Source organism: Sarcophilus harrisii, chromosome 3 (genome assembly GCF_902635505.1).
Source record: "Sarcophilus harrisii chromosome 3, mSarHar1.11, whole genome shotgun sequence".
Taxonomy (NCBI): domain Eukaryota; kingdom Metazoa; phylum Chordata; class Mammalia; order Dasyuromorphia; family Dasyuridae; genus Sarcophilus; species Sarcophilus harrisii.
Genome location: NC_045428.1, coordinates 306,539,380 through 307,692,812, shown reverse-complemented (window position 1 = coordinate 307,692,812; position 1,153,433 = coordinate 306,539,380). Strand labels below are relative to the sequence as shown.

The 1,153,433-nt window shown below is 35.4% G+C and overlaps 1 protein-coding gene and 2 pseudogenes across 5 annotated transcripts; all 3 read right to left on the bottom strand.

Moving 5' to 3' along the window:
• Window positions 1-48,211: 48,211 nt before the first annotated feature.
• On the bottom strand, window positions 48,212-52,987 carry LOC100923676 (annotated as a pseudogene).
• A 229,114-nt stretch (window positions 52,988-282,101) lies between these two features.
• Window positions 282,102-987,709, bottom strand: EPHB1 (EPH receptor B1). Of its 5 annotated transcripts, none has more exons than XM_031959775.1 (17): window positions 987,411-987,709; window positions 757,614-757,678; window positions 712,924-713,605; window positions 511,027-511,182; window positions 459,866-460,201; window positions 398,789-398,970; window positions 388,768-388,930; window positions 383,260-383,368; window positions 380,293-380,357; window positions 364,632-364,754; window positions 350,831-351,078; window positions 341,750-341,965; window positions 305,414-305,563; window positions 291,216-291,409; window positions 287,004-287,159; window positions 283,501-283,629; window positions 282,102-283,075 (listed from the first exon to the last, which is right to left on the bottom strand). In XM_031959775.1, the coding sequence occupies exons 1-16, from the start codon at window positions 987,466-987,468 to the stop codon at window positions 283,521-283,523; spliced, it is 3,012 nt and encodes a 1,003-aa protein (XP_031815635.1). In that variant the 5' UTR covers window positions 987,469-987,709; the 3' UTR covers window positions 282,102-283,075; window positions 283,501-283,520. The 5 variants fall into 5 exon arrangements, with proteins under 5 accessions (XP_031815635.1, XP_031815633.1, XP_031815634.1 ...); XM_031959773.1 differs by having other exon boundaries at window positions 283,527-283,629; XM_031959774.1 differs by having other exon boundaries at window positions 283,557-283,629.
• Window positions 734,585-735,330, bottom strand: LOC105749835 (annotated as a pseudogene).
• Window positions 987,710-1,153,433: the final 165,724 nt, after the last annotated feature.

Here is a 1,153,433-nt window from a genome sequence, read left to right as displayed (position 1 = left end):
TTGGGTTTATATTTCCTGACTGTATTCTGCAATCCATTTCATGTTGGCCTTCAGAAAAGCATTAGATTGAATTCTGTTTCCTTTTTCAAATTTTAAATAAGTCAAACCATACAGTAAGTATTACTTGCAACAATCCCTGAAGTATACCTGGAAATAAGCTTTTAAAACAGAAATTTTTCCAATTCATTCTGGAACAATAATGACTGCATTATATGCTCACAGAGAAAATATTCTTAGCTCATCAGTGTTGAATATCGATTGTTGTCTGTAATAGAAAAATAATTAAAGACTATGCATCTATCTGGTCAAAGTATTTACAGATAACCTCACTATTAATGTTTATTCTCAGCATTATAAGTAAGGATCTCAAAGTAATTTATGTAGACATTAACTCAGTAAACTGTAATTTGTTTCCACATCATAGAGTTTTTAATTTTTAATGTAAGGAGACACATTTGAGGGGAGCTTTTCCCAGTTTTCTTGAACACTAACTGATGTTGCAAATGTTGGTTAGGCAAAAATTGATAAGCTACCTCTGGACATTTCTAAGAAATGTTAGACAAAAGTAACCTGTAGATAATATTTTAGGGAATTGATGATCTGATCATTTAAACAATAATTTCTTTTTTTCTTTTATCAAAGAAAAAAATACCCACTTCCTGCTTTATTGATTCTTTCAGTACATTAAAAATTTCCTAAGCTGACTCGCTGAGGTAAGAAGCAATAATCTTTCATTCATCAAATATTTCTTAAGTGTATGGTTAATGCCTGGAGACATTTCACATTCAGAATGTGCCTCAACTCATACCTCCACTGCCTTGGGATTGCTCATGTTTTCTATTAATGGTATCCCGGAGTTCTCATTGGGCTTGCTCCCTGCTTAGTATTGCTCACTGTAAGGCCTGCTATTTTCTGAGAATCACATCCCACCGTACCTGAAGTGTTCTACCACCTTTCTATCTGGGACTCTGGTCTCTGCTACTCTCTGCTTCTCTCTCCTAGATCCCTGCAGTGAATTGCTATATCTTCTTCCATAAAAACGTGTGGGACAGTATCAACCCCCCAAATAATCTTAGATTCTCAGAGTTAGAAAAAGCAAAAAGGAGTTTATTATTATCTTATAAGAAAGGACATCTTCCATCTGACAAGGTGTTTGTCCCTCAAAGGAGTGCAAAGTAAAAACTGCAAAACTCAAGATTAAATAGCCTGAACACAGAAGCAAGCTCTCATCCCCCAGCCTAGCCTTTTTTCCCATTGTTTGAGGAAGTCCAGGTTTACACTCTAATCATGAACATCTATCCCAGAAATAAAAGAATAAATTGCTTTAAAAGAGGTACTTAAATGCTAATTAAAATGTGGTGGGAAACAGGAAGGACAAACACCTGCAACTTTTTTAGCTATAGCTCTTCTTGTTATCATACTGTCTCAAGTCACAATTAAGGTATAGTTTAAGGCTATATTTCCATGAGAATGTCTTCACTCAGATAATTCCACACAAGAGAAATAACTGTGACACTTTTCTCTTAGTATAGCCACCAGAACCAAAGGTTCAGCTCTTTAAAAAAAGCAGAGCCCTTACACATAATCTACTGAGTGGGAGGGAGGGGAAAATCCAGCCCTTAACTGATAATAAAAATGCTTAGGCTTTTATTTTATAATTGTATCCCTTTCTTCCTCCTTTGGAAGATGAATACTTCTGTCCTAAGCCTGTATATGATTTTAAATTAGAAAGTTCCCTTTTATTTTTATCAGTTCCTAATCATCAGCCTATGTCCCCCTCAAATAATTTTAGGAACTTCTTTCCAATAAATTGTAAAGGGTTTCCTGGGTTTGGGACACCACCATTTTCTTCCAAATTTTTTAGGTTTTATCAAATTAATGAATGTGAATAAACATAAAAGCTAAACTAATGGGGCAAAGTAATTGTCTTCCCTTTGGTTCACCTGCTGGTATTTTTTTTTAAATAAATCTGTGATTCTACAGATTATAAATAGGAAATGGCACTTACCTTTGAGTGGGACAAAAAGACATGGTTCTATTCTATCCTTCCAAATATATGATATAAAATTATAGTGAAAATACAAGGTAGTATATGATGAATGACATAAGAGAAGTACAAAATACTCTAATTCAATAGAATAAGGAATCTTTTGTTATGCCAGAGAAACTGAGGCAAGATAGAGATTAGAGAGTTTTTAATATTTTATTTGAATTTCTGAGAGGGAGAGATTGACTGGGGCCAAAACAGCATCCATGTTGATCTCAGCAGATTGAATGGGAATTGAGTCTCAAAGCATTCAGTATCACATGTGAGAGTCCCATGATTTTTATAGGGCTCTAACGATCAGGGAAGACAAAGGCAAAGGATGGAGTCCAGACACTGGGGAGCAGAAATTTCCAGAGGCAGACCATAAATCTGGTTCTGACAGGTTGGGATGGGGGTGAGGACCATAAATTCTTGATAACTTAGGAGGACTTAGGAGCCAGGTGTCTGAAACAGAAGATTTCTCCCTTATCTGAGACATTTACAGTTTGTGGCCCTAGATTAGCCAGCCCCAAATTATATCAGTCCTAATAGTCAGGAAGGGGGGTTGCAACCAGGGAGAATTGAGGCAGAACAATTCAAGGAAGTGAGGCAGAACAATATAGGGAAACTAAGGCAGAACAATTTAGGGAAACTGAGGCAGGAGAATAAAAGGAAACTGTGGCACAACTCTTTCTGATTGAAAGGATTTAGGGAAGACTTTGTTGGTCAAGTGCTATTAAAGCTAAACCTTGGAGGATGGGTAAGATTTTAATAGGTGAAAACAGTGAAGGATATTTCAGATAAAAAAAATTAACATAATCAGATTTGTAGAGATGAAAAAAGACAAAAAATGAGAAGTGGTCTTATTTGCCTGGATCATATCAAAATAGTAGAAAACAAGAAAGGGAAAATAGGATAGAGTCAGATTGTGAAAGCCATCACATGTCAGAATTGATAGTTTTTAGTTCAAGTTCTTTAACTTTAACTTCAAGTTAACTTTAATTTAATTTAATTAAACTTAACTTTTTTTTTTTTTTTAAAGTGACTAAACATATGTATGCTGGTCAGCTCCAACAGATTTCCCAGTTGATAAATGTTCAGTGAGAGCATTTATATCTCAGAAAACAGCAATTGCTACAAATCAGTGATTGATTTATTGATTGTCTAGATTTAAGAAAGTATTAATAATGTAGATTAAAGTGTGTGTGCATACATATCTCCTTCTGGTTATTAAAGGGCAGATAGATGGTACAGTGTATAGAATGCTAAGCCTGAAATCAAGAAGTTTCATTTTCCTGGGTTCAAATTTGGCTTCAGATGCAGCTGTGTGATCTTGGGTATGTCATTTAACCCCATGTACCTAAGTTTCCTTATCTGTAAAATCAGCTGAAGAAGGAAATGGCAAACCACTCCAGTATCTTTGCCAATAAAACCACAGGGGGTGTACACAACTGAAATGAATGAACAATTTTATTAAACATTTACAAGAATACCCCTGTGTTGAGGGTTGTATATATACCCTAACAGTGATGGGGGTCCCAGGCCAGTTTTGCAGGTTTTGTGAAAGAATTCACAGTCCCAGTCTGCAAGCAAGGTCTTTCATTGAGAAACTATTTCCCTCAGTGGGCTATTAGGAAGATAGCAAAGGTTTGGGTACAGAGTCTTGTTTTTTATTTAGCATTCTAAGCTAGTGAGCAATTATGGGCTAATTTCCAAATCAGTAAGGGTGGTGATTGTTTCCCAGACCAAAGTGATTCCCAGATCAATTGGAAGTGGGAGTTTCCTCTGGGAACTGGGTAGCTTTCCCAGAGCTGAGAGATACAGGTGGGTGGGGATCATTTTTAGAAATTTCCCCAGGCCAGGTGGCCCACCCTCCACAATGATCAGGGGGACACAGAGTCCTATTACATCATCTGTATTGTGTTTTAAACATAGTTTGACCTCAATATGAGTGCAGTAAAAGGCACACAGAATGAAATCATCATCAGAGTGGAAGTCTTGTATGAAAAACTAACAGTTATAATAATAATAATGAAGGGGAGGTTGATGATAATGATAATGATGATGATAACAACTACAGTAACAGAAAAACAATAATAATTGTTAATATGTATAAATCCTTTGAGGTTTTTGAGCCTAACAACTCTCTGGCATTAGGAAAGTATTGATGGTTTTTAGGCAGAGGGAGTGATAAAATCAGATCTGTGCTTTTAAATTAATACACAAAGGTATATGTATTCCTAGTCCCGAGCATACCAATTATACTATAACAAGGCATTTGATAAGTACTTGATTGACTGAGTGATTGATTTGCTGTATAAAATGTATAAGAAGGGAAAAGACTACAAAAAGGGAGATCAGTTAAAAATCTATTGAAGTGATGTGTTCTACCTGGAATGGTACCCCTGGGAGTGAGGGGTAAAGGACAAATTCAAGAGACATTCTGAAGGGAGAACCAACAGAATTTGGAGATTGATGGAATGGGAGGAATGCCTTGGGTGATAAGAGTGAAGTTTGAGCAATCAGAGTTAGAAAGTATCCCAGAAGTTATCTAGTCTTAATCATATATGAATAGGAATTCTTGCTACAATTATGAAAATTGATCATCAGAGCTCTTCTGAAGCACCTTTACTGTCTGGGAACTGTGGTAACTCATTCTCTTTCTAGCATGATGGAGATCAGCAAGGTGCAGCCCAGGTCATCTTGAGATAGCTTTTATTGATAAGTTCTTTATATTAAACTAAAACCTGCCTCTTTGAAGTTTCGAATCACTGTAACTTGTTTTAAATTTGAAGAGAGCTGCTCATCAGTTTCTCTTTTCCTCTGAACTGAGCATCCATAGTTCCTTCCTTTCTATTAGCATGTCTTAATTCCTTTCAACAAACATCCTGGATGCCTTTCTCTTAATGAATTCCAGCTTGTAAGTGTCATATGCAAAATATGGAACTCACAACTCAATAAAAAACTTTAAGATATAGTTTTACCAAGGAAAAGTACTTATCCTTCCTCCTGCACATGGTATTACACCGAATGTGGCTTAATTGCATTAAGTTGGGGCTACTTTTTCTTTTTTTCCCTATCATATTACATTATTAGCTCAGTTTGTGCTTAAAGTTCACTAAGATCAAAAAGTGTCTTGTTTTCCCTTCCCTTATACTTATATAGTTGCTTTTGTGTGAATGCAAATGTAGGACTTTATATTTATTCCTATGTAATATGGCAAAATGGTTAGAGAACAAGTCTTTATATTAGGAAGATCTACTTCATATTCTATTTCTGTCAAGACACTGAGCCTCTCTATGCTTCTCTATGCTTCTTTTTGGCAAGACAAATGGGATTAAATGATTTGCCCAACTAGGATGCATTATATATCTGAGACTGCATTTAAACTCAGGTCCTCCTGATTCTAGAGCTGGCTAAAACACTGTGCCATACAGCTGTCTGTCTTTGTCCCTTTCTTCTCCCCCATAATTTTTTAAGATTATAAGTTGTATAATAGACTGCTCTGAATTCATAGAGGTAATATCCTTATTGAAATTTTTTTATATTAAGTGAATTCCTTATATAATCTTATACAGGTTCAGTTCAATTAACATTTCATTTTATTAAGTTTGGTCCGTTGTTTTAGTTTGTCAATATCTTTTTGAAAACTTATTCTGTCATCTAACTCTTTGAACTTTATGATATCTGCATATTTGGTAATGGTGCCATAAAATATCCAAATTATGGCAAAAAAATTATTGAATAGAAGAAAGTTAATAAGAGAGCCATAGGATATTTTACTGACTCTTTTCTCCAGTCTGACATACATCCATTAATCACTCTTCTTTGGGTCTGGAGTTCAACTAGTTTTGAATTCATCTAGCCAAGCTATCATCCAATCCACATTATTTTATCTTGTTCACGAGGATATTGTGAGTGACTTTGTCAAATACCTTGCTGAAATGTAATTATGGCATCAATAGATAAAGGAGTTGTCTAAAGAGAGTGATGTGGATACATAGGGAACTCAACAATGTGATGTCAGGAATAACTGCCTAACATATCAAACAATAGAAAAGTGAGATGGCTCACTCTAGCAGATACTGGGATCTCCTTATTAGCTAGCCATCACCAATTAAAAGTTGAATTTGTTTCAATATGATATAAAAGGAATTCTGATTCCAATAGACTAAATTGTCTCTGAGTTTGTTCCAACTCTGAGATTCAGTGCACATGAATATTTGCTTATATCATTTATCATAATTAAAAAAGAAATTCAGTAAGTCAATTGTAACTTGTTGTTTTATTTTTACAAAGGTTCTTTGATATCTTTTTTTTTATGCCCTATTCATTTCTTTATATAGCTAGCCCTACTTAGTAAATTTCTCTTATAGTGAAGATTTTTTTAAAAAAGAAGTTCAGAAAGACACCTTTTGATCTAGCAGTGTTACTACTGGGTTTGTATCCCAAGGAAATCATAATTGAAGGAAAAGGACCCACATGTTTATAGCAGCTCTTTTTGTGATGGCAAAGAATTGGAAAATGAGCCCATCAGTTGGGGAATGGATGAATAAATTATGGCATACAAAAGTAATGGAGTATTATTGTTCTATAAATAATTATGAATAAGCTGATTTTAGAAAGACCTGGAAAGATTTACACAATGCTAAGAGAAACAAGCAGAACCAGGAATACATTGTACACATGAAATAGCATGATTATGCATAGATTAACTATGAAGACTTGGTTCTTCTCAGTTGTTCAGTGTTTCAAAACAATCCCACTAAACTCTGGATGGAAAATGCCATCTGCATCCAGAGAGAGAACTATGGAGACTGAATGTAAATCAACACGTGCTATGTTCACTTTTATTTTCTTTCTCTTCTTTTTTTCTCTCTCATGGTTTTTCCCTCTTGTTTGGATTTTTCTCTCCCAAAACTATTCATAAAGAAATGTTTTTTTTTAAATGAATGTACATGTAGAACCAGAAAAATTAAAATTAAAATAAAAAAGAAGTTCAGCTAAGCTAATGAATACAATTTAAAAAAGAATATACAATATCTCATATACCTAAATCACCTACCTCTCCAATGAAAGTAGGAGGTTTATTTTTTCATCCTTTCTTTGAGATCATGTCTGGTCATTTTAATTGCAAAAATTTCAGTTTCATTTAATTATTCCTTCCATTCATATAGTTGTGTCTATTATTTATGGTTATGTTTACTTCATTCTGGATCAGTTCATATGATTCTCCTCACATTCCTTTGAATTCTTGATATTTGTGTTTCCTCATAGGTCTGCAATATTTTCCTATATACAAATGCATTTAGCAAATTCCCAAACAAGGATCATTCACTTGATTTTCAGATTTTTTTTTTTCCTTTTTGCTATCACAAAACCTCCTGCCATGAATTCTGCTTTCATCTCTGGCTTCCTTGGATTATACAAATAATGGTGGAGTCTCTGAGTGAAAAGTTGTCATGCCATGTTCTTACTTAACTCTTACTGGCCTATACTAATCATATTTTCCATTTCTAAATGGGAAAGAAAAGGGAAAACAGGGGGGAAAGGGGGAGCATTTATGCCTACCTTGTGCCAGGCACTGAGCTAGGGAATTGCAACAATTCTGGTGATAGATGGTGCTGTTATCCCTATTTTATAGTTGAAGAACTTGAGCAAGACAAAGTTAAGTGACTTAACCTTTAAAGATTATAGAGCTAGAAAATATCTCAGGCCAAATTTAAACTTGTTAATTCTAGACTCAATACTCTAACTACTGTGTCATGTGGCTTTATCTATTTATAATGCTTACACTCTATCATAATAATCCATTTTAGAATTTTACCAGAAATTTACATCAACAATTCAATTCAGAATTTTCCCAGGAATTTACATCAAGCTCATTAGCTGGTAGTTTATAGACCTCATACCCTTTTGGCAAAATATCATTGTTCAAAAGAGTGTGGATTCAGAGCTGGAAGAAGCCTCAGAGCCAATTACCTCAATGGACACTAGGGGGAAAGTGAGAGCCACAGAGGCAAAATGATTTGGCCACAATCATATTATCATCTTTATGTCCTGCAATATCTGGATTTCCCAGAGTCTGATTCCTCAAGGAGCACCAACAATTTGAAAATTGCATCTGTAAAGTCTTTGGGTAGCTTAGGATAATCCATCTGTTTCATTTTCCTCCTACACCACCCAGGGACTAGAATAACATCAGGATGATATAATGATCCTTTTTATCTTGTGATGTTCTCTATCTCTTATGTGGTCATAAATTCTTTCCTTTTCTGGATATCTCACAAGCAAATTATTCTTTGCTCTCTTAATTTACTTTTGGTATCACTTTTTAGGTCTAAATCATGTACCCATTTTGCCTTATCTTGATATATAGTGTAGGATGTAGGTCTATACCTATTTTCTGCCATGCTTTTTCCAGTTTTCCCAGCAGTTTTTGTCAAATAGTGACTTCTTGTCTCAAAAATTGAGCTGGGTTTATAAAAAACTAAGTCATGGTCCTTTATTGTGTCTTGTGCATTTAATCTATTCCATTGATTCACTGCACCGTTTTATAGTCAGTATCAGGTAGTTTTGATGGTTATCACTTTATAATACACTTTGAGATCTGGCACTACTGGAGCATCTTCCTCTGCAATTTTTCCTTTAATTTCCTTGCTATTATAGACCTTTTGCTTGTCTAGATGAATTTTGTTATTATTTTTTAAATATTTTTGGTTATTTGGTATGGCACTGAATAATTAATTTAGGTAGACATATGATTTTTTTTTTTTTTTTTTGCTCAGGCTACCCATGACATATTGTGATCCCCCCAAATATTCAGTTTAGATCTGATTTTTTTTTTTGTGTGTTAAAAGTAATTTGTAACTGTGTTCATATAATTCCTGGGTTTGTTTTGACAGGTAGACACCAAATGTTTTATATTGTTTGCAGTTATTTTAAATAAAATTTTTCTTTCTATCTCTCCCTGCTGGTTTTTATTGGTAATATATCAAAATGCTAATTATTTATGTTGGTTTATTTTATATCCTGCAACTTTTTGTTTTTTTAAAAAGTAGATTCTCTAGGATTCTTTAGATTTATCATCACATTATCTGCAAAGAGTGATAGTTTTGTTTCCCCATTACCTATTCTAGTTTCTTCAATTCTTTTTCTTTTCATTGCTATAACTAACATTTCTAGTAAAATATTGAATAATAGTGGTGATAATGGGCATCCTTGCTTCACCTCTGATCTTATTGGGAAGACTTGTTTATATTAATTAGAAATAATACTTGCTAATGGTTTTAGATATTTATCATTTTAAGGAAAGTTTCATTTATTTCTGTGCTTTCTAATGCTTTTCATTAGAATGGGTGTTATATTTTTGTCAAAAGGGTCTTCTGCATCTATTGAAATAATTATATGATTTCTGTTGGTTTTGTTAGTAATATAGTCAATTATATTGAGAGTTTTCCTGATATTGAACCAGTCCTGCATTTCTGGTATAAATCTTACCTGATCACAGTGTAAGATCCTTGTGATATACTGATGCAATCTTCTTGCTAGTATTTTATTTAACATTTTTACATAAATATTCATTAGAATTTCCAATTTGGTGTTTAATTTGGGATTTAAACATTAATATTTTATTTCCCCCCAATTATATGTAAAATTAGTTATAATATTTAAAAAAATTAATTTCTAAATTCTTTCCCTCCCTTCCTTTCCTCCCCCATTTCATTGAGAAGGCAAGCAATTTGATATATGCTATACATGTACAGTCATGCACAACATGTTTTCGTATTAGATATATTGTGAATGATAAAAACAGCCCAAAAACTCCAAGAGAATTTTTTTTTTAAAATAAAGAAAAGGTATTCTTTGATCTGTATTCAGATTTTATTAGTTCTTTCTCTGGAGATGAATAAATTTTTAAATATAAGTCCTTCCGAATTGTTTTGTATCATTGTAAAACTGAGAATAGCTAAGTCATTCACACTTGATCATCATACAATATTACTATTACTGTATATGATGTTTTCCTGATTCTACTCATTTCACTTTGCTTTAGTTCATCTAAGTCTTTCCAGATTTTTTTGAGAGCATCCTGCTGATCATTTCTCATAGCACAATAATATTCAATTATAATTATGTCACAGCTTTTAAAGTCAATTCCCAATTAATAGACATTCCTGCAATTTCCAATTCTGTTTTGTAGTAGCTCTTTTTGTAGTGGTCAGGAATTGTCACTATATTAACTGATGCTGAATGAAGTTAGCAGAACCAATAGAACATTGTACACAGTAACAGAAGAATTATGTGATGATTAACTATGATAGACTTAGCTTGTCTCAATAATGCAGTGCTCCAAGACAATTCCAATAGATTTGGTATGAAAAAATACCATCCACATCTAGACAGGAAACTATGCAGAGTCAGTATGGATCTAAGCATAGTATTTTCACTTTTTTGTTTGTTTCTTTGCTTTTTCTTTCTTGTGGCTTTTGCCTTTTTTTCATCTGATTTTTCTTGTACTACATGACATATGTTTAAAATGATTACACACACACACACACACACACATATATAAATATAAATATCACATTGCTTGCTCTCTTGGGGAGGAGAAAGGTAAGATAGTGAGGGAGAAAAACTTTGGTATACAAAATCTTATAAAATTATTGTTAAAAATTATATTTACATATATTTGGAAAAAATAAATACTTTTGAAAAATATTTTCCCCAATTATTTGACACCACTAAAGGAACTGCTTTTTAAAAATTTCTTTGGGATAGAGACCTAGTCATGATATTGCTTAGTCAAAGGTTATGCCTTTGGGAATAGTTCCAATTTAGAATGTTTTTCTCTTTTGATACTGTCTATTCTCCAAAGTCTTTTGTTTATAACTACCATCTCCCTCAATCCCTCTTCTACATTTTAAAACTGAGACAAACTGAAGTTAAGTGTTTAGCTCAGAATCATTGTTGTTCACTCATGTCCAATTCTTCACTATCTCCTTTGGGTTTTCTTTTTTTTTCTTTTCTTTTTTTTTAATTAAAGCTTTTTATTTTCAAAATATATGTGTAGATAATTTTCAGCGTTCACCCTTGCAAAATCTTGTATTCCAAATGTTTTCTCTATGTCCCCCCAATTCCCTTCCCTTGATAGCAAGTAATCCAATATATATTAAACATGTGGATTTATTGTAAATATATTTTCACAATTCTCATGCTGAACAAGAAAAATCATATCAAAAAGGAAAAAGTGAGAAAGAAAGAAAAATGTAAGCAAACATCAACAAAAAGAGTGAAAATATGTTGTGATCCACACACAGTTCCCACAGACCTCTCTGGGTATTGATGGCTCTTTTCATCACAAGATCTTTGGAACTGATCTGAATCATTTCATTGTTGAAGAGAGTCACGTCCATCAGAAGTGATCATCATATAATCTTGTTATTGCTGTGGTTCTGATCTCTTGGTTCTGCTTATTTCATTTAGCATCAGTTCATGTAAGTCTCTCCAGGCCTCTGTAAAGTTATTCTGCTGATCATTGCTTTTAGAACAATAATATTCCATAACATTCATATACCATACATTCTCCAACTGATGGGCATCCACTCAGTTTCCAGTTTCTTGCCACTTCAAAAAAGGCTGCCACAAACATTTTTGTACATGTGGGTCCCTTTCCCTCTTTTATGATCTCTTTGGGATATAATCTCAGTAGAGTCAGTGCTGATCAAAGGTATGCACAGTCTGATAGCCCTTTGAGTATAGTTCCAAATTGCTCTCCAGAATTTTTGAATCAGTTTACACCTTCACCAACAATGTATTTGTGTTCCAGTTTTCCCACATTCCCTCCACCATTCATCATTGTCTTTTCCTGTCATTTTAATCAATTTGAGATGTGTATAATAGTACCACAGCGTTGTTTTAATTTTCATTTCTCTGATCAACAGTGATTTAGAGCACCATTTCTTTTGACTAACAAAAGCTTCCATTTTTTCATCTGAAAATTGTTCATCTCCTTTGACCATTTATCAATTGGAGAATGGCTTGAATTCTTTCTTTTTTTAATTAAAGTTTTTTTTTTTCAAAACATATGCATGAACAATTTTTTAACATTAATCCTTGCAAAACCTTGTCTTCTGATTTTCCCTCCCTTCCCCCATGCCCTCCCCTAAAGGGCAAGTAGTCCAATATATGTTAAACATGGTAGAAATATATGTTAAATTCAATATACGCATATATTCATACAATTATTGTACTGCACAAGAAAAATCAAATCAAACAAGTTTAAAAGAAAAGAATAAAATGCAAGCTAGCAACACAAAAAGAGTGAAAATGCTATTCTGTGAATCACACTCAGTTCCCACAGTCCTCTCTCTGGGTGTAAATGGCTTTCTTCATCACTGAACAATTAGAACTCATTGTTCTGGTGGCACAGAGGTGCTTCATAAAGGAATTTACGAACCCAAAAAGCTAGACTGATAGAAAGAGGTTTAATATTGGCATTGGGAAGTCAGCCTTTGCTTTGCATGGATAGAAAGAATGAATTTCTTAGTTGCAAGGTCCCGACAGAGAGATATAAAGTCTTGTTAGGGAAATAGGTAAGGAAGATAATGAGAGGATAATGCTGAGAGAGAATATCATTTCAGCGGGCAGAGTTTGCTGCTATGCCAGGGAGAGAGATTCCTTGGCATATTAGGTCCTCTGCAAGGAGAGGGTTTAAGATTGGCTCTTTTTGTAATAGAAGCCTTGGCTAGAAGCTGAGGGCAGTTCTGGGTGGGGACTGGTGAGTGGAGCTTGAACTGGAATTGAATAGAATTGAATAAGTCTCTTCAATTCAATAGGGTTGGAATTTTCCACCTCTGGACACAACTAGCCCCACCTAGATAACAGAATGAAGCTGTTTATCTTGCTTCCCTCGGGCAGGGCCCTACAGACTCACAGTTCAAGGAGAATTTCTCCTTCAAGGAGTTTTAGACAGTTTTAGGGTCCTTTCTCATTAGCAATAATGATATTAGACAAAGTCAAAGGCCAAAACAAATTTAATTAAAAGAGAAAAGTAAGGAAACTACATTATGATAAAAGTTAAATAAAAAAAAAAAGTTAATGAAGCAGTATCATTACTAAACTTCAATGCACCAAATACCACAGCATCTCAATTTCAAAAGGAACAGTTAAAGTATAAGTGAAAACAGATTGTAGTGGTATAATGCAATGGGGGAATGGAGGAAGAGAACTTCAATAATCCCTTCTCAGAACTAGGCAACTCTAGCCAACAAATAAATTAGTAAAGAAAGTGAATGGAATTTTAAATAATCTAGATATAATAGATATCTGCAAAGATTTGATTTTTTCTCGTTGATACATGGTACTGTTATATGAACTGACTATATATTAGGGCACACAAAATTTATGGTTAAAAGCAGAAGAACAAAATAATTGGGGTTGTGCCCAACAATAACTTACCCAACAAAATTAAATATAATTCTGAATGAAAAAAATGACATTTAATTAATTGATCTTTCTTGACTTTATTACAAAAAGACCAGAACTTAATAGAAAATATGACCTAGAAGATCCAGGAGAAATTTAAGGTAAACATCAAAGACCAATTACAAGGGATTCAGTAAGAACAAACTGATAAAAAGCAGTAAGAAAGGAGAAATACTAAATCTTTCCTTTTTAGATCACAATGTAATAAAAATTATATTTAATAAGGGACTATGGAAATACAGAGGGACAAAAAAATCTAACTGGAGACTAAGCAACATAATCTTAAAGATTGTATGGGTTCTAAAACAAATCAAAGCCTATAGGATATAGCAAAAGCAGTAGGAAGAGAATTTATATTTCTAAGTGCTTATATTGGTAAAAAAAGAAAAAGAAAAGAGAGAGAGAGAAAAAAAAGAGAGAGAGAGAGAGAGAGAGAGAGGAACAAATGAAAAAAATCTGTAACTGAACACTAAATTTGGAATCCTAAATATTAAAGTGAAGTTAATAAAATTGAGTATAAGAAAACTATTGAATTTGTAAATAAAACTAGGAATTAGTATTACCAAAAAAATAACAAAATCGATAAATTAATGATTAGTACAATTTCAAAAAGGAGAGAAGAAAAAAAAGAAAGAATTCTTTCCAAATAACTAGTATTAAAAATGAAAAAGATGAATATGCTACTAAAGAAAATAAAATCAAAGCAATTATGAGGGATCATTTTTCCTAATTACATACTAATAAATTTAACAACTTAAGTGAAATGGCAGAATATTTATAAAAATACAACTGCCTATATTAACAAGAAGAAATAGACTATCCAAATAGACCCATTTTATTTTATTTTTAATAATAGATTTTTATTTTCAAAATATATGCAAAGATAGTTTTCAACATCACCCTTGAAAAATCTTGTGTTCCAAATTTTTCTCCCTCCTTTCCCGGCATCTGTTCCTCTAGACAGCAAGTAATCCAATATATGTTAAATATGTACAATCCTTCTATATATATTTCCACATTTATCATGCTGCACAAAAAAAATCATATCAAAAATGAGAAAGAAATAAAAGCAAGCAAAAAACAACAACAAAAGATAGAAACACTTCGTTGTGATCCACATTCAGTTCCCACAGTCCTCTTTCAGGATGCAGATGACTCTCCATCACAAGCAAATAGATTCATTTGAGGAAAGAAAAAAAAAACTTGTACAGACCATAAATGAGCTTCCTAAGAAAAAAGCACCAGCACCAGACAGATTTACAAGTGAATTCTATCAACATTTAAAGAGCAACTAATTGCAATATTAAATAAATTATTTAAAATAATAGCCAAAGAAGGGATCCTACAAAACTCCTTTTATGAAACAAATATGATACTGATGCCTAAACAAAGAAAATTAAAAACAGAGAAAGAAAATTATAGACCTATTTAATTAAAGAATGTAGATACAAAAATCCTAAATTAAATCCTGGTTAAAATATTACAATAATTTATTACAAAGATTATACATTATGATCAAGCAGAATTTATACCAGGAAGGCAGGGATGATTTAACATAAGGAAAACTGTTAACAAAATTGATTATATCGATTATAAAAGGAATTAAAAAATCATATGATATTATCAATAAATGGAGAAAAGAAATGTGAAAAAGTACAACACTCATTTCCATTAAAAACACTGGAAAGTATAGGCAGAAATGGACTTTTCTTTAAATCGATAAAAAAGCACTTACCTACACCATTAGCAAACATTATTTGTAATGGGGATAAGCTGAAAGCCTTCCCAGTAAGATTAGCTGTGAAATAAAGATGTCTACCATCACCAATATTTAATATTGTACTGGAAAGCCTAGCAAAAGCAACGAGAAGAAAAATACAAGGAATCATGATAGGGAATGAGGAGATAAAATCATCTTTTTCGAGATGGTATGATATACTTGGAAAATTCTAAAGACTCAACCAAAAAGTTAATTGAAATAATTAATAATTTCAACAAAGTAATAGAATATAAACTCATATAAATCATCAGAATTCTTCTATGTTACCATAGGTTCCTGAAGAGATTATTAGAGATAATCCTTTTAAAATAACTCTAGTTATTTTATACCAAATATATCAAACAAACCCAGTTTATATATGAACAAAACCAAAAATCTTTGTATACAAATAAAATCATATTTAAATAAATGGGCAGGCAGGGCTAATATAATAAAAGTGATAATTTTATCAAAATTAATCTATATGTTCAATGCCATCCTAATTACCAAATTACCCAATTACCAAAATATAGCTTATAAATTAAAAAAAAAAAAACACCAAAATTCATTTGAAGGAACAAAAGATTAAGAATATCAAAGGGATTAATGGGGAAGGAAAGTATAAAAGGAGGAAGTTTAACAGTACCAGATCTTGAACTATACCACAAAAGAGTAATTATTAATACTATTTATTATTAGTTAAAAAATAGAAAGGTAGATAAGTAAAACAGAATAAACATGATCTACAGCCTCAAAATAATATAGTTACACAGTGTCTGACATTTGAAAAGATTTAAGTTTTTGGGATAAGAATTCATTATTTGGTAAAAAAAAATTTGGCAAAAATGAAAAGTCATCCTATAGAAATTGAACATAGATCAACATCTTACACCATTTATTAGGATAAGCTTAAAATGGATATATGACTTAGGTATAAGGGGAGATATTAAAAGAAATCGAAGGAGATGCAACATATCTATCAGACATATGGGCAGGAGAATAATTTATAAACAAACAAAATTGGTACTTAAGAAAGTTTAGACATATGAAGGAAGGTGCTATCTACTTTCAGAGAAACAGATAATAGGAGGAAATAAACATAGTACAGTCTTACATCTATGTGCATGAATGTATATGTGTACATGTATATATGTTTACATATAGACTTCTTGAGAGTGGGGAAGGAGAGAGGAAAAATATAGTAAAATAAACCTTATTTTCTTGCTGCTTCTTTTCTTCTTCTTCTTCTTCTTCTTCTTCTTCTTTCTGCTTTCTTCTTTCTTCTTTCTTCTTTTCCATCTTATGTTGTGACTTTTTCAGGAGCTTTGCTTCTGAGGTGGAGAGATCACTGTCTCAAGCTTCCTGTGGCAGGGTCTGTGGACTTTGAACACTTGCCTACTGCATCAAGAACAGGGGGACCTGATTGCTCACAGCAATGAACCTGTTGGGCCTTCATCACTGACCTAAAGTGGGTTTCAGAGTCTTGCAGGGGCATGGGCTGATAACTGGCTTGCTAAGACACTTCCTGTGTTGGATCATGTTCTTTGCTAATCTTCTAAGTTGTCTTTGACTGGAAAATTGTTTCACAAAATCAAATTAAATCCATTTATGGTCATATGAAAAAGTGCTCTCATTCACTATTGATTGGAGAAATGCAAATTAAAAGAACTCTGAGGTACCACCTCATACCTATCAGATAGCTAAGACAGGAAAAGATAATGATAAATGTTGGAGAGGATGTGAGAAAACTGGGACACAAATGCATTGTTGGTGGAGTTGTGAGAATAATTTGGAATTATTTGGGGCTGTCAAATTGTGCATACTCTTTGATCCATCAGTTCCATTACTGGGTCTGTATCCCAAAGATATCATGAAAAAGGGAAAAGGACACACATGTGCAAAAATGTTTATAGCAGCTTTTCTTGTGGTAGTAAGGAATTGGAAATTGAGTGGATGCCCATCAATTGGGGAATGAATGACTGAGTAAGTTATGGTATATGAATGTAATGAAATATTATTGTTCTTTAATAAATAATGAGCAGGTTGATTTCAGAAAAGCTTAGAAAGACTCACATGAACTGATTCTGAGTGAAGTGAGCAGAACCAGGGGAACATTGTACACAGTAACAGCAAGATTGTGTGATAGTCAGTTATGACAAGACTTAGCTTTTCTCAGCAATTCAGTGATCCAAGACAATTTGATAGACTTGAAAGTGTCATTTACTTCTAGAGGGAGAATTATGGAGACTGAATATGGATTGAAGCATACTATTTTCTTCTTTTTTTATTGGTGGTGTTTGTTTTTATTCTTGTGACTTTTCCCTTTTCTGATTTTTTTTCACAACATGACTAATAGGAAAATATATGTAAAATGATTGTAGATGCATAACCTATACCAGATTGCTTGCTGTCTTAGGGAGGGAAGAAGGAAGGAAGGGATGAAGAAAAAAATTGTAATTGAAAATCTTACAAAAATGAATGTTAAAAGCTATCTTTACAAATAATTAGAAAATAAAATATTACTGAAATTTAAAAAAAAAATGAAATCCTATCTCATATTTAGATTTAACATGTTAAAGACTTTTAAAGTCCTTTAAAGAGACATATTATTTTGTTGTGAAAATATATTTAGATTTAAGAAATACACTTTAATTCTGTTTCATCCTTTTCAAACTGAGCTCATTAGAGATCTTTATGCATACCAATAGTGGTCTTTTAAAGATATTTTACTCATTTTTTTAATCTGACAATTTATTCTTGAGAGTCCTCTATTCCTCTTGAACCAACTTCCCTTTTAAAATTTCCCTGATAGGAATCCCATGTGATCATATCTATTTTTTCCTACTAAATTTCGAAATCCACTTTTTAAAAGCTTCCTGTACACATTAGACTATTTCTATTGTTCTCTATTCTTATCTATTATGACAGGCTCATTTCTTTCTAACATTCTATTGTTTTAATTTTCCTATTAGTTTGTCCATTTTTCCATTTTGAACAAAGTCAGGTTCCAAATAGCTGTTCCCCATATTTCTCCATCTTCTGAAAGTAGCTGTTATATTCAAAAGCAATGTAAAACAAAAATTTTATTAAGTCCTCTCTTTTTTACAAGGGACACTTCTTACTGAAGTCACCATTGCAGCATTGTTTGTGTCAATAAGGAAATAGAGATGGATCGGATTAAGGGAGAAGAAATGTCTAAAAAGTTAGTAGGCATCAAAAGTTCAGATTTTTAGAGTCAAATTGAATTATTTGAGTAGGTTTGGGTAGGCACAGTTTTGTCTCAAAAAAAAGAAGGATATTCTAGATATTTTGAGGTCCTTTCTAGAATTATGATTATATCATATTCAGTTAAGCAATTAGGAAGAAATCAAACAAGGACAATTTGGTCAATCAGACCACATAGTTTATTGAATGTTCTTGAAAATTGGATTCTACAAGCAACAATTTCCCCATCAAGTGATTTCATGATATCATGAAATCATGAGATCTTTTGTTTTTTCCAGGGCAACAACATTCAGTGTTTTTGCGGTTCAAAAATGACATGGTCAGTGATAATGATAATTGTTCTTTGCCTCAGAATTCTTTTTACCTGAACCTCATTTAAAATGATGAGACCCAGGTAACAACAATAATAATTATCATAATGTTATTTCTAGCTTCTGAAGAAAGAAATACTTTGAAAAGCACCTCACATACATGGTTATCATCATGAAACCAGGTTATATTTATACTGAAAAACATTCTTTATATTTGCTGTTTAATAGATTCTGTTCTGATATGATTTGTATCAATGAGAAATTGTTGTTATTTCATTAACTTAATATGCTATTTGAAAAGGAATTATGGTTAAAGGAAGCTACATCTCCCTAACAGCTACCAGTGAAAAGGAGCAAATTGCAGAAGCAGGAGATTTTCAAGGCTATTGTACACTCTACTTCTAAAAAGAGTGATATGAAAAGTTCTATCCTTTTGTTCTAGCAAAAGTAGTCATGACAGTTTCTGCTGTTAGCCTTGAGACACAGTCCCATTTTGTTTTCTTCTCTCTTTTTTTTCCTTTTTTCTATTTTTGAGTGAGGATTAAAAGAAATAAAGAAAATGGCATGAATTTACTAGCTTATTTGAGTACTAGAAAGGCAAACAAACTAAGATCATTCCTTTAATTAGCTCTCATAGGTATACTGGAAACAAACCACCTGAGGCTGAAATGGAGAAGAGCCGCTGGCTACAGAGAATGACTGCTCACAAAGCTTTGGATACCAAGCTGGCCTAAGGTAATACAATTATTGGACCACAGAACGTTAGACATGATAGGGACAATATACATTATCTTATTTGGCCTCTTTATTTAACAAGTATGGGACCTGAGGCCCAGATAGCTGATGAGATTTGCTCAACATTATAAAAGCTAATTATATGGTAATGTCTGGATATGAACTTGGGTTTCTTGACTCCCAGACCAATGATGTTTTCCTTCACCAGTGCTTTTGCCCCTGTCCTGAACTAGTTGAGACTTCATGGGCTATATAGAATTATAGGAAAAACATTTGGAAACAATGAATTTGGATATGAAACCCAGCCTTATTACTTCTGAACTGTGTGATTTGGGGCAAGCTTTTGTTTTTGACCTCAGCTGTTTCAGTTATAAGATGAGGTGATTGGTTAAATCACAGGTTTTTAAACCTTTTTTTTTTATCTTTAAAAAAAAAACATTATCAACCACTTTGGCAGCCTGGTTAAATTTTGAATTCTTTTTTGGAATAATATTTTAGAGGAAATCAAAGATTGGTGAAAATAAAGATATAATTTTCTCTCCAGCCAAGTTCACAGATTCCCTGAGACCTATACAGGGAACCTTTTAGGGTCTATGGATCCCAAGTTTAAAAGAGATCATTTCTAAAATCTTTTCTAGTTTTAAATCCTTTGTTATCTGGAAAGAGGACTGACTGACCCTCTACATCAGTGGTTCTCAAACTTTTGTTTTCAGTATCTTTATCCTATTAAAAATTATTGAGGATCTCTCCAAAGCGTTTTTGTTTATCTGGGTTATATTTATAGACATTTATCATGTTGGAAATAAAAAACTATTTTTGAATCTGTAGACCCTCTAAAAGGGTTTCAGAGATCCCCAGGATTCTCTAGACCATACTTTGAGAACCACTGCTCTATATCTTAATCAGATCCATAAAGATCTTATCTAATGGACCTGATCATTTAAGAGAAGCTCTTTTTTGGTGAATTGTAAAATGCAATTCTACCCCCCTGGAGTTGTTCAGGACCAATTTCCATTACATACTGGACATTTTCCATTTAGTAACAATTTAATTTGTCTCACAAGTCTGCATTATTTTCAGTCAAGTTTTGGCCCTTGATGCAAAAGGTATAGAGATGGTTGCACATTGTAACCTTTTTCAGGTTCACGTTGACCCACTGGCATTTTGTGGTATTTTTACCAATCTCATCTTTTGGTATGAATGATACTCTGCTTCAGCTGAAGATCCCATTCCAACTTTTGGCTCTTCTTCTCAGAAATTTCTTTGAAATGAAGTCTTCAAAATTTTTCCTAATCATTTGTAGGCTTATCTTGATTCCCCGATAGAGTCTTTTTAATCTTCCCTCACAAACTGCTGCTTTCAACAATGCTTTTCTTGCCCTCTTATATTTTATGGCCTCACTAATTCACACTTCTAGTTCTGGCAAGATTCTTTCATTCAATCTGCTCATAGCTGAGATTAGCTTTTTTTTTTTTTCCCCCAAGGCAATATGGTATCATAGGAAGAGTAATCTATTTGAAGATTATCTAGGTTTGGATCCTGTCTCTTATGTAACTTTATGCAAATCCTTCCTGGACCTCAGTTCTTTCTCTTCTTTCTTCTTCCCTTCCTTTCTTCCTTCCTTCCTTCCTTTCTTTCTTCCTTCCTTCCTTTTCTTCCTTTTTTCCTTCCTTCCTTCCTTCTTTCCTTCCTTCCTTCCTTCCTTCCTTCCTTCCTTCCTTCCTTCCTTCCTTCCTTCCTTCCTTCCTTCCTTCCTTCCTTCCTTTCTTCCTCCCTCCTTCCCTCCCTTCCTCATTCCCTCCCTTCTTCTCTTCCTCTCTTTCTTTCTTTCTTTCTTTATCTCTTTCTCTCTTTCCTTCCTTCCTTCCTTCCTTCTCCATCTGTTTCTATGTAGTTGTCCCTCTTTTTCTCTTTCTCCTTTCCCTTTTTCCCTCCTTATTTCACTATTTTTTTTCTCTCTTTTAAAATAAGGAAATGAAAGAAAATCATCTTTAAGATCTTTTCCAGTTCAAAATTTCTATGATCCTCAGTCTCCATCTGGTTCCACTGAACCAACCAATGCTTCTTCTTCTTCTTTTTTTAATTAAAGCTTTTTATTTTCAAAACATATACATGGATAATTTTTCACCACTGACCCCTGCAAAGCCTTGTGTTCCAAATTCCCTCCCACTTCCCTTAACTCCCTCCCCTAGATGTCAAGTAATCCAATATATTAAAATATGTTAAATTCAATATATGTTTATATATTTACATAATTATCTTACTGCACAAGAAAAATCTGACCAAAAAGGAAAAAAAATGAGAAAGAAAATAAAATGCCAAGCAAACAAGAACAAAAAAAGTAAAAATGATATGCTGTGATCCATCCTCAGTTCCCACAGTGCTCTCTCTGGGTATAGATAGCTCACTTCATCACAAAATCATTGAAAATGGCCTGAATCATCTCATTGTTGAAAAGAGTCATATCCATCAGAATTGATCATCACACAATCTTGCTGTTACTGTTTACAATGATCTCCTGGTTCTGTTCATTTCACTCAGCAATAGATCATATAAGTCTCTCTAGGCCTCTGTGGAATCAGCCTGCTGATCATTTCTTATAGAACAATAATATTACATAACATTCATATACTATAACTAATTATTCAGCCATTCTCTAACTGATGGGCATTTACTCAGTTTTAAGTTTCTGGCCACTACAAAAAGGGCTGCCCCAAAGTTTTTGCACATGTAAGTCCCTTTCCCTCCTTTAAGATCTCTTTGGGATACAGGCCCAGAAGAAGCTGGTTGGATCAATGGGTATGCACAGTTTGACAGCCCTTTCAGCATAGCTCCAAATTGCTCTCCAGATCAGTTCACAACTCCACCAACAATGTATTAGTGTCCTAGTTTTTCCATACCCTTCCAACATTCATCATTATTTTTTTCTGTCATCTTAGCCAATCTGAGAAGAGTGTAGAGGTGCCTGAGTTATCTTAATTTGCATTTCTCTGATCACTAGTGATTTGGAGCACCTTTTCATATGACTAGAAATGGTTTCAATTTCTTCATCTGAAAATTGTCTGTTTATCTCCTTTGATCATTTATCAACTGGAGAATGGCTTGAATTCTTTTTTTTTTAATTTTTTTTTATTATAATAACTTTTTATTGACAGAACCCATGCCAGGGTAATTTTTTACAACATTATATCCCTTGCACTCACTTCTGTTCCGATTTTCCCCCTCTCTCCCTCCACCCCCTCCCCTAGATGGCAAGCAGTCCTATATATGCTGAATATGTCGCAGTATATCCTAGATACAATATATGTGTGCAGAACCAAACAGTTCTCTTGTTGCACAGGGAGAATTGGATTCAGAAGGTAAAAATAACCCGGGAAGAAAAACAAAAATGCAAACAGTTTACATTCATTTCCCAGTGTTCTTTCTTTGGGTGTAGCTGCTTCTGTCCATCATTGATCAATTGAAACTGAATTAGGTCTCTTTGTCAAAGAAATCCACTTCCATCAGAATACATCTTCATACAGTATCGTTGTTGAGTATATAATGATCTCCTGGTTCTGCTCATTTCACTAAGGATCAGTTCATGTAAGTCTCTCCAAGCCTCTCTGTATTCATCCTGCTGGTCATTTCTTACAGAACAATAATATTCCATAACATTCATATACCACAATTTACCCAACCATTCTCCAATTGATGGGCATCCATTCATTTTCCAGTTTCTAGCCACTACAAACAGGGCTGCCACAAACATTTTGGCACATACAGGTCCCTTTCCCTTCTTTAGTATCTCCTTGGGGTATAAGCCCAGTAGTAGCACTGCTGGATCAAAGGGTATGCACAGTTTGATAACTTTTTGGGCATAATTCCAGATTGCTCTCCAGAATGGTTGGATTCGTTCACAACTCCACCAACAATGCATCAGTGTCCCAGTTTTCCCGCATCCCCTCCAACATTCATCATTATTTTTTCCTGTCATCTTAGCCAATCTGACAGGTGTGTAGTGGTATCTCAGAGTTGTCTTAATTTGCATTTCTCTGATTAATAGTGATTTGGAACACTCTTTCATATGAGTGGTAATAGTTTCAATTTCATCATCTGAAAATTGTCTGTTCATATCCTTTGACCATTTATCAATTGGAGAATGGCTTGGTTTCTTATAAATTAGAGTCAATTCTCTATATATTTTGGAAATGAGGCCTTTATCAGAACCTTTAACTGTGAAGATGTTTTCCCAGTTTGTTGCTTCCCTTCTAATCTTGTTTGCATTAGTTTTGTTTGTACAAAAGCTTTTTAATTTGATGTAATCAAAATTTTCTATTTTGTGATCAATAATGGTCTCTAGTTCATCTTTGGTCACAAATTTCTTCCTCCTCCACAGGTCTGAGAGATAAACTATCCTATGTTCCTCTAATTTATTTATAATCTCGTTCTTTATGCCTAAATCATGGACCCATTTTGATCTTATCTTGGTATATGGTGTTAAGTGTGGGTCCATGGAATGGCTTGAATTCTTATAACGTTGAGTCAATTCTGCATTAGTTTTGTTTGTATAAATTTTTTTAACTTAATATAATCAAAATTATTTATTTTATGTTCAGTGAACATAATACACTCTAGGTACTAATTCATCTTTGGCCACAGCTTCCTTCCTTTTCCACAGATCTGAGAGGTAACTATCCTATGCTCTTCTGATTGTTTATAATGTCACTCTTTATGTCTAACTCATGAACCCATTTCAACCTTATCTTAGTATATGGTGTTAGATGTGGGTCAGTACCTAGTTTTTGCCATACTAGTTTCCAATTTTACCAGCAGTTTTTGTCAAATAATGAATTCTTATCCCCAAAGCTGGGGTCTTTGGGTTTGTCAAACACTCAAGTATTATAGTCATTGACAATTTTGTCCTGTGAACCTAACCTATTCCACTGATTGAGTACTCTATTTCTCAGTCAGTACTAAATGGTTTTGATGACTGCTGATTTATAATATAGTTTTAGATCTGATACAGCTAGGCCACCTTCATTTGCTTTTTTTTTTTTTTTCATTAATTCCCTTAAAATTCTTGACCTTTTGTTCTTCTAGATGAATTTTGTTGTTATTTTTTCTAGTAATTTAATGTAAAATAATTTCTTGGGAGTTTGATTGGTATGGCACTAAGTAAATAGGTTAATTTAGGTAGTTTTAGGTCTGGCACAGCTAGGCCACCTTCATTTGCATTTTTTTCCATTAATTCCCTTGAAATTCTTGACCTTTTGTTCTTCTAGATTAATTTTGTTGTTATTTTTTCTAATAGTTTAATGTGAAATAATTTCTTGGGAGTTTGATTGGTATGGCACTAAATAAGTAGATAAATTGTCATTTTTTATTCACTTGGCCTACCCATGAACACTTGATAGTTTTCCAATTGATTAGAATTGACTTTATTTTTGTGGAAAGTGTTATGTACTTGTGTTAATATAATTCCTGACTTTGCCATGGCAGGTGGACTCCCAAATATCTTGTATTATCCACAGTTGTTTTAAATGGAATTTCTCTTTATATCTATTGCTGCTGGACTTTGTTGTTAATATATACAAATGCTGATGATTTATGTGGATTGATGTTTTATCCTGCAACTTTGCTAAAGTTGAGAATTGTTTCCAGTAGTTTTTTAGTTGATTCTCTAGGGTTCTCTAAGTATACCATTATATCATCTGCAAAGAATGATAATTTACTTTCCTTATTATCTGCTCTAATTCCTTTAATCTCTTTTTCTTCTCTTATTGCCTACAATCTTGAATAGTATTGGCGATAGTGGGCAACTTTGTTTCACCCCTGAGCTTATTAGGAATGGGTCTAGTTTGTTCCCATTGCATATCATGCTTGCTAATGGTTCCTATACTCTACTGTTTTTAATAGGAATGGGTGTTGTATTTTAGCAAATGCTTTTTTTGCATTCATTGAGATAATCATATAATTTTTGTTAGTTTGTTTATTGATATATCCAATTATGCTAATAGTTTTCTAATACTGAACCAGTCCTGAATTCCTAGTATAATCTTACTTGGTGTTGGTGTATGATCCTGGAGATGACTTGCTGTAATCTCTTTGCTAATATTTTATTTAAGATTTTATTTTTCTTTCTTTTTTTTACTCTACTTAGTTTAGGTATCAGCACCAAAGCTGTGCCTAGTCGATGCTTCTTCACAGAACAATTTTCTTAGATGGGTCCTTTGCATGTTTGCTATTTTATCTTGTTTTGCAATATCTAAGGCTCCCATCTTTTTAGAAAGTCAATGGTAGGATTTGTTGCAAATGACTTTTTCTGCTGATGACAGATGCATTAGAAAAGAAATGTCTCATATCACAAGAGGGCAAAATGAGTTCATTTCTGTCCTCTCATTGGAACTTATCCACATCTGTAGCTGTTTGTCTTCTGAAAGTGCATATTTATGACATGGAGGGGCTGTTCAGAATATCAAGGATTAGTGACTTTGTCAGTGTGAGTGTCCTGTCCACTGACCCAGATCACAACCCCTCTCTGCCTTGGGATGTGACCTTTGAGAATTGCTGTCATTGAACCATTCATCACCTTATAGCCAATCTAGTGATGAGTCTATATGAACCTAGGCTATTTTTTCAGACAACAGTTATATAGGCTGTTGCAATGTCCATATTCACTGAATTTCTAGGTTGGTAATTGACAGAACTTCTGCACCACTGGCAAAACATTAAAGAATCCAACTATTTTCCTTCCCCCAGTAAGATTTTGGAATAGGAGGCAACTATTGGAAATAGAAGTGGCTAAGTGAAATCATTATTATTCATTGCAATCCCTTCATTTGAACCCACAAGTATAGTTATGTTCAGCAACAAAATAGACAACAAACATTTTTTTTTTATTTAATAGCCTTTTATTTACAGGATATATGCATGGGTAACTTTACAGCATTAACAATTGCCAAACCTCTTGTTCCAATTTTTCACCTCTTACCCCCCCACCCCCTCCCCTAGATGGCAGGATGACCAGTAGATGTTAAATATATTATAATATAAATTAGATACACAATAATTATACATGACCAAAACGTTATTTTGCTGTACAAAAATAATCAGACTCTGAAATATAGTACAATTAGCTTGTGAAGGAAATCAAAAATGCAGGTGTGCATAAATATAGGGATTGGGAATTCAATATAATGGTTTTTAGTCATCTCCCAGAGTTCTTTTTCTGGGCATAGCTGGTTCAATTCATTACTGCTCCATTAGAAATGATTTGGTTGATCTCGTTGCTGAGGATGGCCTGGTCCATCAGAACTGGTCATCATATAGTATTGTTGTTGAAGTATATAATGATCTCCTGGTCCTGTTCACTCAGCATCAGTTCATGTAAGTCTCTCCAGGCCTTTCTGAAATTATCCTGGACAACAAACATTTCTTAAGTGTTACTAATAGCTCTATGTTAATGAAGAGAACCTTTTGTTTAGGAGATCCAAGAAGAATTCACAGAGGTGGTGGTATTTCATGGGAGTTTTAATTGAACAAAAAGGGTTGAAGATAGAATAATCATGTATTCGGTGTCTTAGAAGAAAACTTAAGGGTTGTCAGTTTCCTGCATTTCAGAGGTGAGAAAATTGAGCTTAGAGGAATTGTTGACTCATTCAAAATCATGTGGCTAAGTAGTGCTTTAGGGAGTATTTTATTAACTCAGATTTTTCTGACTCCAAGGACAATTTTTGACCTACTACTAGAATCCTCAAACTAAGGCCTGTGGCCAGATGCAGCGGTTGAGGATATTTATTCCCCTCACTCAGGGCTATGAAGTTTCTTTATTTAAAGGCCCACAAAACAAAGTTTTTGTTTTTACTATAGTCCGGCCCTCCAATAGTCTGAGGGACAGTGAACTGCCCCCCTATTTAAAAAGTTTGAAGACCCCTGTAACTAGGACATAGTGCTTCCCATTATCCAAGTTCTGACATATAATATTGCTCTGTGACCATGGACAAATGACTAAATCTCTTCAGTCCTCAGTTTCCTCTGCCTACCTCACAAGGTTGTCACAAGGAAAGCACTTTTTAAATATTCAAGCATGGTGTAATATGAGTTTCTATTGTCCAAGGAGATTCATATAAACAATGCTGAGACAAGTTGCTATCTTGATATTATTTTAATTTAATTAGTCTATGCAACATTTCATGAATGCAACAACAAATTTTTTTTTCTTTTTTTCAACTCAATCATAGCATTAAAATATTAATTCAACTTCCCCAGGCTCATTTAAGGCATTGTTAATGAAATTATCAGTGGACAATTATTAGTAGAAAAACAACAAGATTGGTATGTACCTTATCCTGGTCTCACATATTTTTGATTTCTTCTGCTAGATCTGTACTTTGGGAAATTTTTTTTTTTTTTTACTTTATATGACTTCCAGGATGATCATCTCATTTAACACCATTGATTAAAGTGTTCTCAAATTTTTCTTTATAAATTCATGATATTTCCATGGGCTTGGAAACAAAAGTTTTGAATATATTAAAGTTTTGGTTTCAGCATTTGTTGAATTTATTGAATCATCAAGCTTCTATGAGGGCTCTCTAGATATTTGTTCTTTTTTATGAAAATGGTGAACTTATGTATAATAGTAACTCAAGTTTTACTAGGTGCTAATTTTTTTCCACATGATGTGATGTAATATAAATTCCATTCTTTTATTACTTCATCTCCATTATTAACAAAGCAGGACTTTTAAAGAAAGTTGTACTGTAATTTCTGGAGATGATTACCTGGTTCTGAATTGCTATCATAAACTTCGATATATAAATGCAAATAACTTAATTTTACTGTGTCCTTTGCTGTTTCATGTTTGCCTTTTTATGTTTCTCTTGAGTCTTGTGTTTGAATGTCAAATTTTGTTTTTGGCTCTGATCTTTTCTTCAGAAATGCTTGAAAGTCCTTAATTTGATTAAATATTCATTTTTCTCCTGAAGTTTTTTTTTTGGTGAGTAGGCTATTCTTGGTTGTAATCCTAAATCCTTCACCTTCTAGAATATTATTTTCTAAGTCCTCTACTCCTTTAAGATGGAAGTCACTGAATCTTATGTTATTTTGACTGTGACTCCATACTGTTTGATTGTTTCTTTCTGACTGCTTGCAATATTTTCTCTTTGACTTGTGAGCTCTGGAATTTGCCTATAATATTTCTGTGAGTTTTCACTTAGGGATCTTTTTCAGGAGGTGCCAGGGGGATTCTTTCAGTTTCTATTTTATTTAATACAAACCTTAGAAGTTATGCCCAGTAATGAAGAGAATGAACACCATTCCCCTACAATGTAGATATGTCAGATACTTTTGAAGAAATGGGCATATTTAAACTAGAATTTTTAAAAGCACAGTTTTGGTTTGACAGCATGAATTTGAATAGCAGAACAGCTATGCCAAAATAGAGTAATTTTTTAAAAATCCAGCATTAGCTAAGATCATCATTAATGTATATATTCTGCCACAATATTTGACAGAAAATATTGCAGCATTGTTGAGGTCTTCCCACAGCTGTAGCTATCATCATGGTAGGAACCATAAGAAAATAAGTAGATCTATGAAGAAATCCTGCATAGTATGAATATTAGATCCCACCATGTGAGTAATAGTCTAAAAAAGCTCTTGAAGACTTATGGAAAAACATTCAGAATCACACAAATATCTATCTAATGTGTGCAGCAGAAGACTTGAGCACCCTATTAAATGAAAGAAAAATAAATATGCAAAATGAAATCTGGAAAGCAAAAGTTTTATCAGAAATTATACATTGCCTTTAAAAAAAAGCAAAAATCAAAAGGTTAAAATGATACAAGAATCAAAACAGCATAATTAAGAAAAGAAACAACAATTTAATATTAAAAATAATAACATATTAAAAAAGTCACAATTACTTGAAAAGCAAAGAAATTGTAATAGAAAGACTATTACAACCACTATCATTCAGTTTATTTTCATCATTTTCAATGGAGTTAAGACAGCATTAATTTTGAAATAAATTTCTTTCCCGGTATTATTTTTTTTATATTTAACATTCTATGGGCAGTTATATAGTTGAATAAAATAACATTTTTGTAATTGAGTAAAAGAATGCAGATGTTGGCTCACTGAAACCTTCTTTTGTACCTCTCCAGTAGAAGATATAGCAAACAAGAAAGATATATATTTTATATTATTTTGCTGTAATTTTAACTTTTTTCAGCTAGTCTCTGTTTTGAAAGCTATTTACAATCCATGAATCTTGGAGATTTGGGGTATTTCACAAAGAGACAAGCATTAAAAATGTTCTTAAATTTTATGGACCTATGTGATCTAGTGGTTTGAGACAGTGGACAATGGCTTTGTTGTGTATGTTAATACTCTAGATCTGGCACCATTTCTTTTATTTATTAATTAATTAGTCTCTATTTGCCCCAAAATGTACATGTAAAAACAATATTTTTTGGGGGGGCTTATACATATATATTTTAAAAAGATATTTTCTTATGAATCATGTTGCGAGAGAAAATTCAGAACAAAAGGGAAAAACCATGAAAGAAAAAAAAATGAAGAAAAAGAAAAAAAAGTGAACATAGCATGTGCTGATTTTTATAGTCAATCCCCATAGTTCTCTCCCTGGATATAGATGGCATTTTCCATCCAAAGTTTATTGGGATTGTTTTGGATTGCTGAACCCTGAGAAGAACCAAGTCTGTCATAGTTGATCTTCTCATTGTCTTGCTGTTATTGTGTACAAAGTATTCCTCGATCTGTTTGTTTTGCTCAGCATCATTTTGCTTAAATTGTTCAAGGTCTTCTTAAAATCAACTTGTTCTTTATTTTTTAATAGAACAATAATATTCCATCACTTTCAGACTCTGTTCAAAGCTTTGGTTTCATGTGTTTTTTGAAGGAAACTAGGAAAGCTTGAGCAGCTTCTTCGCTTCACTATGCCATGTTCTCTCCACCCCCATAACTCCTCCCAACTCCATTTTTAAATTGAATTCTCTGGAATACTTCAAGACCATATTTTGTAGCATGTAGATTTGTCATAATGAGGTTCTGAACTATTTTTCTACACACCAGGTCATATTGCATTGTCTTCAACAAATGCTAATTTTTTTTCAACATTCAGTGATATGTTATACAATTTTTACCACTGCATAATCTGAATTGATTTACAAGTCTAGGTTCTTTACGGATAATTGATCTGTAATTTCTAGGGATAATACCCTCATTTTTAACTGTTATCATAAAGGACCTCATTCAAACAAACAAATCCATATACCTCAGCCATTTGTAGAAAATATCTTCATTGATATTGGATTCATGTGGATATTAACCTATGAAGGATCTTTTGATTCTGTTCTTCTATTTTAGTTGTTAAGCTCCACATGGAGGCTATAAAGTATTTTCAGCAATATTTGATAAATATATAGCTATGCATCTATTGTTAGCCTTTGTTCTTTCTTAGTGAAGTTATGTTTGCTTGTTTGCAAATCATTTCTATAGTCTTAAAAATGTTTTTGCTGAACTTCTGTCAAATTTCATTTTTTCTAAAGTGTTAACTCTTCCATAACCTTGCCCCCTTCACTGTGTACTGTATTTTTTATGGTATTCTTGTTTTACAATCAATTTTTATTTTGTTTTTTTCTCAATTACATGTAAACACAACTTTTAAACTTTCATTTTTAAAAACTTTGAGTTCCAAATTATCTCTCCCTTCTACCTCTCCTCCATCTAGTAGAAAGCAAGCAATTTGTAATAGATTGTACATGTGCAATCAAAATATTTCCACATTAGCCATTTGCAATAGAAAACAATGACCACCACAACCTCCAAGAAAAATAAAATTAAAAAACAAAATATGCTTCAATCTAAATTCAGACTCCATTTATTGTTTCTTTGTAGGTTAAGAGAATTTTTCATTCTAAATATTTCAGGATTGCTTTGGGTCATTCTATTTCTGAGAATAACTAAGTTGTTCATAGTTAATCATTATTTCTGTTAAGACTTCTCCTGGTTCTGCTGACTTCACTTTGCATCAGTTTATATGAGTCTTTCCAAGTTTTTTCTAAAAGCATCCTGCTCATCATTTCTTATAACACAATAACCTTCCAATAGAATCATATACTACATCATGTTCAGTCATCTCCCAGTTGTTAGACATCCTCTCAATTTCCAATTCTGTGTTATCACAAAAAATCTGTTAAAATATTTTCATAAATATGTTTTTTTTCTTTTTCTTTGATCTCCTTGGGCTACAGATCTATAACCTTTAAGGCATACTTCCAAATGGATCTCCAATATGGTTGGATTCATTCACAGCTCTACCAATAGTGCACTAATGTTTCTGTTTTTCCACTTTCCCTCCATCATTTGTCATCTTTCTCCCTATCATATGATAGGTGTGTTATTTTAATTTGTATTTCTTTAATCAATAATGATTCAGAGGATTTTGCCATGTGGCTATAGAGTTTGATTTCTTCTTCTGAAAGTTGACTATTCTTATCCCTTGATCATTATCAAATTGGAAATGACTTGTTTCCTTATAAGTTAGACTGAGTTCTCTTATATATTTGAAAAACGAGGCCCTTATCAGAGAAACTTGCTATAAACATTCTTTTCCAGTTTCTTGCTTTTTTTTTTTTTTAATCTTAGCTGCATTGGATTTATTTGTGCAAAATCTTTTTAATTTGATGTAATTGAAATGTGCTATTTTACCTTTTGTGAACTCCTCTATCTCATTTTGTCATAAATACTTTCTTTTTCCATCTATATGGGAGGTATATTTTACTATACTCCCTTAATTTGCTTATGATAGCTTTCTTTTTATCTTCATCATGAACCCATTTTGGCCATATCTCAGTACATATTGTGAAATGTTGATTCATACCTAGTTTCTTTCAAACTTTTTTCACTTTTCCCAACAATAGTTGTGAAATAGTAATTGTTTTGTCCATAAATGTTGTATTTTTGGGTTTGACAAACATTAGATTACTATGATTATTTATTACTATTATTGTATACATAACATATTTTACTTATCTACCATTTGTTTTGTGGATTACCATTCTGTAAAACAGTATGAGATCTGGTACTGCTAAGTCACCAATCTAATTAAAAAAAATTATCCCCATGATATTTCTAACCTTTTGTTCTTCCAGATGAATCTTGTTATTATTATTCTAGCTTCATGGTAATTTTTATTAGTATGGCATTGAATGAGTATATTAATTTAGATAAAATTGTCATTTTTATTATATCATATTGGCATATCCAGGAGCAATTAATATATCTGCAGTTGCTTAGATCTGACTTTATTTGTATAAAAAGTAATTTGTAATTGTGTTCATATAGTTCCTAGGTCTGTTTTGGCAGACAGATTCTCAAATATTTTATATTATCTGTAGTTATTTTAAATAGAATTTCTCTTTCTATCTCTTCCTGCTGGACTTTGTTGGCAATATATAGAAATGTTGATGATTTATGGGGGTTTATTTTATAAACTGTAACATTGCTGAAATTGTTAATTCTTTCCACTAATTTCTTAGTTGATTCTTTAGTATTCTCTAAATATATCATAGTATCATCTTCAAAGAATGATAATTCTGTTTACTCATTGTCATTTTTAATTTTTTCAATTTCTTCTTCTTTTATTATTATAGATAGTATTTCTAAAAAAATGTTTAATAATAGTGGTGATAAAGGGCAAATGTGTTTCACGCCTGATCTTACTGGAATGGCTTCTAGTTTATCCCCTTTATAGATTATGTTTGCTGATGATTTTGACTAGATACTACTTATCATTTTAAAGAAAGTTCCATTTGTGACTTCTTTCTCAGGTTGTATTTTTTAAAATAGGAATGAGCGTTGTATTTTGACAAAAGCTTTTTTTCTGCATCTATTGAGATAATCATATTTTTTTTTTGTTTGTTTTTTTAATTGATGTGGTCAATAATTACATCGATAGTTTTCCTAATATTGAACTCAGGTTTCTTTGTACAAATCACACAGTCATAATGTATGATTTGTGTGATATATTGCCCCTTGATAGAAATTTATTTTAATTTTTTGCATTAATATCCTTTAGGGGAATTTGTCTATAATTTTTTTCTTTGTTTTTGCTCTTCCTGGTTTAGATATCAGCACTTTATTTGTGTCACAAAAAGAATTTAGCAGGACTCCTTCTTTGTCTGTTTTTTTCCCAACCAGTTTATATAGAACTATAATTCTTTTCTTTAAATATTTGCCATAATTCACTTATAAAACCATCTGGTACCTGGTGATTTTTACTTAGAAGACTCAGTGATGGCTTGTTCAATTTATTTTTCTAAGATAAGGTAAATAAGTATTTTATTCCCTCTCCTGTTAATCTGGACAATTTATTTATTTTTAATAAATATTTATCCATTTTATTTAGATTATTAGTTTTATCGGCACATAATTGGGCAAAATAGCTTCTAATAATTGTTTTGATTTTCTCTTCATTAATGATAGTCAGCCTTTACATTTTTGATGCTGGTAATTTGGTTTTCTTTTATAAAATCAAATTAACTAATAGTTTATATATTTTATGTTTCCCCCCCACAAACAGACTCCTAGTTGTATTCATTAGTTCAATAGATTTCTTGCTTTTAGTTTTTTAATCTCTTTTTGTTTTTAAAATTTCCAATGTGGTATTTAATTGACAATTTTTAATTTATTTTTTTCTAGTCGAATGTCCAATTCATTGCTGTGCTTTTTCTTTATTTTATTGATTTAAGAGTTTATATATATATATATATATATATATATATATATATATAATTGTCACCTAACTACTGCTTTGGTTGTTTGCCATGAATTTTGCTATGCTGTTTCATTGCTTTTATTCTCATTAATGAAATAATTAATTGTTTCCACAACTTTTTCTTTAATCCTCTTGTTCTTTAGGATTATGTGATTTACTTTCCAATTAAATTTTATTGTATTTCTTTGACCCTTTATTGAATATAATTTTTATTCCATTATGGTCAGAAAAGAATGCATTTAATATTTTTTCTCTTCTGCATTTTAAGGTGAGATTTTTCTGCCCTAATACATGGCTAATTTTTGTGAAGGTGCCACATAACTTGAGAAAAATATTTTCAGTTCCCATCCAGTATTCTTCAGATATCTCTCATATCTAACTTCCCTAAAGTTCCATTCATCTCTTAACTTCTTTCTTGTTTATTTTATGATTAGATTTATCTAGTTCTGAGAATGGAAAGTTGAGATTCCTATCCAGGGTAGTTTTACTGTCTATTTTCTGCTGTGACTCATTCAACTTTTCCTTTATGAATTTGGAATGGTATGAAATTTGGTACCTATATGTCTAGTTTTGATATTGCTTCATTGTCTATGGTATCTTTTAGCAAAATATAGTTTATTTATCATTTAATTAGAATTATTATTGCTTTGTTTGAAATCATCATTGCTGCTCCACTTTTTTAAACCTCAACTAAGGCATAATTGCTCCTTATTTTTGCTTTGTATGTACTTCTTTTTGTTTTGAATGTGTTTTATGTAAAAAGCATATTATTAGATTATGACTTTTTATCCATTTTTCAGTCTGCTTTTGTTTAGGGGTGAGTTCATCCCATTTAAATTCATAGATATGATTAATTACTATGTATTTCCATCCATTGCATTTTTCCTGTTTTTCCTTCTCTTTCATTTTTTTATCCTATTCCAACTCAAAAGTCTGTTTTGCTTCTGATTGTAAGGATTGGGTCTCATTCGGTGCACCAGGAAGTAAACAAGCAGAAATGCTTGAGACCCCTGGAAGTGATTTGCTGTGAGCATACAGGGACTGCCTACTGAGTGGGAACTCTGGCCACATTGCTTCATTAACAGGGAGCATCTCCTTCTCTCATTGGCTGGGCATGTGACTTCATAGACCTTATTTTAGCAGTGGGGAGGAGGAAGTTGCTCTCTTTGACCTGGTGTTCACTTGGCAATCAGCAGGTGGTCAGGGGCAAGATTCATGTGAACACATGAATAAAAGACTTTGAGCTTGCACATGGCTGTTCTCTAGCATGCTACCGGGTATTTAAACCATTATCCTATGAAATAATGGCCAGAGATCTCTGGAGACTTCAGATAGAGGTAAACTTGGTAAAAGTGATCTAAGCACTGCAAAAGACAGTGATGAGAGATTTCTCTGAGGGCTTGGGAATTAGGAGAGACTGGCAATAGTAAATGCAGAATAGTACTAGGGTGTTCACAAATGAAGTGAATGCCTAGAGTTAAGCATTTACATCTGATCATTGCCTCACTTAATCTTCTTTCCCTTCTATTTATTCTTTTCTATCAATCTCTTAAATTGTCTGGGTCTGGAAAATTGTTTTACTCAACCTTTTGTTGGATCTGAAACTCCAAAGTTTGAGTTAAGGTGTACTGGTATAAATTTTGGAAAGTGTAGCTAACTATTTCTCTACTCTTCCATCATGGGTCTAGGAAATTTAAAATTTTTGTAATGGCATTTTTTTTAAAAAAGTATGTTAATTATTGTAACACTAAAGATTTAGTTGTTTTGAATATATTTTTTCCCTATAAATTTTTTGTTTCAGGATACCAATAAGTATCTTGACTTGCATAGTCACAGCTTTTTTCTTAATAACTCTATGCTTGATATATTTTGCCTGGAGGAGACAAAGGTTTTTTACAAGTTTTGCTTTGATCCATTAATTCATTTTGAACTTCAAATTCAAGCTCAAAGCATTCTATCTTTATCTTTCCTTGGCTTACATTAAAAATTTTATACTTATTGATTCCCCAAAACTATTTTGTTATTATTGGAGGGAAAAAAATCCTGTGTAGCAGAGAGACTGTATAAAGTATTTAATTTTGTTTTATTCTGAACTTAACAAATACCAAATAAATTGGGAATTTGCTATGTACATAGTAGTAGAGGAAGAGGATTGTACTATAAATTTCAGAAATCTTTTATAGATTTCTTTTTAAATATATATTAACTTGTTATAAAAGCAATTAACTATTAATTGTGTTACCCTGGGGATGCCACTTAACCCTGATAGCCTCCCTCCACAATCCTTAACATATAACTTGTGTCAACATGCAACTTTCAAAGCTATTCTATTTGTGCATGAATGCTTCTGGTCTTTCTTCTATTCTCTTCTGTGCGTTAAAATATTCTTCAATATTTATTTTCTTTTTTCATTGCTTTTATACCTTATTTTCAATTCACTTCTCCACTCCCCCTCTATCTGAAATGAAAAGAAAAAGAGGAAGTAGACTTTTTGATATATATTCAGTCAAGCAGAATAAATTTCCACATTAATTATGTCCACAAATGTGTCTTTTTCTACATTTTGATATGTTGGAGGTTGTTGGAATTCATGGGAGCTGTTGGAATAAATGGAAGCTACCTGACAGTGGCTGTTGGAGATCCAACCCAGACCCACAGAATAGATTTCCTCTTGTGAGAGGATGAGACAAGGAGACTGAGAAGCAGTTGCTGTTCTCTGACCTCTCTGACTGTGAGGCCATTGCATTATCTGACCTCTATCCTCTTCCTTCTGCCTCCAATATATCTCATTCCCAGTCCACAACACCTGTGTCAGCAAAGACTGCCCTGCAACTCTTTCAGATGTTATAATTCACATCTGTGGAGGCTCTTGGAGAACTGACCTGCCCCTTAACAGAGGTGACAAGAATACTTATTAATCTTCTCAAATCATGATTAGTCATTCCAAATTGATCAGAGTTCTTAAGACTTTCACAATTACTTTTCTTTATAATGTTTTTATTGTATAAAATTTTCTTAGCCTGTGCTTTTCACCTTGCATCAATTCATAGATGTTTGCCTAGGATTTTCTAAAATCATACCTTTCATCATCTTTTATAATGTAATAACATGCTATAATTTGTTCAATTATTAATTAATGGGCACCCATTTAATTTAGAATTCTTTGCTTTTAAAAGGATAGTTACAAATATTTTGTAAATATAAATCTATTTCTGCTTTTTTTTTGATCTCTTCAGGATATAAGTCTAGTAATGATGTGGTTTGGTCAAAATATATGCAAAGTTTAGTATATTTTTTGATCATATTTTTAAATTGCTTTCCTAAATAGTTATACCAATTCACACTTCCAAAATGGTGTATTAGTGTGCCTGTTTTCCCACAGTTCCTCTAAGAATTATAATTTCCTTAAAAATATGACAGTTATGAAAATAGAATCTTGTAGTTTATTTTCCATTTTTCTAATTATTAATGATTTGATGTATTTTTAATGACAATTGATAACTTGACTTTCGCCTTTTGAAGAATAGTCTTTGACCATTTAGCTTGGGGAAATAGTTTTTGTTCTTATGCATTTGGACTACTTCGTAATATGTGTTAGATATAAGTGCTTTATCAAAGAAAATGACTGGAAAGGATTTTTTTAAAAAAGCTATTTATTTTTTCTAATTTTAGTTATTTGGGGTTAATATTTGCAAAATCTCTCTCCTTTATGTGATAAAATTATTCCTTTTATCTTCTGTGATTCCATCTATTATTTGATGATAAACTTTTCCTTAAACTTAGCTACATAAGTATATTCATTCTTTCCTCTAATTTTCTATGATATGATCATTTATACCTAAATTTTACATATATATATATAGTGTTATATGGAACAAGTGCTTAATCTTTACCTACTAGTTGTTGTTATTGTTTTGTTTTTACCAGATTTTTGTTTTGGCTCTTCTTGCTTTGGGTATCAGAACTTTTTGTGACATGAAAGAAATCTGACAAGACTCCACCTATTTTTACAAATAATTTATATAATATTAAAATTAGTTGTTCTTTAAATGTTTTGTAGAATTCATTTGTAAATCCATATATCTCTGGAGATATTTTCTTAGGGAGTTCATTGATGTCTTGTTCAATTTGTTTTTTCTAAAAAGGGGTTATTTAAGTATTTTATTTACTCTTCCGTTACTCTAGGAAATTTATATTTTTGTAAGTATTCATTCATTTCAATTAGATTATCAGATTTATTGGCATATGGTTGGGGGAAATAGCTTCTAATTATTGTTTTAATTTTTTCTTCATTCATGGTGAATTCACTCTTTTTTATTTTCGATACTGGAAATTTAATTTTCTTTTTTCTTTCTAAACAAATTCAACAAAGGTTTTTATTTTATTTTTCATAAAACCAACTCAGTTTTATTTATTAGTATAATAGTTTTCTTACTTTTAATTTTATTAATCTCTCCTTTGATTTTCAGATTTTCTCATTTGATATTTATTTGGGGATTTTAAATTTATTCCCTTTATAATTTTTTTTACTTGCATATCCAATTCATTGATTCTTTTATTGTCAGAAATGTAAAATTTACCCTAAGAACTGCATTATCTACATCCTATAAGTTTTTGCATAGGGTCTCATTATTGCCATTCTCTTAGGATAAAATTATTGTTTCTATAATTTGTTGTTTGATGTACCCATTTTTGAGAATTAGATTATTCTGTTTCCAATTAACTTTTCATCTGTCTTTCCATGGTCCTTTATTTCATGTAATTTTTATTGTATCATGATCTGAAAAGCATGCTTTTAATATGTCTGTCTTTCTGCTTTTGATTGTGAGGCTTTTATGCTCTAATACATGGTCAATTTTTGTGTAGTTGCCATGTACCAATGAGGAAAGGTATATTCCTTTCTATCTCTATTCAATTTTCTCCAGTCTTTTCCATTCCAATTTGCTTCAGTCTTTTACCTTTATTCTCTCTGGTTCAAATATGTTACTTATAAACAACATATTGGAGGGTTTTGATTTTAATCCACTTTTGTATCTGCTTCCATTTTGTGGGAGAGTTCATCCCATTCACATTCACAATTTTGAATACTAATTCTGCATTTCCCTTCACGCTATTTCCTCCATTTATGTTTTTCTCATTCCTTTCACCCTTTCCTTCCTTGGCAATGTTTTGTTTCTGATCACTACAGCCCTCAATCAGCCTTCCCTTCTCATTTCTCCCCACCCCCCCATTCTCCTCTTACTTCTATCCTTTCTTCTATCAACTTTTCCCACTCATTTTTTCCCCTTCCCTTTCCCACTTGCTCATATGATAAGAGAAATTTCTATACATAATTAAATGTGTATGTTATTCTCTCTTTGAGCCAAATCTAATGAGACTAAGATTCAAACAATGCTCACTGTCTCCCTTATTTTTCTCTTCTATAATAGCTTTTTTGTGTCTCCTCATGTGATGTTATTTATTCTATTCTATATTCTCCTTTTCTCTTCTCCTACTACAATCTTTTAAAATTATTTTTTAATATTATCACATAAAAGTCAACTTATACTCACACTATCTGTCTATGAATATTCCTTCTAATTTGTCAAGAATTACAAGTATTATCTTTCCATGTAGAGTGGTAAGCAGTTTAATCTTATTTAATATTTCTCTCCCCTCCCTTTCCTGCATATCTTTTTATGCTTTTCTTAAGTTTTTTATTTGAAGATTAATTTTTTGTTCAGTTTTTGATCTTTTTATCAAGAAAATTTTCACTAAATATCTATCTTTTCTCTCTGATTTACTTAATTTTGCTGGGCAGTTGAATCTTGGTTGTAATGCAAGCTCCTTTGCCTTCTGGAATATCCTTTGCCTTCTGGAATATTCCAGGTTCTCTGTTCCTTTAATGCAGAAACTGGTGAGTCCTGGGTAAGCCTCACTGGGGCTCCTTTTTTGAATTTTTTTTCTTTCTGGCTGCCTGTAGTATTTTACTGACCTCATAGTTCTGAATTCAGTTGCAATATTCCTTGGAATTTTTAATTTTGGGACCTACTTCAGGAGGTGATTGGTAGAATCTTTCATTACTATTTTGTCCCATGCTTGTAGTATATCAGGACAATTTTCCTTAATAATTTCTTGAAAAATTTTGTTCAGGTTCTTTTTTTTTTTCCTTTTTTCTTGATCATGGCTTGCTGACAGCCCAAGAATTCTTAAATTCTTTCTCCTGGATCTTTTTCCAAGTTAGTTGTTTTTTCATTGAAATTATTTTAATTTCCAATGAATTATTTTAAATTTCCTTTTATTTTTTCATACTTTTGATTTTGTTGGATTGTTTTTGATGTCTCATATTATCATTCCCTTCCATGTGTACAGTTGTAATTTTTAATGAATTATTTTCTTCAGTTAGTTTTTGTACTTGTTTTCCTATTTAGCCAATTCTATTTTTTTAAGGAGTTATGTTCTTCAGTCAATTTTTGTGCTTCCTTTTACAAGCTGTTGAGTCTTCATAATTCTGCATAGCTTTTGTGTGTTTTCCCAATTGTTCTTCAACCTCTATTTCTTGATTTTTAAAATCCTTTTTAATTTCTTCCAAGAGCATGTTTTGAGTTTGAAACCAATTCACATTCCCCTTTGAAGTTTCACATGTAGATATTTTGCCATTGCTTTCCTCTTCTGAGTTTGTTCGGATCTTCCCTGTCACCACAGTAGCTTTCTATGGTCAGGGATCTTTTTTTTTCTCATTTTATAAAGTTGAGCCCTGCTCCTAGGGCACAGAGGATACTATGTTGGCGTACAGGAATTTGACCATTACCTCTCCTATAGCTGCTGGCAGCCTGTCCACTGCACTGGGTTGGCTCGGTAGAGTTCTACCTTTTGTGCCAGAGTTCTGGGGCTCACAATTTGCCTGTGTTACAGCTGACTTGCCATGTCACTGGCCTGCTGAGACAGAACTGAGTTGCGTTGGCTGCTGATATGTAGATTGCTCACACTGCGCCTATGCTGGGGTGTGTTCCTCTTTTACCCAAGTGATACAGACCTTTACAGAAGACTTTATAAATTATCTTAAATTGAAAAATTGTTTCCATCTTTCTCTGGGTTCTCTCACTCCAGAATATGTTTAGAAGCTTGATTTAGCAGTGTTTCTGAGGGAAACTGGAAAAAATTCAGGCAATTTTCTGTCTTCTCTTTACCATCTTGGCTCAGCCCCCTTTAGTTTTCTTAATATATTTTATATCTGCCTGGTCTAGAGACAAATTTATATAATTTTATATAAAATTTGGGGAAAATATTCTTTTCCTATTTTCTAAGCAACACACTAAATTTTTAGTCTTTGTTTTCAACTGCTGGTTTAAGGAATGAAGAATTTCTGATGTCTTTTTTTTCCACCTGAATTCCATTGTACATTTCTTTACTGTTAACTTTAGTTGGGTACCATGTGATTGAATTATTTGTTCTTTATATTAAATTGATATTGATATAGTATTCCAATGTACATCTTCAAATCTTTAATAGATCTCTCATGTTGCTTCTACCAAGGATATATTTGATATTTATTACTGGTAAAATTCCTTTATGATTTCCTTTTTCCTGCTATGGTTTTTACCATAGCAATGGCTATGAATATACTATTACTTTCAGATCCTGATATATTTTTATATTTTCTGTCAAATTTGGGAGAGTTCTTCATGATGCTTATTTTGATATGTCAGTTTTCTAAATATTATAAGTTTTGATATAATTATTATGTTATCTTTTAAAGATGATGGTCAATTAATAATGTAGTAGCCATTTCCAGATAATCAATCTGTATGTAATTAGGTCATGGCACAATTAGGACAAAGGTTAATATCTGACCAAATAAGAGGAGGACACTTCCTACAATTGTAATTGTTTCAAGCTGCTCTGTTAAAATAGAGCACTGATACCAAATAATGGTAGCTGAAGAAAGGTAAAGCTATTGATCTCAATTAATGCTATTCTCTGCAAGTGATTAACTGATGTAAAGTGGTTGACAACAACAAGGAAGCCAAAGACACCAAGAAAGGATTTTAGACAACACACACTTAATCTACTTGCCCAATGGAGAGACATGGCAGCCAAAGAAAAAAACAATGTAGAAGACAAATTTGTTTGTCAAACACTACAGAGGATTGCAGAGGATTATGAGTAGTATTTATTCAATAAACAGTAAAAAGCAGTGGAGATGAAACCATGCCTTCGTAAAACTGGTTATGAAACCCAATTAAGGCACATCATCTCAAATCCATTGGTAGATCAAAGTGAGAAGAGGAAAGCAAATAGACTTACAATGAAAGACATTTGTCATTATTTTGATAATAATCCATTTTCATTATCTTATTTTGATTCTAATACTATAGTTCGTAATGTGCCAAAGACGTAGAAATGGAATTTTAAGAAATAGAATTGAGATAATTGGTTGGACCACACTAAGTCCAACTTTACTTTAGTGAACAGAAGCTTTTAAAAATTGAATGATTATCTTGGTTTCCTTCTAGTGATGACTCAATGATGGCAACTTACCAAAAAAATCACACAATTAAGAATGTTATCAATAATTACATATATATATATACATTTGTGTATATATGTGTATACATGTTCTTTCCAATTGTAAAGAATCTGGATAAGAATAATTTACATACATATTAAGTGGATCCTTAATGAAACTATAGTAAAATATAATTTTTTGCAATTTTCTTTCTTTCTTTTTGTTTTTACAGTAACACAATGACTTTTACAAAATACAAGATTCTGTTATGTTTCATGCCTGTCAGCTATGTTTTCTAAAGCATTTGATTCATTAGAGCAAAAAACACCTTTAAGGACTATCTTCCAACAAGATGCTTCACCTGCACATGTTAAATCATAACAGATTTTTTTTTGACAAATACCAACAGAGAGGTAATTTTGTTCAATATCTCTTTGATTTATAAGATTAAATAAGGTCTACAGCATTAAGCATTGTCATCATACATGTCTAGGGTGGGGCCCAAATGGAAGAAAAACTTGCTATAGATGGTGAAGTCCTCCAGAGGCTCTTGTTTGAGGTTGATAAGGTACAGATTATACTAAGCATTAATAACTCAGAGCCTTTTCAATGTGCTCTGTTTTCTCAAGAGAAAATTGCCTAATATAAGAAGGAAAGACCAAAAGATTCAAAAGCACCTATTGTCTCCCTTATAGTATCTGACTGAACCTATTGGAAAATGGAAATTGTGGTATACAAATGAAATATAATATATTAAGTCATAAGAAATAATGAAATGGACAATTTCAGAGGAAACTGGGAAAACCTTTCTCTATGAATTAATGCAGAGTGAAATGAGCAGAAGTAGGAAAATACCTTATATAATCAAAAGCCTTATTTTAAAAAAAGCAACTGTGAAAGACTTTAGAACTGTGATCAATGTAATATATATGATTCCAGAGGACTGAAGATAAAGCATATCACTTATCTCCTGCCAGAAAGATTATGCACTTAAAAATGCAGAATTAGAGTTATGTTTTATGACATGACCTATGGCAGAATTTGTTTTGCTGTACTATACATATTTATTATAAGCCTTTCTCTTTTATAACTTAATCAGAAAATGAAATAGGAAAGAGAAAAATTCTTGTAAAAATTAAAATAAAAATGTTTAAGTTAAAAAAAGGAAGACTGAAAGAAATGTGTGCCTCTTAAATTCATTTCATTAAATTCAGCCTTTCATGTCAAAAAAATAGGAAAAAAGAAAATTTTGCTTTGCTTGCTGTGCAGACACAGTTGATATTCCCCAAATAAGGTGCAGTTATGTCACTTCCCTATTCAATAAATCTCAGTAGCTATCTTAAAAAAGAAAAAAAAAAAGAATATATGTACCCAGGAAGGCAATTGACTTAGTACATAAGTATATATATCAGAGATAGTTACTGCAAATGAACAATGTATTGATCCTTCAATTGAATAGAAGAAAAAGAATACTAGTCTGGGAGAGCAGCAATGAGGGCTTTAACTAGGAAAAGCAATAGGAATTGGAAAGAAGGTGCAAATGAGAAAGAAAATGTGAATGTATAAATAAATAACAAGTCTTTCCAAAGTTCTTTTGAAATTGGGATGAAGCAAAAATGGGGCATCCAGTAAACAATATCATCACCTTTTTACAAGTAGAGGTTAACAAAGGATGATTATTAGGATGAATAAATGGGGATAGAACCCCAGGCTGGCAGTGAGGAACATCTGACTTCAAATTTGCCATCAGGCATTTACTAGCTGTATAATTCCTTGACAAATCACTTAATTGCTATCTTACTCAATCTCTACATCAAATAGGGGAAATGATAGCACTTATCTCCTAGGATTTTTTTGAAAATCAAATGAGAATATTTGTAAAGCAAACTTGCAAATTAAAACTATATGTAAATGTTAGCTATTATTATCATTCACTAACAAGCTGATACAATGTCCTGGGTTTGAGTAGAAGATAAATTCTTGAATATGTTAACTTCATGGAAGATATCACAAATAAAGAATACTCTCTGGCTCCACATAGCTCATCTAAACTCATAATTCCTAAGATCCCCTCACTTTTATCACCTCACGACAGAAATTTGTTCCTCTGCTTGAATAACATGTTAAAATATATTTAAAGTATATGTGAAAAGCAAATTGTTATGTTCTTAGTTTAATCCAACCTATAAAGTGGTGACTAGAGAGCTGTATTGGAATCATGAATGTCTAAGTTCAATTCCTACCCTTGATAGGTAGCTTGTGATCATGGACAAATAATTTAACCTTTGATTGCCTATTGTAGATCACTATGATTCTAAGTTACACTCCTGTTGCTATCTGCATTGGTGAAAGGGATCAAGACACTTAGAATTCCTTAGATTAGTAATGTGACAGATTCAGATTTTGCTTTCCTCCTCCCCAAATCCATTGCCTGATTATTATTCATTTTATAATACATACCAGTTCTTTGGGATAATGTTACTGTTCTTGGATTTTAAATTCTTAGAAGTCAAGGACTCTATCTTTTTGACTCATTTGTCACTTCTTAAAGAGGACATTGTATAAATAGACATCAATAAAATGTTTTTGTTGATGATAATAATGCTGGTGATGTTGATGCTGATGCATTGGTGGTAGTGAGGATGAATAAAAAGCCATTTATTCATTTCTATATATTTCTTTTCAATCTTTTATTTGAAGCTACAGAATTTCAAAGTTAAAGTAGATTTAAGAGTTCATTTAATCCTGTGTCTACCTAAATCACAGTAACTCACATTTATATGAACTTTAAGGTTTGTAAAGTATATTTTATCAGCAACCACTTTATGCAATAGATAGTACAAATATTTTCGTCCTCATCTGACAGATAAGTAAGCTAAAAATCTAATAGCTTAAGTAATTTGGCTACAATCAAAAAGATAGTGTCTTAGGTAAAATTCAGTCCCAGAAGCAGCTTGATATGGGGGATAGAGATCTTGCCTAGGTTTGCATGTGACTTCTGACACAGTGGACACAGTCATATTATTAAACTCTTAGTGATCTGTGAAACTTGATAAGATTGCAAACTTCAGAGAAGGTACTGATTGACCTTCATTGCTGAAAGAAGTTTCTTCTTCCTGGAGAACATTATACCCGAAATCTTCTCTTCATTTCCTACTTGACTATACTCTTTTGGACTTCTTCATCATGCCCCCAAAATCAGATACCTCTCCTTTCTTACCTTTCAGCTTTCTTTAATGTTTTGTCTTTCCTCATTAGATTCTAAGTTCCACTATTTTTCTTTTTCATGTTTATATCCTCAGTGCTTAACATAATGTCTGAAACATAGTAGGTGCTTAATAAGTGTTTATTGATGGACTATCTCTTTTTCCTTGACTCAGGTCAAGTCCTCTATCTACTATACTATCCCATGGTTCACATGTTATCCATAGCACTGAATGTGGCAGAACCAGATTAAAATGGAACATTTAACAAAATAAATAAACATGCAACAAAATGTAGACAATGTTATATTTAAAAAAACTAAGTCAATGTACAGGTGAAAGAAATCTTTATGTACAGATTAATAGCATTCATCTTATTTGAGCACACTGCACCATACTGCCCTGATGAAAAAGAGTATATCTTAATGTAGGGAAGAAAGATTATCTTTTCTCCTTTTTTCTTTTCCTTCCTTTGTTCTCTCAATACGTTCACTTTCTTCTCTATTCCTTGCTTTTCATCACATACTTCCCCCTTCATTTTGCTTTTCCCCTTTTCCTTGACCTATCCCTTTTATCTTTTTTCTTCCTTTTCTTAATCACTCCTTTATTTCTCTGTCCTTTACTTCCTTTCTGTTTTCTTCCCTTCCTTTTTTCTTGACATTGTCTCACTTTTCTTTTTTTCTCTTTTTTCTTCTCCTTTTTTCTCTTTTATCCCCCTTCCTTTCCTTTCCTTTCCCTGTTATTTCCACTTCTTTCTTCTTTCCTTGCCTTCCCTTTTTCTTTCCTCCCTCCCTTTATTTCTTCCTTTCTCCCTTCCTGACCTTTCCTTCCTTCCTTCCTTCCTTTCTCCCTTCCTGATCTTTCCTTCCTTCCTTGCTTCCTTCCTTCTTTCTTTCCTTCCTGCCTTCCTTCCTGCCTTTCTTTTTTCCTTTCTATCTTCTTGCTTTCCTTCTTCCCTCCCTCCTTCCTTCTTACTTTCCTTTCTGCCTTTTATTCAAATCTCTATTTTAAGTGCTATGTTTATAAAGAACTCAAATTCTGAACTGAGAGTGTTTAGAATTATAAAGCCCATGAAATTATTTATGAGAACAGAAAAATTAATCAGTTTTCAGCCTTCCTACTTAATGATTTTACAACCTGCTGAGTTGGTCTGACACCTTCACCAATTACTCTTGGCCTCTTTTTGCTTGTTTCTTCTAGGCTTATCAATATTCTTCTTGTCAACATGCACATTTATCCTTTTTTTTTTTTTTTTTTTTTTTTTTTTAGAATAAAATGTTTATCCAGAAGAAGTAGGTATCAAGTGCCAGTAAGGTTAGATTTTTCATAAGTATTTGATGATGATGATAATAGTAATGATGCTTGAATAACAAGCACATATTAAATACTATATGCCAGACATTGTGGTGGATATTGTGGAGATACAGAGGAAAAAATTAAATAGCCCCTGTTTTCAAGAAGCTTATGCATTATTGTAGGAAACTATCTACACATAAGTTTGTACACAATATATAAAAGAGAAATACATGATAAACTACATTGAGGAAAACAAGCAACTGGATGAATTAAGAAATTTCTTGAAAATAGATGACACAAATTGAGTTTGAAAAAAAAAAAAACAAACTAGGATCCTAAGGGCTGGAGGTGATCAAGGAGTGCATTCTAGGTATAGGGTGGAGTAGTATCAACTCACTAACTAATCCCAACTCAAAGAAACTACCTTATCTAGGTGACATCTCTACTAAATTGATAAAACAAAATAGCATGTTAGGACTGTGTATGAGAAATCCTCAAAAGCTACTGAAAAGTAATGATGCTGAACAGATTGTGTTTTGATGTAGATTAATGAAACTTGATCACAACATATGGACTTTCGATTAAAAAGTGAATTTATTTGGAGCTAGAATTCAAGTATCTGGAAGGTTAAAAAAATAGGTCAGTCCACTCAAGTTCCTGAAATAGGAATTACTTGGAAGGGAAAGAGAGAATCTTGGTATCTTCTCCTTGCTTTGACAATCCCACCTCCCTCTGGGGCACAGAGATGGAGCACACTTCCAGTCTAAGAAGGGAGTGGCTGCAGGAATAAAGAAGGCTCCCTGAGCTGCTAGGTCAGGTGGATTCCTAGCATCTGTTCCAGTCCTGCCTCTACTGCTGCACCTTTGCAAAAATGTGCCTCTAACTTCCTAAGCTCAGGGCTGATGGTAGAAAGCAGCTCGCCTTTCTTCCTTTGGGTTACTATCATGTCTGTGATGATCTTGAGATCTCCTTGCTGAGAACATAGCCATTCCTGAATGAAGTCCTGTGGGTCAGTGCTGAAACAGAGCATGAAATCCTTCTGAGTTTTCAACTGGTTGATGGACTCAATGGTTTCATAAATCTCAGCATCCAGGGATGCAATCTCCTGTTGGTTGGTGGTGGAGGCTAGAAAGTTGCTCATCTGTGCCTTGAGTGGATCATCCACTTCAACATCAATATCAATATCATGCCATGTTCTTTTGGTCATTGGGGTCCACACTGATGACATGATTGATGACAATGGGGTCTGGATGCTACAATAGCCCAGCCAGTTTCATGGGTATCTCAGAGAAACAAAGATGCCCGCATCTATAGATCTGAGGAAAGTAGTGGTTGGAGTGGATGTATTCATGCTCGTGCCCATCTTGCAAAGGGTTGTGCTTAATGTACAACCACAGTGCCTGCATGATGGCAGCCTGGGTCTGGGTGGGCTCACCAAGTAGCCGAGCCAACTGGGGGTCCAGCTTATACTGGGGTGGCTGATGATCCAGCATAGGCAGGAAAATACACTTGACATTAAAGTCCCCAGGGAGTTTCACTTGGAAGCCATCTGTCTCTTGGGTTGTAGGCAAAGAGTGCCAGTCTACAGATGGTTATCAGGTCCATAAAGCTCCTTGTCTAGACTCTTAAAAAATGAAGAAAACTCCTTCTTTGTTTGCTGGGATTTTGATTGCTTACAGATTTAGGAATTTCAGAAGATTTTTAATCCATTCCTCATCAGGGTCCTAGCACCACTCCCAGAAGAACAATGACTGAAAGAAGCTTTTGCATTGGGAGGTGAATTAACATATTAAGAAAGGTAGCTTCAGGGACTACACGGAGCCCAGTGATTAACACTACCATTCCTGAGGGAAACAGTTTTAAGATTTGGCAAAAGAGTTCCCAGGAGATGTGAGTTGCCCCACCATTTATTACATGTGCTTTGAGCTTCAACCCACTTTCCTTTGGATTCTGTCCTAGTGGAAAAGTAATATTGCAGACTTTTGATGTGCCATTTTGTATCAACTATTCTTACCGTGCTATTTTAGTAAGTGAGTCTTGCTAAAATCTAATTAAGTCTGCATGATTAACTAATATCATCTGACAATCATTGTGGAACATAGTAGAAGTGGGAGACAACATGAACTATAGCACTCATTCAACCTTTTAAGCCAGATGTAGCAGCCACTTTATGGAAAACCAGTCTGACATTGTGAGTGAAGGTTGAGAGAGTAAATCCAGAGCTATCTAAGCATGGAAGATCATGTTTGCAAAAGCATGGAGATGGGAGATAGAATACCATGTGTGAAGAACAGAAAGAAGCATAGTTTGATTGGACTGAAGATTGAATCAAGTAAGAGTAATGAGTAATAAGTCTGGATATATGAGATAGTACCAGGTATTGATGGACTTTAAAAATGAAAGAGAAAAGTTTATTTTATCCTAGAAGCAATAGAGAACCATGTGAGTGATATCATCAAACTTGTGCTTTAGAGAAGTCACTTTGGCAATAATATAGAGGTGAATTGGAGAAGAAAATTAATTGAGGCAAAGAGAACAATTAATAAGTTATTGTAACAGTTTAGGTAAGAGTTGGTGAAAGTCTGAATTGGAGTGATAACCATAGGAATGAAGAGAAGAGAATTATTGTGAGAGATGTTGAAGAAATAGAAATGACAAAGACTTTAGAAATTATTTGTTATGAGTAGGGAAAGAGAGCACAAAGTTAAGGATGATTCAGATTGCAAATTTAGCAGATTGGAATTAACAGAGCTATCCAAAACAGAAACAGGGAATAGTAATTGATATTGGAAGTGTCCTTATATTATAGAATTGATTTTTTTGAACAGCTTTATGATTAAAGTAATACTGATATGACTATTTTATTTTATAGTTGAAGAAATTTAGGCACAGTGAGATTAAGTGATATGACCCCAGTGTCAAAATAGTTTATTTCAAAAATGTGATTAGAACCCATTTTTCCTGAATCCTAGCCCAATGCTTTCCTGATTCTTCAAGATAAGAGTTGATAATGGAAAATAGACTAAAAAATGTTGAAAAGAAACGGAGAGTTCAGTTCCCTCATGTAGAAAATGAGATTAGATTAGATGCTATCTGAGGTTTTTTTCTGTCTCTAGATCTATAATCCTATGATGGAATGTAGATCTAAGAAAGTAGAAAAGGGAATATGCAAAAAAAAAATCTATCTAATACATATATAATCTGATACCAAGAAGCCAAAGCTTATACCCCAACCCAAGCAAATGCTTCTACCTGATCAATGATGCCTGAAATGTTCCAATTAGAGTTTAATTTCTTTTATTTCCTATTCATATGTGTCATTTACACCTCAATATGAATGATTTTTACAAGATCCTTATGCGACATCAATTTTTATTAGGTGAGAGGCTGTACCAGCCATGAGAATACTGAGCAGCGGGGAAAAGGTCACCAAGGGAGGGAAGAGGAGGAGAACGGAATAGGGGAGAGAGAAACAAAAGGAATGTGAGAGATTCAGAAGACAAATTCTACTCACCCACAATTTTAAGTATGGGATAACTCTTATACATAGGTCTCTTCTTGTCCTTGGATGACAAATATAACAAGGGGTTTAGATTAGATCATTCCAAGCACCTTTTTAATCTCTAGATTCTATTTTGGCATATGATCAGTTTCTCTTTTTCTCTGTCTGTCTGTCTCTGTCTCTCAGTCTCTATCTCCTTCTCTCTCTTTTTTTTTTCTCTTTCTGTCTCTCTGTTTTTCTCTCCCTCTCTTTGTCTCCCTCTATGTTTCTGTCTCTCTCTGTGTCTCTGTCTCTCTCTCTCTCGCACACACATAGAAAAATAGATAATTGATAGCTAAATTATTTATCAATTGATTATTATTGTCACTATAAGGGGGAAGGAATAGAATGAAGAAGTGAGATAATCAAATAGATTATTAACCTATAAATAATTGAGAGTCAATCATAAAGATAACAATGATCCTAAACAGAGATCCAGAAGGCTCCAGGAAAATTTTTCATGCAGCTCTTATTGAATTATTGAAAACTATTGGTTAGTCTCTGCCAATTTTTCTCTCCTTTCTTCTTTTCTCTTTATTTCTCTCATTTGCTTTCTACCTCTTCCCCTTATTTTTTTTCTCCTTTCCCTATCCCAATATCCTCTTTCTTTCAACCAGATCCTTACTTTTCTTCACCCCTCATTTTTCTCATTCTTTTAAATTTTCTATCTTCACTTAAATAAAACCCAAACCCCCTTAAATTAAACAGTTTGACTATCTATTGCAAGGGCAAGGAAATTCTCTCAATAAAAAGGCCCTGATCTTAAGCTAATGCACAATATAAATGCTAAACAATAACTAGGAGCAGTAAATCTCAGCCATACTCCAAAATGCTTGACACTTCTATAATTCAACTGGACATGGACAAGTACATCCATACTCCTCTTCACTGAGAAGGACATCACCAAGGTGAAAGACAAACAAACCATGTCAAGAAATCATAGAGTGATGGAGTGGATTGCAGGAAGATAAGTAAAGTAAAAGTATATAGGTACATGGGAAACAAACATCATTAACTTTCAAGTATATCTACTGACATTACAACACATAAAGTAGAGAATTCAGTAACCAATATCTATAGAATAAGTGACTGATGAGAAGCCTGTTTCCAGTCAATGTCATCATACTTGCTCCCTAACTTCTCTGGAACTCAGACATAAATATTTATTAAGTAATTTATCAAGAAAGCATTCATTGAACACATACTATATGCAAAGTCCTTTGTTTACTAATTTCTATGAAATGAGATGAAATCTTCTACTCTCCTCAAGGATTCAGAATGACTAAATGGGTAGTGTAGACAAGGGTTATGGTAATTCAAAGGAAATCAACTCCAGATAGAGGAATTGGGGAAGGATTCATTGAGGTAGTATGGTATGGTAGAGTTTTAGACTTGGAACAAGAAGTTTTGAATTTGATCCCAGCCTCTCATATTGTGTGATCCTGGGCAAGACAGTTAACCTATTTGGGTCTTAGTTTCCTTAAATCTAAAATGAAGAGGTGGACTCTATAAACTTCCTGGGCCCTTCCAGTTCTGAATCTCTGTTCCATTGGAGGAAGGCCTTGAAAAAAGAACAGATAGTAGTAATGTGGTAGTACTAAACAAGAAAAAGATGGGCAGAGGATGTATTTGGTCAATAACATATAACTAATTTGAGGAGAATGTAAGAGTCATGCATTATAGTGAGTGGTAAGACTGGAGGAAGAGGAACTAATGAATGACTAATAATCATAATAGTGCAGGAGAAAAGTAATAAAGGAACTAAGGAGGTGGCAATGGAAAGGACTTATGTATTTTAACACATCCCATGTATATATAATCAATTGCCAATAAATATTGTTTTTACTTCTATATTCCTTTTATCTGAAACCTCTTTACTAGGGCAGCTGTCATCATAGGTCAGGCCCTCATCACCTCTTGCCTCAACTCTCACAATAGCCTTCTAATTTGTCTCCTTTCCTCATGTCTCTTTTCTATCACATTCTTTTTTCCGAATAGCTGCTAAAGTGATTTTTCCAAATTGTAGTTCTGACCATGTCACCTCCCTGGCCAATAAGCTTAATTGACTCCCTATTACCTCCAGGATCAAATACACATCCTTCTTCTCATACTCACAGCCTGACTCCATATTGTCTGTCTAGCCTCATTATACTTTAATCCTATTCATGAACTAAGGTAGAGCGAAATTACTTTTTATTCTTCCCCAAACAAGAGACTCCCTCTTTCATCCTTATATTTTTATACTGGTGCTCCCTCAAAAGGGAAAGTATTTTACCTTTCCTTTTTTGGAATCCTTAGAATGCCCTTAAGGCTCAACTCAAGTGTTTCTTTTTATGTGAAGTCTTTCCTAATCCCTCCAATTCTTGTATCTTTTTTTATCTAGTAGTTTATATTTGCTGTATTTTATATTGTAAATCTTTCAAGGGTAGAAACTATTGCATTTTTGTCCTCATATCTCTAAGCCCTAGCATGTTACCTAGGATATAATAGGTGCTTAATAAGTATTTGTTGATTAACTAATTGATTTAGTGGAGTTTGGAGGGTGATTATTTTTTGGTTGATGAGGAAGATGGAAGAGACAAAGATGACTTCAAGATTTTGATCTTGGGTCAATGGGAGAAAATTCAAGTATAAGTAATGAAAAGAATTGTCAGACCGGAAAAGTTAATTTTGGAGGAGGTTGAAAAATTTCATTTGAACATATTGAATCTGAGGTGTTAGAAAGGAATCCAAAGAAAGAAGCTCAGTAGGCAGTTAGAAATATAAGACTGACACTGGGCAAAACCTCAAAGTACAAACATCTAATATTGAAATTTCAGGTGAGGAGATAAGACATTTTTTAGGGACAAGAGGTACCAGGGTGGGAAGCATTCTTGGATTTAGAATCAGAAAACTGGATTTCAAATCTTGGCTTTGCTACTTACTAGCCTGATGACCTTGGGCAAACTACTTAACCTATTTGGGTCTCAGTTATCAAATGAGGGTATTGAAATATAGAGCCTATAAGGTCCATTCCAGCCCTAAATCTATTTCTTTTATAATGTATTCTCAACTATATTACCTACCTGTAAAGTTGACCTTATCATAGTTCATTTTGGGTCTTATGACCCAAAATCAAATGTAAAAGAAAAGGTTGTACATTCCTCTGGGCATATTTTAAAATGACACTCCCCTACTGCAACTTTCCTAAAAATCCTACTTCAATCTAAAAAGAAACAACAAGATTACTAATAAATATTGGGGAAAAAAGAGGGAGCAAAGAGCTTTTTAACCATGATTTTATCTAGAGTCATTTACCAGAAATAGTAATTTTATTTAAAAAGACATTTCAGCAAGAATCAATTTTTTTCTAAATCGAATTCAGGGGTCACTGATTATCAATGCAACTGTGGGCATGTTGATGGTGTTATTTATAGTTTGGTTAATATGTATGCATAATAAGAGAAAATTATTTACAGAGATGATGAATTTAATATTGGGAATGAAGCAGATTTACAGCCTGCAAAGTGTAATTGCTTTTTGATATCAATTAAAGGACTGTTTCTAAAAATCAATAAGAATTTTAAAGAATACTGCAAGACTGAGTGAATGATAAGTAATTTAGATGCAATTTAAAAGATTCAATTGTGAATAGCTCTCTCGAGCCTCATGAAGTGTTTTATGAGCCTTTGGGGGAATAAGGTAAAATTTTAAAACTTTTATTGATTCAAAATTAAAATAACAGACATACACACACACACACCCCATTGAACTCCCACTTATGTTCATTATATATAACAGCACTGGGCATGGAGCTTGGGCAGACATGATTCAGAAGAAGCAAGTAAGTATGTAAAGGGAGAGAATTGTTTTTTATACCTATTTTTATACCTTGAGTAATTTAAAATCTACAAAGTTTTTGGGGTCACTGGAATTTTGAATTAAAGTGGATTTAGTGGGTCTTTTGGATTTCATCCAAAGGAGGGTAGTGACTGAAATAGCCAAAAGAACTCATTAGAAGATGGATTTATGATGTGATTCCTAAATCTCTGCCCTCAAACCCTAGCATAGTGTTCTAGAGTGATTCTCCAGGAAAAGCCTTCTCATTGGGACATCATGTCTTTTCTTTTAAATGAAACTTAGCCCAAATCTTCTCAGACAAGAGTGTCTGCCTAGTTCATATTGATTTCAATTGGTGTCTGTCTAAAATACAGTCAATTTGTGTTTATTAAGGACATCTTCTAACATATGTTTTATACAGAACTTTTATTTGTACACATTTAAAACAATGGGCTTTGTATCTTCTCTCAAGGATCTTATAGAATATAAGATTTGGAGTTACACAACCAAACAACACAAGCCCATAAAATGTTGGAATTGAAGGAGACTTCTAATCCAATTCTTCTTATCTTACAGATATGGAAATTGTGGCCAAAAAAGGGAAAATGACTAGTTCTGGTTATATAAGTTAGCTGTGATGCATCTGGAGAAAAAGTGGAAAAAAGAAGGAATTACTCTGCCAAAAGGAAGAAAAAAAGGAACCAAATTAAATAGCCTGACCATGAAAGGCAAGTATTTAATGAAATTAAATTCAGAAAGTATAAAAATAGTTCTGAAAAGAAAAAAACATATTCTTGACTGGTGATGAAGCTTTAGAATTGGCTTACTGGTTAGGCCAAGGACAGATGAACAAAAATGACATATATAAGAGATTTTTAAAAGAATCTTGATGAATAAGAAAACAAGCTTGTAGTTCATTCCTTTAGTCTTTCTAGGTCAACCCTTTTCCAGATTATCTGGGAAAGGGTCTTCGTCCCATTCAAATATCTCAGCAAAAATTTTCTTCTCAGACTTCTTCAAATCATAATAATATGTCCATAACAACATATCCTTGATTTTAATGTACTGGAGAAAGAAAAAAAAGTCCTAGTTTTGAATAGATTTTCATTGCTGCAAAAGTAATAAAAAATTGAAAAAAGCTAGGTCTTGATCAGTAATTTATTTTATCTTAACTAGCTTACAAAGAAAAGAAGAAACTATCCTATAATCCATTTAAAGCCATGATAGGAAAACAATTTTCCTATCTACTGTGCTTTTGTATATGTAAGAATTAAACTAATTAAGTTTATAGATCAATAAAAATTTCCAATACGAGCATCTACTTTGACTTCCAGGAGCCAAGATGGTGGAGTAAACATAAAATTGCTGTAACTCTCCCATAGTCATCTTAAAAGAACCATAAAATTGTACCCCGTAAAAATACTGGAAGAGCAGAAAGATAGGGTAAAATAATCTTTGATCCCAAGAGAGTTGGAAGATGAGCAGAAAACTTCCAAATCACTAAAAGGGGAATACAATCCAGGAGAGCAAGCATCTCAGAAAGGTACCAGCAAGCCTCAGATCTGCAAAGTAGTGGGAGATCCTGAGCCCTAGTGCAGTGGAGTAGGGAAACACTTGTACAAGAATTCCTCAAATGCCTCAGTATAGCAAAGGAAATGAGCAGATCCAGTTCTGAGAACCATCTGATGCTTCAGTGCAGCACTAGACAAACAGGCAACTTTCAGTGATCAGATCTTTGCTTGCTTCAGTGTCATGCTAGGGAAAGGCAGAAACACCATGGCACACCATTAGAGCTCCAATTCAGCACTAGGTAAGCTGCCTGATCCCTATGGTTTCCAGCAGCACTAACTAACCCCACCCAACTTCTTTAGTGCAGCACCAGATGTGAAGTCCCCCACGGCCCTTAGGGCAATATCAGTATAGCATCAAATAACAGCCAGCATCTGCAATCCCTGGCACAAAAAGCCTGAAGCAATGCCTTTTCTCCAAACATAACACAAATTTAAAAGAAGGGGGAAAGACCAAAAAGGATGAGCAAAAACAAACAACAAAAAGAATCTGACCATAGAAAGTTATTATGATGACTGGGAAGATCAAGACATAAACTCAAATGAGGACAAAAATGTCAAAACGCCTATGAGCAAAGCCCCAGACAAAAATGGGAAGTAGTCTCAAGCCCAGAAAGAATTTATGGAAAAGTTTTTAAAAAGTTCAAAAATCATAAGAGGCAGAAGAAAGAAAGGGAAAAGAATGAGAGTGATGCAAGAGAATTATCAAAAAGGGTCCACCAGGTTGGGGAAAAAACAAAAACAAAAACAAGTGCTTAAAAAGTAGAATTGGCCAGGTGGAAATGGAAGTATAAAAGTTGTGAGGTAAATAACTCCTTAAAAATTAATTTGCATAAGTGGAAGTTAATGACTTCATGAGATGTCAAGAATCAATTAAACACATTTAGAAGAATGAAAAATTAGAAGAAAATATAAAATACCTTATTGAAAAAACAACTGACTGAGAAAATAGATCCAGGAGAGAAAATGTCAAAATCATTGGAGTACCTGAAGGCCGTAATCAAAATCAGGACTTAGACAGAATCTTTCAAGATATTATCAAGGAAAATTTTCATGATATCCTAGAAACAGGGGGTAAAATAGTCATTAAAAGAATCTATTGTTCATCTCAGGAAAGACATCCCAAAATAAAAACTCCAAGGAACATTATAGCCAAATTTTAGAACTATTAGATGAAGAAAAAATATTTCAAGTAGCCAGAAACAAACAATTCAGGTATTTGGGATCACATCAGGATTATGCAATACTTAACAGCTGCAGCATTAATGTTTTAATGGCCATGGGATTTGATATTCTAGAAGGCAAAGGAGATAGGAATACAACTAAAAATCACTGACCTAGCAAAATTAAGCATGCTTCAAGGGAAAAATGGCACTCAATGAAATAAAGAGAAGACCAGAATTAAACCAAAAATTTAATCCTCAAAATCAAGACTCAAAAGAATCATAAACAGGTAAAAAGAGAAAAGAAAACATAGAAGATTCAATAGCACTAAACTATTTATATAGTTATAAGGGAAAATAATATTTTTCATTCTTAATAATTGTATCACTAATAGTACATGTAGAAAGACAGGCAGAGAGAGAGAGAGAAAGAGAGAGAGAGAGGGAGGGAGGAGTTTAAGTATAAGGTGAATTTGAGTTAATTATATAAAAAATTAAGGGATAAGAAAGAGGAGTATACTAAGTGTAAAATGAAGGGAGAAGTAGAATGGTGTAAGTTATTTTACATGAAGAAGCATGGAAAACTTATTATAGTGGAGAGGGAGACGGGAAGGTGAGTGATAAATATCACTTGAACCCTACTCTCATCTGCTCAAAGAGGGAATAATACAGACAATCAGTTGAATATCAAAATATATCTTATTGGACTGGGAAAGAGGAGAGGAGATTAAATAAAGGTATGGATTGGGGATTGATAGAAGGAAGGGAAGATTGGGGAGACAGTAGACAGAAGCAAAACACTGTTGAAGAGGAAAAGGGTGAAGGTTAGGACAAACAGGAAGAAAGATAGAATGTAAGGAAATAAACAACTAATAATAATAACTGTGAATATAAATAGGCTGAAAAACAGAATCTGATAGTACAGTGGATCAAAAAATAGAATCTTCTTCATTTCTCAATTTTTATAGAAATGAGTCAGATTTATAAGAATATAAGCCATTACCCCCAATTGACAAGTAGCCAAAGAATTTGAATAGAAAATTTTCAGATGAAGAAATCAAAGCTATCTATAGAATATGTGAAAAAGTGTTCTAAATCATATTCAATCAGTGTTATGGGCCAGAACTTGAAACAAGGTGCTAAATCACTGGAATTGATAAAAACAATGATTATGTACTTAGTACTTATTAGAGTTTACACCTTTAAGAGAGCATATATAAGCTAGGAGCCTCAACCGGGATGCACTTTGGGAGATTCACAAGTCAGTATTCAGTAGAGAAGATTCACAAGTCACAGAAGCCCACAAGCCCACTCTCAGAGGTGGAGTCAGATTCATTCCATATTCTACCTTTGTGCTGGCTGGAGGCTGAAGCTGGAAGAGACAAAGAACTAGTGGCAAGAGCTCTTGGAACCAAGGAGAGAGATAGGCTTCTAAGAAAGCTAATTGGACTATTTTGAAGGAGACAATAAAGGATCTGAATTTTTAGCTCCTGGCTGCATTTGAGGTGATTATTACTTTGAAGTGAAATGAAGGCTGCCTTTAGAAGCTCCCCAAGAAACCTGCTCTTAGCAAACATTATATTTTATAGAAGAGAATATTATAAATCAGAGAAATGCAAATGAAAACAACTGTAAGGTACCATCTATCAGATTAGCTAACATCACAAAAAAGGGAAAATGACAAATGTTGGAGAGGATATGGGAAAACTGGGACACTAACATATTGCTGATGGAGTTATAAACTGATCCAACCATTCTGGAGAGCAATTTAGAACTATGACCAAAGCCCCCACTCAACTGTGCATACCCTTTGATCCAACATGACCTCTACTAGGTCTATATCCCAAAGAGATTGAAAAAGTAGGAAAAGGATCTACATGCAAAAATATTTATATCAGCCTTTTTCATGATTTATTAGAATTTGAAATTGACAATAAGAATATTAGAAATTGAACGTCGTCCCATCAATTGGGGAATGGTTGAACAAACTGTGGTATATGAATGCAATAAAATACTATTGTGCAATAAGAAATGATGCCTAGGCACATTGCAGCAAAGTCTGGAAAGACATATTAACTGATGCAAAGTGAAATGAGGAAAACATTGCACAGTATTAGCAATCTTGTATGATGATCAACTATGAATGACTCAGCTCTTTTCAATAACATGATCATCTAAGACAAATACAAAAGATCATTAAGAAAAATGTTATCCACATTCAAGTAAAGACTGATGGAATCCATATATAGATCAAAACATACTTAAAAAAAAACCTGTTTTATTCTTTTTTCATTTTTGCCTTTTGATCTATTTCTTCTTTCACAACTATGACTAATATAGAAATATTTTTACATAATAGCACAAATATAATCTATATCAAATTGCCCACAATTTTACAAATAGATGAGGGAAGAGAAGAAAAAAAATTGGAATCCAAAATCTTGTAAAAATGAATGCTAAAAATTGTTTTGATATCTCATTGTGAAAAATAACACACTACTTAAAAATAAGCATCTTCTTTGATGAAATTCCATAGGCTTCTCAGTTATTTGAAGAAAGCAAATAACAGCTTTAACTTTTAGTCATTTAAAAGTGTCAGGAATCAGTTTCTAATTGGTTCTTCAGGGGATCTTTTCCCAATGAAATCAAACCATTCTCCCACCTATTAACATTTTTTGTTGCTGTTGTTGTTCCTTTATTGCTCTGATGCACACTTGTCATTTTAGGATTAGCACCTAGAGTTGCTTGACCATGATTGTTTCTTCTTCAAATCTTTCTGATGTCACTTTCCTATATTTTCTTTAACTATATGATTAAAACAAAACAACATACAGTAAAATCTTCAGAACTAGGTTTTCTTCATTCCACTGACTACAGAGTGCGAGAAAAGGGAAATGAAATTTATTATATGACTGGACTATAGAAATAAATTTCTATAGCTAATAAATGCCTGACTGCCTCCTCCTTTAATATAGGATAGAATTTACCTACAAATTTATATGGGCCAGTGTTCTTCTCTCCTTTGACTTCCTTTCCCCCCTCCTCCATGGCAGGTTTTTTGTAACTAATTCAATTTCCATTTCCAAAAATGGATTAAGATCTCTCTTTCATGTTCTACTAATTGGGATATTTTATATTTTGGACTACTGTCAATATTATTTTATAATTGTATAAGCCATTTAAAAAAATTCTTGGTTTTTCCTAGCACATAACAGGCTGCAGTAGCTTCTAATATTTTTTATTTTTTATTTTTTTTATATTTCTTACTTTGTTCTTTATTTTGGGAATTTAATTTTCCTGTCTATTTTTCTTTTAATAGCTAAATGTAATTAAAGCACCAGGTTTAACCCAGTGCAAGCCATCTAACAGTTTTGAATAATAATAGTCCAAAATGGTCGGTAGTATGAGCACCATTTTATGGATGAGGAAACTGAGACTCAGAGGGCTGAAGAGATTTACTGAGTTTAATACTTCAGTGTCAAAATCTAGAATTTTCCCCATTGTCAGATGTCTTTTTATGAAATAATGAACAGGCAAAATGGTAGAGTTTACAGCCATAATACATAAATTGCCTTTATAAACAGTTCTGCTAGAAGACTAACAGCTTGTCAAATTGACTCACATCAATAAGAAGGGCTCCAGAGGAAACTCTGAGAATTACAGATGGACAAGTCTCATTTTGTTTCTGGCAGTCTAATGAAAACTATAATAAAGGGGTGAGATCATTGAGGACATAAGCAACCTATTATGGGAAAAGCAACTTATCAATTTTGGTAAAAGTGATTCATGCTTGACTAATATAGATTATAGCTCTTGAAGAAAAGAAATATATATGCACTTAGGGGAGAAATAAGTGGACAGAATGTTTTTAGGTTTTCAAAAAGTCTTTGACAAGGTTTCACACCAAAGGCTATTTAAAAGGCAACAAGTGAGTCACCATGGAATAGTGATACTGCTTTGTCATGGATGAAGAACTGTCTTACAGAGAAGAAACAAAGGATTATGATAATTGGACACTTCTCTGGATGAAAATTTAAAAACAGTGAGATCCCCAAGGGTTACTGTTGGTACTTGTCTTTAACATTTTTATGAATAATGTGGAAAGGGAATCCAATCTTCAGGCTTGCAAATGACATTAAGCTCTTCCAGGTGGTGGGAAGCCAACTTGATAGGGATGAACTATAGAGTAGTCTTAGGAGATTTTTGTGATTGGGAGGAAAATCAGTAGAGGAACTTCACTGAGGGCAAGTGGAAAGGAAAGTAAGGCATTTAGGGAAAATAATGCAAAATGCATTCATAGGATAATGGGCTTTGAGCTAAAGCATATGACCTAGGAAAGGGATTTGGGGCCACTTAAAATGTTAACTTAATGAGCTGCTACAGCCAAAAAGACCAACAAAATTCTGGGCATCATCAAGAATGATGCTGGAAACAAATATAGAACATTATTCTGAGCTTATACAAAACCACAGTGTGTTTTCTCCTAGAATATTTTATTTATTTTTGATGGCCATCTTGCAATACAAATCTTTCTTTCTTTTCTTTTTTTGATAAATCCAAAGTCTTGGATAAAGCCACAGAATTAAATGATTTCAGAGTTGGAAAGTATCTTAGAGGCAAGGGTGGGCTGGAGCCAGTTCAAATAGACTCTTGAGAGTTGATTGTTAAATTTTCACTGTGAGCATTTATACTTTATAAATTGGCAAATGCTACAATTCAGAGCTTGATTTATTATTTTGTTGATTTTCTATACTTAAGAAAGCAATGGAGAAAATATGAATAATCTGTATTAAATATAAAAGTGTCATTTGTACTTTTTTTGGTTGAAAGCCAATTATTTAACATTTACCAATATATGTAACAACAAATCTAATTTATATCTGACTTTGAACCTTCTTTATGACTTCCCTGATACATGCTCATCAGTTTTTAATCCATTCTTGTGGAATTCTCTATCTCTTGAAGTAGTTCACTATACTTTTAGAAAAATGAAATAACCTTGGATGAAGAAGTTTTCATATAAAGAAAAATTCAGGAAATCTGTATTCTTCTGTTTAAAATGAAGGCTGAGTAGCAATATGTCTTAAAAATCATTAAAGATATGGTCATTGATCCAGCAGTGTTACTACTGGGCTGGGATTATATCCCAAAGAGATTATAAAGAAGGGAAAGGGACCTGTATGTGCACGAATGTTTGTGGCAGCCCTTTTTGTAGTGGCTAAAAACTGGAAACTGAATGGATGTCCATCAGTTGAAGAATGGCTGAATAAATTGTGGTATATGAATATTATGGAATATTACTGTTCTGTAAGAAATGACCAACAGGATAATTTCAGAAAGGCCTGGAGAGACTTACACGAACTGATGCTGAGTGAAATGAGCAGGACCAGGAGATCATTATATACTTCAACAACAATACTATATGATGACCAGTTTTGATGGACCAGGCCATCCTCAGCAACGAGATCAACCAAATCATTTCCAATGGAGCAGTAATGAACTGAACCAGCTATGCCCAGAGAAAGAACTCTGGGAGATGACTAAAAACCATTACATTGAATTCCCAATCCCTATATTTATGCACACCTGCATTTTTGATTTCCTTCACAAGCTAATTGTACAATATTTCAGAGTCTGATTCTTTTTGTACAGCAAAATAACGTTTTGGTCATGTATACTTATTGTGTATCTAATTTATATTTTAATATATTTAACATCTACTGGTCATCCTGCCGTCTAGGGGAGGGGGTGGGGGGGTAAGAGGTGAAAAATTGGAACAAGAGGTTTGGCAATTGTTAATGCTGTAAAGTTACCGATGCATATATCCTGTAAATAAAAGGCTATTAAATAAAAAAAGAAAAAAAATAAAGATATGGTCATGTGAACATGGATAGATAATGTATGAATATAATGAATATCACATATTTCAAGTTAGTCCCACTCATAAAAAAATATTTTTTTTCTTTGCATCTGATTTTTATTTGGCTACACATCACTTCTCCCAGTGAGCTATCCTCAATAAGAGTCATCCAAAATTGAATGACAGGAGGACATCCATGCCCCATGCTATGAAGAGGAAACAAACCTAAGGTTCAGACTCTAGTCCTTTTTTTTTAGTGACTGGGTCTACATATTTGAGAACTGTATGATATTTGCTATAATCTCTTTGTGGCAAGAAGAATAGATCTAAACCAACTTCACTATATCATTCCAAGATTTTCTGGGTAAGAAACCTATGCATTGGTTCAGAGCCTGGGACAGGAAATATCCTGGGTAAACATTAGGTGTTTTATTGTATGTTGTTTCATTTCTTTTATTAATGCAAAAAAAAAAAAAAAAAGGTAAGCACTATGCATAATATTCAAACTGTCTCATCCCATGGGTGGGTATAATTATGGTTCAATGAAGAAAGCAAGATCTAGAAGAAAATGAAATTTTGCCTGTAGGTGGTGGCCCAGGGCTAGCACATAAATACCAAAGAGAGGGAAGGACTTATCCTGAGTTTGATCCTTCTGATTGGAGAGTAGCCTCTCAACATCACCTACATTGAAAATGTAACATACTCTGAAATATGAATTAAATAAATTTAGGTCAGGGCAAATAGGCTGTGTGATGGATAGAGCACTAAGCTTGGAATAAAGAAGACTTCTGTCTGAGTTCGAATCTGACCCTTGGCTATATGATCTTGGGCAAGTCATTTAACCCTATTTACCTCAGTTTTCTCATCTATAAAATAAGCTAGAGAAGAAAATGGTAAATCATTTTAGTTTCTTTGCTGAGGAAACTCCAAATAGGGTAACAGAGAGTCCGAGAAGCACCTGCCTTGTGAGGTTATGAGGATCAAATGAAATAATGTATACAATGTTCTTTGCAAAACTTTAAATGTTATATAAATGCTAGCTATTATTATTATCATTTTCTGCTGCATAAGATTGCATTTGCTAAATAAAGAGTGCAAGCAAAATAAAATGTCAAAGGAGATTGGAAAAGTGTCAAGGAGGCTTAAGTGGAATTTAATGGTATAAACATTTAAGTGTCTGTTATACTCCAAGGACTGCATTAGGTCCTGGGGATATGAAGGCAAAAATGAAATAATCCCTCACCTCGGGATGCTTATTTTCTATTAGGGCATAGACTTGTACACACATAAATTAATGTGGTGATTACAGAAGGGAGAAAAGGATCTACTGGGAAAGAAGATTGATCCTTCTTGGGAGAGGGGATGCCTGAAATAAATCTTGGGAAAAGATGTTTATTTAATGGAGGAGAGATCAGAAAGGAACACTTTTTTTTAAAGGAGTGTTCTTTAATTTTTTTTTTTTAGTATCTTTTAAAAATTATTATTAAAGCTTTTTATTTTTAAAACATATGCATGGATAATTTTTCAACATTGCAACAAAATGCAAATGAACAACAAAATGTTATGATCCACACTCAGTTCCCACAGTTCTCTCTCTGGGTGTAGATGGCTCTCTTCATCACAAGATCATTGGAATTGATCTGAATCATCTCATTGTTGGAAAGAGACACACTCATCAGAATTGATCTTCACATAATATTATTGTTGCCGTGTACAATAATCTCCTGGTTCTGCTCGTTTTACTCAGTGTCAGTTCATGTAAGTCTCTCCAGAGCTCTCTGAAATCATCCTGCTGATCATTTCTTATAGAACAGTAATATTCCATAACATTCATATACCACAATTTATTCAACCATTCTCCAATTGATGGGCATCCACTCAGTTTCCAGTTTCTTACCACTAAGAAAAGGTCTGTCAAAAACATTGGGTCCCTTTCCCTAAAAGCATCAGAAATTGCTTGTCCAGATGCATAGAGGCAGGGATTTGGGGAATACTGAATCTAAATTAGTTAGAACATGGAATATGTGAAAGGAAATAAATAAAGTAAGTCTAGAAGGGAAGTTGGAGTCAGATTGGGGAGGGCATTAAATGTCAACCTGGAGAGTATATGTTTTTTTTTTTTAATAATAAAGAATAAAGTGGGATGGGAAGATCAGTATATATTAAATGCCTACTATGTGCTAGGCATTATGCTAAGCACTTTACAAATATTATCTCATTTAATCCTTTCAACTTCCCTGTGAGGTAGGTGCTATTATTATTCCCATTTTTACATGTAAGAAAACAGAGACAAGCAGAGCTTCATTGACTTGCTAAAGGTCTAATAATAGCTATTTAATGTGCAATTTGAACTCAGACCATTCTCTTTAGGAGACATGAAAAGTTTTTGAGCAGGGAAGTGATACTTGTGTGAAGGAAGAATTAAAGAGGGGTCAGAGACTGGAAGCAGAAAGACCAACTGGGGGATATTGGAATACTATGAGAAGTAATGAATTATGGCCTGAACTAGTTATTTATGAGGGTGGAGAAAAGGGAACAATTGTTCAAGGAGTTGTGGAGTTTGAATTGACAGAAGTTGATAGTTAAATGCTAATGGAGAATGGGGATGAAGGAAAATCTTTGGTCAAAGGAAAATTCTTGGTCATAATCCCAATGAAAATAGGGACCTGTGTAGGAGAAATAGGCTTAGAAAGATTACTTATGTTTGGTCATCTTGGATATCAGTCTTCTGTAGGGATTTTAGGTAGAGATGACTAAGAGGTGGTCAGGTAGATATTAAGGCTGGATATTTGGATCTGTGTATCATATGTATAGAAGTATTAATTGAATCCATGAGATATCACTCAAGCAAAGTGAAAGAATAAAAGGAAGCTAGAGAATGACTTAAGTGATACTCATAATAAGTAAATGGAATATGGATGATGAACCAAGAAAGAAGAATGTATATTTTATCAAGGAGGGAAAGGGGGGAGGGAGAAGAAAAGGGGCAAAGACAGAACCTTTTTAATTTTTTTTAATTAAAACTTTTTATTTTCAAAACATAAGTAAAATCTTGTGTTCCAATATTTTTATCTCCTTTCCTCTCCCCCTTCCCTAGACAGCAAGTAATCTAATATATGCTAAATATGTGCAATTCTTCTATATATATTTTTGTAATTTATTATGTTGCACAAGAAAAAAAATCATATCAAAAAAGAAAAAAAATGAGAAAAAACAAAATGCAAGCAAACAACAATAAAAAAGTGAATATACTATGTTGTTCTCTACACTCAGTTCCCACAGTCCTCTCTCTGGGTGTAGATGGCTCTCTTCATTATTGGACAATTAGAACTGGTATGAATCATCTCATTATTGAAAAGAGCTACTTTCATTAGAATTGACCATTGTATAATCTTGTTGCTGTGTATGTTTTCCTTGTTCTGCTCATTTTACTTAGCATCAGTTCATATAAGTCTCTCCAGGCCTCTCTGAAATCATCCTGTTGCCCTTTGGGCATAGTTCCAAATTGTTCTCCAGAATGGCTGGATCTGTTCCCAGTTTCACCAACAATGTATCAGTGTCTCAGTTTTCCCACATCCCCTCCAACATTCGTCATTATCTTTTCCTGTCATCTTAGCCAATCTGAGAGGTGTGTAGTGATAACCTCAGAATTGTCTTATTTTGCATCTCTGATCAATAGTGATTTAGAATACATTTTCATATGACTAGAAATGGTTTCAAAAAGACAGAACCTTTAAGAGTGCTTTCTTTTGACCCTTAAATATGAATCCTTTAAGATCCTGTTTCTTACTTTTTTTTTTTTTTTTTACTCTTGGTAATCTCATTTATTATTTAAACTATTGAGTTTATGCAACTATCTTTCTGATAGTTGCATAAACTTTAAGCTTATTTCTGAGCTGCAGTTCCCTATTTCAATTTTCTTATGGATATTTTCAGTTGGGTGTATTGCTAGAACATAAAATACAACATATCCAAAACTGAATTAATTACTTTCCTCCTTAAACATGACTTCTGATTCCCCTATTTCTAATGATGGTAAGATGAGGCAACTAGCACTTATTACATACCTCCTATATACCAATACTATACTAAACTGTAGAGATACAAATACCAGCAAAAAGAAAGACAACTCCTGATGTCAAATAGATTAGATTCTAATGGGTAAAGATAAAGCACAAATGAGTGCTGAAAAACATTGACAGAGAGGGAGGAGATACAGAATGCTCCCACATGGGAGCATTGTATGGAAAACTAGAAAGTGAGAGACACACATGAAAGGGGAATGATGATTGATCAGTTTGGGTCTATCTACAAAATGGAGAGACTGGGACCAACTTACTGTTAGAAAAAGGGAACTGGTATATCCTAGGGATGCTCTGGGCTGAGTTTAGGGAATTACCAAGATGAGAAGGCAGAAGAAATATGCTTTGAACTATTAGAAATCAGAAGCATATTCTGGGGGGTAGGGTGGGAAGGAGGTTAGTGGTGGTAATAGGGGAACCATCTTCTCAGTCACTTAGATTTAAAAACTTAGAGCCATCCATAATACCTTCTTTTCGCTTACTCTCCACATCCAATCAGTTGCCAAATCTCATTGGATAATATTTCTTATATTTTCCCCTTCCTTTTAATTCAAATTGTCACTACTCTAGTTCAAACTCTACTTATATCTTGAATTATATGATAGTCTTCTTTCCAGATTCTCAATACTCTTCTCTCTTCTCCTATACCCACAATTTCACTTAATCCTCTCCCATCTTGAAATTGAAATCCTACCTGTTTTTTAAGCCTTAGATCTATTACAACATCTTCAATGAAGTTTTCTCTGACCTCCCTACTGGGAATAATCTTTCCCTCTTAAAATTTTTCAAGGAATTTTGAGCCTTTCCTATGTATTTATCATAGGCTATTTTGTATTTCAATTATTTGTGTTCATGTCTTATCTTCCCTACTTAATTTTAAGCTTCTTGAGGGCAAGGATTGTGTCTAATTCATCTTTATGTCTCTCAGTTTAGAATACTGCTAAGCAATTATCTCTTGAATTGAAGTGATAACCCATCTTATTTTTCCTTTGTTCTCTTTCTTCTACCAAATCTTTGATTTTTAATATCACATTTCTTATTTATGTTATAATTCCCTTAAGAAGATGATTGAAAGCCTATGCAAAAAAAGCACACATGTGCAATTACAACCACTTTTACTACTGTTAAAGGATTTTAAAACATTGGCAGAATAATTTGCAGTTTTAATTGTGGCATTACAATAATTATTAGTTATCTTGGGTTCTCACCTAGACACTGTTCATCTCATGATAGTATGATTTTACCAGCTACTCAGATGAAGAGGTTTCACAGGGGAGTTGTTGGACATTGACATGCCAAACTGCGTCCTAGTGCACAATCTTGCTGAAGATGAGGCAATCAGAGAAATCTCCAGAGAAGCTACAAATTATTTAAATAAAATACTGCCATGACAATTTAATCTATTTTTCTATGTATAAAAAGTTGACTTTCATGACCCACCATTAGCAAGATGAATACTTTGATTTAGTAGTCATGAAGGGTTTACCCTGAACCATTCAAATGCTCTCAACTCATCCCTGTCCTTTGCATTTTTCTGGACAGATGACAGAGCTTAGAATTGAAATTTATGGCCATGACTTATACCAACCTTATGCAATGTTGAATTCATGATCTGGATTCCATCTAAACCATATTCTAAGCAAATCATACTCTTACCTACTTATCTGCTGACAATTTTAGTTCCATAAACCTATTATTTTAAAATTGTACCCCCCAATATATATACATTTGTTTATACATAATTTTTATATACATGTCCTCCTGTATTAAGAATGGGAAGGAATCTTAGAGGAAATTGAATTTAACACTTTTTTCCCCTTCATATTCCTTCTTTTCTTCCTTCCTTCCCTCCCTTCCTTCCTTCCTTTCTTCCTTCCTTCCTTCCTTCCTTCCTTCCTTCCTTCCTTCCTTCCTTCCTTCCTTCCTTGGAAATTATATAGGTAAATAATTATGTAGCATGATGTAGCTCCACAAGTGTCTGAGATAAGATTTGAACTCAGGTATTCCTCAGCCCAGCACTCTAGCCTCTCTGCCACCTAGTTGTTTTTAGTTATCTAATAATTATGTAAATTGTGAAATTTATTAAAATAGAAATTGAAAATGATTCAACACTGACAATAATATTTGATCCTAGATTCAACATTGAAACAATAAAATTTACTAAGTAGGTGTTGGGGGTATGATATGATCAGCCTTGTCCTTTAAGAAAATCATTTGGGCAGCTGGATTAAGTAGATTAGGTGGAAAAGATTTTTGGAGTTAGGAAGATTACTTAGGAGCAGTTCAGGTAAGAGATTATAAGGTCCTGAACTTGAGTGGTGGCTGTAGAGATGGAGAGAAATGAACAGACATGAAAGATGTTATATCAGTAGAAATGACAGGAATGACAACTGATTGGATTTTTTTTTGGGGAGGGGAAGAAAAGTAAGAAGTCAAATGGATAACTAAAAGTCTGTTGAAACGCTTGACAGAAAGAAGGATATTGGGAAGAAAGATGGGTTTTGATGGAAAGTGTGATTTATTTTTAATAAGAATTCAGGAGAAAAATTAAGGATTTGGTGTAACAACAACAGCAGCATAAGCAACAACAGCAACAATTCCAGTGGCTCAGGTTTACCTTCAGTATTACCCTCTATTTAGTATTTAACATCCATTATAACTCAGCCTTCCTATGTTTCCAGTATTCTTATACTTTACTCTTTTCACACACTTTTTGATCTATTGACAATGTTTTCCTTCCTATCCCTCACAAAAGACATTCTCTCTCCCAATTCTGGGAATATTCATTGACTCTCTCATTTTTGCCTCTTGGCTTGCCTGGCTTTCTTTGGGATATAAGCCCAGTAGAAATACTGCTGGATCAAAGGGTATGCACCGTTTTATAGTCCTTTGGACATAGTTCCAAATTGCTCTCCAGAATGACTGGATCAGTTCAGAACTCCACTAACAATGTATTAGTGCCCCAGTTTTTTCACATCTCCTCCAATAGTCATAATTATCTTTTCCTGTCATCTTAGCCAATCTGAGAGGCATGAAGTGGTACCTCAAAGTTATCTTAATTTGCATTTCTGTGATCAGTACTGATTTAGAGCAGCTTTTCATATGACTAGAAATGGTTTCAATTTCTTCATCCAAAAATTGTCTATTCATATACTTTGTATGTCCACTTTTCAAATAAGGGAATTGAAGCTGGGAGAGGTTCAGTTGTTTGCACAGGATTACACACTATTAAGTGTTTGAGGCAAAATTTAAACTCATGTCTTTCTTGTTGGACTCTAAGTTCAATGTATTATGAAAAGTGTCCAACCTATCTGCTTAACTTAAATAGATAACAATCAGCTCATGGAAGCTAATAAAATCAACAAAGGAAGAGTCTAAAGAAAGAAAGAAAAAGATCCTAGATAGAATTTTGGACTAATCCAGTTAGGAGTCCCTTCAATAGAAAATGTTATAGGAAAGGAGACAAAGAAAAAATAGTCAGATAGACAGGAGAACTGGGAGAGCAGTATCTTAATAAGTCAGAGAGGATAGAATAAGTATCCAAGAGGAGAGGGTCACCGATTGTCAATGTTGCAAAGAAGTCAAGAAGGATGAAGACTGAGAAAATTAGATTTGACAATTAAGAGATCAATGATGATTTCAAAGAAATTTTCAATTGAATGACAAGTTAAGGATGGAGAAGAATTTAAGAACCTAAGAGCTAGAAAGATTGTGCTGTTCTCTCTGAAAACTGGGAAGTCTAGAAAAGGGATCTGAAGGGAAAGATACTATAATCTCAATACATCAATACATATTGAACTCTTTCTCTGTTATTATTCCAGCAGCACCTAGATGACCTTTCATCAGGGACATAGCAGACACTTAATAAATGCCTGTTGACTTACGGGGTGGCATTATCAAAAGAACTCCTACATTGAAAGGAGTTTTGAGCTACATGATGAATGAGGTCCCCTCAGAGGTTTTTCATGCTGCCATAATAGCAAACAATTTAGGAAGATATGCATAATTTTTGTACATTTTTGTGTACATTTTTTTTTCTTGGCAGCCTCCATACTGGTCATGCTCACAGTTTTGGGCCATTTATCTTGTTACCTTTTAGTTCATGGCATATTGTTATTTTTGACTCCCATTTTGGATGTACCCTTATAGTTGAAGTCTCTGTAGTTTACATTGTCATAATGTAACTACATAGTCATAATGAAGTCATAATGTCATGCCATAATGCCAAGTCATAATGAAACAGCCTGGGTGCCACATGATAGGCCACTTTCTGCTAGGGTTCCATAAACAGACAGAAAAGTCAATAGCTTGCAACTCTTCCACTCTATTCCCTGCAGTCGACCCCAACTGCTTCCCTTATGTCATTTGAGAATTTAGGTCATTGAGTCCCACTCCTTGTGTGTGAAACACTCAAGAAAGGGGGTGCATATTTGGAACTATGCACAAAAAGTAATCAAACTGTGCATACCCATTGATCCAGCAGTGTTGCTACCGAGCTTATATCCCAAAGAGATCTTAAAGAAGGGAAAGGGACCTATCTGTGCAAGAATGTTTGTGACAGCCCTCTTTGTAGTGGCCAGAAACTGGAAACTGAGTGGATGCCCATAAATTAGAGAATGGCTGAATAAATTGTGGTATATGAATATTATGGAATATTATTTTTCTGTAAGAAATGATCAGCAGGATGATTTCAGAAAGGCTTGGAGAGACCTACATGAACTGATCTGAGTGAAATGAGTAAGACCAGGAGATCATTATATACCTCAACAACAATACTATATGATGATCAATTCTGATGGACATGGCCCTCTTCAACAATGAGATGAACTAAATCAGTTCCAATAGAGAAGTAATAAATTGAACCAGCTATACCCAGTGAAAGAACTCTGGGAGATGACTATGAACAGCTACATAGAATTCCTAATCCCTCTATTTTTGTCTGCCTGCATTTTTGATTTCCTTCACTTGCTAATTGTACACTATTTCAAAGTCTGATTCTTTTTGTACAGCAAAATAATTGTTTGGATATGTATACATATATTGTATTTAATTTATACTTTAACATATTTAACATATTAGTCAACCTGCCATCTGGGGGAGGGGGTGGGGGAAGGAGGGGAAAAGTTGGAACAACAGGTTTTGTAATTGTCAATGTTAAAAAATTACTCATGCATATATCTTGTAAATAAAAAGCTATAAGAAAAAAGAAGAAGAAGAAAGGGGTGCATGTGTCCTTCAGATGTTTCTGTGACTTTAAAGTCAAAATTTCCCAGACAGATTGTTTTCCAGAGCTTGAGAAAAATCCCCTCCATTGTCATATACAGAGACATAAGTACCACGCTGACTAAGGCACTTATAGCAGTTCATCTGTTCAGAAATTAATAGCCATAATGTTTTTTGGCATCGACTGTATTGTTTGGTTGTTGAAATGAAACAGTTTAGCACATAGAGGATTGAGGCTCAAAGGGTAAACTTATAGGAGTGATTGTTGACATTCATTACCATCATTCTGAAAAAAAAATCTGGAAATGCATTCATCTTGCTACACATTCATTTAAAATCACAATCTCTTAAAAAAAAAACCAACTCTTTTTTAAAACCTCCTGGTAAGATTATATTGTAGAAGAAGCAATAGCAATATTGACATTATTCAGGTCTCTCTCATTTTCAAAATTATTTTCTTCATGCATTATATAAAAATGATACTTGTACATCTTTATAAAGGATATATTATATATAAAATTATATCTATATAATTTATATATGCCATATGTAAAATTATATTTATATAATTTATATGTGCCACATATAAATATATACATTATCTTTTCAAAAAGTCTTTGAGCTAGAGGGCAAGAATTCTTATCTTCATTTTATAATGAAAAAATTGAAATTCAAAAAAGTTGTGACTTGCTAAAGAGTATATAGCTAATAGGTAGTAGAATATGAATTGAAACCCAATACCATACAACTAGGTATCACATGTGCTTTTATGAGCAATCCTTAAATATTATCCATCAGTGCTAAACCTAACATTACCTTTTTCATCAAAGATCAGTAGAATGACTCACTTCACCCATTCCAAATCTACTATAAAGTCAAAATCTTCTCTTAAGTATAACACTTAAAGGCAGCTTGGAATCCAAGGCCCTTACAGATCATTTTCCTTGTCTGTCATAATTTTCATTCTTATTTTTGTTTTTCCTTATTGAGAAAGCTCTGTCTTATTCCAAAATATTCAGACAAATTATTTTCAGTTGTCTTCCTAGAAGTCTTAATTACCACTATGCGTGTAGCTTTTTTTAGAATACTAGGATCAAAAAAGGAAAAATAAACAATAATTTTCTGTTTAGTGTTTCATCACTTAAAACTTCATAATTATTTCATCCTCCACAATCGAAAGGAAATAATGTCCACTTCAATATTATTTATATGTCTTTTGAAGATAAGATTTGTGTTTACATTGAATTGTCCACTAAGGAGTTTTATATACACATTAATGGACTAGAAACAACCTTGTTCAGATAACAAGACTTATTCTGAAAGAATTCAGAGTTAAAAAAACAAAAACAAATAAGCAATCTTCTTTAATACTAGAACTGGTTTATGATCTCATCAATATGACCATTTAATCTATTAGTATTGAACATACATTATCCACACTTCTTCATTCTATCTATTTCTTGCTCATGTCTTTCCACAAATCAGTAGTGGGAAGATCTCCTTGTTTCTAGTCCTTTCCTTTTTCAATCCATTTTCTATATAGCTGACAAATAAATCATTGTAGAACACAAATCTGACTATGTTACTTTCTTGCTCAAAAGAGAATTCACAGCAATTCCTAATTTCTGTAGGAGAAAATACCTTCAATCCTAAAATCCTACCCTATTTTGCTCTCACTTACCTTGTCAGGCTTACTCAATATTACTGACTGCATGCATCTATTGATTCAGGAATAACTTTGCCTAATGAACTTTAGAGTATCAACAACAAGTTGATGACCAATATATCCCAACTGGCACATTATCTGTTCTCCAAATTACACCTAATTTTCTACCTTTGCACCTTTATATAGAGTCCTATGCCTGGAATGAGTACATTCTTCTTTGCTTCTTAGAATCCTTAGCTTCTTTTAAGACTCAGTCTATTACATAATACTTTTCCTGTTATTCCCAATTATTGCTTCCTCTTTCTTCTCCATTACACTTGTATTTACCTATCTGTGAGTAGTTGTATTATTCTAGGACTATATAAACTCCTTGAGAGTGGGAACTACTACATTTTTGTCTTGATATCATCAATGCCTCATATAGTCTTTCACGTAATTGATGCTTTAAAAATGTCTGTTGAAGTGTACTGAAGACCTATACAGAGTAGAGAAGGTCTGCTTCCTGTTTCTTTGAGCATTTCATAGATATTAGTCCAACACTTGAGCTGTCCATCTGTTAGCTCCTAGCCAACCCACTTCCTTTTCCAGTCATATGTGCTCCCTGATGATATCTTTTTCATCATTTTTCACATTCAAGATGCTGCAGCTTACTTACACCCACCATTCATCTTTCCATTGCCCTTTGAGTCACCCACAACTTTGATTCATCTGAGATTGTCATATTCCATGATTTATAGCAATGTAACATCACCAGGAGAATATTAGTATCTTGAAAAATGGGCTTCTGAACCAGGAAGCAACTTAGGATAAATTTCCATTCTGATCTTCTTCCCTTATTCAACTCAATAAATAATCAGATGATTATTGATGTAAACTAAATAATCAAATATGAGCTATGTCAATGAGCTATCTACCTGCTCTTGCATCATCTGACCATATTGTGGATACTAAATGAGTACATAGGGTATTCAGGAAGGAGCCTTTTTCAGTGTTGCTTATTCACCTTTGCTATCCATTGGCTCCACCCAATTCTCACCTGTGGCTCCAAGAAGCTGTAGCATGTGCAGTGTCACTTGCTGGTAAATCCATCTTGGTATACAGGTTCAATGAATTATAAGAAAGTCCATCCCAAGTGTGTGATGACTTCCCCCAGAACAATGGGCAGATGAGAACAATTTGTTCCAATGGCCATGAAAGTGGCTGAAGCAGCTACTGTCTAGCACTTAGAGTTTGAGCAGACACTGAAAACACTTAGGTCATCCACTGATCTTACTTTTTGTTTGTCACTAGACTCTGAGGACTCTGGAAGAGATAGTAAAACCGATGATTTTGTGCAACTGTGTCACACTTAAATTCAATTCATATGTAAGTCAAAATATCACCTCATGATGTTATTACTCCTCTTAAAAAAGGAAGGATAAACAACATGTACTAAAAATGCTTCTTGATTTGAACAACATGTGTATAAAATGAGATAAAGCATTTGTTGTTTTTCATCTATATTGTTTTTTTCCTGGTAAATTTCTAGAATGAAAATAGCCAATGAAAAATCCCTAGATTTTTCTGGGCTTTGTATAATCAGTAGAATACTATTCACAACTTTTTTTTACAAACTATTCTCAATCTATTTTTCAAGGCACTGACAAACATCTTTGATGGACCACCATCTTCCTGTTTTATGCCTTACTTGATGTTGATACTCTAAAGTTCATTAGATAAAGTTATTCCTGAAGTTATTTTGATGGGGTGGGTGGAGATGGTAGGTAATCTAGCATGGATTCATTAGCTAATCATATCCATGGGGCACACTTGTTTAAAGGTTCCATCTAGTCAAATGCTTTTTATGGTTATCAAATATGAACTGGAAGGGACCTTTGAACCCTTTTTGATTTAACCTAGAATCGAACAACCATTTTTATGCCATATCTAACATGTCATCATCCAGCCATTGACTGAAAATTCTAGTAACTAAGAACCCACTGTCTCCCTTGGAAGTCCATTCTCTTTTTGCATACCTCTAAATTGATAAAATGATTTTTCTCCTTAGATTAAATCCAAGTATACCTCTATAACACATCCACTCTGAGTTATTGCTTATTCCTTCTAGAATCAAACAGGACAAGTTTAATCACTTTTGTTTTGGAGTCAGAAAATCTGACCTTAGACAAATCACTTACCTTTTAGACCTTAGTTTCCTATCTATATGAGGTTAGGCTAGATGATTTCTAAGATACTTCTCAGCTATACAGAAATGATCTTATGATCTACTACATTACCTCTTCTCCATGATAAACATTCCTAGCTCATCCATCAGATTCTTATTTATCATGATAATTTTTACCTTTTAGCATCAAGCTCCTCTGGGTATTCCAGCTTCTCAGTGGCTTTTTAGATGTCTGATACTCAGAACTTAACACAGTGTTCCAGATGTCATCTGACCAGGAAAAAATGCAGCAAGATTGATTGCTTCACTTGGTCTTTATTTGAACTTTGTCTTAATGATGTTTGAGATTCCATAACTGCATCACATTGCTGACTGAAAGAGAACTTTTAGTTCTCTACCCTCTCCATGATCTTTTTCACAAAGTCTGTCTCTGTTCTCCTTAATTAAAACATTTTTTTAACTTAAATACAAAACTTTATATTTAACAAATAAATATTATCTTATTAAATTCAATCTCTTGTTCTAACATAGAAATATTCTGAACTTGTTATTCAACAAATTTGCTATCTTTTCATCAACTTTATATCTGGTGGTTGTTTTTTGTCCTTCATTTTCAAAGAGGACAACACTAAAACATCACTGTGTTAGAGCTGAGTTATAGTGTGTCCGACTGTGGTTAATCAGACCAATACAAGCTCAGAATGCTCTGCCACTGGTCAGACACAAATAGAACCTATGAATATTTGAGGTGGACTCTAACTTGTGCATCTCATGCTTCTTCTGAACTAATTCAATTCTGCTCTGCTCATAGAGCATATCACCTCTAATGAGGGCACACCATACTGGGCAGTCCTGTGCCAGTGTCTCCCATGTCATGCAATCAGTTCTAAAATTCTTACGAGGGATTTTGAAAGTGTCCTTATATTGCTTTTTCTGACTACCTTGTGAGTGCTTGCCCTGTGTGAATTATCCAAAAAACAATCTTTTTGTCATTTATGCTTTTATCCAAGTCACTAATAAAATTAAGAATAGGACCAAAATAAGATTAACCTATGGTATCTAGGTGACTCCATTAGACATTTTTTTCCAAACTGATCTCAAACCATTAATGACTAAATTTTCAACTGGCCATTTAACTAATTTGGAATGTACATTACTACTCTATCACCTTGCTTGTATCTTATTTTGTCCACAAAAATATTTTGGGAAACTTTTTTTGTAAAAATCTAGATAAATTATATCTCCAGCATTTCTCTGTTCCTGGATTTAAATCTGTACTCTGCATAATGTTGGATAAATCATTTAACCTCTCTGGGTTTTACTTTCTGCCTCTGAAAAATGGGAGTGTTACACTAGATGGCCCCACAGGTCCATCTAGATCTAAATGTCTTATTAGTAGACCCAATTATCTATAAAGGTAGTATAGATAGAGAAAGCTAGTTTGTTTTCTTACTTTCTCTCTTGTTATTTGAAGTATAAACTCTCTATTACAATTTTTTTTCTGTTCTTTGCAGCTTTTTATTCAAAGATTGTTATCCTTGGCAGAAAAAAAATTTAAAAAAGAGTTAATCAGGTCTGCCTTCTCTCTCATTGTTCTTTTCATTCTGAGCAGAAATATCTTTCTTTAATCCTCCTTCACTCCCAAGCCAAAAAAAAAAAATGATGTAATAAATGTTTTTTTGGGGGGTGGCCTTTGCTTTTCTGATCAATCCTAGCTCATTCTGAGTTTTAGTCCACAGCACTATTCTTGCTAGATTATGCCACATGCATTTATTCATTTTAGACTTTTTAGTTTTAAGTCTTTCAAGCCTCATTCTACATGACTCCTTCCCTTGCACTCTGCAATACAGCCAAACTGGTCTTCTCTCTGTTCCTCAAATATTCACAATGCCTGAAATGCATTCCTTCTCAATTCTCCTTTTCTTTCAAGATGCAGTTCAAGCACCACCTTTCCTGATCTCTCAACTATTAGTGACTTCCTTTCCAAACTATTATATTTATATTTCACTGCTTTTATGTTTATTTTATTTGCCTTTTCTATTTGTATTCATGCATGAACTCCCCATTATCTTCCTTAGAATGTAAACTCTTTGAGACAAAATATTCTTTCATTTGTTGTATTTGTATTGCCAGCACCTAGCACTAAATTAATAAATATTTTTTGTATATTTGTTTCATTGATTTCATGTTTCATTATTACCCTAGATTTCAATTTCTATGTGTACCTACTTTAAATGAAACATAATACAGAAGTAAAAAAAATTAGTAATTAAAATGAGAGTTATTGTTCATGGTTAGGCCATACTAATATAATAAAAGTAACTAGAGTCCTTAAATGAATTTATAGATGAATATCATCTTAGACAGATAAGGCATTACTTTTCAGAATTAGGCAAAATAATAGGAAAATCTACCTGTAGAAGCCAAAGTCTAGAATCTCAACAGAAATAGTGAAAAAATAATATTCATGAATAACAAAGACTGGAAAGAAAAGAATAATAACTAGTATAAAGTTTTGACAGCTAGTTGGCACCATAATGCACAGAGAGTCAGGGCCTGGAGTCAGAAAAACTTACCTTCCTGAGCTCAAATCTGACTTCAGACACTTACTTGCTGTGTGATCCAAGGCAAGTCACTTAACCTTGTTTATCTCAGTTTCCTCATCTATAAAATGATCTGGAAGGAAATGGCAAACCTCTCCAGTATCTTTGCCAAGAAAACCCCAAATGGGGTCACAGATTTGGACATGACTGAAACAACTAAACAATGGCAATAGCAACAAGCAGAGAGTTTATACCCTCAAAATGGCAAACTATATTATGAAACAATAATCCTCAAAAATTTTTTACGCTGGTTACTAAATAGGAAATTATATCTGTCATACATTCTAGAAAACTGAAACTCAGAAACAGTACTATAGCAACCTCATATTGGACAAACACAAGAAAACAAACTGCTGGGGAAAGACTTCAATATTATAAAAAATTGCTGCAAATATTGGAAGACAGTATGGCAAATATTAGGTTTAGACAAACATCTTTCATCATATACAATTTTGTTCTTGATGTTCAATTGTTCCGGTCATTTTCAACTATCTATGATCCCATTTTGGGGGTTTTCTTGGCAAAGATATTGGAATGATTTGTCAAATGAGATGGCCCATTTCATTTTACAGATGAAAAAGCTGAGATAAAAAGGGTCAAGTGGCATGCTCAGGGGCACACAGCTAATAAGTTTCTAAAACTGGCTCTGAATTCAGATCCTCCTAACTCCAGGGTCAGTACTCTAGCTACTGTGCCATCTAGCTGCTCTGTGTACTATTCTAAAGGGATAATTACGCTAAATAGAAAAGATCAGAACATTTTAAAAATTAGATTATTATACATGCTTATACCTATAATATATAGATATTATACATAACATACATATATTATACATTATACAGTTATTGTTACATGTTTTGAATCATCTTTTATGTTCTACTATGCACATGACAAGTTTTTTCTTTTTCTGTTTTTCCTTTTGTTTTTAAATTTTAAATTATTATTATAATTTTTTTTTAAAACAATCAGATCATGTACAGAAGATAATCCTTTGCAACTATGGTTAGGGGGGAGAATTCTTGACCAAATATAGAATTAAAGTGATTAGAAAATTAGTGATCAGATCTCAGGACAGATAAGCATGTTTATAAATTGTACTTGAACTTCTAATTAGCCCTAGCATTATAGAAATAAGTTGGAAATTGTTCAAGAAAAATCACTGTATTGTTTGTACATTTTGATTCTCACTAATGAGCATACAACTTGAGGAATTTAATGATAGAAAATTCTAATATAGAGTGAAATATTTAAATATCAGTCTGTGCTAGCAAAAATAAAAATTAGAAACAAAATGAATGACCATCACCTGAGTAGTAACTGAACAAATTGTAATATTATTATTGTTTCCTTAAGATTGATTTATATGAGGAATTCAGAGAAACACAGGAATATTTGTATAAAGCAATATAGTCAACAAAGCAGAAATTAGAGAACAATACCATATTATAATAAAATAAAAGGCTATAGCATTAAAAAAAAAATTGGTTAATCTGATGAATGAATAGTCTCTGACCTGGATCGCTAATAAGAAAACCTTTTTTTTATTGTAAGTATTAAGGTGTCAGTTAGGTATATGAAATGAGGTTTAAACATTTAAAATACAAATGTAGTTTCTTGGGTGGATTGGCTTCGCTAAAATGATTTTCTTTCATTCAATAAAAATTTAATGGAAGTGGGGAAAGGTTTATAGAAATAAAAAGACTGGTGTAAACTCAAAAAGCAACAATAAAACCTTTTTTCTTTTTTAAAGCAAAACAACACAACAACAAGAAAAGCAAAGCAAAAAACAAAAAAAAAACTCAACCCCATCCTAAGTTGGTTGATCATTTTTTTTCTGGAAACTCATTATATTTCCTATATACATGTACTGTTACCCCTGTTTTTCCTCATTGGAATTGTTTCATTTTATGTCTTCAAAATTTCATGTTTGACAGATGCCCAGCCTTCCTGTATTGTTTTTATCTATAAAATTTTTGTCCATGGCTGTCTGTCTATTCTTTCTCTGTACACGTCATTATATCCCAGTTATGTATCTATTTGAGACTTTTTTTGTAGGATGTTTTATAAGATGTAGGCATAAATCTAATTTCTGTGAGACTTTCCCCAGTAATTTATTGTCAATAGTGAATCCTCACTGTAGTAAATGGAAACCTTATGTTTATTGAATACTGTGTTAGATTGTTTCCAAGTTTTGTGTACCTAATCTATAGAGTTTAAAATTTGTTTCTTTTTCTTCCTCTTCCTTCTTATTTTGTCCTCTTCTCCCCTCATTATTTTACTTGAGATTCTTTGGGTTTTGCCCCTACAGAGAACTTTGTACTATTTATCTTATTCTATAAAATAATGTCTGAATAGTTTGATTTATATGGCACTGAAATTAATTTGGCTAGTATTGTCATCTTTATTATTTTGCATAGCCTAACGATGAACAGTTATTATCTATCTAATTTTTAAGTGTTTTTTATTTTTGTAAAAAGTGTTTTGTAGTTGTGTATTATCATTTCCTATGCCTTGGTAGTTGGACTTCTAGATGTTTTATATATTATAGTATCAAAGAAACCAGGTGAAGTAAAAGTCATGTAAGGCAAGAGATTTTAATAATTCTATGTGCTTTAAATTTTTATCCGTTTAAATGGAGAAATGGATTAAGCAATAGAGTGAAAATGTCAAGGATGGTAGAATATTTGATGGTTTCTATGTTTATATTCTCAAACTGTTATGTCTATGGTTTACATTTAAAGCATTTTATCACATAAGCCGCATTTTTTGGATTTCATAAAAATGTACTTGACATGTCAGTTCTAATTTTCAAAGTTGCTCCAAAGTGAATTCAATTTTGTTCTTTTATTTTATATTTCTTTTAAAAAGCATTACTTTTTCTATATATTCCTACTAGGTTTTGTTGGCAATATGTAGAAATGCTGTTGATTTTCAGAGATTAATTTTCTATTCTGCTATGTCACTGACCTTACTAATTATTTAATCAATTTTTAGTTGATTCTAGGATTTGCTAAGTAAACCATAATGTCATCTACTAAAAGTGATCATTTTATTTCCCTTTTGCATGTGCCAATTCCTTCATTTTCTTTTTCTTATTTGAATGCTATAATGAACATTTTCAGCTAGATCATTTCCACCTCACCAGATACTTGGACTGCAGCCCAGAGAAGTGAGCTTTCACTTTTATTTTGCCTAGGTCCAGGCCTCCATTACATTTTCTGGTTGTATGTTCTCCTCAATGCCTCAATGAGGTTATACTTTTCGTACCACCCTCATTTCCATTTTTTCCTCCTGTTTTTCTTAGCACTTGTTTTGGTATTGTATTACTTCATTAGAATTTAAGTACCTCAAAAGTATAGACTTTATTGCTTGCTTGTGCTTATATCCCCAGCACTTAGCACTGTACCTGGCCATTTATTTTATTGGATTGTTTCAATTGTGTCCAACTTTCCATGATCTCATTGTGGAGTTTTCTTGCCAAAGATAATGGAGTGTTTTGTCATTCCTGCTCCCCCTATAGATAAGCAAATGAAAACAGGGTTAAACTACTTGGCCAATGTTCACAAACTAGTAAGTATGTGATGCTGCATTAAAACTCAGGGGCTCCTGACTCCAGGGATGGTTTTTTTTTATCACTATACCACCCAGTTGCCCCACGCCTGGAATATAGTAAATGCTTAATAAATGTATCTATTTTTAATGTATCTACTATTACAGTGGAAATCCTAGCTTTACCCTTGAATTATTAAAATGATCTCTAACATTTTTCTATTATGGATCATGTTAGTTCTTTGTTTTAAATAGAAATTATTTAACATATAAAGAACTAATTTAATTTATTCCTATGTTTGTTAAATGTTTTAACATAAAAATAATTATTTTGCCAAAACTTTTTTTTCCCTTCCAGTTTAGGTGGTGCTGTGGTTAGAATTTTGGACCTGGAGTCAAGAACACTTGAATTCAATTTTGCCCTCAGCTATGTGACTTTGGACAAGTCATTTAAATTTTGTTTACTTCAGTTTCCTCAACTGTAAACCGGGTATATTAATAGCACTTTTCATAGAGTTGCTATGAAGATTAAATGAGATGATATTTATAGAGCTTTTGGGATAGCCTAGAACACAGTAGGGTTTAATAAATGTTTCTTTCATTCCCTCCCTTTTCCATTTATTGATATAATCATATGATTTTCCCAGTTGTTTCCATCATTAATATGGTTTATCTTTTCCCAATGTTGAATCAGCAGTCCAGTCAGTCAGTCAGTCAAAAAGCATTTATTATTTAGATACCATGCTCAATGATGGGAATACCAAGAAAGGCAAAAGAAAAAAAGTCTAATGGGGAAGGCAACATGTAAATAACTATGTACAAACATAATATATTAAGTGCATCTAACAAAGTCACAATATAATTTTTATCATATGTTATAGCCACTTTGATAGCATTCTAATCAAGATTTTGCATTGCCTTTCCCCCTCCCAGGAGTTGCTCATGCCATATTCAATTTCTTTTTTATGAAAGTGGATTATTTTGAATGTCAGATTGTTGCCTAGTTAATATACTTTTAAAATATATTTGTAATAGATATTCATTTTATTTATTGGTTTTGTTGACAAGTCATTGGGCAATATAGTTTCTAATAATTTTCCTTGATTTTTCTTCTTTTGTCAGGAATTTCCCCTTTGCATTTTTGATATTGAAATTTTCATTTTTCTGTCTTTGTCTGTCTATTTCTCTCTCTCTCTCTCTCTCTCTCTCTCTCTCTCTCTCTCTCTCTCTCTCGGTGTGTGTGTGTCTCTTTCTCAGCTTCAGTACTTTCCAGTGGTACATAAATCATTACTTTTATTAGCAGTCCATTTCATTTTGGTAAAGTTATAATTTATTTTGCTTATTTTGAACATCTAAATACCTTTCTCTCCTACTTTTGTTATTAATTCTTCCCTCAGAGTTAAATAGAACATACCAGTTTGGGGGAGATAGTATCATTCAAATATTTGAAAACAATTATTATAACCGATTTCCAATGCCTCCCCACATAATTTTCTCTTTTCTAGGGTTCATAGCCTTCAGTTGTTTGAACATTATCATATGATTTCAATTCTCCTTGTAATTTTGTTTACTCTCTTCTGGCTATACTCCATCATCAATTGTGTTCTTAACATGTAGTACCCAGAAATAAATATAATACTTCAGATTTCTAAGTATGTGTTGGACATCTTCACTTGGATGTCCTGATATCCTTTCAAGTTCAATATCTTATGCTCAAGCTGTCTCCCATTTCTAACATTTATAATTCTTCCTTTAGTCTAATTATTCAGTATAAGTACCATGGAGTGTTTTTCCCTAGACCTCAGCTCAAAAATTTAAAAATTATTCAAGATTTCTCACTTTGCTTCCTCCTAGTTGGTCAAGAAGTTCTCTTATTTGTTCCTTTGCAATATCTCTCACACTAATTCTATTCCTACTAAGAACACACTAGTACTATCCCTTATAATCTCACATCTGGAGTATTATAATAGTCATCCAATTGTTTCCATGTCTCGAGGCCATCTGTTTCCAATCCATTCTCCACTTGCTGCCAGATTAATCTTTTTAAATCACTTTTATATAACTCTTAAAATAAAAGCCCTTCAATTGTTTCTATTCGCTAAAGAATTAAATTTAAACTTTTTTTTAGCTTAGTTTTCTAGGTCCTGTTTAATCTAACACATATTTATATACCCAAGTGTTTTCCTACATAAATTTCCCACTATAGTCAAATTTGTCTTAGCATTATTCCCACAAAATTTCATGCCCATTTATGTCTCTAAGTTTTTGCCTACATTATTCCCTCTTAGAAGCAGTTACATGGCATAGTGAATAGAGTGCTACAGATAAGGTTTGGAATGCCTGAGTTACAGATGATAGGACAGATAAACTTAGAAAATCCTAGAGAATAATTTGAAAATTAATTGAAATTATAACTTGAGCAAAGTAAATGTAGACCATGATACATTTTGCCTGTCAAATTTATGGATAAGTGAAGAATTTTTGACAAATATAGAAATAGAGAGTGTGAAGATCATGTATTTTTAAATTAGCAGAATTCAGGAATTCAGGTTAGGGGAAAACCGTCAGTCTTTATTCTCAGTGAAGAAGGATCGGAGGTGGAAGAGAATTGGCGATAGCAATGTGTGCAGCTGAGTCAAGAAGCTAGCTTGACCAGCAGCCACACAACCAGCAGCTCGGAGTCTCGAACCCAGGCCCAATCTCTCCCAGCTTCTCTTCCTGTCCCTCTCTCTGCCTCCACCCACCAAAATCGTCATTTCCTATACAACACATCAGGAGTTGCACAGAGAGTGGGCAGGGACCATTCTTTATCCAATCTTGTATATTAATAGAGTATAGCCCAATTACTATTTAGCCTCACGTACTTGGGACCTCAGTGCATCAACTCAAATCTCAGCCCATTACAAGAGAGCACTGAAGAATATAAAATGAATAATTTTGATTACATTCAACTAAAAAGTGTTGGCACAAAAAAATTTAATGTGGTCAAGATCATAAGGGAAGCGGGAAACTTACAGGGGAAAAACCCAAAAATTTTCAAGTAGTTTCTCTAATAAAAATTATTTTTCTAAAATATATAGAATAAAGTCAAATTTATAAGACTATGAGTCATTCTTTCATTGAAAAATGATCAAAAAATGAACATGCAGTTTTCAGAAGAAATTAAAACTATCTATGGTCTCATGAAAAAATGCTCTACATTATCATTAATTAGAGAAATGCAAATGAAAACAATTATGAAGTACCAACCTACATCTATCAAATTGGCTAATATGATGAGTAAAGATGAGAAATATTAGAAGAGATGTGGAAAAATAGGTACACTAATGCATTTATTGGTGGAGCTGTGAACTGATCTAAACATTCTAGAGAACAATTTGGAATTATGTCCAAAGGGTGATAGAAGTGAAAATATCCTTTGACCCAGTAATAATAAATACAACTAGGTCTGTATCACAAAAAAAGACAAAAGAAAAGGGGAAAGGACTTAATTTTACAAAAAAAAATATATAACAATTTTTCTTGGAGTGGCAAAGAATTGAAAATTGAGGAGATGTCCATTAATCAGATAATGATTGAACAAATTATGGTATATGATTGTGATGTAATACTATTGTGCAATAAGAAGTGATGACTATTATGCTTTTAGACAAAAACCTTAGAAGACACATGAACTAATGAAAAGTGAAGTGAGCAAAACTAAGAGAACATTGTACATAATAACAGCAATATTATGATAATCAACTATGAGCTATTTTCAGCAATGCAATGATCCAAAATGATCACTTTTTTAGTTGAATGTAATCAAAATTATTCACTTTATATCCTTCAATGCTCTCTACCTCTATATTTGTCAAAAATTCTTCACCTATCTATAAATGTGACAGGAAAAATATATCAGAAAGACTTAGAATGAAAAATACTATCTACTTACAGAGAAAGAACTGATATTATATGAATGCAGATTTAATCATTTTTTGGAGAAAAATAAAGAAAACATTTTTAAAGTTTGATTCAATCAATCAAACAAACCATTTTTAGGGTTTGTGTTTTCTTTTGTAAAATGGCTAATAAAGAAAAGTTTTACATGGCTACAAATGTATAATTTGTATCAGATTGCTTACCTTCTCAAGGAAGGAGGAAAAAAAGAAGGGAAGGAATTTAGAACTCAAAATTTTAGAAAAAATGTTAAAATTTTTTGTTTATATGTAATTAAGAAAAAAAATTATTAAAAAAAATCCTGCCTCACATATTGCCTTAGCTGTATGGCTCTGGGTAAATCATTCAGCCTCTTTTGATTTCAGTTTCTTCATCTCTAAAAATGGTCATGATCATTGTAACTTTTTCACAGGAATATTGTGAGAATCATTTCAGAAAACATATCCAAAAGTGATTTGCAAACCTTAAACATTACATAGGGCTATTCCATAATACTTAGACACATTCATCTACTTAACTAAGTCCTTCTCTTCTTTCTTGATCTAGCTTGAGTTTTATATTCTATATTATGTTTTTATATGCATCATATAGACTCTAAACAGCATAAGAATAGCAATTGTGCTGTCAGCATTTGTATTTTCCCCAGCAGCACCAAACACAATGAGTCTTCACAAAGCATCATGATGATGGAATTTCAGAGCTAAAAAGATCAGCAGTAATCCAGTTCGAATACTCCCTCACTTCTCCCAAAATAATAATATTTTATAACATTCTTCATATGTGATCATCCAACATTAGATGGAAGGTTTCCAATAAAGGGAATGCTACTATTTCTTGAATGCAAATATTTTCCACTTTTACATAGTTCTTATTATATGGAATCTTTTCTTTCCAATAAGCCTAAATTTGCTCTTTCATAATTTCTTCCCATTTCTCCATGTTCTATCCTCTGGGGCCAATTAGAACAAATTCATATTCTCTTCCAGGGCAAAACCTTTCAAATATCTGAAGTTAACAATTATGTCCTTTCTGGATCTTCTCTTCTCCAGGCTACAAACCCCATCTCATATATATAAGACTTCCCTAAGTTCTTAGAAGTATTAAGCAAAAGACCTTGAGTGAATGTTAACCAATTCAACTGCACTTACAGCATATTTTAGAGTTGAAAATAGAGATCAACAGCAGAATAGAGTTAAATCAGAGATTTTGACAATGGATAAACTTGGGCCTCTGTTATTTTGTGTTTTCACTTTACAGCCTCAAATGCATTCATGGGCCATTATGGAAAGGATTGAGGTCTATGTTCTGGGGAAAGTTTCTCATTTTTTAGTCAAGGCCAGAAGAACAATCTTTTTTTTTCTTCTAGAGGACATATTTTAAGTTAGTCATGGAGTGACTCAACTTTTCTCCCTTGTTTTCTTCAGCCTTCCTCTATTTTTACCAAGTTTAATGTCTAAATATGCTAAATGACAGATCTAGAAAAGATGAGAGAGATCACCTCTCTCATGAGATAAGTGAGAAAAAGTAATAAAATACCAGGAACAGACATCACAGATAGGCCTTTTCCTATATGGAAATGGAAACTTTTGGAGGCCATTTCTCTCTTTTTAAAGCTTTTTAAATAATATTTTATTTTTTTTTAACTACATGTAAAGACATTTTTCAACATTCATTTTTTGAATTCCAAATTTTTATCCCCTCTTCTTTTCCTTTCTCCCTCCCCAAGATGGTAATCAATCTGATATAAATTATACATGTTCAGTAATGTTAAATATGTTTAACATATATTATTAAACATATTTAACATATAAACATATTAGTCATATTGCAAATTAACAGGGCAAAAGGAAAACTATGAAAAAAAGCAACAAAAAATGAAAATAGTATGCTTCAATTTGTATTCAGACTCCATCAGTTTTTCCTCTGGATATGAATGGATCATTTTCTATCATGAATCATTTGGAATTGTCTTGGATCATTGTATTACTGAGAAGAACCAAGTCAATCACAGTTGATCATTACACAGTGTTATTGTTATTTTGTATGATGTTCTCCTATTTCTGTTCAGCATCAGTTCATGTAAGTCTTTACATGATTTTCTGAAAATAGCTCATTATTTCTTATAGCACAAAAATCTTTCATTACACTCATATACCTCAACTTGTTCAGCCATTTCCCATTACATGGGTATCCCCTTGATTTCCAATTCTTTACCACCAGAAAAAAGTTGCTATGAATAATTTTGTGCATTTAGATCCTTTTTATGATCTCTTTGGGATATAGATCTAATCGTATTATTGATGGATCAAAGATTATATGTAATTTGATTGCCTTTTGGTAATAGTTCCAAATTGTTCTTCAGAATTAAGTCAGTTCACAATTCCACTAACAGTGGATTAGGATCCCAATCAATGGTGATTTAGAACATTTTTTCTTTCTTTTTTTTATTATTATAATAACTTTTTATTGACAGAACCCATGCCAGGGTAATTTTTTTACATCATCCCTTGCACTCACTTCTGTTCCGATTTTTCCCTCCCACCCTCCACACCCTCCTCTAGATAGCAAGCAGTCCTATATATGTTGAATATATCGTAGTATATCCTAGATACAATGTATGTGTGCAGAACCAAACAGTTTTCTTGTTGCACAGGGAGAATTGGATTCAGAAGGTAAAAATAAAAAAAAAGTGGATTTCTTTGACAAAGAAACCTAATTCAGTTTCAGTTGATCAATGATGGACAGAAGCAGCTACACCCAAAGAAAAAAACACTGGGAAATGAATGTAAACGGTTTGCATTTTTGTTTTTCTTCCCAGGTTATTTTTACCTTAGAGCATTTTTTTCATGTTACTATAGATATCTTTGAAACTGCCTGTTCATATCATTTGACCATTTCTCAAATTGGGGAATGATTTGTATTCTTATAAAATTGACCCAGTTCTATACATATTTGAAAAATGAGGCCTTTATCAGAAACATTTGCTATAAAAATTATTTCCTAGATTTTTGCTTTCCTTCTAATGTTGATTACATGGGTTTTGTTTGTGTAAAATCTTTTTAGCTTAAAACAATCAAAATTATCCATTTCACATTTAGTAATGCTTTCTATCTCTTGTTGGTCATAAATTCTTTTCTTCTCTATAGATTTGACAAGTAAAAGTACTCCTTGCTCTCCCAATTTGCTTATGGTATCACCCTTTATTTTTAAATTAAATATCCATTTTGATCTTGGTATATAATTTGAGATGCTGATATAAACCTAGTTTCTGCCATACTATTTTCTAGTTTTCCCAGAAGTTTTTGTCAAATAGTGAATTCTTATTGATGGCTATTTCTAATGCCTCTGCCATTCATGAACTGAATTAAACTACAAGCACTACTCAGGCAGTTAGCCAAAGTAACCTATTTCAAGCTGTAAGTCCAACAACTTATAGCATTCTTCATTTCCAGCTTTCATGAGGTCTCAATCAGCTATGCAAAGCAGACAAGTCTTTATTAAATCTCATTTGGGTACATAAGTTTTGTGAATGAATTCTCTCTCTCTCTTTTTCTCCCCTCTTGTGTGCATTTGTGTACAAATCAATCAACTGGAGAGGCATTTTCAGCCAAATATAGGAATTCTTAAATACAGGTAAGATGGATTAATTATCATTTTTCATTTAAGAAAAAGAGAATCCAGAGCACCAACCCTGAAGTCAGAAGGACCTAAGTTCAAATTTGGCCTCAGACACTTAATACTTCCTAGCTGTATGACCCTGGGCAAGTCACTTAACTCCAATTGACCCAGCAAAAAAAAAAAAAAAAAAAAAAAAAAAAAGAAAAGAAAAAAAGAAAAAGAAAAAAAAAAGAGAATCCAAGTGATCTAGAAAAAATATCACTAATTATTTATAGAGAAGTAATTTTGCTTGTCTCTTTAAACTGTGTCTATTTTCCTTTGATTCCATGGTTCCAGCAGAAAGGAGTAAATAAAAAACAGAAATTAGTTAGTTTTGCAGAGAGCTCTAAATGTTGAGGACCAGAGAAGACCTTTTGACTTAGGGAGACAGAGTTATAGTTTGAACTTCACTTCACTTAAAGGAAATGGGGTGGCAGATAAGAGCTAATTCTTTATATAGAGGAGACACTGAGGAAAAACAGCGCATTAGGCAGAAGAGAGAAATAATGCTGAGAAAACTATAAAATAAGTTAACAGAAACAAGGTTTGGACTAACATCACTCAAAATGCTTACTTGATGTGATATCAAGGGACATCATTAAAAAAAAATTAGAGACCAAGACCAGCATTCTTCTTCTTCTTCTTTTTTTTAAATAGCTTTTTATTTACAAGATATATGCATGGGTAATTTTTCAGCACTGACCTTTGCAAAACCTTCTGACAGCACTATTCTTAACTAACCAAGAAAAAGAGGTGATCTCAAAGATAAAACCTATAATTTCACATATGTGAAAGATTTTGCATAAATAAAACTCTAGTGTACCTAGAATATGAAAGGAAACTGTTGATTGGCTAAAAAAAATCCTTGAAGTGCTCTAAATCACTATTGATCAGAGAAATGCAAATTAAGACAACTCTGAGGAACTACTACACACCTCTCAAATTGGTAAAATGACAGGAAAAGATAATGACAAATGTTGGAGGGGTTGTGGGAAAACTCTGGACACTAATACCTTGTTAAAAGAGTTGTGAACTGATTCAACCATTCTAAGGAACAATTTGGAACTATGCCCAGAAGGCTATCAAACTGTGCATAGCTTCTGATCCAGCAGTGCTTCTGCTGTGTTTGTATCAAAAAGAGATCATAAAAAAGGGGAAAAAACCCACATGTGCAAAAATGTTTGTGGCAGCTCTTTTTATAGTGGCAAGAAATTGGAAACTGAGTAGATGCCAATTAGTTGGAGAACGGCTGAATAAGTTATGGTATATGAATGTTATGGAATATTATTTTTTAGATTATATGATGATCAATTCTGATAGACATGGCTCTCTTCAACAATAAGATGATTCAGGCCAGTTCCAATGATCTTGTGATGAAGAGAACCATCTACACCCAGTGAGAGGGCTGTGGGAACTAAGTATGGATCACAACATAGTATTTTCATTCTTTTTGTTGTTTCATTGCATTTTGTTTTCTTTCTCATTTTTTCCTTTTTGTTCTGATTTTTCTTGTGCACCATGATATTTGTGGAAATATGTATAGAAGAATTGTACATGTTTAACATATATTACTTGCTATCTAGGGGAGGGAGTAGGGGGAAGGGAGGGAAAAAGTTTAGAACACAGGATTTTGTAAGAGTGAATGTTGAAAAGTATCCATGTATATATTTTGAAAATAAAAAGCTTTAATTAAAAAAAATAAAACTTTGAGCAAGTTACCGCCTCTCAAAAAAAATCCCCACAAACCCAATAGGAAAAATAAAACATTAAACAAATAAAAACTTTGAATCATATATCTGTATAAAAAAAAAAGTCTAGGATTCAAATTATATAGGGAATTAATACAAATATATAAGACCAAGAGCAGTTCCTCAGTGGATAAGTGGTTGACAAATACAAACCAATAAAGAACTGGAAACTTTTAACAGACATAAAAGAATGCTTCAGATCAATAATAGTAAGAAAAGTGCAATTCCAAAGTTTTAATTCACATCCAGAAAATTGTCAAAGATGACAAAATATGGGAACAGTGGAAGTTGTAGTGGTTTTGGAGAGACAGTTACTTGAACAGTCTGCTAGCAAAATGGTATGGTCCAACATTCTGTAAAGCAATATGAAATTATAACTATAAATAATGGTTAAACCATTAATGCCCTTTGACTAGAGACTTCATTCTTAGATATGTACTTGAGGAAATTGAAGACAGAAAATAGCTGCCATATATATAGCCATTTTCAGTTGCAGAAATTTTGGGTATAGCAAGAAATTGGAAACAAATTGTATGATCTATGATTTAGTAATAATTAGACAAATTATGTTATACAGATGAAATGTTTTTTTGAGAAATGAAATTATTAAAATGAATCTTTCAAAGAAGCAGTGGAAGACTTATATGAACTAATGCAGATTAAAGCAATCATAACCAGGAAAACAATATGCTCAATTTCTGCAACAACATAAGTAGAAGGAGTAGTAATGACAAACAAACAAATACATAAATAAATAAACAAACAAATAACTTAAAACTATATGATTCCAAGTTTTACTGTAGATATGAATTGAAAAAACACATCTTCACTTGTTGGCAAAGGTATGGGACTGTGTGTGCAAAATATTGAATATACTTTTAGGTATAAGTTATATGTAGGTTGGTTTTAGAGAATGATATTTTTCTTCCTCTCTCAAACAAATGCTGTTACAAAAGCTGACTTTGCTGAATGGGGAAGAGGAAGGGACATATTTATAAATGAAACTGTTGCAAAAATTCAAAAAGCAATGAGAAAAAAGAGAAAGAGAGAGAATAAATGCACATAGTACAGCAAGAAAATAAGAAAAGCAAAAATATCATTTAAAAAAATCAAATGGAATTAAAATGATTTTCCCTAAGATTTCCCAGTTGATTACAAATGATCTTTTCTTTCTCTGATCTCTTGAAGTTCTTCTTGGAGAAAACACAGAGAAGAGGAACCTGGAGTGGAAACAGAAGTTAGAGATTTCTATATGATATCTTCTAACCTAGAATCTGTAGCTATGATGTGTGCCTGATTCCCTGCCTACATATGGTTTATATATTTAGAAATCCTCTTAACTGTGGTAAGGAGGTATTCTTGTTATCCCATAGGAAATGGCCAGAAATGACTGTCCCAAGTTGCTATAAAGAAGTACATAGGAGATGAGAAGACTGCTACAGAACAGAACTATATGGACGAGGGTGATAACAGTGCAGGCAGAGAGTCTACTTTTGATCACAAAAGATCTAGCTATAAGGTTCCTTTGGCAAGAAATGAAAGAGTCTAACTGAATTCAGGCTGTTGATCAAAAAGAATTTTATATAAAAATGTGATTTCTGGTCTTGGTTCTGTCCCTCTTTGAGCACCTATTACTCCCAGTGAACCAATGCATCATAGCATTGACACCATATATAAGAAGGACTAAGGGATATTTTTATACCAATGGATTTTTCTTTAACCTTGCTATAAGGTTGGAGCTAGATAATACCATGATTGTGTTAGGGGGAAAGCACCAAGTATTATTAAACCTATCTAAAATCTCAGTGGTCATGAATTTATTTTGAAACTCAATGAGTAGGGCTAAAAACAGAATGGCTCTGAATGTCAAGGAAGGGGAGGAAGGAAATATCATAAGACAGGTCCTATGGCTACTTAGAAACCATGTTGCTCTTTGGAAATGACATTATGGTGAGATGAGTACACATGAACTTGTAATATTAAAGTCCTGCTGAAATTTCCCTTGGTTATAAAAATGATAAAGAAAGTTTTTCAGAGTGAATTTTTGTTTTGGAAAAAAGAAAAAGGAAAAAGTGGAAAAGAAAAAAAAGAATATATATCTAAATTTCAGCTTAGGTTCTATACTCATAAAAATTAGCTAATAACTATCTAGCATGCATATAGGGTTGTAAAGTTTGTGAAGAACTTTATATATATATGCATATATATATATATATATATATATATGCATATATATATATTTATCTTACTTAATTCTCACAATAATCCTGTGAGGTAAGAGCTATTATCATCCCTATTTTGCAGATGAGGAAACTGAAGCTAAGAAGGAGTAATTACCCAAGGTCACACAGCTAGGAGGTTTCTCAGGCAAGATTTGAATTTAGGTCTTTTGGATTCCAAGTCTATCATTCCTAAGAATGAAAAAATGAAAAAAAAAAATAAAAACCCCGAGAGATTATTTAGCATAACCATAACATTTCACAAATGGGGAAATAAGTGCCCCGGGGATTGAAGTTATTTGAATGAGGTTATTTGAATGGATGCTAATGCATCCATTAGCAAAATTAGGATTTAAATCTAAGGCTTCTGATTCAAAAACCAGGGCTTGTGTTGGATTCCATCTGATTTCTTTCCATTTGGATGTTTATGGACCTTTGTGATGAAATGTAACACCTCAAAGGATTCTGGGAAGATGCAGAGTAGGTCAGAAAATTCAAAGTTCTCCAAATTTCCTATCACAAACAAAACAAAATTGCATCTGAGGATGAACATAGATTGGTAAAACAAACAACAACAAAAATCCACAAATAAGATGTGTGCCAGAACAAAGGACAACCTAACCCTCTGCAGACACAGCAAGCAGAGAGCCCTGGGGCTAGCTAGATTCAGCTGGAGATTTAGGTTGAACTATCTTCCAGACAGCTTGGAGAATGGGCAATCTGAGTCTGAAAGACTGGAGGAATCTTTTCTGATTAGGAACACTAGGTCCAGCTGTGCTGCAGAGGTACAGCCCCGGGCAAGAAGGAACCAGCACACCTGGGAATGCAGCAGCAGCGGGGCAAGGACTTTGCTGGCTGTGGACACTTGCAGGAGGGAAAGGTTTTGGTTTGGGGTTCCAGGTGAGAGGGGAGAGGTGATATGAATCTAGAAACACTCCATGCCAAGTCAGCATTAAAGATAGTTACATTAATAAGTCCTCATTAAAAAAAATGAGTAGGCAAAGGAAAAAGAAAGAACAATAGAAACTTACTATGAGAATAAAGAAAATCAGGGTTCATCTTCAAAAGAGAATATTGAAGTAAAAAAAAAAAAGCCTCTCATGTCAAAGAATAACATTAACTAGTTCTCTGCCCAGAGAGAATTTGTAGAATTTGAAAAAGACTTTAAAAATAAAGTGAGAGAAATTGAGCAAAGAAGAAAGAAGAAGAGGAAGAAGGAAAAAGGAAGAATGAAGAAGAAGGAAGAAGAAGCATACAAGAAAAATAAGATTATGAAAAGAAAGTCAATAAACTAGAAATGGAGATCCAGAATCTTAAAGAAGGAAATAATTCTTTGAAAATTAGAATTGGGCAAGGGGAAGACAGGGAAGCTATAAGAGACCAAGAAATAAAACAAAATATAAAGAATGAAAAAGCAGAAGAGAATGTGATACATCTTATTAAAAAACAAACAAACAAGGGATCTGGAGAACAGATTAAGAAGGAAAAATATGAGTATTTGGACTAATTGAAAGCTCTGACCAATAAAAGAACTTACACACAATAATATAAGAAATAATAATAATAATAAATATCCTGAAGTGATAGAACAAGAAGGGTAAGTAGAAACAGAAAAAATCCACCAATAACCACTTCAAAGAGATCCTACAAGGATTCTACATATAGAAACATAGTAATTTATTATTATAAATTTCAAAACCCCCAGATAAAAGAGAAAAATTTACAAAATATAAATAAAATATTCATTTGTCAGTAGTTACAATAAAAGACTTCAGATCTTAGAATATTATATATCAATAATCAAAATAACTAGGCCTGTGATCAAAAATATATGCAGAAAAATCAAGCATAATTTTGAATGAAAAAAAAAAAAAACCCTTGCTATAAGATTGAAATCTTCAACAAACTCACATATTTTTAGGATTTTATCTCAATCAAACCTAAATTCACTTGACAATTTAACATTTAAAAGCCAGCATCAACGACTAGTTTTAGGGACTCACCAAGAACAAACTGTTTATGTTTTGTATGTGGAAATGTAAACCATATGTCTAAGATTAACACCAGTAATTTAGATAGTTCAAAAGAAAGATTGGGGCAGAGCTGATTATGATGTGAAGGGCATATATAGCACCCTCCAAAGAGATAAAAAAATAATAAAGAAATAAGGAGGGTAATAGAATAAAGTGAAGTATAGAAGGGTATATAGATTTAATGCATTGGGACAAGGTGTGTGGAGATTAATGGGAATAGGATAAAGAGGGAGGAAAAGAGTGAGAGGAGAGATAAGAAAAGGATCTATGGGTGGGGGGAAGTTAAATAATAACAAAGCAAGTTAAGGAGTAGAACTAAAATAGAAGAATTAGCAGAGATAGGAAATAAGAGATACACACAAACAGTATAACAAGGATCAGGAACAGAATTTATTAGAAACAAAAAGTAGGGCTAGAAATCATCGATCTTAGACATAGTCAAACTCAAAGATTCAATGGAAAGAGAAATCTATATTATGTCAGCCATATAAATATTGTTTTCATGCGAATTTATAGGTATATGTACATATACACACATATGTATGTGTGTGTGTCTATAACTATATCTATGCTTAACTGTAGCCTGTTAAAGGGAATTGGGGGGATGGAAGAAGAAAAAATAAAGTAAAAAGTACATGGCAGAGAACAAAACAATAATCTATAAGGAAGCAAAGAAAAGATGGACAGTCATGAATGCAATGTCTTTTATTATTATATATGATTTCTTGAAATGGAAATTTATTGTATCATATTTTGAATTCTCCCTGATGTTCGGCTGGGAATATAACAATTTTTTCCCCTTTTTTCTATTTCTTTTTCTAGTTTGTTTTTCTTAGCTTTTATTCAGTTTTAATAATTTTTTTTTTAAAAAAGAAAGAAATGCAGATTCTCAGATTCTCTTTTCTCATTCCTATCATCCTTCTATACGTGGAGTCCCCATCTATATGGTTTAAGGAAGATGTTCTCCTCATCTTCTGTGCTATGATGAAGTTTTTGGAATGACCATCCAAACATAGCTAAATTAATTTTATCTTTCTATTTTACAATCAAGTCCAAACAGTAGTATAAAGAAAGATATATTCTTAGTATTCAATTCAGTATTGATTATTCTGCAAATGATAATGTAATGTGTGAATTATCCAGGACACATTTTTCTTTCACCCTTTCCCTTCCTTTGGCCATTTCAGCACTGCTTCATATACCCAGAAGGGTACAGGAAAGCAAAGGACTTATTTGTCTTTCAGCTGAGGCATGAAGGAATAGGGTAGGTTTGTGCAAGGGACCTATTTCCTGTATATCTCTATACTCAAGACTCAAGAATATATTCAAAAATATAAAAAGGACCTGGATAATAGGGCAAGGAGAGCCCTCTGATTCAAAGGCCAACAGAACTATATCCTGTCCCAAATATTTCTCTTGATAAGTCTGTCTCTAAGACCTGAAGTTCCAATATTAAATAAAAGCAAGTCATTAAGAAATTAACACAATTAAATATTTAATCATTGAGTTTCTCTCTTTCCCCCATTCCCCCATGATGCCTACTGGGACATCTCTCCATGGAATGATCCATCATTGAAACAGACAAGGACGTCCATTTTCCATTACTTCCCTTTTTCTCCAAGTTATGCTCTGGACCTCCCCTACCATGCCTCCTTCTCGTCATTCTGAAGCCTCATTCCAGCTCTGGAATTCACTAACTGGCAGCACCCTCAATTCATGCTCCTCTTCTGTTTGAACAATTCCTCCAAGAGCCTCTATTTGAGCTATGTCTCATTCCTCTCTAGGATGCACTCTGGACTTTCTCAACTACCTGGAGAACTTTGTTTATCTCCTTCCTTACCACTCCTGCCCAACACAGTAGTTCTTACTATTTATATGGATGTCATGGACACTTTTGGCAGTGTTTATATGTACAAAGTACATATTTGTACTTAAAATCAAATATTTCAGAACTATGATTTTAAGTACAATTATGTGTATAATATGTACTTATAATGCATATGTACATTATATATAAAATATGCACATAAAATATGTACAAAGGGAATCAATTATTTGGAAATAAAATATTTGAATGTTAAAGTGTAAAACGAACTTCAAGATATTTTAAAAAAAAAGTCACCCAATTCCAGATTAGCTCTTCTGAAGTTCCTTAGCCATGGGTATGCTCAGGGAAGTATTTGGAACTTTAAGACAATTTAGAATGAAATAGAAGGAACTGGGTCAGTTAGATGTCCCAGTGGTTAAAACAATGGCCTGTAGTCAGGAAGACCTGAGTTCAAATACAGTTTCAGAGCCTTATTAGCAGTGTGACCTTTGGCAAGTTACTTAACCCTGATTGCCTCTACCTCCAAGGGTTTGGATAAGGAAATACCAAACCACTTCATTATCTTTGCCAAAAAAGTCCCAAATATGGTCAAGCAAATTTGGATAAAATTGAGAATCACTAAACACCAACAATGTCCATTTTAAGTAAATACTCAAAAAATTTACATATTGCCTTGAATATCTCAAAAGATAAAGGATAGAAAGAAGACTAAAACCAGATTATCAGAGACCATAGGAACTTCACTCCCTTTCTACCTCTTATTCTTAAAACTACAATAAAATAAATAGTCATTACCCCTAAGCTTGTCATTTGACTACCCTATTTTTCTACTTGCCATCCTTGTGACTTTCCAGATCATAATTTCCCTTCCTTATCTACTGCTCTCCTACATGTTTTGTTCAGTCACTTAGAATGTAAACTACTTGAGGGCAGAGCTGTTTCAACTTTGTATCTGTATCCCCAAAGACTTAGGACAATTCTTAACACATAGTAAACTCTTAATAAATGCTGTCACTCATTCAGGACACTGAATAGAGTGATAGTATATTCTTGAGGGGATTCAGAGTATAGATAATGGTAATTAAACTTGCCTGACTCAGTTTTCTTATCTATAAAATGAGCTGAAAAAGGAAATGACTAACTACTCCAGTACCTTTGCCAAGAAAACCCTAAACAAGGTCATGAAGAGTTGGACACAACTGAAAAGAATGAACAAATAATTGATAAAAAATAATTAGAATTTACATAGTACTTTAAGTTTTGCAAAGTACTTTTCAAATATTTTTTTCATTTTATTCTCCCAAACCCCTTAGCTATAGGTACTATTTTTGCCTCCATTTTACAGATGAGGGAATAGAGGCAAATAGAAATTAAATAATTTACCTAGGATCACACAAATAGTAAGTGTCTGAGGTTGAATTTGAATTCAAGCCTTTCTGAATATAGGGCCATCACTCTTATCCACTGTACTATCTAGCTATTTCTGAATTTCAAATCATATTTAATAATACTATTGAGTTGTGTTAGGATGTTACTTGACTCCCAGCCAAAAAAAAAAAAAAAAAAAAAAGGAAAGATTAAACACAGGAGATAACTTGTCTGAGTAAACTAACTTCAAAATTGAATAAATATACCCCATAAGAAGATATTTACAATGTGAAACTCTCATAAAACTTTGTCTATATGTAAAGAGATTGTGTCAGGGGTGAGCTGGAACGAGTTTCAACCATCCCAAGATAGCTGATTGTTAAACATTCAGTGTGAACATTTACACCTCAGAAAGACAAATGTTACAAAGTTGGACTTGATTATCTAAACTTAAGAAAATGAAAGAAAAATGTAAGTGCAGATTAAACTTACAAGTTTATCCTTCACATATTTCTTTTTTGGGAAGTCTATTGTTAAACACTTATCAACGCACTCCTTTATATAACTCTTTAAATCTCTTTGTAATCATAAGCATTATAATAATGTCAGCAATAGGAATCAATTTTCTCACAAGTAACCATGTGCTCTCTTTCCAGAAATGAAGAATGAGTGGTATGGTTCAGTGGGAAGAATATAGGCTCTTTAGCCAGATTCAGTGGATTCAGCTCCTAGTTCTTCCCCTTGTTACCTATATATCCGTAAGCAAATCAGTAAACAGTCTAAAGTTAGTGCTGGAAGAATTCTTTAAAACTATCTAGCTCAATCTCCCTCATTTTACTGTGTATATATATATATTTATATATATAGACTGTATAGTATATACAATTCAATATTCAATTCAATATAATATTCAATATATATATATTATATATTATTATATATATGTATATTTATAATTAGATATATTATATGTTCAATATAATATTCAATTGGAAAATGAGAGGATTAGACTAGAGTACTTCAAATATACTCTACAACTCCACATTTATGATGTCTGAAGTCCCTTTCAGCTCTGAATATATGACCTGTGAAGATTATTCAGCATTAGTACCAAATATCATTATAGAATAGTTCTTACAAGTCAAAAGACTATCTATTTATCATCTATCTATTTATCTATCTATCATGTCTGTCTTTCATTTCTCTCTCTCTTGCTATCATCTATTTATCTGTCTATCCACACTCACATATGTGTATATGTATGTGTGTATATATGTATGTATGTGAGTGTATGTCTCTATATCTGTATATATGTGTGTGTGTGTGTAACAATAAAAAACCATTGGCTCTGGAGTTAGAGAACAGATGATTAAATTCTGTTTCTGATATTACTGACATGATTTTAAATAAATTAGTCAATTTCTTTGGACTTCAGTCTTCTCATCTATAAAATAGTTGTTCATCCTTCATTTTTGAAAAAGAGCAGTGATAACATGGTGATATATTGAATTTGAGTGTCAATTAGATTTAAATTAGGCAGAGTTACATAGTCTTTGACCTCACTCTCTTTCAGAGTCACTGAAGTCCAGTGTCAAGACAAAAGTCAAAATGATTGATGATGGCCTGGGATGCAGTGAATAACCTTGATGTCACTGGTGTCTGTCCAAGCTCTAGGAATTTCACAAAATCTGATTTAGTTGCCTTCATGACCATTGGAACATATTATTCTCATTCACCCATTCTTCTGAGGGAAGTCTTCACTTGGTTGGGGTAGACTCAGCCTAACTTATTGGTGAACCTAAGGTCTATCATTTGCTCTCAACTTGATTTACCCCATCTGCTGAAATGGTTTTGCTGGGTTGTGGCCATTATGCATGCTACAGCTTCTTGGAGTCATAGGTGAGTCATGCTGGAGAAGATGGTTTCTGCAGTCCTTTGTAGTTCTAGATGTAGGATTCTGTGATCCATAACACAACAGGTTGAAATTAGAGAGCTGTGTACCAAGACAGTGAGAATTTGAAAGATTCTCTAAAAGGCATATTTTTGCCATAGCTTTATTATTAAATATTAATTCAATACCAAAAGCTTAAGAGTTTTCACCATTTGACTCAAAATTCATTTTTAGAACCTTACCAAGATCACCTTCTCCCCATCCCCAATAATAAAAATAATTCTAAAAGCAGAAACCAGGAACAATGATCTTCTTATAGAAGTACAGATTTGTATTCAATATAAGGACAAAATTCTTGACAATTAAGAGCTAGCTGTTTAATATGAAAATATTCTATATTGGAGAGTAGTGAACAGTATGCCATTGAAGGCCTTCAAGAGTAAGATGGGGATTTTCAGGGCCAGAAGCAAGATGGAAATATGCAGAAGCACTCAGCCAACATTTCCCCCCAAACAGCTTTAAAACAATACTTCAAATTGAATTCTGGAGTGTCAGAGCCAAAAAAAAAAAGTCAGAGTGAGACATTCTTTTAGCCCAACACAATTTAGGAAGCTGAAAAGAGAAATATGTTATATGAGGAGGCTGGCCTAGAGGCCACATGGATAAAATAATAGTGGTGGGACTAAATGGTGTAGAAGCAGCAGCAGCTTTAGGAGCTCTCAAAGCAGAGATGATAAGAAGACCTAGAATATAGTCAGAGAGAGATTACAGAGCATCCCTGTTCAACAGTAGATACAAGATCATATGCTGTTTGACAATTCCATTGCTTATATCCATTTTTGAGTCATAGTTCAAATATAGAAAGGAAGAGTTTCAGTCAAGAGGGAGTGGGTAGCCTGAGAGATGGTATCACTTCTAGCCCCATGGGTTCTGAATCATGAGGAATAATATTGTTTCTTGTCACACTGGAATTGGAGCTGTGAGAAGCATTATTAATTGAAATCCCTAGAGATTAAGGGCCTTTCCTGGGTAAGAGTAAAAACCAAGAGAATAATGACCACATTTCTCCCAAGAACACAGTACTTTGGAGATACCAAAAATATTCAGTGCCTTTAGAACTAACTCTAAAAAGAGCAATGTAAAAAACCTTGAAGCTTGAGACAGCCCTTCTGTATACACACAACAGAAAGAGAGCCTAACAATAACAAAAAGTTCCAAATCAAGAAATAGGGTGGAAAAAATGAGCAAGAACAACAACAGCAACAAAAAAACCTGATGATAAAATGTACCAAGGTAACAGAGAAGATCAAGACAAACTCAAAAAGACAATCAAGTCACAACAACTACAAGCAAAGCCTCAAAGAAAAATTGTTAATTGGATACAAGTCCAACAAGAATCCCTGAAAGAATTAAACTTGATTTTCACAATCAAATAAGAGTGGTAGAAGAAAAAAAGAAATGAAAGCAAAGGAAGAAAATTATGAAAAGAAAATTAACAGATGGTAAAAGAGGTATAAATAATATACTGAAGAAAATATTTCAAAAAACCAAAATTGGCCAAGTAGAAAATGAGATATAAAAATTTATTGATGAAGAGAACTTCTTAATAATTAAAATTGAATAGCTGGAAACTAATGACTTTAAGAAACACCAAGAAAAAAATAAATTAAAATCAAAAGAATGAAAAAAATATTTTTTAATACTCTTATTTTTCTAAATATGGGCAAAGATAATTTTCAACCTTCACTTCTCCCCAAGACAGGAAGCAACCCAATGTAGATTAATTATATACAATTCTTCTATACACATAAATGAAAAACAAACAAACAAACATGCACTATTTCTTTGGAAAAACAACTGAACCTGAAAGTAGTTTGAAGAGAGAATTTTAAATAATTAATGATTTACCTGTAAGCCATGATCAAAGAAAGAGCCTACACATCATATTTTAATAGATTATCAAGAAAAACTGCCCCAATATCTTAAATACAAAAGGTTAAATAAAAAATTGAAAGAATCCATTGATCATCATCTGAATGAGATCCCCAAATGAAAATTCCCAGGAATATTATAGGTAAATTCCAACTAAGACAAGACAACTTGGAATCTGACCTATATTTTCCTCAAGTGCTGCATTCCTAAGATCATTATTTCTCAGGTTATATAGCCTGGTGGTTTTATTCATATCAAGTTAATAATGCAATAAAAATTATATTCAATATAGGTCAGTGAAATCATAGATTAAAAATTAATTAATGAATTGGACATGCAACTAAAAAACTAGAAAGAGAACAAACTAAAAATCCCAATTTAAGACCAGAATGGAAATCCTGGAAAAAAAAAGAGAAATAAATGAGTAAACATAAAAAAGAACTAATAAATAAAACTAGAAATTGGTTTCATGAAAAATAAAACATTGGTCGATTTGATTTAGAAAAATAAAGCAAAATTACTAGCATCAAAAATTAAAAGGTTAAATACAACACCTATGAAGATGAAACTAAAGCAATTATTTGGAATAATTTTGCTCAATTATATGCCAGTCAAACTAATAATCTATGTGAAATCAATCAATATTTGCAAAAACATAGACTTTCCAGATTAACAAAAGAGGGACTATGATACTTAAACAACCTATTTTAGAAAATAAATTGAACATAAATCAGCATTTTAAGGAAAAAACCCCAAGAATATATGTGTGTGTGTATATGTATACACATATATATGTGTGTGTGAATCTGTTTATATACATATGTATATATGCATGTATGTATGTATATGCATGTTTAAAAAAAATCCTAGCAAATTCTTTTTAAGACAGAAATACAATTTTTATGTCTAACCAAAGAAAGCAAAAACAGAGAAAGGAAACTATTAACAGATTTCCTTAATGAATATAGATAACAAAAATTTCAAATAAAATACTAGCAAGAAGATTATAACAATATGTGAAAAAGATCATATACTACAAATGGTGGAATTTATAACAGGAAGGTAGAACTGGTTCAATATTAGGAAAACTATCAATATAATTGACCTTATCAGTAACAAAACAAACAAATGAACAAACAAACCCAAAATTATTTGGTTATATCAGTAGATTTAGAAAAACCCTTTTTTAAATTACTAAATACTCATTCCTATCAAAAACACTAGAAAATAGGAATTAAAGGAACCTAACTTTAAATAAGTACTGTCTATTTAAAACTACCAACAAGCATTATCTGTAAAGTGGATGAACTTGAAGTCTCTCCAATAATATCAGCAGTAAATCTAAGATACTCATTATCATTATTACTATTCAATATTATACTAGAAATGCTAGGTTTGTTAGAACCCAAAGTGATTCTATTGCAGCTACTTAATGATGTCTTTAAAACCAAATAACTGACTTTCACTGCTCATTATTTTTGGGTTTTGATGGCTCAAGAGTGAATGTAAATAACAATTCTTTTGTTTTGGTCTGAAACTCTGAGTGTCTTTCCTTCCTAGATTGATATTTTTATGAAGGCAAACTAGGCCATCTTTTACCTTAATTTTTACCTACCCTTGATTCATTGAATGGGTGTTGTCTCAGGCAAACCCAGACTTGGGAAAGACCTTAGCTTAAAAAAAAAAAAAGTCTCCTACTCCCTGTCTTGCCACTGGGCTCTGATGACTAAAGAGAATGAAACTCTGCATAGCTCTGCCTCACTTAAATCCAATTCACTTGCAAGTCAAAACATCACCCTCCTGATGTGATTGGTCCTCTTCTTGAATAAAGGACAGAAAACAATATCTATAGAAATGCTAGCTATCACTATAAGACAAGAAAGAAGACTGAAGTAATAAAAATAGGCAATAATACACAATGAGGAAATAAAACTCACTTTTTGTAATTGCTCTGATGATATACTTAGAAAACCCCTCAAAATTAACTAAAAAGCTAGTTTAAACATTTAACAGTGTCAGCAGAGTTGCAGGGTGTAAAATTGGAAGAGATTGAAAGATAAATTCTATTTAAAATAATTACAGAAAATAGAAAATACTTGGGAGTCTACCTTCCTGGAAAACTCAGGGATTATATGAATAGAATCACAAAACACTTTTCATGCACTTTTTAAAGACAGATTTAAACAAATGGAGAAATATTAATTGCTCATGAATAACAAAATGATAATATCACCTAAATTAATTTACTTGCCATACCAAACTACCAAAGAATTATTTTTGTAGATTTAGAAGAAGTAGTTCTTCTGGAAGAACAAAAGGTCACAAATTTTTAGAAATCAATTTTTTAAATGTTAAGAAATGTGGACTAACAGTTCCAAATTTTATACTATATTACAAAGTGGTAATTGATGAGATTTAGATTTAGGGAACCAAATTGAAATTAGAGTTTCTGGTGGTCAAGGAGTTAAATGATAAGGCCTAATGGCAGGTTCAAGATTCAGGGAACCAGATGGAGAAGTTTGGCTCCCCTGAAACCTCTTGGGATTCGGTGCAAGAGTAGGGAGTTTTGGGGACTCCCTTCTGGCAGCACAGAGGTTCTCTGTAAAGGAATTTACAGACCTGAAAACCTAGATTGATAAAAGAGATTTATTATGGGGATTGGAAGCATAAAGTCTGGTTAGGGAAATAGGTGAGGATAAAGAGAGGATGGCACTGGAAAAGAATATTATTCCAGCAGGCAGACCTAGGGAAAATGGAGTTTTGCACTGAGGATGTAGTTCTCAGTGGGCAGAAAATCCTGGTAGCTAAGTAGGCCACCAAGGTCCATCTGCAAAGACCTTAGTTGATAGAAACTCACTATATTGCTTGTCTTGGTGAGGGTTGGGAAACCAAAAAGTCAGAATGGGGGCTGGGACAACCAGAGCAGATCAGAACCAGGGAGCTAGAAGAGGCCAAGTTGACTCAGATCTGAGGGGGCTGGGATAAGCCCAGATCTCCTATTGGAATTCAAAGGGGTGCTTTTGACCAGGATTTGTGAATCGAAGGCCCTGGTTTCTTGAACTGATATATCTTAGCAGGAGTGGCTGGGAATCTGAAAGGAATCACAGATCAGTCTGAAAGGAATTACAAATCATTAGGAAATACAGTTTCTTAAAGGGACCACAATTTGCTTCAGTAATCATGAACAAAATCTACTGATGGCTAAACAATAGTCATATATCATTGTACTACATTAGGTACACAATGCACAGTAGTAAATTATCATAGTAATCTAATGTTATAAATCTACAAATTTAAGCTTTGGGGGTAAAAACTCAACATTTGACAAAAATTTTTGGGAAAAATGAAAAGCAGTATGGCAGAATTTGGGCATAGACTAATATCTCATACCACCTACTGAGATAAGGTCAAAATGGGTAAATGATTTAGACACAAAGAGTGATATCATAAATAAATTAAGGGAGTTTGGAAAAAAGTACTTTTTAGATATATGGATAAGTGAAATGTCTCTAACAAATGAGATAAAGGAAGGGAAAAGATAAGGGATATAAAATAGATCATTTTAATTATATGAAATTCAAAAGCTTTTGCATTAACAAAAGTAATGTAGCCAAAATTTAGGAAAAAAAAAAAACACTAGGAAACTGGGAAGAAATTGCAACAGTTTTCTTTGATAAAGGTTTAATTTCTCAAAAATATAGGAAACTGAGCCAAATTATAAATATATGAGTCATTCCCCTGTTGATAAATGGCCAAAGAATATGAACAGGAAGTTTTCAAAAGAAGAAATCAAAGGTATTTATATTTATATGGAAAGTGCTCTAAATCACTACTGATTAGAGAAATGCAAATTAAAAGAATTTGAGCTACCACTGCACACCTATCAGATTGGCTAAAATGACAGAAAGGGAAAATGACAAGAATTGAAAAGGATATGGAAAAACTGGCATACCAACACACTTTTAATGGAATTCTAACTGTCAAACCATTCTGGAGAACAACTTGGAACCATGGCTAAAGGCAATAAAATTGCATATAGTTTTTGAACCAGCAATACCACTATTAAGTCTATATTCCAAAGATATACAGAAAAAAAAAAAAAGGAGAAGGCATAGGGGAGAAAAATCTATTTCTACAAAAATATAGAAGCTCTTTTACTGTTGTGGCAAAAAAAAAAAAATTAAGGGGATGCCCATCAATTGAGGAATCTGAATACATTATATATTGGATAATTGAAATCATGCATAATTGAAATCAAAGTGCTTGCCTTCTCAAGCAGTGAGGAAAGGGAGAAAATTTGGAATTTATAACAGGAAGGCAGGCATGCCTAGTTCAATATTAGGGAAGTTATCAATATAATTGACCATATCAATAACAAAAACCCTCAAAAATCATTTGGTTATATCAGTAGACACGGGAAAAGATTGTTTTTTTTAAAAAAAAAGCTTTTTACAACCAGGAGGATGATTTTAGAGAGTCTAGAGATATTTGCATGAACTGATGCTAAGTGAAATGAGCAGAATCAGGAGCAGAACAGCAACATTAATATTATTTGATGATCAATTCTGATGAACGTGATTCTTTCCAACAATGAAATGATTCCAATGATCTTGTGATGAAGAGAGGATATCTATACTCAGAGAGAGGATTGTGGGAACTGATTATGGATCACAACATAACATTCTCCTCTTTTTGATGAGGTTCACTTGCATTTTGTTTTCTTATTCATTTTCTTTCCTTTTTGATCTGATTTTTCTTGTGCAACAAAAGAATTGTATAAATATATTTACACAGATTTAACATATATTTAAACGTGTATAACATATTGGATTACTTGCCATCCAGGGGAGGAGATGGGGGGAAGTAGGGGAAAATCTGAAGCACAAGGCTATGCAAGGGTCATTGTTGAAAAATTATCCATGCACATGTTTTGAAAATAAAAAGCTTTTTGTTTTTACATGTAATTGAAAAATACTTACTAAAATAAAATTTTTTTAAAAGAGGGATCAAGGACAACTTGTCATTTGATATCTTTACTTTGGTATCATAGATACTTTTTTGAGATGCCATTATTTTTATTTCCTCCCTAAGGATCCATTTTATTCTAAAACTTCCATGTGAAGCCAAATTATATGGCTGCATTTGATAGTAAGCCTTCCTGTATGCTGCTGTTAAGCTGCCTCCTGTCCCTATTTTTGGCCTAGATGGAAAAGAAAAATTCCTAGTTATGATTGAGATCTAGTCCAATTCTTCATCTTCATAGATGAAGAAATGGATTCCTTGAAAGACGAAATGACTTACCTAGGATGGCATAGAAATAAATCCAAGAATGGCCTTGGGGACTTATAGGTCCTAGTACAATGAATCTTTGTAGGCTTATAATTATAAAGCAGTACAGCAGAATAAGAACTTTTTTTACTATTTTATTTTTTTAATAACATTTTATTTCCCAGTTACATGTCATGAAAATTTTTAGCATTCATTTTTATAAGATTTGAGTTCCAAATTTCCCCCCCTCTCTCCCCTAAAGATGATAGGTAGTTTGATATAATTTATACACGTGCTTTCATATGCAATATATTTCTATATTAGTCACAGTTGTGATAGAAGAAATAGATCAAAAGGGGGAAAAACATAAGAAAAAATAAAGTAAGTGAAAAAAATATTCTTCAACCAGCATTTTGAATCAATCAGTTCTTTATCTGGTTATGGACAGTATTTACCTTCATGAGTTCTTTGTACTTGTCTTGGATCATTATTTTATTGAGAAGAGTTGAGTCATTGCTGACCATCACACAATGTTGCTGATACTGAGTATAATGTTTTCTTGGTTCTGCTCATTTCATTTTGCAACAGTATGTATAAGTCTTCCCAGGGTTTTTTTTTTTTTTTTTTTTTTTTTTTGCAACAGTTTCTATAAGTCTTCCCAGGGTTTTCTGAAATCTGTCCAACATTTCTTTTTGTGGAATAGTATTCAATTGCATTCATATATACCATAATTTGATAGGCCATTCTCAATTAATGGACATTTTCTTAATTTCTAATATTTTGCCACCATAAAAGGGCTTCTATAAATATTTTTTTGCACATGTAGGTTATTTTCCTTTTTTATGATTTTTTTGGGATACAGACCTATACTGGTATTTCTGAGTAAAAGGGTAAACCTAGTTTGATCGTCCTTTAGAGATAGTCTCAAATTGCTCTACAGAATGGTTGGATCAGTTAAAAATTCTACTAACAGTCCCAATTTTCTTATATCCTGTCTAACACTGATCATTTTCCTGTTTTGTCATATTGGCCAATCTAATAAGTATAATATCTTGGAGTTATTTTTAATTGATTTCTCTAGTTAAAATGATTCAAAGCATTTCTTCATGTGCCTATAGATAGCTTTGATTTCTTCATCTAAAAACTATTTGTTCATTGACTATTTATCAGTTAGAGTATGGCTCATATTCTTATGAATTTGACTTAGTTCTCTATATATTTGAGAAATGATTTCCTAACTTTCTGCTTTCCTTCTAATTTTGATTGCATTGGTTTTGTTAGTATAAAAGTTTTTAACTTTAGTATCACCAAAATTGTCTATTTTGCATTTTGTAATGGTCTCTACCTCCTGTGTGATCACTAATTTTTCTTCTTTCTGTAGGTATGAGACTATTCCTTGCTCTTCTAATTTGCTAATAATGTCACCTCACCCTCTCTTTCTAAATCATGCACCAATATTTTGACTTTATCTTGTTATATGGTGTGGGATGTTGGTCTATGTCTACTTTGTGTCCCATTATTGCAGAGAACAATATACATCAGAAAGGGAAATAAGAGCCTACTGGGTGTATCCAAGAAAGATATTCCTCAGGTGCCCTATTATTCAAGTCAAGAAAAATATGACAGGATCCCAAATGCAAAGTACTCCCTTAATGTCATAGGCCTCTCTAACAAAGATTACACACAGCAGAGCCATAACTAAGGACAGGACAACTGGGACTTTGTACCAGAGCATTGATATTTAGAGAGAATTGACAAAATTTTTCCTTTGCATTATAGAAAAATCTGAGTTTAGTTCTCAGGTAGCAAGAATATTAGTTAAAGATGAAAGCTATCAGATGGAAGTTTTCTCTTAATATTACCAAGGTCACACCCTAAAGTGAATCTTTCCCTGTCTTCTTTTACTACTCCCCTCTCTATGGTGGTCTTTCAATAGTGACCGTATCATATCCTAGGGTCTTCACCACTGCCAACATTTTCTCCCTCTCCTTCCCTACTGACCCTACTCCCATCTATGGAGAAAGTGTTTCCTGTCACTTGCCTTGATATTTTATTTTATTTTATTGTCATTTGCACAAGTTACAAAAATTGTTAGTTATATCTGTGATGAATAAATAATTTAAATGGAAACTTGAAGTCCACAATGTGGTTTGAATAATTAAGGGGTGAGCAAAATAAGACTTCAAGAATGAAGTTGATAGCTAAATTAGCTCAGGCATGTGTGGGCAGGCACAATTTAGGACATCTTCTGTAATTCCTATGTCTCACTAAAACAACTTCCAACAGATCCCCGTGGCTCCTTGCGTTGTAAGACAATTTTTGGAAGACTAAATCATATTTTTTTCCTGGGTATTCCTCACCATCCGCCTCCCCTCAACAACTCCCCCACCGCCCTTTCAGATACAGAAACCCAGGAATCAACAGAGCCCATATGGCATGTCCTCTATAAATGAAAGCACTTTTAATTAGTGATGGGACACCTCAAATAATTTCGGCAGATGCTTCCATTTCATGCAAACAGGCACATGTCTTTTCAATCGGACCATATTGTTCTAATTATAACATAGCCTACAGCCTAACTGGGTATGTCTCTTAGATATTCTTTTGGGAAGGAAAGAAGTATGGGCTTGGTGAAGGCAGATTTGATTATCATTCCCATCCCCCCATATTCCCACACCCTTAGAAACTCTATGAGTTTCCTCTTCCATATTTAATGTTCCATAAGTGTTTTATAACTGTTTGGGATTCTAAGTGTTTTGTCAACTTGAAAAAGGAAGAGGGGGAGGACAGAGTTAGCAGAGGAGGCTGTAGAATATCTCAGAGAGTACTCTAAAGAGAAGAGTCATTTATCTGCCTTGAATGGTTGACATGCTGTTCTTCCCAGAGGCAGCAGCATGGACTAAATAGTTTCTAATATTGCTTCTGTCCTTGGAATTTTTTGATTTTGCAGCAGAAATGAGAGAGTTAATCCTAATGTGCTGCTTGTTCTCTTGTAATTAATGTTTCACCAAAAGAAAAGGTTGTAAGACATGGGGCTCAGAATGCAATGGGATTGAACTTGGAGACTTTAGGGCAAAAATATTCTGTCCTTTGTATAAATATTACAGACCTATTAGGTTCATTTTTTCTGTACGATATTTGTACCTGTATATATATATATATATATATATATATATATATATGCATGTGTGTGTATGTATGTATGTGTGTGTGTATACACATATATATGCCCAACTATTTACATGCCATTTCCCTCATCTAAATGCAAGCTTTTTGGGGACAGACCACTTCTCCTAGCCTCTTTCTATCGATCCTCACCACTTAACAAAGTACCATAGTTGGTACTTAATAAATACTTGTTGACTGATTATTCATCATCAACTAATGTTTTAAGTCCTTTTTTTTCAGTTAAAGTTATAGATAATGTTTTGATACAGATTTGTGTTATCTGATTTTTCTTGTAGTCTAGGGCAGGTGATTGTGAGATGTCAAGTTGTGGTTAGTTTTAAGGTCTGTAGCCATTTAATACAGCCAAAGTGGCTATTAGCTCCAATAGAGCACAAAGACATTTTTTTTTAAATTTATTTTTTGTCTCAGCTCAAATCCTACTTTATGTAAGAGGCTTTCCCAGAGTCTGAGACCTCACCCTCTGGTGCTTTCCCTCTGATATTACCTTCCATTTTCACTGCATATATTTTTATGAACAGTTATTTTCATGTGGTCTCTATTATAATGTGAGCTGTTCCCTTTTAATGCCACTTCTTTTAATCTCCAGTGTTAGTTCAATGTATGGCACATAGTAAGAGGTTAATAAAAGCTTTGTGGACTTACCAATGCTCATGTAAATCCCTGAATATGCTATCTTTCCAAAATAACTTATTTCAAATTATAATCTCAGTGATCTCAGTGATACCTTCCTGCATACATGCCCTGATATATTACACAGGTCTTACCAATAACTCCAAAAACTTCATGACCCCATGACTTCATCTAACAATCACACTATTTTCCTACTGATTTTCACTAAGGCGGCTTATGCTTAATGTCTTTAAATCTTCACCATCTTATTGACGTTATCTGACCACATTATTCTCCTGGAATTATATTATCAATTGATTAATCAGAAAATCTGAAGACTTTTTCTTTTATTCTTCCTTCTCTATAACCTCTTTCTTCAATGGATTTTCTTCTTCTTCATTTCATTTTCTACAATTTTTCCTTGGAAAGCTCAGTGAACACTTATATTCAGCTACTGCTTCTATTCCAATGATTCCCATAAATGTGTGTCTATCTCTGATTTCTCAACTAAATTCCATTTCTTCAAATATGTGATTTCAGTTGAAAATTGCCAAAATTCAATTTGGAGTCCTCTGTGACCTTGGGCAAAACACCCACTAAACCCCTGGAGTTTTGTGAGAGAGGTTAACTCTTCACTTCAGTTTCCTTTTCTATAAAATGGGCATGTTCTCCTTTCCTTTTTTTTTTTTCAAAATAACATTTTATTTTTCCAAATACATTCAAAGAAAGTTTTCGACCTTCACTTTTGCAAAAACTTGTGTTTCAAAATTTTCTCCTCTCCCATGTTTTCCCCTCCACCAAATAGCATACAATCCAAAATAGGTTAAACATTTGCAATTCTTCTAAACATATTTACATATTTATCATACTGTGCAAGTAAAAATCAGATCAAAACCCTCCTTTCTTTTAGAAGGAAGGTTGTCTAAATGACTTCAAAGGTCTCTTTTGTCTTTCTGCTCCAAAATGACTTTTGTTAGCAGAGGAGGTTCTATCTTTCTAGGCTAATCAGGAGATGTGAATGAAATGTAGTAGAGTTTCATAAAGATTTTCTGAATACACTATGCATAATTTTATAGCATCACCATAAAGATCACTATCATCCAAATATTCAAACAGAGTTGAAATCTCATCAAAGATATTCCTTCTAGGCATCACCATGGAGGCATTATTCAAGTCTTCCCATTCTGTATTATTTTTGTCTGTGTCCTCATTATAGAAGGTCTTGTTGATTTTTACCTCCACTATATGATTCATTTCTATTCCTTTTTCCACTCAAATGGATATTACCTTAATTCAGTATTTCATCATTTCCTATGTGGAGTATCACAACAACTTTCTAATTTATTTCTCTCTTTCCATCTCTCCTCTTTCTCCAATCTATCCTCCACATAGTTGCCTAATTGATGTTTCTAAAAGATTAGTCTAATAGTGCTACTCCCTTTCTCACAAAACTCCAGTGGACCTCTCTTGGCTTTAGGATTAAATACAGAGTTCTTTATTTTTTTAAAGTCTTTCACAACATGACCTTAAATTCCAAGCTCACAGTCTCTCATTCATGCTTTCTATATTGTAGACAAACTGCTTTTCCATTCATATCAGTTCATTTCCCATCTCTGAGCCATTGCAGAGGCTTTCCCCCATGGTTCCTTTGTAACCTGTATGTAATAGTAGAAATAGATTTCATCAAAATCTATCTCAAATGTGACCTTTTAGCTGAAGATCCCTTCCCCTCTTCTCACTCCCTTACTTGCTTCTCCAAAGAGACTCCATGAATCATCATTCTTTGATTTGGTCGTGACTTTTTTCTTCTGGTTTCATTTATAATGGAAATATCAAGATTCATTCAATTTCTCCAACACCATGTCTACATCTTAGTCAGTGGGCAATGAGCTCACAAGGTAGGAATAATGAAGAAAAAATGTATGCATAGCTCATAAACTAGTTTTGTCACCAACGTCTGCCACCATCTATGTCATTCTTTATTATGAATCTAGAAGTAGAAAGGTGTTGTATAGAACCATAAATTCTTTTGCAGTTTTTTTGTTTGTTTTTTTCTTTGGGGGTCTAGGCTATGACTCTGGCTCCCATTTATAATGTTTATAGATTCATAGATTTGGAGCTGAAAAGGATTTTAGAAGTCATCCAATTCATCTCCTTCCCTCCATTTTATAGATGAGGAAACTGAGGCGCAGAGAAGTTAAGATGGCTTGTCCAATGTTACATAAATGGCAATTAATAGAACTAGGATTCAAATCCAGGTCCTTTGACCTCTATCTTCAAAATTCTCATTATATCTTGTCACTCTGTAGTAGTATCAGTAGTAGTGATGGTGATGATGGTGGCAGTAGTACTAATATTTCTTTGGGAAAATATCCAAAGTACTAAACAATATTTTTTTAAACAAGTTTATGAAATACAACCTCTTTATAATTTGGGGGCTACCTTTAAGTTTTTGTAATGGAGTTATCTCCCCAGGTCCCTATCCCATTTTAACCTCTCTTAGTAACAGGGCACTAAAAACTGGTAAAAAGTGATGAAAAGAAAAATGATGGGGGTTAAATTAAGGTTAAAATGGTAAACACTTAGAAGTTTTAATGGACAGACTTTGTAACCTTCATGTTCATGTGTTTATCATTTGCCCAGAGTGTTCTCTCTGGACTAAAATATTCCATGCTGAGATTCAGCCCAAATAATAGGATTTGTTGAGGGACTGCTGGCAAGGGAACGTTAAAAGAAATCAGCTCAGCAATTTTTGTGTTCCCCACACCTGAATAAACTGCAGTTTTCCTGTTCTAAATTAAAAGCATTGATAGGTTTTTGTTGAAAAGAAATGAAACAGTTGTCCTCCTGGGGGTACAATTGCAGATTTACCCAGGGGCAGTAGGCTGGACTAGGACTAGGTGACCTCACAAATTGATTTAGAATATGAATATGGACAGTATTCCAACCTAAAGATTCCATATTTGGATAAACAAGCAAACAAACAAAACTTATTTAATTACAATATATTAAATGGACTTAAAGTTTTTGATATGCTGTCAAGAAGGTAATTTAGAAGAAAAGCTTGGTAATTTTGAAATGACTTTGTAATATGTACTATAAAAAACAGACTAAGAACTGGTTCTAACTATAGTGTCTATTTCAGTGAATAAGTTTGGTAACTACTTAAAGACTGTAGTTCAACCTCAAATTTTGAAGATGAGGAAATGGCAACCTGAATTAGGGGAAAAAAACAAGAAATAAAACTTGCCTGAGTTTATATGGCTAGTTTGTGGCAAAATCTGAATTCGAAGGTCATCTTCTCCATCTGATGCTCTTTCCATAAAAAGATGTAAGAAACAGGTCTTTTTTTTCTTAGACCCAAAATGAAAGACAATTCCATGATCCTTTTGAGCACAGTGGTCCCTTTCTCCTTCTCCAGAGAACTTACAGGGCAAGGAGATGGAGAAATGGAGTTTTACTTCATTACTCTCCTCTTACAACTTCTGAAGAGGTGAAAGTGTAATACAATGGGTATATACCTTTATCCTATCTATCTGTTATTGAACCCTGGCCAGAGATACTTCTTTTTCCTTTTCCCATTATTACATAATCCAGGAAGCTGTTTTCTGATTAAAAGGAAGGAGATTATGGAATACAATGGCAAGGATACTGAATTAGTATCAGAGGACTTTGCTTCAAATCCTGCCTTTGTCACTTATTACCCATGTGATTGTGGGGAACTTAACTGTTTCTGGGTCTCTGTTACCTCATCTATTAAGTGAATAGGTTGCAATAGCTGCTGTTTAATGCTTTTTTCTGCTCTAAATATGTGAGTGCCAATATGGTATGGTGAATGAGAGCTAAACTCAGAGTCAGAAGAGACCTAGAGCACCTAGGAGACCTAGAAGAAGAGTTTGACACCTACTGGTATCTGATCTTGAACAAGTTCCCTAGCCAGCTCTTTAAGACTATAAGTTGCAGTGTAGGTCCCAGATCTGCATTGGTAGAAAGAATTTCCTTACAGGGAGTTCATTATAGTAGTGAAATTACAAGTCTGATCAAACCCATGACCCTTCTCAGAAAATAAAGACACCCATGTTAGTAGATGTGTTAAGTTGTTAATGGCTATACAAGGAATCTTGGAAAAAATATTTCCAAGGAGTGAACTCACACTAAGCTACTTTTTTGAGGCATGAGGTTTTGGTTTCCCCTCCCCCCCCATTAGCAAAATGAATTTTGTCAAAATGTCAGAGAATACAATGCATTCTGCATTAAAAAGAATGAACTATTTTCTACAGCACTCCACAAAACATTTAGGTGCATGTGCCCTATTAATGTTGGAGGCAACATATTCTCTGGAGGGCTTATAAATAAAATGCTTCCCTTTTTCAGTAAAAGAAAACAAAAAATAAAATGAACCTCTGAGGGGGAAAATGGTTTGTTTGATTGGCTGGGCCAAGCTTTTCCTGCAACAAATGCAGTTTCTTGTTCATGTTAGAGATAATTCTACAAAAATAGACTTAGAATTCCAGTTTACTATAGCCACTCTTGGCTGGAAAAGTATCAGACTACTTTCAAGCCTTGAAGAACTCTCAGTTAAATTCAAATGGGATGGCCGGGAGTAGAAAATGTATGAAATGGGACATTACTTTTGCTTTCCCAGCTTTGAGCAATAGCTCCACAGCTATTGCCATGACTTTAGCATCTCTGATATGTGCTACTTGAGGACTGAAGCTGTTTCTCTGTGCTCCTATTCATCATTCACTTAGTCTACTTTGGTCAGATATTGAATCAAGACTTTTTTTTTTAATCAAGAAATGTTAACCCAGACTTTTTAGACCCTCAAGAGGGAAATATTCATACTGGTTGAGAATCAAAAATCAATATAGGATGGTGGAAAGAGTTCTGAGTTTGTAGTTTGTTAATCTGAGTTTGAATCTATACTTAGTAAATAAATCTTCTGTAACCTTGAACAACTTCTCTATGCGTTAGTTTCCTCCTCTATCAAATGACAGGTTTGGACTATATGATTTCAGGAGTCCTTTCCAACTTTACCTCTATGATCTTATTGCTATACACTCAAACTCATGCTCAGATTATTTGATTGGGAGCCCAGATACCGGCTGCTATGCTCACATTTTAAGGGGCAATTCTCTTGGTGGTTATTCTTACCACTATAGCTCATTACTCTCTACTGTGTATGCTTTCCATTAAAAATAAACCAATAGATTAAATTAGATTTCAGGAAGACACATAATAAGATGACATAGTTACAAAGAAATATATATAGCTTCCATAGAAAGAGAGGTTTTAAATTTAGAACATAACACTAGAGAAGTATACATGTGTGGTAATTTACAACCATGAGTCATGGGGTGTTAGAGAAGTCCTTTCTCACTTCATAGAGTTCTCTTGCAGCTCCCCTTAGGTGCTTTTGGATGGGCCATGCATTAAGGTCTCCAGGAATTGCTACATTATTGAATAGTTAGATATGTATGTTGAATATATATATTGTGAGTACTTCTCTCTACTGTAGCAAATCACACTTATTGAAGCTACCTCTTTCCTTGGGTCACCATCCTATTTAATCCTTATCTGTTCTCTGATGTGTATCTCTTTTTACAACTGGACATGATGCCTTCTACTGGTCTAGGAGCTTTGATAGTTTAGCCAATGGTTAGAGAGATGTAGAAACAGAGACACACACACACACATACATGCATGCAGAGGGAGAGAGAGATCATTTTTCTTACTTTGCTACCCTCTGGTACAGGGAAAGGGACTTTAGTTCACCAAGTGTTTCTGAGTTTGGAACCCTTAATTGATGAATACCTTTCTGTTTTCATATATAAGACCTAGGAATGTGAATGATTTACTCATCCAATTACAAAATATTTCCTAGAGTGTTAGTTTCTTTCATTTACTGATATAGCTGCTGTAATTCTTTCAGATTATTAGGAGTGTATTATACATTCCTGTGGGATCTTAGAAAAATTCTTTAACTCCTACTTTACAGTTTGTTACTACATTCTTGATCCACTAAGATCTCATCAAATGAGACAGGAATGGGATCTCTCTTCTTTATACTGACTACATTCCAGATGTTTTTTGACTACTAAATTGGAGTTGGAGATGGAAGACATTTTCACTTTATGCAATAATTCTAGTATGGGGAAATTTTTCCAGTATACTATTTGGAGGAAGAGAAGTTTTGAAAAACTGGTTCTTGATGTGCTCTGAATGAGCAGTCTCCCTTAGTTCCTTAACCTGGGAAACTAAGAAAAGAGGAAAAACATGGAAGAGGCAAATACAAATTTGAATCTAAACACCTTTTTTTTTTCATTCTGCAGTGGAAAGAATACAGGATTTGGGGGTCAAAGGATTGAGTTTGAAACATGTCTCCAATTGCTTGTGTGATCTTGCACAAGATGCTTAATCTCTCTGTGCCTCAGTTTCCTCATCTATAAAATGACAGAGTTGAACTAGATTGTCTCTAAGATCTCTGACAGGATCCTATGATCTTTTGACCTCACAAATAGTGATACATCAATAATTTTCATTGATTTCTCTGCCTCCTTTCCTTTCCTTTTTTTTAATATGTGAAAAACTTTGTCTGCATGTTCTTAGAAAAAAACATTGACTTGCCCTAACCTGCTACCAAGTGACATTTGATATTGACTTAGATTATGAAAGTGATTCACAAGTTTTCAGGAGCCTAGAAAAGATCAAATGTTATGAGCTTCATGATCATGTCCTCCTCCTCTACCTCAAAACAATACCTGAGAAGGTAATTGGGAAATAATATACTACAGCCATTTTTCCCCCTTAGGTGTTATCACGAGAAGAACAAAATATAAAAGAATCATTTTCACAGGGAGAGAAGAGAATTTGGTGTAGTTCATTTTTATTGAGGGCAATTTTCCCTTTAGTTCAACATCCTCTGAACTATTATAGGACAACAATTTCAACAGAACCAACAAATCAAAGGGGGAAAAAAGTTATAGAAAAGGATGAGATCTCTTGCAGACATATTACTGAATGTGCATAGGGTGGTAGCTACCAGCTGTTGAGAAAATGACTTCTGAGACAAAGAAGTCTATAACTTCTTTCTAAAAAGATAAAGAATGTTTTAGAGTGTGAGCCCACTTTTAAAAAAATCAGCTGTGCTTACTGAACTTCTTGGCCAAACAAGGAATTCTTAAAATGAGGTCTGTGAGGGGCAGCTAGGTGGTGCAGTAGATAGAGCACCAGCCCTGAAGTCAGGAAGACCTGAGTTCCAATCTGGCCTCAGATACTTAACACAACACTTCCTGGTGTTGTGACTCTGGGCAGTGTGACACTTAACCCCAATTGCCTCAGCAACAACAAAAAAATAAAGAAAGAAAAAAAGAAAGGAAAGAGGTCTGTGAACTTGATTCCTTGTTATTTTTTTGGGGTGGGTGGGTATGAAACCAAGATGGCAGGGAATAGACACATCTCTATTTGATTAGATATGTCTAATTTTAAAAAAAGAGTTAAGGAGGGAAACTATATTCTACTTAAAGGTATCATTGATGATGAAATAATATCCATACTAAACATATATGCACCAAGTGGTATAGCATCCAGATTCCTAGAGAAGAAGTTAAAAGAGCTGCAAAAGACAGCAAAACTATAGTAGTGGGGGATCTCAATCTTGCTCTCTCAGAACTAGATAAATCAAAGCACAAAATAAATAAGAAATAAGTTAAAAAGGTAAATAGAATCTTAGAAAAGTTAGACATGAGTGACCCTTGGAGAAAATTGAATGGAGACAGAAAGGAATATACTTTTTTTAGGCAGTACATGGAACCTAAACAAAAATTGGCCATATATTAGGGCATAAAAATCTCAAAAACAAATATGGAATTTAACATGTATTGGTCAACCTACCATCGGGGGGAAGGGGTGGGAGGGAAGGAGGGGAAAAGTTGGAACAAAAGGTTTTGCAGTTGTCAATGCTGAAAAATTACCCAAGCATATAGCTTGTAAATGAAAAGCTATAATAAAAAAAATATGGAAAGGCAGAAACAGCAAAGGCATTTTTTCAAGATCATGATGCAATAAAAATTACAAGCCATAAACGGCCAGGGGAAGCTAAGTAATTTAATCCTGAAGTATGGACTATGAGCTAGTTCCTTGGAGGGCCTTGGGGTCAGCCAGAGTCAGGATAAATTAAAGTCCTTGGTCTTTAGGGGGAGAAGTGAAGGAGACAGACAAACTGCCATGGGGCTTGCCAATGACATATCTTGGATTCTCACGTCCAAAGTCACCAACTTTTCTCCTCATTAACCTGCTGCAAAGTGACTCTGGCCTGTCTCATCCTACTTTCTAATCCTTGCCTAAGATTTTCTTAACACCAAACATTCAGCCAGCATCAACTGTGAGAAAAGCCATTTATCCAAACATATGCTTATAGAGTTATTGTCTCATATCAAATAAGTAATTAGCTTTAAGTTCTGGTTGTCTGATTCAAGTATACCTATTCAACGTTTCAGTCCTCTACACTAAAGAATGAGTGGATAAAAAAAAAAAATCAAAGACACAATCAGTAATTTCATCCAAGAGAATGACAATAATGAGACAACATACCAAAATTTGTGGGATGCACCCAAAATGGTTATTAGGAAAAATTTTATATCTCTAGATGCTTATCATAGACTATATCAGTAATAAAATAGAGAAAGAGAAGATCAATAAATCGAGCTTGCAACTAATAAAACTAGAAAAAGAACATATTAACCCCCCCCAAAATACCAAATTTGAAATTCTTAAAATAAAAGGGGAAATTAATATAATTGAAAGTAAGAAAACTATTGAATTGAAAAATAACACTGAGTTGGTTTTATGGGAAAAAAAACCCCAACAAAATAGATTAACCTTTAGTTAATTTGATTAGAAAAAGGAAAGAAGAAAATCAAATTGCCAATATCAAAAATGAAGAGTGTGAACTTACTACTAATGAAGAGCACATTAGAGCAATAATTAGGAGCTATTTTGCCCAACTGTATGTCAATAAATCTGATAATCTAAGTGTAATGGAGGAATACCTACAAAAATATAGATTGCCCACATTAACAGAAGAGTAAATAAATTACTTAAATACTCCCATTTTAGAATAAGAAATTGAATAAACTATTAATCAATTCCCTAAGAAAAAATCTCCAGGGCCAGATGAATTAACATGTAAATTCTACCAAATATTTAAAGAACAATTAATTCTAATATTAATCAAACTATTTGAAAAACTAGGGAAAGAAGAATTCCTACCAAATTCCTTTTATAACACAGATATGGTGCTGATACCTAAACCAGGTAGAGTGAAAACAGAGAACTAAAATTATACACCAATTTCCCTAATGAATATTGATTCAAAAATCTTAAATGGGATATTAGCAAAAAGATTACAGAAAGTCATCCCCAGGATAATATACAATAACCAAGTAGGATTTATACCAGGAATGCAGAGCTGGTTCAAAATTAGTATAATTGACTATATCAATAACCAAACTAACAAAAATCTTATGATTATCTCAATGGATGCAGAAAAAAACTTTTGATAAAATCCCACACCCATTCCTATTTAAAAAAAAAAAAAAAACTCTAGAGAGTATAGGAATAAAAGGACCTTTCCTTAAAATGATCAGGAACATCTATTTAAAACCATCAACAAGCATCATATGTAATGGGAACAAACTAGAAGCATTCCCAATAAAATCATGGGTGAAACAAGATTTCCCACTATCAGTATTACTATTCAATATTAAACATGTTATCCTTGGCAATAAAAGGAGAAAAAGATTAAAGGAATTAGAGTGAGTAATAAGGAAACCAAATTATCACTCTTTGCAGATGATATGATGGTGTTCTTAGAGAATCCTAGAGAATATACTAAAAAAAAAACTATTAGAAACAATTCACATCTTTAGCAAAGTTGCAGAATACAAAATCAATCTACATAAATCATCAGCATTTTTATACATTACCAACAAAGTCCAGAAGCCAGACATACAAAGAGAAATTCCATTTAAAATAATTGTCAATAATATAAAACATTTGGGAGGCTATCTGCTAAGGCAAAAGTCAGAAAATATATGAACACAACTACAAAATACTTTCCACACAAATAAAGTCAGATCTAATTATAGGAAAAATATCAAGTGCTCATGGGTAGGCTGAGTGAATATAATAAAAATGACAATTCTACCTAAATTAATCTACTTATTTGGTGTCATACCAATCAAACTCCCAATAAGTTATTTTACAGATCTAGAAAAAATAATAACAAAGTTCATCTGGAAGAACAAAAAGTCAAAAATTTCAAGGGAATTAATGAAAAAAATGTAAATGAAGGTGGCTTAGCTGTGCCAGACCCAAAACTATATTATAAAGCAGCAGGTCATCAAAATTATTTGGTACTGGTTAAGAAATAGAAGAGTCAATCAGTGGAATAGGTTAGGTTCACAAGACATAGTAGGGAATGACTATAGTAATCTACTATTTGACAATCTCAAAGACCCCAGCTTTTGGGATAAGAACTCACTATTTGACAAAAACTGCTGGGCAAATTGGAAATTAGTTTGGCAGAAACTAAACACTGACCTACACCTAATACCATATACCAAGATAAGGTCTAAATGGGTTCATAATTTAGACATAAAGAGTAATATTATAAGCAAATTGGAAGAATAAACAATAGTTTACCTCTTAGATCTGTGGAGAAGGAAGGAATTTGTTGCCAAAGAAGAACTAGAGTTCATTATTGCACACAAAATAGATAATTTTGATTACATCAAGTTAAAAAGTCTTTGTACAAACAATATATGCAAATAAGATTAGAAAGGAAGCAATAAACTGTGAAAATGACTCATTCTAAAATATATAGAGACAACTCAGATTTATAAGAATTATAGCCATTGTGCAATTGATATGTAGTCAAAGGATACGTACAGACAATTTTCAGATGGAAAAAATTAAAACCATATGACTAGAATCATATGAAAAGGTGTTCTAAATCACTACTAATTAGAGAAATGTAAATTAAGACAACTCTGAAAAACTGAAAAACTGGGACACTAATACATTGTTGGTGGAGTTGTGAATTGATTCAAACATTTTGGAGAACAATTTGGAACTATACCCATAGGGTTATCAAATTGTGCATTTGACTTAGCAGTGCCTCTGCTGGGCTGATATCACAAAAAGATGATAAAGGAGGGAAAGGGACCATGTGCAAAAATATTTGTGGCAGTCCTTTTTGTAGTGGCAAGAAATGGGAAAGTGAGTGGATGCTCATTATTTGGAGGATGGCTGAATAAGTTATGGTATATGAATGTTATGGAATATAATAATATTTCTATTCTATAAGGAATGACAGAATCATCGTACACAGCAACAACAAGATTATATGATGATCAATTCTTATAGACATGGCTCTTTTCAACAATAAGATGATTCAGGCCAGTTCCAATGATCTTGTGATGAAGCGAGCCAACTACACCCAGAGAGAGTACTGTGGGAACTGAGGGTGAAACACAACATAGCATTTTCACTCTTTTTGTTATTGTTTGCTTGCATTTTATTTTCTTTCTCATTTTTTTCTTTTTGATCTGATTTTTCTTGTGCAGCAAGATAATTGTATAAATATATATGCATATATTGATTTTAACATATATTTTAACATGTTTAACATATATTGGATTATTTGCCATCTAGGGGAGAAGGTGGGGGAAGGAGAAAAATTTGGAACATAATGTTTTGCAAAGGTTAGTGTTGAAAAATTATCCATGCATATGTTTTGAAAAGAAGATAAAAAGCTTTAATAAAATTTTTTCCAAAAGAATTTCTTTCATAAAGGTGAATGTTGGAGGGGATGTGGGAAAACTGGGACACTAATATATTGTTGGTGGAGCTGTGAGTTGTGAATTGATCAAACTATTGTAGAAAGAAATTTGGAACTATGTCCAAAGGGCTATCAAACTGTGCATACATACTCTTTGATACTCTTTACTTGGCCTATATCCCAAAGCGATCATAGGAAAGGGAAAAGGACCCATGTACAAAAATGTTTTTAGTAATCCTTTTTGTAGTGGCAAGGAACTGAAAACTGAGAGGATGCCCATCAGTTGGGGAATGGCTGAATAAATTACAGTATATAAATGTTGTGGAATATTATTGTTCTCTAAGAAACAATCAGCAGGATGATTTCAGAGAGGCCTGGAATGATTTACATGAGCTGATGCTAAGGGAAAAGGGCAGAACCAGGAGGGAAAATCGTACACAGCAACAGCAGGATTGTATGATATCAATTCTGAAGGACATGGCTCTTTTCAACAGCAAGGTGACTCAGGTCAGTTTCAATGGCTTTGTGATGAAGAGAGTCATTTGCATCCAGAGAGGATTGTGGGAATTGAGTGTGGATCACAACAAAGTATTTTTACTATTTTTGTTGTTTACTTGCATTTTGCTTTCTTTCTCATTTTTTTCCTTTTTGATTTAATTTTTCTTGTGCAACTTGATGATTGTGGATTTAAAAGAATTGCACATGTTTAACATATATATTTGGTTATTTGCTATCAGGGAGGGGGTGGGAGAAGGGAGGGAGAAGAGAATTTTGAATATAAGGTTTTGAGAAGGTGAATGTTGAAAATTATCTGAGCATTTGTTTTGAAAATAAAAAGCTTTTTTAAAAAAGAATTTATTTCCTTTAAAATCATATATATTTAATTTTATGCATTTAAAAACATTGTTCTGAGAGGGGGTGAGTCATAAAATTCACCAGAATGCCAAAGGAATCAATGACACAAAAATTGTTAAGAGTATCTGACTCAAGAAAAAGGAAAAAAGGGAGATAAAAAGAGGGAAACTGCATGCAACGATGAGGCAAAGGAAACCTATCATATCTGAGGGAACTTAGACAGGGGGAGGAACATTGTGTGAATCTTACTCTCATCAGAGTTGGCTCAAAGAAGAAATAATTGACATATTTGTTTTACAGAGAATTTTCTCTCACCTCATTAAAAAGTAGGAGAGGAAAAGGAAAAAGAGTAATAAGGGAAAAGTACAAGAAAGGGGAAGGAATTCAAAGGGAGGAGGGAAGGATACTAAAGAGGGAGAGCTGGGTGACTCAAGTGGGACCAATAAGTTTAATACTAGGGAAGGGAAGGGAGGGCAAGAAAAAGAAAAGCATAATCTGGGGATATTAGGATGGCAGGAAATACAGAATTAGTAATTTTAACCATAAATGTGAATGGAATGAACCCTCCCATAAAGAGGAGGCGGATAGCAGACTGGATCAAAATCAGAACTCTACAATATGTTGTTTACAGGAAACACATTTAAAACAGGGAGATGCATACAGAGTAAAGGTAAAAGGCTGGAGCAGAATCTATTATGCTTCAGGTGAAGTCAAAAAAGCAGGGGTAGCCATCCTTATCTCAGATCAAGCAAAAGCAAAAATTGATCTAATTTAAAGAGATAAGGAAGGAAACTATATCTTGCTAAAAGGTACTATAGAAAATGAAGCAATATCAGTATTAAACATATATGCACCAAGTGTTATAGCATCTAACTTCCTAAAGGAGAAGTTAAGAGAGTTGTGAGAAGAAATAGACAGCAAAACTATAATAGCAGGAGATCTCAATCTTGCACTCTCAGATTTAGATAAATCAAATCATAAAACAAATAAGAAAGAAATTAAAGAGGTAAATAGAATATTAGAAAAATTAGGTATGGTAGATCTCTGGAGAAAACTGAATGGTGAGAGAAAGGAGTATACTTTCTTCTCAGCAGTTCATGGAACATACACAAAAATTGACCATGTATTAGGACATAAAGACCTCAAAATTAAATGCAGGAAGGCAGAAAGAGTAAATGCTTTCTTTTCAGATCACAATGTAATAAAAAGTACATTCAACAAAAAGTTAGGTGTAAATAGACCAAAAAGTAATTGGAAACTAAATAATCTCATCTTAAAGAATGATTAGGTGAAACAGCAAATTATAGACACAATTAATAATTTCACTCAAAATAATGACAACGTTGAGACATTATACCAAAATTTGTGGGATGCAGCCAAAGCGGTTATAAGGGGAAATTTTATATCTTTAGAGGCTTACTTGACTAAAATAGAGAAAGAGAAGGTCAATGAATTGGGCTTGCAACTTAAAAAGTTAGAAAAAGACCAAATTAAAAACCCCCAATCAATTACTAAACTTGACATTCTAAAATTAAGAGGAGAAATTAATAATATTGAAAGTAAAAAAAAATTATTGAACTAATAAATAAAACTAAGAGTTGGTTTTATGAAAAAAACAATGAAATTGATAAACCTTTAGTAAATTTGATTAGAAAAAGGAGAGAGGAAAATGAAATTAGTAGTCTTAAAAATGAAAAGGGAGAACTTTCCACCAATGAAGAGGAAATTAAAGAAATAATAAGGGGTTACTTTACCCAACTTTATGCCAATAAATTTGATAACCTAAGAGAAATGGATGACTACCTTCAAAAATATAAACTTCCCAGATTATCAGAGGAGGAAGTAAATTGCTTAAATAGTTCCATTTCAGAAAAAGAAATAGAACAAGCTATTAATCAATTCCCTAAAAAAAAAATCCCCAGGACCAGATGGATTTACAAGTGAATTCTACCAAACATTCAAAGAACAATTTATAGTTTAAAGATATAGTTAAAATAGGGGATGAAGGAGTCCTACCAAATTCCTTTTATGACATAGACATGGTACTGATACCTAAACCAGGTAGGTTGAAAACAGAGAAAGAAAATTATAGACCAATCTCCCTATTGAATATTGATGCTAAAATCTTAAATAAAATATTAGCAAAAAGACTACAGAAAATCATCCCCAGGATAATACACCATGATCAAGTAGGATTTATGCCAGGAATGCAGGGCTGGTTCAATATTAGGAAAACTATCAGTATAATCAGCCATATTAATAACCAAAGTAACAAAAACCATATGATCATCTCAATAGATGCAGAAAAAGCATTTGATAAAATCCAACATCCATTTCTATTAAAAACACTTGAGAGTATAGGAATAAATGGACTTTTCCTTAAAATAATCAGTAGCATCTATTTAAACCATCAGTAAGCATCATATGTAATGGGGAAAAACTGCAACCATTCCCAATAAGATCAGGAGTGAAACAAGGTTGCCCACTATCACCGTTACTATTTAATATTGTATTAGAAATGCTAGCTTTGGCAATAAGAGTTGAGAAAGAGATTAAAGGAACAAGAATAGGCAATGAGGAAACCAAATTATCACTCTTTGTTGATGATATGATGGTATACTTAGAGAACCCCAGAGATCCTACTAAAAAGTTGTTAGAAATAATGCACTAGTTTAGCAAAGTTGCTCGTTATAAAATAAACCCACATAAGTCATCAGCATTCTTATACATCACTAACAAAATCCAACAGTCAGAGTTACAAAGAGAAATTCCATTTAAAGTAACTACTGATTGTATAAAATATTTAGAAATCTATCTGCCAAGGGAAAATCAGAAACTTTATGAGCAAAACTACAAAACACTTTCCACACAAATTAAATCTGATCTAATCAACTAGAAAAATATTAAATGCTCTTGGATTGGGTGAGCAAATATAATAAAGATGACAATACTACCTAAACTAATCTATTTATTTAGCACTATAGCAATCAGACTCCTCAAAAACTCTTTTGTTGACCTAGAAAAAATAACAACAAAGTTCATATGGAAAAACAAAAGGTCAAGAATTTCAAGGGAATTAATGAAAAAAAAATCAGATGAAGGTGGCCTAGCTGTACCAGATCTAAAATTATATTATAGAGCAGCAGTTACCAAAACTATTTGGTATTGGCTAAGAAATAGACTAGTTGATCAATGGAATAGATTAGGTTCAAAGGACAAAACAGCCAATAACTTTAATTATCTAGTGTTTGACAAACCCAAAGACCCCAGTTTTTGGGATTAGAATGCATTATTTGACAAAAATTGCTGGAAAAATTGGAAATTAGTATGGCAGAAAGTAGGCATTGACCCACACTTAACACCGTACACCAAGAGAATGTCAAAATGGGTTCATGATCTAGGCATAAAGAATGAGACAATAAATAAATTGGAAGAGCATAGAATAGTTTACCTCTCAGACATGTGGAAGAGGGAGGAATTTATGACCAAAGAAAAACTAGAGATCACTATTGACTACAAAATAGAAAATTTTGATTATATCAAATTGAAAAGTTTTTGTACAAACAAAACTGATGCAGGCAAGATTAGAAGGGAAACAATAAACTGGGAAAACATTTTTACAGTCAAAGGTTCTGATAAAGGCCTCATTTCCAAAATATATAGAGAATTGACTCTAATTTATAAGAAATCAAGCCATTCTCCAATTGATAAATGGTCAAAAGATATGAACAAACAATTCTCAGACGAAGACATTAAAACTATTTCTAGCCATATGAAAATATGCTCCAAATCATTATTAATCAGAGAAATACAAATTAAGACAACTCTGAGATACCACTACACACCTGTTAGATTGGCTAGAATGACAGGGAAAGATAACTCAGAATGTTGGAGGGGATGTGGGAAAACAAGGACACTGATACATTGTTGGTGGAATTGTGAACATATCTAGCCATTCTGGAGAGCAATTTGGAACTATGCTCAAAAAGTTATCAAACTGTGCATACCCTTTGATCCAGCAGTGTTTCTACTGGGCTTATACTATACCCCAAAGAGATATTAAAAAAGGGAAAGGGATCTGTATGTGCCAAAATGTTTCTGGCAGCCCTGTTTGTAGTGGCTAGAAGCTGGAAAATGAATGGATGCCCATTAATTGGAGAATGGTTGAGTAAATTGTAGTATATGAATGTTATGGAATATTATTGTTCTGTAAGAAATGACCAGCAGGATGAATACAGAGAGGATTAGCGAGACTTACATGAACTGATGCTGAGTGAAATGAGCTGAACCAGGAGATCATTATATACCTCAACAACGATACTGTATGAGGATGTATTCTTATGGAAGTGGATTTCTTCGACAAAGAGAAGATCTAACTCAGTTTCAATTGATCAAGGATGGACAGAAGCAGGTACACCCAAAGAAAGAACACTAGGAAATGAATGTAAAGTGCTTGCATTTTTGTTTTTCCTCCTGGGTTATTTATACCTTCTGAATCCAATTCTCCCTGAATCCAATTATGAGCAACAAGAGAACTGTTCAGTTCTGCACACATATATTGTATCTAAGATATACTGTAACCTCTTTAACATGTATAGGCTGCTTGCCATCTGGGGGTGGGGGTGGAGGGAGGGAGGGGAAAAATCAGAACAGAAATGAGTGCAAAGGATAATGTTGTAAAAAATTACCCTGGCAGGGGTTCTGACAATAAAAAGTTATTTAAAAAAGAGTATCTGACTCAAAATGATTGTGATGGGATAATGAGGTACTATAAGAAACAATGGGAGGGATGTTTTCAGGGAAAAAAAAGACATATATGAACTGATGCAAAGTGAAGTGAGCAGAACTAGGAGAAGAACTTACATAGTAACAAAAATAATATGTCAGCTGCGTATGACTTGGCTATCCTCAGGAAAATAATGAATGATCTAAGACAATTCCAAAGGACTTATGATGCAAAATGCTGCTCATTTCCAGAAAAACAACTGATGGAGTCCAAGTGCAGATTGAAACAATATTTTCAAACTTTATTTTTCTTTTTTTTGGGAGGGAGTTGGAAGAGTGGGGGAGGTGTCCTGTATTTTCTTTCACAACATGATTAATGTGGAAATATGTTTTACATGACTTCACATATAAACTTATACCAAGTTGCTTGTCTTCTCAATAAGGGAAGGAGGAAGAGAATTTGGAACTCAAAATTTTAAAAAAATAAATATGAAAAATTGTTTTGGGAAATGTAATTTTAATTTGGGAAAAACCAAAATATTAAAAAAAAAAGAATCCCTGACTTGAAGAAGGATATATTGAAATATATATGATATTAGCCTCAAGTTTTATTAGTCAGGGGAAAAAAAACTAAGCAAAGCAAAATGAATTAATTTGACTGAAAAACTATAAGAACATGCAAGCCATTTTCCAATTGATAAATGATCTGTAATGCTGGAGAAACTGAGGCAAGATAGAGATTAGAGAGTTTTTAATGTTTTATTTGAAAGGGAAAAATTTACTTGGACCAAATGGATTCATGGCTTGGTCCCAGGGCTGAATGAGACTATTGTCTCCAAGAATCTTGCAAACAATGTGAGTTCTTAATGACATATATATGCAGATGGCTTAGCTACAGGGGTAGACCAAGGCAGGGGTGAAGTTAGAGCACTGAGAGTGAGAATGGGACTATCAATTCAGTTCTGATGGGGGAGGCACAGGACATTCTGGGATGGGGAGAGGCATTCTGATAAGTAGGGAAGGGCTGGGGACAAGATGTCTTTCTCCTTATCTGAATCATCATGATTAGAAGAGAGAGGTGGGTGTTGCAGTATTGAGCAGAACAATTAGGAACTGATGCAGAACAATTCAGGGAAACCAAGGCAGGTCAATTTAGGGAAACTGAGTCAGGACAATTAGGAAAACTGAGTCAGGACAATAAAAGAGAACTGTGCCACAACAGTCAAGGGATATAAACAGACAATTTTCAGACAAAGAAGTTAAAGCCATCTTTAGTCATATAAAGAAAGATACTCTAAATTACTATTTGATGTAGTTTATGTAGACACCAGATGATGGTAAGCACCAAAAGCTGGGGTTCAGTCATGTGAAGAATTTACAATGGCCATTCTCTTTGCAAAGGGAAGATTTATTTAGGGAAAATGAAGGGATACAATAGACACTAGGAATGGTAAATATGAAAAGGAGCTGGGAGAACATATGAAAGACAAGTAGCACAGTGAAACTACCCAGGAGGAGAAAGAAAATAACCCATGAGATTGGGCTATGTCCTTAACTGGGAGGCTAAATCTTGAAAGGGACTTAGCACCCTAAAGATTAATTAGCTGTAAGGAGGAGAAGTGAAATTGGGCGATATAGTGGAGTTAGGGTAGATACCACAATGGCTCACAAGTAGATTTTATAGGGAAAATTTAACCTCAGGGACATGACTGGGATTTCTGCGAGGACATGACAAGGTGCAACTGCTCTATAGAGAATGGGTCTCAGGGGTTTGATAACTTGGATTTCAGACTGGACCATTTCCCAGAGAGTGGGACCATGGAGCTAAACTATCTAAACTATTAAACTATCAGAGCCTTCTCCCTGCCTGCTTGAGAGATTAATATTTATCAGTTCCTCTGCTAACCATACCTAACATTGAAGACCTCATCACTATTGATTAGAGAAATGCAAATTAAGACAACTCTGAGGTACCACCTCACACTTCTCACACTGGCTAAGTTGACAAGAACAGATAATGACAAATGTTGGAGGGAATGTGGGGAAAACTAGGACATTGATACATTGCTGGTAGAATTGTAAACTGATCCAATCATTTCTGGAGAGCAATTTGGAACTATGCCCAAAGGGCTATACAAATGTGCATACCCTTTGATCCAGCAGTGTTTCTATTGAGCTTATATCCCATAGATAAAGGGAGGGAAAGGAACCTATATGTGCAAAAATGTTTGTGGCAGCCCTTTTTGTAATATCAAGGAAGTGGAAACTGAATGGATGCCCATCACTTGGAGAATGGCTGAATAAGCTATAGTATATGAATGTTATGGAATATTATTCCATATGGAATTTCTGTAAGAAATGATCAGCAGGATGATTTCAGAGAGGTCTGTGTAATGCCGGAGAAACTGAGCAAGACCGAGATTAAAGACTATTTAATAATTTATTAAACGGAGAGATATCCTAGGACCAATGGATCCATGTTTGGTCCCAGGGCTGAATGAGACTACTGTCTCCAAGAATCCAGCAAACAATATGAGTTCTCAATGACATATATACACACACGACTCAGAGTAGGAGGTAGACTGAGGCAGGGGTGGAGTGGGAATGGGATTTTGACAGGATGGGATGAGCCTCTGGAGAGGGGATGACAATCAGGAGGAGGCATCCGGGACATGGGGAGAGGCATCTTGATATGACAGTATCTGATATTCTAATAGGATGGGAATGGGGAGAGGCATTCTGATGTTCTATCAAGTATTCTGATAAAGTGGGAGGGCAGATTTTGAAGAACTTAGAAGCAGGAAAACCGAAGTAAGACTGGGTCACAATAATTAGGGAAACTGAGTCAGGACAATAAAAGAGAACTGTGACAGACCTACATGAGCTAATGCTAAGTGAAGTTAGTAGAACCAGGAGATCATAGTACATGGCAACAAGATTATATGATGATCAATTCTGAAGGACATGGCTCTTTTCAACAATGAGGTGATTCAGGTCAGTTCCAATGATCTTGTGATGAAGAGAGCCATCTGTACTCAGAGAGAGAACTGTGGGAACTGAGTATGGATTACAACATAGTATTTTCACCTGTTGTTATTGTTTGCTTGCTTGTTTTTTTTCTCATTTTTTTCTCCTTTTTATCTGATTTTTCTTATACAACATGATAAATATGGAAATTTAGAAGAATTTTAAAAGAATTGCACAAATTTAACCTATACTGGATTACTTGCTGTCTAGGGGAGGGAGGGAAATAGGGAAAGGAGAAAGAAAAAGTTGGTACAAAAGATTTGCAAGGATTAGTGTTGAAAACTATTTTTGCATGAATTTTATAAAATAAAAGGCTATAAGTATATATATATATATATATATATATATATATATGTGTGTGTATATATATATAAGATATAATAACTGTATAGATGACCTGGTTTGCAGTTTACTCATACTGTTAGATAGGTATGTTTACTTAAAGCTCTCTTGCCTTCTAAAGTCTCTGTTTTATTTCTTTATTTGTAAGATAAAATTGGATTGTTGTTGATCATATGTTTCAGTCATGTCAGTCTCTTTGTGAGTCCATTGGGCTTTTCTTGGCAAAGATTCTGGAGTGTCTGCCATTTCCTTCTCCAGTTCATTCTACAGATTAGGTGTTAACTGGACTGGAACTGACCTCTATCTAACCTATGAATGGCTGGAGCTGAACAAAGCAGGCTGGAGACAGGAGAATCAGAAATCAGAAGTTTATTTCAGAATGAGGAAAATGCTTGCCAACAGGAATCATCCACTCTCCCCCTCTCCCTAGAGGGAATGCTCCTGGCAGGGGTGGAATTTATATACATGCAAAACTACAAAGAGGCTGGGTCACAACACAACCAATCTGAAGTCTTGAGCAATAGTTTCCATGGCAGGCTCATGCATAAACAATAGGTGGTCCTGGATTCTGTAGGAACAGTCTCCAAGATGATTGTCTCAAGACTTAAGGGTTGTTGAGTTTGAGGATCATTCAGGATACAGAATCAGAGGTAGTATGGTAGGAACAGGAATGCAGTATCTAATTGGGTTACAAAAGCATAGGGATTCAGGAATTGTCAGGTTTTGGTGGATGGCTTTAAGTTGCAATATGTTGATTGCTTCTGGCTTTCAGTTATTGATTAATATGAAAATCATAAATCCCTCAGTGGACACCTGGTACTGGTCAAAGGAAAATACTTTGCCAGAGGGTGAAATCATCCAGAGTGCAAAGAACTATTGTTATGTCAAGTTCAGGGGATAGTCTGCTTGTTGGATCTTTGCTCTGGCAAACAGGATGTCTCCAAATATTCTGGTCTTTCCCCCTTCTAAATAAAGGGAGGTTTGAAACAACCTTTATTCTTATGGATAATAATAAAGGGAGGTAGTTATAAACCAAGATGATATGAGAAGACAATTGGGCCAGAATGAGATACTGCCCAAGAGGGTTAGTTTCTAAGGAATATTTTGAAGATTCATATCCCAAATATAATTGCCAGCCATCGTTTGCTTGCAAGCAGAAAAGAAAGGGGGTCCAGAATGCAGAAGGAGAAAATTCCAACACACTTGAATTAGGGCCTTGGTAGTTAGACATATAATTATACACCTACAAGTTTGTCAATAATCAGAAGGAACTGGTAGGGACCCTTAGAATAATGCTTGATTTTCATTTTTCAGATAAGACACAATTTGGTTGAAATATACAATCGTGCACAGAGAAATGGTCCAGTTTCCCAGCTACACAGGGCTAGGTTCAAAGAAAGTTTTTCACCTGATTCCCATAAGTTCACATTAAATTAGGTACAGATCAAACTACTTAGAAAGTTCACAATAGACTGGTTTTGAAAAGGAACATTTACACTTTGCAAAGGTAAACAAGAAATCTTAAACATCTTGAAATAGAAAACTAAAGCCATACAATGGTTATTATCAATATTAACTAACATCAAGTCTCCTTGTATCCTAGTAAAACATTCTTAATATTCATTTAGTCAGCATATTTTGAGTCTCTGATGTCTCATACAGTTATCTGGTATCTACATATTTTTTCTTGGATGATATGCTTTATTATCAGGACAGCTCAAAAAAAAAAAACCAAAAAAACTTTTGCATCTCTGGTTCCAGATCTAGAAGTTCTAGATAATTCTGGTTCTCCAATTTTGAAACTTCAGAGAATTTCAGTTTATATATCATTTGCTATCCTTATTTAAATCCTTTATTTGATATAAAAATCCTTTAAAAAATAAAAATATTAAGAGTTACTTTTCAGCATCAGATAATTTTGTACTTCTCTAGTCACTATTAGAATTTCTAATAAAATATTGAATAATATTGGTGACAACAGCCATTCTTGTATCATACCTGATCTTTACTAGGAAGACTTGGCGCTTATCCTCATTATAAATAATGTTTGCTGTTGTTTCTACATAAACATGGCTTTAATCAATTTAAGTAAAAACCAAAGAATTCCTATATCTTCAAAATGTTTTTAATAAAAAGGAATGTTGTACTTTATCAAAAGAATTTTTTTCTGTTCTATGTTTTTACTCACTTATTTTTAGATATCACTATCATATTTGTTTCATAAAAGGAGCCTGGTAAGATCCCTTCTTTGCCTGTTATTAAAAATAACTTAATATTGAAATTAGTTGATCTTTAAATGTTTGATAGAATTCACTTGTAAATCTGTTTGGTCCTAATTTTTTTTTTAGTAGAAAACTCACTTATGGTGTGCTTTTTAATATTATCAGACAAGATACTTGAAAAATGAGAAAACAATTTAACTTTCTTTACCATTAGCAATATAATTTACATGTAAAATCCAATTAATCCTTAATTAATAAATCCTTGCTCCAACTTTGAAAACTTATTACTAAAACACATTCAAAGCCTTAACTTCTATGATAAGTAATTTGGAAGCCAATAATATACATATGTATATAGTTCTTAGAGAAAACAGTCTAGTCCTATTGCTTTTCTCAAAATTTACTATCCATTTATTTAGAAAACCTTTATATTACATCTTTGTCTTCTTATCTTGTGAAATCATTTCTATCTTAGGATGATATCATACCTGTATTATAATTTTACTACAAATATAGATTAAAATTGCAAGAAATTTATTTTTGATTCCTATTATAGTAACTCAAATGTGTTCCAGTATCAATGTTATTTAATAGATTTGGTGTTGTGTTTACAAAACTTCTTGATTATAGAAATTTTCTGTGGAAAGAAAAAGAGGGACATACTTATAACAATGTCATATATCTCCCTTACTTCTCTTTGATTCCATGAGTCATATCTGACAGCCAATAATGTAGTCACAGGGTGTTGAAGCAAGGCTCAGGATTAACCAGCCAGGGAATTTTCTTTTTCAGAAAAGAGATAGCACAAGGAGAAAATAATCAGAAAGATCCTACCTAGGCTGTGCTTACATTGTCCTCAAAACCTTTCCAAGGCACAGAAATCCACCTTTAGCAGTTCCAAGATCCTTTAGCAGTTCCAAGATTGCATCACATGTGGTTTTCTACTATTTTCTCAATGTCATGCTTGATATCAATTCAGAAAACTATCCTTGTAATCAAAGGTCAAAACAATAATAAATTACAATCTCAAGAATTTTTACCCTGTATAGCAAAATTTCACTAACTGTAACTTGAAGCTTGAATATTTTTTTCTGGTGTTTCCCTGAAAGTTAACATTTCATTAATCCTTTACTTATTAATCAAAACTACCCATATTCTGTGGCTTGAGTCATGCAGCAAATACGTGATAGTTGATTTATCATTAATGTGTTGAAGATTAATTTTTAAATCACCTTACACTTTTATAAATAGCCAAGGTTTTCAAATGAAAATTCACTATTACAATAAACATTGTTATTATCTGATTTATTACAAAATATATCTCATTAAAACATTTAATAGTTTTCAAATATCCAATTTTTAAAAATCACATCTATTAAAAATCCAATTCATGTATAAGAGTATCCAAATTAATAGGGAAGTTGTGTCTAACAGTATTTTTGGTTTCTAATTGTCTCTCCAAGTTTACAATATAAATTTAGAAATATAATACAATTAATAAAACAAACAATAAATATCAGATGACATCAATTGTATTTCCAAATATCACATATAAAAATCATTGATCTTATTATCTCTTTAAAATCACTTTAGAGTTATCAGGTTTCTGTTATACTACTATCCACTTTTCTCAAACACTTTTGTCAAATTCTGAATTCTTATTCTAAAAGTTGGAGTCTTTGGGTTTATCAAACACTAGATTATAGTCATTGATTATTGTGTCTTGTATACCTAACCTATTGCTCTGATCTACCACTCTATTTCTTAGGCAGTACCAAATGATTTTGATGACTGACACTTTATAACATAGTTTTAATTCTAGTATGGCTTAGGCCAACTTCCTTTGCATTTTCTTTTAAATTAATTCACTTGCCATGAACTTTTGTTCTTCTGGATGAATTCTGTTATTATTTTTTCTGGTTCTATAATTTTTTGTCAGTTTGATTGGTATGTCACTGAATAAGTAGATTAATTAAGGTAGAATTATCATTTTTATTGTATTAGCTTGGTCTACTCATGAGCAATTGATATGTTCCAATAATTTAGATCTAACTTTATCTGTGTGAAAAGAGCTTTGTAATTATATTCATATAGTTCCTGTCTTTGTCTTGGCAGGTAAACTCCCCAATATTGTATATTATCTACAGTTATTTTATATTTGTTCCATTTTTTAATTTGTTTTAGTTTGTTTGACTGATTCTTGATGTCTTACAGAGTCATCAGCTTCTATTTGCCCTGTTCTAGTTTTTAATGTGTGATTTTCTTCAGTTAGCTTTTGTATCTTTTTTTTGTCCATACAATTAATTCTACTTTTAAAGGTATTGTTTCCTTCAGTGGATTTTTTTTGTTTTCAATTTGGCAAATTGTATTTTTTTTTTAAGAAAATGTCTTCCTTTTCCAAGCTCTTGACTCTCTCTTGCATTTCTCTCATTTCTTTTCTCATTTTTTCTCCTATTTCTCTTATTTGTCTTTTAAATTCTTTTATGAGTATTTCCAAGAAGCCTCTTTGGGTTTGAGACTAATTCATATCACTGTTTGAGTTTTCCTCTGTGGACATTTTGTCCTCATCTGAGTTGGTGTTTTGTTCTTCCTTGTCACCATAGTAGTTTTCAAGCTAGTCAAGATTCTTAACTACTTCTAGCTCATTTCCTTTCCTTTCCTTTTTATATTTCCTCTGCTGTGCTCCTGGGGTAAAGGGGACACTGTTCCAAGCTTCCTATATAGCTCTGAGCCTTGGTTTAGAGAATAGGGGCCATTTGTGTTTTGTGTTTTATTCCCAGCAGAGGGTAGCTTTACCTGCTCTTTCCAAAAAACAACCTGGTTTCCTAGACTTTGCCTTCTGACCTGGTACTGGGACTGTCCCACTGGTTTGATCTACTACTCAACCAGGACTGAGGGTCTTAGTTGTTCATCTGCTATGTTTAAGACTCTCTCACGAACTTTCCTAAACTCTGTTTGAACTGGGCTGAACACCCCTTTCATCCCAATGAGACTGACCTTTATTTAGGTTCTTTCAATTTATCTTGAGTTGGAGAGTGGTTTTATTTCATCAGATTCTGTCCAGAGGCTTGGTTTTATGTGGTTTTTGAGGAAAATTGGAAGAGCTTGAAAAGCTTCCTGTCATCACTCTACTGTTTTGGCTCTACCCTTGGAAGATCTATAATTATTTTAAATGGAACTTTTTTTTTTCTATCTCTTGCTGCTGAATTTTATTGGTAATATATAGAAATGCTGGTGATTTATGTGGAATTATTTTATATACTACAACTTTGTTAAAGTTAATTGTTTCAAATAGTTTTTTAGCTGATTCTTTAGGATTCTCTAAGTAGACTATCATATCATTTGCAAAAGTGATAGTATTGTTTCCTCATTGCCTACTCTAATTCTTTAATTTCTTTTTCTTCTCTTATTGCTAAGCTAACATTTCTAGTATAATATTGGAACAATCATAATAATAACAGGCATCTTTGTTTCACCTCTGATCTCATTGGGAATACTTCTAGTTTATCCCCATTACATTGCTGATGGTTTTAGATGGATGCTATTTATAATTTTGAGGAAAATTCCATGTTCTTTAGTGTTTTTATTAGGAATGGGTATTGTATTTTGTCAATTAATTTTTCTGCATGTATTGACATTATTAAATGATTTCTGTTAGCTTTATTGAAATTTTTCCTGATATTGAATCAGCCCTACATTTCTGGTATAAATCCCACTTGGTCATAGTGTATTATCCTGGTGATAAATTGCTGTAATATCTTTGCTAATATTTTATTTAAGTCTTTTGCATCAATATTCATTAGGAAAATTTGTCAAGTATCAGCACCATATCTGTGTCATGAAAATAATTTGTCAGGACTCCTATTTTTTTTTTAAGCAAATAGCATACAGAGTATTGGAATTAATTGTTCTTTAAATGTTTGGTAGAATTTACTTGTTAATCCATCTGGTCCTGGAGTTTTTGTTTTCTTAGGTAGTTCATTGATGGCTTGTTTGAGTTATTTTTTTTTTAAATGGGGCTCTTTAAGAATTTTATTTCAATTGATATTTTTAATATATTCATTCATTTCAATTAGGTTGTCAGATTTGCTGGCATACAATTGTACAAACTATCTCCTATTACTTTAATAACTTCTTCACTGGTGATTAATTTACCCTTTTCATTTTTGATATTGGCAATTTGGTTTTCTTCTTTCTAGATAAATTCAGCAAAAGTTTATCTACTTTTTTGGGTTTTTTTCTTCATAAAAATTAACTTAATTTTTACTTACTTTCAATTTTATTAATATCTCTTTTGATTTTTAAAATTTGTAATTTGGTATTTAATTGAGGTGTTTTAATTTGTTCTTTTCCTAGCTTTTTAGTTGCATGCCCAATTCATTGATGTCCTCTATTTTATTCATTTAAGCATCTAAAAATATAAAATTTCCCCTAAGAACTGCTTTGGCTGCATCCTATAAATTTTGGTATACTGTCTTATTATTGTCATTATGTTGGGATAAAATTATTGATGTTTCTATGATTTGTTGTTTGATCCACACATTCTTGAGCAATAGATTATTTAGTTTCCAATTAATTTTTGGTCTATTTTCTTGTGGCTTAAAAAAAAGTATATAATTTTTTATTGCATCATGATATGAAAAGAATGCATTTAATTTTTTGCCTTTATGCATTTGATTATAGGGTTTTTATTTCCTAATATATGGTCAATTTTTGTATAGGTGTGATTGCCTCAAGCTTTAAGTGTCGTTGAATTTTGTTATCATTCAGTAGGGTCAGAACCAGAATGAGTGTGGCAGAAACAGGAGTGCAGTATCTGGTTCAGTTATATAAGCACAAGAATTCAGGACTTGTTAGAATGTCAGGAGATTTTGGTGTATGACTTTAGACTGTAGTACATCAGCTGTTTTTGGCTTTATATGAAAATCATAAACAGTTATTGATTAATATGAAAATTATAAATCCCTCAGTAAACACCTGGTATTGGTCAAAGGAATATGTTTTGCCAGAGGGTGAGATCATCCAGATGGCAAAAAATCATTGCTATGCCACACTCAGGGCACAGTCTAATTGTTGGGTCTTAGCTTTGAGAAACAGGGTGTCTCCAAATATCTTGATAGAAGAAATTGAGGTTAAACAGTTTTAAGTGACTTGTCCAGGGTTACATAGCTAGCAAGTACTTGAGACTGGATTTGAATCCAAATCCTCCTGACTCCACTCCTAATTATTTATCTATTGCTCTAGGACTGAATGACTTCTAAGGGGCCATCCAGCATTGATAATCATTTCCTTTATATTTTTCGTCACATAGGTCCGTCCCTAATTTTGATTTCCTGACATCATGAAAAGCTAACCCAAATAATACCCATTACAGAACCTGGTTAACTTTGTTTAATTTTTTCTTTTTGCTTGACTTATTACCTGTAGGTGTTCTTCCCAAAGAAATATAAATTGTGATTATTGAAACCTAGAAAGGTATCTTGGGGTTTACAGGTCAGATTTCTTTTTTATGGACCATGTCTTAAACCCAAATCACTCTGGCTTTCATTGATTGTTCAAGAATAGGTTCCAGGCCACTTAGTCATTATTTGCATTCTGATGATATAGAGTGAGTGTAAATAACAATTGTTTCTGTTTTGGCCAGAAACTCTGAGATTCTTCTCCTCCCAGAGTGATTCCATTCCATTTAATTTTTTTTTTTAAATTAGGTAACAGAAGTCATTCATTGCCTCATTTTTACCTTCCTTTGATCATTGAATGGATATTGCCTCAGATAAACTGAGACCTGAGAAAGACCTTAGCTTTAAAAGGCTAAGTCCTCCCACTGCATCTGGAGTCACCTCCAGTTATTCTAATCTCATAAGTCATACATCTCCTTCCTGATGCCATGGTCCTTTTTAAGAATAAAAAGTAGCATGAGGATATATAGAAAATTGTAATAGCTCTATTTCCTGAGTGATTCATCTCTATCTAGCCTCACTTGTTTCTTCTCAGGACTTTTCCTCCTTCCTAGCAAGAAAAAACTATTTCACAGAATCATTGGAATTTAGGGGTTGGAAGAGACTTCAAGTCAACTAGTTCAACTCATGAAATAGAATGCTATCTACAAAATACTCTATATGTTACCTTTCAGTTTTCTTGTGGAGGTCACTAGATGGAATAAAGAGAGAAGAATATGTTGCCTCCTGAGGCATTCTACCCAACTTTTGGACAGTTCCAATTGCGAGGATGTTTTCCCTCTTATCAAGCTATCATTTTCTTCTTTCCCACTTCTATTTGTTGCTCCTAATATTGCCTTCTGAGGGTGAACAAAACAAATATAATGCTTCTTCCCTATAACAGCCCTTCAAGTACTTGAACACAGCTGTCATGTCCTTCCTAAGTCTTCACTTCCCCAGGCTAAAACTACTTATTTCCTATAAGCAGTTCTTTTATGGCATAAACTTAAACAATCCTAGTTGTATTTTTCAGATCATTAATGTCCCTTTTAAAATGTGGTGCCTAGAACTAAACAAAATATTCCACATATGGTCAGATCAGCCTAGAGTACATAGCAAGACTATCACTTTATTGTTCCTAGAAGCAATGCTTCCCTTTATTGCAACTTAATACTGCAATATTTTTCTGGGTTGCCATATCACATTCTTGACTCCTAATGATCTTGCAATGCCCTAAAGCCTTGAGACCACTTTTTTCAGACAGTGCCTATGCAATATTCCACTTCTAACATTCATTTCTAAATCCATGTGTGTAACTTAACATTTGCTACTTAATCTTATTACCTTTAACCCAAAGCTTTATTCTAAGAAGACTTTTTTGAATCTTTATTTGTCATCTATTGTGTTAACTATCCTTCCTCAGTTTTGTGTCAACTGTAAATCTGATTCGTATCCCATATATATCTTTATGGAAATTACTGATAAAATATTAAATGCACAGGACCAGGCAGAGATCCCTAGCATACCATTGTGAAGCTTCTGCCAAGGTGACAATGAATGATGACTTCTTTGGTTTGGCTATTTATCCATTATTCAGTCCAACTTGTTGTATCGCCATTTATCTCATATTTCTCCATATTTTTCACAAGAATAACATGAGAGATTTCATCAAGTAATTCATTAACCTAGGAAACTATATTTAAATCATTTCCCTGATCAACCACTTGAATAATGCAGTCTAAAAAGGGAATATTGTAATGACCTATACTTGATATGTGCATATTGGCTATTTGTGATCACCTTTCCTTTTCTAAGCATTTGCTTTATATTAATAAAATATGTTCATTTAAGGAAATCTAGGAAACAAAGAGGCAAAAATGATAGAGTTACATCTAAGAATATATCTTAGAACTTTTCTAGGAATTAAAGTCAAACTCATTGTTTATAGTGTGTACATTCTATTCACCTCCATCTTGGGAAAACTGGGGTACCTCTCATTCTCTATAGTCTTTCAAATGTCACTAACAGTGGCTCAGCAATTACATCCACCATTTCTTTTAGGACCTGAAAATATAAACTGTTCAAGGGCAACTAGGTATTCTAATATGATTGCCTTATTTTCCAAAAGGTTCAACCCTCCATTAGCTATATTTGTTCTTTTCTTTATAACCAAAATGTCATTGTCCATTACAGATGAAAAAGAATCTAAATAAGAAATAACTATTTCTGCTTTTCCCTGTCATCAGATGTTATTTTCCTGTCCATCAGAAACAGCAGTTTTCTTCCTTTGTTGATCTCTCCATTCCCTCCATTATACCCTATATAAATGACTTTGAAAAAAATATTTTTCTTGCTCTTTAGCTTATTCCTCAAGCCAAACTCTTTATGAACTTTAGTACTCTTGATACGCTTCTGCTCTGGCTTTGTCTTCATACTTTGGTGACAGTTCTTTCCAAAATATTCTATATATTTTTTAAAAATAACTAGAGCAGAAGCAGAGTCAAGATAAAGGAGCAAAGGCAGGAACTTACCCAACTTCTCTCCCAAACCACACCAGTTTAAAAAAAATTATGGCACTAGGGGTAGCTAGATGGCTCAGTGGATAGAGTGTTGGCCATGAAGTCAGAAGGACCTGAGTTCAAATCTGACCTCACACACTTCATACATCCTAGCTATGTGACCCTGGGCAAGTCATTTAATCCCAAGTGCCTCAGAGAAAAAACCAAACAAATGAGGGCTCTAAACAAATTTTAGAGTATTAGAACACCTCAAAAGATGGAATAGAACATTTTCCATCTGAAGACAACTTAGGTTAGCAGAAAAGGTCTTTGACACCAGGATGGGAATACAGTGTGCAACAGCACAGCCTCAGCCCCAGTCCAGCAAAACAGAACTTCTGAATCATCAACAGCATTCATGGTTTCTAGACCTTGCAGTCCAGAATTCCTTCTCAGAATCACATTTTTAAATATATAAAATAAAATGCATAGGACTGCAAAGCATATCAATTATATTGAAATAGTTTTCAAAATATATTTTTAAAGTTTCCAGATCTCAGATGAAGAACTCCTGTTAAAACACACACACACACACACACACACACACACACATAAACAAAATCTGAGCAACTAATAATCAGACTAAAGGGTGAGCAGCTGATTCAATACATTATGCTCCTTAGAAGATTTTGCAATTTAACAAGAAACAAAGGAAATCATTTCTAATAGTATACGCATTAGACTACTAGGAGAGAAATACTTTGTCATTCATTTATAGAGAAGGAATAGCTTCTCAGAATTTCTTAAATCACACAAAACATTTCCCGCATTTTCTACCACTACCTTTACATAAGATCAATCCCATTCTTAAGTTTTTTTGAAATTATGACACCATGTCAACTTTAAAAAAGTGACATACAATTCTTCTATGAAGATACATGATGACATATTTAAGATGAAAATATAACCTAATTAAGTTTATTTTGTGATATGTCTTAGGATTGCATAATGGCCTTTGAAATAATTGGCAACCCCTCTCAGGTGTCACAAAATCAGGTTTGAAATGCAGATGTAAAATAGAAAGTCTACAATAGAGGAAGAGAATGTTGTCAGAAAGTTTTTGCTTTTTTCCACAGAAGTGACAGGAGGTTTTGACAGGTCTGGTTTGTCAGCAAGCAGTCACATGAGGACAAGGGGATTGTAAAGGAGAAATGCCAATGAAAATAATTCTATCCAAAATAATGATCATGACATTACTTTATAGTGATGCAGAGTTTCAGACAGGCTGAAAAGGAGAACTCTCTAAACTTGAAAAATAAATCTTATTTGATGGCATCCTCTACACTTGCCCATTGTCACAGTGAGAATGGATTAGACACCCTGTCTTTAAAAGAAAGACAGGGCCAGCACGGTGCCATATTTTCCATTTTTGTTCCTCTTCTTATTAGCACAATCTTCTTTAGGCCCTAGATCTGCAGCTCTTTGTGTTGATGTAGCAATGTGTTCTGGCCTATGTCATTGAGAAAAAAGAGCTAAAGGGAGCAGATGAATTCTGGTTCTTCTAACCACTGTATACTACCCCTTAGGTAATTTACGGGATTATTTTGATTCTCCCAAGCCAACTTCAGTGGCTACTCACCAAATTGCCCATGGTGGGTAGTGAGTGGCACTGAATGTCAAAGGAAACTCAATCTCCAAAATTAGGAAGGACTTTTGCACTCAGGATCAGGAAGTCCTATCTCTGACACTTACTTTGTGACAAGTGAATAGAGTACTAGACTTGTAGTTGATAAACCCTGAGTTGCAAAAACTGCCTTGAACACTTACTACCTGTGTGATCCATGACAAATCACTTACCTCTTCCAGCTTATATCCCATCTGTAAAATGAGAATAATAATAGCAACTACCTCCTAGAATAATGGTGAGGAAAAAATTAGATAATGCTCATAAAGTACTTTGCAAATCTTAAAAAGTACTATATAAAATGCTACTAAGTCACTTAACCTTCATGAAACCCAGATGCTTCTTCTATAAAATCAGGCTAATAATGCCTGTATATTGAAATACCTATTACACCTACCCAAAAGAATCACTATGAGGCTTTTGTCCACTTGAAAGTACTATAGTAATGCCTGTTTTCATCATCATTACCCAAATGATATTATGTATGTAATATGATAGTGACAGCAGTTCCTGGGTTGATTTTGGGGAAGAGGCAGATTGGGTCAGCAAGGAAAGATATATATTTCCCCCCTAAGTGAATACTTCTTTGAAAAGTGAGCTCTACTTGACTACTTTGGTCTAAAAAGCCCCCCCCCAAACCCCAAACCTACCTACTTCCCCCAACCAAAATTTAGCATCCATTGAATTCCAACATCATTGAATCAAAGAAATCAGAAAAAAAATTAGAAAATTGAATAAATAACAATTATGTACTATACAAACAGGCTTCTTTTTGTTTAGGATCAGTCTTTGGTGACTAAAAAGTAAATCATCCTGGAGTATAGACTGGGCACAAAAGACCATTTCCATCATCTCAACTTGGCCTCTGACAAAAGCATTAGAGAACTTCTTGGGAAAAAAATCTTTTTTTTTTTACATTAAAGATTATAGCCATATCATATCTCCAGTGGGAGAATTAATTTTAGTTATTAGTTACATTTTTTTCTTTTCCACTGAGAGAGATATAAAGGTGAAAGACACAGAAATTAAACTTCTGTTCTTTGAAAAAAAAAATATATATATATAGAGAGAGAGCTTAAACATCCTAGTTTTTCTTGTGGCTCTCATATATTATTTCAATTAAAATTAAAAATCATCTTTACTAAAACTAGTGTATTCATTTTATGAGCCTTAACAATATTAAAAATTATTTCTATGTCATAGGTATTCACTTGTAATAGGAGCTCAGGTATTTTGGTAGGTTTGGCCAGATTTAGCAGTCCAGTAAAGCTAGAAGACCCCTTCTCAGAATAATAATTTCAAATGCACAAAAAAACCACATAGAATTAAAAAGGAACTTAATTATATTGAAATGCTTAACCAAATATTTTACAAATCAAGTTTATGGTCTCTAAGTTAGAATCTCTTATTATCCTTATTCTAGCTTTCAATTTCTATTGTATTCAAATTCTATTATTGAATTTGCTTTACTTACAGAGTCCTGCATTATCTGTTCTCATAGAAAGTTAAAAAGGATATTCTGAGGAAGAAGCAGTTTTCTGTGGATTGCAAAATAATAATGAAAAATCACAGATGTCAACTGGAGAGAGGAAATATATTACTGGTTATGGGGGGGAAAGGTTTGAGACCAGGCAACTATATGTCAAAAAATATAAAAACAATCCAGTAATATGCACAATCAAGAGAATGGGGACGATGTTCAACTATTTATCTGAGATAGGACAGAGAGCTTCCCCAAATGTGTCAGATCTGACAACCAATACCAACTTCTGGTGGCTCATCTGGGGACAAGTAGTGTGAACATCTGAGACAATGAATAACATAACTTTTCATTGTCTTTATTCCTGAGTATTCTTCCTGTCAGTTACCAGCCATACCAATGGTTATATTTTTGTTTCAGTGTCATATTTACTATAGTCTATGATAGTTGACTTGGCATTTCTTGGCATCATAAGATTTAAAGCTAAATGATCATCTAGACCAACTTCTTTCTTTGACAGAGGTTCCAAAAGGAAACTAGGACAAACATCCAGGGGTCATAAAACCCCACAGAAAACTTATGACTACAAGGACACAAATACTACTTTTTATCAATGCTGCCAAATTGAAGATATTTTTAAAATGAAAGCAATATATGGGCTATAAAGAGCTTTTTAAAAGATGATGTTTGAAATACTAAAAGAGGTGCTAGACAAACTATTGCAGAATGAGATATGTTTTTAGACAATGATTAATGTGGATATTTGTTTTGCTCAATTATATTTATTTGTTACAAAGGTTTTCTTGTTTTTATTCTTTATTAGTAAGAGAAGGGAGGGATGGGATAAAGAAAAAAATGTTGAATATTTTTAAAATTTGATTTAAGAAAAAAATTGCTATTTGAAAGTGTGTGTGTGTGTGTGTGTGTGTGTGTGTGTGTAGGGATAACTAGGTGGCATAGGATTAATCTTGGAGTGAAAAACATTGAGTTTAAATTAAACATCACATACTTATTACCTCTGTAATCCTGGACAAGTCACTTAACTCTATTTGCTTCCATTTGCTTATCTGTAAAATGAACTGGAGAAAGAAATGGCAAAGCACTCCAGTATCTTTGACAAGAAAACCCCAAATAGTGTCAGGAAGAGTCAGACATGACAACAACAATTATAAAGTGGAATTTAAATTTCTGGGTCATAGTTTAAGGTACAAGAATTCCAGGCTCTTGGTCAGGAATGGAATACATTTATGAAGAGTGAAGAATTTACTTTCCTGATACATTGAGGATAATTGATCATCACTTTGTACTAACAATGTACAGAAAGGAGGAAAGAAGAAAATGGCCATATTTTGGGGGAGACAAAGGAAAAAGCATAGGGGATTTGATTTCAAAGGATCTAAGTACAAATCCTCTGGCATCCTGTACAAGTCATTTAATCTCTCTATTTTCAGTTTTCTCAACTGTCAAAGGGATTGGTCATTATCATTAAATGATAATGACAAATGATAAATTAAAAATAAACATATCATTAAACTCCAAATGCTCTGATGATAAATGTCAAGCCTAATGTCACAGAACATAGCAGGTGTGACACAAGAACAAAAATATAGCCATCAAGATGTCTCATAATCAACCAAAAACAATACCCCCAAATATAAGGACAGTGAATATATGATGCTATTCATTCTCTCAGATGCTTATACAACAAATCTGGGTAACATCTGGGTAAAAAATAAAATGAAATAAAGATTTGATTTGATTTGATTTGATTATTTTTGCTGAGGCAATTGAACTTAAGTAATTTCTCTAGAGTCAAATAGCTAGGAAGTGTTAAGTGTCTGAGACCAAATTTGAACTCAGGTCCTCCTGACTTCAGAGCTGGTGTTCTATCCACTGCGCCACCTAGATGCCCCAAAACAATGATTTTTATGTAATCTTTTTGACCGCATAAATATCACCAAATATGGTAATATGTGAATAATTATGAATGAACTTCAGCACTGGAAGAATATATTTAGTTCAGATTTGTGATTTCACTGATGTAGGGAACTCCCAGAAAGGAAACAAACAACTGTCAGTATTGCAGCTCTATGACCTGCTTTTGATGTTAGAGCCTTGGAGAATCATCAGAGTCAATGAAAAATTCACTTGTATCCACATCATACATTTGGTTTGTGTAAAAGGAAGGGCGTAGACCTATGGATTCCTAACTCCAAGGAACAGTTTCTATTCAATTTACTGGCCCATTATAAAGAGTTTAATGAATGTTTGTTGACCGACAATATTATTAACAAAATAAAAGAGTCGACACAATATAGCTATATATCAAAATGATATTTGTCCCTGTATTGCAATCTGTGAAATGGATGAAAGAACATTTATAGAGAAGAATCAATTAAGGAATAAAGAAGTAATATTGTGATAAAAGCAAATGATAGACCTCTAGACCAGAAGAAGGAAATAGATGCAGTCTATGAAGTTGGCTTAGAGGAAGAAGAAAGCTGTGATGGATTGTGGAATTCAGCTGTCTTTATTTCCACTAGTTATTCCTTTCCAAAAATAGAGAATTTGAGACATTCTAGAACTATCTTGGTCATAATTCCTTTTTTTTAAGAGGGAAATAAATCAGAATGGAAACTATCAATCGATTGGGAGAAACTAGACACCAAATGAGGGGACCTTTGTAAGAAAACAGCTATGTCATTTTTGGAATCAGTAAGGAGAAAAATGCCAGACATTATGCACATTTACATTAAACTTTTGGGGAAGAAATTTCAAAGATAGGTAGGATCAAATGGCTGAGATTTTATAAGGGAGATTAATTCAAGGGAGATAAGAGGCTTTCAAGAATGAAATGTTGATGACATAAACACAACATGATTCTTGAGTGAAAGAAAAGGAGGAATTTTATAAAGATAACAATAGACTACACAGAGAATTCATTAAAACTATCAGATTTTTATAGACAGGTGCAGAAGTTTGTAACAAGTTCTGGTAACTGAGAATTATTACAAAATAGTGACATAGTTTTGTGACAATATTATCAAGAAGGCTACAGCTAAGAATAAGATGAAGCTCCCAGACTTCTAAGATGATGAAAATGGAAGGGACTATAGATACAATGTATAATGGAAAGAACACTGACTAGAGACAGGATAAAAATCATGCCTCTTTCTCCAGCTAGCTGTGTGATATTGTATTTACTTAATCTCCCCAGGTCTGTTTCTTCATCTTGTAAATGAAGGATCAGTTTATATGGTCTTTGAGGTTTATGATTTTGTATTATCTATAGGGCTGAGTGGATAGAGCATCAGGCTGGAAGTCAGGAAAACTCATCTTCCTGAATTCAAATCTGGCCTCAGATACTTGGCCTCAGATACTTGCTAACTGTGTGACCCTGGGCAAGTCACTTAATCCTGTTTGGCTCATTTTCCTCTTCTGTCAAATGAACTGGAGATGGAAATGGCTAAGTATTTTTGCCAAGAAAACATCAAATGGAGTCACAAAGAGTCACACATGACTGAAACTACTCAATGACAGTCCAGTTTCTTCATCACGCATATATGGAAACAGAGTTAGAAAATTAGTATATACACATTTTCATGGTGAATTATTGGAGAAAATGGGATTAGAACCTGGGTCTTCTGATGTCAGATTCAGTAATTTCCCTACCATAATTTTCAATAAATGATAAAGAGAATAATCATTCAAACAATGAAAGAGTATTTATTAAATAATTATTTTGTGTTAGACACCATGCTACTTGCTGGACAAAAATGAAACACTCTTTATTTTGAAGAAATTTATGTTCAATTGGAAAGACACACATACACAAATAACTATAGGGGAGAAGGCTGAGCATGTGTGTGTGTGTGTGTGTGTGTGTGTGTGTGTGTATACAAAGTAATATAATGAGATTTTCAGGGGCAGAGAAAGGTAGAGGCAGCCTGGCAGGGAGGTGTTTGAATTGAACTTTGAAGTAAGGTTAAGCAACTGCTAATAAACATTTATTACATACCATGTGCTAGGTATTGTCCTAAGCTCTGAGGCTTCAAAGAAAGGGAAAAGACAATTTTTATTTTTAAAGGGCTCACAATCTAATGTGGAACACAATATGCAAACAACTAAATAAAAACAAGCTATCTACCAGATGAATAAGACATGATCATCAGAGGAAAGGCATTAGAATTAATAAGAATTGAGAAAGTTTCCTTTAAAAGATGGAGTTTTACCTGAGACTGGAAGGAAGCCAAGGAAGTCAGGAGGCAGTGATGGGAAAAGGATGCACATTCCAGACATGGAGTAAAATCTATACGAAGGTATGCAGAATCAAGAATTGAAATGTCATAAGTGAGAAAAAGCAAGTGGCCTAGCCATGTACAAAAAGCCTGGAAAGCCTTTTGAAACCAAGCTATAGGCAATTCAAATGCCAAACGAGAAGTTTTTATTTTGTACGAGAGACCAAAAGAAGCCATTTGAGTTTATTGATCAGGAGAGTGATATGGTTAGAGCTGTTCTTTAGGAATGTCACTTTGGTGGTTAGGTGGAAGATGGATAAGAGAAGGGAGAGATGAAGGTGAAGGCAGGATGACAAAATAGGAGGTATTTGAAAAGTCTAGACAAGCAGGGATTATATTTGGAACTAGAGTGATGGCCATGTTAGTGGAAAGGAAGAGCTCTGTATGAGTGACTAAATACATGAAATAAGGTCCTCACTGAGTTCAGGTTTCTGGAGTCTAGAAAAAATGATAGACCATAATACTATAAGGACCTTTGAATGCTTCCTGATGCACAATTAGTGGAAAATGGGAGTGGTATTACAAGATTGGAGATGCACAGATGCCTTGGCTTTCCAAAAGGAGAAGGTAGACTTTATTAATGGGTCTTCCATTCTTGGAAAATTTTTAATTTCATTATTAAAGGGATTTTAAAGGTAGCATATTTCCATTAAATTTATATCTTTTATTAATATAAAGAATGCATTGTCAAAATGTATTAGCAAGGTACTTCACACAGTATCTCATCTTATCCTTGTGGACAAGATAAAGAAATGAGAACTTGTTGATAATAACATTAGATAAGTTTGGAGCAGTTTGAATTAGATTACCAGGGGGATCGTCAGTGTTTTTGGTTTTATCCTCACATTTGTTCTATCGACATTTTTATTGATAACTTGGAGAGATGCCATATGTATCATAAGGGAAATTTCATGAATGGAAATTGATAGCTAATACATTGGAAGTGAAAAATGGGGAAGAAAAAGATCTTGACAATTATGAGTGATTAATGACATTTTATGACATTTTTTGAGAGAATTAAAGCTTCCTGAAAGCAATGATGATTTGTTTTGTCTTTATATTTATACAGAACTGGTGCTTAAAAAATGTTGAACTAAATCAAATAAAATGCAGTTTAACAGAGAGACAGTCTTTCAGTAGGACTAAAAAAAGTACAAGCATAGCATAGGGAAAATGTAGCCAGATAATAATCTATGTAAAATGTAGATTTAGTTATTTTGTTGAAATGATTGTGTGATACGGTACAGAGAATATTAAAAACAAAACAAAACTTTCCCCTAAATGAATTCAGTCTGAAGCTGAAGTGATTCAGTGTCCAAAAAGTAGGGGTATTATTGTCCCCTTGTATGTTGTCCTAATTATGCTATGACTGGACTATGGTATTCAATTTTGAGTTCTTATTCTATGAAGGATATTGAATGCAGGTTTAAGTAGGTTCATAGGAGAGCAGTAATAGTGGTGAAAGGGACTCAAAACCATGCATACAAGGACTATCTGGAGGCACTTGAAATGCTTCCCCCAGAGAAGACAACATTTAAGAGAACATGATCTCTGTCTTTAAATATTTGAAGGGGTTTTAGGTGGAAGTGTCATTACACTTGTTTGGTTCAACTTGAGAGAACTTGGACCAATAAATGGAATTAAATAAAGTGGATTTCAGTATGAAGTAAGGAAAAGATACTTATTGACTATGTGACCTGAGACAAGTAATTGATCTTTTCTGAGACTTAATTTCTCAATCTATAAAATGAAGGAATTGCACCAGATAGTCCTTGAAATCTATCCTGGGTCTAGGTCTAGATCTAATACCAGAGATACATAGAAGTGGGATGGATTGCTTCAGGAAGTGATGAGTTATTGTTACTGGAGATTTACAAGTGAAATTGAAATAATTGCTTTTTGGAGAGATATTGTAGAGGAAAATATGGAAGGATTATGAGATAATCTCTGAAATTACTTCTGTATTCAGAAGTTGTATATCTACTTCTAGCCCTGTTTAAATGTTCTATCCACTAAAATGTGGCAAAGTTCTCTTTGATTATTTTTGTCTAGTTTAATATTTCTGCTATGGTCATATAGTCTATAGTATAATCTTTTGTTACTTTTTAAAAAATTAAATCAGTGTAGGATTTCTATTTATTCATGATTCTTCCTCTCTAACAAAAAAGAGAAAAAAGAAGAGAAAAAAGAAAAGAAAAAAGAATAATTATTTGTTATCCAAAAAAAAAAGGGGAAAGGGAAAAACAGGTCATAGGTTTAGAGCTAGAATAAAATAATTTTGGGAGCCAAGATGACAGAGAGTAGACAAGACTTTCTGTGACCTCCTATGACCTTCTCTCAAACCAACAGTAGATTAAGCCTTTGAACTGGTTTTGGAGTAACAGAACCCCCAAATATCTGGAGTACAACATATTCCCAAAAGAAGATACCTTAGAAGAACGTCAGAACAGATCTGTTTCAAATGGACAGAGAGACAGTCTACTGAGCCCAAACCTCAGCACAGGGGGCTGGGGGCAAGAAGCTGAAGCAGGGAGTCAGAGTATTGTAGTGTCCATCTGGGAATCTTCTGTGAGCCTCTTAGGCTACTCTGTCCTGATTGAAAGCAAGTTTAGATTTACTGTAAAACACCCAAAAGTGAATCCAAAAAGCAAATTGTAACTCAGTCAGGCCTGGAAGAACTCAGTACCTTAGCCACAATTACCAGAAGTCAGTCAGAAACACTGGCCCCAGGGCAAACTAAAACAATTGTAGCTCCTTTGCCTTAAAAGCAGATATAAACCTTAAAAAAGGAACAAAAAAGTAAAAAAAAAACCCTCTGACCACAGACAACTTTTATGGAGAGAGAGAACAGACCTCAAACCCTGGGGTTCCTAAAGGCCAATTAACTCCAGATGAAGTCCCAAAAGAAGATATGAGCTGGTATCTATTTTACAAGGCTTTCTTGGAAGATTTCAAAAATGATTTTAAAAGAGAGTTAGAAGAAAAATAGGAAAGGAAATGAGATCTTTGCAAGAGGGTATAAAAAGGAAAAACAGAAATTATCTGAGAAAAACTACTTAAATAAAGATTTTATGAAATGGGAAAAGCATATAACCAGGGAGTTACAAAATAGATATGAAAAAGAAACCAACTCATTGAAAAACAGAATCTGTGAAATGGAAAAAAAAATGCAATGAAGAAAACAATTCAATTGGCTAATTACAAAAGAAGTTAAAAAAGGTTAATGAAGAAAATAATACACTAAAAATTAGAATTGAACAAATGGAAGAAAATGACTTAATAAGACTTCAAGAATCAGTCAAATAAAACCAAAAAAATTTAAAAAATAAAAGAAAATATGAAATACATCCTAGGAAAAACAACTGACCTAGAAAATAGATATAGGAGAGACAATCTAAGGATTATTGGACATCCTGAAAGCCATGCTGAAAAAAAGAACTTGGACATTATCTTACAGGAAATCATAAAGGAAAACCGCTCTGATGTCTTAGAATCAGAAAGTAAAATAGCCAATGAAAGAATTGATTGATCACCTCCTGAAAGAGACTGCAAAATGAAAACTCCAAGGAATATCATGGCTAAATTTCAGAACTCTTGGACTAAGAAAAAAATATTTCAAGCAGCCAGAAAGAAACAATTTAAATGCTGAGGAACCACAATCAGGATTACCCAGGATTTAGCAGCTTAAGAATCTTAAAAGATTCACCTTAAAGAATCAAAGGGCCTGGAATCTGATATCCCAAAGACAAAAGAACTTAGATTTCAGCCAAGAATAAGCTATCCAGCTAAAATGAGCCTTATCTTTCAGGGAAGAAGATGGACATTGAATGATATAGGTGAATTTCATCTATTTCTGATGAAAAGATCAGAGCTGAACAAAAAATGTGATCTCCAAACACAGTACTCAAGAAAAACATGAAAAGGTAAAACCAAAAGAACTCTTGAGAACTCTATTCCTATTATGGGTATACTTAGAGAGTGTGAGTATAATTTGATTTTATTATGATAAAATGAAAAAGAAACTAGAGGTGAAAAGGGGATTGTACTGGAAAAAGGAGGAAAAGAAGGGAAAATAAGGAAAATCTCATGAAGAGAAAAATAAGACCTATTAAAATTAAGGGAAAGAAGGGAGGGGGAATGAACATTGTGTGAATCTTATTCTCATAAAACTTGGCTCAAAAACAGAATATCAGACATATTTGGTTTCACAGAGAAACTTGTCTCATAGGAAAGTGAGAGAGGAAAGGGGAAAAGAAAAGGGAAGGCTAGTAGGAAAATAGAAGCAGTAGGGGAAAGAATTAGTTATTTTAACTGTGAATGTGAATACAACAGAAGCAGATAGCATACTGGATTAAAAGTCAGAATCCTACAATATGTTGTTTATAAGAAACACATTTAAAGCAGAATGATACATATAGAGTGAAGGTAAAAGGCTGGAGCAGAATCTATTATGCTTCAGGTGAAAAAAAAAACAAAACCAGGGTTAGCAATCCTGATCTCAGATCAAGTAAAAGCAAAGATAAATATAATTAAAGAGATAAGAAAGGAAACTATATTTTGCTAAAGGATACCATAGATAATGAAGCAATATCAATACTAAACATGTATGCACCAAGTGGTACAGCATCCAAATTCCTAGAGAAGTTAAGAGAAATACAATAAGAAATAGACAGCAAAACTATACTAGTGTGGAAGCTCAACCTTGCTCTCTCAGAATTAGATAAATAGAATCATAAAATTAATAAGAAAGAAGTTAAGGATTTTACTTTTTTCTTTGGTGGTTCATGGAGCCTATACAAAAATTGACCATATATTAGGACATAAAAACCTCAAAATCAAACGCAGAAAGAAAGAAATAGTAAATGCACCTTTTTTTCAGATTATGATGCAATAAAAATCATATGCAACAAAAGGCCAGGAGAAAATAGGCCAAAAATTAATTAGAAACTAAATAATGAACTCCTAAAGAATGAATAGGCAAAACACTAAATCGTAGTCACAATTAATAACTTCATCCAAGAGAATGACAACAGTGAGACAACATACCAAAATTTGTGGGATGCAGCCAAAGCAATTATTAGGCAAATTTTCTACCTCTAGATGCTTACTTGCATAAAATAAAGAAAGAGAAGATCAATGAATTGGGCTAACAACTTGTAGAGGCCTAAATTTCTGAAAAGGTGTACTTGATCAGACAGCAGAGTACTTAAGGCTAATTACCTATTCGATGTCAGATAATGGTTCTATATACATCTATTTAGATGAGATGGTGATGTGTTGGCTATCTTCACCATTGGTCCTCATTGAATGCGTGGTGGTAAGGTAATTATAGGCAAGGATTGAAGGGCTGAGGGAGAGAGGTCAGAATCACTCTGTCCCAGGATGAGGAAGAGAGAGGAAGAGAGACACTTAAGGCTCTGGACTCCAGAGTCAAGGAATCATCTTTGGCAAGCTGCATGGAAGCTTGCCTGCCTCCTTTACTTCTTCCCCTAAAGACGAAGGACTTTGATTGATCCTGACTCTGACTGACCCTGAGGCCCTCCAAGGAGCTAGCCCAAACATTATACAACTAAAAAAGCTAGAAAAAGAACAAATTAAAAATCCTCAATTAAATACCAAATTTGAAATTCTGAAAATAAAAGGGGACATTAATAAAATTGAAAATAAGGAAATCATTGAATTAATAAATAAAACTAAAAGTTGATTTTTTGAAAAACCCAACAAAATAGATGAACTTTTAGTTATTTTGATTAGAAAAAGGTAAGAAGAAAATTAAATTGTCAATATCAAAAATGAAAAGTATGAACATACCACCAATGAAGAGCACATTAGAGCAATAATTAGGAGCTATTTTGCCCAACTGTATGTCAATTAACCTGATAATTTAAGTGTAATGGAGGAATATTATGAAAATATAGATTGACCATATTAACAGAAAATTAAATAAATTACTTAAATAACTCCCATTTTCGAAAAACGACATTAAACAAGCTATTAATCAACTCCCTTAGAAAAAATCTCCAGGACCAGATGGATTTACATGTGAATTCTAGCAAACATTTAAAAAATAATCAATTCCAATACTATACAAACTATTTGCAAACATTGGGAAAGAAGAACTTCTACTAAATTCCTTTTATGGCACAGATATGGTGCTGATATCTAAACCAGTTAGAGTGAAAATAAAGAAAATTATAGACTGAATAAATGATTGATAGAAATGAATGAATATTGATACAAAAATTTTAAATGAGATATTAGCAACAATCCTGCCATTCATATATCCTGCCTTGTCTTATTTGTCATTTTTCACATCTGTCATATTTTCTATTCAGTAGTTCATTTGCACTGTCATTTCCTTTCCCTTTTAGCATGTTATGGGCTTTCCTCTGAGGCTGTTTAGCAAGGCATTTCTTAACCATCCATCAATGAGAATGCTATTCTTTTTTGAGGCTTTCTTTTCTGAATAGAAAGACAGCAAATAGATACAGAGAGACAAAAAGAAGTGGAGAGATAAAGAGAAAGAAATAGACGAGAAGAGTGCCATAGAAACCTGGGTTTAAAGACCAGGTTTCAATATATATGTGTATCTAGCAATTTTATCTTCAAAATTTTGAACAATTCTAGCTAGCATCCTATGAATCTTTATAGTAGTGAAGATTTCAGTTATGTATCTCTCTCTCTCTCTCTTTATATATATATATATATATATATATATATAATTTTTATCATTTATCAATATACTATATATCTATCAAACATTTATCTAATAGCATCATATATATCATCTCTATATATTTATCAATTGTCTATTTTTTATCTATTTATTCATCCATCTCACTTTTTTTCAAGTTCAAGGATTCTTCCTGTCTTAAGAGACTGAGTTTGAATCCTGCCTCAAATATTGCCAGTAAGGAATTTCTGGAAAAGTCAGTTAATCTCTCTAAGCTTTAGTTTCCTCATCTATAAAATAGGAGTCTTGATCCAGCTCTTACTTTATGATCATGTGATGGGTGTAGATCCCACTGCCATACAGTGGATAGCATCTCCAACTCTCTTACCAGACCTCTATAACCTATGATTTCATCAGTGTAGATAACTTCCCAAGTAGAAACTCCCTTCACAGATCCAAATTGGCAAATATATGCTAACTTAAAGAGTTGCCAGGGTTACTAAGAAAGTAAGATATTTTGCCCAAGGCCACAGAGTTAGTATATGTTAGAGATAGGACATGAACTCACACCCCCCACTGTCTGCCTCTCATAACATCATTGTTCTTGTTTAATTGGCTCTCCACAATTTTATTTATAAACTTTTTTATATGTAGGTAGGCTAATTCTTTGGGTGGAAAGAATTGATCTGAAATTTTCCTTCCTATTTAGTCCAATATTTCACATGTGAGTCACACATCAAGTTGCTGGATCAGCAATGGGTGATTCTCCTGCGTCTTCTACCTATTGTTAAGAACACAATTTAAGCAATAGAAAAAAAAAAAAACAACTTTTTCTCCCTATGGTTTTACTCATGAACTTCCCCAGGCATGAGCAAGAAAACAATTCACTTGTATCTTTGTTCCTTGTGTCTGTTTCTGTCTATTTCTGTACTTGTCCCGGAAACTTTGTCCCTGAGGATTGGAGAGAAACCAGGATATGTTTGGTTTGGGAGAAACTAAGTTCTTATGCAGCACAATAATCATGCTCAAAGTCTTTAGCCAGTGATGACTTGGAAATAGAGTCACTGTTAAGGGAAAAAATTAGTATGAAGGTGCATATCAGGAGCCAGAATGCCTTAAAATAGTGATTCCCAACATTTTTAATTGAATTAGATAGTATTTGTAGTTTGATCATTGTGATAGGGGCTTAAAGAAATGTGAAAGATTTCTTTGAGATCAAGATTTATCTTTAAGCACAGCTGTTCTCAGAGTATGGTTTTGGATCCCAATGATTCTTTAAGGGCATCCATGAAATCAATAAAAATAAAAATGTTATTTTCCTAATAAAATTAAAAATTTTAAGTTTTAACACAGTAACTATTGATCAATAAATCACAGAAACAAAAGCTCTTTGGGGGTTCTCAATTTTTAAGAGTGGAAAGTCTAAGAACTTAAAAAAAACTGAGAACTGCTTCTCAAGCAGCTCATAATCTTGTTGTTGCTTTGTTTTTTGGTTAGGTAATTGGGATTAAGTGACTTACCCAGAGACACACAGCTAGCAAGTGTCTGAGGACAGATTTGAATTCAGGTCTTTTGACTCCAGGGCCTGTGCTCTATCCCCTGTGTTATTTAGCTGTCTGTCATCTTTTAAAACAAATCAAAGATATATATATATATATATATATATATATATATATATATATATATGTACACACACACATACATAAAACAGATAAAAAAGGCAAGACTCCTTTGAATGTCTGAGTAGGTCATGCTGCATAGTTTATTGAATAGAATGCTGATACTGGATTGTTACTCTATGTTAATTATAATCTGAATGATCATGGGAGCCTCACTTTCCCTGGATAGATGATCTCTTGATTTATTTATAACTGAGTACACTATGGTTCTCACTAGAACTGTCTAATTTCCCAGTTTCCTTATTTTTCAAATGAGTAAGCTGGATTGGATAGTCTCTAAATTCCCCTTCAGCTCTAAATCCCATAGATTTTATCTGCTAGGATATGATTAATGTGAAAAAATAGTCTAAACTCTGCTTAGGGTCTCTTTGACTCATTTCCTCATCCTCATCACTATTTCTAAAAAGAACTATATGACATATATTTTCTTTTCCAGATAAAAGTGAGTCCAATTAAAATTTTGTTTGAGGATTTAAAAAATAATAATTATATGTTGGTGCTTTTGATCACCCTAGGATATAATACAGGAAAGGGTGGAGAGCATTGGGTTAGAGTTAGCTGTAAAAACATACTCCCAAAGGGTGTTTAATCATTTAGTCAGGGACCTGCTGAGCACCCCAGTAGGGAGCTAGAAGAAGAGTTGAAAAAGTGATTTGGGGTCATCTAAAGGAGTCCTTTATTCCTATTGTTAGGTACTTGGCTTGAAGTATCTATTGTTTTGCTGCTACTGTCCCTTTGGGTCCCTTACTACTTTTTCATATGGCATGTACTTGTGAACAAAGCTAGATGATAATCAAATACAAAACTATTCAAATAATATGATTTGTTTTTGTTTTTTAATTGGTTCTCTGTTTGAGGCTTAGTCTTCTTTACCGACTAATTAAGTCCTTGGCAATCTATAATGCAGAGACCTGCCTATCACACACACACACACACACACACACACAGAAAACTCCAAGAGTCCTGATGTGTGCTACCTTGGAAACCAGTCATCAGTATATACAAAACTAGCATTAGATAAGTTTGCAAAACAGTTTGATTTTGTCCTTGTTGATCCTCTTTTCTGTAACCAGTTTCCAGGATTGCCTTCTGTCTCACTTCTTGAAGTCACACAGTTAGTTCCCTCAGGTCCACACTCCTCCACATTGTAAAGTACTCTTTCACTCCCAGAAACATTATCATAAAAAAGATAAGAGCAGCTGGGTAGTGTATTAGATGGAGTATTAGGTTTAGAGACAGGAAGACTCATTTTCATGAATTTAAATCCAGCTTCAGATACTTCCTAGCTGTATGTTCCTAGGCAAGTCACTAAACCCATCTACCTCAGTTTCCTCATCTGTACAATATGCTGGAGAAGGAAATGGTAAATCACTCCATATTTTTGCCAAGAAAACCTCAAATAGGATTACAAGAGTTTGAACTACTCAATAACAACAAAATGTGTAAAGTACTTTGTTAACTCTGGAGGAGATAATTTTTTTTAATTTCCTGATGATTTTCTTTTTTTTTTCTTTATTAAAGCTTTTTTTTTTTATTTTTCAAAACACATGTAGACAAATTTTCAGCCTTAGCCCTTGCAAAACTTTGTGTTCCAATTTTTCTCCTCCTTCTCCCACACCCTCCTCTAGATAACAAGTAGTCCAATATATGTTAAACATGGTAGAAATATGTTAAATCCAATATATGCATACATATTTATACAATTATCTTGCCGCATAAGAAAAATCAAATCAAACTAGAAAAAAAAGAGAAGCAAAATAAAATGCAAGCAAACAACAACAAAAAGAGTGCAAATGCTATGTTATGAACCACACTCAGTTCCCATACTTCTCTCTCTGGGTGTAGAAGGCTCTCTTCTTCACTAACAATTAAAGCTGGTTTGAATCAGAAGATACAATTTTTAAAAGAAATATTTAGTCCTTTCTCTCTAGGAAGTTACAGTTTATTAGGGGAATAAGATATTAATGTAGATAAGGTATAGATCCTGCTAATTTTTCATTTACAATATTTATCAAATTAACTATTTATTACATAATCCTTGAAAAGCATCATGATGTCATGGGTAGACAGCTGGCTCTTAACCATGAAAACCATGAATAACTGTGTGGTCTTGGACAACACATTAACCATCAAATGCTCTAGGAATGTAATATTATAAATTGCAGAGAAAGTGCAGACAGACATTGGTAGAAGGAGTTTACTTATTTGAGAGTTTCCCATAACAATAAAATTATAGGTTCAGTCCATTTCCCCTAATCCCTGCATAATCCCTACCCTGACAGAATTTGAGGACTGAGAAAGGGCAGTAGGTGGGGAGCATGGTTTACATGATTTCCTGTGGTGATTATTATTTGAAGTCAGAGAACGCAGAGTTTTAATCCTGACTCTAGTACTTACTACATGGGCAACTTTGGACAAGTGATCTCATCTCTCAAGAGGTTAATTTCCTCATGTATAAAATGAAAGATTTGGATCAGATTATTTCTGAAAAGAAAACTTTGCTGAAATCTGCCACCCTGAGGAAATAGAAATTTTGCTAAACTATATATTAAGACGATGCAATTTTGAAACCTGGGAAATATCCTGGGAAGAGCAAAACTATAGAGGCTCCTGTATTTGGGCACCTACACATTGTGACAGCTTCATAAGAATATTTAATATCTAGGATGTAAAGAAGAAGGGGCACCAAAAATTAGGAGGAAGAAGAATAACAGAGGACCAAGTAGTCATATTTTTGTCTGTTTCATGTTTGGGCTTATTAATAATATTTATTAATTATTTATTGATATGAACTTTCATTTAGCCTTCATTTTTTGAATTGATTTCTAGTTGGTTTTGAGAGGTAGCATGTGGAATAGAGAGATGGCCCTCAGGACCCAGAAGATCGAGGTTTAAATCCCACTTTTGACATTAAACTGGATGTCTGGTACCAGATAAGTCATTTACCTGCTCAGTACCTGAGGTAACTTTCTCAGACTATATAAAATCACACACGTGCCAAATTGCAAGCAAGGTGGAGAAGTGGGGATTCCTCAATTGTGAATTTCCTGTACCAATGAAACAATATGGTCAGTCCCTTCCCTTTCTTTAGGTCACTACTCTATTCCTTCTCTTCCATTCTTTGTATGAGGTCAATTCGGCATCAGTGTCTATTGCTTTGTTGCCGATAGACTGTCAACATTTCAAGAATCTGCTTATATTGTTTTATTTTGTTCCACAAGGACTGGTGAGGTAATTCTTTTCCCCTCTCAGTGTCCCTTGGTCCTAATATTATGACCTCCTCTTGCAGTCTTTGCCCGTACTTAGAGGCAGCCTACCTGTTCCCTCACCATTATTGCTAATCTGGATGAAACTTAAATTTTTTGGCCTCAGAAACTTGGTCCAAATTTTGGGGGCCTTGAGCCAACCATATGCTCTCTGCATCTTAATTTTCTAATCTTCAGGGGGTAGAGGGTAGAGACTGCTGGAGGAGAATAAAAGAGATCTTATTTTAGGACAGAAAGGGACTGTGAATTAAAATGCCCAAAAAGGAGCCAAGGGCTAAAGGGGTTGTAAATAGCACTTTACCCCCAGCTCTCCATCTCACACCTGCTTCTTCTTCTTCATAGTCCTACTAAAGCAAATCCCCAAAGTGGGAGCAGTTATGGCTCCTCCCCAGAGACCAGAATCCTTTGCTTGGTTTGTCTTCCTTCCTCCTTGGCAGTGAGACAAAATCTGATTCAGATGAATCTGATGTCTCCTGCTTTACTCTAATTTCACCCGGGACTGGGGTAATTACCCCTGGCCTTCACATCTGTGCTAGAGATGAGGTCTGGCGCTCAGCCACTGAACTACAATCTGTGCTCCAGGCAAAGGAGTTAATAACAAGTGAATTGACACTTCCATTGCTCTCATGCCAGTGTGAGACACAACTTTAATTAAACAGGTTTGCTTAATGCTACACCAGGAATAACCTGGTGCTCAGGAAGTTCTTTACTCTATCTCTTCCATCATGCAATCATCCTGTCCACAAAATTCAATTTAAAATAAAGATATTTGCAAATATTTAAATATAGATATAAATATATACTTATTCTTTAATATATTAAACATGCAAATATTTTGTATAAATATGTAAGATGTTATGCATATAATAAATGCATATTTATTATATTTAATATGATAGTTTCAGGACTGTAGTCAGGAAGACCTGAATTCAAATGTGGCTTCAGATATTTACTAATTGTGTGAACTTGGGCAAATGACTTAACCCTGTTTGCTTAGGAGGTGACTAGATGGCTTAATGAATAGAGCATGAGGTCTGAAGTCAGGAAAACTTAATTTCAAAAATGGCCTCAGATACTTACTAGTGTGATCCTAAACCAATCACTTTACTTCTGTTTGGCTTAATCTACTGGAGAAGGAAATGACAAACCATTCCAATATCTTTGCCAAGAAAACCCTAGGGATAGCATGGTTCATGGTGTCATGAAGAGTTGAATATGACTCAGAAACAACAAATACATACATATATACACATATATATGCGATACATATATGTATGTGTTTGTGTGTATATGTGTGTGTGTACACACAACTACACACATGTGCTGTGTACAGAGCACTAGGTTAGGTACTAAGACTACAAAGATCAAGTTGTAAAAGCCCCTACCTCCAGGAGATTATATTCTGTGAGACAGATACCACATGCCTTTTTGTAATACATAAAGTGCTGTAACGTAATTGCAAGAAAGAAACATCTCATGCAAAAGAAGGGTGCACAGATAAAATTGGGGATTCTGTGGGGCAAAGATGAGGAGGGAATTTATCCCAGACATGGCAGACAACTTGACCAGAGAGAGGCAGAATGTCATAATCAGAGAAAAAGTAACAGGACAATCTGACTGGAATAGAGAGTTTATAAAAAGAAATGGAACAAAAATTAACATGGAAAACTAGAAGGAATTTAGACTATAGATGGTTTTAAATGGCAGACTTTATATTTTATCCTTTAGGCAATGGTGAACTCCTGAAGGCCTTTGAGCAGGGGGATGCCATGGTTAGACATGTCTTTCATTCCCTCAATATTTTAATATTTTATTTTCCCTCTAATTATAAATAAAATAATTTTTAACATTTTTTTGAGTTCTAAATTTTTTTCTTCCTTTCCCTCCCTATTCCCTGACAAGCCAAGCAATTTGATATAGGTTATATATGTACAGGATCAGATGTATTTCAAGATTATTTGGGTAACTAGATGAAAGATATTGTAAAGGGGAGAGCCTAGAAGTAGGGAGAACATTTCAGAGATTGTCAATAATAGTCTAGGTGTCTAGGGCTTGAATTAGGATGGCAGCTGTGTCAGGAGATATGACAGATGTTGTAGAGATAGAACTGACAAGACTTGACGAGGGATTGGACATGGAGTGGGAAGAGTCCAGGAGGACTAGGAGGATAAAAACTTAAGTAAGTAAGGGGGTCAATGATTCTGCCATGAAAATAGGGACACTTGGAAGCATGAGCAGCAGCCAGGGTTGCTTTTCTTTTTTTCTTTTTGAACTTTGTCAATTTGAGATACATATGAAATATCCAGGAAAACAAAAACAAAAACAGATATTTAGAAGGCTGCTCTTGATGTGTGACTACCCTCAAGGGGCACTCCTGTGTTCAGGAGAGAAACTTAGACAGGATTTAGAAATTTGGGAGTTAACTGCATAAAGATGATAATTGAAATTTTGGAAACTGATGTGATATTTAAGAGCAATTATATAAAGATAAGAAGACCAAGGATAGAGCCATGGGGAACACTCATGCAGATGAAGCAAGACAGGAATGACAATCTAATAAAGAAGATTGAGTAAGAGGAGGAGACAAGGAGGAAATTCTGGAGAGAGAAAGAATGTTATCCATACTCAGGGAAGAGAGAATATCCAGAAGGCCAGGCTAGATAGTAGTTTTAAATATCAAAAAGTTCAGAGCGATCTAGGAGGGAAAGTATTGACAAAGGCCATTGGATTTAGTGGTTAAGATTCTGTCACTATCCTTAGAGACAGCAATTTAAATTGATTGGTGGGTTTGGAATCTAGATTGCAAAAGAGTGAGAAATGAGTGAATCATAAATGGAGACAAGAATTATAGAGGATTCAGTGTAGGGGATTCCTTTTTGGCATTTGGTAGCATAAAAAGAATTTATACACACACACACATATTTTGTTGAATATTTATTTTCAGTCATATCCAACTCTTCATGACCCCATTTTTTTTTTTTTTTGACAAAGATCTGGAGTGATTTCTCACTTCCTTCTCCAGATCATTTGACAGATGAGGAAGCTGAAAGAGTAAAGTGACTTACCCAGGGTCACACAGCTAGTAAATGTCTGAAGCCAGATTTGAACTCAGAAGATGAGTCTTTCTGACTTAAGGCACTCTATTTACTACAATACCTAGCTGACTACACATAACGTACATATAGGTATATAGACATATATAGACATCTATCTATATACATCTGCATATGTATATACTTATCTATTTATTTGGCTAGCTAACTGACTACTTATATTAATCTGAAATGATGACAGCGTCAAGTAAAGGATAGGATATACCTTTGCATGTGGTTTGGGGACAGTATGCTGAGGAAAGCCATGTAAAAATTGTTCATGTGACAGATGTCTTTCTTCTGTTTTATTCCACTAGGATTTCTTTAACTACTGCCTTCAAAGGGATTTGCAGAAATCTGTCCCTGGCCTGGTCCCTGGGGGTAAAAAGAACTACTCTTTGGATTGGTTTCTTGGAACAGAATGTTAACTATTCCAGCTCTCTTACATTTGATTTAATGAATGAATAACTTACTTCAAGAGTAAGCTTTCAAATATTTTCATAGCAATGTTATATGTAAGAGCAAAAACCTAATTAATGTCAAATAATTGGTTATTATTTAAAGTATAACATGTTATAATCAAAGCTTATTACAATACAATATTAAGACAGAAAATTGTGAAGAATACAAAAAAACAAACCTAGAAACCCCTTTAGCAAATGATACCAAAGAACAGAAACAGAAAAATGTCATATACACTATGACTGTCTAAGAAGAAAAGTAATGGAGAAAGAATGCACAAATGAAAAAATTCCTGATGGAGACTTAGAGTAACAACAGTTCTTATGATATTTTTATGCATTGAAATTAATTTAAATGTGAATATTTACTAAGTTTAATTAGTTTCATTGATGTTCCATATTAAATTTTTAATAAACCATTTAATAATAAAAAAAGAACAGCACATAATACTTCATAATTCACTTCCAAAGAAGCTAACCTACCTAGGGAATACCTTATGGTGATAATTTGCTTGAAACCATTGAAGGTGCATTTATTGAAATGTAAAAAAGAGTGACAGTCTTGCTTATCCTTTATTTTCCCCAGCATTTCACATTATTAAGAAAGTAATTAATTTAATAATTTATCTATGTACATAGAGAATAATACATGACTTCATCAAATTTTTGATATTTATATTGATATTCAGAATCCTACTTGCTTTAGAAATCCTCATGTTGAAATAGGAATAAAGATCATTGACATGTTACCCCAGATAATTTTATGTTTATATCTACTGGGGCCAATGCAGAGATATAACTAGCAATTTGGGGATCAAGGTTAACAAAATTTACTCAAATTAATTATGTTTATGAAAATAATATAAAACATTTGGAAAAAGGACTGGGCCCCTATCTCTGAGACCTAGGCACTCAGGAGAAAGATATTATGAAGTTACTGTCAGGGAGACCTGACTGGGGGAGACAGGAGAAAGGAGAAGCTCTTTCTGAGTATGAGGAGTTAGGGAGAAAGGAGAAAACTCTCTTAGATTCCTCTTTTAACTAATTTTTCTTTGCTAACTAAATACTAAATTTATTTCTAGCTGCTAAATGACTATTAAGTTCTTTCCTCACCTTATAAAAAGGTCAAGCTCCTTTATTTCTGCTTATCATCCTAAGACTCTGGATTGAGCATCATAGGCTCTTTGATTGCTCAGCTGAGAAAGAATTGAAGGGAAAGACATTTGGAAGATGTCATGTCTCTGTCATTCTTTGCTAAGGAAATTCTTTGGCCTCTGACTTGGCTCAGTTCCACTTAGTTGCCCTCCTGGACAGCTGCCCATAACATCCAAAGATTCTTTCTTTACTTATTCTTTCTGACAGGCAGTTACATTAAGGACAAATGTTAATATTCATGTGTTTAATTAGGGCCTTGTCTAAGTGTATTCATGTGTTTTTACTGGTATGTTAGAATTCTATCCTGACTCAGGTAGCTTAGGAAGGATGTCATTAAATATAAAAATAAAGGAAACCAAATAAATCAGCATATGCTGGACAGCCAGGTGTTAAAAACTCATAGAGGAAGACAAAGAACTTTTTAAAAAATGCTATCTTGTTGTGGAATTTACTAGAAGCTGGAGGCGACTCTTAAAGGAGATAATCAGAGAAAACAGAAAAATTGATCACAATATCAGCTACAGATTTAGAACTACAGGGCCCTCTAGAGATTTTCACGACCAAAGTATTCATTTAACAGGGAGCAAATAGATTGCAGGCTTGTCCAGGGTCACAAAACTATCATGTTTCTGAGGTGGGATTCACATCCAGGTCTTGTTGACTCTGACCCCAGCATTCTATCTTCTGTGTCTCTGGGCAGACTGATTACATCCATCTTCCAAAATCTGTATCAAAGAAACAGAAAAGTGTTCCTTTGTCTTCCCCTTTTAGCAATGTTTAATTTTTAAATACATTAGTATGCCTTTTAGATGAGTGAAGAGCTCTGAAGGCTTTTTAATAACTCTGATGACTAAAAATGGAATAGAACCCATCACTTTTTTTTTTTTTGAGAAGTTCTCCCCAGCCAGGGGCCTTTGAAGTATTCCCAAGTATATTCTCTCTTCAGAGAGAAAATGGTTGTTTTGAAAGTTGGCTTTTAAGCTGCAATGCTGTTTTCCTCTGCTGAGAGCTGCTCTTAGACACTTCAAAAGCAGAGGATGTCAGCGTTCTCCACCCAATTTCTTCTGTTTGAAATTAGTATGGAGGAAGTCACTTCCTCTTAGTAGCATCATTAATAAATAATGTAATTTAAATTAAAACCAATATTAATTGTAAAGCAGTGTTGTGTAATGGTTAGAGAGATGGTCTGAGAGTCAGAAAGTCCTGAGTTCAAGTCCAGCCTTTGATGTGTGTGGGTCTTCTAACTCTGGGTAAATCACTTAACCATTTAGTGTTTGGGATAATTATTTATTTTAATTGATATGTTTATTTTCTCATTTAATTCAATTAAGGCATAAATTTAATACACATTACAGATGTATTGTATTTAATAGTGACATGCTGATCAATATTTAATAACTATCCCTTTGGAAAGAAAAAAATATAGTAGGGAGAGTGTTGAGGTTTTGGAAAAGAAATTCATCATCTTTGCAATCTCTTATGATAGGGGAATTGACAAGACATGCTCTTCCTATGAATCATTTGTAGATCTGTGTGGCTTGCTTAGTGAAGCTTAGGTTAGAATTTCTCTGTGGATAACTGAGAGGACAGTTTACTGAGCACACTGTTTAGTTTCTTGATCTTGTGCTCCTTTTATCTCATACTATCTTCTAACTGAGTCCTTTTCTTATGGCAGGGATGGAATGATATATAAAGTCCTACATTAGTATTGGTGCTTCAAAAAGCAATTGAGGTGCACTGGGTAAGGAGCTGGAAATAGACTTATGGCAAAGAAAAGGAAATACATTTTCAAATCAACTTTATAACTGACAATGTAAAATAATTCGGGGAATTATGAAGACGGATTTTAACTGAACAAGCAGAAGAACTGGTTACTACTTATAGTGGTTTCTGCATTTACTAAAGAGGTTTTCCTTCACAGTTTTATGCTAATAATAGTAATATTCAGCATTTATATACTGCTTTAATGTTTGAAAAATACTGTACAAACATCTCATTTTATCCTCAAAAGAACCCCAGAAGGTAGTTCCTGTGATTAGATGAGGAAACTGAGTTAGAGATTGAAGTGACTTGTACAGTATTACACAGCTGTGTTTTCTAGTTACCTCTAAATTTTTGGGTCCAGTTTTGTGTCCTGCTTTAATTATATCTCATCCTATATTTGCTAACAGTCTTATTTCTGACCTTGGTGGCAATATTTCAGGGGCAGGCTGCTCATGCTTGAAAACTAGCCTTTAAATACTAACTTTAATATCTAATGTTGGATTTTCCTGGAAATGGTCTTTCTATATGTTTTGGTTTTTCTGATTAAATGTGATTCAGTTTAATACATGTTTGTTAAGAATGCCCTCTATACAAGGTACAATAGTAATGATGGGAGGGAGAGTTGAACGTGAGAGGAAGGATGAAGGTGAGAACGAGTGAGAAATGGACACATCCCAAAGAAGATGTGTCCATTACTAAAATCATGCATTCTTTTTCTCAATCATCATCATTATTGACATTTGTATATGTTAGAATGTTTGCAAAGGGCTTTACATAGTGTCTCATAAATACAAGGTAATTTAAAGGAGACAATGCTAAAGAAACAACACATCAGGAAAGTCTTTGGAGGCAGCATCTGAGCTGAGCTCTAAAGGAAGTCTGGGATTCTAAAAAGGAATGAGGAAATATATTCTGGAGATGGGGAACAATCTGTGCAATAGAGCAGAGATAGGAAGTGGCAAACTGACTTTGGACAACAGCTGGTATACCAGTTTGGGTAGAATATGCAGTGCCTGAAGGGGAGTAATATAAAAATTTGTCTGGAATAGTAGGTGTCTGTGTCATATTGTGGACAGCTTTAAATGCCAGACTGATGAATTTGCAGTTTTTTTCTCCTTGAGTTAATAGGGAAGCACTGCAGGCTTTTTACTTGCTTGGACTTTCAGTATCAATAAAACTTGAAATGTTTGTGCTGAATTCTGTGGCTTTCACCAAGTCCACCAGCATGATCACTCTCTTCTCAGTTGCCCTTTCCATGCCAGTAATCATCTTAGACTTTGTAATCTTTGCTCGCATTTTTTTTTTTTTTGTTCACACCAGTGTGATTTCATTTCTAGGGAACTCTAGTGTGGAAACTCCCTGTATCAAAGCAGATAGAAAGGTATTCTACAACTTAGACTCTTAGATACTGAGAAGCATTGAGAGGTTAAGTGCCTTATCCATATTCACCTACTATGAGCCCAAGGCAGTTCTTGAAAGTTTTTCTGACTCCATGGCCAGTCTTTTTTCCATTACAATATGCTATCTCTCTGGTTTATACTACTACTATTACTACAATTACTACTACTACTATTACTGCTACTACTACCATTACTACTAGTGTTAGTGCTACTACTACTACAATTACTTTTACTCCTACTCCTACTACCACTACTCCTATTCCTACTCTTACTACTGTTATTCCTACTACTACTCCTGTTACTACTACCATTACCTCCTTCTCTTCCTTTTCCTCTTCCTCCTTCCCCTCATTTTCCCTTTCTTCCTCCTCCTTCTCCTCTTCCTCTCTTTTCCTCCTTTTCTTCCTTCTACTATAGAGTGATGCAGCACAGTAAGAAGAATGCTGGAGTTGGGGTTAAAGAACCTGGTTCTAAGAATCCTATATCTATTAATTACAACTCATGTAACATTGAACAAATCATCTTAACTTCTCTGAATCTGAGTTACAAGAGATCTTGTACGTTTAGTCCCATCCAGACTTGAACAGTAATCCTTTAGAATCTCCTTGACAAGTGTCATCTATCCTCAAAGATGGGCAAATTCACTATCTTTCACAAGAACCTGAAGCTTTACAGATGGCAGACATATAGATTAGAATATTTATTGTTGAACATTTACTTTCTCAATTCAATCCAATACATATTTATTAAGCATTTGCTATTTGCAAGGTGCTATGCTAATCATTGGAGTTACAATGACAGTGCTATCATGGGGATAGCAATGTGAAATGATAATAAAAATGTTGTTTTACTGTTAAGAAAATTGATTATTTTGTCCATATTTTTATTCTATATCTCCTTGTCCAGCCTCATTGGGGTCTTGCTAAGGCTCACTGAGAAAGGAATAAGTATTTATTAAGTACCTACTATGTGCTAAGCACTATATAAATATTATTTTATTTGATCCTCACAATATACTTGTGAAGTAGATAGTATTAATATTCTCATTTTACAGTTGAGGTAACTGAGACAAACAGAGACACAGCTAGTGTCTGAGAGCATTTGAGATTTGAACTCAGATCTTTCTGTTTTCAGGTGGAAACCCAATAATCTAGCATTAAAGATGAAATCACAATCACAAGTTTGTGGTTATGGTGTAGTGGAAGCAACATTAAAATTTATGTCAGAGGATTTGAATTCCCATTCTAATTTTTCTAATTACTACATATATGATTTTGGGCAAGTCCCTACCTTCTATGGGTCTTTTTCCTTAACTATTAAATGAAGATGTTGGACTATATAATTTTCATGATTACTTCTGTAACCAAATCTCCTTATCTATGATTTTAGCTTTGCTATGGTTTATGAATATAATTTTTTAAAATGGGTATCAATACAGATTTAGAAATCTGGGGGCATCAAAAACCCACTTCAAGGCAACATGAGGTTACAATAAAGCATTTAAATTTAGCAAGCAACCTTATCGAAAGGAGCAACAAAATAAAGTGTAATCAGAGGAATGATAGAAACAGGTCTGTTGGACCTAGAGGTAGAATTAAACACTTTACTGTTTCCCTGGAAGGAATGGAGCAACTTCTTCCTAATCAGTAAAGTCTGGTGGTTTTTTTTTTTTTTTTTTTTTTTTTTTAAGGTTTTTGTCTGATCTAGAAAGATCAGGCATTGAAGGAGAGCAGTGAGGAACCTGTTCATGGTAATTGGTATTGATTCATTCTTGTGTAGGTGGGAAGAAGGAAAGACTCTTGGAGAATTGGAAGGCATATGATATATTCTCAGAGGGTTGCTTAGCTTTCCCTAGCAAGGTTTTTTGAGCTTCCCTGCAGATTCTTCATTCAGCAGGTCAAAGAGGCTACTATTTTCTTTACAATGCTTTACAGAGACGATAGGCAAATTAAGTATGACCACATGCAAAGCTATTACTACTCCTTTGAAAACAATTCAGCATCATTGGGAGCCAAGATGGCGGAGAAGACACACGCGTCTTTCTAAGCTCTTCTCTTACCCTCTTTATCAATATTATATCGAGCCTCAAAAATAGTCTTGACTGCTACAATTCGTAAAGATAAGAAGTAGAACAACTCACCGGCCGAAGAAAATCTGCAGTCTCGCCAAAAAAGGTTGGTTCCGGGGCCAGGGGGGAGATCGGCGCAGACTGGGAGAGAAATTAGGTTCCGAGGAGAGTCTCAAACCGAGGGTGAAGGCACAGATCTCAGCACAAGCGCGCAGCCCCAACCCGCAGTAGGGGCTTTTCCTTGGGGCAGTTGTGATCCTGCACGGCAGGAGGACGCAGCCCGGGTTAGCCTCCAATCTGCGCAGGGGGGAGCTCGGCTTGGGGCCATAGAGCTTTCCAGGGCCGATTTGCATCAGGCAGAGACACTGGGCAGAGTTTGTGGCTGTCTGCATTCTGCGGTCAGTTGCTAATACTCACAGTCCCACAAGAGGCTCCGGCCTGGGCGGTGACACTTTCACCACTTAGTCTCTAGCCGAGGGCAATCGATAATCCACTCAGCCCTACTAAGCAGTTTGATAGCTCGGCCAGTGCTGAATCCACTTCCTGTTGGGGGAAGGGAAAACTCTCACCCAGAGCACTCCCATACCTCAGAGCTGGAAATCGGTTTACATCTTTCCCTGCTCTGCAGAGGAAGCTGGTAACCCCCTTGCCTAGGAGACCTACCCTAAAGGCTTTAAAACATGAATAAAAAGATGAAAAGAACATCGACAGCTTCTATGCAGAAAAAGAGAGGTCAGCAAACCTGAAGAGACCTCAAACAGCAAAAATGCATCAGACTGTCCTCCTTACATAATGCTCTCATAGAAGAGACCATTAAAAGTCTCAAAAGAGAGTTAGAAGATAAATGGGGAAAGGAAAGAGAAGCCTTACAAGAGAGCAACAACTTCCTGAAATACGAATTGGAAAAGTTAAAAATTCCCAGGAAGTGCAGGGAAACAAAATTGGTGAATTGGAAAAAATAAAAAAATCTCAGGAAAGTAAGAATTGTGAATTGGAAAAAATAAAGAATTCACTAGAAAGTAGGATTTGTGAATTGGAAAAGACAAAGAACTCGCAAGAAAGTAGGATCTGTGAATTGGAAAAAGAAAATAATTCACTAAAAAAAAATTAGTGAAATGGAAAAAATTTCCACAGACCAAAACAATACATTCAAAAACTCAATTGGACATATACAGAAAGAAGTAAAAAAGCTAATGAAGAAAATAATTCTTAAAAATTAGAACTGAACAAATTGAAACTAATGATGCATTGAGACAGCAAGAATCAGTCAAGCAAAAACAAAAAATGACAAACTGGAAAAACCATGAATTATCTACTTGCAAAAATGACAGACTTGGAAAATAGATCTAGGAGAGATAATCTGAGGATTATTGGACTTTCCGAAAACTATGATGAAAAAAGAGCCTAGATACTATTTTACAAGAAATCATCAAAGAGAACTGCCCAGATGTAATAGAATCAGAAGGTAAAATAGGCATTGAAAGAATTCATCGAACACCTTCTGAAAGAAACCCTAAAATAAAACCCCATGGAATATTGTGGCAAAATTTCAGAACTATCAGATTAAGGAAAAAATTTTACAAGCAGCCAAAAAAAAACCATTTAAATACCGAGGTGCCACAATAAGGATCACCCAAGATCTGGCTGCCTCTACATTAAAGGAAAGAAGGGCCTGAATATGATATTCGAAAGGCACAAGAACTTGGGATGCAGCCAAGAATAAACTACCCAGCTAAGCTGAGCATTTTCTTCAGGAAGAAGATGGACATTTAATGAAACAAATGAATTCCATTTGTTTCTGAAGAAAACCAGAACTAAACAAAAATTTGATCTCCAAGAATAGAACTCAAGAGATGCAGAAAAAGGTAAAATAACTCTTGAGAATTGTATTTCTGTTGTGGATATACAAAAAATACATGTAAAATTTGATTGTACTGATATAACATAAAAAGGGAAGTAGATATGGAAAAGGGATGATGGCAGAATAAGGTGGGAAGGAGGGATAAAAAGAGGGAAACCACATCCCACAAAGAGGCTAAGGAAACTTATCATATCTGAGGGAATTTAGAGAGGGGGAGGAACATTGTGTGAATCTTACTCTCATCAGAGTTGGCTCAAAGAAAATAATTGACATTTGTTTTAGAGAAAATTCTCTCTGCCTCATTAAAAACGGGGAGAGGAAAAGGGAAAAGAAAAGAGTAATAAGGGAAGGAAGGGGAAAGACTCAAAGGGGGAGGGAGGATTATAAAGAGGATAAGTCATCGTGATACAAGAGGGGTACATAAGTTTAAAAGGGGAAAGAGGGTTGGGGAGGCAAGAATAAGTAAAGCACAATCTGGGGTTATTAGGATGGCAGGAAATACAGATTTAGTAATTCTAACCGTAAATGTAAATGGGATGAACTCCCCCATAAAGAGGAGGCAGATAGCAGACTGGATCAAAAGTCAGAACCCTACAATATGTTGTTTACAAGAAACATTTAAAGCAGGGGATGCATATAGAGTAAAAGTAAAAGGCTGGAGCAAAATCTATTATGCTTCAGGTGAAGTCAAGAAAGCAGGGGTAGCCATCCTTATCTCAGATCAAGCAAAAGTAAAAATTGATCTAATTAAAAGAGATAAGGAAGGTAACTACATCCTGCTAAAGGGTAGCATAAACAACGAAGCAATATCAATATTAAACATATATGCACCAAGTGGTATGGCACTCAACTTCCTAAAGGAGAAGTTAAGAGAGTTGCAAAAAAAAATAGACAACAAAACTGTAATAGTAGGAGATCTCAACCTTGCACTCTCAGAATTAGACAAATCAAACCACAAAACAAATAAGAAAGAAATTAAAGAAGTAAATATAATATTAGAAAAATTAGGTATGTTGGATCTTTGGAGAAAATTGAATGGAGATAGAAGAGAATATACTTTCTTCTCAGCAGTTCATGGAACCTATTCAAAATTGACCATATATTAGGACATAAAGACCTCAAAATTAAATGCAAGAAAGCAGAAATAGTAAATGCTTTCTTTTCAGATCATGATGCAATAAAAACTACATTCAACAAAAAGTTAGGGGGAAATAGACCAAAAAGTAATTGGAAACTAAACAATCTCATCTTAAAGAATGATTGGGTGAAGCAGCAAATTATAGATACAATTAATAATTTCACTCAAGATAATGACAATGATGAGACATCATACCAAAATTTGTGGGATGCAGCCAAAGCGGTAATAAGAGGGAATTTTATATCCTTAGAGGCTTACTTGAATAAAACAGAGAAAGAAAAGATTAATGAATTGGCTTACAACTAAAAAACTAAAAAAGACCAAATTAAAAACCCCAATCAAATACTAAATTGGAAATTCTAAAATTAAAAGGAGAAATTAAAAATATTGAAAGTAAAAAACTATTGAACTAATTAATAAAACTAAGAGTTGGTTCTATGAAAAAGCCAATAAAATAGATAAGCCTTTGGTAAATCTGATTAGAAAAGGAGGGAGGAAAATGAAATTAGTAGTCTTAAAAATGAAAAGGGAGAACTTTCCACCAATGAAGAGGAAATTAGAGAAATAATAAGGAGTTATTTTGCTCAACTTTATGCCAATAAATTTGATAACCTAAGTGAAATGGATGACTACCTCCAAAAATACAGACTTCCCAGACTAACAGAGGAAGAAGTAAATTGCTTGAATAGTCCCATTTCAGAAAAAGAAATAGAACAGGCAATTAAACAACTCCCTAAGAAAAATCCCCAGGACCAGATGGATTTACATGTGAATTTTACCAAACATTTAAAGAACAATTGGCCCCAATGCTATATAAATTATTTGATAAAATAGGGAATGAAGGAGTCCTACCAAATTCCTTCTATGACACAGACATGGTTCTGATACCTAAACCAGGTAGGCTGAAAACAGAGAAAGAAAATTATAGACCAATCTCCCTAATGAATATTGATGCTAAAATCTTAAATAAGATATTAGCAAAAAGACTACAGAAAATCATCTCCAAGATAATACACTATGATCAAGTAGGATTTATACCAGGAATGCAGGGCTGGTTCAATATTAGGAAAACTATCAATATAATTGGCCATGTCAATAACCAAATTAACAAAACCATATGATCATCTCAATAGATGCAGAAAAGCATTTGATAAAATCCAACATCCATTCCTATTAAAAACACTTGAGAGTATAGGAATAAATGGACTTTTCCTTAAAATAATCAGCAGCATCTATTTAAAACCATCAGTAAGCATCATATGTAATGGAGACAAACTGCAACCATTCCCAATAAGATCTGAGTGAAACAAGGTTGCCCACTATCACCGTTACTATTTAATATTGTATTAGAAACGCTAGCTATAGCAATAAGAGCTGAGAAAGAGATTAAAGGAATAAGAATAGGCAATGAGGAAGCCAAATTATCACTCTTTGCCGATGACATGATGGTATACTTAGAGAACCCCAGAGATTCTGCTAAAAGTTATTAGAAATAATCCACAACTTTAGCAAAGTTGCTGGTTATAAAATAAACCCACATAAGTCATCAGCATTCTTATATATCACTAACTAAAATCCAACAGTCAGAGTTAAAAAAGAAATTCCATTTAAAGTAACTACTGATAATATAAAATATTTAGGAATCTATCTGCCAAGGGAAAATCAGAAACTTTATGAGCAAAATTACAGACCACTTTTCACACAAATTAAGTCTGATCTAACCAATTGAAAAATATTAAATGCTCTTGGATAGGGACGAGCAAATATAATAAAGATGACAATATTACCTAAACTAATCTATTTATTTAGCGCTATACCAATCAGACTCCCAAAAACTATTTTAATGACCTAGAAAAATAACAACAAAGTTCATATGGAAAACAAAAGGTCAAGAATTTCAAGGGAATTAATAAAAAAAAATCAAATGATGGTGGCTTAGCTGTACCAGATCTAAAACTATACTATAGAGCAGCAGTTACCAAAACTATTTGGTATTGAGCTAAGGAATAGATTAGTTGATCAGTGGAATAGATTAGGTTCAAGGATAAAACAGTCAACAAATATAGCAACCTAGTCTTTGACAAACCCAAAGATCCCAGCTTTTGGGATAAGAACTTACTGTTTGATAAAATTGCTTGGAAAATTGGAAACTAATATGGCAGAAACTAGGCATTGATCCATACTTAACGCCGTACACCAAGATAAGGTCAAAATGGGTTCATGACCTAGGCATAAAGAATGAAATTATTAATAAATTAGAGGAACATAGGATAGTTTACCTCTCAGACCTGTGGAAGGGAAGGTTTTATGACCAAAGCAGAACTAGAGATCATTACTGATCACAAAATAGAAAATTTCGATTATACCAAACTGAAAAGCTTTTGTACAAACAAAACTAATGCAGACAAGATTAGAAGGAAGCAATAAACTGGGAAAATATTTTACAGTCAAAGGTTCTGATAAAGGCCTCATTTCAAAATATATAGAGAATTAACTCAAATTTATAAAAAATCAAGCCATTCTCCAATTGAAAATGGTCAAAGGATATGAACAGACAACTCTCAGATGAAGAAATTGAAACTATTTCTAGTCATATGAAAAGATGCTCCAAGTCACTATTAATCAGAGAAATGCAAATTAAGACAACTCTAAGATACCACTACACACCTGTCAGATTGGCTAAGATGACAGGAAAAAATAATGATGATTGTTGGAGGGATGTGGAAAACTGGGACATTGATTCATTGTTGGTGGAGTTGTGAACGAATCCAACCATTTTGAGAGTAGTTTGGAACTATGCTCAAAAAGTTATCAAACTGTGCATACCCTTTGATCCAGCAGTGTTACTACTGGATTATATCCCAAAGAGATTATAAAGAAGGGAAAGAGACCTGTATGTGCACGAATGTTTGTGGCAGCCCTTTTTGTAGTGGCTAGAAACTGGAAACTGAATGGATGTCCATCAGTTGGAGAATGGCTGAATAAATTGTGGTATATGAAAATTATGGAATATTTCTGTTCTGTAAGAAATGACCAACAGGATGATTTCAGAAAGGCCTGGAGAGACTTACACGAACTGATGCTAAGTGAAATGAGCAGGACCAGGAGATCATTATATACTTCAACAACAATACTAGATGATGACCAGTCCTGATGGATCAGGCCATCCTCAGCAACGAGATCAACCAAATCATTTCTAATGGAGCAGTAATGAACTGAACTAGTTATACCCAGAAAAAGAACTCTGGGAGATGACTAAAACCATTACATTGAATTCCTAGTCCTATATTTATGCACACCTGCATCTTTTGATTTCTTCACAAGCTAATTGTACAATAATTCAGAGTCTGATTCTTTTTGTACAGCAAAATAATGTTTTGGTCATGTATACTTATTGTGTATCTAAGTTATATTTTAATATATTTAACATCTACTGGTCATCCTGCCATTTAGGGAGGGTGGGGTAGTAGAGGTGAAAATTGGAACAAGAGGTTTGGCAATTGTTAATGCTGTAAAGTTACCCATGTATATATCCTGTAAATTAAAGACTATTAAATAAAAAAAAAAAAAAAAAAAAAAAAAAACAATTCAGCATTGTTATCTTCATATTCAGAAGAAGACAACAGATTAACAATTTTTTTTACTCTTTGGGACTCAGTTTCCTTATTTCTAAAATAAAGTGTTGGATTATTTGGTTTCTGGACTTCTTTCAGTCCTAATATTTAATGTTTTTAATTTATTAATAGTAACAAATAATTTGATTTATGGTTTGCAAGAAACATAAGGATCTGTATTCATATACGAACAATTGACTTTCTCATAAAATCTGGTGAACTCCCAGATGCCTTCAAATCTTTCTTTGGTTCTCTTCCTTCCTTTGGTTTTAAAAACTGACAGTGTTCAGTTCATTTCAGTGATGTACCTCTTCAGGAGTAAAACAAATACTTTAGCTTCTAGCAGTTTGGGTTTATCCTAAAACCAAGATTAAAGACTGAAGGCTAGAATGCAGGAGCTGTTCAACTGAGAAGCATCAGGCCAAAGAGTAAAAGGAAGATTTCCAAGTATCTAATTGCAAAACAGATAGAAGCCACCTATCATCAAAGCTGCTAGTGGCTAACACTCTTATCTGGGGCTACCTTCTGCTAGTCCCTTGACCACATCTGAAGAGAGCTATCTTACTGTTGGTGTCTTTCTGCCAGTTTCTCTTTCCTTTTAGTCAAAAGATAAAAAATGAAAAAAAAAAATGGTAAGGCTTTCTCTCTTTTGGTCTGGTGCAATGCTATCATATTTTCCTCCTAATTATGATCAAAGTTTACTTCCATTTCAGTAGCAACCAGCTGCTTTTGGCAAAGTTACTCTATCCCATCCAGATCTTCTCCAATTTTTAGTAAGGAACCCACATTTAAAAATGCCTGTCTTGGCAGATCTGCAAATATTTTTGAATCATTACCTCACGTCCCCAATATTGTAAGCACCTCGAAGGCAAAGATTACCTTGATTTTCTATTTGTGTTCCCAGTGCTTAGCACAGTGTCTGGCACAATTGCTATTCATTTATTACAGTACATAGCAAGCCTTAAATACTTGTTAATTATTTAATTATTCCAATCAATCAATTGTTAATTATTCTTATTAAACCTTGAATTTAAGTTCAAAAATTTAAAATTTTAAAATTAAATATATCTGCCAAAAAATAATTTATTATTTTATGTACTTAATTTATATAATATATATTATGTTAATTTATATTATTTTTATTAATGATATTTTCATCATATTTATTAATATATTTGAGTTATAGTACTTTAATATTTTATTTCATCAAAGGTTCCTCTTATTTTAAAGGAGTCAAATTTTTTCCTTGTAGTCCTTTCCATTTTTTTCATCTTTAATAGTATTTTATTTTTTCCAATTACACATAAAAACAAATTTTAACATTCATTTTTAAAAGATTATGAATTCCAAATTTTGCTCCTTTTTTCTCTCCCTCCTCCCTTAAAATAGCAAGAAATTTGATATAGGTTATATACATGGAATCATGTAAAACATATTTACATGTCAGTCATTTTGTGAAAAAAGAAACAGTACAAAAAGAAATAAAAACTTTAAAAACAATATGCTTCCATCTGCATTTTTATTCCATCAGTTCTTTTTCTCGATGAGAATAGCATTTTCCATCATAAATCTTTTGCAATTGTCTTGGATCATTGTATTGCTGAGAATAAATCAATCATAGTTAATCATCCCACAATTTTGCTGCTAATGTGTATAAAAGTCTCCTGGTTCTGCTCATTTCACTTTGTATCAGTTCATTTTATTTATTTATTTATTTATTTAATAGCCTTTTATTTACAGGTTATATCTATGGGTAACTTTACAGCATTAACAATTGCCAAACCTCTTGTTCCAATTTTTCACCTTTTACCCCCTCTCCCCTCCCCCAGATGGCAGGATGACCAGTAGATGTTAAATATATTAAAAAATAAATTAGTGTATCAATTCATATAGGTCTTTCCAGGTTTTCCACATGCTCATCATTTCTTATAGCATGACCAAATCCCTTTCCATTCCCAATTGATGGACATCTCCTCAATTTACAATTCTTTATCACCACAAAAAGAACTACTTTAAATATAGTGTACATGGAAGTTCTTTCCCCCTTTTTATGATCTCTTTGGGATACATATGTAACAGTGTATTGCTAGGTCAAAGGGTATACACAGAAGCTACACTTCTTTTGACAATTTTGAAATTAATTTATTTAAACAATGCAATAATAGAAACTTAGCTATCACAAAGGATGTCAGTCTACTCTTCTGTACTTCACTCATCATCTTATCTATATCAAATGCATTCTGCCCCCAACTCACTCCATGTATTGTCTCCCTCCATAGAAGCTAAGTGCTTTAAGGCAGAAACTGTTTTCCCTTTTGTATTTGCATTCACGTATCTTAGTACAATGGTTGGCATAACAGTCAATGCTTAATAAATGTGATTTCATGAGCATATTTCATTAATCATAAATTTGAACTTGAAGGGAGCTCAGAGAACATTTAGTCTCTTCAATCTGTGTTAGGGATTTAACAGTCAGAAGAAACAAGGGCCTAGAGGGATTAAGACTGGCCCAAAGATATCCACATATTAGTAGAACCAGGATTTAAATTTAGGCTCTTTAATTCTAAATTCAAGATTTGCTGATTGTACCATGTTTCCTTGCAGAGTTTTTAAACAGGCAAAAGTATGGCTTTCTCTGTACCCCCTCTTTCTTCCCTCTCCTCTCCAAAGGGAACCATTAAGTTAACAAAAGTTTTAAGAGCATACCTGTTTAGGAATGGTCCATGTAATGGGTAGAGTTTATGTTCTATATTCTTTTGGCAAAAGATCACCTGCCAGATTCTTTTTATACTGTTCCTCTCTGTGCAATACACTTTTTAACCAAAGTGAACCACTATTCTTTATCCCATTTTGCTCTCAATGTTCTCTGTGACTCCTTACGCCAATCCTGCAGGTCTCTTTGTCTCATCTTGTTCTTCCTAGAATTTCCATTTTGAGGAAGCCCTCCAGATCAATCATCTCTTACTCTCCAAACAACATTACCATGTCATAGGATATCCTTCCTCCCATCCTCAATTTTCTGCTCCCCTTTTATGTGTTGCCTTCTACTTCTTTGGAATGCAAACTCCTAGAGGACCAAACTATCTTTCTTTCAGCTTGTATTTGTATTTCCAGTGTTTAGCACAGTGTCTGAAACATACATAATAGATGTTTAATAAATATGTGTTGACTATTTCCTGGACCAATATGCCTAGATTTACTCCCACACCTTTAAAGAATAGAGAAATTGACAGGCAAAGACCAACTGAAATGATATCTTATATTTAAAAAAATTCTCTTATCTCCTCATTAATCATGATCTACTTGCTCAGATCTCATGTAGTATTTTAAATCTTCCTCTATACTTGGACCAGTTCCCTGTTTCTGGGATTTTTGAACTTTCCCCAATATCTGGAAAAATGCTCTCAGCACAATAAGCCCATATAAATGTTTAATAAATGTATAACATATTATGATCTTTTGACCAAGAACTACTGAGTTTTTATCTGGTATTTCTGATAAGCCAGAACTAACTTTGAAACTTATTGTTGAATGTGGTAATCCAAGACAATTCCAATAGACTTGGCCAGAAAGTGCCATCCACATCCACAAAGAGAACTATGGAGACTGAATGTGCATTGAATAATAGCTTTTTTTTTTTGTTTGTCTGTTTTTTCTGTCTCATGTTTTTTCCCTTTTGGTCTGATTTCTCTTGCACAATGTGACAAATATGGAAATATCTTTAAGAGGATTGCACATGTTTAACCTATATTGGATTACTTGCAGTTTTGGGGAAGAGAAAAGAAATGGAGAGAAAGAGAAAAAAAAATTGGAATACAAAATCTTACAAAAATAATATTGAAAATTATCTTCATATGCATTTGGAAAAATAAAATAACATTGAGAAAAATTAAGAAAAAAACCACTTTTTTAAAAAACTTGCTATTGGTATTTGCAGTTTTCTTTTCTTGTTTTGTTTTGTTTAACCTATGTTAAGATTCCATAGTAGTCCATAGAGCAAACCCTTAGCTGAAGGTATATAAGCTGAGTTTATTCAAAGCTCAAACAACTGCCAAACATTTCCTCTGAATAGAAATCAGTGTTATTTCCCTTGGCAACAATTTCTTACTTATATATTGTAGGGTGTTTGACATTGTCAAGTCTCGTAACAAAACTATCCTCAAACCAGCATCTGACACTCCAGTTGCTGTTCTGAAGAGGTTTGAAAAATCTGGGACTCTCAAAACTGGGAGAAAAATCAAAGCCTATTTCAATTTTCAAAAGCTTCTTGACACTCTATTTCCCAGATAACTTAATCAGGTTAGCTTCCTTAGCTCAATCAGATGAGGACCATCTTCAATTCCAAAATGAGGCACAGCCTGGCTTTTAGTTACCTATAAGCACTTAACCATGACTTAACCTATTTTTCACTTTTTGCAACTTTCCCATATGAGATTTCCTAATCTGTTTCACAAAACAGTTTTATATATGCCCATTTCCTACTTTTAAATCCAAGATAATCTGACTTCAAAGGCTAAGTTACAATTTATTAAGATAATTTCATTCTAAGTTGAGTTTAATGCATAAAAACTGATACTAATCTAAGACATTCATCTATACTCTTGCAAAATTCTAGTATACTATAAAGACTATCACAAATATACTCAGTTCATGTAACAACCAGCTTGGGGAAGGAGATGGGTAAGTTTCTTTTTTTTAACTTTTTTAAAATTAAAGCTTTTTATTTACAAAATATTTACATGGGTAATTTTTATCCTTGCAAAGCCTTGCATTTCAAATTTTCTCCTTCTTCCCCCCACCCTCTCCCCTAGATGGCAGGTAATACAGTACATGTTAAATATGTTAAAATATATATTAAATCCAATATATGTATACATATTTATATAGTTACCTTGCTGCACAAGAAAAATCAGTTCAAGAGGGGAAAAAAAACTGAGAATAAAAACAAAATCCAAGCAAACAACAACAGAAAGAGTGTTATGGGTAAGTTTCTTTATATGGTTAGTGTGACTTTACATTCCTGAGAATAGCAGAAGAACACTGGGCTTTTATAGTCTGAAACTCTAGGTTTTTAAGTTCCCCAAGTTTAAGACCCTAAGACACCCATTTAGATAGTTGGTGTTGAACTGGTAAGTCACATTTGATGGTTTCATCTCTTCAATAACAAAATGGGAAAATAATAATTGAATTTCCTATATCTCACATGATGATTTTGAACTTGTCAATTCTATTCCTTAAAGCTCTAAAAAGGTGAACTATTAGCATTCTCATGCTATCACAAGAAGCAATAAGTGGCAACAAATCCTGGACCTAGGGAATGAATGCACAAAATATGATCTGGACAGAAATGAATGAGAAATTATTTAAATAATAAAAATAAAAAGCATGTAAAGCATCTGGATATATCACCTTTTTTGTGTAGTGAGTCAATAATCATGCAATATAAGCCACAAATATAAGGAATGGGCATATCAGTAACAAAGTTTAGTATTGTAATCAAGTGTAACATGACAAAGTAATCTAATCCATATATAATACACATATAATTTCATTGCATTATCATTAGGAAATTCAACACATTTTTTTACAATATTATATCTGCAAAATAAGCATCTGGGGAGAATAGCCTCCTTTTCTACCTTGTCTTTATCATGTATCCCATATTTAGATTCATTTTGGTTATAAAACATTTGGCCTATAAAACAACCTCTGAGAGTTAGGTCAAAGTAGAGCTAACTATCATTTATACTCATTTCTCTTTTTCAGGCCTTAGTTTCTACAATTGCAGAATATATATGTGTGTGTGGGGGGGTGTAAAAGGGGGATTGGGCTGAAAGAGTGGTCCAGACTGGGAGTTCTTGAAACCTGTGGGGGACATTAGATCAAAACTATTTTCATAATAATACAAAGATGTTTTAATTTCTAATATGGAAAATTTTGATGGATATAATTCATATAAACAAAAAAAAAATTTGGAGGGGATATCCTGAATAATTTTTAGTAGTGTAAAGTATGACCAAAACATTTGAGAATTACTAGACTAAGTAATGTTCAAAATACCTTCCAACTTTAACATCCCATGATTTTTCTATATCGTGTTGAAAAATATATTATTAGGGATCTGGCCTTCCTAGTACAATACCAATAACAAATTCTCCTGAATGGAAAAAAGCAAGAGCTTGAAGGTGAAGTTTGGAAGCAGCTGAAAGCTTTTAATCAGTATATAACTTCATGCAAATCACTTTTATTTGAGATGTCCTCAGGCTTGTGTGACTTATAGGACAGCACCCTCTGACTCCTCTCTCAAAGGAGCAAGGATTGAGGCCATAAATGCTCCTTTACCTTCACCTCAAAAATGATTGGGTTCAGTTGTGTGCTAAGAGTAAGATCAATTATAGTAAATTGCTTGTAAAATAAGTGACAAGGCAGTGGTCAGCTTTAGCCTTAGTTGAAAATAAAGTAAAATCTGTCATCAGTCCTGTGTATTTTATGAGTGGTTTTGTTAGCTTCTTGGAAGTAGGGGTTGTTTCATTCCTTAGCCCTAACCCAGTTCTTGACACATGAGAGGCACTTAGTAGCTTGTGGATTGATTGATTGAACTGCAACTCCAAGATAGATCCAGGTGACAATACCTAGGTTGGTCCAACAAAGAATAGAGAACTGCGTACTTGGAAACTGATTCCAGGAAACCCTAAAGGGTTAATTGATTTTACCCTTTAAAGAAAAAGCAGAAATATGGAAAGGTTTATCTTAAGGGCCTCTAAACCACTATAATCTGTTGAAAGAGACAATTAGATTGAGATATAATAAAGTGGAAGTATTTAAAATCTTATGCCCTCCCCACTTATATCCACAGATTTTTAAAGGATAAATCAGAATTCAACAGACAAACTATAGTCCAGGAAAATCTTGGGAAAACAATGCATAACAAACAATTCAGAATACCTGAAATTAATCAAACAAGTTCTCTGGGAAGCCAAAATAAATATTGTGAATCTCATACTGTTCCTATTAAGCAAGAAACTCATTTAGAACTCATTGTTCATATTTTACACACAATTCTAACAAGTATTATTATCTGTTTTAAGAGAAAGAATCTGAATAGAGATAGGGAATGGGGATATTCAAGAAGATATCTGGAAATCATCGAACAAAATGAAGTTATGTGTCTTAGATCTAATCTGATCATTTGATTTCTGCTCAGTCTAATTAAATCATTTAGCACAATAACTAAAAACCCAGTCTTGTGAATAAATGTAACAACTTTAAAGATGAGGCCAATTTTACCAAACATTTAAAGAACAATTAATTCCAAAACTATATAAACTATTTGGAAAAATAGGTAAAGAAGAAATCTTCCCAAATTACTTCTATGACTCAAATATGGCACTAATACCTAAACCAGGAAAAGCCAAAAAAGAGAAAGAAAATTATAGAACAATCTCTCTAATGAATAATGATGCAAAGAATTTAAATAAAATAGTAGCAAAGACATTACACAATTTATATGCAGACTAATACAGTATGACCAAATAGGATTTATACCAGGAATGTAGGACTGGTTCAGTATCAGGAAAACTATTCCCATAATTGACCATATCAATAATAAAAATAACAGAAATCATATGATAATCTCAACAGATGCAGAAAAAGCTTTTGACAAAATACAGGGCCCGTTTCTATTAAAAACACTAGTAGAAATAAAGGGAGTTTTCCTTAAAATGATAAGCAGCATCTATCTAAAACCATCAGCAAGCATTATTTGTAATGGAGAGAAGCTGAATGCATTCCCAATAAGATCAGGGGTGAAATAATTATCACCACTATTATTCAATAATGTACTAGAAATGTTGGCTTTTCCAATAAGAAAAGAAAAAGAAATTAAAGGATTAGAATAGGTAGTGGGCAGATAAAATTATCATTCTTTGCAGATGATATAATGGTATACTTAGAGAATCCTAAAGAATCATCCAAAAACCTACTTGAAACAATGAACAGTTTTAGTGAAATTGAATGAAGGATATAAAATAAACCCACACAAATCATCAGCATATTTATATATTACTGACAAATCTAGCAACAAGATGTAGAAAGATAAATTCTAGTTAAAATAACTATGGACAAAATAAAATATTTGTGTGTCTACCTGCCAAGACAAATCCAGGAACTATATGAATACATTTACAAAACACTTTTCACACAAATAAACTCTGATCTAAACAATTGGAAAAATATCAATTGCTTATGCATAGGCTGGGCAAGTATAACAAAATGCTATACCAATCAAACTGTCAAAAAATTATTTAATAGAGCTAGTAAAAAAATTACAAAATTTATGTGGAGGAATAAAACTTCAAGAATATCAAAGGAATAATGAAAAAAAAATACAAAGGATGGTGGCTTAGCAGTACTAGGCCTGAAACTCTATTATAAAGCAGCAATAATCAAAACCATTTCATACTAGTTAAGAAATACAATGGTGGATCAGTGGAATTGATTAGATACACATGACACAATAATCAAGGCCTATAATAATATACAATATAATTATATATTATTATTATATAATTATATATAATATAATATATATTATATATAATTATATAATAATATATATCAAATATAATATTTGATAAACTCCCAAATTCCAATTTTTGGGATAAGAACTCACTATTTGACAAAAAATTGCTGGAAAAACTAGAAAATAAGGTGGCATAGACCTATATCTCACATCCCATACCAAAATAAGATCAAAATTTATGTATGTTTTGGGCATAAAGCATGATACCATAAGTAAATTAGGAGAGCATGGGATAGTTTACCTATTGGATCTTGGAGAAGGAAGGGATTTATGACCAAAGAAGAACTAGAGAACATTATGAAATACAAAATGGACAACTTTGATTACATTAAATTAAAAAAGCTTTTGCACAAACAAAACAACAGAAACAAGATTAAAAGAGAAGAACAAAGTTGGGAAAAAATTTTTACAGCCAATATTTTTGATAAAGACCTCATTTCCAAAATTATAAAGAGCTACGTTAAATTTATAAGAATATGTCATTCTCCAATTGATAAATAGTTAAAGGATATGAACATACAATTTTCAGATGATGAAATTAAAGTCATCTATAATCATATGAAAAACTATTGATTAGAGAAATGCAAACTAAAAAAACTCTGAGGTACCACTTCACATCTCTCAGATTGACTAAGATGACAGGAAAATATAATGATCAATGTTGGAGGGGGTATGGGGAAACTGAGACACTAATACATTGTTGCTGATGATCCAACCATTCTGGACAGCAATCTGGAACTATGCCCAAAGGACTGCTCAAATTGTGAATACCCTTTGACCCAGCAGTGCCATTACTGGGTCTGTAACCCAAGGAAATCACAAAGGAGGCAAAAAGACTCACTTGTGCAAAAAATGTTGTAGCAGCTCTTTTTGTGGTGTCAAAGAATTGGGAAATGAATATATGTGGAAATGAATATATGTCCATTGATTGGGGAATAGCTGAATAAGTTGTGGTATATGAAGATAATGGAATATAATTGTTCTTTAACTAATGAACAAGCTGATTTTAGAAAGGCCTTGATAGATTTACATGAACTGATGCTGTGTGAAACCAACAGAACCAGGAATACATTGTACACAGTAACAGCAAGATATGCTTGAAATATGAAAGAGTTGGTTCTTCTTAGTAATTCAGTGATCTAAGGAAATCCCAATAAATTTTGGATAGAAAAGCCATCTGTATCCAGAAAGAAAACTATGGAAAATGAATGTAATTCAACATGTGCTATATTTATTTTTTTTCTTTTTCTTCTTTTTTTTTCTCGTGTCTTTTCCCTTTTTTCCTGATTTTTCTCTCCCAACATGATTCATAAACAAATGTGTATTAAAAATTAATGTACATGTATAACCAGAAAAACTCCATTAAAAAAACCAAAAAATAAATTTTAAAAAAAAGGAAAAAAGGGAAATATCATGGCAAAGCGTAAAGAATTGAGGCAGAATGAATATGCTGAATTTCAAAAAAGCAGAATGCAAAGAATCTGCAAATTAAACATCTGTGAACTTGATTTTCATTCCTGGAAAAATTTTAGAACACTTTGTTAACAAAAATGATTTGTGAACACATTAGAAAGATAAACAATTATCACTGAAAGTCAGCATGGCTTCATCAAGAATAGGGCATGTTAGACTAGCTTCTTGTCATTTTTTGACAGAATAACTGTCAAAAAAAGACTGGCAGATCAGAAGAACCCTAGAGACGCAGCATGTCTAGATTTCAACAAACCATTTGGCAAAGTCCCCAGGCCATCTTTTTAGGTGAGTTAAAGAGATCTAAGTTAGATGATAGCAAGAATGCCTCCATGATTGGTCCTATAAAATATACATTATCTGGTCAGTGCTGACTAAGGAGATAGTGTAATGCCCCTAAAGATTTGTCAATAGAACATAAACCAAAATACTTTCATTTACTTATGATCTTGGTCTTAAATAATTGGTATTTTTAATAATAATTTACCCTTTTTTTTCATCCTGCATCCTAAAATAAGAACTTTCAAGATGAACTCACATTTTGGAATTCAATTATTCCTCATGCTCATTATTCCCAGACCCAATCAAGAGTAGTATTGAAAGACTAAACTTTTCATCAGATTTAGAATGAATTGAATGACAAAGCAACAGAAACAACCTTAATATGACTTAGAGGCCACATTCCCAAATGAGTTCAGTCTAGCTCCCTTTTCTCCCAGAAAAGTTTAAGTCATGAATCTCAGGAGAGGTTTTCATTACTGGACTGAATCCAATACTTTGAAATTCAATAGGGATACATGTCATCTTATACCTGAAGTGAAACAAAACAAAACAAAACTCAACTTCATAGAGACAGGATGGGAAAAGCAATCATTTCTATGAAAAAAGATCTAGTGGTTTCTGCAGACCACAGGCTCAATATTAGTTAACAGTGTGCCATGACAACCAAAGAAATTGCTATTCTATACAAGGAGGAATTAAGTGAAATATGGTATTTGGAACAAGAAAGGTGACAATCTCACTGTACTATGTCTGGGTATTGTATTCACTCCTAAATGCTATTATTGTCATTGTTGTTGAGTCATTTTCAATCATGTCTAACTCTTTATGTTCCCATTTGGAGTTTTCTTGGCAAAGATACTAGAGTGGTTTGCCATTTGCCAGCTACTTTTACAGAGGAGGAAACTGAGGTAAACAGGGTTAAATGACTTGCCCAGGGATACACAGCTAGTAAGTATCTGAGGTCAGATTTGAACACAGGAAGATAAGACTCCAGATTTGGTATTCTATACACTGTGGCACCTAGCTGCTCACTCTTAAGTGCTAAAATTTAGTAAAAAAAAAAAAAAAAAAAGATATTGATGTGCTGGAGTATAATCAGAAAGGGGAGAAGTAGGAATGGGGATGCATAAGGGTAAACCATGATTTAAGAGAATGGATTCAAAGAACTGATAGTAGGGCAGGGAGGCTGGAGGCTGGAGAAGAGAAGACTTGGGAAATTTTCCATGTAGAAATATTACTCTTGGATTCCTAGGCAGAATCAAGAAAAATGAGATGAAGAAAGATTTAATAAGGAAAGAAAACTTCTCAACCCTTTAAAAGTTGGAAGGGCTGCTTCAGAAGGCAATGGTTTTCTCCTCACTGTGATTTTCCAAATAAAAGTCTGATAACCAGTAGACATTTAAAAAAATTATTACATGTAGTTTGAATTATAAGGTCTCTGAAGTTTCTTCCAACTCTGGAATTCTTTTATTCTGTGGCTGTAACAAGTAGCTACACTGATACCTATAAAAAGTGATAACTGATAAAGGAAGAAGAAATGGGGTAAAAACAAAATCTACCCACATATTTATAATATAGATTTCCATGGATATTTAGTACAGACCTTGAGGGCCTCACTATCAAAGTACAGTTTTATAGGTTTAGAGTTAGGAGAGGCTTAATGCAATCCCTTACCAAATAATAAATCCCATCAATAATAATAAAAGTTCATATAGATATGGCCTCCAAAGATAGGGGACTTAGCACCTTAGAGGCCATTCCAAATTAGGTAGATCAATTCTACTAGTAAGGAACTTAAATATTTCATGAATTTAGAGTGGGGAAAGATCTTCAATCTCACATTATCCAAACTTTTCATCTATAGATGAAAAAAGAAAGCTCCCCGAAGGATATAAATTGCTTGATATCACACAATATATTAGCATCAGAAAAAGAACTTGAATTCAGCTCCTGCCTTTGTATCTAGGGCCTTTTCCACTAAAACATGTTTCTGTCGATATCCTTAGTTTCCTCATCGGTAAAATGATAGGATGGGACTATTCAATCCTAGCTAGCTCTAGTTTTGTTATTTGTCCTGCTTATATGCTTTAATTTTTATTTTATTTTATTCTGAACCTAAATAAAACAAACATTTTCATAACATAGTAGAACAGGAAAAAAAGATGATGGCATATGAAACTGCTAATCTATTATATATAACTTGCTATTCTTTTAAAATATATTATAAAGTTATCATGTAACTTTATTTTTTCTCTTTTTTCCCCCTCCCACTTTTGTCCCTTCCTCCATTCCCAGTAAAGATGTCTACTAGTAGACACAAATATATAAAGAGTAGAGTGGTACAGTTGAGAAGAATGCTGGACTTGAAGTAAAAAGACTTGAATTGAAATCTAGCTTCTTGTTGGTTGTCTGACTCTGAACAAGCCACTTAATATCCATCTACCTCAGCTTTCTCCTTTGTAAGATGGGGATGTAATTAACACTTCTCTAATGATATTGTTGTTAGGATCTAACAATTTATATTTGTAAAATACTTTGAAAAACTTAAATTGCTAAACAAATGCCAGTTATTATTATATTATTATTATTATTGTCAAAAAGAGATAGTTCATTTGCAGAAAGAAGAGTACTTAACAGGTTTGGACAAGTCAAAATTTGAATAATAATAACAAATCTATTCTTGCCTCTCTTCTGTCCTCTGGACATTTCTGTCATATATTCCAAGGTAGCATGAGAGTGGTGGGGCAGGGGTTAATTGGGGGCACAAAGCATAGCAGTCAGAGAGCTGTAAACAGAGGAGAGCCTTATTCCTCAAGGCAAAATCTTTCACCTGTGCCATTTCCTGAGGCAGAAAGGGAGAGAAGCTGCCAACAGATGCCAATGCAAGAAAGATTGCCTAGGGTTACAGTGCCAATCCATTCCTTAAGAACCAGACATATCAAGCTGTGAAGAAGAGGACATAGAGAACTGAACTTCAAAAAATCAAGGGAAAAAGGGGAAGGAAGAGATGCAAGAATGAACTGGAGTGAAGGGCACAAGATGCAGCTTTGTCACAGACTACTGGGGTGTATTGTTCCTGGGTTGTGTAATCTGAAGTCTAGATGATTTTTGTGACTAGCTGCTTTCTGCTTCTCCAAAGTATTCTGCTTGTTTGGGACCTCATTTTCAGTCCAGCTCTGATAAGTCAGAGCCACTACTGTATATACTATCATCATAGGAATATAGACTGAGAGCTAGAACTCTTAGAGGTTATTGAGTCCAACACTATCATTTTGTAACTGAGGAAACTGAGACATCGAAATGTTGTTACTTGCTCAAAGTTACAGTGTCTATGTGAGAATTTGAACCCATTTCTTCTTGCCTTCAAGTATGGTTCCATACCTACTTTAACACATTATCATTAAGGCAACTTTTTAAAATGACACATTTTGTTTATAAAATATAGAATAAAAGAATATTTATGGCTGATGATGCTTGGAGCCTCATACTCTTGATTTTACTTTGTTACAAGTAAGAAGGTGAATGTTCTTTAACTCTATAACAGTGGGTTCTCATCACTAAGACCAATCCCTCTATTTGTGATCAATCCCATTATTTCTTATTCCAGCACTTTGGTCCAATTATCATCATCCCTTTGCTACTCTCATCCCCCATTTTCAATCATTTCCTTTCTATTGACTTCTTTTCTGTTACCTGCAAAGATGCACAGATCTCCCCCAAGTTTTAAAAATAATAAACAACCCCCATAACAACAACAACAACAACAATTTTCTTTTGATCCTATTGTTCCCTCAGGCTATTTACTTCCTAAATATCTCCTCTCTTTCACAGCCAAATTTTGCAGAGGAGTGGAGGAAAATAATAAAAACTGTTTATGTTTTTCACCTTCATTTCTTTACTTCTCAGTCATTTTTCAGCCTCTTGTAATCTGGCTTCTAGCCTTATTATTCATTCAAACTACTCACTTCAAGGTTACCAGAGATCTCTTGATTGCCAGATCCTCTGGTTTCTTCTTAGTCCTCACCCGTCTTGGTCCTTCTTTATACCATGTTCCCCTAGATGATTCTTGTTCCTTGGCTTTTTACGATAATGTTCTTTCTTGGTGCTCTCTATTTGTCTGACAAGTTGTCAATCTCTTTTGTTGATGCCTCTTCAGTTGTGTAAATAGGACTCTGCTCGGGGCCATCCACTTTCTTCTGTTTTTTTTTAATTATTGGTGATTTCATCAGCACCCCAAGTTCAGCCTGAATCTTCTGTAAATAGATGATTCCTAACTCTTCTGGCTCCAGCCTACTTCTCTAAACTATGTTATGTTTCAAGATGAAATTCTATTCTAGCCAAACCAGACTACTTGAGATTCCTTGCACTGGTGATATGTTGGCTAATTTTTAACATTCATCTCTCCAAAGGAAAAAAAAAAATGGATAGTCAACATATTTAAATTCAATCTGTATTATTAACATTTTTATCACCTTCTTAAGTTTAGATAATGATCAAAATGATAAATCAAGCCCTACTTTGTAATAATTGCTGATTTTGCTCATACACATTTAACAATTGAGTTTGAGTTTGTTCTATAAAAACCACAATGCATTCTACATTTGATTTCCAGTTTCCATATCCTTGTATAGGTTATCTTCTATATATGGAATGGATTACTTTTTCAATTCTAGGGCAGCTAGTTCATATAGGAAATAGAGTGCGGAACCTTGTCAAGAAGATTCATACTTCTGAGTTAAATCTGGTGTAAAACACTTCCTAGCTGTGTGACTCTGGGCAAGTCACTTAACCCTGTTTGCTTCAGTTCCTCATCTGTAAAATGAGCTAGAGAAAGAAATGGGAGCTATTCCTATATCTTTATCAAGAAAACACTCAAAAACAGAGTTACAAGGAGTAACCATAATTGAAATGACATAACAACTCTGATTTCTACATGGTTATTCCCTAGGTCTGCTCAAATGGTCTGATCAAATCTCACATGATTCCTATCTTAATTCTTCTGCAGAATCTTCAGGGTTAGAGCCCACCTCACTCCTGGTATTGCTTTGCATGAATTTCACATTTTCTTATCTATGTTTATGTTGTCTCCCCTCCCAACAGCCTATTTGATTCCCCTCAATAATAGAATAAAAGTAATCTCCTTGAGATTATGATGTTTGTCTTTTTACTTTTTAGCCTGAATGCTTATTAACAGGGCCTAATATATGGGAGGAACTTAAACAAAGCTTTGGATGAATCAATGATTGAAGGAATGGCAATTTATCCTTTTTGTGTGACTACTAGTTCATTGTAGAAAATAGCTGGGGATGGTCTTAGTGGACTGATATATATATCTAAGACTGATAACATCTAAAACTGACAAAAGAATGCTCACAGAAGGCCTTTATAAAGCCACAACATTGGATCTAAATTGACTGAAGAAGTAGGTGCTCCTTGGTTCAGTTTAAAATTGTTAGATGTAGATTTGCTAACATGGTGGATTAAGGGTGCTGGAAGGCCCTGACTTTTGTAATTTGTGGACATGGTATGGAAAAATCCTAGTTTTAAAGCAGAAAATAACTTGGTTTGGAAAATGAATATGAGACAAAAATATCAATATAAATAAAATTCATTTAAAAGAAAAAGGAAATCCTTCTATTTCACCATATGAGATAATAAATCACACTCCACCAGATTCCCAATCCCACCTAGGAATGAAAGAAAAACATAAATAAAACCTCTTTGAGGAAACTCAGTAATTATTATGAGTATAAAGAGATACTGAGACCAATAATTTTGAGGACCACTGTCCCAATGTATTAAATCTTATAACTTAGGTGCTCTAGGATAAAAGAAAGGGAGCAGTAAACAAGAATCTAGTTACTACATGGTATCAGTGGGAGGAAATCTCAGAAAGAGCCACTTCTCAGTGGTTTGGGGGCTTTGGACAGTAAAGAGGTATTATGCATGGGTTTAACCATGATGGAAGAAGTTGGGATACTGTTTCCCCAGCTGATCCTTTTTATTGATTAAGGGTTGATAGTCTTGGTCACCTAATTGTTGTGTTTGTTCAGTTATTTTTCAGTTGTGTCAATTGTATCTTCATGACCGCATCTGGGAGTGAATTCTCAAAATATTTTGAGATCTGTCTTTGTAATATGGGAATTTACTATCTATTAGTTTATAAAGGATTGCAAGTTTCTTTCAGACAGTTTTAGCTTCCTGATTATGCCTTGCTAAGTATTGCTGTTCAATTATTTTTCAGTCATGTTCAACTTTTCATGATTTGGGGTTTTTCATTGCATTTCGTTTGGGGTTTTCTTGGTAAGGATACTGGAGTAGTTTGCCATTTCCTTCTCCAGTTCATTTTGCTGATGAAGAAACTGAGTTTTGGATCATATAGCTAGTAAGTATATAAAGCCAGATTTGAAATCAGGAAGAAAAAATTTCTGAATTTCAGGCTTGGAGCTCTATCTACTGCACCACTAGCTCCCCAGGGTACCTGGTTGTCCTCTAAGTATTCAGGAGATGCTAAATTTTTAGACCATGAGGTGATATGCTGCGTGATTTCTATTATTTCCTTGTATAATGTTCACCAATCAATATGTTTGGGCTCCTTAAGGATAATATTTCTATAAATTCTAATGTGAATTCTAAATCATTGTCATAAGCACTTCCCTTTCTGTAAATAAAGACACAGATCGGGCATTTGTCTTGCTCTTGCAATTGCTGGTTGAGGTCATGCAAATTATTATTATTATTATTATTTTTGTGAATCACTCTCCTTTATCTACTCAATTCTGTGCCATATCAACTACTCAAAGCTGGTACATTTTCCTGTATTCTGTCTATTCCCAGTAAAAAAGAACAAGCTTTTTGGGTGAGACTCACGTGCTTATACCTGGCAGGAAGGCAGTGTTAACTCGAAGAGCACATTTAACTCTTAACTACAGGATGGCCTCTCTTTAGAGAATTGAAGCCCCATTTGAGCTAATTGTGGCTGTCAAATTATCCTCCTTGTTAAGTATGAAAGTACACTTCATTGACAATTTAGATTCCCTAGGGAGTTGGCAGTGAAAGAATTGGTTCTCAGGGAACACTTGTGTGAACAATAAAAGGGACCTGCTCCTTCCTCCTCCCATCTTTGCTGCCTTAGACTGTCTTTACCTATACTGCACAGAGGGAGTTGCAGTTTCAGTAGTTCTCTTTCTTCAGGGGGTTAGATTTGCATTATGGGAATGAAGAGCCAGAACATGTTTGCTATTGTAGCAATGACTCCTTCTGTAGCCAGAGTTCTCAATATAGGAACTGTTGCCCAGTATTATGGACACTAAAACCAATACCACCACCACTACTATCCCCATGTATACAGTCTAATCCACTCTAAGAATTCTTTAAGTGTTCATTTATGTGCAAGTAATATGCTGGGCACTAGAGGTGTAAATTTAAAATGAGAAATAATTCTTGTCCTCAAGGAGCTTACATTCTACTGAAGAACACAATATTTAAATAGAACTGGAGTCAAAAATGTATCAGCAAAAAAGATAAGCCCTCTCATACACATCCCTTTCTCTCTATTCATAGAGCTGCCCCATTGTTACAGAACCCCATCATGTCACAGGTAGACCATGACTTAAGGCTCTTCCTCCTCTCAGCTGTCCAAATGGTTTTCCTAAGCTAGAGATCCTTTTTCAGTAAACTCCACTGGTTCCCTATTTACCTCTTTCTGTAATCAAATAGAAAATCTTTGGCATTTAAAGTCTATTACAACATGGTTTCTTTGTACAACTCATTATTCTTGCATTTTACTTCTCTTTCCTCTATGTACGCTATGGGGGACAGCTAGATGCACAATGGGTAGAGCTATGCCTGAAGTAAAAAAGACTCATCTTTTTGAGTTAAAATCTGGCTTCAGACACTAGCTATGTGACTTTGGGCAATCATATTTACCTTATTTATCTCAGTTTACCCACCTTGTTCCCACCCATCGCCTTCACTCTGTTACTACCTTCCATTTTCACTATATATGTGTATGTGTGCAGCCACACCCACACACACACACACACACACACACTTTTTTGTATGTATATAATTATTTGCATGTTATCTCCCCCATTAAAATGTAAGTTCCTTGAGGACAAGGCCCTTTTATTGTGTCTCCAGTAGTTAACACAGTGTCTGGTACATACTAAGCATTTGCTAAAAGCATGTTAACCAATTGATACTCCTTCTTGCCTTCTAACCCCATCAACTAAAGGGAAACATCTGTCTTTCCATTGTAAAATTATTTCATAGTTAAATGCTAATAAGACCGAGATGTCAAAAACTGCAGGGATTTTAAAATGGGAGGAAAAATCATCCTGGCCTGGCAATGGTACATAAACCTGGCCGAATAATTGCACTGGCAGCCCCTAGTCACTGACATGCAGCGGTCAATTGCTTGTTATTAAAAGTGCTGTACTTTCCCAAGGAACTACTGTTTATTAACAGCTTTCACCATCATGGCTGAATAATGCATGAGTTCCTCATCCAACCCTCCCGATTACAAAGGAGGTCATTCCTTTGCTACTCCATCACCAGCAGGATTCTTACAGCCACTGTCTCTCATTGGGAAAGATTTTTCCTTTCCAAGGACAATGGTACATAGAATACAATTCTAGATGCCCTCTGGGCATCTCTAGCTTGACTCATTTCTAATAACAGCTGACCTCAGGGAGATCTGAGGTCTTCCTTCAACACAGCAGGCTCTGATAGAACATCTGTAAGGAAGCAAGATCCCAGCCACAGAGATGGGAATACTTCTTAAAGTCTCACTCCATTACAAAACCCTTTCCCCTCCTTTCTCCAGATGAGGTTTTCTTTCTTGGCTCTGTAACCTTTTTCATCCCCATCTTACCAAGGTGAAGTTGGTCATTAAGCTGCATACAAGCAAAGGTGTCTGGGAGTGTGTAGAGCAAGGCAATGGCTACAATCTAATGTAGAATGGAATAAGGGAGATGAGAGGTAATCTAGGGTATTTGAGACGAACAAGAACCAAAAATGGGATATGGGATAATGGCACCTAGACCTGTGAGTTTCCCCTTTCCCCAGCCACAGTATAGGTCTAGGATAATGATAATTGGGGAGATCTGTATTTCCTATATTTTCTGATTTGAGGCACAATAAATGGACAAAAAGCTACATTGGGAAGCCAGTCCAGGCAATGCGTATTCACGTAGCTAAAATTAGAGCTAAGTCTTTGATGATATTTTCTCCCAGCTCAACTGTTGATTTAGGTAGAGTTCAAATCTAGCCTCCAATACTTAATAGCTTAGCCTTGTTTGCCTTACTTTCCTCATCTATAAAATTAGCTGGAGAAGGAAATGGCAAACCACTCCAGTATCTCTCCCAAGAAAAGCCTAAATGGAGTCATGAAATACAGACATGACTGGATAACAATACCTAGAAAAGCACCATCAGGCAGAGAAAATCCTAACCTGGAAACTTGCAATACCTTATAAACTAATGGAAATTCTCATATACAAAGACAGATCCCAAAGTATTTGTGAGAGTTCAACAAATAAATGATGCTGGAGCCAGAGTGTTATCATTGAACTGTTGACCACAATCAAGCAAGCTTTTTAAAATCAGATTTTTATTAAATTCTATTAATACATAAAAATTTAAGAACACTTACAATAAATATTGCCATACTGACTACTTATAATCTTCAAACCATATGGAACAAAAAGCTTTCAAAATATAAAGACCTAGTAGAAATCAAAATCATATAGCAACAGGATGAGACACATATCTCTGTGAACCAATGTACTATTGGAGTTATCTCAAACATGCTCTTAGAACATCTACAAAAGATTAGCTTACATATCAGTATTTTATTAATTTCAAAAGGCTTATCTATGTAATAGTTCTTGGAGGATTGATTTTTTAAGGTAATCCTAGCAAAGAGAGCAGAAAAGTCTGATTGTTTAATAGCCAGAAAAAATCCAGATGATTCTTTGGAAGTGACCTCTGCTGTGGAAATGAACAAAGGAATGAATAAATGAATGAAAAAATCCTTACTATGTGTCAAGCACTATAGTAAGCATTGTAGATAAAAATAAAGGCACAAGAGAGTATATTGAGATGTTCTTTCCAGGAACAATGGCAATATGATTTAGTATGGTTTCTGAGTAGTAAGGGGAGGGAAAAAGTATATTTCTCCCCCTCCAGGGGAAAAATGGTATGAAAATAAAGTGAAGTATGACTATGGCAAACTTGAAACAATGGGCTAATTAAGTTATTTGCAGAAGTGGGGGTTATAAATTAGGGAGGAGCAGAACAAAATATAAGAGCACTAAGTGTTAAGACTTCCAGGGTATGTATGGTGTCTGTTCCCTTGGCTGGGAACTTGTTACAAAATAATTGTGGAATAAAGTAAAATATATCTGAAGTCCTTCTGTAGTGATAAGCCAAGTAAGAAACTCACCAATGGGAGGTAAGGGGAGATAGGAAAGGATTTGACTTTTGCTTTAAAGAGTAGGCCACATAATGAGATGAGGGGAAAAGCTGAGTTTTCCCTGTTTCTTTGAGAGCTAAGTACCTCTTTCCCTAAATCCTACTTTTTTTTGGGGGGGGGGAAGGGAGAAGCAGATCTCTAGATACATGTGGTCTTTGTTCATTAATGTAGTTACTCTCCTGAAACTTATGTTCACATTCTGCAGGAGACCTGTTCCTTTCCCTCCCTGCATTTTAGTGGACTCCAATCATACAAAGGCATAAAAGCAGTGACAATACTTATCCCAATGAATTGGGGAGATTGAAAAATGAGGAACAAAGTGAAGGGCTATATGAAGTAGTCTTGAAATTTAAAGAGAGAAAAAAGGAAATTTTATTGGTTTATTCCAAAAGCATCTCAGAGAAATAATAAAGGGACAGAAAGAAAGGAAGAATCACTGACAGGACTTACAGACTTTAGCCTGGGGGGGGGGAGTAAAAGAGGGATAATAGGGAAAGTCACTGACATATTAAATCCCAGAGGAAATTCCATTTATAGAAAGTGTGGAGGAGGGTATTGAGGGGGAAGAGTTGGGAAAAATGAAATGACTTGACCTGGCTCTGTTCAACACAGCTGAGTAATATCATAAGCTAATAGTTCTAAAAGAATAGGATAACAATTTATCCCAGTATTATTTTTTATTTAAACTCCATCCATGAAGATATGATGATGATGGAGCATGAAGATGAAAGATGGAAGAGGAAGAGGAGGAGGAGGAGAAGGAGGAGGAGATAATATATTGACAACAACAATAAAAAATGCAAAACTGACATTTGTCTAAGGTATGTAAAGCATTTTGCATACATTATCTCATTTGAGCTTTACTACAATTCTGATACACATATTACAGCTGTTATTATTTCTGTTTTGCAGATAAGGAAACCAAGTTTCAAAGTGATTAAGTGACTTGCCCATGACCATTCAACCAGGATTGAAGGTGGGATTTGAATCTAGGTTTGACTGATTTCAATCTAAGTACTTTACCTACTTTTAGATATTTTTTAGTTAATATATCGTGACAAATGTTGCTAAAGCCATTTGCAGAGGTGTAACTAGAGTACAAGCTTCTTTTGTAAATGAAATGTTTTTCAAAAGGGTTATCTAAACTGCTCCTATATCCTTGCCTCCCTTCTTCACCCTCTTAAAGACCTTACCAGTTTATGATCTGTCAGATCCATCTGACTTATTCCCATCATGTTATGGGAGGACTGACAGCTGTGGCATAAGAGAGAGATCATTGCATTTGAACCCAGCTGAAAAGTGTGATTTCTAGCTCAGATGTTTACTACCCATGAGACTTTGGTCAGAACAAAAGAGATCTCTAAGCCTTTACTTTCCTCAGATACAAAATAGGGATTATAATACCTCCAATACCTGTCTCATGTGATTGAAGAGTTTTATTTTTGAGATATTTTTGCTTTTTGTTTTAATTTAGATCCTCTGCCAGTGAAGACCAGCACCTGCAATGTATTATCTTAGAAGTTTGCCTGAGGATACTGAGTGACTTGCCTACCATCCTAAAGTCATTTTGTATCAATGGGGGGGAGTGGGGGGAGGGGAGAAGAGATTTTAACTTAGGCCTTCTCACTTCCAAGTCCAGCCCTCAATACACAGTGATGTGGCTGCCAATCTAAAAGAGTTGTTGTGAGACTCACATCAGATAATGGATCAAAAGCACTTTGTAAACCTTCTAGTACCATCTAAATGTCAGCTGCTATTTAGTCACTTTTTTATATAAATCCATATAGTGTTATAGGGATGACACTAAAAAGGGAGTGCACTTGTCTCTCTTTCAGTGTTAGAATGCTGCTCCTATTCATGTTTCTAACAGTGAATCTGGGTCCATTTGGGATATAATAGTCAAAATAGGAAAGGCATCATTCATTTACTGGTTCTTAAATCATTGCTGGTTCTTTTCTCTACTCCTTATAGTTGGGATTATTTTAAGCTATGTATTAAATTGAATTTTTGTCTGAATGGGCCAAAAATTTTAGTGTTTATATATACTCATCTCTGCAGAGTTTACAGGGATCTCAAATCCCCTTGCAATGTAATTTAATATTTTTTTCAAAGATCACTATTCTGGAATCACAAATAACTTTTAGAGAAAACAGTGAAGTTGTACATTCAATGTCTTTTAGTTTAAGTGCTATGAAAAAGACAATCAGAATATTGTAAATAAGCAACTTTTTTTTTTTTATTCAGAGGAAAAAATTCCACTTTATGTGAAATACATCCATCCAAATGGCTAGGTCTATGAGGCCATAACAAAATTAGATGTGCCTAAAATATATGGTTGGCTCATTCTGTTATGTCTAGAACAGCCTATATTAGAGTTGGGAGACAGAGAGAAACAGAGATACAAATTCAAGGGAGATGTCAGAATCCTAGTGTTAACTCAATGGAATTGATACAATGCTTATTGGTTCACACCTTAGAGCGAATCCTTACAAGGTGATAAGTTGCTAATACTGATAGACAATAATGCTTGTGTTCACACCTTTAGAGAGCTCTTATAAGCAAGAAGTATTTAAGTATTCATTGGAGTTCACACGTTTGGGAGATTTCAGGGTTTAGTATGAGATATCTGAATTCACACCTCCCTTGAAGTTCTTAGGGCCAGAGAGCAGCCTGGGAGATAACCCATAATTCTATTCTCTCAGAGGAGGAGTTAACCTTTGGGAGATCATATATATAGAGGAAGCTCTTAGAGCTTCAAGAGAGTTACTTTAGAACATTGACTGGGGCCAAAAGAAACTACAACAGAAATGGCGCAGGCTCAAGGCCCCGATTCCCTGTTGGCAATTCACTCTCCGCCTCCCAAATGAAAATCGCTTTTATTTTATTGCTTTTGTTTTGTATTTTTTTGAAACAAAAACCCCCTGTCCAGAGTCTGACTGCAGCTTAACTGTTCAGACTGAGGAATGGAGCAGTCCCCGGGTGCCCCCAGTCCCTCTCAGGCAAGAGCCTCTCTCCCCCAGGGACCGAGGCCTGGCCAGTTTGCTTTGTGGCCAGCAGCTGCCACTTAGCCATACAGGTCATCGTCATTGTCTTCCATGTACACATTGCCGCCTATGCAAAGAAAGAAAGAAAGAGAGGTGGAGAGAGACAGAGAGAGACAGAGACAAACAAAGAGAGACATAGAGACAGAAAGACAGAGACAGAGAAAAACAGAAAAGTACATAGAGATAGAGAGATTGATGGACATCTGGAGGACAGAGAGGGGGGCAAGGAGAAAAATAGAGACATAGAGACAAAGATAGAGAGATTCATGGAGGTCTGCAGAAGAAGGGAGGGGAGGACAGAGAGAAACAGAAAGACACAGAAATAGACAGATAGATAGATATATAGAGAAAAACAGAGACAGAAAGAGAAAGAAAAAGATTAATGGAGATAGGGAGAAGAGGGAGAGATAGAGGAGGTATGGAGAGACAGGCAAAAACTTGGAAGCCACAGCAAATCAAATAATTTGATTTAGAGCTAGAAAGGACCTAATCCAACTTTCTTATTTAATAAATAAAGAAACAAGACCTGGAAAAAAGTGAATTCCCTAAGCTCACATAAGTAGTATGCAAAAGAGTTGGGGTTTGAACCCATCTCCTAATGGCAAATCCAGCACTGGAGATTTTCAATTGTACTTGATTTTACCATTGTTCTATAAACCCAGCATATTAGCAATGTTCCTTGATTCGACTATTGTGAAAGCAAGTAGTCTTGCCCTGCTTGATACCACATTTAATTCTGCGTGTTCAATTCAACAAATGGTCCAGGTGGTAGAAATACAAAAATAAAAATGGAATAGTCTTTGTCTTTGAGGAACTTGCATTCTTCTGTACATATTGTATAGAAGTAAGTAATTGCTAAGTCTATATAAATTAATACAAAGAAATTTCAAGAGGAAAAGAGTGATAATAAGTCCAGGCTTCAGGAAAGACCTCCTATAGGAAATGACACTAGGGCTTTGCTTTGGGGAAGCCAGAAATTAAGTCTCTTCTTTCAGTCTTGCACTTTAGAATGGGATATGGGAATTATTTCTGACATAAGTTTAATCTACAGTATTATACATTTTCTCCATTTGCAGAATGCATTTCACAATGCTGGATGGGTAACTTCACCTTTAATAGTTTTATTTTCAGCATTTGTAACTAGATTACTTTGAATTGGAGTCAGTGATTTTCCTTATTTTTCTCCCATGAGAGGAACCCCTGAGGACTCTGTTTAATTTGTAAGGAGACACAGGTCCTCAGTGGGGGAGGGGAACCACCTGACAAATAGAAGGCTCCTTTGGTTCTGGCTTGAGTGAGAAATAATAGGTAGAGTCATGTCTTTTACGCTTTTTGTGTTCTATCATTGCTTTTCATGGCAATGGAATTGTTGCCTCTTCAATAATCATATTAATTCTTTATTAAGTGCAAAGGAACATGCAGCTAGCATTTTCATTCTGGTTTAAGTACATGACCTTTGGGAAATGTTAGGGATTAGCATTATACAGTTTATATTATCTGTCTTTACCAAACCCAGAGTAGTAAAATTAGATAGAAATTTAAGGGGCATTTTGGTTTAGCTCACTACCTTCATATAAGCCTATGCCTCTAATAAGAGTTTGTCCACACCAAAATATTTATAATGATGCTTGATGTTATCCATCCACCAATATAGATGACAATCTGATCTATGTCTGTGCATCTTGTGCCATTTTTATTCATGACTTTCTGTGAATCCATCACACAAATTCTACTTGTATAGAAGCAGCTAAGGGCTTCTTCTCTAAGCCCAGAAAACTGGGCTTAGAGTCATAAATTCAGCCTGGAATTTAAATCCAGGCTGAAACACTTAATCACTGTCTGCCTCAGCTTCCTCAATGGTAAAATGGAAATAACAATCCCTGGCCCCCAGGATTGCTGTGAGGATCAAATAATATAATATTTATAAAACACTTAACACAGTGCCTGCTACAGAGTAGGTGCTTAATTAATGCTTGTTTACTTTCTCTTCCCAACTTAATGCATTTCAGATTTTCCTATAGGGCTTCAATTTAGTTCAGTAAAGGTTTGTTTGTTTAGTGCCCAGAGGGACCATGTTATTATACATAAAGGACTAACTTTGAAGTAAAAAAGAGCTGGGTTCAAATCTAATCTTTGGGAGATTCTGTCTATGAGATTCTGGGCAAATGATCCACTTCTCAGTGTTCTAGGCAATTGCCTGTGAAACATTTGCTGAGAAGGTACCAAACTGCTTTGGAAGAAAGAAGTTCTTCATCAAGAGCTCCCTACATCAATTATATCAGAAGTTTGGTCCCTATCTCTATACCTTATTTTCCAAGCCCTATGTGAGATAACAGGGATACAAATGTAAAAAAAAAACAAAGGGTACACCTTCAAAGACCTTACATTACACTGGAGAAAAATAGCATGTATACAGATAAAAAAGCACAAAATATATAGAGCATAATTTGGGGGAGGAAAATAATAATAATTGGGAGGAGTAGGGGATCATGATCTTGTATGGAAGATATAGTTGCTATGAGGCTTAAAGGGAACTAGTGATTACATTTGAGGGATTTATAATAATCTTTGCAAAGGATTGGATCAAGGAGATAGAATATGGGGAACATCAAGTTCTATTTGACTGGAGTGTAGACAGTAATTACAGATGTAAATAGAGTGGTCCACCTACAAATGTGAATCAATTTTGAAAGAGAGGCTGGAGCTAGATTATGAAAGGCTTTACATAGCAAGGAGGAGAGCTTGTATTTTGTTCTAGAGGCAAAAAAGAGTTACTGAAGCTTTTTTTTTTTTTTAATTTTTTTTTTTATTTAATAGCCTTTTATTTACAGGATATATACATGGGTAACTTTACAGCATTAACAATTGCCAAACCTCTTGTTCCAATTTTTCACCTCTTACCCCCCCACCCCCTCCCCTAAATGGCAGGATGACCAGTAGATGTTAAATATATTAAAATATAACTTAGATACACAATAAGTATACATGACCAAAACATTATTTTGCTGTACAAAAAGAATCAGACTCTGAATTATAGTACAATTAGCTTGTGAAGGAAATCAAAAATGCAGGTGTGCATAAATATAGGGATTGGGAATTCAATGTAATGGTTTTTAGTCATCTCCCAGAGTTCTTTTTCTGGGTATAGCTAGTTCAGTTCATTACTGCTCCATTAGAAATGATTTGGTTGATCTCGTTGCTGAGGATGGCCTGATCCATCAGAACTGGTCATCATCTAGTATTGTTGTTGAAGTATATAATGATCTCCTGGTCCTGCTCATTTCACTCAGCATCAGTTCGTGTAAGTCTCTCCAGGCCTTTCTGAAATCATCCTGTTGGTCATTTCTTACAGAACAGTAATATTCCATAATTTTCATATACCACAATTTATTCAGCCATTCTCCAACTGATGGACATCCATTCAGTTTCCAGTTTCTAGCCACTACAAAAAGGGCTGCCACAAACATTCGTGCACATACAGGTCCCTTTCCCTTCTTTATAATCTCTTTGGGATATAATCCCAGTAGTTACTGAAGCTTTTTGAGCAGAGGAGTAGTGTGATCAAACCCATGCTTTGGCAATATTGATTTGGTAAGTGCATGGACAATGGATTTGAAAAGGAGAGAGAATGGAATTAGGGAGACAAATTCTGAGTCTATTGTAGTATTTCAGATGAGAGCTTGAGTAAAAATATTTGTGTTGTGACTGCAGAAAAGAGAATTGTAAAAGATGCTGTGGAGGTAAATATGACAAGTCTTGGAAATTGATGGGATGTGAGCAGGTGAGAGATTAGTCTCTCTCTTTGCCAAATATGCCAGTGTAGGGCTAGGGTCATTCACTATAGCCTGTTTTTTCTGTATAATTGATTCATCTCTTTTTCTAGTTACCTATATCCTCCTGAAAGACATATTTTATACTGTTTCTTCCTTATTAGTAGTAATATACTGCAATTTATTTGTGCCCATCATGCATCTTTCAATTACCCTGTGAATCAACTGCAATTTTGATTCTTCCAATATCATGTGGTTACATGATTTGTATATATATATCATCACTGGGGTGGATATTTATGATAAAAAGTGATATTTGTGCAGCATTTAGCAGCTTGGAATCATTGAGAGTATTGCAGTTTTCTAAATGTAATTTCACATAGCCTTTTTTACTTACTCAATTCAGGGCCTATCTTATGTTGAAGATATAAACACATATACATATATTTATAACATAGAAAATCTAATCTGTACATATAAAATGGCCTGGTCAATACCAGGGATCACTACCAGTAAATATCATTTAATCTCCCCATTGTTTGCTATTATTATCTCAAGATAATAATTGAGAACTTCTTTCCTCTGCCTTCCCAATGGGCAGTTTCAATGTGCATGTCTCTCAGCTACTTCCAAGGGAGTGGGTTTATGTTTACACCACTAGCAACTCCTATTTATGAAGTCTCTGGATATCTGAATCACTGATTCACCTCTTCCAAAGTCTTTCATTTATAAATAATTTGATTAAATGAAATATAAGTAGAATGACAAAAGGGGAAAGATTATTGGCATTTACCACAGAAGTGAATCAAACCTTGCATTTTCCTCTATACGTTCTACTATATCTGCTTATATTTATGTCTTTGTGTATCACATAGAGATGGATTGATTCAATTGATGACCCTTTCATTTGCATAACACAATTTGGGCCTAGTATGGATAATTGAACTGATTTCTTTTGAATTTTTATAGTTTCACTTCTATGATTCAATACAATTGGTATGTGAATGACATGGCTGGAGGGAAACTTCAATACAATTGGTATGTGAATGACATGGCTGGAGGGAAACTTATTTTGTTTTTTTACTTGACTATAGACATTTGTTTTAAAGATTTGAGTTGAGGGGAAGGGATTGGGCCAGGAAATAGGTAGATTTTTGCTGATTAAAAATACAATTCAACTAAAAATAGAAAGTGAGATAAGTAATAAGGATTTAAAACCAAGGCAAACAACCTCACTGTCTATCTACCAAATCTGCTTCTTCCTATTCTCCACTTCTGAGAATGTGTGGGTTCACTCTTCTCAGTTTCCTTGAGTTCACTCAAGCATGGTACAGTCCTAGAAGCGATTTGCCCAGTGGATTGTACTATCCACACTTGGGATAGTGTTGTCTCTTGGTTCAGACTTACTGACACCTCAGTGTCCAAGAGTTCTCATTCTGACTCCTGGTCCAGGCACATTGAAGTGTGTCCAATGGCTGCTGTTTCTTATATAAGGGTGACTCCCCTACTCCAAAGTGTTGCTGTTTCAAATGAAAAACCCACACTGCTAGAGTGAAGGGAAGCTAAGGAGTGATACCTAACAAACACAGGGAAAGCCATCTCTCTCTTAGTATAGATGGTTTGTCCTTCTCCCTCTCCATTTCTGTTCCTCTTTATCTCTTCAGCTTTCTCTCACACTTCTCATATACCCTTTTATTGTAAGGAATCATGTATTTTTCTTTTCCAAACTCTTGTGCACTTTAAATCTCATCCCCTAATTGCCTGCCAGTGCCACAAAGAAACCCCTTACACACAGAGTTATGTTGGATAAGCTCCCTCTTCACTTTTTTTCTTTAGAGTACCTTTTGCCCATAATGTAACATGTTTCTTACCATTCTATTCAGGACCCAACATTTTTTAGGTATCTCTAAACTGTAAAGTGTCAACCTATTTTTATATGGTTCAGAGAAACTTTTTGATTCTCTTGAGTACTTCTGGGCAATAGGCACCTACTTCTTTTGCCTCCAACAGCCTCGATTATGAGAGAGGGAAAATGAAAAGAATGGCTCTAAGTCAGTAAAAATGTGAATTTTAATGTATGCTTAAGGAAATGCAATATGACTTTCAAAGCATGTGCAACAATTGAGAACTGTGAATGTTTTCAGGTTGAGGTCATGCCCTGTCTGCTTTAATGAATAGATTGGACTCATTTGTAATTAGCAGCATCCATTTCCATGCTAACAATTAATCTGTGGTTGTCCTTAGAGACAGTTTGTTCCAATAAGTGGGTTAGCCATGCCTCTCTATAATCTTGCTCACATTCCATTTGTTCAGCAAGGCCTTTCTTCACAAGTATAGAAAAAATAAAATTATGCTCAGTTCTGTTTGAATTATAGTATCATTGACCTTAAAAATAGCAACATTTAAATGAATAAACTTTGTCTGGATTTTTGCTTCTCACAAGCTGTTGATATTCTTCCCAATGATGATTCTAGGATTTCATTTTCACTAGGACTGGGTGTGTTTTGAAGCCTTGTTCATTACTCTCCCTAAATGGGGACCTCTAGTATACTTAACTTATCTACTCATACAGATGCCTGCTACTACTTAGGTTAGGAAAGGTCCAAGACAGATTTTAGTTCCATAGAAATAAAAATCTAGAAGCCTGGAATGTCACAAATAGAAAGGTTCTTAGAAATCATCTGTTCCAGTCCCTTCATTTTACTTAAATAGGATCAATTCATTCTTGTAAAATATATATTTTATTGACACTTTTTGCTTTTTATATTACCTGGATTTCCCTTCATAACTTCTCCTTCCTTTCTGAATAGTCATTTCTGAAAACAAAACAAAAAAAACTATTTTAAAAGGAAAGAAAAAGAAAAAATATATAAATAAGAATGATAAATCCATCAAAAATGTGCTTTTATATGTAATGTTCCATGCCTATATGCCTGAATACTACAAATAGGTGATTGGGATATGATATCTTTTCATATTTTTCTTTGGGATCAGAATTTGGATTTGAGCTCAGGGCATATTGATTCCAGATTCACTGTGGAATACAATTCCTCAAAGTACTTTGGAAAAGATGTATCATTTCCTGATTGTTTTCAGGATAATATTCAATATTTAAATTGGCTATAGATTCCATGGGTATAAATATGCTGTGATTTTATTTTAGCTGTTTAGAACATGTTTACTTTCACCCAGGGAAAAAATACCATACAGTTACAAAGACAGAAGCAGTGTCATTTTTTTGTATTCTTCAAAATGTCTAGCATATAGAACTCTCAATAGATATTTGTGGTGTGACCAAATGACCTCAGCCCACTTCATTGAAAGTTCAAGACATTGCTTTCCCCCAAGATGGACTGATCTTTTGAATAATAACATATACTGAATGTGATTTAGCTATGACTTATCTTTGTCAGTTAAGACTTACTTTTCTAAGGGGTGTGTGCATGGGTGGTTTGTTTGTTTGTTTTATGGTCTACATCTGTGATTTGATTGGTGTGGAGATCTTTGAATATGAAATGTCTTCTATTGATGAGACTTGGCAGGCCATTTGCAATTTGTGGGCACCAAGGGTTTTAGTGCCTAAACTGAATGTAGTAAGAAATAACAGTGGAGCTTCCTTTTCCATGGCATTTATGTATGAATTTTTTATATTTATTTATTTATTCACCTCTAAATTTATTTATTTATTTATTTTAATATACATTGCTTTATAAATTATTTTTGGAGAGAAAAATCAGAACAAGAGGGAAAAATCATTGGAGAGAAAAAAAAAACAGAAGAAAGAATTGAACATGTCATGTGTTGATTTACATTCAATCTCCATAGTTCTTTTTTTCTGGATGTAGATGGCGCTTTTTATCCAAAGTTTGCTGGGATTGCCTTGGATCACTGAACCACTGAGAAGAATCAAGTCTTTCATATTTGATTATCACACAATCTTGCTGTTATTGTACACAAGGTATTTCTGGTTTTACTTGTTTCACTCAGCATCAATTCATGTAAATCTTTCCAGGCCTTTCTAAAATCAGCTTGCTCATCATTTTTTTAGAACAATAATATTTTATTACCTTTATGTACCACAACTTGTTCAGCCATTCCCCATCTGATGGGCATCCACTCCTTTTCCAATTTTTTGTTATCACAAAAAGAGCTTCTACAAACATTTTTGTACATGTGGATCCTTTTCCCTCCTTTATGATTTCCTTGGGATACTGACCCAGTAATGCCACTGCTGAGTTAAAGGGTTTGCACAGTTTTATAGTCCTTTGGGCATAGTTCCAAATTGCTCTCCAGAATGTTTGGATCATTTCACAATTCCACCAACAATGCATTAGTTATGCATGGATTTCTTTATTAAAATCTACTTCTTTCTTTCTCTTCACAAGTATTATTTATCTTTTTTTTCAACATCTCAATCTCTCTAGTTAATGCTTACACCTCTTTGGAGTTCTATGGTTCTAATTCCTTAATTTTGTCTCATCTCTGCAAGATAGCATCTCTCACAGCCTTTAAAAGTGTCTACCAAACCCTGGCCTTCGCCTATATCTTAGCTGAGTAATGACCTTCATCCACTTGATCACAGTTCTCTCCCTTGTGATAAAATGATTGAGCCTTTCTCTAGTTGCATAAATCTTTCATGATTGCCCTAACACTATAAAGGATTTGAGAAACCATCTGGCTTCTGACCCCATTCTAAGGTCCTAACAGTAAAGTTGATCAGATATTCTGAATTCTGTTTATGACACCATGATGCTGAAAACTTTCTTTTGAAGATAGAAAGGGTGAGAAAGAATTCAGTGAAAAGAAGAAAAGAAAGGTTAGCTCTTATCCAGCAAAAGTCACTGAATTAGATTTAGTAACTATTAGCTCAACTCCATTTTTGATGAGTCAGGAGAAAAAATTCATTATGAAATAAAAAAATTTTAGTTGAAGCAGTATGGCACAATGAAAAGACATAGAGTATAGAGTGAGACAACTTGGGTTCATCTCCAATTTCTACCTCTTAGAAGCTTTGTGAACCTGAGGAAGTTACTTCACTTCTTTGTGATTCAGTTTTCTCATTTGTAAAATGAGAAGGTTTTGACCCAGAGATTCCATGGATTTCAAATTATATCTTGCAAGGAGATCAAAGATAGATAGAAAGATCTCAGAATATTCATATTAACAATAGACTTTTGTGGTGCCAAGGAAATGTGAATAAGATGCCTATGGATTGGAGAGTGGTTAATCAAATTCTGGCACATGGAAGAAATGAAACAGAGAAGCAAAGGAAGGAATATGAATGAATGTTGAACAAAGTAAGCAGAGCCATAACACAAACAATGGACATGATCATTGCATCACTGGGAATAGAAGAAACAAAAACAAAATTGAGAACTGAATATTCATAATGGCTACACTTGTTTGTAAACAAGAAATGAAAAAAAACCTCCCTTTTCTTCTTTGTAGAAATTGGACACTTTGAGTATGTAACTGCACACATACACATGCACACACACACACAGAGCTTCTATTGATGTATTCTATAGTTTTGTAATAATGCTTCTTTGTCTTTTAGAAAAAAATTTTGTTATGATAGAGAACTATTTGGAAATGTTGTGTGGAAGGGGAAGGAGGTGTGTATATCTTTAATGATTCATTCTAAAATTATCCCAAGACTTGAAGTCAAGTTTAATGGTCTAGACTTTGAGTGTTATTCTCTTCTTCCTCTTTTGGAAAATTGGGACAACATTGGACTTTCTCCAATCATGTGTTGCTTCTCTTATTTTTGAGGATCTTTTAAATATTCCTTCAATTACTTAATAATAATATCTATTATCTTTTTTAGGTCCCAAGTATGTTGCTCATATAAATCAGATAATTTGAGTTTATCAAAGGCAGCTAGATGCTCCCTTGGTGTCTCCTTACTTACCTGGAATATCAACTCCCTATTAATTATTTTTGTCCTGTCTTTGCCAGTGCAAAAGTCATTCCCCTTGGCATAGGGAACAGAATTAGATTGGAATTGAGCACTCTGCTTTCTCTTTGCTGTTGGTTTTCCCATCTACCCCAAGTAAAGCCCCCATTCCTTCTTTGATCTTTTCTTGAAATGCAGCAAAACAAACAAACAAACAAACAAAAATACAAACAACACAACCATTTGTTGTCATTAACTTTCCTCACCAGTCTCAGCTCAATCTGAGTCTTAACATCCTTGTCACGGTTTTACAGAAATGAACTATGTTTCCAGAGACACATTCTGTTACCAGCTTGCTTCCATCTTCTAGATGTTATCCTTGTTAAATTTTGTTTCAGAAGATTCATGCCTTTCTTTTGAGTCCTTTGAAATCTTCTTTCCCAAATTCTAGGGTGCATGTCGGATTTTGCCTGAATTTTCTCTGCTTCTCTTAGAAACTGTCTTGGAGTAAGGTTTTGCTTATTCTAAGTATAATAGCCCTCTATTCACTATCCCACTTATATACTTCTAATAAGGGAGTCAATAATCTCTGTGAGTAAAGCTGGCTTGGAATTGGTCCATTAGAACACTGAACCCTCCCAAGATATCTTGTGGTTTACTGGTTAGATTTCTTTCTTAAGGACTAGGCCTTAAATCAAAACCAATCTAATTATAATTGACCACCAAGCCCCATTTGATTGTTTGGATCCTGATTGACTCAGATTGAATGTAAATAGCAATCATTTCTGCTTAAGTCAGAACTCTGAGAGTCTTTCCCTCTCAAATTCATTCATTCATTTATTTATTAGATTTTTTTTTAACTAGGTGAAAGGGGAGATTCTTTGTCTCAGTTGCTGCCTAACCTTTATCACTGATTGGGTGTTGCCTCAGTCAAACTGATTGAAGATTGAAGACCTTAGCTTAAAAAGGCCAAGTTCTCCCTTTGCATCTAGGGCCATCTCCACTCATCTTGATCTATATCTGGACACTCAACCCAGATGGCTCTGGAGGGAAAGTGAGGCAGGTGACTTTGCACATTCCTCCCTCACTTAAATGCAATGCAGTTGCATGTCATGTTATCACCTCTCTCATGGTCCTTTTAGAGAATGAAGGACAAATAAAAGCAACAACCCATCTATGTTTGCACATCCTTTTCAACTTGTCAGTGTTCTTCTATAAGGTTTTGACAGTGAGTACTACCTAATATGTTAGAGGTTCTCCTTGCTTTCTTTTTATATCAAAAGATTCCTAAGGGACACAAATTGTCTGTTAAGTATATCTCTCTCTGGTTACATGATCATTTATTCTCTTTTGAAGTGTTTTTATTTGTTTGTTTCTTTTTTCCTCTTCTTTGTCTTTGTCCTAAGTGACAGCTCTCTGGAGTGGGTTGGAGAGAGAAAAAGACAGTAGGAAATAGTGGAGATGTAAAAACAAATGATATCAATGGCATTTATTAAATTTAAAAAAATTGTGAGTGAGGATGAACAATCAGGAGCAGAGGGGAAGAAAAACCAGGCTTCGGTATCATTCTTCATCTTAAACAGTGTGGTCTAATCTTACAGTTCAAGCTTCCTGCTCTTTAAGAGCACTGGGAAACATTTGAGTTTTATGCTGTCTATCCTACTTAATACTAATTAGAAGCAGTAATAACAATTACACTGATGTGAACTATCATTTTCACACCCTCTCTTCTTTCATCCAAATTAAGGGTTTAATTGTCTAATGAGAGTGCTTTGTAAGATAATCAAAAGGAGGGAGAAAAGAAAAACAGTGGAAAGGGTTATGTGCAAGCTAGGAAAAAGGCCTGAGAATAGAGTGAGGTGACTAATTCCCAAATTCCCTCAAACTCATTTCTTTTTCAGTAATGTAGAGTGGACATCATCTTCTTCATGATGATAATCTAGTTCTCCCAGAGAGACTCTTTCCTGCTCCATTTCCCCAATTTTCACTTTTTTTTCCTGGTTAGATTATAATTTGTCAGATATTATTTTCATGCTTTTTTCCCCTTTATTTATTCTTCTTTTCTCCTTCACTTTCACCTCCCTCATCACCACTTTTTCTTACCCATCTGATACCACTTTTCTTTTACAGTTTTGTCTTCATTCTTCCTACTTAGAGTAATTTAGAGTAATTTTATCACAGATCGATCATACTTTCTCTCTATTTTTTTTGAAGCTAAACTTGAGATCTCATTGGTATAGGGAACTCTTAGTACAGGATCATCTATTATTAAGGTACTTATTTAAAGTCTTAAAGTGTTGCCTGGGAGCATAGAGAAATTAAATGATTTCCTTGTATCACAGAGCCAGAATGGGAAAAAAAAGGAAGGAAACAATATTTATTAAGGGCCTACTATGTACCTTGTGTCCTTCAAGAACTTTTGATAACAAGAGAAAGCAAGGAAAGCCTCTAATATATTGAGTAGGATTCACTGTCAAAAATTTATAGGAGAGCACTGACAAGCATTACACAGGATATGCAGGCATAGATGGGTTGAGAATTCTCTTGTTAGAAGCAAATAGGTGAGATAGTTGGAATCACAACAATCTGGGGAGGTCAGTGCTATTATTCTCCCATTGTATAGTTGAGGAAACTGAGGCAAATAAAGATAAGAGTGACTGGACCAGGGTCACATAACTGTACTGAGGCTGAATTTGAATTTGGGTTTCCCTGACTTCAGGCATGCTCTATCAACTATACCACTTAGTTGCCTCTATTTTTAAAAAAATGTGTGTATGTTCATATTTCCTTTCATACATATTTTTATGTTACCTTCCTGCCATGCTTCTGGGCACGTGGAAAGCATTCAATAAATGGCTAAGTTGTAGACTGATTCATTTGACATCTGTGTAGTTAGTCTTTAAAGAAATAAAGAGATTCCCTTATCAAATACTGATTCCTCCTTCTGTGTCCAGGGTCACTTGGCAAGGCTACCTAGAATAATGGAATTTAAGCACTGGGATGCCCTTTCCATGGTACTGAATCTAGAAGGGATAGCTCTGTGATCCAGGCAGAGCACAGGATGATAGTGCTGTGAGCTGTTGCTGACAAAGATTGCCAAAGTATCAAAGAATCCTGAAAAGGACCCTAAAAATAATCTTCTTAAACTATTTTGTTTTACAGAGAAGAAAATCGAATCTCATTCAGATGATGAGATTTGTGCGGGATCACATGGCTAGTGAATGATTGAGTTAGTAGTAGAACACTAATTTTCTGACTTCTAATCCACATTTTTGTTTTTGGTTTTTTTTTTTTCTATAGCACCATTTACTGGTGAGTAGATTGGTTTTGTGACCTGCATGGGATGAACTCTTCCTTGAACCATCTGTACCCACTCAGTTAACAAGCATTCATTAAATGTTTACTGTGATCCAGCCACTGTGCTAAGCACTGGGTATTCAAAGAAAGATAAAAAAAAAACAGTCTTTGCTCTCAAAGGGCTTATGATCTAGTGAAGAACTTGTGACTTAGGATGTCCTTTAAACTATGTGTTCCTGCCCACCTACTGCCTGAATTCTTTTCTTAAGCCTGCCCTTCAGAAGCTGACTAGCCAATCCTGGTTTTGGTCATCTTCCAAGAAGACTTAGATGAGAAAAGCCATCCTGCTTTCCTTCCTATGAATTGACAGCTGTTCTGGCCCACCAGGGAGGAGAGCTCACCCTGTTGTTTGAATGGTGGGTAAAAGTGAGGTGGCAATGATTTTTGCCGGCAAAAGAAGATGTTTTCGGTATTCTATCCAAAGGACTCACCCAAATCTTCCCTGACAACATGGCGTGCAGAAAGCTGTCACTGAAGTCTGCTGCCTTGGCAGCCTGCGGCTCAACAGTTCATAGATAGACAAGGAGCCAGGGAAACAGATCAAGAAAGCCAGCTCAACTACAGGAAGACTCAGAGAGATGTTGGCATTAGGGAGGCATCAAATCCTAGACCAAGCTAAGAGTCTCCACGAGACACCTCATCAGAGAAGATAAGCACTTGTGCCATCCAAGAAAACTACCCTTGGTGGAGCAGGTGGTAGAAGAGAACTACCGGCCAAAGGCACCAGGGTGTGAATTTGAGGCCCCTCAGAAGTTCCTGGAGCTCCTTCTTGGTGACATTCAGAAAGCAGATTTCCTCCCAGAGCCCTGGAAACATTTCTTGGAAAACTCTCTTGAAGCTGCCTTTACATTTAACTAATGTGGAATTGGGGAATGTTTAAGTTTAATGTCCCTTTAACTTTGCTGACAGTTGTCTGGATGCAGATTACAGATTCACTGTCCTGGTGTCATGAAGTCATAGTATCATAGAACCAAAAATTTGGGCATAATCCATACTGGGACTTGAACTGAGGCAGGATTGTAACTGCTGCAGAGGGAGGAGATCTGCTTTACCGACTACTTTCCTTGCTTGCTCCCACTCTTTTTGTTAAAAGGAGAGGGAAATAAAATCACATGCTAAATTTGATCTTAGGCTAATCCTCTTTTGAGAAGAGAAGACCTAGTCATCTTAAATCTGTTCACAAAACCTATGGATAGATCCCCACTCTAAGAACACTATTCCACAAACATGATTCATAGATACACACTTTCCAAGCCAAACAGGTCAAATTGTTATTTTGAAAATTAGCTACAAATTCTGCAAATTCTCTCTCCCACTACCATGCCTTTGAACAAATTCCATCTCTGGAATTCATGTTTTTCACTTCTTCTGTAGAGAACACTTCTTATTAATTTAAATCCTTCAAAGATTAGCACAGAAGACCTTGGATTCAAGACTGGTTCTTCCCTTTAACTTATAACTTTTGGTTGTTTACATCCAGTAGAATACAAAAATTTTGGAGGCCAGAGATTGCTTATTTTGTTGTCCTTTAATCCCTGTTGTTCCTTCCCTGTGATTCCATTGGTGCAGGACACAGATCTTAAACATAGGCCATGGACCACTTGCTACCTGCAACACACCTCACACCTCAGGAGTGACCTGAGCCAAATTAAAATGTAACTGGGAAATAATTAATACTATTAATAAAAATACAATGAAACACAGATAACATTGCATTTTAAATTAAGTCATTTTGCAATCAATAGGGATCCTTATGTGGGGATTGGTAGCTTATTTTATTTGAGAATGACATCGCTGATGCAGGGAATTTTTGATATAGAAACTCCCTAAATGCATGTAGTTTAGTCACTCTCTGACAACTTATAGTTAGTCTTAGAGGGTTATCTAAGGATACTGAAAAATAAAGTAGCTTTCTTAGGGTCATATAGCTAGGATGTGTCAGAAATGGGATGTTTAACCAGGTCCTACTTTCTCTGAGGCTGGTTCTCTTTCTACTTTGCCAGATCTTTCCTAACCTTACATGTTTAGCTGTTTGATACATTAAAAAATTCGAATTTAAATGAGATCAGCCTCCTAATTTCTAAAGAGTATGGAAAGAAACCTCTGGAAGTTATATTATTTTTCACATTATCATTGTGAAAATAAAAAGATGTAAAGAAAAGTATTTTTATTGGTGATCTTTAGGAGTTACCTGTGTTTTGGGTTGGATTCTAATCTTTTTTTGAGGTGACAGGAAAAAGCCCAATGTTTTAGGTGATAGTTCTTTCATATCCTTCTATTTTGGAAAGAGGGAGAAAAATATTTAGAAAATTGATAAAATAGCAAGATGATAATCTCACGTGCTCAGTTTGTCATGACAGGACTTCTAGATTGTTTGAGAGTAATCCTGATCTTGAATGAATGAACCAAATAACCTTAATCAGTAGGTGCAGATAGACAATTTTTAAAAAACAATTAGGTGGGTGATTTGGGGAATAGTAGACATGCAATGCCTACTATTTAATAGTAGCCTATTGGCTACTGGGCCTAAGACTATTTAATAAACATGGCCCTAAGAAAAATAGCAAGGGTTGGGCTAAATAGTCTGGGGAAAATTTAGTTAAGGAATTAATTGGAAAACTGAAATGTCTAAGAATAGGTTCATTCTCTCTCTCTCTCTCTCTATTTGTTTTAATTTTATATAATTTATTCATCTTTTTCTATATTTCTGAAATTTACTTATCTATATTTCTTTCTGTCTATCAATTTCTTTATTCATTTATTTATTTTAAAGATGTCCTGGAGAGGTTTGAAGTTCAGGGGCTACTCATAATCCTGATCCCATTACTGAATGACACCAGGAAACCTGGTGCCCTCTATTCTCAAGTTACTCTCCATATTGACAGCATATGGACACCAGATTGGTTTAGCCCACCAAAGCTTAGACCTTTTAAACTCAATAGATCCTCCAGTCTCAACCTCCCAGTAGTTGGGATTATAGACATGTGCCATAATGCTCTGCTCAGCAGGGTACATTTGTTTTATATGTGATATTAATCCCTATGACTTGTTTTATTACTTCTAAATTTGTGAACCTTCTCTGCCCCCCACCCTTGTCATCATCTGGAGTGTGGGGAGATAAATGGTAGAAGGGGAATAGGAAAATGTGAGCTAGGAAAGGGCACTAAACTCAGGGAGGGTGGCAGGCACTGATGCAGAGAGATAGATGAACAGAGACTAGATTAAGCAGATCTCTGGGCTCAGAATTAACTGATGGACCAGGAAGTACCAAGAGACTCAATGCTTTCACTTAACATTAGGAAAATGTGTGAATTTCCTAAGTACTAAAAAGTGAAAATTCTGAAGGTTCAGATGGAACAGGTGCATAGCCTGTAGTCAGGAAGAGCCAAATAAAAATCTAGTCTCTTATATTTGCTAGCAATGTGATCATGGACAAGTCACTTAACCTGCTTGCCTCAGTTTCCTTAAGTGTGAAATGGGATAGTAACAGTATTTCCCAGAATTGTTTCAAGACCAAATGAGATATTTATAAAAAGCACTTAGCACAATACCTGGCACACAATGGTGCTGTATAAATGACTATTCCATCCTTCTTCCCTTCCAAAGTAAAAACCTCTGGACCAGCTTCCAGTAAAGAAATTAAGTTTTGTCATTAGCTTAAGGAAACCTACAAAAATGAAGACTGAAGAGAGATTTGAAGCATGGGTCCTACTGAGGTAGTCAGGGGCTACTGCCTCAGAACACTGCTTATATAAGTGATTTGATCCCTATAGTGGAAGAGAAGGGAAGGGGCTGGCCTTGGGTCATTGTTTTCAGCAGAAAAGGTGATTTCTCCAAACATACACTCTGAGCATATTTCCCACCTATAGCTAATTTTTTTTTTCTTCTGCAGTTCATTGAAGGCAGAATTCCAAGATTTCTTAAGCAGGGAAGCAGCCCTTATTACTGTAACTGCTGTGGCTAGGCTCCCATTCCTGCTTTGATTTATTCCTCTCTCATAGATATAAGCTCCTAGACTTTCTAAACCAATTATGGCTTCTCTGTTCCAGTTACTGATATTTAGACCCTTAGAGCTGGAAGGGGTCGTAATAGTAACCTAGAGTTCTTATGTTCGTCACTAATCTCTTTGGGAGTGATGAAACTTATAGATCCTTTCTCAGAACCTTATTTTAGTATTGCAAAATAAAATAAGACAGGATTAAAAAGGAGACTAATTCTATTAAAGGAAATTATCAACATATTTTCTTAAAAAGTCACATGCCCAGGTTAAGAACCACTGATCTAATTTTACAACTCCCTTTCCAATAAATGATTCTTTTCTAGAGTGCCCTAAAAAGCAGGTCCTCCCTTGTGGCAGAACTTACTTCTTTACAAAACTCTCCATTTCATTTTTAGATATCTCTACTTATTAGAAAATTCTTTCTTGTGTTCGGCTTTTTGGAGCAATATAGAAGGTCCAATAGCTCTTCCATATGATAACCCTTTAAGTACTTTGGAAGACCCATATCTCAAATCCTCTTAGTCTTTTCTGAGCTAAGGACCTTCAGAAGATTCTCTGCTGATTTTCATTTATAAGCTTTCAAATGCTTTCTTCATCTTGGTCACTCTCCCCTTTACATGTCTCTGTTGGAATACTTAAAGTGAAAGAGCACTTGTTGCCTTACAAAGCAGACTGCTACAATATGGTCAACTCTAATAAATATGAAAATATCGTTATGTTAAACCAGATTTGCCAATGCCTTTCCTAAGAAGGAGCAGTTAGAAATGACACCAAATACAATGTACTGATCCTGCAAATAAATGAGATAATGTATATTAAATGCATTGCAAATCTTAAACCATATATATAATATATTTATATATATATATATATATATATATATATATATATATATATATGCTGAAAGGAAGGAATAGAAGGACTGAGGGAAGGAAAAATATTTATTAAGGACCTACTATATGCAAGCACTGTGCTAGGTCCTATTTTGTATTTTTTTTTAATCACAAAAACTAGGGTTAATTAAACTATGAATCTCAATTCTGTCATCAAATATATTCTTCAATAGCTGTGCTTCATCTGTCTTTTAGACATTGATGAAAATGACTAGGTCAAGAAAAGATTCCTCTAGGAAATTATTGGAGAGGTGGACCATTTTCAATACTTCTTAAGTCCTTTAATTGAGATATACAAAATCACTTAGCTTTAATATCATTCAGACCATATTTTTGTCTCATCTATGAAGCTATTTTGATATGCTAACATATTACATTCTAGTTCTATTAAAGGACAAAAGGAAATAAGCATTTATTAAATCCTAAGAGCTATGTATTCTTTTGATAATCATTTTACAGATGAAGAAACTAAGGCAGATGTTAAATGATTTTCTCACTGTCACACAGATAAGAGTTCAAGGCTTGATTTAAACTAAGATTTTCTTAACTCCAAACTCAGCTTTCTAATCCCTAATCTAATCACCTAGCTGCCTATATAATAGTCAGCCAATTTATTTGCTCTCCAGTAGCTTGACTGTTTCCTTTCTTTCTCCTCTGGACACAGGTTTAAAAGCATTTCTTTACTATGTCTTGAATATGTTTCTTAAACTTCAGTTCATATTGTAATACAGTGTTCCTGATTTCTTGTATTGGTTAATGGCACTCACATTTATCGATGATCATTAACTCATCTTTTATTTCTTATCATCCTTCTGATTGTGGTTAGGGTGTAAGAAATAATTTAATAGGAGACTATTAAATAAATATTAAATGTCAAGCATTGTTCTAGGCTCTAAGAATATAATGACAACTTTCTCCCTACTCCCCCAGTAGCTTGCATTCTAACCCATTTTATTTATTTCCCTCCTAAACTCCCACCCTGGTTTATTTCTCTTTCCTTTCATAACTGGTTACTAACTATGATTTTTTGGTCTTCAGGTTATATAAGTAACCTCTGCCTTATTCTTATGGAGAAAGTTCAGAGCCTTGGCTCCTCTGAATATTCTCTTTGCTTTCTAATAAAAGTCTTGATGTCAAGATGAACACACAAAGTGCTTAGATTCCCTTTCCCCTCTGTTTTTTCCCATTGCAAGAGAGGCATTGCTAAGGGCAGTTAGATGGCACAGGGATAGAGAACTAGTCATGGAATAGTTCAGATGTAGCCTTGGACACTAATTAGCTGTGTGACAGTAGGCAATCTAATCAAAACTTCAGTTTCCTCATTGCAAAATGAGGGTAATAATAGCACCTACTTTCCAGGGTTATTTCAATGATTAAATAAGATAATGTGTGTAAAGCACTAAGCATAGTGCCTGACACATGTTAGACACTTGAAAAATGTTAATTCTCTTCCCTCATTTCCCCCTTTACTTTCATAACTGGGCATGAGAACAGGATCTTTTCTTGAGTTTCGGGCAGCACACAACTGACTAGTTATTTTTTTTTTTAATGCATTTAGCATTTTATTTTTTCCAGTTGCATTTAAAAACAACTAACATTTGTTTTTAAAACTCTGACTTTCAAATTCTCTTCCTCCCAAGTTCCCTATCCCACCCTACAATGAGAAGGCAAGCAAGTCATAGCTTAGTGTAATGGGCTGAAGCTCGCTCTAGTTGATGCACTGAGGTCCCAAGCACGTGAGGCTAAATAGTAATTGGACCATACTCTATTAACATATATGCTTGGAGAAAGAATGGCCCCCACCCACTCTTTGTGCAAGTCCTGATGTGTTGTATAGGAAATGACGATTTTGGTGGGTGGAGGCAGAGGGAAGGAAGAGAGGCGGGGAGAGACTGCTGGCTTGCTTCCTGTTGCAGCTGCACACATTGCCATTGTGATCCCCCCTTCACCTCCGATCCTCCTTCACCTCCAATCCTTCACCTCTACTGAGAATAAAGATTGAAGATTTTCCCTTAACCTGAATTCCTGACTCTGGCTGATTTTAAAATACCCGGTCATCACAGCTTAGACATTTGTAGTCATGAAAAAAAAATTTCTATAATATTCATGTTATAAAAGAAAACATAAACCAAAAAATAAATAAATAAAACACCAAACCTCAAGAAAAATAAAGTTTTAAAAATGTGCTTCAATGTGTATTCAGCCACCATTAATTCTTTCTCTGAGAATGAGAGCATTTTTCATCCTAAGTTATTCAGAGTTGTCTTGTATCATTTTATTTCTCAAAAGAGCTGATCATCTTACAATATATCTTACTACTCTTATTTACAGCTGATCATCTTACAATATTGCTGTTAACTTTGTACATAGAACATTTCAGTTTGCATTAGCTCATGTAAGTCCTTCCAGGTTTTTCTAAGAGCATCCTGCTCATCTATCTTCTAGTTTAATAATACTCCATCATAATTACATATCACAATTTATTTAACCATTCCTGAATTGATACATTTCCCCTCAGTTTCCAATTCTGTGTCCTCCAGAAAAAAGTGGTTATAAATATTTATGTATATATATAGGTCCTTTTCTTTTGTGATTATCTCTTTTTTGATATAGACCTAGCTCTTGCTAGGTCAAACGTTATACATGATTTTATAGCCCTTTGGGTATTGTTTCAGATTGCCTACAAAGTTGTTGAATCAGTTCACAACTTCAGCGACAATGAATTAATCTCTTATTTTCCCTACATCCTCTCCGACATTTGCAATTTTTCTTTTCTTAGTAGCCAATCTAATAGGTATGAGGTAGTACCTTGGAATTCTTTTAATTAGCATTTTTCCAATCAATAGTGATTTCATATGGTTATAGATAGCTCTGATTACTTTATCTGAAAACTGTTCATAGCTTTTGATCATTGATCAATTGGGGAATGGCTCTTATTTTTATAAATTTCAATCAATTCTCATTATGTGTGAGAAATGAGGCTTTTATCAAAGAAATATGTCTCAAAAACTTTTACAGTTACTATTGCTAATTGTATTCCCTCCATCCTATCCATTTATTTTATTCTTTCTCTCACTTTTCATCCTGTTGCTTTTCAAAAGTGTGTTGCTTTTGACTATCCCCTTTCCCAATGAGTTCTCCTTTCTACTACTACCCCTCTTTCTCTTACTTCCTTTCCTTCCTACTTTTCTGTAGGTAAGATAGATTTCTATACCCAATTAAGTGTGTATGTTATTCCCACTTTGAGCCAATTCTGATGAGAGTAATGCTCACTTGTTCCCCCTTACACCCTCCTTCCTCTCCACTGTAAAAGCTTTTTCTTGCTTCTTTTATGAGATAATTTATCCTATTCTGCACCATTTCTCTTTCTCCCAGTACATTCCTTTTTCAGGTCTTAATTTTTTTTCAAGAAATTATCTCTTCATATTCAACTAACACCTGTGCCTTTTATCTATAAATATATTCCTATTTATTTATTTATTTACCAAATTTCTATTATTTTTTCTTTTATTTTAAGATACATTGCTTTATGAATCATGTTAAGAGAGAAAAATAAAAAAAAAAGAAAAAAATAATAGGAGATAAAAAAAAAACAGAAAAAAACAAGTGAATATAGCATGTTCTGATTTACATTCAATCTCCATAGTTCTTTTTTCTGGATGCAGATAGCATTTTTTATCCAAAGTCTACTGAGATTGCCTTGAATCACTGAATCACTGAGAAGAATGAAGTCTTTCACAGTTGGTCTTTGCATATTCTTGCTGTTGTTGTGTATAATGTATTCCTGATTCTGCTAGTTTCACTCAGCAACAATTCATGTATATTTGTCCAGGCCTTTCTAAAATCATCTTGCTTATTATTTCTTATAGAACAATAACACATTACTTTCACATAATACAACTTATTCAGGCACCCTAATTGATGGGCATCTACTCATTTTCCAATTCTTTTCTACCACAAAAGACCTGCTACAAACATTTTTTTCTTACATGAGTCCTTTTCCCTCCTTTATGATTTCCTTGGGATATAGAACCAGGAATGACAAGGCTTGGTCAAAGGTTATGCACAGTTTCATAATCCTTTGGGCATAGTTCCAAATTGCTCTCCAGAATGATTGGATCATTTCACAACTCCACCAAAAATGTATTAGTCTCTCAGTTTTTCCACATCCACAACATTTGTCATTATCTTTTCCTGTCATTTTAGTCTATAAGAGGTCTGAGGTGGTACCTTAGAGTTATTTTAATTTGCCTTTCTTTAATCAATACAGATTTAAAGCATTTTTTCAAACATATATGCTTTTTAACTGCCCTATTAATGAAAAAGTTTTTTTGAGTTATAAGTATCATCTTTCTATGTAGGAATGCAAACAGTTTAACCTTAAGTTATTTATGATTTGCCTTTCCTGTTTAACTTTTAATATTTCTCTTGAGTCTTGTATTTGAAAGTCAAATTTTCTATTCAGCTCTGATATTTTCATTAGAAATACTTGTAAGTCCTCTATTTCATTGAATATCCATTTCCCCTCTGACAGATTATACTCAGTTTTGCTGGGCAAGTGATTCTTTGCTGTAATCCTAAACTCCTTTGCCTTCCAGAATATTATATTCCAAGCCTTGCAATCCTTTAATGAGAAGCTGCAAAATATCCTGACTGTGAATTTTTTCTTTCTGACTGCTTGCAATTTTTTCTCCTTGACTTGGGAAGCTCTGGATATGTCTGGGAGTTTTTATTTTGGAATCTCTTTCAGGAAGTAGTTGGTTGATTCTATCAATTTCTATTTTACCTTCTGATTCTAGAATATTAGGGTAGTTTTTCTTTCTTTTTTTTTTAATAACTTTTTATTGACAGAACCCATGCCAGGGTAATTTTTTACAACTTTATCCCTTGCACTCACTTCTGTTCCGATTTTTCCCCTCCCTCCCTCCACCCCCTCCCCCAGATGGCAAGCAGCCCTATACATGTTAAATAGGTAACAGTAGATCTTAGATACAATATATGTGTGCAGAACCGAACAGTTTTCTTGTTGCTCAGGGAGAATTGGATTTAGAAGGTATAAATAACCCAGGAAGGAGAACAAAAATGCAAGCAGTTTACATTCATTTCCTAGTGTTCTTTATTTGGGTGTAGCTGCTTCTGTCCATCCTTGATCAATTGAAACTGAGCTAGATCTTCTCTTTGTCGAAGAAATCCACTTCCATCAGAATACATCCTCATACAGTATCGTTGTTGTGGTATATAATGATCTCCTGGTTCTGCTCATTTCACTCAGCATCAGTTCATGTAAGTCTCTCCAAGCCTCTCTGTATTCATCCTGCTAGGCATTTCTTACAGAACAATAATATTCCATAACATTCATATACCACAATTTACTCAACCATTCTCCAATTGATGGGCACCATTCATTTTCTAGCTTCTGGTTGAAGTAGAGCTTTGCTTCCAGGATAGAGGGTGCAATGTCTCAAGCTTCAGGGTTTTTATGCAATTATTTTCAGAGATACATCTCAGGGCCTATAAGCACTCAGATCTTCCAAAATGATATGATCTAAAGTGAGGTGTTTACTATTCTCCTGGCCTGGGATCTGGTCTGTGGGTGACCATAAGCACTCTTTTCTGACTTGGAAGGAACTGTGAGGAAGATCCCTGCTCCACAATGGCTACAAGCTGTGGTGTGCTAATGTTCCTCCTCACCTAGGGACTTGGACCTAGGACTGTAACCCAGATCTGAGTATGGGTAGAGAAGACTATAAGAGGGTTTTCTTTGCTAACAATCAAGCAGAACTCTCTTTCTCTGGAGAGTCCCTGGCTTTAGTCTAACATCTTGGCTCCACCTCTGGATGGAAGGAGATTTGGACTAGGAGGCAGGACACCTGAATCAGAGTCTTGGTTCAAAATACTATTGTTCTGCTATCTTAGTTCAGTTTTAGAACTACATTTTTGTCCTCTGAAACAATACCTTTACTATTTTGCCCCATAGGGTTGAGATGAGAATGATCTTTCTAAGTAACAAAATGCTAGAATTCAACCAAAGCTGAACAATGGGATAGTATTTTAGCAGATACCTAGTCTTTCCTCTATTTTTAGGCAAGACTATACCTAAACCCACCCAAAGCAAACTATAGATCGGGGATCATGTCCTAGGAGCATACCTTTCACCCCACCCCCATCTCACCCAATGCTTAAGAACCATCTTAAGAGTGAGCAGTGTCCTCCTCTTTCTCATTTTTCTGCTAGATCTCAGAATGTTGAAAGGATTATAAGATCTAATAGAACTGAGATCAAACTGGCAAGATTTTATAAAGAGCTATCCAATCATATTCTAATATGGAAATTGAATACCATTTACAGCAGGCCTTATACAATTAAACATCCAAATGTCAGTAAGAGAAACCTTGGTAAAAGCAGAAGATTGCATTTGAAATCCTGGTGAAGGTTATGAGGCCATCAATACAGAGCATCATCATTATCATTACTAAATGATACATTAATTGCCTTTAAACCATGAGGAGGAATGTGTGAATGGTAAGAACTTGGCTCCATGATTTGAAAGTCTCGTCACTATTTATTCATCCATTCCTCTTCTCAGGAAGCCATCAAACTTCTATGTAAAATTCCAGTTGAAGTCTGATTATTTTTGGTTGGTGAAAATGAAAATTCAATAGATTTTTAATAGCAGATTAAGAGCTAATGGGGAAAGAAATATAGAGTCTTATTAACCTAAGTTCTCTCTGCAGGGGGTAATAGGTATGTTTCTTCCTTGCATTCCTCAGATCTGTAGTTTCCATGCCTCAAGGTCCTTGCCCATCCTATGCCATGTAACAAAGATGTTGGCCCCTGTTTTCTTGCTCCACCTCAGGACATCCTTTTCCTTACAGAACCCCTTGGGTTTAGGCAATTGGGAAAGTGAGGTTACCAAGTGGGAATGATTTAGATATTTTGCAGAACCTCTCCTGTCATTACTGTACCTGAGGTAGACTATTATTTCTAATGAATCCTCATTCACCTCCCGTGGAAAGTTCTTGCACACAAGATTCTTTGCTATGGCACTGGTCGTTAAAAAGGCTTAATTCTGACAGATGTCATATATATATATATATACATACATACATATATATATCAATGAAGATACTTGTTTTTGCTTATTGAATATTCTATAGCTATCTCATCTGATCATTTGGAAAGTTGTTTGCTGACAGGTGGCACAGGGCTGGATGCCTAGCTAGATCCAAGTTCAGATCTTGCCTTGAACACTCATTAGCTATATGATTTCTAAAAAAAGTCATTTAACCTTTCAGCCTCAGTTTCCTTGTTTGTAAAATGCTTTAACAATGGCACCTATTGCCTTCCCCCAAAGCTTGTTGTGAGAATCAAAACTGATATCATATGTAACCCATGTAAAGTATTGTAGAAACACTAGCTTTTATTAGAATTAAATGCTAGCAAAGTGACCAGGCAAACTAAGGTGCTCATTTGAGAAGAACTATGAGGTCTCAGTGGCAATTCTTTTGGTTATTTACTATAGTATAATGTAGTTAGGCTCTCTCTCTTTTTTTTTTCCTAAGGGAAAGGGTTATGTTAATTCACTAGTTTTTCTCTGAGTTTCAGAAACAAAATGACCTATGGGGAAGCCTCCCCCCTCTTTATTATGATGCCTTAGTAATCAGAGACAATCATTCTCTTTTGATAGAACCCTTTGGACTCAGGCAGCCATGTCTATGGCTAGGATGACCTAACAGACAAGATAGAGAACCAAAGCTTTGGCCCACCCCCCAACCTTTAGTATGATAGAAGGCTTGTGACACTGCTCTCCTTCTCTGGAGAAAGTACCTAGAAAGCTTCAAAGAGGAAAGGGGGCAGGGATGGAGGTTTTAAAAAATGAATACATTATAAAGAGTAAAAGCTGACAGTTTCAAAAACAATGATCTGGATTTGCTCTTATTTAAAACAAAAACAAAAACACTTAGCTGCCTAGTGCTCTGTTTGCTGCCATAGCCTTGACTCTTGGCCACAATTGGAATTAAAAATACATAAGCACTTTCTGAAAAATCTGCTAATTTGAAGGTTATTAAGAGCTGAAACCATATTCTTTTTATTTATATAAAAACCATATAATAATGCTCTTAATATTTACTCTCCTCTCTGACTGCAAAGCTCCTGTCTTCCTTGTAAAGTGCCTGTCTTCACTTTGGCTTCCAGCTATATCGTATTCCATTGTAATTAACCTTCTAGTAATGTCCCCTTTCTAAAACACATAGCTTGGAAGACAGGGTTGTGGGTTGCAGTGGAATTGAATGAATCTGAGTGACCATTAGAGAAAGTTCAGTGAAAAAGGCATCTGATGCGAGGACACTTCAAACAGATTCTGATGAGTTCAGATGCTCTTATTTCTATAATGAAGAGATTTTTTTGCATGGGGGGAATTCCCTGTGAGCCTGGATCTCTGGTTCTGTCTATCTTTTGCTTTTGGCACAGCTGCCCAGCTGGCCACACCTCCCTCAGGACCCAACCTGTAACAATGAGTTCATGCTGCTCATGTTTAATTGTAAACAATCCTTTTAACAGGCAGCCCAACATCTGCCCACATCTGTAAAGGAAGTTTCAACACCTCTCCCAGCCACTCAGGGTGAGTTATATTTGATTTCATGGAGCTGTCAACTCCAGGACCCTAGGAAGCTATTAACTGCCCAAGCACTTCCTTAGATTTTTATGTTCCCTTGTGGCCTCCCAATCTGACTTCCCTTCCCTCTTTCCCCTCCCTCTCCTCAGCTGTTTGTTTTATGGGATAAATTACTTGAAGACCAGCCTGTCAGCAGTTCTCCTGTAAATTCACTATATGCAAAAAAGGGAAAAAAGGTGGAGGAGGGGACAGTAGAAGGGAGAGAGAGGGGGAAAAGTGGGCAATGAGACAGAAGTTTTGTTGTTGTCATAGAAATACAAAACTGAAACTGACAATTGAAAAGCATTCCGGAGAGTGAAAGAGAGGAATGAGAAGAGAGAAAAGTACATAAATTCAGTTTAAGAAAGAGGCTGATCAATAGATTGTTATATAAAATAAATATAGAGTGAGAAAGATGACGAGATACAACACTTTGACAAGGAATATAAAGAGAGATGAGTTAGATGGACAGTCATGGACATAGAAATGCGATAAGAAGTGAAATTGCTGGACCTGCAATTATAGAAACATATGTTATGATATCTGAAGAGACCCACAGTCATGGAAACCATCCCCAAACATGCACTTAATGCAAGGGAAATGAGAAAGGAAAAAAATGGTGCGTTCCACAGGGAAAAAATTAAATTTGTAGAGGATGCCCTAGAATGTACATAGTAGATGACAAATCCTTTGGCAGTAGTTTGCATGGTGATGTCATCACTTTCTCAAAACACTCTCATTAAACAGGGTAAGTAGATCCTAGCATGAGAGAATAATGAAAGTTATGTGTATATATATATATATATACAGAGAGAGAGAGAGAGAGAGAGAGAGAGAGAGAGAGAGAGAGAGAGAGAGGCAGAGAGACTAGAGAGACAGAAAGAGAAAGGGGGGCAGAGAAAAAGAAACACAGAGACAGAGTGATAGAGTCAGGCACAGGGAGACAGAGACAGAGACAGAGAGACAGACACACATACACACATAGAAAGACAGAGAAAATGAAACAATAGAGACAGAGACTTGAGAAACAGACACAGAGAAACAGAGATAGAGAGACATACAAACACAGAAAGAGAGAGAGAGAGAGAGCATGCACCTCACTAATCAGAATTATTTTGAGCTTTCAGAACCAATTTTACTCATTTTCCTTATTTCTTCCAATTTTACCCATGAATGGTACACATTATCCTTACCTCTCATAGGCTGAAAAATTGATAATTTTTCAAAATGATATGGACCCACTATAAATCTTCCATTTGTTAATATTCATGGCAGCTATGAAGAGGAGTTAATCCATATAGGGAAGTTAAATCTACTCATAAATTTGGATTAGTTGAAGTTGATGAAGTAAATAGGCAGTGGAAGCAATCAGCTGGTGGACAGGACCTTCATGACACACACTAGAGGAATAATAAATTCTTAAATGTCAATGACCTCCCCATTTACTTTTTGCTGTGGCTATTGGTGTTTATGGCTGGGCTCAGCCTTAGATATCTGAATCTGTTTTGTGGGAAAAGAAGTTATTACCCATCTGTTGCACCTGTGATGTGCTCTTTGTGGCAGTCTATCTCCTTTTCTAGACAACTTACTATGTAGCTCTGAACCATTTTGATATAGTTACTGGGGAGATAAAACGATACAGTGAAAAGTGTGCTGTCTTTGAAATCGAAAGAAACCTGGAAAGCAATTTATATTCATATGAAAAAATGTTCTGTTACCATTGATTAGAGAAATGTAAATTAATACAACTCTAAAATACTACTTTACACTGCTTAGATTGGCTAAGATGATAGGAAAAGATCAAAAATGTTGGAAGGGATATGGGAAAACTAGAACACTAATACATGGTTGGTGGAGTTGTGAAATGACTGTTCTGGAGAGCAGTTTGGAATTATGCCCAAAGTACTATAAAACTGTGCATACTCTTTGATCCAGCACTGCTACTACCAGATCTGTATTCCAAGGAAATCATATAGGAGGGAAAAGCACCCACATGTGCAAAATGTTTGTAACAGCTCTTTTTGTCATGGCAAAAAATTAGAAAATAAGTAGATCCCCAGCAGATGGGCAATGGCTGGTAAGTTATGGTATATGAATGTAATGGAATATTATTTTTCTATAAGAAATGATGAGGAACAGCTCTTTTTGTAGTGATAAGAAACTGGATGGATGTGGATCAGTGGATGCCAATCAGTTGAAGAATAGCTGAATAAATTATGGCATATGAATGTTATGGAATATTATTGTTTTGTAAGAAACGATCAGCAGGATGATTTCAGAGAGGTCTGGAAAGACTTACGGGGACTGATGTTAACTGAAATGACAGGACCAGGAGATCATTGTACACCACAACAAGATTATATGATGATCAATTCTGATGGATGTGGTTCTCTTCAACAGTGAGATGATTCAGACCAGTTCCAATGATCTGGGAGCATTTGCACCCAGGGAGAGGACTGTGGGAACTGAGTGTGGTTCAGAACATAGCATTTTCATTATTTTTGTTATTGTTTGCTTGCATTTTATTTTCTTTCTCATTTTTCCAATCTGATTTGATTTTTCTTGTGCAGCAAAATAATTGTATAAATATGTATGCATATATTGGATTTAACATATATTTCTATCATGTTTAACATATATTGGATTACTTACCATCTAGGGGGAGAGTTGGGAGAAGTGGGAGGAAACTAGAACACAAGATTTTGCAAGGGTTAATGTTGCAGAATTATCCATGCATATGTTTTGAGAAACAAAAAGCTTTAATAAAAGAAAAAGAGTGAACTATTTTAAAAAAGAAGAAGAAATGATGAGCAGGCTGATTTCAGAAAAGCCTGGAAAAAATTGCATGAACTGATATTGAGTGAAGTGAGCTGAACCAGGAGAACATTGTAAACAGTAACAACAAGATTGTCTGATGATCAACTATCATAGACTTAGCTCTTCTAAGTTAAATGATCCAAGACAATTCCAATATACTTGGAATGGAAAAATGCCATCCACCTACAGAAAGAGAACTATGGAGACTGAATGTGGATCAAAGTATACTCTTTCCACCTTTTTTCTTGTTTTCTTTCTTGGGATTTTTCCCTTTTGTTCTGATTTTTCTTTCACAACACAACTAATATGGAAATATGTTCACCACGTTGTACATGTACGACCTATATAAGATTGTTTGCTTCTTGAAGAGGGTGGAGGTAAGGGAGGGAGGAAAAAAATTGGAACTTAAAATGAATGTTGAAAATTATCTTTACATGTAATTGGAAAAATAAACTACTATTGGGGGGAAAAGGAGAAACCTGGTTTCAATTTGGAATTTATTAGTTATTTGACCCTGGACATGTCAGGGGTCTTTGATCTCTTAGAACCTCAGAGTTATCATATGTAAAATGAAGATAATACCTTGTAAGTGCTGTCATGAAATTAAGTGACATAATAAATGCATAACCAAAAACTTGCTTTATGAGTCAGTTATGAATACATGGACCCATTACTCCTCTCACAATAATATTTTGCCAGCTATGAGACTTTTTTCCCCTTTAACTTCTCATACTTCATTAACCTCCCACCTGTCTTGATTTTCCTGTCCTGTTCCTGATGCCTTCTGTCTTTTCTCCTTTTTTGTCCAGTCCTTTCCTTGCCCTCTATTTTTGTCCCATAGGTGGGGGCTGCTGCTGAGAGGCTCTGAACATGATTTCATTATTTCTATTAAACATCCAAGGAAAAGCAATACAGTGGAATCCTTTTGTAATGTTGGTGTTGGGGGACATGGCTAATCCCTGTCTTACAGCCTTGTCAAGTTTTTCCCATATGTAGGCGTTATGTTTGGGGGAACGTGATTTGACTGGAAGTATACTGTAATCTGTGAAAGGACAAGCTGTGATATAATAGGATTTTCCTGGAGCAGCTTTCAGAATTACTATTAGAAAAAAACAGAATAAGGTAGTTTGATAACTTTGATTAGATATTCCAAATACAATATATCAGTTTTGGCTTCATAATGAAGGGAATATTTTTTAAGTTTAAAAAATCACAAGCAGAAAATATGAGTGAAAATTTCTGCCAAAGAGAAAAAGATTTTACTTCTCTTCCCTTGGACCTAACATTCCCCCATATATTTATTATTTTTTTCCAAATATTTATTATATTTGATGTAACCCTATAGTTATTTTAGTGTGTCATATTCCTTTACTGGAATGTAAGCTCCATGAGAACTAGAATCATACCTTTTGTATCACCCCGATGCTTAGCATAGTACTCTATTCACAGAAGGTACTCAATAAATGCAGATTGTTGAATTGCAAAGATGAAAAAAATTCCTATGAATATTTTAGTATTTGAATACTATTTTTCTATATTAAAATAAATATAATTTGTATCAAGAAGTCAGATTCCCCACACACAATGACCGTCTTTCTATAATTCTTAATAGAATAATATGGGCAAAAAGTTTAATTTTTCTTTTTCAGCCTTCATCTGACCGACTCTTCATTTCCCAGTTTTTCCTAACAGTACTTTCCTAACAGAATATTAGAATGTTAGAGTGAAGTCCAAAGATAGCAAATTCAGAAGCAAAGCAATTGACCTTGAAGATAAAACTCAGAGTTATAATCAAAGAAATTTTGGTGTCCCAGAAAAAAACAAAATGAAACTAAAAGCTTGAATAATCATAGTCTTGAAATCATACTGAAATGACAGGACCAGAAGATCATTGTACACCACAACAAGATTACATGATGATCAATTCTGATGGATGTGGTTCTCTTCAACAGTGAGATGATTCAGACCAGTTCCAATGATCTGTTCCAATGAACACTCTAATATTCACTCTAAGAATACAGACTTAGCCTTAAAAGTCATCTTCTTAGGCTCAAATGCTGTTAATTATTGTTGATCTTCCTTTGGTATCCATTTTTTATATGCTTGCTCCTTTAGACCCCAACTTCTATCAAGCTAATTAATGCCTTTGTTATATTTTTACCTATGCCACTGTAATAAAATCCAAAATTGTTTCTCATCCTTTCTCCTCTCTTCTCTTAATTCAAACAGTACATTATAAGACATTGGTGGGAAACCATGCTATTTACTCAATCAATCAATAAGTGTCAATAAAGTGATTAATGTATCCTATTTCTTGGGGATACAAGTACAAAGAACGAAACAATCTCTGTTCACAAGGAGTTCACATTCTAATGAAGAGGCAACAAATATATATATATATATATATATATACATATATATGTATGTATGTATATACCATATAAAATATAAAGAATCAATATAAATGAATAAATACAAAGATATAAATATTTACTATTTACATACAAGTAGATTGAGAGGAGGGCTCTAGCTGTTGAGGGACGTTAGACATGATTTTATGAAAAATATGGTACTTGAAATACATCTTAAAAGAAGAAAAAGACTGAGGCATAAATAATAAATGAGTATACAGACATTTCTGAGCCCCATCTGAATGCAGAAAATTTAATCTTGAGTATCAAGAACAAAAGAAGGAAGAGTTTGAACGGATTACAGAGTGCAGAATGGAGAATGTCATACAACAAAACTAGAAAGATAGATTGTGCTTAGTTTTGTAGGCCTTTAAAAACTAATCAAATGTGTTTCTATTTGATTCTAGAGGCAAAGAAAGCCACTGGAGTTGAGTGGGTAGAAGAGACACATCATCTTCATTTAAAAGAAATTACTTTTATATCAGTGTTCAGGATTGACAAATGCTAAGAGATTTAAGGCAAATAGACCAATTAAGACATGTTGCAACAGTTTAGGTGAGATGTTTTGAAGACCTGAGCTAATGTAGTAGCTGTATGATTGGGGGAAGGAGTTTGTTGGAAAAGATTTTGTGAGGGTGGAAAAAGCAAAATATGGCAATTGTTTGGGTATGAAAAAGATTTTTAAAAGTCTAGGATAATATCAAAGTTATGAACCTGGAACTCTGGAAAGATGAGGTGCTTTTGCTAAAAATAGGAAAGTTTAGTAGAAGTGAGGGTTTGGAAGAACTTAAGATGTCAATTCAAGGTCAAATTTCAGGGTTGTTTGTTTGTTTGTTTTACAGAAATTGCACTGAAGTTTTACTCTAATTCTCTAATACTCTAATAATAAAGTTCTCTACTTGAAGTATAGAACTAGAAAAGCACTTAGAGTTATAGTGGGTGAACATGAACCCAAGACCATAAATTAGGAAACCTGGGTTCCAGCCCTGCTTTTCCAACCAGCTATCAATATGACTCCATAAGTCATTTCAAAGCTATAAGTTTTGATTTCTTCATTTGATAATGAATACTTTGGAACAGATAATCCCTAATGTTGATTGACATTGCTGTACAGTATACAATTCTAAGAAAAATCAATTTGCTTCTTCCTCTCCCCATCCTTCCACTCCTCTGGGACACATTCTTCTGATTCCCCTTTATAAACTTCATTAATATTTTTTTCTTTATTGTTAACAAACTGGTTGCTCACCAGAACAATGAATGACACATAGTAGGTATTTAATGAATGTTTACTAACTGATTGACCATTCTCTCAATGAATTTCAGAAAAGATAATATATCTAAAAGATAGCTTTAAATCCTCCTTGAAACAAGTAAATATTGATTTTCCTCCTTGCGTTTTTCATGCCTTATGAACTTATTGACTTTCTTCAGTTTATTTTCTTTGAAGAATCTGAATCACAAATACCATGTTCACCTACAGTTTTTAAAACAGGATATGATTCAAATTTATTCTTTTAACTGAAACCCATATTTTGTTTTTCAATTCATGGTTAAACTCAATCTTTTTTCCAATTTTTTTGTGATGTATAAGAATTTTCTTTTTCAGAATATAATATTCCAACCTTTTATTTCATATATCAAGGATAACAAATAATGTCATATGATTCAGAAGATTTTCCTTTGATTTGTGAAAAGTCTCCTCTTGACTGGTTACAAGATTCTATGTTTAATGTTGAACTTGTTGAATATATTTCTGGGTCAGTTGAACATAAAGGTTCTTTCTATTAGGACTTTATTCCTTGCCCTTTGTTTCATATACTTTTAACATAATTTGATGTATGATTTCAAGACTATGATTATTCAAGCTTTTAGTTTCATTTTGTTTTTTTCTGGGACACCAAAATTTCTTTGATTATAACTCTGAGTTTTATCTTCAAGGTCAATTGCTTTGCTTCTGAATTTGCTATCTTTGGACTTCACTCTAACATTTCTTGTTGATGTTTTCTCTGCCACTATCTCTTTCAGAGGGCCCATTACCATGGTAAAGTTTTTCATCATATGTTCTACAATTCATTCTCTTTTTAAAATCTTCTTTAAGAGCTCTAATTTTACTCTTTATCTCTTTCTTTCACACTTTATTAAGCTTCACAGCCATTCTGAATATTCTCATAGCTGTTCTCATTTCTAAGAATTCAGTTATTATTATTACAATGTTATTTACTTCCTCTATTTTCTTTACACATTTTTACTCTATAGTATTATTTAATTACGTTATAAAGTCTTTTTTGTTTACTCATCTATCCAGTCTCTCCTCTGTTTTTATTTTCATAAGATTTTCTTTGTGAAGGTATTTTTTACCCCCAGAAATACCAATACCAGGTCTTTTTCTCAAAATGATTAGGGGAAAAGGAAAAGAACTTGTAAGTTGTAAAATATTTCAGTATCTCTCTTTCTGGTGATAAAGAACTGGAAATATTTTCACTGCTACTTTGCCACTGATATCATTCTCTGACATTATTTGGCACTTCTTCCTTCCCTTACTTTCATTTTTAGATTATAAATAAAATCTATAAATAAATATAGATTACAAAACATAAATAAATTGGGTTTCCCTTCAAAACTAAACACTTAGATTTCTTGTAGAACTTTTTCTTAGTTATTCAATTGTTTGAAGTTTGTTGGATTATATAAAAACATCCCTTCTCACACTTCTTCATTTCTTGAATAAAGGCCATTAAAAAAAAAAAAAAAAAAACCAAGATTTTCTTATTAATTTGAAATTCACAGTTCATTCAAAGTTAGTTTCCCAGAAGCTCCCAATTTGCTCTTTATATCTATTTTAGGTATATTTTATAATATAATTATGATGTATAATAATTATAATAATAATTAATATTAGGTATAGTTTTCTTATATTTTTAAAACTATTCATGAAAAGGTATGCAAGCTGAAATAAAATATACTGCATACTCTTTCTCATGTCAATAATGACTTTTTAAAATTAAAAATTTATTATAAGCTTAATAACTATTAATATCTAAGTGGCACAGTGGATAGAGTGCTAGTTCTTGAATTAGAAGGACCTGAGTTCAAATGTAGTCTCAATCGCTTATTAGCCAAGTGACTCTGGGCAAGTCATTTGACCCAGCAATACCACTACTAGATCTGTTTCCTATTAGGAAAAAGGAAAAGAATCTCTATGTTCTAAAATACTTATAACAGCTCCTTTTGTGCTGCAAAAAGAACTAGAAATTGAAAGAATGCCCATTAACTGAGAAATGGCTGAACAAGTTATAATATATCATCATGAGGGAAAATAGTGTACTTTAAGAAATGTATGTGCTCGATGACTTGAGCAAAAACATGAAGAGACTTATATAAGATAATAAAGAACAATATGATCAGAACCAAGAAAATGTTGTATACAGTAACAAAGATATCATTTTAAGAACAACTTTGAGTGACTATTGATAAATGTGAATACCCAAATTAGCTATGAAGGACCTATGAAGAAAGACTAAATGCCACAAGAGAAAGAAACACACACACATATACACACACAAAAAAAGGGGGGGGGAGAGAGGGAGAGAGACAGAAAGACAGAGAGAGAGAGAGAGAGAGAGAGAGAGAGAGAGAGAGAGAGAGAGAGAGAGAGAGAGAGAGAGAGAGAGAGAGAGAGAGAGAGAGAGAGAGAAAGAATGGTTTTACATATACATACACACACATACATATGTACATATTTGTATCTACTGGTAAGTCATCTCTATGAGGGAAGGGAAGAAAAAAAGAAAAACATTAACGTGACAAATAATGTTCAAAAGGAATATCAAGTTGTATATAATAGGTTTGCAGTTTCATGTACAATGACCTTTTTTTTCTTTCTATTCTACCATGTATGGAAATGCTTGTTTTATTTTTAAAGTTTAGAATACATAAAGTTTAAAAATTAAAAGATAAAAAAGGAAATGGCAAACCATTACAGTATCTTTGCCAAGAAAACTCTAAATGGGGACATGGTTAGTTAGATAGGTTTTAAATGACTCAACAACAGCAGACCATCAATTTAAAAAATAAACAAGTAGATATACATAAATAAGGTCAAAAGCTTAACCCAAATCCCTGGCTTATAATAAAACCAGACCAAACAAATTAATAGTCAACAAAGAGATGAAATTGTCTTTGTTCTATGTCTCTCTGACGATCTCCCCTAAGATCAACAAATTCTGATTGTTTCCTTTATTTTTTCATTTCTTGATTTATTCACTTCTGAAAAATTAGTTTTAGTCAATGTGTATACAGTTCTGGTTCTGCATACTTTGCTCTGCAAAATCTCTTTTCATACTTTAAATGTGCTTTATATTTATTGTTTGGTACCTCATTATTCCATTACATTGATATAGGTGAAAGCATAGGGATATTTGGTTTCATTTGTGTAGTGAATTACCTAGAAAAGGAATCTCTTCAGAATTGCAAGTGCATTTGTAGGCAAGAAATTTCTATTCAACTTTCTTAAAAACTTGTCCATATGAATGATCAGTTAAATCACTTGGCCAGGGTCCCAAAACTAATATGTTCTGATTTTTGAGACTAGTTCCACATCCCTTGCACTATGCTTCTCATGCATTGATGTAACACAATATCCAGTTATTTTCTAATTGTCTAGTGCACATGTTGTTTCTATAGTTTTGCTATTACCAGTAAAGAAGCTAAAAATAATTTTGTATTAGTAGTTTACCTTTGGGACAGATAGGTAAAGCCATGGTGTATAGAGTGCCAGGTCTGGAGTCAGGAAGAATCATCTTCCTGAATTCAATCTGGCTTCAGACTATAGCTATGTGATTCTGAGCAAGTCACTTAATCCTGTTTGACTCAATATTCTGATCTCAAAAAGGAGTTGGAGAAGGAAATAACAAACAACTGAAATATCTTTGCCAAGTCGTGAGGACCCATGGGGTCATGAAGAGTTAGACAAGACTAAAAACATCTGAACAATAAGATAAATAAAAGGTTACCCTTTTCCCCTCTTCCAACCTATTTTTTTAAGTGAATGAGATTAAGATGAAACCCAAAGAAATCAAATGCAACCTACAGTTGGATTATCATTAGTTTGTGAAACTTACTTCCTATCCTCTTTATTTTATTTGCTTATTTGAGTCACTTCTCAAATACAAACAATTCAAGACCAGTGCAGTCTGTCCAATTTGTTAGACATGAATGATTTGTTCTGTCAGAGAACTATGCTTAGATTCCAAATCATAACCAGACACAGGATAGAGCAAACAGGAAAAGAAAAGATAGGGTAGCAAGATTGATTTGGCAAGATATGAGAAGAGTAAAGAAAAAAACACAAAGAACATATATGGGGTGTGTAAGAAATGTCATGTGTCTCTGATAACAAGCTCCTCAACCAAAAGGAAATTAGAGAAGAATATATGATCAACATCACTTTGAAAGTGCTGTCTCTGCAGATGTCAGAGGCAAAAGGAAGATATTTGAGGTCAGAGAAACAATGCCATTAAAATCTACAGCTACTAAGTGGCCATTGCCAGACATGTTGTATTTGTTTACAAAAAATAGAATGTACTTCTTTAAAGCATCTCAAACACCATTAAGTGAAAGTGAGCTCATTAATCATAGAACCAGAAACTTATAAGAGACTTCAGACATTATGTTGTCCAATTCAACTAAAAACAAAAAACATATTTATGTCCAGGGCTTTTACTAAACACTGGAATTACAGAGTCAGGAATGAAATGTTCACTATCCTCAAAGAAATTACATTCAATCTATACATGAACAAGAATCTTCTCTATAATATCGCAAATAAATAATTATCCAAAATTTCAATGAATGGGATTCCAGTACTTCTTTAGCCAATTCCATTTATTTTTTGAACAACTGGCATCATTAAAAATATTTTCTTCTTTTTAAAAAAATTTCTTATGGCAGACCCAAATATGTTTTCCTATAACTTCCCATCTTTGCTCTTACTTATGATTTCTCAGGTCAAGAAAAGAAGCCAAATTCTTCTTCTGCCCTTCAAATACTAAAAGATAGTCATCATAACCCCTATAAATGTATTTTCCATGTTAAACATCTCGTTTTTCTTCAAAGCAGGTATTTCACCTTCCTGCAGCAGTGGGGAGGTTTACTGGTAGGCTAACAAATAGGAACTTAGTTGGAACTGCTTGATTATCCAGTCCCCAAGATCCAGAATATTCATGGTTCCAGATTGCTGGAATATTACTTGAGTGTAGTTCTATTGTCATTTTATTTTTTTCATAGGACTCTGAACCTCAAACAGTTAATAAATCCTCTATACCATATGACAGTTTGTAAATAAGACCAGAAGAATGATGTTCACTCAAATGAAATCAGCTGTATAGTAATGCCCTCTAGGCCAAACAGATTAGTGCTTGGCAAACTGCCCTCTTTGTGAAGCATCCCAGCAGTAGCTAAACCCCAAGGTTGAAAAACAATAAAAAAAGTTAATTGTTAAATTGGATGTCAGTGAGAATATCTTTCAAATATGCTGTAGGCATTTTGTATTTAGAAAATATTGGAATGTGAATTAAAATGATGATTACCAATAGAGAAAAGTGGACCCTCTGCATGAGGTTCTACCCAGAATATCTAAGAAAATAGTGAAAAGTATGAATGATATATAAACCTTAATTCTGGCCTTAATTCAGTAGGAATCACCTTTATTTCTCTCATAGTCCGTCAGACTCAGCTGCTTATCCCATTAAATCAATGGCCAATTCAAATACCCAAAGTAATTCAATGAAAATGAGTTTAAGAAGTCCAGAAGTCTAGATATTTTTCAATTGCATTAAATTCAATAAACATTTATTTAGGCACCTATTGTGTGAAGAGTACTATATGAGGTAGAAGAGCAAATAAACATTACAATTACCTTGTTCTCAAACTAATTATTGTGTAACGTATATATTTGTGTGTGTGGAGGCAGGTAGAATTTAATACATGACTATGACCCAAGGTGGAATATAGCAAATGGAAAGAGAAAGTAGATAAAAGAATATGATAGACTCAATGAAAGGGTGACTTTTTTATCCTGAGGAAAAGTAGACTTTGTTTGAAGGCATCTCCTGAGACGGACTTTAAAGGAAAGGACTACATCAGATAGAGTTATGAAATTGAACTGATTTTATTCATTTTACTCAAGATGCATCAGAGTGCTCCCTCACTGCTTCTTGCTAATTATTAATGAATCCCTATTTCGTGTTCCACAATGAATATACCAAACTTTTCTCCTCTTGAGTTCCCAGCTGTGTTTCTTCCCAAATACCTCACCCACTAGTTCTGTCCACTTAAAGTAAAACTATCCAGTCACATGATCCACTCAGGAAAGTGAAGTCATCTAGTGATACTTCCCTCAACCCCCCAACTTCTGCCTTTCAAAACCTATATGTATTTTTGTCTATTCTCTGTCTCTGTCTTTTTCCATGAGTCCTTGATTTTATATCTTTCTGCCTTCTCTAAGCTTTACTTCAATGTTTTTTTTTCTAACTCATTTGTTTGTTTGTTTTTACCTTGACATGTGATTTCATCAAAGTGAAAACTTTCTTTCTTTTTTTACTAAAGCTTTTTATTTTTCAAAGCATATGAGTGGATAATTCTTCAACATTAGCCCTTGCAAAAGTTTGTGTTCCAGTTTTCCCTACCTTCCCTCACACCCTCACCTAGATGGCAAGTAGTCCAATATATGGAAATCTTTCTAATAAGCAATTTCTTTTACCAATGATGATCAGCATCTTATTTTAACCATAGACTCTTAGAAAGCTTATAGTCTTCTAAGACAATTGAATGATACCATAAAGTATTAGGCCTGGAGTCAGGAAAGCCTGATTTCAATACTAGCTGTGTGAACCTGGGCAAGTCACTTAATTTCTCAGTTTCTTTCTCTTTAATGATAATACCATCTACTTTCCAGGGTGTTTTGAGAATCAAAGGAGATAATATTTGTAAAGCACTTAACACAGTGCCTAGCATTTAAGTAGGCACTTAAATGCTTTTTCTCTTCCTCATCTTGAGGACACTAAGAAATTAAGTGACTTGCCTCATTTTAGATGGCTAGTATGTAGCAGAAGAGAAACTTGAATCCAGGGATTCAATGAAAAATAGTCATTAAACAGCTACTGTGTGTGAAACTCAATAGGTACAGCATATACAAGTACATGAATGAAATGATTGCTGCTTGTGAGGAGCTTCTAGACTAATTAAGAAGACAAGACAAGTTCAATAAAAATGAACATAAATGTTTGGCATTGTGGAGGAGGAGGGCATTAACAACTTAGGAAAGGGGAAGATCAGTCAATGTGTCATGAAAAATCTGAGGAGCATTGAAAAGAAGATAAGGATGCTCAAATGCAGAGAGAAAGAGAAAATCCTTTCTAGATATGTGAGCTGGAATAACAAAGATATAAAAATAAGAAATAGAGTATTATGTATGAAAAACAGAGAAGGCTACTTGGACTGATTCCCTGAGTGTGAGTAGTGTCCAATAAGTCTTCATCACTGAGTTTAGTTCTGTGATCACTACATCATGTATTCTTGCTTAATTTCCTACAAACCTGCTCAGGTTTCAGCAATTATTTTTTTAAAAAAAGCCTTATCAAGGAAATGGAAACTAAGCAGATGTTCAACAGTTGGGAAATGGCTGAATAAATTTTGGTACATGAATGTTATTAAATTTTATTGTTCTATAAGAAATGATCAGCACAATGATTTCAGAGAGGCTTGGAGAGACTTGTATGATATGATGCTAAGTGAAGTGAATAGAACCAATAGAACATTGTACACAGCAACAACAAGATTATGTGATAATCAATTCTGATGGACACAGCTCTTTTTAACAATGAGGTAATTCAGGCTGGTTCCAATGATCTTGTCATGGAGAGAGCTATCTATACCTAGAAAGAGAATTGTGGAGGCTGAATGTGGACCACAATATAGTATTTTCATCTTTTAAATTTTATTTGTTTGCTTTTTTTGTTTTTTTTTCCTCGTTGATCTGATTTTTCTTGTGCAGCATGATAAATGTGGAAATATGTGTAGAAGAATTGCACATGTTTAGCATATATTGGATTTCTTGCTGTCTAGGAGAGGAAGTAAGGAAAGGGAAAGGGAGAAAGAAAATTTGGAACACAAGGTTTTGCAAGAGTGAATGTTGAAAACTAACTTTGCATATATTTTGTAAATAAAAAGTTATTTAAAAAGGAAAAAAAAAACTTCTCTTGAAACTTCAATCCCATCTATCCACTCTCACACCTCTTTTCCATTACACACCCCAACAAGTTGAAAAATCATCTAAACATCATGACAAAATTTGAATATTACTACTGGAAACTATTTAAAGATATGCCTATTTTGGTCTGAAAAAATTCATCTATTATCAATTTTTTCCACAGATTCTTTGGGACCTTAAAGCATGCTTGGTTTTGCTTATCTAGATTTTTGCTGATAAGTGATGTTGTACACTAATTTTATGGATTTCTTGTAATTGATCAATTATGCTAAAGTAGAGAGAATTTCTAAAATAATAAAAATTAAAAGAAAAAAAAAACAGGGCAGCTAGGTGACACAATGTATAGTGTGTTGAACCTGAAAACAAGAAAACATCTTCGCTAGTTTAAATTTCATTTCAGATACTTCCTAACTATGTGACTCTGGGGAATTCTCTTAATGCTATTTGCCTAAATTCCTTAATTGTAAAATGAATTAAAGAAGGAAATGGCAAACCACTCCAATATTTGTCAAGAAATTTCAAATGGAATCACAAAAATCTTGAAATGATTGAAGAACAAAGTAAAAAAGCAACACTTCAAAAACAACATAAAACAAAGACATTTATACCAAATGTTTCAATTTCCTCACCATCTTGTAATTCCTTATAATTTTTAAATATCTTGGAATCTTTACCCAGTATTCCATGGAAGCACTCAGTTCCACATTTACATTTTCTAACTTCAGCTGGTTTACTCACTAGAACTTAATTTACTCTGCTTTTTTCATAACCTCAAGGACTGTATTAAATCTTTTCTCTCTCTCAGAGCTACAACCATATTTTTATCCCTACACTTAAAGAATGAATGAATAAATGGTTGCTGAGATACAAATAGAAAAGCAAGATAACCCCTGATATTAAGGAGTTTATATTTTAATAGGGAGAGACAAAATAGGTTTCTGCTGCAAGTGAGACAGAAAAAACCTAGTAGTCTATAGGTTATACAGGCTGATTAGACTGTAAAAATGTTCCTTTAGTCTTATTTTCATTAATAGAACCATATCTTATTTGAATTTGAACTATTTGACAATACTAAAGACTTTGTTACTGTCCACAGTGATTGCTTCAGTGGATGAAGGACTAGGTTGGCAACAGGATTGGTGTGGACCCATTGCCATCTTTATGGCTCTGATATTCCCAGAGCTCCAAGGGATCTCTTGATTTTCAGCTATTTCCAATCAGATTTGAAAAGAGGTATACATTGAAATGATCTTAGTGAAACAGCCATCCTAGCATATGTTACTTCCTGTTTTTCTCTCAAGATGACCTTCTTATTAGTAAGACTGCCTTGCTTGTCCCCTTTGTAGAATCTAGTTAGCAACTGGCACTGCTAGTGGTGGTGGATGTGAGAATCTCTTCCTTGTAGGTTCACTCATGACAAGGACTGAGGAAGACAGGTGATATGGATGTCACTATAATTTCTAGGCATTTAGGATTCTTTGTCCTTGATTGTATATGCAGAGAAAGACTTGGAGTGGAAAAGTGATCTATCCAAAGTCAAATAATTAAGTAGTCAGAAGCTGAAGTTCTTTTTAAAAGCAATTCATTGATATATTTTGTTTTTATATCACCCAAGTTTTCTAATATCTCCCTCCCCCCAGCATCTCCTAGTCATTCCATGTAATATTGTTTTTTACAGAAAGAAAACGAGACAGGGAGAGCCAAGATGGCATAGAGTAGAGAGATCTTTGAACTCTTGCTGAGTTCCCTCAATTCAACCGATCTGTCTATGAATGGGTTTTGGAGTGACAGAACCCACAAATAGTAGTAGTATAACAAATATCTAGCAGAAGATACTTTGGAAGAACTTAAGGAAAGGTCTGTCTCAATCAGGCAGAAGGGAAGAAGGAGAGATTTGTAGCCCAGCACAGATGTAGTGTAGTAGAGTTCAGGGAGATTCAGGACAGAGAGTTATCTAATGGGAGACTTACAGCCAAAATAGAATAGCATTTGCTACTCCATCCTGGTTCAGAAACCAGGGAATCAGCAGACTAGCTGTGAGACTTTCAACACAACTACAGAAGACAATAGTGAGCCCCTGAACATTAGCATACCAAGTGGGACTTGGCTATGCTCATCCAGCACAAGATGGAAGCTGATAGCACCAATCCCAGGACAGTGTAATGCCACTGTTGTAGAGGAAGGTTGGGCCAATCTTCCCTTTACCCTAAGAGCATCTTAACTTTTCAAACTGAGCAAAAAACCAAAAATAGCTATGATCATAGATAGCTTTTATGGAGACAGGGAAGATCAGATATCAAATCCTGAAGACACTAAAGGCAAAATATCTCCACATGCAGCCTCAAATGGTGATATAAGTTGGTCCCCTTCTCACAAGGCTCTCTTGGAAGAATTTTAAAAGGGTCTTAAAAAACAGAAGAAAAATGGGGAAAGAAAATAAACACTCTGGAAAAGGAAACACAGAAATAGAAGAAAACTTGTAAGGGTCAGGAGAGGAGCCATGCACAGTGCAATCAGAAAGTATAAAGGTCTTGAAACTTGAGATCCGCAGATGTGGTTTTCTGTGACCACCACGGACTGCCTGGTGAGTAAAAGCTCTGGTCTCATTAAGATCATATCATCAATGGGAGGTATCTCCTTCTCTAATTGGCTGTGCATGTGATCTCATAGACCCTATATAAGCTGTAGGGACCAGGAAGTAGGTGGAGTTCACTAGGAGTGAGCAGGAGGTCAGCTAGCATAGGATATGAACATGTGAAATAAAGACTTTGAAGTTGCATGCAACTGTCCTCAGGTGCTCTACTGAACGTGAGAACCATCCCTTGGTGAGGCAATGGCTAGAGATCTCTGAAGATCTCTGATTGAAGTAAGATTGATAAAAAACCACTGTGCGAGACAGTAGCCTGAGATTTTCTGAAAGCCTGGGAAATATGCATGACTGGTAATGGTAGTTTCTAGGAAACTACAAGTGGCACCAAACATGGAGGCAGGTAAACTGCAAGTTATCAGACCCTGTAATTGGAAAGATTTAACAACTCCTACTCAGAAGGAAAGGCAGAGAAGCATCATGGATCTAGGTATAAGTCTACCTATGATCATGTCTGAGGATATATTTGTGCATGCAGCTCAAGTAAATAAGTTAAAGAGCCAGATAGATGATCACCTCTGAAGAGGGCCAGGGAGCTTGCCCTCAAGCTTCGAGGAGTTTGCCACCCCGCCCATTAAATACAGCTCAGCAAGGAAAAAATCAAGAGATAATAGAGATGATTGAGTGTATAGAGCAAAAAATACAAAAGTTACAGGTTGAGTTAGAGAAAAAATACAAAAAATCACATTACAGAGAATAGGACAAGAAATGCAAAAATTACAGACTGAGTTAGAGAAAAGACAAAAAGTTAAATTACAGCAGCTAGAATGGAAGGAACAAGAGTTCAGCCTACTGGCTGAGACAAAGAAGGAAAAAGAAGCTACTATACAGTCATTAATAATGGAAGAACCAAGTGAATACAATGGGTTAAAGAATCCCACAGGTTTTAAAACTAGGGAAGATTTTAACTTGAGCAGCCAAATCAGGAAATATAGGGGAAAAAGCAAGCAAAAAATTGATGATGAGATCTCAATGAGATGAGAGCTTCCACTCATGAGGTGGTCTGTGGTGGTCACAGAAAACCACCTCTGGGGATCTCAAGCTTCAAGGCCTTTGTATTTCCTGATTGCACCATGCATGGATCCTCCCCTGACCCTTACTATAACCATTCCTTAAACAATAGTTTGGGTGAAATGAAAAAAGCAATTCCTAGAAAAACAGAATTTGTGAAATGCAAAAAAAAAAAAAAAATCCAATGAACAAAACAATTCTTTTAAAAGTCCAATTGGTTAAATGCAAAAGAAGATAAAAAAAGATATCTGGAAAAAATAATTTACAAAAATTAGAATCAAACAAATGGGATTAAATGGCTTGGTGAGAAACTAAGAATCAGTCAAACAAAACCCAAAAAATTAAAAAATAAAGGAAAATGTAAAATACCCCATTGGAAAAGCAGCTAACCTGGAAAATAGATCCAGGAGAGACAATCTAAGAATTAATGGACTACAAGAAAATCATATGAGAAAAGAGCCTAAGCAACATATTTCAAGAAATCATCAAGGAAAACTGCCCGGATGTCCTAGAACAAGAAGGTAAAATAGCCATTGAAAGAATCTACCAATCACCTCCTGAAAGAGACCCCAAAATGAAAACTGCATGAAATATTGTAGCTAAATCCCAGAATTATCAGATCAAAGATAAAATATTGTAAGCAGACAGAAATAATTCAAATATTGAGGAGTCACAATCAAGATTACCCAAGACCTAGCAGCTTCTACATTAACATACTGAAGAGCCTGGAGTATGATATTCTAAAGTTAAAGGAACTTGTCCTGCAGCTAAGAATGAACTATCCAGCAAAATTAAGCATTATTTTTCAGGGAAAAAGATGGACATTCAATGAAATAGGAGATTTTTATTTATTTTTGATGAAAAGATCAGAGCTGAAAAGAAAATTTGATCTTTAAATATAAAACTCAAGAAAAGTATAAAAAGGTAAAAAGGGAAGGGAAAAAAATCTATGTTTTTTAAAGGTTAAAATATTTACATATCTATATGGAAAGATGCCACCTTTAACTCTTGAGAACTCTTTTTGGTAGGGGTATACTTAAAAGGTGTAGGTCAAATTATACCTACACCTTACTGTGATCATATAAAAAAGAAACTCGGGGTAGAAAAGGAATTTTACTGGAATAAGAAGAAAAGGTAGATAAAATGGGATAAATTGCATCACATGAAGATGAACAAAATCTTGTTACAGTTTAGAGAAAGAAAAGAAGGGGGTGAGCATTGTTTGAGTCTTAATTTCATCAAATTTGGCTCAAAGAGAGAATATACGACATATTTAGTTTGATAGAGATACTTGTGTCATCCTATAGGGAAATAGGTGGAGAAAGGGAAAAGAAAAGGGGGAGATAATAAAAGGGAGAATAGAACTAGAAGGGAAAAGAAATAAGAAAGGGACAGGGCTTGTAAAAGAGGAGGGCAGATTGAGGGAAATGGTGGTCAGAAGCAAAACACTGAGGAGAAAATGAAAGATAAAAGTTTAACTTGGGAAAAATAAGATGGAGGGAAATACAGAGCTAGTAATTTTAACTATGAATGTGAATGAGATGAATTCTCATATAAAATGGAAGCAGATAGCAGACTGAATTAAAAGCCAAAATCCTACAATATGTTGTTTACAAGAAACACATCTAAAACAGAGAGATACATAGAGAGTAAAAGTAAAAGGCTGTAGCAGAATATATTATGTTTCAGTTGAAGTAAAGAAATCCTGATCTCAGATCAAGCAAAAGCAAAAACAGATCTAATTAAAAGAGATGAGAAAGGAAACTACATCTTGCTAAAGCATACCATAGATCAGGGGCCCTCAAACTACGGCCCATAGGCCAGACGTGGCAGGTGAGGACGATTATCCCCTAATCCAGGACTATGAAGTTTCTTTATTTAAAAGGCCACAAAACAAAGTTTTTGTTTTTACAATAGTCCGACCCTTCAACAGTCTGAGGGACAGTGAACTGGCCCCCTATTTAAAATGTTTGAGGACCCCTGCCATAGATAATGAAGAAATATCAAAACTATACATATATGCACCAAGTGCTGTAGCATCCAAATTCCTAGAAGAGAAGGTAAGAGAGCTGCAAGAAAAAATAGACAGCAAAACTTACTAGTGGGGATCTCAATCTCATTCTATCAGAAATAGATAAATAAAACCACAAAATAAATAAGAAAGAAGTCAAGAAGGTAAATAGAATTTTAGGAAAACTAGGGACGATAGATTTTTGGGAAAACTGAATGGGGACAAAAAGGCTGGTACTTTTTTCATAGTAACACATGGAACCTACACAAAAATTGATCATGTATTAGGACATAAAAATCTCAAAAATTAAATTCAGAAAGTAAAAAATAACAAACACATGTTTTTCAGATCATGATGTAATAAAAATTACACATAATAAAGGGCCAGGAAAAAAAACCCAAAAATTATTTGAAACTAAGTAATCTAATCCTAAAACATGAGTGGATGAAACAATAAATCATACAAACAATTGAGAATTTCATCCAAGAGAATGACAATAATGAGAACATATACCAAAATTTATGAGATGCAGCCAAAGCAATTCTTAGGGGAACCAGCTCTAGATGCTTACTTGAATAAAAGAGAGAAAGATAAGATCAATGAGTTAGGCACACAACTAAAAAAGCTAGAAAAAGAACAAATTAAAAACCTTCAATTAAATACCAAATTTGAAAATATGAAAATAAAAGGGTAGATTTAAAAAATAGAAAGTAAGAAAACTATTGAATTAATAAACAAAACTAAGAATTGGTTTTATGAAAAAAAACCCAAAATTGATACACGTTTAGTTAATTTGTTTGGAAAAAGGAAAAAAGAAAATCAAATAGCTAGTATCAAAAATGAAAAGGGTTAACTTTCAACAATGAAGAGGAAATTAGAGTAATAATTAGGAGCTATTTTGCTCAACTGGATGCCAATGAATATGATAATCTAAATGAAATGGATGAAATACTTACAAAAATTAGATTATCTAGATTAACAGAGGAGGAAATAAATTACTTAAATGGTCCCATTTTAGAAAAATAAATTGAATAATCTATTAATGAATTTTCTAAGAAAAAATCTCCAGGCCCAGATGGATTTACAAGTAAATTCACCAAACATTTAAAAAATAATTAATTCCAACACTATACAAACTATTTGGAAAAATAGAAAAAGAAGGATTACTACCAAATTCCTTTTATGACACAAATATAGTGCTAATACCTAAACCAGGTAGGGTCAAAATAGAGAAATAAATTATAGACCTCTTTCTCTAATGTATATTGATGCAAAATATTAAATAAAACATTAGCAAAAAGATTATAGCAAATTATCTGCTAGATAATATACCTTGACCAAGTAGGATTTATGCCAGAAATGCAGAGCTGATTCCATATTAGGAAAATGATTAGCATAATTGAATACATCAATAACCAAATAACAGAAATCACATAATTATCTCAATAGATGCAGAAAAATAATTTGACACCCATTCCTATTAAATGCACTAAAGAGCTTTGGAATAAATAGAGTTTTCCTTAAAATGATCAATAGTATCTATCTAAAACCATCAGCAAGTATCATATGTAATGGAGATAATGTAGAAGCATTCCCAGTAACATCAAAGTTGAAACAAGGTTGCCCACTATCACCTTTACTATTCAATGTTGTATTAGAAATGATAGCTTTAGCAATAAGAGAAGAAAAGGAAATTAAAGGAAAAAGGGTACATAATAAGGAAACAAAATTATCACTCTTTGCAGCTGTTATACTGGTATACTTAGAGAATGCCTGACAATCAAGTAAAAATTATTAGAAAAATTAACAACTTTTGCAAAGTTGCAGGATACAAAATAAATTCCCACAAATCAACCACATTTTTATGTTACCAACAAAGTCCAGGAGGAAGAAATACAAAGAGAAACTCCATTTAAAATAAAATATTTGCAAGTCTATCTGCAAAGATAAATCAGGAACTATATGAACACAATTACAAAACACTTTTCACACAAATAAAGTCAGTTCTAAACAACTGGAAGAATATCAAGTGCCCATGGGTAGGTTGAGCTAATATAATCAAAATGACAATTCTACCTAAATTAATCTATTTATTCGATGTCATACCAAGCAAACTACTTTAGAAACTACTTTAGAGAACTATAAAAATATTAACAAAGTTCATCTGGAAGAATATAAGGTTAAGAATTTCAAGGAAATTAATGAAAAAAAGCAAATGACAGTGGCCTAGCTGTACCAAACTATGTTATAAAGCAGTGATCATCAAAACCATGTGATACTGGCTAGAGTAATTGATTAGTGGAATAGGTTAGGTTCATAAGACACAGTAGTCAATGACTAGTATTTTATAACTTCAAAGACTCCAGTTTCTGGGATAAGAACTCACTATTTAACAAAAATTGCTGGGAAAATTGGAAAATAGTATGGCAAAAACTAGGCATTGATCAATACCTAATATCCCATCTCAAGATAAGGTTGAAATGGGTTCATGATTTAGACATAAAGAGTGATACTACAAGCAAATTAGAGTAACAAAGAAGAGTTTACCTCTCAGATCTGTGGAGAAGGAAGGAATATATGACAAAAGAATAATTAGAGAACATTATGATATGCAAAATTTATAATTTTGATTATATTAAATTAAAACTTTTTGTACAAACAAATCAATGCAAAAAAAAAAAAAAAAGAAAAGTAGAAAACTGGGGAAAAAGTTTTATACCCAAGGGTTTTGATAAGGGCCTCATTTCTAAAACATACAGAGAATTGATTCAAATTTATAACACAATTTATTCTTCAATTGATAAATGGTCAAAGGATATGAACAGACAATTTTCAGATGAAGAAATTGAAACTATTTCTAATAATATGAAAAAAATGCTGCAATTAACTATTTTTAAAGAAATACAAATTAAGACAATTCTGAGATATTACTATACCCCTCTAAGATTACCTAAGATAACAAGAAAAGATAATGATAAATGTTGGAGAGGATGTGGGAAAATTGGGATGCTAATTGGTGGAGTTGTGATATGATCCCATAATTCTGGAGAGAAATTTGGAAATGTTTCTATATAGCTATCAAACTATGCATATCCTTTGATCCAACAGTGTGCCCTGAGTCCATATCCCAAAAAAATTATTAAAAAAGTGAAAAGGACCCATATGTGCAAAAATATTTATTAGCAGCCCTTTTTGTGGTGGCAAGGAATTGTAAACTAAGTGGATACCCATCTATTAGAAGGTGATTGAATAAGTTATGGCATATTAATGTTATGGAATATTTTTGTTCTATAAGAAACGATCAGCAGGATAATTTTAGAAAGGTCTGCAAAGACTTACATGAACTGATGATGATAAGTGAAGTGAGTAGAACCAGGAGAACATTGTACATGGCAACAACAAGATTATATGATGATTAATTTTGATGGACATGGCTCTTTTCAACAATGAAATGATTCAGGCCAGTTCCAATGGGTTTGTGATGGAGAGAGCCATCTACACACAGAGAGAGGACTGTGGGGACTAAGTGTAGATCATAACATAGTATTTTCACTTTTTTATTATTGTTTGCTGACTTTTTGTTTTTTCTCTTTTTTTAACTTTTTGATCAGATTTTCTTTGCAGCATGATAAATAAGGGAATATATATAGAAGAATTATACATTTTAATATAAAAATAATAAAATTTAAAACTGGGAAATGTTTCTTTAAAAAAAAGGAAAATGAGGAAAAAGAAAGAGAAATCAGTTAAAAATCAATACCAAATAATCTGAAACTCCATGTAATGTTCCATACCTGTCAATCCCTTTCTGCAAAGGAATTGGAACAAAGCCTTAATATCAACTTGCTCTCACTTTTTCCCTGCTAAATGCAGAGGGCCATCTTCCAACTTTATTGAGAAGGAGACCATCTGATATGAATTCCTTTAATTCTCCTCCCCTACTCCTCTCAGTATCATCTATACATTGCCTCCTTTCCTCTAGGCTCAAAAAAGAAGTGGCTCTTCCTCTAAGTCTAATTCTTCTATGAGAACATTCAATCATTTTCATCTGAAATCACACAATTGATAAGCAGCTGGGACAAAATTCAAATTCTGGTCTTTGAAGAGTCCACATTCAGTTTTCTTTCTGCTCCATATACTATCTGTCATTTGAGTCATGATCATTGTCATTTTTGAGAATGGACCAAAAGGCTACTAGTAAGGTTGATTATTTACCTCACACTTTGTTCTAGTTGTGAAAATTACTGAAGGAAAAAATAAAATGGGAAACTGTGGTCAGCCTCATTTCAGTTGGTTCAGTCAATAACAGAATGCTCAGAGTCCCTACTATCGAGTAAAAAGTCAGGAAGCAGGGACAGGGAATGAAAGGAAACTTGTAGGTACCTAACAATGGGCATAAATTGCAACCATAGCCTGGCAAATTGTTCAGTGACAAAACCTGTGCTTCATTCCCCAAGGCCAAATGTTCTATTGATCAAAAATGGATGAAAATTTAAAGTGCAAAATGTTTAAAAGCTACAAGATTCACCAAAGATGATTTAATTTTTATGAGAAAGATGACCAGATTTTTCTTGATGCTGATCTGAACATTCTCTAGTTTGTTTATATATTACATTCCCAAACTCCTAATTCCATGGCAATATATAAAGCACCTCTATTGCAATACTCAGGGAACACTTAGCTGAAAACTATGCAGTCAAAGATTGAATCTACCTGAAGTTCAAAGAGCTGGACAACTTTGGGGAACAAACAAGTTAATTGATTAAAAATAAAACAATAGCCGTCAAACCAAAGCAACTCAAATGAAATCTCATTAAATTTACTTTGAATGTTTATATCCTAAGGGAGCTATAATATATGTAAGGTGGATCGTAAATTTAGAGCTGGAAATCCTTCTGACTTCTTGTCCAAAACTCAATCCACTGAACCACTAAAAGTATATCATAGTTTATCTTATTTATTTCTCTAATTTTACAACTGGGGCAACAGGAGTCCAGAGAGATTAAATTATTTGGTGGGATATGCATTTAATATCACATATTGTAAGCAGCACAAAATAGTTTTTAGCTTAGGTCTTCTGAATCCCATGTGATATTCTTTCCAGTGCATGATGGATTTTCACAAATGTTCTTGTTTCCTGACAAATTCATTTACTTGCTGCTCTAGACAAGAAACCATGCCTTAGAAATTTTAACTTTTTCATCTCTGAAACTCTAGCCTGCTGTCTGATTGGTGACTGTGTCTCCTGAGTTATTATTTCAGGAGGGTCACATCCATGCTTCATTTTCACTACTAATCTCTGACAATTTTTTCAAAATTTTGGGCAACTTACATTGCTAACCATGTTGGTGCCCTTCCTTCTTTCCCTTCCAGATCTGGAACTATGGTCAAATCAATATTCTCTGTTCTTGCAAGGAGTTTGTCAATCTATTCTCCATTACTCCCACATACCATTCTTGCATCTTTCTGAACCAAAGCATTCCTCCTCTAATTGCCTATGTGTTCTATCTACTAGAATGTAAGCTTCCTTAAGGTAGGGAGTCTTTTTTATTTATATCCACTTCTTGGCCCAGTGCCTGGACATAGTATTTAATAAATGTTTATTGAATGCCTATTCCCACTAATAAGTACATTGTTTTATGCCTATTGAGTGCTTAATGGAGAACTATTAAATGACTTTTCCAGTCTAGAGCAAATTATATTTTATAAAAGACCACATTCAATCAAACAGGTGATTATCAATGGTCATCCAGAGTATGCAAGGGTCTTTATACTGGTAATTGGGTGTGATCTAACCAGATATGGTCCACTGGCTTCAATAGAAGATCCTTCTCTGATTCCCTTGCCTTTTGACTGGTTCTAATATACCTTTTCAGTCTTATTATACATAACTTTCTTTCATATTCTCCATGGTCCAGTTAATCTGGCCTTCTAATTTTTCTACCTATTTATCACTTCATTTCCCATCTTCATATCTTTGCACTGGTTGTCAAATATACTACCTCCTCAACTGAATCTCTAATTTCCTTAAAGAAAAATCATTCCAAGGACATTTTTTAGATCAAAAAACTTCTGAAAATTCCTTAAAAGCAGGATTGTTTCATTTTTCTCTTTTCCTTTATATTAGCTCCTAACACAGTGTCTGGCACACAGTAGCCACTTAATAAGTCCTATTTTTTGGTTGATTGACCTCCCCATTTTTTTTGTGGTTATTAGAGAGTTTTCTGGTTTGTGTGGATGTTAGGTTGTAGATGTTTCTACAAAAATGCCATAGATGGGAACCAGGGTTTAGTTCTTTAAAATATCTACCAGAAAAAACAGAGATAATAATAGTCAGACCGACATAGGGAGCTATTGAAGAATTATTCACTCTGTACTCCCATTCCTTGCAAATGTCATCATGGGAAACATCATCTAATCTTTTTAGTGTGATGTGTAGAAGTGTAGTTATTGAAGTATATTCTGCTTAGAATATTCAGCATGTTAGGTAAGAGGAATCTATAAATATTATTTCTTCCATAAACTTCTCCAAAACTTGGCCATGAACTGCAACTTCAGAAATTTGTGAAGATGAACCCTCTCTTTCAAAAAATATCAAATCATCTATGATGTCGCCAGTAACTTTAAGCAAGGAATTAGGTAATACATAGCATGACAAGCTTGTTATGGCCAAAAGATAATTATAATCTCTTGTTAGAGGCATAAATTTACCTCAAAATAAAACTTCCTGGTCATGGTGAGTGTGGCTAATGGTGATCACCATCAAAAGTATTATAGTCCTTCCTGTGCTTTCATGTATGCCCAATTTAGCAACCAATAGTGCAGGCTTATTTAATTCTTTCTCCTGAGTTCTCACAGATGGCCTGCCAGCAGGGTCATGATATGGCTACTTGATATGGGATCTTCTCTTTTTTCTGCCTTGGTGGGATAGTCTGTCCTTGAATAAATTACATTTTTGGTCTCCTTCAGTTCCCTTGCAGTGAATATAGACTATTTCTATCTCATTCTATTTCTCTTTGAACTCCAAAAATCCAGGACAAAGCTGCACCTAATATTTATCCTGGGCAAATTATAGAGAAAAAAATGAGAAGAGCCCAAACTGTACATGGTATTTTCTTAAAATCAGAAATTTTCAACCTTTTTGTGTACATTATAGACCCCTTTGGCAGTTTAGTGAAATCTATGCATCATTTCCTTCAGAATAACATTTTAAATTCATGAAATAAAATTCACAGGACTGTAATAATTGAAATAGTTATGAAAATATCTTTTACAAAACACCCAAAAGCCTATTGTAAAAGCTTGGATTTTTATAGTATTATGTCCCTTCTAAGTTGTAAAACCAACTGTCTATCCATTAAGGTGTAGTTACTCTTTTGCATTGTTAATTGGTAGGGGGTAAAATATTCTATGCTGGTGAAAAGTCTCAAGATCTAATCTAATACTCCTCATCTCATATCTTCAGAAGTATAGTTTCAAATGTTACATTGGAGACTATTGGATAATAGAAGGAAAGCAGAAAGAGCTAGGATTCATGGTAAACCCATTAGGAATATGCCTTTTGATTTAAAAGGGTTAATCCTGTTTGATTTATAATCTCTAAACAATCCACTTTTTTTGAGTTGGAGTTGAATGGATAAGAAAAAGAGAAAGAAATTGGTGAGGGGGAAAGGAAGTGCTTGTCATGGGGTAGGATGCAAGATGACTGGGTAGTACTTTCAGAAAGTTAACATATATGAAGCATGGACATGGGCCAACAAAACAAAGTGTATTAGGTATGTTTACACTAACTCAACTACTGATTAAGTCAACTCAGTACAGGGCAGAGTTCCAAAGATGAATCAATTAATTGCTTTGAGTGGGTGGGTGATGGTCCTCAGTTGTCCAGTCTGGAGAATCATTATTCCAAGTAGGAAGAATTAGGGGGTGGGATAGACCATTGACAGGATGACTAGCAAGATGGCTGTTTTTAGATATAGCTTTAGAAAAGCTGGATGGTGGCACCTCTAATTGCAGGTATCAATATGGCTAAGGCTGACAGATCCCTTGAGCTTGGGAATTCTGAGTTGCAGAAAGCTAAGTCAATCAGCTATCAGCACTAAGTGTAGCATTAACCTGATGAACTCCCATGATGGGAGAGTATAGGTAAGCATGGAAGGCTTGAATCTGTCCAAGCTGAAAATGGAGAAGGCGAAAGTTTCTATATTTTCTATATTAGAGTAGTAATGGCTGGGAGTAGTTCCTGTACACCTAAGGTAGGAAAACTCAATCTAAAAAATAAGCGATATACCCCAAAGAGATATTAAAGAAGGGAAAGGGACCTGTATGTGCCAAAATGTTTGTGGCAGCCCTGTTTGTAGTGGCTAGAAACTGGAAAATGAATAGATGCCCATCAATTGGAGAACGGTTGGGTAAATTGTAGTATATGAATGTTATGGAATATTTTTGTTCTGTAAGAAATGACCAGCAGGATGAATACAGAGAGGCTTGGAGAGACTTACATGAACTGATGCTAAGTGAAATGAGCAGAACCAGGAGATCATTATTCAGGAGGTCGACGATACTGTATGAAGATGTAATCTGATGGAAGTGGATTTCTTTGACAAAGAGACCTAACTCAGTTTCAATTGATCAATGATGGACAGAAGCAGCTACACCCACAGAAAGAACACTGGGAAATGAATGTAAACTGTTTGCATTGTTGTTTTTCTTCTCGGGTTATTTATACCTTCTGAATCCAATTCTCCCTGTGCAACAAGAAAACTGTTCAGTTATGCACACATATATTGTATCTAGGATATACTGCAACATATTTAACATATATAGGACTACTTGCCATTTAGGAGAGGGGGTGGAGGGAGAGAGGGGAAAAATTGGAACAGAAGTGAGTGCAAGGGATAATGTAAAAAAATTACCCTGGCATGGGTTCTGTCAATAAAAAGTTATAATAAATAAAAAAATTTAAAAACTAAAAAAATAAAATAAAATAAAAATAAGTGAACAAAAACAAAGAAATAAAAGAACAAGCAAACAAAAAAGAAATTGTATTAAAAACATCAATTCATTTTATTCTCACAACCCTCTTAAAAAGTAGGTTTAGTAATTGTTCCCAATTTGTACATGAGGAAACTGAGATTCAGAATGACTTTCCCATTCTCATGCAACTTATTTAGGCCAATACTAGAGCTACTATCCAGATCTTCTGTCTTTAAATCTAGTGCTCCAACCACTAAGACTTCCCCTAATTGTGAAACATGTTCATGTTACTGGTGAGAGAAAATGAAGATGTTATTGAGGTTTGTGATGATAAATTGATCCAAGAGGCTTGTGAGGACTTCATTAATCAGGGGCTGGAATGTTGCCAGGATACTGACCAACATGAGCTGCATAACTAGTTATTCATAATGGCTGTTGCATGTGTAAAAGGCTATCTTACATTATTCCCAAGTTCTATTTCAAATGAAATTATACCCCCTTTCTCCTAGCCCTGACAAATTCAACTTAGTATAAATATAGTCCCTCTGGATACTTCCAGGAATATCTAAGATCTAGGGAAGCAGGTAATGATAGCAGAGCATCATCTTATTAAATTCCCTTGAATCAATACAAGTACAATTGTTTCCTTTTGTTGAAATAAAAAAAGGACATATCCTGTTAGTGACTGAGACAGCTTGATGAATCTCTTCTGCAGGATTTCATAAGCAGGTAAACTCTAGCAAAACTTGTATTGTACTTTTGAAATTAGTAAATCCATCTGTAGAGTAGTAAAGTACTAAGAGAGAGAGAGCAATAGGGTAAGTCAATGTAAAGTACTGTCTCCTTCATAAATAGACATTTATATTGCTGGAAGGAAGAGAAAAAACAGATTTCTATAAAGGAGTATCCATAAAATCAGGCTGAAAAGAAACAGCCCTTCAGATTAAAAAAAAAAGTTGATGAAAGACATAAACTGATCAGGGGACCTGAAAAAAATGCTGTTCCCTACATAAATGTACAGAAAGAATCTGAAAACAGATTTGAATTAAAGATGACCACAATTCATTGTGATCCATCAGCTCATTGGCATGTGATGTCTTTCAGAATTTCCCACCAATTAACAAGTCTACTATGTCTAATTAAAGGTCTACCATTTGCTAAATTATGGGGAAATAAGTGCAAATAATGAAACAATCACTACTTTCGAGAAGCATTCTACTGGGAGAAAAAAAAACAAGTACATATGTAAATAGCATAAATCATGAAGTGAATAAATAGGAATACATAAAAAGTAGCTTGGGACATACGGAGCTAGCAGTTGTGAAGATCAGGGAAGTGTTTGTGCAGAAAATAGTACTTGATCTTTGTCCTAAAAAAGAGGGTTATTTGAGTATCTCTGACAATAATCTTAAAATAATAAAGATGAGAGACAGAATGTTGTGTGTGAAGAAAGAAAAGACCAGTATTGATGGATTATAGGGTATGGGAAAGGATGTCTGATGAATCTGGAAAATTAGATTGGGATCAAATTGTATACAGCTTTGAAATCTAACCAACGTGTATAATTGAACCTATAGCCAAAAGAAAGTCTCCTGGAATTAATTGAGTACGGGAGCCATATGGTCAAATATGTGATTAAGGAAAAGTGATTTGGCAGAAGAATATAGGCTGAACTGAAGTAATGAAATACTTTGTGCAAAAACCTCTACCAGTCATCTTGGTGAGAGATGAAAAAACTTAAACTAAATTGGTAGCCATGTGAGTCAATAGAAGGGATCATCAGAAAGGAAAAAAGTTGTAGAGGAAGAAATGGCAAGATTTGGCAACTGATCACATATTTGGAGTGAAGATGAGTGGTTCAAGGATAATGCTGAAGTTATAAACATGAGAAACTGGAAAATATAGTGTTGCTTTTGTTTTTTGTTTTTTAAAATTTGTTTATTTTTAATACACAGGGCTTTATAAATCATGTTGGGAGAGAAAAATCAGAGCAAAAGGGAACAACCATGAGAGAGAAAAAAAACAAAAACAACAAAAAAAGAAGTGAACCTTTAGCATTTGTTGATTTACATTCAGTCTCCTTAGATCTTTTTCTGGAAGTGATGATATTTTCTGTATTAAGATTGCTTTGGATCACTGAACCACTGAGAAAAACCAAGTTTTTCATAGTTGAGTATAGAACATTCTTACTGTTATTGTGTACAATGCTGGTTCTGCTTGTTTTGCTCAGCATCAGTTCCTGTAATTCTGTCCAGGCCTTCCTAAAATCAGCTTGTCTACCATTAAAAAAATATCAATTATATAACAATACCTTCATATAACAAAACTTGTTCAGCCATTCCCCAACTGATGGGCATTCACTCATTTTCCAATTCTTTGCTGCTACAAACATTTTTGCACATGTGGGTCCTTTCCTCTTCTTTATGTTTTTCTTGGGATATAGACCCAGTAATGGTATTGCTGGATTAAAGAGTATGCACAGTTTGATAGCCCTTTGGGCATAGTTTTAGATTGCTCTCCAGAATGGTTACAATTCACAACTCCACCAACAATGTGTTAGTATACTAGCTTTTCCGCATCCCCTCCAAAATTTATCATTATCTTTTCCTGTTAACCTATTTGAGACATGTGAGGTAGTACCTCAAAGTTGTTTTAATTTACATTTACTCTAATCACTTGTGATTTAGAACATTTTTTCATATTACTATAGTTGGTTTTAATTTTGTCATTGGAAAATTATCTGTCTATATCCTTTGACCATTTATCAATTGGGGAATAACTTGTATTCTTATAAATTTGACACAGTTCTTTATATATTTTAGAAATAAGGCCTTTATCAGAAACACTGACTATAAAATTTTTTTCACAGCTTTGTACTTCTTTTTTAATCTTGTTTCTGTTAGTTTTGCTTGTGCAAAACCTTTTTAATTTAATGTAATCAAAGTTGTCCATTGTGCCTTTCATAATGTTCTCTAGTTCTTCTTTGGTCATGAATTCTTTCTTTCTCCAAAGATCTGATAGGTAAATAATCCTTTGCTCTCCTAATTGGTTCATGGTATTATCCTTTATGCTCAAATCATGAACTCCTTTCCTTTTGACCTTTTTCTGGTATAGTGAGATGTAGGTCTATGCTGATTTATTGACAAATTATTTTCCAATTTTCCCAGCAATTTTTGTCAAATAATGAGTTCTTATTTCAGAAGCTGGAATTTGGGGCTTATCTATACTAGATTACTATAGGCCTTGATTACTGTGTCATATGTATCTGATCTATTCCATTGATCCCTCTATATCTTAGCTACTACCAAATGGTTTTGTTGACTGCTGTTTTATAATATAGTTTTAGGTTTGGTAGTACCAAACTAAGCCACCATGCTTAGTATTTTTTTTTTCATCAATTCCCTTGTTATTTTTTTTTAAATTAAAACTTTTCATTTTCAAAACATATGCATACATAATTTTCAACATTCACCCTTGCAAAACCTTGTGTTCTAAATTTCCCTCCCTTCCTGCCACCCCCTTCCCTAGATGGCAAGTAATCCAATATATGTTAAATATGTGTAATTCTGCTATATATATTTTTTCACGATTATCATGCTACACAAGAAAAATCAAATTAAAAAGAAAAAAATGAGAAAGAAAACAAAATACAAGCAAATAACAAAAAAGTGAAAATACAATGTTGTGATTCATACTCAGTCCCCCCCAGTCCTCTCTCTGGGTACAGATGTATTTCTTTATCACAACATCATTGGAACTGGCCTGAATCACCTCACTGTGGAAAAGAGACGCAATTGTTAGAATTGATTATTATATAATCTTGGTATTGCTGTGTAAAATGTTCTCCTGGTTCTACTCACTTAACTTAGCATCAATTAATATGTCTCTCCAGGCCTCTCTGAAATCATTCTGCTGATTGTTTCTTATAGAACAATTATATTCCATAATAATTATCGACCCTAACTTATTCAATCATTCCCCAACTGATGGACATTCACTCAGTTTCCAGTTCCTTGCCACTACAAAAAGGGCTTTTGCAAACATTTTTGCACATGTGGATCCTTTTATCTTTTTTATGATCTCTTTGGGGTACTGCTGGATCAAAGGGTATGCACAGTTTGATAGATCTTTGGGCATAGTTCCATATTGGTCCCCGGAATTGTTGGATCAGTTCACACCTACAGGAACAATGTATTAGTGTCCCAGTTTTCCCACATCTCCTTCAACATTCATCATTGCTTTGTTTCCAGTCATCTTAGACAATCTGAGAGGTATGTAGTGGTACCTCAGAGTTATCTTAATTCTCATTTCTCTGATCAATAGTGATTTAGAGCATTTTTTCATATGACTATAGATGACATTAATTTCTTCACCTGAAAATTATCTGTTCATATCCTTTGGCCATTTATCATTAGAGAATGATGTTATAGTGTATTATCCTGTTGATAAGTTGCTGTAATCTATTTGCTAATATTTTATTAAAATTTTTGCATCAATATTCATTAGAGATATTGGTCTGTAATTTTCTTTCTCTGTTTTGGCTCTTCCTGGTTTAGGTATCAGTACTATATTTGTGTCATGGAAGGAATTTGACAGCCCTCATCCTTTACCTATTTTTCCAAATAGTTTACATAGTATTGGAATTAATTCACTTGTGAATACATCTGGCACTGGAGAATTTTTCTTAGTTCATTAATGACTTGTTCAATTTCTTTTTCTAAAATGGGACCATTTAAGTAATCTTATTTTCTCTTCTGTTAATCTGGGCAATTTATATTTTTGTAAATATTCATTTTGGTTAGATTGTCAGATATGCTGCCATTCATTTGGGTAAAATAGCTCCTAATTATTGCTCTAATCTCTTTGTCATTGTTGGTAAGTTTGACCCTTTTCTTTTTTGATGCTGGCAACTTAATTTTTTTCTTTCCTTTTTCTAATCAAATTAACCAAAGTTTTATCTACTTGTTTTCTCATAAAACCAACTCTTAGTTTTATTTATTAGTTCAATAGTTTTCTTAGTTTCAATTTTATTCATCTCTCCTTTGAGTTTTAGAAGATAATGGTGCCTTTGAAAGGTATAGGAATCGTGGCATACTAGAGGGTTTAGAGAGAAAAATAATACTGGGAAAGAAAGGTAAAAAGATTAGTTTAGAACATATTAAGTTTAACACATTTCTGGGACATGTTTGAAATGTTCATTAGTCAACTAGTGATATAGGACATAAGTTCAGGTGAAATACTGGGGCTTAATTTATGTCTAACCTATATTTCTATACTGTTGTCAATGTAAGTATAGATACCTATACCTGTGAGTCATTTTCATGGTAGTTAAAATCATAGGAGCTGATGACATTACCTAAAGAAAGTATAGAGGGAGAAGAGAAAATAATCCTTGAACTATCTAAGTGATACAGTATATAGAATATTAGACCTGAAGTAAGAAAGAACTGAGTTTGCATATGTTCTCAGACCTTATTGGCTGTGTAACTTGGGCAAGTTACTTCAGCATTTGATGTAATTTCCTCATCTTCAAAATGGAGATAAAAACATGACCTACCTCACAAGGCTTTATAAGAATAAAATGAGATATTTTCATTAAATGTGCTTTGCAAACCTTTACTTTTGCAAAGTGATATAAAAATGCTAGCTATTATGATTATTAGAATGGGTTGTAAGATGGATAATGAGTTAGTAAAGGGAACTGAGAAAAGTGGTTGGATGGGTAGAAGGAAGACTAGAAGAGAGTAGTATCATGAAAAACCAGAACTTAAAGCTTTAGATTATTATTGTTTTTGCCTTCCATTGAGTAAAGGTTATTCTTCTTGCTCTTGCTTTATGGTTTAGTACACATTTCAAGTTTAAGAATCAGTGATGTCATTGTGACTGGTTTTATATAAATAGTATGAACAATAGTGCTCTCAGGAACCATAGCAGTGAGTAATAGGGGTATATCTCCTCCACTCACATGCATACACTAGCACAGAGTTGTAGCTAATAGCTAGTCTTTCCTTCTTTGTATAGACCCTGCTTTCCCTGAAAGTGTAAAGGAAGATTGTGAATGTTACAGCTCAAAGAGAGGTGAGGGGATTGTTTCCTTACCTAAGTTACAGTAGTATTTATAGCAGCATAGATTTGGAGTTGGCATTGATTGAGAAAGGCCTTTAGAAGCCTTTTAGTCTAACTGCTTTTTTTTTTACAGAAGAGGAAACTGAGACACAGGGGTGAGGTGAATTTCTTGGGGTCACATAGAACTATCCAAGGCAAAGTATGAATTCACAACTTCCTGAACCCAGAACCTATGTGCTAAACTACCACAGTCATGATGTCAATTGAAATATTATATATTCCTTTCTCAAATATTTCCTCCAGCTTTTGATAGTCTGAGGGGATTCCAAAGGTAATTTTAAAGACACATCTAGCTAGGGGCAGTTGGGTGGCACAGTGAATAGAGCACCAGCCCTGAAGTCAAGAGGACCTGAGTTCAAATCTGGTCTCAGACACTTAACACTTCCTAAATGTGTGATCCTGGGCAAGTCACTTAGCTCCAATTGCCTCAGGGGGAAAAAAAAGCCATAGCTAGCTAGCTTTCTCCTGTTAGAAAATAACTCATTGACCCAAAGTCTATGTAACTATTATGTTTTCCTAATGAAACCAGGATAGTAAAATAGCTCTTGCTCTCCATATCTATTCCACACTAGCCATGTCAACAAATTCATATGTAAAATGAATTATTTAGGCTAGGTGACCTCTGAATTCCTTTTATAAATACTGAATAATTTTTTAAACCCAGAAATAAATTCATTCTAGTCATATAATGTGGCTTGTTCAGCCATTCCTCCAAATCATTAGGCACATATTGTACTTGTAGCTTTTTGTTATCACAAATAATACTTCTATGAATTCTACATGTGGTCTTTTACCACATTGACATGGCCCAGACAAAAATATTGACTATTTATAGCTACTTATGTCTTTTTTGATTTCAGTAACCATTGTTTTATATTTTATTCATATAAGTTCTATATGTTTCTTGATAGTCTAAATCCAAAATAGTTAATATATTTTGCTATTATTTTAAATAGGATTTTTCTTTCTTTTCCTCAAGGGTTTTGTTATTCACATATGGAAATGAAATGTTGAAACTATTAATTATATTTAATAATTTCACTGCCAATTCTCTGGGTTTATCTGAGAAAAATTTTGTTCAATATTTTTTAAATTTACTTTCCTTTTACTTGTACTTATGTCCTTCCCCCATACTTTCTCTAACTGGTCCTAATCTTATAGTTAGCATTTATTCTTATTGTTTTGTCATTTCTGTTGTGTCTAACTCTTCCTGACCCCATTTGGATTTTTTTTATCAAAGATACAGGAGTAGTTTGCCATTTCCTTCTCCTGCTCATTTTACAGTTGAGCAAACTGAGACAAACAGGGTTAACTGACTTGCCCAGGGTCACACAGCTAATAAGTATCTAAGGCCATATTTGAACTCAGGAAAATGAGTCTTCCTGACTCCAAGAATGGCACTCTATCCATTGTGCCACCTGGCTACCTAGCACTTCTGACATTATGGTAAATAATAGTGGAGGAAATGATCTGATTTTATTGAGAAAGCTTTCAGTGTTTCCCTATTACACATACAGCTAGCACTTGATTTTAATTGGATAATTTTGATTATATTAAAGAAATATCTTTTTATTCCTATGCTTTTTTGGCATTGTTAACATAAATATTGCTGTGTTTTGTTGAATACTTTTCTGAGTCTATTAATATAATTATGTGATTTTTATTGCTTTTGTTATTAATATGATTAATTATGTTATTAGTTTTCCTCATGTTCAACCATCCTTGTGTTCCTAGTATTAATCTGACTTGGTCATAGTAAATAATTTTCTGAATATATTTCTGCAGCTTCTATGCTAATATTGTATTCAAGATTTTTACATTCATGTAATTAGTATGAGAGAAGAGAGAGACAGAAAGAGAGGGAGAGAGAGAAAGGGAGAGAGACAGAGACAGAGACACAGAGACTGAGACAGAGAAAAAGAAACAGAAATAGAGAAAAAGAGGGAGAGGGAGAAAAAGAGGGAGAGAGAGGGGAAAGAAGAGAGGGAGAGGAAGGGGAAGAAGGCAGGGGAGATAGAGGGAGGGACAAAGGGGGAGAGAGTGGGAGAGAGACAGACAGACAGAGACGGAGAGAGGGAAAGGGAGAAAGGAGGAGCTAGAAAGAGGGAAAAAGGAGAGGAGGAGAAGGAAAAAATGAGAGGGAAGGAGGGAAAGGGAGGGGGAGAGAGGGGAGAGAGACAGGCAGACACAGAGAGACAGTGACAGAGAGAGAGAGAGAGAGAGAGAGAGAAGAAGAAGAAGAAGAAGAAGAAGAAGAAGAAGAAGAAGAAGAAGAAGAAGAAGAAGAAGAAGAAAGAAAGGGAAAGAGAGAGCATAGTGTCAGCCTTAGAGACAAGAAATTCTGGATTCAAGTTCTGGTTTTGAAGCAAATCATTAACCTTTCTGTGCCCTCAGGCAATTTTTTTTCTATATTTTGCGGAGTACTTGGAGATGTTCTTGAGTAAATATCCTCATTGATAATTCCCTATCCAAATAAAATCGTAGATTTGGACTAAAAGAAAAACAATTAATAGTGATATTGCTCTTCAACAAGTGCTTTGCGTATTTCTCCCAAATTTGTATCTTAAAATATTTGTTTTCTAGAAGGAATTTGATACATTCCCTTCCCTTTCTATTCTTGCAAATAGCTTAACTTTGTTATATGGCATTCTTTAAATGCTTGGTAAAATTCACTTGCAATTGTATTTGTATCAGAGTTCATTTGAGATTTCATTTATAGCTGGCTCAACCCACCTCTCTCTCCCCAAAACCCCCCAAAATTACAAAAACTAGATTGTTTAGATCCTGTATTTCCAGTTGTATTGACTTGGGTACTTGATATTTTTATGAATATTCATCCAATCAGTCAATAAGCATTTATTAAGAGCCTATTATATGTCAGGTTAGGTGGGGCACTGAGTAGAGCTCTAGGCCTGGAGTCAGGAAGATCTGAATTCAAATCTAGCCTCAACACTCACTAACTATGAGATCCTGGGCAGATAACTTAATCCCTAACTTGACTCCTTTCTTCTTCTGTAAAATGATGCGTGTGAGAAAGTAACAATTCCTGAGAAACCCTAAAACTATTCGCCTGGAGAATGGCACAACAACGCTGGCTACTTGAGAAGGCCTAAGGCTACCTGGCCTGGGAAAAGCTAGGTAGCCTTAGGGTTTCCCTCCCTAGTATTAGGGGAGAAAGCAATTCTCTTGGAGAAACTGGAGAATAACACCAAGAAAAACAAAGCTCTCATGAGGCCGACCTGTCTCATTGTTTGACCAGTGAAAATAAGTTTCCCAAGGGATTCTTTCACAAGTGAGTAGCTTGGTGTAAAACCAAAGAGAAGTTTCCACTGGCTGGTCTCTGCTGTTAGAAGCTTCTCTGGGGTGTTGGAAGTCACCAAGAAGGAGAAAGAGTGTATCCCCCTTTTTAGCAAGCACCTGTTCCTGAGAGCTATATGAAGAAGTGTAGGAGTTGGGGAGCCATGGTCAGGGACAGTCGGGCAGCAGCACGGGCAGCTCAGTCTGCAAGCCTGTTTCCCTTGGCGTGAAGTGAATCCCCCTTCTGGTGTCCTTCACAAAACATAAGTCTGGGGAAAGCTTGTGGTACTTGTAGAATTTCCTCTGTATACTTCATGGGGGAGTGTTTGGCTGTCAAAAATCCCCTTTCTTTCCATATAGCCCCCATGAGCATGCAAGACATGAAAGGCTTATTTGGAGCCAGTATAGATGTTCACTCTCATCCCTTAACACAAATTCTAAAGCTCTGGGGAGGGCAAAGATTTCTGTTTCTGCACAGTGGCGCCAGGGGAAGCGGCTTAGCCTCCAAGGTGCTACTGACCTTCCTCACAGAATAATCTGGATTCCTTTCCCCATTTAAAATCAAGTAGGGCTAACACGAGACAGAGGTCAGTTTATCTTTCCTTGAGGTAGGTTCAGGGAGTGACAGGGATCACCTGCTTCCTCTCCTCTGAGAGTGAAGGGGAAGTGGAATTCAATTCATGGTCCAAATACTTAACAGACTGACAGGTGATGTAGGCAAGGTAGGCAACAGAACTTTATAGCTTTAGGAGCCTAGAAAAGTAAGGGCTTTTATAGCAACAGCCAGAGAAGCCTCTTGGGTTGGGCTGCAGATAATGAAGCTGCTATTAAGCGGCTCCAGGTTTCTTAAATCTTTAGCCAGTACCTGTTCAATACACCTGGAGGTCTGAGAAGAAAAAATTGAGTTCCCAATTTCACTATTAAGTTTTGTCCCAACAATGGGACAGAATAGGAGGAGATGATGGGAAAAGAGTGCTTAAATAACAGGTCACCAAACTGATAAGGCGGAGGAAAAGTCTCAACATAGATCTGTTCAATTCCCATCACCTTAAGAAGGGAGAGGCAGGTAGATCTAAAGTACCAGAGCAAGACAGAAAAGAAGCTTCCCACAAAGTCAAAGAGAAATTCAATGGATTTCCCTTAACACAGAGACCATTCTTATGGTTGGTTCTATCTTGATCTGTGTACCCCTTTTGTCCAAGGACAATTGTGAGACCAATGGCCCTGGCCTTGGCATCTGAGGCATGAACCCCAAGGTTCCCGGATATGCAGCAGCTAAAATCTGAGCCTGTTCTCTGATCCTCCCAGTTCTGCAATCTCACTCCTCTGCCTCAGTTTGTGCTCCATTATAGGAAACTCCATAGGCTGTTTCCAACAGCTATGTCTGGGGAGTTTGAGGACCCAAGGCTAGTTACTGCAGCTTTCTCAGAATGTCTGGTGCAGACTGACTAATAAAATGCATGCTGAGGACAGGGGTCCCTCTGGAGAAATGGGGTCCAGGCTAGTATATTTCTTTAGCGCATGCACAAGGTGTCCCTGAGAGTCAGCAGGATTTTCCTCAAGTTTCCTTGAGTATTTTGTAATTAACTTGCTTAATTCCTTTCTTCATACCTTCAATGATGGAGATTAGAAAATGATCTCTTCTCTCTCTGTCTCTGCTTCCTTCTTGATAATCCTACTTAAAATCTGAGACTGGGACAGCAATAGCCTCTGGGAGCTATCAGAGAAGGACTTTACCATATTGTGCCCCAAACTTCTGGGCTAGATCTTCTTCTCTTCTATGGTACAGCAAGAAGAGATAATGATGTCAGCATCTATCCAAGTAAGATCAAATGGGAAGGAGAAAGTCATGTCCTCAGTATATCCAGTGGGTCAAGTTATTGTCTTAATTTTGGAAAAGTTTGACATTGAAAAGGGCACATATATCCTGACTATTCCACTCTTAGATCTTGTTAACAACAACAACAACAATAACAATAAAAAGAAAGCTACTTTTCTCAGTGGGCAGAGTTTAGAAGGGGTGGCTGAATCAGAATCCTGTGGGAGAGAGAAAAGATTCCTGCTCCTATTATGGAAAGAACTGAGGAGCAGGACCAGGAAGGAAGTTTCAAACTTCTGTTTAAGAGGTGAGGGATGAGGAGAAGGATGCCAAATTGAAGAAATATTACTGGGTAGAAGGTGCAGATCCTGATAAGGGGGTCATCCCAAAAGGGACACTTGGGCTTCTGCTCTCAATTGCCCTCCAGTAGATTTAGGGATAGAGGTGAACTGTCTCTTTGCCGTAAGTCTTAGAATTCCTAGACCTATAATCCCTTGCCTCTGCTAGCATCCCAGGGAGGGTGAAAATGTGGCAAAGTTCCCTTAGTCAAGAAGGAAAGAGAAATGGCAAGAGATTCCAAGTCAGAAGTTCTTGGCAAGCAAAATTAGCAGAGAGAGGAGCTCAGACAATTCAGACTAGCTTTCCTAGAAATTTAGGATATTCCTTGGCTATAAGATTGGGGTGAAAAGGGCTTACTTTAACAAGGAGGACAAAAAACTTAGGGACCCTTATTTGGGCAACAAAAATAAAAGGAGAAAGACCTCAATAAGATTAGGATCCCCCTGGTCAGTGTCATGGGTTTGGTGAAAAAAAAATCACATACTCAGTCTTCAAGTTGAGGGGCAAAGATTTATTATGCTGCTTGACAGTGAACTAAAGTTGCAAGAGAGTTTAGCAAAAAGTGGAAATCAAGAAACTAACTATAGGAAAGAGAAACAAAAATAAAGTTGATAAGCTAATATTATGGTTTAGGGGTACAATTGCAGAGTGGTGGGAGGTGGGGTAGTTCCCATCTCTACAGTTTACTGACCAACAGAATCAGTTTTAAATTACTGCTGTTGGCTAGCATTGTGTCACTCCCAAGGCCCTATAACCTTAGGGTTTCTAAAGAATTGCTTCTTTTTCACACCTCATCAAAACAGTAAGAAATAGCAAATCTCTTCATTATCTTTGCCAAGAAAACCCCATGGATAAGTCCAAGAGGTCTTGAAAAATGGGACCCAATTGAGTGTCTGAAAGACATGTTCCAGACCAGGCACTTTGCTAAATACTGGCATTACATAGGGATTCTTCACCTTTCAGAAGCATATGTTCTAAAGGGATTCATCTTTTCATTTTAAATTTTCAGTTTTGTTGGAATATACTTGGACACAGTAGATTCTAATAAATTTTCTTGGTTTATTTTGATTTCTCTTCACTTTTGAGCTTGGTAATTTCTTCAGTTAGATCTCTAGACTTTTCCTTCCTAATTGGAGTTTACTCTTCTTTCCTCCAACCTCTTCCCCAACACTCCAATTTTATAGTCATGATTAAATTAATTTTGCTATCATTGCAGAAGAGGTGGATTTTATCTATCTATTTCTCTTTGGTCTGACTCTCCAACATAGAAAACATCCTCAAAGTATTATCTTTCTCATTAGAATGTATGTACCTTGAAAACAGGGGCTTTGTTTTTATATTTGTATCTTCTGATTTTAGAAGTGCTTGACAATTAGTAAGGGCCTAATAAATGTTTTCTTTTTTTATTCTCTTTAAAAAAATCTAGTTAGCTAATAAGTATTATAACTTAATGGATAACGAGATGTATTTGATTCAGGTTTCACACTGAATCCCTGATACTGTGTGACAAGGGGAAAACCCTTTAGACTCTGAGCCACAATGCCCAGAGAAGCAAAATGGAATAATTATCACTGCAGCACCTACTTACTAGAGTTGTTATGAAACTCATAAAATACTATATAGTATGTAAAAAGCTTTGCAATACTCAAAGTGTTATAGAAATGCCAGCTATGATTAGAAATGATTTACTAATTTTATTTTTTAAAACCTCGGGTTTCTATTTTATCATCTCAATCATTTTATCTTTCCTATGATTTTTCAAAATTTTTTTGGCTTACTTTGGAATTATGAATTTTTGGAGCTTTTTCTTCCTCCCCTCCCTTCCTTTCTCCTTTCTCCCTTTCTCCCTTTCTCCCTTCCTTCCTTCCTTCCTTCCTTCCTTCCTTCCTTCCTTCCTTCCTTCCTTCCTTCCTTCCTTCTTTCCTTCCTCCCTTCCTTCCTTCCCTCCCTCCCTCCCTTCCTTCCTTTCTTCCTTCTCTCTCTCTCTCTCTCTCTCTCTCTCTCTCTCTCTCTCTCTCTCTCTCTCTCTCTCTCTCCTTCTTTTTTTTAAGTAATAAATTCAGTTGGATAAGAATCATAATGTATTCTCCAATGATAGTTTCATCAAAGCCCTCAGACAAATCTGTCTTAATTGGTTAGTTCTGAATTGCTGTAAGTACAAGAACTCTTTTAGCAGGGGAAGCTTGAAGAAAAATAAAGGCTCCTTTGGAACACCTTGTGGCTTAGTCGCCTGACTGAATTGAAATAGAGTATAGTCATGTCCTACTTGTAACCCATGCATTAAAGGTGGTATGGTACAGAAGTAAGAGTGAAGTTAAAATTAGGTGACTAGGGTTTAAATCATAGCTTTGCTACTCACTAGCTATGTGATTATTATAGTTGTTTTATTTTTCTGAGCCTCAAAATTCTCATCATTAAAATGAGAATAACAATAGTTCAACCAAAATGGAATATTGTTAAATTATAGTAAATGAGAAATGTGTTGAATACAGAAAAGCACAGAAAAACCTACATGAATTGATGTAGAATGAAGATAGCAGAACCAAAAAACAAATTAAAAAAACCAAACCCAAAACCCAACATATACAATGAGTGCAACAAAGTAAATAGAACCCTATCTATTTACTTTGTAAATAGATACAAAAGTAAATACAAAATAGATACAAAGTAATATAGTAAAGTAAAATAGAAACAAATACAAAAGTGAATGTTGTAGATATGGCATAAAGGAGATATATGAAAAGATATTTGCAGCTCATCCCTTTGTGCAGGTGGGAGGTTACTTTACTTTAGTTTTAAAAGATCAAGGTCTCTCACTGCATCCAGGGCCATCTCTAGTTATACTGTTCTATGTATATCTTGCTCTGGTCCCAGATGGCTCCAGAGGAGATAGTGAGACTGGTGACTTTGCATAGTCCTGACTCACTTAAATACAATTTATTTGCAAGTCATGGGATCATCTTCTTGATATCATGTTCTCTTTAAGAGCAAGGGACAAACAAAAACCCTGAATAGTAGAAGCTGCTCCATTGGGGAACCAATTGGTCAGTTCTAGTTGGGCAACATAGCTCTTCTCTTCTATCCTTCCTTCCTTCCTTCCTTTTTTCTTCATTCCTTCTTTTCTTTCTTCTTTCTTTTTCCCTCCTTTTCTTCCTCCCTCCTTCCCTTCCTTCTCTCCCCTCCCTCTATAATAATCATAAAAGATCACAAAAAGCATCTATAAAAACATATTTTAAAAAATAATACTTAGACTCCCTATGACACAGTATTGTTGTTTGAGAAACACTGTAAACTTGAAAACATTATTTAAATGTGACTTTGTCATTATAATATTTATGTATTTGTGCATTTTATAGCACTCTAATAGTCTGCCACTCATGTCTTGATGGAGCTAATTACCTTGCCAGGATAAAACATATGGTACTAGTATGGAAAGATGAAATTCTGAAAGAAGAATTGATAGGACTTGGTGACTAACAGGATGTGGGAACTTGGACAAAATCATTTTAAGTCTGTTTTAAATCTTGTAAAAAAAATTCTGATTAAATGTTGTCTTATGATGTTTTGGTAAAATCTTGGATTTGTAACTGAAATACCCTTACTAAAATAGTCTATATAAGAAAGCTGCAAAAATTGAAGCATCTGCTGAGGGAAATTTAATGTGAATTTCATTTCAAATAAGATCCATCTAAAGAATCAGAACAGATTCAGAAGAGAAGCCTCTCTTTTTCTTAGGTAAGGAAGATAAAAATGCCTCTCCTGACTGGAAAAAAAATTTAAAGAGAAGAAGAAATGGGAATAATAAGAATAGGGTCCACTAACTTCTGTTAGGAACTCATGACAAAGGAAATTACTTTTTAAAAAGGTAAAATAATGATATCTTTTGGTTAGGTTATAAGCAGACACAGAAAAGAACAAAGGCTGGAAGGAATTACAAAGAAAGCCAGTGCAAAGAAACTGGAAGCCAATGCACTTGCGCTTCAAGGAAGGCAGTCTCACTGTACAAAGAATTCTGAATGAATAATAAGGCCAGCTTTCTTATCCACTTAACTTAAAGAGCAAAGATTAACTCTAATTAATTGCATTCATTCAGCAAATACTTATTGGACACTGATTTGAATAAAGATGATTGAAACACCCTGATTGTCCACAAGGAGCTTTCAATCAAAGTTAACAAGGATCTCTAAAATTGTCAAACCTGATGGTCTTTTTTCAGTCCTCCATCTTCTCATATCTACTTGCTATATTTACCACTTTGGGTTATCCTCTCCTCTCAATGTTAAGTTTCTATGACAATATTTTCTCTTTTTTCTCTGCTTCTCCTTGTACCTTTCTGATTGTTCCATCTCAGTTTCCTGTGATGACTTAGTCTCCATCTCATGATCTTGAGCCCTTGGTGGTTATATATTTGTGTGTGTGTGTGTGTGTGTGTGTGTGTGTGTGTGTGTATGTGTCTAACCTGGATTTCAAGCCTGTAGTATTTGCATAAAATGAAATAAAACTTCACATTGTGTGCTCATGTGAAGAGCAAAAATTCTTCATTCCATCTTCAGAAGAGGACATGTGGAGGGACAGATTCTCTTTAGACTGACTTTGGAGAAGAGAGACAGACATTGAGAGGTAAATATAGAAAAGAAAGCTGGATCCTCAATACATCCCTACTTTCTATCTTACTTCTTTGCAGCCTGTTGGGGAATTTTTCCTTGGGTGAAATCAGGGCCTATTAGCTCATTTCCAGTGAGAGAGCTCAATCACTTTTTAGTTTTTGCATTATATTCTAACCTACAAAATTATTTCATTAGATTTGAAACCAACTTGGAAACTCAAAGCACCTAGGTTCCGCAGGCCTGGGGTGTCTATACCTCCCTTATGAAGATGGTGGATGGATGGATATTGGAGAGCATTTCCCAGATCTTCTTCTATTTAAGGATGGTCCCTAGGGAATTCTCATCATTTTCTACTTGGCTACTGTCCTGTGCTTCATCATCTCCAGAAACTCAGCATGCTGCCAAAAGAAATAAACTAGTATCTCCTCAGATAATTTCCTATTCTTGCTGCATGATTTCATCATCTGTCTTTGCCTGGTAATGCATACTTCACTTTGCACCTTGTGTGTGTGTGTGTGTGTGTGTGTGTGTGTGTGTGTGTGTGTGTATCTTCCCTTAGATCATAAACTCTTTAAAAATGGTGATATTCTTTCCTTTTTTTTTGTATTCACAGCACAGTGTTTGGCATATGATAGGAACTTAATAAATATTTATTTACTCTGACTCTGTGACTCTGAATTCTGTTCACTATTTGTTTGGGCAAAACAAATTTGTTTGAGACTCACTAGTCTCTATATGTTAAAATCTTTTATTTAAATAGAACTCAGTGGGAAGGAGTCAAACTTATAGTTGTAAATTGGAATACTTGTTCCCTTTTAAGAAATAGAAACCAGGAGAGTGATTTGAATCAAAAATTAAGATAGGACCCCCATAATTTTAATTTCAGTATACCATTTTCTGTATTGGCTTCTAAACCCTACATGTAGGGTGACAAGATTCTAGTCTAATATTTCCTTTCAGAGGAGAACAATGTGGGCCCTTCTATTCCTTTCAAGGTGAGATTAAAAATCCCCCTTGGGAAGAGGTTAGAAAGAGTGCAGAAAATATTCTCCCTCAGCCACCTTCTTTCTCTTGGACTTTAGTACATCACCAATTGTCTATTGGATACTTTGCACTGGATGTTCTAAAGAGAACTCAGTCAACATGAAGTTAAACATTATGAATGTGCAGAATGAATTACTGGACTCTAAGCTCTATGAGACCAATGACAAGTCTTATTCAACTTCTGGGTGCTTGTGGAATTGTGTGGATCAAATAAGGAAACTCATGAGTTTTTCAGCAATGCTTAGTAGCCCCCAAAAAAGAGAAAGTATTAAAATTAACCACAAAAGTTCCAAATGAAGCCATTGTATTTATTCATTTTTGGACAAATTTTGTTTTAAGAGATCTTATTTCTTGAAAGTTACATTCTTTTCAAGAAAAAGGTTATATTTCAGTGACTCTTGTTTGTTCCCTAGCCTTGCATTCACTCCCCAAACAGCCAGGTGTTTCCAGAAATTATCCTCACCATGTCTAAGACCAGGCTTACTAAGAATGAGTTCTTACCAGAATGATAGGAGCATAAAAGTAGTTGACTCAAAGGCAGCAAGATGCTTAAGTGTCAAAATCCTGCCTTTGTTGCCTATATGTTCATCCAGTTCATATGTGCTTCTTTTTCTTCTCTCCTTTCTTAGCTTATATAGATCTCCTGGCTGATGCATATCTGCATAGACATTAGTTACCTCCTGACATTTTGCTCTCTACTGTTTATGTATTTTTGATTTATGTCGCATAGGCCACCTCAGCTTATTAAGCTATCCAGAAACTTGAATTTATCATGAACCCTGCTTTTCATCCTGGTATACCTTTTGCTCCCTATGGCCCAATGCTTTCCACAACCTACCTTTTTTCCTATTTAATATTACTATGCTTGACTATTTTTATGAGATTTTTATATTTATTGTAAAAGTACAAATGGAAATTTATGCCATTTTAAAATTAGCCATGCACAGGCGAAAAGCTGGTTATTCTCATCACATGACTAACACAAAAATACTATCACTTGTCTGGTAGAAGTTATTCCAATTTTAGCCTCACTGTACTAAAAAGGAAATAAACAACATTTTAATGATAGCTTAGTCACATTTATATACCTCTTTAAGGTTTGTAAAGCACTTTGCATGTGTTATCTCATTTGAGCCTGATAGTAATCTCCTGGAATAAATGATACCAGTATTGCATTTAACAGATAAGCAAACTGAGTCTGAAGGAAGTCAAGTAACTTGCCAAAGAAAATATGACTAGTACATGTTTGAGGCAAGACCCTGCATCTTCTTAATTCATGTACCCATCCTTCTTTCCTCTTAGACATACTTTTTTGAATGGTGGACTTCTAAGTGAAAATATAAAGTTAGGACAAAAACCCTCACAAGGGAAGAAAGGAGTAAATCAAAAATAACTTGAAATTTGCAACTTTGGTGACTTTGAGAGTGATAGTGTAACAACATTAATGAAATTTGGAGAAGTTTTCTTTTTTAAGGGTAAATAGATATGTTTGATGTTAGATATGTTAAAATTGTGGTGATGGTAGAATATATAAAGTAGCTCAATGGTAGAGAATACAGTGGGCTGAATATAGTTAGGAAGACCCAAGATTGGATTTTGTCTATCTTAGATCCAAACTGTGAGGCCCTAGTATGTCATTTAATTTATCTGAGCCCCAATTTCCTGATTTGTAAAATGGAAGTAATAAAAGAACCATTCTTACAAGCCTGTTAGAATTGAATGAAGTAATTTTTGTAAAGGGCTTCAACTACTTAAAGTACTATGGGAGTTGAGGCAGTAACAGTCAAATTTTCTCAATATTCACTTCCAAATAAATCCTACAAAACGTTGGGGATAATTGTCCAACCCAAGACAACTTAGGAAGACAGCAGGAGAGACTTGTGGCACTTATGTGGGACAAAGAAGGCCAGTCAGAAGCACCAGGAGCTCTCAGCACAGAAAAGGTAAGGGGGTCAGACAACCATTCAAAAAGAGATTACAGGGTTCTTGAACCAACACTGGGAGCAGGATGATATATGTCTGACAACTCTGTTGCCTATATGCAGGTCTGGGTTGCCTTTCAGATTGGAGAGGACACTAGGGGTTACAAGAAAATAGGCATCTTGTTCTAGGTTCAAGGCTAAAAGTGCTTACAACTGTAGGAAAGGAGGGGTTCATTCTGGATAAATGTGGATTACAATCTGACTGCATCTCTCCTAGGATCATATTATATTGGAAGTAGCAAAAACTTGCTGATAGAAATAGCTCTGAAAATAGCAGCACGAAAGAGGTTGAAGCTTGGGACAATCGGCCTAACTAGCTGAAAGTTCAAAGTCAAAAAAAAAAAATAGTATGGGAAAATGAGCAAGCAATTTAGACATAAAAAGCTCCTATGAAGACAGGGAAAGACCAAGATATAAACTTAGACAAAGATGAAGACAAACATGTAAAAAACAGTTAGAAATAAAGCCTCAAAAAAATGCCAACTGGATATAAGCCCAACATGAATTCCTGGAAGAGATAAAGAAAGAAATGAGTGGTAAAGGAAAAATTGGAAAAAGAAATGAGAGTCATGTAAGAAAATTATGAAAAGAGAATTCATAACTTGGTAAAAGAGTATAAAAATTCACCAAAGCCAAGAATGCCTCAAAAAATGGAATTGAATAAAAGATTAAAGAGGTCCAAAAATTCACTGAAGAAACTGAATCCTTAAAAAGTAAAACTGGCCAAATGAAATAAAGAAGCACTGAAGAAAATAAGTCTTTATAAATTGGAATTGGGCAAGAAGAAGCTAGTGACTCTATGAGACATGAAGAAACAAACAAAATTAAAAGAATAAAAAAATAGAAGAAAATGTAAAATGTCTCCTAAAAACTGACCTGGAAATTAAACTGAGGAGAGATAACTTAATACTTGTTGGATTATCTAAGAGCTGTGGTCAAAGAAAGATCGAAGACATCAAATTATAAGAAATTGTCAAGGACAACTACCTAGAAAACTACCATTCATCTCAAATAAAGCCTGCAAGAGAGGGTAGAGGTAGTAGGCAATGCTTGAATCTTACTCTCATTAGAATTGGTACAAAGAATATATATACATACACACATATATGTATATGTGCAGACCCTTATATGTATATACATCACACACATGTATACATGTGTTTGTGTGTATATTCATGTGTATATATACATATGTGTGAGTGTGTGTACAAACACACTCAGTTGTGTATAGACAACTATATTAGCTAATAAGGAAGTAGGAGGGGAAGGGAATGAGAGTAGAAGGTAATAAAAGAGAGGGTGGATTAAAAGAAACAGGTTACTAGCAAAGCGGATTTTTGAGGAGGGGCAGAATAAAATGAGAGAGAGAAGGATACACAAAAGAAAACAGGCTAGAAAGCAATACATAATTAGTAATCAAAACCATGCATGTAAATGGAATGAATTCACCCATAAAATGATAGCAGAGAGTAGAATGATTAGAAAGCAGAATATATTAATAGGTTGTTTACAAATGACACAGTTGAAACAAAAAGACACATAAATTTAAAATAAAGGGCTAGACTAGATCTATTGTTTTTCAGTTAATATAAAGAATAGCAGAGGTAGAGATCCTGATTTCATCAATGTATCTAATTCAAATATAATCAGGGAGACTACATTTTTGCTTTAAAAGTAGCATAGAAAATGAAGAAATATAAAAAAAAATTTACAGCAAGCTTATCTGATAAAAGGGTCACTTACACAGTATGTGAGTGACTTAAGTCAAATTTATACAAATAAATCATTCTCCAATTGATAAATGGCCAAAGGATAAGAATAGACAGTTTTCAGAAGAAATGAAACCTACTTGTAGTCACATAAAAAGCTCTAAGTAACTATTAGAGAAATGAAATTAAATAATTCTGAAGCACCACCTCATACTATGAGATAGACTAACATGACAGAAAAGGAAAACAAGAATACTAGAGGGGATGTGGAAATACAGGTACATTAATGTATTGTTGGTATTATTGTGAACAGATTTTTCAACTATTCTGGAGAACATTTTGAAACTATATCCAAAGGCTATAAAACTGTGTATACCCTTTGATCCTGAAATACAGCTACTAGGACTGTATCTCAAAGAGACAAAAGAAAACAGAAAGAATGTATATGTACAAAACATATTAGCTCTCTGAGAAAGACAGTGTCATCAGCAAAAAGCAAACAAATAAAACACAAGACTGAGGTTTAAGCTATTTAAGCTATTAATTCCCTCTCTATAGCCTCAAACACATAAAGTATGGGAAGAAGAAGAAGAAGAGGAAAAAAAGAAAAAGAAAAAGATAGTTTCTAGTCAATTCCAATGGCCTCATGATGATCTTCATGACTTTTTTATTATTTTTGATTTTAAAAATTTTCTCATGGGTCATTTGTAGGGTATGACTCTTTTTATTATCTATGGATTTGAACATATATATATGTATATATATATATATATATATATATATATATATATATATAAACTCTAATGCTTCATGCCTAATGAATTCTCTCTTCTTATGTTTATTTCCCCCCCCCCTTATCATTTTGTTCTATTTGTCATGGGAATATTAAGGAAATAGGGGTGTAGAATGGGACAGGAGCAGGGGACTCCAGAAGGCTCTTCACTCTCACAACCTCTAGTCCGATGACCTAAAAGGTAAAATACTCCCCACCTTATTCCCTGTGATTCAAACAAACTTTCATTATAATCATGGCCTTAATACTGCCTGATTCACTTAGAGGAATGAATTCCCTGGCTATGATAGGAGCACTGTGTTCCTCTATGTTGTGACTATATAAGTTATGAAGTTATTGTAGAAATTGGCACAAATATATTCAATGTTTTGGAGCTCCTGGGCCTCAAGAACAAGCAACAATTATGGCCACAAAAATACTTGACTAAAATTCATGGATGCTTGACACAGCTAGAGATGACAAGTTGCCTGTGCTGCATGCAGTTACCCTGAAAATGTGGTTAATATCAGACTGAATTACAGTGAGGATATTAAATAAAATGGAGATAAAATCATCTTGTGGGTTTCTCCCACAGCTTTATCATCCCTGAGAATGACTGGATTCTTTTGTTACTGCTTCAATATCAGAATGCTACATACAACAGGTACCATGTTGTGACATCTCACACAAAGACAAACCATGTCATGATTTGTACCCATTTCCCCCATAGCTTCTGGTGAATGGCCTGCAGGCAGTTGGCAAGGATAGTTTTTAACAGGTCTGCAATGGGAAGAGGAGCAGGGACTAGCACTTTCCCTACTTACTACTTTGTCATAGTTTCTCATTTGAAAGCTGTGCTTTCCATGATTACTATTCTTAATTCACGTTCCTTTTTATCCATTTTGAATAATGTTATTCTATTCCCGTTGTCTTTGGAAGAAACTAAATTATAGGAAGCAACCCTATTTTTTCCATGAAATAATCTATCTGCTGCAAAGAAACAGACAGTTTTCCATTGAGCCCAGTATGGGGACACCAGGGTTAAGAATACAGCATGATCTATTTAGTGACAAATTAAAATTCATTCCTGTGGAAAATTGAGAGTAGATTAGCAGCATTGCCTGGGCTTGTCAGACACTTCATGGATTGAAGTCTTTGGGGCAATTAGTAAATTGTGCATGGAATTGTCAAGCAATTAATAAGGAAAAGTTTGCTTATCTGCCCGATTATTTCCTGCACTAAAGGGGCTCTCAGTGGGGACTTTGTATCTGATGGGAAGTGTTGTAGTCATATATATTCATTCATTCATTCCTTCATTTATTCATTCACTCAATCACTCACTTATTCATTGATTCATCTAAGATCATGTGATAAGCAAATACTTAAGAAAAGAAATGTAAATAGTGAAATGGTAAATAAGAGAGCATGTCTCTATACTGTGAACAAATTTTGATAGGTCTTTTAATCTTTGATGAGTAGGGATTTCCCCCATTAATGAGGGTTTCTGGTACTGAAAATACTACTATTCTAGCCATGATTATTTATTATACAAGTAATGTGGCAATCCCATAATTCCTTTTAATTATATACCAACACATGCATGTAAGAACCATCATAATATCAACAACTAGAAAGTGTTCTTTAAAGGTATCTTGAATGATTTGGAGTTTACAAAGGTATCCAAATTGGCTGTTTTGAAATGGAATATATACACTGAAGACAACAATGTGTGTGTGTGTGTGTGTGTGTGTTTGTGTGTGTGTGTGTACACCAAAGTTGGGCTAGTTTATTGGTTTAGTTTGTATTTTGGCCAACGCCTTTGAAATGAGAATAATATTCTTAATTTCTTCTCTTGGCCTTGTTAGTGTACTCCAACTTGAACATGACAAGACAAGGGAAATAGTCTCTCTATCCCAGAGAAAGAGAGAACAGTTTAATGGGGAAAGTATTTTATAGGCTTCCATGGTTCCTCATGTGAAACCCATTGATTGGCACATGGACATACACTCTGACACCATTCTATGTAAACCCAGACATGCTTCTGCTCATTTTAATTAGACAGATAAAATTAGCAAGGAGATTAAGGTAAAAGGCAAATTAAAAATATTTAAATGTTAAGTGGAATTTACAAAAGTGAATTGAGCAATGAGGTACAATAGAGAATAGTGTAAAGAGAAACACAGAAACATATGAACATACCTCTGAAGCCATACAACCTAAGCCAGTATTTAAGACCAAAACCCTTAGGTCCACATGTTAGAAAAGATCAATTCTTCTTTACCACCTACCTATATGTTACTGGAATGTTGGAGAATATTCTCCACATACTCTTTTTTTTTTCTCCTTCTTTCCAGTTGCCAGAAATCCAACAGTCAATACTATTCTAGCATGGCCCAAATAAGATCCATTTCAAAGCTCTCCTCTGCTTCCTGTCTCTGAGTTTGCAAGCTATTGTGAGTTTGGTTTCCTTTCCTTTTTTTCTCCCCACCCCAATCCCAATGAAACCAGTGGTCCAGCCGGGCCAAGCAGAAAGCCAAGTCAACAACCTCTGATCATTCCTGACTTCCTGGGGAGTGATGGTACTGATGCTGTTGCAGTAGTCAGTCTCTTGTTTGTGTCTGTTATAAACAAGCAATGAATCCACAGTCATTTTACAATGCAGACACACACACACACTCGTGTTCACACGCACGGAAACAGGTTTTCTTTTTTTTTGTGTGTTTTTTTTTTTTCCAATTTGTGGTTTCTTTTTCCTTTTTGCAAAAAATGCAAACAAAAGAAAAACAAGGTTTTCAATTGAAGGTACATCTCTTCTTCAATATGAAGACATTAATTGACTTGGTTTGGATCCCCCATGCAGTGGTCAGCAAAGTCCTTTGGTAACTGACAGAAAGACATCTTGAGATTCAGGCGCTGGACAATTTGTTTGAAGAACCTTCCCCACACAGGTCATGAGCAAAGGGAAATGGATGTGGGAGAAGGGACAGGGGTCTGGGGGAGGAGTGCAAAAGGAGAAAAGAAAAGAAATGTCATTGGTGAAGAAGAATTGAAAATTGTTTTTTTTTTTTTTCCCCTCTACCTCCTTCCCTTTCCTCCTATTGGTTTATGACTTGCTCACTGATGGTGGGATTTGAGTCTATTTTTCATTCCCCCAATACATTTTAATTTCTCTTTATTTCCTTTACATAAATGATTTTTACATATTTATAGTTCTATATTTGGTTTCCCCATGGTATCATAAAGGTGCTTCTGTCAGTGAGAAATGGAAGTTGCCTGTTAAAAAATCCAGTCCAGTTTACTCATTGTTGGTGACATTATGATTCTCAGTTGTAAAGCCAACCTCTGCAAAACTTTTCACAGCTTTGTTAACCTCTCTTTTCCCCTTCAACCCCTGTCCCTTTCCCTCCCACTCCTACCCCTCAGAAAACGAGAATTCTCATGCCATTGAGGTTGGAGATTGACTCATCTGTACCCTCATGGAATGAACACTGTTCAGGATCTTCTTCTGATGTCCTGCCAAAGTCACTCCTATTCTCAGAAGGTCTCTGGAGGAAGAAAAAGAAATAACAACAACAACAAAAAAAAATTCACTATAATTTCTTTCATTAATTCAAGAAATATTTATTGCACGCCCTCTGTGTACAGGACAGCAATCCCCATGCTTAAAGACTCTACAATTTAGTAAGGAACATAAGGAACAGAAATAATATGAAAAATAATATTAAAATAAAATGATGAAAAGTAAAATATCAGTACTTAAGACAAGTTTGAATAATATACTATGAAATCTCATAAGAGACTGCCCAGGAGGATCTGAGATTTGATCTCTGCCTTTAAAAAGTGTGTGTGTGTTGTGTGTGTGTGTGTGTATGGGTGTGTGTGTGTGTGTGTGTGTGTGTTAGCAGGAACAAGGAGGAGGAATTTCCAAGAAGGCATCCCAGGCATAGGGAATTATGTGACTAGAAAGTGAGATATTTATAGGAATAGGGAAATATTTTTAAAGTATTAATAATTCAAAGTTGAACAGAATGATTTGCTTCAAATAAAGATGAATTGGAAATAATTTTCTTTGTCTTTCTTCTCCATCAAAATACTCTTTTCTTTCCTTCAAAGTAATGCTTGAAACAACTTCTCCAGGAAACCTTTCCTGATTAACCTAATTCTTCTGCAGTCCCCCTAATTATCCATAATTTCCTAGATATGTGGTGAACCCCTCATTAGTTATATGTTTGGAATTGGTCCTAACTCATGACCAAGTTCTCTTGACCTATCATAATGACATTCTTGTTCAACATAATTTCAGTTTCAAGGAGTTTTAACACTTAGTCTAGAACAGAAGTTATTAAATTTTTGTTTTGTTTTTTTGGTCATGGATTCCTGGTCAGTTAGGTGAGGCTTATAGATCCCTTCCCAGAATAATGATTTTAAACAATTAAAGGAAATCATAAAATTAAGGTAGAGCTTAATGAAGATGTATTTTTCCCCCAACAAAGTTTATGAAACACCTAAAATCTTTCCATGGACACTAACTATATTAAAAATCTGTGGTTTAAAGTCTATATTTGAGATTAATTGGTTTTCTTATCACCTATATTAGGTGGGGTATAATCACTTGATTGATTATTCATTTGCTCCAACTTTATAGGTAGAAACTCCACCTAAAGGGCAAAACAGAAGATTTTAGGGGACATTTGTGGCTAGACATTTTATCCATACACTTCCACCAAAGTCTCATCAATCCTTCCTTTAAACTCAATACTCACATATTGGCATTTTGAAAAATTTGTAAAGGTCAGGATACACAATTTCATTATATCCTTTCTGACTACTATTTTTCTATCTCTATTTTGGAAACAAAGATCCTGAAATTCCAGGAAAGATATCCCCAAAATGACTTTCAAGTATCTGAACTAAAGAAATTCTGTGAAAGTTTCTGTGACTTGATTTCCAGTCTACATATTTTGTGGTGACCTATATAATTTTCGAAGCATTAATGTGAATAAAACTCTTATTTTATTTTCACTTGTCCCTAGGTAGCTAAGAAAAGGACAGGCAGAAGATTAGATTATAATATTTTTTTTCAAAACTAAGAAGAAAAGACTATTAATATTGAGCTAGCCTCAAAAATGAAAAATGCTAATATGCAAACGTCTTCCTAAAATGGATCATATGCCTTCAAATCCCCAGATCATCAGATTATTCCCCACAATCTCCTCCAGAGCAAAGTGGGGAGAAGTATTGCTCATAGTTTTTATTCTAGACCCCTTTTTGCCTTTTTATTTGCTTTAGTAAGGCTACCAATTTTTCCTGAGTTGCAGTTTACTTGAGTGATTACATATGACTATTAAGATTATTATTATCACTAATCATCATACATTTCCTATATATTTTTTTGCATCTACATTTCTGAGTCTTACCAACTCTTGCATAGAGCTTGCTTTTTTTTTCTCCCCAAATATCTCAAATTGTATCCAGAGCTACTCTTTCTTATCTGAAAATAAACTCCCTATATATCAACTTCACTCTCCACTCAAATTATTCTTATTCCTTTTTTTCTTCCTTCAATTCTTTTGCATGTGTGTATTTCCAAACAGAGAACAGAATTCTTCTGGGGCCAATTATTCTACACTATCCCCATTGTATTGGAAGTATAGTGTATCTTCTCTTCCTTAGTGGCCAGAAAAAGAGGTAAAAATAAGAGGGAAAATAGTTTCATTGCAGAGTTATTTCCATTCTTGAATCATAGCCTCTGCCAATCATCCCATGGTGTCCATTTTAAACCTACAACCTGAGTTGATTGATTTTCTACTTGTAAGTGTTGCATTTTTATGTTTTTCTGTGTGATAGTAATTTATAATGGCAGGAGCTGTCTTTTTAGATAATGGCTGGATATGTACCCAGGGTTTATAAAAGAGAAATTAAATGAACTCTGATGTTTAGTAGATCTGAGTTTGGAACCATATCCAAACAACCTCCCAAGAGAGAATGGTGTCCCTGTTATCACTGACAATAACAATTCTCCAAGAAACAAAGTTGGAACTGGAAGGAAGTTATCATTGTGGTACAGAGTCCAAGGCAGCCTAGTGAATAGGGACATGACAAATACTGCATCTTAGTGTTATATTTTCTTTATCTGACAAGCAGGCCAGAGAATGGAGATTTTTGAAAGGAGCATTTCAAAGTTTAGAGGAATGAATGACTTCATCCTGAATGAAATTAGGGGTAAGAAGAATTGTAGAATTTGACCATTGCTTCTCTAATCTACCATTAGGGTATTATGAGATAGGATGCTAGATACATGGCTTCAGGGTATTCTTTTAGCCAGAGAGATTAATCAGGCAAAGCAAGTCTGGTTGGACCAAGCTTCAGGCCATCACCCATACCTTTCTTTGCTATGATAAATTGTGACCATCAGTTGTAATATAAAATGTTATTTGCACCTAAAAGAGACACTATTCATCTATCTATCAGCATTTATGGTGGGAGGAAGAACAAGTTGGTTCAAGTTTGTAGTTTTATACAAGTGCTACTTGTGTAAAAAACTCTACACATTTCCCTGGACCTCTGAGAATGGCATTAAGATAGTGCAATGTCTATTTCTACAATTTGGTTAAGTTATTGAATATCTCTGTTCTTTCCATCTGAAGATTTTCCTTGATAGTTTGCGTTTTAAAATTTGAATGAAAGAAAGAAAAATCTTGGGAAATTGGCACATAATGCATAAATGTTAATTTTAAGTTCTCCTATTTGATATGGTTTACAGTTTTCCCTTCTATCTTCCCAATATATACCATGTCTCCATCTTTCCATCAATATCCATAGCTGTGAAAAGAAATGAGGTCATGTATAGTCAAATCCCAATACATTAGAGAGAACTAAATCCTTATTGAATAGGTTGAAGAGCATATGGTCTACTTACTCTGATGTCATCTGGGTAACCAGCTGGAGAGAGGTGAACCCAGCAGTTAGGAAACTGTCTCTGTATTGAACCATTTTAATTGCATTGAGCCAATCATCCACTGAGGTAAAGGCAGTAAAATCAGGGATGGAACGATCTAACAGGGGCTGAGAAGGCCTGCAGTGACAGAAATAAAACAGAGTTAAACTGCTAAACTACAGAGTTGGAAGAATTAATCAATATTGTAGACTAAAACTCAACAGTATGCCCTAATGGTTGGATGATTGAGCTTTAGGGCTGAATAGTTCTTTAGGAGTATTCTCACCTATTACCCTGCCTCCAATAAAGATCACACTTAAGTCTAGAAAAATACTAGTATCCCAGTTCATAATTGCACTAGAGAAGGATATTTGTCAGCTTCTTTGTTAGCCAGTTTTCAATATCTTCCACCAAGAAAATGGTTGGATTTTAAATTTTTAGTCTTTATTTTGTTTCTTTGACTTGAGTCTTTTCGTGTACAAATTATCTTGACTCTGTATGAAGGAATTATGAAGAAAACTAAAATAGGAACTGATTAAACTACCTGTTGTGTCTTTTACTCCTTAGCAGTAAGACTATAGAACAGTCACTTAACTTAAATTTCTTTGAGAAAACAAACTGGGACTCACTTTCCAATGTAACGTATCAAGGCATATTTAATATTTACATCTTTCTCTAAGTTTCACTATTGCCTTGAGCTAACAAACTGGTACCAGACTGGAAATTCTGGTAGTTTTACCAAACAAGATAACCTGCAGATATAGGTTAAGTGATGAAGCATCAGAAGTGGAATGTGAATCAAAATCCTCTGATTTCTGAGATTCTAAAGAGGGTTTATTTGTCTTGGTGGCTAGACTATTGTAATATGATCATATAAATAAAGATTATATGTATGTGTATATATTTGCTCATGATATATTTCTTTTCCCCCCCCAAGTAGCTAGTGGAACTGTCATTTGTTAAATCTTATAGTCATGGGGGAAACTAGATGGTACAGTGGATAGAGCATAGGTTCTGGAGTCAGGAGGACCTGAGTTCAAATCCAGCCCCCAACATTTAATATGTAGGAGCTGTGACCCTGGGCAAATCACTTAACCCCAATTACCTCAGAAGGGAAAAATCGAATCCTAACCTGAAGATAGTTAGGTGGTATAGCAGATAGAGACTGGGCCTAAAGTCAGGAAGACTTATCTTCCTGAATTCAAATCTGGTCTTGGACACTTCCTAACTGTGACTTTGGGCAAGTCACTTAACCCTGTTTGAATCAGTTTCCTCATGTATAAATGAGCTGAAGAAGGAAATGGTAAACTTACTCCAATATCTCTGCCAAGTAAATCCCAAATGGAAACCCCAAAACCAAATGAAGTCAGACAGAATTGAAAAAAATTAAACCAACTTATACAAATCATCAGTATTTCAATATATTACTGACAAAGCTCAGCAGTAAGAGATAGAAAAATTCTAATTAAAATAATAGTAGATAATGTAAATTTTTTTGGGGGGGGGAATCTACCTGCCAAGACAAATCCAGGAATTATATGAAAACAATTACAAAATATTTTTCACACAAATAAAGTCAGATTTAAACAATTGGAAAAAAAATCAAATGCTCATGGGTAGGCTGAGCTAATATAATAAAAATGACAATTCTGCCTAAATTTGTCTACTTGTTCAGTGCCATACCAATTTGCCAAAAAAAAAAATTACAGAACTAGAAAAAATAACAACAAAATTCATCTAGAAGAACAAAAGTGCAAAAATAGCAAAGGAATTAATGAAAAAAAAATACAAAGGAAGTGGCTTAGCAGTACCAGATCTAAAATTATATTATAAAGCAACAGACATCAAAACCATTTTTTTTTCTTTTTTGCTGAGGCAATTGGAGTTAAATGACTTTCCCAGGATTATACAGCTAGGAAGTGTGATGCATCTGAGGTCATATTTGAATGCAGGGCCTTCTGATTTCAGGGCTGGTGCGTTGTCCACTGCACTACCTAGCTGCCCCTCCATCAAAACCATTTGGTACTGGCTAAGAAATAGAGTGGTGGATCAGTGGAATAGATTAGATACATATGACACAATAACCAAGGCCTATCTAGTATTTGATAAACCCCCAAACTCCAGCTTTTGGGAAAGGAACCCAAAAATGGCAAAAATTGCTGAGAAAATTGGAAAATAATGTGTCAGAAACTGGACACAAACCTACATCTCATACCCCATACCAAAATAAGGTCAAAGTAGATACATTATTTGTGCATAATAGATGATACCATAAGCAAATTAGGAGAGCAAGGGATAGTTTACCTATCAGTTCTTTAGAGAAGGCAGGAATTTATGATGAAAGAAGAACTAGAGAATATTATAAAAGGCAAAATGGACAAATTTGACTATATTAAATTAAAAAGATTTTGCACAAACAAAACCAACAGAAACAAGATTAAAAGGGAAGTGCAAAATTGGGAAAAATTTACAGCCAGTGTTCCTAACAACAGTCTCATTTCTAAAATATTATAAAAATCTGTGTCAAATGTATAACAATACAAGTCTTTCCCCAATTGATAAATGGTGAAAGGTTACAAACAGACAATTTTCAGATGACAAAATCAAAGTCATCTATAGTCAGATGAAAAAAATTCACTATAGATTAGAGAAATGCAAATTAAAATAACTCTGCTATACTACATTAAACCTCTCATATTGGCTAAAATGACAAGGCAAGAGAATGAGAAATGGTGGAGGGCATGAGGGAAAACGGACACTAATGCACTGTTGGTGAAAGTGTGAAATGATCCAACCATTCTGGAAAGAAATCTGGAACTATGCCCAAAGGGCTATCAAACTGTGTATACCCTTTGATCCAGCAGAGTCACTCTGTATCTCAAGGAAATCATAAAGGAGGAAAAAGTACCCACATGTGCAAAAATGTTTGTAGCAGCTCTTTTTGTGGTAACAAAAATTGGAAAACTGTATATGTCTATAAACTGGAGAATGGCTGAACAAGTTGTGTATGGGAAGGTAATGGAAGATTATTGTTCTATAATGATGAACAAGCTGATTTTAGAAAGTACTGGACAGAATTACAGGAACTGATGCAGAGCAAAACAAGTAGAACCAGGAATATATTGTACACAATAACAGCAAGAATGTTCTATGCTCAACTATGAAAGACTTGGTTTTTCTCAGACTATGGATAGAAAATGCCATCTGCATCCAGAAAAAAGAACTATGGGGATTGCATACAAATCAACACATGCTATATTCACTTCTTTTTTTTCTGTTTTTTTTTTCTCTTCTGTATTTTTCCTTTTGTTCTGATTTTTCCCTTTCAATATGATTCATAAAGCAATGTGCATCAAAAATAAATGAATGAATGAAAATTTAAAAACAAAGAAAAACGACAGAATCAAAAAAGTCCTCACTACAGACCCTTATGTTCTTTCCATGCCTATTATGCATACTTTCATGGACACCTTATAATTTTCATATAATGAGAGAGCTCCAGAAATTGACTATACCTTATGAAGAGAAAGCATTATATATCATGCTAGATAGACTAACTGCAGAGGGAAAAAAATGAAGACTAAATTAGAAGCTAAAGCAATGTACACATCTATATTTTAATCAAAAGAGAGAGGAGAGAAACAAATAATAGCTTTTATTATGTAAACTGAGTTGTAAATTACCTTTACGTGGACTATTTTATTTGATTTTCACAAATATTGTGAGAACAAGTATTATAATATCCATTTTATAGATAGAGAAACTTATGTTTAGAGAAATGAAATTATTCACTTGTGGTTACATAGCAAATAATTGATGGAACCAGTATTCAAAGTCAGGTCTTTTGACTTTAAGACCAGTTTCTCACTAAACCATGCTGTCTCCCCAAAAAGTTGAGTGATAAAGTAAATGCTCTTCCATTTGCTGTATTTGCTAATGAAATTAATCATCCATTTGAATCAATCATCAAACCAGGGAAACTGAGGCACTGAAAATTTAAGTGACTTCCCTGGAGTCACACACTCAGTTTATGAGAGGGTTGGAATTTGAAACTATATTTTTTTAACTCAAGGATGGCTTTGTAGCCACTCTAACATGCTGCCTCTTTTTGCTGCCTTTTCTTGTGTTTGCTATTGCTTTTTAAATTAACCCTGCACAGGACTTTTCCCCTCTCAGTGATGCCCTAAAACTTACACAGCGGTGATGGTCGCCACAGTTTTGAGACTTGCTGGATTCCGGATCATTTTATCCAAGGTATTGACAATCTCTGTAAAGCGTGGTCGGGTATTGCGGTCCTTCTGCCAACAATCTAACATGAGCTGGTGCAGAGCAGCTGGGCAGTCCATGGGTGGGGGGAGTCTGTAATCTTGCTCAATGGCATTGATGACCTAAATAGGAGACAATGGAGAAGATTTTAGAGTGATGGCCAACATTATATAAAATTCATCCTCACATATGAGTAGGGTTGCCAGTGGCAACAATAACTGTTGCCAGTTGATTTAAGCATCAAATTCTTCAGCTCAACAAACATTAATTAAGGGTCCACTATATGCTCAGTGTGATAGATGTTCAATAATCATTAATATCATATAACAAAACAGTACAACAATATAACATATATAATTTTTGTACTTTAAGGATTGCAAAATGATTAATAAATATCTCATTTTAATCTTAAAACAGCCCTGAAAGGTAGCTACTATTGTTAATCCCATTTTACAAATGAAGACTCTCAGAGTGAGAAAATTCAAGAGATATATTTGCCCAGATTCACACAACTAATATCTAAAGTGAGATATTTAACTCAGATTTTCTTAACTCCAAGTCAAGGACTCTCACATACTGCTTTGCCTAGCTGCCTCAAAATAGAATAGTACCAAATATCAAAGATTCAAAGACAAAGAACAAAAGTCACTGCCCTCAAGAACCTTATATGCTCTCTTCTAGTTATAAACTATGGTTATAGACTCCCTTTGTAGTTAAAAAGGGGAGGAGTGTTATGTAAGCATCCCATAATCCACTAGATTAATATACTTTTATTAAAAGCATTTCTTCTCAGTATAATAGCCTCATTCTTTCATTATTGCATATGAAGATAAAATATTTAAATACAGCAATTCACATTTGTGTAATGCTTTCATTTGATTTTTCCAGAATTCCTCTGAGATGAGTGATACAAATATTTTATGCATAGATGAGTGGACTGTAGCTCAGAGACCTTTGGCTGATCTGTTACCTAGCTAGTAAGTGAAGGAGGTAGCTCATTTTGTTGTTCTTGTTTAGTGGTGTCTGACTTTTCAGGACTACTTGTGGAGTTTTCTTGGCAAAGACACTAGAATGGTTTATTATTTCCTTCTCCAAATCATTTTATAGATAAGGAAACTGAAGCAGTTATGCAGAGTCACATAGCTAGTAAGTGTCTGAGGCCATCTTGGAAGTTAAGAAGATAAGTCTTCCTAATTCCAGACAATGCACTATCCACTGCTCCTACTAGCTTCCCGGGGGTGGAATATAAACTAGGCATAATGAAAATTAGGCAGTAGGATTCCCATCATTTCTCTTGTGTTTGTGCAGTTTTCATGGCAATCTGTTTTGGGGAAAACTCAGACGTTTTGTCTGCAGACAACAAACATAAAAACAAAAACGAAAAATTCAGTCAATTAGATAAGCAGTACAGCATCTTAATGAATACACCAAACTGACGCATCAATTCCTCCTTCTTTTTCAAATAGCATTGGACAGGCAACTAAATAGAATGAACTTGTCACACAGTCCAGTTGATTTCTGGTTCATTAAGACAATCGATCTAATTCAACTAAATTTTTTTCTCAGCCACTCATGTCTGCTTTTTAATGGGGTATGACTTCTGACTGACAGACAGACATGAATTGCTTAGACTCAGCTTCTCTTTCTTGAAGTTGATGTTCTATTTTTCTTTGTCTGTTTTTTGACTTGAAGGAGTTAAACTTCTCTAATTTGGGTCTTTGATCTTATATTCTGGCCTGTTCTTCAAAAACGAGGAACCATTCACCTAGGGGTGTGCTGGAGCCAGCTCTAACCAGCTTTAGGATTAAGAGAACAATTATTAAAATTTCTGTGTCATTTACATCTCAGAAATCAGCAATTGCTACAAGGGCAATAGTGACTGTCTAAACTAAAGAAAATATCTATAATACAAATTAAACTGAAAAACACATGTACATACATTTCTCCCCTCCCTTTCACCCCTTTAACTGGTTGTTAAACATTTCCCAGTATACCCTTGCATTATAGCATTGCTTAAACTCAGCAAGACTACAATCAAAAACTCAGGGAATAATCATCATCCAGAATGGAGATTCAACGACTGGGGAATAATCATCATCATAATAACTGTCATTCATATAGTGTTTTCAGATTTTCAAAGTTTACATGTGTTATCTTATTTGAGCCTTACAATACACCTATATTTACTTACCTCCCTGAAATGGCAAAGCAATATGCTCTCATTTGTTATTCAGCAATTGAAGTCATATCCAACTCTACATGACCCTATTTAGGATTTTATTGTCAAAGATACTAGAGTAGTTTTCCATTTCCTTCTGCAGCTTATTTTACAGATAAAGAAACTGAGGCAAATAGGGTGAAGTGACTTGACAGAGTTATTCATCTAGTGAGTGTGTGAGGCTATATTTGAACTCACATAAAAAAGTCTTCCTGACTCCCAGCTGAGTGCTCTATTCATTATGCACTTTGCTGCCCAGATGCTTTTCTAGTTCGTGGCTTCTTACCTGGCTGATACAGTGAGTTGCTCATCTTCTTTCAGAGATTCAGGGAATAAGGAGGCCTTGGGGGAAGCCCACATTCTTTTGGTGACATTATCACTACTTTCACCATTGCAATTAAGTCATTAGTTTGTTATTATTTGAGATAACTCTACTAGTGGTTTAATGTTCTTTAACTTAGGAAAGGCATGTTTGTTAATTAACTCTGCAAAATACTTTTATCTATTTAGGCCTTCAATGACTACAACTAAGGTGTCAGCAAGGAATACCTGAATGAGAATTGGAAGACAAGGGTTCAGGTTCACTCCATCAACAAGCATTTATTTATTTATGATTTATTATCATGGTTCAGGCCCTCTACCAGGCTGGGAATCAAAACACAAAATTAAAACATTTCTGCCTTCAAGGAGCCAAAATTCTATTTCTTGCTATCCTATCACTGGCCTTGTGGATTTATACCTCTCACTTGCCTGGGATCACAATTTCTCCATCAGTAAAAGTAAAGAAGTTTGACTGGAAGATGTATAAGTTTTTTTTTAATGAATCTATAATATCTACGCTAATGAAGCATTCCATCTTTAAAACACTATCCTAATTCTTTTGGAACTTTTTTTTAGCTTTCACAAGTTGCCATGGATGCTTAGAAAGTTTTCACTTAAGATAACATTCCTTCATATCAAAAAGTTTTGAGGGTTTAGGAAAGATATCCCCCTAGTGTAAGGAACTAATCCTAATATCAATATAAACACAAGTTCTAAAGATTAGCATTAAATCAGGCTTTTAAGGTCATCAGCAGTCCTAAAATAGTTCCTTTCTTTTTAAAAATAATTAACTAATTAATTTTAAACTTTAATAAAAATAGGAAAAAAATTGCAGTGTGAACAGCAGAACATGAAAGGATTCAAAATATAAACTAATAAATTTCCATTTCAAGAAACTCTATATAGTGAATACTATACACTGTGTTCAGAGATGTCCATCTTTTGCTTCCTTGTAGTTTGTTTTTTTTTTTTTTTTGGTTCTTCACTATGCATTTTTACCCTTATTCTTTTCTCGTTTCCTCTCTCAATATAAGAAGGCTACAATTAAACACAGATGTATATACCAGCCCCACATACACATGCAAAATATATACATATGCACACATGTGCAAAACATGTATTTACACATGCGTACATGCACATAGATATCTATAATCACACACATGTATACACACATATATTTATATGCATCTATGTAAGCCCATACTATGCTTGTTAGTACTTTCTTTGAAGGTGGATAAATCTTCCTTCATAAGTCCAAGTTTTTCCATATTTTGCAAACTCTACCAAACTCATCATTTCCTATACTACAGTAATATTCCAACTTTATATTGTGTACCTACTTTAAATAGTCTAAACAATATTGATCAACATGTTTAATATATAATGTAGTTTCCTTATTTTTCCCTTTTGATTAAATCTATTTTGGCTTTAATTTTGTCTGAGGTCACCATACCTGCCTTTTTTTTCACATAATAAATTATACTCCAGATCTTTTTATGTTTATATGTATCTCTTCTTTATTATCTCTCCTGATTCCTCTGCTTTACTTTCACTGCTACCTTGCCCTCTTATTAATCTATGCTCACAAAGACCTTTCCCTTATCCTCTCTCCTCAATTTTTTCTCTTGACCTCTTATTTTTATTTGATTTTAGAAGGCTTTATAGCTTTCCAAATATACATGTTGTTCCCTCTTTATTCCATTCTTGTTAATCTACACACCTTCTTATAATATTCCCTTACCCTATTATTTCTTTGTAAATTTAAAAGACTTTTATACCCCATGTATATGTTGTTCTTTCTTTAACCCAGGTCTGATATAAATAAGGTTCCCTCTAAAAATCCCTCCCTTATCCTCTTCCCCCTCCCTAACTCTTTCTGGTCTTATTTCTTTCTGAATTTAGAATATACACTTCTAGAAATATATGCATTGTTTTTTCTTTAATGTACATGCGATAAGCGTAGGGTTCAAGAACTTTCAGTCCTCCTCCCCCAACTAAATCCTCTAAGTTTTTCTTCTTGCACCTCATTAGTATAACTTAATTGCCCTTTTTATCTTTTCCTACACAATTTTGTTTTTTAGAATCACTTCCTACTCAGCTCTACATCAATCCTTCATTCTAACTATCCAATTACTAATGACAATCTCAGACTTACAGTTTATATTTCCAAGTATAAAAATTAAAGTTTGTTTTTACTGAGCCCCTTGTAATTAGTTTTCAATGTTTATTTTATATTTCTCTTTGATCTTATATATAAAATTTTGTATTAAGTTCAGATCTTTTCATAACAAAATCCTGAAAGTCTGGCAACTCATTGAATGTTATTTTTTTTCCTATTCTGGATTATGCTTAACTTTTGGGGGATATATTTTGGCCACAGTCCCATTTCTTTTGCTATTTGATATATAATGTTCCAAGAACTACAGCCTTTTAATGTAGTTATTGCTATGTCATATATGAATCTAATTGTGTCTCTGCCACATTTGAATTGTTTTTTTGTCCTTGTTTGTAATATTTTCTGCTTGATCTGGGTTCCTGGAATTTGGCTATGATCCTCCTGTTTGTTCTCTTTGTAAGATCTCTTTTAGATGTTATCATGGATTTTTTTCCTATTTCTACTTTCTCCTTTTTTTCCTAACATTTCAGGACAATTTTCTTTAATTATTTCTTGTATTATTATATCAAGAATTCTTTTTTGATCATACCTTTCAGGTAGTGTGATTATTCTTATAGTTTTCTTTTTTTGATCTGTTTTTCATGTTAGTTGTTTGTCCTGAGGTGCTATTTTGTTTTGTTTGTCAGGGAAAATCTGGAGAGCTTATAATTTTCTGACCTATTCCACCATCTTCCCAGAATCTTCTCCCAATAGCTTTTTTTCCCAAAGACAAGTATCATTCTGTCTATTTCAGGCTGTCTTCAAACATTATACTTCTTGGACACAGAACCATGTACTGCCATAAATCTTTAGAAGGTTCCCAGATGAATATGCTACTGCAGTCTAAGGGATGTGGAATTGTTGATTATATTCAATTGAATCATTACTTATTGATGACTTTACATGCAATAGTTTATATTAGGTGCTATGGAAGATATCACAGCTTGTCCCTGCCCTAAATGAATGCTTTAGTTTTTGTGGTTTAGTAGAAGAAATAATACAAAATAAGACAGGTACATAGGTAAGCCAGAGAATAAGGTAAGAAATGAAAAGCATAATAAGGGAGGAAGCAAATGCAATGTATGTCTAGAGAAAAAGGAAATTGCTGCAAGATGTTCTCTAAAAGAACTGATCAGACTGGTACATATATGAGGATTCTCATACAATCAGACTTTTATGATCCTCTCATCTACTTTCATGCTGATGACTGTAAAACTTCCAACTGTGACCAGCATAATTCCCTAGCATTTATTGACATTGTACAAATACAGCTGAAAGAAAAAAATAAAGAAGGGAAGGAAGGAAGGAAGGAAGGAAGGAAGGAAGGAAGAAAAGAAGGAAGGAAGGAAGGAAGGAAAGGAAGGAAGGAAGGAAAGAAGGAAGGAAAGAAGGAAGGAAGGAAGGAAGAAAGGAAGGAAGGAAGGAAGGAAGGAAGGAAGGAAAGGAGAGAGGGAGGGAAGGAGGGAGGAAGGGAGGGAAGGAGGGAGGGAGGGAGGGAGGAAAGAAGGAAGGAAAGGAGAGAGAAAGAAAGAAAGAAAGAGAGACAGAGAGAGAAAGGAAGGAAGGAAGGAAGAGAGGGAGGGAGGGAGGGAGGCAGGAGAGAAAAGAGAAAAGGAAAGGAAGGGAGGGAAGGAGGCAGAAGAGAAAAGGAGGGAGGGAGAAAAGGAAGAAAAATAGAAGGAAGAAAGGAAGGAAGGAAAAGAGAAGGGAAGGAGGGAAGAGGAAGGAAAGAAAGAAGGGGAAAAAGAGAAAGAAGGGAGGAAATAGGGAGAAAGAAAAAGGAAGAGATGAGAGAAGGGATGGAGAGAAGGAAGGAAGATAGAGAGGATGAGAAGAAGGGAAAGAGGGAAGAAAGGGGGAAAAGGGAGGAAAGGAAGGTGGAAAGAGGCAAAGAAGAAGGAATAAAAAGTCTTTTATCTATAAAATATTGGAGAGATATTATAGAGGATGAACCAAATGCAGAATAGTAGAAGAAAATAATTATTTATTAATTGCCTACTGAATGCCATAATCTATTCTAAACACTGTATAAATTTTATTGCATTTGGTTCTCACAAAAAAAAAAAAAAACTTGTGAAATAGATACTACAATTATTCTCATTTTACAGATGAGAAAACTATGGCAGAGAGAGATTAAATGACTTGTCCAGATGTAAATGTCTGAGGCTGAATTTAAATTCAGGACTTTTTGTCTCAAGGAGATGTACTTTATCCATTGTGCTTACTAGCAATGCAGGAAGGGAAGGGTAATATTCTGGAATTCTAATTAGTTTAGGAATCAAAGGATCTGAATTCAAATTGTTACTCATTTATTACTTGTGAGACTTTGGAAAAGTTATTTAACTTGGTCCCATTTCCTTTATCTGTAAAATGAAGGGTTTGGAGTAAATCCCTTTCATTTCTAAATGTATTAAAAGAAAGGGAATAGGAACAGTAAAGATAGATGGCGACAAACCAATGAATATTTTGCCGAATGATTTTTTTTTTTCCTGCTTGATGTTTTATTTCACTCTTTGCTAGCGATATCACAATTTCAGATGCTTATGGAACAAATCTCAGTATATCTAAAAATGGGCAAATAATTGGTTGGAAAAGACATGAACTCTGTTATTACACATAAAAATTCATCTTAAAAACATCACTAATGCCAACTCATATGTCTACTTTACCATCTCCGTAATATTTTATGGAGGATTATCTATGCTTAGATCAAGGATATCCTTAATGAATATATGTAAAGGAAATAGACTTTTGCAAAAAAAAGTATTTTATAGTAAACCATGCACAACTGATTGAGCTGGTTCATTTAAGATTCTAATAAAATTGAATGGATTAACTCCCTTCTCTGATTTCCCTTTTTACCCCCAATGCAATTGAAAAGGCATGGTCTCTGTAAGAATATCATATGGATATTAATAATCAATGAAGATGAAAAACTGAGGATAACATAAGGAAACACAAAGAATCAGTATGGATTGAGGATAGTAGGCTAGAACATATCAATGAAGGATTATGCAAAAGAAGCATAATATAGGATATCATCAGAAAGATATATAATGAGAAAAAAAACAGGTTGATCCAGTATGAAGAACTTTGAATGATTATTCCATATGCTTCATCAGTATTCAAGACATGTCAAGACATGTTCCTAGAAGAGTCCTTCACATGTTGGGAGGATCTCCTTATTGATCATTTGCAGAAAGATATGGACAAAAATTGCACAGGATAAAAACTAGGAATTGGAGAGAATATCTATAGGAATGAAGTCACCAATCCATAGATTTCATTATCTTGGTGTGGAAATGACCCAAGCATCTGGATGGCTAAGTTATTGTAGCATAAAAACATGGTAGAAAGATTTTGAGCAGAGTCTCAAAAATTGTCTTCTCCAAGAAAACTAGCGAGGTTAAGTGCAGAGAGGTTCATTAACATTAGATTGACTACTAACTGATTCTTTGGCCATGGAAACAAACCAAAAAGAAATATGTAATGGACCTCACTTACATTTTGCTTTTTTCATCCCTTCCCCAATGAGAGAGTAAGAAAAACAACAATCTTTCCCCCGGTTAGAAACATTGATAGTCAAGAAAAACAAATTCCCATATGGTTATTTTTTTCTAAAGTATTCTCTGTTTTCACCTTAAGTTCATCACTTCTCTCTTAGGAAATGGGTAACATGTATAATCATTAGTACTCTAGTATCACAGTTAGTCATTATGTTTATCAGAGTTCCTATGACTTTCAAAGTTGTTTGTCTTTACAATACTGTTATTGTACAAATTATTCTCCTAACTGTGCTCCTTAAGAATGATTTTGAAAACTACTCTGTTTGTATTAAAGGCTGGTTACATAGTGTTTTTCTTATCTAACCTTTCCACAATGAAAAACCTTTCACTGTGTTTTTGAGACTCTTTTTATCATTTTATCCATCCCTGTCAGTGAATGGTGATTTTTTAAAATTGTGTTCAAGTCAGCTGACTAAATCTTGGAATATAGCATAGCATTAGCAATGACGTTAAAAAATTTCAAAAAATCCCACATGTATCACACACATAACACACATGTGTATACTTGTGTATATATATACACAGATGTATACATACACATGTGCACACCCACATACACATCTTCGGTCTGAACTCCAGCAAAGTAATATGAAATGAAGGCAACCTGGCCTAGTTGGTCTAGTTGGCATAAATAATGATATGTTAATAGCTAACTTTTTTTTTTATAGTATACTGAGGTTTGAAGGGCACTTTGTATTTATTATCTCATTTGATCCCTGTGAGGATGGTACTATTTTGCCCCACATTTTACAGATGAGGAAAATGAGCTGAAGAGAGAATAAATTACTTGCTCAGAGATATGTAATTAGTAATTATCTGAGATAGGATTCCAACTCAGACCTTGTTGGCTATAAGTCCAGCATTTTGTCTCCTAAGCTGTGCTTCTTTCTCAGTGGAAGGAGCACCACTCTGAGACTCAGTCCCTTTTGTAACACTAACTAGCTTTATTATGCTGGTTAAGTCAACTCACCTTTATGGATCCCAGGTATTTCATATAAATGGAGAAGAGTTTGGAGGAGGTGATTCCTAAGGTTCCTTCCAATTCCATTGGTTAGTGATTCTGTTCTTATTAGATCCAAGGTTAGGATGAGATTCAAGTGTTTTACTCAGAGAAAACAATGAGATAATGCAGAACAGAACCAGTCAAATAAAACATTTGACATTTTCCCTAAATTATCTAGATCTACTGTTTAGACCTTCACTGATGTTTCTCAAGTGTATCTCCCCTCCCTTTTTATTTTGTTGCCTCTGACTATGGAGACTTGGGCTTTGTTTCTATCCATGAAATGAAGAGGGCCTAATTGTTTCAACTGTTTTAACAGGCTTTTCTTCCAGGTACATCTATCTGGATGTGAGGGAGACAAACTCTGACCTGCAAAGCAGTACATCAGAATCCCTGGAATGAATAGAAACCTTATAGAGGGATTCCCCTTCATCTACTGAAGTAGCTAAATCTCTGAAAGAAAAAAGAGCCACGTCCTTTCCCCATGCCCCCATCATTCTCCAAAGGAAAAGCCTGGACACAAGCTGGTGCTTTATTCCCCATTAATGAACTGGATGGCGGGCGGTCCTTGCTCAGACCTTCAACTCTGGAATAGGCAAAGACTGAAGTGGAGGTGTGCAGGGCTGTGGAAGGAACCAGGGCATGGGGAGGTTAATTTGAGCTCTGATGTTTCAATAAAACCGCACTTCCTCTCCACAGAGACTGGCACTCTCATTATCTCTGTCAATCAAATCCCGAGCAGTAGAACTTCCAAGTTTCTCGCTCTGGCTGACAAACTCTCTGTGCATGTTCAAAGGCTTTCCTGGGCTCCTGAAGTCCAATTACCAGCACTCTGACTTGCCTTTGCAATTCTCTTTCTGAAAGCCTTCCAATTGTCATCTGTGAAATCCATTGCAGCTACCACTTGAATAGTTTCGAAAGAGGAAGGCTGTGTCTGAAGTCATGGCTACCTCCCCTCCTCCCATCTCTCCATCCCTTATGCTATGATTTAGGGGGATTTCTGAATCAGTGTGATACGCCTCTCTTCCCCCCCTTCACCCTTAATCTTAGTCATTCTACAAGGAGGCAAGCTCAGGCATTATAAAATATCTGCATTTTTTTTATTGGGGAAACATGCCAGGGAATGAGATTCAGCTGTGTTTTGCCACATCTTTGCAGATGATACTGATTTGTGAATTATGGAAATCCAACATCAAAAATTCTGTGTGATCTCAAGGTGTGGAAATGTGTTTACTCAGGATCTCTTTGAATGCTAAATTTTGCCTGTATAATAAGGGTTTTCTTTCCTTTTTTTTCTTTTTTAATGAAATTAATTGTATAATCTTTATAATACAGTGTCAAGAGAGGAATACTAAAATGGGAAATCAGACAACCTGGCTGTGTGACTTTGGGCAAAACTATCTTCAGGTTCTCAGCCTAGTTTTTGCATCTGGAAATGAATGAGGTTGGTCTTGAGAGGTCCTTCTATCTCTAAATCCTGTCATCTTATATGTAAAAACAAGCTGTTTAATGAAGCTTTTCTTTTTCTTTTGGAGTAATGAGTGGTGGACTTATGTTTATTTCTATGTCATCTCTTTTACCATTGCTGATTTTATGGGTTCAAAATACCACATCATTGAGCACTTGCACTTCATAAAAATAGCCTCTAAATCAATAGTCAATTATATATTATATACACCACTGAAATAGAGAAAAAGCATGGCTAATCCAAGACAATAGACAATCTTACAGTCACAGATATCTGGCAATGGAATGTAATGATGAATGTGCAATATTGAACTTACATTTGGATAAATATATTCTCACCCAGTCATATCTTTAGTTTCAAGCCTCAATAATTCTTTAGGTCTGGACCTACTAAGAAATGACTAGAAAGGGATCCTAGATTATTGGATAGATAAGTTGGCATCATACATATTGCTACAACAGAAATCCAACCATTCTTTACAAATCCTAAGAAGAAAACTCTCAATGAACCTGCAGACCACCAGCTTGACTTCACAGTCTCTGGAGATGTTTCCTTTCCTTTCCTTTTCAAATATTTTGCTGAGCTAAATATTCTTGAACTTGAAACACAGGGATACTGAAACATCTACTCCAAACTCAGGAATCATTTACAGAATAAGAGGAACACTAGTTCCTTAAGTAAATAGCCTGAAATGTGAGCATTAGATGTATTCAGTGTTGTAGGTTTTATTTGTAGTGCTCCCAAAAAAGAACTTCGAAATAGAACTTTTATCCCCTTTCATTCATTCAATTAAGTACCCACTATCTATTTATAGGTAACAGTGAAAATGCATCTGAAAGCAGGCAAAAGTAGGAAACTAAAGGGTAATCCTAGTACTCCCTAGTCTTAGCCCTTCTCTCTTGAGTTAGAAAATGTTAGATTTGGAAGATATCTTGGACATACTTCAGTCTAAGAGAGAAAATTAAGTTTCAAAATGTAGAGGATTACTGACAGCTCTACAACTAATTAATTGCATTATCAGCCATAGAGAATCCCTATTTCCTGTCTTCTAAGCCAATTCTTTTCATGTTAAACCTTCCTTAAATGGAAACAGGAAAATATTCCTCGTCCTTTATTTAAAAAATCATACCCAGCAAGGAATTGGAAATTGAAGGGATGCCGTTCACTTGGCTGAATAAATTGTAGTAATGAATATAATGGAATAGTATGGTTCTATAAGAAATGATGAGCAGAAAGATTTCAGAAAAACCTGGAAAGGCTTATATGAACTAATTCTTAATGAAGTGATCAGAACCAGGAGAACACCGTATACAGAAATAGCAAGATTGTATGTTGATCAACTATGATATATGTTCCTTTTCTTAGCAATACAGTGATCTAAGAGAATTCCAATAAATTTGAAATAGAAAATTCTAATAAACTTGGGGAAGAACTATGGAGACTGAATGTAAATCAAAGCATACTGTTTTCACTTTTTTTTTCTTTCTTGTGGCTTTTCTCTTTGGTTTTGATTTTTCTTTCATACAATGGCTAATATGAAAATATGTTTTAAATATGTACATGTATAACCAGTATCAGATATCTTGCTATTTTAGGGAGAGGAGAAGGAAGGAAAGGAGAGAGAGAAAATTTGTAGCTCAAAAATCTTACAAAAATGAATATTGAAAATTATTTTACATATAATTGGAAAAATACTATCAATATTATCATGAAAAAATAAAATACTATCAAATGAAAAAATACTAATGCATTATTTGTGGACCTCTGAATTATGGACCACTATGAAAAGCAGTTTATAATTATTCAATGTGCAATTATTCAAAGAAAATAATTAAAGTATCCATGTTCTTTGACCAAAATAGTCTACTGTGAGGACAATGACAAATCAAAAGATATCATATATTCTAAAATATTTAGAGTAATACTTTTTGAAGTAGAAAATAATTAGAAACAAAGTAAATGTTCACTAAAGAATGGTTAATCAAAGTCTGTTTATAAATATAATGGAATATTGATTAGATGTTACAAGAAAATGTGCATGTGAAGAATACAGAGAAGAATGGGAAAACATATGAAATGATGCAAAGTGAAATTAGAACCAGAAAAACAATATATCCAATAACTACAACATTATAAATAGATATTAACAAAATTATATATATGCATGTATTATATGTATAGATAGATAAGTATGTGTGTTTGTGTGTATGTGTGTGTGTAGAGAGAGACACAGATAGAGATAGAAACAGAGAGACAGAGAGAAACAGAGAGAGAAAGATTGGCCTACAGAAAAGATTTAAGAAAGCCATTTTGCCATTTTCTTCATTGTATAGATGAGAGACCATGGGTGTGGAATGCTGCATATATCATCAACATTTTTTTGACTCTTCTCTTTCTGTAATTCTTTGATTTTTTATTTTAAGTGTTGGCTTTCTATGGGAAAGGACAGGAAAGGACATATTAGGAAACATAGGCAATATAAAAATAAAAAATACATAAATTAATGTTTTTACATAAAAATGAAAATATTTCCTTTCCACATATCACAGAAACATAGAATTTGAATTGGAAGGGATGTAATCGGTCAATCTAGTTCAATCTTTTCGTGTAGTATGTATTTAGTCTACAGTATTCTTGGAAAGTAATCATCTAGATTTTGCTAAAAGACCTCCAGGGATGGAGAATCAGTACATCTTGAGGCAATTCTTTTTACTTTAGCCTTAATTGTTAGGGAGTTCTTCTTCCTGTAGACTTGAAATGTGTCTGCCTGAAGCTTCTATCAATCTGGAGATCAAGAAGAATAAATCTAATCTCTCTTACACTTGACAGAATTCCACTTAATGACACTTCCCTTGCCCCCTTCCTACAGCTATTTCTAGAGTAAAAAAATGTCCAGTTGTTTGAATCAACGCTTATACATCATCATTTCAAGTCTTCTAATTATCCTCATTCTTATCACTGTCTTTTCTAAAATATGACTCTCAGAACTGAGCACACTACCATCAATAGCCTATATTTAATCAATCAATAAACATTTATTTAGCACTTACTATATGCCAGGCACTGTGCTAAGCGGTAGATTCTAAATGCTAAGCATAATCCCTATGAATTTTCATCTTATTTACTTTGAGTCCATCATTCTAGCCTGTCACAGTCTTTTGGGATCCTACTTCAATTTAAAAAGCAATTATTTTGTTATTCTTACCAGCTTCAGGTCATTCATAGATTTTATGTGTGCCACCTGTGCTTTCATCCATCATTGGTAAAAATGTTGAAGGAACAAGAGCAAAAAAGCATACTCCACTATAGATACTCCACTAGAGATCCGCCATCAAATGACTAACAACAGTTAACATCAAGACTCTCATGTTGCTGATTCTTGGGATACTCACATCTTGGTTTGACATATCCCAGTAGGGCCTCTCTCCAAATGACATGACTTCCCACATGACAATACCATAACTCCAGACATCACTGGCAGAGGTGAATTTGCGGTAGGCAATGGCCTCTGGGGCTGTCCATCTCACTGGAATCTTCCCACCCTGAAAGGAAAAGTAGAGACCTTTTTTATATAACATAGTGATTACCTCAAAACAATTATCATTTTAGCCAATCTCATTTTCTGTAATCTCTTATTTACTTGATCTCCAATGTTAATCTCTCTATTCCTGTTGGGCATAAAAGCTTCATATTGTCCTCAAGCTCTACAAAAAGGTAAGTTTTGCTGTCTGACCTTGCAGATGCCTTACTCATTTCTTACAGCCATAATTTTTTTGGTTCTTTTCTCCTTTTGTAGGGTATTCCTCCAACTTCCTATTCACCTACCAACAACCATTTGCTTTAGGAGTTGGTTTATCTCAAATCTTAAGCAATCTCTACTTTATTACATCTCCTTTTCCTCCATTCTTTCTGGCAGAGTTTGCAGAACCAGTCTTATCTTGAAATTTAGAAATGGATTTAAAATGGGGGACAGTTCTTGAATGATCTGAGGTAGAGATATACTGGTTCTTGTTCAGGGCTATTTTGTAACAAATATTAGTAAGCATAAGATGCTCTCTTTTCTTTTTCAGGTTATTTTAAAAAATGAAACACTGTTGCCAGGTGTCAATATGTATAAAGACAAATTTCAACCAAATGTTCAATCTTTAGGCTCAACTAAGATGAAATATCTATCAAATCTTCTCCGAGCCCATTCCCCAGCTCCTAGCCAGGTAAAGCTGTTCCCCTTTAAACCTTGTTTAACACTTTTGCTTTGTATATTTCTAATGCTATTTTGTGTACATAGGAACATGTAATTTAGGGCTGTATGAAAGCTTATAGACATCATCTGAAGTCTCTCATTTTACACATAAGGAATCTGAAGTCCCCAGAAATAGGTACTCAAAGCCACACAGATAAGTAGGAGAATCAGGATCTAAATAGTACTTCAAATCTAGCATTCTTATCACTACACTACACTACCTCAACTATCATCCACTATAGCTATCTGTGTTTAAATTAGCCCTATTAAGTTATCAGTTCCATAATAAAAAAGATTGTCTTTTTGTTAAACTTTCTATCTCTCCTTGCCTCTAGGAAAGTAGGTATACAGTAGGTATTCCATATATAGTAGGTAATTCATAAATGCTTATTGACAGTGACTGAATAAAATCAACAAATGTCAGCATTTTATTCATTATACAATATAAGTCCCTGCAAATTTAAATGAGTATGGACTTCACTATTGAAGGGCAGAAAAAAGTATATCTGCTCGAAGTGCATATCATGCTGAAGGAGACCTGCTCTAGATTTATCCTCTACCTCTATTAGAAATTGGACTATTTTTACACTGGCTATTCTCCCTAAGCTACTCAACTGTACCAGGAATACTTATTTGACTTTCTCCAAAATACTTAAAAAATTTATAAGTGGTTAATCTGAGCAAGAGAAAGAGAGCAAAACATCTAATGCATTTTTATCTAAATTCCTACCCTGGGCCTGATATGAATAAAGGAGATAGGGGTTAGACCTCCCCAGGCACACATCCAGCTTTCTGCAAAGAAGACAGTCTTGATTTCCCCTGAGAGCTGCGTCTGGTTTCTATGGTGGTGAGATGTCCGCAACTCAAATGCCAGCAGACATGACAAATGCCTGAAGGGCTGTCTTGGACTGGAGCTGTGACAGGAACTTCTGCCTGCCCCCTCCTTCCTTTCCCACCCCACCCCTAAACTTAAACGTATCTCTTGATTGTATCTATATAGTGCCAAAAAAAAAAAATCAACCCATCACACAGATATTTTCAAATGTCTGGACAGATGTCATGTAGATTAATGAGAAATCGGCTGGCTTTGTTACTCATCTCCTAGACACACAGTATGATTGAGATCATGTGAAAGTTGGAATGTCTGTTCCTATGGAGTTAATCCTGATCCACTAAATAGATCACCCCAAAATCATAATAAGAAGGAGTTAGGTTTGTGGCTCTAGGTATGAGTATGGTGGTGCATGCACCAACACGTGTATATGCAAAGAGTAGGAAGAGAGAGAGAGAGAGTCAGAGAGACAGAGAGAGAGAGAGACAGAGACAGAGAGACAGAGAGACACACAGAGAGACAGAGACAGAGACAGAGACACACACACAGAGAGAACAAGACAGAGAGAGAGAGAGAACAAAACAGAGACAGAAAGAGATAGAAACAGAAAGAGAGCCCAAAGGAGAGAGAGCAAAAAAACCAGAGAGGCAAAGAAAGAAACAGAGAGACAGAGAGGCAGAGAAAGAAACAGAGAGACAGGGACAGAAACAGAAACAGAGAGAGAAAGAAACAGACAGACAGAGACAGAAAGAGATGGACAGAGAGACAGAAGAAGAAAGACAGGAGAGAGAAAAAAAGATAGTGAGAGGTAGAGAAAGAAATAGAGAGAGTAAGAGAGAGAGAGACAGAATGAGAGAGACACAGAGACAAATAGAAACAGAGAGACAGAGAAAGAGGAGCAGGAAGAGAAGAGACATTGAAAAAATGTGTTTGCCTCCTCTTAAGCTCTCTGTAAAATATATACATTACCAATGGGAGAAGAGGAGAGGAGAAAGAAGGAGGAGAAATAAGGGAGAGGGGGGAAGAGAAAAACTATATTTTGTGTGTGTGTGTGTGTGTGTGTGTGTGTATGTGTGTATGTGATGTGTGTGTGTACACACACTCATGTGTATATATAGTTATTCTGAATTTCAAATATGTAATTTGGGAATCCAAAGGTATCCTCATCTCCCCCATCTGAAAGCAGACGCCACAGGCTGTCAGTGACAGCTGTTGGGCTGCTCTCTCTTGCATATAAAGTAGGTGCTTCCAGTCCTTGGAGTGAGGTTCCTCATGGCCCTCCTGCCACCATGGACTGTTCCCCATCACTAAGCACGTAAGTTCACCCTGTCACTGGGTCCCTTCTCCTGAGGAAAGTGGTAACAGCCTGGTGAGGGGAGCCACTCTGACAGCTTATCTTCAGCAGCTTTCCTGCTCAACCAAGACCAGCAGGGAGTTTTAGCCTCTGAGTCAAAATGACAACATTTTGGGTTAGCAGGAGCACAGTGCTGGATGCCTCTTCAACTCAACCTGTCTTCTACCTTAGCAATCTCACATTTTAAGAGATACTTTTTGATTCTCAGGAGTAATTATTACAATATAATTATTTCCACTTAGGTTAGAACAAGAGAAAGTAACCTAATTGTTAAAGCAGGAAGAACTTATGTTAGAAGGTGGAAGTCACTGAATACAGAACTAATGGACAAAATAATTTGCATCATCAACTTTTTATCACATTAAATTGTCCCAGTTGGTATTTTTTCCAGCTGAATGGTATGTAAATACTAGCTATCTATATATTTCATATGGAGTTTGAGAGGAGGCAAAAACATTTGTTCATTTTTTTTTGTTTTATGTGTCAAGTTTAAAATAATATTTTTTAGTTTGAGCCAAGTTAAGTCTCATTGAAAGAATGACTTTCTGTAATCATAAAATCATGTTTATTATTTCTTCAAGAATGAAATTGTGGCAACTCTTTGCACATTTCTAGAAATTAGTCAGATGCATCATAAGAGATAGTTTCAGCATTTGTCCTCTATAGAGAGATGGGTACTAAGAATGCTGGTGTTCTGTTTTCTGGAAGGAAGCTAAGACATTTTGGTTTCTTATGTATAATGTAAGAAAAAAAGCCCTCATTCATGTGGATCATACAGAAGAGGAGTCAGTACTCATATAAGAGAAATATAGGATAAATTGCTTGAAGAATTGTTTTAAAATGTTTTAGTTATTCATAGTCTCTTTATTTAAAAGAATCACAGGAAAACATTACCTAGAGCTAAAAGATATCTCACAGATTAGTTCAGGAGTTTCCAAACTCAAATAGGAAAGGGATTACTAAACCATACATAAAGACCCCTTTATGGCCATATATTGACTTTGCCACATAATTAACATTATCTATTTTCTTGCATTTTTAATTATTTTAAAAATGTTTTAATTACATTCTAATTTGGTTTCAGCTATAGTAGGTAGTGCTGTTGATAGCAAGCAGCCCATAGGTTTGTATTTGACACCTCTGCTTTAGTTCAACTCCTCTTATTTACAGATAAGGAAATCCTGAGAATTTAAGTGACCTACCTATGGTAAAAAGGTAGTAAACAGGAATGAAAATTAGAATTTAGGTCTTCTGATTCTAAATCTGCTGAGTAGTCTTTCCAACTCTCCACTGGAATATTAATTTTGAAGAGATCTTGAGAAATCACTTCGTCTAATCTTTTATCTCATATTGGGCCATATTCTTTCCATGGGGACCATCTTTTCCATTAGAAAACTTATTACTTCATGAGTTAGTTCATGATATTTTTGAATTAGCCTAATTTTTAAAAATGTTATTCCACTAGTGGAATATTTTACTGAGTCTCTTCTCTGAAATCATAGAGAAGATGGTCCTACTGTCTTTCACATAACATTACATAATATTTTGCTTTAAAAAAGGATAACCCTATTTGGATGTTTCAAACTGGAAGTTTTATAGGCATCTCAAACCTCTATATTTCCAATATAGAACTCATTGTATAAAAACAAAACAAAATAAAGTAACACCAAAAAAAAACCTTTTCTTGAGGTAAGACAAGGTTCTAAAGGAAACTCATGATTGATAGGAACAATAGTTTATCTTTGAAAGGAAGCTGAAGAAGCCAAGAAAAAGCAGTCTTTGGTAAACAGAAAATCAGGAACTCAGAGTATAGGACCTTGACTGTCACAAAGGGAGTCAATGCCTTAAGTCCAGTAACTAAACTGCCTTCCTACCCACTTACTTAATCATCTCCAAGGCTAATCACTTGAACTTCATCCACTTCCCTCCTACCTTCTCTAAGACATTGCTCTGGCAATTATCTCTCTCACTCATGCAGTTTCTTCTTTACCACTACTTTCCCATCTGTTTGTAATCATACTCAGGTCTCTCCAGTCCATAACAATAAAAATAGTCTTCCCATCTCCTCTTCTGTTATATGTAGCTTCTTCTATCTTCCCCTTCACTGCCAAACTTCTGGAAAAGTTTGTTTATACCTGATGTCTCCACTTTCTCCCTGCCTACTCTCTTTAATTTCCCAAAATTGAGTTTATATTACCACCATTAATACTGGAACTGCTTTCTCTAACATCACTAATAATCTCCTAATCATCAGATTGAATGACTTTTTGTTTCCCAATCCAATCTATTTGACCTGAACTCTTTGCAGTTTGTGATACTGTGGATCATTCCTCATCATGGTAGATTCTTTCTCAATTCTTATATTCAGAAACATTCCATTCTTCTGGTTTGCTTCCTGTCTTTTTTGCTAGCCCTTCTATTTTCTACCCTGATTTCTTATACTCTGAGCCCTGAATTTGGGTGTTTACAAGATTCCAACATCAGAATTCTCATTTTTTTATCTCTAGTTTTCAATCTCATTTACTCCCATAGTTTCACTTAACGTATAACATGATTTCCAGATCTATATCCGCAGTTTTGACCTTTCCTTTGAGCTATAGAACAACATTTCTAACTACTGCAAGAACATCAAACTTTACTTGCATGTCACATTAAGTCAACATGCCCCAAACAATTATCCTTCTCTCTAACTCTGCTCTTATGCTCACTTCATTATTTCTGTCTATGGAATGACCATGCAGAGGAATCTGTCAGCCCCATCACCTCCAAAACCAATTACTGACCAACTATCAGCAGTGGGGCAGGCAAGCTAAACCAATGGAAACAGCAAGGAACCCTAAGGGAGAGACAGGTGGCAGTATGTTGGGTGAGTCAAATTGCTACTACCAGCCTTAAGGGGCACTATCCCTTAGTTTCAGGCAAAGACAGTCAAGGACCCTAAGCTCAAGAGAACTAAGAATTACAGATCTTCCCAGGCCACCAATCCTGCTTTCTGCCTGGTCCAGTGGCACTGTTATCTAGAGGGACAACCATTGTGGAAATGGGAACTGCCAATCTCTAGATGCTGAGGCCTCTGACTCCTCCTCCACAGCTAATAAAGATCTGGAAAAGAAAGTTCTTTCCAGCAAATTTCTTAGCACTATCAAATGATTCAACATCAGAAATAAATATGACTTTATTGATAGAATTGATATGAAAGAAGATTCATTACTATCTGCTTTGATGCTTTACCCTAAGGATCAGTCCATCTGATTTGAAGCTGAAATCTTTCTTACGTGTTGTCTGCCTCTATTAGAATATGAACTCTTTAAGAGCAGGGCCTATATTTGTAAAAAATACTTTAAAGTTTGTAAATTTATTTATTTATTATCTCATTTAATCCTCAGGAGAATGCTATTAGATAGGATCTATGATTATTCCCATTTTATAGATGAGGAAAATGAGGCACAGAAAGGTACATAACTTGTCTATAGAGTTACACAGTAACTCTAGGGAGTATCTAAGGTAGGATTTGAATTCAGCTCTTCTTAGTTCTATGTTTAATTTTCAATTCAAAATACCTTACCTCTCATTACAAAGTTATATAACAAAATACTCCAAAGAGAAAAATTTCTATACTAATTCACTGAAGTGGAAGGCATGAGAATATTTAACGCTGTTTTTAAATGAGTAAACATAATAAAAGAGAGGGGAAATTGTTATCCATGAGTCTTCTGAGAAGAAATCACCTAATGTGATGAGAAAGCATGGGAATTAAAGTCTTCCTATAGAAACACATGGAATAAAGGGTTAATAATTTATTGCTCATTGATATTAGTAGATTCTTTGTGGATTAGAGTACAGCATCAAAAAAAGTTTGATATAGTACTCAGAGAAGAGGACTTCAGAGTCAAGAAGACTGGGATTTGAATCACATCTTAGACATTTATCAGTAGCAATGTTATTAGGCAAGTCATTTAATCTCTTTATGCCTCAGTTTCCTCATCTTTTAAATGAGGGGCTTAGATTTAATGACTCTAAATTCATATGCAGCTTTAAATCTTTGGTTCTGTGACCACTGTATTAGATTTCCTAAATGTCTCTTCCAGTTTAGCAATCACTGAATCTAAATTCCCAAAATTCTTTTTTAGCCAATTGATTCAACTTCCTCCCATACTAAATTTTTCATTGCAGCATCTGACATTTCCCTTCTTTTCTCTTCTCCTTCATACCCTCTGATGTTTGTTGGTCAGACTGGGGTGGCCTTGAATAAACTCACGGAAGCTTGAATAATCTGAAATCTGGCTGCACTAAGAATCCAGGTGGAAGAGGGAACAGGAAGCAAAGGAATTAGGCAAGTATGAGTCTCTGCCAATAAGAGCAAGATCAGCTGCTATCCGAGGGAAAAGAAAGAAACCTTGTTTAATCAAGCCTCTGGGAGATTGTTTGGGTGTGGATGAGAAAGTGGAGCTGTTGGCCCTGATGGCAACAGAGAAGAGACAATGTCAGTTTGGCTGAAGAATGTCGTATTTTTTTCCCTGCTGAGAAACGTCATCAAGTGGCCTCCTTGGTCTTTATACATAAAAACCTACTCTGTCATCTGTATATTTTTAGTTAATTTATGCCCAAATAGATCTTTCTCTGGTTGCTGGAAAATGATGTTGGAGGGTGCAATTACCTTTCCCAGCAGTTCTCAGAAAGATTTTAGCTCTCTAAGAGCTCAAGGTTGGAAAGGCAAGAAAGACCAGACTGTGAATCTTTCTCCATTTGTAGGTATTCAAATCACATTTTCTATTACAAAGACCAAACTCGTTGTGTCATTCATTTTTGAAGAGCAGCTGATGCTGCAAGGGAAGCTTTGAAAAACATCCTATTTAGAAACAATTTTGTCTGCAGCCAAACTGTGTCTTTTTGTGCATTTTTCTCTCCTGCTATTCCTTTTCTGTTATTTGGCCCATTTGCATGACAAACGGGATCATAGTCTCCCCAAACTCACCAGTTCCCATCACTTATTTCCCACCTAGGGTTCTAATTCTCTCTGTGTTGCATCATGATCTTTAGTAAGATAGTAAATTACAATGTCACCAATGAGATTTCTTCTTCTGGGAAGAAATAACCAGCAGGGCCAGATGAAGTCTTGAAAGACAGAGATACTGTTTTCATGCAAATGTCTTATATACTAAGAACAGGGGAATAGCTTCACATTATAGTGACTTGGTAGAAATTCAGTACAGTGAGAAGTCATTTGTGAGAGAGAACTATTTAGGAAGAAACTCCTCATGTTTAATCAATCAATCAATCAATTAACTAATACTATTTATTCCTGAATTTAACTCTTTCAATTCAATTAAATACATCAGTCCCATTCAATTCAATAAACATTTATTAAATAGCTACTATAATCAGGGCTCTGAATCTACAAAGATTAAAAAGAAATCCTGATCTCAAGCAATTTATATTCTGGTTAAATTAGACCTCAATAAATGAGGTCAACCAAGTTAGAATAAAGCAATATAATGTGGATTTAGAAACATAGAAATGGATTTTAAACTATAAGCACTAGTGGGCAAGACTTCAGCTTGCTGTGTAATGCTTCATTCACTGCCAAGCCTATAAATGTTTGGTCCTAGTCATAGGTCTTAGTCCTAGTCATAACAATAATTGTCTTAATGAAAAATGCCGAATTTGTATGTTAGAATTCAAATAAAGACACTGATTTCATCTATCAGTATCAAACTCCATTTTCTTTAATGTACCCATTATGTCAATCTCAGTTGTCTCTTTTCTTCTCCCTTTCCCTTTCTAACCTTGTCCTCTTCCTCATTCCTTATCCTTATCTCCCTCTCCCCTGCCCTTACTCTCTCTCTTCCTCATTCCCCTCCTCTGTCTCTTTCTCTGCATCCTTTCCCCTTTCTATTTTCTCATTTTCTTTCTTTTTCTCCCTCTTCTCCCTTTTCCTATCCTTTTCTTCCCTTTTGAGCCATCTCTTTGTCTCTTCCTCCTTCCCTCCTTTCCCCTTCCCTCTACTCTCTCCTTTCTTTCTTCCCTTTTTTCTTCTCTCCTCTCCTTTTCTTTTTTATTCCATGTCTTCCCTTCCCCTCCTCATCCCTGCATCCCTCCTCTACTTTCCTTTCCCCCTCCCTTCCTGTCCCCTCTCTATCTTCTCCTTTCTTCTTTTTAGCCTTTCCTCCCCCCACCCCCGTTTTCTCCCCTACTCTCTTCTTTTCTCTCTTCCCCTCCCTCCCTTTCTCTCATTTCATATAGGTCTAAAGTAAAAGAACAATAATTATGCCTTCTATATAGCTCTAACAAGTCACTACAGAAATTTGCACCTTCAATATACTATAGCCTGTTTCTGCTCCTTTCCTGGTCACAGGATCATAAATTCATTCAGCCTTCTCCTTCTCCTTTAATGAACATAGATCAAGCACTGTACCACTTGCTTCCTCCCCCCCCCCCCCGCCCCCAAGCCCCTCATGTCCCATTTATCTAGTTCTGCAAAGGTCCATCTTTGTTGTATTTACTCTTATTATATAGTCATTAACATACACGAGCATATTCTCTGCCCTCATCTTTGGGTAAATTTTTCTTGGCCTAAGGTTCATATCTAGGTCTTTGTGGATTTGTTTCTTATTTAGACAATCTATTCAGGATTGAAATCCTCTTTTCAAAGTCTGGTTACAAACGGATTTACTTATTTTCCTGACTGACATGTCAAATATTCCTCTGACCCATTGTCATTTTTGGAAATGGGTATGTTTAGTCTGGAGAAGAGAAGACTGAGTAAGTGGAGTGAGAGACATCTTCAAACATATGAAAGACAGTGATGAAAAAGGAAATAGACTTGGCCTGACTGGTCCCAAGAAAACAGAACTTAGAGCACTAAGTGGAAAATGAAAAGAGGCAGATTTAGTTTAGATGTAAGAAAAAACTTTTCCCAAATTAGGAAGGTCAGAAACTGGAATGGAGCACCTCATGTGGCAGCAAAGTGGCAAATCAGATAGAGTACTTGATCTAGAATTAGAAGACCTGAATTCAAATGCTGATTTCTATTCTTATCTGTGTCATCATGGGCCAGTCATTTAATTTCTCAGTTTTCTCATTGTAAGATGAGGATAATAATAGTATATACCTCACAGAAGATGAAATGACACCTATAAATCCTTTTACAAACTTTAAAGTGTTATATAAAATCACTTCAAAGTACTATATTTATTTGTATAAATATTGTTTTACAAAAATAATATGGAAATGTTTTACATAATTGTACTACATAACTATATCAATTTGCTTACCATTTTAGGGAAGGGATGGGTAAAAAGGAAGGAAGAAAAATTTAGACCTCAACTTTTATTTTTGGACCTCAAATAAAAAAATGCTGAAAACTTGTCTTTACAATTAATGGGAAAAAATGCTTTTTTTTTTTTTTTTTTTTTTTTTTTAAAGAGTAAGGCTCACTACTAACACTCCCTAAGAAGTATAATACAACTTTCAACAAAAAAAAATTTGACTTTGAGTCCCAATTCTAATTTTTATTAGTTATGTAACTGTAAGGAAATTATGTGACCTCTGTAAGAATTAATTTCTTCATTTGTAAAATGAGGGTAGTGATACATGCAGTTGTGAATAGAATTCTTTGTTTGTAAACTTGGATATTATATGTGTAACCTTTTTTTAATGAAATTTCATTATCTCTCTCTTCTTAAGCTATATAGAATATTTTCTATTAGGGTTTTTGGAATTGGGGGAAAGACTCTTCTTCAGGGTCCTATGCCTTTCTATTCCTTAATTACTTTGCTTTAATAGCATATGGACGTTTTAATCCACTTCTGACAACTCACTTTAATATGTATTTTAAGTGTATTTATTAGATTTTTAATTGAATAGCAACATTTTTACGCTTCTATCAATATCAACTATTCATACCTTCTTTCCTCCCTTAAAAGTCATTTAAAAATAATTAGTTACATTAAGTATCTCTGCTCTTCTGGCCTCCTGAACTCCAATCTTATTTTGATGCTGCCTCACTAGCTGAACAACCTTGGGTAGTTATAACCAAGTCACTTAACCATTCTGTTTTACTTCTTTCACCCGCCAATAAGGATAATAATACTTAATTTTCTCAGAGGGGTGTTATGAGGATCAATTAGCTAATGTTGGCAAAGTACTAATGCTGGAAAGTGCTATTCATATCACTTGTTATCCGGCCTGCTTTCATCTGCTATTGCCCATTCTCCCCATCCGTACTGGGATAGCAGCAAAAAAGGAAGAACTCCATCTGTAAACCTTTATTCACCCCTTCCTCTGAGGTATCAACAAAGGAAAAAAGGAAGGACAAAGGGTGACTTTTAAATAAATAGGATGGGGAATATAAATAAATTAAATAAATATTTTAAAATAAATTAAATAAATAGGACAGGGAATGTTCCTGGTGAGTCTTCAGATAATAAAATCACCAATAATTTTTCACATTTATATAGGTTTCTATAGTTTGCAAAGTATTTCCTCTATAGCTCTGCTTTCATTCCCATTTTACAGATAAAAACCCCGAGACTCAGAGTAGCTAAAGTGATTTACCCAATGACAGAGCTATGAAATAAATCCAGGACTTCCAGACTCAGTCACTGAAAAAGGTCTTGTTTTCAACAGCATGGTAACTACACTACTTGTATTTTATGTTTACACAATATAAACACAATTTGCCTGATTTGTCAATGTGTAATCTAGCTAATTGCCCTTTGGAACATAATCATTGAAACTAGAACTTTAGATTCCAAAATTAATTTTTAGCTACTTCATGTATTTGGGGCATTCTTATTGATTTGAAGGCACTTGACTATAAACAGAATGACAATTATAATTTTTTAAAATACTGGCGTAACCATTAATTAATGTGTTTTTATACAACTGAAATCCTCATTCAAAGGTTCATTGTAGGATTCAAGTGATTTTTATATTCCTAACAAAAGGTGAACAATTTTTATCAGAAGGTTGTCCACTGGATGATGAAATCCTTTGAACAGAGCAACTCATGAAACCTGGAACCATTTCATCTCCACCTCTGTGTTCAGCCCCACCCCAGATTTGGAAGACCAATCCTATCCTTAGATAGAGAAACTAAAAGAAGTTTCCTGACTCTTTAGCTTTACATTCATTTCTAGCCATTCTTATGGTTGGTTCTATCTTGATCTGTGTACCCCTTTTTTTCCCATGACCAAATCTCATTCTGGTATCCTAGTGCTCAGTAGAACTAAATTTTCTGTCTATAAACATTAGTTTTCTCATTTCTTGATTCCCATTTTCTAATGCTCAAATCTTGCCTATCCATGTTTCTGTTGATTATTTTCTTGAAACTTTGATCACTGATTCTATTCTTTCTTGGTTAGACCTTCTGACCCTTGAACTTGGCTAGAATCTTGGGCTAATGGTTATGGGCTAATTTGTTTCCCACTTGTTCTGTTCCCTCCTTATTGAAGTCCTCTCATCTCTCATTTAAGCAAATCTGGTTTTTAAAAAAACAGATTTTTAAAAAAATTACAAATATGTTAATGCTAGAAATTAACACGTCTTTTTTTTTTAAATTGTTGACAAACGTGTTAGAATAATCACTAAACTTCTAGTAGAATTCCTGATTCATAGAACAAAATAAAACATGATATGGAAGGAAGATTCTCTACCTCAGGGGCTTCACAGAAAGAGATTTGCCGTGTTAGGAGAGATCAATGTTATTTGCCCTCCAGAGTACAAAATCTGAAAATGAAATGTTGCAAAGGCCTGTATGAACTTGAGAAAAGTAAGGTTAATCAAGGGAATATTTTTTTTCTTTTTTTTTGGGGGGGGGGGAGAGTAGGGGAACAGGAGGAGAAAACTTTTATTAGTCTATAGCACTAGGAAAATGTATATATCATAATCAGTCTTTCAGAGGATGCTTGAATGAAAGACGCCACTTTCAACTTTTCTTTAAATTCAAAACAGCGTCTCTCTTTGGTATAATTAAGACCATATTGGGAATCTCTAAAGGCCAAGTACTCACCTTTTCCCCAACAGTCAAATTTGGTGATGCTATAACTCACTAAAGAGGTCAATTTTGAGGATGCTGGGTCCCTAATATCTCTATTCCTCCTCCATTTAACATTTAGATTAATTAATCTATTCAGAAAAAGGAACTTGGACTGGGGGAGGCTTATGCCTGTAATCTCTGCTACTGGGAAGCTGAAGCTAATGAGTTTGGGAGTCCAGAGCTTCAGTGTATTAAGGCTCTCAGATATATGCACTGAGTCTTTCATCAAGAAAGTCAGACCTTTGGGAAATGGGAGCTACTGAGCTGCCCAGCAAGAAGCAAATTGGCCCAGACTGGAAAGACAGAATATCAAAAGTTCCTAAAATGGGCAGTGGAATTGGACCATTAAGTAGCTATTGCATTTAAAAAAACAAAGTATTCTTTTAAAAAATTAAGAATTAGGAAATATTTGGGGACAGCTAGGTGGGCCAGTGAATAGAATACCAAGCCTGGAGTCAATAAGATTTTTCTTTCTGAGTTCAGATTTGGCGTCTGCCCCTTAATAGCTTTGTGACCCCTGGCAAGTCCCTTAATGGTGTTTGCCTCAGTTTTCTCTTCTGTAAAATTAACTGCAGAAGGAAATGATAAATCACTCCTAATATCTTTGCTCAGAAAATCCCAAATACGGTTATGAAGAGTTGGACATGATTGAAAAATGAAGACATATAAGGAAATATTATAAGAAATAGCCAAGTATAATATATTAGATCACTGTGGGAGAAATTTGAATTCAGTAAGTAAAAAAAAAAACAAATTTAGATATGATTTGTGGAAAATTCAGGATTAAGTCTTTTCTCTAGATAATATTCATGTCTATACTTGAAGTGTCACACTGGGAAAAAAGTCCTTCTTTAGAACCTTGTTAGATTACTCAAATTCAAGCAATCACATGAGTTTGATGCTATGTAGATACACTCTTTAATATTATTTGAAAAATTGATGAACCAGAGTCCTTTCAATTTGGGATTATTTAAAAATAGGGGACACAGTTTGATACAACTATAAAATCCTTTGGAGGCAGAGGCTATCTTATTCTTTTATGCTTTCTAACAGTACCCAACTCTGTGTTTTGCACACAACAGGTACTTGACAAATGGTTGTTATCCATGCTGGAAGAAGACAAAAATGACATCACTATGTTAGGCCCAAGGCACAATGCTCAAACCAGTATGAACTTGGAAGGCTCTGTCACAGGGTAGGCAAACACAGTTCATATTAACATCTGGAATGGATTTGTCTCTACATTTTGCTATCTCATTTTTCTTTTTAGCTGGTATAATTGTAATAAATGGTTATCTTGAACTTTTCTTTACAAAATGAATTAAATAAAGGGTTATAAGTGACACTTCTGTTACCTCAAGCTCATTATATATAAAATTGAGTTTGTTAACTTTTCCCCTGACTCAGTTCTTCCTTTGAAATCACTGTGTCCTTGTTTTGAAACTCTCTATTTAATTTTTCCTTCATCCTCATTCTCTAATGAGTTCTGCTTGTAGTTCTGCTTCTAACCTGATAGTCATTCAACAGAACCTGTTCTCACCAAAGTAAGCAATGATCATCTAATTGTCAAACCTAATGGCCTTTTCTTAATCCCTTTTTCTCCACTTCTCTGCCATCTTTCACACTGTTGATTGTTCTTTTCTTGCTATCTTGTTTTCCTAGGTTTTCATGACACTGACAATTCTTATTTCTCCTCTTATCTGTCTAATACTCCTTCTGACTCTCTTTTGCTGCATCTTCACCTAAATCACACCTGGTAGCCATAGATATCCTCCAAGTTTCTGGCCTAGGCCCTCTTTTCTTTTTTCTTTATAGTTTCTCTATTGATCTTATAAACCCCACAGATTCAATTTTCATCTCTATGTAGACTATTCTCAGATTTATTCAGCCCTCTCTCCTGGCCTCGAGTCTTGAATATCTTACAGCTAATTGGATATCTCAAATTGGATGTCCTATAGCAAAATTTCTTGATTGTGACTTGTAACCCCATATGTAGGGTTTGCGAAATTATGATTTATTATCAGTAAATGTTTGCCTATTTTACATACATACATATTTATATATTGAAACCACATAAAAATTTCTCAGGTGAAAAAGGGTCATGATTGAAAAAAAAGTGTCTTTCAATTAGTTTGTGTCTGGAATTCTCTCCCTCCTCATTGCTCCCTGATTTTCCCAGCTTCTTTCAAGGCTCAAGTCAAGATGTGACTTTCTGCAAAAGCCTTTCCTAGTCACCCTCATAGTCATTTATTCCCTGTGAGACAACTTCCAAACTATTCTCTTGATATTTTGTATGTACAAAGCTATTTATGTTTTCTCTCCTCTACTAGAATGTGAGTTCCTTAAGGACAGAGACTCTTTCTTTCTTTATTTACAAATTCAGCACTTGGCCCTAATGCTTAGCATATAGTGAGATCTTAATAGATGCTTGCTCACTTAATTGTCACTAATTCTTATTAGTTCACCTTTGCACCATGTATTATATCTCCCACTTTACTGCCAACTGGATTAGGCATCCTCCTATTATCACCTGTTTAAGCTATTGAAGTTGCTTTCTTCTCTACATTAATATTTAAAATTGACACAGTGCTTTAAGGTTTGCAAAGCCCTTCCTCTGTGTAATCTCATTTGATTCTTACAATAACCCTATGAGAAAAGCACTAAAATAGGAGATGAAAAAAAAAAGAGTTCTAGAGAGGTTAAATAAATTCCTGAGGATCATGGCGCTAGTATGTGGCTGAAACAGAATTTGAATACAGGTTTCTCTGACTGCAAATCCTTCTTCTAAACTGTTGATCCTCTCTTAATCCTAGAATCATCTCCCTCCCCGTTTCTGACTGCTGAATTCCTACATCTACTGATTCACCACTATTTCTAGAAGGCTTCCATAATCTTCCTTGAAAATGAAGGTGATCACCCTTAGACCTCATCTCAAAGACCCCCTTTGTCCTGAACCTTCTTAATACTCTTATCAAGCTATATTATATTATTGTTGTTGTTTAGTTGTTCATACATGTCTGATTTTTTGTGAGCCCTTCATGGAATTTTGTTGGGAAAGGTACTGGAGAGGTTATTACCATTTCCTTTCCCAATGAATTAAGGCAAATATTAATGCATTGTAGTAATTATATCACATCATTTCATATCATAACAAATCATATCATATATCATATATCCATTACTTAGTGTGTTAAAAGTGAATCTTCTGGTTCCTTGACTACCACCTCCCCTTCTAATCAGCAAGTATTATCAGGAAGTAAGATTGCAAAGAGGGATCTGGAAAAAGCATATAAACTGTCCCCCAAATCAAATGAGAATAATTTATAAATTGTATCTTCTATTAGCTAAAATTCAGATTCTGGTCATATATGCTGAATCAGGAGAAACCATCTAGGTACTTCTTGTTAAGCTTTCTTGTTCTATGCCATGTAAATTTCAGACTAAGTCTGAAATAGCATGCCATGTTTTCATTTTTTCTTCTTCCTAGCAACTTGGGGGTTCAGGTAGACATCTAAGAAGTCCAACTGCTTTCTTCCATTTTCTGAGCTTTGAAGATGTTTTCAACTTTCTCTACAATCCCAGACCAGGAGAATATCAAAAAAGTGCTGATAACTTTGGGATGGTATCTTTGAAATTTCACTGATAACTTTTAAGATGATTTGGATGTTATTGAAGTAACCCTAAAGTTACACAGATAGGACTTGGTTTATTTCTAAAAGAAAAAAAAACCCTATAAAAATGAGTGCTCAAACTCCTCCCCTCCCCCCCAACAATCTTCCATCTCCCTCAAGGAGGGAGGGAGCTCACTTCTTGGGCTACATAATGCCCAGTGCTCCCAATGCTAATCCATGGTTAAATGAGTGATACTCTGTTTTACTTCCTTCCCTACCCTGCCTCATTTCCTTCATCTTTCTATTATGTCCCCATCTCCTGTCTGTACCATTTTTTGCTAGTTGCCTCTTTGGATTTTTGCCTGGAAACCTTCTGGGTTTAATTAAAGTGTGTTTGCCATCTTATTGCCCATTGCCAATCATTGTCTTTCTCACTGAAAATCCAAAGAACCAGGTTTACCTGCCTCCATTTCATAATTTCACCAATTAATTATCAACTTACCTGGCATATTAGGCAGAGGTTGAAGTCACAAGGAATGAAGTTCAAATCCTATCCTTGCTAATTTGTTTGCTATGTGACTTTAGAGAAGTCACTTAATTTCCATATGCCCCAGACTACTCTTTAGGATTATCTACCATGTTCACAATGTGATATTTGAATTGGAAACTTCAATGATGTCTACCAATGAAGCCTACACTGGGAGTTCCTTGTGTTGATGAATAGAGATTTTTTGTGTATTTGTATACATTTATTTGTGTTTCTAGCCTATGCTCACACTAAATTAGCTGTGGATTTGGAATGTTAGCAGGGACTTCCTGGAGATGAAAACATCTTCAAGACTCAGAAAATGGAAGGAAGCAGTTGGACTTCTTAGATGTCTACCTGAAAAGTGCTCTAACTTGCTAGGGAGGAGAAAAAATGAAAACATGGCATGCTAGGTCAGAAAAGTTTTCCACCTAGACACAAAAAAATCCCCCTTTCCTGTAAGTCAAGCCACTAGCAGGGTAGAATGTCTTATACCCATAAGCACACTAAGATACTACTTATAACTTACATACCCCTTTTTTTCCTTTTATCAAATGCCCAGATGGGCATGTATTCTCTAAGTGAACCATATTAGTTGTATTCTACTGGATATTTTCGCTGAAAATCTTCTCTGTTTCTCCCCTTCTTGCTTTCTCACAGGGAAAGGGCTTACTTGAATGCTTTTGTGGGAGGATTAAAATGAAATCTTCAACTCAAAAAATCCTTCCCACATATTCCCCCTGCAGCTAAAGGAGTTGACTAGTGAATATTATTGGGACAGCCTTTGATCAGCTATTCTCCTGCCCTCCTATATTATCTCTCTTCCCCTCCCTACTTTCCCCTCCTCTCTCCCCTTCCTTCTGTCTCAATTTGCATCTACCCTTCTTTCCATCTCTCTAACTCTCCTCCCCACAGTTCTGAGCAGCTGCATTTTATTAAAAAAAATTCTCTACTATCAAGTTTTCTGAATTATTTTTTCCCAGGAGAACTTTAATATGTCCTTGCTTAGATACTGATGTATTCAGGTTCCTTGGGTCTGTTTAGAAAATAATTATCATCTTTATTTACTCACATAAGGGATCTAGGCTCCTTTTAATGGAGAAACATGTCAGGAGATAAAGACTTTCTAGCCTTAAAATACTTTGCTCTCTTGATCTCTTTTGCACTGGGAGAAAGTCCTGTATCCATATAATGGGTCCCATTGGCAACATGCTCTGTTGCCTTTTGAACCACATTGGTCCAACATATATCGAAAGGAATCCCAACAATGTATGTGTAAGAGGGCTTTAATGCGCACCCAGATCACCTAGGATGCAGGCATTTACCTCAGAGATGCCAATGATCTACTACTTTTTTTTCCTGAGGCAATTGGGATTAAGTGACTTGCTGCCCAGGGTCACACATCCAGGAAGTGTTAAGTGTCTGAGGTCAAATTTGAACTCAGGTCCTCCTGATCTCAGGGACTGGTGCTCTATCCACTGCACCACTTAGCTGCCCCCAATGACCTACTTCTAAAAGAAATATTCTATGTCTCCTTACCCTGTAGGTGGGAGTTATCTCTTTCTAATGGCTGTGGAGCTTAAACTGACTGTTATATGCTTAAATCAAATAAGTACAATTGTTCCCTTTGGGTTTTTTTGTTTGTTTGTTTGTTTGTTTTTTTTTTTTTTTTTTTTTTTTGTGAAGATCTTGTTAACCCACAGAACAGGGCACTAGATACTAAGCTGGATGAGAGAAAGTACCCTTTCCCCCTTAGACTCTGTAGCCCAAGAAGTGAGCTATGGATTTTGGTCTTGTTTTGTCTGTCCCCTCGAGTTCTAGGTGTGGAGAGAAGAGTCCTGAGACCCTAGAGTTTGAAGCATGGTAGTTTTGGAGTCAGTAATCCAGGCTGGATACTGCTCAGCAGAAAAGTCTTGAGAAACCAGAGTTTTGGAATGACAGTCCAGGGAGGACTTTGGGCTTAGACCTTTGTGGGAATAGAGTTATATAGGAACTAAGATAAACTATGAATCTTAGCTTCTTACCCAGAGTTAGAAGTAGTTCATAAAGGAATTATACTCCTGTTATACTGGGAGAAATATTTATATGTTCACTCTTTTTAGACCTTTGAAATAAATATTCCTTTATAAAACTATTTTGAATGTTAACTTGATTTTGGGACTGGGTACTTAGATGCTTTAAATTTGGGGTCACAATTGGTTTGGGCTTAAGGCAATGACATGTTAGCCACTCCTCCCCTAAAATTCCCTGAGTTTACAGGAAAATTATGGGAGGAGGGGAGCTATCTTATATATCTACCTGTGGTGTAGATAGGAGAGATCAGAGTAGTCTCTGTCACCCATGTCACCCAGTATACTACTCTAAAGCCAAGAATTTAATTTTAGTTATTATTGTTGCTGGTCAGTCATGTCTGATTCTTTGTGACTTCATTTTTAGGGCTTTCTTGGCAAATATATTGAAGTCATTTGTCATTTTCTTCTTACAGATGAGGAAACTGAGGCAAATAGTGTAAAGTCACTTGTCCAAGGTCACACCACTGTAAGATCAGATTTGAACTCTGGAAACCTTCCAGATTCTAGGTCTGTCACTCTATTTGCTATGCCACCTGACAGCCACCTTTAGAGGTGCCAAATAGGGTTTAAATTATAGCAAGGAGAAGGATGTAATTGAATTTAAAGAAAAAAAGAAAGTTATACCAAAAACTAGAAAAAAATGGAGGAAATATGAAAACTTAGAATCTTAAGACCTGGTAGTAGTTTCAGGTCCATGTTAAAGTCTTCAGGGAAAAATCCCATTCTTTCAAAATTAGATGAAATTCTATTTTTCAAGTAGTCATTTAATATAAAAGAAATAAATTGATATTGGCATAATGGAAAGAATAATGGAATCTGGTAGCAGCAGACATAGGTTCAAAACTTAGCTCTTCAGACATTTGCTATTTGTGTGATTGTGAGGAAATCACTTACTTTCAGTCCTTGTTTACACGTCTATTAAATAAGGATTTAGGAGAAGAGAGAAGGGTGTTCTACAAGTTCCCTTCAATTCTAAATCTGTGGTTCTGATTTCTTTTTCAGACTTGACTAAAACCTCCTAAACTACAGTTTGAGTCTAGTAGATAAGGAAATGAAAAACTACTCCAGTATCTTTGCCAAAAAAAACCTCAAATGGAATCACAGAGAATTACAACAGCAAAAAGATAAGATTAGAAGAAGAGGTGGAGGTGAGATTGTGGAGTGTTTTGTATGCCAAGCTTGTGATTCTCATTTCCTTCTCCAGTTCATTTTACAAATAGGGAAACTGAGTAAAATAAGAAACTGATTTATCCAGGGCCACACAAATATTGTGTCAAATTTGAACTCAGGAAGATGAATTTTCCAGATTCTCTGCTAAGTGCTTTATCCAGTGCAGCAGTTAACTAGTTGGATTGGATGTTCTCTAAAGTCCTTTTCTGCTCTAAATGCTAATTCCATTCTTTTCTTAAACACACACACACACACACACACACACACACACATACACATTCTGATTTTAGTCCTGCCTAAATGGCCCTTACCTTTCCATTTCTCCTCTTCTTAATAATTTTGATGCTAATCCCTTACATTAACTTAATGCTGCTTAAACCAAAACTAAATGTGGTTTAAAATTACTTTAAATATATTATCTCATGGCCTCTGAGGAAGATAATATAAACATTATTATTCTATTGTACAGACAAAGAAACCAAGGTTTTTGAAGAGAAAGTCTTTTTGTCTCAGAGAATCCACTGTTAAATTTTCAGTGTGAGCATTTATACTTCTAAAATCAGCAAACCTGTACATCAGGGAAAATGTTTGGTTAATTTTCTTGACTTAAGAAAGTGACGGTGAAAATTTTAATGGCTTAAGAATGCCATACTTCCAGCATATCCTGGTTCATGTTTCGTATCTCTGTTTCTCCTCTTCCCTGCTCCTCTCAATAAATGTTTGTTGCTTGGTTAATTACTGGCTTAGTCTTCAGTGGAAAAAGAAAAAAAAAAGGTAGTTGCTATCCTGTGCTAAAAAAAAAAAAGAGCCTTCTTACACTTCAAGCTCATCATTCAGTAGCCTGTTAGCTATTTCTTCTTAAGCTCAATATAACCTTACATTATGGGTCTTATTTTATAACCCTTCATTCACCCTTGAGACTAATCACTAAAGCTTTTCCAAAGTTATCAATGTACTTTCTTGGTTGTGGAGCTTAGAGCTAGATAGAGAAACCCTCCAAATAAAGACCTTTGCTAGTATAATGGAAGGATTACCTCCTGATTCTATATGCTGTATTGTTGTGTTCCTAATAATATGTATAATGTTGATATACTTCTAATCCCTTGGTCACTTTCTGGTCTGCTCATATAAAGTCAGTTTTTCTTCATCCTGTTCTTGGTATTTGTTACATTTAATGCTATCGAACTCACTGTCCATTCCTGACAATTTGGACAATTTACTCAGAATATTTCAAATGATTAAAATGCTACTTGCCTTTAGCAAGATTTCTCTTAGGCTGTGGCTACATGAGCTAGTGTAATTTATTGGATCTTATTACAGAGATGCAGCATGTATTAGTCAGGGGAGCTGGGTGATACCAGAGTGTGAATCAGGAATTCATCTCTATGAGTTCAAAATCTGGACTCAGCTATTTAATAGCTGAGTGATCTTGAGCAAGTCACTCAACTCTGCCTCCATTTTCCTAAAAAATAATTGAACAATAAAAATACCTTAGTGGATAGAGAACTGGCCTTCAAGCTAGGAAGATCTGACTCTGATACACACTAGCTGTGTTATACTGGGATATCTAACTTCTCAGTGCTCTACAATTTGAGATTGTAAAACTTGGAGAAATTTCCAACCTGAAATTTTAGAAGAGCTTTACTAGTGCCCTACCCTAGAGGTGTCAAACATGCTGTGCTCAGCAGTCTCACTGAGTACTTCCTGTACACAATTAAAATGTAATTGGGGAATATTTTACATAATAAATAAAGATACAATAGAATATAAATGATGTTAATATGCTGTTTTCTAAGCTAATATGCTACCTGCAAAGTTTAGTGGCCTATAATTCTATCTGAGTTTGATACCATTGTCCTACACCAATGAAATAACAAATCAAGTTCCTGTCTAGCAGGCATTTAATAATATTTACTGATTTGTTGGGAAATCATGTTATTAGTTGAAAATGACTTCAGGAAGCCAAACAGAGGTTGGATAATCCTTGTTGGGACTTTGTAAATTTACTTTATTGGGCATATTGTTGGGCTAGTTGACTCCTGAGTTATTTTCTAACACTGAGATTCTATGACTAAATAAGATATCTCTTCTAACTTGTTACTAAATTAGTGAATCAAGACAAATAAGTAATTGCAACATAGTACATCAAAAAAGATGTCAAAGTCATTGCCACCCCAACAATCTCTGATGACTCTGACTTGAGGATTTTAGTTTATCAAGTGTCTATATAAAGGTTGTTATATAATGTGATTGTTAATTCAGTCTCAAAGATTTGAGGAGGCAGCTGGGTAGTACAGTAGATAAAACATTGTCAATAGGACCTGAATTCAAATCTGACCTCAGATACTATCTGGGTGACCTGGGCAAATCATTTAACCTAGTTTGCCTCAGTTTCTTCATCTGTAAAATGAGCTAGAGAAGGAAATAACAAACCACTCCAATATTTTTGCCAAAAAAAATCCCAAATGGGGTCACTAAGATTTGAACATGACTCAACAAAACAAACAAACAAAAAGGCTTTGGCTCTCCTAGGACTAATAATCAGGATCAGGGTTTCACAGACTTGAAGGATGCTAAATTTGGAAGTGATTATAGTCTAACCCTCTCATTTCACAGAAGAATAAACTGAGGCTGAGGGGAAAACAATTTGCTCAAAAATAATGTAGCCAGGAGATAATGGCAAAGCCTTCACTCAAATCTACGCCTTTGGACTTCAGATCCAGAGATCTTTTCATAAGGCATTTTTTTCTATGGAAGTACACATTTAAAAATACTAAAAGATGATCAGTTTTTGGTTCACTGGTCCTCTCTGTTTCAGCACCTGGTCTTCTTCAGGAGGAAGGGAAGAAACACAGCTAACTCTTTATCTGAGTCAGCATTTTATTGGCCTAAGGCACCACACTCTCATGCTTGTAATATAAATACTAATAATAGGAAGACCTTTGCAATAATAATTAGAAAAGGTCTTACTAAGGTTCTATCATCCCTGTCAGTGACGAATGTAGTAAGGTCCTTGTATCCAAAATAAAGCTTTGGGTGACTGAAGTGATCAACAAAGAAATAGAGTCTAACTGGATTATCTCAAAATAAATTATTTGAGCACTGGGATCATAGTATCAGGGGAAGAATGGGGTATAGAATGGCATTTGAATTAGTCTTCCTGCAGCTTAATTAATGCTACAGGAGAATTTTCAAGGGACTATGCCTGGAGTTTGCCTCTCACTGTAATTAAAAGGCTTTCCCAAGGTAGAAAACTCTCCTCCTTGCCTTCTTTCTCCTCAAAGTCCACTCCATCCAAAGGAGAATTTTTCCCTAGTTCAATTACTGCAAGAACGGTAAGAAGTCATAATTTGAAAACTGTCTCAAGGGGGAAGGAAAAAAACAACAGAATAGACAGAGAAATATAGTAAGAATGTAAAAAAGGAGAAAAACTCAGAAAAAGGAGAGTAAGATAGACCTAAGGGAGATGGACAGAGAAGAAAAAAACTGTTATCTTTGTGAAGGATGAAAGCAATATCTGAAGTTTGAAAATCTACCAGCTAGAGAGATAAAACTTACTTAGTGGCAACTTTTTAAAGGAAACAGAGAGCTTCAGATAAAGAGACTTTTTTTTTTGAGAGGTTTACAACAAGGATTATCTTCGAGATGCTTTTTTTCTCTTTTTTCTGTCCTCAAAGTATTAAATTATATTTTTAAAATCCCTGAAACACCATGTTGTACAGATAAAAGGACTTCTCTAAATCAGGGGAAGTCATAGGCTTGACTATTTGTGTGTGTATGTTTATACATATATGTTTGTATATGTTCTTTCATTTAAATAGTAAAAACATTTCTATTTTCTATAGTGCACACTTGTGAAGTGGAATGGCCAGTTCCCCAGAAGCCCCAAAGATGCCAAAATTTTAGCAATAGATCTTATCCCTGATGGCAGACTCTCTATCTTTGATATGATTTCAACCCCTGACTTTTGAACTCTCCTTCTTCTGCCCCCATCTCTGCAAAACAAAACAAAACAAAGGAAAAATGACTACTTTTGGTAATATTCTTTCCCCCTATTTTTTGGTGACCTGTTGAATAAAGTGCATAATGTCTGGGATAGGAGAGATATTGGTTACAGTTTGGAAGAAATGTTCAGTAGTCTTTTAGCTCCCCTATAGCTTCTCCATTAGCTTTTAACGGATCATTGATTTATGATAGCTAAAAGAATGCAAGGTCATTAAAGAAAGGAATACTTTCGTTTTTGATTTTTGTCTCTCCAGTGCCCAGCATAGTACTTGGCACATCATAGCAGATGCTTTGTAATGTTTGTTGACTGAGTGACTAATAAATCTTCTGGGAACAAAGGTGATCTTTATGGTCATTTCCAGTTCTAATGCTATTCTGTAGATCTCCTATCAATAAATTCAGCCTGAACACAGAAGCACTGGGGAAAAGTTCTGATCTTCTCGAATCTAGAAAGCAGGGGTAATGCCTAATGAGAAAGAGGGAAGGGTGCTATCTTCAGAAGCAACAATTCAAAGCTGGGCCAGGCTTCAGACCTGGCAGAGATGCTATACCGCTCCTCCATCTTGGCCCCTCATATCCCATTTCTGATCATTTTTATTGTCTGTTTCCCATGCATGGAAGTTTCTCCTTCCTTATCTCTGTCTCCTGGCAGTTTTTCAGGTCTCAACAAAGATTCCACCTTCTCCAAGAAGTCTTTCTCAGATTCCCATGATGGTAATGCCTTCCCTCTGAGATTATTTCCAGTTTATCATGTCTATATTTAATTTATATATGGTTATTGGCATGTTGTTTCCCCTTTACACTATTAGCCCTTTACAATCAAGTACTAATTTTGCCTTTGTAGCTTCAGGGCTTAGGATTTCACAAAGCCTAGGGGGCCAAAGAGACACTCTATATACTGGAACTGAATTCAATTCAAGAAGCAATATGCAAGATTCAAATATGAAAAATGATATAGATTCTGCCCTACAGGACATTCCTAACTTAAGAAGAAGGTTTACAAGAAGATTATCTTCAAAATGATATATCTCTTCTTTCTGTCTTCTATTAAAGTATAAGGAAAAAATCCCCAGTTTGTCTGGATAGTAAACAGACTTCTCTACTGTAAAGCTGGATATGTGGTTCAAAGCTAGGTGAAAGATACTTTTAAATGCCAGGTCATGCAAATAAGAGTGATATGTGTGAGATAACTGCAAAGGAGAGATTTACATTAAGGACTCTGGGGAAATCTGAGTAAAGGGAAATCATTTTCATCTGGGGGAATCAGGGAAACTTCATGGTGGAAGTATCTCTGAAGCTGAGCCTAAAAGGAAGAGAAGGATTTTAAAAAGCAGAGATATGGAGAAAAATGTTTCTGGCATGGGCCAGGATCTATAAATGGACAGAAATAGGTGACAATAGAATAGGATTTAATACAATTAATAATCCAGTTTGCTTAGAAAGTAGAATACATAGGATTATAGATTTAAAGCTGGAAAGAACCTTTGACTCCACTGAGAACAATCCCCTTATTTAAAAGATGAAGAAATTGAGACACAGATAAAAGTGAATTGCCCAGAATCACTCAACTGATGAGTATCTAAGATGAGTTTGTATTTAGGTTTTTCTGACTAAGAGGCAAGGGTTCCATTCATTAGAAGGTATGAAAGTTGGGTTGAAGTCCAATTGTGATTTAAATATCAGGCTAAGAAATTTGTATCCTGATCTACGTATAATAAGGAATTATTAAAGGTTTTTTGAACTAGAGATAATGTTAGACTTGGGCATTAGGAAGATTGATTTGACAACTTTGTGCATCTTTATGCCTTTTCTATTTTCCTTGCCCCTGTTAGCAAAATTTCTGATAAGGGGTGTGTATCATTGGCATGAGTCTGCTTCATTAATCAACAAAACAATCAATATGCATTTATTCAAAATCTGCCTAATGTACCAGACACTGTAATAGGCAGAAAACTGGGAGGATGGGTGGGCACATGGGATTCAAGAGTCAACAAGATCTGAGTCCCAATCTTGCCTCAGAGATTTATTAGCTATGTGATCCTAAGCAAGTCATTTAATTTCTGTTTGCCTTTGTTTCCTTCTCTATAAAATGGAGATAATGATAATATCTCCCTCAACTGGTTAGTATGAGGATCAGATGAATTAATATATATTTAAAGTGTTTTGAAAATCTAAAGTGTTTCATAAATGCTAATTGTTATTATTATTGTTATTATTATTGTTAGGCCCTGAGGACACAAAGATGAAAAATTAAGAAATGAAATAATCCCTGCCTTTAAGAAACTTATACTCCACATAGGGAGAAAAGTACATAAGAAATAAAATAAATAAAAGCTAAAAGATAATAATAAGTCCTCCTAGCACTTAGGGGGACTAGGAGTTGTTGTCTGAGTTTAGCTTTGAGGGAAACCAAGGATGATATGAGAACTTCTTTGCCTGGAAAGATGAGAATGTATTACGGAGTCGCTGTTTCTAGTAAAATATAAGGTCCTAGAGGGAAAGAGTTATTTACAGCCTACTACTGTGTACTTTATGATTTCTGGTTAATGGCGAAATTAGTTAAGATTTAACTCTTTTCTTTCAGAAGGAAGAAACTAAAGGCATAGTAACTTGGCCACAGTTTTTAGAATTTTTTCTAATGATCTACATAAGGTAGGTACTACCTTGATGGAGGGTATTATATACTCTGCTATTACAATTCCAATCCCAAATTCTGCCTCTGAGGCAGTTAAGTGGTACAGTAGACAGAACACTGAGTCTGGATTTAGGAAAATCTGAGTACAAATCAAACACTTGCCAGCTCTAGAGGTCTGGGCAAGTCATTTAACTTGTTTGTCTCAGTTCCTTCAATTGTAAAGTGGAAATATTAACATCACCTGCCTCATAGGACTTTTATGAGAATCAAATGAGCTAATTTTGTTAAACGTTTATCAGAGTGCCTGTCATGCAGTAAGTATCATAGAAATGCTTATTCCCTGTTCCCATCTAGGAATAATATCTTCTGGCATTGTCATAGCTTTACTAGCACTCCCTCTATCAATCCTCACTATAACCCTGTGAAGGCAGTATCCCTATTTTACAAATGAGGAAACAGGCCCCAAGAGTTTAAGTGATTTGTTCATTGTTCTATAGCTTGTAAACTCTAGAGAAGAGATTCAAAACCTGAGTTTTTTTTTTGGTTCAAATCTAATGCCCTTTTTATTCTATTACATTTCAAAAATTGAGGGTTTGAATTAGATGAACACAAAAGTCACTCTTAGTTGTAAACCCTATGATCCTAGGATTAGAGAGAAGTCATCTAAATCAGTTACATGATTGGGTTTGTTAATTTATGTCTTGGTTACTCATGCCAGAAGTTTGGAATTCTGAGAGATTTGAAATTAGAGTTACTAAAAAAAACCAAAAAGATTGTCTGTCTCTGAGCTTTCCATATTTGCTCAAAAAAAAAGCAAGTTATTGGACAGTATCATGGTGTAAGATTAAACTCTTTGCCCAAGTTCTGTCCTAGTAACAAAGCCCATTCATTATTCATCATATGTATAATGTCTGATACCTTCAAAAGTACAGTAATGAATGGTTAGAAGACAAGAAAATAATCATGAAATGATTAAGTTCTCAAGAGAGAAATAAAGAGTAACCCTTAAGTCTATATGAGCCTATTATACAGAGTAAATTGTAATAACCATCTTGTAGATCATAGATTTAGAATTTCAAAGATTTTAGAAGTCATATAGGCCAACTGTTTCATTTCATTTTTTGAGACTCTTGTTCAGTCATTTTTCATTCATCTCTGATTTTTTCTGACCTTATTTTGGGTTTTCTTGGCAAAGATACTGGAGTAGTTTGCCATTTCCTTCTTTAGTTCATTGTGCAGATGAGAAGTACTGAAAATACAGAAAACTGAAGTAAACAGGATTAAGTGACTTTTTCACTCAGCTAATAAATGTCTAAGAACAGATTTGAACTCACAAAGATGAGTCTTATTAATTCCAAGCCCAGTACTCTATTCATCTAACTGCTTTATCTTCTCTAGGATGAAAGTACAAGGACTACTCCTGAGCCTGACTCCACTAGTAACTGACAGGAAAATCTGACCTATTCTGTTTGTGATTGCTTTGGTTTATCTCTCCTTAGGCAATATGAGATTCCCTAGATCTCAGGTCTCATTATATTAGGGTTGTACTTAGATGAGACAAATGATCAAGTTTAGCCCTACTACATCTCAGAACTCATGAACTCAAGAGATCAACCAGCTTTAGTTTCCTTGGTAACAGGAAATATAGAAATATATCACCACATTAGCCAGCTCTTTCATTTTAGTTATGAATGAGTGAATGAATTAATGAATGAATAAAAATCATTTATTAACTTGTGACTAGATATGAGCATTGTATGAAGTACTAGGGGTATAAATAGAAAAGCAAGGCTAACTGCTTTCCAAGACTTAACATGCCAATTAGGGATCCAAAATAGGCAGGTTGGTTCATTAATAAAGAATAAACATCCAGAGGTTTTCAGGGCACAGTAGAATGTAAAATAACAATGCTAGTTGTTTTTGTAGACATAATGGTGGGGTAGGTGGTAAGGTATTTCATCTTACCAGAAGGATTGTGGTTGATGATTTCCTTGATCATTAATTAGTATGGTATCTGTAAATAGTTGTAGATCTTGATAGATCTAGTCCATTACCATTGGAAAAGGAGGAGGTTCTCATAGGATTTTAGGAGGGGTAGGATGCTGCTAGGAAGCAAATAGCTTCTCCATGGCCTGTCTGCTTCATTCATTTTTACCAGACAGATCTATCTGGGATTGATATTAGAAATTATAGGGCATTTTCTGAAAGGAATGGGGTGTGCTAAATAGATTTTAGGGTATATTCTAAGACTATATAAAATGATTAAGCCAATAGCATGGAGCCATGGAACTACTGGCACTTTGTAGAGATTTTCTAGGAAAAAATGATTCTCAGACTTTTCTGTGTCATAGGGCCCTTTCACAGTTTTGATCAAGCCTATGAACCATTTTTCAGAATCATTTTATTAATGCATAAGGTAAAATCAATCAATTAATAAACATTTAGTAAGCATTTATTATGTGCCAAGCACTGTGCTAAGTATTACTACAAAGGAAACCAATTATATTTAAACAGTTTATTTCTGTATCCACCCATGTTTGTCTTCCTCTGTCTTTGTCTCTGTGTCTCTCTGTCCCTCTCTCCTCTCTCTGTCTCTCTGTTCTTCTCTTTCTCTTTTTTTCTCTCTCTCCCCATCTATCTATTCATGTATCCATTCCTCTATCTGTCGACCTAAGTATTAAAAAATTCATGGACTCCAGGTCAAATTCTCCTCCTCTAAGATATAGTGACAACCTGATCAAGGAGAATCTGGAAAGAAACTACAATTGAAACAGATGAGATGTGTGCTCTAGGCTCACAGAGATAGTTGCTAGCAGAATCACATTTAGAACCTAGGTCCTTTGATGCTAAATCCAACATTTTTCCATAACAACAAAACAAGATGAGAAGAACAAAGGAAGAATACAAAGATAATTTTGTGATGACTAGAAGGGAGGTTGTATATATAATTCACACGGGAGAAGAAGGACATAACTAGGAAAACTTCCCAAGAACAGAGTGTAGTAAGCATGAAATAGACATAACTAAGCCACTTCCAAGAGCTCCACATGAAAGGTGAAAAACAATTGAACTAGCATCATTAGACTCTGCCCTGTTGAATGCAGGTAATAAGACAGGTTGATAAGAACAAATAACAAATGAAAGGAGATAAAGTGTCAAGAAAAGTACGAAAGGAGAAAAGAAAAAAAAAAAAAAAACAGCAGGAAAGGAGACAATGGAGGCAGGCCATAAAGGAGACAGCTTTGTATATGGTTCATTGAGTAAGAAAGAGAAATTCATGTAGAAAAGGTGCATAGAAGAGGATAATTGGTCCACTAAGATGGAAGCCAAGACCACAAAGGAGTAAAAAATGTAAGAAGGGGGGAAACAGAAGCCAGAAGAATTGGAAGAAAAAGAGAGATCAAATCTTGAGAGAACAGGATAGAGTTAAAAGAATTCATTAAATTCATACCCACCCCCCCTCACCAAACATGAGTAAAGATCAACATGAAGTAGCGGTGTGTAATATGAATAACTTAAGAATGTAGAAGGCTAAAGATGAAACAGCTTCTAGAGCTCTGAAGAAAGATCTTGTTGAAATTTTAGTTTGAAAAGAATACAATAGGCTCGATATTAAGGGAAAAAAATTATTTGTTCACAAAAGGACTAGGTTGAGGCTAAGTCATTTCCTGTAGTAGATTATAATATCACCAGAAATCATGGTTGTTTTATTTTTGATTCTGTATCTAGTGGTTTTGTTGAATAGAATTTTGGTCTTCCTACTGGTTAGAAGAACAGAGAACAATGTAAGGTTAAGATACTTTTCTTTTAAAAAAATTTAAAAACACTTTTCAAATAAATGATCTGGGTTATCCAAAGATATGGAATTTGATTGGGTTGATGACTGGTAAAGGACTTTAAAGACTGTTTCCATTTGTGCTAGAAAAGGCAGATCCTGCATATGGATTAATGTGGAAGAAAAGATCAAATTTGTGAATGTTTATTCCCTTGCAAAGAAACTTGAAGGGAACACATTATTTAGAGGCATGATGCCTTTCTTTCAACAAAAAAGGGTGTGTATGTGGGTGTAGGTGTGGGTATGTGTGTAAACTGTGTCTTGGCAATAAAGAGTAGGACAGAGAGTAACCAGAAAGTGAGACATGAAGTTAGATAATTAGAACTGGTCTATAAATACATAAGAAGTTTATTTTGGATACACATTCTGGGGCATGCTTTTTATAAAAATATACTAGTAGAACTGAGAAAACCTGATGATGCCATTGGAATAATCAAAATAAATTTCTTTAAAACTGGTAAATCTCTCGATGATAATAAAGACTTGTAACAGGTTCTATCCAGTTTAATGCAGGGAGGTCACCTGGGGCTGGGACAGGCAAAGATAATAAGAAGTCAAGTTTACTGGAAGAAAAAAGAAGGCAAAAAAATACATAAGAACAGGAAGGATTCTTTTTTTAATATGGTAAGAAGGATAATCAATGGGTAGAAAGATCTATTCCCCTTTTATGACTTGAGAGACTGATAGGGCATATTATTAAAGAATTTTCTGAAAAAAAAGTTCTTAAGAAGAGGAACAAAGCCAATGTTTTTTTTAACAGAAATATATATATATATATATATATATATATATATATATATATATATTTCCCCAGTGAAAAATTTACCAAAGGACATAGAGAAAACAAAGGCCAGAAAGATTAAGTAAAAAGGAGTGAGAGAATCAAGATGATGAGGAAAGAAATTGAAATTCTAGCAGCGGTTTACCTACAAACATCCCAGCATGCACAAAGAGAAGAGAGGTAGACAATAAGGTTAAACAATAAAATACAAATTGAGATGGCTCTTAAATAAAAGTTTGACAGCAGTTCAAGAAATTTCCAGGAGAAAAAAGAGGACATAGACAAGTACCTCCCAGCCAACATGGTCTTGCACATAGGAAGTAAAATGGACCAATGCCTAAGGATTTCTTGCTTTTCCTCATTGTGGTAGAAGCATCATGTACTAAAAAGTCCCTTGCTAATTGTATTAGGCTAATAATTCCCTAAAAGATAATGGAATGATCATTGAGCCTTAATTGATCCAAGGAACTAAATCTCAAACCATCAGTGTAGCTTCCTGATTTTCCAAGTACAAAAGTCCAGCTCACAAGGAGCAGATACTTCCTTATGTTTTGACACATGGTTCTGACGAGACATATCACCATTGTGGAAACAATGGACCTGAAACCAACATAATCCATATTCTAACCTCACTGAATAGGTTTCCTGTGCCATTGCAAAGCAAACATCTTTTGTTAGTTAGTCTATAGAAAACTTATTTCATTCCAACCCCGAGTCTGAACTACCTGACCATTCTAACTCAGGCTTGGGCTAAAACATCCATGGACAAATTTTTAAGACATCTTTGAGGCAAACAGTACCTGAATTCTAAAAATGTCTTCCTAGAGAAGCCTAAAGAAAGATGTTGAAGTGACTGACCATGTGGACTTGGAAATTAAGAATTAGAAAGATTGATAGATATGGTACATAGTGAAAAAAAATATATATGGTTTCCTCATAAACTTCTGAGAACTGCAGGATGTATTTTGAGGGGGGAAAAGCAAGTTAATCACTAGGCACAGGTCTTCAATATAGACATTTTAAAAATGTTTGTTGAATTGAATTGGAGACACAAATGGATTCAAGAAGGGATTGGCCTGACTAAACTATTGGAGATGGGGAGGCATTTCTGAGCTGGAGAGCTTTGTGACAGATCTTTTTAAACCTGTGGGAGTAGATTGAGCAAACTTGGAGCAACAGTCTGCTGGAGAAGCACATATCTCAGTTATTTTGCTTGGGAGAAGAGGAAACGACCAAAATAATGACATTTAAAATAGGAAAGAAATTAATTTGGAAATTGGAAGCAAATGACATTACTAAAAATTCTTTACAAAATTTTTGCAGGTCTTTATTTTTTTTCAAAGTCTGGTGGGAATAACAGATGGAGTTACAGGCAGAGGTATGCCCTTGAGGGCTAGAAAAGAACTGACTAACTGGTGAACCTAAGAGATATGACAGAATATACTAAGGAGAGGAGATAGGAAGAATAATCGGTAAACTTAGATAAAGGAAAAGCTTTTGATTGAAGGATCTATGTTTTTCTTTTCAAGGATATGCAAAGATGAGAAGTACCTGAAAAAATTACCAGATGTGTGAAGAAATTATGTATCAAAATGATTGGTATTCCTTATATTCGGTGAGTGGGAAACATGCAAAAAAAAATAAATTGTGAAATTAAAGGAAGCAAGGTGTGTGTGTGTAATCCAATATATAGGACATTTGGAAATCATCCTTAGATAATTCTTTAAGACTGAGCATGTGATAGTCTATTGCCCTTCCTATTGCTGTTCATCATTCTTGAACAGGACCAATGACATCATGGGTGATATCTTGACTTGTCCGTGAATTGGATTTATTTAAGGCAGAGTCAGACAAAGTCATCAGCCTCACTCTAACTTCCTGAGTCATTGAAATCTAGTAGTAAGACAAAAATCAAGGTGACATTTTCAGTGGCTAATGAAACTCTAAGCACACCACAGCACCTGCTTCAGCTACTTTCATGGCTGTTGAAACTGATTATTCTCTTTTCCCCATTTCACTGGGGGAAGTTTTTATGGGTTGGAGTACAATGGCCCCCTAAATCACCGATGGGTCTGAGGCCCATCAGTTACCCTCAACCTTGTTTTGTCCATATGCCAAAATGGTTTTATTGGGGTACAGTTGGGATGTATGAGGTATTACTGGGAGGATAAGCATTTGCTAAGCCCATTTCAGGGATACTTAGCCACTTTGGGTATCTACTTGTCACCCAACTTTCACCTGTGGCCCCAAGAAACCCTAGTTTGTCCCTTCTTCCCATTGATTGATTGGTTTGTTGTTCTTTGTTCTCAAAGAAGACCAAAGTGACATCACTATGTTAAAGTCAAATTACAATATGTCCAATTGTAGTTAATCAGCCCAAATACCCTTGCATTATCTAATCTCTCACTACTGTAGGTAGCTATGACTAATTTGCAGAGAAGATTTTGACCTGAATTGATAGGTATAGAAATATCATATACCCACAAAATCACAAATCTAGTTCTTATCTCAATGGAAAAATAAAGGAAACATAATAAAAAGGATAGCTCATGTATCAGTCCTTGAAGGAAAGGGGCTAGGTATGATCACTGAAAAACTGATGAGCACTTTAATATTGAGAAAGCAGTTTGGTATGGTTAGAGTTAAGGCTACAAGACCTGAGTTTGAATTCTAGCTCTGACAGTCAGAACTGTGTAACCAAGGGCAATGAAAGAAAAATATGACATTCAAAAATCAAAGTTATTTCCTAATCTTAGTTTACTATATATGCTTTTGTCTGGCAAATTCTGTAATATCTCTTAGGTTCATCAAACTGTTAATTATCTTCTCCCTTGAGGGAACACCTCTGCCTATCATCCCATTTGCTATTCTCACCAGAGTTTGAAGCAAAATCTCTACAAAGCTATTGCAATTAATGTTTTGTTAATACCAATGCCTTCAGATCTCTAATATTTTTGGCCCCTTCTTTTTCAGTGCTATTTTATGGCCATTTCCTTGTGTACTAAATCAAATGTCCTAGACATTCTTCTGTGTATCAGTGGGTCCTAAGGCTCTATCTGTGAGACCCTTCTCACAAATATTGCAAAATTCAAGCAGGAGGTCCAGTTGACTCACAATCTCTCCAACCCCTTGATCAGACCACTCCCTTCAAACTCAATTCAATTTAATTAATTTATCTGAATCTCAATTTCCTCTGCTGTAAATTGGGGATTAAAAGGACCTACTCATTATAATTGAGTGTTGTAATGAGGAGAATACTTTGTAAAATCCTAAAGCACTAACTCTTAAGTACTATATGAATTCAGAACATTATTACTGATATTAAATAAATTGTCCAGTTTATAAAATACCTTCTCTGTAGTTGAAGAAGAACAGTACTTTCGTGTTTTCCTACCTTCTCAAAAAAATCTAATATGTATATATGTGTGTGTGTGTGTGTATAATATGTATACATATATGTGTATATATACATATCTGATTGTTTCTGCATATATATATATATGTGTGTGTATGTACATGTGAGTGTGTGTACATATAACATAAATAGGACAACTGGGTGGTACAGTGCCTAAGAGCACTGGGCCTAAAGTCAGAAAGACTCATCTTCCTGAGTTCAAATCTGGCCTCAGACATTAACTAGTTATGTGACCCTGGACAAGTCACTCACCTCTGCTGTGGTTTTCCTATCTGTAAAATAAGCTGGAGAAGGAAACGGCAAATCAATCCAATATCTTTGAAAAGAATATTCCTAGCAACACCAGAGGGGGTCATGGAGAGTTAAATATGATTTAAATGTCTGGACACACACACATAAACAATGTATATATATATAGTTACATATATATGTTATATATATATAGTGTATGTGTACATATGTGTGTGTGCATATGTATATATATATGTATATTACCTCCCACTCCCAAAATAATGTAAATCCCTTCAAGGGAGGGATTATTTCCCTTCTGTCTTTTTTATTCCAAATCTAACACAGTTCTTGGCACACAATAAACCATTAAAACACATTTGTTGGTTGAATTGTTGATTAATCTAAATAATTTGGTTGGCTGAAGGTGTGTATATGAGAAATTTCAGAATCTATTTTTGCCTGAAAAATAAGGGCAAATTCAGACAAAAGTAAATTATAGTTATTCAGGCAATAGCATATGTGCAGAATCTAATCTTAATCTAATATGGTTTGATGCCAGTCCTGTCTAGAAACCAGGGGATGAGCTAGGAGATTTCTATAATGTGAGAATCCACTGACATTGTTAATGCTATCAGTGGTTAGTTAGAACAGTGTCTCACAGAGATGAGACTAAGATTCTGAAGCTGGTACCCTTGGGAATTAGTTAATCTTATACCGCATGAAGTCATAGAACCATGTATCCTTTACTCTCTTTTGCTAGCCATTTTACAAATGTATGCATTGTTAATGTGGGGTATTAAATGCCAGATGACTGACTCTACAAACCCATAACAAGTTGTGGGAAATACTTCCTCCCTGCCCTGTATCTCCCTGTGTATTTCTCATTGATGATGGAGTAGAAGGTGTTGTCTTCATATAAGGAAGCCTAGAATACTACTGTTAATATATTGTTACATTCTCAAGGAATGAAGTGCAGACTCACCAAAGAGCTGGTGTAGGTGGGGTCCGAGGTATCATCCTGTAGGTAGCGGGAGAGGCCAAAGTCAGACACTTTGCACACTAGGTTACTATTGACAAGAATATTCCTAGCAGCCAGGTCCCGGTGCACATAATTCATCTCCGAAAGATACTTCATACCAGCAGCAATACCCCTGAGCATCCCCACCAGCTGGATCACTGTGAACTGTCCATCGTTTTGCTGTAATTAGATATTTTAAAAAAGTACTTAGGTCATCATAACAACAAAAAAAAAGCATTTTAGAAATTGTAAAGCCCTTATTCCCATTACTCCTTATTTCAGACTTTCCCCTCAAGCCAAAGAAATAGGTGACATTGATAGAGCTCCTTAAGATAGATAAGAATTATCTCATTTGATCCTTATCACAGTAACAAGTAGATATTATTAACTCCATTCTGATGATGAGAAAACTGAAATTCAGAGAGATGAATTGACTTATCTAGCTTTTTTCTTAAATCTAGATCCAGCACATATCTCACAATCTAATTCTGCCCCTATTAACAGTCCCTTTGATGCTCATCCCTTTCCTCAAGACTCCTCTCATGTTGTTCTTTCTCTGGAATATTCTGCTGTTCAAACCAAAGTTCCTCACCCAGGAACAGCTAGATGGTACATTAGATAGAGCATCATCCTTAGAATCAGGCAAGACACTTAACATTTACTAGCTGTGTGACCCTGGACAAGTTACTTAACCCCAATTGCCTCTCTGAAAAAAAAAGGAAAAAGGAAAAGAAGAAATCCCTCGCCTCCCCCACCATGTCTTCCTTGACTAATATAATCATGGCAAGATGAGTCCGTGGTTATGTACTTAGTCCCTCTCAGAGATTTTATATCAATGGATTATCAATTTTGAGCTAGAAAGAACCTGGGAGAGCATTTATGACCACTTCTCCATTTTTCAAAGGTTAAATAATTCTTCTGAATTCAACAGAGAGCAAGTAGTATAGTCAATATTCAAGTCCTGGTTCTCTTATTCCAAAGTCCCCATTTTTTCAATTGCTACATAGATTAGTTTGTATCTCTGTATTTTTATGTGTCTATTTATTCCATTATATTGTATGCTTTTTAGAAAGTTAGTCAAAAAATACTTACTAAGCTTGACTATATGTGCTGGGGATACAAAGAAAGGCAAAAACAAACAAGAAATAACATTTCTGACCTCTAGAAGTTCACAGTTTAATAGCAGAAACATGTTGACAGCTATGTATTAATAAGATGTGCAGGATAAATTGGAAATAATCAAAAGAAGGCAGATACTATCATTAAGAGAAATCAGGAAAAGTTTCTGAAGAAGGTAGAATTTTAGCTAGGATCTGAAAGAAGTCACAGGATGACTATGAGGAGGGTCAGCCTTCTAGCCATGAAGGGAAGCCAGAATAAATGCCCAGAGAGCAAAAAAAAAAAAAAAAAAAAAAAAAAACAGGTGTCACTGGATTTTGGAATATATAGGGGTGGGGTGTAGGGTATAGCAGACTGGATAGGTAGAAAGTGGAGGCTAGAGTAGGAAGAATTTAGGATAAAAATAGACTTTACATTTGATCCTGAAGGTTCTAGAGAACCACTTGAGTTTCTTGAGTAGGAGAGTGACATGATTAAATCTGTGCCTTAGGAAGATCCATTTAACAAACAACTAAGGGAAGTACCATCATGGGCAGAGATTCTAAGCACAGAGAGTCTGATTTACATTTGTGTCACATTTAGCTATATATACTCCTATGCATACTCTTTACACAGTGGTCAATAGGTAAATTAACAAAAATGTAGCACCTCTTCTTTCCCCCTAAGTATGACACCATCACATTCCCCATCATCTCTCTGTAATCGTGTTATCGTATAACAAAAGAATATAGTCAATGAAAGGATCTCACTAGAGTCAGGACACGAATTCTGGCACTAGTTTTGTCCTTGAGTATATGGCCTGAGATCTATTTCTTCAACTCTTTGCCTCATTTTGCTCAGATATAAAAAGGAAGGAATAACAGTTGCCTTGAATGGCATAGTCAGTAAATGGAAGTATTCTTGCTTCTGACAGTATTGGCTGTGTGGACTTCGGTAAGTTGCTTCCATGTTCAATGTCTCAGGAAACTTTCTAAGACTCTAACCTGCAAAAATATACTTGTTCTCATTGGTGAAGGAAGTTTCCCTACTTAGAAATTTTCAATAGCAATGAAATCATAAGCTCAGACCCTATACTTTTCTTAAAGTATAAAGGATGAACATCAAAAATATTGCATCAGTATCAGTTAAGATGTTTGCTTTAAATAATATATATATATATATATATATATATATGCCAACAAAACAATGCATTTGAAAATCTTTTGTCTCAGAATATATTCTATGTAAAGTATAATTATTGGATTATTTCTTATTGGTCCATCCTCATCCTTCTCTTAAGTTTTTTCCTCATGCAAATTTTAAAGACATTACTTCTCAACCTGGATTTATGCTACATATCTTCTATCTAGTTCATATTTTTTGTTGACTCTTCACTGTAAAAAGATGGGAGAAATTGTTATTCAATTGGATAAAAAAATTAACCCAAAAGCCTAACTTTTCATTGTTTTCACATGTGATTAAAATGAGTTTTCTACTTCAACTTCAATCTTATGAATCTGTAAGCAATGTCTCTTATTTGTTCTCTTAGCATTATCTATTCTTCTTTATGTAATTATCATATTCTATAATGCACTATATTTACTGTATAGTTTACTGCTTCTTCTCATTCATTTCGAAAGTCCTCAAGAGCAGAATGTTTCTTTTCTTCTCTGCTGTAGTACTTCCCATAGTAGCCACTTAACTACTAATTGTTTGAATGAATGACTGGTTCTGATTCACTGTTTTCCTTGCTGCCTGTGACAGTAGACAACATATGGTGGAAATGACCAAGGAAATTACCTTGTGGAAACTTTTGGGGGATTTTAATTGTTTTTTTTTTTATTTTAGCAGCTTTGTAAAGGTCCATTTTTGCAAACATATCTAACCAAGTTTGCCATGTCTCTGCATCTAACTGCTTTATCCTGGAATAATGTATCTCGAATCTTTGGAGAATTGCTTTCTATTTTCTTTCTTTTTTCAAATTAAAATCAGTTTCTTATATGGTTTCTGGGGCCAGAAAAGGTTAGACTGTCAAACAGAAAAGCACTATTGCTTCATATTGCTTCAGACACAAGATGAGATGAACTAAGGACATACAAGGGTGACCCTGAAGTTGCAAGGAACTCCTTCTCTGCAAAAGGCACAGGTTTATTAGAAGACTTCCCCAGAGAGGGCTGTCAAAATAGAATTGATGGGGAAGGACATTCTCAGGTGAAGCCCTGACCTCTCAGTCCTCCTGGCTCCTCTTTCATGAGATGAAAGCATATTTTGATCTCAGCAGATTGGAATCTATCACCTCCTTATGTTAGGCCAGTCAGTGTTATATGAAATGAGGCCTGTATGTCCATAATATTCTGGTTCTTGAGTCAATTCATAAACAATGGAGTAGCCAGAACATATTTATTGAACACCATTTTAGCACTATGAGAGATGTTAAGTAAAAATATGATATCATCATGCCCTTATGCATGTTTTAATTTATTTAGGGACATAAGACACAAACACACACAAGGAAAACATTTTTCACTGTTACATTTTGATTTTACAAATGTATAACAAACTTTCCAAACTGCTAGCATCAATTTTTTTAAAAGATAATAAACTACAAAAAAATTTGTTTTGAAATTCAATTGAATGAACGACCACCTTCCTGCATTTTCCTTTGGAAAATAATCTGGAAAGGTTGAGTACTTAAAATGTCAATAAATCCATGGCTGGATGGATGAATGGATGGAGGTATATCTGAGCAATATACAATTTGAATTTTCTTCCCTATAGTTAACAGTTTTTAAGCTGAAATTACTTTCTATACTTGAATTGGAGCAACTTTCTGATGCTACACTAGATAGAAATGATACAAGCTTTTTAGACCCCTTTTCAAATAATTTGTCAACATGAAACTCATTTTTCTTTAAGGAAAAAGCACAGAAAATATTAGAATTAGAAAAGGCTTAGATATCATCTAATCTTCGTTCATCTTTGTACCGATAGAGAAGGGAACATCCTGAGAAGTTATAATTTGCCCTAGGAGATAGTTATGGTAAGTAGAAGAGTAAAATTCTTATGCTATTCCATTCAGTGGACTTTTTTTTTCCACATGGGAATGAGATATCTTGGCTTCTAGTGGGGATATCTCCATTTTGTCTTGACTAGATAACTCAAAGAGATCCATTCAGTTTTATTTCTCTTTGAATAAGAGACATCAATTGACATAGAAATAGAGAGGTTGCCTATCAAGACATCCTGGCATCTGTTAATCTTTTTTGAACCATTGTTCAAGAATATTTGAAAATTGGTTCTACAATCAGGAGAGGTGTACCAGATTAAGTCATGTATTCAATTCCAGAAAGTAAATGTTTAAATATACATTTATTCTCTGTAAGATCCAAGCATGGATATTTTAGGAACACAAAATCAACCATTTTAATATATAGTCAGATAATTTTGTTTTTGTAATCTCTCTGGAATGTAAGAATCAATGTGAGTGGCCAAAAAAAAAAGAATAAAAAGAGTAGGATCATTTCTGATGTGTTGAATGGATAATTGGCTACATAGGGGTCCCAGAAAGCTGAGTTGGACCTAAAGACATTGCTACCCTTCAATGAAAATAAGTTTAAGAAAAAGTCAAGAGCTAAAAGGAAGATATATAACTTAAGAACTAACCCTTTTTCATTTTACTCAGAAATGAAATACCAAATTTATCCTACTCCTTAAAAGACAGGCCCCATAGAACTGAACTGATGACCTACTTTTCAATTTTATCAAGCCCTAGATATATCAATTACAGTTGGTATACTCCAGGGTTTGATATTAAGACTGAAATTGCATTTATAGATTACTTGCTGTCATGCTTTGAAAAGAAAAGATGAGAGATATCCCACTTCTTTCTTAATTTGTTTAGCTTATTCCTCTTATTTGTTCTCCCCCTTTTTCCTTATAGTACTTTGTTTTCTGCTTTTCTCTATTTCCACCTTGCTCTTGGATTTCCCCTATTACAAATTAGGCCTTACTTTCACATAGAGGAGAAAAATGTCAAATTGTCTCCCTGTTCCTGAGCCTAAAGTGAATGATGAGGGTTTTTTTTGGGGGGGGGTTGTTTTTTGTTATTTTCTGACCTTACAAAATAGTTCCCTGGAACATGTTCTTTGGAGGGGATCTTGTAGTTTCCAGTTCATGTTTTTTTAGAAAAGCATAATAAAATCCCAACCAAAAGAAATTGATAAGGAAGGAAGTCATAAAACAGTTTCCAAGAAACTTCTTGGAAATTCTTCCCAAATTCTGTTCTAATCACGAAAAAATCAAAATGAGTAAGTCCTTAGATTTGCTTTTATGTACTGCTTTCATTACAAAACAGAGCATAAATGAATATCAACTCCAGGTTACTAACCAATGTACAAAAAGGCCTGTTCTACATATATAGGACATCTCTGAGAACAACTGCTTATATGTGTGCAGAGGTGGCTAAAAAGACATGGGAAATGGCCCATAATATCGCTAGTGGTAAATTATACTTTGATTTATAGCTACGGTGATAGTAGATAGGTTTTATTGTTTGTTGTTATATGTGTATATATATTGTATACATATGTATACATATACATGTACAATATGTATATATTCTCAAAGATCTCTCCCATTCCTCATGACTGTGAGGCAACTTAAATGCTGCTCATGTTTTCCAGCAGGCCACAGTAGCATCACATAATTGGAAATGAAAGGATGTCCTTAGATTGTTCTCTTCTCCCAACCTTCAGCTATCCACAGAGCAGCTACTTGAGGATTCTGTTGTCATCTATTCTCTACATGGCTAAGCCCAGTGGACTTGCATAGCAATGAGTTTTGGTTCAGTGTCAGTGGATTGTCTGGTTCCAATTCGGGGCGTCATTATTCCTAATTCTGTTTAGGTGTGCCAGCCATGTTTCAATTCAATTCAGTTCAACAACAATAAAAAATAAATAAATGCCTACCATGTGCAAAGCACCATGCTAGCTCCTGGGGGGAAATGAACCAGTTCCTATCCTCAAAGAGCTTGCCTTCCATCAAGGGAGACTATAACCTACATATAGCAAACATAAATGAATACAAAATAATTTTAAGAGGATGAGTGAAAACTGGAGCTGAGTCATGAGAGGAGGTAATGTCTAAGTTGTGCTTTAAAGAGAGCAAGGGATTCTACAGGGTCTAGTAGAAAAGGGAATCCATTGAATTTATTGCAAACATGGAAATATGTATTGAAATGCGTGGAGGTGGGAGATGAAGTCTTTTTGTACAACAACTATCTTTCAAACCACTTCTTGTCAGACATCATGATTACTCCATGGAGTTTCAGATACTGAGTGGGGATAATACTCTATTTCAATCATGCACAGGATTGGCCAGTCTCCTACTTTTATTTTTCACTCTCTTTATTCAAGTGCCTCATTAGACAATATATTGCTTGTAGAGCACAATGTAAAGTCAACTTTTATTTGTATGGTTTTTCTTGTTGTTTGGTCAAATTCTGATCCTGTAAGTCAATTTGACTACTACTGGCTGATTCTTTTCCAGGTTTATTGCTATCATTCCATAGCACTACAAAGTAGGCTATAATTGACCTCAAGGATAAGATATGCTTAATAAACATTCAACAACCAACTCTCCAGGGGAAAAAGTAAAATACACCCACTTTAAGTTTACTTTGAAATTAACCTTTAATTTCAGTTTGCATTACTAACATTTTCTTAAATCTAGACAATCCACAAAACAATCAACTAAGCTCTTTTCTGTAGGATTCGCCAAATTTCAGGGTAGGAATGCCAATGTTGAAAATTTACCAATCAGTTTTTGTATGTTGCTTGGAACTGTTACAAGTATACACAGCCCATACTTCAGAGACAAGTCATTCTCACAGTCATGCTTAGCCATTTGCAGGATTCCTGATTTAGACCTACTGAATTGTTAGCCTTTCCCATATGCTATAATCATATCCTGGCAGGAAGTCCTTTATGATATAGAAGAAAGAATACTACTGGTCTTAAAATTAGAAGGCCTGGCCAGTTGTGCTGTTGTGTAATTAATAAATCAATTAATAAACATGTCTTAGGCACCAATTATGGGCAAGGCATTAAATTAACTTCAGGGAATTCTGCTCATGATATAAATGAAGCAATGTCTGCTCTTGGAGTATTTGTAGTCTACAGAGGAGACAATGGACACATTTCTGAGTATGTAAACAATAGATACAATATAATTAGACTTGAAGAGTAGTAGTAGCTTGAGGCATTAGGGAAAATGAGAATACAGGTAGCACTTTAACTGAGTCTTGAGGGAAATTAGAGATTGGAAGAGGCAGCAGTAAGGAGCCATGAAATCCCTTTGAGTTTTGGGTTCCTCATCTATGAAGACAGAGTTAATAATATTTGTACTACTTTTCAGGTGATTGTATTAAAAATCAAATGAGATTGTGTATAAAGTATTTTATGGATACATAGCATAATATTAAACAACAACAATAGTAATCATTATTACAAAATTTACAGCATTTTAAAATTTGCAAATAACTCTATGTTATCTCATTTGGTTCTCACAAAACCCCTCTAAGATGAGAGTGCTATTATCCACTTTTCTTCTTCTTTTTCTCCTCCTCCTCTTCTTCCTCTTCTCTTCCTCTTTCTCCTCCTCCTCCTCCTTCTTTCTTCTCCTCCTTCTTCTTTCTTTTTCTTCTATATCTTCTTATGCTAGAAGTTAGCATGCTATTTTAGAAAGGGAAACTACTCCAGATAAGGGAATAGTCCTTGCCTTTTTTTTTTTTTTTTTTTTGAGACTAAAAATTTTTATTTCACCCAAATTAGAAGTAAAAAGGATACTCATAGCCCAATTTCACTGCTGATTTGCATGGGAGGTTTTTTTTTTTTTTTTAAACCTTCTCTCTTTTTGACTTGGACCAACCAGGTTCTTCTTCCTTCAAGAGTCTGGTGACCTCTGTTTCAGTTTGCTCACGTAACCATTCTTACCTCCACGTTAGCCCTACTGTACCTCAGAACTCCAGTGCTCAAGTGATCCCCAATAAAATAAAATAGAAGTGTATGCCGTTACACTTGGTTCATCTCATAGCTCTTAAATGACTTGTTCATGGTCACACAGCTGATAAGTTGCTGAATTTTTTTGTCCACTGTGCTATCAAGAATGACTGAGCAGTGTAGGTCATGATTTATGCCACCAATGACAAACGATTCTGATATTACCAAACTGTAATCCTGGAGATGAACTTCTCATGGTAGCTTACTATGCTGTCAGAACATAAGTCTGCAAATAATGTTGAGTATAAAGTCAGTGGACACAATTTAGAAGTCTTGGTGGAATTTTCTACATTTCCTGTGGAGAAATGTTGGAAATTGATTTTTAATCCCTCAATCAAAGCTACATTTTCTTAAAGAGGACTATATTTAGACATTTTAATTTCTCTGTTACTTTCCTTCTAATTTAGGTCATTTCATTTTGCCGAGGTTTAGCTACTGTGTCACTAGATTTTCTTTTATGGCCTATTGGACCTCTACCTTAGATGATACAGAGAAAGGTGTGCAGCTAGGTCATGTAAGAGATAGAATGCTGGCCCTGAGTTCAAATTCTGCTTCAGAACTGTCTCTCTGTATGACTAGCATAAGTCACTTTAACTTCTTTCAGTCTCAGTTTCCTCATCTGTAAAATGAGGGTAAAAATACTGTTACCTTTTAGAATTGTTACAAGGATCAAAAGAGATAGCATTTGTCAAACATTATGCAAAACTGAAAGTACTATATAAATATTAACACTTATATAGCATTATCTTCTTTCTCCTCTTAATCATAGTTATTATTCTTAATTTAATAACAAGTCTGCCAAGAGGATATCTACTTTCCACATGGATATTAATGCTTTACCCTAGTCACCTTTATCTTTTACCAAGATGGTCACTAGGCTCATTCTTACCCTGAGGAAGGAGTCCAATGCTCCATTCTCCATAAATTCTGTGATGATCATGACCGGACGGCTCTTGGTCACCACCCCTTCCAGCCGGATTATATTTGGATGATCAAATTGCCCCATGATGCTGGCCTCACTCAAGAAATCTCTACGCTGTTTCTCTGAGTATCCTGCCTTCAGCGTCTTGATGGCCACATAGATCTCCCTCTTTCCTGGCAATTTCAGACGTCCTTTGTACACTTCTCCAAATTCGCCTGCAATGACAAGAATTCAGTTACCATTCTGTTCTTTCTCAGTCTTTTGGAGGGCAAGGAAAAGTAACTTACTGAGAATAATAACATTCTAAGTAGAATTTAGATTAAGGTGACAAAGATCAAAATACTCATTAAAATATAATATTATATCTTATCTCTTCCCATTAAACATATAGAGGAAAAACCAAAATAAATTCTCTATCTGTGCTATTACATAAGGTTCCTGTAACCAAAATACAATTTCAAAATATTAATTTTAATTTTATTACATTTGCTTTTTTATTTCAGTATTCCAATTGCATAATAGAAATGCAATAATCATTTTCCTTTTGTTTGTTACCATCTACATTCTTAGTGGAGATTGAACCAGAACTGTCCAGGATCATTGCTATTATTTTTAAGTATTGTAGCTCACTGAATAAATGATATTAAGCAATATTCAAGCATTAGATTAAAAGGGATTTGACATAGTTGCAGTGAAGTTAGCTACAGGAAAAGCCATATTGTTTCTACCTAAAGATTCTGCTGTTCTCTGTTCAGATATGCTCTAAACACTATTTTGTTTGGCTACTTTGTAACTGCAAAGAGTAGTTCTGTACCTGATCCTATGTGTGATAGTGATTAAATGACTATTCAATATAAAACTCTATCTTCAAAAGCCCAAGTTCTACTTTTCAGAAGGATAGCCTAGTGGGAAAAAACCTTACTCTGATGAGAAAAAACAATAATAGAGTACAGTATAGGCAAACATAGGGATGTGTTCTCTTGCTTTTTTTGTTCTCTTATTAACTTAGCAGTTATATAATGTATTCATAATTCTGGGAAGAAGCCACCTCTCCTTTACTAAGTTAGAAGTTATCAGGTTTCTCACTATAGGGAAAATCATAGGATGGAAGGAAATGGATTGCAATGACTTTGTGTATAAAATTGAACAGAGATATTAAGATCATCAACATGTCTTGGGAAGGTTTTGATTTCCCCAAAAGATTCAAATTGAATAATGTTACTTAAAAAGCATGAATATAATCATAGTTCAATATTGGTTATAAAAGTACCAAATGGTACTGTGAATTCCAATTGCACTTGTTTTCTGTCACGCAATGTGATAGATCCTTAGAAGTAGAGAAAGTATCAACAACAAACAAAAAACAATAACTTAGAGACCACTTGACTAATCTTTCACCTATTACAGCAATCTCTTTTACAACATTTTTGGACAGGTAGTAATTCAGTGTATACTTAAATAATTTAAGTGATAAAGAACTCACTTCACTCTATTTTAGATAATTCTAAATGTTATACAAGTTGCTTTTTAAAAAAATATTAAATCACTACCACCTTAAAAATAAATTTCCCAAAACTATTTTTGTTTAGTCCTTTTGAATTACACAGAAAAAATCTGTATCTTCTCTTCCACATGATGACTCTTCAAATACTTGAAGGAAGCTGTCAGTTCAACTCTGAGATGTTTCTTATCTAGGCTAAACAAGCTCACTTTCTTTGACCATTTCTCATGTGACAAATAGAAGGATGTGCTAGACACTTTATTCAGGACTTTTTTTTTCTTTTTTTTTAAACAAAACAGTCCCTTGTCTCAAAGAACTTAGATTTTATTGGATAGCAGCTAAGGTCTCATAAATATTTTAAAACATTTTTGTACCCAATACATTGGCTCAAATTAAGTTTTTGGTCAAATAAAACCACAAGGCTTTTTTTTTTTCATATAAAATACTTTTTAAAAGCTTGTCTTTCTATCTATATGGACATTTTATTTTTAAATACCTAAGTTCAGGATTTTAATTTATTCTTACCAATTATAATTTTATTACTTATTATCCATCATGATAGTATGTTTAGATTTCTTAAAATTGATTTTGTAATTTGATGTATTAGCTATTTTTCTCCTCCTACTACTCTTCTTTTTCTTCTTCATCATCTTGTTGTTGTTGTTGTTATCCTCCTCCTCCTTTCCCCCCTCTTCTCTTTCTCTTTCTCCTTCTCCTTCTTCTTTGTCTTCCTCTTCTGCCTCTTTTTCTTTGTCATCATCAGTGTCTCTGTCAGAATCCCAGCTGCAAAGTTTTCAGCTCCAGACGAATGAGAGAATCATAGAATCTTAGAATTGCACTTCATAGTCCATCTAGTACAACTCAGAGCCAAAAACAAATTTCCACCAAAACAGAGACCTGATAAGTGATCATTGAGTCTTTGTTAAAATAACATTAACCAAGGGAAACCTATTATTTTGGAGACAGCCTACTCCATATATGAATATTTCTAATTGTTAGGAAGTTTTTGTGACATTAGCATAAATTTACCTCACTGTTCCTTCAATCTACTGCCTTGATTCTATTCTCTAAAAATCTAATCTCTCTTCTACATGATAGACCCTTATTTATATACTTGAAAAGAGCCACCATGTTCCTCCTAAGGCTTTTCTTCTTTAGGTCAAATTTTCCCTAGTCCTGGCCATTGATCTGTACAGAGTATAGAACTAACTCTCTTCTTTTCCTGGCTGTCCTGCTTGTCCTCTTGGGATGCTTTCCAGTTATCCAACATTTTTCTTTAACTATGGAATATAGAACATAAAATGAATAACCCTGGTACTGAAAGGACTTTCATCTGACCCCCAGGAGAGTTACCCATGCACCTAATAAAAGTAATAATAAAATAATTTAATATTTATATAGAAACTATGTTCCAGGCACTGTACTAAGCACTTCACATACATTGGCTCATTTTATCTTCACAGTAACCCTGTGAGATGTTTTCTTATTATCCCCATTTATAGATGAAGAAACTGAGGCAAACAATGGTTAATTGACTTGTCCAGATCATCCTGATTTCTAGGCTAACACTCTGTATTCTCCATGTCATCTAGCTGACCCAGAGAAAGACTGGGCATGATGGTAAATATCTGTCACTCCTGCTTTTTCTAACAATCTATTTCTAGAAAGCTAAGGGTTAGTATTCATTTATAATTTAAATACAAGGTATCCCAAAAGTTTTCAGCATTAATAGCTTAAAAATGCACTAAATCTTTTGGGATATCCTGTATAATCAGTATTTAATTTATATTTCCATAGTTGAAATTTCCATATACTGTGATTTCCAAGTCCAAGATGGATTTTTTAGCTCAGTTGTCATGTTGGTAATATTGTCATGGACACTGAAACTTTCATTAAATATTAACTTCCTTAAATGTTGTTACATGGGAGCAGTGTGCAAACACATCATGACTGGAAAATAGTTTGCTGGTAAGGTAAAAAAAAAAATATAAAAATATCCATTCTAGCCTCCAATGACTTGCCTTTTTTCAGTCCCAGAACATTTAGCGAAGGTGACCAAAGAAATGACAATGTTTGTCCTTACTGTAATTAATTAAACAGGACATCAAGATCTCTGCTTCCAATAAACTTATAATTTAACACATGGTTGGGAAACTTGTTTCCCTTGACAACTAAGTTTTCAAAATCAGCATTAATAAGGTCAAATTCCTACTCCTCCTCAAGTAGTTTTCTTGCAATTAAGGAACACCTGAACTAAATGACAAGAAATATATTTCTTCCTTCTTCTGATCTGAATTAGCAGATACTCACTTTCCAAGATCCTGATAACTAGTTTGAAAACTTCAATAAAATAGATAGATTTAGAATCTAACATTAGAAAAATTCTATTTTAAGATAATACTTAGCAAATGAACTTTAAAAAAAAGTTACAAATTTTTTGCCTTTCTCACTAGCTTTAGTTCAATCACATATTAATCTCAATATCGTAATAATCTCAATCATAATAATCAATTGTTCTCAGCCACATAAATCTAAACCAGATTTTCATCTTCATATTTGACTGATTAGAAAAGAAATCTACCTTACTTTAAATTCTATCTTAAAGAAAAATTCTTACTGACACACCTCTTCCATATTTCTCTACTGGTTTGTTGTCTAAAAAAGCCCTCAAAAGTGTAATGTTTTTCTACCCTCTCAGGTGATGAAGTAACTCCTGTAGATTTTAGCTCCTCCAAAAAGATCTTTTTAATTCACTACAATCATACAATCTCGGCATTGGAAAGAAGAAAAGAAACAATATAGTCCAATTCTTACTTGAAAGGAGCTTCCTTCCCAACATTCCCAACAAGTAGTCATACCGAGCTATAGCGAGGGGAGTTCAATATTTACAAAGGTAACCATCTCATTGCTAAGTATTGTTTATATAGCCACAGTCTATCTCTATGTACTTTCACACAATTTCTGGTTGAATTAAATTCAAAAGATAATTTATTACACACTTCATGTCTATGTTTTACATACACACACACACACACACACACTCGCACAAACAATTTGAATATGTGTAGGGGTTTTTTTAAGTCTTAAAAATACCCATCCATCATGTCTTTTAATCTTCCTTATAGTCCTATAGGGAATGGTGGGTCTGTATTATTATTCCCATTCAACAAATTAATAACTAACATCTAAATGAGCAGGTAAGTTACAGTGGAATGACCTGGAGTCTAAATCTGGCCCCAAACACTTACTAGCTGTGTTACCCTGAGGAAGTCAGTTAGCCCTGTTTGCTTCACTTTCCTTATTGGTAAAGGGAACTGAAGAAAGAAATGGCAAAATATTCTTGCAAGGTCATGAAGAGTCATGGGCAACTGAAATGTTTCAATGAAAACAACAAAACAAATAATGCTTTAAGGCTCACAAAACATTATAACAAATATAAAACAAATATTATTTCATTTTATCTTTATCATAACTCTAGGAGTAGGTGCTATTATTATCATCCCCATTTGATTGATGAGATAACTGAGGCAGGCAGAAGTTAGATGACTTGCTTAGAGTTACATAGTCAGTGTCTAAGGTAAAGCTAAAATTTATATCTTTGTAGAGGGCTGAAACTCTGAAAAGGTGTACTTGAATCTGAGACTGTAAAGCACTTAAGGCTAATTACCTATTTGATGTGAGATGATGGTTCTATATACATATATTTAGATGAGATGGTGACGTGATGGCTCTCCTCACTATTGGTGCTTGCTGAATGTGTGCTGGTGAGGTAATCAGAGGCAAGGATTGGAGGGCTGAGGGAAAGGGTCAGAGTTGCTCTGCCAAGGATGAGGAGAAGAGAGATTTTTAGGCTCCAGACTCCAGAGTCCAGGATTAATCTTTGGTAAGTCTTGTGGCAGCTTGCCTGCCCCCTTCATTTCTCTCCCTAAAGACCAAGGACTTTGATTGATCCTGACTCTGACTGATCCTGAGGCTCTCCAGAGAGTTGCCCAGGCATTATATATCTTCTTTATCCTAGGAGTAGGGTGGGGACAGAGAAAAGCAGGAATATCTGGCCTATGGGCCTTATTATTTGTTAAGGCCACCACAGGAAATGATGAGCTGACAACTAGATATAATCACCTCCCACTGCTTGAGATAAATAAGTTGATAATTTTGGATGGTCCCCAAATAATGTTATAAATATCAAAATGGTCCTTGATAGAAAAAAAAAAGCTTCCCCACCTTACTGTAGGTCAAGCATTTTATCCACGATGCCACTAGAAAGTGAGTTGTAGGGACTAATGTGGAGCACAAAATTGTTGGCAAAGGTTAGAATAGAAATCAGCTCTTTCATGTCCTCTATGAGAAAAGGGGGAAAAAACAACTTAAGCCTCATTCCTAATTTTAGAAATAAAACATTTTAAAAAGGAAACATAATTTGAATTGAAATTAAAATAGGTGCCATTGGCCTAGCAGGTTTACATTAATTACAATTCACATTTGTAGGGCATTTTGACATTTAAAAACAGCTTTATGGGATAAGTCATATAACTATGACTCTATTTTTAGATAATGAAATTAAATTGTGATAAGTTATGTGACATGTTCATGATCACAGAGTTAGTAAGTTTCTTAGGCAGTATTTTAATGCTAGTTTCCTGCATCCCCATCTAAAACTTATTACATGGCATTTTTTTGCCTCTCCAGACAAAACTAGTTTATCATTAATATTGGTAGCAAGATCCAGATGATGAGAAACATCTGGTTGACTGGATTACTTTCATTTTTTATCTAGATGCTTGATGTTGTATAATAAATGTTGATTTATTGATGATACTTGTCAAGATGATGTTGGATTAAACATTTTCTTTGACACTGCCTTCCACCCCTTACCAGAGATGGAGTTAGGTACTTATGACTTTATTGGTATAGGGAACTTTTAATGGGGCAACCTAGAGTCTAAGCGAGTTGGCTAGAACACTAAGAATTAAATGACTTGCCCTGTGTCTCATAAACTCATCTTCTCGACCTTAAAATCAGCTTCATGGTCTACTACATCGTGTCTTCTTCCTGCCCTATTCTCTCCAAGTATACATAATTAAACAGAAAAAAATAAGGCTTGAATTGAACTTATGGTGACATATAGGAGCAAGCAAGGTATTAATTAATTACCTAAGATAAGATATGGGGCAGCTAGATGGCGTGGTGGATAGAGTATTGGGGCTGGAGTCAAGAAGACATCTTCCTGAGTTCAAATCCGGTCTCAGACACATACTGGTTGTGTGATCCTGAGCAAATCATTTAACCTTGTTTGCTTCAGTTTTCTCATTTGTAAAGTGAGCTGAAGAAGGAAATGGCAAGCTACTCCAATATCTTTACTAAGAAAAGCCCAAATGAGGTCACAAATAATCAGACATGACTGAAAAAAAAACTGAAAGAAGAAATAAAGGAGGGTTCTAGAGTAGAGACTCATCATATATTAGAAAAAAGAAGTTAATTAAGGAGTAAATTTCCATTGAAGAATTTGGTCCTTCTTTCAATATCCACATAAGAACAGAAACTATCAAAAGTATTATTGATTAATAAGTAAAGAAATATTTAAATAAAGCACAATATTAGTTATTCTTTGCTAGAAAATACAAAGGATTATTTTGTTCCTTGTTTTTTCTCCAACAGTTATGAGTACTTTACTTGACTACTTCAAATTATTGCCCTCTTTTTTTTGTCCTCCTCACTGCTCAAGAGTGATGTATCTTAATTGTATCAATTTCCTTATCTCTAATCATTTCTCAATACTTTGCAATATGGCATCCATTCTTTACTCTAATAGTTTATCACCCAATAAAAATGTATTTTTTCTTAGATTGTTTTCATTTTTCCTGGATTTTTTATGGAGACTAATGAACATTTTTCACAACTATCCTTCCATTATTTACAGAAGCTCAAAACCTAAGTTATTTTTACCTTAATTGTTTACTTTATCCTCCAAACAAATCAGTTGCCAAAACCTGTACTTCTTCATTGTTTTCTATGGTTTTTTTAACCTGAACTTTGGATTTTGACTGGCATCAAGCTAGTTCAGAGCCTTCACACATAGCCTCTTAACTGGTCTTTGATCCTTCATCTTGTCCACTCCCCAAACTACCCTTCACACTATGCAGTCAGCAAAATATACCTAATATTTCTCCTTAGTCTTTTGTCCCTGAACTATCAATGACTTCTATGACTCCCTATTGCCTACTAAAAAATACATACACACACCCATATATATGTATATAAACACATATCATATATATATATATGCATATATATATATATACACACACACACACACTTATCCAGATATTCAGTCTCTCCATTTTCTGGCTCTAACATATTTTTCCAATGTTATCTCATAATATTCCTCTTTAAGGACTTTTTTTCCTTTTAGACATTTTGTTCTCCAGCAGATAGATGATGTGATATGAATAGTACTAGACTTGGAACAAAGAAGGTACAATCTAACTTCAGATACTTGCTATTAGATGTTTGACCCTGGACAAATCATTTAACCTTTGTCTCCTTTAGTCACCTCAGTGGAAAAAATGGGATAATAATAAAACCTAATCAGAGTGCTAATAAAGATTAAATGAGATAATATTTGTAAATTGCTTAGTACAGTGCCCGGCACATAGTAGATACAATATAAATGCTTTTTTTGTTGTTACTTACTTAGACCAGTGCCTGACATCTGGTAAATATATAATAATTTGCATTGCTTTCTCTTTCCTTTCTCTATTCTCCCTCTGCTCTTTATAGTCCCACTATCCCACATACCTGGAATGCCCTCACCCAACTCTATTTAGCTTTTCTATATTTCTCACTCTACAATCATCATCTTCCAGTTTCTTGAATCCCTCATGGCATTCCCTGGTCCTTGTTGCTTTGTCCCTGATATCAAAAGAATCCTACCCACTCTTGCACTTACTCTGCCTAAGGTTGTAGGTTCAGAGCTGGGATGTTAGAGGTCATCTAGTTCAACCTCCTCCTTTTGGAGATAAGAAAATCAAGAACAGTTAAATCATTTGTTCAAAATTCCTCAGGCAATAAGTGACTGAGCTGTAATTCAAACCGTTTCTCATGAACAAATTCAGCATCCTCTCCGTTATACTTTCCATCTTGGTTACTGACAATAGCTACAGCCAGAGCTCTGTGTTATCCTAAGTTGGTGCATTTGTACAATGGTCCAGGTCCCTTTGATCTCTTCGATATAGGAGACAGTGTTAACTCATAGTCCCTATCAGGCCTCTCAAATCTTATTTGGAGTTCTAGGTGGGCTAGTTTCCTGAGGTACAGTTATATGCATTACTTTTCCACACTATATGAGAACAATAATGAAAGCCACATGGCAATAATACAAATTACAAAGTCCTTATATCCTTTTTTTCTGAGTGTGAATATACCAGTGTATATGACATCAATAATCACTGTATTTAGAAAGAAAGAATGTGGGACTGTGTTTCTGTTCTTTGAGATGTGTAATCAAGCTGGTATAGTGATGAGATTTTGAGCCTGAGTGAGTGGGAGAAAGATATTATCAACAGATTGGGGATATTTGAAGGACAAGCCTTTTTTCTGTTCTAATATTCTTATGATTAGAGTCAAAAGGGACAGTTGAGATCATCTAATCCACCCCTCTCATTTTATAGATAATAATAGCTAACATATATTCATATTGTGCTTTAAAGTTTTCAAAATTCTAAGGATGAGAGACTAAGTGATTTACACAAGGTCGGTCACACAGGTAATAACCAACATAGCTTGGGTTCAAATGAAAGCTTCCTAATTTCAAATCCTGAGTTTATTATTTTTTAAAACCATACTGGGTTTCTGAATAGCCCTTTTCTAACTACACTTGACTTTATCCCTAACCTTTACTCAAAATTTATTTGTTTTAATGCTGCCCTTCCTATCACCTAAGATTTTTTCATTCTTTTCTTCTTTTGCCACATTTGACACTGATCTCCTTGAGTTACCTCTATCATTCATTTTCTCTACTACTATTTTGAATGACAGCATTGTTGGCTCATGTAACCTCACAGACCACCTAGTCCAATTCCTTAATTTTATGAATAATAAGATAATTCCAAAGCTTTTAAGTGACTTGCCTGAGAGAGCAAGGCTGACAGAGGCAGAATTTGAAACCACATCCTTTGACTTCAGAATCAATGACTTTCCCCTGTGTTATTCTTCCATGAAAGATTAAGAACAAGAAAGTTGGCCCACTGGAGATTCCTACTGTTGAACCTCAACTAGACTCAGTTTTTTTGGTCCATCCTTTGATTCTTTCCATGTTGATTCCACAAATGTACAACCCCAAAAATTATCAGGAAACAGGGCAAGGATGAAAAGCCTGAGAGTTTTGATGATGATGGCAGATGGCAGCAGACATCATTCCACAAGACAAAGGTGTGAGGTGGGGCTTTTTTTTTTTTTTGCAGAATCTGATAGAGCAGAAAATACCCTGGCCTGGAAGTCAGAAGACCAGGATTTGAAGTACAACTTTACCACTGTACTTCTGGGCAATGTTGGGTAAGTCACATAACTTCTCTGGATCTCAGATTCATCTACAAAACCTTAAGTTTGGACAAGCTTCCTTCTAGCCCCAAATCCTAAGAATCTTATTAAGAAATTTTCTTTGATTAGTACATAGATTAAGTCAATAGACTAGCACAATAGACTAGTCCATAGAGCTCTACTGGTCATGTAGTTTTAGATACATCATTAAATATTTTAGAGCTTTAGTTTCCTCACATTGAAACTGAAGGGGAGAGGGATGGTATACTGGAGTAGGGATACCTAAGTTCTCTTCTAGGTAGCACACAGGATTGAGTTCCAGAGCTGGAGTCAGAAAGACTCATCTTCCCGGTTGTGTGACTCAGTTTTTTCACCTGTAATATGAGCTTTAGAAAGAAATGACAAACTGCCAAGAAAATTTCAAATGGGATCCCAAAGAGTCAGAACACTGGAAAAATAATGAACAAAGGTGTCTTCTAGGTCTAAAATTCTGAGAATTTTTCATTTTCTATGGTTTTTTTCTTGTACTTAATCATATATTGTCATGCATTATAACTTAACAGAGGATCATAAATTTAGCATTGGAAGGGACCATAGGGATCATATAGTCCATTCTCTCCATATTGTAAATAAGAGAATAGGATCACTAGAGAGATGAAGTGAAGAGATGAAGTCCAAGATTACACAGGTAAGTCAATGGCAGAATTACTTAATCATGACTTCAGTCATCTCTAGCTTGGATCCTGGTTTTCAGGAATTTTGCTTTTATCTTGAATTTTCTATGAGTAAGATCGGCCTAATGAAATATAGAAATTCTTCCTAATATATAACCTTTATCTCCCCTGCTATAGATTTTAATTCACTTCCTATTCTTCTATCCTCTTCTGAAAATGAGATTAGATCATCACTATCCTCTTTAAAATAATTCTTCATCATATGCTAAACCTCTTTTTTGTTTGCTTAACCCTCTGTCTTCCATGGTACTTACTCTCTAAGTTATAATGATTTGTATTTTTATCTATTTCCTCTATTTTCATAAAAATTAATATAAAATATAATATAATCTATAAAAAGTTAATATAAAGCCTACTTTCCTTCTTTCCCCCTTCTCTCTCCTTTCTCCCCTCCTCCCTTTCCTGCTCCTCTTGTCTTCCTTTTCTTCCTTCTTCTTCCTTTTCTTCTTTTTCTTCTCCTTCTCCTCCTCTTCGTCTTTCTCTTTTTCTATCTTATTTCTATCTCTAGATTCACAAATGTCAAGGATTTCTAATATGAATTTGCATTTACTAATGCACATAGACAACCTCTAGACTTAGAGAATGGATGCAATGAGAGCTTGGAGGCTTGCCCACAGATCTTCCTGACTCCAAGTTGGCCTCCTAGCCACTCTAACCCCAACAACCTTTTTTGAACTTTTTCTGGATTTTACTGTAACGATATGATACTTTCCATTAGGTACCAAAAGATTTGGTGGCTTCCTGCATCCCAATTTTGCTCCCAGTTTCAATATCCATGGTGAGTAAAATGGAACCTCACCACTCACTATAATCTTTTTTTCTCAATCTATTCAATTGTTATCTCTCTGCACAACCTTCACTGTAAGCTCTTTTACTGTTGAGTTAGAAGAAGAAAAGCAAAGCTCTGATTAAGTAGGCAAAACAGAAAAGAAAAATGTGAAAAGAAAACCACGAAAAGCAATTTTCAAGTCAGGAGTTTCACCTCCTTTATTTTTGGAGCTATGGGAAATTATGCCAAGTGAATGAATATTACTAGGAAAAATGGCTCAGAGATGTTTGCTGAATTAGATGGGTGGCTAATTTACTAGTAGGGGGCAGCAAATGCTAAATATATAGAAGACTATTTTGTTGGATGCCATGTGGTCTTTTAAAGATCTAAGCCACCCAAACCATGTGACTCACACCTGTTTTGGGCATAGTTCTCATCTGAGCAGAGCACACACTGTTATTCTTGGCCACAATGCTTCATGGAAATGGAAGGAAAAAGTTGTTTTTGCTCCATCAATTGTTCCTTTATGGGCCTCTAACATTTCATGAGCTTGCCCCCAAATTGCATAAAGTCAGAAGGATCTTTACTTTTCATCTGACAAAGACAGAGGAACTAATTGTGTGTTTTCTGTGATGAAATGCAGGTTGACAACACATTGCGCTGGGCATGTTAAATAAATAACATTAAAATCACTAAAGCCATTACCAAGCAGTCATAACAACAATTAATAACATGGGGAAATAAGAGACTGAATCTAGAGCTCTCTTCCAATATTGTCTTTCAAATTTATAAAGGGAATCTAGGTGTCTCACTGTAATCCAATTTATCACAAGGTCATCCTTCCAGAGCCTGCTCCTTAAATATTTCAGAGTCTAAGGAGATAGAGAAAATTATCTGCACAGAAGTTAAAGTCTTGGTTCAGTAACATATTTAATGAAAGTCAATGGGAGATATGTAAAGACTCACAGTATGGCCAGTCTTCTGAGAAATCCCAAGGGGTCTCTTGGGACCAAAACTACATTTCATGATAGGGAAATTTCAAATATCTTCAGGTAGAGCTTCAATGGAAGTGTGAAGCCTTAACTCCTTAAGAAGGAAATCATAAGCTTGTCTGAGTCCTAGAGCATAAAAATGGGTGATCTAATAAGGTTTTCAAATGTGACTTTCAATTTCCCTGGCAGCTGTTTGATCTCATAGTGTATTAACTGAGGTGATGGATGTAACGTTGCTCACATTTTTCTATAAGATAGCATAACGAGTTGCTGCCCATGTAGTAGTTCAATTAAATAGTTTCCTGTGCACAAATTGTACAAAGAGATGTAAATCTATGTATTTTCTGATGTTAATAATGAGGAAAATACAATACTTGTAGGTCTTAGAGCTGGGGAAAAAACATAAAAGTAGATAGATTTTCAAGGATGCTGAAAACAACTCAGCAGAATAAAACTACTATGAAAGGAAAAGGTGAAGAAGAGTACGGAAGAAAATTAAATGAAGAAGACAAAGGATATACCATTGAACTCAGATATAGGAGCAGTCAGAAGCAAACTGATTACTAAACAGTATTAGAAATAAAATTTCAAAATTAGTCAGATGTCTTTAGGATAAATAAAAAAATAGTGTGGGGGTTCAGTCTTATTACCTGAGAACATTTCAGGCCGTGCTATACTTTCTATATTTCCAGTCAATAAGATGGGACACAATTCCCAGAGTGACAGAATTCATTTTGCTGGTAACACTTTCTAATAAATATGTGTAAAGAAATAAAGGTGAGGGAGAAAGTGTTCTGAGGTCTACATTTGGATTTGTCACAAAATCCAGAAAAGAGAAGCAGGAAATTTAAGACTGAAATCTTAGATTGAGGCCAATGGGGAAGTATATGAAATGGAGCAGGAACCAAGTTCAGTTGCCTAACAATTCAAATTTTCTCTTGAGGTAAATAACTGACCTACCCATTTCTTTCCCACCTTCATCCAAGTTTTAATGAATTTTTAGACTTCATTATTTATTTTCTAGATTGTGATTGAATCACCTGCAGAACTATCTAAGCAAAGGCAATTTCAAAGATTCACAAAAAGAATTCCAGTCATTTAATTCTATATCACACATAGATGTACACAGTTCAGGGTAATTCCCTTAGATGATTATGCTTTTCAAAGTTAAGAATAGCTAAGAAGAGATTTAAGACAGAGAGGATGGAAAAAAGAGAGGGAGAGGGAACCATACCTGCTCCAATGACTTCTTCAATTTTCACAAAGGACACATCAATCTCCTTGGCAAACTCCCGGACAGCTTCATTAGGATCCTCATAAGTGAAGGGATCAATGTAGATCTTCATTCCTGGGGAGCCTTGTTAGAGGAGATAAGGAGGGTTAACAACCCAAAGAGGAAATGCTTCATTTTATGAACATGACTGAAGATACTAGGGCTCTACACTATGTTTGTTCTTCAATAGGTCCCTTCTGAACACAACTTTCCAAATAATCATTTAATTTCTTCTCTCATCTCATCTTGTCTCCCCAATCTCCTGTCCCACTCAGCCATCTAGGTTGTCTGCAAACTCCTTGAATTAGATTAAAAGCTCCTGGAGGGCAGAGGTTTTTTTTTTTTTAATTGTCATTCGTATCCCCAGCACATAGGACCTTGCCTGACTCATAGTAGGTGCTTAATAAATGTTTATTAATTGATTGACTGCTCTTGCTTCTCTGTCCTCTACTTCTCCTCCATATTTTCTTCTCTTCTCAAGCTTTTCTTGAACTGTGGAACGGATTACTTATAAGTGACAGATTGGGACCAGTCCCCCACATCGAGTTGCTCACAGAAGCCAGGAAGGTGATTGATGCCATGCCAAATGCATTAGCAGAAAAGTGGTGGGAAAATGGTAGGGTAGATATCAATATTTATCAACTTGACAACTTTCCTGAGTGGAGGCCACTGTTAAGGTTATAACTGACGGTTTCTGGTCGAGGACTGAAAGAAGGATGGGAACGGATTAGAAAAAGAAATTGCTATTAGAAAACCAGCAAGATGGAAGTGCCAGAAAAAAGAACAGAAGAAAATGACTAGAAAGTCTTGAAACCCACTAATAGAAAAATAGAATAAACTCTATAAAGGAAAAAAAATAACACCAACACTAGATAAAGTGAAAGAAAAATGGTAATTGAAGAACCATGCCTTCAGATACACAAAAGTATATTAAAAAAAGGAATAAAATAGTGAAAGAGAAATACATAAGAAAATATAGACTGTGTCACCAATAGAAACAGTGGCAAGATAAATAGGTGTGAATAGGGACAAAATAGAGAATTGTCATTGTAGAAAAGATACATTCAAAGAGTGGAAGAAAGAGGACAAAAAGGTAAATGGGACCCAAGAAATAAACGGTTTCAAAGACAACTGTAATTTTTCAACATTCCTGATATGTCATTAGAAGAGATGTAAACAATGTGTAGTTTTTTGGTGGTGAGGGCACAGTTGGAGTGGAAAGCACTATTCTTTAAATAATGCTTTTTAAAAATTTTTCTAATTCTGCCTGTCTCCAGGTCATATCAGGTTAAAGGGAGTCAGTAAGTCAGCAATATAAAACTAAACTTGTGGTACAGCAAATGAGAACAGTAGAGAGTGGTTTTTATTTTAAATCTCTTCATATCACTTTCTACCCCAATGTTCTATATTTTGGTAAATTTTTCATCCTTCATAAATAACATAATAAAGCATTTATATTGAATAATTATTTTGGTAGTTTTATAATTTCTACTTAACTGGTACCACATTTGTTATATGAGCTATATTATTTGGATAGCTAGATGATTCAGTGAATAGAACATCATCCCTGAAGTCAGGAAGACCTCAGAAACTTAATATTTCCTAGCTGTTTGACCCTAGACAAGTTATTTAAAACCAACCAACCAACCAACCAACCAACTAACCAACCAACCAACCAACAAAAAAGCTATATTATCTGTTCTGGAAGACCAGGGTTTGATACCTGGAATAGAAGACAAAGGTTCCTTCCCTCCCTCCTTCCAGATATGTGGAAGGAGGGAAGGGAAGAGAAGGAGGGAGGAAAAATTTATCGGGCCCAATCAAAAAAGTAAAGTATATTAAGAAATAATTTGATAGAGCTAGCCAGATCACTCATATAAATTTCACTGAAATCTGATTTATTCAAACACCAGCCACAAAAATGCAAAAAAACCCAACAACCACAAATCAATGATAGTATGCTGAATAGCATTTTCTTCCATAGAAAGTATTTTCACATTATTCAAAAATTAGTTTGTAATAATTTCTGAATGATATTGAAATGGAAACCAGATTATTGACATGATAACCAAGGAAATGGATAGAATATCTTGTTTCTAATGTCAGCATTGCCCTCTCCAGGGGTGTCATTGGCTTTTAACAAATGATAAGAAAGTCTTCTCAGTGCACTACAAAATTGGAGAGAAATTGACAATCTTTGTATGTACACTATATAGCACACTGTAATTAAAGAGCAGGTGAGGGTTGATGAAACCAATCTGGAAGTGTCTCTAGGATCCAAATCAATCTCTTCCTGGAGATTTACTCAAAGTATAAAATGAATAAGAGCTTCAAATCTTATAAGGACCTAGAGTGGTCATATTCCTAGTCTTCTGACACTTAGGGAACTACTTGCTTAAAGAAATGTTTGGGGAAGGTGAAAGAGTAGGAAGAGAGATCAGCCAATTAGGGGCTTTTAAATTGTTTTTTTGAATGACTATTTTGGTGTTTGAGACCCAGTGCTTATAACTGAAGCTCTCAAATTGGAATTCATTTAACAAAACTAAACTTCCTAGAATTCAGTATAGTAAAAGATTATAAAACAAAGTTTATTTAGAGATGGATGGGGAAGAATTCTGAGTTAATGAGGTTTATCATTGGCTCCAATGAGATCAGAAGGAAATATATTCTCTAGAGAGAAATTGCCTATCTTTTGAAGGTTGGTGAATTCCTTAAGATCACTCACATACCTCGAAGTACACTAAAAGTACAGTTTACCAAATGCATGAAAATACCAGAAAGTCTTCATAAGATTTGAAAAGGAAAGCACTTTACTTATACAGAATAGCTTTGCTAATTTTTTCCAAGTAGTATGTGTGTGTGGCTACTGGGGAAGGAACTTTGTTTCACAAGGTGTTTACATGGGGATTGGATCTGCAATTTCTTTAGCAAAGAGAACTCCCAGGTGATGAAATTTCCTTTGATAATTAATACCAACTATTCCATACTCTGCAATTTATAAACTTAAGAGAATTCCCTAGGATACTGGGAGATTAAGTAAAGTGTTCGAGTTATTCTTGATCCTATGTCTTTCTGGCTTTGAGACCAGCTCTCAATTTATTACTTCAGGATGTCTCTCAAGACTTTCCCAGTAATGAGAGACAAAAAAGAAGCATAGAATCCTCGTGTTAAATTGTGATTCCTTTCATGGGATGTAAAATTCAATGCAGTCCAAATACATGGTCTATGGAAATATAAGCATTGGCATTTGAGTCTGCCCTAAGTGGTTTAGTAGTGCTACTGAAGCAAGGGAAGAAAAATTACAAAATTGGAAAAAAAAAAAACCCTCACCCAAATGGAGGCTTTTCCCCTGAACTAACGTTGCTAACATGAGCTTGGAAAAATGAACCAAAAGCAATTCATCTGACTGGTAGCTGGAAAACTTCATATATTAAATAAAGTAGTTTGGCTCTCTCATTTTTGAATGATACCTTTCTTCAGTTCTTTCTCAGAGATCTTATCTGGATTTCTTCCAATCCCAGAAGATAAGAAAATTTTGGCAAGACTGAATTGGTTATTTGTGTTTGGGTTCCTTTTTAATGCCTTTTCCATGAGCTAGTACACTGTGCTGGCCTGTTTCTCCTTGCACTTATGAGGAAATAATTTTTAATTATCAGGAAAGTGGCATTTAGGGTAATTAATCATCCTGCAGTAAAGGAGGAATTCCAATCATCTGTGGAAGCAGTTGGAGCAGAACATTTGAAAACATGATTCAGAAAAATAGCGGCTAGTTTGGGATCATTTGAAAATTCAGAAACTAGTTCAAGCTTCCATTTCTGCAAAAAAGTGCTGTTAGTTTATGCTTTCCAAGGCATCCTAGAACAAAGAGGATTTGTTTTCTTTTTTTTTCCCCTTGTAACGAACTTTTACAATAACCATAAGGTTTGTGCATATTAATTACCCCATAAACAATTCTACAACACTGGTTGAAACCCTAATTTGGATTTCAAAGACCAAGTTAGGGTTTAGCTTACAAAAATCAAAAGAATTATCTTTTGATCCTCTACCCAAATTACAATTCAGAGGAGTAACTAGGCTGGAGTGAGGAGGGAGTATTTCCAGCACCAAAATTGAGGGTTGCTTCCTCTCCATGGTAGGCTTCCAGCTCCATCCAGCAAAGTGGTCTCCATTTCCTTACTCAGCCCTGTGTCAGTTCTTCCAGTATTCCATCACTATATCTTTCCTTTCTCAGAGAAAATGTATCCAACTGAAAAAAAGGACTGCATGATATCCAGTTGGGGTGCACTAAAGATGAATTAATGGTTCTATCAATCTGCAAGGTTTTATTAAGAGTCTACTCTATGACAAGCACTGGATGGTAGGGATATTAAATAAAAAGAATGAACAATTGATTCTTTCAGGAAGTTTACATTCTTTTTGTGGAGTTGCTGAGGTGAGATTCTGACCACACTTAACACACTGAAGGGGAACTTTTTGGCTCAAGCCCATTCAGTTCCTTCTCTACTCACTGACCTACCCAGCAACAGTGTCCTGGTATTTGTCTCTCTCAAGGCCAAGCCCCAGTGCCCTAAACTGAATATGATCTTGAAGTCAGAAATCCTAGTTACAACTTTATTCTAAGTTCCACCCACCCAAGGTAAGCTAGGCAATATAAATTGGGCACAGAACCATAGTTCCATTGCCTGAAAAAAATCAGAAATGACTTACCAAAAAGAAACTGAGTTATAGCAAATACAAATTGGATTATAATTTGACAAATTCTGGTTAGGATGGTTTTCTGATCCATAGGCTACCAAATCTCATTTTTATCAGGAACATCATCACAAAGTACTTTTTGTTATTCAGTTGTATCTGACTCTTTGTGACCCCATTTGAAACTTTCTTGGCAAAGATACTGGAGTGGTTTGCCATTTCCTTCTCCAGTTCATTTTATAGATGAGGAAATTGAGGAAAATAGGGTTAGGAGAATAGCCCAGGGTCACATAGCTAGTAAGTATCTTAAATCAGATTTGAATACTCAGGTCTTCCTGATTCCAGGATTAGGGTTCTATATACCAAGCTAGCCCACTATGCTAATAAATACTAACAAGGACAAGGATTAGTAATTTCAGTGTAGATGTAGCATTGCTTGGTGTCAGGAGGACCTGGATTCATATCCTGCCTCAGTCAATTTTTAGTTACCTCTCTGAGGCTCAGTTTCCTCATTTTTAAAATGATGGGTTTTATTTGAAAACCTCCAAGTCTTCTTCCTAATTATAAGTCCCCAGCCCCTATAACTTTCACTATCCACCGGAGTCAGTCTATAACAGTGAATCACCTGACTTGTATTTAAAGCCTTTCTAGTTGAGTGAGCCTTCTAGAGATTGCCCTGAGGATTGCCACCCACTCTCACTCCATGTCTTTTTCACTACAGAATAAATGACTTTAACCCAAGTAAAAGTGGCAAGGTGTTACAATTTCTTATGAGTTGTTCGATGATTAAGACATGTTTTTAAACCTGGCTTTAGCTGAAAAGAAGGTGCCAAGTTTTCAGGGCATAGCATGCATTAGGAAAGGGATGGAAAATAGATTTTAGGCAGGGAGATTTGCAGTTGGGGAATGCTGAAGGCCAGGGTGGGGATAGGGGCAACAGCTTTCCTTGTGTCTCTTTCAGTTCCAAAAGCACAACATTCCTCAGAAGCTTGGCATTCTAAGCAAATTCAATAGGTGACAATTGTCCATATGCTTTGATATCAGATGTTCCAAAAAACATACCTTTTCCCACCAAGCTCCCAGCTCCCATGCAGGCTGATTCCTTGAAATTGTGCTATTAGAGCTTCATTCATTTCTCCTGAAGTTATAATGCCAATGCCTTTAGGAAAGGTTATGTATTAGGGAAATAGTCATTTAGGCATAGTGTGAATGAAAGATTTGAAAATAGGATTTTTTTTAAAGAAAGGCTTGGGGGGTGGGGAGGCAGCAGCTGGATGGTACAGTGGATAGAATGCCAGTCCTTAATTCAAATCTGACCTCAGACACTTAATACTTCCTAGCTGTGTGACCTTGGGCAAGTCACTTAAGCCAATTACCTCAGCCAAAAAAAAAAAAAAAAAAGAAAGAAAGAAAGAAAGAAAGGCTTGGGCTACTTGCTTTCAGTATCACTATTTTAATAGCATTGTACAACTCCCCCCTTGAAATAATAGGGGTAATAATAGATAACATTTATTAAGAACTTACTGCATGCCCATTACTTTATAACTGTTATTTCATTTGATCTTCATAACAACCCTGGGAGGTAAGTAGTATTATAGTCACCATCTTGTTAAGAAAACTGAGCAAAGACAGGTTAGATAACTTACCCAGGGTCACACAGATAGTATCTAAAGCTGAATATGAATTATTCCTGACTCCAGACCCAGAACTTCATGTACAAAGGCACTACCTAATTGTACCACTTCATGTTAGAAGATCTGCAGTGCATTAAAGAGATGTTTTGCAGAGAATTTATAGGAAGGTATGGACAAGAATTCTGGGATTCCAATGGTATAGAGAACTTCTGGTATAGAATGGAAGTTTCCTTCACTGATCCAGAGGAGCAACTCATCTGTACTTTATAATCTTAAGAGAATAACCTGAACATTAAAGTCATTTGCCTAAGATCATACAGCATTATCAGAGTTAGCATTTTAACTCATGTCTTCCCATCTCCAAAATCAGTCTGCCATGTTGCTTTTCCTACCTACCTTGCCTCCTCCAAAGTAAATGAACAACAGTGTCACAAAGTAAGAAGACACACATCTATTAGATGATTGAGAAAGAAAGAAATTAGACATAGGGCAGTATATCGATATTTTCATTGGTAAAGGGCAGTGCCAGTGGAGAAAGGAGGATACTTTATTAATACAAATCAGTCCTTTCCTGCAACTTAATATCTCATAGAGTTGCTTGGAATCATACTTGCACAACCAGTATATGCCAAAGTCTCACCTCTGAAGATCTAAGATATAAGAATTTTTCCTTAAAAAAATTTATAAAGAATAAAATTCCCTCAGATTCTCATGGCCATTCTGGTCATGAAGATGTACATCAGTAATATCTGCTATTAAGAAGTCAAGATCGGTGGATCTCATGAGCTTGGGAGTTCTTTGCTTCACTGGACTAAACTGAGACTAATATGGTGAGCCTCTTGGGAACACCAACTTGCCTACAGTGGGGTGAACCCTTTACATCAGAAATAAAGTAGGTCAAAGTTTTTGTGCCTATCAATAGGGAGACTGGACATAGGAATGACCACTGAATTTTTGACTTGGCGATATAGGAAGACCTTGTCTCAAAAAACAAAACAAATTGAATGATGAGTCAAAAGTTACTTAATTTTGGATATCACCCTTTCTGAAATGGTGTGTCAGCTTCTTTCATAACTATAAGCTACCTACCCCCTAAACCTTTATAATACTTTGGGTACCAGAAGGGAGGCACCTCCTCCAACAGTGTGTATGGCTAGGTTGTTTTCAGAAGCAGTGAACATGGAAGGAGCCTTTTTGTATAATTTTGCTTGAGAATCTGATATTTAAACAGACATTATTTCTTTTGCCAAATCTCATTGTGTTTTGAGGATTGCTCCCAGAAAACCTTGAGAAATGCCCTTCATACACACAGTTATTAATGCAGGATGTGATTTGGTTTCCAATTAAGAAAAAGAGGACTTTTGACTTGCTTTTTCTTATTACAAATAAGACCAGTACAGGTTCCAAATAACTACTCATGATAGACCTAGTCCTTTTAGTGGAAGGCAGAAGGCAGAACCAAGGAGGGATCAAAGGGATCATTTCTGTGCACCTCCTTGGCATTGACACACTTGTTATGAGTTATAGGGGAAAGCCAAATGTAGCAATATCGATGATAGAGCAGCAATGATTACCTGGTAATGACTTGAAAAAATAAATGCAGGCTGTGAAGGCATCTAACTTAGAGCCAGGACATTAGGCACTTTCCTAATACTGCCTGATTATATTTATTTGACACCTATTAGGCCCTTTGGGTAAAACTCAGTCACCTTCTTCAAAGAAGTTTCTACTTTTCCTCCCCATCAGGATTTCCTCACAATTATTGAAGTTCTTGTCACCTGTAAGATGAGGCTACCCAAGCACTGCCTTAACTGGAAGAAGGTTCTGTATCCTCACCACTGAAATTCACAATGTCAAGATAATTTTTGATCCATATGAATGCTAGCCCTTATGATTATTGCTATTATTAATTTATTGCTTTGACTCTTTGGTATGAATTCTTTTGTTATTGTGTTTTTTAACATATGGTTTACAGAAATAGTCCCCAACATTTGTGTTCCATGAATATCTTTCAACAACAACAATAACAACAAATTTTATCAATCCTCAGGGTAATTTAATACATTAATCACCACAGTTTGTAATTATTTACTGCATAGAGCGCCATAAAGAATTTTTAGCACAAATGCCTTGGACTTTCTTTGTGAATTCCTAAGTTCACAAGCCATTTAATAAGAACCATTTCGAATTAAAGTTAATACTACAGATGTGGTCTCCCCAAAGTGGAGTATGGCAGAACTGCTATCTCCTGCAACATTCAATATATATTCATATGTATACACAAATACACATATGCACACGTTTACAACAAACACATAGGTACACATATACACATATATGCAGATCCGCATGTATCTGTTGGATACTGACATTAAGGTGGGACAATTGGAGTTAAGTGCCTTGCTCTGAGTCACAAATTAGTAAACCTTGAGGTGAGATTGGAACTCAAGTTCTCCTGACCTCAGAGCCAATACTCTATCCACTGCACCTTGAATATTGAAATGCTGACTGTAAAAGGACAAAGGGCCTTAAGAAAATCCTAATTTCTCTACTGACCTCTAACCTTTTGCCTAACTACTCAGGGGAAATCTCAAACTGAATGTCCCATAACTTAATGTGTCTAAAACTGAACTCATTATCTTCTCCTCCCCATATCATTCCCTCTTCCTAATGTTTCTGTTACTGTTTAGGATATCACCGTTTTCTCAGTCATCTTCAACTTCATTCTCTCTCACTCCCATATCCAATCTGTTGCTATTAAATAGCAATTTTACCTTCATAAAACATTTCACACACAACTCCTTCTCTACTCTGACATTGCCACTACCCTGGTGAGGCTCTTATCAACTTGGACCTGGAACACTGTAATATCTATTGCTCCCTAATCACAAGTCTCTTCCTACTCCAGCCCACCATTCATTCAGCTGTCAAAGTGATTTTCCTAAAATTTATCTGATCATGTTACTCCCCATCTTAACTGCATTAGCTCCAGTGACTTCTTCTTCCTTCTAGAATCACATACAAAATTCTCTCTTTGACATTTAAATCCTTTAAAATCTCCCCACTTTTTGGTCTTCTTACACATTACTCCCCAGACCCTTGCTGTTCCTCCCACAAGACCCTCTATCTCCACAATCTGAACTTTTTCTCTGAAGCCAGAATATTTTCACTCACCATGTCTAAAATACTCTTCCTCTTTATCTCTGCCTTGAACCTATTCTTCAAGTTCAAGCTAAAATCCTATCTTCTATAAGAAGCCTTTCCACATCCCTCATAGTACAAGTGCTTTCCCTCTGAGGATTCTCTCTATATATCCTGTATATAGCATATTTGTACATAATTGTTTGCATGTTGTTTGACTCATTTTGATTCTGAGATCCTTGACTGCCTTTTGTTTTTCTTTATAATCAGGTGTCACCTAACACAGTGCCTGACAAATAGTTGGCACAATAAAATTTTATTGAATAAAAATTTATGAATTTATTTCATAGAAGATAGAATATGGGATTTGTAGTCAGGAAAATATAAATTTGAATACTGTCAAGTAACTTCTCAACCTTGGTTTCCTCATCTTTAGAATGGGAACAATAATATTAACAACAAAGTTTGCAATTTTGCTTTAGGAATCAAATGAGATACTATCTCTAAAGTGCTTTGCAAACTTTAAAGTGCTATATAAATGTTAGTTTATTAGCATATTATTAGTATATAACACGTATTATATAGTATATTATTACACCTAAGACTATATATGCAAAATTATATTTCACTAGCTTTTTACAAAATTAACATAGAAAATATTGTCAAATATTTGGCAGAAATTGAAATACTTTGTTTATAGTGGTCCTTCATCAATCCAATAATCCTATCAAAAATAATCTAACTTAACCTGATGTGATTTGTTCTTAATGAACACATGTTGATGTTTAATTGAAATACTTTGTTTATAGTGGTCCTTATCAATCCAATAATCCTATCAAAAATAATCTAGCTTAGTCTGATATATAATTTGTTTTTAATGAACACATGTTGATGTTAAATGTTCAACATCTTTTTTCTCTACATCCTCATGAACAATCTGCTCAGTAATCTATTGTAGAACTTTTGCTGGTTAATATCACTGATCTGGAATTCTAGTGTCCATATTTGTCCTCATCCCCATTTGAAAATTTGACTTTCTATAATGTTCAAGCATCACATTTTCTAAGACTACTCAGAAATTCCTCTTAGAAATTCAGAGAGAACATCTGCAGATTCCCCAAGTGCCTGGGTAGTCATGGAAAGGCTGCTTGTAGAAGCTGCTTGCTTTTCCTCATAGTTGTGAACTTGGTATTCCATAACTGTTAACAATTAGCAAGATGTCAGCCACTGTCAAGTATCAATGTACTTGACACCCAGGTCCTTCTTAGAGAAAACATGGGACATCAAATACAAACTTTCTTTCATCCATTTCCTAGGTGATCGTTCTCCTTGTTCTTGATCACCAGCAGCAGCATTCCTCATGATTCTCCTCATTCATTCCTATGAGTTGCTACAGCTGTTCATAGTCACCCTGGTCAAGCAGCAAACAATGGCATGCCTTTGGAGCTGTCACTCCTGAATTGCAGCAACTGTTTAAAAGTGGATGTGGGCTGTCTTAGATGAATATGAGTCTTCTGTCACTGTGGGTATTCAAGAAGAGGCTATAAATGGCCTCTTGTCAAGGTCATTTTAGATTTCATACTCAGGTAGGCTGGTTTAGATTGGCTGCAAAGCCCTTTTGATTCTGACATTCTATCATTCTTCTATAAGTTGAAACTCAAGGAACAGTTAAAGATCCAACTGGACTCTGTTTTGATGCTTGACCATAAGATAGAGATTTCCCTAGTTTTTTTTGAGGCTTGTAAACTTCTTCATTGCAGGAACATAAAAAAGCTATCTGTACATAAGCATAATAGATGGCAAACTACAAGATTGTAGTTTGAGGGGCTGAAAGATCAACCTACTCCCTAATCCTTCCATCAAGGTTGAACAATTTCCAGTCTCAGCCAACTCATTGGATTAAGGCTTTTTGTCTAAAGTTCTTTGCTTTCTGAGAAAGCAAATGACACAAATAACATGAAAGATTAGTTACAGCATTTGCACAGATATATAGCAACTCCTCTGATAAGATAGAACTCAAAGGGAGAGGGAGGAGCATATAAAAACACTTTTTAAAAAAGTGTTCTTTTAAAGTACCTTCTATCTGCCAAGTGTGTACAATGGATAGAACATTGGGTTTGGAATCAGGAAGGCTTATCTTTCTGAATTTAAATCTGGCCTTAGACTCTTCATAGTTGACTGACCCTATTCAAGTCACCTAACCCTGTTTCCCTCAGTTCCTCATCTGTAAAATGATCCAGAGAAGAAAATGGCAATCCAATTCAGTGTCTTTTCTTAAGAAAACCCAAAATGGAGTCACTAAGAGTCATAGATGACCGAACAACAATTATGTGTTCAGCATTGTGCTGTACTCTAGGGATACAAAAATTAAAAAAAAAAAAAAAGAAAAAGAAACAGCTCCTCCTCTCAAGAAAAGATTTAATGCAAAGAACACAAGTAAACAAATTTATCTTGGGGTTGTAGATAGAAAGCTACCCTCAGAGTTGGAAAGATCCCTGTTCAAGTCCTGTCATCCCACATTAGTTGGGTGATCTTGAGCTTGTCACTTAATTTTCAATGCCTTTTACAGTTTTCTAAGACTGTGAATTACAAAGAAGTTTCTAATCTTCATTGGCATCTTCCTTACCTGGAAGTTGGAATATGGAGTGTCTTCTGAGGATGACAGTGAGATAGGGAAGGGTGGCCAGGTGGATGCAAGAGGATTATGGGATGAAGGGGATAGGCAAATATAAATTTAGCTTAGACATCTGCCCGGATGTCCAGACATCTCATAGTTCTCTTTTTAAGAGGACTGTCTTTGCTATTGTGGCAAATTGTTACTGGCCACAATGTCTTTTAGGATTTCTTGTTCAAGATAATAAAATATCCCTCTATCCTCTTGTTAGCAAGGTGGAAGAATACAAAGGGCAGAATTTCACATTTGTTACTGTGTGTAGTCATTGGCTAAGTTGCTTTTATTTAATTCCTTTTCTTTGTTATATTGAGAGAGGAGGGGTGCTGTTCTGGAATTAAATTCTGGTAGAGGTGAGATGGGGTCAAAATATGCACAAATGACTGTATTACCAAAAATAAATTGTATCATCAGTGAATCCCTTTGTGTGTGTCTTGTTCATTGTAAATGCCTTTGTAGAGTACAGAGTGTAATGAGGCTGGTGGTGAAAAAAGTCTTCAAAGCAGATTTGGCCCCTGGAAATATATTGCATTGATATGCAGTGGGATTCCATTTGTCACCTTAGCTGATTTCCTCTATATTTCACAGTGAGGGGAAAGACTTCAAAATTGGTCATCTCAGTCATTGACCTTTCATGTGGCCATAATATAATAATCACAAAGACAATGATAAAAATTAACATATGGTGCTTACTATGTAAAAACACTTTAAAATCATTATCTCATTTAATGCTCACAAAAACTTTGGTAGTTAGGTGCTATTATTATCTTCATTTTACTAGATGAGGAAACTGAGGCAGATACTAAGTGACTTGCCCAGGTTTATACAACTAGTAAGTGACTGAGGTCGCAATTGAACACAGGCCTTCTTGACTTCAGACCCAGTTCTCTACTGAGCCACTTAGAGCTGAAAGGAGACTGAGAAATCAATGGATCCAACTCCTTTTACAAAGAGGGAAACTGAGGTCCAGGAAGTTGAACTGATTTCTTTAAAATCATTCAGGTAGTTAAGTGGCAAAGCCAGGATGCTAACCTGGGTTCTCTGAGCCTAAACCTGGGTCTCAATGTCTTTACTGTACTGCCTCTCATGATTTTCCATAATCTATCTCTACTCTGTAATTGCCTGCTATTCTTTACACAATATTCACTTTACACAATATTGATTTCTTGTAGCCCTTTTGAAACTCTTCCAGCTGAAGCCAGCATTGTTCCCCACTTTTTACCTCTTTCTGCCCCACAATATTCATACAATATACATGCTTGTTTTTGCTCAACCTACTCACCCTGCATGGGTTTAGGTACTGGTTTGGATACATCACCAGTCTTGATTTGCCTCAATATCCTCATCTGTAAAATGTGCTGGAGAAGGAAAAGGCAAACCATTCCAGTATATTTACTGGAATTAGTATATGTTATATACTAATGGAACCATGAAGACTCAGACATGACTAAAACACTGAACAATAACTCATCCTTCCAGGCCCAGTCTTCAATGATCCCCTCTGGATTCCCATAGCCCACTTTAATATAATCTGAGCCACCATTTTGGTCTTAGAAGCTGCCTCCTTAATCATTGGTCAGGATGCTTAGGAACTCTAGCAGAAGCTACAACAAACAGCCCCCTCCCTAATCCAGAAAAATTAGCCTGATCACTAAACCTAAGGAGAAATACTGTCAGTGTGTGTCCTAGATTGTAAACTCCTAGGAACATAATGGTGTATGATACTTTGTACTTCAACTGATAGTATATATATGTACAGAGTCAGATACTCAATGATTACAATAATAATAACAAAATTTGGTATTTATATGGTGTTTTGAACTACATAGCACGTCACAAACATTAGTTCCACTGATCATCATAATAATCTTTTGAAATAAATATGTTCACCTATCATTTTTATTTTATAAATGTGGAAATTGGAGCTGAGAGGGGAAATTAAAAGGAACAATCAATAGAGCACTGGACCTAAGGTTGGAAAAGCCCTGAGTTCAAACGTGACTGGAAACACTATTAGCTGTGTAACTCTGGGCAAGCCACTTAACCTCTGTTTGCCTCAGTTTCTTCAACTGTAAAATGGGAATAATAATAGCACATACCTCCCAAAATTCTTGTGAGAATTGAATGAAATAGCATTTGTAAAGTATTTAGCACATTGTTTGCCAAATAGTAGATGCTTAATAAATACTTATTTCTTTTCTTTACCTCCATTAGAGAAATGAGTGACTAGCCTAGTGACATATTACTGAATTACTAAATTCTAGCATTTTCCCCTTCCTAAGTCAGATAAAGCTAGGAAAGGAAAAGGATAAGTCAGTTAAATGATATAGCAGAAAAACCGCCCCCCCAATCATCATTTAAAGAAGTGTTTGTTTAAGCTCCATCACCTCCTAGCTATCTGTCTCTGTCTCTATCTCTCTTGACTGCTTTCTGTTCATTATGCTGATTGAGCAAAAGAAAAGGATCTATATTGTAAATGAAGGAATTTAAGTTGGACACTGTCTAAAGGAGAAGTCCAGGACAGTACATTCTGTTAATCACTGGAACAGTTTTCTGAGAAAGGCCATGGAATTTCTCTGGAAATTGTTTAGAATAAGATGTCCAGTAATCAGCCAATGGCAATTTAGCTTTTATTCTATCTGAAAGCAGGAGAAGAGATGAAGTGATGTACTGAGGTCTTTTTAAGGCCATATTTCTGTGTTTCTGTGATTGTGTGAGTGAAACAACAATTCTACCAAAGTATTACATGTCAGACATGTTAAAGAAATATGACCAGAATTTCTCTACACTAAAGAGAATTGACATATAGGTGAAGAGAGAAGGAACAGAGCATTGAGTGAAAAACAGTTCTGAAAAAGTCATTTAAGAGAAAAATCCTGGAACATATAACAATGTCTTTAGCTACTTGGGCTCTCTTATATTCTTTACTTCTTAATATTTGTTGAAGATAGAAAAAAAGAAAGAGAAAAGAAGATAGATAGATATAGATAATTATCTTAATTTAGTTAATATGTTGCCCAACCTTATTGTATAAAACAAGACAAGAGATCTTAACATACAGCATGCTGTCTTATCCCACTGAGCTGATTTCAAGATTCATTGACTTGCAAAAGCCAATCATTTTCTACTATAGGTGTCATAGAGGCTTGGCTATCAATGAAACAGATAATTTAAAACCAGCAGGGGTCTTCCATCCTGACAGAAATGAAGGAAATGAAGACATATAAAATAAGGAACATATAGAAGTGTGTGTGTGTGTGTGTGTGTGTGTGTGTGTGTCCCCTAAATACTTAAGGAGGACCTAGGGCAATTTTGAGTGACTAGTTATCTTGAAAATGGGAGTGTGTTAAAATAGGGGTGAACACAAATGGAATTAATGTACATGAAGGATGGCCTCCATCTTGAAGAGAGAGGGGACATCTAGCAGTGCTGGTAGAGGGCTCATATGTGAGTCTGGGCAGAGAAGGATTTCTTTTCTACTTACCTCGTCCTGTGCTATAGTGTTGTAGCTTATCACTATAAACCGCCTCTTTGCTATAAGCACGTTTCCTGAGAACAGAAAAAAAAATCTCTTAATTTAGTTAGGAGTATTATTCCAATAACTATAACAATATAAAAGATCTTATTTTATATCTATGTTAAAATGCTCAAAACCAGGGATCCAAGATTGTGAATCTATAAACAATTTATTTTTCAAGACTTAAAATTCTTATTAAAGCTCTGGGCCACCACCCATCAGTCACTCATTCAAGCCAAAAAAAAGAAAAAAAAAAGCCCAGGGTATGTAACAGTTTCTCAAAGATCAACAGAGGCCTTGACCTAGAATGAAATCCGGCTTGGAGATTTGACAAAACACTTCTCTGGGGCTGTCTATCGATCACAGCCATGCCCTGAAAAAAACAGCAAGGGCACCTAGCAGGTCACCAGTTTTGCATTAAGGAATTGCCCTTGGCTATGGAGACTGGGGTGTTTAGCCTGGCAATATTTGTGCAACATGAGGATAAAGATGATAAAAATGGTAATAAAAACTTTTAATGATTTCAGGGTCAGTCCCATTTATATCTTTGTTTCTCCTTTAATTCCCCCTGTTACCTGCCCCATAGCCTTTTTTGTTTTCATTAGCACCTGAACCATAAGATATAATTAAGAAAGACAGGGTATGAAACTAAAACTGGTGAAATAATGTTACATGCTGGCAGCTTAAAAAAAACACAAAACCCACCCACCATATTTAGTAGGGAAAGCTGTCAAAATTATTGGTTGAAATGATACTGTGTCAATATAGAATCTTGATAAAAAAATGTAAGGTCTTTGGTTGTTCTCTAGTTTCACTCTGGTGATGTCATAGGTCCTCTTCAAGAACAAAAGACCAAAAACAATCACTACAAATTTAGTCTTCCTTATAGGAATTCTTTCAGCAACCTTCCTAATCAATGATTAAAAGAGACTTCTGTTGAATACTTCCAATGATGCAGATTTCATTCCTTCATAAGGCAGCCTCATCCATTCCTGAATGGCTTCAAAAAAAAATCTTTCTTGGGGAGGAAGGGACTAAAAATGCCTTATTTTAACTTCTGTATACTCATGATAGTTCTGTTTTCTGGGGCCAAGTACAATATAATAACAACTCACATTAATATAGTACTTTTCAGTTTGCAGTATGTCCTCAGAACCACCCTGAAATGAAGGCAATACAAAATATTATCTCCTTTTTAGAGATAAAAAAATTGGCCAAATTTCTCTTCTGTCCCAGATGAGACAGCATTTCCAAGATCAAACAAGTAAGTGACAAAATTAGTACTTTCACTCAATTGTGATTTTAAAGCCAAAGGTCCTACTTGACTACTTTACCACCATACCAAATACCTCTTCTAAATCATATCTTGATGTTTTTAAGGATGGTTATTTTTATCTAATGAAACTAATTTTTTTTTTTATAGTTTAAATGCTAACTCTTTCCTTTAAGTATCCTTCCTGTAACATGATTTTGGAGCTTTCTGCCATTCTGGAAACCTTCATCTACTTCTATTTTTGTTTTTCAATGCCCATCTTAACATGTGATGCTAAAAATTGAATACAATTTTGTTGATGCAGATTGAGTAGGTTAAAGTATATTGAGAACAGTCTTTTGTTTTGGACATTACATTTCTATTAAAATGCCCAAGATTGCATTAAGTATTTCAGTGCTCAACTTACATTATTGATTCACATTAATCCTATATTAACTAAATAGAACATTTAGATCTTATTTGTTTATTTATTACTTTTTATGAGGTTTTTCTTGGTTTATGTTTTCTTTTACAACATGATAATATGAAACTATGTTTTGCATGATTATACACGTATAACCTATATTTCTAACTGTCTCTGGGAGGGGGAAGAGTAGGGAAGGGAGGAGAAAATTTGAAATTTTAAAAATTTTTAAATGAATATTAAAAATTGTTTAATATGTAACTGGGAAAATAATTCAATAAAATAAAATACTTATCTTGACCACAAGATTATCATGAAATATTTTGCCAAATGTCTTGATAAAATCTATGTCTATAGTATTTCCCTAATTTTCCAGATTCTTTTTTGATAAATTAGAATAGTTAATATAATGATGATGATGATGATCTTGACAGCTAATATTTTTGTAGCACTTACTATGTGCCAGACACTGTATTAATTGCTTTACAACTAGCAACTCATTTGATCCTCACAATAACCCTGGGAGGTAGGTTCTATTATTAGGAAACTGAAGAAAACAAAGATTAAGTGACTGGTTCAGAATCATACTACTAGCTAGTGTCTGAGACCATATTTGAACTCAAGTCTGCTTGACTCTACTTTAATAAATTGGGCATGTTTCTCCTTTCATATATTCACTAATATATATATTATACATATTCACATATTCACAATTTAACAAAATTGTTGAACATTATCCAGAGGCAGCAAGGTGGCAGAGTGCATATATATCATTGTGAAGGAAGACCTGAATTCCAAGATGGCCTCAGACACTCATCTATGTGATCCTGGACAAGGCACCTAATCTGTTTCCTCAAATGTAAATTCGGGATAATAACAGCCTACCTCTCAGTACTGCTATGAGGATCAAATGAGATATTATTTGTAAAGTGCTTAGTCATTTTCAGTTATGTCCAACTATTCATGACCACATTTGGGGTTTTCTTGGCAAAGATACTGAAGTGGTTGGCCATTTTGTTCTCCATCTCATTTTTCAGATGAGGAAACTGAGGCAAACAGAGTTAAGGTCACACAACTAAAAGTCTGAGGCTGAATTTAAACTTGTCTTCCTGACTCCAGGACTGGTACCCTCCAGGTGAAGAAACTGAAACTCAAGGAAGGTGCCTTGCTCAGACCTAATCCCATAGTATCATTTCTGGAGGTATGTCTGGGGGAAAAAAATGAAAAAGAAAAAAGCAATAAAAAGAAAGCCATATACCTGCTACAAACAATAGAAATGGCCACCAATGATACGATGAACACCACTCCAGCGGCAGCAGAACCAGCAATCAGTGGAAGTTGTTCCCTCAGTTCTGACTTGTAATCATCTAGGAGAGAAAAGTACCATGAGAAACCTTTAATCCATTTGTCGACCCATACCAGCATACTAATCTCTTTTTCCATCTGGGAAAACTATACTTACCAGCAGTCCCCACTACCAATATGGGGATATACATTCAATAAATATTGGCTTTCCTTGGCCAAGGATGAACTGTCCATTTTTATAAAGCAAATATCTTCTGAAAAGACCTCAACCTAGCATTTTGTGAAGTCAAAATCATCTTTTTTAAAGGACAGTTCTGGCCACATCAATTTTCTCCTCAAAAATCTCTATTGTCTTTCTTAGGAAAATAGACTCCTCAGACTGATATCAAAAGGCCTGAATGATCTTAGGCCACTTGCCTTTCTAAAATCATTTCACTTAACTTTTCTTCTCACATGTGACCTTCCAACCAATCTGGAATACTTGCTGTTTCTCAAGCTTTTCTTTCTATCTCCTGTTTCTTCCTTCACACAGGATGTATCTTACTTCCACTTCCAGGAACACATCCCAGGTTCAAGTCTACATCTTTCAATACTAAGTTTTCTTTTAGTTTTAGATTAGGTGTTGTGAAATATACCCTGATCTCAAACAATTATCAGTATGTCTCTCTTTCCAAAATCATATTGTCTTTATCTACTAGAGTCCACAAGAAGAATTGATTAATTTTGGTCATTGTATACCCAATATCCAGAACAGTGTTTTACACACAGTGGATTAATATCTGGATTCCACTTGAAAAGCCATTAATTAGAGTTTCATCAGTCATCTAGTCAGAAATTCACATAGAAGCTGAGGCCTACTGGGGCCTGAACTTCCTAGCCTTTTCACATTATAATTCTTGTTCAGTGAGAACAGGTAATTTGTTTGTTTGCTTTGGTTGTTGTTAGTTTCTGTTTTTGTTTGTAAGTTTGAAAGTAGAACCATAGAATATTGGAACAAGAAAGTAATTAAAGATTTTCTTGTCTAATCTTTTTATAAATAAAGGCTTTGGCCAAATGAGATAAAATGACAAAGTTCAAGGCTATGTGGCTGTGTACTGAAAAAAAAAGCAAATGTGTTATATGGTTTTAACCTAGGTTATGAGCTGGAACTTGGAACTGACCATTTGACACCTATCCCAATGTTCTGTCCACTATATTGTGCTGTCTCACATAAGGAGTATTGAATCATAGATATAATTGCTCTTAATCTCAGGAACACCTGGGTTAAATGTGGGTGATATATACTGATTCTGTGATTCTGAGTAGATTTTAGTACCTATTCATGCTCTAGGTCACTCTTTCCATCTGCAGAGAAGATGGTAATCTGAATTTGTAGAGGGAATTCCCTACCCCAATAAAAAACCAGGTTCAGTACCTTTCTCTATATAACGCTTAGGCTTCCAAAGTATTTTCCCCACAATTAACCTGTGAAGTAGTTTTACAAAGATTATTTTCATTTATTAGTTCTGTGTCTATGGCTCAGAGAGGTTTACTAACTTGTTCAATCATACAAGTAATACATTTTAAAGGTGGGATTTGAACCCATCTCTTTTCAACTTCAAGTTCAGTGCTAGCATCACTAAGCCACATTGCCACTCCTTAGGTTAGTCCCTCTCCCTCCCAACTCTCTCCTAACAACTTTAATTATATGGACAATTACATCAACATTTAAATTTACTTTAGCTAGGCAGGTTGAGCCTTACATCAATATGAGTATAATTTACGATCATCCATGTAAACCTCAGTAGTTGGTGCAATTCAATATGTATATTTTTTTAATTTAAAATTTTAATTAACTTTTTGTCAACATACATTTTTAAAGTGCTTACTATGTTCAAGGATGCAAAACAACCCAGCTCCTTCTCATGAGCAATTTAAAACCTAATTGAAAGTACATAGATAAGTAAAAATAGCATAGGGCAACTAGATGGAGAGCTGCCTTCAGAATCAGAAATCCTGCTTCTGACACACAATGCCTGTTTGACCCTAGGCAATGCTCTAGATTTTTGTCTGCTCTAAGACTGTAAATCCAAAAGAAAGTGCTGATCAGCCTTGGAAGAGGGAATTTCCCATTTTGGAGTTCCCTAATCCAATGAAGTCTCAGAGCTAATTGTCTATGTAAAAGAAATATTATTTATGACACTAACTGGGTGATCCCAGGTAGGTCACAAAGCCTAAATTTTATCTACAGAATAATTACACTAAACTGGATGATGTATTCAGTTTCTTCTAACTCTAAACTAAATTGGACAAGAGCAGAAACATGTGAGCTTGGGTCTTCAAGTGGGAAAGATGAGGGGGAACATTTTAGGAATAAGGGTCGGACCTTTGTGAAATCATAGAGACAAGTGATGAAATGGCATTTATGTAGAAAGTTATGTTGGAGTGATTATGAGAAAACATTGTGATATGGCAAACAAAAATGAATGCTGTTGAAATGGATGTCTTTTGGGTCAGATATAAAGGGAGGGAATGAAAACCATAACAAGATTAATGAACTATCAACACAAGAGATAATGGAGAATAAGTTACAAAACAGAAAAAGAGCAGAACCACGAGAAGAGGGTTAGAGAATCAGGGGTTAGGGCACAGAGAGGAATTTCAGAGTTCAAATTCTTGGACCTGGAAACAATTTGGGGTGATACTGAGGTCTGAAGGTAAGCATTCCTCTGGGTAGCTAAGGTTCAGATATAAATAATGTTTGTATAGTTAAGGAAGTTGAAGAATTGAGAGATCAGAAAGATAGAAAAGTCATATATCTGAATTCTGAAGTCTCTGAGGATGGGGTTAGATTTGAGAGTAGAGAAGAAGACTGTAGTCCAGGTACTGAAATAATTAAAGAAGGAGGGAAGGGGGTGGAAGATTTATTCCATTGCTTAATATATAGCAATGAGAAGGATCAAGCCTGAGTAATATAATCAATTGACAAGAGGTTCAGAAAGAAGGTTTAGTATAACTAAGAATAATATCTCCAATTTAACCATTTTTCATTTTTCTCCCTATTGACTTTATTCAACTTATCTGTCAACTTGAAGAAGAATAGCCTTCTCGAGAGAATGTGTTACTTTTTGATTTTTTAATCTAATAGGAAATAGTTCTCAGCATATCTCAGTGTCACATGTTTCACCTTGAAGACTGGGTAATTCCATGAAGCCAATGTGTATGTAAAGGCTTAAAAATTCTGGGAGAGAAGGGACTGGAACTTTTAGCATCATGAATGCTCCTTAATAAATTATCCTATTTCAGTTCTCTAGCCTTTCTCTTTTTTCTAAAGGGAAATAGTATTCACCTAAAATATACCTTAAAAAAAATGTTAGATAAGAGCTCAAGATCAATATCCTGCCTTGGCTTTCTTTTCTGCTTCCTATAAAAGCTAAAATGCTTAAGGAATAAGGCTGATTGGATCTCAGTTGATTAATTTGAATACCTCAAAGGAAGACTCTGCTAAGCCTCTACTTAAGGAAAAGGCATCTGAACACACAAAATAACCATTGGCAAAGCTACAAAGAAAGAAAACACCAACTAGGGAAATAAGACTTTAAGAATTATTAATGAGAACACTTACAAATCAAAAGAATGAAAATACTAGATTGAGAAAAAGCAAGGTGAGACTTTTTTTTTCTCTATAGAAGCCTCATTGTTAGAATTGGGAATACTTTCAATAGAAAATGGTGCATATTTCATAGTAGAGTTCTTTGAACTAAACTGTGGGGTTATTGAGGAGTGCAATTATAATAGCTAGTATTTATATGGCATTATATATTATTTATAATATTAAATATATTATATGCAGCATTATATATTATATACAATATTAAATATAGACATATATATTAAAGTTTACAAGCAATGTACAAACATTACCTCATTTTATACTAATAGCAATCCTAGGAATTAGGTGTTGGTTGTTATAAATCCAATTTTTGAACAGATTAGGAATCTGAGGCACACTGGTAAAATTGCTTGCCTGAGATATTAGAGCTATTAAATAGATGAGGTTGGATTTGAACTCGGTGTTACACCTCATAGATCATTAGGGAGCCTATTCCTTCCTGAGAACTTGGGAATACTTAAAAAAATTTATAGATTTAGACAACTAAAGATACATAGTTGACAGAGCACTAACTTGACTTCAAGACGATTTGACTTCAAATCTGACCTCAAATATTTACTAGCTATGTAAATGGGAGTACCCTGGACAAATCAAATAACCTCTGCCTATCTTAGTTGCACTGACTATAAAATGGGAATAATACTTGTACCCTCTTTCAAAAGTTATTGTGTCAGTAACAATAAGATTTTGTGATGGACTTAGCTCTTTTTAACAATGTATTGATTCAAATCAATCTAATAGATGGAAACTGCCTTCTACATCCAGAGAGAGAACTATAGACCAAATGTGGAATGAAATACAGTGTTTTCACTTTTGTTATTATTGTTTATTTGCTTGTTTTTTCTTTCCCATGGTTTTTTCTCTTTTGATCTGATTTTTTTTTTTGCACATCATGACATATATGGAAATATATTTAAAAGGATGGCACATATTTAATCTATGAAATTGCTTGCTATGTTGAGGCGGGGAGAAGGTAAGAGAGGGAGGGAGAAAAATTAGAACATAAAGTTTTTAAAAATGAATACTGAAAACTATCTTTTACATGTATTTAAAAATAAAATAATATTGAAAAAAGTTATTGTGTGGATAAAATGAAATCATATTGGTAAAGCATTTTGCAAACCTTAAAATACTATATACATGCTGTAGCTGCTGCTATTGTTATTATTAGAATCATTATGAAGAGATGGATAATAGGACTGTAGCTCTAGATCTAAGAAGGATCTAAGAAAACATTTTATTTAACATACTCATTTTTACAGATGAGTCCCAGATATGTTAAATGATTTGGCCAATCTTATATAGGTAGAGTCAGATTTTGAACCAGTCTCCTGACTCTAGAGTCATAGTGGTACCTCATAAATGAAGAGTGATTTGAAGACTTAGGATTAGGTTTACATTTGCTCAAAAGTCACTATTCTAAGTGTCGCTTATTTGATCTCTGCTTTATTAGATAGCAGGAATGTTCAGGTCAGTTTTATATACAAGTAAACAGATTCCCATATGTTCACCATGTGAAAAGAGGCTTCAAACCCAAATTCAATTAGATTCTGGGGATGAAGTAGAAGGGAGGGGAAATATAACTAAAAGATTGAAAACAGATTATTATTCCAGCTGGTGATTAATCAGATATGCCCGCATACCACTAGGTCCTCTCCAAGTTATCCTATTGGGAAATGGACTCTAAAGAGAAAATTTAACTTAAACCCAATTATAGGTTGACATTTTAGCAGCCAGTGCAATTTCTCTCTGTCCTCTTCTGCATTTTCTCCCCACCCTCTTCTTCCACTGGCCAAACACCCTACTCACCATCTGTTAGCGTCTGGAAGCACATTTTCCCACTGTATTTGCCATAACCAGCGACTGTTCGAGCTCGCACTTGAACCACATAAACCATGCCTGGTCGAAGCCCGTCAATCCGTGCAGTATTGGTTTGACTCTTTGCCATTGAAGAGTTGTACTCATTCTGTTCCTTCATTATAAAGAGAGAAAGAAAAATGTTTATTGGTCTTACAGAGAAGCAAGAAATGTATCCACCCACCAACACTTCCATCAGATTGTTTTCCTCTGTAACACATAGGGTAAGATAACAATTTTGTTATCCCTGGGATGTGATAAACTGTAGAGCAGAGATGGGCATGAGACCTGTTTTTTCAATGGTAGGGAAATGCTGGTAAGGAAATTCCCTTTACTAATGGAAGTCAGCACTTTCCCAGTGACTTGTTGCTCATAAAGATTATCGGATCTGTTCAAAGAGAAAGGACATATATCTGGAATGTGTCACCATGAGGAGTCTCTACTGCTTTCCAAAGATATTTTTATTTTATTTGAATTTAGGTTTCCCTTTTTGGTGTAGACCTGTAATTACAATAGTATAGAAGCTTTCTGGTAAGAAAACTCTCCTGAACAATTCAGATCAGCCAATACTTTGAAAGATTTTCCTGAGAATACTGGGAGTTTAAATGACTTGCCCAGGGTCACATAGCCAATATGTGGAACAGAACTTTGTCCTAATTTGAGATTGGCTAATTATCAATTATACCATGATACAAACGCATGTATGTGTGTGTGTGTGTGTGTGTGTGTGTGTGTGTATCATATGTAATGTGTATTTTTTCTTATTGGGTAGAACTAAGAGCATGTCAAATGATCTTTTACATGAATATTTAATTCTCATTTGGTTATTTGAGTTTTTAAAAAATGCTTTTACCTACACTAAATCAAATGAGATAATATATCTAAAGTGCTTTGCAAACCTTAAAGTATTATATATAAATGCTAGCTGCCAATATTACAACAAATTAATTTCAACAAACTTCAACTTGATCCTTAATAATAATAATCCTTTTAATCATTTTACTCATCTCCCTCTCATTCCCTCCCTCTACCTCTCCTTCTTCCCTCTTTTTCTCTCCCTCCCTCCTTTTTCTCTTCCCCTCTCCTTCTTTCCTCCTTTCTATCTCTCTTTATTCCTTATCCCCCCTTCTTTCTTCCCTCCCTCCCCCCTCTCTCCAAACTTTGCCATAAAGACTGAAAACATTTTCTCACTTGATGCATGTACCCATTTCTTTATTCCCTATCCTATCTCTCTAACTTCTCCAGTCTTTCCCTCATGCTTTTGAACATGTATGATTCTTGCACTGAATATTGAGTTCTTCTAGTAACCCTTCAGGTCATGATGCTATCCCTTTCCTTTGAGTAGATACTTATCTTCTTGAATTATATGACCACTCCTACATTCCCTCCCTATCCAGATGGACACTTGGGCATTTTTATGGACCAATTATTTCTCTGGCAGATATACTCCTGCCCAGAAATTTTTTTTTTGTTTGCTGCTATGAGTAGGGCATGTGATCTTCCTTTACCATACCTAAACCTCCTATGTGTCTTTAAATTCCATTTATAGAAAGAATGTCAATATAGATATGGTTCAGTGGCTCCAGAAGTATATCAGATTACACATTGTTGGACAAAGATCTCATATTATGTATACCAGAAGTTAAATTAACATTTGCACACGGTGAAATTCTTAACATTTTGAAAGTGGGGGGGAAGGGGAAGAGACTACCAGAACATTTTCCCCACAATGCTTTCATTATATTATTCTAATAAAAATTTGACAAACAGCTCCCTATCTGATAGATTAGCTCCAAATTCTTATCTTTAATATTCATAACACCTTATTATCTGATTTCTCTTATCTCTATACTCTAATATGAACTCTCTATATGTCTCCTTATGATTCCCTTCCTCCTTTTTACCTGTTATACCTTAGAAATTCTCCTCTGGACTTTCTTTCCAAAAGAGGAAATGCAATGCAATATCCTTGAAGTTGGGGGTTGTTTCATCTTTATACTCTGTATTCTCACAGCCTGGCACATAGTGGACCCTTAAGTGTTGATTGTATTTGATTGTACTGGTTAGTATTTTTGTTTAATGATGTTATTCTCCATCCCTGGAAAAGTATATATATTTTTCCATGCAGTCAAATCTGTCAATCCTTCAGATCCCAGTTCAAGTCCTTACCTCTTCTATAAATCTTCCTTTTATTATTCTGGTTCAAAACAAGCTCTTCTTCTCTAACTCCTTTCATGCTTATTAGCTGTGCTATAAAATCAGCACCTTATTAGACACTATCTTTTTGAGCTAATTGTCTGTACTGCACAATTTACTACCATGGCATAAACTATCTTGCTCTCTAATTGCTTGATGTATATATCTTGTCTTTCGAAGTAGATTAGAAGCCTCTAGTGTACAGGGGCCATCATTTATATTTTTCATCATTTATCCTTCCTTTGTACCCTCAATCCTTTTCCTTTCCATGGTGCCTAGCACACAGGAAGATTTCAATAAAGAGTTTTTATTTTTTAATTGATTAAGATATCTTAGCCAACCAACTTCTTGAGGAAGGTTTGTTCATCACAATGGAGGTCTTATTTTGGGGGGCTCTTACTTTTTTTTGGCTTAACATTTTAATGAGTAATTTAGTAGGTAATACATATGTAGAAGGACAGATAAATGCAGGCACAAAAACTAATTCTAGAGATTATGGAATCAAGATCAAAAATGATCTCAATAAGTAAGGTTGGATCCCTGAGCTAAAGTCAATAAAATAAAATTCACTAGGGAATAAATATTAAGCCTGGGATTTAGGTTCTAACATTTATTAATTACAGATTTGGAGGAACAAGGAAGTCTGATTTGATCCCGACACTTTTGTAAAAAGCCTAGGATTTTAGGATGGTGAACTCAACATAAATTAACACTATGATATAGCTATTTTTAAAATCTTGAAATATTAAGCTTAATAGAATTATGAGATCTACATTATACTTCTATCACAAGTCTATATTCTTAGATTTCAAGTGATTTAAATATCCCTCTCTTTTTATTTGGGATTCTGGAATATATTGTTTAATTCCTAAGTATTTTATTTAAAACGATACATTAGTAAACCAGATAATATACAAGTTCTAAGATTGTAAGGACCATGAAAATCATGTCCTAAGAAGAGTAGCTAAATGAATTAACGGTGTTTCACTAGGAAAAAGGAAAAAAATATAAGGAATTACTGTCTTCAAATATTTGAAGAACTGTTTTGTTGAAGAAGGAATTGGTTTTATTCTTTATGTTATTCAAACTAAAATAAGAGTAGAATTTGCAAAGAGGTTAATTTGGGCTTACTTAGATGGACTTTCTGACAATCCAGAATTGTGGCAAAGGTAAAATAAGTTGGTCTAGGCAGAAGTAGGATCTTCATTGAGCATATTCAAGCAGAGGTTAGATAACCATAAGTCAGAAAGGCAATATTCACTATGCAATAGGTAGGACATGGTGACTATGATACATTTTCTAATTCTAATTCTTAGCATATCATTTCCCCTTTACAAAGTCCTTTTTTCAAGCATCTATCAACACTCTCTTTGTGCAAATCCAACAGATATAGTGAAATTGAGAAAAACCATATGTAGCCTTAAAAAAATAGATCAAATCCCATTTAAGCAAACTTGAAATTACAGGTTCTTTTGTTTTTGAAAGTCTCCTGTTGAACCCAATATTTATGTAAATAGAGTATTATTTGAGATTTGGAAATCTTTTTTTATATATAATATCATTTGGTATAATGGAATTTGCATTGATTACCAGACTTTTTTGGTAGTGGAGACAAGTAGTAGAGTAATGTCTCCAGGTGAAGAAACTCCTTCCTTTCAGTGAAGATCAGCTTTTTCTTTATAAGTTATACTACTAAGAATTGCACAGAGCATTGAGAGTTTAAGTGACTTGTGCAGAGTCATATAGCTAGCATGTGGGAGTTGGGGGATGAACTTAGATATTCTCAGTTCAGTGTCTGCCTACTTAATCCATTATGCCTCCCTGACTCTTAAAAACCATTAGCTCACAAATTTTAATGAACTCTGCCTTTCTTCTAAGTGTACTGGATATAAAATAAAGACCAATGCTTATATCCAATCAAATTTATAGGTTGGATTTCATTCATATAGGAATTCCCAGATGAAGAAACCCTTTTTTTCACAAAGGAGATCTTGGTGAATTTCTAAGAATTTCTTAAACTTTCCCCACTCTTGCTCCTTTCCTCCCTAGAAATTTTTATGTGCCCCTGGGTATATAGGTATATAAAATAGGGATACAAATCAAACATTTCCTGAGAGTAAATTATAATTTTGTGACCTCCCACCCCCAATTCAGTTACAAGACTCCATATGGGGTTGTGAACCATAGTTTAAGAAGCTGAGGCTTAGAGCACTGAGGGCAAATGTTTTATTCAAAATTATATCATGTTAAAGGTGGGATTTGAACAAAGGTCCTCCTGGATTTGAATCCAACTTTCTTTATCTACACTATATTGCTTCATTCTCTTCTTAGACTTGGGAAATGAAAGCAAATTGATTGGCAAGACTATATCTGGCAAGGCTAGTTTCACAAACACATAGGAGCATACCATGCTCTAGAGTCTCATCATTTGATCCAACCTATCAAGCATAAAACATTATCATGTACTGATATAGAGTTTCATTGGGAAAATGAGCTTAGAATTTAAAGGGTTGAAATTCCCAAAGCCAGAACCAGCCCAGACTAGTAGAGATTATTATGAAGATATATTAAACCTCTAAATGCTTAATCTTTGAGGCAGCCAAAAGCAAATGTGGCTTCTCCATCTATAGCTTGCCTATGAGCACTGATATAAGGAAGGAAAAGTGTGACAAGAGTAAACAAAGGGGGAAGATAAATGAAAATGTGTTAAAATGGGAAAGGAGATGAACAGGATGAAGCCACAGGGACTGTCATTAACTTGGTACCATTTGACTTCTTTATTAATGAGCTTGTAGGGAGGTGAGGAGCATATTAATTCTGTTCAAGGGAATGGAAACTGAGAGGTGATAAAGGCATGAGTAGAAAAAGAGCATCAGAGAGAGAAGGAAGCCTAGTAGATTAAAAATGGCAATAGGAAGATAACAATATAAAATTCAAAATAATAAAAAAATCTATTCTTATAGAAGGAAGCTCCTGTAGAGATAATTAATAAGGAACTCATGTGAGGATTTGGAAAGAACATTTGACTTAGAATCAAAAAACTTGGCATTTAAGTCACAGATATATTATTCATTATTCATTATCCTTTAGGGTTCTGAGTAAGCAAAAATTCAACTTTTTAAGCATCAGTTTCCTAATTCGTAAATTCAGATAACACTTGCATTCAACTAATCACAGATTGGGCCTCATAGCCCCCCTCCTCCTTCCAAGTCATCTGGATTAAATGTCAGAAATAGGTTTTGAATCTCAGCTCTCTTTTGCTTCAGCAAACCTTTACCAGTCTGATACTTTTTCTAAATTAAGATACTATTAGAAGGATTCAATGAGATAATGCCTATCAAAAGATAAAGCTACAAATTAATATATAAAGGTTTAAATGTATATTATTATTGATAGGCAAGCACATAAACATATAGGATTTATTCCTTCAAAGTTGTCTTTGGAATTTGAAATTAGAGTCATGAGCATTTACTGAGCTGAAGTTCAGGAGTTTTAGGCAATCATCTAAAGCTAGGAGTACAGGTCAATTCAGAACACATGGGTGGATGCAATAATTCAGATGATCCATTTGAAGCAATGACAAGATGCTCAGTATGAGAGGAATGCTCACTTACTCTCTGTTAAGAGATTTAGATATTGAAAACGACAATATTGTTAATAAAATTAATAGTATTGTTAAAACCTATACAATATAATCTCCTGAATGGCAAGAATTATTAGTTTTGTCTTTGTGTATCTTGGGTGCCTAGTATAGTGTTCATTCTTTAAAAAATCCTATGGCTCATACTTAATAAATATTCATTGAGTGAATTGAATTAATAATTACAATAATAATAATACAATAATAGTAGCATTTACATAGAACCGACTAGGTAGCAAGAAGTATGCTATGTACTTTGCAAATATTATCTCATTTCATTCTCACAACAATCCTGGGAGGTAGAAGCTATCATTCCCATTTAAAGATGAGGACTTGCCCAAGATCATACATTTAGTAAGGATTTGAAGTAGGATTCGAACTCAGATTTTCCTCATTTCAGGCTCAGTGATTTTATTCATTGAGTTGACTGGGAGAATTGAGAATAATGATGAAAATGAAGATCAAGTGAACAATAATAGGCAGATGAACTTGGCTTCTTATCTGTTATACTAGCAGATTGATTGCTCCACTTCTGCAAAGAATTCTAATATGGGCCAGTGACAGACTTTTGTCCTCAGAAGACTGGTTATACTTGCCTCAGGAAGGCTCATTATTAGAAAGTTGAACACCAGGTAAGTACATTCTTTATCAGTAATAAAGATTATCTCATTAGATATGAAAGATATCATTGAAGGGAATGGCTACAACAAAAATCTTGGGTCTTTTGAAGGAACAAAGTATTATTATTGTTGTTTTTAATAACAAAATAATATTAACAATGCCAATACTAATATCACCATATTGGCAATTGTCAATGCTGTAAAATTACCCGTGCATATAACCTGTAAATAAAAAGCTATAATAATTTTTAAAAAACTTATATCACCATATCCTTTTATATAGCCCTTCATATCTTTCTGAAGAACTTTCACCATATAATACTTTCCTTTTACCACACTGGGGATGGTTCAGAGCAGTTTAATGATTTTAGTAGCCAAAGATTTTTATTTCAAAATGCAATCAAAAAGTTTCATAGTGACATACAGAGGCATAACTTGCAGGATCATTTGCCAAAATACTGCTGAGCAGGCTGGTGTCTTGGCACAGAAATCCCCCTGCCTCTGAAGAAAACTCCTCTATTCTCTGGAGTTTAGAGAAATAATGTGCTTCACTGAGGTGTAGAAACTGCCTCAGGCAGTGAGCTGTTGCATACCCATGTTGGTAATTAGTATAAATTATAGACAAGAAGGAGAAGTTGCATTAACAGAGAAAATAAGCCTTCTTTCAGTAGCAGGAATTAATAGTGATTGCAGCTTGCACCTTAAGGAAGTTTAACTTCTATCAGGATGGTAGGATAGTATGAGAGTGAGAAAGAAGGTGATAAAAAGTGTTGTTTCATCATTTTGTTTAAAAACCTATCATCCTTGATTATAGTGCACAGAGGAAGTAAATGGGCTGATCTGGGCAAAAATTATGGGAATTCAAGCTTGAAAGGGAATTCAAAGAGCATTTTCTTTAACCTTTCCATTTTATAGATGAAAAAACTGAGGCCAATAGAGAGGAAGTTGTTTGACTAAGGTCACACAAATAATAAGTAGTTGGGATACAAACCCAAGTTTTCTGACTCCAACATCCTTTCCTACAATACCACCGTTTCTCCAGTGCAATAAGCAAGGTTTGCCTTCTTTCATGACCTTATATTTTGCTTTCTTCCTTCCCTTCCACAGGTCCCCTTTTCCCCCATACTCCCAGAATTGGCACTATCTTGTTTTTTATTTTTTTTCCATCCTCCATCTATCAAAATTTGGTCTGATAAACCAATTCACCTTAATGGATAAAGGGAAGAGGCCAATAGTATTAGATGATTTCAGGAAAAGGGAATGTATCACACACTAGATGTATAAGCCTGGACAAATCATTTAACTTTTCTTAGTTTCAATTCCTCATATATAAAATGAGGGAATTGGACTGGATCCTTCTAAAGTTATTGTTGATGCTTTGATATTGTGAGTTAATTTTGGTGGTAAAATGAACAAATTCTTAGGCCAAAATAACAAATAGCAAATTATAGGATTGGGGAGAGGGGAGGATTTTTTTTTAATTTGTTTATATTTGGTAGGAGAATGCAGGGGGGAAGGTGGAAAATAGGAGGAAGGTTTTGTTCATGTATTTGTTCGTTAGGTAATGCTGAAATTATCCCTTGTACATTGCTGGTAAATTTGAACTGTGCAGATAACTGAGGAAGTACTAGTCTAAATTCCATTCTAGTAAACTCAGAAGGCTTTTTGCCTTCTAGGTTGTCAAATAAAGAAATCTCTATTACATACCAAAAAAGAAGATTTTCCCCCCTTTTAGGGACATCCTCCCCACCCCAATAGTGTTGTATCACATGTGCAACTCTTAAGAATTGCAAATTCAGCTCCATTCTAGCTTCTCCAAATCCCCTGGATGATTTGGATCAATTGTGCTTCTAGCCTCAGTTCAGCAGATTTTTAAAAATTCAGCAATCATTTATTAGGAACCTGCTGTGTTCAGAGTCCTGTGATGGGTAAAATGGAAAATTTCAATCATATAAAATCTCTTTTGGCCTTTGTGAAGTTTGTGGTTTAAAAATAATAAAAAGAGTTAGCATATATATAGGACTTTAAAGTTTGCAAAGTACTGTAGGTAGCAGCAGATAATCACTTAACCTTGTACATTGCTCATACTGTCTAGACATAGCGAAATTCTTACTATCACATAAAATAATATCTTTTTATAAATTTCTCATAAAAGTATAGATTTAAGAGATTGTAGAGTTAGGATTTTAAGTGATTGAATAGTAAAACCACCCCTTACCTCTCATAATTATGGGGCAACATAGTAACATAAAATTACCTCCATTCTATAGATGAGGAAAATTACATCTAGAGAAGTAAAGTGACATATTCAATGTCCTACATCTTGTTAGTTGTGGAATGGGATGGTGGGGGACCAAGAGGAGGAGGCTAGACCCTTAGGTCTTGATTTCCTAATGCAGTACTTTTTCTTTCTGCTTCACATTGATATCAGAGGATATCTCAGAGCTGGGAGGAACCTCAGAGAAACAATTCAAGGCCCTCACTTTGGAGGCAAAGAAAATGAAGCCCATAGTAAATGGAATGACTTGTCTGCAGTCATATAGTTCCTAAGTAATATCATTCTCATATGTGTTTTTTGTTTGTTTTGTTTTTTCAAATAATTTGCCATTAGTATAGAAAGTGTAATAAGATCTATCCCATGGAGTATGTTCAGAGTTGGCACTCCTGGTTATAGGGCAATTCTAGCTACCAAAAAGAAAAAGTTTACAAGCAATATTGCACATTTGACTTTTTTGATGCCATGATCTCCTTTATCAAGCAAGCAACAGATATAGCTATATTCTCAATAAAATTGTTTTGTAGTATCAAAACTAGTGATTTACCTAGACAGTAGTGAACGTGTTTCCACTTTAGCATATGATTTGAGATGAAAACTCTCAAATGATGATCAGTGAATGATATTTGAATTCCTTTTCCTATTGTCCCAGTGAATTAACTACAAATAAAGGACACCAGAGCAATCAATGGTCTAATAAATATTTTACTATGCCTATAGAGAAAACATGAAAGCACTTATATCCCTTCATTTTATATGTGTGTGTAGTGCACAAAATATATGAATGTATAATGCATACATACATGTTAATATATATTTGTTAGTGTTTATTATGTAAATATATAATAAATACTGTAACATATTATATATGTTTGTTTTTGTGCTGAAGCAATTGGGATTAAGTGACTTGATCAGGATCATAGAGATAGGAAGTGTTAAGTGGCTGAAGTCAAATTTGAACTCAGGTCCTCCTGACTTCATGGCTGGTGTTCTATACACTGTGCCACCTAGCTGCCCTATATTACATATGTTTTAAATGATTATCTGGTGCAGAGATCATGTATAAGCATATATATTATATAAATGTTCATATATACATATGGATACTTCATTTTTGCCAGTATAGAAATAGTTCTGCATCAAGAAATAATTCTAGAGAGCCTTAGGTCACTGCCTTTTCCCTCCTTCAGGAACTCTCCTCCAATCCCTCCCCTTTTCCCTTCTGATTATATTCAGGCTTACGGTGGCTGGTCTTGAGCCCACAGTGCTGCTAATGTCAGGAGTGCAGATCCGGCTCACCTTCTCATAATAACGGATCTCATAGTCCAGGATAATGCCATTGGGCTGTTCCGGCTGTGGCCATGACAGGGTGATGCTCCTCATGGTGGCACTTACCTGGTGCATAATGGGAACTGTGGAGGGAGCTGTGAAGAGAGGAAAGGACAAGACAGGGGCAGAAATAAGTATTTTTGTAGTGACAAATTAAACTCAGATGCTTGAAGTCAAGAAACAAAAACAACAATCTCCCTTCTGTTTAGTTGTGTACAGCTACTACTCTACTGTTGTTATTTAGTTATGTCTAACTATTCATGATCCTATATGGTTGGCAAAGATAACTGGAATGATTCTTCTGCGGTGTATTAAGGCAAATAGGATTGTTTCTCACCTAGGATAACACAACTAGTATCTGAAGCCACATCTGACCTCAGGTCTTCTTAACTCCAGTTCCAGCATTCTATCCACTGAATCACCTATGTGACTGCTTCAGCAGCTAATACTGCTACTAATGTGAGCATTGCTTGGAGACAAGAAAGATAGCCTTTTACATTCCTTTTCTATGTGGCATGGGTATCTGATCTCAATTTGTTTCTAAACACTTGTTGGTTTTCTCCAGATAACTTGTTTATGGGTCATGCATTTCTCAGTGTTCTCTAATTCCTTCTCAGTTAACACATATGTATTAAAATTGTTTGCTATTTTAATTGTTTTCCAGTTACTGGATAGGAAGAGAAAAAGATTATAGGAAAAATGCCTTGATGCTTTCTCATTACAATTCATTTTTTAGTATCAGTACTTCATAATCTCCCTGGCCAACTGTTAAGTGGAGATAGGTAGAGGGGAGAGAATGGAAAGAGGAGAATTTAAGAATAAAGGGAAGGAGGAGGACAGATTGCATTGACAGGAGGAGGATCAACTGCATTGCCAGACTTAGGTCAACAGATGTGTCCAATTCGTTTTAACAAATATTCACCAATTCAGCCTTGTCAGTCAAAAAGCATTTACTAAGCACTATGTTCCAGGAACTTTGCTTAGGAATACTGGAAAGGGGAAGCAATTGCCCTTGCCCCCATTTTACTAGGAGAAACATGTTAGTAACCATGTATATATAAATTAGTTATGATGTGAATAGGGATATAAACAGTATGAAATACACACACACACACACACACACACACACACACACACACATATATATATATATATATATATATATATATATATATATATATATATAATTAATACAGAATGAAGTGGTGAGCATAGGCTATGGGCAGAGAGGTTGGGGAAAACCTCCCTGCAGAAGGAGAGATTTGAACTGTCTCTGGAAGAAAGCCAAGGAAGCCAGGACATAGAACTGTAAAATACATGAAAAGTCTGGCATGATAGGAAGGGGCCCAATTTTGAAGGCGAATTGATGAATAGAAGATAATATTTGATCATGATTGTAATGAGGAACCACTGGGGTTTACTGATTGTGCAGAACACTGTGAGGATATGGGGAAATTTATAATGTTTAAATAAGATTAAATTCCTGTCCTCATGAAGTTTGTAATTTAAAGAGGAACAGTGGGTGACTGACTAAATCTGACCTTTGTAGAGAGTTTTTTTTAATGTAAGAAAAAAGCACCAGGATAACAGAGTGATTTTAAAAAATGAAAAATTTAAATAAAAAAAGAATCTTGATGATGACTCAAAACTGATTAAAAATTATTACAGCATTTTATACATTAAAGTTTCATTATTTAAATGTAAATGATGGCAAAAACAAATTTAATTTGTTCACATTGATTTTTAATATAAAATTTATATAAACCTTTAACCAGCAAACAATTCCAAGCAATATATAGTAAGTATAGGTGCATTTTGTGAAATGTATGATATTGGACACATTACTTTGCCTCTTACTGGGTGGGTCCTGTGTCTTCAACTATAGAACAAGGAGCTTGAATTAGATAATCTAAAATCTCTTATATTTACCATATCTACAATTTCTATGATCCCAGGGTCCCAAATATTTTAGGAGCTGAGATGTGAGGGAGATTAAGGTGAGATTAAGTGGTCAGAGGAGATTTCACAGAGAAAGTGGAACTTCAGATGAATTTTGAAAAGTGATCAGATTTCAGTGGGTGAAATTTCAGGGAAGGATGAGGAAATGTCTTTGTGGTAGACTAAGCATGGTTGAAAGCACTGAGACTCAACATAGGACACAGAAAAGTGACCAGATTAGAGCAAAGGGAGGCTGCAAGACAGTAGGGGGAAATCAAGTCGGTTAGGTAAGAGCAGAATCATTCTGTATGTTGTTTTGAAAGTACAGAAAAGAGATATAGATGTGGAAATATAGAAAATAGGATACTAAAACTAAAAAAAAATTGAATGAAGGTGAGGCATAATCAACAAGTATTTTCAAAAAGTACTTACAATATGTCAACCACTGTGCTAAGAAAAATCTGGGATAAAAAGAACAACAAAAAAGCCCTGTAATTGAGCTAACATTCTAAATTAATCTGGTACTCTTTCGGTCTGTCTCTGTCTCTCTGTCAGTCTGTCTTCCAATCCCTCCCCATTCTCCTTCCCTCCTTATAGTTTCTATGAGCCGATATGCTCACACAAGTTACATTGTATAAATATGTTTATATGGATACAATATATACAATATACACAATCTAAAATACTATATATTCTTGACATACAAACATATATATGTATTGCACATATTCATATACATTCATATAAGTTACATCCATGTTACATAGAAACAAAATGGCCCTGAGGGCAAGATATTATCAATTGAGGAAATGGGAAAGATTTACAGTTGATGATGTCTGAGTTGAGCCTTGAACATAGAAGGGAACTGAAAGAGGCAAAAGAAAGAATATTCCAGCCAGTGGGGGAACAACTAGTCTAAAGATAAAGGGGTTAAAACTGTGCGAAAGGAAGATCATACTGGCTTTTGAGAGTCCATTGTTAAAATTTAAGTATAAGAGCTAATATGGCTTTTATGATTTCACATGTATAATTGATATCACTTTGCTTGCCTTCTCAATGGATGAGGGAGGGGAAGGAAGATGAGAATTAAAAACTCAAAAAAATTTAAATAAATGTTAAAAACAATAAATTATAAATGTATGTAAATTTTAAGACTAAATGTAAGCATTTGTGTCTTGGAAATTGGAAAGTGTTAAAAATCAGGGTTTAATTTATTATTTTTTGGTTGTCTAAATTTAAAAAAGTGCTGGTGAAAATGTTAATAAAGCAGATTAAACCTAAAAGTCTGTTGTATGTATGTATCTATATATGTGTGTATATGAGTGTGTGTGTGTGTGTGTGTGTGTATGTATGTATTTACATATACACAGAGATATCTGCTTGCTAGAGAGACACACAAACACACACCTGGCAAGTTGATTGTTAAATATTCACCAGCATACTCCTGGAAGTGTAACTTCATATGTGAATTACAATAAGGAAGTCATAATAGTTAAACAATAGACTTGGGGAGGGGGAGTATTAAAGAAGAATAGAAAAATAGGAAAGGGACAATTTTTTTTTAAAATCACTTTAATTGCCAAACAAAGTTTATATTTGGTCTTGGAAATAAAAAGAAACCACTTGTAATTTGGTAAATTGGAAGAAGTAATATATTCAGAATTGAACTTTGGGAAAATTCCTTTTGATAGCTATATGGAGGCTAGATTAGAATGGGTAGAGACTTGAGGATGAATTAAGGATATCACTCAAAGAGTTTCCATTAAAAATGATAAGGTTAAAGGTCACCAAGGTCGTGGTTGTGTGAGCAGAGAGAAGCCTATACCAGAGATACTATAAAGATTAGAAACAAGATTTTGCAATTGATTAGCTCTGTGGAGTGAGATTGAGGAGCTGTTGTGTCCTGCTTTCTAGAGCCCCCAAGTTGGGTGACAAAATATACTGTGCTTTCTAGATGTCCCATGCCGGGGTGGTTAAAATATACTGTCTTAGTGGAGGAATGATGAGGTGAGACTCCCAAGGATGGTGGAAATACAGAATCCATTTATTCCAAGTTCTTTCCCCCTTATATACCCTCATACCCTTATATAATCAAAGCAACACTGCACATGCGCTAAATATATACTGCGCATATGGAACCACATAACCAACTTGCTATTGTACACAGTTTGCCACCTGGTATCACTTTTTGCCACCTGGTCTCACTCTGCTTCAATTACAACACAGGTTGTCACCACCTCCAGACTTCTCAAGAAAGCCAAGAGCCCTTAGGGGAGATGGGAAGCCGAACCAGACATTGTTAGCAGGTTCCCTGTGGGCTGAAGGGTCTTATACCTCATCCAGAGTTCCCCCACTATCTGTGGCCTTCTACAAGGAGCAAAGACTGACTCCAAGTTTTGAACATTAGTGACTTGAAAGATGGTGATACTCTCAAAATTAAAGAAAAGTTGGGCAAAGGAGAGGATTTTTGTCAAGGTGAAGACAAAGAAGACAGTAGGTTTATCTTTGGACAGGCTGACTTTAATATGTCTAAGAGACATCAAGTTCAAGATATATAAAAGGCTGTTGATGATGTGATACTAGAGAGAGGCTAGAGTTGGATATATGCCCCTAGAAGCCCTCAGCATAAAGATAACTAGATTATCAGGAGCTAATGAGATCACCAAGTGAGAGGTTAGAGAGAGAGAGAAAAGAGAAAATAGCCTATATAAACCCTTGGGAAACTTCTCCATTTAATAATGGGCTTGAGATACATCCAGATGAAGTTATTGAGAAAGAATAGCCACAGGGATTATGGAGAGAAGCAGAAGAGAGGGATGTCTCAAAAACTAAATCAGAGGGATTATCTGCAAAATTCTATAGAGAGGTCAAAAAAGGGGAGGTTTGAGAAGAGAATATTGGGCATTGTTATTAATAAATCATTTGTAACATAAGAGAAAGTACTTTGGACGATGAGTTTGGAAGTTAAATTGTATAAGGTTTAGAAGACAGTGAGAGGTAAGTGGAGGCCCTGAATATAGACTGATTTTTCAAGAAATTTAGCCAAGGAGTAGAGAGATAAGCATGATAGAATCATTCAGATAGTAGGATTTAGTGGGGGTATAATCTAGTGATAAAATCTTTGAAAAAGATTAGCCTGGCAGGGAAACACACACACATCGCTATATCTACACACATCCCTGAACACATATGTTTACATGTATCTATGTATACATATGCACATATATTTCTATGCATTCATATACATACTTTACATATATACAAATAGATATCTATGTATCTCCGTGTATGTATGTTATACATTTATGTATGTACAGGTATACTGGTGGGTATGTGTGTGCACATGTGTGTATGTGTACATATATGCACACATTAGCAAGAATACACATACACACATATATATATATATTCACATATACACAAATTTATGTTTGTGTTAGATAAGACAAAATCAAAATCACAAAGGAGGGAATTTGTACATACTAAAATATAGCAGAATAAGAGAAATTTCCAGAAAAACAAAAACAAAACAAAACAAAAATTCTCTTTAGTTTCTTAAGGTTGGATTTAGTATTTCATTGTACTTCAAAGGAAAATTATCTCTCAAGAAAGCATTGTTACACTAGAACAATTTCCACAATAAGACATTTGGTAATAATGAAGTTGAGAATGCAAATAAAGAAAAGATGGCATAAACAAAGCACTCGAGAGAAGAGAGGTAATAATTTCAAAATCTGTAAATGATTCAGAAATCTATGTTTAGAAATAATATTATTTATTTCTCATTTCAAATATTTTTCATATAGAATCTTGAAATGAAAAGACTATGGAAATAATAAATGTATATTGTCTTTCTCTTAGAAAAGTCAGGTAATTGATGAGTCTTCAGTAAGCATTCTAACACAGAAGGTTGTTCAGTTTAGTCCTGCCACGTTAGCTGTGATGAAGGTCATTGCTTCCCCATTCTATATTGTTCCTTCAAAATCTCTGTGGAATATATCTATGTGACATTTACTGCTGTCACTTTATAAATTTAAGATCGCAAATTTGCTTTCCGCAGTCTTTTTCATCATTCAAAGAAATGAGCATAAATTAGAGTACATTGTTACATAATATTGACAAATACCTAACTATTTATTTGAGAGAGAATTTTATTACATGTTTTTTCCCTTAAGTTTTGTTAAAAGTATTATTAATGCAGCTAAATTTAACCAATAATTTATAATGTTTTGTTGAACAATAAAAAGCAAGTTTTTAAAAAATACAAAACCCAAGGTACATTTTGGTACCTTTCTTACACTGCATTGACTAGTATCAATCACAGAATAATGTAATCCTACTTTTACCAACAAATTGAATTACAATACTTCTTTCTAACTTTCTGGGGATGCTTATCTTGGAATTAGACTTACTTCTTAGCTTGCCTATTTTTCCATGACTTTAGGTCAAATTGTGATCAAAAGCCCTAGTTTCTCACATATGCTGGCTACATATTTCTTAGAAAGAGTCTTCTGGATTATGATGAACTATCTTGTTTACAGAAAAGTTTCTTAGAACTTCCATTATCAATTTTTCCAGTCAATACCTTTTTGGATAGTATAAATGTAACCCTTATTCAAAAGCCCACTGGTATTTGACTCTCTCTGTTGGTGGAGATGATGAAGGTCCTCAACTGCAAGAGGGGAGGAATAGAGTTAGTGAGAGCTGAGAGAGAGATCCAGCCTTTGGAATTTTTTATTTTTTATTTTTTTGGAAACTTTCAGGACCAGTTACCTTTGGTATTCGGCAAGCTTCAAGTCTTTCAGCATGAAATCACTTTAGGTACACCTAATTTTCATCTTTAAGAAGGAAAACAGAAGAGGTCTCTATAAGGACATCAGGGGAGCTGGCAGTGTCCATCATGTCTCTATTCTCAGTTTACTACAATAGATATTTTGGGTAATTTTTCCTTGGGTGAGATCCAGTTGATCTGAATTGTCTCACTCCCAGTGAGAATGGTCCTTCATTTTTCATTGTCTGATAAATATTCAACTATATATACTTTTTCTGATTACCATTTTGCTATGATATGGATAACTGGATTTCTTTTCTATTTGCTATGTATATTCATTGTAGAAATGGTATTAGGTAGGAAAATAGTCAAGCCTCAGAAATAATGGTTAGGGTCTTCTACCCCCAGAAATGACAAAAACAATTAGCAGTTATATGGATCTCAATCATATCACTTAGACTAATATTTAAAGAGGTAAATAGATACACTTCTAGCCCAATACTCCTCTGAAGGTAGTGGAATGGCCTCAGCCCTGACTTTCTGCTTCCCCTCATATCAGAAATGAAAATATCCCTTGAAGAAAGGGAAGGATCTGAGGAAAAAAGTCTAGAGTTGTCTATTCTGTTTCCCTTAGAGCTATACACAAAGGCAGGCCCCTCACCATATATGGGCCTTTTTATATGTGCAGAATCCATTACTCTCTTTGCTACACAAAGAAGAAATCTCTGGTAGAAAAATAAAGATATGATCTCTCTGTTTTTTTATCCCATTCTTATATGCCCTCCTTTGGTCTTCTTTCTGCCAATGAAAAAAGGAAAAAAGTCTCTGGAGAAAAATAAAACTCTGTAATTTCTTTTTTCTTCCAAATAGAAGAAAATCTTTTCTCTTTTGAAGAGAAATAGATTCCCTAAATAATTTTCTATTTTCAAACTAGTTACAACTGCAAATTAAATACCATGTTTCTCTAAAGTCTACTGTCATTTTCAATTTAATAATTCAATTTAAAAAAATATCAGGCACTTTTTATGTTCTAGGCATTAGTGATATAAGACAAACAAGGAAAATAATCCTTGACCTCAAATATATTGAGGGTATGATCAGAATAAAATATAAAATGATTTGAGAATGAAGAGAGGATGAATACTTTGCAAGGAGGAGAAAAGACTTCATATAGAAGTAGGCATCTGAACTGAGACTTGAAGAAAACTAAGAATTCTAAAGGCTACAAGATTGAATGGACTCAAAGAGTTCTGACTAATGGATCAATGTCAGTCTAAAATGAAAATAGAATGCCTTGTCCCCCCCACACACACACACTCTTCCTCATCAGCACTTCCTTGGTCCATTTCTATTCAATTTAACTCAACTACCATTTTTAGTTCCTACTATAAACAAGATAGTTTGTCATCCCAAACAAGAGAAGAACTGCAACTCAGGTAAAATGTGAATTCTAAAATATGTGCTCCTAGCCTTTCACATACCTCAATTTTGTCATTTAGTCATAGACAAACAGAAAAGGATCAAAACGAACTAATCAATCAATCAATCAGCAAGTACTGATTAAAGTCCCTCTATGAGCTAGGCACTATGCCAGACTTTTGTCATATAAAGTAAAAAATGAAATAAGGCTGATATACAGTCAACTCATGCTTGAGTTGACTATATCTATGATTACATCCCCTATCCCTGCTCTTCTGTTTCATCATAGGATGAGAATAACCTTGGATTTTCAAAGTCTAGTCCTTTAAAGTACACACACACACACACACACACAAACACACAGGTATTGTTATTGTTCATTGTTCAGTAGTGTCAATTGTTCATGACCTCCTGGATCACAACATGTACGTATTGTGCACATATGTATACATGCACACAGATGACACAATATACATATGTATATGTACATAAAATACATACATATATAATTCCATCACATATATGCAATGTACAAACATACACATATGCATACATCTTTGTACATTGATGTGTTAATATCTGAGGTAAAATGATAATAACCTGATTCTTCTTCACTTTAAGTTCAACACTCTTATCCACTATAACATGCTTCCTCTAAAGGAATAAGCTTAAAAGCTGGGTAGAAAAGCTCAGTGTAAGGGTCTAGTGAGAAACTGTGTAATTCAAGGACAAATGTAGTTAAACTTGAAAAAGCTCATCACCAATTACCAACTAAGTGAAGATTTTTTCATTATAATCAACACAACTCATGAAAATGTTTACTGAAGCACAGTTTATCTGAAACAATGAAATTACATATCTTTTGAAATACAAAATATCTATTTTCTTTTATTTTCTTATCTCTTCTTGATTTAAGTTGTATCTAAATAAAAAAAATACATCAATAAGTTAAATGCGATAGTGGAAAAAATGGGGGAAAGGACTTGGGTTCAAAACTTGGCTGTGGTACTTATTACCTGTGTGACCTTCAACAAGTTATGGAATCTCTCTATGCCTTGGTTTCCTCATATGTAAAAAGGACCACCTTTTAGGAATTTTGTTGTCTTTTGTTTGAATCAAAAACCAGAGGTTTAGTTCTGAGAAAAGACCTCTTAAACTTAAATAATTATGTCAGTGACATGTCCTGAAGGAAGATATGAGTCAGAAGATTGGCCTTTGAGAGTCAGAGAAGAAGCATCATTTTGAGAAGAAGCAAGGGAAGAAGAAGGCAAGATGAAACATGGCACTGCTTTCCAATTACCAGGTTTTAATAATGTGGCTTCTTTATTTAATTTAAATATTTAAAACTTTAGATAGACCCAAAATGAAATGCAAATACTATTTTAAATCATATATAAACAGTTTGAGAATTATTTGAATTTTTCCTTCATTATCATGAATGATTAATTCTTTCATATAATAAGCATTTGTTTAGCACTTATTTAGCACAAAGGAAATGTGAGTTGCGCAAATTCAGAGATATCTCTATTTCAAATGTTCTATAGGACTACTTGAACCTGACCTGTGGTAGACGTATTTCAAAGTAACATTGAACTGATCAGCCACAGTCAAACACATTGAACCTTGACCCCACAGTGATGTCATTGGTCCTCTTTGAAAATAAAGCATGAACAACAGTGAGGCAAGTACTCCATATAAGAAATTGTGTTAATAATTGAAAGTTGATCATTTTCTTTCGTGGTTTCAAAAGAAACCACACAAAAGTAGCTATAAGATAGTCTATACAGAATGGTAATTGAAGTTTCTTCTCAATCCTCAATCAATCCTAGAACAAATCATTAAAGCTGTAGCTTCTGAGCTTTAGTGCAGGTGATTATCATTAAAACCCAGCATGTGTTCATTAACAATGAAGATATGCCAGATTAACTCCACTTCCAAAAAGGAAGGGGTGGGGGGGAAGGTCATTAGATTAGTAGAGAGGATTGCTGTGGATCTAGTGGATGTAGATTTAAGCAAAGCATTTAATGAGGTTTCTCACAATATCCTTCTGGACAAACCGGAGAGAAATCAACTGGCTCTTAAAAGATAGTAGTTTGACTTGGTAATAGTGAATTGAATGTCTCCAAGTAGTGTTGATCAATGTCCACCTGAAAGAAAATCTTCCATGGACCAATGACCCCATGACTTCATCCTTGGCCCATTTCTGTTCAATTCAACAAACATTTCTTAAGTAACTACTATGTGTGTCTGTGCCTAGACAAGGATACAAAGGAAAAACAAAGAAGTCAGTATCCCCTTAAAGCTTATGAGTATAATAGGGAACCAAGGGACCTCTTAATCAATATGATAAGTTTCCCCAATCAACTCTAAGAGACTGGAGGGAGATACATTCCATTCCATAGCGATTCAACTGTGTCCTAACTCCTTGCTAAAAGAGCAAAGGGAACTCCACTGATGGGTTCCCAATGACTACTGTCACATTATGGTCATTGTTTGAGAGTAAGAAAGCTGAATTCTTATAAGTTGGTCTCTTCGTGGATTTGTATTTGTGTGTGTGTGTGTGTGTTTGTGTGTGTGTCCATGTATGTGTGTGTATATATATATGTATATTTAAATATTTTCTCAATTACATATTAAATTCTAATTTTTAAAAAATTTGAGTTCCAAATTTTCTCTCTTCCTCTTGTCCCTCCTCCACTATTTCAGAAGGCAAGCAATATGATACCGATTATACATGAAGTCATGTAAAACACATTCTATACAAGCCATGTTGCAAAAGAAAACACACACACACATATACATCAAGAAAACAAAGGCTTTTTTTTTTTTTTTTTTTTTTTTTAGTATGTCTCAATATTCACTCAGAATTCATCAATTCTCCCTCTGGAAAGGGATAGCATTTTTCATTATCGGTTCTTTGGAATTGTCTTATATTACTGTCTCAATAAAAGTGACTGTCTTACACAGTTGATCATTGTTACAATATTGTTATTACTATCTGCTATATTCTCCTGGTTCTGATCATTTCACTTTGTATTAGTTTATATAATTCTTCCCATTTTGTTTTTTGTTTTTTTCCCTGAAACCATCCTGCTCATCATTTTTTATAGCACCTACTTCCATCAGTTTTTGTAAGGATCAAATAAGATAATGTATGTACAGTGTTCATATATATATATACACATACATATATATATACATATGTATGTATGTATGTATATTAACATCTCATGTCAGATTTAGGAAAGATCAATCTTCAGAGTGCCGTATCTATATGTGATTGGATTTTCTCCTGGCCTCTTAATCCTGGGGAATCTTGATGTAAGAGGCAATGAATCTCAAGAAAATTCGTTTGAGAAGAATTTCTTCTGTTATTACTAATGACTAATTGTATCACCAGGACCAATCAGAAGCAGCACACCTAGCCCTACAGTCTTCAGAAGGTAAATGTAATTGCTTCCTGCCTTGACCTAGGCTTATGATAGTGATGAAATCATCAAAAGTCCCCTTCCTGGCTATTCTTATGTATGAACAGAAGTAATTTCATGTGTTTTTTAAATTTAAAAATGAGACACAATAACTGTTATGAGAAGAAAGAGGAAGTCTCTATTACTATGAAAATAGGATGCAGTTAGCATCAAATGCCGCCTCACGTACGTTGTTTACTATAGCAATTATTATAGTTGTTGCTTCTCCCTGTAAAAGTACCACCTCTAGATTTAGTTTTTTGTGTACTATGAATAATTATAGAAAGTAAAAATAAAAGTTTGTGTTTATATAGTGTTTCAAGGTTTACCAAGAACTTGTACATATATATTGCCTCATTTGATTCTCACAACTCCTTAAGGTAAATATAACAAGAAGTACCTGAATAACTAGAATAATCTATGGCCCCACTCTTCTATGGTTGTCTCCTATTATACAACTCCAGTAAACATAAGGTTTAATTGGTACCCAATTCCAGGTAGAACTAACTGTTAAAACTCTCCTATAACCTTGCTGATGCAGCCTAGTTAGGATTTAATTCAACCTCTCTTCTTTTATTATTGTCCCATGCTCTCTGACCACATCACCTTACCAGAAATATGGCAGGCCTTTTATCTGAAGACTCTATATAAATTCAGGCCCCATGGGATCTGAACCTTTCTGTTAGAAAGCACATTTCATTACTTGTTCAGGTCCATCTTGCATGTTGTCCTAGACAATGATGGGGAAAAGGGGTGACCATCTGTGGCTCTATCCATGCTATATCTTTCTATGTTGTGCTTGGATATGATTATCAATAAACCATTCTAACCCACTCCAGTGTAGTTGTGTGTCATTTGCTGTATATACAAATTTACATGATAATACCTAGAAGCATCTGCTATAGATATTATTGTCTCTATCTTATAAATAAGCAAGCTGAAGCTCAGAGACATTAAATGAGTTTCCCAGAGTCAACTAGGTGGTGCGGTGGATAGAATACTGGACTGGAAATCAGAAAGATTTATCTTCATGAATTTAAATCTAGATTCAAATGCTACTAGCTATATGATCCTGCTTATCTCAGTTTCCTCATCTATAAAATGAGCTGGAGAAGGAAATGGAAAGACACTCCAGTATCTTTACCAAGAAAACCTCAAATGAAATCATAAAGAATCAGACAGGACTGAACTGCCTGAACAAAAATAGGATCTCATAGCTGGCAAGTGTCAGGATTGGGGTTAAAATACAGATCTCTTCTGAATCTGATTCTAGTATTCTTGACATCACACCATGGTTTCCTGAGAACCTTAAACTTCTGAATAATATTAAATGCAGAAATGACCTCAGGATTTGTTAAGAGAGTAACTTTTTTAGAGTTCAACCAGATTTAGAGTAAAAAGACAGAAACAGAAAGAAATGGCTCAACATTTGTTGGCTTCTTTAGAAGATCTGAAGAGGCACCCAGGAAAAGAGTATTTCTTCACTTCCCAGCTCTCACTTATTGCTGGTTGAAGTCTTTGGGAAAGTTTTATTATTAAATAAAAAGCTTGAAATAGATGAAACTCATTTAAGACATTTGGCATCACAAGAGAGATATTTAGAACAGTAAGACTAGGATCAGTCATTTCAAAGGGGCATAGTAAGACACGTGATGTTATACTTGTTCAGTGCTGTGTAAGATAATCACAAACAGATGATACTAGGGAGGAATGCTGGATATCACCACTGTCACTCTCTACTCATAGAGAGTTTATAGTTTTGCCTTAAATTTCTAACTCTCCAGTTAAAATAAGTATAGTAAATGAAGTTTTGTGGCAAAATACTTCCTCTCCTAAAAAAAATGGCTTAGAATTAGGGAGAAAGACCTCTCCTTCTTAGTCGTGATAGGAGAAACTGAACGGAACAAGTGAGTGTTTATGTGCATTTGTACACACAAATATATACTTCAATTAATAAAATTATTTGATTAAGGAAAATATTTTAGATTAAAATACATGTTTTCCCATATATATACATATACATATGGGAAGACAAGTTTTTAATCCAAAATATTTAGTCTATAATGTGGAAATATTTTAACATGATTATATAAATATAAACTATTGGATTGCTTGCTATCTTGGAGAGGGGGATGGGAAGAGAAAGAGGAAGAAATATTGGGAGCTTAAAATCTCACCAAGATAAATCTTCATATGTAATTGGAAAAAAATAAAATGCTATTAAATAAAGAAAAATTAATCTAAAATATTTTCATTAATTGTACACAATGGTCTTCAGAATCATAGATCTAAAGATAGAAAGAACTTTAGTGGTCATCTAATATAATTCCATTTTCCAGATGAGGAACCTGAGGCCCAAATAAGTTAAGTGACTTGTTCAACGTTATAGGTAAAGTGTAAGAGCTGGGATACAAACCAAAGTTCTTTAATGCCAAAAGCCATATCATCATTATATCCTATGTTATTGAGATCTAAAAAGAAAAATGAGAAATTCTAAAGTATGGGTCAGTTTCTTACCGCTGATGAAATGTCCTAGTACTATAGAAAATACATTCTACTTTCTCCTCACCCCTATAATTTGTCTTCCAGGAAGATTCTTCCCTTCAAGTAAGCCATAATGGATTATGAGTTCTTTCTATTTTTAGAAATAGCTCAAATATTTTTTTTTTCCTTTTCTCCTTTCTCCTAGCTTGGGGTATGTGTGGGAATTCCATGTGTATATGTGGACTCTTCTGAGATAAAGTCTATTCCATAAAAAGAAACTGAGTGAAAGTGAACCAGAGGGTTCATAAGTAAGTAGGTTAAGGCTCTGGGACAAAGAAATGACTTTCAATTCATTTTTATTTAATGAAGAACCTTTGGGGGACAGGTGGAGCACATAAATGAAAGAAAAGGCAATATCTGAACATGCAAAATATTAAGGAATATACAGACAAATTCAAATAGCTTCTGCTTTCAAAGTCCTACATTCTATTGGGGGAAACACCTACTAGATACAAAGCACTGTCCTAGGTCTGGAGAAACAAAGACAAAAATAGGAAAAAAAATCTGTCTAATGAAATTTACATTTCACTGGAAAAAACACAACATATTTTAGGCCAGGCTTTCTTCAGTTCATCCTAGTAATATTGGAATTGGAACCGAAACAAAATTAAAGACTTGTGGTACATAGTTTTTAAAATCACTTGTAAGAAGGGATTAAAGGGAAATGATTAAAATAGATATTACTACCCTTAGCCTTTGTATCCATCATGGTAGCAATGATTGATGATAATGATGTACCATAGGAGAGGAGGAATTTTGCTAATCCTTCAAGATACCAGTTTCTCAGACTTAACTTTCTTGTAAGGGATTCTAAAGTCAATCGTAAGGGGTTCCTTAAATACATTAAAAACAAAAAGGCAATTTTTTGCTCATGATGGTTCTGCAATGAGAAAAAAAATAGCAGATAGACCAAAATGAATTCTCTACCTCAGGTTTTTTTTTTTTTGTTTTTGTTTGTTTCTTTGTTTGTTTTTTGTATTAGGTTACAAGGAAGTAATGATAATGGTTCCAGCTCTAGTCTCCTGTATCAATCAAGTTTTGAGGCTGGCCTCCTTAAAGGGACACTTTTGGCTTATGTAAAAATTGTGCTGTTCCTACTATATGTTTATAGATAAGTAATTGTAACATATGCATAAGCTAATACAAACAAATTCAAGAAGGGGAGAATGCTAACAATAGCAATTAGGGAACTTCTTATTAAAAGATGGTTCCTAAGTTATATTTTGAAGAAAACTAGAGGTTTGGGAGTCAAATGGAGGAGAGGACACATGCTGCATTCTGAGCTCCCTTCTACCCTCACTTACTAATTTCCTAATTCAGCCTCAGAAATAGTGCTTGACAGTAAAATCCATGAATATTGGGAGTACAACAAATTACCAGCTGAAGATAATCTGGAAGATCACCAGAAGGGGTTCTGTGTTGATTGGGTGGGAGGAGGCCAGTGGAGGCAGGGAGACAGAGTATGGAGGTTAGCACACTGAGCAGACCAGGGACGAGTTCAGTCTCTGTGAGTGAAGAATTTGCAGGGAGGACTCTATTACAGGTTGGCTGCTCTGCTTTGCTTGCAAAGCAATAGATCAGCAGAGAAGTTACACAAACGCCAAAGGTAGAGTGTACCCCAAAACCCCAGAGCTTAACTCGACCTGGCCACTCACATCCAGCACTGGAAGTGACTCAGCACAGACTACAGTGCAGCTGAGCAGCCACATTCTGTAACATAGGGCTTTTGCCCAGAGCTGTAACACTTTCACTGCTTAGCTGCTCAAGCAGGGGGCAGCCATTGTTCTGCACAGCAAAGTGAGGGGTTCTGCCCCAGGCAGTAGCACTTCCACTGCATGGAACTCTTCCTAGGGCAGTCAAACTTTCAGCCCAGCAGGGGCTCTTCCCAGGGCAGAGGCACTACTGGAGCTCACTGCAGCCCATTCACAGGACAGCTACTCTCCATGTATCCCTGTTCTGTAGAGAAAGCTGAGAACCTACTTGCCTTGAAGGCAGACCCTAAGGACTTTTTTTTTTTTAAAAATGAGTTAAAAGACCAAATGAACTCTTAACTATAGATAGCTTCTATACAGAAAGAGAACATATTTCTGAGAAGACTAATAGCAGACAATCTCCATACAAAACCCCAAAAAAGGATATAGTATAGTCCCCATCACACAAGGGTCTCCTAGAAGATATTATAAAAGATCTTAAAAGAGATCTTGAAGGAAAATGGGGAAAGGAAAGAGAAGCCCTGCGAGAGAGTATGGAAAAGGCATATAATTCATTAAAAGAAAGATTTGAAAAAGAAAACAACTCCCTGAAATGTGAAATGGAAAAGGTAAATAACTCTCAGGGAAACAGAATTAGTGAAATGGAAAACATAAAGAATTCCAAAGAAAATAGCATTTGTGAATTGGAAAAGATAAAGAACCCCCAGGAAAGTACGATTTGTGAACTGGAAAAAGAAAACAACTCATTAAAAAAAATTAATGAAATGGAAAAAAATTCCATAGAGCAAAACTCATTTAAAAACTCAATTTGACATATACAAAAAGAAGTAAAAAAGGTTAATAAAGAAAATAACTCAATAAAAATCAGAACTGAACAAATGGAAACGAACGATTCATTGAGACATCAAGAATCAGTCAAGCAAAACCAAAAAAAAAAAAGAAAGAAAGAAAAAAAAAGAAAAAAATATTAAATATGTACTTGGAAAAACAACAGACCTGGAAAATAGAATTAGGAGATATAATTTGAGGATTATTGGACTTCCTGAAAATTATGATGAAAAAAAAAGAGGCTAACCACTATTAGGAAATCATCAAAGAGAACAGCCCAGATGTAACAGAATCAGAAGGTAAAATAGAGATTGAAAGAATTCATCAAACACCTTCTGAAAGAGACCCCAAAATAAAAACTGCAAGGAATATTGTAGCTAAATTTCAGAACTATCAGTCTAAGGAAAAAATATTACAAGCAGCCAGAAAAAAACAATTCAAACACTGAGGAGGCACAATAAGGATCACTCAAGGTCTAGCAGCTTCTACATTAAAGGATCAAAGGGCCTGGAATATGATATTCCATAAGGCAAAATAACTTGAAATGCAGCCAAGAATAAACTACTCAGTGAAGCTGAGCATTTTCTTCCAGGGAAGAAGATAGACATTTAATGAAACAGGTGAATTCCATCTATTCCTAATGAAAAAACCAGAGCTAAACAAAAAATTTGATCTCCAAATATAGGACTCAAGAAAAGCATAAAAGGTAAAAAGAACTCTTGAGAACTGTATTTCTGTTATGGGCATACATAAAGAGCACATGTATAGTGTGATTTTACTGTTATAATATTAAACAAAAAGGGAAGTAGAAGAGGAAAGGGGATTGTATTAGGAAAAGGGGAAAGGGAGATAAAGGAGGGAAATTATTCCCCATGAAGAGGCAAAGGAAACCTATCATATCTGAGGGAATTAAGGTAGGGGAGAAGAACATTGTGTGAATCTTACTCTCATCAGATTTGGCTCAAAGAGAAAATATTAGACATATTTGGTTTACAGATAAACTTCTCTCACCTCATTAAAAAGTGAGAGAGAAAAAGGGAAAATGAAAAGAGTAGGCTAAATAGAAGAGAATATAGAAAAACAAGGGGAAAGTGTAAGAAAGGGGGAAGGACTCAAAGGGGATAGGAGGAATTCTAAAGAGAGAGAGCTGCATGAGGCAAGTGGTGCCCATAAGTTTAATACTGGAGAAGGGGGCAAGGAGGGAAAGGAAAAGAAACATATAATCTGGGGATAATAAGATGGCAGAAAATATAGAATTAGTAGTTTTAACTGTAAATGTGAATGGGATGAACTGTCTCATAAAGTGGAGGCAGATAGCAGACTGGATCAAAAGCCAGAATCCTACAATACGTTGTTTGCAGGAAACACATTTAAAGCAGGGTGATACATACAGAGTAAAGGTAAAAGGCTGGAGCAGAATCTATTATGCTTTAGGTAAAGTAAAAAAAAAAAAAAACAAACAAACAGGGGTAGCCATCCTTATTTCAGATCAAGCAAAAGCAAAAATTGATTTAATTAAAAGAGATAAGGAAGGAAACTATATCTTGCTAAAGGGTAGCATAGACAATGAAGCAATCAATACTAAACATATATGCACCAAGTGGTATAACATCTAAATTCCTAAAAGAGAAGTTAAGAGAGTTGCAAGAAGAAATAGACAGCAAAACTATAATAGTGGGAGATCTCAACCTTGCATTCTCAGAATTAGATAAATGAAACCACAAAACAAATAAGAAAGAAACTGAAGAGGTAAAATAAAATATCAGAAAAATTAGGTATGATAGATCTTTGGAGAAAACTGAATGGAGACAGAAAGGAGTATACTTTCTTCTCAGCAGTTCATGGAACCTATACAAAAACTGACCATATATTAGGACATAAAGATCTCAAAATTAATTGCAGAAAGGCAGAAATAGTAAATGCATTATTTTCAGGTCATGATACAATAAAAATTACATTCAACAAAAAGCTAGGGGTAAATACACCAAAAAATAATTGGAAACTAAATAATATCCTGCTAAAGAATGAATGGGTGAAACAGCAAATCATCAACACAATTAATAATTTCACCCAAGAGAATGACAACAATGAGACAACATGCCAAAATTTGTGGGATGCAGCCAAAGCAGTAATAAGGGGGAATTTTATATCTCTAGAGGCTTCCTTGAATAAAATAGAGAAAGAGGAAGTCAATGAATTAGGCTTTCAAATTAAAAAGCTAAAAAAAGAGCAAATTAAAAACCCCAACAAATACTAAACTTGAAATTTTAAAATTAAAAGGAGAAATTAATAAAATTGAAAGTATAAAAACCTATTGAATTAATAAATAAAACTAAGAGTTGGTTTTATGAAAAAAACAACAAAATAGATAAACTTTTGGTAAATTTGATTAGAAAAAGGAAAGAGGAAAATCAAATTGTTAGTCTTAAAAATGAAAAGGGAGAACTTGCCACTAACGAAGAGGAAATTAGAGCAATAATTAGGAATTACTTTGCCCAACTTTATGCTAATAAACTTGATGATGTAAGTGAAATGGATGACTACCTTCAAAAATATAGGCTGCCCAGATTAACAGAGGAGGAAGTAAATTGCTTAAATAGTCTCATTTCAGAAAAAGAAATAGAACAAGCTATTAATCAACTCCCTAAGAAAAAAACCAGATGGCTTTACATGTGAATTCTACCACACATTTAAAGAACAATTAACTCTAATGTTATATAAACTATTTGAAAAAATAGGGAATGAAGGACTCCTATCAAATTCCTTCTATGACACAGACATGGTACTGATACCAAAACCAGGTAGGTTGAAAAGAGAGAAAGAAAATTATAGACCAATCTCCCTAATGAATATTGATGCAAAAATCTTAAATAAAATATTAGCAAAAAGATTACAGAAAATCATCCCCAGGATAACACATCATGATCATGTAGGATTTATACCAGGAATGCAGGACTGGTTCAATATTAGGAAAACTATTAGTATAATTGACTATATCAATAACCAAATTAACAAAAACATATGAACTTCTCAATAGATGCAGAAAAAGCATTTAATAAAATCCAACATCCATTCCTACTAAAAACACTTGACAGTATAGGAATAAATGGACTTTTCCTTAAAATAATCAGTAGCATCTATTTAAAATTGTCAGTAAGCAGCATATATAATGGGGATAAACTGGAACCATTCCCAATAAGATCAGTAGTGAAACAAGGTTGCCCCATTATCACCATTACTATTCAATATTGTATTAGAAATGCTAGCTTTGGCAATAAAAGTTGAGAAAGAGATTAAAGGAATTAGAGTAGGTAATGGGGAAACCAAATTATCACTCTTTACAGATGATATGATGGTATACCTAGAGAAGCCCAGAGATTTACTAAAAAGCTATTAGAAATAAGTCATAACTTTAGCAACATTGCAGGATACAAAATAAACCCACATAAATCATCAGCATTCTTATATATCAGTAACAAAATCCAACAGTTAGAGATACAAAGAGAAATTCCATTTAAAGTAACTACTATTAGTATAAAATATTTGTGAATCTATCTGCCAAGGGAAAGTAAGGAACTATATGAGCAAAACTACAAAACACTTTCCACAAAAAATAAAATCAGATCTAACCAATTGGAAAACTATTAAATGCTCTTGGAGCGCAAATAATAAAGATAACAATACTACCTATACTAATCTATTTATTTAATGCTATACCAACCAGACTCCAAAAAATCTATTTTAATGACCTAGAAAAAATAACAACAAAATTCATCTGGAAAAACAGAAGGTCAAGACTTTCAAGGGAACTAATGAAAAAAGAATCAAATGAAGGTGGCCTAGCTGTACCAGATCTAGAACTATATTATAAAGCAGTGGTCACAAAAAACATTTGGTATTGGCTAAGAAATAGACTAGTTGATCAGTAGAATAGGTTAGGTTCACAGGACAAAATAGTTAATAACTTTAATAATTTAGTGTTTGAAAACCCCAAAATTCCAGCTATTGGGATAAGAATTCACTGTTTGACAAAAACTGCTGGGAAAATTGGAAATTAGTATGGCAGAAACTAGGCATTGACCCACACTTAACACTGTACACCAAAATAAGGTCAAAATGGGCTCATGATCTAGGCAAAAAGAATGAGATCATAAACAAATTAGAAGAATTTAGGATTGTTTACCTCTCAGCCCTGTGGAGGAGGAAGGAATTTGTGACCAAAGAAGAACTAGAGATCATTATTGATCACAAAATAGAAAACTTTGATTATATCAAATTAAAAACCTTTTGTACAAACAAAACTAATGTAGACTAGATTAGAAGGGAAGCAACAAACTGGAAAAACATTTTTACAATCAAATTCTGATAAAAACCTCATTTCCAAAATATATAATTGACTCTAATTTATAAGAAATCAAGTCATTCTCCAATTGATAAATGGCCAAAGGATATGAACAGACAATTTTCAGATGAAGAAATAGAAACTATTTCCAGCCATATGAAAAGATGCTCCAAATCATTATTAATCAGAGAAATGCAAATTAAGACAACTCTGAGATACCACTACAAACCTGTCAGATTGGCTAAGATGACAGGAAAAGATAATGCTCAATGTTGGAGGGGATGTGGGAAAACTGGGACACTGATGCATTGTTGGTGGAATTGTGAATGAATCCAACCATTCTAGAGAGCAATTTGGAGAGCTCAAACTTTATCAAACTATACATACCTTTTGATCGAGCAGTGTTACTACTGGGCTTAAATCCCAAAGAGATCTTAAAGAAGGGAAAGGGATCTGTAGGTGCAAAAATGTTTGTGGCAGCCCTTTTTGTAGTGGCTAGAAACTGGAAATTCGCACCCATCAATTGTAGAATGGCTGAATAAGTTGTGGTATAGGAATGTTATAGAATATTATTGTTCTGTTCTGTAAGAAATGACCAGCAAGATGATTTCAGAAAGGCCTGGAGAGACTTACATGAACTGATACTGAGTGAAGTGAGTAGGAGTAGGAGGTCATTATATACCTCAACAACAATACTATATGATGGTCAATTCTGATGGACATGACTCTCTTCAACAATGAGATGAACCAAATCTATTCTACTTGTTCAGTAATGAAAAGAACTAGCTATATTCCGTGAAAGAACTATGAGAATAGAGACTGTGAACCACAACATAGCATTTCCATTCCCTCTGTTTTTGTCTGCTTGCAGTTTTGATTTCCTCCTCAGTTTATTTTTACCTTATCTCTTAGTCTGATTTTTTCTTGTACAGAAAAGTAACTGTATGGATATGTATACATACACTGTATTTAACCTATACTTTAACATATTTAAAATGTATGAGTCTACTTGCCATTGAGAGGAGGGGGTGTGGAGGAGGGGAAAAGTTGGAACAAAAGGTTTTGCAAGGGTCAGCGCTGAAAAATTACCCATGTATATATCTTGTAAATAAAAAGCTATAATAAAAAAGGGGAAAAAAAGAAAACTAGAGCTTTAATGTCACAGGAAAATAAATGAAATATCAAAATATTATAAGTATCTTTTACTGTATATGGCACCATTATCATAGAAAACTAGGGATTTTTAAGAAGAATCCAGAAATGGTACTTCATCTTTGCAAATGCATGAGTGTAGTAGATATACTGTCTTAAACATGGAACAAAATATTACTTTCATGGAAGCATTGGTTCTCTTAGAGAGAGAAAAAAAAAGGATGAACAACAAAATGGAACAATTAACTGTTCATACAAGATTGTTTAACTAGGTTGGAAACCCTGTAAAATGGAGTAATATAGGCTGTCTGGAATATTCTATAAGTAGGAAATAGTGTGGAAGGTTGTAAATGTCAGGATGCAAATTTTGCATTTTATCCTAAGAACAAAAAGAATCATTGAAGATTTTGTAGAAGTAGAGTTACATAGGTCAGAATTGTGTTGGAGTGTGAAGACCAAGTTAGCACTCTGGATACTTTAGAATCAGCTGGAGTCAGGATAAGCAAAGGTCCTTGGTATTTATTCTTGGTCTAAATGAGAGGAATAGACACAGGGATCTCCACACTTCTTTTCTTAGTCTTCCACAGAAAAGTAACTCTGGCTTGTCTTACTCCACCCTCTAATCCCTCCTCCAAATCTCTGTATACACCAACAGATTGAGCCAAGACAGAATAGTGGGGCAGGCCATTTTCCAAGCATATGCTAATAGAGTATTGTCCGATCAGTAGTTAGCCGATTGTCTGGCCTCAGTGGATGAACTCAAGAGTTTCAGCCCTTTACATTGGAGGACCAATTTGGCAAATTGTGAAGGGCTACTTAGGAAGAAAGAGAAGGAAGACAGGCAGACGTGATTGTAATAGAAGGATAACTTCCAGAAACCAAGATGGCAGAGTAAGCAATAAATTGCCATAACTCTTCCATATTCATCTCCAAACAACCATAAACCATAAAAATTTGCTTCCAAACAAATTCTGTAACAGCAGGACCAATAAAATGACAGGATGAAACAATCTTTTAGCTCAAGAAGCCTGTAAAATCAGCAAGAAATGTCAGTCTCACTGGGTTGAAAAGCAAATGCAGTCCAGGACAGGGAGTATCCTAACAAGTCAGCAGCAAGCTCTACCTCAGCAAGGCAATGGGAGATCCTGAGCCCTATTATGGGTGGATCAGGCAAATCAATACCTCCTATGTGCCTCAGCATAATAAAGGGAATGGTCAGACTCCAATTCCAAAAAATCTAAATGCTTCAGCATAGCTCCAGACAAACAGACAACCAATGGTTCAACCACCACATATTTCATTGTAGTGCTGGAAATGCAGAACACTCCACCAACCTCAGCACATTAGATACCATTAGGACTTTGGCTCAGAACAATGTAAACTGTTAGATCTCTTCAGCTCCAGCAGCATCAATACACCCTGCCCTACACCCTCAGCACAGCAAGAGACATGAAGGTCCCCTGTGTACTATGGGGTAACATAAGCATAGCAACAGGTAAAAAACTAGGACTTGTATTCCCTGACATGAAAAGTTTTGAAACAGTGCCCCTTGCATCTCAGAAGAACTCAAATTTAAAAGAAATGGAAAAGGCCAAAAAAGATGGGCAAATAACAACAACAAAAAAGATTCTAACCATAGGAAATTATTATGGTGACAGGGAAGATTAAGACACACACTTAGAAGAGAAGAATAATATCAAAACACCTATGGGCAAAAACCTCAGAGAAAAACAAGGAGTGGTCTCAAGGGACCATGGAAGAACCAAAAAGGAAGCTAAAAATCATATAAGAGAGGTGGAAATAAAAATGGAAAAAGAAATTAGAGTGATACAAAAGAATTATGAAAAAAGAATCAAACAGTTTGGAAAAAAGAAAACAACTGCTTAAAAAAATAAAATTGACAAAATGGAAAAGGAGTTACAAAAACTCATTGAAGACTCCTTTAAAAATGCAATTGACCAAATAGAAAAGAAAATACAAAAGCTAACTGAGGAAAACAACTCCTTAAAAGTTAGATTTGGACAAGTGGAAGTTAATGAGTCTCACTATAAGACATCAAGAATCAAGCAAAGAAATTCAAAAGCATAAAAATAGAAGAAAATGTAAAATATCTTATGGGAAAAAACAACTGCCCTGGAAAATAGATCCAGAGAGACAATGATATAATCATTGGGCAACTGAAAGCCACAATCAAAAAGAGGACCTGGACAGCATCTTTTAAGAAATTATTGAGAAAAATTGCCTTGATATCCTGGAACCAGAAGGCAAAATAGGCAATCCATTGATCACATAAGAAAAAGAGATCCCCAAATAAAAATTCCAAAGAACATTAAAGTCAAATAATAAAACTATCAGATCAAGGGGGAAAAAATACTGCAAGTATCTAGAAGAAATCATTCAAATATCAGAGAGCCACAATCAGAATTAGACTTAGTGGCTACAACATTAGAGAATCGGATATAATGGAACATGATATTTTGGAAAGCAAATGAGTTAGGATTATAAATAAAACTCATTACCTAATAAAATTCAGCATAATATTTCAAAAGAAAAAATAGTTATTCAATAGAATAAAGGGACTTCAAGGTTTCATAAGGAGATCAGACTTACACACATACACACAAAATCTGATCTCCAATATCAAGACCCAAGAGAAGCCTAAAAATAGTAAAAAGGGAAAAGAAAGCATAAAGAATTCAGTGGAACTGAACTGTTTACATCTCTACATGGGATGTATATCATGGGAAGGTGATATTTGTAATTCTTAAAAACTATACCACTAATAGTACAACCAGAAGGAATATGTTTAGACAGAGGGTGCAAATATAAGACAAATTTGAGGGCATGACAAAAAATTAAGGGATAAACAAGAAAAGTATACTAGGAACAGAAGGAAGGGAGAGGTGGAATGGGGTAAATTATGTCACATGAAGAGATGCAAAAGACCTGGGACATGGGAAAGTGAACAGTGAGCATCATTTGAATCTCGCAATCATCAGTATATATACAATCAGTTGAATATAGAAATCTATCTTAACCAATAGGAAAATAGGAGGAGAGTAGAATAAGTAAGTTGGGGGAAGTTGTCGGGAAAGAGGGCAGATCAGGGGAGGTGGTAGATAGAAGGGAAAAAAAAACCTGTAAAGAAGGGAAAGAGTGAAAGAAGAAAGAGAAGGACAAACAGGAGGAAAAATAAGATGGAGAAAATCTCACAATTAGTAATCATAATAGTGAATGTGAATGGGGTGAACTCTCCCATAAAATGGAAGCCAATAGCAGAGTGGATAAAACCCAAATATTACAATATGTTGTTTACAAAAAACACCCTTGCAACAACTAGATAATGCCATGAAAAGAGTACCACCCCTGAAGTCAGGAAAGCTTGAGTTCAAATTTGGCCTTAGACACTGAGCACTTACTAGCTAAGCAAGTCATTTAACCCCAATTCCCCTTGGGAAAAAACAAAAGAAAAAAACTTTACAAACAAACACAGGGGAAGCAGAGGGATACACGCAGAATAAAGGTAAGGGGCTGAAGAAAGATCTATTATGCTTCTGCTGAAGTAAAAAAATAAACCAGAGGTAGAAATACTAAATTTATACAAAGCAAAAGCAAAAATAAATCTAATTAAAAGAAATAAGAAAGAAAACTTCATGTTGCTAAAAGGTACTACAGATGATAAAGTAATATCATTACTAAATAATTATGTATTATGTATAGCATCCAAATTCTTAAAGGAGAAATTAGGTGAGTTACAGGTTCATGACCAAACAAGAAATAGTATCATAAACTGTTAAAGAGATAATTTTGATTATATTAAATTTTAAAAGTTTTTGCACAAACAGAACCTATGTAATCAAGATTAAATGGAAAGTAGAAACCTGGGAAACCTTTTTTTACAGCAAGTGTGTCTGACAAAGGCCTCATTTCTCAAATATATAGAGAACTGAAGTCAAATTAATAAGGATATAAGCCATTCCCCTATCAATAAATGGTCAAAGCATATGACTAGGAAATTTTTTTCAGATAAAGATATGAAAGCTATCTATAGGCATAGGAAGACATGCTCTAAATCACTTTTGATTAAAGAAATGAAAATTAAAACAGCTCTAACGTACCACCTCACACTTTTCAGATTGTCTACCATGGCAAAAACAAAAACAAAAAATGATAAATGTTGGTGAGACTATGGAAAGTTGGGTCCCTAATGCATTTTTGGTGAAGTTATGATCCAACTACTCTGTGTGACAATTTGGAACTATACCCAAAGGGCAATCAAACTGTGCATACCCTTTTATCCTTCAAAACCACTAGCAGGTCTGTATTCCAAAGAGATCATTTAAAAAGGAGGAAAGGATATACATGTACAGAAATATTTATTGCAGCCCTTTTCGTGGTGTCAAAATATTGGTAACTGAGAAGATGTCCATCAGTTCGAGGAGGGGAATGACTGAACAAGCTATGATATGTGACTGTAATGGAATACTATTGTTCAATAAGAAATGATAAACAAACATATTTTTAAAAAAACTGTAAAGATTTGTACAAACTGATGTAAAGTAAAATGAACAGAATGTGGAAAACATTCTACACAGTCTCAGCAACATTATGTAACAATCTACTTATTATGATCTAATTGAAGAACAGAGCACACATGAAGAAAAATGCTCTCCATATCTAGATACAGAACTGATGGAATCTGAATGCAAATCAAAACACACTTTTTGTGTTTGTGTGTGTGTATGTGTGTGTGTGTGTGTGTGTTTCTTTTGACTTATTTCTTCTTTTATAATTTTGACTACTATAGAAATGTTTAACATGATAGCACATGTATAGCATATCATATTGCCCATCATTCTAGAAAGGCAAGCAGAGAGAGAAAAATTTGGAACTCAAATCTTGTAAAAATTAATGCTAAAAATTGTCTTGACATATCAATGGGAAAAATTACAATACTATTAATTTTTTAAAAAAGAAGTTATTGTAAGAACTCAAACAAGAATTAATGAGGAATTAAACTGGGGTTTCCACAGGCTGAGAGAGGGACAAGAAGGGAATATATGAGAGACATACAGATTGAGAGGGCAACTGATATGAGTGATGAAGAAAAGATATAACTTGAAAATGGTTCACCTGGTTTACTCTGAAGGTTGTAGTGACCTTAATAAGAATAGGGAACTTTGAAGGCATGAGTTTGGGGAAAATATAATGCATTTCATTTTAGAGATGTTGATTGAGTTAAGGCTAAATAATGATATAATTTAATTGGAACTTTTTGCAGTGAGACTTGACATAATTAGTAGAAGTGCATAATCCATGACATACATTGTTGCCAGGTTACCATTTCTGTAAGAGGAGAGAGGAAGTAAATAAAAGAGGTTTGTTGCTATATGTGGCAAAACCCAAGAGTAGCAATATCAAATCTAATAGAACAAAGGAAATAGCACAATCTTTTGGTGGGTTTTTATTGTTAAAAAAATAAGTAGTCATGGCTTTTGATCTTGGCCATGTAACTAATTTAATAATTGTTAGTTGAAAATGCTGAAATTAAAGAAGCTGAATTAGGCCAAAAAAGTAATTGATAAAATGTCAAGTATTCACATTTAAATACTTTGTTTTGGGATAGCATATGGAAGCAAGGTTTTCATATAGGATGAGTAATTGTTTTCAAAGACATAAAGTTTTAAGTTCCCCAGGAAAGAAAACAGTGAGCTTCACTCTGAATTGTGAACAAGAAGTGGTGAAGGAAATATTCCTGGATGAGCTATAATGTTAGAAAAGTTATAAGTTGATGAAGTACAGAATTCTGGTTAAAAAAAAAGGAAAACAAAACAAAAATTCCATTAAAGGTGCCCCTCCCAATTTATGAAAGGAAATTATTGTAACATGAAGATATTGGGTAAGAATCACTACTACTACCTCTCCACCATGCCAAAGAAAGGGCAGTTAAAAGAAATCCAACAGGAAATAATCAGATTAATTTTTAAAAAAAATAAACAAAGAATGTGTTACAGTCCTGGAAAATAAGATCCACTTATTCCAAAGATACCAGCATGAACACTAGTGGCTAAGAAGGCAAAGAAAAAGTAAGCATTTTAAAAGGAAGACAGTAGCCCAAAACAAAGAAAACAGAGAAATCCATAAACTATGCCAGGAATCATAAAAAGGAAATTAAAACAGGCCAAAAAATTTAAACAGTTTTTTTGTAAAGTATTCTAAAGTCAATAGTAAGTGGTTATTTAAGTATGCCAAAAGGAAGAAGCTAAACATTTGCTCATGACACTTTTGCAATTAAAAAAAAAAAAAGATAGCTGATGGATTCAGATAAATTTTGTGCTTCACTTTTAACTGAGGATGATGTGAGGGATATTCCCACTCCCAGAATGCTTTGGAAATAGACATATTTTAGATTTGTATCAAACACAGGCACATAAATGTGCACGACATCTTAGATCCCACTGACAAATTATTTGTTTATAAATCACAGGGACAGGATGGCATAAACCCAAGAAACATAAGGATGAACCCAGACAATCATAGGCCAAAAGGAATAACCTATCTTTGCAGATGGCTACTGTGTCAAATGATGGAAAACTTTCCTATGTGACTCCCATCCATAGGAGACCTCTAAGGAGAATTATGGAGAACCAGAAATCATCAAGCCTCTGTTTAATACTAAAGAAATTGGATTGACTTCCCTCTTTCCTTCCTTCCTTTCCTCCTTCCTTCCTTCCTCCCTCCCTCCCCTTCTTTCTTTCTCCCTCCCTTCCTCTCTTTTTTCTTCTTTATTCTTTCCTCCCTCCTTTCCTCCATGTCTCTATATGTGAAATTTAGTGTCTCGTTCATATTCTCTTTCTTATACAAGTCCTCTTCCCTAAAGTGGTTAGTTATTAATTAATTATCACCATTTAAAAAATTTTGATTTTATGCTCTCTTCTTTATCAATCTACTCTGATGGAAGAAATAATAAAGAATGAATTTTAGACCTTCTTTAGTTCAACACTTTTATGTGATGTCTTCTTTTAATCCAAGCATTTTGGAAATTCATATCTATTATAGATTGGTATTCAATTCACTGATATCCTCTTTCTATAGCACATTGGTCTCCTGGATGCCTGGGCCTTGGCAGGTTTCATGATGACCACACTGTGTGGTTTCTTTCTGATAGAAGGGTTCCATAAGCCCTGATTGAATGAGTTGATTCCCCAAGATTTCTCATTAGTATACTAGTGGTCCCAGTCTCCAATACTCTAAGTATATAGTTATACAGAGTATAGTCAGGTAACACCCAGGGTCTCTCCCAGTTTGTATCTGTATATAGTCATTCCCTCTTCTATAGAAGGATCCATATGGAAGTCTCTAAAATAACTACAGAATTTTTACAAATTCCTCTAAAAGAACTTCAAGAAGCTTTTCACAGCCTTTTGTAAATTTAGTACCCCATACTACCACTACATAATATCCATCTTAGACTCTCAACTCTCTCTGTCTTTCTACCTCTGTCTCTGTCTGTCTCTGTCTTTGTTTCTCTGACTTTCTCTGTATCTCATTTCTGTCTATCTCAATGTGTCTGTCTATTTCTGTTTTTCTCCGTGTTTCTTTGTATCAGTCTCACTTTCTCTCATTTGGAAAATGTCAGGTTAGGGCTAGGATAAAAACTTTCTTCAGTGATGTAAATGCACAACTTGTATATCAGCAAGATGGCATAATGGATAAAATATTGGGTCTGGAATCAGAAAGACTCATCTTTCTGAGTTCAAATGTGGCTACAGACCCTGAACAAGTCACTTAACTCTCTGTGACTTAGTTGGAAATAGAAAACCATCCCAGTATCTCTGTCAAGAAAACCCCAAATAGGATCACAATGAGGTAGACATGATTGAAATTACTGAACAACAACAAAAGAAATATTTCTGGGACACATCAGGATGATTTGCCTGTGGTAATATAGATAATACATGCTAAAGTTAGGAAGACAAGAACTCATTTCTTCTTCACTGCAAGGTTAGCATAATCCTTGGCATCATGCTATTCTTTTCAAGCCTTTAGTTGTATGTCTGCTGGGTACTAAAGTAGGGCTCAGGTCCATAAATACCAACTTTTTCAGAACCGAATTCATATTTCTCCAAGGTGACTTCCATGGTGGACTCAAAGTAAATTAATTATCTACAAGACTGTCAATTGTTTAGCATATTTTCTTCTGTGTTTCCCACAATCAAAATAAACAAATAACCTCCAGGCACATCCCTACTTCTCCCACAGAATCCCAAGATTCATATGCAAATTGAGATTTTGTAATTCTCCTGGGTTATTTCTGATTCATTTGCCATAATTCCCTGAGGGGCTAAATAAATTTATGGCCAAGAGGAGACCACTGGACAGAATTTATTTCCTTTTTCAAAGGCTTTTGCCAAGGTTTTTGCTAGAGGCTATTAAACAAATTGTGTCCCCATGGGATTGGGGGAAATATTTTGTCATGGAACTGACTTACAATCAGAAAACAAAAGACATTTCCTTGCATACACATTTGTAAACAGCTGGGTTCCCTAGGGATCCATGCTGAGATAAGCCTTAGTTAACATCTTTATAAAATATTAGGACAAAGAGAGTGCAAAAGGAAATCTACAAGTCTGCAGATGACATTATGGTCCTCAGAGGCACTGAAATATTAAGCAGATGAAGGAAGATAAGCTGATGTGAGAGCTCTAGCAACTGAGGAAGTGGGCAGGAAAAATATAGGTAAGTACAAATATGGGATATAGATAAGGTAATGTCCTAGATGATGTCTGATAGGGTAGGGATAGGAATAAGCACTGAACCTGTGATGTCATTTGTCTAAGGAATGCCAAAATGAGGAAACTCTAAAAATTCATAATTTTAGAATTAGAACCTTGAGACATTATGTGATTTACCCGAAGTCATACTGTTATGCCAAAGTTCCCTTTTAATGGGGTGACCAGTTCCTCCAATTGTCCTATTTGGTAATTCTGCAGTAGGTTATAACCCTCCCCTCTTAATGTTTGAGATAAAGATTTTATAGACATTCCTTAATGTTTGACAAGATAAAGGTTTATCCATTTCAGATGTCATTAGAATTTCAGTAATATCATTGTTCTTGTTATTCCATAAAAAGCTTGCTGAGACTCTTTGAGATGATAGTCTCCTCTAGCCCTGGGATCAACATGGATGCATTGGTCCCAGTATTTCTCTCCATTTAATAAATTATTGAGTTGGTCTCTAATCTCTGTTTTGCTCAGTTTCTTCAGCATTACATTTGGAGGCCCCTCAGCGAGATAATTAGAAAATGAGCAGGATTAGAGATAAGAGACTTTTGGGTCTCTGCCTTGGGCAGGATGGCTGCGAAACTGAATTCTTGACCTGGAGAGGTCACGCTCTCCTGGATTTCTTTCCAGAGCCTCCAGAAAAGAGAGGAGTTTCCAGCCACAATAACCTGATGGTAGACAACCCCATTTCGGCCACAGGAGAGTAAGTTTGTTTGGGTACCTTTTGGGGTACCATCTGGTTATGTCTTAAGACTTGTTTTGTTTGTTTGGTTTGGTTGATTAGTGAATAACCGGACGAGGTTGTCACTTGGGGTGCCCTTTTTGGGGATGCCATTTGCTTGGTTGATGAATGGCCTACTGGACGTGGAAGTTGCTACTGGAGTGTGAAATACGGAATTTTGGACAAGGTAAAAGACTTTTTCTTTCCTTATCTTGTAGTGGGCATTGCAGGCATCAAGACTGCAGTGGTTGTCTGGAGCTCTTGGGAGCTCTGGCATAATTCTTTAGGAACTGCTGTGGCTCTATCTCTAAATGAGATACAAGGGAGGCTGCAAAGATTTGGAAAACTAAGTTTTTGCTTGTCTGCAATCTAGACACTCTCAAAACTGTCTCAAAACTCTTTTCCTGGAGCAGATGCTTTGCTTGAGGAAACTCTTTCTGTCCAACCCTTTTCCAGAGACAAAGGCCCGTCCTTTGCATTTCAATGAATTTCTAAGAGAGGTCCTCCCACTTCTTCCATCGAGTGGGAAGTATATACATTTGAAAACTTGACTCAGTTTCCCTGCTTGGGCCATCCTGAGTTAGAGTAATGCCTGCCCCTCCCGCTTTTGCATGCTCAGGGGGCTATCTACAAAGACTGGGTGTTTTTAAAACGCCATTTGGTTTGGCTTTAATGTTAGTGTCCTAATGAATTGTTGTAATTGTGCAGTCTAAGTGTGATCAGTGTTCTGTATGTCTTGTATGTTATTTAGTTGTGCTCTGTGTTCTATGTGATTTTTGTGAAATTGTTTGTAATTTGTCTGTTTCAGTAATTTAAGAGCTCTGTTAAATTTAAGAACAATGATCAAATTTGGGAATTGGTTATTTCAATACTGAACTCCAGCTGGTGAAAATATTTGATTAGGAATTTAAAGATGATTCTAAATTTGGGAAATGAATTGGTTTTCCTTAAGTATAAGATCTTAAAGGAACAATAGCTTGTTAAAGAAGTTCTGTTAACTTGCCTGAAAGAGGTCATGTGCCTCTAATTTTACCTAAAGTATGTAACAAGGACTTCTCTGAAAGTTTCAACTATGGCCAAGTTAGACCTTAGGAGAAGTCCATTGGGAATAATGGCCACATGGGGCCAGAAGGAGAGAAAGAAACTATGTTGTTTTATTATTTGAAATGAGATAGAAATGGATTATATGCTTTAAATCCAGCTCTGCTGGATATGTAGGTTTTATGGGATTCCCCCACCTACCCACTGATTTCTGCTACTTTAAATGTTGGGTGGGGTAGGCATCTTTTGTAAAGATTTAAACTCTCCCCCTCCCCCCTACTGCTGCTACTTCAGCTATAGGAGCCATTTAGTTAGCCTGGAGTGAAATTTAGTTCCACTTCATTCCCCACCCTTCCAATCTGGTCATCGGTAATCATTGTATCCTAAATACTTGAGCAAATAAGTATTTGGTCTGGTCATTTATTGGTTACTAGATATTGTGTCTGGACATTCAAGTTTTTTTTAAGGTTTTTAACTAATGAGAAGCCACATCTTGTAGCAGTACTTGTGGACTTTCTATCTCAGACTGTTCTAACTTTTCTTTGTTAGATTTGTTTTTATTTCTAGATTTGGTCAAATTGCAGATATATTGACTTGCTTCTGGGACCTAGATCAAACCTTTGTTTGTCAGCTCGCCACACTACAGACCCATACCCCTCGCTGACTGAGCATCGTCCCTGTTCTGCATGAAGAAGCAAATTGACAGCCACCGCCCACTTTTCCTGATGTAATTCGGACTGATGGGGGGAATGGGAAAGTGGTGGACTTGTTAGAATTTTCACTGTATTACTGTGCTGTGTTTAAGACTTGGAATGGAAATTGTTAAACTTGTGTAACTATTGCTGTTATGTTTGAGGGACTTTTAGTCTGTTATGTATATGCATATGTTTATGATTTATATGTGGGATGGTCATTTGATAATTCCTTTCCAAAAGAAAAAAAAAAGGGAGGAGAAGAAATAGGAAATTGGGAAAACTTGTATCTTGCTAGTTCAGATTTAATTGGAAGTCCTTTACTCCTTGCTTAAATTTACTAGACTACGATACTACAATTTGCTGGTTGTGCTTTAACTTGGAAATTCCTTATTCTGTTGGAATTTCCCTGGCAGACTCAGTTTTGGGGGATTCTTTTTTAGAAATCACCAGAAATTGGATACCTGTCTTGGAACTGGCAGTCTCTCTGAGCTGTTTCTCCACTCTTGTTACCCCAGGTCCTTAATTAGTATTTCAGCATACTTAAAAGGACCTTGTTGATATCAAGGCCTCTAAAAGTTTGGGGTTGCCTGCCTTGGTCTAACTGTGCATAATCTGCTCAGAAATCTGTATTCTAGTGGCAGCCCTGTTTGTTCCTCTGGGCAGGACAGGTGGAGCCGCTCCAAGCCTCACCCTTCTCCTCTGGAGCCGGCCCTCTGAATGGGCAACACAACTGCCTTGAGCCTGCTGCTCTCTGTAAGCAGAGGCCGAGTCATGCACAAATGACCACAGCTGTCCATATGCTCCCCAATTGCAGAGGATCTGACAATTGATTGTCAGAAATAATTGAAATAAGGAACTTTGTGTATTGCTGATTAATTCTGGGGTTATCAGGGAGAGACTTGACCTTGCCATAAGTCCTTGCATTGATCTAGCTTTATTTTGATTTTTACTTACTTCACATAGCGTTGTTCAAATTATAATGCTAAGGCCTTCTAGAGGAAGGTACTTCAAAGATTTGAATAGTTTCAAGAGAAAAAGAGGGGAATGTTATGCCAAAGTTCCCTTTTAATGGGGTGACCAGTTCCTCCAATTGTCCTATTTGGTAATTCTGCAGTAGGTTATAACCCTCCCCTCTTAATGTTTGAGATAAAGATTTTATAGACATTCCTTAATGTTTGACAAGATAAAGGTTTATCCATTTCAGATGTCATTAGAATGTCAGTAATGTCATTGTTCTTGTTATTCCATAAAAAGCTTGCTGAGACTCTTTGAGATGATAGTCTCCTCTAGCCCTGGGATAAGCATGGATGCATTGGTCCCAGTATTTCTCTCCATTTAATAAATTATTGAGTTGGTCTCTAATCTCTGTCTTGCTCAGTTTCTTCGACATTACAATACAACCAGTATATCTTAGAAATGGGAGTTGAACTCATGTCCCTTTGTCTTTGAAGTTCTCATATGATATATTAGTATTCCTCATATATGCAATTAAGTTGGATTAAAAGGTCTGAAAGAATCTGAGTCTGAACTATCAGAATTTTCAGGAAAGTGATATAGGAATATTTCATTTGAATGTCCCATCTTAAACACAGTATGTTTAAAGCCAAAAATATTCTATTTCCTTTAAAACCACCATACTTACTTTCTATCTTTCCTATTTCTGGAATAGTGAATAAGGTGAATAAAAAGATTCCCAGGTCTGATCTGATCATTGCTAGCAGGGAATGGCATTATCTGGAAAAAAAACACTAGACTTTTACAGCCCAAAGTACTCCCTGAGGCAAGCAGGGAGGAATGCTAATTACCTTCTTCTTTTTTTTTTTTTTTTGTAATTGTTGTTGTTGTCCTTAATTGGGCCTTTTGTAATCTTTAAGTGGAACATCACTACAACTTTACCCTGCTTGAGACTCCAGGTTGAATTTTTAGCTGAATTCTTTGCATTGATTCCACAGTTATTGTATTCAATTAAAAAAACAAGTTATTAATCCCACCCCAAAAGTTATTTTCCTATATATAAAATTTAGCTGTAACCCCTTTTCCTTTCTAAAAACTCATATGGATTTAGACTACTTTTGATTTGGAGAAAGTGTACGCTAAGAGTGGGGGAACCTTTTTACTATCAAGGATCATTTGGATATTTATAACATCATTCTCAGACCATACAGAATTATCAGCTTATGATAGCACTGGGGACACTTGGGGGTGCCTTCCCCCATTATGTCATCCCCATCTCATTGCCCCACCCTGTCAGAGTTCCATTCCCGCTTTCAGCACCCTAACTCTGCCCCTGTTTCAGTCTACCCCTCTTCCCCCTCCCAGTCTGAGCCATGTGCATATAAATCATTGAGAACTCACATTGTTTGCTAGATTCTTGGAGACTATAGTCTCTTTCAGCCCTGGGAGCAAACCATGGATCCATTTGGTCCCAGTAAATCTCTCCCTTTTAGATAAATTATTAAATACTCTCTAATCTCTATCTTGCCTCAGTTTCTCTGGCATTACAATTGAACCTCTGCACTATCTTTATTATAAGCCTCAGGGTTAGTTTTTCAGAGACAGTTTTATGCCAATGTTATGTAAAAGAATTTGATATTTAAAAGATAGCCCTAATTCTGAAGAAAAATGAGTTATTTAAAAAGGAAATTCCCAGTGTAATCCAGTCTTTTCCCCTCTTCCTATTAAATTTCAGACCCAAGTTATAACTCATTTCACTATATATCTGAGCTCTATATATTGGTGGATGAGAATTTCAATTGATCAGAACAATCTGAATGATTGTTCATTCATTTGCCACTGTTGTTTTCCTGTGTAGATATATCAAATTCTTTGGAAAGAGTAGAGAAAGATCATATTTATTCTTAGAACAAAATGCCTCAAGAGAGAGAATGGTATAAATACATTAATTGAGTATACATGTAAATTAACTACCTAATGCTGGCTAATGCTCACAGTAGTGAATAAATATTGTAAGAAATATGAATCATGTTTCTGATTACATTTCCATTCCCAAACATAACTTATTTTGAGTAGGATTATTAGGTTGTTTATTATTATTATTATTGTTAGCTCTGCCTTGGTCAATGAAAGCTGAATTCTATAAGTATGTTTGAATTTCAAAATTTTTGGATTTCACACCAGGAAGCCTGGTTCAGTAAATATTTTCCTATGGTAACACTTCTGATCAAAGCAAATTAAACAAACAAATAATTAGCTTTAAGAGTAGGCGTGTATGCAAAAGGAGAATTAATTACTTGGGTAATTGTTGTTTCTATTTTTTTTTTATCCTGATGTGGACATTAGCTGTTTTTTTGTTGGGGTGGTAATTATTATAGCACATATAAAGCATGATTAAGAGAATAAATCATATTTTACTATGTCAAGAAAAAAGGCTTGTTTTTTTTTTTTCCCTTTGCTTCATTATCTCTGTTAAGAGTTCTTAACTTAGAGTCCATAAATTAAAAAAAAAATGATAACTATTTCAATATATTTCCCTTTCCATGATAATTTTGCTGTGTATTTAAGAGGAATATCAAATTGTACATAGCAGATTTGCAGTTTTATGAGCATGACCTTTTTTTTTTAAATTGCACTATGTTATGAAAACATTTCTTTTATTCTATAAATTATACAAATGTGTATGTGTGTGTGCCCTTTGTAATCTTAAAAATTTTATTGTATGTATTTTAAAACATTCTGAGAATAGTTCTATAGGTTGATTTATCAAATTGGCAAAGTGGTTCTTGACTTAAAGAAAGATTAAGAATCATTTCTCTAGATTCACTTTGCACTTGGAGTCACTAAAGTTCTTTCCTCCTTTCTTCCTCCCAACTTTACATACATTTTGCATTATTATTTAATACTGCATTATTTTAACTGGGACACTGATGCATTGTTGGTGGAGTTGTGAACGAATCCAACCGTTTTGGAAAGCAGTCTGGAATTATGCCCCAAAAGTTATCAAATTGTGCATACCCGTTGATCCAGCAGTGCAGTAGCACTTATACCCCAAAGAGATACTAAAGAAGGGAAAGGCCCCTGTATGTACCAAAATGTTTGTGGCAGCCCTGTTTGTAGTGGCTAGAAACTGGAAAATGAATGAATGTGCATCAGTTGGAGAATGATTGGGTAAATTGTGGTATATGAATGTTATGGAATATTATTGTTCTATAAGAAATGAACAGCAGGATGGATACAGGGAGGCTTGGCGAGACTTACATGAATTGATGCTAAGTGAAATGAGCAGAACCAGGAGATCATTATATACTTCAACAATGATACTGTATGAAGATATATTCTGATGGAAGTGGATTTCTTTGACAAAGAGACCTAACTCAGTTTCAATTGATCAATGATGGACAGAAGCAGCTACACCTAAAGAAAGAGCACTGGGAAATGAATGTAAACTGTTAGCATTTTTGTTTTTCTTTTTGGGTTATTTCTACCTTCTGAATCCAATTCTCCCTGTGCAACAAGAGAACTGTTCAGTTCTGCACACATATATTTTATCTAGGATATACTGCAGCATATTTAACACATATAGGACTGCTTGCCATCTAGGGGAGGGGGTGGAGGGAGAGAGGGGAAAAGTCAGAACAAAAGTGAGTGCAAGTGATAATGTAAAAAATTACCCTGGCATGGGTTCTGTCAATAAAGAGTTATTATAATAAAAAAAAAATACTGCATTATTTTAGATAGTGAGCTTAGTGATAGATGATACAGAAAAAATTCCAGTCTGTCCTAGTAGACTCAGTTTATATCAAATTGTTGAGACAAGTTAGACTCCAGGAAGAAGAGGATAGAGATACTCTCATCTTTTGTCTTTCCACTGATTCAGGCCTAATGTCAATGAAAAACTGCCTAAAAGCGGTAAATGTTGAAGATCAATGTCCCAGTGAGGTCTGGTATTTCAAAGAACAGAAACACAAACAAACTCACCTTATGCTAACTACCGGGTCTCCTGATAGTCTACAATAAAAGCAGAAGGCCACCAGTAGCTGTACCAGAAGGATATAAGGAGACATGTGCTTTGACCTTATCATTACTTTTCAGTCCTAATATTGGTCTAACTTTGTGAAATGCAGCAACACATATAAGTGCTCATAGAAAGCTAACTCTTTACAGACAATCAGCTGATTCTTTGTGGCCCATAGACATTCATGGATGTTTATCTTTATGCTGGTCTAGTAAACAAAGGGAACTGGAACCTGTTTACCAGTGCATTCATCTTGAGTAATTAGACCTCAGGTACCTCTGAATATATTGGGTAATTAATAGCTCAGATAAAAATAAATATAGGAATTGGCAAAGTTCCTTTGGTATCAGGGCCAGCATTCAAAGATTTAGTAGGGATTCTGTCTGCTTCTATCCACATATCTTTTCTCATTTCTCTAGGGGAAAGAGCCTTGTCTAAACAGCAGGCATCAGTGAGAGTAAAAGAAAGAATGCAAAGCCTGCAAAATAAATTGAAACTTATCTGTGGAAAATAAAAGAGAAGCTATAAAATGTAATTAAATGCTAAAAAATTCCAAGCAAGATAAAAAAAAAAAAAAGATCAGTCCTTATTTGCTCATTCTTAGCATAGAATCATACACCCCTGTGAGGGTTTTATATATACTGGCTGGTCACATATACTTAAGTCTCATCCACCTGACCTTTGTTCTATTCTTGGTCTCTCAGCATGTTTTGTTTAAAAAAAAAAAAAAAAAAAAAAGCTTTAGTTGTTGACAGGGGCCTGGGCTTTTTTTAATCTTTCAAATTCTGTCTTTTCCCTCTGTTATAGCAAATAGATGATTTCCTCTTTCATGTGCAACAAAACACCTGATGAAGTCTAATTTTAATTGAAGAAGGGAAATTTATTTAAAAACCTAAAGGGTGAAAAGAAGTCTCATTCATTTCCAATTTCCTAGAATACTTTTTCTATTCTTTATTTGGATCTTTTAAAGGATTATGTGTGTGTGTATATATATATATATATATATATATATATATAGTGTGTGTGTGTGTGTGTATCTATGTATGTACATATGTAATGCCATGTATTTGATTAAATATCCTGATTCCATTCCTTATCTCTCTTATCTGGTTCTTCCATTTTCTTTTCATTGGCCTCCAGGACCTTGGAAGTCTGGCCCCCATGCCTTCCTCTCTTAATTATATAAAACATATAGAACTCTGTCAATAGACAGTGGTCACTAAAATGCCACATTCATTCATTATAACCATATGTTCCTTATCATTTTGACATAGGTTAATTTGGGCAAAATTTGACTCTATGTGGGTGTATGTGTGTGTGTGTGTGTGTCTATGTATTATGTCCATGGGATTCTAGATACCATTAGCCTTTTTTTTTTTATCTCCTTACTTATTAATGTTCTCCAACTTTTCAAAGTATATTACATATTTAAACATCACATTATCCAACAACTTTTGAATAAAATATAAACTTCATGATAGCCATGTCAGAGTTTTCCTTTTGTCTTTATATTCTTACTAATACCAAGTCTTGCTTATAATTGATTGACCAAAGAGGCATCTAGGTAACTCAGTGGATAGAATACTGGGTCTGGAATCAGGAAGACCTGACTTCACATTCAATCTCAGAAACTTGCTTTGTGACCCTGGACATATTATTAACCTCCATTTGTCTTAGTTTTCTCAACTATAAATGGGGATTATAAGCATCTACCTCCCAGGAATGTTATAAGGATCAAATAAGATAATATTTCTAAAAGAGGTCTAATATAGTTCTTGATTCAAAGTAGGTACTACATAAATGCTTATTCCCTTCTCTCCCATAAAACTGAATAAGCTTAGAACTAGAAGGGATTGTAGAATGTCATTAAGTTAATCAATTACTTTTAGAGATGAGGAAACTGGACCATAAAGATTAAGCGAATTGTTCAAGGTCACTAAATGCTAAAATGATGGAGACAAGATTTTTCTCTGACTCCAGATGCAGTGCTTTAAAAAAAAATCCTGAATTATAATAAATAATAAATTATTACTATTAATTATAAAAATATTACATTATTATAAATTATACATTTTTGATGAATAAAAAATAGAATTTTAGACATATATAAGGAGCCATCTTCAAAAACATTGCTTTAAGGAAATTTTGTGTTTCCCATTTGTTAATCAACTAAGTATTTATTAAGAGTCTCCCACATACCCAGAACCAATGCAGGATAAGATATATATTTTATATATAAGAAGGAAGAAAAGTTTGCTATCTAGTTAAGGAGAAAAGGTTAAGAAATATAAAACAATAAAAGGAGAACCAAAACAGAAGCTCTTAGGTGTTGCATTATGTGATTTATAGCATAGATTTGTGTATAGGAGCTCATTTTAAAAAAATTGTTTTACATCAGTCTTTTGCTTTTATGCTTTTACTTTGTTCTAAAAGAAATGAGAACTGAAATGGGAACAATAGATCCATTCACTAATAAGCCAAGTTGTAGCAGAGTTCCACTGTAAATAGAAGTCATCCCATATCCTTCCCCAAATTCCTTGACTTAGCTCCTTATCTGTGGATTCCAGAATTAATGCTGATTCTGTGGCTGGGATTTTGAGGACAATACAGATTCCAAGCTCTTAAAGGTTGGTTCAATTTCTCCAATGCACTGGGAGATGTTTGTGGTCCAGTATTGCCTTTATTTACCCAGCATATTTAATCTGCCTCCTTTAAAAAAAAAAAAATCTTTTCACATCCGCTCAGAGAAGATGTTAATTTTCTGAAATTAAACACTTAGCTTGATTACTGTTTTGTTAATTGCTGCATTCAAAAACCCCTGGTGCTCCTGCCTGTTTAACATGGATAACGCTGTGAAAATGATAGGCACAAAATTGGCCTGCAGGTGGACAGACAACGGCTTTAAAAATCACCCACAAGCTCTCTACAGGCGCCTAGGAACCAGCAGTGTTCCTTCAGACTGCGGACATGAGTTCATAAAGTCTGAGAGTCCCCAACATGCCATGGTGGCATGAAGGGGGAGGAGAAAAGAACCTAGTTTGAGTCTATTTTGGGACCTTTGACATCAGAAAAATGGGAGTCATTTGAAAGCTTGTGAATAATTAAATCAAACTAAGGATCCCTTGCTAGCATTCTTTTTGGAAGGCAAAAGAAGCAAGAGTGTTTTCCTTTCTTGTTTTCTGTTTCCAAGAAATATTTTTTTTAAATATCAAGAGATTTAGATATAGATGCCCAAATGTATATGTAGGGATAGATAGATGCATGTCTATAGCTATATGTAATCACCACATTTCCTGCATTGGTAACCATTAACAAGATAGTTTGAGACTAGTGTGATGTTGTGGACATGTTGATGTTATTGTTTCTTTCTTCCTTGAAGTTTAGAAATAATTTCTATGTTTTATCTTAGGACCTCTTCCTTTCCTTTCCTTCTCTCCCCTTCTTAGTCCTCTTCTCCCTTTCCCTTCCTTTCTCACTTGTTTCATTCCTTTCCTAATATAATAAGTATAGTATATATACTTTCAAGCTTTTATATTGAACCCAGCCTTTCTCCAGAACTTCATTCCACATTGATTCCCTGTTGGACATCACCAAATTTGATGACTTATTAGCCTCTTTAACTCAGCATATCCAAAACAGAATACTTCCACCCTGTCCCCAACCTTCATTTTCTAACTACTCTCTTTTTGTTGAAGGAATCACCAACATCTGTCACGTAGATTTGCACCTTGCAATCATTTTCAACTGTTCCCTTTCCACCCTTCATATGTAGATGCCCAGTCTTAATAGTTCTATCTCCTGCTACCTCCAACATTCATTCACAAAGCTATAATCTTGCTTCTAGTCTTCATCCCTTCTCACCTGAACTATTGTAATAACATCTTAATTAATTTCCCTGTCTCCAGCTTTTCTCTTTTCCAACCCACCCTTAGTACAGCTACCAAATTAATCATATTAAAGTATAGATCTGACTATGTCACTCATCTGCTTAGGAAATTCCAAAGTCCTCCTCTTGCCTCTAGAATAAAGTAGAAATTATTCTTTTTTTTTTTTTTTTTTTTTGTAATCCTTCAGAATCCATTCTGGTTTCAAGTCCAACAATGACGTGCTCCCAGGCCAAGTACTTCATTGTGGATCCCCCACATACTTTCTTTACTCCTTTTGTGTGGTCTTTTCCTCTAGATTATAAATTCTTTGAGGGTAGAGATTACCTTTCTTTTTTATCAGTTATATCCCTATATACAATTGTATTGCATTATTAAGTGTTTACTGGATTAGAAATAGAGTGCTCCTTACCCTGCCAAGCGTTCCTCATACACATTTTACTTGATGCTTACTATAGACTTTATTCCATCTCTCACCTGCATGACTTGGCATATACACTTTCCCACCTTTCAAAGATTTTTAATTTCTTTCATTGTTCAAATGTTACATCCTAATAGAATCTTATCCCAAACCCATTGTTGTTAGTGCTTCCTCCAATGCTTTGTATATATTTATTTTGTCATATCACCTAATAAAATTGAGGCTTCTGTAGGGGAGGGACTCTTGTTTTTATATTTTTTATCCTAGACAACCAAACAATGTCTAATGGGCATTAATAATATATAAGCAATAATAAATGCTTGTTGAAAGAACTCATGTCTCTTCTCAGATTCTGAGGTCAATTAAGCTCTGATCCTTGCCTTTAGACAGAGCCCAATGCAATGAGAGCTAAGATCCATCACTTTTGTCTTGAGCAGCATTGGGATGAAACTAGTAAAAGTTCACCTACAGGGTCATCATTTTCAAATACTTCAAACAATTCAGGCTAATATTTGCTAACATAGACCAGAACACCTAACCGAGAACAGAATAACAAGAAAGGCTCATAATAGCTTTGTTCAGCAGTACAGCCACTTTCAGTGCAGTGAAAAGGTGCCTGATGTTCAATAGGACTGATTTCAATTCTCTTGGCAAGCTGAAGAGAATAGCTCTGACATTTGAGTATAGTACCTATCAAGAGATACAAACACCTGCTTCTTTTTTTGAATATATGTGACATCCAAACTGGTTAATATACTGAGGTGAGGGAGTCAGTGAAATTAATATGTTGACATTACATAGTTCCCCAATTCCTTGATATTGAAGTTGATGTTTTTACTCTACTATCTATACTGTTGTAGACAGCACTTTAGTACAAAGATACAGGCAGGCTTTTTTCTCATTATTTATTGAAAGTTTATTTTTATTGATAAACTAATTCTTCCTAAAGGCAAAAAGTTTATGGCCAGCCTTCTGTCTACTAGTAATAAGAATAATTCTACCTAGGCTTTAAATATTTCAACTAAATGTTACAACTAGCATTCTCAAATGGCAAAACAATTACTCATAATACATTTCATTTGTTTCTCTGGCTTCTACAGCTCTGTTAGATTTTCCAGGCAACCTGCTAACTCTAGGGACATCTCATCAAGAGATGTGGACAAGAACCATACGAGATGAGAAGGCATGATAGAGTTGTATCTATCTTGGTGGAAATATACACATCCATGAGATTATAAATCCTTCCAAATAAGACATTATCTAAGAAAAACTCTATTTCATGCTAATTCTAAGAGACACATCATCTAAAGGATCAATAAATATTCAGGAAAGGAAGAAGGACCATTTAAGCATGTAATTTTCTAATGAGGAAACTGAGTCATAGAGAATTTCAATATTTACCTATATTAATATGACAAATCTCTGAGGAGTCTCAGTTTGTAGTCCCTTAATTACCTGCTGATTAGTTTACCTTAAATTACCATATCCTGTACAAAATATATTAAGACCTATTTGTAATGTATAGTTCATTTTTAGATTGCCAGGTAGGATCGTGCAAATCCATAGGAAATCTCAATTCAGGATTCAGGTCAAGAAATAATGAATTTAATGTTAAAAAATTTCATTGAGTAAAATAAAGCCTAAATTTAAAAGCAATCAGTGAGGTACTTATTTGCATAATTCTTTTAAATTATATTTTTTTACTTCACTAAATTTAAAAAAAATTAATAATCTCATTGTTTTTAAAACATTGAATTGTGTTCTTCCCTGCATTTTGGTAAGAATTATCTGGCAGCTTGAAGATAGGCCAGTCCACTAGGAAATGAACTGGTTTCTGCATCTCAGTCTTAATATAAATATTTAAATTGTAAAAATGTAATATTATTTTAATATTTAATTATTGGATTTACATAATATCTTTTTAACTTCAAAGAGCTCAATATATTACAACATTATAAAACTTCTTTTCATGCCCAAAGATTATCCCTTATACATACATAGCCTATATTTAACCAAGGAATAATGCAAATTAGGTAATTTATTTAAAGGTGCCAGTAGTTTCTACAGGTTTTTCTGCAGTTTTTGGTGGGTATGTGAGAAAAATAAAGTACTTATTTCAATTTCTATGTCTGAGAGGTTAGGATCATAGGACCATAGCTCTAGAGTGAGAGTGGAGGTCAGAGGTCACCTAATGCAAACCTCTCATTTTACAAAGAAGGGAACTAGAACCCTAAGATTGTGATTGTTCCAATGTCATATAGGCAGAATCAGAGGCAGAACTTGAACTCAAGCCATCTGACTTTAGAGTCAGTTCCTTCCAGGCTGTCTACTGTTTTTCAAATGATCAATCTAAGTAAATGGCATCATACTTATGGTGAAAAGTAAAAAGCTAATAAAGCAAATCTGGAGAAAGAAAGAATATGTATGTTTTGGTGACAGATGATGTTAATGTATCATAGGTCACTTGTGTGTAAATAACAGATACTGGCTATTCATATATATATATACACACACACACACACACACACACACACATATATATATATATATATATATATATTTGATGACTTTGGTAGAGTAGAAAGGGAATCATCAAATTGAGGGGAAACTTATACAAAATTAAATAGACTGATAGATGTTTTATGAACACACTGTCTTCTGTGCTATCATATTCTAGATTCTGGGCTTTTTCTCTCTTCATCGTAATTTACTTATTTATTACAGACAATGTCCCTTCCTTTTCTATGCCTCCCTTTTTCTCTCTTCACAATGGAAAAAAATGAACATGATATTGACCTCTAAGTTTTAATATTAAATCTGAGACATATATTGTAGAAATTTAGAAGTTATCAGAAGAAAAAGTCATTTCAAATGACCATGTTCTTAGAAATTTAACATTTCTGCTTACACTATGAAGGGAATTTTTTTTTTTAATGTGCATGTCATAATTGAATGAGTTAGAGTGTGAAAACAGGCCAAATTTCAAGACTCAAATATTTCAGATGTATTATTTAGATAGAGCTCAGTTCCTTGAATAATATTTACCCTTCTGCTCCACTTCATTTATTTATTGTTATCTCTTTTAGAGATGTACTTTAGAGATGTATGACTGTGTCTCTTTCCCCCCTTATTTCCCCTTCATTCCAATCTTTCAAAAATATTGCCTCTTGCTTTCTCTGAGTTATAGTGGTTAGAGAAATCATGTCCAAATCTTAAGTTGCATCTAAGTGGAACAAAATAAAGCAAAATCTCTAGCACAATTTGATTGACACAAACAAACCATTAGGATTATCTAAATCATAGCTATTTTGCATGGGCATAGTCTGGATGTTGGTCCAGAGCACCAGAGAACAGCTAGATGAATAAGTATTGGCCATGTCTTTCCTGGTTTTTATTCACAATCCATCATTTTCTAAAAAGTCAATTTGGGAATTATATTGTCAATTTTTATATAGTATTGAAATGTATTTCTTTTTGACCTGCTCTCTGTACTTTCTTTCCAGGTGATCTCATTGGCTCTCATGGGTTTAAGTATCTTCCCCCACCCCCACCCCCAGAAGACTCTCCAGTTTATAGATAGAGTTCTAATCCCTCTCAAGTTCCAGTCCTGAATACATAACTGCCCAGTGGACACTGAAAATTGAATAACCTATAGGGAATCTCAAACTCAATATATCCAAAACAGAACTTCCCTGCCCTGAACTCATTCCTTTACCAGACTCTACTATTACTGTCAAAGGGTACCATTATCCTTACAGTTACTCAAATTCACAATCATTGTGATATCCTTAATTCTTTAGTTATCTTTATCTTACATAGCCAAGCTTTCAAGTCTTATCTTTTCCATTTCTACCATGTCTCTCATATACATTCTTTCTACTCACACACTCTTGTGTCTTCAGGATCACTACAATGACCTTCTAATTGGTTTCTCACCCTCAAGTCTCTCTCCTCTTCAATCCATCTTTCAGACAGCTGCCAAAGTAATGTTTCTAAAGCACATGTCAAAATATTCACTGGCTGCTCATTAGCTTTAGGGTCAAGTATAAACTCTGTTTGTTTGATATTTAAAGTCTTTCACAAGCTGACTTCAAGCTGTATTTCCAACCACATTATATATATTTTCCCCTCTACAATTCAACATTATAGGTCCATTTGACCTCTTGCCATTCCTCATCTGATATTTTATCTCTGTATTTTTGTACCATGATTGTAATGTCTATTTTACATTTGTTTCTTCCTCATCTCTGTCTCTTACTGATCCCAGTACCTTGAAATCTGATCTCAAATGCAACCATTTTACGTAAAGCCTATTCCGACTTTCACCCAGTTCAAAGTGTTGCCTCTCCAGACTGTCTTTATATTTTCTACATATGTGTGTGTGTGTGTGTGTGTGTGTGTGATCTCCCCTAATAGCATTTATATTCCTACAGGGCAAGGACTGCTTCATTTTTGGTTTTGTATCTCAAGTCCTTACTACCTTAATTAAGCATCAAATAGGTGCTTCATAAATCTAACTGACTGATTGATTTCTGATATACTCAAAATCCTTTCCAAATAAGATGACACATCATCAATGCCTTGCAAAATCAATGATCTCTAGGAAAATGAATCTACAACACTTTGAAATGGTTAATTCTAGAGTTGTGTATCAAATGGCTTGACTGGGACCAAACTGAAATCCTTCTTTTCTATTTCCAATTTTAACTATTTTTATTTCAAGTTTTGGATTCCAAATTCTCTCTTTCTTTTTCCTTTCCTGCCTCCTCCCCCAAGAAATAGTCAGATATAGACTATATGTGTACAATTATGTTAAACATTTCCATATTAGTTACTTTGTACAAGAAGGCCCAAACAAAAGAAAAAAAGAAAATCAAAAGATAGAATGTATCGATCTGTATTCAATCAATATCAGATTTCTGGAGGTTGATAGTATACTTCATCATTAGTCCTTTGGAATTGTCTTGGATCATTATATTGTCAAAAATAACTAAATCATTCACATTTCTTACTCAAGCAATATTGCTGTTACTGTGTACAATGTTCTCCTGGTTTTGCTTACTTCACTATATATCAGTTCATGTAAACCTTTCCAGTTTTTCTTTTTTAAATCATCCTCTCTGTCATTTCTTATAGAACAAAATATCAAGGGTATCAAGGGAATCAATAAAGTATAGTAATTTTCACTTTTTTTATTTGAAAACTGCTCTGTTCATTTATTAATTGGAAAATTACATGTATTTTTAATAAATTTGACCAAATTCTCTATATATTTGAGAAATTAGACCATGATCAGAGATGCTTGTTGTAGATTTCCCCCCAGTTTTCTGCTTTGCTTATAATTTTGGTTACATTGGGGATTTGGGAACAAAAGCTTTTTAAATTTTATATAATCAAAACTATCTAGTGTACATTGTTGATGTTTTGCATATCTTCTTTGGCACTAAATTTTCCCCTTAACCATAAATCTGAGAGATAAACTATTACATAATCTCTATTACATAATCTCTTAATTTGCTCATGGTATCATATTTTATGTATAAATCATGTGCCCGTTTTAATCTTATTTTTTTATGTGGTGTGAGATGTTGGTCTATGTTCAGTTTTGCCATACTGTTTTGCAGTTTTTCCAGAAGTTTTTGTCAAATAGTGAATTTTGTTCCAAAAATCTGGAGCTTTGTGCTTAACACAAACTACATTACCATCATTTAATATAATGTAATTTGTATCAACTTTATTCTATTTATTCATCATTATATTTTTTAACCAGTATCAGGTTGTTTTGATAATTATCACTTTAAAATACAGTTTGAAATCTGCTATGGGTAGAATCATCTTCTTTTATACTTTTTTTTTTTCATTGATTCCCTTGATATCCTTATAATTTTGTTCTTCCAGAAAATTTTTATTATTTTTTCTAGCTCAATAAAATAATTTTTGATAGTTTGATTGGTATGGCACTGGATAAATAAAGCAGAACTGTCATTTTTATCATATTGGCTCAACCTGTCCTTGATCAATTAATATTTTTCCAAAAGTTTAGAACTTTATAGTGTTTTATAGTTGTGTTCATATAGTTCCTGCATTTGTCTTGGCAGGTAGACTTTTAAGTATTTTATATTGCCTACAGCTATTTTAAATGGAATTTCTCTTTCTACCTCTTGCTGCCTGTTGGTAATGCATAGAAATGCTGATGATTCATGTGGGTTTATTTTGTATTCTGCAACTTTGAAATTTTATTCCTTTTACTTCTCTTGTTGCTATAGAAAACATTTGTAATACAATGTTAAATAACAGGGGAAATAGGGCATCCTTACTTCATCCTTGATTATATTAGGAAAGCTTCTAGTTTATCCCACTTACACATAATGGTTGCTGAAGATTTTAGATAGTTTCATTTATTCTTATACTATTTAGGGTTTTTAATTGAAATGGATGCTATATCTATTAAACACTTTTTTTTTCTGTTGCTATTGAGATAATCATATGATTTCTCTTGGGTTTATTTTTGATATGGTCAGTTATACTAATTTTGTAAATATTGAACTAGTCCTACATTCCTGATATAAACCCCACCGGGTATGATCCTTGTAATATATTGCTGTAATCCCTTTGCTAATTTTTTAATTTAAAATTTTTGCATGAATATTCATTAGGGGAATTGGTCTATAAATTTCTTGTTTTGTTTTGGCCCTTCCTGGTTTTGGGTATCAGCATCATATTTGTGCTGCAAAAGGAATTTGATTAGACTCTTTCTTTGCCTATTTCCCCAAATATTTTATATAATATTGGTATTAATTGTTTATTAAATATTTGATAGAAGTCATAATGAAGCCACAAATGAATCCATCACCTGGAGATTTTTTTCTTAGATGTTAATTGAGTACTTGTTCAATATCTTTTCCTAATTGGGCTATTTCAGTATTTTATTTCTTCTTCTGTTAATCTGGTAATTCATATTTCTGTAGATATTCATCCATTTCATTTAGACTGGCAATTTTATTGACATATAATTGGGCAAAAACTAGCTCCTTCCAAGTGTTTTAACTTTATCTTATTTGTAGTGAATTTACTTCTTTAATTTTTGATACTGATATTTTGAGGTTTTTTTCCTGTTTTTAAATTAAATAAACTAATAATTTATCTATTTCATTGCATTTTTGTAAAAACTGCTTCAATGACTTTGATTACTTTCAATTTTATTAATTTCTTCTTTGATTTTTCAATATTTCCAATTTGGTGTTTAATTGGGGGTTTTTAATTTGTTCTTTTTCTAATCAACTTTTTTTAGATACATGCCCAGTTCATTGATATTTTTCTTTATTTTATTGATGTAAGCAATTCAAGATAGAAAATTTCCCTTAAGTACAGCTTTAGCTATATCCCACAAATTTTGGTATGTTTTCACATTGTTGTCAGTTTCTTTAATGAAATTATGAATAGTTTCTATGATTTATTCTTTTAACTACTTGGATTTTTTAGGATTATATTATTTATTTTTAAATCAATTTCAATATCTTTCAATTTTCCATTATTGAATGGAATTATTATTGCATTATGATCTGAAAAGAGTGGGTTTAGTATTTCTGCTTTTCTGCATTTGGTTGTGAGGGTTCTATGTTTTAGTATGTGATCAATTTTGTGTGGGTGCCATATATTGCTGAAAAAAGATTGTATTTCTTTTGATTCCCATTGCTTTTTCTCCAGAGAACTATCATATTTAAATTTGATAAAATTTTAGTCACCTCCTTAATTTCTTACTTATTTACTTTTAGATGTATGTAGTTCTGAGAGGGAAAAGTTAATGTATCCCATTAGTATAATTTTATTATCTATTTCCTGCTGTAATTGATTCAACTTCTTCAAAAATGTAGATGCTATGTGATTTGGTGAATATATGTTTAAGATTAATATGACTTTGTTGTCAATGATATTTTCAGCTAAATAGAGTTTCCTGCTTTATCTCTTTTAATTAAATCTATTTTTGCTTTTGTTTTAACTGATATCATGATTGCTACCCTTACTTTCTTTATTTTGAATGAAGCATAATAGATTCTGCTCCAGCCCCTTATCTTTATCCTATCTTTATCTCTCTGCTTCAAATGTGTTTCTTGTAAATAATATGTTATAGGATTCTGGTTTCTAATTCATTCTGTTATCTGCTTCCATTTTATGGGTGAGTTTATCCATTCACATTTATAAAAATGCTAACTGTGTATTTCCCTAGATCTTATTTTTCTTTGTTTGTTTATCCCCCTCCCTCATTCCCCACCCTTTTCTTCCTCATATGTGTTTTACTTCTGATCATTAACTTCCCCAAAAGACCTTCCCTTCTACCAGTTCCTCTCTCCCTACTGTTATCCCCACCCTTTTACACTTTCTCATAGGATAAGAGATTTATATCTTCAACTAAGTGTATATGTTATTTTCTTTTTAGCATATCTTAATTTACTTGCTCTTTCATGTCTTTTTTCTATGTGGGATAATTTATGCCATTCAATTCCCATTCTTTCTTCCAGTGCAATTTGTTTTATACCCCTTTATTTTGTTTTTGGAGTATCATCCCATCAGACTCACCCTATATCCACACCCTTTGTATACTTATAATGTACTCCTTATAATGGTCCTTAAGGTAATAAAGTTGTTGAATTACAAATATTATCTTGCATAGAAGTATAACCAGTTTAACTGTATTGAATTTCTTATAATTTCTTTTTTGTTGTTGTTTCTTTTATTTTTTTTAACTTTTCTTTATGTTTCCTTTGAGTGTTCTACTAGGGATCATTTTTAAAATTCAGTTCTCATTTTTAATTAGAAATGCTTGAATGTCTTCTATTTTATTAAATATCCATCCCCTTTTCCCCCCAAAGGATTATATTCAATTTTGCTGGGTAGATGATTCTTGGTTGTAATCTTAATTCTTTTTCCTATTATATCCTTGGGATATAATATCCCAAGCCCACTGGTTCTTTAATGTGGAAATCATGTCATGACTGAAGCTCCATGATATTTTGGCTAATTGCAATACCTTCCCTTTGATCTGTGAGCTACTGAATCTGGCTATGAAATTCCAGGGAATTTCCATCTTGGGATTTCTTTCAGGTAGTGACTAGTAAATTCTTTCAATTTTTATTGCTCTCTGCTTCTAATATATTAGGGCAATTTTCTCTGACAATCTCTTAAAAGATGTAGAGGGCTTTTTTTTGTTTGTTTGTTTTAAATCATGGCTTTCATATAGTCCAGTAATTTTTAGACTGTATGGCTTCAAGGTATGTAATGGGAGAGAAAGCTGGGCTACACAGTGGATAGAGAATCTGAGTTAATTCAGCTTAAGATACTAGCTATGTGATTCTAAGCAAGCAGCTTAATCTTGAATGCTCAAAAAAGATATACAATAGGGGGTGAGAGAAGGGGAAACAAATAAATAATTATTAAATGCTAGGTACTATGCTAAGTATTTTTACAAGTATCATCTCATTTGAACCTCCTAACAACCTTGGGATATAGGTGCTGTTATGATATTCATTTTACAGTTGAAAAAAATAAGGCAAAGAGTGTTAGGTGACTTGCTCAAGATCACAAAGCTAGTAAGTGTCTGAGGCCATATTTGAATTCAGTCTTTAACTTCATGTCAGTAAGTACTGCTACCTAAATTCCTGGTGGCACAGAAATTTATAGGGACAAGAAACTTCAAAAATATTTAATTCAATGCCTTCATCTTACAGATGAGTAAATTGAGGCTAAAAGGGATACCGTGACTCACTAAATCCAAACACAACCAGCAAGGACTAGAAGCGGATCTTGAGATTTCAAAGATCTTTCCACTATTCCACACTGCCTCTATTAGAATGAGGGAATTAAATCAGGGGATTGAGAACTGCAGCAAAATGTGCCTGACATCAACAATGCAATGAGCTTCCCTCGAAGCCAAAGGCCTACAAGACAAGCAAACTGTCCAATCCCTTCTTGGGTATGAGAGTTGACAATGCAACACATATTGTATGAGATTCAAATCTGGGCACTCACACTATTGTTTCTTTCCAAAGTCAAGGAAAAGCTATCCATGGTTTGAACCACAACAGACAACAGCTTGCAACTGTGGCAGCCAACAGGCCTCATTTACTTTCAGATGGGCCACATGGATTGGCTTGATTTGGGGAGCTGCATTGTGTGACCTACAGCCTGTGTGACTTTCAGAAATTTAGAACATAAAATCTTCCGTGACATCAGATTGGGTTTTACAGCTCTTGGAGTAGAGGGTATAAAGGAACAATAATGATCAGTAAGTACTTTAAGGTTTACAGTTCCCTTTACACATGTTATTTCATCTGATACTCCCAATCATAGGTTCTATTATTATTATTCACATTTTACAGATGCCAAAATTGAAAATGAGAGAGTTAAGCAGGTTATTCAGAATCCCACAGATAGTGTGAATCTGAGGCAGGATTTGACACCAGGAATTCTTGACCTCAAGTTCAATGCTTTACCCATTATGCCAACTGCCTCTCAAGGGAGGGGGAAAAAAGATGACAGGAATTCTCTATAAATTTTGTCATTGTATCAGGATGGGGTGTTTCAATTTACTGCCACGCTCACCAACCCTAGAACTTTCCCAACCAAAGTGTTCCTTCCTCCTTTATGTGTAATCGTTTCATTATAGAAAATAAACTCTTCAAAAGCAGGGACTGCCTTTGCTTTTGTATTTATATATCTTGTAATTATCACAGTTAGCAGTCAGCCTTGCTGATCTAAATATATAGCCTTATATTCAGGGCCACCTCCAGTCATCCTGAACTATACTACTGGGTCCAGATGCTTCCAGAGGAGAAGAGGAGGCTGGTGACTTTGAATAGTCCTCCCTCATTCAATCCAGTTCACTTGCATGTAATGACATTGTCTCCCTGATGTTATATTCCTCTTCAAGAATGAAGGACAAACAATATCTATACACCCACATACTTATCAGAGCTGTGAAAGAATCATTGTTCTTTACACTGAAGAAAAAAAATAGCTAAAGATTAGGCATGATCATGACATGAAAAAAAGTCCTAAATATGAAGTTATCAAAGGATTTCAGTTCAGATCCTGGAGTAGTTACTAATTACCTGAACAGTCTTGGACAAGTTCATTCAGACTCAGTTTTTTCATTTGTAAAAAAAAAGAGGAGGGTGGGCTGGTCTCTAAGTCTCTTTTCAATGCTATATGTATAAAGATATAATCCAATTCCATTCAATGAATAATTATTAAGATTATTATATGCAAATCATTTTTCTAGGAACAAGAGATAGAATGCTCTAAAAAGCTTATCATTTAATGGGGAGAAAAGGGGAAATATGTCCAAATGTAATTGACATAAGAGGTTGTAAAATAAGAGCAAAGGAAAGAATCATACAAACTATTACTAGGGGTCTAAACAATCAGTCAATAAGTATTTAGTAAGCACTTACTATATTTAAAGCACTGTATCAAGTACTGAGGATATAATGAAAGGTTAAAAAAAACCAGTCTCTTCCCTCAAAGAGCTTATAGTCTAATGTATAAGACAACTTGCAAACAATTATTTACAAACAAGCTATATATTATATATAGAATAAATTGGAAATATTCAAACAAGGGTAGACATTAGAATTAAGAGGATTGGGAAAGTTTTGACTTTCATACAGAGTGGGGGTTGGGGAGAAGGATATGGTTTCATGGAAGAAGTAGTGCCTTTAATAATGTGCTCCAGAGTGAATTTTGTGATCAGAAAAGTTCAACAGATGTCCTTTGAATGGAGATTTTGGGGACTGAAAAATCAGACTGTATATAGGCCCAAAGTAGATTATTATTAGGATGATGGGATTAAAGGGTCATAGATTTAAAGGACCTTAGAAATGATCCAGTTCAAATCTTAAATTTTTACACATGAGTAAATCAAGTCCCAGAAAGTTTGAATAATGGACTCTTGATAACTACCTCTCTTGGACCCTTTTTTTAGGAACTTCCTAGTCATATTTTACTTTATTTCCCTTTCTCCATCCCCACTCCCAACTTCCTTGCCAATAGCTTTTTTGTCTTATGCTCCTACCCTTTTCTTCCCTATCCCAATCTGAAGTTCTGAGACTTGAACTATGATCAAATCAATTCTGCCATTGTTCTTAGCTGAAGTGTGGATTTATTATTCCACTCACTAACTTATAATGAATAACAAGGTGTCCCTTCTTCCTCCATGTGCAATACCTCTCATATAGAATGTAAACTCTTCAAGGGCAGAGACTGCCTTTGCTTTTGTATCCCTAGTAAATGGCATAGTCCTTGGCCCATAATAAGCTCTTAATAAATGCTTTTTCATCTGTTCTTCTGTTCATTTGTTCACTTGATCATTTATACATTACAAGGTGACACAGGTAATAAATGACAGAGCTGGGATTTCAATCCACATCCCTTGACTCCAATTCCAAAACTCTTACCAATGCCTAAAGCATGTCATCAATACCTTCCAGTCACTAGCACTTCCCTTGCGAGAAGCAAAGTGCTAATTTTAAGGTAAGGTTATGCAGGAAAATATCACAATCCATACAAAGGTACAACCTCCTCACTCTTTGGATTTGAGCCAAGCAATGGATCTGAGGAAGCATTTGGCCATTCTTATCCTTTAGGGGACATTCAGTCCAAATCTGAAGATATCAGAGGGCAACATTAATCTGCCAATTATTTTTTGCAGATGGCAGTACTATAATATACAGTATAAATGAGGGGAAGGATCAGGATAAGGATCTTTCTTTGAACATTATGAATATAGGTATACATGTTTTATGTTATGACTAAAATATGTTGTAATCATCCTCAACATATAGTAACAGCAAAACACATTCATAAAAAACATTATGGTTATAAAATACTTGACTTGAATTGCATCATTTGGATTCTTATAATTATACTGTGGAAAAAAGAAAATATAGGTATTATTGTGTCCATTTTACATATGAAGAAACAATGTCAGAAAGGTAAAGAACTGGAAATATTTCATTTTGATAGTGATATGGCTGAAAACAAGAATTTGAAATCCAGCTCATGGAAAACATTGTTTATAAAATTAACTATTCACAAAGTAGATAGGGAATATAGCAAAGTAGAAAAGGCCTGGGTTCCATAAATGGGAACCACTTCTTTAACAGGAGGAATATTCATGGATTTGGGAAAAATGAAGTGTCCTGCTATTTGTCCTTCATTTTAAAAAGTTTCATTAATTTTGTTATTGCTGAGTGACAGTAGAGAGCCTTCACAATTCTCCCAAGGCAAACTTCATATTTCTTGAACCTGTTTTAAATACTTGATTAGTGTCAGAGGGAAACACCGAAAAAAAAGAGTATTTCTGTTTTTCTGTTGAGTGTATTTAATTATATATTCCTTTTACAACACCAACCACCTCAAAAGGATCGCTCTCATTAATCTCCTAAGTCTATCTGCACTGTAAGATGGACTAATGGGGTTGAATATGAATGATGCATCACTTAAATGGGACATGTAAAACAGTCCATGATCATCTATGTACCTCTAAATAAAAATGCCTATGATTTTTCTAAGGAAAAAAAAAAAAGAAAAGGCTTGGATTCACGTCTCACCACTGATACATTGTCACTTACAAGCTGTATGACCCTAACAAGTTACATAAATTCTCATTGTCCTCAGGGAGCTCTCTAATAAGCCTTTCAAAATGCAAAAACAAAAACAAAAAATGCCCACATGCAATGGTAGAGAAAGATCTTAACTGGGAGCTCTCTATACAATGAAATCACAGGTCTAGAAAAAAACAACATAAAAATAAAACAAAACCTTCACTTAAGTGAGTGGTAAAATTAAATAATAGGAAAATAGGACTGAGGAACTATGTGGTGTTAGCACAAGAGTATTGAATAGACTCCTAATCCCAGGTCTGTAACTTTAATTGTATAAACATGTCAATTTATTTTGCCTACTACTACTCCTACTCCAAGTTTCCTTATCTATAAAGTGAGTTATTTGGATGAAATGATTTCCACTTGATCTCCTAAATGACTTGCCCAAATGAGCTGAGGCAGACTAACATAAGGAATAAAATGCTAGTTATGGAGTTCACTCTTGGTACTGAGGCTAATTCTGATTATAATACTCTGAGCTTTCATTTTCTCATTTTTAATAATAATATGATATTATTATACATTATAATTATTTATTATAATAAATAGATTCTATTTATATGTTATATATGCTATAAAATAATTATATTATGATATTCATAACAAATATTATATTATATTATGTTAATATCACATTTTGTATCTGTAACTTTAGGCAAATCATTGAACTTCCCTGGGTCTTAAATCCCTTAACTGCAAAATCGGGGAGTTGCTCTGAATAATCTCTCAGGTTTTTTCCAGCTACTGAAACTTTTGAACTCAAAACTAGGTTTTTTGATTCCTACTTCAGAAAATATTATATTGTTCCACTAAAAAGATTTAAATAATGAGCAATTACTGACAAAGAACATACCTGTAATTGTTTACTATGTGGAAAGAGAAGTATATGAGTTGTTCAAAAGAACTGATACCTTTGATATGAAGGCTTGCAGGTCCCTTTTCAGGGCTGCTTTTCCTTCTTTGGTGTCCACCTGATTAACTCACCTCTCACCTGTGACTCCAAAGAGATGTATCAAGTCCATACCCCAATAAACAATCTTGACAGATAGACTAAACCAGGTCGAAGGTAACTGACAGGCCTCAAGCCCATCAGAGGTAGAGGAGCATCTGCTCCAAGCATGTGAAGACTTTTCCCAGATGAGTAAGTGAATGAGAATAATTTGTTCCAATGGCCATGAAGGCAGCTGAAGCAGGTGCTGTGGAGTGTCTAGAGCTTGGTCAGGCACTGAAGACAAATAGATCATCCAGAGGTTATTATTATTGTTGTTTGTCCTTTGTTCTCCAAAAGGACCATGACATCAGGGAGGTGACACCATGACATGCAAGTGAATTAAATTGAAGTGAAGGAGTGAGGGCAGTGCAAGATCACCTGCCTCACTTTCCCCTCCAGAACCATCTGGGTCCAGTGGCAAGACATAAGTCAAAATGTCTGGAAATGGCCCTGAAGGCAGTTGGAGACTTGGCCTTTTAAAGTTCTTCAACAGATCTCAGTGTGACTCAGGCAACACCCAATCAGTGATTAAGACTAGGTAGCAAATGAGGCAAAAAAACCCAAAACAAAACAAAACAAAAAAAAACTCTTCTCTTTCACCTGGTCAAAAAAAAATCTTAAAAAAAATAAATCTGGGAGGGTTTCTGGCCAAAGCAGAAATAACTGCTATTTACATTCAATCTAAGTCAATCAAAATCCAAACAATGACCAAATGGGGTTTAGCCTAGGACCCAGATCATCCACTGTAACCAAAGCCATCACCAATAGTCTTGACTTTTGTTCTGTCACTGGATTTCAATGACTCAGGAAGAGAGAGTGAGACCGACATCTTTGTGCAATCCTGCCTCACTTAAAATCCAATTTCTGTTTAAGTCAAATCACCACCAAGGATGCCATTGGTCCTCTACAAAAATGAAGGAAAAACAACTGTAAAAAAATACTCAGAATCTGTCATTGGAAATCCAACTGACCTTCCCCTTTCTATCTCCCAAACGAGCATCCTTATATATACCCACTTGGCACACATCTTTGTTTTCAGTCAACACATAACTCTTCTATTTGTAGTGGGTTATCCAAGTGTCACAGCTGAGCAATGATGGAGCTCTCTTTAAGGGCAAACATTCCCATGGTAAAATGCCAGCATGTCAAAAGAAAGATAGAAGTGAAAGTAGAGAAGGAACTAAAAAGACTGAAAAAGGGAGTGTTGACTGGGAACAAAGAATGGTAGAGGTAGATGGATGACAAAGACTTTGAGAAATTTATCAATGCATAAGCAAATGGATGGAAATTAAAAATAAATATTTGTAATACTCATGTATTTCCTCAGATTCATCACGGAAGGCACATGCATAAATTAGCAGATGGGCAGGTTTGGGAATAACAGGGGAAAAATGGAGAGGAACAGAAATAAAAGCTAATAGATCTAAGTGGCAGGTTTGTTAGCACATGGTTAGAAAGTTTGAAATGACGGCCAAGCACCAACATAACATGACAGTCTGACAGAATTCTTATTCCCAGAAGCTAGGATACTAAAATATTTAAGCCAGTTTTCTGCTTTAAACTCTCCAAGGGAAATACTGTTAACAAAGGCTGCCCGTGTTACATGTTCAACATAATGCAAGAATTATCATTTCCTTTTTTTTTTTCTCAGAATGGATTGTAATGACCTTTGTTTCCATGGCAGTGAAGGCTGTGATCACCAACTGGAGGGTTCCACACTTCTACCTTTATTTTATCATTCCACATGTATGCAGAAAAAGTGTGACCATATACATAAATATAAACATGCACATATGAACATACACACACACACACACACACACACACACCACCTCAAAGCAACCATCTGGACAGTAAAAACTCTCCTGTAACACCTCTTTTTCTTCTCCATCTTGACAATCAATTGCCAAGAATCATCTGCTATCAAAGATGCCTGGCATTTAAATAGGGGAAGGGGAAGTAAAAGAAAAGGGAAATGAAGGGAGGGGGAAACAAATAGAGGAAGGAAAGGAAAAGTGTATTGGGAAAGTAGGGAATGGGAAAGGGAAAAAAAGGGGAAAGGTTAGGAATAGGAGAAAAGAGGAAAGGATGAAGGGAGGAATGAAGGAAACCGCTCTGCTTATAGTATTTCTTCTACCTTATAATGCCTCCCCCCAGTTTTTCTCTATTGAAATACTATTCATATTCCAAGGACTAATTCAAACCAAAGGTCATGAAAAGGCCTTCCAGAATCATTCTTCATTTCCTATCATGGGAAAAATAGGTAATGATATAAACCACTCAGAACTGGATCTCACATGTCTCAGTTAACACAGTGGATAGAGAGCTTGGAGTCAGGAAGACCATCTTCCTGAGTTTAAATCTGGGCTCAGATACTTACCAGCTGTGGAACTCTGTGCAAGTCACTTAACCCTGTTTGTTTCAGTTTCCTTATCTATAAAGGAGTTGTAGAAGGAAATGGCGAACCTCTCCAGTTTCTTTGCCAAAAATGGGATCAAAAAGAGCTATACACAACTAAAACAAGTGAACAACAACAACATGTGCCACAGAGGTAGATTTCATATCAGGGGATTGGCTTGAATAGATTTAAGGCCTTATAGGCCTTTGGGTTGGTGTAAACTTAAATTCACTCTTGATACCATCAGTAACCACCCTGACCTCAATATGGTCCTTATTATAAATTATCTTGTGTCATAGTTATTTCATTATCTGTCTTCATTAATCTTTCTACCTAGATCCTAGAGAACAATGAATATGTTTTGTGTAATGTTCTATAATTATTTTTGTCTTGAAAACATCCAGCACAGATCATATACTACTAGTAGTATATAGTATATATTCCATAAATATTTTTGAATGATTGACTGGCTGAATGAATAGATTCAATGGAAAAGAAATTAACTGGATTAAGGGCAGAGAATGAGAAAATATGAAGAATATAATTAATATTTGAAAACAAAAGGGATATGGAATGAAAAAGCAGAAAAGGAAGATGTTTTATGATTTCTTTTTAAAAGGAAAATGTAGGTTAATCTAGTCTCATAATTTGAGTTCTCCATGAACATGGCCAAATTCCTCCCAAGTAACATATGAATACAATGCTATGTATTTATCTTAAGCTTCTCTAGAAATCATCTTTAGTTAGATTTCTATTAAAGTAGGGTTTATGTACCTGTGATTAGAGCCTCTCAACGTAGGCACATGCACATTTGGTGTATCACATGTAATAAGTGCTTGCTAAGTCTTTTCATTCACTTGTTCAAAACATATTCATTGGGTTTTATTAATATGCTAGAAATCGTGCTAAATTCCAGACCCTGGGCATTCTACTTTCTTTTTATTTTGCCTCATGATTTTCATGCTTAAAAAGAGGAAATTCTCTCATTGTTTCATATTGGAAAAAAAATATAAGTGAAATACATGTATTATGTCTTCTGCAATACTGCTTTGCTATCCCAGTAGATTGCTGGAAGTCTGATGCATCATCATATTATGAACTATTTATATATGTAAGAAAAGTCTTAATTTGAATGTTACTTCTCCTGATGAACCAGATGAAGCAAACCAATTAACCATAGACACATAGACAGAAAAACAGACAACAAGACAGGACACCAAAGAGACACATCCTGTGTCTTTAGGACTCACCAGCTTGATTTGTAGTGATGTTGACTGAGACATGCTGTGGGGGGAAAGGACTCTTTCCAGACACTCCATTGATTGCCTGGATGTCAAAGGTATAGGGAGTGTGGGCCCAAAGGCTGCTGATGAAAACCCGGCTCTCAGTTAGACCCAACTGCCTGGGCACAAACTCCACATTGTCATCACAACGGGAACAACTTCGGCGATCTGCCCGGCACTTTTTACAGACAATGTTGTAGGTTACATCATCGCGCCCTCCTGTTTCTCGTGGTGGGTGCCACTCCAGAATAATGGATGTCTCATTGACGATGGAGATGACATTTCGGGGACCTGAGGGAACACCTGTGGGAGGAAAGGATTGCTCAAAGATTATTCCTTTGGATAGAATGTGTCTTCAGCCTTTCATAACTATACTTTTTGTATGATTATATGGATAGCATACCTCACCTGAGAACCCCTCATACTATTTTGTCTATTTGTTCCTCTCTTCCTAAACAAATCTAACATTTTCAATATTAAGGAAGGCTAGGGAGAGGCTACCCAGTTATTTCTATATCCTTTATAAAATGATCACTCTGGGCTCCTTCTCCTTACATCACTATAACTTATAATATGATGACTGATGCTAGTTTCCTATTCATTAAGTCTCAATTCATAAAATTGTAAAAGATATATAAAGTGATCCATCTTGTTAAGTATAAAATTCCTGAAAGTAAGATCCAGAAAGTTTTTTTTTTCTGTTCTAAGCAATATATATTCTATATACTTAAGTGATAACAAATTAAAACATTACTCTGGATCAGTGATCCTAATATTATTTTGTGTTAGTAGTCCTAAAATTTGTTTTGTTTTGTTTTGTTTTTTCTTTTTTCTGAGGCAATTGGGGTTAACTGAGTTGCTTAGAGTCACACAGCTAGAAAGTATTAATTGTCTTAGGTCAGATTTGAATTCAGATCCTCCTAACTTCAGGGCTGGTGCTCTAACCACTGCACGGATTAGCTGCCCCCTAGTCCTAAAATTCTTAAAAATTATTGATGATCTCAAAGACCTCTTGCTTATATTTGGTTATATTATCTACAGATATTTACTGTAGAAGTTAAAATGGATAAATTTTAGATGCCTATTTAATAATTCATTTAAAATAAAAAACAATGACAAATTAAAATAACACTTTTTTAATGAAAAGCAACTGCATTTTCAAAAGCAAAAACATCATGAGAAGATTGGAATTGTTTTATTTTTTCAAATTTCTTTAATGTCTGATTTAATAGAAGACAATTGGATTTTCATATCTGTTTCCATATTCAAATTGTTGTGATGTGTTTTGGTTAAAATATATGAAGAAAATCTGTCCTCACACAGATATATTTTGAAAAAAGGAGGATTATTTTAATAGGCACGTAACATCTTATTATTATTATGAAAATAATTTAGACATTGAAGACCCTCTGAAAGGATGACAGAGACCTTCAGAGGTCCATGGATACATTTTGAAAACTGATCTAGAAACATACATTTTCATTATACTCCTGTTGTGATTTGCATGTTTTTATTTCCCCTCCTTCCTTTTCCTTTGCTTCATCATATATTTGCTTTCTTAGAGCTATAAAATGGCTTGGGATGGAATCACAGAGTCACAGATCCATAAAGAATTACAGACACTGAGAATACAAAGAGAAACAAGTAAATTGTCCTGCCTTCAAGAAGATTTCATTCTGTGGCTGGGGTGTGGAGGTGGGAGTAGGGTGACATATGTATAAATGGATATATACAAAATTTAGGGTAGGGCATAGGAACTGGACCCAAGATATTACTGATAGGGAACTTCCACTAAGGGACTTCCTAACAAATCAAGTTAGGCAGCACTTTTCTGAAATTTATACTCTGAAAGTTACCTATATGCTGAGAATGAATGCCTTGTTCAGTGTCTTCTTATACTTTACTCCTTGACACAAACTTTTTAATCCACTGTCAGTGGCTTTCTGGCTGTTCCATGTAATATTGATTGCTCCATCTTGGCTCCAAGTAATCTCTCCAGATATCCTCTCTGACTGGAATATTCTCCCTCCTCTGTTCAGCCACTGAACTCCCTGTCTTCCTGTAAAGTTCAGCTAAAATACCACCTTCTACAGAAAGCCTCCCCCATTCCTTTTTAATTCTGGTGTCCTCTCTTTTAATTTTTTTTCCTATTCATCCTGTATATACTTTGCTTTTTATATATTTGTTTGGATGTTGTCTATCCTATTTGACTGTAAGTTCCTTAAGAACAGGAATTGTCTTTTGTCTCTTTTTGTTTCCCCAATGCTTAACACAGTGCCTGACACATAGTAGCTTCTTAATAAATGTTTATTAATTGGTTGATTGTTATAGTCAGTATATGTCAGAGATCAGATATCAACTAAGGTCTTTTTGGCCCCAAGACCAGCTTTCTGTTCACTTTGCCACATTGCTGCACTATGCAAAAGATATACAAAATAAAACCAGGTTTTTTTGTTTGTTTTGGGGAAATGCAATGGCAGTAAGTAGGAATGGTGGAGAGGGTGGAGAGAAATGGAGATCAGGAAAAGCCTCCTATAAAAGGTTGCACCCTAAATGAGCTTTGAGGTTACCTAGGGATCCTAAGAGGTAGAAGCCAGATCAGTCCAGGAACAGGGGACAGCATCTCCAAAGGTTCAGAGATCTGATATTGTGTGAGGAGCAGTAAAAAGGCCAGAGTCTTGGACTTTATAGAATGTTATAACTGGAAGGGAATTTGATATCAAGTAATTCAAGTCTTTTTATTTTAGAAATTAATAAATTGAGGCTCAGAGGAGTGGGATGTCTTAACATAGGTCAAAGTAGACAGTGAATAACAGAGTCTATCCATTTACCGTCTCATTCACACCTTTGTTTTCTAGGTAAGAAGAGGAAGAAAGAACTTGTTCTCTTTCCACAAGAAAGGCACATAAAGAGGAAGAAAGAACTTGTTCTCTTTCCACAAGGAAGGCACATAGACAAACATTGCTAAGCATGGAAAACCATCTCTTTTCTCTCTTACCCCCTTGCGACAGATTATAGGGAAAATTGTTGTTCATACCCAGGTAATAATAATAATAATAGTAATAAAAACAATAATATTTGTATAGGACTTTAAGTTTTGCAAAGTGTTTTACAAATATTATTTCATTTTATCCTCATAGTAACTTTGAGAGTTAAATGCTATTATTATTCCATTTTACAACTGAGAAAACTAATGGAGACTGAGATCATTTAACGACTTGCCTATGGTAATACAGCTAGGAAATATCTAAGGCCAAATTTGAACTCAGCTCTTCCCGATTCAAAATCCTCTATTGTAGTCCTTGATGCTTATATCTTGTGTCTTAGTGAATCAAACCACCAGCACCACTTGATCACCTTTCCAACCAAAATAACACAGGATCTTCAACCTAAGAGCTTAGGAAATGGTACCATATGCTATATCTTCCTTCTAGCCTGAGTCCTTGTTTATCATTGAGAGAAAATCACTGTGGAAAAGAATGTGCTTTCCTTGCCTCCACCCAATCCTAACTGCTGACCACATATAGCTGACAAGGAAATAAGTACAAGAATCCTAACAATGGCAGCATGTCCCTCACCTGCTTCTAGCACAGTGCCCTCAGCTATCGTCTTGGGAAGTCATCCCTGTGGAGAATCAGCCTGGCAATGGTTCCTGCAGGTACTAGAGCCATAGCTGTCCAATATCCAGATTGCAAGTTCTTGCCACCAAAATCCTTGGTACTGGCAAGTGGTCCAACCTCAGAACCCAATGTGATTTTATCAGTGGAAATGATACTAAAGAAGAGACATTAAATCTGCTTTGCTGCTGATGCCCTGGAGTCACATAGCCTTTCTCTGACTTAGAGCTGAAACCATCTGCGTGTTGTCTGTGTTGTTAGAATGAGTTCCTTGGAGAATGGGGGTTGTTTAGTTTCCCTATTTGTATCCTAAGCACTTAGCAAAATGCAAAGCACCTAATTGTTTAATAATTTTAAAAAGATATATATCCTTTCATTCATTCATTTATGCCAAATATCACCAGGCCTGTGAGGAAATCAGAGGATGGAACTCTGAATTATATTCAACCATACTTACTTACCTAAAGTCTGGCCTGTACAATACTTTAGTTCTTACAGATATATCTACACAGTCCAACTAGGTCTAATATTCTAATAAGGGGAAGGGAAAGGGAAAAAAAAAAAAAAGGAAGGGAAACCATCTAGTATGTGGCAAGCACTTTGCTAAATGCATTACAAATATCTTTGATCTTTACATCCTGGAAGATGATGGCTATTACTATCTCCAAAGAACAAAATCAGTGTCTATAAGATCTCAGTGTTAATCTGGAATCCTGGAATTATTCACCAAATCTCACACCATCTGGTGCCTCCTCAAAATTGAAAGAAAAGAGGGAGAGTGAATTCCTAGAGACAAAGATGGTGATCATAACACCCTTGAGAATTGACCTCTATAGAACTAGAGGAGTTCTGATATTTGGGAAACTCTTAGACAGAAAGTAAGGATTTAACTTCAAAGTAAGGATATAACAAAGCTGTTATATGGAAAGTCCCTGGTTGCTTATAGAGACAGTGTTATTAATGAAGAAATGGTTAGCTTGCAAGATAAAAGTTATGGAAAATACACTGAAATCTACTCCTTTGATGATAAAAGACATTGCAAGTATATGGTTGGTCCTACCCAATAATAGATTTTGAACTCCCAAGCTATTCTTTCCAGACTTCTCAGTTAAGATGAATAATAGAATTCATCTCTGATGATTTATCAGTGTAGCCTTCTCACCTGGAAAGGACATCAGCAAAATCAACTTCTTTCTGTGACTAAGAGTATGAATGTAGGAAGGCCCTCAATAATATTCCCAATGAGTAGCCATTTGATCATCTAGTACCTTTTAAAAAGCAGTATGTCCTAGTGAATAGAAAACTAGTCTAGAAGCCAGAAAAACCTAAGTTTGAGTCTTCTCTGACATATTCTGTAATCCTGGATAAGTCATTTAATCACCCAGACAACTCTATATATTTTAAGGTATAAAGAAGGTGCCAACTACAATCTGTAGTTGCAGATAAGTTTCTTTACCTGGGAATTTTTCTCTTCTTAATAAAATCATAAGTCCAATTCCTATCCCTGTCTCTATAATGGGTTATTTGTAAAAGTGATACCTTTGTTTCAAGTGTTCTTTGTCAGTCATAAATCCCTTAGAAAACAGTAATCTGCTCAATATGCCACATTACCAAGCCAGTGGACATGGTCTCAGGAGATGAACTCTTCTTTCAGAGAAGAAAAAAAAGGAGTTCAACCATGAGTAACAGGTCCCTGAATTTTCTTACTGTTTAGTGAACAGAAAAACAACATCCTCTGGAAATATCATCTTTGGACAGAAAGAATTTGCCCGAGCAGATGTTGATATTAGTAATGCATTCGAAATCAATTCACATGACACTCTGCAACTGAATGAGGCCGTGTGTAAAGTGGTTTATACTGGAGACAGGAATCAAATGCCAATGTATAAAATGAGGGAATAACAACCAGGTCATGGGGCACTGGGGAAGGATTATATGTTGAATCAGTCAATGACAAAACATTGTAGTAGAAAGCCAGTGTTAGATAGGATTCTATTAAAACATGAAAGAAAATCAGTCAAGTACTCTATGCAGCCCATTAGACCTGAGCTAAAGTACAATTTTCAGGTTTGCTTCTGACAGGGCAGAATTCATGAAGAATTTTTATCAGAGTCTTACAAAAAGCTTTCAAGAATTTCCCACCCATCTGCATAACAATAAACAGAAAGATGTCCCTGAAGTAATGAATAGTGAATAACTACTTGGAAAGTCCAATAAGTTCACTGTTGTATCCTAGATATATAGGGACAATCTTTGCTCACAGTCCATACATTCTAATTTATCTTAACTAATTCTTGTTTTGGATATAATGATATCATTAGATTGGAAGCTCAAAGAGGTCAGGTACTAAAAATAAGAGTTGGAAATTGCAGGAAGGTAGATTTTGACTCAATATGAAGAATTATAATCATTTTAAAAGGAAATGAATTCTCCTTACTGGTATTCTTCAGGTGAAAATCAGATAATGATTTACCATTTTAGATGGAATTTGTATTCTGGATAAGATAAGATAATCTGTTAGTTCTCTTCTTCTGAGATGACATGTTTATTTAATTCAACATAGCATAACTATACACAAATAAATTACTCAATTTAATTTTCAGAGAAGGCACTGTTCAAAATAATTATTAATTATTTAGCATTGGGTTATAGGCAGAATAAGGCTGAACAGGTAAAGGAGAGCTTAAGACTGACTGTAGTCCAATCGGGAAGATATAGGAGATATAATCACAAAGCCATATACAAGGTGATTTTTTATTTTGGTAGAAGTGGGGAATAGGAAAGGAAAAAAGCACCTTAAAAATATCTTCTCATTTGGTCTTTACAACAATCCTAGGAGATAGGTGCTATTATTATTCCTATTTTATAGTTGAGGAGACTGAGACTAGCAAAGGTTTGATTTGCCCAGAGTCACATACCTAGTAATTAAGGATGGATTTGAATTCAAGTCTTTCTAACTCCAGGCTATTATCCAGGCTAATATTCAGTTCTATCTACTATACCACAGATAGAAAGTTTCAAAGAAAAAGATACATACATGTAGACACTGGAAGATAAGTTCTCTGAGGGCAGGGCCTGATGTCAATTTTGACCTTGTATCCCTTGTACTTAGTGCAATATTTAATGCTTTGAATTGATGGGAGAGAGGGGCAAGGAGATGGTCCCTGTGATTCATCAGGATTATTACAGAAACAATTCACAAATGGTTCACAAATACAGAACTTCAATTCAGCTAGTTATTCCTACAAAAGTAACATAGGTTCAGATCTTGAAAGAATTATGCCAGGATAAAAATCAGTCCCAGCATCTAGAGTTAAAGTAATCTTAGAAGTTATTTAGACTACACCACATTATTTTGTAGCTGAGAAAACTGCAGCCCAGAGAGGCAAATTCACCTGATTAAGCTTAACTGTATAGTAAGTGACTAACAGAGCTGGGATTTAAATCCAGATCCTTTGACTCCAAATAGTCATTGAATTTGGAGTCAAAGGATCTGAATTTTTCAGGTATCAGACAAATCAAAACTTGAAAAAAATTTAAAACAGAATTGGTGCTTATTTAGATCACGGTCAATCTCATTTACCTTTTTTTTCTTTTATATGTGAAACATTTCCTTATAGAAGGGAATTACCAATGGAAAAATATCTTTTTTGATATTTTGGACATCTGTCCAATTAGAAGATTAACTGAGGTATTGAGAAAGGTTGGTTGAGTTGCTCAGTTACATAACCAACATATGATAATATTTAAGACTTGAACTCAAGTTGGCTAACTCTGAGAAACTGGCTCTCAATACACTATAAAAGTGCCTCTTTGTTAGCTATCTTTATATTATGAAATGAGCTTACTCTTATTGGAAGCACTGTAAAATCATATAGTCCATTAGATTGAATATAGATCAGCTTAGAAATTTGTATTTACAGGATTCTCCGCAGTGTCTCTTAGAGATAAAAGTCAACAGCTTCAATCAGAAATTTGAACCCCAAATAAGACCTGAGATCAGAGTATTTAGAATTATAAAAGATCATAAAGATTTATGATTCCAACCCCCTTCTTTTACAGATGATTAAGGGTCCAATCTTAAGAGGTGAATGATTTATCCAAAGAAACATAGGTAGAAAGTGGTAGCTGGAATTCAGCTCTCTTGACACTAAATCTAGGATTTCCTTCATTGAATCAGATTGTCATTTAAAGAATTTCTATGATATATATAGCTCTCTCTTCTTTCCTTGACCTTTTTGCCTTGGACAAAAATTAATATTATGATCAGATCAATGGAGCTCAAAATAAACTTTTACAAAGAGAGACTCCAACCTAAGATCATATTCCTAGTATTTGTACTTTTGTACAGATAATGTTAATTCAGAAATTGGACCTCTGGTCATCTTCCCCAAAAGTGAGAGTAGCTAAGATGACTATGTTAAAATTTATTCTCTTTAGTAAGACAGAAAGGGGAGAGAGAGAGAGAGAGAGAGAGAGAGAGAGAGAGAGAGAGAGAGAGAGAGAGAGAGAGAGAGAGAGAGAGAGAGAGAGAGAGAGAGAGAGAGAGAGAGAGAGAGAGAGAGAGAGAGAGAGAGTAAGAGAGACAGTGAGAGAGAAAGAAAAATAATGAGAGAATTCTGCTGCTTTTTTTCCCAAATAAAATCTTAGAGAAATATAATAATAAGGATTTTGAGTCATTGTCTCCATGGGTCTAAGCTCCTTAATATCATGTTCTCTTCCTCTTTTTTCTTAATTATGTACAGAGAGGCTTTTTTGAGAATCTCTGATCTGTTGCCAGGGTTACTGCAGATGAAAGCACTCTGTTAAAATGGCTAGGAAAATTCTGCCTTTTTTAAAAAGGAAGAATACATTTATCTATTTTCTTTTTGGGTGGTGTTAGGAGTTTTTTCTAATGAAGGAAAGGCACCATCTATGAGTTATCCACTGAGAATGGTTTTTAATGAAAAGAGCAGAGAAGGCACTAGTGCACCTAAGAGGTTAAAACAACAGCAACAACAAAATGGACATTTGATAAGAAATAGTGCAGTAGCTTAAGACTGTTACTGTGTTGAGATAATATCTCTATCTCTTTAAATGTGATTTTGTAGAGATGATGTTTTTAAGAGAAGGGAGAGACAATGGAATAGGTGGGAAGGAACTTGTGAGTTTATTTGTAGGCATTAGGCTGGAAATGGGAGCACTCTTGTGTAATCAGAATGACAGATAGCTCAGAAAGCCAATTCCTTTATCAGGAATCTTATTAAAGCAAACTGTCCACATACCGATGGGTCAGAGCCTTTTACAATAATTTGGAAGTGAATTTCATGCTGGTCCAAAATGCCCAAAAAACCTGATTGTCCTTGATAAGCTTGAAATGCTTTTAGCACAATGTTATGTGCTTCTGAGGCCTGTCTAAATGACTTTTCATGCTACTAGTGATGATGGTGGTGGAAATGATCAATGATGTTTGTAATGAAGTTTGCAAGTGAAGATTTCCTGATTTTCTCTGAGGAGAGTTCAAGTTCTGTTCCATATAGTCCTTTTCCAATGCCTAAAAAATGATTCAGGCTCACTCTCTATAAATTTTAATTCAATTAAACAAATATTGAGCACATACATATTCTGTGTGAACATTGTTTTAAGGCCTGATGGGGAAACGTCACAGAAGAAAAATAAATCATTGTTCTTGAACTCAAGAAACTAAAAATCTCATAAAGGAGGCAAGGTAAAAAAACAAACAAAAAAAATTTGAAGAGTAAGCATGCATGAAAAGGTACAATGATGTATCATTAAGTGCTCAAATGAGTGACCATAGGTTAAAGAAGAGGGAGATTTCTACATGTCAGAAGGCTAAGGAAGGCTTCATGGAGATAAAACTTGAGGAAGGGAAAGTTACCTCAATGGAGAATACAAAGGCGAGGATGAAAATGAAGGCTATAAAAGATAATGAGAATAATAGTTGTGAAGATAGTTCATTTATTGGTTCCAAAAATCAAGATGAATAGTTTGGATTATACCCTTCAATAAATGGGGCACCAAAAGGGATTTTTGATCAGTGGAATTGTGTGATGAAAGTGTTCCTGAAAGTACATGAAGCTAGTAATAATTTGTAGAATTGATGAATTGTATTAGCTGTAACATCAACTAAAGAACATATTCACTTAATTATATAAATCATATGTTTTTATGCATTCTAACTCTTAAATGAGTTTATATTTTCTCCTTAATGAGAGTTTTAGTTCTTGAGTTCAAGGACCAAGCATTCTTCTGTGTTCCTTCCCCCATCAAGACTTAACATTATAATAGGCATGGTTTAACTGTCCTACTTGCTTCTAGCCAATGCTGAAGGACTCAGGAGGTTGAAAGTTTATGGCCACTGACTCGTATCTTTAAAAGGCAGTCAGTCACACACAATCAGAAATTTTCAAATCTCTATTTTGAGAGATGAGGGATGGATCAACTTTCCCCCTATCAACCCTAGCCACATGGCGGCTAAAGCATAGGGCTTACTTGGAGAAGCCTGAAAATGTATCCCAGAACCCTAGCTACCTCTTCTGCTTTACATTTCTTTTCCTGATTATAGCTGATCAATTAGCAATTATGCGATGGAAATTTCCAGTCTTGAAGACCTTCTTGGGAGTTTATGTCCAAAAGAATGTAGGTCCCTTTATCAGAGCTAAATGATATCAAAAGAAGGATTTTCTGCATTGAAAATAATCAATGATAAAAAGGATGAGCCAAAGTCCTGTGAAATATTCTATTCAGTAGTCCTGGCAAACATTTTATTATTTTTTTTGTGATTTTTAAGTCTCACCCTTCCAGAAGAATATAATAGTGGTTATTACTGCCACTTATTTAAGTTTTTATTAATGGATGCTTATAACATTTGTTTTTTCTGGTAAGCAGTTAAAGAAGCTACCATCACTGGTTAGTGAAGAATCATGGATTTTTCCCTTTTACAACCTAGTTGTCTTGGTCACATTGCCTAGTTCCCACTAAACATAAGACACCCACTGTTGGCTTAAGGCTGAGTCTTCCCCTCCCCTCCCCCCTCTCTGGCTAGCTTTCCTTAAGTCCTACTACATTCTGACCCTTGGAATTGTTCTCCTCTTTATTGGGGACCATCTGTCCTTCCATTGCTTCACAAGGTCCTTGGGGCATTGCTAATACCCCATTACTTTCCCTGACAGAATATAAGTGCTAACTGGCTTTCCCATCTGCTATAAACTGAATATGAACATGAATTCTATTTATGTCCTGTCTTTACCAATTAAAATGTAAGACCCTTGAGTGCAGGGACTGTATTTTTTCTATTTGTATCCTTGGTACTTATTACAGTGCTCGGCATACAGTAAGCCCTTAATAAATGCTTTCCTATTCTAATCTCAGCCCCAGATATGAGCCAAATCTAAGTTTCAAGAATTCTTTTCCCAGAGGATTGGAGTTGGGACATGATAAGACAAATGACATGAAAAAATGAATTTGAACCTTATTTTAGGTGCTAGATTTTTGAAGATTAAAGCCAATCACCACACATATGGATCCAGGGTGAGAATTCTTTGATTGAAGGAGAAGCCATATGTGCAACAGTTATAATTGTTAGCTATCAAGTGCTTTATCACTGTTGGGGAGCAGCCCATATGCTTAGGGTTCAACTTAATTTCTTTACTGAATTTGTAAATAAAATCGTATTGTGTTGCCATTGGATGAAATGAGACCTCCCTTTGAACTGCCCTTTATATTGACAGTGACCCACTGAAGAAAAATGGTGTATTTTCTGAGAGGTGAGAAAACTGGGGGGACAGGATTGGGGCCGTATTGAGAGTGAGGAGAAAAGATAAATAGCAAGGATGATGTATAAAGGGAGGCTGAGAAAGAAAATAATGAGCAAAAATTATAGATGGAGGGAAATTCACAAGTAATAATCACAACTTGGAATGTCAATGGGATGTTTATAGCAGTTCTCTTTATGATGGAAAAGAACTGACAATCACAAGGATCCATAACCCGGGGAATGGCTAAATAAGTTGTGATGTATAGTTGTGATGGAATACTACTGTGTTATAAGAAATAATGAGCTCAAAGGTCTTAGCAAGGCATGGGGCAACTTGCATGAAATGATGAAAAGCACAGTGAGCAGAACCAAGAAAATATTGTGTACAGTAACAGCAATATTTTTAAAGAACATCTTTGGAAGACTAACTTATTTTAACTATTATAAATGCATACATTAAAAATAAAGGACACATGAAAAAAGATGTTATCTGGTCAGACTGGCTAGAATGACAGGGAAAGATAATGCGGAATGTTGAAAGGGATGTGGGAAAACAGGGACACTAATACATTGTTGGTGGAGTGGATACAACCAACCATTCTGGAGAGCAATTTGGAACTATGCTCAAAAAGTTATCAAACTGTGCATACCCTTTGATCCAGCAGTGTTACTGCTGGGCTTATATCCCAAAGAGATCTTAAAGAAGGGAAAGGGACCTGTATGTGCACGAATGTTTGTGGCAGCCCTCTTTGGAGTGGCTAGAAACTAGAAACTAAGTGGATGCCCATCAATTGGAGAATGGCTGAATAAATTGTGGTATATGAATATTATGGAATATTATTGTTCGGTAAGAAATGACCAACAGGATGATTTCAGAAAGGCTTGGAGAGACTTACATGAACTGATGCTGAGTGAAACGAGCAGGGCCAAGAGATCATTATATACTTCAACAACAATACTATATGTTGACCAATTATGATGGACCTGGCCATCCTCAGCAATGAGATCAACCAAATCATTTCCAATGGAGCAGTAATGAACTGAACCAGCTATGCCCAGAGAAAGAACTCTGGGAGATGACTAATAACCATTACATTGAATTCCCAATCCCTTTATTTTTGCCCAGCTGCATTTTTTATTTTCTTCACAGGCTAATTGTACAATATTTCAGAGTCCGATTCTTTTTGTACAGCAAAATAACGGTTTGGTCACATATAGTTATTGTGTATCTAATTTATATTTTAATATATTTAACATCTATTGGTCATCCTGCCATCTGAGGGAGGGGGTAGGGGGAAGAAGGGGAAAAATTGGAACAAGAGGTTTGGCAATTGTCAATGCTGTAAAGTTACCCATACATATAACCTGTAAATAAAATAAAAAAAAATTTAAAAAAGATGTTTTCTGTATCCAGATAAATGATAACTAGAAGTATATATATATATATATATATATATATATATATATATATATAATAACTTTACATGTATATGTGTGTATGAGAGAGAGATACAGAGAAAGACAGAGAAACAAAAAGACAAAGAGACAGAGAGACAAAAAGAGATGTGTATGTGATATTAATGTTTTATTCAGTATATAAGAAAGAAGGGCATTGATTCTTCCCTAATTTTTTGACTATCCTGAGAATCAGAAGTTGGGTTCTAATCCCAATTCTGTGTGACCATGGACAAATCCATTACCCTCTCTGGGAGGGAATTTACAAGGGTCCATCTTTTTCTTTAAAATGAAGAGATTGCACAATATACAATCTTTGAGAACACTTCCAGTGTTAAAATTCTATAATTTTGGGAAATCTTCCAAAGAGCATTCATTTTGGTGTTTCCACAATTTACTAAATTGATAAGATTTGGGATTCTCCAGAAACTACCCTATCAAAAATTCAAAGTGAAGCTTTGGAGGGTTTGGAATTGTTTATGAAAATATTTTGGTGCAGGTGTGTTTAGTCTTACCGAATAGGAGATGACTTAGTTGCCTCCTTTACTTTGCCTGTTGGCCTCAGTAGTGATCCTATTAGCAGAATTCTGGAAGCTGCTTATATAAGTTTTTCAGTTCAGAAAGAGCAAAGGAGCCTCTAGCTGTCTGCAGAGGCACTGATAAGGATAGAATTTATTTTCAGCAAGACATTCTTGTGTCTAACTTTGCAGAACAAAGGATGTTACAGAGTGAAAGGGGAAAAACCATAAAGTAATAATATAGACAAGTTCTAGAGATGAATGCATCCTGGTTAACTCAGCATAATACTAAAATGTGCAGTGAAAGAGAGCATGAATATGTGGAACTATATATTTCGTATATTTTGTATTAGCCATTTGTGTGCATGTGTGTGAGCATGTGCTGTGTGTGTGTATATGTCCAGATTTGCAATTTTTATTCCTCTGGGGAAATCCCTGGTATGGTAACAGATGAGCAATTCTTGTGCTATTCAATCTTAGTATGGCATATTGTAAAAATAAAATTTATCTATTGTTATACAACTAATATGTATTTGAGCCCAGACTTCACCCTTGTTCTTCCTGACCCCCAGGTCAAACAAATATTAATTATAAAATACTTATAGTCAAGAATTAATTGGCTCCACTAATGGAATGGAGAAATAGTACTGAAAATCTAGGAAGTCAATTACATTTGATTTGAAGAGACATTTTTATGTTAACATTTGAACAGTGTGAATCTATTGTTCTGAGGAGTTCCTAAACAAAATGATAATGCTGAACATCTAAGATCCTACTAAGAAAGAGTCTAGAACCTGCTTGGTGTGCCTGGATCAGTCCAGGTGACTCTCGTGTCTACCTATATAGCTCACATTTTTTTTCTTGAACTCAAGTTCCACACCAATCATTACCTGCTGAACATCTGCACTGGAATGTCTCACTGAAATATGGAACTTGATATGTGTAAAACAGTACTATCTTCCCCTGGAAATTTGCCTTTCTTCCAAAGATCCCCATTTCTCCTGAATTTTTCTAGTTAGTCTTCTTGGAGTTCTTGGCTCTCCTTCATTCAACCCTGCCCCCATATCTAATGAGTTTCCATTCCTGTCAAATCTACTTCTACAACATTTCTTGTTTCCATCACCTTTTCTCCAGCCATTTGACCACTGCTACTCATATGACCACTTCCCTAGAATAGGACTTCCTCATACCTCACTTCTTATATTGAAATGATCTCCTAATATATCTCCTTGCTTTTAGCATCTCCCATTTCCAACTTAATTCCTACACAGCTGCCAAAATAATCTCTTAAAATATGCCAGACCATGTCATTTTCCTTGTTCAAGAGTTTTCGGTAGCTCTGTATTACCTCTAGAATGAAATGGAAATGCCTCAGATTGGTATTTAAAGTCCTTCACAATACAGTTTCAATCAAGCTTATTTCATTTTACTTTTCTTCATATACTCTATAATTTATCTAAACTGGCTTAGTTACCATTACTGAGCAAGACATTTCACATCTTTCCTTTGTCTTGTCTACAAGGCTAATTCCTTACCTTCTTCTCTTAGAATCCTTAATTTTTGTAGAACTATTAGCTAATCACTTACATGGATTAGTACTTGTGGAATGGAGTCCTTACATATTTTGGAGAGAATTGTATTTGATTGTAAACTATAGGGAAACATGTAAGCAAATAGAAATTCTTATGTAATGCCATATAATCTGTGGATAATCAACAAATGTAATATAAAATAATACTAATTCTAATAATAACTAGCATACTAGCATATATATTATATATATATATATATATATATATATATATATATAACACTTTAAGGCAGGAATAAAAATTGCAAATCTGGACACATACAAATACACATGTTCATACACATGCACACAAATGGCTGATGCCAAATATACTAACTATATAATTCCGCATTTCCATAGTTTCTTTGATTCTATGTTTTGGTATTATGCTGAGTTAATTAGCATGCATTCATCTCTAGAACTTCTCTATATTATTACTTTATGTAATTTTCCCTTTAACTCTTTACATCCTTTGTTCCATCAAGTTAGACACAACAATGCCTTGTTCAAAATAAAGCACTTTACAAATATTATCTCATTTTGTCCTTAACAACCCTAGGAGATGGCTGTTAATATAATTTACATTTTATGGATGAGGAAACAGAAAAAACAGAGGTTAAGAGACTTACCTAGAATCACACAATTAATATGTATCTGAAGCTGGACTTTTAACTCAGGTCTCTCTGATTCAAAGTTTGGGACTCTAGATACCATGTCACCCAGCTACCTCTAATAGAAGGAGGTGGTAGAGAAAAAGAAGCACAAAGCATCTAATATCTGGTGAGATTTGGTTCAGACAAGGTTCCATATTTCCAAAGAAGGGAGAATGGCACCTACATCTTTAGTATTTCTCCGCTAAACAAAAAATACACTTCATAGATGCTTCTTCAGTGAATGTTATTTTGCAGTTTCTGTAGTTATTTCTCATAGTCCTGTTGAAAATGTAGGCATGTGATGAACAGAGATCATATCTCTAAGGGCTGAAAGAAGTTATGTCTGGTTCAAAATAATCTTAGGTTAAATTTTTTTTAAATTTTGGCATACGTATTTTCATGAGAACCTACATCTGTGATAAAGCTGTAACAATGCTAAATAATATTACTATACCATTTGGCTAATTCAGTCAAAAACTATTTACTTCAGTGATAGAATTCATGAATTTATCATTTGGCAACATATTAATAAAAAATAAAGATTCCATTTCGTTTTGACTGAATTGTCTCCTCTTCCATGCATGGAATTCTGAAGCCATGATCTGTAAGTGGAAATGCTATGGATAAAGACCTATATTCTCTTAGTAGGCATCAAGAGGTTGAATTTTGCAGGATGTTTCCAGTCAGCCAGAGAAATTCAGAAACTCATTTCCAGATCACCAAATGTATGCTGTATTTCCCAGGGACTCACTTAAGCATGTTCACCCTAAGCAATGAATCCTTCCTTCATTCCTTGGGGAACTGATTTTAACAGGCACAAATTTGCTGTATTCCTAATACCTCTCACATCCTTCCTGTAGGTGTGAGTACCTCAAATGTCACCTTCATAAAGCCTCTTTTGTTCCTTTGGCTGGTAATAACTTCTTTTCCAAGAAGCTCACAGAATATTTTTGTGTTGCAGCTCTCTAATATTCATGTCATGCAATACTAGGTATTATATTCATGTGTGTGTGTGTGTGTGTGTGTGTGTGATTTCCCTTGTAGGCTGTAAGTTTCAAAAGAGTAGAAACTATCCCTTATTTAAACATTGAATATCCTAAAGAACTTAGAATAGTGCTCTGCACACAATAGGTCCTTTAAAATGTTTATTGAATGAATGAATGAATGAACATAGTTTTCCATAACTGTCAATATTAATATTACCTTGTATTCAACTTTATGGCAAAATTTTGATTGGTAATCAATTTCCACTGGAAGAACTTTTTGTAATATCATAGAGGAACTATTTTTTAATAGAAAAGATACTCAATTTTTAATACATTCAAAAATATACTGCATGTGCACACATCAAATATATGTGTGTACTAATTGTATTTTAAATAGTATTTAGTTGTCATAGAAGCAATTCTTTTGGGGGGGGGGTCATGGTAGGACTATACTGTTAGTGGTAGAGAGAGGGAAAATAGGTACAGCAAGTTTTTAGGTGGGCAGTGTCCATGTGATATTATTGTCAGAAGTATTGGGAATTTTTTTTAAAAGTAAATTTTTCTCTATTTCTTTCTTAGAGCTAAAATTCTTTACACAGTGACTTGTACATAAAAATAACTCATTTTAAAAGCACTTAAAACTTTATGAAATATGTTTTTCTCTCATAATGACCTTGATTTAGGCAGTACAAGTATTAAGACCCTTCAACTTAGATCTGAGGGAACTGAGAATCTTAAAAAGATTAAGTACCTTGCCCATAGTGAAATAGGTGACTAGATCTGAGGCAGAATTCAAATCCAGGTCTCCTGATGCCTCATCTGCTGCATCACATTGCAAGTAGTAGACATTCATTCACAAAATATGGATTCATTCAATAAATATTTGACTAAGTGATTTGAATTAAACCTGAATAATGTAAGCATCGGCTCTCAGTGGGAAATGAGGTTCCTGAAATTCTATTTTACTCTATTAAAATGTAAGGTACTTGAGGGTTTGGGTTTTTTTTTTTTTTTTTTTTTTTTGTATCTCCAGCACTTAGCACAATACTTGGCACATAGGAAAGACTTTATAATTTAACCATTCCATCTATTAGTTCATTCATTCATTCATATTTTTTTGCAACCATAACTTTTCAAGCCCACCCTAATTATATTATTCCTTTATGATTACTTAAATATCTCCACTGTTACAACTGCCTATCTCAGAGTAGGCACTTGATGAATGCTGGTTGATTGATTGACTTAACCTCTCCAAGACTCATTTTCTTCATCTATACAATGAAGAAAATAAAACTTACATTACATACCTCAAAGTATTGTTGTGAAGAAAAGGCATTGTAAACCATAAAGCCATATATAAGTTTCAGCTGTTGTTGCTATGACAATCTGGAAGAATTCACAACTTAAAAGTTCTAGATTCTTGGTAACAACATAGCTGACTTGATATATTTGGTAATCTGGGAATGCCATAGACCCCCAAAACATATATGGGAGTCTAACTGGAAGCAGCATGTCAGAAAATGAATTCATTCTTTCTACCAACAGTACCTGAACAACTCCAGCCTCGAGAGACATCAGGGAAGCCTTCCAGGAAGAAAAATGGTGTCAAAACTGTTGATGTTCATTAACTTTGATTGGGCCAAGAAAGCTTGAAAAACACACCACTTCCAGAAGTCCTTGAGCAAACAAAATATAAATCCCCCAAATTCACATACCCCAAAATTTCACATTTCTGTTGGCATCTGTTGTGGCCAATTGCAATGACCCTCTCTTAATATGTCTCCCTTTCCCCTCTTCATGGATTAATTCCCAGGGAAATATTGTAATGGATCTTATGAATCCTCTTTTTCCACATTACTTTTTACCCATATTCTTCTACCCTGCTTCCTGCCCATACCTTGCTGGCCATTGCAGTTTGGTCAGCTGTGACAAACTCTTTCTTTCCACAATTGGAAATGTCTTAAAATTCAATCACCCTGAGGAAAAGTACCTAATTTAGTTAAATTTTGCATTAAATTATTAAGATGAGATATTTTCCTTGAAGTTGGTTTTAATAGTGAAAAAAGCAGAATAAGCAAACAGCTATTTCTACATTATAGTAAGAAAGATACCAAAAAATGGGTAAGAAAGAAAAAAGGACCTAGAAATATAAAAGACAAATTTTCCCTGTTCATAATTCTGTCTGGGCTAGCAGTTCTCAAACTATTTTGTCTTCAGGACTTTACAATCATAAAAATTATGTAGGAGCCCTCAAAATGGTTTTGTTTATGTGTATGTTGATATAATTTAGAAATAAATATGAACATATTACAAATTAAAATGTCAGCATTATTATGAAAATGTTTTTTACCTCATGGATCCCCCCTGAAAGAGTCTTGGAAATTCCTAGTGGTCCTCAGACTATACTTTGAGAATGCTGGTTCAGGAGAAAGGTTTTGTAAAAGAGGGAATTAAATTACTCAAACATTCTTAGTCATAGAAAGTTGTATAGAGGGATATGCTAGTCAAATCATACCATTTCCCAGGAGCCAATTGTTAAGTTTTCAGCATGAGCATTTATACTTCAGAATCAACAAATGCTGATGAATATTTTTATTTTTTTAGATTTAAGGAAGTATCACACAAAAAGTTAATAAAGCAAAGATAATGAGTAAAGGAAGGGACTCACTGAACTCTCCCCTCGAATCCTCCAAATTCCTTTAAATAATGATTCTTAAAATTTTTTTAGAGCATCAGAACACTCAAAAATATGGAGTAGAATATTTTCCAGCCAAAAACAACTTAGAAAGTCAGCAAGAATGATCTGTGGCACAGGGTGAGAGTCCAGCTCATTAGTGCCAGTGCAGACCATGCCAATACAACCACAGCCACAGCCCTGGCCTGGGCACCAGCAAACCAGAAACAAACCTTAGGTCTCTGAATCAATGGCAGGACTGTTGACTTTTAGACCTCTTAGCCCAGAAACACCAAAGACAACTTGGAGGTCAGTAGGGAAAATTCATCAGTAGGGGGAGAGGACTTTGGGAAACCAGCAAACCATGAGTTGGAACGGGCAGCAATCACAGCAGCAACTTCTGGAGGTCATTTTTACTAGCACTGAAGAAGGATTCTGTTGCTTTAGCACACTAGAACTTATAGCTACAATGGAGCAGGAACATTCCCCATAGTTCCAAGATATAAAAGATTGCTTGTGGTCAGGTCTCTAGAAGGACCTGACCTGAAAACAGCTGCACAAAAACCACTGAAGACAGTGCACCCTTCGCCCTGGAAACAGAGCCTTCCTCTAACAAAAAGTTAAAAGCTAAATATTAGACTGGGAAAATGGAAAATTTTTCTTTTGTAAAAAGATGCTAACCATAGAAAATTACTATGATGACAAGAAAGATCTTAACACACACTCAGAAGATAACAAAGTAAAAGCTCCTACATTCAAAGCCTCCAAGAAAAATAAGAATTGGGCTCAGGCCATGGAAGAGCTCAAAAAAGTATTTTGAAAATCAAGTAAGAGATAGAGGAAAAATTGGAAAGAGAATTAAAAGTGGTACAAACTAAATAATGAGAAAAAGAATGCCTTAAAAAGCAAAATTGGCCAAATGGAAAGGAAGGCACAAAAACTAACTGAGGAAAATAATTCCCTGAAAATTAGAATTGAGCAAATGAAAGCTAATAACTTTAGGAGAAATCAAGAAACAATAAAACAAAAACAAAAGAATAAAAAAATGAAAACAATATCTAATTGGAAAAAAATTGACCTGGAAAATAGATCCAGCAGAAATAATTTAAAAATTATTGGTCTACCTGAAAACTCTGATCAAAATATGAACCTAATCATTATCTTCCAATAAATTATCAAGTAAAACTATCCTGATATCTAGGATCAGAGTGATAAACTAAATATTGATAGAATCTACTGATCATTTTCTAAAAGAGATTCCAAAATGAAAATTCCCAAGAATATTATAGTCAAATTCTAGAACTCCCAGGTCAAAGAGAAAATATTGCAATCATATAGGAAGAAATAATTCAAGTATAGTGAAGCCACAGTCAGATAACACAAGATTAAGCAGCTTGTACATTAAAGGATAAGAAGCTTGGAATATTATATTCTGGAGAGCAATGGAGCTAGGATTACAATCAAGAATCACCTACCCAACAAAACAGTATAATCCCTCAGGGGAAGGTGAAAATTCAATGAAATAAGGACTTCAAAAAAATTATAATAAAAATACCAGATCTGGATAGAAAAAAATTCAAATATAGGACTCAGGAGAAGCATAATGAAATAGTCATTATTTGAGGACACACAGAAATCATAGAATTGATGAATCTGAAAAGATCTCAGAGGCCATTCAGTCTAATCTGCATTTGTAGAGGAATCTCTTATAATATCTTCAAGAAATAACTTCAAGAATAAGTGGTCACTCAGTTTTCTATTTGAAAGTCTTCAGTCAGGGAGAATTCCCTGACTTCTTAAGGTAGCCCCTGATCCTTTGAGATAGTCTAATTGATTGGAAATTTTCCCATTACTATCCACTTTATATGGAGCTACTCACTACAATTCTAGTTAGTACTCCTAGTTATGCCCTCCAGAGGAAGATGACCCAATTCTAATCAATATTCCAAATGACATCCTTTCAAATACTTGAAGGGAGTTATCATGTTCTTTCTTTAAGTCATTTCCAGCAACAACAAGCTCACTTCCTAAAATTATCCCTTATATTCCATGTTGTTAATGTCCCTCACCATTTTCATTACTCTCTTCTAAATACTTTCTAGATTAACAATGTGCAAGCTAATGCAGACAAGATTAGACGGGAAGCAATAAACTGGGAAAATATTTTTACAGTCAAAGGTTCTGATAAAGGCTTCATTTCCAGAATATATAGAGAATTGACTCTAATTTATAAGAAATCAAGCCATTCTCCAATTGATAAATGGTCAAAGGATATGAACAGACAATTCTCAGATGAAGAAATTGAAACTATTTCTAGCCATATGAAAAGATACTCCAAGTCATTATTAATCAGAGAAATGCAAATTAAGACAACTCTGAGATACCGCTACCCACCTGTCAGACTGGCTAGAATGACAGGAAAAGATAATGCGGAATGTTGGAGAGGATGTGGGAAAACAGGGACACTGATACATTGTTGGTGGAATTGTGAATACATCCAAACATTCTGGAGAGCAATTTGGAACTATGCTCAAAAAGTTATCAAACTGTGCATACCCTTTGATCCAGCAGTGTTACTACTGGGCTTATATCCCAAAGAGATCATAAAGAAGGGAAAGGGACCTGTATGTGCATGAATGTTTGTGGCAGCCCTCTTTGTAGTGGCCCAAAACTGGAAACTGAGTGGATGCCCATCAGTTGGAGAATGGCTGAATAAATTGTGGTATATGAATATTATGGAATATTATTGTTCGGTAAGAAATGACCAACAGGATGATTTCAGAAAGGCCTGGAGAGACTTACACGAACTGATGCTGAGTGAAATAAGCAGGGCCAGGAGATCATTATATACTTCAACAACAGTACTATATGATGACCAATTCTGATGGACCTGGCCATGCTCAGCAATGAGATCAACCAAATCAGTTCCAATGGAGCAGTAATGAACTGAACCAGCTATACCCAATGAAAGAACTTTGAAAGATGACTAAAAACCATTCCATTGAATTCCCAATCCCTATATTTTTGCCCAGCTGCATTTTTGATTTCCTTCACAGGCTAATTGTACAATATTTCAGAGTCCGATTCTTTTTGTACAGCAAAATAACGGTTTGGTCATGTATACTTATTGTGTATCTAATTTGTATTTTAATATATTTAATATCTACTGGTCATCCTGCCATCTGGGGGAGGGGGTGGAGGGAAGGAGGGGAAAAATTGGAACAAGAGGTTTGGCAATTGTCAATACTGTAAAGTTACTCATACATATAACCTGTAAATAAAAGGCTATTAAAATAATAATAATAAAAAAAAGATTAACAATGTGCTTCCTAAAAATGTGATGCCAGCTTATTTTATAGATGAGGAAACTGAAGCAAATATCATTAACTGACTTGCCCAGGGTCTTACAGATAGTCTGAAGCTAGTATCAGAATCTAGATTTGCACTGAGATCTTTGTGACAGCAGGTCTGGTATTCACTGTGCCACCTAGCTGTCCAAAGTGAAACAGAGAAAAAGTTAATAGGGAGTTTTCTAAGTTAATATCTTAGGGAAGGAATTCTTATGCACAGTTTAGTGGCTGCTGTTTCTTTTTGAATTTGATATCAGTGTTCTAGACGTAAGAAAGTGATGGACACAATGTTAATTCAGATTAAATTTAAAAGTGTGTTGTGCATATTTTTTTCAGCAAGTTAGTTATTAAATATTGACCAGCAAATTCTTACTTTTGATACACTAAAATGTCTAAGTCTTTTTTGAGTCAAACCCTTATTTAACCATATTTCCCTATCTTGTGATTTATTCTTAACCCAAGTATAGCAATTTAAATTTGTCTTTAATAGGTCATATCTTATTATATTTGGCCTGATATTCTAGACGATCAGTATCTTTCCAGATTTGACTCTGTTATCCAAAAGATTAGAAATCACCCTCCATCTGCAAATTTGGTAAACATGATATCTATGATTTTATCCAAGTCATTGATTAAAAATATTAAATGCATTGGGTCAAGTTTAATAGTTGTGACTCTCCATTAGAGACCAATCAATCAACCAACAAGAATGTGTTAAACATGAACCATGTGTCACACTGGGACAATCTCTTTGGTTGACATTAACACATTAATGACTACTTTTGAGAGTCAGTCATGCTGTTTCGGATCCAACTGTAATGTCTTGCACACATCTTTTCTTTGTCCACAAGGATATCATTATAATGTCAAATACTTTCCTGAAATTCAGGTAAATAATATCTATCACTTTTCACTTATCTATTCACTTATTATTTTTCACCGACTGAAAGTCATCTCAGTCAGATGACTCTAAATTGTTTTCTGTGATAGTAACAATTCTAGATCCTTTGTCATTAATTTATTATGAAATTCCAAGTGAAAATTTGAATTCTTCTTTCTGAAATGTGCTTTGGCAAGATGAAAATGTATCTAAATGGCTTTCCCTGTCTGTGGTTCACATGGCCTTTTTTTTTATAACAGGAAATTTTATTTTCTTTCACAGACTCTATGATTTCCTTGTAGTAATACTGTGCCTACACTTATCATACGGCATGAATCCAAACATGCTGCTCATTAAAGTTCTGGAAATTCAGGGTCTGTGCAAAAGTAATTCTCCTAATCATAACAGTCAGTAATAAAAAGAAATGATTAGTCAAAACAAGGTGGGACCCTGCTGAGATGCTCTGTTTTACTTGGGTTTTCCATAACATCTAAGAATGTGGTATTACATACTTTACAAAACACTAATATTTGTTAAAGTTCTTCTTGCTTCTCCCATTCAGAGAAGCTAATTGTGAGAGAAAAGGAGTAGACAAACCTTTCCTGGAAGAGAAAATATCCTATATTCTTAGGATAGGAAAAATGTTTGAATACTTAAAACGAAAAATAACTCAAGTTCTAGCCAGGTACTAAGGACCAGTCAAGCAGTTTTACTTTAAGAACCAAAGGGGGTATGGTGATGTTAAGACCACTAAAGTCTATCAAAGTGGTATCTTTTATCACAGGATGTAAGTTAGTTTCAATTACCTCTGTAGTACAGCTTGTTCTGTGTTTTAACTTACAATGCCAGTTTTCTCTGCTTGGCTTCTACCCTTTGACCTTATATAATATATAACTTATACTCCAAAGCTAGAATGGAACCTCAGAAATCAACTTAATCAATTCCTATGTTAAAGATGAAGAAACTGAGGCATTGTCCAAGGACACACATACAGTAAGCTTCAGAGGCTAAATTAGAACCCACAACCTCAGATAACATAATCAGTGCTCTTTCCATAATACCACAAATATTTGGTGTCCAAAACCAGTCATCCCTCCAAACTAGGAAAACCTTATGTTGCTGTACTTCTGGGGTAAAGAGTTTAACTCTTTTCTGCTAGTTATTGATATTGTTGCTATATTAGATTAATTTCAATTTTCCTAATCCTGTAATTCTCATGCTTTTGGGTTAAACAATATGGAACTTTGGAAGTGTAGTATTGTCCAGGTAGATTGTCAATTGTGATAATTTTCAAAGATCTTTGGTTCAATGTGGTAACAGCCCATAATATTTTATGGGTCCCTTCTCCTCGATAAGACTTAAGCACATTTTATAAACTCTCAGATATGAGAAAACAATTTGAGAAATGCTCACCAGAGGAGAGAGTATTTGCTTTTGTGTTATTAATAATAAGGAGCATTTGAATAGAGCTCTAAAGTCTTCAAAATACTTGAGACTTATACTATCCCTATAATGTTATCAAGATGCTAAGATTTTTTTCTCCATTGACAGAAAGTGAGGAAATTGAGGCTGAGGACAGTTAAATGACTCATTTTTGGCCATATGGCTTGTGAGGGTCAGAGATAGTATTTGAATTCCAGGACTAGTACTTTCATAAAAAGGAGGTGGACCCCTGTTCAGGAATAGAGGTAAGTGCAGATGAGGGGCAACAGAATCCTAAGTTGATGCAATTAGGAATATATAAGAACTCCCAGGATGAAGGAGTTCAGGGCAGCAAAAACTCTCTTTTTGATATAGATATCATGGTCACTGGGCTCAAAAAAAAAAATAGATACTTTCCAACTAATATCATACAGTTAGTACTTGAAAAAATAAAGATAATGAAATATGAATCAAAAATTTCAGGTCTTATAGGAGAAAATTCCCAGTGGTAGAAGAAGATTGACCTCTTCTGGGACTATTACTTGGGTTTGAAATAGCATGGGGATCAAATCAGAAATGGAAGTCCCAAATGCTAATTGATTCAGGAGTCCCATGCAACTTATATATTAAAACTAGGTCACTTAGATGGAAATCACACCAATGGATTTTTAGTTATGTTGGGAGCAGATTCAACGAAAAAATAAGATTATCTGAGGTGGATGAGATAACAATAACTCACAGTTAAAAAGAAAGATAAACCATCTAACTTTTATTTTTGTTTCTATGTGATCAAAGAGAATGAACTCTGAGCCAAGTCCATATTTTGTTCAGGACAATATCAAGGCCCTTTCAAATGAGCTAAATCATTAGGGACTTGATTAGGTAACCTACCTTGGGGGAGTTTAAGAAGAAGCAAGAATAGATCATATCTTTGATATTTAAGTTGACGACTATTGTGGAGCTTTACATAGTTTCTTTATGCTTTGGGTGGTGATTTAAAGCCAGGTAAGCTTCCAACACTCCAAAAAGGCATTATTTGGATCCTTGAGAAAGTTTTTGTTGTAAGCATGTTACTAGATCTCCCCAGGATGCTTACTATTGAAAAAAATATGGTTAGAAAAACAGAGCATATATGAGTGTGTCTGTTTCTGTGTGTTTGTGCTAAAATCCCCAGAAGTAAATTGATGTTTTCCAAAATCATATAGAAATTAGCAGAATAAAGTTTCGAATATAATTCCTCTGTTTCCAAATATGTAATGGGCTGAAGCTGAGCAGATGCACTGAGGTCTGAGCACTTAAGGCTAATTATCAATTGGACAATAATCTATTAATATATGCTTGGAGAAAGAATGGCCCCGCCCACTCTCTGTGCAAATTTGATGTTTTGTATAGGAGACTGGATAGAGGATTAGGTGGGTGGAGTGAGAGAGGCAGAGTCACTGCTAGCCGGATTCGCTTTGCCACTGCTCTCACTTAGTATCTATCTCCATTCCCCTTCACCTGGACAAAAAATAAAGATCAAGGACTTTTGCTTATCCTGACTCCAGATGATTTTAAAATACCCTGGGTGCTAAACACGGTCATCACACAAATATAATGCTTTTAAAAAGTCACATATAGCCTTAGATATTCCTTTATTTGTATTCCAATTTGTATTCCAATAAATCAGTTCCAATAAATCAATCACAGAGCATACATCCAACAAGCTGAAAATGTTCTTCTAGTTCTACTGGCAACGTATGGATACCAACAGAGTATGTGAGTTATTATTCATCCTTCTCATCCCTGGGTTTCCATTTTGTTGTGACTGTGGTTAACAATTGGCTATAAATCTGTGTTTTGATAGTAAATGAGTCTATAATAATAAGGCCTAGGGGCAAGGCATATGAGATGACACATCAAGGCCCTCTCCAGGATGACAATTTTATGATCTTTTATGAAAAATGATCAAAAAGAATATTGAAGAAAACATTTATGTACTTTTTTTTCTTCTTTATGAAAAAAAAAAAACTAGAAACTTTCTTTTTCTGAATGTTCTCTGCTCATATAACATTTTGGAAGGCATAAATCAGAATAGGATCTAGGTAATAATAGGTGTGAAAAGACTGTGGGTCAAATTTTCATAGACTTCATCAGACTTTCCTTGGGAATCCACAGAAATGTCAATGTGAAATGTCACACACAACTACAAAAGAGATCTGTACTGCCAATCTCCCATGTATACATGGATGGCCCAATAAAAGTCAAGGCATGAATTTAAGTTGGATTTTTCAAGGAGTTTCTGAAATCATTCAATAGAAAGGGAAAGGGATAAGGGAAAAACAAAGAAAAATCTATGAAGTCTTCTCTAAAGAATTCTAGGTGCTTTTTCCTCCACGGTAACATTGGATAATTTTTTTAAATGAGAAGTTTTCTTCCCCCTGTATGAAGGAGAAATAGTCCAAAAAAATGTATACAAATAGCTTCATGAACCCTTGGCAAAACTGCTTTCTGTACTTGAAGTAAGAATGACCCATAAGAAGATAACTTTAAAAATACAGAATTGGAGGATTTCTTGCTTGAAGTATGCTTAAAAACAATCTATTTTAGTAACCTGCCAGCAATTTTACAAATAAAGAAACTAAGGCCCACATATTTTTGAAATCTGTAAAATGATTTTTTCCCCCAAAGACACACAGTAAATAGAAGAGCAAAATTTTGAATTTAGGTCCTATGTTCCCAAACATAGTGTTTTTCCCATTACAGATAGTTCTGGCCATTCTTCTTTGAAGAGGATGCTACTGGTTAGAGATCTTTATCTTTGTGAGACTATGAATACTCTCATATTCTAATGTATCTTTCATCTCCTTGATGGGGTTACTTTATGCAACAATATGGATGACAAATAATCCATGCCTTCATAGTTCTTGTCCAAGTCTTTCTATAAACCAACTGCAGGGAAACCACCCATCATGCTAGGAAATTTCTCTTAGGTCTCTTATCAATATGCAGATACTAATGAAGCATGTCAGCTATCAGTTATCCTTCACTCCTACTACTTTACCAGATCATTTTTTTGAATGTGTGTACATAAACTTCTTAGATGATGTCCTATATAATACTTTTTCTGAAGCCTTCCTTAAATGTATTGTGTTACATTCTGCAATTCTCTATTGTCCTTTTAAGAATCTTCAGTCAGTTATTTATAGACTGTACTATTCTAGGAATTGTTGTCATACAACATCACCACAAGATTATGTATTAAAAAGATGGACATTGTTTCAGAGAGAAGATTGGGGTCTCTAAAAAGAGCTTTACTGTTTCCTTAAGACACTTTTGCACATTCTTCTCTTGGCTAATTTTGAATCAAACTCAATGTCCATTTGTAGCATCTCAGATTTATGAACAGAATATCAAACTTTGTGACCCATCTGTCTAACTGCCAATCATAATTTGAATAATGGCCATTTTTCCCCCTTGTATGAACAGTTAAATTTAGCTCTTTGAATGAATATGGACTCATTCAGAAAGCTAGGTAATGTTTCAGGACTTGATATAATCATCACTATATTATTTGCAAACAAGAGCATTTGGAGGACCTTACTATCTATGAGGAATTGCAGTGAACACCTCTTCAAATTAGGTTCACTAGGCATCTTTCATGACAGGGACAAACTCCATTTATGAGCATATCTCTCAATTTTTTTGCCTCAATTGATTATCAGAAAGTGTAATGAAGTAATCTCTTTGGTTTCAAATAACATGTATGATTTATAATTTTGACATATACTTAGTGAACATTACTTTGGATGGTAGCCTTTAAAGTAATATCTTGTACTATAGAATCCAATATTTTTTAAAGTCAATGAAAAATATGCTTAATGCAATCTCGAATTTTCTATACCTTTTAGTCAGTTCTATAACTGTAAAGATGTGGTTTGCTGTAAGACATCTCTTTCAAAAGTCTGAATTTTCCCTTCCCATGACTTCATAAAGGATTTCTTCAATGAATGTTTAGATAACTACAATAAAAAAACTTAGATATGGAATGTAAGCATATGTCTTGGTAATTATCAATATTCTTATAATTATCTTTTTACAATAATAAAGCCTGAAATTTCACCTGTGTCTTTGGTATTTTTTTTTCTTTTAGATACTTTAACACTTGGTCCCTCAATGTGCTAGAAATTATGTTTCCTATAGAACATATATTCTTTGTATAAGTTTTATAATTGACCAATTTTCCTAGTTTTTCAATGCCATTTCTATTTTATCATACAACTACATATGATGGTTCTATGAGAGAGAAAATAGGGTGTTATAAAGATTTACAGATTTTTTTCAGTTTTTGGACCTCTCTTGCCATGGGTCTTTTCAATTTGTTTTTCCTTCCATTGGTTTGCAAGGTAATGCTGCTTATAATCTTCCATTGTTCTTTTCTATAATATTTCACCAATTATTTGATAGCCTAAACAAGGGATGAGTTGACTCTCTTGGCTGATATAAATCTCTGTCAAGTAGAACAAGTATTTGTTAAATGAGGTACATTTTAGAATTTTCTTGTCTCCATATTATAGTGACTTATTTATTAATTTTCTATAAGAATGATAATAGTCTGAGTTGATATCCATTCTTCCATCCATTTTAAAAAAATTTAATAGGTTGTAGAAATAGGTCAGATTGCATTTGTTTTAATTGAACACTACTTCAGTTCCCTATTTTTATTCTTCTATTTTTGTATTAGTTTTTATCTTTGTTCTCACAAGAAGGTGGTCTGATCACATACAGACAGATCATTTGGAATGACTTCCACATAAGTAACACATTGTTTACTGCCTGTGAAAATACAATCAATTTCATTTTGCTCTGCTATTTGGTGCTCACCAGGTCCAGTGCCTCCTAACTGTTTTTTTTTTCAAAATCTATGGAAGGACTAAAATTGTCATGCTAGGAGCACTTTCCACTTCCCATGCATGTGAAGACTGTCCAGTAGTTTTTAGCAATAGTGGCGTCTTCCTAAGTTCAGTGTTATTTGCAAACTTTCCTCTTTGCTTCACAGTCAAGCAAAAAAATCTTTGTTGGAAAAGAGCTCCCCTAACTCTGATGCTGTGCTCACCAGGCTGAATTGTCTGCTGCCATTGTTTCCCAGTCACCCATTGCCACATCATTTACAGCTCACTCTATAGCAGCTGCTTGATTACCCCACTGTCATCCATTCTTCCTGTGAACCCAGCCCAGTGGATCTGTGAAGCAGCAAGCATCATTTCCCTTCAATACCAGCAGACTGGCCACATGCCAGGGCCTTGTTGTTGATGATCCTGTCTCACTACATTAATGCTCAGGAGGGATCATCAGTGACACTGATGAAGCTGCTCCAAAAGTCAGACGTGGCATCCATTGCAGGGCCAAGTCCCACAGCAATAAAGAATATCAGAGAGTATGGTTATCATCCTATATATCTTCAATTTGGCACATTAGGGGAAACAGTGGGGGAGAGCCACTAGGATGTCATCGATGTCATTCAGCTTCAATGCTCTATCATTCAGATTTGTGAAGAGATTTTGGCCTTCTGATTTGAAGCCTTTGACATATATCTTAACTTTCCTGTGCTTCAGTTTCCTCATCTGTAAAATGAGGATGATATTTGTAATTATCTTCACAGGAATATTGTGACAAAATAATATATAAAATTTAAAGAACTATGTAAATTTAAGTTACTATTTTTTCCTAAATACTTATCACATTCTATTTTTAATGATAATTATGCATTTTGTGTATGTATATTATATATAAATTTGTGATAAATTATATATATATGTATATGTACCCTCTTCCTTTTCTTAGATTGTAAGCTCCTTGAGGGTAAAGTATGTAATTTATTTCATTTTTGTATAATAATCATCAATGAAAACTGATATATTTCTAAAAATAGGTAATTTTGGACCTGAGGAGTTTATGGAAGAGATAGGAAGAGAAGAGGGTAGATAAAATATAGGAGGGCTGTGATGGCAGGTGCCATGGAGCAGAAACATCATGGAAAAACTAGCATTCCCAAATGCTATGAAGAGCACTGAGGATCTTCAGGGAACACTGAAGAATTGCTATAAGCACCACAGAGCTATGAAGAACACCACATATCTATGGTAAGCATCAGAAATGGCAGGTGCTACAGGAAGCAGGGTGAAAGAAAGTGGTTACTAGGAGAATGCTTTTAAGTAGGAAGACAATCATCAAATTATTATGAGGAACAATTAAAGTCAGATTTCATCTGCCATGAGGGAAATTAGATACTGTGAGTGAGAAATGCCTTCCAGGGACATCAGGGCTAAGGGTTGAGGAACATGGTAAGAAATCAGGAATGAGCCCAGGCTAGTTCTTCTCTTGGCACAATAGTTGAGCACTTCATCAGAAGGCTAGTTAGGGAGTTCTGTGAGATGTCTAACTCTAAGAAAGGGTCTGTGAGAACAGCTGTACATTAGTTTTCCTGACTCTAATAAGCACCTAGAAAGACAAGGTTCCCTTGCAGATTCAGACACCACCGAAACCACATTCATCTATTTAAATAGGATTCCAGAATGGATATCATTATGATTATTTTAGTCACTCTTCCTTCAATAAAATTACAATATCAGATGCATTCTCTCTCCTCCTCCTCACCTCTCATTCCCTCCCATGCTGTGCTTTGAGTTGTTTTGTTGGTGAAATGTAGAGATGATATTACAGATTCAATTAAAACCTGTTCATTTATTTATTTCCCAGAATTGATGGTTATGTAGTATTTGAAGAGCCCAAAGGAGTTTGACCTCAGTCAATTATAATCGACACCACACTGAAGAAATTACATCAAAAAATCTATCATTAACCTTTATATATGTCTCAAAAATAGTTATTTTTAAATCAAATTGTGTTTTTAAAATTTTTGAGACAGTTTATCAAAATCGCATAAAATTTTTCTACTTCATTTTTCTCTAATTAAATTTACCTGTTCTATATGTGTTGTTTTTCAAAATAAAAATTTAAAACATCTATTTCTGGTTCAATTTGATCATTCTTTCAGCTTTATTACTATTCTTTTAATATGCCATGAAATTGTATGTGGTATAATGAATAGAGAATAGAACTCATATTTAAGAGAACTGAATTGAAATTCCATTTTTAACATTTCTTGGTTGTGTACTTCCTTTTCAGCTTCAATATTTCCCCTCTGTAAAATGTGTACAACAAAAATTACCTTATTTTATGGGATAGTTTTATAAGTCTTAAAACATTATGTAAATGGATAAATTAATATTTTCTTTTTAATATTGTATTGGAGCCAGCTAGATGGCACAGAATGCTAGACTCAAATCCTGCTTCAAACACCTTTGTGATCCTGGTCAAGTCACTTTACTCTCTTCTTACTTTCATTTCTTCATTAGTAAAATAGGGAGAATAATAGCACCTAATTCCAAGAGTTACTGTGAATATAAAATGAAATGACATTTTTGAAGTACTTTATAAACCTTAATTATAGCTATTGTGTTTATTTTAAATATATTTTACCATATTTAGAAGTAAAGACATGGTATCTTGGTGATGTTAAAGTTAAATTTGGTTTCCTAGGATGACCTCATAGCTAATTTTTAGTGAAATTTCAGTAGATATCCAAAAAAACTAAAACCCAAACCGAAACTGATATACAAATGCAATAAGGAACGGCTTGTTGCTCAGAGATTTTGGCCTTTTATCTATGTGAAAGATCAAGGGGAATATGTACCCTTACAGAGGGGTACTACTGAGATGAGATCTTAGGCAGAGGGGTCCAGAATCATTGCCAGAAGACCATAAGGTGAGGTGTGCAAATATGTGAGTGTGTGTGTGTGTGTGTGTGTGTATGTGTGTGTGTGTGTGTGTGTGTGTGTGTGTGTGAAAGAGAGAGAGAGAGAGAGAGAGAGAGAGTGTGTGTATGTGTGTGTATTTCTCTGTAGTACTGAATTAGCCAGAGAGAAAATGCTAATTTTCTGAGCAAGAAAGTTGAGAACAGGCCATCTCTTTTTTAATGTATTAAGGACTTTTCATAGGGTCTATCTGCAGGATGGCTCTTATTATTCTGCCTTGAAAAACCCAGAAGACCAGACTCACACATAGTCTTTGATATTATTCTAAATATATTGCACATAAAGAGTCCCTTTAGCAGGAAAGCCCTGCTTCAATGTCAAGATTACTTCTACATTCTGATCACAAACACGTTTCTCTGTGTGTGCTGTAGCCAAGCCTTGGAACAAACCACTGGCCATGGTGCTTATATAATTTAACTTTGTCCTACCCCATCCCATGATGCCCTTTAATTGCAAATAAATAAATACTAGTTCTAATCATTGATGAGGCTGAGCATGGGGAAAGAGATTGAAGGAGAGGAGGCAGTACTATTGTGACAGGCAGATGTCAGAACTAAGGACCAGTGTATGAGCCCCACCCTATGCTGGTTATTTGTACTTGCTCTCTTACACATATTGAATATTACATTAGAATATTGCAACACTGAGCATGTTGACAATTTCAATTAGAAGGGAAAAGGAGAGTTGTTTGGAGATACAAATGTAAATGCATAGAAAACCCACAAACCAACCAAAAATTTAAAAATAAACATAGAGAAGATGGAAATAAGAGATAACAGAATGTAGATATAAAAACATGATACCAGAATATAAATATAAAAGTCTGATTAGTCCTGTAAGAACAGTGTCAAGAGAGCTGAACCTCAACATGAGCTTAGACTAGTGAGGAAAGCAAAGGACAGCAAAAACTGATGGTTGTTTTTAGCTGTATTTACTGGGGGAAACAAGGATAAAATGAAGGGTCAGGCTCCTGCTCTGTGTAAATAGAACAATAACTGAAAAAGCAGAAGGCAGAGTTCTTCAACTGCTATTGCCTTTCTCTCTCCCTCTCTCTTTTTTACCAAGGAAAATGACCTATTCACAGAAAGAAATGGAAGAAAAATGCTTAGTGGAAATTTTGATTCTTATTGTAATTATTGTGACAGGGGATTATAAGAGAGCACTTGGCTGCCCTTGATGAGGTCATTACCTTTCACAAATGAACTACTTCCTCAGATACTAAAAGAATTGATGGGTTTGATAGTTGTCTCATTGTCAGTTATCTTGGAAAGATCGTGGAGAATATGAGATACTAGGGAACCAAAGAAGGACAAACACTGTCTTGATTTTTAAAATAAAATAATGACAAAAGAGGGAAATAGAATTTAAAACTATAGACCAGTTAACTTTTTATTCTGCCAAAATTCTTGGACTAATTTTTTTAGTATTATTCTCTTCAACCAACAAAAATTAACTTCTATCCCTACCAAATTCCCCTTTTTCCCAGTAAAGAAAGATGAAAAAACAAAATCTGTTACCAAAATGTATTATTAAAAGTCAAAGAGTGTTTCATCTTGCATTCTGAGACTTTTGACTTTCTATCAGGAAGTAAGCAGAATTTTTCCAAGTCCTATGGAATCATAGTTGTTTATTACACTGATCAGAACTCCTAAGCCTTTCAGAGTTGTTTCTCTTTATAATATTGTTGTAATTGTCTGATTTATTCTCCTGGTTCTATTTATTTCACTTTGCATCAGTTCATATAGGTCTTCCCAGGTTTCTTTGAACCCATGTAGGGTGGATTAATTAAAAAGAGAACAAACACCATGCTAAGAAGCTTTTAAAATACTGTCTTATTTGATCATCACAGCAATGAGGTGGGTATCATTTATCCTTATTTTATAACTGAGGAAACTGAAGCAGATACAAGCTAAGGAATTTTCCTGATCACACAGCTAATAAGTATCTGAGGTTTTGAATTCAAATCTGCCTGATTCCAAGCCCAGCACTCTATTTGGCTCCTGGTCCTGTTATCATATATATCCCATCAGGATAAGTTCTATTTTATTTACTAACATAGCACATATTCTAGAACTTCCAATATTTAAAAAATATTTTTGGTGATATTTAGTAGAGATTTTGAAAATATTTTGCAAAACTTTTTGAAAAAATGCACATAGAGGACCCCAAGGTAGCTAGGTATATATATAAAACTCTGAGGGATCAAATAGATCAATCTGTGGCCTTCGTAATTATATAAAATTGGGTTGGCAAGACAAATTCTTCAATGCTTTAGTAGAATCTGGAATTTTACCAGTATTTATACTCTCACTGCTGATAAAGACTACTATTATTAAACAACTTGGCAAACAGTTCATGAAAGTTTCTGTAGTGGAAAAAAGAATGCACCCTGAATTAAATATGGATGAGCTTCTCCAAACTTAAGCTGATCCTTGAATGACAGACAGACAGTACTTCTCCTGTCCATTCTCAAAGGCGGTTTGGAAGATATTTTGGAACTTTTCCTATACGCTCTTGGGAACTCAAATTAAGCTCCATGCCAAGATGATGCATAAAAGAACTTTGGTGGCAGTACAAGTTGATTTTGCACTAAATAAGGTCTATCAATCAACCAATCAATCAAGCAAACAAGCATAGATTGACATACTATCTATGTATGGACATACTAAAAACAATGAGATTCATCCAAAAGGAGAATGGACTACTTCAGAAATTAATAGATTTTTGTTACTGTAGCCCTTTAAGTAAAGACTGGATGATAACTTGCTGAAGATTCTGTAGACAAGATTCCTGTACAAATACAGGTTGGAAAGTTTGAAAGTCTTAAGAACTCTGACCAGTGCATTAACAAACCATGATTCTAAGATACTGATGAAGAAGCACACTACCTTGCTCCTGACAGAGAGGGGAGGAACATAAGCAACAGATGAGATCTGGAGTTTTGATTGGCAGCCCAGAGCCCTGAGCCAGGGGCCATCTTCTGGTCCCCAACACTTACTAGATTTGTGACCCTGGGCAAATCACTTAATTCTACCTCACTTTCCTCATCTATAAAATAAACTAGAGAACAAAATGGCAAACTATTCTATTTGCCAAGAAAACCGAAACCAAAAGGAGCTGAACAACAATGTGTACTTTAGAACATGATCAATGTGGTAATTTGTTTTGCTTGACTGTGCAATATTTGCTATAAGGATTTTGTTTTCCAGTTCCATTTGGAGAGGTAAGTGGAAAAGAGAAAAATATTAAATATATAAAATTTTATACATATGTATAATTCATATGTGCATATAGATATACCTATGCAACTATCTATATCTATATTTAAAACTTTAAAATAATGAGAGTTTGGGCAAGATGACCCCTGAAATTTTTTCCAACTCTGAAGAAGAAAGGAAATAAGAAAAGATAGGGAAAAGCTCTGCTTCGAGAAATTTTGCTCAAAGCCCTGGTGATAGTATATATGTCAGGAAAAGAACCCAGTTAATTTCTGTCTCCATTGCAGCTAGAATAAGGAGGAATGAGTTGAACTTATACCAGGAATATTCTTGGGGGAAAACATGGTAAAAGAGAGGGGAGAGATTCTTAAAAATAAGAGGATAAAGGTCATATTTTTTTCCTCTATGGGGGCTTAAAGGAGCAATATAAGGGATATGCCTTTGCTTCCCATTTTCCATCCTTATCCATCACACTTATCTGGAATCTTTTAATTAAGAACTTGCTTGCCATGAGACAGAGGATTGGACCACATGACCTCTGAGCATTCCTTTCAATCCTCTGTTTCTATGATTAAAATTGCTGACAGAGACCTATCGTATTTGAAGAAAAAATTTAAAAAAAAACTAGAAGAAAGCTAGCTACCTCTCCTGTGACACATCAATGCTTTTCCCATGTGGATGATGGAGAAAGGTTTCTGTGGTCAGAAATTTAACAAGGTAATTATTTTCACACCAGTCCTTCAGAATGGTTTTTCACAGACAGCAATTTTATAAGATATAATTATCTATTTTTACCTGCTTCATAAATTCCTCCTTTCCATTCTTTCCCCTAGTAAACTAGAAATTATTTAAGATTGGAGAAGTATGCAGTAATGCTTGGCTTAGCATTTTGCTGTGTATTTCCTCTCTGGCCTCCTAGTTGCATCCATTTCTGCTATTGACCGGGCCACGTTGGCCCTGCAATCTGAAGCTTCATAGGAAAGGAAGAATGTCTCACTTTTAGGAGCCAAAGAGCAGCTGCTGTTTCTAAGTCAAAACCAAATCTTGTCAGCAAACATTTTGGCTTAACAAGCCAGGCCTTCTTCCCAGAGGTGGGGGATGGGGCAGGGAAAAGAACATTGCCTGTGATTGATTTTAAAGATTGAGTCTTGAGAATTCTCCTTCTTACTGGGGATGCAGCTGTGCTGGAATAGAGAGGGCTCCAGACTCAGAGTAATTGTTCAAATCACAACTCTGATACTTAAATAGCTATAAAATAGGGATTCTTGCACCCTTTTATGACATGGACTCCTTTCTCAATCTAATGAAATCTATAGGCCCTTCTCAGAACAATGTTTTTAAAGGTATAAAAATCAATACATAAGATTACAAAGAAAACAATTCTATTGAAATACAATTAAAATATTTAAAAGATAAGTTCGTGGTCCCCAGGTTAAGATTCTTGCTTTATGAATATGGATAACAACATTATGAATATGACTCAGGGCGTCAATGCCCTTATTTGTACAAAAGGAACAATGATATTTGCATTCTCTCTCACCAGGTGCTTGTGAGTATAAAAGTGTGTTGTTTTTTTAAGCCAATGACTTTCTTCCAACTACAAAATATTCTGGCACTTTGCCATTGACCCAAGAGAATTAAATTTCAAAATACTCTCTCTCTCTCTCTCTCTCTCTCTCTCTCTCTCTCTCTCTCTCTCACTCTTTCATTTTCTCTCTCTTTTTACTCATTCACTTTTTCCTCAGATGAGATAATATTTCTAAAACAACAACAACAAAGAATTTGCTACAGTGCTTGACAACAAGTATGTACTATATAAACACTTATTTTCATTCCCTTCCCCTTCCCTATAGGAAAGTCAATCTTTCTTTCTTTCACTTTTTCTCTGTTTTTCTCACTGTCTTTTCCATGCTATGTATATTAAGCCAATTTTGTTGCTATTTTAGGATAGCCTTTTTCCTCTTCTGATGTAAGGATTCCAAGTCTAATATCTAACCTTCATGCTGGCACAGCCCTTCAGTGTCTCTGTCTCTGTCTGTCAGTCTGTGTCTTCTCTCTTTCTCTGTGTTTCTCTATCTCCATCTCTGTCTCTGTCTCTGTGAGTCTGTTTCTCTCTGTTTCTCTCTCTCTCTCTCTGTTTTTCTCTCTCTCTTCTCTCTCTCTCTTTCTCTCTTCTCTTTCTGTCTCTCTCTTTTTCTCTCTCTGTCTTTTTTGTCTCTGTCTCTCTGTTTCTCTTTCTCTGTCATTCTGTCTTTCTATTTCTCTGTCTCTCTCTCTGTGAATGTCTTTCTGTCTTTCTCTCCTCTGTCTCTATCTTGCTTGTCTATCTCCATCTCAAAGGAAGATTCCACTTTAGATTTGCTAGTTGGATTGTTATTTATCACAATATTAATGTTATATTAATGCTAAAACCCAGAAAAGAAGGTGACAAAAAAGAAAAAAAATTAAAGGTAACACTCTCTCTCCCAAAACTATCTTAGGGTATGGCAAATTAGAATCGAAGAATTTCAATGGCATCTGGTCTATCCTGGGCTTAAGCAAAAATATTTTCTTCAACATAAATGACAAGTGATTATCAGGCTTTGGTTAAATATCTCAACTGAGGGGGAACCCATTCTGTTTGTAACCAGTTCTAATAATTAGGAAACTGATTCTTATAATAGCAAAATTTGGCTCTACAATTTCTACTTTCAGGAGTTTTGTATAATAAGTTTCCATGGGACAGCCCTCCAAATACTTAAAGATTTCCACTATACTTTGGCTGGGTCATCATTTCTCCATGCTAAATGTTCCCATTTCCTTCAATCCATTATTACATGGCATAAATTTGAGACAAGGATGAGCAGGATGAGCAAGTAATACATACATGTGTGTATGTCTATGGTTTATCTATCTGAAATCATCATCCCATAAACCCTTCACAATTACCTCTTCTAAGCATACCTCTTCAGGTTGCAAGTTGCCATTTGTTGACTCTGTCCTTAATGCTTTTTAAAATATAATATATCTGTACAAAAATGTATAGGAGCAATAGGAGAAGCACTTTGTTATTTGAACTCAACTATCACCCCTACTTGCACAACCCCATACTATTATCATTTAATGCCTATTGCTGTATAACTACATGTTGGAACTATTCAAAATAGTAGTCTTGTTTAAAATAGATGTGTAATTCACAGGGATCCCTAGGTCCCTATTTCCCAAAAATGGGACAAAGGTGATTGGAATATATTTTTTGGGGGGAAGAAGGCAATTGGGTTAAGTTACTTATCTAGGATCATACAGCTCATAAGTTCCTGAGGCCATATTTGAATTGAGGTGTTTCTGAATCCAGGGCTGGTGTTCTATCCACTCTGGGACCAACTGTCCCTGGAATATACTTCTCTAGAGATCAAGATGGGCCCATTGACCTTCATCTTCCTAAGCTTGTCTATCTTTAATAATAGTAGACATGCATCCTGCCATCTAGGGGAGGGGGTGGAGGGTAAGAGGTGAAAAATTGGAACAAGAGGTTTGGCAATTGTTAATGCTGTAAAGTTATCCATGCATATAACCTGTAAATAAAAGGCTATTAAATTAAAAAAAAAATAATAGTAGACATGAGTAGCTTGTGCTATAGTGTAAAGTTCTAGACTTTGATTCGGAAAAGGTCTGGGTTCCAATTGTAGCTCTGACAATTGCTATTAGGAAGGTTGGATATGCATCATTTAATTTTTCTGAACTTAAGTTCCTCATAAAATGAGGAAGATAATATTTCTAGCTCCACTTCAAAGGACTGTGAGGATCAAATGAATTGCTGAATGTTTTATAATGTTTTATACTGAACACTTTATAAGTCTGGAATTGACACACAAATGTCAGTTATTGTCAGAAGAATAATCCAATGACTGCCCCCATTGCTACCATAGAAGTGAACTGGCCTAAGGAGAAAGTCAAGGAAAAGAGGCTTGTAGGAATGCTATGAGGAAGAGGAGATAGAAGACCTCATCATTGTATTCATGGGGCTTTAGAGATTATAAAACAGTTTGAAATACTAGAAAATTCCATTTGTAATATCAATTATCTCTACCATTTATTAGGATTGTACTGTGGTACAGTGAATTTGGAGACGAGTTTGGCTGTGCTATTTAGAGAGAGAGAGGAAGAGAGAGAGAGAGGGAGGGAGAGAGGGAGAGAGGAAGGAAGGAAGGAAAGAAGGAAGGAAGGAAAGAAGGAAGGAAGGAAGGGAAGGAAGAAAGAGAGAGAGAAGGAAAGAAAGAAAGAAGAAAAAATAGAGGGAGGGAGGGAGAGAAAAAATATGAAAGGAAGGAATGAACAAACAGATAGAGAAAGGGAAGAAATGAGGAAGATAGGAAGGAAGGAAAGAAGGAAGTGAAGGATGTAGAAAAGAAGGAATGAAGGGAGAGAGAGAAGAAATGAGAGGGAATAAAGGAAGGAAGGAAGGAAGGAAGAACAAAAGGAGAGGGGAAGGAAGATATAAGGTAAAGTATGTTATAACTATAGAATACTCTATAAATATAAGTTATTGTTATTCTTTTAACAGGTTATAGTCATATATATATATATATATATATATGACATTTTTTTTGTAAATTATAATAATTCTCCCCTATGGATATACACTGTAAATTAATAGATTTTTGTGTTACAATGACAAATGCTTAGGCATACACTGATAGTTATACATGATAACATTCACATAACATACTTGAAAAAAAAATAATCATTGTTTCTTAAACAATGGTGAACACCTTGAATTGTCCAAATGAAGCAGTAAATGTGCTAAGGGTAAATAAAGTTTGAACTTTTATCTCTAAAGGAGGACTTTGGTAAGGATCTGAAGGAGTAGTTTTTTACATTTATTCCTATTAAATTTCAAACCATTCAGTTTTATATTTTGTCATTCATGTTGACTTTAGATATAACAAATATGGTCTACAGGCCATAGTATTGGCTTAGAAATCAGTTTGATCTGGGTCTGAATCCTATCTTTGACACTTAAATATTTAACATAATCATAGGCAAGTGAAGCTCCACTTCACTTATCTCAATTTGTTTCACTATCTGTAAAAGAGTATAATCATAGCCATAGTACTTACCTCATAGATTCATCACAAAGTCAACATGAGATGATTCATTTTAAGTTTTCTGATAAAGATCCATTATTTGGATAGATAATTTGGATAGAAGTTAATATGAGTGTGAGTAAACCACAGAATGGATTTTCAGGAAGGCTAAGCTTTACATAGGTATCATCTTGCCAGAAAATTCCTAGAAGTAGACTTGGGGAAGTAAACAGTCTATTCATTACAACTTTAAAGTTTATTTTTTTAAGAAAAGAGATAATCAAGAATATAAACTCATTTTTAGAAATACTGTTGTATCCCTTATACCAATGACTTGCATACAGTAAATAGTTAATAAATGCAAGTTATGTAATATAGAACTTGACATCCAACCATCAGGAGTATATATGTATATTATGTGTGTGTGTGTGCATGTGCATGTGTGTGTGTGTTTTACAGGATATTTTACAGGATATTGTGTTCCTTTTGGTATTCTGAGTAGGGGTTTCGAAGAATAGTATGAACTTATGCAGTGCCTAATCGATGCACTTATTTCTGGCAAAGAAAAGTGCTAGGCAGAACAAATGTAAATAAATCCATTATTTTATTGCGTCTCATTATATATTTGATTTATTGCATGCCAGGGAAGTACTGTATGAAGGAGTCAATTTGTTGGCTTTTATAATCTCATTAGGGTTTCCTTTTAAAGCATTCTAATTGGAGGTGCCATCTGTTCTGTTTAAAAGCTGTTGTGTATCACCACAGTAAATAATTTTTCAGATAAAAGAAGTTTATCTTTAGATGTTTAGTAAGCTGACAATGTACTAAAAACACCCCATGCTGTGTATTATTTAATTTAACAGGTCAGACTTGGCATCATTGCATAGCCATCACTCACAGAGATTTTTGCCAAGCTAGTCATCTCATTGGATATTTATCAAACACCTATGGTGTACATAGGGTTCTGTTCGTTGCTGTAGAGAGTCAAGAAGAAACAGACCAGGCATTCTATGTCCTTTAGAAGCTTATAATCTACTTAGGGAGATAAGAAATACACATAAGAAACTATTAAAAACTGATATACAAAAGCAGGGACTCAAGGGTTATTGTGATACTACTCAAGTCAATAATTCAGTTTAACAAGTCTTTAAGTACTTTCTAAGGTGCCAGGATGGAGCAGCTAAGTAGCTTAGTAGACAGAGTACTGGATCTGGAGCCAGGAAAATCTGAATTCAAATCCAGCTTCAAATACTTACTTACTACCTGCATGAATCTAGTTAAGTAACTAAACCTCTGCCTTTTTCCCCTGGAAAAGAAACATGGCAAACTACTCCAGTATCTTTGCCAAGAGAACACCATGGACAGTGCAGTAAGATCCTCAGAGTCATAAAGAATCAACACAACTGGCAACAAGGTGCCACATACTATGCTATCTATCGAATATACAAAGATAGAAATGAAACTGCAATCGTGTATTGGAGAGGAACAACATACACAGAGTTAAATAGCTACAGAAGATTTATCAAATAAGATCAAAGTAATTTGGGGAAGTGTGATATTAGAGAACGGCCTCCTATCAGAGGGTGACCTGAATGGAGATATAAAGAAATGTAGGGATCCCAAGAAGCAGAGGGGATCACAGGGAACATTCCAAATGTGTGTCTTGGGAATAGGACTGGAATGGAAAATCATAGGATGTTTGAGCTGTCAGGGAAATTTAGAATCAGACCTCATGCAGGAAGTAGGCAAAGGATACAGCTAAGAGGCAATAAAGTGCATCCAAAGATTTCTTAGTAGAGTGAAAAGAACAGCGCATTTGGATTCAGGTGGACAAAGTGCTGGGTCTAGAGTCAGGAAGACCTGAGTTCAAATCTCGCCTTACACACTTACTAGCTATGTAACCCTGGACAAGTCACTTAACCCTGTCTTTCTCAGTTTCCTCATCTGTAAAATGAGCTGGAGAAGGAAATGGCAAACCACTCTGTTATCTCAGCTAGAGTAAACCATCTAGTTTCTAGAAAAAACTTCCTATTTTTATTCTCAAGGTGATAGTCAGGAAGTTGAAAGGAATCCTGAAAATTCTTTAAGGTTCTGGGCTGCAAAAGGGATCACAAAGCTTTGGTTCTAATGTGCATGATCTTATTGAGGAAATCCTTTGCTATCCTAGGGCTGCTAGCATTCTGAAAAAGAGTACAGAGTGCTCACTGCCTTCACCATTTCCCCCCAGTTAGTATTAGCACACTGAGTAGAGTCAGAAAGACCTGTTTGATTCAAAGGAACTGGAATGGAGAGCCTCTAGCAGTGGTGACTTTGCCCTCATTGGACATCTTCAAGCAGAGACAACCACTAGTCAGCAATCCTAGAATGTGATTAAGTTGAACTAGATGACTGCTCAGGTCTAATTCTTAAATTCCATATAATTCCATGCTCTGATACTTACCAGCTGGTAACTCTGAGAAAGTCATTCAATTTCTTAGCCTCAGTTTCCTCCTCTATGAAATGGGAATAACAATAGCACATACTTCACAAGTTTGTATGAAAAAGGGTTTGAATTAGGGAATTGAGAATCTTAAGACTCCTCCCTGGGAGGAGTCTTCCATTATGAAACTTTCCCCTGCTTATGACTTTGTCTCTTTAATTACTCTTGGAACTCTATCAGGTAGGACAATTTCTTTGCCCTGAAAGCTTCTCATGGGACTAAACAGAATTTGTCAAGGACACTGAAAACCCAAGTTATAACAAAGGCAAAGGGAAAAATCAAGATGGAAAAGAAAAGGAGTGCGAGAGAAGGGAAAGAAAGAGGAAAGAAAGGGAGTGAAATAGCAAAGGAGAAAGAAAGTGCTTCTGGATAAATACTTCACACATGAGAGCACATTCTACCTAAAGGCAAAGCCATTTCTTTGCCAAATATCTTTTCTCATAACTGTCTCATTAAGATGCATGAGAAACATTTTCATATCCTTACATATATCCAGCTTCTTTGAAAGAATAGACTCTTTACAATAGAAACAAATGGTATATTTAATTAAGTGCTAGATTTACAAATAACGATGAAGTCAGTAAGCTCCCATATTTCTTGGGCTAGTCAATTCTTTCATAGAACATTTTTATATAGAAGTTCCCCAAATGATCATGTCTCATGGACCTCTTTGGTGGTCTAGTAGAGTGTATGGACTCAATGAAGATGATGGTGGTGGTGATGATAGTGATGATAACCCATAAAGAATATTAACCCATAGAACACTCTGTTTGCAAAATGTTTTTTATATTTCATTTGAATACTATTTTGTGCATATATAGAATGTACATATATTATCTATATAAAGAAAAACAAAGGATAGCAATTATATTGAAATCATTACAATCTTTTTAAACTTTATAGATCCCAAGTTCAGAATCTCAGTTTAGTCCTCATCTATAAAAAAGGGGTTCTTAGTAGTAACTACTTCATTGAGAATCAAATGAGAGAATATATGTAAAATATTGTGCAAACCTTAAAGTTTTATAAATACTAGCTATTGATTTATAGGACCCTTTGTTTAAGTCACACAGACTAAAAAAGAATAGGTAGGATTTGAAACTAGGTCTTTGGACTACAAGTTCAATACTGATTTTACATTAACACATTTCTAAGCAAACATTCCCATTGCTGCCTCACTAGACTAGTATGCACTTCTGACCTGTTCTGGTTTCTGGGAGATGACATTATCTCTAACCAAGGAAGTGTGTGAAGTGGAAAAAAAGAACAGCACAGTGGCAATAGAGACATTCCTTGCACTGATTTTACTCCAGTTGTCAGTTTACATGGGCCATCTGTCTGTCCTTCTTTTGATTCAATAGAGATTGGATTTATTGCAGGAAACTGAATGTATAAATTTCCTCACCTAGCATTCAATTAATCAGTCAATCACAATAGATTTATTGAGCACTTTCTCTGGGCTAGGCAGAAAGCTAGTCTTTATGAAGGAGACAAAGAAGTGCAAGGTATGATCCCTGCTCATAGGTTGATAATTTACTTGGAGCAACATGACTAAGACTCATGAAATCATCAGAGAAAAAATTAAATTATAAGTGACAATGGGGAATGCAATGGGAGTTTGGAAAATGGGGAAATTGATGAGAGATGGAGCTTTTATGGAGATAGAACTTCAGCCTTCAAGAAATTGGAAGTATTTGGAGGGGTAGAGAAGAGAAATGAAGGATTTTCAGATAAAGAAATGGCAAAAGAAGAGGCATGGGGATGGGAATGAGCATGGAATGTATGTATAAATGGCATGCTCATCAAATTTGCAAAGGATACAATTGCTAATGAAGGGATACCTAATAGAGAAAGTCAAGATCCAAAAAGATTTCAGCAGATTACAGCCTTTAACTGAATCTAATAAGATGAGGACCAATAGAGAGAAATATCAAATCTTGTCCTCCCATTCAAAAGCAAAAACACCTTCCTCCAAAAAAGCTTCACAAGTTCTACATAATGGAAGCAAGATTAAGACAGTTCCAATGTTTTTTAATGAGATGTCCAATGCAATGTTTGACCAATGCAAGTTAACATTGTAATATAGCAACCAAAAAGAATAATGTAACCATGGGATGCATTAAGAGATACAAAGTTTCTAGGGCTAAGGCAGACATAATCTATTATATTGTCATCAGACCATATTTGAAAAATGTCTAGAAGAAACCAACCAAAGAACTAGTGATGAAGCATACTATCCACTTCCTGAGAAAGAATCAATATTGCTTGAATACAGACTCAAGCATGATATTTTTCACTTTTTTCTTTCATTATTTTTCTTTTATTTGAGTTTTCTCATTCATAATGACGAACATAGAAATGGTTTATATGATTGCACATGTATAACATATATCTAATTGTTTATCACATCAGGAGGGAGAAGGGAGGGATAAAATTTGGAAGTTGAAACTTTTATTTAAAAATATTATTTATTTAAAAGATAAAAGATTATAACTAAAAGATAGTTATAATAACACCACCTAGCATTTATATAGCACTTTAAAGTTTACATAGTATGTGATAAATATTATCTCATTTTATCCTCAAAACAACCCTGGGAAATAAATATTATTATTATCTCCATTTTATAGATGAGGAGCCTCAGATAGATAGGCTAAGTGACTTGTCCAGAATTACAGAGCTATTTACATGTTCAAGGTTGGATTTGATTTGAGGTTTTCCTAGGTTAGATTTGATGTGCAGTTTTCCTGACTCCAGGTCTAGTAAGTCTACTGAGTCACCCAGCTGACCCTAGGATGATAGGAATCCATACTGTATGCTATATAATGAGCAGGTGAAGGAAATAGTGATGTTTAATCTAAAGAAAGAAGATACAGGTCAGTGCCTAGAGTCATGATTACTGCCCACAGGTTTTGAAACATTTTTCAAATGGAAGAGACATTAGACTAGTTCTTTTGGAAGCCAGTGAACAGACCCAGACATGATGCGTATAACGTTCAAAGAATCAAATTTCAAATTGACATCCATAAAACCATCTAACAATGAGCTCTATCTCAAAGTAGAATGGACTGCTTCAAGAGAAACTGTGTTTCTCTCATTAGAGAATTCCAAGTAGGAATTATTTTAGTATATGGGTTGGACATAATTGTTGCAATGTTTTCCAAGTCTAATTTCTGTGATTCTCTGAAGTACTTTCCTTGAAGTCTAATACTAAAAGAGCAAATGTGGTAAGAAGAAGGCCAATAGGCAGGAAGATTAATGTTTGAAGGTCTTTGAGTGGATGGGTATGCTAAATGAAGAGGAAAGATGGCAGATGAAAAGCTGGTAGTCACAGGGTATCAAGTTAGGGATTATAGGAAGATAGAGACATAAACAGAGGCCACCGAGGTCATTGAGTTTAATATCTTTATGTTACAGGCAAGGAAAGTGTACTTCAGAGAACTTATGGAGCAGTGCCTTGTGATACTAAGTGATAATGACACAAACGACATCGGTGTACGATAACTGTGTGAATGAATTATGGTTCACACCAGGGAAATGTTTCAGGGTTCAAAAATAGGGATGCTCAGAAATAAGTAAAGAAATCTTCTTGATGATTTCCTATTAAAATATATTCATAGCTAGGAAATCTCACTTCATGGATAGCACAATAGTGGAAATATTAAGACAAGTTATATTCTTATCAACTATCATATATGTTAGAGGTAGTAATCTGGATCTATAAGCATCCGTGTTAGGGAAAACTGATGTTGATGACTAGGAAAGCTGAAAGAGAGCTTAAAGATAAAATCCAACTAGTCCTCTGCCACCAGTTTCTATCCTATTTTACACACAAGAAAAGTATAACCTGGAAAGACTACCAGTTATTTAATTTCCCATTACTGACAAAGTCTGAACAAGAAAACAGACCTCCTTAATCTTAGACCTATGTGCTTTCTAAACAGTCCCTGAGAAACCACATTTCTTAGCACTTTTGAGAGGTTACCATATAAATTTAATGAAATCCCATAGTGATGATACCCTTAGAAGAACTCCAAAGTGCCCCTGCATAAATATCTGGGGTTTCTTCCATCAATTTATTTATGCATGTTTAACTGTCCCCTTATGGATTAGCTCATTGACACAAAGGATAGTTATCTCATTCAAATTTATAGTAGAACAGGAAACCCTGAGTAGAGACACCATTAGTTTCTGTCTGTCTATGGATAGTATGAAATGATTGGGAAATTAGCCTGAGCTGGTTAGATTGCTAGATGAATGGTTACGGATTGGAAATGGCTATAGACCAAGTTATCTAGATTTTGATATGAGCATGTGGAGTTACTGTCGTTATTTTTGAGACTCAGCACTGAAAAGAAATAGTATTATTTCAATACATGATACGAATAGAGAAATATCTTTGGAGTTGAATAGATTGAGGTACTGTGAAATAAAGGCATTGTATGACTTGTTAACATAGATGTTGAAGTTATGAAGTAAGGGTTGTGGGGTGAGATAAAATAGAATGAGTGGATGTAAAAATTATCTAAGAAAGGAGAATTGGATCTTAGAGAACGAAATTTGAAATGGGCAAGAAAGATATATAGCATGAACTTCAAGTGGAGAGAAGTGGAGTGAATATAATAGAACAACCATACAGATTTGAAACTAGGGAATAAAGTAATTAGGAATGGGAAATACATACATACATATATGTATATATACATCATATATACCCCTACATATACACACATACACACATACACATAGTACATAAGGGAACACATTTTTCAGAGGAAAGCAGAAGTCAGCAAAGCAGATGGGTATAAGGAAGAAGAAAACTGGTTTAGAATAAGGGTGAATTTGCCCATTGTGGAACGGTGTTTCCATAGACCTTTTAAAAGACTAAATCTTCCAAAAAGTAGGTGACAAAATTTGAACTCTTGTAACAGGAGGAGTTTCCCATACCTCAGAACAAAATTTTATCATGTTTCCCGGGTCAAAAATATGATACAATGCTGTATTAGAAAATGGACCCAAGGAAGATCACAGGATGAAGCCAAGATAAAGAATACTTTAGTCACAAGTTGAAGGAGCCAAAAATGAGAATTTTGATTACCTATGTTCATGGAATCATACATAAAAATTAGAAAGGACCTCAGAAACCATCTAATATGTTATTTTTTCTAGTTCAGTCATTTTAATCATATCTTACTCTTTCATGGGATTTTCTTGGCAATAGTGGAATGATTTACCATTCCCTTGTCCATCATATTTTAAAGATGAGGAACCTGAGACAAACAGAATTAAGTGACGTGCTCAAGATCACATGGCTGGCAAATGTCTGAGGCTTGACTTGAATTTAGGGAGATGAATATTCCTGACTTCAGACCCAGTACTCTATGCACTATGGCACCACTTTACTGCCATCTGGTTAGGAACCTGAGGCTCAGAGATATTGATCAGGCTATTCAAAATCTTAAAGATAATAAGCATCAGAAATGAGATTTGCACTCAGATCCTTTGACTCCAGAGTTATTACCATCTACTATGTTCTAGTCTGCTCTAGTCTCTGGGAAAACTTTTGTACCTGCATAATTTACCAACTTACTAATGGACTTTCCACAGATGCTTTCCCAAACCTTTTCATCTCAGATTCCCAAATCTTTTCAAAGCTCCCCTTCCCTTTACCCCCATTTAAATCCATTCTTCATATTTCACTGAAAAAAAGATCATTCACTGAGAGCTCCCTCTTTTCTCTTTTTCATTTCATAACACTGAGATACCTTCTACTACTTTTTCCTTCTTCACTCTTGTCTCACATGAAAAGATGGTCCTTCTCCTTGCAATGTTAAGGAAAACCCCTCTAAAACCTCAAACAATCCCATTTTCTCCTATATATTCTCTTCTTTCATTCCTACTCGGTCACTTATCCTCAATATCTCCCTGTCTACTGGCTGATTTCTTCCTCCCTACAAACATACCCGTGACTTCTTTATTTTCAAAAAATTGTCTCACTAGATCAATCTAACTCTGCTAGCAATTGTCCCATAACTCTCCTCTGTTTTGCAGTTAAAGCCATTCCAATCTTGCCTCCACCTCCTTTCCTCTCACTCTCTTCTTACCTCTCTGTAGCCTGGCTACTGATTTCTCTCCCAAGTAACCAATGATCTCTTAATCACCTAATCCAATGGCTCTCAATTCTCAATCTTCTAGACTACTCTGTAGTCTTTGATATTCTGATTATCCTCTTCTCTTGAAAATCTTTTTCTCTCTAGGTTTTTATGATACAGCTTTCTCCTGGTTCTCTTCCTGTTTATATAATGACAGCTTCTTTTCTGACTCTTCTACTAAATTTTCATCCATATCATGTACACTAACATCCAATACTCGTTCATTGGGGAGGATATATGTATGTGTATGTGTACAAACATCCATATACACATATATGAATACATATATATGTATATATTCACATTTGTGTGTATTACAATATTTATACACGTGTATATGCATATATTTTTGTTCCAATGGGCAAGTGTTCCAAGCAGAAATGAGAATTAGAGTTCTTCTTTGAGTTTTCACAAGAAAACTAACTGGTAGAAAAATTAACACTAAGTAGACAACACAGAGATGATATTCTTAGACTGTTTGTCTATTTTTATCACCCAAACTATTTGTGGCCCCAGTTAGCACAGCATAGTTTTCGAAATCTGTTCATTTTGGGGACAACTCTTCCATGTCTCAGTTTTTCTCTCAGTTGTCCATGGGGGAAGAGAGGATCTAAACTAAACCACAAATGGACCAATGGCAATTTTTTCCTTCCAGTCAAACAACTGAATAACATTTGTCTCCTGATCATAGGCAGAAGTGCCTTCTATGAGTAAATTTAAAAAATCTAGCAGAATGCTCAGAAGAAGTGAGAAATTACAGTCCAGAGATTGTGGACCAAAATAATCTTGATCAGCCTCAAGTAGCCAAGAGAAGAATATAAAGTCTCAGTTGACTCAGCAAAAAAGGGCCTTTGAACAGATTTCTACCATGGTCTCCTCCACCTGTCACATACCTCCCTGCTATATTTGAAGTTTCAGCTGATTAAGTCCTGGAAAGCTTAAGATGAAGACCATCTTCTTGTAGCTCAAGAAAACCACATTCCATCTGACTTTATGTTACTTTTAAAAATTCCCCATCCATCATTCAATCAACAAATATTTATTAAAAACCTACAATATGCCAGGCACTGTAATAAATATCCTTAATAGACTAGTAACATATTTTGACAAGCCTGGACAATTAATCCTCTTTACCTCTCTTAAGGATCAAACAGTTCCCACTTATTTTTCTTATTGTATTTTTTCTTTCCTATATAGTTCCTTCCTGAATAGAATAGTTTCTCATTTAAGCAAAATATAATAGAGGGTGAGATTATGGGAATGAAGATGCGTGTTATTAATATAAATAAAATGTATCTTTTTTTCAGAAAAGTAGGAATAACTGTTTGGTTGCTTCTTTTGTTACTGTGAAAAGATTATGTAAGAAAAATATTTAAAACTCAGAAAATTGGGAGGGGGGTGGGTTAACTATTCCATTTTCTCCATATTGATGCAGCCAGAAAACAAAAGTCCATGCCAGCCAATACAGGTACTTACTGGTACAGGCCACCTCCGGTGGGTCAAAATCTGCCCGGTAATAGCCTGTGCGGCAGGTGCAGATGGGAGAGGCCTCTGAAGGAGAACGGCTATTGGATGGGCACTGCGAACAAACCCCCACTTCCTGATTCGCTTTGAACATTCCTGCTGGGCAAGCTGGAACATAATGAGATAAGAACAGATGAAAATTAATCACAAGAGAAATAATGTGGTTCTCTCATAGTAAAATCATAGGCTCTAAAGTTGCCATCCTTACACTGTCAGGGACTTAAAGCATCTATTTCTTTATTGCTGCCAAGTAGGCCACCCTAAGTTGATGAAATCCTTTTTAATGCCTCCAGTAAGGGGGATTCCACAGACTCCTTTGTCATCTGTTTTAACTCCTCTTCTATGAGACAACCAGTGTCTTTTTCTCAAGTTATCCGTTGAATATATCTTTTAGCCACAACTCTCCTTTATTTACTCCTTACTTAAATAAAATATCGAGATCCAAGGCTACAGATTACAAACCATCCATTTATGCTCATCCTACATAAATCTTATCTCCATAAATTTGCCATAGCAAAAGGTGAGAGTACAATGAGAAGGGATCCCCAAATTAAGCTAATGGTCTTTTCTTGCTTTGTCTTGGCATCCAGTGAATACTTGGAGGATGTAGGCTGTCCACAGATATCTTTCTTTCTTGCCATGTGAGTAACCCATTTTTTTCCCATTCACATTTCTGTGATGATATTCTTTACTCTGCTATTTCTAAGTAATTCCTTTTTAATAATCTCTTACCATTACTCATGCCTACCATATGCTCTTCTATTGTCCTGTGAGTAATTATCACATCTATATAGGATTTCTAAAATTTGTAAAACCTTATTTTTTTAGAATCATCTCATATGGTAACCATAGTAACCTTGTGAGGTCAACCATACAATTATTAGTATCCTAATTTTAAAATGAAATTGTGATTTTCCCATCAACTATGAAGTATTTAAAATAATCAAACCCAGATCTCTTATTCCAAATCTAGGAAAGACTTTAATCTGTTAGGTAGTACAGTTGACAAAACACTGGGCCTGCAGTCAGGAAGACTCTAGATTCAAATCTGGCTTCATATAGTTACTAACTGTGTGGTCCTAAGCAAGTCACTTAATTCCTATCTACTTCAATTTCTTCAACTGTAAAATAGGGATAATAATAAATCTGTGATTTTGTTATGTCAGGATTGTTGTGAGGATCAAATGGGATAATATTTGTAAAGTACTTTAGCACAATGCCTGGTAATGCATGTTTACTATGTCTTTCTTGCATTCTTAATAGTCCCATGACATTTGAAATACTTCCTGTCCAAGTTTTCTTTTTATCCCTCTGATTATTCTTATTCTTGCTTTTTCAGACTCTTTGCTAGGTTCTTTTTCTTCTCTAGCCACTCAAGAATTTTTTCCACAAGGAAAACTCCCTCTAAACTCTTAGTATCTTATTCCCTCCAGTGACTTCAATTATCACCTCTCTGTGGAGGGCTCTCCAATGTATAAAACTAGCCCCAAACTCTCCCCAAAGCTACAATTCCATATTTTTAACTGGCTATTGGATAGTTCCAGTTGGTTGTCCCATTAACACCTCAAAGCCAACACTTCCTAAGGCAAATCATATCCCTATTCTTCCTATTCCAAAATGTTTTAACTCCCCTAGCTCTATTTATAGTAGTTTCTTCCTTGCAGTTCCTGAAAGTACAAATTCTCTAGTTATCTTTAGCTTTTACACTTCCTCCCTTCTTCAGGCAGAATCATGTGTCTTGCTTTTTGGATTCAACTTTGATTGTATTACTTCCTTTCTATTTGCTTAAAGCCTTGTAATGGTGTTCTTTACTGCCTTCTCCCACGCCATCCTCAATATCAGGAGTTCCTTCCAATGATGTAGAATACATCCCATCCATATCTGTCCATCCCGTATGATTCTTTCCATGTTTTCCCCAAAGGGGGTTCACTCAATGTTCTGGAGACCTTTCTTCCTTGATCAGTTTTAACTAAGTCATTCACTTATTCAAAAATACTTTTATGTGCATCCCTATATAATAAATATGTAAATTTTTAGTTAATATAATAAAAACATAAATAAAAATATAATGCTTAATTTAGTTTGCAAACTCAATTCCTCATATATTTTGGATCTAACCTACATTTCTGACTTCATTTTATCCTGCTCTCTTTCATTCTTCTTAATTATTTCAGAAAAATCTGAAATTTTAAATAGTTCCAGGTTTGGTCTTAACTATTGATACCTCAGTGCTTCTGAGTAATATATCTCCATGCAAGAAATGGATATTACGCAGATCCTTGACATCTCTGCCTGTTGAAATTCTTACCTTCTTTTAAAGACTAGTCATAAATACCACCTCCTCTAGGAAGCCATTCTTTACCAATTAAGAGTGGTCTCTCCTTTCTCAATTCTCTCCTTTTATGTTTGGGTGTTTTTCTTATATATTTATTCAAGTCTAACTCTCATTATAGTTATATAACTAAAGCATTACATTTTTCTAATCTCCCTTATCAGATTTAAATTCCCTAAGGAAAAGGATTCTCTTTAGTTCATCTCTTTGTCCTCTAGGCCTAGAAGAATGCTTTGTACAATTGAATATCTGACTTTTTGAGATGATGAGGAGTGAAAGGCTAAAACTGGGAAAATATATGGGATCTTAATCAATCTAAGAGCATTAGCCAGAATGATAAAAATGACACTTTTCTGAAAGGCAGAGGGATAGCTTAGATAATTTTTCTAGATTTATTCTGGCTCAAATACTCTATGTTGCTGCAAATTCTTTCCCAAAAGAGTGTATTTTCACCTTTTTTCCCTTGTTGTTGTTAAAAGCCTCCTCACCTTTAGTGTGATAACTTAAGTAATGGAATAAGCAAATGCCTTTGAGATCCACAAAGGGCATGAAAATGGATTTCTTCTGAATCTTCCTAAGGGGCTACAGATTTCAGGGCAATAGGCTTCCTATTTTTAAAGACAGATATGAAGGAGAAGGGGAAAGTGCTGAATGAAAGCTGAAACTTCATAAAGAGAAAAGAAAATAAGGAAGGAGGTGAATGCTCTAGCGAAGGGTTAAATTTATCTTTCTTTTCACTCCTAAAGAGGAAATTACTTACCTGATCTTTGTGGCCTGAAGCCTTAGCACAAAACCTGCCAGGTCAATAAGAATATCACTGAAGTAAATGTATTTTTAAAAAAAATCCTAAGGAGATAATTCACATCACAGAAACCATGAGAGGACATCTAGCCCAGTCCTCTAAATTTGCAGATAAGGAAACTGAGGAAACAAAGATGTCATGATTTTCCCGAGAACACATAGTAAAATGAAGAGTAGGGATTTCATTTCAAATCTGCCACATCATGCTACTTTCCAAAACCATCAATGTTCATGTCTCTTCCATTATTGGAGACTGCAGAAATTCTCATTTATCCTGTGCCATTCTTGTCCATGATTTGTTTTGGCATCTCCCCCCATAAGTCCTCCATAGAATTATCTGTATTTGCAAGAGGATTTCTTCTTGTTCTATGAGTATCTCAGGGGTTTCAATATACCTTTTAGATGAAGTACTAGTTCAATAAATTCAATTCAATTCTACAAAGTTGTATTAATTTCCTCTTTCACAGAAGAGGATTTACTGTACTAGGAACTGAGAGAAGCATACAATTTAGACTAAGATACAGTCCTTACTTTTATGGAGTTTATACTTTAGTGGAGCTAAGATATTGACAGATACCTATACAATCATAACCCTTTATACTTTCTTTAGAAGGATACAAAGCAAAATGTGCTTTAGAAGGATACAAAACACAGTTCTAGGAGAAATATTAAGAGAAAGAGAATTACCAAGTTATGGCAGGGAAAATCAATCATAGGTCTGCAAAGAAAATGGGCTGGGGCAATCATTGCCATTGGCCTTCTTTTAGTGAGAAGTGATGAGGAGTAGGAAAAGGAAAAAGCCAATGATAATGCTAGCTCAGGATGGTGACAGTATATTTAAGCATATCCAGTCCATGCATAAATTGAAAGTCAGCTGGAACATAGAGTTTATGAATAGAGTAATATGAAAGAGAGAAGGCTAAAGAGAAAAGAGATGCCCTGGATTATGGAGGCTGCCCATTCATTGAGGTAAGAAACTTTCAATGAGAAATTCTCTCTTTCAGGATGAATCAGATCCTCTTTGTAACTCATACATAGTCTTGGCTCATTTCCTTGGGTCACATAGTAGGTATGAGGCAGAGACAGGATATGAACCCAGATATTTCTAATGAGTAGATTTGGGGGGGAAGTAATAAGTTTCTTTTAAAACATGCAGTGCCAGTTATATTCAGGGAATGGTAGTACCTAGATAATTGGAAATATAGATGTAGAACAGGTCTGGAGAAGAAAGGTCAGGACTGGGAAATGGATTTCTCTTTCATTCTTATTACATGACTGGCCCACTTCCTTTTCTGGTCATACAATTCCCAATAACATCTTTATATCACTTCTGGTATACCAGAAGTCATTGATACTTCACTGCAGTCTGTTTATACCCACTATGAGTCTTTGTATTGCCCTCTAGGTTATCTGTAATTGCACTGCTAAGCTCATGGTACTCCACGATTCATGGTCACAGAGCATCACCAGGCATTAAAAAGATGAGCTTCTGTAGTGAAGGCCAATTTGGGATCATTAAAAGCACCATATAGTTTCCCAAATGCAATCCAGCCAGAGCTCATTATCCATCTGTAGCACTTGTCCAAGATACACATATGCTTCTTGGTTCTTTATTATGTTTAATTTCCCTTCAAAACTTAGCAGTTTTCCTTTTCCTGGATATAGGTGTGTCACCAGAATTATTCTTACACTTATGATCCATAATTAAGAGTTAGTGAATATCTAGGAAATGGAGAACAAATATACAAATGGGGAGGGGGGAAGACAGATAAAGAGACAGAAATAGAAAGAGAGAGACAGAGAAAGAGAGAGGGGGGAAGAGAGGGAAAGAGAGGGAGGTAGGAAGACAAGAGACAGAGACAAGAAACAGAGACACACACATACAGAGACATACACACAGAGAGGGAGACAGAGAAAGACAGGGAAACAAAGAGAGATATAGAGGGAGAGAGATAAAGACAAGAAACAGAGAGACACACAGAGAGACAGAGACAGAGAAGGAGAGATAAGAGAAACAGAGAGAGACAGAAAGAAAGAGAGAGAAAAAGAGAGACAGAGAGCAATAATTTTGGAATTAAAAAAGGAAGGAAGTAGAGAATAGGATTAAAGAGGACATACTGCCTAGAAAAGCAAAGAGATTTAAAGGGAAATTATCAAATGTATTCAATTCCCATGAGAAGCAAGCTGTGGATGACTAGTTAGATTTAATAGATCAATATGCCCTGTGCCTCCCCTCAGGTGGCACTGTCACCCCAATATAGCTTAGTTGTTCAGAGTGAAGGAGTAAAAAAAAAATTTGCATTGCAAAAAATGTACATTTGTCACTCATGTAGGGGGCCTTGTATAAATAAGGCAGTCAAATTCCTGTACAATCTTGGGATGGTATGCTCTAATAAATTGTTTTCAAAACAAATAAAACACATAGAGTTTCTATAGCTTTTTGTATGTTAATAAACATTAGATCTGTGTTCAAATCCTGCCTCTTCCACTTCCTACCTATGTCATTTTAGGCAAGGTCCTTTAAGCTTTCTGGGCCACAGTTTTCTAATCTGTAAAATATAGAGGATTAGGACAGATAGTCTCTAAGGTCACTGACAGTTCTAACTCTAGGATCTTACTGAACCTGGGAAGGTCCAAGGAATATTAGAGATTAACTAGTTGAAAATTTTTCCTTTTTTAGATGAGAAAATAGAGGCTCATAGGGATAAGACACTCACCCATGATTATATAGAGGGTGAATAATGCCTGTCCTGTACTCCTTTCAGGAAAAGCCCTCTCTGTGACCCCCTCCTACTCTTCTCATCAGCTTCCTGGGTTCCTCAATCAAATCAATTCCCATTATTCCTGGATGTGCTGTTTTGACCTATACCTATTCCCTACTCTATAACTTTTGGACCAAAGTGCCCCTTTGCCTTCTCTCTTAGAACTGAAGGGTCTTGAGTTTAAGAATTATCTTTGATTTTGCCTTTATATCCTTAGAGCTCAGCCCAAGCTAAGCACTTAATGAATGCTTTTTGAGTCACTTTTATTCATTCTTTCATTAATTCATTTGGTCATTTTCTTACTACAAATCCAATACTTTTGCCACTAAGCCTTTGACCTGGGAACATCAAGAAGCAAAATTTTCCTTCTTAGAGGGGCATTAATAAAACACTTGCTTCCTTCCATGAAAATGAATATTTTCAGCATCTCTGTGTCTACTCCAGAAATACAGTGAACTACATTCCCATTCTTCATCAAGAGAGAATGACCTGTAATTGGCTACAGCTAGCTGCCATCCAGAAGGTCACCTTGGAACGCCCACCCAACTTCTCTCTTTACTTCAAAGCCATAACGAATGACGGGTGCTTACAATGTTCCCAAGTGCTTTTCCTCCCCTCCACCCCTCCCTACACACAGACTTTTACTGACACTAAATCTATCACCTACAATACTATTACTTTATAAAGAAACAGATTAAGTGTCTCATAAACAGTGCAGTGATTGAGATAATGGAAAGTACCTCTCATCCCCATCTGCTGCATCAGGATATGAAGCATCTCCAAGCAGCCAGGAAGAGGAAATTAATAGAAGCAAGAAGGAATAACCACTTTTATGCAATTTCCTCAGTAGATAGTGGACCATCTAATCTTTATTGGAGCCCTTTAACCTGTCACTCAGTACTCACTGAAGCCTTTTTCCCCTCACAATTTTTCTTGATCCAGAAAGAAGATAAAATGAAAACCTCAAAACATTATTTTGTGATTTTACTATATGGAGGGTGTGTCCCTACTTCAGAAGTGCATAAAATCAACATTTTTTACTGCAACAATAAAGCAAATGAGAATGTTTAACTGTTTTTTTTTGTATAAATTTTTTTGGGGGGAGCAGGGAGAGGGAGGAAATAGTATAGTTTTCTACCTAAGAAAATCTGTCTCTGCATGTTAACTTTGCTTCTTTATCCCCTACCTCCTTTGTTTCTTCATTCTTTTTAATAATCTAATTACTTTTGCTGATCTAATTTTTTTCCAAAATGAGTTTATAAAATGTTCATGTCTATGAATATTCATCAGCTGGTAAAACGATAAGACGCAGTTAGTCTATCCTTCCCTTCAAGAGACAGAGACAGGTTTCTAGCTTTACAGTCCTTTTCCTTCCATGATTTACCTCTTTAGGATAAGGACCAGAACCAGAGGCCCTGTCAAACACCCGATGCAGGGGAGAGAGGTCGATTCCTTGGGCAGGTTGGCAAAATGGACAGACATTTTCTGCACCTTCAGCTGAGAGACCTGTCACACTGTCAAAAACTCAATGATGGCTGTGAACTGCTGTATGCTCCCTACAGGGTTTAAATGGGAGAGCCTGACACTGCTGTTATTGCCTCTCTCTGGAGGCATAATGAAAAAAACAGCACGGAGACTGATACAGGCATCAACTTTGCCCACTGCTAGAAAACTGATTTGCTATTGGCTCAGCAGGGCATGTTATGGGCAAAAATCTGAGGAAGCAATGTTTTCAAAAATTTAATAATCAGATCTCATATTTCTCTTGACTTTTCAGGTTTACCAAGCATTTTCATCATTATAACCCTGAGAGTTGGGTTGAGTAGGATATATGACTATAGTCTTACTTCATTGCCTCATGGTGGGATGAGTCCTAGAATGCTGTGCCAAGAAGGGCATACTCTAAAATTGGAAAGGTTTTGAGCATGGACTAAGAATAGATGCATCTCTGAAATTTAAGGTTCAACCTAGCTAAGAACTCATTGGGCTGGCCACAGAATGGTGAATTTTTGAGGCACAGAAACTTTTAATATTCACCTGTTAGGTCATAGTAACACAGATTTAGAATTTATTTTTCTTTCTCCATAGTTGGCTAGATGATGAAGTAATTGAGAGTGCTAGACTTGGAGCCAGAAAAACCTGAATTTTAATCCTATTTTAGATGAAGCCTGGGTATGTCACTTAATCTCCCTTCATTTCAGTTTTTTTTTTTAATCTGTGAAAGAAGTATAATAATAGCATCTCTAAGGATCAACTGAAGTAATATATGTACAGAGCTTCACAAACTTTAATGTGTTCAATAAATACTAGTTAGCTATTACATATGAGGAAATTGAGGCTGGGAAAGATTAGGAGGTTAACTTTATCTGATATTGTAAGTATCAGAGTTGGGATTCAAACCTCAATTCCCTAACTCGAGGACCAGTGTGCTTTTCATGGTACCACATTATTGGCATTTACCATGTTATTGGAGGAAAAAAAAAGTTCTCACAGAGTGAAATGACAACTTCCTGACAGTGAAGAATTATAGCCTTAGATTGATGAAGCCATTTAACTATAAACCCAGCTTGCTGGTGAGTAGTAGTAAGTTCAAGATTTGAACTCAAGTTTCCCAACTCCAACATCAATTGTCTTTTTCCCCACAACAAATTGTGCAAAAGACTATGTCAGAGCCCATGTTCCCCTTCCTCCACAGGTAAGCCCTAATGGACTAACTTCAAATCTCTAAAACTGTTTGTCCTCGTATCAGCTATTATTTACTTGATCAGCATAACATTCTAAATTATATCTTCTTGGGTTTTTTTGCCTTCTATTTGGCAAATTTCTAATCATTTTTTATGGTTTTAAACAAAGCAAGGACACCAGTTAGGTTGCCACGGTTTCTCTAAATTGTATAGTCGGACTCATTAAAGTGTTGGACCTGAAATGAGGAAGACCTGTGTTCAAATGCTTACTAATTGTGTGACTTTGGGCAAGTCACTTAACTGCTTATTCTCAGTTTCACTTAATTGCTCATTTTTTGTTAGTGAGGTTAATAATATCACTTACCTCACAGCGATGCTTAAATGAGATGATACATGCAAAGTGCTTGGCAAACTTTATTAGTTTAAAATCCTCTTGTTTTCTGGACCAAAAAAAGGTGTTCAGAGACTTTCATAGTATAGAAAAGTAAGGAAAATGTTCCAATTCCTTACACTTCTCAAGATCCCAAATAGAGCTAGGTTGACAGTGGCCTTTTGATTCAACATTTCATTTTTAAGTGAGATGGTAGGTTATTCTGTCACTAAATAAAAATAGTCCCTTAGCTAACTACTTCACTTTTTTCAGGTCTCAGTTTATTCATCTATAAAATGCAAGGATTATATTTTCTCTTAAGTCTCATCACAGTCTTTCATTCTATAACTCAAGGAGCATAACAATCCTATATTGCTAACAAAAAGGATGTTAGACTGATGGACCAAGAAATCCTTAGAAATCTTATATTTGGTTTTACTGTTAACTGTGTAGGTCTACCCAGCCAAAAATCTTTAATTACTTCCAAGAATATGAATATATACGCTTAGGTCTAGGTATATATGCACATGCATACATACATGTATGTATGCACATATAAATATTGTACAATTATGGTTATATCTACATGAATGTACATATATGTACACATATTCATATATAACTATTTTCCAGACTTGTGTGTATATTTCTCCCTGTTGAAAATCACTCCAAACAATATAAAGTCTACAACTGTAAACTTTCTCTACAATGGTAGTTCACAATTCATAAAACTTAAAGAGTTGGCTGGGGAGCTGAAAGGTTAAGGGACTTTACCAATGGGTATCCAGCAGAACAATGACTTAGTGTTACATTGTGATTTTATGACAAGGTGGGACTTGGTTACAATGAATCAGCAATATACTTGTGCAGGATCATGTTGTTAGAAATACTTTAAGCAAATTATGCAAGTAATTATTCAAATCAAATGTCAGAAGCCTTTGACTTTTTGGCACAAACACTTCTAAGAGAATATAAAAGAGCTCATAAGATGTTTTCAGGGATACAATCATCACTGGCCCCTGGCATAAGACCTTCACCCTCTAGTTCTTTATTTTATACTTTGCCTTAAGACCATCAGTAGCCATAACTTTTCCCAGGGATGTTCCCAATACAAATACATACACAAAAGGTCTCCCAAGTAATTAAAAATTTCAGAGCTATACCACTCTGCTACAAAGATGTCTCATATGACTCTCTTGCACACACACACACACACACACACACACACACACACATCCTTTCAATATAGTTGAATTTGGACTAGAAGGACCAGTTTAGAAACAAAGACCAAAATTTGATTGCCTGGCTACAAACCTAAAACAGAGAAACTGATATCTTCCCCAAGGTTATGGACAATAGTTTCTGCCTTCCTATTCTCCAGATCAATTATTTGGCCTTAATAATTATGGCAAGGCAAAAGCGCCTGTCCCACAACAGCCATACTTTCAGGACTGCCACCTGATGAGCACTACAACAATTTTTTCCCCTGTATTTTGGTGCTTGGGTGGTACAGAGGGAAAAAAAATCAGGTTCAAGAGGCATACTCATATACAAGTAAATATGGCAGAGTGACTGGTGAAGTAACATGATTGGTCAGTGTCTGTAATTATTACTTCCCTGAAGATCAATTGGTGTGGAACTAAATGGGCCTCTGGTTAATGTCTCTTAATGTCCAACGCCATGTTTAACTGGTCTGTGCAGTTGGGGCCACTTAGCAATATATAAGCATCACTCATGTGAGACACTCACTGAAATTGATGTATGAGGTTGCAGACTCCATGTCACAGACAGTTGAATGAATTTGTAACTTACGGCATTATTAAGCTGACTTGGACAGGCAATAGCACTTCTGTGGATAATCTATCAATGTGCAAGTTGTTTGGAGGGCAAGGGGGTGGGAAAGAAGCCTGAGCTCCTGAGAGCTTACAGAGAATATGGATGGGGAATGAGGAGTAAAAGAATCCCAGGGCAAAGGAGAAGAACATCTCACGGGGAGATACAGAAGTTTAGGGATATTACACACAGCGGGGATATTACAGATAATTGCAAGGTGGAGTCATCCCTTGGACTTAAGAGACCAGAAAACCTCAATTCTGCACTCTGAGAATCTTGGTAAGATGTAAAGTTCTCCTGGGGATACATGGCAGCATTGTTAAGTGTAAGTATTCTAAACTCTGGTCAGTGGGATTCCTAGCTAAGACCTGACTTGTCCAGGTTTGACCAATCTCAATCACTAAGTATTTATTGTGTCTATTACATGCCAGTCAGTGGTGATACGAGAAAAGTACCTATCCTTGAGGAGAACACACGTAATCTTCAGTAATTTCTGGCATGTCCAACTTTTAATGACCCCATTTAGGGCTTTCTTGTTAACGATACTGGTGTGGTTTGCCATTTTCTTCTTCAGCTCATTTTACAGATGGGGAAACTGAGGGAAATAGGATTAAGTGATTTGCCCAGGATCATACAGCTAGTAGATGTCTGAGACTGGATTGGAACTCAGTTCTTTCTAACTCCAGTCCCAGAATTTGAACTAATAAGCCATCTAGCAACCCCTTCATGTTGTTATATAAATACATACTAAATAAACACTTAAATATAAGAAGAAAACTTTTTTTTTAGTATAGTTTGTATTTTTTTATCATTCTAAAGGTTTTTCTCAAGGAAAATTTAAGTGCAACAGCGATGAACCTGAGTGATCTGAGTATTACCAACAACCAGACAGACTTTTATTCCACAATCATGCTACGTTTTCTGAATGCCAAAGGTATGGGCAGTTCCATGGTCATATCAGAATCAAAATCTTATTGGTGCAGCTGTTGTCACACAAATAATACTTCTCTAAAGGGCTCAAATCTAATCCTACAAGTAACCAGAGCAGCTAGATAGAACTCACCAAAACCAAGGTAATCCATTTACCTGCCTGTCTGTCATTCTTGGCTTTGCCTGAGAAGAGTTGTGAGGTCTGAAAGATGTCTGAATTTTATCAGGGCCTTTTTGGAATAATCTCAGCATGAGTCGCTAAGTTATGATGTTTCAAATCTTCCCTTGTCTAAACTGGTTTTGGTTTACAATATACCAAAAGATACTTGATCTTCCTCAAACCACTCCTAAAATATTCACAATATTCCATGTTTACATAAATGTTGGCACAGAACATTTGAGTTCAATTCCCAGCTCTTTGGTAAAATCGCATTAGTTGCTTAACTAGTTCTGTGATCCTGAGCAAATTCCTCAACTGTTATTTATCTGTTTCCCTATTTTTAAAATAATAATAATGATAGCATTATTTCCCATGGTTGTTTAGAGGATAATATATGATAAAACTTGTAAAGTGATTTATAAACTTCAAAGCACTACGAAAATGCTATTATTATTTTCTCATTCTCAAATGAGGAGCAGGACCAAATGATCACTAGCAAACTTATGGTTTTCAACATTCTGTAATTCTGTTTCATACATTGGGCCAACAGACATATTCAGAAGGCTGAGACTCTGATCTTCCTTTTAGTTTTACTATACTATATAGCTTAGGTGGAAGGAAGGTAAGTGAAAGAGTGAGAGAGGGAAAGGAAAGATTAAAAGTTTAGAGGAAAATAAATGATTTAATAAGGTAGGATAAAGAAGTAAGGAAATGGAAAATGAAAAGGCAAAATGAAAAAATTATGGCCAGCATGAATGAGAAAAAAAACTGGAAAGGACAGAGTGTTGGGTATAAAAAGGCTAATTTTTCCATTAACAAACCCATCCAATCACTTATTTCCCTACTCTACTTCCTCAAAGGACTCTGGTTCATGTAATGTTCTGGGGTTGCAAGTCCCAACCTCCTCTTTGCAGTCTGGTCTTATTTCCAGAATTCACTTCTACTATTACACGATCAGGTGCCCCTTCTAGGTGTATTCTTTATGTAGATGCATGAATCACCTATAACTTATGTCAAGGACTTCATCAATGGTAGAATAAAGGATAGAAGTGAGGTCTTGAGACCTGGCTTTCAAAGCCACAAAATCATATTGCAAAGTGGAGGAAAAGGGGAAAAAGGCATAAATGTATTCTGAATTGGAGTATTTGAATTCAAAGCCCAGGTCTCTTAATTATTACTTATATAACCTTGGGTAAACTTTTCATCTTAGTTTCTCACGAGTGAAAAGAAGAGTTTGAAGAAGATGTTTAAAGTTCCATTCATGTCTAAATCTATAATGATATGATGCAGTACAGCTGTCCATGGAAATCATAAAGACATACATCTGATACTTCCTCTGGAGCAGAACTTCTTAAACTTTTGCCACTTATGTTTCCTTTTTACCCTAAAAATGTTTATACATTACAGGATATGTAAGTATATAAAATAGATATACAAATCAAACATTGATAATAAATCATAATTTCATAAGCCTCAAATTCAGTTACACAACCCCATAGATCACAACCCACAGTTTAGGAAACTTTGCCCTAGAGGAAGGATTCTTAAATATTTTTTATATTATGGACTCCTTCAGCAATCTGGTGAAAGGTATGGATGCCTTTTCAGAATAATGTGCTTAAATAATTGAAGCATATGCTAAATTTAAATTAAAAGTTAATGAAATAAAGTTGTCGTTTTTTTCATATTCAAGTTCATGGACTTCTGCAAGCAAACCATGAATCTCTTGGGAGTTAATCCCTAAAAAGATTTCCAACACATCCATTCATCCTTCCAATTTGGCCAAGTCATCCTTTGGCTTGGAAGCAGATAGCAAATAGCAAGCACAATAGCACCTAGAAATCCAAGCCAAAGTTCCTTGGTACAGAAAGCTGACATAATGCATTCTTTCCTAACCCAGAACACCTGCAGCTAAAGGAAGGGAGACAATGAGACCAGGCAGAAAACAAAGAGGGAGATGAGTTAGGGCCAATATTTTGTGAAATGGACAAAAGTCTCCAAGTTAGGGACCTCATTTTATCACCAACCTTCTGAATACCATAGGTCTATTCAATTCAATTCAAGAAAAAGGTATTAAGTGCCTACCGTGCTTAAGGAAGATACAAAGACAGGCTATAGTCCCTAGCTTTAAGGATCTTTCATCCAACTGGACAAGGCTGCAATCAATGTTAAGGATTATAGAAAAAAGAGTGAATTCTTTCAAAGGCCTAGCATCATATATATATATATATAAAAAAAGACTTTGGAGCTCATCTTGTTCTAGCCTTCCTTTTACAGATGAGAAAATTGAGATCCGGAAAGTTTAGATGACTTGATAAGATCATGCAAGTACTGATAAAAGTAACATGCTGGATGATAGACTAGATCATGAAGGAGAGTAGCAAAGATTTAGATGAGAATTAGATAAGAGAAATGCTTTTCTTTTGCATTTAATAAATAATTATTGAATTAAGAACAAGGTTTTCCCCCTTTTCTATTCCTCATCCAGAAATCAACCAATGTGAGAAATCTTAAGCAAAGATTTACCTAAATTAAGATCTAAGATAAGACAGTAAAAGATATTCCCAGTTTAGGCCAATGAATGAATTACTGCTCAATGTGTTTCCTCAGAAAGGTCTCCAAAAATGTGTATTCTCCTTTTTGCAGATAGGTTATCTGAAATTTATAAGTCTCTTAGATCAAGACTTGGGTAATCCAAGACCTTCACTGAAATATAGCATATCTATCATTATAATATTTATCCCTTTGTTACTTATTAACCAATTAATATTGATTGCTACTCTTAGGAATTCCCACTTTGCCAAAGGCATATAAGTTGTAAGCTCACCATCATAAGAATCTTTGGCTTTCAAAAGTGCTGCTGACTTTTATTAATAAAGTGCTAGTTTTATTAATAAAATGATTAATTACTCAGAAACTGTGTCTCTCAAATCACACAGAAGATCAGTGAATCATAGATTTCAAGTCAGTAATTGTCTGAGGTCATTAAATTCAACTCCTATCATTTTTGCATTAGGAAGCAGGCCAAGAGAACTTCAGTGTCTTGCTCAAGGCCATGAATGAGAGTGAATTTTCAATATGACCCACAGACTATTGCTATTTCAGTACTAAAGAGAATGTGGGAAAATTTACCTCTATTCCAATTTTTTTTTGGAGAATTTAAGGTCAGGGAACAAAGATTAGAAGTTGCAAGTTTGGGGTTGATGTAAAGAAACATTCCTTACATTTAGAACTTTAAACAAATAGACTGACTGGACTGCTTTGAAAAGCTAGTAAGCGTTTCCTAGTTGGAGCTTTTCAGATAAAGGAAAGATCACCCCCTTGGCTTGGATCCTGAATAAAGACTTTTTTGGTTTGGTTCATATTGGACTACTTGCCCACTGAGGCCCCTTCCGATTCTGAGACTTCCTGATTCTGTGAAGTCTCTGCCTATACCCCATACGTGAAAAGAGGGACAGAGGCACCTGTGCTAAACTTCAACAAGAAAGAAAGAAAGAAAGAAAGAAAGAAAGAAAGAAAGAAAGAAAGAAAGAAAGAAAGAAAGAAAGAAAGAAAGAAAGAAAGAAAGAAAGAGAGGGAGGGAGGGAGGGAGGGAGGGAGGGAGGAAGGAAGGAAGGAAGGAAGGAAAGAAAAGGAAGGAAGGAAGGAAAGAAGGAAAGAAGGAAGGAAGGAAGGAAGGAAGGAAGGAAGGAAGGAAGGAAGGAAGGAAGGAAAGAAGGAAGGAAGGAAAGAAGAAAAGAAAGAAAAGGAAGGAAGGAAGAAAGAGAGAAAAAAGAAAGAGAAAGAAAGAAAGAGAAAAAGAGAGAAAAAGAAAGAAAGAAGGAGAGGGAGGGAGGGAGGAAGGAAAAAGAAATAGAAACAGTATTAGTAAACATTAAGCTAAAAGGGACCTCTGAGATCATCTAGTTAATCTGATTTTTTAATGTGTTTTACATCTGAGGAACTTGAGTTTTAGAGATATTGAATGAATTGCTTTAAAGGTGGGATTTGAACTCAAATTTTCTTCTTCTAAAGATAGGGGTATGCATGGTCTTTGAGTTAGATCATTACTCCTTCAATTGGTAGTAGTGAACAAGTAGCCTGGGATACCCTTAGAGGGGTGGAGAGCATGCTGTACTGTGATTGATCCTATTCTTAGCAGTCTTCCCAACAACTGAGATTATACTCTCCATCCCCAGGACCAGGAAGGTGCTGCCTCATGGATTTTCCCCTGTGGAGGTGATGAGAATTCGCATTTCCAGTGCACAGACCCACTTCTCCTCATGGCATCAAAGCTACAGGCTGCTAATAGTCAAAACAGCACTGTTCTGACAACCCTGAATGTAGGGCAAGGGAGACATATGTTGGCAATCAGGCTAAGTTCCCCTCTTTTAAAAATAAAATGTTTACCCATTTAAAAAACATGGCTTGAATGTTTACTTTATTTTTAATTGCTCCTTCTGACAGGGTGACCTAATATATTACTTTCTCCCTCTTTGCCACTGCCTCCCTCACCAAGTCCTTAGGGTAAATGAAGGTGACATTTTTTTCCATCCAATTTCCATACCTCAGGTTCTTACCCAGTGCCTGCCTAGGATTTCATTGGTCCTTCCTTTACCCTTTCTATCCTAGTGGTGATTTTCATTGCAAACAAATCAAATTGGGTGAATCATCATTTCCTTTGCTCTAATATTCCCAAAGCCCTTATTTCTAACCTCCTTTCTATTTTTTTGTGGGGAGGAAGGATAAGCACATTTGAAGCAGTACAGAAATCTCATTTCCCCTTCTAACATCTGACAAGTTGTACAGAACTTTCCTTTTTGTAATATTATTGTTTCCACAGGCCCGGTATTTTTCCCAGCCCTTGCCCTTTGTGAATGTACAAAGCACAGGCTCGTAGACTTTTAGTGCTGGCAGAGATGCTACAGATAATGTCTAGTTTCTCCATTCTACATACAGGAAATCAGAAGTGAAGAGCTTGCCCAAGGTGGTAGAGCTGACACTGGAACCCAGTTTGCCCAGCTCTAAAGTCATTGGTCTTTGTATTACACTATCACATGGTCCCTCATACAGAGCTATAATCAAGCAGATTGTACTTTGCTCATCTCTCTGTTTGTTCTAGCTCTTTTGCTGGTCTTCTTCCCACTTTCCTTGTCTGACCAGCATTTGCAGCTTCTTCCCATGCTTGGAAACCTGGGGCAACCTAATTATTCTCTGTGTGCGCATACAGGGAAGAGATGCATTATATTTAAGTAAGTGTAGCTAAGAGGTGCCACATCTTAAGAGAAGGTCAAGTACTGCATATGTATAATATAAGATTAAGATTTTTCCCCTTCCGTGGTGTACTTGATAAAATAATTTTGCTGTGACCTTTACAAAAACCCAGGAGTGGAAACGGGCACAGAGGAATTTCAAGCTTTCCTCCAGGTCACAAAGTCATAAACATATAAATCTATAACTATATTGCACAGAATTCAAGGAGGAGAAGCAGGCAAAAGAAAATGATTTTTCTTGGTAATGACAGAACAGAAACAGTATAGCTGAATTCTTCAAACTGAACTTTTAGACCTAACTAGACAGAGAGAAAATAGCTGCTTCCCTCTCCTCACCAGTATTGAGAGAAGATCCTTTCCTGGTATACCCAGTACTATCCCTGGGTCCACCAAGATGACCAAGCAAATCAACCAGTACTCATATTATGGGCTTCACTATCAGAATGTCTGGGAGACTGATATTCACAAATAAATCTACTTCTGGGTCTCCATTTCCTTTGCCAGAAAATGAGGTAAATAAACCATTACAATCATTCTACAATTGAAGACAATGCATAATTCAACTCTGATTAATGGCAATGACCAATCTTGGCCCCAGAAGAGAGTTAAATTTCAAATATTCTTTACTTTTCTGGGGCATTATGGATACAGAATATGACATCCGATCATTGTGTTAATTGGTTTTGCTATTATTTATTCTTACAAGGGAGGATTCAAAGATCATGGTAGAGAGATAAGGGGAAATAATCATGATGAAAAACAAAAAGCAACAGTATAATTTCAAAAACAAAATTAATTGTTAAAATTAAAATTTGGATTAGCAAAATAGAATTTAGAACTGGAACACCAAGATAAGGTCAAAATGGTTCATGACCTAGGCATAAAGAATGAGATTATAAATAAATTGGAAGAGCATAGGATAGTTTACCTCTCAGATCTGTGGAAGAGGAAGGAATTTATGACCAAAGAAGAACTAGAGATCATTATTGATCACAAAATAGAAAATATTGATTATATCAAATAGAAAAGTTTTTGTACAAACAAAACGAATGCCAACAAGATTAGAAGGGAAGTAATAAACTGGGAAACCATTTTTATAGTCAAAATTTCTGATAAAGGCCTCATTTCCAAAATATATAGAGAATTGACTCTAATTTATAAGAAATCAAGCCATTCTCCAATTGATAAATGGTCAAAAGATATGAACAGACAATTCTCAGATGAAGAAATTGAAACTATTTCTAGCCATATGAAAAAATGCTCCAAGTCATTATTAATCAAAGAAATGCAAATTAAGACAACTTTGAGATACCACTACACACCTGTCAGATTGGGTAGAATGACAGGGAAAGATAAGGTGGGATGTTCGAGGGGATGTAGGAAAACAGGGACATTGATACATTGTTGGTGAAATTGTGAAAACATCCAGGCATTCTGGAGAGTGATTTGGAACTATGCTCAAAAAGTTACCCTTTGATCCAGCAGTGTTTCTACTGGGCTTATATCCCAAAGAAATCTTAAAGAAGGGAAAGGGATCTGTATGTGCAAGAATGTTTGTGGCAGCCCTCTTCATAGTGGCCAGAAACTGGAAACTGAGTGGATGCCCATCAATTGGAGCATGGATGAATAAATTGTGGTATATGAATATTATGGAATATTATTTTTCAGTAAGAAATGACCAGCAGGCTGATTTCAGAAAGGCCTGGAGAGACTTACATGAACTGATGCTGAGTGAAATGGGCAGGACCAAGAGATCATTATATACTTCAAGAACAATACTACATGATGATCAATTCTGATGGACATGGTCATCTCCAGCAATGAGATGAAACAAATCAGTTTCAATAGAGCAGTAATGAATTGAACCAGCTACACCCATAAAAAGAACTCTGGGAGAGGACTATGAACCATTACATAGAATTCCCAATCCCTCTATTTTTGTCTGCCTGCATTTTTGATTTCCTTCATAGGCTAATAGTACACTATTTCAAAGTTCGATTCTTTTTGTACAGCAAAATAACTGTTGGGACATGTATACTTATATTGCATTTAATTTGTACTTTAACATATTTACCATGTATTGGTCAACCTGCCATCTGGGGGAAGGGATGGAAGGAAAGAGGGGAAAAACTGGAACAAAAGGTTTGGCAATTGTCAATGCTGTAAAATTACCCATGCATATAACTTGTAAATAAAAAGCTATAATAATAATTAAAAAAAGAACTGGAACAAATCTTATCTATCATCTCATGTGACTATCTCATTTTAGAAAAAAGCAGGTCTAAAAAAGTAAACTTACTTATTTTAGGTCACATAGGTAGCAGACGTAGGATTTCTTTTGGTTCCAAATCAAATTCACGTTCCACTATCATTTCCAAGGTCTTTTCTGGCTTTTGCATTCTATGAATCCATTTTTTTAGATAGACTTTCCAAATGCTTGCTTTATATCCACAAAAACATCCAGGATGATAACAGGTAAGGAGAAGTATGGAAATTGATATTTGTACCAATAGTTTGGACAAAAGGACAGGTATGATAGTATCTCTTTGCCCCACACTCCTATCTACATGATCCTAGGTAGGAAACATCTTTCTGAGTGTCAAGGGTATGTGTATAGAAGGATGGTGATAAGGATCAGCAAGGAGGGACAGTAGAGGAAGGGGAGGATCAGCAAGGGAAATAAAGGCAATGTAATTTTCACAATTTTCTTTTTTATATTCTGAAGGAATCTCTTAGTGTCAGCCAAGATTATGTAGAAAGTTCCAACTTTCCCCTTTCTTCTAAGCATATCAGAAAAATATCTTAGCTTTCTGACTATGCATTCTTTCCAGACATGCCATTTCTACTCTCACTATCATGTTTCTGAGTTTGTTTAATGAAATATGTCTTCACTTTTACACAAATGGTTGCAAGAGAACCAGGAAGACAATATGTATAATGCATACAGCAATGAGAACAGAAAAATAACAATTAAAATTGATCTTGCAAAATTATATGGATCAAAATTATATCCAGACCCCAAAGAGTATGAAAATCTACCTCTCCTCACTTCTTTGAAGAGGAGGGAGACCAGGGGCATGATACACAATGCATATTGGCATATACTTTTTTGTGTGTGGAAGGAATAGGTTGGTTATTTTTGCCGAACTGTTTCTCATCCCCTCTCCTTTTTCTTTTTGTTCTTTATGATAAATGATCATATTTTAGATGAGAAAAAGAGGAGAGGCATCCATTAGGAAATGAAGTGGTGTAAAGACAAAGGACAGTAATGCAAATGTAGTTTTAAAAACAAAAATGCTCCAGCAACAACAATATTATGTCATGATCAACTGTGATGAACTTGGCTCATTTCAACAATGAGGTGATTCAAGTCAATTCCAATAGACTTATGATGGGGAGAGCCATCCACATCTAGAAAGTGGACTGTGGGTACTGAATGCGGAGCACAATGTAGCATTTTCACCTTTGTTGTTGTTGTTGCTGTTTGCTTGCTTATTTTTTTTCTAATTTCTCATTTTTCCTTTGGATTTGATAGTTCTTATACAACATGATAAATGTGGAAATATGTTTAGAAGAATTGCACATGCTTAACCTATGTTGGATTATTTGTTGTCTAGGGGAGGTGGGAGGGGGAGGGAGGGAGAAAAATTTGGAATAAAGGTTTTTCAAGGGTCATTGCTGAAAACTATATTTTGCATGTATTTTGGAAAATAAAAAGCTATTATTAGAAAAAAATAAGTAAAATAAAAGTGCTCCATTGCATTGTGCCTCTGTGCTTCCCTGATGCTACCTGCAGATTTGCTCCTCTTCCAGGAGTCCCTGGGCAATCATCTCCCCTTTCTCTTCCCCACCAGCCAATAGACTTGTCTGCAAATATGAGCCTCCTGGATTACAATTTACTCGCTAGGACTATGGAGCCAATTACAAAGCAAAACAGAATTGGGTAATCAATGCAGTCATCAACATTGGATAATTCAATTTTTAGGTCTGAAATATCCAATTTAGCCTTCTCTATTGATCCCATTCTGATAATTGTCAGTTCTCCACTGTTGTATACTATATGGATACAGACAAAAAGGATGATTTTATTCATGATAACACAACTATACTTTCTATATTCCCTGAAGACCTTTTTCAGACCAGATAAAGCTGCAATGTACACGATGATTACAAAAACCACAAACACTAACCAGTCATTTTAGTCTCAGAAAGCTCCCAGCAGTGCGGCGTAATGGAAAGAGCATTGGATTGGGGGTGAGGAGAATCACATCACATTCCTATGTCAGTTACAAACTAGAAGTGTGATCTTGAGTTAGTCACTTCAGTTCTCAAAAGTTTGTTTCCTCATCTGTAAAATGAGGGAAATAATACCTTCCCTCCCAACAATGAAACGGTTGTTGTTCAATCTCCTTTGCTGGTGAATTATCCCTCTCTCTCATCCTAATTGTGGGTGTCTTCTAAAGTTTGGTTTGGGGCTTTTCCTTTCTTTCCATATATAGTCTTGGTGAACTTATGAGCATCAGCTCCTATTGGTTCAGTTATCAGCTCTGTACAGATGATTTATAACTGTATTTCTGTCCTCCTCTCTCCTCATTTTCTTCTTCCTTTCTTCTTTCTTCCTCTTCCTCCTCTTTCTTCTGCTTCTCCTCCTCCTCTTCCTCCTTTCTTATCTTCTTCTCTCCTGTCTCTTTCTCTATCTCTCTGTGTGTGTCTCTTTCTGTCTTTGTTTCTCTGTCTCTCCCGTTCTCCTTTGCCAAAAGTCTTAATACACTTTTAAGGTTTAATAATGTGAATCTACACTAACTTTCAGACTTCCCTATACATAGGCTTTTCCTGATACTTGAAAAGTACTTCTAATTATTAGAATCTTTGGTTTTCTTCAAGTCTCAGTTCATATACTGCCTTCCATAGAAAGTCTTTTATTATTTCCTAGTCATTATTGCTCCATCTCTCCCAAAACAATCATATTTAATCAATTTGGAATCATGCACAGAGAATAACTAAGATGTTAATATCCTTTGACCCAAAGATTTAAGTGGTAGGTATATTCCTCAGGGATTTCAAAGACAAAAATAAATTATTTTATACTAGAATTTTTTTGTGGTTGTAAAGAACTGGCAACTCAGGTATATGTCAATTGATTAGAGAATGATTAAAGAAGCAGTACATGAATGTAATAGAACTTACTGTCTTGTAAGAAATGGTGAATATAATGAATATTGAAAAGCAAGGAAGACCTCTATGAATTGATACAAAGTTAAATAAGTAGAGTCAGAAGTAATATCCATAATGAACACAACCATGAAAGTGGGAAGAATAACAATAATAATAAATCAATCAAAACTGAATGCTACAAAATGATAATAACAAAGCTTGGTGACAAAGAAGAGATACAAAAAGATACCTATCCCTGCTTATTTTTTTCAGAGGTTGAGGAACAGAGCTGCATTTAAATTAATCAGAGTTTTTTGAAAAATCACTTAGTTTTGTTGAACATTTTTTCTTGATTTTGAGAAATAGGAATTGGTAAGGAGAAAGGAAAGCGTGGGAAATAGATGATTAAAAAGATATTATTTTTAAAAAGCTAAAATTAAAAATTAAAAAAATCATTTGAAAACTTGTCTGTTTATATTTGTAGCCCCTCAGAAGAGTGTGAGTTGATTGAAGGAAGAACTCTTTTTAATTTGGTTTTTGTATTTCCCAGCAAGAAATATAGAACCTTGCATGTAATAGAAGTTTTAAAAATTCATATTGGGTTCAATCCAGAGGCTTCTAATCTTTGTTTCTTTCATAAACTTTTGAAGCCTGGTGAAGTTCTTTTCAGAAGAATGTTATTAAATATATAAAATAAAATATGTGGGATTACAAAGGAAATAAATTATATTGAAAAGCAAGTATCAGAATATATTTTAAAGGGTTCTTAGATCCTTGAATTAGGAAATCTTGGTAGATGGATAATAGGTATACTGTATGTACCATGGAAAGGATCAGAACTATGACCCAGGACTCATCATCACATCTGCCATTGTGGAAAACAACCATAACCCATCTCAATTCACAAAATGAAGCCTTGATCTCTTTCTCTTCCTTTTGCAGGACACATGCCTATCATTTCATCTGGGAACTGGCTTCCCAAACTTTATCAGAGATGCCTAAGGAAGTGATATTGTAGCCACTTACTACAGCTTGAGGAGATGAGCAGTTTTATTTGTAGAACTTTCAGCAGGACTATTTGGTATTTTACCAAAGGGCTTCAGATTCTTTAGCTACTGAGACTTTTTAAATTTAATTTTTAACTTATGGAATAAAACAAACATTTCCATAACATAATACAATAAAAAGATGACTAAATGGAACTGGAAATCAACTATGTATAACATGTTATTCCTTTCAAATATACAACAAAAGTATCATGCAAATTTCTTTTTTTATTTTTTTTCCTTCCCTCTTTCTCCCTACCTTAGAGATGGTTACCATTAGGCACAAATAGTATATATGTAAAATTATTCTATACATACTTGTATTTATCAGTTTTTTCTCTGGATTCAGATAGTGACTTTCTCCATATGTCCTTTATGGTTAATTTGGGTATTTATAATAGACAAAATAACTTATTCACTCAAAATTATTCTTAAAATAATATTGCTGTTACTATATACAATGTCCTCTTAGTTCTGCTCTTCATTATTTCAATGATTTTAGAAAAATGTGGAAAGATTTAATGGGAGCTCTTTGGGCAAAAATTTGGGTTTCAATGCATCTTTCTGTGTCCACCTTCATATTGCATTCCTCCCTTTCCCCTTCTGCTGCCTTGTGCCTGGTTAAGGTCTTTCTCTGCTAGTCAGAACCTCCTCTGCTTCCTTAATGTTTATGCATTTAAGTGAATGGTTTCTATACTTTCCCTAAGTGCACATTTAGGCCTGAGTGCTAAGTGCATATTTAACACCTTTGATCTCTCCTTCAGAGCTGAGCCCTTAATCATGTTTAACTGACAAATCTAAAAGCAGTTGGTGGTAGTAATTTTAATCTATGAAGTCCGAAATGTTTAGAGCTCTGGGTATTCTAGAAATTCTCTCTCTTACCACTGACCTAAGGGTAAATTATTGGGGTGGGAAAGGAGTATCTAAATAGACTGCTACCCAATGTCAACTGTGTTTTCTAATGTCTTCTGTCAACATTTATTTACAAACTACAAGTTCATAGGATCACAAAACTCATTCATTCATTCATTCATTCATTATCAACAGACACTGACAGATGTTGAGGATGAAAGTAGGGTCTGAACCTGTGATTTCATTGGTATGGGGAACACTTAGGTGAGGAACCACCTATCAATTTAGGTCACCTTCTCTAACTTAAAGTTCTCTAACTTAGTTTAAAGTTGACTAGAGCACTGAGAGGTTAATTGCCTGTCCTAGGGTTAGGCCTAGAGGTGCCTGGGCAGTAAGGTAGTTAAAGTGCTGGACCTGAAGTCAGGAAAACTCATCTTCTGGAATTCAAATCTGGTTTCAGTAACTTACTGTGTTCAAGTCACTTAACCCTGTTTGATTTAGTTTACTTATCTATAAATTGAGCTAAAGAAGGAAATGGGAAACTTCTCTAGTATCTTTTATAAGAAAAGCCCAATTATATTCCTGTGTACAAGTCACTTAACTTTGATTCAGTTTCCCTATCTATAAACTGGGCTGGAGAAAGAAATGGCAAATGTATCTTTTACAAGAAAAGCCCAAATGATATTTCTAAAGTAACTTAATTTTATTTGACTCAGTTTCCCTATCTGTAAAATGAGCTGGAGAAGGAAATGGCAAACCATTCCAATATCTTTGCCAAGAAATTTCCCATTTGGGGCCACAGAGAGCCAGACATGACACAAACAACAATAATAACAACAAAAAACTGAAGAATTGAATGCCTGAAGTGGCATTTGAAATCATGCATTCCTGGTTTTAGGTCACCTTTCTATTCACTGTATCTTACTCTTTTCATACTGGGAAGTAAAGTAAACAAAAACAAATGACCTCCAGAGTTTATATTCTCTGGGGAGGAGTAGAGGAGCACTCAGGGAGAAACAATAAATTTAAAAGTATGTACATGGTCAGAATCATGTGATCCTTCACAGAGTCAACAACTAGGGACAAAGAGAAAAATTAGAACAACATCATATAGGATATAGTCCATGAAGTCATGGGTGTGAGACATTGAATTCCATGTAGAAGTAAGAAGAGTGTACATATGATAGAAAGAATGTATAAGAGTTGGGAAATGAAATGCTGTGAAAAGGAATATCCTATAGACCAGTTTAGAAGGGATACAGAGTTTGTGAACAAGAGGGATGGAAGGGTAGTCTGGTTTCTAATTATAAAGCCAAATAGAAGATGTTGTTTTACTTTTTGGCGGTCACTGAGGAACAAATGGAGTTTCTTAAGCAACTTTTTGTCTTGGGAATATCACTTTGAAAGTATATGAAGTTAGGAAGGGAAGTGATCTGATGCAAGGATTAAAGCAAGGAAAGAATTACTCAAGCAAGGGGTTATAAGTTGCTGAATTAGTTTGGTGGACATGAAAGAGATAGATTTGGAGAGAGATGTCAAGACAGAATTGACCATAGCTAGCAACTGATGAGATGAGGAAGGAGTGAGAAAGAGGAAAGAGTTTAGAGTGACTTCAAGGTTGGAATCCTAGGAGACCTGAAGGATGGTGGTTATTCTCAATAGAACTAGAGAAATTATTAAGAGAAACAAGATTAAGATGAAGGGAAAAGAGAAACAAGGAGTTTATATTTTGGACAGAGCACTGGACCTGGAGCCAAGAAACTTCTAGGTCAAATCTCGCCTCAGATACTTATTAGCTATGTGACCCTAGGAAACTTAGTTAACCTCTGCCAGCCTCAATTTCTCCATCGGTGACATGTACCTACTTCCCAAGACTATTTTGAGGATAAAATGATTTGTTTATAAAGTCCTTTGAAAATCTTAAAGCCTTATATAAATTTGAGCTGTTATTATTATTATTATTAAATTTGGGAATCCAAATAGAAATATTTACCAGATAGTTAGAACACAGAATTAAGGTTCAGAGATAAAGGCTAAAAATGTAGATTTGGGAGGACAATATTCCAGTTTGCTATGTTGAGTCAAGACTCAGTAGTCTCCACTCTAGAGCTATTAAAAATTTATAATCAAAAATTTTACATTGTATGCATATGTATATATATGTTAAAAATTAAAATGGGTAAATTTAGGCAAAATTATCATAGAATATTAGAAAGGAAAATAGACAAGAAGTCATCCAATACCGACTTTCCCTGAACACAAATTTTATCTATAATATTCTCAATAAGTGAATAATCATCAAACTCCTGTTTAAAGACCTTCAGTGAAGGAGAATTCTTCACATTTTGAGGCAGCTCACTCTACCTTGGGAGAGCCTGAATTGTAAGCACTGCTTACTTTATATTAAAACATCTTCCCACCTACAATTTTACCCTTCACTCCAAGCTCTGTTCTTTACCATGACCCAAGGCCCAAAGCCTATGCCTACCTCCATGGGAGTTTTTCTAGTCCCTAAAATCCAACTCTTCATTGCCCAGAGTCATACAGCAGGTAAATTTCTGAGGCTGAGGCCAGATTTGAACTCAGAAAGATGAGACTTCCTGATTCTTGACTGGACATTCTAACAGATTATTATCTCTATATCTTCTTTATTCCAGCTCCTTCAACAATACTAACAGAGGAAGGAAACAAGTATTTAATAAGTAATTACTATGTGTCAAGCAATGTATCTTCATTTTACAGTTAAGGAAACTGAGACAAAGAAGTTAAATGACGTGCCTATGTCACACAGGTAGTAAATATATCTAAGATAGGATGTGAACTTAGCTCTTACTGAATCCAGGTTCAGAACTTTAACCACCACACAATTTAGTTATATCCATGTTTAGTACAGGATAGTGTCTGGTTCTCCTTCAGCATTAGTCATCCTTTCTTAAATGTAGTATACAAAATTGAATACAATATGGCAAATATGTTCTGGGGACATGATTCAAATAACCTTAATAAAGGATTCATAATTACTCCTATTTTCACACATAGTTTACTGGTTGAAAAGGGTAAAAAAAAACTTTTATGCACTAAAATTTTTTTAAAAATGTATGTGAAGAGAACCAGGTTGGTGTTTGAGAGACAGTTAAAGAAAGATGTGGAGTATTATGGTTTTTCAAGTCATTTGCTTGTTAAAACTTATGAGGTTAACATTCACAAAATGAAAAAATTAAATAATTGATTGAAATCTATGGGATGATTAATTAAGAACTGTTGATTTTATAACCAGGTGGGAAGAAGTGAGTTAATAAATTCATTTTTTTTATCTAATAAGAGAACAGGGAATTGCTGAGTTACCAGGAAACATAGATTTGAACCACTGAAATTGTGAAAGAAATGGGTTTAGAGAGTGAAGGCTTAGCAAGGGGCAATTTTTAAAAAAGTATGCTCTGAGGAAAGCTTGTGTGAAGAAACTTCACCAGGAGAATCATTTAACAAGAAGACTCCTGCCACTAGATTCTAGATAGTTGGGATCATGTGACTGAGATTTATGGGTAAACTGTGATACATTGATTATTTGGGAATTACTTCATATTTAATATCTATGATCGACTATTATTGTTCAGCAATGATACTGTGCTTAAAATCTAATTGTGAGTGGCTAGTTTTAAGTAAATGGAAGCTTAAGAGCTATATTGCTAAGTAGGGTGACCTTCCATAACAAGATTACCTCTAGGATCCTGAGATAACTTAAGTGCTACTGCATAGTCTTACTTTGAGAATTCATACTTGCCACAATGAGGACAGGTTGCAGCAATCAAAAAAATGAACAGCCCATGGCTTCTACATGAGGGGTTGCTATAGAAGGGTTCACACCAGGTTCACTATATTTATGTCTCAAACACACTCTTTCATCCTCTTTCCCTTTTTTTATTCTATTCTTTCTTTCAAACTTATTCTCCCATTTCTTCCTTTCCCTATATAGGTTTGATTCCTTAATAATTAATAATAATAGCTAACATTTATATAGTACTTCCAATGTGTACTGTGTTAGGTGCTTTACAATTATCACATTTGATTCTCACAGCAACCTTGAAAGGTGACTGAGGCAAGCAGGAGTTAAATGACTTCCCTGGGGTTATACAAAGAAGAAGTGGTATCTGAGGTTGGATTTTAACTCAGTTCTTCCTGATTGGCCCTTTATCCATTGCACTATCTAGCTGCCAATGTCAACCATGTTGTTTCTTCAATACTGGTTTGTTTTATCTCCATTCTGAGTAATGCTATGGTAGGTTCTATGACTTTTCAGATAAAAATGCATAATTGAGAAGTCGTTCCTTTATCTTGTCATCATTTAATTAGAGTTTGGTTGTAATTGCATATCAATCATCTTTTCTCTCAGTAGCTCATTCCCTCTATATGCCAGCCAGCCAATTTCCAAATACTGATATAGCTTGGGTCATAGCCCAGGTACTTACTCCTGAAGTCAGAAAAAGAAGCCAAAGCTATAGGGTATGGCATCTCTCCAGAACATGAAAGATACTTTAGATAAAGTTATCATTCTTTCTGGAAAGCTTCCGCAGTGATTAGGGTAATGCTATCTCTCAGGAGCTCTCCTCAACTCTCCATTTTTAAAAAGACTCAATATCAAAAAGAAGGTACCATTTTAAAGATCATTAAAAGAGAATAAAAGAAAGATAAGCATTTCTCTGACCCCCTTCTTTGGTCTTCTCTTTTGAGTTTTTAGAATTCTGTAATAGTTTCCATCAATCTTGGGACTGGAATTCATATTTTCTCAAAACTGGCTAATGAACAATCCACAGCAAAATAACCAAAAGAACTATATTCAGTGAACTTTGTGTGTGTATATATGCATATACATGCTCACCTATGCACAAATAGAAAAACAACTAAGGGAAAGGGACTGTATTTCTTTGCTCCATTCATTTAGGATTATCTTTCCTTATTTTTTTCTTATTCCCACTGAAAAACCTAAAGTTTATGTTAAATCTTGGATATGAATTTCTGATATCCCAGTGAACAAAGTCTTGAGCAGAATGTCTTCAGATACTGATAATATTACTTAATTATTGCACTAAAAATAACATTTATTCCCCCAAATAGTTTTCCAAAAGGTGTGGAAAACAAAACTATGCAATGGGTTTTTGTTCACATTAAAGGATGATATATAGTAATTGGGGACAGCTAGGTGGCACTTATCTTCCCTAGTTCAAACTGGCCTCAGATATATACTAGTTTTCTGATCCTGGGCAAGTCACTTACCCTGTCTGCTTCATTTTCTTTATCGGTAAAATGAGCTAAAGAGGGAAGTGACAAATTGCTCCAATGTTTTTGCTGAGAAAACCCCAAATGGGGCCATGAAAAACAGACACAAATAAAATCATTGCATGACAACAAAAAGTAATTAGAGGTGGAACATGGATGACTTTTTCCTGTGACATAAATTTCAGAGCTTTTTGTGGGCATCAGCTCAACTAAACTTAAAACCACTTCTACAGAGAGATCTAATGTAGATGTGTTCTATTTACAGAGAGATGAGGAATATTCCTTTGTACTGGCATTTGCTGGTATAAACACAATAGGTGCTTAATAGATGTTTGTTGAATGAGTGTTTGAATAGATTATTTCAGCAGGTAATGTTACTTATTGTCATATGTAATTATCAGGTTGTATCTCAGCATGAAAGAAAAAAACTGAGAAAAATGAAACTGTGCATGCCAGGGAAATCAAATTCACCTCTTCTCTTTGCACAGATTTAAGTAGGGACTTCATCATCATCAGGCTAATAATCATCAAAATAATATGAAACTTCATTATCAAATTCCCACTTTACCCTTTCAACAAGGAATGTTCATTTGTTAATAGACCAAGATAAAGGATCATAAAGTAATATTCCTCCCATGTAACATTTCTTATCCCACTGCTCTTGATAAAAATATAGAAACATTCAGCTGAGGAATTTAAAGGGCTTTACCAAGTTATGTCAAGTAATCTAAGGTAATGGACAGTAGATCCTGAATTCGTCAGTAGTTTGTGGAAAGGTAATGGCTCATCAAACAAAGTACATGGTTGGAATATCTTGGACTTTTGGACTCAAATTAAAATCACAATGCTAATACTTTCAGTTTTTAAGGTATTTCAAGAAATTCAAAAGTTTTCTAATCCTCTCTTTGACTCTTGCTTTTGTATACATACTGGAACCTCAATACATATACATGTCCTCATATTCCTCACTTAATATTTATATGATTTTTTTACTTTTTCTGATTTTGTGGAGGGAAAAGTTGACACATCGAATTTGTGAAGTAAAAATACAAGTTAGCATGACAGGAATGATTTGAAACCAGGCATTTCAGTCTGAGTCCCAAAGTCATTAAATTTTGTGACATTGGTCACATTACAGAACTTCTCTGGGACTCAGTTTCCTCATCTGCTCCCAAAATGAGGTGACTGGACTAGCTAACCCCTATAATCACTTTCAGCGCTAATATTCTATGAGCCTAGATAGATTCAGAAATGCAATGTGTTTTATCATTTAATTATTTACTCCATAAATATTTATTAAGCAAACTAAAGTATTCCTGTAGCAGTGGACAAAAGTTATCTGATTAGTTCCTCCTTGCCCATTCAGAGAACTCTTGGGGGATATGCTCAAGAGAGAGGGTACTTCCATTTTAGAGATCACCTAATCAGATGGATTGCCAGGAGGCAGGAATAGAGGAAAAGAAATTGGGGGAAGTGGAGAGATACTGAGATTCAAGAGGACTTAGAATATTATGGAGAAAAAGACTACATCTATATCACTTATTGAGAGAAGGTGGTATCAGATGTATATGAATGATGAACTGGTAATATCCATCCCAAAGATGTTTCCTTAAGTTGCTTGAATATAGAAACTGCTTCTGTTTCTCAGGCACATAATAGGTCCTTATTAAATGCTGCTTGGTTGATTGATTGATTTGTGGAGATGGTAATACAAAGGACTACTGAGCTCTGGAAGTGCCATAAATTCCTCTGAATCAGGCCTACAGTTCATCATTAATTCCTCTTCCCCGATCCCTAACTATTACTTTAAGTTCTTATCTAATTCCCCTTCCTTAATTGAGGAGTTATGCAAAATATATTCTATAAATGTTTACTATTCTAGTGTCTGATACTATCACAGAAAAAGGAAGGGGGATAAAAAGAGACAGAAAAAGAAGTCTAAAAGAATTCTAAAGAAAAATCCATGCTTAACTATCTGTTTTCCTTGAGGTGTTAGCTCCTAAAGAGAATGGCATATCCTGCTTGTTGATTATTCTGCAAAAATGCTTAGGTCATTTCTCCCTCAGGACAGAGAAAATTATGAATATTTTGTATCTGCTTGTCTTAAATTCTTAGGCAGATTCCCTGTAGGACTGCTTCCCTGAGAGGTATTGAAGTGCCACCTGTTAACAGGCAGGAGATCATTCTCAGAAGAAAATTTCACTTCCTTAGCTGTTCCTCAGTGCCATCCTTTGGCTGTCCCTGAAGTGACAAAGCCCCAGTTGCTCTGGTCCTGAATTTTCTAATGCAATCACCTTCTGTCTCTGGAATAGCCATGCCTTTTGTAATCCAATCATGGGTAACCACTCTCATCTATGCCTGGGGTGGCAGCTTTGTTCCTTCCTTTCCTTTCCTTCCCTCCTTTCCTCCCCTCCCCTTTCCCCACCTCTGCAAATGGGGCAGTTGGGGGTGAGATTGATGGTTTGAGAGAAATAAGAGGAATGTACTCAGACTTTCCCTGAGCTGTTCTGAGTTTTCATGTTATCATGTCAGAAATGAGTCTGCAGTGCAGAGGAGAAAGGTTGGGATTTATGCTTCTGCCATCTTGTTTTTCTCAATGAGAAGATCTCTAAAGTCCTTTAAAATTCTAGCACTCTATGAGTGTTTTTGGATGGTAATTACAGCAAAAATTTTCACATTCCCTTCCCATCTGCCTCTGATCAGGAGACACATAATGTTACTGAATTAAGACCTTTCTACCTCCTTACAATGAGAGAGATGTTCTGGATGCAAGGAAGTCTTTTTTCAGGTGAGTTATTCCCTCTCCTTATTCATGAGTTGGACAAAGGTGGCTGTGTTTTCTGTGTCCTGGTCCCTCTCGAGGCAGCATGGAAAAATGTAGGGAAGCAGAGTCAGAGAGTCAGAGAACCTGTTTCAAATCCCCATCTCTGACTCTCGTTATTTGTGTAACCTGGCTTTCCTGAGCCTCCTTTCCTCATCTGTGAAATAATGGGTCATCCCATGATGATCTCAAAGCCCCTTTTCCACCTCTAAATCCAGGATGTCAAATGTCCTCATACATCCATCTTCCTCACTGCTCCTTTCAACTCTACTGTTAGTATTCAAAGAGTTTACAGCTCCCAAAGGTGGACATTTGTGGACAAGGCAGTGCGTGGATGGGACTCAATGTTTCTAACTCTTCCTGCCAAAATTGATTGCCAGAGGAGTCTCAGAGCAGAAGGTGTCAGTCAGAGATGTAGGCACAAGAGTTAGCATTGGCTGCTTCCAAACTAGAGGTTCTCTGAGGTAAGACTTTCAATTTCTCCATCTTCAAAGGGCAGTGGGAAACTGTGGCTGCCTGAAACCTTTTCATCCACAGCAGAACAGCTATAGCCAGGCCTGCTGCCAATTGGTTGAAACTTAAATAATAGGTAAAGCATCTTCTTGATTCTTCAGAATTATCAGCTGTTTCATTTGCATGGGGACTTGTTGATTTCCCTAATCTGGTTCTTCCTCATTCTTAGTCATGGCTTCAGAGCTTTACCAAAAGTACCTTAGTGCTCTGGCCTATTCCCAAGGCCTATAGTTGATTTATGATTTAATTTTTATGTGAAGCACTAAGAAACCCTCTAGATAATGGTCACTTAGAATATGATTAACCATCATCATTTCAACCCTACAGCACTACCCAGGGGACAAACTGAGGAAATGACCTATAGGAGTGTTAAAAATACCAAGGGAGGGGCCTGTTCAAGAAGAAACCTTCTTTAGGGAGGAGAAAGCCCCCAGGAGTCACAGCAAAAAACTAGCAAGGATGGAGTATATATATTGATATAATATTGATAAGATATAATATATCCCTATATTATCCCGATATAATATTGATAAGAGGGAGGGGGGAGAAAAGAAGGAAGGAAGGAAGGGAGGGAGGAAAAGAAGGAAGGAAGGAAGGAAGGAAGGAAGGAAGGAAGGAAGGAAGGAAGGAAGGAAGGAAGGAAAGAAGGAAGGAAGGAAGGAAGGAAGGAAGGAAGGAAGGAAGGAAGGAAGGAAGGAAGGAAGGAAGGAAAGAAGGAAGAAAGGAAGGAAGGAAGGAAGAAAAACAAAACCCAGATGATTCACATTTTCCTGAAGCGTGGTTGAGCCTGTGATAAAAATGATAAAAAGGAAACAAAACCAATCAACTTTTCATGACATCTTTACAATCTCAGAACTATAGCACCTGGACTGAGGGAGGAGAAGAAGACAATCATCAGAAAACAGCCTCTAGAGAACAGATGCAACATCAACTCATATATCCATCAGACACAAACCCTCAATAGCCTCCAAAACTTAGAACCCTTCAAAAAACAAGCCCCTAGAGGCAGCTAGATGGTGCAGTGGATAGAATGTAGACCCTGGAGTCAGGTGGACCTGAGTTTAAATTTGACCTCAGACACTCAATACTTTCTAGCTCCGCAAGTCACTTAACCCGAAATGCCTCAGAAAAAAAAAAAACCTTTTGATGATGATGATGTCCATTTACAAGTTTCTTGAATAAGGAAGGAATCAAAGAGTCATAATTAGAGAACTTGAGTCAGCAGAATATTTTAGCATATGTCTGATAACTCCCAAATTTCATGGGACTTACTCTCTAAGTGATCAGGTTTGTGATGCCCCAGTTTTTCTATCATTCACCCTTCAGTCTGATCATATGTGTACATCCATGCAAGCTGCATGTAGATACACACATGTAGGGCCACATGAATGTAAATGCCCACTAGATTTCACATAATACAACCAAACAACTTTAGAGGAAGAATATAAGAAAAGGAGGAAGAAAGATCCATCATAATTCCAAACACAGGTAAAATCATCATCTATAAAAGAAGTGCCTGGAGAGTGTTAACAAAAATATCAATTAGAGTGGCAATAATAATTACAAAAAAGATAGAAATATAAGATATTTTCATTACCACTAGAAAATAAAGAAAGGTCATCCTTAAGGGATTTCCTAATTGATGCAGATTTTTCAAGTAAATGATGGGAATGAGGCAAAAAAAATATCATTGTAGGATGCAAAAATTTAGCATCTACTAAATACCACATTCCTTGGTCAAATGACAATTATATTGAAGAAACTCACTATTTTCACACACTACTGGATAATCAATCACTCTACACAACCTATAAACACCAAAATGTCTTTGAGAATTCAACAAATTAACAGTACTAAAACTGGAGTATTAAAATCGGAAACAAAATTACCTGGATCTAATAGTATCCCATAAAAATATAAGAACAATATTTGTAGTAGATGCTACTAAAATGAATATTCATAATATCCAAACTACATTGAATGAAAAGCTTTCAAAATATAGAGACCTAAAAAAAGAAATCAAAACCTGTGGGAACAGGATAAAGTAAGCAACATTCCCACCACCCTACCCTGCCTGCTATGTTTTTGCATCTGCTGCCATAGAGGTGACTTGCCTGCTAATTCAGGTCTGGATTAATTCTATTTCTCTTAGCCTTTTCTCTCCTCTGTGTAGAGGACTGGAAAGGTGGAATATCAATCTCCTTGCAATATCTTCCTTTATTGAGGGCAGAAAATAGATTCTCAGATCACTCCATTTTGTATCCTCTGTCCTCCCTGGTATCAGTTCTACAGAATAAGATGCCCTGCACTGATTACTCCTAGTGTCATCCTCCTTTCTCTTCCATTTTCCTTCCAGCTTTTGTGTGTTGTATCCTTTATTTCTTTAGATGGTAAGCTTATTGAGAACAAGAACTGACTTTTTATTATTAATTATATCACCAGGGCTTAGCACAATGTCAACTACAATATAGGCACTTAAATATTTATTAGATTAGATTATTGGATTAAACTGGAGCATAGGGGGGTGGAGCCAAGATGGCAGAGAAGGCACACGCAACTTTCTAAACTCTTACCCTCTTTATCAATATTATATCAAGCCTCAAAAATAGTCTTGACTGCTACAATTCATAAAGATAAAAAGTATAACAACTCACCAGCCGAAGAAAATCTGCAGTCTCGCCAAAAAAGGTTTGTTCCAGGGCTAGGGGGGAGATCAGCGTAGACTGGGAGAGAAATTAGGTTCCGAGGAGAGCCTCAAACCGAAAGTGAGAGCACAGATCTCAGCACAAGCTCGCAGCCCCAACCCACAGTATGGGGCTTTTCCTTGGGGCAGTTGTGAACCTGCACGGCAGGAGGGCACAGCCCAGGTTAGCCTCTAATCTGTGCAGTGGGGGGCTTGGCTTGGGGCCATAGAGCTTTCACAGGGCCGATTTGCTTTGGGCAGAGATGTTGGGGAAGAGTTCCGGGCAGACTTTCGGTAGAATGGGCAGTCTGTGGTCAGCTGCTAATACCCACAGCCCCACTAGAGGTTCTGGCCTGGGGCTATGAAACTTTCACCCCTTAGTCTCTAGCCTTAGGGCAGTCACTAACCCACACAGCCCAACTGGGCACTTAGATAGCTCGGCCAGTGCTGAATCCACCTTCTGTTGGGGGAAGGGAAAACTCTCACTCAGAGCACTCCCATACCTCGGAGCCGGAAACCGGTTTACATCTCTCCTGTTCTGCAGAGGAAGCTGGTAACCCCCTTGCCTAGGAGGCATACCCTAAAGGCTTTAAAACATGAATAAAAAGATGAAAAGAACAATCGACAGCTTCTATGCAGAAAAAGAGCAGGTCAGTAAACCTGAAGAGACTAAGCAAACAGGCACCAGACTGTCCTCTTTTACATGATGCTCTCATAGAAGAGACCATTAAAAGTCTCAAAAAAGAGTTAGAAGATAAATGGGGAAAGGAAAGAGAAGCCTTAAAAGAGAGCAACAACTTCTTGAAATACGAATTGAAAAGATAAAAAATTCCCAGGAAGTGCAGGGAAACAAAATTTGTGAATTGGAAAAGTAAAAAAATCTCAGGAAAGTAAGAATTGTGAATTGGAAAAAATAAAGAATTCATTAGAAAGTAGGATTTGTGAATTGGAAAAGACAAACAACTCACAAGTAAGTAGGATCTGTGAATTGGAAAAAGAAAATAATTCACTAAAAAAAAATTAGTGAAATGGAAAAAATTCATAGATCAAAACAATTCATTTAAAACTCAATTGACATATACAGAAAGAAACAAAAAAGCTAATGAAGAAAATAATTCTTTAAAATTAGAACTGAACAAATTGAAACTAATGATTCATTGAGATAGCAAGAATCAGTCAACAAAAACAAAAAATGACAAACTGGAAAAACCATGAATTATCTACTTGCAAAATGACAGACTTGAAAATAGATCTAGGAGAGATAATCTCGAGGATTATTGGACTTTCCGAAAATTATGATGAAAAAGAGCCTGATACTATTTTACAAGAAATCATCAAAGAGAACTGCCCAGATGTAATAGAATCAGAAGGTAAAATAGGCATTGAAAGAATCTCATCGAACACCTTATGAAAGAGACCCTAAAATAAAACCCAAGGAATATTGTGCCAAATTTAGAACTATCAGATTAATGAAAAAATTTTACAAGCAGCCAAAAAAAAAAAAAAAAAAACAATTTAAATACCAAGGTGCCACCATAAGGATCACCCAAGATCTGGCTGCCTCCACATTAAAGGATCGAAGGGCCTGGAATTTGATATTCCAAAAGGCAAAAGAACTTGGAATGCAGCCAAGAATAAACTACCCAGCTAAGCTGAGCATTTTCTTCCAGGGAAGAAGATGGAATTTAATGAAACAAATGAATTCCATTTGTTTCTAGAAAACCAGAACTAAACAAAAAATTTGATCTCCAACCATAGGACTCACGAGATGCAGAAAAGGTAAAAAGAACTCTTGAGAATTGTATTTCTGTTGTGGATATACAAAAAGAATACATGTATAATTTGATTTTACTGATATAACATAAAAAAGGGAAATAGATATGGAAAAGGGATGATGGCAGAATAAGTTGGGAAGGAGGGATAAATAGAGGAAAACCACATCCCATGAAGAGGCAAAGGAAACTTATCATATCTGAGGGAATTTAGAGAGGGGGAGGAACATTGTGTGAATCTTACTCTCATCAGAGTTGGCTCAAAGAGAAAATAATTGACATTTGTTTTAGAGAAAATTCTCTCTGCCTCATTAAAAAGGGGAGAGGAAAGGAAAAGAAAAAGAGTAATAAGGAAGGAAGGGAAAAGATCTCAAAGGGGAGGGAGGATTCTAAAGAGGGTAAACATCATGATACAAGTGGGGTCCATAAGTTCAAAAAGGGGAAAGAGGGTTGGGGGAGGCAAGAAAAAGTAAAGCATAATCTGGGGTTATTAGGATGGCAGGAAATACAGAATTAGTAATTCTAACTGTAAATCTGAATGGGATGAACTCCCCCATTAAGAGGAGGCAGATAGCAGACTGGATCAAAAGTCAGAACCCTACAATATGTTGTTGACAAGAAACACATTTAAAGCAGGGAGAAACTTATAGAGTAAAGGTAAAAGGCTGGAGCAAAATCTATTATGCTTCAGGTGAAGTCAAAAAAGCAGGGGTAGCCATCCTTATCTCAGATCAAGCAAAAGCAAAAATTGATCTAATTAAAAGAGATAAGGAAGGAAATTACATCCTGCTAAAGGGTACATAAACAATGAAGCAATATCAATATTAAAATATATGCAACAAGTGGTATGGCATCCAACTTCCTAAAGGAGAAGTTAAGAGAGTTGCAAGAAGAAATAGACAACAAAACTGTAATAGTGGGAGATCTCAACCTTGCACTCTCAGAATTAGACAAATCAAACCACAAAACAAATAAGAAAGAAATGAAAGAGGTAAATAGACTATTAGAAAAATTAGGTATGTTAGATCTTTGGAGAAAATTGAATGGAGATAGAAAGGAATATACTTTCTTCTCAGCAGTTCATGGAACCTATTCAAAAACTGACCATATATTAGGACATAAAGACCTCAAAATTAAATGCAAGAAAGAAGAAATAGTAAATGCTTTCTTTTCAGATCTTGATGCAATAAAAACTACATTCAACAAAAAGTTTGGGGTAAATAGACCAAAAAGTAATTGGAAACTAAACAATCTCATCTTAAAGAATGATTGGGTGAAGCAGCAAATTATAGGTACAATTAATAATTTCACTCAAGATAATGACAATGATGAGACGTCATACCAAAATTTGTGGGATGCAGCCAAAGCGGTAATAAGAGGGAATTTTATATCCTTAGAGGCTTACTTGAATAAAACAGAGAAAAAAAGATTAATGAATTGGGCTTGCAACTAAAAAAACTAAAAAAAGACCAAATTAAAAACCCCCAATCAAATACTAAATTTGAAATTCTAAAATTAAAAGGAGAAATTAAAAAATATTGAAACTAAAAAACTATTGAACTAATTAATAAAACTAAGAGTTGGTTCTATGAAAAAGCCAATAAAATAGATAAGCCTTTGGTAAATCTGATTAGAAAAAGGAGGGAGGAAAATGAAATTAGTAGTCTTAACAATGAAAAGGGAGAACTTTCCACCAATGAAGACGAAATTAAAGAAATAATAAGGAGTTATTTTGCTCAACTTTATGCCAATAAATTTGATAACCTAAGGGAAATGGATGACTACCTCCAAAAATAGAGACTTCCCAGACTAACAGAGGAGGAAGTAAATTGCTTGAATAGTCCCATTTCAGAAAAAGAAATAGAACAGGCAATTAAACAACTCCCTAAGAAAAAATCCCCAGGACCAGATGGATTTACATGTGAATTCTACCAAACATTTAAAGAACAATTGGCCCCAATGCTATATAAATTATTTGATAAAATAGGGAATAAAGGAGTCCTACCAAATTCCTTCTATGACACAGACATGGTACTGATACCTAAACCAGGTAGGTTAAAAAGAGAGAAAGAAAATTATAGACCAATCTCCCTAATGAATATTGATGCTAAAATCTTAAATAAGATATTAGCAAAAAGACTACAGAAAATCATCCCCAGGATAATATATTATGATCAAGTAGGATTTATACCAGGAATGCAGGGCTGGTTCAATATTAGGAAAACTATCAATATAATTGGCCATGTTAATAACCAAATTAACAAAAACCATATGATCATCTCAATAGATGCAGAAAAAGCATTTGACAAAATCCAACATCCATTCCTATTAAAAACACTTGAGAGTATCGGAATAAATGGACTTTTCTTTAAAATAATCAGCAACATCTATTTAAAACCATCAGTAAGCATCATATGTAATGGATACAAACTGCAATCATTCCCAATAACATCTGGAGTGAAACAAGGTTGCCCACTATCACCGTTACTATTTAATATTGTATTAGAAACGCTAGCTTTGGCAATAAGAGCTCAGAAAGAGATTAAAGGAATAAGAATAGGCAATGAGGAAACCAAATTATCACTCTTTGCCTACGATATGATGGTATACTTAGAGAACCCCAGAGATTCTACTAAAAAGTTATTAAAAATAATCCACAACTTTAGCAAAGTTGCTGGTTGTAAAATAAACCCACATAAGTCATCAGCATTCTTATATATCACTAACAAAATCCAACAGTCAGAGTTACAAAGAGAAATTCCATTTAAAGTAACTACTGATAATATAAAACATTTAGGAATCTATCTGCCAAGGGAAAGTCAGAAACTTTATGAGCAAAATTACAGACCACTTTTCACACAAATTAAGTCTGATCTAACCAATTGGAAAAATATTAAATGCTCTTGGATAGGCCAAGCAAATATAATAAAGATGACAATATTACCTAAACTAATCTATTTATTTAGCACTATACCAATCAGACTCCCAAAAAACTATTTTAATGACCTAGAAAAAATAACAACAAAATTCATATGGAAAAACAAAAGGTCAAGAATTTCAAGAGAATTAATGAAAAAAAATCAAATGAAGGTGGCTTAACTGTACCAGATCTAAAATTATAAGCTGTACCAGATCTAAAATTATATTATAGAGCAGCAGTTACCAAAACCATTTGGTATTGGCTAAGGAATAGATTAGTTGATCAGTGGAATAGGTTAGGTTCAAGGGACAAAACAGTCAACAACTATAGCAACCTAGTCTTTGACAAACCCAAAGACCCCAGCTTTTGGGATAAGACCTTACTGTTTGACAAAAATTGCTGGGAAAATTGGAAATTGATCCACACTTAACACCATACACCAAGATAAGGTCAAAATGGGTTCATGACCTAGGCATAAAGAATGAAATTATTAATAAATTAGAGGAAGACAGGATAGTTTACCTCTCAGACCTATGGAAGGGGAAGGAATTTATGACCAAAGAAGAACTAGAGATCATTACTGATCACAAAATAGAAAATTTCGACTATACCAAACTGAAAAGTTTTTGAACAAACAAAACTAATGCAGAGAAGATTAAAAGGGAAGCAATAAACTGGGAAAATATTTTTACAGTCAAAGGTTCTGATAAATGCCTCATTTCCAAAATATATAGAGAATTAACTCTAATTTATAAAAAATCAAGCCATTCTCCAATTGAAAAATGGTCAAAGGATATGAACAGACAATTCTCAGATGAAGAAATTGAAACTATTTCTAGTCATATGAAAAGATGCTCCAAGTCATTATTAATTAGAGAAATGCAAATTAAGACAACTCTAAGATACCACTACACACCTGTCAGATTGACTAAGATGACAGGAAAAAATAATGATGATTGTTGGAGGGGATGCGGGAAAACTGGGACATTGATGCATTGTTGGTGGAGTTGTGAATGAATCCAACCATTCTGAGAGTAGTTTGAACTATGCTCAAAAGTTATCAAACTGTTCATACCTTTGATCCAGCAGTGTTACTACTGGGCTTATATCCCAAAGAGATCACAAAGAAGGGAAAGGACCTGTATGTGCACGAATGTTTGTGGCAGCCCTTTTGTGGTGGCTAGAAACTGGAAACTGAGTGGATGCCCATCAGTTGGAGAATGGCTGAATAAATTGTGGTATATGAATATTATGGAATATTATTGTTCTGTAAGAAATGACCAACAGGATGATTTCAGAAAGGCCTGGAGAGACTTACATGAACTGATGCTGAGTGAAATGAGAAGGACCAGGAGATCATTATATACTTCAACAACAATACTATATGATGACCAGTTTTGATGGACCTGGCCATCCTCAGCAATGAGATCAACCAAATCATTTCCAATGGAGTAGTAATGAAGTGACCCAGCTACGCCCAGAGAAATAACTCTGGGAGATGACTAAAAACCATTACATTGAATTCCCAATCCCTATATTTATGCCCACCTGCATTTTTTATTTCCTTCACAAGCTAATTGTACAATATTTCAGAGTCTGATTCTTGGTCATGTATACTTTTTGTGTATCTAATTTATTTTTAATTTTTAATATCATGGTCATCCTCCATCTGGGGAGGGGGTGAGGGTAAGAGGTGAAAAATTGGAACAAGAGGTTTGGCAATTGTTAATGCTGTAAAGTTACCCATACATATAACCTGTAAATAAAAGGCTATTAAATAAACAATAAATAAATAAATAAACTGGAGCATAACTATCAGCATGGAAAGGAATCATCATTCTCCTTGTGAGCGTTCTGGTTCTGGCCAGGCTTTCTCAGAAGTCCTCCTCACTCTGGAATCTTATTACTCTAATAGTATCTACTTCTTTTTACTTCACTAAACTAATTTTTAAAAAATTAGCTCTTAATAACCATTGACCAGACTTATCAGTACCAGGGAAGTCAAATATTATTTTAAACTGATACTATGGATGGAAAAGAATTTGAATTTTCAAATTAATTCTTTGCTTTTGGGATAAATGCAAAGAATTAATGCCAAGTTTGTGTTCAGTTTTCTTTTCCTCCTTTATTCTCCTTTTCTTCTTCAACTGCCTCTATCCCTTGTGTTTCAAAGCTACCACTTGCCTAGGAGAAAGCTTTCCATCCCCCCAACTCTCTTCCTGTCTATTCAAAACTCCAAATTCTAGGGTTCTCTGAGTATCAGTCAATTCAAATTTCTAATTTAAGTAATTCACACTATGTGAATGAGATTGACCCTATGCAACTGATATCTGAATTTAAAAAGAAGAACTTATTAAGCCATAACTGAATGTATAAGTTTTAGAATAAGTAGAGATATTTTTTCCAACAATGGGATCTTTAAGTGTACTTAAAACCTCATGATTGCCTTGAATGCTGTCTTATAGAAACATACCATATACTTCTCTATACCTCTATAAGAAAGAAAGAAAAAAGGAAAGAAGGAAAGAGGGAGGAGGGATGGAAGGAAGGAAAGAGGGAGGAAGGGAAGGAAGGAAAGAAAGAGGGAGGGAGGGAGGGAAGGAAGAAGGGAAGGATTGAGGGAGGAAGGAAAAAAGAGAGAATGAGAAAGAAGAAGGAAAGGGAGAGAGAGAAAAAAAAGGAAGGAAGGAAGAAAAAAGAAAGAAAGGAAGGAAGGAAGGAAGGAAGGAAGGAAGGAAGAAAAGGAGAAAAAAGAAAGAGAAAGAAAGAAAAAGAAAGCAAGAAAGAGAAAGAAAAAAGAAGAAAAGGAAGGAAGAAAGTAAGGAAGGAAGAAAGAAGGGAAAGAAGGAAGGAAGGAAGAAAGAAAGAAAGAAAGAAAGAAAGAAAGAAAGAAAGAAAGAAAGAGAGAGAGAAAGGAAGAAGAAAAGGAAGGAAGGAAGGAAGAAAAAAGATGAGAGGGAGGGAGATAAGAAAAAATGAATAGCCCATATTTGATCAACATTGCAAGTTGTTTTATAGAACCTACATGATTCAGTGAAAGCAAGGGTTCATTGATTAGGGAACGAACAAAACACATATATTTGAAATAGTGAATTGTTACTCTTCAAATGGGAAAAATCTCATGTGTTTTTCATAGTCACTTTCAGAATTATTATTGTTATCATTATTATTATTATTATTCAGAGGGAGGGAAGCCACTCAAGAGGAGTCATAGGGCTCTGGTATGTGACAGTGACAGGGAAGAGGGAGGAGGTCAGCTCCACAGATGACAGGGTCCTCCCTGCTTGGTCTCTGCAATATTATATACATTGAGTGGGAATACAAAAATCACATATGCATATATGCACACATACTCACACATGCATGTGTGTATGTACACATACACATGCATGTATACTTACATATATACACATATGCGTGCATGTATAGAAACATGCACACATATATAGATGCTATGTGTGTGTTTTATCTATATATTACACACACACACACAAACACACACAAATTGTGGAACTATGATTTTGTAATTTCTATAATGAGAACTGGTTTAACAATCTTGCTGAGCCGAAAGGTAATACAACCAGGACCAACTGTCTCCCTGAGGACTGAGCCTCTGAGTGTCAAGTACCCCATTCTCCACCTTATTTTAAATGAATTAATAGGCTAAGGGAGGTGTGAAGAGGGATTTTTCACTGTTGTTAAAAAAGCCAGAAAAACTCTTCTGACTCCAAGGGCTGTGTTGCAGCATTAGATAAAATAACTGCTTTAATGCAGGGCCAGAGTGTTTGTTGAGGCAGGAAAATCACTTCTTACACTTGGAGAATACAGTTCTGATAAGTTTAGAGTTCTGTGACCACAATTTCTCCATTGGAAGAAAGGTTATAAAGGTTATCAACTTAATGATTGGCATTCGTTTCATCATAATCTCACTGCCCAAATTGATTGATATAAACCTCTGAGGAAGGATACAAATGTAACTAAATTGACATCCAGGTGTATAACCCTCTTAGAATTCTTCCAGTCCCTGGAGGCAATACTGGGGAAACTTGGTAGAGCCCAGTCTCCAGGGGTTAGGGAGCCTCCCACTGTGAGCCAAATGAGTACAGCGAAAGCAAAGCATTTAGTCTGGGTCCTACTATTCCCTAGGACTTCCAAGGCTGGAGAAAACAAGTCAGAGGAGTAGCAGCCTCCCTGCCGCTCTCCTGTAGCCTATTCTACTCTCCAGGAGTCCCAGAGGGAGAAGGACTAGCCTGGAACCAGGCGTAGCATGGACACCCACATTATTCCCAAGGGGAGTGGTAGGGAGAGCAATTGGGTAGTCAACATCCTACTGAACCACATCTAAATATGTGGGATAAACTCTCCTGGAAAAGGACTTGCAACAGTATAGATCCCTCAAGACTGAGTCAGGGACTCTGCAAGGGCTAAACTATTTTCATAACCATTTTGAATTCAGTAAATATCGTGAGGAATAACTATATTGGACTTGGTCTTTTTAAACTAAGGATTTTCCCAGGTCTGTTTGTCTGAGGCAACACCCATTCAGTGATTAAAACTAGGTAAGTCAGGTATTGTGTTAAGTTTTGGAGATACAAAAAGAAGAAGAAAAAAAGAGTCTTTGCCCCCACAGGAAGCTTATCATCTAATGAGGAAGACAACAAGAAAACAAATATATGTGTAAAGCAAGCTATATACAAGATAAATAGGAAATATATATATGTACATGTATATAATATATATATATATATATATATATGCAAAGCAAGATACATACAAGATAAATAGGAAATATATATGCATATAATATATACATATATGTGCAAAGCAAGTTATACACAAGATAAATGGGAAAGAATTAAACAAAGGAGAACTAGATAGTTCTGTAGAGGAAGACTAGCAGAAACCCTGTCTGGTTATTGGCACTTTGGGGTCCCTATCCAATCTTAATACATCCCTGAGCATACATATAACATGGTTTCTTTCTTTTTTTTAATTTATTTTTTATTTTTATTTTTATTTTTTTTCATGGTTTCTTTCTACAAGGAGTCTGAAATCTGGCTGACATCATCCATTTAATAATATGTCTGTAAGGAAAGAAAGAGATCAAAACTATTTGTAAGTATCAATGGCAAATTGAGGGAGCTAGGTGGTGCAGTTTAGGGAGCACCAGCCCTGAAGTCAGGAGGACCTGAGTTCAAATGTGACCTTAGACACTTAACACTTACTAGCTGTGTGACCCTGGGCAAGTCACTTAACCCCAATTGCCTCAGGGGGAAAAAAAAGAATCAATGGCAGTCTTAGATTCCTTTGTGGCCCCCAAGCACCAAGACTATAGAAATATTTTTCACAAAATTCTTACTCCTTTTTTTGCACTCAGTCATGAGTTGGATTGAATTAGCTAAGAAGAACAGATGGCATCCTCCATGATTTTCAGAGGAATAAAAAAAAATTTTTCCTCATGCTGGATTGGAGGGGAGGGTCCAAAGACTGAAGAGTTCTTTTCTATACTTCTCTGCCTTTTCTTCTTCTGCTGGGATCCCTATGGATATTGGAGAGAGGATAAACCTCCCTTTCCAACCCATCCTCATAGACTCTCTGTGGTCAGTCATAGATCAGGAATTTGGAGACATAGGAAAGAACTGCTCCTCTGATTCTCTTAGTTCTGTCCCAGGGACCTTGGATTACAAAAGGGAATATTTTTCAGCCCTGGAGAGAAGAGCAAAAGAGGAAGCCTGGCTAGCTGCTTTTCTTCCACTAACTGTACCTAATGGGTCAGTTGGATTATTTGGCAGTGGTCAGAATAATTTAAGTGGGAAAGCCAAACTAAGAGAAAATGAATATTTAGTTGCTTTCAATTTTTTCTGATCATCTAGTACTTGAACTTGCTTCCCAGAACATCCTTTGCTCTTTTCTCTCCTTGCCCCCTTTCCATAAAATCACTCTAAAATTCCGTAGTTAGTCTCTGGATTTTTTCCTGAAAATTCTGAAATCTACCTTTTGTCCTCTTTCCTTTCTATAATTTTCTCACATCCTCTCCCTCTCGTGTTCCACCTCATGGATGTACCTATTAGTGGCATTCCATCTGTCTGGGCGGCTGCATGTCTGCCTGCGTAGCATTCTTTTAGGTGGGCATCATGACACATTGAGTCACTCCTCCAGGAAAAGGATGTAGAGGCTGCCTCAGAATGGCAAATTGCCGTCTCTGGAATGGAAATCCTAGCTGGGTTTTGAGTATACAATAGGGGTCCACAGCACTACTGCAGCCTGTCCCTTATGCTGCAGGTATTATATAAGTGAAACATATGGAACTGGGCCCCAGTGTTGGCTTCCTAAGCCTGGGAACAGGAAATCAGCTGGGTAAGTGGGAGTAAGGTGGCCAGATTTCAACCTTTATAGGAGAAATGGAAACTCTAGGGATTTCTGGATCTTTTTTGAAACTCACTGTTTATGAGAATAGTGCCTCTCCCTTTTGTCTTAGAGCAGCCACTACTCCTCTCTCATGCTAGGGCTATCCCTAGGCAAAATGGGGACTCCTGCCTTTGGTGCTCCAACCCCCTGGTTTTTTATCTTTTTTCTCTCCCCTATTGCCTCAACAATCCATGTCCCTCAAGAACTTCCCTCCCCTCTCCTTTCCTCCATCCCTTTTCAGGACCTGACCAGAGTTAATTAATTCAATGTTTTAATTACCAGTCCAATTAAAACATAAATATCCCTGAGGGGTAACAGTTCAAGAACTCAGACTTAGATCTTAGTGTAAATGAATTTAAGCCTTATAACTCCAATTTCAGACACCAGATCTTGAATGGAGGGGACAGGAAAGAGGAATGGGTTTTATAGGGCAAGTGTGATGCTCTAAAATTTTATCATGTAGCTAGTGGTCTACTTTACTAAACGTGTAAGGAATGACTAGAACATTAGTTTTTTACCTCCATTCTTTCCACTTCTCTTCTTTACTCTTTTTTCTTTTACTCCCTCTGAGGCAATTGGAGTCAAGTGATTTGCCCAGGGTCATACAGTTAGGAAATGTTAAGTCTCTAAGACTAGATTTGAACTCACGTCCTCCTGACTTCAGGGTTGGTGCTCCATCCATTGCACCTCCTAGCTGCCCCTCCCTTTTTTCTCATTGAGCACTGTTTATTTATTTCTGATTTATTGTTTTGCTATCTCTACACCAGACATTTCTCCTTTCCTTATTTGTCTTTTCCCTATTTTCTTTCTGTTCAAATTGGCTCCCATTCCTTTTTGCCTCCACCTATCCCTTTATCATCTTTCCCAAGTCTGTACCTCCTGCCACCTATGATTCCTCTGCCATTCTTCCTTCTTTCAACCTTCTGCCATAATCCAGCTTTTCTTATAGCTCTGATTCTTCCCAATCTAAACCCAGGACAGAGCCATCCTTCATACCATAATGAAGAGCTTTGGTTTTTAAAGAAGCATACTAATGCATAGAAACCCAAAATGATAACAGAAATGAACTGCAGAGAGGGGGATGGACAGAAAGGGGGGAATAGTTAGGATAGGAAGAGGAGGTAGAAGTAATCCCTAAGACTAGGAACAAAAAGGTGATGATGGGCAAGACCATGTACCATATTGATCCAAATACTGGCCACATTTTCCCTCATCTTTGTCTTCAATAAGACTTTAGCAGAGACTATAATCAGTATTTGTGAGGGTGTACATGTATCTATGTAGATATTTTCAAATATATTTCATTTTAAGGGTATGTACTATATTTATAGGTCATTTATATTCATATCAATATGTTATATGATAGATAAGTAAAAAAAAAAAACTAAAAGGAGAAAACAGGACTTGAGAGTTGTAGAAGGGAGAAATGGATAAGGAAAGCTAGGTGACAAAGAGAACAAAGTGCTAAGTCTAGAGTCAGGAAGACTGGAGTTCAAATCTGTATGTAGCTATATGACCCTGGACAAGTCACTTACCCCTATTTACCTCAGTTTCTTCATCAGTAATATGAGCTAGAAAATAAATAGAAAATCAGTCCAGTATATTTGCTAAGAAAACCTCAAAAAAGAGTCATGAAGAATTGAACATGACTGAACAATATCAGCAAAGAAGGGAGAAAGATAATAAGCTGGGGTTAGGAAGATCAGAAGAACAGACACAGGGAAAGGTAAAAAAAAGTTTCAGAAAACAAATTTTGCTCATTATCCTGGGTTGTGTTAAAAGATTGATGATGATGATGATGATGATAGATGAAGAAAAATAGCACTGTTTCTATCTGAAATCCCTTAAAATTATGCAAAAAATCCTGATAAATAAGTTTAAATAGCTCCTATATAAATAACACTTTAAAATTTGAAAAGCATCTTATAAAAATCTTATTTGATCATATATAGAGAATATTAGAGCTAGAAAGAATCTTAGTGATTATCTCTTCCAATCCCCTCATTTCAGAGGGGGAAAACTAAAACCCATACAATTAAAGGATTGTCCCCTATATTTATGCCCACCTGCATTTTTGATTTCCTTCACAAGCTAATTGTACAATATTTCAGAGTCTGATTCTTTTTGTACAGCAAAATAACATTTTGGTCATGTATACTTATTGTGTATCTAATTTATATTTTAATGTATTTAACATCTACTGGTCATCCTGCCATCTGGGGGAGAGGGTGGGGGGTAAGAGGTGAAAAATTGGAACAAGAGGTTTGGCAATTGTTAATGCTGTAAAGTTACCCATGCATATATCCTGTAAATAAAAGACTATTAAAAAAAAAACAAGTAAAGGATTGTCCCAAGACTGAAGAGCAAGTTAGTTCCAGAGCCAGGAATAGAACCTTGTTCCCAGGGTAGCTTTTTCAAAGTGAAATTGTATTTTTCAGTGTAGAATCCGTTATTTGAAATTCCAATGCTTACCAGCTCTGATGTCTGGCATTATGAAAATGTATTTAGCCTACACTGTGGAGATAATATGTCCTTCTTCACTTTATACTTCCACATGAACTTTTACCAACCTCTATTCCCAACACTCTACTGAAACTCTCTGTATTTTTCTCTCTCATGCAACAGGGTTTAAGTGGCTTGCCCAAGGTCACACAAATAAAAAGTCTCTGAAGATTGATTTAAACTCAGGTCCTCTTGATTCCAGGCTCAGTGCTCTCTTCACTGTGACACACAACTGCCTCTTGAAACTCTCTTTTTTAAAAGACATTTTATTACCCAATCTATCAGCTTACTTTCAGTCCTCATCTTCCTTGATGACCCTGTAACTTAAGACATTGTTGATCATCTCCCACCTGACACTGTATCTTCCCTTTCCTTCTATGACTGAATTTTTTAATCTCCTCTGTGGGTTCCTCATTCTCCTCCGGCATCTGAAATGTGGGCGTTATTTAAGGTTTGACATTCTATGCATTCTCCCTTGGTGATCTCATCCACTTTCAAAGCTTCAGATATTATCACTACGACCAGCTTTGGGGGAGGGGAAGTTAGTAGTGGGAAATAGATTCAAGACACACTTTAAAATTTTAACTCCATTATAAATACTTGCTGTATCACTTTCTTAAGTCTAAACAGCTGACAGCAAGCAATTTAACCCTAATTTGTACATTTGCCAATTTCTGAGATATAAATTTTCACACTGAAAATTTAACCATCAGCTTTAGTTAGAGATGACTGTCATATACTCCCTGCTTCTATGCAAATGATTCTGAAATCAATACTCCCAGTCTCAACATCTGCCCAAACTTAATCTCTCATATTTCCAAATGCAAAATAAAAATCTTCAATGAGATGTCCCATCAGAATATCTAATTCAAAATATGCAAAAGTGAGCTCATCATCACTTCCCAATCCCCCTGTCCTCAATTACCTCTCTGCTTAACCATCTCCAAGTTACACAGACTTGAAATTTTAGAATCAGTTGTACTCTTTCTATTTCTCCAATCCCCCATATCAAATTATTTGATAAATTCTGTCAATTCTGCCTCTTTTGTGTTTTCTCTTTCTTTCCATTTTAATTCAGACCCTCATTATTTGTAACCTCTTTTTAATTTCACAACACTTTTTTAATGGACTGCCTATCATCATACATTCTTATTCTAACCTCTCTTATCTCCCTGATTTATTCATTATATCCCTCTTTCTTGGAGTAGACACTTTTCATCCTCCTCTAAACCTACCATCTTTTCCTGTTGAAATCATTTTTTTCCCATTCAAGCCTTATTTAGTGACAGCATCCAACAGGAATCTTTCCCTGATCCTCCTCTCCCTTTAACCTTTTAGCTGTAATTGATTCTTCTTCCTCATATATCTTTATTTTATTATTAATTCATGAAATAACACAAAGATCTCCATAAGACAGTACAATACAAAAGATAATTGCATTTAAAACTGCAAATCTATTATTCACAATTTTCTATTCTTTTAAAATCATTATCATTGTAACTTTATTTTTTCCCTTCCTTTTCTTCTCCCCTCCTTCCACTTTCCTTCCCTAGAGATGGTGCTGGGATGCCCTTCATCATATTTTTTACAGTACTTGTTTTGTCTTTCACTTTGCATTTATCACATTCTGATTCTTAAAATAATAATTACTTACATGTTTATAATCATATCCATCATTAGACTGTAAGTTCCTTGAAGACAAAGCATGTGTTTTATTCCATCTTTGTATCTCTAGCACTCCACAGTGTCATTCTTAATAAGTATGTATCTAATTTAATTAACTTAAAATTAATGTTTTTCCCACGTTACTCTCACTCAATTACCCTTTGCCATTTTTAGAGCTAATGTCAAAACTGCAGCTCTCTCAGTAACCTTTTACTGATGGAAGTACTCTCTATATCTTCTAGACTACCATTAATTGAGTATTTCCCTGCTTCTTAGGCAAGATAAATTCAGAAGGAAATCAATCAAAGATTATGCACAAAATTCCCCTGCAAATGATCTCTTTGTACACCATGCCTTCTCACAATATAAACTCTTAGGTATATGTGCCTTCTGTACATTGCAATCAACAAATTAAGTATAATCAGAAAGAATAAACTCATGATGATGATGATGAAGATAAAGATGATGATGGCAACAATGATGAGGATAACAAGGGTGATGAAGATGGCAGCTGCCTCTCTTTATGTTCTACAGGGGAGCTAGTGAAGCATGATGCCATCCATGTCAACCAGGATATCTATACTCAAGTCAATGCTATATAATATTTATAGTAGTTAATTCAAAGTAACCCACAACTATGGATTGATGGTATATGCAGCTAAGTTGTTAGATTGGGAAAATATTGCCTCAATAAATTAGATAAACTTATTAGGCAAACAAATAAACTTATTTATTCTAAGAGCATTCTTGGTGCTTTCCAGTCAAATTGAGAAAATGAGGAAAATGTTATCAGACTGCATGAGAACAGAAGATAGAAGAGCAGCAGATCCCAGCTAATCATGAAACACACACACTACCAGTTATTGATTGCCAGGAAAACGAATTTCAAAGCAGACAAGTGAAAATCACTATAGAATTTCCTGAACATTTTAATTGTAGACATCAAAATGGAGTATTAGAATAGTCATTAGAATAGTCACAGAATTTCCTTCTTTGGAGAAACTTAACAATAGAAATGGTATTCGTATGACTAGAAGATTCAGACTCTATCCTTACAGTGGGCTTGGTCACCTGAATTCTGAGGAATCCCTTCCAGATTTGCTGTTCCCTCTGTATCTTCTCTTTGTGATTTAAACATCTTCCTCCCAGAAACTTTTCCCAAATCACATCCCTTGTGCATGCCTACTTCTATAAAACCAGAAGAGAAATGTGAACTGTTATTGATGCTTGAGAAGATAATGGTTTCTTCCCTGAGTGTTGCCCTTTGAGAACAGAGACATGGAGAACTTCCGCATTATCACATATGAATCGATGGCCTATTTGCCTCATAACTTAAAACTCCTAACACAGTTTCAGTTTAGACCAGATGCCCTTTATTTTTTCCAACTATGAGCAGATAAATGAAACTATTAGGGATCTTAGCTGGAGACTTCTGTGGGAAATATGACAAGACATCTCTTGTTCTAAACTTGAATAAAGTAATTGCAAGGGACAAACATAAATTAAGCACATACCCTAAAAGTAAGCAATGAAATTGAGCAAAATAAAACATCCTAGGTCAGATCCCCATTTGGGAAACCTTAAGGAATTCCTGCTCTGAAATAAGTTCAGAGAGAAAGCAGAGAGAAATAGTTCATCCTATCATAGCATTAATGGACCTGTAATGTTGGGATATGTAATGTTGGGATTATTGTTGTCACTCCTTTTTAGTTATCTCTGACTCTTTGTGACTCATTTGCATTTTCTTGATAAAGATAAAGATCTGGAGTGGTTTGTCATTCCTTCCCCAGCTCAGTTCACAGATTAGGAAATCAAGGCAGCATAGTTAAGTGACTTGTCCAGGATCACCCAGATAAGAAATGTCTAAGGCCAATTTTGAGTCTTCCTGATTCCTGGCTCAGTACTCTATCCACTGTACCACCCAGCTGACATGCTTCCAATAGGATAGTGACTAATAAGGATGTGTTTTCAGTTCTGCAACCTGTTCTCCTACACCAGTGATACTTGCTCTCTCCCTTTGCCTTGAAATTTCACTTTGCTTTCCAGGTCTCTCACCAATCACAACCAGTTTCAGCATGGTGGCCATGGCTGTTAGCTAAAATCATCAGGAATTTGTGTCCTTCCTGACAGGCTTCTGAGTCCTGAAACCCTAGAACACTTCTAAACCCTAGTCTTAGTGAATATACACTGCTGGCAGTTTTGAGTGGATTACTTCACATCTTTGTAGATTATTTTCTTCTTCCTTTGCTCAATACACAAGTTTTGACTATTTTGATAATTATTGGCATCAACACAATGATGCATGTATAAGCAAAGATTATGTGTGTGTTTCAGAATTAAAATGCAAAAGTGATTTTTTTCATTTCATGCAAACATTAGATTTTCATAAATTTCATAAAACTGGAATTTCACAAATACATATGGAATCTGGTATTAGAAAAGGGAAAATGAAGACTATTTATTTTTTAAAGGAAAAAATGTTCCTTTCCATGACCATTCCCCTCTTGCCCTCCTACATTTTGCAGGCTCTGATCACATTTCTTTTCGGTTGTCCTTTTCTAAACTAAAGAGTTCAGACTTTTTAAGTTTGCCTTTATATAAAAACACTTCCATCCCCTTCATCATTTTAGGAGTCCTTGTGAAGACCCTTTCCAGCACCATCATAACTCTCTTGTGCTATCAGAATGACACAGTGTCTGTTAGGCATGGACACAGTACATTTCTATGCAGGGGTTAAGTTTATCTTTTCTGTCATGTCTTTGTTCACCTGTCGACAAACAGAATAGTTCATAGGATCACAGCTTCAGAGAAAAAGGGACCTTAGGAAATATCTAGGCCAATCCCTTCATTTTATAGCTAAGAAAACTGAGGCTCAGAGAAATGAAATTACTTGACTCAAAATGGGAGATGAAATGTTGTGTTTAGGGAACAATTATTATTCCATTTTGGTGGATATATTATTGTTGTTATTTAAATTAAATAACTGAAATAAGGAGCGATGGAACCAGATTGTGAAGGATCCAAAATTAGTCTGTGTTTTCTTATAGGCATAATAGGAAATCATTGGTAGTTCTTAAGCAGAAGACTGACATACTTTTCACTAGGATTGCTAACAAAGAACAATAATAATCTGATAAAGTTTATCATGGAGAATCATAGATTCTTCAGAATTAGAAGAGACCCTAGAAAGGACTCTTAACTTCCTTGCTGACACTTCATGAAACCTCCCTACAAAGTCCAACCCACACTCTCCCTTTTTTAAAATTTCATTTTCCTTATTGTTAATATAATCTACTTAGCACCTTACTTTGGACTACTTGGTTCTCTGTTTGATATGTATATATGTGTGTATATATATATATATATATATATATAATATAATAATGTGATATGTATATGTATATATGTATAATAATATAGATAGAAGATAGTAGATAAACACATGTATGTGTTTATTTCTTACTAGCACACTCTTGCAGTAGTGTTAGGTATAAGGTGATGAAAGTTTGCACCAGGATGGTGGTGACAATGTTATAGGAGAGAAAAGGGCATATTTGAGAGATATTGCAAAGGTAAAATTGACAGGCCTTGGCAAGAGATTAGTTATGAGTAGTGAAAGAGAGTTGGGAGTCAAGGTAATGCCTAGATTTTGAGCCCAAGGATCTGGGAGGATGGTACTGCTCTTTACAGTAACACAGAAGGGGGGTGGGGTAATATTTAGGGGGAAGGATAATGAGTTCTATTTTGGATATGTTAAGTTTAAGATTTCTACTGGACATCCAATTTGAATAGCCTAAAAGGCAACTGGAGATATGAGATTGGAGGTCAGCAGAGAGTTTTAGGGAGGAAAAGTAAATTTCCGTAGAATTAGCAATAAAATGATAATTACTAAGGAACCTTATGAGAAGGCTATTGATGAACTCAAAGCTTAAAGTCATCAATGGCTAACTTTTTGATATTCTCTGTATTTAAGACCTAGATAACTTGAAGTACAGACCAAATCATAAAACTTTCCCAGGAAAGACATGATTTAGGAAGACAAAAGATACATAAAGGAGACACTACTTAAGGAAATGGAGTCACCGAAGCCTTATTCTCCTATGGTCATCTCTCACAGAGCTTCTTCCTCCTTCCTGCTGTGACTATGTTATTTTAGTAGTCACAGTAAAAAAAAATCAATGGGATGGAAAAATCCAAATGCATCCAAAGAGAGAAGTATGGAGGCTGATTGTGGATTGAAGCACAGTATTTTCACCTTTTTCTGTTGCTATTTGCTTATTTGTTCTTTTCTTATGATTTTTTTTTCCCTTTTGGTCTGACTTTTCCTGTACATGAAAAATGTGGAAATATATTAAAAAAGACTACATATATGTAAACTATATCAGATTTCTTGTTATCTAGAGGAGGGGGGAGGAAGGGGAGGGAAAAAAATTTGGAACATAAAGTCTTACAAAAATGACTATCTTTACATGAATTTGGAAAAATAAAATACTATTAAAAATTTAAAAAGTCAATCTAAGAACATCTGACCATCCCCCTGTTTTTATCTATTTCCATCGCCTCTGTTTTTATCTACCATTTACAGATAGTCTTAGAATAGAATGACTGATGCTCTCTGGTCAGGGGTACTTATAGTGACCACTTCCTTCTTTCTCCCAAAGCTCTACTGTTCTGCCTGTCTCATTGCTGTAACACATTGGAGTTCATAGGATACAAAAAAGTGCAGCTAATAGAAAAATGCAGGCTTGTCTTACAGACTGATCTGGAATTAGGATGCTACCATTATGGACCTAAAACTATCATTACAATCTAAAGTCTGGAAATTACTATGTAAGTTTGGCACTGCCTAAAACAGTACACCAAAGTGCTGAGATCATTCTCAGTGGAATAGTTGAGAGCCAGCATTGATAACATTATCTCTGACCCATTTACTGCCACTTACACAGGGAAACATAGTTTCATAATGGTCCTGTTTTATTCATTTTGTTTCAAATGGACAGAAGGGATTGTCTATATCACTATTAGAACTCAACTCTGATCATTTTGGAAGCTTCTTTTACCTCCCTTAGGTACATATCTTCTTCAAAGACTTTGTATTAATTCTAACATATATTCTATTCAATGCAACTAATTTGTTGAATGCCTATTATGTATCATACACAAACCTTTTAAGTGCAACAAAAAAAGAAATGCCAGTTAGATCTTTAGCATGGAAATGCTACATGTATCTGTATGACCCAGACAAAACTCACAAAGCTCTTTCCCCAATCTCTCCTCTTTCCCAACACACACAACTTTGTGTAAAACAAATCTGAATGATTCTAAACTACCTGGAAAATTTGCACATGACACCTCATCAGTCGTGTTTGTAGGGAGGCCTTCATAGTCATCTGTTTCATAGTATGATTTTATAGACATCAGGGAGGATATCCCACTCCCCTGTTTCCAAAAAAAAAAAAAAAAAAAAAAAAACGATCAGCTAATTAGGCCTGCAATTTCATTTTCAAAGTTTTTATTCTGACACATAATAAATACTTTCAGGGTTGTACCCAGTTAATCTGTAATTGCAAAGGTTAAGGCAGGGAGAGAGAACAGATTTATAGTATTCATCTTCATTTAGGAGACATTATAGTTCAGTGGTAGAACAGATGAATTAAGACTCAAAGGATGTGGGTTCACATTCTGATTCTGTTGCTGGGTATGACTCAGAACAAGTTATATAATAAGAATAAAAGTAATTAACATTAATAATAACAGCTCACATCTACATGGCATTTTGAAGTTCACAAAGCACATTAAACACATTGCCTCACTTTGTTCTTAGTATTGAACTTTGGGAAAAAAGTGGCATAATAATTCTCATTTTATAGATGAGGAAACTGAGATCATTTCCCCATTATCACACTGGTAATAAGAACTTCAAACCTCTGCAAAAGAGCTAACTGACATTTTTTTGGTTGTACTTACAGGACTTGTGCTTGATACTTGGTAGATATTCAATAAATTCATTGAATTAGATAGAAGATATGTTGGACTTAATCCTAAATCTTTGAAGGAGGTATGTGCCTAAGGGGAGTGAGGAAGCTTCCAAAAGGTTTGGAGATGAGCTATATTAGTAATATAGACAGTCTGAGGCAGGATTTGAATACAGATCTGCCCCACTTTTAACTTCCTAAGTCTAAATTTAACCTCCCGGTCCATTTAACCTCCTAGATCTAAATTTCACAGTTATAAAAAGGAGTTGGAATTAGTTTCTTATGTCCCTTAAATCTATGAACCTATTACATGGGAAGCATCTATCCTTCCAAAATATTTGTTAATTGGATAAAGATTTAAATCATGAGGATAAGAAGACAATGAAATACACTGAGACCTGACTAGAGAAAAGTAAATAGGCTAAGTGTGGGAAACTAGAAAACATATTTCATCTCCTTTTTCAGTTTTATATTATGTGAACCCTGATAACCTTCACACAGGAAGTAATGACCAAAAAGTTCTCTTAACCAACTTAAAGCATACTTGATCAAACAATAGGCAGTTTCTTCTCAAGATCCAACTTTTGATAAATGATCAGAGTAGACTAGAGCCAGAAGGGAATTTAGGGATCATTTCTTCCAACACCTTCATTTGAAAAAAAATAAGGAAACTGAGATCCAGAGGTGTAAACTTTCATCATCAGCACCACCACCATCATCATCATCAAATAATTGTTGAGCACGCACATCATGTAATCTCTATCTGGCTGTTTTCTATGGATTCTATGGACAGAAAAGAGCAGAGATGAAATCCTTGATCTGGCCTCAGTATTTTGCAAGGTAGCTAGTTAACTATCACATCCTCAATTCAATTAAACACATATTTAAGTGCTAAGGCATTCATGATGCAACAACATAACAGAAAACAGTTCCTGATGGATCCAACTATTCTGGAGAGCAATTTGGATCTATGCCCAAAGGACTATCAAACTGTGCATATCCTTTGATCCAGCAGTTTTTCTACTGGGTTTGATTCCTAAAGAGATCAGAAAGGAGGGAAAGGGACGCCCATGTGCAAAAATGTTTGTGGCAGCCCTTTTTGTAGTGGCAAGGAACTGAAAACAATGGATGTATGTTGGAGAATGGCTGAATAAGCTATGGTACATGAAAGTTATGGAATATTATTGTGCTGTAAGAAATGATCAGCAGGATGATTTCAGAGAGGCCTAGAGAGACCTACATGACTGATGCTGAGTGAAATGAGCAAAACCAAGAGATCATTGTACATGGCAACAACACGATTATACAATGATCAGCTCTGATAGATGGTGGCTCTTTCCAACAATGAGATGATTCAGAACAATTCCAATGATCTTGTGATGAAGAAAGTCATCTATATCCAGAGAGAGGACTGTGGGAACAGAGTGTGGTCCCAAACATAACATTTTTACTTTTTGTTGTTGTTTGCTTGCATTTTGTTTTCTTTCTCATTTTTTTCCTTTTTTGATCTGACTTTTCTTGTGCAGCAAGATAATTGTATAAATATGTATATACATATATTGGATTTAACATATATTTTGATATGTTTAACATATATTGGATACCTGCCATCTAGGGAGTGGGGGGAAGGAGGGGAAAATTTGTAACACAAGGTTTTGCAAGGGTCAATGTTGAAAAAGTATCCATGCATATGTTTTGAAAATAAAAGGCTTTAATAAAAAAATAATACAATAACACACACACATATATAAAACAGCCATATATATATGTATAAAGAAAGCAGTTCCTAAATATTACTTCATAAGAGCATGCCCAATAGAATGCAAGGTATATGAGGTCAGGTACAGTTTGGTGCCTTTGTATCCCCATGATTTGAATGGCACCTGGCACATATTAAGTAATTAAAAATGATTGTTTAATGAAGGAGTAGAGGAAGGAATGAGTGGATGAATGTCCTGTTCCTCTCTTGATCCTTGCCCTTCACCTTAGAGCAGTTTTCCCTTCCCCCCACCCCTTCCTCTCCTTTCTGTTCCTCTCTCCTCTCAACCCTTTTTGGGTTGTTTTTAAATAAATGGAAGTTTACATCTTCCTTGATGATCAGCAGTAGGACCTTCAAGTAATGAGGTGAACTGCTTGAGGGCATTCTTGCATGAGGAATCTGACCTATGTCATAGCTTCCTGGATAAATGGACAGCTAATCTTGAACAGGGCAATACCTGAATTCTAAATGTCAGGTTAGCAACTGTGAATGAGGAAAAGACTGCGTCCCAGCCAGAACACAATTCTTTGGTAATAGAATTTTCCCTCCCTAGGAAAGAAACCTTGCAGAAAGACTCTACATGAATTTTCTACCTGGGTTATAAAAAGGAAGATGACCAGCAGGGCATGTTGAGTTACAATACCTAACAGTTCCTTGGACATCAGCAATTTAATAAATGTCTAATGTCTTTATTTTATAAAAAGGCTCAAAGTCCTAATAGCTGTTTATTAAGTACCTACTATGTGCTATCCACTGAAAGATAAAATTAAAACAATTTGCCCAAGGGAACTTACATTGAACTGGAAATTAAGATGTGATAGGAAATTAAATATCCAATCCAATCAAAACCATGAGAATTTGTTTGAGATAAGGAATTCCTTTCTATACAGCAAGTTATTCCCAGGTGAGGTATCCTCTCTAGCAATATAAGCTGACATTTTCTCTGCAGTTTATATTCTTCGAGAAGTCTAGAGCTCTGAGAGGTTAAATGATATTCCTAGGCCAAAGAGTTATTATGTGTGGGAGGAAGGACTTCAGCTCATGTCTTCCTGGTTTCTAAGCCAGTTCTCTATCCACTTGCTATGTCACATTGCCTCTTAATGAGTACTTATTAAGCCCCTAATTGTAGAGCCTGCCTAGCACAGTAGAAAGAATGAGAGATGGAGAGTAAGAGGATCTGAGTGCAAATCCTAGCTCTGACATTTTCTCCCTATATGATCTTGATCAAGTTATTTCTATTTCAGTTCTAAGACTTGACTTACATTTGCTGCAGAAAGCGGCATATACTATTTTAGAATCACAAAAATCATAGACCAGAAAGTTCTTGCCCATCAACATACTCTTAGCTCATTTCTATGAAGACAAAAAAAGAATGGTGCACATATTTCTAGGGTTGGAGTTATAAATAAAGGTGAATATTTTCTATGAATTTCTGATGAGCTAGGGAAAATGAGGTATATGGGAATATTTGAATTCACTTTATGATTCAATTTAATACAATCTAATATACATTTATTAAGTACCTACTATTTTGATTATTGTAGTTAAGTAACATTAAAACAAGTCCCTGCCTCAAGGAGCTTACATTCTTTAAAGAGGAAACAATTTAATAGTTCAATATAGAGGGAAGACTAACAATTAAAGAATATCCTGTCACTTCATCGAATCTCATTTACTCATAAGTAAAATTATGATATTGGACTAGATCACTAAGAACTTGCCCACCTCTAAAAATTATATAAAGCACTCTTACTTAAACCCCAAATCAGAAATTCTATTTCCCAAATGCTGCCTAACGCTAATGCTTCCCTAATGCTGCCAAGTCAATTCATTGACAAAATGAAAAAGTCTTTCTCATCAAGGAGTTGACATTCTAGTAGGCCATCAACAGTTAATAGCCAGGAAAGAAAAACAAAACATCAAAATCATTAAGGAAAATTGAAATAACAGCAAAGATTTCCCTTTTGAATCATTTTGGTAGGAGCACAGGCAAACTCAGAAAATGAAGAGTTTCACAAGAAAAATGGAGACCTTGGAATGGCAAGGAGCTTGGGGGATACTGACTATGGTGCTGTGTCTAAAAGAAGAGGCAAGGTATTTCACAGGATCATAGATACAAAGTTGAAACCTACCTTTATAGTCTAATCCTTCACTTTACAAATCAAGAAAGCAAAATTCATAAAGGATAATTGGTTTATTCATGGTCATACAGCTATTAAAAATCAGAAATGAGATCTTTATCCAGATTGTCCAGATCAACACATTATCCATTATGTGACATTTTCACTTTTTGTTAATAGAATCTAGGGAATACTAGGGGATATTGAATCAAAATTCAAGGAAGACTGTGATTAAAGAGTTAAAAGCTCCAAAGGACCTGCAGTCCAAACTTAGGATTCAGAGGATTTGTTTGTCCCAGGACAAAAGTTACTGACTGTTAAAGCTCAAGTTAAGTCTAGATGTAAAATCAAATCCAAATAATAACAAAGGTGAGTGACTTCAACCAAGAAAGAAATCTTTCCTGTACTCCTCAGGCTGAGGCAGGAGAAAGTTATTCTAATAAGGGACAATAGCATTTGGTTAAGATGTCTTCTGAAAATACCTATTTCATCCCATGGGACAGAAAAAAAACAAAATGTATAAAAGTCTTGTAAAGAGATTCAAGAATGCCTCAGGGACACAAACTCACTTGCTGGCTTATAAAAAAAAAATTCTTCTACCTTTCCCCACTTGCATTCCAGAGGTACATGTAAATATTCTTTTTTTTTTTAAATTTCTGTGAATTAGATTAAGCAAATAATCATTTATTGCCATTTTACAGATGAATAATGATTTCGCTAACGGTCAGTAAATGATGGAGACAAGACTCAGTTTTAGGTCTTCTTACTCTTGTGTGCTTTTTTTTTTCATTAGCTCATACTGCATGTTCAAGTTTTATTGGTATATAATTAGCATGAAATTAACACTTAAGATACAACTTAGATATAATTTTCAAGACAAGAATATGATTTCACTCACTAAAAGTATATCTTAATTATTTTCTCTTCTCAACTCTTTGTACTGTCATAGACACATTAACAAATAGAGTTGAAAGTTACCTTAGATATGATTTAGCCCAACTCCCTCATTTTGCAGGTGAGGAAATTAGGTTCTCACGAGACTTCCTTCCTATGTATTTAGTTTTTGCTTCTGTAGTGAGTTAAAGGGACCAATGTACTCTGAAGTAATGAATTCTGGCATTCTCATAGAACCTTGGGGACCATAAGACTGCTATTATGTTTTTTTGTTTGTTTGTTTAATTCATTCTTAACTCATCTGAAGGGAGGGAGTAACTGAAAATCTTTTAAAGTAAAAATCTCTAGGCAGGATTGGATAGAGCTCCTTTCTTCAGGGCACAACTGTGTTACAGAGATGGTAAAAAAACTAGTTAATGCTTCTAAGAAATCATCATTGCTACTGATGCAAAGGTTGCTTCTGGGAACCTATATAGGAGAAACTATAACTGCTTTTGCCAATACAATGGCTCCCTCTTTCTCCTAGTGCCTAGTTCCTCTTTACATTCCCTTTCCTTCTCCCAGGGATAGTAAAAAAAAAAAAAAAAAAAAAAAAAAAAAAAACCTTATAAAAGTTATCTCTATTTTGCTAAAGTTTACATTTCATATTGCTGCTTATCTAATTGCTAGAAGCCAGTTTTAAGGTTAAAAACTGGTTAACTCAAGGTTCTATTGGTTTGTTTGGATTTCACTTATTCAAGAGCAGTAAGGTATAGAATATGGTCAACTACAGAAAAAATATGAGGGAAGCTCATTTTTCTAAATGACTAGGGTTTTCTTCCTAGTGATTTTATTGAAGACATATTTCAAAAACACCCCAAAAGCAGAAGTCAAAATAAATCCAGGATTGTTCATGCATTCCCTTGAGTATAATATGACTAAATAATGGAGTTAGGAAAAAGAGACTTGGTAAATAAGGAACAGGAATCTTTTCCTACAGAGGCATCTCGATAGGATGCTGGCATCAGGTATTTCTTTATTCTTTTATTCTTGAGTACTTTTAAACAAAACTCTCTCCAAAGCTGAAGAGCATAAGCTGGAGAAATCAAAAGCAAGACTAGCCTTAAGGAAAAAAAAAAAAAAAAAAAAAGGAATAGAGTGTAGCCTACTAGAGAGTGGTGTTCTACCTCCAGCCATGATCCTTAAAGAATTTAAACTTCTTGGGGCACACATTGTTTCATTTTTATTACTGAATCTCCATCTCTTAGCATAGTTGTTTGGTACCTAGCTAGTAATTAATATTATATATTTGATGATTGATTGCCAAAGATTTTTATTTTGAAGTTGAGAGAAATTGTGTCTTTATTCACTTGGAGTAATCAATCAACAAAGGCACCAATATTCCAACGGAGGTTTATTCCAACCCAGGTTTTCTAACTCCAACTTCAATTATTTTTCTCCTATATCCTACCTATGTAGAGTTTTTTCTTATATGTGTGTTTTATTTTCACTTTTTTTCAAACTCAGATATCCTTTTTCTTCTCCTCCTGGTCCCTTCTCAATATTGTGTCATTATACTGTCTTCGTTTTCATCTCTTTCTTTTATGATTTCCAGAAAAAAATCTTTATTTAAGGCACAAAAAACAAAGTCATACTTTTAAAGAAAATTTATATCTTCTTAAGCTCCTGATCTGGAATGCTGTATATGATCCTTTTAGGTGTCAGACATAGTAACCATTCATTTCTTTTTAGGTTATTTTGAGGGTCTGGGATGAGGAATAGGGGTTAAGTGATTTACCCAGGATCACACAGCTAATGTTGGGTATCTGATGTCAGATTTGAACCAGGTTCTCTTGACTCCATAGTCAATGATCTATCCACTATATCACCTAGTTGCCTCAATTCATTTGCTTTTTTTAAATGGTTTGCTCTTTATTCTTTTTATTGTTATTAAAGCTTTTTATTTTAAAAACATATACATGGATAATTTTTCAACATTAACCCTTGCAAAGCCTTGTGTTCCAATTTACCCCCTTTCCCTCCTCCCCAAAATGGCAAGTAGTCCAATATATATTAAACATAGTAGAAATATATGTTAAATCCAATATATGCATACACATATATACAATTATCATGCTGCACAAGATAAATCAAATAAAAAAGGAGAATAATAAGAAAGAAAATGAAATGCAAGCAAATAACAAAAAGAGTGAAAATGCTATGTTGTGAACTACATTCAGTTCCACAGTCCGCTCTCTAGGTGTAGATGACTCTCTTAATCACAAGATCAACCAATTCATTTCTAATGTAGATAAAGTACTAGTCCTAGAGTTAGGAAGACCTGAGTTTAAATTCTACCTCTGAGAATTGCTAATTATGTGCCCATACATAAGTCACTTTCTTTTGTTATCCTCAGTTTCCTTATCTGTAAAATGGGAATAATTATATCTGAAATACCTATTGCTTAGAGTTATTATAAGGGTCAAGTAAAATATATAAATAAGTGAATACTATGTAAGTTTTAGAGGATTATATAAGTGTCAGTTATGACAATGCTGATAAATGTCTTATTAATATGAATATTGACATTTATGTAATATTTCAAAAGTTACAAATCAGTTTCACACATTATTGTTATTATTAACCCATTCCCACTTATTGAAGAAAAGTCCAATGGAATGAAAAGAAACTCATAAAACTAGAGTAAGGGAAAAATAGCTTACAAAAATGACCAAATCCCTCCTGGGCCACAATTGGACTGAGAGAAATAGAACCCTAGCACTGTGAACCAATTTTATTTTATTTTATTTTATTTTTGTTTTGTTTTTTAGCACAACCTTCCCCTTGCCCAGTGCCTCATTCTCTTTAAGGTCTTGGAACCATGGGCCTCCAAAGGTTGCTAAATCAAACACTGGAGGTAAAATTGTAAATAACAAACAGGAGGAGAAGAAGAAGAGGAGAAGGAAGAAGGGAAAAGAGGAGAAAGAGAAAGAAATAAGGGAAGATAAAGACTGTATCAGGTGATGTATACAGGAAAGAAGCCAAGAAAGAACAGAGATTAAAATGAACATAAACAAAAGAAAGAACAAAAAAGTGTTGGGTTGGAGACAGGGAGAGGAAAAAGGAGAAGCTAAGAGAAAAAATAAATACTGAACAATGCAAAGTTATCAGCACACACCCTCTAATATGAATACTGGTATATTCTAGCTTTGAAATAAATATTGACTAACAGATAGTCATGGATCCTAGCATGGCCTAGAATCAACTGACTAGCATTCCCACTCAGAGCCCACCTCTACGGTGGAAGGGCCTAGCCTCTGGATGAAGGATTAGCACCACTTAATGTCTCTTTATGAATTTAAAAGAAAGTGAATGAAGAGGAGAGAGAAAGAGAGGAAAGTCTAAAAACTAAGGATGTACTATGTCTCAAAAACAAGCTCCCACTCCCTCAACAGAGGTCTTTAAAACCCAAGGAATATATGTTTTCTCTCTCCCTTTTCCATCTTCATACATAATTATTCTTTTGCCCCTAGCATCTCTTTTTGCCCCTCTCACTTAGAATATTTGTGTCTTTGTGGACTCTGTGTAGGTACTTCCTTTCTTGAAGTATTCAAACAAACTTTTGAGCTGCTAACTCCAGAGCTAAATTCCAATGTTTCGGTCCCTGATTGCTGTTTACAGCTGACCAAATGTGATTTTCCAGTTGAGAGAGAAAAATAAACTTACTAGAAATAAGAGAGAAATGCTTTGTTGGCTTCAGCTAAACAGAGCCGAACTTCTCTGTACCTTGAGCTAGGATAGCCACTACCCACCTGCAGGTGAGTAGAAAATGACCCAACCCCAGGAGGGAGACAATCCCCTTAGTTGATATACATGGGATTGCTAGTGGAAAAATAATTCCCTGAAACATTCTCATTACCCTCTAAAGCACTCTCATTATCATGAAACACCCTCATTACCCTCAAGCACATAGCTAGTTACTTGTATAGTGAGGCAAGAACAGGAAAAAAAAAAAAAAAAAAACTCAGACACAGGTGTGAGAGACCAGGAAATGATATTGTTCACAAGCATGTGTAGATAAGGTACAAAAAACAGGTAAGAATTGTGAAACACCGTCAGAAGGGATTAAAAATGAGAGAAAAAGGAGGAAAGTAGAGAATGAAATTTTCTAGTAGATTACAGAACAAAAACTAATGAGAATAGAAAGCAACTCTGAAACAGCATTTCACACAAATTTCACTGTTGGTTGAATCAGTGAAGACTGAAAGGAAAATATCTGGCATTAAAGATGGTGGGAGGGTCAATAGTATATTAACTGAATATTAACTGAATTCCTTGTTCCCCAGCAAAAATGCCTACAATAACAACAAGAAGAAACCATATGTATTTCAGAGAAATTAAAGTCATCAGATAGATTGGCAATCTATCATTACAGATGAAGAAATGGAGTAAATTATTCATTCCTTTATCATCAGTTTCTGCCTCTGGTTTTTCCTCTTCTGCCTCCCCTTATTTATATCTTCTGATGAATTTCTCAGATCCCACTTACTATTTTCTCTTCTCCTTCAGTTATTGTACCCCCCTTCCTTTTTCCTAGTAACCGCCTGCTATTTTTCTTTTGGCCTCCTTTCCTTATCTTTATACTCTACTTCTTCATCAAGCCAAAGCAAAGAAATTTAACTTCATTCTGTGCAGCCTTCAAATTGTTGACCATATCTTTTTATTTCTTTTGACTACTAGGTAGTACAGTAGTAGAGGACCTGGGGTCAGGAAGAAGTGAGTTCTAATACAGCCTCAGACACTTACAAATTATGTAACCCTGGGCATACCTCTATTTGCCTTAGTTGCCTTAACTATAAAATAAGAATAATGACTTTTATCTTATAGGATAGTTGTGAAAATCAAATGAGATAGTAAAGTACTTAGAACAGTGCCTGGTATATAGTAAGTAACACATTTTTTGTTTCCTACTTTCTTCTCCTTTCCTGTTCCTATACTTTTTTTTCCTACCCTTCAAAGAATGCTTTAGAAATTATAAGAATATAGTAAGTCCGTTGTCATGTTTTTCATTTTGTGTAAATTCTGGTGTCTTCTTCAATGATACTCAAATACTCCCAAGAGCTAAACATCTTATTTTTGGTTATGAGTTGTGATAAGTTGATGACCTTTTTAACCTGCGTGTATGGATAATATCAATTGTTGACTCTATTCTCCAGTGAGTGGGACAATGTAGCCAGTCTAACTATGGTTTGCTGATTTTATCCAAGAGGCCTACAAGTCAGGATCAGATTTTGAAGGGCACAATTATGCATGTTCTTCTGTGGGAATATATTCCCTTTCATAAGAATTTGTAAAATTTCATCCAAATATAGCCAAGTAGCAAAATTCATCTGAACCTATTATCATCCAGTCTTTAGACAGGTTCAAACAACCTTCAGAATTCCTTCCACCTTTGTCAGTCCTTGGTCAAGTATATATTCTTCATCTTCAGGACTGTCTCCTCCTTGACAAACCTTCCTGTATTCCTCTCTTAATACTAATGCCCAGTTTCATTGTATAACTATCTTTCAGTAGCAAATACTATTAAATGTACACATTCTCTCATAAAAAGTCTCTAACAAATAAGGAAAGTGTAACAAAGTAAGAATTTTACGTAGATTTTAAACTTGTTACCTTATTTTTTTTCTGAGTTAATTGAGGCTAAGTGACTTGTCCAGGGTCACACAAGTAAGAAGTGTTAAGTGTCTGAGGTCAGATTTGAACTAAGGTCCTCTGGACTTCAGGGCTGGTGCTCTATCCACTGCACCACCTAATTACCCCAATCTTAATTCTTTAAAATAATAGTATCTAAATTCATCTGTGATCTCATAGATCACAGAGACCTAGAGCTAAATGGGTAGGCCAATTCTATAATTTTATAGATGAGAAAATGGAAGACAGGGAGGTTGTGATTTGCTTAAGGTCACATGACAGGTAATATTTGAATCCAGGTCTTCTGACTTTGATTTATATCAAATCAGGATGCCAAAAACAAGCAGTATATATTCTATAGTAATTCAGATCTGTACTAAGTGATGACTTCTCATCCTGTATGAGTCTTCCATTTTTGTTGCTGTTCAGTTGTATCCAACTCTCTGTGATCTCATTAGAGGTTTTCTTGGCAATGATACTAGAATGGTTTGTCATTTTCTTTTTCAATATATTTTATGGATAGAGATTTCCCTGTCTCTAAGGCTAGATATGAACTCCTGATTTCATACCTGGTACTCTATCCTCTGTCCTACCTATCCCCTGTCTCAACTCTTGTCTATAACCTCCCACAAATTTTCCAGAGGTATATCTAGTTTTCCTAATATTTTGTGACACCAAAGGAACCATTCATAAGTAATCCTTCAATGTTACTATTTGAAGGGTAATGATGAGAACACATTTAAGTTTTGCAAAGCGTTTTTCTTCATAATAACTCTATGAAGTAGATAGTGTATTACTCTCATCATTCTCAATTGTCAGGTAAGGAAATAAAGGCTCAAAGAGGGTTTTGGTTTTTTGCATATTATTAGCTCATTTTTGTGTTTGATACATATTGGATCATGCCATGAAAAGAATCCTAATCCAGGAGCCAGAAGACATGAGTTTTAGTCTCAAATCTATTATGAAGTATGCATGAACTCAATTAAGATACAATGAGTCTTCTTCATTTATTTCCTGTGATTTTTGTGAAAATACAGTAAACTTCCTGTGTGTGAATAAAAGGCACATGCTAGGAAGACTGCAAGGTGGGGAGGAGAGTAAGAAGTGGTGGTGGATGATGCCATAAGACCAAAAGTCAGAACAAAATGTAAAGGAAGTGGAAATGAAGAAAAATGTATTTTAGGTGTAAAAAATGAAAAACTTTTAATACTAAGTACCACTTCAAGCTCAAAAGCAACAGGAGGAAAATCTACTTCCAGGATCTTGGATAACCACAGCTCCATACTTTTGTCTCTTGACTTTGGCCAGCATTCTAGTGAATACTATCTACTTCCTGGAGCATAGAAAGAGGGAGGAAAAAAGAACCTGAAACATTGGAGCAGAATAGAGGAAGCACCATAGAAAAAAAGAAGAAAAGGAAAGAAAATGTATATTCTTCATATTCCCATGATGTTTTCCAAAACATCTATAGGAAAAGAGGAAGACAGAGGAAAGAAAAGAGAGAAGTGACTCCAAAGCAGCTTCTGAGTAGTGAAAAGACCAACAGGATGGCTCATTTGAGGGGAGATTCCTCATGTGAATATTCTTTATGAGAAATGAACAAGTGATTATATGGGGTGGATGCTGATTATTAATTCAATTGGGTTGAATCCAAGAGATATATTTGTAGCAATTTAAATTTCCAAAAGCAAAGAGTTGGATGTAAGCTTCAGATCAACAGTGAAATTGGATTGAGAAATGTTTGGGAGAAAAGAGGACAGGACTTGTGGGAGAACATGGTGGTGATTCAACTTAGCAGACCCAAGATAAAGACTATGTTTATTCTCTCTGGAATGAAACAGTGGATACAGAAATCTTTATGACTTGGTTCAATAGATGTTGTAATATATTAAGAGTTCCAATAAAGTTGGCAGATTGTTTGGGGGTTTTGACTGGGGATTATGTGAGAAACTTAACTAGGGCAAGGAAATATTGGGTTAACTACCTGCCAAATGTTTTCCATTGAGGAGAGGAGGAAGCTTATAATTGGTGTAAGGAACAGCCAAAGACATCCTATAGCTTCAGTTCAAAAATTTAATTGGCTCTAATGTGCAGTCAGAAAAAAATTATTGTATGGAGGGCAAGGACATACAAGTGACTTCTATAAAAGATAATTATATGTAACCATTTTGCTAAGGAAGGGTATACACACCTTTAAACAATATGACAGCACCAAAGAGAACCAGACTCAGCTTATTCAACTTCAAGGACTCAAAGCAAAAGGGAAGTTAAAAAAACAAGATGCTAACAACTGCCTCTCAAAATTGGGGAAGGAGAGAATTAATGACTATTGAAGGGGAATAGGCAGTATAGAGAGTATCAGAATTATCTCAGAGTCATGAGGATCAATTGAGGCAATTTAGATGAAAATATATCACAAAACAATAGACAAAGGTAAGGTCTTGTTATCTTAAAAGAACTGAGAGAAATAAAATGGATATATTTATGAAAATAAACAAGATTGATTCCCACTGTGTGGTGCAGGAATGTTAAGGAAAACAAGTAAAAATTTTAGGGCATACTAAGAGTTACATTAGAATATAATTCTTGCTTGGAAAAGGAAGTAAGTTACATTTGCTTTAAGAAAATTCATAGAAAAAGAAAAGGAACAAGATATGAAAGACATCTAAAGAATTTAATGAAGGAAAAGACCAAAGAGAATGATGATATCAGGATCATGAAAAATGGAGTCTAAATCCCAGAAGAAATAATATACTATACAGGAGGACTTAAATAGCATGGTCTAATGCAAATGATGAGGTAGAGAGAAGTCAGAAAAGGAATTTTCTACTACCAAATTCCCTTTTCTCTTTTCAAGGACCCTGCAAGGAAGGAATAATGAATTGAAGACCCTGAAAAGGCAGAGGGGGTCATGTCTCAAGAGCCCAGAACTGCCTCTCCCCAACCATACTCACAACTAAGAGAATAATTTAGTGTCTTATGACTTAGAATATACTTCTGCTAAGGAACTGAAAACACCTCAAGATGAGATTCTAAAAGAAGTGGGAATCCCTTTGAGATTTGAGTTGTTCATTAATGCCAAGACTCATATTACCTGGGATGATACTATCAGGTTAACTTTACCTAAAAGAACTCTGTTTTTCTGCCTGGGGATTTTTATCTCCAGTATCTTCTTAACAGTATTCCTCCCAACCATAATATTCTGTATTGGTAGGACCTTAGCAATTATCTAGCCCAACCATCATATTTCAATTTGGAGCAAATTAAAACACAGTTTACCTCCTCCATTGTATCATAAGCCCCATTACACCTTGAGCCAGACCCCTTAAATAATACCTTGGACAGCTCTCTGTGAACTAGCAGCTTTCCAATAATTCTGACCCAGCCAAGCCTGAGATCATACTTTTTCTCTCTTATGAATTACTATTAATCCCTGACCACACTTTTCTCTTGCTCTTCATCTCTGTGGCTGAGGAGGAGGAACTATGCCTAACCTTACCTGTGGAGCAGACAGTCTTCTTAACCTCTTTCCTGGCAGGAATTCAAAGCAAGCCTTAAAGGACTAATTAAAATCACACAAATTTGGCTAAAACATAGGTGAAAGTAGAAATCTATACATACAGTACAAGAAGTTAAGAGATACTGGGAGACTCTGAGTTTAAAAAAAAATAACTTGCAATTTTAGTGCAAGAAACAAAGGTGAAAATAAAGAGGGAAATTTATTGCACAGGAAGGAACTGGATTTAAGGCTTTTAACACTGAGTAAAGAAAGAAAATCACATGGAGTAGGATTTTTGTTGGACATCTATAAAGGTGACATGCAGAAGATATATGAGAATTGATTTGGAAGATTATGAACATGGCTGTGACTTGGGAGGAAAAATGTGAGTTTGTAAGTTTACATATCCCCATTCAAAATAGTTCAAATGGGAAATTTATTTAGAAATACTGCTTTTTCTCTACATATAAAAATAAATGTGTTTTGGAAGGGGATTCAAGTATATCTTGGAAGAAGGCAGGACACAAAGTAAACAAAGTACAATCTACAAAACTATGTCCTTGACCTATAAGGATAGAGGATAGGACACTTATTGGTCTAGTGATCTGGAAGAGAAATACTAAAAATGTCTTAGAGAATTGCTAGAATATAGCCACCATAAAGAGGAGAGGTCATGATAGGCAAAGTGAAAGATCTTATATTTTCTAGTTATATAAAATAGACATTGCAACATGGAGGCTTGAGTTACACCAGAACCAAAGATATCTGGAGCCAGTTGGCCATTATTATCAGAAAAAAAGTAGATAGGCCAAGGCATTTAAAAAAGTTGATGGCTTCTTATTCAGAAAGAAAAAAGCAGTTAGATGGCATAGTGGATAGAGCACTGAAGTCCTCAGGAGGACCTGAGTTCAAATCTGTCTTCAGACACTTAACACTTGCTAAATGTGTGATCCTAGACAAGTCACTTAACCCCATTTGAAAGATAGAAAGAGGAAAAAAGGAAAGAAGGAAGGAAGGAAGGAAAGAAGGAAGGAAGGAAGGAAGGAAGGAAGGAAGGCAGGCAGAAAGAAAGGAAGGAAAGAAGGAAGGAAGGAAGGAAAGAAGGAAGGAAGGAAGGAAGGAAGGAAGGAAGGAAGGAAGAGAAAAAAGATAAAACAATAGTGTGTCCCAGGTAAAAAGGTTCAAGCAATCATCAAAAATTCTAAAAATCATTCAAGGCTATGCATATTTGTTCAGTTCTTACCAAGTACAAGTCATAGAAAAATACAAAAATAACAATTTTTCAAATTATTCCTGCTATCAAGGATTCTGCATTTTCCTAAGATGCAGGAGTATGCACAATATGTGAATAAATAAATGCAAGATAATTTGAGGAGTTGAGGAGAAGTAAATCAGAAAAAGTTCTTTTAGGAGATGAATATTGGTAGTTCTTCTCAGCAATAAGATAATGCAAAACGATTCCAAAGAACTCATGATGGAAAATGTGTCTACATCCAGAGAAAGAACTATGGAGTCTGAATGCAGACCAAAGCATACTATTTTCACTTTTTTGTTTTGTTTTGTTTTGTTTTTGTTTCCCCCTTTTTGTTCTGTTTCTTCTTTTACAACTTGACTAATGTGGACATATGTTTAACATGATTGCACATCTATAACCTGTATCAGATTGCTTGCCATCTTTGGAAGGAGAAAAGAAAGTTTGGAATTCAAAATCTTATGAAAATGAATATTGAGTAATTTAACGAAAGTTAACAGTGAGCTGATTTAAAGGAAGCAATTCTAAGAAGTAGAAATGAGGGGGAAATATATTCCAGGTTTAAGGAACAGCCAGTGTAAAGGTGGGAGGTGGGGAATGGAATGCTAAGTTAGGGAAACAACAAATAGAGTGGCTTGTCCTGAATATAAGAAAAAGGACAGTGTGAAATAAGTAGATGAAGGTTAGGGTCAGGGATTAATAGGCTTTCATTGTTGAGCTGAAGAGTATATGTAATAACTTGGAGGCAATAAAGAGCATTGAAAAATCTTGAAAAGAAGGATGAGAGTCCAATTTAAACATCAAAAAAATTCTTTTGTCAGATTTTAAAAGATCATGAAGGAAGAGTCTAGAAGCAGGAAGACTGATCAGAAGACTGTTGTAATAACATAAGTTAGAGATTTTGAGACCAAATTAAGGTGATAGACATCTGAGTAAAGCCAACAGATGTGAGAGATGTTATAGGGATAGAAATAACAATTATGGACAACTGATTTGGTACGATATTAAATGACAAACCTAGGCACCTGAAAGGATGATGATACCCTCAATAGAAATAGGGAAGTTTGGAAGCAGGTCAAAAAGATAATGACCTCCATTTTGGACATGCTGAATTTGAGATGCCAATGGGATACCAAGTTAGCATTCTTAACTTTCTAAAGAAAGATTGATTCTTTCTTCTTTTAGCAGGGGCATAGGAACATCCCAGCTCTTATGGGTCAACATCCAATGTCCTGGGTTTTCTGCAACTATGGCATCAGAAATGAGGTCCCTGCTTTAATTGCTACACTATCTTGTTGTAATTCATCCTGACATCACACACTCTGGGTTATTCATTTTGAGTGTAATATAAATCATTTCATTATGAGAAGATTATGAGGATATGAACTATGTACATGGAGGTAATTAGAGGAATAGAGAATTGCTTCAGAATTCAGTCGATCAAGCTTAGGGTATGTCTTACCTATTCTTAGTTACATATAAGATCATAGCATCAAAAACTGAAAGTTGGAAGAGACTACAGAGGTCATCTAGTACAACCTTCTCATTTTTCATAGATGGGGAAAATAAGAGCCAGAGAAAATGTATGACTTATCCTAAATCATACCTATAATACTTCTATCTATGCGTGGAATGAGTTATACCTCCATAAATGCATGTTGACTGACTGATTGCAAGACTTTTTGTGAACCTGAGGTCACACTATTTCTATTCCATGGTTCTCCTTCCAATTGTCCTGAGAAAACCTAGAATCATATTCTGTCAGAGAAGAACTGGATAAATAGATTATTTACCTCCTTTCCTATCACTGAGAACTGAAAAAAACTGAGAACTAGAGAACTGAAATGAATTGAATAAAGTCTCACAGTTAGTTGATGACTCAACAAGGACTTAAACTCAAATCTATGCTCTTTCAACTTTGCCATGATGTATTTTTTCCCTAGTTTAAATATGATTTCAGGAGAATATAAATTTGTAATGGCAGAAATCATTTCTATTTTGTCTTTGTATCTCTGAAATGTTTTTCAATTAATCAGTTAATAACCATTTATCAAATATCAAGTACATGTAGACCACTGTACAGGTGCTGAGGGTATAAAGGCAAAAATAAAATAGTCCCTGTCCACAAAAGCTTGCAATTTAAGGGCATCAGAATAGGGATGGGGAGTAGTATACAGACAAATAAATATAAATATATATACAAAATAAATTCATGGGATTCTATAGGCAACTAATGAATTCTTGTTTAATGAATGATCCCAACTCTACTCCCAGTCTCAGCCCAGTTTCTGTTCCTGCAACTAAACTTTTAGGAAAAGAGAAAGCTAAGTAGCATAATAAACAAAGAACATGAGAATCAGTAAGATTGAGTTTAACTCCTGCTCAAATACATCCTAGCTTTTAACCCTGAGTAAATAAGTTACATTCTCTTAACCTCAGTTTATTCATATATAAAATGGGAATAATAATATCACCTATATGACAGGGTTATTATGAGGCTCAAATGAGATAAATGTAAAGTAGTCTGCAAATAAGTAAGCACCATATTTCTTATGATTTAGTTGCATATTATCATCTGTCTCTCCCACATTTACATGTTAAATAACTATAGCTCTTAGTTACTAATAATAAATGAAATAACTTCCTGGCTTTCTCAGAATAGGGTTTGGGTTGAGAGCATATAAAATGGAATGAGAAAACTTGAATGGGAAACAAGAGATCAAAATATTTATAGTTTAGAAGATGAAGTCCAAAAGCACCATAAGAAAATGGCCCTAACCTGTATGTGCACGAATGTTTGTGGCAGCCCTTTTTGTAGTGGCTAGAAACTGGAAACTGAATGGATGTCCATCAGTTGGAGAATGGCTGAATAAATTGTGGTATATGAATATTAGAATATTACTGTTCTGTAAGAAATGACCAACAGGATAATTTCAGAAAGGCCTGGAGAGACTTACACGAACTGATGCTGAGTGAAATGAGCAGGACCAGGAGATCATTATATACTTCAACAACAATACTATATGATGACCAGTTCTGATGGACCTGGCCATCCTCAGCAACGAGATCAACCAAATCATTTCCAATGGAGCAGTAATGAACTGAACCAGCTATGCCCAGAGAAAGAACTCTGGGAGATGACTAAAAACCATTACATTGAATTCCCAATCCCTATATTTATGCCCACCTGCATTTTTGATTTCCTTCACAAGCTAATTGTACAATATTTCAGAGTCTGATTCTTTTTATACAGCAAAATAATGTTTTGGTCATGTATACTTATTGTGTATCTAATTTATATTTTAATGTATTTAACATCTACTGGTCATCCTGCCATCTAGGGGAGGAGGTGGGGGGTAAGAGGTGAAAAATTGGAACAAGAGGTTTGGCAATTGTTAACGCTGTTAAGTTACCCATGCATATAACCTGTAAATAAAAGGCTATTAAATAAAAAAATTAAATGACAATATTAGTGAAAATTAATATGAAGAATGTACATGACCATTTAGAGGAAGAAAGTAAATTGGTATAATGATAATGAAAGCACTAAAATCTATTAATTGTCATGTTGATGTTTGTTGTTGTTTCTAATAAATTATGTATTTAAAAATAAAAAAAAATATATGTCTATAATAAAAAAAAGAAAGAAAATGGCCCTAATTCATCAGATCTTCCTTCCCCCTTATACTTCTACAATTTTGACATCAGGAACAATTTAAAGATCATGAAGCTTCTCAGAGAGATTGTGGAGTTTATTTTTCTATCTTTTTTTCAGAAGCCCTTTAAAAGTTCTCTATTCAGAGTTACTTAGGTCCTTTCTAAAGTCAGGGAAAGTGGTATTGACTTAATAAAGCTGTAAATTAGAATTCCATCTCTGTGGTTCATTAATCATCTGAGAATCCTTAACCTCTCTGGGCCTCAATTTCCTAATTTGTAAAATGAAGAGGCTTGATAAGATGATTTTCCAATGTCCTTTCTAGCTCTGAGTCTAACAATCCTATTCTAACTCCAAGATTCTTTGATTCTTCTTTTCACAGAGAGAGATAAAAATCAACTCCCATGTGTGTCCAGGGATGAAAGATGCTGTTATTAAAAATATTTCAAAAGGATTTGAATAGTGACTTAGTGCAGTAACTTAAGATACCTAGTCTGCCTTTGGTTGCAGTTTAATTCTATGACAGGATGTATGGCACATAAAAAAATTGATTGGCCCATAAAAAGGCAAGTAAATAAATAGCCGGGCTTAATTCAATCATTTCTATGTTGGCTTCATCAGAATGCATGCAGTCAAAGCCCCAGTGAATTAGAGTCCTTTATTGTTGACATCGCTCCAGCATTTGCCCTTAGAGAAGACTCTGGACTAAGAAAAGCAGAATGGGATGTGCTAATCTATCCTGAGGTTGTGATGAAAAATAATTGATGGCAATCTGACTGATGTTGATCTAAGGCTGTAGGTATCAAGGAGGAAAATATCCTGGGAAATAAGTTATTAACATAGTCATAAGAATAATGGTTGAGAAAGCATCACTGGGAAAGGCTTTCCCAGATGTCTCATTTGGGCTTTTGGTTTTCAAAGCTGGTCCCCAAAACATCTTCCAAATCTGATCTTTTTTATTTCTTCAGGGAAGAGCCACTTTCCCTACCTTCTTTAGGAACTTTGTCCCACGATTATCCTCACTTTCTTTGCTACTTTTCATCTTACTTCACTGCGATACTCAAATTTCCCCTATTCTTAAAACAGAATAACAAAACTTGGTTGACTTCTCCCTAATCCCTCTTGTTTCTCTTCCCTCTTTTTCTTATCTATTTCTACAAGATCCCTTACTCCTTCTGGAAGCTCTACTCTCAGCTTACATACAGTGAAGATGATCAGAGGAATCCCTAGATTTTAGGGACTAGAAAAACTCCCATGGAGGTAGGCATAAGCTTTGGTTCTTGGAGAAACCAAAGGAGTCAGACTACATGAACAGCTTCATAGGAAGCCCCTCAGATTATCAAATCTCAGGGTACTTTTGGTCATCTAACTCCATAAAGACAATATTTTTTTGTTTTGTTTTCTTCTTGTCTCTTTTTGTGATTCCTCTTTTATCTCCTACCTTATCTCCATAATTCTGAATGACACCTCAGACTGTGATCTGTGATATTTTCCCTGCATTCATTCCCATGAAAGCTCAAACATTCTCAAGGACTTGATCTATCATGTTTATGCAAATTATTCCCAGATCTCTGTCTAAGGTCCTGGCTTCTCTCATTTGCATTTTGACCCTGTCTTTCCATCTATCTGCAGGATATCTCTACTTGGATGATCCTCCCTCTACATGTCAAAAGCTGAATTCATCATCTCCTTTGCCATGCAAATTTTCCCTCAATTATTATTCCCATACTTCCAGTTTCCTATTCTAGAAACTTGGAATCAACCATGACTCTTCCCACTCCTTCTTCCCCTATAGTTATCAGTCACCAAATCTTGTGAATTCTTCTTTAGGAAGCTCTGTTATACACTCACTACTTGGATAGATTCAATTACAAAGGACTCATTAAAGAAATAAAAAACAACTTGGGTAGGTAAAGTAATATCCAGTGCTGCCTCGGCAATGCAAATAAAACAAAAATTACAATGCTAGTGAAGCTAATTTACAGTTTTAATACTAAACAATTAAACTATCAAAAGGATACTTTATAGAATTCAATAAAATAATAAAATTCATTTAGAGAAACAAAAAAAATAGAATATCTAGAGAAATAATGAAAAAAAGGTAGTCTTGCAAGGGGAATAACATTTACAGACCTAAAACTACATTATAAAGCAGAAATAATCAAAAACGTTTGGAATTGGTTAAGACATAGAGAAGAAGATCAAAGGAATACATCACACTAGAAAAATCTTAAATAATGGAACTCAATAATCCAGTATTTTATTAAACCTAAAAATATAAATTAATTAGGAAAGCACTCTGTATTTGACTAAAAAAAATTCTGAAAAAACTGGAAAGCAGTCTGGCAGAAATTATCTTACACCAATATCTTATACCATATTTCACAAAAACTTCAAAATGGATACATGACCTGAATATTAAGGATTATACCATGAAAAGTTATATTTAATCAAATCAGAAAGACAATTGCCAGGTAAAATAGACATTCTGATTTTGTGAAATGAAGAAGCTTCAAACCAAATTAATCAATATAGGATTTGATGGGAAGTTACTAAATATCAAATTTCTCAGATTAGAGTAACATCTAAGACATACAAACAACTAACAGAAATAAGTATGACAAAAAGTAATTTCATAAAAGTTGTGGCCAAAGGATCCAAACAAATAGTTTTCAAAAGAATTGCAAACTGTTAGTAATGACAGATGATGTATTTTTTACAAACCAGAAACGGTCTTCCAGAAAGACAGACAGACAATTAATCAAAAGAAACAGAGAGAGAGAGACAAAGACAGAGACAGACAGACAAAGAAGGAGGGAGGGAGGGAGGAAAAGGGAGAGAAAATAACAGTTTATTTTGAGTGACCAAAAAAAGTCAGTCATTTTAAAAAAATGAGAAGGATTTATTTTGGAGATGATAAATTCAGTTTTAAATATGTGGAATTTGTGATAATGATGGGAAATCTGGAGGGAAATGTCCTGAAGGCAATTGGTTATACAGGGATAAATTGGAGAAGAAGGTCAGGGCAAAAGATACAGATTTAGAAATCATCAGCATAAATTTGATAGCTGAAGCATGATTGAAAGCATAGGTGAGTATTCAAATTGATAAATGATCTCCATGTAGAAAACAGTTTTTTCAACTTACTTGAACTTGGTTTATAAATGCATGTATTATTGCATGATTATAACTGAAACTGACTGAACACAAACTTAATATTTTTGAAAGAATGAAAATTCTGGATTGAAAATAGAAATATAATTCTCTTTTCTACTCCTTCTATAATTTTCTTCAGAATTTTCTACAAAGTGTTTGTAATATTTACACAATGTTTTCTGATTCTTATATGCTACATAATAATTTATTCTTCTTACATTGTAAACTCTTTGAGGACAGAGATTTTCAATTTTCCCACTTATTTCCTCTTATATCTAAACTTTTCCTATATACTCCTCGAAATATTTTCCTTGCAAGGGGGACAGCTTCATGATGCAGTGGATACAGTAGTCAAGCCTGGACTCAGGAAGATCTGTGTTCAAATGTGCTCTCAGACACTAATTAGCTGGACAAGTCACTTCACCCTTTTGGCCTCAGTTTTCTCATTTGTAAAATGAATTGGAGAAGGAAATGGCAAACTACTCTAGTATCTTTGCAAAGAAACCCCAAAATGTACTCACAGAGTTGGAAATAACTTAAAAACATGTACATTGTAATTCCTTAGGTGCTTAATAGATGTGTTGAATAGAGTAAATTAATTACCCAAAAAAGCTGAAAGAGGCAGTCAATGAATTGGGCATGAAAGTTAAAAAGCTAGAAAAAGAATAAATTAAAAACCCTCAATTAAATCCAAAAAAGCTTCTTTTTCATTTTTTTTTGGTAATTTATAATTTTTACTATATATAGCCTTTCTTGGTCCTCAAGAAGACAATATTTCAATAGTTTTTAAGTGACAGAGAATGCAAACAGGAATGTTACAACCCCTATGTAGCAGAACTTTCCCATGAAAGCTTGGGATCCATGGGCCAGGGCCTGAGAATATCTGGCAAAAAGATATTTAATAGTTTAATTGACTCTATAAGGACTTTTGAATTCTCAATGGAATTTTGCTATTCATTCAGTTTTTTGAGCTTTTCCAGTTAACAGTAAGACTTACTGACTGTCTGAGCCTTTAATAGGGTCCCTGGACTGGGATATTCTGAAAAAGCATGGCAAGAAAATATAACTTTAGAAAACTCCTACCTACTTGTCCTCTGGCCATTCCCTTCTCTTTCTTTTTAAAGTTGATATTAAGAATGATAGTTTATCATCTTCAATTTTCCCAGCTGACACTGGCAAAGGTTCCTTGCTCTAATTTCCTCAGTTCTTCCTTCTCCTGACTTTTAAAAAAAACTCCAAATGGAGTCACAAAGAGTCATACATGACTGAATAATGACAAAAATCCTAATGTTACTCAGTTGTTTTCAAACATGTCTGACCCAATTTAGAGTTTTCCTGGCAAAGGTACTGGAATGATTCACCATTTCCTTCTCCAACTCATTTTACTGATGAGGAAATTGAGGCAAACAGAATTAAGTGACTTGCCCACAGTCACACAGATATTAAAAGTCTAAGACCACATTTGAACTCAGATCTTTCTAATTCTAGGCCTATCACTCTGTGCCCTAAGACACCACCTAGCTGTCACACCAATTATCTTGTACAGATTTTGTATATACCTAAGTAGATTTTGCTTCCCTTAAAAAAAGAATGAATATCTTGAGGTCAGGGATTGTTTCACTTTGGAGTTTGTATTAACTTTATCAAAACAATGCCTTTCTTTTTCTCCATCTCAGCCTCAGTAATTAACATTTACAAAGTTCCACCGAACAAAAAGAAACCAGACAGAGGGCAAATAGGAATGCCAGGAACAATGAAAATATGATGCATGATGCTATCCTTTGGGGTACTCTATTCTTCTGCCATCACAACCATATAGAATATAATTTCACTTGAAGAGAATCTGCTGAACGAATGAATTTATTTTTCAGATTCAGGCCTTCTGATAGCTCCTTATCTACTCCACATTTCTGTATAAATAAAGAATACAGGAAAAGAAAACTTATTCATGAAAGAGTAAACATTTATATATATATATATATATATATATATATATATAGAGAGAGAGAGAGAGAGCACTTAAATATATAAAAATTCTAACCCCCCCATATTAATAAAAGGCCCAGTAAAAGTTCTCAATCATATAATGCATTTTTGCTTCCATCATAGTCATTTGCATGTCTAATTAGAATTCCTCTGGCTGGTGAACTTCTTGCATATTTATCCACAAGTTATACTCTAAATAGAACTGTATATAATATTCACTGAAGTCTCTTTTATGAATATCTAATCCTATTGATTAATAATGACATTGGAAGTATGGGGATAGGAGGAAAGGTATGGGGCAATGCAACCTCAATTGTATTACTTCTATAATGGGGATTTTGCTGAACATGCCCAGATCACTTAACATAGAAGCAGACACCCTGATTCTTGCATTCCTTTTACTATATGGATGAAAACATAATTATATTAGCTAGAATAGGCTACATCTTTAGGCAGGGACAGTCTGACTCTGATTTCCGCTACACCCAAACAAAGTAGAAGGACCTTATCATTCCGAAGAGAAATTATAAATTGAACTGGATGGCAGCAAGTTTTACTTCTACCTCCTCTTTTATGTCTTGTGATCTCAAGAAATGGGCTTGCAGTTTTGTTTGTTCTTTTCAGATGTAGATGCTGGCAATGGAAGCCTGAGATAGGAATCAAATGATGCTGTTTTTAGAGTCAGAATTCTAGGCCTGATACTGCATCTAGCCCTTAAGAAGCCAGGGTACCTGGGATTTATGCTCAAAGGGTGTTTGAAAGTTGGTAGTAATGTGCTATTTAAGAATTGAACTAAATTGAAAATCTAGTACCCTTCCCTTCCCCAGACACTCATGAATTCCCTATAATGAAATCATAGTCCTACAAAAATGTTACATATTATTATATATAATTTATATGTATTACACATGAAATACATATGTAACATTATATACAATATTTTAGGCTTATGATTATATATCATTTATATAAAATATAGGCACACCTATATAAATATATTCACATGTACATGTGAAGATATACACATATAAGTGCATACATATATATTTATATGTACATACTCATACATAAATAGATACTTTTTTTTCCCTTGGATACTTTTCTAGCTGCATTAAGTATAGGCAATACTTTTTCTGTCATTTGAAAATTAGTCAAATCCAATTTTAATTAGAATTCACTACCTAATAAATTAATTGCAATTTATAGTCATTATATAAAATGTGACTATTTGACCACCTATTAGCACTTGTCCTAGATCTCTCTGTCTGTTCTCTATCTGGGAATATTAAACTCTGAGAAAGAAAAAAAAAAAATGTGGTGTTATATAATAATGGTCTTAGGAACAGAGCCAGTGCTTGATAAAAATTTAAAGGAAGTTGAGTTTATCTTTGCTATGCTGCCCTTTGCCTTGTTTCTTCCCTGATTCTTTTCCTGTGTCCTCATTTCCCTCCCTGGCTCAGTTCTCATGGTCTCTGGCCATTTAGACTTCTTTTTTATCACTTTCCAACAAAGTCCTACCCAGGAAACATTGGGAAGCCAATGATATTGGTCTTCAGTGCCCCCTAGTGCCTGATTCTTCCTCAACTCCCAAATAACATCTCATTCCCTCAGGTATTCCAGATCCTTTTAAGCTCTGGAAGTCTATAATTCTATGAAATAGTCTTCAATTTCCCTCCCTCTCTAAGATGGTAAGGTTGGTAGCAACTATTGTTTCATGGTATCATGATGCTTCTTTCAAAATCAATTTAAAAATTGTTTCCATTGGTAGACCCCAATGTCACAGAGTGATCTGTAATACTTATCAGTCCATCCCAAAATTTTTGTTGTTCAATCATTTCAGTTATGTCTGATTCTTTGTGACCCTGTTTGGGATTTCCTTGGCAAATATCTACCATCTCCAGTTCCTTTTACAGATAAGCAAACTAAGGCAAACAGGGTTAAGTCACTTGCCCAATATCACATAGCTAGTAAATGTCTAAGTTCAAATTTTAAATCAGAAAGATAAATCTGACTCCAGGCCCAGCTCTCTATTCACCTAGCTGCTCCATTTCAACTTTACCTGTCTTCTTTGATCTTTTATTGGAACACAGATTTGGGGCTAGAAGGAACATTTGAAATGATATTGTAGAGGGATTTTCAACATGGGACCCCCAGAGCTTCCAGATATACTATGGCTAGATGTCAGGGAAGGGGAGGTCAAAACTTATACCAGAAAAAAATACATTTTAATTCAGTGTACTTTGTTTCCTTTTATAATTCTATATATTTTATTGTATATGAACAACAACAATAAATTTTAAAATATTATTTTGAGGAGGAATCCACAGACTTCATCAAATTGCCAAAGGTTAAGAATCCCTTCTGTAGTGCAACTCTGTCCCTCACCTCCTTAACCAACCATCTTTTTATGGAACTAATGGTACCTCAGTGTCAGCTCATGATGCAGTTATATCAGATTAACCAGAAAGCACTTAAAAGTAAAATTGGAAAGCAGGTAACAAAGAGATATTGTGAAATTTAACAAATGTATTCACATTTCTGTAGAAGTTTAATTTTATAACTGATAAGTGAAAATGCTCTGTTTGGTCTTTAATAACTTGTATCCTATGTATGGTACAAGGAAGTAGATATCGTACTTTAGAAGATGAAACTGGGAAGGATAGCCAGCAGAATAATATTAGCAACATAAGAACAAGTACAATCATAAGCATATCTACCATTTGTATAGTACTTAAAAGCTAGCCAAGCACTTTACAGATATTATTTCTTTTGATCCTCACAAAAACCTCAAGAATATAGATGCTTATTATGATCCCCCTTTTACAAAATTTGAACCCACACCCACTGATTTGAGATCTAATGTTTCCAATAATCTAACTTTGCTGTGTTGCCTCCAATGGCATTGCTAACTTGAACAAGTCCAGAGCTTTGATTCAGAACTGGAGCTTCCATTCTAATTATAATTCTGATCACAATGTGATTCTTTCTCATACCTTGAAGTTGGCCTGATTTCTAGGGCTGGAGACTCTCTGCAGAAGCATTGGCCTTGAGACCTACATGATAGTGTGGTTACAAGAATTGGCTGTATTACTAGAGCAATTTCACAAGTGCTGTTTTAGATCAGGGAGTGCTCCATTAGATTTAATAAGCCATTTTGCCAATTTCCCTGGTTTGCAGAAAGTGTCTGTCTGCTTCTTTAATTTCTTTCCCTGGAATCCTTCCCCTTAAACCTGAAATTTTAGTTCATGGAAAGAACTGACCAGTGTGGCAGCTATGAAATGACAATAAAAAATAGATAGATAGATAATATAAGTAGATGGATAGATACAGATAGAAAAACACATAATAGATGGTGGATAGCTAAATATTGATAGGTTGACAGAGAGACAAATGGATGATAGATACATAGACAGATATTGATAGAAGTATAGACAGATAAATGCACTAGATAGAAAGAAAACTACATAGATATGGATAAATGGATTATAGAGATAGATATATAAATTCAGCTAGAGACATAAATAGATATGGATAGATAGAAAGAGATAGATAAAAAAAGAATGAGGTGGAAGAGAGAAAGAGAGAGAGAGAGAGAGAGAGACAGAGACAGAGAGAGATTGACAATGAAGAGACAGAGACAGATATAGAAAGAGATTGCATTTATTAAATGCTTACTAGATGGTGCCAGGCACTGCGAGAGAAAAGAAACTTCTCTCAGATGAAATCTTGAGGAGGATAGGGGGAAATAACAGAATGTATGTGATTTTATAGTGATTAAAAAAAACTTCAAAGGTCAAAATTATGATTGACAATGGGGTGAATAAAGAAATTTAATAACATTACCTTAAATTCATGAGTATTTCCTTTCAGATGGTCTCAATTCAATTTAATCTATGATCCTAATTATTTCTACAACATTTACACAAACTAGAAATGGGTGGAAATTGGCTACCCAAATTTACAGATGGTGAAATAGCTGTAGTTAAGTACAAGCCAAAAAAGTATGTTTTGGTTTACCTCAGGTCATACAGAGAATCAATTGCTATTGAGTAAATAAGGATCCAGTTCTCTTTGTTCCTAAAGCTAATACTCTGCATTAAGTGCTTCCACACCTCCCTGGTAGACCACAGGTTTACCTGGATTCATTAATCACAAAGCTTTCACCAGAGTCTGCCTTATGGTAGAGACCAAGACCCTGAATGAAACTTCCCTGATATCTGGAAAAAGATTGGGGGAACTAGCAGAACAGGAAACTGCCAACCTGAGGGAAGCATAGCAGAACTAAAAACATCCTGGGAGGGTTAAGGTGAAGAAGTAGGAGATGTAAGTTATTTGAAGGGATTCTCTTGAAGTATTAGAATTTGTTCATAGAAAGGAAATTTATTCTTAGCTGGATTTAAGGAAGGGGATAATAATGAAAATAATCATATTATGTGATGATAGTGCTAGTATACATTATGCCTTAAAGTTCACAAAGCTCTTTCCCCCCTCCAATAATCCTGTGAATTAGGTAGCCCAAGTATAATCAAGTTTATTTTACAGATGATAAAAATGAGATTTGAAATACTGCAGGAATTTACCCAAAGTAATGTAACATAACATAACAGCAGAACTCAGAACTTGAATCCTGGTCTTTCTGATTATGCTACACTCTGTCCTTTACCAACTCTCTAGAGTAAATGGAAAAGGTGAGAGAAAGGGAAATGGAAATGAGGAAATATGCGGGTCCCTTTTCTCTTCTAAATATCTGAGTAAAATTATAGGATTAAAACTTGGAAGAATATTTAAAACATTCTAGTCCAAAAATAATTCAATTTTTAGAGAAGATTCCAGCCCAAAAAGCCTAGGTAATTGTTCACAAAGTCACACATGTAGCATGGCAGAGTCTGAATTTCAATCTAGGGCTTTTAATTAATGATATGGTGCTTTTTCTATTATTCCATAGTCTCCTTTCATGTAGAATCCATGAATAGATGTCCTTCAAGACAAATTTGGATGTTTTCACTTTTTTGTCACTCTGGATCAAAGAAGAAATGCAGTCACTCTCCAATCAATAAAAAGATACAGAGACCACCTGTTATTTCTCTGAAAGTCCTTCTCTCCAAGTTCTCCTAATGAATCTTCAGACTTCATTATCATGTTTTAACTTATTTCTCATTCTGAAAGATTCCACTATCCTTGTGGTTCCCTCTTCCTATTGGAAAGTTATTCCTGGAACTTCCATTTTGAGGAAGTCTCAAGGTCATCCTTTCTTTATTTCTCCCCCAGTTCTGCTCCTGATTTTCTAGACCCTGATATCATGCCTCAGTATGAGTACCTTCTCCTCTCACTCTTTTTCCCTTTATCTACTTTATTGCTCTATTGGAATATGAATGTCTTGATATCAAACACTTTTTTTGCTTGTATTTGTATGCCCAACATGCGTAGCACATTGCATGTGTTTAATCAGTGCTTCTTGACTAGATTTAACTTGACTTCCAATAACTCATCCTGGTATAAAGTGAACTTGTTTTCTCAATAGTTATGCCAATGGAACCAAGATACCTGGCAGATTTAAACTACAAAATCATTGAATGTAGTCTGCAAGCTAGATAGACATCTGTCATCCAAGGGCTAATCTAAGTGAAGAGATGTATGTTGTCAAAAGACTGGCCACTCTATAATGATTTTCTCCTGATATTACAGTTCACAAAGATAGTCCATTAAGTCAGGGAGGCTTTTGTGATTTAGTTTTTTTGTTTTTTGTTTTTGTTTTTTTCCTATGTGCATTGGTTGAAGAAGCTCCAAGATCGAGGAAATACAGATCACTCAAGTGTAGCAGTACCAAAATAACAAGCATATAGAGTACAAAGAGAATAAAGAAGAACTACTCTCCTATTTTGAAAAAGAGAACACATGGGAATTAGCTTCAGTTGGAGCAGGAGAAATTTAAGTTGCTCAAGCGACAAGAGTTTGTTGCATACAATACATATGTCATTGGATGCAGATTTAGGGGTGTTCTACTAAAGAGCAAGCAGTCTAACTGGCATTACCTTATACACTTGAATGACTTAACAAGGCTATTATAGAATCTCCTGACCTGCAGCATTTAATAACACAATAGAAAACTAGTTAATTCCATTTACTCTTTTGTCAAAGTCACTCAAAGCTTTTTATAAACATTATCTGTTTAAAAAAATCCAAATTAATTTCCTATAAGGTGAATAGATGGAATTAGGTTTGAATAACAGCCCTGATCCTTAATATCTTGATTCACTTCCTCTCTCTGGGACTCACTTTCCTTCTTTGCAGAATGAGGAAATTTATTAGACTAAGGGTTCTTAACCTAGGATTCATGAACTTTGAATAATATATATATATATATATGCATATGTATACATTTGTATATACACATATGTATATATATTTGTATGTATGTATAGATGGTATACAATGTGTGTATATATATATATATATACAGTTAACTGTACTTAAAAATAATTTTCTTTGTAATCCTCAACATTTTATTTTATGCATTTAAAAAACACTATTCGGAGAAGGGGTCTGTCCACAGAAAATACTTAGAGGCTGTTATGCCAAAAAAAAAAAAAAAAAAGATTAAGAACCCTTGGAGAAATGTTCTATTAAGGTCACTTCCAGTTCTAAATCCTGTGATTTTAGGTCATTTTGTCATCTTTGAAAATATCAAAAGATCATAGATGCCTAAAACTCCTAATCCAGATAATGTTAACCAGGAAGCCAAGAAGTTAAGCTGGGATCCTTTTAATGTTAGCATTAAAACTGGGAATTTATTTTTCATCTATTTCTGCTTTCTCTTCCTTTTTCTTCTCCTTTCTCTGGCATGAGATTGACCTAGGAAATTTTTTGGATGCTGTATGTAGATTAGCAAGCAATCTGATTTAAATGATTTATCACCTTTACATAGATTATATTTATGTGACTACTGGTTAAATTAAAATTAAGAAAAAATACGTTATATGCATTTTCATCAAACTTTAGTATTCATAAAATCCTTTACAGGTATTATCTAGAGACCACTATCTGTGAAGAGATAGAATAAGGGACCTGGAGTAAGAAAGATCAGAGTTCAAATCCTGATTCAGATACATACTACTTGTATGGTCCTGATGAAGTTATTTTATTTCTTTTAGCTTTTTTTTTTAATATCTGTAACAAGGATAGTATTTACTTCCTAGCATTGTTCTAGAGATCAAATTTTATACACACTCACATGCACACATCTATAAGTCTTTTGTATATATGATTGGTGGTTGTTGTCCTTTGTACTTGAAGTGGAACAAAAATGATAACACTGTGTTGAGTCGATTTACAATGTGTCCATCTGCAGCTGATCAGACCAACATGAGCTTGAAATGCTCTGTCACAGATCAGACACAAATAGTTCTTATGAACATTTTGGAGGGGATTGTCTAACTTTGTGCATCTCACATTTCTTCTGAGCTAGTTCACTTCTGCTTTGTTCATAGAGCACAGCCCCTTCTCTGAAGAGGGCACGCAATGCTGGGTGGTCCTGTGCCAGTGTCTCTCTTGTCATACAATCCAATCTAGACCTTGAGAATGTGTGTGTATAGTCTATCAATGTATATATACACACAGAGCAGCTAGATGGGACCATAGAACAGAGTCCTGGGCTTGAAGTCAGAAAGACTCATCTTCTGAAGTTCAAATCTGAGTGCTGATACATAGTAGCTGTGTGAGCCTGGGCAAGTCACTTAACCCTGCTTATCTCAGTTTTCTCGTCTGTAAAATGAATTGGGGAGGGAAATGTCAAACCATTCCAGTATCTCCCATGAAAACCCCAAATGGGTTTGACACAACTGAATGACAGCACATCTTAAAGTACAATATAAAAATTTACTATTTCATTGTATAAGATAGTACAAATAAGTTTATCCCTGTTATCAAGTGAAGAAAGATAATTTGATAGAGATCATATGATACATGATTTGCCCAAGATCACAAAGCTAAAAAAATTATGAAGCCAGTTTTTGAATCTAAGTCTTTGACTTCTGATTTTTCTTGCTTTTGTTACTACTATTCAAGCCAGCTTGGCAGGGACCAAAGTATAATCTTTAATTTTACCCAGTGTTCCCACAGCCAATGTATTAATTACTATGTAGTACCCATGCTGATGGAACGTACATCTTTAGCATTCCTGGGGAAGGCAAAATTGTATTGTTTCTTGTGAAGGAGCAATAATGTATACTCAATGCTGAATTAGCTAGAGAAGTTTTGGTCACTATACTCACTGCTTTCACCAGACAATAGAGTACTAAATCCATGCATAACAAAGATTAGAGATAACTAAATGATATTCTAAACAGTTAGAAATTGTTTGGGATTAGGCCTAGAGACAGACAATGCAAAAACCAGCTTATTAAGTACAGAGAAGTTCAAGTCATTGAATAGCTATGGATATAGCTGTGGATAGAGAGACAAATGATAAAGAGAGGTAGATGAGAGACAGACAGACAGAGAAACAGAGAGAACAGACACAATCAGGGCAGAAATACAAATAATGATTGGAAGATAGAACAGTATAAATTTTGGCTGGATATAAAAAAAATACACATCTTAAATCTATAATTGGAGAATGGAATACACTACATAGGAAGGTCTTGAGTCCATGTGATGTGAGGATTATTTGAATGAATTTGACATGGATAACCTGGAGAAGAGAAAACTTTAAAGGCAAAAAATATACAATCTTAAGATATTTAAAAGATGTTAAAAAAAAAAAAAAAGCATGAGACTCCTCCTTCTTGAAGTCAGAATTAACTGATTGAAGGAAAAACTTTCTCACAATTCGAGCAGAGATTCTTAATCTCTTTTTTTTTTTTGTCATGGACCCCCACCTTGGTGGTCTGGTGAAGCCTATGAATATCTTCTCAGAATCATTTTTAAATACTTTAATAAATTAAATATAGATTAGTGAAAATAAAGATGTCAGGTTTTTTCCCCATTCAAGTTCACAAAAATATATCCACATAATCTTTGAGGGTCTATTAATTCCCATTTAAGAACTCCTGAATATTAGAGCTGGGCAGCAAGATGGTGCTGTGGAGTGCTAGTTCTGGAGTCAGAAAGACTTATCTTTGCAAGTTCAAATTTAGCTTTAGACATTTCCTAGCTATGTGACTCTGGATAAGTGCTTAACCCTATTCACCTCAGTTTCTTCATCTATAAAATGAGCTGGAGAAGGAAATGGAAAATACTTCAGCAAGAAAATCCTAAATGGGATCATAGAGAGTTGGATATGACTGAATAACAAGCAATAAATTAGAGCTATTCAAAACTGGAATAGCTGCCTTGGGAAGTTATGGATTATTAAGTAAAGATTGGATGATCTCTTATTGAATATGTTCTAGAGGAGATTCCAAATAAGGTACTGGTTAGAATAGATAAGCATTTCTCAAACTGTTATACTCATAAATATTACTGAGAACCTCAAAGAGCTTTTGTTTACATGGTTTATATCTGTTGAGGCTTACTATATTAGAATTTAGGAGTTAAAACAAATAAAAATTTAAATATTCATTTATCCATTTTAGAATAACAATAACACACAATGCATATTGACATAAATAACATATTTATGAAAAATAACTATTTTCCAGTGCAAAAATAGTGAGAAGATTAGCATTGTTTTACATATTTTTGCAAACCTCTTGAATGTCTGACTTAATAGAAAACCGCTGGATTATTGAATCTGTTTCTGCATTCAATTTGTTGCAATATGGAAAATACAGCTACATAAAACAATATTGTTGGAAAAGAAAGGAACATTTTTAATGAGAAAATGATGTCTTTAATATTTTTAGGCAAATGGCTTTGATTTTGTAGACTTGCTGAAAGGATCTCAGATCATATATTGAGAACCACTGGACTAGATGAGGCAGTGAAGTGGGCCAGTAGATAGAGTGCTGGATGTGGAATCATGAAAACGTGAGTTAAAATCCAGATTTATATACTCAATAGCTATATAACCCTGAACAAGTCACTTCATCTCTGCTTCAATTTATTCAACTATAAAAATGGATAATTAGAACGTCTACTTCATAAGGCTGCCATGAGGACCAAATGAGAAAGGTTTTGCCTTTAGTAAATTCTATTTAAAGACTAGTGATGATAATGAGGAGGAGAATTTCCCTTTAACCCCAAGTGAATTCTGTGGATATAGAATAGAAAATGAAAGTCCAATACCAATGTGTTTAACTAGGGAAATGACAGAAAAGCTGTCAGTACAGGAACTTGAAGTTTTCCATGAGTTCTTTAGACAGAAAGTAAGTGGAGAGTAGGGGTCAGTGAGATCAGTCAGCAAGGATTTATTGAGTGTTCATCATGTGTGGTCAATAGACAATACTAAGATCTTTGTTTTAGTAGGCAATTACTTTCTACTCACTCATTTGCTGAAACATTTTAGTATTGCAAAGGAGTAAAATAAAGTGATTTTCATTTCAGTGTCTTGTATTTTGGAAATTAGTAATGAACTGATAAGATTGCTGAAGGAAAGAAAAGGTGAGACCCAGGCTACTGCAATTGAAAGAGCATAGAACTTGACTTCAGAATCTATTTATCAATATCCATCTAACTATTCCATTTATTGATTTATTCATCTTTACATCCATCTATTTATCCACTTATCATCCATCTATATCTATCCATTCATCTATTCATTTATCCATCTATTATCTATTCATCCAATCTATTTATCCATTCCTTTATCTTTCTATTTATTTCATCTCTCTGTACACATTTCTCCATCTATTTATCTTCTATCTACCTATTTATACAGTCTATATTTTTCCATCCACTTATCCATTCATTAGCTAGCTATCCATCAAAACATGCTTTCACCTATCTACCTACTTACCTTTCTATTTATTTATTTCTATCTGTCCCTACATCTATTCATTTATTAATTCATCCATCAATTTATCAATCAATTATGTCTATTCAATCTACCTACTTATCTATCCACCTACTTTTATATTTGTTTCTATCCATCTATTGCTATCTTTCATCTACCTATCTTCTATCTGCCAACCAATTTACTTATCCACAATCTCTAATTTTATCTATCCATATATCTATCTTTCTACCATCTACTTACTTATATATTTAGTAGCACTTATTAAGATTTCTGCCACACATCTCAGTTCTCTTATCTGTCAAATGTTACTAAACACAATTTTCTCTTTACTTATGGAGCAGTCAATGTTCTAGTCAAACTAGATGGCTATGTAGGATACAGGCACTATACATCATATTTCATCTTCCTCCTCTGTGCCTTTGAATAGGTTGTCCCCCTAAACTTGGAATTTGCAACCTCTGTCTCCAAGAAATCCTGGTTTCTTTCAAGGCTCAGCTCAAATACAACCACCTACAGGAAGTTCACACCACTCACCTATGTCTTCCAATATCACTTCATATGTACTTTATGTGCATATTGTATTTACCTATCACTAGATATATTGTTCACTCCTCCTCCCCCACCCCCAATTCTGAAGGCAGAAACCAATGAATGACTTATTTGTTTAATAAAACAAGAGTAATATCTCATAACTTCCATCAATATATCTCAGTACCTTGTTTCAATTTTGAAAACTATGATATCATTTCCTTTCACTTCTCTCTCTGTATTTCTTGTCTCTATTTCTCGGTCTTTCTCTCTTTGTCTGTCTCTCCCTGTCTCTTCTGTCCCTCTTCCTCTCCTTCTCTCTCCTTCTCCCTCTCCCTTTCCCTGTCCCTCCTCTCCTCCTCTCTCTCCTCTCTCTCTCTCTCTCTCTCTCTCTTTTGTCTCCATTCAGCACAGGATATTTCTCTGATCTATAGTTGGTCTGTGTTTCCCAGGCATTAAAATAAAAGCTTTCTGAGAAAAGAGATTGTTTCATTCTTTGTACTTACATTCCCTTCATCTCTCACAATATCAAACACATAGTAGGTATTTGATAAATAGTGCTCATTGACTGATATATATTCCATGCACTCTAATCTTCCCCAACCATGTTAAATTCTAATCACACCATCCTGGGTGACAATCACCCTCCCCCACTGCTGGCATTCAGGATTCTGTTCCAATTTTCCCTAAGCTTCATAGACTCTTAACAAATACCATGTTTCTTATTTTAATGCATTTTCAAGGTAAGGAAATTAGATTTCTGTATGTGTGACTTCAATGAAAATCATCTATTTTGCTCTGGAACTTACATTTCACTCCAGCTCCTCTGCAAGTGTTAATTCTCCCACTCCTATATCTGCTCTGAGGAGGGCAAAGTCCAGGGTCAGCAAGCTCATAGTGTCTTGATAATGTCAAATTATAGAATAACAATCATCCATCTTCTTGGTCATCTATTTATAAATCCATAACTCCATAGCTGCCTCCTAGACTATCATTCAGCATGCCTAATCAATCAGCATTGCACATGTACTGCACAATCACTCTGTCCATATTTTTTTTTCACTTAATATCCTCCCAGCTTTTGTATACTTTGGTGTATTTTGCCTTTCTAACAGGACTTTGTAACTTCTGGCTTTCAGCATCCTCACCTATTATCAACTGTTCTTTCTTTCCCAAGACAAACCTCCACTATTTCCACCCCTAGCAACTATAAAACTATAACAAGTCAGGATTATGTCTCATCAGCCTCTTCACTGATCTTTCCACAATAGGAAAAAGAAAAGGAAAACAATGGAAGGGATGGAGTCCAGCTCCCTTCTACTCCTCTCATTGAAACTTATAGATTCATGGCCTTTTTAATAATAAAAAAACATAGATTATTAGGGTTGGAACAGACTCACCAATAAAGTATTTCAGAGGTGTCCAACATATGCCCACATGAGGCCCACAATATTCTACAATGCAAAATAAAACATAATAGGGAAAATCTAACAAAATAAATAAAACCACAATAAAACATAGATAATTACATTTTATAACTAATTAAATATGCAGCTTCCAGTGTTCCTTATGCATAGTTTAGAGGACCATGTCTATTTGAGTTTGACACCAGTGATTTATTCTAACCTCTCTTATTTTACTATAAAGAATCTCAGATTCAGGAAGTTGTATTTAAGATCTTTTGTGTCCAATAGAAGCAGACAGATTCACCCAGAGATTGGCACATCCCTTTGGGAAAGGAATGTCTGTTCTTTTGACATTCTCATACCCTGCCCATACCCATAACAAATAATCAAGGGAATTCCTAAAGTCTTCTAATGTTATCCAGCTCTACTCCTTGTCTATGATTGGACTAAACCTATCTTCTCTTGTAAAGGACTGAATCTGTTTTGCCAAAGACTATTCTTTCTTCCCCAAAACAACCAGAATTCAAATAAGATTTTAAAATTTCGAAAAAATAATCCTGTTTATATTATATATTATATATATGTACACACATATACATATATACATACATATGTATGTGTATATATATATATATCCCAAATTCCTGTCTTTTTTCCATGCTACTTATGTCAGATGACATATTGATTTACAACTTTACTTATTTTTATATGCAGCAAATTATATTATCCATAATCTCTATATAGGTCCTACCTTTATGTGTTGTATATGTATATATAGTCCCAACATATTTTGTACATATATATATGCATATTTATTCTGTATATGCCTATATATGTACTTTTTCTTCCTCATTAGATTATGTTTCTTGTAAATAGAAAATATATCTTTAATTGAATTTATATCCCCATATTTATCACAGTGCTGGGCACATCATAGTACTTAATAAGTGTTTATCAGTTGATAAATGTGTATATATAGAAACACATTCACACATGTGAATATGTGTATATGTATATACACATGTGAATATAGTATGCATATGTATTGCATTTGAACACATGTTCACACATACTTATACATAATACATTGGTATATTGTATGTCTGTATGCATACATGTATATGTGCATATGAGAGGGGGAACTTAATGTGCTAAGCCCAGATCTCCATTCTATATGGACCTTAGCTAAAAGCTGACACTTTATAAACTTTCAGGTAAGACTGTTCTAATGGTGGAAGTGAAGGTAACAGATGTAGAATGTGTAAGTTTCAGGTCCATTATTCAAACCTTCACTTGAGGGCTGCAGCTGGGAGTAAGAGACATGGAGGTCATCCATGTCTCCTCCCTCATAGCAGACTGCATATGTAATAATGTCTCTTATTGCTATCGACCAGCTGTTCTCCACCTGACCTAAGATACTCTGAACACCAGGAGTGCCTTTGCTACTGCTACAAGACCAATTAGCAATCTCAGTCCAATGGTGATGGGTGGTAGTGGGTAGTGTTTTAGGGGGTTCCTAACTGTCCACCACCAAATACTTCATCCTTCAGTTTTCTTTCTCACTCTCTAATTATTAGAAGATTCTCTCTCTGGGATGTATTTTCAAGAATAAAAGACCCCTTAATTAAAGGTAATTTACTTTCTTGTGTAATTATTGCAAATATTGGCTTGGAATGAGAGTTCTCTTTTGTGCCTTGAAAGATCTCAGCTTCCCCTCCTATTAAATCTGATAGCAACAGAACTCACCGTGGAAGGATCACAGAACCATAGAACATCAGAACTGGAAGAAACCTCAGAGATCATCTATTCTAACCTTCTCAGTTTACAGAGAAGAGAATTGAAACCCAGAATTACAAAGAATCCCTTTTTTTTATTCATTAAAGCAGGTCTCCTGTGGATTTCTACTGGGCAAAAACGTGTGTCCTTAGAAGTATTACAGCTGCATCTTTTCCAAGAAATACTCTATCATTCAGACTACACACTGGCCTATCAAGGTCAATAAGAAACACACATTCACAAAGTAGGACTGCCAGGTCATGTATACAGAATGACAAAGTGGAAGAAGCATGAGAAGAAAAGAGAGGAATGAGAGTGGGGTATATGCATGTGTGTGAATCTCCACCTTTGGTAACTTTAAGCATTACCCTATTTCTTCCTATCCACCCCCCTCCAAGATCATTGCCTTAACTTTAACAATCAACATATAGTTTGTTCTATGAAACACCTTGCACTCCGCTACCTGCTTGGAGACAGAAAACTGAGGACAGACTATGGCTGGAACAAAAGCATCTTTTTTTTTTCCTAATCCTAGAAAGGGAACAGAGCTCTTACAGAGCTAGTTCATGTAATGACAATAATGTCTTACATGTATATCATTCTTCAATACCTTCTCCGTTCAGCTGACAAATTGATAAAATTATTATAAATGATTACGGATCATTCCTAAAATACAGCTCTGACAATATCACGCCCCATTCCCACTTTCAGATCTTCAATGGATGTTTATTGCCTCTTTATAAAATATAAAAGCATCTTGTTGGCATTTAAAACCCTTTACAATATAACTTCCACCTACTGTTCTAATCTTGTTTCTTATCACTCCCCTTCACATACTCTCCATTTCCTATCTCAGTACCTTTAAATAGGAGGTCCTTTGTGTATAGAATGCCATTCCATGCTCACCTTTTCCCCTAGATTGCCTTTGTTGTTGTTCAGTCATTTCAGTCATATCTGACTCTTTCTGGTCTCATTTGGAGTTTTACTGACAAAGACACTGGAGCAGTTTGCCATTTCCTTCTCCAGTTCATTTTATAAATGAGGAAACTGAGGCAAATAGGGTTATGTGACTTGTCCAGGAGCACATAACTAGTGAGTGTCTGTCTGAGGCTGGATTTTATTTCAGAAAGAGAAAGGAGTCTTCCTCAATCTAAACCCAGCGCTCTATCCCCTGCACTACCTAGCTGCCCTAGCTTCTTTCAAATACCTTTCAGGTGACACATCTTCTACCCACAGTCTTTTTTGATCTTCCCACATATATTTGTCTCCTCTTGAAATTACTTTGTATAATTCAGAGTATTACTTATGTTACTTTTTCATTTACTTACTTGTATATATGTTATAACCTCACAATAGAATTGAGCTCTTTGAAATTCAACACTATTTCACAAGATATTTAATAAATGTTTATTGAATTGAAATTGTTCATTATATTTTGATGATATTTTATAGTGCCCTTAAGTCCTTTCATATACATTTTGTCATTTAATCCTTATAACAAATATATAAGACAGATAGTACAAATATTATTGTCTCTAATTTACAGACAAGGAAATGGAGTCAAAGTTCATTGTAATAGCATGGGTAATAAAACTTGACCCTAAGTTTCCTGATTCCAAGTTCACTTTTCTTTCCATTACATTACCTTACCTAGAGAAGCAACTATACACTAAACACTGGGGAATGGCTTAGGAAATGAATGATAAAATAAAAAATGTCTCTGGGATTTCAGTTGTGAATGATTTCACTTGTTTTCTATTTGTTCACTTCATCTCTGTCTTAAATTTCAAATTAATTTCATTTTCCTGCTTCAGTACCTTTTAGTAACCTCCCTGCTATCTTTCCAGTATTACCTTTGTAATGTCCCACAAGCAGAATTAATCTTACAAATAAATTAAGCTAGGGATCACCTTGAGGATATGTCTTTTGGGTGAAGATTTAGAGCATGGCCAATCCAATCTAATAAGCATTTTTTGAAAGCAACCACAATATATAAGACATTATTCCAGGTTCCGGGGAACAAAACCAAAACAAAACAGCCCCTGCCTTCAGGAACCTTATATTCTATTGAGGTTGAGGGGGAATAATATTGGTGTTTAGTTATTTTTCAGTCATATCCAAATCTTTATGACCCCATTTGGGGTTTTCTTGACAAAGATACTGGAATGCTTTGTCATTTCCTTTTTTAGCTCATTTTACAGATTAGGAACTGAGCCAAACAGGATAAGTGACTTTGCCAAGGTCACACAGCTAGTTAAGGGTCTGAGGCTGGATTTGAAGTAAGAAAAATGAGTTTTCCCGACTTCATGTTAGGCAGTGCTCTATCCATTGCACCATTATGTTTCCCTAATTGCAGTATGTAAAAAAGTAAATACTGATAAATAAATATACATATATATGTATATAAATATGTAAGCTGCAGTCTTGACATGAAGAACTGAATAATGGATTCTGAAGATTGGGTTCTCAGTGGCAATTATTTTCACTTCTATTACTTTGACTGTTTGACATGAAAATTTGGAAAATATAAGCCTTTTTCTAAGGTCCAAAAGGTAATATTAAACAAAACTGGAAAGATAGGCTACAGCTAGACTGTGAAGGACTTTATGGACCAAACAGATGGTTTATATTTTTTCCCTAGGGCCCTAATGAGCTACAGCAATTTTTGAGCAGAAGAATTCCATCCTATACATATATACCTGTATACATATATATAGTATACCAAGCAGGGTGCTACTTTGGGAATACCATCTTTAGACTTATACTCGAAGATTATTTTGACAGATACATGAAGGATAGGATAAAAGGATGGCTTGGTTCCAGTGATGGCAGGCTCCTGAGACACATAATAATGAGGGACTATGGGACATTTAGAGGCAACTCCAAAATTCACTGAACATGAAAATAGAATGAAAAGAATGAAGAAGATAGTAGAAGGGTCAAGTCAAATTTGGCTACTGAGTGATTTTGCCTCCATCCTGTCCTGCTTGTAAGAGCTTCATTCTGGCTCAATTCACTGCTTCTTTTGATTACATTCTTAGATGTCCTATATCAAATGTCTAAGAGAAGGGAAGATGACAGACAGAAAACATGCATCATCGCAATTCAGTCCTTCCACCCTGACTATATCTAAGAATCTCCTAAAGAAAAGAATAAGGCTTCCAGAGACAATAGCCACAGTCATCCATGGAGGAGCAAAAAAGGTATTTGTAAAGTCAGTGCCAAGAAAGTACAATTTGGGGTGAGGTGAAGAAGGACCATCCTCATCTATATGGCCTTAAAGAGAACTACCTTTGTAGGCATGTATAGTAGGTAGCCACCTTTCTCTGAGGTAAGCAATTAGAATCAGAATGTTTCCCCTAAGTTATACCAATCAATCTGTGGTTAGGCTAAAGTTCAGGATTTGTTATGGGTCAGAACTCTGAAACAAGGAGTCTTATAAGGTGTTAAATCAATTCCACTGATAAGACAATGATTATCTAGTTTAGCATCATTCTAATAGTTCTCTAGTTTAGTACATGTACTTAGTACTTAATATAATAAAAGTACAAGATTCACACCCATGATAATGTAATTATAAGAGAGCATATAAACTGGGAACCTCAGTCAGAGTCAGAACCAGAGAAGACAAGTGGACTGGAGATGGGAGCTTAAGCTCTCAGAACCCGGGAATTCAGAGACAGATTCATTCACTCCATCTCACACCACCTTGGTGGCTGGCCTGCCCTCCTTAGCTTCTCCACTGAAACCAAGACTCCAAAAGGCCTCTAAGAAAGCTAGCCCAAGCCCCAGGCAAGGAAATTAGACTGTGAAGGAGATAATAAAGGATTTGGACTTTAACAACTGGCTATTCTTCTGGTGATTAATCTGCTGAAAGGAAGGTTGCTCCAAGACCTCCAGAAAATCAACCAAGAACATTACAACATTACATATGCTTAAAGCTAGAAGAATCCTTAAAAATCATCTGATCCAAATCCACATTTTAATAATAAAGCAACATTGGACTTGCCTAATGAAACAACCAGATAAATTAAGAGATTCACCAAATGTATACTAGTAGAAAGTAATAGGATTGATATTCTAAAAGTCCATTTATCTTATCCTTATCCTCAAGGTATATGGACTTTTACTTTTAGTTTATTCTTTCCTAAGTTATTTAGCAGAGCTCCTTAAACACACACACACACACACACACACACACACACACACACACACACTTCTGATTCAGTTCCTTTTTCCTCTTTATGCTGTTGTATTTTTTATTTCCATGTTGTCTTTTCCATTAGACTGTAAGGTCCTTGAGGGTAGTCTTATGCTTCTTTTTGCATCCTCAGCACTTTAAATAGCACATGGCCTATAGTAGATTCTTTTTTTTTTCTCCATAGAGTATTTTTTATTAAAGCTTTTTATTTACAAAACATATGCATGGGTAACTTTTCAACAATGACCCTTGAACAATCTTCTGTTCCAAAATTTCCCCTCCTTCCCCCCACCCTGTCCCCTAGATGGCAGGTAGCTCAATATATGTTAAATATGTTAGAATATATGTTAAATCCAACATATGTATTCATATTTATACAGTTATCTTGTTGCACAAGAAAAATCGGATCAAGAAAGTAACATAAAACTGGGAAAGAAAACAAAATGCAATCAAACAACAATAGAAAGAGTGAGAATTCTATGTTGTGGTCCACACTCAGTTCTCACAGTCCTCTCTTTGGGTGTAGATGGCTCTCTTCATCACTGAACAATTGGAACTGGTTTGAATCATCTCATTGTTGGAGAGAGCCACATCCATTACAATTGATCATTGTATAGTTTTGTTATTGCCAGGTATAATGATCTCCTGGTTCTGCTCATTTTACTTAACATCTATTCATATAAGTCTCTCCAGACTTCTCTGAAATTATCCTGTTGGTCGTTTCTTACAGATCAATAATATTCCATAACATTCATATATGATAATTTATTTAGCCATTTGCCAATTGATGGGCATCCACTAGGTTTCCAGTTTCCTGCCACTACAAAAAAGGCTGCCACAAACATTTTGGCACATGTGGTTCTCTTTCCATCCTTTAAAATTTCTTTTGGATATAAGCCCAGTAGAAACACTGCTGGATCCTACTGGGCTTATACCCCAAAGAGATACTAAAGAAGGGAAAGGGACCTGTATTTGCCAAAATGTCTGTGGCAGCCCTGTTTGTAGTGCCTAGAAGCTGGAAAATGAATGGATGCCCATCAATTGGAGAATGGTTGAGTAAATTGTGGTATATGAATGTTATGGAATATTATTGTTCTGTAAAAAATGACCAGCAGGATGAATACATAGAGGATTGGCAAGACTTACATGAATTGATGCTGAGTGAAATGAGCAGAAGCAGGAGATCATTATATACCTCAACAACGATACTGTGTGAGAATGTATTCTGATGGAAGTGGATTTCTTCGACAAAGAGAAGATCTAACTCAGTATTGATCAAGGATGGACAGAAGCAGCTACACCCAAAGAAAGAACACTAGGAAATGAATGTAAACTGCTTGCATTTTTGTTTTTCCTCCTGGGTTATTTATACCTTCTGAATCCAATTCTCCCTGAGCAACAAGAGAACTGTTCGGTTCTGCATACATATATTGTATCTAAGATCTACTGTAACCTCTTTAACATGTATAGGATTGCTTGCCATCTGGGGGAGGGGGTGGAGGGAGGGAGGGAAAAAATCAGAACAGAAGTAAGTGCAAGGGATAATGTTGTAAAAAATTACCCTGGCATGGGTTCTGGCAATAAAAAGTTATTTAAAAAAAAAAAAAGAAGAGCTCTAAGTAAAGATTTCCTATCAATAAAAAGTTATTTAAAAAAAAAAAAAGAAGAAAAGAAAGAAACACTGCTGGATCAAAGTATGCACAGTGTAATAACTTTTTGAACACAATTCCAAATTGCTCTCCAGAATGGTTGGATCTGTTCACAACTTCACCAACAATGTATCAGTGACCCAGTTTTCCCATATCCCCTCCAACATTCGTCATTATCTTTTCCTGTCATCTTAGCCAATCTGAGGTATGAGGTGGTATCTCAGAGTTGTTTTAATTTGCATTTCTCCTATCAATAATGATTTGGAGCACCTTTCCATATGACTACAAATAGTTTCAATTTCTTCATCTGAAAATTGTCTGTTCATATTCTTTGACCGTTTATCAATTGGAGAATGACTTGAACTATTATAAATTTGAGTCAATTCTGTATATATTTTAGAAATGAGGCCTTTATCAGAATCTTTGAATGTAAAAATGTTTTTCCAATTTATTGCTTCCCTTCTAATCTTGTCTGCATTAGTTTTATTTGTACAAAAACTTTTTAACTTAATATAATCAAAATCATCTATTTTGTGATCAATAATGATCTCTACTTCTTCTTTGGTCACAAATTCCTTCCTCCACAGATCTGAGAAGTAAATTGTCTTATGTTCTTCTCATTTGTTTATAATATTATTCTTTACGTCTAGATCATGAACCCATTTCGACCTTATCTTGGTATATGATATTAGGTGTGGGGTCAATGCCTAGTTTCTGTCATACTAGCTTCCAGTTTTCCCAGCAGTTTTTATCAAAAAATGAATTCTTATCCCAAAATCTGGGATTTTGGGGTTTGTCAAACACTAGATTGCTATAGTCATTGACTATTTTGTTCTATGAACCTAACCTATTCCATTGATTAACTGCTCTATTTCTTAGCCAGTACCAAATGTTTTTGATGACTTCTGCTTTATAATATAGTTTTAGATCTGGTGCAGCTAGGCCACCTTCATTTGCTTTTTTTTTCATTAATTCCCTTGAAATCCTTGACCTTTTGTTCTTCCAGACGAATTTTGTTGTTATTTTTTCTAGGTCAGTAAACTAGTTTATTGGGAGTTTGCATGGTATAGCATTAAATAAATAGATTAGTTTAGGTAATATTGTTATCTTTATTATATTCGCTTGACCTATCCAAGAGCACTTCATATTTTTTCCAATTGTTTGGATCAGACTTCATTTGTGTGGAAAGTGTTTTGTAGTTTTGCTCATATAGTTCCTGACTTTCCCTAGGCAGATAGATTCCCAAATATTTTATGCCAACAACAGTTATTTTAAATGGAATTTCTCTTTGTATCTCTTGGTGTTGAATTTTGTTAGTGATGTATAAAAATGCTGAGGATTTATGTGGATTTATTTTATATCCTGCAAATTTATGCTAAAGTTGGAGATTACTTCTAATAGTTTTTTAGTTGATTCTCTAGGGTTCTCTAAGTATACCATCACATCATCTGCAGAATGATAATTTGGTATCCTCATTACCTACTCTAATTCCTTTAATCTCTTTCTCAGTTCTTATTGCCAAAGCCAGCATTTCTAATACAATACTGAATAGTAATGGTGATAGAGGGCAACCTTGTTTCACCCCTGATCTTATTGGGAATTGTTCAAGTTTATCTCCATTACATATGATATTTGCTGATGGTTTTAAATAGATGCTACTATTTTAAGAAAAATCCATTTATTCCTATACTCTCTAGTGTTTTTAATAGGAATGGGTGTTGGATTTCTATCAAGTGCTTTTTTTTTGCATCATATTGTAGATTCTTAATAAATGTTTATTGAATGTTTTATTGAATGAAAAAAGAGTTATACAAATTGAACCCTAAAATATAGGGAGGTCATAACATCATTACAAACTAGACATGGGGATAGTAGCTGGCAAAAATGCAGACCCCTAAACAACCTCAGCTCAAAGCTTGTTGGAAAGCGGTGAAAATCTTAAGTGAGGTTATCTGGGATCCTTCTTCAAGACTATTCATTTGGCTTTGGAGTATTACCTCCTAGCCAATCAAGTAGGACCAGATATATCTGTAGAATGGGGCCCTAGGAAGTAAGCACTGTGGCACAAGAGAAAGAATATATCATTTCTGTAATGACTAACCTTTAATGACTCCATTTGGGATTCTTGGTAAAGATACTTGAGTAGTTTGCCATTCTTTTCTCCAGTGGATCCAGTGCACTCATTTTGTCAGATAGAGGTAAGTGACTTATCCAGGGTATCACAGCTAGGAAGTGTATGGGTGGATTTGAATTCATATTTTCCTGACTCCAGGATTAGTGTTTTTTCCACTGAGTTACCAGTTATCTTCAAAATTAGAGTATCAGGATAAATCCCTCTTCTGATGCTTACTACCTACATGGAAGTGGATACATTTCCTTAGCCTTCCTGGACCTCAGATTCATCATTTATAAAGTAAGGAGAGTTGAATAAAATGGTCTCTGAGGTTGCTTCCAGCTCTAAATAATCCTATGAATGAGCAGATACAAAATGAGACAAGGTTGAAAGAGAAATCCCAGAAAGAAAGAACCAGGGACTATGGTGGCACCTAGCCAAGCAGGAAGCTAAGCAGGAGATTCGTACTTCTACAAGCTCTTTCTTTGACTATGTTTCAGTCTGGATCCCTGCCTTCCTTATCGATAAGTCTGTGCTTCCTTTCTTATGCTCTATTCCCATCATTCCCATATTCCACCCTTATGGTCATAGCTTCCAAATGGCACAATGCTACTCCAGAATGTAATAGCCATAATGGTACTAAAAGGACATAATGCTACTCCAGAATCTTAAAACAATGAACATAAAGTACTAACAGAAGAAAAGGTTACCTCTTCATCAACTTCTTCCACATGCTGAAGTATAAATTCAAGAAGGGTAACTTTGAAAATCAAAGCCATACAGTTCCAATGATCTTGTGATGATGAGAACCATCTACAGCCAAAGAGAGGACTATGGGAACTGAGTATGGATCACAACATAGCATTTTCCCTTATTTTATTGTTGTTTATTTGAATTTTATTTTCTTTCTCATTTTTTTCCTTTTTGATCTTATTTTTCTTGTGCAGCAAGATAATTGTGTAAATACATAAGCCTATATTAAATTTACATATATTTTATCAAGTTTAACATATATTGGCCATCTAGGGGAAGGGGTGAGGGGAAAAGGGAGGGAAATTACAATACAAGGTTTTGCGAGGATCAATGGTGAAAAATTATCCTTGCATATGTTTTGAAAATAAAATCTTCAATAAAAAAATCAAAGCTATAAATGCTGGGGTAGATTGATGAGGGAGGAGTAATAGTTTATTCAAAATAGAAATGCCACTGTGTCCTTATCTCCATCCGCCTCTAACCCTCTTGACCCATACAGAAAAAAAGTTGAAAGCCATAGAGAAATACAAAGGCAGGCAAGGTCAATCAACAAGAATGAGAAGAAATAAGGAAGAAATAACAGGCTGGGGGAAATCCTCACATCCAGGTGGTGTTTAGACATTTCATAGAATTATTGGCCTGGAAGGGACTTCAGAGGTCAACTATCCAACCCACTCAGTTTACAGTTAAGGAAAAAATCATCTGCTTAGAGTAAATCAAAATACAGAAAATAAAGCAGTACATGTCACTTCTTTTGCAGAATTTTCCTTTCTAAATGAGTGTGTGAAAAGAGGAGGGTGGGTGGGAAAAGAATAGCTCTACTTTCCCTCCTCCTCTCCTCCAAATGCTTTCTTTGAACTCTGTCAGCATTCTGCTCAAAAACTTAGGCACTCTATGAACATTGTTGGCCTTAGAGTCTGTGCATGGCCAGGCAGGCCCTTCTGAGCTGCACAAACATTGCAAGAATTGGCTTCCTCCCCTTCGCAGATGGGTTGGAGAAGCCCAGCTCAAGTATCCTCCCAGGGTCCCATTCAGAGGATCTTTCAGTTAGCACCTGCAGGAGTCCCTCCTCCTCCTCCTAAGGAATTAGTGAGAGTAGAGGGGGACAAGCCAGGTTATTGAATATAAAGCAGACCTCTATTGCTTAGGCTCCAAGCTCACCTTGAAATGAAGTTCAGGAAAAAAAGGAAAGAAAAAAAAAACACTGGGTAGGAGCCAAATATGAGAACCCTGGAAAGAGGCCTTTTTCCTCTACCTGTAAGTCAGCCTTTGTTAAAACATAAAGACTTTAAAGGTTTCCCACAGAACTGTATTTCACCACCCAGGGTTTCCTGAGGTGGTTTTCTGTCCAAAATCCTCCAGTGAGAGCAGAGTTTTCTGGAATAAGAGCACACAGTACTTCCCTATAGCACCTTCCATTCATGTGATTTCAAAGCCTGTCACAGATGCAGATTCAAGACCCCCCAAGCTCCTCCATGCCCGTTTTACAGATTGGAAACCTCCTGTGGTGCATATCAACCTTCCACTCTGTGATTCTCCAACCCCTCCCCCTGGCTTCATCCCCAAAAGAGAGAGCTAGCTCCACTTCTAAGGATTATTATTCCCATGCTCCTTCTAGGCAGGGAGTGCATATTTTATAACCAATGGACCATGAAGGTCTGAAGGAGGCACACTGATTTATCAGGTACATAACCATACAGCTTAAATTGTGTCAATATATCTTTGCATAGTGGATGCTGAAGGATGCCCCCAATTTCTCTGGTAAATCATACACATTTAAAGTCCCCAAATGCCTAAATATATATTTATCCAGTAAATCAACTCAGCTCTGAAGTGAGTCATTCCTTTCCCTCAAAAATATAAGATAGGATTTCTAACCTTATTTTTCCCTCCAAGTTAAAAAAAAAATTAGAGTACAGCAAAATGAAATTCTGAATAATGAATGTTTAAATATTGACGAAGATTTGACACAAATGGATGAAAGGGAGGAATGGGGAGTGATGAGGCTGCATTACAGCTACTTAACACTAGACTATACAAAGGAAAACATTTTGCTAAAATCTCTAAGATACTTTTCAGCAATAAAATTCTATGATTCTATGATACCCTTATTAAGTTCTCAGGAACAGGGTCAGATTCCAAGGAGAAGCTGGTTGAGAGGCTGCTTTATACAAGGGAAATATTATTGGTGATTCAGTGGTCTCACTTTCCATCTTTCCTTTCTCAACCTATTTGCCACACTGAAAACAATAGGGTTGCATTAAATTATAAAATTTTGGATTTCATATCCTACCTTTTTAGGACCTGTCTTTTACATCATTTTTCCTTAATTTTCATGGAAAGGTAGCTAAAATAATATTCCTACAATTTTACAATTGGGGTGCTCACGAATCTGTGACTCCAATAATTTGCTTAACACCATTTTTTTTTCCAAATATCTTTTCTTCTGAGTCACTTATATCTTAATGATAATCATTAATTCTTCCCTCTGGTTTCCTCTTTATATCCAATCAGTTGCAATATTCTGTCTTTATCTCTGGATTTTTTATTTCATACTTCTATGTTCTTCTTTTCTTTTCTTTTTCATAATATTTTATTTTCTCCCAGTTACATGTCAGGAAAATTCTTAGCATTTACTTTTATAAGATTTTGTGTTCCAAATTTGTGATATAGTTTATAGATGTGCTATCATGTAAAACATATTTGCATAGAAATCACAGTTGTGAAAAAAGAAATAGATCAAAAGAAAAAAATGAGAAAATAAGGTAAGTGAAAAAGTATGCTTAGATATGTATTTAGAGCTCATCAGTTTTTTTTAATCAGGATATAGATAGCATTTTTCTTCCTGAGTCTTGTATTTTTCGAGTCATTGTGTTTTGGAAAAGAGCTGAATCAATTATAGTTGATCATGATGCAATGTTGCTGATACTATGTTTTCCTGATTCTGTTCATTTCACTTTGCATTTAGTTTGTACAAGTCTTTATCAGGTTTTTTTTCTGAAATCTTTTCTTATTGCACACTAGTATTCCATTATATTCATATACCACTACTTGTTTAGTTATTCCCCAACTGATGGGCATCCCCTCAGTTTCCAATAATTTGCCATCGCATGAACTACTAAAATATTTTTGTATATGTAGTTTCTTTTCTCTGTTTTATAATCTCTTTGGGATAGAGACCTAATGTGGTATTGCTGAATTAAAAAGTATGCCACAAGTTGATTGTCTTTTGTTATTGGTGTATGCTCTATGACCCAGCCCAATAGGCCTTTTCTCTGTTCCTTTAACTCCACTTTCTGTGCCCCTCACATTCTATGTCTGGAATTCACTCTATTTCTTTATCTTTGCTTCATAGAGTTTTTCTCTCAAGTACCATCTTTTGCATGAACTCTAATGTTCTACTCCCATCCAACTTGTATTTAATTATTTTGTAGGGAGGATTCTGGGAAGATGGAGGAGTAGGTTGGTTGATTTCAAGCTTTCCCAATTTCTCCCACAAATAGAACAAAATTGCACCTCAGGGAAAACATGGACTCATGGAAAATCAAGATAATGGGGTAGAACTGAGGTCCTCCTGATAGTACCTGAGAGGATCTGAAGAAAGATTTGGGAGGTCCAGGATTAACCCAAGTGAAGCGAAAGTACTTCTAGACTAGCTCCATAAAAAACACCAACTAGAAAAGGAGATAGCATCTCAAAGACAAAAATAATTCTTTGAAAATTAGAATTGCACAAGGGGAAGCCAGTGAAGCTATGAGAGACCAAGAAATAACAAAACAGATTATAAAGAATGAAAAAATAGAACAGAATGTGAAACATAATATAAGAAAAATGGCAGATCTAGAGAAGAGATCAAGAAAATCTAAGAATAATTGGACCACCTGAAAGTTGTGACCAAATAAAGTACCTTGACATAATAATGCAAGTAATAATACAAGAAAATTGTCCTGGAGTGATAGAACAGGAGAGGAAAATAGAAAAAATCTACCTATTACAATCTCAAAGAGATCCTTTATGGAAAACACATAGGAACATTATTGCCAATTTTGAAAGCCCTAGATCAAAGAGAAAATTTTGCAAGAAACAAGGAAAAAACAATTCAAATATACTGAACTTACAATTAGAACTGTACAGGATTTATCAGCAACCACAATAGAAAGCCACAGATCCTGGAATCATATCTACTGACAATTAAAAGAACTAGGTCTGTGGTCAAAAATATCACATACTGCTTAATTATCTATAATATTGAATGAGAAAAATGGATATTCAATGAACTTGCAGGTTTTCAGGACTTTCCATCAACCAAACCCAAATTTAATAGACAATTTAACATATAGAGCTAATATTAAAAATGAATTTCAAGAAACTCAACATGGACATTTTTTAACATAGGAAATGGATAACATATGTGGTAAGGTTGATTTCAACAATAGGGCAGCTCAAAAGAAAGATTGGGGCAGAGTTAAAGTAAAAGTTGTAATTATGTCATACAAATGAGGTACAGAGGAAGAATAGACACAGAGGCAAATAAGGGGGAAGGAGGGCCCATAGTTCTAAAAACCTACTCACTTTGGGAATGGGAATAGGGAACACAACATACATATGAAGAAGTGTATAGCACCCTCCAAAATCTATTAAGAAATAAGGAGGAGAGAGATGGGTGGACAGGGAAGCAAAGGGTAAGGAAGAAGATAAGGGAGGGATCCATGGGTGGAGGGGAGTTAAGTAATAGCAAGGGAAGTTAGAAACAGAATTAAAACAAAGGATAAGCAGGGATAGGAAAGATATGTATGTGTGTCTGTGTATGTCTAGGTATATCTATGTATATATCTACATATGTGTATATAAATATTCCTTTCTTCATTATAGTCTGCTTGGAGGTGGTAAAGGAATGAAAGGGGGGAAAAATAAAGTTAAAAAGTGTGCAGCAGAGAACCAAAGAACAATTTATAAGAAAATAAAGAAAAGATGGATACATGAATATAAGTTCTTCTACTAGTATATATATATATATATATATATACTAGTAGAAGAAATTATATATATATATATATATATATATATATATATATTTCTTGAACTGGTATTTCTTGTTATGTATTTTGAACCTTCCTGATATTCTGTAGGGCACATGTCAATGTTGTTTTTTGTTTTGTATTTCTTTTCTGTTTTTCTTTTCTCTTATTCTGTTTCTTTAAATAAAATAAATTTTAAAATGGTTTGTAAATATATATGTTTATTAATTTAATATTTATATGGTGTTTATATGTGTATATATGCTTATGTATATGTATGAGAGTACTTGATATTGCATATACTTTTTGTCTCTGTCACCAGAATGTAAGTTTCTTGTGGCTATGAATTGTTTCATTATTTGTACTTCTATTCCCAGTGCCTAGAGCAGTATAGGCAGATAATAGACATAAAATATTTGTTGATTTTTTTAAAATTATAGTTTAGTGCTTATATATAAACACACATATACATTTTCTAACTTGGTAACAGAGCTTTGAGTATGATCCTTACATCAGATGAAGTTTGCTCCCTAAGGATCAACTTGCCTAACTCATCACCAGTAAGTAAACAACTAAGTGGTGAATTCTTTGGCCATGGAAATCCTTGAAATAAAATCATTTTAAATGGCCCTCAATACTTTGGAGACCATTTCTACCATGAAATGACAGCAGCCAAAAAGAGAAGACATTAAATACTAAGAATCACAGGTTAATTCATAAACATTAACTTAACTACAGGTGCTGTGAATATTAGATCTTTGTTCAATGGCCAAGAATTGACATATTGGGAGGACTAAAACATATCAAAATTGATATCCTTGAAGAAAAAGAAAATAAAAGACAAAATAAAGCTGAAGTTAAATGAAAAAATGATTTAGGTTTTCCTAGGAGAAACAAACACATGAGAAAGTTTGCAAAGTTGATTTCATCATGTACACCATGACATCATCATGTACATGATGCACATCATGTAAATAATATTATTTCATGGGGTACTTTAATATTACAATGTTCGTGATGAATAAAAACAAAGATGTGACCATGAAGGTAATTCAATTACCAATCAAGAAGAGTTCCAGAGATAAAAGAAGTAGAGAAATCTCATGAAGAATTTGACAAGATCATCCAAACCAAGTTAATAATTTCCTTTCATATCTGATGATTAGAATTATAATGGAATCATCTGTCTGTATGGAGTCAGATATTTATCAGTATTAAGTACTTAAATTCTTTTCATTCATTTGTTCATTTATTGACTAGAAGGAAGAAAAGCTAAAAATTCACACCAAAAATGAAGAATAGCTTGAATAATGGACATAGTTTCAGTGGGAATACTTACACTCACCACCAATGCTGAATAGTGGGAAATGGGGAAAAGAAAAAAAATATTAAACTTGTTAATCCCTCCATCTTGCTAATATTTAATTGATGCAATTCAGTCATCACCAGAAAGTGACCAGAAGATCCTACAAATCACCTTAGAGATAGTTTACCCTCCTTGCAAAGTCAAGTCAGTTAGTCAACAAACATCTGCTCTATGCCAGAAACATGTATCAGGCACTGAGATAAGCAATGGGAACAATAAAGGGCAAAAAAGTCTCTGCTCTCAAGGAACTCATAGTCTCCCCAAAAAGCTGGGGAGAAAAAAGGATTTAAAATACAAACTATTTGTAAAATACTAAAGAAGATGCTGGTAGAAAATTGAAAGCAGTATTGGCTAATAAGAGTATAAACCAATAGACATGAAAACAAGTTTATAAAAAGGTTGGCATGAGATCCAAATGAGTCATATCATCTTGAGAGCATTCATACATGAAAATAGCAATAGCAAAGCAAATAGAGACAACATGGAACCAAAATGCCAATGATGATCTGTTTTCATAACCAGTAACAGAGGAGTTGTGGCCCTGTGAATAGAATAGAATTCAGGAAGATCCGAGTCCAAATCTTGCTTTAAGTCTGAGATGTGTGATGATGGCTAAATCACTAAACCTCTCAGCCGCCGGTTCTTCATAAGCAAAATGAGGATAATAGTATCTATCTTAACAGAAGTTGTGTGAGCATCAAATAAGATATTTCTTACATACTTTGCAAACTTTAAAGCACTATGAAAGTGATAAATATTGTTACTACTCACTTAATAACTGTGTAACTTTAGGCAAGTCACTTAATTCTGTTTTCCTCAGTTTCCTCATCAGTAAAATGAGCCAGAGAAGAAAATGACAAATCTTTCTAGTATCTTTGCCAAGAAAATCCCAAAGAGTCATGAAAAGTCAGATGCAACTGAAAAATAATTGAAGTGAATTATCCCTCCTCCTCCTTCTTCTACCACCACTTTCTATTATTACCACTACGACCACCACCACCATATTCTCTATCCATCACCCTCCCTACTGCTGCTACTGCTACTGTTGCTACTATCTCTACTGATACTAATTCTAATGCTGGTATAACTACTACTGCTGCTGCTGCTGCTGCTGCTACAACTATTATTTCTACTGCTGCTGTTGCTTCTACTGCTGTGGCTACAAGTAGTAATGTTTCTATTTCTGTTACTACTACTTCTACTGTTGCTGCTACAACTACTGTTATTTCTACTGCTTCTGCTACGACTACCACTATTTCTACTGCTTTTGCTGGTGCTATTACTATTTCTATTCTATTTCTATGTCTACTGCTGCTATTACAACTACTATTATTTCCAAACCTCCTGTTATTACTACTACTTCTACTATTGTTGCTGGCACTGCTGTTGCTACTATTTGTTCTACTACATTTGTCCCTAAAGCACAATAAAAATCAATTAAGTCAGTATGATATTATATAAAGCATACTATCTTTTGAGTCAGATCTAGATACAAATACAACTTCTGATCCTTATCATGGGTATAATTTGGGCAATTTACTTAATTTTTATAAGCCTCAGTTTCCTGAGGAATTTGAGCTAAATGCTATCTGAGGTTTTTTCCCCTCATTTTAAACCTGTGATCTTATGAGCTTTAATACTTGGAAAAATTATGCAATTGCATGGCACAATGTTTAGAACACAAGACCTAGAGAGAAGACTTGAGTTCAAATCTGGCTTCAGAGGAACAGCTATGTGACTCTGAGCAAGTCATTTAACCCAGTCTGCCTCAGTTTCCATATCTGTAAAATGAGCTAGAAAAGGAAATGGCAAGCAAACTCCAAATAGGATCATTAAAAGTCCGTAAGACTGAAAAGACTGAACAAAAACAACAACAGTTAGGAAAGTGAAGTTGGGAAGGACCACAAGATAATAATATAACCTTGAAAGTGATCTTTATGCAAAACAAGAATAAAGTAAATAAAAACAGAAGGAAATTGGTAGGCTTCTGTATAAGATTTGCTGGCAAAGGTCACATCTTGACAGAAGTCATACCACTGATAGAAGGATACTGAGAATGTAAGGCCCTGCTGAATTTACTATTTGTGGATTATAGAAAGGCAATTAAGTTGGTAGACTACAATGCTTGCTTTAAAGGCTCTTATCTAACAAAGAATTGTTCACGCATATGTTAAAATCAAACAAGGTTCACTGACAGAAGCAACTACAAAGATAGCTCTGTCCACTGACTGAATATTAACATCAGGTGAGATATTAAAAAAAAAAAAGGCTGTGCTCACCAAAGTTGTCTGTCACTTCATAAAGGATGTCTTGCTGGAGGGCTTAAATAGAAGTGAAATGTCATAGAAATGAAAAGATGGGTCCCCAAAGTGCTCCTGTGTACAGATGGCATCATGCCACTTGCATCATCATGCCCTCCAAACATTACATGGCCTCCTCAATGAGATCCATGATTATTCAAAAGAAATCAGACAAATGATCCATGCAGGAAACACTAAATGAATGAAAAATGCCTCTCATTCAGATGATGACATACGGTTGGGTGACCATCCATTGAGCTCTTATATCAATCCCATATCTATACAGGCACTGCAGATGGACAGCATTGGGCTCACAATTGACTAGGAGAGAAAGAGTATGGCAGATTGTTTTAAATAATTCCGGATACTCCCCAATGCAAAGAGCCATGCTTGCTATACAAATGTGATCTTGATGTTTCATGGTGGCCCACAAGCTTGGAATTTGAATTCCAGATGACTCTACTAACCAACAAGAGTCACATGGAATACCGAGGTGCAACAAATTTCCAGCGAGGCCCTTTGTTCAAGGAATAGCATTGATGATTGTATAATCAAAAAAGAAAGTAGGTCAGTGACATGGGATAAGTGAGGGACAGCTCAAATACTCTATGTGTGTTATTCTATCATAAACAGCTCTTTGTGATCCTGTGGACCACAGCACATCAATATTGTCCATGGGGTTTTCCTGGCAAAGATATTGGACTAGTTTGTCATTTCCTTCTCCAGTGGATTAAGGCAAACAGATATTAAGTATGTTGCCCAGAGTCATACAGTCAGTAAATGTCTGAAATCACATTTGAATTCAGGGCTTCCTGACTCCAGGATCAACTACTGTATTCACTGAGCCACCTAACAGCCTCCAAGTACTCTACTAGCACTTATCTAAAAGATGTGAAAAGGTCTAAAGCAAGGTTTCCTGTGTCATGGAATCCTTTGGCAGTGTGGTAAAGCCTTTGAGTCCCTTCTTAGAGAAATGTTGTTAAAAACATAAAATGATGCATAGACTCACAAAGGGAACCAATGGCATAAAATATGATTATCAAAATATCTTTTAAAAGGAAGATCAAATTCATAAATCCCAGGTTAAGGATTCTCAACATAGAAGAAGACCTTCGGTATATTGGATCTGTGGAATACCATGGGGCCAAATTAATCAGGATGTGATGGTATAATGTTTTGTGACTGATAGCAAGAGAGGTAACAACATATTAATCAGAAAATAGATTCATTGGAATATGAAAGGAAATGTACAGCTAGATTGTAAATTCCTTGAGGACAAGGCAAAGGTACAATTTGAGCTACTTTCCTGCATTTTTTTAAAACACTAAATTATTTAAGGAATTATAATGATATGTTACAGAAATATCAATGGACATTGAATTATATATCTTTCATTTGTGTTATCTTGGGAGAAATCACAATCATTTCCTTCTTCACATAGATGATGTAAGAATCAAATGGTATATATAATTGTAGAAAAAAATCCAGGCCACTCATTTTACAAAAGAGGAAGTTCAATCTCAGGGAGCCTAAATGGCTTGCCTGGATTCACACACATCACACAGGTAGATTCAAGCAGAATTTGAATTCAGTTCTTTCTACTTCAGAGTCCATGTTTTTTCCACTATAAAAAGGATAACAACTATGTGTGTGTATGTGTGTGTGTGTATAAAACAACTATAATATTAAATTGTCATTTATTGTGAGTTATTTGAAGTATGACTGGCAAGAAGCAAAACTGCTTTTAATGTGTGAGTTACACTGCCTCCCTTTAATAATGAGCTGAAAACATAGAATGTCGTCAGATCCTTGAAGGGAACCAGGAGAGAGAAGCAGTATCCCAGGAAGAACACCCAGAAGGAAGGAGCAATCAACAACTTCAGAGAGTTCAGCCCCACCAAGGCCTACAGACCCCTCAGATGATATTATCTCTAGGCTGACAGACTGATCATGGATATCTATGAAATATTTTATGATACAACATACAAGCTTTAATTTACTGAATCATTATTTGGAAAGCTAGAGACTAGTCAGTATGTCCAAAACTAAAATCTGTTTACCTCAGACAATCTTAATTAAAGACATTTTTGTTCAGTTGTCTTAACTCTCTCCTCAATGAGTTCTTCAAAGCTGTGATGTATGTTTCTAATGGGCCTAATTTTTCTTTTTATTAATTTTTTTTTCTTTGCCAGTAGTTAAGCATCTTCTTATTTCTGACTTCTCTAGAAAGCCTTCCATAATTGAAGGAAGCCCTGAGTTTCCCAGATTACTTATCCTTTGTTGCATTATTATTAATCAATGCATAAGTATTCATCAAAAATTTTAACTTATCACCTGTATATAGACATTGCCTTCTTCTAGATTACAAGCATGGAGGAGAGATATGTGAGTAAACATTAACACTGAGTGTTTTAAAAGATTTAAATTAAAGATTAGCAGCAAAGGCATTTTTTAAAAATCCTCTCTGAGACTCAGTTTTCAAAATGAGGAAGAAAGATACTTACTTCCTGTTCTGGAAGGTGTCCTCCACTATCTAATTTGACAGATCAAAGAACACCCTTACCTTTCTGCTGAAACTTTAGAATTTTCCTGCTAAAAGATTTTAAAGGTAGATATAGAATAGCATGGCAAAAAAAAAAAAAATCTAACTACAAGCACAAATGAGTACTAAGGCAACTGTTATCTACTGTATATTATAGGAAGTTCTCATAGGACAAGAATCATGAATTAGACTGTTTCTTATTTTTAGTATATGGCATACCATTGTACGGTAGTATGGCATACCGTTGATGGCATGCCATATACAATTAGGTACTTCACATTAGTTAGGAAACACAGGAAAAAGAAGAGGAATAAGAAATGGTGATCACTAATAAATCACAAAATTTAACAAGTGAGAATTCGTGAAATGCCTGACTAGTTGAAGGCCCTTCATATATGAATTTTTCTTTACCAACCCTCTACCTGGGTTATCAGTCTCTTCTGACTTCCTCCATATAAAACAAAAGCAAAAATGACCATATTCATTGAATATATATTTGCTTAGATTGCGTGAAAAAGGAACAGAAAGCAAGCTTGCTAGCAAACAGACAGCTACTTGACTAAGACTACAGAACTCTATATAACACTATAGCATATTATACCTCATAGGCACCTTAATTTAAGATTCATCTGAGGACTAAGGCTGCATGGGAAAATAATGATGATTTATTCAAACACACACTATTTGTAATCTTTTGTTCTCTATTTCCTACACATTTAATTACCACAGGATAAATCTGATTTTCCCTCTTGGAAAATATCTCTTTTGTTTTCTTTTAATTTTCCTTTCCTTCATGTTACGTTTGACAAAGTTCGAAGAGACAAGCAAGATAAATGACAACCGAGGGTGGCGGAATGCACAGAACCAAAAATAACAAATTAAGGATGGAGGAAAATACCACAGAGCTGGCTTCCAGATGACGCAAGGCACATACAGCAAATAGAGTTATAAATTATAAGAAGTGCCCTGTACTTATGTTTAATTCAATAACAAATACTTCTTCACGTAAAAATAACTTATTTTCATTCTGAGAAGGAAAGACCTAAATTTAAATTGTATTTCACAGTCTAAGTGGGGAAGAAGCCTGTCAGCTCTGCCTACATCCACCCCACTGATCTCATATGTTTGCATCATATGTTTTGAAATACAAGAAGAAGGGAGCTGGTTCACCTTGCTAATGATGGAGAGAAGCAGAGAGAGAGGTTTGAAAAACCTTTTGGAAGAGAAAATATTTCACGGTCACAGGTCTGAAGAATGATAATTACTGGCACATTTGATGGGAAGCAATAAATTGTTACTGAGAAAAATGCTCCCATTTTAAGGTAATTAATATTTTGATCCTGAGAGAAGTAAAAACTGATTTTCACCTGCTATTTGCTTGTTATATGCGAGATGGAGATGGAGGAAGGAGCTTCTCTATGGTATCTATTTCCACATAGCCTAATTCAGAGCCTGATTGTGCTCCTAAAGATGACTTCTATTTTGTCCCATAGCCTCTAATACCACTGTGTTGGATTTAGCAGCAGGGAGGGCAAGAGACATACATGAAACATATGCCCTTCTTCAGAGGCCTTTTACCTCCAGAAAATATAACCTTCTTTCTCTTTCTTACTTTAACAGGGTGGAGACAAGAGGAAAAAAGGACCGAGACACAGAGTTCCCAACATCCTCTTATTGCATGGTTTTGCTGATATACAAATGTGTAAAATCAAATGTATCATATCTGGCCATTCCTTACATCTGGCATTTAAAAGGTTAACCTGCCCCAGGTAACCATATACAAAAATTTATCAGGTGTTGACTAGCTTCCATCCCCTGTGTTAGGCTCTGGCATTTCAATGATAAAAATGGTAAATACCTGACTTCAAGCAGCTTACATATTCTAACAGAGGAGATAAAATAACAATATGGCTCCAAAATGGCTAACATCAACACACTTTTTTTTTCATTTTTTGAGGAAGAGAAAATGATTTATGTAGGTCATTAGAGAGATGGATTACTTAAGAGCAATTTTCTTGCTTTGAAGTTTGAGGATGGGGAATGTGATATGGAATGTCAAGTCTCCCTTTTATTTCCTAGAAGCAGGTAGTTGGCACAGTACATAGACAGTTGAGCCTGGAGTCAGGAAGAACTGAATTCAACTCTAGCCTCAGATACTTCCTAGTTGTTTCACAGTGAGAAAATCATTTAACTTTTGTCTACCTTATTTTTATCAACTATAAAATAAGGTTGCATTTATCTCCCAAATTAAGCCAAATGAGATATTTGTAAAACACTTATCATAATGCCTGGCATAAACTACATACTTAATGAATACTTGTTTCTTATCCCTTCTTTTCCCTTTCCTTCTCTTCTTTTTCTTTACCTTCCCTTGCTTTCCCTTCCTCCTTTTTCTTCATTCTCTCTGGTACATGCTTCCCATCCTGCCTCCCCACCTCAAACTCCCTTCCACACATGATTCTCTTTCTTAACCTTTTTCTTATCCTTTTTTTTGGTCTCCTTCCCAGTGCTATCATTTGGTTTTCTAGCTTTCCCAAATTCTATAATTTGACCCTATCTCCCACCCTTTTCCTCTCTTCTGAATTACCACAAGACAAAAATTTTCTCCCTCATGCTTTCCCTTATCCATAAACACTCAATTAAAACTCTCCTTCCTTCAGTGCCTCTCAGTCAAGTGTTAGGAAAGTAGATTGATGAAACTAATTCAAATGAATTTATGAGGGGTTAATAATGTCCCCCTTATCACTTTACAAATCTACTCTTAGGTATTTATTTATTCACTCAATTTATTCCAGTCTAAACCAGCAATCATTGTTAACTACCTACTATGTGTTAGATGCTGTGGAAACAAAAACAAAATGAAAAATACTTTCTTTCAAGAATCTTACATTCTACTAAGAAAATATATGTAAATAAACGAATCTATATGTGGTCATTTGAGAATGAAGATAATTTTAACAAATAAGCAAGTGGTCAGGAAAGGTTTTCTGTAATTGTCAACATATGAGTTGAACCTTGAAAGAAGACAGAAATTCTGAAACATGTAGGTGAATAAAGTGTATTTTAGGCATGAAGGAGCAGCCTATGCACAGGCAGGTATAATGTTGTAAACCAGGAACAAACATCAGGTAGAACAATTTGTATGGAACATAAAATGTGTAAAAGGTAGTAATAGACAATAAGCCTAGAAAAATAGGCTGGAGCCAGATTGCACAAAAACTTAAAATATCAAAAAGGAGTATATATCTTAATCTAAGGACAATCGGGAGACACTTAAGATTTCTAAGCAGTGGCAAATGATAATTTTAGAAATTATAGAACTTCAGACAGTGTAAAAGACATTTTTTGTTTGTTTTTAATGGTGGGTAAGAAAATAAGGTTGTCAAAAAAAAAAAAAACAATCCCAGGGGTTGGGAAAGGATTTAGGTTTTTGCCTTAAATTATAGCATTTTCCTTGAATAAATCTGGCCCCTAATGGAAAAAGTCAAGGATTGCAAGCTCCGTTTCCCCATCTCCAGACTGTCTGTTCCTTCCATTTTATTCCTTGGATCAAACCCTTTTGATACTTTGTTAAGTATTTACTACTCCTTACAAGTGCATCCATAATGACTGTAGCATAAAAGTGGCAGAATGATAGGAATTGATGAAACCAAGCTTCCCTCCACAAATTCCTCTAAATAGGATTAGAAAACACAGCAGACTAAATCCTACTGAGGAAATACAGAAAAAGTGACAGTGAGTCACTTTTCCAGCCCAGGCTGGCATAGGTAGCCAAAGGTAGAATTATGTTGATACTGGTGATGAGGTCAGACTAAGAAAATGCCATAGCCAAGGATTCTCATGAGCAGGAAAGGCTTTGCACCAAGGCAAAAGCAGGTCCCAGAGCTCTACTCTGGGCACCTCTATAGGGACAAATAAAATCTGGCAGTTTTATTGTGCATTACATTTCCAGGTTTCAGACCCAGACAGCACACTGGGAGTGAAAGATAAAGAAAAGGGGATTAGAGGAGCTTGGCATTCTAGTTATGGAAATCCTGGCCAGCATTCCAAGAAGAATAAGTTTAGCTCAGAAGCTAGTGGTAACAGCAACAGTGGCTGTAGTGTAGCTTAGAGCTGGGCTCAGAACATTACCTTATTTCTAGCATCTAGACCCAGTTGCAGATGAACAACTAAGGCATGGATCCTGGACAAAAGGGTGACCTAAATCCTGCCACTCTGACTTAACAAAGGTTCTCAGATGGCTGATGGGGCTAGAATCCAAAAGCTCATACTCAAATCCAGGTTAGAACTTGCAGAGCTCAGACCAAAGGGCTGCACAGTGTTCTGAAATAAGAACACTCTGGAAGAAATGAAGACTTGTAGATCCTCAGTCTGTCATTGACATCCTGCAACAATAGAATACTCAAACTCCTAAGCAGTAAGATGACCAGTCATACCTTCCCTCCAGAAGTGCTATAGAGATTAATCCTGAAATCAAGTCTGATATCAGAAAGTAGACTGGTAAAAAATGAACAAATTTTTTAAAAATCCTTTTAAAAAGAGCTGATATGTTATGGGAAAACTCAAGACAAATGTAACAGAGAATTACTCCAAAACATCAAGCAATGCCTTAGAAAAAAACAGCCTGGGCAAAAATTCAACTAGAATTCCTGGAAGAAATAAAGCAAGAATTTCAAAAGGAGTTTGTAAAAATGTTCTTAGACACGAAATGAGGGAGCTAGAAGAAAATATTAGAAAAGAAATGAGAACAATGGGAAAAGAATTACAAAGGGAATTAAGAGCTTGGCACAAGAGGTATTAAACCTTGCTCAAGCAACAAACTCCCTGAAAATGAAAACAGACTAAATCAAAGCCAATTTGGCTTCAAGACCACAAGAAACATAAAAACTAAGTCAAAAGATTGAAAAAAATAGAATATATGAGGTATCTCATAATAAATAGAGCTTATCTTCAAAACAGATTGAGAATTTTTTAATAATCAAACTCTGAACACCACAACCAAAAAAACTAATTTCAAGAAATCTTTAAAGAAAATTGTCCATATTTCTTAAAACCAGATGGCAATACAGTGGCAATAGTGGAAATACCAAAAAAAAAAAACTAAAAAACCAAAAAATCAAAATCTATCTGTTATCTCCTGAAAGAATCCCCACAATGAAAACTCTCAGATAGATCATAGCCACAATTCCAAGTTTCCAGATCAAAGAAAAATGTACTGCAAGTAGTCAGAAAGAAAAAATTCAAGTTTAAGAATTAAAATATCTCTTCAGTCAGAATTCTTGGCTGAGGAGCCACAATAGAGGTCACACATGATCAAAAATCACTGTAAAGGAGTGGAGAACTTGGAATATGATATTCCAGAAAGCAAAAAATATGGGCTTATGGCCAAGAATAATATAGCCAATAAGACTGAATATTACACACACACACACACATATATATATATATATATATATATATATATATATGAAAAAATAGGCCTTTATTGAAATTGAGGACTTCTAACTATTCCTCATGAAAATTTTGGGTGAAACTAGGTAGAAACTCTAGAGAGCAAAGAGAAACACAAAAAGAAAAGCACAAATGAAGAATGATAAAAGACTAAGCAAGGATAAATTGACTACATTCAAATATGAAGAGGTGATACATGAGTCTACTCTGAACCTCTGAATCATAGAGGGAGTACATTTAAAAAAGCCTGAAAGTGGTTCTCTTATATCTTAATGATCTTAAGAAACAAATGGAAAAAAAAGGAGAAAAGGGAATGGGATAATGGGCAATGGAAGTTGGGGGGGAATGATGGTTTAGAGAAAATTATCTCACATAATGAGGGTGCACAAATAGATACTATATATATATATATATATATATATATATATATATAAGGAGGGAGGTAAAGATAGTAATTGACACTTGAATCTCTTTGTCAATGCAACTGTTCAAAAGAAGAAATAATATACATACACACAGTATTGGTCACAAAATTATTTCACTCAAAAGGGAGATAGGAAGGGAAGGGGAGAGGAAGAATATGAGAAAGAGTAGATCTAAAAAGGGATTGATCATTAGCAAAACAAACTCTAAGGTTGCATGAAAATATTTATAGCTCTTTGAGGTGGTAAAAAATGGGAATCTAAAGGAGTGCCCATAAATGATCAATGGATGAACAAGTTATAGTGGAGAATTTGTGCTTATCTCCTAACATAATGACCAGAAGATTAATGATAAAACAAGCTATCCACCTAATAGTAGAGCAATGAAGGGTTTATGACAAAATTTTTTGGACATGGGAAATGTGGAATGTGTTTTGATTTACTATGCATGTTTGTAATGTTTTTTGCTTTTCTTACATTCTCAATTGGGTGGAGGAGAAAGTAAAAAGGTAAATTTTTACTTTTTTCAAACAAATGAAATATATGTTTTAAATACCATAATTTGTTGCATCATTATATAGCATATTTCTTTAAATAAGCAACCACAATATCTCATCCCAATCCATCCCATTTCCTCCTATCCCTTCCTCCTATTATTCCTACTGATCTTTAGTTGTTCACATTTGTCTTTAATGAGAGTGATGACTCTTTTGTGTCTTTGCCACCCAAAGAGCAAAGTTCTGAAGATTACCACCATCCAAAAGAAACATTCTTCTTATTATAATGAGAGATCCTGATAGAAAATATTATATCTCTTTTTGGTAATTGTGTAACCCATGTAGTTCTCACCTTGAGCAACTCTGTGGAAATGCTCATTAGTCATGCAAAAAAAAAAAAAATGGATGCACTCAGGGATATTCTTGAGCCAAATCCAAATGTTAAATTTTCAGCATGAGCATACCTTAGAAATCAGCAAAAACAAATCAAGGCTTGATTTATTGTTTTACTTATTGTCTAAACTTAAGAAAGTGATGGAGAAAGTATTAATAATGCAGACTAAAATTAAAAGTGTTTCAAGCATTTTTTTGAAAAGCCAGTTGTTAAATATTTATCAGTATACCCCTGGGTGTACCTTAAAAAAGGTCCTAGCTTATCTTCCCTCACTCACATATATTGAATTCCAGCTGCCATAAATACACAATTTGATTCATTTCAGCATTTATTATTGATTATACCTATGCACAATCAATCAATTTGCATTCTTTAATGGCCTGCTATGGCCTGTCAAGCACTATGCTAGTCGCTAGAAAATATAGCTTCTTTTATGATCCCTGTTTTGCCCCATCTTGTATTCCTAGTATACAATGAAGATTGTCCCTTGCCCTGTCCCTCTAAAATCACCTTATTCACATCCCAGTGAGTTCAGATTACTTTGGACTTAGATCACCTTTCATCTCCTCTGTTGTCTGGAGATTTTGGAAATCAAAATAGGCAGGTCTCCCAGATAAAGATTCTTGAGCAGCTGCTCAGAAACACCACAGCAATGAGGGCATGTAGGCAATGGCACCCTCTATAACTGAAGCAGAGAAATAAAATGGTAAGCAACAGCACCTCTAACCGATGGGAAAGAGAGAAAGGGATTGCGATTGTAGCAGGAAGAGTTTAGCTAGAAAACAGCCAGCTCACGAAAAAAAAAAACAATAAATGATTATGATTCTGATGGAGCGATTTCAAATTTCATTGCTTAAGAAGATAAGAGTAGGGATGGGTACATAACTAATACAGGTATATGCAAATGACTGTGTGAATGAAATGTACATGACTCCCCAGGGACCCTTTCAGATAGTAGTGTTCTTAAGCAATCTCATAGGGTAGTCTAGTGTTTGCCACTGAAGACAGGCTGAAAATCTCTGATTTAGCTGTGCCTGGCAATTCTCTTCCTCATGAGGTCTATTAAAAGAGAAGGATGGAAAATAAAACCAGAAAGCAAAAACTGAAAGAAAAAGCTAAAACGAACCATAAAAGTGGGTGATTTATGTTCATGGGAGAATCTATGGGATCTCCGCATTCTGACTACTTGGAATACCAGACCCAGAATGCCAGGATCCTGTCCTTTTACACAGTCTATACAGCCCCAAGTGTGCCATAAGCCCTCGAAAAGAAGTCAATGTTATCGCTGTGAATTAGAAGAAAGGTATGAACTTCTCAGCTCACATCTGTGTGAATTTTGTCTTCCTTACCCATTTTAACCAGCTCTGACTATAAATCAGAAGCTTCTAGTTTACTGAAAACTCTGCTTCCTCCCAGTCTCCCTCCCCCCGGACTATTGAATTCAATTCAACAGGTATTTATTAAGTGGCCACTATGTTCAAAGAGCAGTGCTAGGCCTTGGGGATGGAAGGCCTGAAACAAGCTGTGACCTTTCAAGATCTTAGATTCTATGAGTGTGTATATTGAGGGTGGGGGGGTGAAGGGTCAGTACAAAGTAATTTCAAGAAAGTGTGAGAACTAATAATTGTTTGCAGTGGATAGGTGGAAGTGTGAATCAGAAAGGACCTCACTTGGAAGTTAGCACAAGAACTTTTTATAAAAAAAACTAGGTTTCTCTGAATCTATCCCTTTCATCATTTCCTATGGCATGGTAGCATTCCAGTACAGTGATCTCTCAACATTTGCAGAGTTAGGGAAGAAGGATCCCCACGATTGTAAAAAAAACATGAAAAACTCTAGGCTCATCCCTAAACCTTTATTTTTAATATATATATATATATATATATATATATATATACACCACACACACATACACATATGCATATGTATAAATAAATATATATTATATATTTTATATATGTGTACACACATATATACATATAAACATACACATATACATGTGTGTATATACACATTTTACACACGCACAAATATATATATGTATGTATTTATATAATTTCAAAGCAATCGAGGTTATGTGATTTTCCCAGGGTCACACAGCTAGTAGATGTTAAGTGTCTGAGACCTGCTTTGAACTCACTTCCTCCTGACTACAGGGCCTATGGTCTATCCACTGTACTATCTAGTTGCCCCTAAACTTTTAGATTTAATAATTCTGATCATATTTATTTAACACATAAAATAAGTAAAACAACATATCATACCCACTAAAAAAAGTTGCAGTTTCTATGACAGAAAGATTAGCATCTCCTATACTATGTAGAATCTTCACAGTCACTGGTGTAGCTACAGCAACTGCTTCACAGATTTTCTTCTTCTAAGAAAAGTGAAAGATACAAAGATTACAGTGGGAAAGAATCATGTGCCTGAATCTGGAGGGTAGAGATACAAAGAGGAAATATTCCCTCAAAGAGTTCATAACCTATAGCTCTTTAACACATTGAAATTCAACAAAATTTAAATGTTTATAATAGTAGTAAATGATATGGTAAATTAACATATACTATTTATGCAGGTATGACTTACTAAAATCTTTTTCTGTTTTTCTCCACATATGTATAGACAAACATATGGCCAACCCAGGAATATACAAAACCAGAAATGTGAAACAATGGGAATGTCAAGGACTGACTGTATATACCTTAATTTGTTCATCCATTCCTCAGTTGATGGCCATCCCCATTAGTATCCAGCTTTTTGCCATCATCAAAAACAAACACTGTGATAAATATTTTTTCAAGCAGGGGTCCTTATCCTCTTTCATTGATTGCTTTAGAATATTTTTATTGCCTGTCAGAAAAGCAATATACCTAACAGGCAGAATGTTACAAACTTTTTTGTGCAAAGGGGTATGAAAATTTGTTTTCCTTGATTATATGCATTTGTTACGAATTTTTTTTATTATTTCAAATTAGCAATGAGTAGGAAGGAAAGAAAATAAAATGTTTGTTAATTGAAAGATAACATTTTAAAAAAGGAAAGAAGCTGGGGCTTCTTAGTACTAGAATTAGAGAGAAAGTACAATTCAGACATGAGGAATGACCAATACAATGGCAGAAAGACAAGGGTGGAAGATGGAATACTTTGTAGGAGATTAGCTAGTAGAGCATTTTGACAGGAACAGAAAATGTATGAAGGGAAACAATATCAACAAAATCTAGAAAGTTAAAGGGACATCAGATTGTAAAGGACCTTAAATGCCAGGATCAGTTGTTTGTTTTCCCTGGAAGTAATAAGAATCCATGATAATTTTTCTATCAGGGAGTAGGCTGACATAGTCCAATCTGGTTTTTGTTGTTGTTATTATTATTTATTTGTTTGTTGTTATTTTAGGATGTCAATCTGGCAATTATATGAAAAATGGAACATGAAGGGAAGAAACTGAAATCAGAAACCAATTAGGAGGCTATTGTAAATTGCCACCTTTCACAGTCTCCAAGATCAGTTTGACATGGAAAAAAAGACCTAAAACTTTTAAAAGTCAAAAAATAATTAAATTAAAATGGGAACTGTCTTTCTGCTATCTGTGTGACTCAGTCTTGTTTGGAGTATAAGTGTTTACAATCTGCTAAACTCACAGTAGAAGCCAAATGCTGCCAAAGTTGTGCCAGTCACTAGTTATGAAAGGAGGTTGTGGAATCTCCCTCTGGAATGATATTTACAAACAGGATAAATAAACTGAAAATTCTAGTCAGGTTTGATGATACCTGACTTCTTTAAACACAATTCTACCTGGAGGCATAAAACTGGACAAAATTATCCATCATTCTTTCACTGGAGGACAGCCACTCTCTCTCCCTTCTCCCTCTTTATTATGTTCCCACTCATATTCATTCTCTTCCTTCTCTCCTGACCCACATTCTTGTCACATTCCTTGTAGTCACATTCTTGTACTTCCTCTCTCACTATGACAATATTTTTTCTTTTCTTCTTTCCCACCTCTTCCTTTACCACATTCTTTTCCCTCCTTTCTTCCTCTTCTCCATGTCTTCTTCCTTTCTACTTCCTCTTTCCCATTACATCTTTCTCTTCCAACTTCTCTCCCTCTTTTTTTACCTACCTCCTCCTCCCCAGAGTATTTCATCCTCTCCCTTTTTATATCATGCCTTTCTCCTCTTCCTCCTCTTTCTCTTCTTCTTCAATCTCCCCCTAGGATTTACTGTCTTAAAAATGAAGCTAGGTCTCCTGGATATGTTCTGTGACATATGGATTCCACAAGCACACCATGGTAATACAGCAAGTCTGGCTGTTATCTCCTGGTGTCTACAATCTGCTAATCTCCCATTCCCCCTGACAGGCCTGGTGCTGTTTTCACAGCTGCTCTGATGAGAAAGCTGAACTAGTTGATTTTAGGAGAAGACTAAGTGATTACAGAATGACAAAGAGTACAACACTTTTCCCAAGTGCCTGAGGAGGATAAGATTCTCCTCCACCCTGCTTATTTTTCATGCTTCTTTTTTAGCTATCCCATTTAGCTTTCACTTGGTCTTCTAAAACCTTTTAAAATTGTAACTAGATAATAAGTCCCTTACTAAAATTCCAAAGTCCTTAGAGGATGTTATTCCAGTTTTCTGGTTCCTTTGCAAAATGGGTAAAAGAATCTGTGCTCTTCCACTTTCACCCCCTTATATTTCATTATTGTATTATGCAAACAAGTGGAAAGATTGATGGAAACATGAGACCAAAGATTTACAAATCATAGTTTGTTTGTTTATTTGTTTTTTTCCTGTGTGTATATATCAGCACTAGGAAGGAACTTGAGGAGAAAGAAGTCATTTTGATAAAGTCTTTCTGCTTTTCTAGAAAATGCTGATTTGTAGATAACCTTACATAAGGTGGTAGATAACCATGATATCCACAGATGATAGGATGGGAGATTTTTGGTGCATTCATATGAGAATGTAGTTTCAGAGTTTCTCCTGACAAGAAATTTGCCAAAAGAGTATCTCCTAAAGAAGATTAAACTACACAACTCAGGGGTGTGGTTTAACCTCCCTCTGAGAGACCTGTCTCCTAGAATAGCTTAGCAGCTTTGATGGGGAACAGAAATATCCCCCTGATTTTTAACTGAATTGACCTTAAACAGCTGTAGGGTTCCAAAAGCAGCAGAGACAGAACGCATGGCACCTGTTTGTAGTGTGTTTAACCATTAGCCATGTTAATTCAGGAAATCGGGAAGAAATAAACCAATTAAATGTGACAAATTGAACCACATGTCATCCTTGGCCAGGCAAGGAATATAAATGAAAGTGGTCTTTCTTTGGCTATCCCCTCTTGATGAGTGCAGGAAGGGGAAGAGTTTCCTCATTTCAATAAGCATTGATTACCAAACAAATTGCAAGATTAATGGCTACAAAAGACTTTAGATACCATCTATGCTAAAATGAGTAAATTGAGACCTGCAGAAATTGTGACTGGCCCAACATCACACAAGTTGAAGAATATAAGCTCCTTAGGGGTTATAACTGTTTTAATTTGATAATTATATCCTCATTTCTCAGTGCCTTACACATGGTAGGCATTATTTTATTAATACTTGTTGAATTGAATACATACAGGGCCTGTGACTCCACATCCAGCGTGCTATGTTCATTGTAAGAATGACCTCAAAACAAGATAGATAGTGGGTGATAGGGCACTTCAAACATGCAGCTCAAGTTAACTGTTGAAGAGTAAAATGAGTAAAAAAAAAAAACTGGTCCAATGATTGTAAAAAAATTTTTAGAATTATGAGAGAAAAGGGACTAAACTATTCATAATAATTCATACTCTTTTCCCAGCAATCTCACTAATGAGTCATATTGACCTTAAAAAGGTCAAAGACAGAAAGAAAAGTCTCATACACCAATTAGTGTGACTAATGAATCTGTGAAGTGGTTACATATATTTAAATTTGCATTATTTGAAGTTCTAACTATATAGTTATTGGTTCCAACCCAATCGAAATATGCAGTGTGACTCTGAATAAGCCGACTACTTTACAGGATTTGCTACTCACACTAACTGAGAACTGTATATACCAACATATTCAAGGGAGAACTTTTGCTGGTAGCAAAGAACTAGAAATAAGACAGCTGCACATAGGTTACTGAATGGCCAAACAAACTGCGGTAGATAAATGGAACAGAATATTATCTCAAAGTAGCAAATGATGAACCTCTGGAATTTAAAAAAAAAAAAGAAAGAAACATGGAAAGATTTAGATGAAGTGATACAAAGTAGAGTAGGCAAACCCAAAATGACAGTAACAATAATATGGTATATATTGTTCCATATAAATAAAACAAAAACAGTAAAAGGAAACTGAATTCTGAATAATTATTATGATTAATCTTGGCCCTGGAAAATATAAACAAAACATAACTCCTTTATTTTTTTTAATAGTGAAGGTTGTAGTCTATTGGTACAGAAAGAAGCATATACTCTTAGAAACTTTATTTTATACCTTTATTAAAAATTGTATTAAAATTTATCACTGAATATCAATACAATCAATTAAAATTTTCTTAGTAACTATTTGTATTCCTGGATAGGGTTAGGGACTAGAATCTTGATTTCATTGATATAGGGAACTCTCAAGTGAAAAACCTCCTACCAAGGCAGGTAAGAGCATTCTCTCCAATTTAGTCTATTAAAGCACTGAGAGAGCAAGTGGATCGTGCAGAGTTACATGGCCAGGAAGTGTCAAAGGTAGAACTCTAACCATGGTATTCTTGGCTTTAGGCTTTCTAGAGTTAGGTAGCTGGATGACACAGTGAATTGTAAGCCATACTTGGAGTAAGGAAGACCTGAATTCAACTCCTATCTTAGACACTAGCTGGGTGACTCTGGAGAAGTCAGTTAACCTCTTTTAATCTCAGTTTCCTAATTTTAAAAATGGAAATAATAAAAATACCTACTTCACAGGGTTCTTCTGAACATCAATGAGATCATGTATACATGTGTGTATATATTTATATGTGTGTGCATGTATACATATACACATATATTCATAGATGCATGAGACACATATGACATGGTCTGTGTTACATATATGAATACAGGTAAATATGCATGTCATATATGAGCATGCATGTTAATGTGTGACTTTGCAAACATTAAAATGCTATATAAATAAATGCTAACTATATTATTGAAGCTAGTTCACTATCCATTTTATTTTTGTTAATTAATTTCAATACATAAAGTATCACAACACTTCTTCAGTCACTCTAAGTCCCTATCTTTGCCCATTCATTCTCATTTCTTTTCCCCTCTTAAGTAATACTAAACTCTGTTCTGCTTGTTTTTCTAAACATTGAGTTATTTCCAGAGAATTTTCTATTCCAAAAATTTGCTCTTCATTGTACTATAGAATTCTATTTTACTTGTACAGGGGAATTTATGATTTCATTGATATTATCATCAAATAGAGTTGTCTAGGGACACCAAGAAATCAAATAATTTATCTAATATCCATTGGCTATATGTGTTACCCAGACCTTTCTTACTCCAAGATCAGTTTTGTAGTCACTACACCAACTTGTCTACTACTCTATTATATTCTACTATATTAAAATAGCACACTATAATTACTCTCCTATTATTTGAAATTTATAATACTATTGTCGGCTATGTAAATATCTTTTCTTTTTACAATTTTATATAATGCTGATATCAGAATCTTTGAATGGATTTTTTTTAGTGTATGTGCTTTTTAATCATGCTTTTAGAATATGTTTCCAAAAAATCAGCCTTCCTGGGGTCCCAGTACTCTTTCTACCACATCCACATACTTCTGAGCACTGCAGTAAGGCTCAAAATTTTGGAAATTTTGCTTAGAGACCTAGACCCATGTGAATCTTCCCTTCTCACTTATTGTTTTTTCCTGTACTGAAAGGACAGAATCTTGTGATAGTCATTCACCAGAGTGAGGTGATATAGGCTATTTTTCAATTCAGGAATTCAGGATATTTCCAAGAGATGGTCTTTAAGACTTTATTGGAACTCACCAGGGAAGGTGAGTTCACTCTTTTTCAAGAAGGTCCACCTCATTGTTGGGAAGTTCCAAATACTGGAAAGTTTAGTTTTATAAGAGAACCATGATTGTCTATTTTTACCTTCCATCCATTTGTTCTAGTTCTGGGGGTTTGCCCAATATAACACAAAAGTATTGAATTCATGAAAACATTTGAATCCTTTAAATTAAATAACAATAATAACAACAACAATAAAACCAACAACCTTTTAAACAATTAGGTCTTAATTTCTGCTTCTCTAACTGCAATACTTCAAGACTATTCTCCGGGATAAACAGTTCCAGTTTTCTAAATCTTTATATCACTCAGTTCCCAGACCCTTTATCTTTCTGGTTCCCCTCTTTGGGATACTTTCTAGTTTTTCCAGTGATGCTCTTTATATATGCTATTGTCACAATTTCTGAATATGTCTATCCATCATAGAGCACAATGGGAATATTATCTCGGGATCTGAGCTCAATATTTCTATTATGATGGCCAAAGTCTGCGTTAAATTTTAACTCATCTTTGAAACTAACATGTCAAAATTATTATATGTTTATAATAAGTAAAGCTATACATAATAGAGATTCATATATTCATAAGAAATTCTCTTTTCTATTCTTCTTTGTTCTTGGAAATTATCATGTTTAACAATATTTGTTAATTTTATAATGACAAAAATAAAAATGATTCCTCAACCCTACCCCCCAAAAAATTATTAGTAGTTATATCACATTGTTATTTGTTGTTTTGTTTGTTATTTGTTATTATCTAAAAACTTCAAGTCTTTTTCATATGATTTGTTTGCTAAATATTCCCTAACCTGTACTGGTATAAATGATGTTTTTAACCTAAACACAAGTTTTAACATTTATCCCTATTAAACACCATCCTTATCCATCATCTACCACTTTAAGAGGTATTTCATTTGATCCTAATAACATTCCTGTAAAGTAGAGGCTATTTTACCTCCATTATAAAGATGAAAAAAAGCTGAGAGAATTTAAGTAATTCATTGAGAGCTAGTCTGAGGCAGGAATAAAAAATTTTCTGACTACAAATGGTAATACTCAGGACCAATGAGGTAGTACAGTAGATAGGAAAATGGCCTGGGAGTCAGTAGGACCTGAGTTGAAATCTGGCCTCAGAAGCTTACTAGTTGAATGACCCCAGGCAAGTCATTTCCATTTGAAGAAGAAAAAGATTCCAATGCTCTACCATTAGGAGCCAATCCAACTGGAGTCTACAAAGAATGTCAATTCTGGTCCTACCTCATGGAAGAATCAACAATATGGAGATGATTCTGGACTCTCAAAGGGAACTATAGTGAAGTGCAAGCACCCCCAAATGTTACCAATATGGAAAGGCCATGTCTTTAGTTGGCTTAATGTTGAGCTAGCTTCTGAGAGTTTCACTACCAGAAAACTGGCCCCCTTTCCAGCCAAAAAACATCTTGGAAACTATTAAAGTCACAGAAAAAGTTTAATCTATGTCAACAAAGGGAATGTCTAAATATTGAAATCACGGATCCTTAAATGATTACAGTATTAAGTTAAATTCTTCTGATTGAAATAATAATAATAATAATAATAAGAAGAAGAAGAAGAAGAAGAATTTAAATAGCACCTATTACATGCCAGGCATTGTGCTAAGTGCTTTATAAATTTGCTTTCATTCATTTCTCACAATCTTTGGAAGTAGTTATTATTATTCCCATTTTACAATCCAAGGAACTGAGGCAATTTAAGCAACTTGTTCAGGGTCACAACCTAAAAAACTTCAAGTTCAATCACAGTAAGTGATTTCAAGCCATTAGTCCATTTTAAATTCTTAAGTAGTCATACATTTCTAAAAGATTATACTACTAATCAAGTAGTTAGTAGAAGTACTCAATTGGGTAGAATCTTATAAGATCCCAGATGTAGCAACTGTAGGAAAGAAATTGCAGAAAATATACATTTGGCTTTTTAATCAAGAGCCAAAATTAGCCAAACTAGTTTGTAAATCAAGTGTTTAGGAGTTGGATGAAACCTGTGAGATAATCTACTCCAACTCGTTCAGTTTATCGATGAAGAACACGATGTCCAGAGTTGTGAAGAGACTTGCCTAAGGTAACACAGCTAGTAAGTAACAGAACTGAATCTAAGACTCCCAAGACATTGCTTTCCAATAAACCAAAGTCAACATTTGTCAAACATGAAGGTTTGTATTAGAAGTCTCACTGACCCCTTATGGTACTTTCCATTTTGATTTTTCTGCTACACTCTATTTTCTTCTCTCCCTGAAAAAGGCTGAGAGACAGATAGAACTGCAGAAGCTTGCTTTTCCTTTTATTATTATTATCATTATTATTATTATTATTATATTTATTTTGCTGAGGCAATTGGGGTTAAGTGACTTGCCCAGAGTTACACAGCTAGGTAATGTTACTTGTCTGAAGCCAGATTTGAACTCAGGTCCTCCTCAGGACTGGTGCTCTATCTATTAACTACTGCTTTATTTTATTTTTTAGGATCTATAGAATCCTGCTTTCCAGTTAACATTTCAAAGACCAGGGAAAGCATGCCATGGAGCAGGGTCACCACTTCATTAGGTGACAAGATTCTGCTCCTTTTTTCCTCAGACTAGTCAGTCCTTGAAGAAAAATGCATCAGGTCAGGCCAAACCAAACATAATTCAGAAGATGATAATCAAATCATAATCTAAAATGAGAAAGGGAGGTGAATCAGAACAAAAGCAGATGAAAAGAAAAATAAGGAGGAAGTTACAGAAATTGGTATTCTATATTCCAAGGCTTTCCTGGCTTCTAACAGGGTTTGAGATTAGTGTTGATAATAGCTTCACCATAGGATGAAGTGAAATCAATGGAACTGGGACTGAAGCAGGATCCATTTATCTTCTTAGGTAGAAATAGAAGGTATGATTTTTAAAAAGACCAATTATACCAAATGCAGGTAATTGATGTGCACATGTAGAAATCATACAAGGTGGGCCAACTGCACACAACAGTACAATTTAAGGCATTATTTTCATCAAGAGTTCTTTGTAACAATGCAGACCCCAAGAGCACAGTTCAAGTGCTCTGTATGGTATCAGCAGGAAGTCCTAGTTTTCAAATATGCCTCATTTTGCATAGGTAATTGTTTAAAGGACAAGATCATGAAAAGTCCAGCTAGCAAATGTCAGCTTCCAATAGCCGGGTGTAAGCTCCTTCAGTGCAGGGCTGTTTTTGGCTTTGTCTTGGTATCCCTGGAGCCTGGCATTGTGTCTTATATATAATCAATTCTGTGGGGAATAGACACTTATTAAACACTTTGTATATGTCAGGCACTGTGCTAAGCAGTGGAGATGCGGTAGAAAAGCAAAAGATAATTCCAATTTTTAGGGAGCTCCCAGTCTAATGAAGGAGGCATCATGAAAACAACCATGTACAAAAAAGCTAAATTGGAGACACTCAGTAGAGGCAAAGCAGTACCATGAAGGATACTAGGAAGTTCAAGGAGATGAATGTCACTATGCTTCACAAATACCCATCATATTGGATTAGATAGAAACTACAAGATATATTTTTTATCACAAGTCATATATGCTTTGACATAGAAGATGTTTTGTTCAAGATGACTTTTCCTTCTTTGACAGCCTCTAATTCATTATCACTAGATTTTGAATCAGGAGGACTGACTGAGTCACTTACTACCTGTGTGACCTAAAACAAAGCATCTTAGCTCTCCACATTTTATTTTTCATTGTCTATGCTGTTAGTACAAAAGTTCTTAACATAGGATCTATGAGGTTTTTAAATTGATAACTAAATATCAATGTAATTTGCTTTTTTTCATACATTTAAAAACACCATTCTGAGAAGGGGTTCATACTTAGCCAGAAATCTATGACAAGAAAGGTTTATATTTTCTAGACTAGATAAATATATAATATCTCTTCCATTCCTAAGTCTGATGATTCTTTGACCTGACCAAAGTTTACTTTCCCACAAGAGACAGAGAATTTTCTTTATTTCCCTCATTGAAGTCAAATTTTCATATGAAGGAAAGTACACAAAGGATCTCTGCTAGAACTATAGAAATTCCAGAGATTTCATCAATAAATACTCAGGGGAATACAGCTGTATCTTTACTTACCCAGCTGTCTCTAGAGAATTGGATATTTCTGGAAGAGAATTTCATGTAGGAGTCTGTTGGAAAATTAGTTCAAAGCAAATAATCTAGAGAGGCTAGAGCCATTGAGCATGAGCCAAAGAAGGAGTCATAGGGTTTCTAGGGTAATACACAGGTTTATCTTAAGGTATCCCTAAGTGTTCTGCTGTAAATAAAAGAATGCTTAAAGCCACTTCTCCCAGCTCTAGCCTACAATATAAATATTGTATAATATTTATATTTCACAATACCATATAAATATAAATTTTAAAAACATGTGATTTTATGTATTAGGGAAGGGCATATTGCTATTTTGGATAAGTATTTTTTATCCCAGGAAAACAGTCTTCAACTGGAGCTCAGAAGTGGTTTTCATGTGGGAAGTCTCCACCTCATTGATACTGGTCATGCCTATTTCCTAGAGACAAAGAGAGACAGGGATAGATAGACAAAGAGAGAAAGAGAGATAAAGATATACAGAGACAGATATAGAGAGAGACACAGAAAGACAAATAGAAAGAGGCAGAAGGACAGAGACACACAGAGAAATATGAATAAACAAATGGCTAAATTAGATAGATAGATAGATAGATAACTGGATGGATGGATAGACAGAAGGGTAAAATATTTATTTATTTATCACTAACTACATACTGGTCACTGTGCTAAATACAGAAGGAAGTCATATCATCAATTGGCCAGGGAACACTGGAATAACAGCCAGAAAACTAGGGAATAAGTTCTATCAATAACAATGACTATTTGTGTGAATACAAAACTCCAAAATGAATGGAGGCTAAGAACTCTACTTCAAAAGGTGTGCTTACTCTGTGGTTAAACTGTTGGTACTTTCTGAAATGTTTCCTCAGGAATTTAGAATATAAAAGCTCACATCTTAAAATGACATCAAAAAGGGACTTTAGAAGTTGCTGAATCTAACATCTCATTTTACTTATGATGATGAGTAAATTGAGGAATAGAGATATTAAGTGATTTGCCCAAGAGTATAAAGCTAATAAGTATCTAAAGCAGATTTGGGACTCAGATCTTCCTGATTCCAGATGCAGTTCTCTGTTGACTATACCACTATACTGTAGCACTCAGCACACTATTTGGGGGTATATCTAACTAAGTGGCACAGTAGATAGCATTCTGGGCCTGAAGACAGGAAGATAGCTCATCCTGTGTTCAAATTGTCCTCAGACTCTTATTAGCTGTGTGACTCTGAACATCTCATTTATCCCTGTTTGCCTCTATTTCCTTTTCTATTAAATGAACTCGAGGGCAAACTCCTCTAACATTTTTGCTAAGAAATGTTAGACTCCATTTAAGGTCATGAAGAGTCTTACAAGACTGAAATAACTGATCAACAACATGGTGGAAAGAATGTAAGCTGTAGAGTCAAAGACAGGATCCTATAGTGGGAAGAGCACTTGCTTTTGATTCAGAGGACCGGACTCCTTTCTGTACTTCCTATGAAACCTTAGGTACTTAACTTCCATTGTTTTCTTATCTGTAAAAAGAGGCCAGCTAAAGGACTAGATAGGACTGTATATGGCTTTTAAGATCACTTCTAGCTTTAAGTAGTCCAGGATCACAGGATCTGAATTCAAATTTTAGCTCTGATAATTAACTTCTTAGTTACTTAATCTTTCTTCCTATAAAATGAGATTTAAACTAGATGACTTCTAAGATATCTATACAACTGTAAATCTATAATCCTATGAAAACAGTTCCTAAAACTGTTGAGTATCATCTATTTCCTGGGAGTTTGAGGTTATTGTTACTTCTACAGCTTTACCAGATACAGGGTTTTGTGTTACTCAGCAAAGCAGTTTCTCCTTATCAGGTACAGATATGGTACAAAGTGTTAAGAAAGCACATACTCATATATTCTTCTTAATGCATATTCTTTATTGGTTCTCAACATATTTCCTCTTTTTTCTGTGTATGATGCTTTGAGAAGAATTTAGAGCCTAGTAAATAACTAGCTCTGCTTTTTTTTTCCAAGATATGTCAAGCTCTAAGTGAGTTTGATACTATGTCCTGTAATAATATATTCCAAGACTGCCAAAACCCTATAATTTATGGTACTGAAATTGCTGGGTAATAGTACAGAAGAAGTAGGTGAGAGATATTTGGTTCATGTTTTAATTTCTGATGAGTTGGAAGTCAATAGCCACTATATGTGTATGGAAAATGGAAGGGGGGAGCACAAATTTGCCTCTTTAATTTGAGTTTTAGATTTGTTGAGAACTGAAACTCGATTCCGGTGAGTCAATTTCCAATACATAAAGCAGTATATGTAACACATGACATAGAAATCTAGCTTCCTCTCCAGGATGAGGTTGGCAGTAGATAAGGGACTCATTTTTCAGCAACAAGAAGAAAAACCAGTTGAGGAGGTTAAAAAAAAAAAACCCAACAGATAGGAGGAGTTATAGGATGTAGATTTCAATTTCTTTATTTATCCTCCTCAACTTGCTTGATATTTAGGATAAATACAAGCTTCCCAGGATTAAACCTCTGAGTCCTTTTCTTCCTAGTAGGATAACAATGCCTGCCCATTTTATGAACCAGCTGCTTGAGCTCATTCTCTGGGCTTGAGTTGCTATTTCACCACCTCTGTTATGGGACTTGGCTATGCCCATTGGGTATTGGATACCCAAGAAGACCAAGGATAAATGAATGAATGACCATTTATCAAGTACCTACTTATATGACATTGCTGTGCTTGGAATTGACAATACAAGTTTAAAAAGGAAACATACCTGCCTTTAAGAAGTTTATCTTCTACCAGGGTAGTACCACATTTAGCAGAGTGATGGTCAGAAACTAATCTGGAGATCAAATACATATATACATATATATAATTGCAAATATTGTAGGAGTAAGGAAGGAGTAATCTGTTTAGATCTGCCCTTTAGGAAAATAATTTTGGCAGTTAGGTGGAACACAGAAGATGTTTTGGAGTGGAGAGACTCCACTTGAGACAAGAAGACCATGTAATGGGCCATTGCAATAGTCCAGAGAGAATATGATGAGAGCATGAACTAAGTAAGGTATTCATATTCAACTAAATTCGTAGAAAAAAGAAAAATATGTGAGAAATATTTGGCAATAATAACTACAAGATTTGGAAATTAATTGGATATGTAGAATGAGTAAGAGGGAGGGAATCAAAGATGAAGCCAAAATTGTGAATCTGGGTGCCTAGAAGAATAATGGGGTATCCTCTACATAAATAAATAGAGATTTCTGGAAAATGAAGGATTTCAAGGAAAAGTCAGAGCATAATGTTCGATATGTTGAATTTGAGGTACTAATGAGACATCCAGTAGTCTCTGATATTCAGTAAAAAGTTAGTCATGGAGATCTGGACCTCAGATCTAGATCTAGATCTAGATATAAATATAGATCTAGGACTAGATATAGATAGAAATCTGGGAGTCATTTGTATATAGGTGATAATAACTCTCTTAATTTCTCTACATAATGATATTTGGGAAGAATTAAGAGTATAGCAAATAATCACCTCTCCTTTTTTCAAAGATATGTCAAGTTCTAAGCAAATTTGATATTGGGATAGGAGTTGATAAGATCAACAAATTAGAGTAAAAAGGGTCCAAGACAGAGTCTTGGGAATAATAAAAATTTATTCCAGTAGGGCTTGAGGGTAAGGTGGTAAACATAATGTGTGTATGCATATGTATACACACAATTATATGTGTATATATATATATATACTCCTATGTACTTTTTATTATAACTGATATGAATTAAAATGGGAAAGAAGTTGAAATTGTGTTTTTAGCTGTTAGAAAAGTCCTGATAGCTGCAGTAATTAAGCATAAGACATAGACTGCTTTATGATTTACATACCAAGCAAGAGCTAAGATAATCAAACCAAATATATGGATCATTCAGAAGTCTCTTATTGGTTCAGTTTCTTCTACCTTCAAAGTTCAAAATTGCAAGTATGGAGCAAAATAGTCTAGACTTGGGTATTATTTCTTTGTCCTTCCTCTTTCTCTCTCTTCCTGCCCCCTCCCTTCCCTTCCCCAGGCTCTAGGCAACTTGGTATAAGAGAAGGTGCACTAGACCTGAAGTTGAATACCTGTGTTTAAATCCTAAGTTCCCTAGCCAGGTGACTTCGGGTCATTCAGCCTTTCTGCAACTTTATAAATTTTCATTTGTAAGAAGAAAAAAAGGTGGCTAAATTGTACATCATATCCCACAGGGTTGCTGAACATATAATGAGATAATATATGGGAAACACAATATAACTGAAAATTGCTCCATAAATGTGTTATTATTATTATTAATATTAATAACCAGCACTAAAATGTCCATATGGCAGGCAGGAAGAAGAATGAAAGGTCTGGATAATCAGTACCTAGGAGTTAGCTGTTTCTAATCAATTGTGGTCTCCATGTGGATGGATGTGGCCTTGCAGACCATCATTTTCATATACTCGGGCACCAAAACACAAAATTACAGCTGGCAGAGACTCTTTTGTGATTCTACAATGAGCAAAAATTCTAAGCAAATAGATGGATCTTAAACCAGCCCTTAGAAGGCGGCCAAATTGCTCAGCTCCACACTAATGGAGGTGCCTGACTGCCCAAGTGTCTTTCTGCTATAATAAACTCAAGGCATCAGAAAGGCCCCTAAGTCACAGGAAGGACAACTTTATGATCCAGAAAGTAAAGAACTGGACCTAGATCAGCTGTGACAGGGAGCAATTGATTGGAGGCTGTGAAGGAAACTGGCTTGGAAGTCCATAAAATATTGGAGAGTCAGTGTTTCCAAGGATGGGTTGCTTTGACTATAGCCTCTGAGTGGATTAGAATTCTAGAAGGCGGATGTGAACTAAAGGCATGTAGGGCATGTGCCCCCAGAGAACCATTGTGCCATCTGAGATACTTAACAAGATCAACCACTGAAAAAAGAACACTCCTAAGTCAGCAAGATCCTAAGGAAAGCAGAGAGATGCATTTCCATAATGATGGACTGTATTCAAGTTTATAAAATACAGATAGAAGTAATGACAGGCTTAGAGTAGGAAAGAACAGAGAGTTGATGCTAAACATTCACTGTAAATAGCCCAGTTACCAACCAATACATTGTCCATGGGGCTGTGAAATGGTCGTGCCTTTCAGGAAATCAGTTTGAATTATGTTAAGAAAATGACCAAAATGTTTTTATTTTTTGACCCAGAGATGCCATAGCTAGCCATAGACCCCAAGGACATGAGATCCCTATAACAAAATATTCTTAATAGTACTTTTCAGGATAACAAAACTGAAAAACAATGTAAAAAGAAATTTACTGATTAGACATGACTAAACAGATTTGTGGTACATTAACATAATGATCTATTATATACTGTCAGAAATGATGGATATGAAGGATTCAGAGAAGCAAGGAATAATTTTTATGGATCAATGCAAAGTGAGATAAATAGGACAAGAAAAAATACACATAATATAACAATCACAATAGTATCAGTGAAAATGGAAAAAAAATAACACAACTGAACATATGTGTGATTGAGATGATCAAGCTTAATCCTAAAAAAAAGAGATGAAAAAATGTACTTCCCTCCTTCATCTGCAGAGGTAGAAATCTAGAGTTTTGGGACTTTGCATATATTGTCAGTCAGTGGATATATTGGTTAGTTTTGTTGAATTGTTCTTTTTTCTTTATTTAATCTCTGCTTCTGTATCTCTTTGGCTCTCTCTGTTTCTCCCTCTCCCCTCCCCTCCTTTTTCTTTCCATCACTTCCCCTCTTCTCTCTTTCTTTCTCCTCTCCTCTCCTCTTCTCTCTTTGTCTGTCTTTCTGTATCTGTCTCTCACTCTGTCTTTCTGTGGCTGTGTCTCTGTCTGTCTCTGTCTCTCTTCATGTCTGAGTCTTTCTGTCTGTGTCTCACTGTTTCTATCTCAGTCTCTTTGATCCTATCTTTCTGTCTGTTTTTCTTATTCTCTCTCTGTCTCAATCTCTCTCTCTCTCCTTTCCTCTCTTTCCCCCTTTCTCCCTCCTCTTCCTCTCTCTCAAGATCTCTCCAGGTAAAGGAAGAGAAGTGATATATTTGAAATTGAAGGTGATATAAAAAGATAACAATAAAATTTTCAAAAGAAAGAAGTATTCTTGATAGGGAACACATAAATCAACTGGGAAATGCTGAAAAGGATTATCCATGTCCTGAAACATTTAGAGAAATGAGAATAGGTACCTTTTAGAAAATATTTCATTTCTCTTTTTGTTTTTCTTTCTTGTGAAATGCTTCAAGAGTGAGGGTGATATTTCTTTCCTTCGTTATATATGGTTTAATCTATCTAAATTCTTAGAATACTAATCCCAACTCCCATTTTTGAGTCTTAGGTCTTAATACAAGGATGCACATCACCCTCAATATACTAGGGCTACCACCTAGGAATTGGGGGGATTGTTAACCAATGCTATTGGCTTGAGCCTTCCATTGGTGTACTTCCTTCCAAGATGTCAGTTGAGAATCAATTGAGTCAGCCAAACTTAAACAGCTTAAGAAAAGGGGTATTCACCAAATTAGTATAAAATATTTTCTCAAAAATTTTCAAAACACTGGCCTGTTAAACATACAGAATCTAGAGAAAAAATGGGATCAAGCTTAGAGAGCAATGTGGCAAAAGGGTAGCCTTTCACCTATTTGTGGAGGATGCTTAATAAGATCTTCTTAAGTCTGTGAATTTGTGTTCAGCTGGTCCATCTGTCTGGCTCCTAATAAAGCCAATGCTGTCAGCTGATTTTTGGGGAGCACCTAGAAAATTTAGAGAAGAAAAGAAATCCAAAACTGTCTAAACTTTTGAAAGCTCAAAACTTCTCTTCTAGCCAAATGCAAGAAAAGGATACCTGACCAAGACTGAAGTCAAGGCTGAGGTCTCTCCCACCTTTACCTTCCCAGGTATTTCCCCCTCAGAAATATGTTGGACAGCTATGTTTCTCCAAAATCTTAAATCAAGGATTTCTCAAATGGCTTGATAATTTATAGATGATCCAAAGGGTGTAACCAAGTTTTCTCAGACTATTAAAAAAATACTTTCTCTTATGGTAGTTACTTCACTCAATCCTTTCAAAGACTTTTTTTCATTCTAAATCCTTTTGATTGGTTGACGTACTGATTGATTGATTGAAATGCATTCTCATTTAGTTAAAGTTCATTTAGAGCTAAAAATGGTATCGGGTGGTTTTGATACAACATTACAATGGGAAGTCTCAAATGAGTGGTACAGAGGACAAGTGATAGTTATCCCAAGAAAATAACATCTACTCTCCTACTCCAATTCAGGTGCAGAAACTTAATTAAGGAAAGACAACCACTTTTGCCTCGGGGTCTTGACATGGTAGGGAGCAACTATTTTGGTCCTTCCCTGATCCACACTATGTCCAGCCTGTCATACAAGAGACCCATTGCCATGGCATATATCTCCCAGGGCCTCACCTTGAGGACACAAACTATATACTCTTTGCTGGCATGACAATATCTACAATCAGACTTATCTATGTCATGGCTCTTTCTGCCTTTCTTTGAATAAATTTGCTCCACAGACAAGAATGAATTTTTAGTTATTGTTCTGTTAAAATGCATGACTTACTTGAAGGATTTTTTTTTCCATTCCTTTCAGGCAGCAATTCTTGTCCAATGCACACCCCCCCCCCCAATCTTTGTCAACACACACACACACACACACACACACACACACACACACTGAGTATAAAAACAGTACAGAGACCAAACAGCCTGTGATAAAGAATAAAAAGTCAATGAGTTTTCTAGTAAAAATTCCTAGGGGCATTTTGACTGACAAGAAGCTGGACTCTCATTGTCACCCTAGTCTTATAACACTTGCTTACTCCTGTCTGCCCCGGATTGTTCTAAGGAATTCAACCTGTCACTTCCTAAAGCCTACAATTGTAGCTGCATTCCTACAGTATAATACTACTGGTAAAATGACCTATTGCCATGGGGTTACAATGAGAAAGATCATTGTAGGTTGGGGCTAGGGGAAGAAGGTTTCACAAAGGAGGGGGAACATCAATGTGAATTTGAAGGAGGGAGGAAACTGAAATGAGTAGATGTAATCATTTTAGTCAAATAACCAAATCCTAGAATTTTATTGTTGGAAAAAACTTAAAGGATTTTCTAATCCAACCTTTTCTTTTTTAAATATGGAAAGTTTGGGGAATCAGGAATAAGTAGGTAGGTATTTTGGGGGCAATAAATGGATTTATTTTAATAGAATAGAAGGTTTGTGTAAAGAATCACATCAGAAGGTAAATCTTTATTTCATTCTTTTTTATTTGCATCTCTGATACCTAGCACAATACTTTGCTTAGAATGGGAGCGAAAGTATTTGCTGATAGAGAAGTAATGAAAAACTTGATTCAAAAGCAGGGACAATACTGGAGCAATGGAAAAAGTGGTAAATATAGAGATAAATCACCTAGGTTCAAATCCCACTTCTGCCACTTAGTAGTTGAGTGATATTTAGCAAACCAGTTAACCTCTTGGGAGCTCACTTTCTTTCTCTGTAAAATGGTAATTTTCCTTACATTCATCAAATCCATTCCCATCATCTCTATGCAAGTTTCACCCAAATTATCCCAAAAAGCTAGGTGTCTTTCTTCTTCCTAACCATATTCATGGAACAAGAATATAGAACTGATATTCTTCTATTCAGATGCCATTTAATAAGAGTATAGAGAGGTACATGTATTCATTTGAATAATATGATAATACATTATACTGGCCTGAGCAATAATACTTGTCATGGAAAGTTGATATATTTCTTTATAATGGATGTACTTCTCATTAGGGAGTGTTAGCTTTTTAAAATCATGTATATAGAAGTTGGCAGAATAACAAATTACACTTGCATTTATTCTTTTGACCTAGGCTAAATATTATTTTTATCCACCACTGTGCTATGTAAACTGGTCCTGATGAGGATAGTAATGACATAACTGTTGTATTCCAAACAGAAGTGCCAATGGAGGTAAAACCTAGTAGTTTGCTCACTATTGCGGAGCTTTAGCCAGACCACGAATTCTAACCAAGGTATATCTATTTTGAGACTAATGCGCCAAGGATAGATCACATGCATTCCAAGTAATGTATTTTGGTCCAAGAGGCTATTGAATCATAAAATTACAAAATATTAGACTTGGAAAAGACATAAAGGTAATAACAGACATTTCTATAATCTTGTACATTTGCAAAGCAAACTATATAAATTATCTCATTGGAGATAATGATCCATGACCCATAGCATGATCCCTGTTTTACAGATGAGGCAACTAAAATTCAGGAGAAAATAAATGGCTTTTCCATAGTCACACAATGTCAGGAACGGAATTTGAACCTAGGACTCCCTTGGCCCAAGTCCACTATCCACTGAATCTCACAATTAATACAAACATCTACCCAATTCAAAATCCTTTACACAATGTCAGTAATAAATGCTCCTCAATTCTCTGCTTGAATACTTCTGGTAACAGGAATATTATTACTTCCCAACTTCTCATGGTAGCTCATTTCATTGTTGGACAGAAGTTAGAAAATTGTTGCTTCTATTGAATGGTTATCTGACTTCCTGTAATTTAACTCATTAGTCTTAATTCTTCTGTTGCAGGGGCAGAATCAGTCTAATTTATACTATATATCCCTCCATCTCTTTCAAAGCTTCTTCCCTTGTCTAGCACAATTCCTTGTACGTGATATACATTAATAAGCATTTGCTGAATTGTATTCTCTGTGACCTATCCTTCAGCTATCATGTCACCCCACTTTTTTCTTCTTGTACCTAATTCCTCTAACCATTCAATGTAAATAGAAACACACAAATTTCTTATTCTGCCATCATGTATCAATTCTTCCAAATGTGGACAGTTTAATTACCAGTTCAACTAGAAAAGATATAACCAAGAATCTGAGAGCTTCCTGTTTGGGGGCTGATGCTGAATAACAGACAACTATTGAGAATTATGTCTGAAATCAGTTCATTCCTACATATTAATCCTATCAATCAATATAACCAATAGGCATTCATTAAGTGATTATAAATTTTAGTAAGTGATGAGGATACAAAGAAAGACACACACATACAAACACGCACACTAGTTTCTGCCCTAAGGATCTTAGAATCTAAAGGAAGAAAAATATGAACATAGATACATACAAGTTATATACAAAGTAGAGGGAAGAAAACCATTGAAGGGAAGGAACTAGCACCTGGACAGATTGGGAAAAGTACAGAAGAGGGCAGGTGAACTGAATCTGAAAAGAATAGAGGAAATACACTAGGAAGAGATGAGGAGAAAGTACATTCCAAGCATAGGAAAAAATCAATTAAAATGTTTAGGAAGAAGAAGGGACACCTAGTTTTCTGAGATAATTTAAATGAAGTTTGCAAAGAGATGATGAAATGGATTAGATGAATCTAAAGAAGGCTATAGGCTCTTAGAGCTAGAGCTGTCCATCTAGTCTACCTCTCCCATTTTATAGAAGGAGAAATTAACATCTAAAAGCCAAAATATCACGAATAGTCTTAATCTAGATCAATCGGTGGCCATCTCTCCATAGGAAGGAAAAAACAGAAAGGGACCTTTGTGGAATAAGCATAATGAAGCTTTCCTAGCTTTTCATTTTAAGAGAGATTCTTTGTAAAGGATGTGTTGAAGGAGTCCCTTACAGTGGCTACAATAGAAAAGTTAGTTTTTGAGTCATTACATACTAACCTGGTGCATCAAACTTGCATTTGAAATCTAGCCAATGGACAAAATGCCAACTTGCTTATTGTTTTTCATTTCATTTTGATTTCAAGAGGAGATTTGAAGGTTTGACAGCCATTACATTGGAGAAACACTTTCTTCCAGGCTATAATGTGGTTGGACCCTTTGTGCTCAAATAAATTAAAGTTATTGTGTTACATAGATTTGTCTATTTCTAGCTTTTCCCGGTATAACATCTATCCATTACATTGTCCCATAGGATGCTGAAAATTTAAGACTGCCTGAACTGAAGTGTCATGCAGTCCATCTCCTTGACTACAGGAAAGAGTCAATCCTCCCATCACTTTAGATCTTCAAACAAACTAGTTGACCACTTATCAGTAATGAGATTCATGCTTGAAGAAGAAGATGTATCTTGTCAAAGCAGCTATTTTTCTCTTCAGCCCTTTTGATTCCTCTTCCTTTTCCTTAAGTTTCTGAATCTGGTCACCAACTGTCTTACTTCAAAGCAAGGTCAATTTGTGTGAAGTGACTTTTATCATAGGGTGAGAAAACAAAATTCACAGTTCTGTCAGATATAATATAAATAGGCCATATACATATCTCTTGGTAATCAAAATATCATAGTCCTTTGGCTTTCCTAGCTTTTAACTTTCAAGTGATCATCACAGTCATATGTAAATTAGCTTCTGGGAAATAATTTGAAATCACCTTTGCTTCAGAAGTACCTTTTTCTTTGAGAGTTCTTACAGGGGAAGAGAGACAGAGATAGAGACAGAGAGACAGAGGGATAGAGAAAGACAGAGAGATGACAGAGAGACAGAGAAAGAGAGTCAGAGTAACAGAGACACACAGAGAAAGTAAGAAAGAGATTGAGAGAGATACACACAGAAAGAAAGACACAGAGAAAGAGATAGATAGAAACAGAAATAGAGAGACAGACCCAGAGATACACACAGAAATAGAGAGACAGAGACAGAGATACCTAGAAAGAGATTGAAAGAAAGAGTGAGACAGAGAGAGAGAGAGAGAGAGAGAGAGAGAGAGAGAGAGAGAGAGAGAGAGAGAGAGAAAGTGCACAATTGGGGAGGGGAGTTGGCCACAGCAATGCATGAGTCAATTAATCCATCAAAAATTTATTGTTTTTATTGGATATTAGACATTGTGGTAAGCATGTGGTTCAGACAAAAATGAAATAATACCAACTTTCAAGGAATAAGACTGTTTAAGAAGGAATGGGGGAAGAGGAGGAGAGTTTATAATCTATACCAATGGAGGCAATACTTGCCAGTGTAGTGGATGTTCTTCCCTGATTAATGTAGTGATTTCAAGTAGTGCTTCTTGGCCTCCTAAAGGCAAATTCATATCTTGGTTGAACCTTTATAATCCCCTCACAGGGCATTCCTTCTCCTATTTTATTCTTTCAATATGCCAACATTATCTTTCCATGCCTATCTCTTCCTAACTATTGACAGTTAAATTCCTCACCTTTGTAGGGTGCTTCATTTTGCCTGAGGGGCACTGCTTTTTAACATGCCTTTTGTGTGACATGCATTCTCTCCACCACCTGCTCAGATTCTGAGATCTGGGCACTGACATCTATTCTCATGTGCTTACATTCCACTGAGTTGAATTGTAATGAGCTTTGGTACCAAATGGACAGATAGTCCCTCACAGACCTCATTTGCAGAGCTCTTTCTGCTACCTGCTGGGAAGCAGCGCACCCAGTCCTTGCTGATGGAACATACCCAGAGGCTAACTGCTGTGCCAATAGCAGGTGCTCCTTCTCAGTTGGAGTTACTATATTAACCCCAAAATCAATACCTTGTAGTTAAGTAAACCTTGGTTCAAATGCCAACTCCTCCCTTTTCTGGTTATGTCACCTTATATAAGTTACTTCCTTTCTTTGATCATCAATTTAAATGAGAACAATAATAATTTTCTGGGAGGAAAAGTACTTTATAAAACTGTAAAGTACATTAAAATGCTATATATATTTCATTCTTTTCATCATTTAATGAATTTCTGATATAAATGATCTTTAAGTGGGTTTCTACCCTGATTGTTATTATTATTATTAGTAGTAGTAGTAGTAGTAGCAGTGGTAGTGGTGGTGGTGATGGTGGTAATGGTGGTGTGATCAGGTGGTGGTGTGGTAAATGTTCAATTTTATCATTGTTATTATTGCTATTATCATTATTTAAAGTATGATGCACTTAGAAGCCCTGGATTCAAGTCTCGGCTCTACTCATCAACCAATCACCAGGCATTTAAGAATACTAATTATCTACCACTTATCTTCTTAGATGCAAGGGATAGAAAGAAAAAGTGGAAAGAGCACCTGCCCTTAAGGAGCTTACATTCGAATAGAAAAGCAACATGTAAACCAATAACTATGTAGAAGATACACAAGGAGATACAAATAAAGTCATTTCAGAAGGGAAGATTTTTAAACTTAGCTGCATCTTGAGGCTATTCTGATGTAAAACTATATGGGAACCGAATAACTACTTAAAAAGAAAAAGGTGACCTTTTTGTTATTGTTTGTCCAGAGTTGATATGTATGATTTGGAAAAAGTGATCTTTGAACCAATAGATCTCCCTTTCCTCCTCTATCTATCTCATTACCCTCCTTCCCTCCCTCCCTCCCTCTCTCCCTCCCTCTCTTCCTTCCTTCCTTCCTTCCTTCCTTCCTTCCTTCCTTCCTTCCTTCCTTCCTTCCTTCCTTCCTTCCTTCCTTCCTTCCTTCCTTCCTTCCTTCTTTTCTCCTTCCCTCCATTTCTTTCCTTCTCTCTTCTCCCTTTCTCTCATTGTTTTCTTTTTTCCTTCCTTCCATTCTTCCTTTCTTTTCTCTCTCTCCTATGTCTCTATCTCAATCTTTCAATCTCTTTCTCAATTTCTCTCTCTCTCTCTCTCTCTCTCTCTCTCTCTCTCTCTCTCTCTCCCTCTTTCTCTCTCCCTCTTTCTCTCTTCTCTTTTCTCTCTCTCTCTCTCTCTCTCTCTCTCTCTCTCTCTCTCTCTCTTTTCTCTCTTCCCTCTCCCCCTCAGTGGATAGTGGACCAGGCTTGGAGTCAATTTGAATTCAAATCTAACCTCAGATACTTACTAGCTATGTGACCTCAGGGAAGTCACTTAACCCCTGTTTGCCTCCGTTTCCTCATCTGTAAAATAGAAGTAATAATAGCAGCAACCTCCTAAAGTTTTAAGGGTCAGAAGATATAATAATAGTAAGTGCTATATAAATTTTAGTTATTATTGTCTTTCATATTCATTAGACTGGTAACTCACTTTCTTCTACTTATATGATGTCATCTCATGCTCAAAACAAAACCTAGAGAACCAACCTGGGCTGAAGCTAGATCCAACTCCCAATTTTGATATGATTTCAATGACCCTGGGCAGGTCATTCAATATGTCAGTGTCACAGGAAATTCCCTAGGACTTATAGGCCATAGAATGCAAATTTCTTTAGGGTGTGTACCCAAGGTGCCTTGTTATTTTTAGGGAAAACACTTACTAAATATTTAATGATAAAGGACATCATTTTTATTCATCATATTAAATAAATAAAAATGTAAAAAATCTTAAAATGAATGATTAAACTTTAAAAATAAGATAAAAATATCATTTTTTAGAATAATGTAGTTGAACGGGAGAGAAGGCATGTATAAACAGGCTTAGAGAGGTTACTGTGATTTTACCTGTGGTGCTATTTGGATTTTATTCACCTTTCACACTACTAGACAATAAATATTTGACAGACCCAAAGAAACAATTTCAAAAAATATTTACTGAGTGTCGGCTAGGCAGTATAATAAATAGAGTGGTGGGCCTAAAATTGAGAAGATCTAAGTCAAATCTGATCTCAGATGCTTTACATGTTCTGTGACTTTGAACAGATCATTAACTTAGATTTGCCTCAGTTTTCTCAACTATAAATGAGTATAATAATAGTACTTAATTCCCAGGATTGTTGTATGGACAAAATGGAATCACATTCATAAAACATTTAGCTCAGTGCATTGCATATGATAAGTGCTATATAAATGTTAGTTATTACTATTATTGTTGTTGTTGCTGTTATTACCCACATGCATGATCCTTCAGAGATCAAGGAAAGAATAAGTTGCCCAAAGTCCAATCATGGATCTATATATAGCTGGAAGGGAACTTGAAGACATGGATTCTTATCTTGAGGTCTATGAACTTGTGTTAAAGTAGACAGATAAATACAGAGATAGATAGATACACAATTAGAATATATATAAATATACATGTATGAATGTAAATACACTAGAGAGAGAAGAAGAAAGAAAAAAGAGAAAGAAGGAGAAGGAAAAGGAGGAAGAAGAGGAGGAGGAGGAAGAAGAAAAGAAGAAGAAGGAGGAGGAAGAGGAGGAGGAGAGAAAGAAGAAGCAGAAGAAAAAGAAGAACAGAAAGAAGCAGGAGAAGAAGATGATGAAAAACAGGAAGAGGAAGAAGAAGAAAAAGAAGGAAGAGGAAGAGGAGGAGGAAAAAAGGAAGAGAAAGAGGAGGAGGAGAAAAAGGAAGAGGAAGAAGAAGAAGAAAAGAAGAAGAGAAAGAAGAAGAGGGGGAGGGAGAAGATAAAAGGGTTGAGAATAGGAGAGAAAGGGAGAGAGGAAGGGGTTGAGAATAGGAGAGAAGGGGAGAGAGAATTGTATTTCAATATATTTTCTTTCTTTTATAATCCTATGTATTTCATATTTTGTATTTAAAAACATGATTTTGAGGAGTCAATACTGCTTCATCATGCTACTAAAGGCCTCCATGATGCTGCTGTCTTTCCAAAACTCCCCTATCCTATAGATGGAAAATGTGTATTTGATTAATTAGCTTTGCCAAGGCTAGTAATAATCATCAGAGGTAGGGTTTAAACCTAGATCTTCTTACTGCAAGACAATGTTTATACCATTAAATAAAACCTTTTCCTTTTAAAATTCAGGGCCATATGTAGCAAATAATAAATGACCAGATAATTAGTCAGAGGCAAAATCAACTATCTTGTCATTTTAGAGTGATTGATCTGTAAACATTGATGGATGATATTCTCTAGAAGAATACTGGTCTTTTAAAGACAGCTGGTGGCAGCTAGCTCTATCTAGTGGAGAGAGCATTGGGCTTGGAATCAGGAAGACCCGAATCTTGGACAATTACTGGCTATGTGACCCTGGGCAAGTCATTTAACCCTGTTTGCCTTAGTTTCCTCATCTGTAAAATGAGCTGGAGAAGGAAATAGCAAAACACTCCTCCAGCATCTTTGCCAGCAAAACATCAAATGAGGTCATGAGTTGGTTACAACTGATTAGCAACACCAACAAATTTGACTCTCCTACTTAGTCTTATTGCAGAATTTCATTCTGATTTGCTCTTCCTATCTCTCCTTTTCCTCATTTTTCATTTCCTCCTCCAAACATGCTTTCAAGACACCCACAGTGTCAAAGAATATAGAAAAAGAATACATTTACTGATATGTCCTGGCCAGTTCTCTTAATCTGAACCCAGATGGTGAGAGAGAATTAGCATTGAGTCCCACTGAGCCATGAAGGGAACTGAATAGGTGAATATTTTACACCTGCAATTAGTCACACATGCAAAATTGTGTTCACAACTAGTTGCACCTGCAAGTGGTTAATTGCTAAATAGCAAATGCAATTAGCCACTTACACATTATCTTGAGGATGCAAGTTGCCAACACATTTAACCACTAGTATATGAAATGGTTGTGCAGGCACAGGGGGAAGGAAACCCTGCAGCTGCCACAAAAGGAGCCAGAGGGCTGGGCATACAGGGGAAAAAAATCTGCTGGAGGGCCCTCTAGACAATCAAGCAGAAGAGTCAGTGGCTTGAAACCTGTGAACATACTCATAAAATATTCAAGCTGGAAGGGAATTTGAGGATCACTAAGCCTAATGCTTTCATTTTATAAATGAGTAAATTAAGGCCAATCCATGGACCAGAAATGACTTGCCCAAGATCATATAGCACAGTTGGTACTAGAATTACAAGTCTTCTGATGCTAAGTCCCTTACTCTCCATAGAAACAAGACCCAGAGGCATAACTAGGCTGGGGAACTAGAGCTTTGTCCTAGCACACAGTATGGCAAAGGCAAAGTGTAGAGACTATTTATTCCCAGATCTTACAATAGTATACTAGCTTCTTTTGGCAATAGACATCCTATCATTGCTATGGGGCCTGGAGTCTGTCTTACTGCCCAATTTCCACGAGAGAGGCAGACCAGTCTCTTGGGAATGAGCTACTCCATCTTCTAATTTGACCAAATCTTTGGTCTTTACAATTCTTTACCCTTCCTAAAACTAAAATGACTTTTTGTATCATTCCTTTCTCACACACATACAGTTCCCCCCACTCCCAAAACACAAACATCACTCTCTTTTCGTCTGGTACAAATACCCCTAGTTATGTCTCTGCTTTAATCATAAAGAAGATTTTAATTTATCACATTGGGAAGCTGGATTGGATGAGCCTGCAATAGCCAAACCCTAATATAAATATATAGGTCATGGTCTCCCAGTCTTATCACATAAAGAAGAGCTGCCCCAACCACAAGATTGTTCTTTTGTTAAGGGCAAAGCAATTGTAAGAAACAAATTGAATGTCATACAAGTAAGTGAAATCCTAGTGGCTTTTAAGGCTATCTTGTCTCTATCAGACACTAATAGAAACTATTATTTAACTACATTGGATGGTGAAATGTAAATGTTGTATTTGTACATTCCTTTTTGTCCTCAAAACATCCTTTTGAGAAATGAGAAACAGAGAGAGAGAGGTGGGGGGGGGCTGAAAGTGACCTTTAGAAAAAAAAAAGAACAAGTATTTATTGTTTCCTTTGCAGCCCATTCTGGTTTCCTATAGTCACCTCAAGAGAGGTGTTAGCAGATTGTCATTTTTTTTCAAAAATTGTTTCATTTTCAGTAGCATGGCAAGAAGGAACACATCTGTGTGTTTAATTGTCATGGATAGGAATGTGGCAGACTGAAGAAGCTCTCCAGCTATAATGAGATGCTCGAGGAAGCCAAGCTTTTAGACGGAGGGACAGGGCTGATTATCGGGTAATAATGACAGCGCCTTGAATTTATATTACACCTTTCCACAGAGATCAAAGCGCTTCTCATCTATTATCTCTTATAACAACAGTGTACCCTTCCCCAAGTCATTTCAGCAGTTATCTTTCCTTTTAAGATGAAGGAACTAAGATCCAAAGCAATGAAATGGCTAGTCTGCAAGAGTTTCCAGAGGGCCCCTCCAGCTAAGAATTTACTAAACTCACCCAACTGCAACCCCTTCTTTGGACTAAGGTCAGTGTCTGTATTGAAACTCAGGTTTGGAGGCTTCTAGTCTGTGGGGTCTTGGTTTAATTCTTCCCTGGATCCAGCCAGGAAAAAATGGTTCATTTTTCATATGGGAAAATTGTTTTGCATCTTTAGGAATTCATAAGATCTTAGATTTAAAGCTAAAAGATACCTTAGAGATTATGTGGTTCATTCTTTTGTTTTACATCTGAATTAACTGAGACCCAAAAGATAAGATGCTTTGCCTAAGATCACATAACTGATCAATTAGGGAACATTTATTAAATGCCTACAGTATTCTGAGTGTGGGAAAAACATAAAAAATATGACTGTTTTTACCCTCAAGGAACTTAAGGTGATAAAAATAAAATAGTAGACTTAGTCAGGTTCTCAGAATCCCAGAGTCAGTGATCTTTCATTTTACCACATTGGCTTTCATTGTACCTCTAAAACTCAGCACGGTGCCAGGCACATAGTAAACACCTAATAAATGCTGAATTTATTGACTGAATCACTACTGATTGACTATATGTAAGCTTCATGTGGGGAGAGAATATATTATCTAAACTCTGCATATTCATTAGCCAGTGTTGTGACATGTGGTTTAGTCATATATACATTTTTTTTGTTGAATTTTTTCATCTCTGTACGTTTCCATGTATCCAGCACAATACCTTGCACTTCTAAGATTCATGCTCTTACTCTGCTCTCTAAGAGCCAGACTGCTACATTAGCCCATTAGGGATCTAGGGTATCCTGAGGGGTTTAGGGATGGCTATTTCACTACCACCTTTGGCAAAGCTCCCAAAGGCTAAGTTTTCCTTGTTAGGAGATCATTGAGGAATACTCCAGGTTCACTTAACCACTTAGTATCAACTAGCTTTCATAAAAGGATGGTTACTTAAAAGACATGACTAGAGCAAATGTATAAATATTTCTTCCTTCTAACATTCTAGCCCTAAAACTATGATCTCTGGGGAATGCATCCCACATTGTATGTCCAGGTGAAGAATGTCTATTGGATGAGGCTTCAGTTTTTAACTACTGCTGGGATGAGATCTTAAAGATGACTTCCAAGTTGTTCCTTGCTCCTCAGGGAAACCTAGATTCTAGAATGCTGGGATATGGAGAAAGGCTCTACTCCCTTCATACATTTGGTCCTTGGTTGAAATCCTGGTTGAAAATCTGAACTCTGGGGTGTCTGGCTACCTGAGAGCTCTCAGAACCTTTTAGACTCACAAGATTTTAGTTCTTCCACTAGTTTCCAAGAATTCCTTGAGAACACTGTGGCAAAAAGGCAAAGGCACCTTAACTGTCATTGACAGCCCTTTTTGAAAATCTCTGCCCCCCATCAAAGAGCTTCCTCTTCAACACGTGTTAGTCTGAATAAGTTTCATATTGCCTACACTTGCTCCAGCCTGTCTCTGCAAGAGAGACATATCCTTACATATCCTCACAATTCTTCTAGAAATAGGAGTCTACCATGCTATATGAAGTGACCTATTTTCTCCCACATCCTCCACATGGTGATGCATTTTGAGGCACTTTAGGCATGTGTCAGACATTCATTACACACACAATTGATGTTAAATAAATATTTGTTGCACTAATTAAAATCCGCAGCATATTTTCAATTACAGACTAAAGATAGGTATATGGGGGTAATTTTGATTACTTGCAAATAATCTATGTCTAATAAAGAATAAATTTTGATAACCTTACTTGAAAATGTGTGTATCTGGTCATGGGATCATATATACATTGAAAGCTTGAAAGAACCTCAAAATTGATCTTATCTAACCCTTTACAATCTCCGTTTCAAACATCTGAAGTGAATTGCTCAAAGACACACAGGTAGGTAAGCATCAGGAAAAGTCTTTGAATGCAGGTCCTCTGAGTCTGAAGTTAGTGCTGTTTCTACTCTACTACAGCAATCTGGGAAATCCATCATTTGAATCCCATGAAAAAGTCACATTACAGCAAATCATAATACTGGCCTCTTCTTTCCCCCTTGGAATCACAAAAGCTGTTTGAGGGGACCTCTGAGAATATCTTGTCCAACTCAGACATGAACAAGAATCTACTTAATAAGAGGTGATGAACTTAAAATGCAGAGAGAGCCATACATTTTCAGAGAGGGACAACATGGGAATTTGTTTTGCTGGATTATGCATGTTTATGATAAGCATTTTTTTTCGTGGTGGTGGTGGTTCAATATAAAGCAGGGAGAGAGACAGAATATTAATGCATGTAAAACATATACATTTATTTTTTAAAGATGCATAACCTATAACATACCCAATAATTGGCAGTCATCCAAACCTTTGTTTGATAATAAATAGCACTAATTATTAAGAAGTTGTCTTATAGCTACCCTCTGAGATCACAAAAAGCAAGTCCAATGCCTTTCTCTACATTGGAACACTTCAGATACTTGAAAACAGCTATTCTATTACTGCAGGTGGATACTGTAGGTGATGCAAAGAAGAGAGTGCCCAGGCCTGGAGTCAGGAAGAGTTCAGTAGAGAAGGAAATTGCAACCATTTCACTATCTTTTCCAAGAAAATCTTAAATAGGTCCACAAAGAGTTGGGCACTACTAAAAGAACTGAACAACAATAACTACAACAATGATCCCATCACTGCTTGTCATCTGTTCTACAGGATCCAATTCTTAAAGTCCTTCAACTCATATAATATAGATGTAAGGTTCTTCATTATCCTAGTTGGGTTCCTCTAGCTACTCTTTAACTTGTCAGCATCTTCACTAAACTAAGTTGCTTAGAATTAAAGCCAATAGTTCTATTATGATCTGCCAAGACAAAAGACAATGGGACTTTCTTTTATCTGAGTGCTATGTCTTATTGTAGCCTATGACCATTTGACTGACATCTAACATCCATTAATTCATACCAAACTTGTATATATATACATTTACATTTACATATATGCACATATATTTAAATTCCTGCCTAGTCAAAACTCTAACCTCTATCAGACTTTACATTTATCCATTCAAATGAATAATTTGAAACTTATTCAATCCAATCAAAAATTAAGATTATTTCATCTTAATAGATTTGGCTCAATGTTCTAGCTTGCTGATATCTGTGAGGATATACATTCTGTCTTCCGATGGATGTGGTAACTCTTAACTTTGCTTCCCAGATTGGCTTTACCAAGTCATTTATAAAATGGTGCAACAGTACAGTGCCAATGGCAGAAGAACCCAGGGACATTTCACTAAAGACTTCCTTCCAAGTTTCCATTGAACTATTAATGATTACTCAATGGGTCTTATTATATAACCAGTTTTGAGTCTATTTAAGCCTTCCTATTATTTAGTGACATCTCTTGGAGTTTTCTACATGACATGAGGGATTTTTGTTAATTTGCTCTCTTTGTTAATCTGCTATCTAGATTTAATCATTAAACAGGAATTCTTAACTTGAACTCCATGAATTAACTTTTGAAAATATTTCTATTATTGTACTTCTATATAATTGGTTTGCTTTGCAATACTACATATTTTACTTTATGTTTGTAAAGGCATTATTCTGAGAAGGCATTATTCTGAGAAACTTATGACACACAAGGGCTAAAGATTTCTATATTGGAGGATAATTCATATTTGGATACTGAGATAGGTTTATTTTCCCCCTTTAGATATATTCTCTCACTCCAAAGCCTACTTCATCTATTACTTTGTCTTGATTCAGAATTGACTTTAAATTATCTCAGATAATTAAATAATTATTCTACTCTTAATAATATAAAGAATACCAGCTTTGAAGCTAGAAGACCTGGATTCGTATTTTCTGCTAGTAGTTACCTATGTGGTCTTGGGCAAATCACTTTGGGATTTAAGTTATATTATTTTAGTATTATAATCTATATCTAAATCCTGTGATAATATCTATTATAATGGTATATTACCCAATGGTATATTATCTAGAAATGTCCATGGAAGGAGGGAGTCCCTTTCAAACGAAGTTTTGTTTATCTAATAGTTACCAGGAATGCTCTCATCAATATGGCCATAGCTAGGAATTCTGACATCTGAGCAAATTCAGCTAATTAAAGGGAGGGTTGGGGAAGTGGAACTGTAAGGTAAGACCAGTTTTGTGGGTGGTTTAGATAAATTGGAGAAAGAAGTCATGGAGTAATTGCGAGACCAATGTATTTAAAAGGGCCAAGGTTAGGATAAAGAAAGATTTGGAGCAGATACTGAACGTATTGAAGGAAGAGAGAGTGATCTGGAGGTACAAAGATAACAATCACAAGGCTCTGGACAGGAGGAGAGTTAGTTACTGAGCAATAATGACATCAACAGGGTCAGAAAATTGGTCCTCTAAAATGGGTCTTCTAACTTCTTCTGGGCAAGTTATTCTTCTCCAAGCCTCAGTTTTCTCATTTGTAAAATGGATATAAAAATAGTACTCAAGTCTTCTTGATTTCAGTCTAGTGCCCAATAACATGATGAATAGAGTAAAAAAGTAAGGTGAAAAAAGGACAGAAACTAAGACAGACTGGGGCTTAGTTTATTAGGGTAAGGTTAAAGGGTGCAATCCACTTTCACAGCTGACTCCCTCTGCTGATTCCAAATATTTTATAGAGTATAGATCCTCAGGTCAGGTGACATGGTACATTGTGGGCATCATTCGCTCCTAAGACATAAGAGGATTATGGTGGACACGGTACTGACAGCAAGAGATAAGCAACTGTTATTCTCCCTGTTGCCTCTTCCCCTCTATAACCCTCTCCCAACCTGTGTCAGTGCCCTGGGCAAAGCTCCAGCTGCCTAGGTCTAATTCTGACCCAGAACTTAAATTTGTGATACTGACAGGGAAAGAAATCCCATAATCTTTTTAAATAATCCAAATCTAAATACAGTTATGAAATATGAATACAGCAAAAATAATAACAAAAATAGGTCTTATCTAAATTGCAGAAAACTTTCATTTTTGACTAGGAGGAAAAGCTAACCAACTGTTAAAAACCAATCTGGTTTCTTAAGTCAATCTTTGTTCCTTTATAAAAGTTTTTAAAATTGCACAATGACTACCAAAGATCTAATCACTAAATTTCTTCTCCCTAAGATTCCAGTTTAAAAATAGCTTACATACAATTTCTCTGTCAGTCAAATCACAAGGTAGAAGATACTGTACTGTTCTAAATATAAGTTAAGGACTTTTTCTCCAAAGAAAAATCCATCAATATCTTGACCCAGCTTCCTCCCAGGGATCTGATTAGTCATATTATGGTAACATAAAGAATAGGGGTCCACTGGATTGACAGTTGTCAATTCAATTTCTCTTTTTCTCATCAGCTCATATAAAGGAGAAGAAAGATTTCAATACCTAGCAGCCAGGGGGCAGTAATTCCTATTTTATTTATCCAACAAGCAGTTATTAATCACCTTTTTATGCCTGAGTTAGGGACAATAGGTGGCTCAATGGATAGAGTGCCAGTCTGGAGTTAGGAAGAATCTTCCTGAGTTCAAATCTGGCTTCAGACACTAGCTGTGTGACCCTGAACCAATCACTTAATCATGTCTAACTTACTGTTCCCAAATTGTAAAGAGAGCTAGAAAAGAAAATGGCAAACCCAGTATCGTTGTCAAGAAAACTCCAAAGGAGATCACAAAGAGTCAAACACAGCTAAACGACAACAAAGGTGCAGACTCTACTCATCACTGGAGAAACAAAGATAAAAATCAAGCAGCCTTGCCCTCAGAAAGTTTATATTCTATTGGAGAGGAACCCCATATTCATAGAAAAGTAATTAGAAAACATATATAATTTCTAGGGAAAGGAAGGCAGATGGGGAGGAGGAGGAATTAGGAGAGGCATTCTCAAGCTGGTAGTGCTTGATTTAAGCTTTGACAAGGACTAGGAATTTTGTTAAGTAGATATGTGTTTCCTTCCATAGAGAAGAAAAATAGAATGTTACAAAAAAAGGAACAGTAGGTAGGCCTATTGGTTGGAATATAAAGTGTGTGATAGATTATAATGGATAATGAAACTACAAAATAATCTAGAGCTAACTTGTACATACACAAAAAAGAAGCATTTGTGTTTTTTTTTTTCCCCTAGACCAAGAAAGTCATGGAATTTCGTAAATCTGATATCATTGGATACTTTAGAAGTATTGATTTGGCCACCACGTGGAGGATGGACTGGAGCAAAAACTGCAGGCAGATTAGCCAATTAAGAGGTCATTGTAATAGTTCACATGAACTAAGGATGGTGGTCCTGTGAGAAAGATACAGACAGATGTGAGTTATTATGCAAATGGAATCAATAAGACTTATCAACTGGTTGGATATGAAAGGTAAAGGAAGAGCCAAAATTGGCCAAGGTTGGGAATCTGGGTGACTAAGATGATAAAGGTGCCTTCAACAGAAAACACCGTCACAAATACCATCCAAATAGCTTCTGCAAGGTTTTGATTCCCAAAGACACAAAATGCAAAAAGATCAACACAAAAATTACAGTATGACTTCTGTAAGGATCATTCCTTACTTCTGAAAGGCTTTGCTGATTCAACATTATAGATACTGTTTTAGTATTGAGTCAAAAGATAAATCCTGTCACTTTAGAACTAGAAAGGACCTTAGCAGTCAATTAGTCCATTTAAAAATGGATTACGATGCCTTATTGCTTCTATGGTTGCATGAAACACTACATCTCCCAGTATATTCATGTCCATATTCAGTCAATCAGTCAACAGGCTTTTGTAAAGTACCTGCTATAAGCCAGATACTGCACTAAGCATTGGAGTTACAAAGAAAAGCAAACAAACCAAAAAACAGCCTTTGCCTTCAAAGAGCTTACAGTCGCATGGGAAAAATGACATGTAAATAACAAGGTAGACAGAAAGTATATACAGAGTATAAGAAGGTCGCATAAAAGGAAAAGTAATTAGCAGGTGGGGGGCTAAGAAAAGCTGTCTATTGAAAGTGGAATTTGAGCTGAGTCTTGATCGAGAGGTGAAGGAGCAGAGCATTCTGGGCATGGGAGATAGTGTTCATAAACATCTTTTAGACTAGCAAGAGCTCTTCTAGGGCATGTAACTTCCTTATCTGGCTGTTCTCCATGTTTATATTATAAATATATTAACTATATATGTATATATATATATATATATATATATATATATATATATATATATGGCAACAGAGACTTGGCAGTGTGGTATAGGGGAATAAATAATGAACTTGGGGTCAGGAAACTTAGATTAAAATACAAGATTTAGATTACAATCAAGACTACTTACTTAGCTTCATGATCTTGAACAAATTGTTTGGGTCTTATTTGTCCCATCAGTAAAATGAAGGAGTTGTACTAGATGGTTTATTCAGGTTCCTTCCAAGGCTGATATTTTATCATTCTAAAAGTCAAAACATAAGGAGGAAGGTGCCAGATAATGACTTCCCTCACTCCACACCCTCCATGAATACCATTTAAGCAGCCCACATTTTGTTGGGAGGTGAGGGGGCAAAGAGAGGATAGGAATATACTGATTTTGTAATCCACTAAAGATAAGGGACTACTTTTTGAAACGTTAACTTGAAGGCCCCCGATTTTTAGTTATACTATTGCTTTTACACCCACCCCTCTGTCAGTCACTGCTCAGTCAGAGAATCAGCTGGAGAGTTACAAAATCTAATTTTTTTTTTGAGGGGGAAGTGAGAAGAAGATGGTTCTGGGAAAGAAAATGGAAATAAATGAAAAAGTAACAGAGAAGGAAGGAAAAGGAGTTTACAGAGCAATTTTGAGAGTATGAAAGAGAGACAGAGACAAAGGAACCAGACAGACAGGGCCGGGGGAAGAAGGAGGGAGAGAGAGCAAGAGAAAGGGAGAGGAAGGGGGAAGGGGAGAGACATACAGAAACAGAGACAAAGACAGAGAGACAGAGAGACAGACAGAGACAGAAATTGAGGGAGGCTAACAGAGAGAGACAGTGAAAGAGAGAAACAGACAAACAGGACAGAGATAGAGACACAGTCAGAGAGAGAAACCCAAAGATATAAAGAGAGGGAGATAGAAAAAGAAATACAAAGAGAGAGACAGAGAGGAAGAACTAGGAAGAAAGTAGGAGCCAACGGAGAATTGAAATTAGAATTAATTTCATAACAGAGAGCAATTAAATTGTTCTAGTATGAACCAGACTCTAGTCCAAAGGGGGACAAGGTACTTAAAGCTGGGGTGAAGGTGAAAAATTGAAGTGAAGGAAAAAAAAGAAAGAGATCCCAGAGGAATTGCAGAAAGGACAATCATGTACAGTTTGAACCAGCTGCATTCTAGAATGAACAACTGCTTTTTTTTCTTGAAATAAAGACTAAAAAAAGAATTAGCCTTTATTTGGGATTAGTGGGGGAAGAAAGGTGATATTAAAATAAAATGGGTTTCAGGAATGCATTTTGCAACAAAAGGTAATTGATCACTTATAATCTAGCAAGATTTGGAATCAAATTCAGTAAAAAAAAAAAAAAAAAAAAAAAGTCATACTCATAGCGATGGGTTTTCTGTAGACACTTAAGATTTTCCTTTGGTAACTTTATAATCTAATTGCTCTTCTTGTCTTTCCTGAAATGAAAAGTTTTGATATTTTTCCCTCTTTCTTGGTCCAGACCTATGGTTCCATCTATGATGGGAACTCCTAGTATGTTAACTTCCTTCACCAACATAAATTAACAATTCTGCTCTAACTTATAGTGATATTCTCAAAAATTTTAGTCTCACGGCTGCCTTATACTCAAAAATTATTTGGAACCCACCAAGAGCTTTTGCATCTGTAGTTTATATCTATAGATTATTATATTAGAAATTAAAATGTCTTTATATGATTATAAAAATAATTTTTACTTCATGGACCTCTTAAAAGGGTCTCAAGGACCTCTGAATATATTATAGAGTTGCTTTTGGGCTACAGGGGGAGCAGTTGGAGGAAAACTGAAAGTTTATATGACTAGTCTGTGCTGATCTAGCAAACAAGCAGCATTTGAATACAGGACTTCTTGACTAAGGTTGGCCCTCTATCCTCTGTGTTTTATTGATTCCCAGTTCAATTGCATGGTTTTCTCTTTCAAGTCTGAATTAACCAGCAATGTCAAGGTACAAGGTGATGTTTCAGTAACCTATATCCCAAGAAAGATACACATTAATGAGTTGTTATTTGAAAGTGGCTACACACTATAATAGAAACTATAAATGACCACCTTGTCATTTTTGCCAATAGATTGACTCTGGCTCCAAACTGAGAATGTAGCAACCCCCCAGGTAGGACCCCAAATGGTTGCCCTTATCAAATGCTTTGCCATTGTCGTGAAAACATTGCAAGCAATCATTTTTCACCAAAGAAAAATTTCTGAGAACTGCAAATGAGTTTTCAAAATAAAGTCTTGCTTTCTCATCTTGATACCTATCAGCTGGATACTGATGATGTTGCTTTCCAGTGCAGTCAGAGGATGGACATGAAAGTAACATTACAGAACACTAGCTACAATGATATTTCAGAAATAACTATTGATTTTGATGGTATGTGTTTGAAGAGACACAGTCGGCCCTTCACAATGCAACCTTTAAACAAAGTTAACTAGAGCTTATTTGGGAACTGAAAGCTGAAAGGCAACATGTGGGAGAAGTTGGGAAGGAAGTTAATAAGAATCAGAGATGATGCTACTCTCTTGTTCCAGAAACTCCAAACATTCCTTATTGTTTCTAAGATAAAATGCAACTTCCTCTATTTCTCAATTGGAGCTCTTCATAATCTGGTTCAAACCTATTTTTGCAAGGCTGATGCACATCATTTCCCCTCACTCTCCATCCCAGTCAAATTGGAACACTTGCTGCCACTATATATAACCTTCTACTATGCCTTTCCCTGCCTTTCAATAGGCTGTCCCTCCATTCCTCCTCTCTGCATTGTCAAATATCCAATTTCTTCAAGGCTCATCTCAAGTATCTTCCACATCAAGTTCATCCTGATCACATAATTCTTTTCCTAGGGCACCCCTCATCCCCAAAATGTTTTTAAAATATATTTTCTGTTATCTAAGTACATATGTCTGATCCTCAATACATTGTAAATTACATTATTATATAATAATAGGAAAAAATAGGAATATTATATAATATTCCTTGGAGCCAGAGCCCCCCTCATTTTTTTCTTTGTCCTTTGTGTTAATTAAATCACAGGTCCAATCCATTTTTCTACCACCCAATGCCTAGCACTTAATAGGTAATAAATTGAGGTCTAACAAATAAATGAACATCATTATTGTTTATGGCAGGTGGAGGGACCAGTAAGCTACTTACATGCTTACTTTGGTTAATCTATCTATGACAAAATCTATCTCATGCTAGAAATCTTTGGTAAAATTCTAATTTTGCTCAGCATTATTTCAGAGAACCAGCTTTTTCCTTTGCTCTTTGTGAATTATTCCATAATATGGTGGTTTTCATTGCTGGAAAAGAGTTTTCTCCTGACAATTTTCATGAACTTTTCTTTCCTTGCCTTTAATGCCATTCTGCTCTCCTGAGTTATTTTGGTAGCATTCTGATTTCCCTACAGATTCTATCACCATTGGCCCAATTGACCATATTGATTTCCTTTAACCTAGCTCTGTAAATCAGTCCTGCCTGATTTCATATTATTGAGCTTTGTTAGGGACTGGCCCCCTTATCTGTGTTTCTGGGGTCCTGCCATCCTGTTGAATCCAAAAAAGGTTGTCTTACCTACCCATTCATATCAATGTCCACATCAATCCTAGTCATTAAATCGGTCACCTGCACAAATTGCCATGTCCTGCGGGGGGTAGGAAGAGGATACCATGGGCCTGCCTTTGAGTGAAACGTAACTTTAACACTATGTTGTTACATCCTATAGAAGAGAAGTTATTCAGATCTCAATATTACTCTTGGTTTTCCTGGCATTCTATTTGGGCATTCTGGCTCCCTGTTGTGCCATGTGTATGAAATATTATCATTGAGAACAGGGAAGCAACTCTGCTCATATTTCTTGCCAATTTTTCCAGTTATCTTTTCTTCACTTTGCTTTATATTCAGTCCACAAGAGCACTGAAGTACAGAGTGTAAGTTCTTATCTAATCTATGGTCTGTCATTTCAACAGAACTCACTCTCTTCCCAATTTCTCCTCCCTTTGAGCAGATACACTTGACATCATCCTCCCAGGATACCAAGTTTTAATTTCCCCAGGATATATCTCACCTTCTTATTTTCTGCTCATATGTTTAACCCAGCTAATTCTAAATTTATTCATCTCACTATCTTGGACAGTAATTATAACACTTTCCAATATGGTCTTATCTGTACATGGTATCAAGGTGCTCTTTACTCTGTCTTGTCAATTAAAGAAAGAAAAGAAAAAAGGAATATTTTTCTTCAGAGGAAAAGAGATAAAAGAAGAGAAAGAAAGAGGGGAAAGAGGAAGAAAAGAGGGGAAGAGGGAGAGAGGAAGAAAATGGGAAAGAAAGAGAGGAAAGAAAGGAAGAAAGTAAAATAGGAGAAAAAAGGAAAAGGAACAGAGGAAGAGGAGGAGGAAGAGGAATAAAGAGAAGAGGGAAGAAGAGGAAGAAGAAAAGAGGGAGGGAAATGAGGAAAAGAAGAAGAAGGTAAAGAGGAGAAGGAGAAGGAGGAGGAAAGACAAAGAGAGATAGAAAGAATGTCAGAGTATTTAGAAACTTGTAACTGGTATCGCAGAGCAAATGGCCATTTATTATTGGACTGTGTACACAGACAGCTAGGTGGCATCATGAATAGAGAGATAGACAGAGTCAATCAGAATTGAGATTAAATCCTGACTCAGACATTTATTATCTGTATGACTTTGGGCTACTCACTTAACTTATGCTGACCTCAGTCAGATGAGGACATCTGTAAAATGATATATACATTAAAGTATTCCTCATGAAGTGGTTATGAGGATCATGTGAGATAATATATACAAACTTAAAATACTATATAAATGCTAACTATTAGATGCAACTGCCTTAGTTTCCTTATCTACAAAATGAGGATAATAATTGTACCAATCTCCCAGGATTTTTATGAAGATAAAAGAAAATAGTGTTTATAAGAAGCTTTGCAAGTCTTAAATTTTTAGATAAATGCTTATTATTTGTATCATTATTGTTTACTATTATTTTGTATCTCGGGTTATGTTTTTTCCTTTACTCCTATATGCAAATAGACCAACCAAATCTACTAACCTTCAATGGCTCTAACTAAGCTATAGGATGCTTCTTTAGGAGCCAGACTATGTAATGGAAAAAACACCAAATTAAAAATAAGAAGATGCACCTCTCCAATCTGTGCTCTGCAGCTTACCAGCTGCATGATTTTAGAAGAAGGCATTTAACTTCCCTTTTCTTACCTATAAACTGGGTGCAATGATCCATTGCTTAAGTATTTTGTAGAATTAAATCCTGGGATAGATGCAAAGTGCTTTGTAAACATCTGTAAGTTATTGTCATCCTCTTCTATATTGGGGGGGGGGAGGAGATTGCCACTGACCAAGTGTCAAAAAATGGGAATAATTGATGTTAGAAGGCAGAGGTGAGGATGACTATGGAAGGGTCACTGATGGTGGTGGTGGTGGAAGGGGAGATAGTCATGCTGTTGTTAGTCCAGTGCTGGTAGTGCTGGTAGTGGTGATTTTAAGCACATTTTCATTTTTAATCAGGTTCCCACAATCTTATTTCTTACCAAACTGTATCTTTCTTAATTTACAAGTCTATTTTATTTCTGCTTCATGCCCCTTCACTTGCAGTACATTTTTTTAAACAATGTCCTCAAATCCAGTCCTTCATGCAAACCCTTAAGATGTGATGGAAAAAAAAAATTAATCCTCAATTCATGGGCTGCACATGTTGCCTACATTTAAAGATTTATGAAAACACAATAAGACCTCAACCACCCTGCTCATTAGAAGGAACTTCAAAGATCCCCAAACACTCTTAGACTCGGGGGTGGGAGAGATTTCTAACATTGTCTATTAACTCAATGGAACAAAATCAACGGTATTTTTTTGAAACTGTTCTCTTCCTACGTTTTTAAATAAGATCATGAAAAGTCCCCCAGAAAAATCAATGTAAGCTTTTTAAAACTACAAATCAATATCATATGTGAAAGTTCTCATTAAAAGAGAGATGGGGCAGGAGGTTATAAAGGGATGCAAGACCAAGAGAGAGAATTAGAAAAGGGCAGAATGATGAGGAAAGAGAAAAAAATCTGTCAAAAAGAGAAAAACAGGGAAATGTAAAGAAAGCCTCATTGTGGCAAGTAAAGCTTTTTCAGTCTGACTTACTTTAGCCAATTTCTACAGAATTATTTGCCTTTAAGTTCAAATAGAAGTTCTTTTATTTAGTTTTTAAAGCCTTTCATAGGATGCAGTAGAGGGTGAAGCTGATTATCCATCCTGGAGTCAGAAGGGCATGGATTCAAATGTGGCCTTAGACATTTCATACTTACAAACTGTGAGACTCTGAAGTCATTTAACACCAATTGACTAAATAAATAAATAAAAATCTTTTAACCTGACCCACCTGCCTTTTTTCATTTAGCCTTATTTCCTTACTTTAGTCAAAATGAATTTCTTGTTGCTCTTTATAAGTTATTTGTTTTCCCATCTCCCTCCTCCATGCCCTGGTTGCTTTTTATCTATTCTCATTTTGACTGTCTCTTATAATCTCTTCTTTTCTTCAAAACTTCCTTTGAGGGCCTTCCTTTCTAACTTGTATTTATTTCTCATCTGCGTGTTTATGAGAAGGCCTTCATTGTCCCAATGGTAACCTCTCTGAAAACTAGAAATGTTTCATTTTTTCACCCATTCCCCCACATATTGTTGCTATTTTGGATAGAAATTTTAATGGTCTTTCCCTCCCAGATTGTAAATATAAGAGCTCAATCTTTGACTTATCTCTTCTTGCCTAGCCAAGGTCATTGCATCCAGGGTCATCTCCCATTGTCCTGATCTATATCTGGCCACCAGGCCCAGATGCTCTGGAGGGGAAAGGGAGGCAGGTGAGCTTACAGAGCCTTCCCTCCCTTAAATACAATTCACTTTCAAGTCAGGTCAACACCTCCCTGATATCATAGTCTTTAAGAACAAAGGACAAATGATAACATTTGACACAAAATGGGTGCTTAAAACGTGCTTTGATTATCTGATAATACCCTCCCGTTTGACACATTCTCCTTTTTAGCCAAACTGTTCTACTTTCTTTCGTCCAAATTCCATGTGCTACCTCCTTCCTCTAAACCTTTGTACATGCTATATATGCTATGCCTGGAACTAAATCTCTATCTCCAGCTCTTAGAATCCCTGGCTCCATTCAAGACAACCTAGATTCTACCATCCTGAGGAAACCTGTCTATTAATACCCCTTTTTTCTCAAATTCTTGCATATAGGCTTACCTCTTGATAAGGTTTACTCCTATATGGAATTAAACTTCTGGAGGACAGAGGCTGCTTTTAATTTTACCTTTGTATCGCTTCATTTTTTTCAGGTCATATCTCCATTTCACAGGCAATCAAAAAAATCATGTTAGGCTTGACTAGGGTGGCAAGTGACAGAAAGAAAAGAGAAAGGAAGGTAGAATTAAGAAGGAGGATAAGTAAGGAAAGGAAAGATAGAGGGAAATGGTGAACAGAATGAATGAAAAAGGAAGGAAAGGGTAATGAGAAGATTGGAAGAGGAAGAGCAAGAATGAGATCATATCTGCCATTACAGAGACAAAAAAGCACAAAACCAGCATCAGAAAGCCCTCTCAGGTGATTCTACAAGCCAAGACACATGATTAAAAATGCCCTTTAGATCATCTCCTTCTGCAGAAAATATTCTGGATATCATTTTCAGCTCAGTCAGCAGTTCCTCAGTTTGTCTTCAAAAATATTTAACTCCCAAGAGCTGGGCTTTGGAGTCAGAGGTTAGTAGAGGGTTTTTTTCCCCCTGTACCCTTCATTCTAGAAATGCTTTCTTCTCGGGTTCCTTTAGTCTTTTGAGAGTATTTGAGCTTATGATCACATAATTGTTTGCAAAGCCCAAAACGCACAGGCACCCAAGGTTAGCCAAATCCTTAGCTCTCCTCTTTGTGACCCTCCATCCCCTACTCCAGCCCCCATCCAGGGCTCCTGATCAATTCTCCATGAACTGGGATTATTTTAAAGAGAATCCCATTCCGAGCACGTGCATTCTCACAGAGGAATTCCTGAATGCTCCAGCTTTGAGTGTCCCTCATCCCCACTCCATCCTGATCCTTATACTTCCTGTCAGCCTTTTCACAATGCATCCTATTGAGGCAGGTAGGAACACAAATCAAGGGAGTTTTGGAAAAGCAAGTACTCTTGACATGACATTGTCTCTAAACAGCCCTGGAGCCTCTGGATACAAGTCCCTTTTTATGAGCCTGGACAGTCTGGGTACATAGATATGTGAGAGAATCCTATGACCACAGGGGGGAAACATTGAGCAAAGGAGTCTGATTAGGCTGACCACTTCCCCAGCCCCAGAAGAAGAGTGATTTATAACAAGAGTCACCCCCAGCTCAATTAGGCCTCAGATTTATGCTCCATCTGGGCCAGACTCCAAATTTATCTGTGGATGGGGTTCCTAGGGTTGCAAAGGGAGCAAAGACAGGAGACATACTAAGGGCTGAGGAAGGAGGAAGAAAAGTAAAAGGTAACTCGACCATTGGGCCAAAGGTGGAAATGATACATGGACTGGGAAATTCCTTAGTGACAAAAAAAATCCCTAGGCTCTTCCCCTCAAAGATAGTCCAGTGGTCTGTATTTGCCTTGGAGATAATATCAGGATCCCCTGACAGTGGAATCCACCTAAGACGTGCCTATGGCTAGAGTAATGGTTTTCTAGAGAACAAGTCAGGAAAAGGAGGATGGATGATGTGTGTTAGTTGTCTGTCTCATGATTCCTTTCAAGTTGGAGTTTACAAACTACTACTGGTTGCTGGAAAAGGAACAGAAAAGTGAAAGAAGAAATAAGTTGAAAAGCAGACAGTTGTTTAAGATTGAGCCAGGGGAAAGTTTTATTTTAACATCTTTTTAACTGGCTTAGACTCAGTGATTCTCAAACTTGTTTTCAGTATCTTTATCCTATTAAAAATTATTGAGGATCTCTCCAAAGCGCTTTTGTTTACCTGGGTTATATTTATAGACATTTACCATATTGGAAATAAAAACTATTTTTGAATTTGTAGACCTTTTAAAAGAGTTTCAGAGATGCCCAGGATTCTCTAGACCATATTTTAAGAACCACTGGTGAGGAGGAGTGTCCTCCATGTCTGGATAGAAGGGCTGACTTTCATACAACAAGGAAAAATGGCGAACTTTGCTAGTATTTCCTTTATCAATCTATAATTAAGACCTTTGTTTAAACTTAGAACACTTACTTTAAAGTTTCACCAGCCTTGCTGGTGTTCCTTTCCTGTGAAATTATTATGTGTTAATGGCTATCTTTATTACAGTGCAAAGTAAGAAATATTACAAGGAATTTTCCCCCCATTTTAGGTGTCATGATTCAAAAGCAGTTCCTCCTTCTGTCAGACCAAAGCAAGTTTATTAAGAGGAAAATTAGACATCATGTTCCACCCAGTGGTAGAAATGAGCACACAGATAAGCACAGACAAAACTTGATTTCCCTAGAAGAAATCAGTCAGCCTGAGAACACCAAGAGTACCATTTTTAAGTGGTGATATAAGAATAGGATTGTCAGAATTCCAGAATGTTGCCTTTAAGGAAGACCTAGAATATGGAAGACTGGCTGTTTTACTGTACAGAATGCTGTATTTTGTCATACCTGAAATCATCAAAGACCTCAGTTCAAGTTCTATCTCAAACACTATGGAGTCACTTGATGGCACATCGAGTTCCACATCTTCACAATGTCTATAACAATACTTATGCTTTATTATCTCTAACTATTGTTAATACTAAGTACTCTAAGTATTTTTATCTACTATTGTTGAGTATTGAGTGTCAAATAAAATAATGTTTTAAAAATGCTTTGTAAATCTTAAAATACTATACGATAATGCAGTAGTAGCGCCCAGAATATGGAATTAGGAAACTATTGCTATCTTCCTGCCTTATCTGACTCTTCCTGAGCCCATTTGGGATTTTTTTGGCAGCAATATTAGAATGGTTTGGCATTTCCTTCTCCAGCTCATTTTACAGATGAGAAAACTGAAGTAAACAGGGTTAAGTGACTTGTCCAGAGTCACATAGCTAGTATTGAAGCCAGATTTAGGCTCATGAAAATGAGCCTTTCTGACTCTGGACCTGGTGCTCTATCTATTGCACCATCTTGTTCCATCTCAATTCAAATAGGGTCTTAAAAATCTACTAGACTTATGACTATAAGCCTCAGGTTCTTCAACTGTAAAATGGGAATAAGAGTAGTAGCTACCTCCCTGGGTTCTTGTGAAGATCAAATGAGATGATATTTGTGATATTCTTTATATAACATGATTTCCAGGATCATATAAGTGTCCTTAGCATAGACGCTTAACAAGTAGTTGTTTCTCACCCTATATATATGTTAAGTTATAAGGCTTACTCCTCTTCTGAGGGGTTTCATCCATGGTGTTCAGGGAAGTTCTAAGTTTTCTACAAGAGCAGATTTGAGGGTATTCTAACTTTCCACCCCCACCCACTCATTTATTAACTAATAGGAATTGTGGCATTATGAAATGTACTTAGGACCTAATATTAAATATCCTACAAAACCAAAAGACAAGGGTATAGCAACACATCAAATCAAAAGTCCTGTGTAGTGGCAAAATCATCATCACCATCATCATCATTATCAAAATAATAATAAACAGCATTTTGTAAAACTTTTTGTAAAACATCCAAAAAAAAGTGAGAGCTCAAGTTTGAAAGCAGAGAGCTTCTAAAACCCCTGTTTATTTAGTCCAGTTTCTTTTCTTTTCTTTTCTTTGTAATATCTTAAGACTGTTTGCTTCCCCCCTCCCCAACCCCAAGCTTTACCCAGAAACTTTCACCCTAGAATTAAGAACTATTAGCTTATTTTAAAACCTTCCCTCTCACTAACTTCAACCTCTAAATACCTGCTCCTCTCTTCTCTCATGTTTACTCCAAGAACCTTTCTTTAAAACCTAGGATTTTTTTTTTAATTGATTAGAGCATAAAGATAATTTTCCCAGGGCATCACAGGCACTTTTCATTTTCTGGGAGAGTAAGGGTGAGAAGAGGATAAAGCTTGAGTTTCAAGGAACAAACGATTTAAGCAAGAGGAAAAGAAAAGTTTTATTTGCATAAATCCTTAAGGGCTCAGGAGAACTGGGTGAGAGAGTGTGAGAAGCCCCTCAGTGAGTTAACCCTAAGTCCTATTAACTCTAGCAAACTCTTAACCAGTTAACACCTAGACAAAGGGCCCTCACCAGGCTCTGAAGGGCTATTGTCTAGAGGCTTTCAATAAAACTGAGTAGAAAGGGAGAGTTAGGGAGGCTGGACACTCCAAGCAGAGTACAGAGGAGAAACAATATACACAGTCATATTGCCTAAGAGGGAAGTACCTCCAGGCCAGCCTTGTGATTCTGTACTTTCAACATCTATGTCACCTGACTGGAATTTCTTTAGTTCATCCCCATTCTTTCAAAGGACTGGTCCAAACAACAAGAGCAGAAGGAAAGAGAAAGAGACGGAAACTGAAAAAACACAAGAGTAAGTGGGATCTGGGGCAAGTCACTTAATCCCCTAGATCTCAGTTTTCTTATCAATAAAATAAATGTCTTGAGCTGAAAGAACCTGGAGATTCCTTCTAGACCTAGATCAATGAAGTGATGGACTCCTAATCAGCAGCTCACATTCTCCACTGAACTTAGTAATAAGCATTACTTATGTTGCTTTTCTTCCTTTTAAACATTCTTTCCTTTAAGAATGGTATTCAAGGAGTAATTTTGTCTTAGTTTCTCAACATTCTTCCTCATGAAACCACCAAGTAAGTATCAGATCTTGACTTAAATCTTTGAAGAGACCTAGCAGGAATAGAGAGGTATGCCCTTAGGATGGATCGGAGCTTACTCTTAGAAGTATTATGGTAGAATATATTATTCTTTTTGTTTTGTTTGTTTTGTAAACAATTGTATAGGGGGTAAATGTATAAATGAAAGGAAAATTATGCTAATATGTTATTCAATTTAACAGACAATGAGAAACCAATCTCACTTGCCTGAATCATTAGTTAGATATAATTTAAAGAATGGTACCTACTTTCCCATACTGACCATGGTTTTGTTTTGTTTTGTTTTCTCTTAATCACAGAATTTTAAAACTAGAAGCCGGTTTAAAATTGTGTTGAAGGGAATTGATTTCAAAGTACCCTCCAAAGGTCATCAGTTCATCCCTCAGCCTTCAGGTAGGAAAATGCCTAAAGCACTCCAGAGGGATGAAAAACTTTTTTATCTCTTTACAATGTCCAGGGAAAGAGTTTCTTACTTCCTTATATTATTCCCAGTGAAGAATTTCTTGCTACTATGCAAAATCACAGAATTTAGTGTTGAAATAAGTTAGAGGTCATCTGGTCCATCCTCTTAGATAATGTATATGTACCTGTTAAAATGATCAAATAGACTCAGTCTTTGCTTAAATACCTCTAGTTATGGGAAGGTCAGTATTGCCCAAGGCAATTCATTCTATTGATAGACAGGTCTCATTGTTATAAAGAGCTTTCTTTTATTGAATAGAAATCTATCTCCTTATAACTACCTAGTATTGATCTTAGTTTTGACTTTCAAAGTTCTTTTACAAGATAGTCTTTCAATTACCTAAAGATACCTATGAACTCTATTTGTATCTCTTAGTCTTTGTCCCTTTTTCTGTCTGTCTTCTGTCTGTCTCCCTCTGTCTCTCTGAGTCTATCTTTTTGCTTTCTCTCCCTGTCTCTGTCCCTGTCTCAATCTATCTCTGTCTCTGTTTCTCTGTCTGTCTCTTTCTCTTTGTCTTTCTGTTTCTGTCTCTTTTTGTCCCTCTCTCTCTTTTTCTTAAGGCCAGAGTCAGTTCCTTTAAGATTTCTTTATATAACATGATTTCCAGGATCATATACCATAGCCTTTTACCCTATACTAATTTGCCAATTCTTCATGGATCTGTACTTTCACTGATGCACTCATTACCTCAACTCACATAGAACACATGCAGCTCTTTCATAAATTCATAATTTTAAATATTGTTAGAGTTACAATGGTCAAAAAAAAATCATCATCCTTGAAGCCAACTGGTAATGAACCTTTTTCTTACTATGCTTCTTAAAATGCAGAGATCAAAAATGAACAGGAATTCTCCTACTAGAACAATTACTTTCTGAGATTTGGATATTATACTTCCATTAATGTTGACCAAAATGGTATCCGCTTTTTTGTCAAGGAAGCAAGATAAGAGTCCTGATTTGGGAGTCAGGGGACCTGAGTTTGAGTTCCTGCTCCACTACTTGCCCGCTATTTATCTGCCTTGTGGGAGTCTCAGTTGTCCTATCTATAAAGTGAAGGATCCAAAAGGCAGCATAGTTCACCAGAATGAGCACTGCATTTGGAGTAAGAGACCGTAAGATCAGATTCTAGTTCTGCTCCTTACTACCTCTGTGGCCCTGGATAAGTTACTTATCCCATCTTGCCAGCCTCCTCCTTTATAAAATGAGGTAGATGGCCTAGAGAGCCCTCGGAGGTCCTTTTCATTTCTGGTCCTGTGATCCATTGACTAAAATATCTCTAAGCTATTTTTCAGCTATTTCAAATGGAAATACCACCATTTTAAATGGTTACCATTGCCTGTTAGGTCTACAAAATGAATTTGTGGTCAATTAAAGCTTCAATATATCTTTCACTTGCAAAACTCTCAAGATGGGTCTTTTCCATTCCGTGCTTGTGCAATTCATTTTGGGGAATCTAAGTGCAGGACTTTGCCTGCAGCCCTTCTAAGTTTCATCTTGTTAGTTGTTTATAGCATAACAGGATCATTTAAAATCCTAATTTTGTCATTTATTATATTAGCTCTCCATTCCAATACTGTATTACCTGAAAATTAAATAATCATACCTCTTCAATGTCAGCATGCAAGTCATTTATTTAAAATGATGAGCAGAATGGAGCTAAGGCTAAAAACCAAACATACTCCACTGGAGACCTCCATCCAGGTTGTCATGAAAACAATTATAAGTAACCTTTAAGCATAATTGCTTAACCACTTGTAATGCTGAGGCAATCATCCCGCCTTTGGCTTATTATTTTATACAGAAGGAACTTCAGGCCACTCCCTAAGATTACTTTGAAGTTTTTGATGAGATTTGATCCTCATTTGTGGAGAGAATTCATAGATCCTTAACATACCATTCATCCCACAAGGATCTCACAGGAGACTTCCTCAAATGAGAAGGTGAGAAGGTGAACTAAAGAGAGTGCTACATTTACAATCTCCAAGGTCTGGATTCAAATTCTGTCTTTAGGACTTAATAGCTGGTGTTTCCAGGTAAGTCACATGACTTCTCTGAGTTTCAGTTTTCTTATCTGTAAAATGGAGATAATGAATAATAAACCAATCTACCAGGGTTGTAGTTAGTCTGAAAGGGGATAATGCATATAAGAAGCTATGCAAACTTTAAAACTACATAGGTATTAATAATAATGATGATGATTTTAGTCATTTCTGATTTTTCTTAAAGCCATTTGGGGTCTTCTTGGCAAAGATATTAGAATGGTTTGCCATTTCTCCAGTTCATTTTACACATGAAGAAAATGAGAAAAACAGGGTGATGTGACGTATCGGGGTCACACAATAAGTGTCTAAGGCTGAATTTGAACTCAGGAAGATGAGTCTTCTTGACTCTCACCCAGCGCTATCCATTGTGCCACCTAACTGCCCTCAAGAATAAGAGCAATGATAATTAATAATAACAATAGATTTTATATTATGCCTTATAGTTTACAAAGCACTTCAAAAATAATTTCATCCTTACAAAAATTCTAAAAGGGAGAAGATATTATTATCTCCATTTTGGACATGAGGAAACTGAGGCAGAAAGTATGAAAGTAACTTGCCCAGGGTCAGGTATAAAATTAGATTTGAATTTAAATCCCCATGACTCCAAGTCCATTGTTCCATCTAGCTACCTCTAAATATCATCTTCATCTCGTTTCTTTCTTTTATTTGATGGGGTTCAGATAAAAATTGTGCTACGTTCTGTGGACTATGATACAGGTGGATAAAATCATGTTTGTTCTTTTCCTAGTTTATCTTTTGTAAGCCCTTCCAAAATACCTTTGGAAGAGGAGGAAGAGAGGGGTCAGTCAAGTCTTTTGCATTCAAGAAAGACTTGAATTCAAATCTTGTTTTTAACTCTTATAAGCTGTATAAGCATGGGCAATTAACCTTTTAAACCTCATGAACACAATAGTAACTATAGCATCTACCTCTCAGAGTTGTTGTGAGGATCAAATGAGGTAATGCTTATGACTTGCTTTGTCAACCCTAAAGCGCTATTTTTAAAAAGTCAATTATTAATATTGATTTGTTATCTGCAAATCTAATCAGCTAATTGGAAAAATAATAGAAGTTAGTTTGGCATGACTTGTTCTTAATGAATTCATGTTGCCTCCTAGTGATCACCACATTGTTTTCAAAAAACCATCTGTTAAGAAGAAAAATCTATTCCAGAATTTGCCAGGTATTGATGTCAAGCTGACTGGTCTCTAATTTCCAAGATTCTCCTTCACCCCCTTTTTGAAAATCAGGGCAGCATTTGCTCATCTTCAATTGGATGGCACATCTCTCATTTTCCAGAATTTCTCAAAAGCAGAAACAATTAAAGATACTTATCTTTGCAAATTTTGACACTGTAGTACATAATTTGTGTGGACTTGGCTACTAGAACTAATTTAAAATTACATTTTCCTTCAATGTTTTCCCACCTGCTTCCAGCTGTTATTCCTAATTTATACTATTTGTTCAGCCTATCAAGTTTTAAAATTATCCTACCTTTTAATGACAGCTAAAGCAAAATAAAAGTTGAGTAGTTCTAATGTTCTTTTGTTCACCTTTAGCTATACACTAGCTTGCCTGAGTAGTGCATCCATCCCTTTGTTCATTTTGATGCTAACATATATAGCCTTTAAAAGCCATTCTTACTGTCTCAGGGATTTAGACTTCTATCAGTCTCATAGATCCATGCCATTCTTTTGTCCTTGGTTATTTGTCCACCTTCCAGGTTCTTTGAAAAGCAGCTGACTTCAACAGGAAGTTTTCTTCAGTCACATTAGTTTCTTTATAGCATAGTACACCAGAACTAGAGAGTACTTTTGGGATAATGCATCCTAACCCTTTAGATTTAAAGATGAGAAAAGTAAACCTCAAAGGTGCTAAATGATTTTTCAAAGGTCACAGGACTAGTAAGTAGCAAAGTCAGGATCCAAACCCAGGAATCCTGTTTCCCAGAAAAGTGTTTGTTTGTTTTTTTGGTTTTTTTGTTTTTTTGTTTTTTTTCCCATTATATCATCATCTTAGCCTTTTTCCTTTAGGGGAAAGGCGGGGGTGGGAGGCAATCCTTAACAATTCTATTGTCAGAATTTCTTCTTAAAATTTTTTTCTATTTTTAAAATTTCTTATCCCTTGTGTTCTGTTTTCCCTTTTTAGCTCTTAAGCTATGGAATGTACTGACATTTTCTATTAATTTTTGAATCTGATTTTGTAAAGTTTAGGATTTATGTATGACCATGAATGGGCAGGCTTCTTTCTATTATGATTCTGGATGACATGATTACTTTTTTTTTTTTAAACAACGTTCCTATCATTTATATAATCAAAAAAGTTCACTGTAGGTAATCAGAATTAAGTGCAAAAATGGCAAAATGAGGCAGATTCCTATTTTCTAACCTGGTCAAAGAGCTGATGGCTTTCTTTGTCTTCATAGAATTTTTCCAAAGACCCTTTGTGTAACTAAATATAGAGGATTATTTCTAATACAATTTTATTCATGAGAAATAATAATTAATAGTCAGAGTGTGATCTAATCTCCCTACCCAAGTTTTTGTCTTCTTTAAAGCTTTCTTACTTTCTGGAAACTTAGCAATAGTTATAGGGTGGTGGTAGGGAGGGAGATACAGGGAAGGAAGTCAGGGAGAAAGAGGATTAATTATCTCCTGGCTCCTGCACCCTATCCTACTGGGAATGACAGCCTGACAACATGCTGGCTGTTTTCCCAACAGCTTTGCATCACTAATTCCCATTCAGTTTAGTGTCATGGCCATTTTCCTATAAGGGATTCTCCTGGCTGAGCTGTAGACCTGCATCCTAAAAGTAAAGCCCTAGTGATGATCACCTGCTCATTTTGGATAATTCCACTGAGTGTGAACCTAAAGTCACAAAATATGAGAGCTAGAAGAAGCCTTGGAGACCATTTGGTCTAATTCCCTAATTTTGAGACGCATAGAAAGCAGGTAATTTGCCCAAGATCTCATAACTGGCTATTGATAGGACAGGGACTAGCATTTAAACCAATCCAAATGTCTTTCAAAAACAACCCACTAAAGTGATTCCCACAGATGTATAGTGCACCAGCTTTGGACTCAGGAGGGCCCGAGTTCAAATGTGGCTTCAGACACTTAACACTTACTACTATGTGACCCTGGGCAAGTCCCTTAACCTCAACTGCCTCTCAGAAATCAAACTAAAAACAACCCCCTGCCTGTCACTTCTTTATTTTATCTTTTTTTGCTTTTAGAGATTATGAATATAGAGAATTATAGACCCCAAACTCACTACTTCAACATCCTCACTTTGTAGATTAACAAAATGATGGCCAAGGCCATCAAGGTACGAACATGGATCCAAACCTAGGTTTCCTAACTCCAAATCAAGCTCTTTCCACAGCACCATGATAATTCTCCATCATTTTAGGAAGGATCATGCACATCAGTAGTATAAAGTAACACCCAATTTAAAAATTGCTAAAATTTTGTCTATCTGTGCTAATGCACTTTAAATACAAATAAATACTAATTTACTGTGTAATAAATACTTTTTGTATTAATTCTAGTATGTGCAAATTCACTATGTCATTTGCCAGCTTGGTCCTTTGAGATATTCTTAAATTCTGGCCTTTCTAATGTTCAAAAAGCAAACAAACAAACAAAAAAGTAGAACATGGTCCTCGTGAGACATATTGAAATCATTTTCTTAAGAATGCTTTCATAAATATCATTCTCTCTCTCTCTCTCTCTCTCTCTCTCTCTCTCTCTCTCTCTCTCTCACACACACACACACACACACACACACACACACAGCTCAATTTTTTTTTCTTTCTCTTTGTCCTTCATTATCATACAGTAAAGTATAGCAGAAAAAAACATTGGGCATAGACTGAAAAAGCAGGGGATTTGGCACTACCTCTTTCATTATGACCTTGGGCAATTTATTTTGATTTCTCTCTGTCTTTGTTCCTTCATTTGCAAAAAGGGGATAATATCAAGTCTATCAGTTACTACATGGGGCTGTGAGGAACAAATGATATAACTCAGATTTCTGAGTATTAGTCTCCTTTATAAAATGGGAGTGTGGGCAGGGCAGCTAGGTAGCACAGTGGATAGAGCACCAGCCCTGAAGTCAGGAGGACCTGAGTTCAAATTTGATCTCAGCCATTTAACACTTCCTAGCACTAAAACCCTGGGGCACTTAACCCCAATTGCCTCAGCAAAAAAAAAAAGAAAAAATGGGACTGTGGGGTGGGTGGAAGGGGATCTGTTAAATTCTAAAGATCTCTCTCACCATAAAATTACTATAGTGTATGCTATCTTATACATATGTGTGTCTATATATATATATATATATATAATATATATGTATTGTATCTGTATAAACTGTCTTTAATATTCACAAGAACCCAAAATGCAATCATATTTTATTATCTTTTTGTATCTTCATCCTTAACTAGGAGGATAGAATAAAGAAGGGGAGTGTATGAGAATATACATAACATAGACATACACATATGTTTATATAAATGCATTTATAATCTACATGTGTACACATATACATGTATATGTATATATCCACATGTATATTTTTCCTTTTACAAACTCCATTTCCTCAATCTGAAGTTGCAAAATGCTTATACACTCACACACACACACACACACATATATATATATATATATATATATATATATATATATACATAAACACACACACACATATGTTTTTGTTGTTTTGTTGACATTTCTCAGTCATGTCCAACTCTTTGTGATTACATTTGGGATTTTCATGACAAAAAATTGGTTTGCTGTTTCCTTCTCCAGCTCATTTTACAGATGAGAAAACGGAGGCAGAGTGAAGTGACTTTCCCAGGGTCACACATAATAACTCTCTGAGGCCACATTTGAACTCAGGTCTTCCTGACTCCAGGTCCTGCATTCTATCCGGTGTGTCACCTAGCAGCCCCTTATGTAATACATGCACATATGTGTACAAATGTCAATGTATAAATGTACATACACACTGTATTTACATGTGTGTGTGAATATAACACAAAAATAAGAACAAGAGCCCATTTACTCCTTTAATCCAGAGCATTTCCTCAAGGACTTGAGAGATGTTCTTCTGACATTTGTCAGTTTATATAATGTTTTTGTTTTTGTTTTTTTTAATAAAGATAGTGTTCGACATTCACCTTTAAAAACCTCGGGTTCCATATTTTTCAGTCATCCAGTGTAGCATACGGTGCTTTGTGGAGGGCCTCTGCTGAGCAGGGCCAGCAGAACAGGCGTCCCAACCATTCCTTTTTGTTTCTGTTTTTCATTGCACTTGTTTTTTGTCCCGAATCCTTCTGGGTAGGGCACTTCCAGCCGTTAAACATGCCTATCACAGGGAGCACTGTTTTAAGAACCTTGGCTACTGTTTTGCGTAGGCTTACCCACGGGTGGACATTTCCACATTTAAAGCCAGCCTCAGACATCGGGGTAGCTCCTAGAGGCCTGGGGTATTGGATGGAATAGCTCATGAAAAAGGAAAAGAAATCACCAAGTGAAACAATGACAATGAGGGGGAGTGAGGAAAAGAAAAAGAAAGAAAAAAAAAAGAAATTAAGAAACCCTCGAAAGAGTGGCCTAGTTTTCTCCTGGGGGAATTTTTTTTCAGCCCACTCCTTTTATTGGTGGCTCAGCTGGTCTTGCTTTTTGGAAGCCCCTCTCTCAGAGTCCTCCAAGGGAAGAGAAGTCGCTTATTTTCACATTCACTGTGAGCCGGAACAGAAATTATCAACTAAAATGATACACTTAAGTTCCATAATGGAGACTATTGTGGATTGAAGCTATTGAGAGAGTGAAAAAGATAACAGAAGTGAGGGGAGGAAGAAGTAAGCAGTGGGAATACACGAGGAATTCTGCTGCCTTTTTTTTTTTTTTTTTTTTTTTTTGCTATTCCACACCCCCCCTTTTTTTTAAACAGAGGAAGCTCTTTTCTAAGCCCTTGTCACCACCATTTTCACCCCATTTTGAAGGACTTTTGTTGCTTATTTTGTCAAAATATCTCCCTCCCATCTCTTTTAAAGGAGACCCCTTTCCTTTTCATTCTCCTCTTTGCTTTTTCAAGCTGATTGATTTGCATGGGTCCTCCTCAGTCCCTTCTTTCAGTTTCACCCTCTTATTCTCTTGCTCTAATTAGCCACCACTTTTGGGGGGGGGAGGTTGTTTTGTTTTGTATGGATGTTCAAAGACAGAGAGAGAAAGAGAGTGAGAGAGAGAGAGAAAGAAAGTGGGTGTGAAAGGGAAAAAAGCAAAAGGTCTGTGTGAAAGGAGGGAGCAGATGGCTTCTTCTTAACCCCCTCCGTGTGCCTGAGCCACTGTGTTGGCAAACAGTACACAATGTCTGTCTTAAGAACACACTGTGGGGGGAAGGCGGATGAGCCCAGAAGAACTATAGGCTACTGAGAAAGTAGAATATGTCAGTGACAGGAGAGAGGTGGAAGGTGAGGGGGGGTCGGGGGGAAGGATATGTCAGAGAAAGGTCCATCTAATGAAATTATGGAGGATGAAGCTCTGCAAAAACCAAAGCATTTAACTGTGGGAAATCCTGTTTTCTTCATAGGATAAAGAAGAGTTGACTCTTTGATTCCCGCCCCCTCCCCCATCTTGGTCCCATTACAACAAATTCTTAGGGAAACAAACCTGAAGTCAACATATGGGATTGTGAAAGGTGAGGCACAGAGAAAAAGAGCACTGCTTATGGAGTTCAAATCCCATCCACTGGCTCTTTCTAGATGGCCTTAAGCAAATAATTTAACTTTCCTGGATCTTAATTTCCTCCTATGGAAAATGGAGAGATCAATATGGCTCTGAGTTCTAGATCTAGGATTCCATGAAGTCCTTGTATCGACTGCATGATTCTTACCCACTAGCTCAGGTTCAGATTAGGCAGTTCAATAATTCCATTGAATCAAAGACAAAATGCTATCTCTTTCTACTTCCTAATGCATTGAGAGCTGTGACATCTGAAATGGAATCATAGTGGACACTAAAAACAGAAGCCGAATGGTTCTTGAAGTAGCTGAACACTTACAAAATAAGACTAATAAATTAGCATTATCTTAGAAAATTAGTGTTCTCTTTGTCAGTCTAATAAATAAAGGTTTTTATGTTAGAGTCCTCATCTAGAATTAGAAGGGAACTCAGAGGCAATCTGGTCCAAGCTTCTCAATTTCAAGATGAAGAAACTGAGGCTGACACACAGGATAAGTGTCTTGCTCATGCTCATTTACTTTACAGGTAATAAATATCAGAAATAAAATTTGAACCCAGATCCTCTGACCCCAGAATTAGTATCCTTTCCACTATACCACACTGGAAATAAGATGAAAGACAAATCTGAAGAAAGTAAATTAGAAAAGAAGAAAGAATAAGGTAAAAATGTACAAAATTAAGTAAAATTCACCAGCAGTAAATCCAACTTGGCATTTTTTTTAAAGACCTGAAATATTAAATTTGGTATTAAACAGTTCTGGCAATTGGCTTTTAAAAACCAATTGACTGAAAAGGCTAAGGACTTAAAAAAAAGGTTTCTCTTAATTAGAAGATTAGGAAAGGAGAAATAGAGATGAAAGGAATTAGAAAGGAGCCACAGACAAGTAGTAGAGAATACACCAGTCACTTGGAATGCTTTGTTTCGTCCAGACTTGGGATTTCAAAACTGGCAATTCCCTGTATATGTGTGTGTTGTGTTTCAAGAAACCATTTGTACATTTCTCATTATGATTGTCCTGAATGTGTGTATATATATATATGTTGTGTAATCTACATATATATATGTACATAATATATGTTTTTAGATAAAAATTATCACCTGTACTGTTCACTAGGAGAGTCATCAATGAAAAGAAACGATTTACACACTATCGTTAAAATTGTGCCAATAAAAATATCTTTCTGTTATCAGTAGAAATTAGGGAAAAGGGTAAGATAAATGGTCTTTAAAAAGGATAAAGACAACATTGACATGATTCATCAGGTAAAGAGAAGCAGAAACAGATAAAAATGAAAAAAATTCTAAGTGTACATACATCTAGAGTAAGATATATGTGTGCGTATGTGTGTGTATCTATGTGCATATGTGTATGGATCTGTCTGTCCCTATCTATGTGTTCACACACTCACAAATGTAATACAAAATTCAGAAATTGCTTAATTTGCAGAGGGGATCAAATTTTGCCAAGTTCACAATTTGGCAGTATTCTTGCATATTTCGTGCAATGGGCAATTTCAGTGAGAATTCCTAACTATTTTGTGCCATGAGCAGATTGTAATTGTCTGGTTCAAATACACACATTTTACTGACCTTATGTCCTCTGTCAAACAGACATAAAAAAGGCATTATCACCAAGTTTTAGAGAAGATAGCTTCTGAATGTACTTACTACCATTCTGTTTTCTTTTTCAAGTGTTTGTACAAAATGTGTCACCGAGTTGGACAACAGAGAGACAGGAGCCTTGCCATCATTTGTCACTGCTTATTCCATCTGGGTTAACACTATAGTCACTGCTTCTGCCATTCCTCTCCCCCCTCTCCATTAAAGGGCACACATGCTCTTCTTTGTATTGTGTCCCCAGCATTGATTTCCTCAAATTCCTTTAGTTCCAAAATCCCTTTCTCTCCATTCTAATGCTGAAGGTTGCTAACTTCCTCATCCTGAGCTGTGTTTCCAAGTCATTCTTACCACCTGAGTGATGAACCTCATGAGTTTTCCTTCTACCAAAGTGAATTATCTCCTTCTCTGCAACTTAACCACCTCAGAAAGTTATTGGGAGCACTGACTAGATTACACTAGCGCTTGACTAGAATGACACAACCAGTAAATTTCAGAGGTAAATAACCTAATAAACAAATTCATACTTTGCTTTAATTTGTCAGATAGTTCAACATCTCATCTTTAGTAATCTGCAAGTTCTAGAGAGGAACTTGAGATCCTACATTCTTTCTATCTGTGTTCCTATCAAGAATCCTAATCAAGAATCTTGTGAAGGAGGCCTTTCCCAATGTTCCTTCTTCTCCCCATTCCCTTTTCCCTCACTGACTTACATTTCAAAATTACCTTCCATTTGTATTTTATATATATATATATATATATATATATATATATACACACATATATACTACATGCTAAGAATTATATGGACAACCAGTCTCATATGTGCATGCATGTACATCATGTATATATACATGTGTGTGTGTGTATATATAGATATATATATATATATACACACATACAGTGCTAGGAGTTAAGGATGCTAAGTAAAAGAAACTAATAAGGAGATTTCATTCAAGAGCTTTCAGGGTAAAGGGGTATGACACACATGCAGATAATTACACTATGAAGTAGACGGTGATAGGAAAAAAAAAAGGAAAGATTCAGACAATATGTTCTAGGAAAATCTGAGGAAGGGGAAGATCCTTTCAATCAGGATAACTGTGGAAGGTTTTCAATGTTAATTGCCACTTGAGTTGAGTTTTGTAAAAAAAGGAAAATTCTGAAAAGTGCATTCCAGATGTGGAATGGATAATGCAAAAATAATTGACATTATTTTCAGAAAATTCACTATACTAAAACTCATATATATATATATATATATATATATATATATATATATATATACAAGAGTTTTATATTCCTATTAAGGGTTCTTTTTCATTTGTATTTCCTTTCATATAATATTAAAATGATTTTGTATTCCTTAGTGTAGTGAAGATAATATAAGGAGAAAATTCTGGAATTACAGGACTAGAATTCAAAGCCCAGCTCTGCCACTTGCTATCTCTGGGATTTGGAACAAATTACTTTCTCTCTCTGAACTTCAGTTACAACATCTGTACAAGGAAACTAAACACATCTGCTTTTTATTATTACATACTACTATTATTATGATAGAGAATAAATGGGATGACAATAATAACCACAAAACACTATTCTAATGAATTATTTTTAATAATATTATATTATTCTCTTAGTATTTTCAAGTGAGGAAAAGGAAAAATAAGTGGAAAACATTATGACCTTTAATAGCAGATTAGAAAAATTTCCCAGGATCTACATATGGACATTTATTTAAAAGTCATCTATGAATTCCATATTCTCTTCCAGGATTTATTTTTGTCCTTTAAGAGTTACATTTGAATATTTTAATAATATAGATAATTAGTTCTATGATAGTAAGTCACTCTAACTTCCCATTTTGCTGAGAAGCAAGAATGTACAAATTCATAAGCAACATCATAGAAACATCCTGTGCCTAAATAGGAAAGGAAAAAAAAAAGAAAAGAAAGAGTAAGTTTGACAAAGGTAACAAAAATGAAATTGAATTTTGGAGGAGATATGGAAAAGACAAACACATGAATGCAATGCTGGTGGAGTCAAGAAATGGTTCAACTCTTCTGGAGAAAAAAAGTAATTATCCTAGTAACTGTATAGACCTTTTGGCCCAGTGATAATACTACTGGTAGATTGCTCCAAGGAAGGCAAAGACAGTCAAAAAGGCCCCCTATAAACAAAAATATTTAAAGCATCAATTTTATATGGCAAAAAACCTAGAAGAAAAGTGGGAATCTATTATTTGAAGAATAACTGAAAATGGATTATATGAATAAAATGGAATATTATTACACCATAAAAATAATAAATAAAAATTCTGAGAAACTTTGGAAGTTTTATATGAACTGATGCAGACTGAAGCAAAACTAGAATGATTTATATGATGAACACAATAATGTAATGGGAAAAAAACATCAAAAGACTTTTCAGAATTCTGATCAATGTAGTAAACAAATGTGACCTCAAAGGACTAATGATGACGCTTGCCTTCTTCCTTTTGTCAGGTGGTTAGTGAAATATGTTTGAAATGAAGCATGCATTGCCAGAGATACATAAAGAATTTAATTGTCATGCTTAATTGTACTTTATTTCAAAAATGAATTCTATTAGGGCAGGAGACTAATTAGGAAGTGCCAGCAATATAAAAATATTTAAAAAACAATATAAAAACATAATAAAACTGTTTTTCACTTTAAAAAGGGAAGACTGAGTATGGTGGCACACTTCTGTAATCTATGCTATGGAAAAGGATGAGATTGGTATATTGCTCAAGCTTTGGAGTTCTCTGCTCCAGTAGGCTAAAATAAGCCAAAAGGGTGTCTACAATAAGTCTGCTCCCAGGTTGGTGAGACCTCAGGAGGGGGAGACCATCAGACTAAGGGACAAGTTGCTTGAAATTGTAAAAACAGAGAGGGTCAAAACCTTCATGCTGATCAGCAATGACCCTAAGCAGTGAATGGTTCCTATCCTTCCAGCCTAGATGAGATAGGGAGGCTCAGGCTCAAAGAATAAAATTTAATTTAATTTAAAAAGAAGGGAATGAGAACAGAACTCTACTATTTTTCAAAAGAATTCTTCCAGAACACAAAATTCAGATCCCTACGTGAAGAATTCAAAATTTGTTCTGAAGAAATTCAGACTTGGTTCTGACTTGATCATCCAAACCCAGAGGCTTTCCTTCTTATTCCCAGAAAAACAAAGGGAAATATTTCCAAATGAAACTTACTATACACATCCAAACTCTCTCTTTGTGTCTCTTCTGTCTCTCTGTCTGTCTGTTTCTGTTTTTCTGTTACTCTCTGTGTGTCTATCTTTCTATCCCTGTCTTTGTCTCTCTTTTTTTCTGTTTCTCTGTCTGTCTCTGTTTTTTCTCTCTGTCTCTCTGTCTCTGTCTCTTTATCTCTCTATCTTTGTCTCTGTTTCTGTGTCTCTGTCTGTCTCTCTGTCTCTGTCTCTGTTTTTCTCTCTGTCTCTCTATCTCTGCCTCTGTTTCTGTGTCTGTCTCTCTCTGTCTCTTTCTTCTCCCTTTTCTTCTCCCCTTTATCCGCCCCCCTTTCTCTCTGTCTCTATGTCCCAGTCTGTCTGTCTGTCTCTTCCTATTTTCAGTCTGTCTGTCTTCTCTCTTTCCCCTTCCTACCATCTCTCTCACACAACTGTATGGACTTTGTTCCCAAACTTAATGAAAAGCCCAGACCTAGCTGTGCTCTCACTGGCTGATGGACAGTGTGATTCAAAGAAGCCTTTGCAAAGGTTCCTTGGCCTTGCTTCTCCCTGCCCACTCTCCTCTGCAGCACTAAGTTTTCTGCTGTGCACTCCTAGATGAAGGGGAAGAATCCTTTGTCAGAAAGAGCGAATCACCTAATAGAGATTGAATACTCATAATGCTCCAAGGAGCTAGAAAGAAAAGTTTCCCAGCAAGTCTGGTGAATACCCAGGAGGATATAAATTGTCTCCCAAAGAGTTGGCCAGTTACCCACGGTTTCAGAACAACTCTGGGGACAGCAGACATTACAAAGGAAAAACATTCATTGTGGTCAGAAGCAGTGGATTTTCCTTGGGTTCTTCCCAGGCTAATATCTGTATAATTCAAACAAGCTGAGCATTTTCTGACAATGATCCCAGTAACTGGGGCAAAGGCGTATATAGTTTGCTGGTTACCATGATCTTGCAGATTTTGTTGTAGACAGAAGTCCTCTCTCTTGGCAACTGGCAATGGAATGTAAGCTCCTTGAAGGCAGCAGTTGTTTCACTTTTGCTATCTTCTGTACTTATTTAGAGAGTTATATAATGTCTCCCCCACTCTTTGGAGTTTTGAGAGTTGTTTGTGGGTTTATTTTTCATCAGTTTTGTCTTTCTTTTTATCCCCAGAACTTTGAACAGAGCTGGACACATATCAGCTGTTCAGTCATTTTCAATCATGAATAACTCTTTGTAATCCCATTTGGGGTTTTCTTGGCAAAATTGGAGTGGTTTGCTGTTTCCTTCTCCAGCTCACCTTACAGATGAACCAAAGCAAAAGGAGTTAAGTGACTTGCCTAGGGTCCCCACAACTAGTAAGTGCCTGAGCCCAAATTTGAACTCAGGAAGATGAATCTTCCTGACTCCAGGTCTGTAATGATCAACCATGATCATTGGATGATGCTGGCTTCTCTAACCAACACAATAACCTAAGGCAGTTGCAAAGGACTCATCATGTAAAAATGCTGTCTATCTCCAAAGAGAGAACTGATGAACTCTAAGTGCAAATCAAAGCAGTGTATCCACTGTGTTACCTGTTTTCACCAGGCACACAGCAAGCACCTAATAAATGCTTGTTAACTGATGACAATCAGTCCTTCAGAAATTAGCTGAATACTCCAATGAGGAGTTTGGATAGATAAGAGAAACCATTAAAAAGGGAAAGGTTGACTAATATGGTTCTTGCAGACTGGGTACAATAGTCTATTTCTAGAGTTCCTCTGTAACTCTGAAGCGTGTTCTGTAGTCATTTTTTACATTTTTACATTTCTTTTGGCCACCATGGAAAATGTCTCAGGGAGGCTTGACCAGGTTAGCAAAGAAATATGGAGGATCAGTTCCCTACATCTTAAGGAACAGGATAAAAGGTCCATCTATCTACTAATTAATTCCTTAAAAGTAGCCAGTAGTCTTATAAAGTCACAAGATATTAAATTCTGGGTTTGAAAGCAGGTTTCAGGGACGAGATTCAACTTAAGGGATGGAGAACTAGATTTAGCCAGAAATTCCAAAATTCTCAATTCTGTCTTAGATACTAACTGGTCACACAGCTGGGCACATTGCTTAGCCTTTCTCAGCCTCCATTTCCTTATGTATAAAGTGGGGATAATAATAGCTCCTACTTCATGGTGTTATTATGAGGATCAAATAAAATACTATATGTAAAGCATTTTGCAGGCCTTAAAGAGTGATAAACATGCTAGCTATTATTTTAACTGTGCTTGTTCCAAAAGAGCTATTTTTTTCTGAGCACCAGGGTTAATATTAGAATTAAAAGGTTTTTCTTTAATGGAACAGATTAGAAATAGTATCAGAGGACAGCTTAATCTATATATTCAAAGGGATCACAGCAGAGCATGTTATGAAGTATGCTATGAGAGAAGGTATTTGAGACACAACCAACACTTGGTGTTCTGTATATCTTTTTTTCAAACATTTGAATTAATTAATTTTAACATTCTTTTCTTTTAAAATTTTGAGTTCTAAATTCTTTCCTTCCATCCCACCCTTTCCTTTACCCACAGAAGGCAGGCACTCTGATATTAAGTATACATGTGAAATCATGCAAAACATATTTTAATTTTAGTTATTTTTTTTAAAAAAGCAAGAAAATAGGAAGTAGAAAATTACACTTCAATTTGCCCTCAATTTATCAGTTCTCTCTCTGGAGGTAGACAGCTTTTCTTTAAAAAATTATGAATTCGTTAGAATTGTCTTAGATTTCCGTGTTAATAAGAGTAACTCTTTCATAATTGATCAGTACAACATTGCTCTTACTGTGTACAATGATCCTCCAGTTCTTCTCACTTTACTTTGCATCATATCATTCCTGTAGGTCTTGCCTTGTTTTTTCTGAAACCAACCTCCTTTCATTTCTTACAACACAATAGTCCTCCACCATAATCACATTGTACAACTTGTTCATTTTAGAATTATTTTAATTTATCTTGTTGAGGCGGGAACTGAGTCCTCAACCTGATTCTTTTTACATGCTTAATATGTGCCTATTCATCCCATTTCTGGGCTTCAATTTTTTAATCATAAAATTTCAATTGTAAAGAAAGGGGTTGGGCCAAGTGATCTCTGACATCTCTTAGACCTAAACATCATATAATTCCTCAGTCATTTTCCTTTGGAAATGGTGACTGTAAGACACCGTTAAATATAAAGGGAGGCTTTGTTGTGGACAATGGAATCATCATCATCATCATTATCTTCATCATCATCATCATCATCATCATCATCACCACCACCATCACCACCACCAGCTCAAGAGTTTAGAGTCAATTTCCAGCTCTCACACATATCTGTGTTAGTTTAAGCAAGTCCTTCAATTTCCCAATCCCTTAGTTGCCTCATTTGTAAAATGAGAATATAATAACTTTCTGGCTTAGATGTCCCTTCTAGATCTAAGATCATAGGCTGTGCTGAATGAATCCCTTTGTTGCTGTTTTCTCTTTTCCTACTCATTGCTTCACATTTAATGGCTTCCCAACTCCTGTGGGAGCAAAGTATACAAGATATAGAAAGATACAGTCTGGGGCTTGATATTGTCTGTAATATATAAGCAAGAATTCATTGTTTTTTCCATCTAGACCACCCTAGGGTCTCCCTGCTCACCACTTCTGGAGTCCTTCTGAATCTTTATTCCTAAGTTAATGAGGACTTACTGTAGTTACAAAGCTATAAGGTCAAGGGCTCTCTTTTACTGCCCATTCTGGCTATCACTGTGCCCAGAGCTAATGAGAAAAAGATGACTCCAACATATAACAAGTGACACACAAATAGAAAAAGAAATTACATTTTCTTTCTTCTGGGGCTACCTTTCTTCCCTAACCTGAAATGGAGTCTCCATGTATTTCTCTACCAGAATCCTTCCCTTTCTTTAAGGACCACTTCAGGTGCTACCTCCCTCATGAAATCTTTTCTGAGCCCTCTCCCCCCCCAGTTTGATGTCATAGCTTCCCTCCTTCTTTGAATCTCTATTTACACTTTGTTTATACCTTTCCTTTAGTCTATATATGATTTTATTTTATCATTATTCACATATAGAGAAATATAAATAACTTTGCACCTCTTATCTCAAATAATGAGTAGCACTGCATGGTAGAGAGGTCAAGCCTCCCTGAGACTTTTTCCACAGAGACCAAAAGTCAGCCCTGGAACTAGTAAGATGAGAACAAAGTTCCACTCTGAACACACTGACTATGAAAACCTGGGCTAGAAGTAATATCCCAGACAGACCCTAAGGGAACTCTTTAAAAGACAATAAAAAATACAAATAAGTTTCAGAGAAAGGGTATCAATTTTCACAAATAGTGATAATTTTATATATCAATAAAATCAGTGTCCATGTATATGTGTATATTTATGTGTTATAATATAGTATTTAATCATTTGTATATTAGGAAAATCCATCCCAACTCAATATTTAGCTCCTATAAAGGCAAGGACTGTATTTTATTTAATTCTTGTATTTCAATTAGTGCCTAGCACAATACCACATACAGAGTAAATACCTCAGAAGTGTTTAATTGCTTCATATTAAAATGATACTGTTTGTTAAGCTCAGTACTAATAGCTTTAACATTTAAATTAATCATTCTATGGGTACTTATGTCATTATCTGCAATAACAATTATCAATAATTATTATTATTTAGCCTATAAGTATGTGCTAGTACTAAAGTCAGTACACAAACTTGAAGTGTCCAAGTCTTTAAAAGAATATTGTCTGGTATTGATGGATAAAACAATTATACAAAATTTACTCCCAAATTTATAGTATCGCTGGACCGTCTGCAAAGAACTTCAAGAGTTTTAGAAACATTATGAAAATTAAAGTGATTTTCTCTCATATTTGAGTGTCCAGTTGATGGCTCACTCAATTCAAGTTTTAATTATTAAACACCTACTATGTGCAAGATGTTCTATTAGTCAATGATGATTCAAAGGCAAAAACTAAATGGCGCCTAACCTCAAAGAGCTTATATTCTACTATGACGTTATAATCATTCTTTACAAAACAAAAAACAATACAAAAATGCCACAAAATTTAATTTCCCTTTCTCTCCCAACCTGGAAAAACAGGAGATAATTATGAGGATACCTACTATTTTGTAGAAACTTTAGATTGATCTATTTCTAACCCAAGCCAACTAATTCCTCCTGAGGCAGCCTAATGGCTCTATGCTTCCAGGGGCTGACAATATTAAGTCTTAATATACTACAATTTCTGAGTTCAAAATATTTGTTGATCTCAGTTTCCTCACTAGTTGGGATTACAGCCATCACTTCCAGCAACCTTTATTCGTTATATGAAAAAGGAAAATGAATACAGTTAGAATTTGAATTCAATATATCATTCTCAAAAAGCCACTATGAATAGTGGGTAAAAAGTTGGCTTAAGAGCCAGGAAGACCTCCATTTGAATTTTGCTTCTCAGCAAGTCACTTAAGCTCACAATGCTTCCCAGGCAGCTCTCCAAGACTAGAAATTGCTGATCAAGTGTCAGAATGCTTTGGTTGAAGGAGTTTCCTCATCAGCTGATTCTTATTTCAATAAAATCACAAGTCTTATCTTTTCTTAGCTTCAGTGAGTGGTCTCTCATTTTAGGCCATATGGTCAGCATCTTGGAATTAGGTACCTTACAGCAGAGCTTATTATTGTTTATGCCCACTTTCACAGCCCATTCCATCCAGCCAACTATATTTTGTTCAACTCAGCCCTCTTTCAGATTATATTGCACATTACTAAATTCAGTAGGAGAGTACCTAGAACAGATAGGATCCTGGAGGTTTCTAAATGAAATAGCCTGCTGAGAAATTCTATTATGTAGCTCATCTTACTGTGCCATGATGGTAATAACCCTAATTTCCTTGACCCCCAAACAGCACTCATCTCTCTGGGATCTGAAATGCCCCTTGATGAAGATCATGCTATTTCTGTGTCTTTCACTCACCAGCTAACTGCTGATTAAAGGTAGTATTAATAGCTCCCTAAGTGCCCCCTGAACTTGGCTGTCAGCATGGTGGAACTCTGGCCTAACAACACCCATAGCATCGGCAGCTTTTATTTTAGGATTAGAGGTAGGGTATATGGATGGAGGAGGGAAGGGCAGTCAGAGGATGAGGGTCAGAATAGACAGAGCTAGCTAATAAGAGCCTCTTCTTTAAGAGGAATTGAATTAGGCACATTTTCTCAACCTTCAAATACTGAAAAATTTCCAGAGATGATTCCCTTAGGCTGATAAAGTGCCTCATTTCAGCTGCTCAGTTGTGAAGGCTTCTATACAATTGTCAAGTTCAAAGAGTCTCTTGGGTTTCACAAAGGCAAGAATTTGCATCTTGGTGAAAAATTACCTAAGACATTCCCAAGTGGGAGACGGGTGAGAATCAGCATTTGTAGGAATGAGAGAGAAATGTAGAGGTCAAAGAAGATAGAAGCCACAAGAGTGGGGCTTACTATAAAGGTGAGTAGGTTTCTAGAGAGAAGTTAATGAAAATAATGATTGCCAATGGGTTTTCCATTTAAACCTCATTGGTCTTAATAAAGAAATGAATGGATCACACAATAAGTGGAGGGTAGTTAGTTCACTAATGACCTTTTGTTGAGATCTAAGCTTTTTCAATGGCAAATTAATTGCTCTGATTGAAAAAGAATCAAATTGGTCTATAGTCTACTGGAAAAGCTTAGTGTACCAGAAATTAAATGGCTTGAGTTTCCAATCCTGATGTGTGACCTTGAACAATTAATTTAATTTCTTACGTTCTCATGTTCGCATACATAAAAATGGGGATGATATAGAATGTCCCTCCTCACATTTTATGGAGTGATAGTGATGATTAAGATTTTTATTTAAAATATTTTCCATTCATTTGGAGAAAATTGCTTTTATTCATTCACTAATTTCTATTGTTGTTTGTTTTCTGTAACCCTTCTTTTCTCAGTCAAAAGAAACAGTTATTAATGCACATCATGTGCATTATCTCTGATTCAACAATTCACAGTGGTTCTCCATGATCTATTACACAAAGCCCATATTCCTTTTCCTTTCTTTCATGATTCTCCAGGATCTGGCTTTTCCCCTATAGTTGTAAGTAGTCCTCTATCTCACTGATTGCAAATGGAAATAATTATATTCTAACCAGAACAATTTCCTCAAAATATTTTCAACATGCCAGTGTTCATTCTGGCTTCTGAACTTTCTCAATCCAAAACACACTTCCCTGCTTCTTTCTCTCTATCCAAATTCCCAAGTGGGAGATGGGTGAGAATCAGCATTTGTAGAAATGAGAGAGAAATGTAAAGGTCAAAGAAGATAGAAGCCACAAGAGTGGGCTTACTATAAAGGTGAGTAGGTTTCTAAAGAGAAGTTAATAAAAATAATGATTGCCAATGGGTTTTCCACTTAAACCTCATTGGTCTTAATAAAGAAATGAATGGATCACACAATAAGTGGAGGGTTGTTAGTTCACTAATGATCTTTTGTTGAGATCTAAGCTTTTTCAATGGCAAATTAATTGTTCTGATTGAAAAAGAATCAAATTGGTCTATAGTCTACTGGAAAAACTTAGTGTACCAGAAATTAAATGGCTTGAGTTTCCAGTCAAATCCAGTCAAATCTCATCTAGTCCAAGTCCCTTTATGAAGGGATCTTTATAAAGACCCTCTAAATTCTCTAGGGTTAAAAACTACTATCTTGTATGTAATCAGCACCTGGTGATATAGTTTTTACTTGTTCTATAATTGTGTCAAAGGGATTTACTGTTTTTCACCCACTAGAGTTTTCCTTGATATTAGAAACAATGCCTGTTTGGTTGGTGTTGGTGAAAGGATCTACTACTATTATGGTACCAAATATCATATTAGGGATCCTGAGAAATATATATTATCCTTTTCTCTTGTATCAACTTCATTCATTTTTTCAACTTAATTCATGACAACAATTTTCTTGATAATAATCTACCACTTATTATGTTTTCCTGTCTCTTTTGGTTGAAACAGATTTAATGTATTATCATGGAGCATCACACCTCATAATAATGAATAGTGATTGATATGCCTTTAAGTTTTGCAAAAAAAAAATAGTAGTCGTAAAATCTCAGTTATAAGAGACCATAGAGGGCATCTAAAGACTGTAAATCAGGACAATAATAGGGGTAAAATCTTAAATTTGGTACTGTGTGTTCATTTAGTTGATTAGAGTCTGAGACTCACAAATTTTAGAACTGAAAAGGACCTGAAAGAACATCCAGTCCAAATATTATCTAGACAGAGTGAGCAAACAAAACAAAACAAACAAAAATCATGGCATTTCTTTCTCCAGCTCATTTTATATATGAAGAACTGAGGCAAATCAAATAAATGACTTGGCAAGGGTCACACAACTGTTGTCTGAGGCCCAATTGGAACTCAGGAAGAAGAGTCTTCCTGACTCCAACCCTGGTGTACCAACTATTGCAGCATACACCTGAATTCAAAACTTGCCTGTGATCCTGGAAAATTATTTAATTTTTCTCACCTTATCTATAAATGAGATTGCAATGACATTTATCTCACAATCAGATGGCATATGTATAAAATGCTTCTCAACCTCTGAAACAGCATTATTATGGAAAAAGTCATCTTCAATATTTGAAGGAATATGTTGTAAAAGAAGGATCAGTTTTTTTCCAGATGACAAAACCAGGAGAAATAGATGAAACTTGCAGCAAAGCATATTTAGGACCAACCTAAGAGTAGAAACGGAGAAGACTTCTTTGCAATAAAAATTCACAGAGAAATGAGCTGACATGAGAAGTGACAAGTCACCCTTCACTGAGTAAGAATTTTTAAACAGAAACTTGGTGTGGGGATATTATAGAAATCATTTCTATTTGGGTATGGATTGAAACTGCCAAGATCCCTTTAAGGAAGCATTTCTATAAGGTAACCTTCTTGGCCTTCAAGGAGCCCCCAAACTGGCCTAAAACCCAAGCTATTGAAGGGTACTTTACTCATAAGTAAAGTAGACTATTTGTACTTACAAGTACAGCATGATAGAATATCTCATGCAATAAGTTTACTGTACAGCATGAAGAATATCTCATGCAATAAGTTTAGTGTACAGCATAATTTATTGGGTTGCATGAAACTTTGTTTCTTCCAACAAAGCTCCTATGTCTCTTTGCTCTATCTATTATCTGTGGAGTCAAATTTTCCAATAAGACCATGAGTCCGAATGCCTGTCAAAAGTCTAGATTTGATTGTCCCAGTACCAAATATTGGAGGCCTGGGCATAATTTTCATATTAATTAAAAGCCTTTTATTCCCTTAAGAACATCATTAAGGCAGGCCTAATTTGGAAGCATCACGATGGAACAAAAAAGCCAGAGTACTAAGAGTTCCAAATCACTTATCCTGGTCTAACCTCAGTTTCCTCATCTATAAAATGAGGACGGTACAATTAAAAACACTTTGTAAGCCACAAAAGGCTGTACAAATATGAATGATTACTACAAAGTATGGATGCAGCTTCTTCCCCTAAAGTGCGGGAAAGGCTGTTGGAAATTGAACCTCAACAGAGTAACATGACATAATCCAGCAGAGGTTTTACTGACTAAACCTTTGGGTTTAGTTTAGTCCCATAACTTCCTCTATCCCTACTTCTTCCTATCCTATTCTTTCTTTTCTCTATCTTCTTCCCCTTTGCCAGTAACAGCTCTAGGCAAACCTCTAGGCAGTATTTGCTGTCTGGGCAGGCTAATTGGTCTCCAAGTGTCTCTGCAAACACTAAACTACCAACAATTTATTTTAAAAAAACACAGAAATGATTTATTTGTCACAAACAGAAAGTAAATATATATGTGTGTGTGTGTATGTATAAATGTTTTGCACCTCATAAAGAAAAATAATAATTTTCATTAGGAAAAAAAAAACAAACCTACAGTGGAAAGGGATCTTACTTCTCTACATTCTATGGAAAGACTCACAAATAGATACCCAGATGCAAACATCCAAAAGAGCAAGACAGACAGTTCTGTATAGCTATGTTTCAAAATAGTCAATTGAACTTTGTCCATAATGCCCCCTATTTTCAAAACCAAGTTGGTCTCTAGAAAAAGCATTGAATAATTGCACAAAACCTTGAATGGAACAAGCTAACCAAAGCTAACATACAGTTGATAGCAGAAAACAAGCTCCTTAGGGCAGCCAAGGAGTAGGGTAGAAGGAAAATGGGATTGGGAAGCAGGGATCTTGAGTCCAAGGTTCTCTTTACTAACTTTCCGACTCTAGACAAGTCTCTTCAACTGGGGGACAAAGAGGGGCCTCTCATTTTCCTCCTGGGGAATGTAGGTAATGTCTAAAGTCCTTCCAATCCTAGCATTCCACCTAAGGTCCTTCCAATCCTAACATTATCCATGATAGCTTAGGATGTCATTGGGTCAAAATCTGGAAGGGTCCTTTACGATTATTGAACCCAAAGTCACACAAGGAACACACTCTTCTGGTACTTTTCCAGGTAGTTTAATTAACTCCTTAAGCTGCTTTATCATGAAAGTAGAGTTTTTCGATGTCTTTGTTTCATTGAAATTCATGCCTACTCTCTGCAACAGACACTGAACAGACACCTTCCCAATAGGTGATCGATTGCCTTCTAATCAAGCTCAAAAGTGAAACGGTGGGAAAGGTTAGCCTCTGCTCCAGCCCCTTAGCTATCCCCCACCCCACACCAAGCTGCAAGTCTAGCTCTGACCAAAGGATAATACAAACTGTGAAACCTAACAGGGGTCTTCTTTATATCCCATATCCTGAACCTCATTTCTCACAGGGATCACAGCATTTTAAATTTGGAGCTTCAAGGGACTTTAGAGACTGTATAGGGAAACCCTTTTATTTACAGATGATAAAACTGCAGCTCTGAGAATGTCCTAAGATCACACAGCTATTAGATGTCAGAGACTGGATTTGAACTCAGGTCTTCCTCATTCTAATTTCAGCACTCTATACATTTTGTCACATTATCTTCACTTTGTCACACATATTAAAATTGAGCCTGGATACATTAGAGACCTAATTTAGGGAACACTAAATTAGGAGTGTAAATACATAAACATATTTCTTTTATAATATAATATACAATATAATAATATATTTATAAATAAGAAATACGTACTATATAATACCAATATTTATATTTATAAATTATATATATATTAATTTAGACCTGGATGGATCTCAGAGCTCATTTAACCTATCCTTCAACCTCTAACCCCACATTTTATACATGAGAAAACTGAGATTCAGAAATATTAAATGACTTGCTTAAAGCCATAAAAGGCAGAACCAGGATTTGAATCCAATTTTTCTGACTCCAAGCCCAATCTCTTTCCATTGCACAATATTGAGTCATGTAGCACTACTTCTACCTTCATAACAGTCATGGAATAATTGAGTGGCCAGCTGGGGGTAGTTTGACTACCCTTATATATCTGTAAGTCGATCAGGATTTGTTATGCATTTACTATGAGAAATCATTTCAGAAAAAGATCTACCATCTTCATCACTACTGAGATATGGGGTGTGTGTCTCAGTGTGGCCTCTGAAAGAATGTAGGACTCCGGCTATCTCCAAACCTAAGGACATGAGATTTACATACTCAGTGGGTGGACCACGTTCCCTGAAGGAGCTGGCAGCCCAGCAAAGCAAGACAAGGATTTTTATAGAGTATATGGTGCTGATTATATTAAAAGATATGTAAATTTTGAGGTTATAGGAGGAGTTTGCTAACACGGGAGGTCCAAAAATCTTAGCAGAACTGTGTATGCAGTTATCTAGAATGCAAACAGAAAATCCCACTCTGGATGGATTAATATATGATAATGGTATTATAATTAGCATAGGTTCACACAAGGACAGAGAAGAAGGGGACTGCATAGGCACCGTGTTGGGGGAAAGATTTATTAAGGTTTGCAGTCCAATGTCCTATTCTGCATCCTGTTGGTCTACTTTCTTATTGTCTGAGTTCTACAGTACGTCTAAGTTAGATGGTGTGGTTACTAGGACACATTGATGTGCTTGTTGCTATAGTGATCTCTCTGGGATTAGGGCCTGGGAGCAACAGGTTCCCATCATCACCACTAGCAATAACTGATAACCAACTGTCACAAATGGAGAGGGAGAGGGGCCCTGGAACTGGGAGTTCATCCATCCACCCCCTCCTTGCCAGACCATCAGTCTTGTTTTTTATCCCAATCAAGGGAAGCAAGTCTTGAGGAGAAGGGGTCACCAGCCACCCACAGAGTGGGCAAGCCCGCCTCACTAAAGTTCTTGCCATTTGACTCTGTCAAATGATTCAACATCAGAACCGATATGAATCAGTGGAAATGATATTAAAGAAGAGACAGCACCATCTGCTTTACTGCTTAAGGACAATGGGATCTTTCCATCTGACTTACAGCTGAAACCTTCCATTTGTGTTCTCTTTTCCATTAGAATATGAGCTCCCTCAGAGCAGAGACTGTCTTGCTTTTCTGTTTGTATCTGCGGATCTTAGCATCGTACTTACTTTGTACATAGTAAGCCTAGGAATGAATCATCAGGAAATGCTTCATTTATTCATTTATGTGCCACCCATTTACTTATGTACCAGTCATTTATTAGCCAACTGTGCTAAGCACTGTGAACAAAAGAGAAAGTCAAAAGTAAGGTGAGAAAAAGAACACTATCTGCCTTTTCCTTAATTTAATATCATATTTCTTGGAAAAAATAAGATAATCTACCATATGCAGAACTCCTTGGAGGTCTCAGAAAAACAGTGGGTTAATATGGGTGGCTAAGGGTAGCTATGCTTGATGAGGGAATTGAATTCTGCCCCAATCTCACTCACTGCTGCAGATTCAGTATCAAGAAATCTCACTGAATAGCCAAACTCAGATTAATTCAGGGACTAGAATTGACTCCAGAGAACAGTTGATGAAACACGTTCCCTCCTCTTGGTAAGGAGGTGGGTAACTATGTGAGCAGAATGCTGCATATATTGTCACATGTGGCTGCTTTGTTGCTTGGTTTCTGAAACTATTTTTCTTTGTTATAAAAGGGCTCCATGAGGATAGTATATTGGTAAATAGCTGATGTGTAAAAGACAAAAGACATGCAGAAAGCTTTAAAAAGAGAGAAATACTATGGAAACATTGAGTTACTGGGTCTTTGAAGTGTCAAATCAGGAAGGTTTCTGTTTTTTTGACTGCATCTCACTTCTATCTCCAACAATTTTTGTCACAAATTGTAAAAGAAAGATAATTTGGGCTGCAGTCACCATAGCCTAGACAAGGAATATCTAAACTCATAGGTAAGGGAGGTGGAGTGGCTCAGCAACAAAATTTACATATTTGTAAGCATAAACCCTCTGAGAATTTTGTCAGGAGGTAACAAGCCAGCAGCTCGGACAGCAGAACCCAAAAGAGAGAAAAGTTCCAATTAGCCAAAAGAAATAGAGCCCTGTTCCCAGAATCCCAATTAAATCAGAACCAATCAATGCTTGATCTGGTTCCTGCCGTTTTGCTCAGGAAATAATGAGAAAAATGAAAGGCCCAGCCAGCCCTGTGTAGGTCTTTGAAGCTGGAAAAATCACAAACATTGCTTTTAAAAGTCTGTGTGGCAGCTGCTGCACCTGCTCTGGTCCTTTAAGAGATCAGCCTGGCTGTGCTGAGTATTCCAGACCCAGCTCCAACCTCAGCTTTGACATACCACAAAGGAGGGCTTGAATCTGTCCCACCCCGAACCCCAGGGGAACAAAGGGAAGCGTTATGATACCAAATTGGGCCAGTTAAAAAAGTCTGCATTTATTGGTGATTTGACTTGGAGCATCTCCACCACCACCACCACCCACCCATCCCAGCTTAGACACACATACTCTATTTTGAGCTCATGCATCGTTCATATCTATAACCAGGAAATTCAATAGTAACACAAAAGCCACACTCAATTTTCTCTGAGACTCAGGATACATAAGCTGCCCCAGCCCAGCCAATTAGTCTCATCCATAGAATAACTAAACTGACACCCCTTATTATTTCAGGGCTGGAAGCCCTGTGTTTGTGCAAAATAAACAAGGAACACAAGAGCTGGCCTGTGGACTTCAGCTGTGCTGACAACACATGAGTGGGGGGCAAGGAAAAAAGAAAGGGAATGGATACTCCCTGGTCCAATGAGGGAAAAAATGTCAACAAAAGTAAGTTAGGTACACACTACACCATGCAATTAAATCCTCAGCAACAATAAACAAGGTGAAAACATAAGGGATTCTTTTGGGGGGGCGGGGTAGGCAGAGAAAGGGAATCAGGTAATAGTGTATGAGTTCCACACTGAGTATCTTACCACTGAATAAACCAAAAAAACTTGTGTGTCAGAAATATATGGCTTTTTAAAGGGATATAAGCTAGCTTCCTAATCAGTTCTGTCCCCTTCCAAACTCTCTACCTCCCCCAGTGCTAATTTCCTAGCATTTCCTGGCCATGACTTTGCAGAAAGGTGTCACTACAGAGAATCTATGGAATCTCCATCCATACCTCTAATACTTTTAGCCACAGGACAAACAAAATTAATCCACTTTTTTCCCCATTTGTAGTAATGTGTCAATAGAATAGTGAATGAAGTTGCTTAGAGGAAAATGTCTTAGCTATATTCATACACTGAAATTGGCTTTTTAGTACTCATAAGTCAATTTTTCATCCTGTATATCTTTCAGAGATGGAATTTGAGACAATGCATAGCACTTGCTCCATTTTGTCTAAGCCATTCATTTTTTTGGTCTAAATTTTAGGAAAAACAAAACTTTCTTTCAATAATCTGGCCCCAGGGACTGACATAGAACTTTTGGAGAAGACCAAGCACTATAGCTTTGAATTAATGAGCCAAGGGCTTTTGGTACTAGTTTTAGGGCATCCACTGTTATTAAGAAACTGGATCATGTTTAAACTCCATTCAAAGGCAGCTTCCTCTCAATTATCCATAAACAACCTGCTCATATATATAAAGATCATATATAAATGATAACAGATGGACAATTCAAATACTGCACAGAATCCAGGACTTCTATCATGTTAGAGAGATTCTTAACAGCTAGAAGTTCTTCACCTGAGGTTCATGAACTTGTTTTCTTAAAATTTAAATAGATGCCTTTCAATAAAATTGGTTTTCTTCATAATCATGTATGTTTTATTTTGTGTACTTAATAATATTTTTTGAGCAGGTATCAATAGGTTTCACCAGACTGTTTTATATGTTTATATATTTTCATGTGACATACACAAAACCTCAGCTTTATAGAGAATTTATAGTTGAGCAGAAACAAGGACCATAAAGGATAAGAAGTGTGGGATCAGTGATAATCTTCCCTGGTGGGGGAAGTACCCATAGTAATGAGACCATAGATTTATCAAGGTAAAGAAGCAGCATTTGCCCATGACACTAGAAGTCTGCCTTCATCTAGATCAGGGGTGGGGGATCTTTTTTTTCCTGCCAAGAGCCATTTATATATTTATAACAACATTCTCAGGCCATATAAAATTATCAGCTTATAAACTCAAGTAGTGAAAGGTTGTACCTAGCTTTCAGCTCATCATCACCTGTGGTTGTCTTAGCAGGAGCTGGAATTTTCCACCCCTGATCTAGAGTGATGGGGACTATAACAGATTTAGGCTGAGAAAGTGGTGTGAGCATGTCTGGCTGAATATATGTCTCCAGAGGTCTCATGGTATATTAAAACCTCATATAAAGGATGTATATGATAATCCTTTTAAAAATGAAGAAATTTTTCTACAACTGCATATCAACATTGATGTTGCAAATTTTAGTCTTATATCCCCTCAGATGCTGACAAATTAAGTGACTTGCCCAGATCACTCAGCTAGTTTGTATTAGAGGTAAAACTTGAAGCCATGTCTTTCTTACTCTGAAGCTAGCTCTCTCTCTCTCTCTCTCTCTCTGTCTCTCTGTCTCTCTGTCTCTCTCTCTCTGTCTCTCTCTCTCTCTCTCTCTCTCTCTATAAAGTTCAGAAGCCAGAATGAACACTGGCATGTTGAAAATATTTTGAGGAAATTATATATACACATATATATATACATATACATACACACATCTTTGGGATTAGCTATGCACCTTCTCTTTCTCTTTAGCATGGATAATCAAGAGTTAATTATATAAAACAATCCCTAGTGATAGGAATAACTTGGACGTGGAGAAAGGATTGTCAGAAACTTTAATGATATTCAGCTTCCCACATACTTTGTTTCTGTCTTATTTTGAGAGGTAGGTTAACAACAGGAAGATATCACTGCCCTTACCTGGGCAAGAAACAAAATCCCAAAATCACTTAGAGAGACTCAAGTCAGACTCACCCTTGCATACTACATTGTTTTCAGGTTCATAGCCAGCTTTGCAGGTGCATCGCCCAATTGGTACCATCCACTCTCCATCCCCGTTGCAATACAGTTTAATAGGGACATCCACTTCCTCTGCATTGGGGATGCACGTTCCCCGAGCAATTACCAGAGATGTGCTTTCAGCCCCAGTCATGGTCTCTGGAAAAATAGCAAAATTCTGCACGATGCTGGGACACTTCTTGAAAAAGACTCTGACAGAAAGAAGAGACATACAAGCCCCATAATCTTGAAAAGCGAGGTAAAATCCATTCCGAGTGAGGGGCCCAAAGCTTCTCACTTCTGTGTTGACTTTCATCAGCCTTCCCCCAAAATCTACCTGGGAGAAGCTCTCATCTGCAGCAATAGTGTCCACTTTGAGGTAGGGAGCCTCTGTCCAGAAGGCAGACTTCTTGGTGGCGATGACCGAGTCTGTCTCATAGTAGTAGAGATTGAAGGTCTCTTTGCAAGAACCAGGAACATTCGGGAGGCTGCTGCAGTCTCTCACAGTGAAGCGCATCTCTGTGTAGATACGATGGGCCCCTCGCCGATTGATGAAAGTAGTCAGCAGCCAGTTGTTCTGGTTGGGCTCAAAGACATTGCACACTTGGTAGGTACGGATAGTGTTCAGGTTTTCATCATAGCCACTGACCTCTTCCCACTGCACAGAATGGATGCCGAGAGCAAGAGAGATTGAGAGAGAAAAAGAGGAAAAAAGATAGTGAGAGATCATGAGAGGGGAAAAGACCATAGAATTCTAGCTTAGAGAGAACCTGGAAAGAGAATGCAGAGGAACAAGGGATCATATTTATTGGAAAAGACTTCAGAAAGTCATTCAGTCCAGCTGTTTCATTTTAGAGAGAAAAATAGATCCAGAAAGATTTACTATAACCTGGACCAGACACTTAATGACAATATCAGAATTCAAATTCAGGTGCTTTCCTTCAAATCCAGTTCTCCTAATATGACATGATGATTCCCTTAATACTATGATCATGCAATATTGCATGGTTTAATTAATTATTTGTGTCCTTTCCATCTATAATATTCTAAGATTTGGCAAGGACTAGGGCTTAAACTTTGTATCTCTCCCAGAATTTAGCACAATATTTATTTAAAAGTGCTTTTTGAATGAATGAATAAACAATAGAACTAATAGCAAATGAATGGATCTTTTATCTTGCTGTAAAAGATGAAGTTCTTTGAAAATGATTTTCCTTTCTTTAAAAATCTTCCTCATCATTATTTCTGAAAGCTGTTATCATAGTATTTTCCCAATAGTCATGGTGAACCAAACTATGACACTTTCTATCCAGTGTTTCCCAATCCAACCTACACTGCAGAACAGTGAAACAGCTACATTCTTTGCCATGGACTCACCTACCTTTTGGAATCTTTTGATAGCTAAGGACCTAGAGTTGTGGGCAGGGAAGGATATGAGAGAGGCAGGAGGAAGACAAAAGGAATAGTCATGACTCAAGTTTTTAAAAGTTTTTCTTATATTTATGTTTTTAGGGTTTTAAAATATTTTTGTATTTTTAAGTATTTTTCAATTTTACTTTACATTTTGAAAGAAGTCAAGGACTGTGGTAGTGAAAACTTTGCAGCCCAATAAAAATTTGCTACAGATCATGCTCTTTGTCTTTTGGAAGAACCATTCTTAAATCATCTCAGACAGATGAAAACTTCCCTTAGCTTTAAAAGGTCTCTCAGGGAGTAGATTCTACAATATCTCTCATTGTTCATTCCAAAATATATCTTGCAGTTGGGATGGCCTTCCTTAGAGCCAACATACATACACTCCTCAGGTTTACCCTCTCTTAATTTTCTTTTCCAAAGAGGGTACAAGGGGTTATTCTAACCCAGTATATGCTCAGCTGCTCCACTGCTGATGTCTGCTTTCATAACACATCAGTCCCAGACCCACACAGGCACAGCTGGATCTCATCATCTCAATCAGGTGACTGCTCAGATTTTTTACATGAGACTCCACTTTCTGCTTACCATATTAACTGTTGTGGCCACACCACTTTTTAGTGTCTGTTTAAAGAATTGGATAAATTCCTTTAAGATTTTTTTTTAAGTGATGTTCTGGTTCAGTTAGATTTTGTGGCTCCATAGCTCTTTTCAGAAGGTAGACTGTACAAGTTGTGGGAGGACTGCCATCCTACTCATAGAAATGATTAATGAACAACCTTAAATTGTACCCAGTATGCACATTTCAAGAAAATATCTAATGGAAAGTGAGTTAGAAAAAATGATTGTTGTCAAAAGTTCCATGCTGGTAGATGCAGGATCTTATGAGTGGTTTCTCCCTTTAAAGTGACCTATTAAGTCATTTTATGCAGGGATAGGACTGCAGTCCCCACCACAAAGAATGCTGAGACTAGTAGATTTTGAGCTGCAGTGGGCTAGACTAGAGTCTCAGGCATAAGCACTGAGTCTAACACCAATATGTTGACTCTAGGGGTACCAGTTCTAACTGGTGGCAAGAACCTGATTGTTAAATGTTGAGTGTGAACATTTATACCTCAGAAATAAGCAAGTGCTACAAGTCACAGCCTGATTTATTGTTTTGCTGATTATGGATTAAAGAAACTGTTACTAATGCATATTAAAGTGTGTGCATGTAGTATGTACATTTTTTCCCTGACTGTTAAAAACAGTCCTGTATTGCCTTATAAATATTGCTTGAGGTGTGCAGTAGAAGAATTAGGGAATGAACTTATCACATGACAAGAAGGTCAAGGACCATAGAATAATAATATAATAATTACAGGTATTTATATATAATAATGCAAGGTTTCCAAAAAGCTTTGCATCTGATATCTGCTTTCAGCCTCACAACATCCCATATTGTGTGTCTAGGGAGGAAAATCTACTTTAGATGGAAGGTAGAGCAAGTAAAGGCTCCCATGCTGATCAATGGTAGTGATGGGGTACAGGGTGACTCCAATTAGTGGGGTACAAGGATGCAGCAGATTCTGTATGGACCATCAAATGACGGGATATGGGTATGCAGAAACTCTAAACCTCAAAATTTCAGACTCCATATTTTTTGATATGGTACATCAAATCTTGGGGAGAGAGGGTTCAACCACAAAATTATACTGGGGTCTTGGGCCAGTCTTGTGAGGAGTCTCAAAAGAATCTGGCAAAAGAAAAGGCAAAGATTTTTTATGTCATTATCTGACATATTAACTCCCAGTGGGGACTTTTAGCAATAAAAAGGGGAAAGACTCTAAAACTAAGTTTCCTAGCAAAACACGCAATTAATCAGGGGAAAGATACCATAAGATAGGGCAAGTTCTTAGGCTGCCATAAGGCAGGTGGCTCCTAATGAACCTACAAATAACTGGGGGATTACTGAAGGGCTAAAAAGTTAGCAAGGAAAATATAGCTAAGTTATTTTATAGGAGAGAAATAAGCTCAGAGGTTGGAATTATAACTTTGATTTCTGATTGGATACAGTAATCATAGGGTTTATCAATGTAAGGAATTTTACAAAGAATTAATCATATCAGTGTTCCTTCCTGCTTGCCTCAGGGAGTAGCTTGGCTTCTAGAATGTTTATAGAAATTCAAGCTCTTTCTGTCAATGTCCCTCCCTATGACTTACCCAGGGACCAAAAATCCTGATCTTTGGTGGGATCTTTTTGTTAGGGGTCTTATTTGCCCCATCAGTAGAATCAGGTTTGGTGAAGGGAAGGTGCAACTTCCAACCTGAGAGAGATCTGGAGAACTTCATTGTTTAATACACAAATAAAAATTAAATGATATAGTAAGGAATAGAAGTTAGTAAAAGGAATGATTCCATCCAAGCAACTCTTAAGGTACTGTCAAAGAGATTCAAATCCCTTTCTTCCTATATAACTCCTTCTTTCTCAGTCTTGTTGATCAAAGGAAAGATTGATAGCAAAATAACAAGTAGGAAGGAAATTATGAGAAATGTGTCTTCAACTAAATGGTAATCAGTAAATAGAACATGAGACCTGAAGCCAGAAAACCTGTTTTTGAAGACCTGTCTTCAAATCTGGCCTTAAAAACTTACTAGCTGTTTTGATCTTGGGCAAGTTAATGATACACACACACACACACACACACACACACACACAGACACACACACACACACACACATTCATATACATATACACACGTACACACACATACATTCACACAAATATTGTATTGCCTCAATTTTCTTGTCTATAAAATAGGAATAATAACAACTACCACTCAAGTTTGTTGTGAGGATGGAATGAGTTAATAGTAATTAAATGTTTTGCAAATCTTAAAGTATTATATAAATGCTAGCTATTATTATTAAGTACCAGAAAATAAAATACAAGCCCCAGGGTCTATTAACAACAAAGCTAAATAAATAAAAAAACAATTATACATTTTTTTCTTTGTAATTGCAAAGTAAAAAAGGGAAAAGTTTTAAAGTTTGTTAAAATTCATAACAGTTACAAAATAGTTTGAGAGATATCAATTTTACTCATTTATTTTCTTAAATACTACCATAACTGTGTATTACTTTAATGTAGTATGATTTGTTTTTTAGATACAGCTGTTTTAAATAAATATTTTTATAATGTAAAGCAATTATAATTCAGTGGGGAAATAGATTATTTCCTTTTTTAGTTAACCATGTTTATTGGGAGTCTGATTTTTAATTGTGAGACAATAATCAAGACATCTCTGTTTACCTAATTATAGGTGAGCCTAATTGTAGCCAAAATACCAACAAGGAAATAAACAAAAACTGCACTGGTCTTAGAACCTTTTAAAGAAATAGGCAGCCTCCCTACTCTCCCTTATCCAATGAATCTGTTCTCCATCCTCATCAGAACCTTCTAAACATTTGTCAGTTCCCCCCGTAATTATTTCCTTCCCATCTACATTAGACCTCCTGGTTTGCCTATGATTCATTATCTGAGATTGCTGTTTTCATCACCATCCTAGATTTCCATATTACCTTGATCATCTGCCACAACCATTATGTCCATCCCCAACCCTGGGTTTTCCCAATAACAATTTTTGTTACTCTTCCCAGACCGCAGAAGGGCATAAGCATACAGATGTGACCCACTATACATTCATATCATGCAATTCAACTGGGCCCTTGCCATTTTCTTGAATTTATTACTGATTCCTTAGCCAAGGAGAAACCAGTTTATATTCCTATTTAAAATCCATGTTATCTTCTTGTTAAATGTGTTATGTTCTAGTAAGCTTGATTTTTATAACCCAAAAGCAAATCTATCAGAGAGCAAAAGTATTTGATCCTGTGTGTAATGGTTGCTAAGGGAACATTGCATGTAAATTAGAAAGAGCAAAAGTTCTAGCTTTAGAAACAAAGAGCTAAGGATTGAGAAGGTAAACTCACTCCCTTCTGACTAGGAAAAGACAATCAGAGTTCCATACTAACAGACACTGGGATATATATTGGGTAATCTCTTTCATTTTTCTCTCTCTCTTTCACTCTCTCTCATGTATACACACACATATATAGACACATACATAAATATGTACATGCTACATATTCACATACATAATTTATGCAAGTATAAATATGTATACACAGGAATATGTTTATGTATGTTAACATATATATATGTACATATACACATACATATAAGTATAGCTGCATATAAACCTATAAAAACATATATAAGTATATAAAATCTCTTTTGCTCCAGGGAAGGAATGATTTAGAAAATTTTAATACACAGAGAATCAAGAATATTGAGAGGGCAACTTAATGCCTTCCCTCTTAGTTTTTGGAATTAGTCTGGATTTAATTCAAGAGAATAACAAAAGTTATAGGAAGCCACTAACAAATAAGGCCACTCACAAAATCAGATGTTACTGGATTCAACAAACATATTTAAATCACAGAGAAGGTTTTGCTTTAAATTAAGGTATGGCATTCAGATAGCCCTTCAACATAAAGCTATCAGAGTGGCACTTCCCCTTGCCCTTGAGGAAACATGAGCAATCTGACTTGACTCTTAACCAGTACTTCCAGCCTCTGGTTCATCTAGCCTTTGATTTATGGCTGTTTATTCTTTGTCTGATGTTTGTTTTTCTTATTATTTATTTTTCTTATTTTAAAATTTATTTATTTATTTATTTTGCTGAGGCAATTGGGATTAAGTGACTTGCCCAGGGTCATACAGCCAGGAAGTATAAAGTGTCTGAGGCCAGATTTGAACTCAGGTCCTCTGACTTCAGGGCTGGTGCTCTATCCACTGTGCCACTTAGCTTCCCCAGCTTTTTAATTTTTTTTACTGATGCTTTTCTTGAAGACCTATTGAACAATAGTAATTTTCAAAGTTCTAATTTTTGAGTTCTATGGGGAGTTGATCAAATACCATGTTGATAGTGACTCAGAGTGGGAAAAAGTATAAGAAAGAATGTCTAGAAAAGAGTGCTTTCTAGTCTGGTGATCTAGAAAGGAATACTTACTAGACTGGCAATCTAGAAGAGAGTGCTTTTTAGACTAAAAGTCTAGAAAAGAATGCTTTGTAGAGTGCCTTTTGACAAGCAATCTAGAGAGGAGTGCTTTCTAGAGTAGCAATCTAAAAGAGAATTTTCCAGACAGAAAGTTGAGCAAAGAGCACTTTCTGAAGTTGCTCGTAGGATTTGAGGTAATATTTGAACTCAGGTCTTCCTGATTCCAAGGCTAGGACTTTCCTCCATCATTACTTAGCTGCCTAATTATATGAAGAAAAAGTCACTAAACTGTTCATACCTTTTGACCATTACTGAGTTCCTAAGAAAATCAAAGATATAAAGAAAGGCCCTATGAAAATATTCCCAGATAGCAAAATCCTAAATAAAAAAGTGAACTTTCATTATTAAAGAAATTATGGTCAATATAAAGAACATGTTATCATGCCATGAAAATGGTAACTATGGAAATTTTTTAAAATGATGGCAACTAAAGTTAAAAGATGAAATTAAGAGAAAGTTTTACATGAACTGATTCAGAGCAAAGTAAATAAAACCAGGAAACTAACATACACAATGAAGAGGTGAAATTATATAAACAAAAAGAAAGCTAAAAATGAAGCCAAATTCTGAGTGACTATAGTGACCATTCCTCTGGTCACAGAAAATAAAAACTCATTCATGAAACATCACAGAGAGTCAGATTATAGAAGACTGTGAACAGCATCAACTCACAAAACATTGAAAAGCAGTGAAAGGGGAAAACTATTCCACAGAGAGTTTGGAATGAGAGCCAATTGAGACAGATTATCCCAAGAGCACTTATGGATGAAACTGGAAGGAGGACAATAAACAGATATAAAAATGGAACAAATCTGACAGAATTTTGATAGTGATTTATTCTCATTGGCAAAGAAAGTGGAACTAACTACTGCATTTGGGCTCCTCTACTACTGGACCCAGTGCAAGAAGAGATAATGGCGCTTCAAAAGATGAATTTGGAGAGAGAAGACAGAATTTGTCAAATAGATTCACAGACTTAAAGACTGTTAGAGCCAGAAGGAACCTTAAAATTTATCTAGTTTAACACACTCATTATATAGATAAGGAAAATACATACAGGAGAATTCCACACTAGAGACAACATGATTTTAAATCCACTCAAAGTAGCAAACATTACAAATGAATGAAAAATATCATGGAAAATATTTTTATAAAGATCAAGAAATGACTGAAGAGACATTGGGAGCTACCTATCCATGCATTTGTTTTCTCAATTTTTGAGTTCTATAGCGTTGACCATGAATGTAGTCTATGCACTATCAATAATAACATGCTTCATATGAGATTATGCAGGCTTTCCTATTTTACAGTCACAACAAACCACATCTGTACAGAAATGCAATCAACTCAGACGAGTACAGAGAATGTGATCCTGTTGGTTTTATAAATTTCTAAGAAAGCGTTTGCTTCACTACAACAAAATACAGCTTTGAAAGCTTCTCAAACAATGTATCTTTCATGTATGTATTAAAATTGTGCAAGACTCTATAACAGGTGCAACTACAGAAATTCAGTCAGTCTTTCAACAAGGTATTACATAGAATATTCACCAGTATAGGAAAATGCTATTAGAAAAGGTAAACAAACAGATGGATTTCCTATTGATGGTGTCTCCAAATCCTTCTATGGATAAATGGTTGCATTAATGTTTTCAAGCCCTATAATATTATTAAGTCACCTTAGAAATTCATAGCAATGAGAAAAAAAGATTCGTTTCATAATCCAAATGGGAAAAACAAAGTGGATAAATATGTATATTTCCAAGACCGATATTGAGGACTGCTAAATGGTTTTTCAATATATGTATTTTGGGTAGACACACTGAAAATTAAAAATTAGTGAAGCCCAAAATTGGTTAAAGAAGAATATTAATCTTAAGAAGTGTTGTACATTTAGGAAATGATGCAATGCTTTAAAGAACTCCAAATTTCAAAGTGCTGCAAAATCTCAGCTCTTTAATATGCAGTGATTAAATATATGGAAATCACTGAATATTGCAATCTCATAAAGACTGATATCACATTTGTTCCAAAAGGCAATGGATAGACACATGGCAGGCTTATATCTGATGCAGCATGTTACCAATAATAAGTTATGTATATCAAATGAAACAAGGATATTAAGTACACATGACATCAATCACATACTGAAACTAAACAATAACAGATGGGGAGAGAAGTACAGTAATACTCCCCAAATATTATAAGAAGAAGAAGAAGGCCTCCAATGTGTCAAATATTTTCTCTACAAAAGCTTTATGGTTAAACGTATGCATTTTTTACATAAAAGTAAGAAGACATTGGAGAAGCTGCAATCTGCTGTTGTGGTGGATGTACCCATACTTATTTAATCAAAAAATACCACATTACCAAAATATTATTATCATTAATTGAGACCAAAACTCATTTCCTGAAATTCGAACCAATGATCTTTTCACTGCATGTATCTTGTATAAAAACACATTCTTCAAAGCTTAGCTTAAGCATTGTCTCCTCCCTGAAGTTTTTCCCAACAACCCACTTGTCATTCCAACCATGTAAGGAATTTCCGAAAAAGGAAATGGCCCCTACCAGATTAGTAAGTGCTCTAAAATTTATATTCTTAGTGACTTTCCTAGAACACTGAAAGGCTTAAGTGTCTTGCTTAGGGTTACATAGCCAGTATGTCAAAGGTTCTAAGATCAGCTCTCAACTCCATGCTTCATGATATCTTCAAATGAATCTCTAGGCTACCATGTATATTTTTCTGCATTCTACTTGTGGCATAAATGGCATGGGCAATTTCAATGTTTACCAGAAAGCCCATGATATAATATAAAAGGTACTGGCTTAGGGAATGGGAATATTCTTTGAAATTCTGCGTCCACTACCTGCCTATGTGACATAGGACAAGTCACTCATTTTTCTCGGCTTACTAGCTGGTCTCAAAGGTCTTTCTAGCTCTAAACTCTCTAATTTAGCTCTTTGATGAAGGATTAGGAGTTGAGCTCAGTGAAAAACTAAGGACACAATAACATATAAGTTTCCTATCCCTTTTTATTAACTCAAAAGAAACTACTAATGACTGGATTACTTGTAGCATCTCCTATATGTGGTTTGTTAGTTGTATTAGTTGTTCTTTTTTTCTTCATGGGTCTCTGTTCTGGCATTTTACTGACTAGGAGCCATCCTAAATTCTGAAGACATAACTTGATGTAGCACAGTGTTACTAAGTATAAACAGGAATCTGTAAGCAGAATGCCAAGTATCCCTGGAAATCATATTCTTAGTCAACCAATACCTTATTACCTGTGAAAAGGGATTGCCTTTAATCACCCTCATCACATAGTATTCCATGATTAAGATAAAGGCAGTTAAATAATTGGATAATAAAATCTTTGATAAAAAAAAAAGCTTAAGTAAATGAGCTTATTTGGCTCAGAGAAGAGAATCAATTAATAAATATTTGCTGAGTGTTATGCTGGTTGACTTGGCTCCTTGTATTAGTCCAGATGTTTACCTGGACCAAATGTCAACTTTGACAATAAATCAAGCACATCATGCCATCACATATTCTCACTTCTTCCAAGTCCCCATCCCGATTCTTGACCTTATTTTTTTTATATCATTAGAATTCATTCATCTCTACTCAATGCTTTTTTTCCATTGTGCATTATTTCATAAAGGATTTTTTAGTTTCTTTTGTAGTCCTCATACATGTTGATCTTAATTGCACTACATTATTCTGTTCCATTAATGGACCACAGTTTATTCAATCATTCCTCTGCTATTGGACATTGAGTTCCTTCTTTTTTTAATGTATAAATACTAATATGAAAACCTTTTGAGTAAATAGTTTTTGTTTTGTTGTATTTTCATTTAAAAATAACATTTTCTGAGAACATTTTCAATTCATTTAACAAGTATGGAATAATAGAGTATTTAATGATTTCATATTATCTATGTGTGTGTGTGTGTGTATCCCAATTACTTATGATTTAAATTCTTTAAAAAGCTGTATATTGACAGATAGAAGCTTTCCTAAAATATCTGCTTTCCTTTATATTTGGGAAATATTAATAGCCACTCTTTTTAGCCACAAAGAACAAATAAATAATTTCTGATAATATGGATTGTTATTACATAGAAAAACATGAAAAATTAATGATAATGCATTTGACTCTATTATTTAATACTACTCAGAAAACTGAACTGTGGCTATACTTCACTATTCAGCCAATGACTTAAATGGGTCTAGAGTACAAAGAAAAGTAGACTGGGCCTAAAGTAAAAAAGATGATAAGTAAATTATGTTAGTGAAAACAAAGAGAGCAATTATATACAGATAGTTAGGGTTATGACTGGGCCTGTGATATTATTATCATAAAGAACTTCCAGAGGAGAAAACTTTCTCTACAAATGCAGATTGACACTTTCTCTGCATCATGGAGGCTATATGTGTCACAAGTAGGATTTGAACCCATTTCTTCCTGATTTTGAAGCTACATCTCTATCTACTAGATAAACCAATAGGATAAGGATATATCGTCAAATGACCAGCTCTCCAGGAGAAAAAATTACATATGACATTTTCAAGTGTAATCTATAGCATAAGCTTTTTCTTCATTCTTTTCTTCATTCTAAGCAACAAAGAAAACAATAAATCAAACCTTAACTTGTAGCATATACCACTTTTCAAGATATAAAAGCTCACATTGAAAATTCAATAATTAGCTCTTCTGAACCAGTTTAAGCTGATTCCAGCACATTCCTGACTATAGCCATAAAGATTTTGCTATAGCTATAACAATTGATATAGACATAGCATAGATATGATATGAATAGATACAGATATAGATGATTTACAGAAGATATAAAATGATATCTAGGTATCAGTATTGGTATGAGTATACGTAGAGATATGTTATTCAGTGATTGTCATATGTTGACTCTGTGACCCAGGACTAGTGTCCATGGGGTTTTTTTGGCAAAAATACTGAATATGGTTTGCACATTTCCTTCTTCAGTGTGTCCCCTTCTTACAAATGAGCAAATGAGGCAAATAGGGGTGACTTGTCCAGGGTCATACATCTACTAAAGCCTGATTTGAACTCATATCTTCCTGACTCTACGCCTGGTACTCTAACCATGGTACTACTGATTTGCCCAGATGATATACATATATACATAGACACAAATATAAAGATGCCTATAAACCATTAATGATGTTATTTAATTCATAAGAGAAATGGTATGATATCTTTGGGCTCAAAGTTTGGACCTAAAAACTGTCCATTTCTTACTGTGTATGTGATTTGGGGCAAGTCAATTAACTTTTCTAGGCTTATTTCTAACCAATAAAATAAGGAGAGGGAGTGGTTTGAACTAAATGACCTCTAATATCCTTTCCAGTTCTAAATTCTATGATGGTTAAATTAGCAGTGATCTGCTAAACTAGACTCTAGAGAACTGAGAGAATCCATATACCTCCAAAAGTGATTAATTTATTACCAGGGTATAAGGTGACCTGGGACAATTTAGATTAATCAAATTAATTATAGACCACATTGACATAAAAATAGGCTATGCTTTTCTTTCAATTTGACTTGTATAAAAATTAGATGTGACCTGTAATCAGTATTATGAGATATATAGGTATATATATATGTACATATATGAGATTTTTTTGATGTAAGTATATACTTTTTTTTTTTCCAGAGATCATTTTATGGTTTGTAAGCTAAGCTTATGAACAATCTATATTGGGGCCAATATAAATAGGTATGTGTGTATGTATGCATATTTATGAATTTATACACACATATTGGGGCCAATATAATAGGTATATTTATATGTATGTATATTTAGGAGTGTATACACACATATATGTGCCATATATTGCAAGGATGTGTCATTGAGAGTGTTCCAAGGGGGCAGAAGAGACAACTTTCCTTTCCTTTTCCAAGAGAGACTTTAATTCCTGCCAGGAAGGGAAGTAGAAGTACAGAAGCTTAGATATTCTGCCCTATGCAGAGAAAGAGAGGATACCAGGGCAGAATTAGATCTAGCTGGGCTCCTTTAAAAATTATTAATCTAGGGTTCATGATTTTCAAGTTTAACCTAATTTTTGGTTATTCATTAATGAGAACAAGCAGGACCTCAAGTTTTATAAACAAGACTTGACTCCTTTCCCATTGAATATCAGTTCCACAATGAACACACATAGACAATAACAAAGAAACACATTTATAATACAGAATGAAGGCACTCTCTCATTTAGAATGAGGTAACTCAGCTCAACCAAGAGAATAAAGTCCTAATTTTACTAAAAAGGAAGGTCCCTGCAGTCCCTAGTGTAACAAGGGATAAGGACGTGGCAGAGACTATCAACAACTCTCATGTCATTTCTCTAGAGCCTTTTCCTTCAGCAATCTGAAGTAGGGTTGGGATTCTCCATCTTTTTTCTCAAAGTTGGAAGCACCCTGAGGTACTACAGGGCCTGAAGCTACTTGAAACTTGAATTGAAGGCTGAGTATCTCTCCTTTCTCCTGCTCTTGACAATTCTTCCCCACTCTTCACATAGGCACTGACATTTATCAATATGGAAAGAGTCCCTTGCAATGGGCTTTGGGATTCAGAGTATGTGTGTGTGAGCATAGCTATCCTCACCTACACACATGTACATGTATCAAAAGGAAGACCAACTAGCTACTATCAGGCATAACAAAGTCCCAAACTATCCTGTTTTTATAGAGTGAGGGTGAAACTTTTTTAATCAAGTTCCGTTGTCTATCCCCCAAATTCTGAGCATCTTCAAATAACTTTTGAGACATTGAGGATATTTTACATACTTTTTAGACAGGTATGGGACCTGGTCTGCCAGATACAGTCTATCTAGCTCCTCCTTGTTGCCTCTCTTTAAGCTACCAAATTCTTCCCTGGTCCTGAAAAACCCCCAAGGCTATATTTCCTCTATAAAAGAAGTGCCCATGATAAAAATCTTTGCTAAATCCTTTTCAGGACTAAGTCCACTACTTTCTCTTTCTTCCTCATAATACCTTCCCTCCAATGGCATCTTTCTCCTTAGTCTAGGTAACTCTGGTTACTCTACTAAACTTCTCTGTGGATTTAGCCTGTCAGTCAATCGTACCCAGGCTTCATGGCATATTCCTGTAAGGGATTCTTCCAAATTCCTTTACTTGGTAATCTTATTGATCTCCCAAATATATTTAATATTTGCCACTCCTGGTGCCTTATTTTATCTCTCATTTTGTCTGTAACCTTTTCTCCTAAATAAACATGTTTTTTTTTTTTATCAAAGAGAATGTTACTGTGAATTTGTTACATGTTTATTCTGAACTAGGAATTGCTACCCTGATCTCATCACTTCTTTTCAAAGCATTAAATTTTATTTAATTGCATTAAAAATTACTTTTAAGGAGATCATTATATACTTCAACAACAATACTATATGATGATCGATTCTGATGGACCTGGCCATCTTCAGCAATGAGATGAACCAAATCAGTTCTAATGGAGCAGTAATGAACTGAACCAGCTACACGCAGGTAAAGAACTCTGGGAGATGACTAAGAACCATTACATAGAATACAATCCCTATATTTTTGTCCACCTGCATTTTTGATTTCCTTCACAAGTTAATTGTACACTATTTCAGAGTCAGATTCTTTTTGCACAGCAAAATAACTGTTTGGACATGTATATTTATTTTGTATTTAATTTATACTTTAACATATTTAACACATATTGGTCAACCTGCCATCTAGGGGAGGGAGGGGAAAAATTGGGACAAAATGTTTGGCAACTGTCAATGCTGTAAAATTATCCATGCATATAACTTGTGATTAGAAAGCTATAATAAAAAAAATGAAAATAAATAAATAACCAACTTATCTATAAAGAAAGATGTTCTCTGTGTCCCGAGAAAGAACTGATAAATAAAAGTATACATAGAATTTAAAAAAATTACTTTTAAAATCCTATCTTTTTAGTGAAGACTTTTTTGAATTTTTAGAAGTAAAACAATGAATACCCCTATATCCAAACATGAAAAAGCTATAGCTCCCATTTGTTCATTATTCCCAGGACCTCTATTAAGTTTCTGCTTATATGGGCCAATTAGTTAATTCTTTCTTTCTAAAATTCTGTTTGAGAACTAGTATCCATAGTATCCTAGAAGTACAGATTCTATTCTAATTCTTATTTCATTTCCCTAAGCCCATTAAGGTGACTTGCTCACAGTCATAGAACTAGCAAGGAGCAAAGCTATGTAAATACTTGCTTTTATTATATGGCATTATAATACAACATCAGAAATGAAACAGTCCCTGTTTATGTGCTAATATTCCACTTAGTGGCTTGAATTTTACTAATCCTGTAGATTCCTTACATTTTGGGGGGAGTAATAGGGGACAGGAGAGTTCATTCGCATCCTCAAGAAGATTACACACTCAACTTTTCATGTGTCAAAGAACTTTAAAAAGCCAGAAATAGTGACACAATACATCTTTTTTTTTTTAATTAATAGGACACCAGGAAAAACTGACACTATTTAGTTGTTACCCACAAAGCCACCATTCTACAATAATTTGAGAGAAAAAAAAACAGAGGGAAAATATAGACTCCATATTTAAGCAAAGGGCAGAGTTCCCCATGTGAATCCAATTAGTAATATCTAGAAAGGTAATAAATAATGTTGCTGTTTATCTTTCATTTTCAAAGACGACCAATGACATGACAGGATAATGTCTTCACTTGTCCAGAAATTGGATTTAAGTAAGTCACTCACACAAAGCTGTCATCCTCATTCTTCTCTCCAGAGTCATTGAAGTCCAGTGGCAAGAAAAAGAGTAAGACAATGACCATGCCAGGTTGCCGTAGATGACCTTGGCCTTTCTACGTAAGATCTTTCCCAGATCTCTATCTAATTCATTCAATGATTAAGAACTAAGTAAGAATTGAGACAACAGATGGCCTAATTTGTACAAAAATATTGATCTGGAAGGGGAAGACCCTCAGTGTTTTTGGCTCAGTTGCCATTTATATTCATTCTAAGCCATCAAAGCCTAGACCTTGGACTGGGTTATTATTGGGCATTCAATGAAAGCCAGAGTGATGTGAATTTAAAGGCAAAGATAATAGATATAGAATTGGAATGGACCTCAAAGGTCATAAAGCCTAACATATTCATAATAATAATAGCCAGTATTTATTAACATATATATGTATATGTATATATATTCTCTCTCCATCAATCTATTAATCAATCTTTCTAAATTATATATACATAGAAAGAGATAGACAATTTCAAATTTGGAAAGCATTACATATATATATATATATATATATATATATATGTATACACTATTTCCAAAATAAAACTATGATGTTGATGATATTATTATCTGCATCTTACCAATGAAGAAACTGAGGCTTTGAATACTTCAATGACTTGCCCAGAATCATACCCTAATAATAAGACAGAATTTGAATCAGGTTGTCTGACTCCAGAAGTATTGTTTGTTTTTTGGGTTGTTTTCGTTTTGTTTTGTCTTCCCCTATTGTATCACATTGCTTTCTTATGAACAGGTCATTTTTATGGACATATCTGAGAAAGCTAGACAAAGAAAAATTGTATTGGATCTACACAATAAGAAAAAAAGGTCCTGTTTCTTCCCCTTCTCTTTGGTGATTTTCCCATTCTCTTTGGTCCTCTCCTTTGCTCTTCACAAAGCCGGGACAAGGTACCATGTAGCACCAGTTCCTGCCTGGAGCTGGGTCTCGCGGCCATTATGACAGCTGCTGCCACTGTTGACACTATAACAGTGACAAATTCATCGTTCTGACAAGATCCCTTTAAATAATTCACAGGGAACTGGAGATTAGGACACTGTTTTCCTCTGTCTCTGTTGAGATTTAAAACGCTTCCAGCTGGGGTATTTAAAGAGACTATAATGGGCTGTCCCTCCTCCTGCCTCCCCTCCCTATTTCCTCCCCCTTTCCATTCCTGAACCTCATTCCCCAAGCCAGCCCAACAAAACAAGGTCCAGAAAACAAAAAAAGAAGGAAAAGGAGCTTGGCTGGTCACTATGGCAACAGTAGCCAGGCTATTCAGCTGTCATTATCCCATTGCCTCACACATGTGATTATCTTAAGCTGTCAGTTGAATGTGGTCCATCCTGGCTGCCCAGCACCGATCATGTAAGAACAAGGCAAAGGAGGGACTCAGAGAGGCCCCTGTGCATGGCTTCTCCTTACAATGCCCAGCACTGTCCCAGGCTTATTTATTTAAGCAACCGTACATCACCTCTCAGAGAGATTAATGGGGATTTTCCCCTTGAGGGTCTAGGGCATTTTTGCTCTGGAATTCTCATGGTGGGATCGTGAGCCCAACCAATCCCGGTGAGTAGATGTGCAAAACAATCAGTACAAGGTGTGGGAACACATTGGTTTCTACCTAATACCATAAATACTAGGAATGCTACCTTTAATTTGGAAATATAGGATTTAGAGTAGGAAAGGCTCTTAAATGCTTAGTAGTGCTATAAATCTTGCAAGAACCTAATACTATAGATACAACTTAATATTGCAAATCCTAGTGAATGTCCTTAATACTATTAGTAATCATTATTTCTGAGAACAATAATAGCAACACTTTAAAATTATAGAGTAGTTGTCCTTCATTATTTTATTTGAACCTCATATTAATTCTTTTGTCCAGATATTGTTATCTCAAGTTTTGCAGGTGAGGAAACTGAAGTTGAGAGAGGCAAAGTAAGAAGAAAATCCGCATGGATAGAGGGCTAAGAATCAAGAAAACCTCATTCAAATCCTCAGACAATTAGTTAATTTAATATTAGGAAATTAATAAATATATAGCATTTGGCCACTTACTAAGGTCTCTTCCAGCCTCAGTTTCCCTTTCTTTAAAATGGAGATAATAATAGCATGTATCTCATATGGTTGTTGTAAGGATCAATTCGTATAGAATGCAAATTTAAAGGTTTATTCAAGTGTCAGCTATTATTATTACCTAATGTAGATATTACCATCATGATTCAACAATCAAATACTTTTAGTAGAGGCAGCATGAGATAGGGTCAAGGTCCCCAACAATTTTTAGTCTTTATATTTCTTGGTTTTCTGTAAAACTTCTTGAACACCCTATTAGATATGAAATGAAACAAATTCTAAAATTCAACATGAACATGGACTTAAGAAATAGAATGAAGGGATTAAATGAAGGAAGGTAAGAAAGGCGGGGGAAATGAAAAAAATGATGGAATGAAAGAAGGAAGGGAGGGAGCAAGAAAGGAAGGGAGAGAGGGAGGGAGGGAGAGAGAAATCAAAAGCATTTCTAAAGCAGTTACTATGTGACAAGCACTATGCTAAGTTCTGGAAATACAAATAGAAATAAACAAAACAGTACTGCCTTCAAAAAGCTTATGTTCTAATAGGTAAACAATATGCATAGAGGAGTGATACATAGGGAAAAATGTTTTAGACATAAGCGTCAAAGAGAATATTGATTAGAAAAGAGGTTTTTAATCTGGGATAGATTTCAAATGCTCATGTACTTGGATTTTTAAAAATTACATCTTTATATTTTTTGTTTTTCCACTAACTTCTAAATAAAATCTAATACTCCCTTCAATTATCAATAAAAAGAAAACTTAAATTACATTGCACTGGGAAGAGGTCACCAGATTCCTAAAGAGGTCTATGATACAACAAACAAACAAATAAATAAAAAGTTCAGAATCCCTGGATTAGAGTAATAAGGAAATAGTAACCAAGAAATTAACTGATAGCACATCCTACTCTAAGCAGCTATAAAAGAAGAGCTAAGTGGGTGGTAGTTTCTATTGGGAAAATAGAAGAATCACCCATCAAGAAAAACTTGGCTTCAGTACTATTATGTTCACAAATTTCTATCCCCATAGAGACAAACAGGACTTCTCTATTCACAGCTGGATGAGAATGAGGGCTTCCCCATGCTGAGATACAGTTTAACAGAGGAAACAGCTTCCCAGGACTATGGGCTCAGGAGTTTAGCTTTGGGGAAACATTTAGAGGAAGTTCATTCTTTTTGATGAGAGCTTTTTCCTATAGCCTCCTGGGCTGTATTATGGATCTTTATAATATAGCTTGATAGAGAGTTACAATTTGATTGGGTGAAGAAGTAATCAACCTTTACAATGTCTGAAGATGCACAAAAAGGTATTTTAAAAGTTTTTAAGTTTTTTATGATGAAATAAAATCAAATCTATCCAACCTTATATTTAAAAGCTTCTTTTAGAAGCTTTATTGTTTTCTGTGGGCATTAAAATATGAAGATTTTAATTTTTTTTGAAATTTATCATCTTTCTCATTCCCCAGATTCTAGTCCTTTTCCTTGAACCTTCCTTCTGCTGTGTAGATAAACAGGTATCCCCATCTGCCAGCCCATCATCAAGGCAACTGTTTATATTATTTGCCAGTGGGCAACAATGGGTTTTTTGAAAAGGAAGGAAGGCTATTGCAAGGTAGAATCTGCTGACCATGCAGCTTGTTTGAGCTAGGCTCCCTGGCATATGGTTTGGCTTCCTGTTTTAATTATTAAACTGGTGAAGAATTCCATGATTACCTTATTTTATAAACTCATATTCTGCAGTTTAGCTTTACTAGAAACCAGTCTTCTCAAAAAAGATGCATATATAATGCTGTATAAGCTATGAACCATGCATAACTCTATCTTGGACCTAAAGCAAACTCACAACAAAATTAATATAGAGGAGAGACTTTGAACTTAGTACACAATATCCTATGAGGGCAAGAAACTTATTGACCTCCCTAGACAGAGACTTGAAATACCATGAGACAGGTAATAGTGAGGATGTCATTAAGGCAGGAAGCAGGAACAAGGACAGGCCAGGGAGAAGCTCATCTTAAAAGCAACTGCCAGAGGGTGTCAGTTTTACCATCTGGTAATTTCCTGTTTTAACTATTTTTTTAAACCAACATCCATTTGTTTCTATTTAATGAAGTAAAAATTCTATAATAATCCCTTAAATTTTGATACTCTGGGGCAAAGTGCCAGTTTCCTAATACTAGTCACAGTTTTGCTCCTTAGTTATTTTGAGTCAAAAAAAAATAAATGACTTTAAAAATGCCATTTCATGTTTTCATTATTGATTTTGAAGTCATATGGTGAAAGAGGGTCAGCTTATAACACAACAGACAAAGTTCTGGATTCATGAGTCGGGAAAAGCCCAGTTCACATTCTGCCTCAGGTACTGTATAATTTTGCAAAAGTTACAGAGGCTCAGAACTCTCTAAGACAGCTCTATTAAATTATAATTGGTATAGATTACAATGCATGTGTGTGTATACTCTATCAACAAAATCACAGATCTCTGATAAACTGGCTTAATCTTAATAAATGACAAAATCTCATAAATGGTCCAGGAATAAGAATCACAAATTTTAATGTTCCTAGTGGCCTCAATGGCCATCTAGTCTAACCTATATCCAAAAAGGATTTTTCACTTTTAATGTACCTGAAAAATGGTCTGATTAAATTTCTCTGATGAGTTTCATTCTATTTGCTGACAGCTCTGATTGTTAAATTTTTTTCCTGTCTTGAAGCTAAATTTACCTCTTTGGAGCTTTTATATATTGATCCTGTTTCTCTCTTCTGGAGCCAAATAGTTGTCTAATTCCTCTTCCAAATGACAATCTTTCAAACACTTGAAGGCAACTCTCAATATTCCAAGTTTCACCACACCTCTATACCTCAAATTGAGTTTTCTCTTTTGTAGGCTTCAATTTTCTCATGACATTGACTCTTTCACAGAATTTTAGACTTCAAGGGACCCCCAAAGACCTTCAATATGATCAGCAGAAGCAAAGAATACTCCCTATAATACTATCCACAGTCATCATCCTACCTTTGCTTAAAGACTTCCAGTGACTGATAACTGTTTTTTGAGCCAATCATTTCCACACCTGAATAGTTTTAATCATAAGGATATTTTACTTTATACCAAATTAAAACCTAACTCTCTGAAACTCCTGCCCATTGATCCCGTTCATTTGACCTTTAGAAAATTATAACTCTTTGAAAACCATGTGGCACAATGGTAGAGCACCAGGCTTGGAGCCAGAAAGGTTTATCAAATGTAGCTTCAGACATTTACTAGCTGTGTGACCCTGGGCAAGTCACTTAACCCTGTTTGTCTCAGTTTCCCCATCTGTAAGATGAGAAGGAAAAGGCAAACCATTTTAGTATCTTTGCCAAGAAAACCCTATATGGGGTCACAAAAAGTTGGACACGATTGAACCATGACATAGCATTTATATAGCATTTCAAGACTTTTTGTATTGTTATCTCAATAACTCTCTGAGATTAGTGCTATTGTGATCCCTTTTTCACGGATGAGGAAAATGAGAGTAAGAGAGGTTAAGTAACTTGCTCAAGTTCATACATGTGGTAAGCAGCAGAGGTAGGATTTGAATTCATGTTTACCTCACTCTAAATCCTATTCTTTTCTATTGTTTCACCAAGCTTCCTGTCTAGATAAGCTCATGGTAAATCACTTGACCTCCAAGTATACCAGGAAACTCTGTAAGCCTATAAAGGGCAGAGAAGGTACTGTTCTGCTCATGTAGAACATATCTAAATAGTTTCCTCAGAGTGAATTCAGTGAATTCTCTACACCAATGAAATCCAAGGTGCAATGGAATTCCATCTGCAAAATGCACTTGACTTTTTTTTTTTTTTTAAGAAAAATACTTTGGGGGCAGCTAGGTTATGCAGTGGATAGAGCACTAGCCCCAAAGTCAGGAGGACTTGAATTCAAATTTGACCTCAGACACTTAAGACTTCCTAGCTATGAGATCCTGGGCAAGGCACTTTATCCCAATTGCCTCAGAAAACAAAACAAAAAACCTCCTGGAATGGAAATAAAACTGAATTCTTAAATACTTTTTTTTTTCTTTCTTTTTTCTTTTTTTCTTTTTTGCAAGGCATTTAGGATTAAGTAATTTGCCCAGGCTCACACTGCTAGAAGTGTTAAGTGCCTGAGACTGAATTTGAATTCAGTTCCTCCTGAATATAAGACCTTTGCTCTATCCACTTCACCATCTAGTTACCCTTCTTTTTCCAACTTTTCAAAAACATTTTATTAAGACAAATCAGTCATATGATGTTACAAGCAGATTAAACCTTGCAAAAATTGAGACAGTCTTTTCAAATTATTAAAGGTAATAGTATAAAAATCAATCCTTCCTTAACGGAACACTCTCCTCTTTAATGCCATCTTAAGCAAGTCTCCAGTGTATACATCTCTCTTAACTTCATCCTTCACAAGCTGTATGTCCCTTTCCCAGGACAGAGGAACATGTTCGACATTCTGCATGTTCTTAAAACCAATCTGATTGCCCAGCAAAGGCTATAGCACTTGCTGATCTTCCAGCCTTGAAGGAATCTCTCTGGAAAGATCCTACAGGATCACAACTATACACAGCTCCTTTCCCTTCTTCATCAAGTCCACCAATGATGTTATAAGTATAGTAAAAAAAAAAAAAAAGAAGTATCTTGAATAGTGGATTATAGACAACATTGCTGCAATTGCTCCAGTGGTCATGGCCTTATTCATGAGATGTTTGTTTATTTGCTTCAATAATTTCAGTAAGTGTTAGGCAGTTTCCATGAAAACCACTGCATCCAATAACTGTTTTGTCTGTTAATTTATAACATTGGTGGCTATCCCTAGTGTGAATTGAAAAACTTTCACTTAGTTGAGGTCAAAGGCAACAATGGAAAAATCTCCAGCAATTGCCAAAATAATTCTTTTTTGAAGACGGAAGTATTCAGATGAGAAGCAGCATTATTGTGTGACTCCGGCTTCTGCTCCATCCTGGGCCCTGGGTATATATCCATGAAAGGGGAAGGAATCAACATCCAGAGCTAGCAGTGGCAGGAATGGTTCTTTCAGTTGCTGTCTCATGGAGAGATGGTTGCTCTAGGTGCCCCTCTTAAAGGCTTTTTCAACAACATTAAAGCATCAGTTAGTTCCAACAAACTGGAGTGGTTTGAAAAATAGATGTTTTTATTTTGATTCAGAAAGAAGTTACCATCAGAAAAATATAAGTCCAAATCTCCCTCAGAAATTTACTAGCAAGTTGCTTAATCTTTCTCATCTTCTGTTTCCTTATCTATAAAATGAGGATAATAATAGTGTGTACCTTGAAGGTCTGTTATGAGAATTAAATGAGACAACATAAGTAGTGTTTTGTAAAATTTAAAGTGCTACATAAACACTGGCTGCTGTCATCATCATCATCATCATCACTCTCCTCATCCTCCTCATCCTCATCCTCCTCATCATTGTCATCATACCAGTCTAGTCAAGTTGAAAAAGATTAATCAACTCATCACTAGAGGCTTGGTTAGTAAGCGATGCTTTTTCTTTTCCAGGCAAAGTAAATCAGGACACCATCTACTAAGACATATAAAGGCTACAATCTTTGTCAATAGAGAGGGAGTGTCCAGAATTCTGAAATTATGGTTCCTGGTAGAATTGATATAAGTAAATTTCCTCTTATTAGACTTGACCTATTGTTCTAGCCTCCTGAGATATTTTTGGATTTCAGTTATATCACCCGTTTTCTGCTATGTCTCCTTATTTTGTGACTCAGCTAGGTATACCATCGTTCTCATTCTTATAGAGACTGTCCTGAAATAACACAGAACATGAAGTCTCCATCCTCTAAATTCTCAAATGTTAATTGATGGTAAGAGTACTCACATTATTTGTGACAAATAATGTGTCTCATACATATATTTTATCAAAAGTATTTTAAAAATAAAATACAATGTAAGGATACAATACAAATGTATCGTGTACAATGTAAAGTACAATATAGATACATGTAAGGATAGTTTTCAACTTTCTCCCTTAACATTTCCCAACCCATGACAATCTGATCTAGGTTACATGAACTACATGAACAGTCCTTTTAAACATATTTTCATATTTGTCATGTTTTGTGCAAGAAAAATCAGATTCCCCCCCCAAAAAAAACCAAGAAAGAAAAGAAATAAAAAGGTGAAAATACTATGTCTTGATCCACATTCAGTCTCCATAGTTCTCTCTCTAGATGCAGATGGCATTTTCCATCCCATCTATTGGAATTGTCTTGGATCACCCAATTGCTGAGAAGAGCTAAGTCTTTCATAGCTGATCATCACTGTTGCTGTTACTGTATACAATGTTCTGGTTCTGCTCACTTCACTCAGCATCAGTCTATGTAAATCTTTCCAGGATTTTCTGAAATCTGCTTGCTCATCATTTCTTATGGAACAATAATATTTCATTACATTCATATACCACAACTTTTTCAGCCATTCCTCAACTAGTGAGTATCCACTCAATTTTCAATTCCTTGCCACTACAAAAAAAAAAAAAAAGAGTTGCTACAAACATTTTTGCACATGTGGGTCCTTACTGTCTTTTAGGATCTCTTTGGGATACAAACCCATTAGTAATATACTGGATCAAAGGCATGTCATGTAGTTTTGAGATCCAACTAGTTGCAGAGGAGGAATGAGAGGGATAGTGTGGCATAAGAAATAAAGATCCAATCTTGGAATCAAGAAGATCCAAGTTCTAAGTCTTACCACTGATATATGGTGTCTGAGGAAGTTATTCAATTGTATCAGTCAACTCTCCAAATTTCACAGTAGGTGTCAATCTGTATTTGCTTCCTTACCAGGAATTCCCTGCATCAATGATATTATAAATCTAATGGAGGAGAGAACAATTTTAGTAGAATTTTATAGAATAAACAATTATAGGAGCAAAGAAAGAATTTAGAGCCAAGATTAGATTTTATCTAGTCCAACCTCCTTTTCAACACAGGAATGTTCCTAAAAGATGAAAATAGAACTATTTTTGACTACCCTCCAGGAACTAGGATTGTATTACTTCCTTAGGCAATGTTCTATTGTTGGACAACTCCAATTGTTTGTTCATTTGATTTGATATTGAGATGAAATAAGCCTCTCAGTAACATTCTCATTAATCCTTGTTCTTGCCTCTGGAACAACACAAAATAAGTCTAATCTCTTTTTTTACATTACAGCCTATCAGAAACCTAAAGAGAATTATTATTTAGTCTTTTCTTGGCTAACCATCTCCAATTCCTTTCATTGTTTCTTGTGAAAAGTCATTTTTAGATTTCTCATCACTGGCTGTCCCCAATGCCTGGAAAACACTGCCTATTCACCTCTAACTCTTAGAAGCTCTTCCTTCCTTAAAGATTCAGCTCAAACATCAACTTCTACATGAAGACTTTCCTACTCTTCTAGGTATTACTGCCCTTTCCAAACAACAACAATAGTATTTACATAGTGCTTTAAGATCCAAAAAAATGCTTCACTAATATTTCATTTTGCCCTCACAACAATCTCAGGAACCCTAGAAGATAGGGTATTATCAATTTTGCAGAAGAGATGATAGATACAACATGGTCACCTAGCTTGTATAGGTTTTATCTGTATAAGATTTGAGTTCAGATATTTCTGACTCCAGTCCAGTATATTATCTGCTCAACCACTTACCAGTTCCATATATACTTTATATACTTATATATGTCCATATTGTCTCCCTAATATAATGCAAGCTTGTTGAAGGCAAGAATTATTTCATTTTTGTCTTTGCTCAGCACTTTGCACAGTATCTGGCAACATTAGGAAACTAATGAACACTTTGTTAATTAGTTTATTTTGATCTTTCTTTTTGTCAATGCCTCTTTAAATGGTGGCACCCAGAACTATCCATGATTATCTAAACAGGGCTCAACAGGACTGAGGGCAATAGCATTACTTTTCTCTAGGATGTAAGTACTATACTTATAATAATGTAGACAAAAAATGATAGAATTATAATTTTAGTCACTGAATCATACTATTAGATCATATTGAACTTTTGATCAAAACCCCTGTTCATTTACACATGAACTGTTTTTTTTAAGTGAGCTCTTCTCAGTCCTGCACTTGCCCAATTAACCTAAATAGAGAGTCTTACATTTACTCCTGTTGCATTTTATTTTGTTGGTTGGAGTCCATTTTTCCAACCTATTGAGATTATTTTGAATTTTGATTCTGGCACCCCAAATGTATTAGCTAGCCTGCCAAGTTCCATCACTGGAAAATTTCATAAGCTTATTTTCTGTTTATCCAAATCATTGATAAAAAATTTTGAGCAGGATAGGGTCAAAGACAAAGCTTGGAACTACTTCATTAGAGATAGACTTCCTAGTGGTGAGTATGTCATAAGAAAATCTTCATATTCATTCAACCAGTTGTTACAAACATGCCTAACTGTATTACCATAATACCGTCGCACTAACTTATCTCCAAAAAAAAAAAATCACAAGAGAATCTCTCTAATTCTTTATTAAGATTGGGACACACTAAGTTATATCACAGGTTATACATTCTTATAGAGACTGTCCTGCTCCATTTCTAGTAATCCTATTTAACAATTAAAAGACCAAGAACTTTGATTAATACAAAAATATATTTAGTCCTTTAAGTCCTCAAATTCCTATTCTTTAAGAGCTAATTCTGGAATGACCCATCTTAATGAGCCCATGTCCACAGATGGAGGAAAATAAATTAAATCTCCCAATTCATTAAGTACTTATTATGTGCCAGACATTGTGTTGGGTTCTGGGAATACAATGACAAAAATAAAAGTCTCCTGCCCTCAAAGAACTTAAATACTACTGGAACATAAAACACAGGTAAGTACTTATTAAAGACAAAGTATATATTAAATAAAAGTAGCAGAAGCAAGGACCACAAAATCACCTCTGTACCGAAAATTTTTGTTGCTTTTTTCTTGGTGTTCATCCTGAATATCTTCTGTTTACCTTGTCTTTGGCCTTGGCTTCTGTGAATTTTCTGGTTGCAGTCTATTCATAAGCCTTTTGACTTCTCATGGCTGCTTCTTCAACTTCCAAAAGCTCTTTGAGAGCAAGGATTATTTTTTTTTGGATTTGCATCCCCAGTGCCTAGCACAGAGTATCTAATAAATGTTTGATTAACAACTACTAATAAATGCTTGATAAATTTGTTGTTGACTGGTCACATGGATTTCACCCTATCCCGTTGCTCTGTCTTGTAGTACATGGGTAATCTTGGTTTCTACTTGATTGCCTGCCTTCTAACCTCTCTACTATTCTGATACCCATACATTCTTGTGTACTTGGTTTCTCAATTCCTTGATTTATCCCTTTGACTTGCTTTCACATTGGTATAATAACCATATTCTTTTTTCCTTTTAGGTGCTTGTGAACATATGTTCCAGAATTTTGTTGAGTATCAATGTGAGTCTCTGTGTTCTTTATTTCCCAAATCCATATTTTATTTTTTTTAAAAAAACAAAACTATTTGCTTGCCCCCAATATCCTGATATTTTTACCATTCTCCTGACTTCTTTCTATAGACCATGACATCACCTATGTGATGTTATTTTGGGGATCCTACATTTAGAGCTGGAAATGACCTTAGATCTGTTTTGAATGAAGTCCTGTTTCTTTAGTCATTCAGCCTACCTTGACTTGGAATTTCAGCCTCAACACTGTCCATCCTCATTTATTCTATTCTTATCTCATTTTTAAAATGCTCTCTTCCTGTCCTCTGTTATTTTCTGCCTCAAACCTGAGTTTTTTAACTTTGTTTATCTTTCCTTTAAATTCTTCCTCTGTTTCCCAGGAGATTCTAAGTCAGGAACTATTGCTTTGGGTACTCTGGAAAAGGTCTAGAAAGTAAGAAGGGCATTCCAAACTTGTTTCCATTTTTATTGCATTTCCAGTCTTCAGTGATGGAAAGATAGATAGGCAGAGCTTTGAGATACAGAGCTGGAGACCAGTTATGATACTCATGGGTCAATAGATTGGTAGATGGATAACTATGGGGAGGAGGTACAGAGAGGCCAGATTTGCCATGCATATTTAAGAACAGGCGCTTTTACAATGTGTATATAGGTCATTGTCTTGGTTGAGATTTAAAGTGAGACTTTAGAAAAGGTCTAAGAGAGTAGAAATGACATTCCCAACCTGTTTCCATTGTTATTACATTTCCATTTCAGTCTAGGTGATTATGTCAGGAATCACATTTCTACAGATTCAAAAGCAACTTTCACTTTTTCATTGAAATTCACCCTTGGTTTCAGTGTCTAAGGAAACACTTGGCCATTAGCTTAGAAAAAATATCAGAGAGTTCACTTTCAGACTGAAACACAAGGCTAAGAGAGTTTTAAAGGGCTGACATAGGTTACTGCTTATCTTTTGGAATCTCTACCTTCACTGATAGGGTTCTTTAAAAACTGAAGAGACACCTGTTTCTCAGAGGCAAGGAAGGGAGCTAAACCTGCTTCCAGGAGGGGAAGGATAGATTAGATGACCTCCAGAGTCTATGAGAGGAAATATTTCCTAGCCTACTGATGTATGAGTCTGAGCCTTTTCCAAGAGCAAAGAAATAAATTTGTCAGACAATAAAGTTTGGCAAACCATTCTCATTCCCCAAAGTTCTTTCATGCAGCAAACTACAAAAGCATAATCTCTCCCTCCCCCCTCTCTCTCCCTTTCCTTCTCCTTTCCTTCTCCTCCCCGTCTCCTCCACCTCCCTCTTCCTCCTCCTCCCTTCTTTTCCCCTTCCTCCTCCTCCCTTCTTTTCCCCTTCCTCCTCCCTCTCTCTCCCTCTCTTTCTGTCCCTCCCCTCCCCCTCTCTGTCTCTCTGTCTCTTTCTCTCTCTCTCTATCTCTCTCATATAACACATTCACAAGCATGCACTTGCATATTTCTCTTTCCTAGTATATTATCCTAGCCTACAAATTAATCCATTTTTTGTCTTTATCTTTGGTCTTCATTGACATTCTCTTTTACCTTCTAGTTAGACACATGAAACCAAAGTCTCGCATTAAATCTCAGCCAACACAATGACCATACACACATTCACAAGCATGAACTTGCATATTTCTCTTTCCCAGTATATTATCCTAGCCTACGAATTAATCCATTTTTTGTCTTTATCTTTGGTCTTCATTGACATTCTCTTTTACCTTCTAGTTAGACACATGAAACCAAAGTCTCGCATTAAAGCTCAGCCAACACAATGACCATACTCAATGGGATAATTTTGATTCTTAAATATGCATGGCAAGTCTGGCCCTTGTTTTGTATCCCATCCCTGTAGTTATCCATCTATAGTCTTTTGACCCACATAAGTGTCATATCTGGTCTCTGGGTCTGTATCTTAAACCTCTACCTATCTATCTTCCCATCACTGAAGATTGGACCTGTCTCTCTGTCTGATCTTTTTTCCTGATCTCTCCCTGCTTTTTGTCTATCACATTCTCTGTCAAGGGAATGCCAGGCAGGTTATTTTATACTCCCATTCCTCAAAGACTTGTATTGTATTAAAAAATGTTTTAAGTGCCTCTGGGTGTTTTGTTCCTCATTACTTCATAAAAGTGACATTAATAGCCATGGCAGAGCAGTGCTGAGTGCAATTATGGATGATGTTTCAGGTATGAAAGCTGTTTTGAGCCTGCTAATGTTTCCTAATTACAGGCCTTTTGGTAGAGAGAGAAAAAGATAAAGGGTGGGTAGGAGGCTGAGGGTGGAGCACACTGACTCATCTCAGTGGTTTACCTGGAAAGGGAAGGGAGGAAGGAAGGAGGAAGGGAGGTCAATGGCTTAAGAACAGCAAGCCACATTACTCTCATTTTCAGTTAGTGGTACCAAAGCAAGGGAACTGAAATGGGAAATGGATATCACCAAAAGGGGTCAACTGTTACCATACAGTGGGGTGAAATTGTGTTCCATTATAGACTCAGCTTAAAGGAGAAAATATCTCCTTTAAGCTTAGAGGACCTTCCTGGCACTGACAATTTCTGAAGAATGTGTAGAGTCTGGAACTGGGAATTATAAGACACCTGACTATAAATTAAAAAACAAATCTATCAGCATGTCTCATCAACCTGAGAAACATCACCACATTTAGCAATGACTTGATACAAAGGAGAGAGTAAGAATAGAGGAATGAAGCTATAAATATTACTGTAAGATTTAATTTGAATTCTTCATCTGTCCAAAACCTTCCCCCACCTTTGGTCTGACTTAATCTTTTAATCAATCAGAAAGCATTTATTAGGTATTTGTTAAATGCCAGGCAATCTATATTCATTTGAATCTTGGGGAGAAAGGATGAATGAATGAAGAAAGGAAGGAAGGAAAAAAGAAAGGAAGTGGCCATAATGAATAGTAAAAACATTACTGTTAACACCTGATTATAGTTTAAAACATCAAATAATCCAAAAATAACTCATACTTAGTTGAGGTGTATATGATATCACTGTACAGTATATATCCCTTCCTGAAAATACTTTCTTTTTTAGGAAAAAATATTTTTACATTTTTTTTTTAATTTTGAGCTATGAGTTTTCTTCCTCTCTCCAAGTCCTTCCCCAGACATTGATAAGGCAAACAATATGATATCAATCCATGCATGTAAAATTAAGCAAAACACTTTTTAATATTGGCTATATGGCCGTGTGTGTGTGTGTGTGTGTGTGCGCGCGCACATGCGTGAACTTCAATCTGTATGTAGATTCCATCAATTCTTTCTCTGGAGTTGGATAGCATCTTTCAACATGAATCTTTTGGAATTGCCCTGGATCAATGTATTGATCAGAGCAGTTGTCATTCACAGTTGCTCATTGTACATTATTACTGTTACCTAATAAAATGTTCTTTTGGTTCCACTCATTTCATTTTGCATGAACTCATATGAGTCATATCAATTTTTTTTCTGTAAGTATCCTGTGTGATATCTTATAGCATAATAGTATTCACAATCATATATTACAACTCATTCAACCATTCCCTGGATGGGCATCACCTCAGTTTCCAATTATCTGCCACCACAAAGGAGCTATTTAATTTTTTTTTTTAACAGAGATCCTTTTTTTTTTTTTGAACCCTTTGTAATAGACCTAATGGTGCTTTAGTATGTCAAAAGGTACACACATTTTTAAGCCCTTTATTCATAGTGTCAAATTGTTCACTACATTAGTGTCCAATTTTTCAACATTCCCCCAAATATTTGTCATTTTCCTATTTTTTTCATTTTATTCCATCTGATATCTGTGAAGTTCCAACCTTAGAATTGCTTTAATTTGTATTTCTCTAATCAGTAGTAATTTAGAGTATTTTTCCTATGTCTATTGATAGTTTTAATTTCTTCCTCTGAAAAGTGCCTATTGAGAAATATATTCTTATAAATTTGACTCAGTCCTCTATATCAGTGGTTCTCAAATCTTTGTTCTCAGTATTTTCATGTTGTTAAAAAAAACTGTCGAGGATCTGTTCAAGGAGTTTTTGTTCACATGGGTTATAGTTAACTATTTACTATATTAGAAATAAAAAAATAATTTTGAATTTGTAGACCCTCTGAAAGGGTTTCAGAGACCCCAACAATTCTTTGGACTACACTTTGAGGACCATTGCTCTATATATTTGAGAAATGACGCCTCTATTAGAGAAACTCGAGATAAAAACTTTTTGCCAGTTTCTTGCTTTCCTTCTAATCTTGGCTGCATTGGTTTTGTTTGTATATATTTTTAAATTTAAGTACCATAATTCTATCTCTTGTTTGAGCCCAAATTCTTTCCTTATCAATAAATCTGACAGTTAAAATTTCCATGCTCCCCTAATTTGCTTATATTACCCTTTTTGTCTAAATCATATACTTATTCTTACACTATTTTGGCTTGTAGCGTGAGATGTTGATCCATGCCTACTTTCTGCCAAACTGCTCTTCATTTTTTCCCAACAATTGTTAAAAATCTTTAAATCTTTGGATATATCAAATATTAGTCATTTACTAATCTGCATTGTGGCAGTTAGATTGTATAGATTGAGTTAGGGGCCTAACATTAGGAAAACTCATCTTTCAAGTTAAATCTGGCCTCAGACCCTTAATTGCTGTGTGACCATGGATAAGTCATTTCATCTTGTTTCCCTCAGTTTCCTAAGGTGCAAAAGAGGATGTAGAGAAGAAAAGGGAAAAGTACTCTAATATCTTTACCAAGAAAATCCCAATGAGGTTTTCATAAAAATTCTAACAAATTATTCATCTAATCTTATCCATTGGTCTACCATTCTATTTTTAGCCAATCTCAGGTTATTATTTTCACAATTACAGCTTTATAGTATAGTTTTGAAATCTGGAACTGCTAAGCAATTTTCCCCATTGATTCCCTTGATATTCTTGACTTTTTGTTCTTTCAGATGAATTTTGTTATTTTTTTTCCTAGCTCTATAAAATGTTTTTGGCAGTGTGACTGGCATGGCACTAAATATATAAATTAGCTTAGGTAAATTATTGTTTTTATTATAATGGCTAAAACTTTTTATTTATGTGAAATGTGATTTATAATTATATCCATATAATCCCTGGGTTTGTCTTGGCAGGTAGACTCCCCTGTATTTTATATTGCCTGAAGTTATTTTTATGAAAATCTTATCTCTTCCTGCTAGGTTTTTTTGACAGTATATACAAATGCTGATAATTTATGTGGGTTTATTTTTTTATCCTGGAAACTTGCTACTATTGTTGATTATTTTAACACGTTTTTCAGCTGATTCTCTAAGGTTTGCTAAGCATATCAATAACTGCAAAATGTAATAGTATGGTTTACTTATTGCCTCTTCTAATTCTTCTATTTTTTCTTGTCTTATTACTACATAGAAATGCATTTCTAGAATATTGTCGAATTCCATGCTCTACATCTGATATCACTGGAAAAGCTTGTATATTATCCCTATGATAGATAATGCTTGTTGATAGTTTTAGATACATAATATTTAGCATTTTAAGGAAAGTTTCATTTATTCCTATTTCTTCCAGTGTTTTAATATGAATAAATATTGTACTCTGTCAAAATATTTTTCTTCATCTGTTAAGATAAACACATGATTTTTATTTTTATTATTATTGATATAATCAATTATGCTGATAGTTTTCTTAATATCGAACCAATTCTGTATTTCTGATATACATCCCACCTGGTTACACTATATGAGCTTTGTGATATATTGCTATAATCTCCTTGCCAAGGATTTTATTTAAAATTTTTGTAACAGCATTCATTAGGGAAATTGTTCTGTAGTCTTCTTATTCCTCTTCCTAGTATAGGTATTAAACTGTATTTGTGTCATAAAAGAAATTGGAATTCCTTTGCCTATTTCTCCAAATAGTCTATATAGTATTGGAATTAATTGTTCTCCCAAGTATTTGGTAGAATTCACCTCTGAATCCATCGAGCTCTGGGGATTTATTTCTTAAGGACTTCACTGATGGTTGTTCAACTTCTTTTTCTAAACATGGTTGTTTAAGTATTCTATTTCCTCTTCTGTTAATTTATCTATTTATATTCTTATAAATATTTATCCATTTCAGGCCAATTCCAATAGACTGGTGATGGAGAGAGCCATCTGCATCCCGAAAGGAGTGTGGGGACTGAATATGGATCACAACATAGTATTTTCACCTTTTTTGTTGTTTGCTTGCTTTTTGTTTTCTTTCTTATGTTTTTCCTTTTTGATCTACTTTTTTCTTGTGCAGCATGATAAATGTGAAAATATGTATAGAATTGCACATGTTTAATATATACAGGATTACTTGCTATTTAGAGGTGAATGGGGGAAGGAAGGGAGAAAATTTTGGAAAAACAAGGTTTTGTAAGGGTGAATGTTGAAAACTATCTGCATTTATATTGAAAATAAAGAGCTATTATTTAAATAAATAAATATTTAAACATTTCAATTAGATTGTCAGATTTATTGGCATATAATTGGGTAAAATAGGTCCTGATAATTGCTTTAATTTCATCTTCATTGATAGCGTATTCACCCTTTCACTTTTGTTGCTTAAATTTTGGTTTTCTTTTCCTTTCTTTTAAAAAATCAAATGAATAGTTTGTTTTTATTGTTGTTTTGTTTCATTTTTGCAAGAAAATCAGGATTAAATGACTTTCCTAGGGTCAGATAGCTAGTGTAAAGTGTCTGAGATCACATTTGAACTCAGATCTTCTTGACTCCAGGGCCAGTGCTGTCCTGGTTAGTTTATGTTATTGTTGTTATTATTTTCATAAAACCAACTCCTGGTTTTATTTTTTAACTTTAAATTTTATTAATTTCCAGTTTGAAATTCATCCAATTTGATGTTTAATTGGGAATCTTTAATCTATTCTATTTCTAGTTTTTTTTTTATTTCATGCCAAATGTCATTGATCTGCTCTTTCTCTATTTTATTGATGTAAATAGAAAAAGTAAATAAATAGTATTTAGAGATATAAATTTTCCTTTAAATACTTCTTTGGTTGCATCCTGTAAATTTTGATATGTTGTATCATTGTCACTCTTTTTAATTAAATTATTGATTTCTATAATTTGTTCTCTGACCTGTTTATTCTTTAGAATTAGATTATTTATTTTCCAATTAATTTTAAAATGTACCTTTCTATAGTCCTTTATTGAAAGCAAGGTTTATTACATTGTGTTATGAAAATAATGCATTAGTGTTTCTGTTTTTCTGCATTTGACTGTCAGATTTTTATGCCCTAATAAGAGGTCAATTTTTGTCAAAGTCCCAAAGATATTCTACTTTCTACTCCCATTCAGTTTTCTCCAGGGGTCTATAATATTTAATTTTTCTAAATTTCTATTCATTTAATATCCTTTTTACTTATTTTATGGTTAGATTTATCTAGTTCTGAGAAGGGAAAGCTGAGATTTTTCACTAATGTAGTTTTATTACCTTTTTCCTCCTATAACTCATTTAACTTTTAAGAATTTGGATTCAATATCATTTGGTACATATATATATTTAGTATTGATATTGCTTCATTGTCTATGGTATCTTTTAGCAAAATGTAATTTCCCTGCTTATCTCTTTTAGTTGGGTCTAATTTAGCTTTTTATTTGTCTGAGATCATTATTGCTTCCCTGACTTTTTTTTAAGCCTATGCTAAAGCATAATAGATTCTGCTCTAGCCTCTTATTTTTGCTCTTTGTGTTTCTCTGTTTAAGGAGTGTTTCTTATAAAGAACACATTGTTGGATTCTGGTTTGTAGTCCATTCTGCTATTTCTATTTCATGGGTGAGCTTATCACATTCATATTAACATTCATGAATACTAACAATGTTTTTTTCTTCCATCTTTTTTCCCCTATTGATCCTTCTTTCTCTTAAAAAGAGAGTCCCTCCTTAAAAATCTATTTTCCTTGGGACACTGATACATTGTAAGTGGAATTGTGAACGGATCCAGTCATTCTGGAGAGCAATTTGGAAACTATGCTCAAAAGTTATCAAACAGTGCAAACTCTTTGATCCAGCAGTGTTACAACTGGGCTTATATCCCAAAGAAATCTTAAGGAGGGAAAGGGACGCACATGTGCAAAAATGCTTGCGGCAGCCCTTTTTGTAGTGACTAGAAACTGGAAACCGAGTATATGCCCATCAATTGGAGAATGGTTGAGTAAATTGTGGTATATGAATGTTATGGAATATTATTGTTCTGTAAGAAATGACCAGCAGGATGATTTCAGAAAGGCCTGGAGAGACTTACATGAACTGATGCTGAGTGAAACGAGCAGGGCCAAGAGATCATTATATACTTCAACAACAATACTATATGTTGACCAATTCTGATGGACCTGGCCATCCTCAGCAATGAGATCAACCAAATCATTTCCAATGGAGCAGTAATGAACTGAACCAGCTATGCCCAGCAAAAGAACTCTGGGAGATGACTAAAAACCATTACATTGAATTCCCAATCCCTATATTTTTGCCCACCTGCATTTTGGATTTCCTTCACAGACTAATTGTACAATATTTCAGAGTCCGATTCTTTTTGTACAGCAAAATAACGGTTGGTCATGTATACTTATTGTGTATCTAATTTATATTTTAATATATTTAACATCTACTGGTCATCCTGCCATCTGGGGGAAGGGGTGGGGGAAAGGAGGGGAAAAATTGGAACAAGAGATTTGGCAATTGTCAATGCTGTAAAGTTACCCATACATATAACCTGTAAATATAAGGCTATTAAATAAAAAAAGAAAAGAAAAGAAAAGAAAAAAGAAATGATTAACAGGATGAATACAGAGAGGCTTAGAGAGACTTACATGAATTTACATGATGCTAAGTCAAATGAGCAGAACCAGATCACTATACATGGCAACAACAATTTTGATAAATGTGGCTGTCTTAAACATTGAGATGATTCAAACCAGTTCCAATTTCTCAGTGATGAAGAGAGCCATCTATACCCAGAGAGAGGACAGTGGGAACTGAGTGTGGACTACAACATAGCATTCTCACTCTTTCTGTTGTTGTTTGCTTGCATTTTGTTTACTTTCTCAGTTTTTTTTCTTTCTTGATCCTTTTTTCCTGTGCAATAAGATAACTGTATAATTATATATACATATATTGGATTTAACATATATTTTAATATATTTCACATGTATTGGACTACCTGCCATCTAGAGGAGGGGGTGAGGGGAGGGAGGGGATAATTTGGAATAGAAGGTTTTGCAAGGGTCAGTGTTGAATAATCACCCATGCATATGTTTTGTAAATAAAAACTTTAATAAAATGTAAAAAAATCATTTTTCTTTCTGACCACTGAGTCTCTCAATTCACCTTTCCTTCTATCAGCACTTCCCATTCTCTTATTTCCTTCCCCGCTTACTTCTGTAAGACAGATTTTTATATCTGACTGAGTGTGCATATTGTAAACCAATTCCAATGAAAGTGAAGTTCATACATGCCTATTTTTCTGTGTATTATAAGAACTCTTTCTTTTGGCCTTATTTAATATAAGACAATTTTCTCTGTTTTTCCTTTCCCTCTGCCTTTTCAAAGGGCATCCCTCTTCTCCACCCTTAAGTGGGGTTTTTTCCCCTTATTTTGTTTTAGATCATCCCAAAGAAGTTAACTCAAGACATACTCTCTGTCTATGTAGACTCTAATTGTAATAAAATGTCAACATTCTTAGAAATTACAAATATCAACTTCCTATATGGGAATGTAAACACATAACCTTATTGAATGCCTTGCTATTGCTCATTCATGTTTATCTTTTAATGTTTCTCTTGAATCTTGTATTTGAATATCAAAGTTTCTATTCAGCTCTGATCTTTTCTTCAGGAGTGTTTGAAAATCCTCTGTTTCATTAAATATCCATTTTTCCCTTGAAGAATTATACTCATTTATGCTGGGTAGGTTGTTTTTGGTTGAAATTATAGCTTCTTTTCATTTCAGAGTATCATATTCCAGGCGCTCTGCTCCATTTTAATTCTTATATGATCCTGAGTATGGCCTCACAATATTTGAATTGTTTCTCTTATGGCTGCTTAAAATATTTTCAAGCTTGATCTGGGAGCTCTGGACTTTGGCTATCATATTCTGAGAATTTTCATTTTGGTATTTCTTTCAGGAAGTGATCAGTAGATTTTTTTTTAATGTCTATTTTACCCTCTGGTTCTAAGATACTGAAACAGTTTTTCTGGGTATTTGAATAGATTTTCTGGATAATTTATTTTTTTGGAATAATATCTTGAAATATTATGTCTAGGCTTTTTTTGATCATGGGTTTTAGATAGTTCAATAATTTTTAAGTAATTTCTTCTTGATTTATCTTGCGGATCAGTTTTTTAAGGAGGTATTTCACATTTTCTTCTTTCATTTTTTAAACTTAATCTTATGTTTCTTATTGTGTCTTCTGGAGTCATTAGCTTCTATTTGCCCAAATGAAATTTTAAAGGAAGCATTTTCTTTAGTGAGCTTTTGTATCTCTTTTTCCATTTAACCAATTTTGTTTTTAAGGAATTCTTTTCTTCAGTGGTTTTTTGTGCCTCTTTTATTATTTTGCCAATTCTAACTTTAAGGTGTTATTGTCTTCAATATTTTTGTGCTTTTCATTTCTTTTCTAACAAGTTATTTACTCTCTTTTAATAATTTTCTTGCATCACAATCATTTTTCTTTCTGCATTTCTTGTTTAATTTGAAAAATCCTTTTTGAGAGCTTTTGGGGATTTCTTGTTGAACTGTTGTCCAATTCACATTTATTTTTTAGTCTTTGCTTGTAACAGTTTTTAAATCAATGTCATCTTCTGAATATACATCTTGTACTTCCTTGTCACCATAGCAGCTTGATGGTCAGGTTCTTGTTTTGTTGTTTGTTCATTTAGTCTAGCCTATTTCTTGACTTTTAACTTTATATGAAAATTGAAATTTCCTTTTGGGATGAAGGGGTTTGTCCTATTTCATGTTTTAGGTTTTCCATGCTGCTATTTTCACAACTAGTTCTGAAGGGTCTGTAAATTTTTAGTGCTTCCAAGATAGTATAATACAAAGAGAAGTGTATGATTAGACTCTCTTACTTTTTCTGTCCTGAGAGCTCTCAAAACTGCTGATACTGCTTTTGTAGCCACTTCCAAGTCCTAGTGCTGGTATTGCCATCACATGTCCTGTACTCTGGGCTGGCCCCCTCTCCCCGATGCCTAAGTCTCTCCTGACAAGCTCTTACATTGTCTTGGACTAGAAAAACATCACTCTCACTTCTCCTCGGTTCTGCCATTTTAGAATTGGAACTTATTGAGTAGGGGTAGACCTGCACTTTAAGAAAATCACTTTGGCAGCTACATGGAGAATGGGTCTGATGTGAAGAGACTTGAAGCAAGAGCACTAATTAAGAGGTCATTGTAATAGAACAAATAATGACAGAATTGGAATAGTGACTGAATGAGTGGAGATAAGGAGATGAATGCAAAAGATGTCATGGAGGTAGAAACAACAAGATTTAGAAATTGGTAATTTGAGATGCACAAGAGTAAGTGAAAAACAGACCAAGAATTAAGACCATTTATCATTAGTTATCTACAAATAAATTGCCTATAGTCAATTTTAAATAATCCATGCTGAGGTATCCTGTCCAACAGACCTCAAGTTTACCTACTCCTCCTTTTATGCCCTCAGAAAACATAAATTCATTTAATATTACAAGGAAAACATATTTAGGAGGAGGGTAGAGCCAAAATAGGAGGCATTGATGTATTTAATACCTTGCAAGACACTGGAGATAAAAAGAAGTATAAGATTCAGTTTCTGTCCTAGGGATAGGATAGGAAAAGGACTTAAAATCTAATTGGAAAGATAATATACAAGTTTTAAGAAATGAACAACAATTCTAAATTGTACATTATAGATCCTAAATACTAAAAAATCAGAGACATAATTTTCAAGAAAAAGATGAAGAAATAAAAGAATCATATTTAGAACTGGAAAGAGCATCTTAGAGGTCATTTAATCTAAACTACTCATTTTAAAAAGTTGTAATTTTCAAAATGACAAAAAAAATAGAGAAAACATTTACATATACAAGGTAGAATAGAAAAGATTATATGTGAAAGCATGAGTCTCTTTTATATAAAATTTGCTTTCCTCCAAAGTACAGAATTAATTCATCATGTTATTTTCAAAGATGTCCTGTTTCTCTGTTTTGCTCTGAATTTCATTCTGTCTTTTGTGCATTTTAAAACATTTTTGTCAGCTTCTCTTCCATCCCAAATAGAAGGGAAAAAAAGACATAATTATTGGGAAAATTATATAAGCTGAAGAAAAATATGAAACATAAAAATAATAGTAGTCAAGCAAAACAAATCTACATAGCAGCATGTCCACAAATATATCTCATTCTGGACTTTGGTTTCATCACTTCTCTGTCAGGAGGAAGGATAACATACATCAGTACCCCACTTGAATTGTGGTTGATCATGTATTATTTAAATCTCTCAAGTTTTGTGAATCAGGCCCCTTATTTTAAAATTGGGGAAACTGAAACCCAGACAGATTAAGGGACTTAATCAAGATATACAGATAAAGATAAAAATAGAAACCAAAAATCATCTATGTTATTTCCATTGTGGATTTATCTAAAAAACTGGGCCAGCTTCTGAACATGGACTGTAATACAAACACCCTCACCCATTCAATTCAATTCATTAGGTCAATATTTATTAACTACTATTAAAGCACTGTGCTGGGTGCTAAGAACATAATGGGAAAAAATAACATAGTCCTCATATTCAAGGAATTAACAATTTAGTTAAAGAGAAAGATATACAATACAAATAATAATATTACAAACTAAAGTGTTATATGGGCATTGGAAAGGTCAAATAAATGCAAGAGAAAATCAAGGAGGGATCAGTCTTGCCTTATTGAGTCCAGATGAAGGGAGGAGAACAAATTCAATTTTATGGGCGAGGTAGGAGTGAAGTTTTTGAGGAAGGAAAGGATTCGAATAAGAGAAAATAGAGAAAAAAAATCAGCTCTAGATAGAATAGAAGGCATGAGCTTATGTGCAAGAGGGCAGATTGAGATGAGGAAATGACTAGTAGAATTATAATATTTTAGAGCTGGAAGGTATCTTGGAGGCCATCTAGTTCAAATCCCTCCACTTACAGATGACAAAACTGGGACCTAAGGAAGTTAAGTGAACTACTTTCTCAGCCACAATGTTCATTTAGCTTTACTAAAAACTACATTAATTTGGTGCCACTTTCCCACTAGATAGTGCATATTTATAAACCAATACAAATGAATATCATATATAGTTGGCCAAGCATATAATGTCACCTAGTGACCAAGGCTGAATCATTATCACTTCATACATTTGAATTATTATCAAAAAAGAATAAAATCATATACTGTTGAAAATAATAAAAATAAAGGAACATGCCCTACAATTGCTCCTCTTCTCTCTTACCACAAATAAAATGGGGATGGGGAAATTATTCAATCCTTAGGGAAAATCATAATATAAAATATATACAATACTATAAAATATATAATTAATGCACATATTTGTTGGAAAACATCCAATCATTGCAGGTAAGATAAGTAATTATAATGATGATGGTGGCAGTAATGCATTTCTTTCCCAAATGGAATTAATGAAAGGTTTAGCTATTGTCAATACCTATTTTTGAAATGACTAACAAAACCTAGAACATGCTAACTAACCCATTTATGTAGTAACAGAGTTAAGAAGCCAAATAGGTCAAGTAAAATAATGATCTCTATGTTCATAGCTAAATCTAAATTCTATGATTCTACAAGACCAAATGAGAACCCAGATGTGAAAGACTGGAGATCGATATAGTTCTCTCTCTAGTTCTCTCTCTTCTTAGAAACAATGGTGGGAAATTAGAGGTCAATAATAAAGCAAGATTTCTCTGCCTAGTATTGAAATCTGAATCAGAGTGTGATCACAAATAAAAGTTTTTAAAAACATGGAGGTCTATGTCCATTGTTTGCCTTGTTATCAAAGATAAGAGGCAGCATAGGGTAGTAGAAATAGCAATAGTTTTGAAGTTAGAGAATACAAGATTCTATCCATTGTGCCTCTTAGCTGCCTCTGTGGTCTATATTGTTGGAAGTGATATTCATTACAATGAAAATCACAGCTCTATGGAAATAATGGAATTTATCCAGACAATACTTATACAGATAATTTTCTATCACATTCTTACAATTCCCAAGGAAAAGTGGGTAAAAAGAGATAACTGTGTCTAGAATTCTCAGTTCAAATCCCACCTTTTACCCTCGTCTATCCCAGTTCCTCCAGCTGTTAGTCTCTTCCTCTTTGATATTACCTTCCATATAGTGTGTGGAATATACATATACATATATGTTTGTTTATTTACATATGTGTATATTTATAATCTATATCTTTCTATCTATCTATCTATCTATCTATCATCTATTTGTATATTGTCTTTCCATATTAGAATGAGAAATCCTTGAGAATAGGAACCACTTTTATTGTTCTTATTATCCCCAGCATTGAGTACAGTATCTGGAGCATAGTTAGTGCTTAATTGCTTGTTGCCCTACTGATAGCATCAGATGTACTCACTAATAGAAAATAAAGAGCAGCCCTAAAAATAATTACACTGATTCCTTAATGCAATGATTTCGTCTTCTCCTGGAGGCCAGGAATCACGTTTCTTGATTTCTTTTCTATTAACCCTAAGCACCCAGAACAAGATTCTTCACATAGAAAGACTTCAATAAATGTTATTGATTGACAGAAGGTTTGGCCATTTGTATCCAGGCTTGGTGGTGCAGGGAATGGGAAGTGAGGGTTGTCCCTATTTTTACCAAGTGGTCTGGATGTATAAATGGTGATAAAAAGGATTGATTTGAAGTATAATAGTTATTTGAGAAAGCAAAAAAAAGTTCTCTGGGAAAGAAAACATTTACATAAAGTTGGTTTTGTGTTGATTTTTCAAGAAGCAGAAGGAGAGAAAAATCTCTTCTTTGATGTATAGTAGGCCAATTTGGACTCTTTCCCCCCTCTTTTAAGGATAATCAGAAGGAAATGAAAATCAAGATGATTGGAGAGTTTAATGAGGATATTTGTTATGCATAAAAATGTTTTCACCAGGAAAGAAAATTAAATAGAAATTATGTCAACATTTGAAGAGTCTCCTTATGAAATCTAGAGCAATCTTTACATTAGTTAAAAAAAGTACAAAAATTTTCTAAAAGCAGTATAATGTAGGCAAAAGTACTCTGGATTAGGCTAAGGAGATCCAGGGCCTAATCCCAGCTCTAACTAAGTGTCAATCTTGAATGAAGCATTTTTTCCCAGAGTCTCATTTACTTACTATATACAAATAAGGATGCTAGATAAGATAATTTTTAACATATCTTGTGATTAAAAACCAAACTGTGCAAATTAGATCAGAATGTTTTGGTTTGCTTTGGCATGAAGTCTTAGTAAGGATAGAGTCCAAAGAGGGCTAAACTCTTATCTTAAAAAATGCACAATATCTTGGCCAAAAGGTTCTCTTTCAATCTCTACTCCATTCCCCCCTACCATGAACATTGTAAACACCAGCTTGTTGCTGCTTACATGGAAAGACAGTATTACATAATGAATAATGAGCATAGGAACCAGCCTGGAAGCCCAGAAAACTTGCCTCTGACATGTGCTGGCTGTTTGATGCTGGTCAAATCACCTTCTCATTGCTCTGGACAATTCTCTAAAACTAAGTTGGAAAGAAGGTAGAGAGAAGGTTGCATTCATAACGGAAACTTCCTCACCTGGAAATTTCCCATACCAAGGAAATCACAAAGTTTAATATCTATATAGACTTGCATAATAGAGTCTATGACTTAACCAACATACTTAGATTTGTTTTGCAATTATTATATTTTATTTATAAAAGTAGAAAAGATAAGACTTTAGGAATGAGAATATGAGGGAATGACAGCTTGGATAACTGAATGTCCCACTGGATGATACAGTGAGTGGCAGAGAGAAACACATCTTTGGAAATAAATGTAACTCACATTTACCATAGATAAAAGTCAAATAATGATAGATGAAGCATTCATCCCAGGAATGCTTGAGATTTGACTTTATATATTTATAAGTTTATGTTGCATATGTTTCTAGTTATGTTCATTTGTGATGACTCTCTTCATTAGGTGGTAAATTCTCTGAAGAGAAAATGTTTTCTTTCTTTGTAATCACCTGCAGTGCTTGGCAACTCAGTGCTATACACACAATTATTTCTTAGCTAATGCTACTTGACTGGCTGACTGTCCTTTGTGCTCCATCATCAGTTCAGCTACTAGGCTAATGCCCTGGTTCCACCTTTCATCATTGGTGAAGCACTGACTAATTCTATATGGGAACTAGGTACAATTGATTAAGCCCTTACTAGATGCTAGGCATTATGCTAGGTCCTGCAACTAAAAAGACAAAAGTGAAATTATTCATCATCATCATTACCAACTATAAAAGGGCTTGCCTTAGACCAAATAAACTGAAGTATATATATATATATATAACTAAAGTATATAGAATTAACTAAATTATATAGAAATAAATTTAAAATAAGTTAAGCAGGGAGAGAGTACTAACCACTGGGGAAAGGATAGGAAAAGCCTCTTATAAAAGGTATTACTAGAAAAGTGTCTTCAAGGCAGCTTCAGAATCTAAAAGGGACAGCTGAGAAGGAAGCACCTTCCTAATATGGAGGACACAGAGGTAAAGATGGAAAGTCTTTTAAAATATTACCTCCCTCCTAGAATCATGCTGAGGAACAATTAACCAAAGTGGATGAGAGCCTTAAAATATTTATTGTTGTACAGATTCTGTCATGTCTGACCCTACTTGACCCATGGACTTTTTGTCTGTGGAGTTTTCTTAGCAAAGATTTTGGATTGTTTTGCCATTTCCTTCTCCAAAGTATCTTCATTTTACAGAAAAGACCCAAGGCAAATAGGGGTAAGTGACTTGCTCAGGATCACACAGCTAGTATCTGAACCCATCCAAGCCTTCTCTGATGTGCTATCCTCCACACTATCTACCTGCCCCTACTTAAAGTGTTAGGGAAATGTAAAATATGGCCCACTGTTACTGGCAGTATTATGTATTCCCATATGTTATTTTACAGTTCTTTTCCTGATTATCTATATTGCACTTTACTCACTCTGGAAAGTCAATAGGCACTTCTCTTTTACACTGATAAAAACATTCACCATCTCAAATATTTCATTGGTTCTACAGAAAATATGACATTAGTTGAAACAATTTGTTGAGGGTCAGTTATTTCCAGTTAGACTATCCAATTGGTATTTCAGACAATTGGCTAGCTGGCAATGGCACTTAATGATGTGGTTGTGGACTTTGTTTATGATAAATATTTTATTTTATTGGAAAGTATCATTGATTAGAGCAATCAATAATTCAACAAGCACTTATTAATAAGCACCTTCAATCACATTATAGTAGGTCCTGAGAATACAAATAGGAAGATGAAACAAACCCTATACTCTCAAGGTGCTTGCATTCTAGTGGGCAATGTTGTCTATATGGGATACACTGAAATTTTTGGTACTAGAAACCCTGTGATATTTGGTAAGTTCTAAATGATGCCCTTTAACAACCAGAAGGAAGAAGACAAAGCAGCCATCTGTAATCGTGACTTGGTCCCAGAACACTTACCCCTGATGCAGGATTTGCCGTCCAGCCCAACTCAGCAGTAGCTGTCCTGGTGTCCATTAAGGTTTCTGGAAATAAAAACAGGAAAATAAATGAGTTAACAACTCTTACCACATAATTGTTTCTCAGTCTCAGGGGCCCATTTCCAGTTTGAGTTTGCTTTGATATCTATGATGTAAGATAAAGAATTCAGGGAAACACAGAAAGACCGGTGTAAGGTGGTACCAAGAGACTAAAGCAAAGACGGAAGACCAATATACGCCAAGACTAAAATAATATAAATAAAAATAGCACTAAAATATCCTAGAATTCAAATTGATTTCAATGACTAGTCTTGATTCCAAAGGACTAATAATGAACAACACTCCTTTTCCCTTGGTAGAATTATGGTGAACTATGGGTACAAAATGTTGCATAAACTATTAGACAGGATTGCTGAGTTGCTCAACTCAGGCTTTGCTTAACTTTAGAATTGATTTCAATGACCAGTCTTGATTCCAAAGGACTAATAATGAACAACACTCCCTTCCCCTTGGTAGAATTATGGTGAGCTATGAGTACAAAATGTTGCATATATTATCAAAGGGATTACTGAATTGCTTAACTCAGGCTTTGTTTAACTTTTTTTCTTTGTTATAAAGGGGATTCCACTTAGAGAAAGGTAATTGGGAAAGGAGCAAAAAGCATGAATAAAATAATTTTATTTTTTAAAATTTGTCTTTGATACTATCCTCCTTTAAGAGATGTAAAAATTCTTATGTGTAAATTTATTAGCCATTATTATAAACTCTCCCAAAATGCAAATATGTATTCTGAGACTGAATTCTTATAATAAGGAATATGTTAACATTTCTCCAACTATAACATGTAGTTCAGCAGAAAAACTTCTAGACTGGAACTGGGAAAAACTGAGTTCAAATCCTGCTAGAAAAACTTAGTAATTGCATGATCACAGGCAAGGTACACAGGTCTAAGAGTCTGAGCTGTATCATCTTTAAGTTAGAGATATTAATATCTAATCATCGGGGTTATTTTGATTGTCAAGTGAGACAATGAATCTTAGATGGATGGCAAACCTAAAAATGTTATGTAAGGGACAATGATGAAAAGAAATACCTTGACTTCTTAACTTCTGCTCTGCCTAAACTTTGTCCCCAATCTTTAAAAGGCTATTCTCTGCCTTATTTCTTACGTTACACCAATTGGGTGTTACCTCAGTCAAACTGAGATTTGTTGAAGACCTTGGCTTAAAAAGGCCTCGTCTCCCACTGCATCCAGGACCATCCCAGTCATCTTGATCAATATCTGGCCACTGGACTAGATGGCTCTGGAGGGGAAAGGGAGGCAGGTGACCTTGCACATCCCTCCCTCACTTAAATCCAATTCACTTACATGTCATGGCATATCATCTCTCATGTCATGGTCATCTTTGAGAGTGAAGCACAAACAAATACTACAACAACCATTCTAAGAAAATCCTTGTAGCAGTGGTTAGGGAAGAGGGAAGATAAAATTCCTTTAATAAACTATAAGCTCTAGAAGGATGGGCACTATATTTAATTTATCTATATCTAGCACATAGTGTTTCAGCAAACAATTTAATTCAATACAACAACTGCTTATCAAGTGTGTCATGTTTTGAAAAAACATGATCCTTATTCATGTGGGTAATCCAGTAACACAAACACAAATAATTACAATGTAAAAATCAGTTACCATTTATAAATGTGCTAGTTTAATAAATGGATTTGGAGGTAATGAAGAGGGGCAAAGTGCAAGGCTTCCTTTTGTAGCTCATTTTCCACTCTGAGCCCATCTGACAGCTGTAGAAGACAAGTACATGGCTAGGGATACCCCTTCTTTCCCCCTCATCTCCACTTCCTAGCACTAATAATGATGATAATGACAAATTTCATTTACATAATAAATTTCTTACAAGAAGCTCATGTCACTCAATGGAAATTTATCTCAGCAATTATTTAAAAGATGTTATCAATGGAATGAACCCAAAACAGTCAAAAGTATTCATATTTAACAGAACAAAAATCTTAAACACAGAGAGGCTAAGAAATTATACAACCAAGTCACTTGACTGACAACATTATCCCCACCTCTAATATTTCTGCCTCATTCCATTATGATTACTCTAATGGAGTTCTGTGGAGAAACAAGGTTTTATTTTTTATTTCTTAAATAAGGCCATGGAGATCACATAGGACCTTTTGTAGAATAATAACTAGAAATATTTTCACTGGCTAGAATTGAGTGAGAGGATGATAACAGCACAGCAGAGAATCCAGCACCAGATGCTGTGATTCCAAGAGAGGGAATGATCCATTCCCAAGAGAGCACAGCTCACAGTCCAGAGATGTTAGAAGGAAGGTGGGTCCAGGAGAGTGATGCCCTGGTGACAAAATCTGTGAGACAGTTAACCCTGAGAATCAATCAAGTATTTATTAAGTCCCTTTTATATGGCACATAGCTTAATGAATACTTATTTTCTTCCTGCATTCCTACTTATGATCTGTGTAAATGTAAGTGTATTACCTGAACTCTCTGGCATCTGTAAAATGAAGGGGTTAAAGCAGATGTATGTCATCTTGGCTATCATCCCCAACCAAAACCAGTCAAGATATCTTATGAGATCTTACCCTAAAAAAATCCCCATAGAAAAAGTGGCTATAACTTCCCTTGGTTAACTATGACAAATTTTATTTTGCCTTCTTTTACCAATAAACTTTTCCTTAAATCTGACTTAGATCCCTTCTGTCATTATTTCTTCTCACTCTTTACCACCCTATTACCTCTGAAGATGAGAAAAGTTCAAGGGAGAATCATATATTTCATATGGTTAGGGGCAGATAGTTTTCTGGTAGAGACACCAAGTACAGTGTTGGGCTCTTGGTGGGGGCTTAATAAAAATGATTTGAGGATGTTTATGACTCTCCAGAGGGGCAGGGAGCATTCATTTGCATTTACAAAGCATATTGAGAGTTCTGGCAGAAGGTTATGATGGAAGCACAATTAAATATGTATGATTGCTTCTGCTGTCAAATAGCATCACAGAGACCAAAGCAGGAGTGGGGCTCTTTTAGAGTAGGTGCTGTTGAACAGCAATGATACAAGCTGCACTTTGAGTAAGGTATTCTTCTGGAGTCAGATCACTAGACCCTCAAAGTTTATGATTAAAGGGTATTCCATGCACAGTGACTGGCACATAGTAAGTGTTATATCAAAGTTATTATTATTAGTAGTAGTACTTTAGGTGTTTACAAATATTAGAAAAGGATAGATAAACATCCTGCTTCATCATTTGGCCCTGAATTTGTCCCTTTGTAAATACCTACAGTAGTGAAGCAATATGGCAAAAGTGGATTGAGATTCAGAAGATGTCAGTTCAAATCTCCGTTCTATTATTCACTACCTTTCTGACCTTGAATAAATCAGTTAATTTGTGGGTCTCGTTTATTCATCTGTAAATAAGGAGTTGGATTAGATGGTCTCTAAGGTGTCTTTCAGTTCTAAATCTGTGATCTATGACTTCTACTTCCCACAGGAACCCAGAACCTTCAAACTGGTTATTTAATAAGATTCTGATTCTGTCTATAGAGGATATTCTATATCCTCTCCTCCTCAGTAATTTCCCATGCTGGAAGACCTTTTCTGATCTTTTTCTACTGACTAAATTCACCTTTCCTGTGCTTTGTTCCCACAAGAGTCCTGCTAGAAGCTTGCCTGTCTTAATTTGTTAAACTAGTTTAATCCTTGTTAACAGATGATAATGTCCTGATGAGTTAGTCCTTACCAAAAATATTTTCATTCTAACAAAAACATGCAATGCCCTAACAGAAAAAAGATGAAAATTATGGAATTTTGGACACTGTGGCAAGATCAAGAAATTTTTCAGTAGGAGAAATGTCTGACACTAGCAAAAATACACAAACATCATAACCTTACATCTAAGTAAATTGGGATAGCTCCAGGCATGGAGTCAGGAAGACCGGAGTTCAAATCCTCCTCAGACATTATAATTGTGACTCTGGGCAAGTCACTTAACTCTGTTTGCCTCAGTTTCCTCACCAATAAAATGACCTGGAGAAAGAAATGATAAACCACTCCAGTATTTTTGCCAAGAAAATCTCAAATATGGTCATGAAAAATCACAATTACTGAAACTGAAAACAACAACAACAACAACAAAAACTTAACAGGGTTATGAATTTCAAGTTGGAATAATCCTTGGGAATAAACAAGTACAATCGTCCACTTTTCAGATGAGTAAAGCAAGCTTGAGAGAGGTTAACTGACATGCCCAGCATTATTCAGAATTAAGTGTCTTAGAGTAGGCTTTAAAGCCAGGACCCCAGATTCCAAATTCAGAATGCTATCTACCATACCTCCTCTCTGCCAGAACCTGCCCTAGAAGCCAGAAAAGAGCTACTCTGTCACTTATTGGTTCTGTGACTGGAACGAGGAAATGACTTTTCCCAACTTAAAATAGGGATAATCATATATGTTGTTTCTCCTTTATCTTATGACATGGTGGAAGATATCTTGAGTCTTGAACAAAGTCATCAGCCTCTTTCATTCTCTCTCTGCATCATTGAAGTCCAGTGGAAAGTTAAAAGTCAGGATGACTGGGAATGACCTAGAATGTAGTGGATGACCTTGAGGTTTTCAATGTCAGACCCAGCTCTAAGGTCTTCATAGCACCTGATTCATCTGCCTTCATGGGCATTGGTAGAATAAGTAGAATTTGGAATGAAAGGAATATGGGTTCAGTTCCCAGTTCTGCCTCTTTCTAGTTATATAAACACTGATAAGATAGTTTCAGAGCCAGTAACCTTTCTGAAACTCAGTGGAATGAGGGGTTTGGTTTTAGACAGGTAGATTTAGGCTCAAGTTATGGAAAAAGACTTCCCAACAATTGGAACTCCCACATTTAGCCTCATTACCTTTGTACTTTAAGAGTTGGAGTCCATTCTCTCCAGGAACTTTGAATATTTGTGTATAAGGAAAAAATAAATCTTCTATTTGGGTGTGGTGGGGAATGGGAGTTTTATATTAACTACTATTCTTGCTATACCTTCTCAGAAAATAGTCCTTTGTAAAGTGTAGCTGATGTCAACAAGTTGATGATTACTGAGGAGCACACAGATGGGGGCTTATGGGAAATAGTAAAAGAAACCCCAGCCCCTCAAAGTTACTTTTAGAACACTGAGGGGAGCAGTAGACATTGCTCTCTGTAAAAACAGCCTCTTTGTCTAGTAGTATTTGGAAGAATCAGTCCACAGTTATAGTAAAATACTAAAGAAATGTGAGAATGCATAACAGGGATCTTATATTTTTTATGTTATTCTTAAGGTTATGAGAATGGGTATTTGGGGGCAGCTAGATGGTACAGTGGATAGAGCACCAACCCTGATGTCAGGAGGACCTGAGTTCAAATCTATTCTCAGACATTCAACACTTGCTAGCTGTGTGACCCTGGGCAAGTCACTTAACCAAGAAGAAGAAGAAGAAGAAGAAGAAGAAGAAGAAGAAGAAGAAGAAGAAGAAGAAGAAGAAGAAGAAGAAGAAGAAGAAGAAGAAGAAGAAGAAGAAGAAGAAGAAGAAGAAGAATATGACCCTTAGACTGAAAAGATAAGAATTCCATTGAAAAACAATTTATTAAGCATCTACTCTTTTCAGAGTCCTGTCTTAAAGAACAATCACATTTAGGCATGGCACTGCTTTTTATGTTCATAGAGTTTACCATATATTAGGGGATAAGGCATGGGGAAAATTTCTTCTCTCTCTCTCTCTCTCTCTCTCTCTCTCTCTCTCTCTCTCTCTCTCTCTCTCTTTTCTCAATTGAGTCTCTATCCCTTTTACACAGTGTAAGTGGGTTTGTATATGAGGAAAGCGTTTTTTCTCTACAAGACATAAATTGCCTAGATATCACAACCTTCCTGGTTGAGTTAGTGGAGTGGATAACATCCTTTTCAAACAAAATACCTTTTCTCTTATTGTTTTTCTGATATTTAATTCCATTATTTTTTTTAATGGTATGGCCACTTTTCAGCTGTATTTACCCTTAGGATCATATGGATTGAGAGGGGTGTTATAGACACAGCAATTAAATTAGAGAGGGACCAAATAAAGTACTTGGGGAGGCTTTCATGGGAGGAGGCCATCAGTGACTTGTCCCCCTCAGGGAGTGACAGGAAGGGTTGAGCAAAGGAGACCAAGACAGAATTGGAAAACATGAGTATACTCTATGTGAACAGAAAAGACCATGCTTACAATGTATGGGGTCCAAAAGATTATTTTTAACACATTTGGATGATTTTCTTTTTAAGTTTTTCTTTTATATTGTTGCCATTTTCTTTTCCCATATTCTTCATACACTTTTTAAGTATATGTGTGTATTCGTGTGTGTATGTTTTTGGAGAGTTAGTCAGAGAGTGTGTGTACATATTGTGTGTACTCACTTGTAGATTTGCTTTGAACAATAGGAGAAGGAATGGCTGATCAGTAACAACAAAATGTCCTCAGATGACCTACCTAGTCTGGGAAGATTTCCCAACAAAGATGGGATTTTGGAAGATAACCTGAATGACTCTCTACAAAGCCAAAATGGAGAGAGAATAGAGAACAAGAAATTATGTAGAGAAGAGCAGAAAAAGAGAAAGAAGAAAGAGAGAGAAAGAGACAGAAACAGAGAGACAGAGAGAGACACAGAGAGACAGAGAGAAATAAAGACAGAGACAGAGGGAGAAAGACAGAGAGATATATAGAGACAGACTGATAGAGATAGAAACATACACATATACAGAGAAATATACAGAAACAGAGACAGAGAGACAGACACACAGAGACAAAAAGAGAAAAACAGAGAAAGAAAGACAGAGAGAAGAGAAAGGGCAAATCTTTATTAAGCTCCTACCAAGTGTCAAGCATTATAGTAAGCACTTTTAAAGAAAAGAAGGAGGAAGAAAGAGGGAGAGAAAGAACTTGAAAGCTTTAGAGGTTAGGAAGTGAGTATTTTCCCACACATATGGGAGAATGAGAAAGTAAGAGGGGATGATGAGAAAGAAGGTATTGGGCCTAAAGCAGTGAAAAACAAGGTCCACAGCAATTTTTCTATAATGGCACAAGAGAAGGAATGAGGAGATGATATAAGTAAAGTTGAGTTAGTGAAAGGAAATGTTATTAGATTTCTAAGTAAAACATTTCTCACATGAATTCCTCATTTTGAAAACAGGTGTAGAGAATTTTGTGGATAGGACAAATATCTCCCTGGGGCTCATGAGGCTGCAGAGGGCCAGGTCTGTGGGTCTTATACTACTAAATGGCAGCTGGTCGCTTGGATCAGCCATCAGGAGTCCCATTTTTTTTCTGGATTGGCACCTTTTGAATGTATTGACATTTGGTATAAATTAGTTACCCATCAGAGTGAAAGCCAGATAAATAAAACCTACTTCTTACAGTCATGTCTTTCTTTTTGGACAGAAATAAGACATCCAACTACCAATATTTTCAATGTCCCCTTCTCACCATAACAATCACAAGAAGAATAACACATACAGACAGATGGAAAAAACATCTTCTTGGTTCCCTTCATTTATTGATTTATTTGTTTTTATATAAGGCAGACACACAATTTTCTGCTAAAGGAAAAAAATGTACCGTGTTTTTCTATTCTCATCTTCTTTCTTCTCTGTCTACTTTTAATATATATGTTTTCCCCTAGAGATTTTACTTTTCTCTTTTTATGGTTCTTTTTTGCTTACCATGTAATCCTCTCAATTCTTGGAAACTTCAAGGCACTAACATAATCCTGTATTTCAAGAAGTTTTTGCTTTGCCACTGTGACCTAAGCTAAGAAATTGAAGTAGGAAAAGATTTGAGTATTAATTTTAGTTATCATCTTAAGCACCATATTCTTAGTTGCTTACTGGATATTTCTACTTGCATACCCTGCCACCACCTCAAACTCAACAAACTTGAGAAGCAATATAGTATAGTAGTAGGAGCAGTTAGGTGGCAAAGTAGATAGAGCATTAGACTTGGAATCAGGAAAACTCATCTTCCTGAGTTCAAATCTGGCCTCTTAGTTTAGTAGCTCTGTGACCCTGGGCAAGTCACTTAACCTATTTGCTTCAGTTTTCTCATCTGTAAAATGAGCTGGAGAAGGAAATAGCAAACTAGTCTAGTATCTTTGTCAAGAAAACCCAAATAACAACATAATATTGTGGAGAGGACACTAGACTTGTAGTTAGAAAAAATATGAGTTCAAATCCCAACTCTGACATTTACTTGGGATGTTCTTCTATTTAATCAATTAGTTGTGTCTTTCACTTTATAACCCCATTTGAGATTTTCTTGGCAAAGATACTGGAGCAGTTTGCCATTTCCTTCTCCACCTTATTTTACAAATGAGGAAACTGAGGCAAACAGTGTTGGGAGAGTAGCCCAGGATCACACAGGTAGGAAGTGTCTGAGGTTAGATTCGAATATAGGTCCTCTTGACTCCAAGGCCAGCACTCCATCCACTGTGCCACATAACTGCCCCTTACTATACCCTGGACAAATCACTAATCACCTTGGGGGCCATTTTTCTTCTTTATGAAATGAGGGATTTAAACTGGCTGCCTTGTGATCAACATATCTAAAACTGAATTCACCATCTTCCTTCCAAAATTGACTTCAGTTTTTTCCCAAAGTACCATCGTTGATTCAGTCATCCTTGTTTGAAAGTCCAAAGTCTTTGACTCCTACTTCTTATAGATCATAGATTTAAAGCAGAAGGAAATTTCAGAGGCTACTTAGTCTCATCAAGCAGATGAAGAAACTTGTTGTGTTCTGCTTTCTAGAGCCCCCAAGTTGGGGTGACAAAACATACCATTGCTTTCTAGAGCCCCCACACTGGGGTGATTATCCCTTGGGGACTCTAGAAAGCAGGACACAACAGAAATTAATGCCTGGGGAAAATAAATGATTTGCCTATTATCACATGAGTAATATTAGTCAGTAGGATTTGAACCCAGGTCCTCAGATTCCACTTTATACCAAGCCGCCTAACCAATATCGAATCACTCACAAGCACTGTTGATTCTTTCCTTCATTTCTATTCCCACTGCCATAGTTATTCTAATTTACATCTTCTCAGCAGGACTTTTATAATAGTCCCTTTGCCTAACCCAAATCCCCCTGAATCTTCCTAAAACATTTTTTTTTTATCAAGTCACTCCTCAGTTCAAAAACCTTTAATGACTCCCTATTAATTAATGACAGAAAATCAAAATTTGTTAGTCTGACTACTGGTCAAGGTCCTTTATTCTCTGGCTCCAATTTATTACTCTTTAAATTCTCTGATCCAGCCACATTTCTTTATTCACTATTACCTAAATATGCTTTACACAGTCATTAAAAAGATGTCTTCTCCAAAAATCTTTTCTGATTCTCCAGTTGACATTGATTTTCCCCACTTCAGCCCCCACTTCACTTAAGATATTGTTTTATAACTCTTTAAAATACTTGTAATATGTTTTAATTATTCAGTCATGTCATATTCTATATAACTCTGGATGCTTGTCCATAAATTGTTCTTGGGAAAGATACTGGACTGGTTTACTATTTCCTTCTCCAATGTGCCTCATTTTACAGATGAGGAATTGGGGTAAAGAGGGGTCAAATGAGTAGCCCAGAGTCCCACAGCTAGCAAGTGACCAAGGACAGATTCAAACTCAAATCTTCTGATTCCAAGTTCAGAGCTCTATCCAACTTACCATCTCGCAATCCTCTTTTCCTTTTACTAGAGTTTCTACTCTTTGAAGGAAAAGATTGTGTCTTATCTAAATGTGCTTTATTTTTTTATCTCCCTCCCAGCACAGTACTTTGCATTCAGTATGCACTTAATAAATGTTTCTGGAATGAATGAGTGAGTGAGTGAGAGAATATTATTCCTCTGCCTGTAATATAAGCAATCATCCTTCCTTTTCATCTATCAGATAATCACCCATCCTTCAAGGCTCATATTTCTCCAGTCCAAGGTGGACACAATTCCTAAAGAATTTACTATCCATACCATTTAGCATTTTTGATGTATTACTTTATTTGATATCTGTATATGCTTAATAGTCCTTATATCCATAAATAGATTGTAAATACTTTTAGAATAGGGACCTTTTCTTATACTTTGTTTTATTTCAATCCTAGTTGATAGCAGAGGGACTGACACATAGTAGAAATGGGTTATATGTTGATTGATTAATGAATAAAGTATTGAATATATTTTTTATAACAGAATGAGTGAGAGAAAGAGGCTTCTATGAGGAAAATGAGCCATCCCATCCCATCTGTTGAATGAATGAGTAAAAGAACAAATGAATGAATGGATTTGAACAATGAATTTAAATAATGTAAACTCAAGCTGTGAAAGTTGCTCTTTTAAAAATATAATACAGATCAACATAGTATATTTTTCCTTTTCTCCTTTCTTTTCTCTTATCTTCCTGAGGATAATTCATTATCTTGAGGAGGGAAAAAAACAGCAGTATAGCTCCAACTTTATAGATCCTCATTCTTAGTGTGAGACTATAGTAATACTAAATAGCCTGGAAAGAATTGGTTTAACCTAGCTATTGCATTATCTTGCTTGGGAGAAACCTTATATGACCCCCAAACCCATTTCTAATTCCCTTGCTGAGAGGGTGGGGACCTCAGCTTATTTGAACTCAGGTTCATTATAAGGTAGGCTGTAGGCACAGGTTGCTAATTAATGGCAAGAGCAGGCCTAGGGGAAAATGTGAAGATACCACTAAACTAATCATCACAGCTAAGATTTTTATAGTCCTTTAAAGTTTGCAAAGGACTCTACAAATATAATCTCATTTGATCTTCACAACAACCCTGGGAAGTAGGTTGCTATTAGTATCCCCATTTTACAGATAAGGAAACTGAGGTAAATAGAAGTTGAATAATTTGCAAAGCTTTTAAGTGTCTGGATCTGGATTCAAATGTAATAGAAGTAACCAGCATAGTGCTGTGGAAAGAGGGCTGAACTAGGAATCAAAAGGACCAACACTAGCATTTAGTACTTGCAAAAATTGCTTCATATCTATAAAATGAAAGCTTTGGACTCTCATGTCCCTACTAGCTCCATGACTCTATGACATCCTAAATTTTGCAGTTTAGCCTACTAGACCAAGTGATTAAGTATCCCTCATAAATCGTCTCAGCTTTAACAATTTAAAAAATTATTAGTATAGATGGGTATACCAATAATTTATATTATACTATTATTAATTACTATATTCTGTTAGTAAATATATAATATAGCAATTTGCAAGAACATAAATTATTAACATATATTGTACAATATGGCATGTATTATACGTATAAACATATGCTTGCATATGCATATATAAATATGTGTGAGATTGAATGAAGAAAGCTTCCTATTAAAAAAAAGGAAGAAAGGGAGGAAGATTGACAGAGAGGAGAGAGGAAGGGAACGAGGAAGGAAAGAAAGAAGGGAGGGAAGGAAGGAAGGAAGGAAGGGAAGGAGGAAGGAAGGAAGAGAGAGAGGGAAGAAAAGAGGGAGGGAGGGAGGAAGGAAGGAAGAGAGAGAGGGAAGAAAAGAGGGAGAGAGGGAGGAAAGATGGAAAGGAAGGAGGGAGGAAGGGAGGAAGGAAGGAAAGAAGGAATAAGAAATAAATATTTATTAAGTTCTCATTATATGCCAGACACTGTGATAAGTGCTTTACAAGTGTTATCTCATTTAATCCTCACAACTTTGAGAGGTAGACGTTATTACTACCTCCTTTTATAGTTAAAACTGTAATAGACAATAATTAAGTATTTTTCCCAAGGTCACAGGGCTTGTAAGTGTGTGAGCTTCCAGGCTCAGCACTCTATTCACCATGTTGCTTTGCTATGTTGGGCTGTGGGCTGTGAAGGCAAAACTAATTTTCTTGGTCCTAATTTCTCAGAAGTTTGTTCTTCAATTGTTGAGCTCCCCCTGAATCTAGTGGCAGAGACTGCATAGCAGCTGAGGTAGAGAATACGGAGTGACAAAGAAAGCCTTTCAGAGCCCTGAGAAGGTTATTGTTCATCTTTTTCCTGAGGCAATTGGGGTTAAGTGACTTGCCCAGGGTCACACAGATAGGAAGTGTAAAGTCTCTAAAATCAGATTTGAACTCAGATCCTCCTGACTTCAAGGCTGGTGCTCTGTCTACTGTGCCAATGATCTGCTCCTCGTCCTTCATTCTTAAAAAGGATCAATGACATCAGGAGGACCTGTCTTGACTTAAGTGAATTGGATTTAAGTAAGCAGGGCCGGGTCTCTAGAGCCATCTGGGTCTAGTGACAAGACCTAAGTCAGCACTGCTGGTCATGGCCCCGAAGCAGAGAAGATTAAGAGTCTAGTAGGGCAGGGGTATGTATGTATAGAGATAGCATAACATGCTCTCAGATCAGCGTCACCTGTGTGACATGGACCAAGTCATTTAATTCCTGCAATTCCACATGCTCATCTGTAAAATAAGAAGGATGCACTAGACATCCCCTGGAGTCCCTTCTATACCCACACTATTCTGTGTGGATGTAACTGAGGCACTGAGCACCTCATCTCCCCCAGGTGTGCTGGAGCACTTGTCTCATGATCCAGACTTGCCTATGGACCATGGGCATGTAACTGGGAAATAGAGGGGGAAGTGAGAGAGCACACGATAGAAAGATGAAGAAAAGGAAGCGTGGGAGCTGTGAATGAACAACAACACACACTGATTTGTTGATTGTTTTCAGATTTGTTGAAAGAAGTGAAATTTTGAAATTATTTATATAATGAATTATATGTCTTTAGTTGGGAATAGTCATAATATGAATATGAAATACATACTTCAGGGTCTCATTCTTATTTGTGTGTGGGTGTGGGTGAGTGGGACTCCTTGAACAGTCTGCTAAAGCCTCTAAACCCCTTCTTAGAATAAATATTGTTGTTTTTAATGGATAAAATAAAATATGTAGGCTTATAAAATAAGCTAATTATGTTGAAATATACTCATCAACATATTTAAAACATATTTTTTATATATGGACTCCACGTTTGTGATTTGTCTATATCCTAAGGGATATGGAGAGGCTATAGGAACACCAAAGGTTTTGATTTTGTTCTGTTTTTAAATTGGGTTCACTTGAAAATTGTTTGTGATTGATCACTGAAAAATGACCCTCTCTGTCCTGTCCAGTGTGGAGAATTTTCTTGTAGGCACTGGGCTGTGCTGCCTCATTGGGCAGTGAAGTCCTTATCCCTTGAGGTGCTTCAATGGAGGCTATATAATAGACTGTCAAGAATGTGACAGAGAGAACTTGAAAATTTTTGAAGCGGATAGGAGGGTTGAACTGGATAACTTCTGAGGCTCCTTCCAACTCTGAAATCCCATGATTCTATCACATCATTTTAAAAAAATCTAGCAATTGTCCCTATGATCTTTCCTCTATTCTCCTATATATATGGGGCATTTAGTAAATGTTAACTTTGGGGAAACTAGGTGGTATATAGAGTGCTAGGTTTAGGACTTATCTAGTTCAAATCTAGCGTCAGATACTGCTGTAGGACTATGGGCAATTCATTTAACCCTCTTTGCCTCAGTTTCCTCATTTGTCAAACGAACTGGAGAAAAAAATGGAAAACCACTCAATTTCTACTCCCCCCCCCAAACAAAAACTGAATGGAGTCACAAAGAGTCAGACTCAGACATAATTAAACAACAACAAATATTGATTTGTTGATTGGTTTCAGATTTGTTGAAAGAAGTGAAATTTTGAAATTAGTTGTATAATTCAACATATGTCTTAGGTTGGGAATAGTTATAATGTAAATATGAAATATATAATTAATGGATTAGTGGTCTCTTAATCTTATTTGTGTGTTTATATGTGTGTGTAGGCTCCTTGAACAGTCTGGTAAAGCCTATGAACCCCTTCTTAGAATAAATGTTGTTATTTTTAATGCATAAAATAAAACATGTAAGATTACAAAGGAAGCTAATTATATTGAAGTATACTTATCAACATATTTAAAAATCAAGTATATGGACCTCATGTTTGTGATTTGTCTGTATTCTAAAGTGGGGTATGGAGGGTACAAAGTGCTCTACCAAGAGAAAAATGATATTTCTAAGGAAATTATCATTGAGGTCCAAAGACCAAATTGGAACTGGAGCCTTTATTGTGTGAACTACCTTATACAACCAAATAGCCTGGACAAACTAGAAGTGTAGGGAGAGCAAGATAGATGAAGTACAACAAAATTCTGCTCACTTTCCTGTTGTTGTTGTTTTGACCATATGAAATATCACTGTTTATTTCTGCTTCTGAGAAGCAGCTGCCTGCTGTAACCTGAGGTCATATTCCATTTAATGTTCCTCATTCCCTCCTTTTCTTTTTACCTGAGGTGTATCACTCAAGCTTATGCTACTTCTTGAGCCTGTGTTTTTTTTTATAGTCTCAATTTATTTTTTAAGAGTACAGATAACAGAGTGGACATAAATACTGCCCAAGGGGTCCCTCTGTCCTCCCCCCCTTAAAAAAGGCTTCTGCTGCAAATCGACTTATCTACACTTAACAAAGGGCAAGGGTCCTTTACAAAATATTAGCTTGGGGGCCTAAGATGAGATGGACAGTGATGGCTAACTGCATCTCTAGATCTCTTTGCCAGTGACCTCATCTGGCCATTTTCCCGATTTGGTCAGATCTGCTCTGTTGCTGTTGTAGCTGATGCAGAAGTTATTTGTGCCATCATTTACAGATCCAAATTTCTCAACTATAACTGGTGGATTTGGAAACTTGGTCAGCTTCTGGTCTGGCCAGATGTTACAATGGCATGGCTTTCTGTGTGCTGGCCTCTGACCATCCTAAAAGATGAGCTGGCTTTCATGTTCCCTTTCCCATGCCCACCCTCATCATACCTCAGAAAAGACTTCCCTGGCTTAGCAAAACTCCTTTCTTTCCAAATCCCCTTGGTGGTGCTCAGTTCCAGGACACACACTTCTAGCTATTGTTTATTTAGAAATGGTTTTCAGTCCATCTGCCTGGCTTCTTATCCAGTAGTTCCACATGGTCTTCTTCTGAGAATTTTAGCCATGGAGGGAGGGAGGGCACTTTGGATTATGATTTTGAACAATCTCAGATTCCCATCCAAAACTGTGTATATCTAGTGCAGGCTCCCAAAAGATTAGAGCAGGAGTTCCTAAACTTTTTCTGTACTATGCCCCCCCCCACCAGTAATCTGGTGAAAACTTTGGACCACAAATGATGTTTTTTTTAATAATTGAAGAAAAGGATAAATTTTAATTAAAGATTAGCACAAATAAAGATGTAATTTATTCCTAGATCAAAAAGAACCCAGGTCAAGGACACCTGATTTAGAATCAAAATGGATCGTTGAGATTATCTAGCCTAAACTCTTATTTTTACAGATGAAGAAACTGAGGCTCGAGGAGATCAAATGACATGGGCAAAAACATCAGAGGGAGGATTTGCAGACATATCTTGGACTCCAGAGGAATCAATTTCATTGTCCCAAACTTCCAATACACTTGATGGATTAGATGGTAGTTCCCACATAGCAGGAACATTTATGAATGCAATTCAAAATCATGGATTTAGCAATAGAGAAAACAAGGAAAAGTGTCCTGTCCTGTTAAGTAAAAAACTACATATGCATGCATCACACAGAAGTAGTGATGACAAAAAGGTGGTCTGCATCCCCTTCTCCAAGGCTGAGTTTGCTTATCTGTGCCATGGTGCATGTCTGTAATACACAGGGGGATTAGTGTTAGTAGCAACATCCTGTCACACAGTTCTGCTCCAACATGACAAATGAGGGCTGAGCTTTAGAACTGCAGAGTTTATTTTCACCATATTCCCCCTCCTCCTCTCAGTTCCTCTCTTCAATCTCCTAAGACCTAATCACTGAAGGGAAGAGGCAGTTTGATGTGCTGGTAAGTGTACAGGGCCTATCAAATTATCTGGACTCCATTCCTGGCCCCTTTTGCCTCTTTCTTGTATGAATTTAGGTAAGTCACTTAACTCCTCACCCTCAGCTTCCTCATCTATAAAATAAGGATAGTAACATTGCTATCTCACAGAATTCTATATAAACTAGTGGATAAAAGTTAAAGGATATAGAGGTACCTATGACCCCACAATGCTCCATCAATGAAACCTCCTGTACTGAGGGTAGGATTAAAGTATAGTTCATGAAGCATGTGTGGAGACAGGTCCACAAGGGAACATGTGTAAAGCTGAACCGAGTTTCTGTTTTCATTCCTGGTAAACATATGGAGTGTCAAAGGACTTGTGCTTTGGGATGATAAAGATCTCACTCTTGTTTCTTGTGATGAAGGTAAAGGTATATGTATTAAAGGTAATCAGTTACTGAGCCATAAAGTATGGCCCACTTAGTAAATTCAAAAGGGACAGTTTCTTACTCTATCTCTTTCTCTCTGTGTCTATCTGTCTCTGTCTCACTATTTCTTTCCTTCCTCTCCCCATGAAACTTGCTCTCTTGGACTTTCTGCCCAAGGGAGCATCTACCTAAATAATCATGGGCTTGCTCAGGGGAATATGAACCTGGACCTCAAGTTCCTGGATATTTCTTCTTGCATTCCTTTCTCTGAGCATTAGTAACCAAATGGTGATCTTGAGCTGACTGTTTCCTGCCTTCGACATAATCTTGTGAGTTTTGAGAGATCCTGAGCCACTCAGAGATGATGAGCAACAGCATGAGGTTTCTGAAATTAAATTCTTCTTGGACATGAAGATCACCAGAATTGGATTCCTGAAAGACAGAGATTTTGAGGTAGCTGTTCAGACAATGTAGCACTGAGGTGAACGTAGAATGGCTTGTCAGCAGTCCTATCCTCTTGTTTTATTGTTTAAACTAGGATCCTCTCAGCAGAATACAATAAATAGGAGGCATGTGTAACTGTTTCATGTTTTAGGTCTATCAATTTGTACTTATGAGTTATTTGTGTGTTAAGCATGTCTTTTGTTTGGAAAAAAATAATTGTCATGTTTGATCTACTTAGTATATTGAGGACCTTTCTGATCCCTTTTGGAGAAACCCTAGACCCAAATCTAAACTTTAAGTGATTTTTCTTGGATCTCTGAAGTGGGGTATAAACAGCCATAGACAAAGAGGGAAAAAAATTGGCATCATTCTTTAAAGACCAAAGTTCTCTAGAACTGAACTTAATTTCTGAGTGAGCTCAGATCTGAGGAGAGTGCTTCGCCTGGCTGCCTGGGTCAGTTGAATCTCTTGCCACCATGTTATTATCAAGATGGAAGGTGATGGTCTAGGGGTATTTTGCAGGCACATCTCAAGTTTTACTTGTTCATCATTACAATTTATAATCTTCAGTTGAAGACAACATCATTTGCAACTAAGAGGGAAAGAAAAGTTTGTAAGGAATAGATCAGATGAAGGGAAATTGACTTCCTTTCCAACATAGTAATTTTGACCCACCAGAATGGGATAATAACTGAAGAGGTACAGCAAATTCCTCCTTATCAATGGGGTCCTTCTAAATAAGGGTTGTGGGGAAATGTTAATATTCAGCATCACCATGTTGATGTTTCATAAGATTTAAGTCAATTAAAGTATTGTGCTGATAGATGGGGATGCAAATATAAAATGAAACAAAATCTCTATGTTCAAGTTGCTTACAGCTTAATTACTAGTTAAGGTCAAGAGTAGAGGAAATAAAACATATATACAAATAACCAAAATGTGACATAAGATCATAGGATTCAGGGTTGGAAAGAATCTCAGAATCTGACACCTTGATTTCATAGATGAGGAAAATGAGGCTCTGAGAGCTTCAGTGACTTAGGCTAATCAGATTAGAAACCTAGAGCTAAAGAGACAGAAACTAGATAAATGAGATGCAATATCATTCTTTATTTAATAAGTATTTTATCATTGTTTACTTCTCAAAGTCCTTCTAAGTCCTGGAGTTTCATATTATGGATGAGGAAACTGAGATCCAGAAGTGATCAATACTTTACCAGGGTCATACAGGAAATATCAGAACTAATCAAGTCTTTTGTCTAGTGCTCTTTTACACCATTCTACTTCAATAGATACTAGGGAGGCATTGAAAGTTATAGTTATAGAATTTTAGTAGCTATAATAATATATATGAATGAAAAGTGCAAAGTATTATGAGAAGCCTGAGGAAGAAGAGGTTACTTCCTAATTGAGGGTCCAGGAAAGGATATAAGGGAAATTGGGACTGAAGGTGATGGGAAGGATTTCAATAGTTAGAAGACTTGGGTTCAAATCAAGATAGGGATAACCTGGAAGTAATTCACAATATGAGATAGCACAAGTAAAAAACACAGAGAGTTTCCCTCTCTGGATTACATATTTAGAGATAGATGCAACCTTTGGGGTGATCTAATATGATTCCCTCACTTATAGTTGAAGAAACAAACATACATAGAAGTTACCTGAAACAGGTTATAAAAGTAGTAAATGTCAGAGTCAGGATGTGAATCCAGGTCCTCTGGGAATAGGGGATGGTGAGTAGTGTAATTTGATTTAACTATAGAATATGTGATAGAGTATAGTGATAATTTTCTTTTCCTGCTCCTTCTTTCTTCTTCCCCTTCCCTTTCTCCTTTCCCTTCCCCTCTTCCTCCTCCTTCCCTTCCTTCTCCTCTTCTTCCTCTTCCTCCTTCTCCTCCTCCACTTTCATGTCCTCCTCCTTCTTCTTTCTTCTTCTCCTTCCCTTTGTTCTTTCCCTTCCCCTTTTCCTCCTCCTTCCCTTCCTCCTTCTCCTTCTCCTCTTCCTCCCCCTCCTCCTCCTCTTCCTCCTTCTGCTCCTCTACTTTCTCCTCCTCCTTCTTCTCTTCTTCCTCCTCCTCCTCCTTTCTTCTTCCTCTTCCCTCTCTCCTTTCCCTTCCCCTTTTCCTCCTTTTTCCTTTCCTCCTCCTTCTCCTCCTCCTACTTCTATTTCTTTCTCCTCCTTTTCCTTCTCCTTCTCTTCTTCTCCTCCTTCTTCTTCATCTTTCTTCTCAAAATGACCATAAACATCAAGGAAGCGATACCACAACATATAAGTGAACTGGATTTGAGTGAGGGAGGATTGTGCAAAGTCACACTTTCTCCTTCAGAACCATCTGGATCCATGGCCAAGATAAACAGTTATACTGTGGCAAAGATTTTGGAGGAACTCAAGTTCCAGGAAAAGAAGTGATGTGCTATTAAGTATTTAATGGGGAAACTACTAGAGGCCTTTGATCAGAGAAATAAAGGAAAAGATGTGTATATTAAGTATTCTAGTTAGATGACTAATTTCATATATTAAAGATGGCCTTACTTCCATTCTTTGGTCAGTTTGCAGCAGAATACTTGCTGTTCAATCAGAGTGATAACTTATCTGGCAACCTGGAAGCACAAGGTTGATTTACTCACCCTTTTGCTGGATTCATTCCTTAGAGCTAAGGGGCCTTTAGTCCTTGTCTTGTTTACCTCAGAAATTACCAACTACCCTAAGCCCTCTCTCTGCAGGCCCTCTCTGATGCCTTGGAGAACCATCTCTGGCAATGTTTTCTATGTTTCCATTTGGATCCTATGACACTTGATAATTATCTTCAGCAATGAGAAACATTAGACAAGTGAGAAGGAAGTAGTATAAGAATAAGGAAAGGGAAAGACCAAAAAGAAACAGAAAGAAAGCCAAAAGATTTTATGTCATACCTATATTCATAATATTTTCTCCTCACCCTCTCATATCTTTCCTTCTCACCATATGTTTGCATGTATTTAGCCACTCTAACATTTTAATATCCCATTCACACACTTACTTGCATACATCCATGACAACAGGCTACATGCTAACCCCACCTAAAAAAATGCACAATAAAACCCTTGACCATCAATGGTTCTAAAAAGAAGTCTTAGATTCTATAGTTCCCTGGGGAATTATTGGGGCAGGGGATGTAGATAATCTAATCTACCAGTATTATTATAAATATTATAAAGCCCCTTGAGGGGTTTTCTTGGCAAAGATACTGGAGTGGTTTGCCATTTTCTTCTCCAACTCCTTTTATAGATAAGGAAACTGAGGCAAGCAGAACTAAATGACTTGCCCAAATCAGACAACTAATAAGTATTTGAGGGTGGATTTAAATTTAAGTCTTCCTAACTTCAGGTCTGGTATCTACTTAACTAGCTTCCCATCATGAAGTCCCCAGAAATAAAAGTCTAACCTCAAGAACCTTTCATTCTATTTCTGGAAGAATGGGAGGAAGTCAAGATAATAGAATTATAGCTAGAAAGGGGATAATCTAGTAATCTAATTACTTATTCATATAGTCCAATCTCTTAATTTTATAAATGAAAAAACTGATGTCAGAGAGATTAATTGATTAGAGATAGCTAAATGATATCTTGGATGGAATGATGAGCCCAGAGACAGGAAGACCCAAATTCATGTCTGGCCTGAGACATTTTCTATCTGTATGACCCTGTTTGCCTCAGTGATAGTGCCTTGGAGAACCACCTCTGGCAATGTTTCCTATGTTTCCATTTGGAGTCTATGACACTTGGGAATTATCTTCAGTAATGAGAAATATCAGACAAGTGAGAAGGAAGTAGTATAAAAACAAGAAAAGGGGGAGACCAAAAAGAAACAGAGAAAAAAGCCAAAAGCTTTTATTTTACACCTCCAAATTCACAATCTTTTCTGCTCACCATCTTATCTCTTTCCTTCTCACCACACAAATGCACGTACTTAGCCACTCTAGCATTTTAATATCCCATCCACATGCTCGCTTGCTTACACACATGACAAAAGCCTACATGCTAACCCCATCTGTAAAATGAGCTGGAGAAGGAAATGGCAAACACTCTAAGCATCTTTACCAAGAAAACCCCAAATGGGGTCACAAAGAAATGGACACAACTGAAACAACTGAATAAATGGTAGTGCAGAGCATAGAATGTTGAACCTGCTTCTAAAACATAATATAGCTGTATGACTCTGTACACATCATGTAACCTCTGTCTGCCTCAGTTTCCTCATCTGTCAAATGAATATAATACTACTTGCCTCTTGAAATTGTTGTGAGAATCAAAAGCCATAATATTTGAAAAGAGAGCAACTGGGTTGGGCAGTGGATAGAGAACCAGACCTGAAGGAGGACCTGAGTTCAAATCTAATCTCAGACACTTAACACATCCTAGCTATGTGACCCTGGGCAAATCACTTAATCCCAATTGTCTCAGGGGGAAAAAAAAGAAAAGTACTTTATAAACTTTAAGCATTATATAAATATAAACTATTATTATTATTATTATTATTAAAGGAAACAAAGGAAGTTATAAAACCCCGGTTCTTTGAATCCAGATCCAGCAGTCTTTCTATTATATAAAAGTATTGATCTAAACACACACAAAAACACACACACACACACACACACACACACACACACACACACACACCATCTCCACCACCACAGAGTAAGTGCATGGAAGGCTTTGGAAGTAGCCTTTTAGAAATCTTTAACAGGTCATTCAAGGTTGATAAGAATAAGTGCTTCTCCCCAGGGAATACTTTACACCTAGGAATTAGCATAGTCACAGGTGGAATCTGTACTTGCTGATAATGAAGGTCTATGTTATACCAGAATCACAAGATTTTAGAATTGCAGAAGACTGTTTAATCCAATGTAAAATTCCAAAAAGAATCTCTTTTATAACCTATTCCAGAAGTGATAGTCCAGCCTCTTCCAAAGAGGAGACACCCATTCCCTTTTGAGACAGGTTTCTCCTGTTTTAAACAGCTTTATTTATTAGACACCAAGTTCCTGACACCAAGCCTAAATTTATCTGTTTCAGCTCCTACCTATTGCTCCTGATTTTGCCCTCTGGGGTCAAATGAGTGTAATCCATCCCTCTGCTCCATGACAGCCTTTCTGATACTTAAAGATAGTTGATCATGTTCCACTGGTCTTCTCTTCTCTAAGACAGATATCCCTAGTTTTTCTAATTGATCCTCATATAACAAGAATCTAAGATCTTCAAAAGCAACTGCTTTCTAAATAATCTCTCTCTCTCTCTCTTTAGATAGATAGATAGATAGATAGATATAGATATAGATAGAGAGAGAGAGAGATAATTGTTTTCTCCCACATAGATTGTGAGAGAATAAGGTTCTTGTTGTGGATGGTTGTATTTCCTCAGAGAACAACAACAATAACAAACCCCAAATAATAAAGAAGGCTCCAAAACAGCAAAGAAGCACCAGTCAAGTTATTTACATGTATAGAGATGGTCAAAGTCTGCCCATCCAGCATACTTTAACTTACCTGCATTTGAGGGAAGATGGGGAGGGGGGAGAGGTTCAGAATACTTATTAAAATTTAGGAGACTGGCATTTTGCAGACTTCCAGTACAATGAATTCAAAGGAAGATTAAATCTATTTGCACCAACCCTTCTGACAGATCCACTAGTCTCCAACACATGGGTAAGAACTGTGCATAATAAGTTTGGCCTCGGTCCTGCTTTTCATGAGAGAGATGAGAGAAAGAGCCTCTCATTCCACTACTGATACTCACACCCTCTGGGCATCAATCATCCAGGAAGAGAGTACAGAGCGGAGCTATGGAGGGCCAATGCAAAATTACTTTCCTCAGCCTGCTAATGAAGGGATGACAATGGATTGCAGCCCAAGCCTCATTAATCAGGGAGGAACACGGAGTGCTGTCTTCCCTTCTCTTATAGTCTCTCTTGTTCTTTCATCTGTGATTGATCTTTGGGACAGTAACTCTCAAATGCCACTTGGCACTGGGCCACTCTCAGGGATCTGGAAAAAACTGATGGCCGGCCATAGATACAGCCAGTGGGCTCTAAATCTGATGGGATGCAGTGAGAAAAGGTTACAGCCAAGAAGGAGGCTAATGGGAGAAACATGGACTCATGGTCTGCAAAGGTGGTCAGAGGTCATCTGGCTCAGCCCCCTGCATCTCCATGTGGCAACAAGCCCCTTCTCTACTCCACTGGATTCACCTTGGGATTCACTTGTTCAACCATGGCTAGGGTATCTCTTTTATGTAATGATCATAAACTCTTCATCCCAACCAGGCTGCTTCCTTATCTCCAAATGCTTTGTTCCTCCTCAGATTTCATTTGCTGAACCTCCCCTACTGCTCCCAGGAACGTCCTCTTTTTCTTTGTATCTCTATTTGTATCTTTGTATCTCTGTCTCTATTCTATGTATCTCTTTTTCTTTGAATCTCATCTCCAAGTCCAAGACCCACATCTTCTTGCTGACTTCCCCTAATGTCTTGGATCCTATTTCTCTCTCCTTCTTCTGACTCAGGAAAGACTTCTTAAGTAAGTAATATTATGAGCTGAGCTTTGCAAGAAGGTAGGGGTTATTAGAAATGAAGTGTAGGGAGGACATATCCCACGCATGGCAGACAGCCTATATGAAGGCTCAAAGGCTGGACATGGCATCTCTTGTATAGATTACACAGTAGACCCATTTCACTAGAGAATATATATAATAGGAGATCAAATATAACCATCCTACAAAGATTGGCACAGTAGGAAAAAACTATAGTCAAAAGACCAGAGTTCTAATCCTATCTGTCACTGTGTGTCTTTGACCCTCCAACCTCAGTTTTCTCATTTGTAAAATGAGAAGGTTGTATAGATGACTTCCAAAGGTCCCTTGTAGCTTTAAACTTATGCTCCTATTATGGGCCAGAATCAGACCATGATGGGCCCTAAAAGTCAATGGAACTTATCTGAGAGGCAATAGGAAGCTATGAAAGCTTCTTGAGCAGAGAAGTGACAAGAAGAACTGAACTCTGAAAATAACAGCTCTGTGAATAATGGAATCAATAGCAGAACAACTGAGGCAAGGAGATCAATTCATAAGCAAATAAGTACAGACTCCATATTGGATGTTAGGAATCCAAAGAAGCAAATGACACAAGCTCTGTTATCAAGAGGATTACAGCCAGTGGGTGGAAGAGAAAGGAAAGAAATAGGCATTTAAAGAGTACCTATTATGTGCCAGGCATTGTGTTAAGTACTTTTTGCAAAATTATCTCCTTTGATCCCAACAACAATCCTGGCAGGGAGGGGCTATTATTATCCCAATTTTATAGTTGAGGTAATTGAGGCAAACGGTGACTTGCCAGAATCACACAACTAGTATGACCAATTTTGAACCCAGGTCTTTCTTGCACCATCCAGCAGAAGGAGGACAAGTTTTCAAAAGACAATAAGAAGGTAGAACCAATGAAGTGTTTAAAAAAAAAGTTCAGGCAAAGTGCTTTGAGGGTTTATTGTTAACTATCTCAAACTAGGTCTCACACTGAGATCCATGCCTCAAAGCATCTGCCCAACTCCCTTCCCTATGCCAGGGTCGACCCTTTTCTAGATCTCTTATGGCCCAGATGAATAGAAGGTGGATGGGGATGAGGGTGTCCACAAAGGCCACAGGCTGCCATTGATAATCTTCATTAAAGTTCGTATTCAGAGATAATCCAAACTTGTTTATGATAGAAACTAATGGGAAGTTCATATTCACACATGGATTTCTCTCCAAAGACTTGATGCTGAGTCTCAAAATTGTGCTGATATATCACCATGTAATTTTCAAGAATGATTATACCTCAGTGCATATTATATGCTAATTTTTCATAGCTGTAAAACTGTTTTATACCTTAAATTAAACCTGAAGATTTCTAAGAAATTCTCCAAGCTCTAAATGGTCTAATTTTGCTCTAACAGCTCTGTAGGCAACATGGTATGTGATATAGAACTGGCTTCTGAATCAGAAAGATCTGGTTCAAATCCATGTCTGACATATTCTGACTGTGTGATGCCTGGCAAATCACTTAAACTTTCAGTGCTTGCGGCAGTTTTCTAAAACGATAAATTGTCGTTTTCAAAAGAAGATTTGGAAATTGTTAACAAGCATGTGAAAGAATTCTCCGAGTAACTAATTATAAGAGAAAAGGGGGAAAATCATTCTAAAGTTTTACTTCTCACCCAGTAAATTGGAAAAAATGAGAAATTATAGAAATAGTCAATGTTGGAAAGTTTATGGAAAGATGACCTTAAAGAATGTAAATTTGTCTAACCATTCAGAAAAGAGAAGTACAATTGTGTGAAAAGAGTGTCTGAAATGTTTACATTCTTTTACTTACATATTCTACCATTAGGCTTACATCCTAAGGAGGTCAATGACAAAAAGAAATACATGAAATATGCACTAAAATATCAATGGCAGCCTTCCTGAAGTATCAAAGAAATGGAAATAAAACACATTTCCATTGATCAAACAGTGGTTAAAAACAGATTGTGGCACATGAATGTAATGGAATGTGACCATGCTGAAACAAATGTATATCATGATGAATATGAAGAAGTATACAAAGATATATGAACCGATGAAAATGAAGAAAGCAGATCCAGGAAAACAATCTAAACAATACAGCACCCTCTTCTTTGTAAAACTAGGGAACTATGCATGTAGATACTATGTATAATGTCAGATTTTAATCTATATGTTGGTTAGTCTTTTTGAATTTTTAAAATTATTTGTTATAAGTGATGATTCTGGAAGAAGATTAGATGAGTGGCACAATAGGAGATGAGGGTGATGTAAAAATAAAAAGATAGATAGAGAGAATATAATTTGCAAAGCGATGATGAACTGCACTGATAGAGGAATTTCCACATTGGAGTTCTATGTAACAATGATATCCATGTCCAGTCCCATCCCATATTATTATGACCATAGGTGATAAATTAGATTTATAATCCACTTTAGGGTTTACCAAGTCCTTTATTGTGAGATCAGCAGGGCAAGAATTGTATTATTGTCTTCCTTTCACAGGTGAGGAAAATGAAACATAGATATTAAGTGGAATTGCTTATGACCACTCATTTAAGTGTCAGAGATGGCATTTAAATCCAAATGAAATTCTGCAATCAGTTTTTTCCCCTTACAACATACTGAACAAGTCAAAACTTAGAAAAACTACTATTTGACCTCAGCAAAACCAGTTTAAAAATCTAAAATGCAGACTGTTTAACTCTATAGGTTATCCTAAAGACACTGTCTCTTCTCTACAATGTATCTCCAAGATAGAAATTCAGAGCCTGGGCTCCAAAGACCTTCAAAGGGTATATGAATAACTTGTAGGTCTGTGAACTTGAATGGGAAAAATAGCATTTATTTTAACAAACCTTTAACTAAAATTTATCACTTGTTTCAATTGTGGATTTTAGAAATAAATATTATTCTGAGAGGAGGTCTATAGACTTCAGAAGATCATTAGAGTTCAATGACACCAAAAAATGATTAAGAACCCTGGTAGATAATGCCCTTAGTCTCACCTGATCCCAGAAAGAAAGCATTTGTGTTTCCCAATTGATCTTATTGATTGGACCCTCACATAAAGTACTTCCTGAGATTCTAAATAGTTTCTGTATCACAAAACTCTTTCTCTGTGGGCTTAGAAAAGCAGAGGCATCCCTGTACCTTTGTGTTCAAATGTTTCCTGTGGGATTTAGGAGTAGTAACAGATGCCTACATAATTGTCTTAACAGCATCCTGGTCTGGGTTTCCAGAGCTTGGGTCAGAAAGGTTAAAGTAAAACTTCCCTGGGGAGTGGATGCCCTTGGCAATTGTTTTCCAATCTCCATTTCTCTTGGGCTTGTAAGAATCAACACCAAATAGAGGAGGGAGGGCAGGAATAAAGTTTACATTTTATCAAGAGGTAGGTACCTGCATGTACAGCTATCAAGTATCAGTTATGTTCAAGTCAGTGGTGAAAGGAGTAGTATCATTCCATGTCTCCAACCTGTTTTTTTTTTAAACAATTGATAAGGACTTAGAGGTGCTACAGAGAAAAGAGTCCTGGATTGGAAGTCAGGGGATCTGGGCTTCTATGGATTCCAGCCCTGCTGTCTCATGCTGGAAAGACTCACAGATTTACCTGAACTTGAAGTAAAGAAAACTTGAATTCTGATTCCATATTAGACCCAAACTAGCTATGTGATTCTCTACCTGCCTCAGTTTCCTCAACTGTAAGGGGATAGTAATAGTATTTACCTCATATGGCTGTTGTAAGGATCAGATGAGATAACATATGTAAAAAGCTTGGTAAATAATAAAGTACTATATGAATGCCAAATATTATTGTTAAACCCAACCTCAGACACTATCTAATCCAAATTGCTTGTTTTATAGATCAGGAACTGAGGCCTAAAGATACTAAATGACTTGTCACATAGATAATGAACTTAAGGGATGAAATTTGAACCCAGGTCCTCTGCTCCATTTATATGTACTTTCTGTTCCTAAGCTTTTAAATCTTAAAATCACTAAGACCTTTGTGACATTCTATCTCATTATTATTAGTATTATCATCAATCAGCTGTCAATTAATCATTAATTAATAGCTAACTGTTAATTAATAATATTAGCTGAGACATGGAGAGGAACAGCCTCTTTGCATTCTGGCAAGCTAACTTTTGTAAAGAAGCTGATTTAAAAAAAAACTTTGACTAGTTCTCTTCTTTTGTTATGTAGTACCACAGTGGCAACTTCTCTTGTATAGGAAGATTCTATGTAAAATGCCATGACTCTGTTCCAATAGGAAAAAGAAAAGGAAAGAAAAAATAAAAAGTTGCACATGGTAATGTTTAATATATACTTGTTGGCTGATTGATTAATCATAGTATAATGGAAAGAACACTGGATCTACATTTGATTTCTGATTCCCTGCCTCACTGATTATGTGACCCTTGGCGAGTCATATTACCTTTCTGAATCTGTTTCTCATCTGTAAGCTGGATGGGAGCCCTGGGGCATGTTGGAGACAGCTGATTATGAAATTTTCAGTATGAACATTTATACATCAGAAATCAACATATATTACAAAGCAGGGCTAGATTTATTATGATGATTATTTTTCTAGATTTAGGGAAATGATGGAGAAATATTTAAAATGCAAATAAAAATTTAAAATGTGTCATAAGCACTTTCCCCTCAGAGAGCTGGTTGGTTGTTAAATATTTGCCAGTATCCCTTTGCTTATACTATGGACCTCACAGCATTGTTTGGAGACTCAAATGATATAATTTTTGCACAGTACTTAGTAACTATAATACTGGCCTTAAGAGTGAATGAAATAGGCTGCTGACTCAGCATGGCAGTGCCACAGTGTTCTGGGGAGGTTTCTTCCACCTGTGTCCCTTAAAAACAAACGGATCCATAGAGATATTTCAGAAAGTCCATGAACTTGATTGAGGGGAAAAGTGCATCCTTATTTTCACAAACCTTTGAAAGCCATGTATTTCATTTTATATATTTTAAAATATAATTACAAAAAGGGTACATTTACTAGAGTGCTAAACAAATCTATGACATAGAGAAAGATTAAGCATCCTCCTCACAACAATAACCTTCTTTCTATACAGTCTGATGCTTAGAATTCTGCAATTAGTTAATGTGGCAACTAGTAAAATATAAACACCCCTGGAAAAGGTATTTCACTATCTATCTGACCTATGGCAAGCACTTAACCTCTCGGAACCTCATGATAAAACTTTATCGTCTCTCATTTTTCACTAGAGTTGGAATATTTGTAAGATTCTTTCCAGAAAGAAAGTCTTGATGGTGGATAGCTCCTAGGATTATAGGTTTATAGCTCAAGTTCAAGAAGGCATCTCAGAAATCGCTTAGTCCAATTCTCTCCTTTGATCTACAGAGAAACTTAAGCGACATGTCCAAGATCACACAGCTTATCAAAGCTGCTGTTTGTTTGGGTTGTTTTTCTCTATCGTCAAGCATGAGATCATTAAGCCTATTTTGAAGAGAGGGGGTTCCACTGATGGAAAGAAAGGAGCTAGTCACAGTTTTGCTTAAGGATGACACTGCTACCAAGAATACAGAGGGGAAATTGAATTCTGTTTAGTTGACTCTGGACCTCTTCACAACTAAAGTGAATATTCACAGTGTGGGATTACAAAAGACAATTAGGGCCTCAGGCCAAGATCAAAGAGAACCCCAAGACCTCCTGACAAGTATCCCCTCTATCCATCTCTCCTTTAGTCCACTCCAGAATCATCGAAGTCCAGTAGCAGGACAAAATTAGAGACAATGAGGCTGACAGCTGTGCAGCTCTACTTCACTTAAATCCAATCCACCCATGAATCAGATCAAGACATTATCTGGGATGTCATTGATCCGCTTCAAAAACAAAGGACAAACAAGTCCTTCACTCTTGAAGGGTCATTACTTCTTATGCTTTACCTATCTGTCTCTTCTATTAGTATGAATTCACTCTCACTCTTTAACTATAATTTTAAGATTTTGCTGGTTTGGTTCCTGAATTTTCTCTCTTGAGAGTTTATTGATTCATTAGTTCAAAAATGTTTAATGTACAAAGCTCAATGCTAGTTTTTTTTTCTTAATTCACAGCTTCATTGTAAAGTCAGATTTTTAATTTTTAAATTTTATTTATTAAAATCTAGATCTCTCTCTTTTGCCCAGGCTGGAAGTAGCAAGGGTCACTCATGGGTAAATCATATCAGCTAAACAGTTTATAACTGTTCCATTTCTGATATAGGCTGATCCCTCCTAGGCCCTCCTTTAGGCAATCTAGTGGACCTCTTACTCCAGGAACTCTCCATATTAATGCTAAACTTGATGTGGCCCCTGTATTGGCTTAGCTCATAACAGCCCAAAACTTATGGTTCAAGAGATTCACCTGTCTTAGCTTTCCCAGTAGCAGGGATTATAAGCTTGTGCCACCATGTCCTGCCAGTCAGATTCTAAGAAAACCTAGGACCCAAAACTCCTTTCTTAACTTCTCACAGAAACGAAAAGTGGTCAAATTATATGATTTCTGGTTAGCCAGTCTTCCTCTATACCATTCAGAAACCATGTCTCATTATCTCAGTCCTGGTCCTGGCTGCTCTAGCCCAATTCCTCTCCTGTCCTCCCTCTACTTAATTCGATTCATTTAATGCTTGACCCATTTGGCTCAAACATCAAGTCTGACTGCTGGCTGATTAGAAGTCAGCAGATCTGAATGTATTTAGAAAGCTTTGCATCAGTTTTTTCCCAAATTTCCCCAACTACAGAATTTTTAAAAGAGAGTGTTCTTAGTTATAACAAGAGAGAAGATGTTTTATCACAAATCTAAATCAATCACTATCAAAAAAAAAAAAAAAAACCAAAACAACTGTATTGCTCATCTGCTGTATTCATGACACTAAGTTATCATGGATTGGATTTACCATGGAGATGGTGAAGTGCCTGCCCTTTAGAGATTTGTAATTAGGAAGTGAAAACAATGTTAGTACTGAAGAGAGGAAGCAGACCCTCATTTATGGGAAAAGAAGTCATAGAGTCATAGAAATCAAGACAGCTTGTATACTTCAGCACCACTTCTCCTGCAAAAATAAAGACATTTCTCCAAGATATCCCAGTTTGCAAGTACGAAGTCTAGGACCCAGGTTTCCTCACTCCCCATCTAATGAACCTTCCAATGCATATTGATGAAAACAAGAGTTCTTATGGAAGGGAGGGGACAAAGCAGCATCACATCTCTCTAAAAAGTAATCATAATAGGATCAATATAATCCATTTTTAATTCCAGGCCAGTTTCCCCTTGTCACAGAGAAGAATCTTAACCACCTCTCTGTACAGGCTGGCTGAAGTGTGCTCAAAAAATGCAAACTACTGCTATTTTAATATTCACCTAAGCAAAACATAAGCAAGTGCTTTTGAAAACTACATATAAATTATTTTAGTATTCTTTGGATTATCTGCACTACTGCTCTCTATTAGCATAAAGAATCAAGTAGTGACTTGTTTTGTTTTTCTAGAACAACCCTACTCTACTAGCTTATTATGCAATATTCTTTTTCACACACACCTAGATACAGGCAAAACTTGCTTTCTATTGCTCATCTTTTATCACTGTAACTTTACACAGGCTTCCCCCCAATACCTGCTTCACCTCCATTTTTGAAATCCTAATTTACTCAGTTCAAACTGCTGCCCTCTGAGTCAACCAATCAATAAACATCAATAAAGCACCAGCTATATGTCCAAAGACTGGATTTGCAAAGATAAGAAATAAAATAGCCCCTGACATCAAGGAGGCTATAGCCCGTATGGGACAAAACAATATAAAATACATAAAAACATTATATATGTGTGTATGTTTGCATATTTGTAATAGATAAAAGTAATTTGGGGAATACTAGCAGCTTAGGGAAAGGAGAATAAGGTAAGGTTTCATTCAGGAGGGGACACTTGAATTAAGTTTTGATGGAATTTAAGGATTCTAAGGGACAGAAGGGAAGAGAAGCAGCATTCTAGATATGGGGAACAGCCCCCATGCCAGGAAGGAGAGGTGTGGGAAACAGCAAGATGACTACAATGAATATAGCATAAGATACATAACAAAGAAATAATATATAAAAGCTATAAGGCAATAGTATAATAATAATCGCTAACATTTATATAGTGATAACTATGTGCCAGGCACTGTGCTAAATGCTTTATAATTTTTAGCTCATTTTATTCCCACAATAACCCTGGAATGGAGATTCTATTATTATCTCAGGTTCCAGGAGCCAGGTTTTAAAGGACTAGAAATGACAAACAGATGGATTTACACTTGATATAACAGGTAATAGGGAGCCATTGGACTTTATTAAGCTAGGGAGTGACATAGTCACTCTTTAATTACTCTAATAACATTAGATAAAATTAATGACATGCTCTAATAACATTACCTTGACAGCTGTATGGATAGGCTGAAGAGGCAAAACCTTTGAGGCAGAAAGATTGGTTAGTTCATTATTGAAAAAACCCAGGCAGGATGTGATGGGGCTCTGAGCTGAGAGAAGTGAACATGTGATTGCAGAGAAGTGGAAATGTTTGAGAAATGTCGAGATGGAATAGATAAGGTCTGGTAACTGATTGGATATGTAGGATAAGGGAGAATGAGGAGACAGGAATGACATTAAGGTTTTGACCTTTGCTACCTGGAAGGATGGTAGTACCCTTGAGAAAGATAAGGAAAGGTCAGAAGAGGTTTTCATTCTAGTTCCATTTATTTTCATAAATTCCTTATGATAGAGAGTCAAGGAGTTCCATCAAGAATACAGAACTAGTAAGGAAATTTATACAAGGTCAAACAGTGTGATAGAAACTGAAGTTATGAAATTCAGCCCAAGAATGATGGTTCTTCTTTATACTTGTCATCCTCATCATCTTCATCTGTATCATATTAAAATCATTTACTGAGCCCTCAAAGACAGATATCATGGAAAAACTGGATTTGGTATCTGAAAAGATCAGGAGTTTAGTTCTGGCTCTGACACAGACTCTCCATGTGGTCTTGGATAAATCATAGTTAGTAAGTTAGTTAGTAAGTAAGTTAGTAAGACACTCTCAGAGTCTTAATTTCTACCTCTGTAATATGGGGCAGGAAGTGATAATACTTGCTGATTCTTACTTTCCAGGTTTGTGGTGAGCAAAGCACTTTGAAGTTCTATATAACTATCAATTAATCAATGAATAAAAAGCATTAAGTGTTTATAATGTACAAATATGAGCTATTTCTTAATTGCTAATTCTGTGCTAGACAGTCTACTGTCCTATGGGTTTCAGGAGAGAAACACTTTCTTGTCCAAACCAGTATTTTCACTGGTATAGGGGCCTCCCAGGAAGAAAATGTCCTTCATCAAATATAGTAAGAATTAATATCTCTATAGTATTTTAGGGTTGCAGAGCACTTTATGGTCAGGCATGATGTTATTTGATCCTCACAATGATCTTGTGAGATAGGTACCACATGCAAGTGAGGAAAATGAGGTTCAGAAAATTTAAATGATTTGTTCTGGGTCACGTAAATAACAAGCTTCTTAGAAAGAGTTTGCATTCATAGCTTCTTGTGTCCCCATCCAGTATTCTATCCATTACACCATGCTGACAATTCAGCATCTTAGTGTCTTAGAGAGTTTTCTGCAGCACTGAAAATTTAAGTGATTTGGCGAAGGTCACAAGACAATATGCCAAGCAGACTGATGTGTAAACCAGCTCTTTATCCTCTCCGGTTATTTCAAATTGGTGGATGGCCAACCCCAGTCCTGAACTGAAAATAATAAAGGTAGTATTCCTTGATGGATGAAGTTGACCTTGGAAACATGATCTGGGCTACAATGGAACCTGGTCCCCTAGACTTCTCACTGATACAACTTTTCCCACCATTCTCATTTCTCTATCTTGCTTCCTTCTCAGAGCACCTTTTCCCTGCAGTGATCTTAACTTGGAACCCTATGAACTTGAATGGGGAAAAAAATAACACATCTTCATTTTACTAACCTCTAATTGAAATTGAGTATTTCCTTCAATTATTTAAAAAAAAAATCCTCCTGAGAAGTTTTATATAGTTTTTGGCAAATCAGCTAAGAAAGTCCATGACATCCCTGGTCTAAGACTATAAATTGCAGAAAAACTTCCAATATGAACTAGTAGAAGGAGATTTCTGATCTGGGAGTTTCTTTTAGCAATGAAAATCACAGAAATAGTCCCTATCCCTCTTCAGAAACATTAGACTTCATACCAGAGTCAACTTCAAAAAGCTTGCTTATCCCCTCCCTCAGGACAAGAGACAATCCTCCAACTGTGCTGCCCGGACTGTGTGCCTTATTAATCTGCCTGACCTGTAACTCCTTATTATTTACCCAAAGAAGAAACTTTCTTCACTCTGAAAGTCAGCAAGAAGGCCCCAAGCCCTTGGGAGGGAGCCAGGCACCCTGTTTGGTGTAACGACTCTACAGCTGGACTCAGTAGATTTTTCCTTAATGGGCACATTACTTTAAAATAAGCCTTCACCATCTGTTCCCTCCTCTAATTATCAATACAAAAAAAAACCCAAATGTCTATTCACAATTACTCCAGTAACAAGTAGAGATGCCAGGGACTGGAATGCATAAGAGGACTCTAGGCGAGACAGAATATCCATCTGGAAGGATCAATCCCATCCTCAGCCTAGCCCAGGGAAGAATGAGCAGTAGCACATGTCTGCTCATCACTATACCTTCATACAGGCACCTTATTGAGTTGCTGTTGATTTAATGAGGTTTCCCCCCTTCCCTTCTTGGCTGAATGGGGCTTTCAGCTTCGACAAGACATTCTTCCGGTCGCCTTTCTCGAGGGTCTCTCCTTTCTTTCCCCACTGTATTGGTTGGGCTCAGCGGTAAGATGTCGAAGGACAATGTGTCAGCATGTTCATTTGAAGACAAACAAAACCCCCAGTCCTATGATGGACAATGGCAGAGTGACAGGCATGAAGAACAAAATTTAATTTTCCCTTGGAATATCCAGGCCACTGGCAATGGCCCAGCATGGTGCCTTCTGGGAGGATTCCCTTGGGAAGCACCCCTGTTCTGGAAGCACATCAGCAAAAGAAATGGGCAGGGGCATCAAAAAGCTGAAAGTATCTTCCTGAAAACCCCCAAGGCTCCAATTCCCTAGGAAACACATCAAAGTCAGATATCCCATGGCAGCAGCTAGCACAACACCAAAAGTGCCATCATAGAACCACAAATTTTGTGGGAAATGATTTGCTTTATCACAAAGTAAATCTAGTCAATAAGTCAGTTAATAAACACTCATTCAGATTCTGTTATACACTAGAAATTTGGTAATTTTCAATAATATAAAGAAAGGAAAGAAAAAAAATGTTTATCTTGTCATATAACCTAAAGTCCAATGTGGAAAAAACATGAATACAACTATCTATTTAAAAAAATCTAAATACAGGAAACACATAAGGAAAATAAGATTCAAAAGATCAAGTGAATTGACCAAAAGCATTTAGGTAATAGATGGCAAAGTTAGAATCTGAATCCAAGGGACAATATAGGACAGCAGAAGCTTATTGGCTCTAGGATCAGAGGACCTAGCTTTAATCTTACCTTTGATACTTAATATTTGTGCAGTCTTAGGTAAGTCACTTAATACCTCCCAAGGAGTGTTTTCTTTGAGAGGGTAGAGAGAGAAGGAGAGAGGAGAGACAGAGACAGAGAGAAACAAAGACAGAGATAGAGATACACACAGAGAGACAGAGACTGAGAGAGACAGACAGATGAGAGAGAGAGAGAGAAAGAGAGAGAGAGAGAGAGAGAGAGAGAGAGAGAAGAAGAAGAAGAAGAAGAAGAAGAAGAAGAAGAAGAAGAAGAAGGAAGGAAGGAAGGAAGGAAGGAAGGAAGGAAGGAAGGAAAGAAGGAAGGAAGGAAGGAAGGAAGGAAGGAAGGAAAAGAGAGAGAAAGAAAAAGAGGGAGGGAAGGAAAAAGGGAAGACAGGGAAGAGAGACAGAGAAAGAGAGATAAAGAGAGAGATAAAGAGAGAGAGAAGAGGAGGAGGAGGAGGAAGAGGAGGAGGAGGAAAAGGAGGAAGAAGAGGTGGAGAAAGGGTGAGAGGGAGGAAGGGAAGGGAAGAAGGAAGGAAGAGAAAGGGAGGAGAAGGAAAAGGAAGGGAAAGGAATATTAAATATATATATGAATATTAAATATATATATATATATATTATATGTTTCTAAAGCATCCCAGGAAGCCCCATAAGCATTGACCTTGGTATTTCATGGTCAAATATTTTAAGGACTTGGAAATTGGTTTGATCTAGGACTTGCAAATCAGAAGCAACTTTAGTTTTTGAAGGATAGATAATTACTATTTATTGAATGCAAAATTGTCATTCAATTTACGCTAAACAAGACAGTTAACATTCTAAAGACTTAACAGCCAGCAAAGGAGAAGACTGGTCATAGAAAGATGCATATGAGGAATGTGCAAAAAAATTTTGTGCCATCCACTTCTATCTCACTCATCCACTTTGGAATCCAGTGAATGATCTAGTTGGATAATGACTCATAGGTTCTGAATTTTGAAAAAAGGTTAAGATTTGAAAGGTACTTTAGTCCAACTCCCTTATTTTAGAGATAAAGAAGTGCTTCAATCAAAACTACAGAATTAATGAGGAAAAAACTAGAACTAGAATTCTGGTCTCCTAATTTCCATTGTGTATCCTATCCTATTCTATATTACCCTGTCATGTCATGTCCTGTTATATCATCTATTATCTATGATCTTATATTTCTGACTTTTTAAGGTGTAGTCAAATCTTCTAACTTAGACTTGCAATTTAAAATATTGGTCTATCCCATCTAGTACCACTAAACTCCCCTTTTTCTTGCCCTCCTAGGAAATTCTCTAACATATTTCTAGAATACTCTTCTTAGTTAAAGGAGTTATCTTTCCCCCAAAGAGAGAGTACTTTCATTCTGTACTGTATATACTCTCCTATGATTTCTATTTTACATGATTTAGATAAATGGGCTTTGCGGTCTGCTATATGTATTTATTATGGAATTGAGAAGATGTGGAAAGGGGTCAAACCTTGGATATAGAACTTATGGTCCCTTTCCCCACTAAATAACAAAGCAATCAAATGTTCAGTAGAACCAGATCCTATCTCCCAGATGAGCACTACTTAAGGAAGCAGACAGATATATTTCCTCCCAGGTACTTTTCTCCGAGGTTAGTAGAGAAGTGACCCTCAGCCCAACCTCTCCTGGCAGAAATGAGAGTTTCCCTTGGACTATGGAAGGGGAAGATGGAGCTAGAGATGCCTCTTTTATCTCTCTTTTTTGAGCTACACTTCTAAGGCAGCTCACTCTCCTTATCATTGCATTTATATTTACCCTAAGAGAAAATACTCATCACATAACTACTTATCATAGCCTTGACATCCATGGGCTACCTTAATGACCACAATGGCCATAATCCCTTTGCCATTGCTTTTCAGCTAGAATCTTACTATTTCCAGCATCCCTTACTTAAGTGACCTGTCACACAATGGCAACACAATTGATGCTGATGTTGAAAATGGAAACAAATCATAAGTGAGTATAGGAAGAGCATCCACAATGGAAGTAACAGTGTCTGAAAAACTATTCCTCCCCAACGTCTTCTGTGAGTTTCTACAGCTGGGCCCTGTTTGGTGAGCAACGAAGTGTGGCCCAATACATGCTCATCAACCAACAGACATGTAGGCACTGGTAAGGAATATCCAGGCTGGAATGTGTCACCTCTGGGACTTGAAAACCCATTTGTCCAGGATGTGTTTTCATAGGCAGCTAGGTAGCCAGGCCAGAAGCACCAGCTGCTCCCACAATAAGGAGTGAGGGATCATCTCGCTTCTGCCGAGCTCGGCTCAGGGCCCCCAGCTGAATGGCTCCAGTTGGCTGAGCAGAGTTTGTAATTGTCTTATTACAAAATGTGACCCCATTCTGAAATCTAAACAAAACAAATGCCCAGTTATCAAATTGTGATAAAGCTTTAATATCAACAGGTTTGGAAAACACCCAAAATTTTTTCCAGATGGCCCCCAGGACTTGTTCCTTACCTATATAATGTCCCCCATCCCTTGCTGGTCAGATTGAAGAGGCCAAATATTTTACTTAAAAAAGGTACTGGTTGCATCTGGTTCCAACTACAAGTCTGCTACAATGGACTGTCACAAAATATTGAGTCTCACAGAAGCTTTGCCCTGACTTGGGTCTTATCTGTCAGCAACCACCCCATTTCTTTAGTAGCTGTTGCAAATTCAACAATTCAAAATCTCCAGCCAGCACTATCACTTTGGATGCTCTCCTCTCCTCTGTTCTCATGGTCCTTGAAAAGATATATCTCATCCTCAACCAATTTTTCAGGAAAGCAGATACTCTTCCAAACATCTGAGCTTCAAGATAACAAGAAGAATAATGCTCAGTGCTCTTTATCACATTGTACATTGTTGAATTAACTAATTTCAAGCTTGGTCGTCTTCCAGCTACACTAAAGAATGGGCCCTTGGATCAGGTGCACTAAGAGATGACAGGTAAATAAATGTCTTGCTTGTGCCCCATCTTCCCTCCATAATTATCTCAAGTTAACTAAGAGTTTCCATTAATGTCATCCTCCAAAGACTTATAATGACAAGAAGAAGACTCTAGATTCTTGAAGACTCTGCCAACATTCAAGTGAATTTAATAAGCATTTGTTATCTATTGTGTTCCAGGCTCTGTGCCAGTCTGAAGATATAAAAACAAAAACCCAAATTGTTTCCCCCCTCAATGAGCTTATATTCTACTGGGGGAAAATTTATATGGATATAAAAATATAAATATAAAAGACAAAACAAATAGAAAATAATTTAATTGGAAGGCTGGGGCAGAACACTAACAATTAGGAAAGATCTCTTTCAGGAGGTCACACTTAAACTGAGTCAGGGATTCCAAGAGGCAGAAGTGAGGAGATAGAGCATTCCAGGTATGGGGGAAAGGAGATGGAATATTATATATGGGGAAGATCAAAGAAACCAGTTTGGCTTGAACGTAGTGTGTTTAAGGGGGAATAATATGAAATCAGTTCAGAATGAGAGGTTGATGGCAGATTGTGTTTTATCCTAGAAGTCATAAAGAGTTAATGAAGCTTCCTGAACAAGGGAGTGACATCATCACTCCCTTTTTTTTTTTTTTTTTGGCCAGGTGAGAGATGTTGTATTTGTCACTCAAAGACAAGCCTAGTTAAATTGTGAGAAGTTCATCCTATAAAGTGGGATGTAGTGTAAAAAGCACTAGCTCTGGAGCTAGAGTCCCTGGGCTCAAATGCTACCCCTGATGCTTACTACCTGGGAAAATCATGCAAGTTCCCTGGGTCTTAGGGTCTTTATCTGAAAAATAAGAGAACTGGATTAGAATTTCCCCTAGGATACCTAAGCCATGAAGGGGTCACAAGCCATATCAGTGGAGGGGTTGTTCACATAGTTCTTTTGAGGATTGAGATATGGAGTATGTGGATGAATTTAAGTTTACTTAGACAATTCTCTTTGCATACAAAGAACTATCTTTTCTGCCTTCTCTACTGGGAAATTGAACGGATGACACATTAGTTGGAAATGCGTTTCAATTTTTAAATATCAAAATAATTAACTCTTCCTTGTACCTTCACATGCATAATCTAGTACCCAATATAAATAATCAGATCAATATAAATAATCATCCACATCTTCATCATTGCCCCCACTTAGAGGATGAAAAAAAATTGGGGGGCACACATAAGACAGTGGCAGAGTGAAGATAGAAGCCAGGGCCCTTGTCTCTCAGTTCATTGTTTTTTTTTCCATTTTGATTCAATGTTTCTAAACAGAATGATGGCACCTTCTCTGTAATTCAGATTTACAACATGACATCTACACTAGTATAAAGCACAAAACTATCATCTCCTTTGTTTCTCAGCTCCCTCATTTTTTATCAATGGCATGCTCCTAGTCATCCAGGTTCAAAAGCATTCAAGCATCCTCTTGGACTCTTCCCTAAATTGTGAAATGGCTAGAGCACTGGACACGGAGTCAGGAAGTCCTGAATTCAAATTGAGTGTCAGATATTTACTACTTACATAACCCAAGGCAAGTCACTTAACTTCCATCTGCCTCATTTTCCTTTTCTGTAAAAATGATGATAATAATAGGACCCACCTCCCAAAAGCTGTTATAAGAGCAACTGAGATAATACTTGTAAAGTACATTGCAAAACTTAAAATGCCACATAAATCCTAACTGTTGTTTTTATTATATTGCCCTAAAAGAATTAGACCCGTGTGTCTGGGCTCAGAAAGGAAAGTTGACATCATCATCATTTTCCAAATCCCTTATGACTCTACCTATAAACAGCAATATAAGAGGTACTATGCTAGAAATGATAGTTGAAGATGATAGATAGGCTTTTATGAATCTATAATCTACAGTCAGTCACAAAAAGAGGAAATGGAGTATTATTTCAGAAAAAGCATCAAATCAGTGAGAAGAAACAAATTTGTGTTTTTTTAATTGCCTTTTTCTTTTATTCAGTCATTAACTGTAATCCCATTACAAATTGAATTAAGAAGAAACAAATTTGAATGTTGACTGCACATATCACTAATATAATGGACATTAGACTTAACCTTTCTGGCTTTCCATTTCTTCATCAATGAACTGAGAAGATTTGACTACGGGACTTTAACCTGGGGATCGTGAACTTATTTTTTTAATTAAAAAAATTAAGTTAATTTAAATTAACTTTTTAAAAAAATTAATCTTGAACACTATGTTTATGGGTTTCCTATATAATTTTATGCATTTTATTTTATGCATTTATTAATTAAATATTTAATTTATATTATCATTATTGTCATTATATGCATAAGTTGGACATGACTGAAAAACAATTTAACAACACAAAAAATCATAACATTAAGAACGACTTTATAGACTTTGTCAGATTGCCAAAGAGCTCCATAACACACAAAAGGTTAAGAACCCCTGAATTAGATGATCTCTTAGATCCCTTTGGGCTTTAAAACTTATTTAGGTGATAGATTTAACAAATCTGCAAGTGAAAGATTTCTGAAGGAAGGAGAATACACAGTCTGGTTTTAGTCAAGCCAATTAACTATGCATTTACTAAGCACCTGCTATTTTTCTGGGTTTTAGGCTACAAATCTTATATTCAGGGCTATAAAAATCTTATATGCTGCTTTTTAGGGTCGCATATTTAGGTAAGGGGCAGAGCTGGGACTAGAATTCAGGACCTCTAGATCTCAATTCAGAGTTCTTGTCATTACACTCTTAGAGATAATTTCTCTCCTAGTGATACAATACATCTAGTTTTCTGATACATCTAGTTTCCAACAAGACATGCAACTAGATGTCCTATTGTCACATTTTGGAAAATCCCAAAATAAACCCTATCCTTTGGATTATGCACATTCAAGCATCAGATAACTAAGTCCTTTCTAGAGAGTATGAAAGCAAAAAAGACAAATTGCACAGAGTGCAATCCTCGATCTATACTAATGAATTCACATGGCAACATTTATAGTCAGTGCATTTGTTAACTGAGACTATAGTCAAGGCCCACTTCCACGGAAGCTCATTGCTTTGGGAAGACAGCAGAGGAATATGGGCCACAAGACCAGCAAAACAGTCCTTCTGATTCAGTAGAAACCACCAATCAGTGACGTGCCCAAGAGATCAACTGGGAAAATCTGCAACGCAGCAAAACAAGGTGGCAGAAGGAGGCAGATATATTAGCAGATGGGCAAAGGGAGATTTAGAAGGGAAGCCAAGACTGAGACTCAGGAACAGGGGTACTGCCAAAACACCCCGTGTGTGAGGACACTGGGAAATCTGTGAGACCTGCCCTGACAGAGGAGACTTGGAGCTCAGAACGTGAGTCGGCGCTGGTCCAAAGACAGATGGATGGAAATGGACACAGCAAGGTCCCCTGTTCACAGCCAGAGGGAAATTTAAAATCAAGGCTACGTTTAGGTCTATGATTACAGGACCAATCCAGATGGATTCATGCCAAAGTGAAATTGGGGGACATCTCACTGCAATCTTTTTATGTTGCTTTCATCTCTAGATGGTATCTGGAATTATACCAACAAAAAATGAAACTAAAGGAGCCATCAAGGTGAAAATAGACCCTACAAAGATATTTTCAAGTTACTCATTTTGAGACCCACTGAGTTGTGCCATATGTCATGAACCTTACAGAATTTAAACAATCAACTCTCTAAATTATTCAGGGATTGCTGAATTAAAGTGTGGATTACCCAGGTCTTTGACGGCTCCTCCTTCTTCCCAGAGTCTACCTTATGTCCATTTCCTTGCTCCTTAAATAAATCAATTAATGAATGAATTGGTCAATCCTTGTTAAATACAACAAAAATAAGGTTGCAGAGGTATACAAAAAAGAAAAAAGACATAGCGCTGCCTACAATGAATTTACAATTTATTTAGAATGGCGACATATGTGTGAAGGAACAGGAGTGGTAGAATGTTAAATTGTGCAACATAAAGAATAATTGTCAAAAAAGTTAATGAAAGAGGTCAACATGGACTAGACTGCAAACATTCTTAATCCAGGGTCCAGTAATCTTTAAAGGGAGCATGAATAGATTTCAAAAAGTCCACAAATTTGAATGGAGAAAGCAATTATATCTTTATTTCAGTATAATTCATTTTCTTTGCAATTATGTATATTTTTAGTTTATGTTTTTAGCAATATTATTCTTAGAAGAACTCCTCAGGGACAGCTAGATGGCATGGTAGATAGAGTGCTGGCCCTGAAGTCAAGAGGACCTGAGTTCAAATCCAGCCTCAGACATTTAATACTTTCTAGCTGTATGACCCTTGACAAGTCACTTAACCCCAAATGCTTCAGCAAAAAAAGAAGAAGAAGAAGGATTAAAAATATCTAGATCAGAAATGTCAAGGAAAGCTCCAGAAAGGCAATGGCATGAAATTTGGAGTTTGAAAGATAGCCAATATATGGACCAACAGAGAAAAGTAGAGAGGGCATTCTAATTCAGGCTAAGTGCATGAAAAAAAGAGAAAGAAATGGGCATGGTGTGTGTGGAAGAATACTCATAGGCACAGAGAATTAATATGATGAATGATTATATATATAATGTTGGGTTCAAACTCCAGGAGCTCCCTATAACCTCTAAAACCAAACCTAAGTCCCTGACTGAGCATTTAAAGCCTTTCATAGGTTTACACTTTATTATCTTTCTACAAACTCAGTTCAATGACAATGTACTCCTTGCTGTTTCTCCTAGTGATAATCTATTTCCAGATTTAATGCACATACAAAAAAAAGAACTGGTTCTTCTCCTTTTATTCAGGCTGCAAGTAAAGGCACCACTCATAGGTCATAGTACAAGGACTTTGACCTGTTCCATTTTGAATCTTGCCCTTCATTAGATATCCTGGTGGCCCCTCCCTTGCCCCCACCATATGGTTGACATTTTCTGCAGGCCCTCTATCTGCATAGCTAGCCCACTATAGCTCAGAACTCTCCATCTCAAGGGATCTTCCTGCCTCAGTCCTCCAACTAGCTGGGATGACTAGGGTTCACTCCATAATCAGCTGATTTGTCACATTTTCACAGGATGTCATTTATGTCTAAAATGTTCTCCCTTCTCATTCTCTGCCTTTCTTTCATATCTCAATTAACATCCCCCCCTCAAAAAGAGGCTTTTCCTGGTTCCCCTCAATATTAGTGCCTTCCCTCTGAGATCACTTAGAGTGTGAATATACATACACGTGTATACATGGATAAACTACTGGATATATTATATATTGTATGTATGTCATATATATGCAAATGTACTATAAACTTAGATATATACAATTAATATATATGTTATAACACTTATACCATATATATATATATATATATATATATTATGTGTGTGCAAAATATGCATATGTGCCCCAGAGCACACATGTGCATATAGCATGCGAAGTGTATGATACATAGTTTTTAATAAATGCAAGTTTACTGCCTACAAATGGTACCAGAGAGCCTTGAATGTTAGACTGAGGAATACATACTTGATACAGAATGGTACATACAGTACACCATTGCATGTGATGATCAGAGAAGCTGCATGATGAAAGCCATATTTTAGAATCATTCCACCCTAATCACTGTCACCAGATGAAAGAAGGGAGAGCCGAGAGTCAGGAAAATTACAAGGGGACAACTAAAACAATTAAAGCATAAAATGACAAAACTCTATCCTAGCGATGAGATCAGAGTTTCAGGTTCATTTAGTTCAAACTCCACACTAGACACATAAGGGAACTGAAGTAGAGAAAGGTTGAGTGAAACCTTAGTTCTTTCAGTGGTAGAATTGGGATAAACTTAGGTTCTCTCATTTTAAAGTCAATATTCTGTCCACTATAGTCAATAAAAATTATTAAGAACTTAACTATGTACCCACCACTGTATTAAATACAAAAGACAAGAGACAGATCTTGCTCTCAAGGAGTTCATGATCTAGCAAGGGAGACAATATGTAAACAATTTTGTGCAAAGAAGCTATATGCTATAATCAACAAGGGAAGCCACTCAAATTAAGAAAAAACCTCTGAAATTTTAGGTGAGATTTGAGAGAAACATAGGAAAGAGCAAAGGAAGAAGATTTCAAAAGAAGAATAAGAAGAATTAAATGAATGATTGCATGTGAAGAATGGTAGCATTATTCACAGATAGGCGGGCACTGGAAAAGATCAACCGAATTGGGAAGTAGAATGAAACTGGAATTAGCACCACTGCTGACATTTGAGGAATACTTGAAGGTTTGCAAAACACTTCCCTCAGAACAACCCTATCACATAGCCAAGACAAATATTATAATTATACATAATCAAGATGAAGAACTGAGACTCTATAAAGTTGCGTGAATTTTCCTGTGATCATTTAAGTAGTAAATGTCTGAAGCACTATTGGGCCAGAGTTTCCCAACTTCAAGTCCAGCATTCAATTCAATTCAATTTCATTTAATTCAACAAAAATGTAAAAAACATCTACTTTGTGTAAGATAAGAACTAGACATTAAGAATACAAACAAAAAATGAATCAGTCCTTCAAAAAAATAGTATTTAGCATTATCTATTTCTTTCCAGGAGTTCTTTTTACATGCCATCACTTAAGAGTACAAAGTAGGTTAATTTTTCCATTTGAAGATCCAGCTCTTGGATCTTACTTTCTCTTTTGTTCTAATAGGATCCTTGTCTCCAAAGCTAATTACTTCAGTCCACTATACACATAACTAGTTCAACAGTACAAGTAGCTTTCACAAGAGAATAAAGATATTTCAGAGCACAAACCATATATAATTGAATTATATCCCTTCTGACTACTTCCCAAACTGTTACCCTTTTAGCTCATAGTCCCTTTGTAATGGCTTATAGATAGAATTCTTCTAATCTGCACTCTCCAGCTGTTGGAGAAATCATGTAATATGTTGCATACATATCAGAATAATGTGAATTTCCGATCTCTACGAGAAAATCCATACAACCTTACCTTACAGAAAAAAGTTATTAAAATCACACACACACAATTTAACACGGAAACTTCAGGATTCCCTGACTATATTATATTCATAGTCACTTTCAAAGAATTGATATTTTCCCACAAGTTGAGTTCAAGATAGACCTGTTGAAATAAGATAATGGTGGAACTTCCAAATGGTACTACATCATATAAGTTAGTTTTAACCTAACTGTAAGATTACATTAAAACTTAGAGAAAATTCTTCCTTAAAGGATTTACCAATCTTATAATCCTTATTTCAGCACTTCATTTTTTCTGGATGAGAAATCGTTCAGAAGACATTAACTAGTTATAGTTGTAATTACTGCCAAACTATCCCTTGACTCATAAGGCTAACTTTTGGATAGGGATGGCAGTGGAGTTTAGCATCTTTCATAGGAATCTGTTTATTTTTGTTCAATTAATAAAGAACAAGAGTTAAAGAAATACAGATCCCTACGTACAATTCAGTATCTTTTCATACTCTAATTGATATTTATCTATAAGATCTTATTTGTGAGTCAGAACTGAGTTCTAGTCCTAGCTTTGGTGCTTTCTAGTTCTGTAGTCTTGAATAAGTAACCTAATCTTTCTTTGTTTGGTTCCATATTTCTTAGATGGGAATAATAATGCTTACCCTGGGAAACTCGAAGATTGCTGAGATCAAATGAGAACATGTAAGTGAAAGCACTTTGAAATTTGTATTATTATAACAAAAATACTAACATTTTATTATTGCTGTGAAAAAAGCTGTCATTTCATTACTTTAGTCTGACGAATTCAGCTCCCCCAAAGGTTTTCGGTTGTTTTTTTAGCTCTCAAAAAGTTGCCCCTGTAAATTAAGCATGACATCACCAGGTGGCAATAGAGTGCCATGACCATTTTTTTTTTTTTTTTTTTTTTTTTTTTTTGATTACTGTTCAATCATTTTTCAGTCCTGGCTGACTCTTCAGATCCCATTTGGGATTTTCTTGGCAGAGACATTAGAGTGTTTGTCAGTTTCTTCTCTAGATCATTTTACAGATGTGGAAACTGAGGCAAACAGTGACAAGCCCAGGATCACACAGGTAGTAAGTGTTGAAGACCCAATTTGGACTCAGATGAGTCTTCTTGACTCCAGGCTCTATCTACTACACTAAAACCTGAGATATAGGCTTCTAGATGAAGCTACTTGTCTAAATCAAGCTAATAAACATGTATATAACACCTCCTATATATAGGGGACTGTACTAAGTCCTGGGAATACCAAGGAAAGTAGAGGATATAGTAGGTGGTACATAATGTTTATTCCCTTCCCTTCCCTTCAACAGGCCCAAGAGAGAAATCCAATACTACATATATTGGTCATCTGAGCTCTCTTCTTGCTCTCAACAAGATCACAATTTAAGTTTTTTTGGTTTGTTTTGTTTTGTTTTTGTCAACAGCAGATCTCAGCTAAACAAATAGCACAGTGGAAGATGGCAATCTAGAGCTCACTCCTAAAACAATGTAACAGATGAAAAACATGTCTTCCTTCTTTATGATTTAGCTATTCTCATTTTTTTCTTATTTTATCTTTATCCTCATACTTGAGTCTTTTCATCACTTATTTAACTTTATTCTCAGAAGCCCCTTCTAGTGGTAAATTCTTAACTTTTCTGTTGTGAGCATATTCAATATCAATATCCCTCTAGCTTTTCTCTCAGTTGCCAACATGACTAAATCAAGTAAATTCTAACAGTAACTTCTAGGTCCTTTCCTTCTTTGAATTGGAGAGTTGTGTGAATTTTTATCTATCATCTATTTATCTATATCTATCTATCCATATATTGTGCATAGGTGTGTATGTATGCATACATGTATATGTATTATGTCTATACATGTGTATATAACTATATTCATATGTAATATAAATAAATCACATTTCCATAACATTTTGTAATTTAGTGATTGTCACATTATTGAAAAATACATTGTAATTTAAGGATTAGAAAAGACTTTCCTCACGACAACCTATAAATATATAATCTAAGGATTATCATTTCCATTTTTCAGATCAAGAAATTAAGTTTTAGATTTTTGAATTCACTTGTCCATGACAACACAATTTATGTCAGAGCTAGATTTTGAAATCAGGTCTCTTGATTCCAAGTCCAGCAGAGAAAATGAAAAGTTGGAGTATCACTCTATCTCATCTCTAGCTCTCCACACTCAGGTATCTTCTCTTAAAATGCAAGCATCTAATGATAAGGATCGTTTCATTATTTGTGTTTAAAACCCTAGTTACTAGCACAGTGACTGACATATAGCAAGCAATTAATAAATTCTTGTTGTTTGATTACCTTTGGTGAATAAAGATTATAATTTCTCTCCACTTAGGAAGCAAAGACACTATTATTAAAGTAAATGCAATTATAGTTTACTCAAACATCTTGTCTTTATAAGCTTATTATTTCTCTCCCTACAACTACCATCTGTCTCTTAGTTATGAAGTTATTGGTCTGATTTATATCCACTGCTGAAGCTACTTATTAACTCTGGTTAGTCATTTCCCTTAGCAACTACTTCCAGTCAATGGTTTCTTTACAAACTGCCTCGGAGACTTTAAAGGGAACACCATACATGGTGGATAGAAGGAGTCTATTATAGAATTTATTGAAACCAATGTAAAAGATGTTATTAAAGATATGTATGATTGGAAAGTAATAATAATGATGATGATAACAGCTAGCATTTATATAGTGCCTACTATGTACCAAGTTCTGTGCTATTTTACAAATATTATCTCTTTTGATCCTCAACAATGTGAAGAGGTGGATGCTATTATCAATCCTCATTTTACAGTGGGGAAAACTGAGGCAGACATATTAAATAATTTACTGAAGATCACAGTTAGCAAGCGTTGGAGGCTTATCTGAAACAGTGTTTTCCTAACTCAAGGCTCAATGCTTTCCACTTTACCACTCAGCTAAAAAGGAGAATGGCAAATCATAAGCAAAAATAAGGGGGGAAAATAGGTTGACACTCATAGCCCAAAATATTACAGTGATTAGAGGAAGTCTCCCAGTGTGTTAAAATGATTCTTGTTGGAGAATGTATGGAAAAATAAGCAGCAATACAAGGAGTACCCACATCGATGAGAACACAGATCCATCAATATATCAAAGTACATTCCTTAAACAGAACATTTTGAATAGAAAATTAACAGCAAATTAAATCGGTTTCATTATAATCACTCATGCACAAAATAAGTGTGGGAGTTAAGCATAAGAAATAAGAAAAAATGAAACAATCTATCATTAAAGTCAGGGGGCAAATTCAGCTCTGGAAAGGAAATTATCTCACAGGGGAAGAAATCTCCATATATTATTGACTCCTAATTGGTCAGGAGCTCTGCATTCTCACTTGGGGCCAGCATCTTTTTCAGAATTGTTCATCCTCAAAGCTATGACATTGCTTCAGGCTTCTTTCAAGTTTCCAGACATTTTAATTACAGAGTTTGAGAGACAGGTGGAAAAAAAGGTAGGCACACCCTTTTCCAGTCGGATACACGTAGCTTTTTCTCTCCATTTCCAGAGAAGACCAGCTCCCAAAAGGGCTGCTTGCAGTATCTATAGGCTCTCAATCAAAAATATTACAGCAACTACTAATTATGGTCCCATCATTCCCTTGGCTCCTTTCCTTTAGTGGCACGTTTGGCTGCTCTAGAATTACAGCAGAACTGCTCAGCAAGAGTGTAACAAGCAATCCCCATCAATCTCCTGCGGATTCATTAGGATGGAGGATTAGTGGCTGCAGAATAATAAACTAAGTTCAAAACACAGAACAATTCTTAAACAACAGGACAAATCTTTCCTTTTACAAAACCAGCAACTGCTCCATTTATCATGAAATCCTGTCCTGGGACGGGCAGGGAGGGTGGGAGTGGAAAAGGAGTGTGACTCAGAAACTGTCCCCACTGACCATGGTTGTCACAAGTTTGAAGAATCGTGGTTGTGTTGGATAGAGGATTGTGGAGGGAAAATGTGGGCAGCAAGAAATGAGATATTACAGCTTTAGAACCTCCTAACTTAACTACTACAAGGGACATTCCTAGAAAAAAATCATGTCTCAAGAATGTTGAATTGTTATTAGTGATAATTTTATTATTTTTATATTATTGCTATTATTTTTATTTGAATAATTATATATTTTTGAGACCTTCTCTTTTTCCAGTCTGGCTACTCATGGGCCTAATTCTACTGATAATTAGCATAGGATATTTTTTCCATATTGATGGCAGACTAGCAAAAAAATTCTAAGAGCTTTAACTCTACTGAAGCATGGAACTCCTGAACTTTATTGATCCACTAACCTCAGATAACCCAACTTCAGGGACACATATCACAATGCGCATCGATGAAATTATTCATAATAATAGCATTTTTACAAAGGCAGTGTGGTATAGTAGACAGAAAGCTGGCTTTGGAGTCAGGAGGACCTAGATTCAAGCCGTGTCTTTCACACACGTAAATTATGAGACTCAGGGTAAACTATTTGCCCTCTCAGTGTTCAGACAATTTTCAATTGCCATAAATTGCAGAAGGGATGTCAGTTAAATCCATATAGGGCTTCAAAGCAGTGACAATCAACATTGGTAGGAGTCTCCTGACTTGAGAGTTCCCAATGTTAATAAAATTAGTTATGATTTTTAAAATTGCATAGCATGTTAATATATGCAAAGTTCCTTATTCATCTTTTTTATTCTACTGTTATGGAAATTCTTACCTTATTTCATAAATTCAAAATTAAATGTGAAAATATATTTACAAAGCTCTTTCCATTCATAATGTTGTTGAACCTCTCCTTTCTTTACAAACTATGCTCCCGAACAACCTAAGGTGACCAAAGAAAGTATCAGACCAGTAGAATTACAGACAATTTTAGTTTCTTTCCCAGAGGTGGTTCAACTAAATTTATGGCTTCTCCATCAAGTTACACATACCCACAAAGAGATTCACACTCACACTCTCAAAAGCTCATAAACATACACCAATACTATTACACATCTTTGGAGCTGGACTCAGAACATCACATCAAAGTAAGGAGACAGACCCAGAGTTAAAGTGAACAAGCCCAGAAAAAATTCTTAAGAGTTGAGTGAATTTTTAAAATCATGTTTTGCACCTAACATCCTATATCATATAGTCAAAATGGGTTATGATTTAGACATAAAGGGTGATACTATAAGCAAATTAGGAGAGCAAGGTGAAGGAAGGAATTTGTGTGCAAAGAAGAATTAGAGGATATTATGAAATGCAAAATGGATAATTTTGGTTATATTAAATTAAAAGATTTTCATACAAGCAAAATCAATTCAGCCAAGATTAACAGGGAAACATAAAACTGGGGAAACTTTTTTTTTACATCCAAGGGCCATGATAAAGGCTTCATTTCTAAAACAGAGAAACTGACTCAAATTTATAAGGATATAAGCCATTCTCCAACTGATAAATGGTCAAAGGATATGAACAGACCATTTTTTAGACAAAGAAATTAAAACCATTTCTAGTCATATAAAAATGCTCTAAATCAGTATTGATTAGAGAAAATGCAAATTAAGGCAACTGTGAGGTACTACCACACACCTCTCAGATTGGCTAAGGTGACAGGAAAAGATAATGATAAATGTTGAAGGGGATGTGGGAAAACTGGGACACTAATACATTGTTGGTGGAGTTGTGAATTTATCCAACCATTCTGGAGAGCAATTTGAAACTATTCCCAAAGGGCTATCAAACTGTGCATACTCTTTGACTCAGCAGTGTCTATACTGGGCCCATATCCCAAGAGATCATAAAGGAGGGAAAGGGACCCACATGTGCAAAAATGTTTGTGGCAGCCCTTTTTGTTGTGGCTAGAAACTGGAAACTGAGTGGATGCCCATCAGTTGGAGAATGCCTGAGTAAGTTATGGTACATGAAGTTATGGAATATTATTGTTCTTTAAGAAATGATCAGCAGTATTATTTTAGAGAAGCCTGGAGAGACATGAACTGATACCAAGAGAACATTGTATTCAGGAACAAAGCAATTTGATGATCAACTCTGATGGATGTGGCTCTTTTCAACAATGAGAGGACCCAGGCCAGTTCCAATAGACTTGTGATCAAGCCATCTGTATCCAGAAGGAAGATTATGGGAATTGAATGTTTTTTTCACAACATAGTATTTTCACTTTGTTGTTTTTTGCTTGCTTTTTTCTTTCTCATTTCTTTTTATTTTTTGATCTGATTTTTCTTGTGCAACATGATAAATGTGGAAATATGTACAGAAGAACTGCATTTGTTTAACATAGATTATTTACTGTCTAGGAAAGGCGATAGAGGAAAGGAGGAAAATCTTGAAACAAGATTTTACAGGGGTGAATGTTGAAAACTATTTTGTATGTATTTTAAAAATAAAAAGCTATTATTAAAAAATTAAAATAGGGACTGCTAGCTGGCACAGTGGATAAAGCACCAATTCTGAAGTCAGGAGGACCTGAGTTCAAATCTGGTCTCAGACACTTAATACTTCTAGTTGTGTGACGCCAGGCAAGTCACTTAACCCCAATTGCCTCAGCAAAAAAAAAAATTTAAAAATTAAAAAACATTAAAATAAAAATAAAACTATCCTCAAGAAAAAAAAATAAAATCATGTTCTGGCCTGATTCAAGGTTCTTCATTCACCAAAACCCGGATCTCACTGCCAGTGCTTAACTACCAGTGTGGCCATGGACAACTCATCTCAACTTTGTAAGCCTCAATACTCCTTTCTATAAAACTGGGCTAATAATATCTATAAATTCTCATCTCACAGAATTGTTGTGAGCATTGAAAAAGATAATGTATGGAAAGCTCTTTACAAAATGTAATGTTCAATATAAATGTCAACTATCATCATTACTAACATTTTTATTATCCCTATCAATATATCTTCTGTAGCACTGAAATATTAATTTTCACAAAAGACCCAACCTAATGTAAACTCTGCTCAGAAACTTTACTGGAGTCATAGAACTATCAAAATAACCTTAGGAATCATCTTGTCCAATTCCATATGATACAGTTTAGAAATAGCCACCAAGAGACATCAGGGGATTTTCCTGAGGTCACATAGTAAATTAATAACAGGGCTGGAAGTAAAGATTAAGCAATAAAACTTTAGTTCTGATGCTCTGCCCACTATATCCTTGGTTTTCCTATCATATGAAGTTCTTTCATTGAACAAGTACTTATTAACACTTACATTGATTGAGCAAAGTAGTGTTTCATATCCTGAATGTTACTTCTCCGTACTAGTTCTGTCAGCCAAATAATTAAGATATCATCTAGACAATTACCAATGATGTGAAGTTGAGCAAGATACTTAGCTTTGCTGGACCTCATATTCCTGGTTGGTAAAATGAGGGGATTAGAATTAATGACCTTTGAGGATCCTTTCAGCCTATGATTGCTAAGATCTGATTTTCTAAGTGCTTAAATGCTTTGTATGAAATTTTATGCTTCACAAATTGGAGGTTTAGTGGATAAAGTTCTGGGCCTGGAGTCAGGAAGATGTGAATTCAAATTCTGACTCATATATTTCATACCTGTTTGACCCTGGGCCAATGACTCAACATTTTTGTGATGTACTTGCTCATATATAAAAAAGAGAATCATTCTCAATTACCTCCAAGATCCCTTCAGGCTCTAAATTCAAGATTCAATTAGTTTTTTTATGTAGCACATTGATGAATCAAAGAATGTATTACAACTATCCCTTCCACATTGTGTCTTTCCTCATCACAGTTTTAATATATCTTGGATCAGTATAAGAAATTAAATAGAATTTTGGGGAGGGGAGTTTTGCAGAAGCTATAGACAACATGTGAAGGCTAGCAAAGGACATAGAAAAATTAGAAAATCAGAAATGCATAAAATATGTAAAGTACTGTATGATATCAACCCAAATTTTACAATAAGGTACTATAAATACGCCATAAAAGAAAAAAAATCCAATCTCTTTCTCTGATATAAAAGGAGAGCCAAAAGTTTTGATTTGTATTTTCCAGATCTCAAGGGTTCCATACTCTAACCCCTACCATGTGGAAGGAATAAGCATATCCTTTGTATACCCTATATTGTCTAGCAAGCTCTCCCACAGAGGAAATAATCAATAAAAGTTTGCTGATTCATATAAAAAGAAATGAGTGAATAAGTAAAAGAATGGATGAATGAATGAATCTTTACATCAGTTTTTCTAGAATTTTTAAAAAAATTTCCTAACACCTTGTCAGGAGCTACATCAATGTCTTTCTGATAAGGCAAACCTATCCTGCCAATAATTTTTCATTCTGCTGAAGATTAGATGGAGCATCTGACTTTAGAAGCTATAACCCTGGCTAAATTTTAGAGAACACATTGTACTTTCAGGGAGCATCCCCTGGGCACCCTGGACATCAGATTGGCCAAATGTAAACAGTGCTATTATTTAGATTCATATTTCTGCTTCTTATATGGTAGTTTCTATGTATTAAAAAATATAAAAACACATAATTGTTTTTTAATGAATGTTGCTTGATTTTAGGAGTACAGGTATCAAATGAATTGAATTAAGTGTAAAATCTTGAAAACAGTGACTGAAAAAAGGAGATGCATATCCTGAAAAGACCTGGAGGCTAGTAAAAAAAAAAAAGAAGGCAAAGGGGAAGGAAGAGTTTCTTTTTTTGAAATAACAGTTATTTTATCAACAAGCAAACAGATGCCACACATATACCACTCTCACTCAGACATATGGGTGCCTACAAAACACAAAATGTGCTCCAAAATTGAGAGCTAAATTAAAGTCCCATGTTACCTGCTGGAAGACTGTGTGTTGTTGTTGGGGGTTTTCCCCTATATACACTTCCAGAGGTGTTCAGGAGCTCAAGAGCATCTCCGACCTGTTTTCAATTGAAAACAGAAAGGAAGTGAAAACAGTTTTATAACCTAGTCATATATTTTCCCACCAGGCCAAGAGACTGACGGGAAATTATAGGACTCACACCAACCTACAGTGGTAGGCAGAGAGTTTAATGTAGAAAGAAAGGAATGAGAATGGGAGAGTAGACGTTTACTTTTTACCCAGTAATATCCCTCATATCCCATCAATTGCCAAGTATTGTAGATCTTTCACAACATTTCTCTCATCAATAATCTTTTCTCTTCTCCTCAGTTTAGACACTACACCTCACTTGGACTGTTGCAATAGCCTCCTCATCAATCTCCTTGCCTTCAGCTCCAAACTATCCTTCATACAGTTCTTAAATTGATATTCTTAAAAGACAGGTCTGATTATGTCACTTTCCTGCTCAAAAAGCTCCAGTGGCTTCCTCTGGCTTCCAGGATAAAATAGAAACACCTCAGCCTGACATTGGTGATGTAGTGGATAGACAGCTGGAAATGAAATCAAGATGTTTTTGCCTTATGTTTCTTATCTATGAGATGGAGATAATAATAACTATTTCTCAGGGTTATTATAAGAAAAAATGACATGTTTGTAAATTCCTCAAAAACCTTAAACTGCTATATGAATGCATTTCGTTCAATCATCTCAATACTGTCCAACTCTTTGTGACCCCATTTGAGGTTTTCTTGGTGGAGATACTGGAGTGGTTTGCCATTTCCTTCTCCACCTCATTTTACAGATGAGGAAATTGAGTCAAATAGTGTGAAGTAACTTACTCAGGACAGATTTGAATTCATAAAGGTGAGTTCCTGATTCCATGCTCAGCACTTTGTACACTATGGTATCAACTAATTTCCCATATATAAATGTTAGATATTGTTATTATTAATTCTACTAGTCCTCTTCACTTTCTGGCTCGTTTCCAAATTTATCACATACTGTTTTCCACCACACACTATAGCTCAGCTAAACTTTTCTAATTATTCTTTGTGCAAAAGCACAGAAACATTTTGTATATATTGTGCATTTACTTAACTAGGTGTAGTTTACTTTGGAGAAAGAAGGCTCCTGCAATGGAATATAAGTTCCTAGAGGTAAAGGACGGTTTTGATTTGTCCTTTTGTATCACCATTTTCCAGCACAGTGCCTGGCACATAGTTGGCACTGGAATACTTGTTGAATGAATAATAAGTTCAGCCACCTATTTATGTACAGAATATCAAAATTGGAAGGGATCTTATCTTAGAAGACATCTTGTTCTTTCCATTGTACAAGTGAGAGCCCTAAGGTTCAGGAAACTGAAATTGTTTTGTCCACAGTTATAGCAATTTGATCATGCACAACCAGGACATGAACCCAAGATCCCTGCTTCCCAGCTTAAGTTTTGGTTTCCATGACACCTTCAAAGTTAGATCTTTGAGAAAGAAAGAAAAATTCAAAGGGGACAGAAATGAGGACAAAATAATGAATCCAAACATAATAGAAGAATCTATCTTTTTTATCACCAATCTTCCTCTCTCTGCTACAACTCATTTTCAAGTTTGTTTTTCTGAGGTTACAGAGGACAAATTGATATACTCCACATACAGTAAAAACCATTTAAGAATTTAGGTACAGTATTCCATTGGTTTTGGAGGACTTTCATTTCATTCACCTTCTTACAAATGGATGGAAACATTTTGAGACTAACTTCCATCATTCCCTCTTCTTCCCAATATGACTCCTTCATAGTGTATCCTGGAATACTGGGAGAAAAGAGAAGGAGACTTGTGAGGAGAAAAATGTAAAAGGGAAAAAAAGGAATCCAAAGGATATATTTCCTTTATTTCCTGCTTAATTCAAGTCCTGTTTCAGGGCAAGTAAAAAGCCACCCTGAAGCCTTCTGTGTTGTAGGTAAGCATCCCCAAATTCTTCCATCTTTTCTACCAGGACATGTCCCTAATTTTAATCATTTTTATTGGCCTAATTTGGATCAACGCAAATTTTTTAAGAGTTTCAGGCTAGCTAGGTGTTAAGAGCACTGGACCTGACATGCTAATATACTTGCTCTCACACTTACTATGTGATGTTGGCAAGTCACTTTACCTGACTGAATCACTGTTCAGGTCCAAAATCCAGATAAGAATACTTAAATTCAACACAACAATCAATGATCAGGTGCCTGGTCTTTTTAAGGCACTTTGCCAGAACTACTTATTTCACAAACTTTTGAGGAAGACACTTTGCAAAACTGTCTAGCTCTATGTAAACTTTACTGATTATCTTTCCATTTTGTTTCATTCTATTGTATTTTGTTTTAAAAATTCAGAAAATAAAATGTCACAGTTCTCTATCTTTAACGTATCTTTTACATGATTTAAATATTAATGAGTCAATAAAAATGTGGCTTCTTAAAGTGTGGTTTGCTACTCTTCCCTAGGGTTTTTATGTTGAAGTTTTCATTTTCTTACAGTTAAGCACTAAGAAGGTATCCTGCCAACAAATCATAGAGTTCAAGGCTGAGAGATACCTTAGAAATCAGCCAATGTCACTCCTTTTTCATTTTCCACCATTTATAGATGGGGAAACTGAAATCCAGTGAGGTCAGGTGAGTTGCAATTAGTACCTGGGGTGTACCTAGAACTTAAACTTTCTGACTCTCGTTTCATGAATCAGGGTGGGTAGGTTAATTCATTCATTCATTCAGTTAAAAAAAACAAAGAAATAAATATGGTAGTATAGTAACAAGAGTATTGGACTTTGAATAAGGAATATCTGCTTTATTAAATAGGAAAACTATGCCTCAGTTTCTCCATTTATAAAAAGAAGGGATTGGGTTCAGTAGCCTTTAATGTAGTCCTTCTAGATCCAAATCTAAAATCTTATATATCATAAATCTGACCTACAGGAAAAGTGTATTTCTTGTTGGACCTGCAAGGAAAACAAATCTTCAGTTTTTTGCCTTTAGCTTAGACCAAGCATTGAAAATATCAAACCCCAAATCTTTCTTTTAAGAAAAATTCATGGGAATTAAGGGAGGGCATGATTGCAGTCACTACTAGATACTCCTTTCTAACGTCATCATCTGCTGTTTTTGGGTGCAAAGGCATGTACACACACATCAACACAACCCCTTTGTACCCTGAACAAATTCCATCCCAGTATCCATCTGGATGCTGATTCTACATTGTGGAAAAATGTTTAATTCACTAAGCAGTGTAGGAGCCAGCAAATAGAAAGTGAGAAGACAAGATAAAGGAGGCTTTGATCTCAGTGGGAGTCAGCTCCTCAGGGGGGATCCTTGGATAAGAAAAAGGAAGTCATAAGAACAGGGTCAGGGGGGAGGAACGGTTGGGGGAAAGGAGAGTGCATTAGGTCCCTTCCAACTCAAATTTCTATTTTGCATTAATTTCTTTTAAATAACACCTTCTATCAGCAAATCTCAGGAGACCAGGGAGAGAAAAAAATTATTAAATCATGAGATTTGGCTATGCATGAGGGGAATCTTATTTCAATGCAGAAATCCAAGGCTAGGGGCTGTCATTGCTATTCATATACTGAAGATTTACCGAGCTCAAACAGGAAAAAGAGGAAGCCATAACATGACTCTTACAACTACCCAACACCATACAGAATAGAAAAATGAGGAACAGAAAAGAAAATCACCCCTAATACCAAGGGGAATAAAAATCATTATAGGTGGTGCTTTACAGTAGCAAGTAAGCACTTATACATATTTAAACAGGATTTGGGACGCTGGTCTGGAGGAGGGAGAACAGGAAAGGTGTAAGTAAAGCAAGTTTTCAAAATGCTGAATACATACAATGAGTGAATGTTTAAAAGCACTGCCCTGAAAGGTCTTACTGGGGTAAAGAGATCAGGCTTCTGAGACAGCCTGAACTGCAAAGGGAAGATTCCAACTCTTGTCTCCCTGTCAAAAAATGAGCCTATACAGAACTGCCTACAGAACCGTAGGTCTAAGGAACTGCACTTGGCATCCTCTCTTGATTTTGATCAGTGGTGAAGAGATAAAGGGAGGGAGGTACTGAAGAACATATCTTTCAAAGGAAAATACACGACTACTTATGCTCCTCTAGGCACTAGAGATTGAGAGGTAGCTTAGAGAGCCTCTGGAGGTACATGTTCTGGGCTCAGGATTTTGAACTTCTTCCATTTCTGCTCTCTTCATGTTTGAATGGCTATTGATAGAAAACTCATAAAAATTACTTTTCTAAATTTGTAAGTCCATTGCCATATGTGACATTTATTTGTTGGATGATCCTGGGCATGGTAGGTGATAGAGAGAGAAAGGAAGAGAGAGAGGAGAGAGAGAGAGAGAGAGAGAGAGAGAGAGAGAGAGAGAGAGAGAGAGAGGAAGAGAGAGAGAGAGAGAGAGAGAGAGAGAGAGAGGAAGAGAGAACAGAGAGGAAGAGAGAGAGAGAGAGAGAGAGAGAGAGAGAGAGAGAGAGAGAGAGAGGAAGAGAGATGCAGAGAGGAAGAGAGAGAGAGAGAGAGAGAGAGAGAGAGAGAGAAGGAGGGAGGAAGGAAGAGAGGAAGGAAAGGAGAGAGGAAGGGAGGGAGAGAGGGAGAGAGAGACAGAAATAGAGACAAAGACAGAGAGAGACAGAGAGAAACAGACGAGGAGCGAAAGGAGACAGAGAAGAGAGACAGAAGAAATAGAAGAAAGAGGAAGAGGAGGAGGAAAAGAAGAAAGAGGAAAAAGAAGAAAAGAGCTTCCAAAACATATATTATCTCATTTGAGTCTCAATACCTCAAAGCCAAGCTGTTATGCGGGTATTATTATCCCCATTCCATTTTACAGGTGAGAAAATGAGACTCAGAAAGGAGTTATATGATTATAAAAATAAAAATTATAACTGGAAGAAGAAAGATTAGAAGTCAGGTTTTCCAGACTCCAAGCCCAGCATATTCACCATGCCAAAGGTTCTTAACTTGTGTTTTAAAAAAAAATTGATAACAGTATTTAAATATAATTTGTTTTCTTTGTCACCTTACATATTTAATTTAATTAATAATATTATTTCAACAAACAAGGTCCACAGATTTCCCCAGACTGCCCAAGGGGACTACCACAAAAGAAAGGTGATAAACACTTGCATTGTTACCTATGATGTCTTAAATGTTAAGAGGGAGGAAAAGGATGAGAAAGGAAAAGGAGGAAAACTCTAGGGAAAAGAGAAGAAAGAAGAAGTCAAAGGAAAGAAAAATGAGAGAATAACAGAACAAAACATAAAAAGAGGGATAGAAAAAGGGGAAAAGTTAGAAATGAAATCTTAATACAATAATTCAATCATTTCCTGGAAAGAAGTTTGTAATGAAAAGCTAGTTAAAAGATGTGTGGTTTCTAGCTACTGTTAGTTTGTTTCTTTTTTAAATAAAGATAGTTACTTATTCTAGTTGACATCCCCGAGTTCAGTTTGGGGTTAAAATGCTTATAAATATACCCGGAGGCATATGCACTAGGTCTGTAGACTTTCACTTAGATATTAGATAAATAATTATGTCAGGAATCTGGGCTATCAGGATGCTGGAGACTGGAATCATTTGGGGATGTTGTGTGATGATAAATCATTTCACAACATATTGCCCAGACTGTCTGTTCTTGTGTCTTTCTATAGTTCTCATAACATAAATAGTTCCTAGACAGATGACTTAAGGTTCTTCCTGTTAGTTGGACAGAAAAAGAAAAAGATAGAGAGAGCTGATTGTGTGTGTGTGTGTGTGTGTGTGTGTGTGTGTGTGTGTGCTTTATGCATTCACTGTTTGCAAGGGCTTGACCTAGCATGAGCAAATGGTGTTGAACTAGCTCAGGCTCAGCAAAGCAATCCATTTATTATAATTCTAGCAAGAAGAGGTACAGTAAATCAAAGAGACAAGCTGACTGCAAACAAATTACACAGAGAGAGACAGAGGAGGGAGGTAAGGAGAACAGAGAATGGTACCCATTTGGGGAGAGAAGGAGTAAAAAATAAAAAAGGAAGAGGAAGAAAGGGAGAGATTGAGAAATGTCAAGATGTAGTGAGTTGGAGGGAGGTAAAATGGAGGCTAATTTATACATCAAGGGGAAAGGGAAACAAAAGCCTGCCACAGAAAAAATGATCTGGAAAAAAAAATTAGGCAGACCATCAGCTCCTGACTTTGCAAGAGCCAACCTAGAAGGGACCAAAAAATAGAAATAGGTGGTTGAGGAGACAAGCTCCTCACCTGCGTTTTGTGCCCCAATTTATAGTAACTGGAAAGTGATTCAACCAGATTTCTTTTTTCTGGGCAAATATTTACAGAAAACACATTCTTTGTGCCCAGGTCGCAGTTAAGACTCTGGTTTTGAAGTCAGAGGAATTGGGTTCTAATTGGATTTGCCCCACTTAATACTTGTGTGACCTTCTCTTTAAGCCTCAGGTTCTTCATTTGTAAAATGAAGGCATTGGACTAGACAAGGTCTCTGACAATTCTCGATTTATGAGTCCCTTCCAGCTCCAAATCCTATCTTCCACCTTCCTTGTTCTTTATTTCCTTTTCCTTCCCCAGGACAACCCTCTGCAACATACACAGGAACTGCGGATTGGGGCCAAGGTCAGGGAAAACGTGTTTTTGGCATCCCAGTCTGGAGCTCAATGAATTTTACCATGGAGTCAGTATGACAAATGGTAGTTACATGTAATTGAAATAGTACTATCAATATTTCATATATGTTAAGTCTCTAATAGGCTTCAAAGGAGCCTAATTTTCCTCCCCCCCCCAAAAAAAAAACACAACAACAAACAAACAAACATATCTAGAGGGAAAGGATTCCAAGTTCCAAATAATCAAATTGCAAAACTACTTTTAGAAAACAAGCCATAAGTTATGGTAGGAACCCTAGTGATCACTGGCTTTAACTGCCTTGTTTTACAGAAGAAGCTAAGGTCTTGTAACAAATCAGTGGCAGAGATAGGCTAGAACCCAGGTCTCTTGATTCTCACTATTTTGCAAGCTGGTGATTGATTGTATTGATGATATAAAAATGAATGTGTTTGGACAATGAGTAATAGAGCCAATTTCTACAAAATCTAATTTACAAGAGAAAATATCTTTTTTGAAAAGAAGCAATAGAATAACTATCTTCCCTATGGATATTTCAAAAATAGGATACATCTTTCCTTGTCTAGGATACAGTGCTAGCAGGACCCTCTGAAAAGCTCAAGTGACTGCCATCACTCAGAAATAATCATTTTCTTTGAGAGTAATGCTGCTCAGATGGTGGCAGGGGTATCCTGTTAAAATCATTTTAATAGTTTTAATATAATAGTTTTAATAAAATAGTTTAAATATAAAACTAGTAAGAAAAAAGCAGAAGACTAAACTAGACTCATGATAAAGGTATAATGAAAAAAGAAAATAAATATATATGAATATATGTACATATATATTGTGTTTTTTTGTCCTTAAGCACTACATTTACTAAGCATTACCAATATAAACTAAGATATTGTCCTCTGACAGGGATTTACAGTTTAATAGAGGAAGGCGACACATATAGGGAGTCTAAAATTGAGAGATGGGTGGGTAAAAAAGGTACAGTGGAGATGGAACAAGACAGAGTAAAAAGTTCTCTAAGCAGAGCCAGTCCTAGAGGAGGGAAATCAAATTCTTGTGGCAAAAGGATGAGGGAATGGAAAGAACAGGAGGCATAGTTTGAAGATGATGAGAAAGTGGTGTGAGCCAACAACCATCTAAGATAAAGGAAAAACAGAGCCTTTGTCCCAAAGGTGAGCTAAAAATGCATATTTTTCAACAGGAAATCAAGCTTGTTAATTTTTTGAACTCTGTAGAGCTTAGACCTTCTCTGTTATTACAATATTTTTTAGAATTTTTACTTAATTTTAAATTTGAAGTATAAAACAATCATTTCCATAACATGGTATAATCTTTAAATACATAGTTGCACTGAAATTGCAAATCTATTGCATACAACTTGCTACTCTTTTAAATATATAATAAAGTTTTCATGTAATTTTCCCCCCTTTTTTCCCTTCTCCATCTCATCCTAGATATGGGCTACCATTGGACACAACTATGTATATATATATATATATATATATATATGTATATATGTATATACATATATATATATATATATACATATATACACACATATAATATATATTAAAACATATATATTTACATATATGAAAACACACATAGTTGTGTCCAGTGGTAGCCCATCTCTATATATGTATACATATATTTGTGTGCACATATATATATATATATATATATATATATATAGGGTGGGATGGGATTGTGTGTATGTGTATAAAATCATTCTATATATACTTTTATTTATCAGTATTTCCTCTGGGTACTGGCAGGATCTTTCTTCATATGTCCTTTTTAATTAATTTTATTATTCCAGTACTGAATTCTTTAGTCTCACCCTCACTCTTTCTTCCTCTGGTCCTAATGCTTTTCTGGACATTGATTTGTATTTTGGCCCCTCAATTCTGGTATCCTCAACAATTAATTCTAATTCTTTGTAACTAATCATTTAATCATCTTTGTGACAAGTTCTGTCTCATTCTGGGCAGAAAACTTGTGGTCCTTCATTTTCTTTTTTCCTTGGCTTGGGATGCTTAAGCCCATACCATGGAAGGCTCTTAGCCCCAGGCCTTGGCAGACTCAAGAACCAGACACATTTATGAGTTACCTAAAGATTTCAGTAATCAAATTGCTGTGAAATTGGCTCTCCCTGAAAATACTTAAGTTACAAGGAGAGCTTTAAAAATTAAGATTAAGTAAAGATGAATCTCCTTTAGATAGGGTAGGAGTCAAAATTCCCTTCCCCACACCGTTTTTTTCCCCACCAGTTCAAGAAACATATTCAGAGGACTTGGCTAGCTATTGAACAAAGATGTTTAATATACAAAGAATGCTGAAGAGGCAAAGTGTAAGGTTGAGAAGACTTTCTTAAGAGATGAGTAATAAACAAAGCTAGATGCTTGCTTGAGCTGTAGTGTCAGAAAGGGAAGAATAAATTACCTTTCAACAATCCTACTGGAATGATGATTCTACATTATGCAAGACACTTTTAAACTGGAACTATGAAACACAGTAAGACCATAGTAGAATGGACAGGTCACTAATTCTGATGTCAAATGACTTAGGTTTAAATCCTGCCACTGAGACTTGGGTAAATAATTTATTCTTCTTGGGTCTAAGTTTCCTCATCTATAAAATAAAGGTGTTATACCAGATGGCTTCTGAGGTCCCTTTTAATCTTTAAATCTATGATCTCATTATGTTAAGAGGACCAGAGAATCTGGAAATAAGACTAGAGACATTTAAAATAGATTTATTTATTGATATTTATTCTAAAGGTCATGTGACAAATCTTAAAATGATTCCATCTTCACCCCCTATCTCCATTGGCTTGAGCTTCCTGAAAAATTCTTGCATTATGTATGACACAGAACTTCACAAGTCAACAGCACATAGATATAAAAACTTGCCTTTCGTTCCTCCCGACCTTCTTTTTTTAAATTTAATAACCCAATAGACAGACAGACTTGTCAATTCCTTTTGTGTGCAAAGACAATAAACATAGTGCCATATTTTCTTGTGGCTATATTTCAAATGGTTGTATCTCAAGGAAATTTTTCTTCCCTATCTACCAAAATATTTTAATGAGTCTCTTGATTGACTAGAGCTATTTTGTAAAGAAAAAACCACATTTATTTAAGGGAAATGCTACAACAACCAATCACAATTTAAAAGGACTTGTGTGGAAACATAAAGGACTACACTACTCAATTCCAGATTGATAGAGAGGTGATGGACTTGGAGTATAGCCGATTGAAGGCAGGTTTTTGTTTGTTTTTTAATGAACATAATAAATTTAGGACTTTATTTTGCTTGACCATACATGTTTATAATGGGTTTTGTTTTGTTTTTCTTGCTTTCTTAGGGGGTGAGAGGAAGTTGAAAGAGTGGTAGGACAGAGAGAATGTAAATCTGAAAAAAAAAGTGGGGGTGGAAAAGAAAGGAAAAGGTTTGGCATGGAGGGTGTCCCTAAAGAGTCAGAAACCATCAGTAATGAGAACAAGTCTGCCCCTGAAGAAATAAACCACAATAGGAACAGATATTAACTAAAAATGATTTTTAAAACTGAATTAGAAATTTTGTATATAATAGACCTAACTTCTCATTATACTTCCCTTAGTGGACTGTGGAACTCAGATAATAATAGAAATCACACTTGATAGACCTCCTGAAATTGAAAAAATATTTTTCAGTTGAAAAACATTACTTGTCCCATTTTAAACTGGTGTTTCAATCATTGTTCAATGATAATCCCTGATATTTATATTGTTCCTTCCTTCTAAGGAAAAATAAATGCTTTATTGATATGATCTCATTAATCTTCATCATTTTTCCTTATTAAATTACAAAATGGTATATCACACAGAGTTAAAAACAACAGCCAAAAAAGAAAAAAAAAGTCAGTTTATTTTATCATCACCACTGTCCAAACAAATAATTTTAATTATCTCAACTTATAATGAATTATTCATTTGTAGTTTCAGAATCAACAAAGATAAATAAGTGAAGATAATCTAGGGTTCTTTTCTTCTAGCTTGTCCTTTTCCTTATCTATTGTTTCGAGGCTTGAGATTTCTTTTTCCTCTGCTAAGCTCCTGATTTCCTCCCACATGAATTCCACCATCTGTATCAGTGGATCATCTTGATTTTTAAACTGTATATAACAGACCCTTACCTGTGGCATAAACTGTAACATTTCTTCCAGGGAAATCTATCTTGACTGTTCCATATCATTATTTTTCTGATTTTTCAAGTGTATCACTAGAATCTTTTAAATTACTTAAATAACTGAAATGCTAAAACAGCATTTCTACTTTCTTTTGAACATCTTGTGGTGGATAATAACCTACCAGAAGCTCAAGGAACAGAAAGCCTACCTCTCCAACCACATTGTCTTTTCCCTTACAAATAACATTACATGCTGAGTCATCCTCATCTCCTAGACAACTTCATATATATTTAAAAAGAAAAAAAAATTCTTACTTGCTCTTTAACCAATGATCCAAAACCCCATGGGGTCTGTCTTGTGCACAAATTTAGCCCTTAAGATATCTTTGCCTATTTCTCTGTCAATGGTTATTATTTAAATATTATCTTTCTATATCTTTGATGACATCTACTGCTGCTTATTTCTCATCATTTAAAAAAATCTCCCCCCATCTCATTCTTTTTCTCTTCATCATTTTTTCAATTATTAAACATCTTTGTTCACTTGTTAGTCAAGTCTCCCTTTCCCATGTGGATATTTTTCTTGTTCTTCTAAGTTAAAAGAGAGAGAGAGAGAAATAATCTACAGCTTTAAAAGTATATTCCTCACAAAAATCCTGAATTGAATAGTAAAAACATCACTGTGAATCCATTCCCCCCATTTTATAAATGAGGAAACTGAATTTTAGGGAGATGAAATGATTATTCCTTGATCTCAAGCTATTAAATGGAATAGGTAGGAATTAGAATTCAGATCATGTGGCTTCAAATATAGTGCCCTTTCCACCCTACCCTCCCTACCTTCATTGTTTCTCCCTAATAAAAAAATAATAATTTTTAAATTTTCAAAAGCAAGAGCAATCATTTTATACCACACTTTCCATAACTTCACAAGTACAGAATAGGATGCTACACAATACAATCATACACTCAGACTTACACACATACACACACACACACACACACACACACATACACAGTAGTAAAGACAATAATAATGGTACTGAGACATCTCTCCACTGGAGGGGTGGATAAGTAAAAATGAGCAAAACTAAATGAAGAATTTAAATCTAAAGTTTATTTTTCTTCATCTATGCAAAGAATTCAATATTCTAAATAATTGTTTTCACTCTCCACTTGTGTTTTCAAGTTATGATTTCATTTTCTTTAAGGATTATTCATACTTTTTATGTGTTCAACAAATAATTGATGATTAATTGAATCGGCGTATAGGTCTATGTGGTTAAATAATTCAGTGGTAAGATATCTAGGTCCTTTAGTACTAAAGGAACAGCAAGAAATCTGATTTCAACAATCCAATGGATATGTGTATGTGTATGTATACATACATACATATGTATATATATACATAAATGCATATATACACACACTGACTACTAGGTCTTAGAGAGGATTGAGTACCAGCCCTGGAATCAGAAAATTTCATCTCCCTGAATTTACACACACACACACACACACACACACACACACACACACACAAATACATATACACATACAAGCTTTTTCCAACCACCTTTCTGGTCATAATTCTGGTCATAAGTCTCCTTCAAGCTCTCTTCCTTCCCAAAGCAGTCTATTAATTGTTCCTCACAAGGGACACCCTATCTCCTACCTTCCTACTATTACACAAGTGCCCCTTCCATGCTTTCAATGTGTTCCCATCTCATCTGTCTTTCAAAACCCTTAGCTTTCTTCAAATCACAGCTCAGATGGCACTTCCAACCCATCCAACCCAAGGCCCATCCCAGTTCTTCTTGGTAGTTAATACCTTTTACCTCTTGAAATTTATTTGTATATATTTGTATTTATTGATCTGAGAAACTATTTGTGCTTTCTGCCACTATCTGTTTATTAATTCCTATCTCAGATTGCGATGATTCTTCTCATTGCCAAAGTAAACTCTTCTACTTGCACAAGCTATGCTTTGCATCCTGTCTTTCCAGAAGCTTGACCCCAGGTATCATTTATCCTCCATCTCTCTTGGATTGCCCATATCTCTTCCATCCTCAAAATACCTTTACTGGTAAATTCACAGTAAATAGCATCTTATATCTTTCTTTTCTTTTATGGTTAAACTTCTTGAGGAAGCTTTCTAAAACAAATATAAAATTCCTTTGCTAATCTCTTACATTTGGCTTCTGACTTCATCATTTAACCAAAAATATTTTCTAAAGTTACAAAGAAATTCTTCATTGTCAAATCTAATGGCCTTTTCTCAGTCCTTACCTTCCTTGACTTCACTGAAGTCTTTGACACTGTTAATCACTCTCTTCTTCTTGATACCCTCTTCTCTCTCAATTTTCAGGACACTGCTCTCTACTGGTTCTCCTCCTTCCTATCTGACTGCTCCTTCTCTGTCTCCTTTATTGATCACCCAGGTCACATGTGCTGAAGGTGAGTTTCCCTAATTATATGACCTGGTCCCTATTCTCTCCCCCCTTTATGCTCCTTCTTTTGTTAGTCTCATTAACTCCCCTGGATTCAAATGTGATCTGTATGCTGATTACCCTCAAATCTATTTGTCTAACCTTAAACTCCCTGCTAACTTCCAATGTCATGTCTCAAACTGCCTGTTAGACATTATAAATTTAATATCTAATAGCCCATCTAAAGCTCAATATGTTAAAAACTGACCTCATTAGTTTTTCCTTCAAATTCTCCCCTTTTTTAAACTTCCCTTTACTGTTGAGGGTACCCCATTACCTAGGTTCATAAGCTAGATTTCATCCCTACTTCTTTAATCTTTCTCATTCCCACCCATATCCAATGTGTTGCCAAAGCCTGTTAATTTAACCCTAATAATTCTCATATTTCTTCTCTTCTCAGACACAGTCAGTCACTACTCTGGTGATATTCCTCATCACCTCCTGCCTAGATTTTTGTAAAACCCTGCTAATAGGTATATGTCCTCCAGTTTATTCTTCAACCATCAAAATGATCTTCCAAAATTGAGTGAATGCCCATCAGTTGTGGAATGGCTGAATAAGGTATGATATATGAATGTAAATGTTATTATTCTACAAAAAAGATGATCAGAGTGATTTCAGAAAAGCCTTGGCAAACTTACTGAGTAAAGTGATCAGAACCAAGAGATCACTGTACAGAATAACAGCAAGATTATGCGATGATCGATTGTGATGTTCTTGACTCTTTTTAAAGACAATTGCAATAGACTTGGGATAGAAAATGTCATCCACATCTGAGAGAGAAGTAAGGATACTAAATGTAGATCAAGATATTATTTTCACTTTTTTATTTGTTTTTTGTTTGCTTTTTCTTTCTTGTGTCTTTTTTTCTCTTTTAGTCTGATTTTTCTTGCATAATATGAGAAACATGGAAATATGCTTAAAAGAATTGTACATGTTTAACCTATATGGGATTGCTTGTTTTCTTGGAGAGAGAGATAAGGAAGGGAGGGTGAAAAATTTGGAACACAAAATCTTACAAAAATGAATGTTGGAAACTATCTTTACATGTATTTGGGAAAATGAAATACTATAAGGAAAAAATAATGATCTTTTAAAGGTGCAAGTCTGACCATGTAACTGATTATGACTGACTATGTAACCTTTTTACTCATTAGATTCCAGCTTCCTTTCATCTTCATCATCATGTGTGTGTCAATATGAATATTTCTGAGTCACAGCCTGCAAGTTGTTGATGTTCTTTTCTTTCCTTCTTTTTTAATGTTGTATTTAAGCCTCAGTGCAGAGTGTGGAGATGGTTTTGAATCCAAACTAATTTAAAAAACAACTATTTTCTAATAAGAACAGGTCGTGTTGTGATCAAATGAACCACTGTATTCCCAGGAGGGATTTCTGGGTAGATGTGGCAATGAACTTGTATTCCAAGTGGGTTAAATGAAAAACTGAATTCATTTATTTATAGTAGTCACACCAAAAATGAAAAAAAGGATCTTTTATGGCTTAATGAAAAAAATTGAAAATGTGTGATGGCTCATAAACACAAAATTTTTACTTCTATGGAATGAGCAGAAACAGTATATGGTCATGCCATCCTGAGCATGTTCAGTCTTATCTGATCTTTGAAGTAAAGCAGAGTCAAGCCTGGTTAATAAAAATTCAAACCATTGCTTTACTCCAATATCTTAACTGATATTTGGACTTCTATCCTGAGATTGTTTTAAGAATCAAAGCACAGTCCCTGGCTCATGGGATGTTTGATTCCTTCTCCTGTCTTCTTTCCTTCCAACAAAGGAAGGATTATGATGTAGGCTCCTTGACTGGATTTGGAGTTTTTCCACTATATCACTCTCCCTCTTCTATCATTACAGACGGCTTGCTAAGAATTTGCATTGCAGGTTTTAAAGTTGTTTCATAGAGAAATAGAATTTTAATTCTGATGGCCAGTCTTGTAGCTTCACCTGAAACAATGTTCTTGCCATGCAAAGAATAAAAAGTTATCTAAGAGTTTCTGACAGAGAAATAAAGTACATGCCCATCCATTTGGGAATGATTCAATAAATTGTGAACCATGAATGGAATAGAATGTGACTAGGCTGTAAGAAATTATGAATATAGAGAAACATAGAAAAATCTATAAGAATTCAGTAAGCAGAGTCAAAAAAACAATACATATATATAATGACAATGTAAACAGAAAGAACAACCACCTACACATACATGCACACAAATCAAAATTAAAGGATATGAAATTATAAAGGACATGTGTAATTCAAAAGAAGAGATATGAAAGTTCACTTCTGGCCCATTTATCAAGGTGAGAGTCCACAAGTGTTACATATTGCACATATTTTCAGAATTTTTAATGTGTTAATCAGTTATACTGATTTTTCCTCTTTTCTGTCTTTATAAAGAACTATTTGTTTAATGCAATAGCTCTCTGGAAGGAGGACCTGTAGTGATATATATAAAAAAAAAAACAAAAGACATAAATAAAAGCTTTTTTCTGAAAAGAGCCTATAACAGGAAAGGCTAGAAAAAAAATCAAAGGATTGTAAGACTGATAGCTGGAAGAAACTAGGTCAGCTCTTCTCATTGGAAGATAATGATGGTGATGATTATGGTGGTGGTGGTGGTGATGATGATGGAGGAGGAGAAGAAGAAGAAAAAATAATGCATATAATTCTTTAATGATTTCAAAGCATTTATGTATATTATCTCATTTGAGTATTACATATAATCCGGGGAGGTAGGGAAGTAAGTGCACTTGTTACTATTTTACTAATGAGGAAATGGAAGCTGAAAAAGAATAAATGACTTGCCTAAATACCACAACTAGAAAATATTTGAGGCAGGATTTGAACTCAGGTTTTCAAGACTCCAAGTTCATCACTCTATTCATTGTGCCACCAAACTAAGTAATAGACAGCATAGATAGGATTTTTAAAAAGAGACATAGATTAGTCAGGTACTGAGAATATCAGGCAATATTTATATATTCTAGGAGTTATAGTGGTACTCTTAAGATTTTAAAAGCAAGAAAGGAACCCCTAAAATCACAGATTTATTATGGAAAGGGATTTGAGATGTCACTGAGTTCTACGCTCTTTTTTTTACTGAGGAGATAAATGAAATTTAAAGATGTTAAATGATTTTCCCATTGTCACACATCTAGTAAGTATAATAATCCCAGTGTTCGTGAATCCAGGAAACATTGCTTTTCTGCATTAGTAGAGAGATATTCAAGCATAAAGGGTAAATGTCCCAAATATTGGGATGTGAAAAATCTTTTTCAGAAATAGCTAGACACTCTCATCTTTCCAATTGTGTTGACAAGGAGAGAAGAATTAAATACAGTCATCTCTTAAGAGCAGCTGGATGGAATTGTGGATAAATTTCAAGGAATTGGTGTCTGGAAGATTAAAATTTGAATCCTACCTTAGATACTTACTAAATGTGTGACAATGGACAAGTCACTTAATTTCTCTTACTGGTATTTCTCAATTGTAAAATGGAGATAATAATAGCACCTATTAGTAGATATAATACCCCCTAATAGTAACTATTATAATTGTTACTACTATAACAACAATAATAGGAACTAACTCTATTATTATTATTATTATATCAGGAGGTATTTGTTGTTCAGTTGTTTCACTCATGTCGAACTTTTTGTAACTCCATCTAAGTTTTTCTTGGTAAAAATACTGGAATGGTTTGCCATTTACTTCTCTAGCTCATTTTATAGACTAGAAAACTGAGACAGACAGGGTAAATGATTTGCTCAGGGTCACAAAGAGTGTCTCAGGCCAAAGTGAACTTTAGGAAGATAAATCCTCCTGACTCCAGGCCTGGCATTCTAACTACAATGCCACTTAGCTGCCCATCAGAAGGTACATGGGGAGACTATATTTTCCCTTAAGGTCCCTTCCCCCAAGAGTCTATGTTATTTCTAATAGAAAACCTTTGTCTCTCTGTCTCTTTGTCATTGTTTCTGTCTGTCTCTCTTTCTCTTTCTCTCTATCACACTTTTATTTTCTCTCCCTCTCCTATGTATCTTTCTCTGTGTCTCTGTGTCTCTGTCTCTCTCTTTGTCACTGTCTCTGTGTGTGTCTCTATCACTGTTTCTGTATCTCTCTTGCTATCTCTGTCTCTTTCTATGTGTGTGTGTGAGTGACTTTCTCTGTCTCTCTCTTTCCCTCTCTTCCCCCACCCCACTTCCCTCCCTCTGTCTTTTTAAAGGCAGAGCCTCCAGGAGTCAATGCTTTGTAAGAATTTTGTGTAATAGCCATCTGGACCCTGATGCTTAGTTATTGGGAATTTTTTTTATAGCTTTAATTATTTCCTCCATTCTGTTTTCTTTTTCTAATGAATCATTCTGTTCCTGAGAGAGGAAAAGGAAAGATTTTTGAAAGTTATGACTGTAATTTCAATGGAAGCAGATTTGCAATTTAAAAAAATACAACTATTCATTCTATTCTGTAGGTCCATATCTCATTCTCAATGGCTAATGAAGATATTATTTCTCTCTCATATTTTGGTTGTTAATTTCTGACAAGCATTCTTTTTTGTTGGTGGTGGTTATCTGCTCCTCAGTTCATTCCTTCTTTTTACACTTTATGAAATATTCAGTTCTTCCTGAAAGGATGAGATTTGATTCAACCCCTAGCTGTGATTAATTGTGTTAGTATTTGGGGATCTAATTTATGTTTATATGATTTCTCTAGTGTTTCCATTTTCTTTTCTAATTAACTAATTTTTCCCATTCTTTTTTCCTGAAATTAGTACTAAATTAGCTTGCCTCTGATTATAGCTTTGGATGCAGCCCAAAGAATATTGTTGGATACCTCCCCATTATCATTACATTCCTTGAATTCTTTGTTTGGTTTTCCCAATAAAGCTTTATTAACCCTCCATTCATGCTTATTTTCATTTGTTGTGTTGTCTTTGATTGGTGATTGTGCCAAATTCTGGTCAGACTTAACAGCAGCTCACATTCTCATTTTCTACTGCAGTATGCCAAGTCAGACTCATTTAAAATAGTAAAAAAAAAAAACCCTAAGGATTTAAAGGGGGAGGAGAGGAGAACAGCACCTGTCTTTGTGGGGCAAATTTCCCTACCCCTCCTTTCTTTTTAATTAATAATTCATTCAATGCAGTGGTTTGTACATTTTTTGGTTGGGATGTGATGATACAGCTTCATTGGAGAAGATGGGTCAATTAAAATTACCTATGGGAATTGTTTCCCTACTTTAATCAAGGTTTAATCAATCAGTCAATCAATAAGCATTTGTTAAGTGACTCCTATGTGCCAAGTACTGTGCTAAATATTAGACAATAAGGCTCCTTTAAATTGATAGCCACATGGATTCTGTGATATAAACACAAAATAAGCTAATCAATCAGGCCTCTCAGAGGGATGGGAATTGAGTAACATGATATAATCAAGATATGAGTAAGAAGAGATAGGTGGGATTTGTCAGGAAGGGTTCAACTCAACATGATCCATTAAGAGCATTTTTTTCTTTTTCTTTTTTCTTTTTTTGTGAGGATCACAAATCTTTTTTGCCTAGGTTCACATAATTAAGTATGAGGCCAGATTTGAACTCAGATCCTCCTGATTTCAGAGCTGATACTCTATCCACTGCATCATCTAACTGCCCCAAGAAGATTTTTTTAAAGCTTTTAATTTTCAAACATATGCATAGATAAGTTTTCAACACTCACCCTTGAAGAGCCTTGTGTGCCAAATTTTTTTCTCCTTCCCTTTCCCCCATCCCCTCCCCTAGATGGCAAGTAATCCAATATATATTAAATATGTGCAATTCATCCATACATGTTTCCATAATTATGCTGCACAAGAACAATCAGATTACAAAGGAAAAATGAGAAAGAAAACAAAATGCAAACCACCAACAACAAAACAAGTGCAAATGGTATGTTGTGATCCACACTCAGTTCCCTCTCTCTGGGTACAGATGGCTCTCTCCATCACAAGACCATTGGAACTGGTCTATCACCTCATTGTTGAGGAGAGCCGTGTCCATCAGAATTGATCATCATATAATCTTGTTGCCATGTACAATGATCTTCTGGTTCTGCTCATTTCCCTGAGCATCATTTCATATAAGTCTCTCCAGACCTCTATGAAATCTTCCTGCTGATCATTTCATACAGAACAATAACATTCCATAACATTTATATACCATAACTTATTCAGCCATTCTCCAAATGATAAGCATCCACTCAGTTTCCAGTTTCTTGCCACTACAAAAATAGCTGCCATAAATACTTTTGCACATGTGGGTCCTTTTCCCTTTTTCATGATCTCTTTGGGACACAGGCCCAATAGAAACACTGCTGGGTCAAATGGTATGCACAGTTTGATAGCCCTTTGGGACTATTTTTAAAAGCCAACAAATGCTATGTTTTTTTTTCTCTTAGATAGGAAAAAGAAGGAGGAATGCACTCAACAAAGTATAAATGCTCATTTCCGACAATTTCTACTCCTTAAGTGAGTTCTTGGGGCACCTTTATATTCCTGACTTTAGGGCATGATATAGAGGCAGGACAGTGCAGTGGAAAAAACATGACTCGAATGAGAGGAACTACTTTCAAATGGCTTCAAACCTCACCTCTGATGTAAGGGTGTCACTTATCCCCCACTCTGGGCTTTTGTTTCCTTATTTAGGAATGGAGAGTTGAATTGGATGGCCTCTAAGATCTCTAATATCACTAATTCTATATTCTGTGAATTTTCCAAGTCTTGGTCATAGGGCTTCCAGAGCTTTCTGGATTTGGAGCACTTCTAACGTTCAATCCTTGGCTCTTTCTCCAGGGGAGAAAAAACTGCACAAAGGCTCAATATATTCAAAAAACCTTTTCTAGATGTAATTCCCTCCTAGTTCCCAGCTGCCAAGGGGGGTCTGTTCCCAGAACTAGGCAGAGAATAAAGTCGACATCTAGTCACCCACAGGTTATGTATGTCAGTCAATCAAAGGAAGAATTGGAGATGAGAGGAACTGTTCCCTTCCTAGTTCACTCTCCTACCAGCTTCCCTCTCAAGCCTAACAAAAGAGTAGTGTTGGTCCAGAATAAAACAGAACCGGTTCTGCCAGTCTCTCAGACACTGTAGGCATTTTTTCTGTACAGAAACTGATTCACTACTCAGTTATTAAACTGATTCACTACTCAGTGGTGAATCCATCATCAATATACTAAAGAAAGACAAGTGTTAGTTACACAAGTTGTACCATTCAGCTTTTGAGACTTCAGCAATACTCATCAATCCTTCTTCACAGCCCAGCCATGTATGAAAAGCACTCTCCTTACAACTAAGATAAGTAAGTGATGGGGAAACTAAGTCTCGGAGATGGGAAATCTACAAGACTACAATATTAACAATGTCTCAAGTGAGAATTGAACCCAAATCATCTCATTCCATGTCCAATGCTCCATCCGTTAGGTCAGGCTTCCACTTGCACATTGATGGGTAATTAATTCATTTTCCTTCAAGGAGAATAAGTACCAAAAACTTTGTCCCTAGATAAAGAAGCCTGGGGTGGAAGCGTCTATATGTAATCACTGATGCTGGTCAGCTAGGTGGCGCCATAGTGCACAGAGCACCAGGTCTCAGCTTCCTGAGTTCAAATCTGGTTTCAGATGCATACTAACTCTGTTACTTAACTTTTTGCCTCATTTTTCTCATCTGTAAAATGATCTGGAGAAGGAAATGGCAAATTTCTCCAGTGTCTTTGTCATTGGTTGTTGTTTAGTTGTTTCAGTCATGTCTAACTCTTCATGACCAGGGATGAAGGGTAAAAAAATCACTGAAAATTACTGGAAATCCCTAATATTGGGAAGGTTAAATATGATGACATTCTTGAGTTTAGAAGTGAGCTAAGAAGACTGGGAGTCCATATTCAGTGTAGTACCAATATGGTAAATCTTTAGGATTGGGAGCCACCCAAGCTGGGCAAGCTGGACAAGATAGAGATTAAGCAAGTGAAAATTCTATTGCCAGTTGGACAGTGGGATAAAGCTCATCATACTTCCAAACTAGGGGAAATAAGGAAACCTACTCTCAGAAAAAAACAGCATAAAACTGGCATGGTGGAACCAGCTTTTTTGTTAGAAAGACCAATCACCAACCTAAAGATATTGCAACCATATCCATCCATTTAACCAAGTTGTTCCTGAAGAGAGGGTGAACAATGAATCAATGGAATGAGTGCCTTCTAGTGTTAAATATGCCTAATGATGCTGTAAGCTCTCCATCTTTTCAACATTGCTCTTCCACAGTTACCAACTTATGCATAATGCAGCTTAGCTCCCCACACTAGCATCTGGCTGGTGTGCACTCCGGTCTGGTCATATAGATGAATCTTTGCTGAGGAGTGACAGAGCCCAGCTGGCTGGCATTGTTTTCCCTGGTAATTTGCCCTTAACGATATGTTCTCAAAGTATTTCATGGCATTTCTTAGCTTGGTAAAGAGCTATTGCAGGCTTTAGTAAGTGATGCCTGATTTAGTGGGGGAAAAATATCTGGGTCACAATTGGAGGTGGATTTCAACTTAATATAAGAAAAAAAACTTCTTAACAGTTAGTACTATGTGAAAATAGAATCGTTTATTTCTGGGGGTACCACTACAAGTATTCTAATAAAGGGTTGGTGATGACTTATTGAGGCACTTCAAATAAAGTCTGTGACCTGTGCTTGTTCAGGGAATCTTAATTGTGTGCCATGGCTTCATTTGACAATCTGATGAAGTCTATGGATACTTTCTCATAATGCATATGCATTTTCAAATGCATAAAATGAAACATATAAGATTACCAAAAAATTACATTGAAATATGAATATGTAAAATTTTAAACAAATTCATGGACCCCAAGTAAGAACTCCTGAATAAATTATAATATCTAACATTTATATAGCACTTTAAGATGTACAGATCAGTTTACATATGTTATCTTAGTTGATATTCACAATAATTCTGTGAGTTAGGTGCTACATACAAAAGCATATGGCTAAGTATATGAAGTAAGGTTTGAATATGCCATCTAGCTAGATGACTTTGGAAGTCTCTTACAATTCTTCAGTTCATTGAGTTTATGATTATGCTCTGATTCCATGTGACCTCGGGGGGTCTTAAAGGATATAGTAACAGACTACAAATTCTAGTGATATTAATAAACTAGAAAAGTTTCCATTCTAAGCTTATTACCTGAAGACCATAGTAGCTAAATGTAAAAAGGCTCATCATAAGAAAGTGGACCATCAGGCAATGAATTTTTCCATTCACAGTAACCCATGAAAACTATCTATTAAAACATGAAGTGACCTGTGAATTGGATTGCTATGCAGAGTCTACGTATCAAATGATGGGACCTTAAAATATGATCATCTATTAATCCCTGATCTTCCCTTTCTCCTCTCAAAAAGGTTATTCATTATTGGTAGGTCACCCACCACTATCATATCACTCAAAGCTAGAAATGTTAATAAATTAACATTTATTAAGTGCCTATAATTTGCCAAACTCAAGGAATACAAAGAAGTAACAAAAACAAGCAAAGAAGTTTTCTCATGTTCTCAAAGAGCTCTCAGCCTGATAGGGAAGACAGCATGCAAATATCTATGTTCAAATAAGATAGAGACAGAATAAATTGGTGGTGATCTCAGAAGAAGACACGGAGGTTAAGGATTAGGAAAGATTTCTTGCAGAAGGTAGAACTTTAGCTCAGACTTGAAGAAATGCAGGGAAATCAGGAGGAAGAAAGTAGGAGGAAAAGCATTCCAGGCATGGAGGACACCCAAGAAAAATTCTCAGAATTAATAGATGAAGTGACATGTGCAAGGAAGAACAAGGAGGCCAGTGTCACTAGATCAGTGTCTTCTGCCTGCATAATTGGTTATTCAATGAGAGTATAGGGTGAAAGAAGAAAAATGAAAGAGCCTGCGAAATTTCCATATCATGTCTTTAAAAAGGAACACTTTGGCTGTAGCAAGTATGCCCAAATATGTCCTCCCTCATGTCTTCTTGACAAGTTGAGAATTCTCAAGATGAGGTAGAGTCTGCTTGCCCTAAATCTACATTTTTCTGCCATTAAAGTTTATATTTTGGTCCTGGTTCAAGTTAATGGCTTTTTCTTTTCTAACTATTTGCATAGATTTAACCTTTAAAAGAAAGTTTAGGCAGAGAAGGGAGGGGCTACCTATAGACACAGATTTGACCCACACATCTATGTTGCCCCCAAAGGAACTACACAGAACTCCAGGGATTTCAAAGAATTTAAGAATGAATGCCAGATGGAGACACAGAAGGAGCAGAGAGAAGATAGCTCCTCCTAAGGGAAAGTAAGAAAATCCTGACAAATCCTCCTATGGGAGAGGAAAGAGATAACAGGAGTTGCCATCTGATAGAACTGCAGAAGGAGAGACTGAGACATTGCCAAATGAAATGAATATTCCACAGCAAGGATCCATTACACGGGACCTCACCCTAGATCTTTGCTCTTAAATTGAGTCATTTGGACCATACAGGAGTAAAAAAAAGAAAGAAAGAAAAAAAGAGAAAGGATTTCTACTGATACCAACTACTTTCTCCTTTGTGGGAAACCTTAACCCCAGGATAATAATAATATGTCTGAAGAATTTACATATATCTATCTATATATCCTACAAAGTCATCATTTAGTCATTTAAGTCATGTTTGATTCTTTGTGACCCCATTTGAGGTTTTCTTGGCAAAGATGCTGGAGTGGTTTGCCATTTCCTTGTTAAACTCATTTTACAGATGAGGAAACTGAGGCAAATAGAGTTAAGTGATTTGTCCAGAGTCACACAGCTGGGAAGTCTCTGAGGTGAATTTAGGAAGACTCATCTCACTTCATGCTTGACACACTGTACCACCTATCTGTCCCTTAGAAAAAATAGGTCTCACCAAAGAGATTTTTAAATTATAAAGTACCTTGAAATCCTTCCCCTTGTGATCTAAAGCAGTATTATCAATAGTCTAAGTAGCCTGAGTATTACTCTAAGTCTGAGGGATTATATAAGTCCATGGGAAAAGCAGAGGCCAATCACAAAAGGGGGGATTGGTTTATCTTCTGTATGTGAACTTGGGTACTATTACATAGGGCATTTTGCCAGGTTTACTGAAACCTGTCCTATCATCAGTTAGTTTATTAGCCTGAGTGTTTATATGGGATCTAAACTCTCTCAAAGAAACATGGGTCAAATTCTGACCATGCCAGGAAAAACTGAGAGGGGGACAAAATGAATCATCATATTTTAATTATAATGAAGACTCTAAGATTGAACTTGGTCCCCATGATCTCAAAGCTTCTCAAAGGCATCATAAGTTGCATAACTAACCCTGACAAAATGAATTCTGGCACTTCTTCCCTCTTTCTTCATAATTATAAGTTTCCAATGCATGATCTTAAAGAAAATGACCTTCAGCAAAATCAGTCAGAATAAGATAGTATCTGGCACAGCAATAGAAACACTAATAGAATCCTGTTGGCACACTTTGCTTTTAAAGTCAACATTTGAAATTTCTTTGATTAGCTCAGAAATTTAACAACTTAAAAACACAAACACAAATTTGTGCTTTATTTGTATAAAATATACATATTTATATACATATATATTTGTAAAATATAAATAATTCATCTTATCAATTCTAAAAGTTATGACCTCATATTTGTTCAGTATAATATACTGGTCCATATCCTAGGCTGGAAGCATTTCAAGAGTAGAGACAACATATGTCTTTCACTTTTTAGTGTGTGTGGCACAGGGAAATAGAAATAATGACAATGACAATACTAGCTAATATTTATGTAGTGCTTACTGTGTGCCAGGCACTGTGCTATGAATTTTATAATTATTATCTCATGGGATCCTCAAAGCAAAACTTGGAGTTTGGGGATATTACCCCCATTTTACAAATGAAGAAACCGAGGCAAACAGTTTGTTAAGTGACTTGCCCAGGATCACAAAGCTAGGAGCTATCTGCGGCAATATTTTTACTCAAATCTTTTTGACTTTAAATTTTGCTCTCTATCCACTGTCTCATCTAGTTGTCTCTAAGGACAGCATATCATAAATGGTTTTTACTGTTGGTGATATGTAGAGTTCCAAAATCTCTCTCCTCAAACTATTCTCTCAATACTTAACTAAAGAATACAGAGTTGTTTTTTATTAGTTTTTTCTCTAAAAAGGATTCATGGAGCTATTAGACAATGCGGTGGGTAGACCACTAGTCCTGGACTTAAGAGGATCTGAGTTCAGATCCAGCCTCAGCCACTTAATACTAATTACCCATGCAGCTCAATATTTTCTTTTTAATTTACCATCTTAGAGGAGGAACTAGTGAGAGTTTGTGACTGGCTCAGGTGTTAAAGGTGTTCTTGAATCCAGACCTCCCTGACAGAGGCTAATCTATCTGCCATACCCTGTAATGGCAGGATACCAAGTTCAGAGGATCATCATCAGGAAATGGATCATGGAGTGACAAAATTAGTGGTCAAAGCAATTAATGAAGGCTATTTTTGGGGAGTATGTGAAGAGAGTTATCATCTCTATTAGGAGAGAGGGTACTGAATACTGATCCCTAACTTTTCTAAAATCCTATGAAATCATGGGTTACTAAAAAACTAAGGAAGAAACAAAAAGGGAGAGCAATCAAGAGAGATTGTCCTTCTGGGCAACCCAGACATTTCAGATAATTTTTTTTTAATTTTCCCTGTAAAACTTAATTCCTGAAAACTGAAAAAAGGATTTGTATCCTTTGTCTGATCTTTTTTGTCATCTTTATGGTTGTGCCCTAGCTGTGTCTTTCTATAATGGGATTGGCCTGTTATTAGAATCATAGAACCTTAGACTATAAGAGTTTACATGTGAGGAAACTCATGCTTAGAGAGATGTGATTTGTCAAAAATCCATGCAATGTGTACAAAGCTGAACCAAGGCTAGGACTTAAGTCTTCTGAAATCCAGTCCAAGGCTTCATGTACTACACACACATACATACAGACACACACTGCACAAATACACATGCATGCATACACACACACACACACATACACACATATCTATGTATATATAAATACAGACACATGCATAACCCCCCACACTCATGCATACTTCTAACCATATCAGTGATACCTAAGTTCTAATATAGTTCTCCTTTCACTATATCTCTTACACCAGATCACATATCTGAATTCTAATAGTTCTCCTTTTACTGGATCCCCCATATATACATACATACCCATTCATACATGTACTCACACACATTTCACACAAAACATACATATGTGCATACACATGCACTAATCACATCAATTATTCCTTAGTTCCAATATAGTTCTTTCACAATATCCATACATGCATACCAGTTCTTATACATATTATATATATTCTCTCTCTATATATATATATTTATTATATATATATATATATATATATATATATTCTTATAAAGTCATAGATATACAAACACATATATGTACATATATATATATATATATATTATACCTGAATTCCTTAATACATAAATTATGCCTGAATTCCAATATAGTACTCCATCTATCACACCTTATCACATCCAATCACTAAAATTATATTGGGGGAGGTTTTTGTAGAGGTTATGGGGAAGGGGAGAAGTCTCATGGGATTAACTGAGCCACTGAGAAATTAAGGGACTTGCACAGGGTCACATAGTTAATATGTGTCCAAGGCACCATTTGAACCAGATCTTCTTGACTCCAAGGATAAGCCCTCTGTTCAATAGGTCATGCTGCTTCTTGTCTGTTTTCATCAATTAGTCTAATAGAACACAGATATGGTTCATCATGAGTAGAACTTTGCCCAGGCCAACAATTGTCTTCCTTGCATCCTTAAAGAATAATTCCTAACCATCCTCTTTTAATTCCATCCAATAGATCTTCAGAAAAAAATTTTCCCTTTGTTGACTTTTTCAGGTACATGGTTAGGTATATGTTGCTCAAACTCAATGGGAAAGTTTAGGCAGTATGAATCTTCTCAGTTTTGGTTGATGAAGAAGCAAGAGAGAAATGCTCTACACTCATTCACTCATATACTTCATTAAAGGCTTTAGTTATTTACCCCCTCCTTAGTTCTCAAGTGCCTAAAAGAGACATAACAAATAGATGAGACAATTGACCTCCAGTCATTTGAGGTCAGCTCCTTGAGGGTAAGGACCAATGTTTCCCTATACCAGTCAAGAACTTGCCATAATGTGAGTGCACTCTTTATTAACTGACGATGATGGAAATCTCTTTGGTCCTTTCTATTTGTTGACACAGATGTGCAAAATACACACTTTTTCATTCAAAAGGGTTTTAGAGAATTATTTGCTCATCAATAACATGAAAGTGAACCACCAAATATATCTCCCCTCTCATCTTTTTGGTACACCATTAAATGTAGAATAAATTTAAGTTTGGGAAAATGAACATGAATTATTCAGTTTAACTAATTTTCCCCTGAACCAATTTCTTAAGAAATTACTTGAAGAACAGACTGAACTGGTTTTTAATTCATGATACACAAATATTCCTTGAAAAGGTCAATAATGACATAGACCAGATTGTTTTCAAAGGGAGTGTCCATTTCAATACAAAGGTTGTTCTGATGTTTAAAAAGAAAAAAAAAAAGAACAACCTAATAATCTGAAATACCTTCCAGGAAGCTCCAAGGCTGGCTGTTCCTTAGCAATGGTTGGTACCCAGTTCTGGGGGCAGACAAATTGTCTTTGTGGTTGCTAATGGAACTAGATCCTATTATATGAGAAAAGTGGGTGATTCATTGACTCTTCCTGGCAGCCAGAGCACAACCTAGAGCATTGGAGTATCATTTATGGATTGGTGTCAGCAAAAATAAAGAAGCATCTCAGGGGATGGAAGAGACAGACAAACAGACAGACAGACACAGAGAGACAAAGACAGAGATAGAGACAGTGAGAGAAACAGAGAGAAAAGAAAAAGGAAAAAAGAAGAGAAGAGAAAAGGAGAGGAGAAGAGAGAGAGAGGAAAGAAAAGGAGGGAGGATAGAGGAGGAGATATTCATAAGCATGTGAGCTAAAGGGATAAGAGCATTATAATAAGAAAATTAGAGAAGGTCTATAGCAAAGGCTCTTATCAGCGTTCTGTCATTATATTTCAAGAAGTTTGTGAGTTTTTAAAAATAATTTTGATAACATTTCCATATAATTCTTTTCCTTTATAATCCTCTATGTTTTATTTTATACCTTTATAAACATTTCTGAGAGAGGATCATAGGCTTCACCAGACAGACAAAGGGATCCCGGGCATTTTTTAAAAAAGCTTAAGGACCCGTGGACTATATAATTATGACATCTAGAACTGGGATGAAGGAGAACCTTAAAGATTACTTTGATTCATCTCCTTATTTTACAGTTAAGAAAACTGAAGCCCAGAATACTTAAGTCAAATCCAAGATCATAAAGGTATGGAAAATGATATATGACTTAAGATTTAAACTATGAAAAGGAATATCATAAATTCACTGGCTATTATTGAACACAACTTGTTTTTGCCTTATTGCTTCTGATGATAATTTTGGCCTATTTGAGTTAGAAATAGCTCCAAATAGTGTTTAAGTTTTTGACTGGTTCTTCCTGCTAGTTTTCTCAACCTGAAACCAATTTAAGCTAAATGAGTCTTTGAGGTAATATATTCTGAGATCTCTGGGTCAATTCAGAGCAAAAACTTCTCCAGTATAACTGACTTCTTAAAGCATGGGATCTGATCTAATCTGATGGGATCTGATCCAGTCTTCCCATTTACAATTACTGTATGTTCCAGATTTCATAACCAAACCTTCAACTTCATGATCTATAACTTGAGCCCATCTTTCATCCAGGACTTCTGAAACTCTGCATAGGGCTCAAGTTACACAGAATTCTGAGGTTCATATGATTGTAGATCTGGAAGTGTTGAAAGAGACTATAAGAAGCACAATTTCTAGTGAGTGGTCAGACAATTTACTTCTATAATGTCAACACTAAATAGACCTATATTGGACTTGAGTATTGCATAAGCCCAAGGTGTGGTTTCTTTCTCAGGCTACTTATAGTCTAGAAAGGGAGTCTGATATATACAAAAATAACTCAAACACAAGAAAGAAAATGAAATGTTCATAGTTCACAAAAGGAAACACCACATTTTATAGAATGGAATCAAGAAAAGTTCCTTGGAGAAGATGATACCTGAAATTAGATTTAAAAGTTGGGTGGGACTTCAATTGTTACAAATGAAGTTTGAAAAAAAGTAAGAAGAGAGAAGTTTACTCTAGGAATAATGAATTGTAGAAATGGAGAAGGATCAGATGAATAAATAGACTGCTTAGCCTAAAGAAACAAATACTGGGGACATGGCAGCTATCTTCACGTATATAAAGAACTGTGAAGTTAAAAAGAAATCATTTCTGTCTAGACCCAGAGATTATCATTAAGAGCAAAAAGGAGAAAATCTCCAAAATCTTAGGACTCTCCCAAAGGGAAATGGGCTACTTCAACCAGTTGTGGATTCTCCCATTAGTTGTGCATCTTCTAGCAATAACTGAAGTTAACTTGTCAAGCATACAAAGGCAAATTCTCTTTCAGGTATAGGCTCAACCAGAAGGACATCATCTTTTCAATCCTGGAAGTCCCATGATCAGTGGGAATATGGAGAAGAAATATTTAGGATGTAGGTGAGTCATTTAGCTTGGCTCATGCTTCAGATACAGGAAACAAGACAGAATGAAGTCACTGGAAACATAAGATGGGTCAGCTTGTAGGAAATCTTGAATGGCACATTAAAGTAAAGTGGACTTTACTTAGTAGGCAATGAAAAGCTATTGAAGCAAGAACATGCCATGACCAGAGCTTACATGAAGAAGATTAAGCTTCCAACATTATCCCCTTCTTCTTCTTGCCCTATGCACCATTTAAATTATTTGTAGGTTTCTACATTATCTCCATTTTATTGCCTATTTTGAAAGTTGCTAAGAAGATAAATCATTTTAAAAGGGGAGATAAGGGAAAACAAGTCAGCATAAAAATATAACTTTTGGTTGGTATTCCTTTTCTATATCTCTATTGATCTTTATCCTTCTGATTTCTCTCCATTCCTGCATCAAACTTATGGTCAATTATTCCAATTTAAGATGCTTTCTTTCACTACTTCAAGCCATTCTATACATATCTGAAATCTTTTCTGGATACATTTCTTCTTAGATTTACAGGCTCCTCCAGTATCATGACCCGATGAGGTCCCTAAACAATCACACTTGGTTATGACTGATCTGTAAAAAAGATGACATCAGAGAGGGACAGAGATAGACAGACAACAAAAGGGAGATAGAGGCAGAGAGAGAAAAGACTCAAACTGAATTGCCTCTCGTTTATGGCATAGTCCCAGGGAATTCTCTGCAGAGAGGGTTTTGAGAGAGTTTGACAACAATTGCTCTCAGGAGAAGGACCCAGTAATAAATAGCAAAGAGCCTGCAACAGAGCTTGTTTCTTCAATGGTTTTCCTTGTTTTTTTGGCATTTCATTTCAGATCTCTGAAGGGTCACAGAAGCACATATGTTTCCTGTTTCTCCTGGTGAGAGAATCAGAGTTCTTTGCAAAAAAAAAGAAAGAAAAAAAAAACACCCTAAACACACTACCACCCCTCCCATTATGTTAAAGTCTCTTCCAGGAATTTAAATATTAAAGATAACCCAAAGGGATGATTCAACTGGCATCTGATGGAGACAGTCACCAAGATGAATGAGTATGGACTTATTTTACCCAAGATGAGAGTGACACTCCAAAAAGAAAAACAAACCAATCTACAAATACAAGCACATAGTCCCACAAAGGAAAGAAAATAGAATCTGCTGACAATAGCCACCACACCATACAGCAAAACTGTATAATTAAGACGACAACAATAACAACAATGACACCAAATTTCTCCCTTCAAAAAAAAAATCTCCATTTTCAAGAACGATTTGATGTCACAGGATCTCAAAAGGAGTCACAGAGGAGTCATCTTAAAGACCACCTAGTCTAACCTATGGATGAGTAAGAAATCTCTCTGACATACCTGAAAGGGGAGATCCTACCTTTGCTTGAAAACCTCCAGAAGGTCAATCCCCCTACCTCCCAAACCAGACCATTCTGCCTTGGGACAGTGATCACTGTTAGGAAGGCTTGGGTTGGGTTTTTTTCTTCTTTTGAAATCTTTAAGTCTAAAAGCTGCCTCTCTGTAACTTTCCCCATTATTCCTAGGGATCAAACAGAACAAACTTAATTTTATTTCTTCCTGATGGCCCTTCTGATAGTGGGGCATAGTCATTCTTTATTGTCTCCACTCCTGTTTTCATTCTAATTGCTCCCTTTTGGAGGCTTAAGATAGGATTAGCATTGATTGGATGTAACATTGTTTGATACCTTCATTTTACTTATGAGGAAATGGGGGTCCTGGGAGATTAATCAACTTGTCCAGAGTCACCCAGCTAGTAATTGTTTTAAAAAAGATTTGAACTCAGGTCTTTTTGACTCCCAGTCCACCAATCGATCCATTATACCACTTGGTTCTTTTGATGCAACCATATATGAAAAGAACTTCATCCCCAGTTCCACCATTCCAATCATGATCCATCTAGCTTATTGATTTCATTGTTTGTGTGTTGCTTTTATTGATGGTGTGTTTGTCTGGTGGGGGAGAAGGGGGAGCTCAATATTATTGACACCAAGAAATTCCTGCATAAAAACCCTCTCCATCAATGTTGAAAGAAGAAGATCCCACGTGGTCTTCCCTTGAGAGTCTTAAAGATTTGTATAGAGCTTTGAGGGAATACCGTAAGTATAGGTCAGACAAATTTGAAATATTGAGCTCTATGCTATCACTTGTCTATGGCTTTGTCTTTCCTGAGGAAGCTGGGTGGAGTCATAGTGCACAGAGTACTAGATTTGAGCTTCCTGAATTCAAATCTGGCCTCAGACACTTACTAGATAGGTAGTCTAAATAAGTCACTTAAGTCTGTTTGCCTCAGTTTCCTCATCTGCAAACTGAGCTAGAGAAGTAAATGGCAAACCATTCCATTATCTTTGCCAGGAAAAACCCAAAATGGAGCTGCAAAGAGCAAAATGTGGCAAAAACAACAACAGGTCTTTCTTAAAATCTTTCAAGAACACACTATGGTAGATGTGACCTGAAGAAAGTGGAGAATGAGGTTAACTGTCATCTCATCTGTTCTGTTTATTATGCCTTTAATTGCAGTATAGGAGACAAGCAGCTTTCGGGGCAGCCAAGCTATGTCATTGGCTAATATTATGCTGCTTAATCTATGAAACCTGTAGACCTCCCCCCATTTCAGAATTCTGTTCTATTCCATTCTGTATTGTTTAATTGACTTTTTTTTTTTTTTTTTGCTGAGGCAGTTGGGGTTAAGTGACTTGCCCAGGGTCACACAGCTACGAAATGTTAAATGTCTGAGGCCAGATTTGAACTCAAGTTCTCCTGACTTCAGGGCTGATGCTCTATCCAATGTGCCACCTAGTTGCCCTATTTAATTGATTTTTGACCCCAAGTGTAGAGATGTATATTATCTCTGTTAGATTCCATCATATTCAGCTTGAGCCAAAATTTTAACCTGTTGAGATCTCTCTTGGATCCAGACTTCATCATCCAACCTGTCAATTGTCCCTCCCATCTTCATGTCATCTGTGAATCTGACAAACGTGCTGTCAATGCCTTCAGTCAAATTGTTAATAAACTGCTGAATAATAGTTTTGTATCTTTTGCATTGTCAAATTAGTGATGGAGGCTAGAATCTAAGGATGTCTACATCCAGAAGAATCTCTAAAGGTCCTGTTGCCTGTGGGCAGAATTTAATTCAATTTAACAAGCATTTGTATTCAGTCATTTTTCAGTTGTGTCCAAACTCTTTATGACCTCATTTGGGGTTTTCTTGGCAAATATACAGGAATGGTTTGCCTTTCCTTTCCCCAGCTCATTTTATAGATAAAAGAACTGAAACAAACAGGGCTAGGTATCTTGTCTAGAGTCACATAGCTAGTAATGTCTGAAGCCAGATTTATTTTCTCCCTTTTTTTTGGAGGGGGGCAGATTTCAACTCAAGAAGATGCGTCTTTCTGACTCCAGTAAGTCCACTAGCTGCCCCTAACAGTCATTTATTAGGAACCCAATAAATCATAGATGCAAGAAGGTGCATGCAACAGGGGATAAAACACTGGGCCTGGATTAAAGAAAGTCTGGGTTCACATATAGGTAACATTTAATAGTTGTGTGGCGCTGGACAAATTACTTCTGTTTGTCTCAGCTTCTTCAACTATAAAATAAAATAATAATAGGACGTACCTATCCTCCAGAGTTGTTATAAGGAGCAAATGAGATGCTTATAAAGCTCTTAGCACAGTATTTGGCACATAGTGGGTACTTGATAATTGCTCATTTCCTTCTGCCCTTCATATACTTTGGGGCCAAGCAATATCTAGATTATAGGGAAGATAAAAGGTTTCCATACAATTCCATCCCTATCCTGATAGAATTTATAACTTATCAGATAATAGAACACTTTTATGATAGTATTATATATCTGTGTTAACAAGGTGCAAAAAAATCCCTATATAATGTTCAAAGTCTATTCATTGACTGGAACCACCAATTAATGATGTATGGACCCTGACTCATCCCCAGCATCCAAAGAATCATTTCCCCCCCATAACCCTTGGTTAGTGCTCCCCTCTGTGAACCACCATCACCATCATCAATAACAACACAAAAGCTACAGGCATGTATAAAGACAACTAGGGAGGGGCTTGTCTCCTTAACATCATTGTGCATAAAATAGCCAGACCTCTGTGATTACTGCATCTTAATCCTGCTAGATCCCATATTACTCTACTTTTTGAGCTAACTGGGCAGCTCTGGGGGAAAAACGTGATGGACAGACACAATTCTGACCTCTTCTTCATTTGATCTCTACTAGTATGGATCTTAACAGAGCTATGGTTCAGTCCTTCTGGAAACATGGGGAATCAGAATTTTTCCCAATGTGTCCTAACCTGCAGAGTTCACTGAAATTATTGCTAAATAAATAGGGCCTTCGAACACAGAAACTTGGTTCTCTGAGTTTCTATCCCAGACCATCCCTCCACTTTCTGACCATTGATCATGGCTGCTGCTGCCATGATCATCAAATGCTTGTCATCCCTCATAGTACTCTGTCTTCCCCCTTCTCTGGCCTAAATAATTGACCAGATTGTCCTCTTTATTTTTCAGGTTATGAAATGTGCCCAATTTCCAGGGCCTCTTGGGGTCCATACACCTAATAGAAATTAGAAAACAGCAACATTATAAATAAATAATGGTCTCTTCTTGTTAGGTACTGAGATGTAGTAATTACCCAACTCTACTAAGATTCCCTGAGCTGCCACTGGTTTAAGAGGTCATTACATGATATTGTTTTTAATAACTGGGCATTTCTATGGTTTCCCCTTAGACTGATTTTTTTTTCTTTCCTTAAGTCTCTTGTTACATTATTAAGTTGTGCCCTTTTTCATTGTGCTATAGCCTCTCATTAAGCAGATAGTCTATCTTCTCACAGAAAACCAAGGAGAAGTTTGTTATTAAGAAGATAGTTATTATATTGCTCATTTTACATTAAGAAGAACAGAAGTCAAGACACTTGCCTTCGATCAAATAAGCAGCCTGGTTGTATCTGGTCACATGAGACAAATCCACAGCTTTCCTTAAGCTAACTTTAGGTGTTTGGGATTTTCCTTGATAGTTTACAGACCACCAGTGAAATATCCATGTACAGAAAAAGACTATGAAAGGCCAGGGAGTTCCAATTTCTTATAAACCTTGGACCTCAAACTTGCTTTCATTCTCTGGGTTATTCTGATGCTGGGTATACAGGTAATTTCTCTCAGAAAATTAGCTCTATTCAGACTGTGTACCCATGCCAGATGGCTGTGGCTAACAGAGACCACCGTGTTGATTATGTTATGAGGCAAACAAAAGGAAAGGTAGCCATATGACAAAAACTCCAGTAAGTAAAATCCAAGTAAGGGCAGCTTAATGGTACAGTGATAGAGTGCCAGGTCTGGAGCTATGGAAGTTTAAGAGGGTGGTGAATTAATCATTAAAGGTATTCAAGGTGCTATCCACAAGTATATTAATTAACGTCCCTAAGTATAAGAGCAGCTAGGTTGTGCAGTGGATAGAATACCAGCCCCGGAGTCAACAAGACTCATCTTTCTGAATTCAAATCTGGCTCAGACACTTACTTAGTTGTATGACCCTGGGCAGGTCACTTGAGCCTGATTGCCTCACTTGGTCATCTGTAAAAATAAGCTGAAAAGGGAAATGGAAAACCAGCATTTTTTCCAAGAAAGCCCCAAATGGTGTCATGAAGAATCAGACATGACTGAAAAAAAGACCGTACAACTACCTAAGTACCTTCAAATAAGGTAATCAGGAGTGGATTGGACAAGAGACTGTGGAATTTCTGAGGTGTATGGATCCATCAGTGACTGGAGCTATACTCATCTATGTGCCATGCCCCTTTTTAATGCTCTGCAGGGAACAACATGTTTAAAATTTTCTAAATCACATAGCAATTCAGCAGCAAAGCCAGGACTAAAATCCTGCTGTCTTGGGCATGGTGTTTTTGTTTTTGGGGGCTCAACAAAAATTTTAGATTAACAAATATTTATTAAGTGCCTTTACATAACATGCTTAGGGTATGAAGAATCAAAGATGAAATTAAATATAGTTCTAACCCCAAGGAACTTGTAATGAGGTCTAAGTATAAGCTTAACTAAGTTCGAAGAGGCTGGCAAAGATACCAGCAGATAATTATTTGTCAACGACAATAAGACCAGCTACTAAGATGTGGAATGGTGGAAGCATTTGTGATGTCAATATTATGAAAACTGTGCTTCCTTTGTCATATCAAAGTAAAAATTATTGTCACTGATTGATTCTTTTCTGATCACAAACCAGCTCCATATTGAACAAGACACTCCCTCTCATTAAGGTTCCTTTCCTTCTTCAAAGCCCAATTTCTTTGTAAATCCTTCCATACTATTTTAGGAGTTATGGGATCACTTCTCATCTAAGCACAAGAAGTACACACTATTCCCATATAGACTGTTGACCATTTTTTTTCTATTAAAGCTTTTAATTTTTCAAAACATATGCATGGATAATTCTTCAACGTTAGCCTCTGCAAAACCTTGCGTTATAATTTTCCCTCTCTTCCCCCACGCCCTCCCCTAGATGGCAAATAGTCCAATACATGTTAAACATGGTAGAAATATATTAAACTGTTGACTCTTAAAGGGATCTTAGAAAGATCATTTAGACCAACCTTCTCATTATATAGATAAGGCAACTGAATGCCAGAGAACTGAAATGTCCATCCCAGAATTATACAGCTAATAAATGAGAAGACTAGAATCTGAATTCAAATCTTCTGACTCTAAATTCAGTATTTTTTTTACCACTACACTCTATTAATCTATTTCTCTTATCCAAATTATACTTCTTTGACTTAAAATGTAAGAATTAATATATTCATTAATAAATTAATAAGCCTAGTACTTACTTAATAGGTTGTTTATTTCTTCTTATATGTTTTACCTAAAATTAATACAAGGCACTTAATTATGGTCTTTGGTTCTGAGCAGGAAAACTACTCCCAAACATAATTTATTCTTAAGATAGAATCTAGTTAACAAAAATATTTATTAGTACATTATATTTAGCTCTAAAGCTACACACACAAAAAAGGTAGGATCTAAGTCCAACTCTCCAGGTGTTTACAAACTTGTTGAATAGATAATATGTTTAGCAGGAAAAAATATTTTCAAAGTAGTATATAATTAAATGGTGCCTCTTCAGGTATAAGTCCACTGTTTAAAAGTTCCCATGTGGGAATGGGACCTCTTAAGTGAGACCTCCCTGTTTGGAAATGAGATTCCCAGCCATTTTAGCTAAAGACTGAGCACACACCAATTTAAGCATGCTATCTACTTTTATACCCTCAAACCACAGAATTAACATAATCATTCTACATCTACTGATTAGATACAAACATTGACATACAATTTCTTCATAATTACAAAATACCCTCCTGATTAGATAACTTATGAATACTACAACAACTCCAGCATGGTCTTGTAATTGCATGTCTCTTCTTCCCCAAGAACAGCACGGACTCCCCCAATGTATAAACTTGTTCTTACCATAATGTCTTCATTCTCACAACCCTGAGCCTTTTCATGTGCTTTTCTTCATCACTGACTGGATGCACCTTCTTCCTCCTTACACCATTACCTATAGTTCAGGTATCTGTCCCAGAGCTGGATCCTTGGATATCCATACACCCATACAGTTCTTAAATCCATTAAGTTGATATCTTTGCCCCCAATGCTATTGATTTACTCAAATCGAGTTTTTAATTTAGTTCCGGAACAAGAGACTGAGAATTTCCCAGTTCTCTGTTCTATGTTAATCAAAAATAAGCTATAACTAGTATGTCCTTCTTTTTCTTCTTACTACAAACACATTTGAGAAAACTTGCCTGCTCATATCAGGGATGATAAAGGATGGAAGAGAACAAAAATTTGCATGAAGAAATTCATTTATTCAATCTTTTAGCAAATATTCATTAAGCACCTACTGCATGAAAAGCATTTTTCTGGAAACTGGGAAAAATTAAACACAGTATCCATGGTGATAAAACTGGAGTAGAGGGATAAAACATACACAAAAAGGTAACTATAACATATAATTTTATATGACAAATGTTTTCTTTCTTTTTCTTTTTTCTTTTAATTTTTTCTTTAATATTTTTATTTTCTCCAGTTACATGTAAACAAGTTTTTCATTTGTTTTTAAAATTTAAGTTCCAGATTCTCTCTTCCTCTTCACCCTCCTCACTGAGAAGGCACAAGTGAAGTTATGCAAAGCATTTCCATAAAGTTAAAAAGAAAACATTGATCTCCCCCCCCCCAAAAAAAAAACTCTCAAGAAAAATAAAATTTTTTTAAAGTATGGGTCAATATGTATTCAGACACAAGCAGTTCTTTTTCTGGGTATGGATAGTATTTTTTATTATAAGTCCTTCAGATTACCATGACAAATATTTTTAAAGAGTTGAGAAACAAAGCATTTAATGAGGCCCAAGAAGGATTGTTGACTGAGAGCATCAAAGAAAAGGAGGTAGCATTGGAATTGGATCTCAAAAATAAAGAAAAACAATAAGATAAGGACATATTCTAGGTACAGGGAAGGTCACATTTTGCCAAACAAAAGTAAGACTAACAATGATTTATGGGACATAGAGAGGTCTCATTTGACTGTTATATGGTATAAAGAGGGAGGCAAAAGGAAATAAGACTGCAAAGATAGGATGATTGAGAGAGCCTTAAATACTAGGTTGGAAATGGAATGAATGGATGTTTACTGTTCAATGGAGAAGCTTTTACTAACTGTCTAACTTCTCAGACTATGAAACCTGGCAGATTAAACATATGGTACTTATAAAAGCCACAGGATTTACCGCCGGAGTTTAGTACAACCCTTTATTTTGCCCTTACATTCTCTGTTGTTGTTGTTATTCAGCTATTTTAGTCATGTCTGATTCTTTGGCACCCCCTTTGGGGTTCTCTTGGCAGAAATACTGAAGTGTTTTGCCATGTTCTTCTCCAGGTCATTTTACAGATGAGGAAACTGAGGCAAACAGGATTATAATGATTTGTCCAGTGTCACTCCCTACATCCTTTTCTCAGTTTCTTCTGCATTCTTCATAAATGCTTTCTTCATTCTCACTGTGGTATCTAAACCCTTTACCCCTATCACCTCTCCTCTGCCCTCACTTCTCTCCTATTCTAGTCTGAATCCTGTGGATGAAGAATTCAACTATACACTGTCAGCTACCCTTGCATCTCTTCTTCCCTTCTCCTATTACCAATTTTACCTAGACAAACCCCAACCTTGCCTCACCTCATCAGTCTGCCCTTTTTCCTTGACTTTCCTTCAAGACTCTCCCTGCAGCTCCAGGAATACCCACACCCTAAACTAGCTTGAGGAAATAACCACCAGCTGTGAGGCTCTTCCCTCTTCCCTTTTCTCCAACTTTCCCCTGATCTCATTTTTCCAGGCTCTATTGGGTCAGCCCGGTGGGAAGAACATGGCAGTTTATACCCTTTAAATGAACAATGTCACTAATGGAAAGTCTTTTAGTAAAATAGATGCCAACCAAGCCTTACCATCTGCCCTGCTGCTGTGCTTAAAGTCCTCCGGGCTTTGCCATCTACCTTGCTGCCGGGTCATCCAGAACCATGGTTATTATCGTCTGACCTAATGGATCCCTGGGCTTTACCATCCACTTTGCTGCTGAACTATTAGGACTTTTACCCTAAGTATGAGCTCCTCAAGAGTAGGAATTGTCTCTTTTTTTCTATTTATATCCCCTGTGCACATCACATATCAAGTACTCAAAACATACTTTTCTTTTTAAGCAGTTCTCTTCTTATAGAGTGTTAACTGCTTCCAGAAAACATTATACAACTATACTAACTGGGCTTATTACAATTTGTATTATCTAATCTCAATTAGGATCTCACTGCTGCATAACAAACCAATTTTTTCTTGGATAACTTTCTATCATACTTTCCATAGAAAGTAATCTAAATCTTCTCTTTTCTCCTTAAACCTCTCAGAAATCTTTCTTCCTGTTCTCTCTCAGCAAGGACCTTAGCTTGTACTTTAGAGAGGGGAAAAGGGCATTTATTTTTAGTTACTTCTCTTTCACTCCACATCTCTCACCCCCCTTTGCTCTTGTCAAATCATTCTTTACTTTTTATTGTGCCATAATGACAGCCTGGCGAGACCTCTGGACCTATTAGAATCATGCTAAATGTATAAAATATATAAGATTACAAAGTAAATTAATTAAGCTGAGATGCAATTATTAAAATGTTTTTAAAACCAGGTTCATGGTGCCAAGATTAACCCCGCCCAAGCTAAACATAATTTAGAAGTGGGAATCATATAATTCAACAAACTTATATTGAGAAACTAATGTATGTGAGGCACTTTGATAGGTACTCAGGAGAACACCAAGGTGAATAAGGCATGGTCCCAGACCTGAGGGAGTGCAAGCAGATTCATTATGTAAGCCATTATCTAAGTCAGACAAAACCAGGTTCTATGTACCCACATAATTGATTGTCTTATAATATCTTCTCCCTGCGGTAAAGTTGCATTTTATGACTTAAGATCGTTTGGCTGTTTAATAACTTAAACTGGAAAAGTATAAGGGAAGCAGAATATGGGATGGAACCGTGTTCCCAGAGTACTGTGGCTCTAAAACGATTAGCATTTTCTTTCTTTTTCTCACTTTGTCCTAACTCATCTTTAAGCAAAGCTTCCCCTGAGCTACACTGATTATCAGAAGTACTAATTCAAGGTATTCCTTGGTTGCCTTTCTGTACTCAGGCAGAACAGCTTGCTTGGCCTGGTTGAGAAGCAGTATGATGTAAGGGAATAAGCAATGGATTTAGAATCAGAAGAAATAGGTCTGAATCATTCTTAGATACTTAGAAGCTGCGTGATCATATGTAAGTTTTGGGTTTTTTTTTAACCTCTCTGGACTTTATTTTTCTCATTTGTAAAATGGAGGCAGTGATCATTATACTACAGGCCTCGCAAAGTTATTGTGCTTTATAAACCTTGGAGGGGAGTGTGGGTCCTGAAGTCAGGAGGACCTGAGTTCAAATCTCAGACACTTAACACTTCTTAGCTATGTGACCCTGGGCAAGTCACTTAACCCCAATTGCCTCAGGAAAAAAAAATAAAAATATAAACCTTGGAGGGTCTTTAAAATGTGAGTTATTTCTGTTCCCCCTCAGTTTCCAAACAGCAGATCTAATCTAATGGGGTCCCAATTGCCCCAAGGCACTCTTCACTCTGGTTTGCTTTCCTGAGGTTCTTCCCCCTACTTGGAGTTTCCCGTATATCCATAGTTCACATGGCAGATAGAACCAGAGAGGGAAAGGGGGAAAAAGGTTATACAGGAGGGAAAAAAGAAAAAACAACATTAATGGTCAACAACTGAAGGGGAAGTCTGGGGATTCTGGGAATTCCTATAGAAAGGTAGTTTGAGCAGGCAGCCCTCATCAATAAGACATCAAGCAGACTAAACAGGTAACCAGGGATGAAGCTAAAAACATCAAAGCCTTGAGAGAAGGCAGGAGTCAATACCAACCGTAAGTCAAGCTGACCAGCATGGGGTACCGAGAGGAACTTAGCACACTCAACGGGGCAGATGAACAAGGAAAATGAAAGCAAAAGTCGGGAATCAAAAAAAAGAAGAATCCTTAAGAGTGCAAAAGTTGTGTCATTAAAAAGACAAGTTGTTTAGTGACCAAGAATGAGTCCCCTCGCCCCTCTTTGATGGGCTACAGAGAAAGATAGTCATGGCATGGAAACTTAAGTCTTGAAGAAGCCCCTACGCAGGAAATAGAGCCCCACCAATTCTTCTATTCTACACAGTCTTTTAATATAAATTAGGAAAAAAAGTAGAACAAAGAGATCAGTGTAAAAGTACTACAGAACTAAACTTAAAGGCCTTAAATAGATGAGTGCCTGATAAATTTAAGAAAACAGTAGGGGATGTGTTATTTAATTGAAGACTGTTGGGGGAAAATTGAATAGTAACATGATGAAAAATAGTATTAGATACATATACCACATCATGCACTGAAATGCATTCCAAATGGATCATTACTCTAAATGTTTTAATGTCATAGAACCAAAAATTAATGAAATATTATATAGCAGTTCAACAAAAAGAAGAAATGACAAAAGACAAAATTGGTGTATTTTAACATATAAAAATAAAAAAAAACTTTTGTATGGGGAAAAAGCAATATATATATAAAACAAAAAAATAGAGAAAACTGCCATGATAAATATTTTGATAAAAATTTAATATTCTAATTCTATAAGAAATTGATATGGATTTATAAGATTAACATCCACATTTTTCAATAGGCAAATAATTAAACTAGATGAGATGAGAGTTTTCAAAAGAAGAAATGTAAATTATATATAATTATATGATAAATTATTCAAATGATTTATTCATTACAATAATGTAATTTAAAACAATTTTGAAATATTATTTTATACCTATTTGGCAAAGATAGACTAAAATGATAAAATTCAATGCTGATAGTTTTGTTGGAAAACAAGCACACTACTGTATAGAATGAATGAATGAATGAATAAATATCATTTATTAATTACTTACTATGTGCCAGGACTTTCCCATAATACAAATTCAAAAGCAAGACAGTTTCTGCCTTCAAAAATCATGCATTTTAGTGAGGGAAAACAACATACACAAGGCAATGGCATACAGGAAAGGGAAGTTGGGAGTAGGGAGTCTCAAGAAAGATGAATTGAGCCACAGGACAGCCTATCATGCTCTTTCTGCAAGCAATAATAATATTTATTTGATTACTGTTCCCAGAGCAAGAGATGTAGAGTCTAAGAATGACTATAGATACATGCTGGTAGAACAGAATTCAAGATACCCAGAGTAGATGGCTGGATGGGACATGATGCACAGTCTGGAATCAACTAGATATAGTAGGTTAAATGAGTTTCCAGTGACTCACTTTCCAATCTGGAAAGCTTAGCCACAGCACAGGCAGTTGGATGGCACAGTGCTTAAAATGCTTAATTGAAGTCAAGAAGACTCCTCTTCTTTATTTCAAATCCAGCCTTAGACACTAGCTGTGTAATCTTGGGCAAGTCACTTAATCCTGTCTGCCTCAGTTTCCTCATCTATAAAAGGAGAAGAAAATGACAAATTACGCCAGTAATTTTGACAAGAATACCCCAAATGGGGTCACAAAGAGTCAGACATGACAAATAGCTGAATAGCCACAAAAAAGTGTTTCAAATATTACTGGATTATTTCATCTATAGAGGCAGGACTTGGTCTGTAAAGATCTAGTCCAAAAGGTATTATTATTACTCAATACAAGGAGAAAGAAGTAGTGTAGATTTCAGGTTAGACAGGGTAGAATTGTGAATTAATACAATACTTTTGGAAGGTAACATGAAATTATATGAGACTTTAACATTTATTATATTCTTTGATGCAGTTATTTCATTATTGTGATATTCTAAGAATACTTTTGGTAGAGGAAAGGATAAGCAGCATTAACAACTTAAAATCAACCTAGAGATTTAAAAATGGGAAACAATTGAATAAATTGTGGTATTTAAGTGCAGCAGAATATTACTATATCATAAGATATGACATGAAAAATTTAAAGTAATGTCAAAAATTTACGTGGACAATAGCTATGTTGATTATAACTAAGTGATAATAAAAATAACTAATAAAATCAAGAAATTATATTGAGAATAAGGATAAAAGTGAGGATCTGTATATAAACAAGACAAATTTGATACTACCTAAAGATAATTTACATATTTTTGTTAAACAAGCAGTATATGATAGACATTAATGATTTATGTATATATTTTTTTGCTTTTGTTTATGTATTTGAAGGCTTGATTTGCTGAGAACTGTCAAGTTTATAACATTTTTAAAAAGCACCATTCTTCAAAGCATATGAACAGGCAGTTTTCAGGATGAAGAAATTAAAGCTATCTATAGTCACATCAAAAAATGCCCTAAATCACTATTCATCAGAGAAATGCAAATTAAAATAATTCTGGGATACAACCTGACACCTATCACATTGGCTAATATGGCAAAAAAGAAAATGATAAATGCTGGAGAACAAGTGAGAAAATTAGATCAAAAAGGCATTGTTGGTAGAGTTGTAAACTGATCCAACCATTATGAAAAACAATTTGGACCTATGCCCAAAGGATTATAAAACTGTGCAGTTTTATCTAGCAATACCACTTCTGGGTCTGTATCCCAAAGAGTTCATAAAAAAGGGAAAATGACCCACTTGTACAAAAATATTTATAGCAGCTCTTTTTTTAGACATTGAGAGGATGCCCATGGACTGGGTAATGACTGAACAAATCATGGTATTTGAGTATGATAAAATACTATTGTTCTATATGAGCAGGCAGATTTCAAGAAAACATGGAAAGACTTACATGATGCTGAGTAATGTAAGCAAAACATTTAAAACAGTAGCAGCAACATTGTGTGATGATCAACTATGATAAACTTGGCTCTGCTGAGCAATCCAAGACAATTTTAAAAGATCATGATATAAAATGCTAATCACATCCAAAGAAAGAACTATGGAGTCTGAATGGAGATGGAAGCATATTACTTCCAAGGGTTTTTTATTTCTTTGTTTTTTTTTTGTTTGTTTGTTTGTTTCTCATAGTTTTCTCCTTTTGTTCTGTCTTCTTTCATAACATAACTAATGTGTAAATATGTTTAGCATATTTATACATGTAAAACTTATATCAGATTGCTTGCTGTCTTGCAGAATGGGGAGAAGAGGACAAAAAATTATGGAATTCAAAATCTTACAAAAGTGAATGTTGAACATTATAGATTTACATTTAATTGGGAAAAAATACCATTAAGTGCACATGATTGGCACTTAATATGTTTCTTCTATTGAAAAAATGAAATAAAAAATTATTCTATCAAAATTATAAATTTAACAAATCTAGATGCCAACTTTTAAATCCTTTAGTAGAAGTGCAGAATCATAGAATTTTATATCTGGAAGAAACTTAGAGATAATCTGATAGAGATGCCCTTAGGAATAATTGAGATCTGACTCAAGTATAGCATGATAGAATCAGAAGTCCTGAACTTAGAGTCAAAAAACAAATATTCAGACCTTGCCTCACCAGCTATTTCTTCATGGACAAGTTAGTTATTTATCCTCTTGGAGCCTCAGTTTCTTCATATGTAAAAAGAGGACACTGCTTTCTTCACCCTGTACCACTTCAAATTTCCATTCACTTAACAGAAGAACACAGGGAAACCTACATTGTCTTTTTTTTTTTAAGTTTTAGCCTTTATCAGTTATTAAGAGGAAGGGACAAAAAGCTAAGGTGGAAGTAGCTCTGGACCATAAAGATTTGGATTCTGGCCCAGGCAGTATCACTAGCTTACTGTGTTCAGGCAAGTCAGGCAAGTCTCTATGTGTTAGTTTCCTCATCTGTTAAACCTCAAGAAACCCTGTTAGGATTCTTCTTCAGTTTTTCTGTGGCCTGAAACTCTAAATGGCAGAAGCAGTTCTCATAATCACTCTGGAAGATAATATTATTGTTGAGATCAATACAAATGAGGAATTTAGCATAGAAATAATGTAGATTAACCATTAGCTCCATTACTCCTCATCACCAGAGAGTAAGTGAATCTTAAGAAAATTGGAGATAAGATGAGGATATTTTATTGAAACAAAAAAGTTGTGAGAGGTAAAAAAGTGGGCAAATCATCTTCATCGTGGCCCTGTAACTATTCGATTCAAGATTCATGAAGGCAAGAAATCTGTCTTAATTATTTTTATTTCTTTCCTTAGCACCCAATAGGCACAAGATCTTACAAATAGGAGGCATTTGATAAATGGCTATTGAATTCATTCATTTACCCATTAATATTCTTTTTTATTATAGCTTTTTATTTACAGGATATATGCATGGGTAATTTTACAGCATTGACAATTGTGAAACCTTTTGCTCCAACTTTTCCCCTCCTTCCCCCCATCCCCTCCCCTATATGGCAGGTTGATCAATACATACCTATTAATATTCAACCTATTACTCTTTTTTCCTCTGATACCTTACTTTGATACCTTACACTCTTTTATCATCCTTCATGAAACCCTTTGATTGTTTGTTTGTTATGTTATGTTATGTTTGTGAACATAACATTAGTTATGTTATGAAAGAAGACAGAACAAAAGGAGAAAACTATGAGAAACACATAAAAATTGATTGATTACTTAAATCCCCAATAGTATGGGTTCATGTAATCGTGGATATTTCTTGAACTTGATGTTGTACATAACACAATGACTTTATCATTAATACCTTTCCAATAGTGAATCATCATTACATATTCCAAGTTCATAGGTATTGGTGAGATGTACCAGAATGGTAACTTTTTCTAGTTTTTACTGCATTATTAAACAAGCCAGCATTTCCTAAGGGAAAAATACTTTTTGCATCAGGCAGAACTTGGGGGAGGGGTGGAGAAGAAACAGAGCTGAGGCTTTTAAATTATTCTTCCCACTCACAATTCCTAGAAAGCAGAAGAGAAAAGCAAAGAGAGAAAGAGAATTTCACAAAAGGAACTGAAAGGGAAAGGGGGAGGAGGAGGGAAGAAGAAATGAGGGAAGGAAAAGAAGCCAGGAAAAAGCATAAAGCACAATTTTTGAGCTTGCAAAGAAAAGGGAAAATGAACCTAAGAACCCTGAAGAATGAAGCCATTAAACAGAAGCCCCCATAAAGAAAAGGTAGAAAAAGATGTACTAAAAGAAATGGGAAGAAATAACTCCCTCTTTCTTATTTTCTCTAATTTCCTCTGTTATACAATTCTCTTAGAACCATACAATGTTGTTAAATACCCAAGAAACTAGCCCAACTTACCATCCTACCATACCTAGCTCCGCATTTTGCAGATGAATACATTAAGGCCCAGAGGTCACACCACTGGTCAAAGCAGGTCCTGGAATCTGGATTCCTGGGTTCTCCATCCAAGGCTCAGTGCACTATACTATACTAATTGTTTGTGAATCCTACCCTATACACTAAGAAGGAATGAAACTGTGAAAATAAAAACAAGGAGGGCATCTAGGTGGTGCAGTGGATAGAGCACCAGCCCTGAAGTCAGAAGGACCTGAGTTCAAATCTGCTCTTAGATACTTAACACTTCCTAGCTATGTGACTGTGGGCAAGTCATTTAACCCCAATTGCCTCAGCAAAAACAAACAAAAAACCCAAGACAGTGGGAAAACAAAGAAAGGAACCCAGCTTATAGATAACGTATACACTTAGAACCTTGACTCATGGATACTCATGGCTAACTTAGAAAACTAAAGTTTCTATTTGATTTGATATTCACAGGATTGTTGTAAGAATAAAATGAGATAACATTTGTAAAGCACTTAGCACAATGTCTGACCCCCTTGTATTAAGGGGTTTAATAAATCTTTGTCCCCCCTTCTCTTTACATTTAATGAAAGGGCAACTGTGTAGTAAAAAGAAAAGGGACTATGATTCAAGTCACAGCTCTGATATTTACTAACAAATCATTCTGCCTTTCCAGATTTCAATTTCTACATAATCTATTAGGTTTTTGTTTTCTTACAATCTAATCAAGACTGTATTGTCTTGATGTCCTATATCTATATATTATAGATTAACTATATATATATATATATATATATATATATACACGTATATAGAGAGATTATATGTAGATATTATATATAACTATATTTTATTTGTTTTATTTACTTATATATAATATCTATATATTATATCTAGTCAGAGGGTCTTCTCTATGTTTAACAAGAGGGATGTTAAATCCCTCTTGATTTAAAATAAGTTCCCCTTATTTAGTCTCCCAAAGATGAGAATTAACCCCTTAATATTATAACAAGTAACATCTATATTAAAATAATTTGTTACATAATAATTTTTCAGTCACATTTGACTCTTCGTGACCCCATTTGGGGTTTTTTGGGCAGAGATACTGGAATGTTTTGTCATTTCCTTCTTCAGCTCATTTTACAGATGAGGAAATGGAGGCAGAGTTAAGTGACTTGCTCAGTCACACACCTAGTTTTATCTACTGCATCATCTAGCTACCCAATAACAATAAAATAACTACTGTTTTTATTGTGTGTTGGGCAGGTAGGAGGTACAGTGGATAAGGCACCTGGTTGGAATCAGAAAGATTCATTTTAATGAGTTCAAATCCAGACTTAAATAAACTTACTAGTTTGTGTGATCCTGGGCAAGTCACTTAAAGAGTTAAATGCTTCAGTTTCTCATCTACAAAATGAGCTGGAGAAGGAAATGGCAAACCATTCCAGTATCTTTGCCAAGAAAACCTCAAAATAGGGTTATGGAAAATAAGACACTACTGAATAACAGCAAAAAAAAACCCAAAATATAATGTGTCAGGATTCACCAAGTATGTTACAAATATTATTCCATTTAATCCTCACAACAGCCCTATGAAGTAAGCCCTATTATACAAGATGAAGAAATTGAGTATGTTGTAAAATGAATGTTTTGGACTAGATATCGTCTAAAGCCCCTACAATTCTCTTATCAAGGAATTGGAGAGAGGAGGAAGTAAATAGAGGATATTGCACCTATTGTTCAATAATCACTAACAACTGTCAAATTTATAACTTAAAGATCGGCTTCAATTTTTGTTTTTTTTTTACAAAGGGCTACTCTGAGTAACAATAAAGCAGAATGTATACTACATAAAAGAAAAGTAGCCTTATAGAGTAGAAGCAACATAAGATATCTCCTAATAAAAATGATTTTGGGCTACATGGAGACTTCGATTACCAAATATACTATTATCATATCTTCTTCCTCATAAACATCTTCATAGTGGATTCCTTCTACAGAGAGCAGCAGGCTGGAACCAACCAAAGAACACGGGACTTGAAATCAGAAAACCTAGCCCCAAATCTAGGCTCTGTTATATAATAGAGTCATTAAGCTAGAAGAGACCTTGGAGACCACTGAGTACAACCTCTTCCTTTAAAAGTGACTTGTCTAGGGTCACTATGTGGCTATTGCTGTGGTTGTTGGTCCTTCATTTCAAAAATGACCAATGATATCACAGGTGATAACTTTTTTAAATAGTTGATGGTTTGACTCATGGGTGAAAAGTGGATTTAAGTGAGGCAGAACTGTACAAAGTCATCATCAAAGTCCAATGGCAAAAGAGGAGCCAAGATGACTGGTGATGGTCCTGGATTCAGTGGATAACCTTGGTATCTTTGATAGCTAAGTTCCATAGCACCTGCTATAACTCATGGTCATTGGAACAATCACATGATTAATATGTATCTGAAACAGGATTTGAACCCAGTTCTTCCTAATAGCTATAATATCTGCCTTATAATGTGAGAATGTTGTGAGAATGAAATGAGATCATATGTGTCAAGCACTTTCAAATGAAATAAATTAGTATGCTTTTTTATATAGCCTGAATGCAGTAATTATAAATCTTTTAATCTTCTCTTTCCCAACCTAAAGTCACCCACCCTATAACCTTTCCTCAGCGACCTCATTTTCCATTTCTTTAATTTTACCTTTTTGACATTTTTCTGACCCCACTTTATTTTTCCCTTTAAAAAAACTGCTGACTTTAAAATCTTTCTAATACTTTAATAATGACCTGATAGGAAGCTGGAAAATGAATGGATGGCCATCAATTGGAGAATGGTTGAGTAAATTGTGGTATATGAATGTTATGGAATATTATTGTTCTGTAAGAAATGACCAGCAGGACAAATACAGAGAGGATTGGCGAGACCTACATGAACTGATGCTGAGCGAAATGAGCAGAACCAGGAAATCATTATATACCTCAACAACACTACTGTATGAGGATGTATTCTGAAGGAAGTGGATTTCTTCAACAAAGACAAGATCTAACTTAGTTTCAATTGATCAAGGATGGACAGAAGCAGCTACACCCAAAGAAAGAACACTAGGAAATGAATGTAAATTGCTTGCATTTTTGTTCTTCTTCCCAGGTTATTTATACCTTCTAAATCCAATTCTCCCTGAGCAACAAGAAAACTGTTCGGTTCTGCACACATACATTGTATCCAAGACCTACTGTAATTTATTTAACATGTATAGGACTGCTTGCCATCTTTGGGGAGAGGGTGGAGGGAGGGAGAGGAAAAATAGGAACAGAAGTTAGTGCAAGGGATAATGTTGTAAAAAAATTACCCTGGCATGGGTTCTGTCAATAAAAAGTTATTTAATTAAAAAAAATAATGACCTGATATATCTTAATTGCTATGAATTCTTTCAAGTCATACTCTTTTTAACATATCAAGCATCATCTTGGCCATCTTTCCCATAGCAGCAGCAATACTAAGTTTTTGATTTATATTCAGCTATGATCTCATGTCTTTTCCTCCTCTGTAATCCATAAAATAGAAGACCATGATTGTCCAGCTTGCCAATAAGATAAGAGAAATTGCATCTATTGCTTGCCCCTTTTCCATGTGGCTGCCCATCATTCACAAAAAAAAAAATTACCCTGATAAGTTATTATTTACTCTCCACAATCCAAAACTCTTTTCTAGGCTAGCAGCACTCTTAGGATTTGGTGTTATGGTCCAGGACAGTACCAGATTCTTTAGGCTTGCAATATAATATGAATTCCATTGGAAAGCTGATCTATATCATAGGGTCATAGAGCTGGACCTGAAAAGGACCTCAGTTTTCTAGTCTAATTTTCTTATTTTTACAGATAAGAAAACTGAGACACAAGAAAATAAGTGATTTGCCCAAAATAACACATGTAGTTTACCTTAGAATGCATCTATTTGAACCCAGGTCTCCTGACTCCAGAACCAATATTCTTTCTACTGTCCCACAATCATGTAATCTAAGATGTTAAAGTTATCCTAAAGGCTCATTTAATTCTACCAGTGCATTCCTCACATTACCTAGAACAGTAAATACTTCATAAATACGTGTTGATTGACTGATTGCAACCAAAGGATTCATCATGACCAATATCCTGGGGGTGAGCTATTGCTTATACTGATCTTCAGACTAACTCAACGCATCCCTCAGACTGTGGTTGGAGCCTTCCCAGTTTAGTAAAACCCACCAGAGTTTGTGCTCCCCTGGCAAAGCCCCAACAGACATCCCCCTGCAGAATGCGGGGTCACCACTAGATCGTGATGGGGCATTAGAGGAGTGGAGAATTCAAGTTTTTGCCTAAACACAAATTCACCCCATCAGCAGCGGCAATAACCTCATTTGAAGACCTCCAATGACAAGAGAACCCATAAAAAAGCTCAATTCAGTCAGTTAGTCAATAAACATTTATCAAATACCTACTATATGCCAGGCACTGTTCTAAGGGTTGAAATACAAAGAAAGGGGGGGGGGCGGGAAGGAGGAACAGTACTTATTCTCAAGGACCGTATAGTCCAATGATATAGACAGGTACAAACAACTATATATAAATAAGATATAGACAAGATAAACTGGAGATAATCAGTAGATCTAAATCAATAGAGCAAAAGCATTAAGGGGCATTGGAAAAGGATTGTTAGGAGGCAGATTTTAATAGGGACTTAAAAGAAGACAGGAAAATAAAGAGACATAAATGAAATGGGAAAATATTTTGGTTATGAAGCACAATAAGTGAAAATATCCACTCAGAATATCACATCTTGTGAGGGAAATGGCAAGGGGTCTGGGTGCTACTAGATCCCAGATCACATAGTGAGGAGAATAAGGTATAAGAATACTGGAAAGGTAGGAGAGAGGTGAACAGCACTAACTGTGATGAAGTAGAACATCTAGGTACACAGCAATGTGATTAAGACAGCAATATAATTAAATCTCTGATATAATAAGGTGTCACATAATGTTTATGTTTTTGTTTTATTTTCCGAGAGGCGATGTCTGTATATGTGGCTATATTTTATGTTATAGATACAATTGTTGCAAATTGACTGAGCATTTCTTCTAGTTATAGTCTTAGGCAGCACTTATGTTAAACTAATGTTATTTTCAAAGTGATTTTCTTTCCACATTCCCTTCCATTCATAGACTGCACGCATTCAATTCTGACAGACTCCTGACTTCTCTAATTTCTTCAGATAAGTGACTAGTACAGTAATATTGTCCAGTCCCTTATAGTCTGTTAAGGAATATACAGAATTGTGTATTTAGAGCCAGAAGACCACAGGCACAAACTCCACATTTTACAGATGAGGAAACTGAATCCCAGACTTGTCTAAGGTCACACAGATAGTAAATAAAGGAACTGGATTAAATTCCTGGTCCTCTTACTTCAAAGTCAGAACTCATTCCACTTTCCTATCATAGCACATGATCTGGAAGGGGAGTGTATTCTAATCAAATAATATTAGATTTGAGAGACAAGAGACCTTGGTTTTTCTTCTATTTCTGTCTCTAACTCTTTCTAGGAGATTGTTCTGAGTAGAATAGAGGTCTATATACAAAGTTTATTCATCTGACCAGGTCTTTGATACTGTCAGTCACAAGAGCTATGGAAAGTCATGGCAAAATTTGGTTGATCAGAGAAGTTCATTGGTATTGTATGCCAGTTTTACGATGGTATATTTGCATGGGTTCTGGATAATGGATGATGTTCTTGTACTTTTCCAGTCAGCGGTGGTATGAAGCAACTTTGTGTGCTTGCTGCCATACTTTAGGATGTTTTCAGCAATGTTGTCAGATGCCTTCAATAAGAACAAAAATGGTGTCAAAGTCAACTACTGTACTGACAGGAAGTTATTTAATTTGAAAAGGTTGCAAGCCAACATGTAAATGGAGGAAAAGTTGATATGCAACCTTGTTCACAGGTGATTTTGTACTCAGTGTAGTCTCTGAGGGTGTCCTACAACTGAGTATGGATCAATTCTCTGCTGCTTGTGCTCAGTTTGGCTTGATATTTAACACCAAAAAAAACAGACACTCTACACCATCCAGAACCAGACCATCTATATATATAGAACCATAAGTTAGGGCAAATGGAGAAATTTGGAATGCTATGGACAAGTTCATCAAACTTGGCAGTACACTTTCCTTGAATGTCCATAGAGATGATAAGGGTGATGTATATACCCTTCCAGAGCTGGCTCAGTATTTGAGAGACTTCAAAGGAAAAGAGGGGGAAGAAGAGGTATTAGGTTGCCTACTCAACTGAAGGTCTATTGAGCCATTTTGTGCTGACTTCATTGTTGTATGTCTGTGAAAACTGAACGTAAAATAACACCATGCCAGGAAGTTTGATCACTTCCATTTAAATTGTCTTAAGAAGATTCTGAAGATTACCTCGCAAGATGAAGTGTTGGACATTGAGTTCCTTTTCCAGCTGAAGTGGCAAGCATTCAAACTCTACTGCACAGAGCAGAGACAGAATTAGCAAGCTGCCCATCATTAGAGGTATTCAAGCATATCCTAGTAAGTATCTGCTGAGTTTGTTGCCCAGACAATCCCTGGATTCGAGTATCAAGGATCAAGTATCTCTGAGGTTGCTTCTAGCTCTGAGACTTTATGATTCTTTTTTTACAATGGAAGGATCTGGGGTCTGTAGAAGTTAAGGAACTTGCTAAGGCTCACAAGGCTAGTTAACAACAGAGCCAGAGCACCTGTCTCCTGATTGTGGTCACCCATTCCACTAGACCAGTAATCCTCAAACTTTTGTTCTCAATATCTTTATCCTATTAAAAATGATTGAGGATCTGTCCAAAGAGTTTTTGTTTATGTGGTTTATAGTTATAGATATTGATCACATTAAAATTAAAAACTAACTATGAATTTGTAGACTCTCTGAAAGGATTTCAGAGATTCCCAGGATGCTCTGGACCAGACTTTGAGAACCACTGTACTAGACCATATACCACAGTGTTTAGATGAGATCAACTGTGAAGACCTTAGCTTAAAAAGGTCAAGGTCTGCCACTGCATTCGAGCCACAAATAAGATTGTCCTGATCTACATCTGGCTACTGGACTCAGAAGGCTCTGGAGAAGAAAGTGAGGCAGAGGATCTTGCACAGCCTCCCTCACTTAATTCTAAGTCATAAAAACCATTACATTGAATTCCCAATCCCTATATTTATGCCCACCTACATTTTTGATTTCCTTCACAAGCTAATTGTACAATATTTCAGAGTCTGCGGTTTGGTCATGTATACTTATTGTGTATCTAATTTATATTTTAATATATTTAACATCTACTGGTCATCCTGCCATCTGGGGGAGGGGGTGGGGGGGTAAGAGGTGAAAAATTGGAACAAGAGGTTTGGCAATTGTTAATGCTGTAAAGTTACCCATGCATATAACCTGTAAATAAAAGGCTATTAAATAAATAAATAAATAAATGTAATTCTAAGTCATTTGCATATCACGACATCATTTTCCTGATGTCATGTTCTCTTCAAGAATTAAGGACAAACAACAAGTTAAATCTACTTTCTCATTGAAGGCTTATTCTAGAAAGCGACCATGACAAAATAGATTTTAGAGTGCTGGTTAATCCAAGAAGAGTTGGATTCAAATTCATTTACTAACACCAGTTGGATGACCCTCCCGGCAAATTATTTAATCTACATATAAATCAGATTAGTCATTTAGGATATATGTATTATCATAAATGAATTGTTGGTTTGATGGTGTGAGTCCCCTTGCTGAACCTTATAATCTTACTTTTACATAATTCTATTAAAATCATAGATCTAAAGCTGGAAGAGACCTCAGAGGCAGTCTAGTTCAACCCCTTATTATTTATGGCTGACATAACTGATGCCTAGAAAGATTAAGTATCTTCCCCACAGCACACAGCTATCTGGGGGAGACCTGGGATGTGAATCCAAAACCTTTGACTCCAAAACTCACATATTTTTCATTGTCTCATTCTGCCTTTCACATCAATTCAGTTTGTAGCATTATAGTGTTAGACTAATTGTCTTATTACTTCTACCCTCATTCCAATAAATATTTGGGAATTGCCATTCCTTCTGTTACTTCTTCAGATCATAAGTTTAAAACCAGAAAACATCTCAGAGATCCTCTGGTACAATCTTCTCCTTTACTGTTAGAGAAACAGTGGCCCACAGATGCTATAAATCACCTAAGATCACTTAGGTTATTAGGAGGAAAAACAAGATTTGAACCCACTTGCTCTGATTCTTTAAGCAGCTAGGTGGCACAGTAGATAGTAGATAGTAGAGTGCTGAATCTGGAATCAAGAGGACTCAGCTTCCTGAGTTCAAATCTGATCTGAAATACTTCCTGACTGTGTAACCCTAGTGAGGTCACTTAAGTCTGTTTGCCCTCAGTTTACTCATCTGTGAAATGACCAAACACTCTAGTATCTTTCCCAGGGAAAAAAAAAACAAAACAAATGGAATCATGAAGAGTCAGATATGATTGAAAAATGATTGAACAACAACTTTTAACTCTAGATTTGAAATGATTAATTTATATCATAGTCTTTTTAGAATATAACAAAGTCCTCTTATTGTGCTAGCAACTTCCCATAAAAACTAATATTAATAAGGACAAAATTAAAGAAAAATAATAAGAACAAATAAGACATTGAGTAAATATCATTTTTAGTTTATTTTAGATCCATGTTCTGATTTAATTTAGGCCTTGAACATTTGGTTTACTTTTTATTTTCATGATTGGTGGGTCATTCTTTAATGAAAGCAATTTTCCAAAGTGGGAGTTAGGGAATTGGCAGAGAGAGAATAAAAACAGAAACTTTGTCATAGCATGAGACAAGGTCCAGGACAGCTAAGAAAAAATATAGTGTGTGTGTGTGTGTGTGTGTGTGTGTGTGTGTGTGTTATCTAAACAAAATGAGAAAGGGGGAGTTTAAAGGAAAAGAACAAGTTGTTCAACTGAATGGAAAAGAATTCTCTCTGATGCCTAATTAATGAAACACAAGTCCTTTGTGGATGCCCTCCTTGCATTCTATGATTGTGAAAATAAGAACCTGAAGAACCAGGGATTAAAGGAAAAGAAAGGAATGGGTCCATGAACAGAAGCAACAAACTCCATCAGAAAACAGCAAGTGTGGAGAGTGTGAGGGGGAGGAGGAAATAAGAAATGGATTAGAAAAAAGGAACTAAATTATCATGTGGACAAGATGTCAATTTGGAAAATATAATATCTTTTTAAAAGGAAAGAGGAGAGAGTTGATATGGGGAAAGACATACACAGAAAAAAAGTAGAAGAGAGGGATAGAATAAAAATAGAAGAGACAAGATAGAGGTAAAAAGAAACAGACAATGAGACAGAGACATATGCACTGAAATGGAGATAGTAAGAGATACAGAGATAGAATTAGGGACACTCACAGAAAGACATAGAGAGATGGAAAAAAGGAGAAGAGCAATTATAAAGAGATAAAATAGAGGGGACAAAGACACAGAAAAAAAGAAAAATATATTATTGTTCAGAAAGCATTTTTCTCAGTGAAGTAGCTGTCCCCCTGCCCATCCTATCACACATACCCCAAAGGAGAAAATTAGAATTAGAACAATACTTTTCCCTGGACCTTATTTTCCCTCCCCCAAATCTCCTTAATGCAAACACACACACACACACACACACACACACACACACACACACACCCCTCCCTAAGCGAAGTTTAATTTGTAAAAGCGGAGTGGAATTTAATGGAGTTTTCCGCTTGTTATCATCTGCATTAAATCATCGTGCAGGAGCAAAGGCTGACAGGCCTAGGGGGAGAATATGGCGGGCACAACAGGAAATGAACACTTCAAACCTCTGGTACCTGGTTTCTGATTGAATTTTGCCCCTGAATGAACAGCAGTTTGAATTTGGAGGAAAAGTACAAAGCTCTACACACTGTGATTTAAGAAAAACGTGGTCCTTAGGAGCACCTGGAAATAGGTTAGTTATCAAAGCTCAGCCTGCTTTCTGAGGTGTTGATCCAGTACTATTGGGGTGGACAGCTACTGTGTACCAAGGGCCCAAGTACAAGAGATAGGCATTTAAATAAAAATTCAGAGACTATTCCGAGCTGAAAGAGAACTCATAGATAGATCCAGTTCCTTTATTTTATTGGTGAGAAAACCTAAGCTATTCATTTAATTTTACCATCAAGCAAAGAACATTGAATTTGGAATCAGTGTCCAAAACTCATACCTGCTAATTACTACCTGTGTGAACTTGGAAGAAGTAATTTTACCTCTCAAAGTATCCCACTGATAGAAGGTAGTGTTCTATGCTTGACTAGAAATTAGGCTACCTGGATTTTAGTCCCAACATTGCCACTAACTCACAGTGTAATTTTGCCCCAGAAAAAAACACACTTTATAAACACAAGACAAGTCATTTATGGTGGTGAGACAGTCATTTGGCTGGTTAAAAAAAAAAAAAAAGGAAAAAGCAAACTGGTGAGAGGGGCAGGATGCAAGCTGTAGATAAATCAGCAATATAAGATGGAGACCAAAAAGACTAACGCAAGCTTAGGCTAAATTAAGAGAGACATAGCTTCTAGAAATTAGGAAATGAAAGCCCTGTTATATACACAGATAGATAGCAAAATGAATAGCATGTCAGTTCTGGAATCAGGAAAGGTTGGATTTAAATCTGGCCTCAGACACTTACTAGCTGTGTGACCCTGAGCATCACTTAACTATGTTTGCCTTAATTTCCTCATCTGTAAAATTATTTGGAGAAGGAAATGGCAAACCATTTCAGTATCTTTGCTAAGAAAACTCCAAATGGGGTCATGAATAATTGGATACGATTTAAACAACTGAATGAAAACAAGTCCTGCTGTATTTTACCCTGGTGAGAAGAAATATAGAATATTATATTTGTTTCTGACAAATTTTAGGAAAAATACTGAGGAGAAACAGAGGAGTTGACAACAGAATGGTCAGGGATCTTAAGCTAATGTCGTTTGATGATTTTTGAAGGAACTGGTGATATTTGACCTAGAGAACAGAAATCTTTGGGTGAGAAGAGACAGGATAACTTTCCTAATATATTTGAAAAACTGTCACATGGAAAAGAAGCATCCTCTGTTTGACTCTGTAGGGCATAGATAGAAGTGAAAGACAGAAATGATAGATAGAAGCTGCATTAAGATAAATGAATGTCAAAAAAAAATTTTAAAAGAAAAATGAATGTCAAGAAAATCTATCAATTAGAGCTGGGGAAAAAGGAGAATGGGCTACCTTGAAAGACTCAGAACATTGTTCTGTTGTTGTTTTTTCCAAATATGGGTTGGAATAGATGTCCCAGAGATACCTTCCATTTCCGAAATGCTGGGTAATTATAGCTTAATACTTTTAAAGCAAATTTAGAAAATTAGAAATATATGGTGACAATTTATTTCTTTTCTAAGTAATCATCAACTGTAACAAATCTTAATGCTTTTCTTTATTACTTAGTTTCCTCTTAAGAAAAGCAAATTTTAATTCTTCCTTTTACTGCAAGAGACTGAGTAGATATTTGAATGGTAGCAAAGGATTTGAATAAGGAATTTGTGGGAGACATGGCTGGAAGAGTAGATAAGGGCCAGATTGGTGAAGAGCTAACAGATTGTTAGACTAGCTAACAGCATCTCAGCTCCTATCTCGGCTGCAAAAGCAGAAGAAACCTAGAGTAAAAACCATGTGTGGAGAGTAATTCTTAGAGAAGTCCTGATTCTAAGCAAAGACCCTTGGGTCAGAGCCCAAAAGAAATCAGATTGTGATAAAAAAAAAATGCTAACTAATAAACATATGGCTATTTTTTGTATTCAAAGATGAGGTTGCAGATGGTGACCATGGGGGATGTAGCTACAAAAATCTATAGATGACCATCAGTCATGTGCACACTGTGCACACATAAAAGCTACCCTTTGGTTGACAGATGCAGTGTTATTTTCAGAACTTGGCCCTATTTGATGCTCAGATGAAGGGGCAGATTAGGTCAACAATTGTGCTGTGGAGTTTGAAGCTGATTGAAGCATCAGTGTATTAGGATCAGCTGGGGCTTTCCTGCTACTGGTTGCCAAATTCAGGCATTGGGCTACTCCCTCTATCCCAAATTTAGTTTCAAAGGCTGATAATTTTTGACCCACATACCCAACAAGCACGGTAACCAAAGGTTGACATTTTCATGCTACTGGATGCTATATTTGTTTGCTGCTGTTCTTCTTGACCATAGTTTAATTAATGCTTTATTTTAATTGATTATTTTAATTGTTTCAATTTAAGGTTTTATTCTAATTTTTTCTAATTCTAATTTTTGTCATTCTTTGCTGTTTGCTCACACATAAAGCAAGAAGAGAAAAAAATCAAAAGAGTAATGCTGAAGAAAATCAATGACCATTTGAACATAAATAAAATATCTTCAACATCAGTTCTAGTGCAATGCTTTCTTCCTTTGAGTTCCCAAGGGTACATATTAATAAAATAAATTCATTAATGTAACCCCCTTCCCCAATTCTCCCTTAAGTTTTAAAAATTGGGTAATAAAATAAAATGTCTCCCCTTGACTCAAGTCCCAACCTAGAACTTCTTGAACTCCAACTCACCACATGTAACTATTTGATGCAATTCAAGCAAGGCACTGTGGAATAAAAGTATGAAGAAAGGGATGTTTCTAATTGCTTAATGGGGATCAAGTACAAATATAAATCATTACCCTTTTTACCCAAATGGTGAAAATAGCTATAAAATACCTCTATCCTCTCCCTCAGAGTCATTGATTCTTGGGGAAGGAGCAGTTGGGGAGAAAAGAAACCTGAGATTTCTAGGTAGGAAGGCTCATTGTTCTTTTTTATGACTCTCCTCACAATTCTTGACATCATGAATATCAGTAGCTCTGGCCAAATTGCTGATAATTTGATTCATATATCCAGTTTACTGACTTCTTCCTAGGAATTGTCTTGGTGACTTTTATATCTCTCTACATACAGTTCTTAATATCCTCCCTGAGATCCATTCATTGGTCCTCCAGGTCGGTATCTCAAAATTTCTTCTCTCCCTCTTCCTCTTTCTTTTCCTCCCTCTCCTTCCCTTTTCTCTGTCTGTCAGTATGTCTGTCTTTTTCTTTCTGTCTTTCTGTCTCACTCTCTCTATCTCTCTCCACATACACACACACACACTTTAAAGAAGGAAATAAGTGCCATTGTCTCTGCCGAACCTTCTCATAACAACTGCGCTGCTAAATATGCCATTCTTTCTGGAATCCAATCTCTTAGGAAGTTATTCAGAGCTCTTTGTTGACGCCTATTTAAACAATTATGTGTGATAGGGCACATTGCCATACTTCTAGCCCTTTCTGTGGCCTTCTATGTTAATAAGATGTTTCAACTGGCACAAATATGCTGACTTTCTCTTGGCTTTACGTACTCCTGTATTTGTCTAGGTGTGTTTGCCATAACTGCTCAGCATTGTCCATGCTTAGCCATATAAAGGTCCTGACCTTCATATTCCCCCTAAAGGGGAGACATTAAAATAAAGTCTCAAGCCAATGCCTATCTAGGAATAAATATCGCATAGTTCCTCAAAATAACTATGCCTGTTTGCCCCTAGATGGCAAATATTTATATGGAGAAACCATATATGAGTTTATGGAAATAATTAGCAAAATTTATATACTGCAATGACCTACAGTCATTTTTAAAAATACCCAAAATAATTATATAAATGTTCATCAATAATCAGTCCTGCTGGTTTTCTCCAGGATGCCCAGCACTTCATCCACTGAAAATACAAACTGTAGAAGCTTAGAGATAATGCCAGAGTAGCCCCTAGCTATAACCTTATACCCAATTCCCTCTATATCAGAAAGATGTGTGGACAGATAGATGGACAGAAGGACTGATGAGAGACCAAAAAAAATAGAGAGACCAAGATGAAAAAAAAAACTGAGAGAGAGAGACAAAGAAAGAAGTAGAGAGAAAGAACCAATAAAGAATGCTCAAAATGGGTGATGGAAGAAGGTTAGGAGGAGGTGAGGAAAAGAAGAAACTAAACTACTCCCATATAGTCAGCCTTAAGAAAAAAATTGAAATGGGGAGAGAATATACTGATCTTAGTATATGGCATTATAGAAGCATTAAGAGTATTCAAAACAGGAATGTGTTGAAGCCAACTCTGACTCAGAGCCAACTGTTAAATTTTCAGTGTGAATATTTACACCTTGAAAAATTGGCAAAAATTACACATTAGGGTTTGATTTATTGTTTTGTTGATTTCTAGTCTTAAGTGATGGAGAAAACGTCAATAATGCAGATTAAACTTAAAAGTGTCATGTGTACTTTTTTTTCTGAGACCCAATTGTTAAACATTTACCAACAAATACTTGATTGGAAGCAAATCTATTTCTATAAGAAAGTACTTATGTAAGTTCCTCAAGGGCAGGGGCTGTGTCTTTTTTTTTTTTAACCTTTCTATCTCTGGTGCCCAGAACACAGTTGTTGATAATTTCCTTGAAATATTTCTCCCAACAATTCCTTCTTCCTCTTCCATTCCCATTGCCACCAATCTAAATGAAGTCTTCACCACTGTATGCTAGATTTGTTAACTAATTTCTCTGATTCTCCTTCCTTTTAATTTATCCTATGTGGTACTACCAGGCTAATCTTTTCTTTAATAATTAAATTTTCTTTTTTATTGCTAATTTAACTTAAAAGCTACTTTTAACATGTTAATCCTCCACTCATGGATTTTTAATGACTCCCAATTTCCTGCTCCATTCAATCTACATCCTCTGCCTGACTTTCAACATTTCACACTCCAAACTTGGTGCCTCCTACTTCCCAACCTGTATCTGTTATTCTAGGGAAGCTGGTATTTTCCTGAATTTGCCAATGTCATTCAGAAATATCGACCTCCGTTTCCTTACTCTTCATACTGAAGAAACATCTAAATTGGAATCCCCTTTCTCCTGTCCCTTACCCATTCTCAAGGTCCAAATTCAGTTCCTCTTCTTGCATGATGTCTGCCTTAACTACTTGAAATCTCATTTATCTCCCTCTCCCCTTAACTCCTATAGTATTTACCACCTGTACCTCACAATTTAACATCTGGTTAGATAGTGTTGGTAGTTCTAATGTTCTCTTTCCTTTTTTTTTTTCTTGTTCCATTATTCTTATATTTCCACTTAGATTATATTCTCCTTGAGGGCAGGATCTTATATTCCCCATAGTGTCATTCACACAGCAGATATCTGGTCATTGTTTGGTGATTAATTGATTCATACTAAAAGAAGAAATAAAATTTAAAAATACATGGGTTAAAAAGCCAGATCTTCAGTGATGGGAAAGAAAGTAATGTTTCTTTGTTGCTCATAAAATAAAGTAGCCTAAATCTCTACATATTATTGTGGACTTGCCATTTGAGTCCATGCAAGTAGATTCTCAAATGTCTTTAATAAAAAAAAAAAATTCACCATGTAATTGTGAGGAATGAAGTACAAAATCCCCTTATTACCTCTCCCACTGATCCCAAATTCTAGAGATTAGAATAGACCTACAAGTTAACGCCTTTACATTCATACCACTCCAGTTGGCATTATGCCTGGATCCACAACTGTCTTTAAACAGAGGTATTTACAAGCCATAGTATCATCTGATTTTAGAACTGTGAAGGATCTTGGAGACAATTTAGTCCCACATTGTCACTAGCAAGTTTACATCATTACCATGTATTTTCTAGAGCCATGAGATTCCTGAAGATCTTGTTCTGAGTATGAGAGACAATCAGGTGATGAAATGTGTTAAGCTTTGATCAGGAGACTTGAATTCAAATCCTGCCTCAGATGCTTATTGTGTCCTATGACTTTTAGGCAAGTCGCAGCTTCTGTATCAGATTCCTAAATTATAAAATAGGTATAATACACACCTACCTCCTAAAGTTGTGAGAAAAATCAAGATACTTCAATAAGGCACTTAGCACATTGTAGGTGCTGTAAAATATTAGTCATTATTATTTTAAGTTTCTCTTATACCCCCTGTTTAAATCCACTCAAGCTTTGAGTGCATTTAAACACGGGGCATAAGAGAAACTTATAATAATAATGGCTAATATTTGGCTTGAATAAATGGCTTGAAATGTAGCCCCCTTTGCTTGCTTCAATTCTCACATAACTGGCTCCCCATGCAGTAGATAGAGCAGGTGTCTGGCTAAGTGAGATGATCTTGGGCCTTGAGGCTTCTGGCTGCTTTTTCTGCTCTGTATTCCTCAGTTAACAGGGTGAGTTTCTGCATCAGATACCATCAACAGGGGAACAGTGTGAGCTCTAGCCTGGCTTGCCAAAAGACATGGACCCTGAGGGAGTTATTTGGACAGCACAGAGCCAAGGTGAAATGTGAAATGACAATTTAGCAGTCCTGCAAAGTGCTTCATGTTCTGATGGTTGTCTCAAATTCCTGGGAGAATATAATAATAGTCGTTGCTACTGCTTTCTGTTAAGCGTTTCTTTTGTGTGAAAGAAAAGAAAATACCTGCCTGTTCTTAATTCATACTGTTTGTACTTTTTTGAGAGACTTTAAACATAAGCCAGAGGTTTAAATAAATATTTTCTTTGGCATCAGTGACCACTTCCAGAAGCCAATAAGAAGATTGCTTTATCATCTCCAAAAGTCCTCCAGGAATGGCCAAAAACAGGGTGTCTGTTTGGGAGCTACATGTCCCCTATTACATAATAAGGTTCTCATCTTTTCATCCTCTTTCCCATCTGCCCAAGAAGTGCTTTTTCCTTACTTCTGCTGCCTACAATTTCCAGCTTCTTTCAGTGTTTCAATCAACACCACTTTCTTTAGGAATATAATCCTAATTTCTGCCCCCCAGTTGCAAGTATTTTGCTTCTTGAAAATTACCTTCTATTTTAATTATATTTTATTTCATTTTATCTGTGTATATGTCCTTTCCCCCATTAGACTGTAAGTTCAGTGAGAACAGGAATATGTCCTTTTGTGTGTGTATCTGCAGTGACTGATTCATAGAACGTAGGGCTTAATAAATACTTGCTAAATGAATATATCATTGAATTAACAATGGAGAGTAGATTCTCAGACGGATTGGACTAAATGAGCTCTGATGTCCCTTCTAGATTCTGTGTTTCTGAGGTTAGAAGAAGGGAGAGAATACAGAGAAGATCAGGAGAAGTATTTGATGTAGACCCATTTTTAAAAGAGAGACTCTGTTCATCACTAGAGTGGAGTCACTAAGCAAGTCTCTCCCCTCCCTCAGGGACAACTAAGTCGATAGAGCACCAGCCCTGAAGTCAGGAGGACCTGAGTTCAAATCTAGTCTCAGACACTTAACACTTCCTAGCTATGTGACCTTAGACAAGTCACTTAACCCCAATTGCCTCAGCAAAATAAAAAAAAAAAAAAAGAAAAATGAATCCCCCCACCCCATTGGAAGTGACCAATGACAAGTGAGTCAAAATGCCAACCTATGCCTTTCCTCTGTGAGCAAAAGGCCCCAGGAGGAAGCCAGGGCTTCCATGGAAAGTTAAATAGAATATTTTAGAACATTTGCTCCTAGCGAGAGAGATTTCCATAGAAAGAAGCACAAGATTAGAAGTCAAATGTCTTGCATTAAAGTCTTAACCTTTTCATTCAGTTTTTATGGGTCTGCAGAAAGTTCATAATCTCTTTTTCTTTTCTTACCCCCCTTAAATTAATTGGGTTAAATGACTTGCCCAGGATCACACAGCTAGTAAGTGCTAAGTACCTGAGGCTAGATTTGAACCCAGCCTGACTAAAAAAAGTCACAATTTCCCTAGATCTTAGTTTCCTTAACTGTAGAATGGAGATAATAGTTCCTCTCCATGTCTTCTTCAGAGTTATTGTGAATCTCCATAGAGACAATAAATATGAATGCAAAGAGCATCAAATGTTTGCACACACATGTGAACAGAATAGAGGAGGCAGGATGAATAGTGAATAAAGCACAAGACTTGGAGTCAGTAAAAGCGGGGTGTAAATCTTGCCTTAAACACTAGCAGTGTTACACTGGGCAAGTTTCTTAACTTTTCTGTGCCTCAGTTTCACCATTTGTAAAATAAGGGAATTGGATTTAAAGGTCTTTAAATTCTCTTCTAGTTCTAAAGCTATAATCATATAAACTTTCTAGTGAAATCAGAAAGTGCTTCAAAAGCAGAGAGGTTAACTTTGCTCTTGTCTCTCCTACACTAAGGGAATTACTCTGACCTGAAAATTCTACTCCCTACCTCACTGTTTAGTATCCCCTGCCAGTGCTATGGAGACATTTCCCATCATTTTCATGAACACTTTTTTTAGATATTGACAGTCTATAGACCCTATGGTTCTAAAAACAATGGGGCCAATAGATCACTTCACAAGAGTAAGTTATTGCCCTAGTGTAACCTGGGCAATGATTTGCAGGATAATTGATGGGCAGGTGTTCTGGTCGTGTTCTTCAGATCAAAGTACTCAGATTTCTGAACTCCAAATCTTTTTTCAAGTCTAATCTTCTTCAAAAGTTTTCATTTTCAATTCTTTGGAGCAAGGCTATATTTGGATATCCTCAAACCTCTGACAGGATCGTATTTTACAAGCTACCATTTCCTCCAGACACTTTTTAACATCATATTGGGAAACAGCCTTAGTGTAATGGAAAGAATAGTTTATTTGGAATCAGAAGATCTAGGTTCAAACCTCAATTTTGTGGTTTACTATCTGTGTGAACCTGAACAGGTCTCCAACTGTTAGTTTATTCATCTACAAAATGGGAGTGATGTTATTTACACAATTTGCTTCAAAGAATTTCTGAATATTAAATGATGCAATACATGAAAAGTATTAATAAATAATATATACGCATTTCAGACAGTGTTGTTGCTGCTGCTGCTGTAGGTTGCTGTAATTGCTGTTAGAGCCAGCAATATCTAGTCCTCATAGAATTCCACATTTAACATATTCTCTGTAGCATGTGCAGCTGCCATTTCCAGGTAAAACTATTTCAGAAGACAGGCTAAACCAGGTTGAATTAGGAGGATGTCTACCCTAAGCATGTGAAGACTTCACCTGGAAGAATGGACAGATAAGAAAAATTTATTCCAACATCCATGAAAATGCTTAGAACTTGGTCAGACATTAAAATAATCCAAGATCATCCATTGCCTTCCAAAACATCAACAGTCATCCTGACTTTTGTCTTGCACTGGACTTCAAAGTGTCAGGAAGAGAGACTGAGGCTGAAAATTTCATGTAACTTTCGTCTCATTAAATCCAATTCACCCACTAGTCCAAACATCACCTCTGATGCCACTGGTCCTCTTCAAAATGAAGGATGAACCTGAAGAGACCCTCTGTATAATTCTTCCTTTGTCCCCCATTCCCAATCTCTCTGACAGATGTTCACCAAAAGAATCATGCAAAGCTTCTTTAAAAAACGAATCCAAGGTGAGCTAAGACATATTTTTATGATCTTATGGGGCTAGAGGGTACCTCAAAAGGTCACTTAGTACATTCTCCTGTCCCTGGATTTATTGGTCTTACTGATACTGATCTGAGGTTTCCCTTCTTCAATTCTTCATTTTAACAAGCATCTCTTATTTTTCAGATTGTAATTGGTAGTGGGGATACAGAGACAGAAACAAAACAGTCTTTTCTTTCAATGGGCTCCCATTCTACATCCATTTGCCCTATCTCCCCTTTATTATTTGTACATATCAGGTTCCTCCCTCTTCCCCAAAGTATAAAGTCTTTGGGAGAAAGATTTGTTTCATGTTTTTAATATCCCTACTTCCTAGAATAGTGTCTGGAATATTATAAAGGATAATATATGCTTGAATTGAATGAATGAATGAATAAATAAAGAACAGATGAATGAATAAATAGTTTGGGTACTTGTTTCTGTGAATTTGAAGTTTGGGTTTTGTTGTTTTCCTTGTGACAGACATTTCCTTATGTAGAGTTGGATCTAGCTAGATTCCCACCCCCCGCCATCTTTAGGATTGACAGGCCTAAGAAGCACTTGAGTGATGTCTACACAGCTTGAGAAGGAAGGATACAAGAAGAATAGGGAAAGAATGATGGATAGAGGGATAGAGGGTGAAGAGAATGAAAGAGCTTAATTCCCCTTCCCTTACCATTATCCCATTCCTCTCTTTGCCCTTCGTCATTCTCATTCCCATTATCAACTCTCACCTTCCAAGCCATTATGGAAAACTGATAGAAGCTACCATATAACCATTAATGGCAGATGTGGGAGGGCACAGGCACTTTGGAACACAATCTTAAATATATTCTCTCTCTCTCTTTTAATTCATTTAAAAGCAGTAGAATTAAAATAACCATTTTCAACAAAGGAACTGAAACACTAATCTTTATCTCTTTTCTCTAACCCACATACCAACTAGCTGAGTGACCCAAGGCAAATTCATACCTTCTCTAGGCTTCCGTTCACCATCTACAAAATAAAAGGATTTGGATTAAATGATCTCTAATGTTGCTTCCAGCTATAAAAGTCTATGATTCTACAATATTATTCCTGCCAGTCTTTTTTTTTTTTTTTTTTGACAGAGAAACATAGGTGTCACTGAGAAAGCCATTTCTGAATCAGGTTACCCAAGCCTCTAGGCTCATTAAGTTCTGTGTTTGCCTGTCTTCTTTGTGTTTACTATGTAAACAGGTTTTGAAGCATCCTTTTCTGTGTTTTTAGTAAACACACAATAGCTTTCTAACTAACAACCCCAGACATCAATGAAAACCACTTTTTTAACAGATGTTCAGCCATAATTACCTGGACATAAATAACACATACTTTCTCTTTGAAATTCTGAATCTATCTCATCCACAGAATGTCCACAGTCACAGAGCATCCTAGCTGATTTGATAATGTTTGAGTGCCTCCTGGAGACTTGGAACCTCTTAACACATACTCCAGAGAACTAGGGCCATAGACCAAAGAACCTGCTGGATCTTTTTGTTTGGAAGAGTGATTGCTGCCAAAGCCACAAATACAAGTTTGTAAGATCTTTACAGAAATATCATTCGAGGTGGTAATGATGAAGCATGTTTTAAAAAAATGTTTTTTAAGTTTTAAAAGGTGAATAGAACAGTAAGGACACATTTTTCCCTGACTATGTAACCATGTCATAATCATCCCTAGTTGAAGGAATTATGGAGTATTTAGATTTTTTAAAAGTATATGGCATGGAAATCAAGATCTTTTCACTTTCTTCTGTAGTTGGGGGTGAGGGAGTTATTGGTCCTCCCTGGTCAACTGAAGTAGTCACAGAAAGTAAAAAGAAGATAACATATTAGCACCAAAATAACAAGGTATTAATATGTTAATGAAGTGAAAGGCACATCTGGGGACTGCTTTCCCTTTATAAAGTGTGAAAAAGTTGTTTTTTTTTTTTTCTGATTGAAGTGAAAGGAGAACTTGACACCTGCCAAATCCTAATGATAGTCTGAATTAGAGGAAGGGAGCAGTTTTGAGGAGGGTGACCTCTGTGTCCCTGCCAAAAGGCAGCATGGGGAACAGATTTCATCTGACTCCCATTGGTCATAAAATTTTACATCAGAACTACTCAATCAAGGGGAAATTGCATTCAGAAGCAAGAGATACACATTCTACAGAGACAGAGAGAAACTGCTTTCCAGACAGAAGCAGAAAAGAGAACCAGCCACAAACTTAAAAATAAATTCATTTTGACATTTGGAAGTTGAATTTCAGAGAGGAATAGACCAGGGAGCTCAGCTGAAGGATACAACCAACAGCAATGCTGAGCACAAAATGGAAAGCATGAGAATGTCGTGAGAAGAGAAAGAACTGTTTGGCTCTGTAGTCCAGAGGCACAAGCTGCTTTGGCCATGTATGCTCCCTATTTATGCGACTCATTACTAATCTACCCTATGTCTGTGCCCACTTTTCCTATGAGTAATGTGTGTATTGTTAGGACAGTGAACCCCAGGTTTACAGGGGGACCTTTTTAATATCATTACACCACCTGAATAAATGCCTTTCCTTTGAGCTAATTGTGTCTGATAGATTATTATTAACAGTAATTTCACTTATAGGGGCTTCTGAGCCAAAGCTACAGTGGTCTCCCCCCATGAACCCATCTCCACACCTGTAATTATTGTTTGGGGAAAGGGGGATGCTACACTTCAAAGATATTCAGGGGTTAAAAGAGGTATTAAATTTAGTCTGTTTGCTCCTTTACAGTAATGAATGAAAGTTGAAAAGAAGCAGATTTTGGATAGGTATGAGGCAAAACTTTCTATCAGAGGTATCCTAGAATATAATAAACTGCCTTGAGCAGCATTTAATTTTGCATTACCAGGTGTCTTAAAGCAAAAGCTAGATGACCATTTGTGAAAGATAAGGTCTTTATGCAGGTATAAGTTGGGTTAGACAGAATGTAATGAATATTCTTCCAATTTTGAATTTTTATGAATTTTTGTTTTTCTTGTTTTTTTCATCAGTTCTGACTTATCACAAAAAAATCATTCAAGACACAATATTTACATTGTCCATGAAATGCTGAATTTTTTTTAAATCTTCAATGAAATATATATAAATACAAACCACAAAGAAAGGAGAGCCTTGTATCCCATTTCTGCTTCCCCAAGCAGAAATTGCTGTTTGCTGGTTCTCTTCTTTTCTCTCTGATCAATCTTTTTTGTTCTTTTTTGCTAGATCATTATCCATATCCTGTCCCCTAAATGAGGGTGTATCCCAGTTCCCTGTTCTGGGCCTCCTTCTCTTTCCTCTCTATACCAGTGTTGTCATATTCAAATAGAAACAGATCCCTGTGCTACATGTTTATTTAGAAGAGCACAAATTAACATTACCTCTGTTGTATTGTGTATTTTTTTATTCTATTAAAAATTTCCAAATTATATTTTACTCTGGTTTTGGCCACTCAGAATTTTTCAAGTAGTCTGAACTCTTCCACAAGTTCTTAACCCTATTTTGATAGACTTAGATTCCACTGTTTAAATTATCACCTCTATGCCTATGGCTTCCAAATGCCTATGTCTAGCATTAATCTCTCTTTTTCCAGGGTGTAGTTGTGCATCACTGATTGCCTGTTGTACATCTTTAAATGGATGTTCTATGGGATTTAAATAGTGTTTCCAAAGAGGGGGAAGAAAGACAGAAGGGAAGGGGAGGGAAGAAGAGGAAAAGAGGGAAGGAGAGGGGAGGGAAGAAGAGAAGGGGAGGAGAGGGTAAAGGAAGGGAGAGAGAAGAGAAGGGAGGAGAAGGGAGGAAATAAGAAAATATATGTCAAAAGTATTCAACATAGTACCTGGTACATTGTGGGTGCTATATAAATAATTATTTCTTTCCCCCTTCTCCCTCTCTCAAAGACCCCTTTCACTTCTGAATCTGTGATCCACTCAGCTTCCTCCCCTAAATCTCTACCTTCTCTAACTTTCTCTATTTCTGTTGAGGACATACTGTCATTTACCCAACTGCTTTCATGCAATTTATCATTAGCAACATGCTACAGCCTACTTACACCCACTATGTATCTTCCACCTGCAATTTTGAATCTTATAGCATTGGTTGCTTTGAAAGCACTATATAAACGTATGCTAAATATTATCTCTGCCTACTCCTTTTTTTCTTTTATCTTTTCTTTACATATGAAGACTTTATTTCCCCAGATTCTAGAGCCCCCATAAAAAAACCACTACAGATATATATATATATATATATATATATATAGTTATCTTATATATGTTTTATATATAGATGTGTGTGTAGTATGTATATATACATATATAAATACATATACAAATAAATATCTTTATCTATAGATGGTACAGTAGAAGGAAAGCTGGGTCTAAAGTTAGGAAGACTCATTTTCCTGAGTTCAAATCCAGCCTCAGACACTTACTAACTATGACCCTGGACAGGTCTCTTAACTCCATTTGTCTCGGTTTCTTCATCTGTAAAATGAGATGGACAAGGAAAGTGCAAACCACCCCAATACCTTTGCCAAGGAAAACCTCAAAAGAGGTCAAAACTGAAAAGCAACAAACATCAATATGTGTATGTGTGTATGTATGTATATGTATATATATATATATATATATATATATATATATATATATATTCTGTTCAAAAAAGAGATAGCATGGTTTATCAGATAACAAGCTGGCCCCAGAGCCAGGAAAAGCTCAGTTCAATTTCAGTTTTTCTGACAATACTGGAAGCAGGATTCTGTACAAGTTGCTTAATTTAGGGGCATTCTAGACACCTCACTAAGAGCTGTCTAGGTTACAAAAAGATGGCATCCTGCATCAACATGGGGTATACTCTGGGTCAATTAAATCTTGGATCTAGTCCTTACCTCTGCATTTTTGCATGTATTTTTCTGTGACTGTGCCATTTCTCTAGGTCAGGGACCATGCTTAACAATGCTTAGCAAAGTATCAGGAGCAAAATAGGTGCTTAATCAATGCTTGTTGATTGATTCCCTCCTTCTCCTAAATCAAATATCCCCTCCTCCACGAAACTCCCTCTGATTTATGTTCACAGTAACCTCGACCCTGGGACTGACTGATTCTGATGTCAGAGAGCTAGAGTTTCCTTCCTTGCCTGTGTAACTTACTCCCTATCTTCCTCAGACAAATCATTTAACCTCTCTAAATCTCAGTATCCTCATCTGCAAAATGAAAGTGTTGGATGCATGGTCTCTAGGACTTCTTCCTCTGAGATCATCAGTCTCATGAAATGTTTTTTATTAAAGCTGTCTTCTCCATGAGGGCAGAGACTTTGTCTCAGCTAAAGGCTGTCTCTTATCCTGCCCTGCAGGGGCTAGCAAGGCACATCACTAACATGTATTGAATTGAGTTGAATTATATTTTTCTCTTGTTTCTTTCTTCCTATTATTCTCAGAGTAAGTGAATAGTTGTAACTTAGTTGTTTCAATCATTATCTGACTCTTTGTGACTTCATTTGGGATTTTCTTGGCAAAGACATAGGGTGATTTGCCATTTCCTTCTAAAGTTCATTTTACATATGAGGAAACTGAGGCAAACAGACTTAAATGACTTGCCCAGCATCACAGATTGCATAAATATCTGAAGTTGGATTTGAACTCAGGTTCTCTTCATTCTATGGCCAGTTCTATTATCTTCACTACCTAGCTGCCACCCTATTTCTTTCATTGATCTCCTTTGTCTCATACTTTCTTCTCCATCTCTCATCCTGACCCTGACCCCAATCCTTGGGTCCTTTTTATTAGACTCAGAGTAATATACCTTAGTGTGATAGAAATAATTATTGCTTGTGTTTCAGATGTCAGTGAAGAGTCTTCAAGGTGACTGCTTTTTCTTTACCCCTGAAATTGCTTTATGTGACTTTTTCTGGCTTTTCTACTTTGTTTCTTATACCATGGATTCATTCTGTCATAGTTGGATGCACCTATGAGGGTCTTCTCCAAAACTCATCTCAATTCACCACAAAGGCATTGATGATGAAAACCAAACAGGATCAAGCATTCCAAATGGAAAGGAATGAGGTGGGAAGGAGGAAGCACCCTCCACCCTGCCCTTCTCTCTTTCAACCACATATGGTCCTGGCACGAAAGGGCTGCAGAAATTTAATAACATCTTAGGAGCCAGGACAGATTTAACAGAGCCATCTGTGACTACTCAACACTCTATGGTATAAATAGCAGGAGGGGCTGGGGCTGCAGGTTTAGGGTGGGGATAACAAGCTGGAGAGGTGGGGGAGAGGAGAAGGCTAAAGAAGATGGAGGTGGGTGGTGGCAACAAGTCTGGGCAAGGGACAGAGGGTCCCAAAATATGCATTCTCCATTTTCAAGATCTTTAAAAAGTATCTGGAGGATACTTCTCCAGGAGTGTAGAAATTCAGATCTGAATGGAGACAAGAAGATAAACTAGATGTCACTAAAATAATCTAGTCCCCTAATTCTATGAAAATTCTTGCCATCTTTAGATAATGTTTCCCTACTAGTATTGACCAAAGAAGTCATGAAGGATGATGAGATCACAAATTTAGAGCAAGAAGGGACTGTGCGTCATCAAGTCTACCTCATTTTTCAAATGAGGAAACTGAGGCACAGAAGAATCGAACCCTTGACCCAGAAGTCACACAGCTTACCCACAAATTGGTCCCATGGATCAAAGGGACTTTACTATGTCTACATAAGCTTAGAAAAGAAGCTAGAACAACTTATTAGGGCACTCATTGCATATAACCAACCTCTATATATCAAGAATCTATGGTATTTTGCCAGTGTGGCACTTCCCCATGTATATAAGTTATAATAAACTATAACTTAGCAGCTAAGTCTTAGAGTTGCCTGATACTTAGAAAACATGCTTCCAAATCAAGGAGGTATCAGAAATGGCATTGGAACTACATCTTCCTAACTTCAGCATTCTATATACCACCACAAACTGCCTCTTAATATAGTAAATTCTGTAACAAGTATTCCAGAGATATATGCACATATGTACATATATATATGTGTATATATATGCATATATATGTTTATATACATATAAATATATACACATAGAATTATACAAGTCAATATATATTTTAAACATTAACATATTATTACAAATAATATATTTTATCATATATCCATTCACATATATTACATTATATATATATAAATTATATAACATTAAAATAAAAAATGATTATATATAAATATACACACGTGTATATAGATATAAATACATCTATATCCATTCATGTCTATATATATAAATTGTGACATATAAAAAACACTAGTTCTTTTTTCTATAATACTTCATAATTTACTTCATATATATTTCTCCTCTGATTTTCAACACTAAAATTAACATAGGTAGTTCTTGCTAACACTATCCCCCCTTCATAGAGTTAGAGCTTTAGAAAAGTGAAGACACTTCACAGCATCTCAGATTTCATAAATAGCTGGACTAGAACTCAAAATCCAGGTACTCTTTTTGCAAAACCAGAGTCCTTTCAGCTATCTGTTGCTGCCTCCATGGGGTGGAATAACCAGAGTGATTTTTTCTATGAGCTGAATGGAACACATAATAGAATTTGGGAACAGGCTAGGAAGAATGATGAGGGGAAAAAAAGAAGAAGAATCTAGTTAATTAAAAAGAGCAGGGAGAAAGAATCAAATCAAGTCAAGAAATATTTACCAAGAGCTTATTATGTGCACAGCAATATGATAGGCATTGAAGAATTCAAAAACAAGATGAAGGTACAAGACAAAGAAAAAGAAGATTAAGGAATGGTTAGAAAGAGGAGAAAGGGTTAGTAATGAAAGAAAGAAAATTTCTTAGTAAAGAAATTGCCATTGTTAAATAGCAATAGTAAACATTGGAAATGTGAAAAGGTAGATCCACCAATACATTGTTGGTGGAGCTGTGAAATGACAACCATTTTGGAAAGCAATTTGGAATAATGAAAAGTTTATTAAACATTGAGAGAGAGAGAGAGAGAGAGAGAGAGAGAGAGAGAGAGAGAGAGAGAGGATTAGTAAGGATGAGAGAAAAAAAAGTAGTAAGGGAGAAAAACAAAATTTAGAAGACAAAAAGGGAAAGAGAGTCAAATAAAAGTGTCAGAGAGAGAAAGAAAGTCAGAAGGAATTCTAGAGCACAATGAAAAAGCAGAGCAAGGCAAAAAGAAGGAATTAACATGGGAAGGGGAAAATTTGAGCTGCAAAGGGAGGGATGTGTGCTAATTTGACAGAAGAAAAAAGACCCCATAGGAGGAACAAGAACCAAATGTCTTTGGGAGGAGGAATATAAATCAAGAAGTTCTCAAGAGAGCTGGCACCATGTCAATAAGATTGCACGGGCCATGCAAGAATTGGTCCCTTCCAAATTTGGTTTCCACTGCACCCTACTTAATTGTATTCTGTACCTCTCAGAACCACTGAGTTGGACACATGAGACAACAGAGTAGTGAAGGTAGAGAGGACCAAATATTCGCATCCATGTCTGCCAATACTTGCTGGCCTTAATTCCTGGTGTCTGGGGAAAGCATCCAAAGGGTAGAGAAGGAGAACACTCATTTCTGATCTCAGACCAAGACCAATGCTGATCTTTTATTTTCTAATAGAATTTCCTTCCAGCTACATCTGTAATACTGCCTTAATGAGAACTTGGACACATCGTTGGGAAATAGCCTCCATCTAAATCCTTTACAGCATCATGGCTCCAGACCTTCACAGCACCTTCCAAACAGGTGTGTAGGGCTGACCTCAAATGACCTCACTCAATGGGACTACCTTCCCACTTCCTGCCCAGACGGCTTTATACATGGAAGCCAAAAAACATCATTTATCATAAGAATTAAATTTCTGCATGAAGTCAGATAAAGGTCCCTACAAGGGAGAATGTAGTGAGGAGCTCATTGGCAATGGCACCAAAAAAGTGTCTGAATCATTCAGGTGCTAGGTTTAAGTGGCAAAGGCATCTCTTGAATCAAAGTAATATCCAACATTTAGGCCTTCTAAATCCTCAGAACATATCACTAGACTATACAATCTGGACTGTCTTTACCCTTGTTTCCCTATGCTAGTCCATCAGATTTGCCCACTCACTCTTTCTGCTTCCTTTGTTCTTTAATTAAAAAATCACACATGTACTCCCATTAAATATACAATTAGTTTACCTGAAAAATGCCAGTTCATTCATTAATTTGTTCATTCATACACTGCTTCATTCAATCAATGTTTGAGTTACAACTATGTTCAGTTCTGGAGTAGATAGAAGTCGTCTAGATAAATAAAATACAGACCCTTCCTTCATAGATGGGGCTTATAATTGCCAAGGAAAAAATCAAGTAGAGATAAAAAACAACAAAACAAAATTTCATTGCTTTAAGGAATAATAATTTCAAACATTTTCTTAATTTGCAGTAATCCCAAATGAATGAGTCCTTTCAAGGGAGCCAAGTCAAATATACCTCCCTTACATAACTGTAGCGAAGGTGGGACAACCACCTCAGGGCAGCAGAAGTTAGAAGGTGCAAAAATTTTAAATGATGACTTTTTTTCAATTAAATTTTTTATTATATTTGCCTCAGGGCAGCAGAAGTTAGAAGGTGCAAAAATTTTAAATGATGACTTTTTTCAATTAAATTTTTTATTATATTTACATTTTTGATAGAACTTTCACTCATTCAACAAAATAGAAAGTAGCAAAGATAATTTGTTAAACTAGGAAGCTACCAGATAGCATACTAGATAACATCCAGCAACAGCACAGTGAGGTCCTACCTGATCTATCCTTTCCTTGTTCTTTCCCAGGAGATGTCTCCCTTTCAATGGCCTTGAATTAAATCAAAATTTCCTCTGATAGTGGGCTGTCACTCCACTACAACACAGTGACAAGTGCCTTGCTCAATGTTTCTATTTCCTCCCCCCAGAAGCTAGGGTACATTTAGTGTTGGCTATTGTCATAGACACAAAAATTCCTCTTCTTACTCTACTTCCTTCTAAATACAGATTCTGTCAAATCCTCAAAAGATCATAAACAAAGGACCAGCCTTTTTAAGTATCAACATATTAGTGTCACGTTGACCTTTGATCCAGACTACTTATAGAGGATAACTAAATGCTTTATTCACCTTCAATTGTCATTACTACAGGTTCCCTATTGTTTACCTGTGTAACAAACTGACTTCCTCATTCATTTCACACAACTGACAATGGATGTATCTAGTAGGGAAATGTGTCTCCTCATGGCTCATTCAAATGTCAGTCAATATTTCTTTGCAATTTTATGATCAAGGAGAAGAAAAGGACCTTTTTTAAAGAATTAGATGAAGCACTTTTCAGAAGCATGCCCTGAGTGATTTTTGGAATAAAGAGATTGTTAGACATTTGATATGGGGCTTCCTGGAACTGAGAGATGATGATCATGACTTGAAGCCTACAAAAGACTCTCTTCCCCCTCCCCTCAAATTCACTCCTCAAAATGTGTTCAAATCCAATGAGATTGAAGTAATCTACCTTCCAAGTTTCTCCTTCGTGAAAGCCAATATTGAAAAGTTCTGTTGCTAAATAAAAAGCTTCCTTATTAGTAGTGAGTCAAAGCATGATAGAACTAGACAGGTTACAGGACCATAGCTCTGAAACTGGAAGGAACCTTTATAAATCATCTTGTCCACTCCTTTATTTATATGAAAAGAACTTGTGACCTAGAGGGGTTAAGCTTTGCTCAAGGTCACACAAATAATAAGTTAAACCAGTAGAATTTAAGATGCAAAAAAGGCCAAAATCCAGGACTTTCTTCCAAAATGTAAGTGGTTTTCAAGTCTGTCATATCCAAGGTATAAGTGTTTTAGCTGGGGAGATAGAAGAAACCTGTTTTTGACGATTGTATAACTGAAATTATTCTACCTCATTTCTCTTGACCCTAATTTCCTTACCCATAAAGTGTAAGTTTTTAGAGATGGAGGGGAAAGTAGTGACACCAAATGAGATGATCTCTTAAAATTTCTTCCAGGGCAGGACAGGTACAGTGGACAGAGTATCCAACTAGCAGTTAGGAAGATCCGAATTCAAATCAGGTCTCAGATACTTACTAGCTGTATGACCCTGGACAAGTCACTTGACCCTATTGCCTTGGTTTCCTCATCTGTAAAATGAGCCGGAGAATTAAATGGCAAACCTCTCAGTATTTCTGAAAAATTAAAGCAAACAGGATTAAGTAGCTTGCTCAGTCTCATACAGCTAGTGAGTGTCCAAGGCTGGAATTTAACTTAAGTTTTCCTGACTCCAAGCTTGATGCTCTAAACACTATGTGGCCAAACTGACCCAAAGTTATCTCATCACCCTCTCAAAAAGCTCATTTCCATATTCCTCAAATCAATCAATCACTGATGCTCTAAACTATGAAAGTTAGGACTATGTCTCTCTTCTAGTCTTGTGATACCTAAATAGTCACTAAGTTCTGCCAATTCTGACTTCACAATTTCCATTGCTTTTGACCCTTCTGTTACATTCTCATTGCTCTCTGCCTAAGTGTCAATAGCCACTTAGAATATAAATTTCTTTGTAGAATGTCATGGAGAAGAATGAAACAGAAGGGATGAAAAATGACTATGTTTAGGCTAGGATTTGTATTTGGATGTACAAGTTACAGAGCTCATCCATCAATGCATACATACATCATATGCAATATACAATAAAATATATACAATATATATGTGATGTAGTGATGAATGAGCTGTATAACTTATGCATCCAAATACAAATCCTAATCTAAACAAGTCATTTTTACATTACAAATACATTTATATAATGCATACATGTATACATAATATATATATATACATTATTTGTAAAATAATGTATGTATTGGTTAACTATATAACTTGTCTCTATACATAATATATGAATTTATATATATATACAAATACATATTATGCATGTGTGCATTTGCTGGTACATATACATCCATATACACATATATCTTAGAAATAGACACAATAAACAGACAAAACAAAGAGATGGCCTAAATTTCAACAGGAAGATAAGGACTTGTTGGATTTGCCCTTGTAAAATTACACAATTCTTTTAATAATCTCACATCTCCCTTTGAAACAAAAGTTTAGATTTTTAAAATCAATATTGTTCCAGTGATGTCATATGCCTAAATCATGGAATAATGTTGTCTTCAAATTAATGAATTTGACAATCATTCAAAGGGCAATTGGAGGTATAATCACACTGAAACATACTATATAAATGAGATGTTAAAAAAAAGCCAGAGTTCTGCAAAATATGCTATCAAATTTGACCAGAAGAAACAAACAAACAGGCAAAAAAGAATCATTTAGCAGGAGTGAGGAAACCTGGGTGTTCCACTGGGTATCCAGTGAAGGCAAGGGAAAGTAAGAAAGACACAGGATATGTTAAGTTTTCTAGAGGACATGGGCAATAGTTAAAGAGGATGAGTAGATTCTGATTGATTATATTCTGCATCCTTCAAAATAATACCTACATTGGTGCCATCATATTCCATTGCCAATGTCTTATTCAGGTGTCTATTACCTTTCACTTGGTGTACCATGATAGCTTCTTTTATAACCAATCTTCCAGCCCCCATACAACCTCTTTCTATATATGGCTTTACACTGTATCTCCCTTATACAAAACTTTACACATACACCATTTTCCTGGCTCAAAAAACAAAACAAGAAAAAGAGAAAAAATGATCCTCCAATTCCTACATCATAAAGTACATTATCTCTAGCCTCAGTCATACTTACTTCTTCAGCTTTACACAGTTCCCTCAAATGAACCTTCCAGTCCAGTTAGACTAGAACAATATCCATTGTTCCTTAAACACGATAAAGAAAGTATTACTTCTGCATGATTTTTTCAAATTATTTCCAATGTATGGATTTTCCCCCACGTGGTTTGTCTAAGACCTGGTATGTCTCATCTTCAAAGCCCAGATCAAATCCAATATCTGTAAAGTAAAAGAGTCAGCTCCACCATTTTCTTGCCATTCCTTATGCTTGTATTTCCATTATTATTATTAATTTGCGATTCTTTTTCTAGAATCTTTTTAGGCTATTTATCTATTTGGTGAAGGTCGGTTTAGTTAAAACTAGGTAATATAATCCCATCAATCTACCTCACCAACCACATATAAACTGTAATTTGTCAAAATACTATGGAAGTAAACAAATAAGTGAGGGCACCCCTGTTGAACTCCTCCCTCCTCCCTCAGGATTACCGTATTGTGAGCTGTGACCTCTCAATGTACAAACCAAGTGAGGGCCCTGTGTCAACCTGTGCATCAAATACTAGAAAAGCTTAATGTCTTTATTTTTGTATTTAAAGAAAACACTACATTGTAAGTTCTAATAGTTTCTTTTTTCTTGCGCATTCCCTTGGGGTACATTCACCTCATTTTGGAGACCACACATTTGACATTTCAAATATCCAGCCTTGTATAATATTTATATATTTATTTACATGTCCTGTCTCTATAAGTGGACTGTATATCCCTTAAGGACTAGAACTGTGTTTATTTATTCCTTATCCTTCATCTCTCTACCTTATATTTATTATATACATAATAAATACACACTAGACACTCAATATGTATTTCTTAATGATAAATTTATCATTGGTTCAATAAATATTTATGAAACACCTACTAAGTACAGAGCACTGTGCTAGGTATCTGGGGAAGAAAGTTTAGAAAAGATGTGGTCTCTCTTCTCATAAAGTGTATAATTCAGTATGGAGAAAAACACCCAAAACAATTAGCTATAATGTAAATATTACTTGATAAGAGCACTACAGAGTTACAAAACTAAATATCCCATATAATGGCATCAGTGACAGAAGGACTATCAGAGGCCAACTAGTTCAGTCCTCTTATATTAATGGATTTTTTGACAAGGAAACTGAGATTTCCTTGGGAAATTAAGGGAATTGCTATACATCAGTTAATAAGGAGGAAGTTGGTCAGTTATGTCTGACTCTTTGTGACCTTACCACCCATACTGTCCATGGGATTTCCTGGGCAAAGATACTGAAATGGTTGCTATTTTCTTCTCTAGTGTTTTACAGCAAATTGTATCCCAAGTCACACCATCAGTGAGTGTCTGAAACCAGATCTGAATTCAAATCTTCCTGACTCTAGGCCTAGTACTGTTTTATCAACTTTAGCCATCTGTACTGCCTTCTAAGGAGGGATTTGAGAAACTATTTGGTTACTTGCTTAATATTTATTACAAAAGCTTTCTTCCTACTGTGCTCTATAATGATTGGTGTTTGGGATTTTGTTTCACTTCACTTTTTAGATTTTCATTTTGTAAAATAATTTGTTGGCAATAGAGGGCTCATGGCTCATTAGGCCATAATTTTTAACCAAAATATGGTTATTCTCTTCCCTATAGCACATATTATACAGAAGATTCTTAACTACCCTCAGAAAGAATATTAGAGCCTTGAGGGTAGGAATTTTTTTTTTGACTTTGTATTCCTAGCATCTAACACAGTGTCTGAGACACAGTATTTAATAAATGGTTGTAGGTTGTCTGATTCTTGAAATATATCTCAAAGATTCATTTGATTATACCCTCTCTAACCTAGTAGATTTATCAAACATCACTTGTTGGCTCCCATTTTCATAATGAACATATTTTAATTTTACTAGAAGTCTCTTGGACAAAAATCCAACACTACTAGGCCTATCTTCACAATCTTTTCAGCTTGGATTCTATTAACATAGACTTCAAGAACCCATGGATATCTTTATACCATAAGGAATGATATTGTGCCTAAGGAATATCATTTTAAAAAAGCCAAATCCTTTAGCAATCATTATCACCCCCATAGTGTTTCTATCCAACATGGTTTTCTCTAGATTGTGTTCCCTGAGCAGAGACAAATCTTAAGAGAAATGCATGTAAGAATCTGACTGTTAATGAATTGTGGCTATAAGAAAATTCAAGGAAGGGAGAAAAAGTCAAATGAAGAAGACAGATACTGGGGAAAATAAGAGGGATGAGAAGTAAAGGATGGGGTCCTTTTTTCTAAGTTGAAGGGATAAAGGATTGAGAGTGGACAGTGGAGAATACAAGGGACCCGAGTAGAATATATGAGCTCTAGAGGGGACAAGGGCTAAATTCTAGAAAGGCATGAATACTAGCTATAGAACAGAATTGGGAAGGGAAACCGAGCAATGAAGATGGAAAGAAAGTCAATATTCAATATCAAAATCATTTTTAGTTGCCTCCTGTTTTCAGAACACTATTCTAGACCCTGGGAGAGATGGAAGAAAAGCAAGATGAAATCATACCCCATCATCCTCCTTATCTCACTTTTACTGGCGAGATACTATGTACCCACAAGGTATAAAGTATGCATCAATGGACTAGACATGCTGGTTTTTAAAGAGCATGGAACAGAATATTCCCTGTTATGAGAGAATGTGCAAGCCAGTGGGAAGCTCATACCATAATCATAATTCTACATGGGGAATGAAGCTCAGTGGGTAGGCTGGATCTGACCTTCGAACAAACCTCAGGTTTGCCTTAGAGAGGAAAGGCTAAATGGTGAAAATAAAACCGACTTGAGATTGCTCCTTCACAGACTGGAAGCATTATCATATCAACAGCATGACAGCAGGGGAAAGTTATTTTTATTTTAAATTGTCAATATTAATCTAATGCTTGCAATAAATGCAGTAGGGATGATAAATGTAGTTTTTTAACAAAGATGAAAGCAACAGCAGCCATGAGAAGCCAACGTCTTTTAACTTAAAGTTCTCATCTTGATTAAAATTTCCATTTTATTATCCTAATCAGCAATCTTTGTTCAGTGTGCTACAATTTCTATTTTCTCCACTTAGAGAGATAATTAACACTACTATAAACATATTAGGTATAAAATGTTTGTTAGAATCCCAGCATTTTTCTTATTTAACTTATTGTGAGTAATGCTTTCATACCAACAAAGATATTCCTTTTCCTTCAGGCAGATTTCACCTAATTCTTGGCTGAGGAAGCTTTCTCTATTGAATGTTCTATATGTCTGTCAAAAGACCTAGATTCAAATCTCTGCTTTGCTGCTTTACTCACTATGGCACAAATCACTTAACATCTCTGTGCAACAGTATTCTTATCTATAAATTGAAGGGAAAGACAAAATGACCTCTAAAATCCTTTTCAGATCTACATCAATGATTCTTGAGATGCTTATGTATCCTATTCCTGAAGAATGAAGGGGGTAATATGGAAAAGTATAAGAAAAAGTAAGATAACTCATCCATTTCCATTCAATGTTCTCATGCTGAAGAGTCCTACCAGTACTTTCTCTACCAAGTGGACTTATTTTCATATATAAACTGAATTTCTTCTATTGAAACTTCAACCAATTTCCTCTTATGTATACAAAAGTGAATGCAGAATTCAATTATTTTTAAAATCATAAAGTCATATATTTAAAATCTCTCCAGGTCTTTCTGAAATCATCCTGCTGGTCATTTTTTACCGAACGATAATATGGAATGGGTTATCTTATAATAAACTCAATTGGAAAATGAGACCCATTGAGGTCAAGTGACCTGGCCAAGGTCACATAGTTAACAATAACATCTTTTTCAAGTTATTCTGGACTGTTTTGAGAAATCCAATGTTTCTTTCTGACTCCAAGTTATGGAAAACTATAATTTTCATAGTTAAAAATACCCTTGTGGTTTTTATTAACCCTTCAGATCATGAAAAATACTAAATAGTATAATAATTTAAAATAATATTTTATTCTTCTTACCCAAAGATTTATGCAGCTAATCTAGTGAAATATTTAGTAAGTATTTTAACAGATGTGGTGAATATTTTTATAGAATATTTAGCAGATATAGATTTCTTGCATGACACTTTTATCCAATCCCTATTCTCATCAAGGGACTTACTTACAAAGATATAGCTATTGGTCATGGCACCATAACAATCAAACCTGTGATCTTATCTCAGCTTGCCCAATTCTCTAAACAAATGGGCCAAACTGCATTTCTGACTCTAGAGGAATTTCTTTAGGATGCTCCAGAGATTTTTCCACCCTGGAAGCTTCACTCCAGCCCTAGACATCACTTACAGGAAGCACCCTCTCTCCCCATGAGCGACTAGAAACTCTCCACTTCAGACTAGAGAACATTTAAAGTTCCTCCCAGCACTAAATCTCTGGTATGATGATCCTTTCAATTTGAATTTTAACACTTTCACCTATCTGTGTGATCTTTTTGGAAGTCACCTTATCTCTATGGACTCATTGTTTTCATGTGTAAAATGAGGCAGATTAGGTTTCAGATATATGGTCTTCTAAGGAATTCCAAGTGCATAGCTCATTACCTTCATTATAACCATGTAGTTACTGGAAGAAGAAATCATGTTTCTTCATTTCACTAATGAAAAAACTGAGGCAAAAGTTATCACACCTTCTGATCCAATAACTAAACGGCTTCAGTCACCTTCATGACTGTTGGAACAGAATATTTTCATCTACCCTTTCAATTGGGGAAAAATTCACATCTAGAGGTAAATATCTCCCTAATTCATTGATTAGTTTGAGACCTGTTGGTTACCTTCAACCTGTTTGTTTGTTTTTTAGCATGTCTGCCAAGATGTTTTTACTAAGCTGTAACTGCTGTGCATGCTATAGTTTCTTGGACCAATTCTCTTATTATACCTACCTCCCAAGAATAATAAAATGAGATATTTATAAAGAACTTTGCAAATCTTAAAGCTTATGTAAATGCTAGTTATTAGCTACTATTTCTATTACTACTACCATTATAATTATGGGAAGCAAATATGACATTGATGCTGACGTCGTTGACATTCTGACTTGGCTACTCATAGTCATGTGCCTTTGGGAAGATCAGATACTTACTCTGAGGCTCATCTTCTCTAACTTTAAAATAATTTGATGTACATCTATGTACAAACTCTGGTTCCTACAACATAATACAGTACTTGAGATGATTCAAACAAAGTAGAGTACAGAAAAGCTACCAATCCTCACTTAGAACATTGGATTTCTCAAAACAGTCCAGAATAACTTGAAAAAGATGTTATTGTTAACTATGTGACCTTGGCCAGGTCACTTGACCTCAAAGGGTCTCATTTTCCAATTGAGTTTATTATAAGATAACCCATTCCATATTATCGTTCGGTAAGAAATGACCAGCAGGATGATTTCAGAAAGGCCTGGAGAGACTTAAATGAACTGATGCTGAGTGAAATGAGCAGGACCAGGAGATCATTATATACTTCAACAACAATACTATATGATGATCAATTCTGATGGACCTGGCCATCTTCAGCAATGAGATGAACCAAATCAGTTCCAATGGAGCAGTAATGAACTGAACCAGCTATATCCAGTGAAAGGACTCTGGGAGATGACTAAGAACCATTACATAGAATTCCCAATCCTTCTGTTTTTGTCTGTCCACATTTTTTTATTTCCTTCACAGGCTAATTGTACACTATTTCAGAATCTGATTCTTTTTGTACAGCAAAATAATGGTTTGGACGTGTATACTTATTTTGTATTTAATTTATACTTCAACATATTTAACATGTATTGGTCATCCTGCCATCTAAGGGAGGAGGTGGGGGTAAGGAGGAGAAAAATTGGAACAAAAGGTTTGGCAATTGTCAATGCTGTAAAATTACCCATGCATATAACTTGTAAATAAAAAGCTATGAAAAAAAAAAAAAACGATAACCCATTCCATTGTTGCAGCTTCCAACTTGGGGGAAATTCTTCCTTCTATGAAGCTAAAATCTATCCTTTGCTTCTACTCCATTGGTCCCTGGGTCCCTGGGTATACTGGAGGTATGCAAAATAAGTCTAATTTCTCTTCCACAGAGATAATTCTTCAAATATTTGAAGATAATAATCATGTATGCACCTGTTCTCCACCAACCCACACCCTCTTAAGTCTTCTCTCTTTCAAGCTAAATATCTCTAGCTCTTCTGATCCCTCCCAAAGTGAGAGATTTAGTCCTCTTAATTGAAAAACTTTTCTCTGGACACATTCCAGCATGTTTATGTCCCTCTTAAAACATGGATCATATAACTCAATATAATATTTCAGATGGGGTCTGAGCACTCCGGGGCTTAGTGGTGTTACAAGTCTTGCCCCAGACAGCATACTCCTAGGCATTCTATCTAAAGATAATAAGCAAGGGCTTTCAGGCTAATTTATTAGCTATTCAGTAACTAAACACCCTTTAGTCTTAATGTAAAACCTTAATCCTACAGGCTAGTTTTTAACCCTTTAAATAAGTTTAACACTCTTCCTTGAATATTATTTTAAAGTTAAGAAATGGGTTTTCACAGCATTCAATTTCTCCATTCAATTGTTCATTCATTCATTCATTTATTCATTAAGGAATTCATTGGGTGTGACATTTTGTTGCTTAGTCATTTCAATCCTGTCTGACTCTTTGTGACTCCATTTGGGGTTTTTTGGCAAAGAAACTGGAGTGGTTTGCCACTTCCTTCTCCAGTTCATTTTACAGATGAGGAACTGAGGCAAACAGGGTTAAATGACTTGCTCAAGGGCATACAGCTACTAAGTGTCTGAAACCACATTTGGACTCAGGTCTCCCTGACTCTATGCCCAGTACTCTATCCACTGTGCTACCTTGCTGCCCTAGTATGGTAAAAGGAAGCATTATGGTGTGGTAAAAGCAGACCTGGAAACAAAAAGCCTGAGTTTAAATCCTAACTCTAAATATACTAATAGAGGGGGAGGATTCTGGGAAGATGATGGATTAGGTTGGTAGATTTTAAGTTCTCCCAGTTTCTCCCACAAATAGAACAAATTTGAGCTTCAGGGTGAACATAGACTGGTGAAAAATCAAGATTTGGGTTAGAACCTGGGTCTTCCTGATACATATAATACACACACACACACACACATATATATCTATCTCCTTTCCTAATTATAGCATGTTGTGGGGGGGGGGGGGGAACCGAAAGGGGAAAAAAAGAATAAAGTAAAACTGTACATAGCAGATAACAAAAGAATAATTGACAAGAAAGTAAAGATGGACACTCATTAATATAATTTCTTCTACTAAATATATATATATATATATATATATATAATATAGTTTCTTGAACTGGTATTTGTTGTTATATACATTGAATCCCCCCACCCCCACCCCGATGTTCTGCTGGGCACATGACAATGTTCTGTTTTGTTTTATTTTGTATTCTTTTTCTGTTTTTATTTTGTTCTTATTCTGCTTCTTTAAATAAATTAAATTTCATAGACATAGACATAGATATACACTAAAAGAGTAGACAAGGCAACTCACTTCAAATACATATTTGGAATGTACTTTTCTTACCTAAAATAGAAATAATAATAGTATTTCTACTACTCATCTCCCAAGGTCATGGTGAAGAAAACACTTTATATACACTGAAGCACTATTTTCATGGGAATTGTGACTCATGAGAAGTGGCACAATAGTAGGAAGAATATTGGCTTTGGAGAGAGAACTAGATCTAAATGTTGCTGCTGATGTTTAATAACAATGTGCTTTTGTGCAAATCATCTCTTGAGCCTCATTTTCCTTATCTGTAAAATGAAAGGGATGACCTTTGAGGTCTCTTCCAACACTTCCAGGTATCCTATTAATCCATGATTCTACTCATTCACTAGGCAGCTAAAATGTAAGTAAATTCTAATTATTATTAGTTATTAGTTTTTCCCTCTTCATCCTCTTACTACTACTACTACTACTACTACTACTACTACTACTACTACTACTACTACTACTACTACTATAGGAAGCAAGTATGGCCTCAAAATTGAAGTTATAAAATTTAGGCTGGAGTCCTAGTTTAACTACTCACTAGTCATGTGACTTTGGACGGATCAAGAACCCATTCTGAACTTCATTTAACAACTATCAAAAAGCTGTAATAATATTTAAACTGAAAACTGTGCAAGTTTGCTGAAAGGAAAGAATTTTGTTAGCTTAAAAAAAAAGCAATATTTGAGCTACTATAAACTTCTTTTAATTGCCATGTAAGGAATATCTTTAAAGCCAACAGATTTTGGGATTGATCAATAAACCTGTCACAAAGTTACTAGAGAAAACACAAGATACAGAAAAAGTAGCCAGTCTATGACTGAAGGCCATCAAAGGGCAGGTCTGGACAGATGCACCTGCATTTTTCCAACAGCTGCCATTAGTGGATCCTTTCTGTTCAGTCTTAAGCTTGGCACAAACCTCACCTGAATCTTCTCACATGAGTTCATGTCAGCCCAGCTGGCCACAGGAGCCTTGATGCTGTAGTAGAAGCCTGTTCACTAATAGCAACTGCTGAGAAATTCAGTCCTGCCTTTCAGATATACCCCTTACAATTTTTATGTCAAAAAGCACTATATTGGATTGTAGGAAATTTACAAAATACTTTAGAAACAATCCTTCCAGTTGTAAAGCTCACAATTCTCAAGAGTTGCAGTCAACTGGGGAGGGCAGCCAGATAGTGGATAAGTTCAAATCTTGCCTCGGACTTGAATTGTGCTGCCTGGACACGGACCTCTCAACCTCCATTTCCTCATCTGTAAAATGGAGATAATAATTGTCCCTGTTTTACAGGATAACATTGAGTCTCAGTTTAGGTAATATATGTGAAGTACTTTCCAAAAGTTAAAGGGCTATGTTAATGTTAGCTGTTATCATTGGTATTTAATTCAAGTAGCTATTAGTGGACGGAGGAAGAAATGTATTTTTTTTCTTCTTCAAAGTGCTAGTTTTCTGTTAATACTAATTCAAAGCTGAAAAATATTGTTTTTTTTTTCTTTTTCTTCATTTTTTTTTAATTCCCCATGAGAGCATGCATTTTAACCTGGGTCATCTCCTGGGTATCCTGAATGTTCAGGAAGGCCATATCCTATTAATCAGTGTGAAATTGGAACACACCCTCAAACCACTTGGAAAGAGGCATCTGCACATAGTGTTGAAAACACTTAGGAAAAGAGAGGAAACACAAATACACACAAGCGCAGGAGCAGGAGCGATTAATCTCTGGGAACTGAAGGAAATGAAATCATTATGTCTGCAGCTACAAAATCTAAAAGAACAAATTTCCTGCCAGGATAATAAATGGATTCTTTTGTTTCCCTGTTGGCTCTAGTCACATGACTGCCTTGGCCCATTCCTCATCCAAGAGACTTTTTTGCCGTGTAACTAGCCCAATGGGTTTCAGTTTCAACTTGGGGGGGAAGGGAGGGGAGAATCAAATTAAGAGAGATTCCTATTAGGATCCTCCTTCCTCTCTTGTCTTTTAGACTCATTGCTCCTAAAACGTGCCCTGAAAAAAAAAGTGAACAAGATCTTTTTGTTTCTGTTTTTTATAACAGACAGATTGATGCTTCAGATGAAATGAAATCATCCCTCTGTATTCAGGCAGGTGATGCTCAGAAACAACCCTGTGAAAAACAAATGGCTTTTGAACCCCATATAGGCACTATCCAAGATATACTTTGGAAATAGCAATAGATGGTATACATGGCAAATAAGCTACAGAAAGAGGGTGGAGAGAGCTGGAAGAATGTGGAAGGAACAATGAGGGGCTTGGGGGATATCAATAAAGGTAGGTTATAGCCAACGGGAGCTCTATCGGACTGCACTAACATTCCATGGAAACTAGGCCTTTGTGTCATTTTGGTGGCAGATCTGAATATGAAATACTTTGTAAAGGGGTTTCTCTTCTGTCACAGTACATCTGGACCTAGAGGTGTACTTTTTAACTAGATTCATGTTTGAAAAATAAAAACAAAAGCAGCTGGTGTTCCAAGGCCTATTGAAACCCTCAGAATAGGCAGGCCTAAGGAAGTATTTTTCTGACTTGCTATTCTGCCATCCTGGAGTTCCTGGTGAGAAGAGTCATTTCCTGAAGGAAGCACTGACTTCCCTCTTTGAACTTTCCAGCCCTGGGCAAGGGAAGGAAGGACAACCTGGAGTCACCAGCTGTCTGTCCTACTTCACACTGGCCTGGGCAGATCATGGGGTTCAAAATACACGTGATAGGAAAGCGGGCAAAAATTCTCTTTCCTCTGAGAAAGGTCTGACCTGAGGTGCCAATGGTTCAGTCTCTGATAAAGTTGGAGAGGGCAGTGAATGCAGGGCAGATAATGGCCCAGGAGAGCTTTCCTGTAGAGACATGAAAACAAAAGAGAAAGCTTGGTGGATATTTTTCAGGCTTCAATGAAATGCTTTGAAGTGTGAGTGCTTTGGGGCAAAACAAGGTGGAAAAAAATGATTCTCATCTTGGCAGAAAAATGGAGTTGTCCTTCCTACAGAGGACTGGCTGGCATATATATATATTATTGCCACTGCTGGGGGCCTGCTTGGTTTTATCCTCTGGATGCTCTCAGGCCTCTCAGTTTTGTTGGAAGCCTTTGCCAACATGCAGAAAGAGTATATAGGCTGTGGCTTTATAAAGGCCATCAGCTTTACTTCCTATCCCTCACTCCAACCAAACAGCAAAACTGTAGCCATATGTCAACAATTTTCAAAGGCTGAATATACAGACTGTGTATTTTCCAGATGCATTGGGTCTTTTTACATCCCAATTGCTATCCATTTTAGAGTCATCTTATTGCTCATTAAATGATTCAATCAATCAGTTAGTCAATAAGCATGCATTAACTGCCTACTGTCTTCCAGGTACTGTGCCAGGTACCAGGGATACAAATATAAAGAATGAAACAATACCTGTCTTTAAGGAGGTAGCTTTTTAATGGAAGAAGCAACAAACATAAAAATATATAGAATACTGTAATAAATGCAAACATTCAAAGAAGATAAACTACAACTAGTTTGAGAGGGAGAATATTTGTAATTAGGTAGATCTGGAAGATTTCCTTCAAAGTGGTACTTGAATTGAAATTTGAAGAAAGAAAGGGATTCTAAGAGGCAGAAGAGTAAAGAAAAAATCTTCTGTGAGGAAAAGAGAGAAAACTAATTTAGTGAAACACAGAGTATAGAAGGAAGGTAATAATGTACAATGAAATTAGAATGATAGGTTGGGCCCTGGTTGTGAAGGAATTTAAAAACTAAACAAAGTAGTTTATAGTCGATCCTGGAGACCAGAGGGAGCTACCGAAATTAGTTGAGTAGGGGCATTTCCTAGTCAGTTCTACTCTTAAAGAAATCATTTGGGCTACAATATGAAGGATTGCTTAGGTTATGGAGAGAGGCAAAGATGGTGATTGCAGTCATTTAAATGAGAAGCCATTTGGACTGGAACTAAAGGAGTAGTTGTGTAAGTAGAAATAACAAGTCAAATACAAGAAATATGAAGGTACAAACATCAAGACTTGACAGGATGGTGAAGTAGGCTGAGGGATTGAAATAACAACAGTTATAAATGTGGGAGTCTGGGGAAATGGTAATAACTTCAAATAGAAATAGGAAAGTTGGGAAGACAAATGGGTTTGAGTGGGAAGATTATGAATTGTTTTGGACATGTTGAATTTGACATAACATCCAGTTTGATATATTTACTAAGCAATTAGTATGAAACTATGAATATTCGATAAGCTAGGGATAATCTAAGCCAATTCCTACCCTATGCTTGTGGAATACTCACTTTTGGATGGTGGGAAGAAAGGGGAGATAGGAATTAGTGAAGAAAATAGAGAAGAAACTCTAAGAAAGGCAAAGGGAACATATACATTTGGAACTGGAAGGAATCTTTTAGATCCCTTAGTCCGAACTCCTCATTTTATAGGTAAGGGAAATGAGGCATAGAGTTTAAAGAAAGAATGGAAGCAGAAGTAGAATTCAAGAATCTTAATTCCTGTTCCTGTGTTAACTTGTATAGCAGTACTGTTCAATTTTGAAAACCACTAAAAGGACCTCAAATCCTGTCAAATCTGAATATTTATTACCTTAAAATTTGCTTGCATTTGAGACAAGTCCCCAAAGCCATCTATTCCAATGGATGTTCTTGCACCATAGCAGATCCTTGATATTATATATCAGGATCTTGCCTAGTTCTAAAGACTTATGGAATTGGACCATCATTGTCACTTTTACTGTTTCCCTCCCCCAAGACTGTATGGCTGAAAAACTTCAAATTTGTCATAATCCATAGAAAGCCCTCTGATTTGTACATTTGCCTTCCATTGTCTAAGTTTGCATAATGAGAAAAGGGAACCTAGAATTCTCAGATGGACAGCTCCTACAAGAATCCTGTTAGTGAATATCAAGAAACCATAATAAAGTTAGAAAGGGAGTTTCACATGATTACTGTTCAAATTATTTTTCAAGGCTTTTGTCAGTCTCAAGTCAGTGTGGGCTATTAAGTCACTACCCATTCCATCAGTGAATGGAGTTAAGAGAACATTTGAGAGAAAGAGTTGAGTGAACACCAACATCAGAGAAAATTCTGGGATCATTTCTTATTCTTGAAATAGTCCAATAAGAACTGTGACTCCAAGGGGATTAATTTAAGGCTTCCACCTTTATACATTTCCCCTTTGCTATGCTACTATGAATATTCAGGCAACAACACGCAGAGACCTCTATTTTCATTCTCAGGAACTGGCACTGAAGATTTGCTGGGTCTGGCCTTATACAAATTAATTAGCTGTGAAAACTGGGTACTTGTACAGGCACTGAAATGCTTTGTCCCCAAGAGACATCTTAGGATAGTGAACTGAGAGGATGAAAGATGCTTTAAATGGAGGGGTCAGGTCCTCTTATCAACAAGTGCTCAGAGATAAAATAATTTCAAAACCCTCTTAGAGAAGAAAAATTCCCACCTCCTTAATATAAACATGAGGCCCTCTAGAATTCTCTGTTAGCTTCTAGCAGGACTCTGCTAATGAGGGAATCACCAGAGTTCCATAATAAAGATGGAGAGGGAATACACAAATTACATAGTGCTATTGTTGAAGACATCAAGGTCGTCTAATGGGTACAACACCTAGCCTGGAGTCAGGAAGATTTGAATTCAAATGCAGCCTCAGATGTTTATTAGTTGTGTGACTGGGCAAATTATTTAACCCTTATTTGTCTCACTTCCTCATCTATAAAATGGGTACATATAAAAGATGAATATAGAAAACCAATAAAGTATCTTTGTCAAGAAAACCTCATTGACAAAGTCTATAGAGTCACAAAGCTTAGGACAGTACTGGATGACTGAACAACAACAGAGTCCACAAACTATATAGAACTAAGCAAAACTGAACGATCCAACTCTCTCATTTTAAAAATAAGGAAACTGAGATCCAGAGAAGTTAATTAACTTGTTCAGGACCATACTGTTAGTAAATTACAGAGACAGAATTCAAACCCAAGTTTCTTTCCATGATACCAAACTGCCTCTCCTTTCCTCATGTTGGACTCTGAATATTCATTTTTTCATTTCAATCTCAGAAATCAGTATATGCTACAAAAAATGCAAACAAGTTTTTGATGAATATGATATGTGAGGGAAAGCTTTTTGAGCAAATGTTTTTTTAAGTGACCAAGGACCAAAGATCCCAGACTAACTATACATATATAAATAAGTTAATAGCCTAATTAATAATTCAAGTAATAAAATAAACAACCACATCATTCCCCAGTACTATGCAATTATATGTCCATCACTCCCTACTTTCACTAAGGCTGATTAAAATCATAAAGTTAGTATGAATTGGCACTGTAAGCATCCTAATCTCCAATATATGGGTCATCTGATCCCATGTTAAGAACCAGAGTTAGTCTTGCCTAAGACTTCTCTCCTCAACTACTGCCCCCCCCTAAAAATAATATGGCACCCAGCCCTTTCCAACCAATAAGATTACAGCACCTACCTCTTTGCCATTCCACAGTTAGAAATGCTTTCCTTTTGCTTATATTTTTTTTGTTAGTTAAAATCTAAACACACTTGGGGAAAGGGACAGATGAGTCTTATGATATTTATTTTAGAGTTAATTGTTTATCATACTCTTTTTTGATGACAGATTTTGATGGATGAAGGAACTAAGAAAATTAGGAAAATTCAGATAAATAAAACAAGAAAAAAGTAAGATAAACATAAAATTTAGGATGGGGTGGAGTGGGAAGGACAGAATGTAAAAGAATTGTTGGCAGAGAATTGAAAACAAACTTTTCCAGCTTCACAATTTTTCTAGGGCTTATCCTGTTTAAAGCATGCCCTTCTGCATATTTTATGTTACTTGATGGTTTATTTACACAAACTAGTAGAATTAATGTGCCCAAAACAAAAATGATTAGATTGAATTATCCATAGTCTAAAGGTTTTATGGAGCAGAGCATGGAGTCACAGATGAAAGTGTAGGAGAAATTTCAGAGGCCATTTATCCAATATCCTCATATTCTATAAGGCAAATTGGGGTACAGTAATTAGAGGTTTGGACCAGGAGTCAAGAAGACAAGTTCAGAGTTGACTTCAGACACTCACTAGTTGTGTGACTGTGGGCAATTCACTTAACTTTTTTCTTTCTCAATTACCTCATCTCTAAGATGAGGTATCTTCCAGAATTGTTCTGAGGATTTTAAAAGAAGATAATATTTGTAAAGTGCTTTGTCAAACTTAAAGCACTATGATAAATGGTAACTATTACACTTTATTTTCCAGAGGGGAAAACTGAGGCACAAGGAGATTATATAACTTGCCTGAATTCCCATAAAGAGTAAGTGGGAAAAGAAAGATTTGAATCCAGGTCTTCTGATTTTAGAGTCAATGCTTTTTCTACTAAATCTGGAGCCTATTGATAGTTAATGAAACTGAAATGACTCAAGAGAGGGTCAGAAGCTGATCCCTGGGAGACAAATGCTGTTAAAAACATGAAGTCAGGGCATACATTTCAAACTACAAATGTGGGAAGTTAGTTCAACAATTCAGCAAAGGTTCATTAACTACCCATTCTGTACATGGCCTCAGGCATATAAGGACAAAGCAAACACCATTCCCTGTCCTCCTCAAGACACCTATGTTTCACTGGAACAATGATATAAACATTAATAAGGGGAGAAATAAATGCAATGTGGCTTTAGGGGTTAAAAAATCTCTAACAATTGTTATTGTCTGCTCTCCATTTTTCAATAAAACTGGTCACATCAAAAGTGATGTCTTGATTTGCTTGTAAATTGGATTTAAGTATGAGAGAGTTGTACAAAGTCAATTTTGTCTTGTCCATTGTCATCGAAGGTCAGTGTCATGACAAAAGTCAAGACAAGTGGTGATGACCCAATGCAATGGAGGACCCTGGTGTCTTCCATGTCTGACCAAGCTCTAAACACTCTACAATACTTGCTTCAGCCACCTTCATGGCTATTGAAAAACTGTTCTCATTCACCCATTCTGTCAGATAAAGTCTTCACATGGTTGGAGTAGACACTCCCAATTCACTGATGGGTTCGAGGCCTATTGCTTATCCTCAAATTAGTTTAATCCATCTGCCTTGCATACATGGTGGGGCCACTGTACGTGTTGCACTTTCTTGGAGCCACAGGAGAGGATTGAGTGCCAGGTAGACATTATAGGTAGATGAGCAACTCTGAAAAAGACTCAGCAAGCCCTCACATCAGAGGTACTAGTCCTTCCTGAACACACCACAAACCTCAAATTAATCATTAGGGAAAACGGAAAAGGCTTCCCATAAAACCTTTATTAAGAGTTTACTTTTTTCTAGGAATTTTGCTAGAGGTTGGGGATAATAATGATAATGATAATGGCTAACCCTTTTTTTTTAAGAACATTAAGGTTTTCAGTGCACTCTACAAATAATTATCTTGTTTTATCTTCAAAACAACCTTGGGAGGAAGATGTGATCACTATTTTCATTTTAGAGATGAGAAAACTGAGGCATACAGAAGTTAAATGACTTGTCCAGAGTCATATAACTAGTAAGTATCTGTGGTAAATATGAACTCAGGTCCTCCTGATTCCAGGTACTTGTTTACATGTTAGTCAAAGAAGAGGAAGGACAAAACTCTATGAGAAGTCTGAAGAAGGGGGAGATCACTTACATCCAAGGGAAAGGGCAAGGACGAGAAAGGTTTTGTAAAAGAGGTAGTCTCTTTTCCCAGGGAAGGGAGGGATTGCAATAGATGGGAAGAGATGTCAAATATGCAGATGGGGGAGAAAATGAGAAGAGGATGGAGAAGAATCTGTTTTCCTTGGTTAGGAGAGTAAATAAAAAAAGGTAAGATGCTTAGGCAGCTAAGAGACACCAGGGCCTTCTTCCTCAGCAAACAGGCAATCTGAGGGAAAGTTTAGCCTAAATCAAAGGAAGGCAGAAGATAAAACTAATCAAAGATTTCATATATATATATTTTCAGAACTAAAGAAAGAATAGACCACCAGAAAGGAGGAACCTTCTGGAACCAAGGGATCCCTAAGATTTATCCCATAAGAAAGACAAAGCTAGGTTCTGATTCTGTCTATTCAATATACCTGTCACTACCCTCCTGCACAGAGATTGGGTCCTTAGCATCTTCACACTTACAGAAAAGGAACTTTTTAGATTCAAGCACAACTTGAAAGAAAGAATGTTACTGTCACTGACTTACAACTTCTCAGAGGGGAGTGGGTGAGCTGGGAATTAAAAGGAAAGGCTTTGTTTTCAAGGTCAAGGCCCATGAAGAAGAACAAAGTGTTTGTGTGGTAGCAACCCAAGGAAAAGTTTATACCAGATGCTACAAATAAAATGTCTTCCTAAAACACACAGTGAATGAGGATTAATAGTATCTGTAACCTGTGGATAGGGTGATTATCAGTAAAGTTAATCAAGTGCTCCTTAAGGACAGCGGAAGGTGTGATTAGGCAGCCATTAGATATTAAAAATATGAAACTTGTTTTAGAGGGTTCTAGAGGGAACAATTACAAGGGAAAGGGGGAGACGTTACTTTAGACGATAAAATGCAGGCCTGGAGGGCTAGTCAGAGAATTCCAGTTTACAACATGTAGCAATTTCCCAAGCTATAAAATCACATCTAGATTACAAGTTTCTCACCAGCTTCATAAAATACCTTTTTTTTTTTATTAGGATTGTTATGGGCCAGACTCTCTACTAAGTTCCTAACAAACTTCTTCTTGTGCACTGAGTGTTCTCAGAGACTCATTCATCTCCACCCAGACGAAAGATAAAAAAAAGGTCAAATGCCAAGCTGTCTTTAAACCAGGCAAAGCCACTTAAGAGGCTAAAACCATCCCTGGGTTGAGGCAGGAACACAGGAGCACATTGTACAGATGACATCGGTTATTTCCATAAAGCCAATTGTAAAAGCAAAAGCAAAAGTTCTGTTGTGCTGTCTCCACATTTTCCCCCTCTGAGAATATAGCTGGGGTGCACCTGCCCTGCTTTATTTACATCTATTTATTTTGCTTCCATCAGAGAGAGCAGGGACTGGAAGAAAATGTACTGATGGTAGAATAGCAGCTGAGAATGAGGGGGGAGAGGTGATACATAAATCCTGTGAATGGAGAAAACAGTTATTCTCAAAGAAATCATAATGCTTAGAAATCTCTAGAAATCATAATAATAACAGCTACCATTTATATAGCTCTTTAAGGTTTACAAAGCACTTTATAAGCACCATCTCATTTTATCCTAACAACAGCCCTGGGAAGTAGTGTTGTTATCTCCATTTTATAGATAAAGAAACCGAGGCATGAGTTGAGTAAACGATTTGACCAGATTCACACAGATATTGTCTTAGGCAGCATTGAACTTGAATTTTTTCTAACTCTAATCCTAATACCCCATGACACTCACTATGCTGCCTAACTGCTATTCAGTACCCAGAACAGGGCCTGCATGACCCTGGACAAGTCATTTCATCCTATTTATATTATTTTTCTCTTCTGGAAAGTGAGCTGTAAAAGGAAATGGCAAACTAGTTCAGTATTTTTTCCAAAAAAAAAAAACAAAAACCCAAATGGGATCCTGAAGAGTTGAATACAACTATAACTAAATATAATATATTATATTATACCCAAATATAATAACTAAACAATAACAACATAAAAATAAATACTTATTCATGGAAATGTGTTATAAGCAACTTGAGAGAAGGGACAGCTCTTGTACATTGATATTTTCTCTATAGTACCTAAAATATATAGTATACCATATACTGCATACAGTAGATATTCTTCAACTAATATTCAAACAATGACTTCACCATGCTTAAAAAGATGCATACAGAGGTCTAAAAAACAGTTGAATGAAGTAGGATGTTGTTAGAGCTGAAAGTAACTTTGGAAATTATGTAGTCTAGTCATCTCATTTTACTGATGAGACAACTTAACCTGACAAGTTGAGTGATTTATCCAGTGTCACCCTAGTGATTGACAGAACTGGTCATTGAACCCAGATCTCTTGTCTTCTAGGACTGTGATCTCTCCACGACACCATGTTATTCCCTTGTCTTTCTAATCTCTGTTTGTTTGGTTTTCACAAGGTTCTATAGACTTAATGTTAGCTGTCATTTATCTTGGTTTCAGCATTTGTGAGCATGAAATCCTCAGATTTGTAGTTAGAAAACCTGGTTTTGAACTTTTGCTCTCCTACTAATTTTTAGGTGATTTTATGCAGATCAGTTCACTTATTTGATCTCAATTTCTTAATCTGTTAAACAAAAATAATGTTGAAGTAGATAATCTTGAGTATAGTTAAATTGTATGATTCTATGAATTCCAGGTCTGACACTCAGTCAATTTCTAACTTTGGGTGTGCATGAGTCTCATCAGGAAAAAGAGAAAATGAACTATATGATTCACTATCCTTCCAGCTCTAAGTTTTGGATTCCTATGAATTCTTATTTATTTATTTCCCCTTCTTTAGTCATTTTTTCCTCCTTCCTTTTTTCCTTCCTTCCCTCCCTTTCTTGTTGCATCCTCCTTCCCTCCCTCCCTCCTTTTTTCCTTCTCTATTTCTCTTCCCCCCTGTCTTTCTCTGTCCCCCCTCTCTTTTTCTCTCGCTTCCTCCTTCCCTCTCCCCTCTCTCTGTCTCTGTCAGTCTCTGTCTCTTTCTCTCTGTCTGTGTCAGTCTATATCTGTCTTTGTCTCTTTCTCTATCTGTCTGTCTGTCTCTGTCTCTCTCCCACTTTTATTAGGAAACAATATCAACAAATGTTGGTAAGATTCTTACTTTAATTATACTGACTATTCTTATCACAGTGCCCAGAACATAGCAATGATTTTCATTCATTCATTGAAACTATCGGACAGATGCCTTGTCTGGAATTCAACTTACACCCTTGAATTTTTCAGTGCCTAATTATAGAAGGGAAGGAGGTTAAAAAAAAAAAAAAAGAAAGGAAGAAAAACTAAGGAGCTTTTGACTATTCTATTCAAAGACATGAAGGATTTTGATGTAAGACAAGCCCATAGGAATGGACTCCATGCTCTCTTTGGAAACTACATAATCCAGAAAACAACACATTTTGAAATGCATTGAAAAAGTCTCATAAAGGATGAGATGCAGGGTTGGAGAAGGCAGGGGGTTAGCTAGGAAAAGATGAGAAGAAAAATGGTAGCTGTGTTCTGAGCTCCAGTGATCATCCGGTTCCCATGTCAAGGGAAAGCAACAAACAGTGCTCTCTACAATACTCTCTGGTTTCCATGCCTGGAGAAAAAAAACAATGCTCTCTACAATGCATAGTTCCCATGCTGAGGGGTAGCCACAACACTCTCTGCAACGCTTCCAATTCCCGTGCTGACTTCATGCCATGAGTGATTTGCTGTATACTGCTCTCATTGTGATTCATTGTGATCAGAAGGGTCAATAGAGAACTGAGACCAGCACTTCCCAGGAGATGTGATGCATGTATGTATATTGTAGGAGGAGGGGCAAAGAAGCAGTATGACTAATTAATTCCATGCCTTTGATTTACCTTACTATACTGTTTTTATTAAATATTTTTCCTGATTATCTCATGTATAGGATTAATATAGGATTAATATACAGAGAAAATCTACTGAATGAGAACTCAAGCCAGAATTGTGAATTCCTTTTGACCCAAAAGATTTTCTGAACTCAGGAAGTACCAAGAAGTCCTAGAAAGGAAGATTGAGGTGGGGTTTGCTACATTTACACTGAGGATAATAAATAGGTTATCTCTAAGACTGATAGAGAGAAAATGGTCTCAAATTAATGAAAGCATTGGAGAAATGTATTGACAATTGGAGTGGCAAAATAATGAAACAGGTTATAAAAGATAGATTGCATAATCTCTACTAAGGAAATGAACAAAAAATGCATTTTGGTTTCGTAGAAAGCCAGGAAGGAAACTAAGATTCAAGTCCTCATTCACTTCAACTCTCTAGGCCTTAGTCTTCTCATCATCAAAATTAATTGGCTGAACTACATGATTTACAAAGTTCCTTCTAGTCCTATGCATGATTCTTGCACCTCCTTAGCAGGTTATTAGTCTATCCTATTTGTTGCATTCATCACTTAATCTGCCCCTTAGACAGGGATCAGACTAGAGAAAATCTTAAGATTCTACTTAGTCTATATAGCTCTAGGGTTCTAGGATAGTAACCTCATGAGAGATATCAGTGGAATCCCATGTATAACTTAAAAGTCCAGTGAACTTTTTAAAAAAGTTAATTCTTTAAAATGATTTCGTCTACAAAAAGAAGCAAACTAATAAATATAATTTTTCTACAACCAGCATGTCATTGCTGTTTCTATTCATACCCCTGTGCTGGTCCTACAACTAGCTCTAGATCATTCAGAATACCCTAGAACTTCCATTATTTCACCATGGAACTTAGACCTGGGAAGATGGGTTGATCTCTCCATTTTATACCTGGAAAAATTGAAGACCAAAAAGCAGCCATTAAGCACTTACTATGTTCCAGGAACTATGCTAAGCTCTAATAGTTTGAATAATATATTAAGTCATACCGTTAGTAAATGGCAGAGCTGGGGCTCAATTCCAGCTTTTCTGATGTTCATGTCATTACTTCCTGAAATTTCCCATATCACTTCTACCAAGGGTCTTTCCTAATAGTTCCTTCTCAGAAACTGCTAATCCTTCCCCTCTGAGATTACCTTCCATTTACACTCCACTTTAAATGTTCATATGATCTGTTTGTGCCCAAGCTGTACCTTGCAAGTCACACATTGTACCTTGATTCCAACATAAGAATGTCATTTTGGTCCTCTTCAAACACTAACCAACTAACCTTAAATTTTGTATGTACATGGTTGTTTGCATGTTGTCTCCCCATCAAAATGTAAACTTCCTGAAGCCAGGGAGCCAGCACTTAACATACTAAGCACTCAATCACTGAGGACCAATCAACCAATAAACTGACAGACATTTCTTAAGCCTTACTAAGCACTGGATACTATAATTGGCTCTGGAATTACAAATACAAAAGAGAGGAGATCCCTGCCCTTAAAGAACTTGCATGCTACTAAAAGGATACATGATGGCCACAGAAAGGTAGATATAGTGTAACTACATATATGAAAGTATATATCTATAAATATATATAAATACATGGTGGTGTTGTATATGTATCTATATGTATATGCTTCCAGAGCCATCTCTAGTTGTTCTGATTTATATCTGGCCATTGGAATCAGATGGTTCTGGAGGGGAAAGTGAGGCAGGGGACCTTGCACAGACCTCCCTCATTCATATCCAAATCATTTGCATATCATGGTATCACCTCCCTGATGTCATGATCCTCTTCAAGAACTAAGGACAAGAACTTTAATGTATTTATAAACATATACATACATACATCCTGAATGACAACAAAAAGACACATGTCTAGATCATAAACCTAGGTTAAAAAGTGGTATCCTTGACAGAATTAGGAAACTGAGAAGGAAGAAAATTCATTTTAAGGAATTAGATGAGTTCTTTTAGGGGAATATTGAGTTTGACATGACTATAGGATATCTAGGTAGAAATATAACCTGGCAATTGGAGATGTGAGGATGGAGCTAAGGAGAGAGAAGTGGATTGAATCTGTAGGTTTGATGAGTTGATGATATCCTAGAAAGACGTTGTACCCACAAATCGGAGAGAGAACACAAATGATGATTCTGCAAAATAGAACAAGTAGGATTAAGTAGGAAGAGAATCAGGATGAGAACAAAAAAAAAAAAAAAACAGATTAGCTCAATATCAATGAGTGGTGGAAAAGCCACTCCTATTCCTTATCCTAAAAGATCTCCCGATGTGTCTTGGAATTCCCACAATTGAAGACAAAGATGAATTAGATTAGGAAGGTCAATGCATCTTACCTAATAACAGCCTCTCTGCATCTCTCATTCAACAAATATTCAACAAACTTATTTTACCACAGCATTCTATCCAGATTCTATCAGATTATCTAGTTGATGGTTAGAATGCAAAGGAATGTTGGTCCTGAGAACTAAATATTCTTAGTGGGGATAAGAGGAGTGTGGCTGGGGAAGTCTGGGTAACAGTAGGTAGCACAAGTATACTAGGCAAGGGCATTCAAACACTACGGAGAAACTAATTTCAAGAGTCCTTTAGCTCCCAAATAAAAGCAAAGGAAAAAAAATCAAAATCACATTTTCTTTTGCAAAGGAATATATCTTCTAAGAAGTCAAAAAGAAACATCACCTGAATTTGGAGGAAGGACCTGGCAGATGTTACAATATCAGGAACAACAACAAGAAGGAAGTAACTATATAATATAATCATAGCAGACCTATATTTAATTCAACAAATAGTTATTAATCACATACTATGAGCCAGGCTGGGGCAGGGAAGATAGATGAACCTGCAGTCAGGAAGATCTGAGTTCAAATCTAGCTTCAGATATTTACTAGCGGTATGACCCTGGGCAACTCATTCAACCCTATTTGCCTCAGTTTCCATCTGTAAAATGAGCTGGAGAAGAAAATGACAAACATCTCTAGTATCTTTGCCAAGAAAACCCCAAATGGACCCCATACAAAGCGCTGGGAATACCACAATAAAACTGAGATTTCAATGGGCTTACATTATATAGCAGAAATAATATGTTTATAGTAAGCTCTGAGAAAAGGTAGAGTATAGGATACTTTTTTCTTTTAAGATTCACTTCGATTTTTGTAAACCTATTCAAAGCTGCAAATTTCTAAGGTTTATGAATTCTGTGTGTGTGTGTGTGTGTGTGTGTGTGTGTGTGTGTCAGTGCAAACAGGGAAGAGAGGGGAAAGGTGAACAGACAAGAATGGCACTATGATATAAACATTTCTGTCTCCTAGGGAGAAGGGAATGGGAGATGGGAGATCAGAGGCCATTTTTTTTGGAGTGAAGTCCTTCGTGACACCATTTAACCAGTTCAGAGATCTTGATCTGGACCAGGGCTACATGAAACACTCTGCAGGAGAGAGATTGGTATATCTCATGAGTCTTTTCATAGTCAGAACACTATCTAAAACTCCTAAATCTAAGGCCTAATTCACTGGATGACTTTCCATCAGCTGAAGTAGTAATATTTCTGAATTTTAAAGTCTTCTCCTCTTCACCTTCATACCACCATTAAACTTTCACTTCCCCAGAGACTCTTGAGATCCCATCTCTTCTTCCTCCCCATCCCCAAACCTAATAATTCAGAAGACAGTCCCATTATTGTAATCTCAATGCCTCTGTGTTCTCTGGGCCTCTTAATGAACAGGAAGCTGAAAGTTCAGATCTTTTCCATTTCATTAACAAGTCTCAATGCCTGAACCAGTCATGCCACATAAATTTGGTGGGGATAGGTCTCCATATTCCAGCCTGTGGCTAAGGAAAGATAAGGGAAAGTAAAAATATGAGAGGTAGAGCAAATATATATATAGATATAGATAGATAGATAGATAGATAGATCTTCCCCCTTAAAATTCTCATAGCTCTTTGTTTTGTAATTAATATACCTAACACATAATTTCATATGTCATAGCTATCTATGTCAAGGTGTTTTCTCTCACAATTAACTTTAAGAAGGGGCCCAGTCATACCTAATAATTTATCCTCTCCAGTACCAACTATGGCAGATATTTAATAAATATTTGCTCTGTTAGACTGAAAACAGGAGGGTGAAGTATTTCACCTACTAGTTGTATGATCCTGGCCTAGTCTCACTATCTCTCTGGGTCTGTGGTTTTGTTTTTTTAAACCACTAAACCCTAAACCACTAAATCCTAAACTTTTTTATTTTTAAAAGAAGGGAGTTTGAACCAAATGATTTCTAAGGGCCTATGCCTTTGCCAGAAATAATTCTGTATGGTTGTCTTTGTTTGAGGGAATATGTACTTTTGGTAATAACATTTACATAGTGTTTCATGGCATAAAGCTTTATTTGTAATATCTTACTTGAGCTTCACAACAGCCCTATGAAATAGACAGGAAAAGTGCTATTTTTATAGTTGGGGAAACTGAGTTTCAAGGACTGAGACTCTTAAATAGTCATACAACTGAGTTGGAATGGAGGTAACAGAACTAAGGTTCATTGATTTGCACACGTGGTTAGACATGAACATATACACAGTAACCAGAGAGTATTTGAGAAACTAAAAATGATGGATTCCTATTAATTTAAGCCACTGAATTTGTTTATTTTAAGTTATTTCCAATTCTGGTTCAAGTCTTTCTAGGTTGAAGGATGGATGTTCTTCTGAAATAGGCCCAAAGAATAGTAGTTGCTGCCCAAGGTAGGTACCTAATAGGGAGACAATCTGGAGCAGTGAGTGACCTGTATATTTCTCCATTACTGAATGAACCCCAAAGGAACCCTCTAGTCCAGCTCTCTTTTAGCCCAGAAACCCATACAGACATGTTCTGAACTGTGTGTTCCATTTTTGGTTACACTACATGGTCCTCTGCTACTTGGAGGTCAATAGCCTAAAGTCATATTTTTTTTTCTGTAACTGGTGATTAGGCTTCCATAGTAAAGGAATAATGGACCACCCGTCATGCCTTGCACCATACAACTCTGGGCACCTTTGTTGCCTTCCTACCTCTTTCAGCCTTCTTTTATATGTTGTCTTTCCTATTAAGCTCCTTGAGGGCAGAGACTTTTTTTTTGGCTTACATTTGTATTCTCAGCACTTAGGGTAGGAGGTCCTTGCAATGAAGATTCTATTCCATCCAGAAAATTTTCAATAGTTCCCCACCACTTACTCAATTCCATGCATTTAAAACTCATAATCTGGTTCTACTCTACTCTTACACTAATTTCTTTCATGGATTTATCCTTCAAGAAGCTAGACAACTCCCCATTCTCCAAACTCTTGTCCTTCCTTATTCTATACTTTAATATAATGATACAGTTTAATTTGAGCTGAGCTTGAAATGCAACCTCATAACTATACTTAGAATCCAACTCATTATTATATTCCAACATACAGGAATCCTTACTTCTGACAGGCAGCACCTATTCCATGAAGCATTCCCTGATTGTTGCAGATAACAAGCCAAGATCATTGATTTAGAATTGGGAGGGTTCTCAGAGGCCATAAAATCCAATTCCTCATTTTGAGTACAATTCATCAAATACAATGCCTTCATTTTATGGATGAAGAAACTGAAGCTCTGAAAGGAAAAGTGATCTGGGATTTGAATTTAGGGCTTGCAGACTCCAAGCCCAGTAGACTATTCATTAACCTCCTGTCTTCCACTTCCAGCTTCCTTTTGTTTGTATCTTTCATGCACTTATTACAATCTAACTAAATTATAGTCATTTAATCAATTATCTAATCATGCTCATTATATTGTAATTTCATGGAGGGCAGGGGCCAAGTTTTGGTGTAATGGAAAAACCACGGGGTTTGGAATTGGAGGATTTAAGTTAAAATTCCAATTCTTCAAATTTACTACTCATTGTGACCTTGGGAAAGGTACTTAACATCTCTCTGGATCTCATTTTCCTAAATCATAAAATTAAGAGGGCGAATTCAATGGCCTCTAAAGTCCCTTCTAGCCTGAAGTCTGATACTAAGATCCATGATTCTAGATTCCTTTGTAGCCTCTCTCATTTCCCCCCATCTCCTTCTCACCCCACCACACATACACACACTTGCATAATGCATTGAGCATAGAAGACAATAAATATTTACTGAATAAATGTTGAATGCCACTGTAAGCACCAAATGGCAACTTTAACCTCAACATATGAATTTCTAATCTTTGCTTTTAAAAAAAAATCTAGGCAAATGATGAACTTTGAGGAATCACCCTCCTTTGAGGGCTTTAAAATAAACATTTAAGGAATGTTTATCTCTGCTTGTGGTATTCAGGGGTCAGTAATAGTTTTGTATGGAAGACCTCACTTCTAATTCAAAATTGCATGATTCTGCAAACCGGCAGGACCAAAAATGTTTGATTACCAATGATAATAATTCACTAGTCCTCTTAGCTAAAACCTATGATTCTATAATATGAAGAGGCTACTCATGATTCCAAGCAGGTCTTCTCTACTAGTATGTCTTGACAGGAAAGAAAAAAACAAAAAGAGACAGTTTTAAATACCAATTCATGCTATTGGATGTACTGCTACTTTGCAGTGGGAGATGTGGAGAGTGGGATAATGGAGAGGGTCACTTATCTATAGGTACATTCTGTGAACAGGAAGTGAGATAATAGATGCTTTCTCTTCCTCTTCTCTAACCTTCTCTAAACTTCTCTAACCTCTTCCATTTCCTTTTTAAATCTCTAGCCTATGAAGCCCCTGAAAACTCTCCCAAAATTAACCCTTAACGCCTTCAAAACTCTAAACAAGGGACTTTTTTGTTCAGGATTTCCTAACACCAGATGCACTGCAACCTTTTGCAATATGGAATTAATTCATTTCTACAAAACTATTCAGTTTAAGCAAAAAATGTAACTATTGCTGCCTGTGTTGTCATTAACACATTGGTGTCCAAGATAGGATCTTCTAATTTGCATGTGAAAGGGATTCTTATGCTTATTAAAACAATTTTGAGATAGCATTACATACCCAAAATTGGCAAAAATAATTAAAATCAATAAAGGTCAATACTGACAGAGTTATGGAAAGACAGATATATTTATCTGCTGCTGGTGAAATTGCAAACTTGAACAATCTTTTTGAAGAGTAATCTGGCCTTATACTATATGTTACAAAAATAAGAATACCCATAGACACATTAATTAATATCCAGAAGATACCCTAAAGACAAAACTGCACAAACAAAAACAAAATGCCCAAAAGCATTTGTTTAAATATTTTCATAGTAATATAATATGAATTTGCAAATATAAAATTTGGAAACAAAGTTCCATTTTTATAGAATGTAAGCTACTTGTATGAAAAGGCTGCCACCTGTACCTAGCATCATGCCCCCAAACTAAACAAATTTGATTGAAATGTCCAACAATAGAGAAATTGTTAAATAAATTATAATCCATTTATGGATATACAAAGTACAAGGCATACAACAAATTCTACACTGACATTTATGAAATAATTCAAAGTTTTAAGATGGCAGAACAGAATACACGCTATAACCATATAAGGGGGGGAATTAATAAGATGAATTTATGAAAAATACAGGATTTAGAAGGGATGATTGCAAAAATATGCTTTGAAATTAATTTAAATTATCATACTAAATGTAAATAGCTACTAAGCAAGTTTAGTTGGCTATATTATTTGCAATTTTAAGTTTTTAATAAAATATTTACCCCTCAAAATTAAGAAGAAAGAGCATTAGTGCTTAGGATCAGAAGACTGGGGATTCTGGATCTGGCTCTGACTCTTACCAGCAGATTGACCATGATGAAGATTTCACATCTCTGTATCCCAATTTCCTCATTTGTATAATCAGAAAATACTGTTACTTCCCACCCAAAATTGTTTTCAGAAATGTTTTTAAGGGGCTATTGAAATAGGGATTATCATTTTAGGCCAAAGAAACAAGTAGATAGAGTTCCAGGTATGGAATCTGGAAGACTTGAATCCAAATCTTCCCTTTGACACTAGTTGTATGATCCTGGGCATGTCACTTAATCTTATTTACCTCACTTTTCTCATCTGTAAAGTGAGCTGGAGAAGGAAATGTCAAATCTCTGCCAAGAAAACCCCAAATAGGATCAGGAAAATCAAATATGACTGAATGGCAACAGGATCTCTCAAACCTAGTAGACACTTTTCTTGCCATGAGAATTAACTAGCCATTGCAACTAAGTAACTTATGAAGCCAATAAAGGAAGCAGAATAATATAAAAACACAGGGTCAGTGAGACTCACAGTTCACCTAGCCCCTTGTTCCATTTCTAATAGTTGAACTAAGATATATTTTTTGTTTGTTTTAGAGAAAGAGAAATTGAGAAGAACTAGATGTCCTTCCAGTCTTCATAATTCAAAATACCATGGAAAAGTTCAATCTGAACAAGAGCTGAAAAATCACCTAGTCCGCAGTTCTCACACTCATTGATCTCAGGACCTCTTTATACTCTTTAAATAATTGAACGGCCTCCAAAGAACTTTTGTTTACTTGAGTTTTATCATTACTTTATTAAAAATATAACATCTCAATAATATTGTGAAATAATTTTGACCTTTTAGACCCTCTGAAAGGATATTGGAGACCTCCAGAGATACCTGGACTATATTTTGAGAAACACTAACCTAGTCCAATCTCCTAATTTTGCTTATTGGTTAAAGATATAGTGCTTGTTTCCAGTTATGGATCTGTCATTCAAAAAAAAATCACATGTATGTTATTTAGTCATTCAATAAACATAAATCTGACCTGTAGTAGAGTCTTCTAGGCTCTTATTGCTCTGATCAATCACAGCTGGGCACACCATACTTTGATACCAACCTAATGATATCATTTTGATCCTCTCTGAGTATGAAAGACAACAATCAACCATTGATTAAGCATCTACTATGTAAAAGTCATTGTGTTATATTTTGGAGGAGACTGAAAGAAAATAAAACATATTCTTTATTCTATAGGATCTTACAAAGCATATTTACAAGTAAATATTGTATTAACTATGGTAATAAGGGCACAAAGAAAGGAAATACTAACTGCTAAAGCAATTCTGAAGATGATCTCTGAATTTCCTTCCATCTCTAAGTAATTAATATAGGAATGGGACCTGTGATTTCATTGAGATTAAAGAACTTCTGATTGAATAAACTCCCCAAACCAATGTATGAAATTTACAATCTCTGAGAATTGTCTAGAAGCAATGGTCTCAATAGAAATGGACATATATTGACTCAAAAAAATCCCCACAAATTAACATTATGTCAAGTTGTATTTTTATTTATTTTGTTAAACATTTCTCAATTACATTTTAATCTGGTTCAGCAGCATTTGGGAGGTTTGCTATCCATAAGTTTGATGCATCGGGAAGAACACTGAGATATTATATGACTAAATTCACAAGACCAGTTGATGTCAGAATTTAGGACTTGAATCCAAGCACTAAGATCAATTCTTTATCCAGTCTACATCATTTCTTCCAATTCTAAATCATATGATTACAATATGACTTCTCTGGAAATTAGAGAAAGCTTCATAATATTTTAATTGATCCCTGAAGAATGGATAGGATTTCAAAAGACAGAGACTTAGGTAGCACTATTAGGCAAAAAAACACTCCTTGGTATGGTATGGGCAAAAGTACAGAGGAAAAAGTGGGCAAGACATGTTTGAGTGGTATGGTATGTCTAGGGTTTGTGAAGTAGAAGGAGGGAGAGGATATGAGGAATATGAAAGAAGGCTAGGAAAGAAAATTGAAGTCAGATTATGAAGGTCCTTGAATAGAGTTTGGAGCTAATTTGGTAGGCAATGGGGAAAATAAAGGGTAATTCATCAGAGCTGTATTTTGGAAAGAGTAATCAGGTAGTGGATACAATCTGTATTAGGCATGGTAAGAGGGATTTGAAAAGCAGGAATTAATGCATTAATTCATTTAAAAGTACTAATTAAGACTTACTATTTTCAAAGAACTGTGTCAAACACCGGGGATACAAAGAGAAAAGCAAGAAAGTCCTTGTTCTTAAGGAGCTCACATTCTGATTAAAGAGGGATAATACATATACAATGTAAGCATAACCAATGAATATAACTTTTTAGTTGGATGTCACTCGAGATGATTTATTTCTTTATAATTTTAGGAGTAGCTTTATTAATGGATCAAGACACTATCTTTTCTCACTAGCATTTCCAATACTTGGTCATTCCTGAGTTGCTGAAGATGAGTTGGTTATAATATAAGCATCCATCAATCATCCCTCCTTAATATATCAACTCATAAATTTCAGGGCTAAGGGCAAACCATTAAAGAAATATATGTTTGCTAATGAGGTTTTTTTTAAAAAATCACATCAGTCAACTGATGAAAATCACTTAAGCATTTGGATTCACTAGGGAACACTGAAGTGATAATCCCAGCTTTTAGTAGCATTAGCCTCCCCTGCAGAAGGAGAAGCAACCCCTTCATCCCTTGGAGTAATTCATCCCCAATTGATAAATCATTTGGGAATTTAAAAAGCAGGAGAGCTCCTTTCTCTTTTCCTGTCTATGGATAAATAGAAAAAAAAAAAACATGAGCATTGATATACATAACTTGTAGCCTGGTAAGAATAATAGAATCATAGTATCCCAGAATTTGAAGGGATGAAAACACTTTTACAACATCTCAACAAGTGTTCATCTAGCCTCTTCTTGGAAATTTCTAGTGATGGGGGAATTTGTTTAATCAGGTGGCCCATTCTACTTTTGGAAAGCTCTCATTGTTTAAAAAAAAAGTGTCTTTACTCATGTTGAAATTCTACAGCTTCTAGGCTTACTCTTAAATTCTTCTGCCAAAAAAAAGTCCAAAACTTACTTGTTATAGTTTAGGCATGTCTGACTATCTGTGACTCTACTTGGGGTTCTCTTGTCAAAGATACTGGAGTGGTTTGCTATTTTCTTCTCCAGCTCATTTTACAGATGAGAAAAACAAGGCAAATAGGATTGAGTGACTTGCCGGAGTCATATGTCTAGTAAGTGTCTGAGGTCAGATTTTAATTCAGGAACATGAGTCTTCCTAGTTCCAAGGCCAGTGTCCACTGTGCCATCCAGCTGTCCCTTATATGATGTGGCAACCATCATTATATTTGAAATAATTATTATATCCCACATCCTAAGTATTCTTTTCTATGAGTTAAACAGCTATAATTTTTCCAATTAATCTTTGTTTGGAATACTATTAACTGTCATAATACCATCAGCCTCTTTCTCTCTATGCCCTCCAGTTGATTAAAGTCCTTCTCAAAATGTGCTGTCCATAATACTCTATATATAGAATATAATACTTTAGAATAGGGTACTGTGGGGTACCAAGAGAGAAGAGGACTTGGGGGCTTTTTTATATTGCATGTGGGAGATAAGTAGAGGAGAATACCCTTGGTTCCAGGGCTGGACACCTTATTGGAGCAGGGGACATTTCTAACCAGCATTTCAACAGGGAAGGCCATAAAGTCAGGACATGATATATCTCTGATCAGATTGACCTTTATGTAGTAATGAATATAGTATTGGATGAAATAGAATCATAAGTGAAAAGATTGGCTAGGACTAAGAGAAAATGTATCAATTGTACCTATTATACATATAAAGGTACTTGTGGTACTGAGAGTTTGCTCCTTTTCCTGCTTTTGGTAACTATATGATTTTGAATAAATCACTCAAATTCTCTCAGATTCAGCTTTTTCATCTGTAAAATGGGCATAATAATAGCACAACAAGAATATATTAGGCACTTTGCAAACCTTAAAGCACTATATAAACACTAGCTATTATTATCATTATTCTTGCTCCCTTTACACCTTCACTGTAGTGAGTTGAGGTCATAAATGATTGTTCTGGTTCAGGATTTAAATTCAGACTACTTCAGAACTCTGAGGCAGAGCATAGCAAAATTCAAGGAATAAGTGATGATGAGATGGTCTTTCAGATACAACTTGTTCCTATCTCTCTGAGATCACTCATCATTTTTCATCCCTGAGAAATGGATATCTTGAAATGGTAAAAGCACAGCATAGCTAAGGCAGAGTACAGCATGACTATAAACCCTTCCCTCTCATTTTGAACACAATGCTTTATCCTAAGGTCATATTAGCAGGTTGTGGGGTGTTTTGTGGAGGGGAGGAGAAGGGGAAGGGAAATAGGAGGATTGTTCTGTTTTATCCTACTGTTAATTTATCATGAGTTTTCAGTATGCTAAAAATCCCCAGACTTTTGTCACATAAACTGTTGTCCAACTTTCTTTCTCCCAGACTGTGTTTATACAATTGACATTTTGAGCCTAATTGTAAGGTTTTATCCTTATTTCTGCTAAGTAATTAACCTGTTTAATTAGAAGAGATTTACCTTCCAATGACTCCACAACTATTTGCTATGCTTAGCAATAGATGTTCGATTGTCCACACTGAGATAGCACTCTGTATTTTCAAAAATAAAAAATTTCTTCATAATCAGTGCTTCTGTGCAGTGGATAGTACAAGTATTTTGACCCACTAAATTACAAATATGGAAACTAAGGCAAGGTATACAAATTCTCCAAAGTCAGTTGGTTTGAATGACAAAATACAAACTTAGTCTCAGGCTTTTTGATCCTAGTTCAATGTTCTTCTTACCCCATCAGATTGCAAGGTTTTTTTTTAATGAAAAATTAGTCTAAGAAAATAAAAATAAACCACATAGTTTGTACCTTCTGAAAAATGAAACATATCTCTGAGCTGCAGAGGATAAGTAGTATAATTCTATCCACTAAGAAAAATGCATTGTTGTAGAAAAACAATGATTATATTGAGCCTTGTAGCCTGATGGTTTAAATCACAATTTCAGCTGACTTGACTTAGATCAGCCTAAACTTTAGGTTGAGTCTCTAACTCTGCCCATGCTAAAGTTACTATGGACAACACCAACAGGTTTGTTCTCTTTTGTAGATATTAACCATGAAGAGCACATCTGGCTGAGGGCTAGACTGCCAAGAGCAGCAACCACCAAATGAGGACATACCAGCTTTTTTCCCCTGAAATCTGGAGAAGCCTCCAAATGAAACTTCAAAGAAAGGTCCAGGCAACTGACTGTGTAAAAACTTCCTTTCTCTTTCACAGCAGTTGTCTTAAGTAGACTCCCATTGTTCAGACAACAAACAATTTCCACATGTGAATCCCTCAATATACTGATCAAAGATGTCCCAGGGTCAGTAGCAAAAAAAAAAAAAAAAAAACCGACCAAAATGGGGCTGAGGGAAAAAAATTATAATGGGAAGACAAAGGCTCATACAAAGGCAAAAAATTACAACTATTGAATTATTTTTGATCAAGAAGGAACCTTAGAAACAATCTAGTCTAGCTCTCTTATTCTACAGATGGGGAATCTGAAAGTTAAAGAGAAGCGAATTGTTCACAATCACACGAAGAATAAGAGGAAGAAATAAAATTTGAACCCAAATTATCTGATCCCAATTCAAGTATATTACTTCTCAGAACTATACTGTGATTCTTTCCTTGAGGTTGCCTGTATTCAGGAACAAACCCTACCATATTCTTACTCTTTCTTACCTTCTCCAAAAACCTTATCCCTCACCTCAATCTTCTTACTTAATAAGAAAAGAAAAAAGACTGAGTTCATCTAATCTATCTTTCTCATTTTACACATGAGGAAATGAGGTCCCAATAAATTAAGTGGCTCTCTCAAGGTCGCAAATGTAGCAAACAGCAAAGCTTAGATTCAATCCTAGAATTCTACCTTCAAATCCAATACTCTTTCTGTTCTACTAAATCTTGTTTTCTTCTTCCTTTCCTTCTCATTTCTGTCCTTCTACCTTTCCTCTCTTCATCCTTTTCCCTTCCTTAATACTTCCCTCCCTTCCTTCCTTTCTCCTTTTCTTCTACCCTTCTTCCCTTCCATTCTTTCCACTTCCTTTCTTCCTAGTTTCTTTGTGAGGGAACAGAGATTTCTAACTCTATTCTTAAACAAAAGGGACCTTTGATTTCAACTCTGTGGGGAAACTCCCTCCACAGATACAGAACAGCAAATTCCTCTATAATTTATAGTTTTCAAATTACATAAAAAAACTAAAAGCTTAAATTATTTTCCCAGGGTAAAACAATCAATAATTTTCATGGGCAAGACTTAAAACCAAGTTCCTAACAGCAAGGTAAGATGTCTACCCACTCTACTTTTCATACCACACTCTACTACACTGAAATCATTTGCATTGTAGGAGGATTATTACCCTGGGACTCTATTTCTTTTCTTACTTTTTTTTCACCATGGGGCAAAATCCTTTTATATCACATGAGCCCCCAAACCACACTGGTTCATCTTGCCTAACTCAGGTAATAATGTGATTGATGCACCAACAAGAAGGAAACAGTGCTGCTCAGATGTTAAAGCAATAAACATCCTGCAAACACTTGGTTTCTGCCATTACTAGAGACCTGAATCTCTTAGACCTTGTAGAAGCCAAGAGATGGATCCTGCCAACACACTGTACCACAAGTCCACTCAACTGAAAAAGACCTCCTTTAAATGATTCCCCTTTTCTCTTGGCTTGTAAAGTAGCATTTGTTTTTATTTTCTAAGACAGGCAGTCAATCACATATATGTGACAGAAATAAAGATAAATACCATCGGATGAACTTTAAATCAAAATGCTAATCCCTGGCTGACTTCTCTGTCAAGATCTGACACTGAAATAATTCAGCAGCATTTGATTATGCCAGAAATTAATGCTCTAGTGGTTATTATGTTTATTAATAACTACCTCTGATGGCATTTCTTTTCATGACTGTGCTGTAAGTTGACATCAAACTGCTCATACATTGACACCCAATGGCAAAGAGACCTTCTTATGTGAGTTTTCACCTCATAGATTACAAGTCATCCCTGACTTTGACTTGATTTCTTTTCTTTAATTATTTGTTTTAAATCACCACATGTCTCTCAAGTGAAAAAGCTCTCTGGATTAGCACTGTCCCTAAGGAAAAGATTTAATAGCAATCATAAAGCATATAAAAGGATACTGTAGCATCTACTCAAGATGCCTCATTGGGGTGTGGAGGTGACCCGGAATTCTTGAAGGACATGACAGTGGTGACAGAAGTAGAAAGATACAATGGATCCTGGATAAGGGTAATCCGATGTAGAGTCAACCATTGGGTCAAGAAAACGTAAGTTAAAGTCTTATTTTTTTGAGATCTAACGATTGGGACATCAGAGCAAATTATGTAGCTGCTCAGTGTTCTATGAAATTCTCTGAGACTAAAAGTGGCAAAAAAAAAAAAAAAAGTTCTTATCTGCATTGGTAAAAGCAGTAATGTCATAAAAATTTCCCATGTCAATGAAAGCCAGATCCTTCTGGCTTTCTGAATACAAATACAAATTCTGAAAGGTTGCACCAAGCTGAGATGTATTTAAGTCATCCAAGGACTATCCTAGTTATAATCTAGAAATTTCATCACTGGAGGGCTAGTCATCAGGTAATGAGATAGAATTTTAGGCAGCTACCAACTCCGAAGGGGAAATAGTAAGCAGTTCAGTGAGGCCTTAGGAAATTATGCGGTGTCTTAAAGCCAACCCCCAGAGGAAAATTGCTCTAAGGAAAGAGATATTCCATCTTTACTTTTCCCAGTATAAATCACAGAATCACCTGTCATGGGAAGATCATTGATTCAGAACCAAAAGGGATGTCTAAAAATGACTTGAACACAGGTCTTCCTGACTCTAAGCTCATGGCTTAATCTAGTTCCAAAACAAAGACTTGATTTATTCTTCCATTCCAAGGAGAGAATTCTGTATTTCATGCTCTTGAAATAATAAAGATGATGAATATTAATATTAACAGACTATATATATTGTTTTAAGAGTTGCAAAGCATTTTATTCTGCTGAATTTAGCAAATCTTGCTCTGGGAGTCAAGGCATAGGTGGAACTTTCAAGAACCATAGTATTTTTTCAGATAAGTTACAAAGCAATGGATTCCAGGAAAATTTTGACACTGCTCCTGTCTGATTGCTATTTAATGAACCTAACATAAGTAGGTTCGTTGTTTTGTTTTTTTTCTTCTGCTTTCAAAACAAGCTTCTGGCAAAAGACTTTTCTCCCCTCTTTGCTCTCCAATAGATGTTATTCTTGGTTAATTAGAAAGATGTTGCTAAACAAAGAGCTAAATAATTGCCTGTTTCACCGAATTTTATTCCTTAACTAGCATCTCTTAAAAATAGCACACTCCATATGAGAAGTTTCCATTTATACAAACTCACTTTTAAAATTCAGTGGCTTTCTATCTAATGCAGATTATTTTCTTTGAATTGTGATAGTCACTGAATCTAGTACTATAAAGGGACATTAAAAGTCATCACATTCACCCCTCTTATTTTAAAGATGAGGAGATAGAAGCTCAAGATTTAGGTTTAAGAGACTATGCCAGGATTTGCCTTCAGAACTTCAAATACCAAAGCAAATGTTTTATCAACTATTCTATGATAACCTGATTTGTAATAGACTTTAAATTTTTTTCAATAGTATTTTATTTTTTTTCCAAATACATGTAAAAATAATTTTCAGCACTTATTTTTGTAAGATTTTGTATTTCAAATTCTTCTCCCTCCCTTCCCCAAGACACAGCAAGCAATATGATATAGATAAAATATGTGCAATTCTTTTAAACATATTTCCATATTTGTCCTGTTCAGCAAGAAAAATCAGACCAAAGGGGGAAAAGCCATGAGAAAGAAAAAACAAAAACAAAAAAGGTGAAAATATTATCCTTCTAGTCATATTCAGTCTCATCTCTCTGGATGCAGATGGAATTTTCTGTCCCAAATCTTTTGGAACTGCCTTGAATCAGCACACTGTTGAGGAGAGCCAAGTCTATCACAGTTAATCATCACATAATCTTATTTCCGTGTACAATGCTATTTGGTTCTACTTGCTTCACTCAGCCTCAGTTTATGTAAGTCTTTCCAGGTTTTTCTGAAATCAGCCTGCTCATCATTTCTTATAGAACAATAATATTCCATTGCATTCATGTACCATAACTTATTCACCCATTCCCGGGTGAATTGTTGGGCATACATTCAATGTCCATTTTCTTGCCATTACAAAAAGGGCTTCTACAAAGATGTTCAACAAACACTTGTTATTCATGGGATTTAGCTTTTTGTCATAGGTCAGACAAGTATCTGTTTTAAAGACTTTGCCCAAAAACATTTGGTTAAGGTCATTTAGACAAATGGAGACTGGGAATATGTGGGATATGGAATGAAATAGATACAAAGAAGAAAACGGGATATTTTCAAGGAAAAAGAAGAAAATAAACTTTTCATATGGAAAATAATTTTAAATAACAAATTTTTGAGACATTGATACATTTACATTAACAACCTAAAATTCCAATTACTATCATCAAAATTCTTTCATAGAATACCTACTGATGTAGCAGATCAGGAATCTGCAGGACAAAGTTTGGGAAACACTAGTATATACCATCCAAAGCAGTTGCCTCTATCCTCAAAAAACTGTCTCTTAGTAGCTCCACCAATTGTGTTAAGGCATTATGATGCCAATGGTCAAGTTCTTCCTTATGCCCAAATGAAATCTTGTTTGCTTCTACATAAATTCATTTTCCCTCATCTAATAAATTAGCTCTTCCTCATAAGAACTTAGGATATATTTATATTATACCCTATCTCTGCCACTTACTAGCTGTGAGGCCTTGGGCAAATTAATCTTTTGGGAACTGTTTCCTAATCCGTAAAATAAGTTTTGAGCTAGCTGGTCTCTATGTCTTAGATTTATGATTCTATGAAAAACATAGTACCTAAGAATTAAAAGTCATCTAGTTGAGAACTAGATATTACTCACAGGTCATTCGGCTTTTACTTGAATACTTTCAGTAACAAGGTGTTTCTTGTTTCACAAGATCCCCACTTTATTTGAGGGCAGCTCTAATTATTCATTTTTTTCCAGATCTCTGATTCTGGGAGATCACTGTATTTGAAATCACAGATTCTGGGTTCAAATCCTATCACTCTCACTTGCTTTCTTATGTGATCTTAAGTAAGTCACTCTTGGTACCTCAGTTTTCTCATCTGAAAATCAATGAACTTGGAAAGTAGAAGGATTGTAAAGATCTTTGCAACTCTAGATCTATAATTCTGTGACTATTTCTTACAAAATAATCTTGCAAAGTTCTTTGGGGCCTTGAAACATTAAATGACTTGCCCATTATTATGCAGAAGATATGTGTCCACAAAAGGATTTTAACTCAGATCTTTCTAACTCCAAACATTGCTCCCTAGATCTATTATATCATGCTGCTTTGTATTAAGCAGAAATCTTTCTCCCTCATACCAAACATTGGCACTTGTTAGAATGAATCTATCCTCTAGTCCACATAATAGTCCTTCAAATATTTGAAGGCAACTCTTATGTTCTCTCTAAGCCTTCTTATATCCTGATTAAACATTCCCAGTTTCCAATTTTTCTTCACTTCACATGGCTTCAAGCCCCCTCACCATGTGTACCATTTTCATCAAGACATACTCCAGTTTGTTAGTAGCCCTCTCTCCATGTGGAGTCCCAAATGGAAAACAATACTCCAGACATATTCAAACTCACAGAGAGTACAGTGATAGACATGCAGCAAATATCAAAAACAGTTATGTAAATCCATTAATAACCCAATGCCCCTATATGCTATGCTATCTGTTCTCAAAGAAAAACAAACCTAAGTGTTTTTACCTTCTTACAGGACATACTTTTCAGTGCCTTCAAATGTGTTTCTAAAGTGAAAAGATCACTAAATGGAAGCTAAACTCTGAATTATGGAAAAACCAGTAAAGGTCCCAGGGAAGAGATAATAAAATATACCATTAGTTCTTTTCCACATAACTCCTCCCAACAGCACAAGAGGGGAATATATGGACAGAATATTGTATGAAGTGTCAGATACATACACTTTTTGTATCAGATATTTTTTTTACCAAATTGTCATTCTCTGTCACAAGAAAAGGCTCCTTTTGGAGGCAATAGGGACAGAAGTAACTATATTGTGATGACAAAAGGCATCAATAAAACATTTTTAAAGGAAAAAATGCATTTCTCATTCTTTCCCAAATTCTGTTCAAGTAGTGAGCCCTGTGTAAGGGAGTCAGGAGTCCTGGGCAAAGGGATAAAGTTAAGAACTTGTCAAGTTTGGAAAATATTGAGGAGCCTACCTTGGTTAAAGTAGAGGGTTTGAATTGAGGGGATAGTAAAATACAAAATTGGAGAGGTCCAGACATAAATCACTGTGAATGGCAGGCTAAGGAATTTGTACTCTATTCTATTTTTATTGAACAGTTTTTTAAAGTATCTTAGTAGGGGGATGGTGTTCAATCATTTTCAGTCATATCCGACTCTTCATGACCCCATATGGGGTTTTCTTGGCAAAAATATAGGAGTGATTTGCCATTTCCTTCTATAGGTCGTTAAGAGAGTTAGGGCAGTGTTTTTAAAAGGTTTGTCTCAGATTAAAGGCAGGAAGACCAGTGGTCATTTAGTCTCCCCTGGAAGACCTCTAGTGATGGGAAAATTACTACCCCCCCTACCAGGCAGGTCATTACATTGTTGATCCTTAGCTATTAAGAAAATTCTCCTTATATTGAATTAAAATCTACCTCTCTGTTGATTCTCTCTATTATCCCTCATTTTCTTCTTTGACATTAAGCAAAACAAATTTCAGATTCTTTTACTGGTAGCTCTACAAATTCTGGCAGACATTCGTTATATTTCCCATCAAAGTAATAAACATGCCTCATTCTTTCAGTTGATCTTTACATGGAATGATCTCCATTCCTCTCATCATCCAAGTCACCCTTCAGTAGATGTGTTTCAGTTTATCAGCATGTTTCTTAAAATATGGAAGCCAAAAACAAACACAACATTCTAAGTGCCTGTCTAGTCCAAGGGAAGAACTGTAAGAATAGTTCCTTCCTTATTGTGGACATGAGACTTTTTATAAATGCCATGGAAGATAAAATTAGCATCTTTGTCTCTTCACTCACAATAGCTAAGTATAACTAGATGACACAATGGATAGAATGCTGGGATTAGAATTAGGGAGACTTATCATACCAAATTCAAATCCAGCCTCAGACATTTTTACAAGCTGTATGATCCTGGGCAAGTCATTTAATGCTATTTGCTTCAGTTTCCTCATCTATAAAATGAGCTGGAGAAGGAAAAGGCAAACTATTCCAGTATCTTTGCCAAAAAAAAAAAAAAAAAAAAAAAAAAAAAAAACTTAAATAGGGTCACAAAGATTTGGACATGATTAGAACAATTTAATGACAACTATTTATTCACATTAAGCTTCAAAGTCACTCAAAACACAAAGATTTTGCCACATGAATTATTTAACCATACCTCCCTCATCTTATATTTGAATATTTGGTTTTTATTTGAATCCAATTGTAAGACTTTACTTTAATTCATCTTACTAAATTTGATGGATTGTTTCATGCTATACAAGTCACTTAACCTCTCTCTCAGTCTCAGTTTCCTCTGCTGTAAAAGAGCAATAATGATAACAGCTGAAGCACTTATCTCACAGGGTTGTTTTAAGGGTCAAATAAGATAATAAATGTGTAAAGTGCTTTGTAAACCTTAAAGCCCAATATAAATGTCAGTTGTTTCTGAATCCCACTCTGAATTAGTTCTCCCACATTTGTGTCAACTATACCATCTAGGCCTTTATTGAAATGATTAATAAAAATGTTGAATAGGATAGGGCCAAGGGCAAATCCCTGGGGAAATGTGCTAGAGGTCTCCTTTTGGTTTGACATTGATCCCTTATTTCTACTCTGGATCTGGTCATTTAACTATCTCTGAAAACACAAAAGCACAAGATCATCTGGGTCATATCCATTCACCTTTTCCACAAAGATATCATGAGAAGCTTCTCAAATGTCTTGTTGAAATCTACATTTGGTATATCTACCATGGGACACTAAAGCATTTATCCCAGGACAACTTATTCTCATGAGTCCCATGGTGAGTCTTAATGATCACTACTTCCCTTTCTAAATTTTCACAAACCATCTCTTTAATTACATTCCTAGCCTTTGACCTAGAGATTCTGTTGTTAGGCATATGCTCCAAAGAAGGTCAATAAAAAATTATAATAAAAAAGCTTGGATCCAAAGAAGAAATACAAGAATATTTCCCCCATACTTTGCAGAGATAAACGATGAGTATATAGCAGATTTTTTTAATATGTTGGTCCGTTTTGCTAAGTTATTTTCCCCCCATTTATTTATTTATGTTTGTTTATTTTTACAATAAGGGATGACTCTTCAAAAGGCAGAGGAAGAAAGAATACAGTAGGAAAAATAGATGATGTAAAAACATTATCAGTAAAAGTCAATTTTGCCAGGAGTCAAAGTCAAGGTTACAACAAATAGTTTGAATATTCTAGCCCCCCCCTCTTTTTTTTGAAAATGTACATTTACCATCTCTAATACTTCTGAAACTCATTCTTCCACAGTCTTTTTTAAAGTCGTTGATCTTTCCATGATCTACTAAGAAAATGCTTCTTCTAAGCTTTTTCACTACCCTAAGATATAATCTGAATCTGATGACTTGACTCAATTAAAGGAAATGAAGTATAGCATTAATACCTCCTTATTTATCTTTTCAAATCCCTCTTAACTATTTTTATTCTCTTTCTAGGAAGAAGGACTACAAATAGCAATGAAATCAGAATAAATCTTTTCACTTTGCTATGGTGATGGCTAGCATTTATAAAGTATCTACTATGTGCCAGGCACTATATTAAGCATTTTACACTTATCTCTTTTGAGCCTTACAGCAACTCTATAAGGTGGATACAATTATTATCTCTATTTTACAGCTGAGGAAACAGAGGCAGACAGAGGTTAAGTGATAGAACCAAGGTCTTAAAGCTCCTAAGTATTTGAGACTCAATTTGAATTTGGGTCTTCTTGACTCCAGGCCAACAATTCAATTCACTGAACCATTTACCTGTATAATTATAATGGAATCCAAATGTTATCACCTCCTTACCTGCTGTCCTCTGGGGGTAGGAATATTCCTTAAAGAGATGAAATCACAAACAGTGGCTGAATCTGACCAAATACACAGAAGAAATCCTTAGGTGGAGATATAATTTTAAAACTACTCAGGATCAGTTTCTAAGATATCTCAAAGAGGAAGAGATTGCTCCCCAAATGGAAAACATCAGTGATAGAATAATTACCAAAGAAAAAATGGCCCAAAAGATAGCAACCACTACTGACCCATGTATTTATTTTCTTATCTCTGCAAAATCTGTTACATTATGCAGTGAGGATGTTCCTGTATTTAAATATGTACGCAAATAGGCAGATATAATTAGATAATTTTTAGAGCAAATCCAATCTTCATAGCTTCTGCACAAAAAAAATAGAGGTGATAAGATCTCACTCTGTCTGCTACTACTACTTATGATGATGATGATGATATCGGCTAATCTTTTTATAGCACTTTAAGTTTTGTGAAGTGCTTTATATCTCATTTAAACTTCATAACAACCTTGTAAGGTAAATGCTAATAATAACATGTGAATTAATAGGGCAAAATGCATTGTACAAGTTCTTCTCTAATAAGATGTCTCTAACATATTCAGATCATATGAGATTTCCATGACAGGACCATAGAAATAAATTTGCTCAAACATTTTTTGGGCATCAGCAACAATTGAGGCATTTAGCTGGGACACAGGCTCACCAAACATTCATGCCATCATGGAACATGTCGTAGTGAAAAATCAAAAGAGATGAGGGATCTCCTGTCAAAGAGAGAAGTTCTTACTGATAGGTGACACTGTGTTGATTGCACAAGACTCCAGAACACTATAGAACCTTCTCAGTAAAATCCACAGTCACTCAAAAGACATCATCTTGATCATCAAGAAAAACAAAGAGAATAGAGACGACATATTGTCCAGATTGACATGCAGTTGGATAGGTAATTCACTTAGTGAAAGTCATCAGTATATCTATCTTAAGACAGGTGCTACAGATGAACAATGATTCATGTTCAGGTTTGAATATGAAAAAAATCATCTTGGACCACATTTGCAAAATTAGGCTAGAATGTCAGTCATTCCAAGAGACAACCTGCCTCAAAAATCCATCATTTTAACACCAATGTTCTCACAATGTTATATGTCTTTATATTGTGCAACATTATTGTAGTCATCTCTTCCACATTGTAGGGGTTAAGGGCATGATTCTTTCCATGATCTGGAAAATCCATATAAATTTTTTGACCCTCCCTTCATACTAGAAAAGTCAGAATTATATGGCATTAAAAGATAAAATATGTTGATAATGTACATATATTTTATGCATTTCTCAGTTTTTAAACTTTTTCTGTGTTATCTTCTGGCTTTCATGTGTGATCAGCAGCTTCCTCAAAACTCCCCTCAAAATTACCATTTAATTTCTAATGCCAATCCACCAGAGAAACCCACAATGTGGAAGGGATAAATGTATTTCAAGAGAATATCAATTGTGATTGAACCAAAGGGCTAGAGAAAGACCCACAGTGAATGGGTGAAATGAAGTGAGTGAGTGAGTGAGTGAGTGAAGACTAAAATCTGTTACCAACAATAACATACACTTTAAAGGAGGCATAAAAAGTCTCATTAGAGTTGTATGTGGATAGGAAAGGAAGAAGACCTAGCAAGAGTTAGGGGTAACAACAAATGGACATCCTGAGAGACTCATTATTCTCAGCTAAATATCAAAGAAATAGAAAAAGGCATTTAGCATGCTAGGTATATACTTTATGGAAGATTTGCAAAAGGATATGGAAAATATGCAAAAAGACAAGAATCCCCAAGGATGAATACACAGGGACAAATGACTATCTACATGAGTAGCATGAATAAAACAGTTATTAAGTGTTTGCTTTATGCCAAATGGGGGCATCTAGATGTCCCAGTGCTGAATCTGGAATCAGGAAGACCTGAATTTAAATCCAGCCTCAGTCAGTTACTAGCCATATTATCCTATATAAGTCATTGAAATATTGTTCGCTTTAATCTACTAGAGAAGGAACTGGAAAATCATTTATTTCCCATTGGTACCCATACAATGATAAGATTTACCATTTCTTTCTCCAGCTCCAGAAAATTGAGGCAAACAATGTAAAGTGATTTGCCCAGGATCACACAGCTAGTAGGTATCCTAGGTCAGATTTGAATTCAGGTCTTTGGACTCTAGGCCCAGTGCTCTATCCACTGGGCCACCTAGCTGATTCAGTCAGAAATACCTCCCCTCATATCCTGCCTTTACCACTCACTACCTTGTGAAAATCCTATTCATTTTGTTTGGTATTTGTTTAGTTCTAAATAATCTTTTTTTTTTAAGTATATCCTTATGATCCTCCTGAAGATGAGACCCTCACAAATATTATCCTATAAGCATAAAATACAGCTATATATCTTGTCAAAGTTCTATATTTCAGTTATGAGTCACATCCTATTTCAGTGATGCTTGTGAGATTGAATTATCTCCTTGCATTATTATCTAACTTACCTTATTAATTACTCATACTTTGTGCATTTGATATTTAGGAGATAGTATGGTCACAGCTAGGACAAGCTAGTAGACAGAGCACTGGGATGGGAATCAGGACTACTCATTTCCCTGAGTTTAAATCTAGTCTCAGAAATTAGCTATGAGACTCTGGACAAGTCACCCTGTTTGCCTCCGTTTCCTCATCTGTAAAACGAGCTGGAAAAGGAAGTGGCAAAAATAGTAGAGTGGTTTGCCAAGAAAATCCTAAATGGAGTTATTAAGAGTTGAACCTGACTGAACAGCCGTAAAAACATGGTAGAGGGTCAGGGGAGAAAACCCTTCTTCTAACATTCTACAGGGCAGGTCATTTATCTCTGTTTTGTGACCTGTAAAATGATAGGATTGCATCCAATGCCTTCTAAGGTCCCTTCTAGACTTATGATTCTGTTGTTGCCTCTTAGATATCGTCTCGTCTCCACTGAACATTGATTCTCTCCCCTGATTTTTTTTCTGTCATGCCTTCTGTTCTATAGAATATCTACTGTCTATACATAACTAGTTACTCCTTTCTGCACTCCTCTTTTAAGGTAAAATCAACATTGTGGTCATAAGTCTCCAGGTAAATATATTGTTAGCTGCCCTTGTTAGGTATACTTCATCCCTAACCAAGAGCCTATTAAATATCTCAATCTGTGTTCAGGAAATTTAAATCTCACTCTCAGATATCATTCTTTACCATCTAGCTGTATGTTTCTCCAATCTGTCTCATTCTTTTTTTTTTTTTAATTCTTCCTAGGTAGTGTTGAAAAAGACACTGTCACCCTTTATGCTTTTATCTCAATTTAAAAAAAAAAAAAGGTAGATAGATAACCTCTGCCCCCTGCCTCCTAAGGATGTGATGAGAATTAATTTGTAAGCTCTATAAAACACTTTTCACTCCCCAGGGAAAGCCGTTATATATCTATAAGGGGGTGATTAATTTTATCTCTCTAAATGTCTCAGGATCATTTGCCAAAATGATGATTTATTATTTAGGCAACCTTTATATTTCCAAAGGGCTTTATAATCATTTATACTGGAGAAAAAAATGAAACTGATTAAGGCATTTGAAACTGGTTCTACAGAGGAAAAGTAAAAGGGACTGGGGGCTATTTATCCTGAAGGAGTGAAGGCTGATGAAGGGTTTAACAGGAACTGTCAATTTTATAACAAATTATATTATGAAGATGAGATACTCTTCTCCATCCCTAGTGAAGTTACAATGTGAAAATTTCACCATCTCTGAAGGGATTGGGATTAGACATCAGGAAGAATTTCATGGAAGAATCCCAGAAAGTACATAGAAAAAAAACATACTAAGAAATTTCTTCTCAGTAGATCTTTAAAACCAAATGAGTTATTCATTTGTCTGCAATAGAAATAAAAGAGCTACAGGTTGTCAGAACTTGGAAGCAACTAGTTGAATCCCCTCATTTTAAGGGGATAGATGAACTGAAGCCCAAATTTTACAAATAAGGAAACTAAGTCTGAGAGAAATCAAATGACTTGCCCAAAATCACACCGGTAGTAAGGGTATTAGATGGGATTTTAACCCTCTGGACTGTCCTCCAGGGACCTAGCTACTAAATCAGATTGTTTCTCAAAAAGTCTAAACCTGAAAGTAGAAATAGTAATATGGCAGGCACATTCACATGGTGTATTTTTTCTTTACATTCAGTCAGGAAGCTACAGGTGTAGTAAAAGGCATCTTCTCCTTTTTGTAAATATTCAAAGCAAATTCTCATGGCAATTCTATTTGTGTTTTCTTTTTTCTAATTCTTTCCTGAGTTCACAAACAGAAATGTTCAATGGTTCATAAACTCAATGTATTTGTTCCAAATGTCAATGTGTTTCAATTTAAGGAGCATCAGATGCTTGGGGGGAAAACCTTTACAAAATGTCTTCAGAATCTCAGATAAGAAATCACATTTTCCATTCTCTTCACTGTCCTTTTTTCCTTTATTACTTTGTTTTTAAACAATCTGGTCTGGCTTCTGCAGCTAATTCCCCAGATTTCAGCATCTCCCCCTCCCATTTGTGACATCATAGTATATTGGCAAGGAAATTATTTCCCATCACAGAGATTTCTAACTTCAGAAATGTTTTGACCATTTGTTTCCTGTGGCTCTCAGGTAAAATCTTTAAGCATAAACCCATCAATATGAAACAATTTCATTTGAAAGAGATCAAAATAGAGAGATGTGCCTCTCTGTGCTAATGCGTGTGCTTAGCACAGAGAGATGAAGTGACTTCTTGATTTTCAACCAAGAAATATTTCTTAAATGACTACTGTATGCAAAGCACTATGTTCTACAACAATGGCTCTCTCTCTGTACATTTAGTCTAGCACCCAATTTCTCAGAGATATCCAGGCACCAATGTCACTAAGGAGCAATGATGGCAGCTGTCTTTGATAATACCCATAGGATCCTGTCTAGAGCTAGAACAGGCCATTTAAGCCAAACTTCTGGTTTTGCAGGTGAGGGAACTGAGTAAACTAGTTTGCCCAAGGTCTAACACCTGTATGAGGCAAAATTTTATTCATAACTTCCAACTCCTAAACATATATTGCTCCCAGTGTACCACACTCTGTCCTTCACATGCATTTCTTTCTTCTCATACTTTCTGACATTTTTTTTTATCTTCTTCCTTCATTTTCTAAGGAAATGCCCTAAGGAAGGGCATTCCTTAAATGCCCGATTTATACTCACTCTCCTATTTTCTCTGCCAGTGATTTCATTAGGCCAGAGTCAAGTTCTGGGCAAAACTGCATAGAGAAAAACATTTTATTTAAAATTATAATATTATTAAACATGTTAAGTATATTATTAAAATTACTGTCACTATTGGTTATAACAATGTTTATGTGTTCATGTCATAGATACAACTTATAGAATGTTTTCCTTACAAAGACTCTGAGGGGCAAGTACTACAGGTAGTATCAACCCCTTTTCACAGATGAGTAAATTCAGGCTCACAGTGGTGAAATTACTTATCCTTTGGCATCTTCAAACTATTAAGTCTCGGAATCAAGACACTGATAGAGGTCTTCTGGGGCTGCAACCAAATTTCCTTCTTCCTTTTCTGTAATTTTTTTCTCCATCTCTGCCGTCACTACTGCCCCCATGCCCTGGCAAAAATTACTCGCAGGAGAAGTATCTGATAAATTAAGTCATTGTGAGGTGTAAATGACTGGTGAAAATTTAATGAGTTATTCTTCCCAAGGACATTTACTTCCTAATAGGGAATACAGTTGTCCCACTGGACTGAAGCTTAATCATAGAATTCTAGGTATTGGAGAATGGAAAGAAAAGGAATTGGGGGAAGGGAGGATCTTCCTTTGGTTTTAAAATTTACACCACAAAAGCAATCCTAATGACCTAATCCATCTACTCAGTTCAACTCTGCTCAGGGCCATTCATTGGTCTTGACTGAACAAAAGATATTGTCCCAGACTCCAAGAATAGATAGGCAGTTTCCATGACTGCCCATTGGGCAAATAGTCTTCTCAGACTTTAGCACACATTTGAACTAGGCAGTCAACCCCCCTACCCTTAGTCTACAAGAATGGTGCTGATTGTCCAGAATAATAGAGAACATTTCCCAAGATTTGTCTAGTATATATCTTGCTGCAAATTCAGTACATAAGCTTTGGCCAACTTTCTCTAGCTCAACTTTCTTTCCAGTATCACCCAACTATACACGTAACTCAACCGTTCAAAAGGTTTACCCACAAGATAAATTCCCACTCCAACTGAGCTCAACTCCCCTGACCTTTTGCTAACATTCAAACCTGACTTCCCCCCCCCCTTTTTTTTAAGCTTTTCACTGAATTCCCACTTTCTTTTCTCCAGAAAGGGAGAAGGTGAGTAATTTACACCAGTTCACACCTTCTACAGTGATTTAATATCTTTTAAGCAAAAGCAATTATCCGTGAATCAACAGGATCCTAGTGGGGATGATAATGAGTCTTTCAGACCCTGCAGTTAAGCATTTTGAGAGTGTGGTTTAAACCAAGTGGAGGTTTTTGGTAATCAAAGAGATTGTCCCCTCCCTCCCCACTCTATGAAAAATGGTCACTGTAAGTCATTGCACTCCCTGGTTCTTTCTTTTCAGACTCTCAGAAGGGGAAAGCCTTCTACATGCATAAAATATGAGGTTGTGGGTTGGCTCCTTACTCTGCTAGGTGTAGGCAAACTGGCCCAAGAGCAAGGGTAAGATTTTTATTCCTAGAGTCATCTATCATTGCCAATTTCCCATAATATTTGTGGTTTGTATTCTCTGGATTCCTTGGCAAAGATGCCTCTAACAATAGCCACATTTAAAATCAGGGCAGGGAGGGGTGGGGGAGGGGAGGGGGAAGAGGGAGACTGAGTTATTTACACCAGTTCATATTTTCTACATTTATTTTCTATCTTTTAAGCAAAAGCAAGGATTAGTGAGCTAGTATGTTTTATCTGATTTTGGATTGTTAAAGAAAAATCTCAATCAGAAAATCCTCTCTATTAACACTAATGTACACTAGCAAAGGTACTTCAGTTCATTGTTTTATAAAGTTACTAGTGGCTCCAAGACTGTAAGTGACTTGTCCAGTTTGTCAGGAGAGACTGTATCTATCAGAGGTATTGATACCTGAACCCATATTTTCCTGGCAAAATGGGTTGGGTGACTTGCCTATCTTCACACTGTCTTTTCCCCTCCCCCCTCAGATAATCAGGTTTGAGTGACTTGCCTAGGGTCACACAACTAGTAAATGTCTGAATGTAGTTTTGAATTCAGATTCTCCTGACTCTAAAGCTGGTACTCTATCCACTATGCCATCTAGCTGCTCAACATTGCCTCTTATAGTATTGGATTGCATTTTTTAAAATGTCTTACCTGTTTCCTTATCTATTCATCAATTCTTTTTTTTCCACTTTGCTCATTTCTATTTCATCATTGGATATAGTGATAATGAAGAAAAGGAAATAAACATTGTACTATGAAATATGTGGCTTACTCAGGAAAGAGATAGAAGTAAAGAATGCACTCTCTTTTCATATGGCATCAAATTAGATATAAGTTCCTCCAATAGACTGTAAGCCCCTTGAGGGCAAGGATTACTCCATTTCATCTTTGTATTCCAAGCCCAGCAAAATGTCCAGCAAAAAGTAGATACTAAATAAATGTTTATCAAATGAATGAATCTATGCTTAGAGTAAGGGAAAGAAAGAAAGAAAGAAAGAAAGAAAGAAAGAAAGAAAGAAAGAAAGAAAGAAAGAAAGAAAGAAAGAAAGAAAGAAAGAAAGAAAGAGGAAGGAAGGAAGGAAGGAAGGAAGGAAGGAAGGAAGGAAGGAAGGAAGGAAGGAAGGAAGGAAGGAAGGAAGGAAAGAAGGAAGGAAGGAAGGAAGGGAGAAAGAAAGAGAGAAGGAAAGAAGGAAGGAAGGAAGGAAGGGAGAAAGAAAGAGAGAAAGAAAGAAAGAAAGAAAGAGAAAGAAAGAGAGATCTGGAATCTGTAACACGTACTTATTTTCTTGGCAGAGGCCAGCTTAAGGGTTTGTAAGGGTTTTGATCCTTTTTTTTTCCTATGTTGAGGACCACAATTCAATTGAAATAATATGGAGGCAATTTTTAGCAGTGCCGTGATAATTGTTCGCCAAACCAATATCATCCATCACAGCAATAATTTATCTCATTGCCAAATCAACTTTTGTTTACTATACAGATTTAATTCAATTCAGTAAATATTAACCAACAATTGCTGCTTATTGTTGGGACCCAGCCACTAAAGTTTCCTACCTGGACAGTTAGCAAAGGCACTATGACCTTTTCACTCATTTGTCAATGAACTCAGGCATTTTATTTTCCATTTAAGTTAAACAAGCCTAAACTTGGGAGGATGTGGTCTCTTCCTCCTCCCTTGGAAGCTAGATTTAGGAAAACACCCCAGCTAATGTCCTTTATCTCCTTGTTCCTCTTTTTGTTTTCTCCCCATTTCTTATTACGCACGTTCATTGAAAATTAACGGAGGCAGAAATCCCAAATATGACTCACAGCAAGGAGGCACCTCAGAGTGAGGGGGGAGCAGATCAAACCATCTGGGGCAGCCACCTGCCTGAAGAATGGAGAGCCTGCTCTATGGGCCTAGTGAGTGGACACACAGAGCCACTATTAATCTCATTAGAATTATTTGGCAGGCAATTCATCACGAAACAGAAAATATATCCAACCTAGCTGGAAGTGTTACACTTTTGTTTTTGTTTTTGTTCTTCCTAATTCTCCAGGTAAAAGCTGGTTGAAATAATGTAACTTGCAATTCCAATTCTCGCAGAGTTTAAGTTTTCATATGTACCACTTCATGAAAGCCTAATTTTGAGTTCTGTGTGAACATAAGCAACTCACAAGACCTCTGACTTTCCACTTCTGAAAATGGGGATGATCATAATTATACTACCTACCTCACAGAGATCTTATAAGATAAAGTCTCATTTTATTTAACCCAGGAGACAGGGAAAAGAAAGGCAGAATGAGGAATGATAGGTGAAAGAAGCAAAAAATGCAAATTTTGGCTTCTTGTAATGAAAAATTTCCAATAATTGGAATCCTACAGAAGGGATCTGCTACTCAGGAGGCAACAAGAATTATCAAGCTTTCTTACATAGCACCTTACAAATTACCAAATGCTTTATGCATGAACAAATGAATGAAGCATTTATTAAATGGTTACTGTAACTTTAGGCAAAGCACTCTGCTAAGTATTGGAGAGACAAATGTAAAAGTAAGAGATCCCTGCTGTAAGAGAGCTCATATTCTAATGGAGCAGAAAACACATATAAAAGGTTCCAGCTGCAAGTAAGATGGGCAGATTCCATGATCCTTAAGGGTAAAGCAGATAATAATGTCATTCCCACTGATAAAATCATATTAGATTCAAACATTGAAGCATTTGTCACTGGACTGAAAGCATTGCTATTCCAAAGAGTCAGATTCAAGATTCTGGGTTGTCTCCATCAGCATCTGAGGGAGAATGGTAGTCAAGGTGATAGTGGTGGTTTGATGTGCCAGATACATTCTGTTTCCTCTCTTTCCCTTTGGAAGTCCTGCAGCTTCAGCCAGGTTACTTTGCCTGGCCTTTGAGTGGCAATCAGTAGAGACGGCTGTCTCCTTGCCTACAAGAGTTACCTTCTCAGATACTGGCTGGGAAGATTGGATCAAAAGGAGGACTAGTACAGTCTAGGGGTGCTTCCAGTCCCAGGGTTTCTAAAGTTAATCCCCATGTCCCAATGGTCATAGTTAGCTAGCATCCATTGCTGGTGGTGATAAGCTAGGTGAACTCCTTTACCATAAATTACATGATTTCTTATAAAGTAGACATTATTGTTATCCCTATTTTATACCTGAGAAAAGTTAAAGTAATTCAACCATTTAGATCCTGGTTCCTGAGTTAAGATCTGAGGTCAGGTCTTCTTGATTCCTAGTTCAGGGCATTATCTCATGTGCCATCTGACTGCCAAATAACTAGGATGGCTTTCTTCTTGCAGATCTTCAAGCAAAGGGTGGATAATCATTTGGAGGACCCTTTATAAGTGAAATTTTTGTTCCTGTATAATTTGCACCCCAGGCCTGTTCCAACTCCAGGATTCACAAAGTATTTTGTAAAAGCCAAAGTACTACATATTTGAATGCGAAATCATTTTATTATTGTGTCAAAAGGATGTGATTGCTTGCTGTCTGACCATTGAAATTCAAGGGACAGACTGGTGAGGTGAGTAAGCTATTCTTCATGTGTCTAGGAAGCTATTTATAGAATCATAAAACCTTGGCATCTAAAAACTTAAAAGAAATTTGGAGAATATTACCCCCAAAAAATCCACTTTACAGATAAGGAAATTGACAGTGAAAAGAATCAGAAGACCTGAGCTCAGATCCTGGGCTTGCCACTTATTACTAACCTTGGGCAAATTTCTTCATCTCTCCAGTACTCATTTTCCTCATCTGCAAAAAGAGGATGTGTCACTAGATGGCCTTTAAGGTCTTTTGCAGATCTAAATCTATGATCAAGATCTTATGAGACCTAGAAAGGTTAAGTTATAAACAAAGCTAATAAATGGAATATCCATGTATTCAAAGCCACTTGAATACATTTCAAGAACCACAGGCAACTTACTTAATCCTACTAGTACACCATAATATTCACATAATTGAACCCCTGTCCTTCTCACATTAGTTCATGTAACCATGATGTTTTAGCTACCAGCAGAGGGCTTATAAAGGACTGAGGACAGGAGGCTCCATGCAATACCCATGATGGAATCAGTATGGAAGTTTTCCTAAGCTTACATCAAAATCTTACTTGCCTAAATCTAGTTTCATATGGAACCAGCATGATTTCTTTTGGCCTCCGCAGATTATCAGATTTCCGATATTTTGTGGTTGGATTAAGCTACTCATTTTAAGTACATAGGTGTGGGGTGATGAAGAAAATAAGGAAAGAAAAAAAGAAGGAAGAAAGGAAGGAGGGAAATAGAAAAGAACAAAAAAGAGATAGAAAAAAGGAAGGAAGGAAGGAAGGAAGGAAGGAAGGAAGGAAGGAAGGAAGGAAGGAAGGAAGGAAGGAAGGAAGGAAGGAAGGAAGGAAGGAAGGAAGGAAGGAAAGAAGGAAGTACTGTGAAGGGTCATTTCTACCATCTATAAATCTGAGACTTTATGAAGAAAGAATAAAAGGAGACAGGAGAAACCGACTCTTGAAACCTAGAGAAGTGAGGTACTGGTAAGTGCTGATTCATTTCAAGCTCAATGACTTTAAAATATGACCCTCTCAGCCAATCTGGGAATGTCCACAGAAGCAGAGAGGGCAGCCACCACTTATACCTCCTCTCTTTACCTTGAAGTACCTAACATACCCTGTTAAAAGTCAGGACTGCATTGTAACTCCCAAATTCTAGGGCCAAAAAGACAGAAGCCACATTTGTACCTCAGGGTCCTAGAATCCTTCAAAGAATCTGGTATAAAGTTGTTTCATTTTGATTTTTTAGTTTTTTTTTATTTTGTTAGTGAAGGAAGCTTCCAGTATGGATATTCCCTCTACCAATGTAGATATCTACCAACACACCTGCTGTACAATCTCCAGTCTTAGAGTTATCATTCCTATACTGCACACTGGGGCATCAGAAAGAACGCACAAAAGCATCTCCAGATGTTTTAAATTTTCGAGGGAAACACAGAAATAGTCAAGATTTAAATACTCAACATCTGCTACTACAAGCTTAAAATAGTTCAGTTTCCACACTAGATTGAGCTACATTTCTTTCGATATGTTTTTGCTTATGTGTACTTTCAGTTACACCATTAACTTCTCAGACTTTCTCATTTGTGAAGTTATATCTTTGTAAAACTGAGTTTTTTGCAATTGCTTGATAAAAAAGTAAAAATTAATGTCAAACAGGAAATGAGTGTCACAGTATCCAATATGATTTTTAGATTTGAGAAGTTGTGCAGTGCCCAATAGATGATTGCATCCCATTAGTAAGTAATTGTGATTACTTAAGAAACAAATAAAAATATTTTATTTCCTTTCAATTATGTGTATTTTTTCAAAGACCTACTAAATTGTTAGTACAGAAATATTTATTAAATTGTTTGAACCTAATTATTTAGCAAAGGGAACTTTGGGGGATTTCTTTTGACTTAGGGGCAACATAAAAAAAATTACTGAGAAAATTTGAGAATCTCAAGTCTTAAGAGAGTTGCCTGGACATATACTTGGAATGAAGAGACTTGTCTAAGGTCACTCAACCAGCATTTATCTGATGGAAGACTTGAAACTGGGTCTTCTTGAGTCACGACTAACTTTTTCTTTTTTTTTTCTTTTTTCCAATTATATATAAAGAAAATTTTCAACATTAATTTTTTAAATAAAATTTTGATTTCCAAATATTTCCTCTCCTTCATCTCTCTTCTCCTTAAGATGGTAATTTGATATAGGCAACATATATGTGTGTGTATACATATATATGTATATATGTATGTGTGTTTATTTGTATGTATGTATATGTAACTATTTATAAGATATTTATAACTGTATCAATATCTATGAATCATATATATATATATAGAGAGAGAGAGAGAGGGAGAGAGAGAGAGAGAGAGAGAGAGAGAAAGAGAGAGAGAGAGAGAGAAGCAGCAAGTGCTTTCTGTACTACAACTCTGCTTTATATCTTATTGGCATAAAGTTGGGCAAAGTAACCCTTTATTATTTCTTTAATTTCCTCTTCATTGGTGGAAAGTTCTCCCTTTTCATTTTTAAGACTACTAATTTGATTTTCCTCTCTCCTTTTTCTAATCAGATTTATCAAAGGTTTATCAATTTTATTGGTTTTTTCATAAAACTAACTCTTAGTTTTATTTATTAATTCAATAGTTTTTTTTTACTTTCAATATTATTAATTTCTCCTTTTAATGAGTAGACAGTACAAGTTTTACATATTCATTTTACAAATAGGAGAAACAGAGGAATAAAATGAGTTGCTTGTGGTATATCACCAGCCAGTGTCACAGCCAGGATTTTCATCTGTCCCTTAAATTCAACTTTGTTCCTATTACACCAGACACTCTGAATAGCTCTGAATAGCTGAATAGCCTGAGAAATCTCCTAGCAAGGAAAGAAGGCGGAATAGAGCAGCCTTTGTGTGCAAATAAGTTTTGTGGGTAAGGACCAGGAGGCAGCAGGTCACAGGTCATTCCAGGGCCCTGTTGACAGCAGCCATAATGCTATTGTGAATTTATACCTAGGGCATCAGACAAGTGTGATAGAACATTACATAACTAGGCCAACTTGACTCAGGATTGCAATCCCTAGAGATGACAGGTGACAGCTGATCTTAAAATAGCCACCTAGGGCACGTGTGAAAACAGGCTCACTGCAGCTCTTCTCTGCTCAGGTGAATGAGAAAAGGAAAGGCAGCGGAATACCAAAATCCCTGGGATGAACAGAGAGGTAGCTATTGCCAGGTGGTCATGAGAAACTTTTCAGGTATGTGCTTTGAGACTGGCCCTTGACATGAGGACCACAGAGATGGCCCTTCCTGCCATGAAATACACCAAAATGAAGCAATATAATTTGAAAATAAAGTGTGTACTGAGTTAGGCAAAGCTACAGGGTCACAGTCATTAATCTGACCCTGAATCCCATTGGTATGTTAGGGATTCAAGGTCTTTTAGGATTCTTTACCTTCAGAATGCACACCCTCACTGTGTTTATCTATCACATGTATATGTATATAAGATGTATATTCTGTGTCTGATATGATGTTGTCCACTGCATAAAGAGATGGTATATACAATAGAGATTCTGGACATTTTCCCATTTGACTGATGACAAAACTGAGGCTTAAAAAGATAAAATAATATACAGTAATCAATGTCAGAGATGGGATTAGAATCCTAGACCTTAATGTTCAAGAGAGAGGGGAGAAGGAGAAGAGAGAAAAAGAGAGAGAGGAGAAGAGAGACAGGGGAGGAGGATGGTAAAAAGGAGGGAGGAAAGGAGAGAAGAAAGAAGGGAGGGAGGAGGACAGTAACAGAGAAAGGGAGAGAGGAAGAAATAGAGGATGGGGCAGGAAGAGATAAAGGGAGAGGGAGGAAGGAAGAAGGGAAGGGAGGAAGGGAGAGAGAAGAGAAGAAGGGAAAGGGGGAAGGAGAGAGACACAGAGACAGGGAGATACAGAGAGATATAGACAGCTAAGGCAGATAGAGCAGGGATAATTAGAGGAGTTATTAATCACTTATGTGCTAATTAGCTAGGGGTCTGGCGAATAGAGTGTTGTGTCTGGTGTCAGGAATGTTAGTTTTCCTGAATTCAAATCTTATCTCAAACACTTACTATCTGTGTGACCCTGGACAAGGCACTTAACCCTATTTGCCTCAGTTCCTCATCTGTAAAAGAGGCTGGAGAAAAAAAAAAAAAAAAGGAAACCAACATCTTTGCCAAGAAGAGTTGGTCAGGATTGAAAATCATTGAACAACATATGTTAGGTATTTGTGTATACAAGCCAACAAGATAGTGTCTCCCCTCACAGAGCTTATATTACAGTAGAAGTAGAAACACTAGTTGAATGATGGCAGGTCTGTCTAAACGTCCTCATCTATAAAATGGGGAAAACCAAATTTGTACTGCTTATTTCACAGGGTTATTAGGAAGAAAGTATTTTGCAAACTTTAAGATGCACCACTCAAGCCAGAGTTAGAATTAACAAAGAGGATGTTTGCATTGTTATTATAATTGCTATTTTTATTCTCACAGTCAACAACCTCAGGTGGATTGTGTGAAATGAGCCAGGCCCTTAAAGTTCCACCTGCCACAGACTCTCTCAACCAAAGAAAGAGGAAAAAACATAAAAACAAAACTAACACTCCAAAGCACACAATTAAAGCTTTAAAACACAGCAGGAAACAGTGTACAAAGATCAAAGTCTACTTCCAAACACATGTGGAAGGTAAGCTTTTTCAAAGGCAGACATTATAAGTTTTCCTCTTAAAGGTCCTTCTGAAGCTGGGGTAGGGAAAGCTGAAAAGGGGAAGAGAAAGGATGCTCAGGATAGATTCATTGAAGTTACTTTGAGGAAATTCTAACTACAAAGAATTCCCTTAGAGAGAATACAAATATCAATGAATGAAATCATTTATCAAGGTGGATTTATAGATATTTAATAAGATGGGTAGACACCAATGGTCTGGGATGAGTACTCCTCATCCTACCATCCAATGGAAAGGCAAATTAGATGTGGGATCCTGAAATTCCTGATATCCCCTCATTTCTAGCATGATCAACCAATTAATCAACAAATATCTATTAAGTGCTTACTATGTTAGTTACTGATCGCTGGTCAAAAGTAACTGATGGGATACCCGGAGATCTCAGGAGAAATTGTGATTGCTGGTATTATTAAAAAAAATAATAATAAAAGCTGGCTTTATTCTACAATCACCTTGATAGTGAGCTCCTCTGTGGAGGATCTATCTCTTTGAAAAAGAGCAAGTAACAAGCACTTATTCCTTGAATCCAACTCCAAATTACTGTCCCAACTTTACTGTATGTGAGGTCCTTTCATATACTAAATAGTATAGTCAAACTGATTTGTTTTTTACACACAGCACAATATTTCCTATCCCCATCCCCATGCCTCAGTTGTTCCTCTTCTTCTCTACTCCTTAGAATTCTGTTTTCTTCAAAGCTCAGCTTAAGCACCCTTCTCTTTCTATATCATCTTTCAGATTTATCTAGCTGCTAGTGTCTTTCTTGCCATATTATACATATATTAACATATACTTGTATAGTAACTAGACATACACATGTACATATGCACACACATACACCTCCCCCCCAATTCTCACAGAGCAGGTCTTCTAGAAGACAACTCCCTTAATTCAAGTTAATCAGGAACTATACTTCTAAGATTATAGTTTATGAGTCCCTGCTGATTTGTTGATCTTCAGTAGTCAGAGGACAAAATTAGCTTGCATTGAAGACATTTAGTGACTAGCATTTATAGGGTACTTTAAGATTTGCAAAACACTTTAAAAATATTACTGAAAGGCACAGTAAAAAATGTAGCAACAAAATGACTTCTCTATAAATCATAGACTCACTCTCCCACAAATATATAACCAGGTTCAGAAGGTACCTCAATAGGGTCGGGTAGCTAGGTGACACATTAGATAGGATGTTGTGTCTAGGGTCAGGAAGACTCATCTTTATGATTTCAAGTCCATTTAGTAGCTATCTACCTTTGGGCAAGTCACTTGACCCTGTTTGCCTCAGTTTTCTCATCTGTAAAATGAACTAGAGAAAGAAATAGCAAATCACTCCAGTATCTTTGCCAAGAAAATCTCAGATGGGGTCAAAGAGAGGAGACACAGCTGAGCAACACTATTACTTCTGTAGGTAATATGTATGGCCAATGGATGTATTAAGTGTAACAACTCACACTTTCTATACTGTAGATATCAGGGAAATCTTTGGGATATTCTTACTGTCTTATTTCATGGTTTCTGTTAGATGTTCCTCCACAAAAATGATGCTGGAAACTGCTTCAGTACAGATCCTATCACCTTTTGCTTCTGGCTCAGCTAGCATTATCAGTACCTTTTTGCTTTAAATAGGTTTCTGAGAAGGAACAATATAGATTTCTTCCTTTTCTAAGGAACAGAATGCACAAGAGAATCTTCTCTCTATAAGATTAAGTGCCTTCAAGCTCTTGAGTTCTGGAATTCTTGAACTGGGAGTTACCTATGAGGCAATCCATCTGTTCTCTCGTGGCATCTAAGTCTTGTATAATCAGGATTGTGTTTCCTTGAAATTTTTTTCAAAGCTTTTGATTTTCAAAACATATATATGGATAATTTTCAACATTGACCTTTGCAAAATCTTGTGTTTCAGATTTTCCTCTCTTTCCCCTCATCTCTTCCTCTACATGGTAAGCAATCCAATATGTTATACATGTTAAAATATATGTTAAATCCAGTATGTGTAGACATACAATTCTTTTGCTGCAAAAAAAAATCAGGTAAAAAAGGAAAGTAAATAAGGACGAAAGCAAAATGCAAGAGAACAACAACAAAAAGAGTGAGAATGTTATGTTGTCATCTGCATTCAGTTCCCACAGTCCTGTCTCTGAGTGTAGATGGTTCTCTTTGTCACAAGATCATAGGAACTGGCATCAGTCATCTCATTGTTGGAAAGAGTCACACTCATCAGAATTGATCATTGTATAATACTGATGTTGCTGTGTACATGGATCTCTTGGTTCTACTCATTTCACTTGGACTTTCATATTCTAATGAATTTTTATTTTGTATTTCTTTCTGGGGATGATCAATGGGTTCTTTTATATTTCACTAACTGCCTGGCACTATGAATTCTGGGTAATTTTCATTATAATTTCCTGAAATATATACACGGATTTTTTTCTGAACACAATTTTCAGAGTCTAATAATTCTTACATTTTTCTCTTCTTTACCTATTTTCAGGGCAGTTGTTTTTGACATGCTTCTTAGATTTTCTTCTCTTTTTTGAGGAAGGAATATTTCTTTGGTATTTCTTGTTAATTGTTAAGTCTTTGTTTTCTCTCTGGCTTATTCTAGTTTTTAGGACATTACAATTCTTGCTTAAAATTTTCTAAGGTACTAATTTTCTTTGTCATTCTATATCACTTCTTTCATTTCTTAAAAGTTCCTACAGTACTTTTGACCAAGATATCTTTTTCCCTCTTGAACTTTATCTGGATTTGTTGTAGGATCACTATCTTCTTGGGATTTACCCCTGGGAATCTCTCAAGACAAGATATTTATTCATTGAAGAAAAAAAGTTGGAGACAGGCCAGGGTAGAGATCAAATACTTCACTAGAGCATTTGACTTACTTCCCAAGTAATTTAAAATGTTGGGTGGCCTACACTTAGCTCAAGCTCCTCCACTGAATTGACAAAGGTCATAAGTGGGCCATAATAATTTTTTTTTTCTTTTAAAAATTCTGGGAACTGTGTCTGGGGGCTACCCCTTGTCTGGAGGCTCCAAGACCTCTCCCTGCTCCAACTTCCAACTTCCCCCCCCCCAATACTGAGCTCCCAGCATGAACCTCAGGGACTGCTCCTACTGAATTTTGCATAGTGCTGCAGCTTCTCTGGGACACTGGTACCTCTCTAGAATCAGCACCAAATTCCCTGAGGCTGCTGTCTCTGTTAGGGTAGGGCTGGGTTGGACTCATTTGGGACTGGACAAGCCTTGGGCTCTGTTTCCAAGCATGAACCCGTCAATCTCAGGTGGCTAGCCCACACCTCTGAAATTCTTTGCTTGTGCAATCTGTAAGATTGCCAGAACACTCCAAAGGAATTCTTCTTCAGCCTGGGGAAGAGTGAGACCAACTGGACCAAGATATGGTAGAGCTTACCTAGGGAAAGCTGGTGTGACAGAACTTAGAAGGAGTGCTGGGAACCTGGAAAGCTCCAGCTCCCTGCTTCATCCCTTATGTTTGGCTCTCCCCCTGCCCCAGTAGCTTATCTATCTTAACATCTCTGAAGGAGTCCACAGATTTTGCTATAAATTTCAGATTTGGGTTGGGGAGTCTAGAAGTGATCCTCTCTATGGCCTAGTAGAGGAGAGCATCTCTAAGCCCCATTGGAGGGGATGAAGGGGTTCTAGGTTCCTCTGTATATTAACAGGAAGCCATCTTTTCCAGGGCTCAGATTGTAAATGATCTAAAATGCCAGTCAAAGGAGTTTGACTATATAATTTATATTTAACTAGGAAATACTTGTTCTTCCAAATTATGTCTAAACTTCAGTGCAAATTATTGTGCTGATTATATAACAAAGACAAATTTTGAAAGTGTCACTGATACTGGTTGAGAAATTTACTGAATAGGGTGATACCTTTCTAATCAATGATAGGAAAGACAGTCAGAATGGGTTAGACTCTGTGGAAAGGTTACTTGTCACTGGAGAACAATGTGTTCTCTCCTTAAATGTCACTGGGGTAACTCTACTAAGGAACAAAGGAAGCCATTTTTATCCAAACATATGGCTGGAAAATGTGCTCATTTATGAGATAGAAGTTTCATTTTGAATCACTGGCCTAAAAATGACAAACTTTTGAAAGACCACCCTATTATGATGTGGCTATAGAATACTGGGAGGAATGCACTGTTTAGGGTGGAGAAGGCCATTTAATTCCTTTTTCCTTCCTGGAAAAGCTGTAAGCATAAGAGGGAAACCAATTTCTCTGCTTTGATTCAAGCACAGCATATCCTAGTGCCACTGGAATGGTCCTAATGAGTCTACCTGGTCATTTATTTGAGAAGTATCTTTTAAGCACCATCAGTGTAAAGTATGCTAAGTCTTTAGGAAAAGTTCTAAAGATGATCTTCCTTTACAATCCTCCTCTAAAGACTTCATTGTTGTATGGGTTCTCCAGCTCCAAATGAGCTCAAACTCTGGCAGGTCCCACCAAGGCGGAAAGCTTGGGGATCTTGATGAAGTCAAGGACTTTGCATCTGTAATCTAAGGACCAGCTTCTCCATGTTCAGAGAAGCTCATCACCAGATGTTTGATCACAAGATGATAGGTTTTTGTGGACACTTCAACTCAAGAACTATCTACTAAGAACATGTTGTTTGGGATATTTCCATAGATTGTTCTAAGGTACTGATTTTCTTTGTCATTCTATATTACTTCTTTCATTTCTTAAAAGAGTGCTCACAGTGAGGGAAATCACAAGTTCTTGAAGGACTCAGACATGGTGTCGATCCTGAAAGGGCAATTTAATAAGTAAGCAATTATAATAATAATGCATATGTATATATCTTTTTAAAATTTGCAAACCCTATGAGATAGGCAGTAAAAGTTTTATTAAGCCCATAAAGAAACTAAGGCTCTGATGAGCAAAGTGACTTAGTCTGTTGTCATATAGGTAGCAATTGTCTGAAGAAGGAACAAAATCCAAGCCTCCTGATCCCAAGTCCAAAAATGCCTTGCTACCATGCCATGTTGTCTCTACAGATATCCATTTAATCACTATGTTCAAATATTCCAGTGATCTCATCACTGGAGTTAATCCCTCTAATGATACACATAATAAATGATCCATTACAGTCCATCATGTGTGACTGTTATCAGTATTTTCCCATAAGTTCAATACAAGGGTTCCACCCATTATGTGGAGGTTGAGGAAGGGGAGAGTACCTCCTTGTCTTTCTTGACACTTTGAACATACCAGTGGAATATTTAGACTATCAATCCGCTATTCCTCAATATTGCCATAGAACAAGACCATCTTTTTTTTTCTACCATATATTTCTCCAACATTCTTTCTCCAGTTCTCACTTAAGGAACAAGCATTAAGCACCTACCATGTGACAGACAGTTGGTGGATAGAGGATAGAGGATATGTGGACAGAAGAATGAACCTGGAGTCAGGAAACACATCTTCCTGAGTCCAAATCTGACCTAAAATACTTAGAAGTTGTGTGACTCTGGGCAAGTCATTTAACCCTGTTTGTCTCAGTTCCCTCATCTATAACTGGGGTTGGAGAAGAAAATGGAGAATTGCTCTATTTTTTTTGCCTAGAAAATCCTAAATGGGGTCACAAAAAGTTGTACATGGCTTAAAAATGACTGAATAACAACAATTGTGAGGGGTACTTACTATGCTAGGGGCTAAGGACCTAAAGACAAAGTCCTAGTCCAGAAAAAACTCTTGATCTAATAGATGAGATGAAATGCACATGGATATATGTGGGTATGACAACCGTGCTAGCACCCAGGACACCCCAGAATCAGTTGGAATCAGGATAAGCAAAAGTCCTTAGTCTTTATTCTTGGTACTTAGACACAGAATTGAACAGGATGGAAGCAGAATCTCCACAACCGCCTTCTCCCTCATCTACCACCAAGAGTGACCCTGGCTAGTCTTACTCCACCCCCTAGTCCCTCCTACAATCCTCTGTATACACTAATCATTGAGCCAGCACAGGATAGTGGGAAGGACCATTTTCCAAGTATATGCCCATAGAGTATTGACCAATCAGTAATTAGCCTCAAGTGCTCGGCAGTCCTGACCTCAGTGCATAGACTCAATAGTTTCAGCCCTCTACATGTGTGTTTTGTGTGTGTGTGTGTTGTATATATGTGTGTGTGTGTGTGTATTTTGTTATTCAATTGTTTCAGCCATGTCTAATTCTTCATGATTGTATTTGGGGGTTTCTTGGCAGTGATACTGGAATGGTTTACCATTTCCTTCTCCAATTCATTTTACAGAAACTGGAGAAACAGGGTTAAATGACTTGGCCAGTGTCACACAGCTGGTAAGTTTCTGAAATCTGAATTTAGGTCTTCCTGACTCCAGGACCCATGCTTTAGTTGCTATATGTATGTATGTGTGTATGTATATATGCACATACACACATATATGTAGATATATACATGCATACATACAGAGAGACAGAGATCCATACATAATTAATATTAGGCAGTTTGGGAAGGGAGGCCACTAGCTTGTGAGATCAGGAAAAGGTTCACATAGAAAGGTAGCACTTAAGTCTTGAATGAAACCAGGGAGTCCTAGACTCAAAACAGAAGGGGGAATACCTACTTTTAAGGCACCGATTTGTTTTATAATGTGTGACAATCTCCTCACACCCACCAGGTACTTCTCCCTCCATTGCCCTCTGGCTGGCACTCATTTTTGATTCTTCCAAGACAGTAGTGTTCATGACTCACAGTCATATATTAATATATAATGATACATTACAATAGTGTATTGAAGACAAAAAGAATGTCATGGATTTTATTAGTAGACTAGAGAATGATCTAAGAGCATGTTACAAGGCATTTTGGTAGAAGTGGCCTTGAGAGCCAGTTCTGGACTTAGTATGAGAAATCCTGAGTTAGAATACTGCCTACATCATTAACAGTGTGAAAAAAAATCATTTCACCCAGATGAAGGAAAGAAGAAATAAAAGAAGAAAAGAAGAAAGGGAAAAAATGGAGGGAGAAAAAGAAGAAAAAGGAAATGAGCTTCAAGTTGCAGCAATATTGATCTAGATAGATACAGGAAAGAACTTACTGACAGTGACAGTTAAGTAGTAACAGCAAAATAGAACATTTTAAAATGCAAAATACTTTAAAAAATAAATTATTACATCTGAGCCTTACAATAACTCTCTTATATAGGGCAATAGAGGTATTATTCCCATTTTACAGATGGGGAAACTGAGAAACATGCTATCTCAGGGTAGCATAACTAGGAATTGACAGATTCAGGAATTAAAACTAGGTCTTTTGACTCCTAGTCCAGGATTTTCCTCACTATAAGAGAGTAAGGAATTACTTCTCTGAAAATCTTTAAAATAAAACTGCACAGGCCCCTTTCCTAATCCCCAAATTCATTGTACTTCCTTCTAGCTCTTACTTCTTTGCCTTCTACAGATTATATTCCATGCTTAGAATGCAACTCTTAGAATTTCACCTCTTAGAATCCCTAGCTTCTTTCAAAGCATAATTCAGGTGTCACTTCCTACACAAAACTCTTCCTGCTCTCCAGATTCATTATAACCATGGGGTAAAGGAGTAATGTATGATTGTGAACGTTGGCCTAAAAGGAAAGCTGAGCTCTACAGAATCAATGTTTCCAAATTGTGACGCTGAAGAAGACTTTTGAGAGTCCCTTGGACAGAAAGGAGATGAAATCAGTCAATGATTAAATTAATTCAGACTCTTCACTGGAAGGTGAAATGCTGAAGCTGAAACACTTTGGCCACATAATGAGAAGATAGGACTTAGTGTAAAAGACCCTAGTGTTGGGAAGGATTGAAGGCAAACAGAAAAGAGGATGACAGAGCTTGAAATAGATAGATAGCACCATGGAAGGAATGAATATAAGCTTGGATAGATTTTGGAAGATAGAGGAGGGTAGAAGCACTTCCTACCCCACTCAAAGGCATTTGTCCCAAGTTCATTCATTTTTTCTTACAAATCCAATAAAGATTTTGTCAGTGCTTCCTCCATCTCAAGTTATTTCATTTTAGATACTTGGGCAATATCTATATACACATATATACATATATGGGAGAGTTACAGTCAGATAGAGACACAGAGAGAAATAGAGAGAGAGACAGACACAGAGAGAGGAAGAGACAGACAGACAGACACAGAAAAAGAGAGAGAGAGAGAGAGAGAGAGAGAGAGAGAGAGAGAGAGAAGAAAAAAACTCCTTGGGTGTGAAGACCGCGTATTTTACAATCAGCCGGAGTCAGGAATTCAGGTTAGGGGAAAATCGTCACTCTTTATTCTCAGTGAAGAAAGATTGGAGGTGGAAGGGAATCGGTGATAGCAATGTGTGCAGCTGAGTCAAGAAGCTAGCTAGACCAGCAGCCACACGACCAGCAGCTACCAGCATGGAACCCAGGCCCATCTCTCCCAGCCTCCCTTCCTGTCTCTCTGCCTTCACCCACCAAAATTGTCATTTCCTATACAACACATCAGGACTTGCACAGAGAGTGGGCGGGGGCCATTCTTTATCCAAGCATGTATATTAATAGAGTGTAGTCCAATTACTATTTAGCCTCACATGCTTGGGACTTCAATGCATCAACTCAAGCCTCAGCCCATTACACTTGGGGGCAGAGACTATTTAATTTCCTTTCTACTTTGGATTTCCGATGCCTAGTATCAATAACTGCTTGAACTGAATTGAACTGAATTATTGAACAGTGAGGGTTCTTTTTAGCACAGAGATGAATCCTATTATTTCTGGGGGTCCCTTCCAGATTTGTTATTATATTAACATCAAAAGCAACTCTCTTTTCAGTATCAGGACAGTAGAGATCACTCTTTAACTTAAGAACAAACTGTAATTCCTGCTTCCTGCTCTCCCTTCTATTCTGAGAGTATTCCTTGATTTCTTCCTCTGTTTGTCTTGTCTTCCTTTTACATTTTGAACTCACAAGTCCAAAACCATACAGAAGACATTTTTGGTATTCAACCAGATCTAAACAATGATGACAACTTCAAAATAAGAAGAAATTAAGCTCTGCATATGAATTCCCTGCTTTCTCAAGTGTGGCCCTTTTACTGAGCAAGCCATCATGGCAATCGGGTAGGCTATGTACTGAGACAGTAATATAACCTTTTAGTTATATTTTAGTCTTTTCAGGATATTTAATAATAATATGAAGTGTGATTCTCAAAGGGTATATGTAGTAATGGAAGTGCACCTTCACATGACGCCACAATCCTGCTACCAACACCCTTCCATACCAGTAAGTCTTTGTGCTTTAGGTTTCCTAGTATCAAGAAAGAAACACTCTCTCTTCATCATGGAACACTGTGAGAGGTGAAAGAAGTCCCCTGCATACTGGGACCTATTCCTCTCATTCTCTTTGCAAACACAAACACACTTTTTCTTTTCTTTTCCTTGATTCTTCAAGTGCTACCCAAGGATTTGGAGCTGGAAATAGAAACAATAGAAACAGACAAAGTTCAAGAAATACCCGTGACCCACTAGCTATTTTTAGTGGGGAAGTTGTTCCCCAAGTCCTGATTATTTGAGATGTGACATTTCCCTGAGGCTCTGGGTAAATGAGGTAGAGTTTGTAATCATACTTCTCCTTAGCTTTATTTCAAAAAGTGACCATGGTTGGTAATTATCCAGAGGCAGTATGGCATAAGGAAAATAATAATAATAATGCTGAATATATATATATATATATCACTTTAAGATTTTCTTTTTTATTTATGTAATAAAACAAGCATTTTCATAACATAGCTTAATAAAAAATAATTGCACTTGAAACGGGAAGTCTATTATGTACAACTTATTATTCCTTTTAAACATATAATAAAGTTATCATATGGATTTCTTTTTTTTTCCTTTTATTTTTCTCCCTTACTATCCTGGAGATGGCTGTCACTAGACACAAATATGTATATGTGTATAAAACCATTCAATACATACTTCTATTTATCAGTAACCTTCATGTGGCCTTTGTAGTTAATTTGGGTTTTTTATAATCTTCAAATTGACTCAAAGGTATTCTTAAAATAATATTGCTGTAGTGTTTCTACTGGGATTGTTAATAACCCAAAGAGATCTTAAAGCAGGCAAATGGACCCACATGTGCAAAAAATGTTTGTGGCAGCCTTTATTGTAGTGGCTAGAAACTGGAAACTGAGTGGATGCCCATCAGTTGGGGAATGGCTTAATAAATTATGGTATATGAGTGTTATGGAATATTACTGTTCTATAAGAAATGACCAACAGGATGATTTCAGAGAGGCTGGAGAGAGTAACATGAACTGATGCCGAGTGAAATGAGCAGAACCAGGAGAACACAGCAACAAGTAAACTATACAATGATCAATTCTGATGTACATGGCTCTCTTCAACATTGAGATGATTCAAACCAGTTCCATTTGTTCAGTAATGAAGAGAGCCATCTACACCCAGAGAGAGAACCATGGAAACAGAATCTGGAACATAACATAGCATTCTCACTCTCTCTGTTGTTATATGCTTGCATTTTGTTTTTTTTTTTCTCAATTTTTCTTTTCCTTCCTTGTGCAGCACGATAACTGTATAAATATTTAAACATATATTGGATTTTACATGTATTTCAACATATGTAACATGTATTGGACTATCTGCCAGCTAGGAGAGGGAGTGGGGGAGAAGGAGGGGAAAATTTGGAATAAAAGGTTTTGCAAGAGTCAGTGTTGGAAAAATTACCCATGCATATGCTTTGTATAAATAAATTTTTTAAAAAACCAATATTGCTGTTACTGTATACAACATTCTCTTGGTCCTGTTCATTTTGCTTTTCATTATTTCATTTCCCTTTGAGGTTTTCAAAACATTTCACATGTTATCTTATTTGATTTTCACAAAAACCCTATTTGGTGGTTATTATTATCATCCCTATTTTCAGATGAGAAAACTGAGGCTGAAAAAAGTGGAATGACTTGTCCAAGGCCATGCAGCTAATAATTGTTTGAGGCAGGAATCATATTCAAATCTTCCTATCTTCAAATCTGGAATGCTATCCCCTATGCCAATTAGCTGCCATAAAAATTCTATAGAAAACTGGAAATGAGTTCTGACAGCACCCTTAGTTATTCTATAAGTCTGTATCCATTAGGAAGTCATTTAACCTCTGTGGGGTTTGTTTGCTTTATCTATAAAAATTAGGAAAATATCTAAAATGAAGGAAGTTTTGATGAAGGAAGTTTTGAACAACTTCTTTAAGCTGCTTCCAGCTTAAAAATCCATGATTCTATAACTGATGGAATATCAAATAAGACGGTTCTGAGTAACTACTGATTATTTAGGGCAGTTAAGTTGTATGTACATCTGGGGTAAGATTGGGTTCAATATCTATATGGTGAAATCACTTTATATGTCTCTTTTAAAACCTTGTGTTCTGTTTAAATGTGCTTTTAAAAGTTAAGTTCAGGTATAAATTGGTTTGGTAAAGCAGATGTTGCAGAAGCAATCTGTATCAAAGAGCAGTTTAGTACCTAATCCTGTGAGTGTGATAGTTGCTAGGGGACCATTCAGGATGTAAATTAATCAGTAAATACCTAGCAGTTAGATATCAGAAAGGAAGGGGGAAGCTTGGAATAAGTTAGTCAGGTGGAGTGAAAGGAAAATTACTCTCTTCTGAGTGGGAAAAAAAAAAGAAAGAAAGAGAAAATTGGTTTGTGTTTCCATGAAGACCAGAAGCATCATGCTCCTAGGTTAAAAAAAAATCTTGTCTTGCTTAGCCATGATAGGAGATGAAGAGGCCGAGTGCAAGGAAATTGGCAAGTCAAATGAAGACTTTCTTCTGATAAATGCTAAGCAGAAAGTTAGAGGTCTTTCACTGAAGAGAATGGCAAGAGCTGGAGAAAGCTGTCTATAAGGGTTTTTCCAAGCTGTGCTCTTAAGTATTAATAATGCCTTAGAATAAATTAGAAATATGTACCCTAGTCAAAACTGAGATGACAACCAAGGTTCAAAAAGTTATTAATAACAGATAATATTAGTGAGCAAGGTACTAAACTGTACCTAAAACTTTGCATTTCTTTAAATCTTGCTCTAAATAGTGTCTCATATAAATATTTATACTAGCACTCTTTAGCAAAGGCATGCTGTTAAAAGTTTCCTTGGCATACAATAAGATCTGATTATCACCTTATTATTCATTGTTTTCTAGGACATAAAGACTATTCCTCCAAAATCCTTGACTTATATGTGCTTCAGATCTGGTCTTTCTGCAACCCTACTGAACGACAATTCATTCCCTTTTTGCTTCATTCCTCAACTGTTTTACATATCAACTGACCTTGAGGTACAAATCCATTAAAAATATAAAAAACTTCCTATATTTTTAATTTAATATATTACTTGAGCAGAATAGCATGCAGATTTTTTTCTCTTGGTTAAGTTTGATAAGCCAGACTTTTGAATTTTTGAGGTCATAATCATCATCCTACTATCCATGTGGTGGTAGTTTGCCCTAATTTCAGACCTAAGAGGAATTTAATTCCAAAAACATTTATTAAGTATCTATTTGTGTACAGAATACAGCTACAATAGGATACTAGATAAAACACATAGTAATATTTCATGGAGCTCATACTCTATTGGGGGTATATGACACATGCACAAGTAATTATAACAAATAATATAAGTATACAAGGAAGATACAAAAGAACTATTCAGGAAAGATCAGAGGAGGGAAGGCATTGCCAATTAGAATACCACTTCCATTACCCTCCTTGTGGAGGTAATATTTGGGTTGGACTTTAAAGTGTAGGTAGGAATTTAATAAAGGAGACACAAAAGGAGGAAAGTGGGCAGAAGTTCTGAGAACAAGGAGTAGCCCAATTTGGCTTCAAAGTAAATGATATGGAGGGAGAAGTAAGAGATATTCAAGGAAATTCGAAAGGTAATAGGCTGTGAAAGACCTGAGATGCCAATTAAATCCATCAGGAATTTTAACACACATACTGGTGACCCCTCTAATATATTGCTAATCCAATTATTTTTAATCTTCTCCACATAGAAAAATTCCTTTTCGTTCTTTTAAATTAGGCATTTTCACAATCATCTCTCATTTCTTCTTACTTTTGAGTTTGAAGTGGAAAGGACCTTATGGCTCAACACCATACTCCAATGGATCCCCTTCTCCTCTTCTATTTTTAAAGGCATAAGAAACTAAGGCTCAGAGAGATTCGGCAAGTTGCCCAAAATCAAAGAGAAAGTAAATGGCAAAGTCAAGATGGAAGTCAGTCAAGACTGACTGACTCTAAATCCAGCACTCTTCCCAGTCTACCATGCTTCCTATTTCTACACCAACTTCCCATCATTACAACCTCTTATTCCATCTCTCTAACTTTCCGAACATGTTAAACTTGGTCTTCATCTTCATTGTTGCCATTTCTAGAATACTCCATTCTCACCCTGTCATCTGGCTTTTTACAATTCTTTTAAGACTCAGGTCAAATTCTACCCTCTGCAAGATGATTTTCTTGTGTCCTCTTCTGGTCTGGTCTTGCCCTGGTGCCTGCCCTCTGAGATTATATTCCATTTATCTCTGGTATGTCCAGTTGCTTTCATTTCATCTCCCCCACTAGACCGAGTGCTCCCGGAGGATGATGTTGTTATTCAGTCGTTTTTAAGTTTTGTCTCATTCCCCATGACCTCATTTAGTATTTTCTTGGCAAAAATCTGGAGTGATTTGCCATTTTCTTCTCCAGCTCATTTTATAGATGAGGAAACTGAGGCAAACAAGGTTAAGTGACTTTCCCAGAGTCACACAGCTAGAAACTGACTGAGGCCAGATTTGAAGAGGAGTCCTCCTGACACCAGGGTCAGAATTCTATCTACTGTACCATCCACCTTGAAGATAGGAGTCATGTTTTTTGCCTTCCTTTGTGTCCCTTAGCACAATGCATGGTATAAAGTAAGTACTTAATAAATGCTTGTTGACTAGCTGAATCACTGTGACAGTCCCTTGATCCCTCCTGTCTACATTTATTTCCATAACCATCTTTATCCCAGTAGCCTACCACTTTAATGATTCAATAACCATGATCATTGAATCCTTTATGATCCTGACTTTCCATTATTCCAGACCTACTAATCCAAAATACTGTATGACCCCCACCATCTTTTTCTCTTTTCCTGTTCCCAGAATACTGAATCCAATTTTAAAAAAACACCAGCAAGATGTCACTGAATATATATATATATATATATATATATATATATATATATATATAAAATACAACTTCACTACTTTTAGAAATTATTTTATCCTTTCTTTTTTGAATTCCCTGTTTTATCTCCAACAAGTGGTTGTTCCAAACCTTTTTCTTTTCCCATAAGACCCCTAATCTCTCCTTTACCTTGGTTTTCTTTTTTATATTGACAGCAGATGACTTAGCCTCCTACTTCACTTAAAAGAAAATCCACTTATTGGGAGCTTGCTAAATTCACTTTTTCTATTCCTATAAAAATTCTCAGCACTATAGTCCACTTTTTGTTCTCTTCCTTCAGTCTCAGAAACATTCTTTACTAAAACAAATCCCTTTTAAAGATAACCTTGCTCCTATCACCTGCTGCAACAATCATCTTTTCTTTCTCATGTATCTTCAAATTCTCCCATCTGCCTACAAACAACCATGTTCACTGTTCCCAAATCCTGAAGAAGAAAAAAATAAAGATGAAGTAGCTATTAAAATGGTCAAAGTGGGTGGTAATAAGAACCTGGGATGATGATGGTGGGAACAAAGAAGGAGGCAGGTGTGAGAAATAATTACTTGAGCAGTAAAATAGATATGACTCAGTCATTTGATTTACTATGAAAAACATGAGAGAGACAGAGTCAAATATAAAATAAACAAATAAGGAAATACATGAATAAATAAATGATCAGTGGGAGGCTGATCTTGCAAACCCAAATGTATACAATGACAGCAAACATCCCATCCTGAAGGGTCCAGTCATCTTTACTCTTTTCTGTAGCCTAAGAGTTTACTTTTAATCAGAACCAGCTGTCTTGCAATTGCATGCCATTGGTCATGAGGCATGTGTGTGCGTATGTGTATCAATGCAAAGTCAAAAGAAACAATTCAAAATGTTTATCATTTTAAATATGTATGCATCATCCATATATAATCATCTTTACATTATTGCTCACTTGCAGGAGAGAGAGTGGAAGAATTCAGAGACTTAAAAAAGGGCAGAATAAAAAGATACTCATTTTCTTAGGATCCTAAGTCCGAGATTTAAAGACTGAATTTTGTCACCAATCAAAGGGAAGAAGACTGAACTAAGTTATAAGAGAGGACAACTAAGTGGCACAGAAAATAGAGTGCCAGACCGGAAATCAGGAAGTCTCATCTTCCTGAGTTCAAATCTGATCTCAGAGACTTACTAGCTATGGGATTCTAGGCAAGTCATTTACCCTGTTTGCCTGTTTTCTCATCTGTAAAATGTGATGGAGAAGGAAATGACAAACCATTCCAGTATCTTTGACAGGAAAACTCCAAATAGGGTCATGGAGAACTGGTCATAACTCCAAACAATAACAATAACAAATTATAAAAGCCAGAGTACAGTCCCAGTTCTAAAGCCCTTACTTACCATAACTCAAACAACATTATTAACAATTCCCACATTAGGCTAAGTTTTTGTTTTTTTCCTAAAAGAGATTAAAACCATTTTCATGTCCTGACTGGTTCAGTAGACTAATAGCTTAGGTTGTTGTTATCATTTCCTAAATATCTAAGTTCAAAACAAAATAGCCCAAAGAGATCCAGGTGCTTTATGATGCTTGGCTATTAAACCACAGTTGGACTACACTTTGAGGCAGAGAGTTTTGCTTAGCTGAATCAGCTCAAGGTGTTCTTGGTGCCCACCCCTGTGGAATTTCCTTTTCCAACTATGACTAAGTAAATCTCTTTCCATGAACTGTTGAATGAACTTAGGTCAGATTCAGTATAGGACAATTTGGGGAAAGAAATCACTCAAAATTTTTGAAATTCAGGTTTTTTACTAGTATGAATAATACTAGTCCCCCTATCTGATTTACTTATTATGATAAGCACTTAATAAAAAATCATTGAATAACCTCATGGTGCTGTTTTGAGAATAGAAGGAAACAATGTAAGTAAAATGATCTGGCAAAGTGTTGAGTGGGCTTTATAATAGTAAAATATTAATAGGAAAGCCACTAGCTATTTCTACCTCCTTCCACCTCCTTCCCCTTCACCGACTACATGTGCTTTCTGCATTTTACCATAGACCAGCCACTATCTAATGGTACTAAATCAGAATTTTCCCAACTAGCTTTGAAGAGATTGTTCCACCCTGTCACTCTGGATGCTGGGTACAATCAAATCTCAGTTACCCTTAGTAACAGCATAGATAAAATCCTGCTGGGATTACAACCACAGGCAACAAGGCACAGATGATTTAAAAACCTCATTTTAAGCCAATCACTTCAGCCTCCTTCCCCATCAAACTTTGTATCTGAGAGGAAGATGAAGAGTTCTTTGGCAAGTTTTGAGTCTTTGTCACTCCTGCTCTTCACCCGGTTTTGGGATGTGAAAAAAAACAGAGAAATGGGGAAAATCAAGAAGGAGGGATGTAATAGAAACCTGGGCAATTCACATGCCAGATATTCAGTATCTGAATCTTAGAGAGTTGTCCTTATTGAATCCCAGAAGTCTCACATTAAACACTCAAAGCCATTGCCTCTTCTCCAAGAATTTTCCTCTCTTGAATTCTAAAAGGCAATCATACCTTGATTATGCTCTAACTTCTCTAGCCATGTTTTTGTCACTTCCACTGGCTCCCCCTAAACATGAACATTCATCAAGTTTTAATCCTGATCCCTCTATAATTCATTATCTCCTTCAGAAAAAATAGATCCCTTCCAGCTTTATAACTATTACCCATGATCTCATCACTCCCATGCTTCAATTACAAATAGGACATAATTGATTCTGACCTTTCTGCTGAGCTTTAATGGTATATCTTTACTTGCCTACTGGACAATTCTACTTGATTGTCCTATCCTCATTTCAAAATCAACATGGTAAAACCTAAACTAATCAGCAACTTCTTCACTCAAACCAGCTCTCCTCCTGATTTCACTATTTCTATTAACAGCATCCCCATTTTTCCAATAAGTTGGAGTCAATACCTCAGAAACATCTTTTGATCCATCCTCTCTCTATCCCTCTAAATCTAACCAGTCACCAAATTTGCCCTCCTTTATTTAGTCCCCTCAATCCATCTCTACTTTCCAACTACTAATGCTTATCCCATAGTCCAGGACCTCATAATCTTATACTACATTAACCTACCCTTTCTCCAATTTCTTTTTCTTTCCAACACATTCTTATCATTTCAAAAATAACTACTGCATTCATCTTTTAGTGAAATTCCCTGAGACTCTTCAACATCATCCCATTGCCTAGAAAATTACTTCTAAACTTCCTATCTAGTATGAGGGAATCCCATATTCCATCTTCAATAATTGCATGGGGCACAGACTTCTGGGTGAGGAGAACGTCGGTCTCCTTTCCTTCTTGTCCTTGATGGGAGAAGGATTTCTGAATATCAAAACTTAGCCCATATCTACCATTCAACCAACAAATATTTTTAAGCATCTTCAATACACAGAATGCTGTATGAGAAACTATAAAACAAAATTTAGGAGCCTATGGAATAGGAGAAGTGATGAGACAAAATTCAAATAGCTTCAAAATACCCTACATTTATAGATTCACTATAGAGTATAAAGTGATACTATCATTTTGAGAAAGGGCCCAGATGAATCAACTCTTATTCTCCTGATTCAGCCACCATACCCCCATAGCCTATAGCCCCTCGGCTGCCCTTTGATTTATCATCTTCTTCCCTTAGACTATAAGCTCCTTGAGGGCAGAAACTGGTTGTTTTTGTATTTCTTTCCCCATTTAGCAAATTCCTGGCATGTAGTAAATACTTCATAAATGCCAATTAGCTGACTGACTCACTGGTTTATCCTCCACCTGCTTTCCTGTACAAATCCCTCCTCTCTAGTCAAATTGGTTTTATCACAGTTTTCACTTCTTTTCCTGTCATCTTTGTTTACTTTATGCATTCCTTCAACCTGTATTCCCAATCCTAATTTCAGAGATTCTTAATTTTGGGCCCACAGATCTTCAAGGGGTATCTAAATATTAGGAATCTGTGTACTTAGGTTAAAAAATGCATCTATAGTTTCACTCTCCTTTAAATGAAATTTAGTATTTTTTGTAATTATATTTATTTTTTAATTTATCCTGAAAAGAAATCCAGAGGCCTTATTATTTTCTACCAAAGGAATCACACACACACACACACACAGAGAGAGAGAGAGAGAGAAAGAGAGAGAGAGAGAGAGAGAGAGAGAGAGAGAGAGAGAGAGAGAGAGAGAGATAAAACAACTTAGACAGATTTTTCCCCATTTTTCTAAAGGGAGCTCAAGTCCCTTTTCCTTCATGAAGTGGTTTCCCCAGAGAGAAAAGAACAAGAAGGAAAGTTAGTCCAGGGAAGAAAGGAAGGTGGAGAGAACTCAGTTCAGAATATTCAGGAATGGTATGAATGGGAATATGGAGTTGCAGTACATATGGAGGGCTAGAAGGAAATAGGATTGTGGTCTGTTTGTCTCTTCTCCACTCTTTGATAATTCCTCACCCTAAGTATGTGAACAGAGAATGAATCTATTTGCTAAATAGGAGACATTAGAGATCTCTTGTGGCCTGTTTCGGAAGGAAATTGCCTTGTATAGATGTGGGCCCTGGGTTATCCAAATGTTCAAAATGCCCTCCCCCTAACTTTGGATTCATATTAAGCTTCTAGTCTAAACCATTCATTTGACAATCATGGAAACTATGGTCATATGATTTCCTGCAGTGTTTCAGGTACTGTTATTGTTATTTAATTTTTATACATTTACCTTTTATCTGCCTAACTCTATTATGAATTCTTTGGGAGTAACAAAATATTACTTGTACTTCCTTATAGCCCCTTGAAATATATTGTATTAGATTAGTTAGGTTTCCAATTAATTTTGGTCTACTTTTCCATGGGCCTTTATTACATGTAATTTCTATTTTATCATAATCTGAAAAGGATGTATTTAATATTTCTGCCTTTCTGTATTTGGCTATGAGATTTTAATGCCCTAAATACCTAAGTGTGCCCTGAAATATGGTCATTTTTTTTTGTGTAGGTACTACGTACAGTTGAGAAAAAGGTATATTCTTTTCTATCTGCATTCAATTTTCTCCAAAGGTCTATCATACTTAACTTTTCTAAAATGAAGTGCATTGCATATAGTAGATGATCAATACTTATTTATTTATTGCACAGTATTTTATTTATATTTATTTATCTAATATTTTTAAGGTATAGTATGTAGATGTAATAAATGGAAAGCTGGCCTCAGAGACAAGGAATCTTCTTGTTATTCAGTCATATCTGATTCTTTATGATTCCATTTAGGATTTTCTTGGCAGAGATACTAAAGTGGTTTACCATTTCTTTTTCCAACTCATTTTACACATGAGGAAACTGAGGAAATCGAGATAAATGACTTGCTCAGGGAGATATAACATGTATAAGGGTTTGAAATGATATTTGAATTCAGGAAAGTGAGTCTTCCTGATCCCAAGCTTGGGATTCTATCCACTGCACCACCTAGCTGCCCCGAGAGGCAGAAAACATGGGTTCAAATCCTGACTCAGATATATATCTACTATCTGACATGGGGCAAGCAAATTAAATTCTCTATATTAGAGGCAGTTCTCTAAGATGATAAATTGCATAGAAGTTGCCAACCTGTATACATAGAGAGAGATTCGTCACTTGAAAAATTCCCTATACTTAAAAGGACCTCTAACCCTTTAAACTTAAGTGACTTTTATATAACAGTATCTTCACTTAGTTACACCGTAATCCTTCAAGGAAGCAATATGGCATTATTATCCCCACTTTATAGGTAAAGAAACTGAGACTCAGGAAGGTTTTGTTAGTTCCCCATGATGACATAAATAATTAGTATCAGGGATGGAATTTTAGACCCCAAATTTCTCTAAGCATTAGGTCAAATAGGAGAGAGACAGAAAGAGAGAAAGAGATGTGTATTATATATGTATGCATCCAGAGCATCTTCAGTCTCTGATCTACACCTGGCCACTGGACCCAGATGGCTCTAGAGGAGACAGTGAGGCAGGTGACCTTGCACAGCCCTCCCTCAGTTAAATTCAACTCACTTGAACGTCATAGTATCAGCTCCTTGATGCCATGGTTCTCTTCAAAAACAAAGCACAAACTACAACAAATGTATGCATATGTGTATGTGTATATGCATATGTGTGTATAAATATACATGTGAGCATATAGGTCTGTGTTTATATATGTATGTATAAATATTATATGTGTGTATGTATATGTATGCATATAATGTATAATGTATATTGTATAATATATTTACATGTATACATAAATACAACACACATATACATGCACATGTTTATGTTAATATATTTTATATAATATAAATTCATATAAATATATAAATGTTCCATACTTATATACCTATGTGCACACATGTGTATTATATGTGTGTGTGTCCATATATTCACATATATGCAACCTACATACAAATGTATTACGTCTTTATATTCCTTTCTGTATAGACTTGTCCACACATACATATAAAATAAATACAAGGTAATGGGGGAAAGGAACAGAAGCTGAGGGTGGGCATGAGAAAGGCCTAATGTAGGCGGTGCTAAGGCCCAGACAAACCAAGAACTTAAACTCAGAATCCTAGAGTTACTGAGTAACAGAGCTGGGGCTCACAAAGGCTCCTAATTTCTTTCCTTGGAAGACTGCTTGACAGAGTGGAAAGTGTTGAATCTGAAGGACCTGGTTTCAATTCCCAGTTCTACAATGTACCCTATGACTTTAGACAAGTCACATCTCTGGGTCTCAATTCATTCCCCTCTGAAAAAGTGAAGGTGTTTTTGACTAAGACGGCCTCTCAACGTCTTTTTCAGCTCTGTCTATGATCCTATGGTCCCTACATCATGCTCCTCCCCAACCTCCCATAGTAGCTAAAAGGAAAGACATGGACAGTTTATTTTATTTTGTTTTGTTTTCTTCAATGTCCAGTCTGAGGCTATATCCCATGAGGAGGCAGGGAGGGTCCACAGCACAGAAGTAGCAGCAACAACAGCAGCAGGGTGAATTTGAAACAAGCTTCAGGAAAATACAGCCAGGCCAGAAACAAATCCCAACCGGCACCCTCAGCAGCTGTGGGAAGACTCAGAAGTTCAAAGGGTCTGCCTTCATGTGCTAGTAAAATACTAAGAAAAAAACATAAGCACAATTAGCCAAGGCCCTGCCACCACTCACAGAGAAGTCCCGGGATGAAGGGATTTGCAGTGATTCCACATTCCTCTCATTTCTTCCTATGTCCAAAGGACATAAAGATCCCTTAGGGAGCTCTTCCAGTGAAGTCAGGAAGCTGTTGTATTTCTCTGTCCCACTCTCTAAGGGGCTGCCCTCAAATGTCCTTCCAAGCTCACAGCTGACTTTAAATCATAGCCTCCTCCTCTGAGCTCAGCTGCTGATCTTAAGTGGGACCAATTCCCCTCCCAGTAGCACTATCAGCCAGAGTAGAGAGGACAATGTAGGCAAAGGGGCTGGATGAAGGAGAGGAATCTGACTCATTTCAAATGCCACAACAATCAGCCAGCCCTAACAAAAATCTCAGGACCCTTCCAGGGCATTATTATGTATGGATAGAGCACCACCACCACATAAAGGATGTGTGTCCAAACCACACTGCTAGCTGTGGAAGGCAGCCAGAGAGCCCGGAGAGCAGCCAACAAGGATGCTGGAAGAGCCTAAAGACCAGGGACCCAGCTTCAGGTACCCTCAAGCTGGCCCTGCAGTCTCCAGCTGATCTCCGAGGAGGAGGCTATGATTTAAAGTCAGTTGTAAGCTTGGAAAGATGCCTGAGGGGTGGAGAGTGCAAGAGAAAAACCCAAGCAGCTTCCCCCTTGTGACCTAGAGCAGGCCAAGGAAACCTACTGGACTTATCTCCCTCTTTTGTAGAAAGAGATAATGACATCTCTGTTATGGACCTCACAAGGTTGCTGTGTCGGAAAGCTCTGTAAATCACAATATAAAGCACAATATAAAAAGGACTTATAGAGAGTAGTTTGTGTTGGGTGGAGTTGGGAGGTTTTATTTTGTTTTAATTTGATTTAATTTGTTTGTTTTTGGTTTGGTTTGGGTCCAAAGCTGTGATTTCATGTGTTTAGGACATTCCCAAACAAGAGTTTCCCTCCTTTGATACAAATGGAGACTCAGTGTAGTCTTACAAACGTGTGAGGAGCACTGAGGAGTTACTCACAGTCACAAAGCCAGTGTATGGTCAAGTGTTCTAGTTAACTCACTCATCTTTTCAGTTCCCTGTTCCAAATAATTCTCTAAGATTCAGAATTGCAGAGAGGATGCTGATCTGCATTGAGAGAGGAAACTCCTCAATGAAATCACAGTTCTGGTAAGCAACAGCAGCAGCAACCACAACAACAGGAACAAACAACAACAACAACAATAACAATAGTGTTTTGTGTTTCTGTTATATAAATAATGTGTAATAATGATTAGTTATAAGGTTATTTGAGTTTGCAAAGGGAACATGCATTATATCAACTGATCTCTGCAACAACAGTGTAAACTAGAAACTTCTCTCCCTATTTCAGAATCAAGAAAACCGTTTTAAACCAGTTAAGTGATTTTCCCCAACTCACAAAGCTAATAAATATATATCACTATCCACTTGGCAACCCTGCCTTTCTTTATGTGGAAGTGGGAGACAATGGATAAATAAGCCAAAGAATATGAGTAGAAAATAGAAAGAGAAGGGATGGAAGTGGAATAGACATATAGAAGGACTGCATGAAAGCAAACTTGTGGATTATTTAGACTTTTTTAATAATAAATTTTTACTTTCAAAATACATGCAAAGATTGTTTTCAACATTCATCTTTGCAAAATCTTGTGTTCCCTTCCTCTCTTCCTCCCCCATCCCCCCCCCCAACAACAAGTAATCTAATATGGGCCAAACACGAATATTTCTTCTAAACATATTTCTACATTTATCATGTTGCGCAAGAAAAATCTGATCAAAAAGGGGGGAGAAGAGGGGGAAAAGCAAACAAATAACAAAAAAAGAGTTGAAACTACTATGTTGTGATCCACATTCAGTCCTCATAGTCCTTTTAGATGCAGATGGATCTCTCCATCACATCTATTGGAATTGGTCTGAATTACTGGGCTTTCTTAGCTTATAGTTACAATAACCTCTGTGTGGTCCACATTAATCAATGTTTGCGGAATGAATGTTTAAATAAAATAAAATGAACCCCATCCTCAAATTTAAGAACTGCTGTTTCAGTAAAATGGAGCATCCAAAGCGCTAGCTCCATCGTTAGAAGAGCTACAGTTAAATACATACTAGATGTTGTCCTCAGGCAATCATTCAACCTTTCTAGCCCTGGTTTCCCCATCTATAAAATGAGCATAACAAAGTGCCTGCCTCCCTGGGTTGTTGTGAGGAACAAATGAGTCAATATATGCAAAATGATCTATGAATTATTCTTTATTATTATGCTTTTCCAAGCTGGTTGGATTATCTGAGCTTTTCTCTAGCTTCTCCTTCCTGTCAATTGCCTTTTGACAATTTTTTGCCTTATTATCATCTCCAGTAAGGAAGAGAGAAAGGAGACAAGAGAAGATCAAATTCAAATCTGTCATATTCAAAATTTATTGCTAGTGATGGCAGAGGGGGTTGGACTGGGAGGCAGGGAAAATAGTGAAGGGGAAGGAAACCCAAGCTATTGGCAAGATTAAAAATTGGGAATTATTGGAAAATTTCATTTCTCTAAGCTAGTCCTGCCTCCCATGACAATGAATAATGGAGAGCTGATGGTAATTGAAAATGGAAATACTTCCCTCTCCAAAGCAGCAATAAAAAGTGGTCTGCCTGAGTTAGGAGGTTTCTATCTGACTAAGAGAAATAATCATATCAGCTCTGGAGGAAGATAAGAAAAGAACTATCTTCCTTTCTCATCTTTCTCTTTAAATAGTTACAGAGACAAAAGCACAGAATACAGCAATATCTGATACCCCCAAGCATCAGGTAAGCCAATTTGTACCAAAACATTTTTCTGTCTTTAAAAATCATACATGATCATTTTACGGGTTGCCGGCCCTCAGGGAGCAGTTTATAACACAAACTACTACATTAAAGTACTAAAAAGGCCCTAGGGTTACCAAGAAAACAGCATTATCCCTGCCCTTGAGAAGCTTATGTTCTGCTGAACAAAATTCCAGTTTAGAGCAAAATTCTAATTTTGATTGAGCTCTTTAAATATATCCTTACAGCTGATGCCTGGGTTCGGTTTTGTTTTGTTTTTGGAAGAGATTATATTCCTGAGATTATTGGAGGGGAGAAGCCAGAGGAACTAGGCTTAGATTATCTAACCATAAAAAAACTAACCTCAAAAGCAGAACCAGGAGAACAATCAATGACATCTCAAATGGCTTTGTAATGATAGTGGAAAAAGAGACTGAGAGACAAAGACATGGAGAGAAAGAGAGGAATGGAGAAGACAGAGACAGAGGTGGAGAGAGAACAAAATTTACTTTTAAAATTCTAAAAGACTTAAGATCTCCGATTGGTATATTATTGGTATTGGCTGTTGATGATCTATGCTGCCTACCTCTTGAGAAAATGGTAATGACGATCACAAGATGCAGAATGAGGCGTACATTATGGAATCTGGCCAATGTGGGAATTTGTTCTGCTAGAGTATGCCTACTTATTTCATGGGTTTTCTTTGTGTGTGGGGATGGGGAATGAAGAGGAGAGAGAGAAAATAAATGTTCTACTATGCCCCACAGACTAATCAATTGTGCATACCCTTTGATCCAGCAGTGTTTCTACTGGGCTTATATCCCAAAAAGATCATAAAAAACGAAAAAAGAATCACAGGGGCAAAAATGTTTGTAGCAGCCATTTTTTATAGTGGCAAGGAACTGGAAGCTGAATGTTTGTTCATTAGTTGGAGAATGGCTGAATAAGTTATGATATATGAATGTTATAGAATATTATTGTTCTGTAAGAAATGACCAACAGGATGATTTCAGAAAAGCCTGGAGAGACTTACAGGAACTGATGCCAAATGAAATGAGAAGAACCAGGAGATCATTGTACACAGCAACAACAAGATTATATGATGATGAATTCTGATGGATGTAACTTTCTTCAACAGTGAGATGATTCATGCCAATTCCAATGAACTTGTGATGGAGAGAGCCATCTGAACCCAGAGAGAGAACTGTGGGAGATGAATGTGGATCAAAACATAATATTTTCACTTTTTATTGTGTTCATTTGAATTTTGTTTTCTTTCTCATTTCCCTCTTTTGATTTGATTTTTCTTGTGTAACATGATAATTGTGGAAATAGAAGAATTGCACATATGTAATATATTGGATTATTTGTCATGTAGGGAATAGGTAGGGGAAAGGGAAGAAAAATTTGGAATAGAAGGTTTTGCAAAGGTGAATGTTGAAAATTGTCTATGCATATGTTTTGAAAATAAGCTTTAATTCAATAAAATTAAAATTTTTAAAATAATGACGAGTAGTCAGATGTCAGAAAGATGTGGAAAGAATTATATGAATTGATGCAAAGCAAAGTAAACAGAGCCAAGAGAATCTGGTAACAGCAACATTATAGGATGATCAACTAGGAATGACATAGCTCTTCTGAGTAATACAGTAATCTAAGATACTTAGGAATCATGAGGAAAAATCTTATTCACATCCAGAGAAAGAACTGATGGAGTCTAAATAAAGATTGAAGCATACTATTTTCACTTTCTTTAAATAAAAGAAAGAAAAGAAATGTTCTAAAGAAATGTTGAAAATATACATCTATACACATGCATATATACTTGTGTCTATATATATATATATATGTACAATGTATACATTTGCATATGTATGTATATATACTTATTAAAAGCATGGGGGAATGTAAGGTTTTTAGGAGCAATTTTCAATCTTGGAGTCTGGCATCATTCAGGAAGCAAGCAAATTTTTGCTAAGTGCCTTTTATTTGTACAAGCATCAACACTACCATGATAACAATGCAACATATTTTGGGGGAAGCTTTCAGATTTAGTATTTTCCCCATCACCCTAATACAGGTCCTCCTCACCCCTCACCTGAGCTACTGACTACATGGAACTTCTTCTTGGTCTCTATTTCTCATCTCCCCTCACTTTCTTTAATTAATCCTCCACACAACTGCCAAGATAATCTTCCTAAGATCCAGCTCTGAAAATGGCACTCTTCTTCCCACTTAAGAAGCCACAGCAATTCCTTCTTTGCCTCCAGGTTAAAGTACAAACTCTTCACTTGGTATTTAAAGTCCTTCCCAATCAAGGTCCAACCTACTTTTTCAGACATTTCACTCCTCTTTATGAACTCTCTGAGAGTTTCAGATTAACTGACCTATCTGCTGGCCCCTTAGCATTCTAGCCTCCTTACAGGTTGTCCCCCAAGCCTGGAATGTACTCCCTGACTCACCGCCACCTAAACTGCTCAGTTTTCTTTGTCTTAATTGAAGTCATATCCCATACCACCTTTCCTGGTCCTCAGATAGCCAGTCAATCAATAAGCATTTATTTAGATCCTTTATCTTTGTAAATGCTATATCTCTCTCAGAAGAATATAAGATGTTTAAAAGCCTAAATGTTACACTTTTGGTTTTGAGTCAATAATGACTGGCACATAGTAGACACTTAATAAATGCTTATTGATTGGTTGGTGAATTGAACAGAATTATGGTCATTTTACAGTTGAAAAGCAAAGTGATTTGCCCAAGTTCATAGATAGCAGAGCTAAAACCAAACTCAAGTTTTCTAACCTCAAGTTCAAATCTCTTTTAGGTATTCATAAATCCATATGCTCCATCCTCCATAAGTTCCTGGTCAAACAACCAGACCATCCTATATTTATGACCAGCAATACCATCATGAGACAAATAGGGGCAGCTATGTGATGCAAGGGCTAGAGTACTAGTCTTGGAATCAGGAAGACATCTTTCTAAATTCAAATCTGGCTTTAGACAATAACTAGCTATGTGACCCTAGGCAATTCACTTACTTCTTTTTGCCTCAGTTTTCTCTTTTGTAAAATGATCTGGAGAAGAAAATGGCAAGACACTCCAGCATCTTTACCAAGGAAACCCTGGGGGTCATGAAGAGTCATGACTGAACAGCAATACTTATGAACCTCGGACAATTAACTTCCCCATTAGGTCTAAATTTATCAAGTTTATTCTACCTAAAAAGTTGTAGTAGCTCTGCAGATGATCAAGAGGAACTCATACATATTTCTACTTTCTGTTTTTATATGCCCAAGAAGCCCTGCATTGTAGGAAGGGTTCTTAAAAGAAGGATTGTCTTTACAAAAGAAGTAGCTGTTTTTAATTACTAAAGTATTAAGGGATTCATTTTGATCTCTATGTTGGGGTGTCTAGAATACATAATGTACAGCACTGCCTATGCTCAATAAAATTGAACTGGAGATCTTTCTCTACCCAAATTCTAAACATAAATAGGCTCACAAAGTTATACCATACGCATAGCTTAGCCCTCTATCTCTGGGAACACCTGTATGAAAATTAGTGCAGACAGTGGTGTACTCTAAGCAAATATCCTCAGAAAAAACTCTATAATCTATGGTCTTTTTAACTTCCATTTTACTTATCTTTCTTCTCCCTCTATCCCTAACTCTTTCTGTCTTCTCTGTGTGTATGTGCCTTTCTGTATTCTTCTCTCTCTTTCTGTCTCTGCTACTTCCATACCTCTATCTCTGTCTATCTCTCTGTCTCATCTCTCTCTCAGTCTCTCTGTCTCTTTTAGTCTCTCCCTGTATGTGTCTCCCTCCCTCTACCTTAAAGAAGTCATTTAAAATGTCTATCAATCAATCCACAAACATTTATTAAGTACTTCCATGTTATGCAGCCCAAGCCAAACTAAGTCCTCTAAGATTTTATTGTCAAGAGAAGGAAACTAGTAATCTTCCATGAGTCAAATGGTTCAGATTGCCTGAGACCCCTTACTATTCAAATAAATTTCATAAAAATCAGATAAGAAGGCCTCTCTTTTAATCTTTATATAGAACTGAGCCAGCTTATATGATATAGCCTAGAAATTTTTCATGAAGAATTTTTCTTTTAAATAAGAAATCTCTCCCAGGATGTTACTTTATTATTGTAGTAATTTCCTCACACAAGCAGCCATTCTAAAACTGCTGTTTCTTCACCACATTTGAAGAAGAAAATCTGATTGAGATATTCAGGTCGCTTAAGTGGCTAGTACAGAATAGGGACACATAAAAACAAATCCATCCAAAGAACACTCAATCTTGGGATTCTGGTACAAGGACACACACACATTAAGACTATGGAAATTAAAATGAGAATTTTACTCAAAATTTCCTGCTGCAAAATAAGATGATAGATTTGTCAGGTGTCAGGAGGAAACAATTTTGTAAAATAACAACTAAAAAAACCATCAGCAGGTACAGCCACCTCCTGATGATTCAAGTTATACAATTGACATATTGTTCAGTCTTTCCCCTTCTCCCCTTTGTCTCTCCAGACATCTGCCTTCCCTTGAGCCATTTCTCTACTCAACTTTTATGGACACATTGGCAGGGGCAGATATTAGGAGAGATTATATTACATCTCTACATGGGAGAAAGGTAAGTGGATGGGGAAAGATAGAAGCTTTTAGTCAAAATTCTGTTTGGATTATCTTTGTGTTTCAATTCTCTTGCTGTTTCTGCCTAGTACATGGTCTCTGTCTCAGGTGCTGATAAGGGCACCTTATCATACAAAGAGCATGACTGTGAGCTGGGACCTGGTGGAATTAGCATTATCATTATTCCTTCTCCTGAGGGAGTGTGAGCTAACAAGAAAGGAACAGACCAGTGGTAATGCTTAGCCTAGGGAAGGCCCTTGAACCCAGATATACCTAGCCCATCCTTTAACTATGGTGGGAATAGTTCCTCCCCTTCATGTTGAGATCCTCTATGGTCTCATGATATTCATGGCTCTTTCCTTTGCTCTGTCTTCCTATTGGACATATTGCCCCCATTATATCATTACCAGCCATGGGGACTCATCTAGTATTATAAAAGATGATTAGATCAACAAGATGGTTTCAGAAAGGCCTGGAGTTACATGAACTGATGCTAAGTGAAGTGAGCAGAACTAGGAGATCATTGTATATGGCAACAACAAGATTACATAATGATCAATTCTGATGGACATGGCTCTTTTCAACAACAAAGTGATTCCAACCAGTTCCAATGGTCTTGTGATGGAGAGAACCATCTGCACTCAGTGAGAGGACTGCGGGAACTAAGTGTGGATCACAACCTAGTATTTTTGCTTTTTGTTGTTGTTTTCTTGCTTTTTTTTCTTTCTCATTTTTTTTCCTTTTTGATCTAATTTTTCTTCTGCAGCATGATATTAGTAGAAATATGTATAGAAGAATTGCATGTGCTTAATATATATTGGATTCTATCTAGGAGAAGGGATAGGGGAAAGAAAGGGAGAAAAAAACTGGACACAAGGTTTTACAAAGGTAAATGTTGAAAATTACTTATGAATGTGTTTTTAAATAAAAAGTTTTAATAAAAAAAAGAGGATCAGTAGCAAAAACTGAGCGTGTTGGCTGCCTCTACCATCCCCTCAGTTAACTCAGCCCTATCCTCCTTTCTTTTCCTATCTTTCTTTGTTCTCCCTTTCTACTGAATTCTCTAGAATCTCCCTTTATTGTTTTTTTTAATAGCTTTTTATTGACAGAACATATGCATGGGTAATTTTTCAACATTGACCCTTGCAAACATTTCTGTTCCAGCTTTTCCCTTCCTTCCTTCCACTTCCTCCCCTAGATGACAGGCAGTCTCATACATGTTAAACATGTTAAAGTATATCTTAAATACAATATATGTGTACATATTTATGCAGTTTTCTTGTTGCACAAGAAAAATCTGATTTAGAAAAGTAAAAATGACCTAGGAAGGAAAACAAAAATGCAAACAAACAACAACAGAAAGAATTTAAATGCTATGTTGTGGTCCATACTCATTTCCCAGTGTTCTTTTGTGGTGTGTAGCTGGTTCTGTTCATCACTGATCAGTTGGAATTGAGTTGGATCCTCTCACTGTTAAAAAGGGCCACTTCCATCAGAATTGATCCTCATACAGTATTGTTGTTGAAGTATATAATGATCTTCTGGTTCTGCTCATTTCACTCAGCATCAGTTCATGTAAGTCTCTCCAAGCCTCTCTGTATTCATCCTGCTGGTCATTTCTTACAGAACAATAATATTCCATAACATTCATATACCACAATTTACTCAACCATTCTCTAACTGATGGGCATCCATTCAATTCCCAGTTTCTAGCCACTACAAAAAGGGCTGCCACAAACATTTTTGCACATACAGGTCCCTTTTCCTTCCTTAATATCTCTTTGGTATATAAACCCAGTAGTAACACTGCTGGATCAAAGGGTATTCACAGTTTGATAACTTTTTGAGTATAGTTCCAAATTGTTCTCCAGAATGGTTGTTCACAACTCCAACAATGCACCAATATCCTAGTTTTCCCACATCCCCTTCAACATTCATCATTATCTTTTCCTGTCATCTTAGCCAATCTGATAGGTGTATAGTGGTATCTCAGAGTTGTCTTAATTTGCATTTCTCTGATCAATAGTGATTTGGAACATCTTTTCATATGAGTAGAAATAGTTTCAATTTCGTCATCTGAAAACTGTTCATATCCTTTGACCATTTATCAATTGGAGAATGGCTTGATTTCTTATAAATTTAGAGTCAATTCTCTATATATTTTGGAAATGAGACCTTTATCAGAACCTTTTTTTAAAATAACTTTTTATTGACAGAACCCATGCCAGGGTAATTTTTTACAACGTTATCCCTTGCACTCACTTCTGTTCCGATTTTTCCCCTCCCTTCCTCCACCCCCTCCCCCAGATGGCAAGCATATCAGAACCTTTAACTATAAAAATGTTTTCCTAGTTTATTGCTGAATCTCCCTTTATTGTTAGCAAACTCTTTCTTTCTAGACCTCTTCTTTTACATTTCTTCTATTTTCTCAAAAGTTAGCTTTCTCTTAAAGATAGCCTTTCTCTTGGTATCCTTTCCCACAATCACTGCTATACAAGTTCTTGGGAAGTAGATGTCATGCTCCTTGATACTAGGAGCTTTTAGACATTTCCTCTGCCACCATCATTCAGCAACCAGCTTTGATTTTTCAAGTTCACTCCATCCTATCCAGTTCTTTGTGTTTGTCATTTAAGAGCCTCTTGGTCTCTTATTTCTCTCTAATTAGTTCAGTACCTGGCTCATTAAAGGCAGCTAAGTGGTGTAGTGGATAGAGTATTGAGTTTGGAATTAGGAAGATCTGAATTAAAATCTGGCCTCAGACACTTCATAGCTGTGTAATCCTAGGCAAGTGGTTTAACTCTCAATTTACCTCAATTTCTTCATCTGCAAAATGAGCTGGAAAAGGATATGTGTCTAGTATCTCTAGTATCTCTGCCAAGAAAATCCTAAAAGGGGTCGCAAAGACTGAATAGGACTGGAAATTTAACAATAACAATATCTAGCTTATTGGCTTCCTTCCCCCAACTCCCCTGTTCCCATTGAAACACCATGACCTCAAATGTCCTAATAATCCTTAACTCAATTCTCACGACAAATGTCTTTAATTTACCACAGTCACATATAGGAGTAGTCCTATCTTAAATCCCTGTTACACAACTAATTTGCCTAAAATTCTGGAACTTTTTGGCTATAGTAAGAGACAGAGTCAGAGAGATAAAGAGACAGAGAGAACAATAGAGAGACAAAGGTTCCCATATGATATGAATACAGGATAAGGATTAGACATGTGCTTTATTAATATAGAAAACTCCCAGATGAGGAAACTTCTTCTACTAATATAAAGCGGCACCTCTCTTCAATAACAATCTTCAAGAGTTGTCTAAAGTGGAGATGTCAAGCACTCAGGTCACATGTAGCCCTCAACACTTCTCAGAACAATTCCAACTCTAATTTTTGTTGTTGCTGTTTAGTCATTTTCAGTTGTGCCCAATTCTTCATGACTTCATTTGGAGTTTTCTTGGCAAAGAAACTGGAGTGATTTTGCCATATCCTTCTCTGTTTCATTTTACAGATGAGGAAACTGAGGCAAATAGGGTAAAGTGACTTGCTCAGGGTCACACAATTAGTAAGTATCTGAAGCCAGATTTTAATTCAGAAGGATGAGTCTTCCTGACTCCAGACCCAGCATTTGTCCACTGAACTAGTTGCCTAGCAATTGGGAAGTAATTAACAAAATTAAAAGTACAATAGTACATATATAATGTTAACATGTGGTTTTCTAAATCTTTAGCAGCCAGCAGGGATCCTAATGAATGGATTAAGAATGATCCATTTGAGTTTGACACTACTAGACTAGAACACTGACTAATTCAATGAGTTGCCCTGGGTCACAGAGATATCATATATCAAAGTTGGGTCTTTTTACTTTAAAGCCAGCTCTCACTCCACATTGTCATGATGATTCCTATGTCCAAGAAAACTAAGATCTGCCCAGACTGGGTCCAGTTTAGCTTGAATACTCCTTCTTATAGGCATACCCAAAATGTTTTAGGTTCTCAAATGATATTTTCCTCTCTTCCCATTCAAAATTGCCAACCCAGCTCAAACTAGAAAATTGTTTCCATAGACCAGTGTTACCAAGATCACTTGTTTGTAATTCATAACTGTTTTTTCTTTAATATGATTCTCCTTTTCATTTCTGTGATTTTTTTTTTCTAAAATGCTTCAGGCAACTTTATATATATATGGAAAGAGAGATACAAGTAGATTTGGTAATTTCCCCAAAGCTACAAATCTAGTAAGTAACAAGATTAAGACTAGCTAACCAGTTTCCTGATTCAATCTTCTTTGTTGTTATTTACACTGTCCACCACTTCATTGTCAACCAATGTCTACTGAATGCCTTATAAATGCTAGTGGAAGAGAGTCCAAGATAGGTCAGCTGTGGCTCCTTTTCCCTTCTATGATTCTATTACAGATAGAAAACATCCATAAGAAAAATGGGTTTCAGTGAATTATTTCCCAGGTCAACACAAAAGCCCTGCATGGGTATGTAACCTTCCCTGGTGCCACGTCTCCCTTTTTGACCCTATTCATTTTTATTGAATTAAATACTGTCTTTACTGAGAAGGTTGAAAAAAATGATCTGGCTAAGTCAGAGTCCCAAATCATTATGGTTCATGTGCTCTATACAATGATCATCAAAGCACTTAATATTTATTAAGTCCAAGAAGCTTCAATAATGATGAGAATAGATTTAGCAAATTGAAGCCCAGTAGCTATACATATACTAAGAGTATGTGATCCAAGGATGACAGCCCTGATGCCTAATATCAGGAGTATAGACCAGGAGCTGTCAGGATGGAGACATAGATGGCATTAGATTTTCCACAAAAGAATTCATATGTATACTTTTTTTTTAGCACCAATCACTGCCAAAAAAACCCAAAACCAACATGAGGAAGCCTAAAATCCCCCTTTAGACAACCTCATCCTTATATGGGGAAGAAAAAAAGAAAGATCCTTGCCCTTACCAGAATGACTTTTCTAATACAAAGTCAGTCCGAGATTCATTGTGCCCCCAAAAGGAGTTTACACGATAATAGTTATAAAACTGGAGGTATTTTAGAGGCCTTTAAGTCTAACTCTCTTATTTTACAAATAGGGAAACTGAGACACATAAAGATTAAGTTGCTTGCCCAGAATCACATGGCTAATAGTATCTGAGGTGAGAGATTAATTTAAGTCTTCCTACTCCAAAATCAGTCCAAATCCTGTCCAATAACAGAAATAAACCCTGATAACTATAAGTCTCTCTTTCCTGATCTTAACATACAGCTCTCCCTTAATAGGTCCTGAAGAGGATCACTAAATCACCCCACATCAGGCTGTTGTACTTTTGTCCCCCCAAACTAAGGTGGCAACCCACCATATATTTGTTGTGCTCAGTTAAGTCTGAAGGGCCAGAGGGATCATCATATTAGGGATTCATCTTTGTGACTATGCTGCCTGAGTCTTGTCAGAACCAGCATGAACCCTGATATCTGCCTCAGAAATCTGCTCCCTAGCATACTGAGTGACAGGGGTCCTACATGCCCCTGCCTTCACTGGCTGTCAGCAGTTTTCCTAGTTAGAATATAAAGGTCTTTGGTAAGTTCCCTAAAAGTAGGGGGGGTTCATATGGAGGCAGGGGAGGAAGGGTGGAAGGGAGAGGGATAGTAAGACTATGGAAAAGGCTTCTCTGTCTTTTTTCACTGCCAGTGGGATGGGCAATGAACTTGCTCTTCCAGTGCTGTCCAATTACAGAAGGAAGCCCCCTGCAAACCAGAATTGTAAATGCTGCAGAGAAACCACTCAAGCAGAGATGTCCTGATCCAGGGCATTCATCCAAAAAGATAGGTATCTGAATTCCAAGAGGCCCACAATAATCCCCTTCTCAGTGACTGCCTACTCCTTTATGCTAGCAGGTCACCAGCTAAATCCCAAAGGATATTTTAAACACCTCTTCCTTTAGGAGCAAGTACTTGCTTAACAAATGGCCCAAAGGCTACACATGTAGCCTTGTCTGACTGAGTTGTGAGAAGGATACTGGTACACTTTTAAGTGGAAATATTGAAATCAGGAGCATAGCATCCTCCAAGAACCAGATTAGGAGGGGCAGGAAGAGAGAGACACACACACAGAGAAAGAGGAAGACACAGAAAGAAAGGAGGAAGAGAGAGAGAGAGAGAGAGAGAGAGAGAGAGAGAGAGAGAGAAGAGAGAAAAGAGGAGAGAGAAAAGAGAGATACAGAGAAAGAGAGGAGAGAGAAAGAGAGAGAGAAAGAGAGAGAGAGAAAGAGAGAGAGAGAGAGAGAGAGAAAAGAGAGAGAGAGAGAGAAAGAGAGAGAGAGAGAGAGAGAGAGAGAGAGAGAAAGAGAGAGAGAGAGAGAGAGAGAGAGAGAGAGAGAGAGAGAGAGAGCAGGAAGCTGGCAGCTTTATCCCCTGCCTGCTCTCTAGTCAACAAAAGAAACCTTTGACAATAGACTAAAATGAAATGAAATTTCATTCATACTGGAATAGGCCTTGCCCTCCCTCTCTTCCCTGAAATGGCAAAGATATATGGAAATAGGAAGGTGAGAGAGAGAAAAAGTGGGGGTATCAGATTAGCATTAAAACACTTCCTTCTCAGCCAGTCCTGATAACTCTTTTCTCCTGGACCCTGCATGCCAAAGCAGTCCATTCCATTAGAATAGCTGAACTCTGTTTCTGCTTTAGCTTACTGGGGGGTGGAAATGGGGAGGGAAAGGGAGACTCAGATGATCTTTCCCTCTCTCTGCCTGCTTCCTCTCAGTTGCTCACAGCTCTAGTGGAACAGGCTTTTTCTCAGGCATCCCTTTAACCCTGCTAAGTCCCTAGACTGGTAATTATCTTTTGTGACTGGCCCTTGCTTAGGATCCACTTTCCTCTGGGTATTGAGGCATTAGGCCAGTCATTTAAGCCGTTTGCCCAGGGGTTATCACCAGTCATGCCTACAGAATTCCCAGGACAAAACCTAACCATAAGAAGAGATTAAGAGATAGTGGCTAAAAAATAGTGGCCATATCCCTCACACCAGTGCTGCATGGGAAAGAAGTGCTGTTTGGAATTCCTATTGATTCACTTTTCTGATAATTATGCCACACTTAACACAAATCAAATGACTCTGGCAAGAGACTTGAATCCTGTAAGATCGGGAGAGCTGCATATATGTACATAGAGTGGGAAAGGAAACCTGCCGGGCAGTAGGGAATAACTGAATGATTTTTACTATCTACCATGCTAGAGATGGAGCTGTTTAAATATTCTGCTGAATATGTTGTTTTATTTAACTCTTGGTGGTAAGGTTTCCGTGACAGAGTATAAACTACTATCTATTAGGTAGGCTCTGGGCAATTGGCAAAGTTTTAGGTGGCAGGCCTGAGTGGGTAGGAGGTAGATATATCAGGAAGCGGAGGCAAGATTCTTGCCAATGGATGATGTTCCCTTATAAACCTAAGCCAAGTGATTTGTGCTCAAAGACTCCAGTTCCTGAATTCCAGGCACCTGGGTTTTTGGAATATGAACAAGAAAAAGCAAAGAGTAAAAAGAAAAAAAATTATCCACACTAAGAAAAAGGAGGATCTCAATGAAAACCTCTAGCTGCAAGTCAAGATGTGTCTGAACATTTGTTTGCAAACAATGACTCCTGCAAAATAATATCTCCCCCAGCAATCAACAGAGGTGCAAATATTCAAGTTCATTTCCTTTATTAACAATGAAATATCAAATTTGTTTCCCTACAAAAATGAACATTTTCAACATATGCAAACAAAACTGTGATGTAGCTAAAAAAGCATTTTTCTGAAAACAACTTCTCTAGTTGTATTATACAGTCAACTCACCCCTCCCACTAAGACACTGGTAGCATTCAGAAACAGTAATAAAGACAGACCACCAATAAGGATAATTATAAGTGATTGACATCTGAAGCTGAAGAAAAAGCCAAATCTCCTATCTCAAAATTAGAAATGCATACATCATTTTGGTTTTCTGTCTCTTAAAAATTGGTGCCCCCTCCAACTAGGCTTATAATCTCTGAGCTTCCAGCCACTTCTCCCTTTGCTTACTGCAGGCAGCATATGTCTCCCTTGCATCCAGCAAATTTTAATAAAGGACCCCTACAAAGACCACCAGCTGGGGCGATGGGGAAAGACAACAACAAAAAAATCACGTTCTGAAAAAAAGCGCAGGCTTTCTCTCTACTAATCTGCTCCCCCAGCAACAATGAAAGCAGAGATTTGAAAGGATGTTGCTTGTAGTTCTCATCAAAAGGAAAAAGGATTCTTAGCTGTTACTACATCACCCAAAGTATCACTATTAAGTAGAAGAATGGGGCTTTACTAGGGAGGGGAGGGAAGAGAGGTGGGCGTAGTTGGCTCAGAAGATGTGGTACCTTTCTTGTCACTTTCAACTCAGGTGCCTATATCCCAATTCCACAAGAAAAAGACAGATTGCAAGCTTTCCTTTCCATCCGAGGCTTAGCCTAGCAGCCTCATCATTTATTTTCACCGGCCAAATGAAAACCTATTTCACTTTACCAGGAGCTGAACTGGGAACTTGTAAATCTGAGCCCAAACAAATGAATAGGAGTGAATCTGTGAGGTGAAGTGGATTTAGAAACACTAGATGGTTGGACCCAATTTTATAGTTAAAAAAAGCTTTCGAAGTTTTGAAGAGGCTGTTGCTTCCCTCCTTTCTACTAAACTGAACCGCCTTTCTATGTGAATGAAGGAACTTCTTGCCCAGAACCGAATACAGTTTTCCATCCAGTGTGATGCTCTTTGGACAACCTAGAGAAGTCCAAAATATATTTCATTTGGAAAGAAACATTGGGAAGGGGAAAAGAAAAAGAGATTTTTTCACAAGATTCAGATTCATATAGGAAACAAGAGATTTTTCTTGTTTGTTTAATCTCAAGATCCAAGTTAAATACCCTTCAAGCCTTTCCCTTCATTCCTTATAATATAGTCTTGTGTGAAAAGAGATGTTGACAAAAGCCTCCTCAACTAAGATGACTTTCTTTCTCTGGGCAGAAGGAAATGGCTGTGTATGTTTAGATAGATCTAAAAATGCCTCTTCTTCTCCCATTTGAAATGCCTTACAAAGCTGTTCGCCCATCTTACATTACACTAACATGTGAAAAAGAGCCACTGCTAGTTTCATTTGAGCATGCAGGGGACAAGAAACTCCTAAAATTCACATTCCTCTATATACAGATTTTCTCCCTTATGAGGCTTCCCCCACTGTAAATCCCAGACAATCTAACATGCCTGCCTTGGTGAATCATTGAGGGAAAGGTTCTACTTCCCCTCCTTAACACAACAGGCAGTTTCTACAACTCTCAGGTCCCAGAAATCTGTCTCTGACCAACACCTCTCTGGGCTACCTGCTGCTACTTAAATCCACACAGACAGAAGGGTACCACATAGCCACATCCACATTCACAATTCCCGACAGAAAGTCGGGAAAAGGAAAACCTCTCTCTTGATTCTCGTAGCCTCCCGGCTTCGCTAAAGGAAGCTAAGCTATCTCACTGGCCCCGGAAGGAGAGGACACCACACGTTGGAGGCAAGAAAGGAGATAAATGAAACAAAAAAAATGGGGTTCGGGCAGGGAGGAGATTCAAAGGAAGGGAAGAAAGAAGAAAAAAAAAGGAGACAAGGAAGATAACGCGAAACGGGGTAGGGGAAGGAGGCGGAAGGAGGAGATAAAGAACAAGGGAGCGAAAGAGACCCATCGCGGCTGCCAATCTCGGGGAGCTGAATCACAGCGCATCTCTTGTTCAGTCTCTAACTCAAAAGCATCCCGTTCTCCCCAGAAACCACTCTTGCCCTTCTCCAAGCTCGCAGTTTGTAGAATGTAAAGCGAGTACTGCATTGCAGCTCAGTGTCTTCTCCCAGAATGGAGCAGAGAGTTAGGCGACGATGTGTAGGGGAATGAGGGAGTGGAGAGAAGGAGAAGGCGACTGGGGGGGAGGGAGGAGAGAAGGGAGGCGATGGGGAGCTGCCCGAGACAGACCACTCTACATCTGCCTGCTTTTTAAAAAAATCAAAATAAATCATCAAAACAGCACTTGTTCCTTCCATTCAAAAATCGAAATCATATCAATCCACTCGAGTAGCCCAGTCGCTTCTATTTCCCAGAGAAATCAGAACGCTGGGAGTCCCCATTAAAGCCGGCTTCCAAAAGGAGAGGGAAAGGACATGCAATATATATGCCACAGCGAAAGAAATCCAGTTACAAAACTTGCTCTTTTTTTTTTCTCTTTCTTTTTTTTTTTTGTTTGTTTGTTTTGAAGGGTGGGGGAAATATTTTACCTTCCATTGCTGCAACTGCAGATGCCAAGAGGAAAAGCATTAAAGAATCCAGTGCCATCGTAGGTGTCCCCCCAAAACTGGTTCAGAAGCAAGAGTGGTTGAAATAACTACTTCCCGGGTTGGCACTATGTATTTTCTGTCTTGTTGCTTTTGTTTTTGTATCCGTTAGCACTCCGCTCCGGACAGCGGTCCCCGATGTTCCGTGAGGATGTGTGGGCGTTTGGATGTGTGTGAATGTGTGTGTGTGTATGTGTGTGTGTGCGTGCGTGTGGAGGCGAGTCCTGGCGCGGGTGGGTGTGTGTGTGCATGTGTTTATATGTATGTGTGTGTGTGTGCGTGCGTGTGTGGCTGGGTGGGTGTGTGCGTGCGTGCGTGTGTGTGAGAGAGAGAGAGCGAGGAGCGAGAGACGAGCGAGAGAGAATGAGTCTGTATTTTAGTGTAACATTTCGAGCTACAGTAAAGAGTGGGGAGAAAACGGACTCAGCCACTGAGACTGAGGGGGGGTGGGGAGAGAGAGAGAGAGAGAGAGAGAGAGAGAGAGAGGGATCCCACTCCCCCAACCATCAACGCTCTCCCCACCCCCGACACCTCCTGTCCAATCAAGGAATCAAACCTGCAAAATTCCCTCGTCCAATCAGAGATGAGCACCTCCTTACACTAGCATTGTTAGTTTAAGAAAAACTTTTGCATGGAAGGATGGCGGAGAATGCAATGGAAATCCATAAGGAGGGAAAAGCGCTCCTCCTAGTGGTGTCCCCGCAGAGCTACGCCTGATGACCATCAGTTCTACTCCAGATCCGTTGCTAAGACAGCAGCATGTATTATTTGGGTCATCATTCTTCCTAAGGTTTAATGATTTTACCTTCACGTCATCAGTTCTTTCTTTTCTTTAAATATTCCCCGATACCCCTGCTCAAAAGATGGTGGAGAAGTACAGCAGAAGCTCCATTTGGAGTCAGGAAACCTATATTAAAATACAACTCTAATACCTTCCAGCTTCGGCAAATCAGTTACTATCCCTAAGACTGTTTCCTCATCTATGGGGGGAGTTAGATGAGAAGACCTTTAAGGTCCGTTAGAGCTCGAAATCTATGAATTTCCATTATAGGTTTCATCTTACAGTATCAGCTCTGTCTTTTTCCTATTTTTTACATGAGAGTTCATGAATGTTCTTGATAATGGGGCTGCATTTGGAACACCTTGGTGCTGCAGATGAGCACCTCAGATACTTGCTATCTGTGTAACTGAGCAAATTTTGCCTCAGTTTCCTTATCTGTAAAATGAGATGGAGAAGGAAATGGCAAACCACTCCAGTATCTTTGCCAAGAAAACTCCAAAAAGGGGTCACAAAGAGTGGACATGACTGGAAATGACTTAAACGGCAAATTGGGGCTTTAAAATAAACGTTGAAACGATGGACCCTGATTGCCTCACAATAAAAATGCATATTGAGACACTAACAAAACAATTTTTCAGGATCCCAAGAAAAACAAAGCCAACTGAATTTTCTTGGAAGACAGTCTGGAACGGTGATGATAATAAGGGGCTTAGGAGTCAGGGAGTGTGGGTTCAAGTCTCATTTCTGACATATACTGGCTGTGTAATCTTGGGCAAGTGACTTGAGCTTCCAATGTCCCCAGACAAGTAAGATTATAAATTGTAGAACAAAAGCAAGCCTGAATCAATAGAGGGAGTTTCTTCAATAGGGACCTCCCCCCCTCCTCATTTATTCCTCCTAGTTTCATTGCCTTCCATCAAATGTCACTTCCAATAGGAAATCTTTCCTGCCCATTCCACCTGCATCTGCTAGTCCCTTCTCTGAAATTACCTTCTGCTTATTCTGCATATATCTTGCATGTACCTGGTAATTTGCATGTTATCTTATCTATAAGAAAATAAACTCATTGAAGGCAGAAACTGATTTTTTTCACCTTTCTTTGTACCCCAGTATTTAGCATTATTATTTCTGAATGATTGAAATCAGAGTTCAGAATCAAGAAAAAATCATGATTATAACTAGAGCTTCCCAAAGAGCTGTCTCAGAAGGTAATGAGTCCCTTATCACTAGAAGCCTTTAAGGAAAGGTTGAATGACTCATTGGGGGAATGTTGTAGAAGAGATTTGCTACATAAGACTAGATACCTTCTGAGGGTCCTTGAAACTTTGAGATTCTGTGATCATACAATTCTTGATTTTGTATTAGTATTCATAAAAAGAGTAATTTAGCCAGGAGGAGCTGTAGAAAACTGAAAACCACAGATAATTGAAAAAGATCTTTCAGTAGCTACTGCTATTATAACCTCTATCCACTCTACCTTCTCCAATAGCTTTCTACAGAATAATTGATATACTTCATTGGATCTCTGATGTCATATATTTGGGGGTTCCTCTTCAACTATACTTTCTCATCTTGTTTGACTCTTATACCATGGTTCTCCCTTGAATACTCTACATGGCCTACCCAATATTCTGAGAATTTTTTTATAGTTCTTTTAATATCATCGAAGTATCAGTGCAGGGCACAGACTATATAGTCGGTTACTCCTCACTCTATATTACCAGCCCACTCCCTTTGTTCTGTTTGTACATATATCTTGAACAGGTTATGCAAATCCACAATGAGCTTAGGCCAAAATTGAACAGGAGGAAGATGAGCAAGACTGAATTCAGTAAATTGTACAGGGGTTTCAATGATCCAAGCTTCTCCATGAAACAAAAAACCATCTTTTTAAGCATGCTATTCTTTCAGTGATGACATATGGCTACAAATTATGAAATGTCACCATTTCTGAGGAATCAACATTGTGGCTCACCCAAACAGCAATGGAGACACATATTGGGTGCAAGTAGTTTCCAACATATTTAATCAGTGGAAATTTTTGCTCAAATAGCATAATATAAATATCATGAAGATTACAGAATGACACACTGGATATACTGGAGAGATCAATGGATTTAAAGTCTGAGGCTTTGAGTTCAAATCTTAACTTTACTTTTAATTATCTGTGTCATCTTAAACAACTTGGTTTTATCTCTCTGACTCATTTCTCAAATGAGGAATTTGGACCTTGAGGTATCAAACTCCTGCTACAAATAGCAAAAGTCCCAAATAGTACCAGAACCAGATTAAAACACAGTTGAGTTATGTTTGGTAAAATTAATAAAAATGCTCATCTAAATCATATATGGTTTCATATTCATATTCTGTGTTCTTTGAGATGTTTGACACCACAGGACTAGATTAAGTAAATCTATGATCTCATGTATGACAGGGCTGTTCAAAAAGATAGTAGAATCATAGTCTTAGAACTGTAAGGATTTTTGAGGGATTCTCTGCCAACTCCTTCACTTTACAAATATGGAAACTAAGGTTCAAAAAGATGAAATGACTTTTCAAAGATCACATAGATAGTAAGTGATAGAGGGAGAATTTGAACCCAGATCATCTAACTCTAAAGTCAGGACTTAACATGTTTGTTTCTTTGTTTTTTAAAAGATAGAGCAATGACTAATGTATTTTCCTTCCTCTTCTGATTCTTGTCCATTCCCTACTGAAGGACATTAAAATGGCATCCCAGAGGATCTCAGTTTTGTCATCTGTAAAATTAAGGAATTTTGGCTAGATGATCTCTTAGGTCTATTTCAACTCTAAATCCTATTAATCTATGAACTTCTCAGGAGGAGAGAGATCTCAATAAGCTTCAAAACACCAGTTGTTGGAAAATCAAGTAACTTCTGAAAGTCCAGCCAAGCATAAAAGATATGAAACTTTCTGTAGTGATCCCAAGCATCTGAGCAGTGGACTGCCAATCAGATGTGAAATATGCTAGTGTGTGTTAAGCATAATTCCCACTGGTCAGTTCTCCTAGCCTAAAATGGTTTGAATCCAGCATACAAATCTGTGGATAAGTCATCTGTCAAAAAATCATCATTCTGCTCATCACAGAATCATTTTGCTGAGAAGTCAAGCTCCTCTGACTAGGGTTTTTTACTCTCTTTTTTTCATCTAGCTCAGTATTCTCTTTCTCCACATCAATATTTGTTGAGAGCTTATTAAGTTCATACTGATGTGCTTAGTCCTTGAAAAAAACTGCAAAGAATTAACCTCAGCCAATTGGCTTTCTCTCAGACTCTTTTTCTGAGGCATATTGTGCTGAGGTAGAAAACTAATGGAAAGATAGTCAGGGGTCTCTGTAGCCCCAGATACAAATCTGTAATGAAAGACTTTTCCAAACATTATGGCAGGAATATTTTTAGTACTTGGACAGATTTGTGAACTCATTGATAGAAGTATTCCCTTCACCAGTAAAGATTATAATCAGTTCACATCTTCATATTTTATACTATTTTTATCCTTTTTTGGGGGGGGAGATTAGATTTTTACATTAGACCTGTGATTCCATTGCTATTGGTGAGGAAAATCATTCTTCCAATGCAGATTGGAAATTACTCTGTAATTTATTGGCTCAGAGTGTTGCCCAGGTTAAGTGACTTACTTTGCCAAGATCACCCTTTGTGCATGGGCCAGAATCAGGGCTTTAGAACAGGTCTCCTTAACACTGTATCCAGAACTCTATCCAATTACCTCTAAATTACCTGTTACCTAAAATCATCTATAGAAGATCCACCCAACACACTGGAGGCCTTCCTTTATTTCTTTCTTTTCTCTCCAAAGATAAAAACTTTATACCAAAAATAATCAATCATTATCTCTCATTCTCATAGCATGACTAGTCCTACAGGCTTTCAATAATAGCTTACCTATATACATATATGTATATATATTTCTATGTGGAATAACTAAATAGATGGTTCATTCAGTGAATGTCACAATCAAGGTAATGTACATTTTTTTATCCAATTTGCTATTTTAGTGTGAATAGTTACAATAACGGCTTTAGAAAAATTAAGAACTTAATGATGAGGCTTTGTAATAAGATGAGACTCAATGAAATCCATCAATCAATGTTATTCAAGTGCCTACTTTGTACCAAACACTGCACTTGCTCTATGCTGAAGTTACCAAAGAAAGGACAAAAGACAGTCCCTGTCCTCAAAGAGTTTACAACCTAATGCAGAAGACACCATAAAAACAAAATATTGTCTTTTTCCACGGTTCTTATCAGGATTCACACAATTAATACTTCATCTTCAAAATAGAAACATTTGGAGAAATTTACTATGAATAGAGAATCCTTCTCCATGGATTTATATTTTGAGATATAAGGTGAAAATAAAGGGGAAAAGGTACTCCCTCTTTTCCAGCCTCCACTTTTGGAATATGGGATTGATTACCATAATTTTAGGAACAAGGTGATTAATGACCAGACTTCTTTTTCCTATTTCTTTCTGCCAGGTCTCTACCTGGTCAGAGAGCTTTCACTGCATATGCATAGTGAAAGAGAAGAAGTAGTGAGTGAAATAATGAATTCCAACAAACTAGACTTTTTCCCAAAAGCAGAAATTTCCCAAAAAGCATTTTTTAGAATAGGCAATTGAAGAAAACCCCAACTCTAACTTATTTCTTCCTTTGGAGAAGCTTATCAAAAATTGTCAATAATCTGGACCTACTATTCTAATTTGGGGGCCAAAAGCCCAAGCCACTTGACATTTTTGTGGACCGATTTTCATGTACCCTGGTCCTTTCTATATTTCTGTATATCAATATACAAATATTATTCCTTTTTGTCATAGTGCTCCACTTTTGAGAAAATAAGGTGACACATATCAACTGCATTAGAATGATCTGATTTTTATAGCCAGCAAGAGAAATTCAAACTGTTTAAAAATTAGAAAAGTAACTTTACAGAACAGAATAAGCTTCAGAACCATTTTCTGCCTTACTTGATCAAAGAAGGGGAAGGAAAGAAGAAAAAGTCTCATTTTTCTTTAACATGCCAGCCATCATGTCCTCTCTGTCTTTTTTTTTCCTCAGACATAACATATTGGTGATAGCTATAATGTCCCTCACAAGTACTTCCTTCTCCAGTTTAAACACAAATAGTTTTTGAACCAATTCTTTTGTAACATGGTTTTGAAGCTTCTTACAACCCAGATTATACTGTAAATGTCTTTATCAAAATTTTGTCAAGCAAAAAATTACCAACTTAACCTCATCAAAAATTTATCAATGTTCTTATCAAAAACTTACCAACATTTTTGCCAAGAAAAGAATGTATTATTCCTATTAATGTACCTCTCCTTTAAAGTTCATCCAGTTTCCACACCTCCTCATAATCCTTGTCACTGCCATCCAACTGATCTCTAACTGCACTTTCCTCCACAGATTTGTCTCCCTCCTTTTCACTCTTTCCCCCATTATCATACCATTCTATCAATATCTATGTACTTACAGCTCTTGGTCTGCTTAGCTCCCCAACCTCTAATTGTACTCTACTGCAGCTGCCAAGGCCATTTTACCACAAACCTCAACATCATTCAAAATTGTTTCATTTCCAAAATGCTGGTTTCTGAATTCCCCCTCTCTGACCACGATCTCCTGCTTTTTCACCTTTCCCTATTCACTCTTACTCCTGTACCTATAATTCATTTTCATCATAACCACCATCTCTTAATTCCTCCTCATTCTCCCATTCTGCCATTCCTGTTCTCACTTTCTTCTTGTTTGCTAAATCTGAACCATTTGATCACCCTCTTCAGTAATAGCTTTAGATCTATGCTTGAGAACCTTGTAAATTTGATGTGATTTTTCACTAACTCTCAATGTTGAGTACCTGTTATCACCTACCTTCTCCACTCCCAGTCTTAAATTGTTACCTACTACAGGAAAGAATACATGAAATTATGTTGCAATATTCTCATACGTATTTTCTTCTTTCATAAATAAGTTTCTTCTGGCCCTGGGAGAAATTGGAGATTAGCAGGAGCTCTGGGAAATATGGGAACATAAAGAGTAGGATGGAGCTTTTCAGGCTAGGAATGTGTGAACTAAGCATTCAGCAGAGAGGGGAGCACCTTACCGGAGGTAGCTGGTAGAATAGTGCACTGGGTCTGGAGTCAGAAAGACCTGAATTCAAATCCAGTGTTGTGTTAACCTACTTATCTTCTGCCTGCCTCAGGTTCCTTATCTGTAAAATGGGGATGATAACAGTGCCTACATTACAAGGTTGTTATAGAGATCAAAGATAATGTATCTTTAAACACCCTTAGCATAATGTCTGGCACATAGTAGCTGATTAATAAATGCATATTCCCTTCTCCAGGGAGCTTCTGTAATGAGAGTTTCAAGCAAGAGAGGACAGAGCCCATTACAAAATTACGTTCCATAACAATTTGCTCTTTACTGTTAACATGGCATTCCTTTTATTCTTCTCTATTTGGCTCTCTAGCACATTCCCTAGAGTGGATATTCCAAGCTTTCTCTTTTCTTTTCTAGTTCCATCCCTACCTCTTTAGCCTCAAAAGATGGCCTTGTTTCCTATTTTTTTTTGAGAAGATTGACTATTCATAAGACCTTTTCTATAAGTCCCTCGTTTATTAAATGTTTATTAAACTGTCAACATTTTTAACTACTTTCTCCATGTTCCTTCTAGTTGCAGAGGGTGAAGTGGCCTCTTTCTCACCAAAGCTAACTTATACACACATATTCACTCTCTCATTCCTTCTAATATCATCTGATATTGCTCCATAATTATTTGTCTCTCTCAGCTTCTTCATATTCCTTTCCCCTTCCCAGCAATTCTTTCTTCTCTGCCTACAAAAAACATTTTGGGTCTTCTCTATTCTAAAAAAAAAAAAAAAAAAAAAGAAACAAAGAAACAAAGAAACAAAAACAAAGCAAACATGAAACCAAATAATAATAAAAAAAAAATAACTCTTTGTTCTGATTCCCCTGTCCTATCAAGCTATAATCTAATATTTCTCTTTCCAAATTTCTAGAATCATTTACACTAGCTGCCGTCATTTTCTAAACATTCATATCTTTAACCTCTTGCAATGTGACAGGCCCCTGCATTTCTCTGAAAGCAGGTTACTAATGACCACCTTATCACTAAATTCAATTATATTTATTCCATCTATCCCATTTGGTTTCTCTGTAGAACCTAATGCTATGTACCAAACCCTCCTTCTTGTGACATTCTTCTGCCTGTTTCTGTCTCTCTTGTTTCTCCTCATCCTCTTTCCATCTATCTCTTTGAACATGGGTATTTACCAATGTCCTGTTCTTACCCTTCTCCTTTCTACTTATATGTTTGCCTTTTGTGGCTTGGTCAACTTCAGTTCCTTTAATAATTTTCTCTATATTCCCAATATAAGATAGAGGCAATAATAACCACATGGAGAAAGAAATGAAGATTCAGTTTTCTCTAGTATCCTAGTATCCGTTCTATTCTCTCTTTTTTGACATTTAAGTCCAGAACTTTTAAGAAATTTAAAAATAATAAAAAGTTGAATACTCTTACTACTTAGTCGACTTGGCCTAGGGCTTAGATGTAGCTCTTCCTAAAACCCAGAGGGAATATGAGGACCTGACTCTAGTTTGAGGGGAAATAATTGCATGGGACCTGGCTAGGACAGAATTATTGAGAAAGGTTTGTTCATGAATGTTCTGTTTCTTTATCATAGCTCTTGATTCCTTCGACAGCAGGTAAAGGAAATATAGAAACAGGGTTTGGCTCTTTCCTTCTGCCCTACCTTCTTTGAAACTAGGAAATTTCTAGTGTCTCTTGTCAAATAATATCCATCTGATCCAGGGAGGAAAAAAAAATCGTATTCTATCCTATTTGCAGGGGTACTGGTTATGTCTGCATTTTAAGGTTACTATTAAGTAATATTTATTTATTCATTTTATAGAATTTTATGGATTCTTGCATTTGTACTGACTTAATAATTTCCCTAAAACCCCATATATTTACTAGTAAGTCTTCATTAAATGGCTATTTTCCCAAAGAAATCTTCTTAATGCTACTATCCTAGACTCTTCTAGTAAAAAAATAATTACCTACCAAAAGGATGAAATTCAGATCATGACATTCTATGTTTCTCCTGGTCTGGCTTCAATATCCCTTTTCTAACCTCTGTTCAAAATTCTCCCTTTCATCTATTAGTGTATATTTTCTATGCTCATCTTAACTCTTCTTTTTTTGTCTTTATTCAAGTTATACCTTGTATTTGTAATATGTCATAAAATTATCTTTTAGAAGTAGCAAGGTGGTGCAGAGATAGAGTGCTAGGTCTGGAATCTGGAAGACCTTTGTTCAAATTCAGTTTCATATATTGGATCCACAACCCACTTAATTCCTGTCTGCTTGAGATTTGTCAACTGTAAAACAGGACAAATAACAGCCAAATGATATGTTTACAAAAGGCTTAACCCAGAACCAACCACATTAAATTCTTGTTCTTTTCTCCTTCCTTTCTTTTTAATTTTTTTTTATTGAATTCAATACAAAATGAGAAAAAGCAAAATAGAAAAAAAGAAAATAGAAAGGAAAATAAAATAATAAAATAAAAACACCAACGTTGTCATGTGCCCAGCACAACAACAGGGAAGACTGAAAATATATAAAAATAAATTTACATTTCAAGAAAGCATGTATAATACTAGAAATTGTATTTATGAATGTCCGTATTTCTTTTGTTTCCTTGTAGGTCATTCTTTTGTTCTCTGCTGTGCAGTTTTTACTTTATTCTTTTTTTCCCCTTTCATCCTCTTCTCCTGCCCCAAGCAAGGTACAGTTAAGCACACATAAATACAAACTCACATAAACTCAGACACACACAAACACACACACACATATACATATACTTTTACCCACATGTAAACATTCATCTAAAACAATATTAATACAGCTGACATATATTGTAGATACCTCTCTTGAGTGAATCTTTAAGTTTGATTTTTGTCTAAGATAAATGATTACTACCACTTCTTTTTTTCTAATACATTCTACTCCTGATTCTTGTTGTAGTGTTTGTATCTCTTTGTAGCTCTTATTTCCTATCCCTACTAATCCTTCTACTTTAATTCTGCTCCTAAACTTGCCTTGCTATTACTTAACCTCCCTCCATTTATATTCTCTCCATTCCCTTTCCTTCCCTCTTCATCCCATTCCCCTGAATCTACACAATTTATCACACTCTTGTTAATCTAAACACCCTTCTGTACCCCCACCTTATCCAACACCACCCTTTCCCCGCCCCCTTTATCCTTTTTCCATTAATCTACATACCTTATCCCACTTTCATGAACCTATACATTCTTCAAGACCCTACTTTATTTCTTTATAGATTTTGGAGGGTGCTATACCCTTTGTAATATATATATATATATATATATATATATATATATATATATATATATGTAATGTAAACCAATCTCCATTGTGAGTATGTTTTCAGAACTACAAGTCTCCTCTCTTCTTTAATGACTCTGTGTCTATTCTTCCTCTGCATCTCATTTGTATCATATTATTGCAATTTTTCCCTTTTCCTAGATGATTTTGTTTTTAGAGTCAGATCATACCCAACTCTTTCCTTATCTTTCTTTTGAGCTACCCCAACTACTGATGTCCATCTTAAACATATGGTATACATTTTCATGTAAAAAACATAAACAATTTATCCATGTTAAGTACCTTGACATTAATCTTTGATATTGGCTGTTATGTTATTTTCTATTTAGTTTGGGTTTGGTTGAAACAAAATCCTGAAAATCTGCAAGTTCTTTGAATATCCATTTTTTTTCATTCAATATTATAGATAGATTTACTGAATATGATATTTTTGATCATAAGCCTTTTGATATATGATATATGATTCCAGGACCTGCAGTCTTTTATTTTGGCTATTGATAAGTCCTGTAAAATTCTAATTATAGCTCCAAAATATTTGAATTGTTTTTTTCTTGTTTCTTGAAAAATGTTCTCTTTAATCTGGACATTTCAAAATTTGGCAAAAATATTCCTATGTGCACAAAATAGTTCTTTGAATTAGTGATCAGTGAATTTTTTATTTTTACTTTCCTTTAATGTGCTGATATTTCAAGGTAATATTCTTGTATAATTTGTGCCATTATTGTTTGAGATTCTTTTTTTTTTTTTTTGGTCACAGCTTTCAGGTAGTCCAATTATTCTTATATTTTCTCTTCTTGATCTGTTCTTCAAAGCTGTTGTTTTTCTTATAAGATATTTGACATTCTGTTCCATTTTTTCATTTATTATATTTTGTTTTGTTATTTCTTAGTCTCTTATAGCTTCACTAGCTTCCTCTTGCCCAATTCTAATTTTCAAAGAATTGTTTTCTTCCTTAAGTCTCTAGATCTCATTTTCTAATTGATTTTTTTCAAAATCTTCTTGTTTTTCTTAGATAGTTTTTTTTTAGTTTTTCCTCAATGACTTAAATTTGATTTTTAAAGTCTTTTTTTAATTCTTTCATAAATTCTCTCTAGACAAGGAATCTTTAACATTATTTTTTAAATTTATTTTATTATAGCTTTTTCTTTACAAAACATATGCATGGGTAATCTTTCAACATTGACCCTTGCAAACCTTCTGTTCCAAATTGTCTCCTCCTTCCCTCCCACCTCTCCCCTTGATGGCAGGTAGTCCAATATATGTTAAATGTGTTAAAATATATTTTAAATCCAATATATGTTTTAACATTATTCTTTGAGATAGGAAAATTTTTTTTTACTTCATTGTTCTCCTCTGAAGATTAGACCTGGTCTTTACTATTCCTAGAGCAGATTTCTATGCCTGAGGTCTTTCTTCTTTGCCTGTTCATTTTTTTTAAATGAGAACTATTAGTATAAGCACCTCTAATCATGGCTTTGGGTGGGTGGTGCCTCTAGCTTCACCTCAGCTCTCCTTTCTGACCTGAAACCCCAAACCAAAATCTTCTCTCCTCCTCACATCCCCTCCCACCATGAGTGTTCACAACCAACAGCATCCTGTCCCACTGTTTCTGCACTCACTGGGGGCTGGTTCCTTTTCTTGTCTCTCCAATACAGCTGGGCCTAGCATTCCTAATCAGCCAAGGTTCCCTCAGTCTTCCCAGACTCATACCTCTGACTCCTCATACAGTCCAGGAGGTGAAAGTTTCTGTGGTTCCTTCTGAGGCTCTGGTCAAACCCAGCCAGTCCTAGGGGGTCCCCTTTTGGTGATTATGTAGACTAGTCTGGAAGTGTTTGTACTTCACATGGGTAAATCCCCAGCTTGGATCTTTCTTTGGATCTTCTTAGGAGGACCCATGTTCTTCCCCAAGTCTTTTTGGTTTTTCACCAATCTGTGTTCACCCCAAGACTCAAATTTGTTCTATTTGTGCGGGAATCTGAAGAGCTAGAAATATACCAACTCCACTATTTTCCTAGAATCTTCCTTTCCCCTCATTTCTTACAGCCATGGGTTCCCTGGTTCATTCTATGACTACTATTCCTAGTTATCCCTTTTTGAATCAAAAGTAGGAGGAAGATATTTCATATTCTGTTCCATTTTTTCATTCATTATATTTTGTTTTGCTATTTCTTGGTCTCTTATAGCTTCACTAGCTTCTGAATCAGAACTAGGAGGAACTCAGGAAACTAAATGATTTAGAAGTATTGTACAAAACCAAATATGGCTTAGTAATTTTTTATTTATCATCACTGACTGCATTGATAACTCCACTGCATTGGCTGGGGAACACAGATGCCTTCATTACTTTTGTTCAGAGTCTCTCAGATGAGAGCAGAACATACAACCAGAATTGGTGCTCATTGAGTGAGTTCCCAATAGACTGAATCACTTTGACTTATCCAAACAAACAAGGAATCTTCCCTCTAAACTTAGTCTTTCCAAAATCCAAACTTTCATCAAACTTCTCTCCAAAACTTCCTCCCAGATTGCTAAATTAAGCTGTGTCCCATTCTCTTCTATCAAATCAGATTACTTTCTAAACTCAAATGTGAGTCTGCTTTCATTCATTAGCTAATTTCCAACCAATCCATAATCATCCATAGCCCTTAAACTGCTTCCTGGTGTCTGGATCTCACATTCCCTTAAATCAAAGTTATTTACACAAATTTCCATTCCTCTTAATAGTCCATAAGTTCTTTAAGAGCTTGGTTTATGCAATACTTACTATTATCTGTCCATATGTATGCATAAGAATGCTATGAGAGATTGTTGTGTGCCTTCTGAAATCTAGGTATGTCACATCTCTATTATTCCCTTAACTTGCTACTCTAGTGACTCTGTCAGGAAAGAAAGGGGTAGTTTGCAACAACCTTAATAAACCATTTCTATATGATGACTTGTAAGAATTTATGGAGGTCAGAGAGTGGGCAGGACAAGACCAGAAAATAGCTATTCATTCAATTTGATTGAACATGGAGAAGAATAGTATGAAATGAGGTTCAAATAGTAAGTTATAGACTATGGAAAGCTTTATGTGCCAGGCTAAGGAGTTTGAATTTTATCTATTGCAGTGGAAAGACAACATCAATTTTTTTTATCATGGAGTGACATGTTTAGATATGTGCAGATTGGTCTAGCAGTTTTGTAAAGGGTATATTGAAAAAGGGAGGGAATGAGATAAGGGAGATCAATTAGTGAGATCCTGTGATAGGCCACATGAGAGGTGATAAGGGCATGAACTAAGGTGATGGGAAAAGAACTTTTGTTCCGAAGAAATGTTGTGATAATGTGATTAGGAGACTATTACAATAGTCTAGGTGAAAAATAATGAGGGCTGAGTTGATAGCACTGTGAAAGGAGAAAAGAATATGGATATAAGAGGCATTATATTGCAGAAATAGGGAGCTAAAAAAGAAGCAACAGTGTGCCAGGTACTGTGGTAAGCACTTTATGTATGTTATTTAATTTGACCCAAATACAATGCTATTATTATTCCTATCTTATAGTTAAGAGAAAGGCAGATATTAAATAACTTGCCCAGATCACATAAAACTTATAAGTGTCTGAGGTCACATTTGAACTCAGCACTTACTGACATCAGGTTCAATGTTTTACTACCTAAACTACCTAGCTACCTCTGAGGGAAGTAATACAAGCCTAGCCAATCCGAATGGTGGTAGGGACTTCAACAGAAATAGTATAGATGAGAGGAAGATAAAGTTAAGGGAACAAGTTGGCAAAAGACTCATTCAGTTTGGTCCACTTATGCAGAACTGTCATTCAGGGTAGAGACTAGTATATAAAGATTTCAGTCTACAAAGAGGCAGTAATTAAAGTAAGAGGATTGCATTAGATTGCCAAAGAGAAGGTCAAAAGGAAAAAAAAAGGTGGCAGGTAAAATTTTGGCAACTCATAGTCCACTTACAGCTAGCTGGGCATTAAAGATGGATAGTAACCAACAAAAAAGCCAGAAAAGGAATCATTGAAGAAGCACAGAGCAAGAGATCAGGATTCAGAAGAAAAGTGTGAATCCTGACTGATTCCAGAGGAGAATGGATGGAACAAACCACCCTCCATCTGGAAAAAAGACTGGGGGCTAGAAATGAAGACTACATGCTTGGTTTGATGTGGTCTTGGGTAGGCCAATTTTATTTTTTTTTTTGTTACAAGGGAGGGAATTGTGTTGGGTGGAAGAGGAGGTATATAATTTAAAAAGACTTTTAAAAAAAAAGACATTGCTATGGATAAAATAAAATTGAATAGAATAAGAAACTAGTGTGAGCTGATGCTGGCTATAGCAAATACTGGATGGGATGAGTCAAGAGGAATAAGGGGGGGGGAGAAGAGCTAACATGGCAAAAGCTGAGGATACCAACAAAGGAGACAATAACTGAGCTCTAAAGGTTGTAGGGGCATGTAGCTCCCCATAGCTGTCACTTCTTCTGCAGATCTAGTTAAGGATATTAGTAAGTAATATACATGGTAGAACTGGTTATGGAGTGCTTGCAAGCTGGTCTGGTTATGATGAAGAAGAGAATGTGGATGTAGTGCTAGTGTAAATATAGAAAAACAAAGTATTTGCATTAACCAGAAGGCATTTGGGTGCAATAAATGAATGAATGACTTCAAATGTTGTGCTAAGTACTGGGGATACAAAAAAAAAAAAAAAAAAAAGCACAGGTATGGAGCCAAGATGATGGAGAATAAACAGTCTTTGCCTGAACTCTTCCATGCTTCCCTCAGAATCAACATCAGATCAAGCCTCTGAATGGATTTTGGAGTGACAGGACCTACAAATATTTGAGAAATAACAAATTTCCAGCAAAGGATTTCTTGGAAGGACTTCAGAAAAGATCTATCTCAGTTGGGAGTGGGGAACATGACCCAGCACAGACACAATGCAAGGAGGCCCAGGGCAGATCTAGTGGGAGGCTATTAGGCAAGGTGGCTACTCTGTCCTGGTTCAGAAAGCTAGAGGATCAGCAGACTAGCTGTAAGACCGCCAACACAACAACAGAAGGCAAATAGTGAATCCCTGAACCCCAGAATAACTTGGCTGTGCCCACCAAAGCACTAAAAAGAAATCAGAAGCCCTAGCCACAGGGCAACATGAAGCCCTGTCACCTGTAAAGGAAGCTTAGGACCATATCCCCTTTCCCCTAAGAGCAGACTTAAACCTTAAAAAAAAAAAAAAAAAAAAAAAAAGAAAAATGAGCTTTGACTCTAGATAGTTATTATGGAGACAGAGAAGTACAGACCTCAAACCCTGAAAACTCTAAAGGCAAAAATACCTCCAAAAGAAGTCTCAAAGGGTGATATAAATTTGTCTCCAGCTCAAAAGGCTCACTTGGAAAAATTCACAATGGATCTTTAAAGAGAATTAGAATAAAAATGAGGAAAGGAAATGAGAGCTTTGGAAAAGGAAACTCGGAAACTGAAGAAAGCAACTCTTTAAAAAGTACAATTGATGAAATGGGAAAAAATATATACTGAAAAAAACCAGCATATTTCTTTAAAAATATATAATGGTGAAATGGAAAAAGAAAAAAAAAACTCCTTGAAAAATAGGAAAAAAAAGGTGAAATGGGGAAAAAATCCATTGAACAAAACAACTCAAAAAGAAAAGGTGAGACAGTTCCCACTCTTAAGAAGCTCACATTCTGATTGGCAGGAACATAAAAGAAAATTTGGCTAAAGGGCAAATGGAAAGGTGCTGGGTAATATTGTGGGGATAGCTGGGTCCAGAGGTCCATAGGTCTGATGACAGTAATACAGGACATAAGGGAAGCATCAGGAGGAACACATTCCTGAATTAACCATACTGGCACGTCTCCATAAATCATGGGGAAAAAAGAACACCAAGAAGAGGCACAAGAGACCTAAAGGATATTAAGGAGGAAGGGGGAAGTAAGAAGGGCAATGTGGGAAATTATGCACTGAATGACAGTGCAAAGTTGATTTTATTATGGCAATTAAGATATCATTGGTGATCTTATATGACTTTGCAATGGAAATAACATTAAAGAAAAACTATTGTATACTTTGCCAGTCTACTCTAAGGCTAATAGGACCCTTTCGTGTGACTTGTAGATGCTGTCTCCCTTTTAGAATGTAGGCTCTTTGAGAACAGAGGCTTTTTTTTTCTTTCTGTTTCCATCAGCACTAAGCATGGTGGTTTGCTCCTAGAAAGTGACTAATAGTTTCTTTCTCATTTATTCAATCATCTTGGAGAGAAAAGTTTCTGACAGGGTGGTGGATAATCACTCAGGTTTACAGGGAGCTGAAAAGAACATGAGTGGTGAGAATGACAGTATCTCTCTACTAATAAAAGAACACTCCAAAAGTTTTTTTTTATTAATTTATTTATTCATCCATTCAACACAAATGCCCTATGCATAAGAATTTATATTGTTGTTGTTCAGTTTTTTTCAGTCATGTCCAACTCTTTGTGACCCCATTTGGGGTTTTCTTGGCAAAGATACTGGAGTATTTCATAGTTTCTTTTTCCAACTTATTTTACAAATGAGAAAACTGAAACAAACAGGATTAAGTGATTTGCCCAGAGTCATATTGCTCATAAGTGTCCAAAGCCAGATTTGAACTCAGGAAGATGAGTCTTCTTGACATCAGGACTAGCACCCTATCCACTGTGCCACTCACCTGCCCAGCAATAACATTTATATAGCACTTTAAAATATTATTTTATCTTTATGACAACCATTTGATTGTTGTTATCCCCATTTTAGCTGGAGAAACTGCAGCAGACAGAAGGTAAAGTGACTTTCCTGAGTTAAAGAAGAAGTGAGTGTCTAAGGCTGTTTTTGAATGTAAATCTTCCTGAGTTTCAAATCCAATGCCCAGTCCATATTACCATCTTGATATCTCAGAAATCTTCCAGTTTATTCCACAGTTGTGCTAGTCTAGTCATCCACCCACATTCTTTCCTTACACCATTATTCAGATGACTCAGAATTTTAATAAAGACAGAGAAGACAGAATAACAGTCTGGGAGGGGGGTTAATAGGGCATAAGGAAGTAGAGTTTTTTAGAATAAGGTAGACCTGAGCATATTTATAGGAAGCAGGGAAGGAATGAGTCGATGAGAAGAGATTGAAGAGGAGCAAAAAAGAGAAGGAATGGTCATTAATTTGGCTGTATAACAGATTAATCTTAAAGTAGTGAAGGATTATGGCTTGTAAAAGCTATTGAGGATAAGATGAAGCAAGAATCCAAGGCTGGTTGCTTGTGCCTCTCTCTCTCTGTCTCTTCATGGCCATTTTTCCTCTTGTGGCAAATCATCATTTATTTTGCTACCTACTCCCTCAGCTTTTTGGCATTAGTAAATGATATCTCAGGAGGGTCCTATGCACACAGGACATCAAAAGGAGAACCTGAGGGTACTTGAGAATGAAAACTGACTAAGCTATTACTCAAAGATTCAAAGTTAAAGACTAACAGGGACTGAAAAGAAAATTGGGGTGGTTCCCCTTTCTTTAAGAAAAATTAAACCCAACTGTTCCTGACATGTGTATATCCATTCCATCTTAAAATCTCTCCAGTTTCTACAATCAGAGTGTGGAAGATTGAGAGGTGACTGAGTGGTGAAGTACAGGGAGATTACAGCCCCTTCTGATTCTTCTATTTCACTACTCTTTGGTGAGATTCTTGCTCATCTCTAACCAAAATTTCTATTGCTGTTGGTGATTTCACCTGTTCCATTCTGAGTGGGAACAAAGAGCAGATAATTAACAGTCCTAAAGATGGCCATATATGCCCTTTACCCATAAATATAAAGTATTCTCCTTATTTCTCATCTTCCTTTTTAAGATGTAGTCACACTGAATAAATGAGGGATTTAATTACATAACTATGATGTTACTTTTAACATTATTTCTGAGATATAAAGCATAGTTTAAAATCATTGTTTTTGCATGAATACTTTTAAGATTTCCTTTTAAAACATTTAAGAGTGATAATAGACAAGAGAAGTAATATTGTGTGGCAAATAAAGATATGGCCAAGGAAACCTGGATTTATTTCCTGACTCTCATTCATATTGGCTGTATGATCCTGAGTAAATCACCTAACTTCAATATTCTAGACAACTCTCTTAGACTGTAATAGCCAAGAACTGATGGGTTCCATTGGTAGAGTGACTTTCCCTACCTGAATACTTTCTCTTCCCTAGGTTTTCATGATACTGCGTGTCTGCCCTCTTTTTCTCTATTTCCTTTCTAGATATCTGTCTAAGTAACACTCACTAAACTGAACATGTCCTCCAAGTTTCTGTCTTGGGTCCCTGTCTCTTCTTACTCTAACTTTCTCACTAGGTATTCTCACCTAAACTCCCATGAGTTCAATTGCCATTAATGCAGATCATTCCAAATCTATATATCACTCCTCAGACTCTCTTCTGAGCTCTATTCTAATATTAGCAACTGCTTTTTGGATTTGTATCAAAAATTCAACATACTTTAAATCAGAGCTTGTCTAGACAGAAGTGATGAAGCAATGAAAAAAATCTTTTTGTTTGTTTGTTTGTTTATTAGGAAATAAAGACTGGACCTGAGGTTTCATTGATATAGAAAATTTCAGACAATCAGGCCTGAAAAAAAAAGAAAAGAAAAATTGCACATTTCCTTTAATCCTTGTCAAGGGCACTACCAGCCTCCCAGTCACTCAGACTCACAACCTCAGTGTCATCCTCTACTCCTTTCACTCACTGCATATATCCAATCTGTTATCAAGTCTTATAACATCTATCTTTCCAACATTTCTTGCATGTATCCCCTTCTCTTCATTCACACAACCACAATCCAGGTATAGACATCTGTATCATCTCATGCTTGAACGATGAGAATAGTCTTATGGTTGGTCTTTCTGCTTCATATCTTTCCCCACTCTAATCAATCCTACAAATCCTCCAGCTACCAAAGTGATTTTCTTAAAATCACTTTTGAGCAATAAATTCCAAGTTTCCTAAAATCTTTGGGATCCAGTATAAAATGCCCCATTTGGCATTTAAAGCCCTTCACAATGTAATCATACTTATTTCAGTCTTATTATACTTTAATATTCTCTATAATATATACAAAACACTCTACAATATACATGATATTGCTATCATTTCCATTGTATATGCCCATAATTCTATTTCTACTTGTTTCTGCCTCTTACCTTCCCCCCAAATCCTTCAAAATTCTGCTTAAATTTCACCTTCTATAAAAGACACCCCAACACCTCTCTAATGTCTTCCCTTTTAGATTAATTTTTATAGTTATCCCCTGCACATCACAACTTCCCCCACTGGATTTTGAGATATCTCAGATAGATATAAGAAATTAAATGAGAACTTTCTGGAAGTTTTACAGTAGCCACACATGACACACAAAAGTCACAATGTGACAACAGAAAGTTTAGAAATTCAGAAATGCATGAAATAAGCATATAATAGTTATAATATCAGAAAATGTTATCTTTTAATACCTTACAATCCAGAATTCTTCTTCAGTATGAAGGAAGGTGGAATGGGGGACCAAAAAATTTTATGGGATTTTCCAGATTATGGAAGCACTGCCTTCCTTACCCTGAGATGTAGAAGGGATAATGGGAATTATGTATCTTGTAGGCACATAGTTATTTGGTATATTGTTTTCCTAATTAAAATGGGAGTTTCAAGACAGTAGAGATGCTATTTTTGTTTTTTCTTGCATTTCAATGTTTAGCACAATGATTGGCACATAATGAATGATTAATAAATGCCATTAACTGACTGATGGATTGGCCTGATTGCCTGGAAGTTCTCTATATCAATGAAGCTTCAGGTCCAATCTTTACTTCCTAATAAACAAACAAAAAATATTTTCTTACTGATTCATCACCTGTGTCTAGACACAGTTCTGACATTTTCTGTTACTGATGTTAGTACCAGAGTGCTGGGGACTGGTAGGTAAACCATGGCATGCTAAATTAGCCAAGATCCAGGAGTTTTCCAGGTCAACACAGGTGATCTGTAAATGTTCCAAAAGCAGTCCTGGGGAAGAAATCTAGACAGGTGTATGGAAAATTGGAAGAACATGGCAGCAACTCATGGGCCAAGATCCAGGTAGTTAGGTGATCAACATCCTGGCAGTTCGGCAATGGGAAGAACATGGCATCAGGGAAACATCACCACATAGAAGGCTTATGTCCTGGCAGGTCATTGGTCTCAAAGAGTTGGGAAGTAATAAAACTATCGCCAGAAAGTCAAGTTTTTATTGTTTTTATTGTTTTATTGTTATTTTCAAATGCTAATGTACAGTTAGGTGCAATCCTCAATAATTTTTCATTTCAAATATTGTCTAATCTGCCCTAATTTTACCACCTCATATTGTTCATACCTGATGTCAAATTGATGTCTAAAGAGATGGGCTATGTTCATTTTTCTGTTCCTGTTCATGTTCCTGACAAAGACTGACATATGAAAGAGTGAAAATAATTCTTTAGGGAGAAACTAGCTTAAAGGCATCCTGGAAAAGGGGAAATAACCCCTTAAAATCCACTCATTGACCACAAAGACTTAGATATCCTAAATAAAAGCATGGATTTTTACCATAATGCTGTTCTATAGATTCCAGAAAAATGAACTACCTTATTCCTCATCTCAGCCAAGCTGCCAGCTATTGCTAAGACTAATGTCCAGGAAGGGAAAAGCTCATTCTGTACTTCTCTTGCATATAACCTTCAGTTCTCTAAGTTATCCATCTTGCTGGCTGACACCTTTCAGAAACAGTAAAACTTCACACAGAAAAACTTCACACTAGCCTAATAGGACTATAGGAACATGGGACACTTTGGAAATGTCTAAAGTTGTTGTTAGAATCATAGATTCAGAGAAGGAAAGAAAATTGAAGATTTAATTTAAGATCATTTAATAGAGGAGGAAACAAGGCCCAAGAAAGATGTTATTTGCCCAAAGTCATGTAGATATTAAAAGGCAAAGTAAGTACTCGAATTCTGGTCCTTTGAATTTTAACCCAATGCTCTTACAATGCATAGAGAAGACAAGTTGCTGGGCATTGTGAGGAAGAGGTTTTTTGTTTTGTTTTGTTTGTTTTGTTTTTCATTACCTACCATTCCAGGAGTAACAAGGAATGGCAATACCCAGATTTACTGAATGGAATATATTTAGACCAACACCTGTAGGAGACTGACAAAGAAACAGAGAATGAAGAAGGCAAAGACAATAATAAATAAAAGGAAGGAAGAAAAAAGGAAGAAGAGGAGAAGGATATGGAGGAGGAGGATGAAAAAGAGTAGTATCTGGAGGAGGAGGTTTTTGGATAAGGAGAAGGAGATAGAGGAAGAAGAGGAGGAGGGGGAAAAGAAACAGATGGAGAAGGAGTAAGATGAGGAAGAGCTGGAGGAGGAGGTAGAAGAGAAAAAGGAAAATGATAGTGAGGAGATGGAGAAAAGAAAAAAAGGAGACAAAGAAGAAGAACATTGCTGATTATAGCAATACACAGAATACAATAAAAGGAAGAAGAAGAAGAGGAAGAGGAGGAGAAGGAAGATGAGGAGGAGGAGAAGGAGAGAAAAGACAAGGTGCAAGAAGTTAGGAGGAAGGAGAATGAGAAAAATTATGAGAAAACAGTTTAGTACAGTGGAAAGAGCATTAGCTTTGGAAGCAGAGGATTTATATTTAAATTCTGCTTCTGCTGCTTATTTCCTGTGTGATCTTGGTCAAGTCATTTAATTTCTTAGGGCCTCAATTTCCCAATCTAAAATTAAGTAGTTGGAGTAAATGAGTTTTGAAGTATCTAGTAGTTCTAGATCTATGATCTTATTATCTGACGAAGAGGACAAGGAGAAAAAAAGGGTAAGAAGGCAAGTGAAAAATGGAGTTTGAGAAAGAAAAGGAAGAGAAGGGGAGAGAAAGAAGAAAGGAATTGAGGCCTTTTCTGGCTTTAAGTCAAGTGCCTTCCCCCTAAGTGACTGGCACACTTACAAGGTGTCCTCAGGCCAAATATCTCCCTCACAAACCATTACAGTTTCCCATTATGGCTCACAAACAGAAATCAATCTTCTTAATGCTGCACCGAACAGAAAGGGGAGGCAAGCCAAGCCAGGCAGTCTGAGCCAACACGTGTATTGTCGGCACCGTCTGTCTAGCATTAAAGGGTCGGATTTCTCCCTTTCACTTCCTTTTCTCTTATACAAAAGGAAGAAAGTGTCCATGAACCATCTTCAGGGAGGGAGCCAGCGGGGTAGCCCAACCTGACATTTGAAACAGACCTGTCTTGGACACATTTGCTCAAGATAATTTTTCCCTGATTCTAGTCCAAAATCCATAAGCCTACCCCAGTAGGTGACTGCCCTAATCAAGTAGGAATTCAATCCACTGTTCTTTCTCCTGCACATTTGTAAAGGATTCAGCTTGCTGGGCATGACAGGTGTGTGTCCCCATAACCATGATCACAGTATCCCAGTGGTAGAGATCCAGTGTGTCGGGTATCATTGGCAAACAAAAACAAAAACAAAAAATAAAAAAAAATTCTCTCAAGATTAGGTGTGTGATGCCAAGAGAAGAATCGCTAAAAGTACAAGTTTCCTTTAAAAAATATAAAACATCCAAAGTCCAAACCATCTCAGAAAACAGTGGAATGATGCTAAGAAAGTAATTAAAAGCCCATATCTTTTGATCCAAAAATTTCTCTACTAGATTTTCAGCCAGGAGAGATAAAAGACAGACAGAAAAGTCTCATGGATATTCCTAAAAGAACTTTTTGTTGCAGTAAAGAACTGAAAACAAAGCAGATATCCACTGACTGGGAAAAGAATAAATGAATCATGGTGCATGAATCAGATGAAATATCATTGTTCCATAAAAATTAATATGATGAATATTCAGAGAAGCTTGAGAAGATTTGTATGAATTGATGCATAATGAAATAGGCAGAAAAAAAGAAGACAATATACACGTTGATTACAGCAATACACATCAGAATACAATAAAAGGAAAAATGCTATGCAATTAATAATGAGCAATTAAGAATACACACATACTCTCCTTTTTGTAGAAGTTATAGTACTATACATATGGAATATTTGCATATGCTGTCAGATATGTGTGATATGGCTAATCGGTTTTACTGAATTGTTTTTTCTTCTTTTTTTCTTATTTCTTATGAGACAGTACATAGAGAAACTGACTTGTGAACAGGAAAGCATGAATTCAAATCCTATCTCAGATATTTACTAGCTATATGATATTGGAAAAGTGTCTTAATTTCTGAAGTTCATTTTCCACATCTGCAAAATAGGGGAAACAGCAACATCTACCTCCCAGGATTGTTGTAAGGATCAAATGAGATAACACACAAAAAGAACTTTACAAACCTTAGAGACTATAAAATGTTAGCTATTATCATTATTATCTTTGTGAAAAGAAAGGGTTCCCAGGATAGAGAAGTAGGCATTTGTCCAGTGTTTATGTAAAAATAAGAAGTATCAACAAAATAAGATTTTAAAATGAAAATGTAAAAATGCATGCTGCATAATTAAGGAGAATAATATATGTCCAAAAAAACCATTCCTGGGCATCTACTTTAGGGAGGCCAGTTTGTATATCTATACTATGGGTCTGATTCTTTCATTTCTTTATCTTCCTCCTATAAAAAAAAATCTGGCCACTAAACCTGGAAACGAGGCACCATAAATAGCAAAATCAAGTCAGGAATCCATACAGATACCTTGCTACCCTCTGCTCAAGAAATTCTAGTGTCTCCCTCTTTAAGGACAAAGCACAAACTCCTCTGACTTCTTGTTTAAACCCTTTCACAATTTGTCTCCAACATACTTTTACAGATTTATCATGAATTATCTGCCTTTGCATTATCTCCAAATAAACTGATGGACTGGGCTTGCAAATTATATTTCATCTCCCTCCCATTTTAGTGCATTTCTAGATACTGCCTCCATGCTCAAAATGTACTCAGCTCATCTCTGTCTCTTAGAATCCCTTGCTTCTTTCAGATCTCAGTTGAAATACCATTCCTTACATGAATTCTTTCTTGGTCCACAGAGCAGATGGTCCCCAACCCCCCACAATTATTTTGTAATTTTGCACATGAAAGATACAGATTTTACATTTATTTTCATGTTGTTTCTCCAACAGAATGTATAAGCTCTGAGAGGGCACACACCATTTTCTTTTGTATCACCCTCATTCATTGCAGTTCCTAACACATAATACTTATATAACTATTATGTGTTAGGAACTGTGATGACAGACAAATTAATAAATGAAGTGGAGTCTGTCAGCTCAAAGTCTAATCGAGTCACACATTTTAACGTATGTGGTGCAGAAGGAGTAATGCTGCAAGTGACCACTAGGGAGCTTCTGAGAACAAGTAAAAAATTGTTCCAGATAGCTGCCATGGTCAAGGAAATTTGGGAATAATTAGTTTGCCTAAATCAGAGAATAATTCAGTTCTAAAAGATCAGGGTCAACAGCTATGGAAAGCATTGAGGAAGGAATGGAGTCCTAAGAAGGGGCAAGATAGGGAATAGAGAAGCAGATCAGAGGAGTGATCAGATTAATAAAACACTAACATATTTTATAGACAGTTAGTTGACCCAGTAGATAGCACTGGCCTTGGAATCAGAAAGATTTATCTTCCTGAATTTAAATCTGGCCTCAGATACTGTATAACTCTGGGCAAGACACTTAATCCTACTTGCCTCGATTTCCTTATCTGTAAAATGAGTTGGATAAAAATGGGAGGTTAGAGATGGTATCATTGCTAGCTGGAATATTGGGGGGGTGGTAATGAGGAATCCCCCTGAACCTAACAGGGCTGGAGGAAAAGGAATGATCAGCCTGACACTGAAGACCTCTCCTGGTTGTGCATATTCCTAGGAGGTGGCAAAAGATAGGGAAAAATTTAGAGGTGCAATGAGGTGATGCTTCATGAACTTCTGTGGCCATATGCCTTGGGTGCTAAGAGATGCCAATTCCTGTCTGACCCATAGTCCCTGTCTCATCTTTTTATTTCTGTTTTTTCAGTCACTGGGAAGAAAGAAGCTGTATTCTAAACCCAGTGAAAGCAAAAAGATAATGCCTCTGGGCTCTGAATAAAATAATAATAATAATACAATCATTAAATTATATGTTTCAACAACCCTGCTTTTATATGATTCTAGTGAGAGAGAATTAGCAAGAATGGAGGATGCTCTTCCTTAGAGAAGAACAAGCATTAGTCAGTCTTACCCGTGTTCATCCAAATCTCCAAAATAAATCATTCCTTTGCTTGTGGATATAGCCAGGACACCTGGAGTTCTAGTATTGCCTCTGATACACACTGACGTGTGACTCTGGTCAAGTCATTTAACTATCTTTGCTCTAGGCAACTCTCTAAGATTTAAGAGGGCAAAAAGGTAACAACCTGCATTGAAGAAGTTTCTTTACCTGAGAGTTTCCCATACCAGTGAAAACATAGGTTTAGTTCCTATCCCAATTTATATGGTACCTTAAAATGGAAAACCTGAAGCCAACTATCCTTCATATCTATCCATTGCTCCTCTCATCATTTGGTTATCCCACTTCCCAAAGATCCAACTATCATGTGATCAACTTGCATCTAATTGGAAAGAATTGTAAAAACACCCTATTCTTTGTCATTGGAATGCAGATATTATAGGGAATAGGGGAAGACCTATAGGGTCATAAGACCAATGGGAGTCAAAAGTTCACTTTTTAATAAGTCTCAATTTAATATTGATCAATCACCTGATATATACATAAGGGATAAAGTCAATGAGGCATATGCAAAGGTAAAATACATTTTGCCCTTATGGAGCATGTATGTATGGAGAAGGGAGGATAAATATGCACGCAGGTAAATATATAGAAATTTATATAATATATAATTTTACATGATTTATATATAATTTTATAGAATATATTTTCTGTATAATTTCATAGTATATATAATTTATTTGTGCATATATATAATGGGGCTGAATAGAGAGTATATACAAAAGTTTTCCTGTAGGGAGGTACATCTGCACTGAGTCTTGCATAAAGCAGATATTCTAAGAGTCAGGCAAGGGAGGCAAGCATCCTAGACATGGAGAATGATGTGTTCAAAGACATGGAAGTAGGAAATAGCATCTTGAGTTTAAGGGATATCTATTGGTCTCTGTAGCTTATCTGGAATGAGATAGCTATGAAAAGGAGTAATGTTAAACAAGGCTAGAAAAATAAGTGACAACCAGATTATGGGATGCTTTAAATGCTGTGCTGATAAGTTTATTTTTTCCCCCCATTATACTATGAAAGTATCTAGGAAAGGGAAAGTCAACAGTGTCAAAAGTGGAGTAAGTTAAGAATTTAAGACTGAAAGTGAGGACACTGAGCTTATTAGTTATGAGATTTTTGATAACCTCAAAGAAAATGGTTTTATTGAACTGCCACAATTAGAACCCACATAGTTCTAGGGCATGAAAACTGAATGAGTGGAGAGACTAAAAGCAAAATAACACCGTCTAAAATTTGGCTATGAATGGGGAAAAGGGATTTATAATAATTCCTTGCAGAAACAGCAGGATCCACTGAAAGTTTTTAAGTATAAAAAAGATGTAGACATTTTATAGCCATTTGGGAAGATGCCAGGACTTAAAGGAGGAATAGAATTTGAAAAAAAGAATAGTAACAATCAGAAGGTTATTATTTTTGTTGTTGTTTGACCTTCATTCCCAAAGAGGGCATGACATCAGGGAGGTGATGCTGTGTCTTGCAAGTGAATTGGATTGAACTGAGGGAAGGCTGTGCAAAGTTACCTACCTCACTTTCCCCTCCAGAGCCATTTGTATCCAATGGCCAGATATAGATCAGGATGATGGAGATGGCCATGGATGCAATGGGAGACTTCCTCCTTTTTAAGCTGAGGTCTGCCACATTGACTAAAGCCACACCATTCAGTGATTAAGGTTAGCTAGCAACTGAGGCAAAGAATCTCCTCCCTCACCTAGTCCAAAAAAAGATCTAAATAAAAAAATAAATGATTGAGTGAATTCAAGAAGGGAAGACTCTCAGAGTTTATGGCCAAAGCAGAAGTGACTTCTATTTACATTTGAATCAGACCCAAATAATGACCAAATGGGGCTTGGCCTAGAACCTATTGGTGGCCAATGACAATCAGATTGATTTTGGTTTAAGTCATGGTTCTTAAGAAAGAAATCTAGCTAGTAAACCCAAGATATCGTGAGAGGGTTCAGAGATGCAAAAGAAGGGCGGGGGGTGAGGGGGAGGAAATGCCTTTTAAAACATGTGTAGGTAAGAGTATGATGATAACCAATGTGGCTAGAGGAAGGAAGGAAGGAGGAAAAGAAGGGAGGGAGGAAGGGAGGGAGGGAGGGAAATGAGAAGGAGGGAGAGAGGGAGGGAGGGAGGAAAGGAGTAGTCTTCCAGTGATCAATTCCAGTTTGTGGACCAACTTTATTCACAGAGGTTTTTGTAAGTCCTTCATTCTCAAAGAGAAGCATTTCAGAGAAGTGATGCTTTCTGTTTCTCCACTTCTTCCTCCTCTACCCACCCCACCCTAGCGTAAGCTGTTTTTAGTTGTACCTTTTGGAACCAAGGAGAACAAATCTTATCTCTCTTCCATTATGAAAACTCTTTATACACAAGAAGCAGCTACCATGTCATTCTTCTGTCTTTCTTTCTTGAGGCTAAATGGTCCAGGTTCTTATTTTAACACAATCTCAAAACCCTTCATTATCCTCTAGTGCCTTCTTCTGGACATTCACAGTTTATCAATGTCCTTCCTAAAAGGTGGCATTTGAACTGAACATAGTAATTTAAACATGATCTGTCTAGAGTACAGTGGAACTATTATATCCCTAGTCCTGCAAGTGGGTTTCTATTGATATTATACATGATGACATTTATTTAGGAACAGAAAGATGGCACAGTGGATAGAGTCATGGTCCCAGAGTTAAGAATTCCTGAGTTCAAACCCAGGCTCAGATACTACTTGAATGATCCTAACAAGTACTTTAAATGTTTTTGCCTCAGTTTCCTCATCTGTAGGATGGGGACAATAGTAATGCCTTCCTCTCAGAGTTGTTGCGAAAATCAAATGAAATAATATCTTTAGTTAACAAAGTTCCTGACATGTAATAAGTACTATATAATATTATCTATTATTATTCATTTCTTGTTAGAAAAGTCCACTTTTGCGGTACTGTGTGATTTGGGAAGCAAAGCATCAGTTAAATATATGAGTCAGGAGTAGCATAATATAAAGAGAAATGGACTGAGGTTAGGAGAGCTGGGATCTAATCCTAATTCTGCCATTAATTAATGGTGTGATCTTGGGCAAATAAGTCCCTCAGTACCTTCCCATATGAGAGACATATGGAGGCATTGGATCTGATTATCTCCAATATTCTTGCTAACTCTAACCATTTTATGATTCTATGCATAAAAAAGTTAATTCCACAGAAAGCCTTCTATTGGATTATTTGTGTGGATATAGTCAATTCTCCTTCACTGATGGTCATTAAGAAGATGAAGGATATGAAAAAAGCCCCTCATATTTATGTTTTAAAAGCCTAAATTTATTTAAATATATTTTGAAAGTCATGTTCTGGTGAGTTTAGATTATAGTTCCAATAAGAAAACAGGTTTTAGACTTAATATACAATAGTCACTTAGAGAATCAAAAGAATTTGGCCTTTGTTTTTAAATCAGCAATAAAAAAAATCCATTTTAATGACAACAAAAATAATTTAGAAGCAAGTTATTAGAATGTGACCTTAGAAAACATCTAGTCAAACCTCCACATTTCATATATGAGAATATTAAGTCCTATAGAGGGAAAGAAGGTTAGTTATACAGTTAGTTTCAGGTGGCCCTTGAAATTTAAACCCAGAATCTCTGAATTTTGTGGTTGTGCAGGTGTGTCTAACTCTTCATGACCGCATTTGGGGTTTTCTTGGTAAAGATACCAGAGTGGTTTGCCATTTCCTTCTCTGGCTCATTTTAAAGATGCAGAAACTGAGGTAAACAGGGGATTGTCATTCAGCTAGGAAGTGTCTGAGGCAAGATTTGAACTCAGGAATATCACTCTTGAATATCACTCTGAGCCTGACTCTGTGCACTATGTTGTCACCTAGCTCTTTCATATATGAGAGATAAAATATAATCATGCCTTTAAAAAACAAAAAAAAAATTAGGGGAACAAAGGTATAACAGAGCCAGAGGAAACATGTTAAAGACCCACCATCTGATGGGGAGAGATAGACAGGCCAGATGATGTAATTCTCCACATTTTCTCTGAAAGTCTAAGCAAAGTGAAAAATAGTATCAAAGAAATTAGCCACCAATCCTTTGCTAAATGGATGACTAAGACATATTTCCTATATTGATCACATTTAACTATATGGAAAAGGTCCACCACAGATTGCAAGTCTGCTCTGATAAGGTCAAATCTTTCTGTAAATTGAGCAAAGCAGGACTTTTGTAATCTTAAAGAAATACAATCAAAATATGGGAGGCAGACACAAGGAGGATAAAGACATTAAAATTAAGTAGATTAATATATCTATAAAACTGTTCCCATAATTAATTGAAACATTCAAGGAAAGATCACTGAGGCCAAGTAAGTTGAGTGAGTCTCTCGAATATTAAGAGGAAAGTAAAATATTAATGAAAAAATGGATTGTCAGAATTATACAAGTAGGCAAGGACAGACTTTTCATTATTCTGCCTTGAAATAACAAGTTCTCCTTGATTTCTTCAATGCCTAATTTAACCACAGGTTTTCAGAGGGCCAGTCTCTCCAAAAGTACAACAGAATAAAATAGGTCCAAGGTCTTGAGTCTGCAGAATCATAAATATCAGAGAGGCAAAGCATTTCTAGAGATCATTAAGTTCAGTTGTTTGACATTTCCTTCTACAGTTTATTTTACAAATGAAGAAACTGAGACAGACAGGTGAAGTAACTTATTCAGGGTCATACAGCTAGTGAGTGTCTGAGACCAGATTTGAATTCAGGTTATATAAATATCTCTTTTTAATGAAACAAGATAATTATCTCCAATAGTTAAAAAGATATGAATAATTATTCAATAAAAAGTCCATCAGAAAAAATCTAAAAAGAGGAAGAACACTTTCAGCTGGTAAAGAAAGAGCAAATTCAGGGAAGACTTTCCAGAGTCATTTGGGCTGAGCCCCTAAGGCTGAGAAGGCTAAAATGAAGAGATTTTTGAATTTCAGGCACAAGATTGTCTGTATAGATGCAAAGGCAAGTGACATCTTAATTTGAAAAACAACTAATCAAGCAATTCATTCAGATAGAATACATAAAGGCCAATAATAGGAATGAGGAACACTTAGAAAAATAAATTAGAGTCATTGTGGAGAGACACTGTGGACTGAAGAAGAAGGAATTTATTTTAACCTATAGGCAATAGGGAGCTCCAGAAAGATTTTGAGCTAGGGAGTGGCTGTCAGATTTGTGCCAAAGTAGTTCCATGATGGGATGAGATTCTCTTAAGTCCAGCATGTTGCCTGTATTGAACCTGTGCCAGAGAAATTTAAGAGTAGGATTATTAAAGCCTAAAGACAGAATGAGGTAAAACAAAAATTGCAGAAATGCATACAATTAAACACAAGTTGGAGCAGAATGAAATAATTTCCAATTATTTTATTTATTTAGTTTAATCTAAATTGCATATCATCTCTAGAATTATCTGAATTCTTATTAATATTTCTACTTAGCTAAGAAAAAAGGGACCCATTTATACAAAATTAGAGATGGCATTTTTTTAAGTAACAAAGAATTGAAACCTGAGGGGCTGCCTGTGAACTGAGGAATGACTGAAAAAGTTATGGTATATTAATATGATGAATAATATTTTACTAGAAGAAAATAATGGAGACGGTTTCCTTTTAAAATAATATTTTATTTTTTCCTAATCATATGTTAAGACAACTTTCAACATTCTTTTTTTATTTTGGAGATTCTAATTCTATCCATCTCTTCCTCCTCTCTCAGAGATGGTAAGTAGTTTGGGTTATACATGCACAATCATGGAAAATTTCTATATTAGTCATGCTGTGAAGAAGACGCAGACCAAAAGCAATATTAATAGCATGAAAAAATTAAAGAAGTGAAAAAGTATGTTTGGATCTGCATTCAAATTCTATCAGATTTTTCTCTAGATGTAGATAGCATTTTTTCCTCATGAGTCCTTTGCAATTGTCTTGGATCATGTGTTGCTGCAAACAGCTAAGTCATTCATAGTTGATCATTATATAATATTATGTTACTATGTACAATGTTCTCCTAATTCTGTTAACTTCACTTTATATCAGTGAATATGTCTTAAGACTTGTATGTATTAACTGATCAAGATTGAGATGAACAGAATCAGAACGATATATACTCTAACAACAATATTATAAAGATAATCAACTCTAAAATATTTAGTAATTCTGATCAACATAATGACCAACCACATTTCCAAAGGATTCAAAGCATATTACTTTACCTACAGAAATAGAACTGATAGGCTTAAAGTGCAAAGTGCAGAAAACTTATTTTAATATGGAATATTAACCATATTATGAAAGAAGATATATACCAAAGTTTGCAAAGTGAAGCATAATTTCTTCTTTCCCTTTTTTTGGAACATGGCTTATGAGGAAATTTGTTTCATATATCTTTATACATATTTGTAATAGGTTTTATTTTTCTTCTCTTCTCAAGGTGGGGTATGGGAGGAAGAGAATTTGGAACTGAAAATAACATTTTTAAACTTCATTTAGTTTGTATGAGCTCTACTTTCAAGAAACCAAAATTATATTCAACTGTAGAAAAGTATCCTCTTCTTTGTCTCAGTTGAGTGTACCTATGAGAATTCTAACTTTTCAGACCAGGAAATTATAAGACATGCATCAGAGAAACCTCATGATAGGCAGCTTGCCCAAATTTTAGTCTTAATGTCTGGATGGGAATAAAAATAGCCAATGAAGTAAGAGGCTTACAAACCCAGACCTGTAAATATCCAATGTATTGAAAAGATAAAATGGATTTATAAAAGCTGGGATTTCAGAGGGGAAAACCATGATTTGTTTTTTTCATAGAAAAAAATCCAAAAATTTTTGAAAACTTTGATTGATGTTATGATGCATGTGAACAAGGAATGTTTCATTCAGAGTCAAAGTATAAGTCACTTCTGGGAATGCACATAGGATATGCAGAGAAATGTTAGTGAATGAAACTGTCCCATGAAGGAAAGAACACAGATGATTGGAAGCATTGTGAATTTGGCTTAGAGAACAAGGAAAAGGACCCTTATGTATAACAATATGTGTAGAAACTATTTTCATCTTTTTCTTTTGTTTTGCTTTGTTTGGTTTCTTTCTTATGTTTTTCCATTTTGTTCTGCTTTTTCTTTCCCAAAACAACTTATATGGAGATGTTAAAAATAATAACCTATATCAGATTGCTTGTTATCTTGGGAAGAGGGGAGTTAAAGGAAGGAGAAGGAAAAAAATTTGAAACTCAACATTTTACCAAAAGATGAATGTTGAAAATCATCTTTACATTTAATAGGAAAAATAATATACTATAAAATTTTAAAAAATAAAAAATTCATTTGTTAAATGATTAAAAATATATATAGCAACTCTTTTGTGAAGGCAAAGAACTGGAAAATAAAGGGTCATCAATAGGGAAATAACTGAGCAAAGATAGTGTGTGAATATGATAGAAAACTATTAAATTGTATGAAATTATGAAAGAGGTAATTTCAAACAAACTTGGAAAGACTTGAATGAAGTAATTCAGAATAAGGGACCAAAATCAGAGGAACAATTTATATTATGATAACAACATTGTAAAAAACAAACAATTCTGAAAGAATTAAGAAAATCTCTGAGCAGCACCATGATCAACTATAATTCCAAAAGGCCAATGGTGAAGAATGCTGTGTACCTTCTAGCAGACGGGTGCTAGGATTGAATGTGCAAAGTGATATGGATATGGTCAATTTAGGAATTTGTTTTACTTGACTAAGCATATCTGTTAGGAGGATTTTGTTTTCTTTTATTCTTTTCTAGTGGGGAAAGTGTAGAAGAAATAAAAAAATAAATGTTTGTTAATTAAAAATAAAATTTAATTTAAAAAGCAAACTCAATTTCTATGCATATTACTGTGCTACATATGCTATATCAAGCCACTGGGTGATGCTGGGAAGTAGAAGATATCTTCTACAAAGGAATTTAACCCATGATAGAGAAGACAGATGAAAGTCGGATGGAGTTTCAACAGCAATGTGGACTGGAAAAAAAGACAGCCAGTGAAAGATTTTGTATGGAAAGCAGTAGATGCCACCCAAGGTCACCTCCAAAACACTTTGACACGTTTTGTCTGGGAAATGACCCCAAACTTTTCTCTGCTGGTATTTGAACAAGCAGCTTAGAAGTTGAATATAAAGTAGGGCAATTACATGAAGTATGTTCCTAATTTAATTTAGGGCACACTAGTCAAGCTTTATAATACTAATAGGGATAGGAAGGAGGGAGAAGGGAAAGAAAGAGAAGCTTCTTACAGCATTTTAAGGGAGTAACTATACTTTAACCAATTAATTTCCTACTACTATTCTCCCCATAGTTGATGTAATTAAAGAAAGTAAAGGGGATAGTAACCAGCACTATATTTAAAGAAGTAGTAATGAAAATATTTATTTTGGTTTCAGGTCATTTAAAAGGGAATTTGACCTAAGTATATGTCAAAGCTTCCTGGCTCCCAGGAGATGGAAAAGGGAAGCTAGTGTTTAGGTATATTTCAGGGAGGAAAGATGCACATGTGGGCCCAATGGAATAAAAAACATCACCCTCCCACATGAATCCAGGTTAAAGCAAAACCTTGGTATCCCTGTGAGCCCACAGTGAAAGGGAACAGTAATGTCCTTGCTCATGTTCCCCAAACCTAGTTAGCTCATCCTGAGAGGTCAGAAGCCTTTGAAACTCACTACTGTGATACAGAATCACATTCACACACACACACACACACACACACACACACACACACACACATTCATACTCACATAGCATTTATGTGGGCTTGTGATTAATGATCAGACAGAAAAGAGTCATGAGTTTAGGGAGCCTGTGGTGATAAAACAGAGAGCCATGCTGGGAATGTGCAATAGGCAGGTTCTAGTTTCCTTGATTCACTAAAATCCAGTTAAACTCAGTGATTGCAGAATCCAGTTTTGAAAGAAAGGCACTAAGATCCTATATCTGGGGATTCAAATGAAGTTTCACTCTGAAGTTTTGGTATCTCATATTAACAATAATGTTATAATAATAGCTACAATACCTTACAAAATGCCTAAAGGTTTGCAGAATTCTTTACAAATATCATTTTATTTGATCCTAATCCTATGAAGCGAGTGTTATTATCCCCATTTTATAAATGAGAAAACTGATGTAAACAAATGTTAAGTGACTTGCCTAAGACCACATAGCTAGAAAATGTCTACAGTCAGATTTGAACTCAAGTCTTCTTGACTGGTTCTAGTGGCCATTGTTTGCTGAGGTCAAAAGAACCTATATTAATTAAGAAGGTATGTTGTTTAGTCATGTTTAATTCTTCAAGACCTCATTTAGGGTTTTCTTGCCAAAGATACTAGAGTAGCATGCCATTTTCTTCTGCAAACCATTTTACAAAAAGGGAAACTGAGACAAACAGGGTTAAGTGACTTGCCCAGGATCTCACACACACACACACACACACACACACACACACATACACAGCTGGTAAGTGTGTGAGGGCAGATTTGAACTCAGGAAGGGAGTCTTCCTGACTCCTGGCTCTTTGTGTACTACCTACCTGCCCCAAAGAGGATGTTGGAGGAAGTGTGGCAGAGCCCAAAGTAAGAATGAGTGCAGCTAAATTCTCTAGCTTAGAGCAAGATGCAAAATAAGTAAAGAATTTGATGATACATCCATGTCATGTAAGGAGATTAGATTTATGGACCTTTATGGGATGCCTGGAATGGAGGGTACGTGTTCCAGAATGTGCTTAAAGTTTTAAAAGGTAGAGAAACATTCAAAAAGGTAGTACACAAGCTAAAGCCAAAACTAGGTGTGTCTCCCATACTGGTGTTCTCAACATCAGAATTTTGATAGTCAGAAAGTACATTGTGGGTGTCATCTGGACACATTCTTTTTTTTTGCTCTCTTTTGAAGTTCTAGGTTTTCAGAGAAAGATAAAGTTATTGGGTCATAGTTAGAGACCTGGGAAGAACTTCAGAGGCCTCTCAATTTACTTGTAGGGAAACTAAGTCCCAGAGACATTAAGTGGTTCTAGATTCAAGGTGTGCCATTAAAAACTTAACAACTGTCTCTCAGGACAGGGGAAGGAAAGGGGATGTATACATACACACTTTAAAATTTAATCTGTATTATAACAATTTTAATAATTCTAGACAGTTAATGAAGTAAAAAATCAAACTAATTTGTAGCATTTGCTAAATTCTGCTTTGTCAATGCTTATACTGAAAATTACACACGCTGCTCTCACCAGCCAGTCTTCTGCACATACTTCCCTAGATCCCAAAGGACAAAAGTGGCAGTGATGAGCTTTTATTAAGATTAAATATGTACAATCCTTTTAAACATATTTCCATATTTGCCATGCTGTACAAGGAAAAGCAGATCAAAAGGAAAAAATATACAAGAAAGAAAACAAATAAAAAAGGTAAAAATACTATTCTTCAATCCATAATCAGTATCCATAGTTCTCTCTCTGGATGTGATTGGTATTTTCTGTAAGTGGTGAAATTTGAATTTAGATCTTACATGAGTCAGGACTCTTTCCCCAGAGTAGAGCTGCTTCCCTGAATCTGACATCCCTAGATTCTGCAGGAACCATTAAGTGTTCCTGTTTGGCTATTCAGCTGCAATTCAAGAGGATTGCTGGATTTTCAATGTTTTTGTTATTGTTCAATTGTTTCAATCGTGTCGGGCTCTTCATAATTGCATTTGGGGTTTTCTTGGCAAACTACCAGTTTGTTACCTCCTTCTTCAGCTCATTTTACAGATGAGGAAACTGAGGAAAACAGTGTTAAGTGACCAACCTGGGGTCACACAGACACTCAGTGTCTGAACTTATGTTTGAACTCAGGTCTTCTGGACTCCATGTCTGACACTGTAACACCTAATTGCCCTCTCTAGTACTATCTAATCTTATCATGAGCTAATTGTCTGAGTCCCACTCCTATTTCATGAAGAAAGAAAGGAGAAATATTATGAGATACTGAGCTCTTGTGTAGCTCTCACTCCCATTCTGTGTCTGGGAGATTGAAGAGAAGGACAAATAACTGCAACCCAAAAGAGGTTTCTGTCAGTGAAAGTATAGGAGCCAAGTATTGATTTATACATGCTGTCCATCTTCCATGAAACTGATGGTTCTGTTTTATACTACGAATTTAATAATATGATTAAACTGTGTGTTTGATATTGAATGAAAATGAACAAAGGAAGATATACTGGAAGAGAAAAGAAAAGATATAGACTGATTCAGTGGAGTCCAAGGGAGGAATTGATTGGCATATATGCCTAGATAAGAGTCTTGGATATAACAGTTACACAGTAGTGGGAATCCAAGTACTGAGTGATTGACAAGCCACATACCCCCAAAGTCTTGATTACTTACAGGACCTAGATTTTTTTTATGTCAATAACTATAATAATCAGAACAAAGGACATGGGAAGAGAAACTGATTTTTATTATGGGAAAGCTCATTCTGAAAGGACCAGTACACAAAATATTGGATGGATTGTCTCAGAAGAAAAAGAACAAAATACAAGTCTAGAGGCTTTCTTTCCAGAGAAAAAAGCATCATGAAGAGTCCTCCTATTTCTGCATTAACTTAGAGAGATTAAAAGAAACCAAGTGCCAAAGTGAAGGTTCTAAAGCAGCCCACATCTGACCATGGCATTCCTTCTAATGAAGAATCTTTAGTAGCTTCCTAAAGCATAGGTTGTCTAGCATAGATTACATATTCCTCTGTTTATTATGTTAAACCCATTATAGACTGACTCCCATCTATCTTTTCAAACTGATTTGACATTATTCCTCATCATGCTTTCTATATTCCAGTCATACTGGTCTACTGATTGTTTCCCACCATGATTTACCATCTCCCATCTCTTTGCATAGAATGTCCATTTCTGTAACTCCCTTCCCTCACCTGCCCCTCTTGCAGTCTTAGCTCTGGAGCTAGCTCTTACATGAGACCTTTCCCAATTCCCACAATTGTCAGGGTTTTAAAAAACCTTTTAAAAAGTATTTCTTTTAACATATGATTTTCTATTTATTTTTTGAGGGTACAACTTTTTGAGAACAGAGACCTTCTTCTGTGTCCTTGTATCCCAATACCTAGCACAAAGCTTGACACATAGTAGGCAATTAATATATACTCATCAAATTTAATTTAATTGGATTTTTATTAATGACATAAGAAAAGGGTCATAAAATCAGTGAATCAGAATCTTATTGTTGGAAAAGACTTAAGGGAATAGCTAGTCTAATCCTTCATTTTATGCAGGAATTCCTTTTTATAGCATCTTTAACAAGTGGTCATCTAGGCTTTGTGGAAATCCTTTAACCAATAAGGAAATCAGTCCCTACTGAAGTATCCCTTTCCATTTGGAGACAACTCTAATTGTTACAAAGTCCTTCCTCAGATTGAGCTGCAATCTGCCTTTCCAAACTAAATAAGTGAGTTCATAAAGTAGACTGCATGTTTAGTTCTGAGAATTTCTTGACAAAAAAGATTACTGATATTGAAGATTCTGAGCTGTTTAAACAATTTCTTAAGACTTGAAGATAAGATTCTTTAAAGAAGGTAGCTCTTCATCAAGAAGCCCATTTGCTCAGCAGTCAGATAACAAGCATTTTTAAGTACCGACTATGTGCCAGGCAAGACAGCTGGGTGGAACAGTGGATGGAGTGCTGGACCTGGAATCGGGAAGATTTATTTTCCAGAGATCAAATCTGGCCTCAAACACTAGCTGTGCAATCCTGGACAAGTCACTTAACTCTATTTGCCTCGTTGATCTGGAGAAGAAAACGGCAAACTACTCCAGTATTTTTTGCCAAGAAAATCCCAAATGGGGTCATGAAGAGTTGGAAACGACTGAAAGGAGTGAATAACAAAATGTTCTAGTCATTGTGCTAAATCTTGTGGATACAAAGAGAGGCACAAGATAGTCCCTGCTCTCAGTGAGTTCACCATCTAATGGAGGAAGAAAATAAAGCTGGCAGTGTAGAGATGGGATTAGAGAGTAGGAATGGATTCTTACTTAGAATATTTTGTATTATCCTTCTATATACAATGTTGCTTTCCTCCTTAAGGCATCAGATTGTGATTTGTTAAAACACTAGAGCAGGGGCTGTGCTTAGAGAGATGGCTAATAAAACCAACAAGAGACTCAGCTTAGAATTAAGATCTTCAGAACTACAAGTCCCTTCTTCTCGTTCCACGTTCACTGATTTTATTAATTATAGGACACAGAGAGTATCATGAGAAGCTTCGTCCTACCGTCTTCCCCAGGTTGAATTTGTGTTATAGGATAACCTTCACTTTTTTCCTCAAAACAACAATCAGTTTTATTTAATATTTGTTATTTAATATCTTTTCAACAAAAATACTAGAATCTTGGAAACCTAGAGGTAGAAGGAGACTTAGAGAAACCCCCATGGCTTTGGCAAGTCACCAGACTTGTGCTTCAGTTGCCTCATCTATAAATGAGGGGGTTGGACTGGGTGGTCCCTGAAGGATCTTCCAGTTCCAGATCCAACTTCCTCATTTCTCAGATAAGAGAGTAAAAACTCAGGGAGGTCACTCAAGGTCACAGAGTGAACATCTTGCCTTGTTCTTTCTCCGTTATACTTCAGTTATGCCTTCTATGGTGCTATCATTCACCTTATGTTGTCACTCTAGGGGGAACACATGAAACTATTGGAATTGCTTTATTAATGGGACAATGAATTCTCAGAATAACATTCTAAAACAACAGCTCCATGCCACAGAGACTGCTCAGGGAAAGGAACATTGATGTCATTGTTGGAGGCCTCATTATTAGAAATTTTAATCATTTTTAATATTTCCTAGACATTACACTTTGGGCTACAATCACTGCAGAAACCTTCAAATTTACCTGGGGGAGACATATATGGTAACATTCCATTAATTAAAAAGTCACACGTGCCTACTTTCCCCCAAATGCAGGAAAGAGATGGGACTTAATAAGCCTGTTCCTTGAGGCCTGGAATACAGGCTGGAAAATTGGTTAGCACAAGCCCAGGAACAGGCTAGTTTATATTTATGCTAGCCTTGTCTTCTTGTTGGCAAATAATTAGGGAAATTTCACTGATTACTTGATTCATTTGTTTCACTTAAGGCTAATTTATAACACTCTGAATTAGCTGACCAATCCAAGAAAACAAAATGTTCTTTGAGTCTAATTTCTTTTTCAAATTACACATGTAACCATACTTTTAGATTACTCACACTCCTCATACAGAAAATTCCTATTAACTGTAATATTCCCAATTAACTAGTCAACAAAAGTAGCCAGGATGGGTTATACAAATGCGAAGGTGCTTCTGAGAATACACAGGACCTAGCCAGGGATAAAGAAGGGAATGATGACCAGACAAAACAAAAAATGATCTAGGATCAATAGGATTTAGAGCTAGAAGGGATCTTAGGAATCATAAAATCCCCTTCATCTTCTTTTACAAATGGAGAAACTGAGAATCAGAGAGACAAAATAAATAGTCTAAACATCCTATATGTAATATATAACAAGTCAGAGACAGAATTCAAATTCAAGTTGTCTAGCACCAAATCTTATTTTCTGTTAAGAGGCAGTTAGATTGCACAATATCCAGATAGAGCTTCAGATGTGAAGTCAAAAAGACCAGAGTTCAAATCAACCTCAGACATTTAGTTAGCTGCTTACTAACTTTTGTTTGCTTCAATTTTCTCATCTATAAAATGGGAATAATAGTATTATCAATTATTAATTAATTACATTTTGACTAAATATTGATATGTGATTAATTAATTGATAATATTTATAATGGGATGGTATGTTTCATTAAGGGATTTAAGAACAAGTGAGAAAAAAATTAGGATATTTAGCCCATTTATTTATTATTCCTCCCAAAACCTCTGAAGGTTTCAGTGTTGTATCCCTGTACTTTCAATTTGCAGAAATGTATAGTATTCAAGCATAATTCTAGATTTACTTCTCTAGAAAAGCTATATTACTCCTTCCTCCCCCCATCTCACTATGAAATTTGCATCTCTTTCCAGAGACAACATTAAATACTTTCCAATTATCTCCACTGTTTGTTAAGAGCTGTTTTTAATCTAACTTATTCTTTAATAACTTTCATTTCCTGTGTATTTGTGAAGCTTTCTACTTTCTAGTAATAGGAGATTTTATTTTTATTTATGGGAATAAATAAATTTGAGAGGAAGATTTTTTCCCCTTCTGGTTTAGTTTATTCTGAGTAATGAAAGTCATTCATGACAACTTTAACTTTGTATTGCCAAGACACCTCTTTCAAAGGATATTAAGGCTATGGTTGCTGGATTGGAAATTGGACTAATTTTTATCATGGAGATCAATGAAGGACTCCCAAAGGTCATTCATGTTACCGATGAAAGACTGAAGTGCAGAGAGAGTAAGGAATTTGCCCTGGGTCCTACCGGAAATATCTAAGTAAGTAAGAGATCTAAACACTCATCCTAGATCTTCTGACTTCAAATCCATTCTTCTTTCCATTGCATTGCTATCTTCCAAGTACTGTGTAGTAAACCCTGAGTTACCTTGAGATCATAAAATGAGAAGCATTATATATGTGGAAAATTACAAATTGGGAAGTTGTGATCAATATTTGAACATCATTGTTTTCTTGATTATTATTATTATTAAATTATTTATAATGTATTGATACATTTGTTTTACTTTTTAAAAATTCCAATGAAATCTCTTTACAAAATATATGACCCTGAATTGTTCTTTTGGTTCTGCATTTTTTTTCTTTTTGCTTTCCTGATTCATCCATGTCTTTTCACGTTTTTTTTTTTAATTCTTCATATATATCATTTGTCAGTAGTTGTCCACTCTGTTTCCAGCTTTGTTTTTCCTATTAGTCAAGAATTGCTAAGAAAGACTACCTATAAATTAAGTTGCAAGATGAGCAGCTATCAATTTTCTTCCATAAATATACTTAGTTTTTCAGAACTAATTGAACCACCAATTCACAGCTCAACCAAACAGTCTCTTATTAGCATGCCTATCTTTCGATAGCCTTTTCAACCCTGATTTCTTCTTGTTCCATCTTTGGCCAATTTAGTAAGTATAAGGTGATTCTGCTGTGATGGCTACATTTGCATTTCTTTTGTTTTTAGTGGGCATTTTTCATATACTTCACCTTCCCTTCCCTTTTTATTGGAAAATTATTCATATCTTTTAACTATTGGAGATAATCATCTTGTTTCATTAAAAAGAGATATTTATACACATAGTCCTATGATGGATTTAATAGCTTCATTCAAATCTTTACTCAAAACCTGATGAAATTGAACTTACTCATAACTTCATGAAATTAAAAATTAATAAATCCTTTTATACTAACATATCACACCTACAAGATAGATCATCAGTTAATTATATTAGGTCAGTGTAAGCTGTTTCTAAGAGCTTCTAGAAGTCCCTGAAAAGATAATCTCAGGCTTACAGAGGTGATTTTTCAAACATTCCTGGATTACTATAAGCTTTGGAAGTGTCTAATAAATAAGACTTTTCTACTGCCCTCACAAGAAAGGCTAGGAAGGACTTTCCATCCCAGATCCCCAAAATATCACAACCAAATAGTTGGAAAGAAGGTGTTTAAATAAAGGCAAGAAGGGACCAAAACCAAACTTTCTCTACATAGGGCCAGCCTTTCTCTTTCTCCCAGGCCCCACATAGGATAGAGCTCACCCCTTTGAAAAGCAGAGCCCAGGAAAGAAAAGGGAACTATTTTTATCCCTATGTCTCACCCTGGAGAGGAATGTTGAGGAAGAAGAAGCAAGAAGATAATGAAAATAAATTAGTTTGTCTTGTCCCCAAGTAATATTAGAGAAGCTAGGTAGTAGAGTGGGATAGAGTATTGTGCTTAGAATTAGGAGGACTTGTCATCATGAGTTCAAATCCAGCTTTGGATGCTATCATCTCTGTGGCTCTAAACAAGTCACTTAATCCTGTATGCCTCAGCTTTCTCATCTGTAAAATGAACTGGGGAAGGTAATGGCAAATCACTTTAGTATGTTTGCCAAGAAAAAACCCAAATGGAGCCACAAAGAGCCAGATACCACTGAAAGGAGTCAATAAAACAACAATAAATAAGATTATCCCATCCCACCCATTAAAAGATAATAGCTAGCATTTATATTAGCACTTAGTCTGTGCTAAAAATTATGCTAAGTGCTTTACAATTTTTCTCTCTTTGTATTTTCAAGACAACCCTAGGAAGTAGGTGTTATTATTATTCCCATTTTATAGCTGAGGAAACTGAGGCAGGCAGCATTTAAATGATTTTCTCAAAATCACACAGTAGAAAGAAACTGGGGTCAAATTTGAACTTGTCTTCCTAACTCCATAGCTGACCCTCCATCCATTGTGTCATCTCATTGCCTCAGAATATCTTCCTTTCCCTACAATTCTTGTTTCACTACATTTATTAATTTCCCTTTCCCTTTCTTCTGCTCTCTATCTATCCCAGGAATCAGTCTTCCAGGAAGCATTTCCAAGAAAGGGGTCAGGATGAGCTGTGCCCATAAAAATAAAGATGTGTGAAGAGGATGTTTTAGGAGATGGTTGGCCAAGCATACAGGTAGCTCCTACGACACATGGCTAGTGGTGAGAGATAAGGGCACAAGGAGATAGGAAGGAATCAGACCGAGCTTTGCCCTCATCCTATTCTTGGAACTAAATAAAAAAATAGCTTTCCAGTGCATTTCATCTTGCAAAACAAGATCTTCTTTACAAATGGAAAGAGCTGGATTTGGAATAAGAACCATCTGAATCCAAATTCTACCATTAATTGTCCATGTGACAGCTGACCCTTCTGAGCTTCTGTTTCCTCATCTGTAGAATTAGGAGGTTCAATGAGATGGTCTTCTAAATCTAAAACTCTCTGATCCTGTGATCCATGATACTGCTTTTCTAGACAGAGACTTCCAATCCCAGTTACCCCAGTAATCTTTAGACATCAGGAATGGCTGAAGCCCACTGGATAAACAGACTATTTTGTTCAAGCTATAAAGAGAATTATTGCATGATTAGTAAGTACATAAACTTTCAGGGAAATTTCTATTTCAATATAAACCTGCCAATCGACCAAAAATTACTTCTACAAAATGAGACTATTATTTTTAATGGTAACCCTAAAGACACAGACACACTAACATTTTTGAAAATAAGAACTTAGATTAATTCTCCAGATAAGTATATTTTGACACAAGGCCATGAAGGTTTTTCAGTTCCAAACCAAATAAGACACAGATAAAGAGGGAGAGAGGCAGAGATAGATATGTTATTCTTTGTTCCTCTGAACAGCAGGGGGGAGCCAATAAAGAGAGAAAAAAGGGGAAAACTCAAAAGATTATAATATCCTTAAATACTTCCTACTACCTCCGGTCTAATCAGGTCATGTGTAATTATTTTCCTTCTTGCCTATGTTTCCATAGCATGATCCTTAGCATCCTCTGAGGCTTTCAGGTAACCCTTTGAATTAAATGTGTTCTCAATTCTCTCTCTTCCTTCCTTCCTTTTTCTTCCTCTCTTTTTTCCTCTCTCTCTATTCCCTTTTCCTCTCTCTCCTTTTCTCTTTCTCTCTTTGTCTCTCTGTGTTTTTGTTTCTGACTCTTACCTTCTTTCTCTTTCCATATGTCTCTGTCTCTATCTCTATTTTTGTCTCTCTCTCTCATCCCTTCCCCCACCCCTGTCTCTGGCTCTTTCTCTATGTCTCTCTCCCTTTCTCTCTCTCTCTCTCTCTCTCTCTGTTTTTGTCTCTCTCTGTCTGTCTGTCTCTACCCCCAACTCTTGTCTGTATATCTGTCTCTCTCTTTGTGTTTTTCTTTGTCTCTGTTTCTCTCATTCTGTCTCTTTATCTCTCTCACTCACTTTCCCTCTCTCTCTCTTTCCCTCTCACTCTCCCTGAATATATGTGACATATATATATATATATATATATATATATAATTAGATATACATGTAATAGTTACATCTAAATTTATCCACATATGTATATGCATATATACATTGAAAAAAACTTTGCTGAAACACTTGAAAATCGATTAAGATGTTGCCCATTTATAAGATACAAGTCAGTTTGTGAATCCAGAAGCTCTATTAACAATTCAAAGACTGAATCCCCAATCAGTCACATTCCTTACTGCCACATTTTCCCTAAACCTTTTGTTCTAACTGGAGTGAAGTGGAAGAAAAATCTTTTTTTTAATGTGTACCCTCCCTCAATATTAAATAGCTAGAATATAAGAAAGCAAAAGCTAATGCTCATGATGCTTCTAAGAATTTCTTGGCAAGCAGACTCCTAATATCCTATAAGCCTAAATACTACCCAGGAGCATTAAGACTATCAATCATTTACATCTTTAGAATGGATTGCCATATTGATTAAACTATAAACCACATCCTCCCCAAATCTTGTTGATATAAAACTTGATTTCAGCCTATCATTGATGCTAATTTGAAATATAACTCTACAACTATGTCTACAGCTGTCTGTCTATATACAGACATAAATAGTGTAGCTGATAGTGTAGCTGAGGGGATAGACACCTGGCTTTCATTCACATCAAGTGTCTGACACAGGCTGGAAGACTGGCTGGATTATGCTCTCAAAGTATCCAAAAGTTCTCTAAAACTAGTTGCAGAGAAGATGCTAATGTATAATTGGTAGAGGGAGTTTCCCAGTGAAAAGTGGCTATACTAATGAAATCACAGGTCCAGTCAAAAATGTATACATACATATATATGCAAGTTTGGATGGGAAAGAAAGAATGTTAGAAGGCTAATGGTATACCTTCATACCAATACAAATTGAACATATTTTACTTTATTTTTAAAGGAAGTAACATTTTAAGAATATTCCTTTATTATGATGAGGACAGCAAGTTGGATAGAATGTTGGAATCAGGAAGACTCATCTTCCTAAGTTAAAATCTGACCTCAAACAGTTACTAGTTTAATGTCATCCTGGACAAGGTATTTAATGCTGTGTGCCTCAGTTTCCTAATGTAAGATGAGCTAAAGAACAAAATGGCAAACAATTCCAGGATCTTTGCTAAGAAATCCCAAATGGGGTCACAGAGGGTCAGACACAACTAGGAAAAAAAAATCTAAACAACATGTATATATTAATCAGTATAACTCAAACTGTGTAACTGAGAGTCCATTTCTAAAATTACTGAAATCAATGAATGTAATTGTGCCCATGTGGGAGAAAGTCCTAAGGGTAAATGAGTAGCAAGTCCCCTGACATCTTAATCAGAGCTATCCATGCCCCAGTTGGTTTTGCTGAATGAACAAGTATTGAAATAGGATTTACTATGTGTGTATCTAGCAAAAGCTGATATGAAACCAAAGGAGGAAAGTGAGTTACTGAAATATATTACTTGTTTTCCTGTTTACTTTTAAATTCTCCACATTAATTGAAAGGTTCTGCTTTAATTATGATTGTTAATAGCCATTATTAAATAAAAGCAAGGCATTTAATAAATACATTTGAATTGTATGCATCCTGTATTTTATATCAGGGATCTGGGCTCAGCCTAAATTTTCATGTGCTGATTCCCATAAAAAAGACTAAAAGTCTTAAATAAACAAATAACTTGCCTTCAAAAATGGAGGTGTCAACAGACTCTTTTGTGAATCTGATCATTATTTCCTGATTGTGCACATTAACCAGAGTTTGTTCTTTAGTCACAACATCCACTTCATTGGATATTGCCATCAAAGCATTTCTTCAGCTGATAAGGAAAAAAAATGTCTAAATATTAGCTAAAAACATTGGAGTCTCCAGCCACTGCCTGTAAATCACATTAAACTGCCAGTATTAAAGATTTTGGAACATTGTGTAGGGATCTTCCCAGAGAGGGACATTGCTGAACACCGTTTCCTCCTGAAATGCTGCTGTAACCTCTAAAGGGCCAAACAGGGTTTATTCTACCAACTATTGATCTCTTTTAAAAATAGATTAAGGAATTGAGGTGTCACTGCAGAAGAAGAGCTCGGGAGGAAGATGATTCCTCTGTCAGGTGAATCATTTGAAGACTAAATTGAAGAGAGAGATGACAAGGAAGGCTAGGTGAGTTGAAGGTTAATTTCATGACTATAGGAAGAGCTGCTGGATCAGTAGTATGGGAGTTATATTCTGCTCCTTCTCCCCTCCCCCAGCTTTGTGTGGATTATAATTGTGCCCCTAATAAAGTTGGCCATTAACATTATCTTACGGGTAAATGTGGATACTTGAAAATGACAGGAGTTGACTGACAGGAGTTTGAGAAGGAAGGTGACACAGAAATAGCCCTAGGGAAGGCAGGAATTAGGAACGGGGACAGGACTAGTGGAAGGGTATGGGGGCAGGGATGATGAAGAAAAGAACCTGCCTAGCAACAGAAAATCAGAAGGAATTAAATCAGTGCCAGAGAAGGAAAAACAGAACAGCTGCTAACACTTAATCTAGTCTGGAGGGGACAGGGTGCAATTTGAGGGGAGCTGAGTGAGAGATGGGTGGATAGGAAATCAGGAGAAACAAACTGGAGACTCAGATCTTTGGACCAAAGCGTGAGAGCTGTAGGAGACCTTATGGGGCCATTGAGTCCAATGCTCTCATTTTATAGATGAGGAAACTGAGGCAGAGAGGGGGTAAATAGCTTGTTCAAAGTTATATAGCTTGTCCCTTTCTGAGACAAGACTCCAACTCAAATCATCCTGACTCCCAGTCTAACATATTATCTGGCATGTCCTCTAGATCCTGTTAGGGAATGCCTTGTCCTAGGAAATCACAAGTCCATGAAGCATAAGAGCTGGTTTACTCAATGCCTCTTTAAAAATAAATAAATAATCCTGGATATAGATCTGGATGGGTCCTCAAAAGCCATCTAGTACAACCTCCTTTTTTTACAGAAAAAGAAACTGAGACCCAGGAAAGTTAAGGAGCATTCCTAAGAACATGCATCAAAGGTAATATTTAAATCCAGTTCTTTGAGTGTCTATAATTCATGTTCTTTCCAATCTATCATCCTGACTCAGATACAGAAGTCCTGGGTCTGAAACATGTTAGAAATAATATTAAGGTATTTAACATGCCAAGTTTACCTCTAAACTTATATATACTTCAGAATGACTTACATGTATTCAGCTTGTGTCTTATGATTCCCCATGTGGTGGTAAAGAAAATTTTATACTAAATTCTTAATGTGGCGGGGGGAAGGAAGCAGGAAAAGAAGTCAATGAGTAGGGAGAAGGAGAGAGACAGATCTGAGATAGACAGACAAGACAGAAAAACAGAGAGATGAACCCATTTGGCAGTCTAATAAAGCATTCTTAGACAATTATTTTTAAAATAATGGAATACATAGCATTACAAAGAAAAATATATTGAAAGTATTATCAAAGTATAAAAACATATTCACAGGCCCCCCGAAATCTCTCTGCAAATCCCCCAAGGAATCCATGGAATCCAGGTCAAGAACCCACACTCAAAATATGTGGTCAATCATATGGTGTATAGATGACATTCTACTAGGACAAATACCAAACATGATGAAGAATAGAGAATTTGGTTCCTATTTCATTAAAGAAAATTGTCTTTCTTCTTGGTAGGATAGTGGCAGAATTGACAAGTAATACATATGAGAAAACTGGTTTAGGCTTGGCATTAATGGATGATTAATAGGAAAGAGAAACAAGAAATAAAGACCAATATTCTCTAAGCATAAAAACCAATTTGAAACATGAGGGAGAAGAACTAGTAGCCAGATTAGACCTTTTGCAGCAGACCCAGATGAAAAATGTGTTCAGAATTTGGGAGTAAAGAGGTTAATGTGAAACAAAGTAAAAATAACACAGAGAAAAGATTGAGGGGGGGGGAGAATCAAAAGCAAAGCAATTGATTTTTCTCAGAGAATTAGCCTAGGAAGGGGTCTTGGTGGTAAGAGCAAACTGACCATACCCCCTATCTTCTTTAACTCTTCTCCCTAAATCCCACGTGCACTAACCTTGATCAATCAGAGGATCTCAATCAGAAATGATTGTAGTTGTCAATTGGTTCAAAAAATCTGCAAATGATTAGGAAATCCCTGAACAACAGCCAACAAGTACATATCTAGCCCATATTTGAAGACTTCCAGTAATTAGAGAACTCACAGTCCTTCGAGGCAGCCCTTTTAAATTTTGGACAGCTTTAATTATTAGGAAATTGTTTCCCTCTAATAAAGAGAAGAAATTGGCCTTTCTTCAATTTCTAGTGTCTAGTTCCATTCTCTGAGGCCAAGTTAAAAAAATCTCAACCCTCTTCTATAACCCTTACTTGGGGATAACCATTATAATCTTCTCCCTTCAATTAATTGCTTAATTAATGGCAAGGCTCCAAGTTCCCATCACCATTCTGGTCACTTTCTTCTGGATAGACTCCAACTTGTCAACAATCCTCCCCAAATATGACACCTCCAACTGAGAACAATTCCTCCAGATGTGTTCTCACCAAGTATAATATAACAGGATTCTAACAGTGTCCTATCTCTTGAGACACTATGGGTTTATTAGTATGAACTAAGATTGCATTTAACTGTTATCCCTAAGCTCAAGTGAATCACTCCACACCCCTGAGCCTGTTTCTTCAGGCTCCTTTGTTCTTAATAAAATAAAATAAAAACACCTTCACAGGATCCAACCATACTCAATAGCTGTCATTCTATATCATTTCCCCCTTTCATGGTTAAACCTCTTGAAAATGCTTTTTACATTCACTGTCTCCATTTTCTTTCCTTTAATTTTCCTCTTAATTCTCTGTAATCTCCTTTCTAATTTCATCTTTCAGTTGATACTATTCTTCTAAATGAGTTCTTCCTCACTTAATCTAATGGCTTTTTCTCAATTTTCTTCTTGACCTCTCCGCAGCCTTGACATTGTCTACCACCATCTCCTTCTGTAAGAAGAATGTATAAAGAAGAGAGTTTCTCCATATTCTAATGACTGCTCTTTCTTAGTTCTCCTCTTTGTCTAAAACCTCCTCATCTTCTGTCTGGTTCTTTCCTCTATGTCATATTCTCTAGTTATATCCCAAAGCTGTTCCCAGCCTCCTTCGGTTTCACTCTATATCATTTCATGTTGTGATTTCATCAGCTCCCATGGGTTTATTTATTATATCTCTGAAAATAATTCTCAGATCTACACGTCCAACTCTAATTTCCCTGCTAAGCTACAGTCAAACATCATTGACTAACTTTTGGATATTTCAGATGAATGTGCCAGATTCACAAAACAAACCAACAAGCATTTTTGAGCACTTACTATGTGCTGGGTACTGTGCCACATGTTGAACATACAAAGAAAGACAAAAATCATACTCTGTCCTTGAGGAACTCACTGTCAAATGAGGGAGACATGTACTAATAACTGTACCAACAAATATGCAGGATGAATTGGAAATAATCCACAAAGGAAAGATACTCATATTAAGGGATTATGAGAAAAGCTTCTTGTAAAAGAAGATATTTTAATTGGAACTTGAAGAAAGTCAGGGAATCTAGGGGGAAGAGATGAAGAGAGAGAATTACAAGAATGGGGACAACCAGTCAATGTGCAAGGAACCAAGAGATGGACTGTCATATGAAAGAGGGATGTAAGTTGTGAGAAAACTGAAATGAAGGACTCTAAAAGTTGAACAGAGAATTTTATATTTGATCCTGACAGTGACAGGGAGTCACTGGAATTGAGTGAATGGAGTAGAGGGTGATATGGGGAGACTTTTGGTTTAGAAAGATCATTTTGACATGAAATAGACAATGGAAAGAGAAATTTGGAGGCAGGAAAACCAACAAAAGACTATTCCAATAGTCAAAACATGAAAGCAAAATAGAGAAGGAGGTATATACAAGATGTGTTAAAAGATGGAAATCATCTTAGTAGCTAATTGGATATGGAGAATCAGAGAGGATGAGGAGTTGAGATGATACCTAGGCTGTCAATCTCGATGACTAGGAAAATGGCAGAGCCCTAATAGTAATAGGAAGTGAGAAAGAAGGCAGAGAAAGAAGGTAGGAAAGATGGTAGATTGCTTTCTGGACATGTTAAGTTTAGAATGTCAATAGGACACCCAATTTGCAATGGCCAAGAGGCAGTTTGAAGTGTGAAACTTGAGGTTAGGCTAGATAAATAGATATGAGAATCATTAGTATAGAGATAATTTAATACAACAGAGTTGATGAGATCATCAAGTGAAATGGTATAGAGAGAAAAAAATAAGGCCCAAGACATCATCATGGAAGACACCTAGTCCAGTGAGAATGACCTGGATAAAAACCCAAGGAAGGAGATAAACAGAAGCAGTCTTTTAGGGATGAGGAACACCAAGAGAAAATCACAGAACCAGGAAGTTCATGGAAATCAGGAGAGAAGAGAGAATGAAAGAGAAGAAAATAATCAACAGTGTTAAAGGCTGTAGAGAAATTAAGGAGGATGAAAATGGAGAAATCATTCAATCTGATAATTAAAAGATCACTGATTATTTTAGAAAGAAGAGTTTCAGTTGAATGAAGAAGTAAGAAATTAAATTTCAGACTTAAGAAGAGACTGAGGGGAAGAAAGTGCAAGTATTGATTATAGATTATCTTCTCAAGGAATTTCACTATGAAAGAGGAAACAAAGGACAGGAGTGAGGATGGACAAATCAAGTAAGAATGTAATCAGAGGAGAAGCCTTCAGTAGAGAAGGAGAGAATAAAAATTAGTAAGATAATGGTAATGACAGAGAAGGTTTGCCTTGTCAAGAAAAAGGACTATGTCTGAATGATAGGAGATGAGGAGGGAAGAAGAGAGAGATCTCAGAGGTTTTTTTTTCAGTGAAATATAAGGCAAATATAAAACTGATGATCTTGGCTCCTATTGCCTGAAGGCCAGATATGTCACATATCACACTTCTTTCCAGTATTCTTTGGTACCTTTAAGGGAAATTGGGTATCTCTGCCACTTGAATCTATCACCAGCCAATAATGTTCCCTTAAATGTAGGCATAGGGTCCCCACCCTCCAGTTCCATTTGGACATAATCAAGTTAGAATTTACAAAGAAATATTTACTTCAAAGATAAAAAAAAATGTGCAGCTTATCTAAGTTCCTAAAGAGCACAATCCTAAATTCTAAATCCAAAATATCTCTTGGATTAGACCTTGTTTCTCTGCTGATTTGGCTTATTTTAAAGGCTCACTTGGTGTCTTGGATCCAAAAGTCACAATGGCTCAAATTTGGGCTCTAGTGGAGATCACCACCTGCATTTGAAAGTGAGAAATACAGACAAAAGCGAACAGAGACCACAGGCCTATTTCTCAGAGCCTGGATAAAAGTGGTGAAGATATAAACATTCTCCCAGTTCAGTTCCTGATCCTCATGATGGGGTGAACTATGATCTTCATTTCACTGGATGCAGCAGGAAAGTGATTACAGGAAAGAGTCAGTTTTTAAAGATATATTCTGTTCTGGCTACCCAGTCCATCAAAGAAGGTTACTTTTACCCACATGGCACCAGAAAGCAGAATGGAAGGAGAACTCCCAGAAGCATTATTACTCTATGTTATCTGTTCTAAGCAGATACAAAACAAACCCTTTTTTACAAAAGTTCTCAGCTTAGAGGATGAAGAGAACTTTAGAGATTTGAAGGAATTCCTATGGTTCCTGATTTTCATCAGAATCAAATATAAAATCTTCTGTGTCATTGAAAGTTTTTCATAATTCATCTGTTCTAACTTCCTCATATCTTATTCCCTTTCCATTTATTCCAGTTTACATTCCTACTTGTAGTTGCATGAACATTCCATTTGTGCTTGTATAATACATTGACTATCTCCCATGACCAGAATGTGCTGTCTTTTCATCTCCAGCTCTTATTTTTTCTATTTCCCCTTAAAGCTCATTACTCTGATGTTTAAAAATTTGAGAGACATAATTTCTTGACAATTAATCATTATATTAATAATACTAACATTTAATTGATAAAAGAAATGGTCATTTGGCCATTAGGTATATCCTAAATCTGTTCTCAGATTCCTTCAGTTTTATCTGTTTCAGACCAATGAAAACTCATGATGAGGGTTCACAGTTTTTATATGCCCTTGGAAAAGTTGGTGCTCCTGAAGGAGGCAATCAACTTGAATTGTTTAGTAATTAATGAAAGAACGATTATTATAATAAAATGTGAACTTATTCCAATGAGTCTTGAGGTACATGACACTGAGCACCCAAGTCATGCTCAGAGAGACATCAATATCCATATCATCTTCCTGACAAAAGGAAGAATTCACATTTTCCTAGACCTCCTTGGATTGAATAACTCTCAAATTTACACAGACAGGAAACATTAGAAGTAAGATTTGAATTTGCATCCTCTCAAACCAGGGCCAATGTTCTTTTTCTATGTCACAGTGGTGAGCAGCAATAAGGGTCTTGAAATGAATACTCCACCCAAATTTTTGGAATGTATAGACCTTATTAAATCCCAAGGTAAAAACAGCTTAATCTTTTAGCTCTGGTAGGAAGAAGGAACAGGTAGAGTTAAAGCAAGTACAGTATCAGATGTAAAATATAGGAGAAATTACCATATTTTCCTCTCAATCACTATAAAGCCTGTAAGCTTGGTAACTAGAAACCTAAGAAACAGCCGCGGGGGAAAGAAGTCTTCATTGCACCTTTCCTTTCCCCAGGGATACATTCAGTAGAACAGGAAGGGTTCAGACATACTCTAGGATCCCAAAATTCAGGGGGGAAAAGATGAAGAAAAAGCATTTTGCAAATGTGAATTCCAAGACAAATTTGAGGTTATATCATTAATGACAACTAGATAGAACATCACTATTTGCAAACGGGTAAAACATGAGTTCAGATGGCTATACAGAAGTTCATCAGGTCATAAAAAAACCATAGATTAATTTTAGAGTTGAAATGGGAGTTTAAAGAACATCTGCTTACTACAACCCACTCATTTTAGGAGAAGGAAACTAAATTCATTCATTCAGCATTTAATGTATATTTTTAAAGCACTTTCTATGTGAGAAGTATTGTGCCTGGATTAGAGGGGGTGGAGGGGTTAGAGAAATAAAAAGAATAAGAATGGCCTCCAAATGGGCTATCTTTCCCCCTTCCCCCACCCTCCCATGGAGAGAATGGATTTAGCCGATGAGCATCGTAGCAGAAGCAATCACCAGCACGCACACCTCCCAACAAAATGGATTTTGCTCAGCACTATTTTAAGGGCATGACAGGAGACATGACCTCCTCTGAGAGCATCGTCCCTAGGAGCTGGAAAGAAGCACTGCAGGATGTGGTGAGAGGGAATGCTAAGATGTCCCATCCCTATGGCTGTCACCTTGGAAAAGGATTCTAGGGTTCTCTCCATCCCCACCTCCCATGGTACTCTCTCTCCCTCCCCTCGTGCCATTTTTCATTCCCATTCTCGTTCATTTTTTCATTTCCATGAAAATGGAAGAAAAAAAATAAAAACCCCAAACTGAACATTCAATTTTAGTGGCATGTTGGAAATAATAAATGGAAAGACATCTCAGGCCTGAGGGACGTTACTGGATTTGGTGGAATTTGATTTTTTAAGTGGAAGAAAAAAGGAAATGGAGAGTGAAACCTTCAGAATGACAGCAGGATTTTTTCCCTTTGTCTTGGCCCAGAGAATACTGCTAAATATGCTGGATTTTCATGAAATATAAACAGCTAAGAACCAAATTAAAATTAATGGCTTTGCAGGAACAGAAGACATACATCATAGGAAATTCTGTAAATAGCAGCCTAAAGGTAGCAGTCAAGGTCATTTCTTCCATCCCCCTGCAACCAAGCAAGACTCTTCTTAATTATCCAGTCTAATTGGTGTTTAAAACCGTAATAAGATCCTCTTTATTATTTTACACACCAGTTTAACTAGTAGGGGAATAAGTGGTCCAGTTTGACTGGAAATACATGAGAGAAATAGGACCTCAGTGGACTCCCCATCAATGCTCAGCAACTATGACCTCTAAGATCTCTGGACAAGAGCAACTGATGAAGAACCACAAACTAATAGCTTGCATAAGCTTATGGTTACTGCCAGAACACCAGTGTCCAACCCCGACAGTCATGATGAAGGCTCTCTGACTACAAGCATTCTGCTGAGTTTCTCAGCCCAGTGTAAGAACTCCAGCTAACATAAGCCTCATAGGCCCTCGGGGGTTATCCATACTCCTGAACCTGATGCTAATGGAAGGAACCAACTGGGAGTGCAGCCCCGGATAACATCACCACTTTTGCCTTTCTTTGTATCTCCAGCTCTTAGTATGGTACCTAGCACATAATAAATGCTTCTAAGCATTTGTTGACTGACATGCTTGTCAACTGACTTATTGGAGCCAGATGCATAGCTGAACTACTTTCCAAATTTACTACAATTTACTCCCAATTCTCACTTTACACCAATGGTCCTCTCCTCTGATTTATGAGAGTATCAACTCACCTCCAAACACAGTTTATATTTCAAATAAACATTTTGGACTTTGTTTTCTGTATCATTTGTCTCAGTAGTTTAAGTTAAGGAACTGATCAATCTAACTATCATTTTGACTAACCATTCAAGGAGAGTTCCCTATCCCAGATTAGGGGACAATTCTGGAAAAATAATTTGGCCCCGGAATGTGAAGAGCTTTAAATATAATAAAATAATTTGTATCCTAATCTAGTGATAATAGGATTAGAGTTAGAGTTAGGATTAGAATCTTTTCCAGCAGGGTGTTGACATGGTTGACCCTGAAATTTCTTTGATAATATTCTAACTAAGGATTTGGACTTGCAAGGATAGCTTGCATGGGTTCTATAATTACCACTTGGGTAGCTGTTACTAGGTAAGAAATAGGGCTTTGGTTAACTCAGGGATGGTTAGATATAGCTTAGACATAGACTAGAAGAAAAGTATATGATCTAGTTTATTGTTGTGGTTATTTAAATAAAAACAAAACATTTTATTTCAACAATTCAATTCGAGGAACATTCATTAAATATCTTATTAAATTAAATATTAAATATCTGCCTTGCTAGACTTTAGGAGAAATACTGCAAAGTGTAGCTAAAATACAGTTTTGTCCTCTTGGTACTTACAAGTAATTATAATGTTCTATATTTAAAATTGTAAGTAACTTCCACAATCATCTAATACCATCCCTTCAATGAGATCCACAGGTGTAAAGAAACTCACATTTAGTCACTTAATTAAAAATTAGCATAGTCAGGATTTGAAACCGGGTCTCTGATTCCAAATCAGCATTTTCTGTTACTAGTAGAGGATCATATATCTAAATAACTATTATACAAAATAATAGATGATTGATCTAATTGGAAGTATTTCTGAAATCTGAAAGGGAAAGGGTTATTACCAACTAAGGTAATTATGAACTCATCTCTAATTATTATGATACAAAGGAGAAGGTTGGATAAGGTTAACAACATTAAAGGATAATGTTATGGCATTGAAGATGATAAGGAATTAAAACCCTCCCTGATGGACTGTGAACTCTCCTTGCCCTGAGTACCACTGGTCCATTGACAACATATTTAAGGTTCATGTTCAGTGCTAAAGCTCTTTTTTTGATGGCCTGTGAACTTTCCTTGCCCTGAATACTGCTTGGTTCATTGTCTCTACATTAAGGATAATTGATTGGTTCCTAGCCAGTTCCTACACTTTTGGCTTAGACCTTTAGAAAGAGAAGCTAGAGGGAACTCTTCCTATCTTGAGAAAGAGCTGGGGATCAGACCTGAAGAGAAGTGAAAGCTGTACACACACATGCAGAATTGGCTTCCTACAAGAGAAGCATATATATGTCTAAGGCTCCTCCTGTAAAAGAAATGGACCCAGATAAAAAGAAACTGCCCAAACCCAGAAGAGGAGCTACATGGTCCTGGATATGGTAGAGAATAGAAACAGTGGTAGAAAAATGAGAAGTTCCTGCACAAGCAAACTCCTCCAACACAAGGGAGAAATTCTTGGGTAGTTTCATTGGTCAGTGTCCCTGGACCTTGGAGGAGACCTTACCCCAAATAGGCTCTGGAAACAAGAAACTTCAAGGGAAAGAACCACAATGTAGAAAATGACTCCCCTCACACTATGAGCTGTTGAGATATTGCAGGCCCAGATTGAAAGAAATGGACTTTATAGGGATACACATGTTTTTCCTCAAACAAAAGACATGGAAGTCTCAACTCTGAGTCTGGAGGGCTGTACCAGTCCTTAGGGATTTGGGGGGGAGGGTCCATTGGAGAAAGAAGGAGAGTCAATTTGACTATTCATAAACTGAAGTTTAAGTGTTTTGTTCATATAGTTGAATCCATCTTATATCCATTGTATGTTATACTGAATATGTGCACAATCAGGTCCCTTTTTGCAGAAACCTAAATACAACTATATTCTAATGTTCCCAGAAGAAACCCTGGATGGAGGCAAAAATGAGACATATCCAGGGATCAAGCCAAGACATTTGTAAGACATCACTATTACTGAGCCTGAATCTTTCTACTCAGTGAGAAACTGCCCTTACTTCCTTCCATCTCTCTTTCTTTTCATTGCTCCTCTTCAGGACAAAGATTGCCCCTCATATAGGCCAGCAACTTCATGACTCCCCAGATGTTCCAAAACTTCCAATGATTATATCTTCCCATTCAAGAAAAGATATTTTCTTTTACTGTCCCAAATTTCCAGCCCTAATTCTCTACTCTTCAAAATCAGAGTTTCTATAGAACTTACTTTGTGTGGAATTGCTTAAAATGTCTTAACCATCCCCTAAGTATCTTCTCTCTGTCTGGATTCTGTTACAGACTTCTTAAAGAGAAAAGATTTTATTTTTCCTTTCAAACTTGGAGTCAGAAGACCATTTTTATTATTACTGTGGAATATGTAATATAGATACAAATATGAGAAAGGAAGGAAGGAAGGAAGGGAGGGAGGGAGGAAGGAAGGGAAGGAAGGAGGGAAGGAAGGAAGGAAGGAGGGAAGGAGGAAAGGAAGGAGAGAAGGAAAGAAGGAAGGAGGGAGGGAGGGAAAGACAGAAAAAGAGAGAGAGAGAGAGAGAGAGAGAGAGAGAGAGAGAGAGAGAGAGAGAGAATCCCTGCCCTCAAGGAGCTTACATTCTAATAGAGAAAGGAAGCTGAAAGGGAAATGGGATCCAACTTAGGAGCAAGGTGGAAAAATCAGTCAGAGAAGTTCTTGAATAGTGTAAACAGATGAAAAATAGAGAGATATCTGAGCTGGGGTTTCTACTTAAATGGAAGTCTGGAATTCATGGCCCCCTCCTCCAATCAAAGGCAGAAGGTAGTGATGGGGTAGAATGCCAAGCCTGATGAGAATTTCCAGGATAATGAGAATATTCTAATAATGAACTTTCTAGGTAGAGAAATCAGAGTAGTATAGCCAGGTGAGAAAAAACAAATAAGATAAATCTATATATTATAAATTAAGTGCCATGTTGCAACATAGTACCACATATATTATAAATTAAAAAAAAACAATTTTCAGAGATATAGTGGCTTTTCTATATATAGTTAAAACTTTTTTCTTTATCTAGCTATAGATAGACATAGTATATTTTATTTTAGTGTACATCCAAGGAATCTTATTTTCTTAAAGCAAATATTTATATGCAAATACTAAAGGACTTCATTTCTATTCACCAAACAAACTAAAGGAATCAAAACTTAAATGAAAAGTGTTTTGCAATAACCTAACTTTATAAAAGCATTTTAAATGAGACACAAAATGTCAAAACTTTTACATTTTACTTTTAAAAAATAAACTTTAAAAATAAATAAAAGAAAAAAGTAAACCTTTAAAATGAAACACAAAGTACCAAAAAAATTTTTGAGATAATCATTCTATGTGTATTTACTTATATTCACTATATGTGTATACACTCTATGTGCATCTATTAAAGCTTTATTGTATTTCGTTCTCAGAACAGATAAAAGCAAAACTTTTCTAAGAAAAAAAAATTCTCTTTCATCTTCCTGAACCCAACTGTACTTTCTTGAATTTTTGCCCTTGAAACCTAGATTTCCTCCTTCCCCCCACCTCATAAAAAGGAAACATTTTGAAAAAAGATTCGATTAATGAAGGTAAAGTCAAACCAGGCATGTTTGCCTTCTTCCCCTTACAAACACCAGTTTTGTTGGGCTTCTTTTCCCATCACAGTCCAGTGAGCAATGATTGGTTGATTTATAATTCAGTGATTCTGTTAGTTCAAAGGAAGGTCTTTCCTCCTTCCCAGTGTATTATGATTAATTTCCTATTGTCAGGTTGATCAATGGCCTTGTGTGTGTCATCATCAGGCTACTGTGATGTTTTCTTTCCTGGGATAATTAAACAGGTGATTATAACTAAGGACCCAAGAATGTCCTTTGCACATGGCTGGTACTTAGAAGCACACAAAGAGATCTATGTGACCATGTTTAGAGAGACCATATAGTGGTGGACATAGGACCTAATACTCAACATGGTACCATGGAACATCCAGACCCAGGCCCTCAAGAAGCTTCCATTGTAATGCAAATAAATAATAGAAATCTAAGGGCAATTATTCTGAACACAGATTGTCACACTTAATAGTTATTCTCTACTCCTGTCACCTCAGCTAAGTTGCTTAACTTCATAGAGCCTCAGTGTTCTCATCTATAAAATAAAAGGGTTGAGTTATAAGATTTCTAAGGTCTCTTGAGCTCCATGATTCTGCAATTTATCTGTAATTTTCCTGTCAAGAGTTGGAAACAGGACGTACAGGTATACCTAGGATAGTGCTTAAAAATGCAATTTCATCTGGAATGGATATTTTCAACCTCTCTGGGTATATATTCTTAAAAGTAGCAGGTTATGAGTTTGTTTTCTAGTTCCTAGTGTAGGAAAACATGGGAACAACTTGCCAGCCTCTGAACAGTTCAGATAGAATCCGAGTGTTGTGGAGAGAGTAGTAAATCTAGGCTGAGAAGGCTAGGGCTTGAATCTGAGCTTTGCCACTTAATAGCTATGAGACTTTGAAGAAGATGCTCCATCATTCAGGACCTCAGTTTCCTTATATGTCAAATGAGAGAACTGGAATAGGTTTCTAGAATCATGCATCTGGAGCTGAAATATATCAGAAGTCACCTAGTCCAAAACTCTCCTGGAATAATTGAAGGAATTATGGTCCAATGTCAGAGATGGGATCTGAATCCACATCCTTTCTATTCTATAGTCAATGCGCTTTTCCCTGAACCATGCTGCCTTAAATGAGCCTTTGTTGTTTTTTCAGTCACGTCTGACTCTTCATGACCCTATTTGGAGTTTTCTTGGCAAAGATACTGTAGTAATTTGCCATTTCCTTCTCCAGTCCATTTTACAGATAAGGAACTTGTGGCAAAAAGGGTTAAGTGACATGTCCAGGATCACACAGCTAGGTCAGATTTGAACTCAGTAAGACTCTTCCTGACTCCAGGCCCAGCCCTCTATACACTGTACCACCCAGCTATTCAGAAAGGGGTTTTAGATATCATCTAATTACCTTCCTCATTCCACAGCGAAAAATACTCAGCCCTGGAGAAAGGAGTGCTCCAAATCACACTGCTTAATAGCTGTAAAGAAGTTCCCTAATTCTGACAATCAAGACCCTATACTTTCAGGCCTTGACTCCCAATAAGTCTTTGACCCCAAAGACCATCTAACAAATATACTGTACTCCAATAAGCTGGTCCTATTTAGCATCCCATAAATACACTTTAAGAACACTGCCTGTGCATCTAGAACCATTTTTTCTGCCTATCAAGCCTCCCTTTTAATGACGGCTGATCTGTACCTGCCAGATCACTTCAGTATTTCTCTCCAATCTCATCCCCTAATACTTCCTTTTAGTGACTACATTTCGGTAAGCTAACAGGCTCACTGCCCCATTCCATTGTAGCAATTGTCCCATCTCCCCCCCATTAAACTATAAACTCAAAAGAGAATGTGGGTCTAAATGAGCACCTTACACTAATCTGGAAAGGTCTTCATTGAACAGGGATTACCAGGTTATTGTCTTGATCCAGTTATTAGGCTTACTACCTGTGTGACCACAAGTTAGACACTTAACTTTTCTGACTGTGAGTTTTCTCCTCTAATAAATAAATAACTCACCCTATCTAGATCACAGAATTATTGCAAGCCTTAAGCAGGTGTTTATAACTCAGGACCTAAAGATGGCTTCTACATATGGCTAGTACAAAGGAGCACACAAAGACATTTATGTGATCATAATGTGTTGTTTTTGTTACTACTACAAATAATAAAAATTTCATGAATGAATGTACATACAATGGATGAATTCACTCCAATATTTTGAGAACCAGACCAATGCTGATTTTTCTAGAAACATTATGAAATAATAGAAGGGAATAAGTATTTAATAAATACCCACTGTGTACCAGGTACTGTGTTAAGTACTTTAAAAATCTTACTTCATTTGATCCTCACAACCACCTTGGGAGATGGGAGTTATTATTATCCCCATTTTATAGATGAAGAAACTGAGCAGTATCTTGACTATGGACACACATTAGTGTCTGAGGCCAGATTTGAAATCAGGCCTTGCTGAATCCAGGTCCAGTCCTTTATTCAAGACACCATTTGGACACTAAAATTCCTAAGTCCTACTCCTAGGATGCTGTATGCACCTCCAATGGGATCCAGTCTTGGCTAAAAGTATATGGTCAGGAAACGAACAACTGTTTAGTCTAGTCCACTCAGCCACCACACAATTCCAATTCAATGAAGTCTATATGGTGCCAGAATATATGTGTATGTGTGTTTGTGAATATATATATATATATATATATATATATATATATATATATATATATACCTATTATAAATAGCATAATAGGAGGAGCTGGAGAAGGAGGAGGAAGGAGGAATGAAGAAAGGAAGGAAGGAAGACTGATAGGAAAAAAGGAAGGAAGGAAGGGAGAAGATGGAGGGGAAAGAGGGAAGGAAGGAGGGAAGAAGAGAGAGGAGAAATGAACAAAGTTTTAAGGCTATTATATTAATCCTAATATTATTATTACTACTTAAGGACTCTCCCAATAGCAAGTTATTATGATTCCCAAATCCCTAGCAGAGTTAAACTCTTAGTATTTCTATAATAGGGTGTGGAGAGTCTCTTTTGGAAAACGATCCTTATAGCGAATGACCACGGAATGTTATCTCCTCCCAGGTCCTGCCTGAATTCAGGAAAACGGAATTCAAAAATAAAATATGCAAAGCATTTTTACAGGGTATCCCTCATGGGCCAAGTGAATTGCAAATCATACCTAGGGTGGTAAAGGAGAGGCAGCCTAGGGAACTTATCATTGCAACAAATTCCAGATCCTTGAGCTACAGTCAGAGTAAAGCTCCCTTAAAATGTACCCCAGGGGCTACTGCTCCATGCTGATGAAAGCTGTGTTTGCAAGTGGTTCCAAAAGCCTTTTTCCTTCACATCCAGCTCCTAGGATTATAAAATTTAGAATATGAAGGGACCTAAATGAACATTTAGCCCAAATTCTTATTCTTATAGGAAACTGAAGCCTGAAGAAATTAAATAATTCACTCTTAGTAATAATAAAGGCAAGTAACAGAACCAGGATTTGTATCCAATCCAAGACTCTCAGGCCTTTTTCCATTGTGCCATACTGATTTTTCGTATAGAACTGTTGATCCTACTACTAGGAGAGTGTAAGTGAGCCAATCCCAATGACTGGAAAGAATTCCAAACGATATGACATCTCAGCAATACAGTACCAGTTTATGATGTGGAACCACTTATTAGTTTGTCTAAACACTGCTGTTGAAAAATACAGATTCAACAATCAAGTTCAGCCTTCCAAATAGTTCCTTTGATTCCAGAACCAAACATGTGGGTCCTGAAGCAAATGTTTGATTATATAAAAAACAGACTTTATTTTCACTTCCTTAATAGCAAGCATATGTAGCTCTACCTATATAGATATCTATATATTATACCCATGTGTATATTATACTCACAGACCTGTATGTAAATGTGTGCATATGCATATGTACTTATGTATGTACACATATATGCAGGTGTGTGCACATATATATGCCTTATACACATGCATATGGATGCTATCTTGTGTATTGTGCATTATATACATATATTATCTGTATATGTATTATATATGCATATATATATTATATTTATATGTATATTGTATATATGTATTATATTTATATGTATATGTATTATATGTGCAGCATGTATATGTATTATATTTATATGTATATTGTAGATATGTATTATATTTATATGTATATGCATTATATGTGCATCATACATATGTATTATATTTATGAGTATAATGAATGAATGAATATTTATATTATATAATATAATTATATATAATTATCATGATATATCATATAAAATATATAATATAACACATTATATATTTATATGAGTATAATGAATGTATACATTATATATTTATCATGTATTATGTGTGTTATATATATATACATTTATTATACCCATGTTATTATATAACACGTATATAAAGTGTATTTTATATGTATGAATTTTCTTTATATTTGTATAATACATGCATATATTATATATTTATCATATTATTATGTGTTGTATATGTGTATTGTACACATTTATTATATACGTGTTTATAATATATGTGTTTTATGTGTGTCTTGTTATACATATATTATGTGCATGTATTTTATATAATATATATCATGTATATATTCATATATGATGCAAAGTTATCATGACAGAGGATAGAGAGCTATCTTTGAAATCAGGAACACCTGAGGTCAATCTCAATCTTGGAAACATATTGTTTTGGGGCCTTGGGAAGGCCAAATGAGACCCTATTTTAAGTGTTTAGCACAGTGCCTGACACCTAGTAGGTTCCTAATAAATGGTTTTTCCCTCCCTGTCCCTGCCTTCTTTAATCTCTCAGTGCTTCTATTTAACTCTAAAATTTTAAGTCACAGAAAGTTTGCTATTTTTCAGTGAAAGAGGAAATTTCTTCATTGTAAATTCTCTGGATATATAAATCTGTGGGAAGAAGGACTAGTCCTGGGATATCATTATATAGGGGACTCCCATGTGAGGAAACTCTATCAACCAATATAGGTTAGCACCTTCTCTGAAACTAGAGGCCATAACGTGGCTCTCTTCAACAATGAGAGGATTCAAACCAGTTCTACTTGTTCAGTGATGGGAGAGAGCCATCTACACCCAGAGAGAGAACCATGGGAACAGAGTGTGGAACACAACAAAACATTCTCGCTCACTCTGTAATTATTTGCTTGCATTTTGTTTTCTTTCTCAGTTTTTCTTTTTCTTCCTTCTTGATCTGATTTTTCTTGTGCAGCAAGATAATTGTATAAATATGTATACATATATTGGATTTAACATATATTTCAACATATTTAACATGCATTGGACTACCTGCCAGCTAGAGGAGGGGATGGGGGGCAGGAAAGGAGGGGAAAATTTGGAACAAAAGGTTTTGCAAAGGTCAATGTTGGAAAAATTATCCATGCATACATTTTGCAAATTGATTAATTAATTAATTTTTAAAAAGAGAGAGAGAGAAGCTAGAGGCTATAGAACCCAGTTTACTTGTTTTACAGATTAAAGAAAGGAGATACAGAGATTAAGCAATCTAGGCAGGATCACAGATTCAGTGAGTGTCTAAGGTAGAATTTGAACTCAGGTCTTTTTTACTTTGAAACTAGTGCCCTATCCACTATGCCTCTCAGTAGTCTTAGAGAGCTTCCTGGAGCACTGAGAGACTGAATGACTTATCCAGAGTCAAACAGCCAAGTTGTGTCCTAGGTAGGATTTGAATTCACATCTTCTAGCTGCAGGGTCAGATCTCTATTTCTTAGCCTGTCTTACCTGTCTTGTCTGTTTCTATATCTACATCTCTAGCTATGTACCTATTTAGCTGACTGTCTATTATCTGTCTCTTGTTGTTCATTTTTTAGTCATTTCCACTCTTTTGTGGGCTTCATTTGGGGTTTTCTCATCAAAGATGCAGTGGTATGCCATTTCCTTGCCCATCTCATTTTACAGGAAACTGAGCAAACGGGGTTAAGTGATTTGGCTAGGGTCAGATAGCTAGGAAGTGTTGAGGGCAAATTTGAACTCAGGAAGATGTCTTCCTCACTTCAGGTTCAATGTTCTATTCATTAGCTTCCCATTATCTATTATCTCCCTATCTATCTGTCTACCTATTTATATATTATCTCTATGTATTTATCTAGCTATCTATTATCTGTTTGTATTTACTTATGGGGAAAAAAGAAAAATATGTAGTGTATGTTTACTATATTCTACATGAATATATTTTGACAATTTTTTTTTATCTGTCTTCCAGAATTATATATAACAGAGACACTGGAGTAGAATGATAAAATGCTGAAATTGGAACTAGGGGTATTAGTCTTGGTTAGGACACTGAATTTAGAACAAGAGGCACTAGTATGGAATCTTGGCTCTCCCCCACCCCCCACATACAACTTGAATATCCCTGGGCAAACTGCTTAAAATATCTGGACCTTGGTTTCCAAATCTGTAAAATGAGGGTGTTGAACTATGTAATCACAGGGATCCTTTTCAGCTCTGACATTCCATATCTCTACAAATAGCGAATAGGAGTCAACGACTAAGGAAGTGACTTTCCTCTTACACTATGTCAGTAGCAAGAATATTAGGAATAAGTTATTGATCAGCCTGTTATTCTCTGCCCTCACCAGGGGTGAGGGTATTTTGGGGTATTGTGCTCAATTGTGGGTACTGTAATTTAGAGGGAAAATGTTGACAAACCAGATGGCATCTGGAGGAAGATAACCAGGATGGATAAGGGCTTCAGAAACTACACAAAGAAAAGGGAATGTTTAATATAAAGAAGAAAGATTTAAGGAGAACTTGCTAGCTGTCTTCAAATATTTGGAGGACTATGATATGGAAAAAAGGATTAGACTTGTATGTCTAGTTTTAGAAGATAAGAGGTGGGAACAATATGTGAGAGTCGGAAAAAAGGAAATTTAAGTAAAAAAAATTAAATTAAAATAATTTGAAAATAATTTAAGCCAGAAAAAAAACTGTAAAGATAGATCAGACAACTATGGAGTAGATGGAATAGTGGTATTGGTCTGGCTATTTTTCCTCAAAAGTAAGATGAACTAAGAAATATTCTATCACGTTCACCACCAGCTGCTAATGTCAAGCTTCTGATTTGTGGAGTGATATAAGGCTGCAGCACAAGAGGCATAAATCATTCAATAATTCTCAGATACATATATCCCTAAACCTCAGAATACCAGTGACACAAATGCCATCAGATCAGTTACCAACCAGTAGGTTGATAGACACAGTTCAGAATAAATTGTCTAGCCCAGTGGTTCTCAAAGACAGAGAATCCTAGGAGTCTCTGAAACCCTTTCAGAGAATCTACAAATTCAAAATTAGTTTTTATTTCTAAAATGGTATATATCTATAAATATAACCCACATAAACAAAAACTCTTTGGACAGCTCCTCGATAATTTTTAATAGTATAAAGAGATTGAAAACAAAACCATTGATCTAGAAGGTGAGTGATTCCCGATGTAAACTTTTTGTACAATGCCAAACAACTGAATCACAAAAAATAAAAAATCTAATAGAAAGACACCCTGAGGGTGAGAACAGAGAGAGATTATGCTGGGCAAGTCAAACCATCATCTCCTTGAGACCCACATAGAAACAGCCCAGGACCCAAAGTCTTACAACTTTGGAGTATCAGCCCTCCACCCCTTTTCCCAAACCACCCAACCTGCTCCCAGCTCAGTCTTCACAACCATCATGGGAGGAAGTTCTTTGCCACCAAAGACCTTGGCACTGACAAATGTTTCAGCATGAGGACTGATATTATTTGATCAGGGGCAATCATATTAAAGATCATGTACTATTTCACCATCTGCTTTGCTGTTGCATTCTAAGAAGCATGGGTCTTTTCCATATGACACACAGCTGAAACTCTCTACATATGTTGCCTTTCCTATTAGAATGTGAGTTTCTTAAAAAAAAAAAAAAAGAGCAGGGACATCTTACTTTTCTATTTTTATCCCTAATGCTTATCACATGCTTAATAAATTTTTTCACTCATTCATTGCTCTATTAATTTACAACTCTAAGGAATAACTCAAATGTGATTAAAAGTTGTAATATGGGCATTCATGGTTAGGCATTAAGCTCTATCCATTCGTACCCAGGGAAATTAGTCACTATCTAATCAGGTTTGACTGGACAGTTAACTGAGGACATCAGAATTACATCATATATAGGAAAATGCAAGACAGATATTTTGGAGAAGAGAATCAAGACCCCCTTATCTGGACCTGATAGATGAGACAATCATAGAAAAAGAGGAATGCAAGAAAGGATTGTATATATCAGTCACAAGAAAAAATTCAGACTAATTAGATAGATACAATCTAAGGAAAGGATTAACATAATCCTCTTGAGACCTATGTCTTCTAAATTCTTATGGACAGTCACAGCAACATCAGGGATCTACATAAAAAGACCCAAGGTCTAAAGGGTCACAAAGAAAGGTAATCACGAAGAGTATCAGACCCTGCTACAAAACTTTAAGAGTTGTCTTGAACTGCTTTCAGCATGGGAGAAGTTGTTGATCCACAATGGTCCTTTCAACTATGTCAGCATTCACAGAAAAATGAACCATTCCCAAAAGCATCATTTTCTCATATGAATAACAGTTTATCAAGCATTCCCCTATGGGGCTCTGAGCCATACATTCCAAGACTCACCACTAGAGGGCAGCTATGGTTGAACATATTTAAATTATTTTTTTTGAGTCTACTTTGTCCAATGTTCAATCCAGTAATCAGGATTTGAAGAGACCTTAAAGGTCATTTGTCATTTGATGGATGAGGAAACTGAGCCACAGAAAGGATAAATGACATACCTATATCATTTATGACTGAGGTCTCCCAATTACTACATAATAGAATTAAAGCCTAGAATTTGGGTTTCCTAATCCCCACCCAGTCGATGGCTCTTGCCACAAACTCAACTGAATACTCACACAAAATGCATTTGCTGAATTTCCATAAATACTGGACATAACATAAATATTAAACAGCTCAAAAATTTATTATTAAGAGAAAATAGCATATCTCATTCCATCAAATTTAAACACATGACCTTTCAGTAAACCATCAGGAAGAACAGTGAAGTCAGAGTGAGCAAGAACTGAATGAGGGGGTGGCCCCAGTTATTGTAGTCGGGAAAGAGATGTAAGGAGGGGGCTGCATTTATTCCTCAGACTCAGAATCTGTGATCTGATTTATTTTTACTCTCTTGATGGAGAATTTTGAATGCAGTAGCTAGAATAGTGGCAGAAATGGAACACTTAGCACATGAAGAAAGGTTACAAGAGCTAAATTTGTATTCCCTTGGCTAAAAATCAAATCAGCAGAAATAAAGAAGTCTGCAGATATTTTAAGGGAGTAAACAAAGCTATAAGGAAGGTCTGGAAATTAGGGGGATGTTATAGAAGCCCACTGGATCCACTCTCTGGGGAAAAATTCAGGGAAAGAGCTATTGGCTAACTCTAGTCTTTGGAACAAAGAAGTTTAAAACAGTTTGACCAAAGATAGGTCATTACAAAATAGCAGAAATACTAACAGTTTCTACAATAACAAAGTGGAGACATATTATTTGGGGGTAAAATCCCTCTGGAAAACAGACATCTTGATAAGTTATTGACAGTGCCTAATTCCAGAACTATTCCACTCTGGAGAAATTCTGGCAAATGTTGCTCTTTATTTGCTTATCATAAATGTCTTCTTGGTCAAGGAAAAAGTGGGAGGGAGGGAGTCTTAGCAACTAGGACAGCAGCCCTGTCCTGAGCCAGCAGCTACAGACAACACTCAAAGAGTGGGGGCAGCAAAAGATGGGGCAATCCCATAGCTCTTCTCACCCTGAGATTCCTAGGAAAATCATGAAACCTTTTCCAGAGCCTTTGACTCTTACTAAAAACATAGGCATGTTTTTAGTAAATTGTGAAAAAGAAAAATAACAAAATATAGTCAGTTTGGTTCCCTTCCTATGTGCCAACCAAGGTTTGGAGAGAAAAAGATGGAGGGAAAGACAGAGACAGAAATAGACAGACAGGGGGAAGAGAGAGGGGGGAGGGGGGAGGGAGGATAGGAAGGAAGGAAGAAGAGGGAGAGGGAGAGAGAGGGAGAGAGAGAAGAGGGGAAGAGAGAGAAAGAGAGAGAGGGAGAGGGGGATAGGAAGAAAGAGGGGGAGAGAGGGAGGAAAGGAAGAAGGGAGGGGGAGAGAGAGGGAAGAAGAGAGAGGGAGAAGGAGGGAGGGAGAGGGAGAAGGAAAAAGAAAGCTAGATGGAGGAAGTAAGAAAAAAGAGAGATACAGTGTCTGTAATCTGAGATACTATCTAATCCCATTGCATTATCAAAAATGTCAGTTCTGGCTTTTTTGTTGTTGTTCCATTTACCAAATGATTGTAGCTATAGTAAAGCTATGAATGCAAAACTCCTTTAATTTGAGCCTCTGGTTCAACACATAATAGTGGAGATGCAGCCCCAAGTACTCGGGGCTGTCTTGATTTTAGCCTCTCCATTCCAGGTCCCCAGGGGCTATGAAGAGTACTTGGCTGATCATGTGTCTATCACAAGACACATAGTATATAGTCAGAGGTTCTAATTCAGGTGTTTTTGGCCAAGGCAAAGCACACTGGAAGGTCCAGTGGAGAGAGATACTGTCCACAGAGAGAGACAATGAGAGAGAAAGAGAGCTGGGATATATATAGAGAAAGAGAAACTGTAAATAGAGCGATGACAGATGGGAAGGGAGAGAACAGGGATGATCTATATATAGAGATCAACTTAGGGAGACCATACATAGAAAGATATACTGAGATTGACAGTCGAATTCAATTCTCAAAGGTCTCTGTTTGGGGCAATTGCAATACGTGGGCTGTGTTTGTTTTAATTTGTTATGGAAAAGAAGGAGGAAAATGTTTAAAAGGTTCTTTGTCTCTGACCTCAGTGCCCATTTCTTACCTATGCTCTTTAAAAATGTTTCCCTTCTGGCAGCTGGGCTGGGCCAGCCTCCTTGGCCCGGGCCCAGCTGTGTGCCAGGGCAGGGATTGAGGTGGGCTGTGCTGTTCCAGAAGAGCAAAGCAGGTCAGCTCCAAGCTCAGACAAGGTGGGGGAGGAGGAGAGGCGGCGGCTTCCGACAGCTCAATCCCCAGCACAGTCCACAGGCAATTATTGAAAATCCTTCAGTAGTCAGGACTGAATTTTAATGTTATTAATGAGGCTTCATGCAATTTTCTCTCTGGCTAAGGTGCTTCTTGTCTCTGATTTCTCAGCCCCTGTGATCCTGCACCCTCTCTGTGCGCACCTTTTCCCTCCCTCTCCCGACCATGTGGAGACACCTGGGAATGGAGCTGAATATTATTTCTGCCTCCTTTTTATGATTGTAATTAATTCTAACCAAAGGGAAAGAAACGAGCAAGCTGTCCATGTTCCAAATCAGAGTTCAGCCCCCTCAGTAACTCACAAGTGAGCAGAGCTGGCTGCTGTCCATCCATAATAGATGCTTAACAGACATTTGGGGGGTGGGGGAGTGGAAGGAGGGTAGGGTGTTCCAGGGGACGTAGGAGAAGAGAAATCAGAGCGGAACATTTTTATCCCAGTTTGGTTACTGGGTTCCATTCTATCTCATTTTCCTTCCTCCTACAGAGATGGATGATAGAGCATTAAATAATCGGGTCAGCAGAGTGGTATAAGTACTCTGGAGTCAGAGAATTTGTTGAAATCCCCTCTTGACCTTGTCTGACCTTGATTACCCATCCTGGTTCCCCCATTGTTCATCTGCAAAATGGTCCTTGAGATCCTTTCCAACATTCCGTCTATGATTCTATAAACTCAGCTTCCTTCAACAGGTATTTATTGCTCTGGGCAGCTAGATAGTCCAGTGGTCAAAAAAGCAGGAAAACCTGAGTCCAATCCAACTTCAAACAGTTGCTAACTATGTGACTGAACAAGTCACTTGTATCTCATCTGTAAAATGAGATGGAGAAGGAAATGAGAAACTACTTCTAGTATCTCTGCCAAGAAAACACCAAAGCAGTCACCAAAAGTTCAAAAAAACTAAACCAGTTTATTAATCTATTATTTGCTAGGCTTTGTGGAGCGTAGGAAAGCGACAGAAGACACATGTTTGCCATTAATAAGACTGGGAATCTGCCTTAAAATGCATGAAATATAAGGACCTAAAAACAGAGAAAGAGAAAGAGAGAGACATAGAGAGAAAGAATGAGAGACAAAAAGACAGAGAGACAGAGACAGAAAGACAGAGAGAGAAAGAGACAGAGAGAGACAGAGAGAGAAAAATAATCTATATGGATGTCATGTCATCTCCAGATAGAGGTACATAGCTCTAACTCTACATCTCTGTCTCTATATAGATATAGATATATATAGATATAGAGACAGATATCTGTGTGTATAATATTTTAATAAGCATAGAAGGGTATGGGGGACATACCAAATAGATGGAATAACCTGACAAAAGTATGAAAATGGGATTTGCATGAGATTTATTAAAGACAGGAGTAAGCTGAATTGCTCTGAATTTCCATGACATCCACCTTCTCAGAAATCCCAAGCCTTTTGTATTTGTTATTTCATTTAGTCCCACACTAGCCCAGGAGAGATCATATTATCCATATTTTACTTTTAGGAAAACTGAGGCCAGCAAGACACAAATTATTGCCCCCCCCCCCACAATTTGTCTTATTATTTATTTTTTATTACTAACTTGAAATCTATCCAAAATTCAAGATTTCCCATAAGAGTTTCCCAGGAATTATGGTCCTAGTTTTTGCTGGGGATATTTCTAGTTGGCTTCTTTTTTATATATAATTCATATTGGTAGATCGAACTACATCGTTCCTAAGCTTCCTTCAACTCTAAGATTCTCTGAGCCTAGCAATTTATTTTGCCACTGAAGAGCTGTATGACCTTAGACAAGTGTCATTTTATTTCTCTGAGACGCAAGTTCCTCAGCTGTAAAAACGAGGCAGTTGAACTAAATGAACTCTATGGTATGTCCCAGCTCTACTGGTCAATGATCTATAGTTTCTTGTATGATTTTTAAGTATTTGGAATAGAAGATGTGCCTAAGTCTGACTCTAACCCTAAGCATTCTTTACAACCAAAACTCCTCATCTATCAATGGGGTCAATAATACATGTTCTGTTGGGAAGTTAATTAATCCTCAAGACATCATCTCCAATGCTGGTAGTTGAGAGACGCTTGTGGTATAATTGAAAGAGATCTGGAGCCATTTTGGTGGCCCAGTAATCAGAGCTGGGCCTGGACTCAGGAAAACCTGAAATCAAATGTGGCTTCAGTCACTTTACTTCTATTTGCCTCAGTTTTTTTATCCATAAAATGGGGCTAATAATAAGACCTTTCTCTCAGGGTTATATGTGGTTATAATCATATGTTTTATTTTTAATCCATTATTTGATAAGTTTTGTGGGGGGCATATGAAAGCAATAAATGATATTTTTTGCCATTAATTAGGATGGAAATCTTCCTCAATTATATGAAGTATAAGGATCTATTATGTGTCTGACACATAGTAACACATAGTTAGTTTTTAATCTGGATTTGGTTCTCTACAACCACAGGCTGAATGTGACCCCCTAGCTTGGGCAAAGACCAGATGACTACAGTATCATTTAGGGTCCTGCTTTGTCCTGGGGTAAAACTGGCTGCAGCTGAAGAAGCCTCAAGGGGAAATCATGTTGGAAATGTTGGCCCAGGGGAGGATGCTCTAGGCTATTCAAGTCCCAGCCAGTCCCTAGTCTGCAGAATTCAGGGAAATTATCTGAAGTTAAGCATGTGAAATTGAAAACGGTTGATAGATTGAACATGGCTGCACCTGCTTACCATTCCTGCTCCAAATGCTCCCAGCCCTGCAACAGGCCTGGTGCTGACTGCGGGGTGCTTTAATTAACTTACAATGGAGCTGTCACCGATCACAGAAACTGCCCCAATCCATCAGTGTCTCCTTAGCCCAGGCCAACTTTAACCCCACCAGAGGCCTGATCAGCAATCAACTTTCCTGGGCAGTTTTTGCCTTTTTCCCTGAAAGACAAAATTTGTCTTCCTTTCTTCCTCTGTGTCTATTTGCCCAACCTTCACTGTCACTAGGGTCAATCCTGGGATAGCATTTCTTCAGTTTATCACCCCACTCCATCATCCAATAATTTTGCTCACTTTGAATGCTTTCTTTTTCTGGGAGGAAGAGCAGAGAGGGCAAAAGAGAAGGGATAAATGAAATGAGGTGGATAGAAGCAGGACGGGTTGATGGGGGTGGAGGATATTGAGAACTAGGTATGAGAGGAGCATTTATTTGCTCTGTCTGTTAGAGCCACCAAATTCTTTTTCATTGAGAAAGTTTAGTTAGAAAGCCAGCTTGGATTTTTCTTCCCCCTGAAATGTCAAATTATTTTTTACAGACTTTGAAGTATCTACCTCACAGGCTTGTTTTGAGGTTCAAATGAGATAATATAAGCAAAAGTCTTTGTCAGCTTTAAAGCACTATACGATTGTTAGCTGTTACTTTTTAAAATTGTCTCAGCTATCCTAACTACATCCCTGAAAGGGAAAAAAGGAGGAAATGTAAGAATTCTAATTTTACCAAAGAGAAAACCAAGAATGATATGCTCAAAGCCATCCAGTGAAACTATTACTAAGAGACTAGAACTCAGGTCCCTGGATTCCCCCATCTAGGGAACTATTCACCCTTCATTCAACTGTCAAGGTAATTTTTCTAATTCTGATCATATCTTATACAGAGAGAAAGAAAAACAGAGAGACAGAGAGAGAGAAGGGGAGGGAGAGACAGAAAGTGAGACAGAGGAGAGACATAGAGAGAGATAAACAGAGATAGAGAGTGAAAAGAGAAGACACACAGAGATAAAGAGCGAGACAGATAGACACAGAGAGAGAGAGAGAGAGAGAGAGAGAGATGGAGAGAGAGACACACACACAGAAAAGAGAGAGAAAGATTTGGAGACAGAGTCAGAAAGATAGAGAGAGAAACAGAGATAGAAACACAGAAAAAGAGAGACAGAGACAGAAACAGATAGACAAACAGACAGGCAGACAGAATGCTTTTTACCTATTAGATCTAATATAAAGTCCTCTGCTTATCATTTAAAGGTCTTTTTAATCTGTATTATATACATATATTATATATGTATATGTCATATAACTAGATAGATATTTAGATGTTGCCTTCCCCATAAGAATGTAAAATTCATTAGGAAAGTTTTTTTTTCTTTTGTTGCCTAAATTAGGTTTGGGATGGGGTGAAAAAAATCTATAATATATATGTAATAGACTTGACATCTATTGTCATTGAGTGAGTTGATGGGTGAGATGCAAAATTAATGGTACTTCAGGACTTTCTTAATGGGAAGATTAATCTTTTGGGGGGGGGCTAGGGTCACACAGCTAGAAAATGTCTAAATCCGAATTTGAACACAGGTCTTCTTGACTACAGGTCCATTTACCTTATCCACTTCACTACCTAGCTGCCTTAAGGACAGAGAAATCTTAATGATAATTTATATTTTGAATCCCCCTTCTACTAGCACAGATCATTATTACGGTTACTCCTACCAATAATGGAGATCCCATCCATTTCATCCTCATCCATCTTCTTTAATGTCATTTTAACTGTTTCTGATATGGAGACATTCAGCAGTGCCGAGGATTTTTGGTGTTGAGGACTTTCTTAGCTGGCTCATCAGTAGCTGGGGCTCCCACAGAGGCAGATGCTACAGTACCCACAGAAGTAGTTGTTAGCTACATCTCCGAAGGGATTGGTTCCTGGGATGGAGACTGCAGGGTTTGGGCTACAACTAAAAGTGGTCTGAGAACCATTCTATTCCCAGGACCCTTAAGCTTACCTGCCCATCAATGATATGATTTTCAACTACAGTTGGCTTTCTCAATGGAGCTGAGGTGAGTCTATGCTGATAGACAGTTTTCCCTTATGGAGAAGGCAAACATGCAAATTAGGAGACCCTTCAATCTGTGTGGCTCTTGGGGTTATAATATTATGCATCAGAAGGGAGAAGATGATGAAATTTTTGAGAATGAAAAAGTCTATGAATTGCAAATACCACTTACTATATTAAAAATCCTTCTTCCTCTACTTCCCAAAATGGCGTAGGGCAAAATTTGCCCTCAACTTGAGATCAGTTTCCAGTAGAGGTTCACAATCTTGCTAATCAGGAAACTCATCTATTAGCTTGATGGACAGTGAGCAAGGTGCCTGAAGACTCTGCTTTGCTTTTCAGACATGAGTTTTATTCCCTTAAACATTTGTGAGTTTTTGTAAAGGACCTTATGGATTCAAAGTCTATTCTGAAACTTTCAGCACATCTGCCCTTCTATATACCTTACTGACTCCCTTCCCATCCTTTTCAATTCCTGTCAATGCAGGTGTTTCCAGATCTCCCCTCTGACATGCTATTTTTCTCTTTTGGCCTGTTTTTCATCTCTCTCCCATGCTAATTTTTTGTGGTTCCTTTTACATATCCAAAGAGCTGTGGAAAACACTCCTGATATTCCTGATAACATTCCTGATATTCTGATTCTTAAGATCATAGAATTTAGAACTGAAAGGGACTTTAAAGATTATCTTTATCCTCTAGTTTTATAGATTATTAAACTGAGCTGAGAATATGAGCAGCTAAATGGTACAGTGGATAGCATATTAAGTTTGGACTCAGGAAGACTCATTTTCCTAAATTCAAATCCAGCCTCCTAGTTCAGTGACTCTGAGCAAGCCACTTCTCCCTGTTTGCCTTAGTTTCCTTACCTGTCAAATGAGCTGAAGAAGGAAATGGCAAGCCACTGCAGTATCTTTGCCAAGAAAATCCCAAATTGGGTCATGAAGAGTTAGACGCTACTGCTGTATTAACTAAGCAATAAACACTACAATGACAATTTCATCATGAGAAAGTAAGAAGACTTGGGAAAGAATAATCCTCCTCCCCAACTTTGTAGCGATCACTACCAAATCATTCATGATTTATCTATAGATTAGGTCACTTACCTGATAAAGAGCTTATATAGGATGGGAAGGAGCAAATACTCATTCTGGATTTTGGACCGTTTGGGGGGAAAAGAGTTTCCTTTGCTTGACCACTGAGCATAGTGCTCCATCACTGAAATCTGATAAAAGGGTGTAACAAGAAATGCTTGTCCAATGGGAAGGGAGCAGGGAAACGACTTTCTATCAGAACGTTCTCCTCGAGAGCAGCCAAAGAAAAATGATGCTTATGTATTATTGAACATAAATGTTACATGAGGGCAAACAAAACAGCTCTTTCTTCTATTTAAATGTGGAATCTTTCTAAAACAAACAGAGGAATTTTAGATGATAAATTAGAACTTACAAATTGCTATGTTGAAAGGATCTAACCTGTTAGAATCACCTACTATATCTCAGGAAGAGAAGTAAAACTGAATCTAGGGAGAAGTGATTGGACATTTGCCACAGGACTCCATGGATCACTGGAATGGGGATTGTGATTTTTCCCTACAGTGGTCCGGTGGTGATGTCAGGTGACATGACCTCCCTTGCTCTACCCTATCTTGAGTTTCTTTTGTCTCTCTAAGCATGGTGGTACCCAGCTGGGGTAGTCTGACCCCTTCTCTACTCTCAACTGAATTTTCCTGAGCACTAAAATTCCTATGTGTTTAAATAAAGTATAAATGGTCATTTAAATCTTGGCTAAAATGATGATGATGATGATGATGATGATGATGATCACAATAATGACTCACATTTATATATAACTAGTTTATATATATATATATATATATATATATATATATATATATATATAAAACAACTATAAGAAGCAGATCATATAAATGTAGAGATTTTTCAGATGAGGGAATCAGAGGGGTAATGGTTACTTTCCTAGGGTCAAAACCTAGTTAGTGTCAGAGTTGAGTTCACAGATCAAAATTTGTCCCATTGTTTCAAGTCCAACTGATCAGAAGGCTAAGGTGATGAAGGGAATGGTAGATTAGGCCAGGTTATGGAGCTTGGAGTCAGGTAAAGTCTGGCCTTATATCTTGCCTTTTAGTTTTTCTGCATAATCAGTGGAGACTCATTTTACCAATCTAAGCCTCCATTCCCATATCTGAGAGAATAATACATGTGCAACTTCCCTCACAGGAATGTAAAGATTAAATCTGATGATATAGGTAAAAGGTCACAATAAAACTCATCCATTTTTAGAAGCAGCAAGAATGATGATGATGATGATGATGATGATGATGATAAATGATTGTTATTGACTAATTATTTTAAGTTATGTCTGACTCCAGGGTTTTCTTGGCAAAGATACTGGAGTGGTTTGCCATTTCCTTCCTTCTTCAGCTCATTTTACAGGTGAGGAAACTGAGGCAAACAGGATTAAGTGACTTGTCAAGGACATAGCTAGTCAGTGTCTGAGGCCAGATTTGCACCTAGGAAAATGAGACTTCTTTATTTCAGGCCTGGTGGCACTCCATTTACTAAGCCACCCAGATGCCTCATATTGCACTCATAATGATAATCATAATTATAGCCCTCGAGAACATAGTACTTTATTGCATCTTTTCATACACTGTCACATTTGATTTGACAACATTGCAAAGTAGGTTCTGTTAACATTCCCATTTTATAGATGAGGAAACTGAGGATGTGCTTCCTCAGGATTATAAATGTAGTTAAGAATCTGAGGTGTAATCTAAACTCAGGTCTGTCTGACTCCACTCAATGACTGGCCCACCACTATAGATGGACCATATCTCTTCCCTTAGTATTAGAAAGAACACCAGAACTAAAATGATGTCCAAAGGGCCAGGCCCTCCCTTGGTATCCAGCAGATGTTCCTTGCTATGTATCTCCCCGACCAGCCACAAAGCATAGATAATCCACGTGCTCTTCAAAGGTGGGGCTGCCCACACAGCAAGACTGCCATAAATAACCTTGGTGGTAGCTGCCTCTCTTTGTGATTGCCAGGCCTCTGATTATGATTATGATGTAACCAGTGTAAGGAAACTCATGTCAGGTCATTTTGGGCGTGCCTTCTTTGTCATACTTCTATTTCCTGCTTATTACTGCTCAGTGTAAAACCCCAGCTCTCCCTGGTGAAGGTTTATATGACTATCCTGAGTCTGGTCCCTCTAAGCCATGACCATGCATTGAGAGTGATCCATCCGCATCCTTCGGATACCAGAGTTTCACTGACTCTGAAGGACATCTGAGTGGTTCAGTGGTTAGAGTACCAGCCTCAAAGTCAGAAAGATCCTTCTTCTGAGTTTAAGGCTGGCCTCAGACACTTACTAGCTATGTGATCTTGGGTAAGGCACTTAACCCTGTATGCCTTAGTTTCCTTTTGTGTAAAAATGAGCTGGAGAAGGAAATAGCAAGAAAATCTCATGGGATGAACTCTAATGCAAAAAAAAAATGTACTCATGTAAAAGTTGGCAAAATCATTTGCATTGTAACAAAAGATTTAAGGATGGTATATATAAATATATTAAATAATTATTTTTTTAAATGAGGAGCAATTAAGTGGCACAGAGGATAGAGCGCCATGCCTGAAGTTCAGAAAGAATCATCAAATTCACCCTCAGATACTTACTAATTGTGTGATCCTGGGCAAATCACTTAACCCTGTTTGCCTCAATTCCCTTATCTGTAAAAATGTGCTGGAGAAAAAATGGAAAGACATTTCACTCTCTCTGCCAAGAAAACCCCATATGGAGTCATGAAGATTTGGACACAACTGAAAAGTGACTAAACCAATTACAGATGATAGATGATGAAGTTTACTTTATTAGACTAGCAGTCGTGACTGAATTCTAATGTTTCTTGTATCACTTAGTAGCTGTACAATCTTTGTACAAGACAGTTTTGGTTTCCATCAGTCAGTCAGTCCACAAGCATGGATTAAGTACCTGCTATGTATCAAGGAATACAAATAAAGGCAAAAACATAATCTCTTCCCTCAGGGAGCTCACATTCTAATAGGTTGACAAAATATGCAAGCAATATACATATGAGATATATAATGCATATATCTCAGATGTACAGCATTGTTTGTGTTATTACATTATGGGCGTATATGTTTAGTTAAAGAAAAGGAAGCAATCTCAGAGAGAAAACACTAGTAACAGGAGGGACCTGGAAAGGAAGAGGTGAGATTTGAACTGAGATGAAGTAAACCAAGAAAGATTTTCCATTCATAAAACAATAAAAAAAAAATGGATCATCTAAATGATCTCTGAGGTTTTTTTCCAGCTCTAGGATTCTAGGAAAGAACTATACTATTGATTCCAAAAGACAAACAAAAAGAAAGAAAAAGGGAAATGGAGAGAAGAGAGAAAGAGAGAGAGGGAGAAAGAGAGACAGAGACAGAGAAATAGATGCAGAGACATCGAATGAGAAAGACACAGAGAGACAGAGACAGAAAGACAGAGGCAGAGACACACAGAGAGAGCAAGAAACAGAGAGAGAGACACACAGAGAGAGAAAAACACAGAGGGACAAACAGAGACAGAAAGATCAAGACAGAGACAGAGAGACAGAGGCAGAGAGAAAAAGAGAGCAAAAGACAGAGAGAGACAAAGAAACAGATAGGCAGACAGAGACAGACAGATAGAGACACAAAGAAAGAGACAGAGACAGAAACAGAGAGACAGAGACAGAGAGACAGAAACAAGAACAAACTGTAACTAATGCCTGAGACAAATCTTTTCTGAAATCCTACCTAATTCATAGCTGTCCAAAAAAGAGAAAGTACCTTCAAGCTCATATTTTCTCATAGAGTCATAGTTCTCATAGAATCATACATGCATAACTTGAAGAGATAAAAGACCAACTAGTCCAACCCTCTTATTTTACAAATGAAGAAACTGAGGATTGGGAAGAGTAAGTGATTTTATTAAGGTCACATTGGTAGTAAGCTTCAGAGATAGAATTTGAACCCAGGTCCCCTCAGTCTAGAACTACCATACCACAAGTAGGACCTGTGAAGTGACTTGTTGAATAAAGTGACCATCAATGCCAAAATGTTGCTCTAGTCTGATACAATTGTTTCTACCCAATTCCCACCCTCATGTCGGGAGGAACCTGGGAGAGGGGATTGATGGTGCCAGAAATTAGTACAAGCCTAGAGAAGGAGAAAATGCCCTAAGTGGCAGGAGATGAAAGAAAGGAATTGAATAAGGCAAGCTCCAAGATCATAAACAGAGAGCTGGGATGACATCAAACCCAGCAAGCCACAGGGGCGATTGATTCTGAGAGTCCAGTAGGAGGTGTAGACTGAGTCTTAGAGCAATAAGTTCAAAATTGACAAGGAGAGAGTGGAGGAGATCTTCCAGAAGCAAGGTCAGGAAACTATCAAAGGAGGCAAGAAAATGAAAGCTGAAATGAAGCTCCAGTGCTTGGGCACTGGTCTCAGGCAAGGACTAAGGTTAAAACAGTATCCTTTTATGATAGTGGTGGGCTTCCCAAGACCCCTTCTGTCTCAGCAACTGCCAGGAAGCTCTGGGCCCAGAGAGTTTGCTTCTTAAAAGACAAAATTTGTCAGGCAAAATATGCATCACACCCTGATGGAAAGGTGAACTTGGGACATCTCATGTCCGTGTTCTTTTCTAAATTTGAAACTAAAGGGGAAAGGTAGTGGGACTGAGGGTATAGAAAGTTGTGTGAATTTTCAGTCATTGTCGAATTATTTTTTTTCTTTCCTTTTTAATTCTTTCTTACAAGGAATGATTTGCTGGGTAGAGGAAGGAGAAAGCATGTATTTATAAATCAAGATAATAAAAAAGCAAAAGATACTAAAACATTAAAATTAAAAAGAGGTGACTGGGGAATCATACAGAGTACACATACCCTCAATAACCCTCACCACTACTGTTTGTCTTTTTCCATTTTTCTTTTTTCCTTTCCTTTCCTTTCCTTTCCTTTCCTTTCCTTTCCTTTCCTTTCCTTTCCTTTCCTTTCCTTTCCTTTCCTTTCCTTTCCTTTCCTTTCCTTTCCTTTCCTTTCCTTTCCTTTCCTTTCCTTTCCTTTCCTTTCCTTTCCTTTCCTTTCCTTTCCTTTCCTTTCCTTTCCTTTCCTTTCCTTTCCTTTCCTTTCCTTTCCTTTCCTTTCCTTTCCTTTCCTTTCCTTTCCTTTCCTTTCCTTTCCTTTCCTTTCCTTTCCTTTCCTTTCCTTTCCTTTCCTTTCCTTTCCTTTCCTCTCCTCTCTTTTTCTGTCTGTTTCTGTCAGTCTCTGTTTCTCTTTCTCTCTGTCTCTGTCTTTCTAACCCCTTTCCTCCCATCTCTCTTCTCTTTCTATGTCTCTGTCTCTGTCTCTATCTCTCTCTGTGTATCTGTCTCTGTCTGTGTTTCTGTCTATCTCCATCTGTGTGTCTCTGTCTTTCTCTTTCTCTGTGTCTCTGAGTATCTCTCTACCCTCTCTCTCCGTTTTTCTCTATCTCGGTCTCTGTCTCTGTCTCTGCCCCCCCCCCATGCTCTCTCTCTCAACTGGATCTCCCTATTTCACTCAAACTGGAAGGTGAAATAGGTTCCTCAAGGGCTCAACTCCACTACTGATCAGCTCAAGAACCTGTCATGGTCAAGACTTAAACCTGAGTTTTCCTGTCCCCTAAGCCTACTCTCTATCCACTTTGCTATTTTGCCTTTCGTTAAAAAAAAAACCAAACCCCAAAACCTCAAAATACTAACACCAAAATTTAAGGATAATTCTTTTATTATCACCATTTTCAAAAGTGGGTACATTTTCTAAAACCTTAAAACAATCTAGGTCATTTTTCTCTGAGCTAGCTCTTACAAGTCAGTCAGAGTGTGAATGCAGTAGAATCTCTACTAGACGGAGAAATCTCTTCTATGCTAGGAAGGACACTCACCTATCTTCAAACACAACTAAACTTTACCTGAATTGAATATATGCCAATGTCAGGATCTTTCTGCCCTTTCATTCTCCATACTTGCCAGAGACTTTCTTTCAAGAGGTATCCAAGTCAAAGCCCAACAGCTTTGGTCCTAGCTCTGCCATAAATTTAGTAATTTAGCCATTCTCAATTTTCTCATCTGTAAAAAGGAAAGAATTAATTTAGATAATATCCAGCTTCAATGAAAAAAGCCTTTCCTAATTGCTCTTGATGCTTCCTCCCTCCCTATATTGACTGTCTCCAAATTTATATCATATAGTTTTTACCTAGTGGTTTACATGCTGTCTTCCCTTTTCCCCCATCAGGCTCTAAGTTCCTTGAGGGCAGACAGCATATCCCTAGCCCTTAGCACAGTTCCTGGCACATTAGTAGCAGACACTTCAGCTTGTTGATTGAATGACTGATTCCAGGACATATAAATACCAATAAATGGAGTTATAAAGAGCAAAGCATGTGAGTCTCTGATATTGTGAACAAGAGCAAGGAGTACATAAGCCCAGAGAAATGTTGCTGTTATTGTGGTTTATTCTTCATTCTCCCAGAGGACCTTCACATCAGGGAGGTGATGCTATGACATGCAAGTGAATTGGATTCAGTAAGTGAGGGCTGTGCAAGGTCTCCTGACTCATTTTCCCCTCCAGAGCCATCTGGGTCCAGTCGCCAACTATAGATCAGGATAGCTAGAGATGGTATCAGGGAAATGAAGGCACAAGTAGAGGTACCACAGAAGTTAGGGTCTGACACCCTTAACATGCCCTTTGAAAGGAGATTACAGGAAATATGCCAGATCACAGATTTGAAGCTGAGAGGAATTTTGGAGATAATCTACTCCAGCTCCTCTTCCCAATCAGAATTCTGGGCCTGGAATAAGAAAGTTCTAATCCAACCTTAGTTAGATACATTCTAGCAATGTGAACTTAGGTAAGTCATTTAACAGTTTCCTCAATTGTAAAATGGGGATAATAATAGTACCTATCTCACAGGGATTTTATAAGGATCAAATGAGATATTTGCAAAGTACTAAATACAGTGCCAGGGACACAAGCTAGTAATGAATTATTCCCCTGCCTGAAGAGGAATAAAGTGAGACTAATATAGGGCTAAAATAATCTGCCAAGGTCACACAGAAAGTAAAAGGCAGAGATGGAATTTGGAGTCTGCTGACTCTAAAGCCAACATTTTTTCCCCCATCATACCACACTATATAATATTTGTTGTTGTTCAGTCTTTTTTAAGTTGTGTCTGACTCTTTGTGATCCCACTTGGGGTTTTCTTGGCAAACATACTAAAGTGGTTTGCTATCTTTTTCTATATACTAAATACTCTATATATTCTATATACTCTATATAATGTGCCATCGATCTGATACCCTATATAACTTTAAGAAGAAACAATACTATCTGCACCCTAAGAATTTTAGGATCTTTCCACGTATGGATTGCACTTGAAATCTCATATATGCTTTCTTCACTGTTAATATGTAAAATCTTTGAAAGTCAGTTTTTATCTCTGATTTTCCACACAAAGTAGAAGCTTAATAAATGCTTTTTACTTATAATAAAAGGCAGCACCGGTAGTATAGTAGTTCTGGTGATTTTTCAAACAGGCTACATTGTCCAGGAGAGCTGGAGCTCATTATCCCATCATTGAATTTCATTTCACTGATGGAGGGAGGAGATTCATTTGAACATTGTATATATCCATGTTGGTACCAAATCTTATTTTTTTCAAATCTTTCATTTTTATTTTGATTGACTTCCTATGGGTTCTTGCCACAAAAATCACTCAAAGGTAGTTATTTCTATCCTGGGTATGACACAAAAGAATGACAATCTATGGGGATTTTTCACTGACCTTTATGGGTCTATGAACAATAAGAATGATTTGAAAATTCCTTAGAGTTTAGATACATAAATAGAAATTTTCCTGTGGAAAGATTTGACCACTGTTTGTTCAGGCTACTGTGTACCTGACGGAATATCCTGTGATGTTCCCTTCACCACAATTAGAATGCAGAGGAGATAATATAGGTAACATCAGCTTTGTATTGTTAGCAAGGAACAGCTGCCACCCCTACGCATCCTCCCTCAGTATGGCAGAGAAGGTATTTGATTAGGAGAAGTAAGATGTGGTCATAGGGGAAAAAGCTGTTTCTGTCTCTCATGTAGAAACCATGATTATCAAATACTTTTTGGGAGTACTCAAGAGAGAAATAGTAAAAAGAACCTAGTAGGTGCAAAGACTAATCAACTGGCAGCTCTCCCTTTCACCCTAAGCCAAATACAAGTCAATAGTTTTCAGGCCAGTTTTGATTAAACTAGACATCTGAGCTGGTCGTTTATCTCTTCCATGCAAAGTCAGTGACTGTTGAGAGACAAATTTAACTAATTATCAGAAGCTTCCATTTGGGGAGAATGGGTCACTTATCCATTTGATTTTGGTCTCCATATGACATTTAGTATGACATCTGAAAAAATGGGAAGGACCCTTGCAGATAATATGAAAGTTATCACATATAAAACATGTATGGGAAGTGACTAGCTCCCTAATTTAAAATGTGTATTGTGTGAGTATAAAATTCCCTGTGTGTGTATGCAAGTGTGTGTATATAAATTCCCCTGGATGACAAAGCTCCTTGCCTCAGAATTTTGGACTTGGATGGGCTCTCAAGTATGCCCATTTTTGGTTGTTGTTTGGTCATTTTCATTTCAGTTATGTCCAACTTTCCATGACCCAGTTGGGGTTTTCTTGGCAAAGACATTAGAGTGGTTCACCATTTCCCTCTCCAGCTCATTTTATAGTTGAGGAAACTGAGGCAAATAGGATTAAATGACTTGTCCAGGACCACACAGCTAGTAGATTTCTGAGGCCAGATTTGAATTCAGGAATAGGAGTCTTTGACTCCATACCTAGAAGTCTATCCACCACACCACATAGGTGCCCCACAGTGACCACTACAAAATTTCTAATGACTGGTCATTCAAACTCTTTGAAAAGACTTCAGGAAAGGAGAGCCCACTAGGATTCTAGCAATATTCTTCCTAGGCAGCCCATTATGAAAAAAATTATTTTCTCACATCAAAGTTAAATCTTCCCTTTTATAACTTATACCTATTGTTCCTAGTTCTACCTCCTAAGGTCAAACAGAATCAGTTTAATTCTTCTTCCACATGAGGCCTTTCAAAAGCTTAAAGAAAACAAATGTCTTCCCCCAAATCAAAGGGGAAGTTAATGACTTGGAGCTAGAAAGGAACTCACAGGTCTTCTAATGTAATCGCCTTAATTTTTTTATTTATCATTACTTTCATTTATTCAGTCAACAGGCATATTTTAAAAGTAATCTCTCCTTTTCAAAACCTCTCTCTCACTGAGAAAATCTTTAAATGGAAAAAAAAGCCTTCAATATATAGCTGCATAGTCCAATAAAATAAATTTCCTACATTAGCTATCCCCAAAACTGTATCCATCAGTCTACATTTTAGATTCATCACTTTTCCCCCAGGTGCAGCTAGCATGCTTCTCCTTCATTCTTTTGGATTCCTGGTGTATCATTGAGTTCATCACAGTTCTGAAGATTTTGAAAGGTACTTTTCTGTACAATGTTGTTATCACTGGATAAATTGTTCTCCTAGTTCTGTCCAGTTTGTCTTGCATCAGTTTATAAATGCAGTCCTCTGAAACTGACATATTATTTATTATCATGCAATATTATTTCATTACATTCCTACACCAAAATTTATTTGGCCATTCCCCCCAAAGAAAGAGATCCCCTTAGTTTTCAAATTTTGGCTACCACAAAAAGAGTTGCTCTAAATATATGCTGTACATATAGAACTTTCTCTTTTTCTTTGATTTCTTTGAAGTATAAAACTAGCAGCTAAGTCCAAGCATGTGGACACTTTGGTAATTTTCTAGACATAGTTCCACATTGGTCTAGAATGACAGGACAATTCACAACTGTACCAACAGCATAGTAGTGTACATATTTTCCTGTCATTCCTCTGACATTTATCATTTTTCTCTCTGGTAATTTTTGCCAATCTGATACATGAGAAATTGAACCTTAGAGTTTTAATTTACATTCCTACAAATATTGATAATCTAAAGCATTTTTTCACATGGTTATAAAGAGCTTGGATTATTCTTTGAAAACTGTTCATATCCTTGGATCATTTATCTATTGAAGAATGATTCAGTCTTAAATTTGAATTAGTTCCTTATATATCTTAGAGAAAATAATTTTAGTAGAGAAACTTGTTGCAAAGATTTTTCTCAGTTACTTTTTTTACTATATTTGGTGTGTTTGTATATTATATTAATTTTACATAAATTAAAAATGTCTTTTATCTTATGTGAACTTTTCTATCATTTGTTTAGTCATAAATTCTCAATCCCTGCTTTAAAAAAATAAAATTAGTTTTTTTCTTTTTCTTTTCTTTTTTTCTTTTCTCTCTCTCCCTCTCTCTTTCTCTCTTTCTCTCTTTCTCTCTTTCTCTCTTTCTCTCTCTCTCTCTCTCTCGACTGGGTCTCTCTGTCTCTCTCAGGATAGATAAAAATTATGAATCACTCAGAGGTTTGATATTAAGACTGATCACCACAGAATCTGTAACCTCTTTTTTAGACCTAGTTCAGTTCCCACCAGTCAGGCAACAATATGATGAACCCCCAGAAGAGAAACCCAAGGCTGCCTATCATCATATGAAAAAAAATGCTCTAAATCATAATTGATTAGAAAAATACATATTAAAGCAACTCTGTGGTACTACCTCACAACTATGAGATTGGCTAATATGACAGAAAAAGACATGTTGGAAGGGACATGAGAAAACTGGGACACTAATACACTGTTGGTGGAGTTGTGAACTGATTCAGCCATTCTGGAGAGTAATTTGGAACTGTACCCAGAGGTCTATAAAACTACATCTGTGTGTGTATATGTATATGTATATATGTATACCCTTTGATCCAGCAATACAGTATCAGAAAGAATTTATATGTATAAAAATATTTATAGCACCTCTTTTTATGATGTCTAAGAATTAGAAATTGAGGGAATTTCTATCAATTACTGAATGACTAAACAAATTGTGGCATATTGTTTTAATGGAATATAATTATGTTATAAGAAATGATGAGCCTGATGATTTTAGAAAAACCTGGAAATACCTACAGATCTTTATATCCTATAATACCATGCTGTCCCTCAGATTATTGATACTCAATATATAGCATACTAAGTGTATCTGACTTTTTTCTTAAAGATGAAGGATCATTTTGGGCATCTATTACTATAATGTGCTGTAATATTGTTAGTGATAAAAGATCCTCTTTATTCCCAGTGCCTTACATGATTCTCCAAATGGCCAAAGTTAGAGAGGTCTAAAGCTTTAACTGAGATGAGGTAACCAAGGCTGCTCCCCCAGGGCACTTAAATTTAGAGGATGTAAAAATTTAACAAATGTCCTCCTTCAGCAGCTTAGACACACCCAGTTATTTATTCAGAGTCTAGTATCTATTTAGATAAAATCTATTTAGAAAAAAAAATTAGATAAAATAATTGGTGAAAAAAAGAAGCCAATTTCCAGATATTGTTAACAATGCCCATCTGAGTGAGTACTGTTACTAATTCCCCCTCTCACAACTGAATTTATTTTAATTATTTTATTAAGGTTCATTGCTGCAACTAAGACTTTCCAGAAGAATCAGATGAGTCCATCAATGCCTTTTCTCTGGCATATTTCAGAAAAGACCATATAGTTTACCTGGAGATACCAAATGGAGTAAGTTGGGAAAAGGAAGAAGTGATAAGAAATGGCCACCAAGTTACCATTCAGCCTCACATTGGAGCATTAGCTCATAGTTACGATAGCCTACTGAACCTCTATACTGAGATCAGGGCTGAAATCTCCAAAGCAGGTAAGGGAAAGGAATATACAGATATCTCTTTCACATTACAACTTTCACCATCAATGTTGTAATATATCACGGTTGGCATAAGAAATTAAAAATAAAAGGCATAAAAAATTAAAAATTAAAATTTGGGGGGAAGTTCTGAGAAAGCCAAAGATAACTTGCCAAAGGCCAGCAAATGACATAGAATTTATAGCCAAATGCTTAGGATACTATAAATTTTACACTAAGATACTAATAATAACTGATAAAAGAAAAAGAAAAATTCATATTTATATATATATATATACAAAAATATTTGTAGGCCTTTTTGTGGTGGCAAAAAAATGGAAATTAAGAAGATGCCCGTCATAAGTTGTGCTATATGAATGTAATGGAATACTACTGTTCTAAAAGAAATGTTGAGAAAGCAGATTTCAGAAAACCCTGGAAATATTTACATGAACTGATGCTGAGTGAAGTGAGTAGAATCAGGAGAGCATTGTACATAGCAACAACAACATTATGTGATGATCAGCTACGATAGACTTAGCTCTTCTCTGTAATACAATGATTCAAGACAATTCCAATAATAGATTTGGGATGGAAAATACCATCCACATCCAAAGAAAGAACTATGGAAATTGAATTCCTGAATTCAAATCTGGCTTAGAAACCTACTAGCTATGTGATCCGGAACAAGTCATTTAATCCTATTTGACACTTTTTTGTCTTTTTTTTCTTTTCTCATGACTTTTTCTCTTTTGTTCTGGTTTTTTTTTCTTTCACAACATGGGTAATACAAAAATATATTTAACATTAGTGTACATATATATACATATATATATACATACATATATATATATATATATATATTCTAACCTATATCAGATTGCTTGCTGGCTTGGGAAAGGGGAAGGGAAAGGAGGGGGAAAAAAATTGGAAATCACTATCTTACAAAAATGAATGGCAAATTTTTTTGTTGTTTGCTTGCATTTTGTTTTCTCTTTCATTTTTTTTCTTTTTTGATCTTTTTTTTGTGCAGCATGATAATTGTGGAAATATGTAAAGAAGAATTGCACATGTTTAACATATATTGGATTACTTGCCATCTAGGGTGGGGTGGGAGGAAGGGAAATTTGGAACGCAAGAGTTTGCAAGGATGAATGTTGAAAACTATTTATGCATGTGTTTTGAAAATAAAAAGCTTTATTAAAATGAAAAAAAGAATGGTGAAAACTACCTTTATATGTAATTGACAAAAAAAATACTATGAAAAGAGGAAAAAAGAAAAATTCAGATTTCATCTCTGGTATGAAGAAGGCCAAAATATTTTACATGAATTTTCCATATCATAAGGGCACCATGTCCCTAATTCCCCTGTTGTAGAAGGGATAAGTACATATCAGGGATAAATAAGAAAGGGTATAATTAAGTATGTTGTCTGAGAGACTTGAGGTCCATGATCATTGAATTCTGACTTATTAAGAAGTCCAGGATGGTCTTGTGAGACACTGTTTCCAGGATTATTACATGGATACATCAAACATTTGCAGATATTCCTAGTAGTTCCAATTATAGGAAAGGATGGACAACCCCTTTAGGAAGACTACATTATTTCTCTCCTTTGAATTTACACACAGAGAAACACCAATCATCTGGGAAACTTGAAGTTTCTAGTCTAAAACAGAACAGAAGCTTTCAAATATAAGCAAGGTGAAAGTATTCAAAGAAGGGCAGAAACAAAAGGATACTAGGTAGGGGAAGGTATAGACATCTATTTAGATGAGGAAAGAATAGAATAGAGAAGTATATAATTTCTCTGAACTATTATTTCAAATAATAATAGCTAAAATGTTTATAGCACTTGACATGCTACTTGTTAAACCCTCCCAACAACACTGCAAGACAGGTGAGACTATTGTTATCTCCATATTACAGATGGAGAAACTGAAAGGCTGAGAGCTTAAATGACTTACCCAAGATATAGAGTTAGTGTCTGAGACACTCAAGTCTTCCTGACCCAAGACCAGAACTCTAACCTCTATGCAACTTAGCTTCTATAACATACTTTCTATATCATTTTCACATGATAATTACAAAGTGTTTATCCCAGCTGCAAAAATTATTAAACATGATTTTATCTGTTCCTTCTTCATGAAAACTTTCCTGATTAACTGCTAGTACCCGCTTTGCCCAATTACTTATTGTTAAATCTGATGTCTTTTTATTAGTCCTCATTCTTCTAGATGCCTCCCAACTCTAACCCTAACCCTAACCCTAAATGCATCTCCCAAATCTAACCCTCCTGACTCTAACCCTAATTCTAGGTGTTAAGTGAATCCCATCTAGGTGAATTCTATATTCTCCTTCTTTACAACCACTTTTCATCCCATCCCTCATATTCAATTCAATATAATAAGCATTTATTAAAGACTGTAGCATCAGACACAATGCTAGTTCATGGAGATTCAAAGACAAAAAAAGAAAAGAAAGTAATGCCTATGTTATATTATGTTTGGAAAAAGGGGGAAACTTGTCAATAGATAAATCAATGCAAAATGTTGTGGAAAAGATACATAATCATCTCAGAACTTTATTGGGGCCTTCCTTTGGGGAATTTTTACCAGCTTATCATTCTTGTTGAGGTTGGATTGGAGAGAGAAGGGACTAGAGTCAAAGAAATCAATTAAGAAGCTATTGCAATTATTTCTTCTAAAGGGGGTAGATCTGGCCATTCTGTGGAATTCAAACAGAAAGTGTCCAGATCTCTTCAGAGAATTGACAGCTTGAGTCTGTACAAGGGTAATGGATCCAGGATTAAGTTTTAATGGCTCTCAGTAATTCAAATCAATATTTTTAACAACAACTAGAATGTATGTAGTACCTACTATGTGCTGGGCACTCTTACAAGTACTTTCCAAATATTATCTCCTCTAATACTTACAATAGTCCTGAAAAGCAGATGAAATTAATATTTCCATTTTATAGAGGAAGAAACTATATGACTTGCCCAGCTAGTAAGTCTCTAAGGTACAATTTGAACTCAAGTCTTTCTGACTGTCCCTTCCTTATACCACCCAGCTGCCTTAGTGAGTCCATGAGTAATTGCAACTTTATTGACTGACAGCCCAGATGGAAGCCACTTTTCTAAAATCACAGCATGACACATCTCAGGCACTTTACCTAAAAGTGTCCTTCCAACTCAGTGCCAAAGAAGATTTACTCACTGGTTTGCTCTCATTCCCATATGCTAAACTCTTCTTTTTCTCTTTGACACTAAGTCACAGGCTTTCTCTGACTCTGTGTTCCTTCCTTTACTTGGTCCAGGGTGTCTCTGCCTAGGAAAGCTTTTTTCTCTGTCTTTACTTATTGAACTAAACAACTTTTAAAGTCCAGTTCAAATGCCATTTATAATGTAAAGTTTTCCTTGATCCCACCTTTAATAGTGTTTTCCCCTTGAACCCAATACAACATTGCTTCATATAACATGTAAATCACCTAGTGTGCTTTTATCAGGACATCTGATCCCCCTCGCTATGCCCTAACCACAGAAATAGAATAAGATTCATAAGACTCACAGGTGCATTTGGACAAATAGGAAAGTATAAAATAAGCTAAGAAATCATTGTACATGTTAAATTGTACTGGAAAGTAAAGACCTTTTGGGGACTGCTAAATAGATCTTTCTTTTTTATGTTATTTTAAATTTTTTGTATTTAATTTATTTACATACATGTCATTACCACTTCTATTTCCTCCTAGTTTCACTGACCAACAAAAAAGTTAAATATGCATTGTCCAGAAAAACAAATTCTCACATTGACCTTGTTCAAATATGTTTGTCTTCTCCTACACTTTAAGTCCATTACCTACCAAGTCAGGAGATGATTAGTGTGCTCCATCCTGAGTCCTCTAGCATCGTGGCTTATCCCTGGTCACAAAGATTTTCAACCTCCAATCAGTAAGAAACATGGCTTATTACTTAGACTGACTACTTGAATTGATAATTCAAATGGCCCATCATTAATTAAAGGCCTAAAGTCTTTCAATATTGCTCTTTTTTGTAATAGCATTGTCACTGTATAATTTTTTTTTCTCCTAGTTCTATTCACTTCAATCTATGGTAGTCTCCTGAGCTTCTCCGAAAATGAATAGACTTTTTCCTTTTAATTCTGACGTTCATTGTCTGAACAAATCACAGACAATATCATGAAGGGCATGATGTAGCTCTGTCCAGAGATAGGAAGCCTTTGGGCTGCAAAGTCTTAATTCCTTCTTGGAGTTCTCTTCTTCAAGGATCATTTGGTTAAGACAGTTTTTTTTTCTTAAGGTGTCTAATGAACAATCTTTGAATTCAGTAACTCTCCAATTCAGGATTACCCATGAGGATATAAACCCTCAAGGCTGGAAACATCCATTCTCCAGATTGATAATAATTAATCTGTACTCAGAAAAGGAAATGAGAAGGCAAAAGAGAGCAATGAGAAACTGGGATTTATGGAAAAATCCTGTCTCAAATTTGCTTCTCTTCCAAAACACTGTTTTTTACAGTTATAGTTAGGGGAGGAAGAAATTCCATCTCTTTTTGATCTAGAAATCCAAAGGAAAGAAATTATCTCCAAAGAGTCCTCAGGGCTCAAAAAAAGTTCGAATCCATTTCACACTTCACCTTTATAGACCACAAGGAGGATGACCTCTCTAACAAGTGGTCATCATCCAACTCTCTTTGAAGTTGCTCTAATCATTGGGAACCAATCAGGTCATTGTGTCCTTTCCAAAAGAAAGCTAAGATGAATGTCTAACTAACTCCAAGAGAGGTGTCCCAGTCTCGTAAAAGTCCATGCTCCTCAATCCAGTTGATTGGAGATTTTCCCCATTATCCTTGGTTCCATGTATTTTTATATGTGATAGCTCTCCTCATGAGTGCTATCCAAGTCTTCTCTTCTCTCTTCTCTTCTCTTTTTCTTCTCTCTCTCTCTTCCTTCCTTCCTCCTCTTTTTTCCCTCTCAGGGAAGGAGGGAGGGAGGGAGGGAGAAGGGTCTTCTCCTTTCCCTCCCTTCCTTCCCTTCCCTCCTTTCCCTCCCTTCCCTCCCTTCTCTCCTCCCTCTCTCCTCCTTCTCTGTCTCTTTGTTTCTCTTTGTGTGTCTCTGTGTGTGTCTTTCTCTGTGTGTCTCTGTCTCTGTCTGTCTCTGTTTCTCTCTCTCTGTTTCTCTCTCTCTCTCTCTCTCTCTCTCTCTCTCTCTCTCTCTCTGTGTGTGTGTGTGTGTGTGTGTGTGTGTGTGTGCCTATCTGTGTGTCTATCTCTCTTCTCCATGTCTGCTTTATCTCTCTCTGTCTGTCTCTGTCTCTTTCTGTGTATCTTTCTGCTGCGATCTCTCTGTTTTTCTCTCTGTCTTTCTTTGTGTGCCTCTCTCCCTCTCTCTCCCTCTCTCTCCTGCTCTATCTTTGTTTCTTTCACTGTCTCTGTCTCTCTGCCTCTGTCTCTGTCTCTTTGCCTCTCGCTTTCTCTTTCACACACACACACACACACACACACACACACACACACACAAATATAAGCTCATAGATGATAGAGAAGCTATGTTATCAAAACTTTGTACCTCCCACACAGTATGTGCTTAATGTTTGTTAAATTAACTTTCCCCAACTTTATTATTATATACTTACTTATCTTTTCCAAAAAAAACTTTAGATTCCCTGTATATTATGACTTTCCTGCAATCATTTTCCTAAGACCTATGATTATATGTAAATTCCAACATTTCTCATTTCTTTATCAAGGTATGCTTCCTTTAATCCCAAAAATAGTTTAGCCTTTAATCTACATTTGATCTAGTTTTCTGACTGGTATCTTTACTGAATTTAATGCTTTTTAAATGGGGAAAGGGAGAAAATATTCTTTTCCTCCCCATTCTTTAAAAAAATGTATTGCTCTTTAGTTTTTACATATATTTTACAATTTATTTTCATCATCTTAATCTTCAAATATTTGTTTTTCCTATACAACTAGCCATCCCTTATAATAAAGGAGAAATAAGAAAGACACAATAAATAAATGTAATTTATCAAATCCAACCATCAGATGAATTGTGATTCACTCTTTTTCAAAATAATATGGAATTATGTAATAAAGAACTACAAAAAAGTTAATTCCCTTTGTTCTGGTGAGCATAACTATTAAGTTTATACCCTAAAACAAAATATTGAAAGCGACAAAAATAGACCTATACAAAAATTTACTGGAAGCACTATTTGGTTTTTTTTCCCCTCTTTTCAAAAAAAGTTTACTACATTTATTTTTTCAATTTTCTTTTCATTGAAAAAATAATAATGATTCTCCCTTTATGGAGATGGGCATAATGAATCAGTCAGTCAATAAGCATTTATTAAATGCCTACTTGAAGGCAAATAGATGCCTGCCTTCTAATAAAAAGTGGATAGAATTCCATGCCTGAAGTCAGGAAAACTCATCATCTTCATAAGTTCTAATCTGGCCTCAGATACGTCATAGCTGTGTGATCCTAGACAAATCATTTAACCCTGTTTGCCCCAGTTTCCTCATTTGTAAAATGAGTTAAAAAAGAAATAGAAAACCAACATTTTTACCAAGGAAATGCCAAACAGGGTCACAAAGAGTTGTACACAATTGAATTGCACAACAACAACAATTACAAATGTGCCAGGCACTGTGCTAATGACTTGGGGCATAAAGATTAAAAATAATAATAAAAATAATTCCTGCTCTCAAGGAGCTCAAAATATAAGTCTGGGGATAGAGAAGGAAAGAAAGGAAGAAAAAGTTCTACCTGTTTGGTTCAAGTCTCCAGATCTAATATTTGTCTAAAACATTTCTCTTAGTCCTCCCATATTGTTTTCTCTTTAGCCTTGAACTTTCCTTCTCTTTCTTTGTTCCATAAGACTATTCATCTAATTGTCCCTAAAGTGTTTTTTAAATCTACTACATGGGAATTACCATATGAAAAAAATTTAAGGTCTCTCTGCACTAGACAAATAGTTTAGAAGATTTCTGTATGTGTCCTATGATTGTGCTTGCACGTTTACCCTACCTATACAGAAAATTTGTCCAGGATAATTTACTAGTCACACCATTTGTACTATACTGGTGTGAAATGCTGGGGAAAGCACCCTTTTGAGGATATGTTCACAGCAAGAAATTTGCCAAAGTCACCAGAATTTGTGGGAAGTGAGAATCATTAATTAATATTTGTGGAGCACAGAAGCTGCCATCCTACCGGTCTTTGGCTTTGCCAACAGATCATACACCTTAATCAGGCTCATAATTCAATGGCATTAACACTGTTAAATATGCATTTATCTTCATTAAATAGGAGCCTTTAAAGTGGGAGGGGGGATAAGGCAAGTTTTGAACTTTCAACAGGTGAATCTCTCCTAAAGCCCTCCCCCAGCTCTATCCCTACCTGCATTTGAATGTAAGTGGAGTGGGAAAGGTAGACAAAGTAAAAGAGAGAGAAAGAGAGAGGGAGAGAGAGAGAGAGAGAGAGAGAGAGAGAGAGAGAGAGAGAGAGAGAGAGAGAGAGAGAGAGAGAGAGAGAAAGACAGAGAGAGAGAGAGAGAGAGAGAGAGAAATAAGAATCTGAGTGTATATGGAATGTATCTATACCCTCATTTATATATTATACAAAATATATGTAGAAACAATAAAGCTAATATATAAAGATAAATTATATGTAAAAGAAATGTGTCTCTAGAAAATATAAAGAATAACACAATATAAATTATGTATGTAAATATACACAAAGTATATTTTAAAATCATATATATATATACTTTGCATATCAAAATACATACATATATGGGGGAGGCTATCAGCTAATTTAGATACACTCTTCTTTCGTATACATATGTATACACATATACGAACATGTACTGGGTCACATATGTATTTAAAATGTGTAGATATATGTAGAAAGCAGCTAGGTAACTTATTGAATAAAGTATTAGGCGTGGAATCAAGAAGATCTGAGTTAAATCGGGCCTCAGACACTTCTTAGCTGAGTGACCTTAGCAAAGTCTTTTAATTTTTATTTCCCTTAATCTACTGGAGAAGGAAATGGCAGAACACTCCAGTATCTTTGCCAAGAAAACCCCATGAATAGCATGGTCCACTGTGTCCTAAAGAGCCTAAAATAACTGAACAACAACACATACATGTACATGTATTTATGTATTTGTATATGTGCTATATGTGTGTGTGTAAGAAAGGTAAGCACAAACTTGAGTTTAGTAAGTGGCTAACAAGGAAATAATGAAAGATAAAGAATATTCAAGATAATTAGAAAGCCCAAGAAGCTCAATAGGCCAGCATGACTTTGTCCTGGGTCACAAGCTGCTTTAATACCTTTGGCCCCAGTCACTCATCTGAAAAAATCCAACTGAAATCTGGGAAATATGCGGGCAGTTACACCCAGTGAGGATATAATACCTCACTAAGGAAAGCCATCTCCAAACTAGGAAGGATTATAAAACAAGAGAGGCTAGATCTCTCCAGTTAAGAGTCTGGAGTAGAAAGGTTGAGAATCTGACTCGGTCAAAGAGCAAAGACTTCTACCAGTCCTAGGATAAGTGTTGTTTGCCATCAGCTGAAAAGAACTTTGTAATAGCTATTTGACCCAAAAGCTGAAGGCAGTGAAGACTGCAGCTAACTGTCCCGTGAATAGCAAGCCCAGGAGCCTAATGGATTAACCCATCCCACAGAAACAGCGTACCTTATGAAAAGCACAACAGCTGAGACACTTGCCTAGCCCAGCCTGGCAGCAGCAACTCTAGTGCTTGAGTGACCTACCTGGCCAAGTCTAGTAGGAGTGGCCAAATGGCAAGGAAACCTGTCTGAACCCGTCCAGCAACAGCAGCCCGGTGACTTAATAACCTGCCCAGTTCAGTCCAATAGTCAAAGGACCTGCCTGGTTCAGGCTCAAAAGCATCCAAGACTAGTGTGGAGCCATCTTCAAAGCTAAGTGATCTCTCAATCTATCCTAGCAACAGATTAACCCATCCATCTGAAATGTCATGCCATTTGAGAAGTTCACCCAGCTGAAAAGTGGGATGACTTATCTATCAAGAATACTAAATCTCACAGCAAACCTCATGAAAACCCTCCAAAGGACAGGACATCAAGATCCTTCAATTCTGGAATTATAAGTTGCCTTGGTCATTTACATTCCTTATTCATGTCCTTTATTACCATTAAACTTTAAATTTACGCCCATCCTCCTCACAGCCACATGACCTCTACATATTTGTACAAGAGTGTGCCCCAGAATTTGGAGCAAATGCTTTTAAATGATTCTCTTTACTATGCCATTTGAGTAAATGCCCTTGCTAAAAATAAATAAATAAATAACTCTACTGGTTGATTGTTAATGAGAAGTACACCAATAGAGGCTTATGTACTGCAAGTTCAGGAGGATAACTGCTACACAAGGTTATACCTGGAACTCAATACAATCACCTCTTTTGTAGGGACCCATTCTGCCAGTTGAGAGTGAATTTGTGATGTTAACTCTGTTATGAGAGAGACAGACAGATAAACAGATAGACAAAGAGACAAGAGTCAAAGAGACAGAGATGCTTAGCCATTTTTAAGTTGTTTCTGACTTCTCATGACTCCTTTTTTAGATTTTCTTGGCAAAGATACTAGAAGGGTTTACCACTTCCTTCTCTAGCTCGTATTACAGATTAGGAAATTGAGACAAACAGGGTTGAGTGACTTGTCCAGGGTCACACAGCTAGAAAGTGTCTGAGGCCAGATTTGAACTCAGGAAGATGACTTCCCGATTCCAAGTCCTATGTTCTATCCATTGTACCACCTAGCTGCCCGGATAGATAGATAAGGTAGATGATAGATTAGATAGATAGAGAGCTAGGTAGACAGACAGATAATTTAGTAAGCACTTATGTATTAGGTATTAATTTATGAACTGAAAATACAAATGCAAACAAATATAGACAGACAGATAGATAGATAGATAGATAGAGTTCCTGCCCTCAAGGGAGCTAAATGAGAAGGAGAGGAAATGAAGGGTGAAGGTGAAGTAGATAAGTAGTCTAGTGAAGTGAAGTGATTGAAGTGAAGATGGCTTGTGTATGTGCCCATTCAAATGGATTTTCTGAGGAGGAATTCATCAATCAGAGGAAAATATAGGGATTGTGCTGCCGATGTGAGGTGCCTGGAATGGAGGTACAGAAAAATTTCTAGGCCAGATATGAAATAATAGAACAAAAATTGGAGAGGGAGAGGGGTGAAGACTAAAGAAAAAGGGAGAGGAAGAGAGGAAAGAGAGAGGAGGAATTGGGGAAAGGGGAAAGAGAAAAAAGAAGGCAAGAATAAGGGGAAGGGGCAGCGTGAGAAGGAGGAAAAGGGAAAAGAAAGAAAAAATAGGGGGAAGAAAAACAAAAGGGGGATATGGAAAGAAAGGAACACAGAAATGAACACAGAAAATATTAGAGGAATGTGTATGCAAAGTAATAAAAGTATGCTTTGTGTTTCTATCTTTAAAAAAAAAAAAAGAAAGAAAGAAAAGAAAAGAAAATTGCTTGCAGAGCCATAACCCCAGCCAGGATGGTAAGAGAGAAGGACATGCTAAACCTCTAAACTATGACTGAACCAGTTCATGTGCTAATCCCAGTGTGAGCAACAGGAGCTGCGATGAATTTGAGCCATTTGTCTGACTTCAGCATTTGGCACAGAAGGGTTGAGGTTGCTGATAAGTAAAAATTATGGATCTCACATGAAGGAGACAGCAAAAATTTTTGAAAGCACAAGACCAGCTAATAACCACACAAATTTACCTACCCACATCTGCCAGACACACACACACATACACACACACACACACACACACACACACACACACAAAGATTAAATGCCACTTTCTTATTAGAAAATTTCTATGCTTCAGGATTTCACAGTGATTTAATTCTTTAATATGGTGGTAGATTAAAGTTTGGAAGAAAGAAAAGCAGGCAAAAGAATTATCTGGAAATACAGTGTCTTCATTTATGTGTTTGTGTTTATCTTTATGTGTTTGTCTAACATCTAGGACTGAAAGATGACAAATAGCTTGCCTGCATACACACACATATCCTAAGTTTAGGGGAAACAGGGTAGCTTCTTAAGAATTGATATTATAAACCTGAAACAAAATACACACTTGCACTAGGAATGGGCAGTGCTAAGGAAGCCAGCCCCTGGGCAGTTTTTAGGAGTTCTACTTTTGTACAAGATACATGAAACCAGAGATGGTTCCTCCTCTCTTACAATGGAAAAAGCCAGCAATTGCATGCAGAAGATTACTTCTGTGCCCATGGAACGTGTTTGAAGAAGAATCCATTGAATTAAAATAGATGTGGTCCCAAAATAATTTTGTTTTGGAACATCAGAAATTTTAGGAAGTGGAAAAGGCTATCAATATACTTACCCTTTGAATTTGTTATGATACTTTCTATTTATAAAGCATCTTTCTTCCATGTAGCTTAAAATACTTAACAAACATTATCGCATTAACTCTTACAATTCATCCTCCTGGACCCTTGTCCTTCATCTCCAAAGAGGGCATTTCTGATGGTTCTTCATAAGGGGGCAAGTGTGCAGCAGCCCTTTGTTGGCAGGAGGAAAGAATTACCGGAGGAAGAGTCACAGATCATGTGAGTGTTTCTACTACTGGCACAAGTACCTTGTGGTCAGATCAGCAGCTTTATGAGTCTGTCAAGAATCAGCCCTCTGACTACCCCCTCCCTCACCTCAGCATTATGTGCCTGAGAGTGGAATTACCTGTGATGTAAATAGAGAAATGGAGAATATTGGAGTAGGGAAAAAACTTTACAAAGATCCTTTATCCCAAAACCTTTTTGTCCTCCATTCTTAAAGAGGACCATTATATCAGGGAGGTGATGCCATGCTGTACAAGTAAGTTGGATTTAAGTGAGGGTAGGCTGTGAAAAATCACCAGCCTTACTTTCTCCTTTAATTTGGGAGAAGAAGACCCATAGGTTTTTTAGCTAAAACAGAAACAATTGTTATTTACATTGACTCTGAATTAATCAGAGCTCAAACAATGATCCTCTGGGACTTGGTCTGGACCTGTTGTTGGTCAATAAAAACCAAAGTGATTTGGATTTAAGGCATTGTCCTTAAGAAAAAAAAAATCTATCTAATAAATCCCAAGATATTTTAGGAAGTCTCAGAAATCCCCACCTGAAAAATTACATTACTTTGGATAGAACACCTGCAAGTAAGGATATGATATCCTATGAAGAAAGAAAGAAAAAAGAAAAGAAGGAAGGAAGAAAGAAAGAAAGAAAGAAAGAAAGAAAGAAAGAAAGAAAGAAAGAAAGAAAGAAAGAAAGAAAGAAAGAAAGAAAGAAAACTATGGTGCTTAACTGACCAATTCCAACTGGATCCTCAGTGGACAGCTCTGTTCAGAGAGATTGTTCTTTGACCTTGATTTTGAGTTCCAAATGTTTTTCCCTTCTTCTTTATCCTCCCATCTTCCAAAGATGGTAGGTAGTTTGATATGGTTTATACATGTGCTAACATGTAAACTATATTTCCATATTAGTCAGAGTTGTGAAAGAAGAAACAGATCAAAGGAAAAGAATGAAAGGATGAAGTGAAATAAAAAATGTCTCAATATGCATGTTGAGTTCATCAGTTCTTTATGTGGACATGGATAGCATTTTCCTTCATAAGTTCTTTGTACTTGTCTGAGATCATTGCACTATTGAGAAGAGATGAGTCATTTATAGTTGATCATTACATAATGTTGCTGATATTCTGAACCATATTTTCCTGGTTCTGCTCATTGCATGTTGCATCATTCCATATAAGTCTTTTCAGGGTTTTCTGAAATCAGCCTGTTCATCATTTCTTATTGCACAATAGTTTTTCATTACATTCATATACCACAGTTTATTTAACATTCCCCTATTGATGGACATCTCCTCAATTTTCAATGTTTTTCTACCTAAGGCAACAGTGCCTTAAGTCTCAGTTTTCTCAAATCCTCTCCAATATTTATCACTTTCCTTTTCTGTTATAATTAGTCAATCTGATAGGTATGAAATGAGATGATTATTCATCTAAAATCTACCTGTTCATATCCTTTGATATCAGTTTGGGAATAACTTGGATTCTTATAAATTTGACTCAATTTTCTTTGAGAAATGAAGTCTTTATCATAGGTATTTCCTGCAAAAATTATTTCTCAACTTTCTGTTTTCCTTCTAATTTTGGTTGCATTATTTATTTTGCATCTAAATTTATTATTATTAATTTATTATTAAATTTATTATTATATGCATCTAAATTTATTATGCATCTAAAATTATTTATTTTGCATTTTGTAATGATCTCTACCTCTTGTTTGGTCATGAATTCTTCCCTTCCACATTGATCTGACAGGTAGACTATTCCTTGCTTTTCTAATTTGATAATGGCATAACCCTTTATGTCTAACTCATGTAAGCATTTGACCTTATCTTGATACATGCTGTAAGATACTGGTCTATATTTAGTTTGTGTCTTATCATTCTTCAGTTTTCCCATCATCTTTTCATCAAATAGCGAATTCTCATGCAAAAAAATGGAATCTTTGGGTTTATCAAATACTAGATTCCTATGATCATTGACTACTGGTCTTATGTACCGAATCTATCCTACTGATCCACCACTCTGATTCTTAGCCAGTATCAGATAGTTTTGGTGATTACTGTTACATAATATAGTTTGATATCTGGTATTGTGAGGCTGCCTTCATTTATATTTTTTCAATTAATTTCCTTGATATTCTTGACTTTTTGTTCTTCCAGATGAATTTTGTTTTGTTTTTTTTTTAGCTCAGATAACTTTTCTTTGTAGTTTGATTGGTATGACACTGTACAAATAAATTAGTTTAGACAGAATTGTCATTTTTGTTATGTTGACTTGAAATAATTAAAAACTTTAGCAACATTTTAGAATATAAAATAAATCCACACAAATCATCAGAATTTCTTTATAGGACCAACAAAGTTCAGCAGTAAGAAATAGTAAGAGAAATTTCATTTAAAATAATTGTAAACAACATAAAACATTTAGGAGTTTAGTTAACAAGATAAACCCAGGAACTAAATGAATACAATTACAAGACACTTTTCAAACAAAGATAGATCTAAACAATTGAAAAAACTGTCAATTGCTCAAGGAATTCACTCAGGAACTCATCTGGCCTTGGGGATTTTTCCTAGGTAATTTATTAATGGATTGTTTAATTTCTTTTTCTAAGATGGAGTTATTTAGGAATTCTCTTTCTTGATCTGTTGATATAAATAATTTATATTTTCATGAATATTTATAGATTTCATTCAGATCATCAGAATTATTGGGCAAAATATTTCCTAATCATTGTTTTAATTTCTTCTTCATTGGTGATGATTTTGTCTTTTTCATTTTTGCTACTAAATATTTGGTTTTCTCCTTTTTTTTAAATCAAATTAATCAATGACATCTATATATTCATAAAAGTAGTTCCTAGATTTATTTGTTACTTTGATAGTTTTGTTGTTGATGATGTTTTACTTTCAGTCTCATTAATCCTATCTTTTGTTTTCAGGCTTTCTAATTTGTCACTCAACTGGGGATTTTTAATTTATTCTTTTTCAATTTTATAGTTGCATGCCCAATTCATTGATCTATTCTTTTCCCATTTTGTTGATATAAAAATTTAGAAAAATAAATTTTCCTTTAAGTATTGCTTTGCATTCCATAAATTTTGGTGTGTTATCTCATTGTCATTCTCTTTAATGAAATTATTGATTATTTCTATGATTTGTTCTTTAACTCACTTATTTTTTAGGATTAGATTATTTATTTAGGTGCAAATAATTGTAATCTATCTTTCTACTGATTTTTGTTAAATGTAATTTTATACATTATTTTACATTTGATTTTGAAGTTTTTAAGTCCTATTACATAATCTATTTTTATGTGGGTGTCATATGCTGCTGAGGAAAAGGTACATTCCTTTCCGTTTCCATCCACTTTTACCCAAAGGTCTAGAATGTCTATCATTTCAGATATTTTATTTCCCTCCTTAGTTTCTTTCTTATTTACTTTTGGTTGGATTTATTGAATTCTGAGAGGGCAGTCGAGGTCCTCCACTAGTATAGTTTTGCTATTTATTTCTTCCTATAACTCACTTAACTTCTCCTTTAAGATTATGAATGCTACACCAGTTGGTACATATATGCTTAGTATTGATATTACTTCATTGTCTATGGTACCTTTTAGCAACCTGTAGTTTCCTCTTTTATTTGTTTTTTTTTTAATTTTTTTTATTTTTAGTTTGCCTAAGATCAGAATTGCCACCTCTGCTTTCTTTACTTCAACTGAAATATAATAGGTTCTGCTCCAATGCCTTACCTTTACTTTGGGTTTCTTTGCTTCAAGTGTATTGTAGAATTCTGGATATCCACTTCAATTTTGTGGTAGAGTTCATCCCATCCACATTCACAGTTTATGCTTTTCTTGGGTTTTGCTATTGGAGGTCAAATTTTTGATGACTTTTGGTTTAGTTCTAGTCTACTCTTATGAAAGTCTGAAATCCTTCCATTTTATTGAATGACTATTTCTCTCGATGTATTATGTTTAATTTTGCTGAGTTAGTGATTCTTAGTTATAGTTCTAGGTCTTCATCTTGAAGGGATAAAGCTGAAGTCTTTCATATAGTTTAAGAAAATTAGAACAGGTTGGGAAGGCTTGCATGGTCACATCACCATTCATATGAAAAAGACTTCATTTTTAGTGGATTGCTAATTTTGTTTGAGTCAACAGCATAGCATGGCATCCAGAAAAGTGAACACCAGTGTGGGTTTAATTCAGAGTACAGTGCCCAGGTCAAAGAAGGTGATGTTTCTGCTGACCTCTGTATTGAGGTCAACTCCAATGCCAGTCTTATGAGGAACTTTGAAAAATAAGATTTAGTGGGAATAGAGGAAAGTATCCAAGACTGCAAGAGAGCCTAAAACAGCAGCATGGATAGAAGAAATGTGTTGGACTTTGGGAGTAGAATATATAACCACGAGTTTCCCCTCCCACGAGAGCAGATGTAGTAGATGTTACCCTGTGGACCAAGCTTTTGTTATAAGACATAGGGGCTTACAGAATTAAGTCTCAAAGTATGTTGTAGGCAGTTATTGCTGGACTTTCATGTGTTAACCACATATATCTTATCCCCTTAGGGAGTTCCCTAGCCTGGGGAAATCCCAGTTCTCTTGAAATCAAGGGTTGTTTTTTGTTGTTGTTCAACCATTTCTCTCTTCATGATCCTAATTGGGGAAAAGATACTAGAGCAACTTGAAATTTCTTTTTCCAGCACATTTTACAGGTGAGGAAATCATCTTGTCCATGGTCATACAGATAATAAGTGTTTGAGGCCAGATTTGAAATGAGGAAGATGAGTCGACTTCAAGCCCAGCACTATGTCTACCATGCTACTCAAGACTACTTGGTCCTTGCTAAAATTTGCTCACATTCTGGCTCTGTGAGCCTGGTAACCAGGAAAGCCCAGAACAATGGTAGGGAGCACAAAAAGGTCATCATCACTAGCAACTGTGCCATCATTTTGGCCTAGGAAGGCACGACTTACCTGGAGTATTCATGGCATGAGAAGTCATGTAGTATAGTAGCCAGAGTTGGCCATAGAGACAGAAAGAAAGAGGTTCAAGTCTTGCCTCTAAATCTCCTAATGCTTCAGACAACTCTAGGCTGCTGAACTTGGGAAGAAGTTAGTTCAGACCCTAACTGTGATTTGGGGCACTAACCCTAACTTTCTTTAAGGTTTAGTTTCCTCAGCTGCTTAAAAACAGAAAAAAGGAAGTTAGACTCAATGATTTCTGAGGTCCCTGATAGTACTACCTTTATCACCCTATGAATAGTGGGAAAGATATCTTAATAAAGGGAATTTTCTCATCTGGGATTTCCAAATACTATTTAAATCAGAGATCCAGTCCTTATTTTTATTTAAGGAGAAAGAAGAGTGATTACTATTAAGACTAGCTATAACCCTGTCATTTATCAGTTGAGACCAGAGTTGACTCAATTAAGACTGGGGAAGGAAGAAGCTGCTGTATATGGACCAATATTATGTGATAGAATCAGAATTCTAAAGTGTTAACAATCTATGTCATTGAGCTTCATTGGAATACATATAATGTATTATCGTTATATTTCTTAATAGAGAAAAATGTAAAGTTTTCCACTATGTAAAGATTTAATTATACTATTTATGTGAAAAGGATCTTGGGCATTTGGTGTGTAATGCAGGCAAGATTGAATATGGTAGCCAAGAGAACAATCTCCATTTCATGCAGCATTGAAAGGCCAATTGCTACCAAGAACAAGAAAATAGGCAATCATCCTTATACCCTGTACTCTAAGCTAGGAGTCAAACTATATTTGAAGTGTGGTGAACAGCTATAAATGCCATATTTTAGCAAGTATGCTGGATAAGCTTTAAAAAGGTTCACAGAGGAGTTACTAGAAATGTGAAGACCTCCAAGTTCATGCAGATGAAGTCTAGTTAAAGGAACTAGGGATGTTTAGCTTGGATGAAAATAAAACTTAAGTGGGGAGATTTAGCTGTCTTCAAATATCTGAAGGACCTCTTACATAGAAAAGATATTAAACCATAGTTATTCCTTCCACACCATAACTTTCTTCATCATGGTTTTGCTGTAATGTGGGTCAGCATAAGAAATTAAATGGGCACTTTGGGGGAATTTTGCAGAAGCCACAAATCAAAACACAGGACCAGCAGATGACTCAGTCTATGACCAAATATTCAATCTATATTTCATAATAAGGAAATATAAATATCCCAAAAAGAAAAAGAAAAATATTCAAATATCTTCTCCATTATGAAAAGAGGATCAAAACTTTTACATGGATTTTCAAAATTGCATGGGTGCCATACTTCTAACTCTTGAGATATTCAACCATAGTTCTTTGTTCTCAGAGGGTAGAATTAGGAATCAAGGGTAGATATTCCAAAAAAGACAAATACAGATTCAATGTTTATCTAAAAGTGTTGAGAAGCTGGAATCAACTGCTTTGTAGGATAATAGGTTCCCTATCACTGGGAATTTTTAAGCCAGAGCTACATGACCACTCATTAAGAATGTTCAAGAGAGGATTCTTTTTCAGCAATGAATTGAATTAGATTTGGATTATAAAGCAATACTCTATTCACTGTCCCACCTAACTTCCTTATGCAAGAGAAGAGGGGAAATATGATTGCCACTCATCACTTCAGTTGATATAGTCAGAATTTAGTCAATCTTTTTAAAGTGGTAATAAGGTATTAAACTAATTATAAAATCAAGACCACACCTATAATAGGAAATAGGAGATCTGGGAAAGAAAGTAAAGTATTTTTCTCTTCTGCCCACACTATCAATCATAGTATCTAGCAATAGAATGAGAGATATCTCATCAAGCAGCTTGAAAGTTTGTTGGTCCAAAAAGAGGTCAAGGCATAATTGATGAGCAGAGACAATTAGGATAGACATGAAAACTTAAAAGTAAGGGGGCAGCTAGATGGCACGTGGATAGAGCACTGACCCTTAAGTCGGGAGGACCTGAGTTCAAATCGGCCTCAGACAGTTTACACTTAATAGCTGTATGACTCTAAGCAAGTCACTTAAACTCAACTGCCTTGCAAAAAAATAAAAATAAAAGCATAAAGGCAAATCCTTTGAGGGAAAAAGCAGTTTCAAGAAATGGGATCCTTGGCAATAGACTAAAGAGTTGGCTGTAGACAAGAGAAAACCCTAGTAGCTCAGCTGAGCAACTCACCCAGCAGAAATATTGCACCCAAGGGAAGCTATGCAAGGATTTTACAAAGAAATAAAGGCATTCTAGGCACTGTGGTATCAGGAAAAGTGAGGTGTCTTACCACAAGTATCCTACATTTGTACATTTCTACTATTGTACACTAAGTACCAACCCCTCTTTTCATGAATGTTTGTATTTGTTGGAGGGTGCACTCCAGGTTCTTTGAGGGGAATGTTTTGTAGTTATTAATCTCACTATGTCATCTTAATAAATGCGTTTGCTAAAAAAAAATCATTTTGTCTACTAGCTGATTATTAATGGAAAGCATATCCCAAGACTGTTAAATATTGGAAGAGTGACCCCAGAGACTACTAGTGGAGCCCCAAGGATAATAGCTTCCTTAGGGATTCAACCTGCAAACTTGTTAAAAAAAAAAGTTGGATAGTAAGCCAGAAGGGATCCACACTGATAATGAGAGCTATATGAAAATTAAATTGGCTTTTTTCTGTAGCAGTAAGCTTTCTATTAACTGAAGCTTTCGAGCAGAGGATATATTTATGATGCTGCTTTCACCTCATCTTCTTCTTTTACTTTTCTTTTTCAATTTTCCTTGCATGTTCATCATCTATATCACCTCCAATGATGGTGGATATGCCCCAGATCTCTCCTGAACAATCTTTTCTTCTCTATGATCCCTCAGTGGGTGATCTCATCATCTCCCATGGGTTTAATTATCATTACTATAAAGGTGTCTTACAGTCCTACTTCTAGTTTTTGTATCTCCCTTAGTTTCAGTCTCACATCGCCGTTTGCCCTCTAGATATTTCAAACTGGAAATACTAGGTACATCTCAAATTCAACCTGTTGAAAACAGAGTGCGTTGTTTTTCCTCCCAAATCCACTCTTTTTCTTTACTTTGTTATTGCTTTTGAAGTCACCATGCTTCTAGTCTTCCATGTTTTTAACCTCAGCCTTATCCTTGATGCCTAACTTTCACTCATAGTACTTTATCAAATCATTTACGAAATCATGTCATCCCTACCTCTCTAGCATCTCTCTAATTTTCCTCTTCTCTCTAGAAAAGTTCTTAACCATTTATATGTGTGTGTTAGACTCCTTTAACAGAAGGGAGACATCTTTGAAGCCTGTCTCACAATACTATTTATAAATATATAGAATAAAAATGTATAGAATTACAAAAATATTGGTGTTGTAATGAAACCCTGATGAATTATTTGAATGAATTATATTGAAATGAAGATGATGATTTTTCCCCCATCCAAATCCAAAGAAATCTCTAAAACCTCTCCATGGACTTAAATATACTGCTATAAATTCACATAGCCACCATTTTAGTTAAGGCCCGTATCACTCTTTGCTTAGACTATTGCAAATGGCCTCCCTGCCTGCCTGAAGTCTCTTCCTACTCCAATCCATCTTCAATTGTCAAAGATATTTCTCTTAAGCAGAGATCTGATCATGTCATTCTCTTGTTCAAAAAACTCCAGTGACTCCTTATTAATTCCAGTAAACATATAAACTCCTCTGTTAGATTTTAAAGCCTTTCATAACGTGGTTCCCAACCTGTCTTTCTTGCCTCATTATATATTATTCCCCTTCCCAACTCTATAGATCAGTCCAATTGATCTTTTATATGTTACTCATTCATAGCACTATCTTCTTCCTCCATGCCTTTTGAACTTAGCCTTGTCCTTTTCTTCACCTTTCCCTCACAGAATCCATCCCACTCTTCCAGTACCATGTCCCTATCTTGTATTTAAATTATATTTATTATGTATATATATATATGTACATATATATATATGCACATGCACACATAACTCAAAAATACATAGATACATGCACTTAAACATAAGTACAGGAAGTCTCAAAGCTCATAGTACAATTTTAAGCTTTAGCGGTATGACTTACTCAGAATCAAACAACTAATAAATTTAGTAGTTAGGATTTGAACTAAGTTCTTCTTAATTATAGAGGGCAAAGGGAGATATGATTCTCTTCCCAAAATTCAACTTTTGTTGCTTACAATCGCACTCAGACTTTTAGAGATTAGACAGAGAAAGGGAGAAAAAGAGAGACAGAGAGAGATGATATAGACATATAGAACGAAATACTATTATAAACATAAGCATAAATAAAGTTATATAAAATTTTCCCTATAGAAGGTAAGCTCCTGAGGAATACGAAGTGCTTCATTTAACAACAAAAAAAAAAAAAAAATCTATGTCCCTTATAGCTAGCAAAGTATCTAATAACATAAACTTAATGAATGTTTATTCATTGATTCATTGATTGATGAACAAAGAGGAAAGTTGGACTAGTTAATCTCTAAGATCTCTTGCAACTTTAAAATGTATCACTTATGAACCCCTAGCCTTGGAAAATTAATGATTAGTCATCAATGATATGGAAAGATTAAAGAGCATATAGATAGATAGCACTAAAAAGGAATGAAATTTAATTCAGAAAAATAGAAAGGATATTCAAACAGAATAGGACTGACCATCATCTTCTACTTTTTTCTAATTAACATTTCTGACCAACTAAACCTAGTAAGAACCTGTAAAGTGATGTGGTTGATGATAATACTAAGATGGAGGCAAGAAATTCTCCCCACATTCTTCCTCATTTTACCATAGAATGAATGTAATTCTACTGGATTCTCAAAAGTTGTGCCAATGGAATCTGGCATTGCAGAGGCTTCACAGAGAGATCTGATAGTGTGTGTACATAGACTGTGTGTACACATCTATGAAGACTTTCACTGATAGAAATTTGGCTTCTGGATTAGGCAATCTTTGGCCATAGTCATTCCTTTGAAGCAAGAGAAAATGCAAGAAACCCGAAATCCTGGTTGGCTTCTTGCTGCCTCGGGGCTAAATTAGTTAACATAGCAGGAAAGCAGAGAGAGAATGCTAAGAATCATACAGCTCTGAAAGCATTTCCAAAAAGTAATTGAACTATTGGTACTCTTAATGCACAATTTTTGACCAGCAATTAACAAATTGGCATTCTACTAGAGAAACCTGGCTGTATATCCATTTTTATATTCTTGCATGTTTGCATCATATTTGAACTTGGGAACCATAAGGAGTTTGTGGATGGACACAATGGAATGGACATCTCACAAGCTTTTTTGAAGTAACAAGTGAAAATGGAGCAGATGATTCAATCAAGTGTCCAAAGGTGGCAAGAATCATTATTTCCTGTGGAGTCATTCATTTTACCTTGTAGTGTTCACATAAACAAAGTGACCACAATGAAGATAATTGCAGATGATGAATAGAAATTTCATGAAAAACATAACAAGATCTTCCAAAAGCAGTTAATTCAGATCAGGGGTTCTTAAACTAGAGTCTGCTTATTTGTTTGTTTTTCTTTAATACTTTGATAATTGAATTTCAATATAATTGATTTTCTTTGCAATCCTGTGCATCATATTTTTTGCATTTAAAAATATTTTTTCTGAGAAAGGGTCCTAAAATTTCATTCACCTGCCAAAGGGGCACAAGCAAAGTTAAGAAACTCTGATCATTATATTAATATTCAATAACTTTGACAGAAAGGATGATGACAACTATATTGGAAAATATAGCAAGTGAGAAAATTGAAATATTTTTCAAAATTCTTACCAATGCAATAACTAGTTCTGATTTCAGAAGGCATAATTAAGAATGAATTCCAGATCCTCGCAGAAAGGTGACAGGCTTTAAAGGCAAAGAATGAAATATGCGTTTTTATTCATGGCCAGTGTATTGATTTGCTTTTGTTTACTGATTTTTCACAAGGGAAGCATTCTGTTGGGCAGAGGACAAGGAAGCAGTGTACTGCAGTGAACAGGATTCTTGAGTTCAAGAACTCAATCTAGTAACAGAGAATTGGAAAACCTCTTGATTTCTCTGATCTTTATTTCCCACATGTCCAAAGAAGTTGGATTCTAACTACAAAAATCTCTTCAAGTCCTAAAACTATGTTCCTAGGAATTATTGGGAAGGTATGGCCAAAAAAAGTGCATCAATAAACTTTTAAAACATACACAAGTACATAAAAGGAAGTTTAGATGGATACAATTAAACAAAGCAATTTTTACTACCTTGTTTAATTTAACATGTGCTTTTAAAATAAATGCTACTATATGTAAAAATAAATTATATGTAGTGTAGAAGCTTATGGTTTTGCATATGATCCTCTCTTTTGTTCTGTATATTTAGAATGTTTCTATTGGTTAATGAGTCAGTGCATAATAAAAATAAAAATAAAAACAACAACATACAAGAAAATCGATGAGGACCAAGAAATGAAAGAAACCAAAGGTTTGTAGACTTCTCAGAGGTTTCACATCTGAGATTCCTATATACTTTCTTAAAGATGAGAATTAATTCTTTTTGTGGTGGCAAAAAAACTGAAAATTAAGGGGTATCTGTCATCTGGGGGATGGTTGAACAAATTATGATATATAAATATAGTAGAATAGTATTGTGCTCTAAAAAATGGGGAAAGGTATCACAGAAATCTGGGTAAACATATAAATTAATGCATAGTAAAGGGATCATAGGGCTACTATGTAGAACAATAGATAAAGAGTCAGGCCTGGAGTCAGAAACACTGATCCTTCTGAATTCAAATCTGGCCTCAGATCCTTACTAGTTGTGTGATCTAGGCAAAAAACTCAACCTTGCTTACTTCAGTGAGGGAGAACTATGCAAGGTCACCTTACTTTCCCCTCTTTCCTTCCTTAGTCTCTCCCTCCTGCTCTTTCCTCCCTCTGAACTTACAAAATATCATATCTTACCAACAGACATGCTTAAAAACATTTTTTTCCTCTTTTGCAGCTCTGAACCCTCCCAAAATATTTTAGGGTTTACTGGATAGATTTCTTTCTTTCTTTCTTTCTTTCTTTCTTTCTTTCTTTCTTTCTTTCTTTCTTTCTTTTGCTGAGACAATTAGGATTGAGTGACTTGCCCAAGGTCACACAGCCAGGAAGCTTTAAGTGTCTGAGACCAGATTTAAACTCAAGTCCTCCTGACTTCAGGGATGGTGCTCTACCCACTGCACCTCCTAACTGTCCCCCTAGATTTTTTTTCTTAAGGACCAAAACCAATCTGATTGTCATTGGCCACCAATAGTTCCTAGGCCAAGTCCCATTTGGTCATTTTTGGGGGGTCTTGATTAACTCTGATTGAATGTAAACCGCAGTCATTTCTATTTTGGTCAGAAATCCTGAGAGTCTTCCCCTCCCAGACTCATTCATTCATTTACTTATTTATTTAGATTTTTCTTTTTGATTAGGTGAAAGAGGATTAAAGCTTTAATCCTGAATGGTGTGGCCAAGGTCTCCCACTGCATTCAGAGCCATTTCTAGTCGTCTTGATCTATATCTGGCCACTGGCCCCAGATAGCTCTGAAGGGGAAAGTGAGGCAGGTGACATGGCCCAGCCCTCCTTCACTTAAATCCAAGTTTGCCTCAGCTCTTTCATTTTTCAGTTCTTTCAGGTGGAGAAAGAAATGAAAATCCCTTTATTATTTTTGTGACCAGGTCACAAAGAGTCAGCTATAAATGAAAACAACTGGAAAACAGCAACCATTAGGAGCATAACAATAGCATTATAAAAACCAGTAACTTAGGAACTCAGATCAATTCAATAACCAACCACAATTCCAGAGTATGTAAGATCCAGCATGCTAACCACTTCTGACAGGTGAGAATTTAAATGGCAAAATGGGACACACATTTTTGTATATGACCAATATGGGAATTTATTTTTCTTGGCTATGTATTTTTGTTTTGTTTTGTTTTTGTTTTTCATTTTTTTGTTTGTTTTTTAAGTTCTTTATTATTATTATTATTCCTTTATTAATCTTTTTGGTTATACATATATATTAACTTTCTAAATACACATTTCTTTGTGAATCATGTTGGGAGAGAAAAATCAAAACAAAAAGGAAAAACCATAGGAGGAAAAAAAAGTGAATGTAACTTTTTTTTTTGCTTGTTAATTGAAAGAAATAAAATTTAATTTATTTTTTCTTAAAATAAGACTCAGGCAAGTTATAAGCTCTGACCTGGGATAGCTTTGCAACCCAAGCCAGGTAGGGAAAGGAGGCTCTTGAGGTCATGCTGGAATACTCAGAGCAGTATTACTACCAGTTATAGGCATATGTCTATAGGAGCATGGCCATGACTGAACCATGTGATAGGACACCACGAGTCATCCCAGTCTCAGACTGGGATTCACTCTCTATCTTAGCAGCCAGGAAAGGCAGAAGTGGTGACAGCATCCTATGAAGAAGACATCTTTCACTCTCTGGTCTTCACTATGCAGTTGGAAACACCAGTACAATTTGTTTTCCTGTTAATGGCATCATAACAAATTGCATAGGAGACTTCTTCCCAGATGAATTTCATGTTTGCACCATTTCATCAGAAGTTCCTACAAGAAGCAAGTCTCTAGATTGTTTTCTAACAGTCCTATGTGAGAAACATGTTGCTACACTGTCCATATTCTGCCATTTTCTTGGCATAAAATAGGCATCTAAGAAAACATGGCACAACACTACATAGTAGGGTAGAGGAGTGCCAAAAGAAATGTTGTTAATATATTTATATATGGGAAGCAGCATGGCATAGAGGCAAAGTAGATAGATCACTTAGAGTCAGAAAGAGGGGTTTTAATTCTGTTTATGACACATATGGGTCATATAACTCTCCAAGGAAGAAGGGGAGAAGGAAGGAGATAAGCATTTATAATAGAGCCTACTATATTCCAGGAACTGTGTCAGTACTAAGAACTATGTAATTGTTATCTCATTTCATCTTCACAATAAGCCAGAAAGATAGGTACCATTGATAGTTCCATTTTACAGCTATAGAAACTGAAGTTAAATGACTTTTTCAAGGTCATACAACTAGTTAATATCTGAGGCCACATTTGAATTCAGGACTTCCTGACTCCAGGCTCAGAGCTCTATTCATTGAGTGTTGGAAGGGGAAATTCCTTCAATAAAATCACAAGTCCAATAAAATCAAAGCAAAAATAAAACATTTGTATTATGTATACACACATGCAAAAGATTCAGAAAGTTCTGGCTGTGCCAAACCCCCAACATCACAAAAAAGAGCTCATTCTGCACCAAAAAGCAACTTTTATGGAAAGTTTGGACATCTCACTTGCAGTATTCATAAAAAGCATAGGGAAACAGATAATTAATTTATTATTGATATAGGATTAATTTCAGAATCATTGGTCTATAATATCCTTTCTTTTTCATCCTTGTTCTAATTAAGTGTTAATATTGACCAGTCAATGCTCTCATTGACAATAAACTTGTCTGAGTTTATTGTCTTGGCTGAGACCCAACTAAAGCCCTATTCCTAGGAGTATTTATAAGTCAAACTAGAAGGACAACAAATAAACATGAACTGGAGAAGATCTGCTGACAATTTTCTGCCATCTATTCTCAACAGCAGCAATACGGGAACTACCATTTGGATTCTGAGTCATTCTTCTGCCAAATAAAGTCCTACATGATAATAGGAGAAAAAAATATAGTCTAGTTGAAACAGAAATTCTTAACCTAAGGTTTACAGACTCATAAGGAATCTGGATAGATTTTAGGGGTCTATGAACTTAGATGGAAGAAAAAAAATTCCATCTTTATTTTCACTACCCTCTGACTAAAATTTAGCATTTCTTTCAATTATGTATGAATGCAACATACCACAGTTGCATTAGTAGCACCTATCACATACAAATAATTTCATATCACATTGCAGTTGCTGCAGATATCTTGAGATATCATTTATGCTCAATACTATTTCAAAATCACTGTCTCTGTATTAGACAGTCTAATTAGACTGTCACGATATTACACCTGTCTCTGAATTTCACATATGTTTGTATTTACATTGTATTTCAATGTATCACTGCTTCAAAATCACTCTAGTTATTAGACTACACAATTGAGGATTGTATTTTAATATAGTTGTTTTCCTTTGTGATTCTATGTATTTTATTTTATGAATTTAGATACTTTATTCTGAAATGGGATTGATAGACTTTACCAATTTTTCAAGGTCTGTGACCAAAAAAGTTAAGAACTTTGAATCTAAAGGAATCAGGAAAGACTTGCAAGTGGTTCATGAGGTGAGCTTGGAAAGACTATAGGGATTTTTTAAAGACTCGGCCCATCTCACTCAGGCCAGCACCTTAGAGGCTGCTTGTGAACTAACCTTACTACTGATCAGCAGGAGAACTTTGACCTGTTTATTGCTGAAGGGGCTAGTTCATCCCTTTTTTTAGGTTAACTAGTGACTCCCTGCTGCAAGAGATTATCTATATTGATGCCCAATTTAGTTTGGACACCAGAACCTCGTGAAACTAAAGAGTTCTATTAGGTGAAGGAGAGGAGAGAATGTATTGTAAGCACAGTGATAGGAGATGGACTTGTCAAATTCAGAGAACACCAAATAGTGAAATTTGGTGCAAACAGTTTGTTTCCCTCCAATTGCTTCAAATTCCTCCTGCTGTCTGTGACCACTCTCATCCTCTTTATTTCTACAACGCACCCTCTCCCTGAAAACCAGCATCTCCTTATGGGAGTAATTACCATACACAGAACAACCTCAAGTGTCTTGTTATCACCCCGATTTTTTCCCATCCCACTTTACAGATCTTGTTCTCTCATCTCCATTTAACCAATCCATCACCCCCACAACACCTCCTTCTCCACAATCCCAGAAATAATTGTAACGTAATTGACACTTTGGTGAATCATCTTCCTTGTTAAATTCCCCCATAGGTCTCTGAACTGCAGTGGTTGTAGTGGATCATCCCACGTATAGTTTCCTCTCAGAATTTCTCCCCCACTGACTGAAGCTTTCTTCAGAGTTTGAAAAGTGTCTATCAGCTTTATCGTTCCCTTTCATCACATAGCCTCATTCTATTAATGCCACATGGAATTTCTCTCTTCCCCAGTGAGAATGCACTGATTTCCTTTTATCTTTCTTCATAAATCAGCTTTTTTGGCTTCTGTGCTGCGTTTATTCTCCAGCGCTGGCATCTTTCTAGTGGCCCCATTCCATGCTAGCACACAGTCTCCTTAGGGAATCTAAGAAATGCTTAAACAGGAATATTATCTCCCCTCTTCTGTACCTTCCCCCACCTAATTCCCCCTTCTCCTATTTGGCTTATGGACGGAGGATTTGACTGCATTTCTTCAAGCTCTTTCAAAGTGTATCCAGAGAAGTTTCAGAGGACAGCCAAAAGATGATTAAAGGGTTAGAAAATATGGCCTATCAAAAATGATGTGTTGAGGTTGGGTTTTTTCCATATATGAAGGAGACATAGAGGAGAAGATATAACAATTTTTTTAGCCACTGAAGACAGGAAAAGAGACAAACTGAAATATGAAGATCAACCTGCACTATTTTCCTGTTCTTCCATCATGGCAAAGTACATGTGGGAACTCACCTGAATTCTCTCAAAATTCCAAATTCAAAATAATGCCACAAGTCAAATTCAGGAGTGGCAGAAACAATAAAAGCCCAAGACAAGGAGGTTGGCAGGAAAAATTTCACACCAGGGCAATGAGCTGCCTAAGACACAGTAGTGCATCCCAGGTTATGATGCAGCAATCTCACAGCACAGGTAGCTGCCAAAGTGGCAGTACTAGCTTAGGGAGCTTGCAGCCCACATGGGGTAAGAGGGTCAAACAACTGATCATAAAGAGATTTGTTGCTTCTGGGTTCAGAACCTTGTTTTCTTGCCCATATGTAATTATGGGGGACAGTGCCAGGGTGAAAAGAAACACTAGTGCTTGCCACCACAGGGGAACAGAGGCTCTGGTCACAGTTGCAGGGCAAAGAAGAGTGCTTATGGTCACTCACAAGGGAACAGAGACTGCCTCAGTTCCAGTGAAGAAAGGCAGTTTCAAAAGAGCAGGTCCAAGGCCAAAAGGAAGCTAAAGGGGAATGAGATCCCTTCCTAGGTAAAGACCAAAGCACATGCCAGGATAGGTAAGCAAAGAAATTACATTTTTGATGAAAGACACCATAGACAATGGAATAATATCAATACTAAACATATGTGAATAAAATAGCATCAAAGTTCTTAAAGTAAAATTTAAATGAGTTACAGGAGGAAATAGATAGTAAAACTGTACTAGTGGGAAAACTTAGCTTTCCCTCTCAAAACTAGCTAAATCTAGCCATAAAATAAACAGGAAAGAAATTAAGAAGATGAATAGAATTTTAGAAACCTTAGATATGATAGGCCTCTGGTGAAAATTGAATGGGAATAGAAAAGAATATACCTTTTTCTCAGCTGTATATGGCATCTTCACAAAAATTGACCATGTATTAGGACACAAAGAACTCACAACCAAATTCAGAAAAACAGAAATATTAAATGTATTTCTTTTAAGCTATGAAGCAATAAAAATTACATTCAAGAAATAGCCATAAAAATGTAGATTAAAAATTAATTGCCAACTCAAGAATCTAATCTTGAAGAGCAAATGGGTCAAAGAACAAATCACACAAACAATCAATAATTTCATTAAAGAGAATGACAACAATGAGACAACATACCAAAATTTATAGAACTCAGCCAAAGCAATACTTAGGAGAAAAGTTATATCTCTAGACACCTACATCAATAAACTAGAGAAAGAGTAGATCAATAAGTTGGACATGAAACTAAAAACCTAAAAAAAAGAACAAATTAAGAATCCCCAATTAAACACCAAATTGAAATATTGAAAAACAAAGGAGAGACTAATAAAATTGAAGTAAGGAGGCCAATGAGCTAATAAATAAAAGTAGGGGCTGCTTTTTTGTGGAAAAACAACAATAAAATAGATAACCCATTTGATTCATTTAATTTTTTTTAAAGAAAAAAAAAAAAAAACCAAAGTACCAGTATCAAAAATGAAAAGGGTAAAATCCCCACCTGAAGTTGAAATTGAAGCTATTGTTAGAAGCTATTTTTTCCAATTGTGTGCCAATAAATCTAATAGTCTAAGTGAAATGGATGAATATTTGCAAAAAAAAAAACCCATGAATTGCCCAGATTAATAGAAAAGGAAATAGAATACTTAAATAACCCTAAGAAAAAGAAATCAAAGGAATTAGAATATACAATGAAGAAAAAAAACTTATTACTTTTTATAAATGATTAGATGGTATACTTAAAGAATCCTAGAAATTTAATTTAAAATGACTAGAAATAATTAATTTTCACAACATTTCATTATATAAAATAAATCCACATAAATTTACCAACATTTCTTTAACAAAATCCAGCAGCAAGAAATTGAAAGAGAAATTACATTTAAAATAACTGCAGACATCATAAAATACTCCATAGACTAGCTACCAAGACAAATTCAGGAACTTTATGAACACAATTACAAAATACTTCACACAAATAAAGTCAGACATAGATAATTGGAGAAATAGTAATTACTCATGGGTAAACTGAGCCAATATAATAAAAAGAATAATCCTATCTAAAATAGTTGACTTATTAAGTTCCATACCAATCAAATTGCCAAAAATTATCTGATAGAACAAGGGGGAAAACTGATCTGGAAAAACAAGAGTATGAAGAAGATTAATGAAAAAAAATTGAGGGAAGGTGGACTAGCAGTACCAAATCTCAAATTGTATTCAAAGCAGTAATCATCAAAATTATCTAGCACTGGCTAGTGGAATAGATTAGGCACACAATATGAAGTAATAAATGACTCTACTGATCTAATATTTGATAAACCCTGAAGACCTAAACTTTGGAGATAAGAATGAATTATCTGACAAGAACTGCTGGGAAAACTGGAAAGCACTTTGACATAAACTAGGTAGAGAACAACACTCACATTACTTATTAAGATAAAGTCAAAATAGATACATGATTTAGACATAAAGAATGATTTAAGCAGATTAGAATAGCATGGAAAATTTTAATTTGTGGGTCTAAGGATAAGGGAAGATTTAGGAGAGAATAAGAGATAGAGAACATTATTAAATGTAAAATGGATAATTTTGGTTACATTAAATTAAAAAGATTCTGCACAAAGAAAATCAATGCAGCCATGATTAAAAGGGGAAAGGAAATTGGAAGCCAGAGAAATTTAAAGCAACTTTCTCTGATAAAAGGCTTACTTTCTCAAATATATAGAGAAGTGAGTCAAATCTGTAGATATACAAGTCATTATCTAATTGATAAATGGTCAAAGGACATGAATAGGCAATTTACAGATGAAGTAATCAAAGCCATCTATAATCATATGAAAAAGTGTTGAATTTGATTAGAGAACTGCAAATTAAAACAACTCTGAGATATCACTTCATAACTATCTGATTGGTTCATATGACAAAAAAGGAATGTGACGGATGTTGGAAAAGATGTGGAAAAATAGAGACACTAATGTACCATGGTATCAAAAAAAAAAAAAAAAAAAAAAAACCTGGGAAGACTTATATGAACTGAAGTAGAGTAAAGTGAGGAGAACCAATAGAACATTGTACATAGTAATATCAAAATTGTATGATTAAGAATTGTAAATGACTTAGCTATTCTCAACAATACAGTAATTTAAGACAATTCTGAAACTCATGATGAAAAACGCTATCCATTCTCAGAGAAAAATTGATAGAGTTTAAATGCAAATTGAAATATACTTTTTTTTGCTTTCTTATTTCTTTCCCTCTTTTTTGGTCTATATTTTGTTTTACAACATGTGTAATATAAACATTTATTTTTCATGACTAAATATGCATAATCCAAATCAAATTGCTTGCTTTCTCAAAGGAAGAAAAGGAAATAGAGAAAGAAGAGAGAAAATTTGAAACTCAGACATTTTAATGTTTAATTTTTTTCATATAATTGAGAAAAATAAAATGAGAGGCCTAAAAAAACTATTAGAAAAATAAAATAAAATGCAAGAATTTGACTAGATGACCTCTAAGGTTTCTTTAAGCTCTTAATGTATGATCCTGTCATTTTACCAAGCTAAAGCTTAAAGCACAGGCCTGCCAATCAAGTACCATTCAAAGATCAACTGAAATTTAAGAAGGCTCTTCACAAGAAGAGACCATCAGCTGATAAAAGATCTGACCTTATCCATTCACCAAGTTCATTGCCCAAGCAATAGAAAGATTTTGATCAGTTTCAGCAGAAGGAACACTTACATAGATGGAAATCTAGGATCATTTGAAAAATTGAATTAAATATTAAGATCCTAATAAGGAGAAAAAAGAATCCTCACAGTGGATGTTGTTAGTCCCTGGAACAGAATTCTTGGGAAAAGTCATAGAAAATTGGTTCTTAATTTGGAATGCACAAACTTTTAAATATATTTGAAAAGTATATTTAAATATAACTGGTTTCCTTTTTACTCCTATATATTTTATTTTATGCACTTATAAACGTTATTCTGAGATGCAATCCATAGGTTTCATTAGGCTGTTGAAGGGCCCTATAACACATAAAAGATTAAGAACCTCTGATGTATAATTTTCAACCTGAGAACAGGCATTGAGGTGGTCTTCATTGTAGAAACTTATCAGCCTGGGATGGTCTTGGTGCAGACTTATCTGAGGACACTGGACTAAATTTTCCAGTGTTACTACTAAACCAAAGATTCTACAGATTTCTTGTGAAGGACCATTGGAAGGTTAACTAGAATTCAGCATAAATGAGATTAGGTTGAGCTCATCAACCCATATAAATTTGTGGGTTTTGCTCTGTTTCATTCCCAGAAGTCATATCCCTAACTAACCTCCTCCAGTCATCTAAAAATGTCATGCCACTGGTTATAAGTAAAACAGAGTTAGGAAGTATGTATGATTCTTTCCCTTCTGCAGATCCATTTCTACTATTGGAAAAACAGCCCAAAGCATTTGTCTTCTATCGTCATCTTTGTATATGAAGGACAAAATATTCTTTCAGTTTTCAAGTGTTTTCCAGGTTCATAAAAGAAATCCTGGACTGTTGATTTAGTTCATAGAATCATAAATTTAGCACTTAAAGCAAAGGTCCTCAGAGAACATTGAATCTTACCTTCTTATTTTTCAGATTAAAAAACTAAGGCTCAGAGGGGCTAAATGATCTGCCTAAAGTCAAACAAGAAATAAATGACAAGGTCAAGATTCAAACTCAACTCCTGTGGCTTCAAGTTCAACTATGTATTATATTTCCACTGTACTATAAATTCATTAAATGATTATTAAATGCCTTCTAAAAAAGTCTTTAAAAATTGCCTATTGATAGCAGCATTCTCCAAAAAATCAAATTCACAGATGATATGCTACCAGTTTCATCAGACCCCAAGATACCACAAAGCCCCCTTCAGTGAAATACACAGCAATTCTAAAATTACAAAGAAAAAAAGTTAGATTACCCTAATTATCCACACTGGAAAACAAAACAGACAACACAGATTGCTCAGACCATGACCTGCAATTTGACAGGTAGACCACTGAGTTAATTCATAAACATGTGTATCTCAGACATGAACTACAGATGAATAATGAACATACCCCGAAAGAAGAGATCATCATTTGGGAAACTACAATATTTTCAATGAATCAAAACTGTCCAAGGCTATAAAAGACCATCATTTCAATATCAGTACAATTCAGAGATCTTCTATATTTTGTATTACCTTCTTTTTAATATGGATCCTGGAAATGGCTCTGACCTAAGAATAGTAATTAGGAGTGAGGACTATTTGAAATTGTGGGAAAGAAGGAGAAAGGGCTGCTGACTAGTAGATTCAAAGAACTGTAGGATCTAAAGTTCTAAAAAGACAGTAGAAGTCATTTAATCCAAATGTTTTGTTTTATAATTAATTGACTTGAATCCCAGAGAAGAATGTCAGGAATAGTAGAGAAAGATATGAATATTTATATAGCACCTACTATATGTCAAGCTTTGTGCTAAGTGCTGTTTTACAATTTTTATCTCCTTTGATCCTCACTACAACTCTAAGAAGGTGATGTTATTATTATCCTCACTATAAAGTTGGGTGAGGAACCTGTAAGAGACACAGAGATTAAGTGACAGCTAGTAAACATCTGAGACCTGACTTGCACTCCAGTTTTCCTGATTCCACACCCAGCATTGTATCAATTGCCTTTATATGCAAATCTTCATTTCCTGATCCTTTCTAGAGTTATTGCACCTACTACCCTCTATCTCTAGGGGTGGAGCAACTTTTTGTCATGGTTATCAAACACCACCCTGCTCCCAGTATAGTTCTGGTCCAAAATTAAAGCACAGGAAATCTTTGAACCACCAGTCAGTCCTTACAAATAGTTCTGGCTCTAAACATCCAGACTCAGTAACAGTCTTTGATGAACTATTGACAAAATACTTTTTTAAAAATAGTTTTTACCATTTAGTTTAAGTTTGCTTTGCACTATACAACAGTAAATTATAACTACTTTTCACAACTGTACCTAGCAATTTTTTTTAATCAGAGGCAAGCAGCAAATCAACTTTGTAAGTGAGAATAATGTAAAAAGTAATTAAGTCTAACTGATTTCAAAGTGAGAAGGAATTGGCCACACTAATAATTCATGGATAGGTGTTAACAATTCTGGGATCTAGTATATTCCTATTTTAACTAATTTTTTGTTAACTTCCTCAAATTTACACAACTAGCAAATAGCAGGGGTAACAATTAAACCCAAATGTCCCAACTGTCAATCCAATGTTCTTTCAATCAGTCAATAAACTTTATTAAGCATTTCCTATGCACCAGACACTTTACTAAGTGCTGGAGATACAAAAAGAGGCAAAAGATAATTCCTTTTTTAAGGGCTCACAATCTAATGGGAGAGACAACAAGCAAACAAATAGGAAATTATTTTTTTCACTAAAACTTTTTATTTTCAAAACATGTGCATGGATAATTTTTCAACCCTTGCAAAACGTTATGTCCCAAATTTTCCCTTCCTTTCCCCCACTCCCTCCCCTAGATGGCAAGTAATTCAATATATATCAAATATGTTAAAATATATGTTAAATCCAATATAAGCATACATATTTATACAATTATCACGCCGCACAAGAAAAATCAGATCAAGAAGGAAAAATATGAAAAAGAAAATAAAATGCAAGAAACAACAAAAAGAGTGAGAATATTACCACAGTACTTTCTCTGGGTGTAGATGGATCTCTTTATCCCCAAATCACTGGAACTGGCCTGAATCATCTCATTGTTGAAAAGAGTCACATCCATCAGAAATGATCCTCACATAGTATTGTTGCTGTGTATAATGATCTCCTGGTTCTACTCACTTCACTTAGCATCAATTCATGTAAGTCTCTTCAGGCCTCTCTGAAATCATCCTCCTGATCATTTCTTATAGAACAATAATATTCCATAACATTCATATACCATAACTTATTCAGCTCTTCTTCAACTGATGGGCATCCACTCAGTTTCCAGTTTCTTGCCTCTACAAAAAGGGTTGCCACAAACACAAAGAGGAAATTATTAAGAGAGAGAAAGTAGTAGAATTAAGAAGGGTTAAATTGCAAAACACTGCTTTTAGGATTAAGGTAATTTCTTGTCATGGTTATATATTCCTTTCCCCTCTCCTCACCACCATTATAGTTTTTATCTAATGCATTACTTTAGTAATTATTCTTTCTCTGCTAATAAGTGTGTTCAATTTTTGCTCCCTCAAAATTTAGGTGCCCTCTAACAAAACACTGATCATCTGACTCTAATTGTGGTAGTGCTGTGTATCACAGTTCATATTCATTGCCTAATTCATTTTAAAGTTCTTATATCTCTTTCCCTGTCTCACAGTTGGGTGATGCAGTGAACTTCTCCCCTCCAGCACTCTCCTTTCTCTATGAAATAGGGGAAGAGATCCATATATGAATGTATATACATGAACATATACATACACATATGTGTATGTGTGTATAGATAGATATAAATATAGATTTATATATGTATATCACCAAAAAATCATGGAAAAAAGCTAAAGACTTTGGAAAGACAAAGATAGCAATAGAGAAAATCAGTCATTTGACCTCTGACTTAAATATTGCTAAAGATATCTTCTATAAGTGATTGGCAGGCTCCTCTACCCCCAAAAGTATTAACAGATTCCCTTTAGGAAGCCTATTTTTATTGTAAAATAATGATAAAAACCATCATCATTATTGCTGTCATCATCATCATCATTAAATAATACAGCCAGCAGACCATTAGTGACTAAAGTGAGTTTCAAGAGATGGAGTATTTCTAGACTCTGTTTGATGCAGCAATTAATGGGAACTTATACAAAATTAATTCAAATTGATTTGTGCAGTAAATGAAAGCATTGCTACACAAATGGAAAACTACTTGAAGGAGCATAAATTGAGGGCAATGATAAATATGAAAAAAGGCAGGGATGCAGTGGGGCATTACTGAAATTGATGTTATTTATTACAAGAGATTAATAAAAAAACTGTTCCAGCAACAAAGCCTTTGAAAGAACAACCAATATAAAACATAGCTCTCTAAGTGAGATCTGCTTTTAAGAACTTAATTGAAGATCTTAAAAGGGGACAGCATCTTAATTAAATGTAAAGATGATGATAAATTGAGAAATGCTGTACATACTAATGTGAACAAAGATCTTAAGCAAAGGGTGCTCGAATCAATAAAAATAATGGTGTATAAAACGCAAACATTCCTTAAAGGGAGATATTTGAAAAATATTAATTTCAAACTCTCTCCCCATGGAGTTTCCCTCCTTCATTTAGCTTGAGCAAGAAGAGAAGCCTAAGAGTGTATCTGGGATTTCCAGTGTATGACTGAGATGAGCAAACATTTTCCATGCTCAACAATATCATAAAAACAGAGTTGGATTGGAATCAAAGAAAAATGTATCCACAAGGAAAGTTGATACTTCCACTACTAGCTTCTTAATAACAGAATAGATCAAGGATTAGAATATTTCAGACTAGAACTCATTTCCAAATCCTAAAGATTAGGTGGGAACAATTATTTGACTTTTTCCATCCACAGCTTACCTCTGGCTAGATGGCTCATATTTTGAGTGAAAAATAACTGGGCATCCTGATAAAGGAATCTTGGTTTACCATCCCATGTCAACTAAGATGTTCTACTCACAACCAAGTATTATAAATTTAGAAATCCCAGATAAGGAATAACTGTAATATAGAAAAGCTTCTTAAATTGTGAGTTGCAACCCCATATCAGAGTCATATAACTGAATGTGGGGATCGTGAACATTTACACTATGTCTTGCAATATCAAATATTCAGCCAAGATTTAATTCTTTATGTAAAAATGAACATCCACATCCATTTCATTAATGTGCAAAATTGCTTTCATCTTAAATAAATAAATTATATGTATGCCAAAGAATTGTTTTAAAATAAAGTCCTATGTGATTTATTATCAGTAAATAGTTTGATTTGTATATCTATTTTATATATCTTATATACCCATGGTCACAAAATTTTGGGGGTGGTGCAAAAATGAGTTATGAGTTGAAAAAAGTTTAAAAAGCTCTATGATATAGATGGTCTATAAGCAAAATGTGCATTCCATCATGTCTTGAGCTGTGTCTGCCATTTCATGAATATGATCTTTTTTCCTTTTTAAATTTTCAATTGATTTTTTTCTTATTCTTAACTTACAAACACCAGATAAAATAAGTATGTCTGTCTACATTGAAGGTGGTGATTCACATGAAACTGTGACTCTTACATGCAACATTTGCTTTATTCGTGGAAATAAATTTTCAAAAAGATCATAAAAAAGCAAAGTAACATGATACAGTGACCTCAGGATTAGGAAGACCTATGTTAAGTTCTCCCTCTGACATATATAGACTTATATGAATCTAATCAAATCTCTGAATCTTTCAGTGCCTCCAGGTAAACTCCTCAAGATTAAATTGCAAAACAGCTGCTAATTTGCATCAGCAGAAGTTTCCTCACTAGGAGTTCCCCTTTATTAATGAAACAGTATATTTGGTCAAGAAATATCCATATTTTAAAAATAAGAAAGTGGATTTTGCCCATAATGTTCAAATATAACACCCATGCCCTGTAGTTAGGCAAATTCTCCAGATAATCCTCTCTATAAATAACACGGTGCTAATTACATTATGAGCCTAGATCCCAGTTATGTTTCTTTAATGAGATCTCTGATCACCCAAAAGGGAATAGTTTAACAACCCACAAAGGAAATAACAAATGAATGAAAACTGTATATTGCCCATGTTATGACATCTCACTCGATGGGCAGCCCATTATGCTAGTTATAAGTCTCAGACAGGCCCTACAGATGGACCCAGAACTGGTTAAGAGAAGAGAGGATTAGATAGTGGTGGAGAAACTGTCCAACTCTTTGATGTTCCTTGCTTCAAAAGTTCACTTTTCCAACTCTACAAGTGTGTCTGTTTAATCCCTGGTGTGCCTGTAAGACATGAAATTCTTTAGTCTTTGAAGAATTGAAAAGAAGTAAACCAGTGGGTGTGAGAAGACTTCAGCCCATGGCAAGTAGGGAATGATGAAGAAGTGGAGTAAAGAGTTTTCGGGAAGAAATGTGTAAGCAAAAATATGGCCAGTCATAGGGTGAGAGTGAGGGACAATCAGTGAAAAGTCTTTGAATTTCACTGTTATGTTCAGGATACTAAGAGAAATCAAAGAAGTTCCACTAAAAGATTGGGTTCTTTCCTATGATAGCCCAAGACTCATTGGTATGGATGAGTTGTGATTTATAGCATCAGAGGGAGTTACCAACTCAAAGAGGGAGAATACCAACTGCATTCTTTTTTAAAATCTTAATTAAAATTTTAAAATAAATATTTCATTAATGTTTTCAGAAAAAATGTTATTGACACACAGCTAGAAGTGAAAAAAGTTCTCATCCGATATTATTCATTGTATAAATCAGGGATCTAAGAATGAGAAATAAAACTGACTTGCCCACAGATCATACAGTTAGTTCCAAAGCAGAGACAGGGCTCGAATCTAGGCCTATTAATTTCTCTTCCAGAGCTCTTAGTCTTGTCCTGTAGTAACATAATGAAGTTGAATCGGGCCTATTAGCATCTCCATTCATTTTTGTTTCTTATCACTTTTCAGCTCTAACAGGTCCAGATAGATGGCAGAGCCAATATCCAGAAGATACATAAATCTATGCACTCCAAATCATCCTAAGAGATCTTTCAGAACTTCCCCAAAGGTATTAGACATTATTCAAGTGGTTCAAATAGCAGAGTGCTTTTGTACATTGTTGTTGGCTCTTAATAAGTGCTGATTGGTGGATTAATTGATAAAACTTGGTTCAGACCAGACCCACAGATTAAGTGATTTGATTGGGGCTTTTAAGTGATTGAGGCCTGATTTGAACTCAGAAAGATGAATTTTTCTGACTCTGGGCCCAGTGCTCTATCCATTAGCTGCCCCATCACAACAACTGAAATTGATTGGCTAATTAATTAATTGATTGGCTGATTAAAACTTGTTTCAGACCAGACCTACTTTCTACAGTCTTTGTTTCAGACCAGACCTACTTTCTACAGTCTTTCTTGATTCCTCCAGTTTCCAATGCCCTCCTCTACTTCCTTCTCAAACTACCTTGTATTTATTTACCTATCACTTTTATTTATAGTTATTTTCTTTATGTTTGTTTTAGATATATTTGTAATGAGGATCTATTATATGAGCAGAGCATCTGAAATGACATTTCTCCATGTAAAGAAATCAGGGACTTGCTTCTGAGAGATGTGTCAAAGAAACACTTCATGAACTCTACATTGATATGTTACAACTGGTTCTAATCAACTAGTTATGTTTTGAAGAGGAGGCACTTTGATTGGCTTCATAAACATTCAGAGAGCCCATCAGCTTTAGCTACCTTCCCTTTTGCCTTATTTGTTCATTGTGTTTCTTTTGATGACTTTTTATAGTGTCTAGGTGAGAAATTGGGCTAGTAAAAGCAAAGTCTTAGGGATTTCCTCTTTCTTGGAGGCTTTGTGGCTCCCAAGAAATGGGCCTTAAGTCCTGGCCTTTTTCTTTTTTTTTTTTTTTTCAATCTTAGTAAAGGAACTAAAATTTTCAATTCTAGAGGTTTCAAAATGCCTGGTGATTACATGACAAGAAGCTGGGATTTGGAGTACAGGTCATATTTCACAGCCACTATGGCACTGATGCTCCCAAGAAGTGAGGAAAGAGGTGGACCATCTGAACCTGACCCAGAAGAAGCTGGAAGGAGAACTCATCCAGGACTAGTGCTCTTACTTGTAGACCTGAACATGGTAGGATTAATAATGATAAAGACAACAATGATGATAGTGATGATGATGATGATGGTGGTGGTGATGATGGTGATGGTGATGATGATGGTGATGATACATCTTGTTGGTCATAGGTTAATTGATTGATTGATTGACAGATTGAAAGAACAAAAACAAAGCTTCCTGTTCTGATTAACAAAGAGAATTCAGGGTTTCTGGAATGAGAATTTTCTTTCTTTCTTTTTTTTTTTTTTTTTGGCTCAGTTTCTTTTCTAGTCTCATTTCCTTAGTATCAATCTTCTCAATCATTCCCAAGGCATAATTTTATTCTAGCAAAGATTATGGTAATGAATAAATCTCAGAGTAAAAGAAGTTTAAAATTCCAAGAACTTTCTTTTTGATAAAACCATTGTGTTCCTTCTATAAACAATTCCTAACAGAACTGCTGTCAGTTCCTACCAGAATAGGAAACTAAATAATATAGTGGGTGGTTCACCTAGCCCAGAGTCAGGAAAACTAATCCTGAATTCAAATTCAGCTTTAGACTCTTACTAGCTGTGTGATCCTGGACAAGTCACTTACTCTGCTTCAGTTTTCTCATCTGCGAAATTAATCAGAGAAGGAAATAGCAAAACACTTTGGTACATTTGTCAAGAATACTCCAAATACAATTATAAAGATCTTTTAAAAATAAGTTAGCCATACAATAAAACATAGTTTACATATTCACCTTTCTCAAAATAAAACAATAATTAGAAAATTCCCCTTGGATCCTTCCTTCTTTAGGTTTCCAGGATCTTTCCTAACTGAAGATGGACAATGCAATGCAGATGCAAATAAGTACCATCCTTTGAATACTTTGTATTATCCTAGGGACATATATATCATCCTTCGGAAAACATTTCTATCTTAGAATGTTATAAGCACTCTGCTATTGGAGAACTGTTGAAGCTTGACAAAGGAGGGGCTGCCAAGTCCCAGAAGGAGTTATTGAAGGAGATTGTGGTCTCACCTTTCCTGGAGGTTTTTAAGAATAGCAGAGCCAGGTTTATGAATATTGGGGATCAGCTAAGTGCAATCCTGCCAATATCAGAACTATTCCAGTCTTGGTTACCTACAGTTCTGTGACATAACCTTGGACGAGCTCATCTGGGGATAAAATCAACAGATCATCATCTGGGATATACCGTTAGTAGAAAGTAGCCATTCTGCATTTTTCCCACATTAACTGGTTATTCTGAAAGACATGGTCAGGCTGAAACGAATGCTTGCTGAATTGAGTTGAATTTATCTTATACTTGAGCAATACATAAAACTGGGGATTAGCAATAGTGGAAAGACACAATGGTAGGGGGGAAGTCAGACAGAAGCCCTGAATAGGATTTTGGCTCTGCCACTTAGAACTATCCCACAAGACTAAGTCATCTACTCTCTGAGCCCAAACTTCCTCATTTGCAATTTGGAAAGAGAATAGTGATATTCATATGATTTAATACATAGAGCTATGAAGTTTAAATGAAGTCATAGGATCATAGATTTAGAACTGAAAAGGACCTTTGAGATCATCTAGTTCCACCTCAGATTTCACAGGGGATTGTCAATGTGGCCTAAAGAGCAAATGACTTGCTCAATCACATGAAGAATTAATAACAGAGCTTGGTTTTACTTCAATCCTCTAAATATAATGGTCTCACTTATATAAAATGCTTTGTAAACCATAAAGTACTATATAAAGTTATGGTTATTATGGTTTTCTTTTTTAATTTTTCAAGTAGTCATTAAAAGGAGAATTTGACTGGGGAGTAGGCAAGAGTCAGGTGGTTCAAGACTAGAGAATTCTCATAGTCCCTTCCATATACAAAGCTGGTATATTTATGTGCCTGTAAGGAACAACACAGAATTTGTACATTCTGAATTTTGAAGACAATTGGCCTGAAAGAAGGAACAACAAGCATTTATTTAGTACCTAGCATGTTCCAGGCACAATGCTAAGTCCTTTATAAATTTTACCTCATTTGATCCTCATAATGAAGTTGGGTGGTCAATGCTATTATAGTTCCCATTTTACAGTTGAGGAAACTAAAGCATGCAGTGGTTAAATGACTTACTCAGTGTCTGAGCCTGGATTATAACTCAAGTCTAATGGATCACCCAGATGCCTGAGAGTATGCTGCTGCCAAGGATATAGGAGGCAAGACTGAAATTCAATTCAATAAGCATTTAATAAAGCACCTACTATGTGCCAGGCACTATGATAAGTGCTAGGGATACAAAAAGAGGCAAAAGATAGTCATAGTCCTCAAATAACTTATAGTCTAATGGAGGAGAAAAATCCCAAGCTCTAGAATGGGATCCACTCTCCCTCCCTGTTCTCAGTCATTAGGATCCCTGCTGAAACTTGACTGGACTTCCCCTCTTTGGTGGGTTTCTGATGCTCCAAAACTAACATAAAAAATTATCTATTCTGTGATTCATACTAACTAAAAGTTGATCATTTTATGTTTACTTCACAACCTCCCATGACACACCAAAAATCCCAATACATCTTGGAAGATTTTCTTTTTTTAACCCTCTTCGCTGAAAAATTTATTCACAATTGTTAAGGGAGGGACAGGCCTGGATAAAAAAAAGGGGGGGGAGGGGTGGAAAGGAAACTATGCCTTGTCCATTTTCTCTGCAGGTATTTATAGATCTGAGGATGGATCATTCACAGAATGGTCTGGAACATCCGTGGGTCTCGTAATTCTTCGAGTGACTGGGCAAATCATGAGAGTAGGTAACTGTTCGCCTTGTAGAAGCTGCCGATTCATCATCATCACCATCACTGCTTCTTTGATTCTATGGGACAGACTCTTCCTACAGGATTTACCAATATAACTAACCCCCAACAGGCCATACTGATGTCAACAACCATCTGGAGGATGGTCATCATATCAGGGACATAACCAATCTTCAGGGACCATTGAGCCACCCATAGAATTTCCTTGATTTTCAAAACTTTCCATTTAGAAAAACTGAGAAATTCTGTGCATGGTATTACCCATGCCTTCCTATTATTCATACTGTTTTTTATTCTTTGTTCTTTGCTTTCAATGAGGACCATGACATCAAGAAGGTGGTACCATGACCTGCAAGGGAATTGGACATAAACGAGTCAGAACTGTATAAAGTCACCTGACTCACTCTCTTCTCCTGAGCCATCTGAGTGGCCCTGGAGACCTTGTCCTTTTCAAGATAAAGTCTTTTCCATGTCTCAGTTTGACTTAAGGAAACATCTTAGGTGGTTAAAAGGCTTGGACAGAATTGAGGCAAAGAATGACCCTCCCCCCTTTTTAATTTTATCTAATTAAAAAAAAATCAATCTGGGAGGGTCAGACCCTCAAGGTTTCTGGCCAAAACCAGAAACTAGCTATTTATATGAATGAATGAGCATTAAGTGCTTACCATAATAATAATAAAAAAAAGTAAGACGGCTTCAGTTTTTAATCATGAAATTTACAGAATCACAGAATCTCAGAAATGGAAGAACCCTCAGAATTCAACTAATTCATCCCATTTCCAAATGTTGTTCAGTCATTTTAGTCATGTCCGACTCTTCATGATCCCATTTGGGTTTTCTTGGCAAAAATACGGGAGTGCTTTGCTATTTCCTTCTCTGTCTCATTTTACAGAAGAAACTGGGGCAGACAGAGTTAAGTGTCTAGTCCAGGTTCACATAGCTAGTAAATGTCTGAAAACAGATTTGAACTCGTGAATTTGAGTCTTTCTGATTCCAAGCCCAGTACCCTGTCCACTGACCTACCTAGATCCCTCTCTTTAAATTCTCTGGGTCTCTTTTTGCTTGTCTGTCTGTCTCTCTCTGTGTCTCTGGGTCTCTCAATCTCTCTTACCAGCCCCACTCCCTTATTCTCCTGCATGGATACCTTTGATCAATAGGAGTGAGAATAGGAGGAGGAGTGGGGGGCCCAAACATCTGCTACATTATTATTACTGGTAATGCAATGTATCTTGGACATTTCTGGCTTAACAGGCAAACTAATCCACATTAAAGGATTAATGGATTCTAATGAGCTCATCTGTTACCCCCCTCCCAGGTAACCTATTTACATTTTAACAGCCCTTCTTCCTCCTCCACCTCCACACTCGCTTCCCCAAAACAACACCCTAAACTTAAGGAATGCCTAGCTAAATATCCCCTTTACTAAAATATATGCAACACCAAAAGTGGCCAAGTAAGTATCCCACTATTCTGCCTATGCCTGAGAATGGCCCCTGCAAACAAGAGTCATTGAGGTTGTTTAGCTGGGTGTGAATCCAAAAGAGAGAAATGGGAAGCTCTATATGAATTGAGAAATTTTGTGCTAAATAATAGGAGTCCAGAAATAATGTCAGACTTACAGACTTTTCTCTGCTTTTTCCCTCCATCAATGGGAATGAGGGAGAGACTCCAGGCTAAGTTATCAATCAGTATCAGCCCAACTCAGAATAGTTTTTGTTGATTCTTATACCACCTCAAGGCTACTCTAATGTCAATTGATAGCTTAAGGATATTATTCTTTTCCTAGCCCATTTCTCCATTCCTTTGACATAAGAAGACACCAGGCAAGCAGGGTGAAGATAGCTCACATTTCAAAACCCAGTGAAGATGATTTAGAGCAAAAAGAGTCCAACCCTCCTCTTTTTACCAAGGAAGAAGGCAAAGAAAGTAGTGGTTAAGAGCATCATAACCTAATTTTGCAGATAAGAGAAGTCAGAGGCTTATGTATGGCTTTAGAGGCAGGAAGATCTCAATTCAGACATGATCCTGATCAATTATTTAATCATGCAGTGTCTCCAAGCAAGACTTCAAGACTATAAGAGGACAATAGTTTCAGAACAAAAAGGGTTGTCTCTGAAGTCAATAAACCTGGGTTCAAATCCCCTGCTTTACTATTGTGTTACTTTGGGGAAAGTATTTAAAAAAAAAACTCTCTGTGCCTCAGTTTCCTCCTCTGTAAAATGAGAGGACTTAATGGACTAAGTTCTTTTCTAGCTCTGTATTTATGGTTATATGAAGCCAAGCTATATATATTCTAGGACAGTTGCTAATTTGTTCCATACATTAGTAAAATCATAGATTTAGCCAATTTTTAAAAAGTTTTAATTTATTTATTTTCAAAGATAAGGAAAGTGGACCTTTCTATGCTAATGAAATCATAGTTTCCTATTTTTTTTTCTTTTCTTTTATCAAATGAGAAAGTGGAATTCAGAGACTCATATGTCTTGTCCCAAATTATATTATTGGTAAGCATCTGAACTGGCTTCTAATCGAATATCTTTCTCACTAATGCTGCATAGTATGGCTCCAAGAATGCTAGGATCTACCATATACATCTTTATTTCTTACAGCTGCTGCTGCTTAGTCACTACCAAAAACCACCACCTCTCTTTAGGTGACTGGAGGGGGAAGGGCAAGATTTTCCTGCTGAGACCTGGGCCTGTCCCCAAAGGCTCCAGTGTGCTTATGGCCTTGAGCTGAACTATAATTAATTGCCATTAATTTAAATGAACATAGTCACTTTCCAGGTACTTTAATGTAGCATCTTCATTGGGAGAATATTTCTTTCATTGACAGTAAGAAAAGCCTCTCTACAGCATTATATTATGGCTCAGTCTAAATGTACAATCTGTGCCTAATAGCCACTCTAAATATAACTCTCCACACCGCAGGGATCAGATTTAGAGGGGAAAGTGGAAGTGGAACCAGATGCTGATTTAAGTGAAATATCTTTAAACACACATTCACCTCCACCTACAGCAGCAAAGAAATTTAGGTAGGGAAAAAGGAGGAGGAAGCAATCTTTTTCAAATTTATTTTAAAAACATTTTTTAAAACTAGCTTTGCCTAGGAATAATGCAGATTAGCTGCCAACTCAAAATTGGTCAACTCACAGTGGGATGTCGAACCCTGGTCTGCATGTTGAATGGAAGATACTAAACATGAGTTCTCACAAAGGGGAATCACTGAGTCCACAACAGGTTGAATGAGACCTCACAATGGAAATCTCCCATTTTATTCAATTAGACAAAGCACCTTTCCTATACAAGGAAAGGACAGATTGAGAAGGGGGGGATGAGAAGCAGGGTAAATGCAGGAAAGCCTGGGTTCAGTTCCCATCACTGATATATAATATGGTGTGTGTGTTATTCTAAGCAAATCCCTTCACCTTTCAGTTTCAGGAAAATGCCCAAAGTCCCTAAGCTGTAAAGCAGATGCTGATGTGCCTTGCTAAAAGAAGGAGATTTCTCATTCTCCATTTAAATTAAATTACAGATCCAAGAAATTGTTCAAGGCACTGAGCTAACATATTGGGGATACAAAGACAAAAATTAAACAGTCATTCCCCTCAAAGAGCTTACATTCCACTAAGGAACATGTTTCCAATTAAGATGATTAAAAGTACAAATAGAATAATGCAAAAGAAATGCAAAAGAAAAGGAGTTGCAATAAGTGGGATGGGGGATAGAGTATGACATATAAAAAGTTTGAGAGATATCTAATTTATTAAACTTATAAAATATGGCTAGTGAGTAATTAATAAAAAGATAGTTATTTGACCATCTTTCATAAACCATAAGACAAAACCAACATGTCCTTGGAAGAGTGGGTGTTGCAAATAAACAGCATTCAACTCTGATGGGTTAAAAACCAGTGAGAGATTAAATATTATAGTGAGAGGTGTGCTCGTTCTAACAAGGGGTTAGGGGATGACTATGGCCTCAGTTAAACTGAAACCTGTTGAAGACCTTAGCTTAAAAAGTCCAAGGTCTCCCCCTGCATCCAGAGCCATCTCCAGTCATCCTGATCTATATCTAGCCACTGGACCCAGAAGACTCTAGAGGGAAAAGTGAGGCAGGAGATCTTGCACAACCTCCCTCACTTAAATCCAATTTACTTGCATATCACAACATCCCCTCCCAGATATAATAGTCCTCTTCAAGAATGAAGGACAAAGCAATAACAAGGGGACATGACTCTGATCACTCAGCCCTGGACATGGACACTTATCTCTTCCCAGAGTACCCCAGTCTAGGACAATGTAGGTAAAAGGGGAATCCACTGCCACTCAAACCTGTCTGACTAAGTACAACAGGCTTGAGTTCATCAGTTCAGCTAGATTAGAATTTCTTTACCTTTTGATCAGATCTAAACTTTCTCAGTAGAGTACATCTCACCCAAGTTTTAATCTTATTATTAATCCTTCACTTCAAAAGCTTGCAGAATAACTTTACAAGGGCTGATTTCTGAATGAGGAAATAGAAAAGGGGGAAAAAAATTTAGTCCTAATTCAGTAATTGATTTTTAAATATAAGAAAGAAATAATCATTTTTCTTAAGAGAAAGATGATGCAGATCTCGAACCACACTTTGAAGGAAAATAGGAATCTTAAGATACAGAGATGAGGAGTGAAAATATTGATACAGGGGGACCACTTGTACAACAATATGGAGGTAGGAGGTAGAATGGCATGTAACAAGATCACTAAACAGACCACTTTGACTGAGAAAGCAGATATGAGAAACCACACTAGAAAATTAAAAAAACAAAACAAAACATACTGAAGGTTTTATCCTAGAGATAACATGAGATATTGAAATTTTTTAAAATTCAGAATTTAAGAAATAAAATAAACATTTCCATAATAAAGTAGAATAGAAAAAAAAGCTTTGTACATGAAACTATAAATCTATTATGTACAACTTGATTTTTTTTAATGCACAATAAAATTATCATGCAACTGCTACTGAAAATTTTTGATGGGAAAAGGAAAGTTCCATGTGACCTGACCTGTGTTTTAGAAATTTCATTATGACATCTGTCTGGCAAATGGATTGGAGAAGGAAGAGATTAGACAGAGATGCCAATTAGGAGGATATTTCCATAATCCAGAGGAGAGGTGGTAACAGCTTGGAGACTATATAAGGAGAAATAGGGGAATGGGATGAAAGAGATCATTGTACAAGTGGAATCAACATAGCATGGCAAATTATTAAGAATGGGAATAAACTAAGGGAAGGGAAGGATTCATGTAGGATTCATATATGAACCTGGGACACTGGCAGAATTATGATGCTGTCAACAGATAAGAAGAAAATTGAAGAAGGGACAGGTTTGGGGAGAATAATAATGAGTTCTATTTTAGACATATTGAATTTGAGACATCTATGGGCTCTCCAGAGGTGTCCATCAGGAAGCTATAAATATAGGAATGGAGTTTATGAGGAAAAATAGGGCTGAATGTATAGATTGAAAAGTCACCTACATAGAGATGATAATAGTACATATGGAATTTGAAGAGATCAAAGGAAAATGTATAGACACAGGAGTTCTTAAATTGGGAATTGGGAACTTTTTCTTTTAATATTTTGATAACTGTATTTCAATATACTAGTTTCTACTATACTCATATATTCTGTGCATTTAAAATATTATTCTGGAGAATCCATAGGCCGTATCATCTTGCCAATGGGGCCCAAGAGAGAAAAAGTTTAAGACTTACCCCTAGTGAAAAGGGGAAAGAAAGTCTAAGATAGAGCTTTGGGAAATTCTTAGTAAATATGGAATTACAAAAAGAAAATAATTTTCCACTCTCCAAAAGCCCAGTCTCTTTCTCATTGAAAGTAAGCAAGAAGATCTGTCCATTCTAGAGGTGCCCTCCTCCCTTTATTTCCCCATCCTGTTTTATTACTCACAGGGATTAGATGAAACAGGAGCTAAAAGCTCCATTCTTTTCAATGAGATGAAAGAATACCAGATATTATTACATTTCTAACTAATGCTTTCTCTGGTCCTCCAGGCCTTGCTTTCTGTCTTGCCTCTACACCCTGAAATCCCCAACAGTGTCACCTGACATTCTTATCTTACCTAAGGATCTCTAAGTAGATCTTGTTGGCTACCCTACCACTCCTCCTTTAGCATATCAGGGCCTCTTCATTTGCCTTTAAGCTGAACTTTCCTTTATGTGTTATCAGTATGATCTTGTATTGCTAGTGCTTATTAGAGTTTTTTCAAATATACTAAATATTTAATAAATGCTTTGCAATTCATTTAATCCATTTATAAGGTAATGAACTTGGAGTCAAGTAGACCTAGATTCATGTTCTTTCTCTGACTTAATTTAAAAGCTATGTGACCTTGAGCAAGTCACTTAATTTGAGACTCATAAGTCAATTACAAGCCTCCAAAAAACTCTAAGACTTATTAATTAATTATACACTGATTCCTTATATATTGACCTATTCTTGTGGACAGTACAGAGGCAGACATGATATTTTCAATATTTCCTAGACAATCATTGTTTCAATGAGCAGCTGTAGTATTGTTCAGATAGCCATACTCTCTTCATGAAGATAGTGGCAGATGTCAATTGGTCACCAGTAAAGTTAAGGAACAGGCAATTAAGTAGCCCAATCCTGACTTCAAATCCAGACTCAGACATTCACTAGTCCTTTGACTCCGACACTTAACCTCTCAAATCACTAGAGTATCTTTGCCAAGAAAACTCCATAGAGAGTAGGGATGTACCAGTCACAAAGAGTTAAACACAGCTGAAGAGCAATAAGGTCAAAGGAAAGAATGGCACCATGAAAATACCCAATGGCTTCCAAAAGTTAAGTTCACTAGAATAGATTAGTGGGAAAAAGTGCTGGCTCCAGGAGTTAAGAACACATCCATAGCTAAATATTCTAATGTCTAGAACAAACTCAGCTAAATTGGATTTAAGGGCAGGATGGAATATAAATAGGATTAGTGTCCCAAAGTATGGCTGCTCTTATTTATGATTAAAGGCATGGAAATTAAGAAAGATGTGAAACTTTTAATTCATGGTGTTCTACAAGGCTGAAATTTGGTGGAGGATAAAATCAAGAGCCGTATCCTGAGCTTTTTTAAGAGTTGGAAAATGACCTAGAGGTCCATCATTGACACCACAAGAATCTAGAGAGGCTAGAGAGTAAATTTATTTGCTGAATGATAGTAACTAAAGGAAGATCTGAAAGTGGCAGTAGCAAGGTGTAAGCAGACTTTCCTTTTGGTCCCATATAATAGGGCATGTGAGAGAAGGGGTTAAGCCAGCATTGGAGAGGATGCCAAAGAGATACTGGTATCTTTCAGGTGAAAGCTTAAATTCAATAAGCACCAGAAAAAGGAAGGGATATGGAAGAAAGAAATTTAGAATGAAGGAGCGCCTGTTAACAATGGAAGGAGGATCCAGAAAACAAAGCTGAAATGGATAAATAAGAATAAGAATTAGAGAAAGTTAGAGCAGTGGAGGGTGGAGGGGAGAGTAGCTACTATGGGCTGCCTTTGCTAATGCCTCCATTATTAGTCTTAGGTATTCTGTGTGCTTTGTACATCAATGGGAAGTCAGGACCTGGGAGAGGGGTTCAATGGGTATGATGTTCATGGGACCATAGAGGCAATAAATCAGCCTGACTAAAGGAAAGCAAGAAAGAAGGGTACTTATAGGTATTGGTGGTGCCTCAATCCTACCAGTTACCTGAACTCTGAACAAATGAATTCTAGTTCCATCCTAATCATGAAGTAGTTGGGTGTTCTTGGGCAAATAGTTTTTCAATTCTATGTCTCAGTTTCCACAGCTTGAAAATAAATGAGCTAATTCTCTTTAAGATTTCATCTAGTCCCTAAATTCTCTGTTATATTTTCAGTTGTATTTGACTCCCCATAACCACATTTGGAGTTTTCTTGGCAGACATAGAAGAGTGGTTTTCCACTTCCTTCTCCAGGTCATTTTACAGAAGAGAAAATTGAGGCAAATAGAATTAAGTGACCTCTCCAGAGTCCTACAATTAGATAGTGTCTAAGATAGGTTTTGAACTCAGGTCTTCTTCACTTCAGGCCCAGTGTTCTGTCCACTGTGCCTACTATTTGAACTTATATGTCCAATATTAAAGATCTATGGTTTCATCAATATAGGTATTCTCTACATTGATATAAATTGCAACTCCTTCACATCTTAGTAGATGGTTTAAAAGTAACAGTGGCCAAAAAATGTCTATTACCTATGGCCAGTTTTCCTTTGATGACCTTCTCCAAACTTGGCTATGGTTGGTCCTTAGGACAATAAATTTTAATTCATTGTCTACCTCATGTTCAAAGACTTTCCATCTTGGTAGAAGGCTTGTGCTCCACTGACCTAGTCTTTGGGAAGTGAGGGTTGCCTATAGAAACATAAGAGTTTATTGATTGAGGATCTGAGTACAAACCTGCCTCAGATATTGCCAGGCATTATGTTCCTGAATAAGTAACTGAATCTCTCTGAACCTCTCTTTCTTGATCTGTAAAATGGGAATTATAATAGTACCTACCTCACAAAGTTGTTGTGAGGGTCAAATGAGATAATGTATGTAAACTGTATAAATATTATAGCATCATATAAAGGCAATCAAATGAGGAGGAGGCTGGACCTGATGAAATCAAAGGCCCTTATCAGTTCTGAATCTATATTCTTCCAACCTTTACCCCAAGATGATTGAGCAGAGGAGGACTTCAATGAGGACCTTTAATATAAATTAAAGTCTAATATCAGTCTAAGAGAAATTTAAGAGACCCTAGCTTACTTTTCTAGTTCTTTATTTCATTTTCTATGGAATGGGAACAATTGGGAACAAACAGAGTCTTTGCATTGGGTAAGATATTCACAAATTGTGAGGCTGACACTAGGACCTCTCCCTCCAAATCCAATGATCTCCCCATCAGGACCAAGTTAAATGAGAGATCCTGCTGCTTCAGAAATTCTGGAAGACTAATGAACCCTTAAGATTCCCCAATCTCTGCCTAATATCTCTGGAAACCCACCTAAATGCTTCGGATAGTTAGGAGCAGGCAAGTAGGAAAGGCAATAAAGATTCTCATAAGTTACCTAGAGTAAGAGCTTGGTACAGAAATGTCAATGGATAATAATAATGATAGCAATAGACATTTGAATCAAACATTTACTAATTGTGTATGTAAGACTCTGGGCAAATCATTTAACCTCTGTGTGCCTCAGTTTCCTCATCTGAAAACCAGGACAACCATAGCATTTACCTCATTGGGGATTGTTGTGAGAATGAAATGAGTTAATACAGGCAAAAGTACTTTGCAGACCTTAAAACACTCTATAAATGAAATAGTTATCATTAATTACTACAGGCCCAATGCAATTTTTATAGGCCACATGAGATGGTAGGAATCAGAGAACTAGAAGAGCCATGCTCAGTTTCCTCTTCTGTTCTTTCTTCTCCTCTCCATGGTGAGTTTAACAAGGAATAGAAAGCTCAGCTATCAGAGTGAGCCTTTAAGCTCATTGCAGAATCATGTGCTTCATCCCTGGGAACCCCCTGCTTTTCCAGCCTATTGGGCAGGGAACTATTTTCAGATGCCCTAGGTATGTAGGCAAGTCCTAGCTTGCACGGCTGGTCCAAAAAAGATCCTGAGAACTAGTGATGGTGGATTGGTTTACAAAGTGAAACAAGACAGAAAGGAGAGACATGCTAATTGAGGGTTTGATGGCAGGCTCGTTCTGGATATAGAGGATGCTATTTAGTAACTGGCTCTTAAACAGCAGGAATGGTCTAATAAAAATGTCCCGTGTTTAGAGGCTTGGAATAGGAACGCTCCATAAAAGCTCAAAGTTCCCCTCCTATTCCCAGAGGAAATCAACATTAGAGACTCCATGTGGAGCCAACCATCAAGGTGAATAGCTTTTTAAAAAATTAATTATTTTTTAAAATTTAGAGCTGATAGGCTCCAACAAATAAGCTAAAAGGAACCCTTGGGACTAACCCTGCTCATCAACACTGTAAAACAATTCTCTTTCTAAAGTCAGTCTCTTCAAACTGGCTCCATACTGCTCAAATAGAACTATCCCAGGGGAGCTTTGCTGGTGCAGGAACTATCCTCAAGGTCAAATCACTTGCTCATAGATCAGAGCAAAGAACTGGAAGGGAACTCAGAGGCCATCTGATGCAACTATTTTCATTTTACTAATAAGGAAATGGAGGATCAGAGAAGTTAAATCACTTTCTTGAGGCCATATAAGTAAAGTGGCAAAGAAGAGATTTGAACCTATGGTTATTCAATGATTTTTCAAAATGACATTGTACTTTCTGTGATGACAAGAGTTGTAAGCAAAGTAGGTTCAATGTATATTGAGTGATAAACTAAACAAATTGTAATAATCTGTAATGGAACCACCATAAAGAATCATATGTGTTACCAATCAAACTCCCAAGAAATTATTTTACAGATCTAGAAAAAAATAACAGTAAAGATGATCTGGAAGAACAAAAGGTCAAGAATTTCAAGGGAATTAATGGAAAAAAATGCCAATGAAGATGGACTAGCTATGCTAGACCTAAAATTATATTATAAAGCAGCAGTCATTAAACCATTTGGTACTGTCTAAGAAATAGAGTAGTCAATCAGTAGAATAGGTTAGGTTCACAGGACAAAATAGTCAATAACCATATCAATTGTATTTGACGAACCTAAGGACCCCAACTTTTGGGATAAGAATCACTATTTGACAAAAATTGCTGGGAAATTGAAAACTAGTATGGCCAAAACTAGGCATTGATCTACACCTAACATCATACACCAAGATAAGGTTGAAATGGGTTCATGATTTAGACATAAAGCGTGATATTATAAGCAAATTAAAAGAACATAGAATAGTTTATCTCTCAGATCTGTGAAGAAGGAAGGAATTTGTGATCAAAGAAGAACTGGAACTTATAACTGAATACCAGATAGATAAATTTGATTATGTTAAATTTAAAAATATTTTGTTCAAACAAAGCTAATGCAGGCAAGATTAGAAAGGAAGCAATAAATTGGGAAAATATTTTTACATTTAAAGGTTCTGATAAAGGCCTCATTTATAAAATATATAGAGAATTGACTCAAATTTATAAGAATTCAAGCATTCTCCAATTGATAAATGGTCACAGGATATGAATAGACAATTTTCAGATTAAGAAATTAAAACTATTTCTAGTCATATGAAAAGGTGCTCTAAATCATTATTGATCGGAGAAATGCAATTTAAGACAACTCTGAGATATCACTACATACCTTTCAGATTGACTAAGATGACAGGAAAAGATAATGACAAATGTTGGAGGGGATGTGGAAAAACTGGGACACTGATACATTGTCGGTGGAGTTGTGAACATATCTAGCCATTCTGGAGAGCAATTTGGAACAATGCTCAAAAAGTTATCAAACTGTGCATACTCTTTGATCCAGCAATATTTCTACTGGGCTTATAGCCCAATGAGATCTTAAAGGAGGGAAAGGGACCCACATGTGCAAAAACGTTTGCAGCAGTCCTTTTTGTAGTGGCAAAATGTTTGGATGCCCATCAGTTGGAGAATGGCTGAATAAGTTATGGTACATGAATGTCATGGAATATTATTGTTCTAAAGAAATGATCATCAGGATGATATTATAGAAGCCTAAAGAGAGACTTACATGCACTGATGCTGAGTAAAATGAGCAGAACCAGGAGATCATTGTACATGGCAACACCAAGATTTTATGACAATCAATTCTGGTAGATATGACTCTCCAATGAGATGATTGAGGGCAGTTCCAATGATCTTGTGATGAAGAGAGCCATCTACACTCTGAGAGAGGGTGCACTTAGTGTGGATCACAATATAGCATTTTCATGCTTTTTGTTGTTGTTTGCTTGCATTTTGTTTTCTTTCTCATTTTTTTTCCTTTTTGATCTGATTTTTCTTATGCAGTAAGATAATTGTATAAATATGTTTACATATATTGGATTTAACATTTTAACATGTATAACATATATTAGATTACTTGCTATCTGGGGAGGGGGTGGGGGGAAGGAGAAAATTTAGAGCACAAAGTTTTGCAAGGGTCAATGTTGAAAAATTATCCATGCACATGTTTTGAAAATAAAAAGCTTTAATAAAAAATTATCATATGTGTGAATAATTCGGAAAAGCATAAGAAGACAGGAACTGAAACAAGCAGAACAATGTTCACAATGACTAAAGAAATAAATATTTTCTAATCATGATGGAACTTAGCTCAAATAAGGGAGGAAAATGCATCTCTCTGCAGAAGTAAGACACTATAGAACACTATATATGTCAAATGTAGTTCAAACATTGATCAGCTCTACTAAACATCTTTTTTCTCTTTCTCTTTTAAATTTATTGTTACAAGGGATAATATGCTGAGTAAGGAAGGGGATATATTCAAAAATGAAGTGATATAAAAGCAAAAGATATTAATCATTAAAAATATATATATTGTTGTCTTGACCAAAGACAAGGGAGGAAGAACAGGGGAACTAGGGGACAGCAAGCTTTTCCCTTTAAATGGCAATCCCTTTAAGACTTTGTTGGGTGGAGGCCTCAATGGACACCTGTTCAGATGCCAAACTGTAAACTAGACAGCTGTATCCCTTCTCTCTGATTGTTGTCCAACATCACCATCAAAGACTTAATCACCAAGCAACTACTCTGGGGGAACTCCAGAAGCTCCCAGCTGGGCTGTTCAAGATATTCCCAAGTCATCCAAAGATCTATGGAATGGCCAGAGGGTCCACACACAGCACAGACAAGCAGGAGGACTTAGTGCCTATTAAGTAATAGATGAGTCTTTTTATTCTACCTTCCTTTGAATCTATGTCATTGTAGGTCTTTGGGATCCATTCTCTGTCATTTGTTCTGTCTCTGTCAGTCCAGATCTTCAAGATCCTCTCTTTTCTAGTTTAGGTCCACATCTATTTCTCTTTCCAGGTTATGAATCTATACTCTTCTTGGCTCCCAAATCTATTCAGCCTTGAAAGAAAATCACTTTGGAGTACTTTTGGTCCAGTCTTACAACTTTGGATAAATGAATAAACACGCATATCTATAAAGTGAAACTTTCAAAACTGGATTATAGGTTAGATCTCTTGGGTTGTCAGAAAACAGGGAAGATACAGAAGACAGAAAATTTGCAGAAGTTTTTGTATGGAAAGACATGGTAACCAGGTGTAGTGGCACACACCTATAACCCCAGCTACCGGAGAATCAGAAGCTAGAGGATCTCTTGAGCTAAAAAAGTTATTTGTGGTAGGCTATAGCAATCAGTTGTCTTCATCAAGTCCAGTATCGATATAGTGAGTCCCTGTGAATAGGGCTAAGGAGGGGCAAGTTGGACCAGGTCAGAAATGGTCTGGGTCAAGTTTGGGCAAGATGGGAAGAAGGAAGGAAGGAAGGAAGGAAGGAAGGAAGGAAGGAAGGAAGGAAGGAAGAAAGGAAAGAAAGAAAGAAGGAAAGAAGGAAGGGAGGGAGGGAGGGAGGGAGAAAGAGAGGGAGAAAGGGAGAGAAAATAAAAAAATCTCCATTTTAGAAGTAATATTTGAACAGTAATGGATTTATATGCAATACTTTCCAGTCAGATAATGGCATGAATTTGACCAAGTATACTTCCTTATTTATAACTGTCTAGAGCCCAATGTGAATAATGTTAGTCTGAGCCTTCATCCAGATGGAGCTAGTGGGGTCATTTGGCAGCTTTTTTGCTGGGTCTTCCCCTTGCCACTGGAAAAAAAGAGACCTTATCTTTATTCCATGAATGTTTTCTTGACTACCAAATTATATTTCTCATTCTCCTGACAATCTTATGACTTGAACCCAGATCCTCTAAGGGGTATGCCCCATGAAATATAAATGTTCACAGTTCTTGATTATTTCTGTTTGATCCAAGCATATTCTTGCTTTTGTTTCTATTATTTACTTCTTTGGTGGCAGGAGACTTTTGGCAGGGTATTGTTCTGGAGAGAACACTGGAAAGATGCCAGTAAGAAGTGGCTAAACAAATTGTGGCATTTGAATCTAATGCTTTATTACCACATAGAAAGAAATCCTAAAATATAATAGATTTAGAGAAAGAGGAGGAAAACTTGAGGCAGCCTAATGTGTAGACCAATGAATAGAGAGCACTCAGTCTGGAATCAAGAAGACTTGAGTTCAAATGTCACTTCAGATTGTTACTATCTATGTGACTCTGGGCAAGTCACTTAATCTCTATATGATTCAATTTTCTCAACTGTATAATAAGGATAAAAAAGTACCTATTTCACGAGGTTATTATTTATGGGTTTATTCAAATAATATCATATTTGTTAAGCACTTAGCATGGTGCCTAGCTTATATTAAGTGCTTAATAAATGCTTGTTTTCTTCCTTCCTAGTTTACTAACTAGAGAACAAGCCTGGGAGCCAATAAGCTGTGAGATGTGATACACAAATATGTCACCTCAGGCAAGAAGCCTACCTTCAGTTCATAGAACCATTCCCTAAAGCTCAAAGGGAGATGCTCACTAGTGAAATTACAAGCCTAAAGTTAAAAAAACAAAGTGGGCAGGGGAAGAGGAGAAATTTTTATATCAAATTTCTAGGATAAGAAAATTGTTTTGTATTTAAGATATGTAGACAACTAACAGACATCTATAAAACCAAAATCAATTTCCCCAACAGATATGTGGCCAAAGAATCATGAGAACTATTAACAAATAATTAACAAGAATCAAGAAAACAATGTACATGATTAATAGGAAAATATGTTTAAATGATTGTGCATGTATAATCTATATCAGATTGATCACTTTCGGGGATAGAGGAGGAAAAAAGAGAAAAATTTGGGATTCAAATGTTACAAAAATGAATGTTGAAAACTGTATTTACTTGAAATTGGAAAAAATAAAATGCAATTAAGTGAAAAATTAAAAAGAAAACAATGTACACAATGACTACAATTTAAAATAAAAAAGAATAACACAATCACTAAAAATTGATATTGTGAAATTACAAAACCAAACTTTACTACTTTGTGGAGAAGTGAGAGATCTGTTTATTAATGAGGAGCATTGCAGGTGTTATCCATTTTTTTTCTCACCATATTGATTGATTTTGCTGATTTTTAAATCTTCTTTTTCTTGTCTTTCTTTTTCTCTGATTCTTGATTACACATCTCTGTTCTCTAGGAAGATGAGAGAGGAATAGAGGAAAAAAATTTTAGAAAATGAGAGAATTCATCAACCACAATTTATTTTTAAAAGTTGGAAAATTTATATGAAATTATCTAGAGTGATACAGAAGTATATTCTATCAGATGACTACAATAATGTAAACAGAATTTAAAATAAAATTAACTGGAACTCAGCACTTTAAAATTATGGTCAAGTTTGGCCCTGGAGAAGAGATGAGATAAATAAATGCATTATCTTTGAGAAGCAACAAAGAGTTTGAATCTTCTCTCTGCTACTGATTAGTTGTATGATATTAAGCCAGTCACATTCTTTCTGAGTTTTAGTTTTCCCATCTATAAAATGTGGAAGTTGGACTAGATGATATCTGGAATCCCTTCTGGATCCAAATTTATGATTTTTTCCTTTTTCACAAAGATGAAAGACTTCATGTGTTAAAGGACATATATAGTCAATATGCTGATCACTTTTGTCTTTCTTTTTCTTTTAAAATTTTTATTACAAAGGATAGCTCTGAGTAGAGGAAAATATGTTTCCAGCATAATTTAAAATTATATCAAAACAAAGGAAATATTTTTTCTTTTAAAAAATCTAGATTCTGATGGTGATTAATTGAGCAAATCATTTCACTGCTTTGGGCCTCAATTTCCTCATTTGCCAAATATATGAGTTGGATTAAATCCCAGTTTCTTAAACCACAATACCATATGGGGTCTCAAAACTGTATGTGGGGATAATAAAATTATGAATTATTTTCAGTAAATATTTGATTTGTATACCTATTTTATATACCTATATATCTGGGGTCACATAAAAATTTTTCAGATGAAAAATGGTCACGAGTGGGAAAAGTTTAAGGAGCCCTCAATTAAATTACCTTTAAAGCCTCTTCCAGCTCTATATCCTATGAAATCACTGACTGAGACTCTACTACAACATGTGGGAAATCAAAGGTTCTCTCTGGACCACAGAGGGATGGCCCAGACACTATCAGTCAGGCAAATCATTTCTCTATTTCAGCCAGCTGTCCACTCCTTATCTGCTCAGTCATTTTCTCTCTACTAGTCTCCCAGGAGGCAGAAGTAAGGGTTTACTAATTAGGCTTTACCATTGAAGTATATGAGAATTCCACACATAAAAAAAGTAGTCCAGTCAATCTCATTCATTTGGAACCAACTAATACAGAATTTATGATGCTTCCAAGGAGGCTGGCCTGAAATTCACCTCTGCAGTGTTCAAGAAAGAAGGGATAAATTGTTTTGACACAGGTGAATAGTATGATCAAGACCTTAAAGGACATATTCATCCTCCTGAAGAGGACAAATGACCTTTGAGAACTCTAGAACATGGAAAAACCTATCATAAGCTACATATTAATGTCAAAACTTATTTTAGAAAAAGATGATATAAAAATTATAAGATTGTAGAATTAGAGATAGAAGATAAATCAAAATCTTTTCATGTTATAAAAGGGGAAAATGAGGCAAGGCTTATTGACTTATTAAGTTCATATAGATAGCAAAAGGTAGTACTGGATTTGAACCAGAGCTGGAAATAAACCAAAGTTTTTTTTACTCCAAATTCAATGTCCTTCATTTCCACTGTGTAATGTGCAAAAAATTAATACTTTAAGAAGTGCTATATAAAAGAAGAAATAAAACACTGTGCAACATGCAATAAATAATGCTTTGTTTAAGAAATTCTATTTAAAAGAGAATTTTTAAAAAAAAAAGAAATTCTACATTGAAAACAATAAATAAATAAAAATTTATTTATCTTCACAATTTACCAAGACCAAGTAGCCAGGGAAAGGGACAGGATGATATTAAAAAGAACTGGGCTAGCAGTATTAAAGAATAAGAGATAGTAGTATTAATTCACATTGGTATTGAAAGATTTCTTTTGAGTTATGCTCGCTGGGTCTATGTGATGCAATTTTCTTTAACCTAGGGAAGTGTAGCTCAGCTCTCTAAGAGCTGATTTGACAGCAATGGTCTACATCAAGAGTGATGCTGTTTATTATTTGTCCTTCATTTTCAAAGAAGACCAATGACATCACAGAGTGATGTCTTGATTCCTGTGTGAATTGTGTTTAAGTGAGGTAGAGTTACACAAAGACATCATCTTCCAGAGTCATTGATCCAGTAGCAAGACAAAATTAAAGTTGACTGTCATTGGCCTCGAATGCAGTGGATGATCTCAGTGTCTTTGATGTCTAACCCAGCTCTAACTTCCCCTCCCCTGCACGTGCATACACACACACATACACACACACACACGCACACACAAAATGCCTACTTTAGTTGCCTTCATGGCCATTGGAATAAATTATTTTTATCTGCCCATTCCAACAAGAAAAGTCTTCAGAATTGGGATAAACATCCCACTAACTCACCAATGGGTTTGGGACTTATTGATTACCCTCAACTTGAGTTAGCCCATCTGTTGAGAGCATGTACCAGGGTGTTACTCAGGAGTGTGATACAGCTTCTTGGAGCCACAAATGAGAATTGAATTCCCAATAGACACCAAAAGTGGATAAGCAGCCCTGAAAAGATCTTGGCAATCCTTAATACAAAAGATACTAGACCTTCCCCCAAGGAGGTGGAAGAGCCTTTGTCCTAAAAGTCACAGAATTTGAGTAACTTTCCACTTCGATTGGAATGGAGTGAGGGGGTGCTAGTCATTTCTTTTTAATTCTCTTTTCTTCTGCCTATCCTTTTTCCTTTTCTTCTTCCTTTTCTTTCTTCTCCCTTATTTTTGTGGGAAGGAGTGGTGTAGAATTAGGAGATACTTAGATTTATTTTTTTACTTCTGATACTTATTAGCTGTGTGACCATAAGCAAATCACTTAATCTCTCTGCAACTCAGTTTTCTTATCTGTAAGTAAAACTAATAATATCTCAAGTATCCAATCCACTTTGCATCTGCTGCTATATCTGTTTTCAACTTCATAGAACATGATGTTCCTCCTAGAAAAAGCTCATCATCTCTAAACTCATAACCATTATATGATGTTAACTCAAGCCTTGACTATGATACCCTTCCCTCAGCCTCCTCTCCCCTCTGTTTAGATGGCTGGAGGGTAGAGTATGAAATTCCACCCAAAGCTTTATTTTATAGAGAGCAGAAACTGAACTTAATTCCGTTTACTCCACTTTATATCTGATGCCTTGCACCCACATAGGTATGATACTTTTCCTTCACTTACTGACCTCCTCTTCCCAATTGCCTGCCTTCTTTTATATATTGTCTTCTTTTGATAGTAAGTTCATTGAAGTTAGGGGCTATGTTTCTTTTTATTAATTGTATCCCCAGAGTTCAGGGAGTTGAGCCAAGTCAATAAAGTCAGCAAGCTGCTCAAACTCTCCCATTTTTCCCTTGAAAACCACATGAAACCAAGCCTCTGAACAGAATCTGACAGAATGGAAACACTCTCCAGCTCAAGATAGACTGGCAAACCTTCAAGAAACCTTATTGGGGTAGAAAGGGTGCTTAGCCCAGGGTAGATAGATTCTGGGAAAGCTGGTGAGAACAGCTTAATCTAAGACCCTCAGTCTTGGTTCAGTAGAAGAGCAAATCAATGGGGCAGCTTCCAGTTCCAGCTCAGAAGGCAAACTGTGGGAAAACAGGCTATTTCCTGAACAAAGCAAGCAAAGCTACCCCTTCAAGCACAAGGGACCCCTGTGCTCAAAACCAAGGCTCAGACGTACACAGGAAGCTTGGATCAGCACCACCTTTATTTCAACTTAAGTTGAAGTAGAGCTTCAACTTAAAAGTAAAAAAGGAAGAAACACCAAAAAAAGAAAAAGGAAAAGGAAATGAGCAAGAAACAGAAAAGAACTTTGATCATAGAAAGCTACTACAATGATAGGACAAACCAAAACACAAATTCAGACAAAGACAGAATATTCATAGAAGAAATCTCAAAGAATAAGAAAAATTGATCTCAAGTTTAAAGAGACTTCTTGGAAATGCTCATAAAAGACTTCAAAAGGCAAATAAGAGAGGTAGAAGAAAAAATGAAAAAAGAAATAAGAGGTATGCATGAGAGAGTAAACAGTTTGATAAAGGAAGAAAAAATTATCTGGAGAAAACAAATCCTTAAACAGTAGAATAAACTAAATGGAAAGAGAGATGCAAAGTCAGGAGTCCTCAAACTTTTTAAATAGGAGGCCAGTTCACTGTCCCTCAAACTGTTGGAGGGCCGGACTCTAGTAAAAACAAAAACTTGTTTTGTGGGACTTTAAATAAAGAAACTTCATAGCCCTGGGTGAGGGGGATAAACGTCCTTAGCTACCACATCTGCCCCACGGGCCATAGTTTGAGGACCCCTGGTATTACTGAAGATAATCACACATTAAAAACCAGGAAAAAGCTAATGACCTTATGAGACAGCAAGAATCAGTCAAACAAACTAAAAGAAATGAAAAAATAGAAGAAAATGTGAAATACATCATTGGCAAAACAGCTGACTAGAAAATAGATTCAGAAGAGACTATTTAAAAAATATTGGCTCACCTGAAGGCCATAACCAAATAAAGAACTTGGATAGCACTCTAAAAGAGGTTATTAAGGGAAATTGCCCCAATATTCTAGAAACAGAGGGGAAAATACTGATTGAAAGATCTATCAATCACCTTCAGAAAGAGCTCTCACAAGAAAAACCCAAAGGAACATTGCTGCAAATCTCCGAAACTAGAATCTGAAGGGAAAAAGTCCTGCAAGCTACCAGACAAAAACAATTCAAATATCAAGGAGCAACAGTCAGTATTATCCAGGATCTGGCAGCTTTTACAATAAAAGATTGGGGGGCTTGGAATACCATATTCTAGAAGGCAAATGATTGAGGTTACAACCAAGAATTAACTACCCAGCGAAACTCAGCATCATTTTTCAGAGGAGGAGATGGAGCTTCAATAAAGTAAGAGACTTTCAATAATTTCTTTTGAAACAGGAAATTTAATGTACAAATACAGGATATAAGAGAACCATAAAAAGGTAAATAGGGGAAATATACATATATATAATATATACATATACATATATATTATATATAATGTAATATATATTTCCCCTGTTTACTTTTTTATGATATATATATAATATATAATATTGATATTGATATCAATATCAATATATATCAATTATTATATATATCATATATATCAATATATATAATATATCAATTATAATATTGATATATAATATTGATATTGATATATATCATCATGAATTCTGATGTGATGACCTTAAAGAAAAAGACATTAAGGGGTGGGGAAAAGTCTGTACTGAGAAAAAGAGGAAAGAGAAGGTATAATGGGACAATTCCTTCACATGAAGAGGTTCAAAAAACCTATTACAATGAAGAGAAAGAAGAGAGGGGGATGAACACTGTCTGAAGCTTGATCTCATCAGTTTGGGCTTTAAAAGGGAGTAATTTAATCATTCAGCTGGGTACAGAAATTTATCTAACTTTATAAAGAAGTGGAAGGAGAAAGAGGAAAAGAAAAGGGAGAGACAGGATAAAAGGGAGGACAGAAACACTAAGGAAAAGGTAAGAGAAGGGTAGAAGGATTGATAGAAGTTAAGGTAGTGGATGAAGTAGGTTAAAAAACACTACTAAAAAACAAGTACTAAGAGAAGGGGGAGGGGCAATAGGAGATATGGTAATGAATGCCATGGGTAAAAAAAAAAAAAACACTAGTAAGAGAAGGGAGAGGAGTGATAGGAGATAAAGTAGTGGATGGGGTGGGTAAAAACACATAGAACTAAGAATAGGGTGTAAGGGGAGTACAAAAGTATATGCAAGAGAAAAATAGGATGGAGGGAAATACAGAACTGGTAATCATAACTGTTAATGTGAATGATATGAACTTTCCCATAAAAGGGAAATAAATAGCAGAGTGGGTTAAAAAACAGAATCCTATAATATGTTGTTTACAAGAAACACATTTAACACAGAGAGATACATACAAAGTAAAGGTAAAAGTTTGGAATAGAATTTATTATACTTCAGGTGTAGGGGGGAAAAAAGAAAGAGTGGAAATTCTGATCTTAGATAAAGCAAACGTAAAAATAGATCTCATCAAAAGACATAATGTGGGAAAGTACATCTTGAAAAGAGTACCATATATAATGAAGTAGTAATGATACTAAATGTGTATGTACCAAGTGGTAGAGCAAGCAAATTTCTAGAGAAGATTTTAAACCAGTTATAGGAAGAAATAGACAATAAAACTAGTCTAGTGGGGGACCACAATCTTCCCCTCTCAGAATCAAACAAATCTAAACAAAAATAAACAAGAAAGAAACTAGGGAGGTTAATAGAATCCTAGCAAACCTAGATATGATAGACCTCTGTAGAAAATTGAATAGAAACAGAAAGGAATACACCTTTTTCTTGGCAGTACATTGTACTGCCACAATTGAACAAAAATTGACCACAAATTAGGACATAAAAACCTCATAATAAAATGCAGAAAGGCAGAAATAGTAAAGGCTTCCTTTTCAGACCATAATAGAATAAAAATTATATTCAATAAAGGGCCAGGGAAAAATCAACTAAAAACCAATTGGAAATTAAATAATCTAACTCTAAAGAATGAGTGGGCCAAATAACAAATCTCAGAAACAATCCATAATTTCATCCAAGAAAGTTACAATAATAAGGTAACATACCAAAACCTATGGGATGCAGTCAAAGTAATTCTTAGAGGAAATTTTTTATCTCAAACAATATAAATAAAATAGAGAAAGAAGAAATCAATGAATTAGGCATGCAACTAAAAAACTAGAAAAAGAGCAAATTAAAAACCTCCAATTAAATACCAAATTAGAAATGTTGAAACTCAAAGAAGAGATTAATAAAATAGAAACTAAGAAAAATATTGAACTAATATACAAAATTAAGAGCTGGTTTTATGAAAAAACTAACAAAATAGATAAACCTTTGGTTAATTTAATTAGAGAAAGGAAAGAAAAAAAAAAAAAAAAAACAAGTCACCAGCATCAAAAATGAAAGAAGTGAACTTACTACCAATGAAAAAGAAATTAAAGCAATAATTAGAAGTTATTTTGCCCAACTCTATGGCGTAAGTCTGACAGTCTCTCTGAAGTGGATGAATATTTACAAAAATATAAATTGCTCAGGTTAACAGAAGAGAAAATAAAATATGTAAATAGTCCCATTTTAGAAAAAGACATTGAACAAGTGAAGACAAATGAACTCCCTAAGAAAAAATCTCCAGGGCCAGATGAGTTCACAAGTGAATTCTATTCTACTTGTTAAGTGGCATACCAATTAAACTGCCAAAATATTCATTATAATATTTAGTTTCAAAAAGCATTTATTAAGTTTTTACTATGTTCCAGGTATTGTACTCATGTTTATTAGAATTAGCTCCTTCCTTGTCTTTCATTTCCCTTTTTCTTTTTCTTACTTCTGCTTTCCTTCTTCTTCTCTTTCTCTTCTTTTCCAGCTCCAATTCTTCCTAAGTGGGTGTATGAGAATTATTTGATGCAATTCAATTCAACAAAAATTTATTAATTATTAATGTACTCAACAAATCACTATTTATTGATTTATCGCTAGTCTGAAGTCTTAACAATTTCCTGAGGGAAACTGACAGAAATGTCAGGCCCCAAAAGCCCCAGAGACCAGAAGAAATTAAGGCAGGGGTCCATCTTTAGCCTTTCAGTCCTTTTGCTTAAAAAGTAAATGCAAAGTAGTTTACAATTAGGAAAGAACACTGTCAATTGGGAGGCCAGAAAAAGATTTCTCTAGGAGGCAGCACCTGAACTAAATCTTGAAGAATACTCAGGATTCCACAAGGCTGAGAGGAAGAGGGTGAGCATTCCAGGAAAAGGGGCCAGTCTATGAACAAGCAATGAATCAGGAAATGAAATCTCCTGTATGGGGAATAGCTAGTAGACCATTTGGTTGGAATGTAGAATGCATGATAGAGAGTAATGTGAAATCCATTTGGAAAGATAGGTTGGAACGAGACTGTGAAGGGCTTTAAATGCCAAACAGAGGAATTTATATTACATCCTAGAAGCAATGGAGAGATACTGTAGCTTCTTGGGCAGCAGAATGACCCGGTCAGCTCTGTGTTTTAGGAGTGTCACTGAGAGTTACATATGGTTAATAATAACATTTATACTCTGTAATTCACAAGGCCATTTGAGGAAATTACTTCACAAACTTTAAAATGTTATATACATATAAGTTGTTTTGCTTTAAACAAATTTGTCTTTAAAAAAAAAGATCTTACCATATGGAAATTTAAATTAAAAATGGATTGTTTCACAGAGGAATCAGTATGCTGATTCAGAACTTAGTATTTGATAATCCTCAAAATATAAATGATCTAGGAAAGAAATCACTATTTGCTTAAGACTGTGAGAAAAAATAGAGAGCAGTCTGGCAGAAATTAAGCTTAGATCAACATAATACACTATATTACACAATAAATTCAAAATAGATGTGACCTGAATATTAAAGATCATAACACTTAAAAATTAGTTAAGAAGCAAATCATGTTCTTTTCATAGCTATACATAAGGGACAAATTGTTCACCAAACAAGGGATAGAAGCTATTACTAAAGATAAAATAACCAATTTTGATTATATGAAACTAAAAATACTTTTGCACAAACAAAATTAATGCAACCAAGATAAGAGAAACAGTCATTTGGGGAACAAAATCTTTGTTTTAAATTTTTCTGATCAGGTTTGATATCTAAGACGTAGAATCAACTGACAGAATATGAGATGCTAATAAAGGATCAAGCTTAGACCAACATAATACACTATATTACACAATAAATTCAAAATAGATGTGACCTGAATATTAAAGATCATAACACTTAAAAATTAGTTAAGAAGCAAATCATGTTCTTTTCATAGCTATACATAGGGGACAAATTGTTCACCAAACAAGGGATAGAAGCTATTACTAAAGATAAAATAACCAATTTTGATTATATGAAACTAAAAATACTTTTGCACAAACAAAATTAATGCAACCAAGATAAGAGAAACAGTCATTTGGGGAACAAAATCTTTGTTTTAAATTTTTCTGATCAGGTTTGATATCTAAGACATAGAATCAACTGACAGAATATCAGATGCTAATAAAGGATCAAAAGATTTGAACAAATAGTTCTCAGAAAAATTGTAAAATATTGACAAGTATATGCAAGAGTGCTCTAAGACACACTAATAGGAAAAATGCATATAATCCTAAAGTTTTGCCTCATTCTCAGCAAATTGGCAAAGATAGGGATAGGAAATATTGTAGGAATGGTGAATTGGTACAACCATTCTAGAAAAGCAATTTGGAATGATGCAAATTTTTATAATGATGGTTTTGTAATGACATAGAACTGGAAACAAAGAAGATGCCCATCCCAAAGAAAATATCTAAAAAATAATGTAGTATCTTAATGCAATGGAAATTTGAGAAGACATATCAACTGATGTAAAGTGAAATAAGCCATCAAGAAGGTGTAATTATGCAATAACTACCTTAATCTAAATGAAAAGAATCATTGCAAAACAATTGAACCTAAATATTGTGAAATTATAAAGAACAGGCTTAACTTAAAGAGGAGTTATCAGAAGATACTTCTCATTACTCCTTTGAAGAAATGAAAGTCTGCAGGGGTAGAATATTTCACATAACATTTGTTTGTTTTCTGTTCTGTTGATTGGCTTAAATGGATTTTCTTTTGGTTTTTCTTTTTTTAAAAAGTATTCTAAGGATTGATTCTCTGAAAAGAAAGAAGGAAGGGATAAAGGGGGAATTGTAAGTAATGAAAAAAGAAACAGAAGACATCAATAAAAATCTATTTTTAAAAAATGAATTGTCAACCAAACTTCAATATCTCAAAAATCCTTTGATTTCTTCTGTTTTTATATTTGCTGCAATATCCACTATGCCTAAGAAGATGACTCAGCTGCTGGGGCTAATGTAAATCAGGTAACCAAACTTCTGTTAATAAACATATAGCTAATTTGGAACTATGCTCAAAAAGTTATCAAACTGTGCATATCCTTTGATCCAGCAGTGCTACTACTGGGTTTATATCCCAAAGAGATCTTAAAGAAGGGAAAGGGACCTGTATGTGCAAAAACGTTTGTGGCAGCCCTTTTTGTAGTGGCCAGGAATTGGAAACTGAGTGGATGCCCATCAATTGGAGAATGGCTGAATAAATTGTGGCATATGAATATAATGGAATATTATTGTTCTGTAAGAAATACCAGCAGGGTGATTTCAGAAAGGCCTGGAGAGACTTACATAAACTGATGCTGAGTGAAATGAGCAGGACCAGGAGATCATTATATACTTCAACAACAATACTATATGATGATCAGTTCTGATGTACCTGGCCATCTTCAACAATGAGATAAACCAAATCATTTCCAATGGAGCAGTAATGAACTGAATCAGCTACACCCAGTGAAAGAACCATTACATCGAATTCCCAATCCCTCTATTTTTTGTCTGCCTGCATTCTTGATTTCCTTCACAGGCTAATTGTACACTATTTCAAAGTCTGATTCTTTTTGTACAGCAAAATAACGGTTTGGTCATGTATACTTATTGTGTATCTAATTTATACTTTAATAAATTTAACATCTACTGGTCATCCTGCCATCTAGGGGAGGGGGTGAGGGGAAGGAGGGGAAAAATTAGAACAAAAGATTTGACAATTGTCAATGCTGTAAAATTACCCATGCATATAACTTGTAAATAAAAACCTATTAATAAAAAAGAAAAAGAAAAAATAAGCATATAGCTAGATTGGTCCTCAGGTGATAAACAAAAGGGCCATGATTGGCCCCTATCAAAGCCTTTTTAATTTGTAAAACCAAGAAGAGCTTGTATTCCATAAGATCTAACTTCCAAGGACTCAACATTGTTTTCAATAGACATCAGAATAGAAATTTAAGGGAAGGTGGTCTCAACTAATTTCAAGGGAAAAGTTAGGTATTTTCCCCCCAATGACCTGCATAGTAAAACATATTTTATTGAGTGGGAAGAATAAGCACCAATAACCAATAGAGAAGTTATTAATTATCAATAATAACAACTGAAAGCTATATGAAGTTTTAAAATTCACAAATATAGATACATATTATCTATGTATTATATACAGAATTTATACATGTACATAGTTACATATCTTCCCATCTTGAAAAATCTTTCACTTGATCCCACCTGAGCCCACTATCAACTTACCTCTTTTGCCCTTTGTAGCTTAATTTCTCAAAAAAAAAAAAAAATGTCATCTACAATTGGTGCTTCCACTTTCTCTTCTCTCATTTTTTAACTCCTTACAATCTGGTTTCTGACCTTATCATTTCAACAAAACTGCTCTCTCCCAAGTTACTAATGAGCTCTTAGTTGCCACTGCAGTTATTGACACTGTTGATTCTTCTTTCCTCCTTGATACTCTTCTCTCTAGATTTTCAGAACACCATTCTCTCCCAGTTTTTTTTCTTACCCATCTGACCTTTTGTTTTCTTTTTCCTTTACTGGATCCTCCTCTAGATCATGTCCTTTAATCATAGGGTCTTTTAGGATTCCATCCTGGGGGCTCCTCTTCTCATTATATACTACTTCACTTGGTGATCTCATTGGCTCCCATGAACTTAATTATCATCTCCATACTGATAATTTTTGTGTCAAAATCATATCTTGTTCAGGTCCCTCATATTCTTTTACCATCACTTCTAGTCAGTATAATAAGTAAATCTATAAGTAGCCAATATAAAATGGCAATAGTAGGAAGTAAGATATGTTACTGAACTAACCCCAAAATGGAACAGATAGGAGTCTATTCACTCCCCCCAAAAATTCTATAAAAATGAATCTTAGACTTCTGCCTCCTAATCTTCTATTTCTATGGTCTCTAATCCATAATATGAGTAATACTCTCTGTCTCTTCACTTCCCCATCATCTTCCTCACATTGCCTGCTTGTCTTCACTACTCCATCCTCATCTCTATGCCATCTGCCTGTGTACCTTTTCTGTGTTCTCTTTCTCTATTTTTGCCTTTTCCCCCTATACTTTCTGTGTCTTATTATAATATAATTGCAACCCCACTTCCCACTGCCATTATAGTCTTTTCCAGCAAGTACTCAAAGAATTAGGCGTCCCTGCTTTATTTCATAATTTTATAAATTATCAATTCGATTTTCAAATCTACCTTTTCTGATTCAGTGTCTGCTGCTCTCCAATCTCACATCTCCAATTACCTCTCAGTCATCCTAAACTGGCTGTCCAGTAGCCACCTGAAATTCAATATATCCAAAACAAAACTCATTATTCCCTCCACCAAAACCTTCCCTTCCCTTTAGCTTTCTTATTATTATAGAGGATGTCACCATCCTCTCAGTTCTCCAGGCTCACAACATAGGAGTCATTCTGGACTTCATCCCTCTCCCCTATCCTGTTTCTAAGACCTCCAAATTTCACCTTTTCATCATCTCTAAAATATGTCTCTTTCTCTCCTCTGCACTGCCATTACTCTAGTGCAAGCCCTTATCACCTCATGCCTGAATTACTGCAATAGTCTGCTGGTGGGTCTATCTACTTCAAGCCTCTCCCACTCCAATCCATCCTCTAATCAGCTACAGAAATAGTTTCCTCAGATGCAGATCAGATCACATTAGTCCACTAATCAATAAACTTTTATGGCTTCCTATTGCCTCCAGGACCAAATATAAAATGCCCTATCTGACCCCTCCTAACTGTCCATTCTTCTTACCCCTTACTCCTCAATAAGTGCTCTTCAGTCCAGTGTCACTGGCCTCCTGGCTGTTTCATGAATAAATATTCCATCTCTCACTTCTGGCCACTTTCTGACAGTCCTTCATGTCACAATTGTCCAACAATAAGTACCAGCCTAAACTTTACTTGGTCACCACTTGGGCTTTGATGCCTCAAAGGGAATGTAAGTAGCAATTGTTTCTGTTTTGGCCAGAAACCTGAGAATCTTCCTCTCTCAAATGATTTTTTTCTGGTAGGTAAGAGACTTAATTCTTTGTCTCATTTCTTCTTACCTAGCCTTAAACACTAAATTGACATTACCTCAAATAAGCTGAGACCTAAGGAAAGGCCTTACTTAGCTTAAAAAGGCCAGGGACTCCCAGTCATTCTGATCTGTATCTGGCCATTGGACCCAGATGGCTCTGTAGAGGAAAGTGAAGCTGGTGGCTTTGCACAACCCTCCCTTAGTTAATCCCAACTCACTTGCAAGCTATGACATTACCTTCCCGATGTCATGGTCCTCTTTCAGAGCAAACTAAAGGAACAAATTCAAACAACCTACATGTCTGGATTGTTCTTCTTCCTCCACTCCAACTACTGATCTCCATGACTTCCTTTGTCTCAATTAAAATCCCACCTTCTACCGAAAGCTTCTGTAACCCCTCTTAATTCTAGTACCTTCCCTCTGTTGATTATTTATTTGTTCTGTGCATTATTAATTTATCCTGTATATAGCTTACTTCATATATATTTGTTTGCATACTTTCTCCCTCATTAGATTGTAAACTCCTTGAAGACAAGGTTTTGAACAGACTTTGACACATAGTGACACTTAAAAAATGATTAATGAATGAATAAATGTATGTGAATATATACATATAATAGGAATACATATAATTGGACCTATGATGTCATTAGCATAAAACATTCTTTTTACTAATTTTAATCATTGTCTTCTCTGAAGCTTATATATATATACATATATACATTATGAGAAATTAAATGGCTTGTTTATTAAATGGACAGACTATATGTGTCAGAGACAGGGTTTAAACACATCTTCCCAATTTTAATGCCATTTCTTTACCCACAGCACCAAATATATATGTATACATGTATATATGTATATTATATAGAGAGACATATATATTTGTTCATATTGTATATATGTGTGTGTGTATACATTGCACATGAACATATATGTTTATTAATATGTGTATGTGAAGTAGGGATGGAATTGTATATCTATGTATGTACAGGGTGTCCCAAAAGTCTTAGTGAATTTCAAAACTATTAAAGCTTTATGTGCATATATATATGTCAGTTCCATTTGAACCATACATAGCCCTATGAAATAAATACTACAAGTGTTATTCTTTCTTTATAAGTGAGCAAATTTTATAAGTGAGTCTTAGGGAAGTCAAGTATCTTACATAAAAATGAGGAGAACATGAAAAGCAAAAGGGATTGTAGACATTTTCTAGTTGAACCACTTTGTTTTATATTAAGAAAATGAAAAGATTTAGACAAAATGAGATGAGAAAATTTGAGGAATATTGGGTCAACTTTAGCCAGAGGTAATAAGGGAGGGCTTCTTAGAGCAATTGATAACCTAATTTAGGCCTTGAAAAGAGAGGTGAAATTATTAGCTGAACCTCACACAATGTTTCATTCATGAAGATGTACTTACTGAACCAGCATTCTGAGAGTTTGCCTTAGTAGGAAGAAAGAAATGTTCAGCTAGCAATTAGCTAGTGAACCATCTAGAAAGACTCAGGTGATTCTCACCTGGAGGCAGACAACTGGACTAAATAATCGAGTCAGGAAGACTGTAGGGAAGTCTTTAGAATTAAGACCCCAGGCCGGCTCCAGGATATGTCTTAAGCTGCCCCAATTACAAGCTGCAGATGACAGATTACTGGGAATTCTTTACTCAGCACTGAATTGAAAAATAGCCTTCCAAAATGTCAGTTAGTGGGTAAAGCAGCTTTCTTTTTATTTTAACTTTTACCCTGATAAACCATCTTTAGTCACAACTGCCCCCATTTCAAAGGCTATGGGGAAATTGCTCCAGATGAGCTCTTTGCTAAACTTTGGCTCCCAGCCAGTCCTTAGCAAATTGATTTCTATATGATTTCTGTGCAGTCTTACTTCTGCTCTTTTTCATGGAGGCCCTTCCCAGAATCCAACACCCCAAACATAGTGTTCTTTTTAGGTCAAACACTGGAAAGGTAAGGAGACTTTACATCTGAGTGTGAATTTAATTCAATATATCCCTTTTCTCAGGGTAAGTGTAAGTAAGGTAAATAAGGTAAGTAAGAAATTCCCCTGGGAGATTTCCAGGGACATCTGGAGCTAAAATCAGGAAGGGTCATGACCACAGAACCAAGCTCCCACAAATTTTCCATCTCCTGATACATATATTACATCCAAATACCTGAGGCTAGAATCATGCTGACCAGCACAGATTTCAAAAGGAAGGAAAAAGGCAAGGAACTTCTACCATCTTGGGAGCCCACTGGAGATCTCATATGAAGAACTCTGGATCTATTACATTTTTTATTGGTAAGAAATAAAAGTAACATAGCTTTCATTATATTATCATTAACAGAATTTGAGACAAAGCATATTAAAGCCTCAAGGACTGCTAGCCACCAAAAATACAAGCAGATAGAGAAAAGCATCACAGCATAAGGAGCTAATATCCTTCTACTGACTACTATGCTTTCAAGAACAAACAGCAATGTCCTTGTTTTGAGATACTGTAGAAAGAAAGTGTGTTCATGTAGTTCCCATAGTATCCCCACACTTGGAACAAGGGGAGGAGAGGGGGAAAGAGAAGGAAGGGAAAGGGAAAAGGAAAGGGATGAAGAGAAGGAAAGAGGGAAGAGACAGGAGGAGGGGCAGGGGAAAGGTGAAGGAGAGAAAGAAACACAAGGAGGGGAAAGGAAAGAAAAAAAGAAAGGGTAGAGAGAAAGAGGATAGAGAAGGAAAGAAGGAGGAAGAGAAAGGGAAAAGGAGGAGGGAAAGAGGAAAGGAGAAAGAGAGAAGTAGAGAGAGAAAAGAGAGGAGAGGGAGGGAGAGAAGGAAAAGGAGGAGGGGAGAGAGAGGAAGGGAAAGAAAGAGGGGAGGAAGAGAAAGACAAAAAAAGACAAGGAGAAGGAGGAGTCAAAGAAGGAAAGAAAAGATGATAGAAAAGGAAGGAGTCCAGAGAGGGAAAACACAGGAAGGGAGGAGAAAGAAAGGGAGGGCAGAAAGGCAAAAGGATGAAGGAAACGGATTAAAAACAAAGTTAAAGAGACAGTATATAGGACTTTGTGTGGTATGTACTGGGGAACTTTCTAGGATACTTCCACTACACTGTGTCTATGAGAAATAGTTGAGACAAAGGATAGTTAACTATGTTAAATGCTTCTCTCTGGGGAGAGGAGGCAGCAAGGCAGAATGCAGAATGCTGGGATTGGTATTGGATGATTGATGATAGTTCCAAAGTTGTTCTCAGGTCTCAGTTTGTCTGAGACAATGCCCATTAAGGAACTAAATGCTGGGTAAGAACTGAGGCAAAAGATGGCCTGGTTTGCCTTCATTAAAAAAAACAGTCTGGGAGGGTAAGACCCTCAGAGTTTCTCACTTCGGCCATAAGGAACATTGCAAGAATTAGACTGGAAAGATAGAATGGAACCAGATTTTAGAACGTCTTTGAGATTAATCCAAAGAGTTTGTATTTTGTCATTATAGACAATGTAGGGAACCATTGAAACTTCTTGAGCAGATGGTCAGTCAATAATTATTGAGCACTTGCTCTGTGCCAAGTATTGAACAAGATCTGGGGATTAAAAAAAAGCATAATCCCTACCCTCAAGAAGCTCTTATTCTAATAAACAAGAAAAGTGACCAACATGTTCAAACCTGTATTTAGACTAGTTGTACAAAGGTCACTTTGGAGAGGATAAAGAGTGGAGTTCAGGGAGAATTTTTAGAGAGTCTATTTCGGCTGATGAAGACCTGAACTGTGATCATGGGAGTATGAATAGAAAAAAAGGAACAGATGTGAGAGATATTGTGCAGGTACAATTAACGGACAAGGAAATTCATAAGAGAAGAATATGAAAAGAGTTAAAATTACCTTTGAGGTTTCAAGGTGGTGTCATCAAAAGAAATAAGGAAGTTGAAAGGAAGGACAGGTTTTAAGGGAAAGATGATAAATACCATTTTGAATATGCTGAGTCTTCAAATCAAAATATCTAAAAGGCCATTGAAAATTTAGAGGTAGTTATCAGATAAAGAACCAGGGTTGCATATGTAGATTTGAGAGTGATCTTCATAAAAGTGAACATGGAAGTAGATGAGATGTTCATGGGACAGAGTATAGATAAAATAGAAAATGTAGGGAAAAGCCTGTAAGAACACATGAAGGCAGTAGAAGAAGAGGAACTTGTAAGGAAATTACAAAGGAGCTATTAATCAGGTAGAAGAGAATCATGTCACCAAGGTGACACTATGGTCACCAAGTCAAGATAAGAATGAGAAGGCTCTCCACATTCCTTAGTGTAATATAAAAATAAAGGGAGATTTAGATATAGGAGGAAAAAAATGAATTTGGCATTTCACTGGATATAAAGGGCAATTCCCATAAAGTGTTGGGAATGAAAGGCAGCTTATAGGAGAATGAAGAATGAATAAATGAATGGTAAGTAAATATAAGCAGTGAGTAGTTTATTCTTTCTGGAATTTTAGCAGTTATGGGAAGGAGAGAGATAGGAGAATAGTTTGATCTTGATTAATTTGGGGGAAATTAGAAGAGATCTGGTCATGTTTTTAGCTGGAGAGGAAGAAAAGAGTGGAAAGATTGACAAGATCAGGTGATATTGCTTTGAAGGTTTTAGTCATATAAAAGAAATTAGGCACTGTTGATGTCATATCTTTTGAAATGCTACGTAAAAAGACCAGAGATTTATTTTTTTTCAAACCAATCATTGATGATCAAAGAGCAAGGCTCAATGCAATAGTTTGTTTTATCATTTTAGAATTGCAATTTTCTTATGACTTATTGACTCGGTTTCATCACTACAGAATCAGAGAAATTCATTAGGAGGGGAGGAACCAAATTGCCCAATTTATATCCAAATACTTTCTAAACATCCCAGGTTAGCTTCATCTGACTTACACTTGAGGGAGGCAAGGTAGTGCAGTAGAAAGTGTGCTGGGATTGGGATCAGAAAGACTAATTTTCCCCAAGTTCAAATCTGGCCTCAGACACTTCCTAGCTACATGACCCTGAGCAAATCACTTAACACTATTTGCCTCAGTTTCCTCAACTGCAAAATTAACTGGAGAAGAAAATGGCAACCTATACCAGTATTTTTTTTCCTTTTTAATTTTATTTATTTCTTTTTTTATTTACAAAACATATGCATGAGTAATTTTTCAACATTGACCCTTGCAAAGCCTTCTGTTCAAACTTTTCCTCTCCTTCCTCTCACCCCCTTCCCTAGATGGCAGGTATTCCCATACATGTTAAATATGTTAAAGTATATGTTAAATACAATAAATGTATACATATTTATATAGCTATCTTGCTGCACAATACACCAGTATTTTTGCCAAAGAAATCTCAAATGGGGTAATGGAGAGTTGTTTATGTCTGACAAAATTTAACAACTTCTATTTGAATACTTTCAGTGAGGAGGCTACTATTCATTACCACATCATTGCAGGATGAGGCAGTTCTTATGAAAATATTTCTATATTTGATCAAAATTTATCTTTGTAATTTCCACTCTTTGTTTTTAGTTTATTTTTTCCATGGTTATGGGGCAGGTCTAAATATCCTCTAGAATTTAAATGATTCTGAAGGAAAGAGTGAGATTAACAACTTTACTAAAGACATCACCATTTTGATATAATTGGTTATTTTCAAGAACAAAGGCCAAACAACAAAAATATAGGACTCTGCTTGAGGTCACTATGCAGAAAGGAGGGATTGTGGGCTAAACATTTGTCACACATAGTTCTTACATGTGTGTCCCACTACTATTATGGTCTAAGTTTAAGTTTACTCCTCCCATAAATGATGCATGTATTTATAGGAAGGAGTGAACCAATTTTTTAAAGAATGTTTTGTGTTAACTATCTTACTATGTTATCTGAGAATAGTAGTAGCTGTCCTATGGGGACTTAACCTGAGCAAATTTGAGCAAAAGTAGAAGTTGAGGAATGCTGCTATCTCTTCTTCTTCTCTTTTTTCTTGTCTTCTTCCTCTTTCTTCTTCTTCTTCTTCTATTTCTTCTTCTTCTTCTTTCTTCTTTCTTCCTTTTTTTCTTATTATTCTCCTTCTCTTTCTTTTCTCCTCCTTTTTCTCCTTTCTTTTCCTCTTCCTCTTCTTCCTTCACCACAGAAAAGATATTTTAAGGTTTAGGGACTACAGATTAGCTTGTTTTTCCATTTTTTATTTATTTGTGTGTGTGTGTGTGTGTGTGTTTGTTTCTGATTCTCAAAAAGCTCAGATGATTTATTTTTGTCCTGTGTGGTTTTCATTTATGATTTCTTGAAATATAACTCTAGAAAAAAAAAGGCCATAACATTTCAAGTGCAGCTACTTTAAACCTAAATCCCTCTATCTTTTATTAAATGTCCAATAATACACCCAGTCCAAGCCTCTGTGGCTCACTCTTTAGGTTTTGATGGCTTAAAATGAGTATAAATAGAAATTGTTTTCTATTCTGGTAAGAAACTCTGAGAGTTTTCTCCTCCCACTTTGATATTTGTGATGGTAAATTGGGTCATCTTTTGTCACAATTCATATTTAGCCCTTAGTGATTGAATGGGCATTGCCTCAGACAAATTGAAACCTGGGAAAGACCTTAATTTAGAAAGGCCAAGGTCACCCATTGTATCCTGAGCCATTGCCAGTCATTTTGACTTTTGTCTTGCCACAGGATGAGACAATGAGACTGACAACTTTGCACAGCTCTGACTCACTTAAATTCAATTCAGGCACACATCAAGGCATTACCTTCATGATGTCGTCGGTCCTCTTTACAAGATGACAACCTTTCAAATAATTGAAGACAGATATCCCATCCTCCTTCACATCTTCTCTGTTACAGTTTTCTCTAAGTCTTTTCTGTCTTTTCTAAATATCTTTGGGTCTTTCAAATGATCATCTTTATCAAGATCTGCAAACACTTACCATTCTGATTCCCCATCTTTGGACTTGCTCAGGTTTGTCAATGTCCTTCCTAAAATGATGTGCCTAGAACTGTACACAGTATTCAAAATGTGGT

Excerpts from the sequence above, each read along its gene's own strand:
- EPHB1 (XM_031959773.1), bottom strand. The coding sequence starts at position 987,468 with ATGGCACTGGATTCTTTAATGCTTTTCCTCTTGGCATCTGCAGTTGCA. Across the intron at positions 757,679-987,410 it reads TGCAGTTGCAGCAATGGAAG|AAACCTTAATGGACACCAGG; the intron begins GTAAAATATTTC and ends TTTTATTTCCAG. Across the intron at positions 283,076-283,526 it reads GTCAATCTCCAACCTCAATG|ACCCCTGTCCCTTCTCCCAC; the intron begins GCATGAGAATTC and ends CTCCTCCCCCAG.